This window comes from Marmota monax, unplaced genomic scaffold, assembly GCF_021218885.2.
Source record: "Marmota monax isolate L192 unplaced genomic scaffold, Marmota_monax_Labrador192_F-V1.1 WCK01_AAM20220418_F8-fsc00104, whole genome shotgun sequence".
NCBI classification, from domain to species: Eukaryota; Metazoa; Chordata; class Mammalia; order Rodentia; family Sciuridae; genus Marmota; species Marmota monax.
This window is the reverse complement of record NW_026693836.1, coordinates 1517304-2585971: the sequence shown is the minus strand read 5'-3', so window position 1 is coordinate 2585971 and position 1068668 is coordinate 1517304. Positions and strand designations below refer to the sequence as shown.

At 37.9% G+C, this 1068668-nt stretch overlaps 2 protein-coding genes across 10 annotated transcripts; both read right to left on the bottom strand.

Annotated features, from left to right (window-relative positions):
• Positions 1 to 114352: 114352 nt before the first annotated feature.
• Positions 114353 to 127716, bottom strand: Mtnr1b (melatonin receptor 1B). Its single transcript, XM_046462393.2, has 3 exons — positions 127336 to 127716; positions 117296 to 118595; positions 114353 to 114750 (listed from the first exon to the last, which is right to left on the bottom strand). The coding sequence occupies exons 1-2, from the start codon at positions 127556 to 127558 to the stop codon at positions 117724 to 117726; spliced, it is 1095 nt and encodes a 364-aa protein (XP_046318349.1). The 5' UTR covers positions 127559 to 127716; the 3' UTR covers positions 114353 to 114750; positions 117296 to 117723.
• A 71674-nt stretch (positions 127717 to 199390) lies between these two features.
• Fat3 (FAT atypical cadherin 3) lies at positions 199391 to 824017 on the bottom strand. 9 transcript variants are annotated; one of them, XM_058584984.1, is made up of 30 exons: positions 823516 to 824017; positions 796640 to 796815; positions 684260 to 687568; positions 538669 to 538983; positions 377018 to 377079; positions 325145 to 325459; positions 322520 to 322730; positions 322008 to 322076; positions 313419 to 313558; positions 298026 to 298301; positions 295415 to 295625; positions 286595 to 290668; positions 282835 to 283031; positions 281806 to 281959; positions 279553 to 279786; positions 258067 to 258456; positions 255293 to 255507; positions 253825 to 253962; positions 252723 to 252866; positions 249281 to 249478; positions 245523 to 246321; positions 235473 to 235607; positions 233531 to 233688; positions 226602 to 227070; positions 214005 to 214158; positions 211426 to 212081; positions 208515 to 208628; positions 206344 to 206403; positions 205593 to 205628; positions 199391 to 204972 (listed from the first exon to the last, which is right to left on the bottom strand). In XM_058584984.1, exons 3-30 carry the CDS (start codon positions 687549 to 687551, stop codon positions 204350 to 204352), a joined length of 13839 nt encoding a protein of 4612 aa, XP_058440967.1. In that variant the 5' UTR covers positions 687552 to 687568; positions 796640 to 796815; positions 823516 to 824017; the 3' UTR covers positions 199391 to 204349. The 9 variants fall into 9 exon arrangements, with proteins under 9 accessions (XP_058440967.1, XP_058440966.1, XP_058440968.1 ...); XM_058584983.1 differs by lacking the exon at positions 796640 to 796815; XM_058584985.1 differs by lacking the exons at positions 796640 to 796815; positions 823516 to 824017 and adding an exon at positions 712629 to 712688.
• Between the last annotated feature and the right edge of the window lie 244651 nt (positions 824018 to 1068668).

Here is a 1068668-nt window from a genome sequence, read left to right as displayed (position 1 = left end):
AGAATACTTGCTAGAGGAAAAAGATGCATGGTTACTTTGAAAAAATTATAATTTAAAAGATTTAGAGCAGTTTTTCTTAAGAGATAAACACATGCTAACAAAATTTTGCATATGGAATAATGGGGCTCACATTCCAGGGGTCCATGGACTTCAGGGGGTAGTATTCTTGGGAAACATGCATCAGTGCTTGAAGAAGAGATTTGGTTGAAAGCTTCCCTGCAAAGGAGTTTGTTTGATGGCTTAATATGGTACCAAGGAGTCAGGTCTTTTGGTTCTCAACAGTTTTCTGTACTATAAAGCATAGGAAAAGCTAGTAGTGGATGATAAACTGCTTCTTAACTAAAGCTGTTTGGTTAATCTTGTGAAGAAATTAGGAAGTGATTTTGTTATCTTCTGTGCTGTTTCTTGGACTTTGGATAGAGAATGACCATGAAATATTCACCCACACTGAGTGAGGAGGTACGAAGTCCTGTGGTGGGCCAAGCTCGAACAGGTCTACAGTAGACTAAGAAAGTAGATAAAAAGAAAAGAAAAATGCAGTATAGCACCTTCCATCATGGACCTGTGGTGTCTTATTTATAGTTTCAACACCTATCAGTACTTTTCAAGGAAACAGGAGTTGAACTGTCCTTTCTTTTTTCTTGTATCCTTCTCCAGTCATGACTGATCAAAGACCTACATTCTTAATGTGGTACCAGAGCAGCACACCCCTGTCTCACCCTACAGGTAAAAGCAACACCTTACAGCTTATGGCACCACAAACATGCTACACACATTCTGTGTTTGATCGGCATTGACTCCATCACCTCCAATGATTTCCTTCTCTGTTATGGTTTGGATATGGAATGTCCCCCACAAGCTTGTGTGTCATAAGCATGGTCTCCAATGCAACAAAGTTCAGAGGTGGGCTTTTAGGCAGTAATCAGATCATGAAGGCTTGGACCTCATCAACTAGATGGACTACTGGAAGGTGGGACCTGGTTGGAGGAAGTGGGTCACTGAGAGCATGCCCTGAAGGGTTTGTCTTTTCCCTGGTACCTTCCTCTCGTTTCCCCATTTTCATGAACTGAGCACCTGTTCTCTGCCATGCCCTCTTGCTTCACTTCAGAACAATTGAGACCTCTGAAAACATGAGCCCAAATAAGTATTTCCTTCTGTCAATTATTCTTGTCAGTTATTTTGGTCACAATGATGAAAAGCTGACTAAAATGAACATTTTCACCCATTTTTCTTCCTAGCCAAGCCTTAGTTGCTAGGATTTAGTTTAGGACTCTCTTCTATAAGCAAGCTTTTCCTTACAGCCTTGCTCCTATTCAAAGTGAGTTTTGTAGTTCTTCATTTTTTAATTTGTTTTGTCTGTTTACCCTCCCTTTGATGATACAATCTCCAGATGGAGGCTGCTTTGTTGATTATGTTCACTGATGCCTAGAAAAGTGTTAGGTCCATGATACATGCTCAGAAACAGTTGTTGAATGAATGAATAAGTTGCTGAAATAAATAAAAAAAAGAAAGGAAAAGCCCATATTAAATCTCTGATATTTAAAATCTTTAAGCATAGGAGAAAAGTTGTGTTTTTTGCCCCTATGACTCATTTGTTGAATGAATGTGGCTAACCCTCTTTTCCACTTTGTATGCTAGCACAAAAAGCTAAAGCAAAGACAATCAAGTCTGAATGTCCTACAGAAAATTCCATGAGAAGAAATTGGTTAAAGGGTACAAAATACATTAAATAGGAGGAATATATTCAGGTGTTCTATGACAGAGTGTGATTATAGTCAGTAATATCATATAATATAATTCAAAATCTCTAGAAGACATGATTTTTATGTTTCCATTATACAGAAATGATAAATGTTTGAGATGAATGATAATCTGAGTTGATCAGTAAATACATAATGTACTGAAATGTTACACTGCACCCTATAAAAATGCACCATTATTTATCAATAAAAAATTGAAGAAAACAGAATCAGACAAGCCTTAAAAACATGCAGAACATTCTGGCAATGTGTGTGAAGTCTATAAGAAGGAAAATATTTTAAAAACCCTTCCTCCTAACCCTTCATGTTTTATGTAAGCAGATTGAATTTTGTGGAAAAAAGTGAATTTTCTATCCATTGTTTAAAAATTAGATGCAATCTAAAATGCAAGTGGTCCTTTTCTGTCTAAAAATACAAAAGTGTAACATCTAAATCTAAGAATGTTTTCCTGGACTTTTGTTACCAAGGAGTTCTCTGCTTGTTAATGAGATATATTTATATATATTCAGTAGTTTTGGGGATCTTCTGACCAAAGATGGCATTCCCAGCATTCTGAAAATCTACCTACTAACTGACTTCATCATGGCATATGCCATAAAAGGACCCCCATGCAAATAAAAAATGAGAATCCTCAAGTGTTGGGGAAAGTGAATCTGCCAAGATGATCATTCTGTACAAATAGCTAGAAATGAAAACAAGAATAGCAACATATAGCTGTGTAGTATATAAGGAGGAAGTGCTTTGTGACTTTTGGTTATTATACTACAGAAAACACATCCCATAGCAGGAGATTTTTTTTTTAATTAGAAGTTATTTTCAAGCCATCATGTACACTGGAGAACATTTTTTGTGCTCAATTCTGACAGACCACTGAATTATTATGGGACTTGATGAGTGACCTCTAAATGCAAATCCACACATTACTTTGTTTTCAGAGATAAACTACCAGTCTACCATAGTACCTCCTGGCTGCAAGTTTATGATTAAGGAAATAGTGAGAAATATAGCTGTGATAGCTTGCAGGTATTGAGTATACCTTTTCAGAACATTCTTCCAAGAAATGGGAGAGTGAGCATAAAAATGCTCGTTGACAGAGGGAAAGTTGTCCTAGGAGCTGAGAAATTAGGGATGGGAAAATTTCTCCATTGATGCTGATAATATTAAAAAGATAATTTTGTCATTTCAAATGCATGGTGTGCTCATAAATATCCTTAATTATATTGAAAGCCCAGAATTATATTACTTCCAGGATGAATCACTATGAATTTTCAATGGCGAGGATAAAATATCAAGGTTAAAACAAAGCAAAACAGAAAATAAGCTCTGGTCCTAATGCCTCAGTCACTGAACTTTTGACTCACAATATTTGATGAGTTTCTTTTCCTAAGAGAAAACAAAGCAATGAAATCTTAGGCACATGTAAAAATCATATCAAGATGCTGCATGAAACATGAAGAACTGCTCTGCAGAGTGCAATGCTTTCAAAGAATAGATTAGAAATTGATTTGTCACAACCTCGTTTCAATTAGATTTGGGGCTTTACTGCTCAATGGTAAATCTTTCCATTAATTCTGGATCTGTGCTTTAGCTGAATATCCAGAATGATGAGGCGAAGCCATCAAATAATTGATGACATTAAAATGACCTATAACCATAACTTTGGATTCTCTAATTTAAAAGCAATAAAGATGCAGGAAAGAAGCATTCTGTATGTAAAACCAAATGCTTCAATTGCTAAGCAGAAAACTTAATAAACTCAACCAAGGTTAGCAGCAAGATTATCTCTTCCACTGACATGACACAATTATTTTTACTATTAATATTACACTCCATTTTTTAAATTATTTAAACACTCATCCTGTCTCTATTCATTTAAAGTTAATGGTCCAAGAGAACACAGAGCAACCACTAACTGGGCTGAGGTTAAAAAAACTAAGACATTGGTAAAAGGTTGTAGGTGGAATGATACACAATGCCTACATGTGGTGAAAGATTTTTTTTCAAGGTTTTTTTTCCAGTTTGTATCCATGGAAAATCAAAATGTGTTGAGAATAGGTGCAAGGGTGGGAGTGTTATAAGCCCTAGAATTTAAGTTTGATGAAAACAGTGAATATAAGGATGGAGAATCTTTTGAGATTCTTAATGTATAAGTAAGAGAAATGGTCTCATTAGTGTAAAATAATGTGTCATCAGTCATACTTTTTCAATTAAAGTTGAGATCCTAACAGATAATATTGGGTGAGATAACCTTTAAATATGGCAAGTAATACAAACAATTTTTCTTCTGGACAAGAAGAGTCACTAGACAAAATTTTGACCCAACTGTAAGGGTTCTGTGTTTGGATTTGAGGTCTCTGATAGCTTCATGACTGTGCCATGCTTGGGGACTAGGAAGTTTCTGTGCAAAGACACAGAATGCCTAGCTGCTGTAGCAATGTCCTTCATGAGGAGGCTCTATGCTAGAGTCTTATCCTTGATCTCAGACACTCAGCTCCTGGGAATAAAGGGACTTTCTTATTAGACAACCACAGTGTTTCACTGAGCCTAAACCTGTCCACATAACAGTAACTTTATTCAATGGACTTTCTTGAAAGCTATGCAAAGCTCTTAACATTGCACATTGCAACTCAGTATGTAACTGAAGAATAAGCTGCATAATGTTGCCAAGTCTGCAACCTGCCTAGTAATACAATGAACAATATGTGCTAATGATGCCAATGACCTAAAGTAACCTATTGATATAAATAAAGCTAGAAGCTCAGGCGAGTAGTTTCTTCTGCTTTGTCTCTGTACCTTGCTTCTGTCTCCATTTGCTTTCCTTATACCCAACTGGCTCTCAAACATTGCATTTATGTATTTATTTATGATTTTGAGTGGGGGGGGGTACCAGGGATTGAACTCATGGACACTTGATCACTGAGCCACATCCCCAGCCCTATTTCATATTTTATTTAGAGACAGAGTCTCACTGAGTTATTTAGCACCTAGCTTTTGCTGAGGCTGGCTTTGAACTTCCTGCCTCAGCCTCCCAAGCCACTGGAATTACAGGCATGGGCCACTGTGCCTGGCTATGATTATTTTTTATTAGCATCTGATATTTATACATAGTGAGATTTGTTGTGACATATCTGTACATGCACATAGCAGAATTTGGTGAATTTCATTCCTTAGTACCTCCCTTTTCTTTCCCTTCTCCTCATCCCTGTTTCCCTTCTACTTTACTGGTCTCCCTTTTAATTTCATGAGAATCTCCCTGCTTTTATTCCCCTCTAGCTTCCACATATGACCCTTGGCTTTCTGAATTGGCTTATTTTGCTTAACATAATGCTCTCAAGTTTCATCCATTTTTCCTTTAAATAATGTAACTTTGTTCTCCTTTATGGCTGGGTAAAACTCTATTGTATATATATATATATATGCCACATTTTCTTTGTCCTTTCATCTGTTGATGGACATCTAGGATGGTTCCATAACTTGACTATTGTGAATTGATCTCCTATAGACATTGTTATGCAGGAATAGTAAGTACATTGACTTTAATTCTTCAGGATAAATACCAGGGAGTAGTATAATAGGGTCATATTGTGGTTCCATTCCTAGTCTTTTGAGGAACCTCTATACTGATTTCCTTATGATTGTACTGAATTACAATCTCACCAACAGTGTAAGAGTGTTCCTTTTTCCTCACATCCTCACCAGAATAAAAATATTACATTATAAAAATGGTATTCTAGACATTCTTTATCAGGTAGAGCTCAGGTAAAAAGAAAGAAATGGAAAAAACAAATTTGGTATCCACATATTTTTGTGAGTCTGAGGTATGGAAACATTTTAAAAACAATAAAGAGAGAAATTGCCTAAACACTGGAACTAATAATGCTATTCAGAATTTTCTATTCAACTCTGTTTTCAAAATTAATTAATAAATTGCATCTTGATGAGCACAGCTGATAGTAAAAATCATTTTTTCTAATGGTATATTATTCAGATTGCTGTAACAAACCACCCCTAAAATCTTAGTTATTTAACATAATAAAAGTTTATTTCTTGTTCATGTCACAATAAACATTGTACATTGGGCCAACTCTCCTCCACATGGGGATACAGACATATGGCTCTTGTATTTGTGTTACTATTATGCTAAACACATGGCCCTAGAGTTACAACTAAAGGGGAAGAAAAAGTCCAGATGATCTTCCATGGGCTGCTGAAGCCAGGCCTGGTTAAGGAGTCCATCACTTATACTAACATCTGACTGCCAAACATGCAGTCATAGGACCTATGTTGGTAAGTCCAAGAGGAGCTGGAAAACAGTCTGCATATGCCCAGAAAGAGGAAATGGGATTGGTAAACATCCAGCAGGTCTCATCTGGAGACAGCAATACATACCATTTTATATCAAAATACAATTTTATGCTGTTGATGGACATCTAAAAAAGTATGTGAATTTTTAAAATAAAGCATGATACTTCAAAGAAATTTTGAGTTGAAGGATTCTAATTTGGATTATACTATAGATTTCTAAGAAAAACATGTCTACACTGCTGTCCTAAGAGGTGTCTTTGCCAAACTACTATTTGTACTTTCAGCCTCCAAAACTATGAGCTAGCAGGAACAGGCTCAGACTGAACTGTCCTCACACCTTCATCTTCATCTCAGTGACCAACATCTGAGAGCCAAAGCCAGGTACCCAATCTGTACAAGAAGAAAACAAAGTTTCTTCTTGTACCTCCCTTCCCATCATTCCCTGTTTAATGGAGACAAGTGACTCAGGTGAAAGATGGAATTCTGATCTGTTTAGTATGGAATCCAGCCTCAGCCTGGGAACCTCAAGGAGGCAGTGGTTGAGGACTACTTCATAACAAAAAATGTGAAAGGAATCCCATCTGTTCATCTTTTAGCATTCAAAAGAGAGAGTAGAAACATTAGCTATGGAGATGAATATGGAGGATGTTTCACATGTTTTTTGCTTCTTAAATTTGTGTATTTTCTCTTCTTTGACCCTTACTTGTCAGAATTAAGCAAGCTTCATACAAGGAATGCAGGCACTGAAATAAATTTACATTTTCCTTCCAAGCACAGCAAGGTGTCAATAAACATTTGAAGAATTGAGGAATAGATGTAAGGAAAAAAACTGAGTATAGCACTCTAACATTTTCCATTAAAAAGATAAAATCAGCAATTAAATTTTCTACTTAATTTAATCTCCACACTTATTAAAGGAGATTGTTTTTGAACTGCAATAGCATTAAATGTGTAATTGTGATGTGGCTGGAAATAAATATTTTCAAGTTTCACATTTTTCAGTAAAAAGCATAGTTAAATGCAATATTAAAATAAAGACCTCTGGTGATAATAGGTGAAATTTAAGCAAGCTGCTATGATGGGTATGATTTAAGTGTCTCCCAAAGATTCATCTGTTGGGAGCTTGTTCTTCAGTTTGGTGGTGTAGAGGTTGTGTAGATCCTTTAAGAGGTACGGCCTATTAGGAGGTCTAGTGTAGATAATAAAACTGAAAACAAGAATTTGCCTCCTTTGCACAGGGCAAAGTCTTGTTTAAGTATCATAACCACATGAAACAGGCATTATTATTACCCCAATTTCCAGAAGATGAAACAGAGACTTAGTAAGGCTTAAACAACATGCAGAAGAGACATAGCTAGTAAAGGTGAAGGCAGGGGGACACCCAGTGTTGTCTGACCAACACTAACCCCAGCCCTCTACCAGTACATTACTATTACACTCAATTGCCTCTCTGTGCAGAGAGATGATATTGAAAAGTTAAAGATCAAAGTAATTATCATCCTATGGCATTATTTAATTTTAATGCTAATAGCTCTTGGCATTTTTTAAAAGTCAGATAATGATGTAGTAACTTCTTGGGTGATTATGTGAAAGTTTCCAGAATGTTCTGCTCTCCTTAAAAATGTCAGGAGACAAAGAGTGGAGACAACTCACATTGAAGCAGATCAGATGTAAAGAAAGAACTTCCCAAGAGTGTAATAAGTATGGAAATGCTTTCCTGAGAGATGGAGTATGTTAAGATGTCTGCAAAAGGTTTAAAGGGTTCAGCCCAGAGCAAGAAGAATTGATTAAATTACTTCTGAGAGTCTTCAAGGGTTTTCAGTATTATGAAAATTCCAAACCAAAATTCAGATATTTGAAAGCAAATATCTAAAATCTCTTTGGTTATAATAAGGAAAGATCAAATGATACCAAATCCCTCTGAATGTGAGAATAATTTGGATTTTGATAACATTTTATTGCTAATTAAGGCCTTCAAAGACAACAAAAAGTCACATTCCAATATAATTTCAATGTTAATTCAATATAATTACAATTTTGATGCATGTGTATGTATGTATGCATATACATACACACATATATAATACATATATGTATTTGTACATATGTGGACACATGACATTAAAGTCCTTCTAGAACATACATGTTATTAAAATGAAAACTTGTATAATGAATTTAGTGATTAGTTGCGTGTTCAGAGTTATAAAAGTAAATCAAATGATATTGCATTTTTATAAATACAAAAAACTTAAAGTAAGACCATAAACAACATAATATAGTGTTTCAAGTTTGGATACAATGACCAGTTCAGTTCCAGTTTATAGACCCCGAGGGGCCATCTACTCAAGTGTTAATCATGATGCTAAGCACTGGAATTGCATCTCAGGATGGAAGGTTGAGTGCAAAATCAGCTCTTCTCTTTCCCGAGACCCTTCAAAGGAGCAGTACCTATGCCAAATGGAATAAATACATGATAGCAAAGAGAACTGCAGGATACTCACCAGTAAATAGAAGCTTCATGAAATTCTATAGGCCATTGAATAAATAAATGTAAATATATATAAATATATAAAACAGAGTAGAAGGAAAGTTCACTCTAGAAAATGAACATCCAGGGTCTGCTGTGCAAATGGAAGCCCATTCTCTCAGCAGAACCCGGGAAGCATCCAGCCCTGCACCTTCAGATACCAGAAATGGAAGTGAGAGAAATAGAACTGAGACAGGGAAAGTAATCATAAGTCTATTTTGGAAAAGCTATTCCAGATCGCTTAATCCCCAATTCTGAAAACCAATTCTTCACAAAGTTTTCCAAAAAAATAGAACATGCCTAAACTTAGTTGTGATGCCAGATACCAAGAAGCTACCAAAAGCAGATAAAGAAAACTGTAGACAAAAATCCCTTATGAATATAGTTACAAAAATACTAGAAACCTGAATCCTATAGCATATAAAAAGGAATATACAACATGGTTAAGTGGAGATTTATTCCAGAAATGTAAGTTGGTTTTAACATCTCAAAATCAATGTAATATAACATACTAATAGAATAAAACAAAAACCAAGATTATCTCAATAGATGCAGAACATATACTTGCTAAAATTAAACACTTTTTCATATTAAAAACTCTAAACAAACTAGGAAAGAATGCAAAATTCCTAAATGTGACAAAGGGCATCTGTAAAAAAAAAACCTACAGTTAAAACATGCTTAATGGGTAAAGACCCATTTACCCATAAATGGGTCTTTCCCCTTAAGATCAAAGACAAGAAGAGGATGTCCATTCTCACTACCTCTATTTTAGACTGTACTAAAAGTCGTAGTCAGGGGAATTAGTAAGTGCTGCAGACTGCATGCTAGTTTGTGCTGCCCCCAACCCCCATTTCTATGTTAAAACCTAAGTTCCTAATGAGACAGTACTTGGAGGTGGAGCTTCTGAAAGGTACTTAGGTCTCCAGGTAGAGCCCTCATGAATGTACTGGTGCCCTGATGGGGCATGAAGAAGCCAGAGCTCTCTCCTTCCCTCGTGGAACAGAAGGTAGCGAGCTCTCATAATTAAGATCTGTGCTGAAAACTTCTGCCTGCTTAAGGCCAAAGGGGAGGGAACTGGTGTGCAGTGCTGAGGATCCTCCTCCTTCTTCTCCTCCTCCTTATCAATCCTTATATGGATGCATGAAGGTAGGAGACTGGAAAAGACCTCTCTGCCCTGTGTAGGCTCCCACAGCACCAGCCAGATCAGCAGAACTGGCCCTGCAGGACAGGGAGGAGTCAGGGTGCCTTGGACACCCTGCTCAGGGGGGTTCTGACCTCAGCAGAAGGGAGTCTTCCAAGGAGGTGAAGCTTCCCTGAGAGATGGAGTATGTTAAGATGTCTGCATCTTGTCCCTCTTGCCCATCCTGGGGCCATCATGTCATCCTTTAGTTGGTGCTTTGCTTTTGTTTTTTGGGTTTCAGCCTTTTTCTTTTCATTCTTTGCTTAGACTGCTTAAAAGCCCAATTATCAAGTGAACAACTTCTTGGAAAAACAAGAAGAGGTCCTCCCCTACCCTCTTTCTACCAAATCTTCACTCTCCTCAGTTTCCACTCCAATGGCCCTGGGACAAGCAGTTGGAATTGAAGTCTGTTTTATGTGAGCAGGGTCCTGTGCTCTTGGAGTTCTCAGGGAGGCTCGTCCCCATACACATGTTCCCTGGAACTTTCCTTGAAGAGTTTCACAAAGGCCTCTTAGAGTCATGGGCCACAGACTCGTATGAGCTAGAAGGGTTTGGAAAGATCTGGTTCTGGGGCCTCCCAAATAGACCTGTCTCTAGCTCTCCTGTCTACTTCTTGCCCCATTTCCTTTCCCCCTCACACCCTCTGTCCAATGTGTATTAGATTCCGATTGGGTCCTCTTTCAACACCAAGCCCATCCCTTGTCATAAGCCTGCCTGCATTTATCCCACCTCCACGGAGCTGACCCACTGTTGCTAAAGTATTTAAACACTTGTATGATAAAATCTATCATATCTACCAGAGACTATATGTGGTTTAAAGAAGAGTAATAAAATGAGTGTCCACGCTACTTCCCCACTTACCAGTGAGTTTACCACACTTGAGAAACACCTGTATTCTCACACAAATTGTATTCTTCTGCCTCTCCTCAGGGGTAACCCAAATTTTAAATTTTGTTTTAATCATTTTCCTTGCTTTTCACTTTTAAAAAATATGCCTCTAAGTAATAAGTCCATCGGAACTGTTTGTTTTGGACTCATTAATCCTTCTCAGACTTGCTTCCTTTTTCAATACGATGTTTTTGAATCCATCCATATTAATGTACCTTAAAGCTTTAATCAGATTATGTTCATTCTCTTCATGAGCCCATAATATCTCCTTGATATACATTCAATCCGATCTCCCCTTTGTCCCAGGAGGCCCTTCATGATTAGTCCTCGCTTCTCTTCTCCCACGGCTTGTGCTCTCTCCTAGGTTGTTCTGCTACCAGGCATTAACCTTCTTGATTCTCAGACATGCCACAAAGACGTCCTGCCCCAAGTATTTGCACTGGCTGCTCCCTTTGCTTGGAATTCCTTCCCTACCTTCATATGACTTGTTCCCTTACTGCATTTGGATCTATTTTCAAATGTAACATGTCAGAGAGACCTAATTTAATTTACCCTAGTTAAATACTTCCTGCTACTCCCTCTTTGTATTGATTTATTTTTACTCACAATAAATCACTATTTGTCCTTACACTAAATATTATTTTGTTTATGATTTGTCTTTCTCAGTAAAAAGTATGAGGACGCTTGGTGCCTTTTCTTAGTCATTTGTCTATGAGGTCTTGGCATATATTAGGCATTCAATAATCTTTTTGTATTAATAAGTGAATGAGTGAATGAATGGGACTACAAAATCTCTATCATCCTCCCCTTCAAACTGTCAAAGAAAACATGTAAATATAAACATTATGTTTGCTTTATAAATACAGTTTTACAAGACATATGCCCATCCACCACAGCCCAACCAGTATAGTTCTGCAGGTTGTACACTGCACAATGTTAGGGGACACTGTGGAATAGAGTAGCAGTTTTGGAATGGCCATTGTCTCATTATTCACTAGAATATCCACTAGTTGTTTTACATGTCTTTAGTTGTTCATAAGAGAAAACATAATCCAAATGGGGATTAAACAGGAAAGGGGATTTATGGGTTTGTATATAAGGAAAGTGGAGAAGAGAGACATCAGCATGTTGTATCTCTCAGCTCTATTATGCTATTATCAAGGCTGAACTTTCTTCATGCCTCTTTCTGTTCTGCTGCCCAGACTGTTAGCTATATGTACAGGTGGATGCCAGTGTGGAAGTTGCCTGGCTTCTAATTCAAGGTTTATAAGGAGAAAAGGCACAGCTTCTGCTCTGGCATTTCAGCAGGGGTCCTGACAAGTTTAGACTAGAGCATAGGAAAAGTCTCAAGAGAAGGTTGTGGTGTGGACAGTCACACATATGCTCAGCTCTCATTCTCCAGCTCCCAAGGGTGAGATCAGTCGGCCAGGAGCAGAGTCTTCCAAGGCAGGGTACTGGAGCATGGGGCAGGAGCCATGGTGCTGGGCAGATGCCACATGTGTCCAGTAAGGCACCCTGTGTACCTTTTGGTAACTGCAAGGATAAGTAAGACTGGCAATTTGAGAATTATCTAATGAAAAATATAAATAAAATTATATTGGCTGTGAATTTTGAGCATATTTCTTTCTAGGGCTAAGCATACTCAGTAGGTGGTGAGGGCCTGTGGGTTGCCAGCTAGAGAGCAAATTCTTTATTTTTAGGAGTTAGATCGGGAATTGTGCCCTGGCTGAGCATGTACTGTTCTGTTGGCTGGGTGGTTTTCTCCTGGGTTTTAGACTCCTGGATGAGAGAGTAGAGGAGAAAAGGGCTGTGTGTGCTCAGGGTCAGGATCTCCTTGATGCCCTCTATTTGGCTGATTTGCATTCCCCAGATAGAGGAAAGAATACTTTGAGATTTTGATTCTTTGGAGCAAAGAAGTTCAAAAGGAGATCTCAGTTGTCAGAAGGTGAGTGCACCAAGGGTCTGACGATATCCTGACATTGGGAAAGCAGGTCCTGACCTTGGGAAAGGCAATCCTTAGAGTAACACAGGTCAACACCTGACACTTGCATCTTGGTGCTGCTTAGTATCTCAGGAGGGATTTGATACCGGATTTCAGTAGCTGGAGGAGCAGCAGGGGAATGGAGATGGTGGAAAGGAGAGGAAAGAATAGCTGGGATATGTGGGGACATCTGTGCATGCATGTATGTGCATGTGTGTGCATGTGCATGTGTGTGTGTGTGTGTAAAATGTGATTAGACCACTAGAAATGACTTCTGAGATTCTTCTAGGTGTATTCCAGAGTATTCCCTGACCTGGGTGATCCTATTAGTTCTCTTCTCTGTCTGAAGAATCTAGTCTACAGGACATTCAGTTCTAGCAGGATCAGCAGGTAGGGGGAAGATGAAGGAGATGACAGTGCCCACAGAGACACAGTGCCTGCTGCACTGACCATAGAGCCAAGGCCCAGACCCCCTCCCCAGACCCAGCTGCAAAGTTCAAACTTTGGTACAAACCATGCACTCCTACTACTGCCTAGAGGAGTTTTAGTGGGAGGTTGGGTTACAAGGAAGAAGGACTCTCATTAGTAGAGATAAATGGGCGTCTTCTGAACCTCAGCCTTGCCATGTGAGGCTCTGTGTTAGGCATCTGGAAAGTTGTCAGGCAGCTGCCCTCCCACCATGGGTTATTTATACATATATGTTTCAGCTGCCTCTCTCCAAACAGATTTCTCTACTATACCATAAAGTCAACATGCATGATGCACTCCAAGACATTCAGAAGATGCCATCTGTGTGTGTGTGTGTGTGTGTGTGTGTGTGTGTGTGTGTGTGAGAGAGAGAGAGAGAGAGAGAGAGAGAGAGAGAGAGAGAGAGAGAGAGAATGAATATAAGGGAGCAGGGGCATAAATGAAGCCACTTAGACTCATCCCTTCAGCATGGGGTATAGGGTAAGGTTGTTATGCAATATTGGGGATATACTCATATACTCATACAAATACCTAATTCTTTGTTTATCTGTAATTCAAATTTACCTTCTAAGTGAGGCAATACTTTCTGGGGACACTCTGAAATTATCTACTAGAGGGCCAATGAAAGAAATGTTTTTTTCCTTTCAGCTTAGGACTCAAATATCAACTTACCATTCATAACAAGTGTGAATCATACAATCTCTGAATGTTAGTTTCTAAATGGGAATAATTATCTTCTTAAGTAGAAATAACTAAATAAGATAATTAATTACATCCTGCTTTGCTCCAAAATAAGAAATGGAGTGAAAAATCAAGCTCATGTGAGCAATCCACAGATGGGACTGCCTTTGGGGCCAGATGGAAGATCACGTTTCCAGATGACAGTAGAGACTTAGCAACACCCAGTTTCACCTGCCCCTGCTCTACTCCACCTCATGGAACGCACAATTCTCATGACTGCCCCCCTATTTTTTTAACTCTGCAGGCTCCTAGTCAGTCCCTGGAGAAATACTAATTAATTGTAAAGTACATTTTAAATGATGTATATTTGGAATGATTGCTACCACACTTTCAAAAATACAGATAAGAATTGCAAAGAAAATGCATGAATAGTTAAAATAATGGGATTATGAGGGGTTTCTTTTTTTAAAATTTCATCTTTGGTTACTATTTTGTTTTACGAGCAATAACTATGAATTATGAAATACCTATCTGGAGGCATTGTGAAAATTTGTACTGTTTAGTTATAAAGTATAAAGGAGTCTTTTGTGTGTTCTGGTTGGTTAGCCTCTACTTGCAAAAGGTTTGCAACAGTTTCTGGTGGTCAACAGCAGCTGATTTGATGGGTAGAAATGAATATTAGCAAGCAATATCATTATTTATGAAGAAAAAAAAAGCCTGGCTGCCCAAAGACCTGGACTTGGAACAAGGGACACGAAGAGGTCCCTCCTGGGCAGCTTAGTAAACCCAGAAAGCACAGGCTGTGAGGGGAGAAGCCTCACATTTCAGTCTCTCTGACTGTTACAAGGAGGGCAGCTTGAGACTGGGGACCAGAGACAGCCAGAGCTGGGGGCTCAGACCACAGGAGGGTTCGCTCCTTTGTCTCAAGCTTGTGGCGGGAATGAACAAGTTGATATATAGAGTGCTTAAAAACAGATAGTGACAGAGAAAGACCTCTAGAGGTCTTGATTATCATCATTATTATTATCTTTTAAAAAAATATTTATTTATTTCTTACATACATGACAATAGTGGAATGCATTATCTCTGTTTCTCACTTCATGCCAACCTTTTTCTGGTGAGAATTGTTTTCCCCACCTGGGAGGAAATATAGCTACTGGTAGCTTTTAGATTATATATATTATCATTTCTTTCATGGCAATAGGTTTGTCTAAATTTCTAAATCCAGTCAGAAAAATTGGACAGGTGTGAGGGGAAATCATGAGTAAACCAACCCTTGCAGAGACTAAAGAGCAGATTTACATCAAGTGGATGACCAAAGATAGCTTAATCCATGAAAGCAGTGATCTTGATAACTGAGTCACCGAGAGCCTGGAAAAGCAAACAAAAATCCTCTCTGATGGAAGATAAAAATCACTGTAGGCTTCAACATACTACTCAAAACAATTTTTTTCAGATATTATGTTTGGCACAAAATGAGAACCAAGCATTTGTGGACATGAGACAATAAGAACAGACATCAGCAGAAACAACAGATAATACAGACAGGCCCCATATACTATAATTACTTGACACAAACTTCAAAATAAACTACATTTACTAGGTTCACAAAAATTAAAAAATAAGTTTAAAAATTTTATCCAAGAGATGGAAACTATAAAAAGCAATATAAACATATTAAAAGGACATCTGGTTTTGAGTGGAATGAAATAACTGGCAGCAGACCAGCACTCCCATCTAGAACAATTAGAAAATACAGGTCCACTAGGGAAAGCACCTCTTTAAGGCAGCAGAGTGAGGCTGAGGCATGATCATTAGTGGGGCTAAGACCTCATAGAGGGAAGGAGCTAGGAAAGATGAGTTGACTTCCATGTCACTTACCCTGAGAGGCAGGTATAAATTCTAAGTGAAAAGGACAAGGGCCTGGAGAAAGTTCAAACATAGTTTAGGAGAGACAGTGTATACCACAAAGAAATCAGTAGAACTTTTGGCAGGGATGTGGGGGAGCCTCAAGTCCAAGGCAGTCTTTCTTTTAAGACGTTTGCTGAATACTGACGATGCATGGGTTAGAATGTTGCAAACCCTACATAGGAAACCTTAAAAAAGCAGAGGGAGATTTTTCAGCAATCTCATGAGGCAAGGTTAGGGTTTGGGGACCAAGGGAGGAGAGTCCCAGGAAATATACAAGGCTTAGTTGAAAAACCTGGAGAGTCAGATGCTGCTAAATGGATTAAGTTGATAGCACTCCATGTTCTGAGTGGAAAGAGAAACACTTTTAGAAGGTGGTCTCATCTTTGGGGCTTCAGCACAGTTTTACATTCAATGTCTATCAACAAATTTAAATCACCAGGAGTATCAGGGGGTATCCTGCAGATGGGAGCCAGGAGAAACAGACACATAGGTGATCAAATTATTAGAGTTAGGTGATGAGGATTTTAAAAGCAACATTATCGAATATGAAACATGAAGAAATGGAGAAAATGATGAAAAGGTAGACATTTTCATTAGAGAACTGTAATATGAGAATAATTGAAGTAAAACTAGAAATGAAAAATATCATAAAAGAATTGAGTAAAATTTTCAAACTTTAAGAAAAGTTAATTATTCAGTGGTGTTTGGGAGATTAGACACAACTGAATAGAACGTTGAAGAACTAGAAAATAGGTTATAAGAGATATAGAATGAAATATGAGGAGAGAAAAGGATGAAAACACAAAAGAGAGTAATGGGTGCAGTTGAAATAGTGAAAATGTGTACTGTATACTTAATTTTCTGAAAAATAGGTAAGAAAAAAAAAAGCAAGACATGCAATTTGAAGTCATAGTAACTGTGAATTTTCCAAACAGTCAAAATTACTTTCATTCACAGAATAAAGAAGTTTACAAACACAAGTATGAGAAAATGAAAAGACACCTCAAAATAAAACTGGTGAAAATCTAAGACAAGAAGAAAACTAAAAAGTGGACAGAAAAATAAAAAGATTGCCTTTGAAGTGGATCTTCAACTAGACTGGAAGTTGACTTTTCAACAAACACAAAGAAAGTCAAAACAGGAAGTTTTTTGCAGAATGAGAAGAACTGTCATTGTTCAATACCTAACAAAAATTTCCTCCAAGAATGGATGTGAAAAGACATTTTAGTTGTTAAAAAAAAAAAAAATCAAGAGAATTAATCACCAGCAGACTCTAACAGGGCCATTAGACTGCGCCTCAGGCAAAAGGAAAATTATCTCCAAGAGAGGGGTACAAGTGCTGGAATAAATGATTAACAATTAAAAAGGTAAATATTTCAATAAATCTGAAAGAATATTATTTCTATGAGATAATAGTGATGAGAATGTATTGTGACATAGATACACATGTCAGGGAGCAGAGAGGAAGGAATAATGAAAGCGAAAGAAACTGGGGGGAAAGGAGGCAGAAGAGAAGGGGAGAAAGAATTTAAACAGCATTAATATTTAACAACTCGAGGGTAGCCACACTCTCTTGGCTCAAAAGGTGTGGTGCACAAAGAGCGTGTGGGGTGCCCACTGAATAGACACTCTGACAATGGGTGTGGTGACTGCTGGGGGACGGTAGGTGTTTCCTTGGGCACTACTGAGGTAAGCTCTGCTGCTGGCATAGGCCTCTGGCACTGGCATTCCCAGCAGCTGTGGGTGCCTGAAGCACCTGGCCTCCTCAGTAAGTAACAGGGGTCCAGATGCTGCACAGGGACAGGTGGATGAGCTCCTCTGAGTCACTCCCACCTAGCACCAACAACAGCAGCTTTCAGATGCTGGACAATGGCAGGGGCGTGAGAAATTGACTAACAATTATATTGGATCATTTAACACACCTCTCTCAGTCACAGATACCAATTATTAAGACTGTAGAAGTTTCAAAGAACATGAGAAACTTGAATTAATGGGCATGTATAAAACATGGCATCCAACTTCAAAGAGTAAAAATCATACAGCATATTTTTCCACCACAATGAAATTAAGGTAGAAACAATAACAAGATATAACTGGAAAATTTGTTCATGTTCTGAAATTAATAAATATATTTTGAAATTTTTAAGAAGATTTCAAATGGTATACTGGAAATATTTTGAATTGCATAACAAAAAAGTACATATGGAAACACTGAGACATAGCTAATGTAGTACTTAAAAATAATGTTTGTTCATAAATAAATTTATTTGAAAAGAAGAAAAATTAAAAACCAATAAGCTCAGGATTTATTTTTAAAAGTTGGGAAAGGGAGAGTCAATTAAATCTCAAGAAAGTAGAAGAATGAAAATAATGAAAAGAACAAAAAATAATGACATAAATAAAGGTAGAATGATCAATAAAACCAGCATGGTTTAACACAGACCAGAGCAGAATGAAACTTGGTCCATAGCTCTTGTTCTTTATAGTCTGTTAAGGACTTTAAAAACACTCTTTAATTTAACCTTTTTAATTCTTTTATTGAAAGGTGATTCACATGAAGTTCACCTAATTAAATCATACAGCTGAGTTGTAGTAGTATATTCACAGGTTGTGCAACCATAATAATCTAACTTTAGAGTATTGTCATCCTCATACAAGGAATGCATACCCTTAAGCAGTCACCCACTCCACCTTCCCATCATTCTTTACTCCTTCGCTCAGTCTTTGGGATCCACTAATCTATTTTTCTCTATATAAATCTGCCTTTTTCTTATAATTCATAGAAATGAGATCTTACAATATATTGTCTTTTGTGTCTGGCTTCTTTCACTTAGCATAATGCCTTCGAATTTCAGCCATACTGTAGCATATACCAGTACTTTGTTTCTTTTGTAATAGTAGGGTGCTACTGAATTATAAGGACATACCATAGTCTGTTTATCCATTCATCAGTTGATGGACATTCAGCTTTTTCCAACTTTTTGGCTATATAAATAATGCTGCTGTGAACATTCTTGGGTGATTTTATATGAATAAATATTTACATTTCTCAAGTTGTGAGAGTTCTTTCTATATTCTGGATATGACTCCTTCATTAGATTTATGATTTGTAAATGTTTTTTCCATTATGTGTATGCCTTAAGTTTTCACATTCTTTATGGTTTTGCTTGCAACACAAGTCGAAATTTTTAATTTTGATAGATTCCTAAGAGTTTTATAGTTTTAGCTGTTAAATTTAGGTCTACAATTCATTTTTAGTTAGTTTTGTATGTAGTTTAATGTTTGCAAGAGTTTTATAAAATGAGTATTGTTATCTTTAGTTTATATGCCAGATAGCTGGGACACAGAGTCTAAATGAGTTCCCAAAGATCAGACCCACTATATGTGGAAGATGAAATTCAGACCTAAATTTTAGACCAGGTCCAGATCATGTCCAAACTCAAAGTTCACTGTACCAAAACCCTACTTAGTATTTTGGCATATAAAATCCTAGTTATAGACTGAGGAGAGGGATAGCTGTGTCAAATGGTGGTTCCATTCCCAATTTTCCAAGAAATCTCCATTCTGCTTTCCATATTGGCTGCACCAATTTGCAGCCTCACCAGCAGTGTATGAGAGTACCTTTTCCCCCACAACCTCGTCAACACTTATTGTTGTTTCTCTTCATAAAAGCTGCCATTCTGACTGGAGTGAGATGAAATCTTAGAGTAGTTTTGATTTGCTTTCTCTAATTGCTAGAGATGATGAACATTTTTTCATATATTTGTTGATTCATTGTACATCATCTTCTGAGAAGTGTCTGTTCAGGTCCTTGGCCCATTTATTGATTGGGTTATTTATTTATTATTTATTTTTGGTGCTTAGCTCTTTGAGTTCTTTATATACCCTAGAGATTAGTGCTCTATCTGATGTGTGAGGGGTAAAGATTTGCTCCCAAGATACTACAGGAACACAGCCCACATCAATGTTTATAGCAGCACAATTCACAATAGCTAAACTGTGGAACCAACCTAGATGCCCTTCAGTAGATGAATGGATACAAAAAAATGTGGCATATATACAAAACTGAATATTACTCAGCAATAAAAGAGAATAAAATCATGACATTTGCAGGTAAATGGATGGATTAGAGAAGATGCTAAGTGAAGTTAGCCAATACCAAAACACCAAATGCTGAATGTTTTCTGTGATATAAGGAGGTTGACTCATAGTGGGATAGGGAAAGGGAGCATGGGAGGAATAGGCAAACTCTAGATAGGGCAGAGGGGTTGGAGGGAAAGGGAGGGGGAATGGGGTTATAAATGATGATGGAATGTGATGACCATTATTATCCAAAGTACAGGTATGAAGACAGGAATTGGTGTGAATATACTTTGTATACAACTAGAGATATGAAAAATTGTGCTCTATATGTGTAATAAGAATTGTAATGCATTCTGCTGTCATATTTATTTATTTATTTATTTTACAGGCTCTCGCTAAGTTGCTTAGGGCCTCACTAAGTTGCTGAGGCTGGCCTCAAATTTGTGATCCTCTAGCCTCAGTCTCCCAAGTTGTTGGATCACACAGGCTGCACCACCACCTCTGGTGCACAAAACACATTATAGGATTGGCGAGTCTTGCTTTTAAGAAATATTGAGCCAAGTTTTTTTTTTATTGGTTGTTCAAAACATTACAAAGCTCTTGACATATCATATTTCATACATTAGATTCAAGTTGGTTATGAACTCCCAATTTTACCCCAAATACAGATTGCAGCATCACATCGGTTACACATCCACATTTTTACATAATGCCCTATTAGTAACTGTTGTATTCTGCTACCTTTCCTATCATCTACTATCTCCCCTCCCCTCCCCTCCCATCTTCTCTCTCTACCCCATCTACTGTAATTCATTTCTCTCCTTGTTTATTTTCCCATTCCCCTCACAACCTCTTATATGTAATTTTGTATAACCATGCGGGTCTCCCTCCATTACCATGCAATTTCCCTTTTCTCTCCCTTTCCCTCCCACCTCATGTCTCTGTTTAATGTTAATCTTTTCTTCCTGCTCTTCCTCCCTGCTCTGTTCTTAGTTGCTCTCATTATATCAAAGAAGACATTTGGTATTTGTTTTTAGGGATTGGCTAGCTTTACTAAGCATAATCTGCTCTAGTGCCATCCATTTCCCTGCAAATTCCATGATTTTGTCATTTTTTAGTGCTGCGTAATACTCCATGGTGTATAAATGCCACATTTTTAAAATCCATTCATCTATTGAAGGGCATCTGGGTTGGTTCCACAGTCTAGCAATTGTGAATTGTGCTGCTATGAACATCGATGTAGCAGTATCCCTGTAGTACACTCTTTTAAGGTCTTTAGGGAATAGACCGAGAAGGGCAATAGCTGGGTCAAATGGTGGTTCCATTCCCAGCTTTCCCAGGAATCTCCATACTGCTTTCCAAATTGGCCGCAGCAGTTTGCAGTCCCACCAGCAATGTACAAGAGTACCCTTTTCCCCACATCCTCTCCAGCACTTGTTGTTGTTTGACTTCATAATAGCTGCCAATCTTACCGGAGTGAGGTGGTATCTTAGGGTGGTTTTGATTTGCATTTCTCTGACTGCTAGAGATGGTGAGCATTTTTTCATGTACTTGTTGATTGATTGTATGTCCTCCACTGAGAAGTGTCTGTTCAGGTCTTTGGCCCATTTGTTGATTGGGTTATTTGTTTTCTTATTGTTTAATTTTTTGAGTTCTTTGTATACTCTGGATATTAGGGCTCTATCTGAAGTGTGAGGAGTAAAGATTTGTTTCCATGATGTAGGCTCCCTATTTACCTCTCTTATTGTTTCTCTTGCTGAGAAAAAACTTTTCAGTTTAAGTAAGTCCCATTTGTTGATTCTTGTTATTAACTTTTGTGCTATGGGTGTCCTATTAAGGAATTTGGAGCCCGACCCCACAATATGTAGATCGGTGCCAACTTTTTCTTCTATAAGACGCAGAGTCTCTGATTTGATATCCAGCTCCTTGATCCACTTTGAGTTAACTTTTGTGCATGGCGAGAGGAGGGGATTCAGTTTCATTTTGTTGCATATGGATTTCCAGTTTTCCCAACACCATTTGTTGAAGATGCTATCCTTCCTCCATTGCATGCTTTTAGCTCCTTTATCAAATATAAGATAGTTGTAGCTTTGTGGATTAGTCTCTGTGTCCTCTATTCTGTACCATTGGTCCACCCGCCTGTTTTGGTACCAGTACCATGCTGTTTTTGATACTATTGCTCTGTAATATAGTTTTAAATCCGGTATCGCTATACCACCTGATTCACACATCCTGCTTAGAACTGCTTTTGCTATTCTGGGTCTTTTATTTTTCCATATGAATTTCATGATTGCTTTCTCTATTTCTACAAGAAATGCCATTGGGATTTTGATTGGCATTGCATTAAACCTATAGAGAACTTTTGGTAATATCGCCATTTTGACGATGTTAGTTCTGCCTATCCATGAACAGGGTATATTTTTCCATCTTCTAAGATCTTCTTCTACTTCTCTTTTTAGGGTTTTGTAGTTTTCATTGTATAAATCTTTCACCTCTTTTGTTAGGTTGATTCCCAAGTATTTTATTTTTTTTTTTTTGAGGATATTGTGAATGGAGTGTTTTTCCTCATTTCCGTTTCAGAAGTTTTGTCGCTGATATACAGAAATGCCTTTGATTTATGCGTGTTGATTTTATATCCTGCCACTTTGCTGAATTCATTTATTAGTTCTAGTAGTTTTTTTGTAGACCCTTTTGGGTCTTCTAGGTATAGAATCATGTCACCGGCAAATAGTGATAATTTAAGTTCTTCCTTTCCTATTTTTATGCCTTTAATTTCTTTCGTCTGTCTAATTGCTCTGGCCAGTGTTTCGAGAACTATATTGAATAGAAGTGGTGATAGAGGGCATCCCTGTCTTGTTCCAGATTTTAGGGGGAATGCCTTCAATTTTTCTCCATTGAGAATGATGCTAGCCTGAGGCTTAGCATAGATAGCTTTTACAATGTCGAGGTAAGTTCCTGTTATCCCTAGTTTTTCTAAAGTTTTGAACATAAAAGGATGCTGTACTTTGTCGAATGCTTTTTCTGCGTCTATTGAGATGATCATATGGTTCTTATCTTTAAGTCTATTGATGTGGTGAATAACGTTTATTGATTTCTGTATATTGAACCATCCTTGCATCCCAGGGATGAATCCTACTTGATCATGGTGCACAATTTTTTTGATGTGCCTTTGTATCCGATTCGCTAGAATTTTATTGAGGATTTTTGCATCTAGGTTCATCAGAGATATTGGCCTGTAGTTTTCTTTCTTTGAGGTGTCTTTGTCTGGTTTCGGAATCAGGGTGATGTCAGCCTCATAGAATGAATTTGGCAGAGCTCCCTCTTTTTCTATTTCCTGAAATAACTAGAAAAGTATTGGTATTAATTCTTCCTTAAAGGTTTTGTAAAACTCCACTGTATACCCATCCAGTCTTGAGCTTTTCTTGGTTGGAAGTCTTTTGATTGCTTCTTCTATTTCATCTATTGATATTGGTCTGTTTAAGTTGTGAGTATCCTCCTGACTCAGTCTGGGCAAATCATATGACTTAAGGAATTTATCGATGTATTCACTATCTTCTATTTTATTGGAATATAGGTTTTCAAAATAATTTCTAATTGTCTTCTGTATTTCTGTAGTGTCTGTTGTGATATTTCCTTTTTCATCCCGTATGTTAGTAATTTGAGTTCTCTCTCTTCTTCTCTTCATTAGCATGGCTAAGGGTCTGTCGATCTTATTTATTTTTTCAAAGAACCAACTTTTAGTTTTGTTAATTTTTTCAATAGTTTCTTTTGTTTCAATTTCATTGATTTCCGCTCTGATTTTAATTATTTCTTGCCTTCTGCTACATTTGCTGTTGTTTTGCTCTTCCTTTTCTAGGGCTTTGAGATGAAGTGTGAGCTCATTTATTTGTTGGTTTTTCCTTTTTTTTGAGGAAAGACCTCCAGGCGATGAATTTCCCTCTTAAAACTGCTTTCATTGTGTCCCATAGATTCCGATATGTTGTGTCTGTATTTTCATTTATCTCTAAGAATTTTTTGATTTCCTCCTTTATGTCTTCTGTAACTCATTGATCATTCAGTAACATATTGTTCATTTTCCATGTGATGTAGGATTTTTCCTTCCTTCTTTTATCATTGATTTCCAGTTTCATTCCATTATGATTAGATAAAATGCATGGGATTATCTCCACCCCTGTATATTTACTGAGGGTTGCCCTATGGCATAATATATGGTCTATTTTTGAGAAGGATCCATGTGCTGCTGAGAAAAAAGTATATCCTCTTGATGATGGTTGATATATTCTATATATGTCAGTTAAGTCTAGGTTGTTGATTGTGATATTGAGTTCTATAGTTTCTTTATTCAATTTTTGTTTGGAGGATCTGTCCAATGGTGAGAGAGGTGTGTTGAAGTCACCCATAATTATTGTGCTGTGGTCTATTTGATTGTTGAACTTGAGGAGAATTTGTTTTATGAACGTCGCAGCACCATTATTTGGTGCATAAATATTGATAATTGTTATGTCTTGTTGGTGAACGGTTCCTTTTAACATTATATAATGTCCTTCCTTATCCCTTTTGATTAACTTAGTCTTGAAGTCGATTTTATTCGATATGAGGATGGCCACCCCTGCTTGCTTATGAGGACCATGTGCGTGGTATATTTTTTCCCAACCTTTCACCTTCAGCCTGTGTATGTCTTTTGCAATCAGATGTGTCTCCTGGAGGCAGCATATGGTTGGATTTGTTTTTTTAATCCATGTTACCAGCCTATGTCGCTTTATTGGAGAGTTTAAGCCATTAACGTTTAGAGTTACTATTGATATATGGTTTGTACTTCCAGCCATGTTTGATTATTTATCTTCTTTTTTTAAATTTAATTTAGTTTGTTTCTCCATGGTTAGCTTTCCCCCCACCCTCTGTTTTTATAGAGGCACTTCCCACTGATGGTTTTGGTTATTGTTTTTCATTTCTTCCTCGTGTAGTGTTTTGCTTAAGATGCTTTGCAATGCTGGTTTTCTGGCTGCAAATTCTTTTAGCTTTTGTTTATCATGAAAGATTTTTATTTCGTTATCATACCTGAAGCTTAATTTTGCTGGATACAGAATTCTTGGTTGGCATCCATTGTCTTTCAGTGTTTGAAATACGTTGTTCCAGGATCTTCTCGCTTTCAGCATCTGTGATGAAAAATCCGTTGTTAACCTTATTGGTTTACCCCTGAATGTAATCTGCCTCCTTTCTCTTGTAGCTTTTAATATTTTCTCTTTGTTCTGTATATTGGATATCTTCATAACAATGTGTCTTGGCATTGGTCTACTGTTATTTTGTGTGCTCGGTGTCCTGTATGCATCTATAATTTGTATATCGGTTTCCTTTTTTATTTCTGGAAAGTTTTCTGTAATTATTTCATTCAGGATGTTACTCATTCCCTTGGTTTGAATCTCTGTACCTTCTTCTATCCCGATGACTCGTAGGTTTGGTTTTTTTATGTTATCCCATATCTCTTGGATGTTTCTCTCGTGATTTTTAACCAGCCTTTCTGAGTTGGCTAGGCTCTTTTCAAAATGATATATTTTGTCTTCATTATCAGATGTTCTGGCTTCTACTTGCTCCACTCTGTTAGTGATACTCTCAATTGAGTTTTTAATTTGGTTTATCGTTTCCTTCATTTCTAGAATTATTGTTTGATTTTTTTTATAATCTCTATCTCCTGATAAAGATGCTTAACTTTTTCTTTTATCTGTTTATGTAATTCATTTTCGAAGTGTTCTTTCACTGTTTGGATTTGCTGTCTCATATCCTCTTTAAGATTCCATTCCATCTGTCTAAGGTATTCCTTGAGTTCTTTATATGACCATTTTTCTGCTGACTCTAGGTCCTCCTGAATATTTAGGCTGTCCTTCATTGTTTGTACTCCTTTTCTTCCTTGCTTTTTTATGCTGCTCATGTTACTTCTTGTTCTGTTTGACTGCTGAGTTACTGTTTACTCTTATAAATTTATTTGATGCTTGGGAGGAAAGATATTAGAAGGGAAGGGAAGAAGTCACTAAAGAGAATGAGAGTAGGCAGGTAGAATTCAAGGAAGGGGGAATAAGAGAATTGAAAAGAAATGAAAATACAAAAGAAACAAAAACAAAACACACACAAAAAAATTAGAAAAGAAAGAAATAAAGAAAAGAAAAAATTGTTTTTTTACAAAAATAATAATGATAATAAAAATAATGAAAATTAAAATTTAAATAATAATAATAATAAAATTAAAAAATTAAAAAAAAATAAAAACATTAAAAAAAGTTAAAGAACAACAAAAAAAATTGAAAATGAAAGAAAAAAATGATAATAATAATAATAATAATAAATGCAGTCATAGAGTTCGATTAACTTCTCTTCCAGTAGGTGGAGCTGTGCCCACTGGTTCAAGCTTCTCCTCTCAATAGGTGGGAACCAATCACTGTGCAGTAGCTCTTCCTCACAGACTGGGCGGGTCTCCAATCCTGAGTGTCTAGGGCCTTCTCTTGTGATTCCTCAAGCCAGGCCACGCTCACCTGTGACGCTCACCACAATACTTGCTACACGCCAGGTCTGCTGCTCCTGGGAGCCCTGTTGCGCTGGTTTCAATGCAGTTATCTCCTCCGCCCGTGACATCAGTTCTCTGCCAAGGTGGTGTCCCACGCAAATGGTGACCGTTCGTTCCCTTTGCCGGGTGACCAATGCAACGGGTGGGTCCTGACTGTCTCTCCCAATCCCCGTTTCAATCCTGTGGCCACTGCCTATGAAGGCTCGGTTGGCTTTTACCTCTGTAAGTTCATAAGGGCCAACCAGTTATTTCAGCGGGATCGTTAGTGCTGAGTCACGAGAAGCAGGGGAACCGGAGCTTGAATGCAGCTGATCCGGGCTCTGTGTGTGTGTTCTGAGGGGCCCAGACTGTACATCCCAGATCCACGTCAGCTCAGCATTGCCTAGTGATCCTGGGCAAACAGCATTTATACAATTTATGGTTCCCTATGCCCGCGCAGTTGAAGAGGTCAGAGACTTGATCTCTCCCCACCCGCTGCCATGTTAGATCTCCTCAATGATATTCATGTTGCCCTTACAGCTTCCTGGCATAAGCAAGTTCTTGGGATTATACAAACTGCTGCTTCTGTTTCCAGTCCAGATTTCTAGAAATTAAATCCTGCCGCCGTTGCCTCTGCCCCGGGGCTGCGCTCACGGGCGCGACCTTAGCGGCGCCGGGGCCCAAGCGGCTGCCGCCGCGGCTCTCTGGCCCCCTCCTCCGGAGCACGGGTCCCCTCACAGGGGGATGCAGAACGACCCCAGAGCAGGCTCTGCCCGAAGGTGCAGCGGCGAACAGGCGACCCAGGCGCTCAAGGCCGCGGTCCAGCCTTCAGAGGGCAGGGCTCCGCACGCAGCCCAGCCCCAACCTCTAGATGCGGCTGCCGGACAATGTAGACAGAGCTCATATATATTTTTAAAAAGTTTAAAAAATTAGTTAAGTTTGAAGTACAAATCATGCCCATACTCTGTGATTAGGTTAGATGGGGGAAAAATGCTCATTTAGGAGTTGCAATTCCAATAGGTGTTTAGGTTGGGGAAAAAAATAGTTTGGTATGTATCTTCTGAGGCCAGAGTTCATTACAAAAACATGTACTTTAAGATGAAAACATACACCAGAAGACTAACTATACCCTCTAAAGCATGGTTAATGAGTCTCATAAGCCATATCCCATTACACTTCATTTCTTAATTAAATGCTCCTACACTATTAAAATATACCCTTTAAACCATTCAGTTGATGATATCACTAATATCAGAAACAGTAAATAGATATCTTAAACAAGTTGTTTCATGGCATCAAGGAGCTGATCTTTCCTTTGGGTATAGAAAGCTCAAATAGAGTACAAATGAAAAATAACTACCAGCACAAATTAGAAAATAAGTGGTAAGAAGGGAATAGTCACATATTTTGAAGGTGAATAATCCAAACAATGTTTGTTTATGAAATTGTCAGTCTGAAGGTTAGTTGAATGAGATGGCCTCTGGGAAATACCTTTTCCTGGAGAGTTTCAAAGCGCATTAGTTCAAGTGCTATAACAAATTGCTGTAGACTGGATGGCTTAAACAACAAACATTCATTTTTAACAGTTTTAGAGGCTGGAAGTTCAAGGTTACGGAGGAAGCAAATTTGTTGTTTTGTGAGGGCTCCCTTCCTGGTTTACAAATGGCTATCTTCTTGTATCCTCACATGGCACAGAGGATAGAGAGAACAAGCATTCTAGTGTCTCTTTTTATAAGGACACTGATATCATTCATAAAGGTTCCATTCTATGATTACTTACCTCCCAAAGTCCCCACCTCTCATATCATCATATTGGTGGTTAGCATTTCAACTTACGAATTTGGGCGGGATATCAACATTCAGTCTATAACAGCCTAGTACAAAGAAGAAACAAGAAGATGATGAAGGAGGAGGAAGGGGAGGAGGAGGGGAAAAAGAAAGAGGTGCACAGGTGATAAAAGCTTTCTTTGATATAGAAAATCTGATCCAGATCTTTGCTCCTTGGTTTGGAGATGATCTAGAAATTTCTCAGCAATTTAGACAATACTCAGAATAATCTCAAACTCAGCTCTCCCACAGATCTTCCGAGAGATAAACTAAAGTACCTGAAATGACCTAAGAAGAAATTGGAAGCAATGGAAGGAACAGAGCCAGTGTAATGTGCTTACATACTGATATTACAAATGCTTCCACAAGGACGTTGAAAGTGAATTTTGCTTTCAACTTACCAATACATGAGCAGTGTAATATAATAATGTCAGACAAATCACTCAAGAAGAATTTAGTGAGCTTCAAAAGTACCCCAGAGGGTGGGGTTGTGGCTTAGCAGTAGAGCGCTTGCCTCGCATATGGGAGACCCTGGGTTTGATCCTCAGCACCACATAAAAATAAATAAGTGAAATAAAGGTATTGTGTCCAACTACAACTAAAAAATAAATATTAAATAAAGTACCCCAGAGCAGTGGTAGTCAAGAGAAGCCCTGTGTTATTGCTGTTTTGGTAACAAATATCCTGAGTTTCAAATAAGATATTTCTCTGAACCCCAGTATTAATAAAATAAATAAACACAGAGACTTGTCTGATCTTTAGTAGAGAAAATGGCCCAAAGCCCCAAGTTGCTCTGTCCCCACTTCCATCTTAGATACTTTTTTTGTAAAACATGCTGTGAAAATCCTGCTGCTTTAGAGCAATAAAATTTCTCTTTCTTGTTAAAACATTAAACATGTTTTACATGAAGGGATGGAATTAACAGATGGCAGTGTTTTTCTTTTTTATGTTGTTTTTAAGACCTGGCTTGGCAAAAAACAATGAGAAAATCAATGCCTGTTGCTTCAGCCAACCAGTCTCTGCTATAGAAGCCCTTGAAAACTAACACACAAGCAAAGAGATAATGTCAGGGCCCCAAGTCTCCAAGTCTGGAGACTCCTGGATAAACACAGTCAGAAGAAAAACAAGACAGTCTTTTTCTGGAGAAGGAAGACAATCAGCCTCAGTGGAGTCCCTCCTTTGTACAAGGCAATGGGCATGGGTTGGTCCTTTTTGTTATAGCACCTATTTTTCATAGCAGCACTGAGATATTTTCTATTAATCCAATTCTATGGATGAGAAAATTGAAGCTCAGAGAGAAAGACTGGATCTTGTTCAAGAGCATACTACCAAAAATAAGTTTTGATTCTAACAAGAACAAGGATGAGGAAGAGGAGGAGGAGGAGAAGAAAAAAGACAGGTAATATTATGAGTACTTTCTGTATCTAGGAACTACTGTAAGAGTATTAACTAATTTATCTTCATAATAATCCTCTGATGTAGCAGCCACACACATACACACACATACACAATAAAAATGATTTTTTAAAATAGAATGATCTTCAAGGAATTTTTCCAAAGATATCTTGTAACTTTTTCTTAGAATGACTCCTATATTTTGGTCATTTTATATTATTTTCCAGTTGCTTATTGGTGGTAAAATATTGTTACTTGTAAGTATGGTGACATTGTGGTTACAGTGTAGGCCCTAGATCCATATAATCTACAGTTTCACCTCTTACACTGTGGCCTCTGGCTAGGTATTTAATCTCAGCTTTGTGTCTCAGTTGCTTCATCTGTGTAATGGGTATTTTAATAATCCCTCTCTCATAAAGAATTAAGGAATTGACATTTAAATCATTAAAACAAGCCTAGCTTATAATAAATGTTAGTTTTCAGCTGTATTATTTATGGCCATTATCTTATTTTAAAGGTGATACAGTCTGTAAAATGTATATTTTTGCCCTTTTGGCCAGAAACATCAGTTTTCAAGTCAGGCTGACCTGAATTTGAGTTGCAGTTCTGCTGAACACATTCTAGCTGTATGACTTTTCAAAGTTCTTCTCTAAGTCTTATTTCCTTGATTAGAGGATTTTTAACTCTGTTCAAGAATAAACAAAGCTGTGTGTTGTTTTAGGTTTTTAAAGACTGCTGTAGCATATGTATTATAGACAAGTACAGGCAGAAGATAACAAAATGACTTATCTAAAATATCAGAATTATTGAGTCATTACAGTGTTACAGATCAACAAGCTTAGCTGTGGTTAAGAAATGAAGGACAAAAAAGAAAGTCAAATGAATGCATTTACGTTCAATTATATCTAAATGTAAAACTTATAATTATTGACTTCTTATAATGATTAAAACATGTTTTCTAAACTTAATGTTTACTCAAACAGATAAGGACAGTTGTTTGTTTGTTTGTTGTTGTTTTTAATAAAACAATTTGACATCACAGGAATTTCCATTGCTTTTGCTTCACCAGGAGGACAGCATCACAGCCAGTGTCAATTTGATAGGGAAGGTGGTGTAAATGATTTAATCCTGTTGGTTCAGCGAATGAATTCTGGATTCCTAGCTTTTGATTCAGTTGCTTTATCAGCTCTGACTAAGCCCTTTACAGCAAAGCCTCTCTATAACCAAGCACTTTCAGGACTAAACTGATTCACTTTTTAAAGGCACATTCCTGTTCTACACTACACCTTTTCCTTCTTCAACAAAAGGTCTTTTCTTCCTCTTATACTTCATGGTCTTATTATATAAATGAAATGGCCTAGTATCTGCACTGTTCCAGTTAGTGCATACACTCTAGAACATTGCTGGCAGTGAAAAAAACAATATATCTATTTTGATTTCTCAGAAGCCAAATATTAACTTTCTATCAGAAGAAAACTTGAGATGATTTAATATTGCAGTCAATGTTTTTGGTTTCTTTGGAAATGTTCTTTTCTACTTTCTACTTCTCAATCTTGTTTTTTTTTTTTTCAAGTTCGCTGGCTATGTCAAGGCTCTTAGATATATAGAAGCTTAGTTTTCACAGTCTTATTTTTGAAAGAACCAAACAGTGAATAATAACAATAAGAACAAACAGAAAATGACCAAAAGATATTTGAAACAACATTTGACAGTTTGGTCACCAAAAACAGCAATGGAATTGATTCATTCCTGAGCTGAGAAAGTAAATGTCATTTTTTTGACATTGGTATATATTTGTTACCCAGAAAACTCACACAAAAACTCTGGAGTTCAACTCTGTAGGGAGCCATCCAACCATTTCATTTTTATCACTTCTGAAGAAGTTTACAATCCTGTATCCTAAATTACAAACAAAAGAGAACAGGTGGTACAAAAAAATTTCCACAGAATAATAACTTTTGTTATTTTGAATAAGCCCTTCATAAAGGACTACAGCCATCTCAATTTATGTAATTTTAACCAAACCATGTATTTATGAAAACATGTATTTAAATTCCATTTGTCTTAAAAGGATTATAATGGATTTATATTATTTTTTAAATTTACTTTTTAGTTATAGGTGGACACAATATCTTTATTTTATCTTTTTTTTTTTTTTAATGTGGTGCAGAGGATCAAACCCAGAGCCTCATGCATGCTAGGCGAGCATTCTACCTCTGAGCCACAATCCCAGCCCTAGATTTATATTAGTTATATTCTTTTTAACTTTATTTTTATTTATTTATTTTTTTATGTGGTGCTGAGGATCAAACCCAGTGCCTCATACATTTAGGCAAGTGTTCTACCACTGAGCCACAATCCCAGCCAATTATTTTATATTCTTTAAAGGATATAAAATGACTCATTATAAAGGATTTTTAAAAAGAAAAATGCAATTATAATAGAAAAAAATAATAATATAGGATTACTGCATACAAATTCTATTCTCAGACAGCATGGTTAATGCAATTAGCATAAAATTTTGTTTAAAACTTCCTGGAAGTAAAGACAAAAAGGGAATCTTATTATTAGAAAGACATATTGAAGCCTGTATGAACTGAATAATGAACATATTCCATCCAGTGATAAACCCAGGAAGGCCTGTGACACTTATTCCCAACCTTCTCACTCCATCAGGCTGGAGACAGCATAGCCAAAGACTGGAATAAAAAGGCCTTATATAGCTACTTAGTGCAATGCCCAAACCAGCTAATCTGTTTGGTTCATTTAATCGATAGTGGCTTTTTGTTTTTCTGTTTGTTTTGTTTTGTGTTTTTTGCTTTGTTTTGGCTAACAGGATTTGACCAGTTGCTTTGATAGGATCAGAAAGAATATCTATCATTTTAGCTGATGTATGAGGTTACACAATGTAACCAAATAGCCAGTACCTTTTTAGCTGACACTTGTGGTTACACCTAATGGGAATCCAGTGTAACCAGTCACATTCCACCTTCCCTTGCTTCCTCTGCCTCTCATAAAAAGGTTTATTATTATTAGTTTCTTTTCACATGAAGAGAAATGTGGGGCTGAGTGGAGGATGGGTTAGGCAACTTTGTAATGGCAACAGGATTTTGAGCTTTTTTTCAGTTTGGTTCCACCATCCTTCTTGCATCCTAGTCGCCTTTGAAACTGGATGCTTCATCTCTAGGTCTGTGTCCGCATTCTAGCTGAGAGGAAATGGAGAAGGCAAAGGGTTAGGGATAAGGGGCTAAAGACAATGGGACTTCTAACCAACTGGCTGAGAGCCTGGGATTCATGTGTACCTCACTGCCCAGAACTTGAACACATGGCCATTGCTAGTGGCAAGGGAGTCTGAAGAAGAGAGTGTTTTTAACAAAAGACTTTGAAATCCCAAACAAAACTGAGTATCTGTAAAGGAAGAAGGACGAATGGATTTGGATACACAATGAACAGTGGCCACACAGCCTTTGACTTCCTTACCTTAAAAAAGAGGAAGGAAGGAAGGCACAACACTTTCCATGGATTTCAGGAAGGCAGGATATGTTTGTCTATGTGGGTGTTTTATAAATATCCTTTGCATTTTTAAAATCAGACTTTATTTCTTAGAAGTTTTAAGTTTATAAACTACAACAACAAAACAAGAAAACAGAGTTTCTGTTTACCTCTCATTCAACTTCCCCTAATATCTTATACCACAGCATATTTGTTAGAATCAGTAAAACTAATAATGACGCCTTATTCATTAAAGTGCATAATTTATTCCTATTTTGTCAGCTCTACTTAATGTATTTCCCATTCCAGGATCCCACTCAAGGACCTTTATGTTTAGTTGCCATGCCTCCTAGCTTTCTCTGGGCTGGGATAGTTTCTCAGATTTTCCTTATTTTTGATGACCTTGAAAGTGTGGGCAGTATTGGTCAAATACATTTTAGGACTCCCCTCTGTTGGAATTTGTATCTTTCTCATGATGGGACTGAGGTTGTTCACACTTCTGAGGAAGATGACAGAGGCAAAGTGGATTTTATCACCCCATATCAAGGGTTCACAGAGGCAATGTGCTTATTTACTGTGGATATTGACTTTGGTCACCTGAATGAAGGCACACTTGTCAGGTCTCTCTCCTCATGGTTACTCGTTCTTTATCACCTTTCCATAGGGCACTCTGTGGAAGGAATAGGCACAGCCTACACTAGTCCTTGAGAACTAAGTATTTAACACATCATTTGGAATTCTAGAGATTTCTCTCTTCTTTCTTATTTATTTATTCAATAATTTGTCACCTAAGTATGAATTTGTTTATATTTATTTGATAGTTGGGCTTATAATCCAGTGCTGCCTTATTTTGCTGCTCAAGTAGTTCCAGTTTAGGCCACTGGGAATTCTTTGTTACCTCTTACATCCTTTTGATATATTCTGATCAGTGTAGGTTTTTTATTTGCTTGATTTTGATCACTTTCTTACTTTTTGGCACTACAAGATATTCTAGGATAATCTTGCTATTTCCCACCCAGTTTTAAAATCAGCCATTTTTTTAAAGAAGAGTATAGTATTTTTCAGATACTATTTTTCCAATTATTATAATTAAGATTATTGAAGCAAATTGAGCAGCTCATTTAAGTTTCCATTCCTTACTAGCAACAGAAGCAGTAGAAGAGTCTCAGATTCTTTCTACAGGATCAGAGCTTTTTATCTGTTTATTTAATAAATTGTGAGGGTTCATGAAGAAATTTTAAGTAAGAATGGACTTCCAAAAGTCCTTAGTACCCAAACTACGACAGATCCAGAGAACTGTGAAGCTGTTAATGCTGAAACTAGTGAATGTCATACTCTGCAGGGAAAGAAGAAATATTATGAAAGCACAGCGAGGATTGATGGGGGAGCACTGACCAATTCACCCAGAAACTCATTTCCCAGAGAATCAAGGTCTCTGTGGGAGTCCAGCAGCTACTGCCATTGGAAGGGGCCCCTGATGGGAACACAATCTCTGCCAGGGCCACAGGGCTCCTATGACTCAAGTCAGAGGGACAGGTTTCACCTCAGGAAGCTGGCTATCTTTATAAGTCTGTGTCCTGCACACACTCCCCAGTCGTACAGGAAGCTTATGAAAACCTTTAGATGCATTCTAGAAATGGCTCAGAAATTTAGTATGCTTTGGACATAAGGTTAGTTCTTTTGAATCAAGTTTTGGATTATTACAATGAAAACTGTGTGATTGAAAGTTCTGAAGCAGAACATACTCATCAGAACGGTACTTCAAGATGACTTTAAGACTGCATGCTGGGCATATAAGCATGAAATGTGCTTTTTCTGTGATTAAAACTCATTACTCTTCATATCCTATGATTTGGAGGGGGAAAGCCTTTGTGGATCAAAATGGGAGTAGAATTTATCATCCTGGACCCTGTTCCCTGTTGATTTCTTTTCTTCAAGAAATTCTCTGGGGTGCTGTTCACCTACAGAATTCCTGTTCTCCTATTTCAATTTAATTTCTTTCCAACAGTTTACTGCTATGTTGAATATGCCATTTAAAAAAAAATTACTGCATACAGATTCTATTGCCTTCTTTAGTGTATTAGGTTTGCTGTTGCCTGTGTGCTTAGAGGCCTCTCAGGAAAATAGAATCAAAATTTGATGACAAATCATCTCAATCATCACTGGTAGTATGATCTCTATTTTACTTTTTCCCCATGCTTTTATCATAAACAAAAGGTCAGATAGGTTAACATTCTTGATAAATATCAAATTCCCAGGAGGCAAATTCAAAGCTCTGAATACATATAATAATTGCCTAAGTTATGTATAATAAATGTATTCAGTTCTGTCCTTTGCCTCTGTGGGTATTTAGCAATATGTGCTAATACACATCTGCATTGCTTAGGGTGCAACCAAAAGACAGAGAAAATACCAGATGCTTTATGAGAAAGAATTTAATACAAAGGATTTCTAGGAATAAAGAAATGTTAACTAACCAGTCAAATGAGAACAATATGGTATTACAGAAGAAGCAAATGCAGAAAATAACCACTATATTGGGTTGTGGAAATAAAAGGAAGCTGTCAAAGTTATTAAAACTTAGAAGCTTGAGGAAGAGCCCCTGCTATGCTATAATTCAGATCTCATAGGAGTGGGTGATGATCAGCTGGTCCTGGAATTTCTGTGCTTGGAGAGGAACCCCAAGGACCTGTCACCCAGTCCTCCAAGGATGGTTATCAACTGTTGCTAGATTCTCTGGGTGATACAATTGCTGTGTCCCTGAGAATATTAGAAAAAGCTGCGGCGACTGGAAAGAGTGGCCACTGGTAAGAAAGAGAGGACACTTTGCCAATGACACTAGCAGGACTCAGAATGGAGGCCACACTGTGCATTATGTGAATCTGCTGAACAGTAGATAGCCTGGCAAATCACTGCACCTTGGATCCCACACTTGATCTCTTTCAAATAATCCCTCATAGTTACTGTAAAATAAACCCTGATCACAGTCAAGGCTGTAATACGTAAATTGTCTGAAAGCTGTCATATTTTAAAAGAATGGAGAAAATGCTGGATGAGCAGGGAGAGGCTAAAGTTGGGTGTTCAGCTCTGCTACCAATAAACTCTGAATATTGTGCATGGACTACTCCTATATGCCTTAGGTTTTCTCAAACTAAATAAATAATAAGTCTGGCAACCCAGACTTGGAGACAAGTCTGAAAGATATATTAAAAATAATATCACTGGAAAAATGTTTTTGTATTTTAATTCAAGGTTTACATTTCTAAGATTTTATGTTGCCTCTTTCTTTTCAGAATGTCATATTCCCAGGCTTTCTGTACTAATGTTAGGAGACACTATGAAAACTGTTTTCTTTGTTTATTTTAAACCTGCCTTTCCCACCTTCTCTCAAGGGTAATGGATTTACTTGGTTCATGACTGTCTCCTCACTTAGAGTAAGTTCCTGTCTCAGTGTACACTCAGTAAATATTTGTTGACCCATTCAAGCATTACAGAGTGTGTGGAGACAGAAAGGAGGGGGGAGTGGTGCAGAGAGAGCAATAAATACTGGAGAAGTCAGAGTAGAAGAAGAGTAGATTAAGGAAAAACTTACAGAGATTTACTTGAGCCAAATCTTGTGGTTTGAGTAGGAGTTTGTATAAGAAAAAGTGAGGGAGAGATTTTCTGAACAGTATTAGAAAAGCACAGGCTCAGAGAGCATGGAAAAGCAAAGGAGATAATTCAGGAGAAGAGCTAGGACCCAGCCAGAGAGGCCTGTTTGCCTGCTGGTTGGAGGCAACCCAGACTTGGAGACAAGTCTGAAAGATATAGCAAAGCTTTTCCTGGCAGTAATAGGGAGAATATGTGGGACAAAAAGAGATGTGATAAGGCTGAATAGAAGACACATATTCTGGTAGAGAGAGCAAATGAAGATCTCTCCAATCCATGAGAATTAGATGATGTTCTCAAAAACTTTAATAGACTAGTTGTTATGGTTTAGATATGAGGTGTTGCTCAAAAGCTCATGTGTGACACAATGCAAGAAAGTTTAGAGGTGAAATGATTGGTTTATGAGAGCCTTAACCTAATCAATGCATTAATCCCCTGATAGGGATTACCTTGGTGGTAACTATAGGCAGGTAGACTGTGGCTGGAGAAGGTGGGTCACTGGGGACGTGCCTTTGGGGTATATATTTTGACATGGTGAGGGTTCACTCTCTGCTTCTTGGTATGATGAAATGAATTGCTTTCTCTGCCATATTCTTCCAACATGATATTTAGCCTTACCTTGAGCCTGGAGGAATGGGATCAGCCATCTATGGACAGAAATTTGAAACTGTGTGCCCCCAAATAAACTTTCCCTCCTCTAAAATTGTTCTTGTCAGGTCCTATGGTCACAGCTGTGAAAAAGCTGACTAAAACATTATTTCTTCTGCTATTGGTCTTATGTTCTGCTAAACTCAAGTGAGATATTAGCATTCCCATCACTAAGAATTTTCTTTTGTAATTCATTGACTTGTTTTAATTCAGTCTTAAAACAGGCAGATTTATCCACTTAGATCATATTCCATACATTTTCTTGGAAATTTAATAAGACATTCTAATTATCATCATTATCATCCAATGTTCCAACAAGATTTTATATGAATGTATGTAAAATATTAGTTTTGAATGACTAATGCTGTCATTCTCTTAACTAGACTTCTCACTCCAGGAATAATAATATTACAACACAGTTTTTTACCAAGTGATGTTAATGTTACTAAATGGACTCAAAAAAGAACAATGAATGAAGTTTCTCAATCTCTCATTATTTTGAGACTGAGCATGTCTTTCTGGATAAAGAGATTCATGTTATTTATTTAAGCTTTGTGTTTTCCCTTTCCTTAGTAAATACACTCATGCCATTGGTAAGATTTTGCTTTGCCTTACCATTTTAAAAATCATCTTTCCCTCTATACCTGTCTTCATATCAAGAAGGGCAGAATGACCATTGGCAACCAAGAACCACTCACATTGTTGGATTTGTTCACTTTTTATAAGGGGGGAGGCAGCAATTTTCTCTTCTTCATCAAAGAATTTATTGCTGTGTTCATAATTGTGATATTGTTACAATAAAAATGGCAAAACCCCTTTGTATTTTAGCAGAACACATGCTTTCACCCCAACTACAAATGAGATACAAAGAATTCCACTGACTAGATAACAATGAGTGCCATATCATTAGTGCTGAGTTACCTCATTACTCTGCCTTAATTAGCCATCTAATTACTTTCAGCTGCTAATAATGAGCTTCAACTGTGGAAAGAAACACATCCTTAAGTAAATATACTGAAAACTAATTTTCAGGTCAGTGATGAAGTTATGTTAGCAGGTTATTGGCAATAAAATTCACAGGGACTTTTTTCCTGTGGATACAGTTAATCACGTTGAACTTCCATCAGACTGATCATCCTTATTCTTTTTTTTTTTTATGTTTTAATTGTAAAAAATTTTATTTATATAGGACAGTCAAATGCATTACAATTCTTATTACACATATAGAGCACAATTTTTCATATTTCTGGTTGTATACAAAGTATATTCACACCAATTTGTGTCTTCATACATGTACTTTGGATAATAATGACCCTCACATTCCACCATCATTAATTACCCATGCCCCTCCCTTCCCCTCCAACCCCTCTGCCCTATCTAAAGTTCATCTCTTCCTCTCATGCTCCCTCTCTCTATCCCACTATGAATCAGCCTCCTTATATCAAAGAAAACATTTGGCATTTGTTTTTTTGGGATTGGCTAACTTCACTTAGCATTGTCTTTCCAAGGCCATCCATTTACCTGCAAATGCCATAATTTTATTCTCTTCTATTGCTGAGTAATATTCCATTGTGTATATACGCCACATTTTTTATCCATTCATCTATCGAAGGGCATCTAGGTTGGTTCCACAGCACAGCTATTGTGAATTATGCTGCTATAAACATTGATGTGGCTATGTCCCAGAAGTATGCTGTTTTTAAGTCCTTTGGGTATAGACCCAGGAGAGGAATAGTTGGGTCAAATGATGGTTCCATTCCCATTTTCTAAGAAATCTCCACACTTCTTTCCATATTGGCTGCACCAATTTAATAATGCAGTATATTTTTTGTAGTAAAGCAAAATAAAGTTTGGAAATTCACTTCCATCCCTATGTTATTTTGTGTTAATATTTATATTGATATTTCAGGTCTAATTTCTTAGCCTAAAACATTAAGCAGACTAAAATAAATGTTTAATATATATTAATAAAGTTGAAACTATTAATAAACTATTTTATGTTTATTTATTTATTTATTTTTAAATTTTTTATTGTTGGCTGTTCAAAACATTACATAGTTCTTGATATATCATATTTCACAATTTGGAAGTGAGGGGAAGGGGAAAAATAATATAAGGGGGACAAACGAATGTCAGTAGAGAGAGCAGAGAGAGAAGAGGGGAGGGGAGGGGAGGGGAGGGGAGGGGAGGGGGGATAGTAGAGGATAGGAAAGGCAGCAGAATACAACAGACACTAGTATGGCAATATGTAAATCAATGGATGTGTAACTGATGTGATTCTGCAATCTGATCATCCTTATTCTGATTTTAACTCTAGTTTTTCCATGAGGGTTTTTTTTTTTAATTCAGGGCTGAGTTATATTCAATCTATAGTCAAAATGTAGTCCCACTTTAATTTCATGCAGCTCACAAAAATCTGGAGAAGTAAGTTTCAGCTGAAAAAACAATTTTGTTGCAAATCAAAACTACACTGAGATTTTATCTCACACCAGTCAGAGTTGCCATCATCTAGAATACAGACAATAATAAATGATGGCAAGGATGTTGAGACAAAGGAACACTTTTACAGTATTGATGGGATTGTGAATTAATATGACCACTATGGATATCAGTATGGAGGTTCCTCAAAAGCCTCTGCATGGAACCACAAATAACCCAGCTATACCACTCCTTGGAATTTATCTTGAAGATCAAATATCATATTACAGTGATATACACATACCCATGTTTACAACAGCACAGTTCACAACAGCCAAGCTGTGGAACCAACTCAGGTGACTGTCAGTGGATAAATAGATAAAGAAAATGTGGTATATATACACAGTGGAGTTTTATTCAGCCATAAATAAAAATGAAATTATGTCATTCTTAGGAAAGTGGATAGAACTTGAGACAATTATGTTAAATGAAATAAGGTAAATTCGGAAGGTCAAGGGACATATGTTTTTCTCATATGTAGAACCCGGAAAGGAAGAAGGAAAAGAAAGGTGAGGAGGATCTCATGAAAATCAAAGAGAGATCAGTAGAATAGAGAAAAGGGACTAAGGTGTGGAAGAGGGGAGAGGGGAGGTAAGTGCTGGGTAGTGATATTGGCCAAATTATGTTGTTATAATGCGTGCATGTATGAATATATAACTGAAATCATACCATTATGATCAACTATAATGCACCAATAAAAAATGTGGGGGAAAAAGAACAATTTTTCTCCCTGACAAGTATCTTTATCTCACACATTCAGAAAGATTGTGTAGATTCTTTATAGATATGGTAAAGCATGTAAGGAATTATTAATAGTCTTGCTCTATCAAAAATACTTCATTTCATTCATCAGGTAGTCCCTGAGCATATTCTTTAGGCATTCATCATACCACATGACTGCTGAAAAATTATCAGTGTGTTCCATTGCCTATAGAATATTATCTAAATCTTTAAAAGTCTCTGCAAGACTGAGCCCATTATGCCTCCTCCCCGATTGCCACCAACATGCACGTGTACACACATACACACAACATTTTGTATATGAATGTTATCCCTTCCTTTGGACTTTGGCTTTTTCTGGTAACTACCTAGAATCCTTGCTATGCTGTCAATCTGAACTGTCCCCCAAAGATTCGTGGGTTTTTATGAAATGATTGGATCATGAGTGCTCTAACCTCATCAGTGGATTAATCCTTTTGATGGATTAATAGTTTGGATTATTCAGAGGAGTTGCAACTGTAGGAGGTGAGGCCTAATTGAAGGGAGTAGGTCACTGGAGGTGTGCCCTGGAAGGGTATATCTCATCTTGTCCCTTTCCCCCGACCCTCCTCTCTCTGCTTCTCCATTGCCATAAACTGAGCATCTCACCTCTACCCCTCTTCTTCCATGATGTTTTGCCTCAAAGAAATTAACCATATCCTATCTTCCATAAAGTTCTCATAGGTTTCTATCTTCTTCCTACTACCAACACAAGGGAGCCGCCAAACATGGAGCGAAACCTCTAAAATTGTGACCCCAAAATGAATCTTTCCTCCTCTAAGTTGTTCTTGTCTGGAATTTGGTCACAGCAGTAAAAAGCTAATTAACACAGTCCTCCTCCCATCCCTAAATATCTGAACCCATCCCATTCTTCAGGGACTTGTTTTATATGAAATCTGCAGTGTTCTGGTAAGTATTCCACAACCAACTCTCCAGAAAACAAGCACACTGATTGGCAACATTTTCTGATTGGTACAAATATTCTGCTGTGGTCTTTGTAGTCAATATGATGACAACAAATTGGGAAGAGATGAGCAGGAGCCACCAGAAATATCCCTCTGTGTGTACTTACCATCTCTACAACTGCTTTTTACAATTCATTCAAAGAAATACAGATTTAACACCTACCATATGGCAGGCATTCTACTTAGAGATTCATCCCAAAAGCACACAACACAAACACAATTTCATAGGGAATCAGTTCTATGAAAATTGAAAAGTAAGATGGATGGAGAGTGGTACCATTTCTAGGGAGACTAATAGATAAGCAGACACAGGGAAGTGAGGCAGTAAAATAGGGCTTGGTTTTAGATACTAGACTCCCGAAGAGGAGATGCATTTAGACAACTTCTATGTAGATGCTGGAGATCAGGGGGAGTCAGGGCTGAGGATACAGCTGTGGATGTCTGTGCATAAAGGTAATGTTTAAAGTCACAGGAAGGGATGAAATCATAGAAGGTGTAAAAATAGATAACAGAGGAGAGAGCCCTGAGATACTCCAACATTCAAAAACCAGGCAAAGAAATTAATCATATCTTACATTCCACAAAGTTTTCACGCGTTTCTGTCTTCTTCCTGCAGCCAAACAATGACCTCCTTGAAGACAGTATCTGACACACAATAGTGGCTTAACCATGCTAAGTCTTTCAGGAATTTATTGGGCCCAGTAGTGGCAGGAGGGTCCTTAACTCTTTATATAAAATGGAAAAGGAACAGAGAACATCAGTACCTTTGTTCTATACAAAGTATCTCCAAGCATTTGAGTGACAGCCTTGACCACATCCTGTTTGACAGGAGTACAGGAGCATCTGTGTCTTCACTGTGTGTTACCTGTGACGGGGTCTTTCCCCACTCAACAGCCTATGAGGTCGCCAGAGTAAGAGACCAGCCTTAGTGCAGAATTGGGCCAGTGCCAGGGAGGGAGCTCAGGTTTTCTGTCTCCCTGCTGTCTTGAAGAGACCTTAGTACATGGCAGACTTCCCAAAAGAACCCCAGAAACCAAGAAAGGTTTGAAACAATCTTCAGGAGTGCAGAGCAAAGGCTTCCTCAGAGAATAAAAGCACTTAACCACAAAGGAAAAGAACCAGTCTTAGTCCCAAAGTCAGAAGTAAACAAGTTTGCATGATGCTTTTTCAGCAAAGACATTCCTTATGTTGACGCAGAGTGCCATTTTACTTTACTAGACTTGGAATGTATCTTTTTTTGGGGGGGCGGGATTTGACCCAGAGGCACTTTGCCATTAAGCCACATCCCAGTCCTCTTTATTTTGTATTTTGAGACAGGATTTCTCTATGTTGCTTAGGGCCTTGCTACATTTCTGAAGCTGGCCTGGCACTTGTTGTCCTCCTGCCTCAGCCTCCTGAGTTGCTGGGATTACAGGTGTGCACTACCACACCTGGCTGGGATTTATCATTTTCCTAATGGACTCTGGGATCCAAAGAAGACTTGCTGCATTTGCAAACACATCAAACTTCTTTTCCTTGTCAAATAACTGAAATGTAGATTTTGAGTTCCAAAAAGAAAATTAATGTAATTTGCTCATACAGTCTTTTCCTCCAAGGACAAATCTAGAATGTACATTGGCATTCCCTCTAACTGATAGTCTCTTCAGATACTTCGAAAACTGAAAGCAGACTTGTCTGTGAAGTATCTGGCAACAGGTGCCTTTTCTTTTTAAACAAAAATCTATGTCTTTGAATAAAATATAATTTCTTCACCACCAATCAACTTCTTAAATGTCCATTTTCATTTTGAATTGAGTTTTTCAAATTTCAAATGAATTTATTCATTCTTTGTATTAGTAAGTTTTTTATTAGTAGAGTGACATACCTGAGGCAATTAGTTTATAAAGGGAAAAATTATTTTGGTTCATGGTTTTGGAGATTGTAGTCTAAGATCAAGCAGTCCCATTACTTTGGGCCTCTGATGAGGTAATGCATCATGATAAGAGTGTGTGGTGGAGTAAAATTGCTCATCTCATGTGCTAGGAAGCAAAAGAAAGACTGGGATCCCAAGGGCATGCCCTGAAGGATGAAGGACCAGGCCCCTCTTATTATAGATTCCACCACCTCCCAATAGTACCACTTTGGGGATGGACCAAGTCTTTAACACTTGGCCAAAGCACATAACCCACCTCCAAATCATAGTATTGCTTCAAAGGAAAGAGCACATACCTACCTGGAAGTCAATTTGAAATTTTCTGCATATAAAACTGGTCTGAGTGCACTTTTTGCCCACATCCTCGCCAACATCTATTGTTGCTTGTATACTTGATAATTGCCATTCTGAGTGGAGGGAGATGGACTCTCACTGTTGTTTTAATATGCATTTTTCTAATTGCTAGAGGTGTTGAACATTTTTTCATATATTTGTTGGCAATTCATATTTCTTCTTCTGTGAAGTGTGCCTGTCCAGAAAAAGTGTCCATTTATTGATTGGGTTATTTGTTATTGTGGTGTTAAGTTTTCTGAGTTCTTTATATACCCTGGAGATTAATACTCTATCTGAGGTGCAGGTGCTAAGGATTTTCTCCCATTCTGTAGGCTCTCTATTCATGTTCTTGATTGTTCCCTTTGCTGTGAATAAGGTTTTTAGTTTGATGCCATACCATTTATTGATTCTTGATTTTACTTCTTGTGCTCTGAACTCTTGTTGAGAAAGTTGGTTACATTATGGCATTTGCAGGTAATTGGATGGAACTGGAGACTATCATGCTAAGGGAAATAAGCCAATCCCAAAACCAAAGGCCGAATGTTCTCTCGATATGAGAATACTAACACACAATAAGGGTTCAGGGGAAGGAAGAATAGAAGTTCATTAGATTAGACAAAGGGGAATAAAGGGAAGGAGGGAGGATGGGGACAGAAAAGACAGTAGAATGAATTGGACATAACTTTCCTATATTTATATATGAATATATGACCAGTGAAACTCCACATCATCTACGACTACAAGAATGAATCCTAATTATAATAAGTTATACTCCATGTATATATAATATGTCCAGTACACTCTACTGTCATGTATACCTAAAAATAACAAACAAACAAAAAATACTGGTCTGATTATTTTAAGAAAGAACTGACTGGTACATTTGTTCTGTTTTGCTTTGTTTTTAAATCAGCCAGTTTATCTCTCAATTTACAAGTCACCTTTGCAGACTGGCTTCTCAATCCACATGCCATGAAGGCACCAAGAGGGTGGGAAGGAGAAGGAATTACTCTCCAGAGGGGAGCTGTTAGATGGAGAGAAAGCGGGTTTGTTGAGGAGTAGAGTTCCCTGTGGGGCCCAGTGGTGCTTTGGTGGAGGAGGGACACAGGAGCCTGGGAGATAGACATGTTCAATTAGGAAGAGATGCACTTGAGACTATAGAGAGGGAGAATTTCAGGAGAAATAGGAGTCTGGGCCATGAGCTGAAATAGAATGGAGTTGAAAGGTGCAAAATTGAGGAAGTCAAGTAGTAAGTTGAAATGATGGAGAAATGCTGTCCCGACTTGGTGGACTCATGGAGCTGTCCCATCTGTGTTAGGGAGTCCCCCCAGGCACCAGGCTGAAGGCTCTATTGATGTGCTCGCTCAATCCATTGGCTTAAGGCCTTAAATCAGCCAGTGACACTCAGATGGATAATCTGAGAGCCCTAGTCCATTTAGACCTCTATAACAAAATCCCCTAACTAGGAGATTACAAACAACAGAAACTTATTTCCTACAGCCTTGAGGCTGGGAAGTCCAAGCTTAATTTGCCAGGCGCTTCGGTGTTTGATGAAGACTCATTTCCTCCTTGAGAGAACCTTCTGTGTCCACATAGTACAAGAGAATATCTAGTTCTCAAGGGTCTCTTATAAGGTATGAACCTCAGTGTAATCTTGGGTGATCTAATAATTTCCCCCAAGGTACCACCTTCTAATATTTTCACCTCAGAGGTTAGGATTTTAATGTGTACGTTTTAGGGAACATATTCAGACCATTGCACCCACCATAGTGGTGCCTTGTCAGTAGCTGTCCTTTTGGCCAAAGTTGGGGCTGAGTGCCAGAAGATACACAGTGCTGGGGGAATTTGGTGAAGTGACTCAAAGCTATGAAGACTTCATGTTCAAATGCAATTAAAACATGCCTCCATCACATGGTAACAGTTTTAGGGTCACTAGAAGTCATTGTCTTAGAGTCTGTGAGGGCTCTGACAAAACTTATCTCAGTCTTTGAGTGATACAGACAATCCCTAACTCTTGAAGTTTGACTTAAGATTGTTTAACTTTATGATGGTATTATATGGTATATACCCATATAATCATTGTTTTTTACTTTAAGTATAGGATTCAATGAATTACATACCATTTCAACACTTTATTATGAAATAGACTTTGCATTAGATGATGTTGTAGGCTAAAGTAAGTGTTCTGAGCATGTCTAAGGCTAGGCTAAGCTATAATGTTTGGTTCATTAGGAATATTAAATGCATTTTCAATTTTTGATATTTTCCACTTACCATGATGTAACCCCATCATAAATTGAAGAGCATCTATAATTGGAACAATTTGAGGATGAAGAGAGGATAAATATAAAAAGAACATAATTTGCTGTATGTTCATGGTTTGCTCAGAGGCTATAATCCTTTATATACGCAACCACAGGCTGTAAAGGTACATGTGTTCTAATATCCAATCTCCTGTCCCCAAAATGTAACATGGTAAGGGGTATGAAGGACTGTATTGGGTTCTGGGAGAGAGGCTTAAAGGATCCTTTTAAAAATCCATTATCTTTTCCCAGTTAATCCTTCTCCCAACAATATAACAATTATTCTGACTTCTACGATCATTAATTTTCCTAGTTCTTGAACTTCACTGAAATGGAATAATATTGTCATATCATATGTATTCATATGCATTCTTTTGGGTTAGATTTGTTCTATTGAACATAATATTTTTGAGATTCATTTAAGCTGCTGGGTGTAGTAATTCTTTCTTTTTATCACTGTATAATATTCCTTTGGATGTGTATGCCCAATTTTCCTTTTCCTGATGTGAATACTTGGATTTTTTCCACTTGGGGGAAATTATGAATAAGGTTATTTTCAATATTCTTGAATGTGTCTTTGATGGAAAAATGTAGTCATTTTTTGGATATTAGTTTTAATAAATGCTACCAAAGTTTTTTCCAAAATGATTTTTCCATTTACACTATTCCAAGCAGAAGTTCTGGTTGCACTCATCCTTGCTAATACTTTTAATTCTCAGTCTTTTTGATTTTTGTTGTGGTGGTTGATGGGATGTGTAGTTGTACCTGATTGTGGTTTAATTTACATTTTCTGAAAAGCCATGAGGTGGAACTTTTCATATGTATAAGATCCACTGAATATATTTAAACAAATTTGTCTTTTGTGAAAAATTTATTTAAATATTTGTAAATTTTTAAATATTTCCTTTTTATTACTTAGTTGTAAGATTTATTTATTCTGGACATTAGTTTTTGTTGGATATAATTTTTATAAACACCATCTTTCAGCAAATGGCTGAGTTTTCATTTTCTTAATGGTATTTAAAAAATAATTTTAGTAGCAGATGAATACAATATTTACTTTATTTATTTATTCATTTTTTATCTTTTTACACAAATGAAACACAACTTTTCATTTTTCTGGTTGCACATGATGTAGAGTCACACCACTTATGCAATCATATCCATGCACAGGGGTAATAATGGCCATCTCATTTCACCATCCCCTGCACCAACACTCCCTCTCTTCCCTTCCCTCCCCTCCCCTCCACTCAATCCAAAGTTCCCCCATTCTTCCCTTATGCTCCCAATTATGGATCAGCATCCACTTATCAGAGAAACCATTTGGCCTTTGTTTTTTTGGGATTGGCTTACTTGGCTTAGCATGATATTCTCCAACTCCATCCATTTACCTGTAAATGCCATGATTTCATTCTTTTTTAGGCTGAGTAATATTTCATTGTGTGTGTGTGTGTGTGTGTGTATATATATATATCATGGTTTCCTCATCCATTAATCTGCTGAAGGGCTTCTAGACTGTTTTCACTGTTTATCTATTGTGAAATAAGCTGCTATAAACACTGAGGTGGCTGCATTGCTGTGCATGTTGCTCTTAAGTTCTTTGGGAATAGCCTCAGAATAGCTAGGTCAAATGGTTGTTCCATTTCAAGTTTTCTAAGGAATCTCTATACTGCTTTCCAAAGTGATTGTACCATCTTGCAATCCAAATGAATCAGAGTAACTTTCTCCCTACACCCTTGCCAGCACTTATTGATGCTTGATTTTTTGATAATTGCCATTCTGACTGGAGTGAGATGAAATCTTAGAGTAGTTTTGATTTGCATTTCTCTAATTGTTAGAGTTATTGAACATTTTTTCATAAATTTGTTGATCAATTGCATGTCTTCTGTGAAGTGTTTGTTTCCTTAGCCCGTTTGTTGATTCAATTGTTTGTGTTTTTTGTTTGTTGTTTGTTTGGTGTTAAGTTTTTTGAGTTCTTTATATATCCTGGAGATTAGTGCTCTATCTGATGTCCATGTGGTAAAAATTTGCTTCCATTCTGTAGGCTCTCTTTTCACTTCATTAATTGTTCTTTTGCTGAGAAGAAGCTTTTTAGTTTGAATGCATCCCATCTACTGATTCATGATTTTAACTTCTTGTGCTTTAGGAGTCTTGTTAAGGAAGTTAGATCCTAAGCCGACATGATGAAGATTTAGGTCTGCTTTTTTTTTCTGTTAGGTGCAAAGTCTTGGCCTAATTCCTAAGTCTTTGATCCACATTGAGTTGAATTTTGTGCAGAGTGAGAGATAAAGGTTCGATTTCATTTTGCTGCATATGGATTTCCCATTTTCCCAGCATCATTTGTTGAAGAGACTATCTTTTCTCCAATGATGTTTTTGGCACTTTTGTCTAGTATGAGATAACTGAATTTATGTGAGTTTGTCTCTGTGTCTTCTTTTCTGTACCATTGGTCTACAGGTCTATTTTGGTGCCAATACCATGCTGTTTTTGTTACTATAGCTCTGTAGTACAGTTGAAGGTCTGGCATTGTGTTGCCTCCTGCTTTACTTTTCTTGCTAAGGATTGCTTTGCTATTTCGGGTCTCTTATTTTTCAAATAAATTTCATGATTGCTTTTTCTATTTCTATGAAGAATGTCATTGATAATTTAATTGAAATCACATTGAATCTGTATAGTGCTTTGGGTAGTATAGCCATTTTGACAATATTAATTCTGCCTATCCAAGAGCAAGGGAGATCTTTCCATCTTCTAAGGTCTTCAATTTGTTTCTTTAGTGTTCTGTAGTTTTCATGGTAGAGGTCTTTTATTTCTTCTGTTAGGTTGATTCTCAAATATTTTATTATTTTTTGGCTATTATAAATGGAGTAGATTTCCTAATTTTTCTTTCAGAAGATTCGTCATTGATGTACAGAAATGCATTTCATTTATGGGTGTTGATTTTATAACCTGCTACTTTGTTGAATTCATTTATTAGTTCTAGAAGTTTTCTGGTGGAATTTTTTGAATCTTCTAAGTATGGAATCATGTCATCAGCAAATAGTGGTAGTTCACAAACTATGTGTTCCTTTTTTCCTATCCATATCCTTTTAATTTCTTTTTGTCTTTCTAATAGCTCTATCTAGAGTTTCCAGAACTATATTGAATAGAAGTGGTGAAAAGGGCTTCCCTGTCTTGTTCCAGCTTTTAGGGAAAATGCTTCCAATTTTTCTCCATTAGATTGATGTTGGCACTGAGCTTTTACAATATTATGTTCTTGTTATCCCTAGTTTTTCTAGTGTTTTGAACATGAAGTGGTGTTGTATTTTCTCCAATGCTTTTTCTGCATCTATTGAGATGATTATGTGATTCTTACTTTCAAATCTATTGATATGATGAATTACATTTATTGATTCTGTGTGTTGAATCAACCTCGAATCCCTGGGCTGCACCCCACTTGGTTGTGATGCACTATATTTTAATATGTTTTTGTATTTGATTTGCCAGAATTTTATTAAGAATTTTTGCACCTATGTTCATTAGAGATATTGGTCTGAAATTTTCTTTCCTTGATGTGTCTTTGTCTGATTTTGGTATCAGAGTAAGGTTAGCCTCATAGAATGAGTTTAGAAGGGTTCCCTCCTTTTCAATTTCATGGAATAATTTGAGGAGTATTGATATTAGTTCTCATTTGAAGGTCTTGTAAAACTCAACTGTGAATCCTTCTGGTCCTGGGCTTTTATTTGTTGGTAGGCTTTTGATGGCATCTTCTATTGCATCCTTTGAAATTGCTCTGTTTAAATTGTATATATCATCCTGATTCAGATTGGATAGATCATAAGACTCTAGAAATTTTTTCTTTCAGATTTTCTATTTTATTGGAGTATAAATTTTCAAAAATAGTTTCTAATTATCTTCTGTATTTCAATAGTGTCCGTTGTGATATTTTCTTGTTCATCATGAATTTTAGTAATTTGAGTTTTCTTTTCCTTCTCTTCATTAGCATGGCCAAGGATCTACCTATTTTACTTATTTTTTCCAAATAACCAACTTTTTGTTTTGTCAGTTTTGAAAATTGTTTCTTTTGTTTCAATGTCATTGATTTCAGTTCTGATTTTAATTATTTTCTGTATTCTACTACTTTGATTTGTTCTTCTTCTTTTTAGGGCTTTGAGGTATAATGTTAGGTCATTTATTTGTTGACTTGTTTTTCTTTTAAGAAATGAACTGAATGCAATGAACTTTCCTTTGAGCACTGCCTTCATAGTACCCCAGAGATTTTGGTATGTTGTATATCAGTGTTCTCGTTTACCTCTAAGAATTTTTTAATCTGCACTCCGAGGTCTTCTGCTATTTATTGTTCATTCAATAGTGTGTTATTTAGTCTCCAGGTGTTGGAGTAGCTTCTATTATTTATTTTATCATTGATTTCTAATTTCAATTCATTATGATCTGATAGAATGCAGGGTAGTTTCTCTACTTTTTTGTATTTGATAAGAGCTGCTTTTTGGCATAATATATGGTCTATTTTAGAGAAAGATCCATGTGCTGCTGAGAAGAAAGTGTATTCACTCAATGAAGGATAAAATATTCTATTTGTCTGTTAAATCTAAATTATTGATGGTATTATTGAGTTCTATAGTTTCTTTGTGTAGTTTTTGTTTGGAAGATCTATTCAGTGGTAAAATAGGTGTGTTAAAGTCACCCAGTATTATTGTGTTGCAGTTTATCTAATTCTTGAAAGTGAGAAGCCTTTGTTTGATGTACGTAGATGTTCCATTGTTTGGGGCTCATATATTTACAATTGTTATGTCTTGCTGATAAGTGTTTCTGTTAAGCAGCATGAAATGTCCTTCTTTATCCCTTCTGACTAACTTTGGCATGAAGTCTACTTTATCTGATGTGAGGATGGAAACCCCTACTTGTTTACATAGTCCATGTGAGTGGTATGTTTTTTCTCATTCCTTCACCTTCAGCCTGTGGATGTCTTTTCCTATGAGATGAGTCTCTTGAAGGCAGCATATAGTTTTGTTTTGTTTTGTTTTTTAATCCAATCTGCCAGTCTATATCTTTTGATTGATTAAGCCATCAACACTCAGGGTTATTATTTAGACATGGTTTGTATTTCCAGTCACTTTGGTTTATTTTTGTTTTTTAATTTGACTTGGTTTCTCCCTTGATTAGCTTTTCCTTTAGTGTAGTTCCTCCCTTTGCCAATTCTCATTGTTATTTTTCATTTTCTCTTCATGCAATGTTTTGCTGAGGATGTTCTGTAGTGCAGCCTTTCTAGTTGTAAATTCTTTTAACTTTTGTTTATCATGGAGGTTTTTATTTCATCATCAAATCTAAAGCTTAATTTTGCTGGATATAAAATTCTTGTTTGGCATCCATTTTCTTTCAGAGCTTGGTATATGTTTTTCTAGAACCTTGTATCTTTGAGGGTCTGTGTTGAAAAAGTTGCTGAGATCCTAATTAGTCTCTCCCCATATGTAATCTAATTCCTTTCTCCTGTGGCTTTTAAAATTCTCTCCTTATTCTGTATGCTAGGCATTTTCATTATAATGTGCCTTGGTGTAGGTCTGTTGTAATTTTGTTTTTTTTTTAATTTTTTATTGTTGGCTGTTCAAAACATTACATAGTTCTTGATATATCATATTTCACAATTTGATTCAAGTGGGTTATGAGCTCCCATTTTTACCCCATATGCAGATTGCAGAATCACATCAATTACACATCCATTGATTTACATATTGCCATACTAGTGTCTGTTGTATTCTGCTGCCTTTCCTATCCTCTACTATCCCCCCTCCCCTCCCCTCCCCTCCCCTCTTCTCTCTCTGCTCCCTCTACTGACATTCGTTTGTCCCCCTTATATTATTTTTCCCCTTCCCCTCACTTCCTCTTGTATGTACTTTTGTATAACTCTGAGGGTCTCCTTCCATTTCCATGCATTTTCCCTTCTCTCTCCCTTTCCCTCCCACCTCTCATCCCTGTTTAATGTTAATCTTCTTCTCATGCTCTTTGACCCTACTCTGTTCTTAGTTGCTCTCCTTATATCAAAGAAGACATTTGGCATTTGTTTTTTAGGGATTGGCTAGCTTCACTTAGCATAATCTGCTCTAATGCCATCCATTTCCCTGTAAATTCTATGATTTTGTCATTTTTTAATGCAGAGTAATACTCCATTGTGTATAAATGCCACATTTTTTTTATCCATTCATCCATTGAAGGGCATCTAGGTTGGTTCCACAGTCTAGCTATTGTGAATTGTCCTGCTATGAACATCAATGTAGCAGTGTCCCTGTAGCATGCTCTTTTTAGGTCTTTAGGGAATAGACCAAGAAGGGGAATAGCTGGGTCAAATGGTGGCTCCATTCCCAGCTTTCCAAGAAATCTCCATACTGCTTTCCAAATTGGCTGCACCAATTTGCAGTCCCACCAGCAATGTACAAGTGTACCCTTTTCCCCACAACCTCGCCAGCACTTGTTGTTGTTTGACTTCATAATGGCTGCCAATCTAACTGGAGTGAGATGGTATCTTAGGGTGGTTTTGATTTGCATTTCTCTGACTGCTAGAGATGGTGAGCATTTTTTCATGTACTTGTTGATTGATTGTATGTCCTCCTCTGAGAAGTGTCTGTTCAGGTCCTTGGCCCATTTGTTGATTGGGTTGTTTGTTCTCTTATTGTCTAATTTTTTGAGTTCTTTGTATACTCTGGATATTAGGGCTCTATCTGAAGTGTGAGGAGTAAAGATTTGTTCCCAGGATGTAGGCTCTCTATTTACCTCTCTTATTGTATCTTTTGCTGAGAAAAAACTTTTTAGTTTGAGTAAGTCCCATTTGTTGATTCTAGTTATTAACTTTTGTGCTATGGGTGTCCTATTGAGGAATTTGGAGCCCGACCCCACCGAATGTAGATCGTAGCCAACTTTTTCTTCTATCAGACGGCGTGTCTCTGATTTGATATCAAGCTCCTTGATCCATTTTGAATTAACTTTTGTGCATGGCGAGAGAAAGGGATTCAGTTTCATTTTGTTGCATATGGATTTCCAGTTTTCCCAGCACCATTTGTTGAAGATGCTATCCTTCCTCCATTGCATGCTTTTAGCCCCTTTATCAAATATAAGGTAGTTGTAGTTTTGTGGATTGGTTTCTGTGTCCTCTATTCTGTACCATTGGTCCACCCGCCTGTTTTGGTACCAGTACCATGCTGTTTTTGTTACTATTGCTCTGTAGTATAGTTTGAAGTCTGGTATCGCTATACCGCCTGATTCACACTTCCTGCTTAGCATTGTTTTTGCTATTCTGGGTCTTTTGTTTTTCCATATGAATTTCATGATTGCTTTCTCTATTTCTACAAGAAATGCCGTTGGGATTTTGATTGGCATTGCATTAAACCTATAGAGAACTTTTGGTAATATCGCCATTTTGATGATGTTAGTTCTGCCTATCCATGAACAGGGTATATTTTTCCATCTTCTAAGATCTTCTTCTATTTCTCTCTTTAGGGTTCTGTAGTTTTCATTGTATAAGTCTTTCACCTCTTTTGTTAGGTTGATTCCCAAGTATTTTATTTTTTTTGAAGATATTGTGAATGGAGTGGTTGTCCTCATTTCCATTTCAGAGGATTTGTCGCTGATATACAGGAATGCCTTTGATTTATGCGTGTTGATTTTATAGCCTGCCACTTTGCTGAATTCATTTATTAGCTCTAATAGTTTCTTTGTAGACCCTTTTGGGTCTGCTAGGTATAGAATCATGTCATCTGCAAATAGTGATAATTTAAGTTCTTCTTTTCCTATTTTTATGCCTTTAATTTCTTTCGTCTGTCTAATTGCTCTGGCCAGCGTTTCGAGAACTATGTTGAACAGAAGTGGTGAGAGAGGGCATCCCTGTCTTGTTCCATATTTTAGAGGGAATGCCTTCAATTTTTCTCCATTCAGAATGATGCTAGCCTGAGGCTTAGCATAGATTGCTTTTACAATATTGTGGTATGTTCCTGTTATCCCTAGTTTTTCTAGAGTTTTGAACATAAAGGGATGCTGTACTTTGTCGAATGCTTTTTCCGCATCTATCGAGATGATCATATGATTCTTATTTTTAAGTCTATTGATGTGGTGAATAACAATTTTTGATTTCCGTATATTGAACCAGCCTTGCATCCCAGGGATGAATCCTACTTGATCATGGTGCACAATTTTTTTGATAAGTTTTTGTATCCGAGTGGCCAGAATTTTATTGAGGATTTTTGCATCTAGGTTCATTAGAGATATTGGTCTGTAGTTTTCTTTCTTTGAAGTGTCTTTGTCTGGTTTAGGTATCAGGGTGATGTTGGCCTCGTAGAATGAATTTGGAAGTTCTCCCTCTTTTTCTATTTCCTGAAGTAGCTTGAAAAGTATTGGTATTAGTTCCTCTTTAAAGGTTTTGTAAAACTCTGCTGTATACCCATCCGGTCCTGGGCTTTTCTTAGTTGGTAGTCTTTTGATGGTTTCTTCTATTTTCTCAATTGATATTGGTCTGTTTAGGTTGTCTATATCCTCCTGACTCAATCTGGGCAGATCATATGACTTAAGAAATTTATCTATGCCTTCACTATCTTCTAATTTATTGGAGTATAAGGATTCAAAATAATTTTTGATTATCTTCTGTATTTCTGAAGTGTCTGTTGTGATATTGCCTCTTTCATCCCGTATGTTAGTAATTTGAGTTCTCTCTCTTCTTCTCTTCGCTAGCATGGCTAAGGGTCTGTTGATTTTGTTTATTTTTTCAAAGAACCAACTTTTAGTTTTGTCAATTTTTTCAATTGTTTCTTTTGTTTTGATTTCATTAATTTCAGCTCTGATTTTAATTATTTCTTGCCTTCTACTTCTTTTGCTGTTGTTTTGCTCTTCTTTTTCTAGGATTTTGAGATGAAGTATGAGATCATTTATTTGTTGGTTTTTCCTTTTTTTAAGGAATGAACTCCAAGCAATGAATTTTCCTCTTAGAACTGCTTTCAATGTGTCCCATAGATTCCGATATGTTGTGTCTGTGTTTTCATTAATCTCTAAGAATTTTTTAATTTCTTCCTTGATGTCTTCTATAACCCATTGATCATTCAGTAACCTATTGTTCATTCTCCAAGTGATGTATTCTTTTCCCTTCCTTCTTTTATCGTTGATTTTCAGTTCCATTCCATTATGATCAGATAGGATGCATGGTATTATCTCTACTCCTTTATATTGTCTAAGAGTTTCCCTGTGACATAATATATGATCTATTTTTGAGAAGGATCCATGTGCTGCTGAGAAAAAAGTGTAACTGCTTGATGTTGGGTGGTATATTCTATATATGTCAATTAAGTCTAAGTTATTAATTGTGTTATTGAGTTCTATAGTTTCCTTATTCAACTTTTGTTTGGAAGATCTGTCCAGTGGTGATAGAGGTGTGTTGAAGTCTCCCATGATTATTGTATGGTGGTCTATTAGACTCTTGAACTTGAGAAGAGTTTGTTTGATGAACATAGCTGCACCATTGTTTGGGGCATATATATTTATGATTGTTATGTCTTGTTGGTGTATGGTTCCCTTGAGCAGTATGTAGTGTCCCTCTTTATCCCTTTTGATTAACTTTGGCTTGAAATCTATTTTATTTGATATGAGTATGGATACTCCTGCTTGTTTCCGAAGTCCATATGAGTGATATGATTTTTCCCAACCTTTCACCTTCAGCCTATGTATGTCTTTTCCTATCAAATGCGTCTCCTGTAGGCAGCATATTGTTGGGTCTTGTTTTGTGATCCATTCTACTAGCCTGTGTCTCTTGATTGGTGAGTTTAAGCCATTAACATTTAGGGTTATTATTGAGATATGGGTTGTTCTTCCAGCCATATTTGTTTATTTATGTTACTAAACATGGTTTGTTTTCCTCTTTGATTATTTTCCCCCCTTTAGTGTCCTACCTCCCACTGTTGGTTTTCATTGTTATTTTCCATTTCCTCTTCCTGTAATGTTTTGCCAAGGATGTTTTGAAGAGATGGTTTTCTAGCTGCAAATTCTTTTAACTTTTGTTTATCGTGGAAGGTTTTAATTTCATCTTCCATCCAGAAGCTTAATTTCGCTGGAAACACAATTCTTGGTTGGAACCCATTTTCTTTCAGTGTTTGAAATATGTTATTCCAGGATCTTCTAGCTTTCAGAGTCTGTGTTGAAAGATCAGCTGTTATCCTGATTGGCTTACCCCTAAATGTGATCTGCTTCCTTTCTCTTGTAGCTTTTAAAATTCTCTCCTTATTCTGTATGTTGGGCATCTTCATTATAATGTGTCTAGGTGTGGGTCTCTTATGATTTTGCACATTCGGCGTCCTGTACGCTTCTAGGATTTGGGGTTCTGTCTCATTCTTCAAGTCTGGGAAGTTTTCTCGTATTATTTCATTGAATAGATTGCTCATTCCTTTGGTTTGAAACTCTGTCCCTTCCTGTATCCCAGTGACTCTTAAATTTGGTCTCTTGATGTTATCCCATATTTCTTGGATGTTCTGCTCATGGTTTCTTAACAGTCTTGCTGAGCTGTCTATGTTCTTTTCAAGTTGAAATACTTTATCTTCATTGTCTGATGTTCTGTCTTCTAAGTGTTCTACACTGCTGGTAGTATTCTCAATTGAGTTTTTAAGTTGGCTTATTGCTTCCTGCATTTCTAGGATTTCTGTTTGTTTGTTTTTTATAACCTCTATTTCCCTGTATAGTTGATCTTTTGCTTCTTGGATTTGTTTATGTAATTCATTGTTGAAGTGATCTTTCATTGTCTGATTTTGCTGTCTGATGTCTTCCTTGAGACTCCAGATCATCTGAAGCATGTATATCCTGAATTCTTTATCTGACATTCCATCTGCTGCAGCTATTACCTCTTCTAACGTTGAGTTGACCTGAAATGCTTGTGGTCCTTTCTTTCCTTGTCTCTTCATACTGTTCGCGTTCCTTTCTACTTGGTGAAACTGTTGTGCTATTGAATTTTCCCCCTATATATTTATATTGGTCTTGTATAGTTGCAAAGTCTCCCTCGAAGGCGCGGGCGGCGGCTCTGTCCCTCTGCGGGCCGCTAGGCTTGTTTTGTCGGTGGTCACAGTTCTGTCTACTTTGCATGCGTAGGCAGTGGCACTGCCCCTCTGCAGGCCTCTGGGGCTGTACTGCCAGTGGGTCGCAGGTCCGCCTACCTTGCAGGCGCGGGGGGGGGCGGCTCTACCCTTCCTCAGGCCACTGGGCCTGTTCTGTCTCTCGGTTGCAGGTCTGGCCTGTTCTGATGGTGGTCACAGTTCCGTCTACCTTGCAGGTGCGGGGGGGAGGGGGCAGCTCTGCCTCTCAGCAGGCTGCTGCTCCTCTTCTGCCGGTGGGTCGCAGGCCCACCTACCTTGCAGGAGTGATTGGAAGCTCTGCCACTCCGCGGGCCACTGGGCCTTTTCTGTCAGTGGTCACTGTTCCGCCTACCTGACAGGCGCGGGGGGTGGGGGGCGGCTCTGCCTCTCAGCAGGCTGCTGCTCCTCTTCTGCCGGTGGGTCGCAGGCCCGCCTACCTTGCAGGAGTGATTGGAAGCTCTGTCCCGCTGCGGGCCACTGGGCCTTTTCTGTTGGTGGTCACAGTTCCCCTACCTGGCAGGCGCGGGGGGTGTGGGGCGGCTCTGCCCCTCAGCAGGCCGCTGGGCCTGCTCTGTGCGCGGTCACAGTTCCCTCTACTTTGCCGGCGCAGGGGGAGGGGGCGGCTCAGCCTCTCAGCAGGCCGCTGCTCCTCTTCTGCCGGTGGGTCGCAGGCCCGCCTACCTTGCAGGAGTGATTGGAAGCTCTGTCCCACCGCGGGCCACTGGGCCTTTTCTGTCGGTGGTCACCTGGCAGGCGCGGGGGGTGGGGGGTGGCTCTGCCCCTCAGCAGGCCGCTGGGCCTGCTCTGTGCGTGGTCACAGTTCCCTCTACCTTGCCGGTGCAGGGGGAGGGGGCGGCTCTGCCTCTCAGCAGGTTGCTGCTCCTCTTCTGCTGGTGGGTCGCAGGCCCTGTTGTAATTTTGTACATTTGGTGTCCTCTAAGCCACTTGTATATAATTTTCCAATTCATTCTTCAGGTTTGGGATATTTTCTGTTATTATTTCGTCAAATAGATTGTTCATTCCTTTGGTTTATATCTCTGTGCCTTCCTCTATCCCAATAATTCTTAAATTTGGTCTTTTGATGTTATCCCATAATTCTTGGATGTTCTGTTCATGGTTTCTTACCATCTTTACTTATTGATCAACTTTATTTTCAAGATTATATATTTTCTCTTCATTGTCTGAGGTTCTGTCTTCCAAGTGATCTAGTCTGTTGGTGATGTTTTCTATTGAGTTTTTAATTTAGTTTATGGTTTCCTTCATTTCTTTTTTTTCTCTTTTTTATTTATTTTTTTATTAGTTGTTCAAGACAATACAATGATCTTGACATATTATACATTTGATTCAAATAGGTTTCCTTCATTTCAAGGATTTCTGTTTGATTTTTTTTCAGACTCTCCACCTCTTTATCAAAGTGATCTTTTGTTTCTGTGTTTGCTTTCTTATATCATTCTTGAGTTTGCAGAACATTTTAATCATGTACATCCTGAACTTCTTCTCTAACATTTCTTCTACTGTGCTGGCCATGGATTCTAATAATGTATTAAGTTGGCTTGTTTGGGGTACTTTTCTCCCTTGTTTTTTCATATTCTTCCTGTGTCTTCCCTTCTATCAGTGCGAACCCAAAATTTTTCAGTTTCTACCCTATAGACTTATAGTGTCCCTGCAGCTCTCTAATACCTCTCCTTTAAGGAGGAGTCAATATTAACAGGTCTCAATGCAAACAGTATGCAGCCTTCAACCAAATAGCTCCTATTAAGCCATTTATATCTGTTGCAATAGACAGAAATGATGTGTTTGATAATTACCTATAACATAAACAAGAGGCTTGTGAAAGGGACTGCAGTTTCTGATGGTGGACAAAGAGAGAACCAGGGGGTGTAGGATGAGATGTTAAGGAGGTGAGGATATAGAAGTATTAGATTTAGGGAAGTGTGATGAGGGATCAGAAGAACTTGGCTGGTAGCAGGAGACAAGAGAGAGATTCTTAGGTGATGAAAACTGGAAAAAGAATAGACAGAAAGAGTACAAAAAGCATCCAAAACCAGTTAATTAGGAAAAGAAAAAATGTAACAGAAAAAGGTTAAAGAATATACAACAAAACTGTAATTAAATACTATTCAGACATCCCAGTTCTCAGTAGCCAATTACATGAAAACTACTTGCTTTCACAAATGTTGGGGATGTGAGGATGGGGAAAGAGAGAGGAAGAGAGAAATAAAGAAAAAAAAAAGGAAAAAAGAGTTCAGTATCTTCCCTGCTTCCCTTCTCACCCAATGGGGGGGGGGTTGTCTATTGTTTGCTGGCATCTCCACTCAGAATGTGGTGAAGGTTATTAGTAAGGGAGGGTTGGTCTTGGAGGCGGAGATCCTGGAGGTGGGGTATAGCACTTGCTGGCCCCCACTGGAAAGATCTCCAAGGATCTCCTTTGGGGTCCACTCGTGTGCTGTGGGCACCTGGCCTTCGCCCCTTTGATGATCTGTAGACTCCACAATTCCTGGTCTCTAATTTAGTCTCTAAACTGTATCTCTCATGCCCTCCTCCCTTTCTACTTCCCAATCAGGAACATCTCTCTCTGGAGGTCCTGTGGGCTGAACTCTGGGGCCTGTTCACCTGCTGTAGAGAGCTACTCTGCATCAGGCAGATTGAGAGCAGGCTTTGAGAGCTATGGGTCAGCCATGTAGCTGCAAGTGCTGTGCCGGATTAGTGGCTGTGGTGGGAGGGTGGTTAGGGGACTATCTTGATATTACTTCTAGGCCCCAGCCAGTGTCACAGGATGGGAGTTGTCCCAACTAAAGATGGTGAAGGTGGCAGCAGAGGTAACCCAAGATGGTGATGAAGGTGTCCCAAGATGGAGGTGACTGCTTTCAGAGATGAGGCTATGAGAGTGGGCCATGTGGAAGCATTGTATGGTGTTTTCAGAGATTGCTGCACTATGGTGTGTGGTGGACAGCCATCTCCAGATCCTGTCCAGTTACCCAGGTGCAGGTTACCACGTGGAAAGGACTATGGCAGTAGTAGCAGTGTCCCAAGATGGAGGCAGCTAGGGGAGCCCCATGGTGGTTGATGCGGAGCTGGGGTGTGGCGGCTGGGTATAGTGGGGTCTGTGTGGGTGAGGCGGGGTCTGATTGGGCTTGGCATACAGGAGCTGGCCTATGTATTTATTCTTATGTAGTGCTGAGGATCAAACCCAGTATCTCACATGTCACAGGCAAGCACTCTATAACTGAGCCTTCTTAATTTTAATCTTAATGAAATTCTATTGATAAATAGAATTATCTTGTATGGTAATTTTTGTGTGTCATTTCAAACACTTTTTTTTTTTTTAGATGAAGTCTCACTATATTACCAGGGCTGAGCTTGAACTCCTGGGCTCAAGCAATCCTACAGCCTCGGCCTTCCAAGTGTCAGGACTATAGGTATGTGTCACCATGCCTGGATTTTTCAAAACACTTTAAATACCTTGATGTCATAATAATATTTTCTTTTAAAATTTTTATTGTTTTACCTTTAGCATTTAGGATGATGATCCATATATATGCAGTTGATATTGTGCACAGTGTTGAGAATAGATTGAGTTTATATTTTTGAAATATGTAATTGCTCCAGCAACATTTATTTAAAATAACATCTTTTCCCCTAAATTGCAGTCATTGTTTTTCCACATAAATGAAGTGACTCTATAAGTGTAGATACGTTTCTGTCTACTGTATTCTGTTTCACTGCTGTATTTTTCTATGCTTGCATCAATATAAACTTATAATATTATAGCTTTATAGTGAGTTTTTAGCTTGGTAGTTAAGATCTTAAACTTTATTCCCATCTTTTCCCTTCAAATTATTCTTGGAAATTCTAGATCCTTGCATTTCCATAAACATTTTAGAGTCAATTTTTTAATATCCAATAAAAATTTTGATTGAGATAGTATTGAATCTGTGGATCTATTTGCAAATGATTTTGATCTTAAGAATTTGAAATTTCTGAATTTCTTAAGGATATTGAAATTTCTAATCCATGGACATAATGTATCTCTCTACTCATTTAGGAATAAAATATCTCTCAATATTATTTAATATATTATAATATAGAGGCATCGTGCCTATTATATCAGTTTTATTCTTAATATTTTGGGGTTTTATATGCTATTCTAAATGGCATTTTTTGCTTCCGTTTGTAATTGTTTTTTACTAGTATGTAGAGTAGCTTTTTAAATACTGTCCTTGTCTTTAATGGCTATGATAAAAATCACCCTATCATTTTAATAATCTCTGAAAAATGAAAGTTTTGCTTCTTCCTGTCTTTACACTTTGTATTTATTTTCCTTGCCTTATTGCACTGGCTACAAGCCCCAGGTCAATGTTGTGTAGACAAACCTGTTTTTCCCAACCTGTTTTTCCCAATTATCATTTTTTTCCATTTTTTAAATTTATATATGACAGTAGAATGCATTACAATTCTTATTACATACATAGAGCACAATTTTTTATATCTCTGGTTATATACAAAGTATATTCACACCAATTCATGTCATCATACCTGTACTTTGGATAATAATGATCATCACATTTTATAATTTTTAATGTACACCAGTGATTTCTGAGAGATAAGAATATTTAAGAAGAATAAATGGTTTCCTAATATGAGAATGTGAAGTTGTGTCAGCGTCTAAAAGGACTCGAGGTGGTGGGAATAATCTGATCTCATGGAGTCTCAGTCAAGACTGGGGAAAGATTGAGGAAAGAGTTTCAGAGCCTTTTTTAGAAAGCCTGTGTCTGTTCTGAAAGCAATGTTGGTACTTTTAGGCCTCTTCGTAGTTACAAAGCATGATTATGGATGTGTGCTAAATTGCTCAATGAAGAAATGCATCAGAAGAGGGGAAGCGGGTTGGAGGGAAGAGCTCAGAGGTTGAGTACATGCCTAGTACACATGAAGCCCCGGGCTTGATCCCCAGCACTACAAAAAAAAAAAAAGGAGAGGGGATAGGACCTGTGCAGAATCTAAGAGGAAACCGAGGAGAGAACTTCATAAAAGTAAAACATTCAGACAAACACTATCTGCCAAAGGAAAAAAAAATCACAAGATGCCCATGGAAGGCCACACCATCATGCCTCACACTTTACTCAGAATATGAGAGAGAGAGAGAGAGAGAGAGAGAGAGAGAGAGAGAGAGAGAGAGAACGAACGCAAGAGAGTGCAACAGTGAATTTTAAATGCATTTTATCTGAAAGAACAGATCAGAGATGGACATTTTTGAGGTAGCATATAGTATATATGCATTGAGAAAATTTATCTGTGACAAAGTTCCACCTCCAGGAGAATCAGATTCTGTTGTCTTCAACTGCATGTAACTAGTAATGGTGATTTTCTAAAATGAGCTCCTATTCTTCCCATTAGGAAGGAAGAACCTAATGGAGGGGCTGCTGTGAGCCTCCTCAATGACTCCGTCTCCTAATTAAATGTGTGCCTGATCTGCCAGCCAAAGTGACACTTGCCACCCTTGAGGGACCTTTATTGAGTTGTTCCTTAATTATACTGACCATATATGTCCAGCCCTGTTGAAGTGCTGCTGAGTGACACAAATGCCAATTGCTTCTCTTTAATTTGCTGAGATCTTGAAGTATTGAAATTTGATACAACTGTTAAAACTTCCATGCTGAGTTCTTTAAAAGGTAAAACAAGTGAAATTAATTTTAATGTTATGTTTTATTTAACCCAATATATACAAAATATTATCATTTTAACATGTAATCAATATGAGATATTTTACATTCTTTTTTTCTCATATTGCTTTGAAAATGCAATATTTTATACTTACAGCATATCTTAATTCACACCTCTCATTTCTTTTTTTAAAGTTATCTTTATTATTTTTAGATGAATAGTATGTGTTGATATTTTTAAAATAAAACAAAATGTCACACCATAACCATATGCATCCTCTCAAAATGTCATCAAATTATGATGGCATCACTGTGATACTCAGGGCATGGAATAGCAGCCCAAAGCAGCAGCACACCACGTCAGGTCTCTGTCACAACTCCTTGACCCTGCTGCAGTGTGAAGGAGGCCAACAGCACAAAATTGAGCAGCTCAGCTGTGTTACCACATAACTTCATAGGTACTGAAATTTACATTTCATATACTTTTTCATATTCCACAAAATATTATTCTTTTAATTTTAAAAAACAGTTTCAAAACACAAAATTCATCTTTAGACAGACAAAACAATGAGAGGGCTGGATTTGCCCATAATTTGTCAACCCAATCTAAGCATTCAGCCAAGAATATTACAACAAAAGAGTAAATTACAAGAGAAAAAAAGGAAATGAGAAGGATATGAATAGCTGTTAATGAAAAAGAAAATAAAAACAAAAAATAAAAGTAAACACAATGAGAGTATCAAAAAAGTAAACGTAGTATTTTGAAACACCTATCAAGATAATATACCCCTGCCATACTTACTATAGAAAATCAGAAAGACATATAATCAGGCCAAGAAATGCCAATCTATTGGAACATATTTCATAAAGAATTGTTTGAGTGGATATAACTGTTATTCAAGGCATTTTACTTAGAATTTTTTCTGCACTATATTTTTCTTCCTTCATTGTAATATTTCTTAGTTGTTTTGAAGTTATGGCCTCTTTTGAGGTTGAATCTTTTCTTTTATTTATTTTTAATTTTTTATTTATATATGACAGCATAATGAATTACAATTCTTATTACACATATAGAGCACAATTTTTCATATCTCTGGTTGTATACACAGTATAGTCACATCAATTTGTGTTTTATACCTGTACTTTGGATAATAATTATCATCACATTCCACCATCATTAATAACCCCATGCCCCCTCCCTTCCTCTTCAACTCCTCTGCCCTATCTGGAGTTAATCTATTCCTCTCATGCTCCTGCTCCCTATCCCACTATGAATCAGCCTCCTTATATCAAAGAAAACTTTTGGCATTTGATTTTTTGGGAATGGCTAACTTCACTTAGCAATCATGAAATTCATCTGGAAAAATAAGAGACCAAGAATAGCTAAAGCAATCCTCAGCTGGAAGAGTGAAGTAGGTGGCATCACTATACCAGACCTTAAACTATACTCCAGAGGAATAATAAAAAAACAGCATGGTATTGGCACCAAAACAGATTGATAGACCAATGGTAAAGAATAGAGGACACAGAGACTAACCCACAAAATTACAATTATCTTATATTAGACAAAGATGCCAAGAACATGCATTGGAGAAAAGATAGCCTCCTCAACAAATGGTGCTGAGAAAACTGGAAATCCATATGCAACAAAATGAAATTAAACCCCTGTCTCTCACCATGCACAAAACTCAACTCAAATGGATCAAGGACCTAGAAATAAAACCAGAGACCCTGCATCTAATAGAAAAAAAAAGTAGGCCCTAATCTTCATCATGTGAGATTAGGCCCCAATTTCTTTAATAAGCCTCCTGTGGTGCAAGAATTAAAATCAAGAATCAATAAATGGGATGGACTCAAACTAAAAAGTTTCTTCTCAGCAAAGGAAACAATCTGTGAGATGAACAGAGAGCCTACATCTTTTGAGCAAATCTTTACCCCTCACACATCAGATAGAGCACTAATCTCTAGAGTTTATAAAGAAGTCAAAAAGCTAAACACTAAAAAAAAAAATAAACCAATCAATAAATGCACCAAGGACCTGAACAGACTCTTCTTAGAAGATGATATATAGTCAAACAACAAATACATGAAAAAATTGTTCATCATCACTAGCAATTAGAGAAATGCAAATCAAAACCACTCTAATATTTCATCTCACTCCAGTAAGAATAGCAGCTATTATGCATACAAACAACAACAAGTGTTGGCAAGGATGTGGGGAAAAAGGTACACTCATACACTGTTGGTGGGACTGCAAATTGATGCAGACAATATAGAAAGCAGTACGGAGATTTCTTGGAAAATTTGGAATGGAACTACCAGCTATCTCTCTCCTCAGTCTATACTCAAGGGACTTAAAAACAGCATACTATGGGGCACACTGTTTCATTTCAATTGTTCAATAGTCACATGTGGTTGCTTACTACAGGTGAGGTTCAAAAACTCCAAATATGGCATCTGGATACTGAGAATTTGAAGGTAAAGGAAACCACAGAAGCATGAAGATCTCTCTACCCTTCTCCCACCTATAGGCCAGGTCTAGGCCACAAAAACTAGATTCTTCTCATGCCTTCTCTTCTAAAGTGGATCACAAAGTCTAGCTAAGCTTCTCCTGAAAACTAGGTTCTGAGACCCTCATTTAGGGGTCCTCCCTGGGGTGAGAGAGGACTATCCTCTCCTCTGTAGGGAGAGACACATAGACTGAACCCTCCTTGCTGAGCTGCCCATTTGTTTCCATTAGATCATACTCTTCTATCCAATTGTGTTTCTCCACAACTATCGACTTTTTCATCAGACTTAGCATAAAATACACACAGATCTCCCCATTCCTTTGGGCCTACTTTCCTTATGAAGATTACTGTGCTACATAAACTATAAAATACATTTGTGTGCTTTTCTCCTGTTCATTAGTCTCTCTCTATTTTATTTTCAGGGCCCGCCAAGGACCCTAAGATGGTCCAGGAAAACCTTCCCCCTTATCCTACACTGAGCAGTGTTGTTTCTAGACTTGATCTGATTCAGGATAAACACTATTGGCAAGAATTCTCAGAGATGATGTTGCACACTTCATCCATCAGGGGACTGAGGATGTCATCGTGTCTCCCCATCAGGGATCTAAATTTTAGCACTTGATTAAGGGAGTGATCATCATATTCCTTCATCACAAAGCTATATCTTTATTTTTACATTAGTGAAAACTTGTGGGCTAACACCAGGCACCAGGCTTTCTCTTCCCTAACCCATTTTCATGGACTAAATTTAACCACCATTGATGATTCTTGCCTGCATCAGTTATTATAACAGAGCCTGGAAAAAGTGATTCTCTAATTCCATTATTCTTTTTATATTCATTGTAATAGAAGAATTTTTTAAAAAATATATTTTTTAGTTGTAGATGGACACAATATCTTTATTTTTATTTATTTATTTTTATTTGGTGCTGAGGATTGAACACAGTGTCTCACACATGCTAGACAAGTGCTCTACCACTGAGCTACAACCCCAGCCTTTAACAGAAGAATTCCTTCTGATAAAAGCTTTGTCTTATCACTTTTTTGAGGATCACTATGGCTTGTGGATTTTTTATTTACTTGATGTGTTAGAATTAATCAGCCATTCTGCTTATTATTATTATTATTATTTTGCTTTCTGTTTTTTTGACAGGCTGGGGATCAAACCCCAGAGCTTACACGTGCTAGTAAAACTTTCATATGCTTGGTGGCCCCAATGGCTAGGGCTACTGCATTGAACAGCACTGGTCTAGATGGTGGGTAAAAGTAGTAATCATATTTTCCTCTGTAAAAGAAGCACATGTATATTCCTCACTTGCTCCATCTGATGATAGTTAACCAGATGCACCTTCTTATTGTATTTGACTAACAAATGGCCAGTAGTCTCAGAAAGGGAGAAAGTAGAACTGAGAGGGAAAGTAGAACTTGCTAACATTTGAGGAATCTTGCTGTCTTACCACATTTTCAATAAGCATGCAGCTTTCTTTAAAATGCAGATATGGTTCAGATCAATAGAAAGCATCTAAACTTGTGTGTGCTCAGTATCCTTGAGGTTAGTAGATTATGTGTAGCTTGCTTTGTTTGGGGGATGACCACATAAGTAATTACAATAGATCTCATTCCTTCACATGCCTTTAGAAAGTGCTGAGTCTGTGCAGTACAAAGGTATGTGCCCACAGATTGCTGGTAGATGACCTTCCTTCCAGCTTCCCAGAATGAAAATATGCTTGAGACACTCAGAGCCAACCAAGTGGTGCAAAAACACTCTCTTTCTGTGGGAGTTTGCCAAGGAAGCAAAACATCAAGGAGTCTCTATAGTATTTAATTTACTAAGAGGTCTTTTCAGGGTTAACAGGGTGTCACCATGGAAGGTCTCTGGAAGGAAATATACTTAGATAGTATGTTTATTTGGCTGATGGAGGCATCTGTAACTTGTATTAATTAGACGGTAAAAATAATTATGCATTTTGTGATTATAGGCATAGTGTGGCTTGTCTCACCCTGGTCAGAATATATTTAGAATAAGGGTGCTGAGGGTGGCATGACATTCTTGGACCTGTTTTGATATTTATTGTTATCTAGGTCAATTATGCTCACAAATGTCCAGAATTATTAATTATCGCAGGATGGGCTCCATGGACCAGAGACATGTGAAACAGTACTGTTCACTATATAAAGACTGCCAAAGCTAGACATTTTTCTAAGAAACCTCTGATAGTATTTTATCTCCATTACCCACTAGTTGTGAAGCATGTACACCACACACACACACACACACACACACACACACACAGACTTCTGGTCAGCTTTTTTGGTGCTGTGACTAAAAGACTTGACAAAAACAATTTTGGAGGAGGAAATGTTTATTTGGGGGTTCACAGTTTCAGAGGTCTCAATGCATGGATAGCTGGCTCCATTCCTAGGTGCTCACAGTGAGGCAGGACATCATGGTGGAAGAGTGTGACGGACGGACGGAAGAAACTCACATGATGATAAGGCAGCAGAGGTAGCCTAAACTCAGCTCAACAAACATATACTCTGAAGGCACACCCCTACTGACACACCTTTTTCTGTCATATCCTACCCACCTTCAGTTACCATGCACTTTATCCCTATCAGGGGATTAATTCATCTGATTGGTTTAAGGCTCTCATAACCCAATCATTTCACCTCTGAATGTTCTTGCATTGTTTTGCATATGAGCTTTTGGGTAACAACTCACATTTAAACCATAACACACACACACACACACACACACAGAGTTTTTTTCAGGTTTCATTGCCTTCCAAGGGATTCAGAAGCCAAAGGGGCATGTTTTAAAGTCATAATAATCACAGAGATAGGGTCACTTTGTTGTTTTTCCCACTTTTTGCCTTATCCCTCACTGTCCTTATCACAAAAGATGCCCGGCTGCTGCACAACAAAGCTTGAGGGTTCATTTTCTCTCTTTTTGAAATATTCAAACTTGGGGAACTTTATCTTGCCAAATTGACTGTGCTGTTCTTCTCAGTATTCAGCATGATACCATTATCTTGAGTACAATTGAAGTCTTAAAGCTATAAGACTTGGGGCCTGCAGAAATAAGCTCTCAGTATGATTCCTGGGGGACAAACCTGAGAATGTTCACCTAGGTAATTATACTGAGATGGGCACCGGTTTTCCTCCAGGATGCTGACAATTTCAGGGTCAGACCTGCTCTGTAATATATGCTGGAGTGAAGATGCTTTCTATAGTTCATGCGGATCTTTGGCATCTTTCCAAAAAACTACAGCCACATCAACACCTCTGAATTTTCCAGAGGACATACCATAGGAAGGTGAAAACTGTTAGTTGCAAGCTGTCAGACTTCATGAAAGTGATACTGGAAAGATATAACCATAGTTCAACTTTATTCCTCATATACTGGTGGTTCAAAGTAATCCTCATTAAAGCAATAGCATTCAATATATTCTATTTACTCTCTAATAATCTCATCCAGCTAGGAGACTAGAGCTTCCTACTTATTTTTTTTTTTAATTTTTTATTGTGGGTTGTTCAAAACATTACAAATTTCTTGACATATCATATTCCACACTTTGATTCAAGTGGGTTATGAACTCCCACCTTCACCCCATACACAGATTGCAGATTCACATCAGTTACACATCCATTGATTTACAAATTGCCATACTAGTGTCTGTTGTGCTCCGCTGCCTTTCCCATCATCCCCTCTCCCCCCTCCCCACCTCTCCCCTCCCCTCCCCTCCCCTCCTCTCTCTCTACCCCCTCCACTGTATAACCCTGAGGGTCTCCTTCCATTACCGTGCAATTTCCCTTCTCTCTCCCTTTCCCTCCCACCTCTCATCCCTGTTAAATGTTAATCTTCTTCTCCTGTTCTTCGTCCCTACTCTGTTCTTAGTTACTTTCCTTATATCAAAGAAGACATTTGGCATTTGTTTTTTAGGGATTGGCTAGCTTCACTTAGCATAATCTGCTCTAATGCCATCCATTTCCCTGTAAATTCTATGATTTTGTCATTTTTTAATGCAGAGTAATACTCCATTGTGTATAAATGCCACATTTTTTTTATCCATTCGTCTATTGAAGGGCATCTAGGTTGGTTCCACAGTCTTGTTATTGTGAACTGTGCTGCTATGAACATCGATGTAGCAGTGTCCCTGTAGCATGCTCTTTTTAGGTCTTTAGGGAATAGACCAAGAAGGGGAATAGCTGGGTCAAATGGTGGCTCCATTCCCAGCTTTCCAAGAAATCTCCATACTGCTTTCCAAATTGGCTGCACCAATCTGCAGTCCCACCAGCAATGTACAAGTGTACCCTTTTCCCCACATCCTCGCCAGCACTTGTTGTTGTTTGACTTCCTAATGGCTGCCAATCTTACTGGAGTGAGATGGTATCTTAGGGTGGTTTTGATTTGCATTTCTCTGACAGCTAGAAATGTTGAGCATTTTTTCATGTACTTGTTGATTGACTGTATGTCCTCCTCTGAGAAGTGTCTGTTCAGGTCCTTGGCCCATTTGTTGATTGGGTTGTTTGTTCTCTTATTGTCTAATTTTTTGAGTTCTTTGTATACTCTGGATATTAGGGCTCTATCTGAAGTGTGAGGAGTAAAGATTTGTTCCCAGGATGTAGGCTCCCTATTTACCTCTCTTATTGTTTCTTTTGCTGAGAAAAAACTTTTTAGTTTGAGTAAGTCCCATTTGTTGATTCTAGTTATTAACTTTTGTGCTATGGGTGTCCTATTGAGGAATTTGGAGCCCGACCCCACCGAATGTAGATCGTAGCCAACTTTTTCTTCTATCAGACGGCGCGTCTCTGATAGAGCTTCCTACTTATGGTGGAGGTGGATGAACAGATCATCAAAATCATCTATGGGAATGTCTTTCCAATGCCAAATGTCACATATTTCAGAAACTTCATCAGCCACTTGCAGCACTACATTGATTCCTACAGCACACCAAGCCCTTGCTAAGGCATTACAGGCCTAGAGGAGATGGTTAACACATCTCAGCTTGGGTGCAACAAAGCATAAATATTAGCTTTGCACCAACTCTTGGAAGCAGGGTAGAAAAATGTATGCATTAGTGAGAATACAGTTTGACCTTTTCAAGATAAAAATTATGTTGTGCAAAATTACTATAATGGATATGTGGTATATTTTATCTTCTTTCTAAAAGTAACAATGTGTGTTATCACCATCATGAACCATATACCCAGCCTTTGAACCAATGGTGTGACCAGATAGCATTTATTCAATGCCCCCCAAAAGGAATCCTTGGATTCCAGTAGCAAGAGTAAATCATGCTGCCTTGGAAAACCATTCCTGAAGGAGGCATTGAAGAAATGGAATTGGCCATCATCCAAGCACAAATCACCTCACAGCTGTTCCAATCCCATGGCAAACCTGAGGCACGCCTTTTAGGAGCAGTTGAAGCAGCCACAGAACAAAAAATCATTAATTTCATGGACCATTGTGGCCCCATTGATCACAGCTCCTATCACAGCAGGTGGGGCATGTGGAAATATCCTCCTGGTACTTCTGGTTGGAAGCCTCATCCATTCTTAGATGACAAGGATGGAATGATGTGTTCATGAAGAAGTGGCCACTGGAGGTTAACAAAGGCAACATGGATGTAGATGCATGTATTAACAGTTGTGGTGTACCTGTGGAAGCCAGGAGAGAGAGGTGGGGTGGGGGAGAGGGAAAGAGAAGAAGATGTGTCTCATAAGAGGGTCACTCTCATTGGATATATGTGTGAAAAGATATGCACAGTCATCTGTCTTCACAGTGTAGAACACCAGCTTTATTCATAATCTACAAACTCTTCTTACAGTAGGGCCATAACTCTGTCTATGATCAAGCAACTTACTCTTTTCAGATCACTCTGCCATCTTTCCCGTCAGCTGACATCACACAACTGAGCTGTAATATTTCCAAACTGTCATAAGACATATGTGTTCCTGATTCAAAAGCATTTTTTTTAAAAAAATAGGAGATATATTTCACATTCCCTAGAAACTCTAAAATCTGAGGGAATGTGTTGGCTTTAGAGATACATATGTGGAGAGTAGGAATAGGGAGGCTCCATAGGTGTCAAAGTCCTTCCCAGGGACTTGCAGTATTTTCATGCCACATTTTTGTCCACTATAATGAGCTCACCCTAAAACTTTGAGTTGAGGGTGATAATCATACAAATCAGCCATGATAAGTGTGTTTAAGAATTGTTAAAATGGGTTCCCAAGTTCCCCACTAACTTCCTTTGAGCATGTGTGTTGCATGATCTAATGAGGTGTGTAGACTGGTTTCTTGTATGTATTCAAAATACCTTGGTTCCTCAAACCAGAAACACTTATTCTTCAAAGCAGCCCTCCATGTGTTCCAATTGATGTGCTTAATTACTACAAGGGGAACTTCACAAACTCTCAAGTCTTATCCTCCACTTAGCCATACTGATGACATCTCTGGTGTGATTCCTTCTCTCCAGGGTCTTCCATGCTTGTCAGCAGCCCTGACTCTTCAGACCATCTCCACAAGGACTGAACCACAGAAACCTCGAGGACAGCAATCACCAAAAGAATTAACTTATATTCTAGTGTGCATCCCATGGATGTCTACAGAAAAGAAAACATGGTGACTAACAGCAACATTGAAGAATGAGCCATGCTCAGTTCAACTAAGAAAATGATCAAATGGGGACAGTTGCTAAAAAAAATAAAAATAAAAATGGAGGCACAAATTAGATACATCCCAAATCCAACCACACTCAACTGTATAGCCAGAGCAAGTCATCCTGATTTCCCCCCAGTGCTAACCTTAATCAGACAAGAAATGCAAAACATAAGCTTAATGTCTTTATCAGCATGATTCAGTGAAATTAAACCAATCAGTTATCAACAAATCAGAGAAACAACTCTGCTTGCCCTAAAAGAACGTGAATGCATGACATCCCATCGTAAAGAAGGTCCAAAGTCTTCCTTCATTATGCTTTATAAACCTTGTTCTACTGCCATAAGTAGGGCTTCTTTCCACTTTTGGTTTGAAGTCTCCAAACTCCCCAACTGTTCTTTTGCATGCACAAAAACTTCTATAATTTTAAAATCTGATCAGATTTTATTTTCAACAAAATTCACATTTATATTTCTTTGAGGAATCACACTGAAAACACTCACCATTCTCTCTTCTTGAAAGCTAATCTTTGTGGTATTGTATTTCCATGGTCCATTTCTGAAAGAGCTGAGAGCAGGGATAAGTAGTTTAGGCCACTTATGCTGGGCTGGACAGCTGCTAAGAAAACATACACTGGTGTTTATTCCCAGAAGTTACATGGCATCAGTCACAGATATGAGTCAACCAGGAATCATCCCCACATTTGTCATTCTGGTAATAAGGATTAGAGGATAAAAGTATAAAAATCATCTGGGGGCATTGCTGACCTCCTGGAAACAAAGGGTTCTCATTTACCATAGTCACATCAGTAGCCATATCTAGATGTCCTCAAATAACTCTCCCTGTGTCTTCCACTTTTATTTATTCATGTATTTATTTATTAAAATGAAGACCCCAGGCCTTGTGAACTAGCCCTACCTGCATTGCAGAATCGTATCTTTCTCTGGGAGTTGTGTAAGAGCTGCAGCAAAATCATATGTGAGCCTCCTTGTGTTATAGTTCACATGATGCTGATTATAAGGAGCCACTTGAGTATGAAGGATGGATTTTTATTTCCCATGTGCCCTCCTTTTTCATTATGACCCTCATGTCATCTCCATCAATCTATCAGCAACAAACGTTGCCATACTCTGCAACAAGGAATTCTACAGCCTTTCTGGATTTCATGAAGACAGTAGTTTGTTAATGTGGACAATGTGTTCTCCTGATAATCGGAGCTGGATAGAAACCTCTGGGCCTTGATCTGTTTTTAAGCCTCTACAAACTTCTAGTGACTGTCCTCATACACCAAGTTTCTATACATAAAGAGTGTCCGGTTTGGATTTCTCAAATAAAATTTGTGATCATATTCAGCACTGTAAAAATTTCACATCAATTTCTGGTTTCTTTTTTAAAAACAATTAATACCTCTCACTATAAATCCTAGCTACTGCTGCCTTCTCGACCCCTAGCCCCTGCATGTTCCTCTCAGTTACATGGATCAGATGCTTTGACCAGGGGACTGCACAAACCATCTTCCCACTAGGTCTTAAGGAGACTGAGCAATGGTGTCTGTGGTTCAGAAAAAGAAATTAGCCAGCAGCTGTGCCTTAACCAAATCCTAAGGGCTGTTGGACACATCCTAAACACTTCACATCACCTGCCATATTCTTAATAATCGTTGTTTCTAACTTTAATTTCATTACTGTTAGCATCTAAACTTTTCCTTCAAGATAGACGGATAGCCTTGCTGTATTAGCACCACAGTGTCTGTCCCCTAGCCTTGCCCTCACTGCCCAGTGCTGTGGACTGAACCCAGGGCCTCCTGCTTGCTAGGAAGTGCTCTACCACTGAGCTGTATTCCCAACCTCATAATGATATATATTTTTTCTTTTTCCATCGAATTTCATTAGTATTGTAGTCAACATACATACTATACAAAAAAAAAAAAAACATTCAGTTTTAAATGTTCTGATGACACATTTCTATAATGCAATTTTCAACTAGTTCACAGAGGTATCATGTTCACACCTCTAACATCTAGAGGGGTGTTAGAGGTGGGATTAGCATCTATGTCCCCATTTTATTGCAGTGTCCCCTATATTCACATAACAAACTGTACCATTTATAGAAGACTAGAATATGTGTCCTAAAAACACATTTTCTTGGGTTGGTGGGTGAAAGAACTTAGGTTGCTTGTTGTAAAGTATCCACAATCAATTTTAAATAGCTTTCCTAAAAATATCGTTCACTAACAATAAAACATTTTCATTCACCTTGTCCTGTATGGGATAATTGGATACATGGGTGAAAGGGTCCAATAAACTTCTCCCTATTTCCTAATGTAGGGTATTCAAACATAGAAGAACTGACCCACGTTATCCTTCAGAATGTTTGCTTCAGACTGCTGCACTGTGAGGTCAGGAATCAATCAGGGTGACCTAGAAGATTACCTGCTGGGCATTGCTCAGCCTCTAATGTTGAGAGGCAAGGAGTTGAGTTCAGGTTAGCCCCCCACCCCAGTAAGGCAAAACCAAAAATTGAATAGTATCTCTCTTATCATGACAAAATAGTCACTATCTTCATGAATCTGTTCTAGGGAATTAGGAAAGAACTCTTCAACTATGGCCTAAGGAATAAATATTTATCTGAGCCATTTAAGTCATCAAAATGCATCTTGTATTCATGTTTCCAAATAAAATGACTAACTCCACTGTTTACATAGAGCCTTGATTCCTGTTTGAGTTACGCTGTAGGCCCAGAGATACTCCATCCCAAGAGCTTCTTTCCCAAATACTACAGGGGATTTCCATCCCAAGAGCTTTTTCCCCAAATACTACAGGGGAGATCAACATTGCACATTTGACTATTTGTACAAAGTATTATCCTGATCATAAGTTTATTCCCTTATTAAATGATTAAAAGGAAATACTGTTGGAACTATCCTACTCATGACTATGCCAACAATCCTGTATCTATTATTTTTCTTAATTAAAGGGTATTATTATCATATAATATGATAAGGAACTTCCACATACTGCTGACAAAATATACATGTGAAAGTTATTTTTCTCTTCCAAAATAGTGAAATAGAAAATAGTTCTTAGTATGACAGAAATGAGTCTCTTGTATCTTATTTTAACCCTTACCACCAATAGTTCATGAGAGTTGAGGACCAAGTTGGTGGAATACCCCCAGGATTTGTAGATGCAAGTTCTTCCCTTCTAAGATAGTGTCTAAAATGAGTAAGATGTATGCTGGTGAAGCTTTTGTTTTTAGATATCATTTTTCTCTCTGTCTCTCTCTCTCGCTGGAAGATTTTAATGTTTTAATGGTATGGGATAGGGGATGTACGTCATCACCAAAGATCAGGGATGTGAACTTTGAGTGTGATTTTGCAAGGATTTTATTCCCTTAAAAATACAAGTCATCAAAATGCATCTTGTTTTAATATCTCCAAATAAAATGACTTAGCTCCTCTGTTTACATGGAGCCTTGATTACAGTGGCACATGCCTATAATCCTAGCAGTTGGCAAGGCTGAGGGTGGAGGATCACAAATTAAAGGCTAGACTCACCAACTTAGCAAGACCCTGTCTAAAACTTAAAAAAAATAGTAATGAAAAGGGCTAGAGATGAAGCTCCATGGTAAAGTGCCCCTGGATTCAACCCCCAGGACCAAATAAAAATAAAAACATGCATTGTATTGCCTGTATGGTAAATTATTTCAAACATATTAATATAAATATTATAGGATAAATTCATGTACACGTTAAACTTGGTCTACACTTTTAGAGAGGTTAGTTTGCATTTAGAGAAAATTAGTCAGAAGTCCAAATTGCTCAAGTGACTGGAAGAGCCTTCAAATATTATCTAAATCTATGCCAGACAGGGCATGTTTGAAGCACTTTTTAAATTAATGAATAAGCAGTGTTCTAAACATGCAGTTGATAAGAAAGATTTTATATGAAATAAATGCAAGAATTCAGCAAGTCCTGTAACCCAACATCTTCAGAGAGGTTCACTAACTCTAGAATTCCATATGGTCCTCTTTTTTCCTTCCTTCATACAGAAGCATGTCTTCCCCCTTGGACTATAAAGCTCCAGGTACCATTCTGTGCTTGAAGTTTCCAGGAAGGTATCTGTTGAAGTGCCTAGGAACAGAAAGCAGGACTTTACCATGTTTACAGGAAAAAGCTATAGGGATGTTTTGTGTCTGAATGCTAACAAATATTGTACCTATGGTAAAATTTGTCCGGAGACTTGCTCCAAAACACTATCAGAGTTAAAGAGTTCTGTATCCTTTATAGTATCTATCTATAAAAGGCAACTGATATTTCCAAAATAATTTAACTATCATTGAATAATGACTTTGGCTTGGGTGCATTTGCAACATATGTATTTGGGGATTCATTTGTGTTATTAAACACGAAGTTCTCTATGGTGACTTCTATGGCATTGAAAAGGAGGGACATAGATAGATTTAAGATAGAGGAATGTGTACAGTAGTGATTCCTAACATCAATCACCTTTCCCCTAAATTCACGTGTCAAAACAAACCATAACCACCACCAAAAAACCCTCAAGTTGTATTAGTCAAAAAATATGTGGAACTGACAATGTTATCCATTTCAAAAGCAAAATTCCCTAAGGGAAGGGAACATTTTCAGAAATTTGGCTGAATACTTAGCCTAATCTCTCCATTGGTCCTACAGCTTAGTAACTGTGAGCTCATTGCATCTTCTGTTGCTTGAAGAGCAGCAGTTTTCATTAGAATCCACTCAGAGAGCAGGGTCAGAGGCCATCATTCATCTGTTTGCTTCAGGGCCCAGTAATGAAAGGGAAAAGTCACTCCACATTTCCAAAGGAGACATATACATTCTCATACAGTTCATAGGGAATCGAAAAGCATGCTTCAGAGAAGATAACTCTTTCACAATTAAAGATCTGGGACAGCAGAATGGAGCTCTGGACATCAGCTTTGTGTCCAGAGAGAAAACAAACATTCAGCACTTTCTGGGTCATTCTGTTCAATATTGGCTTTAATTACCTTTAGAATACTGATGACTCCAGATTATTCTGTCCAGCAAGGAACATTCACCTGAGCTCTGACAGGTCCACCCAGCAGCCTTCTGGACTCAATGTCTTACACATCCATTATTCTTTCCCCCAAACCTGTCCATTGCTCTATCCAAGGATATTCTCATATCATCCTTTACCCAGAACCTTGTGTGTGTATCCATATTATTGAAATGTTGATGCTTGATTCAAAATAATTTTGCTTATCATTCATGGATGGGTGGGTGGGTGGGTGGGTGGGGGTTCTGTCCTTTGTCATTTAAAGGACCAGGCTGAAAAATGTCATTTTCCATGTGATTTCCAGGGCCACTGTGGGAAGGACATCCAGCAGCTGACAAGGGCATAGAGAGTAGATTTAGCTTGCAGCCAGTAGTTTGCCAATCCCTGACTCAGAATGTCAGCTCCAAGACACCAGGGACCCTACCTGTCTTATTCATTCTTTATCTTCTGTCTGAACACTTTTGACCATTGATGAAAAAATACTTGACCTTCATGGGGAAGAAAGAATCTTCATGTTGTATTTGAACCAGAATTTGCTAGAGGTGCTATTTATTTAAAGTAAACTTTGGAGAGAAAAATCTTCACTAGAATCTGATGTTTTCTTGTTAATGAAAAAGAACCACTCACTACATGTAAAGTAGCAGGTTCATTAATATCTGGCTGGTGGGTTAGAGAGAGTTATGGGTTAATTAACTTAAGACTTGGTGAGTGCATTTAAGGTTTGTGTGCAAAATCAATTTCCCTTAAGAAACTTTATTAACAGCCTAAGTGAACAAATAAGTTTTCCTAAAATAAATGTAAAAACAAGGTTTGTGGTTATAACAAATGCTGGTTAAAGTTTACAGCCTTGTGAAAGTAAAGTTTTGTGATTGAATAGCAGACTATCCTGGAGAATCCTCAACTTGTTTTCCAACACCCTGGGACTGTAGGTGGAGATATTTAACCAAGAGATATTTTCCAAGATTCATTGTGTATCAGCAAGCACTGAAAAAGGGAATATCATAGGGGGAAAATATCATTTGGGTCAACTTTCCTTCAAAAAAATATAAATATTGGAAATATTATACTAAAAAAGCCTGACTTGATTCATAAAGTTAGAAAGTGAGAAGGTACAAATAACAAATAATGGAAATAGTAAAAGATATTACTGCAAATGCTAGGCATATAAATATTAAAATATGGTAAGAAGATATACATAACTTAAGGCAGCAAATTTGAAAACATATGAAGTAGATAAGTTTCTAGAGAAATGCAATTTATCAATACTGAAAAAATAAGAAACAAAAGAAAAAACTGATAGAAATCCATTTAACAAATTTAATCAAGTAGCAAAAATATTTCCCACACAGAAAGCTCAAGCGCTAGGTAACTTCAAATGTAAATTCTATCTAATATTTAAAGAAAAAAGTGAAGGGAAAAAAAGGGAGAAAGAGGGAAATAAGAAAAAAGAAGAGTGAGAGGAGACAGTAGGATTAGAAATGAAAAAATAGAATGGATGTTATTAATGATAATGAGTATATTTATTAAAAAACTAAATTAAATTGATAAAGCAAAAGTTAGATTGCTAAATAAAAAAATCAATATATAAAAGTGAGTTATATTTCTTAGTGTTAGGTAGAAAATTACATTTTAAATTATTTTCTTTAAAGTAAGATTAGAATATTAGTTGCAATCAATAGAACTCAGTCTGTTACTGAGCATCATGTTGATGCTAGAGTTCCAGAAACAAAGATTCAAATCATGTAGCTGACTGCTCTGAAATGAATTCAAAACTTACAACCCCACTGATGTGGGCTCTGCCCTGGAACTCAACCTCGTGTCAGCCCTCCAAGTCCGAATGATTCCACCAGCAGCAAAATCTTTCCATATAGGGACACTATCCTGGAGTTTTTCTTTGTGTGATTCAATGAGATGATTCTGAAATTCTTATGGAAATTGCCAAAAGCCTGCAATGGTCAAGAAGAGGGTGGAGAATTTGGTCTACCACAAATCAAGGCTAATTTCAGAGCTACTGTAATAAAGATAATGTGATTTAGTGCAGGGATAGATAAAAAGTCATCAAAACACAGTGGTGAACCCTGAAATAAATCGATTAATATAAAGGCATTAAAACACAATGAATGTGGCACTGCAGATTAACAAAGCAAGGTTAGTCTTTACAATAAATAGTGCTAAGAAAACTGGACATTGGTACGAATAGAAATAAAATTGCATCTCTACCATTTACCTAACGACAAATCCATGTGGAAGGCAAGATTATGAAGATTCAAATATGTGTCTTTTAAAGGTTAAAAAAAATTCATTAAGTCAGGCACAGTAGCCCACATCTGTAATCCCAGAGGCTCGGGATACTGGGACAGGAGAATTGCAGGTTCAAAGCCAGCCTCAGCAATGGTGAGGCGCTAAGCAACTCAGTGAGACTCTGTCTCTAAGTCTCTAAATAAAATACAAAATAGGGATGGGGATGGGGATCAGTGGTCAAGTACCCCTGAGTTTACTTCCGAGTACCAACAAAACAAAACACTCATTAGTAGCAAAGGAAAAGTTTGATGAATTGGGTCACATTAAAATTATGAAATTCTGTTTCCCCAAACCACTGTAAAGAGAATAAAAAGCAATGCCATGGGAAGAGAGAAGAGATTCACATCACATAAAACCAAAAAGTTCTAAAGTCTAGACTGTGAAAAAATAGACAAAAATCTTCAACTGGTAATTTGAGAAAGAGGATATCGAAGTGCACAATAAACACATGAAAAAGTGCTCAACATTATTAGGCATGAGGAAAACGCAAATTAAAGATATAACATTATATGTCCTTCTAACTGGAAAAATTAAAACGTCTTATACTCTCAGATGGCAGCCAGAATAGGGAGTGAAAATTGGTATGATCACTTTGAAGAACAACTTGGCATTATTCAGTGAATCTGAAGATGAACATACCCAACAGTCCCACTCCTAGGGATATTCTATAGCAAACACACACACACGTGCACCAGGATACAGGAATGATTATGGTATTAAAAAATACAAATGGTACAATTCCTGTATTTCAAATTAAAAAGCAGGGAAAACTAAATGATTTTACAGTTGTCTATCCAAATTCATGGGTTCTGTATGTATGAATTCAACCAAACTCAGATCTGGAAAGGAAATTGTGTCAGTACTGAAAATTTCTTGTTATTATCCATTAATACAGTATGCAACAATTTACATTGTGTTAGGTACTGTAAGTAGAGATGATTTCAAGTATATGGGAAAATAGGAAAGGCTTATATGCAAAACCACTTTATGTAAGGGGCTTGAATATCTTTTTTCATATCTTTTGGCATCTTAGGGAGTCCCAAGACAAATGCCCCACAGATACTGAAGGTTGACAATATTTAGGTGACATACATTCATTATAAAATGATAAGGAAAAGCAAGGAAATGATTATTACTAATTTCAGGATAGTGATTAATTCCTTGGGTAGAGAGATTTGTGATGGGGAAGGGGCACATGGGGTTTCTAGGATGTTGACAATGTTCTCTTTCTTGACTAGAGTTTTAGTTATATGGGAATTTGTTTTATCAGTATTCTCTAACTCATTCATATATACTATCTGGACTATTTTGCATGTTATATCTAAAAATTAGAAAAGAGGCAGAGCATGCAATATTTTAAATTTATGTAAGATCCTTGCCACACTTGCCTAGCCTCCTAATGTTGGTTCTGTTTTCGCGGTACTACTACGGTCACTAGAATACAATATTTTCTTCTTTTGTATTTGCTGAGAAGCAACAAATAGTCCAACATGTGAATTATCCAAATATTTATTCCAAAAAAATTGTTTTCTCTATGAAATATGGGATATAGTTTTTTCTTAATTTTTTCAAAGACTCACTCAAGGTTTGAGCTTGTCCTTTAATTCTGTGGCTTAAGTTTGTTGAGTGGATGCGTACCTCACATGTGCAATCATTACTTGTAAGAAGAGTCTATCCCTCTTTCTTTTGAAGGAAATATCCTCCATAACTTTAAGCAGCTCCTGCAGCTTAAAGCTACCCTGGGTATTTGTAAAAGTTGTGGAAAGTACTAGAAACCAGAGATGAATTAATTCCACTTTTCACAAGAAAGTGGACTATGCAAGTTTAAGATGGGTAGGAATAAGGTAAATTGTAAGCAAGATTTTGGGAAGGGTTGATTATGAGCATAGAGATTTGGTTTTAGTGTTCTTTATAAACGAAGATGAGAACATTTTTTTTTTAGGACTAAATGGAATACCAAGATGTTCTTCCTGCTGAGTAATCAGCACGGTCTTCGGTTTTCCATTTTGATGAGGATTAGTAAGGCACAGTTTCAAAACTTGCCATAAATGCTAGGAAACAGCTTCAGGTTTGACCATGTAAACTCTAAAACCTTTACAGTCTATAAAAAGATCCTATTTTCTGCCCCTGGTCGATCTTCCTATTCTGATTTGGAACGCCTTAGTCCTGTAGTGCTTATTTGTGGTTTACTATTATTATGTTGTATGCTTTTCCTAGAAGACACCTTGAATCCTGAGTAAAACAAGCTGGAAGGAAGGGAGGGAGAAGGAAGGGAGGAAAAGTGTGTGGAAGAAAAGCAAGGAGTATGTCTAGAAGAGACATCAGCATGATGGCTTGAAATAATAAATCATGGTGGCAAATGTAATTTCTACCCTTAATAAGAGAGTTAGGTGGGACCCTAGAGAAGAAAAGTAGGGTTACAGGTACAACTAATTGAACTAGGCCCTAGAGGAAGGTCTATGATACCCTTTAATTTAATTTGAAGACATCTATACAGTTGGACATACCCATGGATTCCATACCTGTGGATTCAGCCAACCAAGGACTGAAAATATGTAGCACATACAGACTTTCTGTTCATTTAAAAATTCCTTAAACAATATAGTACAACAAGCATTTACATAGTATTTACATTGTATTAGGTATACTAAGGAATCTAGAGATAATGTAAAGCATATGGGAGAATGGGCAAGGCTTATAGGCACCATTATATGTAAGGAGCTTGAGCATCCTCAGATTTGAGTATCTGAAAGAGCAAGGTTGGCATCTCTGAATTCCCCTTGAGAAGTCATCTATGCAAATACACAGTGATTCAATGCTGGCTTAGTGGTATTTCAGGATCTGGATGGGACGGGAAGCTTGTGGGGTCCTGCTTGTCCTCAGTGGTTGCCTGATGGATAACAAACTATGACTACTTCAAACCCCACCTTGCTTTGTGCTCTTCAAGTCCAACATTGCTTGGCTGATGAACTAACCCAATCAAACAGCTGGACCCCTTGCAGATAACTTACAGAGCAAGTTCAACAGCATCAGATCTGAACTTGAACTAGAAATTGGGAGTCCCTCATATTAACTCAAATAGTGATCATATTGCAGATCAATGAGCTTTTCCATTTTTAACCAATGAGTCTCATTAAAAAAAATGAGAGTATTATTCCCCAGGCTTGATGAGGATGGAGTGTTTCTCCTAAGAGAAACTGTGCTGAACTGAGGAGAAAACTAAAATTTATTGAACATCTACTATTTTTTTCAGTGCTTTACTCCTCATCAGGATTAAATTAGCTACTCTTATCTTAATTTTACTGATAAGGAAACTGTGAGACACAGAGAAACTAAATATGTTGCCCATTGTCACATGCTTAATAAATGACAAAGTCAGGTCTATTGGGAAAAACCAGCAGCCTCCTGAGAGAAGAACTTCATCTCCATCTTTCATCTGCTGAGCCCAGTGCTTTCTTCCTCAGATAGGAATCCTTGCCCTCACTGGACTTGTGATAATCAAACATGACAGAGTACATAAAGATATTTTGAAAACTCTTATAAAAGGGCTTTTGAGATATAGCAACATCTGGGGCAATAGTTTGAGGCAAGTTCACACAAAAGTCACATTTGGATTGAATTGTCCAAAGTAGCCAAAGAAATGAAATTCTACTTACTGGAGTTGGTTAGGATTCACCTGTGTGTTGAGTTGTTGGCAGAAACAGTGGATCCTTCTTTCACTAAAATTCACTTTATTGAGGTGGGCCAGAAGATGGCGGAGGAGAGGAGAGCTGTATACCTAGTTACTAAGTGGTTCAGGATTTGAGCAGCAGGAGTACTACTTCTCCGTGAAGTGGGTGAAAGAAAGATTTCAGTAAAACTCACTATTAGACCTTCAAACTACAGGGACTCAGAAATTTGGGTACAACAAATAAAGAAGAAAGAATTCATTGGAGTCAAGCTAGCTGAAGCACCGGCACCAATGGCAACAGCCTAGTGTTGTCACCAGAGAAGGAGGGAGAACACAGAGAAACACAGATTTGGTGCACAAAACCCTGAGATCAAAAATCAGCCTGAATTTAGCCAATCCAGAAACAGCACTGTGCACTTGTACCTGAAAAGTGTTCTCTGTTTCTCAACTGGTGGCAGAGACCTGAGGCAGGAGCCATCTTGAGGCAGCCGTGCTGCAGCTGCTGCTGAGGAAGCTGGAGATCAGAGTAGACATGGCCACGCTGTCCTGGCAAGTGCTCATCGTGTGGCCTAAAGTGCACCTAGCAGAACATGAGTGAAACAGGCACAGAGAAGACTGTACCCAGGGAGATTCAAGTAGGAAAAACTAAAAGGAGCACAACTCACTTGTCCTTTGAGTTTGGCAGTTCACGTGACCAGCTGAAGTGGGTTGGGATCTGAAGAGGTGGGTGTGCATACGCTCAGGGACTAATCATGGGAAGACTGTGTTAGTGAGTAGCAAAAGGGGTGGAGGATCAGCTCCCCTAACCCATGCAGGGAAGAGAGACTCCTAAGATCCAGATTCCCATCAGAGAGCAGTAACTGCCAGGCCCCAGGGAGGTGTCAATCTAATTTCTCCAGAACAGAGACCACCCAACAAGCATTTGAAGCCTGATTAGACCCACATCCATGAGCCAGAACTCTATTCAATGAACTCTGCAGAAACTTTCCTCTAGTACCTATCTGGTCTGTATGGACAAAACTCCAGCTGACAGTACTTCCTAACCCATCTCACCTCACACTGGTGAGAAGAGAAGCTGAGACTTACAGCGAATAGCTTCAGTCTTAGGCCACTCCAACTGGCAGCTCAGAGAGCAATGCAAAAAAACAGAAAGGGGTTAACAACCCCCAGCCCTTGCAGTTTTAGTGCATAGCTCAAGAAGAAATGGAAAGACAGTTGGGCATAGAATGACCATCCATTCTGGTCAACTATTTTGGCCACCTCAGAGGAGATGGTTCCTTCATTTTTCATTAAGAACCGTGTGTGTGTGTGTGTGTGTGTGTGTGAATTTTTTGATTTGGGGAGATATATATATATATATATATATATATATATATATACTTGTTTCTTTCCCCCACTCATTTTTAGCAGTTTTTAACATACTTATTTTTCCTTGCCTTGTCCTTTGAGGATTACGGTTTTTGGTTTGTATATTGGGTTTTGGTTTGTATATTGGGTTTTGTTTTGTATTGTTTTCATTTGTTTGTTTTCCTTGTTTCTGTTTCTCTCTCTTCTTCTCTAGCTATCATCAAATTCTGTTATTCTCCCTTCCTCTTTACCTTTACTCCATTACTCTTATTTTCCCCCTTCTTTCTTATATCACCTGCTACATCTCTTCTGCATTCTCTCTATTTACTTTTTGAAATTGTAAGCTCTTGCCTATCTTCCTAATTTATTTCCCCCCCAATTAACTGTATTTTACCATCTTTTAGAAATTATTGTTTATATAACTTCTGCCGCCACCATTAATGCTGATGCAATCATTATTGCTGTAGATCACATAATTTACACCTGCTGTTTGCTTTAAAGCCAGATATATATATATTTTTATTTTCACCCCTGCCTTATTGTGGATTAGCTTCCACAGATTAGAGAAAACATTCAACCTTTGGTTTTTGGGGATTGGCCTACATCATTTAGCATGATAGTCTCCAGATCGATCCATTTACTAGTAAATGTCATAAAGTCATTCTTGTCACTGTTGATATTTGCTGAACCCACAATTCCTGTTTATTGGTGGTAATTAATGTTGAATATGTCATAGTCAGAACTGGATATTTACTTTAATTATGGGTATTGTTTGCATCAGTTGTCACTATTGTTTGTTTCACCCTATTCTGTGAGATCCGGGAAACCTACAGGGACATTATGAGTTCACACGGTAGACTCTGTTGCTGGACTCAACCAAAAGACAGTGCACCTTGCAACACACAAATCAATAACACTCTATCTTCAGCTACACTTTAACTCAAAGAATGGAAGACACAAAAACTCCAAACAATAACACTATGTAATTCCCACCTCATTAAATTTAGTATGATTATTAATATACAGGACAACACAGAAGACACCTGCTGTCAAATGCCTGATCTAGTTCACAGATTTTTATTGTTGGTACTGTTATTAAGTGCTGCCCCCCACCCATTCCCATATAGGTGGCTATTAGTGTTCTGTTGCCAAAGTAATCACTGGAAATTTGTCATAAAACTATACATCTGTTGCTGACATTAGTGCTGCTTCTGACTTCTTCCTCACTCAAAGAGGGGCTGGAAACAGATTGGGACACTTTAAGATCACAGAGTAGAGATCCTTTAACACTCACATCTCAACTAAGAAATAGTAAATCTCACCCCACACGCAATCTAACCCCACCTGAGCCCTGACATTAATTCAACTCAAAGAATTGAGAAGACAAAAGCCCCAAATCAACAAGAAGGACCCAAGGAGAACCAATCAGAGAGGGACCTCAGGTCCCACCCCTTGGAATATACTCATATATCACAAACAGAGAGAAATCTCAGAACAAATAAGATATTTACACACAAAATGGCACACATAAAAAGAGAGAAGGGGAATCCATCTCAATTGATGTGCAAGTCCAAGACCCCTGAAGACATGAAGAAACAAGCAAATTTCCCCCCAAAATCCACAGTCCCCCAACAAAGATTCCATTGACAGTGATGTGGACAAAAGTCAAAAGAAAGATTATTTAAAAAACGGATTACTAAAATATATACAATGGAATATTACTCGGCCATAAAGAAGAATGAGTTCATGACATTTACCAGTAAATGGATGGATCTGGAGTCTATTGTGCTAAATGAAGTAGGCCAATCCCCAAAAAACCAAAGGTTACATTTTTTTCTCTAATATGTGGAAGCTAATCCACAATAAGGCAGGGGTGAAAATAAAAAAAAAATGGAGTAGACAAAGGGGAATGACGGGAAGTGAGAATGTTGGAAAAGGAAAGGTAGGGGAATGACTCTGACATAACTTTCCTATGTATATAGAATTATGTATATATGTATATAATTTCACCATAGTATACATTCACAACAAATTAATTTTAAAAATTATGCATTAGTGGCAGAAATATCAGTAGAGGGAAGGGAACAGGGAGTTGGGAGATGGAGGTGAGGAGAGGTTCTTAATTAGAACAAGATATATTCTATGCTTTTGTAATTATGTCAAAATGGATTCTACTGTCATGTATTATTAAAAAAGGATCAATATAGAAATTTTAAAAGTGTTCACTGAACTAAAAGAATATTTAAGGAAGGAATTAAGAAAGCAAATGCAGAAAAAATACTACTTCAATGAAGAAATAGAAATAGTGAAAAGAAATCAGAACTCCTAGAAATGAAAGACACAATGAATCAAATTAAACATTCACTTTTTAAAGCATCACTAACAGATTAGATTGAAAATAGAACTATAGATAGCCCTTGAAGACAGAACTTCAGGACTTGATAATGGGCTATGTGATCATAAGGATGCAGAATGCAGAAAAGGGGAAAATTATAAAACATGACCAGAATATGCAAGAACTCTGAGACAACACTAAAAGATCAAATCTGAGGATCATTGAGATAGAAGAGAACACGGAGGTACAAGTAAAGACATAAAGAATATTTTCAATGAGATAGTTACAGACAACCTTTCTTATGTCAGAAATGAGATAGACTTCCACATACAGGAGGCTTCCACATACAGGACCCCAAAAGACCTATTTAAATGAGAATCTCTCCAAGACATATCAAAATCAAAATGTGGATTATAGAAAATAAGGAAAGAATATTAAAAGCTGCAAGAGAGAAACATCAGATCACCTTTAGAAGCAAACTAATAAGGCTCATTTCTTTCTTTTTTTTAAAGATAATCACACTTCAAAATACTTATATTTTAGAAAAAATTTCAATATGGAAGATCACATCATGCAAAGAAATTATGTTCAAAGTTCATCCAAGAAGGTTAAAGTTTAGCATAGTAAACATTAAAATTTCCCTTTAATTCCCATATAGAACAATATGAGTAGATGAATGAATAATGTATATTATAGTCAAAATGTAGTTGTACAATGGGATCCTATTAAAAATTAATAATTCAGAAGTTTCCACGTTGAAACACTTTGAATGTATGAAGACTCCATCCTGATGGCTGTTTATTCCCCCATCCAATGAGGCTCACTTCTGATTCCTCAATTCAGACCCTAAATCAAAGATTGACTGGAATGAGATATTCCAAGTTCTAAAAGAAAACAAATTCCAGACATTGTTACTATATCCAGAAAAGCTCAGTTTCAAATTCAAGGAGGAAATAAAAACTTCCCATGACAAGAATAAGCTAGAAGAATTCATGGGCACCAAGCCAGTAGAACAAGGAATACTCAAAGATAAACTGTACACAGAGAAAGTAAAAAGCAATTACCAGTGCTCCCAAGCAGAGAAAGATAAATAGAAAAGTAATTCACTAAATAAAAATCAAGACAGGATTAAATATAGCAAAAAATCAGAATGACAGGAAACCACAAACACATACCCATACTAACACTGAATGTTAATGGTCTCAACTCACAAATTAAATGACACAGATTAACAGAATGGATCAAAAACAAGATCCAACTATATGTTGTTTGCAAGAGACTCATCTTATAGGCAAAGACATCCACAGGCTGAAGGCAAAAAGATGGAAAAAATGTCCCACACATATGGACCCCCCCAAAAAAGCAGGAGTACCTATTCTTATATTTGACAAAACAGATTTTCAAGCCAAAATTAATCAGAAGAGACAAAGAAGGTCAATACAATCTGGTAAATTGAACAATTCAGTAAGAGGATGAATTGATAGCAATCATTTATGCTGAAAAATGTCAGCACACCCAATTACATTAAAAAATATTACTCCATAATATTAAATCCCAGAAATACCCCACTATAATAACACTGGCTGTCCACACAGCATTGTCACCAAAAGACAGGTCATCAAAACATAAAATCAATAAAGACATCTCCAACCCAATAATACCATAAATCAAATAATTTTAACAGTAATCTGTAGAATACTTTACCCCCAAATAGCTGAATTTACCTTTTTCTTAGAAGCACATGGAACTTTTTCCAAAAAAGACCATTTGCTGAGCCACAAAGCAAATTTTAGCAAATACAAAACAATTGATATAATCTCATGTAACCTATGAAATTATAATGGAATGAAACTAGAAATCAACAGTAAGAAAATATTAGACACCATATAAACACATGAAGCATGAACAAGACTCTCTTAAATGAAGAATAGATCAAAGCAGAAATGAGAGAAGAAATCAAAAAATTCTTAAGAATGGGAACAGAGATACAATATAGCACAACCTCTGGGACAATATAAAAACAGTTCTAAGTGCCTACTTTTAAAAAAGTAAGTGCCTACCTTAAAAAAAAAAAAAGAGAGAGTAAATAAGCTTATGCTCCACCTAAAGGCCTTAGAAAAAGAATGAACTAATTCCCAAATCCGTGGAAGATAGAAAATGATAATTAATGAAGTTGAGAATAAACAAACAATACACAGGATCAATGCAGTGAAGAGTTGGTTTTCCCAAAAGATAAATAAGATTGATAAACCCTTAGCCAAAATAACCAAAAGAAAGAGAGAGAAAAATTTAAATAAACAAGATTAGAGATGAAAAAGATGATATCACCACAGACCCTTCTGAAATCCAAGAATTATCAGAACCTATTTTGAAAATTTATACTCCAATAAACTGACAATTTTTTAGACAGATATAACTTGCCCAAATTGACTCAGGATGATAGAGAAAACTTAAACTAAGACTAATGTCAAGTGGATGAAATTTGAAAGGATTTAAAAGTCTTCCAAAAAAGAAAATCTGAGAATCAGATGAATTCTCAGCTGAGTTCTACCAGACATTTACAGAAGAACTAACACCAATATTCCTCAGATTATTCAATAAATTTGAAAGGGGGAAACACCCCCAACTACATTCTATAAAGCCAGAATAACCCTGATAGTGTAACCACACAAAGATACATCAAGGGAAAAAAAAAAAAACTACAAACCAATATCACAGATGAACATAGACACAAAAATTCTTAATAAAATATTCACAAACTGCATCAAAAACACATTAAAAAGATAATATACCATGATCAAGTGGGTTTCCTTCCAAGGATGTAAGCTTGGTTCAACATATAAAAATCAACAAATGTAATTCACCATTTAAAAAATTAAAGACAAGAATCACGAGCATCTAAACAGAAGTAGAAAAGGCCTTTGTTAAATCCACCAACCATTCATGCGACAAACTCTGGAGAAGCTATGAATTCAAGGAAATACCTCAACATCATAAAGTCCATATATGACAAATCCAAAGCCAATATCATACTTAATGGAGAAAAATGAATTGTATTTCCTTTAAAATCAGGAACAAGACAGGACTATCCACTCTTACCACTCCTTTTCAATATAGTCTGCAAAATATTAGCCAGAGCAATCAGGCAAGAAAAGTAAACGAAAAGGATACAAATAGGAAAAGAAGTCAGACTATCTCTGTTTGCCAATGACCGGTTCCTAGCTAGAAGACCCCAGAAAACTCCACCAGAAAATCTAGAGTTTAGATGAGTTCAGCAAAGTTGCAAGATACAAGATCAACACCCACAAATGAATGTTTCCTATACTCCAATGGTGATTCAGCCAAGGAAGAAATCAGGAAAATCATCCCATTTAAAATAACTTAAAGAATAAATAAAATTTTCAATTTGGGGGACTATTTAAAGTATATCTAAAATATAAACAATAATACAAAAATATCCATGTAAAAATGGCATTTCAGTTACCAAAAAGGATGATGAAAAGACTCTTGTAATTAAATATTTTGCTTACTTTTATTTGTATTACTATTATAAATCCCTGGAAGATAATAACTGTCTCTACCTGTATGCATATTTCCTTTCAAATTTTTATTTGGAGATATTCAAATATTAGGGAAAAACAAAGAATAGAACAATAAATACATTACCTTCACCAAGATTAATTTCACCAAATCTGATTTATTGCTTTATAAATTTAAAAATATAAAAGTATTAAATATCAACCCTGGGGCTGGGGATGTGGCTCAAGAGGTAGCGCGCTCGCCTGGCATGGTTGCGGCCCAGGTTCGATCCTCAGCACCACATACAAACAAAGATGTTGTGTCCTCCGAAAACTAAAAAATAAATATTAAAAATTCTCTCTCTCTCTCTCTCTCTCTTAAAAAAAAATATCAACCCTAACTACTCCAGCTGTCATCTCCTAAGAACAAAGTAGTTAATATACTAAAAAATACTAGCATTGTCATGTCCCAGAATTTTAACATTGATCCAAAAATGGTACCTCGATTTCTCCAGTCATACCCGAATATTCTCTTAAGTTATCCCTCTTTAAGGTCAAATAAGGGTTTATGTATTACCTTTGGTGGTCATGTTATTTTACCTCCTTTAATCTAGAACGATTCCTTTGCTTTTTTCTTTTGTAATATATTTATTACCTATTGCTGTATAATTAAATTTCCCAAACCTTAGTGGCTAAAAACAACTACAAACATTTATTAATTCACAGTTTCTGTCAGCTACAAATTTTGGAATGGCTGAGCTGTGCACTTCCTGCTAGAGGTCTCCCTTGAGGTTGTAATCAAAGGTAACCTGGGGATGCCCTCATCTAAAGGCTTGTTTGAGGCCGAGGGATCACTTCCAAAGTGATGGAGTCACAGGGTGGACTAGTTGGTTCTGGCTGTTGGCAGGAGTCTTAGTTCCTGACTACGAGAGCCTCTCCGTAGAACCATGTTGTGTTCTCCTCACAACACGGTGATTGGCTTCTTACAGAACAACTGACCCATTAGGACACAAGGCAGGATTCACGATCTCTTTTACAGCCTGGCCTTGGAAGCAGTCCACAGTCAACTCTGCAATACCCTGTTACTTACACAGGAACCCTAGCCAGTGCCATGAAACTACACAACAGAATGAATATCAGGAGCCAGGGGCATCATTCAAGTTGTCTACTGTGGAGACACTAACATTTTTACAAGTCCAGGTTGGTTGTCTTATAGAATCCCCCATGTTCTGGATCTGTGTGATAGCTTTCTCCTAACAGATGAAGATAATGTTGTATATTTCCCATTGTTTTCCATCAGGAGATGCACAATGTCAGCTTGCTTTGCCATTGCTCATGCTGAATTTGGTCACTTAGTTGATGGGGACTGGTGAATACAAGTCCTTGATTCACTGTTACTTTCTCAACTGTCTTTTTAAAGTCAGACTCAAATTCATATGCCAAAGCTTGGGCAGAGCTCTCTACAGAAAAATAAAAGACACTTTTACACTGATAAATTTAATAGCCACAATTCATTCTGTGTGTGTATGTGTGTGTTTGATGTTGATATATAGACAATGTGAACTGAAGAATGCAAATTCAATAAAGAGGTGAAAGGCCACAGAGGGAGTGAACTCTTTAAGGATAGAATCTACTTTATTTTTCTTTGTATTCTGATTGCCTTATACAAAGTTATACAAAAAATAAGCACTTCATAAATGTGTGTTGGGTGACTAAAAGAGCAATCAAAAAAGGAAAGAAAAAGAGCTGAAAAGTCATTTTCTAATTTAGGAGAAAACAGAAGTTAAAATGTTGTCTTTCACCAAATAAATGTCCATGGGACCTCATCTACTCTCATTTCCCCTATTAGGCTGGCTTTAGGGATTTCCATCCCTATTGCCTTCAGACCTGGTAATATGAGGAATGTGGGTCCTGACAGTCCAAATGTCCAGACCCTTTGTTTCTATAGAAAGCACACTGTTGGGGCTAGGGTATAGCTCATTGATAGTACACTTGCCTCGAAAGCTCACCGTTGCCTACAGCCATATCACCCTGCACATACCTGATCTCAGAAACTAAGCAGGGTCAGGCTTTTTGGTACTTGGAAATGAAGATGCACAGCACATTCTATATCAATGTTTCCCTTTCTCTATTGTGATTATAAATTGCTTACATATCTTTCTTACTCAGTCACTCCAGGAAGGAAATAAAGTACAGAGTAATGCTATCTTCCTAATGGCAAAACATGTTAAAATGGAATTGCCTGAGCTGGTCTGACTACACTTCTGTGTTCATAATTATTCTCTCACATTCAATTTCATTTTCAATTCATTTTCTCTGTGCTATATTGATTCATGATACCTCCTTCTGAGTTGCATGGAAGTGCGGTAATGTGTCCCCTGGTGAACAAAATAATCAGAAGAATGAGCCTCGCTGTTTAACTGCCTCTTTTGTTACGGAAAAGAGGACATGGGTAAGTACTGGGAAACATGGAGCTAAATGACCCCTCTTCAAGCCTGCCTCAGTAAACTTCCTGTCACCAGCTAAGCCAGGTCCCTGGAGGATGACTTGCACAGATATTTTCTTTCTCTGATCCATACAAATAGATGCAAGAACTGAGCAGCTTAGGATAAAATAGAAGGAAAAGAAATGAGGAACTAGAGAGATTTAAATTGAGATCCTATGGTGCCTGGAACTGGGCTAGGCACTGTCCCCAAACTACCTCCATCTAAGAGGCAGATGTGAGCTGAAGTACATCAATAGTTTGCTCAAGGCCAGAGGCAGCCATCAAGGGATGAAGGCAGGATTCTAAAGCTAAGTCATTCTACCTCAAAGTCAGCGGTCTGAACACCAGCTTATCACTGATGCCTCTCTTCTTAAGGTAGGATAAAAAGTTCTTCACCTCCAACCCCTTGGGGACTCATCTTCAACAACTCCACTTGAACACACTTACCTCACATATTTAATTGCAATGTCAAATTAAATGAAATTTGGCCTAAAGCTGCCTTTATATTTTGAATCCACACATAACAAACTGCAACCTAACTTAAAAGCATATTCTTGGGTGTCAGCCAATCAGAGCAGCAGGGTTTCACCTAATCAACTTGCCAAGTGATTATACCACGTCCATACAAAGCAAATGCCTCATCACACCATATTCAAATGAAGCAAGCTTTGACTGTAACCAGTTAAGGTGCTTCTGTACATTAATTCCCTTTTCTGTCTATAAATAGTGTCTGATCATGTTGCTGGTGGGTCTCTCTAAAATTCTTCTGGTTCTGAATGCTGCCAGACTCATTAATTGTTCTTTGCTAAATTTAATTTGTGGAATTTTTCATTCTAACAGTGGTCACAGTAGACTATTCTCCAAATTACACACTTTAAAAAGTTATCAAATTCTATTCAACAGGTCATATGATTATATACAAAAGGCATATAATGAATATTCTCCTGTCCAATCTTTTACCTGCCTTCCAGTTGCCCTCCTCTCTGTGTATAAGTCTCTTCTGTTTTTATAGAGTCCTCTCATGCATACATTTCTGTATTAGTCAAGGTTCTCCAAAAGAAAGAAAACTGATAGGATCTATCTTGGGTGGTGGGAGGCGGGGGGCTGTGGATTTATTGTGGGAATTAGCTCATGTAATCACGGAGAACAAGATGTCCCATAATATACCAGATGGAGAACCAGAAAAGTTGGTGTTATGATTCAGGCTGAGTTGGAAAGCTTAAGAACCAGGGAAACCAACTTTGTAATTCTCAATCTGAGACTGAAGGGCTGAGAAATGAGGACCACTGTTATAAGAACTTGGTGTTTTGATTTCCAAGGACAGGGGAAGATGAATGTCCTAATCCCAGAAGAGAGTTAATTCATCCTGCCTCTACCTTTTTGTTTTATTCAAGCCCTCCATGGATTGGATAATATCCACGTATGTGGGCGAAGATGGATCTTCTTTACAAGTCCACTGAATCACATGCTAATATCTTCCGGAAACACATTCACAGACATACCTAGAAATATAGGCTATCTGGATATCTTTTAATTCAGTCAAGTTGGCATCATAATTACCAAATATTTATAATTATTCTATTTTGTTCACTTTATTTACACAAATAGTAATTGTACATATCTGCTGTTTTATACTTTGTATATCTTAGAGATCATTTCATGTCTAAACATGAAGTGCCTTCTCATTCTTTTATGGTATCATGCTGCACTGAAGTTTATTTTCCTGTTCTTTTTGACATACACTAATTTCCAATCTCTTTCTATCAAAAACAATGCTGCCATGATTAATCTAGTACAATTTCACAAGGGTGAGTGTATCTCTAAGAAAACTTCCTAAAAGGAATTACCATATAAAATATAGATGAATTTCAGGAGAGATTTGCCAAATTTTCCTCAATAAAGGCTCACACCAATTTATACTGCAATCAAAAATACATGAGGGGGCTTGCTTTTTACACTGTTGCCCACACAATAGCATGTGCATTTTAAAATTGTCAACCATCTGATAGTTAACAAAAGTCAGACCATACATTAAAGCCCCTAAGCCTTTGCCTCACACATTCTTAGCTCCCTCTGCCTCACACATTCTTAGCTCCCTCTGCCTCACACATTATTCTTTCTCTGGTGACCTGTTATCTCCTCTAAGACTCTAACTCCAAGGCTGTATCTCTATGCAGACAGATAGGATTACCACAGAATTGTGTCTGTGTCAGTCAGCTTTTCATCACTGTGAATAAAATAACTGACAAGAACAACTTAGAGGAGGAAAAGCTTATTTGGGGGGATCACAGTTACAAGAGGTTTAGTCCATGGTCCATTGATGTCATTGCTCTGGGACTTTGGTGAAGCTGAACAGCATGGCAGAAGGGCATGGAGGAGGAAGGGTGCTCAGTTCAGGGTGGCCAGGAAGTGGAAGGAGAGGGTGGGGGAACAGGGAAGAAGGAGGAGGAGGAGGGGCAGAAGCAGCAGCAGCAGAAGCATCTTGGTTCAGATATTGTCCAAAGCCATGGTTTCAGTGATCTACTTCTTTCAGCCATGCTCCATCTAACTACAGCTACCCACCTATTATTCAATTCAAATTATTAATCCATCAAATAGATTAATTCACTGATGAGATTTCAGCTCTCAGTCCAATCTTTTCACCTGTAAACGTTGTTCTCTTTCCTAATTCATGAGCTCTTTGGGGGACATTTTTAGATTGGAATCATAATTGTCCTTTCTGTATCTTTATGCTTTCCATATTATGTGTTTGGGTGTATATATCTTCCTATTAAATTCTCCAAGGCAGTAATCTTGATTTATTCATTTGTTGTCTTCAGTACCCAACACTAGGCCTAGCAGACATATGCTCATTTAATGAATTAAAAACAAAAACAAAAACACTTTGGTTGTGTTTAGGTTGATGACAAATTAGAAAACTAGACTTTTGCAGTTTGAAGCAATTTATCCCTTCCTAAACACTCCCCCAGAATACCATTCTTTCTGATATTCTGGTGTAGTGCTAAATTGGAACTGCGTAGGTCAGGACCAGTTCTCTGTCTTGTGGCTGAGCCTCCATTTTTTGCAGAGAACAGGGACGTGGTGACTAAGAAAGGACTGTGGAGTTGATCATTGGCTCTGACTGTACTTCCTGGTGGTGGTCTGGCTTTGACTTCAGAATGCATATGAGCACAGTTGAAATATTACTGAGTCTTCTCTACTGTCATATGTGCCAAGGAAGTGCATCCCATTCAAGACACCTAGAAATATTTTTGTCATTAAAAATTTCCCTTGCAAATTCACATTGCTAAAATGAAATATTATTGCCAAACAGAACAAACCAAACATTGATTTTAAAATGAAAACATGGGGCTAGTTTGGATAATGAATATTAATTTTAGGCTCCTGAGATCTGTTCACTACTCTGAAAAGGAAATGAATGCAAATTTATCAGCAACTCTGCCCATTTTTCTCACAATATGCAATGTGTCTTCCTCTTGGTCCACCTCTTGGTTGGAATAAATGAAGAGGAATGATGATGTATCATATCTACTTACCTTGATTTCATTGTTCCTTATCATAAGCAATTTATATGAGTGCTGACACTAATTAATTCAAGCTTCATCCATCATGTAATGCAACATTTAATCTAGTCCCATGCATCAGATAAAAATGTAGGATTTGAATTTTGGAGTTCTTACCTTGAGTGATAAAGGAGGTCATAAATCTAAGATAGCACTGTGTCTCTTCATTTTGCCTGATACTTCATCAACTACAAGTAGATACCGGCTTTGGGAGAATTCAAAGAACTATCAAGATTGATGAAGTCAGACCTAATGTGGAGGTGTGAATAACCATGACTCAGTTCTTAATCACCCTCAAAATAAGAAGTCTATCCCAAGGAATATGAAATATATATATATATATATATATATATATGTGTGTGTGTGTGTGTGTGTGTGTGTGTGTGTGTGTGTGTATCTATATCAGAAATTCTGGAATCCTTCACTTTGAATCAATACTATTTTTTATATTTATTCAGAGTATTTTGTGGATTTCTTATATTTTTTTCTTTCTTTTACTTTTTTTATTCATGAGCTAGACCAAACTTAATCTGAGCTATACAACTTTGGAAAGCCAACTAAGAGACCCTAGTCTGAAGCATTTTCTCAGATATCTGGAAGGGCACCAATGCCTGCCCATTTTCCCTCTTGGCAGCCATCTTATCCAACAGCTGAGAATACTTGTTCTTAATTACAGACTTATCCCTGTTCCACACTGTGGTCAGTAGTCCTTTTATGTATGAATGGATATCTTTCTGCTGTTTTGAAACTGGAGTTTGCCTTTTCTTTATGAGTCCATAACTGTGGCCCTGCCATTCTTCCTAACTGAAGGTATTGGGTCCTCAGGAGATTGTTTTCTCTTGTCATCTCTGCTCTACCTCAAGGGTGAGGGCTATCCCCTGTAATTGAGGCTTTTGGCTGGGCTCCTGATTCCTGCTACTGACCACATTCCAGCCCACTTTTCTAGTCAGCCACCTGGGAGTAAGGATGTCCTGCGCATCTCTGGGCCCATGGACACTGGCTGCTTGCTTTAACCCATCATTCCTCACCACCATCCCTGAATACTGAGCCCAGGGCCCTCTTCTTAGTCTTTTTAGTGCAAAGATTCTGCCTGCCCACAGGCAGGAATGACATAGAGGGTTCAACCAGATCCTGCCTGCTCAGTCTCTTTTGGTTAAAACATTCATGTCCAGCGACAACATGATAGGTAAAGTCTTAGTCATGTGTTATACATTTTAAAAAATCTTTGTCATTGTTGTTATTTCTAAATATAAGATAAGCTTAAGTTTTTTAGAGGTACATGAAGTAAAAGCAAACTTCTATACCCTATAACATTTGCCTTTCCCCAAATGTAAAAATTTGATAATGTGCCTCCAGACTTTTTATTATGTATATACAGATTGCCAATAAATAAATATATACATGGGGAAGATATGATTTTTAGAGGAAAAAAATGGTGTTATGCCATATATGAGCTTTTACAACGTGTTTTTGTTTTCACTTAGCCCTGTATAATAGCCACAGTTCCATGTTAACATCTAAACTTACATCATGTTTTGAAGACCTACGTAACATTTCATGGAACTTATTCACTCTTTTCATTTAACCATGGTTTGGTTCACACACACACACACACACACACACTCACACATATACAATTTTTTTTAGCACAACTAACAAGAGATCACACACACATATACAGTACAAATATTTCCACAAATTAAATTGTTAGGTATGTACATTAAATTTTTTGAAGAAAAATCTACAATATTGACAATACTCATAGCCTTGACAACCTTGAAAGTCTTTAATCTTTCATAGTTAGTAAACCTAGTGAATGAAAAATATCCCATTAAATGACATTTCTTTGATTTTTGGTTGAATAGCTTTTCATTATTTAATAGTAATTTCTGTTACTTTTTCTTTGTATTGTCTATCTGACTGTCTAAAAACATTTTTGTATTGTAAAAGCTTCGTAAACCATAGTTTAGATATGATAACCTTTTGTTATATGTGTTACATATATTTTCTCATAGTCTTTTATTTTATTTTTATTTATTTTACTTTATTTATTTATTTATTGGTACCAGGGATTGAACCCAGAGGTGCTTAACTACTGAACCATGTCCCCAGCCATATATATATATATATATATATATATATATATATATATATATATATACACACACACACACACACACACACACATATATTTAATTTAGACACAGGGTCTCACTAAATTGCTTAGGGCCTTGCTAAGCTGCTGGGGCTGGTCTCAAACTTGTGATCCTCCTGCCTTAGGCCCCTGAGTCCCTGGGATTATATGCATGTGCCACCACACTCTGCATAGTCTCTTGAAAAAAAAACTATATTCATTATACATTTGCCAAGTAATGGTATTAAATTTCCACATGTCAATCTTCTCCTTAAGGTCTCTGGATTTCATGCCGTCCTTCTATCTTAAAATTTTAAAAGTATTTGATATTTCCTTAGTACTCTCATAGTTTCCTTTTAACTTTAGTTCTTAAATTCATATTTATGTATGGTATCTGTAAAGGATCTTACTTCATACTTGTCCAAGTATGATTTATTAAACCCTAAACTCTTTCCTGATTTGCAATAACAGCTCTTCTCCTTCTCCCTCTCCTTTTCCTTCTCCTCTCCTTCTCTTTCTCCTCCTCCTCCTTTTCCCACTCACCTCCTCCTCTTCTCCCTCCTCCTCCTCTACCTCCTCTTTGTCCTTTTCAGTACTGGGTCTTGGACACAGGGGTGTTTTACCACTGAACTACATTCCAACCCTTTTTATTTTTTATTTTGAGACAGGGTCTTGCTAAGTTGTTGAAGCTAGCTTTGAATGTGCAATTTTACTACCCTAGCTTCCTGAGCTTCTGGGACTACAGGCGTGTACCATCACACTGGCTGTAATAATAGTTATTAAATACTACATTCCCAATATATATGGATCTGTATTTGAATTTGTTTTGCTTCCACTGATCTGTTTATATATTACTGTTTTACGTGAGCCCAGGATTAAATGACTCATGCTATTTAAGAACATGGTTAACTTTAAGGTATATTTTTAGCATACCATTGAATATAAGGTTAGTGCTTGGTGAAAAATTTTAAAAGAGAATTTGAACATGAACAGTGATCCCTTAAGCTTTATTAGAGCTTAAGGAAAAGAGATTATATTATGTGAATCTGAAATTTGGGAACAATTTAAAAGATTCATTCTTCATATTCTGTTCCCTATAGCCATCAAATGATCCACAAGAGTTGTCTGTTCATTCATTTTATATTTATTGCATTTTTACTATGTGTTGTATATACTGTATTAAGCACAGGAACAGCCAAAATAATTAAGACACAGACCTTGCCCAAAGCAATTACAGCCTGTTAGATGATACATAAATGTAAACAACTATCGGTTTAAAAATATATGAAGAGAAGTATGAGAATGGAGACCCAAAGGAGAGATAAAATAATTCAGGGAAGGGGATGGGGACAGTTGGATCTTACTAGGTATGTCTGAGCTCACTCAGGCAAGCCTGGCCAGGGGATCCAACAGAGGTGGCTCTGACAACAGCATAGGCCATCAGCCTCAAGCACCAGGCTTCAGGGATGGAGTAGCCAATGATGCAGATGGAAATAAGAAAAGAAAAATCACAAAGGGCTTTTGAATGTCACACATGTGAAGAGATGCAAGAATGATTTTCATAGGAAGGTGAAATTACCGTTTTTACGTTTTGGAAACATCACTGTGGTTGGAGTATGGAAAACAGAAATTGAGGTTAAAGATATTTATGGGGCTGTTGCAACATCCAGGCTATGGTGATAGAGATATAAGCATAGATAGAGGTTCACACATGATGAAATAAGTGAGCTAGCCATATCCTTTCCCTTCAAGCTGCATCAATAATGATTCATCATATAAAGAGCAAAATAATCCCCATACATACCAATAGCCTATTAAAAGATTTTTCTTGGTAATAGGGTAAACCAATCATCAGGGTGTGCATATAAACAGAAAGTCAGGCAATAAAATTTGCTTACAAATAAACTCCTAAAAAGATTTTCTGAGTCATTAAAATACAAGAGATGTAATTCTAGGGTACATTTTAAATTCTATCCAACTCTGTCCTCTCCCTTCCTGATATTTGGAGATATGTCTGGATTTTCAAGGTCTACAACATGATTTATGCAACCAATTTAAAACAATGACTGACTATGGTATATGGTTAATTGATAAGAAAGCAGATCAGAGACATCAGTACTCTAGAAAGGGTCTTCAGCAGGAGGGGGCTGGAATGGGTATGTTCCCCATTTAAGCATCGTGAGTCTGGGGAGCCAATAATGCTTGTGAAATTGTTCTTCCCTACTTTTGTCTCCTTATAGACTGAAAAAGAACATGTGTATTTCCTTTACCCTTAGGTCCTTTGTCCTTATCCAAGTTTATATTTGGAGAGAATCAAAGAAGTACTCCTGATCTTGTTTTAACATGAAGAACAAAGCCCAGATTCAGATGGAAACTTTCCAGGGAGTCAGACACAGGTATCATCCATCTCAAGAAATTGAAAGCCCAGGAGGAGAGAATTAGACAGGAAATTTGAGGTTAAATTGAATGGGAGAATTTTGTGAGAGGTTTGTGTCTTTTATTTTCCCTAATGATGATGCTACCACTCATTATAGGGTACAGTTATTATGGAGACAGGGTAGAGGAGGAGGAGAGGAAGTAGAGAGGGTAAATGTTTTAGTTATTTCACTGCTGTGACTAAAAGATCTGACCAGAAACATTTTAGGGGAGTAAAAGTTTATTTGGGGGCTCACAGTTTCAGAAGTCTCAATCCACAGACAGCAGGCTCCATTCCTCGGGGCTCAAGGTGAGGCAGAACATCATGGTGGAAGAGTGTGACAGAAGGAAGCAGCTCACATGGTGATCAGAAAGCAGAGAGAGAGTCTCAATTTGCCAGATACAAATATATACACCAAAGCCACACCCCAATTCTCACATCCTCCAGCTACTCTACCATTCAGTTAGTCCCAATCAGAGGAATAATTCACTCATAACTCAATCATTTCTCCTCTGAATCTTCTTACATTGTCTCACATGTGAGCTTTTAGGGGACATTTCACATCCAAACCATAACAGTGAAATGTACAGCAAGATGAAAGTCTAAAGATATTAATTTGGAAATTTTTATCAGAGCTCCAAAAAAATTTACCAGATAACAAAATAAACTTATAAACTTTGAAATAAATTACCAAGGCATAGATTTTTTTCACCAAGAAATATTTTAAAAGCTGTTACATGACCTTGAAAACCTTCCAACTGCAATGACACAAAGAGTCTCGAGAGTAGAAGCAATGAGGATAATTTTGGAGGGAGCATTGCAGAGAGTACCAGAAACCTCCCTTCTTTCTCTCTAAGGAAGAAGAGAGTCTGGGAGGTGCTAGAGTAGTGAATGCGGCTTCCAGAGAAGCTCAGGAGAGTCCAACTTATGACCTCTGCAGTCATATCACAGTGGACTACCTGCTACCTGGGAATTCTAGAAGACAAAAAAGAAAGTTAGAGAAAGCTGTTATAGAGCGAACTACTGCGTCCAGGAAGCAATTGCACTCCCCTTTGATGATGGGGCAAGGGTATGTAATTTTAAGACCCAGATGAAGAATTCATTATAAGACTGTTGTCTCACAATATTTTTAAAAAGATATTCAGTACAAGATGGAAGACTTCTGGGAAGTTTACAGGACAGTGAGGGGCAAAATTAAAAAGACTTTATGATTATACCTCATAGCTACATATTGTAGTGATGTATCAGCTACAATATTATTTCATTTTCTCATTCAGCAATAATTCTTGAATACTTACTATGCACTATATATAGTGGGCATTGGGAATACAAGGATTAATATGTGGCCTCTGCCCTGGAATTGATAGTTTTGTAAAACAGAGAGGCAAACAGACACAAAATATGATACTATAAAAGGAAGATGAATAGATGTATAAGACCCAGAAAGAAAGACTGTGCTTATGTATCACTGAAACACTGAAATCTATGCTCTGTCACAAAGGCAGGGTAGGACCTTCTATGCAAGGGAACAAAATAAATATAGGGATGGGGGCCTGAGAGAAAAATGGCACAAATTCAGAAAGTGATGAGAAATGAAAACATATGAGCATGGACAACATTAAAAAAAATAGAGGAATATTTTTGGAGCTTCTATTGTTCCTCAAAAAGTTAAGTATAGAATTAATATAGCAGCATTTTCACACTAGGTATATAACCAAAAGAATTGGAAAACAGGTACTCAAACACAAACATGTACAGTAATGCTCATAGCACAACTGTTCACAATAGCCAACATGTAGCCAAAAGGTGTAGATGACCATTGACAAGTGAATTGTTAAACAAGTTGTATACATGTGTGCAATGGAATATTATGTGGCCACTAAAAGAAATGAAGTACAGGCACATCTTACAACAAGGATAACCTGATAATCATTATTCTGGGTTAAAAAGGCCAGGAACAAAAGTAATACATTGCATCTGTATGAAATGCCCAGAGTAGGTGAATCCACAGAGGCAGAACACACATTGTTGACTGCCAGGGGCCTGGGTAGGGGTGACTGGGGGATGCCGCTTAATGGACACAGGTTTCATTCTGGAGTCATTGCAATACTTTGGAAATAGAGGCAGAGGTTGCACAACATTATGAATAGACTAAATACCCCCCAAAAAATAGCCTTTAAAATGGGTTTTCATTATGTGAATTTCATCTCAATAGATTTTTGAAAAGAATATTCTTGAGCAGGACACAATCATTTTGATTTTTCAGAAAGTAATTTGGCAATACCTGGAGGATGAATTTAGGAGACAGTCTGGGAGCAGAAAGACCAGCTGGTGATCACTAAATAGCCTGGTGAGATACAGAAGCCTATTGAGAGAGTGGAGTGGCAGGGAAGACAGAGAAAAGGAAAATACAGTCAAGAACTTACAGGATCCTGTGAGTACATGCATGGGGGAGTCTAGGAAAAATAGTGAAGGTGAGGGAAAGATCATAAGAGGGAAGGTTGAAGTTTCTTATTGTGATACAAAGTATGATGTCAAAACCAAGAGAAAGAATAGAAATGGAAGAAAAGCTAAGTAAGATGGAGTCTATAGAGAACAAATAGTTTAGTTTTGGGATTTGATTTTGAGGCATCTGCGGGATATCCAAGTGGACACTCATTGGTACTAAAAGAAATCCCCAAAACACAGTCATTAAGGAGTTTCGATATTGAATTAGAACTGGAGATGGAACTCAATGATAGAGTGCTTGCCTAGCTTGTGCAAGGCCCTGTGTTCAATGTCCAGCACTGCAAAATGCATACCTACTTACCTGCCTACATCACAATAAAAATAAACTTAAAAAGTTGAGTCTGTATTTTAAATAATTGTGATATACTTGATACTTTTGTAATTAATACAAATGCTTATAAAATGAACCCTTGTGGTAGAAACATTTCAAGCTAAACAATTGTTCTTTAAGAATCTAAAACAATTGTTTTAGCTTGTGATTGTTTAGAAGGAAGAAGAAAATTGGTATTTCAAACTGAAGCAGCAGGTCCCAGGAAACACTCAACCACACACAGGTTATTCATGCACAGGAAATGCATCAGTGGCTCTTGTGATCCAACTGTATGAGAGAAGTGTACACAGAGAAGTATCTGCCTGAATTCATCTCTTTCCTACTCAACAAGATAAGGTCTGGGGATGCCCCTTAATGCCAATTTGCTCTTATTAATTCCATGACCTCTACTGAGATTGGGGAGTCATTTCCTAAGCCACAGCAACTTGGAATATAAGGGACTTTTAGAATCACACAAACTAACACTAGAATGCTATGAGATTTAAAACCTAAAAACAAAAGAAGTGCATACTATGTCAATTATTTTCTCATCAGGAGAAATGTCATCCTAGATTAGTTCTCATCATCTGGTATTGGGAATGTAAAATTCTGTTGAACCTGCACAAGCTTCTTCTGATGTCATTGCCAAGTTTTAAGTTTCCACGCACTATTAAACTGTTTCACATCTTTTATAGGTTTCACAGTCAGGGAAAGGAGTAGATAAATACAAATGGGTAATGACTCAGTATGGCTTTCAGTTCTGTTTTGTCCTTGTATCACACTGCCTTTGAAGGTTAAATTTGCAAACCCAATGCCAAGTATCCCACAACACGTCTCTCTCCACTCCATAGCAACCTGCTCTCATTCTTGAGTCCCTGTTCCTCCCTTAAATGACTGGGTTGTTCATGTTGAGCAGCTGTGGTCCCTTGGAGAGGTCTTCCCTCACGTCTTTTCTCCCACAGCATAATATTGCCATTGCCAGTGCCTTTGCTAAATACTATTATTGGTGTAGCTCTTCCACTCCTACCTCCAACACCACCTTTGGTTAATATTGATGAATGTCTGGATCAGGAACATACAACACTCTACAGACACCCAGGTCTTGAAGTATGCCTGGCAGAGGGTGGAGGGAAAAGGTGAGGCAATTGCAGAAGTATCTGAGTTGAAACGAATAATTGAATGAATTATTCTCTTTTTCTTGCTAACACTTGACTTCATGTAGACATAAGTTAACAAGACTGTATTAGGGCTAGGATTGTGGATCAGTGGCAGAGTGCTTGCCTCACATGTGTGAGGCACTGGGTTCAATCCTCAGCATCACATAAAAATAAATAAATAAAGTATTATATCCATCTACAACTAAAAAAATATTTTTTTAAAAAAGACTGTATCTAGTTCTGCCAGTCTGTCACGTTAAAATTTTATCATAGCTTTCTCTTGTATTTTGGCTAGTTGGTGTTTCTATAACAAAGTATGTAGGATGGGGGTTAAACAACAGAAATTTATTGCGTATGGTTCTGCAGCCTGGGGATTTCAAGATCAAGGCACTTGCAGATCTGGTGTCTGGTGAGGTCCTCTTTCTCGTCTCCAAATGGGCATCTTCTTGCTGTAAGCTCACATGGCTGAAAGAGAGTTAGCTCACCCTTGTTCTCTTTTTATAAGGACACTAACCCCATTTGTGAGAGCTCCACTCCCATGACTTAATTATCTCCCAAAAGCTTTACTTCCAAAGACCATCACAACAGAGTTAGGATTTTGATATATGAAAGTTGGGGAGGCACAAAAATTCAGTCCATTACACTTTTAGCAGTGGATTTTCCCCAAACATCAGGAGACCACATGTACCAATTTACACAGGTCAGTCTAAGCTGCCCCTGGTGTTCTTACCTGATTAACAGTGCCTCATTTCATTCACAGAAGTATTTATTCACTTAACCTAAATCTGCCATTTCAACTAAGGAGAAAGAGCAAATGTTTTGCAAGGCCGTAAGGCTCATTGTAGCCTTTAACCTTGAGCCATTGTCAGATAGCCTTGCCTGGCAGGCATCTATGCTGCAGTTGTGTCCCATCTTTTTCTTCTTCTGATCCAGGTGGACGTTTGGTTCACTGGGTGAATATGCACAGTGACTACTTCCATTACTTGCTGGGTTGCACAAGCCCAGGAGCAGACTATAATTTCTCTTCACAGGATGAAAGAAATGATGTGATTTGCAATCCATACCAAGGAAAATAAATAGCCAAAGAAACACGAGGGCTGGTAATTTTTATGCTCCACCAAGATTAATGTTTGTACTGTGGCAAAGCCTTCCTTAGAATGCATCCAGCATCAACAGGGGTGTACAGCCTTCATGCCTGACTGAAGGCCGCATGGATCCTGAATTGGTAATTGAGAGCTGGTCAAACATTTAGAGGGTTCTGTTTTCCTTTGTAACTTTCATGTGCAATTAGAAAAAAAAACAACACTGTAGTACTGCGGGTGTTGAGGAGCAATTACCTCCTGATGAGGGGGTTCCTAGAAGAAAGAGGCCCCTGTGTGATACTATGATTGGATAATGAAGCAAGGTTAAGAATATCTTGAAAGGAAAAACAATGCTTGAACGGAGGTAACTTAAATTAATTCCAGTGTCAGTGTGCTTGTCGAACAAATAAATCCATTATAAAATATTTACAAAATTAGGTTTCAATGATACAGCTATACTTTTAGCAGGAATGCACAACCTCATATTGGATGCATGTTTTACTATTCTAATTATATTTGGTACTGAGGATTGAACTCAGAAGCACTTTACCACTGAGCCACATACTGAGCCCTTTTTACTTTTTTATTTTGAGACAAGGTCTCACTAAGTTGCTTTGGGCCTTGCTAAGTTGCCAAGGCTGACCTTGAACCTGCAATCCTCCTGCCTCAGTTGCTGGGGTGATAGGTGTGCCACCACACCTGGTACTACACTAGTCTTATACCAACTCTACAGTGATGGGAAGATGTGACTACTATGTTTCATAGACGGGGAGACTGAGGCTTAGCGATAGCCCTACCTTCTCTCACATGAACTAAGGAAGGATCCATATGTAAATTTAGACAAGTTACTTAATTCAAGCTTTGGGTTTTTTTTAACATTTATTTTTTAGTTGTAGGTGCACACAATACTTTTATTTTTTGTGGTGCTGAGGATCAAACCTAGAGCCTTACATATGATAGGCAAGCACTCTATCTCTGAGCCACAACCCCAGCCCAAGCTTTGGGTTATTTTTAACACATAAAATGTGATAACAACTAGACCATGGAAATAATAAAGATAGTGATAGGTTTAACATTCTTGTATAGGCCTGATCCATAGCAAGCACTCAATGAAAAATGACTATTATTATGTTTCTTCTCATCTTCTCTTCACCATCAATGACATCAGTGCTGTCCCTCTCAATCACAGATGTGTCTGGAAACCCAAATAGTGAGGGGAAGCACAGGAAAACCCGAGGTGTTTCTCCCAGTTTCTCCAATTAAACTGGGAGCTTCCCAGAAAGCCAGGCTCACGTGTGCCTCATATCTTTCCTTCCCCTTTCCCTGCCAAACACCTGGCAAACACTGTGTAGTGCCAAGCACAGGTAAGGCAGTCCAAAGAAGAGCTGCAGAGTGTGGCAGCTGACCTGGCAGGTGGCAAATCAGAGCCATAATCCTGCAGGTACTCTTGAAAACCTTTCTCTCAGACCAGGCTTGTGAGTTGGCAGGACATACTGGTCACCTGAAGGAGGTCCTTGGAAGACTGCTTGATTTCCACTAGACCTTTGTTGACCCAGCTTCAGGGGAGTTAGCCATCATGCATACTTTGGCCTGAGCTAAGAGGATTTCAACTAGCTCATCAATTTCCAACTGGTAACTTAACCACCATGAAAGAAATTGCATTGTTGCTCTATGAATAGCTTCAGCTCTAACTATAATTTGTCAACATGGGATTTTTCCAAAGAAAATAAAAAACTGTACTACTAGTTATTTATAATGATGACTTTAATATATACATGTAAATATAAACACATACATTTTTCTTTATAACTATATCTTGTATTCTTTATACATTTCATTTACATCTACATCTTTTGTATTTCATTGCCAAACTGTTTTTATACATTCTAAATAATTATTTCATATATATTTTTATATATTTTCATTGCCACTAACTAAATGAATAGTTTAACTTAGTCTACCTAACAAAAATAGAAATGCGTTTTTGAAGATTATTTATTCAATGACCTGACTTGTTTGCCTAGGGAATTAGGCAAGTCAACACAATTTTTTTTTATTTAGAAAGCCCAATTTTATTTTATTATTTTTTTGGTATATGTGTATTTTTATTTTTTTTATTAGTTGTTCAAAACATTACATAGCTCTTGACATATCATATTTCATACATTTGATTCAAGTGGGTTATGAACTCCCATTTTCCCCCCATCAATTTACATTTACAATTATTGTCCTTCCATTGGATCTGTAAAGACAAACATGTTTGTTTGAAAACATACTAAAATTCATATGTCCAAAGAGGTGGAGTTGTTCCAGCAGTCCTCTTGGGTGATTGTACACTTGCTCCTACAATGCTTTAGGAGACTCCTCTTTGGAAACTAAAGAAGTCAGTCTATAATCCACATTTTTAAAAAAAATCAGTCTCTACTTCCAGTCATGATTTTCAACGTTGACTACATTGTAGAATCATCTGGGGAGCTTGGCAAAGTGCCAATGACTGGCCCACCATAAACCAATTGCTGCAATAGCTGGGCATTCATAATGTTTTCAAGCTTTGTTCAGGTGATTCTGAAGTGTGACAAGGACTGAGAATCACTCCTCTTTCTTTAACAGAAGGATACACTCAATTTGTATTTGAATGGATTGTTTTAGAGAGAGAGAGAGAAAGAGAGAGAGAGAGAATTTTTTAATATTTATTTTTTAGTTTTTGGTGAACACAACATCTTTATTTTTTATTTTATTTTATTTTATTTTTTATGTGATGCTGAGGATCAAACCCAGCGCCTCGCGCATGCTAGGTGAGCATGCTACCGCTTGAGCCACACCCCCAGCCCTGAATGGATGATTTTTAATGGTGTTCAAAATTTGAATCTATCATCAAAAGACAGAAATATAATACTTCTAGCACACTAAGAAAATGAGCCACACTTTCAAAAGCCAATACCTCAATTTTTGTCAACTATGGCAACTTCTTGTTGGAATGAGTGCATACCATCCCAGGGGACACTTTAAAAAAGTACAAATATGTTAATGTATTCTCCTATTAATGAACTTTTGGGTTGTTGACCTTTTAGTGTTTTTTACATATAAATAAATACATAAATAATGTTGTCATGAACATTTGTGGTCAAATCTTTGTACAGACCGGTCATATTTTCAATTCTCTTGTGTAAGTACCTAGGAGAAGAACAGCTGAGTAACACTCAGCTATTTATAAGAATGTATGTGTGTAAAAAGTTGTCAAACAGTTATCTAAGTGATAATGTAATTTTATGCTAACCAATGTTGTGTTGGAATTCTAGTTGTCTGCCTTCCCTGTCAACATTAAATATTACCAAACATTTTGATTTTGTCCACTCTCGATGGCATTAAATGTAATATAATTTATATTTCCATGATGATCAATGATACTGAGCTGCTTCTCTTATTTTCATAAGCAACTTACATATCTTTTTGGTGAAGTGCCTGTTCACAGTTTACCTCAATGTTCAACTTTTAAATATTTTTCAGATGATTGTAGATTCACATTGAAGTTATACAAAATAGAAAAGAAATATTCCATAAACTCTTTACTTACTTTACTCCAAAAGTAACAGCTTGTAAAACTATAGTGCACTATCACAACTAGGATATCAACATTGATACAGTGTTTATATATACTTGCGTGTATGTGTGTGTGTGCAATTAGGTCTATGTGACTTCCTAACATCTATAGGTTCCTGTGTTCACCATCACAATCAAGATACAGAGCAGTTCCTTTACCACAAGTATCCCACATTATGTTAGGCAGTTTTCCTTCACTGTGACAAATACCTGAAAGAAATAACACTAAGGAGAAAAGATTTATTTTGGCTCGCAGTTTCATTGCTTTCAGTCCATGGTTAGCTGGCAGATTGTTTTAGGTCGGAGGTGAGGCAGAACATCATGGAAGAAGAGCATGGCAGAGGAAAATTGTTCACCTCATGGCAGCTAGGAAAGAGAAAGAGACAAGAAAGGGCCAAGGAAAAGAAATATCTTGCCTAATGACCTATTTCTTTTAACCATGACCCATGGCCTATAGTTTCTACCACTCCACTCAATTATCAATGGATTAATCTGGTGATGAGGTCAGAATTCTCATGGTCCAATCACTTCCTCAAAAGCCCTAACTCTGAAAGTTCCTACATGGGTGGACAAGCCTTCAATACATGGGCCTTTGGGAGACATTCCAGATCTAAACCATAACACTCATGTTGATTTTTTTATAACCATATCCAACTGCCTTCTGATCCTTCCACCTTAAACTCTGCAATCACTAACCTATTTTCCATTTTAAAACTTTTGTCTTTTAAAAAATACTATATAAATCAGCCACAAGTGGATATAATTCAGTCTTAAACAAGAAGGCAATTCAAACACATGCTACAATATGGATGAACCTTGAGGGCACTATGCTAAGTGAAATAAAGCAGTCACAAAAAGACAAATACTATAAAATTCCACTTAGGTGAGGCATCTAGAGCAGTCAAATTCCTACAACATACCAAAGGAGAACTATGGTTGCCAGGGGTGGGAGGAGAAGCGAGAAATTGACACTTGTTTAGTGAGTATGGAGTGTCAGTTTTGCAAGATGAAAAATCTCTTGGAGATTGCTTGCACAACAATAATTTGTTTAACATTTACCCATTGGAGAAAGGACATCTGGGTTGTTTCACTTTTCACTATTATGAATAAATTTCCTATGACTATTTGTGTACAGGTTTTTGTGTGATCCTTGGCTTTTCATTTCCTAGGATAAAATGCTCAGAAATCTAATTGCTGGTTCATTTGGTAATTGCATGGTTATGATACAGTATTAAAAAGCTGTACAATTTTATATTTTCTTTCTTCTTTTCTTTTTTATTATTTTCTTTCTCTTTCTTCCTTCCTTTCTTCCTTTTTTCTTCCTTTTCAATCTGGAAGACACAAACTTTATTACAAGATTAAAAAAACATTTTACATTCCTACCATCAACATGTCAGTGATTCATTTTCTTTGTATGCTCACCAATATTTGGTGGTGTAACTAATTTTTAATTTGAGCCATTCTGATAGGTATGTGATAATACCTCAGTACAGTTTTAATTTCAATTTCCCTAATGGGTAATACACATCTTTTGTGTATTTATTTGCTATATACATCCACTTCAGGGATTTTATGTTTTGTCCATATTTTGAATGGAAATATTCCATATCTAATTGAATGTATTTATTGGCATTTTGTTGTGATTTTCAAGAGATTTTATTGTTGGCTGTGGTGGTAAAAAACACATAATATAAAATTTGACATCTAAACCATTTCTAAGTGCACACTTAGCAGTGTCAAGTATATTCACATTGAGCACTCAGTTTGCAGAACATTTTTATTTTGTAGAATTGACATGCAGTGTTCACTAAACAACCACATCCTACTCCCTATATTTCTTTTACTCCTTTTCTTTGTCTAAGAGTGGAAACAGATGATTAATTTTATATATTTTTCATTTTTTACTATTTTTTACTATTGACATGTGATGTTATAAATTTCATTTAAAGTATTGCATTAGCTGTATCCCATGAACTTAGATACATTATCATTCTGTTCAAAATATTCGTATATATCTTGTGAGTTTTCTTTGATGCAATTACGCATTAAATTTGCAGTTGGAGGATGTACACGAAAGAGTTAACATAACAGACCTGACACTGCTATCCTTAGAAAGGCCTGCTTGCAAAGGTGGCCCTTGGCTAATGTTTGGGAGCTTGCATTTTGGAAGGATCCCCGCTCTTCTGTAATTGATAGGAATAGCTCACTATCCCTGCACAGTTTGTATAAATTATATGGTTAATAATAATTACCTGCATTCTTTCTGGGGGTTTGGAATTTTGGTACATGCTAGGCAGAATATTTCTATGTGACTAACCTCTTGATTAAGAACCCTGGATACCTAGGCTCAGGCTAGCTGCCTGGTACACATACTTCCCATGAGTTGTCAGGGCACATTCCTTGAACAATTGTTTGCTTCGTGACTCCCTGGAGAAGAGTCTTGGAAACTTGTATCTGTTTCCTCTTGAGTTTGCTCCAGGATCCTTTTTTATTTGCTAGTTTTGCTTTGTGCTCTTTCTTGTGTTGTATTCAATTTTCTAAGTCCTTCAATAAACTTCATATCTGATGTCACAGTTCCATTTCAATATTCCTTTCTTTAAATATAGTTTTCATCTCTATGCTAAAATTTCAATCATATGCATTTTCCACCTTACTCACTACCGCCTTTAACATATTTCCATATTTATTTCAACATATTCATCTTCTAATTCTAATACCTGTACTTTGTCTGCATCTTCTTGTGTTGATGATTTCCTTTATCCATGAGTCACATTTTCTTTCCACTATTTATATCATGTAAATTTTTATTGTACGCCATCCACATCATGAAATGAACAGTCAAAACTGAAGTAAACAACATTTATCCCCAGAAAAGGGCACACTCATTTTCCTGTCAAGATTAATGGGTTAGTGTGGGTTAATATAATTCACAGTTACCTGAGTCTGGGCTTTGATGCAGCTTTGGAGTTTTTGTAACACAAGCTTGTTACAAATTGAGCTATATTTGGGAGGTGGGAATGACTTTCTCCTGATTAGAAAACATGGATGATACTCGGGACAGAGTTCTGTGCTGTCAGCCATGAGAAGTCTATCTGTACTTTTTAGTCCACCTGCCAGGTTTTGTATGGTTGATGAGTTCTCTTTTTATCCCCAATCCCTCTTTAGTTCTCTGTGACTCAATAATCTCTCCCTTCCTGTTGCCCTTCCCCCTCCATTAAAAATAGAACTACTATTATGACCCAGAAATCCCATCTCTGAGTCTTTATCCAAGAGAATTGAAATCAAGACCTCAAGGAAATATTTCAAGACCCATGTTCAGGATAGTACTATGTTAGCCAAGACATGAAGCAGCCTAAATGTATATGGATAGATGCATGGGTAAAGAACATAATGTATGCACCCAAGGGAATTTCTTCAGCCTTTAAAAGAAGGAAATTCTGCCATGGGGACAATATGGAAGAACCCAGAGGACATTATGGTAGGTAAAATAAGCCAGGCACAGAAAGACAAATACTGCATGATCCCACTTAGGAGTATCTAAAGGAATCAAATTCATAAAAGGAGAAAGTAGAATCGTCATTGCCAAGGGCTGAAGAGAGGTGAAAATGGGTACAACAGTTCAGTTTGGCAGATGAAAAGGTTTCTAGAAATTTGCTCTCTAACTTGAGCTCATAGTTAGTAACACATGGTGCAGTTAAAATTTTGTTAGATTTCATGTTATGTGTTGTTTTTTAAAGTTACAGTTAAAAAGAAAAACGGCCCTGTTGGCTTCTCCTTACACTCCCCCCGACACACAGACATCTAATGGGAATTCCTTCATTTTTCTACCTATCTGCCTAGGAAAGTCTCATCACTTTTAGGTTTTTGTTTTTAATATCCTGGTGAGTTTTCTTTTTAATCTGTGAATTGTGGTATATCTGGCTAATTATCATTTGTTAAAGAAAAATGGTCGTTTTGTTTATTTGTTTGTTTGTTCTTTGTGACTTTCTACATCCTAGATGTGTCTCTGGAACATTTTTTTTTTTTCTGTGTTGCTGGGAACTGAACCCAGGGCCTCATGAACACTAAGCAAGTGTTCTGCCACTAAGCTGCATCACTGGCCCTAAAAAATTTTTGAAGAAAAATTTCAAGGCAAAATCATCCATATTGATTAAATATAATGGATGAGGGAGATGACTCTAAAATTCCTCAGAGGAGACTGGCTAGATCTTATTATCATGAACCCACACTGGAATCCTGACACAGCAAAAGGTATACAGATAGAAATATAGAGTCCAGGCTCTATGGTCATATCTGGCTTCAGAGACTGTCTCCACCACTTAATTAACTATGTGATCTTCAGCAAATTATATAACCTCCCTATGCCTCAGTTTCCTCATCTGCAAATTGAAGAAAATACTAGTAACTTTCTCATAGGGTTATGGAGGGGATTTAATCTGATAATTGACTCATACAAAGTCCTTAGTACAGTGCTTGGCATGAAGGAAGTACCCAGTACCTACTAGGTGGAGATGTACAGCAGTCAGGTGGGTGATGGAAGTCATAACCAAGGGCATGAAGTGACACATGGACCTGTACTCACGGAACAGGGCTCTCAGCCAAGTCGGCAGATGAGAAGCACCTGAGGAGCATATTGGGATCCATAAGTGTTCTTTACCCCATCCCTCAAGGACTGATTCTGTGTTTTTTGAGTGTTCCCCAAATGCTTCCAATGTATATTCCTAGGAGAAGGCTACTTATCCTGAGACAAAAGCAACCCCAGAAGAGGCCCCATGAGCTACTTCAGCATTTCAGAAGAGGACAAAGGGTACAGAGAAGGAGCAGGTGGAGAGTAAAGAGATACTCAAAATATTGCAAAAATTGTGTGTGTGTGTGTGTGTGTGTGTGTGAGAGAGAGAGAGAGAGAGAGAGAGAGAGAGAGAGAGAGAGAGAGAGAGATTCTTGATCCAGTGAGTCCAGGTTGGATCACCTGAGCTGTCAACCCAGTTCGAAGGCTGGCCCCATACTTGAGTTCCTCTGATGGCTGAGGGTTTCACAGAGAATCCAGAACTGAGGAGTACTGAGGAAAGTCCCAGAAGGACCTTTTAACCAAGACTGCCCAGAGTCAACAAGGTGGAAGATGAACAGAATCCCTGCATCATTTTTGCAATATTGTCTTTATTTAAAATCAAGACCCACAGTGTGAGGCCGTCCGACTGCGCTTCACCTGATGTCCTGGGCTTCCCCACTGCCCTTCTCTTGGTTCCTGGTTCATCACCAAAAACCTGAGGATACAAGAAAAGTCTTCAATGAGTGGACTGTCAGTGCTAAGCCTAGGCAAACTAGTTAACATCTGTGGGCCCAGAAAACTGAAGAGAGATTTGTTCCTTCAATCCAAATCTCTCTTCAATCTATATTTATTGAGCATGTGCAATGCACTCAGCTCAGCACTAAAACATAGGGATAAGGGGAGGGGGAGGGAGCACTCTGTTGTTAAGAATTTAGTACCTCTCCCTCCCCACAAACATGAAAGGGTAGAGGAAGGGCAGATACGATTGCTACATAATATATGCATGTATAGAATATCACCCATTAATCTGTACAATTTATATGTATAAAAATAACAATAAATGCTAAAAATACTCTTTAAAAAATGAAAGAAATTCATTTTTCCTTGTCCTCCAAATCTGGAGTCAAGGGCAAATCTCTATAGTTGGTACCTAGTGGGAGACAGCAGTGAGGGCAGAGAAGAATATCTGTCTTGACTAGGTCAGCCTCAAGTGTTCAGAACCAAGAAAAGCAGCCACAGCTCAAGGAGAAGCTTTAGTACTCTAGCACAAGACTCTCGTGCATGTCAGACTGAGGTGTGAACCAGGAGGTCTCCCTGAGTTTACCCTTGGCCTAACAGTGCAACAATAATGACACTACATTACCAATTATTTGATGGAGGACTTCTAATATCTAATAACAATTTGATGGAGGACTTCTCATAACCACATTCCCAGACTCTTCTCTAGATTTCCACAATTTAAACCTTTTTGGTGGGGCCCAAATGATTTGCAATAATAATAAGCTCCCAGGTAAGGAGTTGACAAGATATAGCACCCAGCCTAGGTTCCTCATGGGAAGGGAGAAGATCTGGAATACTGCTGAGAGATTAGCACCTCAGGTAAACTCTGGGCTTTTAAATCAGGAAAACCACCAGCTGGTTGAGGTAATCTTTATCTCTCCTTGCAATCCTCTACACACCTTATGTGCTTACTTATGTGGGTACTTAGCCACTCCAGTTTGTTCCTGCCACACATGTCAAGGAGTGAGGAGAGGAAACAGAAGTGGGTGCTGCCATCAGACAAGTGACCCCTACACAGTGAGCTTTGATCTTAACATCTCTGCAAACTCAGACAATCATTTCACTTTGGGTTTAATATGAAAGTGGATAATAATCGTATTTCCAACAGTTTTGAAAGGATTTAAAGGTGTTAATATCAATACTTATATCAAGCATTTACCACATTGCCTGATATAAATAAAATGTCCCCCAATTTTTCTCAGAGTAATTTATCAATTCTGACTTCCCAGAGAGTAGACAATATACTATTGGCTTCTCACGTTGATTCAGACCTACAAAGGTCATGCAATTATTATTTGAATTGGAGAAAAAGCCTAAATCTATTGATGTTAAATGAAGACTTGAGATTTCCACAAACATAAATGTATAAATACATAATTATAATAAAAGTACTCATGTGGAGATCCCCCCACCGAACTTCCACTTCCCCAACTCCATTCTCTCTCCTTCCCTTGTTTTTGCATGATTTTTTTCTTCTTCAAGAGTATCTTTCATTTTAGTTAAATAGAATAATAATGGAAGCTGATGATTGAATCCTTTCAATAGCCCTGGGAGGTAGACACTGACACAATCCTCATTTTAAAATGAGTGAACTGAAAAATAGTTAGCTGACCTTCCCCAAATCACAGCATTTGATCATGGTGGAATCAGGAAAGGTAGCCAAGCAGACTTTGTTCTCCAGATGTCTGAGGTGGAGGAGAGGGGGAGTGTGACTGTTTGTGATGTGTGTGTGTGTGTGTGTGTGTGTAGAAAAGGTTAATGGGCATTTATACACCATGGAGCATTACGCAGCACTAAAAAAATGACAAAATCATGGAATTTGCCGGGAAATGGATGGCACTAGAGCAGATTATGCCTAGTGAAGCTAGCCAATCCCTAAAAAACAAATACCAAATGTCTTCTTTGATATAATGAGAGCAACTAAGAACAGAGCAGGGAGGAAGAGCAGGAAGAAAAGATTAACATTAAACAGAGACATGAGGTGGGAGGGAAAGGGAGAGGAAAGGGAAATTGCATGGTAATGGAGGGAGACCCTCATTGTTATACAAAATTACATATAAGAGGTTGTGAGGGGAATGGGAAAATAAACAAGGAGAGAAATGAATTACAGTAGATGGGGTAGAGAAAGAAGATGGGAGGGGAGGGGAGGAGGGATAGTAGAGGATAGGAAAGGTAGCAGAATACAACAGTTACTAATAGGGCATTATGTAAAAATGTGGATGTGTAACCGATGTGATTCTGCAATCTGTATTTGGGGTAAAATTGGGAGTTCATAACCAACTTGAATCTAATGCATGAAATATGATATGTCAAGAGCTTTGTAATGTTTTGAACAACCAATAAAAAAAAGGCAAAAAAAAAAAAAGAAAAATAAATAAATAAACTTACACATACGTTAAAAAAAAAAAAAAGGTTAATGGGGAGAGCATTGAAAGCTGCCCTCTGCACTCCCCACATCCTGGAGCCATGCAGTCACCCACCTTCCAGCGCTACCAATCTGATCTTGCTCTTTCACTCCAGCGTCCACGAAAAGAAAAGATATGTTCTTTCTATCCCTCAGGCGAAGGGAAGAAGGAAGTGACTAGGTTCCAGCAGGAGGATAAAGGGCAATCCATGTGAAGGAACTGGCTTTTCTGGCCCAGGCCCTTTCCTTGGTCTTGTCTGCGCCAAGCCCCCAGCACACTACAGAAAGTGTCAGCCAGATCCAGTACCTGTGGCTATCCCCCGGTCAGCCTGAACCAACGGAGCTGATGAGCTCCTTTTCTGTAGCATGGAGTTCCACAAGTTGTGGGCTGTGGATGCAAAGAGGATGGTGTGGCACAGCAGGATGTCTGATCTTAACCTTGCTGCAAATTTACACCCATGATTTCATGGGTTTATCGCCCAACCAGTGTGCCTCAGATCTAGGCTAGAGAGCATCTGCCCGGGCAAAGTGCTGGGCATTACCAACACGTGGAGCTTGATTCTGCAGTTGTTCCACATGGCTGCCTTTGGAAGCATCCTGAAAGCAGCGCCGTGGGTTCCAGAGGGCTGAGATGATCCTCTTGTACTCCCTGCGAAAGTTCTGGTTCAGGAGCCCATAGATAATGGCATTCAGGCAGCTATTGAAATAAGCCAGGAAGTAACTAGTGACAAAGAGCCCCTCGGGGACCTGGGGAGCCACTTCTTCAGGGTTGATGGCCACAGCGAGGCCGATGCAGTTAAGGGGGCCCCAGCAGACGGCAAAGATCACAAACACTGCAAACATGGTCAGAAAGCTCCGCATGTCGCTGGGCCTCAAGCGCAGTTTGCTCTCTGACTTGACCTTCCTGCGGGCCTGAAGCACCAGCACCCAGATACGCAGGTAACAGAAGGCCACCACCGAAATGGGGAGGAGGAAATGGATGACCACCACTGCTGCTGTGTACTGGGCACTGGCCGTCTGGATGAAGGTGCAGGAGTAGATGCGTGAGTCATACTTTAGGGACCCCACAAAAAAGTTCGGCACTAAGGCTACCAGGGTGAGGAGCCAGACTAGGACAATGTAGATTGGAGCATGCCAGTGCCCGCAGAACCGGTGGTAGACTATGCTGTGGCAAATGTAACAATAGCGGTTAATGGCAATGGCGGTGATGTTGAAGACAGAACCAATGACGCTCAGGCCCATTACAAAAGCACTGGCCTTGCAGTGCGCCTCTCCCAGTGCCCAGCCATCATAGAAGATGGCCATCAGGATCAGCGGGTAGGGGTACAAGGCCACAACCAGGTCAGCCAACGCCAGACTCACCAAGAACAAATTACCTGAAGCAGGAAAAAGAGAGCAAGAGTCAGAAAAGACCCTAACATTTTTGTATATAGAACATCATGTCCTTCACTGAGTCACTTTCAGCATTGGGAGGGGAAATGACATAGCATTTAGAAACATAGTTGAGGATTCTAATTGCATCTGTACTACTTACTAATTGGATGACTGAAGCAAGTTACTTGAACTCTCAAAGCCTTACCTTTATCATTTGCAAATCGAAGCTAAATGATCCCTGTCTTGTAGTATAATTTTGAGAACTAAATAATGATACCCGGTACTTGGGAACACAGAGGGTTCTCACAAATTGCAGGCAAAGATGGACAGGGACTTGATAACATTTAAGCTCCCACAAAGATTTTGGAGGAGGAGAATCTGAAAGTGAGCAACGTGGACTCACCATCACTACCAGCACCACCCCCACCTCAAATCCATGCTTCCCTGCACTTCTCTTTGACAGTTTTCTTTTGCATTCCCCTCCACTGGTTGATGGACTACTTTCTAAGTGACTCAAAGTCATTTATCTTCATATGAGTTGCATTTTGCAGTTGGAATAGAAGAAAGATTTTGAGAGTGGGGACCAGTATTCCCTCTGTGCCTTGTCCAGGGCCCATACTCACAGCCACTTGATAGACACTCAGAATAGTGCAAAGCCCCTATCCTGTTGGGTGAGGAGGGATGAGGGCACTCCTCTTTCACAGTGTTGGGGCCTTCCTGAACTTCTTCTCCTCTCTGAATGGAACATTCTGCAGCATCATCAAATTTAATAGCCAGGAGAGCCTCAGGGAACCATATAGCCATTGTTAACAGGACTCACACATACCCTGGCCCAGAGACCTAAGGAGGTGGCAGGGCTCACAGTCTCAGCTCCTCAAGACTTGCTTTCTAAAACCTACAGCAACTCATGAGTAAAGCACCAAGAAAGAACCTGTAAGTTTTTCAACATGAAGTTCAGGGCACGAGCAGCTCCATTTCTAATCACATCTGTTTCATTTGTCAAGCGCTGTGCTTTTTGAGAAACTACTATATGCTCAAAAGACAACAGACACTCCCTCCAGCAGGAACTGGCATCAATACAGTATGCATGGGCATAGTCTTTCACATCTCCTGTCCTCTTGCCACAGGATAAGGTCAAAGTTGCCAGCCTTAGGGTGGCTGAACACAGAGGGCGGGTGGAATGGGCTCACAGGAGGAACTCCCAAGTGACAAGAAAGCCGATGCTCTAGTGCTTACAATGACCATAGAGGTTCTGGGTCAACCCCACTCAGAATCAGCAGGAAAAAAGTCAATTAGTATCCTGGAAGTTCTCAGGACCTAAATACTTACTCCCATATCCAGACCTAAGATATCCAGCCCTGTCCTCACTCTGCAGAGGCTGATGTAACCACCTCATAGGACCAGAAAGGCAGATGAAAACAATCTCCAGGATTTAGCAATCGAGGAAACCAAGCTGTGGTCGAGATTCCAGGAGTTATAGACAAAGGATGCTGGAGCCTACCAACTGGGAGTTCACCTGAGTCACATCTTCAGGAGAAGCAGACCCTACATTTTCATTTATTCACCTACAAGGACAGGGAAGGTACTGCCTCCAGCCCTCCCTTGTCCTGGCACACATCTAATCCCATCTCAAAGAAGATTCCATGTAACATGCTACCTGTGGGGCTGGAAACCTGGAAGACACACAGGCAGCCTTCCAGAAGTGTTTATTTTTGGCCTCAGAGGTCCTGGGTAAACCCCATTCAGAACCAACTAAAAAGAAACCTATTTAGTATCTTGGAAGTTCCCCCTCAAATCCTATCTTAGCTCCTGTATCTGGACCTACAATATAATTTGAGAGAGACAGGATGTAAGTGAATAGAAAGGAAGCCGTCTGGACAACTGGAATGCCCCTGTCTCTGCAGACATTCCAGTGGAGGCGGGTTGGTGAAGAAGAATTGTGTTCAGGCTGAGCTCTGGATTCCTTCCTATTCTACTATTAGGGGAATATATTTACTTCGTTGGTTAAAAAACTCTTGTTTTCCTTTAGCTGTTGCTTCAAGTAAAGAAATGTGCATCTGCTTGGGGTGGGGAGGTCTAGTGCCTTTCCATTTAATTCTCCGCCACATTGGCTGTCTCCAGTGCCAATGGTCTGAACTCACCTGCTCAGCCTACACTTATATCCCAGGGAGTGGGAATTTTCTTTTCAAATTTCTTAGCTTCAGCTGCATCATGAGCCTAACTACTTCTTGTCCCACAATTTTAAAACTTTAAAGGCAATGCTGAAAGTTAAAGCAATCTGGGAAAAATTTCAGTTACTTCCTGATCACAGGAATTGGTCAGTGTTCCTGTTTAGTGTTCCTTCATCAATTCTGGTTCTCTGTTTCTTTTGGACTCTCCTCCCCGCCCCCTCCCCCCCTCCCCCGCCATCCATGCACACTCTGTGAAGAAAATCACTTCTTTCCAACACAGGAAGATCGGTCCCTGCAGGGCCCGCTGGCTCATGGATGAATGGCAAATAGGCTCTTGGCGCTTGCAAGCACGTGCAGAGAAAGTCAAGAGCTGCTGGGAGCTGGTGCCAGCTTTGCCAGCTGTTTCCCTAGGAAAGCCGAGTCAAGCTCCGCCTGTGAATGTGGCTCAGCTCTTAATAATGCCCTAGAGGCTGGCAAACAGCTTGTAAATAGTGAGAAGAACACATTCAACTCCACGTGGAAAGTGATTCAATTACTCTCCCCTATTATGCTGGCTGTTGTTAAAAAGCTGAAATCAAACAGTTCCTGCTGTAGATTCATCTGCCCAGTTGTCTTACTGTCTTGTGGCTTTCTTGGCACCGTTTCAAATTAGGTGAATACAATTCTTGTTTCGTCTCCCATCTGTAAGAAGCCAGGTCCTATCTGGATGAGAGTCAAAAGGAGACACAGTTCTCCCTCCATTTCTTCCCTGAACAGGTGAGAAACCAATCAGCATGCACACAGCACTGCTACTCACCCTGTGTACAGGCTTCTAATGAATATTTATATCCCAGGTCCTGCAGTGACTCATTTCCATCTGCCTCCACAGACAAGGTGGGCTAGTGGAAAGAGGCCTCCACAACAGGGCAGTTTGCAAACAACGGAATTCCCTTCCAGTATTCATATGCAAAGCTCATCCCTTCACACAGGGGACCATCACAATACCCTCCCTGTACTCTGCTGTCCTTGTTTCTGGAAATCTAGGTAATCCAGAAAAGAGCTAGCCAGTGCTGAGCTGTCTAGTCTTCATCAAATAGAGGAATTCTGGAAGACAGAGCTACCCTTGCCCCTCTGCCTTGCCTCTTTTCCTCTCATCCTCTGTGCTCAGAGAAGAGTCTGGTTGGACTAAATTGCCCCTGGTTACTAACCTAAATGTCAATGTAGAAACAGATATTCATTGAGTCATTTACTCAACAAGCTTGCTGAGTTTTCTACTAGAGAGCGGCTGACTGACTATCCAGGAGGTTCGGGAAGCAAGTGAGTAAAATACTCTCTCCTCTTAAGAAGCTCATGGTCTCAGAGAAGAGACAATCAAACAAATAAAAACAAGATGCAATTAGGAGAATGATAGGGAAATCAACAAAGATCTCTCATTGCTAACAGGGCTAAATTTCTTGTAGCTTCCTGAAGATGGCTTCTTCCATCTATTTAAATGTTTTATTTATGGAGTCTCATCTTATGGATAAAGAAGGAAACACCCAGATTTTGTGAACTGCTCATAACAACAACAGAGAAAAATGGAGAAAGAACAAGAAAAGAATAGAGAAGCCAGGAAAAAGAGGTGTCAAGGGGATAGTAAGTGATAAAGAACAGCAACTTAACCAATGAACTCAGCAGTTAGTAGACCAGCAAAGACATCAGGAAGGGCAAAGGTGGGGGTGTAATGTTTTGCCCTGTAGGCTGTACTTCAAAGGAGAGAGAGAGAGAGAGAGAGATGTTAGTACTTAGGAAGGGACATGCTTTTGATGGGGGATTGTGGTATTTTTTTTTTTTTTGTCTTTTCTTCCTCTCAAAGGACAGAGATTTGTAACTGATAGATAATAAACACTTAGCAATGTTAGCTATGACTTGTTATAGTTGTTTATGTGTTGTTGTTACTTTCAGTGAAAGAACAAGAAAGAGGCTCATGAGTCAGAATAGGATCCCCACAAAATAAGATGTCAGAAGTAGGGTTATGAGTGACTTAATATTAGGGATACAGAGATATGGTCGGAGCAAGGTGCCATTGGGTGATTTCATCATCATATGAACATCATACTGTGAACTTAACACAGACACAGATGGTAAGGTCTGTAGATACTGAGGCTATTATAGTAGTGGTGGATGAAGATGATGACGAAGGTAGGACATTACCTACAGATTGTGAACTCTAGCCTTCCAAACTCCCTAACTTTTACTTTTTTAGCAACACATGTCTAAAATCAGATGTCCTATTACCCACATTGAGTACCTTCTCAGTTTTTCAGAACATCACGTCTAAATACAGAATTCAATGTTTTGGAAACAAAAGCAGTCAAACATGAAAGTCTTTATACCCCTGGGCTACTGAGAATTTCTTGGGGGGGGAATTAAAGAGGATTAAGAGCTTTCCTCATTAGGCAGCTAAAGACATAATTATGGGATTTTATAAAGTGCTCATTTTTTGCTCAGTGAAGATATAATAAGGTATGCACAGCCAAAATGTGAAGTTGGAAAGCTCAGATGGTAGGGAGGGAGTCCAAGGCAGCCCAGTTTGGCCTTCAGCTGATAACACACACTCAAAATCTGGCTCAAAAGATACCTGGTGGCAAGTGACTTCTCAGTAAGTGTTGGTGGTAGGCAAAAAAAAAAAAACCTGAATGGAGTGGACTCCATCTTACCCTGGAACTCCTGGAGGGAAGGGATTGTGAACCTACTAAAGGTTTCCCTCCTCTCTCGCATGGATTCACGCACTGCTCATTTCTCATTGAGAATGGAAAGGGTCTACCTTGCAGGCTCTGCTCTGACTGGGAAACTAAACATCTGCACAGGCAGAACATCCTACCAGTAACCTCATAGGTAGGTACTGGTTTAGATAAGAAATGGTGCAGTCCCTGAACTCTGCTGGCTGCCTGGGGGAAAAGTTGCTTTTCCAGTGTGAATAGAGCAGACTCTGAACAAGAACCTGTATGTTCAGCAAGTGAATGCTTCATATTTTCCCGAGCAATTCCCATGTCAGCTACTGTCTGTCTTTCTGCCTTACAAATGATTGAAATACCCTGGAAGTGCCAAAGTTTCTACTCACTAACAACACCTCCCAGGTGGCCTTTCCTCCAGCTGCAGCATAAAAGCCCATCATGAGGCCACAGCCTGTGTGCCTGTGGAGCCAGGGTACCGTTGCACTTTTCTCTGTGCTAAAGGAGAGGAGACCAGATGCTACTGTTAGGACAGGGTTCTCTGAGCTCTCTAGGGCAGGGACTGTTTGGATAATTCAGGTAGTCACAGGAAGCTCACATTTTAAAGGCAGCTTACAGTGGTTCAGAACAGACCAGCAAGAGGGCATGTTCCCTGAGAGGAATCATCAGGGTACAATATCAGAGAACTATGGAGCACCTGGAGCCTGCTGAAGGACTCTAGCCACATAAGAGCAGCCAGAGAGCAGCCATGCCTTTGTGAAGATGGTGTTAATGGTCAGACTTGGAGGGCAAAAGTGAGGTGTTCTTGGACTTTCGGTACTCGAAGCAATTTACTCCCATGAAACTCCGGCTGATTTTGTGCTGACTCCTGTACCTAAGATATACCCTACCTCATGAAGTAGCATTCATTCTCTCTGTCCCACTGCTTTGAATATCTCATCCATATTCAATTGGTTTCAACAGAAGTGCATCCAGGTCCTACTGTATGCCTGGCTCTGTGGACAGAAATGGAATAAAATCCCTGCTTTCATGCAGTCCAGTGAGGGAGAGATAAAAACAGTAGAGAGAGGCGGGTGCTACAGTGCTACGTGGGGAACACAGGCTGTTGTGGAAGCCTGAGGAAGGAGATACTCACTTTGCTATTCATGGTATTGATAGAAAGCATTAACAACTTTGTAGGGAAGCTGGGGAAGAGGTTTGAAAAGAAGCAGATGTTGACCAGGCAGAAGAGGCTGGGGACTTTCTCTGTGCATCAGAGCATGGATTGCATGGGAAGTGGCAGCAGTCCCCTTTGGCATGAGTGAGATGAGGCCGTAGTTCAGCAGTTAGGTCAGTCATGAATGTCACTGGAGCTATATTCTGGAGTGGACACTGTTCTGTAGGTGGAGGAGGTAGGGGGACAGTAAGGACAGAGTGTTCTCAAGACAGAATTCTGAACCTACCCTCACCATCACTTCAATTCCTCCCTGTCTGCCTTTCTTCAGTGGGGTCTCTGAAAAAGCCAACTCACCACACACAGCAACAAGCTGCAGAAGAAACTATTCCCCTGTAGGAGTGACAAGGATCTACCCCACAGATTTGGGCTTATAATAGTCAAGTAAAGGATAAAGATGTCCCTAAGAAGCACACTGTGACCTCAATTTGGGCTATGTATCTAGTTGTTAGAAATTTTATGTTCTCAATGCCAAGTTCTAATTTCTTAATACTGATTAATTGAGAAGCCAGACTTAGTTATGAAAAGGTATGAATTATGTTTTTTTAATTTTAAGTAAATCCAAACACATCAATAAGAGAAGGTCTAACAAAAAGTGTAAAGGGTGCTATTCAAAATATTTTAAGCATGTTTTGAAATCTCACTCCACTAACATCATTTAGTTTAAGTCAATACTACAGTTTTTCATGACTATGGCAAATAAAGCCAATGGTCATATAAAAATTGCTTAAGGACTGAGATGTAGCTCAGTGGTAGAGAGCTCCTCTAACATGTGTATAGCCCTGGATCTCACCTCTAGCACCTAAAACAAAACAAAACAGAATAAAAAATACTGGTTAAATTGCATGACTGCCAAAGCCACCAATAGAGCAGGAATACATGTCATTAGCTATCATATTTTTTTTTCTGGGGCCTGGGGTATAGCTCAATGGTATGGCTCTTTCCCAACATGCATGAGCCCTGGTTTCTATCCCCACTCCTCACCCTCAGCAACACATACATATTTCTGGTGCTGGTGAGTAGCAGACACATGGGCAGGTAGGAAGGGCAGGATGGAGGATGTGCCAGCAATTTAACATGCTCATTCCCCTCATTGCTCTCAGACCAGTAAGCTTTTTGTGAAGACTGCCTAGAGCACAGAAGAGCCCAGCCCTTCCTGGATAGTACAGAGGGGAGAGGATGCTGTTCTCCTCAGGCAAGAGGAAGCAGCAGTCTGTTCCCTCAACCACCTTTCTCATGGCAGGAAACCCAATTACTAAGCACTGAGCTACAATCTGCCAGGCCTTTTCTAAACACCCAGAAAGTTAGGGAAGGAAAGAAATGTCCAGGGTCAGAACCTGGAGGGCCCATCCTTCCTAAGGGAGAAGTGCCAGGAGCTGCCTTCCTCCTGCCTCTCTGTGCAGGAAATGAATGTTTGTGGTTGCTGCAAAGGGACAATACAACCAAAATGTTAACTATCATTTTCTAATCACAGCTTGTTCTTTCCTAATATGTTTTCCTTCAAAGATACAATAACATCTTAGAATAGTTACTTATTCCAGATAGTAGTAGCCATCATGATTGAAATGCCTGAGTTGTAAAGCTTAGATCTCCCTAACAATACTCAGTTTCCCAGTGTGGTGGCTAAAAGAGCAAACTTTTATTTTTTGGCCTGTTTTTCAGATGAAAATCCTCAAGTTGCCGGTCTTCCCCCCCAACCCCAAATACTTATATAATTATTTATTTAAAACAGTTTTCCTGAATTGTCTAGCCCCTTTAAAAAGGCATTTTAAAGCTTTAAATTTGTTTTCCTCCTGCTATTTTTACACTGTATTTGAGTTGCCCACTAGGGTCCAATGGGAAATTACAAAATTAACAAATAGGTCACTGAACTTCTTCCCAGGCTGAAATGGTTAGCAAGCTCCAATGACCTGTTAAGGTCAGAGTTCAGATACTCCCTCCTTCTGGTTTTGTTCTTTGGGATTGCACCATGATTTAGCCAAGTGATTGTTCTGATTTTTCAAAGTTAATCCCATAAATTCCCTGTTTTCAGAACAGACCATTTTATCTGAAAGCAATTTACAATTTCTGAGTATACATTCTCTTGGTTGGAATAGGATCTACAGACGACCTGGAGATGGATTTTGATATAAAGCCCACCAGAATGCTTCCATTAATTCACTCATTCTTTTACGTGGCATTTTCTAAGCACCAACTACATGAAGTCATAGTGCTTGGTAGGGGAGAGCGCAAGTTGTTAAAGGTCCTGAGATTTCTGTGGCCAAATAGGGGCACTGTCTGGCAGGACACAGATTGGAATGCTCCAGGTAGCAACAGCGTCCAGCTGTGTGGGATCCCATAGTACCTCACTCTGCCACAAAAGCGCGTCAAAAAACCCCAAAACGCCTTTTCCCCATTCACACCTGTTTTAATGTGCCAAGCGCGTCCTGGACAGCTGCCAGAGGCAGCCACCAGAACCGGGCACGTCTGGGGAGCCAGAATTCGCCCTAACTTTTGAGTGCAGAACCAAACTTAAGGATTAGGTTAGAGTAAGGGTGAGGGGAAGGAGAGTGGGAGGAGGGAGCTGGGGATCAAGGAGAGAGGAGGCAATGGATCGGATCGCGGGATCTGGGCCCAGACCTGAGAGCAGGGAAAGTTCGGGACCCCAGCAGCGAGTGACGCTCACCTGCGTTCCGGAGCTTGCGGTTCCTGAGCACCGAGAGGATGACCAAAAGGTTGCCCACTACGTCCACCGCGGTGGTGACAATGAGCACGGTGGATAGCGCAGGAGCTACCCAGGGAGGCCGGGGCGTCCCGGAGGGCAGCGCACCACCAGTCCCGGACCAGCCCGGGCGCACTGCCAGCCCGCCCGCCTCGCAGCAGTTGGCAAAAGAGCCATTCTCCGGCATTGCGGACCCTCCCGCGATTCGCTTCCACAGCGCTCTGCAAGATAGCCGCAGGGCGCGCAGGGCTAAGCCAGGCGTTCCTGCCGCCCACTTCGCTGCCCACCAAACACTCACAAGAAAGGAAGGCGGTGGGGGAGAACTAGAGGAGATAATTAAGCGTGGGCAGGGGGCGGAGAAAATATGGGAACAGAAGTAGCACTTGGGAGTGCGTCCCTCAGCGGCACACAGGGGAACCGTAGGTACCTTACCGCTAGTGCTGCTACTGGGAGCTCAGCACGTGCTTGGCTCACTTCAGGGGACCAGAGCCTGTCTGGCCTGTCCCTGAGAGTATGGCCAAACGCGAGACCTCCATATTTCCTCCACAGCTTTGGGGAAGCTGTGCCCATGTAGGACCATCCAAGTTTTCCAACTTGAGAGAGAAGATGGTGGTGGTCAGGACCTGAAGATCCATTGCTGGAAAGGCGAGGTTTGATCCACCCACCCCACCCACCCCAACACCTCCAAGAGCAAAGGAGGGTAGAATGCTAATTAACCTCTAGGTAGTTGAAGAAAAAGGTGAACCTGCATTATATATTTTGCAGTTGTTCTGTATTGTGGGAGACATGGGCGATGTCTCTGCTAGAAAGATGATACTTTAATAAATTTATGACTATCTATCTTAACATAACACTTACATAGATGCCCAGCCAATACTAGGGATGGTTATAACATGGGTTTGGGAGTAGAAAGGACAAGAAGAGTGAGACATGATTATACAAAAGAAGGAATTCATTCACAATGTTTGAGAACTTACTCTGAGAGTAACAATATCTAATCTCTTTGGGGGATTAAATTTATGCCAAACATTATTCTAAGAACTTTTTTGCATCCATAAGAATCACTAAAATAAAAGTGACTGTTAGTCCTGAATTTGTCAAGAAGTTGAAGCAAATGGAATTCTCTTACATGGCCCTTATGAGAATACAAAGTGGAACAGCAATTTTAAAGGGTTACTTGTTTGTTCCTTATAAAGTTAAAAAGTGCATATCCTGTGACAAACATATTCAAAATGAAATGAAAATTCAAAATGAAAATGACAATATATCTCTACTAAAAGTTTTGTACAACTATGTCCAGAACAGTCTTATTTATAGTTCCCCATACCTGGAAATAATCCAAATCTCCATCTGCTGAAGAAGGGATAAATGAATTGTGGTATATTCTTGAAATGGAATGTCGCTCAGCAATAAAAACTACTGATAGACACAGCAGCATGCACTGAATAGTCCATATTGATCAATATAAAAATCAATATATAGAATGAAAGAAGCCAGAAAATAAAGAGTACATACTATATGATTTCTTTACATGAAATCCTAAATCATGAATCTGTACTGATAGAAATCAGAACAGTGGCTACCAATGTAGATGTGGTTTGGCTGGAAAAGAGCATGAAATAACTTCTGGGATGTTAACAGTAATGGCAGTAATTTAGAAGTGGTAGTAGTAGTAGTAGTAGTAGTAGTAGTAGTGATTGAATTCAGAGGCACTTTACCACTGAGCTACATTCCTAATCCTTTTTATTTTTTATTTGAGACAGTGTCTCGCTAAGTTACTGAGGCTGTCATGGAACTTGGGATTCTCCTGCCTCAGCCTCCTGAGTGTGATTACAGGTGTTTGCCGCAGCATTTAGATGGAATATAACTTTAATGCATTTTATTTTATGTAAGTTATACTCTCCCCTTAAAACAGCAAAAAGGAAGGACACAGTGGAGAAAGAGTGATTGAAATTGCAGGAGAAGGTGTGGCTAATGAAAGGAGCAAACATTTTTGAGAGCTGAGCCCATCAGATCCCATGATTGTGAAGAGAGGGAAGCTTTCTACCCTACAGCAGAAAGGAAGAAGAAGCCAAGTGCAAATTCAGAAGTGCTTCTAGACTGGTGTGAGATGAGGGAGTTCCTCTCTGACTTTTGTATTCTCAGGGTGCTTGAGGCTACCTCAGTAGGCAGGCTCCAGGGGTAGGAAGAGTGGAAGGTTTGAAGACAGGAAAAGGTTTTTAAATGTCATTGCAGAAAGTGAGAGCATTCATCAGGAGAGCATAGCAAGTGTGAAATGAGTGTGAATGTCCCTGTGCACAACTTAAACAAAACCAGTCAGCCTAGTTAGTAGTTGTTAACCAGCAAAGAGTGAGTTGTTTGAAACAGGTTTATATGTTATTTGTACTCCCCCCCCCCCCGCCGTGTGTGTGTGTGTGTGTGTGTGTGTGTGTGTTGCTGGGGACTGAATTCAGGGCCTTGTACTTGCTAGTACCTAGCCTGAAACAGAGATTTCTGGGAGGCACAGACTCTTGTTATGAAGGCTTTGGGGGTGGTTATGGGAGTAGGTTGCTGGATCAAGGTGGAGGAAAAGGTTAGAGATGACAAAGTCAAGGAACTGAGGAGTGTGGGTGGGTGTTACAGTGGGAGACAATGGAAATGAGAGTCAACAGGCAAATCCTCACTGAAAGAGGAGGAATGACCAGCAGGTTCATAGCAGAACAATAGGAAGAAGGAGCCAGACACATAATGGGCTCTTTTTTTTTATTAGTTGTTCAAAACATTACATAGCTCTTGACATATCATATTTCATACATTTGATTCAAGTGGGTTATGAACTTCCATTTTTTCCCGTATACAGATTGCAGAATCACATCGATTATACATCCATTGATTTGCATATTGCCATACTAGTGTCTGTTGTATTCTGCTGCCTTTCCTATCCTCTACTATCCCCCCTCCCCTCCCCTCCCCTCCCCTCCCATCTTCTCTCTCTACCCCATCTACTGTAATTCATTTCTCTCCGGGCTCTTATAGGAGGAAGGACCAGCCAGCCTCTCCACTTCTCATATACGCAAACACAGTGGGAATTCTCTGGCTTTCAGCAGCCCTCATAGTGTTAGGTGAGTGGAATGCAATCTAAGTTGCTTCAGTGCAGACACTTACTCTAATAACCCACATTTGGTTAACGAGCATGAAGCAGAGGAATTTGCCTTGTGCTTCCCTAGAGTAGAACTTCCACCTCACCTACATCCACAATAGTATATCTCAAGATCTGTGGGCACTAGGAATTAGATATTTATTTGCCTAAGGAGTTAACCACATCCCAGCATAGCTGGCCCAGAGCAGGGCAGTGGTATAGCCCTTTAAAAGACAATTTGGCACTTTCTTATAAAACTCAAGTACTGTTCTCATGTAGTCTGGCAATTGTGTCATTTGTATTTACCCAAGCAAGTTGAAAACTTTATATAAATAAAGTGTTAGGGGAATAAACATAGATGTTTATTCAGATTTATTTACAATTCTTCATCTTGGAAACAATCATCCTGGAAAACTTAAAACCATAGAGACAGTAAAAGTGCCAGGAGTTCTGAGGGTGTGGGGGCATGAATAGGCAGAGCACAGAGGATTTTTAGGACAGTGAAATTATTTTGTATAATATTGTAATGGTGAATTAGAACATTATACATTTGTGCAAACTCAAAGGGTATATAACACCAAGAATAAACTATAATATAAACAATGGGCTTTGGGTGACAACAACATGTTAATATAGTATTATAGGAAGTAGCATGTACCATTTGTTGCAAGAAGTTGATAGTGATAAAGTATTGCCTATGTGGGAATGAGGGATATATGTGAACGCTTTATATTTAAAGAGGGCTATTGCTAGGAAAGATAAAACTGTCCCATGGCTCATATATCCTCACCCCCAAACGGAACACACACACACTATGAATAAGACAAAATAAAACAAACCTGGGGAGAAAGTCCTGATGGTAAGAAGGCTAGAGCTATGGCACCTGGTAATGGGGCTCACATTTAGTAAGAGGATATCTCTTTAAAGAACTGAGAAGGCATCCCAGAAGGAATGAGCTCAGGAACTTCACTGGAAAGATGGATAGGAACCAGGTCCTGGTAAGCCTTCAAAGCCACACTGAGACTCTGGGCTTGATCTCAAGCTCAGTAGAATTTGATGTCAGATGCTTTCATCCTGCCAATGAAGGCTTTTGTCAACTGCCCTTCTGCTATTATTTGGATGTGGTTGAGTGTGTCCCCCAAGTTTACACATTGGAAGCATGATTCTCTGCAGCTTCCTGTCTCATGTTGTGACCTCTTCCTCTTACAAATGATCTAATCAGTATAATGCCATCTGCCCTGAGGCCTTCGTCAGAGCCAAGACAATGCTCTAGCATGCTGTGAACCTCCAGAACTGTGGGCTAAAGAAACTTTTATTTGTAAAGTACCCAATCTCAAGTATTTCATTATAGTAACATAAAATGACAAATATGCCTTCCCCTTCCACTGGACAGAGCATGTGGATTGCAAAAGCAATTCCCTCCTAGACCTCCAAGTGTAGAAGAGAGGCAATTGCTTCCAGGCTGATGGCCTTTAAGGGATAAAGGATTCTTTTCACAATAGACAAAACCAAATGCTGCTGTCAACAGTGAAATGAAATTATATAGGTGGAAAAATAAAACCTTGAAGAAGGGAAGGAAGAGAAACAAAGGAAAGAGGATGAAGATTCCTAGGTGGTTTACTAATAAAATAAATCAATATTCTGAATACCCAGATTGTCTTATGATTACAAAAATTAGCAGAACTGGTTTCCCCTATATCTGCCCACATCCCAATATTAAACATCTTTCACTCCAGATATTCTTGAAACCTTGTCCAAATCACTTTCAGTCAGGACATCTCATGTCACCTCTCAGCAGCTCTGTGAGGTCTGGGATGCAGGAAGAATTGGTCCAGCTGGAAAAGAAGGAAACAGACTCTCAGAGATAAGTAGTTTGCCTAGGCTAGTGATTGAAGGATCGCCAGCTGTCTGACAGAATCCATTTCTTTTATTAAATCTATAGTGGCTTTTACTCCCTCAGTGTGGACTGTACAAAGAACAATATGAGCAAATTTTTCTTTTAATAGTGAGCTTGCAACAGGGCTGGAATCACCACCTACCCTTTTAATAATACATAAGCAATAATAGGAGCAGACACAGCTGATATTGAATGTACCACACTTTAGATATGTTGACATGTGGATCATTTGGTTAATCCTTACAATGCCTTGTGAGATGGATACTTTTCACTGTGAAGAAACTGAGATTTAGAGAAGCTAAGAAACCCTGCAAGTTGTCTTAGAGCTGGGACTGGAATCTAGACTCTCTGATTTCCAAATGTGGTGCAATTATGTTCTAGTGCTAGGGACTATTAAAATATCTGCAGTCTTTTCCACCTAAAGAGATGGACAGGGCAGCTCAACAATATAAGGCATGTTGAACCCTTGGAGAAATTGGAATAAGACTCCAAAAGTTCCTCTGTTAGCTTTGAAAAAGATGTTTTTATAGATCACTAAAAATTACATCACTGTCTAGGCTAGGCTCATAAAACTACCCAAATCTCTTCCTGAAGTGTAGGTTAGTCTGGAAAGAGGGATACTACAATAAAAATGGAAAAAGAAAATGTTTTTTTTTTTTTTGTTTTTCAATGAAATATTATTTGATAGCATTGAAAGAGAATAAAATCATGGCATTTTCAGGTAAATGGATAGAGCTGGAGAATATAATGCTAAGTGAAATTAGCCAGTCCCAAAAAACCTAATGCCGTATGATTTAAGGATGCTGATCCATAATATGCTGTGAGAGCAGGGGACAAGAGGATTAAATGAACTCTAGATAGGGCAAATAGGAAAAGGGGAGGGAGGGAAAGGGAGGGGGGATAGGAGTAGGAAAGACAGTGGAATTTTATGGTTATTGTTACCCCAAGCACATGTATGAAGACACAAAGGATGTGACTCTGCTTTGTGTACAACAAGAGATATGAAAAATTGTGCTCTATATGTGTAATATGAATTGTAATGCATCCTATTGTCATATATAACGAATTAACATTTTTTAAAAAAGGACAAAACAAAACTTTTTTTTTTTAAACCCCCACTTAGGTCGTTGGTAGTGTGTCTAACATGCATGAGGCTCTGGTTTTAATTTGCGCTGGTGCAAAATCAACACAAAATAATCACAGGTCAGATACCAAATGATTTCATTTATTTCATAGACCTAAAATTTTAGTGATAGCAAAGAGTCCAGTGGTTGCCAGGGGTTAACGTTAAGAGAAGCTTGAATATTCCAAAGCTATATTAAATCCTTTACTTTAATAGATATGTGAATTAGAAGATACAATCTGTCCCCCCTTCTGGGCGCTTTTCCTCATGTTTCTTAGCACATGCTCATGGCAGAAACCAGTCAAGTGATCCTGAGTCAAGCTGCTGGAGCAGGGTCAAAGCAAGCAAGTTCTTTCCACTTCTGGTTGCATAATGTTTACCTTTTCTGACTTTTTCTTTCCCTTTGGGGAAAACAGAATGAGTCACTGCTCTGGTTATTTCAGATTTGAATTTAATCTAACAGCTCAGTGTTCCTACAGAAGGTCCTGACCCTTTGCTTGGGTACCTGACCCCTGAATAAGCCCAGGTTGGTGTTTGTCTATTATCACTTGCTGTCTATTATCACTAGAATGGCTTATTTAGCAGATATATGCACTTATATAGAAATTATATCTAGATAGATCATTTAAATTGTTTGGGTTTTGTTTTGTTGGAATTTTAAAAATTATATTTATAATTTACCAGAACATTTCTTTCCTTATAAAGATAAATTTTAAGCCAAAGATCATAAGTATAAAAATTCAAGTGAAAGGGTTGCATCATGATTATAATGATTTCTGGGCACAGTGGCACCTACCAGTAATCCTAGTAGCTTGGGAGGTTGAGGCAGGAAGATTACAAGTTCAAAGCCAGTCTAAGCAATTTAGAGAGACTCTTTCTCAAAATTTAAAAAATAACAAAATAAAAGGCCTGGGGATGTGGCTTAGTGGTTAAGCACTCCTGAGTTTAATTCCTGGTACAAAAAAAAAAAAAAAGATTATGATGGTATTGACTTCTATAGAAAAACTTTATTTTGAAACTTAAATGCTTATTTTTAAAACCAGGGGGTGAGGAGACCCAGCTATAAGAAAATCATCACAAGAATGGTTACTAGGAAAGCAAGGCCTGGCCCACATCATCCCGGTGTCTGGGTATACATATGGACTCTACCTCTAGGGTCAGAGAGTGCTGTCCTGTAGTCCCAGAGCCTCAGCTGAGAAGTGCACCACCTTACCCTCTTCTCTCAGGGATCATATTTACTCTATCCCCAGGTCCCTTGCAGAAATGCCATTAGTAGACCAAGGATATTTTCACACTGGCTGTGATTAGCTCAGAAGGGTCATATTCAACACACGGAACCTCTGCCTCCACAGCCAGTGAGTAAGGAATCCAGCTTGGATTAAAAATTCTATTTTAACATGAGTTAAAATTCACTCTAGGTTTTCCCTGTGATTTCTTAACTAGAGCTATTTTTATTTTCTAGTTAATTTTCCATGGCCTATCCTATCTCCTACAGACTTTTCTCATTGGCATTCTCTATTCCTACACTTGTTCTTTTTCCTTCTGCACCTACATTCCTTGGGCAGGGAGACATCTAATAATTGTTATTTACCAAGTAAATGCAAATAATGTGAACATTTCCTATGCATTACCTAATAAGAACCTTCTCAGGGTTGTAGAGAACTTGAATCAGTAGAAGCATTATTCATGTTTTACAAATGAGAAAACTTAGGTACAGAGATATTAACTAACTTTATCAAGGACATAGAGGTAAGAAATGGTAAGCTTTGGCTTATCTAATTCCAAAGCATCTCAACTAGCTTGGCCATGATTACCTTGCTGGTTAATAGTATATCTGAGGTATATAGTATGGAAAACTGAGGGATTTTTCTGATGCCAACAACCAACTCTCCAATTCTCAGACACCAAACTATTTTCCAATAGTTCAATTCAATCTGAACACTATTTAGCAGGAGTTAATATCAGACTCCTCAATTTAAAGATTCAAAAGACTGCCCCCACTTCAGATGCCATTCACAGGTCTACACTACTTGTACTTCTGATAATTCAGCTATAAATTAGAAGTCCTTTGGTTTAAATGTATCCCCAAGGTTCATGTGATAGAAGATTAAACTCTAGACAATAGTGCTGCTAGGTGGGATCTTTGAGCTCTCATGAATGGATTAATGCCGTTATCATGGAAGTGAGCTATTATCCTGGAATGGGTTCCTAATGTAAAGACAAGTTTAGCCTCCTTCCCCTTTCTGTCTGTTTCTCATGCTCTCTTGCCCTTCTGCCTTTCACCATGGGTTGATGAAGCAAGAAAGCCTCATCAGATGCTAACTCTTGACCTTGGACTTGTCTGGCTCTGGAACTCTAAGAAACAAATCTTTGTTCTTTATAAATTAGCATCAAATATTCTGTTATAGCAACACAAAATGGACTAAGACAGAGGTTACCATGACCTTGTCCTCATATTTGATAATGGACTAGAACAGTTCATAGAACTTGGAAAAATATTTATGCTTGTCAGATTATTATTGAGAACACAACATGGGAACAGTCAAAATAGAGATGTGTAGTACAAGGTATGGGTGTGTATGTGTGTGTTTGGGGGGGGGCGGTGGTTATGTGGCTGTGAAGAGATTCTGTGACCTCTCCTGGTGTAATATCTTCCAACACCTTGATTTGTTCACCAACCTGGAAGCTCCTCCTGCTTTAGAGTTTTTATAGAGCTCAGTCTCCACTACCTCTCCCCAAAACTCCTGTAGGTCTGTGAGTGGGACTGAAAGTTCCAACCCTTTAATCCATTGGTCTTTCTGATGACCAGTTTCATCCTGAGGCTATCTAGAGGCCACTTCCTAAGTCATTTGATTAGCACAAGTTCACGTGTGACCAAAAGGAACTTCTTAGAAAACAAAAGATACAGAATGGAAGAAAATCTTTACCCCATGCACCCGATAGAGCATTAATCTTCAGGATATATAAAAATCTCAAAAAAAAAATGTGACACCAAAAATCCAAATAACCCAATCAATACACAGGCAAAAGAACTGAACAGGCACTTCATAGAAGAAGAAATACGAATGGTCAAAAACAAAAATAAAAAAAAAGTTCAACATCTCTAGCAATTTGAGAAATGCCAATTAAAACTACAACTATATGAGTGAGATTTCATCTTGCTCCAGTCAGAATGGCAATTACCAAGTATACAAGTAACAATAAATGTTGGTGAGGATGTGGGGAAAAGGTTCACTCAGACATTGCTGGTGGGACTGCAAGTTGGTGCAGCCATTATGGAAAGGAGTATGGAGATTATTTAGAAACTTTGGAATGGAATAACTCTTTGACCCTGCTGTTCCTCTCCTCAATCTATACACAAAGGACTTAAAATCAGCATACTACAGTGACACAGCCACATCAATGCTTATAGCAGTTCAATTCACAATAGCCAAGCTAGGTGCTCTTCAAAAAATGAATGGATAAAGAAAATGTGATATACATACACAACAGAATATTACCCAACCATAAAGAAGAATGAAATGATGGCTGGTAAATGGATGGAACTGGAGGCTACCATGCTAAGTGAAATAAGCCAGTCCCCAAAAAACCAAAGACCAAATGTTCTCTCTGATATGTGGATGCTAATATATAAAAACAGAGGGTAGGGAGGGGAGGATAGAAGTTCACTGAATTAGACAAAGTGGAATAAAGGGAAGAGATGGGGGAATGGGCATAGAAGACAGTAGACTGAATCAGATATAACTTTCCTATGCTCATATATGAATACATCACCACTGTAACTCCACATCATGTACAACCACAAGAATGGGATCAAATTGGAATGTGTTGCACTCCATGTGGGTATATCAAAATATACCCTACTATCATGTATATTTAAAAACAACAAATTAAAGAAAGATACTATTATCACTTGTGAAATACCAAAGATTTTATGAGTCCTGTGTCAGGAATGTGAGACAAAGGCAAAATATATTTTTATATTTTACCATGAGTAGTTAACCTTAGAGTTAAGACTAGTAGTTTTATGACCCTCAATCCTCAGTTTCTTTATTTTTTTATAAAATAGGGACAACAATCTACATCACAAGGATGCTGTGAGGATTAAATTAGGTGGAATAATGCCTGGTTCATAGTTGGCATTAGTAGACATTAGCTCTCATTGTTATATTTTCAAGGGCTTTCATATATATATATATATATATATATATATATATATATATATATATATATATATATATATATAATTTGGCTCAGTGATAAACCATATGCAACTGAGGTGTCATATAATTCTACTGCCTTGTGATGATGTAGCCATCTTAGTCTAGTTAGTACATTCTACGATGTTTACACAATGACCAATAACCTAAAAGTGCATTTCTCAGAATATTTTCTTATTGTTAAGTGTACAAACACTGTGGACTTTACTCAAAATTTCTTGGATATAAAAGGCAGGGGATCATGTATTTACCACATGGAAAAAATATTTTAAGTCTCCTTTAAGGGCCCCTTGATGTACCTACTCATTCTCTTTTCCTAACATTCCTGTCCCATAAGCAACTGCCCTGAATCTTTCTCCTGCTCCTTTTTCCTTTGTTCCAACATTCTTCTTCTTCTCCAGATTCTTTTACTCCATTCTCGAGCAGAGACATGTATCCATCTACCAATCTCCTTACCTGTCACCTTACTTAATAAAATATGTGTTTGGTGCTTCTTTTCTTGCTTTCTACTTCAACTGGAGAAAGGGAATAAGTTGGAAAGATACAGAAAGCCAATCATTGCTTTTGTAAAAATCATGCAAACATTGTCTTATAATAGGAAAAAGAGGCAGAGGTTAAACATATATTAAATGCCCATTACATGCCAGATATATTCTCATTGCTTACACAAGCTTGTATATATGCTTTATCTGTGGAGAAATATGGCGACTGACTTAAGAACAGGGTTCAGTTTTGTTTTGTTTTAGGTAATGAAATCAATTTTGTTTAACCATACAATTATGGGTTATAAAATATTATCTAAATATTTTAATTAGATGCCAACAGTGAGAAATATGAAAAACTCACACAAAAATATTGACATCTGGCTTCTCTTCAAAAACTTAGAGATCTGGACGACTGACTATTGTCAGAACCTAATAGGGGCTACCATCACTTTTAGAAAGGACCCACAGTTTGCAGGACTCCATAGTCCCTACTGTTCCCTGCTGTGTTCTTGATAACAAAGTAAAATCATTTGCCAGCTATCATCATGCTTATTTATTTTCATATAGTAAATTTAAAATATAGGTAAGTAAAACACCTGGGCTGTACGTGTTCCTCACTCTTCCCCATTTATTCATTTATCTTGCCCAGCCCTGTGAGCATCTGCATTTCGGTGCCTATTTTACTTGTGGTGCTGCTGTTGTTGGTGCTGGATGTGTGGCAGGTGTCCTGCAATTCTTGATGGATTGGAACAAATGAAATAAATCCCTTCATTTGGAGTTGGCCTCTACTTCACTCTCCCTCCTTCTCCTCTGCTGTGACTGGGACAAGAAATCCTTTTTCAGTCCCTCAGGGTGCCTTTTTGGCCTTATTAGTCTCAAATCTTCTGAAACACCAATGATTCTAAAAGCAGGGGAAACATTTTAACAATAGCAAAAGATATCTTAGCAACACTCTTATCAATAAACCATGGCAAAGGGCCCCTAATGACTAGGTTCATATAAACCAAGTCTGTTAGAAATGAATAGCCCACTGCTCTGTAGTCTGGAAATTGATTCGTGACCTATTGATGCACTGAGTTTGGACCCTGTTTCTCAAAGAGAACACATCATATTTTGTCAGTTAGACTAGGATTAGGGGCAAGAAGGACATTGGCACAGCAGCAAATGATATTATTGAACATTCACTTGGGATTTTTCAGTACACCATAATGTATCTTTCTTCAATAGAGATAATTTGTTAAATGGATAATTAAATGTTATCTAATATGTATACCTTTGTAAACCTTTTCATATAACTAATTTTTAGAATTAAGGAGGAAAAACCCATTGTTACAACATCTGTCCAGAATTTTTTGCTTCAGAAAATGTTATAGTTTAAGTGAGATAGCTCCTTTCCCAGCAAAAATGATGCTTCCTGGGAAAGAGATAATTCTGAAGCTGAAAAGAAAGAGAGATTGAAGGTAGGGTGGGGAAGCCAGGTATGTGTGCTCCTTAAGTATCCTCAGGGCAAGGTTGATTTAGTTTCCTTTTTACACTCACCTCTCTCTCCAGTCTACTTTGCCTTTTTTCCTCCCTCTTTGTACCCCTTTCTTTTACACTCCCTACCAGAGGTAATGGATGTACATGTTTTTCCTCAAAACAGTTTGAGGATGGGCTGCCCCATGAATTCCTGACAAAGGATCATGCTTGCAGTAAGTGCTTAGAAATGTTCCTTGAATAAATGACAGTATTTTTCTACTGAATAAATGAGGGTATTTCTCTGTTGAGTGAAAACTTGGAATTGCCTTCCCTCAATCTGTCCTGGCTCACAGCTGTTCTTCATTGTCTGTCTCCTACTGTGGTTCAGATATGGTCCGAGTGTTCCTATGGCTTCAAGTGTGGAAATGTAATCTCCATTGTGAAGTATTAAGGGTGGAAACATAATTCAACTAGGGTGTTTAGAGGTGGGTTTTGAGGGAATGATTAGGTTTAGATAAAATCATTTAGGGTGAGGCCCCCACAATTGAATCCTGGTGGCTTTATAAGAAGAGGGAGAGAGAGAAGAAGAGACACATATGTGAGTTCCTAGTCTCTGGCCCTGTGATAGCCCGCATTGCCTCACGACTGCCAGTGGGAAGGTCACCACCACAGCACCCCCTCAAAACTGCACCTCCATAGCTGTGAGACAAAATAAACTTCTTTTGTTTGTAGTCTGTCAGTCCGCGGAATTCAGGAACAGGCAAATACATCTCTTCAACACTGAGAGAGACCTAGTGGGTGGGGATGTTGGAAGGAAGAAGCCAGAACCAAACCTGCTCCAGTTTTTTCCACTTCAAGTCCTGTCATTTTTAGTCTAAGTCTAGAAGTCTCAGATTTAGTTCCCTGAAACAGTAGTTACAGCAGATTTTTTTCTTTGAGGGAAAAATCAAGCTTTTCTTGTTCTTCCTCCATGAAGGAAGTAGGCTTAGATGAATGCCGCCACAGCAGTGGTGTCTGGCCTGAGCTGTGGTGCCTGCTCCCTTGAAGGGGCAGTCTGCGGGAGATCAGGCATGAGTGCAGTGCCCCCCCTACTGGGATGAATGAACCCCGCCTTTCAGTGGACGCTAAGTGTCTTCAAGTCATAGTCAGTCCTCCAGCACCTCATTCTCAGTGCTATAAAATGAATTCACCACATTCACCTCCAAAACTGTTGGTTCCCTTTCCTTTCCTTCTAAGAAACTTCCACATTTTCCCACTTCTTTGAATCTATGGGTGTGGAACCCACATATATGGAGAGCCCTCTGTTCTTCCCTAAGGGTACTCTGGCAGGGCCTAGAGAGGGAGGTGGTGGCTGATGTGGACCTGTCAGCCAGGCAGAGTGTCTATGGGCCCTCAGGGAGGCTTCCTGTGTGATGTGCTGTGTCCATTCCCTCATGCTCCTTCAAGGAACCCACAGTAACAAACTGGAGGCCTGACAGCCAGGTGCTCCTGGCAGGTGTCATCTTTTGGTTCACATAGTGTTAAACAAGTTTTGGAGCCAACATGAACAAATGTCCATAATCTATGTTGCTTCCTTTAAAGAAACAAGTTCTGATATCCACAGCCTCTCATGAAGTATGGCCACCATGGGCTGGGCTATGTGGCAGCTGCCCTCTTAGAAAGGGCTGTGTTACCAAACCCTACTGGAGCCATCCATCATGTCTGCCTGGCTCCTGCAGGCACCTGAGTTTGAGACCACAAAGCTTCATTATACCTGAAAACATTTGGAGCAAATGCCAAGTGCTTTAGTCAGCTTTTTCACTACTGTGACCAAAAGACCTGACAAGAACAATTTTGGAAGAGCACAAATTTATGTAGTGTTCATGGTTTTGGAGGTCTCAATCCATAGGTAGCTGACTCTATTAGTCTGTACCAGAGGTGAGAGAACATCAGGGCAGAAGGGTGTGATAGAGGAAAGTATCTCAGAACATGACAACTGGGGGGTGGGTGGGGGGGTAGAGAGAGAAAGAGAGAGAGAAAAAAAGAGCTCTCTCTCTCTCTCTGCAGATCAGAGACAAAATATATACACTTTACCTGCCGACAGTTACCACCCAGTTAATACCTTTCAGGGGATTAATGCATTGATTAGGTTAAACCTCTTATAACCCTACTATTTCACCTTTAAACTATTTTGCATTGTCTCTCACATGAGCTTTTAGAGGGCACCTCTACCTAAACCATAACACCACCCCTAACAAGAGATGGGGCTATGAGGTTATAGAGCTCAGTGTGGTTTATTGGCTCTTTTGTTATTGGTGATAACATGCTATTTATATGTAAAATTTATGTGCATAAGGAGAAAAATAACCCTCTAGTACCTTTTCCCCTAGCCCACAGTTGCCTTGTCTGCATCTCTTACCTTGTGTCCCAGCATACTCCCTGAGATCCAACCCAGGCCTGGGCCTGTCCATTCCTCCATCCCTGTCTCTGAGCAAATGCTGTCACTCTCCTTAAGAGTATTTTCTGCATTCACCATATGTCCTTCAATAATTACCTATGTTTTTATTAACATAGGCATGTATGGTTCTTTTTAACTTAAGTGATTCATACTGTAAACATTGATCTTCAACTAGAACACAGGGTATTCTAGAATAAGGGAAGAAATTTTACCTGAACTGCTTGCAGTTGTATCCTGTCTACCTATACCAGTGCTTGATATAAAATAGTAAGTCAATAAATATGGAATTATCTGTTCAACAAGTACAATTAAATGAGTAAACTTGTTTCCTGACCTGTAATGTCTTAGAGATCTTTCCATGTCAGTATATACATCTTCTGAATTCCTTTGAATGGCTGCATAATATTGTACCATAATAAACACTCCCTATGGACCTCATATTTTTTTCATTTTTGCATTATTTTTAAGCAGTATTATGTTGATCATTGTATTCATTTATAATACATGTATAAACTAGTAACTTTGTAGGAATAAATCCTGAAAGTACATTTAAATTTTTGATAAATACAGTCAAGTGGCATTCTTAAAAGACTGTACAGGTTTATAGTTCCAACAGCAGAATATGAAAGGGTCTCTTCCCCTATTTTATCGCTAACTCTAAATACCCTATTTTACTTGACCAAATGAATTTTAGCTCCCCCTCTTCATCAGGGGAAACTGCAGAGGAAAGGACAGAAGAAGGTGGGAAAGGGAGAAAGGATAGTTGGCACAATAAGGAAGGAAGATGTTATGCCCTGCTGGGTCCTGCAGGGAAGAAACGGATTCAAGGCATTTCATTTTACTTTTATAACTGTTGCAAGGTTATTGTTTAATCTGGAGCTGTTTATTGACTGATTATGGCTTCTCTGAAATACTGGTGGGAAGGTTGTCAGAACACAGGAAACTGTTGCCAGGGAAAAAGGAGGAAAATTGTCATTTGATCTCCATAGTCACTCAAGATTATCAGCATATACCTGAGGAACAAAATTTTGTGTCAAGGCATTTTCACCTATTATACATTATATTCATAGAACTCTGTCCCTCCAGTGTTACTGATCCTCCTGAAGCATAGAAAATCCATGTGATTAGCCCAAACATTTAGTCAAAGGTGTAGACTTAAACTTCTGTCTTTTGACTCTTAGCCTGCCTTTCCTTCTTAGAAATCTGCACATTTTAGTAAATCACCTTGAGTCAAATGTGTTCCTTAGAAACATACCTGAGATTTTTCAATGACAATGTTCCAACTTGACGACTTCAACATACTATTTGGTCAATCACACATTATGTTATGGCACTGAGAAAGAGAAGATGATTACTCAGAGTGTCTATGTATAAACTTGGCTCAAGTCAAATCACATTCCAAAGGGGATAGATCCTCTGGAATGATCACTGCCATCAACAGAATGAATATATGTAGCCATATGTCAGTGCAAGGACTTCTCAGCCTGGGGTCCACTTAAAAAAACCAAAAAAAACCTAAAAAACAAACCCAGCAAACCTTGACTAGACTATGTTCTCAAGGGCAAAAGTAATTATATTCACCTTTTTCTTGTCAGGGCCTGGCACATAGAAGGAGCTTAAATATGTGCTGGACAATTATAGCAGATATTTAACAACTTTTCTCAAATGGCTGAAGAGAAAGGAGCATAGACATTTGTATAAAGGTTCTTTCTTGTGTGCAGAGTATCACAAATTCAACCTCTAACAACCATGCTTATTGTCTCATGGTTTATGTGGTCAGGGCTTGGATGTGGCTAGTGGGGTGTCTGACTCACAGTTTCTCACAAGGCTGCAGTCAGGGTGTTGGCTGGGGCTGCACAGTGGGACGATCTGCTCCCAACCTCGCTCAGGTGGCAGTGGACAGGCTTCTCTGTTTGCTGGCCAAAGTCCCCAGCAACTTTCCATGGGTCTCTCCATAGAGCAGCTTGTAGCTTGAGGGCTGCAAAAGAGCAAGAGAGTGAGAAAGGCTGCTCAAGTTATAGCATTTGATAATCAAATCTTGGAAGTGACTGTCATTTATGACATGAGTCACTCTGCCCACCAGTAACTCAAGGGGAAGGTGTCAAAAGACAAAATTACAGCAAACTAATCCTAATCGGCTTTTATTTGTGCTTATATACAACTGAGTAACACTTCATTCTATTAAGTAGAGTGAGTATTCAGTTGAATTGAGCAAAGGAGGGTGGCTTTATAGATAGAAAGGGGCTGAGGAGAGCAGAAAAGTGTATTGGTGGTTCCAAAGCTATTTTCTGTATATCATTAACACAGAGGGGGCTTCCTCATCATGCTGGCTCATAGGGTCGGCCTCTTCAGATTGGTTGGAGTCTCTTGGGTGTTTTTTGTTTGTTTGTTTAAAAACTGGCCTTTTTCGGAGTTCAGTTTCACTACCTGGTGCTGGTACTGCTGATTCCCGGTGATGAGTCCTGCTTCTTTCATTTATGGTGAATGCAGATATGTAGCCTTCTGTCAATGCAAGGACTTCTCAGCCTGGGGCCCACTTTAAACAAAACTAAAAACATTAGAGAAGCACATGGAGGCAAACATATAAAGCATGGTTTATTTAAAAAGAGGGTAACATAGACTTCTCTCAGGAGGGAGAAGGGAGCCATAGCTGGTATCCTGATATCCCAAGAAGCAAGGTGTTCTGTCTTTTTATGTCTTAGGCTTCCTTTGTACTTCTGCTCTCTTCCCCTTATCTTTCTCCTTCCTGCATATGTGACTAGGCCCAGGAAATGCTTGGTGGGATGGTCAAAAGGTGGGAAGCAGATGGGCTGAAGGGGCCAAGGTGGAGTGATCTGGGCAGAAGGGGGCATAATTAACAACTCCTTGTAGGGAGGGACAATCCCTGGACCAGTTACCTTAGCAGGGGCAGGTTATCTTGATAAAGGTGGAGGAAGGGCTCTGAAGGCATTAGCATTTCAATCCCTCTCCAACTTTCTGGCGTCCTTGATCCGACCTGACACTTACCTATCTATACTGACTGCCTGTCTAATTATGGCTTCAGTACATTCCAGTTTGCTCTGCTTGGCTGGGGTCTAGTGCAGGGGGCTAGTTCAACACAATGGCCTCCTACAAATTTTATTTAAAAGGGTATTCCATAAAGTCATGAATAGAGAGTGGGAATCATGGCGTGGGGCAGGTCATCTGCTCCAATCACATTTATCTTTTTGCCATGTGTGCCTTCTATTCTTTCCCTCCTCCCACTTTCCTTTCCTTATTTTTTCCCTACTTCCCTCCAGCACTTACCCTAAGTCTACAGTGGTCTAGGAGCTACATTAACATTGGAATACAAAGCCCATGAACACTGAGATTTTTAGGTTAGTAGAGAAGAAAGATACAATAAAATAGCAACTTTTAGCCATATACATTGACTTCTTAAATCTTTTTTTTTTTTTTGTACTGGGGATTCAACTCTGGGACACTCAGATCCACCGATCCACATCCTCAGCCCTACTTGTATTTTATTTAGAGACAGGGTCTCACTGAGTTGTTTAGTGCCTTGCTTTTGTTAAGGCTGGCTTTGAATCTGAGATTCTTCTCCCTCAGTCTCTTGAGCTGCTGGGATTACAGGCATGCGCCACTGTGCCCTGCTTAAATCTTTTTTTTTTTTTAATTCAATCTTTTGTTTAAAATAGCTCACCTTCAAAATATAGCCTCTACTACACTGCAGAGCTTCGGGCCCCTTTAGAGGAAAAAAATGATTTGAAGGTGGATCCTTTTCACGTTGTGGATAACCTCATCAGTTTATTCTGTAAAAGACATATTCTATAAACATATACGTTAAATTGGATTACAATCAAGATTAAATCTGTCACAGCAAAATCTTTTAAACAAAAGCCTTTCCAGCTGATGAGGTAAAGGATGTAACTCTAAATGGGAAAAGGAAGGTCATGTCCCTAAAATAAAAGAGTAAAATAAAATATGGCTTCCTCCCATACAAAAGGTTCTTCATCCTGACATTAGATAGGAAGGATACCTAGTCTGTGAGTGTCTGCTACCCCAAACTTGTTTCACCACCCACTTATGCCCACACCAAGTAGTCGATGGCAGGGAGGTATGTGACAGCTCACCAGAGAGAGAACCTAATGTGCTGCCCTGTGGAAAGACTCCAGCCTTTACCCTCTATAACCCCACCTTCCACACTGTCCCTGGCCTTCCCAGTTCCTGGGCAATCATTAACAACAAAGCAACATGACTTTGCTTCAGTGAGGCATAGAACTCATTTATAAAAAAGAAACCTGTATATTTTGTTCAAAAAAAAAAAAAATGAGCATTAGTGTGGGCACTTGTGACCCCCAGTGGTAGAGAAGAGAAAATGCAACCAGTGACATTGAGGTTGGGGGAAGGGAAGAAGGTATCTCTCACAGGCTTTCTGGAGTCCCACTTAACACTATAAATGCAAAACCATGTCTACAGGGGGCTAAGGCAACAAACACAAAACAATGAAATACCATTTCTCCTCATGCCTTGTCCTGAGCAGCTTTATTCATGTCTAAGGCAGGTAGCAAACTGCACTTCCATCAGCACAAAAATAGAGTGGAATTATAAGTGCCCTCCCTATTGCAACCTGCATCTTGTCTCTGGCCTTTTGGAGATTGAAAATGGTTAATGACCTCAACATCCTGAGGCCACTCCCATCCCTACCACACTTGCAAGACCTGGAACTCTGTAATTACCTAGCTTCTCTTTTGTGAGTTTACTAAATCTCACAGAGGGGACTTCAGACTGAGGTCCTAGAACAAGATGCCACAGACTCTAGAAGAGAACCCAGTTTCTCAACTAACCACAAATATTGAGACACTTAAGGCTATAAATAGAAAGTTATTTGTCTGGATTTTTTGAATTTGGGGAAAGTAAGAGACATAGTTGGGAGAACATTTTAATAGATTAATTTGTTTTAAAATAGATCAATACTTTAGAACATCAACTGGTGAATGAATTAGGAAACGTCATTACATCTTTCAATAAGAAAAGCAAAGTATTCTTAGGAGTGCTCATGAGATCATCTGGTCTACACTCCTGAACTCAGGCAGATTCTTCTGGAATCATCCTTTATGTAGGCCAGGGGAGGGGCAGAGTAAAAGGCTGCATGATATAGGAAGAGCTTCTAAATATCCCCTACTGAGCAGACAAATTCATCCATACTCTGGGGACCTGGGAGATGGTCCTATGCTGCAGCAGCAAGAATAAGATTGTTTTGAAACATGATATTTTATTTCAAAAACTCATGAGAATGCAGCATTTTGATACACCAATAAAACACTGTTTAACATTTAAAAATGATAGTTTTTGCTCACATTTCTGAATTAAATCAACTCTGTGGAAGTATACACATTTTTATTCATTACTCAGTTCTCCTGTGCCTGAAGGTCCCGTTTGAGGGGGTTAGAGATCATGATGACCCCCATGGGGCCAGGCAGACTTAGTTTGGTTCTAATTCCAACTTTCCTATTTCCTATCTGTATGATAAATTAACTTATGCCCTGGGTTGTGTTTGTGTGTGTGTGTGTGTGTGTGTAAAAACATGTATTCAATTAATTGTTTTAAAGTATGGTGTCCTTCTGTGCTATAGAACAGAATATTTTATATATATTAAATATACAGTATATTGTATATGAATATATTTGTATATGTATTATAGTTTTAATTAATACAGAGTAATTGTACATAATAATAGTATAATATTCACATCAGGGTAATTGGCACCTCTGACATTGTGATGGTTAATTTTGGTTGTCAAATTGACTGTATGTCTAGAGAATTGGTACCAAGACTAAGGTGGTCTTTGCTATTATTATTACCTGACTATGTGGAGAATACTTTGGAACCAGCTTACAGAAACAATTTGGAAGAGTTTGGAGGAGCAAGCTAGAAAAAACCGAGAACTCCCAAAGAGGAATTCTGGTGAGAGTGAGAAGACAGAAAGCAGATAGGATTATGAATAGTAAAGGTCAGGCTGATCAAGTTTCATATGGAAAAGAAGACCCTATTGGAAATTAGACTAATATTGTAACACAATGGCCAAAAACTAAAAAACTAAAAAAATAAAAATTGACTGTGTTTTGTCCATGCCTTGAGACTTTGTAAGAGATTGACTTTAAGATAATGTATGAATTTACCTGGTAGAGAAAAATTTCAAAAATTTCAACTCAGCTGTGGCATGGTTATTACTAGTTAGTTTTAAACAAATTTACAGTAAGAATCAGAAACAAAGAGGTGCAGAGCAGAAATGCTTAGAAAATAGGTAGCACAGTGTTACAGTTTGTATGTGAAATGTCCCCCAAAGGCCCATATGTTAAAGGTTTGGTCCCAGTGTGGTGCTATTGGGAGGTGGGAGAAATTTTAAGAGGTAGAGCCATGTGGGAGACTTTTAGGTCATTGGGGACCTGTCTTCAAACAGGATTGTAAGAGCCCAGTCACTTCTTCCTTTCTTCTTTTTCTTATTTGCTTCCTGGACATGAAATAAGCAGCACCACAGGCTGCCCCAGCCATTGCCATTCTCCAACCCAACACACACACACACACACACACACACACACACACTATAAGCAATGGATCTGCTCAACTGTAAATTGGAAGTTCCAATACAATGAGGCAAAATATACCTTTTCTCTTTATAAATTGATTATCTCAGATATTTGTTATGATAACAGAAAGCTGAGTAGCATAGACACTTATCACATATTTGTGTTGGGACCATTCAAAATCCTCTCTACTAACTATTCTGAAGTATCCAATTAATTGTTTTATAGTATCCTTCTGTGCTATAGAACATTAGAAGTCATTCCTTCAATCCATCTGCATCCTTCAATTTTCTTTTCTGTCAAAGCAATACAAAGCTCTGAGACAAAAGCACTGAGAATGGTCATACCATTTTTTGGCACAGTATTCTGCAAGCTACCATGCATAAGCCATATGATATTTTGTTGTGATAGGGATATTTGATGTGGTAGGAAAAGAGCAGGCTTTGGAACATGAACCTCAGTTAGTGGCTCTGGGTTTTGAGGGAGTAGCTTAACCTCTGTGAAAAAGGTGTAGTAGTGATACTGCAGGTTATAGTGATAATTAAACATAATACATACATAAGGTACACAAGCCTCAGAAAATGGCAAGTCTCACAATATCTTGCAGTAGCAGCTGCAATAAATAAAAACAGCAGCTCTGCAGACAGTCTGGCTTGACTTTTGCTAGCTGAGTGACCTTGAGCAAGTTACTTCTATCTTTGTTCCTTGGTTTCTTTTTCTGTCAAATGAGATAAACAAACAGTACCCGCTCAGAGTGGTGAAGATGAAATAAGTCAATATGAGACACACAATAGTGGATGACTCGTGGAATATTGAGATTCCAGTAAGCATCTGTGTGTGGTTGGCTGAGCTAATTATTGTCCTCTTCACTGTTAGGGAAACAGAGGTTCCCCTTCATCAGCATGATATCCTTCCCTAAGTGAAATATCTAGAATTTAAGCAAGAATCATCCGGTTCCAGATCCAATAGTCTTTTCACAATGTCCTGAATAGGAACGAGGGCTGCATACTTCATAGTAATTTATCCTTTGATAGCTTTGAGTTCCTCCAGCCAGCCCATGGAGGTCAATGCCCATCAGTGTTCCCAGTTATGCACAAAATATTCTCAGGTTAATTGCCTGCAGTTCATGAAGCTATGCATTTTTGCTTCCTGAAGAGAATGGAGAATAGACAAAAACTCTGTGCCCCATGGCTCTAATTTTCTCCTGGACTAAACTGAATTTCTCTGTTACCTTAAGATGCAGTAGGGAGACAACATTATCCTTCTGATACCCTCATGAGCCCAACAGATTAGCAAAATGTAAAAACTTAAGAGACTATAGATAATTTTCTCAAAATAGATAAGGAAATTTAGGTCTGCAGAACTTAGAACCCTGACCAACACCTTTATATTTCTTTTGATCTATTCTATTTTAATAATTAGGAAATCCCTAATCTTGGCTCTACTAAGCATGCTCCCCACTAAATAGGGAAAAACAACCTTTTTCTATACTCCATTATTTTACTTTTGACATCAGAGTTATGGGTTTCCCACATAAAGCAGTTCTCCTATTCTCTGTGGACAAAACACTGTTGTCTTACAATTTAGTTCTAAAACTAACTAACACAAAGTTAGTACAGACTCCACAGAGTAAGCATCCAGTCCTACAAGACTGCCCCCCACCCTACTTCAGATGCTAATTGCAAGTCCCAGGTTGTGATTTGTACTTCTGAACACCACCCTCTAGGAACTTTTATATCTTCAGCATTCAGAAAGTTCTCTAAGCCCATTCCTTTTGGGTTTTTATGTAGATATGAATGAGTAAAGCATTGGCCATTGGTGATCAACTCAACAGTTAGTCAGTCCTGTTTTCCTTGTTGGAGATGGTGGGGCAGGACCCTGAAAGTTCCACCCCTCTAATAACATGATTGGTTCCCCCTGAGAAGCATTTCTCATTATAGGACTTCAGGAGCCCCAGTCAGAATCCATCTCAAAAACAAAAACAAAAAACAAGCAAAGAAAAACCCAGGCTGGGCACAGTGGCTCACGCCTGTAATCCCAGCATCTCAGAGTCAGGAGGACTCTGAGAGGATCTCGAGTTCAAGGCAGGAGGATCACTAGTTCAAAGCTGGCCTCAGCAACTTAACAAGGCCCTGAGCAACTTAGCGAAGCTGTATCTCTAAATTAAAAATACAAAAAAGGGCTGGGGATGTGACTCAATGATTAAGTGCCCCTGGGTTCAATTTCTGGCACCAAAACAAAAACAAAACAAATAAACAAACAAAAGAGCCAGAAACAAACAAACAAAAAACCCATAATTGTGAAAGTTTTAAGGATTTTTAGGGAAAAGACAAGGGGGAATGAAAACCAAATATGTATTTTTTTTATTATATCACAAGGTCACATCCAGCTCTTAACTCTACGATACCCACTCTCTACCTTGCTTCTTTTTCTCTGAAAAGCTCCAAACCTTCCTCCTCTCATGATCTTCTCCATCCCATGACCTCTTTTCTACTCTCCAGAGAAAACAGAAGCCCTCAGAGAGAATGCCAGTAGCTTCCACAGACTCACCATTGCATGGACTCCCTCAATCTTGCCTTTTCCTGGAGAAGAGAAGTCCTTTCCCAATGCAATGTCTGGATCATGCCATCCTGCATTCTCAAGTCACTTACACTGCATTGATTTTTCTTGCTCTGTCATAAATCTCCTGCGTCTTCCTCTTGACTGGCTTTTCCAATTAGCATTAGCACAAGGTTCTGTTACTCTCATCTTAAAATCTTGGTAATAAAACTTTTCTTGATCTTACACTTACCTCCAGCTACTCCTTTATCCCTCTCTTCCCTTCACAGTGAGTTTTCTCCAGGGTTGTTTAAACTCTAGGCACTCCATTTCTTTACCTCCTACTGGCCGTAGCCTCCTCTATCTGTCTCCCATCCTCACTGTACAATCAACATGGCCATTGCTAAGGTCACCAGTGAATGACCTTGAGGTCAGTTTTTATAAATCTGAGATACATATTTCAACATCTACCATGCTGCAGACACTGTATCAGGCAGTAGAAATATACTATGATCAAGTAGACAAAAGATTCCCGTCCTTAAGCAGTTTACCAGCTGATCAATGTAAGGATGCAAAGGGCTCATAGAAAGTTTTTCATTTTTCATTTCACTTTTCTTCAATGATCACTAAGTTATTTTTAAAATGTCTTTTGCTGAGCATCTATTTTACTTAATGACTGAAGTACTAAGCTTCCTTTGTTAATTTCCTTTGTTCTACTTGACTTCAAAAATTTTTTGGCCCATTTTTTTCATCCTACAAATTTTTGCCCAAGATCAATATGTACTAGGTACTCTTCTTGGTGCTAGAAAACAGTAATGAAGAAGAGAAAGATAAATATCTGCTCTAATGAAGCTCATAGCTTAGAGGGTACAAGTGAGATTGAATAGGATGATCAAGATTGCTTCCCTGCTTTCCCAGGGAAATCTCCCCGCTCCCCAATTGAGGTCAGGGATCCTATTCCATATGCTTACAGAACCTTTTGATAAAAAGAGTTGTTGAATGTTCATTCATCACATAAGCTTCATACCACGTCTGTCTTCTCACCAGGGTTTTGAAGACAGTATATACAAACAAGGGCCTTACTCAGTGGAATTGCCCTTAGACCTAAGCTAAGAGGGCCATACCTAGATCCTACCTAGTAATCTTCAGGGCCAAAGAGAATTATTCACCCAGATTATGCTCTTTTTAGGTGCCCAGGACCCTGGAATTTTCTTCCCTAAAGACCCAGGATCAACTTCCCTTGCATGGGTCTGCCTCATAGGGTAGATGAGCCATCAAAACATGCTCTTAAGTCTGAAGCATATCCCTGGAGTGATAAGGCTGTGCATGCAACTTGGACAAGCAAGGTAGAGCACCCACATGCCCCATGCAAGGATGCAGGGTGCAGTGCTGAACCTCAGGTGGGGGAAAAAGATATCAGGCCATGAACAAGGACTGGGGTCACTAATTCTTGCACTAGCACGGGCACAGAACTCAGAACTTCAAGGATTCTAAATACAAACCTAGTCTTCCAGGTCATCTCAAAAGTGAATTTGTCAAAGTATGATAAAACATTTTATGTAATGATTTGTTATCTTAATTTATAGTTGTTAAATATTTGGATATGTGCTGTGTGGACTGCCATTTGTACTCTAGCCGAGAACCTGATAAAAAGTATTTACTGAAAGAATAAATGAATGAAACAGTTTATCACTGAATCCCAGCATTTGCCACATGGAGTGACTGGATGAGAAAAATGGATGGATGTTTCATGCAAATTAATCCCCACAACAGCAAATACATTCTGTTGAAATTGAAGCTCCAGCTGCAGAATGTATTTCCTGTCTACAAATGTTGAAATATTTTCTCTCAGGGAAGCTCTGACTTAGATGCTTCCTTTCTATAATTCAATGACAAGTAACTCTATAATTAAGAGTAATAGTTAACAGTTATTGGGCACTATTTTTTAGGGCTGCTTTAAGCCTGTCATATGAATTATTTAATTGAATATTCACAATCCTGTGAGGTAAGTATTGTTCTTATCCTCATTTTATGTATAAGGAAACTGAGGCTCAGGAAAGATAAGTAACTTGCCTTAGGTTTCCCAATTAGTAAGTTACAATGTTGGAGGTCAGTTCCTCAGCAGCCTGTGCTCTGTACCTTATGTTATGTATGATATGTGCAGAAGTCAAAGTCCTCCTGGGTCTCCCCCTTGTTATTGATGCCTGGGGGTTCTAGAGTCTAAGCCAGGATCTATGGGTGTGAGAGCCACATTCCCTACTGCCAAGTTGCCTTTGCAATGCATGAGAAACAATAAGAGTTTCGACTTGGGAGTTTAGTTAGCAGGATGACAAATACCCCCACAGGGAAGCATTTAGTTCAATTTTTACATTCAATTTCCTCTAATAAGTTTATAGAAATGCAGAGAAAAAGACAAAGCATCTCATGATAAAGAAAATTATTGGATTTTCATTTACTGATTGCGACACCAAGGGTCCTGAATAGGAAAATAAATCTCAGCTACTAAAAGGTAAATTTTTCACTTGCTGTAGACGTTAATTCCAAGAGTATTTATTCTCTGAAAATGCTCTGGCTCTACACAAGTGGGTTTCCATGGTTAGAATGAGAGGGTCCAAATCCCGAAAAGAAAGTAGAGCATCCCGTTGCTTTCCTTAGGCCAAAGGTCAGCAGCAGCAACTCCAAGAAGGACTCAACTGCCCCTGCAGAGGTAATCTAAGGGAGGGCAGAATTCAAGATGGTATGAATGAGGATGGGAGAGAGAAAAGGAGGAAGAACTGGACTTAAGATCATGGAGTCTCTAGAGTGTTTCCCTAGGTACGTATTTTCAATAGTTGCTCAAGTTCTTCCCTGTGTATATGAGCAAACAGGACAACTCCCAAGGTCAGTTCAATATCAGACTAATACATGTCCATCCCCAAACATTCAGAAGCCACTGGGGGAATATGGCACAGTTTTAGGCAATGTCCACACCGATTAAAAATGTGGATGAACTTTTTTGAATAATAAGGTGATATTTATTTTAGTGTTGTTCTGTGTGGCAAAATAACACATTTTGTTCATAATAACAAAATATGAGAAATGCTTTTGCATTTGTTACTGGCACTAGACCAACATCAATCCCCTTTTCCTCTTCCACTCATCCAGATCTTCTGCTTCCAAGTTTACAAAACTATGTTTCACAGGGTTGTTATGTGAATAAAAGGAAATAAAGTATTTATATGCTCCTCACCATTGCCATTTACTGGTAAACACAATTTACTGAAATGACGTAATGTCAAAGTTTCTAACACATGGTAAACGTTTAACACATTTTCTAAAACAAAACAAATAAAGTAGTTGGAAAATGGCTAAAGTTAAAAGGGCAACTCTCTCCTCTTCCAGGCTACCATGGATGTGTCCAAACCAGAGCAATGGAAATAAACCAGACTCCAAGCTTGGGATATCCCCCCGTAATTCTAGAGGAGGTAACAAAATCCAGGCTTTGAGAGCAGTTCTAAAACATAAACAGCACAAAGTTCTCAGAATAGTAGTTGCCAGTCCATAAAGCAATGCCTGCAACTCCAAATGGTCCTCCAGAAGTCACAACTCTCTTGTGCCAGCAAGCACCTTGATTTCACTCTCATGGTCTCCATGACCAAATCCTCCAAATGCCTTGAGAGAACCACCTTCCCTCTGTCCTCAGCTGGCTCTTTACCCTGTTCCACAAATACTTCTTTCTTTTCTTGTTCTATAGCTGGCTTCTCCCCATCTCTTATTATGATCTTAGACTTGAATGGTGCAATCACGTAGTCATTTTTGGGCACCAGTTGATGAGGGTTTTAGAGGAAAAGGGACTATTAGGAAAGTTTCAACAATTGACCTGGTGATCTTTATTTCAAGGTTGACAATTCTTTTAAAGCTCTTTTGCTTAGGGTCTCAGACTATTTATTACAGTTGAAAATATGTTTTTTAGCCCAAGATGGCCACGAATAGAGTGCATCACACCCCATGTACCGCGCCACTGCGCGGGTGAATAATGAGTTAGAACAACAAAAAACTATCTTGTTAGGAACTTACAGCAAAATGGGGGTGCACTGAAACCTAGAGGAAGGATTTCCAGCACCGAGGTCCGGTAATTGAGTCTCATACACGAGCCAACTGTGCGACCCGAGATCCGGGCTGACTGATCCGCGCGGACCGCCCCGCGGCTACAGACGGCGGGGAGCTGCCGAGAAGCAACCAGCAAGCAGGGAGATTCCTGCAGATTCTGTGGAATCCTGCCCCCTGAGCACTCACGGAGCCCAGGGCTGAGTTCGGGATTTCAGACAGGGAAGGAAGCGGGACAGCTCTATCCCCCACAACGGAAACTCCACCAAGGAAACCAGCGGCCACCATCTTGGAGAGCTGAAGTAACCACCGCCACTCTCCGACAGATTGCAACAATAAAACAGGTGCGTTTTACTCAGCTCCTCTCCCATACAGCGGGGAATTCGCATAAAATCTCTCCTAGGCTCTCCGGGGGAGGGATTATCAGAGCAAACCTGCATAAAGACGCGGGGAGAACTAGAGACACCCGACCTTCAACTCCCCCTCCCATCAGCGGGGAAAACGAAACCTGCATTGCCAGCGCGGGGGGAGGGGCAAGCGGAAAAAATCAAAACAATAGAGTGCTGGGGGGTTTTCAATAGCCACCCTCCACGCCCAACAAACGGCAGGCCCAGAGTACAGTTTGAACTGCCGAGAGGCATCACTCAGGGGAAAACTGGTCTAGCAGGAGAAACCAGGACTAGCAGGAGAAACCAGGGGACTAGAGGCCAGGACCTCGCGATTGGGCGGCTGGAGAAACTCCACTCACTGCCCGCAAGACTGGGTGGCTGCAGTCCTCCCCCCTGCCTTTGACCGATCGCACAACTGGGCAGCTAGAGATTGCCCGCCCACCAGCAACAGCCGGCCCATTGCCCCTGCGACTGAGCAGCTGGAAACCGCACGCCCGCCGGCAACCAATCGCCCTCCAACTGCCAGGGCGACTGGGCAGCTGAGGACCACCCGCCCGCCTGCGACAGCCGGCCCATTGCCCCGTGCGACTAGGCGGCTGAAGACCACACGCCCACCGGTGACTGATCATCCGCCCGCTGCCCGCACGACTGGGTGGCTGGAGTCCGCCCCCCGCCTTTGACCCACTGCGCGACTGGGCAGCTAGAGATTGCCGACCCACCAGCAACAGCCGGCCAATTGCCCCTGCAACTGGGTGGCTGGAGATCGCCTGCCCACCAGCGACAGCCGGCCCATTGCCCCGTGCGACTAGGTGGCTGAAGACGGCACGCCCGCTGGCGACCGACCCCGCGACTGGGCAGCTAGAGATCACCCGCCCGCCAGCGACAGCCCACCCGCTGTCCGCGCGACTGGGTGGCTGGAGACCGCCTGCCAGCCGGCGACTGATCGCCCACCGGCTGCCAGCGCGACGGGGCAGCTGGAGACTGCCCAGCCGCTGGCGTCCCGGAGCTGAAACCAACCAGAGACAGTCCAGTCCAACCCCTCCATTTGGACACCCCAGTAAGGAGCCTGGGGCCCGCCATAGCAAGGAGGTGACGTCACTGGAGCTCGGCCGTCGGAATTCCTTCTCAGCGGAATCGACTTTAGCAAGCATAGTCTACCAACACAAAAGAGAGATAACAGAGATATAAAAAACCAAAACAAATTTATAGAAGAGAGCAGAAACACAGCAATCAAATAGAACTGGAAAGTAGCGTGAACATCATGAAAAAACAAGGGAAAAAAGGAGGACAAACAATGCAGGACAACTTAAATCTACAGGAGGACCTAGAAGCATCAGAAACAGGGATAGGGAAAGAACTCAAGGCATACCTAACTCAGATGGAAAGGAATACTAGAGAAGACATGAGACAGCAAGTCCAAGCAATAAAAGTATATTTTGAAAATGAATTAAACAAACAAATTCAAATGGCAAAGAACAAGCTTTACCAGGAGATAGAGATCTTAAAAAAAAAAATCAAACAGTAATCCTAGAAATGCAGGAAACTATAAACCAAATTAAAAACTCAAACGAGAATATTACAAATAGACTAGATCAAGTAGAAGTCAGAACATCAGATAATGAAGACAAAGTTTATCAACTTGAAAAGAATATAGTCAACACAGAAAAGATGCTTAAATCCCACGAGCAATCTATTCAAGAGATATGGGATGTCATAAAAAAACCAAATCTGAGAGTCATTGGGATAGAAGAAGGCACAGAGAATCAAACCAAAGGAATGGACAACCTATTAAATGAAATAATTCTAGAAAACTTCCCAGAGATGAAAGATGGAATGGATTGCCAAATCCTGGAAGCCTACAGGACCCCAAACATTCAAAACCGTAATAGACCAAATCCAAGACATATAATTATGAAGATAGCCAACATACAGAACAAGGAGAGAATATTAAAAGCTACGAGAGAAAGGAGGCAGATTACATTCAGGGGTAAACCAATTAGGTTAACAACTGATTTTTCATCACAGACTTTGAAAGCGAGAAGATCCTGGAACAATGTATTTCAAACACTGAAAAATAATGGATTCCAACCAAGAATACTGTATCCAGCAAAATTAAGCTTCAGATTTGACAATGAAATTAAAATCTTTCATGATAAACAAAAGCTAAAAGAATTCACAGCCAGAAAACCAGCACTGCAAAGCATTTTGAGCAAAATACTACAAGAAGAGGAATTGAAAAATAGTGCCCAAAACTAACAGCAGGAGGTATCTCAGTAAAGGGGGAGGAAAATAACCAAAAAGTAAAAACTAGCCAAACTAAACTAAATAAATAAATAAACATGACTGGAAGTACAAATCATATTTCAATTGTAACCTTAAATGTTAATGGCCTAAACTCACCAATCAAGAGACCTAGGCTAGTAACCTGGATCAAAAAAAACCAAATCCAACAATATGCTGCCTTCAGGAGACTCATATGATAGGAAAAGACATACACAGGCTGAAGGTAAAAGGTTGGGAAAAAATCATATCACTCACATGGCCCTCGGAAGCAAGCAGGAGTGGCCATACTCATATCGAATAAAATCAACTTCAAACCTAAGTTAATCAAAAGGGATAAAGAAGGACACTATATACTGTTAAAAGGAACCATCCACCAACAAGAAATAACAATTATCAATTTGTATGCACCAAACAATGGAGCTGCAATGTTCATAAAACAAACTCTCCTCAAGTTCAAGAGTCAAATAGACTACAACACAATAATTATGGGTGACTTCAACACACCGCTCTCACCATTAGACAGATCCTCTAGACAAAAGCTGAATAAAGAAACTATGGAACTCAATAGCACAATCAATAACCTAGACTTAACCAACATATATAGAATATATCAACCATCATCAAGTGGATACACGTTCTTCTCAGCAGAACATGGATCCTACTCAAAGACAGACCATATACTATGCCATAGGGCAACTCTTAGTAAATATAAAGGCGTGGAGATAATACCATGCACCATATCTGATCATAATGGAATGAAACTGGAAATCAATGATAAAAGAAGGAAGGAAAAATCCTACATCACATGGAAAATGAACAATATGTTACTGAATGATCAATGGGTTACAGAAGACATAAAGGAGGAGATAAAAAAATTCATAGAGACAAATGACAATACAGACACAACATACCGGAATCTATGGGACACAATGAAAGCAGTTTTAAGAGGGAAATTCATTTCTTGGAGTTCTTTCCTCAAAAAAAGAAAAAAAAACAACAAATAAATGAACTCACACTACACCTCAAAAACCTAGAAAAGGAAGAGCAAAATAACAGCAAATGTAGTAGAAGACAAGAAATAATTAAAATTAGAGCAGAAATCAACGAAATTGAAACAAAAAAACCATTGAAAAAATTGAAAAAACTAAAAGTTGGTTCTTTGAAAAAATAAACAAGATCGACAGGCCCTTAGCCATGCTAATGAAGAGAAGAGAGAGAACTCAAATTACTAACATACGGGATGAAAAAGGCAATATCACAACAGACACTACAGAAATACAGAAGATAATTAGAAAGTATTTTGAAACCCTATATTCCAATAAAATAGAAGATAGTGAAGATATCGATAAATTTCTTAAGTCATATGATCTGCCCAGATTGAGTCAGGAAGACACACACAATTTAAACAGACCAATAACAAAGGAAGAAATTGAAGAAGCCATCAAAAGACTACCAACCAAAAAAAGCCCTGGACCGGATGGATATACAGCGGAGTTTTACAAAACTTTCAAAGAAGAATTAATACCAATACTTTTCAAGCTATTTCAAGAAATAGAAAAAGAAGGAGCTCTTCCAAATTCATTCTATGAGGCCAACATCACCCTGATCCCGAAACCAGACAAAGACACTTCAAAGAAAGAAAACTACAGACCAATATCTCTAATGAACTTGGAAGCAAAAATTCTCAATAAAATCCTGGCAATTGAATACAAAAGCATATCAAAAAAATTGTGCACCATGATCAAGTAGGATTCATCCCCGGGATGCAAGGATGGTTCAATATACGGAAATCAATAAATACTATTCACCACATCAATAGACTTAAAGACAAGAACCATATGATCATCTCGATAGATGCAGAAAAAGCATTTGACAAAGTACAGCATCCCTTTATGTTCAAAACACTAGAAAAACTAGGGATAACAGGAACTTACCTAAACATTGTAAAAGCTATATATGCTAAACCTCAGGCTAGCATCATCCTAAATGGAGAAAAACTGAAGGCATTCCCTCTAAAATCTGGAACAAGACAGGGATGCCCTCTATCACCACTTCTATTCAATTTAGTTCTTGTAATACTAGCCAGAGCAATTAGACAGACAAAAGAAATTAAAGGCATAAAAATAGGGAAAGAAGAACTTAAATTATCGCTATTTGCGGATGATATGATAATATATTTAACAGACCCAAAAGGGTCTACAAAGAAACTGCTAGAGTTAATAAATGAATTCAGCAAAGTGGCAGGATATAAAATCAACATGCATAAATCAAAGTCATTCCTGTATATCAGCAACAAAACTTCTGAAATGGAAATGAGGAAAACCACTCCATTCACAATATCCTCAAAGAAAATAAAGTACTTGGGAATCAACCTAACAAAAGACGTGAAAGATTTATACAATGAATACTACAGAATCCTAAAGAGAGAGAGAGAAGAAGATCTTAGAAGATGGAAAAATGTACCCTGTTCATGGATAGGCAGAACTAACATCATCAAAATGGCGATATTACCAAAAGTTCTTTGCAGGTTCAATGCGATGCCAATTAAAATCCCAACGGCATTTCTTGTAGAAACAGAGAAAGAAATCATGAAATTCATATGGAAAAACAAAAGACCCAGAATAGCAAAAGCAATTCTAAGCAGAAAGTGTGAATCTGGAGGAATAGCGATACCAGAGTTCAAACTGTACTACAAAGCAATAGTAACAAAAATAGCGTGGTACTGGTACCAAAACAGGCAGGTGGACCAATGGTACAGAATAGAGGACACAGAAACCAATCCACAAAATTACAACTTTCTTATATTTGATAAAGGGGCTAAAAGCATGCAATGGAGGAAAGATAGCATCTTCAACAAATGGTGCTGGGAAAATTGGAAATCCATATGCAATAAAATGAAACTGAATCCCTTTCTCTCGCCATGCACAAAAGTTAACTCAAAATGGATCAAGGAGCTAGATATCAAATCAGAGACACTGCGTCTGATAGAAGAAAAAGTTGGCTCCGATCTACATACTGTGGTGTCAGGCTCCAAATTCCTTAATAGGACGCCCATAGCCCAAGAGTTAATAACAAGAATAAATAAATGGGACTTACTTAAACTAAAAAGTTTTTTCTCAGCAAGAGAAACAATAAGAGAGGTAAATAGAGAGCCTACATCCTGGGAACAAATTTTTACCCCTCACACTTCAGATAGAGCCCTAATATCCAGAATATACAAAGAACTCAAAAAATTAAACAATAAGATAACAAATAACCCAATCAACAAATGGGCCAAGGACCTGAATAGACACTTCACAGAGGAGGACATACAATCAATCAACAAGTACATGAAAAAATGCTCACCATCTCTAGCAGTCAGAGAAATGCAAATCAAAACCACCCTAAGATACCATCTCACTCCAGTAAGATTGGCAGCCATTATAAAGTCAAACGACAATAAGTGTTGGCGAGGATGTGGGGAAAAGGGTACACTTGTACACTGCTGGTGGGACTGCAAATTGTTAAGGCCAATTTGGAAAGCAGTATGGAGATATCTGGGAAAGCTGGGAATGGATCCACCATTTGACCCAGCTATCGCCCTCCTCGGACTATTCCCTGAGGATCTTAAAAGAGTGTACTATAGGGATACTGCCACATCAATGATCATAGCGGCACAATTCACAATAGCTAGACTGTGGAACCAACCTAGATGCCCTTCAATAGATGAATGGATAAAAAAAATGTGGCATCTATACACAATGGAGTACTATGCAGCAATAAAAAATGACAAAATCATAGAATTTGCAGGGAAATGGATGGCATTAGAGCAGATTATGCTAAGTGAAGCTAGCCAATCCTTAAAAAACAAATGCCAAATGTCTTCTTTCATATAAAGAGAGCAACTAAGAACAGAACAGGGAGGAAGAGCATGAGGAAAAGATTAACATTAAACAAAGATGAGTGCGGGGAGAGAAAGGGAGAGAGAAGGGAAAGCATATGGAAATGGTAGGAGACCCTCAATGTTACACAAAATTACATAGAAGAGGATGTGAGGGGAAGGGGGGGGAACAAGGGAGAGAATTGAACAACAGCAGATGAGGTAGAGAGGGATGATGGGAGGGGAGGGGAGGGGGGATAGTAGGGGAAAGGAAAGGTAGCAGAATACAACAGTCACTAATATGCCATTATGTAAAAATGTGAGTGTGTAACCGATGTGATTCTGCAATTTGTATTTGGGGTAAAAATGGGAGTTCATAACCCAATTGAGTCAAATGTATGAAAGATGATATATCATGAGCTTTGTAATGTTTTGAACAACCAATAAAAAAATTAAAAAAAAGAAAATATTTTTTTTAATTTTTTATTCTAATTTTTATATATGAGAGCAGAATTCATTACAATTCATATTATACATATAGAGCACACATTTTCATATCTCTGGTTGTATAGGAAGTATATTCAGATCATTCGTGTCTTCACATATATACTTACAGTAATAATGTCCATCTCATTCCACCATCTTTTTCTCCCCCTGCCCCCCCCTTCCCCTCCCTCCCCTCTGCCCTGTCTAGAGTTTGTCTAATCTTCCCATAGTCCCCCTCCCAATGTCACTATGAATCAACCTCCTTATATCAAAGAAAACACTCAGCATTTGTTTTTTGGGGGGATTGGCTAACTTCACTTAGCATTACATTCTCCAACTCCATCCATTTACCTGCAAATGCCATGATTTTATTCTCTTTTATTGCTGGGTAATATTCCATTGTATATATATATGCCACAGTTTCTTTATCCATTCATCTACTGAAGAGCACCTAGGTTGGTTCCACAGTTTAGCTATTGTGAATTGTGCTGCTATAAACATTGATGTGGCTGTGTCCCTGTAGTATGCTGTTTTTAAGTCCTTTGTGTATAGACCGAGGAGTAGGATAGCTGGGTCAAAATGTGGTTCCATTCCCCAGTACAGTTGAAAGTATTTAATGTTCTTGCATAAGCTTCTGTGAAATGCCATTTCTACCACTAAGATGTGGGAATAATAATGAAATGCATTTGCATTTTATCAGGAAAGCTGTATTCCAATGAGATTTCTGCATCTCATTAGCCTCAGTTGTGATGTGGGGATTGTAATTATGCCCAACTCACAGGGCTATAGAGTGGATGAAATGAAGTGATATGTGAAAAGTGTTCCAAATTGTGTCAGGCATGGACAAGACCAACACATACTCTTGATGACCAGTTATATTGTAGGTAACTAAATCTCAGGTGACATCTACAGTAGTAGTCTCTGTGGTTTTATGAAGTCAGTTACAGCTTTGTTAATCTCTCATCAGACTTGGTTGGAGGTGTGAGGCTGTACCCTCCCAGCCAGCCCAGGCCCAGGATGACTACGCAGCCTGTGGGACTCACAGACCTACTCAGCGTAGCTCATGTGGATCAGTAGCCACAGGCAATTTTGTGTTTAAATGGAAAGGAAAAATGACAGCAGTGGCTTTAATGAGAGGACCATATTCCTGTGTTTACAGAACCAATAATAGCTATAAGACTCATTTAAATACTCCAGTTAAATTCATAGTAGATTTTGTAGAACAGATGATTTACCATCCATGGTATTCACAAATCTGGAGTTTCTGGAAAGCTTGGTGACATTTCTTATGACTGTTAATTGCAAAGATAATTAGCAAAGTAATTTGGTTTTTTACAGGAAATAAGAACTGTTTTTCTGTCCTACTTTTCTATGCTTTACCAGTATTTTCGTATTTTCCAGACAGTTCTTCAGTATGTTAGTTCCACAAGTGCCTACTAATATATCTCCAAAAAGATAATTCCCCAATCAGATACATGTGTGCACTCTGAGATAATTTTTCTTGCTATGAGCTGGTTCCTGGAGAATCTGAAGTGTGCATTGCTCCACACACTGATGAGGCTGAATCTTTGCTGGGGCTAATGGACACACAACTCTCCTGGGATTACACTTTTTATTGTCTTCTCAGGCATTTAAAATCTACAAACTATAGCTCATTGGGGTTATTTTACAAGAACATTAACTTCACTGATTACAAGGGAATTTCTACATCATCTGTTTCACAGTTTCATTTTCTGAAGGTTAGAAAAATAGATTTCCTCCATATGTTGGTGGTGGTCTCTGTTCTTTTCCTTGTGTTTTTGTCACGTCATTCGAATTCATCGGTGTTTCCCAAACACTGTGACCTTTTCTGCTTCAGGATCATCCCCAGTCCAGAAACCTTCATTCTCTGAATGAAGGCTACATTCATTCATTCAGTTGTCAAATATTTTGAGGACCTGATTTTAGCTGGGTATTGTTTTAAGATTTGAGTGAAAGGATCAGTGGATGATTGGATATACTCATTCCTTAGAGTTGGGAAGATCTGTTAAATAATGCATGGGTAACCATGTTTATCTTTCAGGGAGAAAATTGCTCTGTAAATTAGAGAAATATTATAATATTTATATGTTGAGCCCCTGAAAAATGATAAAAGCAGTTTTTACTACAATGTAATACTGATAATTTGCATTTATATAGCACATTATTGGCACAACAACTTTGTCCCTTTGAGTAACTTCATTTAAAGTGGTTTTGCTTTAATTATCTCTCACAGAGCAGCTATAAAATGATTATAAGACAATTTGCAAGTATATGTGTTATTCATAAATGGTAAATAACAGGTAAATTTTAAACACAATGTAGTAGAAACTGACATTTCTCAAGATATTTTAGTTGTTTACCTTATGTACAGTCAACTCTTACCCTCTATTTTTTTTCTGGTTTTACCCTCCAATTTTTTCTTTGTCTTACTGTTGTTATAGTTAAAGCTTCATCCCAGGGTTTCATAAACTGACTTCCAGACCACTCACGTATAATCGAATCAAGCCTTTATTGAAGCACACTGGTGGCGGCTGACCAGAACATAAAGCTGTTCCCCTGATCAGCCCCGAACAATTGCAAGGGCACTCCTTATAAGCCTGAAAACCGCAAAAGGGATGTTCAGGGGGTCTAGCCAATGCAAGCAAGCCAGGTTACAGAAGTGGGACAGTGCAGTCAAGCGGAGGGAAGCCTAACCAATCACAGTTAGCCCAGTCACCCCAGTTACAGAAACAGAGCCCCATTACCCTAGTTACAGAAACAATACCCCATTAGGTAGTTCTGTGTTTTTAAAGGTTTCTATAGCAAAAGGAAAAGAACATCTTGCTCCAGTCATGACTCTTCTACTTGGCATGGTTGTTTTACAGGATGAAGTCATAAAACAAAATGGAGTCACATTTACTCCTACTATCACACTGTCTCCCATTATTCTAAATTAAATTATTTCTGAAGCAAACCAAGATATTCATTAAGCACACACATGTTCACAGACTGACAATGTGACTTAATATCTGTAAGGTATTTTCTAATAAATGGGCACTTTGTAGAGCATTTCATTTCATTCTTCACTAATGGAACTTCTGCTCTTTGCAAATCACTGTGAACAGCACCTTGGAACCAGCAATGGAGTCAGTCATGATCCTTAAGGGTCAATTTCCAGGAAGGTCCTGGTGGTATTTACAATGTCGCTTTTCTCCTCCAGTGCTTCGGAGATAACATCTATTTTTTGGCTGGCATAGCAAAGTTTAGGGCTCCCAGCCTCCACTCACTTTGAGTGTAGTTGTACCATTACTCATGGAGCTATGGTTTTGCTTCCAACCTATTATTTGATTCTCTAAGGACTGGCAGAAGGGCAGGAGTAGTTAGCAGTCCCATTCTATAGATGAAAAGCTTTCAATTTAGACTTGCATGGAGATAAGTGAGGCAGGATTCCTAGACTTGAGGGAGGTAGGGTGTATGAGATCTGAGATATATCTAAAGTCTGGTGTGTGCTATATCATATGCTTCACAACTAAAAGGTTAAAATTGAAAACATGTACTTTTCCCATTGCTCCATGAATGAATGAATGGACAGTTCTCTGTTGATATCTGATGACTTCTCAGACTTTCCAAAAGAAGGCTCTGGGACTTCTGTCACGGTGCCCTTAGCATCCTTCACCTCATCTCCACCACCTCACCCTGCTTCATTCTCTTTTGAGGAAAGGAATTATTCTGTCACCTTGGTTCTTCCTTGAGATATTTCTTTGAGCAAATGCTGGGGCTGGTTGAGGTGGCCTTTTCAACCTCAGTCTCTATCTTCTACTCAGCTCTACCTCTAGGGTTGAAGTTCAGAGTTTACTTACTGTTAATATTCCTTTTGGGGCTGTAATTGAAAGTGAATAAAGATTGGGAATGTTTAAAATTAACTCTGCAGTCTTGGAAGAAAGAGGTGTTGCTTCTAGAGCACTAGAAGAGAAGAGTGATTACATATATATGACCAGGGTCTTCTTTTGTTGGATGGCTATTCAGTAAAGGTCATTGTGCTCATGTCAGTCAGCTTGTCTACTGAAGGCTCACACTTCCACTGTGTGGGACTTCTGTATTACAGCAGTTAGCCTACAGTGTGCGGGTGTAAGTGTGTCTTCCTAGATGACCTGGCATTTCCAAGAGTTGAGGAGCCTTACACTGCTCCTGGTATATAAATGTTTAAGTCTCAATTAAGTTTGGCTGACTTGCCTGCATCTCAGATTCCACATCTAAGACGAAGAAGTGATGCTGGAGTGATGCCTTGGGGACTTCTAAAGAACGGGCACGTCTTGCTGGTATAAGAATGCAGTCTTTAGGGAATAGACCGAGAAGGGGAATAGCTGGGTCAAATGGTGGCTCCATTCCCAGCTTTCCAAGAAATCTCCATACTGCTTTCCAAATTGGCTGCACCAATTTGCAGTCCCACCAGCAATGTACAAGTGTACCCTTTTCCCCACATCCTCGCCAGCACTTGTTGTCGTTTGACTTCATAATGGCTGCCAATCTTACTGGAGTGAGATGGTATCTTAGGGTGGTTTTGATTTGCATTTCTCTGACTGCTAGAGATGGTGAGCATTTTTTCATGTACTTGTTGATTGATTGTATGTCCTCCTCTGAGAAGTGTCTGTTCAGGTCCTTGGCCCATTTGTTGATTGGGTTGTTTGTTCTCTTATTGTCTAATTTTTTGAGTTCTTTGTATACTCTGGATATTAGGGCTCTATCTGAAGTGTGAGGAGTAAAGATTTGTTCCCAGGATGTAGGCTCTCTATTTACCTCTCTTATTGTATCTTTTGCTGAGAAAAAACTTTTTAGTTTGAGTAAGTCCCATTTGTTGATTCTAGTTATTAACTTTTGTGCTATGGGTGTCCTATTGAGGAATTTGGAGCCCGACCCCACAGTATATAGATTGTAGCCAACTTTTTCTTCTATCAGACGGCGTGTCTCTGATTTGATATCAAGCTCCTTGATCCATTTTGAATTAACTTTTGTGCATGGTGAGAGAAAGGGATTCAGTTTCATTTTGTTGCATATGGATTTCCAGTTTTCCCAGCACCATTTGTTGAAGATGCTATCCTTCCTCCATTGCATGCTTTTAGCCCCTTTATCAAATATAAGGTAGTTGTAGTTTTGTGGATTGGTTTCTGTGTCCTCTATTCTGTACCATTGGTCCACCTGCCTGTTTTGGTACCAGTACCATGCTGTTTTTGTTACTATTGCTCTGTAGTATAGTTTGAAGTCTGGTATCGCTATACCGCCTGATTCACACTTCCTGCTTAGCATTGTTTTTGCTATTCTGGGTCTTTTATTTTTCCATATGAATTTCATGATTGCTTTCTCTATTTCTACAAGAAATGCCATTGGGATTTTGATTGGCATTGCATTAAACCTATAGAGAACTTTTGGTAATATCGCCATTTTGATGATGTTAGTTCTGCCTATCCATGAACAGGGTATATTTTTCCATCTTCTAAGATCTTCTTCTATTTCTCTCTTTAGGGTTCTGTAGTTTTCATTGTATAAGTCTTTCACCTCTTTTGTTAGGTTGATTCCCAAGTATTTTATTTTTTTTGAAGATATTGTGAATGGAGTGGTTGTCCTCATTTCCATTTCAGAGGATTTGTCGCTGATATACAGGAATGCCTTTGATTTATGCGTGTTGATTTTATATCCTGCCACTTTGCTGAATTCATTTATTAGCTCTAATAGTTTCTTTGTAGACCCTTTTGGGTCTGCTAGGTATAGAATCATGTCATCTGCAAATAGTGATAATTTAAAGAGCATGCTACAGGGACACTGCTACATCGATGTTCATAGCAGCACAATTCACAATAGCTAGACTGTGGAACCAACCTAGATGCCCTTCAATGGATGAATGGATAAAAAAAATGTGGCATTTATACACAATGGAGTATTACTCTGCATTAAAAAATGACAAAATCATAGAATTTACAGGGAAATGGATGGCATTAGAGCAGATTATGCTAAGTGAAGCTAGCCAATCCCTAAAAAACAAATGCCAAATGTCTTCTTTGATATAAGGAGAGTAACTAAGAACAGAGTAGGGTCGAAGAGCATGAGAAGAAGATTAACATTAAACAGGGGTGAGAGGTGGGACGGAAAGGGAGAGAGAAGGGAAAATGCATGGAAATGGAAGGAGACCCTCAGAGTTATACAAAAGTACATACAAGAGGAAGTGAGGGGAAGGGGAAAAATAATATAAGGGGGACAAACGAATGTCAGTAGAGGGGGCAGAGAGAGAAGAGGGGAGGGGAGGGGAGGGGAGGGGAGGGGGGATAGTAGAGGATAGGAAAGGCAGCAGAATACAACAGACACTAGTATGGCAATATGTAAATCAATGGATGTGTAACTGATGTGATTCTGCAATCTGTATATGGGGTAAAAATGGGAGCTCATAACCCACTTGAATCAAATTGTGAAATATGATATATCAAGAACTATGTAATGTTTTGAACAGCCAACAATAAAAAATTAAAAAAAAAAAACTAAAAGCAAAGAAAGCATTTCAGGAGATTCACTGTAGAAGTGAATGGGACCAGATTTTTCTCCACGGGTAGCTCTGTGGGCGTTAGTATTAGTTCCATGGGAAGGCAATCTGTTCCTATGGCTCTGGTAATCTCAGAAGATAAACTTGATAATGTCATATTGGTCTGAAATAAAGGCTCTTGTCATTTAAAAAAAAAAAAAAGAATGCAGTCTTTAGAAAGAGACACATCTTCATTCAAATGGCAGCTCTGCTGCCTGCATTTCACTTGCTTCTGCCATCTGGAGATGGAGGTGAGGTGAGAATGCCTGTCTACCTCTTTGGGGTAGGATTCAGGAACACAGAGAGAGTGCTTAGGAAGTACTTGTTGACTGAATGATGCTCCGATATCTCAGAGTAAGAGCTCTCCATTTCATCAGAGTTTAAGTAGAACTTCCCATACTGCTCTGGTTCCCCAAAGTTTCAGATTCTGGATCATAAGTGAAAAGACCTTACCCATCTGTCTGTATTACCCAAGCAAGGGGGCTAAGTAGAATATTTAGAGACTCACTTAGAGTCACTAAAATAGTAAGTCCTTTGTATTCTTCAGTGCTGTGACTCTAGCTTCCAAGTGTGATGTGGTGAGTCTGTTCTTGTTTCTCCACCAAGGCTGTAGACTCAGGGACAGCATATATCACATTATGCTTTATACTTTAAGACCTCCCTATGAAAGATGTTCCATAAGTACTTGTTGCAAAGAAATAGTCCCTTTCCACTTAGAACTTGATTTCCTGTTTCTGCAGGTTTGCAAACCATGTCTTTCCCTATACAGGTGACCAGACTCTGGTGAAGCAGGCTTGTATGGTTTGAATATATGTTGTCATCCAAAAGATACTCTTAATGCAGGAATCTTCATAAGTAAAATGATTGAATTATGAGAGCTGTAACTTTATCAGTCCATGCTAATTTGAATTGACTGGTTCGTAAGTGTAGGCAGGTGTAGCTGAAGAAGGTAGGTCACTGAGGGTGTGCTCTGGAAGAGTTGATCTTCCCTGTGGCCCCTTTCTCTGCTTATTGATCCCACCATGAGCTGAGCAGCTTTCCTTTATTGAGTCCTTCCCCTACAGTGCTCTGCCTCACCTAGGTCTAAGAGCAACGGAGTTGGCTGACTATGGACTGAGACCTCTGAAACCTTGAACCCCAATAACCTTTCCTTCTTCTAAGTTGTTCTTGTCAGGGATTTTGGTCACAGCAACACAAAAGCTGACTACAAAATAGGCTTTCCTTATTGAGAGTGGGATAACCTCAGTCAAATAATTCCTTGGCTGGAAAATTCTGTATTCTCAACTAAGATAGGAGAAGCTTGGTTAGTAGAGAAATCAGAAAAAAAAGATGTTCCACATGCAGACCTCAATCTGACCTCTCCTAGGAGACACCCAGAATGCATACTTCCCCCAAACAGAATGGTTTTATGCCTACCATGGAAACATGACACATCTGCAATGCCAGTAACTCCACCACCTTGTTTGAATTAGGCCCATTTGCTGGCTCAACAAAACACAAATTGTGATGGCTCTTCTCCATTCTAAGTGTTGAAGCTTCTTCTTCTTTTTTTTAAGAAGAAAAATAGTTTTATTATTCTTACAGTTATATCTCTATTTCAAAATCTCTTGACCCTGAAAAGTTATGAGGACATTTATTCAAATATTTTAAAAATACTCTCATGTTGGTGGACTAAAGAAAGGAATTAAAGAAGACCTTAGAAGATGGAAAAATCTACCTTGTTCTTGGATAGGCAGAATTAATATTATCAAAATGACCATACTTCCAAAAGCACTATTCAGATTTAATGCAATTCCAATCAAAATTCCAATGACATTCCTCATAGAAATAGATAAAGCAGTCATGAAATTCATCTGGAAAAATAAGACACCCAGAATAGCTAAAGCAATCCTTAACAGGAAGAGCGAAGCAGGTGGCATCACTTTACCAGACCTTCAACTATACTACAGAGCAATAGTAACAAAAACAGCATGGTATTGGCACCAAAACAGACAGGTAGACAAATGGTACAGAATAGAGAACATAGAGACTAACCCACAAAGCTTCCATTATCTTATATTAGACAAAAGTGCCAAGAACATGCATTGGAGAAAGGATAGCCTCTTCAACAAATGGTTCTGGGAAAACTGGAAATCCATAAGCAACAAAATGAGATTAAATCCCTATCTCTCACCATACACAAAACTCAACTCAAAATGGATCAAGGGCTTAGGAATTGGTTGTATTCCTGGTTGTATTCTAGAGACCCTGCATCTAATAGAAGATGTGAGATTAGGCCCCAACTTCCATAATAAAATCAAGAATCAATAAATGGGATGGACTCAAACTATAAAGCTTCTTCTCAGCAAAAGAAACAATCTGTGAGGTGAATAGAGAGCCTACATCTTGGGAGCAAATCTTTATCCCTTACACATCAGATAGAGCACTAATCATTAGGGTATATAAAGAACTCAAAAAGCTAAACACCAAAAACCCAAATAATCCAATAAATAAAAGGGCCAAGGACCTGAACAGATACTTCTCAGAAGCTGATGTACAATCAATCACAAAATACATGAAAAAAATGTTCATCATCACTTGCAATTAGAGAAATGCAAATTAAAACCACTCAAAGATTTCATCTCACTCCAGTCAGAATGGCAGCTATTAAGAATATAAACAACAATAAGTTTTGGCTAGGATGTGAGGAAAAACAAACACTCGTACACTGCTGGTGGGACTGCAAATTGGTGCAGCCAATATGGAAAGCAGTATGGAGATTTCTTGGAAAATTGGGAATGGAACCACCATTTGACCCATCTGTCTCTCAGCTAGGTCTATACCCAAAGGACTTAAAACCAGCATACTATAGGGTCACAGTCACATAAATGTTTATAGCAGCACAATTCACAATAGCTAAACTGTGGAACCAACCTAGATGCCCTTCAATAGATTAATGGATAAAAAAATGTGGCATTTATATACAATGTAATATTACTCAGCAAAAAAAGAGAGTAAAATCATGGCATTTGCAGGTAAATGGATGGAGTTAGAGAAGATGCTAAGTGAAGTTACACAATCCCCCAAAATCAAATGCTGAATGTTTTCTTTGATATAAGGAGACTGATTCATATTGGGATAGGGGCAAGAGCATGGGAGGAATAGACGCACTATAGATAAGGCAGAGGGGTGGGAGGGGAATTACCCCATCATTAATGGGGTAATTAATGATGGTGGAATGTGATGATCATTATTATCTAAAGTACATGTATGAAGACATGAATTGGTGTGAATATACTATGTATACAACCAGAGATATGAAAAATTGTGCTCTATATATGTAATAAGAAGTGTAATGCATTCTGCTGTTATATATAAATAAAAATTTACATAAAAAAGAAGAAACATAGTTTTATAATTCTTACAGTTAGATCTCTATTTCAAAATCTCTTGACCCTGAAAAGTTATGAGGATATTTATTCAAATATTTTTAAAATACTCTCATGTTGGTGGACTTAATTATTCTCAGGCATCTCCAATCCTAAGGATTTGGTCTTGCGGTCATTTTCAACTTGAGTTTTCTCTGAAAGAAAGTACTTTGAGGAAAAACATGAAGGCCTCAAACAAAACTGAAGAATGAGACTTGAGTTGTACTTTGGGAGGTATCAGGAGAGGACAGTGCTCATGCTTTCAGCTCCTTTTATGATTTTATAAGATCCAGAGGTTGATTCTTAACTGGTTAGGGCAGGAGAACATGGATCATTTAGGAGGTGTTCTCCTACGAAACTAATGATCAGCAATAACTGGATATTCCTTGATTCTGGGGTCACAGACACTCTCTTTCTCATAGAGTAGTCTGGAAGCTGGAAGCATGAGCCCAGGTGGCGCCAGAGCTCCACTGCCTCTGGAGGGAGAATCCTTCCTTGCTCCCTACACTTTCCTTGAAGCCACATCACTCCAGTCTCTGCCTGGGTGGTCATATTGCTGTCCCTCTTCTATCTGTTGAATCTATTGAAGTCCCCCATCACTAACTCTTAACTCCAGTTTTTTTCATTTTGTTTTTTACTTCTGAAATCACTGTGCTCTTATACAGGCTCAATCTATGTCTGCAGGAGGTTGACTTTGCCTGGAAACTTGGATAAAGTGAGGAATCAAAAGCTCCACTGCTGCACACTAACAATACCTCACAAAGGGCTTGGTGATCAGCTAGAGGCAAATTAATTCATAGGTGTGTTTAGTGCCTGTGCCAGTATTGACCACCTCATCTGGTTGTTCAGGAATCAACTTCCCTGCTGGGTTTTCACTAGAAAGTCATCTACCCTTGCATCTATGCAGTTGTCCAACAAGCACATCTTGACCCATGAACTTCATTTTTCTTAGTGGCTTCTCACTGAATCCTGCTTGTCATTTTAATGAGTTTATTTCACCTTAATTGTCTGAAGCCTGCATAACAATCACTATAGATTCATTTCTAAATCTTAATCATCCCATTCCAGGAACTCTGATGACTTTACATTTTTTGAATTGTAAATACAATTTCTAATAAAATGATAAATAATTGCCAGGTCCCTTCAAATTTGTAAATACTGAGAATATTTCCCCAGCAACAACCACTTACACTGAACAGAGACAGTCATTATACCAAGCATAGATACCCTTTGGCTTATTTCATTGTGAGAAAAACCTCTTAACTCTGATTATTCTTTCAATTCTGATCAAGCCAAGACCACAAAGATGCTATGTAAATGGTTCAAATAGAAGAAGTATAATAATAATGTTTGATGAGAAGACAGTCTGCCTCAAAAGAGGGCTAGAAACTTACATCTTTCTTTTTTATTATTTTTTTAAATTTTCATTTATTCACTTTGTGACTCTGGAGAAATGATTTTGTCTGAGTCTGACCTTCTAACCTTCTAATGAGTGAAGTCCAGCAACACAGGACAGGAATGGCAGTGAGTACCAGTTATTGATCATTATACCAGGTAGCATTTAATTGTTGTGCCAACCAAGAGGTTAGTTTTATCCTCATTTTAAAGAGAAGAAAACTGAAGCTCAGAGATCTTAAGTTCACACTACTAAAAAGTAGAAAAGCTAGGGTTTAGACCCAGGCCTATCTGACTCCAGGGTGAAATTGTCTTACACATGTAATTTCAAAGAGGCTGAAACTCTGAGTGGTCTTATAATCTCTTGGCAAAACTGGGGGATTTCAAGGTTGAAAGATAGGTACCAAAGTATAGTTAGATAGGAGAAAGTTCTAGTGTGCTATAGTAGGGTGACTATAGTTCAAAGTATTACATATTTTAAAAAGAATTGGAAGACAGGAATTCAAAACTCCCCAACACAAAGAATCAATCAACTTTTTGGGAGATATAAATGCTAATTACTTTGATTTGATCATTTAGCATTGTATATAACACTAAACCCCAAAAGAAACTAGGTACTATTATTATTTGTTAATTAAAAAATAACTATGGGAGAGCCGCACCCCCTTCGCCTGAAAGGTAGGCGGACCTGCGACCCACGGACAGAACAGGCCCAGAAACCCGCAGAGGGGCAGAGCCGCCCCACGCACCTGCAAGGTAGGCGGACCTGCGAACCACCGGCAGAACAGGCCCAGCGGCCTGGCCACCCCCCCATGCCTGCAAGGTAGGTGGAAGTGCGACCCACCGGCAGGACAGGCCCAGCGGCCTGCCAAGGGGCAGAGCCGCCCCCTGCGCCTGCAAGGTAGGCAGACCTGAACCAGCAACAGAACAGGCCCAGCGGCCCTCCAGCGTGGTAGACACATCGCCCCGGTTGGGGGAGGGGCAGAGCTGCCGCCCACGCCTGCAAGGTAGACAGACCTGCAACTGACAGACAGAACAGGCCCAGCAGCCCGCGGAGGGGCAGAGCTGCCGCCCGCGCCTGCAAACCAACAGTGGGAGGTAGGACACTAAAGGGGGGAAAAATAATCAAAGAGGAAAACAAACCATGTTTAGTAACATAAATAAACAAATATGGCTGAAAGAACAACCCATATCTCAATAATAACCCTAAATGTTAATGGCTTAAACTCACCAATTAAGAGACACAGGCTAGTAGAATGGATCACAAAACAAGACCCAACAATATGCTGCCTGCAGGAGACGCATTTGATAGGAAAAGACATACATAGACTGAAGGTGAAAGGTTGGGAAAAATCATATCACTCATATGGACTTCGGAAACAAGCAGGAGTGTCCATACTCATATCAAATAAAATAGATTTCAAGCCAAAGTTAATCAAAAGGCATAAAGAGGGACACTACATACTGCTCAAGGGAACCATACACCAACAAGACATAACAATCATAAATATATATGCCCCTAACAATGGTGCAGCTATGTTCATCAAACAAACTCTTCTCAAGTTCAAGAGTCTAATAGACCACCATACAATAATCATGGGAGACTTCGACACACCTCTCTCGCCACTGGACAGATCTTCCAAACAAAAGTTGAATAAGGAAACTATAGAACTCAATAACACAATTATTAACCTAGACTTAATTGACATATATAGAATATACCATCCAATATCAAGCAGTTACACTTTTTTCTCAGCGGCACATGGATCCTTCTCAAAAATAGATCATATATTATGTCACAGGGCAACTCTTAGACAATATAAAGGAGTAGAGATAATACCATGCATCTTATCTGATCATAATGGAATGAAACTGAAAATCAACGATAAAAGAAGGAAGGAAAAAGCATGCATCACTTGGAGAATGAACAATAGGTTACTGAATGATCAATGGGTTATAGAAGACATCAAGGAGGAAATTAGAAAATTCTTAGAGATAGATGAAAACACAGACACAACATATCGGAATCTATGGGACACATTGAAAGCAGTTCTAAGATGAAAATTCATTGCTTGGAGTTCATTCCTTAAAAAAAGAAAAAACCAACAAATAAATGATCTCATACTTCATCTCAAAATCCTAGAAAAAGAAGAGCAAAACAACAGCAAAAGAAGTAGAAGGCAAGAAATAATTAAAATCAGAGCGGAAATTAACGAAATCGAAACAAAAGAAACAATTGAAAAAATTGACAAAACTAAAAGTTGGTTCTTTGAAAAAATAAATAAAATCGACAGACCCTTAGCCATGCTAACGAAGAGAAGAAGAGAGAGAACTCAAATTATTAGCATATGGGATGAAAAAGGCAATATCACAACAGACACTTCAGAAATAAAGAAGATAATCAGAAATTATTTTGAATCCTTATACTCCAATAAATTAGAAGATAGTGAAGGCATAGATAAATTTCTTAAGTCATATGATCTGCCCAGATTGAGTCAGGAGGATATAGACAACCTAAACAGACCAATATCAATTGAGGAAATAGAAGAAACCATCAAAAGACTACCAACTAAGAAAAGCCCAGGACCGGACGGGTATACAGCAGAGTTTTACAAAACCTTTAAAGAGAAACTAATACCAATACTTTTCAAGCTATTTCAGGAAATAGAAAAAGAGGGAGAACTTCCAAATTCATTCTACGAGGCCAACATCACCCTGATTCCTAAACCAGACAAAGACACTTCAAAGAAAGAAAACTACAGACCAATATCTCTAATGAACCTAGATGCAAAAATCCTCAATAAAATTCTGGCGAATTGGATACAAAAACATATCAAAAAAATTGTGCACCATGATCAAGTAGGATTCATCCCTGGGATGCAAGGCTGGTTCAATATACGGAAATCAATAAATGTTATTCACCACATCAATAGACTTAAAATAAGAACCATATGATCATCTTGATAGATCCAGAAAAAGCATTCGACAAAGTACAGCATCCCTTTATGTTCAAAACTCTAGAAAAAATAGGGATAACAGGAACATACCTCAAAATTGTAAAAGCAATCTATGCTAAGCCTCAGGCTAGCATCATTCTGAATGGAGAAAAATTGAAGGTGTTCCCTCTAAAATCTGGAACAAGACAGGGATGCCCTCTCTCACCACTTCTGTTCAACATAGTTCTCGAAACACTGGCCAGAGCAATTAGACAGACGAAAGAAATTAAAGGCATCAAAATAGGAAAAGAAGAACTTAAATTATCACTATTTGCAGGTGACATGATTCTATACCTAGCAGACCCAAAAGCGTCTACAAAGAAACTATTAGAGCTAATAAATGAATTCAGCAAAGTGGCAGGCTATAAAATCAACACGCATAAATCAAAGGCATTCCTGTATATCAGTGACAAATCCTCTGAAATGGAAATGAGGACAACCACTCCATTCACAATATCCTCAAAAAAAAAATAAAATACTTGGGAATCAACCTAACAGAAGAGGTGAAAGACTTATACAATGAAAACTACAGAACCCTAAAGAGAGAAATAGAAGAAGATCTTAGAAGATGGAAAAATATACCCTGTTCATGGATAGGCAGAACTAACATCATCAAAATGGCGATATTACCAAAAGTTCTCTATAGGTTTAATGCAATGCCAATCAAAATCCCAACGGCATTTCTTGTAGAAATAGATAAAGCAATTATGAAATTCATATGGAAAAATAAAAGACCCAGAATAGCAAAAACAACTCTAAGCAGGAAGTGTGAATCAGGCGGTATAGCGATACCAGACCTCAAACTATACTACAGAGCAATAGTAACAAAAACAGCATGGTACTGGTACCAAAACAGGCGGGTGGACCAATGGTACAGAATAGAGGACACAGAAACCAATCCACAAAACTACAACTATCTTATATTTGATAAAGGGGCTAAAAGCATGAAATGGAGGAAAGATAGCATCTTCAACAAATGGTGCTGGGAAAACTGGAAATCCATATGCAACAAAATGAAACTGAATCCCTTTCTCTCACCATGCACAAAAGTTAACTCAAAATGGATCAAGGAGCTTGATATCAAATCAGAGACATGGCATCTGATACAAGAAAAAGTTGGCTACGATCTACATACTGTGGGGTCGGGCTCCAAATTCCTCAATAGGGCACCCATAGCACAAGAGTTAATTACTAGAATCAACAAACGGGACTTACTCAAACTAAAAAGTTTTTTCTCAGCAAAAGAAACAATGAGAGGTAAATAGGGAGCCTACATCATGGGAACAAATCTTTACTCCTCACACTTCAGATAGAGCCCTAATATCCAGAGTATACAAAGAACTCAAAAAATTAGACAATAAGATAACAAATAACCCAGTCAACAAATGGGACAAGGTCCTGAACAGACACTTCTCAGAGGAGGACATACAATCAATCAACAAGTACATGAAAAAATGCTCACCATCTCTAGCAGTCAGAGAAATGCAAATCAAAACCACCCTAAGATACCATCTCACTCCAGTAAGACTGGCAGCCATTATGAAGTCAAACAACAACAAGTGCTGGCGAGGATGTGGGGAAAAGGGTACACTTGTACACTGCTGGTGGGACTGCAAATTGGTTCAGCCAATTTGGAAAGCAGTATGGAGATTTCTTGGAAAGCTGGGAATGGAACCACCATTTGACCCAGCTATTCCCCTTATTGGTCTATTCCCTAAAGACCTAAAAAGAGCATGCTACAGGGACACTGCTACATCGATGTTCATAGCAGCACAATTCACAATATCAAGACTGTGGAACCAACCTAGATGTCCTTCAATAGATGGATGGATAAAAAAAAATTTGGCATTTATACACAATGGAGTATTACTCTGCATTAAAAAATGACAAAATCATAGAATTTGCAGGGAAATGGATGGCATTAGAGCAGATTATGCTAAGTGAAGCTAGCCAATCCCTAAGAAACAAATGCCAAATGTCTTCTTTGATATAAGGAGAGTAACTAAGAACAGAGTAGGGAGGAAGAGCATGAGAAGAAGATTAACATTAAACAGGGGTGAGAGGTGGGAGGGAAAAGGAAAGAGAAGGGAAATTGCATGGAAATGGAAGGAGACCCTCATGGTTATACAAAATTACATATAAGAGGAAGTGAGGGGAAAGGGGAAAAAAACACAAGGAGGAGAAATGAATTACAGTAGATGGAGTAGAGATAGAAGATGGGAGGGGAGGGGATGGGGGATAGTAGAGGATAGGAAAGGCAGCAGAATACAACAGACACTAGTATAGCAATATGTAAAACAGTGGATGTATAACCGATGTGATGCTGCAATCTGTATACGGGGTAAAAATGGGAGTTCATAACCCACTTGAATCAAAGTGTGAAATATGATATGTCAAGAATTATGTAATGTTTTGAACAACCAACAATAAAAATTAAAGGAAAAAAAATAAAAATAAATAAAAATAAAAAAAAAAAAAATAACTGTGGGATTTCAGACTCAGAGGGTTGAATGACCACCTCAGATTTACCACCTGTCTGTCCTGTTCAGCAGTGACTCTAGTAAACCATGGTCAACACAATAAAACACCTATGTCAATATCATTGTAATCAGCCAGGTGGAACTCTGGCAAGTTTGCCACCAGGGGACATCTCATTTACAAGTGTGAGGACATTAACAAGAAAACTACCCATTTGTTGATTCTTGTTATTAACTCTTGTGCTATGGGTGTCCTATTAAGGAATTTAGAGCCCGACCCCACAATATGTAGATTGGAGCCAGCTTTTTCTTCTATCAGACGCAGAGTCTCTGATTTGATATCTAGCTCCTTGATCCACTTTGAGTTAACTTTTGTGCATGGCGAGAGGAGGGGATTCAGTTTCATTTTGTTGCATATGAATTTCCAGTTTTCCCAGCACCATTTGTTGAAGATGCTATCCTTCCTCCATTTCATGCTTTTAGCTCCTTTATCAAATATAAGATAGTTGTAGCTTTGTGGATTAGTCTCTGTGTCCTCTATTCTGTACCATTGGCCCACCCGCCTGTTTTGGTACCAGTACCATGCTGTTTTTGTTACTATTGCTCTGTAGTATAGTTTGAGGTCTGGTATCGCTATACCGCCTGATTCACACTTCCTGCTTAGAATTGCTTTTGCTATTCTGGGTCTTTTATTTTTTCTCAGCAATAGAAACAATAAGAGAGGTAAATAGGGAGCCTACATCATGGGAACAAATTTTTACTCCTCACACTTCAGATAGAGCCCTAATATCCAGAGTATACAAAGAACTCAAAAAATTAGACAATAAGATAACAAATAACCCAGTCAACAAATGGGCCAAGGACCTGAACAGACACTTCTCAGAGGAGGACATACAATCAATCAACAAGTACATGAAAAAATGCTCACCATCTCTAGCAGTCAGAGAAATGCAAATCAAAACCACCCTAAGATACCATCTCACTCCAGTAAGATTGGCAGCCATTATGAAGTCAAACAAAAACAAGTGCTGGCGAGGATGTGGCGAAAAGGGTACTCTTGTACATTGCTGGTGGGACTGCAAACTGGTGCGGCCAATTTGGAAAGCAGTATGGAGATTTCTGGGAAAGCTGGGAATGGAACCACCATTTGACCCAGCTATTGCCCTTCTTGGACTTTTCCCTGAAGACCTTAAAAGAGCGTACTACAGGGATACTGCCACATCGATGTTCATAGCAGCACAATTCACAATTGCTAGACTGTGGAACCAACCCAGATGCCCTTCAATAGATGAATGGATAAAAAAAAAATGTGGCATTTATACACCATGGAGCATTACGCAGCACTAAAAAATGACAAAATCATAGAATTTGCAGGGAAATGGATGGCACTAGAGCAGATTATGCCTAGTGAAGCTAGCCAATCCCTAAAAAACAAATACCAAATGTCTTCTTTGATATAATGAGAGCAACTAAGAACAGAGCAGGGAGGAAGAGCAGGAAGAAAAGATTAACATTAAACAGAGACATGAGGTGGGAGGCAAAGGGAGAGAAAAGGGAAATTGCATGGTAATGGAGGGAGACCCTCATTGTTATACAAAATTACATATAAGAGGTTGTGAGGGGAATGGGAAAATAAACAAGGAGAGAAATGAATTACAGTGGATGGGGTAGAGAGAGAAGATGGGAGGGGAGGGGAGGGGGGATAGTAGAGGATAGGAAAGGTAGCAGAATACAACAGTTACTAATAGGGCATTATGTAAAAATGTGGATGTGTAACCGATGTGATTCTGCAATCTGTATTTGGGGTAAAATTGGGAGTTCATAACCCACTTGAATCTAATGTATGAAATATGATATGTCAAGAGCTTTGTAATGTTTTGAACAACTAATAAAAAAAAAAAAACTGCCGAGAGGCTCAAGAAGGAAGCAGCAGAGGTAAGGCCCACTCTATGAGAGTCCAGGGTGTGGTGGTGTGACTTTCTTGTGGAGGGGTATAGTTGCAGAGGTTACTGAGCAGGATGTACTCTACAAGTCTAAACACTGCTGGAGCCTATCACAGTAGACCAGTCTGCTCTCCAATGCACTTATTCCCCTAGACTTCTCCAGATGGGCTGCCCTTCAGTATGCCTGAGTCCTGGACAAGCTGAAGGTGGCCATTGACATCTCCTTGTAGAAATCTGAGAAGAGCAAATAGTATATCACCATTATCCGTGCCCCAGGCCACAGGGACTTCATTAAGAACAGGACCACAGGCACTTTCCAGGTAAAGTAGTTCATGCTCCAAGGGCCTTCCTTCAGAGGAGGAAGCTCAGGCTTTATTTCTGAAACTTAAGGAAAGAAATATGTAGCATAAGTCTTGGGAGGGATTTCCTCATCTATGTAAGTCATCAGCCCCAAAAGAATGAGAAGAATTCTAATTCTTAGAACTGGAATTCTAATCATTCTAATGAAGTTAGGAGATACTGTTGCCCTTTAGGGCTTGCTCAAGGACCTGGTTTTCTGATACCTAGATAAGTAGATTGCTTGGGGCCCAGAGGAAGGGAACTGAAGATTCATTTATGGGACTGGATAAGAGTTTAATGGGCTATCAGGGTCCCTGTGCACAGCAGCCAGAGAGTGCATGAATTCTCTGAGTTTCTCAGGATCTCCCTCAGGTTTATAACTTCACAAGGGAATTTGGGATAGCTCAAAGCTCTAGCTGGCTTCCTCGTCCATCTGATGCTCCCCACCCAAACTCCTGTGGTTCCTGTGTTCCCACAGTGCAGGCAGACTGTACTGTGATCATCCTGGCCAGGGATGTGGACATGCACAAGTTCTAGGCTGGTCTCTCCAAGAATCAGCAGAGCTGCAACTATGTGCTGCTGGCCTACATGCTGGCGCTGAAGCTCATCCTGGCAGTCAACAGGATGGACTCTGCCAAGCACTTCTCCCATGCTGTGCTTCCAAGAGCTCACCAAGGAAATCAGTACCTACCTACATCAAGAAGATCAACAACAGCCCTGCCATCCTAGCCTCCATGTCCATCTTGGGCTGGCATGGTGACAACATGTTAGGGACCAGTATCTATGTGAGTGTGGGTTGGGTAGGGTAGGCTGACTGCCCTGGGTTGTGGTACAGGACTTCACAGCCCCAGACTGAGCTCCATTCTACATCCCAAAAGATGCCCACGGGGGTGACTCTTCCAGAAGTTTTGAACTCCATCCTCTCATTCACTGGACTCATGAATAAGCTGGAGGATGTCCCTACAGGACACATACAAGATCAGAGGTGACAGAAAGTTGGGTGGTGCCAAGGGCAGGCTGTACATTTAGAAATTAAGAGTTTAATAAACTGGAGTCTGACTGCTGGGCTTCACATCCTGACTCCCTTTTGGAGTTAAGGGAAAGTACAAAAGCACCCAGCGTTTCCAACCATCCAATACGAAGTTTACACAGCCAGCAATATACCCAATTCTTTCTACCAGTTCTATAGGTAGCCCTTTGTGTAAAAATCAGTCCTGATTTAAACTGACCTTCCTAAAGATTTTTCTGCCATCAGTCTCTAATTCCATCCTGCTTCTCTTCCAGGTGATTGTCCTGAGCACATCCTAGGCAGATCCACACTGGCTTCTCCCTGGTGCTGGACTGCCATTCAACTGGCATCTCTTGCAAGTTAACTGAAGTGAAGGAAAAGGTTGGCACTCAGGCAAAAAGTTGGAGGACAACATCAAGGCTCTGTAGACAGGTGATGCATCCTTTGTGTAGATGGTCCTTGGTGAGGCCATGGCTGTGGACACCTCTGAATGCCCACATCTAGGAAAGCTAAGAATTGCTACTAAGTCATGGGAAGAAGCATAAGTTCCATTCTATATCCGAGGTTTAGGCATGGAAACCACTTCCTAGAAACCTCATTTTAATCCCCTTTCAGGTCATTTGCAGTGTGAGACATGAGGCAAACTGGCTATGGATAGAAAGTCCTCCAGTGTTGATAAGGTCACTGTAACAGTGGCAAAGGTCGGCAAAAAATGAGCCTACCCTCTGAAGTTACCTTAGCTGTCCCCAAGTAACTTGATATTCTGTCGTATTTACTGAATAAAATTAATTAAACTTAATGAGCTGTCCTATCTTCCAAAGAGGAAAGCAGGAGGTAGATGGGGAAATTCTGGAATAATTTTAAACCCATAGACTGCTGGGTGCAGGGGCACAGGCCTGTAATCCCAGCAACTCAGGAGGCTGAGGCAGGAGGATCGAAAGTTCAAGGATAGACTGGGCCACTTAAAGAGACCTTGACTCAAAATAAAAAAATAAAAAGAGATGGTCCTATAGTTCAATGATAAAGTATTCCTGTGTTCAGTCCTTAGTATTAAAGAAAGAAGAAAAAAAGGAAACCAAGCCAGCCAGCCAGCCATCCAGCCAGGTTTCCATGGGTTGTAAAGAGAATTCAGGATCCTCTACCTCATTCTCATCTAGAGCTCTAGCCCACCCTTTGTATCCCTGTCATTTCTGATGTGTCCTGGCTGCAGGGCAGTTGACTTGTTTTGAGATGGGAAAAGCATACTCACAATGACATAGGGGAGGGGCCTCAATAGTGCCAATAGATTAGTCCAGCACTGCTGTATGATTTCTGGTACTCCCTCATCCAGAACCCTGATAGAACAGTAAATGCTACAGGTCACCCAGCTAAGAGAGAGTGGGGTGGGAACTCTAAACAGTTCATTCAGAAGCTTGGGCTTGAAAACCAATACCGCATATGTGTAGCCTATTAGGATAATGAGCCTAGAGGGTGAGAAATGAATGAAAGGGTAGCTCTGTGGTCTTTGTCCCCTTGTTATTTTTTTCTTTCCATTAATGAATATAACAGTATAACTCTTCACAGAGCCTAATAACTTAATTTTTGTGTTCATTCAGCATATGCTGGGAGTCAGGACTCCAGAGTCTGCCTACATCTTCATCCACTCACCATCAGATATCGGCACTTAACATGTGGCAGATGCTGTTCTGGCCTCGTAGTCTTGTTCAGTGGGTGAAAATGGCAGGCAGATATCAGGAGTTGGTGTATGAGAAAATAAAATGGTAGAGATGGGGAGCAGATCACGAGGGGTACCGTGGGTACCAGTGGAAACTACTATAATAATCCAAGATAAATGACAACTTAGACCAGAGTGGTAAACATACAGTTAACTGGAAAAAAGTGGTTCTGAATATATTTTGTAGGCAGAAACTTATACATTTCTAAAAAGTAGGTATGAGTTATAAAGAAGGGAGGTCAAAGGTGGTACTCAGATTTTGGGCCTGAGGAATTAAAAGGATGAGCCTCTGATGAGAGGCAGGAACAGATTGCCTACTAACAGAGATGCTGAGGCATTTAGAAACTGTCTGGGGTTTAGGGCAGAGGCAGGCTGACATAATTAGGGGAGTGATTCTACATGGAAGCAGCATCCCTTTTTGCTAAGTACCTGCTGTGAGGTGCATGTGTCTGCATATATGCCCTATCATCCTGGAAGGGGAAATTAATCAACTGCACAACTGTGATCAGTGTTTTATTGGAAAGGCCGTCAAGCTTCAAACATTGAGAAGGCTGACTATTACAATGAGTCAGCAGACCCAGGTGGACTGATAGAATTCTTTCTGAGCTATGTTGGGAATGCCATTACTGCCTGCCCATTATTGAGATTCTGATAGCCAAGGTTTAGATTAGGAGTACAGTGGTTTAGTTTTCTCACTGATCAATAACATTCCTGTTTCTGCCTGTCATATTGGCTTCCCCTCAAGTGCAAATCTCCTGGGAAACACCAGACCCAGCGCCAACCTGGGAATCATAGCAGAATGACATATCAGCGCCCTCACCAGGGCAGGTATCAAGAGTCTCATCCATCTCCAGTGTTGGGAAGCCTGTCAGATTCCAGCTGCTATCAGCATGAATTGGTGCCTACCAGGACCTGGGCCAAGCTTTGGAGTAGCTCAAGCCTGTCAATGTCGTCAAAGGCCACCCAGCCTGGACAGGGGAGCCAGGTAGGTGCAGGAACTATGGTAGGGATAGAATGTAGAATGTTCACTATTGAATTCTCTACTTCTAATTGAGTCCAGTACAAAATAGCTAGTCATTTTTATCTAGGACACTTTATTTAGACTTTTATAAATCACAATTATAGTTTTACTTAAAATGATAGATGAATTAAACCGCTAGCCTTGCTGTGTCTGGGTCTCTCATATGCACTCAATAAATATTTGTTGAGTTAATGAACATAACTATATATTTTCTGAAGTAAGTGAATGACTGAACATGAGTTTACTCTTAATTATCAGTAATCATCATGAATTTGGTGCTTGTTTCTTAAGGATGCCTTAAAAAATTAACTTTGAAAGCAAATTTAAAATCTCAGTTAATCCTCCAGGTGCCATATTTTATACTGAGTGGGGTAGGAGTTCAGAAACACCTGTTGAAATGAATGTAACAGAAAATATTGCTGCTAAGAGGGGAACCCTGTCTCATTTAAGACTGTGTGAGCATTTCTGAGCAGGACTACAAATAAAACTGCCGGAATTGGCTGAAGTTTTGCACCAAACTGTGGTTATAGCAGTTTACACTAGCACATAAGAGCTCTAAATTTTTATCTGAGAAGCAGAACTTTGTAGTCCTCTCATAGACATGGGGCCAGTGCCTGCTGGTTCAGGACTCTATTTAGTCTTTAACTAATGTTGCAAATGGATATATGCCATCTTGGTCTGTCACAATTACTAGGTTCTTTTGTGGCAGATATTGGAAGACTTCACATGTTAGACCCCTCCTCCAATATATCACCACAAACAGATGGTTCAATAAAGCAAGTTTCAGGCTGAATTTCCATATACTTCTATTAGCAGTCAGTCACAGAACTGTCATGTCTATTGTAGAGTTTGATAAAGTCTCAGCAACTTGTCTTATCAGTGTCCTATGAGCATGTTTCATGCAGGTGTGATATAACCTGTCAGAAGGCTTCAGGTAGCTTGATGGTGGGAGACAACCCTTTGAGCATGACAGAACAGGATGGAATCCTTAGACGTGGTTGCTGGTTCAAAGGGTGGAGGCTGCTGGGTTCATCTCTTCATCCGGGAAAGTGCCTATATAAGGGTTCTAGTCAATCCACACATCTTGAACTCCACTCATTTCTCTATGACACACAAAACCCCTTTGGTGCTGACTAGAGATAAATGAAGTTGAACTTCTCTGAGGCTTGTGATCACTCTTTCAAATGTATTTCCAGCTACTGTGCTACGAATACTAACCACCCCTACCCTGTCGAGTAAAGCTGCCCTGGAGACCATGCAGCTCCACAAGAAGTCCTTGGACAAGCTCTTCTCTGAGAGGCTGTGCTGTTGCTGACACAGCCACCATACTTCCCAGAAACCAGGTGTGTTTCCCTGGGAGCAGTTTCTTCCACTCACAAATCTTTGCTCTTCTTCCCTCACCCTGCCCATCAGCCTTCTGTGCCTATAGTTGCCTTTGTTACCAGCAGCTTCTGGCTACAGAGTTGACCAGACTCTCTCAGACTCAAAAAGAAACATCTTGCTCCCTTGTTTCTATATGTCCCTGTCAGACTCCAGGGCTCTGAGAGGCTTCCTTTCTAGTCATCTCTGAGCCCATCTACACAAGACACCTTGGGAGGCTCTGCAGTGTCAACCTACTCCCTGGGGTGGCCACTGGCTGTGTGAAGAGAGCATGCTCTGAGTTCACACAGATCTCAATAGCCCCAACCATGCAGCACCCCAGGCTGGAGCCTGTGGGTCTTGATCCCCTAGACTCACAGTGGCCACCCTGTCAACCCCACCCAACTGAGGCCAGGAGGATAGTCTCCCATTTCTTCACATATTCCCTCATTTTAGGTCCTCACTGATGACAGCTGTGGTTGAGCTGGGCTGAGCACAGTCTTGGCCACCCAGTTCTCCTAGTCTGGCAAGGGAAACACAAATAAAACAGAAGATTATGATATGATAGGAGAGATGGTGCGATAAGGCTAACTCTGGAAGTCTATGGAAGAATGTAAGAGGAGAAGCAATAAAGATGGAAGAATCCAAGAAAACTAAATCTAGAGGTAGAGAAATCAATTTCAATAAACGCATGTGCAAAGGACAGGAGGAGAGTTAGTAGGGAGGGCAGTATGGCTGATGTGCACCTTGGGAAGGTGAACACATAGGCAGTTTGTTAAAGGGCCTCAATGCCAAAGTGGGGAGTCTGGACTTGGTGCTGAGGCGGAGGGGAACCATGGAATGCTCAGGTAGGTGACTTACTCTAATGAGAGACATGAAGTGTAGGTTTAAGCCTTTTCAGAACTTAACTCGGGTCCTTAAGCAAGACAGACACCATGACTAGACTTGGTCTGTTAGTTCTAATGGTCATAACACGGGCAGGAGCCCTCAACCTACTTTCATCAGGCCTGAGAGGGTCCAGCAATAATGGCATCTGTGTCAATGGCACAGAAACAAATAAGCAATACTCTACTGGACTGAGGTGGTCCCTTTGCTGGGTAGAAACCAAATTGAAATTCTAAAATGATTCTATTGTCATTTGTCTGAATAAAATGGGTATCTTCTTGTTTTTATCAAATCAAGCCCCAGACACCGGAAACAGAAATACAGGCTGCCATTGCCTGTTCACATAAACAATTGGTATTTTGGCCTTGCCAGCTCATGTTTACAGAGCTGTTTGTATTTGATGGTGACAACATAACACAACTGAGAAAAGTCACCCTATGGGAAAATCTGTTTTCCTTCTGTTCTGAAAAGAAAATTCTTCCACATCTTATAGAACAAGTGTGTCTGCATACACAGCAGCAGACTGAGATTCTCAAAGGGAAATCTGCACACCTCTTCCCCCCCGCCCCCCATGCTATTTACCTATAGGCCAACTAGGGGTTGGAAATGTTTCCAGAGAAAAACTTCCTACCTTACTTACATTCCCATTTCCCATAATTAGCCAAGTCCTAATTATTTCCTGTATCGTCTCTGCCACATTAGTTTTGTGAGACAATGGTGTGTGGGACAATGGTGCATAACTCAAACACAGGGCCAATCTAAATGAGAAACTGGCAGAGGGCTCATGGGACAATTGCATTATTCATGAAAAGACATGAGAACAATTGGAGGATAACATTAGATTTTAAATCAGAGCGGCAATTACAAGACAATTATCCAAAATGGTATAATTGCCACAGCTACAGGGTGTGTGGCGGAACCTACACAGCCTTCATGCCACTTTCTTTCAATGCCACGTGAAAACTGGTCTGTACATTGTAAGTAGAAATGCCACAGAGGAAAACATTTGTATCCCCTCCCCCACAACCCATACAAGCAACCAGAGGCTAAGTGGAAAATGCAGCCTCAGGCCAGGCTTAAATCTCTCTTGCCTTGCTTACTCCAAAATTTGCTAATGGCAGTTCCTTGGCCCTGTCCTTGTGTCAATTTCAGTCAACCTAGTTCTACTCACAGTCTCTCAGCCTAAGGGTACTCCAGCCTAAGGCAATGGAAAGGAGTCTGTTTGAGAAGCAGAAAACTGGGTTTTACTTGCTTTTTTAGTGCTTACTAACAGCACAATTTGTACCTGCCATTGTAAGGGCAAGCTACCAGGTGCTCAGCCCATACAATGAACGTGCAAGGTATTTTTCATATCCTACTTCATAAGTCCTGCTTTTCTTGCATTCATTTATTCCACAATTTTTTTTTCCAGCACCTTCTTTAGATCAGGCTTTGTCCTTGGAATTTGGATTACATTAATGACAAAGCAGAGTTCTGTCTTTGTGGAGCATACCTCACGGGAGTAATTTGCACATCCCTCAGAGGTACAATGTATTATGCGTCTATGGCACCAGCATAGCAAAATGTAAATTGGGATCAAAATATTCTCACCTCTTTCTTAATCTGTCTTCTTTCCTTCCACTTCCATTTCTCTCACCTTTCCTTCTTTGCTTTGCTGAGCTTTAGAACTCTGCCTCTGCTACATCCCCAGTCCTCTTTTTACTTTTAATGTTGAAGCAGGATCTGATTAAGTTGCCCAGACTGGCCTCAAATTTGTGATCCTCCTACCTTAGGCACTCAAGTTTCTGGGGTTACAGATGTGTACCATCGTGCCCAGCTCAACATTTGTTAAGCATCTGTTAATTTATACCTAGCAATATTAAGATGGGTATATCCTTTGATCTAGCAATTTTATTATTAGATCTTTATCATTCAATATACTTCAACAGGATTGCTAAGATAGGTTCAGTGTATTCACTACAATATTATTTATGATAGTCCCAAACTAAACACAATGTAAAACCTGTATCAATAAGGATGCTATTAAATAAATTAGAATGCATCTACACAATGAGATATTATGCAGCTGCTATAAGAACATGCTGATTATGAAAGGATGTCCAGGGGCTCCCATGAAGTACAAAAATATGAGTTTCAAAACAACATGTATAATCAGATCCTATATTTGTAAAACAAAGTTAATATATACATAGAAAAAAACCCTGAAAGGATATGAATCAAAATATTATCTGGGGGTGCGGTGCCTCTGGGAAGTTAGCTGGGTGTAGGAAATACTTTGGATTTCTTCCTTGTTTTCTGATTTATAGTTGGTACAGATTATATGAAAAAAAATACATAAAGAACATGAATCATCTCTAGCACAGGGCTGCTAAGAGAGCATAGTTTCCTGCACTTGAAGAAAGTGATGATTAACTCTATGTGCCAACTTATCTGTACCTTTGGTCACATATTATTCTGTGAAGATGTTTTTGGATGAGATTAACATTTAAATTGGTGGACTTTGAGTAAAGGAAGTTACCTTCCATAATATGGGTGGGTCTCATCCAGTCAAGGCTTTAATCGATCAAGGGTCTTATCTAATCAGTAAAAGCTTTAATAGAATAAAGATAGAATTCCCAAGAAAGGAATTCTATCAGCTAACTAACTGCCACTACAATTCTTCTGGGGTCTCCCGCCCACTGGGCTATACCTTCAGATTTTGGATTCACCAGGCCTCCCTCCAAATTCACTTGAACCCATCTCCCCACTCTCTCCTATTTATTCTTTGACAAACCCAGACTAATACAAGAAGTATATGGTTTAGTGGTCTAGTGACAGTCCTACAGAAGATGTGATCAGTGGGCACACCAACCGGTGACAGAGTTGGGGGTACTTTAGACATCCTTAATCACTTCAGTCATTCAAGTAAATATAAAATCCCATGGTATTCTTGCCCTGCAAGAGCAGCTTCAAGGCCAGGTGGGTGGCATATGCCTGTAATCCCAGCTGCTAGGGAGGCTAAGGCAGGAGGATCGCAAGTTCAAAGCCAGCCTCAGTAATAGGGAGGCACTAAGCAAATCAGTGAGACCTGTCTCTAAATAAAATACAAAATTGGGCTGGGGATGTGGCTCAGTGGTTGAGTGCCCCTGAGTTCAATCCTGGTACTCTCTCAAAAAAAAAAAAAAAAAAAATGAAAAGAAAGAGTTTAAAATGATGTCTGTACTGTGATTACAGCTATAAAAATGTTATAAATATCAAAATACCATTAAGGAATAATAGAAAATAAAAATAGGAATTGTTAGGGCTATGAAAGCCAGAGAGTGCTCCTCTCCCAACAAAAGTTGATTAAGCATTGCTCTTGCTGCTTGTCAATCAAAAAGGAAGCCTGAATGAGGTCCTCTTGCCTGACGAGGATGACTATTGCTACAGGCTTATGTTTCTTATCTCCAGAATTCCTGAACTGAGGAGAAGCTGAAATCTCAGAATGTGCCAGGCACAGTGTTAAGTATATACAAGCATCTCTCATATAACCTTGACCCTGATTCTGTATGGTAGATTTGGTTGTATAACTCAGCATTCAGAAAGGCCCTCAGAGAAGAAACTGACAAGGTCTCCAACAAGATCAAAAGTAATATGTTTTCTGGAGCTTCCCTAACAAAATAAACAAACTGGATGTCTTGAAAATGACAGAAATTTGTACTCAAAATTCTGGAGACTAGAAATTTGAAAATCAGGAGTCAGCAGAGTTGGTTCTTTCTGGTGTTCTGAGGGAGAATCTGTTCTGTGCGTCTTACTCAGTGTCTGGAGGCTGCCAGCAATCAGTAGTGTCCTTGGTTTGTAGATACACCACTCAGTCTCTGCCTCCATCTGCACATGGCATTCCCCTTTGTATATATATACACACACACACACACACACACACAAATTACAGAGGAAAAAACATTGGCAGCTTAGTGCTAAGGAAGACATGATTCAATTGCAATTTGTACATTTTTCTCTAGAGTATGCTTCAGTTCCTACAATCATTTCCACGATTTAGTCAATCATTCAATTCTGATTTTCAATGGAAAATCAAAATCAAAAGAAATAATTTAATTTGCTGACTGCCCTATATAAACATTGTTCTTCACATTATCTGAATTTAACATTTCTGTGACATGACCAGGAAATTAAATTTTTCTCATTGTTAAAAATGACCAGATAATTCAGCAGTGTGCCTCTAGGTTACAGCTTTTCTAATTACCTTGTATCCTGAATTCTTATTTAATTATATTCTGAGGCATGAAGAAGTCCTTTTGTGATCATAGCCCATCCTAAGTCTTTTCCTGTTCGAAGTGAATTATTTACACAGTAAATCTTATCATATTTTAGTTTTGTCCCTGAACATGCTGCCCTTTTGGTCATTTTAATCTAATTCTTCTCAAAGTCGATTTTCTACCATTTAGAACAAGTATCCTGTTAGCCTTCTGCACACCAAGATCCCCTCACCTGTCACTGAATTCCTTTGTGACCTAGTTAAATGCCATTTCTTTCTGGGTCACAGAAATGATACAGCCTAAAGTCTCTGTCTTAAGAAGCAACTCCTGAAATTGACCAGAGCCTTGGCTTCATTAGAAAATGCCTGAAAGAGAGACTGAGCCTCAACGTGCAACCACATCAAAGCCCTGAATGTCCCATCTGTGTAAAATGCGTTTGTTTAAATAAGTCACTGACTAATGCTCTCAAGAATTTTCTCAGAAAACATGACTTCAGAGAACACTAAGTTTCTTATTTATTTATTGGTACTGGCAATTGATCCCAGGGGTGCTCTACCACTGAGGTATGTCTTCAGTCCTTTTTATTTTTTATTTTGAGACAGGGTCTCAGTAAGTTGCTGAGACTGGCCTCAAACTTGTGATCCTCCTGACTCAGCCTCTCGAGTTGCTGGAATTTCAGGCATGTACTAGCATATTTGGCCCCTTTTAATTGGTTTTTAAAAACCATCATTACCCTGTTTCTCCAGCAGCCAGATTAAATGGGGCCCTAGAAATCTTTGAAGTTCTTTTTATGCAGTGAAACTTTCCTGAATGAAAATTAGGAAAAATAATGTATAGCTACCATTTGAGTGCTTATTATTTGTCAGACACTGTACTAGGTTCTTCAAGTGCAGTGTGTCATTGTAATGAACCTTTTAATTGGAGCAACTGATGTACAAAGTGATTAAGTAACTCAATCTCATGCAGCTGAAACGTATCAGGTCTAAGTCAAAAATCTAAAGCCGTACTTCCTAGGTACTTCCTAGGTGATTAGGTGCACATAAATCACCTGGCGGTCTTGTTCACACATAGATTCTGATTCTGTGGGTGTGGGATTCTGTTTTTTTAGCAAGTTTCCTGGCGAGGTCGATGCTCTGACACACTTACCCTTTAATTTTTAATTCTGATACCAAGTCTCACTGAGTTGCCAAGGCTGGCTTCAAACTTGGGATCCTCCTGCCTCAGTCTCCTGAGTTGCTGGGATTATAGGTGTGTGCACCACCATACCTGGCCATTTTTAAAGTATTTTTATTGATAAATTATAATTATAAAAAAGTAAGCTTCGTTACGATATATTCAGACCTGCACATATCATAATTTGTTCTATTTTATTTCTCAGGACCTCCCCTTTCCCTTGCTTTCTTCCTCTCCCTAATCCACATCTGCTCTGCTCTTCTCCCTTCTATTTTTTTTTCTCCACGATTTTTTTATTGGTGCATTATAATTGTAAGTAATGGTGGGACTTGTTACATATTAGTACCTGTACACAGTATAACAATATAATTTGGCCAATACCACTCCCTAGCACTTCCCACCCCCTTCTATTTTCATGAGATTCCCCCCCCCGCCCCTTTTCTCTCTAGTTTCCACATAGGAGAGAAATCATACAACCATTGACTTTCTGAGTCTGGCTTATTTCACTTGGAATGATGTTCTCTAGTTCCATACATTTTTCTGTAAATGACATAATTTAACATGACTGAGAAAAAAGTCTATCGTGTATATGTTGCCACATTTTCTTTATTCATTTGTGTATTGATGGACATCTAGGCTGGTTCCATAACTTGGTGATTGTGATTTGCTCTGCTTTAAACAGGTATGCATATATCATGCTGACTTTAATCCTTTTGAATACATGCCAAGGAGTTGTATAGGCAGAGCATTTAGTGGTTCTATTACTAGTCTTTTGAGGAACCTCCATACTAATCTCCAAAGTGATAGTACTAATTTAGAATTCAACCTACAGTGTATATATGTTCCTTTTTCCTATATTTTCACCAGCATGTATAGGTTATTTGTGTTCTTGATGGTTGCCACTCTAACTGAAGTGAGATGAAATCTCTGTGTAGTTTTGAACTGTATTTCCCTGATGACAGAGAATTTTGAACAGTTTTTCATATATTTGTTGGCCGTATTTTTTCTTTTAAGTAATGTCTGTTTAGTTATTCACCCATTTATTGATTGAGTTTTGGTGTTATGTTTTTTGAGTTTTTTATGTATTCTGGATGTTAATCATTCATCCGAAGAGTTGATGGCAAAGATTTTCTTCCAGTCTGTAGTTTCTCTCTTCATATTCTGAATATTACTATTTTTATTTATTTTTTTGCTCTGCAGAAAATTTTAAATTTGATGTCCTTACATTTGTTAACTCTTGATCTGATTTCCCTAGCTTTAGGAGTCTTCCTATAAAAGTTGATGCTTGTACCTATGTGTTGAAATGTTGACCTTATGTTTTCTTCTAGCAGTTGCAAAATTTGTGGTCTAATTCCTAGGTCTTTGAACCACTTTGAGTGGACTTTTGTCAGGGTGTCATTCTTCTACATAGATTCTAACCCCACAGCATAATACAATTGTTCCTGCCACTGTTCCTTTTATATTTTCAGCTGATGCGAACTCATGAAAGTTCATGTTTTAAGGGCTCTTCTGTGTTTTCCTACATCACAAAGACAATATCAAGGTTAAAGTTTCTGAAATAATGACAATTCAGACATTAACTACTGATTTAGGCATATCAGCCTTCATGCTCTGTAGAATCTGCTTATGTTTTCTTGGTAAAATCTATCTTTCCTTGACCTTCCTGTTCAATGTATGGCCTGAGATCCACATATTTGGTGCTTCAGAGAATGGGTTCTTGATTGTTGTGCCAAACAGGAATCTGACCCTCCTCTTTGAGCATGCTCTTGACTGGCAGAGAACAGCACAGGTGACAGTGTCCATAGATATGAAGGCTTAAAGGGCCAGTCCTCATGGTGGCGCCAGTCCTCATGGTGGCACCAATGAATCACAGCAGTCCTCTAACCCAGAGCCTCCTGAGACTCTAGAGGATGTTATTAAGTTTGAGGATTCTAGAACATGAAACTATCTCCATGCACTTGATGGAGCAAGCTATACTATGTACATAGTATGGGTAACTACTGATGGAATTGTTATTTGGGGAAATTATTTTGAAGGCAATTAAAATGAGAAGGAACTCCCAGACCTAAATACAGACATATCTTTTGACCTAAACATTATGCCTTCAGAAATCCTAACACATGTGCATATCTGCACACAGATGTTCATTGGAGTATTGTCTGTGATAACAAGACATGTAAACAGTTCATCAATAAGAGCATGATTTAATAAATTGTAAAATGACCATGAAATACATAAACAGTTAATCAACAAGAGCATGATTTAATAAATTGTAAAATGACCATGAAATGATGAATAATAGTTATTGCATATGTATACAGCCATATAGTTTTGTATGTGCGAAGATATTCAAGATGTTGTTAAATGAAGTCAGCAAGTTTTATGATAATTTATGAAAAATAAAAATTAAGATCCTGTTATGCAACTCTTTCCCATCTTTGTCTGTACTTTTGTACTTTGTCTTAATCAGTTTGAACTGCTACAGTGAAGTACCATACACCAGAAGGCTTATGAACAACAATATTTTATTGGAGGTGGATGTCTGAGGTCAGGGTGTCAGTGTGATTGGGTTCTGGGAAGGGCACTCCTCTAAGTAACAGACTGGAGAAGTTGAATTGTATCCTTACATAATGGAAGAAAGGTGAGAGAACTCTTAGTGTTCTTTTTTACAAGCGCACTAATTCTATTCATGAGGGCTCCACCCTCATGACCTCATAACCATCACCGAGGTTTAGAGTTTCAACATATGAATCTTGGAGGAACACAGCATTCAGTCCATATACACATATGGAGATTTGCTTATCTTAACCTCCTCATAGATAAAAGGGTAAATGAGAAATAAAGATAGTAGTATTAACAATGCAATGAACTGAAATCTTATCAAAATATTCTCCACTCTCTTATCTTTCCTTAGGTCTGGAGTCTCAGATCCAAGACAGTATTGCTGATTGTGTGCTTGTCAATTCAACGTCAGCTCAGTGCAAATGATGGCCAAATGAAAATGTACATCTTGCAAAGATGCAGACTTTCATGAAGACTGAGACTGAATCTTTTGGAATGCCATGAGAGTGCATGGAAGAGCTGGTTGATCGTAAAACAGGCAAAAAGGAAATAATCAGGGAAAACCACAAAAAGACACTTGATAAGAAAACAATTTAAATATAAAGGATTAAAATGCCTCCTGTATTTTTAAAGAGTGATCTTGTTTATGATGGAGGTGGAGGTGGTGTGAGAGAGACAGTTGCTAAGTGCGGGGAGTTCATGCTTTGCTTTGAAAGGCTTTTTATGGTTTCTCTCTTCATGAAAAAGGAGCCAGCTATACATTCTTGAAGAATATTTATTAAGAGCCTCCTTTTTAAAAGAAAAATTATATCTAATAGATATCTACATAAAAATAATGTGAAAAAATATACTGTGATAAAAAACTGATAGTCCTTTTTGAAGACATATATATGGGTTCTTCATGACATTTTTTGACCTGTTGTCATTTTCTAATTTTTGTAATGACCTTATGCTGCTTTGGAAATAAGGAGAGAGAAAGAAAGAGAGAGAGAGAGAGGAAGGAGACACATTGAATATTTCTAATATAAAAATCTGAACTCCTCCCCAGTTGAAACTTTTTGGGCATTGACATAATACCAAGAATTGGAAAATTTCATACCTGATCTCATATGGCAGTTTTGCAGATTCAGTCAAAATACTGTATAAAATTACCTTCAGGCTATGTGTTTAACGTGTACATTAAACATAAATGAACTTTTTGTTTAGGCATGGGTCCTATCCCCACGATACCTGATACCTCATTATATATATGCAAATATTCCAAAATATGAAAAAAAATTAAAATCCCCAACACTTTCAGATCCAAACAGTTTGGATAAGGGATACTCAACATGTAGCACAAAAAACCAAGAAACTCTTTTATAAAAAATTTGTCAATTTTTCTGTGTTAAAGCCACTTGCTCATGCCCTGTTTATTAGGTTGTTTTCATTTTTGTGCCAGTTTGTTCGAAGCTGTCACTTATTGATATTTAGATTGTTCCAAATTTTCCTTATTAAAAACAGAAAAGCATAGGCATAATTGTCTGAAAATTAAGTAGAATTTTTAAAAGCAAAAGAATGGAGTCAGCAATGGAAGAATTTTCAAAACTAGACCAAAATGCTCAATCTGTACATCTGGGTTAAAAATCTGCCCTTATATGCACAAGAACTACCAGTTGTTCAGAACTAAGGGCTAGAGGATGATTTTTGCACAAAGCACTGATTTGACAGAATCACTCTGTTGACTGGTTTGCATTTACCTAGGATGCTTTGGACAGAATTCTGATAGCCAGCTCCTTTGCTTCCATGGAGAATGGTGGGTAAAGATGTGAGGAGCAGCACCATGTGGACTCTCTCTGAGGGTTCCTATCTACTCACAGTGTGCACTGAGGGAAAAGGGAATTGTTCATTGATAAGAGTTTGGGCAAACAAGAGTGTCAATTTGGTGGTAGTTTTAGATAAGGTGTGCATAAAAAAGTTAACATACAGGTCTGACTGTTCTCTTTTGAAAGTCCTGCTTAGAAAGTTGGTCATGACTTGTGCATGGGAACTCAAATTTTGGAAGAGTTCCCATCATTTCCAGAGCAGGTAAGAGTGACCCACTAAATCTTCACCGTTTGTGCAAACAATACCATTTATATTGAACACCTGCTTTCCTCTAAGGGTGTGGAGTTTTGGAACATCCCAGGCAGAGGCAGCCAGCTTAATCATGCCGTAATAAAAACTCTAAATCTCTAATCAATGACCTTGCTTGTCAACATTTCATGCATGTTGTCACAACTTGTTGCTGGGAGTGAGGGAATTAAGTGGAACCCATATGATTCCACTGGCAGAGGACCCTTGGAACCTTATTTCTGGTTTCCTCTGGACTTCATCCCATGTGCCTTTTCTTTTTTGATTTTTTTTCCGAATACTTTCATTGTAATAACATAGTTCTGGAGGGTGATTATATGCTGAGTCCTGAGACGATTCCTAGTGAATCATCAGAGCTGGGAGAGATCTTGGGGACTCTGAGCAAGGAACAGAATAGTTAACTAACTAACTAACTAACTAACTAACTAACTAAATTTCCATAGAGAACTATTTCCAAGGTAGGAGTCAGCCCTTTTATTCTGAAGAACCAGCAGAGGAAGCAGATAGATAGATATTATTTTTCTCCTTCCCCCTTCTCCCAAGAGACCATTACTATTTCTTAATTGACATTTGGGCATTGCTCTACCATTTCTAAAGTATGCATAAATATTTATACCAATTCTCTTTCTGCAATGAATACAAGATATTCATGTATATATTTCCCTGAGTCTCACTTCATAATCATGTACTGTGGTGTGGGATTGAAAAGCAGGGGAATTATCAATACCTGTCTCACTTTAAATCCTTCTCACTAAAGTTGCTAAATTTATCAAAATGAGGAAAATTTCAGAGGACAAGAGAATTTAGATGAGGACATCATCAATCAATTTTTCAATAAAAATCACTTAATGAGGGTCAGGCAGAGTGGTGCATGCCTGTAATCCCAGCTACTAAGGAGACGGAGGTAGGAGGATTGCAAGTTTGAGGCCAGCTTGGAAAATTCAGTGAAATCCTGTTTCAAAATTTCACAAAAAGGGGATGGTGCTGGGGATGTAACTCAGTCCCAATACCCAGCACTTCAAAAGCAAACAAACAAACAAAACAAAAAAGCCCATTTAGTGTGGATATGTGCTGGGAATCTGGGATTCAAGAAAATGATGATGTTGCTTCACTTAAAAGTAGTTTATGGTGTAGGTGGGAGTCTTTGGTGTGCAGAAGTTGGCTCTTGCTGCTTGTGAGAGACTACTGTTAGTCTGTCAAGACTGGGGAATCTTGTGAGCCAGTTCCCATTAGCTTGGTAGCTTGAAATCAGCCACCATAGAGTATTTTCACCACAGAAATTGGAACATGCCCCAAATTGGTGTTCCCTCACTTTCAGATGGTTGTTAAACACTTACCTGCATTACACTGGGGTTAGACAAGGTGTTAGAGGATTGCATTACAGAGAGTGCTACCAAAGGTGAGCTCTTAAAATCAGTAAAGATTTCAAGGGAGAAGACGATCAATGCCTAGCTGCAGCCATTTCCAAGGAGTAGTGGAACAAAGAGAGCATATTCTGCAGCACTTAGGAGAAATTTCTGTGGAGTTGGAACTTGATTCTTATTATCAGGAAAAAGCTCCACAGGGTATGTGCCCAATAAGAAGCTACTTAAGATGTCAACATACGTGCACCAGAACACAGGGGAATCTTTCTGGAGTTAAAAAGTTTCTGAGAAAAAAAATGCCATGAAATTACAACAAAACAAAGCAAAACCATCCCTTGCAGACCAGAGACCTTCTCTTTGAGGGGCAGATGAGGACCAAAGAGTAGACACCACTTCCACTCTGCCTTGGGGAATTTGCCCTCTTAGTGCTGTGTGAGTGATTAACCAAGGACAAATAAAAGGAAACACTTAAGAAGAAGAGTCAACACAATGGTTAATTTCATTTTTTCTTTTTACTTGAAAACTTTTTTAACCATCAAATTTTGGCAGTTACAAACCTGTACACTGTTTGGATTTTTTTGTTTGTTTTGTTTTTTGTTTTTTTCTTTTTTTTTGTCATTTTTTTTGTTTTTTTCTTTTCTTTCTTCTTCTTCTTTTTTTTTTAAGAAAAAGAACACAAGATTGAATACTGCCAATAGCAATATGTGCAGGAATAATCCATTTCCATAAGGGCAAGATTCACTTCAAGTGTTAGCTTTCCCCTTTGCATAAAGTTTGGTGTGTGATGTGTGTGTGCAAGTTTAGGTGAGTGTGCATGTGTGTGAAGAAATGATACACCTCATTCTGACTCTAAAATGGCATACAAATCAGCTACTTGATAACTGGGCAAAAAACACATTCATCTTCTGAAAAAGGTCAATAAAAACATTTTCTTGAAAACAAAGTTAAATGAAAACAACCAAAGAAAGGTTACAGTATGATTCCAAATGATTACAAAACATCATTCATTTTTCAAATCTAAAATCCTCTTTGTGTGTGTATAGTTACCTCAAAAGTTTGCGGACCAACAGCGTGAATGACTTAGACTTATATTCGACCCTCCAAATTAAAGCATCCTGATAGGCATCAAATATAGTATCTACAAAAGCCTGGGAAATTGAAACCATTTATATACAATTTTATAAACATTTTAAACACCAAAACATACATCTTTTACAAACCAGCCTGTTTGCAACAGGTAAATGTACAAGACGATCTCTGATACAGTGCTTAAAAAGAACTGCTTCCATTTCCAAACACATTTGTCACTCCCGAAATGCAGTAGTATGGGCTCATAAAATTGTTAAATAGTAGCAATTCAGGTATTTGCTTGCTGGAAGGGTACTACAGTACATACTAATGGGTCCAAACACACTCCAAATGACTATACGATTCTCTAGTGCATCCTAAACATTGGAAGAGACTAATTATGGCCTTTGTGTATTATTACATACTTGTAATTATTGCTTTTCATTATTACATAAAGAAAGAAATATCTTATCCTTTTCCTATCTTAGCCAGCTGGCTAAATAATTAACTGATGCCAACCTACATGTGGCGACTTTAAACCCCAGCATTATATAACCAGAAGCTCAAAGACATTGTGGGTTTTCATCAGAATAATGTGCAGTTGAACATTGTAGGGACACAAACCAGCAAAAAAACATATAACCACCTTCTCACAGATCACACAAAATGATGGTAAAGAAATGCCTCTTCAAATCACCATTTCCCATGGTTTGAACCCAAAGTGGTCAAACATAAAAGCCTAACTATTTTTAACAGTATTTGTGCACTGACAGGGTAGTAAAGTGAAGAGGCCAGACAATTATCTGGATGATCCAAAATGACAATGAGACTTTTCTGAATTGCTTCACACACACCTGACCTCTGGGTCTTAACTGGCTTATGTTGATTATCTCTTTGCTCAGACCCCCTGATTTTGATGATGCAGACACTGCATTCGTGGGGGTGGTGGATGTAAAGTAAGCAACAAGGCCAGTGGGCTACATGTCTTACTTGATTTATTTATTTATTTATTTTTTGTCCCCAGGTTGCACTAGTGATTTCCAAGGACAGTTTTTGGAAAATCCCAGAGTAAATTCCCTTTCCAGTCCTTTACACATTCTCTGATAGGTCGAACCTCAGATGTGTGGATTTGACCTAGTTATATTACTGAGTTTTTCTACCATGGCATTTAATGAATGAGTAGGATGCAGGGAAAGCTGGCATGGAACAGAACTCAGCAGCAAAATACTCATAGAGGAAAGGAAATATATTAAACAGTACTTTATTCATCTTTTATTGCCTCATAGCTCCTGCTTATTGCATGGCAGATGCCAACCGTCCAGCTACTCTCAACCTATCCAGAATGTGTGCAATACAAGTAAAGTGCCTACAACAGGTTGTGGAACATGGCTTCCCGGAGGTGGCACATGCATGTCAGAAAAAAGGAAAAGACACTAGTTGGCTTAAATATTTTTCATGTGGTTCATCATGGTGTAGGGAGTAGAAACAAACAGCAGCCAATGCTGGGGGGAAGAAAAATAAACAAATAAAAACAGTAACAAAAAAAATGCACCTAGTAGGTAAACTGATGACTGATCTGAGTTCACCTCTGCACTTATCATCCCCATTTGAGAAAAATTCATTAGGCAAAAGCAGCATTTTGATGAATTTCCAGAGAAATGTGTGAATTCTGCTTAGAATACCTTTCTGCGGTTGGTTCAAGGAAACAAGATTGTGAAACTTCCAGAGAAATATTTTCCATGAGTTTTCTTTTCTTGCATATTCCAAAGAAGGAATGATAGGAAGTCAGAGGGTTCATCAGAAGCAAGAGGCTGCCATGCTCCAGGCAGCTTAGTGGTGAACAATGAAAAGAGAATATTGGTTAAATGAATGGGTTCTGGTCCTTGTTCATCTTGTTAACTTCCTGTGTGAGCCTGGGCAAGTCTCTTCTCCACTCTCGGTATGTTTATATTACATGTTTATGACACTTGAACTACAAATCTTTAGGACCCTTCCAGCTCTTTGAATCAGTGGTGATCCTATCTGGGTCCACCTTGGACTGACTGCAAACCACTGTGCAATTTACAGGGAAATCTAATTTTCCATAAAATGAAGAGATATCATGTGTTTAAAGATAACAGATCAAAATATAACGCTTGCTTCTCTGGTATATATTTAGCTGCAAAGATATTCTGCAGAGAATCAGGGCATTATACCCTTAAGAAATAGGCATTTATTATAGGTCACAGCCAAGGGTGGGCACAATTTTCTTTGGTGACTTCACAACTGCATTAGGATCTATTTATGCCTTCATTATGGTGTCAGTCAGGCATTCCTCCTGGAAGAGGTGCTGTGTAAGCAATAGTGACTCATCTGCATTAATCTCCTTCTAATATTTCCTGGGGGCAAGAAATGAATTGTTAGTTTTACTTTGATGGTTTTTATGTCATTGCATTATTAAAAGTGTAGCAGTGATTCAATTCTAGACCATTAGTTTGTCATTTTCTCTGTGATTCTTGCAAATGTGCTTCTTACATAAGAAAAATACCAAAGATTTTATTCTCCATAGCAGCCTTAGTGAAATTCATTTATTTCAAGACCACAGTGTAGATTAATGCCTCCATGAGTAGTTCTGACCAAGAGACAGGAAGAGAAAGGCTGAAAAACCTGTGAAGTATATCCACTTAGAAAGTCTGGGAATGAAAAGGAATTTTTGTTTTTTATGAAAAATGTTCAGAAACACTGATTCCTACAAAGAAGTAAATGAATTAAACACAATTGAAACAACTAAAAACACATCTGTGTGGACAACATGCAGACTCAGGACAGTACAATTTACACACCAATGCCAGATGTCATCAGAAACAGTGGACACACAGATTTGCTCATTAAGCAAGATAGTGCAAATATGCATTTATTTACCATGGCCACGGCATGGGTAGCCATAATCTGATTGAAGCAAAAGAGGAAAATCACTCAACCTGTCAACTTGAACTTTTGAGTATTGGGTTAATGTGTTTCCAGTGGAATGATTCTCCTGTCATTTTTGGAAAGTCATGGCCAAAGCCCACATGGTCTGATGGGAGGAAACCCCCAGGGTGTAAAGAAACATTACACCTTTTTCAAATTGAGGTTAGTTTTGGAAAATTATAAAATACTGTTTTTAAAAAGCACAGTTTTGCTTTAAGTTAATATAAATGGCAGTACCAAAATAAAGTTAACTGAATCAGAGTAAAATACAGCATTTGGTGTTCCTCTAACATCATAGAGATCAGAAAAATTGGAAGGTACACCTTGCTCGCTGGCAGGATTTTCAACATGGTCCATTTCCTAAAACCTTCATGTTAGCTTTCCTCAAGAGCAGCCTTATTGAGTGCAAGCACATATTTGTACACAGGCCCAGACACACACGCTATTATAATTTACACACAATAACTAATCTACCTTCTTCTTCTTTTTAAATGTATTTATAATGACGATGCTACCAATTTAGAATAACTCTCCTTTTATCTGCATTATCAAGAATTGTGATTATCCAGGCTGAAAATTTGAAAATATATTTTCTTTCCCCCCCACCCCAAATTTGTGAATTTACTTAAATTTCTAAATATCTCTTACTCTGGAGAACAATATATAAACAGAAGCCAATTTTTGCAGCAATGTTAGAATTGTAGTTTTGGCAGGCATATTTAACAGAAAACACAAAACTAGATAATCACCTTCTTCTTTCTAATGTTCAAGCATTAACCTCCCCAGCCCACGAGATGAAACAACCAGCCTCATATTGCTCTTCATTGTCAAAGAACATAAAACCCAACTATGTTACATTGGATGCTTAACACAAACAAACGAAATAACTCAGCATACTAATCATGTTACTCAAACCTAATTTTATAGCTGAAAATTGGGCAGCTTATTAAAAAAAATAGAATTGATTTCAGAGGCCTTCAGCCTATTTCTTTGTTCATTTAATATTTGTTTCTCTTTTTCTTTCACCTAAGAGACTAACTTTTCCAACAATCATCACTACTATTTTCATTTCATTGGCTCAAAATTACATGCAACAATGCCTCCCTGATTGTTGCCAGTTATTAATACTGCAAGGGCTGATGCTGTCACACTTTCCAGGGCATAATACTGCACAGAACCATATAAGATCTCCTGTTTCATTTGAGGTCATTCTTCCCCCACCCTTGCATTCTTAGCCATGAATTGAGGTGCTCCTGCAAGGGTTATCAATCCCTTCTCAGAAACAATTTCTGAGCTCTCCTTTTCACCTGATCGGAACCAAGCTTGCTTGTGACAGTACGACTCCTGAAGAAGTTACTCGTGGAAAGTACCATTTGTCCACTCTCCGTGGAGACACATGCCCAGCCAATCTCCTTCCACTATTCCATGACAAAAAGAGCAAAGCACCTGCAACATGTGCTCTAAACTTGGGTCTGGTGCTGGGTCTCTGCAAAGGGAATGTGGAGGCCGGCGAGGCTGAGCTCCCCCACACTCTCATAGTCACTCATGGCTACTTCAGAATCCTCAAAGCCACAGTTGGCTGATACATCCGAGGATGAGGTGCCTCTGGAATTGTGCAAGGACACAGACACACTGTCTGTTGGGCCTGTGGCCTCTGTGCCCTGGTTCATGTTCATGGCAAAAGTACTAAATTCACAGCTGGCAGGCGGGCCCACTAAATCCGTTTCGTTGGGAAATGGGTGAGGGGGGAGGTACTGGCTAGGATGAAACTGGGGCCTCCTCCTGCAGTCTGGGCTCAGTGTGCTGGCCAGTGAGACAGGCTGGGAGGGTGGTAGGGCCTCATATTGGTCCGGGAAGTCCTCAGGAAGTGGTGGGGGCAGCTGGTCCTGACTCAAGAACTCTTCTTCATGAGGGGGTGGATATTCATTATCAATGTCATAGCCGCCCAGGTAGTAATCACTCTCTAATTCCCGTGTGCTGCCCTGGTGTGCAGACCCTCCATCCTGGTTCTCATAGTTGGGCACTTCCTCTATGTCTGACAGGCGGGCTCCTGGCATCCAGTCAGAGGTGTCCCAGTGATAGGCTGTGAGAGAAACACCATGACAGTTAGTTTCCTCCAGAGTAGAGCTGGGGTAGGGCTGGGAAAGAAACAGAGATGGGATATGACATGCAATTCTTAATATCCAGGAGACCCTCAGAAGCCAGAATTACCTACATGCTTCTTACAAGGGTTCTCAGGGCCAACCATGCTCTGACCCAGGGAGAACAAGGCAATGACAATTGGAGAGATGGTGCCTGGTTGCAGCAGAGCCTCACACTCAGCCATGGCATGAGAGGTGACAGCAAGGGTTTGCTGAGGGAGCACAGTCCTAGGACCCTTGACCCCAACCCCACTCCCTCTTCCTCTCCACATGCTATATGCATAGCCAGGCTGGCAGCATGCTTGCAGAGAGAGATGGATCCACTGCACTGTGGACCACAGAAGGCAAGGAGGTGCACAGGCAGAGGGATGAGGCTGCAGAGGAATGCTGGTGGAGCTTTCACCTCCAGAACTGAGCACACAGGACGCCTGAAACATGCGAAATTCAAAGAGAGGAACTCAGCAAAGATAGAGGGAGAGGGACAGAGATGGGGGTAAGAATGAATTCAGCAATGCAAAAAATGCATAAATAAAATGTTATGCTGGGGTTGTGGCACAGTCACCTCTGTTGTAGTTCTGTCCTTGGTCCATGACAGACACTGTTTAAATACAAAGTGAAAAGTAAATCTGACAGTTCAAGTCATGTCAAGGGAAATAAAGCAGAACATTTTAAGAGACTTGAAAAAAAAAAAAGATGATCCTAGAGAACTATGGGCTCAATTATGTTATATGCATGTACAGACATATCACAATGAGACTCACTATTCTGTATAGTTAATATCAACCAATAAAAAAGGTTTTCTTCAAAAGAAAAGAACGATGGGCTATGACTAAGTTTAGCTTTTAAAAAATTTCCCCATTTAGAAGATAAAAAGGTAAATCCCATATATGTCATATCCTAATTTTATTAAATTACTAATAAAAGTTACTAATTGAAACTAATCCCCATAGTATGGTGATTTCACCATACTGGTCTTAAATATCTCCAACTTACAGTAGGTGCTCAATAAATACATATTGAATATAAGGATGAATTTAATATTAATTTGGATTCCAATTAATTGTGTACCCTTCTTTGGAAGGGATTTTATAAGAAGAGTAACCCACATGTTTAAAAATTATGAACAAGATTTTTTTCAAAAGTGTTAAATCTATTCCAATTCATAGAAAAGCACCCCAAATCTTAAAGTCCTCTGAGTATTGCTCCCTCTGTTTATTACAATCATCCCTGGTATAACTTAACAAGGAAGCAACATTTTTAAAATGATAACTCTTTATACAAAGACATGCTAAGGAAGAAAATAAAGTAAATACCTTCATTTTCTATAGTGTCAACTACATTGTTGACAAGCTGAATGACAGTCACTATGGATGCTTGTGGCAGGAAGAAGAAGATGGGAGGGAGGGGAAGGACACCTTCAGGTTAGTAGTGTATTTTAAACACATGTTAAATTCTTTTAACAACAACAACAACAACAACAATAACAACAGGTGCAGCACACAAACACACACTCTGCAATCTGACCCTTAGGGATTATGTCAGTAGACACTTTTATCTAGGGGATCCTGGGGATTGTTGGAAGGGAAGAGAAACAGCAGCAAGTCCTAGGGCAGTCGTCCTGAAAATCATGATTGGCAGGGATTGCAGAGTCATAAATTCACACCTCATGGCCCAGTAAAATCAATCTAGGAAGGCAGTGGCTCATCAAGCTCATGCTAATTTCTCATTAGCAACTCCCAAAGGCTCTCAGAGAAAGACCTCACTATTCCAGGGATAATTCGTTGTTGGTCAATCATGCTGCTCCAAACCCAATAACCTTTGCAGACCTGATGGCTTCATACTCATGATGTGATGCTACTGATAGCCCAGACCAACTCAAGGCCCAGCTCCTGATGCCAAGGTTTGGACAGAAGTCAGCAACTGGTCTCTCAAATAGACTAAAGAAGGAGATCGCTGTGATCCATTTGGTTGCTTTAGGGACTGACACCCACAGTTTCTTGAGAGTTAACTTGGCATAAAAAATTTGATGAAGGTTTCTAACACCACCTGTCTGCATCAAGATCAGTCTAGAATGTTAAACATGAAAAGGCAAGTATGCGGCCTTAAGAGCCTGTGATAACAGTCCATCAGGCATTGTTACTGGTGCTGCCGCCTGGAGTTTGGAAACTGTATATTCTTGGAGTTTATGTAAAATGCAAACTAGTTACATTTAGTCTTCTGACTGGGGATGAGAAATGCAGGATGCACAGAGGCAAACAAAGGTCAAAAGTCTGTGCCCTTGACCTGAGAAGGGTCAGGAGAAATCTACTATTATAGGGGCTTGTTCTCCCAGTTTACAGATAGACTGAGGGTTAGATACTTCTCATGATGGCCAGGTCCTGAGCAAGGAGGTGAAAGAGATTGGGGGTAGGGTGGTAAAAGGAGACTATTATATTTTCATGATTGCTTCTCTGGTCTTGGAGCTCACCTGCTTCTACATTCACCTTAGAGGCAAGGACTGTGCCATTTTCAGTTTGTACTTCTGTTATAAAATGCACAGAAAATGACTCAGCACACAGAAAAAAAACCCAGCAAGAGTTCACGGGGTGAATGATAACATAACTTAATGTATCCAATTTTTGTATTGCTGGTAAATGGGGAAAATGACCTAAGGTATAAACCAAGGTAAGTCTACCTGTTGCTGTGGATGACTATTTGAAATTATTCTCAGCTTGTCACCATATGGTAAACATTTACTACTTTATGACAGCTTCGACTTCATTTTGTGCCCTATGAAGAACAACCCATCTTTTGGAGTTGGTTCCTCAGCTCAGAAAACCCAGTGCAGCATTCATACTCTCTCCATAGTACAGGTTCACAAGAGGTCATGGTGGCAGCTTTGGAGCGAACACAGCAGTCTGTGGACCCTAAGGACCTGCACACAGCATTCTGGGTCTGGGTGGATGTGCATATTTCCAAGGAGCTGCTCCATAATTTTAAAGTAAGTCTCCAAAAGCCCAGAACCCCAAATTATTATAAGGAAGATTCAGCTGAATGAAGATGTCATTGGTTCTATGGGAATGCAGTCTTATCTCTGGTAAAACTTCTCATGATGGGGAGGTTGGATATACAGTGAAAAGGTAAGATTTTAATTTTAATGTAAAATGAAAAAAGATATAAATCAGCTTATTTGCTAAAAGCCATGCTTGGCATGAAGTAGATTCTATCTGGAACCAAATCAAGGAGGACTCCTTATTGGAGGTCCAGGAGAACATTGTCAATCCCTGATGCAGATTCCTGGGTCTGCTCTGAGCTGTAGCTCAATAGAGCCACCTTTGGCAATGACACTCAACAATGAAGTTAATTAGAAAAGCTGGTGAACACACTCAAAACCCAAGAACACATCAAGAAACAAAGCTGGTCACATCAATCTCCCCTCAACCACTGTCTTTCAGAGCAAAGGAAGCAGAACCCACCCTCCAGAACAAATCTGAAGACTCCTTACCATTGTCGTCACCAGAATCTGACTGAAAGGAGCTGAGGGATTGAACTTCAGAGTTGCTGCCTTTATTACTGCCTGCAAAGCAGGTCACTTCTCCCGGGTCATCAACCCCTTTGTCTTCACAGACAGCCAAAGAGAAAGCAAAAATGACATTGGTTACCTTGTGCATATTTTCAATATGGCCCTCCTACCTCAACCTAGTTCACTTCTTGGGGCTCTTTCATTTGCTTGGAGAAAATAACTTAGCTGCACAATAGAAAATTGATTGTGCCATAGGGGGCCAAGGTCTGTCAATCAAGTGATTTACATTATGGATTTGAAACCTTTAACCCGTGGTAAATGAGCTTCCAAATAGCTGACAGCTGAAAGTAGCTGTTCCCTCCTCAAAGTGAAGCGACTTCATGAAGAGTGAAACGAGGATGAAGTGGCTACATTGCTCTTTGCCATTCAGACTGAATTTACATCATTTACATGAACCAAGGTGGTGTCAACACCAGGTTAAATGAGATTACTTTTAAAATAGGGGTATAAATATTTTATAGGCAGGAATGCAATTACATTTATCCTGGATTCCATCTCTGGGGAGCAAGTGGAGTTTTAAGTTCTGCCTTCTAGAGGGCAGCGTGGTATCATTTTTGGGAATAACAATGTTCTGCACTGTCTGCAGGAGGGCAGTCAGCGGTATGGATGTGCGTTAGCCACATACTTCCTCCCTCTTTGCTGTACAAAGATAGCCTGGCCCCTCCCCCGCCCACCCCACACAACACCAGGACTACTTTCTTATTTGATAGACTAAAGGAAGCAATAAAAACAGCCCATATCTTGAGGTTGTCAAGTTCAAAATGAATTGGTTGCCCAGAGATGGTCTCACTAGCTAACTCTGCCTTGCTTAACAAAGAAGGAAATGTATTCAATAAAACCCAACAATACTTTGGGGGGAAATGTGAGTTTTGGCCTGAGGTGGATTCTGGAAATAAAGCTGTCACTTCACGAAGCGGGGGTGGAAAATGATCATCAGGAAAAGCTGCAAATCATCACGTAACACAGGGTACAAAGAGACTCAGACTTGTGATTAAGGAACAGTTGTTCTTCGTGGTCACAGAAATCACTGTTTTGTCCATAAAGGGTGATGTCAGGAGCAGGCAGGGTGGCTCTGAATCTGCTGTAAGATGTTGAAACCACAGCAAAATGATGAGTTGGATAAACAACTCATGTAAGTAGAGAGAGACACCAGGGAGAAATTCAACCCCCAACAGCCACACCACAAAATACGAAGATGTGCCTCAGTAAAGCACAAGGTATACATACACAAGCTTAGCCCTGAACCACAAGAAATAAAATGACAAATGGTCCGCACTGGTGAATGAAGTGCTATGCATAAAACTCCTCTGCTCCTCCATTTATTCAAAACCCCCTTTGTCATTCCAAAAAAAAGGAAAAAAAATGCCTTTTTGCTAGTGGACTGGCAATACTCTGGTAAAGCTTAACTCTACAGATAATTTGAGAGGGAACATATTTATGATTAAAATCTAAAGGCAACTACTTAAAATAATAAGCATGTCTACAGAAAGACTGAATCAGCAGATGGCATGCTGGGGCAGCACTAGAGCAGAAAGATCTCATTCTTGGCCCCCATTTCTCATCAAGACATACATTCTTTCCTCTTATTTTCCTCTCCATCCTTGTTGATGAAGCTCCAAAGAGCATCAGCAGAGTGAGGAACTTGAAGTACAGACTCCTTACTTTGCTAGTTACATGATTTTAGGCAAATCATGTCACTTGCTCAAGCTAGTTTTTTTTCTTCCATGAAAGGATAAGCTAGTAATAGTGCCTTCCTGGTATAACAGCATTTAACTGTGACCATCTAAGGAGATGACTCAGCACCCAGTAGTGGTGCTTTACCATAGTGTTCCCACCAAATTTTTGTCCTTAATCCTTGCCTTCTGGCTTCTACTTTAACAGCTCCATGTTCAGCATATCATTGTTTCTTTGTTTTTGTTACCAGGGGTTGATTGAACCCAAGGGTGCTTAACCACTGAGTCGCATCCCCATCCCCTTTTATTTATTTATTTATTTAAATTTTGATACAGGGTCTCACTAAATTGCTTAGGGCCTTGAGGCTGGCTTTGAACTTGCAATCCTTCTGTCTCAGCCTTCTGAGCTGCTGGGATTACAGGCATGCACCACTGTAACCAGCTTAGTTCAGCATGTGTATTTTAATCCTGTATATATCTCCTAGATGGTAGCTTAGTACTTCATACTGCTGACCTTACTGACCCTCTCTCTTGGTTTCTGCACAGCTGCCCTCTCCTCTTTTCTTCCTTGGTAAGCATGTGCCTCCCTTCCTGTCCCTCAACTTCTGCCCACCACCCATAGGTAGGCATTTCGAAGGTCCTTTTGGAAGCCTGGTTTGACTACCCTCTCTGCTCTTGCTCCTTGGTAAGCTCACCCTCCTATATAGTCAACCATGTGGTGTGAAGTTGAAGTCTAAACATTCACCTCTAGTTTCATCCTTCTACTTTACTCAAGTGTTCACTCTAGAACTAGAAATACTACCTTCTTCTAACCTTCCAGAACATATTCTGTGTATCACTTATGTGGCTAGCTTGCACTATGGTCAATGGTGCTGTACTGTGAAAAGAGCATGGATTGTAGGGATTCTGGCAGACCCAGATTAGAACACTACCTGCCTCCTACTAGCTGTGACCTTGGACATGTGTGTTACCCTTTCTCTGACTCATTTTCCCCATCATAAATGAACCAGTGTGAACATTCCGTATTAGGACATGCCACAGTGAATACTCTGGTCATGTAGTTCTCTTTCCCTTCCCTTAATTTCTGTCATGGTGCCAAGGCATTACAGACTTCCAGTACAGGGGGAAAACAAAAGGAGCTACTGCCACTTCCTACTCACTCTCGGTTCCAGCATCCCAGCCATTCTTCCTAATGGAGTCGCAGTCAGAGCGGCAGGGCGACACAGCTGGAAGGTTGGGGGCCACACTGCACACGACTACACCCCGCCGGGCTGTCAGGATGCGGGGAGACTCTGGGTGAAACGTGGTCATCTCCTGGTGCTCTCCGCCCAGTCCATCCACGATCTTATCTAGGTTGCTCCTGGAGTCACTCTGGAAGCAGGGGGTGTAGGCCATGGGACGCACGGGCACCTGCGGGGGCCCCACCTCCTGGTAGACGTTGCGGCCATCCCCACTGCCACGCAGGTTCCGGAACGGGATGCCATTGCTCTTGTTGAGCAGGGCAGCCGTGGCGGGGTCCTGCACCAGCGTGATGTTGTTGCGGGAGTAGTTCTTGCGGAAGACCTTTTTGCGGAAGACGATGAAGAGGACGACCAGGGTGAAGATGACAAAGAGGACGACTGCAATGCCGATGAGCTCTTCCTTTCCCACGTAGGAGTGGCCGGCCTGGATGTTGGGTACCACTACGGGGCGGAGCCCGCAGTACTGGCCCACGAAGCCTGGTGTGCAGTTGCAGAGGAAGGAGCCGAACATGTTGACACAGGAGCCGCCATTCTCACACTCCTCCCGCTCACACTCATTGATGTCCTCCTCACACCTTCAGCAACAAAACACACAGAAGCCCCTCCCCAACATCAGAACCAGTAGACACAGCCTCGTGCACCAAAGCTCAAACAAAACAAAAGGTGTGTGTGGGGGAGGACATCATTAAAAGAGAATAAAGCAACTCAAAGGTATACGTGAAGAATGTGACATATAGGGTGTGTGTGTGTGGGGGGGGGAGGCAGTTCATTCAGGCATTTCTGTGCCCACAACCTCCCACCCCCAAGTCATCATCTTGTGTAAAAGTATCCCTCCCAACCCTATCTCTCAAGTCTTTGTCCCCTAGTGGGGTATAGTAGGGAAGAGGGTGCCAGGAGAGGAGCAGTACAAAAAAGAACCAACAGATGCTATGGAAAGGTACTGGGCTCCAAATTCTCCCAACCAGGTGCATATCAGAATTTTAAACTACATAGGTTTAGAAAGGATATACAATACATCACTCTCACATTATGTAAAATACTCCTGGGCCCCCTAGTAACTGATGCTGGCATAGGGCCTCATAATCAAATATACCAATGTTTCTGCACAGAAACATGGATATTTGCACTGAATTTTCAAGAGAAATAAAGACTAGAAAGAGCCTCAGAGTAGATTTCAACAGGTTTTGCCATCAAATTAGTTTGACATTTTAGTTCTCCAAGCTTTTGAGATGGTAGAATGAAGAAGAACTGTGAATCTATATACCCATTATAGAGTTTCTGGTGAGGAAAATATTTTGGGTTCTGATCTTTTCCTTTAATGGTTATAGTCATGTTTGGTCGTGTTTGGTTCCTCTGGGAAGCTGGGGATTGCAGGCGTAGGTGGGTGGGTGGGTGAATGGCTAACTTCCAGATTCTATGCTTATGTTAAAGGCTAATATTAAGGCAGATTATCAGGAAGAAATTACTGAAGCATTCTAATGAAAAATAACTAAATCAATTTTATTCCCTTTAAAGCAATCCATGATTGGCTTTGAGTAGAATTATAAGACACATTTAAGTCTTACATTTCTTACTTCAACACTCTGAAAACATAGACCTTCTTTCCTCCTTTTCTCTGTTTTAGCAATTATTCTAATATGTTCATTTAAAAGGCCCAATAACCTATATTTTTGGTAATCCACCTTTTAAAATGTAGCCAAACATCCCCAATTTGAACATATTGAGGCCAGGTCAGCCGGAAATTAGTTAGAATCACAAAGTATTTAAAAATAAATGCAGCTTTATTGCTTTAAATTACATCCAGCAATTCAAAGTCAGCTAAGTATTTCCTGGAAAAGTCCTCAGGAGATTTGCTCTAATGAATACATAAGACTGATCTGTAATTAGAGTATCACTTGCTTGAGATTTTATATATATATATATATATATATATATATATATATATATATACACACACACACACACACACACGAAATGATCAAGGAAAGTGGAATTTTACTAAGAATTTAAAACATTCCCTTTCCATTTGGCACTTTAATTTCATTCATTTCTTGGAGGAAAAAAAAGGTTTGCAAAAGAAAGGTAAGGTTTAGTTTCTTAGAATGATCATAAAACATTGGCAGTAGAGTCTTATTAATGGATTAGAGAAAGGAGTAGTGTATCTGACTCAGAATTATACTAGATATATTAGGTGGCATCAATGGCTTTCTTTACATTTTTCCCTAATAACAAAGTATATAGCAGTTATAAAAATTTTTGAAAAAATAGAGAAGTATAAAGTAAAAAAAATATGTAAATTACCCATTACCACACTACCCAGAGATAATCCCTACTAACCTTTTAATCACTTGAAAGCGTTCTTTATACATCAAGACATTAACCCTCTGACTGCCCTACCTATCAGTGGTAAACATTTTATCCTGGTGAAGTGCTTACTGGTTTGTTTTCTTAGTAAGAAGCAGCAGCATGGCAAGAGACTTTTACATAATCCCACTTACGTGACTCCAGTGAGTCCAGCTTTACAACTGCAGATGAAAGTGTTTCCTATTGGGTCACAGGATCCTCCATTACGGCAGGGGTTTGGGAAGCAGGCTGTAATCTCTGATTCACAGTTTCTCCCCGTGAACTGTGAGAGACAGGTACACTGGTAGCCTGAGGAAACAGAGCGCTTCATGAGCCAGGTGTGCCACTGGTGATGCTTAGAAGGCTTTGGGACTCAACTGTAATATGTAACATTTTCTCCCAGTTCTCTGTTGAACAGTATCTTAAGCAGGGGCCAAATTCCAAAGATGATTAACAAATTAGTTATTTGGAATACATCTAGCCACAAAAAATGCCAAGTTCCAATTTGAATTCCCTAGTGGTACACAAAAATTCACCTAATTAACCACATGCATGGATGTTGGAGAAAACTGTAAAAGATGCACAAAGAACAGATACCTACAGCAGACACCAAGATGGGGCACAAGGGAGTGTGTGTGTGTGTGTGTGTGTGCGCGCGCGCGCACGCGCGCTTGTGTGTGCACGCATGCATGCGAGCACATGGACAGGGGATGCTTTCTCCACCACACTGCTACTATAAACATCAGGACAATTCCAGATGGGAGTAGTGTTCTATGGGTTCCATGTTATCTACTTTATTGAGCCCCTCTCCTATCCCTGTGCCTTTTCTCTTTAGCCAAGAACTGAAAGCACCCCCTAAAGGGAAGTGGAGGGAAGGAAAGGTAAAATGAGGATATTTGTCAAATCAGTTGAGCCTCAGACTGACATATTCAGGGGGTAATGGAAGAATTCCAGTCTTCACCTAGCTTCCCTATTTAGGTCCTGATTTTTGTACTGTTTTTTTCTTTCTCTATTCATGAACCCATCATGCAGAAATAGTTAGAAATATCCCTACCACAAAGATTATTAAATATCAAATGAGGTAGCATTATGTAAAAGGAAACAGAATTATCTATTTCTCAGAGTAGGAAGGGATGAATAATTAGTAAGGGTATTCTTCTTTCCCTTCTTAAAAAGAACCCCAAAGGTCCTATGTTTTCTTTCATATGTGGAAGCTAGAGAGGAAATAGGAAAAAGAGGGGAAGATCTCATGAAAATCAAAGGGAAATCAGTAGAGAAAAGGGACCAAGGGGTAGAAGATACGGGATGATTGCTGGGGAGTGTTATTGACCAAATTATATTGTTATATTTTGTATTATAAAATATGTAACAAAAATGCCATCAGAATATACAACTATAATGCATCAATAAGAAAATGGGGGTACCCCAAGATTCACTTTTATCCTTCTTGTTATTGTTGTTAAAGTTATACAAGTGCATAATGAAGAGTCAGATCATTTTACATGTTTTGTTTTGTATAATGAAGCATTTAAATAACCTCAACGTAACTTGGGCATTCCTTTTATTTCCAATATTTCCTTCTGTGAAATTTTAAAATTTTGTGGTTATTTTAGTCATAGGGATTTTCTACTGGCTTTCCACTGTGTCTTTTATTTAAAGCCTTTGGCCCCACCTCATGGATACATCTTTTGATAGCTCTACATCCCAATATATGATAACCTGGGTTGCATCAATAATCAGTATCGATAGTACTACAACTATAAATGCTGTTTACACTAAGTCATGTAGTGAGCTTTGATTGTTTTAATTTTCATGCACAACTTTTTGTTTTTATTCTTTATGTGTCAACTTGGCTAGGTTACTGGTGCCCAGTTCTTTGGTTAAACACTAGTCTAGATGTTTCTGTGAAGGTATCTCTGTGTGTGTGTGTGTGTGTGTGTGTGTGCTAACATTTATAATCCATTACCTTTAAATAGAGCATGATGCAGGTGGATCTTGTCCATTCAGTTTGAGCCCTTAAGAAGAAGGAATTCTGCCTCAGACTGCAACATAGAAGAATCTTTCCTGAGTTTCCAGCCCATTGGCTTGCTGTGTGATTTTGGAATTCAAGACTGCAAAATCAACTCCTACATGCATTTCTAGCCTGCCAGCCTACACTATAAGATTTGGCCTTGCCATCCCCTAAGTAAAGCAAGGGGATTTCTTAAAGTTAATCTTTCTCTCCATATATATTTGAGTTAGAGGATTTCCTTACTTGTTGGTTAATCTTCACTTATAGGCTTATGTTGAAGAGTGGGTCACTAAGAACTAGAAATCTGGTAGGAGGTTATGAACACGAGAGGGGCTCATAAACTGTGAAACTGAGTCAGTATCTTTGGGTTGGCCGATTTCTCTAGTAATAATTCCTTTTATCACCTGCACAGAGGGAGGACAAAGGTCTGGAGTCCCATACTGGAAGGATTAGCTGGTGGAGGAGGAGGGGTAGTTGTGGTGTTTTGCATCCAATGAACATCATGTTTATTTAAACCTTTCTATGAAGCACGTGCCAGATAATCTCTAGTTCTAAGACCTTGCCTTTCAGTAGTACGTGCAGTTTTGCCAGGAATTTGGGCAAATGGTTGCATGGGTATGCAGAGGGGAGGTAGGAATCCAGATCAGTTCTACCAGCTTCTTAAACAAACTTTTTGACTAATTCTTATTTTATGCCTGCTGTGGTTTGGTTATGATTTAAGTGTGTCCTCAATGGTGCTTAAAACTTGGTCCCCAATGTGGAGATGCTGAGATGATAGAATCAAAAACTGAAATCATCATACTATGGTTAAATTTGCATTCTAATGTTTATAACAGCTGGTTAGGGAGCCACCCCAGGTGACCATCCACAGATGAATGGATAAAGATAATGTGGTGCATATATATACAATGGAGTTCTACTCATCTATAAAGAATGGAATTATGGTATTTTCTAGTAAATGGATGGAACTGGAGAATATCATTCTAAGTGAGATAAATCAGACTCAGAAAGTCAAGGGACAAATGCTTTCCCTCATTATGTGGAAACTAGAGAGGAAAAAGTAATTTTTAAAAAGCAGATCTCACAAAATTGGAAGAGAGATCAGTAGAGTAGAGGTAGGGGACCAAGGAAGAGGGTGGAAGGATGAGAAAGGCAAGAATGGGGGAATAAAATCAACCAAATTATGTTTTATGCATGTATGAATATATCACAGCGAATTCTATTTCTATGTCAAATTATAATGCACCAAAACGAAATACATATGTTCCCTGTTCTCTACTCTTCTGATCTTCCACAGATCAGGGAAAGGGAACAGGAAACTGGAAGAGGGTAGTGAAAAGGGAAGTACTGAAGAATGTATTGGAGCAAGTGATGTTGTGGGCATATATGAGTTTGTATATGAATGTGTCACAATGAACTCCACTACTATGTGCAATTATAATACAGTAATAAAAACATGAAAAGGTGGGTCATAGTGAGATGTTAGGTCACTGGGGGATTGAAATTAAAAGTAAAAAATTACTATCATGATAGTTGGGTTGTGACAGCTATCACCACTATTTTTAAGTAGCCAATGAGGCTTTCTTTTTTCCTAAGATCTTTTGCAAATACTGTAAAGACCCATCCTCACTTTTATGTGCTGGGCTCTTGGGCTAACAATGTGGTTAAGGACTAATGTTGGGATTTTGTGAATTGATTGCTATAGATATAAGACAGTTGAAAATCTATAGACTGAGACAGCGTGTACTCTGATGGATTTCAAAGAAGGCTGGCCTGAAGCCTGTGGGTAAGGAGGCAGTAGTTTAAGGTACACTTGATTCAAACTATGCTGACTTAAGGTTATTTTTTCCAATTTGGGAAGTTGCTCTCCTTAATGGAATTGGGAATTTCTGAAAGCCCTTGGGATTGGGAAGAATGCTTCTTTGTGTCACCTGGCTAATTCTTGATCAGGAGTGGCAGGTCATTTAGAGACAGAATGACCTGTGATGCTTATATTCTTTCTTAGACTGAAGGATAGGGTGAGACTGGCACAGCACAGGAACGCACATCAATGAATGAGGAGGGAGGAAAGCCAGGAAGGGGCTAAAGCAACTTGGATAAATCATCCAGCTCCTATTTGGCAAACCTCTGACAATTTCTTAAATAAAACTCTATCTCCTGATACAGGGAAGCTGGGAGAAGAAAGGGGCTAAGGAGAGGTTGTCTAGAAATAAGGAATATTTAAATCACTATCAAGGAAACTAGACACTACTATGAGTCATGGGATGCATCCTTATTCAAAGGCAGAGAGGCAATCTGATGTCTCTGTGCCTTGGAAAATGGGAATGTTGAAATGGGATATCACTTCTAGCGTGCTATTTCACTTGTGCACATTTCTTTCTGTATTTTGTTATTTTCATGATCTTTTTGTGGGACATCTAATACTATTTGATATAGCAGCCAGCTTGACTGATTCACCTCCACGGTGCTTAAGTAATCAGCAGGGTTTTGCTGGAGCCAGTTCAGAGGTCCTGAGATATGACTGCTAGATACCGGGGAAACTGGCATGCCAGTTGTTAAACCACTGGTAGCCTAACATCAGACATGGTGCGAGTATTTATTTATTTATGTATTTACCTTTATTTTATTTATTTATATGTGGTGCTGTGAATCGAACCTAGAGCCTTGCATGTGTTAGGTGAATGCTCTACCATTGAGCCACAACCCCAGCCCCATGGTGTGAGTATTTACACCAAAGAAATCGGCAAATGCTACAAATATGGGACTTTACTTTTAAAGAGCTGGTTTACTAGCATACCCCCGAATTGGTACTATGATAGACACTGGGATTGCAAAGTCAAGAAAACATCATTTAGAAGCCATTTACAGCTTTTTACAGATTCTCATCAGTTAACAGAGGCTTGGAGAAGCCGATTGCCGATTCAGGATCATGAGGCTGGTGAACTCAGGCAGTCTGGCTTCAGAGTTCTAACCTGTCACCATTGTCCTGAACTGTATTTCTAACCCCTGTACTTCATTACATTTCCTTTGTAAATTTCTCTGTTATCAGAAAGAGGTAAACTGTCTATGATCTGCTCTTGCAATCTGAAACCCATGGGGTAAAGGAGCAGAGGCACTTTGGAAGAAATCTTTTAGAACTTTAAATTTGGAGAAGTTTTTATGTTAACACTGTGAAGGGGAAAGCAATTTGACTTTTTTAAAAAAGTACTTATATTGTTTTTTTTTAATTAAAGAAGAATGATATCTATTGTTCAGCCTCTATGAAAGGCCTGTTTATCAAAATTAAATTGTTTTCACAAAGCTTTAGTTATTATTTAATTATCATATCTTGGGCCCTATTTTTAATAATTTTATGATATCAATGTTTGCCATAATGACACTAAGTGAATCTAATGCTTTATTGTTTAAAATTACTTCCAATAATTCTATGTGGATCATGATAGTAGGACAAGAAAAAGAACAGACCCCAGTACTATCCCAACTCCATGGGAATGCTAGAGAGCCCAGTGATTGTCCAAGAATGTCTTAAGTGATTGAGTCAAACTCAAATCCATATTACTTATTCTCAAATATTTCTCTAAATCTGTTTTAACACTATCACTTTTCAGTGAGCCAGAGCTCCTATGTGCTGGGAATAAGAGGGACAGACTTATAGTCATTTCCCTTTGCTCTCCAGGAAGCAGATAAGCTATAACAAGGTGCACAACATTAGACTCTCCTTCTGGGAGCAAAATAATCATTAAATAATAAAGTGAGTAGCATAATAAAGTTTCTACACTTTCCAAGCATTACCATAAGTTAGTATCACACACAAATAAAGGGAACAGAGTCCCAAGATTTATCCAGGCATTATTTGATCGCAAATAGTATTTGACACTTTGATAAACAGAAAAAATTAACTCATTGGATAATTTCAAAATCTTATCAAAAAGAGTAGATTTTCTTTCTGTTTAGCAGGAGAATATTAAACAAGAAAATCATTAATAAGAACAATAGATTGCTATGTGTTAGAAAAATTCTAAGAACTGTCTATGCATTATATATCATTTCATACTTACAACAATTCTATGCCATAGGTACTATTATCATAATTATTTTACAGGTGAGGAAATGGAAGCTTAAATAAGATGTTTTTCCTCACCATCGCCTATGCTAATGAGTGGCAAATATACTTAATACTCGGTTCCCAAATTTAGAAAGGAAACGGTTTTACCAGCATTGAGATACATATACAAAAAAAGCCATAGTTTCTTTTATTTCAAATCTTGGCAAAATAAGAAGTGTATTTTTAAGCACTGTCTCAAAGCTGTGTTCCTGTTTACAATCCTTCTAGTTATAGCAGATGCAGATGGTTTTGAAATCTGCACCCAGACAAACTTAAAATGCCTTCTCCTTTCCTTGCTCAAAGATGAACATTGCAAAAACTATTACATGCAAAAATAGAAATGGAATAAGCAATTATGGAGGGAATTTGGGCTGGGCAGGCAAAAAGAAAAAAAAAATCAAGGTAATTTATATTTTACTCCTTTGACTTAGCAGTTGTTTCTGACCTGATTCATCCAGGTAATGGCTTCTACCCTCTTGCCCCACTTGGTGGTGTAAGTGAGCATCAGTCTGATCCCAGCTTGGCAGCCTTGATAAGGGATATAATATCTGCCTGCTGCACAAAGGTAAAAGTAATGACAATAAATGTGCAATGAGCACATGGGATCTCAGTCAGTATCAACTTCCATGCTTGCTAACTTAATGATTTTATTTAGAAACTCCAAGAACTTACAGGACTTGAGGAGGTGTCTGTGATGTGTGGTGGGGCCCTGAGTGCAAGTTTAAGTTCTGGCTGTTGCCCACCAGCTGAATATGATCATGAGTGCAGTACCTGACCCTCAGGAACCTCCTTACTTTTTTCTGACAAGTGCTACTCACCAACACTTCGTAGGGAACAAAAAGATTTCTGGATTCATAAACCACAATGCAGCACATAAACATTAGGCACTTTATTGTTCTGATCACTATGGATTCTGAAATCAACTTCATCTCTGTGTTGCTTATAAACCAAACAACTGCATGTCATGGGAGATTTTTACTGTGGCTATTGGGCTCAATACTGGGAGATATTCAGACCTCTGATCTATGCAAATCTTAATTCATGTGAGAAACCAGGTGGATGAATTATCATATGAGACACTAATCACAAGTGGGGACAAGCTCAGCAGCCAGCCAGCCATGGCCTCCATCACTACCTTGCCATTTCAACTTTTAGTCACTTTGACTTTTCTCTTTAACCAAGCAGGCTACATCCAATGCCTTTAGACCTTGTAAAATAAAAACCTTTGAAGAGGAGAACTATAACTTTCCCTAGGAGAGCTGGCTCACCTTTCATACATTGTATATTGAGCCAAACCTTTAATATTTTCTTTGAAGCTCTACAAACCTTTAGTGCACTCACAACATTAGGCACACAATAAATTCTCACCTTCTAGTATGTTCTTTTATGTGTGCACATAATCTACTTTAGGATTTTGAGTTTTTCTATAGTAGCTATAATTATTAATGCTATTATTGTGAGAATTTCCCAAAGTACAAAACAACAACAACAACAACAACAACAAAAGATTAATTCAATATTTAGAAGTTACCCAGAAAAAGAAAAAAAAAATTCCAAAGCTGCAAAACTCACCCAGATTATGCCTGCAGTATATTCACAGAGAGTCTGGCTTCTTTCTACCTGTGTTTCTATTCAGTGGGCCAGTAGGTGAAACAGATATGAGAACCCTGTTCAACTTCCCTAAACCATCTGTGAGGAGAGGGAGGCTGCACAAGTGGCATTTATTGATCACGGAGAGAGCAGTGAGGCCCAGAATTCAACACAGAGCTCAGCATAATGCAGACATTCAATTGAAGATTGATAGATCCAATCTATCTATACCAGTGATTCCTTACAAATTAAGGACACAAAATACTCAACAAACCCTGGCCCAAAGTGGCATGAGGACTTGGTTGCCCAAAACATCTGAGCATTTGCAACACTTGGGAATCCATTTCATGCAACCTGATAGCCAGAATACTCATGACTGCTTAGAGAGAATAGACAGACACTATTATTTTTATCTTGGAGAGGAGCTCAGGGTAACCCAAAATTCTTAATATGGGAACAATGCTCCATCTTTCATCAAAAAGTTTTTTTAAAAAATATAGGCTGTTTATTTGAATTTCAATTTCCCTATATCCTATGTCTGTTTACCTCTCCTGGAACTCACCCAGGGGCATTCATACAAGCACAGAGTCATTGAGATTTGTGAATGTCAGTAGTTTTGAAACTTGGATGTGCATAGAACCATCCTGAAGACTTGTTTAAAATAAAAATGTCAAAATTCTTCCCTTGTGGATTCAGAGTCTGTATGTTGGGCACCTTACCTCCAAACTTTTCTTGGCAGTAAGCTCAATAATTTGCAAATACAATGTTACCTAACAGAAAGTACCTCTGATATGGATGGCAATTGATGGAGCCAGTAAATAGGTTTTCCTTTTTCATTAATAATCAAGGAACTTAAAAAAATAACACTGTCTCATCTTAACAAGGTCTTCAGATGATTTAATGTATCTTAGAGTTGTACCTGCATGTCTATAATATGAGAAAAAAAGAACTAGAATTTTCCCCAGGTTCCAGGGTAGTTTGGAAATAGAAAAATCAGTAAGTATATCATGTAGGGAGCTTATTACAATACAGATTGATTGAGTGGGTTTGGGGTAGGATCTGAGATACTGCTTTTCTAACATTCCCAGTGATGATGATGCTGGCCTTTGGAACACACTTTGAGTATCAAGGGGCAAGAGTCTAGATTGGCGAGTTCCCACAATCTGGGTCAAATCTGGCTTCGTCACTTTTGTGATGCTAGGCTAGTTAGTAGCTTCTCAGGCCCATTTCTTCTTAGGGAGTGGGTCAGTAGGAGGGAAAAACAGACCATCTCCATAGTATTGTTGTGAGAATTAAATATCCCAGAGAATAAACTCTTTAAAAAGGTAATCCCTTATCACAGTGTCAAACACACAGCAAAGGTCTAACAAATAGTAAGTCTTACTACTAAAAATGAACCCAACTTTTCATTTCAGGCCTTAGGCTTCTAGTCTCATGCAGAACTGTCTGAGTGTCTATTTCTGGACTAATGACTGCCTGACTTAGTGCATTGCTTTACCAAATGATAGCCTAGCCTCAATTATATTTTCTGTTAGTAGGCTTGAGCTCAGTACAATAAGACACAGAGGATTGGGCACTCCTTATTCAGATTGTGGGTGCTTACTGTTTTTTTCCCCCAGCTTACTGGGTCTGGAAATGTAAGGGTTAGAATAGGCCCTAATCATTTCTTCTCCAGGGTGGTTGCTATTTCCAGTTCATGTTTATGAAATACATATAATCTTAAGGCATTACCAAGAGAGAAAGCCTTCCTTCTGTAGTTGATTTACAGAGTCATATTTACCCTCTTATTACAAGTCAGCATTCTGGGATCTGACTCCCCTGGGGTTCTTATGGCTTCCTTCTGGGGCAGCCAATGTCATAACATTGGTAAAAACCGCTGACCATGTCATTCCAAACTAGAAGATGTGGCTTCCTTGCCCTGATTCATGCCAAAGGTTTGATTGGGTTTGGGGGTGGTTGGAACACCCTACTTTCCTGCAAGAAAATGCTTCTTGCTGTGGGTTGCCTGCCTTAAAGGTTCTAAATGTTCTGCAACAATATGCTAGGATGGTCACAGCTTGAGAATGTAAAGTATCTTCCCGGGAGAGGCAATGACCAATGCTTCAGTGTTCTTCAGTGGTCAAGGGGAAGACCATGCTGAAACATGTGTCCTGAAATTTTAGAGGATGGCACAGGCACAGGTTCCAACAACAGAAAGATATTCAAATAAATAAATTTTGTCCTCAGTACTGTCATGTGCAAGGAGTCATCTTTTAAGCACTTCATCCTACTTTCCCTAGCCCAGATTTCCTCTTTGAATGCTGCATGCATCCCAGCCTTTGATCTGGGGACCCAAGACTGTCTGTCTCTGTGATTAGATCTTCTTGGCAGCTAGAGAGAATTCTTGAGGGCATGAATACTTTTTCATTAAAATCTCCAGTCTTATTCTTCTTTTTAAACTAAGCTATTATAGCTAAGAAGATTTTTCCTTTTATTTTAAGTAACCTTATAATTAACTACATAGTTTCATACATATAGGTAAAGACCAAATTATTGATTCTTTCTTTTCTTTTTTACCCTCCTCTATTTGGCATTAGGGAATTTGCAGGTAGGATACAGGAACCTAGCAAAAATTCCTCTGATATGAGACCAAGAAAATAGATTCTTTCTCCTCTTTTCTTAGAGGCCAAGACCTCATTCCTATAATCAGGAAGTAGGTAAGTAATTTCTCACACATTAGAAGAGGAATCCTGTGCTTTTGGTCCTCAGGGAAGTAATGGGAGACCATACTCTCAGGGGCTGCTGAACTAAGTACCACTGAACTAGCTTGGGAGTAGCTTTGGTGGGCAGGCTGCTCCTATGGGGCCCCCTCTACTAAACAGAGATAGTAAGTTTGAGAGAAGGGATTTGTGTAGATGGAGGTAAGGAAAGAAACTATCTTTGTTTTAGAAAAACATAGCCCCTAAGTACAAAAGGGAGAATTGAACTGATAAAAGGCTGTATCATTTTGTAAGAAAGAGAACCTATATAGAGTCCCAACCCCAGTACCAATAAAATAATGAAGTTAAGAGCAGCGGGAGGAGCGGGGGAGTGTGTTCTAGGCAAGGCTGGACCATTAGGGATGGGATGGAAAGTTCTCAAGGCCATGTGAAAAGTATATGGCAGGTGGGTCCTTCATGCTAAAATTTGATTAAACCAAAAGGGATTAAAAAATAGACGAAAATTTCTGTTTCTTATATGGGTCTTAGTCATTTAATTAACATACCTGCCCTGAATACTTAACTAAAGGATTTCATGGCAATAAAAAAAATAAAATGCACATTGAAGAGTGAGATTCCATGGTCTTTTCCCTTCACTCAGTGATTATTATTATTTTAAAGATAACCCATTGTGGAAGCCCATAGCTCTGCCAGCAAAAACAACGTCCTGCCATCGTTAAAAGTATGTTACAATTTGTGGCTGTGTACCCAGGATTTGACATGGAGTGGTGTTCTGTTTCAACCCAATTTAATTATATGCTCCTTTTATATATCGTAGATGGCTCACACTAGCAGAATTGTTTTGCCTGGTGAAAAACTGGCCATGACTTGTCATAATGGGCTGGTTTATAGAACCACTGAAGTATAGTTACTGCCCATCATTCGGGAATTATGGCACCATAACAACCCTTTATTTACATATACTGCTGAGACAGTAAAAACAGCAAATAGATTTCTTAAATTGAGACGGCAGAAATTTCCCCCCAGGGTACTTGGCCCTCATTGTGGCAGTAACATATGCAAGTCTAAACAACTTTGGTGTCTGTATTTCGGCAGTGCATCATTTCACGGACAGTTTATAACATTCTAATAATAAAATGGACTCTAAATTTGGAGTTGGGCTTCACAAACATTAGATGGTAATGCACACAGCAGAATCTTTTAAGTGATTTGTGAAGAAGTTTTAAATTTTCTAATCACACTACCGCTGAGCAACACAGCAAAGAGGCTGGAGTGGAGTCAGTGGTAGGGCTGTTGGGAGGTGGCAAATTTCAGCCAGAAGAATGTCTGACCTAGTTTACCTTAACACAGAAACAGCATCTGGGTAAAGTCAGGGATTCTTTTATCTTTATACTCCTAGATCTTAAATAATCTTGGCTTTTCCCTCAAACAATAGAAATACTCTATAAATCTCTCCCTCCTACCCTTTTTTTTAATCTCTTTCTTTCCTAATAATGTATCTTTGGGGGAAAATATTGGGGTAAAGCATCATGTCCTCCTTTAATGTCATCCCTCCTGAGATTTCATGTACATTTCCCTCTCCTTATTTATTTATTGGGTACCTGGGATTGAATTCAAGGGCACTAAACCACATCCCCAGCCCTATTTTGTATTTTATTTAGAAACAGGGTCTCTCTGGGTTGCCTTAGCACCTCATCATTGGGATGGCTGGCTTTGAACTTTCGACCCTCCTGCCTCAGCCTCCAGAGCTACTGGGATTACAGGCATGGGCCACCATGCCTAGCCTCCTTCTCCTTATTCTTGACTTCCTGCTTCTTTTTAGAGCCCTATCACTAGACTGCTTAATATGCTTTCAAGTATGCTCCAAGGGCTTCCACTATAGTTCTATTCTTGGGGTGCCAGATTCATCCCAACCACTTGTAGCTCCTAGAAGAGTTATGTTTATGCAACTCAGACTGCTACACATCATTCTTCAGTGACAGGTAGTTGGCTCATGAAGGTCCAACTTGAAATGGTGTCCTGTTAGCTCAAGCCACAGAAGACTAGAAAGTTTTGGGGTAGACAGGGGAAGGGGCAGAATTCATGGCATCTATGGTCTCCTGGGTATCATACTGCACTTGAGGGATTCTGCAAAGGACTGGCTAAACTGGACAATATTAGACAAGCTCTTTGGTAAAGAGGATTAAGAAGTTCTGTGTGCATCTTGGGTGTGAGTACTCCACTCTAGGAGAGCTCCTGGGTTAGTTATGGCTATGTGGGCAGTGTCTCCTGCAGTTGGTACTGCCACATACATCACAGGCCCTCTGCTGCCCTCCCTGCAGGGTGCCCATAGTGCCCATGCACTCACCCCCAGAGGGCAGGCCTGTGCAGCTGCCACCATGCTGGCAGGGACTGCGCTCGCAAGCATCGGGGTAGAGCACGCAGCCCAGCTTCAGCTCTGTCAGGCCCACAACTTCTGCGAAGCTGCTGCGCTTGTTCTGCAGAGGCAGCTCATTGTTGTTCAGCACCACTGAGTCCAGGCAGCCCTGGAAGCCGCTGAGCACCTGCGTGATCCGCGTGTCTGTCAGGCTGCGGATGTTATCTGCCTGCACCAGGGCACCGAAGTAGATGGTACTCTCTGTGTTCAGAGTCTGGAAGTAGAGGGGCGCCCTGCGTCGTTCCACGTAGCTATCATCTAAGGAAAGGCTCGTGAAGTTGCGGTTGAGCTCCAGGAAGACGGAGTGCCAGCTCCCATCATTGACAGTGCGGCCGGAGATGCCCAAGATTCCAGGGCCACTACCGCAGTCCAGCTGAAACCACAGCTTGCCGTCCACAATCTGTGTGGGAAGCAATACCCGAGCCCTTTTACATTTTGCATCTTTCAATATGTTCCCAAACACCATATGACCTTAACTAACCGGAAGGCTTCATAAGGAGTCTCAAGATGGATATTGCTTTTGATCCAGTCAAATCTGCTGTGGTTTGATTTTTAACACCCTTCCCCTTTATCTGTCATGAAAATGCATGCCTGATGTGTCGCAAACCTTCCTGTATTTAGTGACCTGAACACCACTTTAGAAATCTATCGTTTCTCTTCTCTGGACCTTCTCCCTTTTAAAATTCACAGCAATATCCTTGTTTAGATGTATTTATTCTCTGCACCCTTCTTAGTCATTTCCACCATAGGAATGATCTCTGTGAACTCATTAATACTTTTTGGACATGCAGCACATGCTAAGCAGTGTAATAGGTGCTGTGGAGGAAAAAAAGAATTATTGACTCTGCCCTTCTAGGCTTATGGTTTAATGGGGGAGTTGACTACATGCATATACTTATATATTCCTCAAATAAGTTTATTTGAGTGTGCTATAGGGGAGAGAAAGAGGACAGGAAGAAATTCAGATTTCCTAGTTCTCAGCTTCATAAGTATTTTAGCTTTGGAAACTTTTCTCTATTAAACACTAGCATTATTCTTAAAATAGTTCTTTGGTATGTAGTGCATCACAAAATGCTCAGGGCTTACCATTTGCTTAGAACATATGTATATTTAACAACATCTGTTCTTCCAGGAGGATCTTCTAGTTAGCTACTCATACCTTGTGGGTATTTTCAGCTTCTAGTCTAGGGTGCTATAATTGAGAATTGCTTTGATTGCACTGATATAAGGGACAGCATCCATCTCCCTCCAGGAGACTAACCCCAGGGGAAAGCATGTGCAATTGAAGCACACTGGTTAGTAACAAGCTGCTGGGTAGCAATTAATCCTCCATGGAGAGCCAGTTCAACTGTTGCTGAGGAGATGGGCTGGCCTTTGACTCCTTTGTGGTCCACCTTTGTCCATATTTCTAAAAAAATGTTAGGTGGCTTTAGCATCATGGCCATGAGGGCTGGCCTCTGTCTAGCCAAGTTTATATTTGGCCATGAAGGGATTCACAGCCAGAAACTGTTAGACAAAAGCTTCTTTTCTGGCCTGTGTCTATGATCCAGCAAAAAGATCCCGTGGAGGCCAGTGCCAGTCATGAAAGGGGGGCTGCCTGTCCACGGAGGATCTGCTGGCTTTTGTATTTTGGGACAGAACACAGATACTTGTCAAGAGAAGAAAAGAAAATGAAAGGAAAGGAAATGACAGGGCAACACAGACCTTCCAGGTCACTAACAGCTAAGGAGATATAAATATCCATTGAATTCATAGAAATGAGCTGAAACTTTCCAAAATGAGTTTTACTCATGGTAGACTTAGTGAGTATCATGGCACTACCCATTATGACAAATTAAACATTTCTTCAATTATGTTTAAGTATGTTCCAAAGACAACCAATTCTGCTTTTGTGAATCCACAGATTCTTTCATTCTGATACCCTCTCATCTGCACATAAAGTTTATAGGTTCATACCATATTAACATGTATGTATGGAATGCAAGGGGCTTTGTGAACCAGGTAGAGCCCTGGGAATTGAGGAATGCTGAATCTAACTCAGGCTCTGTCAAGTACCACTCAGGTAACTGGTGACAGTGGCTTGATTTCTCTAGGTTTGAATCTGGAGAACAGAACTACTGTGGCTTGTTTTACAAGGATATAGTGCCCACTGCAGAATGCTTGGCCCCATAGTACACACTTTTTACATACATATTCTGCTCTGTAACATAAATGTTCAGATATAAAAGGACTGAGACAAATATATTTATTTTCTTGTCAGGGACCTTTCACATATAATCTCATACAATTGCTTTTGCCTCTTTGTTGTTGGTCACAAAATGGAATGAATGGATATTGTAAGTCATACCAGAATATGTGCTCGGTGACAGCTCCTGGATAATATCCATATTTGTATTTCAATGTAAGCAATAAAATGATCAAATGTGACTTTGGAGACTACTTTTTTTCTGCCATCGCCCATCTGCTGTTTTGCCCTGTGGCTACAGTATGCCGTCCCTAGTCTATCATGGAAAATCTGATGGTAGTTGCAACTCATGTAAAATTTTGTAAAAGAATGTTCAATTAGTATATTATTTGGTCCATTCCCCTTTCCTACTCCTACTGAGTCCCTTTGAATTAATAACTAGTTACAAATTCACCCAGAAGGACTGACATGACTGAATCTACTTGCACAGTTCAAAGTTCTGTAATTAAGGAGTAAAATTATCCCATATGAACACTGAGCATGATTAAGTGTCCTTTTTTCCTGTTTTAAAATAACTGCAGTAATGTTGCTAAATGAAAGAAACCAGATGTTTACATGATCTTCACCTTTTTACAAAGAAAAAATCATTTGAATCTTCACAGTTCTAGTTTGGATATCATCCTTATTTATATGACAACCTAGAATGCTGATGCCAAAAGTTACCTTGTGAAAAGTTAATAACCTTTTGATATTTCCATGCATATTATGCTAGGGAGAGGAAAGAACACTTTGTTCTTTTCATGTTTGAGACCTCTCACACGGGAAAAATATGCTCTGATCCCATTCAACTTTTCTTTTCTTCAGAATAGGGTCTATCTAGTTTTAAAAGATCCTTCTTTTCAAAGGATGAAGCTTTCTCAAATCAGAGGGCAAACTATTTTAATAAAAATTGAGGTGTGCATAAAGCTGTAAGAATAGTCTATAATAATAATAATATTGAAAGGATGTGGTTGAGCTAGGTAAATGCATCATTCAGAGAGTGTTGCCCTAATGTTATAAAGTATTTAGATCCTTGCAATTGTTTGAAATTAGTGATGTGCTTTAACAGATATTCAGTGGCTTCATGTCAAAAGATGAGAAATCAGAGCTAAAAAGTAATTTTGTGGAAAAGTAGGATTTTGAGTAAAAGTGTCAATTATGGCACAAAGTCTTACAACATCAGATCCTTGGTGTGAGGCTCTAGAAAATGAAGAACAATTATGGATCTTATAAGAAGTGTATTAAATATTTTTTGAAGAAGACACTTTTAAAAAATCTATTTTCATATTAATGGCTACCTGGCCCAGGGTAAGTGCTCCAAAGTATGCTCTGAAGAAATAAATAAATGGATGAATGATCATCGCAGTCCCTTGACTCTCTCTTTTTTTTTTTTTTTGATAACTTCTGAGTACTTCAACATGCTTGCCTCTGTCACATGCCCAGACCCACTATTGACTAGATATTCCTTTGAGCAAGTCACAGCAAATTTAGAGATTCAAATCCAAAAGGAGGGGAAATAAGAATAAAAAATACATGTATGTGAAAGTACTTTGTAAACTGCTGGGAATTTTATTGTTATTATATAATATAATTATTAGTTTAATTCATTTCTCAGTGACCCTCTTACATAGACCTTGGAACTCTTGAGTCTGGTAGGAAGACTACTCCTTGGTACCTTTTGGTCTATGCTGGGAGGATCTGACCATACCAAGTTGTCAGTTTTATAAATCAAATGAACTTTCTCTATCTTTGTTTTGATCTCAAAATAGCCATCTCTGAGAATATATTACCTGTAACTTTCTTAAAAGGTAATCACTTGGTATTTCTAGATTAACAGCCAAGGTCTCCTTGTGCTTTAGGTATATTGCAACAGAAAGACTGACACAGAGAAAAATTTGCTCTCGGAAATTTCTCTTTATATCTCTTCTGGTAACATGTTTCTTTTATAGGTATGAGGAGAGTCACAGAATCTATCCCACTATTTTCATGGTTCCTTTGGCTGCCAGGAAACTCAGAATTATGATTTATATTGAATCAAAGTAGTTCCCCTGGACCTAGATTTTTTTTTTTTAATTAATGATATTCCTCCCTTCTCTGCTTCAATGGTTGGCTCTTAACCTTTTATTTTCATCTTAATGGTGCTTTGATTTTATTTCATTTTATTGCATTTGGGTGTTTATGGTAAGCCTAAACTCTCTTTCGGAAGACAAGGTATTAAGGATAGGAGGGGAATGAGTGCCTTTTATTATTGCCAAGAGGCAGTAACTCTTTGTCCATGAGCATTTTAACTTCTTGAGGTATCCATTAAATTCTTTACCTATCTTTAAGGGGTGCCCTTCACTCCACTGATTATGTTAAATATGTTTTTAGAGAGCCACTCTGATTGGGGAAATATAAACAATGAAGAGGTACACTTTAAACAAAGCATTTCAGCTTAGTTGCTAAACCAAAGTAAAAGGCACATACTGTGCCTAAAGCCAATGAAATTAAGTCTTGCATGAGGCTGCAAATGTTAAGCAAACAGATTCAAATCCCCTAAGTGGATATTGCTGGTGACTGTGGGAGAGTATCTGCAGTAGTTCAGTACAGCTGGGTCCTGCTTTGCTCAAACCCAACATATGAAAAGCAAACTTACAGGACAGAGTAGGGGTGATGATTCACATCACAAAGGGATTAATGGAAGGGGTCCTTCAAATGGCAACCATCCCTGGTTTATTGCAATTCCATTTATAGAAGTTCAATTTACACAACTTTCACAAACATGCTTGTTTCTTGAAATACAATATACCTTAGGAACTGGAGCTGCCTAAAAGGTTTAATTATTCTTCCTTTCCATCCCTAGGGATCTGTACATTGCAGACACTTGTCAGTGAAGTGTCAAATGACAAGCTCCATTTTAGGATTAAGCCATTCAGGTCCACTGCTTTTGTCCTCTCTCAAATTTAGTGCTCTACAGAGATTTGTTAATAGAAAGTATCTGTCTCATAGGGATGTTCTGTAACCCACAGCCCTGGTTAGAGCTTGGAGGAGGAGGAGGGACCATCAGTGAGATCAGGGAGAGCCACTGGGAGTGGAAGCTCAGAACGGGTAGAGACCTTCCCAGCGATTACACAAAACCCCAACTGTCAGGACTATTTAGAAAATGATCTACTAACGCAAGACAGGCTGCTAGAGGAGCCAGTAGTGGATAAAAACAGGGCGTAGGCTTTTGAATTTTTCTTCTTCTACTGGAAATATCTGACTTGAACATATTTCCTCTAAAGTTGTGCATCTATAGTGCTTCTTTTATTTTCTTCTAAAAATGTTCCTTTCCACTCCAGAGCTAAAATTATTCTCTGAGTTGAATAAATAAGGATAGTGGGAGATTTACCATAAAAATATCCAACTTTTAAACTTCAACTCTCTGCTCACTCACGCTGGCCACCCAGCAATACTGGTGATAGCAGAGTAAGTGAGTTTTGGTCTATGTGATAGTTATGTGGAGTTACTGGGGTTTAACATGCTCTGCATTTCTCTCCCACCTCATCAGCCTTCAGGATTAGATACTGGGCCACCCAATCGACTTGGATATGACATATTGAACAATCAAAGCATAGATACTAGAAAGGCCCTTCATATTCCTAGTTAAGTCCAAATCTTGGTGAGGGAACGATTTCTAGCTCCTCTAAAATACTAGAGAGGCTCTGAGAGTTTCTGAAAAGCACTTACAATGGACAGGTATAGCAACCTGCTGAGAATAGCATCAAATGAAATACATCTCCCTTGTCCTCATGCTAGAAGGCTGGATCTGGTCTACAGTTGTCCAGAATGTGATCTCTGATGAAATGAGTTTCAGCGGCAAGAGAGAGAGGATGTCGTGAAGATCAAAGGCAAGAAGAGAGAGACTCTGAAAGGCGGGTCCAGGACTTGCCACTTAGCTATGCTAGCCTAGCTAAATAATATAACCTTTCTAAACTGCAGTCCTCTTCTTCATCCAATGGGGATGATAATGTATAACAATATTAACTTTATTTTTTTAGAAATGAAGTACATAAAGCTGTTAGTATTTTTGTTGTTGTTCTCATGAAAGCACTAGGTGCCCTGGGCTGAATACAAATGCCTGATTTGCTCTAAAGGAAATCTGCTTGCCATAACAGGGTTTTTGAGTCTGGGGAATGATTTAACAATTGGATTACTTTGGTCATGATAGGGTATGTGGAGTCTTATCTTACCTGATTTCCAACTTCCCCACTAAGCAGGAAGAGAAGTTGCCTTCAGAGGTCAGTGGGGACAGACCCCTGTGGTAGAAGAGGAGACAGACAATCCTTTAAAGACCACCTGGCATGGAACTGATGAGGGCATTCTTCTAACGAACTGTTGAGCAGTTACAGCTCAACGGAGGCTAGTCCTTGAATCTTCCCTAGAGGGAGATGCCCCAATCTACCAAGAGCCAATTTTGAAGCCAAATACTCAAAAGGAAATGGGACATTGGCACACTTCCCAGTTCTGTTGCTGCTCTCCTTTGCCCTGAAGTCTGCTCTGGTTTTTCTAAACTCAAACGAGCACAAAATCAAAACTGATTTCATCAGTCCCCAACCCAAAGCCAAAATACTCACCTGAAAACTGACCATAGGAAAAGATACCCCATTTTACACACCTTCAGAATTATACAGGGATTTGCTCTGGTGTACATTATAATCCCATTGCTTTGCAGGGTTCGCAGGCGCAGAGCTAGCTTGAAGTCCTCTTCTTTGCTATTTTCGGAAAGTCGATATTTGATGTAACTGTTTCCAGCAAAGCTGAGAGAAGTGTGCCCTGAGAAGACCATTACAAGAAGACTTGTTCTTTTTAACATCCAGAAACAAGCAGGATACACAAAATTACCCCAAAACTGCCAAGCAAGTTGGTTAAAGACCATAGGAAATTAATGAAGGCATCAAGGAAAAAAGCAGTTTTAATTTAAAAACTGGTTCTTCATTTTATGTCATTCTCTAATTTCAAAGTAAAAAAAAATATTAACCAGTCAGCTACCAAAAAGTCTTTTTATCTTATATCAAGGGCAACTTGGTAAAGTTCTACAACCTGTTTTTCTTAGTGTCACTAAATTTCAACTGCCACTTTCAAAAAATAGCACTAAGATACCACTTCATGACTCCCTCAATCCCCCTTCACTTAGGCACTTAAGAACTTTCAGTTCTGTGAAACAAAGACAACAAACATTTTAAAATAATATCCATATTCCTCCACTATCCTAATTTCAAATAGCCAATTGATGTCATTTGCACTATGTTGGAAAAAAGTAACTGATAGGAAGGAAATTCATGTATAGTAACAATTCCATTTTCTGGCTGTTGATTTCAAGGCTTCCCTTCCCAGAATCTTTAGTCCAAGTCCCCATTGCCCAATTCTGAGTTCACCATCTTTTATAACTTGTCTTCAACTTTATGATATAACAAGGAAAGTAATGGCTGAAAAAAATGGCCTTGCTGGGGTGAAAGTTGGAAATGTGAAAATATACCAAGGGGATGATAATCAAGGACAAAGTTTTCTACCTAGAAAGGAGAAAAGAGTTTTGCCAAAAGTGACATCAGAAGTCATAAGATTTGATTTTATTTCACCTGCAAATCCATCTGCTAAGTGTATAGCACACATAGTGGGGCAGGAGCAGCACCATTTTCTTTTAATTCTAAGACTTAGTTGACTTATGCAAGCATTTTGGTTGTCCCTTTGATTTATGGGCAGCTCCATTCTTAAAATCAACTGCAAAAGAACCTTGGCTTCCATTTTTTATGAACAATGCTTCTCTTTGCAAAGGCAGAATTTCTACACATACCAGGCCTAATTATTTTTTATTTCCACTGTAATTACTATTATTATCATTACTTAATAAATATTACTTGGATTCCAAAATTAGTATCGGTGTGTCTGTATTCAAAATATACTTATAACAAAAAGAGGATTCTATGGATACCCAAAATGAATAATACTCTTTTTAGAGACAAGGAGTGGTAGATAATCTGTGAAGCAAAAGAAATATTGAAATCGAGTGAAGAAAAGAAACAATCATTTGAATTAAAACCATATAAATACTGATTTTTTTTCTCTCTCTCTGGAACATGATTTTGGTTGTACATTTCCAGGGGAGAGCTACTTATTGCTCTGGTTGGGGTTACTATATGGATGATCAACAGGATCAGCTCAGTTCTACCTCCTGTTCATCTGTTTGTGGCTATGGATTTGTGCTGCCCTCTGAACATCAAAAGCTCTGCCACAGATACTCTGACTCTGCCTAATGGATAGACTTCTATTTTCCATAATTTCACATTCTTCAAAGCCATGTGAAATGACTGAGAACACCTGTTGTGGTCTCCTTTTTATATGAGAAGCTCAGTCTTTACAATTTTCTTTAGTACAGTGCTGCTGCACTAAGTCCCAAGTAAATGTGAGAATGAATGGCTGTTAACTGTTTTCCATCCTGAAGAAAATCACTGCATGCATACAGTCATGTCTCCTGGAAAGGCCTGGGCATGTGATTTACTCCAGGGCAAGTGTTTCAGAATTATGAAATTAGACCCTTGTCATTCCAAAACCCTCTGCACCTGAGCACTCTCCAAGCTTCCCTGGTGGACACTGGCAGAGGAACGGTCTCCTGCTGGCTTCATAACCAACACACTGCATGTCACCCGGACACGGCTTCTCCACACAAGGATCGTTGGACCCTGGGCACAGTCCTCCTGTGACAAAGTGGGAACAGGCATGATCAGTACACAAAAGGATTCACCCAACATTTTAGGGATCATAGGAATGGATAAAGAGCTGGCTGCTACAAGCTCTGAGCCAAGTAATAAAGAGGGTATCCGGAAGCAGAAGCATTCCAATGGGCTTCATCTATAACTGCCTAAAGCTCATGGCCAGACTGAAGCAGGTAAGATGTAAATAGAAACTGGGCACACCTGGAGGTTGAGGTGGGACGGGCAACGTAGTCTCAAAAAAAAAAAAAAAGTAGCAAATGGAAATGGAGCTTCTCCTCCTTTGGGATAAAGTATTTTCATGTGCACTTGGAACAAGCTCAGCTGAAGAAAGATCACTGTGCAAAGGTTCTACTAGTATTGACCGGAGTGGGGTTTCTGAATCTTGGCAGCCATTTGCATGTGCCCCTGTATTTAGATTTCTTCTACAGCTTATCTTTGCCCCCCAAAACTTGAGGGTAGACCACAGAAGATGTTAGTTGTTGATTTCAGGGCAGTGGGTAGAAAATGTTTCTAAAGAAAATATGCCTAATTCTCAATTGTGAAAGCACAACTTGCATTGCTTCCTAATCCCTTCTGCTACATGCTATTTTATTGATTAGCTGGAAGCATGCCCTAGCAGCTATCAAAAATAGTAGTATTATCCTTGGCAAAGAAAGGCTTTCTTTCTACCTGTTCGATGTTCACAGCACAGTATGATGAAAGGTTAATCCTTCAGGAGGGAAATCCTGGAAAGCAGATTAACTGATTAAGGCAGAATTCAGGCCTCAAGGGAGTTTGGTCAGAACTGTGTTGAGGGCAGATATGGGTCCACTGAGGGAAGAGCACTTTTCAAAGGACCTGGATATTTCAAGTGTAATTAGACCCCTTTCAACCTGGCAAGAGTGTAAGTAGTAATAGGACTGTAGGAAAGGAGACTCAAATAACCCATGACTGGAATGGTTATTTCCTAAATGGGCTAGCAGTGGCCTAAGGTATTGCCCCTTCCACATGAACCGAGAACAGCCCTGACATAAGCTGCTCTGTCCCTTGGAAGAGCTGGCCAGTCATCAGGCTCCCCTCCGTGATGGCTCTCCTTGTCATTAAGCAGTGTTTCAGGATACCGTCATTTCTTAGGAAGAAGCAGAAGTGTAATGCTAACTGCACACAAACATTTTAAGAACTATAATCCTCAAGAGAAGCAATATAAGTAGCACCGGCAAACCCAGAATTCATAAATCCTATTTTCCACTGGTTTATAGCTCCATCATACAAGGCACTCTTGGCACTGATCCAGCTTATGAAGTCTAGAAGATGAAGGCATTTCTAACTGAAAATTGAGAATGATCTCTACAAATGGTTCCACAAGACCCAACTGCCCTGAAATACATCTTCTAATTTTCTTCCCCCAAATCTTTTTTCTTGTCATGTGCTGATTAATATTCATGGAACATAAAACAGCTGTTTAACCAACTCATGGCCTATTTCAAAACGCTTTGATAACCAGTTTTTAAACAATGTTTGGCATATTCATTCAATAAAAAAAATTTAAAATACTAACTAAATAAAATAACTATTCAAGGCCAAGGAGGTGATGGGCCTGGACATATAAAGATGGCAGGAAACAATGCCAACATGAGAATGCAGAATACTATATGATAAAACAACTGTTTTTATAGAGGTATGTGAGTGCAATGGAAGCACCAGAGGAGAAACAATTCGTCTCCTGGGGCAACAGCAGAAGTCTTCACAAAGAAAGGGAATGTTTTAACTTGGGCTTGAGTAACAGAAACTGTGCCAGCCATGGTTGGTGGCTTAACCTTATCATATATGGGATGTTTGTTCATGGTATGTTCACTACTTTCCCTGCTGACTCTCTGCTGTCTCATTGGTGGTTTCATCTCAGTCTCTGACTGCCTGCAGCCTCCAGGTTACTCCTCAATATTCACCAGGAGTTAATATATGCTCAAAAATGGAAACTGAACCTAATGCTAAACTCAGCCACATGGAGGTGACAGTGTACCAAAATCACACCAAAACATCCCATCAAATAGGTGTAACTGAGGCTGGGGATGTAGCTCACTAGGAAGTGTGGTAGAATACTTGCCTACCATGTTCTAGGCCCTTCAGTTCTGAAGACCCAGTACTAAGAAAAAAAAAAAAAAAGTAACTTCTGAATTACCAGGATATTACCTTCAAATTATTAATAGTTTATGTTTGTAGGTTGTTCATGTTCCATGAACATCTTTTTTCTATTAGAAAGAAAGAAAGATAGTCTAAGGTTACCTTTTCTATGTTTCTGAGATACACCTTGAGATATTACATTTATAGTCTGTTCTGGTTTATGAAATGACTGCTTTGTTAAGAAACATTGCATTATCAAAAATCTAGTTTAAAAGGCTCTGTTTCAAAGAATTAAAAGGGGGCTAGATAACTTCAGATCTGTGATGGCAAAGTTATATATCCCTGTAGGAATTATGGTAATATTTTAAAAAGAAAACAAACTAAAACATTTGTGAGTGTATATAATAAAAGCTAAATACCATATTTTGGAGCAAATTCAGCCTTTGAGTACTTCTACTTTTTATTCACATTTTGGCTTTTCTTTTACCACCAGTTCTGCCCTGGGATTTAGTACAGGGCCTCTCACCTTATCATCCATATCTCCTATTTTGGGTTAAAGCACAGAGCCACTTCAACCACAAACTAAATCTCAAACTCACAGCTCCTTTTATTCTAATTTTCTTTTTCTTTTCTCCCTTTGTCCCTCCTCCCCTCCTTTCTCTCCTCCCCCACCCCCCCTCTTGCTTTTATTGGGTATTGAACCCAGGGGCACTACACCACTGAGCTAAATTACCAGCCCTTTTAAAAATTTTTCAGACAGGGTCTCTGTAAGTTGCCAAGACTGATCTGGAACTTGTGATTCTCCCGCTTCAGCCTTTCTGAGTTGCTAGGATTCTAAGTGTGTGCCGCTGCACCCAGCTTTCATTCTAATTATCTTGTGCCATAATTAAATCATAGTCACCAATCAATAGATTATACTAGAGCAAATCTCCACTTTGAAAAATGTAGCTCGAGGATATATTGAAAACAATAATATAAATATTGCAACAAGTACATTCTAAAGTTAAAATAGTATTGATGTAAATATTAGATACCTAATAACATTCATTCCAGCAGCCATTGACTTTGGTAGGTTCTTTTTCTTTCTTTTTGTTTTCATGGTTTCTTTAGGGTCAAGGGGACAATTTTTGGTAAGGAATATATATCTCAATGCTTTAAAAATCCTCTGGGGTCTCCTTCCAAGTCCCAGCCTGGAACATGCTCCGTCATAAACATATAATCCAGCTGCTGCTCCCTGGCCCACTCTTGCTGCTCAAGGAATATGAGGCAGACTAGAGCCTGTAGGTCAGTGTACATGCATCACCCTCTTTAGCTGGAGATTGGTGTGATCATCTGCAGTCTATTCCTAGTAAACACTTCTAAAGCCATTGAAAAGCATATTCCTCAAAACTAAAGATTCTCTCTATGTAATATAGCAGTACTTTCCTCTCTGCAGACTATCTAAGAAATTAGGTTCATTCTGAAATATACATTATCAGAGGAACTTGACCTTTGGATGGCTCAGATGAACACAGCTTTGGGTCCTGGGGACACTTTGGGTACAGCAATCTTCTTTCTAGTCAAAGCCCTAAGTTATCTAGCTCCATAAAATCCAGTAAGCTTTAAGTGAGTGATAATGGGTTAACTTGTTTTTAGAAATCACATGTTGATGTCATCCCCTTTTCAGGGAAGTGTATATACCTATTATTGTTAAGAGCCTTAAAGACTCTCTCTGTGCTGGCAGAAAGTGCCTCATCAGCTCCTGAGTACCAGTTAAGAGACAACAGTGTCAACTCCTTTTGGCTTCTGGGGGGAAGTTTATCTTATTAACTATCATTAGATAATCCAGGTTTAATGAACTTGTGCTGTGCTCAGTGACAGCTTGGGGAGTGAGGGCTTGTAGACCTGCATGCTCTGCGTCCCCAGGCATCCATCAATTTGGTGCCAGAGTGAGCATGAAGGGAGAAGGCTCCCACTTTATCAAACCAGCTGACACCATTTATTGTATGCAAGGGCAGGACCAGACGTTTTTAGTTCCTGTCACAACATAAAGCAGGAGGAGTAAGCTCTGTTCCCATTTCCAGGTTCCCTTGGGAAGGTGGTGTAGTGTGATCGGAAAGGGTACTGACTGCCTTGGCAAGCTGCGGGCCTGGATTTTGGCCCTGGCTAGTCATTTGATTTATTCAATGTGTGTACTTGAATAATTTGCTTGACTTTTCTGTATCTTGATTTCCTTTACAAAAAAAAAATCAGGATAAGGATTCTTCATAGCATTGTGAAAATTAAATGGGCTAGTATACGTGAAAGCAATTTGTAAAGATTAAAAGAGAAATTAAACAAATTCTCAAAATTGAGACACAAACTCAACTAACAACCTGGCAGCAATGGGAACTTAGGTGTGATCATTTTACATGCTGTCCTTCTTGGGCAAGATTCTTGATTTATAAGACGACAGATGATAGGCAATAGTGTGTGCATTGGAGGCATAAATAGGGCCTGGAGCTTTTTATTCAGCAATTCCCAGGATGCATGTGGCTGTGTGTTGGCACTGCCTTCCCCATCTCAGGTGCGGTTGTTCAAACCTGGCCCCTCCACCAGGTACATGTACACACAGTGTGGCTATTCTCTGAAAGGTTTGCTGCCTTCTGAAGCTTTGCTCAGGTGGAAATTTAGGTCACTTTCCATGGTATTGACAACAGATGATTAATTGGAGCAGTGCTTTGGAAAATGCAAGGAGAAGGGTGGTCCTCTGAAGGTTTTGTAAGGGTCTCACTACCATATTTATGACTCTCATCTCATCTCCTCAGCATTCACAGAGCCCCTGGGTTTAAGTTTGTGCCATCAGCCAATACATCAGTTTCTAGCTATGTTTATTATACTGCCACTCTGAACTGACTTACCCTCTTGATTTATGTTGCTGCTTCATTACATTGAAGAATCCAATAACTAACGGTAAACACCCCACACCCTGAACCCACATGCTTTGCCAAAATGCTAGGTCCTGGCCAATGCCACGTAAGTTAACGAGCTGTCTTTTAAATACATGGCCTGCAAGATGTTTTAAACCATATTCCCCCCAGGTTTCAGCTTTGAAGTTGTCTGCTGTATATGCTCAGAAGCAAAGACCCACTCAGAATGCCATTTTCTTGATTCAGCCATCTTTTCTATGTGATTTCACTAAAGGGTGAATGCAGCTTCATATCAGACATACTCCCTGAAGGATGTACATGGATGGAATATATAAGGAGTATTCACATGGAGAAGCAGTGTCAAACTTTTCTGATAACTTTCGTCTCATGTGTGCTGGAGATAAAGGATCTGCAGAGATAGATCTCTTATGAATGAAAAATAGAAACTTCCTACTTCATACGGAACCTTTTTGAGATTCAGAGAAAACATTTGGGATTATTTGAAACCACTAGGATCAGGCCTGTTGACCCTAACTTCAGATAATTAGCATTAACAAACCCTACCCTAAGACTAAACTCAATCTCAAATATTGCTCATTTTCCAAAAATTCGTCAAAGCTAAATTTTAAGACTATCTCATAGAAATCTTCATTATTTTATTTTATTGTGCTTAATAGAAGAAAATTAGCATAGTTACCCATAAACAGCTCCATTCAATTTATCCAATTGAATTTCTATGACAGGGACATAGTAAATGGGATGTCTGTAGTGGGTAGGAGACTGAAATAAGTAGCTTCCAAGTTCCTTCCAAATATTCACAGAGGTAGTAAAATATAATGGTAAAAAATGCTTTGAGTTAAATGGTCAGGTAGGAATCTTGGTTCAGCATTTATTAGCTCCCTGACCATGAGCAAGTTAATTGACCTTGCCAAGACTTGGATTCCTTAATTTCTGAAGTTAATGATACCTACCCTATTGGGTTACAGCAAGGGTTCAATGTAATTATATATGTGTGAAACATAGCATGAACCTGGCCATGGCTCAACACATATGAGTTGTCACGTGTGTCCTTGCCTTGACCTGTGCATTGAATTGCATGGTGTTTCTCACATCACACTTTTGCTCTTAGGATCCTCAGCCTGGAACACTTCATCCTGGGCATGCGCCTCATTCTAAGCATCCTTTCAGGACTCGCTCAAGTAGTATCATCTCCAGGGCTACGGCACTGTTCTCAGTACCCTGAGCACCCTATGAGAGCACTCACCCCTGCTGTCCTAAGGCTGCTGTCTCACTCATCTCTGTCTAGCAGAAGGCTTCACACGTGGTAATGTTCATAATGCCTCACTGATTTCACTGTGAACTCTAGCTTCCATTCCTAAATAAAGGTGGCAAACAAGGCATCCGGTTCTGCCATTAATCTCATAAGAAACTTTGGTTTTAAACTCTGATTGTCTCCTTGGGAGTTCATTCCCTCATTTTTTGATATATTTCTATATCAGACTTTTGAAAATCAATGGAAACTTCAAAAGATGGACTCTCAGTGCAGCTTATGGGTTGTTCTGGTGCCCTGTCCTCCGGCTTTCCTCATGGAGGCTCCAGGGCATGTCTCACTCTCCATTTGTTTAAGTTGGTGTAAGATTCTTACTGAAGGGAGAATGTTCATTGAATATCTGAAGTTCACCAGGAGCCATCTCCTGACATCAGAACTTTGTATCTCTTGAAGTTCTGTTCAAATGTGATGCTTCATGGTGGCTAGAATTTAATGAGCTTATTTGGCATTAAAATTCAAGTCTGTTTTCATTTGGTTAACACACAGCATTTTGGTTCAAGATACTAATGATGATAATTGAACCCCCAAATCTGCATGACAAAAAGATGAGCTGGAGGTTGGGAGGAGGGTAGAACACTGAGGCCACATCTGTGTCAACATTTCTATACAGCGCAGAATGGATAGCTACCTACCCTATTTATCATGCTAATTATTCTAGGAGTGCTGGGAAACTTCATTTAATAAATTTGTGGGCCTCCAATGGTAAACAGATAAGTAGTCAATATAAGTTGTGTGTGTGTGTGTGTGTGTGTGTAGGGGGAGGAGCATTTGTTGAATTAAATGACCTCTCCTGTCCATCTGCCCAATAAATGAGAAGATGCCTAAAAATAACTAATGTTTACCTTAACAAATCTTCACTGTATTTTTACTTAGAAGGAAACTTTACAAGAAGTGTGAGGGTGATTACTATTACAACCAAGAGTTTGCCCTCTGACTTTGGAGGAAATTTTTTTCTCTTTACCTCCCTGTGAGATCTCTCCAAATTTTCTTGATCAGCAGCATGTGTGTGGCACAGAAAGTAAGTGTAGGTTCCAAGGTAGCCTAAACCTACTGTCCATATCTGAGTGTGGGGCTCAACGTTTCCCAAAATCCCTCTGCATACTGGAGGCTGAGAATCTGTGTCTTTCTGGAATCCTATTGTGAGGCTGATGATCAGTTTGCTAAGAAAATGGGCTTCTTTGGGTATTCTCATAGAGTACATAGTATTGAGGTTATGATTCACATGGAAAAAAAATAGAAAAGTTCTTGTTCTTAAGAGCACATAATAAAATAGGGACCAAGGGGACCCTATGCTGAGTCAGCAGGCCACTCTCACCAGGGGTACAGCCCTGGGCGAGGCATATAACTACCACATTTATAAAATGGTGATTATCATACATCTCCTACTGAAGATGAGTCTTCACAGATGACCTTTTGAGCCCCTTTTATTGCTAAAATCTAGAATTTTATTTAAATTTAATTATAAGGGTGACTAAAAGGTCAGAAGAAGCTGAGAGCTTGGTCTGACTATGCACAGAGCTCTTGTTGAAAAAGCACTCACTTTTCAAACTTAGAAGGCCTCCTTTTAGGTTATCTAGGGACTTAATTACTAAAACTTCTGGAATTCTAGATTTAATGGGAATAGAAAGGTTTGTGGGGACTAGAGAATAGGAGTCCTAATCAGGGACATCACCTTGAAACCTATTTCATTTAAAACATTAGCATCTCATACAAAATGAAGAGTAAGTCCTCGCCTCCCCCCTCCCCCCAAATGATCCTTCTAAATTCCCTCTTTTAAAGAAATTCTGCAAGGCCTCCTCTCCCTCTACGCCTTCTAGATGAACTCACACTCATCCCTGAAGACCCAGGACATGTGTGGTCTCTGTGCATAAACATCACAGAAGCCACAAAAGGGCCTTGTGCTTTCCGCTCTGTGGCACTTATTATGGCAGTATTAGAGCAAGTAGGGGCTTGCAGACTGACTACACCATAGCCAGCTCCTAAGGGCAGAGATGGTATTTTTTCATGTTGAGTCTTCGGTGCCTAGGACATTGCAACCTCTACAGATTTTTGCTGAGTTTTCAGAATTAATTAGCTAGTATACTTTCTCCTGCAGAGTCTGCTCTGTCCTTTCCAAAACCCCTTTTGAACCCTGCTGTGAATCACTGCATGTAGGCCCTAACAGAACTTTGGTGCAGAAATCAATTTGCCAGCAAAGGGAATTTAGATAAGACCTGCACAGCTGGCATTCATAAATTCTGAATGGTGGTGACATCTGCCAGAAATGCATTTTACCTAACATGGGTGCTTCAAGTCACTTTGCAGCAAATTTACATATTTCACAGGTCTGGTCATCACTGCATCTAACCTAATAAAAATGCAAACAATTTACTGGGTACCACTGAGTGAATGCCTGGCACCTTTCTGGGCTGCTTTAAGACTGTCTTAAATATCTGTCGGAGGCAGCTGTGATCCCTAAGTCCTCCCTCTCATAAGCTTATTCTCCAAAATGCAACCAAGAACTTCCTCCAAGCAAAGAGGCCAGGGGCACTGTCTGGCCCCAATTACCTACAGGAATGTTTTACAAATGGCCTTCCTTCTGGCCACAGTTCCTGTGGATCAAGTTCACACTGGACAGAAAAACTCTGGGTGCAATTTTCTTAGAAGAGGGCAGTGAATTTATGGCTCCACACATCAGGGAGAGGAAAAAGAGAGAGTAATTCTTCTCACTGACCACTATGGGCATGTGACTCTGTGCAGCTATGGCCTTTGACCAGTAAAGGTCAAGGTTCAATGACTGTAGTTACATCAACTAACATGAACCATTCTGTCCTTGTGGCTCTTAGGGCTGAATCCATCCCCTGACTGTGCTTCTGGACATCTGGCCCCTGTTTTTCACTGAAGCAATCGAACTGCCTTTATCCTCTGCCACATATTCCCAACTTGTTTCCCTCCCTCTGCCCTGACCCCATCTCATCCATTCCCCTCTGCTGCCCTTTGTGAAGACAGATCTGATCCTGTCACTTCTTCACTTCTAATCAGCCAATGGCTTCCAGTGCCTTGGGATAATTTATAAATTCTTCATCCTGGCAAATGGCCCTCATGTGATCACTGGGCCTGCTTTACAATCTCATTTGTCATTACTGCTGCCTCCTTCTAGCAAGAGAAAAGCTCTTCCTGTCTCCTCCATGTGGGTTCTTCTTTTGCCTTTAAGCTTTTCTCATACAAGCTATCCCTGCCTGGAATATTCTCCTTCCCCTCCCTAATTCCAACTTGACCTTTATCTCAGCCTATAGGACACTCTTTTTAGAAAAACTTCCCTCTCATTGTCCCCAACCCCCATTGTATATCTATCTAACCATGCTTATCAGCTGGCCTTGCCTGTCTGTGCTGCTCACTAGGCTAAACTTCCAAGGGAGTGAGGGCTGACTTCTCTTATTTCTCCTGCAGTTCCAGAATCTTTCATGGTTATTTGGCACATAACAGGTGGTCCATTAATACTCAGTTGAATAAGTGACTGAGTGCATGCCTTGAAGAAATGATAACCCAGTTGACTCCTAAAATTTCAAGAGGGGGCAGGGAATTCTATACTACACTCACCGTTACAGGTACAACGCACATTCCTGTAGAAACGTGGACACACAAAGCTGATGCGTGCTGTGCTGTAAGTCATGAGTGCATGGGAATCCAGCGACAAGCCTTGCTCACAGTGCTGCTCCTGACAGTCCAGGCCCGAGCAATTCTTTTCCAGGATGGCTGAGATGCGCATGACATTCTCCAGGTGTCGCCTGGCATTGGACAGCTTCTGGATCAGGTAGGCTGGTTTATAGAACTCACTGCTGTGCATCTCCACTGCAAATAGCATGTCCAGCTGGTTGGTGCCTGCCACGGGCTGGATGCTGATGATACGCAGGCTGTCCTGCTTCTGGGTGAGGACTGCATTCCGCAGGGTGCGCCGGAACCCATGCATGTGCAATCCCACAAAGTCCTCAGGGGACACATTCTCAAAGCGGATGGTGACGGTGTTCTGCAGCATCTCGTGCACCAGCTGTTCCACATGCACGACCACATCAATGGGCACCTGGAAGCGTCCGTCGCTCACAGACACATTCAGAACATACTTGCCACTGTCCAGGCCACCCAGGGCAATGATTTTTCCATCATGACTATTCACTTTGAACAAGCTTTTCTGTTCTGATTTCAGGGCAAACGTGAGCACATCATACATGTCTTGATCTGTGGCATGGATCTTCCCAATGACCCCACCAGGAAAGTCATCCTCCATGGTGACAATGAAAATTTCCAAAGGAATGGCTGTGGGCTTGTGGATACTTTCTTCAATGACCCTCACGCGAATGTAGGACTGAGAAACTTGCTGTGGCTTTCCTGAGTCCTTTGCCTAGGGCCACCAAGAGGCGGAAAAACAAGGAATTGAGAAAAAAAAATCATAGTAATAAAAAACCCCTCAGAAGATGTCTGTACCTTTAACTGAGTTTGCTTTTTCCTCAATCTCCTGTCACAACTGTGTAAAATGCTGAGGATCTGCATTTAAGTAAGGGGAATGATTTATCACCTTCAATCCCCATATGTGCACTCTGTTATGGACAATAAAATGTGTCAATACAACAACGCTGGTGGGGGTGAAGAGGGAAGGAGGATGGGGGTGCTATGAGACCCAGAATACCTACACAGGCTGGCCTTATTTTCATTGTGGACAGAAACCACAGGAAAAACTTCATAAAATGGTATTCCCAGTTGGAAAAGGGATCTTTGTTCTCTGGTGGATTCTTTCCTTTGGATTGGACCAGATGCCACTGTTCTGTATATTTAGGAAACGACATTTTATTTAACTGGGAATTATATCAGAGTGGATTTTAAAAAAAGCACACCAAAGGGAAAAATAGTTAGCCCCCCAAAACAACAACAAAAAACATCAAACCCTTTCTCTTTCTTCTTGACATAAGCATTGCTGCAACAGCCACACTGACAGAAGATCTTTACTGAATTCCTGCCACACGCAATGTGGAGGCAGTCAGTAATGAACGGCTTTGGAAGGAGGAAGAGACCCAGGGGCTGGGTCCACAGGGTGGGTATCTGAGATTGTGGGGCCAAAGGCTAAATGAAATCGGGGGAGATGTATCATTGCATGTGGAAGGCAGTGTAAGAGCAAGTGCTTGGACATCACATGGGCCAGAATTTGAATCTTAGTTCTGCCACTCATTTCATATCCATCTTTGAGTAAGTTGCTCAATTTCTCTGAACCTCAATTTTGGTCTCTTTAATGTGAGTAAAACAGGAGTATGTATCTCACAGGGTTCTTGTATGCTGGAAACCAAAAGAGAGTGATGGCAAAGTACTTAGCACAGGCCTAACACATAGAAATATTTTGAATGTGATAATTCACGTGATTATTGCTATTTTTATTACTAATGTCACCCTCATTATCTATTTGCTTAGCAATGTGAACCAGAGATGCTGAATTGGAGACTTCCTATAGGAAGAGATAATTTTGGTGAATTAGATGAACTTAAAGTCAAACAGTGGAGAGCTTTCAAATATCAGTGACAAGTTTGAACTCCAGGCCAGAGGTTCCAATGTCAGAAGCTGGAAAGATGGCAGAAAGGCATGAAGCTGCTAGGTATAAGGTGACAGGGTAATGGGCCTGTGGTCAGAGGAGGACGGGAAGGTGATATCTGCCCCAAAACCCTGAAATTCAAAATCTGAAATTTGTGGGTAGAATATGGCTTGCAGGGCCCAAGTTTTCAAGCACTGAAGTGCTTGATTTTTAGTTTAGAGCTATAGTATTAGTTTAGGGCAGGAGTAATCAAACATTTTATGCAAAGGGCTAGAAAGCCAATACTTTAGGCTTTGTGGGTCATATGGTCTCTATCACAATCACTTAATTCTGTCCTTAGGGCCTGGAAGTGGCCACGAAGCATGGGTGAGGCTACATCCAATAAAACTTTATTTAGAAAAAAGAGACTGAGGGCAGGATTTGGCCAAAGGGTTATAATTTGTTCATCTCTCACTTAGGAAAACAAATAATTGAACTGGAATGATTGACCCAGGAGGGATGAGTTAGAAGAAAATGAGCAGAGGAATTACCAGGAATCTCTGATATAATAGTACGTGTATGGGGCAATAAGATGGCAAAGGGAGCATCACTGAGGCACCCAGAGACCTTATAAAGGAAGAAAACATGGGCTCTGGTGGTAGTTTATTTCAAGGTACTAGGAGGATAGGGTCTGCTACAGGGATCCCAAAGCCTGAGAGATGATATCTGCTTTCTAACAACTAGACAGAAGATGGAAACACTGTACTCCCTGCTGTGAGAAGACACTGGAAAACTTTTTTGGGCCTTGAGTCCCTATACTGTGATATAAATTGTTAAAAGAGTGGCGGCAACTGAAGAGTTCACTGGCATGCTCAGACCTGGCAGTTATTAATTTGGATGGTTTCAAGGAGTAGAACAAGGTATAAATTATCCAAAGAGATAACATGTAGAGTGTGTGTGTGTGTGTGTCTGTGTGTGTGTGTGTGTGTGTGTGTGTGTTGCTAGGAATGGAACTCAGGGCCTCACACATACTATGAATAAACTATACCTTCAGCCCTTAACATCTACTCAAATCTATACAAATACAAAGGATTGCTATTTTTATCATTATACATACTTGGTGTGGGCTGCTCTCTGTGGATACCTGTGGGTTGAAAAGTCACTCAACTTTACTGATGGAATACAAATCTGACTATTGGCACAGTTCACATGGGAGAACTCTTGTGTTCTCTCTTGTTTTTTTTTGCTTCCCTTTATATCCTTTGCATACCCTTTGTTTTTGCTTACTTCATTTCACACAGGCCAATGACTGGAGGAGAGATCCTGGAAGGCTAGTGCCAATTGAGTCTTTGGTTTCCCCCTGCCACACCAGGGAGGCCTGGCAAACAGACAGAGGACATACTATGACTAAATTCCACTAAGAAAGTGACTGGTAGCTTCCTCAAGTAGGATAATGTGGAAAACAATGCTCAGTATAGAGCCACAAGCTTTAACCAATGAGTTTCTTTGGGGGTTAATTACAACCCCAAGAGTCTTAGAATGCCGACTTAGGTGAAGTGACTGTCTGCCAGGCTCAACCTACAGAAATGTCCTTCCTGAACCAGCCAGCTTCCCTTCCTTCCTGTTCAATTTCACACACACAGGCCGCTTTTATTGGTGTGAAATTGAATTTGCGATTAAGAGGGGAACATTCCTTCACAGTAATGAATTATGTTGACTTGTTCGACAAAGAAAAGCCAACCGACAGGGAGTGAAACAAGCAGAGAGACAGGCAGCCTGATGTGGACAGAGAACGAGGCCATACCTGGACACAGAGCACATATTCTGGAGATTCCTTGTGCTGGAAGACCACTGCTGACCGAAGGATCCCATGAGGGTCCAACACAAACTCTTCCTCTTCATTTCCCGACAAAATGGAGAAGGAGAAGGGAGGCCCATTGTGAAAGGAATCTCTGTCTGTTACCACCAGCTGCAAGATGCTGGTGCCTACTGGCTTATTTTCCTGCATAACAGTAAAGGATAAAAAGGAAGATAAAAATTACACTTCTCTTCACATTTTTTAAAATCCCTCATCACTGGTGGTGAGTGAAAAGCTAGGAAACTGGGCTTTAGTGGAAGGGGTTCTCTGTGACATCCTCTTGCCGTCTCAACATGCTGGTGTTGGCAAGCACCCTCTTTCCATCAGTGTCTGCCTCATGAGATGATGCTCTGAAGATGAGAACACAAGGTCCTCATGTTGAGCTGGCTTATAGGTTCCCAGGATAGTGTGGGGTACACCTTGTCCTTCATCAGCTCAAAGTGCCCAGCATTTATCAGGAAACCTCTGGGATTGTTCCCATTTGCATGGCTCTCTCCAGTCTTGGTGGCAACACTGGAGATCTTCTCAGGCCAGGAGAAATCTCTCCTGGTGGGGTGTGGGGGAGGCTCTTCTTCACACTCATAATACAAATATGCTGAGGTCCAACACTGTGACATAATGTCACAACATTGGATGCTTTGAGGGGACATGCTGGCAATTTCCCAGTCAATATGCAAAAGCACAGTCCAGGTGGAAGATGAAGCTTTTATAACCCACCCTAGAATATAGTTTTGCGATGTTTCTCTAGAAGAGAGAAGGGGGATGGAATATTCCTCAACTTGAAAATAAAGAGAAAGGGAATCATTGCATCATCAGTCTATGGAAACCCTGATGCTATATTGTAAGTGTTATCTTGCAGAAACCCTCACTCTTTTCCCCAAAAGGAGAAAACAAAGACTCTTTGCAGTTCTTTCTTGAGGTTATCTTCTCTTTGAAAATGCCAAACTAAATCCTCCATAGCACAGGCACCGGTTTCCTTGCCCCCCTCTGTTTAGACTTCATTGCTACTGTGGTCTGGGTCTGAAGTTAGCTTTGTTGGCTCCTGCCTCCTGATGGCATCGACTCAAGGATTAAATGGGTTTGAGCTGCAGAGATGGAGACAGTGATACGCTGCAGTGTGGAGGGCAGGCCCACTCAAGTTTTGTGTGCCAAATTAGCCTTATAAAAACCATATGTTGGAATAAAGAAATCATTCTGGCTTGGGGAAAGGAAGGCATGTTTTTTTAATTTTTTTTTTTTTTTTTAGTTGTAGATGGATGCAATTCCTCCATTTTTATGTGGTGCTGAGGATTGAACCCAGGGCCCCACGCATGCCAGGCAAGCACTCTACCACTGAGCCACAACCCCAGCCCGGAAGGTATGTTTTTTTTAAAAAAATATTTATTTATTTATGTATCTTTTAGTTTTTAGGTGGATACATTAGTTTGGCATGGGTTTTGAAAGAGGAAGGGAATAGAACCTCAAAGGTCTCCTGCTCCTTTTCTCAAGTGCCCTCTTGGCCATCATAGCTTCCCTTTGGAACCATCGTGGAGAAAACCCAGCCCAGGGAAGATTTACTCTTCTCCATGAACAACATACTCAGCATCATACAAAGCAGGAGATTTATTGATTTGTTTGCTCACTCTATAAAGGCCATTTCCTCTATAGACTAGAAGGAGAGAGGGAGAAAGAATGTGTGCCCTCGGGGTCACCACATGGAAAAGAAAGGTGCCCAAAGACACAGACAGACAGGCCCGGCAGAGAGGACCCCACCACCACTCCCAGACTGACTTGCCATCTGCATTTGAAAACAGTCTGCCAAGCCATGGATATGTGTCATAAAATGAATTATGAGTAGGCAAAGCCCATTTTGTTGTGGGGGGAGGCAAGCAGAGCCTGTGAGAGGAAAGAGTGCCATGGGGGGCAATGGTCATGGAGGTGAGCAATCTGAGATAGACATGGAGGAAGGCACAGGCCTGGGTGAAGCTTCGTGGAGGCAGGAGAGTGATCAGCATGCACAGCTGGTGAGAAAAACAAGGGAGAAGAGGAAATGCAACTTCCTCTCCAAAGGAAAGGATTCCACTGACACAGGGGCTGGAACCAGCAGGTAGCTGCTTGCTCTGATCCCTGGACAGCTCAGCAGCATGGGGGCTGAGGAAGCCTGCTGAGTGTGGCCAGACTCACAGTCTTCGATGTCATCCCAAAGTGTCCCCTCAAGATCTGTCCACTCTCATCTTACTTTCTACCCACAAAGCCCTGGGTAGCAATCCTGGTAGCCCTTGGGGGTAATTCTGATACCAAGCTGGACAAGGCCAAGAGATGATTGTCCAGTTCAATTTCTATCTCCTCCAAGCCCTCTGCACTGACAGTATGTCAGGATTGATCCAGCTTAGGTTGGGTCTCCGGCTTCTAAAAACATGGGGAGGTAAAGGAAGCTCAGCACCTGGAACTGTGCTCATGAAATATCCTCTGAATAAAAAGTAAATGGGAAGATTCATTTTCTCTGAGAGCAGAATACGAGCTGTAAGTTACCTTATCCTGCAGTCTAATTTTTAGAAGCAGGTGAATTTAAAGGGCTAAACAAATTGCCCATGGAAGATTAATTTTAATGAGTAGCAGCTCTACCCTGATGCCAATCTCCCTTTGAATAATGAGATGGTTCTTATCAATCTCCCTCCCCTGTCAGAACAGCACAAAGTTGCTTAAAGATTGCCTATCATTACAGAGTTGTTGGTTTTTTTTTTTCCCCCAAAAGTCAGACCCAAATTCAAATCCTGACTCTACTACTTACCAACTACAGGATCTTGGGTGAACTGCTTAACCTCACAATCCTTCTCTCCTTGACTCTCAAGTGGAGGTCAATCCACCGTCCTATTTTATAGGTTGCTAGTGTACATAAAACATCTGATACATGAAAGAACCCTGTCCTGGATACATCTTAGCAACATTTATTCATCAGCTGTGGTAGAAGAATCAGGCTTTTTCATGCCTACTAAGAAATAATAAGAAACTCAAATGAATGCTATGGTCTGAATGTTTATGTTCTCCCTGAAGTCATATGTTGGTATGAAATTCCCAATGCAATAGTATTAAGAGGTGGAACCTTTGATAGGGATTAGCATCCTTATAAAAGAGGCCCTGAGGAAGCTTGTTTGCTTTATAAACCACGTGAGGACACAGCTAGAAAGCTGCATTATGAAGCAGAGACAAGACCCTCACCAGACACAGAATCGGATGAAGCCTTCATCTTGGACTTCCCAGTCTCAAGAATGTAGACAATAAATTTCTGTTGTTTATAAATTACCTAATCTATGGTAAACTCAAACCAAATAAGACAGGGAGGGAAACACAGCACAGGAAGTGGGCTGAATGCATACAGATGAGTGCCTGGCAAGTGAGATCTGCTTACCTGAATCACAGCAGTATAGTTGGCAGGTGTAAACACTGGGCTGTTGTCATTTACGTCAGAGATATCGATGTTGACAGTTGCAGTTGATGACATTACGGGAACACCACTGTCTGTTGCCTGGACAAGCAGTGAGTATCCAGACACCTGCCAAGGCACAAAGAGGTGACAGTAAGAAACAGCAGCACTTCTTTTCTTCTGGGCACTCAGGAACTGCAGGTTCCCGCTCTGCTTTGTTATAGATCAGTCACCTTTCTGTGGTTCTCTAGCCCAGGTTTCTCAACATGTAACATTTGCAGCTGAATAGCATTCTCTGCTGTTGAGGACACTGTAGGAAGGTTGAAGGCATCCCTGGCCTTTACCCACCAGGAGTCAGTATCACCCTCTGTCCAGCTTTAACAATCAAAAATGTTTTCAAACATTGCTCAGTGTCCCTGGGAGACAAAACCACTCCCTGTTAGAGCCACAGCTCTGGGCCCTTGTTCATCACAACCATTGTCACCTCTGACCTGTCTGACTTACTAGTTTTAGTATTGGTGGAGGCATGGAAATACAACACCCAGTAGATTCCATCTGCTTTTTAGCATCGCTACTATGACACTTGTTTCTATATTTAATTTCTCTTTGAAGACACATGTTTTGGTCAAGAAAGACAAGGTTTAGAAACTCAGTTTAACGGACATAGGAATATTTAACATTTAATGGACATAGGAATATTCTGTATCATTCTTTCTGGCTTAGATTCCTTCAGGGATCTTTTTGTATCTGCTCACTTAGGGCTAAAGTTACTCAGGAAACCAGTGCCACAGGATCCTAACACTGAAGGTACTTTTCTGCCCTCACTTGCAGATGGACTGAAATTTAAGCCATTCCGAAAGACACATATTTGCTCTTTCTTTTCAAACCTCCATATATAAACAATTGCCAGCTGCTATTATTGGCAGGAAGTCTAACCCAAATACTCCACACTCCATTTTAATGTATCCCTATTTATTCTCAATATTTAGAATAGAGAACCTTGCTATTTATACTCATGAAGCCTGTGCCCTGATTCCAGTGGAGATATAGGTGTGGATGGGAAAGGAGTTGGTCTTGAATAGCTTACCCGTTCCCGATCCAGTTTCTTCTTAACCTTTACAAGTCCCAAAACAGGATCCACTGCAAATTCATTGTCCCGATCTCCACTTACAATGGAAAAATGAATCTGTGCATTGGGCTGGCTGTCTACATCTTCTGCTATTAGCTTCATCGAAACCAAGAAAAACATAGAAAAGACATAACATGAGACAGAGAAAGGTTTTATTCTTAGAGTTCCAGAACTGACAGTATTCCTAGGAGCTCAGCTCACCAATGCCAGTGATAAGCCCCAGTGGAGCCCCATCTCATTCTTTGCTAATTTCCTCTGCCTACAACCTGGTGCTTTTCATGCTTGATTTTCCTCAGGCTTGAGACAGTGAGAGCCCCAAATTAGCTGATGGTAGTGCTTTCACAATTCCCTCCCAATTCTGCAAATAGTGGTTTCTGCTACAGAGTCATACATTCTCTAAACTTATGCATTTCCATATAGAGAGGTGTAAGAATATTCCCTTTTACCACATAGCCAATGTGCTTCCCACTGTCAACTACTTTGTATTGTTCATGTTCATATTTATATGCACTGAAAGAGTCTTATAATATCCAGGAATGAGAGAGGGCTTGGAAAGTCCACCTCTAACGTATACAGCAGAGGGCTGCAGCCACCTTCATCTGATGCTGGGGCAATCAAAGGAGAGATGTTTGGGTGGAAGAGACTTGTCCCACTCAGGATCCAGTAAGGATGATAACTCATTTTCAAAATGTAATTGTGGCATAAGAAAACCTGAGTTCTCCAAACACATAGCTTGTTCTAAGTATTATCACAAAAAATTCCTTCCCTAAAGGGCTCCTCCAAGAGTGGCCCATTTGTAGTTGCCCTACTCTGTGATTGTGTGGGTGGTGGTGGTGGTAAGCCAAGTTTAGTTTATCTTTAGCCACCCAATAATTTTTATTATAAACTAGCAAATTATAGCATACATATTTATGGGTTACAAAGTGATGTTATGATTTATGGATATAATATGGAATAACTAATTTAAGCTAATTAACAACCCATCACCTCAAATGTTTGTGGAGAGAACATTTGAAACTTATTCTCAGTGATTTTGAAGTGTACAATATATCCTTATAAACTATATCTACCATACTGTGCAGAAAAAAAGTAATCTTCAAGCTACCTAATAACTTATCATCCAAGTTCATATACTAGTAGGAACCATCATTAAAAATTCTTTACATGGTCTGTTTTGGTTTCCTAAAAATGTATACACTCTGGGAAAAAAAAAGTCACTATAGCCTTGATATAAATTAATCTATCTAATCCACTCTACTGTACAAACTGGAGAGGATACCATTGAAAGGCTTGTATCTGACTAGCACTGTGGGGACACAAAGACACTGAAAGGGGAAAGTGAAGAAAATCCAACAGAGACTTTGTTAACTTCTTCGTTGTAATGAGTAATAATAGTCTCAGACATCTAGACATCCCTGGCACTTACCAGAATGACAGACTCTCCCACCAAGGCATCTTCACTGATGACAGCACTGTAAACATCTTGACTGAACTTGGGAGGGTTGTCATTCACGTCTGTGAGGTTGATGCTCACAGTGGCCGCAGCACTGAGAGCTGGGGTGCCCCCATCTTTAGCTTCTACCACCAGGTAAAATTTTCTGCATAATTCATAGTCCAGGACTTCCGAGACAGAAATACCCCCTTTAAAGAAAAATGGGGAGCTTTAGATTTGATTAGGGAAAAACATTGGTCAGCCATTCTATAATCATGGTAATATTTACAACGTCATCTCCAGCCAAGAATTTCAGATATTCAGGAATTTATTTACTGCTTCCCTGAAAGCATTCCAGAAATCTGATTAATGCTTTCAGTAAAGCATAGCTATCCATCAAACACAACACTAAATAAATTAAAAATCTTTGCATGTTTCTGCAACAGTTTCTGAACATCTCTCAAGAAGCATGAAAATCTGCTCATGCAACTAGGGAATAGGAACGGGGCAACCATCCCAGGAAAAGCCAAGTCTTCTAATTCCTCAGGTGGACCCAGGTATACCCAGGATGAGATGACATGTGTAGATGTGATAATATGATCCTGCTCCTTGTCAGCAAGTAAATACTTGCAGACTTAGCTGAAATTGAATTAACTCACAAAGATGCTTTGTCAAGTTATGATATGCTTATCTCAAACTATTATGGCACAAAAAGGGTAAAAGTCTCAGAAATCTCAAGGCATAGTGACATAGGAGAAAGGATCTACATGGTAATCAGACAGTGGTCAAATATTGAGTGTGAGTTTAATGTCTTTACATATAGAAAAGAGATGATAATGTCCATGTCATAGAGTTGTCTAAATTAAACAATTAGAACAACTGAAAACTCTAGTTAGGTGCCACCTCTAGGAAGGGCTCTTTAAGGGCTACATCACTCCTCACCTAGCCCTTTCTGGTGAGAAGATCTAGCATACTCTGTGACTGGCAGATGGTCTTTGTACTACCATACAGCAGTTCTCAAAAACAAAACTTTCCTCTCACTTGGAAAACAATCATTAGGACAGGAAGAAGGTCACATCCATTCACATTTCCAGAGAGAGGACTTCTCTGGTCCTAAGACTGCTAACAGTCCACTTCTACTTAAGGTGAGAAATAGTAGACATACCTACCGCAGAACCTCTTTGTCCCTGTAATTAAATTTTCCTAGCACTTCCCACCCCTCCTGCTTTATTTTGCAACCCGGTCTTGTTATCCAATGCCAGATTTAAATGGTACTTACCCATTTCCCCATCGTGTTCATATACAATGGTCATAACTAGACAGATTAAAGCTAACACAGTTAAATAAGGGAAGTCCCCATACATTTTAATTTGAAGTAATGACCTTAATAAACAGAAGCACTGCTGAGAGAAGCTGCTAGTGCAATTCCTTACCGATATTTCTAGTCAAAAGTGAGACCTGTATCTCCTGCATGCTTGATGTTCCAGCAGTTGGTAGTGTTACATTATATTGAGGTTAGAACATGAATTCCAGAGTCAGGAAAAGCCAAGTTCATATCTGGGATAATCCATTTACTAATGAACATTGGGGAAAAGGTGTAACCTCTCTGAAGCTTTGCTTTTCTTATTTGGAATATGTGAGAAACACCTAATGTGTTAAGAGGAATCTGGCATATTTGCCATGTTAAATAGTGCTGCTAATTATACCTCCTTATTTGTATATGGTGACCATCCCCAAAGAGAGTTGAACCCTCTTTGCCACCTTCTCAACAGGTACATAACTCCTCAGGTGATGAGGGAAATAGGCTAAAAGGTGGAAAGATGTGAGAGTCTAATTTTCCTTATCTACAAAATGTGAGGCACCTTGCCTATCCACAGGGGGATTATTTAACAAATAAGAATAGCCACAAAAGGACTTTCAAATAAAAATACAAATTATATGAAAACACAAGAGTAGTATGCTTAGCCTTCCAAGAATATACAAACACCTTTTCTGAATAACCCTCTTTACTTACCCTAAAATGCCTCTACAATTTATTAACTCACTATTGAAGATTAAGCCCAAGGGCTGTATTTGGGTATTTTTTTTTTTTTTTTTTTGGCTTCTAGGCACATTTTCCCTAGGTGATGCTGCACATCCCCTCTAACGTTTGAAGAGTGTGGTGAGAAACGATGATGTTCTAACCAGGAGGAATGAGCAGGGCTTAAATGCAGTGCTATTTCCACCAATTGGTAGAGTCTATGTGGGGTGCTGGTGTGGTAAAGCCTGCAGGTCACCGGTGTAGATCATGACCAATGTCGTCCCTGGCCAGTGACCACAAAGCACAGTCTAAATTAATGGACAGAGGCAGGTGGAAGCTCATCTCTAGGATAATTTCCCAGCACATATGATCCAAATGAAATACACACACAAACACACATGGGTGTGTTCATGCTCGGAATTCAAATACTACTTCTCAATGTGCTTCCTCCAAGGAAGCACATGGTCCATGGAGGAAGCACATTGCTCCTCCCAAACCTTCCTTGATAGAAATCTTGAAGCCAAACCTAGGGTCAAGTTTTGCCAAGTAAGTCCACAGCAAGAAGCCTGAAATTTAGCAGGGGTATTCTTAGAAGCAGAGTGCTGGAGACTTAGCCACCAGAATACCTGCTTTCCTTGTAAGGGAGGAAGGAGGAGGAAAAAGAGCCCACTAAGAAGGGGAGTTTGAGTTGGAGGAGAAGCAGGACATTGTGAGGTTCTGAATTCTCGGTTGGTTGCTATTTACCCACCTGTCTTTGGGTTGATTCTAAATTTCCCCTGCTCATTCCCAGACCGGATGAGATATGTTATCTCAGCATTGGTGCCAATATCTTTGCTGGTGGCAAAAACAGCAAGGACTTGGGTGCCAGGGGAGGTATCCTCAGGCACAGTTACTAGGTAGTCCCTCCTCTCAAACACAGGCGGGTTGTCATTAATGTCCAGGACAGTGATGGTGACCGTGGCAAAAGAGGAAAGGGACTGTCCAGGACTCTGGTCAGTGGCCCGCACAGTGATGTTGTAAGAAGACTGCTGCTCTCGGTCCAGTTGCTGCTCCAGGCTGATGATGCCAGACAAACTGTCAATGGAGAAGAACCCGTTGGCTGAGTCCGCCAGGGAGTACACAACCTTCCTGTTGATGCCTGTGGGAGGTGACACAAGAATGTGAGCAGAAAAGAACATAGATAGATGTTCTTCACTAAAATATGAACATTTTGCTGAGTTTTAAAGGGCCCACCCAGAGAAAAATCATCATTACAAAAATAGCTGTGGTACCACAGAAATGAAAGCTTCAGTTTGTAAAAAAAAATATACAACTAAATTAAAACCTTTAAAAACTGGGAAAATATCGACAATAAATATCAGAATTCATTGGTTACTGTTAATGCATAACTCCCCCCTCCAAAACAAGATTTAAGAAAAACTTTCAGATTCTAATAGATACATGGGTAAAAATATGACACAGAAAGATAAACAGAAACTAACTAGTTAAATAATTAATGACTTAAAGAAATATTTATTCAGAATCTACTAGGCACAATTCTAGGTGCTAGAAGTTCCATCAATGGGTGAGAGTCTAGCATTTCTTAAGGAAGTTTTTACATTCCAGTGGGTCATGGTAGTGAGATGGAAACACTGGAGGATTTTGAGAGGAGAGTCATAGGATGTGGCTTAGATATTAACTGGATCCCTTCAGCTTCTGGTTGTGTACAGACTGAAGGGCAGTCAGAGCAGAAGCAGATCCACCAGTCAGCAAACCCCTGCAGGATTACATTCTTGTAACAATGGCGGCTAGAACAGGGATGATGGTGCTGGGAGTGGTGATAAGGGATGGGGTTCCAGTCTGAGCATGTAGGTGAGGGGGTCCCAGATTCTGAACTAGGAGTGATGAGAAAGGAATGTTTTCTGATTCTGGAGCTGATAGGATATAGGATGGCAGAGAAAGAGGCTTCCAGGATGACTTTGAGTTTTGACCCGAGCAACTAGAGAGATGGAATTATGACCAGCTGAGATGGAGAGGGATGCAAGAGGACTAGATTTTGGATGAAAGACCAGAAACCCTATGAAGATTAAGTTTGAGATGGGTATCTGATATTCAGTGAAGAGTTCAAGTGAGAAGTTAGGTAGAAGAGACTAGAGTTAGGTGGAGAAGCCCAAGCTGGAGCTATAAATCTGAAGGTCATCAATAGATAACATGCAAAGCCATGAGAATGGGTGAAGTCATGAGGGAGTTTAGCAGGGGAAAGAAATCTATGGGTTAGGGGATCCTGGAGCATTCCATCAAGGAGGAGAGCAGATGTAGTGTGAGGGAACTTTCTAGCTTTGTGATTTTAAAAAAACACCATCTTAACACATACAAGAGCTAAAACATATCAACCAGGAAATATCCATCAACAACTACAAATTACTGAATGATGACTGGGTTAAAGATTGATTTAACTGTTTTGTATGGAGGATCTCAGCACTTGAAAATGGTGTTAATCACAAATTTGCTTTAGTCATTGTGCTTTATAAGAAGGAAAATGTAACAACTTTGTAGGGGTAAAGTGCCATATGATGCTAAAGGCTCTTTATGAAGACAGATGTCAGTTGGCGTCTTTGCTATGACAACCACCCAAAAGTGTCTTTGTGAAATATGGAACTCTAGAACATAGGATCTTAGAGGGGAGGGTCTAGCTATGCTTTTAATTTATTATTATTTTTTTCCTCTTATGATACTTTACCAAGGGGGCAGGCATTCTACAACAACAAGAGTTAAACATTTTACTCTCCCAACATACAATTTTCCTTAAACCCAAATTCCCAGCAAACCAATAAAATCATATATCTGAAGGGGATGACATAAATCGTATTATGTGGCTTTAACCAAAAGGTTGACACAGAAAGCTTTTTCTTGGTTCCATTCCAGAGAGTCCATTTTTTTCCCCCAAAGTTTCATCATTTACTTTTATTTCTATTTCAAAACAACTACACTGTAATATATAAACATCAACCTCAGATTTTATTTGTGCTGGTATTGAAAACAAGAGGGCTTTCTTTTTCTCTTAAAGTCCCCTGAAATAAGACTCTAGAGCAGAAGTCTTAGGGATGCTTTCTGGCTGTTTTCTAGAGTAGCTGCATGATTAAATTGTTCACCAAAAAAGTCCCTGGGGTGAACTTTTTAGGGATTTTAGGAGATCTGTACCTGGATATCTCACCTATTCAGCCCCAAAGATTAGTTTATGCAGGAAGGTAATTTCTGACACACTGTTCTGAAACAGGGTTGAATTAGAACAAGCAGGGGGTTGGATTTGCACTCTGCCACTCTTTACAGCAGCAGAGCCTGAAAGGAAAGTACATTTAGTGGCTGCCTATGCTTCCTTCATTAGGACAAATAGCTCCAGTATAATTAAAAATATCATCGCCTGTGTTCCAGGCCTGCCACTTTCCCTTCCAGATCTCTTCAGAGGCACTTGGCTGGACTCTGATGCCCTAAGCATGAGATGCCCTGTTTGCCGAGATCCCTGCTCAGCGGGCTAGCCCTGTTGTTAGAATGCTGCATTACAAGGCTGACATTAATCAGCCACACAAAGACCATGGCTCCCCTCCAGGCAGATTCTGCTAATTTAAACCCAGTGACAGGATTTTTCCATTTTACCCTAGCAGAAAACCATCCCTTCCCCGCACACAGCAAGTTGCTGATCCACACTCCCCATACATATCTCTCCATACATTTTACTTCTGACAGTATCTTTGGCATTTGCACCAGGAGGAGCTAGATTTATTGTTGCCCCCTTCTCTCTGTTACAATCAGACTGACATGAAAGCAAGACCAGAATAGCAAGGGACAGGAGACAAACATGCAAATAATAATAATAATAATAAACCCCTGCTAAATGACACCACTTAGGATTTGCAAGTTCTCAAGGAAAAAAACTGAGATAGATTTCTAGACCACATTAAAACCACAGTTAAGACACAATCACAATGGATTTCAATATTTTTTAGAAATAAGGTCACAAGCATAAATGTCAATGCAGTGGCAGTACTTTTAGTGAGTCTTTGCTATGTTATCAGGAGATGCGGTGCTGCCTTTGTTCAATAAATTCAGGTCATGTCACTAAAGGGGAAACTTTCTTTCCAAAGGGGCTTGATAAATGTCATTCTTCAAATTGCCATCCTTTTACTACATATCCAGCAAAAAGATGAACCCTAGGAGAGGACTTGCTTGCTAATTGGTCTAATGCTCCTACTTCATGTCAGAATGTGTTACATTAAGGTATAACATTAATCCATCATTTGGCATTTGTGTTTTTAAGTATGTAATTCTCTTCTCCAATTTGAGCCTAATTTAATGAGGATGGAGCTACTTAGCTTCTTAAAATGCTAAAATGCCTGGCTACAAGAGAAGTTTGACTTTCATTAGAAGTGAAGTTTTTGTGTGTTAACTGAGGCAAATGCAGCAGGCAGAACTTCAGAGGATTAAAATCAAATAAAAGCAGGATGATTAAAATCCATATTTGCTTAAAGGAAGTAATATATAGTGGCATTTTTATGGAATGGTGTTGGAGGAAAGAAATAGCACATAGATAGTCTCTGCAGGGAAAGCTGTGAAATCCTGGGATGGGCTGCCACATCTATATTTTCTCGTTTGGAAAGCTTTGAAATGGAGTCTAGGTTTCTCTCAATTTGGCCAAAGGAGAAGATGGACCTCTGGACATGCACTGGCACAAAATTCAAGATTTTTTTTCCCTCTTTCTACATTTTTTATTGGTATATTATGGTTTTACATAATGATGAAATTTGTTGTTTCATGCACACAATATAACAATATAATTTGGCCAATATCCCTTACCAGCACTTCTCATCTCTCTTTCCTCCTCACACTCCCTGGTCACTTTCCTCTACTAATCTCCCTTTGATTTTTCACACAATTCTTGCTTTCCCACCTATCTTTTCCTTTTTCCTGTCTAGTTTCCATATAGGAGAGAAAACATATGACCCTTGACCTTCTGAGTTTGGCACATTTTGCTTAACATGATTGTCTCTAGTTCCATCTATTTTTTTTTTTTTTACAAATTACATAACTTATTTTTTTTCTTATGAGTCAATAAAACTTCATTGTGTATATATACACATTTTCTTTATCCATTCATCTGTTGATAACACTCAGGCTGTTAGTTTGGCTACTAGCAATTGTGCTGCTATAAAAATGAGTATGCATGCATCACTATGGTATGAAATGTCAGGTTTTAAATACTTTAAAATTAAAGCGGTGTGACCAAACTACACACATATATTTGGGCAGATCACTGAACTTCACTGGGTCTTCACTGGGTAAGAGTGGCAGGTCCCAGGTGAGCTGAGATCTGAGATTATCTTCCAGTACCACAACCTATTTTCAAATTCAACAAATAGAGCTAGTTTCATTACTGTTTCCAGTGGACTACCCTCTCTACCCAACTGCTCATCAAGTTTCTGGCTGATATCCACAAAGGAAAAATCTGCTTTAGGCTGGATCATAATGAGCTACTGGAATCTTCTGGATGAGAAGAAAGCTTAACACAGCATATTAGTATCATTTGATTAATCTTTCAGAATCCATTTGTATAGCTTAGATATACAAGTATAAAGTTTTATGCTTCAGTGAGAAATAACCCCCAGTATTAGGAGCATCTCCATGGATCTAGCCCCATGTCAGAATAGTTCAGCTGTATATATGAGAATGTCAGAGATATTAGAATCAGCGCTGAAACCAAATGACCAGAATCACCAATACAAAAAATGTATCAAGATTATTTTGATCTGGCCTTTATGCAATTTTTTCTCCCTTCTTCCTGAGATTAGGATCCCCACGTTTCAAAACTATCAAGAGCTATGCTATGCTATGTTCATTTTGGTGTCTTACACCAGCAGCTGCTCTGACTCCCTCTCTACAGAGCCTTGTCTGTACATTGAATTCTGTGTCCCCCATCACCTTTACAGAATCTGGCTTGTAGGTGGCAATAATGTGGTTGGTACTAGATTGCTATAAACTGACTTTTACAAAGACATTTATATTGAGTAGGTAACTGAAGAAGAAGTAATTTGAAGCAATTTCAACAATTTTTGTTTATTTTTCTATCAATTTCATTGAGATGTTGTGATTTACATATAACAACAGGAATACATTTTAAGGGTCCAGCTCCTGAATTCCAATAAATGTTTACAATATGGAACCCTATGTTTACTCTATGCTCCCATCAAGATACAGTGCATTTCAATCACCCTCCAAGTTCCTTCATGTCCCACTGCAGTTGGTTCCTTGACCCTAGGCCCCAGGCCACCTAGTAACTTGTCTCTGAGCCAGTACTTACTCCTGCATTTTATTAATGCCTATTTATCAGTAATCAAAACTGCACACATATATTTAGACTCCACAGCCTTTATGACCCAGGCTTGGTGATTAAGTCATGCTCTTATTTAAGCTATAAGGATTATCCTTTGAAGAAAAATGATAAACAAATATTTGGTTCTTGAATATGTCATTGTGTTTTTTTGCTATGGTCTTATCCTAAGACAGTGCTGTTTCTTTTGAAAAAATGGAATGTTTCTATCTTTTTCACAGGAAATACTGGATATCACCCTTCCATTTAATAAAGATTTCCCAAGTGCCACCTGCTTGTGTGACCACTTTTGGCATGCAAAAATGAGTTGGGAAAAGTGGGACCCAGAGGCATCATCCCTAACTCTAGGAGCACAGCACCTTGATGAGGAATTACTTAACTAAGTAGTTGAGAGTTTGCTATGTGTCTTCTCCCAACTTCCCTCTCATATGAACTAGAACACCAGGTTCTTTTGAATGTGTCTCTGAGGTGTTTCTTGAATATCCTGTGGCAAGACTCCCATCCAGGTGAGGCTCTCATTCCCTCTCAAATGAACTGTTCCAAGAGTCCAAATTGCCAACAACCACAGGGCACATTTCCTCCTGGCCAATTTCACCACAGTGGAGTTCCTAGAACTCTGGATCCAGGATTTCTCCAGCAGCTGGGAATAGTCACTTCTATGGTTTTATTGATTCCACCAAACCTCATGTTGGACTTCATTTCCACTGTGTGCCATTAACAGGATTGGGGTGATTAGGTCATGAGGACTCTGCCCTTGTGAATGGATTAACATGTTCATGGATTAATAAATTAATTGTTAGTGGGTTATCTTTAGAGTGGGTCTGTTAAAGCCAGTTTGGTTCTGTTTTGCCATTTGATGTCCTTCCCTGCCCTGGGACACTACAGAGTTCCCACCAGTAAAAGACCTTCACCAAACATGGTCCTTTGACCTCCCAGCCTCCAGAACCATGGTGTTTTATAAAGTACCCAATCCACGGTATTTATTTATGGCAACAGAAAATGGGCTAAGACAGTCACTGACTTATCAATTCTTATAGACAGAAGCAAAAAGTTTTGATGATGGAACTCCAGTCCTTTATATCTGGCCATAACCCATCCTTCTGTTGTCATCTCCTGTTCCCCATCCAATGTGTTATTCCACTCCAGTCATGATCCAAGACACACTCTGAATATTTACTTCTCCAGGCCTGTGTTCCTGCTTTGCTTTCTACTCAGAATGTTGTCCCTTGCTCTCTTGTCAAAACCTTACATTCGGGGCTGGGGATGTGGCTCAAGCAGTAACGCGCTCGCCTGGCATGCGCGGGGTGCTGGGTTCGATCCTCAGCACCACATTAAAAAAAAATGAAATAAAGATGTTGTGTCCACCAAAAACTGAGAAAAAAATATTAAAAAAATTCTCTCTCTCTCTTAAAAAAGAAAAAAACCTACATTCTCTTTGTGGGGTCTCCTCTGGAACAGCTTGCTTAGTGTCCTTAGTTACTTCCTTCTCTTTGATCCCTTAATAGTATTTTTGCATATCATTAATTGTATGTGTATCCTCTCTCCTACTAGATTAATGTACCTTTTGGATGAGGGACTGTTCTTATTCATTTTTATGTCAAGTACTGAGCACAGAGCCAGGCACACAAAGAGTAGTAAATGTTGAATTGCAGAGGAAACAACCAAGGACCAAAGCAAGTATACAATCATGATTATGCAGGTGATGCAGATATTGCACATATGCCCACTGTAAATTTATGTGTTAAAATAATTTAAAAATGCCCAGAGGGTGCAATGTCGAGAAATCAGGAATATCTAAAAAAATCTATATAAAACATTTGTAAATATATAAAAATTATTGTTAAAAAGATAATAATTATTAGATTTTCTATAGTGAGGATCAGTTAAATAAATTATGGTACCTTCTCTCTATATATATGTTAGTACATAAAATGTCAAAGAATATAAAAGAATATACAATGATTTGGAAATATGTTTGTAAGTTAGTGAAAAAAATCATGTACCAAACAATATATAGTTTATGACTTCTCTTTGTACAGCCAAAAGGAAGAAGGGACTTCAATCAAAATGGTCTCCATGGTAAAAATGTTGTTTTTCCTTTTTGCTTATTTTTCTGGGTTTTACACAGGGCACAGAACATATGTATAATAAGTAAAATAACTATTACAAAAAATCATGTATATGGAAAATAATTCTTTAATATCAATTTTGGAGAACAGTCAAGTTTTCAAGTTATTTTCCAATCCAATTTAATTCTCAACACACATACCATTTGACATAATTATAGAAAAAGATATGTATTGTATAGGCTTTTCTTCTGGGTATTTCCATTTTTCCTTTTAGTTCATCTTCAGAAAGATAGACATTACTTTAAAAAAATCACTTTTGTCAAAGATTTAATTATAAAATTATTTCAAGGAATATTTTTAAAACTAATTTTTACACTCAAATTAAGCAGTTAAAGAAAATGGGTAACCTAAAATTCTTCTCTCATCCTTTGTGAAAGGCAAATAGAATCCCATTATAGTCAAACAGATCAAACTGACTGCTTTTTTTTTTTAAACTTTGAAATATGCCTTTGGATGATATGAAATAAAGCACAAAGTTACTATAAGGAGGTCCATAGAATTAGCAATGCTTTTTAAGTTAGCAATTACTGTACTTTTAAATAGACTCTCTAATTACTTCTGTTTAAAGTACCATTTAAAAGTTTTATTCATTGAGTGATGACTAAAGCTGGCACATTCCTCAGGGCAGAATACCAACTCCTGGGGTCAATAGCTCCTTGGCTTTTTGAATAGTCAAAATAAGATAGAAGGCAGTAGCAGTCACAGAGTCAGGGAGATCCTAAGAACTGCACCAAAAAAATCTCTGGAGGACCTGCCAAGTGAATTGAAAGTAGATCTCCTGCTAGGACTGACGACATGGTTGTGGGTTTCCTTGCAAAATTAAAATGCACACTTCTTGTATAAAAAATATAAAGCAATGAACACAGCCACAGGCTGAGCATTAAAGCAAGAACAGGCTTTTCCAAGCATGGGGCCCTGTTGGACTACACAGGCTGCACACCCATGGAGCCGACCCCTTTGCTGGGTGAGACTGTCTTGTATGATAACCTAAAAAGCTACAGTTCAGCTTCAGATAAACTCTTGCAACTATCTATAGCTTAGCATTATGCCTGGAATTGTAAAAATGTAAGTAAATTAATTATTCAATTAAATTTTGAAAACTTTATTGGTGCACAGGACTTCTGTGTGGACCACAACTCAACAATTATACTCAAAAGGTTCTCTATATGGGCCACTAAGTGTGACCACTGGATCAATTCATTGATTTATCTAATAAATACTGAAGAACTCCTGCTGCATGGCAGGCACTGGCAATGCAAAGAAGAGTGTCTCCCAACACCTCTCCCCACACTGGTTCTCATTACTTGGGAAACAAATCTATATAGAGTTGATTATGGAGAGGGGTGGCCAAGGAAATGTCCCAGAGAAGTAAACAAATAAACTGAGTCATGAAGGAAAAGTAGAAGTTGTCAGGAATACCAAAGTGGAAAATTGAGAGGAAGAAAGGGCTTTTTAGGTGATACATGTGAAGGCATGGATGCTAAAATTGCAAAGTATCCTCATCCACAGGTGGGTTAAGGGTTTGTTATTGCTAAATCTTAAGTTCAGAATGGTAGAAGCTGAAACTGTCTTTTTTTCAGAGCCAACTACAAGTTGCCGGAGCTATTATAACCAATTATAGCTGGAGTGAACTGGAAACTGGGACTAAGTTGATGAATAAATTAGGCAAGAGAGAATTAGGAAGCTTGGAAGGAACACGTTGGAGAGGGTGTGAGTGGGAAGTGTTTTGTAATATGTGAGAAGTATTAAAAGTGTTCACCAGCAGATGATGGACAACATAATTGTGCCTCTCAGGGAGACCTCACAAGGGGAAGTGACAGTATATATCCTGTGGTAAAACTGATAAGCATACCCCACTGAGTATCAATATGCCCCGAAGAGGCAGAAAGTCAAAGCTAGAGGTCCTTGGTATTTCTGCACAAAATGCCAAGGAGTGGGTAATATTCTCTAACCAGTCTACTCACCCCCTCTCCACACCTGCAGTTCTGGGGATCAAACCCAGGGGTCTCATGCATGCTCAGCAAGCACTCTACCACTGAGCCACATCCTTAGCCCTACACTGCTCACCTCTTAAATCCATTCCTGCATTGCTCTGTATTGGATTAGGACGGATCCAACTGAGCAGCTAAGGGACCTGTTACTAACATGTGGCATCTACAAATGAGGTGGCATGTGAACAAGGGAGCGCATGAGAAACCATCACTGTGCCTAACCATTAGAGATGAAGAATTCCTGCCAATGCTTGCCTAAGATACCCCTTTCTGTAAGGAATTATTGTTTCATTTGACAACTAGTGTTTTGAGCCCTGCTTGGGAGAAATTGGATTTTAAAAAGCATAATAATAGCAATAACATACAATTGTCAAATACAAAGACTCCTAAATTAAGCAAGACATCACAGTCACACAGGGGGAAAAATGTCCAGCCCCATCTCAGTCTGATTTTGGAGAAGAAGCTCTTGCCTGTTTGTTTATTTATTTTGTTTGTTTTTTAAAGCTCCCCGGGGGATTCAGATGTACAGTCAGGGCTGATAACCAGTACCAGAAGGGAAGTGGGTGTTCAGAAGGGTTGGGGAATGTAAGACAGCACTAGTAAAGAAGGAGCTGGAATATTTAATCAGGTCTCATCCCAAAGCCACTCTATGATGACACTTTGAAAAGTGACAGGCCAATGTGACACAGAAATGGCAGGCTGTCACAGTCCTGCCATCTAGCTGCATGCACTGAAGAAGGGGGTCCTAATATTGGTAGAAGGGAAAGATTTCAGGGAAGGCTTAATGGGGCCCAGATCGCTTTGATATCCACTATCCATTTAACAGATGCCTTTGAAGGAGCTACAACCACTTTGAACCTCAGTTTCCCTGTCTGCTGGTAAAAGTACCAAGATCTGTTCCTTTCAAAGTAAGATTACATGTGTAAGTTTTTCAAGCTCTCTGGAGAAAGGCTTCTACCATAGGATTATATTTTTTGATATCTACAACAGACAAAAGGCTTTGACCATAACGTCCTCTAGGGAATGACTCAATGACTCATGTCTCTCCGTCTTCAGGGAGGGTTATTTGACTTTTACTGACATTTTACTGACATTTTTCAGCCACCTTCAAAGATTTAACACTTTGGAGAATAACAGAGCTTTGTGGAAGGAAAAAGAAAACATACATTAAATCGCTGACCTAGAGGCTTAGAGGTAACGACTTCTAAGCATTAAGCAAAGCATAGACTATATGACACGTAAGAGAAGCTGAAATCAGAACTGAATCTCTTGAAACCTTTTCCAGTAGAAATTACTGGAATATAGAAAGATGTGTTGCCCCAAGGTGATGACATCCTCCTTTCAGATTCAGTTCGGCAACTAAGTCATCCTGGGTAAGTATTCTTCTTCCTGAGCCTCAATTTCATCCTCAGAAACAGAGGAAATTTGACTGGATTTTTGTCTCAGGATCTTTTCAGTGGTGACACACTAAGACTTACTAGAACTATTATTTCTGCAGGAGGTAGACTGAACCTCATGCCCCAGAGAGTCCCTGAGAGCAAAGGAAAGGAGCAGCTGGCAGTAATCATATCATCACCTGTGCCCTGCCATGCCCCAGCAGCTCTGATCCCCATGGGGCTGCACTGGTCCTCCCAAAGGGTGGTCCCTGCTTTGGTTGCACTGATTTGGGTGAGTGCCCAAGTTTCTCAGAGAGGGGAGCCTGTGGAAAGACAATGACTATTCTAGAAGATTCTTAAGGACAGAATTCAGGATGCTTATGAACTTACATTAATGTATTAATTCTATATTATTGAGTTACGTCAAATTACCCCAGAACACAGCAGCACAAAGTAACATATTTATTATTTCATGGATTCTGTGGGACACAAGTTCATAATGGCTTAGCTAACTGTCTTTAGATCAAGGTTTCTTATGAAGTTGCAGGCAAGCTGTCATACAGGGCCATGGTTTTAATTAATGGCTTAAGTGAAGGGAGTTGGGGCTCCACCTTCAAGCTCACTTGTGTAGTGGTTGGTACATCTTAATCCCATGCAAGGTGCGTCTCTCTCAGCCATACAACACTGTGGTTGTCTCCCCCTGCAGTGAGAGACTCAAGAGAGAGTGAGAAAGAGTGCTATGGACTGAAATGTGTTCCTCTTAAAAGCTATATGTTGAATCTTAAATCTCCAATGAGAATGTGTACTGAGATAAGTCTTTTAGGAGGTAATGAAGGTCATAAGGGTGCTATCTTAATATTAATATGATAGGATGGGGCCTTATAAGAGGAGGAAAAAAGATCTCTCTCTGTATCTCTGTCTCTCTGTCTCTCTGTCTCTCTCTCTCTCTCTCTCTCTCTCTTTCTCTCTCTCTCTCTATCCATGGGCACCTAGAAAAGGTCATGTGAGGACATGGTGAGAAGGAAGTTATCTGTAAACTAGGTAGAGAGCCCTCACCAGAACCTAGCTGAAGCTAACACACATTATGATTATTATCCTTTAAAAATTCAGTGTGTTAGCATCAGCCAGGTTTTGGTGAAGGCTCTCTACCTAGTTCACAGATAACTGCCTTCTCATCATGTTCTCACATGGGGACTTCCAGACTCCAGAACTGTGAGAAAATATATTTCTTTTTTTTAAGCCACTAGGACTCTGTGGTATTTTGTTATGGTTGCCCAAGCAGACTAATATAGAAGGCATGCCCATGCTGAGTACAAGTCTTTCTATAACCTAACTTCAAAGGTGACAGCATTATTTCTGCCATATTCTGTGCATTGGAAGTGAGTCAGTAAGTACAGCCCACTCTCAAGGGAGAGGCAAGAGTACCAGGAGGTGGGGCTCATGGAGAGTCAAGATAGATGCAACTACCACAGGAGAAAATAACTGACATTTTCTTTTCACTAACCTGGAACTGATTTGGCACCACATTCAATTATACATGAAGGCAACAAAGCACCATGGTAGGAGCAGCACCTCTGATTTTGTAACCAATAAAAACCACAGGTATTTTCTTCTTCTTCTTCTTCTTCTTCTTCTATGATTGCTGCACACAACTTTGCTTAACACTACTTTGAAATATGGCAGTTACCTGACCTATTATGCTAGGTCTTATTATTTCATGTGTTGGAGAAAAAAATTATGTTACTATATAACAACTTCAGAAAATAGCCAGACACATTTATTGTATTTGTAATCTTTTCATTTTGTTTCACAAGTTGTAAAACATTATTCTTTAGGGACATCTGTAGTATCACCTCTGTCAAGGTATTCATGACACAAAACTATTAAGAATTTCTAAGCAAGTGGTTCTCAAAGGGTGGTTCTGGGAATAGTAGCACCAACATCACCTAGGAACTAGTCTGAAATGTAAATTATCAGATCACCGTTCAGTCAGAAACTGAGGGAGAGGCCTAGCAATCTGGGTTTCAACAAATGACTCTGATGCCTGACAACTTTTGAGAGCCATTAGTCTAGAGTCTTTTACTCAGAGTTTGCATTTATAACCCACCCCCAGGTGACACTGCTACCAGGGACCACATTTGAGAACTGCTGCCTTGAACTATAGTATCCTTATCAGTTGGATATCTGTTTACCAACCCTCTTGAGGCCCTTTTCATAATGTCTGTAGCCCCTTCTGCTAACTAGCTTATTGCTCAGAGCAACTTACTTAAGCCCTAAGAGTTTATTCATACATTAAATAGAACAAAAAAATGCTAACATATAGGGGTGTTTTGAGAAATGGAAATAACATATCTAAAGCATTTGGCACAGTGCCTGGTATGGCATAGAACCTGCAAAAGTAGATGCTAATAGCCACATTATGATTATCCTTTAAAGTTCTTATTAAGCATGGATCTTGCTTGGGAGGGTTTGAGATTTGTAGAGAAGAGCCACGCAAGCAGTCGTCCCATGCCAGGATAATCATAAAGTACTTGGGAGTTCAAAGCAAGGAAAGCCATCTCCAGTAGGAAAACGTGGCCTTACCAGTTCAAAGAGCTTTGTCCTTCATACTTAGGCAAATGTCACATTGATCTTTTGGGGTTATCAAAGTGAGATACTGTTATTCTCACATTGTGGAAGAGGAACTTGAGGAACAGGGATGCCAATGACTTGCTCAGGGTCACAAGGCGCTAATCATCCAGTGTTTCCCCACATCTATGTAGCCTCTTGATCAATCTGATTACTAGATATGTTCCTGACCAGCATTTGAGGATATCCCTGTGGCTGACCAACAAGATCCAGAGGAAACTGGGGTGCTGTCTCAGCTGGGATACAACCTTTGAATCCCCAAAGGAAGAACTGGCAGGATATTTGCATGCCTCTATTGTGGCACAGATAGATAAAGCCAATTCCTTCCCAATTCCACAGATTGCCCCTCTACCTGGTTCCTCACATCCTGATGCTGAAGGCAATGAATGCTTCAAAATTTACCTCTCCTTTAAGGTGAGCTTCTTTTGTTTATTTTGAGATCCAGTGCAAGTGGTAATATATTTAGCAAGGCCTCAATAGACTGGAGTTTCAGAGAGTAAATTTTGAAAACACACACACACACACACACACACACACACACACACACACACACACATATATATATATATATATATATATTCTTTTTTACTTCATGATGTCAGAAAATCAGATGATAGAAGATTTAAAATTAAACCCTGCCACAGGGAGTCGGAACTTTGCATTGGCCATTCAGTCTGAAGCACAACACCCAGAGTCCCGGTGTGGATGAGTGAGCATCTCTCATTCAGGGCACTTACGTAATTTCTCATTAGAGTTCCAGCATCTCATTTTCAACATTTTCCTTTGGACTCATCTCACCTCTACATTTTGTTTTGTTTTGTTTTGTTTTTATGGCTCTCAAAAAGTGGAAGTCCTAGAAAAGGCTAGGATGAGCTGGAAGAGGCAGGAAAACTACTGTAAAGGTTCAGTTAAGATGGTTTTGTAAAGAGTTCTGTTTCTAACAACATTCAGTGACTACTTTTGTAAAGCACATTCCTCTCATTTGAGTGCCTTCCTCCTCCTTCCTGAGGAGCTGTTGATCTAGAGCAACCAGCACACCAAGGCCCTGGGCAAGCTCATCACAGCCTCTGACAAGATCCGTGCTTTGGAAAAACAAGTTCAATTCAGCTTCTGCCTACACCACTAGAGCAGAGCACAAGGACCATGACACCACCTGCCTCATGAAATACTTGGTGTATGAATTCCACTGTGGACAGCAAACTTAGATAATCATAGTGAATGTCAGCCTAGAATAGAGGATCCAAGGACAGCAAAGACACATGATCATATCAAAACAGAAAAGTTCTGCCAAGAGGGTAGTTTTCTGGGTCTTTTTCCTGTAATCTAACTAATTTTAGGGGAAAGACATCATTCTGGAAGACTCAGCATTTTTTATATTTTCTGTTAATGCAATTCATTCTACAGACTGGGCCCACCATAGCCACGTGACCTGAGCCTGCAGAGCCCTCATTGGAGGAATATTTCCCTTCCTCAGGTCTGTTGCCTTCCTTTTACATCTCACCTCACCCCTGGAATACTCCCTGAACCCCAGCACCCAGTGCAGCTGCTGTCCTGCTGGCCTGAGGTGATAGAACCACTGACTGTATGCAGATGACCGAGGGCAGAAGTGTGCTCCTATTGGGTTTTGCTCTGCATCTCCCTTTTAATTTCTTTATTTAGGTTTCAATTGTTTACTTTCTGTTCTCCCTTTTCTTTCATTTCTAAGGCTAAATGGTCCTTCCATATTGCTGAGCCTAACACTCCCTACCCATATGAGCAATGTCATTTTCTCCTTGTCTTTGGGACATACCAGTTGCCCTTTTCTGCCCTCACCGTTATGGCAGACACAATTCATTCCCTCTTGCTGTCTGCCTCCACAACCGCCCAAGAACTCCTTTATGTCTCCCAGCCCCCTGTGCAGCTGGGTCAGCTGTGTAATCATTTCTGGTGACTTGGGGCTCTCCCAGGGTGAGGCAGCCTAGAGCTAGCATGCTCTCTTCACCCCTCCTATTCCTTATTGTGGTGACTTTGGAGGCTAAAGGTCAAGAAGGTGATGGTGTCAAGATGGAGTGCCAGAATTCTGAGTTGGTTGGATTCCCACCAATCTGTCCTTTCTATGAGCAAGAATTAAACTGTTCCTGTGCTAAGACACTGAGACTTTAAAATTTACCTCAGACAAGCCAAGTCTATCCTGAATAATACAGTCTTCATCTTTCCCTTGCTCCCTTTCTCTGTTACTACTCTTTCTTTCTATTCTTTGTCTAAGTTCAAGCCTCAACTCGTAAGACTCAACTTAAATGCTAATACCACTCCCTGAGATGCCCCTGTTGAAACTTCATTATTTGTATTTTAATGTCGTTATGGGGACCTGTGCTAGACTAATACTCACCATATTACTACCTTACAGATGCATTTTTTTTCAATAATATTCTTATATTTTCCTTAGAATGTTCATTTGTATTTCCTGTTCCCCATTATGACTATAAGACCTTCTATTCTTTCATGTTTAACAAACTTCTCCTAACTCCTGACTTCTTTATGGAGGTATATGCTATCACCGCCAATGTGTACCCAAGTTTCCACCTTTCTGTCTGCACCAGGTCTTGCTTTAGACCACCTGTGCAATTTTTGTTCTTGCAGTACCCTTGCCTGGTGCCCATGGTTGGAACCTTGACCAGTCTCTCTACCTTGCTATCAGCCCGTCAAGTTGCCAAAAAGCTGCAGATTTCACCTTTGAAATATCAATCTGGCTTTCCTCTGATCCTTTCATTTTCTAAGTACTAAAGCCAGTGCTCTCATTGGCCCTTGTGGTCTTTCTCAATATCCTCCTAGGAGCTTTCCCCTTGCTCTAAGTTCAACTGTTCCAACCCACTTTGGAATCTCTTATGCTAGTACATTCCCAAAACCCAGAACAGGTTTGTTTGTTTGTTTTCTAGAAACTGCTTGGCAGTTCTTTTCCACTGACTGATCTAAGTATATTTTTCCTCTCACCTCTCTCTCATCTGTCCTAGACAACATGGTGTTTCCAACTATTTAGTTGGGCCCACACTGTGCCTACTTTGTGACTTTATCTTCATGTTCTTCATTCACTCCTGAATGCCTTCCCATCCCAGACTGTTGACATCCTCTCTGTTTTGGGACCTCTGCCCTTTACTGAGGGTGTGTTCCCAGTTCCTAACTTTACCACTGTGCACCATTTGTGCCTGTCGCTGCATGTCCCTCATCTCTGAAAGCTTTGCTGTTCCTTCTGTGGTGCTTACTGCTTAGCTCATCACTAAATATTTATTCAGTTGAATGGAAAGTAACTGTAATGTACTTTCTGATCCTCTAAGTTCCTCTGAAAACTCTGAAAGGTATTCCAAACCTTGCAGGAAATATTTTACCAGAAAGGACAGAGTTGCTCATTAAAACATTTCCTTACTTTCTGTCTCTTATCCAAGGGGAAAAATATGGTCCTTTCACATCTCAAATATTCCAAAATTGACCTCTTAATAAATTATGGACAGCAGCATAATTTCCCAGTACAAATTTACATTTTATTTAAATGTCATTTTGCCTAAAATGGTTGCAGAATTTTTGATCCTCATTACTGCATATTTCTTTTGCTAATTTAAAAACATTCTCAAAATGAGGAACTTGGGAACAAATTCTACTTTGAAGAGATAGACTAAATCACAGGACATTAGTACCAAAGTGGTAATGCAGCAAAAGTTCTTCTTGTCTTTATTGAAAGGATTAAAGTTTTGTAAATGTTGGGTCATGAAGTTGCACCTATAGTTTATGGGTTTGAAGATATTTTCATTTTACAGGAAAACTGAGAACTTAATACATGTCTTAAAATCTAGACAGTTGCCATATCATTTCTTAGAACTCATAAAATGGGTGTTAAAATTATCTTGTCTTCCTCTGTTTTTTATTTTACTCCTGACCTAGGCAGTTACTCTAACATTGATGTTGGTTCATTATGAATAATTCATAGGAAAAGAGTTGTTTGGCTCAAAGCAATAATATGCTTTAAAATTAGAAAGTCAGCTTAGGTAGGTTTAACATCTCATGGTAAGGGCTTTGAACTAATGAAGAAATGGAATCAGATTTCAGATGCATTATATCTTTGTCTTTTCTCTGCAAGTTATAGTAACCTTGTATATAGTGTAGTCTTGATCCATTTAGACTGTAAAAACAAAATAGCTTAAACTGAGTAATTCATAATCACAATATATTTATTGCTGGTGGATTGGAGGCTGGGAATTCCAAGGTCAAATCATTAGCAGGCTTGGTGTCTGGTGAGGGCCCATTCCTCATAGATGGTATATTCTATGCATCCTCACAAGGTGAGGTGGGCAAACAGGCTTCTCAAGTCTCTTTTATAAGGCATTAATTCAATTTGGTTCCACTTCTATGACTTAACCATCTCCCAAAGACTTCTTCTCTTAATACCATTTGGAGGGAGGGATAGATTTCAATAAATAAATTTTTTTGTTGTTGTTGTTACCAGGGATTGAATCTCAAGGGCACTTGACCATGGAGTCACATCCCAGCCCATTTATTTTTATTTTACTTACAATTTTGAGACAGAATCTTGCTAAGCTGTTTAGAGCCTTGCTAAGTTGCTGAGGCTGGCTTTGAAATTGTGATACTCCTGCTTCAGCCTCCTAAGCTGCTGGAATTATAGGTGTATGCCAACATTCAAATTTTTGAAGGGTGCAAACATTCATATTACAGCACTGGTAAAATATTTTTCTACTTGGGAAAGAAATATGCATAACAAAAGAAGTTTCATGAACCAAGCATCCCTGTCATTTACACTAATGAAGCCAATGTTCTTCAAAACTAATTAGGCAACTTGTACAAATCTCAAGAGAAAAAAAAAAAAAGGTTACAGAATGTGTGATTTCATTTAAATAACATTCCTGAAATAAGAAGATTATAGATATGAAAATTAGTGATTGCCAAGAGATAGAGGTGGAGAAGGAGGTCCAGGAAGGAGGTGGGTGTGGCTACAAAGGGATAGTGTGAGGGAGTCTCATGTGGAAATGTGGTGTGCTTACCTGAAGCTGCAGAAATGATAAAACTGTTCAAAAACACTTGCAGGAATGTGTGCTGAGATGTGAACAAGCTGTAAGGATGCACTTATGTGAATTTCCTGGTTTTGATAATGTACTACAATTAGGTAAGATGTTACCATGGGTGAAGGGCTCAGGGGAAAGAGGTCCTTGACCTCCTTCCTGCCATTTAAATATTTTAAAATAAAACTTTTTTAAAAAATCAGAAATTTTCATGTCACTTTAGAAAAGGGTTTGAAAGTGAGGTCAGGTGGTAACATAAGTAAGCCAAGTGGCTGGCCATAGGGAAGGAGAGACTTGTGGTGGAGATCAAGGAGACAGGTGCTGTTTATTAAACCATTGTGAGACCTGTGCCCCTGAAATGGCAGGGCCTTCTAAGTGTTATTATTTTTATAAAATGCCACACATGTAAATTTCAAATAAAAATCTGACTTTTAAATAATGACAACTAATTTGAACCCTTTTGAATACTGTGTGTGTAAAGCTAAAGGTTCCAGAAAGCTATATTCAGTCTAAAGGCCATTTGTGCCTGAACTCAGATTCCAGTCAGAGGTTCATTTTGATCCCAAAATGACTTCTGCACTCAGCAACCTGGTAATCTTAGTGCACAGCCTCTACTAGCCTATGATCCCTTGTGAAAGACAGAGAAATGGTTATTATTCTTGAGTTAGAAGTGTTTTGTTCAGGCCACTAATGACAAGGTCACAAGTCATGAGTCAATGACACACAGGGATTCTGGATAATGTTGGCATTTATTTGACGGGAGCTCAGACTGATGCTACTGCTGCTGAAATCTCCTGCAAGCTCCAATCAAGACTCCCAGCCACTCCCTCAGCCTGGTGCCTGGAACTCAGTAGGAGCTAAGTTTGTGTTTCTTAGGGTGTTATTTGCTCTACCCCAGCTATCTTAGTTCTTTTACTTTTTGAAGCTGAGATTGACAAAAACTGAGAAAATAACCCAAAATCTGGCATCTTTCACTGAACTTGTTCCTAAGACTGATGGGATCATGAATCGACTTCATACACAGGTGTCAGCAGCACCTGTGACCTCTGTCTCCATTTGAAGCTGTGCACATAAGCCTTTTACTCAGGAGCAGGTGGAGGTGTAGAAAAGTCCTCATCCTGGTTTTGATCCTTTAATGTCTTTGTCTTCTCTGCCCTATTAAATGACCTGAGTCTAGACATTTCTTCCACTCCAGCGCCCAATCTGGCCAGTTGACTCAGAAGTGGTGAAAGGAGGACATGGCTAACTGTATATTCTTCACCACAAGTTGTAAAACAGCTCCAAGTGCCAAATCTGTGAGTCAGTCACACTCCGGTCTTGTCCCTGCACTGTCTGAAGCATCATGTGCACTAATTTGACTTCATGTCCATTCTACCACAGCTTGAGGACACCTGATTCCTTTGTGAAGGGATTGAATAGAAAAATTCCATTTTTTTTAGCTTTTAAAATTTCATCTAACTACCCATTCTCAAAATAAAATTTAAAATGATTAGAAGATTCATTTGCATTAATTGTATCTTCTTTTCCTTAAAAGTCTGCTAATAAGAGTCCAGAGAATGCTTTCTAAATCTTCTTTTTAAAAAAGTATTTGTAGGTACTACACAATTACATACCAATAAAAGAGTCTTTTTCTATTTATTTGTAATTTATTTACAATAATATGCATACTTTTAAAAGGTTAGTTCTCAGCTCAGAAATTATGCTAATGTGGTAAAAGCAATCATTCAGTGTAGCCGACTAATTTCTCTAAGGGGAAATATGCAGAGATCCTGGGCACTACGTTTGTTTTCAACTAATTATCATGTATTTACTTTTCCATTAGCCCAATAATTTTTATTTCAACTAAGAATTAAGCAATAAGATACTGAATTATATAAAGGTCTGCTTAGCATAGCAGACCCACCCCATCATTCTCTAGTCCTCTGATTTACGGCTCTTAAAATGCACAACCAAGAGGCTTCTGTATGCCCTTTCGTATTTATATTCCATCATGTAGTCACCTCAATAACTTATGCATTCTCAGAAGGTCTATCTAGCAATTAACTCTAGTCTTTTCTAACTCATCATCTCATTATGTAAAGTGGATTTGAACACAAACTTTATTAGCAACTTTCAGTTCTAATTCCTTCTTATCTCCCCATCCCTCAACTCTGCCTAGCAATGTCAGTTTATAAGTGACAAAAATACTCTGGAAAATGGCAGTTAAAAAAAAGTCCACATTGAACTAGCAGCACATTTAGTAATTGGTCTTTGCACTTTGGGGCACTGCAATAAATCTAGATTGTCATATTTCAGCTGAAGCATGTGATGCAATTCTTCATAGAAATGGAAATGAATTCTCCCTGCCATACAACACAGCATTTTAACTATGTTTAGGAAGAACGGGCACGTAAGAAAGCTATTGTTTTTATTCAAAAGGTTTTTAAAAAAACCCACCCGAACACTTTGTTAAAAGGTAAAGGAATTCATAGTATCTCCTCTTCAAACTCTAGGAAAAGTAGGTAGGACAAACTTAGAGAATTTTCCCATGCATAAGTAATGCACTCACTGAAGACCTTAAACATGGTTTAATGCCCATGTTCTTGTGGTAGACCACCAAGAGGGCTGAGGGAAGGTCCTAATCAAACTAAAGGGAAAGCCACCCCTAGAGACAAGGTGTCCAGTGAGTGAACAGGGAGACGCTTGGCCAGTGCAACTGACTTACCAATGTCGGGGTCTACAGCTTGCACTCTGGTCAACAGAGCCTTGGTGGCTGTGTTCTCATAGACACAGGTGTTGTAGTGGTCAGAAGAAAACAGAGGGGGATTATCATTCACGTCTTCTAGAATCAGGTGGATGTCAGACTGGCAGAACCTGCCACCCCCATCAGTGGCCCTGGTGATGAGGTTGTACACTGGGACCCTCTCCCGGTCCAATAGAGACAAGGTTTTTAACTCACCTGTGAAAGGAAATGGCATTATGGTTGATTTGGCTTTTCAAAAACTGTCTTACTTTGAAAAATGGAGAACTAATCATATAAAGGATTTGAAATCCAAGAAGGACCAAGGAGACTTGGCTCAAGTTCTCCATTAATCAAACAAATAGATCATTTTTACTTTCTTTTAGGTACCAGGGGAAAATTATGGAATTATGGATACAACAATAAACCAACTGCATAACCTTCAAGTCAATTAATTAATCTCTTTTCAAAACATGGTTGTTATAGGTTCTTTCTTTTGGCTACACAGAGAACCTCAGTAGAAAAGCACAAAGCATGGACTGATGTCTCTAGTTGTCTGATGGTCAGTAATGTCACTAACCCATAGATCCAGGAGGGCAAACTCTTTGCTTCCTGATGTTCAATTTTTATAAGGCAAGCCAAATTATGGTTTTGAAGGACCACAATAATTCTGGGCTGGGAGAAGGTCAGTGGATGCTGGGGGAGGCATCAGGTGTATGTGGGAAACCTGAGGAGCTCTAGAGCAGCAGCCATTTGGAAGGTGATGTGGAGTTGTGATACATGGGCTTTTACCACTGAAAAAGCTGTGTAGGAACTGGTCAGCAGCCCCCATGGAGAATTTTTGCTGCTAAGTTTCAATAGAAAATGACAACAGACACAGTGATAAACTTAAATGAATGCAAATTAGTGAAAGCATGACTTGTGAAATATTATTACTCTTCAATAAAATTGGTAGGCATTTGGACTAAGCCACCTGGGTTTATAAGGCAGGTCCTCCTATGGCTTTGCTCATGCAGCCAGCTAGTTCTCAAACACGGCTGGGCTCATTTCCCTCTCCTATTCAAAAAGCCACCAGTGGCTCTTCAGTAGGACATTCAAGGCCCTCTATGATGGGGCTTAAAGTTGTTTTTACTGTCACTTTTGTGCTCAACATTCGCTGGGTGTGCTGTGCTCTCTGTTCATGCTATCCCTGTTAACCTACAGTGTCCTGGTTTAGCTCCTGGAATCAATTCAAATTCTGGTCCTTTCTTTAAACAGTTCCATCTCATCACCATATTGGCTACTTCTTCCAATGTGCCCAGATGATGCAAGTTCCTTTATATTTTTTCTGGGTACACCTTTCATTAGGGTTTACTTTCCTATCTTTCCTACTGGAAGACAAAATACTTTGTGGGATTTGTGTGGTAGGCTCCAAGAAAAAGAAAACAACCCATGCTCAAGGAATTTCATGTCCACTAACTACTCAATAAATGCTACTGTCTGAATAATTATCATGGGGCCCAAATAGCTAACTAGCATATGCCCATGCAGCTAAGTCAGCTCTTCCACGATGGACCTTGGGAGTGGGTCAAAGAGGAGCCATTACCTTTTCGAAAACTAGTTATTGTTCACTATGACTAACTTAACACTGGCAAAATGCAAGATATTCAATCTTTACAGTGCATTTAAAATGACCACAGGATGAACCATCCAATTCATAATTTGCCTCTGTAGAAAATGACTTTTCCCTTAGTTCTGGCCTTCAATGTTGGCAACTGCCCTTAGTTTACATAATGTTTTACCTTATAAATTTCACCTGAATACACTCAAAGGTTTGGAGAAACTAGGCAGGAATGTTTAATAAAACTTGACAACTATGTTAATAAGAATCAGAAAGGGATTTGAAAGGGAATTCAAAATGAAGAAACTCTCCTTATTATGCATTACTCCCCAGCTTGCATGGCAACTACATTGGAGCTGTGATTCCTCTTAACTCACAGACACGAAAAAAAAAAATAGAGAGATGTGATACTTGATGCTAATAAACATAGGTAAAGTATAGGCAAATTTTGTGAACCAAATAAAGCCTGTGTAGTTCCATATTTGCATGCCATGTCTTCTCGTTGTTTCTTAGAGTCCTAGATGATGAGCATCCTACCAACACTCTTGGATGTCACACCAGTGACAAGACCACATGAGAGTTTAGCATCTTTTGTGGACAAACAATGGCATTTACCCAAAGAATAGATTTCAACTTACCACTTTCTGCATCTAGAAAAAATTCATTGCTTCCAGATCCATAAAGTGAATATCGTATATCTCCATTGGATCCAATGTCGGCATCCTTGGCACTGACCTTCAGTATGATTTTATTTGATGGAATATCTTCGGGGAATAATGCTGTATATAAAGACTGGGAAAAGGTGAACAAGAGTAATCAAATCATTAGTATTTGTGGGACATGATTTTTTAAAAATTTCACTTCTTAAACACTCTACTAGTTTTATCGTTCACCAACAGTTTTCTCTTTTTTAAAATTAGTGCATTGTGGATATGCATAGTGGTGAGATTCACTGTGGTATATTCATATATGCACGCAGGAAAGTTAGGTCAGTTCCTGGGATTCTTCTCAATTCTTTAAAGAGTCACTACTAACACTTGAAATGAGAGATAAAATCTACAAACACCACTTTTCTAAGCTACAGAATACTAATATTGTCTTTTGACCTACATGGTGAGAAAAACCATAAATTGTGATTTATTATAAGTAACAAAGGAAATGAAATCTCGTACAGCACCTTGTGTTGACATTGTATTTTATACAGTAATGGAAAACTGAAGGATAAACAGCCTGGGAATCTGTATTCAGCATCGACACTAACCAGCCATGTGTACTTACACAAACAGCTAGCCAAATGGGTAGTAGCAGTCCATTTCTCTTTCATGATACCAGTGATTTAGACAGAAGTTTTAAGGTCCTTTATGAATTACTTAAAAATCATTTAATTTTAAAACTTTCTATTTTATTTTTTATTGTGTTTTTCAGAGGAGAGGGGACAAAATTGGATACCTGGTCTTGCTATCTATCTATTATCGTCTTCATGTTTAGAACATTTTATCCTTGCCTCTACCTCCTACCCTCTTATGTCCAGTTAGAGCTCTTAATCAACTGGAGGTAAGAGCAGAAGGTATTCCTGGCCTTAAGAAAAAAAGTGAAATGGGTTTTGAATTTAATTTTAGAGACACAGAGTAAACAGAAGAACTTTATCCCCCAGAGCTTTAACTCACCTGATCACACACTGGGCTATTGTCATTTACATCACTGACGGTCACTTCCACCATGGCCTGTGTGACAAAGAGCCCATCGGTGGCAGTGATATTGAGAAAGTAAATGTCCTGTTCTTCTCTATCTAAAGGTCTCTTCACATATACCTTCCACTCACTTTGCACCAGGCCCAGGGCAAACCTTCCTCGGGGGTTTCCTCCTGCAAGGAAAAGAGAGCTTCTGAAGATGAGCAATGAAATGCCTTGGTCTGCACCACCATGCGAGGCTATGGGGGGTGCACCCAGGTGCCCCTCACACTGTAGCATTTATGGTACTGAAACAAAAGATACTCCCTTGGATTCCCTTACAGCAAAGTATAATATTTATATGCTTAGCTTATGTGGAAAGTAAAACAGCAACTTTTTTCAAGAGAATAAAATCCACTTAGAGAAACTGGAGATGATCTCTTGTTTAGTTCCCCTTAAGGAAAATCAAATTCAAACTGTGACAATCAATCGTCTTCTTGGGATGATACAATTGTCTTTCCACTTGGTCTCAAGAGAGGATGTAATACACTATAGTTCTTGTTACCAAGACAATTTCATTAGCTGTTGATTATGCAATCAAGAAAAGGCAGTCAGTTCTATTAAGGAATCTTTTAATGAAGGCTTTATCATACAGCTGTGCTCTGCTCATAAGGACTGGAGTTTGGAGAGAAAAGTTTACACGACAGAGGAAGACCCATTAGTATTAAATAGCCCTAACGAGGGGTCATTTAAAGAGCGGTCCAAAGATAAGCACTGCAATTAGATCAAATGTATCAGAGTGAAGCTGGTAAAAGTGGAAGAAAAGTAGAAGAGATGAAGCGGAACAGCATTTTATGATGCCGAAACACTGACAGTGGTCCCAGTCATATTACTTTTCCACTTCATTAAACTACAGAGACAAAGTAGCGCAGCACACGGTAGGAAGAGGAAAGAAAACTACCTAGACCCTCTAATCCCTAAGAGGGAAATCTTGCCAATTCAAACACTGAAAAAGATTGGGCTGAAGAAAACTAGCAAGAAGTCCAGAGTCGAGTTGGAGGATCACTATCTCATCTAATTCAGCATTGTGCAACTATATTTATCATCTATTAGGCCTCGGTTGGTTCTAGGCAACAGAGCTACAGCAGTGGGCAAAACCAACAAAAAATCCTGCTTTGATGGTAAGCTCACATTCTAGAGGGAAAGGTCGATAATAGTTAAAATAATTAATTAGGAGGTCATGAGGCTGAGTTCTTATAGGCAAAACCAAAACACAACTCAATGAAAACAGTAAAATGAAACATAAATATAAAGAAACTGCTAACTAACTCTATCAGGGATTTTAAGATTATGATTCCACTTTACCCAAATATTTTCTGTCTTGCTTACATGAGTATCTTATAAGTGAGTTTTTTCTTAATGCCCCTTTGATGGAACTCTGAACAATTTGCAGTCTGGAGTTATCCAGTTCATGAATTGCTGTTGACTCAGATAGACTCTTTAAAGTTTTAATGTGCCTAAATTTATCCTTTAGCACAATAAATAAATAAGGAACACATACTGTATGCTGGCTGCTACTTCCCTGCAAGAACAAAGCCATCTCACCTTCTTACAATGCATCCCCAAAAAACAGAGGGCAGACATCATGGCCCTACAGGTAGACTGAGCAGGAAGGAGTGAAATTGCGAGTGCTTGGCTGCACTCTTGACTATATGGCACAGGGAGGTGGTTAGTTCCAGGGCTTTAGCACTATGAGGCAATAACAGGAAAAACAGAACCAAATTATATGAACAGCGCAGAAAAGGTGAGGGCTGTATATTCCTCTGGGGCAGAGATTTTCAGTGTCTGGAGACATTTTTGGTTGCTGCACTGAAGGGTAGTGGTGGTGGTATATACTACTGGAATCTCATGGGTAGAAGTCTGGGATGCTGCTGAACATCCTACAATATGTAGGTCAGCCCCTCACAGCAAAGAACTATCCAGTCCCCAAATATCAACCACACTGGCGGAGAAACCATACTCTAGGGAGGCTCGGGGTCCTCCCTGGGATATCACTTTCCTCTACCACTGGCTAGGATTCAATTATGCTTTAGTTGAATATTATTTCAGTGCACACAAATTTAACCTCTCTATTAAGTGCTTTCAGTGCAGGCAGGCCCACACCGTTCTTTTGTTACATAAAATGATTAATGGTCCTTTGTTAATCTGAGGCAGCACAGCCACGTTGTGCTACATCAAGAGCAAAAGTTAAATCTAATTAAAATCAGTTGGTGGTTGGCATGGCTAATAGTAACAGTAGCTTTAAGCTACTCTGTACTCATTACTTCAGAAAAGTCGATGGGATGGTCCCTTGAAATCTTCTCCTGAGAATTCAGAGACTATGTGTAAATAATTAAGACCGAGTAACAATTCCTCCAAATAGAAAAGTATCTCTCAGAATGTCTAAGAAGCCTTTTCTTCCTCCAAAGCTAAATGCTGTTTGCATTTATTTAATCAAAGTGTTGTTCCACTCTCCTTTCTTTCCTCACCACTTTTGTTCAGGCTTTAATTGCAGAAATGTGTATTTTTATGAAAAAAGGCAGAAAATATCAGATAAAGCATAAGATACATAAAGTTTTCTTAAGCAGAAAACACCACTGAGCATCCAGTTCCATATAGGAAATAGAAGCACCAGGCTGAAAAGTGTGGCAACCCCACACATCGACATGTTTGGTCTACTGTGGATCTTATTCTGCAGTGATTAATTAACTTTTCCACTAACATAGTTAAGTAGATTCTGTGTCCTAAGGGCATTCTAATTAATTCATTTTTCACTGTGAATAATGTGGTTTTTCTAAAGGGAAAGCCACCTGATTACAAGTATTGATGGAATCTTTAAAATCTTTTGGCACGTTGCTTATGTTCTGGCTTTGAATGTCACAGCATAAAAATATTTGCTTTAACCCCACCTCTGAATAGCTTCTAGGAAGCTTTCTCCACACCATCAATACTTTCTTCTTTGTTGTTGAAGGCAAGTTACCTCTTGGAAGCTACTCCCAATCAGTGACAACTCTTTGCGCTGTGATAGGAAATCCTCAACCCTGCAGAGCAATAGTGACATTTTTTTGCATACTCCTGATGACCTCATCTTTCTATCTTGGCCTTCCCAAAGAACAGCTACTTACAATTTAGAAAGACAGAAAAGGGATCCCCCCCAAAAATAAGAGTTCTCAGAAGAAATGCCCATTGGTTTGGAGTTATAATTTAGGATTTCTCAGCAAAGGATCAAACCCTGTCTTCTAATTTATATATGTGTATGCCTAAGTGTTTTTATGACCAGGAGGAGCTTGTATGTGAAGCTTACTGGGATCAAGTTATTTGTTTTTTCTGAACACTAAAAACATAAAGAAAAGGAATATTGTTAAAAATCTCTCTCCCCAATTGCAAAGAGCTATCAGTTATATTTCTTCAATTAAAATGTGTGACCAGACTCCTTTTTAAAATGATAAGAAGTGACAAGAGAATTGGATGCCATCCTGGGTAAATGTTGTAAGCAAACTAATGAACTCCAAAGTAAGGTTGAGTTAATAACAACCAACAACTGAAAAAAAAAAAAAAACAAGTCTATTAGAGATTTTTTACTTCTCACCAGAAATGCTTTATTATGTTCAGGTCCTCATGTCACCTTCTATCTTCTCTCCTGCTCTTACCCCTGCTGCCTCCCACCTTTGTGTGATAAGCAGGGGACATGGTGAGAACAGTGGGCACTGAGACATACCTGTAATATGGTAGCTCACTTGGCGATTGATGTCAGAAGTGTCCCTGTCCCAGGTACTGAGGACAGCCACCACCTCGCCTGGTGGGTCGCTCTCCTTCACGTTTCCTCGGTAGACCTCATGGGCAAAGACCGGTGCATTGTCGTTTATGTCTGTCACTCTGACAGAGACCAAAGCTGTGGAAGAAAGAGAGAATGCCTCTCCAAGGTCAGAGGCCACCACGGAGAAGGAGAATGCAGGGTCTGTCTCATGATCCAGGTCCTTCAGGGTACTGATCCAGCCTGTGTTGCTGTCAATATTGAATGCTTCCATTACCTTCTCGGGGTGGGAATCTGAGTGGAGGGAATAAGTGACCTGCCCATTGGCTCCCCAATCCATATCGCTAGCTCTCACCTGTGTGAGTTTGGTGCCGACAGGCATCCCTTCCATTATGATGGTCTCGTAGCTTGAAGTTTCAAAGATTGGCTTGTTGTCATTCAAATCCAATACCTTGATATCTACATCCACAGTAAACACAATGTCTACCTTGTCCAGGGATATAGTGGCTGCTACTTTAAAGTGAAAAGCTGGCGTAATTTCATGGTCAAGGCGCTTGTCAAGCTTGATAGTGCCTGTGTCCTGTTCTATGATGAAGACACCCCCTTTGTTATTCTCTGGTCGTTCCCCATTAACTGTGCTGAATTGGACATTCTGACTGGGCAAAATCCTCAGGGTGTCCACGGTGCCTCCAATGGCTGTATCTTCTGCAATGGTAAAAGAGTACTGAGACTGGGTGAATGAAGGCAAGAATGTTTCAGGGGGCAAGACGTGGATATAGACAGGGATGAGGGAGTGCTTTACTGGAATGCCCCCGTCTACTGCTTTGACAAAGAATGACAGCACTGTATTTTTCAGCTGGTTAAAATTGCCCTTTGTAACCATCCAGCCATTGTCAGGATCAATTTCCAGGAGGTCAGCCACTGAGACCGAGGCCTCACTATATAGGGAATAAGTAATCCTTGAATTGGCTCCATCATCAGGGTCAATGGCTTGAACTTGAGTGACCAAGTGGCCCTTTCCAACATCTGCCCTGACACTGGCTCTGTATTCCACTGTCATGAACTGAGGAGCATTGTCATTTTCATCCACCACAATCACCCTCACAGTGCAGAAAGTTGTTCTCCCTCCACCATCAAGGGCCCTCAAAAAAATACTAACATCTCCTTCTAGAGGGTTTTCCCGGTCTAGCTTTTCTGTAGTGATGACCTGTCCATTGCTGTCTATGAGGAATCGATCCTTGGCAAAGTCATTGATGATGGCATAGCTGATCTGCCCATATGTTCCAGGATCCCCATCTGTGGCTCGCACGTGAATTACCTTTGTCCCAGCAGCTGCATTCTCTCTCACCTCGGCTACATATGTGCTTTGTGAGAAGGTAGGGCTGTACAAGTTAGCCCCCAGTACCCTGATGTGCACTTGTGCAGTGCTGGTGAACAACCCGTCAGAAACAGACACATTGAGACTGTACAGTGGCTCCATCCGCTGCTTTCGGTGGTTGGACAGTGTGATGATGCCACTCTTGCTGTCCATCAGAAAGCTTGTCCGTTCATTCCCAGATAAAATACTATATTCCAACCGGTCAAAGTCCGAACTGTCTGCATCTGAGGCTTGAACACAGGTTACAAAATGACCCCGGGGGGCTAGTTCACTCACATATGATTCATAAATTAGCTGATTAAACACTGGAGGGTTGTCATTTATGTCAGAGATGTGGATATGAACTAGAACCTCACTGCTCAGTGAGGGGAAGCCACTATCTGTTGCTCTGACTCTCAAAGTGCAGTGTTGCACCAATTCATGGTCCAGCATCCTTGCTGTCAGGATTAAGCCACTTGAGCTGTCTATGTGAAAATAATCTGTGCTGTTGTACGTATCCTGCACAATCTGATAATGCACCATTTTATTGTTTTCTGAATCTGCATCAGTAGAGACAACTTGCAAAACAGGTGTCCCAATGAGAGATGCTTCTGATAATGTTGTATTGTAGGCAGGCTGATCAAAAATAGGAGGGTTGTCATTTACATCATTAACTAGCAAGTCGACCGTGACCTCAGCCCTGGCACCAGTAAGGGCATCACTAGCCCTTACTGTCAATTTGTAAACAGGTGTAACTTCATAATCCAAAGGACTAACAACTTTCAGAACCCCCGTGTCAAAGTCAATGTTAAACTGTTTAAAAGGATCCCCATCAATAATAATATATATGATGCCTTGGCCTTCTGGACTGGTAGCATTGATGCTTAGAATGGGAGTGTCCATTCTCACATCTTCATTGATGGAAGCTGTATAAAAGGGCTTATCAAACACAGGCATTGCTTTGTTGACAATGGTGATGGGAAGTTCCACAGATGTGGACAAAGAGGGTTTTCCACCATCTTTGGCTAAGATGGTGACTCCATACTCAATGTTGGACAAGTCAGAATTGAATGCTTCTTTTAAAATAACATTCCCTGAATTTGGATTAATTTCAAAGTGGCCATAGTCATCCTGTAGGACATAGGTCACTTCTCCATTTGCACCTTTATCTTTGTCAATGGCTGTTACCCGGTATATGAGAGTCCCTGGCTCAGCATCAACTTGCACAGCAGCATAGTAAGGGAGACCCACAAAGACTGGAGAATTGTCATTGATGTCTTCAATGTTAACCCTGACCACTACTCTAGCCACACGTAGATGGTCTAGTTCACGGCTGGCTTCCACCACCAACTCATATAATTCTTGTTCTTCACGGTCAAAGGGGACTCCAGTGGTCTGAATGACTCCTGAGGTAGATTTTATCTTGAATTTATTTCCTGGGTTTAAGATGCTATATTTTAAGGGCTCATTAAGGCGGTTTCCAACTGCATTGACAATAGCAACTTTGGTTATGTTAGTGTTGTTCTCTGAGATTGAGGTGGAATAAAAACTTTGTGTAAAGTGAAGGCCACTATCCATGGCTTCTTTAACCATGATGGTGACCATGGATGTGCTGTAGAACTTTCCATCAGACACTTTAACTATCAGCATGTAGTGATCTTTGGAGAGGTTGTTGTTTTTTATGGTGAGTACTCCACTATTTGAGTCAATTAAAAAATGATCCAAGCTGCCTTCCATTAGGCTGTATGTCAGTTCAGGAGGCACCTCAGAGTCAGGGTCTGTGGCACTAACTTTCAGGACCTCCACACCAACATAGGTGGGGAGAAGTAAGACAGTCTCAAACACAGCCTGAGTAAAAACAGGTGGGTTATCATTCACATCTGTAACCTCAATGTTCACTTCAACAGGACTCTCTGCAGTCAGCTGGGGGCTACCACTATCTCTCACATGTACATGAAAATGGAAATGGGCAATGGTCTCATGGTCCAGGTTGGCAATTGTTCTGATTGCACCTGTACTGGAGTCCACTGTGAAGAACTTCTTGGCTGTAGACTCTACAATCTGATACACGAGTAGTGCATTCTGATTGCTGTCAGCATCGGTGGCTCGAATTACCAGTGGGCTGTTATCCAAACTCCTGACAATGCTATTTATTGGGGCAGCCTCACTTAGGCTGCCTGAGTATTGAGAGAAGAGAAAAATTGGAGCATTATCATTTTCATCAACAATCTGAATATTGACGGTGGCATTGGAAGTCATTCCTGCCATGTTAGTGGCCTGAATGATGAGTTGGTAAGAGGAAGTACGCTCATAATCCAGAGCCCTCCGAGTGGTGATGACTCCAGAATATGGATTTATGGTAAAGACCCCACCAGTGTTTCCATCTTTGACTTCATAAATGAGGGTAGACTGACTGATGGCAGAGATTAGAATGACTGAGGTTCCAATATCCACATTTTCATTTACTTCAGCTTGGTAGTCTTTATGAGTGAACTTGGGGTGAGAGTTATCAGACATGGTGACGGAAATGCGCACAATTGCAGTGGCAGACATTGGTGGGGAACCTTGATCTGTGACTTTGACTGACAGGACAAACTGACCCATCGTTGTCATGTCTGGTTCTTTGGAAACAGTGATGATGCCCAGGACTGGCTCGATCTTAAATGTGTTTCCAGTGTTCCCTAAAATACAGAAATCAATGAGGAAAAGGAATTACAAGGGAGTCATTAAAAAGAAAAAGGTTTTCTGAAGGTTGACCCTTCATGTAAAGAAACTCTAGTGCCATGTGGCCAACAGAAAATAGATACATTTATTTCTATTCATCTCTTATCGTTCTGAAAGAGAAAACAAACCAACAAAGAAAAAAGAGACTTCTCTTTTCAGGATATTGAAAAGAAAGTGATATGAGTTTTCCAGTAAAATTATAAACTTTAGATCCATAGTTTTTTGATCTAAGTTAAAAACAGCAGTAGCAGCAGTGGCACACAATGGGGTACATTTAAGCCAGAGAATAAGAGCTTATAGGAGAGCTATTTCTGCTATAAATGTGTAGGACTTCCTCATTCCTAGCCCTGTGAGAACAGGGACTGACTGGGTGACACATACCAATGTTGCTAGTACAGAGAAGAAAAAAAAAATATCTATCTATCTATCTATCCCTAAACCAGTGCCATGTTCACATTTAGTTTTGGAAGATCATCATGCAGGCATTTGGTTACTATTTATCTCAAAGATAATAAATGCTACATGGTATTAGTGCTATTTTACCCTATCAATCAAAATCAACTTCCTCAGGGCTGGGGTTGTGGCTCGGCAGTAGAGCATTCGCCTAGTACGTGCGAGGCCCTGGGTCCGATCCTCAGCACCACATAAAAATAAATAAATAAAATAAAGATATTTTAAAAATAAATAAAAAAATCAACTTCCTCCAAATGCTACTTTGGTGTGGTGGGTTTTATCAGTCACAGAGAATTCTTCCCAAGTCACTGTTTGTTTTTCAAGTTGTACTTATTTTTTTTCCCCTGAATTCTCCCTTGTTCTTCACTACTACTCTAACCTCCTCCCATGCCCTTGAACACACAGAGGTACAGACAGACATTAAAGAAGACATAAAACATTACAAGTTCATTGCTCCAATCTGTAACCATTCTATTCACTAAGCACTTGAAAAACAGCCTTAAAACCAAGAATTTGGATCAAAACCCTTATGAAACAAAGACATGGTGACCTGTTTTGCCAGGTCTGGCATGGGGAGAGCTATGGGCCATGACATTACCTCTAAAACATAAAAAAAAAAAAATTGGAATCTGGGATTGTTGAGGATGACTGAAACAAAAGAAGAGCAAAGAAACAAAAGATCTGAAGAATGTAAAGAAGGTGGGTAGGGGCAGGAGCTCAAAAATAGTAGACGGTGTGAAGCTGCATCCTTCCCAAGTTGCTTTATGCTTTCCCTCCTTGGATTCTCCAGTGCTTCTTAAAGAACACCCTTTATTTTGTGTTGAAACTCTTTTAAATCAACATTTAAAGATCCTGGTTACTCAACTATAGCTAGATCTTTCCTTCTTTTTGAGTACTGTAGTATGGCAAGCGTATAAACCATTTAAATGTCAAAATCATTAAGATAGGCTCTTGGATTTAGGGGTAGTTGTGATATGTTTATTGAAATATATAGCAAATACAGCTGTGTCTACACTTCTTGGTGTATACTTATTAAATAAACATCTCCATGTCCATAAAGCAAAAGCTCATATTCCTATAAAATCTACTTCAATAAAATACTTTTCAAGAGGAAGCATATCCAATAGAGAGGCCAATTTAATTCCAACCCCACAATGTGATATTAAACAATGTCATCTTTGATGTCAGCATGATTTTTTTTCACTTTGCCACCTAAATATGATCATTTTGTGATGACAACAACAGAATTTAACGATGTTTGGGTAAGCTTTTACATTTTCAATGATGAGCACAGTGGAATCAGGCATGGATCCAACATTTGAGCCAGCTGTCATTTCACTTTATCAATGGTCACCTTTCAGGGACAGCAACTGAGCCAAGTTGCTGCCTTCACTGGTTATGGTGTCCTACCTCAGAGTTTATAGACAAATCCTTCCTTGTACCAGCCCCAGCAACATTTCTTCATTCCTAGCAAGATACATTAAAGCAGGAATGAAGGTGATCCAGCTCTTGACCTCCACTTGAACTTCATGGCCCTGCTGTCCCCTGGAAGCTGATCCACTTGCTATACCCTGTCAGGATTCTGGACTCATACTTCAGGTTCTCTTTCTCTCTTCAATACACTGACCCATTTCCTTGAGATCCCGTTCCTGCATATCCTCTCCTTCTATTCCTGAATCTTTGAAAAGGAATCTCTACTTGCTTGTTTTCTTGGAATCTATGGCTTCGTTTAGACTTTTGGCAACCAGCCAAAAGCTGTGTTTTTCATACTTACTGATGTATTGCACAGTGTCTGACACAAAGAGGGTGCTTGATAATTATTTGTTGAAATGATTGGGAGGAGATGTAAATCAAAAAGCAAATTTTAATTCTCTATCCACTTGGGATCCAATATGCCATGTTTTAACTCAACTCTTATTTGTGTCTCTCTTGTGCCGTGCTACTTCAGAATCATCATTGGCAACAAACAGAAAATCCAGGCTAAAATAAGTCCTGAAGCGCTGCCCTCAGATTCTATTCAAACTCAAAACTCAGTTCTTCAGACTAAAATATAAAGCTTCTGTAGTTACTTTAGAGGCCAAGCAAGAGACAGGGAATTTATAGCACATCATTAAATAGAAAAAAATCTCGCTTATCAGAGGTCTGTGAGAGAAGTTAAATAAAACATAACATTTTACACAACCACTGAACATGTGCTAAAAATACTGAAGCACCTGTGATCTGTCTTTCTTTCTATAATCTGGGAAGAACCAGTTTAGGCTCAAGGTAGGTCTTCGAGTCTGTGAAGGTCTCCGAGTCTGTGAAGGTCTCAATGTCTACCAGAGATTTCTTGCGTGTGTTGTAATTCTCATTAGCTTGGTGCCCACTTCAACAAAAATCACCTTTTTTGAGATATCAAAAAAAGTTTAGTTTTCTGGAGATTTAGATTTTCTATATATATGGGATTTCCCTAACCCACAGGAATATTTTATTTTTGAATCAGGTGAATAAACCTGTGTTTTCTTTAATTTTTTTTAGTAATATATAATATTCAGATGTTTTAAGGAAATAACTTTTCTCTTGATTTAGTCAGTTATTAAAGAAATAACTGAGCACCATGTTGCAATCATGGAAGTTAAAATAGGAGAAGCAGTCTTTTCAGCTGAATGGTGAGTAAATCACTCCCTGAGAGCACCAAATTGGGTGAAAGATTCTTTGGCTAAGTAAGAGAAGTAAAAGTAGTGTTTAAATGACAAATTAAAAAAAGCGGGTGGACACTTAGACAAATGTTTAGAAAATGACAAGGACGTAGAAATAAAACTTCATATCCAAATGATCACAATGTCATGAAGCAATGTACATGCATGAATGAATAGAGGGAAAGAGAAAAGACAAGCTCAGAGAATAAAAAGAATTGTTGGATTAGGTGACAACTGTGTTGTCATGTACATATTCTCAAAAAATTTTTGAGAATTTTCCATATATTTTTGTGGTACCATAAAAGCAAGGATCACATAATTAAATAATAAAACTCTTCCTTGATAAATAAGGAATGCATTTCTAAATACTGGTCAAGCTTTAGGCTGAAATAAAATTCCACAGAACCTGACTATCATGGACTAACATCTTTTCTTTACATGCATACATACACACACACATACACACACATATGGAGAGAGAGAGAGACATAGAGAGAGACAGAGAGATAGAGATAGCCCGCGAGAGCGCACAAGCTTAGAATAGACTCATAAAATGTGGACACCTAATACAGAGAATAATTTTAGATTATCATTTGATATAGAAACTTTTTTTAAAGAAGGCTATTGGCTTTTCCTTTTCTAAAATTTCTAGTCCAAAAACTGTCATTCTAGCATTCCTATTTTAATTCAACTACTCACAAAAATACTCTATGTTTAAATGAAGGCTTATCTATCGCTGGCATAAAAGGAGATTGCATTTGGCATTATGCACAACAGACATAATGTTGCAAAACGTTTTGGAAATATGTGGCTTGCATATTCAAAAAAGATAGAACAGGATAAGGAAAATAGAGCAGACAAAGCGTATTTGTCATTTTCAGGCTCACAGTTCTATCTCTTCCTTGGACATTCATCTCTCTGTCATAGATGTTTTCTAGCTATTGATCTTCAACCAACAGTACACTATGGTCTTGCAACCATCAGTACACTATGGGTGTTAAATAGATTTTAAAAGATCTCAAATTTAACAAAACAAGAGCCTGTAGTTACTTATCTGTCAGGTTAAGCAGGTAGTTCAGACCCCATATCTACCAAACTCTCTGCTACTCAGACTGCCTCCAGTGAGGTGAATTGTGCTAACTGTGAGGGTGTAGGGATTCTGAAAGCCACAGCCCACCTACTGACAAGTAAACAAAGACACATAAGGTTCAGTTCAACAGCCCAGCAGCCCTCAGGTGACACGAAGGAGGCTTTGGTTATTTTAGTCTGAAACCATGACTTGTTGGCCCATGGGTAAAAGCCACAGAATGCATTACACATTTCTTCTTCATTCCAGGAAAACCCAAGATTGAACACAGGGAAGGAAACTCTCCTTGCTGTCAACAATGGAAGACATATTACTGACACGCCAAGAACTTTATGCACCATTATCACAGAAAATGGGTGGTGCTTGGCCAAGATTTCATTAGAGATGTTCCAGTGGTATCAATCTGAATTCACCATGGTGAAAGATACTACTGAGGTTGAATGCCATGCATTATGCTGCAATCTGTGCTGTGTAACAGCTCTCACCTGCTTCTATGGTATATATGAGTTCTGCATTTTCCCCTTTGTCTTTGTCCAGAGCCGTCACTTGCAGAACAGCTGATCCCAGAGCAGCTGACTCAAACACGGATGCTTCATATAGTGGGTTGGTAAAATAAGGACTGTGATCATTAGCATCTTCCACATTCACAATGACTCGGGCTAAGTTTCTTCGATAAGGAAACTCCTGATCTCTGACCTTTAGGCAAAATACAAGAAGCAGTAGGACTAAACTCTTAAACCGCAAAGAACTCAATGGCTATGTCTGTGATGAAAACAACAACAAAAAAAGATGATGCACACAGTTCTTGACCCAGTTCCAGATACTTAGTACATGCTCAATTAACAATGGTAATTACCAAGCAAGAACATGGTAAGCAAATCAAGAGCAGGGGCTACATCATCTTTTAGGAAGCTTGGCCTAGAGTCTCTGTTCAGCCTGTGTCTGCAGAATCAATGCCTTGATATCAAAAATATCACAAACACAGCATTCTGCTCTGAGACCCCTTGCACAGCCACTTTCCCCTTGTTATGTGTATTAACATCTGCTCATGGAATGGTGGACAGAGGCTCTTCTAAAGGAGAAACTAAAGAGTGGAATTGATGAATACAATGTGGGCATTGCCATTCATTCATTCAACAAACATTTATTGTCATCTATTATCCAACAAGTTCCTTGCTTAACTCTGATGCCTCAGTAGTGACTTGGATATGGCTTCTACCCTCCAGAAGCTTAGGGTCGATTTGGGATTACAAATAATTAAATAGGCAGGTATAGTACCCAGTGATAACTGCCAGCATGGGTTACCTAAATGTGCCCTCAGAATAAGCAGTAAGAAGAGCCTAACCTAGCATTCAGCTTCCTGGAAGAAGTGACAAGAACAGGTAGAAGTAGTAAAATGGTGGTGATCATCGCATGTGGCACTTTGAGGCAAGAAGATCCAATATACTCAAAGGCCCAGAGCTGAGAGAGAGAATCCTGACCACTGGTAAGATGACTACAATCAATTTCTAAAATTGAGATCCTTCATGTAACTCCATCAAAAAACTTGGCTTGATGGCTTTAAAATGTCCCCTGGTTTGCATATGGCTGAAGCTTATAAACAATCAATACTTTAACCACATGGTTCTGCTATAATTTGATACAGTACTAGTTAAATGTGTATTCTTGGCTTGTTCAATTTTAGGCTGCATAACTTCACAGAAATGTGAGTAAATTAGAAAATGTGCTGAGAAGAGCCATCAAAGAGAAGGGGGTTTCATAAATAGTACCTGGAAGGAATAAGTAACATGACTAAAATGGTTTAGCTTGGAGAAAGGCAGCATAAAGGAGTTGTTTGCTCTAAATATTCAATTACATAAATGATACTTGGTAGAGGGTGACCAAACTGAATTCTGAGTTTGTTAAGCAAACAATAAACAGAAATGACTTGAGAAACCATGAGAATGGAGTTAGTAACTGGCACAGGTTCTGCCCTTGAAGAAAACACATGCAAAATCAAAACAATGAGTGTGCTGAATTTTTGTAGACTGGTGTATCCACACCCAAGGACCAAGGTGACTCTTTATTTTGGAATTTTTAACAGCTAGGTCAATTTCAACTGTTAGCTCCAAGGGTGCAGAGACTTTTTTTTTTCTTTTGTGTCTTCAGTGCCTAGAATAGTGCTTGGTGCACAGTATGTACTCAAAAAATATCTGTTGAATGAATGAAGGCCAGGGGGTGGATCAGATGACCTCTGTGAATCACCCCTTCAGTTCCCTGGAGCCCACAACTGAGGGCATGATACTCAAATTTCCTCTTGCCCAGGAAACTCTCCAGTCTTGGGAAGGAAAAGTGGCATTTAGTGCAACATTACTTTTAGCTGCTTCTTGGGAATTCATAGAGTCTTAGAGTGTTTTAAAGCCAATCAGTGCTCAAGATTAAGTCTGTGTCATCCTACTAGGTCTTAAGGAATGCAGGGCTCTGTTAGGCAGTGGCTGTGCATTGCCCATGGGGTTCATGGATCATTAAAGGAACAGATTATAGGCCATAGAGTTTCTTATTAATCTCTACTTTTCAATTACTTCTCCTACCTAATTTGAACACAAATTGAGACTTAAGACTCTCTACAGGCTTTAGAGTGTGTTGAGATCTCTTTGTGTGCCAGTATTCACTTCTAGGTTCAATGGCAGTACAAAAAGTACCCAATCGGGTCTCTAAATGCTTTCAGGGACTGAGAATTGCACAGGCTGGATAAGTAAGTGCCCTTGTGACAGACTCCTCAACTTTTCCACACATCTTCTGGATGCAAGTGGTATAGCCTGGGAATATGGCCTACTCCTCCCCTGTCAAGCCAGTCTGTTGGCAAAATTTACTTGTCTGCCAGTGTCTGCAAAACTTGTCTAATATTTCAGCTTGGCAAAAAACATGAAGCTGCTATCTAACAACAGTAATTCTTTATTGAAATAAAAAGGCAAAAGTAAATGCAATCTGGCAGTGAAAAAGTCAAATTCATTACTACTTACAACAATTAAGGGCCCTGTACTTTTGAAGACTTTTGTGCCTTGAAAGGTTAGTGATCCTGTCAGGACAGCATATTAGCCATTTGCCCCTACCTACCATTATATTGAGAATGTGCTTGTCCTGGGCTTCATGATCTAGTCTCTCAGCAGTATAGAGCACACCAGAGCTGGGGTCGATCCGGAACTTTCTCATGCTGATGGAGTCGATGCTGCTGTGGACAGTGTAGCTCAGCTTGTGCTTCTCATCTCTATCTGTGGCTTCAATCTGCAATATCTCTGTATCCGGAAGCACGTCCTCAGAAATCGTCACATCATAATGAGGCTGAGAGAATTCTGGGCCATTATCATTATTATCCAGCACTTTAATAAATACCTATAGTTAAAAGAAAACAAGAGTGATCACTAATTCCAGTTCACTCATTGCTAATAAAAGAGGCTCCTTCCTCACCACTTCCCCCATGTCTTTGAATCGTAACACCTAGCAGCTATCTCAACATGTAGAAAGCTCTCTTATAATAAACCCTGTGTAATTAGTAATTCAAATTATCAGGAATATAAACAATGAGCTGATCAATATCTTCACTATTAATTGAACAGATGAGACAGCCACCAGAAGATGATAATTTCATGGAATTATTTGAGGCACAATGGAAAAGATCACAAGGTGACCTTCTTAGTAAATTCCTATTATCTTAGTTTATTTCTATGGGCTTCTTCTCATGATGGACTTACATGGTGGCAGTCACAGAATGGGAAAAGCAGAAGTAAAGAGACAGAGGAAAGGGAAGAAGGAACAGAGCTGGACTCAGCACAGTCAAGCTTCTCAAGGGTAGCATTGACAGCTTTGGGAGGTGTTATGGTTTAGATAGCAAGTGTCCACCAAAAGCTCATGTGTGAGACCATGCAAGAACCTTCAGAGGTAAAATGATCGGTTACAGGGCTTAATCCAATCAATGAATTGATTCTCTGATGGGATTAATTAAGTGGGAGCTGAAGGCCAGTAGGGTGTGGCTAGAGGAGGTGGGTCCCTGGGGGTGTGCCCTCGGGGTATGGGGTATATATTTTGTATCTGGTGTGTGAAGTCTCTCTTTGCTTCCTGATCATCATGTGAGCTACTTCCCTCTGCCACACCATTCTGTCATGATGTTTTGCCTCACCTCAAGCCCTGAGGAATGGAGCTGGCTGTCTATGGACTGAGACCTCTGAAACATTGAACCCCTAAATGAACTTTTCCTCCTTTAAAATTGTTCTTATCAGGTCTTTCAGTCACAGCAGTGAACAAGGTGACTAAGACAGGAGGATTCAAGAACATGGTGCTAATGATAGCTAAAATATAATATTTCCAAATTATTTTCTTTCAGAAAGCATTTTTCTATAAAATTTTCTAAGTGCATATAAAACTAATAACTTAATGTATGCTCAAATATTCATCACTCAGTTCTGACCATGATTCACATGTAGCAAATCTGGTTTCATCTTAGCTTCCTGTTTATCTTCACTTGGTACCCCATTTTATTTTAAAGAAAACTCTAGCTATTATATAATTTTAGTATATATATCCCTAAATTATAGGGAGTCAGAATAAACAAAAACACACACATGCACAAACACGTACAAGAGTATAATTATATCTAAACAAAGAAAACAATAATTCCTTAATACCAATATTTCATGTATCATATTTCTTCAATGGTTTTTAATCCTGTTGTGCATGTTTATGTACATATGTGTTTATACATGTGTATATTAATTTCTTTCAATCAAGATACATAATATAAAAAATTTTGCATTCAGTTTATATGTCCTTTAATTTCATTTTATCTTATTACTTCTATGTCAGTCTGTTTCCTTGCAATTTTTATGGATCATTATCAGTCTTGAAGAAACTGAGCTATTTTCTCTTTAGTTTGCAATCTGAAATTTGCTCATAGCATCCCTGTGGTTTTGTTCTGCACATCTGTCTGTTCCCTGTATTTGTTATAAATTGGCAGTTTGGTCTAGGAGACTCAATAAGATTGAGGTCCAGTTTCCTTTTTTTTTTTTTTTTACAAATATCCTACAACAGTGGCACAGTACACTTCCTTCTGGAAATGCATGACATCAGGTTCTCCTCTAATTCTGTTATGCTAGCTGCCATGATGATCATTACATAGGTAACACAAATTTGTTAAAAATTTCAAGAGATGATTTCTCATTCTCTGGTTCCTTCCTATTTTGGTAGCTGGGATAGTTCTATAAACAGAAATTTCTCCATTATTTGGTTATTCTGGAATATACTTCATATCAGAAAGGCAGGATTAAGAATTAATTCTTTCCTTCTATTATTGACAAATAAGATATTGGTTCCTTAACATCTCTAAAAGTAGCCATTGAGGTATTTTTAAAAACATTATATGTCATGACTTTAATCACATTGTAGTTTTTTCTGTCCACTGCAGCCATTATATTCACTGTTACATGGATAATCCTTCCTTGGCCAGTGGGAGTGTCTTCAGGTTGGCTCTCAAGATTTTTTTGACACAGCTTCCAGAACTTTCTTGCTTTCTGATAATTGCTACTGATAATTTTTTCCAGAGGTTTCTGTGTATTTTCTGTCCCAACTCTAAATTATCCATTTCTTCAAAAAGTATTGGTTTCCTTTTAGTTAGAAATTGTAATATTGATACATCACAATCCAGTGTTAGGAATTCTCATTGCTACTGGATTTACTACATGTTTGGGGTTTCATCAGACATAGTTTGGAAAGGAGTGTTTTTAAAACAAATATTTTATGAGTTCATACTGCTGTTTCCATTTCAAAAATAGAGCATCAAGTTTTACTCAAGGCCATTATTTTTTACATTTTTTTCTCCTTTCTCTGACAGGATGACATTTTTCATATTAAATGATTTCATCATAATTAGCCATTGCTTTATCTGGAACTCATACACAAAAGCCCCAGAATAACAAGACCACCATTGTTATTATAATTACATTGCAATTATGGTCATTGAAAACAATTTAATATTATTTTTCAGTTCTTTTTGTTCTTAGGAATGTGAAGTCAAATTAGTATGATTAAAGTCACTTAGAATAATTCTTCTTTGGAAGACATGCCACTAACCAGATATATATTTGACAACATTTGCTTCCATTTACTTTCAAAATTTAGACTTGCCTTTTTAACATTTAATTTTGTCTTATTCTATATAAAAAGGTATCAAACTCAATTTCACAAAAAATTGCATATTCAAAGAAATTTGGCTTTTATACCTGTTCCATTCATCCTATTCCCTTATTCTCCTACTGGTAATTTAAAGTAAAAACTTTTATGGTTTGTTAAACTATTTTGTTAATATAATCTTATTGTATGTAGTTTTCCCTCCTAATCTTTTTCATTCACATTGCAGTAACATTACATTTAGAATTAACATAAAATTAGCATTGGTCCTCAATTGGATATGATTCTTTCTTGCTGAGGACATGTAGCAAAAATGTCACTTGGGAGGTATCAGAAGATATATTTCATTGTCACAACTGGACAAAAGGATATTGCTGACATTTAATGTGGCTAGGGATTTTGCCAAGCATACTACAGTGCACAGGACAATCCCCACTATCAAATAATAATCTAATCCAAAATGTCAATAGTGATATTGTTGAGAATCCTGCAGATAATGATGATGCAGCAGCATAGAGATACTCTTCCAATGGGCAGATGTATCATTGTTGATTTAATTAGTCTTCTACTGGCATTCATTTAAGATATTTCCAATTTTCCCTCTTAGAGTATGCAAAAGAGCCTTGTGTCCATGTCTTTTCATATTTTTGCTAGCATATGTTTGGGTTCTAGAGTTGGAATTGCTTGATGAGAGGATTAGTACTTTTATAGTTTTGTTAGATATTTCTGTATTTTCCCTTTCCAAAGACTTATCATTTTGCATTGACATAACAATATATAAGAATGGTTGTCTCTCACAGTCTTGGCAACAGTATGTGGAAAGATGTGGATTTTTTTATTGTCAATCTGATAGATGAGAAATGACATCTCAGTGTAGTTTTTAATTTGCATTTTTCTTGTTATGAGTAAGGTTGAGTATCTTTTTATATATTTAAGAGTCATTTGTATTTCTTTTTCTGTTAAACTATTTTTATCAGCTCATTCTTCTATGGTTTAGCTGGTCTTTTCCTTCTTTATTTTTGGAAACTTGGTGATAAAAATTGCAAATGTATTTTCAATTTTTTCATGTATTTTATTTTGCTCATAGTGATTTTTAGGTGAAAGGTGAAAAAAATCAACCTTTTCCCTTATTATTTATGAATGTTATTTATTTATTTGATATTTCATTGATTCATTGGTACTTGTGAAATTACAGTCTTTTTAATTTTGATTCAGGGTCCAACTGATTTGCTCAGTCTCCTTTGGATTTGCAATGCTGCTAACTCAGCCTCCCAAGTAGCTGGGGTTACAGGCATGTTCCATAGTGCCTGGCTGTATTTCTGGGCGTTATGCTACAGTTTAGAATATTCTATGTAATATTGTGTTAATAGATGAACAAACTCATCTGAAAAAAATAGCACTTGTATATTTCCTTTTTCTTTCATTTATATTTCTAATTCATTCAGAATTTTTCCTGGCATATTATGTGAGGAATGAATCCAGTTTTATTTTTTTTCCACATGGCTGTGCATTTATCTCAATGCCACTTTTTGGAGGACTATTACGTTCCATTCATTTGAGAAGCCATTTTAATCTATATTTAATTCACATATGTAATTAGTATATTTCTGGATTTTCTATTCTGTTCCATTGGTTCATCTGTCTTTTCATGTACCAATATCAAAATGTTTTAATTATAGAGGCTTTATGATATGTTTTGTGTTTGAAATAAGCCCTCTTTTATTTTTTTCCTTAGTTTCTTGGCTATTGTTGCTTATTGTTCCTCCTTAAAAACTTTATAATCAACTTATGTAGCTCAGGAAAGAAACTTGATGGTGTTTTAATGGGAATTATGCTAAAAGTACAGATTGACTCTGGGAGAATTGACTTCTTTATAATGTAGTCCTCCTCTCCAAGAACACAGAATGTTTTCTCATTTGTTTAAATTTACTGTTTTGCTTTTCTGGGATATTTTAGTTGCTTCAAATATGTTTTGAGCACTTTTTAAAGGATGTGCTATCCTAAGAGGGATCACATTTTCAATTGTTATGGTTTAGATATGAGATCTCATGTGTGGGAGTCTACAGAATGGGAGCAAATCTTTACCACAAGCACATCAGATACAGCACTAATCTCTAGGATATATATAAAGCACTTAAAAACCTCAACCCCCAAACCTCAAATTACCCAATCAATAAACGGGCCAAGGAACTGAACAGACACTACTCAGAAGAGGACATACAATTAATCAACAAACATGAAAAAATGTTCAACATCTCTAGCAATTATAGAAATGCAAACCAAAACTACTCTAAGATTTCATCTCACTCCAGTCAGAATGGCAGCTATCAAGAATACAAACAACAACAATAAGTTTTGGCAAGGATGTGGGGGAAAAAGGCACACTCATACATTGCTGGTGGGACTGCAAATTGGTGCAGCCAGTCTGGAAAGCAGTATGGAGATTCCCCGGAAAACTTGGAATGGAACCACCATTTGACCCAGCCATCCCACTCTATGGCTTATACCCAAAGGCCTTAAAAACAGCATACTACAGGGACACAGCCACACCAATGTTTATAGCAACATAATTCACAATAGCTAAATTGTGGAACCAACTCAGATGCCCCTCAATAGATGAATGGATAGGGAATCTTTGGTATATATACACAATGGATCATTACTCAGCATTAAAGAGAATAAAATCATGGCATTTGCAAGTAAATGGATGGAGTTGGAGAATATAATGCTAAGTAAGCCAATCCCCAAAAAACAAAGACTGAATGTTTTCTTTGATATGAGGATGCTGACTCATAATGGCAATAGGAGTGGAGGGGGGCCATGGGAGGAATGGAATGGAGGAACTTCAGATAGGGCAAAGGGGAGGGAGGGGAAAGGAGAGGGCAAGAGAGTAGGAATGATGGTGGAATGAGTTGGACATCATTACCCTAAGTATATGTATGAAGACACGAATGGTGTGAAAATACTTTGTGTACAATCAGTGACTTGAAAAGCTGGGCTCCATATGTGTAATATGAAATAAATTGCATTCTGCCTTGTTTATAACAAATTAGAATAAATAAATTTAAAAAAGATCTCATGTGTAGGACAGTATAAGAAAGCTTAGAGGTGAAATGATTGCATTATGAGAACCTTAACCCAATCAGTGTATTAATTCTCTGAAAGGGATTAACTGGGTGGCAATTGCAGGCAGGTAAGGTATGGCTAGACGATGTTCATTACTGGGGATGTACTTTGCGGATATGTATTGTGTCCATGGTGAGGGGAACCCTCTCTGCTTATTGGTATCATGTCCTCAGCTACTTTCCTCTGCCACACTTTTCTGCCTTGATGTTGTGCCTCTCCTACAGGTCAAAACAATGAAGTTATACCTCTGAATCCATGAGCCCCCAAATAAACTTTTCCTCCTCTAATTGTTCTTGTTAGGTTTTGTTCTTCTTAGTCACAGCAGTGAAAAAAACTGACTAAAACATCAGTGTATCTTTTCAATTTTTTAATTTCTCTGACTGTATATATATGCTATTTAATATATGTTAAATTTATAACCTGTTATTTTACTGAAATTTCTTATCATTTGCAATTGTTTTTTCATTTATTCTTTCAAGTTTTTTTTTTTTTGCTATATAATCATACTGCAACTAGAGATAGTCTAATCTATTCCTTGATAATTCCTAGGACACAGTATATGATAACTTGTCTAATTGCATTTTCTAATACTTACAGAACAATATTAAATGGTAGTGGGCATAGTGAAGCTCTTCTCTTAATCCTAATAGGAGAACTTCTAATGATTTTCCATTCAATAATATGCTAGCATTTGTCTATATTCCAGAAAGCTATTTATTTTAAAAAATAAATATAGCTCGACCATGGCTATCCTTACAAGTGGCTACATGGTCACTCACTTTGGTACAAATATCCTTTTCTGAGTGAGAGGAAAGAGGCAGTGCTATCACTCCCAGGCCAGGATGACTTGCCTTTGGGAATGACACAGGCATGGGATGAACTCTACCCTAAAGTCTGTGCTACAAAAAGGGTTGAGAGGTGTTCCAGCAGAGTTTGGGTGTTGTTTCTATATTCAACATATGTGCAAAACCATACCAGATTTCTTTGAATGCCAACTATTTCCTTTAAAAAGTTCAAGTTAACTTACTCAAGATGCTAAAATATTTGTGTTCACAGAGGCAGTTATATTAACTGATGAAAAAGCCTTTCCAGCCAGCAAGCCTGCCCTGACCTTCATGAAGTTTCAAAGTTGATGTGCTCTTGAAAAGCTTGCCTCTTTCTGCTTGCTTTGTCCTGAGCCTAATCTACAGTCAGAACAAGTGTTTCCCTGTAAAAGACTTCCTTCTCCTCATTTGCTTTTTATTTCCCACAGTTGGGGCCATTTGTGAGTTCCTGAACTAACAAACAAAGCAAAGTAACTCTCAAAGATGTTGTGTTCAAAATGGTAATTGAAATGCCTAAAGAAGTACAATGGAATCAAAGCAGGAGGAAACCCGAATGTAGGAAGTCTCCTCAGAGCTGGTTCAATGCTGCCCACCACAAACACTTTGGGTTCTGCAGGCTCCTCTAAGCTAAGTCTGGGTAGATGCCAAGTCCTGCTTTACAAAGGCTCTTGGTATGAAGTGTCCATGGGGGCAAGTTGTAGAGTAAGAGCTCTGTCTTTTATTAGAGCCAATTAAGTTCTAAATTACTGAAAAATTCTGTTCTGCCTCTGCTGGTATTTCAAAACCATATTCAAAACATCCTATGGTTGTGATTTCAAGGTAAAGTCCCTTATATTCTCCCCAAGATCACAGGTTTTTTGTTTGAATGCACAAGTATAAAAACCATGTCAGCTATGTACTCCTTTTACAGTGTATAAATCTGTATCGTATTCATTTTATGGAATTCAATGTTCCTAGTTTACCAATGGGGAAAATATTAAGGGATGTGCTCTAAGTCACGAGAGTAAGGCTAGACCTGAACTTAGTCCTATGGAGCCAATTCTATTCATTCCATCATATCATTTCCCTGTGCATCCAACCGACATACACATCAAGAATAAATATATGCAACATGTATGTGAACCAATATGTGTTCAAATATTATGTTTTTTGCTATGGAGAAATCCTAGCTTAAAAATAGATAATGGACATGGCCATTCTCATTTCAGGAGCATTAATCATGAGATTATTTTAAATAGAGAATTCCCTGCTGCCTATGAAATTGGAATCCATTTTCAAAAACTGATTTTCTCCTGAGTTGTCAGGCACACAACTATTACATATGCTGAAATTTTATCTATTTTTTTTTAATAGGGCACCTTATATTTTAAGAATCAGCTTGCTGCCTCACTTCATCTATGTGCTGTATAGTTGTTTCAGCATTTCCTTAATCTAGACACACAAGGAAGGTTTGGGCCACTGCTTTTTTCACCTGCTGAGTGGCAGATGACACTTAACTGGATGAAAGGTAGCCCTCCATGACAGAGACGTCCCCAGGGAGGCTCTTGATCTAGGACTCATGGAACAAGCGTTAGCAAAAATGATTTACTCTCCCCCTCCTTTTATAAGCAGGTGTGGAGTGGAAGGAAGAGATAAGACGAAATCCGAATCTTCAAGGTAAAATCTGCTTTCTAAGGAACTCCAAATACGGCAGCAGAAACAGAAGTAATGGAAGCTTCAAAGGGTGGCAGTCAAAGATAACCTTAGAATGTAGGTCAAAGCCCTTCCAGCCCCAAGGAATGCTGACCTTTTGGAAGAACAGCTATGGCCAAACTCGTTTAAGTGCCTGTATGGGTTCAAGAAATTTTGGAGATTATTGGAAAGAGATTTTTCACATTAGGTGTGGCTGCAGAGTATAAAAACACAAGAAGGTTTTACTATCTTTACAAATCCAAAGCATGATTTGAATAAGAAAAGCATATTAAAAATCACAAAATTACACATCCTAAGTCCCTGAATCAAATCAATGTAACTTTTATTATTTGGCCATGACTATCTCTGCTGTCTTTGATGAATAATAATAAAAGTCACACACATAATTTATAGTTATCAGGTATGTTATTTCAATTTTAAGTTGAAAACCAGATTGCATTAATAAAGTCTGTATGTGTTCAGTACATCATAGAGTCCAAGAACATTTTCATAATATCTTTTTTAATTCTTACTATAGCTCATGATACATGTAAGGTCTGATCGCTATAAGGAAGAAAAAAAATTAGCCTTAGAGAATAAGCTACCTCCTTTGGTAACACAGAAATTGGGCAAGTGCTGACTTGAACTTGGGCCACCTGACCCTGAGTCAGTGCTCCTTCCTTTAAACCAGATGGTTTTCCTGATGAATCAAATTGTATACTTTGCAGGTATATACAGATGTGTAGGGGATGTATTTATAGAGAGATGTACCTGGAATAATATGTGGTTTTGAGAAGGAAGAACAGTGTCTGTACTTGTGCACACCTAGGCAGGCTACCTAAATGTTCTGAGCCTCAGTTTATCATTGTAAACTGAGTGTAATGATAAAACCTGATTTAACTACCCCAGGGCTGCTGGGAAATGAAACTTAAAAACAAATCTTATAATTTAAGTCTTATTATGCAAACATCAGCTATTATATATTACTGAGTTTTATGCACTGACCCTTTAGAAGTGCCATGTTGTATATTCATTTAAATTTGTTGCAAAGATGTGGTGGCTCATTGTTATGGTTTGGATGTGAGGTGTCCCCCAAAAGCTCACATGTGAGACAGTAAGAGGGATTTCAGAGGGGAAATGATTGGGTTGTGAGAGCCTTAACCCAATCAATGAATTAATCACCTGATAGGGATTAATTGAATGGTAACTGAAGTAGTAGGGTGTGGCTGGAGGAGGTGGGAATTGGAGGGTGACTTTGGTGTATATATTTGTATCTGAGGAGTGGAGTCTCTCTCTCTCTCTCTGCTTGTTGATCATCATGTGAGTTGCTTCTTTCTGCCATATTCTTCTGCCATGATATCCTGCCTCACCTTGAGGCCCCAGGAATGGAGCATGCTGTGTATGGATTGAGACCTCTTATATAGTGAGCCCCCAAATAAACTTTTCCTCCCCTAATTTTTTTTCTGGCCAGATCTTTTACTCACAGCAGCAAAAAAGTTGAATGAAACACTCATATTGGCTTGGCAGTCTCATCCCTGGTAACATATCTCTGGGGCACATGAACTCAGTGGGTTGAAGTGAGGGTTATGAGGAAGTGGTATTTTGCTCTCTTCCCAGGATGCATGACTGGCAATGAAATACCCTCATGGCCAAGGGTGGTATCATGTTTCCCAGGAGGCTATCTTTAAAATTTGTTCCTCTAATATGCCTTTCTTAGAATAGATATCAGAGATTTAATCTTGCCTTTGAGAGATAATATCGTAGTGGTTAAGAGAGCAGGTTCAGGAAACTTACTGACCAGGTAGATCACTCATGATCTACTCAGGTTATTTAACCTTGCTTTGTCTCTATTTCTCTAACTATAAAATGGGTGACAACAGTGGAATAGACATCTATTTCCACATAAACTGTCACCACAGATTTAGAAATTTAAAACAACATGCATTATTATTATTCAGGTCTTGCAGGCCTGAATTCAAGGCCCAAATCAAGGGTTGACACAAATGTGCTCCTTGCTAGAAGTGCTTAGAAATTAGTCTATTCCAAGTTCACTCAGGTTATTGATCAAATATAGTGTCTTGTGTTCTAGGACTGGTGTCACTCTTTCTTCGCTTGCTGTCAGCTGAGAACCTTTTCCAATTCTGTAAGGTCACCTGTACTCCTTGTCTGTTACCTCTCTATGTTTGAGCTAGTAATGATGTCTCAAATCCTTTTCACACTTAGAATCTCTACTTCGGCTTTACCACCTCTTTTCTGTGATTTGATTGGGCCTCCTTGGATACTCCAGTATCCTCTCCCTATCTTAAGATCTGTAACCTTGATTATACCTTCAAAGCCCCCCTTGCCATGAAATATAGCACATCAAAATCCTAAAGATTATGATGTGGACATCTCTGGAGAAGAGGAGGGCCATTCTCCTTGTAACAAAAGTAGCTGCCTCATGAAGGAATTTTGAGACTGAAATCAGTTTCCATCTTTGACTAGTGGAAACCAATTCAAGTTGCCTTTTGTCACTTTCAACATCACTCCACAAGGCTTTTCTGGCATGAAAAGCAGTCTGCCCCACACTCCTGCTTTAAACCTGGAATTTGCTATTTCTACAAGAAATCCTGGTTCCTTTCCAGGTAAATGAAATGTAAAGAGCACCATCTGGGAACTAGGATAGAATTCCTGTTAAATTTTGTAGTGTTTCTTTGTGTTTGGCGGGATGGTAATCTCACCTCCTCTGGCATTTCATTATCTCTGCTCTTTATGGGCCCTGATTCCACCTGGCTGCCCACTCCTCACCTGTCTAGAATAGCCAGTGCCCCTGTGATTCTTCATCTCATCTCTAACCAGATGCACAGACAGTACTGCCTCCCTCAACCCTTTGACCTGTTCTAAGCCAGACACCCCACATTTCCAGGCCTCCATGACATCAACATGGGGTCCACTTTTATTCTATGTTATATTATAAAGTATAATAATGTCTTTCACAAAAATTCTTTAAAACCTGTTTTATGCATAAGACTTTGTCTTGCCAGGAGGTTTCTGTAAATGCTTCATCTGAATCTTTGCAACTTGAAATCCATAATTTTTACATTCTGTACTCACACTAGGCAATCTTGGTGAGGTATTTATTTGTCATCAGATATTGTATTCTGAGGCACAAGAATCTTTTGAGAGAATTGGGAGAACAGGAAGAAACTGAAGATGAAGAAAAGGATCTCAAGTAGACACCAAATCCCTCAGGCTCTGAGTTATTGGACATTTGTGAAGTAAAATTAAGCATGTTGTTTATGGCTGTTTTGAAGCATAGATCACAGTATATTGTATCATCCCAAAAGAAAAAGAAGATATCCCAAAAAGTTACTGAACAAGTGGTTTGGACTCCAAAACATTTACTTAGTTAAGTGGAGAAGGTTCTCTGCTTGATGGTGGAATCATTAAATTGTCCAGGGTCATTCATTGGAAGATGTATTAATGGTTTCTAGAAGAAATTTAGAATGCCTTTGTCAAAATATCCTTGACATCAATGGTATTGCCTGATTCAGAGACTCATGCTTGTCACCACAGCCAGGGAAGCCTTGGTCAATGTGAGAGAGGCCTCGATTAGCAAAGGCTGGGAAGGTGGTCAGGTCCAACACAGGTCCACAGAGGGGTGGTTTTTCTGATGACAATAACATAATGATGACTCAAAAGTTTATATTTTAGAAACTGTTAGTTCTTACTTAAGAAGGTAATGCTTCTAGAAACTGACTGAGATACTTTTGACAAGAAATCTCTTGATACCTTTTATTAACCTCCTTAACTTGGCCCTACCAAGGGGGACTTCCAAGTTCATCCTAATTTTCTAATTCCTTTGAAAAGGCTAACTATGTTAGTCTGAAATAAAATCAACAAAATGGGACTCAAATAATGGGTGCTTTCAAAATCTTGCAATATATGCTTCATGTTTAAATGAATGCATATAAGACATCTACATTTAAAACTCTACATCACTAGCTGCTACAGCGGTGCACACCTCTAGTCCTAGCTACTTGGGAGGCTGAGGTGAGGGTCACCTGAGCCCAGGAGTTCAAGACCAGCCTAGGCAATGAAGTGAGACCTCATTTCAAAATAAACAAATTAATTGGTAATTAAATTTAAAAAGCACATTTTAAAAATTAAAACAACAACAACAATGACAACTATATAATTTTGATCTCAGGCACCAAGTACAGCTGCAAGCATATGTATGAACTTAAGTACTTGTGGTACAACTGCTGTTAAGTGATTTCTCATCTGGTCCTAATGGAATTCTAAAATAAAACTTTTGTTAATTTTTTTCTTCTTTCTTTTTTTTTGTTGTTGCTAACATTAATCAGTTGTATGCTTCTGAGATACAGACTACATTCCTACAGACCCTGCTGATGTGTCATGTCTACAGTTCATTCACTTACACTAAAATTACTTAATGAATATCTATAACATTCTGGGCACACTGAATATCATTTATTTCAACCAGTATAAAACAACAAAGATAAGTCTGGAAATGAATTTGATTTTATGCTTGATTTGTATTTTACTCAAATATATCTTGGGTTTTTAAGTGGCAATAAAAAGTTAGGGTTGGATATGCTGAGAAGTAGCTAATTTTAAAAATCTAATTTAAATTTACAAAATGAATTAGCACTAAAGATGTAGCAATTCTGCAGGTGGGTTGTTCTATATTAGTCTTCAGAGCAGGCATTGAGACTGTGTTTTCTGTGGGATCACCTTTGCATAGGTCTAGATTAAGTCTTGAAAATACCCTGGGGCAGGATGGTTGGTAGGAAGACCATATAATTTATTGTCCCGGCGGGGACAATTTTCAGATGAATGGGGTATTATTGAAGATTATGCCAGCACAACATGGGGAAGATGGCATTCTTTAAGGCAAATGGGGTCATATGGTCATCCCAGGTACAAGGAAGTAACACAGGTTGGAAGATCTGGAACTGTCACACACTGGCTTTCTTATCACGTGCAAGTCACTCCCCTGTTCTGGGTATATTCAAATGAAAAGTAAAGAGATTGTTCTAAAATGAACTCTGCTCTTCCTTCAAATTCTACCATTCTACAATTACTAACAAACTTAAAGGAAAGAGTCTCATAATATTTTCAAAACAGCTTCGGATTGCAATGCAGTTGGCTAGACATGAACATGAAATTCTCTCTCTCTCCCCCTTTTACCAGTGTGTACTTATAAAAGCTTATGTAACATTTAAAATAAATTAATGCTTGCTTCCAGGTTAACAAAAATTTCAACCTCAGTATCTGAAGCATTGTGTTGAGAAAGATCCTGAGGATACATCTGGTCTCAGGAGGGGAAAAGGCTTCGATCAATTAATGATGTCTTTTGGACCATGGGAACAGCAGAAAGAAGGAGAGAGAAAGACAGGGGTTTACAGCATAGGCATGTGTTCCAGACCTCTACCATAAGTGTGCTAGATCTCTGGTGCTAAAAATAAAACAAAACATATTTATCTCAAATTGTCTGATGTTGATGTCTAGCATTGTGTTACTCTTATTTAGGAAGAGGTACTGAACCATGTGAGAAGCCTGGAGATTTTTCACTTCTGACTTTCAATGCCCTTTAACTCGGACTCAAGAAGCAGAGTATAAGAAGCCGTCCCCATCTTTGACTGCATGCTGGAATCAAAGAATCCCTGGGGATGGGTCCCAGACATCATTGTTTTCACCTCACACCTACAACCAGGGGATCCTACTGTGAGCCAGGAGAAAGAGCACTGGCACAGATGTTAGAAGCAGGAGAATGGGATACCTAGATTCCAGACCTTGTTCTTTATTAGGGCCAAGTGACCTTGCACAGATAATGTATATTTTAGTAATTTCTACATTGCTGTGTCCAAATAACCTGACAAGAACAACTCAGAGGAGGAAGTTTATTTTGCTTCAGGGTTTCAGAGGTTCAGTCCATGGTTGGCTGACTCCATAATTCTGGGTCTGAGTAAGGCAGAACATCATGGTATAAGGTCATGGCAAAGGAAAGCAGCTCAGGACATGGCAACCAGGAAGCAGAGAGAGAGAGAGCTCTGCCCAGCAGGGAGAAAGTATAAACCCCCAAAGCATACCCGCAGTGACCTATTTCTTCCAACCACACCCTACTTGCCTACAGTTGCTCTATTCAAGTTAATCTACTCAAGTTAACTAATCCACCAAATAGGTTCCAGCTCTCATAATCTAATCATTTCACCTCTGAACATTCTGGCATTGGCTTACATATGGGTTTTTGTGGAATACCACATGCCCAAACCATAACAACATCAATCTCTATAAGATGAATTTGGACTTTTAGGTATTCTCTAGCTTTAAGTTTTGTGACTAAAAAATGAGGAGGTGAAGAATCTCATGGAGTGTTAATGCAGACATCATAGATAAACTCATCTTTGCAAATTCAAGGAAAATCGATTTGCTGTCAAAGAGATAAACTTTCAGTAACTGATAAGGAAACAAATATGTCTCATTCTTTCATGCATGAACAATCATAATTTCTTAAAAGAGGCAGTTAAGTGATATAATGTCATTGACAGAGCCCTTTGTTTTAGTTTGTTCTTGAAAATGATTTTTTTGAACACTAGAAATCTGTGGACATAATTTACTACTTCCCAGACATGTTTTTCATTGCTTGCAATTTTTACTTTGGCAGGTCTTTCTGCATTCCTGCTATTCAGTAACTTAATCTTACCTGAGTGACAGCAACATTTGTCCCATCGGTGACTTCCACACTCATGTTATAGATGGACCTCTGTTCTGCATCCAAAGGTTTTGCAATGACAATTGTCCCAACACCCTTCTCTGCATCAAAAGAGCTGTCAAAATTCCCTCCTGATGATTTCACAGAAACAGTATGAAATTAGCACATCTAAGAAATTATTACATGAATTAAAGCATATAACTTTAAAGGAGCTCTTACATAGAAATACTTTCTGACAGGCATCCATGTAGCTTAATTTTGTACATCTTAAAAGGGACCTCTTTATTTCTAACTTAATTTATATTTCAAAATACAGCCTCTATAATATATAACAAATGTTACCAAAAAAAGAATGTATTGCAAAGAAAAACTTCAGCAGTAATGTTGGAGTAGTGAAGCATAAATTGACTCCATAAAATATTTAGAAAGCTAATGTCCCTTAACCCCTTATGGCTTCTGTGCTAAGAATTTGAAGATGCTTTGCTTTTTCCAAAATAGACTAAGTTATAAGTAAATGAATAGTTCAAATATTATTAATAAAAAAGAGTAGACTTTTTAAAATCTGTTCTGGTATTGATGGTAAACATTTGGCTGGTCGAATTCAGATTCCCTCAATTAAATGTCAGAAACAAAATTATGAATATTGGGAAAAAAGGGAAAGCAAAAAAAATTGAATTTCATATAAAAAGTTTTTTATCTGAAACATGGAATAATTATAGAAACATTTGTTTTGCTTTTTCAACAGTGGGAATAATTTTCTTCTAAAACTGTAAAAAGTTTATTAAAGAGTCACAGAAAGAAATTGGGAAAAAAGTAAAGGAAAACATCAAGTTATATAATACCAACTTGAAAATAATTTGTATGAAAGTTTAGAAAACTAAGTTGTACCTCCTGGGTCAGGAAAAAGTCACAGCCTGTGATCAGTATACATAAGACAACACTGGTGTTGTTGAAATTACTGGTGATGTTTCTATCTCTGTGAACCAAAGTGTGTTTTATGATCTTCTCAAAATGAAGGTTTTTTTGGGGGGAGAGAATATATGGTAAAAAAACTGTGCAATGATTTCAATTAAACATCAGCATATTACTCTGTTTTAGTATGAAATTTCATGTGTCAGTTAATTTTATTTTTGAACAATACTTTTATTTAACTCCTTCACATAGGGCAATGTATTTATTTAATTCCATATTTTAGAAAAATAACCTTTGCTTTTCTTACATTATATATTCTCTGTATTTTATTTTGTTGAAAAATGAACAATGTATTTCTATATTACAATTCTGAATGGGCAGCTTAGTTAAGGGACATGAAGATTTTACCTGAATTTGATGTATAGTGGCTCATAATAAATATTATGTTTTATTTTTTTATAAAAACATGGTCATACATATTGCAAATGCCTATTGCTTGCAGCTGTCATATAAACTTAAGATTATTTAATTGCTAGAGAGAATATAATTGCCCTTGACATTTAATTAAAGTTATGGAGATACAGAAATACCAGAAAATTGCTCAGAGATGATGTACTTTTTGAAAATTTTCATCTAAAAAGAGATTCATCTTCCAATTAATATATTTAATTGATTTGCTGAGAAGCACTAAATGTTAACTAAAAAAATAAAATCATTTGAAGGATAGGATAAGGACAGAGGGGTACAGTCTAGGCTGAAAAGGAAGCCAGCCTTAGGTCACTACTTCTCATTCAAAGAGGATGTGTCATGTCGATAAGCACATGAAATAAAATGCAAGCTGAGTCAAGTAGCTGGTGTAACTATCTTAATGAACAAACAAAGAAAAAAATACTTGCTATCGAGTGGTACACTCTGAGACAACTTTGCCATAGAAACTTTCAAAGAAAAGATATGGTATCACTCCCTAAGACTTGTGAGAAAGACAGGGATGCCACTTCTCCAGTTGTTTCTGGTGGGCATTAAATAAAACTTAAATTATCTTTATGATGTTTTCTTTCTCTAACCTGTTTACTTTCTTAAATCTAAAGACTCTGATTTGGTGGGCGTGGTTGGGGCATCCTCCAATGTTGATTATTTCAGAAAGTAAAAATTTGTAGGTCAAAACAAAACTGAAATGCAAGGTATAAAACTTCAGTTTTCTCCAAATGAAAATAATATTTAGAGAATATGGAAGCTAAGTCTTTAAGTTTCAGTTATTGGTTAAATGGGGCAATTCTGTATGCTCTTGCTTATGTTTTCCTCAGAGCCATATACAAATATACCTAATCAGTCTATATGTTTAGTGGTGTAAAATTGACATATTTTACTCATGTCATATAGATTGTATGCTTTTTCCTAGCTTTTTTTGGTATTAAGTAATACTTTTGGCATCATTTTATGACATCTTTTTTTTTTTATAGTTCTGTCTCTTCCTCTGTGTGCATGTTTGTGTATATGTCCTTCATCCACTTTACTCTTTCAAAACTCCAGACCAGAAACTTCTTAAAGATATGAGAGGTAGATTATTAGAAAATCAGGGTATAGGGTGATTAAAAGAGATGCTACTGGGCTAGGGTTGTGGCTCAGTGGTAGAGCACTCACCAGGTATGTGTGAGGCACTGGGTTCTAGTCTCAGCACTGCATATACCTAAATAAGTAAAATAAAGGTATTGTGTCCATCTATAACTAAAAAAAAATAATAATAAAGAGAGAGAGATGCTATTGAATACTTTTCAGTCTACCAATAAGACCAGAAATCTCTGATACTCATTTCCAGGACATTTGTTCCTAGTTAAGACAAGATTTCATGTAAAACAAAATCCTCCTTGAGTTTTCGAATGAATTTCTGACAAGGGACACAGAATCTCGACCAGCAGTTCACCATCAAACCTCACGCACTTTAATAACCTACACTTAAGCATCCCATTTCATAAATGACTCCATGTCTCTCCCCCAGGTTTCATTTTTCAGGCTCCCTTTTAGCCTGAAAGGTGATTCCATTTTTGTTGGAAACCATGTCCAATCACCCAGGGTGAGAATATCAAATGCAAGGAGTCCATTTCACTAGCAGCATTCCATTTAAACAATGTGTGCTTCCTCAGAGCCAGTAACAGAACATGCAAAGCCAAAGTGTGTTCAGTGCAATAGCGTGAGGCTAAATAAAAGGTGGGGACGGGAGGACACTGCCCAGCTGGTCTGAGTTTCAACAAAGTGGGAAATTAGAAACGTCACAGCCTGAGCGGTTGCTGCAGGGGTGTGCGGCAGAGATGGTTAAAAGCAAGGTTGTGAACAGCCCACATAACAGATAATTCACATTAGGGACATTTCTCTTTGACCATTTTTGGTCAAGACAGGTGTAATAGAGTAAACAAAGAGCAGAAGAGATGCATTAGATTTCTGCTGGATCTAAAAGTTAAACACAGCGAGTAGGAATGTCCTAGAAAAGGCTTTAAAAATAGGACATGAATGAAAATATTTGAAGCCAGCAGCTACTGCTTGAATGTGCTGTGTAGCCGGGCACTGGACCAAGTCAGAGTCTAGTTTTACTTTAAAGATGGGTACGGAACACCACTGTCTCTCTTTGTGGAGAATATCACAGTTTCTCCTGTGGAGAAGCTTCTAGGTCCCTCCTCCTGTTCTTCTGCACATGTAATTGTAAATTTCCAACCAAATCTAGTTAGTGTCCAAGAGGGAAGCGTTATGTGAGAAACTTCCAAAACACTGAGCAGCTGAACCTTAATGAATTAAGGGAGTCATGCACAAGCTGTTCATTCAAGTTCAGCATATACACCGAACTTTAGGAAAAATATGACATACCAATTACAGTGTGATCATGAATAATTTTCTGCCTTGGAATGAAGCAAGCACAATACTGGGCTGAAAAGGATATTGACATGAAAGGCAGGAGACACCACGTGGAGTTCAGGAAATGGCGATAGGACGAAAATTCTTTCTAGAATCTAGTTAATTTCTTACAATTAATATAAGGAGCATTTTTAGACTTATTATTATTTTCCTAAAGTTTTTTCAGATACACTTCTATGGATGAGATTGTTGCTATGGAGAAAAGCAAAGCTATTTGGGATGGGAAAGATGGCCAAGCAGGGGAAATGGAGTGTTTGATGTCAGTTGAATTTAATAAAATTTACTCTGATGGAGACACATTTTAGAAATAAATAAATAAACTTTACATGGTCCCCAGCAATACTATGGGATCTTGGCTTCATTTTCCTGTTTTCTCTCAAGAGAGGTGTGAAGAAATAAGGCCACCTCGTCAGGGAAGATCCAGAGATGCCCAAGCACTAGTCACAAAACAAGGTCACTTTGAGCGCTATCAGAGTTCAACTTGCCTCCTTGACTCAATTCTCAATAAACCATGACTCCACAGCAGACAAGATTCAAGAAATAAAGGCCATAAATTTATGAGCAGCAACAGCCAAGAAGTCAGAAGCTTATTATGCACTAAGAGCCAATGTGGCCTTTATGTACTGTAACACAGAAAGACATTTCAATGAGAGCTGGGAATCATGGCACACATATGTAATCCCAGCAACTCTGGAGGCTGAGGCAGGAAGATTGCAAGTTGGAGGCCAGCCTCAGCAATTTAAAAAGATCCTGTCTTGAAATAAAAAATTAAAAGGACATGGAATGTAGATCAGTGGTAGAGTGTCTCTAGGATCAATTCCCAGTACCACAATGTATACATCAATCTATGTATGTATGTGTTTATATGTGTGTGTGTGTGTGTGTTTTCAGTGAAAGCTGCAATTATGTGCTAGCACTCACCATAAGAAAAACAATTTTCACAGAATAGCCTTTCTCCTCTCAATACACTGGATGAGGCAAATAAAGATATTGTAGGTGCTTGCTATCTATAAGTAAAAGCACTCCTCTAATCCCATTCAGGTGAAAAGCGAAAGAAATGGGTGGTAGCATCTCCTATCAAACTGAGGTAAGTATGTAGGTAAGAAGGAATTGTGTAATAACGGTGTAATATTTGAATTTATAATTTGCCATCAGAATAAAGATTTGTGGACTGAACTGTAAACCAGATTGTGTGCACACTGGAGAGTATGTAAATCAAGGAGCTGTGGAGTCAAAACCATAGTCTCCTGAGAAGTGTGAAGCTATGTGATAAAAACCACAAAGGATTATGGGTTATTTTTGTTCCCTTCATTTTCTTTCCCTTTTAACACAGAGGAGGAACATGCTGTGCGTTGGGCTGTTTAAACACGGAACAGCTGAACTTTATTATGTTTTCTTTTAATTACAGCCTTCTTAACTCAGTTATAAGTAGGGCTTCTGTTTCTGGAAGCTGAAGTGAGTCTAACTCAGTAACAGTGTAAGTAGTGGTCTCTTTGGAGACACAAGGACGTGCCTGACAGATCGCTGGTGCAAGGGTCTAGGCTTGGGAACAAAATCTTGCTCACCAGTTTTGTGAATTCATATCATGATGGGAGGAAAAGAAATGCAGTTAAATTAGAATCAGGTAAGTTTGAAACTGTAAAAATGAGGGCACTACGCTCTCAGGGAAAAAAAAGCAAGTTGAAACACTGCTTCCGCTTACTTAATGAGAATTCACTGGGACACTGGTGAGCTGAAAGTACTAGATCAGGATGGTTTAGATTTTGTATCTCAGCCATCTGTACAGGTGTCTGAATATATTAAGTCTGTAATGGAAATAAATCTTGACTGTACCTGGAAGATTCCTAAGCCTATTTACCTGGACAAGACCTGAGCTTTAATCTGAGACCTCATTTCTACTCCATGCTGGCGTTATATGCTTTGTGACTATTCTTAGCATTCACCTATGATGCACTGCTAAATCTTAAACACTAAGGGGCATTGCTCCCTCTCTGTCCCCTATCTTAATTTGGTCAAAAAAGATAGTTTGATAAGGAGGAAGGGAAGAAAGATGAGGAAGAAAGATGAGAATTTCCATGTCCAAAGATAAATAAGCAAGGAATCTTGAAAGCAAGACAGGAACATCTGAATATGATAAAGAAAACAATAGGTGTTTAGAGAAGGGGAAAGATGTTGTCAGCAGATTGGGAAAAAAAAAAATAACTCTGACAGATTAAAAAGATTTTCAAAAGGGGATTTGTGGAGAGGTGACCATAGCAGTACTGAAAGCAACCAGCACCTGGGGAAAGGATTTTATTTCTATGGTGAAATTAAGGGTTGGCGTTTCATGATGTTGTTGGCTGTATGTGAGAATGGAAATAAAATTATGTTCTGTTTGGGCATCTAGCCCAGTAAGTTCAATTTGTAAAAGAAAGCTTGGCTAAGATGTTACCAGATTTACAGAGAAATCTCTGTGATGGAGGCATCCAGACCAGAGGGTCAACTCTGAAAGTCTTCATTAAACCAACTACTGGGTGCTCTGAAATGAAGGAGATTCTATAGGAAGAGTACAGCACTGAATAAAATATAAACATGCAAAAGAATGCCATGTTCTGGATAATTGTTCCTGGATTTATAGCTGGACAGTCCAAAGGGACTCTTGCATGATGGCTCTTTTCTATAAACTACCCATCTTTTCTTAGATCTGTGATGTTCCCATTTTGCTAAAAGATGCTGAGGTTGCTATGGCTGGGAATACAGTGAAAAGTCACATTAAGTCTGAATAAGTCTCAAAACCATTAAACAGGGTTAATATATTGGCTGCCTGGGGCATCTCCACCAGTCACTTTAGGTTTGTAATGGAAACAGCAGGGCACATAGCAACAGAAGCATTGGCAGAAGGAAGGAATGAGGAGACATGAGCGTGGATATTAAGGGTTAAGAATGAAGATGGGATAAATGCAAATAAAAATATAGGACAGGACTAGTATCTGGAATGAAAAACTTTCAAGTAAGGTTACATGCAGTACTACTAGGCATGCTTCCCTACACACGAACACACACATAGGAATGCTGGAAGAACTGCAAACCTGATCTGGATAATCAGGTCATGGGTCGGAGTAAGCATCAGAGAAAGTGTCTTGTAAGATTTCTAATTTTGAGAACAAGCAATGGCTTCATAGTTTGCATGGGTGGGATGGGCTGGGTCAGGATCTTGCATGCATGGAAAGAGTAGAGAGGAAATCCTTAGGTAGTAGAGGTGCTTGCAAACCCAGGTGTGAAGGAGAGAGAGAAATCAGTGGCTGATGAGAGAGGGCAAATCATTCCATATTAAGCATTCTCTTGCCTGTTTGGTTTCTACTGCACTTTTCTTTCAGCTGCTTAAAAGGAATCAGTATTGCACATGCTCCTGAAGACCCAGTAGCAGGCATACATGCTGAAACTGAAAATGCATTTTTTGTGACTCTGACTGGGAGTAGTAGTGTGAGTATCACCAATACTGCACCAACAACAGACAGCTAGATGCTGATAGGTGCAACACTTTGTTGCACCTGAAAAGAAAGAACTGCATCAGATAATATCTTAATGAGCTGAAAATTACTGAGAAGATAAAGTAGTGGAGGCATCTTTCATGGATCAGAAGTGGATGCATTTCAAATGGAGATGAAGAAGGAATTAAAAGCTTGGTATGAGGATGGTCATGTGCAGAGCTGCTGTGATTAACACTAATTAAGTAAAACAAAGGTGTTCTACTGTCATTTCATAAAATGAAATGTGTAGAAAACAAGCTTTTTCTTTTGGGGAGTTCAGAGGACTCTCTGCTGAGGCTCGACTGGGGGCCATGAAGCATTCTTTCTCTGTGCCTCATTAAAACAGATGTGGAACATCCTAAATGCTTTCCCCAGACCAAGCTATCCTGGAGGAGAAGCAGATTCCTGCCCATCCTGTCCAGGCAGTGACATGTGGAAGGAAATGATTCCCCCAGACCAGCTTTCTCCTGGATTCTCTGCCTCCCACAGAGAAGCGTGGGAAGTCAGCTTCAGCCTAACACAGTGTCAGGTCTGTGCCTGCACACACTCTCCCTGCTCTCTTCTTAGCAACAGCCTATTTTGTTTCCTAGTCCTGGGCACTCATTTCCTCTCCAGTGCCTCTCTCCCTGCCGGTTTTGTGGAGGGCTGCAGTGCTGTTTGCCCTTTCCTTTTGCAGCCTGGCATGCTTGCTTGCTTTCTTTCAAGGAATTTAAAGGTTGGCTCCCAAGGTCTATCCTGCATGCTTCCATCTGCTTTCTCTATTCAGCTTGCGCAGGAGGCTTACTGGCTATATATCTAGGTTCCATTTCCTGCCCGTCCTTTTATGGACAGCTGCCAGGGGACTCTCCTGATGGGGCTTTTTGGTCTATGAATGGCACTACTGCTGCAAAACAGAGGGGCTGGAATACATTTTAATTTATTTTTCAATTGGAAAAGGCCCAGTTAAATAAACCAACCTACAAAAAGATAAAAACAAAACAACAAAGAGCCCACATACCTCAAAAGAAAAGGAAAAAAAAAAGTCCAAACTAACCCCCCCCCAAAACCCAAACCCCATCAAACCTCAAACAAAGGAGTCATTGGATGCGAGTAATGCAATAGCTGTTAGAGGCATGTATGAAGTCTGTGGGCTGCACTTCAGCCTGTCACAGGCAGCTATGAAAGATGTAATTCAATTTGCTTCAAAAAAAAAAAAAAACCATAAAAGGCAGATTGGATAGCTGTATTTTAGCAAATGTGTTTGCACTAAGGGTACCTTCTGTTGAACAGTTCTGCCCACAAGCTGTCTGTAGAATATAGAACATCTCTCGAGCATGCTTGCCACCTTGAAGCAGGGCAGTCGGGAGCAGAAAAAAAAAAGAACAGAATGCAGAAAAAAGGTGAAGAAAAAGAGAGAAATGAAGGACAGCAAGTCTAGTACCATCAATACATTTAGAAATGAGATTAGCCAAGTGTGACAATAGAATTTAAATGACACACAGAAAGACATTAAGATTGCAGTAAATAACAAACTATGGAAAATCCAGCCAGAGAGCACTTTCTGTTCAGCTGAGCTACAGAGTTGGAACGAAAGCACAGGTCGATTATTCATTTTACTGGCTCTTTTGCATTCCAGCACTATGGATCTTTTAATCTCAGCACTAATTATTATTTTTTTTCTTTTCTTTTGCTTTTTTGTTAGTTTTTCTTTTTCTTTTTCTTTTTTGGCTAGTTGTTCCAAACAGTTAATTACATTGCCTGATAGTGTTCTGGAGGACTTGAACTTACCAACTATGTCAAACCACAGAGGGGTGTTGGCTGGTTGTACAGACACCACCCCCACAATCTCGGTTACTCTATCACTTTCCATGACTGTGAAGTTATAAAATGGCTCGTCGAAGGTCAGTGGTATAGGTGAAGGGGGTGGTTTCTTAATCCATTCAATGTGCAGGCGGGCCGTGGAGGATTTCTGTGGGCGGCCATTGTCCACGGCCTTGATCTACTCACACACAGAAAGAACACAGAACAATGTCTTAGAACTCTGATCTTCTGGAAGTTAAAATCTGTCACTCACATGGTGTTGGGCCAAGAGTTTACCCTCAGCATAGTGTCAGCAAGTGGAAGAGAAGAGTGGAGATGTGGGGAGAGTGGACTCTGGAATGGGGGGAGAAACTACCTCACTCTATTTTTGCAGGGGCTGATCTGAACAACCACCAGCTTTACAGATATTAAAACCTTGAAAAACAGATGTTGTACTTATACTTTATAGTGCTTTATGGGCATGGATGATAGTTTATATAAAAAGGAATAGCTAATTTGATTCCTTATAGCATGACCCTGAACCTTCCCTCTGGTGGTGAGACGAAAGGGAAATAAGGTGCATTGTGAATCCCTGTGGGTGGAAACGTGTGTGTGCACATGGTTGTGTTTTGCAGCTCTTTCCTTCTGCTGCATTCTGGAGATGCTCTCCACTTACAGAGCCCTGGAAGGGCGAGTGGGATAGGCATGGGGAAGGCACAGACTCAGATGAACTGCCCTTAAGGCCCTTCAGTTATGTCAACTGTGAGGGAGAAACGGAGAGTTCTCAGTGGTATTGTGGGCTCCTGGAGGCAGCATGGTGGGAGGATGGAGTTGGTGATTCCTCTGTGGTCCTAAACTCACTCACATAAGGGCTGTGGGATGCACGACTTCATCCAGCAACATGAGACTGCTATAGTGTCCTGGACCCAACGGGAAGGTCAAAAAGTTCAAGGTGCAGAACACACTGACAGAAAGGCAAGCCAAAACAAAATAAAATAAAATTTAAAAAGGAATTTTTAAATATTGTGTTTTAAAATAACATTGATTGGTAAAGAACCAGTAGTGATAGCCTTTGAAAATAGCAACAATGCATAGCACTTTTCTGTTATGTGTTAATGGATGACTGCTTTGCCCAGAAAATCCCTGTGGGAAGGAGAAAGCTTAAAGATATATGCCTGGGGCCAAGTTCCCTAAGAGCCAAGCAGGGATTTAAGTCCAAGTGTTTTTTTTTTTTTTTTTTGAAGAAAGTGCTTTTAGGAGAAAGGACAAAAAATTAGGACAGGCACTAAGCTAGGATGTGGTCCTAGCTTAGAAACTGAGGAGACATGCTTTCTTCAGCAATGATGAGGGGGTCAGTAGGGCTCTGAATTTGCAAGAGGTCAATCCACCTCAAGGTAAAGGGACTGAACTTTTGTATTTTGGGTTCCATTAAGATACTGGCTGTGGACTGCTAGGGTGGGGGGTGGAAGTGTGGGATCTCTTGAATCAAGGATCAGCCAAAAATTATATTCTGGATGAGGGGGCAACTGTGAGCCCTTGGCAGGCAACACTCACAGCAGGTTGGGGATAGATGAACCAGTGTGTTAGAAGAGATCTGGGCAGGGCACCAATAGTGTCCATTATAATCCATCCGATCCTCAATGATTTCCCAGCCACAAGTGTCTTACAGCTGTAATAAATATGTACCACATCAAAGCTTCCAACAGTTAGAAACAGGATGGCACTTTCTTATCTTGTCTCTGCCTACTGTTCTAGACATGTACTGAGCAGGGGACAGAACCTAGTTCCAGAACATAGATGTGAAAAGAAAAATCAAGGGACTTTTAATATAATAAAAACTGTCTACAACAGAGAAGGCAGAGAACAATGAAAAGGATGCTGGATGATGCTGAGTCTTGACATTTTTGGGACCTTGAAAAGGTCCATCACTTATAAGAATGACCACTACCCTATGCCCAAAGCATAGGCATTCCATATCTAACGTGGTTGGGGTAGGAACAGCACATGGGCACATTAGCTATGAGAGTTTAAGTTTCTACTTGAGATGGTGTTAGGTTTGTGTTTATTTTTAACTTTCTAACTTAACAAAACATTTAGTCACTGTTTTCTTGCTTTTTCTTCACTTTTTACAGAATAAACATCATTGTGGTTTGTGTCTCACAATTTATACAGCTAAATTCATATTCTATCACATTGTCAACAATTACAAAATTTGCTTTCTTTGGAAAGTCTTGGGGACACATTGACTGACATGTTGAATATTAGGGAGAAATATATCACTCTGTTATTCCCCTACTCTCGGTTTCTGTCTATGGTCAGTGCCTTGAAAATGACTTAGGACACAGGAAGTGTGGTTGAGTATGTAGGCTCCAGCAGACTGTGGGAGTGGGAGAAACTGGCTTATGGGACACAACGAAAGGGAACTGTTTCATTAGTTAAGAGCTTCACCAAAATAGGCAAGAGGTCTTACCTATGTTTGCCTCCCAGAAAGAAGTCTTCCATATCTGATTGGTTGCACTTTTTGCTCTAAAGATGTATTACTCAAAGAAATAAACAGAAATAAGAAAGTAACTCCCTCTCCCATCAATATTGCTGGAATTCAGAAGATCTTACCGTTAGGATATCATAACTCCCTGCTGTAAATTGCTTTCTGGAGGATACCATGCCAGTTTTAGGGTCAATGAAGAACTTTCCATCATCATTTCCATCCACAATACTGTACGAGATTTCTGCATTGGGTCCCTCATCTCTGTCATAGGCAAAAGCCCTGTAGATGGGTTCCCCTCTTTTCTTTCGGTCACGTTCTGGCAGTTTGATCTGGTAAACCTTCTCAGGGAACTGGGGCTTGTTGTCATTTTCATCCAGAACCTGAACCACCACCCAAATGGTTGATTGTTTTGGAGAAGAACCACCATCTGTCACAGTTACCTGAGTTTGGAAAGAGAAAGCATGATGTAGTTAGAAAGAATGAAAGTTATTCTCAGTACTTCTACCCTTGCCCACCCCACAAAGACTGATTTTGTACACTAGAGCATCTGAAACTTTCTTACGACTGGTTCATACATGTGTATGAATCTCTCATAGTTGGGCCCTAAAAGGGAAGAAGGCCCCAAGACCAGCAATGGAAGTCATGCAGAAAGGGTAGGGGGCAGCAGGGCTAATAGGCAGTCCCTGTTGTTATATAAAATTACCTTTGACTAGTGGTCTTTAAAAGCAGAAATGCATTTCTCACAGTTCTGGAGTCTAGGAAGTCCAAGGTCAAGGCATCAGTGGAGTTGGAGAAGGGCATAATCCCCATAGACAGCATTTTCTAACTGTGTTCTCATGTGGTAGAAGGGTCTATCTAGCTCTCTGAGGTCTTTCTTTCATTAGGGCACTCACTAATCTCATTCATGAGGGCAATCCTTCATAACCTAATCACTTCCCAAAGATACCCATCTTCTTACATAAACACTCTGGAGATTAGGTTTCAACCTGTGAATGGGGAGCAATGCACAAATATGTTAGTTAATATGAACCCATAAAGTGGGTTCATTGTGGTGTGAAGTGGAGAGAAAGAAGAAATAGGATGGACATTATAACATATGCTAGGTTCTTTGGTTGTAGCGAATCTAGAATACATGTCTCAAACAGACATAAAATAATAAAATATAACCCTTATTAAATGTTGACCTATGGATGTTTCTTCTAATCCATGGAAAATGCTATCACATTGAAATTCTTTTAGGACTCATTTTCTTCTCTTATTTATATCTAGTTATGAGGCCAACTGCATCTCCTCAAAATGCGTATGTTGAAGGTCTAATGCCCTACATCACTGCATGGAGATAGGGCCTTTAAGGAAGTGAGTTAGATTAAATGAGGTCATAAGGGTGGAGCTCTTGTAGGAGACACCAGGCAGCCCCATCTTTCTTGGCCATGAGCCAACAGCAAGAAGGTGGCTGTCTACAAATCAGGAAGAGATCCCTTACCAGAGATTAAACCCTGCCAGAACTTTGAACTTGGACTTGCCAGACTTCATGTTGTAGGATGAAACCAGATCCCCAGTGCAATAGTATTGATAAGTGAGGCCTTTAGATTATGATTAGGTCATAAGGACTTCGTGAATGGAATTAGTGTCCTTATAAAAGGCAAATGAGACTTGTTTGTCCCATCCTGTCATATGAAGAAGTTGCCAGAGGTACCATCTCTAAAGAACAGGCCCTCACCTGACACTGAATGTGCTGATGGCCTGATATTAAACTTCTTAGCCTCAAGAACTTTGAGCAATAAGTACCTCCTATAAATTACCCAGTCTAAGTGTTTTTTTAAGTAGCCTGAATAGAATTAAACACTCCAGAATGGTGAGAAATAGATCTCTCTGTTTAAACCACCTAGCTTCTAGTATTTTGTTACAGCAATGTAAGCAGACATCTTTGTGTAAAATTTGTGATTTTTTTAAAAACATTGTTATGAAACAAAAGGAAAACTGTGATGTACACATTGCAATTAAGATGGCTGATTTTAAGTACATTTGACAGTTAAAATATTTTTTGCCAGTCACAAAGTATTCTTTTTTCTTCTCTAGGAAACAGGAGGGAGGTGGATGTGCATTCCCATGTCTCTAAGATGCTATCCTATGTGTCCATGAAAATTGAGGGGAAAGAAACTAATGAAGAGTACATAAGTGACCTAATGGAAGATATAAAAATTCTTCGAGTCTTTGGTAAATAATTTTCTTGTTGGTCATAGTGATAAAAATGACTAAAATATTAACACCTAATGTTTGATTGGTAAGACACAGTTTTTAAAGTACTCTTTCATCCATCACCTCACTCACGTTCCAAAATGTGCTTTTCTGTAAGTTGGAGAGGTTTATTTATTCCCATTTTACAGATGAGAAAACAGAGGCTTACAGACCCCACAGTTAATAAGTGCTAATGTTAAGGTGTTAAAATTTCAGTATTTCATTGTTTACACACAAAAACTGAGAAGCAACTATATTGAATCATTACCTTGAATAAGACAGTTTATTATTTCAAAATATGTATTTGGAGACTAAAAGGAATGTAAAGATGTGCTCAGTTATCAACAGAAGAAGAACAACAATGAATCAGTATGCCTGATCAGCCATTTTTTCTTCTAGTCAAACAATCTGACTGGAAGAATTGAAAATAAGGCCACAAATTAAAAGCTTTTTTTTTTTCTTCCCCAAAATGGAATCACAATCTCGTTTGTTTTCTCTTACAAGCTGTCAGGAAGGATAGCTTTAGTAGATGTAGGATAAGTTTTCATAGAAGTTCCTGCTTTCTTTGAAAAATCAATCAAGTTTCCTTCCAAGGTTATTTTCCCACTTGGTTTGTTGTGTTTCACAGAAGAACCACTCAGGGCCAATATGTGCCAGGGCTGGATATGGAGTTTTGAGCTTTTTCCTAGACAGGCAGAGATCTAAAGAGGCACATTCGGCTGTTGCTGAACACAAACGTTAATCCTCCCCGGTGAGCTGTGTTGACCAAAACACATTGATTCTTAGCTGCTCAACCACTCTGCTTCTCCTTACTTCTAGAACAGCCCCTTTCCAAGTTTAGACAACTGACACTGTCTTCAACAGGCACAAACCCTTTGCCTTCTCCTCACTGACTGTCCATAAATGCCCTGCCCTGGACTCTGAGGCCTGGTAGCTGCTGAGCAAAGAGCTATCCTGCCTACCAGAGTGTCCTGCTGCTTACAAAAATGCTCTTTGGAGCAGACCTGGTTTCCAAGCCCAAGTCTTGCAGTCTCTGCCCATGGCCGTGTGCCAAGGGGAGTGAGTCACCTATGTCACCACCTCACCACAAGCACCCAATCCCCTGGCTTCCCCAGGCCACAGTGGCACCCCTCAGGGACCCAAGCACTCTCCCCTGGAATGCCATCCCTGTCCTTCACTCATCCTTTAAGTCCAGCTGACATGTCACTTTCTCAGGATTGCTACCTCAGAGACAGAGTGACATTGTACTCTTAAATACTATTCTTCTGTAGTGCTTATTATTGTGAAAATAATGAGGACTCCATGTAAGGAGATAGGTTTCTCAAAGGCAAAGGCCAACCCTGCTTGTTTCTTCATTGCCCTCCTCCTGTGTCTAGACAACATGCTCTATAAATGCTTGTTTAATGAATTGAACTGTAATTCAGGTCCTACTTGGACAATTTCTTTAGACAAAGCAATTTCACCTTGTAAAACCTTGTGAGATAATTCAAGGCCCCATAACATAGCACTGAAAACCTTTCCAATCTTTTGGTCATATACTTCTCTGTCTCCTTACTCATGGCTTTAACTATATTTTGATAACTCTCCATTTTGCATCATCTCTTGTCCATGCTTGCTGAAACATCATGTTTAATTCCTTACTGGAATCTTCTTTATGAACTTCTCAGGTACACCTGAGCTCTCCAGGGGAAACAATGTGAAATCATTACTCTCAAATTTCCTCCTCTTTTATTCATGGTCTCATTGGATGACACTCACACCTTCTCACATACTGGTGTCCACCAGGGTCCTGGGTATGCACTAATAGTTAGTTGAACTAGCCACATTTATTCAAACTTGGAGGCCGTCAAGTATCTTATGTGCATCATCTCCCATGCCAATCTCTCAGGCAACACTGCCCTAGGATGGGTTTTATTTTCATCTTAGTTGTCCAGCTGTCATGTCTTGGTCTTCCTGCCCCCAGATTTTGCCTTTGTTGTAAAACATTAATTCTTCTTCAAAAATTTGATTATGCCACTGACCTGTACAACACTCCTCAAGAGCTCCTGGAAGATGATTCTCTGGATGCCTTTGATAATCATTATTCCCTCTCTGACCTTTTCCCACCTGTGTTCAGTTACCTGGTGAGCTCAGGTAGTCTCTGCATGCTAGGTTCTACACCTCCATTCCATTGAGCAGCTGTTTGTCTCCATGGGATGCCTTGTCTTGGAAATACACTTGACTCATTCCAGAAGCTTCAGTGCACACACTTCTGGGGAGCTATTCCCTCTCTCTTGCAGACTGAAGGCAGTGTCCTCCTGATGATCCCTTCTCACTGAATGCGTGGTTCTAAGACACTGATTATCATCTTGCATCTTAAATGTCTATTTGCTCATTGACCTCCATTCAGTCCTTTCAGACTGTAAGCAACCTGAGGTCAGGGACTGTGTCTTAGTCATTGTTATGTTCTGGCACCTGGTAACCTCTAAATGCCAAGTGAATGCTGTTAAATGAAATCAAGAATTGATGTACCTAAAACTCATCACTATGATAATAAAGGGAATGAACATGCAGACACTGAAGGGTCTCTGTGAGAACTAAGCAAGTTCTTCCTCCTATATGAGTCTATTAATGATGGTGGAGAAAGCTGTGGTTTTAACCATGCACTTGGTTTTATACCCACTTCATACCACTGAGAGTAATACCAAGCCCAAGCTCATGCAAAACAATGGTCAGCCACTTCTCAAATTGTGCTTGCATTAGTGGACATTTGTCAACAATTTACTGAAATGACTTATTCATGTAATTTGGCTTCTTCAGTACACTGTGAGCTGCTGCAAGGCAAGGACCCTGCCTTTTTCAACTCTTTCTTGGAATGCTGTGTACTCTTTTTAAGTGTTTGCTGAAGCATGTTACCACCCTCAAGTTTTAATTTCCATTGTAATTTCTCTAAATCCCTTCATTTTCCCTGCTATGTTTGTACCTAGAATATTAATTTTCAATGCTCAGATTTCCTACTTCAAGCTGCCCTAGGTCTCAACCCACTCTTTGGAACTAGCCCATGTGGAAAGAATAGGAGTACTGGGGACTGAAGCAAAACTAACTGAGGTAAATACCCTTTACCTCCTCCTCTGCATAATTTTTCATTAATGATGTAAGGGATGAGCCATTGTTCAGCAGTGATTCATGTGTATTCTGCTGTCACAAGCTGACAAGAGAATATGGCCATGCTAACCTAGATTTACTCCTCTTGTCACTGATCAATAATCAGTGGTCCTAGCAATTAATCAAATCCTGAAAAATTAGCTTTTAAAGGTGCTAACTTCTAACATGTAACAAAAGAAAACACAATAGTTCAGTTACACTGAAAAGACAGTAAAATCCACTTTATTCCTCTTTGGTGCCTTTGTGGTCTACAAATGCCAGGCAGAGCCAGAAGGTCCCAATACAGGCCCCTTGACACAGTTACAAATAGGGATATGATTTGAAGTCTCTTCTTGGGAGACACAAGAACTTCATAAATTCAAAAATTGATAGATATTGAGAAATCTGTAGTTATGACATGCTTTTTATGGCTGAATAGTATTCCATTGTGTATATACTAGATTTTCTTTACCCATTTGTCAGTTTGGTGGACACATTGGTTGTTTTCCATTTCCTGACTTTTGTGAAAAATACTGCAATGAACATGGGAGTGTACAGCTCAACATATTGTGTTCTTTGGATGCATGCCCAGAAGTGGGATTATTGGATCATACTATAGTTCTATTTATAATTTGGGGAGAACCTATTTTTTAAAATAATGGCTATACTAGAATATGTAACCACCAGCAGTGTATAGGGTTCCTTTCTCTCCAGATCACCCTTCTCTCACAAACACCTCATGAAACTCTTAATGCTGAATCCAGATTTACCTGCCTGTACATCCTAATTCTTGATGGCCTATAGCTTCCCACAGACCAGGATTATTGTTTGTAATTATAACAAAAACAGATTCCTCTTCCATGTTGTATCAGTTATTTATTACTGTGGAAGACAAAACTAGATGGCTTAAAATAACTGGAATCTTTTTATTATTTCCCATGATTCTAGGAATTGAATGAGGCATTCTTATTTGGAACCTCCTAGGCAATTGCAGTCAAGGTGCCTGTAGTCATCTGATTTTTGGTTGGTTATAGCCATGGGCTGTGACCTTAGCTAGGTTCTAAGAGAAACAGTCAAAGGTTAGAAAGGCAGTGGTCAACTTCTTAAACTAGGCTCACAAACTGGCAAAGCATGACCTGTGCCATATCCCATTGTCCAACAGTCTCAAAATTCAGGTTTAAGAAGCAAATTTATAAACCCCACATCCAGATGGGATAAGGGTCAAATAATTTGAGTGGCTATGTTTTGGTACGCATAAAAAATGTTTGAGAATGCTTAACTGAAACTGAAAAACTCAAATTCATATAATCATTATTCATAATTCTGTTAATGTCTTTCAGGATGTTTTCCCACATACCACCTTCATTCTTAAAATATGATGGCCAAGGCACAATAACAGCAGAATCACCTAAGTCAGACCTGGGCAAAATACCTCCATTGTCCAGGAGAGAATCTCACCTCTATAAATTCAGCTCCTGACTATGCTTATTTTAGGCAGCAGCCATTTCACACAAATCTGTGATATGGAAGAAGTGAACCAATTAGGTCTTTTCCTGCATAAAGCAATAAACTGTAAGTGGGTGGTTTCCTCTTGCAGGGTTTTACATTCGTTCCTTAATGTCATCTGATAGGCCGTTTTGTTTGCTCTTCCAGGCTATGGGGATAAGGACAACAGGTGCCATGTGTTCACACACCATGAGCAGCACAGCCCACACAAGGTCTCTTTCAGTGCTACCACCAAGTTGGTACTATTATTGCTTCCATCAGACACAGCAGGAAGGTGAACTTGGTCTGGGCCAAGGTAACACATCTTGCAAATGGCAGCAACTTGTTTCAAACTGGAAATTTGGCTCTAAACAAGGGATCAGCAAATTGTAGACCAAATTTGGCTCTTGCTTATTTTATTAATTAATTAGTTAATTAATTAATTAATTTATTTTCTTGCTATCAGGGATTGAATCCAGGGGTGCTTATGCACTGAGCTATATTTCTATCCCTTTTTATTTTTTTATTTTGAGATGGGGTGTCCCTAAGTTGCCAACAGTGGGTTTGAACTTGAATCCTCCTATCTTGGCTTTCTGAGCTTTTGGGTTTACATGTTTGCACCAACAAGGGGGGCTCTGGTTTTGTGAATGAAGTTTTATAGTAATGCTGCCATGCCCATTCACTAACATATTATCTGGGTCTACTTCCCACCACAAAGGCATGGTTGAATAGATCAGGTAGAGACTGCAAGGATAACAAAGTTAAAGTACTTGCTATTTGATACTGAATAGAAAAGTTTTCTGACCCTGGTCTAAGCCATTAGGTTCTGCTGTCCCTTTAGTTGTACGTGTTGATCACCCTTAATCTGGAAATTTGATATTCAAAATGATAAAAATCTGAAATTTCTTCATCTCTGACACAATAGCACAAATGGAACTTTCCACAGTGGACCTACTTTATGCAAGGGATTGTAATAAAAAAAATAGGCATACAAAAAATATGGTTTAAAATCACTTTCAGGCCTTGTATATAAGTTGCATATGAAATGTAAGTGAATTTTGTGTTTAGACTTGGGTCCCTTTCTAAGATATATCATCACATGTCTACAAATATTCCCAAATCCCAAACTCTTGTGGTCCTAAACATTTTGGATGAGGGATACTCAACCTACACTGTTGTCACTATTGTCTGCCAACTATGCTCAAGCCTCTGTGTGACAATTTACATCAGACTGTCATTGTTTTCCACATGAGTCCTATAGGCCTTTCCATTTCTAGTCTATGGCTGCAGATAAGAAGGCTCTGAAGTTCAGAAACTTGCAGAAGGCCACTCATCCAGTAAGTGACAGAATGCCAGTCTGCACCCAAGTCAGGTTGGCGTCACAGCTCATGCTCTTTTCCCTACCCTGTACAGCTAAGCTAACAGCATCTGTTAACCATATGTTTCATATTCTCTCCCCAAATATGGCTTTGGATCTGCAATAAGCTCTTAGTTGTGTTTCTAGAATCAAGTCTTTCCCCTCTTTTGATAACTAGAACCACTGTGGACTGTCTTCAGTCTTTGGGCACCTTTCGTGTTCTCTTCCTCCATTGCTTAGAACCTATCAGGTTGTGGGGGGGGACACAGTGACAACTTCTTTCAGCACCCCAAGGCTTGAGACTCAAACTTACTGAATGCAGCTAGATACTTGTCCACTCTTGCTGAACTGCTAATTTTCAACTCTCTCACAAAATTTGCTTTGTCCTTCTGATGTGAGAGGGAGGAGGGACTGTACAGTCTTGGTTTCTCTGTTATTCTTATTTATCATGAACTCCATATTTCCCATGTATCAGACACTCGTCTAAGTGCTTAACAACAACAACAAAAGAATTATTTATCTTTATAAACAAATATGAACTATCTATCCTTTCATCTATCCAAGGGGAGGTGCAAATATTATTCCTATACTACTGATCAGTACTTCAACCTGGCCTGGGGTCTATGCTCCTAATCTTTACCTGTTACTATCAGTCTGCCTCTGTTGAGGTTGAATACTGCATTCTGGGTGTAACCTCTCAAATACCAAACCTCTGTGCATTCAGACTTGGTTGTCACATGTCCTTTCCCTATCATGGCAACAACTCCTCTTCTTCCCCAGTCCTTTGTGTCTTTATTCTGATCCTCTTGGTTGTTTTTATGAACTACTTTAACACCTGCTACTCTTCTAAAGAAGAAGATGATGCTTAAAATGTTTATTCCTCTCTCCTCTCTTTACCAAGAGTCCTAGGATATAGATGAAAGTTCTGGGCAAGAAAGAAATCTAAAGATAAAGCCAATTAAATTAAGGCAGAGCATGCAGACACATGTGGCAAGTAGGTTTCAGATGTGCTGCAATACTGATTTCTTATTTCTTGGGGAGATGAGCAAGACTGAGCCCCAGGGTTGGATGGACCATTAGGTTAGTCACCTGTATGTGGTTTTTTTTTTTCCCTTCCCTTTACCTAAAGGTATTGTGCAAATATAATTTTATAGGTGCATCAATTTGAGAAAACATTGGAAAACCCTATGATAATTACTAAAAAGGCAAATTTGTTACCCTGTTCTTGGATATGATTACATTTAAAAATATATCTATGAAGGTTGCTGAATACAAGAAACAGTTCCCACTGGCACAATTTTAGATGCTGTAGCTGTTGAAAATTAATTGTAGTGAGGATGCCTGTCTATGTTCACTAGTTCCTCACAAGACCAATTATAAGTCAAGTGCAGTCTTCACCATTCATGTGTGATGGGTGTCTCCATTCCGGGTTAGCTCACAGTATGGAAATAAATAGAGATCATTTTCTTATCCTTACCATATTCTGTTATGTACAGAAGAACTTCAGGGTAAAGGAAACTCTCCTTCCTTACCTCTATTATACTCAGGAAAGCCAAGAAATATTAAGAGAACACCTGTGGAAAGGGGACTGAGACATTATTCTGGTTCATTTCACCCATTTTGATGAGGAAACTGAGGTCCAGGTGGATGAGCTTATTAGCCCAACATCATCTTACTAGAAGTAACCTCAATCATTCTAAGAGATTGGTTCCACAATTCCAGGTTGGCTTTTGAGCTTTGAACACATCATGCATTAATAAATTCACCTGAATTCAGATATTCAGTTGTGTGTATCTATAGATAAGTATGTACACATACATATGTATGTGCATGTATGTATACATATATATTAAAAGTTTTAATTTAGGTATTTTCCTAAATGCTGAGGTCTTTATATAAAAGAACAGATTTAGAATAAACCTTATATTTACTCTCTACTTTTTATCTTCAAAATGCTTCACAAACATTAAATACTTTAATCCTCCCAAGATAACACAGAAGTTGAAAGTAACTTTATCTCATCTTCACAGGTGGAGAAACAGGGAAGTGACCTTCTCAAAGAATACTCAGGAGTGGATGTAAAGGCTGGGGCTGGAATACAGATCTTCCTGCCCATGAGCTCAGACTACCACAGTCCTGGAAAGACAAGCGTTTCCTGCCATTTCTATAAAGAAAACTACGGGCAAATGGTAAATTAAAGGGTAGGTCTCAAAGGAGCAGCAACTCTTAGAGATAAACTTTCTGAAAGGTGAAATCATAGAAATAAAATTAACCTGTACCATCCCTCACATTTTCCAAGACAGAAAAGCAAGAGGAAGCCAGCATTAAACAACCTGCCCTTAGTTTCAATACATGTGATTTCTACTATTTGACTTATAACTTTGGCATTAAGAAATCAACTGGAGATGGGGAGATCCCAGTCATTTCCTACTCCACCTTCCCCATTCTGTGGTGGCTACTTACTAGGTATAGTTGAGTTGAGTGGATTGTGACTTGCTCTTTCTAATTTCATCAAAGCAGATGTTTTAGAAATGTATACATACCATATTGAATGAATTTATGGAGTGGTTTATTTTTATAAGAAGTTTTTTTTCTGAAATCAGGAAAAGAAAAAAAAGGAAATAAAGGAAAGAAGGAAGAGAAGAAGGAAGAATCAAGAAAGGATAAAAGGATAGAGAGTGAGATAGAAAAGAAGAAAATGAAAGAAATAAGAAAGCGGGGATTTGGGGAAGAGGTGGATCTAGAAGGCATGGAACAGTTTCCTAAAGAAAATGGGTATATTCCATTCAGGGAAAGTTGCTTAGATGGAAACAAGAAAACCATTCATTAAATGTTATGATTGCCAGTTCTATGAGAAAAATCTTCCAATAAGAGTTTGCTTCGAACTTCCTTTCAGAAATTTTGTTTTCCTAAGGAACCAGGGAACCTAGTTCTTGGGGCCACTGATTCACACTAATCAATTTGTGGCCTTTCTTTTTTTCTCACTACAATTAAGAGAAGCCACAATATTGGGAAGCTTCAGGACAAAATCAGCTCATAATCCATCCAGAAATCCCCTCTGAGTACCTGTGGTCTGTCTTCTACAGGGTGTTGATGTACAAAAGTTTGTGAGCCTCTCAGGGTCTTGCATAGGGCTACCACATAAGTAGTTTCAATAAATATTTTTTGGTTGAATGCATGTGTGAATCTGGCATCTCAGAGTGACAAAGAAATCTTTTCCTCACCATGCTTAGATCCACAACTTTTAAGTGACAGTTTTTTAAGAAAGATCCTTGACCAATTCACTTTGGCAGTGACTGCTAATATTACAGCTTTGTCCAAATCTCTTCCTTGTACTTCAGGAAATAAAGTATTTCCCAGCCTGAGGTCTCTTAAAGCTTTTTTTTTTTTTCCCCTGCAGAGAGGTATGCATCAGCTACTAATCTCATCACATTTCCATTTCCTTCCAGCCTCATCTGCTCATCATTTTCTATTCACAAAACTTGCTTGATTCTAATCTTCCCTATCAGCAGGAACTAAACACCTCCTCAAAGTTTCTTTAGAAGGATGGTGATTACCACCCATGTGCTAACTCCCCCTTTCAAACAGATGGGTCTAATCTTTGTGCTCATATGTGTGTCATTAAGAGTTCTGCCATGAACCAAGATGTGACATCATGTTAGCTGCAGGACTGAGTCTCCCTGAACTAGTTCAAAATTCCCCTGACATGGAGGCCTTAGCTAATACTGTATTCCACATTCCTCTCTGTATGAAATGGAATCCTCCAGGTATTAAAGCCATTGGAAAGTAAGCATTGGTGGTTTCACTTTTATTTCACAGCACTGGACTTCACCCTGGATTTCAGATATTTTGATCTTGGCAGATTCTCATGCTTTAGCTCCAATGATGATGCTGTTTGGATTTCAGCACTCACCTTTCCACCAGGCACCACAGTCAAGAATTAATACAAGAATAAGGACCCTGTTTAAATTACTGACTCAGGAAACATGGTTTTTCTCTTCTTACTTAGCAATTCAACATAGGTTTATACAGGGCAACTTAGCAGGTCATTTAATATCTTGTCCACCCTAAAAATATGAATTTTAAACTTAACAAAATATAGGAATTAGACCTCATGTATGTACGAAAGCAAAAGCACATACTGATTAAGGTAGAGATTGTGAACTCAGAGATAATGCTTTTTATTTGGCCCATAGAGTGTTTTGAAAAAAATGTTTAAAATGAGAGAGATTTCACATAAAACTTCAAACTCTTTTTCTTTCTCTAGAAAAATCAAAATAACTGGCTCACCAATCTCCATTGTGTCTTTGACACTGCAGATGCATCAGTTGTCATTCATCACCCCTACAGTGCAGAAGTTTTTGTTAGAATAGAGAAATGTTCCTATCAAAAATGGTTATAAAATATGGATGGAGAAGAGTGCATATTTAAAGATGAACAGAAGGGAATACGTTTCTTTTTTTAAATGAAGAAGTTTCATGTAAATTTAATATGCAAACACTGAGCTTGCTACACACTTCACTTATTTATGATGCTTGAGTGGGCTCTGAAGGCACTGGAGTTGCAAGGTCATGTTAACAATATATCTGGCATGACAGTACATATCTTTTAACGCCTAGTAAAGATAAAACTTTTGCTGTGGGCAGAGCCTCTTCAGAGCAAAAGGGTTGCACAGTCATCATTCCTTCCCTAGGAATCATGATTTCAGATTTTAGAAAAATTAAAAGAAGTGTGAGGAAAAAGTCAGACATCTTTGGCCATGCAATCATTTAGACTAAAAATGTGCGTCATCTTGGTCACTCCTCTTGCTACCTGTGAACATCTGATCAGGCATTAACCAGAGAGACAAACAGCTATGAATTAGATAGGTCCTCAGGATGAGTACTGGAAATAAAACTTGGCAACAAAGAATGTGGGCCACATTCAGTGCCCTGTGAAATATCAGAGTCTACCTCTGAAATACCAGCGCTCTCTCTTGTCCCCTTCTTTGTTCTAGGAGTCAGGCTTCCATCATCTACGGTCTAAACTGTCACACCTGTCTTTAGCCTGCTTTCGCTACCTCCGATCCTGCCTTACCCCATTCCACTCCTTAGAAGAACAAAAAGTCATCTAAAATTAAATTTAGACCATGTCAATACCCTTCTGAAAGGTTTTAATGGCTCCTTGTTAGAATAGATTTCATGAGTTGTGAAATGAGTTGTGAAGAACACTAGACCTGCAAGCTGATTGCCTTAAAGGAAGGTCCAGGACTCTAGATGTTTGAAGAATAGTATAGATCCCCTCTTAGAACTTTATAATGCACATGACCAGAGTAAAGGTTCAGAGAAAGTCTAAGCAAAAATGCTGGTTTAACTTTGTTTTTAACCCAGTATTCTCAAACGCATTAGATGGAAGAAATTTTGAGTGTTGCTTATAACATCCTTCTGTTCAGACATTTCAAAGTACATTAGGGAGTCCTTAAGTACCAGAAGTCCATACTCTCTCACATTAACATATAAGATCCTTCAGTATCGGAACAACTTGTCCACTGGGCTATCTGTAGCCTCTGGTTTCTAGGCACTCTACACCTAAAGTGCTAATCATGCAGACAATCAGATCACTCCATTCAACACACACTAAAGTGCCTGCGAAGCACAGTGTTTCAGACACTGGGTGTACAGTGCTAAGCACAACAGCTTCCTTCCTCTGTGGAGCTTACCTGTGCTTATTTGTCATTCAACGTGGAGTATGTACTTCAAGGTCCTTGTAACTCAGTTGGGGTTCCCATCACGTGGAATGTCCTTTACACTCTTACTTTTGTAGTTTTCACAAACTCCTCTGATAACTGATGTATCTCTTTGTTCCTATATGCTGCTCAGGTGGAATTACTCTTTCTTGGGCTTTCCTTGACTTTGTCCCTACACCAATGTGCTCCCAAATCACACATCTAAGAATTATGTATCTGTTCTCTTTAACATTCCTGCATTTAACTAGCCTGTAAGTTGCCTAGGGTGAAGACAAAGGCACATCAACCCCGGAAAAGTCAATATTCAGAACGGTGTCCTGAAACATAATAGATGCTGAAGGAACACCATTTCCTGTTAGTTTTCATCAGAGATGTGAGGAAAAGGGCCTTGCGTCCGTGAAAAAATTATTTATCCTAATTTGCTTTCCTACTCCTAATGGCATGCTATTTTAATTTTGAGTCATAGCAAGGATCTTAGATTGCTAATAAATTAGGTAGATATCCTGTCGGTTAGAAACAAATGTTATTCATTATCTCATTAACAGAGCTATTAAAAACCCTGTGTATTCTTGTGTTCATCACACAAGAGGTTGTATTTATTCTTTACACATAATAAAATTAAAATCCCTGGGGAAATACATCTCAGGATACAGCTGCTAAAAGAGAAAGCTGCTTCAGCTTCGATTCTGAAAGTATCTTAATTACTTTCACAAAGATGACATGGAGTATATGTAAGTTTTAAGTAAAGACTAACTTGGTATACCTAACTAGACTGAGACAGATGAATTCAAGGGTGAATATTACTATCAATAACCAATACTTAGGAAGTATTTATCATGTATCATACCCAGAAGATTCATTACATGTGTATTTATATTCACTAGCTCTTGCCTTCAAGATAGAAAGTCAGTCGTAAGTCTAAACTCTTTCTCCTCTGGGTTCCTTCAAAATTCATGTTGATTTGCATCAAACTGCCTGGAATCTGTGTAAAACTGTTTCCGCCAAAAGTAGGCCTGTGAGTTCTTTGAGGTCAGGAATTATGTCTTTCATCTTTCCATTCCCAAGACCGACATCAGAATGAGTGAAGGAAATGTATGGAAGAAGTAAACTGCCAAAGATAGTAAAACTCAAACATGAAAAATATTAACAGTGAAATAAATTTTCATATCCAGAAAATGAAACCCATCAGAGATATAAAATACAAAATTGACCAAGGAAGCAAAAAAACCTGAAATGTTAATATTATAGTAAGGAAGAAACAAAAAATCATATGGATGTTTTAGTATTCCCTTTGTTATGAATTCCTGGAAATTTGAAATGACTTTTGAAAAGAAAGCAGTAGTCTTCTTTTGAGCATTCATATTATTTCTAAAATATCTTCATGGAGGGGGGCATTTTTCTTTTGACTATCCAATCATATGGATTCAGAATAAATAATATCCTAAAAGAACAATTTAAAAAACTGAAAAAAAGCTTAAATTCCATTTAAATCCTTAGAATAATTCTTCACTTTTGCTCTTCAAAAATAGGGGCAGATTGCTAAAGAACATTCTCTTTATTAAGCCCCAGACAGGCTCTAACATCAGGCTTAAGTAGAATAAAAACTGTGGCTGGGGAACTTTCTGCCCATGTCAAAAGCAAACTACATTAAATATGTTAAATCATGAAAGATAAATCACACCATCCCAGGAGTCAATTAAAAATGTATAACTTCGTTGTATATCTGTAAACTCCAGAAATAGCTGTTTGCCTAGCCAAAACACTGGAAAGACATTTGAAAAGAAAGATTTCCAGTAAGTACTCAGCTTCTTTGCTGAGTAAAAACACAATAAAAGTAGATTTTACAGATGATATTTTCCAGCCTTGAAGTTTATTTTCAGTGTGTTATAATGATGATAAAATTTAACTCCCTACTATGAGCTGTATTAACTTAGGCCAGAGGCACCCCTGAGCTGAACAGATATATCTTCACCATTCTGGTTGCAAAGCAGGGCATGACATTGCCAAGTCAGTCCTATTTCCTTCACTTCCTCCCAAAATGCTCTTCTCAGAAGGTCAGGACCACAAGTACCTATGTGTAAAACCTTCTGCAATCCCTAGTGGGCAGCCTTGGAGAAAAGTGAGCAATGAATAATGAATGTCTCTTTGTAAGAACTCTATTTAGCGGGCAGCCAAAGCTATTTTTACTTTATGGCAAAAGCACTTTGGGAGAAATATTCCCAAACCACATTACAGAATGTGTGAGAGGCAGTGGAGACTGCCAAGCACTGGCGAGATTTAACACCACAGTGCACGCTCACGGAAGGTTGAGTTATTTGCTCCAGTTGTCCTGAAAAGTCTCATTCCAGACTGAAACGTGTAACTTTGTGAATAAGCATCTTTCTTTTCCTTCTGGCTTTGTCAAGGGAGTGTACTGGGATTCTAGACCAATGGAGGAAAATAATTTACCAAAATATATAGAGAAGGGCTGGGGAAGCCTTGCAGTATGACAGTTCGAGGAATCCGTGTATGAAACTCCCTAGCTGATTAGATTTTTTATTAGAATAAAAAATAGAAAGAAATTTGTGATTAAAAATCATTACTGAAAAGACTTTATGGAAATAGGATATTGATGGTTTATAAAGTCATTAGTTTCCATGCTCCCATGAATAGGACCATTACCATAGCATGTGGTTTTACATACTTCCCTGGAAATCTCCAGAAATTATACAAACAAAAAGACTGCACGAGGATCTAGGACATTTGCCTTTTAGGCAGCTGAATGCTACCTAGTGAAGATGAATGGCTGTTCTCCAGGTTCTGGTCCATCTGGTTTTGAACCATGATGGTCAAAAGCCCAGGACGTGTCATTGCAATCCAGGGCAGGCTGATGATGAGACTCCTGTCCTCTTCTACAGCTTCTCCTGGACTGGACAGACCTCGGGTTCCCAAGCCAGCTCAAGTCTCAGTGCTCTTTCTTGATGCTCTTGAGTTTGGTAGTTCTGATGCCAGGGGAATTTACTTTTGAAAACCACAGGGTGGTGAGGACTTGTAATGTTCTGGATTTTTAGTAGCAAAATACTACTGAGACCACCTCATTCATATCACCTCTTCAGAACACTTCCTATCTGTGATCTCATTTGATCCTACCAACAGCTTCACTGGGAAAGTTGAGCAATGCTAATTCCATTTGATAGGAGATAAAAGACCCAGCAAGGTCAAAAGCTTTGCTGGAAATTATTCTACTCAAAGGTGACAGCGTGGTCTCAACAGACTTAGCACTTTGTGAAATTCAGGCTGATGCTATAAAACCCTTGCAGACTTATATGGTATCAGCTCAAATTCATATACATTCCTAGGAAAAGAATCAACTAATTGTATCAAAATAACTGCTACATAGGTTGGGTAGTATGTCCTCATCCATCAAAGTATTCCATTGCTTGTGTTCAAATACTTTGAATCCATTCTTTGTCTGTAATATGTGTTCCATGCTCAGTAATTATCCCTTGGGGATCTGAATGTGAATGTACTGAGGGGAGGGAGGTGAAGAAGAGCTCAAATGTGGTCTCCAACCCAAAGGAATTTCCCAACTTGAAGAGGAGACAATCATCTTTACAAATAATGAAGGGATGAGGAAGACAGAATAGGCTGTATACATGCACTGTGTATGAAAGTAATCAAGTTAAAAATTCCTGGTGGTCACCGATTTAAAAGCCACCCTTTGCCCTGGAAAATCTGGTTGAAATACCCTTTATGTTAGGGAAATCAAATGCCCCCCAAAAGAAATCTGCATTACTGAATTTTCTTTTTATAAGGTGATTATGGAATTCTTTCTCATAAAATGGGATATTTAAAAATCTATCAAGAGTGATGTATTTGCATTGTTTTGGAAAGCTGCCCAGATGATTTCTCAATGTGCTGCTTATTCTTAAGAACTGTACTTCTCCCCAAATGCTATGGAACAAAAGATCATAGGTTTTATACATCCTTTTCAAATGTAAGAATTATAAGTTTAGAGGACAGTGAGTTTATTTGCCCTGATTTTTCTCTACTACCCCGGCATCTTATATCACTGTGAATCAGCAGCTTTTTTTTTTGTTTTGTGTGCTGTCTTAGAAATAAGAGGGAGCCAGATTCAGGATGATCCAATTTCCATCATGGGTGGAGCTGAGGAATGGGGCTTCCTAATAACATCATTACACAGATGAACAACTCCTAACACCATGTTATTCTTGGACTCCTGATTTGTGAGTTATATGAGTAAAACAGTTATTCAAAAATTATTCTTCTCAAATTATAGTAATCAGTTCCACTGAATTTTTAAAAAGCTCATTGAAATATATCAAAAATTCTGACTGCTTGTTTTTTTAACAATTCTATGCAAAAATTAAATATCAACTCTTAATGGCTAGGTGATTAGTTTTTGTTATTCACATGACTTTATTTTGTTCCATTATATATAAATAAACACACTCACAGAGTCACACCCACTCACTTTTGACTGTGTTTTATGGAGTCACTCTGAGAAAAGCTTCTAACTTGCCTATAGATTGCTGCAGATAGAGATTAGGGTCAAATTACTTGTGTCTGAGGTTACCACATAATGAACAAAATGCTTTTTGCTATTCTTAGACCATCAGCACCATGACTACCCAGAAAGACCCTGATCACAATGAAAGGCCCCCAGATGAATGGAAATCAGAGACTAAAATCAGGGCTGGTAGACCCTCTTTGTTGCAGAGTGTAATCACCAGAAAGATTATTCGAAATTCCAATTTATACCCCCTCCTCTGACAGTACACTTCATCTTCTGCATTTCCAAACATTTTGAATTGTGACTGAAGATTCTCTGAGGTATTACTGTTTCAGTCTCCAGAAAGTTGCAATTAAGTGCACTCTAAGTAGATGTCACCTTGCCACCTTTTTGGAAAGGTATAAGAGAAAAAAATTAACCATCAGAGAAAAAGAATTCATAGTTAAGGCTCTTTCTTCTTCCTTAACCACATTCTGTTGTCTCTTCATGGCAACAAAGGTCTGTAATCCTGTAATCAGTCTGGTTCCAGCTTTCTAAAGACATCAGTGAAAGGGGGCAGGGTAGGAGGATTTTATCTCCTTTTTACAGATATGAAAGGAGGAAAAATGAAAGACCACCCTAGAAGTGACTGAGATTGCATTTGAGAAATAGATTTTTTTAAATACATAGATCAGATTCTGACTACATCATTCAAATACTAGGAATCTTATATTTTCAAAAGTGTTGTTAAATTTATGAGTTTCTTTATAAAGGTGAAATTTCAACCATATTCTGTATAAGTAGATAAATAAGGTCTGACAACTTTCTGGAAAGTTTGGCAGGCCAGTGCTAATGGCATGGGATTCCACGATGGTTCAGATCCCCTAAACCTATTTTCTTATCAGTTTTATATGGGTCTAGTCAAACATCTCAGGGGTCAATTGGCATTACTTATTTTATATCACTTAACTGTTCTGCCTGCAAATGCCATTCTTCTACTCCATTTCACTCTTTTGCAGTGTAATTGGGTCCTACTGAATCAATGGGAGTCATTTTCATGGTTATCTGCACATGGTCTGATAGTCTGTGGGTGAGGAATTATGGCTTGCTCTGCACAGGGTATACTTCTGGACTTGGTAAGCCTCTTTCAAAACTGGTTCCATGAAAGTCAATATCACGATCATTTCTTGAAGCTGGTGGGCTGTGGCCCATCTCAGCTTGGACAATCTGCTAGTGCTTCCCATGAGCAGCTTGAGATAGAGGTATGGAATGTCTGTCAGCACAAACAGGTCAGCTGCCCATTGTGATAGGAATGCTCCATAATCTCAAAGAGTAACTCAGTTCCCAAGCAGGAATGGTGCATAAGTTCACAAAGTGCCTTTGAAAGAGCTGTCTCTATGACAATGGAGAAGAAGAGAGAAACAATGTTCCGGAACAGACAGGCTCATATGAGAATTCTGGTTTCCCTAACACTTTGTAGCCGTATAACCTTGGGCAACTTTAAATTATGACTCAATGCCCAGGTCTGTTTTATAGAAGTAGTAATTTGTGCCACACAGAGATTTTACCAGAATTAAGTGAAATACCATGTTAATTATTCAGCAGATATTTATAGGGCACTCACACTTGATAGGAACTAGGTTAGGCACTAGGGATTCCAAAGCAAATGACTCTCCATTTCTCTTTTCCAAGTGGTGGTATGTAAAAGCCCATTGCTGTGTTTCAGATGTAGCCAATGTATAATACATGTCGGCTTGTGTTTATGCTGAATCCTTGGAAACTCATTTTTCTTTACAATTGCTAACACATTTATGGAAGCAGAGTACTATCTGTTATCATTAATTTCTATCTATGAATCTATCTATCTATGTCCACTCATTTACCTTATAATCATTGATTTTTGAATGATCTGTGTCCATAAGTTAAACACATAAACACTTAGAATGAACAAAGGATTTAGTATTCAGTGGACTTCTGAGGTGGCTAAGAATTAGAGAATAAAAGCTGTATAAATAATGACTTTCATGACAGTGGCCTTATGAAATGGTCTTAATGCAAATGACTTTGTTCTAAGATAGTGACATCATCTTACAGGAAATGCCCCTGTGTGAACCAAACTGCCATGATTATTCTCTCAAAACTGCAATTCAGTTTTACAATCATGAAAATGGCTATGATTAGCCCCCTAGTGACCTGAAAGTGTTAATGCTACTTCCCAAAGTGTCATGCAAACAATCAAGGAGAAGAGTATTGGTGCTAGAAAAATCAGGCTCATCATTCTGCAACAGAAGGGGTCAGATACGCGTGCTCTAAGTCAAACATGCATGCTCAGATACCATGGGAGTTCCTAAACCGGCATTCTAGAATCCTCGCTGATTTATTCAGACATTTTATTAGCCATCATGTTCTGTTCATTCTACCACCTAAGTCTATGTGAAATCCATATCCTCGTCTCCATCCTCTTCTTCTTACTTCTAGTACCCTTTCATTCCTACCTGAGGCAGGCAATAGCTTCCTGATGATTCTCTTTTTATCTGGTCTTGCTCTGTTTACAATTCATGCTTCCCCTTTGCAGGTTCAGAGATCAGTTAGTAAAGCAACCATGATGGTTCATTTGCCATCATTTTCAGTATGATTTCCCAACAAACATGTGCATTATGCCTACTCTTCTTGTATTTGTTTATTTGTATACAAAACTTTTTTTAATTTCTCAAATATTTACACCTTGTTCTTTTCTCTTCCTGACAAGAGAATGAATAACTACTTTTTCCCCTTCATTTTTGACTACTTATAATGTTCCATATAAACAAGTATATTGCTTTTAAAAATGAATTGGCTTTATTTTTTCAGAATATTATTGGGATGGTTAACTGACATCATCACATTTAATTGCTAAAAAAATCTGACTTAGCTGTGGGCTGAGCTCAATATCATTACACAGTATATTTCCTTTTATCCTACTGCCCAGGCAAAGTCACTTCTGCTTCTTCTAGTGCTTTTCAGGTTTTTGTTCGACACCTCCTCCACATTCATTGTGATTGTTTACTTGACTTGTCCCACTAAGAACTTGATGTCCCCACTATCTAATCTGGTTCCAGTACATATGAGGCATTCAACCAGGCTGGGTTCCACTGACACAGTGATTCAACCCAAACCTTAGCTCACTTCTCTGCTTTGTCCAGAAATCATCCTTTGTTTAAAAGAACGACGCAGACTCCCATACACAGAATCCAGATATTAAGAACTCTTCCCATCATTTAACTAGCAATGTTCTTCTACATAGTAGAACACTGGGCTGGGGTGTGGCTTAGTAGCAGAGAATGTGCTTAGCACGTGTGTGACCCTGGGTTTAATTCCTATCACCCCTAACAAGACAAAGTATCAGACAATGTTTTGGAGGCTGGGAAAATTGACACAGCTTCCAAAAGTGCCAATTCATCACAAGGGAATTACTGAGGCTGTATGACTTCTAAGATTATTAGGTACAAGTGTGTATAAAACAGATGTTTACCCTCAAAGAAAAGTTTACCTAAAGTTCTGCACTGTTCATCAGCTAATTGAGTGTCACACAAAAGCAAGTAATTAACATTAGGAAACTTATTTTAAAAACTGACATAAAGAGCATCAGGAACTATTTATGTACTTTCAAGACAATATTCTATTTTAAGGATATCCAAATCTGTACCTCCAGCTTCAATTTACTTCAGAAGCTTTTATCACATACATCCAAGGTCATAATGGGAGGTGTCCCTTGTCCTTTTTTGACTTTTGTGCATCTACAACCTAATGTGCCAAACATAACTTCCATGTCTCTCTCAAATACATCTGACCTGTCTACTCGACCCAGAGACCACAATGCTTTCATTTATCTAAGCTCACAGAGTTGTAGGTCCCTATCCTTGATACTTAAGTAACAATCACATATCTGGTATTCACACTCTGGTTCTTCTTCTCATCTAGGACACTGTGTACATGGCGCTAAACACTGTATCACTTGGTAGATGTGGGACCATCCAAACGGTGAAATTCTAACATAGACTTGCCTTACCCTACCTATTTAAATTGATTTCCTGAACTTTCAAACACAGGTCTTGAGCTAATAACATTAGAACATTCCAATCCACTTGTCTTCACATCCAACTTCCCAGAACATAGAATTATTTTATTCACTTAAGTAGTGGCCACTGAATACTCCAATTCCCCCAGTGGCTCCCAGTTGTATCCAAACTCACTAACAAGGCACACAAAGCCTGTTGACACCCAGTTTCATGCCAGCCTCCACTGCTCTTGGGCTTTCTCCCACTGTCCCTGTATCCTTTCCCACTCCGTGTCTCTTCTCCTCCAGCCTCCAGTGAACTACTTGCCCCCCAGAGACTGTCCTCTTTGTCTAAACAGGTTGTTTTGGGATCTAACTTTCAAAAATTTTTTAACATGAAATCCAGTGGTTACCCCTCAGGGATGCTGCTTCCATCACCACTCCATCCTCCAACTCCACCTCTGCTCTCTGACCCCTCTAATAGCACTAAACAAACTGTCCAGGAAGGTCTGTTTACTGTCCTTTTTCTCCTCACCAAGCCATGATCTGTCTGAAGGTATTGACAACATTTTATTCATCTTTGAATGTTCTTACCAAATAGGTGAATGAGTGAGTAATTGATGAAAAAAATAAATCCCAACCTACTTGCAGGAGTACAGATTGAGTCACTTTACTTCCACAAGTTCTTTCTCTATGACCCAAATTCTATTCTGATTTTTCTATGAATAGATTCTTTTAGCATCTTGTCTCTCTAAATATTATAATTAAGTTACATATTGCCTTGACTAAAGTTTGGCTCCCTCATTCCTGAAAGATCTTATTCCTTTCTGGCAATGTTACCATCACTTAGAATAAGAAATAATTAGTAAATTGGTGAGTTAAATGGGTGAAAAATAGATCCTCAGATTGAAATAAAAAAAAAAAAACAGTGGATAAACAAAGACAGAAGTTAGAAGGAAAAGCAATTCTGAAAATGTGCTGATAAACTATAGATTACTGGAATTTATGATCTACAACTGGATGCGAAGCTCTAATAACAGAATTAGTCACTCGTTCAGCAAACATGTATTAAGTGATGTTTATGTGCTGCCATTATGCTTGGGGCTGGCATGATGTCATAATTGAGTTTACTGAGGACATGTAAACAGCATCCTTTATTTTATAAAAATAAAACCAAAACCCTGTTGATATAGAGGTGTAAATAGAGGATATAGATGAAGGCACAACTCACTGGACCTTTGGGGGTCTTCCTACCGTCCTAAATGCTTTTTATCCAAATGAATGAATCTCAGGCCTCACAGGAAATCCTTAAGTACCGGATAGGAAGGCAGTCTCATTACCCTAGGTTAGGTGACATGCAAGCCATTTGCTACACAAAGTTACCAAGAATAAGTAAGAGTGAATCTCAGTCACTTGAATAGTTTAAGTGCATGCAAAATCTATATCTTTGTATCTTTCAGTGGGAAAAGAGCTGAGTACATCTGTAAAATGGAGATGAGAGTTAAGTGCTACTGATCTATGCCAGCCTTTCTCCACATGAGCACTATTGATGTTTTGGGTTATATAATTTTTTGTTGTAAGGGGCTTTCCTGTGTACAGCAGGCTGCTCAGCAGCACCCTGGGCTTTTGCCCACAGACACTTGTCCTTTGCATTGTGACAACCAAAAAATGTCTCCAGACATTACCAAATGTCTCTTGGGGTAAAACTGGCCTTAGTAGTGAATTAATGATCTATGTGATGCCTTGAAAATATTTCTAGCCTTGAGAATAACTGGAAATCAAAAATTCAGTTAACTTCCTTGTGTACACTTCCATATTCATTAACACAATACCAACTTCTAGAAGGATGATGAAGAGTGTTGATCTGAAGGACATTCTCACCACACCACTAACATTCAGAAGGATTTTGCTTCAATGTGTGAAAGTTGGTGGGTAAGGGCATTGGTATTGGGGAGACCACTGAAAATCAAAGTGACTTTGAACCAAACTTTATAAAGAAAGGTCAACTTTCTGGAAAGAACTTATTCTGCTCATTTTAGAAAAACTGCATGAGTTCTTGGATAGAAGAAGACATAAAGGTGGGCAACAGAAAAATTGATGGAGGTGAAAGTTCTTTTATAAAATGTACCTTGTTAAAATTTGTTGTTTATAAGACTTGAGTAAGATGTATCCAACATGTAAATGAACATTTCCAAGAAGTTTCTAGAAATATCCATTGTAGAAATAAAAAGAATTGTGGAAAATGTTAATTAATATGCCAGTAAATACATTCTGAAACTTCTAGGAATTCTAATGGAAACTGGGATTTGATTAAAAAAAATCCTCTTTTTCCAGCACACATTTAAAAACAGGCAAATATACATTTTTTTTTATGGAAATCCCCAACCTCACAGCATCTTGAAATTAAGGGAAAAAAGACTAATCCTTTCTTTCTTTCCTTTTGCTTGCTGTGTGAAGCCTTGGATTGCGTTCTCACCTTCCAAATGGGGAAATAATGTCAACATCATAGAGGTGGGATTAAGATGATCTATGTAACTGTAAACTCTAAAGCTCAATATGAAAAAATCAAATTTTAATAATTTTTATGGTGAAATATCTGCTTAATGTGAGATATCATGAAAATAGGAAAATAAAAATAAGAAAAAGCTCATAATCTTATTAGTCACTAAAAAATAACCACTAGAATTTTCATAAATTCTTTAAAAAATTTTATGATGCATTGTAATTACACATAAGAGTTGGATTTACTGTTACATATTTGTACACGAACACATAAAACAGTACAATTTGATAAATTTTGGTCCCTAGTATCTCCCATTTCCCTTTCCTCCTTCCTCTTCTTAGCCTTGGTGTCCTTTATTCTCCTGTTCTGTCTTCTATTTCCATGGAAATCTCATAGATTCTGAGTAAGAGATTTACTGTGAATTATAGAGCAGTCTCAAGAGCATTCAGATTAAGTGGACATTTTAAATTAAAATTTTAATTAATTTTTAAAAGTAAAGGAATCTAACACCCAATTCTTCTATCCATATAACATTTGTTATCTTAGTGTTTTCTTTGTAAGAATTTCAATCTGTTTTCTGCATGTGGGTCTAAACATACAGCAACAATACTGCCATCAACAAGTAAAATTTATTGAGGGTTCTAAATTTGCCAATTTTTTTTTCTTTTTTTGTACTGAGGCTATACCCAGAAGTACTTTACCACTGAACTATATCCCTAGCCCTTTTTATTTTGAGAAAGGATCTCAATAAGTTCCTTAGGGCCTTGCTAAACTGCTTAGGCTGCCCTCAAACTTGCAATCTTCCTGTCTCCTGATTACAGGCTTCTAGCACTGCTCCTGGCTCAATTTTTTTTTCTGTATGCATTTGACTAAGAAAGCAATATTGTAACCCTATCCTAATGATCATGCACATTGGGTAGGACAGTCAGGTAAAAAAACAGCTACTTTATATGGGGAAACAAATAAGATAGAACATCCTAAATTCAACTTAAATGAAATTTTGGATCTTTTTCTGTGAATTCTGATCCTCAATAAAAACAATTTAACCCTCGTGTAGTGGACTGAATAATGGACCCAAAGATTAGTAAGTCCAAATCTGTGGGACCTGCAAATATAACTTATTTGGAAAAATCATCTTTCCAAATGTGATTAAAGGTCTTGAAATGAGAAGGTCATCCTGGATTATCCTGATGGGCTGTAGGGGGCATCACACCTGCATTTATGGGAAACAGAGTGATGTGAAACATGGAAGAGGAGACAGTGATTGGAGTGATACCTCCACAAGTTCACCTGCCACTGGAAGAAGCATGGAACACACTCTTCCCCAGAGTTTCCATAGAGAGCCTGGCCCCACTGATACCTTAATTTTAATAGGGAAATCAGTGTTGAACTTCTGGCTTCCAAAAGTGTGAGAGAATAAATTCTTGCTGTTTTAAACCAGTAAGTCTGTGCTGATTTGTTTAATAGTAGCCCTAGGAAACAAATGTGGACTGATTAAAACCAAACCAAACCAAACCAAACCAAACCCGGATTGTGTTCCTTATTATAGCAGTTAGTTTTTCTGAAGTCTAAACTTCCTTGTAAATTTTGCAAGTGAAAACACTTTTCTTTTCTTAACATTTGATCCTGATTTTTACACACACACACACACACACACACACACATTTAGTTGTCAATGGACTTTTATTTTATTTATATGCGGTGCTGAGAATTGAACCCCGTGCCTCACACATGCTAGGCAAGCACTCTATCACTGAGCTACAACCCAGCCCCCTGATTTTTTTTTTAACAAAGCACTTTATATATTATATATGTATAGAATTACATGGGTATGCCTTGATCACATTGTGCATACAAGTTCATCTTTTTAACTATTCAAAATATTTAGCATTTATCTTAATATACCAATAACAGATATAAGATATATGTCTTCCTGCATTAAGGAAAAATATTGTGATTTCTAATCCAGACTCTGGCAATTCATAGGTTTCTAAAAAATACTTTACCTGGGAGTAGAATACCCAGAACATCATAGCAATGTAAAACCACTCCTTGCAAAGTGTGAGACCCAAGCACCTCAGTCATGAACTTCAGTTGTTTAGTCCACCTTTACAGAGGTATGGGATTGCCACAACTGGCCAGCGTGTTCTCTTGAAGGCTGAGAACCCCAAGAAGAGAATCAGGTGACAAAGAACTGCAAGAATTAAAATAAAAAGAAGACAAGGAAAAAGACCTGGGGAGTGTAGCCTCAGTGGTGGCCAGGACGAGTGGTAACAGGAGCAGTGAGCAGCAGAGTAAGAAAGTTGGCATCTTCAGGAAGCCCACAGACAGAGCCATGTGGGAAATTAGGATGTTGCCTTATAGACAAAGATCATTCCAGACCATGTGGGATAGACATAAAGCATCCCTGCAGGAGATGGGTACCGTTGTGTACTCAGTTTCCTAACCAGGGACTGTTGACACTTGATATCTGTTTATTTTTAAAAATGAATCTTCAATTATCCAGTTTGTTCTCTGAGGGCAGATATGATAAGAAAACCAAATCACTAAAAATCAATATTCTGAAATAAACAATATATAAAACAACCAGTCTTCCAGAAGCCAATTTGCCAAAAATCAATGTGCTAAATTTACCAAAACATTTCTTTCCTGTAACTGTTTATGAAGCTAATGGAAATTCATATTAGATTGGATAGGTTTAACAGCTTTTTTAAAAGACTTTAGAGAAGCTTTGGATGACTATTTTTTTTCATTTTGTCTTAAGAGCAGTGTTTCAGTGAATGTTCATTTTATTGGGTTAAAAATCATAGTGACTTAGACTTCTATTGAGTAGATTTAATACTAGAAGAACTTAACAGTGTCCTGCTCTCTTGAGTAATCCTATTCATTTCTTTTCTACTGCTTTGGACAGTATTCACTTTTCATGCTGACTCCATCTGCTCACTTCTACAAAGTGGATATCCCATTTATTACATACCTAGATTATTAGATAACAGCAAATTAGCTTATCATTTGAGATGGGATGTCTTTGACCAGTTCAGGTTTTTCTGGAGTTGTTCTCCTAGTCAAAAGCTTGGCCATTTTTTAAATTTTCATCCAGAGAGACTTATCAGCTTTAATTTGGTAAATCAATTTGACAGCTTTTCTTGTTAAATTTTATCATGTCATATGTTAGGGGGTTATTCCAGACACTCAAGTATCTTTCCATTCTCTGTTATTTAAATCTTTGAATTTTGAATTCTAGGCATTTTATTATCCTTTTACAGATGCCTCAAAACATATAAGTCTGCCACATATAAACATATATATGATTTATATTTATGGCATTTAGTAATTAAACTTCCACCATTTCTTGTTGATATGGTTGCTCATATCATAGATCTTACCTCAGCAAAGTTTCATATTTGTGAGGAATATATGGACCACCTGAAATATTATGGTTCTTGGCTATAAAATACATTTTACTAAATATTAGACATATTGACAAGAAGATTAAATCACTTGTGATCCTTAGTTTGGGGGTAGTTGAATAGCCCTGAAAATGCTACTATGAATACAGAAATGAGAACTAGAACATCCTACAAATTGTGTAGCTGCTAAAATAATTCCATCTAATGTGAGATTCTTTAAACTCTATAGTTGGTATGTTAATAAATTTGATGAAGTAATTAAGAGCTCTAGAAAGCAGTTAGTAATTGATTAATTTGAAAATGAAAAAATAAATGATTGTAAATGAAAAGATAATGTGTCCACTTATAGAGGTCTATAGAAAAAGGGACAGCTTCCCCACTGTGGCACTCTGACAAGGCTTTAGCCATTATTCCACTCTTGACTCAGGAGATAAACATGTAAAACATGTCTGTATAAACATATTAGCCTGAGGTCTATGGCACAGAAGAGGTACCTTTACTTCAAAGAATAATATATCAGCTACTTATCAGCCTAAGTTAGTATGCCACATGTCCAGTACTTTTATTGGAAAAATCTCAACTGTATCTGAGGCAACATAATATTGAAAGCAAGGGCCATTTAAGATACCTCTTAAGATGTGAGGATGCCAGGTTTGTGGAAATTTCTAGAGCAAAAAGATCCTTTTAACTTTTTTCTTCTATCAGATAAACTGAAAGTGGACACTAGATTTGACAACATCACACCGGAAGCTGTGTTCATTGAAAACGAATACCTAGGGATAGGAGGTCAAACTGAATGCTACACTTCAATGAGGAGGTTGAGGAATGGACTTTTATCTTTGAGACCCTAGCTTGAACCTAAAGATTTTCAAAGTTCAAGGCATGACTTTCAGAAACTTCCTTAAGAGGTTGATGTTTGCATCTTTAATCTTGCAATTGCCATTTGTTTCAACTGAGAATTTATTAGAATCACTGCTGCATTTCTAAGTATATATAAATTACTATTATTTCATTCTCTCACCAGGATACAGTCTTTTAAAAAAAAACAGCTTTATTGAGGTGTAACTATCATACCATAAAGTTCATCCATTTAAAGTATGCAATTAAAACATGTAAAACATTTTAATGGCTGTGGACAAAGGTCTCTGGCACTGACATAACTAACGTCAAGCACCAGAGGAGTTAAAAGTGGATTTTCTGGCTGGCCCTGGGCATTCTCTTCTCTACACTAAAGGGGAGCCCCTTTTGTAGGGACAATTGGCAGTGGGATGATGATTTTACAGTTTTGACAGGGTTGTGAGATCACATTTGGCAATTTCTCACTACGTGCTAATTTTTCTTTGATGGATAGCTTAACCGAGACTATAGATTTTATACATTTCTGTTATAAAATTAGTCAATAGAGTTTGAAGTGTTTTCCCCATTCATGTCTTGTATTCATGTGAATGTTTTGGTCTACTCCTGAGCTTTTTCTTTTGCTGTGAGAAATGTTCTAATTGGCACATTAGCAGAATCAGAACACATGTTATAATGTAGCTGATTTGGAATCATCCAGTATGCACTAACCATAGTGTGAAGCCCACCTTGTGTTTCCCTAGCTTCCCTCCTCTAGCGTTAGGATCCTATTTAATAGCATGTACATTAGGGATACAAAGCAGTCTTTATGCTAAGTAAACCCGTGGCAAAAGTTCCAGGCAAAATTTAAAGAGCAAAAGATGCTGTTATTTCTACCCACTTCTAATGGAGCAATTGTAATTCAAAGTTTTAATACAGATGTGATACTATGATTAATATAGTATTACATGTTCATATAGCATTTGTAACTCATATGGTACAGTCATAACTCCAGCAACCCACAATTTTCAGAAAATTCCTTAGGTAGTTGATGCTTGCACTTTAATGTTATAATTGCTATTTGCTTCAGCTGTAGTTTTATTAGGACCCTGCTACCTTTATAAGTATATATAAGTCAAACCACTTTACCCAGGGCAAAGTCATCTTTATCATGACACTTACCTAAATTAAAATAGAAGGGACAAACTGGGTAGATTTAGCTAAATTGTTGTAGATTGCAAACATGGCCATTGGATTTTGCATTTCCTATTGATTAGTGGATTCTATTGTCCTACCCTGTGAATTGGGCTGGCTTGGTGGCTTTGCTTTAACCAATAAAATACAGTCTAAGTGACCTGGGGCAAATCCTCGTCCTGATTCTCAAGGAGCTTCGCAGTTTCTGACCTTGCTGCTCTTGAAAACTGAGACCATTATAAAGCCAAGCTACAGGATGTGAGACCACACAAGGAACCGAGTGCCTCAGAGGATTTTGTCAGCTGTCAGACACAGGAGTAAGTTCATCCTGGATCATCAATAGCCTTGTTGTCAGTCGACCACAGTCTCTTATAAAAACCCATCTGGGACCACTTAAACCAACTGAGAACCTAGCACCCCACAACACTGTGAGCTAAATGAAACAAATGGTGAGTGTTTTAAGCCACCAAGTATTGTTACATAGCAAAAGGTAATTGATACAATTGTGTTTTATATTTTATACCTCTGACTTTCCAAGAACAGCCTCTATTATCACAGCGGAACTCAAAAAAACATCTGCTGATTGGCATGAGCATCCGGGATGCAGCATTTGTAACTCATATGGTACAGTCATAACTACAGCAACCTACAATTTTCAGAAAATTCCTTAGGTAGTTGATGCTTGCACTTTAATGTTATAATTGCTATTTGCTTCAGCTGTAGTTTTATAAGGACCCTGCTACCTTTATAAGTATATATAAGTCAAACCATTATTTTATTTGTTCACTAGGAAACAGCCTTTTAAAATATCAGTTTTATTGAAATCTAACATATACCATAAAGTTAACCTAAGTGTTAAAAAAATGTTTCTAGTAAATTTACAGAGTTGTACAATCCATCATTTCCATAATCTAATTTTAGAACACTTTCATCACCCATATTTTTCATCACATAGATTTTTACTTCATATTTTTCTGTTACTGATAGTGGGTAAGAACTTAGACCTCCCACTTTATTTTGTAATAACATATTTCTTACATTAGCTGGATTTGCTGATGTGGCCACATAAACTGTGTACCTTATTCCTATACGCCAGGTTAGAATCCTGGATTGTTTCCTAACATTTTTAGAAGTCTGCAGAATATCTTCAACTGTCTTCATTTATTGTTTACTTTATCTCCCTTTCCATATTCCATACTCCTATCTCTGGAAATTAATTTTTCTCTGTATTTTTAACAGTAGTTTGAAGTATATAAATAGCCATCTAACTTTGCTTAATGTCTTTCATTTTATAATGAATTATTAAATTACACCAATTCAAAATCTGCTAAATAAGTTCCTTTAATATGAATGACCTTTGAACTCAGTGTTTGTTGTATTGTTGAGCTGCATCAACTTCATCACAGTTCATTATCTTGAGACATGTTTTTCAATAAAAGCATATCTTCAACTGTACAATTAAAAAGTCCAGGAAAATAGACTCATTTACAGAGACTGACATGTAGCCCAAGTTACTGTACCTATCTATTCCTTAAAGAAACTGTTAACTGCCTGAGTGTGATGTTATACCCCTGTAGTTCCAGTGACTCAGAAGGCTGAGGTAGCAGGATCCCATGTTTGAGGCCAGCCTCAGCAACTTCATGAGACTCTATTTCAAAATAAAATTTATAAATACAGGGCTGGGGGTGTAGCTCAGAAGTAGAACAATCCTGGGTTTGATCCCCAATACCCCACCGTAAGAAGTTAGTTGGATTACATTTTAAAAGCATTTTAAGTTATAGGTTAAAATGACTATATTAACAGTGACTTCTTGTTTAAGTTTTAGTGTTTCAAGCTCTAGGTAAAAGATAATAAATCCCAGAGATTCAAAGATATTAAAGTGCTCCTGAAGATCAATCAGTAATTATTTCACAACACATTTTAGGGCCTAAGGGTTAGTCATTATATTAATCAGTGGGAAGATATAGATACAAATCAATCTCTTACTCTACCTAGAATATATGCTCCAGGTTATCTCTGGAAAGTGGATGTATTTCAAATTTTAGCTCTCTATAACCTACAAGTTCAGGTCACAAATTACATTATCAAGTCCCTGTGGTATGGTAAAAAACCCAAAGGAGAGCAAGCAATGCAACAAACATTTATTGACCCTGAAATGTGCTATGGGAAACATCATGCAGTCCACACCACCCCTGGTGAAGCAACCTGACAGTGGAAAAACTCTCAGCTTTTACCCAGGTACCAGTTTTCCCTTAAGCAAAAGAAGGACCACTGAAAGTAAAGTCTTACTTGGACTTTTCCCAATGTGTTTCCATAGTAAGCATAGAATTATTAATTACTAATATCATACCTAGTTCCCAAGAAAGTGTGAGAAGACTCATAGAAAAATAGATGTATGTAAAATTATTATGTACAAAGATAAGAACTGGGGGTTTGGTCGGGATAATAAGAAAAAAAAAACTAGGGTAAGGGAAGCTAGTATGATTTAGTATCACAGTTCATCCCATAATAGTTGACAGAAATAGTATGGAAATAGTCTCCACCTCTTGAAAGAAAATGCTGCAAAAATTCGTGACCATTTTACAATCCATGGTGACTACCTTGCTAAATCCAGATTGACACCATCGATTTTACCCTTATTGTTATGAATAAAAAACATCTTGATAAAGATCATGGCTGATGATTTTGTCCTGATGAAGGTCTTCTGTACTTTTGAAGAGGTAGGGACAAGAGTCCCAGTGTGCCACATCTTATTCATCTTATGTCCCCATAATCCTGAGCACAGAATCTGCATATCTTAGGCTTTCAAGAAATGGTTGTAGAAGTGAACTAAAATTAACTTTAAATTTAGAACATTATGATAGTGAAAGAACAGAAATAAGGAGGAAAAAAGGCTGTCATAAAACATTTTGAAAAAAGTCCTCCATATAGGTTCATACATCATCTCATACAACATCTCCATTTTTTTTCAGCTATTTCAAACACAGCAGTATCAAATTGAGGTCTCTTGTCAAATGGGTGACAAAAACATTCCAGATAATTCTGACATTCTAATAACATAATTAACCAACCCATCTGTGGGAGGGTGAGTCATGCTTAGACTCCTGACAGATCTGTGAGGTAGAATAAAGCCACTCACCTTTGGAATTGCAATGCACACACCCACAATCCTATAGATGCACTTTAGCTGAAGAGCTTTATTACCAGTTCCCACCCACTGGAAGGAAAACAAGTCTATTTTATTTTATTGCTACTTTTTCTAGTCCTCAAAGTTTCCTTATGCTTTTGTATCCACTAAGTTAAATACTTATTGAATATGTTAAGATTGTGCTAGGGGGTATCAGGGACAATGAAATATGCAAGTTTTTCCCCCCTCATTTTGCCTTAAAGAAGAAGGGAACTAATAGTTGACATATTGCTATCTATAAGACATTCTGTCATTCTCTCTTTATATCCCTTCTATCCAGCACTTAAAACAACCAATGAATTAGTTGTTATTATTGTAATTCACAGCTGAACACACTGAAATTATCATGGAATAATAATTTGCTCTAGATCATTCTGCAAATATATGACAGAATCTTGATTCAAACCCTGGATTGCCTGAACCTACAATCAACTTTTTTCCATAAATACCTCTCAACGTCAGCCTGCCACAATAGGCTTCTTCTGGCTATGCAAATGCTCCATCAGTCGATATTCTCCATAGGAACATTAGACCACCACAACACAAAGGGAAAACTCCCTCCCACCTCCAAGTGAGTCTCTCTCTAGATTCCTTCTCCACATAATAGCAGTTAAGATAGGATGATGTATTAATCAGACAAAGTGAGTGAATTGCATACTCCTTGGTGTCAAACCCTAAGGAAACATGCAGTTAAGAAAAAAATGAAAGCACATGGCCCTAAGTCAAACTCAGTTGTTTTAAGAAACCATGCAGATGGCCAGAGTAATCATGATATGCAGGGTACAGAACTTTATGGAAAAAAGTAAAATGAAAACACATGCAAATTTACAATAAAAAAGAATAACAATGATTTTTCTATTTTTCCAGAAAATGCTTACGTAAGACTTCTTTTCTATATTGGAAATTCAAAGCTCAAGACAAAAGAGTAATCCCGAGTTCATTTATTATGGTGAGCAAATAGCTGATTAGTCAGGTAGCAGTGGTCAAAATGACCACATCATTTCATTTAGAAGAAACATGGATGAACCTGGCTGAATGAAGTCTATACAGATCTGCTACGTAATATCACCTTCTGACTTCCTTCCAACAGGTCTACCCTTATCCTTCCCTTCAAAATTCTATCCAGTCACAGAGTTTTGCCCACTCACTTGTCCATTCCTCTTATATCTTACTGATTTCCCAGGTGTGGTTGGGTTGCTACACCTTCAAACCCAGATCTGCCTCCTCTTTACTGGCTGGTTTAGTCATAGTCTCTTTGAACTCCGAAGTTCTCTTTCATCAGACAAATATCTTTGCACATGACTTTTATCATATCACTATTATGCTCAAAAACCTTCCTTGGTTCTGTATTTTCTCATGTATCAAATTGGAACTATCTGTGTCTTCCTCCTTTTCTGCTCTCCAATTCCTACTTTTCTTACTACTTTTGTCACAATTTCCCAAGGGTGCCACCCCCATCCCTTGGACATCTGCTTGGATCATGAATGTTCTCTTCTGTGACATTGTTCCTCTTCTTATCTGAACCCCAAATATTTCCTCCCACCTGGGAAGTCTGCCCTTTAACCTCACAGAACATAAAACCTGTTTCTCATAATCAGGAACATAATTGTATTATGGACTATCTGTCCTGCAATTAATTAGTATTTTCCTTATGTTATTGTGGTATCCCCTACTATTATAGGGTAACTTTGTGTTTTAGTTAGCCTTGCATTGCTGTGACCAAAGTACGTGACAAGAAAATCCTAGAGGGGGAAAGGTTATTTTGGTTTACAGTTTCATGGATGGCCAAAACTCAATACTTCTGGGTCTAAGGTGAGGCAGAACATCATGGTGTCATGGCAGGAGAGTGTAAAAGAGGAAATTAGCTAAGGACATGGTGACCAGGAAGGGGAGAGAGGGAAAGAAAAGGAAATATGGGGATGCCAGGAGAGGGAAAGAGAGAGAGAAAAGCATGCACTCTGCTCATTAGGTACAAAATATATACCCTAAAGATCCCCAGTGACCTACCTCCTCTAGTCACACTCTACCTGCCTACAGTTACCACCTAGTTAATCCATATCAGTTAGGTTATACCTCTCATAATCTAATCATTTCACTTGTGAACACTGTTGCATTGTCTTATACATGAGTTTTGGGAACACCTTATATTTAAACCATAACACCTTCAATGTGATTACTATGGCTTATGTAGTAGAAGAATTCACATGTGTGTATATTTATATATATTCTAGAGTAACTTATCAACTATGGTCTGTTAACTGAATCTCACTTCAAATATTTGTATATTATCATGAATGATAATTTATATTGATTTAATTTAAATTCTCAAATCATTTTATTATCTTCTTAACAAATTAGATTTTTAGAATCAGACTGGTTGCCTTATAATCTCCAAATGAGATGCAAGAAAAATTAAAACGATTTAGTCAGTTAACCCAAATAGCAGTTTTCACTTTGTATTGTGTGTGTGTTTGTGTGTGTGTATGTGTGTGCACACAGTGCTAGGGTTTTAACCCAGGGCCTCATAGATACTAAGCAAGTGCTGTACCTCTGAGCTACATCCCCAGCACCATTTCTCTTTTAGAAGAAGCAATAAAATAACCAAGACTAGAGTTTCTAGAGAAACTTGATGTTTCCCTTCCTGGATCATTCATTCATATAATACAACCGTTCCATGGGGCTTACTTAGATGCCAGAAATTGTGTCAGTAAAAAACTTGCCAAGGATATTATTGTTATAAAAACTGTTTGTGGGTCATTTGTATTAATCAAAGAGGAAATGTAACTTCATAGGAGAAAATGTGTAGAAACCAGCCAATTTTTCCAAAATCTAGTGATAAGTAAATTAGTCTGAAGAACAAATGGCTGGCCTGAACTTCTTCCAGGTCATTTTGATTTCTATTCTAACCTCTGTTGCAGTTTGATAAAGGTTGATTTGGGCTGTTTAATTCTCAAAGATCTATTCATAGTTTCTCTTTTTCTGCTTTTTTGGTGCCTTGAGGAATTGTGACATAGATGGCTCAGAAAGTAGTGATTGGAAAAGCTAGTAAACTGAGCCTCCAGATTTTAGTGTGGGAAGTAAAGTTGCTCTGAGTTTTAATGAATTCCTGGACAACTCAGTGGCTTTGCTCCAAAAATGTCCTGCTGAAGTGGAGGATTATCTTACATGGGTCATTACACTTCCAAGCTTTAAGCCTCAGAATGAGCATTAAATTAAAATTCCCTGTACCTAGTAGGCAGAACATTGTGACACTCAAAAGATGTGAAAGTGCTAAATGAATTCTGAGCAATAATATTATCACCACTGCATATTTATTGAGTTCAACAGGGTGCTAAGTACTGTACAGACAGATAATACAAGCAGCCTATACAAAAAAAAAAAAAAAAAAAGCAACAGCTATCGTCTTATAAGAACTCTCCCATTCATCTGCTTTAGGAATAGACACTCTAACCAGCCTTGTTAGAAATAGTCTCTTTTCAAAAGTATCCTCAAGGTTCTCTATGCCTTTGTTTGATTTGAAAGTAGCCGATTTTCTACAGTTACCATTTATGAATGTGGCCAAGTCTCCCAATTTCAAAATTACCATAAGAATGCTGTAGGCATTAAACTGAAGAACTTCATCCCCTTGCAACTGAAAATTACAGATGGAGTTTTCTGGGAAATCTTAAATCAGTTGTAAAATATGATATATGCACCATTATGTTTTTGATTCAGCTAGGAAAATATGCATTTTCACATTAAATAATATTGGTTTTTTAACTAGCCTTCAGTTTTCAGAAAAGTATATACATTTGAATCCCAAAAGAATTTAGATAGTTTAGTCTTAGAGTGAAACTATTAAAAGTTAAAGCATGAAGCGAATTTCCTATTTTTAAACAAATCTAGACACAAATGGAAAAAAAAGTTAAGATACAGTATACCTAATATGTATGTGTGTAAGAACCAATATGCATGTGGATGAGCACAAAGAATAACTTTGCATATATGGAAACTAATTGAGTTTCAGAATCTTGACTTTCTTTATTTAAATGCCAGCCCATCAGGGTTAAGAAAAAAAAATTAAGCACTTTAGAGAAAATGGGTTATAAACTATCATTGTTGAGTTTAGTGTTCTGACAACTTTGAAAGTAGCTACAATGTAATTTCCCAAGTTGGTAGCTAAAATAATGGAACATCTGGATGCCATTGAAATGTATGACAATCAAAAAGAGAACAGAAAAGCAGTGAGAACAATGTTTTTACCCTTTGCTTATAATTCTTTGTGGTTCTGAACTCTTACTCCAAATCTCAGTTGTGGTAGTCAAGGGCAGTTCCCTTTTCAAAACTCACCTATCACCCAAGATCAGGAGTCCATCTCTGGGCCTACTTGTCACTTCCAGCAGCTGCACTTTCCACTGGCTTGCCTCCTTAATCTGCTATGTCAGCCCTTGTGCCTGAACACCCTTGTGAAGTGGAAAGCAGTGTGAGAAGCGATATGTAAATTGGTCCGAGTGCTGATTTCAACCTTGTGTGCTTGGGCTGGCCTTTGGAAATCTCCAGATAAGCAGGAGCCATGCACTCTATCCTTCTGGGGGCAAGTAACCCTGTGGATGACCTCATGAAATTGAACTGTAAGAGATCCAGATACATTTATCTTACCAAGTGGCAATCTCATAGATGGAGCTTCCCCCTACAGTTTCTAAACTGTTCTTTTTGTTTGTTAGGTGTCTACAGTTTCATACATATGTCTTTAGGAATACCTGGACACAGCACTAATAGCTTAAAGCTCCTCCCATATTAAAAAAAAGTAATTGTAAATTTAAGTTGAGATTCACCTTTTCTTTCTTCTGCTTGAATACAAGAAAGTAGATGAAAAGAGTATAGTTTTTGATTCAATTCAGCAAACACTTTCTTAGACTCTAAGTATAAACTCTATACTAGGAAGAAAACAAAAATAATCTTAAGGACTTTATAATCTGTGGTCTCACAACAGACTCATGCATATGAATTTTATATTCCTTCATAGTTTCATTGCAAAAAAAGGATATTTCATAGAATATCATTATTTCTCTTGCCCTCCCTCACTAAAACCACATCTCAAGGTTGCCTGAAAGTGGAGTTTTGTTGAGGGCAAAAATGACTTATTCTTGGCATGCATGCTAGAGTCTTTCCAGAGTCTCTTTTACTGAATAGCTCTGAGTTGAAGCTGATGGGGAATGTGTGAAGGGAGCCCAGGGCTGCTCTTCTTTCTCTTGCATCTTCTGATGGGAGTTTGCTTTTAAACATAGGAAGGCATATGTGCCCTCTCAAAGACATGTCAAGCCTCAGTCACAGTTTGGTTTAGATCCTTTCCCTCTTTTTACAGTATAATTTTTTACTAGTAGAGAATGCAGACAGCTATGCCAAATATGAATGTCGCTTGCATGCCCACATTTGGCAAATGTTTACCCAGATCTTTCATTTGGGATTTAAATAGTCCATCATCTAGACTAGATGATTACTGGGGTACTATCTATCTCTGAAATTTTATGATTTTGTAGGAATCATTTGTACTTTTGAGAAAAGATGTTTATAATATCATTTTGTCTTCAATGAAAGAATGTCAAAAGGTAGAATATTAATCTACACTAGGGAAGAGGGAAGTTGTTCATATTTGTGGGTAAATTGCTTATATAGCTGATTACTTGTTTAGGTTATATGTTCAGGTATCTGATATAATTTCCCCAATGGCATGAGTTAATATTCATAAGTCTTTTTTCCAAGTGTTTTAGAGTTATTTATATAAAAATTTTCTGTGTATTTTGTCCTTTAATCAGTGAATTCTATAAGGTAGAGTAGTTTAACAGGTCAGAAGAGGAATGTTTTGCTCATACCTATGTGCAGACTGGTCAAGTACCTGAAATGATCAGCAAAATTACATAAGATGATACCAGGATCTTTGTATGAAATGACCCCCCAGGCATAAGGAAGGATAAGTAAATAGCCTCAAAGTGCACACTAAACCAATCCTACAGAATTATGAATAGAGAGGGAGGCTGGGCTGTAACCTGTAGTTCTCTAGAAAATGTGATGGATGGCCCCCTACTTGAGGATTATATGCAATGTATGTGCATATGTAAATACAAAAAAGTCCTAAAAGATTATATATCAAAATGTCAGATGTCATCATCATTAGTTGGGTAGATTGTAAGTATCAGTCCAAGTTTTCTCATTTGCTTATCTCCATATCATTTTCTCTCTGTCACTCTCCGCTTCTCCATTTTTCTACAAGGAACATTATTATATATGGTTCTGGTACGTTGAGTTGCATGTTTCTAATTATATACTATAATTAGGAATAATTGTACTTTAAAAAATCATAACGTAGGCACTGTGGAATTTCTTTTAGAAGAGTTTTAGAACAGATTCTCATTTTCTCCCTCTCACTAAGGTATGTACACACATGCTTTAAATCATGAGAAATTGAGTTCACTCTTCCTTACAGGTTGATGTCCTTGTGGTATGACAGGAACTTTAAAATGACATGCTCCTAGAAGCATTATTTTTGAAGATGGGTAAATGGTTTTGTGCATGTATCAAAGCACACATCATGCATCTGTCACGGCCTTGCACAGGGAGATTTGTAATTCTTCATCCAGAGGTAGAGCAAGCAGGCCCTGGCTACTGCTGATAGAGTCAGAGCAACATCTCCTGTTGTAAAAATGCTGAACAAAAGCTTGTCATGTTCTCTAGCCAGAACCAAACAAGAGAACCTCTAATTCCTGCATACCAAGAGTCTGTCTGTTGCTGTTACAGCTCTCTGTTGGCAGGCTATAATGTGGCTTTGATTTAATGCAGCCTTTCTGGATTCTCCTTCACTCAATTGGAAGAGGTTCTTACACCTTTGGATGGTAATCATGGAACGCATAAAGGTGAGGCTTTGCCAAACTCATTCTCAGTGAAAAGGCGCCTGCCCTACAGCATAAATACAAAAGCTCAGTCATTAGACAATTGAGGTGTTTAGAAGTTGCTTTCACAGCATTCAACTTAAAAACAAAACAAAGAGTGATGTCTCTCTCCACATGAAGAGAATTAGAATACATTCTAAGTTGGTCACAAGCCCTTTGCTCTGTGGATTCTGTGTAGACTGAAGTATTTTGCCTTCATGAAGTTTTGAAACAGGGCTACTACTAAGTACTAACACATTTCTTAAAAATGTAATATTTTTTTCTATTTTACTTGAAAATAGTGATCTAAAAGGAGATTTTATCTTAATTATGAAAGTATATACTAGCACAGGGTTAGTCTCACGTCTAATTTTGAGTTATCAGAATATTTAAAAGTGTATAATGGCAAGCTAGGAATTATAACAGGGTACTTCATGAAAAATCTAAGCTCTTCCTCTTAAATTATATATTTATGGCCTCCTGAGGATGATGGATTCTAGGGAGGTAAATGTGATTTAGGAACTGCTCTTAGACTCCAAACAGGGGGTAGGATGGGCCAACAGCCTTTTTGCAAACTGTAATGCAATGAAACCAGTTCCCATCCTTTGTCAGATGGCCCTCTGGGCATCCTGTGAACCCTCAGCTAGGTACCTCCTCTGCATGCTCAGCCTAATCTCTGTGGATCTCTGGGTAAAGGTGGATTATCTGGTTGTGAATTACCTGGAACCTAAAGTTCATATCAATTAGTAGTCATTGAGTGTCTGGCACTGTTCTAGGTGTTAGCAGTAATAAGAAGTGTACTCCTCAGCTCTGACCCTCCCTCTTATTGGTGACCTTCACCAAAGGTAGGACAGGAAAGAAAACATAAAAAATCTCCATGGAGCATATCCTGCAACTAGCTACCAGAGTGGAGAACAGCCTGAAGGAGGGGTGGCATTTGAAACTACTAATAGCTGTGATTTCTGAATTATGGTATCATTTGATAATACACACAAATTCCCATTCTTTATATATTAAACATACTTATTGCATTAATGAGTAAATACAATTTAAGGCTTTAAAGGAGTTAAGATTCTGGGGGAAAGCTCTGGGATTAGTAACAAGGATGGATAGGCTTAGAGATAGCTGACTGAAGGAAATTACTTGGCTCTCCCTTCCTAGTCTCAAGACTAATTTATTGAGATCCAGGATTCACGAGAATGCTACTGCTCTGCCATCTGAGCTTAAATGCCTTTGTTCCCATCTCAGATTCTGGCTTAGAAAAGCAAAAGGACCACAGATCCAACAGGAAAGCCCCCAAAATCTTCTTCAAAGCCATTCCAAAGCCATTCATTGGCCTATCTTAGGAGAATCAGTATTCAGAATTACCCAACCAGATGCCATGTATGTGAGAGGTAAACTGTGCTCTGAAGCTTTGGGTTCTTCTTCAGAAAAGGAAAGAGGGAATTGATATTTTGAGTATGTACCATGTTCCATGAACTTCTCTGGGAACATTCATAGATGCTATCTTATTTAAGTTCCTTAAGTATATTCAACAATTATGCCAAACTGTTAATACAATGCATAATATAATACAACACCTTAAGTACTAAGAATTCTGTCCTAAGAAGATTACTTCAGGAAACATAAGGTAGAAATTTAAGCTTCTAATCATAATTGCTAATACATACTGAACATTTAATTATGTGCATTGCACATGCAACATGCCAATTCTCATAAAATCCTATAAAGAAGGTATTATGATTGTCCCATTCTTACAAGTGAGAAAAGTGAAGTTTAGATTAAATAATTTGGTTTGAGTTCACAGGGTTAATGAGTGGATATGTCTGTCCATCTCCAAGTCTTGTGCTTTAAACGTCTTAATCTATACTTATAGTAAAAAGATTAGTTTATATAAACTTTGAAAGATCACTACAATTAGGATATTGTTTTATTTTTCAGAAAGTTTAATTGGATAATTATGTAAATACATAGAGTGCAACATCCAGAAAATATATAGCCATATTTATTGTTGGTTTCCCCAATTTTAGAGATGCTAATGGCATTTGCCTTGGCTGACATCTAGGGCTCCTCTGACTTAATTTTATTACAGCATTCTGCATTGTTATGCTGACAACCATCTCAACATTTCATTAAACCAGTCTTGCCACAAAATAGATGAGGTTGGTAGCCTCTGATTTGCCACAAAAACAAGTCACTTGAAAGGTCCTGAAACAACAACTCCTTTGAGCAAAACTCTATGCTATAAACTGGAAGCAAGCCAAAGTAGAATATCCTGATAATTAATAGAGTTGGCTCTCATGTTCTAAACCCTCATGCATATGAGAGGGTATACACACATATGTGCGCGCGCTAACACACACACACACACACACACACACACACACACATATATATGCATTTATTTTCCTACAGACTTGAAGTGCTAAACTGGGTCATATATATCTAGTGTTAAACATGGGCATCAGTGGTTTCTGAAAACCCCAAATGAAATTAATCAGGACAGATCATCATGGCTCGGAGAGTGTGCTATACAAAATAAACTAGAAAAGCAACACAAAGGAAAGAGATGGAAAAGGAGCAGCAGAAGCAAAGGTAGAGGGCCAATTTACCATCATTGCCCTATGGGGGGGATGCCAGGCTGGGTTCCCTGGATATGTGATTGGCAGGTGGGAGTTCTTGTGAATTGTTCAGACTCATCAGGGAAATGTGAACCTCTTCTCTGAGAAGGAAAAGCCATTTGTATAAGACCTTTGAGGTAAGAGGTCTCCCCTCCTACTCACCCCAAGAACCTAACGAATACTTGGGGATGTTACAGCGGTTTGCCCTGGAAGACTTAAAGGAAGCAACAACATAGCATCACATTCAGAAACCATTCACAAGTGAAAACAAAGCAGAGCCTCAGCTCCCCACAGCCTGTGTGCACAGCTCAACAAGCTGTGACCTGCCTGGAGCAATTATTTGCTTGCACAGCACGGGTGAGCAGAGCAGCCAAAGCCGGCTCATTTCCATTTCCAGGCTGAGCCACTAGATAGAAGGACCTCCCCAGGTCCAAGTGAACAGGTCTCATAACGTTGCTCCACTTATCAGTGTTCAGATTTAAGGGGAAACAAAACAAATGAAACCTTTCACAAATACATAAATTAGAGGTGGTTATACATGGAATCAAAGATTTATTCCAGATAGTTCTCCTAGCATATATAAGTGTTTGGCTATAGATTATTCAGTTGGAGGTTAACCAGGGACACACATAAACAAATTTAAAAAGTGAGGAACTACTGCCAGTGGGAAATAGAGCAGACAAGATGCCCGAGACTATGTAACACAAAGACCCACGGCCACCCCTCCCTTTCTCAGTCAGAGAGAGCTGGCATCTGAAGAGGGGTCATACAGCTGAGATCCAACAAATTCCTACACACCACCATTTCCAACTCTAACAGGCCTCTTAGGACAGGGTCATGGACTCATTTCTTATTTTCTCTCTCTTTCTCTCTCTCTTTTTTTTTTTTTTCAAAAGGGCACATTAAAAAAAAATGTGGTGTGAAGAGAAGACAAGAAACTAATTTCATTCTCCAAAATGTGTGAATTACTTCATTGTGAGAGGACTACAAATTATGAGACAGATAAGGAAATACACCTTCCTTTCTATCAAATGCTGTAGAACATGAGCTGACTTCTTAGCTTGTAGTGCTAAAATATGAAATTCGAAGCATTTAATTTAGGGGTATTTGGCATGTAGATGTGATTTCATTTTTGTTTTCATTTTCTTAAGTAAAACTTTCTGAAAATATTGGGCCTGTCTACTTCCATACCTACCACTGGCTAAGTCCTACTACCCTTCTCTCTCTACCCTCACCTGCAAATGGGCTCTCCTCAGAATTACCTGCCATGTTCTGTGGGCATCTTGCAATCTAAGTTATTTAACATGCTTACTCTAAGTATTACTATTTGCCTTTAAAAGCTTGTGTGTGTCAGATGTAGAATTTACTATTTGTACCATCATCACCACCACCATTATCACCCTATCACCATCACCATCATCATCATCACCACCATCAATAATACTCTTTGTTTACCTGGACTTGGAGTGTCCAAGGCCACCCCTGATTGGCTTCCTGATAGCTTTTGGGGGTATTAGACTAAGAATCTCATAGTTTATAGAAATCTAGATCTGGGGAAGAGTTTGTTCTTGGGTAAGAAAAACTTATTTGGGGAAAGGGTCAGGACTTTTAGGAAAGTGGGATGGAAATATTCACTGAAAGTGTGGAGGAAGGAGGCCCCCCAAGAAGACAGGGGTTTTAGGGTAGAAAAGTAGCTAGATGCCACCATGTGCCATTAGAGGGCCTTCTGTGGGAATTTTAACTGGGAGAATATGTCTTTCTTGACCTATGTAGTATGGAAACCACCATATTTAAATGAAACTGTTTTCCTCCTACCTTGAAATTATAGTTTGGTAGGACAGGATAGTAAATGAAGTCTCTCTGCTATATTAGTTTGCTAGGGACACCATAATAAGTACATAAGACTGAACGGCCTAAATTATAGAAATTTATTTTCTCATAATCCTGGAGACTAGAAGTCTGAGATCAAGGGTTTTTTTAAGACTTCTTTATGAGATCTCTTTCCTTGCCTTGTAGAGGACTTTCTTTTTCTTCTGTACATGTCTATGTCCAAATTTCCTCTTCTAATAAGGATCAGTCATATTGAATTAGGGCCTACCCTAACAACCTCATTTTAACTTAATAACTTCTTCAGAGACCCCATCTCTAAATAAAATCATTTTCTGAGGTATTGGGGTTTTGGACTTCAACACATGCATTTTGGGGGAGACACAGTTCAGCTCCTAAGAACTGCTCTGTAGTCACTCCTTGCTGGAGTACAAGCTGCCACCTGCAATGTGGATATACCACCTCCTCAGATGGACTTTGTCCTGCAGTTCAGGGCAGTACCCTGCAGAGAACAAGCCCTGTCTAGAGCTGGGCTCACAGTGAATGGCAGAAGAGTAGCAAGGAGTGGTGTATAGACAACCAAAGGGCAAAAGAGAAAACCTCCTTTCTTCAGATAAGTAGACATTAATGCTTGAGGGTGCACTGCCCTGACACCTGAGCCAATCAGTTATTACAGAAGGGCCATGGGAACCAAGGAATCAATTAGCCACATTTCAATGTGCTGATGGACATTTAGAGTCATATCTGTCCTAATAAGACAAGGAGACCTTTATCAGACACTGCTAGGAAGTGCTTGTGACCTTGGCTCTTGCTGTGCACTTTTTAAAGTCTGTGTATAGGTCCATATAATGGGGGGAAAGAAGTTTTTTTTTTTTTTTTGGGGGGGGTACTTGGGATTGTACTCAGGGGCACTCGACCACTGAGCCAGATCCCCAGCCCTATTTTATATTTTATTTAGTGACAGGATCTCACTGAGTTGCTTAGCCCCTTGCTATTGCTGAGGCTGGCTTTGAACTCATGATCCTCCTGTCTCAGCCTCCCAAGCCACTGGGATTACAGGCATGTGCTACCATGCCTGGCAGCAGTTTTTACATGAATGAAAATCAGCCCTTTGATCCAAGACAAAGACTAAGAAAAGTGCCTCCTCCATCTAACCCACAGAGTCGGGTACTCTAAGAGACTTACAGTGAAGTCAAAGAAAAAACAGTCAGCATGAAAACACACTGACTCACTAAGAGAACTTTGGTGACGGGCCTAATACCAGGCCAAGAAGAGGAATTTGATAAAGCATTTAAGAAAGAAAGAAAAAATAGACAGTAGATTAATCTTTACTGAAGTTGATACGATAAGAATGTGAACAACTGAAGCCCTGAGAAGGGGAGGTTGTGGAAAGAGAATGACTGGAGAGGATGGGAAGGGGTGGGCAGCTGCATCACAAGGGATTTGCTGGGCATCAAGCTGCATGGCCCTTTCCAGGAGCTTGGGAACAGTGAAGTTGGGACAAACTCGTCTTCTGAGACTGATGCCTGATAATTCTGCTGTTTTCATGCACTGACATACCATTTTTTCTTTTAGGACCTATTGACACCTATAGAATGTTTTAGGGTGGCTAAAAAAGGAGCCCGGTGAGAGAAACGTCCATTTCTTTTGGACTTAAATGGTCAAAATACGGACTGCTTAATGGAAGAAGAGGACCTGCAGCTGTTCTTTGTCAGTAGAAATCATCATTTCAAAAGGAGATGCTAACCAAGGTAGGATGTGCACTCACTGAAGAAATCAGTTTGCATCCTAAGGCAAGAGGAAATGTTATAAAAACTTACTGAAGAGCAATACTTTTCCCTCTGAAAATCAAACTATGAAAAGGGATGAGAATTTCAGACAGGAAGAAAAAAAATAGTCTCGTGAGTTGTATCTTGCACAGGATGATGGATGAGTGTTTTAGAAGGACAGACACTAAATAATATGCATTCCTATGGATCTAATGTATTCCCCTGTAATATGCTTTGATATTTATACCACCTTCACTATAAAATCTCAGCACATTTTCTGGGCTACTTCAAGTTATACGTACATACTCAGCATAATTTCTCATCTGCTGTCTTTATACTGGTTACTGGGGCTTGTCATTTTTTTTTTTTTTGATTTGCAAATAAAATACTTGTTCTCTTCTCTTTGGGAGACTTTTATCAGAACCATCCAGCCCTGAACAGAGAAGCATTTCAAGATCAAAAGGGAAGCAAAATAACACTCTTTCAGCAAGCGAGATAAAGATTCACACATAATTAAGCCAGGACTATAGGACTATTTAAGTGGATATATCTTTTAAGAATAATCAAATTGCTATACGCTATTCAAACTACCAGAGTCACAGAAAAAGAAAGGGAGCTGACAATGTATGTTTTGAAGACAAGGGAAAAAGGATGGTGTGGGGGAAAGGGAGAGGGACAAAAATTGTGGTGGCTTGAATGTGTGCCAGCCCTTTATGTAGTTTATATGCTAGGTAGGTGTTATCATTCCCATTTTGCAGATAAGGAAAAAGAGGAATTTACTCTAGCTTAGCAAACTCATGAAGATGGAAGCAGGTGGAGAGTTCCTTCTGTCTCTAAACTCACGTTGTTTCCCACATGCTAATCCTGCCCTCTCTATGATCTCATTTAGGGGGAAATAATTCTTTTCACTCACATATTAACTGAGTGGCCCCTGTTCCCAGGAGCTGAGCTAACTACTCTGAACACAGAGGCCAGTCGGACGATCTGTGCTGACCGCGGTCCCCACCACTCATGGAACTGCACAAACAGATGCATCTTTTCAGCTCTGGGTTCATCTATTCTCTATCCCAAGCCTAATGCAGGAATTGTTATTCACTTTACACACGAGGGAAAGGGAGCTCAGAGAGACTCAGTAGCCCATCGAAGCTCAATGAAGAGTAACAAAACATAATCTCAGGCAGGCTGGAATTTAGTGTCCAAGCAGTCCCTGAGTTCACTACCATGATAAACTAAGGTTTATCCACAGGGAGCTTAAAAAAGTCCTAGGTGAGAAAACAATCTACAAGTGATTATAAGAAAGAGGATATTCATTCCCTATTTCACAGCTGCCTTCTCTGATAATGAAGCAATCAGGAATAAAGTCAAAACTACCAATCTAAAACGTTAATTCACTATTTATTTTATGCATTTTTTATCAACTTTCTGTATCTACATGCTGGAATTAGCCTTCAATCTCCTCTACAATTATAACGAACTGTCAAGAGATGAACGGGACATGGATTATATGAGCTAAAAACCTCTGTATTTTTGCACTTTTTTGTAATAAAAAAAGAGATTAGTGTACTATTTTCACATAACATAGTTCCAAACCAGAAGAGTTTACGCTTAGAATTCACTAAAGAAATGTAAGCTGTACTTGTGAATTTGCCTACAGTTCTTTGCTGCTCTTGTTGCTTTAGCAAGTCCTTTGAATTCTGATAATGGCAGCCTTCCTGTGATAGCTATAGATTTAAGGTGAATGCTTTACTGATTCACAAAACCTTGTGGCCCACACAAAGCTAAGAAGCTTCAGTCAATGTACAGAGTGCCAGCAGGGAATTAAAGTGCCTTCTATCAGGGGGACAGCAAACTACAAACAAGTCATTAATGTCCTCCTGGTTACCTAGTCAGAGTATACCTGCCAAGTCAACTTCTAAGTAGGTCCTTTCAAGAAGAGTCAATTTTGTTTTATTGGAAAGGAAAAGTACAAAATAGAGCCAGGAGGTGAATATGAGTTTAAGAGGAGCATAAGGTTATCTTGGCAATTAAAGGCTCTCCAGGAGGTTAATTACCCACACCCAGTCTTCACAACTCACAAAATGTACTTTCAGTTACAAAATTTTGTGTCTAACAAAAGACTCTGTCCCACACTCTGAATAATATTCTTTTACTCTTTTTTTTTTTTTTTTTTTTTAGCAGAACTAAGTTAAAGCAATATTCCTTCCATGATCCTTTCAGAACAAAGAACAGGAGGGTGTTCAAATTCTCACAGCAATGTTATAGAGAACAAAATCAGCGTGGCCAAGAAATGTACATTTTAGAGTGACTGCAACAGAATGTACAAGTAAGAGAAAGAAGGTAGTGGAGAAGGAGGAGGAGGAAGAGGCTGAGATTCAGCTAGTTTTTGAAAATCTTAAAAGGAGATTTACTAAATGTGACAGCATTTTGTTGGGGGATCCTGGGAGCTGGCAGGGGAATGGAGGACCAACTTGAGGAAAATTGGTAAGATTCAGACGCTCTATAATATATACGATTTCACTTTGAAAATTTTTAAAAATCTACTTTGCTGCTTTACGAGGAATCATGATGGGATCTGTATTAGACAATTCCCTAATTGACCCACTGCCCTCACCCTCCTCTAAACCACGATCGTCCATCATCTCATCTGGACCTCTCTAAAAGTTTCCCAGGCTCCCATCTATCCCCAAGGCCCCTGATCCAGCCCAACTCTGCCGTTACAACACAGATTAGACCCTGCCACCCATTTACTGGCTCTCCATTGCACTAAGGAAAAAATTCAGAATCCTCACTGCAGCCCTCTGCTTTACCAACTTGCTTTCCCGTCACCTATAATCCTCTACCTCTGCTCCACTTTGCACTTTTCACCACACTGGCCTTGGTTCTGTTTCTTGAACAGAATCTAGGCATCATGTCACCAAATGTCACCTCCTTGGGCTTTCCTCATCAATCTATTGAGTTTTGCATACCACCCCCATCTGCTTTCAGGCAGTATCATGGAACCTATTTTAGTGGCCTCATGGAGCTTCTATCTAATTATACCATTTACTCATGTATCATGTGCCTTCCCACCCTCCTGTTCCCTCTGTGTCCCCAGCACATAAGGAAGTCATGGTATACATGCTGAGTTCAGTGGTTAGTACCTGGGCTCCTTCTGTATTTCTGGTGTGTGGGAAAACCATCCTTCTTGAGGTATGGAAATGAAGTTCAATCTTTAGGAGGGTGCAACTATCATGTCACCATATAATAATGATTAAGACCACAATGATTATTTAACTATGCTTTCCTGAGCATGTACTTAGTGCCAGATACTGAACTGGATGTTTTACATATATTTTAATTGCCCAACACTGCTATGAGGTCAATTGCTATGCTACCCTACCTCCCTAAACAGATTATAACCATAACAGTAAAATTATGTTCTAGATCCCAAACTGGGTTTTCCATATCTGCAAATAGTACCAAACTGTTACTCAGCATCTATGTAAGTGTGTTGAGGATATGAAAGCACTAAGGATTCTTTTGGGAAGTAAATTAAATGCCTGGAAAACATCCTTGCCTCTTTTCCTTGTAGCTTTATCCTATAATGGTCACACTCTGCACCATATACCCCTCATGACACCACCTAGTGAGGACAAGGCAAGTGATCTCAGCAGATTCCCCAGCTAATGAGATGCCCTCCCTTCCTCCTGCTGGGAGGTAATGGGTTCAACTATCTAAGAACATTGTCTCTCCAGGAGTCCTGGACTCTCTTCTAAAAAGGAAAGAAGCACATAAATAAAACATAAGGTGTTATTACTCTGGCAAATGTACTGTAATTCTGGACCAGGTAGGTACTGTAACCCATTAATAGGATTTTGAAAAAAAAATATTATAATTATTTTTGGCAGCCTGGAATCTTCCATCTTTATGAGATGATAGTAATGTTTTAAAAGGATTATCATAGGGCTGCATGATAATAATCACCCTTTCCTATGTGTAATACCTTGTAAGTTTCAAAAAATATTTTGATACAGAATATAAGGTTTGATTCTAATAGTGATCCTTTGAGGTATATGGATTAGCAATTATTTGCCACATTTCACAATAGGGGAAACTCAGATCCCAGGTAATTAAATAGCACTGGCCACAGCTTTGAGTTAATCATGTCAGGGCAGCTTAAAAACCCACGTGCCCAGACTCCTAGTTCAGTATTGTTTTCTTGGGATTCTGGGGATTGAACCCAAGGGTAGTCTATCACTAAACTGCAACCCCAGCTTTTTTTTTCTTCTCTTTAAGAATTTTATTTTAATACAGGGTCTCCAAATTGCCAAGTCTGGACTCAAACTTGCTATCCTCCTGCCTCAGACTCCCACATCATGTATTATAGGCCTGTGCCATGACTCCCAGATCCAGTGTTCTTTAACTAGATCATTACTGCTGATATGACTTAAAGGAAGATGCTAGAAGAGATCCTATTGTAAGATTTGAGGAGGGTGTATGCATGCACACACATAAGTATGGTGGATGAATTCGGGTAAGTGGGTCTGAGAAATAGAAAGATCATTTTAGAAGCATGGACACATCATAGACCCTTATCAAAACCCTAGGTTCTGAGTATTGTCATCCCTTCATATCACACAGTCACACTCAGATAAAAGTGCCATACAAACTATGCAGACTTCAACTTTTTCAAAGATACTCAATACGTATAGGAGGAATGTTCCATAACGCTCTTTCATGTCTATTTTCTCATCCCTTGCCTTATAGTGGTTTTTTTTTTTCTCTACCAGAAATAATGCTCTTAGAGTTTCTATTGCTGCTGTTCCTGTCTTAATGAATTATAGGAGGACATTTTATGGTTTCAGAAACAGTCACCTTGAGCCATGAATCAACCAGCAGCCTTCTCTTTCTCAACCATCTCCCCAGGAAAAGAAATGAGGGGAGAGAAGTGCACTTCACTTGAACCTCAGCACTGCTGCTCTTTCTCTTTTCATGGGGCAGTGGGCCCACTGGACGCTGCTCTGGAACTTTCTTTTCTGATTATTGACAAAGAGGCCTGAAGTTAAGGCAGAAATATCCATGCAGCTGCCTGTTTTTAGCGGAGGTAAAGGCCTCTTTATCACTCTTGCTTGGCTCACAAGAGCAGACGAATGGGAATGCACCAGAACGCTCTAAATTCTGAAGCACTCAGCCCAAGAGAGGCAAATTCATTTTGCAACCGACTTTTCCATTGTATTAAAGTTCCCATTTGTGATGAAGGCTCAGGGAGTTTAGCAAAAATTTTAACAAGAGCCATTTCCTCTGTGCACTTACCTCCAGAAAATGCTCTGCCTGCTGCTCTCGATCCAATTTCCTTGAAGTTGTGGTAATCAGACCTGTGTAGAAATGAGAATATTTGACTTTTAAATACCTGGGGCAAGTAGATTACCGACTGTGGGAAACAACTCCATTTAAAGGAAAAGCAAAAGTGACAGTGGACAATAAACTCTCTAGTTCCCCCCATGACAATCAGAATAGGCTCACAAATCATTGGTAAAGCAAAGTTGATGAAGAAAATATGAAAAATTGATCTGGTTTTGCTTACCATAACCAGGTGTTGTTATCTTTGGGGACCTGAGAAGTCACTAAAGAACCATTGTTGTTCTGATAATGAGGCATTTCAAAGATTCATTTACATATGACTGAAATTCTACTGTTGGAGCCTCATTAAAGATTTTAAAGTTCTTGAATAACTAATAGGTTGTTGACACTGATTACATTTGGGCTATGTAATAGCACTTTCTTACTTAATTTTTATATATTCATATAATGTTTTGTTATATTTTTAAAAAAGGTTATTTCTATAATAACTACTTGTACACATAAAGCATTGCAAATTTAATAACTCACAAACCAAAGATCACATATATAATTTTATCATTCTTTTACTTGTTTAAATCTTGACACAAAATAATTCCACAGGGAAAAGTTCTCCCTATCTTTTCTTCCAACACCATTTCTCATAAATGAATCACCCTTTGAGTATAAAGACAAAGAAAATGGAATGGGATGACTGAAATCTTCAAGGCCTCCCAGCCTATTGCACCAATTTGTCTTTTGCAGGTTTTATTATTCTTATTGTCAAGTGGCAATTAGAAGGTCAAATTTATTTTCCGTTTCTCAATTCCACCATGTCCCTGAAGTGAATGTGAGTTGGGTTGTTTTCATGGTACATTCTGATTGACAAGGAAAGAACAGGAAATCATGAAGAACGAAATCCCAATGCTGGCAAGGCACATGGAATGGGGGAAAGGTGTTTCTTGACCTGAAGCTTCTGTGTCATACACAGTGGTGGATGGGAGAACATGCAAAGAAGAGGCACAGGAGATTAAATAGTTTCCCATGGGCTTCAAAACAATATCTTACTCAGGGTAGCAAGGCTGTTGACAAGCTGGCCCACTAGATATTTTGTTAATTATCATTTCCTTGTTTTAGTTCTGTGCTATATTTTCTCTTATGTCCATTGACAGGACAGTGACAAAGAAAATTCATGAGTGAATACTTAATTTAGAAGTGTTAACTTTAATTCTCAATAAACAAATTCCATGTGTGTGTGTGTGTGTGTGTGTGAGAGAGAGAGAGAGAGAGAGAGAGAGAGAGAGAGAGAGAGAGAGAGAGAGAGAGAAAAGCTGGCCTAATTCCCTCTATCTCTGCACCCCATGGGGAGAAAACCTGTTTCCATCGCAGAGATCTTCCTTTTCATGAATTCCTTCTGGATGTGGCCCACCCCACAATACCCTTAGGTTTTTCCTTTTCTTTCTTTCTTATAAATTGGAAATGTGTGTATGTGTGTGTGTATGTTTGTGTGTGTGTATACACACACACACACACACACACACACACACATATATATATATATATATATGTATGCCTGTGTATGCATAAATATGTTAAGTCCAATGTGATGTTATGATTTGTGAATACTATGTGAAATAATTAAATCAAGTGAATTTACATATCCAACATCCAAAATACTTATTTTTATGGGAAGAGAACATTGGAAGTTAACTCAACAATTTTTGAAATGTACAATCAATATTATTAGCTCTATTCACCAGGCTGTGCAACACCTCCAGATTCTCCAAATTCAGCTCAGGTGTTAGCCTTCACTGACCCTCATTTCTAGGATTGGGTGCCCATCTGATTTGCCCCCACATAACCGGTACACTTCTCCATCATTGTTCTTTGATCTATCCAAAAATCTTTTGCTCACATGTCTGTAATTTCCTACCAGACGGGCCCTTCATGGGCAAGGCCTTTCTTTTGAGTCTGAAGCTCTGGAGTGGGGTGGGAAGCACCTAGCTCCCTGCCTATAAAAAAGGAAAGGAATTCAATAATGCTTAGCTACCAATATTTGCCATGGAAGAGACTGTTATATTCTAATCTTCAATTTTGCTACAGACTTAGAATGTATTTGTTTAGGACAGTATTGTTTTGTGTGTGGAAAGTGCATTTGTGGATGGGGAAGGTTATGTGACATTGCATGGACTTAAAACCATTTACAGAGTTCCTCTGTGTGAATGGAGAGTACTAGGTACTCTTGGGTATAAGTAAAAGTTATTGTCAGAGGTTATGGAATTAAGAGTGTCAGTAAGAGTTTCAAGTGAGAAGGTCAGTACCTTCCCTTCTCCAGATGCCCATTAGAATCTTCTGGGAAAATCTGAAAACACAGATTTGTTCTCTATTTCATCTCTCATTTAGTATACCAAATTCCCTTGAGATGATGCCTGAGATGATCCTCTGATTCTAAAAGAAAGGTGCTGCCTAATTCTACTATCCTTTGTTGAATTTCACTGTGACTTTATTGACATGATTTTTTTTTCTGCCTGACTAGCTATATCCAAGAATGAAATACGCTCAGCTGCTTTAGTACCTGGATCGGACAATTGGGCTTGATGTGTGTGCATGTGGTGCTACAGGGGGAGGGCAAAGGGGAGATGTGTGAGTGATTTGGAGGACGGGGTGATACAGGAGGAATAAAGGAAGCACAGCTCTCGGATTCATATTGATTAAAGGTCTGTCTGCTTGCACTGGTAGGTGTCTAACACAGGATCTTCATTTTCAGGCTACGCTCTCCGACAAGGTCATATGTCATGGATAATCTTTTCAAGTGGGGGGTAGCTGTCTTCTAATAAGGCAGGGGAGGCTTTCTTCCAGCCTCACTGCCTCCTCAGGGGGGCATCCTCTGTTAGAGGTCACAATGGGTATGAGACATGCTTATTATGTAGAGGTTGCAAATGGGTGAAAGGGCTATGGGCCTCCACCCTGCTGCTCATCTGTGGCTTTTTCAGGCACAAAGGAGTAGCCACCTCTTTGCCCCCTGTTTCCCTGAGGACTCTCATGTCATCACTGCTCCTCCTCACTCGGAGTCCTAAGGCCAACACTGCACAATGAAACAGTCAGCTTCCTCTCCTGATGACTCTGAGGGCAATTCTTTAGAAAATTCACATATTTTCACAATATTTCATATATTTCCATGGGCATGTCTGTACCAGAATGTGTTTACATAAAATTTATTAGCTAACAGAGAAAGAGATGGGCTTCCTGAAAAACCCCAAATGTCACACAATAGAGAATCTGGAACTATGGGGAGCCAGGCAGATCCCATTCCTAGAGCAAAAAGCACAGGAAAGCATCTGTAGGCTTCAGCTCTCTGGGCTTCCATCTTCTTTATTTTCACAGAGATAAGTAAAAGGCAAGAAAAAACATCTAAGTCAAAGGTAGGAATCATCAGGAAGACAAATACAGTCAGGCAGGGGAGAGGGACTACCTGATAATGGGTGTGAGGTTTCTTTTTGGGGTGATGAGAATCTTCTAAACAAGATCATGGTGATACTATGGTTATAATTTCACAGTTCTGTACACATTCTGAAAGTATTGAATCATATTCTTCAAGTGGGTGAATGTTATTTTACATAAGTTCTTTATCAATAAAGAACTTACATAAAATAACATGTTAAGTTCTTTTTTTAAAATTTTTATTGTTGGTTGTTCAAAACATTACATAGTTCTTGACATATCATATTTCACATTTTGATTCAAGTGGGTTATGAACTCCCATTTTTACCCCGTATACAGATTGCAGAATCACATCAGTTACACATCCACTGATTTACATATTGCCTATACTAGTGTCTGTTGTATTCTGCTGCCTTTCCTATCCTCTACTATCCCCCCTTCCCTCCCCTCCCCTCCCCTCTTCTCTCTCTACCCCATCTACTGTAATTCATTTCTCCCCCTTGTTTTTTTTCCCTTTCCCCTCACTTCTTCTTGTATGTAATTTTGTATAACCCTGAGGGTCTCCTTCCATTTTCATGCAATTTCCCTTCTCTCTCCCTTTCCCTCCCACCTCTCATCCCTGTTTAATGTTAATCTTCTTCTCATGCTCTTCCTCCCTACTCTGTTCTTAGTTACTCTCCTTATATCAAAGAAGACATTTGGCATTTGTTTTTTAAGGATTGGCTAGCTTCACTTAGCATAATCTGCTCTAATGCCATCCATTTCCCTGCAAATTCTATGATTTTGTCATTTTTTAATGCAGAGTAATACTCCATTGTGTATAAATGCCACATTTTTTTTTATCCATTCGTCTATTGAAGGGCATCTAGGTTGGTTCCACAGTCTTGCTATTGTGAATTGTGCTGCTATGAACATCGATGTAGCAGTGTCCCTGTAGCATGCTCTTTTTAGGTCTTTAGGGAATAGACCGAGAAGGGGGATAGCTGGTTCAAATGGTGGTTCCATTCCCAGCTTTCCAAGAAATCTCCATACTGCTTTCCAAATTGGCTGCACCAATTTGCAGTCCCACCAGCAACGTACAAGTGTACCCTTTTCCCCACATCCTCCCCAGCACTTGTTGTTGTTTGACTTCATAATGGCTGCCAATCTTACTGGAGTGAGATGGTATCTTAGGGTGGTTTTGATTTGCATTTCTCTGACTGCTAGAGATGGTGAGCATTTTTTCATGTACTTGGTGATTGATTGTATGTCCTCCTCTGAGAAGTGTCTGTTCAGGTTTTTGGCCCATTTGTTGATTGGGTTATTTGTTTAATTATTGTTTAATTTTTTGAGTTCTTTGTATACTCTGGATATTAGGGCTCTATCTGAAGTGTGAGGAGTAAAGATTTGTTCCCAGGATGTAGGCTCCCTATTTACCTCTCTTATTGTTTCTTTTGCTGAGAAAAAACTTTTTAGTTTGAGTAAGTCCCATTTGTTGATTCTAGTTATTAACTCTTGTGCTATAGGTGTCCTATTGAGGAATTTGGAGCCCGACCCCACATTATGTAGATAGTAGCCAACTTTTTCTTCTATCAGACGCTGTGTCTCTGATTTGATATCAAGCTCCTTGATCCATTTTTCAGTTAACTTTTGTGCATGGTGAGAGAAAGGGATTCAGTTTCATTTTGTTGCATATGGATTTCCAGTTTTCCCAGCACCATTTGTTGAAGATGCTATCCTTCCTCCATTGCATGCTTTTAGCCCCTTTATCAAATATAAGATAGTTGTAATTTTGTGGATTGGTTTCTGTGTCCTCTATTCTGTACCATTGGTCCACCGCCTGTTTTGGTACCAGTACCATGCTGTTTTTGTTACTATTGCTCTGTAGTATAGTTTGAAGTCAGGTATTGCTATACCACCTGATTCACACTTCCTGCTTAGAGTTGTTTTTGCTATTCTGGGTCTTTTATTTTTCCATATGAATTTCATGATTGCTTTCTCTATTTCTACAAGAAATGCCATTGGGATTTTGATTGGCATTGCATTAAACCTATAGAGAACTTTTGGTAATATCGCCATTTTGATGATGTTGGTTCTGCCTATCCATGAACAGGGTATATTTTTCCATCTTCTAAGATCTTCTTCTATTCCTCTCTTTAGGGTTCTGTAGTTTTCATTGTATAAGTCTTTCACCTCTTTTGTTAGGTTGATTCCCAAGTATTTTATTTTTTTTTGAGGATATTGTGAATGGAGTGGTTGTCCTCATTTCCATTTCAGAGGATTTGTCACTGATATACAGGAATGCCTTTGATTTATGCGTGTTGATTTTATATCCTGCCACTTTGCTGAATTCATTTATTAGCTCTAATAGTTTCTTTGTAGACCCTTTTGGGTCTGCTAGGTATAGGATCATGTCTTCTGCAAATAGTGATAATTTAAGTTCTTCTTTTCCTATTTTTATGCCTTTAATTTCTTTCATCTGTCTAATTGCTCTGGCCAGTGTTTCCAGAACTATGTTGAACAGAAGTGGTGAGAGAGGGCATCCCTGTCTTGTTCCAGATTTTAGAGGGAATGCCTTCAATTTTTCTCCGTTTAGAATGATGCTAGCCTGAGGCTTAGCATAGATAGCTTTTACAATATTGAGGTATGTTCCTGTTATCCCTAGTTTTTCTAGAGTTTTGAACATGAAGGGATGCTATACTTTGTCGAATGCTTTTTCTGCATCTATCAAGATGATCATATGGTTCTTATCTTTAAGTCTATTGATGTGGTGAATAACATTTATTGTTTTCCGTATATTGAACCAGCCTTGCATCCCAGGGATGAATCCTACTTGATCATGGTGCACAATTTTTTTGATATGTTTTTTTGATATGTTTTTGTTGACCTGCATTGCTTGTGGTCCTTTCTTTCCTTGTCTTTTCATACTGCTCGCGTTTCTTTCTGCTTGGTGAAACTGTTGTGTTATTGAATTTTCCCCCTATATATTTATATTGCTCTTGTATAGTTGCAGTCTCCCTTGCAGGGGCGGGTGAAGGCTATGCTCCTCCTCCAATTGGGGCGATGTGTCTACCATGCAGACCGCCGGTGGGTCGCAGGTCTGCCCATGTTAAGTTCTTTATCAAAATCGGTTGGAAATCATAAACTCTGCCCATTTAGGTTTTAATAAGTCTTTTATATTTGCAAAAGACAGGCACTTGAATGAATCAGTAAATGAATAAATGTAGGAATGAATGGAATGAGTTAGGCATCAGGCATGAAGAGGGGGTTGGAATAAATAGAATAATTAGGATTGTTCATGGGAATCTGAAACACAGAAACAATGAACTTTTCTGGGTTAAAGCAACAACTGACAGTTATTCACAGCAAAAAATAAATATTGTTTTCATGTCAGGGCCAGCCATATCAAGAAGGGTCAAAAGCTTTCTTTCTTCTAAAGGTACATACTTCGCATGAGCTATGAAACCTTAGCAGCACTGCCATATAGTCATAAAGGAAAGAAGTTGAGTTGTTCCTCATTGTCCAGAATTAGTTAAAAATCACAAATGCCGCTTCTTCATTTTTAACAACTTTGTGGTAGCTGCATGCATTGGGGTCTTAGAATGGAGAAGAGAAAGAAACAGAACAATATCTCTCTTCAACCACCCGACTCATTGCTGTGGAAGGCAATCCCATTCTGTAATCTATTTAAGAGAGAGGCGAGCACATCACATATGTAACTGTAGATCCACTGGGCAGAGTAAATTGGGGACTGACACGATGAAATTGAATTTCAAAGATAAATCATAGGCAAGCTTTGAATGTGGTTTGGAGATATAAACAAACACATCATTTGATATAATTACTTATGCAAACCTCCAATTTAGAAGGGGAATTACACCAGTTCTAAGTGAATGATACTCAATAAGGGGGGAGGGAGGGGAGTACATGGTTGCAACCATGCAATTAACTTTAAAAATGGCTGCTTTTGATTTTTGTTGTTGTTGTTGTGGAGACAGAAGAAATTCTAACAATCTCTCTCTGAGAAAAAGCCTGAGTCAAAAATGTGACTGACTGCCTGTTCAAAAGAGAACTTCACATGTTCTAAGCAGTTATGGTCAGAGAAGTGATACTCCTAAGCATGACATAGTTTCCCTGATTTTTCTCCCTGTGGGTGTCCTGGGTTGCAGCTGTGTAATCTATTGCCATGACAGACACATTTTCCTTAAGTGCTACTTGAAGCAGTGCATGTCTTAGCTGTTTCAGCATAATTCTCTTAAGACTGGTGGAAGCTGGGCTTGGTATTAAAACAATACAACTGGATTTATCAACCAGTGAGCTACACTTTCTGAGTTCTCTGTGTTTTTCATATCATATTTCCTCTACTGACAATTTCTACATGGTCAGGTCTGTCTGGTAAACCTCTCACCATCCTTACAGAAAATTCAGGTGATGTCTTCTCAGTGAGGCCTTCTCAAGCTTCCTCCACTTATCAGGCTTCCTGCAGTTCATCTGTTGTCTGTTTCTCCCTCTCTACCACAGTTTCAGGAAGGCAGAGACTTTGGGAGTTCACCAGTTTAGTTCAAGGCCCGGGATCAGTGTCTTTCAAATTTGCTGAGTATATTAAAAATATTCTTACAGCTCCCCAAATTTTGCTCTAATTATTTGTTAAAGAATCAGTCTTGCCTAATAGGACAGAAGCAAAAGGATAGTGAATAGCTCTGATTCATCCTGTGTTCTGGGTGTTTAACAAGGAAACTGGCACATGATAGGTACCAAGCAAAACTTGTCTGAGTGAGGGTGATGTGGATGATCTTCTAGAACTATCAGAGTTGTTTCATAGAGAGGGTCATAAAAGTCCCAATATAAAGAAATTAAAGTTGTCTGAATGTTCTCTTCCAGTGTTTTAATAATTTTAATGTTTCTCCAATTCTTTGGAGTTCATTAGAGCTATTCCTAAGAGCCTCTTTTTAATTTTAATCTGCCAATTTAAGATTTGTAATTGTTAATCTTCTGAACAGCAGTATTATGGCCATTCCATGGTTCTCCAACATCCTGATTTCTACTTAATTTATTGAGAAATGTGGAAAATTACTACTGCATACTATAATGCAGTAGTATACAACCTTTAATGAGTTCTGACTGTGTGCCATGCCCTGTCCTAAAGAGTTTACACAAAGTCTTCTGAAATGTCACAATAATTCAGATACCAGATGCCCTAAGTGCACACATTATTCATTTATTTTTTATATAGACCTAATATATGTTTTCACTCCACTTTAATTTTCCTTCTAATTTTGACATTTCAGGGAAACAGAAATTATTTGGATTCCATTTATAGGGAGAAGTTAAGTTAAATAACTTGCCTAATGACTGCCAGAATTCAATCTAAAGGGCTCTAATGTTGAAGCTTCTTCTTTGTCTCTCTGCAGAAGATGTAGGGTGTTAGCAAAATCACCTTCCCATTATCACTCTGTCAGCACCTGGTTGAGATTACCAGCAACTGCATCTCCTCCTCATCTAGGGATATGCAAAGCCTCTCTCCAGGCAGTGAGAGGCAGGCAGCACCTTCCAGCTTCTCTTCAGCTTGGAATCAAAGGAGCTGGAGGACAGTGACTCAGTGAGGTGGGTGACTGAGGGAACACAGGGTGAAGAGTCTAAACACTTGAAAACATTCCAAGAAGATGATTCTTTTGTCCCTTTCCTGTTCTCTCACCTAATCCCGCTTTCTTCTAAATGTCTGAAGTCCAGCTGTGCAGAACCTGCAATCACTCCTTCAGGAAAAAAAAAAAAAAAACTGCTCACTTTTTCACAGAATTAAGCATCCATATTCATATTTCTCAGAAAAGGGAAAGTGGAAAATGTCAGTTAACTGTAAGTGTGAGCTTTTATGTAGGGAACAACAACAAACCAACCAACCACACGTTGATTATTTCTATATTTATTATCAATTCCACACAATTCTGACTTCCAAACCTCTGTTTTCACCTCTCTTTTTGACCTGAATAAAATGTTCCTTACAGTATTTTCAGATGGATATAAAGGCTACACATTGAATTTGGAGAGAAATGAAATGGACATAGAGCAATGTATATTTCAAGATTATAGGAAGAATTAAAATTGGAATGAAGACATGCATTTGGTCTGTATAAAGATAAAAAAAAAACCAAGTAATAAGTATTATTGGAATCTCTATATAATATTTATTTGAAAAGAAAGGAACAAGCAAAAAGAAAAATGTGTACAAGAGAGTCCATATCAGTTATGGGGGTGGTGGTAAAAGAAAGATTCTAGAAATTGGCCCATGAGATATATTCCTTAAGTAAGGGCTGTTTCTTCAGGTGTAAAGATTTGGATTTGCTCAATTGAGCACATACTGCAACTATTAAAATTTCTTAGGGAATTTGATAGGGAAAATCACTGATGGAATTACTTAAGCCTGCAACTTAGACTTTTCTTCATAAATAATAACCTACAATATGCTAATTGAAGTTTTAAAATTGTACAAGTGAGGGTGTATTGCAAACCAAAGTATGAAGAAGATACCGTGGGTCAAACATGGTTCATCGCTGTTGGTTTTTGTAACAGATAAGTTTCATTTTCTTTCCTTACAAGCCAATGGATGGCATTTCCCAAATGTGCTTTAGCAGCAGGGAAATCTCAGGCAGCAAGCACTCTTCTGCCAGAAACACTTTTCCCTTTGGACTGAGGATTCTGTAGCCACTAAGGTAGAAAAGAGAAACAGCCAGCTTGTGAAGGAAGAGTGTTGATGCTGGCATACACCCTGCACCTTGCCTTCTGGCCTAGTTGACAGATGGAGTTGCCCACAACCCAGAGGGAGAGTGCTGAGGCTTAGGCAAGCCCTGCTCCCTCGAAGAAGGACTCATGACAGACTAGATGGGTGAGGGGCATCTGGGTCAAGGCAATTTATCATCAGAGTGAAGAATAAGGTAGGGCCAAAACAGGAGGGAGTGGAGAAGATGGTGTTTTGGTGAGGAATACTTCCAAAGGCCTCTCCTCTGTGTAATTCTCTCCTGTACCTGATGGCCCTGCCACACATCCATATATGCATAATATACATGTGCTCACATGCACACATATCTACTGTTAGGACCAGTTTTGCCAGAATGCCTGGAGACTTCCCAGTCCCATCTGTTCCTCCCTCAATTCCTCTCCTCATCACCAATCCCTCCCAATCACACACAGCCCTCGGGCTCTACTTTCTGATTCAGTCTAGATGAGGAAGCATTTATGCACCTGAAGAAGTCTCTAGGCTATTTAACTAAACCTTAAATGCCATATTGGTTTCTTCAGAGAAATTTAGCTGCAGATGGCAGACCAATATTAAAGATGTCATATAAAATGATGCCATCTTTAGGTGTCATTAACATACTACTGGTGTGTGTTCTCAGATGTGCAATATGGCATACATCTACCCTCTTCTCTTTCTGCCAAGATTTTTTTTTTTGCACAATTCCAAATATTGGATGATCAAAATAAAGAAGCAGAAATGGCTGGCAATCTAAATTCTACCATATAGATGGGTCCTAGAGATATCTATTCTGGGAAGCATTGTGATGCACCGTTAACAGTGTACTAACCAGTACTTGGGCTCTGGCACCAGACTTGGCTTCCCATGCCTGGCTTACTGCAGGCAGCTGCATGTCCGTGGGCAAGTTACTTAGCTTCTCTAAATTTCTGCTTCCTCATTTGTAAAATAAAGTTTATTAAATTAAGAAATCAATTTAAAATGCTTAGTTCTGTTCCTGGCTCATATAAATGCCCCAATAATATTATTGTTATTATCAGTCTTCAGCATAGTGCCAGGAATACTACATGTGTTCAGTGGCTTAACCTTGCTTCCTTCCTATCCTGAGACTTCCCTGAAATGTCTCTAAACATTTTGGACAAAAAAAAAAAAAAAAAATATATATATATATATATATATATATATATATATATATATATATATATATATATATATATTTAGAGAGAGAGAGAGAGAGAGAAAGAGAGAGGAGAGAGAGTCTACTCCTTATCCATCATCTGACAGAGAAGGAAAATGAGGCTCACTGCTTAAATAATAAACTCAAAGACTTATTGATAAAAAAACTTTCATTCATGTGTTGTTAAATGTTAAATTTCATTGGGAGTATGGTATATGTCCTTGCTACTCAGAAGGTGAATGGAGCAGCATTGTGAGTTTTATTGGGGGAGCTGGTTAGACTTGCAGGGCTTCAGATTTCTCACAGACCTAGGTGATTGGTTTGCATATTAAATGTTCAGAGGCCTGGCTCTAGAACATTGTTGATTTTCAAATTTGGTTGCACAAATGAATCACTTGAGGGGTTTTTAAAGAACATACTGATGTTAGTGTCCTGTACCCAGAGATTCTGAATTATTCAGTATGGATTGAGACCAAGGCATAGTAATTGTTAAAAATTGGCTAGGCAATTCTAATATTCAGTCAAGGGTAAGAGTCACTGCACATACAGTGACCATTGTCTGGTTGGTGGTTTATCAAAATTAATTTTTTGCCTTATCTAAATCATCTATTTTTCCCACCATGAGCAATGTTCAACTTCATGATACAAAAGAAATGAAAGTCCAATAAATGGAGACAGCTGGAGTATGGTCTCCTGCATATTCTTAACTGAATTCCACGAAGTTTTGTTCTGAATCTCCAGTAAATGTCTACATTAGGTTACAGCCATGTTTGTTTTAACTATAGATCTGACACATGCTTCCTGTCTTTCCTTACTTCTTTGGCTTATCTCAACTACAGTTTCAAGGCTTCATTTGGGCACTCTCTTTTACTGCCTGTAGCATTCACCCCATCTTGCTCCATCTGGCCCCAAGATCCTCGTAGCAGAGGAAAGACACCACATCCCTGGTGGTGATGCGTCCTCTTCCCCACAAAAGCATACAGGCACATTGGGAAGAGCAAAGAGGCCCCATATTTGTTCTCTTGGAAGTAACCATCCAGTGAGAGAACTGCAGCTCAAGGCATGGTCTAATATATACCCTGACAACTCTGAGTGTTCCTGAGAAAGAACCAATGACACAGAATTGTGCTTTGGAGCCAGGTGCAGTAGCACACCCCTGTAATCCCAATGGCTCCCAAGGCTGAGGGAGGAGGATTGTAAATTGAAGGCCAGCCTCAGCAACTTAGTGTCTCAAAATTTAAAATTTATAACAAAACGTGGTAGGAGAATGCTGGGGATGTGGCTCAGTGGTTAAGCTCCTCTGGGTTCAATCCCCAATACCAAAAAATAAAAAAATAAAAAATAAAATAAAAGAATTGTGTGTTTGGAAAAGATGAGGGAGTAAGTTCCATTTACGCTGAAACTCTAATGTTGAATAAAATTCCTACAGAAAATTTGGAGAAGGTTAAAATATCAAATCTTCATCTGAGATTAACGGACAAAATTTTACTTAAAAAGGTACACCTGAGTTTGAATCTTGGCTCTGCTTCTTTTCAGCTGTGTAAATAAAGATAATTTATATAACTTCTCTGATCTTAGTCTCACCTCTGCAATGGATACCAGCACTAAGGTTCTCAGAGGTTTTGTTAGAAACAGTACAGATAAAGGGCTTAGCATGGAGCCCTATGCTTAGCAGATTCTGTTTTTTACAAAAAGCAGTGCATTGGATTTTATTTTTTGTTACAAACCCCAAGAACACTGGGGTGGCATATTTTACATGCAAAAGGTAAACCTGATTGTTTCTAGATTGGTCACTCTGACAATGTCTGAAAATTTAATAACCAGGCAACTAAAAGTTGACATTTCTTTCTGTTATTCAAATGAACACCAGAATGTTCCTTAACTTCTGCCACACTCCAGAGGTGTGAAAACAGCCTTGGCACCCCCCTCAGAAATCATTTCACTGCAAATAATTTGTTTCTACATCTGTTTTCATGTGATAAATAAAATCAGGAGGATATATAATGTGCAAATTACTCATAGAATGTGCAGAGTCTTGAAAATATGTCTGTTTTGTGGGCATGCGATTCTTTAAGATCATTTTTACTCCATAATTTATACAAGATCTCTTAGGAGCAATGTTTTGAAACCAATTTTTTTTAATCTGCGGAAAATATCACTCTTTAAGGAAAGCTTTGAATGTTATCTGAACACTGATAACACTTTTTTTTAAATACCACACATTTTCCTGTTAATTTTCACATAATTTGACCCTTTCCTTTTCTCTTAAGTTTATATAAACACTATAAAATCTCATTATTTTTTTTCATCCCACCTATCTGAGAATTTGTAATAGTTCCATGGCTGGTTGAAGCTTACCTTAGTACTACCTAAGTAAATTAATAGGACAGAAAAGTCTCAGGGGGATATTTAATGTACTCAAGGCAAACCATTTGCAAAGCACTTTAATTTTAACAACCATGATTTTGATGTCCTAATTACAAACAGCCTGCGTCACTCTTCATTAAAGTCTGGCTAAGCAGGTCTTGGGCTTGGCAACACTATGTTAATAGTAGCATTAACCTTATGTGTTTATTTGAAAGTAGTAAACGTGTTTCCTGAAGTAATTCAGGAATCCACGTTTTCAAATGTTAAGAGATCATCCTCAGTGAGAGTCTGAATTAATGGTGTTCCAGAGTTCTTGCAATCTTTGGGAAGAAGATTCATCTCTTATAAAAATGATGGAGTTTGTACTTCATCATTTATCAACACAGTAATTATGTGTGAGTCCTTAAAAATGTATGTTGTGTGCTCCAGTTTCTTCCTCTGTGGCATGGCAGTGATTTCACAGGGGAGAAGATAAGCTCTTCCTCACTGGGGGTAACACATGGTGTTATTTTCCATATAAAACAAGTGGCAATAAAAGATGGGTTAGAATTATAACTCCTTGGAAGAAATGGCATATTAATTCAGGAGGAAGAGTTGTATTTTCCTTCTGCTCATTATAAATAATTCCATTATAAGCACAGTGTTTATTTCTTCAATAGACTGTGACTTTCACAGAATAAAACATGTTTTCATTCATTTAGTGTTCATTAAAGGAACACATTTTTTTTCTTTTTTTAAAATTTTTTATTGTTGGTTGTTCAAAACATTACAAATTTCTTGACATATCATATTCCACACTTTGATTCAAGTGGGTTATGAACTCCCACCTTCACCCCATACACAGATTGCAGAATCACATCAGTTACACATCCATTGATTTACATATTGCCATACTAGTGTCTGTTGTGCTCCGCTGCCTTTCCCATCCTCCACCATCGCCCCTCCCCACCTCTCCCCTCCCCTCCCCTCCTCTCTCTCTACCCCCTCCACTGTATAACCCTGAGGGTCTCCTTCCATTTCCATGCAATTTCCCTTCTCTCTCCCTTTCCCTCCCACCTCTCATCCCTGTTAAATGTTAATCTTCTTCTCATGCTCTTGTCCCTACTCTGTTCTTAGTTACTCTCCTTATATCAAAGAAGACATTTGGCATTTGTTTTTTAGGGATTGGCTAGCTTCACTTAGCATAATCTGCTCTAATGCCATCCATTTCCCTGCAAATTCTATGATTTTGTCATTTTTTAATGCAGAGTAATACTCCATTGTGTATAAATGCCACATTTTTTTTATCCATTTTAAGAAGCTCAGCTAATCTTTCTATCGTCCATGCTTAGCACAGGACCCACCATATAAATTGTGATCAATAAATATTAGTGAATTTAATGGGTAGACCATAATAGCAATATAATTAAATAAGTAGACATAAACATAGCTAAATAAGTATTGCTATAATAAAATTTATAAGTACGGGTTGTTTGTGTGTCTCACAAACATGTACCACCACCATCCAAAGCAGGTAATGGTCCATATGTGTGAGAATATTCACTCAGCATTTACATTATGGCTTGTAAAACTTCATGATTTTTTGAAAATGCTTCCAAATAAATTTAAAATGAAATTGTGTGCTGTGATAATTATTGTTTAGGTTATTTTTAGCATAAAGTATTTCAGGTTCATAAAAAGCCATGTTTTCTGGTATCATATGTCAGAGTCTGCAGTCTGTGTGGTTAATTGAGGTTAATGGGGGGAAATGGCAGATTGCCAATGCTAACTAGTTTTTCTTGACTCTTTCTAATATGTATTTTATTTCTCTTTTGCTTAAAGTTTTTGTTTAACTAAATTATGTTATTTATCCAAGAATCTGTCACATGTAAGTAGAGACTGGTAGCCTGTTGGAGAGGGCTTAGCTTGTGTTTCATTTCCTAAAAACTGCTAAAACAGTGAGGGGTTGTGGAACAGAAAGAAGGAGATTGCACAAATTAGCTAACTTCTGAATTCTCCAATTCACAAAGCACTGTAGAGTAAGTGTCAAAATAGAGTCTGCATCAAAGGGCCTCGTAAGATCACACTTCTTGGCTGGAGATTGATGAATTAATATTTCTAAAATGCCACTAAGTGCCTAGAAAGGATCATGCAAAGGGGGTGCCCCAGCCACGTCTTATCTATAGGATGAGTTGGGAGGCATTTTAGTTTCTTGTTCCAGGAAAAGAGAAAAGAACAGTCCATCAAGTTAGAGAACCACCAAAAGGGTTCGAAAAACTAAAGTAGAATCAGTAGCAAATACTGGCTTTGCGATTGGGTTGGGACAGGGATTGGGGAGAGGTGGGCAGCCCTGAAGACTGCCACAGCAGCTATCCTATTTATTATTCCATATGTATCCACAAAATCACATAAATACATATCATTTATTGAGTGTTACATTGCTAAGAAGCTAAGTCTGCCTAAACTCCTAAGCTTTCATCTTTCAGTAATTAGTTTTCATCTTTATCTGCAATTATTTGCTCGGCTGTCCTTTACTGGTTCCCTTAGTAGTAGTGGAAAAAGTCTGTTTGGGTTTTCATTTTTCTATTTCAGGGACAAGTACACTGATGGCAGAACTGATATGAAGCACACCCTCTGGCTATTTAAAGTAAGCACCATAGCTGGTGGCCAGTCAGCTGGACACCCAAGTTCAAGTTCCTCTGTCTCTCCTTCCTTCCTCCTTTACTTGTCATCCCCAGCTCGACCTCTGCCCATGCAGTCTGGTAAAGGGCCAGAAGTATAACTGCAAAATGTTTCTCACATTTTCACAGCTTCCTATTCTTTCTGTGGCACTAAGGATTTATAATGGGTAGGCACACAATTTAAAAACCAACTAGCCAAATGAATATGCCACCAAATTAAAAGAAGGCTTCTTTATTCATACCTTGAGAAATTCAGTATCTTTTGAACAAAAGGCTATGCATAGAGCCTGAGAGTGGATTTTTAAACCCTTCACAACACTGTGTCAGTCCTTCATTCTTGGTGAAAATGAGCTCAATGCTACTGTGGTTGTAATTAGTGGATAATTAGTACTTGTACATGTCGAAGCTACATGTCACAGACCTGGCGCCTGGCTTAGCAACCCATTCAACAAGATTATTTAATTTTGCTGCAATTTTAATTCTTTTGAGTCACATTAATGCACTGACACTAGAAATCGTGGGATTCTAGCTAGTCCCACTAAGGTTGGAAACTGTTTTAATGGGTTTCATTTTTACCATGGAAAAGAAAATTGTTGGAAGGTTTTGTAATAACAAACCAGAGCAATAGACAGGTCAAAGGGCAGGTCACATTCCACAGCCTCATCAGCCATTCTGGGCTCCAGAGTAATTTTTGTGTGTGGGGACGGGGTGGGGTGTGTGTGTGTGTATGTCTTTAATATAAAGGAATTATAATGCTGGCTAGACTTGGCACCAGGGTACCTGGCCTTCAAAAAATGCTGAGAGCAATAGGCAATGTTCAGTGAATAAATAGAGATTTGTGGCTAAATGCTCAGGTAGAATTATGCACAAGAAAACACAGAGGTACAGAGGAGTCAGCCTTTAACAACACCTAGGCATGCAAGGGAAGGTTCTCAGGCAGGGTTCTCTTGTGTTAGAAAGCCTTTTTTTGCCAGGTTGAGAAAGAGGAGAAGCAAATTTCATATATTCTGATGGGAAAGAAAAAATACAGAGATAAAAAAGATCCCCTAAACCTGACCCCAAGTTATTTCATGAAATTTTAGGGGAAACCTTGGAATTTTGTTTTATATGTTGTTGGGAATGGAAGAAAAACAGCAGGCAATTAGTCAGCTCTGCAAGGGGCTCTCTGAACTTCTGGCATGGAAACATTTTTATACATCAAGGAATGGTAGGTGATAAAGGGTCAAGTCCCCTCTCTCCTGCTGTTAGGCTCAGAATAAAAGGACCAAGGCCACATTAGAAGCAAGTATGTGACCCTTACAAAGCAACAGGCTGGGAAGCAGAAGAGTGCTAGTCGGATGCCATGGAAGTACCACTTCTTCCCCATTCCCTCTTCATCCTCTCAGAAGCAAGTGACATGTGTAGAGTAACAAGCCATCCCATTTCACCCAACACTGTCCTGATTCGGGCATTGAAAGTGTCAGTTGTGTGTCCTAAGAAATCCCTCAGCCTTTGGCTGTTCTAATCTATTTTCAGATTGCAGCTAAATGCCAGGTGTCTGTGACTAACTAATTAAACAGTAGAGTTTCAAGACTGAACTCATGTGAGAGCATTTATTATTTTGCCCTAACATCCACTTTGGTTTACAAGATAAGGAAAGTAGGGCCCGGAGAGCAGCAGTAATTTGTCGGATTCATTTGCACACACTTACTTCCAAATGGATGATGCTTCTGCTCAGAAACACTCAGAACTGCTTTATGAACTCTTTTTGTCTTTTCTCACATACCCACACATTTCTAAAATCTCTCCACAGATTCTTCCTAATATAGTTGACAATTAATGACATTTTCTAATGATTGCCTACATGGTATGCTGAGTATTTTACATGCAATTTTTTTATCCTCAAAATAATTCTAAATTACAAAACTTTTAAAATACTATTATTATCCCCATTTTGCAGAGGAGAGGATTGAGTCTTAATAAGACCAGGTAACTTGACAAAATTTTAAAATTAATAAGTGACAGAGCTTTAAAATACAATTGTGTTGTCTGACTCCAGAATTTTGATTCTTAACCATAACACAAGACTCCTCTTCCTTTTAAATTTTATCTTCCACTAGTCTATCTTTATTACTATTCTTTTTTCACTCATTTACTACAAAGCATGTCCAGATAAGAGTCAGTATTGCTTTCTGGTTCCCAGTGGGTCTGGGGCCACATCCCCCTCCTTCCTACTCCAATACTGCTTCAGAAAGGCATGATCTTGAAGGTGGGCAGTGCTTTTATTTTAAGGCACTGAGCTACTGTAGGATCAATCCAATTAAATATCCAGCAGGAGCACTGTTAACTGAAGAAGGCCCTAAAGGTATCCAATGCAACATGTCTCCAAAGAGCTCTACCAGGACTGTGGCCATTGGACTTTCTCCTGCTTCTTTATGGGATTTCTCCCTTGGGTTATGTCCTTTCCAGATATCCCTCTTGCTATCCACCTAACATACACTCTACTCATTTCACCAAAGTATTGATTATTTATCACCAGGTTCCAACTATTCTACTATTCTTCTTGTTTCTTATCCATGTAGACTTCATTCCTCCCTTAAACTTTTGCCCTTGAGCTTTCTTTGGTCATTTTTCTTTTGCATAGCTAGTTTCTTCTTTATCAAACAGATATCAGGTCAAATGTCATCTCCTAATAGAACTCTTTGATTCTTTGGTCACCACACCTGAAGTTGCCCTGCCTGTATCTGACTGAAACTATGCTGTTTGCATGTTTGTTCACTTACCTATTATCTCTTTCCTTCTCTAGAATGTAAACCATAAAAAGTGGGTGCTTCATCTCTGTCTTATTTGCTCCCATATCCCCTTGGCACCCAGAAGCTCTATGGAACACACTAGGCAGTTGATTAATGATTGTTGAATAAAACAAATGAATGCCTATATGCAAAATACTTACAATCTTCACTGAAGTTCTCCTTTCCCTGCTTTTAAATATTTTGCATGCTTTCTGTTCTATTTGAATTTTCACAGTGAACATATTAAGTATTGGTTTTGACTCTACCACTAAAAGTTTTTGTATACTCTCCATCAGAGACTAAGCCGAAGGATATTATGTGGAGGTCAGAAAGGCCCAGACTCAGCTTCAAGACTCCACACTTCCTAGCTAAATGACTGTGGGCCAATAACTCAACTTTTTTGAGTTTCAGCTTTCTCACTCACACAGTGAGAATATTCACATACATCTCCTGGGGCCATAGTGAACATGGAATGCCATTGGTGGGAAAGTACCTGGACTCAGCATGGACTCAATGTGATCCTTGCTTTTCCCTATAAAGTTATTAGCATATTTAACAGTTTCACATAATTACTCTCATATAAATACCAAATAATCACATGATTAATTTGAAAATTAAGAGCTCAGAATATATTCATGAAAACCTTAGAACTTCCCATTCTCTTTCCAAAAACCAGGGGCCTTTGGGGGCCAACTATCAGGAAAGGCCATCATTAGAAATTTGCTCCCATAACAATGCCTCATGGTCAGCACTCAGCTGCCAGAAAATTCCAGTGAGAAGGATGTAATTCCTGCCATCAGACAAAAGAGGTCAGTGTGCAGGTTAAAAAATCTAATCTCATTTAGGTTGATGGCCTGGATGCAAGTCTAGAGTTCATTTTTGTCTCCTGTGAGTGAGGTCATCAGAGCAACTCTCAGGGCAAGCATCACTTACAGATGATACACCCGATTTGCTCAGGTATATTCTTCTACCTGTATAAATGGGGCTGTTCTGTGGCAAGTCCCAAACAAATGTTTCCAGCTGTCTATTTTCTTCCACCTTGCCCTTGTTTAGGTGAGGGCATTTGTGGCTTTTGGTAAGAATGATCTTAGAGAAGAATAGTGGAGAAGGCACCAGAGTCCAGAGAACAAAGCTATATATCCAAGTTTCTCCTCCTAGACACTCTACATTCTTGAGAAATTTTATAACCATACCGAACTCAGTGTTTGCACCTGAAGCAGAGATCACAGTACCTACTGTAACTGCACAATTCATGTGCTTATCACCATCTGTACATCCCTTACCATGTCTTTAGGAATCTGTTGTGTATAGTCCCAACTCAACCTGATACCCAGGGCCTTCAATGCTTCCTCACCAGCCCTGACTCTCCTTTGCACAGTGCCAGTACTTAGTGCTTTAATAGGTACAAGTGGAGACAAGGGATACAAAGTTCTGTTTCAAAGAGAAAGTATTGCTTTCAGCAAAAACAAAACAGCACTTAAAGTCTCTCCCATCTCAGGCTTCAATACAGAGATGAGGATAAAAAAAAAAACAATGTGCAATGATAAACTCGCCAGCCATTCTGCAATGGAGCATTCCTGCTCAAAGGTCTTCATCTTCTCAGCCATACCTATTTCAAAACACAGTTTAAATTTCATCTCATTTATTGATTCAGTTTAAAAAAAATGTATTGAAATTAAATGCAGACGAGGCACCAGGAAGCCTTAATTCCTTCAGGAATTTTTCAGGTGTGACCTTTGGAGATAATGCCTGCATTTTATGTCTCTGAGCGTGCAGTGCCTTTGTGATGATCATGCAGACCTCAGCCAAATGTAAGTTGAGTGGAATAAAACAGATTGGATTCCATTCCAGCTTTTCTAATTTGCTTTCCATGTGGTATTGGGAAGACTCTCATTCCTTATCTGTTAGATGGGGACTAACATCAATATATGCACTTATTGAAAATATAAATTAAATATAAATTATGATGATAAAAAGCATCTAGTATGAAGGTCAAAGCGTTTCGGGTGGGCAGCACCTGTGAATACCTGCCTTATTCTGTCCTCAGTGGAGCCAAAACTAAGCCAGCTCCTGTTTAGAATAATTGTCATCTTGGTTAAATGTACTGCATTGGAACAGAGGTAACAAGCACTGTCTTAGGCCACATCAGGTATTTGCTGCTCGCTGCTTCACAGACCTTGTCATAGAAATTCACTGTTTTTGTTTGTTTGTTTGTTTTGTTTTATTTTTGTTGTTGTTTTGTTTTGTTTTCTGGTCCCTGTGGGCTCCCCCTCTGCACTCGTCGTCCCCTCTCAGGTTATTATACATTGGCAGGGATCTCACAAAAGGTCACTCCTGTAAATGATCTCAGAATGAAAACAGAGGAGACCAGGTCATCCAGGCAGCTACATTTCTTTACAGCTTTCTTACCTGTTAAAGTGAGGGGCTGGAATAATCACCCCAAATTACCCAATCAACCTAAAAGGGGAGATCATTTTTCCCTGGAAAAGCCTTTAAACAAGGAATAATATGAGAGAAATAAATCTTGTGTTTCACTCCTCTCAGAATGGTTCTTAGGAGAAAATACGATCAAGCGAAATTTAAGTTCAATTTGACCCAAGTTCTCGTAAGATAAACACACCTCAAGTGGAGGGTGGTGGGAACTTCATTACTTTGAATTGGACAAATAACCTAAGGCAGAATGATTATCACCTGGCAGCAGCAATGGTTTGCTTAGCAAACGGCCTGAACCTCCACTGGGAACATTTAACACCACTTGTATTTTGGAATCATAGGCTGCATCTACAGGCAGTAAAGACTGTTATCTCTCCGATTCATTGCAGTTTCACAAACACACAGTTAATTCAGCTATAACACATCTGCCCAGAGAAATATTTACTTTTGGAGCCTCCTGGGTATGCCTTAAATTTCTCCTAATTGCTACCCATTGAGCTCTAAGTTTAAGTGCTGTTGGGATGAACTTTAGGTCCATCTATACCAAGAAGTTCACCACTAAATTGTGGTGAGGAACAGATTCTCGAAAGACCTGGCTATACATTTAAGAACAGTTTTCTTCCTCCTATTGCACAGATGAGGTTCTCTCTAAAACAAAGATAGGTTTTTCTCACTGCTCGTTTCGTCTCTCAGTAGAACAAACAGACACCAAATGTTTCTCAAGGACCACAAAGAGAATAACACTCATGCTTCCTGCTTGAGAATTAGATTTTCTTGACTACTAAAGCTGTAGGAAATGAATTCTCAGGACACCTTTTAAAATTATGAAGGTAACAAGCATTCTCATCCCATTAAAATGATAAGAAAGTGAGTCAGAGGAAGATCAATTTCAGAAGAGGAACAAGGAATAAAATCTAGCAGTTCCAATTCTCAGAGGATGTCCTAATTAGGAAGGCAACTTAATGAATACAACTCATTTATCTTGCTCCTTCCAAAATCTTAGTTATGTATGTTTCTTCCTAGATAGGTTTGTGCTTTTAAAAAGCAAGGTGAGGTAACACAACTAAGGACCAAGAGGCAGAGTTAGAGAGGATATATGAAAAAGAGGGAGTGGTCACATATTGACCCCAGAATTTCAATGTTCTTGCACTAATATCCATGCTTCTCTGGGTCCTCAATACACTCAAAAATATCTTTGCTCTAAAGGACAGAAGCTTATAGTCATCAGAGGCATCAAGAATATCACGGTACCCATCCTCTGTATCTCCAAACTCATCATTGTTTCTGTATCACACCCAGCACCTTGTCTGAACTGTATTACATGTTTATATTGACAGTTGTGAAAGATGCCAAGAAAAATCTCTGCTTTCCCACTGACGTTCAGATTTTGCATCATCTCCTTTCCAGACTCCTAAGAATGGTTTTCTTAATTTCATGACTAGAATCCAGACTACTTTGAAAAGTGACCTTGTCATAGCTAAAAAATCAATAGGAGAGTCCAGTACATAAAGAAGCAGGATAGCATCCTGTGAATGTTTAGGCACCTTCTGATCACAAAATGCCCACTCTATAACAGTCATTTGGAGGAGAGAAAACACATCTCAACTGTCTCTGCACTTGAGTGCCTATGGATGAACCTTCTTAGAGAAGCCTCCCTCACCCTTATTCTCACATGGGATGCTTATATAATCCTCTTTACACTCAATTAGTACCATAGGAACATGCCTATTACTTCTGAGTACTTGTCTGAACTTGGCCATGAGTTCTCAAATGACAAGATCTACAATGTTGCCCATGGTAAACATGTAATAGAGGTTTGTTAGATGACCACATACAGTAGGTGCTTATTAGTGTTTTTTCAATTGAATATAATCAATAGATAAATAACAGTTGAAATACAAACAAAAATGCACATGGAAAAACTCTGTGGTCTATAATTTTTGCCGAGTATGAGTTGGTTGAGTAAGACTGAGCAAATTATCTAATTCAGAATTTCCCCCCCTTTAGACCAATTTGGAAACTTAGATTGACCTTCCTATTCTGAGTTGTGTAGTTAAGTAGCCTAGACCCAAAGCCAAACCAAATGGAGTGGTTTTTTAGTAATCATCCAAAATAGAATAAGAATCACTATACACTAGAGTTGGAAAGGGTTTCAGAGTTAATACATGAATCTTTTGTGCAACATCCCTACCAGATGGTCAACCAACCCCTACCTGAATTCTGCTCACGTCTTCATGACAGGCCATCCTTCCCTTGTGAGTACTAAAACAAAGGAAAATCTACTTTGGTTCTATATGGTATCTCTTTAAATACTTAATGACAAACATGGGATTTTTCCTTAGGCTCTTAAGGATAATTTTTATGTTTCAATTCCTTTCCCTGATTCAAGAATTTCAGATCATGTCACAGCAGCTTGGCTACCCTCCTCAGAACAAACTCCCCAATCTGTATATAAAGGAGGTTTAGACCACTGTTCTGGCTTATAAGGTTTTTGTTTTGTTTTGTTTTCTGGTTCTAATTGCTACTGAGACCTCTCTGATTCTACCAGGTATGTTTGTCACCAGAAACTATTCAAAAGTACAGCTGCCAGACATTTTCTAGCATAAGTGACAACCATTTAAAGCAAAGGGCAGAGACTTCAGTAGTATTTACCTCAAATTCTCCAGTGTCTGGAAACACTCTATTTCTGCTATAAAGATGCCTCTGCTGGCTTTTTCTGCCTATTTAATAATGGGTGGGCTGCAGACCATGCAATGGACAGTCTGACTATAAGGGTGTTTCAAATGTGATAATCAAGTCTGAGAACCAAGTCCTGTGAACTGTGATTAGATGGATGGTTCTGGAGACTGATCATAATACTGTAAATATACATTGGATAATGTATATTATATTCTGTATGCTTGGCAGTAACCATACCAATAACTTCATTTATTAATTCATCCCAAAGTTACTTAGTAAGCCACAATTATTAACTAAGCATTTACTCAGATAAAAAAAAAAGAGAGAGATGTCATGAAGAAGAAAGCAGACTAAACCCTTGCCCTGGTGGAATTTATAGCCTAGTATAAAAGACATATTAAGTAAGTGCACAAATATTGGATTGGAAATTATAGTAAGTGCTTTGAAGGAAAACTAGTGAACATGATCAAAAGGGGATAAATGGTCCAAACTTTGGTGGATATATACAGAGAAGGTCAAATTGAGCAAGAGATCTTAAAGATGAGTCCAATTGGATAAACTGAAACTAGGAAAACATTCTAGGCAGTAACCAGTATGTGATAATAACCTGAGGTTGGAAAGAGACTGGAGAATTAGGGTAGTGGGAAGGCAACCAGTATGGCTTCAGAAGCGTAAACCAAGGAGTGATGGTATAAAATGAGGCTGGAGGGGCTTGCAGGAACTTGCAGGGGCTTGCAGGGACTTTGTACATTAGGCTTAGCATTTTTAAAAATTTATTTTCATAGCAATGGAAAGCTACTTAAGAGTTTCTGAGGAAAGGAGTGACATGAATGATCATCAGTGTGGGATTCAGTGGGTTCCTGAGCCTTCCTCTTGTCCTATGAGTAAGCTCTGGCTAGACACGGAGTGTTTCTGTGTCCAGACAATTTGTCCACCCTAACCTGTCTCATTTCCCCGCCACAGGTGTGACCCATTTATAAAATGCCTTTTCTCTTTTGAAATTCAAGCCATTTCTTCTGCAGATGTTATCACAGTGTAAATAATCTAGCTCCCACTTTGCTACAGAAAATTTCAGGCAATGGAATTCAGGAAACACTGAAACACTGTCTGGCCCCAATTCACAGGCGCTTGGCAAGCTGGCTCAAAAGGATACCTGATATGTCAACACAACTCATCTCCCCAAACAAGGCGGTTCAGCTCATTAACAAAGTGCTTCCTCTCAGAGGTAATCTGAGTATCCTCTAAAAGGATGCTATTTGCTGTATTTCATTAATAAAGAAACATGTAACACGGTTACAGATCCCTATCAAGAAAAGGCTGTACTGTGACTTTGTCTAATTGGGCAGGGAGAGACATGGGTTTGGGTACTGATCAGCATGGTGTCGTTTGAAATTTGCAAATGCAAAGCCTGCTTTTAAGGAATCTTCCAGAATAAAAAGTAGTTATTTCAGTGAAAAGAAATGAAACATTCCTATCACAAACATACTCATTTAAGATAAATGAGAGGCTGCCCATGCCTCAAAAGCTTGTTGATAAAGCAGATGCCAAGTCATCAGGAATGAAAGCCATCTCTGGGCAGCACCAAAAAGGATAATTAGAGCATTAATAAAAATAATGACACCACTTTTATGTTATTTCCTTTTAGTCAGAAAGCACCACTGTGGTATTGGCATGAGAAGAATGATTATGCCTTTTGACAGCTTAGATTAAAAAGACACAAATGGGTTAAATGGCTCCTCTGCAGTCATGTAGCCAGTTGGTGGCAGAATTGGATCTTTGACTTCTGATCCATATTCCTTCTGTAGTCCCTGCTGCCCATTTGGAACAGCAGTTTGATAGTAGTACTAATTAGCTACAGAACTAATAGATGCATTTATATGTTCTCATGTAATCTTCCCAACCCCATTGCAAGGTTGCATGATTATTCCCATTTTATGGATAAGCAACAGAGACTCAGTCATTAAATTACTTGCCTGAAGGCTTATAGTTAAAAAGTGATTGGCCCAGAATTGGAAGTCAGAGATGCTTTTCCAAATGCATATGCTCTCAACTCTCATTACACAAAAGTCCTCCCTGCCTTTAAATATAATGATAAAACATCTTACCCTAACTCAGGGTCAAAAAATTTGTTGCTTTTTCATATGAACCATAACAAAGATATGCAAAGTACTGAGGAACAGATAATTGGTGTGTTCACAGTATAAATTCTGTGTAAGATAGATCAGGAATGGGAATAACAGGCATGAGAAGGGATATGGTCAAAATATGAATCCGCATATTCACAAAGCATGAATACAATGAACATAGGCTTGCCTAGAAAATCAAGAAGTAAGCCACTTTATGTAGGTCTCCTCCATGTGATTGCAGAGGGCGTGAGTTATTTCATTCAATTTGCACAATAGCTGTGCTGGCTCAGAAGACTGCTATACAGGCTCAGGGTCATTAAGAGACTGTGTGAGATCATAAAGCTAGAAATCTTTGGAGCTGGGATCTCTGTCTGAAACCAAGCTCAGGCTCCGAAGGGTGAAAGAATTAGTTCTATCAGTAAGAAGAAAGTATTCCTTGAGATGGTGAGAGTTAACTTAGATGTTTTCTTGCAGGGCACAGTGTACAGTGAAACCATAAATAAGCTGGAAAAATTTCTACCTAAATCAAGGCTGATGGTACTGTAAAAAGTGTCTTGGGAAGCTGGGGATATTTTATAGGACCCTTTGTAATCTTGTGAATTAAAATCACTGAAGACAGCTATGTCTTCCCTCAGGCAGTTTTTGGTCCTGCTTGGCTCATGACTTTCTCCTTGGATCCTAGTCTATAGAAAAAGAACTCATTTCCTCGTTGGGAAACTTTTAACACTGCTTGGATGCAACCCACCTGGAAAGTTTATACCAATGCTAGAGTGGCACCACAGAATGTTAAAGCTTAGAAAAGCAATTAGAAGTAGTCTTGTCCAACCCTTACATGTTACAGATAAGAGCTCTGAAAAACCTAGACCAAGTGTAAACACAGACCTGTGTAAAGTACTCAACACTGTGCTAGGAGCTTGACATACATTATTCTAAATCTCACAAAGTTCCAGGAAGAAACTGCTTTCCTTGTTTTACCTATACTAGCAAGCAAGGTTCAGTAATGTTAAATAATTTGATGAAGGTCTCATAGTTTGTAAGTGGTAATTCAAACCCACAATGGGTGACTCAGTGACCCATGTTATTTCTCCATCTCCATGTAATCTGTCCAACACTACCTGAATCTGAACCACCTGGAGCACTGGAAAAATAGACATTCCCAGGCCCACCTTTAATCTCCTATGGAAAAGGACCATGTTTCATTCTTAGAGTCTTCTACTCTATGTGTGAGTACATGGAAGGTACGGAGGATGTGCATTTGCAAAAGGCTTATGTTTCTGGTATAATGGGATTGAGAGCTATTGATTTAGGTTGCATTTGGCCAACCTTAATCCTGACATTAGCTAATATTGGGACGTATCCATTTGGAACTTCCTGTAAGAACTCTGAGTTCTCATAACTTTGTGGTCTTGCCATCTAGTCATAAAGACATTTCTGCTTCCAAACCAGAGTTTAAAAAGCAATATCTGAATGCAACAGGCAATGCAAGTTTCATGCAACTCTGATGATCTTCCCTAATGGGAAGCCCAGGGCAGGCTCACATCCTACTGCCCTTCCCTGAGACAGGTTCACCTCTATTTGCACAAGGAAAGCACACACATTATTATGCTGCTATTGAAAAGGCTTCAGTGGCGAAAGTTGCTCACGATCCACTTTTATATGAGACTCTGACATTTGGGCAGCAGAAAAAAAGAAATCAGTTCAAGCCAATGACATTTCTATGGGAAAGGCCCCAGTTCTACAAAGGAGCAAGTGAAAGTGGCAGTTAACCCCGTGGATGCCTTATTGTTCCTCATTCATGACTGGGAACACTAGGACCTCTGCTAAGAGGGCTCAGAGAAAGAGGGCTGCCACCTGTTGCTAGGGATGACATCATCGCCCCAGCAAGAGCCAACATTCTTTGGGCAGCCTGTGTGTGTGTCCTTAATCAGCACTGGCTCCTCTGCAGGCCCATTCACTAAGGTCTCAACTGTCAGCACTCTGGCTTCAAACTTCCAAAGGGATCTGCCAAAATGCTTGGCCTCTGTCCTAAAGGGAGTTGGCATGTGTTCAAAATTACCTTGGAGGGGAAGTGTGATAGTGGTGTGGTGCTGTTTTCTTGGTATTTTGTTTCTGTTGTGTTTTGTTTATGAGTCTGCTGGGGTTAAGCAGCAGAGGGGAAAGGGTAGAAGCAGCTAAGAAGAAAAGTAAGAAAGGCTACCTCATCCTAGATGTCAGAAACAGGAAAGAGATCACATGGAATGTTTCTTATTAATAAACCCCATGAAGCCCATGTCTTACTAGTTTTAACTTATAAATGTTGGAAAGTTCCTCTAAGAAATAACTTCTCATGTAGTAGCACAATCAGGTCTATTCAGTTGGCATGAAAGATACCAGAATTACAAGTAGAATCTTAGGCATCACTGTTTTAATTTTACAGGTTAATAAGCCTAGGTTCAAAATATTTGTTTTGATCTAGGTCCTGTGCTGCTTGGGCACATGGCTGGACTAGACTACCCAGCCTGCCTTGCAGCTGGATATAGCTATGTGATGGACTTCAGCCAATGGAATGTGAGGTGCAGATGTGTGCCATTTAGGTTGACCCAGGATAACCTCCCATTCCCTTGCTTCTTGCTCTTTGCCCTTCTGCTGGCTAACTGCAGATAATGATAAGGCTGGGAGATAACTCAGCTCCCCTGTCTTCCTCCTCTCCCTGACAGTCCTAAGCTATGCTGTTATCTTTTACTTCAGCAGAACAAATAACACTTTTAACCTGTCCCCTGAGGATGTATTTTAAATGACTTTTAAACTGATCAATAACTATGACCTAGAAATAAAAATCTGAATAAATGACCCTATTGAGTATTATTTGCTCCCTTGTCAAATGAACAGCTTTATTAATTAAATCATTAAACAGGAATTTTGGTCACCCTGACTCTTCTCATGCTTAATATTCCTAGTTCACTATTTTCACTACTTGTATAACTCAACCCTTTTTGAGCCTTTTTTTTTGTAGTAGCAAGCTACCAACAGGTAACATAATAGAATTTGCATCAAATGAAACAGAAAGAACAGCATGATCAGAGTGCCAAATGAGAAAAAATATAATCTCAGTGTGCGAGTGATTTTTAAATGGAGGAAAAGAAAGACTGGATTAGAGGAAACAGTATCTCCACCACAGGAAAAGTCATCTTCACTGTAACATTGGGGCTACACCAAAATAGGATCAGGGGGATTTTCTCTGGTGGAGAACAGAGAGAGGACCACAGCAATTGGGACAGGAGATTATGTGCACACAGATGGTTTCCCTCCCAGAGCTTGGAGCTGAGACCATGATGAGGAAGAAGGAGATCATGATCAACTGAACTGTGGTATTCCCTTAATTTTTAGGATTTCAGTGAACAGCAACTGAGGTGGCACCACTTTCTTTATGATTTTATTCAGGAACACCTCAGAAATCCTAGAAGAAATACTTTGGGTGCTCTTTGAGAAATATATCTATTGTTTTCACTAGTGTTGCCTAATTTGAGTATTTTCTTTCATTCTTTTTCTTATTAATTAAGAAGAGAAACCTTGTGTCAGCAGAACCAGATGAACATGACTACAGTTGGTACTTGTTAAATGTTCCAAAATCTGTTATTTTCACTGGAGTCATCCTTCTGTACTTGACAACATCACATCGTGAGAGGCATCTGGTCAACCGTTCCTTGCTGACAATTATACCATGTGAGGTCAGATAATATAGGGCTGTGGCATTCAAACCAAATGCCAGCTTGTACTTGTGGGTGGTTGTGGAGGTATCTTCATTTATTTTTGAGGCAAACAGAGACTCTTCTAACCTCTTTTGTCTCACAGTATTAAAATGATTTTGACTGTAGGATGAAATTGGATAAAAATGACCCTACAAGCTCTTGGAGTTGTTAAGCGCAGATCAACACTGTCACAGGTGACTAATGAGACCAATGACATTCCTGCTGAGGATTTTTAGGGTGGAAATTTCAGACCAAACATATAACAATATTAAGATGACTCTTCTTTATTAAATAGAACATTGCAAAAAAAAATCAAAACAAATAGCCAATCTGCCTTTGTTGGGAGTATGGGTTGGAAGGAAGGGTGGGAAAGAAAAACCTATTAAATAGAATAGGAATTCCTAAAATCATCCACTTCTAAAAGAAAACAAATAAAAATCCCCTAATATTTGAATATATTATATGAAGAAGATGTTGTCTTAAAGGATCAAAAGTTAATTTGATATTTAAAATGCTGGGATGAAAGTATATTTCAAATTAATGACATTTTCCATGTTCTTTTCCATAGGTCACAATGACATCACTATTTTTTAAAGGATATAAATGATCTCTTTTTAAAAGTGGGAGTGTGTGTTTGTGGGAATGATACATTTGCAGATGCTGTGCTAAGTGTTTTATCTCTATTAACACATTTTATAGAACAATAAAAAGTACACTGAGTGGAGACTTGAAAGCCTTGTTAAGAAGTGGCACATTGACAATTTCATACCAAGATTGTGAGTGTAGTCATCTCTGTCCTTCATTCAATCTATAGACATTGAGTACTGTCTTCTGAGTATAAACTGACAGGAGCAGGACCTAAGATCAGAGCAACTTCAAGCGATTCACAGCCTGACAGTATAAGCCAATTTTGTGAAATAACTTGTTACAATTCAACAGATTAAAAAACTACACTATTTTATGTACTACATGTTCTAGAGCACAAAGTAGTAAGCTAGTCATTGTGAAGAGGTAACAAAGGAAAGGATCCAGTTAGATTTTAAGTATGAGTAGGAGTTTACCAAGCAGATAAAGAATGCACCATGCAGAACATACATTTTTATGTAAAACTGAAGAGAGGCGAGCAATCATGTACATCTGAAAAACACAAGCCCAGACATAGTGCATGTGTGAGGCGGCAGTTGGGGGATGTCAGTATTTAATGGAGAAAACGCAAAACCATGAGGGTTCTTTTATGATTCCCTGTGGAACAGGGTTTTACTTTGGTAATGAAGAGCCAGTTATTACCTAGAATCACCAACTTATATAAGCATATCTACATTTTCAAACAATTCCCAGCAGTCACATGAAAGCTGGACTAGGAAGAAAAAGAATTAGAACTTAATTGGCTGATGGGGACCTGCTTTAAGCTAGTGGGATGGTGATGAGAAGAGGAAGTGAGTGAATCCATGAAGTGGGAGTTAGAGCTGTTGGTAGGGTGACTAGTCTGATGTGGAAACTGGAGACAGGGCATTTAAGAATGACAAGAATTGTAATTTTTTATATATAGTTTTTTAGTTGGACCAACTGAGTGGGTAGATGACCCATTTCTCAACAAGGAGAAATCAGTTGAGATTGGTAGAACTTTGGGGCATACTGAATATAAGATCTTACATGAGAAATTCCAGAGAGAGCTGCTGCTTGAGTCAGTGAGTCAAGTCTCAAGCACAGGGAAGGAGGCAGGCAGGGAAAGGGACAGTGATATTCAGTCGGCAACTGTACTCTTCCAAACTGCAGGAATGGCCACGTCATTTCCTGCATCAAAGGCTTCACTGACTTCTTGTCTGTCTAGTGAATCAGGCGAAATCCCCTTATTCTAACCTTCAAGACTCATTACAATCTAGTGTCAAGCTCTCCTTCTGTCCTTAGCTCCCTCAACCTGTATGCCCAAGACAAATAAACCACTCAATGTTCCCCAAACGCATCCTTGCTATTTGCTCTTATTTTTTCAGCTTAGAATTCTCTTTTCACCCATGTTCAGTCTACTGACCTATCTCAGGTTTCATCCCAAAGGCCAACATGGCCTTTAAGTGTCCTCCCAACTCCCTAGGTGGTAAGCAATCTTTTCAGCCTCTGGGATTCAGGAACACAAAGCTCACATCTCTAAACTGCCCCACCACCATCTTCATAAGCCAATCTCCCACAGTGGAGTAGGAGTTCATCAGGAGCAGGGCCATTCCTATAGACATGAGAAATAAAGGAGTGCTGAGTGGAAATGGCTCCCTAGGCTTGGAGCCCACAATCTCCTTTGCTCCATTCCTGGGAGAGAGCACAGTCTTCCTATCACATCAGCAGCTAAAAGCTCCAAGCTGATCAGCCAGGTCCCAGTGGGGAAGAGAGAACTGAAGATGATGTGATGAAACATGACAAATGACTCAGTGAACTGACAAAATTGCAAAGATTAGACCTTCCTTATTCTCTGGTGTTCATCCGCCTTCTCTGCTTGTCGTGACCCTTTCTGCCCAACCCCGTTTCAAGACTTCCATAGGCAGAGCAAGACCAAGAGAAGTGCATTTTCTTTGGCAATGTAATTGTGAGGTTTTGAGTTGTGTACTCATCAGATTTTATAAAAATAACTTTGTTTCTTGCATAAAAATACAAGCTTCTGTGACTCTGGCTAAATTCAGGGTCTAACCCCAATTATCAGTTGTTTAATATCTTCCAGGAAAAAAACCACCATAATTTGTCCTCTATTTATGAAAGAATTACTCTAGAAACAGGTTAAATAGGAATAGACCTCAGAGCAGAGGCTGACTCTTCTTTGTAAATTCATTCCTCACTCAAGAGCTGGGGAATATAGAAACAAGTAGGGAGAAGTTCTCCAGCCCCATGTGTGATATACAGTTTCTTTTATGCTTGCAAGAATGACATCATGCTTGTGCTGGCCCCTGATAGTAGATTTTGGCACAAAGTGCCCTGATCTTACTCTACATTAGTTGACCTTGCACTAGCAACTTGGATTCTGAGTAACAATGTGAATGGATAAGATTCTAATCATAAAATACTGCTCCTCCTGTATTTACACTGGCCTGGCATGTTATAAAAACAATAGTAGTGATATTTACACAGAGGTAGAAAAAAACACAGAGCATCTGCTTGGCTATCAACAAAGTCAGTTTTCTGCATAATAATCACCCACATTCACAGAGATATGAGGTATGCACCTTACATCTGCTCGAAGATCCTCTGGCCTCAAACAAATCACAAAAACTCTTTGTATGTCTCCTTCTTTAATTCCTTCTCATGGTCTCCACCTGGGTTATATAAACAGTCAGTGCTTATTTTAGTAAAAAATTAGATGCTGATTTATTGATAATTTGTAAAATGCCTCTTCCCTCTCTCCAGTTCTTTCTGAAACATTCACTTTTTCAGATTCTAAAGACAAATGCGTTTTCTCCCCCACATGGATTTCTTGATACTTCCAAATAGATCAGTGGAGATGAGAATGTTCATGTATTTGAGCGGACATGTGTCAACATGCTCTAAAAGAAAAACATGACACCAGTGCATTGTTGAAAACAGGGGGGAAATTAAAAAAGCATTTCTCAGCCCACACTCTGATGCCCTTCATTGTGCCTCAGAGTCCACCTGTAAAACTATCTTCATGATTCTAGGGGTTCCTCAGAGGTACAGTGAAATCCTGGAGTCAAATTCATCACCACATATACTAAGAACATCTCAGAGCTGCAGGGCAGGGCTGGAAACATCACAGCCCATGGCCAGGGTTCAAAAGACCACACACACATCTTTGTCTCTGCATGTGGCCATGGTTTATCAAGTTTCTTCCAGGAATACTTCTGAAGTAGTGTTTTTGAGAACTGGGAAAATTGGTGTCTGGAGGGCTCCACACAGGCCCTCCTGGGGAGCTGCCCTCTTGCCCTGTTCACCCTGCCTCAACCCCCAGCTCCACCTGTTCCTCTGGTCTTCTGTGGTTCTGAGCCATGTACAGTACCACTCAGCACACTTCTTTGTCTCAATCTTGTGACTATTTCTGCTTCATAAAAAAGTTTTAATATAATGAACTGCCCGGATTAAAATATATATATATATATATATATATATATATATATATATAGAGAGAGAGAGAGAGAGAGAGAGAGAGAGAGAGAGAGAGAGAGAAGTAGAATAATATTTTTAAAAGATTAACTTTTACTAGGTCTGTTGACATAACTCTATGGCCATTAGTCCCAAATGTTGAAGAAGCCCCGCTGAGAAGGCAGCTGTTACTGTTTAAGATGTGATCTAGAACAAGGTATATTTTATGTGCTTATGGTTTGGGAGAAGATTTTAATTGACAGCTGTATATGATGAAAACTTTTCAGTCCATGAGGTCAGTGACAGCTGACTATGATTTACCTTTGTCTCAAAGCCATGAATCTCAGTATAAGGAAAGGTTATGTCCACAGTATAGGACCACAACTGAAACCACAGCAGCTGAGACCAGAAGTGTTTCCCTCTTAGCCATATACTAGCTCTTACACTGATTATAATCACCTGTGAAGTCACAGTGATATGATACCTCTCCATCGTGCTTAAAACAAGCTATTAGCACAAGCTGCCAAGGGCAAGCATGACTTCTCTGCATTGTAGGGCAGGTTATTACTTTTGGAGCTCAGTGGACAGACCTCCTGAACCACAAAAAGATTATGCTTGCTTATTCCATCACCTGAGTCTGGCTGAACCCTGCCCTTCCTACCTATACCTTAGTACTTTCTACGATGCCACAAAAGAAACTGAGGTACTCTTGGTATGCTCATTCAATTCTAACATCAACTTAGGAAATCATCTTTTTCATGCATTTAATACACTTTTTAAACTGCCTGCCTCCCAGTTCTCTTCAGTACATCAGCATGTCTTTCAAATCAGTAATTTACATTTAGGTTAGATGTTAACCCAGTTTGCCAAAAACAAACAAATTTCACTGGAAATTCAGTGCATTATTTGGGTTCTTATGATGCTTATTATATTGCTCCTTTTATTTCATTAGATCAAGATAAAAAAATGCTGTGGTGCTTATCATTGCTATTCTAAGTCGTCTCTACTTTTCCTCTCAAGTTTTATTTATTTATTTATTTTACATGCATGACAATAGTGGAATGTATTACACTCATTATTACCCATTTACAGCACAAGTTTTCATAACTCTGTATATATAAGATGTTTTAGACTATGTTATGCCATTATATATGGTCTCTGGAAAGCTTAGCCAAATTCTCAATATGTGGCTAAGTGAAAATCCCAGGAAGGAACTCTAAATCTTGGATGATGCTTCAACTGTTTGTTTTTATGTTTGTTTGTTTAATCCTAGTACCTTTCAATTTTGCTGAAAGTTACTATGTAGGAACAGCATACTTCCATGGTCATTGTCCACATGTGTAGGAGATCCAGTCTGAGTTTCCCAAGATGCCCTTGGCAGGCACTCTCTCCTCTCTCCATGCAATATACTTTCATCTGTCAGCCAGCACTACCATCAATGTCTCCCTCTTCTCTACTACACTCTGGGTTCACATATGGGGCCTGAAGTTAGGCAGAAGCCCTGAGAGATGATTTCACAAGAAGCAAGTGGCCTTATCCCAGTACAAATTTTTTCTCTCAGAAACTTCCTGAATTTTTCATCTACAAAATGAGGATAATTATGAGGCATCGAGAATAACTCTTATGATAATATCAGTGAGCATTCTTAGAAAGTGAAGATGAAAGTATAATCCTTATCTGATGTTTCAGGGACAGGAAGGTAGTTTGCCTATGAGCTTATGAGCTTTCTAAGCTGAAGACTGCATCCCCATTTGGCTGTAGAAATTCAGTATATACCACAGTTGTCAGAATGAACTCTCACTGTGCTATCAGATTCCTTGAGCTCTGTTATCCAATAGGCATGAATAGCAGAAATAACAGACCTGGGAGGTAGTCCCCATGGATTCACACCTAAACCCTTCTGTGTGATTTGGGGCAAGCTGGTCAACCTCTTTGGATTTTAGGACAGTGTTCTCAGCTGTTAGAAAAGAGGTAGGGGAAAGCTGACCAGTCTTTGATCTGTGGGAGTTATATAAAAACTCTACTACATTTTAGTTCTTTTCTCTTTTCCATAAACTATATAGCTTGACATGTGGTACAAGAATCTAGTTTTCATTATCCCAAACAAGAGCCGTGGCTGTATAGTTGGGGTTTGATGGACTGAAAAAGGGGCCAGAGGAATGAGGGCAATAAAATGATGATGATGATGACATTCGTCAAGGCACCAGGGACAATAACGACTTTTTAGACCTTTTACCGATAAGGCACCTACAGCTCCTTACAGGCTATGCTAAACTGATAAGCTTGCTGAGCCAGCTGTCTTTCCAAAAGGGAGTTTGTTTATGCAGAAAATGTGACCTGTCCTTGAGGACCTATAAGCACGTCTACTTTGAGAGTAACTCTTATGAGACAGGTGGCACAGTAAATACACAAGAGACTAAAAATGCTCCAGTCTTAGTCAGCCCTGAGTCAACCACCCTTAGGAAGGGAACAGGCGAAATGACAAACCCTTGGAAAACCGGATGAACTTGAATGAAGGCAGAGGCATTCAGTTCAACCTCTTCCACTGTGCCCTGACAAGTAAGCAGCTCCTCCAGCAATGCCCACTGTTTCTGCTTGAGACTGTGCCACCTTCTCACAACTACATTGTGGATGACAGAGTCTGTGAAATATGGTAGCCACTGTCTTCACATGGTGACTGTGCACATGAACTGTGGCCAGTGTGACTGAAGAACTGTCTTTAAGTTTCACTCTGTTTTAAACAGTTCAAACTTAAATTTTAAAATTGATAGTTGATTTCATTTTTGGAAAACATTTGAATATGTTTGAAACAACTTGGATGTGTGAATTTATTTTTTCAACTGTAAATTTCATGAAATCTAAATACGGATGAAGTATTTCTGAAGAAAACTTAGCATTCAAATTGAGATGTGCTATTAGTGTAAAATGCACATTGGATTTTGAAAACAGTATAAAAAGAATTTCAAATGCGTTATAACATTTTTATAGTCACTACACATCAAAAGTTGAAATGTTTAGCATATGTTGAGATAAATAAAACATATATTGCAGAATTAATTTTGCCTATTGATTTTTACCTTTGTAATGTGGCTGACAGAAAGATTGAAATTACGTATGTGGCTTCTACTCTATTTGCGTTAGACAGCACTGGTCTATATAATGCAGAATTGGACATAAAATTTCAGATATTGTCTGACCACTAAAAATGTGCTGGGAATGTCATGTCCTTTGTAACGGATTTGTCAAGTCTCACAGGGCATAGGCATTGGAATCACAAACTAAACTGAAATGTCTTCAACTAATTTAGCTATTACCAACTTCTTCTCACCATCTGAGATCTCCCTGAGTCCTGATTCACTATTTGAAAGTATTTGCTTTCCCTTTTATCTTTATGCTTCTGAAAATTTGATAAATATGCCTATTTTGATGAATGACAAAATGCTATATAATTCTTCTGGGAAAACTTCAAAGAATTTGTGTGAATTCCATAGCTAGAATAAATAAACACTGTAGACTACACTTCTTTTTTTACCCTGGATTTATGAAGTGAATAGTTTTTGTTTTTGTTTATTTGTTTGATACTAGAGGTTGAACCTAGGGTGCTCTATCACTGAGTTATATCCCTAGCCCTTTCATTTTTTAATTTTGAGATAGTGTCTTCTTGCCAAGTTTCAGAGGCTGGCCTCAAATATGCCATCCTCCAACCTCAGCATCTAAAGTAGCTAGGATTACAGGTATGTACCCACCATGCCCAGGCACCTTTATCTTTATTCAGTAAAAATTCTCACTTTAGTTTACTGGGCAGATGTCTGCATGTGCTGCTGGAGATGTATTTTTTAGGTTGGTCAACCACTCAGTGTAATGGAAGATCAGTCCAATCACATTATGGATTTTGGAATGGGATCTTTGATAATGCCATTGGAAAATAGGCATGCCTTATAGAAAGATGTCTAAAGAATGATAAGTGATGTGACTTCCCTATGGAAATATAAACCTCTGTTTCAACCAATACTCTACTTCTACAGAATCAGGTCTTCTTTAGCTTAACTCCTAGAGCTGATTGTTAAGTTTTATTTTGTGTCACTGCTGTGCCTCTCAAACACACCCCACTACACACACACACACACATACACACACGTACAGATGCACAATGGAATCTGGAAGCCAGGTAGTTAGGTAAGAGACAATGTGGTTAAATTAGCAAGGGAAGAAGGACAGAAAAATAAATGGTAAAATATGAAGCTCCAAGAATCAAGTTTCAAGTTGAGTCAATCTGTTTCAAGTTTGAGTTCCTCCATCTGTAAAATAGAGTCCAGGTTGATAAAAATCCTCCACCCAGGGATGCTGTATTAATTGGCTAATTAATGAATGTAACTCACTCTTAAAAATCCAAAGAATGCCATTAATGCTAAGTACCTTTATACAGAAACCATTTAAAGCAATTAGCAAAACTACAGTTGCTCTGAATTAGAAGTAAATTTAAACTTGAAAATCCATTCTTGGAAGAGCAAAACATGAAGGACTAAGGTGGTCTAAGCCATTGTTGAAATTTTATGTCTGTGTGTGGTGGTTTTGTCCTGTCATTATATTAAGAAGATGGGCTGTGTGCAATGAGCAGGTGGCTTAGATTATAAAATCAAATATGTAGGAGAAAAAATGCATGCATGCAGGTGCTAAGAATAAGAGAGGAAAGAAGGCATCTATTTCATGGAGGATGAGGGACTGAGCCCAGGGCAAGGGTTTACTTCAGAATCCCTAGGTTACCTGATCAGCACCAGGGTAGATTGTAATGGAACAAAGAAATTCATAAACAGTTTGTTGTCTATATCCTGTTTTTTTTTTTTTTTTTTTGTACTGGGAATTGAACCCAGGGTGCTCTACCACTGAGCTACATCCTCAGCTTTTTTTATTTTTTATTTAGAGACAGGGTTTCCCTCAGTTTCCAAAGTTGGCTTTGGATTTGGACTACTCATCTCAATGCCCAAAGTCACTGAAATTACAAGCATGTGCCACTGGCCACTGTATAGTGCTTGGTTGTCTACATTTTATAGCTGTAACAAAGGTAAATTCAGCAAGCAAGCCCCATCTTCATAATACTAAACACTGTATAATTTTGTTTCTACATGGAAGATGACTTGGCAACATTACTAGTATCAACGTTTAACAAAAAAAAAAAAAAAAAAAAAGCAAAGCCAATGAATGGATTGAACCAACCATGGGGTCAAGCAATCAAGTTTTGGGGGCTCAAAAACCCAAAACAAAGAGGTCTCTGGGCCTCTGCTAGTGTAGTAGGCAGAGAGTCCAAGTATTTCACAGTGACCCTATGAAGTACAATAATGGACAAAGAGGGAGTGGACTCAGTACATCTAGTAGCTTAAGAGTCAAGCTTAAGAATAATTCATTCATTCATTCCTTATTTATGAAATGGGACTGAACACACAATGTAATGCTGGGCAAGGTGCGGTTGCAAAGCAGAATAAAACACAGAGATATTCTCAAGGAGCTTCTGAATGAATTTCAGAAATGAACCAACACAGTTTAAGTAAACTATTCCTGAAATGTTTGGGACTAGAAGTGTTTTCATATTTGGGAGTTTTCTGGATTCTGGAATATTTGCATACAGTTTATCAGTTGAACACTCTTTATCCAAAAATATGAAATCCAAAATGCTCCACAATACAAAAAGTTTTTTGGCCAGTGTATTGGTACTCAAAAAAAATTCAGATTTCAGACTTTCAAATTAGGATTCAGTGTATCATAATTCACCAAAATAAATATTTTTTGCACCTATCACAATTCTTAATATAATTTAAACACTAAAAGGCTATTGAATAGTTGAACATATGACAGAGAAAACTGCCATGTTCAAAGCACACTGGCATGGGGGCGGTCAGTCAGGAGAGTTACTTTCAGTTGAGAGGGTCAAGGAAGATTTGTAGAGCACTTTATGGAGAGTTAAGCCCAAGGGTTCTAGACAGGTGGGACAATAAGGCAAAAAATGTAGAGGTGGTTACAAATATTTACTCTTGCTTATTTTACTGAGAGTTTAAAGGATTACTATATTTTGGCTGAATAATAAACACAATTTATAGATTAAGTTTATCAAACCCAATGATGAACCCAAGGGGAAAGGAAGAAAAGAAATGTAGAAGAATTAAGCAATATGTCCCTAGTCACAAAGAGATAGAGCCAGTATTCCTGTATTCCTCCAGTTAGTCTTCCATTGTCTAACATTTATTGTGTGTCTGTAAAGTGCCAGAAATTGTTCTAGACGCTAGGGATCTCACACATGAAAAACTGATCCTATTCCTACCTCCAAGAGACTTTATTCTGTTGGGAAGAAGCAAACAATCTTATTCATTCATTTATCCCAGATAGCAATGAATGCCAGAAAGAGAATATAGCAAGAGAACAAGATATTCACTAACTGCACATATGTGTGTAGTGAGAGGGTGTGACCACTTGAGAGGGATTAGGAAGTTCTCACTAAGGAGGTGCCATTTCAGTTGAGACTAGAATAATTAGAAGCTGATAACCTTTCAGAAACCTAGAAGAGATCACACTAGACTGTTTAGTCAGTTTTTGCATCACTGTCAATATACTGTCAATATACCCAACAAGAACCACTTAGAGGAGGAAAAATTTGTTTTGGCTCATGGTTTCAGAATTCCGTCTATGATCAGCCAACTTCATATCTCCGGACCCAAGATGAGGCAGAACATCATGGCAAGTTCATGGTGAGAGCAAGTAACTCAGGACATGGTGCCCAGGAAGCAGAGAGAGGGCTCCACTCTCCAGGGACTAATACAGACCCCAATAAGCACATCTTCAGTGACCCACCTCTCCAGACACCCCTTACCTGTCTACAGTGAACTCCCAGTTAATCCAGATCAGTAGATTAATCCACTGATTAGGTTAAGGCTCTCATAACCCAATCATTCACCTGTGAACATGCTTGCATTATCTCACATGTGAGCATTTGGGGGACACCTCATATCTACACCATAACATGGACTAAGAAAGACTGCACATGCCCTGAGATGGGAGCTTGAGAGCAAGTCATAGAGATTGTACTACATGAAGAAGTGAGGGAGAGACAACGTGGTGAAGTCACCTAAGATATTAAGCAACTTGAATCTTCCTTCTTCAGGGGGAAGTTATTAAAGGATGATAATCAGGTGTTATAGTTTGGATGTGCAATGTCCCCCAGAAGCTCCTGTGTGAGACAATGCAAGAAGGTTTAGAGGGGAAATGATTGGGTTGTGAGAACTTAATCAACCAGTGAATTCATCCCCTGATGGGATTAACATGGTGGTAACTGAAGGTGGATAAAGAGTGGCAGGAGGAGTTGGATCCCTGGGGACTTGATTTTGGGGTACCTATTTTGTATCTGGCCAATGGAGTCTCTCTTTCACCTTCTTGATCATCATGCGATCCACTTCCCTCTACCACACTTTTCCACTATGATGTTCAGCCACACCCTGAGCCCTGAAAAATGGAGCCTGCTGTCTCTGGATTGAGACCTCTGAAACCTTGAGCCCCCAAATAAACTTTTCCTCCTCTACAATTATTATTGTCAGGTCTTTTAGTCACAGCAGCAAAAAAAGCTGACTAAAACATCAGGGAACTGATATGATCTGATTTATTCTTTAGAAAGATCATTTTGGCTGTTTCGAGGAAACTACAGTGTAGTAGATAGGAGTAAAAACAGAGAGACCTGGTGGGCTATGCACCCATCTGGGTGTGAAAGGGATGGACTAGGGTTTTGGTAATGAGAGTAGTAGTGGTCAGGGTAAGGGCCTCCCAACAGGATTTACTGATGGAAATGGAGAAAAGGATAAGGGAGAGAGAGAATAATGGGTGATTCATATATTTGAATTTTTTTTTCTATTATTTGGTCAGTTTGGTTTGGTTTTTGGTCTGGATAGCTAGGGAAAAGAGAGCCCTATTTATAGAGATGGGGAATAAGCAAGAAGGATCTCATTTTAATAAAGGACAAGGTGACAGCAGGGCACACAGAAATCTAGAGTTCTGTTCTATGCAGCTTAAGTTGGGCAAATCTTTTGGCTATCTGAACTCTGACTAGTGAAAAAAAATATAAGACTTATAGGTTGACGGTACACTTTTGGGAATCAATTAGGCATAGATGTTCCAAATGGCAGTCTCTGATTTCAAAAACCATGCTCACCCTGGTTGAGACTTTAGTGAAAAGGAGTAATGGGAAACCAGACTGGAAAAGTGAGTTGAAATTCTGAAGGAAATGTATAATAAATTCATCTCATTACTACTTCTCCTGAACGATACAGTGGGTGCAATATCTAAAGTTCATTAAATAAGTGGATTTCTGTGGTCATTTGCAAAGAATGATCTTTAAGCTAGTTTCAAAATATGCTTCGGGAAAAGAAAGGAATAATACTTTAAAATAGGATGATTTAATAATTTATAAGTAAACTCAAACACAAAACATGGAAAGGCTTAGAAATGTTTTGATATCTCTATAGGATTTATGAAGAATTTTGAGAAGTGGTGAGCAATATGTGCAGGAATCATTTTCCTAGAACAATGAGAGGCCCTTTTTAAAGGCAGCACAAATAATACATTCTGTTGAAAAATAAAATAAGAAAGTAGACATATTTAAAATTCACTCAAGAATTAATGCCAATTAAGCTCATACGTTGGCAGTGAAGAAGAGAAAATGTAATTTGTTAGGTTCACAGTAGGAAGGAAATAATAAGGAACTGGACTTTCCAACTGCAATATATAGAAACAATTAACAATGCAATGATTTAAGATCTACTGTGAACCAGACCCCATTGTTTCTCAATCCTGCCAGAAAAACCCATTGCTTTAGTAAAAGGAGTTCTGGATGTTCCCCAACACATCTATATTTTAGTATGTTTTTAGAAAGCAGGGATCTGATCTGATAGCCTTTAATGAACACTAATAGATACATAACATCATATTGGTGGGAGGGTGGGGCTGCAGAGATGATTCAGTTCCCCATCTTCAAGTTGTTTATCTAATCAGTTAATAATGGTATTTGACAAATCAGGATACACTCACAACTTATAATACCATAAGCAGCAAAGAAAGGCCACTGGAATGGGAGAAAAGTGACATCCGGAAACAGAAGCAGATTCAGTGAATCCTGGCTTGGGGATTAAAGTAGGTTCATGGTAGGGGGGATATTTAGGTTAGATGTTGAAGTACAGACACACATATGTACACACATGTACACATGAAGACTCTCTCCTTCTCTTTGTCTCTCTCTCTCTCTCTCTCTCTCACACACACACACACACACACACACACTTGCACATGTGTACACTTGTGTTTGACAAGCAGGAAATAGTATCTTAAGCATACTGTGAGCCCAGATGCAGGACCAAGGCAACAGGAATGAGACAAAAGCCAGGACCAGCAAAGGCAGTAGCACTTTCCAAGAGCATCTTCCTAAGTATTTCAATTACATGGAAGATGTAAAATTGTTACACAAATAGGTACTTGTACAAAAGAATGGCTATTTTTTTTTCCCCTGAGAATCTTAAGACTCCTTTTCCTCTCATTTTCTGAAGAGCATTTAAGCTAGGGAAACATTCAGCTGAAGACAGCCTCTTGGGAATTGGAAGAGAACAGGAGAAGCCTCATGTTTGGAGGTCCTTCTTCTACAGTTATTGGTGTCTGTACTTTAATCCAAAGTCTTGTTTGTGGCTCTGAGTAACATAGGATCAGTGGTAATAGAAAATGTGGGTCAATTTTTTGTGTAAGTTTACTTCTTTGAAGAGCCTTGGTATATATTCTTGAAAGCCAAAATCAGTTTTATGGACTTGAAAGTACAGTGAAATTGAATATTTAAAAATTATGTTACTCTGAGTATCTGACCCCCTTAACTAGACAGAAAAATATATGTAAGTGACCTACAACTCTGATGAGAATGGAGGTTTTTCTGGATGGATACATGTGGCCAAAGGTGGTGTCTTGCTGTAGAGAGGAAAAGAGAAGGGTGGTGGCAGCAGAGGCACTGGGAGTTGGGTCTTGGAGTCAGACTGTGGTGCTTTTGCCCTGGATGAATTGCAAAGAGAGGTGGGTATCAGACAGTGTGTATATAAAAGGAAAGAGAACAACACCTCCCTCACAGAGCTTGGTTCTCATTTCCTTTACATACTCACTGAGTCTAGGTGCTCCACACTGTCAGCTCTCTGTGGGGATCGGGAATACATGAGTAGGTCTTTTAATCTCAGAGTGTTTACTATTCAGTATCCAGACAGGAAAACAGACAATTAAACAGTTCATGCAAATTGGTAAACGGTTTTCTATTTCTTTAAACAAAAGCATCCCCTAGATGTTAGACACAACACTTAAATACTTGGAAGTCCAAGAGCTGACAGTAATTATTAGGCAAAGATAGCTTTGGCCTTGCTTAGGGAAGACACATGATCCCGAGTGGATTCTTATTTCCCACACAATTCAGAAGATGTAAATAGACTGGAGAAAAAACGGGAAACCTGGACAGGAGTAGGGGCTCCCTACCATCAGCATCATTTCCAAGTATTTATGGTGCACCTTTGACTCTGACGGGGTGAGATGGTTTAGATATCCGATGTCCCCAGAAGCTCATATATGAGACAATGCCAAAAAATTTAGAGGTAAAATGATTGTGTTATGAGAATCTTAACCTAATTAGTGTGCTGATCCTCTGATAGGGATTAGCTGGGTGGTAACTGTCAGCAGATGGGGTGTGGCCAGAGGACATAGATCACAAGGGCATGCATTGGGGTTTGTATTTTGTTCGTGGTGAGGAAAACCTCTCTCTCTCTCTGCTTCTTAGTGCCACGTTTTGAACCACTTATCTCTGCCATGCCCTTCTGTCATGATGTTCTGCCTCACTTTGCGACCAGAGCAATGGAGTCGGCCGTCTATGGACTGAGACCTCTGAAACTATAACACAAATAAATTTTTCCTCCTTAAAATTGTTCTTTTGAGGACTTTTGGTAAAAGTGATAAAAAAAAAAAAGCTGACAAAAATGCTAAGTGAGATGGAATGCAGTAGAAGCTTGCAAAAAGAAATGCCTCAACTCTTATTAAAAGGCTCAGACTTCCCCAGTGAGGTTCTAGTCCAAAGCAATACACAGTCCCAGAGAGATCAGAAGAGCAACAGACCCTTTTTCCCCATACTCAGGAAAGACTGACACAACATGAAAGCATGTTCACGCAAGGCCTGTCCCTGCTGATGGGTGTTGACCAAGACCAAACAGTCTGCTGCAAAAGAATTATCCAACAGTGATGGTGTTTCCCTAGCTTCTATCAGCCTGGCTGTCTTATAATTCTGTTCCTTGTACACATGTCCGTCTCCCTCCACTGACCATAAACTGTGTGAGCAAGGTCTAGACATAATGGGTATTTCTCCTACCAGTATCTAGCACAACACAGTCTTTCATGAACAGCAGCTATTTAATAATTGCTCTTTAAGTAAATAGAGTGATGGAACCTGAGATGACCAGGCTACAAGCCCCACTCTGCTTGTTAGGTATTATCCCTAGGTATTTTCCACAGTGGAAACCAACCTCATGAACTGACTTGGTTTATAATGAAACTTCATCAGAAGTAATGATATTCCAGAGAAGGATCCGGATTACTGATGAGATTAAGGTATGTAGTGCATCTAGCTAACTAGCCATTCCTTACTGAATGGTTACTATATTCCTTTTGCTGAGTGCTGTGCAGGAGACCTGCCCCCCTCTTATCCTTGGTTTCATTTTCTACAATTTCAGTTATCTGCAGTCAACCCCAGTAGGAAATTATTAAATGGAAAATTACAGAAATAAATAATTCATAAGATTTAAATAACTTTTATTATATCATTATAACTATTCCATTTCATTATTAGTTATTGTTAATCTCTTACTGTTCATAACTTACACATTAAACTTCATCAAAGAAAAAGCATACAATATATAGGGTTTGGTATTATTCTTTATTTCAGGCATTCCCCCAGGGTCTGGGTATATATCCCCTGCAGATAAGGGGGAACTACTATTCTGAAATATCACTTAGTTTTCACAATAATCATTTAAAACAAATATTTTCATATTAACTTCATTTCACATGAGGAATTTGGGAATTAGAAAGGGTGAATGTTCCCCAGGATGGGCAAGGGATGGAATCTAGGCTCAGTCCTAGATCTGATGGTGTATGACACCAGTTCACAGAAACCAATCATGCTCTCATACTTCCCAAACTCTCTGTTCAATGATTTTGTTTTGGTAGCTTAAAGTTGGCCAAAGTGTGAATATTTATACCACAAAAATCAACAAGCACTACTAATTAGGAGTGTGAGTGTGAACAACATTTACCAGCATGTCCACTGCCTATGGCTGTCTGATTCTTACTGCTAATGAACCCCTACCCTATATCTACTCAATAAATAATGGACACTCAGCAATAGCTGTATGTTGAAATGACAAGGACAATGTACATATGCAAATATGGGTAGGGTAGAAAAAAAAACACTGAGTATTAAGATTTCTCAGGAGATCTCCAGGACAGAGCAGACAAAGACTGGGTATCTAGAAGATCCAAGTCACCAGAAAGTTAGGGCTTTGGAAGATCAGAAGGAATTGCATCTTAGTATCCATCACATTCTGGAGTGAATGTACATTAACATCAGCTAGTGGCTCTTCTCTGATTCCTAGCAGCCTTCTGATTCCTGGAATGAAGGGCAGACACTACCATTCTGGTAGCTGAAAAAGTATGCACTCAATCATAACAGCAGAAAATGACATGTCCATCAGCTCCTATAGATCTGGTCACTGGCTCTCTAACATTTGGTCATTCCTGGAGGGCTGAGGAAACTACTCTTCTCCACACACAAAGGTGATAATCCAGCAGTCTCTTTGTTTCTGTTTGTATATTTGTTTGTTTTGATGCTGGGGATCTAATGCAGAGCTTTGTGAATATTAAGCATGTGCTCTTCCACTGAGGCACATCCTCAGCCTCTCTGCCATTTTAGGAAGGGGACTCATTTCTTAATTTATTTGCTACAGAAGTAAAGTAAAAGGGGAGAAAGAAAGGCAAAGGAAGCACATATATATGATGGTATCAAGTAGGTACTCAACAAATACTTGCTGAAGAAATGAGAAAAGAATAAAGAAAGAATGCCCATCTGATTTCAGTGTGATCTCTGATACCAAACTTATCTAAGAGCAGCCTGGTTTTAGCAGGACACAAGGTCTGTTTTCCTCTTTCTGATATGACCTGCATTACATGGCAACGTGTGCAGCCCATGGAGATGAGAGTTTAAAAAAGCACTCAGCCAAGAACGCAGCTCCTGCTCTGTAACTCTGGAGAGAATCTTTCCAAAACATGATGATAGATGCCCAGAGAAGGAATATACTAAGAAAACAAATCCTCAACAACAGGTAAAAGAAAAAGGATGAAGACAGCAATTCCAGGAGAGCTCTAGAGCTCTGCCCTCACGTTGCCAGTAGCTTTTCAAGCCAGCATTACACAGGATGGCTGGGAAACATTTGCGGATAAAGTGCAAGCAATTCTTTAAGTCATAAAACCCTAAGACAAGCGTCAAAGGCTGATTTTTATGATCCTCTCTAGAGTCTTGCTTGCAATAAAACACTATCCTAAGGTAGCTATAGCTGTGGACTTCTATTTTAAGATTCATAACTCCACACAAGTTTAATGGAAATCAATAGGTCCAGGAATCCTATATTCTTTGTAATTAGTGAGAAATGCCGGTCTTCATCACCATCCAGGGTGAGCCTGTTTCATCATATGCCCAGACACTTCTCCACACACTAGATATGAAAGACAAATATCACCATTTATGCCTCAGTGGGCAAGTACATGAAACTGAATTATAAAGACAAATGGAGGCAGAGGCATTCAGAACAGGGCTGCAGAGGAAAGGAACAGAAATGGAAGGGAAAATAGAAAGGAAGACAGGCATCGCTCAATTCTAGAGGCAGTTACCCAGAGATACTCTGCCACATTTCTGGGTGATCCTGTGTGTGTGTTGGCAGCTTCCAACTGTAGTATCTTCATAGGCCTTATTCAAATGTGTGCCTTTATTCCTGCTAGGAGCCCCTGGTTTAAAATATATATAAACACACACTTATACACATATATTTAAATATAAATATATAAAACTGTGAATCATATAATACATATACACATATATAAACATGCATAATTATAAATCATGCTTATGTATATTTATACAATATATGATTCATACTTATTTGTTGAATTTTTGTAGATAGTTCATTGCTTTGGGTCTTGGCTCAACTGCTCTGGGAAGCAGATGGAGTTGGATATCAGCATGCAGGTTGAAGAATCAACAGTCATTGGGCTAAAAATGAAGCAGGATGGGACAGAAGGAGGAACTGGATGGCAACAAAGGCTTTATTTGATTCAGAAGGAGCTATAGAGCTGGGATGGCCCCCTGTGTTGTCACCTTGAGGGTGGCAGGGCTCAATACACCCAGGGGAGTGGAGTGTCCCTGGAGAGATCAGATTGGCTCTCTTTACTAGAAGGTTATTCCCAGAGATGGAATTGACTGAGAGTCACCAGCTTCCAGCACCCCCAGAAGCAGGAAGAATGAGTGACTCAACCTTGAAGGGGCCTTCAGAATATACCAAGGCATTCACCACAGTACATGGGTAAGAGAAAAAAAGGTGCCACCTGTGTACAAATGACTAAAGTGCCTTGTCTGAGTTTAGTGGTGTCAAGACTTCAACTACTCTTCAAGTAACAACCTTCATGTTCCCTCTTTTTAGGAAGTTCCACTCCTCCAAACTAACATAGGACAACTTGATGCATCTGCTATTTGCATCCCAGAAAGAATTTTGCCATCTTTCCTACTCCACCCACCACTACCCTTGCTAGAATAGAGTATATGACAAATTTTCAGAATTAAAAAAAAAAAGACAAAACAAAACAAAACAGACAAATAAACAAAAACCCAACCACTTCCTACCTCTACTGGTCCTGGCCTTTTGACCACATTCCTCTTCCTAGAAAAATTGCCAGGTGAATTTTTACTGAAATCCTCATTCAGACCATTTTATCCCTGAGAGGTGAGAGGAGGCTACTGAAATGCAGGCTTATCAGTAAAATAGAACAAACAATTCTTTTTAAAAGTGTGAAAAACAGCATAGGAACCAAGTGCACATAATTTCCTGTAATGATTTTCTGTTCTGTACATTTAACATTTATTAGGAAACTCCAATTATGCTGGAGCAGTCTATTTCTCTCACCAAGTATCAGGCAAATGCTACCATTTCTGTGCTCCTTGTTAAGAGGCATAGAGGAATTAAGATACAGAGACACAACTGGGGAAATAAGGATTACTTGACAGGCTCTCATTGCCAATGAACCAAAGCACTGTTTTTCCAATTGAACCCTGAACACACCGGAAGCACAAAATGGACTTACTGACCTGGCATCTTCCAGACCCCCTAGTAAAGGTTGCTGCTCATGTTGGGACGTTAAGCCATTAGACCAAAAAATGTTTTAAGAATTTTGACCTATTTCCTGTATGAGGAAACAGTTTAGAAGAACATATCTATGAAATATTTAACTTCGTGAGAAAGTACACATTCCATGCATTTAAAATAGCATGTCATATTGACCTAGTGCTTTCCCAATTAGAAGCAGGCTTTGGACTAGAGCATTCAAGGACTCAGTCAGTTGTCCACAAGTCACCTTGCTCATTTTATTGTTAGCAATTACTGCATTTTATTGTTAGCAATTACTCCATTCCTCAAATTTGCCATAGTCTTTAACATTCTCTGTACGTGTATCCTAAGCTAAACTATTGGTTCTTTTTGAATACAGATCTATTTTGTTTTTCATAACAATGCTTATGTCTTTCTTTTGTAATTCTAAAAGAATTGCATGAAGAGGTCAGTATGTGGCTTCTGAACTGATTCTGTAGGGAGTTATTGAGACAGATTAAGTAAAATGTTCATACAATGAAAGAGTACAACAATTAAAATATTAGGATCCCCAAAAAGGAGACATTACAAATACGCCAAACATTATCACCTCAGTTTTAATTTTGGGTCCGAGCCTCCTAGAAGTCAATGGGAAAAGAAAATGAGAATTGTTCTAGTTCTTACTAGGAAGGAAAAAGAACAAGTCTAACAAGCCATGCCTGGCATGATTCCGGAACAGAATTCTTACAACGGATTCTATAAAGAGGGATGTAATTAGCATTCCACAGAAAATGCAGTTGGGAATTTTGAGATGTCCTGTTCTATAACAGTTGCTAGCAAACCAGTCATAAACATCCAGAGGTTTAAGTCACGTATTCTACTTCATTTACGTATTCCCTTCGAGCAAGAGCTATGGGATACTCACCATATATACCCAGTGATATTGTGGGAGCTGCAGATAAAACAAATGAGATGAACTCTCTGTCCTTATAAAGCTGGCATGCTAGTGTGAGACAGACAAGGGAACAGAAAACAAACAAGGGAACAGGAAAACAAACAGTGTCACTTTTGTAACATTCAAATTTCCAGGCACACTGCTAACTACAGAAAGTGAGAAGGTTACACTTCTGTGCACATACAACACAGGAAAATGTCCTTCTGAATTTTACCTAAAAGAAAAACAACAACAACCCAAACACAAAACAAACATAAGGCTTACTGAATCCAAGTATTTGAAAGACTAAGTAACTAAGAAGACAAGTCAGATAAGCCAAAGAAGTTTATAAACAACACATTTCTGTTATAATGAGGCTAATGAAAAGATGTTTACATGTTTCTCTAAAAAAGCCTCTCTAAAATGTCTCCTTAACCTGTGAAATCCTAAAACTTTTATTAAGAGAAAGGGCAAAACCCCCCAGTTTTTTTTTTAATGTAGGTTATTCTCTAACCAGAGTAGAATGTATTGCTCCATAAAATGTCAACATCAAAACAATATAGAAAAAAATAATTACAGACAGTACTAGTGTTGTACGCTGATAAGGACCAGATGGTCTTTTGTATTTATGGTTTTCCTTGTGCATACAAATGCTTTGGGGGATCTAATTAGCCTTCTACAAAACTCAAACTGGGTAATTACTATCATTATCCCCTTTTCAAATAAATCTGAAGTCTAAACTGCAATTATGTTTTTTATCTTACATTTGGTTTTCACACATTTTAAGGATTGTTCTTTGCCATCTACTCAGAAAACTTCTTAACATGGACCAAAGTAAAAAGTGCAGCAGGCTTATGAAGAAAAAACATCTTTTTAAAAATGGCTCACTCTGTTAGAGCAAAGTGCTAATAACCACTGAAGGTCTTCCTCCACAAGTCCTCCCTCTGTCACCTTGTCAGTCCCATCAAGAGGAAAGTCCCTGTTCTCCGAGACTTTATATTTCTACTTATGCTTGCACACCAGAAGGGAAGAATTTCTGCATAGAGATATAAGCAGTCATCCACGTTAGAGAAAGGATTCTCTATGAGATGTGATGTAGAAGCCATTTCAATTAACTTCTGACTCTGCCCCCAAAGTGCAATACATGGGCTGGCACTGAGCTGCGCAGAGGTGGTGGTGCACATAACAAGCCTGGTATGACATCTTTATGGGATTTTTGGCCTCAGGACAGTAGAGTCACATCTCTGTACTGCAAAGCAAAGGGAACGTAATCATGTGCACCAGTGAACTCATAATAGAGAATTCATCAAAGTCTATCTCCTGCCAGAAGTATGTGTAAGAATACGTGTGAGAAGGGGATTTAGGAAGCAATCATTTTATTTTAGGCATGAGGCCAAGGATTAGAGTTATCAGGGGGACATGTGTGTCTTCTTTGGCAATAAAAAATCTGGACAGTGACAGGTATCAGAAACTATGTTTTTCACAGCATATCCCAGTGAAGAGGTCAAGAATACTCAGAATGTCTGCTTGACATCTCAAAATTTAGCAACATGATTACTGATCGGGGGGGGGGGATCCAAAAATAGTTGACAGAGGGAATATTCAGGTTGATGAACTGAAACTGAGGTGGGTGCTTGGCACTTCTGCTAAAGATAAATGCTAATATGTCACTTCAAGTTTCAGAAGTGGCCTCTGGCCTGTCTGATGCTCTCAGGCTGCCACATGGGTCCTCAGCCCCAGAGATGGCCTTGGGCTGCCCTGGTGGGCAGCAGCACAGGCAACCAGATATCGACAAGGACAGCTGCAAAGTCAGCACTTTCTCCTCCCTAGTATGATTGCAGTAATCTCACATCACACTGAATAGGATCTCACAGGTATGTATTCATTCTTTTACTTGTTTACTAGGTGTCTCCTTGTTGTGATGCACTCTGTGAGTCAATTTATATAAGTTCATATGTCAGTACAACACTGGCCTTACAAATATCATCAGGTTTGTAAAAGATATTAGAGATCCCTCCCAACACTGTGCTGTAGTCAAAGTGCTTAGAATAGAACGGCTTGCCTGCAGCATCTGAGCCCAAGTAGTGGTAGAATCTTGTGTTGCATGCTTCCATACCAGTCTGGAGTGTTCACAGGGAGTGACTGTGGCTGGGGGGTTAGTGATGCAAGGACTATCTACCCATCTCTGAGTGTGGCATATCCTTGTAATAGCACCTTGGTGTCTATACCACCATGTTTACAGCTTACAGTGTATCTTTTACTTCACCTTCTTGTTGGAGATGACAGGGGTATTATCCCCATTCCACAGAAGCACAAGATGTTTCAGAGGCATTATGGACTTGCCCAAAACTATACAGCCACATAAGCATAATCAGGGATCACAAGGCACATCTTCTTACTATAAATCATAAAACTGTCTGGACAAATTTCCCCCACTGTCTGACTGGAGTTTTACTGAAGCCTCTGAGCAGAGTTTGGGTACCAGGGGAAACTCACTACAGGGCTGAGCAGGCTCTTTGGCTAACATTGACTGCTTGGCATTTAGAATGCCTCTCTGCTTCTGAGGGTGCAGCTCTCAAGCTCATGGAAGAGGAGGAATCAGTGAAAGACCAGGATATCTGTATTAATCTACAACCTGGTGCAGCATGAGGGTCTAGGCTCACATTTCAGCCTGATCCCTGAAGCTTTTTTGGAATGGCTTCCTCACAGGTTATTATATCTGTAGGTATGTAGCAATCAAAAGCAAAATATAAGCATCCAGAAGCTGAAAAAATGTACTGATGCCTTTATTCATTGTACCACCTCACAGGGCTAATGTGAGGATGGAATGACATGACCTGGACAAAGCAGGAATGTGATGCCTGGTGGAGAGTAAGGGTTAGCTCTGTCTTCTCTGTATCAGACCTTGGTGGTTTTGTTCTGTTCTGCTAAGGAGAGGACAAAGTTATTAAGAGTTCCCATCATGGAAATGCCCAGCACTCCAGGCATCTATAAAAAGCTTGTTGCTGGTTACATCAGGGGGGAAGCTCGAGGGAAGTGTCAATGATATATTCTGCTATCTCCCAAGGGGTGAGGGCTGAAAAGCCATGCTCAGAGCTTTGCAGAAATGCTCAGCCATTCTCAAGTAGGCAGTAGTGCTTCACTATCTGCCCCTCTTTAAGGATGAAAATTAAAGGTAAAAAAAAATAACAGTCACCATCTTTGCATTATCATAAGAATTTCTTGTCAATTTAAATATAGCCTGAATTCTCTGGTTAGGATGACGTCCAAAAACACCTTCCAATATCTGCTTAGTAGAATGGGCTTCCTGCCAGTCAAATGATTGTGTGGGACCCAGAGAATAATTGAGATGACAGTCCAGTTTTGCACTGGTGGTTAAAATACCAAATTGTATCCGCTTGTTGTCCTGGTGCTGATTGATCCTGCCAACTTGTTAGACTCTGCTGATGACAACTAAAGGGGAAGGCTAGCCATGCTCTTATGTGAGGACATCCCTGAATCATGGCACTCAGGGATCCAAAGGAAATCATCAGTTGAAGATATGAAAGAGGATAAGGCTCAAGGCCAAGGCAGATATGGCAGGAACTTTTCTGTACCTGCTTCTGTGGCTGTCATAAATCAGTTTCTAACTTTTTGCAAAGGCAGATCACAAAGAAAGATTCTCAGGCTCCTTCTTCAATACATGCATCTGATGACCTACCATAGATCTTTTCATTTGGAGGAAAATACATGTGGGTTTAGGCTGAATAAGTGGTTTTCATATGAATTCAGTATTCCTCAAAGCTCCTATAAGAGTGCTTTGGAATCTCCTTGTAGCTTCTTTTGTACAATCATGGCATTTCTGTAGTACTTAATTTGTGAATGTAGTTTCTCAGCTATTAACAAGTACTATTTTTTGTTTACTTGAGTCTTATAGTAATAGTAACAAACTCCATTTTGAAGCCTCACAAAAATGATACAGTAACAAAATGGCTATGTTGTGCATGTAGTGTTGAATGGTGGTTCCCCTTAACTCCTAGACTATATGAATATGGCTTGAGTTGGAGAATGGATCTTTGAAGACATAATTAGGTTAAAGCTCTTGAGATGAGATCATCCTGGATTATCTGGGTGGGCCTTAATCCAATAACAGATATCTTTAGAAGAGAAAGGCAGGGGAAGGTTTGGGACACAGAAGAAAAGACGATGGAAAGACAGAGACAGAGGCTGCAGTTATTTAGCCCCACACCAAGAAATACCTGGAGCCACCAGAAGCTGTAGGAGGCAAGAACGAATCTTTCCCTGGAGGCTTCAGAGAGAGCACAGCCCTGCTGAAACATTAATTTCAGACTTCTGACCTCCAGAATCATAGGGGAATAAATTTCTGATGTGTTAAACCTTGAAGTTTGTGGTGACTTATTATGAAAGCCTTAGGAAATAAAGAACCAATCCGGTAGGTTTATAATATGTAGATGCTTAACATATATTATAAACCTACAAACATAAAATGTGCTCATACATATATATGGAGAGAGAAAAAAAGAACACACATATCAGAATAAAATTTTGTCACACGGGATCTAAATTCCTCCATCTTGTCAGGTTTTATGATGGGACACAAAATCATGTTCATTAACTATTGAATGGCATGTTTCATTATGGGCCAAACACGATCAACAACTCTGCCTTGCAGGGGGAAAGAAATGATGGCATACTCCCCATGAAATGTGAACTGAGTATCAACAAAACAGGGCAAGCATATCTTTTAATCTGAAGAAATCATTAAATACTAGGCAAAGTTGGAGTACTCAAAAGACTTCATGCTAGCTACATTCATAAAATACACACTCAAAAGAGAAGGTGCTATGTTCTCACAATTCAAAGGGATGTACCACAGAAAATTACAATCTGTCAAATCATTTTATAATTTTGTGTCCTTATTTTTATGTGTGTGCATTTTGAGTAAAGCTTTCCCATGTTTCTAACTTGTTCTATTAATAACAATGAAATAATCACTATAATGGTTATAATTAATAATTACTGAGCACTTACTGTGATTCATGCACCAGGCTAACCCATTTGTGTGCATTACCGTGTTTAACAAATACATAGATAATTCCTCTGAGGAACTTATCTTAATATAGTATCTGATTTTCAGATAAAAAGAGCAAAAATCATGTTTGGCAAGATGAAGTTACTTGCCAGAGTTGGAAGTCCTTCCTTACCACTAGCAGGAGTAATAGGTTTTATTTCCCCAAGCTCTGGAACTCCAAAGTTCCCGACTCCAACACTAAACCTGGGGCAGGTGGAACCTAACTTCTCTATAATCAGTTAGAGCACCTGATGTAGCCTCTCCAAAGTCTCTGCTCCAGTATTTTCATAAAGAAACACCCTCCCCAAATCACAATTCCAAGACAAAGAGTGCTGGGAACGAGGAGATATTAAAAGAAGAACAGGATTTGAACAGGGAGATTAGGGGAAATGGATGCTTCAAGGAGGAGGGATAGGGAAGTAGGTGTATAGCACATTTGGGCACCTGGCTGGCACTGTCCACAGAAACCTTTAACACCAAGCTCATGAGTTTGAGTGTAGCTCCTGCCCTTCCCTGTAATGTGATTCAATAAATTAGATTTTCATTCTAGAAAACACTAGCAAAATAGGTGTGAGTAAAACTCACATAGTTCATAAGACTAAGTAATAGCTGTCAATAATACAGTCTACCTACAAGTAAATCAACTAGTAAAGGACTAAAAAGCATGATACATTCATAACTGAAAGGTCCTAGAGCCCCTCAAGTACATCCTCCTTGTTAGTAGAGAGAAGCACATGACTCTTAGACATCTCTGCTTGGAGGTTTTTTCTATACTTGGATATATTGTCAAGCTCCATCCGCACCCTAAGTGTCTCCCAGTAGAGTGGACAGGCCAGATGGGTTAGGAACCTCAGAGAGAGGGGGGTGATATTTTCATGACTACATTGCAGTGCTATTTGTATAAAAATAGGGGATTTTGGTCATCTTCTCTAAACTGTGGAAACCAACACTCAGCCCTGAGCATGCATGGTTCTCATGGTGTAATTTATTCCACTAAGATAAAACACACTCTTGTGTTGCTCCCCAACACAAGGAGAATGGGAGATAGCCTAAAGGTATCCTCTGGGAATCTTCCTCTATGTGACAAATGTTAAAGCTGAGGTCCCTCAGACCCTACATAGGTGTTGAGGTCATTAGCCCCATCTCTACCTCCCACCATTCATACCCTAATTCACATGCTAAAGAAGGGCTAGATGGCTGATTCCTGAAGAAGAGGGATTTAGTTGGGAAGGCAGCCTGGATTTAACTTGTCCGTGTCTGTGCCTCTCATTGTAGCATTAATATACTTTTATTAGTATAATAACTAATGCATTAATTCAGAGAAATGTAGGTCCATGAAGAACAAAACATGCTGATTATGCTTGTGGACATGGGATCTGTATCTTCTCCATTACACACAGCTTTTGTCAGACTAGGAGGGGTTCTAAGGGTTTAATAATAAGTCAGTGAAAAAATACTAGAACAGTCTGAAACATGACCATTATCACCTCCAGACAAATCATCATTGGGTTCTTTAAAGAACATTAAATTTTTAGAAAAAAAATTAAACAGGTATTAGAAATCAAGTACGCACTATACTTACTTCTTCATGAGCGTAACCCAATACAACCCAGAAAAGCAAAATTCACATAGAAGTGACTTTGTGACTTCTGAAAACTATTATTAGAGATGACATTTTCTGGGAGGCATGCTAAGTTTCTGATTCAATTATAAAATCTAAAATGGGTCCAAACATAAGTAGAACAACCACATTTTCAGAACTCATATTCATTTAGATTTAAATGAAATACCAAACATTTCTTTTCAGATTTAAGAAATTTAGACTCCAAAATTTTAAATTTATATACAATATAATTAGAGGTAAGGGGAGAAGCAATGAGATATAACCTGTACTGACAATCAGGATAGAATGTACTTAAGATATCAGCTAAGGCAAGCTCATAGAGAAATAAAAGTAAAGAATGCAAAGACAAAGGGTCCTAAAAGAACCCTAACTACTTTAGTGCATTTGAGTCAAGATCATGTTCAACAGATCATGAAAATGCATGTGAGTTCAGGGTGAGATCTACACTTGCATTTATATACCTATTTAGTTAATGTAATTTAATTTTAAAATGCAAAAAGTCATCATCTAGTCCAATGAGCACCTCTCAACCTTTTTGTTGGTGTTTCCCCCCCCCCCCCAGTGTTCTATGTATTTCAAAGTGAAGTCATTAAAACCCATTTGGCAAGATTTGTATTTCCACATGACTATGCTCCATTCCAGAGCATGTGCCAAACATAACATGAAGTATATGGACTTTCTAAACTTCAATATTACCCATCGCCTGAGAGAGGGATGTGCAATATATTAAGGTAGAAAAGGTAATATTCAAATAACATGAGCTTTTGCTGAGAGTTCAATTTATATCCAGGATTTTCAGATGCCTGATATACTAGTTCATTTATTTTTAAAACAAAATCCCCATGTATAATGAGGAGATGTCATTATCAAGAACATGATAAAGTCAGAATCATTTCCATAGTATAGAAAATATTCAGAAGCTCAGCAAAGAATGATAAACCTCATTATTCACAGTTATCTTGCTCTTGATTTCTTGGGAGATTTTTATAACCACAGAGGCAAATATGCATGAAGTGCTTACAGTTCTTGATGTGTGTTCATGTCAACATACGGTTTATCCAGCTACTCAGTAGAAGTGAAAATTGTATTGCAATTTGCTCAGTCCTTCTGTGAGGAAGGCATTCATGGCTTCAATGCTATTAACTGAAGAGATATGCCAGAGTTATTATTATTCTTTATGACAATTTATTGCAAAAATGAGAGAATTTTACTTTATGTTTTCAACAAGAGGCGAGGCAGGTTACATAGCCCTTATTTTGTTTCTGGTGAGACAAATGGTGTCAACAAAGGCATTATCCTTCCCAATTCCTGTCAGACACTTTCTATACCCAGTCATCTTCTTTCCTGAAGGAGTAGGATAATAGGTCTGGACATTTCTAAGTTAGATCCATAGCTCTGAGAAGAGAAGGTATACAAGAAGTCTGGTGCTTTTTCTAAAACCAATATGCAATAAAACACTAGCTTTTCCAACATTCATTCTCACAGCTGACAGCCCCTGGCAACTATGAGCCTCATGATATAGGGGACCATCTTTTCCTTTCCATGTGTCTTTGCACGCCCATCTCACTTTGGTCCACACTTGGAGCAAAACACATGGCACTGAGTACTAGCTCAGTGATGGTTTGCTGCAATAGACAAGTGATCTTTTGAATGTTAGTCAGAAATGAGAAAGTTGGCGAAGCTTGGAAGAACAATTTTGAAAAGAAGTATTAAATGGATTGGCAAAGGCTATTCACAGGGATGACCAAATATCCATGTAGAGAAGGGACATAGAACCAGCACCCAAATTGTGGGTAATATTGACATTTGTAGCCAAGGTGACTTAATTTCACTCAGGATTTGTCATGAAGTTATTTAAAGAATATGATGGCTGAGGCTGCTGATGCAAAGGACATTCCTGGGTTGTCCTCAGGTGACTTTTGACAGAAACAAGTTAACTAAGAAATTTAGTTTGTACCATTCACCTAGACCCAAGGAAAAGTTGTGAAGTCTGGAGCCCAGCACAAATATAGTCTTGGGTAAATTCTGAACTGTGCTATGCAGTAGAAAGCCGTCAGCTATTATGAGTCTTGCTGACTTTATTATTTTTCATAACACATTGATTTCTCTTTTATTGTTGGGTCTTTGTTTCTCAGAGACTAGTAAATGCCCAAAGAGATTGTTGAGAGCTGCTAAAACTCACTTCCCAACAGTTAGAATGACCTAATTTGTCTCAATTCTACGTAAACGTCTTAAGACATGCTTGTCCCTGATGCAGGAAGTCCTTTAAGATGTAATGATGGATAGAAATTGTAATTTCTGAAGAATTCTGACTGGAATATGGATTATGAATAAGGTAATGACAAGTCTCTGATTTATAGAAAGAAGAGTCCCTGGTATAACTTAGCCTCAGCTTCTTTCTCTGTCCAATCACGTAAAATGACCAAAGTCAAAGAATGGCTTTGCATCTTTTAAGAATAGAGGGTCCTATAGGAACTGCTCACATCTATTTCTAAGGCTTTGTTACTGAATACCAAATGACCCAATATGCTTTTCCTAAAGAAATTATAGCCACTTCAGACTGAAATATTTATTTTGAGTTGTAAGACAGAACACTTTTCTCCTACACTTTAATCTTCTGTTAACACAAAGGACTGTAAGTATTTAAGTCACTCCAGTTACATCAAAAGAGAATAATCAGTTTCTGTTCAGTGCTAGCTGAGTTAAATAGCAGCTCTGTTTCCAGAAAGATAATAATGTCAAAAAATAGAGAGAAAACAGCAGGCATTCTGGGGAATTTAACTGTTGAACAAATGGCTGAAAGGTGCTTCAAAGTTAATTTAAATAATTTTTTTTTAAATTACACCCTGAGTTGAAGCCTAAGAACTCTTTTTCTCCATATATAATTAAAACATAATGCTGAAGACCTCATCAGACAGTGATTCCTGATATTTTAATAATGAAGTAGAATGCCCTCATCATACGGTTATTATTTTATTTGAATGTTGCACAGATTAAGTCAATTCTAGTGGAAAACTGCAGCATACAGTAAGATCCTGGTTCGGAATGAAACTGCTGCAAAATGGATTCCTCAACAGCAGTAACATGAAAATGACTCCTGAAAATTTTGTCTTAAATATTGTGTGGGATAGTGGATTGGAGCAATGGGAAGAGAAAAAAAAAAAGAAGAAAAAAAAAGAAAGAAAGAAAGGAAAGGAAGGAAGGAAGGACGGAAGGAAGGAAGGAAACCCACCTAGGCATAGTAGTTCCTCCCAAAGGCACAGACCTCATGGTGATGGAGGCAGAGAGTAGCAGCACAAGGACTGCTGGAGGGCTGTGGGGCATGACAAAAGACCTCCCGCTGGAGAGACCAAGCAATGGATGTTTATTTTCTCGCAGTTCTGCAACTGGAAATCTGGCATCAAAGTATCATCAGGGTTGTTTCCTTAAAGGTCTCTCTTTTTGGTTTGCAGATGGTCATCTTCTTGCTATGTTCTCACATGACTTTTCTTTAGCGTATGGTCATGGTGGGGTTGAGGTCCATGTGTGTGGTAGGAAAGAGAGAGAGAGAAAGAGAGAGAGGGAGGGTCTTCTTTTATAATCTTACTGATCAATGTCTCACTCTTATGATCTTATTTAACTCTAGTGACTTAGAGGCCCCATCTTTAAATATAGCCACACTAAGGACTAGGAGTGCAGGATATGGACTTAGGGGGAACATTAATATTCAACCCATTACACTGCTCATCTCATTCTTGTGCTGCACTCATATATTCCTATCCTGGGTAGGGTGCCAATTCCTGCAGAGGATCTCATTGACTCTGATTGTTGGGAACTTACAAGAAGTCCTGTACTCTACTCCCTGGCATAGATAACTATAATCATGATTTAGGAGTAGAAAATAAGATTTATGAAGACAAAGCAAAAGAACCAAAATTGTAGAACTAAAAGAAGAGAATATGGAGGTGACTTAATTTCAATATATATATATTTTATTCCCTATTGTTACTTATTCCCTATTGTTCCCTACTGTTACTGGGAATCAGTCAGGAGAAAACAGAAGTACTGAGGGAAATGTAAGTGAGATGTAATGGATAGATGACTAGAAAATACAAGTTCATCTACGTCATGAGGCTTGCAAGAAACAGGTCACAAAATGGAAATTTGGGTTCCCAAGTAATTTAGTGAATAGATCGGGATCCAAAATGGCTAGAACAAATAATAAAAGGTAAGTCATAAACAAAGCACTGAGTCTGTCATACCAGTCCTTGTCAATAGGTCTCCCCTGTTCGGGATGTACCCATTTAAGACCTTAAAGTTGGACTCCCTTCATTTCTGATTCTGTCTTTGCCTATGGTCAAGAGGATGACGTTTATCACACAGTGACAAAGTCTTCAATTGGGCAGTGAACAGAGAAGTCTCCCTTCCTTAAAATGAAGACTAAAAAGTTGTGTGCATACCACAGTGTTGCATGGTCATGTATGAAATCTCTCCTTTAGTGTGAGCTCCTTGCAAGAACGCACTGCTCATTAATGCTTACATCCACAGCACTTAGCACAACACTCAGTATTAGAAACAATGGATAAGTGACTCTATCCTAAAGCAGAAAACAGTGACAACTGCATGCAGGTGAGGAGTCCAACTGAATTCTGACATGTTCAAGTTTACTTTCTCTGCTAACCTTACCCATTAAAGTTTACACTGGAATAATACCATTGGAAAGAGGTTCAGTAGTGACAAGACTCATATTTACCAAGTGATAAATTTATTTTTCTATCCTTTAACTCCAAGACCATAAGCCATAGGAAGAGCCAGAGCCTGATGGATAGAACATGGCTTGCTAATCTATGCATTGCATAGGGGAATGTATAGGGGAAAGTTAACTGCTATTCATTCTTATGCCAAAACTCCTTGCTCTTCTTTCCCCATGCCAGTCTTCTGAATTTGAGGATAAGAGGATGAGTGACACACTGTGGGTTATTCAACCTTCTGCTCTACTGAGTGACTTCCATTCAATCATTGATAGTTGTTAAGTTCACAGGGGCATCAGCCTTCTTGTTAGCATGTTGGCAGACAAAAGAAAGTTCTTAAAGTCACTGCCTGGCAACTTATTTGGCTTATGTTGGCCTTGATCACATGACCATCAAATGCACTGTTACCCATCAGATAAGAAATATCTGCCTGAGTTCACTGGGAACCAGAACTCCCTTATATTAAGGCTGGGAAAGGACTTTCTTCTATGTTAAGAACTACTGGCTTATAGGGCTTAAAACAACAACAACAACAACAACAACACTCAATTGTAGCCCTCTTGTAAGTGAAAAGTTCCTTCTGTTTGCAAAGTTACTTACACATAAGTAAAAAGAGTTGTGACACTGAGTCAACTAACAAGTATCATGAAGCACTAGAAAACAAAAGAAAATGAAAAATGAAGAACAACTATCAATATAGTAAATTGTAAACCCAAGACTTGAGTTATTATCAACAACCAGAGCCAATGCAGAATGAGGAGAAATGTGTTGGGAATAAGCACAGGTGGCAAAGTCCCATAGAACAAGAGACATTTTATTAGAGGAAGTGGCAAAAGCTGCCCACTGTTCCCATGTGCTCTAAGACAATTTATTTCTGCAAAGACTGGGAGATGAAGAGAGGCACTTCTTTCTACTTCAGGCCCTGGTAGGAAGTGGCCTCTGAGTATTCCCCACGCTGAAAAGTGGAGAGCAAATGTATGGGCCAGAAGGTGAAAAGCCACTAACACTTCTTTGCCTTCTGCTGTTACACCTGCAAAAAAAATGGAACTTCCCTGATGACAATGTGTCATAAGAGGCTGTGTTTTACATAGTAATTTTTGTACAATATCCTCTTGTTTACTTTCCCAACCTCTCCTTGTGCCATTGAACAGGACCCGGCCCTGAGGAGGCCTTACTCCATGCCTACAGAATAGAAGTGATTGCCTACTCTCCAGGAGCAGTCAAAATGAGCCTAATAAATGCTTTCTAGAGCTGATTTTCAGGAGCTGATTATCCAGTTGTTGCCTGGGCTCATGCCTTTACTACAGCTCCTCTGCCTTAACCCACCTGTCTCTTGGCCATTTGCCTCTCATTAGTGCCTTTCATGAAAGCACACTGGGAAGGAAGAGGATGTAAAATTCAAATGACTGCTGGCTTGACAGCAGGAAAAGATAAAAAATACTGGGAGACTCAAGATTTTTATATTATCTGTAGGTTTAAATTATCCATACCATGCCTAGTCCTCATTAGCATGGATAAGTCAGTCTTGCTAGAATAGCTATATTTACTACATGGCAGATTATGCAACAAACTATGCTACAAATCCTTACAGATGTTCTATGCTGATGGTCTTTCTTAAAGAGTGACTGAAGCAAAGAAAAATACAGCAAATATAATCCTAAAAAGAGTAACTGTAAACATAGGCTTTCAAATGTCATCTATCACCCAATAATCACTTATTTAAGTTGACATGTTTCCTCCCAGAAACTACAAGTGTTCTTTATACATAATGTAGCTATCCAGTGAAGGGGCAGAAAAGCTGGCAAGTTATACAGAGGGAGATGTAGAGTCACAGGGAAACTCAGCAGCTTTGTGAGTTAAAAAAGAAGATAGGAGCATTCAGTTGTCCCAAATCCATGGCTTATTGGACAAGCACTTGCTGCCCTGAACTCTGCTTTCTGCCTGTGCATGACATACTATGTAATAAATGAGTGTCAGGTTTTAATTTCTCAATGACATTTTATCACAGTAGCATATCTACTTTCTGAAAGATCCAACAGGGAAATCAATTTCAGTGAGGAGATGGCCATGGTAACTCTGCATGGCAGCAAAGACCCAAACCACATTGAAAATGTCTATACTTCAACACTAATTTGAATAAGTCGGGATAGAATACACAAGTCTGAGTAACTCACTGCAAAGTTGGGATTTGAGGCAATGAAACTAGAGAAAGGTCACTTTTAAGTGAAATGGACAGTTCCCTCTCACTGTGACGGAAAATTTACAGTTGACCTAGTATGGTGCTGAAGACCTGAAGGAGGGAAATAAATTGCAAAATTCTAGACTTTATACCAATAGCAACCTGAATGCCAGCAATTCAAGTTTTAAACACTCTAGCCCTAAAGCTCATCACTTTATATGTTTGATCTGTAAGTAAGAACTTCCAAAGGAGCCGTGTGCTGGATGGTTCAGCTTTCATTTATCTAACTCTATTGATCACCTGCCAGACATTGAGCTAGATGCTGAGAATACAGCATGAAGAAGCCATATTTTCTAACTTCATGGAGCTAGCTATCCAATAATGGGGGTGGGGACAATAACATAAATTACTACTAGATACCTAGAAAACCTGTTAGAAGACTGTCTCGAGGGGAGATGAGAGTCTTAAGCTGAGATACACACACAAAAAATATATGCAAGAAATGTTTAGGAAATAAATTGAAAGATTTTGTGATTGTTTAATATTAGAGGTAAGTTAGACAAGTATGATTTCAAGTTTTTATCTTTGTTGACAGTGGAATGCTGTTACACGATAGAAGCTTTAGTGAAGAAGACAATAGGTTCAGTTTAGGACAAGTTGAGTCTAAGCAGCTTGTAGGGAATTCAGAAACATACACCAGCACATAGGTATAGCTCTGATTCTTCAACTCAGGTAAGAGTTGGTCAGAATTGTAGGTGCATATGGGTATCATCAACATACATGTGATAGTTAAGCCATTAGAAGAGATGAACTTGCTCAGTCTGTAGAGAAATAAGATTAGAGGGCTAAGCATAGTATATGGATGTATAAACCAACATTTAAGGTAAGCTACAAAAGAAATCATAGGGGTTAAGGGGAGAAAATTCCAAAGTGAGAAAGGCTAGCAATATATAGTATTTGGAAGTGGACCAACATGACATTGCACTTCACAGCACTGACAGCTGTGGTGATCCTGGCAAAAGCATTTTCACTGTCAAAAGGATAGAAATCAGATTGTTTAGGGATGATGGGAGAATGGGAAAAGAGAAAATTAGAAACAGACAGTAAACAATTAGTGTTCCACTACCTGACAGTTCATTAGAATCATCCAAGGAACTTGCAAAAAATAGAAAGATCTGGGCCACATTCTGAATGTTCTAAGTTGAAACCTATGAATGGGAATCTGAAAGTCTGTATTTTATAGGTTCCCTTAATGATTCTGATGTACAGGTTGGTTGGGAACTGTGGATTATCCTTTCAAGACACTTAGCACAAAGTGGAATGAGAGAGATGGGGTAGGAGTATGATTTAAATGGGAGTGCAAAATGGAAACTGGATGGGAGAGATTCTGCTAGTGTTTATAGGTTGTTGCTGAAGGTAAAAAAAAAAAAACAAGGTGCAAGCAGAGAAGAGGAAGGTAGTCCTGGGAATGTTAACTACTTAGCATTTAGACAGAACTCGATAAAATATTATTCTCCTTTCCTTTTCCCTTTAGCAGACTACAATTTTTAGTTTAGTTATGAGTAACAGAATTTTACACTTCTACTGTATCTTGATTAATTTCCAGTCACACTGATTAAGAATGATCAACTTATAGGGAAAGAGCTAAGTGCATGCTACAAATTAATTGGTCTTGGTGCAGAGTGCTACAGATTCGGTTGGTAACTTAAGTGAGAAAAGTTGTACATTCTTCTTTATCTTGACTGAGAAGCCAGAATTTCTGAAAGCAGAATATAAGTTCCACTTGATTGAGAAAAGAAAGTCTGATGCATTTCTCCCTTCATAAATTCTGTGATAGGATCATTTCAAAGGATTCCTGCAGTATATATATGTGTCTGTATGTGTGTGTGCACAGACATGGCATGCACCTCTTTTGTTTCAGAAGATCTGGCTGCTAAGTCACCACTTTACATAATAGCTCCACACACATGACATCATAATAGTTTCCATGGCAACTGTGAGTGATATCACAAACTTGCCTGGGATTAAATGGGAAGGATAAGCAAAAAGAGAAAAGTGGACAATCTCCTAAGCAACAAATGCGCTTTTTCCATGGAAACACCACCTTGTGGAAAAGAAAAGGAAACACAGATAATAGACATAGGTACACAATAGTTCCTAAATATAGCATTCCACTAAGCACTCTGTCAATTGCAATTTAAAGACCATTCAGCCTATGAGAACAATCACTGGAAGAAAATCTTCCTCTACTTTAATTTTTCAAGAGAGGAGGGGGAGGCATTTTTCTTGAAGTCAGTAATCACATATCATCACAGCTGTTCACAAAAGAGGGCAAATGTGAATAAGCAAGATATTAGTAAGCTTTCAGGGTTGATCGTCCTTAAGAAAATCCAAAAATCTGAAGTCAAACTTAATAAACCAGATAAATTATATGTAGGTAATTAGCATTGTAAAAATTCCCTTATGAAGAGAATCAAGATTTCAAATACCAAACTCCCATGGAGGACATAAAAAGATCAACTTTGCATTCTAAGAGTTATTTCGAATGATTTTAGGGAATATTTGCTCAACATGCCAATGTGTGAGTGCTCTTATGCTTTATTCAACAATAAAGGCTCTACTGTTGTTGGCCTGCCACAGGCAGATACGATGCTGTACCCTGGACATACAGTTTCTAAATTACACCACACAGCAAACCAACAAGGAAGACTACCATGTCTTGTGTGTCAAATGGCAAAATGGTGGCAGAGGGAAATAAGCATCCTCCATGTCACGCAGTAGGTATCAAGCCACTGTTGTGCTATCTCCTGACTCCACAGCCCCATGCTCTGTACAGCTTTGCTCACTTGCAAAGCTGTTCCTTCTGCACCTTTTCCTGTATTCCTTCATGATTAACATCATCTCATCCTTACAATGCCACCACCCTATTTATCAATTGCATACATACTGTGCTGTCTACATTATAATCGTTGACTCTTAGAGCAAGGGGAAACTTCAAGGGAACCTGTCTAAACTATCTCATTTTATTGTTGAGGAAATCAAAGTCAAAAGAAGTGAGACTAGAATCATCATATCCACTTGACACTCAATTAGCCCATAAGACAGAGTCTTTGTTATTCATTAATAAGAAGTTATTTTCCTAAGTGGGCATCTCTCTCTCTCTCTCTCTCTCTCTCTCTCTCTCTCTCTCTCTCTCTCTCTCTCTCCTTTGCTCTCTCTGCCCCATCCAACTATAAATTCCAGGAGATTTAGAAGTTATACTCTATGAGAAACTTTTAAATCTCAGGGAACACTTTCATGATAGAATCCCTTCCATGCTGTGGACTGTTACCTGAGGAGACATTGAGAGGAGGTAGCTTCCTTTTCCATCTCTCTCCACCCATCATAAAGTCATCCTGCCTTAGGTTGCATTTATCTCCTCTGAGGCAACAGAACCTTCACCTATGAATCAAGCCATTGACCTAATGTGCTCATGCAGGGCCACTGAAATCACTGCTGTGTCTTCCTTACTAACCTCTATAGAAAGAGGTCTCTCTTATTAATCTGTGATGAACACTCATTAATTTTAACATGAGCTACATACATATCAAAGAAGACCCCAATGATTCAACAACATTTAATTTTCTCTGAAGGCCTTTAGAAAGTAAGACATCTGTAGATTAACCATAACTAATAAGCGGGAATTCACAGGCTGATTAAAATTCAGAGGGAGGATGTCTGTGCCTAGCTCAATGATGGTGCAGCCTCATTTTAAAATCTACTCATTCTTTTTTCTCAGCATATCACTGGGTAAATTAGAAGTGTAGGTACATCAAATGGCTGTTGGTGGGATGTGGAGTACAGAGATGGGGCTCCCTTCATCGCAGGACAAGTACCATGCATAGCTCAGGAGAAGTGAAATAAGTGCATTTAATAGCTGGCAGATCCAATGGAGCAGAGGATATCTGCTCTGACAGCTCCTGACAGCATCCCATTTACTCTGGGTTCTCCTTAACTCTTTGTTGGCTTAGGGGTAAATTCTAAATCACCTCACAGTTATTCCAGTTCCTCATAAAAACACCATTAATTTCTCCAACCGCACAAAATTTTAGAACTACTCTCCCATTCACATTGGTCTTGTGGGCTATAATAATTGGCCCCCAAAAGGATCCAAGAAACTACCCAAAACAGAAGCCACTGAGACATTTTACAAATGAACTCATTAAGAAAAGCATCAGTATCTCTTTTTGTTTGTTTTGAACAATAATAAAAAATTAATATATGCTAAGCCAGTTTGAAATCCCTTTTACTTGATCTAAAACAATTTTTCAGCTTAGCTTTTAAAAAAAATTAAAAAAAACACAGTAAGATCATTTTTTAAAAAATCTCTCTAACTTAAAGTGTCTCAGGTTGTTATGTTGTTATTTATCCAAATTCTCTGCTTAAATCAGAGAATGAAATGAAGCTACCAAATTAAATCTCAACTTTCAAAACTATTATCCAAATTGTCTTTCTTTAAAAGTAACTCTCAATAATGATAATTTAGCCAAATATAATTCTGATGTCTCTCGTAAATTGGGGAGAAAAACAACATTATACAAATCTAGTGTCAGACTGTGGGGCTGCTCCAGGGGCTGTAATAAAAGGAGTTTTCCAGAGTAATACTTGGTAGTTTTCCAGACCTCAGGCATCTTCCAGCTAATCCTCCATTAGGATGTCATTTGTTTGGTTCACTTCAAAGCTCTGGCTACTTTCTTGCATTTTTTTGAAAACAAGGAGTTATCTGTGGAAATCATTTTGTCAGGCAATTTGGCAAGTCACTTACAATACTCATCAATTTCAGTACTTTAATTAAAGCCAGGAAGTCTTTCTGCCCAATGTGATTCTCCTGTCTGGGTCACAATTCATCTTTGCCTTCAACAGGACCCAATCTTTCAAAGTGACAAAGGAGAGGAATCTCAGGCTTGAGGTTCACTAAGTGTGCCTTGGGATTTGGCTAATATTGACAATCTTGCTTTCAAAAAAATTTGAAGGACAGATTCTTGGTTTATTGACCTGGGAATTGACAATCCACCCATACTACTTCGCCCCATATAGCACCAAATGGCCAGAGCCAATGACAACTCTAAGGAAAATAGTCATCAACATAGGAACTGAGCATATTTAGCTGCTAAATTTGACAGCAACATCTTTGCCTCCTGGCCTATGGGTCTTGAGTTTTGTTGGGGGCTCTTGCTGACAACATGATTGTGAAGAGCTTCTAAGGGCTAGTTTTACTGGCCTCAGGTGTCATTCTCAGTGATGACAGCCCCTGTCTTAGGGAGGGGCAGTTGAAACATGGATTAATGTCATCTAAGCAGAATGCATTCAACGCTATAGGATCTGACAGCTGTATATAAGCTGCGCAGCCCAGGGTTTCTCCACAGCCCCATTCCCTTAGGTACTGTCAGAAGAATCAAATAGTAAAGCAAGATAAACGGAAACCAAGTTACTGTACAAGCATAATATAAAAGTCACAAAAGCAAGCAGCAAATGAGACGATGATACTAGTATATTTAAGGAAAATGCTACATGAGCAGCATAGCATGAAACCAATTTCATCTTCTTCCCCCCACATCCATCAAATCTCCTCTTGCCTCTCTGTCTCAGCAGATCATCCCCAACACCATTAAGGGTTAAATTGTGGCCTGTTTAGAGAAAGGGCCTTTTCAGAGGTTATCCAATTAAAACAAAGTCATTACAATAGGCTCAAATTCAATTTGACCAGAGTTCTTGCAAAATGGAGAAATTTAGATACAAAGAAAGAAATACATCCAGGGAAGGTGATATGAAAAGACATAAGATGCCATTTACAACCCAGAAAGAGATCTGAAACAGTTCCTTCCCTCAGCCCTCAGGAAGATCCAAACTGCCCAAACATTGATTTTAGATTTACAGCCTCCAGAACTATAAGACAATAAATCTCTGTTAAGTCACAGAGTTTGTAGTACTTTTTATAGCAGCCCTAACAGACAAATAGTTCCACCAAGGTAGACTTTGACTTTTTTCTCTTTCTCTCTTTTGACCTAGAGCCAAGAAGTCTCTGGTCTCACTGATTTTATCTGCTCAGTATTTTCATAGTCTTGCTTCCTTTTCTCTACCCCACCATTATACTGTAGCCATATTTCACCTGGATCTCTATGAGAGGTTCCAGAATCTTGCCACCTCCCAGTTCTCCTGGCTGCCTGTCTATATGGCTAATCTTATTCCAAAACATTCAGTGCAACTCTGCTGGTACCAGGGCAGACAAAGTGTCCTTAGCCTAAACATGCCAGGTCCTTCAGGATCTGACTCAGCCACTCCTCCTAGATTTTTATCTTACTGATTTCTCCTTCTTCAAGTCCATGCTTTCCAACTGATCCAGCTTTTTAAATCTGTCAGACACCTCCCGTTTCTATTCACATTCCTTCTTCTCCAAGGGAATGTGTTTTCTGTTGCCCTTCACCTGGTAGGACACTGCACAACCACAGTCAGGTGTCATCACCTTCAGAGGCTTCTCCAGGAAGCTTTCCCTGACTTCAGTAGGGCTTATTTCCTCTCCTGAACTGCTCTCACAGTGTGTGTGCATGGCTATGTCAAGCTACTGTACTTCACTGTAATGGTTTCTTGCTTGTGAGCTTCTAGGCATTAGGGGCCATGTCTTGTCTGTTTTTGCATCCTTGTTTGTTTTGGGATCTAGTACAGTAATGAGCACACAGTAAGAGTTTCAGATTTGTTGTAAGGGCTAAAAATTTTAAATATCTACAAGGCAACAATACTAATTCTATAATATTTTAAGTGCTGCAATTTAAAAACAATCAGTATCTAATCTTTCTTCCCCTACAATTTAGTACCCTAGTGTAGCATGTAAGAAGTGAATTATCTTGCTTTCATACAACATGATATGGCATACTTACATTCTCTTCTTGTTACACATACTACAAAAATTAGTTGATATATCATCTGCTAATCCATCTGATTTAACAAATTAATTTGTTGTAATTTTAATAGGCATATAGGTAGCCCATGTATTTCAGTGTGAGTTATTGCATTAAGTGAGTCAATAGAGGAGGTGAGGTGAGAAAAGCAGGTGATGTGAAGAAGACTAAAAATGCTAAAATTCATAGGACAAGGTGCCTGTATTCATCAAGCTTATAGATCATTGGAGGGAATACACCTTCTTTTTCTGCAATATTTAATTAGAATTGAATTGCTGTATGGAACCGTTGCAGGCTGACATGATAGAAATTTTTTGCATTCAGGCTTTTTCTAAGGTTTTAAGACAATATCAGGGGTGAACACCATGGATTTCAAGAGCCAAGTGGGAAAGGCCTTGAAAGACATCGCTAGGGTCAGCCTCGTTGTGGGAGGTTCCTTGGATCCAAAGTTGCAGGGAGGCCCCTGAGGGGATCTCGCTGTCAGTTACTGATATATCATCATGGAACACCCAGGAACAGAATCGTAATTCTTTGAGAGGAAGCTTGTTCACAGAGCAGACGCAGACACGAGGGCAGACGCAGACACGAGGCTGCCAAGTGTCTTGCGGGGAGTTTCAGAGAAGAGACTCATCTCAGGCAGAAGATTTAAACTCCTTTTTATTAACTTTTGTGGCTTCACTATGAAACTGCTCAGGCTCAAACGAGAACTCTATGTGACCCTGCAATTGAAAAGCCCTTTTTCCTCTCCTTTTAGCTGATTTTTCACTACTTCTTCTTAAAATCTCATGAAAGCAGGTCATGTGTGACTTGTGATATGTGATGCTTCAGCTAGGAGGTTGATAAATAAATCTACTAGCATGCTTGTTTCTTATCACAAGGGAAAACCTCAGATGTACCTCAGGAGTCAAGGTTGAGGAAACAGTGATGATGGATTCCAATCAACTCTTACTTGACAATGGTCTCACCCGCTATTTATTTGCCTGTGTAAAAAGTTAGTGGTTATGTACTCTACTCACGAAAAATTGCTTAGCAAGGGATTATAGTGGGAATACTGCCTGATCAATAAATAATGTTGAGTACAAAAATAACTACATTAATAAGAGAACCAATTATTTGCATTATTCTCAGGAGCTCTTTCATAATTATATTCCACCAATTTTTTTTAAGGTGTTAGGGCAAAATTAACTATAGGCTAACTACAAGGTAAGAATTCATACGTACATGGAGTACCTACCAACAGTGCTAAATCACCAGGTCTAAAACTTTAATGTATTAGAATTAAGTAGATTTTTAAAACATAGATTGCTGAGCCATAACCCAAAGGTATTGTATCCAAATCTGGCTTTTAAACAAACCTCCCAGGGGTTTCTGATTGAGGGGTTCCACTCACCATGGCATGAGAAACAATGCTGTGGCTATTCATTGAGGTTGGCTTTTATTACATGCACACACAATTTTAATGCCATTGTTACCATACCAACCCAAGCAATTCAAAGAACAGCTATCCAGAGTCACTCTCAAAATAGCACAGATTGCAAGGACAAGGCTTTAGGGTAAAAGACCAAGTAGCAGAACCATCCTGATCAGTAATGTAAAGGAAACAAGATGGTCCTCAGTGGCATGTACTGTGGAAGCTAATAACGCTGCCATGGGGTCTAGAAGAGTGAGCCAGATCACAGAGGGGGGATTATGCCAAACAATGTTGTGGGACATTTGATTCTCTCTATTTAGTCTCAGGAGAGTTGATCTGGTTAAATGAGTTTCTATATCTCAAGGAGGAGGTTTGGGGAATGAAATATTAGCCTTAAAGATAGGCTAGAAATGTTGTTGATTTTAATCTGTCTGAAAATAGTGATTTTTCAAAGGCCTTCTTAATATTAATTTTTATCTCCCCACCTCCTGCAAAAGACAAAGAATTATTGTATGCTCTCCACTTCTCTGCTCATTTGGGTACTCCTGATTCCCTGATGAACTCACAGCATATGCAAGTGTGTTCCCTTGGTTGATTGGGAAGAAGATATTCTGATAAGGATAAAAGACAGAGTTCATACTTTATATGTAAACAGATATGAAAAACTGTGGTATATATGTAATAAGAATTGTAATGCAAAAAAATAACAAAATACATGTATAAAGGCACGAATTGGCATGAACATACTCTATATACAAAGATATGAAAAATTGTACTATATATGTTTGATGAGAACTGTAATGCATTCTGCTGTCATGTATTTAAAAAATAAAATCAATAAAACTAAAAAAAAAAGACAGTTCAGTTTTGGAATTAAATCAGGAGGTGGTTTTCAGGATCATGTCTTGATTTGAGATGGTAAAAAATACAGACTGTATGTTTGTAACCACTTCCCCCTCAAATTCATATGTTGAAACTTTAATCCCTAATATTAATATATTTGGAATGGAGCCTCTGTGGAGTAATTAGGTCATGAGGGGTGAGTTCTCATGACAACACTTGGTTCCCATAAAAGAACAGACACAGGAGGGCTTTCTTTCTTTCTCTCCATCTCTCTTGCTCCTCTATGCCATGGGAAGGTACAAAGAGTAGCTGACTATATGAAAATCAGGAACAGGGCCCTAACTAAACACTGAATTTATCGGCTCTTTTATGTTGAAATTCCTAGAAATCTCCAGAATTGTGAGAAACAGATGTTTGTCGTTAAGCCATCTGGGCTCTAATATTCTAAGATTCTATTACAGCAGCCTCCGACAACAAAGACAGTGATAGAGGCAACAATGAAAAATACTCAGCCTTTGATTGGTTGTAACTGGGAATCTTGATGGAATGGTCTTACCAGTGTGTCAGACCAACTGGAACTTGTGGATAACTGTGGGTTTCCAGTCTTCTATTTTTCTGGTCTATCCCGTAATTTGTCACAGTCCATCTCACTTCTAATTTAGGTCCTCACTGCTGTGTTCTCATTCTTCAGGTTATACTAATCAGAGACTTTTGTTTCTTCTGGACTTACAAGGTCATATACATATGCACCTTGTCCTGAAAAAATAGCTTGCACAGATGGAAAGGAAGTTTCCATTTTATGGCCTGATTTTAGTTGAAACATTTAATTGTATTTTATGGAATGGAGTTTTGCCCTATTCTAGAATTGCAAATAAAGCCAATTAAGTCTTCGACCAATCCATCTTTTAGTGGAAATAAAACCAGAAGACATAATCATAAATTAAAAATATAAATTACAGACATTATCTTTAAAATAATTGGAGGATAAGGGTGAATGAGAGCATGCCAAATCAAAGAAAATGACAGTTTCCCTAAATAGCTTAAAAGATAGTTTGACTGAAATTTTATTTAAAAAAAAAAGTTAAAATATTGCTACAGGAAGCTATTGTGGAGAAAAAAGAAATTTTTTGAATCCTGGAGCTTACATCAGTGTGATATTTATACTGTTAAAACTTCTATATCAAAGAATTTACTCTATAGAGCAACAAAGAAGTAAGACTTGAAAAAACAGTATACATCAACAAGAGGAAAGGGATAGATATCTACATAATGCCCATCCAGTCTCAATAGAATACATATTTTTATCAAGTCCCCATGAAACAACCTTCAGTATAGACCACATTTTAGACCATAAAACCAGCCTCAAACTGGGTGCGGTGGTACATGCCTGTGATCCCAGCGGCTTGGGAGATTGAGGCAGGAGGATCATGAGTTCAAAGGCAGCCTCAAAAATGGTGAGATGCTAAACAACTCAGTGACATCCTGACTCTAAATAAAATACAAAACAGGGTTGAGGATGTGGCTCAGTGGTCCAGTGCCCCTGAGTTCAATCCCTGGTACCTAAAACAAACAAACAAAAACCAGCCTCAATAAATTTAAATATAATGAAATAATACAAAATATGTTCTTTTACCACACAAAATGATATTCATGAAAATTATGCATATTCCTAAATGATTAGACAGTACATATAGGAATTGTAAGATAAATTAGACATATTTTGAGATAAATTAAAATATAAGCACAATATACTAAAACTTATGGGATATAACAAAAGTAATGTTTAGAGGAAAATTTCTAGCTCTAAATGCTTATATTAAAAATATTTAAATTAATAATCTAAAATTCCACTTTAAGAAACAGGAAAAAAGATAAGTAACCTAAACTGAAAACAACTAGAAGAAATTATACACAAGACAGTGGAAATTAATGAAGTAGGAAAAAGGGAGAGGGAGGGGGAGTCGGGGAGGGGCGTGGGGGGAGGAATCATCATAACCAAAAGTTATTTCTTGAAAAGGTACACAAAATTTAGCAACAATGACTAAGAAAAATTGAAAAGATTCAAATTACTAAGATCAGAAGTGGAAGAGGGACATTACTATCAACAAACAAAGCACATATTTCATCATTTACTCTCTGCCCTGAATGCCAATTACTAGCTTCCCAGTGAGGCTTTAACGGAAGCTCTTAGGGAATCAACTGCCTGCACTTCCTTGACCAATTTTCAAATTGACTGAAAGGTGGAATTTGGAAGGTATTCTCAAAAGAGTAAGGAAAGAGGAGTTGGTGGGTAATTGAGGGAGGATACTTGGTGAGTTCATGTGTGCTCATATGATTTTTCAAAACAGATACTAAAAAACACCTATTACAAAAAAGAGTCACAACTATATTTTTTTAAATTTTCATTACTTTTTTCTTTGTGGTTACTGGGAATTTACTCTAGTGGCACTTAGCTTAACCACTGAGCCACATCCCCAACTCTATCTATCTATCTATCTATCTATCGGTACTAGGGATTGAACCCAGGGGGCACTTAACCACTGAGCCACATCTCCAGCCCTATTTTATTTTGTAGATATTTTATTTTGTCTTGCTGAGTTGCTTAGGGTCTCACTAAGTTTCTCAGGATGGCTTTGAACTTGTGATCCTTCTGCCACAGTCTCTAGAGCCTCTTGGGTTATAGGTATGTGCCACCATGGCTGGCTTTTATATTTTGAGACATAGTCTCAATAAGTTGCTTACAGCCTCATAAATTACAGAGGCTAGTCTTGAACTTTTAATCCTCCTGTCTCAGCCTCCCAAGTTGCTGGGATTACAGATATGCACCACCACACCTGTCTTTCTCATTACTTTAAAAATCAATCCAAGTTGGTTCAGAGGCTTATTGCATTCTTTTAACTCAGTTCATTTTTTTACATTTAATTATTTTTGAACTCAATAGTCTCACCTCCAAAAAAAAAAAAAAGGTGTTTAATAAACCAGATCTCTGATTTTCCAATTCTATAAATGAGGGGAATGAAGAGGTTGGAAGTCACAACTGTGGCTTCCAATGTCTGCCTCAAAAAAGAAGGCCATGATCCATTATTCTAAGCTACGCTCCGGTGGAAAGAACAAAAGATGGCAACTGTAGATCCTACTGGATGCTTCAGCATGAATCTGTAGGAAACTTCAGCCTTAAAATTGAAGGAGGTGATCCTTGTGTTTGACAGCTGGAATTTTCCTTTAAATAATTTTAGTGGCTCCAAATTTAGGAGATACTTTTGGTAGGGTAATGTGGTTTTACTCTGACCCCATTCATGCTTTATGGAAATACCATCATTTTTCCACACATCTTCATGCTCTTGTTCCTTTATTAAACTCATTTCCTCTGCAGGACCCTTTCAGGGTTCTATCTTTACCCATTAAAACTTCACCAGTCCTTTGAGGTCCATCATCAATACCACTACTTTCCAGGAAGCTGTTGATTCCTTCAACTGATGTTACCTCTCCCATCTAAGAACTTCACAAAACACTTCTTTGGAACATTTCTTATTTAATAATGTGCTAGCAGACAGTATAAATAGTCTTTACATTATAATTTAAGTTAGTAAGGCATTTAGCTCCAAGCAGGCTTGAATATATTTGTGAAAATCAAAAGAATACCATCACTTCACTCTGGCATAATCTGTATTATTTCTATTTGTTCTTTACTAATTTCCCATATTTTAGTTATTTTTTTTCCTGCAACCAAACTAACTGAAAAGAACAACTTACAGGAGGAAGAGCTTAATTTGGCTCATGGTTTCAGAGGTTTAGTTTATGGCTGGCTGGCGAAAACTCGGCCTGAGTTGAGGCAGAACATCACTTCAGAAGGGTATGGCAGAAGAATGTTGCTCTGGTAATGGCAACCAGGAAGCAAAAAAACTGCTTATCAAGAACAAAGTAGAAACCCCCAAAGCACATCCCCAGACCCTACCTTCTCACAGCTACTATCCAGTTAATTCATACCAATGGATTAATCCACTGATTACTTTACACCTGTCATTATCTAATCACTTCATCTCTGAAAATTCTTGCATTGTCTCACAAGTCAGCTTTCAGGGGATACCTCATATCTAATACCACATTAAGAAAGGTCTTCTGACAGAATCACATGTAAATGTTGGCTTTATTCAGATAAAAGAAGTCCCTCATCTTATTTCTCCCACATTTTCTGGGAGTGTCTACTTTCCCCAATCAGCCAGTACTTGAATTCCAATTATATTCTCCAATTTTCTCTTGTTCTTCTAATTGAGAAAAAAAATCCTTAACTTATAAGTTTCTTATCCTTCTCATATTAGCTGTATCCCCTAATTAAATTTTTTCAAGTGGGGAATTTTGCAGGGATGGGGTGAGAGATACCTAACAAGCTGTTGTGTCTATGGATATTTTGTGACAAAGAGATTAAAAGATTTAGTACAAAATTGAAATTGTTATTTATGAACAAATTCTATAATAATATCAAAAAAATAAAGAAAGAAAAATGAGGGGACACTATTGATTTGGGTTAATTATACATATGGAAAAAGCAATAAGATAATTTTTATGGGGTTTTCCCAACATGCCTAATACTGTGTTAATTGAGCACTTTCCATGTATTAGCAAATTCTCTCTCTTAATCTCTAAGAATAATATTGGGTAGGTTCTGCTGTTTTTCTTCATTTTGAAGACAAAGAAACTAAGGCACAAAAAGTCTAAGAAACTTGTTGCTCAGTGAAAGCAAATCTCCTAGTAAAGGTCTCTGATGAAGTTGCAGCAAACGTCTCTATTCTTCTATCTTAAGAGAGGTCCAGATATTTAGCCTTTTTTTGGCCTTTCCACAGTATTTTCTGAATAACCTCTGATGAGACTATTGTAATTTGATCTCTGCCTTCCTTCAATTATTCCCATACCACTGGAGTATCAAGAAACAGAAAGAAGACAGTCACTTGATAATCTTGGATGGCCGTTTACTGATTTTTTTTCTGAACAAAGAAAAAATGTTTTTGAGAATTAGAGACCAAAAAAAAAAAGTGTCATCAGAATAAGACATATGAAAGACTCATAGAGAAAATTGGTTCGATTCAGCCTGGATCCTGGATTTTGAAATATTCTCCTATAAACATTAACTTACATGTGTTCAGACAAGAACATCTCAGTGAAGAAGGCAGAGGATGAAAGCCTGTAATGGTCTCCACAAATATCAAAGCACCTACTATGTTCTGGGCATCCTCAATGAGCAGGGTAAACATAGTCTCCAATCTGCCAAATGTGTAGTGGTGAGTGACAGAAAGCACTAAAGAGACATTTTAATTGTGTAATTTCAATTATGGAAAGTGCTATAAAAAATGTAGGTGCTTTGAGTTCATAGAATAGGAAACGGAGGCTCATCTGAGATGCCAAAGAAAGCTTCGCCAGGACAAGATACTAAACGTGAGACATCAAGTAAAAGGGATATCTGAAGCCTGTTTATTTAGAAGGAAAAATGAAAAAAAATATATGTGAAAAAGGCTAAAAGAGAAAATTGGGCCTACAAGTGACATGATCTATATTAGTAATTAAACTTTAGAATATTTTTAAAGGCCCAGAATGACAGAGCTTCACACTTTAAAAATGTCTATTTTTAAAATGTATGTATATTTTTAAAATATATAAAAATTTATATATCAATAAATGTTAGCAAAGCGTTTTTAGTGATAATACAAATATATTTCAAGGCTTAGAAAGAACTCATTAGAATTACTCTACAAAATCTAATTCACATCTAAGAAAAACTTTAAGGGTTAATATCTTTTTAAAAGATTTACATCTGACCAAACTTTTGTATATAGACTATGCTCAAAAAAAGACCTCCTGGAAAGGTGACTAGAACACTCTTTCTCATATGGCTTTTACTACTAATTTAGTTTCATTGTTAAATGTTGATAGCAGATCCTTTGTCCAAGTGTAAAATAAATGTCAGCTCAATCAAAATTAAATCACCTCAAATTTTCACTTAACATCAACTTAAGTTTGTGTTTAATGAAAAAAAAATCATTTCAAAAGGAATCTGTTTTAAAATGTTTGTGTGCTATTAATGTGGGAAAATGAGAAGCCTAAAAGGGGAATTTGTTTCAAGGATTATTGACAAAATTTCAAATTTAATAAGTAAATCTTAGTTTCACTTACTAACTGGGAAAGACAGTTTTAGTCTGATGATATCAAATAGCTCAATGTAAATTACTAAATGTACAAACTCTACAAATGATAATAAATGATACAGCTTCCAAGCTTCTTGGAAAACTGCAAACGAAATGAGAACAACAGATCAACAGGAACAATGTGCTTAGAAATTGTAGACACAAACACACACACACACACACAGCACCCTTCCTGTTTGTTTTCTTATTCAGAAATGAATGAGCTTTCATTTGTAAATATGATAACTGTTGTTTTTTAATTTCATATTTGAATCATTAGTTGTCTTTTTTTAGTCCCCAAACAAATTCTGATACTAACATACATTGTATTGTCTGCATATAATTCAGCTCAGAAAGTGCCTAAAGTATAATGAGCTTTTGGTACTGTTGTTATTCAAAAGCAAATCCAAACTTGGATTCCATTAGGGATGTGTGTAGTGCACATTTAAAAACACAGGTTAACATGTGAACTCATGTGCACCACACCAAACATACACACAGCCACACATACAAAACAAAGAGATACTGACATCTACAAGTTCTGAACAGGTTCTGGTCCAAATTCATAATAATTAGTAAATAAGAAACTCTCCTAACCCATTTTGAGCCACTGTAAGCAATTTGCTATCATCAAGGAGGCACTTAAAGAGTTCATTCCTTGTTTAGAATTGACACAGAGATACCATTAAAAAAAAGGGTTCACATTGTTCATTAGAGTTCTAAGAATCAAACAATCCACTGTCAGTTATTTAAAAATCATGAATAAGTCATCAGTAAGAAAGAAAGGATCCTAGTTTAGTAAGCATTCAAGGATTCAATACTCAAAATGAATATACAACAAAATGGTATGGTGTGAATTGATAAATACAATCAATAAGAGTAAGTTATAGGTTATAGATTAGTAAAAATATAGAGTATAGATATAAGATTTTGATAAGTGAGATAAGACAATTATAAAGCAAGAACTGTCATAAACAGGCCTAAGACTCCATTTTGCTGCCTTTTATAAAAAACTGTTACAAGAGCTGTTTCAGAGAAACTGAAATGAAAGCTGTTTTCTTATAAAAAATTGTTTTCTGTACTTTGTACCCCACAAATTGTACCCTACTCAGGATGCATTGGTAGTCATGGTGAGCTACATCCTGGGTTTGAATGTCCTTGTGGGTCTACATGACTTTGAAGTATATTCTCACCCTGCCAACCCCCAAAATTCAGGATACGACTGTCTAGCACCTTCCTAAACCCAGGACTGTGGTCAACTGAATTGGAAACCTAATGCTTTTTTTTTTTTTTTTAGCTTTTGTTTATTGTTTGCTTGCTAACTGGAAAATCCAGTCCCACCTAGAGCCCACAGGTCCCACTTATTAATGTTTTAGTTTCTGTGATTGGCTAGCTTACATGGTGATAAACAAGTCACTGAGTTGAGGTTTTTGTGCTTCTTTTCTCCTTGGAGGGACCAGGAAGCTGCTGTCCTCCCACAGAGCTTGAGTCTCTATGCGGGTGACAGTCCCTGGCCAGGTAAATAAAGCTCTCTTTTGATTTGAAATTCAGACTTAGAGTGCTTTCTAGAGCGGCCCGCATAACACAAAACAGCTGCATTTATAAACCATGGCCACAAAAATACAAACTTAGGGAGTCCTTGTGCAAAAGATTTCTACTTATTTTAAATCTGTTTCCCTCCTTGTTCTGTAGAGTGTCTTTGCCTTTGGAAACTCAATCCATGGCAACAGTTTGCTTTTGGAGGAGCAGATTCCTCCAAAGGGAAGGCTCTAAGAGTATTCCCTAGCTCTCTGACTCTCTAAAGTTATTTCCGCCTTCCCTGGTTGGAAATGCTGCTCCAGAGGCATTGATTTGCAGTAAAATACTGCTGTGATGGAAATGAGGAGGTTTTAATAGCTGGACTCAGGATTATATTTTCATGGAGTATATTATCTCACTATCAAGTTCTTATCCATTCTTAATTCTCATAGGCATAATTCCCCAGGAATACTACTATGCAATCAGCTATCCCATTCCATAAGCTATATCCTATTTCATTACACTGTCAGGAAAAAAAAAAAAAAACAAACAGGCTTGAAGTTTTGAGATATGATGTAGAAAGAAGAAAGAGGTAGGGAATATGTAACCTGCAAATCCACATATTTCACACTCAAGCAGGATTTTTCCATTTAGCTTTCTATTAAAAGCTGAGTAATTGCAATATGAAAGCGTGAACATAAGATTGAAAAGTAACAACTAACAGCATATCATTCCATAAGGAGTTGAAAATGAAAAGTAAATTAACTGAGCGTTGGCAAGTATCAATATCCTGGTAATATAAAACCCATCAGAACTCATGTGTGTAATACTGCCTCAAACAACTCACTGGAAATGGAAATAAAATGCATTAACTTAACGTTTGAAGATTCTGAGGTCAGGGAATTGGTATTTGTTCACAGCAAAAAGGCAGTGATGACTCAGCTCTTTTGGATATACGTGAAATTTGTTACACTTATCATCCATGTATCATTATCGCATAGTTCCTGCAGGGATCCTAGCTTTTAATTTCCTGAACATACTTAAAACCTCAACCACAGTGTTGAATGTCATGGTATTTGTAGTATTTCATTTCAAGAAAAAAAAGTGTTCATAAAATGGAAAGCATTCTATTTACTTGACTACATGTCTAAGGAAATTTAGGTAGATATGAGAGTTAGTGGTCCAAAGTCTTATCAGGACAAAGGAAATTAGACAGGGCTATGCAAGGGAGAAACCAGTCACATTAAAAGCATATAGAGAACTGACTGAAAAAAAATAAATCAGCAAGAGTAAACTGTTGCTGTTGTCATTTTAAAAGTAAATGAGAAGTGAGTACGAAAATAGCTTTAAGACTAAATAATGTGATTCACGTGGAAAGAAAAGATTATGACATTATGTAGTACATGAAATATGGGGGCAATTTGAATCACATGGTATTCAAAAGGATGCTAACGTGCATTGTTTCTCTTACTGTTAAATACACATTTAAAAGATAGTGCTGCTTGGTTAATTTGTTTTAAGACTGTACAGCACAACAATAATTATCCATTCATATATTCAAGAGATTCCTAAACACTTGCTATAAAGAAAATTTGATACTAGTAGGGTGATGTAGTTCCCCTAAGGAGACAAAATATTGTTATTAACCAAACACCATTTTAAAATTTCTCCAAATGTATGTGTAAAAGGATCATGTGGTTGCTGTCATATTTTTTAATCATATAGATGACACCACCAACTAATTGCATGACTTTGGGTAAGTCGTTTTTCCTCTTTCTCTGTAGCTTCTGTCAGAAGCCAGGCACGCTGCCTTCCTTACCACAGTGGTACCTGAAGAGGTGCAAGAGTGCAACAGAAGTTATGTCATGGGGGAAATTCCAGCAAGTATTTACATTAACCACCAACAAATATTTCTCAGCATCACAGAAAATTCAAACCCACCAAAAATATGAAAATCCTTCAACTCAGAGAACAAACATTAGGAGAGATGACTTAGACAAAAACGAGTGGCATTGACGGCCTTCGATGGTCAGCTATATCTCTTCATTGCTACTGGGGAACAGAGAGGGTGGAGATGCATTTGTAATTTAACAGTATTGGGCTCATTAATTGGTCCTCTATTTCCCCTGCTTTGCTGTTTTAGCAGGGCAAGGGTGCCCACAATGAGCCAAATGATCAGAAGTTGAAGTGAGGTGTGGGTACTTCCCAAACTTCTCTGCACTAATGCCCACACAAATTGCTTGAGAACCAGACTTGTGACTCACACAGGGCAAGTTTTTTAAGTCCTATCTCCAATCCCAGGTTTACTGACAATGTGCCTTGAACATATCAGTTGAGCATTTTTAAGTCTTAGTTTCCTTCACTGTAAGATATGATTTAATAATAGCGACCGTAAAAATAATTGTGAGGATTAAACTGCATATAAAGCAGTTAGCAGAATGACTGACATAGAGACAGCACTCAGCAAATGAAAGTGCTTTTATTATTGCTATTATCATCTTCAAGTGGAGGCATTTGCTCATCCGTGAGCTGGAAAGAAGAGGTGGGAGGGCAGAAGCAGCAAAAGCAGAGCATCTTTCCTGCCTGGCTGAATTCCATACAGGGTCCAGGGACTGTGTGCGATGGGTACCAGATCCCTGACCTAGAGAAGCTTCCGTTTCCCTGGAAGGTCTTGCATGCTGCATGCTCCTCCAGGCAGAAGGAAGATGTTTGCAAACTGGATGAGGCTGGAAGGGATGATATGGCTCTGGCCCAAACAAGAACAGAATTTTCTGCCTAATAATTTAAAAGGAAATAAAACCTCATTAGGAAACTCCTGGGACAGAATTATGAGGCACAAACACTGTAATAAGAGAAATCTCATGACTCGTTTCACTGAGAAAATGCTGATGGTTTTTTGATTCACAAAAGCAAGTATAAACCAGGAGGGAGTCCGGACAGGGAGTCAGTCACCATTTGTTGATGCTCTAATGAGGGGAAAAAGCAGAAGCTTTATCACACCACTAACTTATTCAGCTTGTAAATGAGAAACGAACATGAGTTTTTGGTTAAAGTATGACAGGCTACGTTCACTGGATTTACTGTCTGCCCCTTTTGAGCACACTTCCTTGGCTCGTTACCCATTCTGAAAACCGATACTTAGAAGCAATCTTGCTAAGGGGCCCTAGCAAGGAGTATTACAAATTGATCACCCCACCTGGGCAAAAGACTGGGAATACTCTTGGCAGTGGTCCAAGTTCTGCCACCTTATAGGGGTTGGCTTTGGTAGAATTACTCTCCCCAGAGTTTAGTTTTCCAATTTTGAAAAGGGAGACAACCAGAGCTATCTTATGGCATTATTTTGAGGTTAATTTTTATGAGATTTAATTTTGTGAAGGATGGAGGAATACAAAATAAGTCTATACGTGATTTCAATTACTAATGCCTCACTTATTTTTTCCGAGGAGATTTCCAAACTATATTAGTTCTCCCTCCCCTTATCTTTATCATGGTGTGCTCTGATCTTTATTCTATAGTCATGTGTGTTAATTTAAAGACACTTTCCTCACCTGATAAAACCTTGTCTGAGGGCCAAGATATATCTGTCTTGTTCACCATTTTGCCCATAACTGAGTAAGAATCAGTGCACAGTAAAATAGCTGGGACGAGTGTCTTTTGGCCCCAGGCATTGCTCAGCCCACTCCAAGAAACTTGGTTGGCATGCGGTGCTCTATGGGGGCTTCCCCTGACACACATGCTGCCAATTTGTATCCTCAAAAGGAGGATCGAAGATTGCTTATGTCATTTACAAAAGAGTCAGTAAGTATTTGTCAAATCCTTCCTGTCCATCAGATTTGCCTTTGTGTTCAAATTCCAAAGGAGACAGTCCATGCCTTGTAGGAAGTTGGTGACTGAGTGCTGGTGGTGCAACACAGCAGTGATGCTGTATGCACTAGGGAAGGGGCTTCACACACTGAGCCCTACACCTCCCATTAAGCCAGGTGCTATATTTAGTGCTTTACTTTCTTATCTCATGTTCATCTCCATAAATATTGCATGGAAGGCATTATATTTACAGATGTGCAACACCAAGTTCAAAATGGTTAAATAGTTTGCTCACACAGGCACTCAGATAATATCTAGTGGAGACCACATGTGAACCCAGACCTACTTGATCTTGAATCTTTTGCTGTAGCCATTGCACAACATTGTCACATTAATCACTTGGCCAAAGAATGAGAGTACCGTGCCAGTGAATGCAGAGGAATGCAGTAGAATAGATATCAGCCCTATTCTATCATCCCTATTTAGAGATGCTACTGGGAACAAAATAAGGGGATGAAATGTAAGTAGAATGAATATATCCAATTGGGTCAATAAATGAAGATCAGTGAGTACCAAAATGCCTACATAAAGTTTAAGTTAGAGAAAAGAAATGCTCTACTTGAAACAGTATATATGGTCACGAAGTATTGCAGGGTTTGACCTGGGGACAGGGGAGTGGAAGCTACCTAGGAAGGATTATAGACACATCACCTGCAAAAAGGACAGTTCCTTTGCTATTATTTCCTCATGGTTCCCAGACTACTATGTAAAGATATTAATTAAATATCATCATGTTTATAAGGTTATTCTGTATTCCTTGAGCTCAAATTTATAATAAAAAAGAAAATAATTTACAACTAGCAAATTGATCCATACATATTTGCTTTTTTAAAAAATTCTTTTTAGTTGTAAATGAATGCAATATTTTTATTTTTATTTATTTATTTTTATGTGATGCTGAGAATCGAACCCAGTGCCTCACACGTGCCAGGCAAGTGCTCTACCACTGAGCTACTGCCCCAGTCCTCATATTTGCTTTTTGAACAAAGCATTATTTTGAACATTTTATTTTCTATTCAACTGGTACCTAAGAGAAAGACTCTTAAGAAGTTGTCTCTGTTGCCAGGAATACAGAAAACGCACTATCATATCTGCTGGCCCTCACAGAATAGAATTGAACCCTTGGAAACATATCTATTCTGAGGGAGATCTCATAGGTATACACAAATGACATCCATTGCAGTACAAACGAAAACCGAGTTGGCCTCCTCTTCACAGAAAAATTCTGATGCCTACCGTTGCATCTAGAACTAAGTGGCTAGGAGGACATTTTAGACTGAATTAAGAATATGATTAAAATGTATTTTGGTTTGGCTTCACAACGTAGAGTATAAGAATCCAGTCCATGTGAAAACAGGGAACTTGAAATGGTGAGTAGGGCAGAAAAAAAAACATATTTCAAAAGCATATGTTGTGCTTCTTATGGGTACTCCATTTCCACTGCTAGTTACTGAAGAGCAAGCTGGTGAACTTCTCAGAACCATATAATTTCACAAAAATGTGTACAAAGCCTGACAGTAAGTGTTGTGACAGTCCAAAGACAGTGAAGACATGGGGACATAGAGAAATAAATAGGACAAAGCAGACACCAGTAAAACTGACAGGGGAAATGAACGGCATCAAACCAAGTAGCTAATGGTATGAAATGAACCTACACCTTTATAATAAATATGGAACTTCTGAAGCTCCAGTACCTTGCTTAAATTGAGGTGCAGCTGTTTTTCATAGAGCTTTAATAAAACCACATTTTTAAAAACTGAAATTATGAAGCAATTAACCTTGAGAATTATAAACACAGTTTGTTATTCTTTCCTCATTTAGACTTTGGGTGAGTTCAGGGCTTTGGGCCTAATTTATTCATATACAATCTAATCTCTTAGAAGGTAGAAGAAGTAACTGTAGAATTGCATGTTCCTAGAAATGCTTTCCCCAGAGCAACTCATGATAGGAAAAGTTACTACACAGCTAGATCAGGAAGCAGCAAAGAGCTGGAGAAAGCCTGTAATTCTTGCTATGACTTAGAAGTCCAGCAAAATTTACCGAACTTTAGGAATTACTAAGAAAACATAAGCCATCACTACATGACTTTTAAACATTTATTGTAATTAGTAAAGTTTGGGTTAAATGATTAATCACCATATCTTGCAGTATGCACACTGAAAGCAATTATATCTTTGCGATATGAACCTACTATATAGACATCTCTCAGGGCTCTTATTGAAAAGCTGGAATGACTACCTTTATTTTTGTGCTGATATCTGCCAGGGTCAACTAATAAATGGATTGAAAATTAACCAACCCTGAGTCTAATGAATTCTCTGCTAATAAGGCTCAGAAAGCTTGATTTTTTATATTTATTTATTTTTTAAATAAACCCAACAATAAACAACCTCCATTGATCTATTAAGATCTGTTAGGCTGGAGTGGATCACAGAAGCTGTTTAACAACAGAGAAACCCATAATTGGATCAGAATAGCCAGCCCTTCCCAGGAGCACTGAGTCAGAACCACTCATCTGAACTTCCTGGATTTGTAGCATGTATTAGTTATGCCTCTCTTCCCAATGATTCCTGCTGGAATCTGGCACCAGTCAATGAAGCCAAAGGCATGTAAGGCAATTTATAACCCAAATGCAGAAGTCAAGACTGCCTGGGTTCAAATCCTGGCAACATCTTTCATTTCCTATCACCTAGAAGAAGCTGATCAGCCAATCTGTGCCTGTCTCGCCTTTGGCAAAATCGAGATAAACTAGATGGGGCAATTAAATAAGGTAATACACATAAGCACTTTGAAGTACATCTTCCAGGATGTATGAACCTAATAAAAGTCAACTATCATTCTCACTGAGGGAGAAGCAGATGCATGTGTGTTATAATATCTGGCTGGAATCATCCATCTTCCAAATCCACAGATTTGCAGAAGGCTAGATTTTTAAGTACTATACCAATTTGAAATCAGGACCTGGTTACACAGTTATTTCTTTTATGTGAATTTTCAGAGGCTATCAAGCGTTGAAAATAATGATGTGAATGCAAACCCTAAACTCTTTTGCAGAAGGACAGAAGAGAAATGTCTCTTGAAGCTACAGAAATTCATTTTTGTGTAGAAGAGTCCATTCTAAGATTGCACGCGTTCATGCCGCTCCCTCCAACTTGATATCTTTTGCCATTGCCTTACCCTTGATCAGACTACCTCCCCCAACATGCCATGAGCACACAGCCACACACACAAACCTTGCAGTTTGTGCTTTTTCATTTGAAGCTGCCTTTCTGAAATATCGTTGCCTATTTTTACTCCTGCCCCATCCCTACTTTCTTCTTATAGAAGCCAGACGACCTTTTAAAAAGCAGTTGGTTCACATCACTCCCCACTTGAAACCTTCTCCTGGCTCCTTTTTGCACTTACACTAAATTCTAAATGCCTATGTGCTCCAGCTCTGCCTCCCACCCCCCTCTCTCTCTTTCTCTGTTTTATGGCACCCTGCTTCCTTCTCCTGGCTCCTGCCTCGGAGGCCTTTTCTCTGTTCCCTGAAGTTTCTGGGTTTGCTCCTATTCTCACCATTCAAGTTTAAGATAAAACCTTACTACCACCAATATCTTTCCCAGTCACCTTCTCTAAAGTGGCCCCTGATATCTTCCCCCAACATTCATTTATGTTTACTAGTATTTTTCATTCTCTGAAATGTTTTAATTTCTTTTTTTATTATTATTTTTTATTTATATATGACAGCATAATGCATTATTACCATTCTTATTACACAAATAAAGCACAATTTTTCATATCTCTGGTTGTATACAAAGTATATTCACACCAATTTGTGTCTTTATACTTGTACTTTGGATAATAATGTCCATCACATTCCACCATCACATCTAACCCCATACCCCTCCTTTCCCCTCTGCCCTATCTAGAGTTCATCTATTCCCTCCATGCTTCCCCTCCCTACCCCACTATGAATCAGCTTCCTTATATCAGAGAAAACATTCAGCATTTGGTTTTTTGGGTTTCTTTTCAGCAAAAGAAACAATCTGTGAGGTGAATAGACAGCCTATATCTTGGGAGCAAATCTTCACCCCTCACACAACAGATAGAGCACTAATCTCTAGGGTATATAAAGAACTCAAAAAGCTAAGCACCAAAAGCAACAACAACAAAACAAAACAAAACAAAAAAACCCAAATTATCCAATCAATAAATGGGCCAAGGACCTAAATAGACACTTCTCAGAAGATGATATACAATCAATCAACAAATATACGAAAAATGTTCATCATCACTAGCAATTAGAGAAATGCAAACCAAAATTACTCTAAGATTTCATCTCACTCCAGTTAGAATGGCAGCTATTATGAATACAAACAACAATAAGTATTGGTGAGGATGTGGGGGAAAAGGTACACTCATACACTGCTGGTGGGCCTGAAAATTGGTGTAGCCAATATGGAAAGCAATATGGAGATTTCTTGGAAAATTGGGAATGGAACTAGCATTTGACCCAGCTATCCCTCTCCTCCGTCTATACCCAAAGGACTTAAAAACAGCATACTACAGGGACACAGCCACATCAATGTTTATGGCAGCACAATTCACAATAGCTAAACTGTGGAACTAACCTAGATGCCCTTCAATAGATGAATGGATTAAAAAAATGTGGCCTATATACACAATGGAATATTACTCAGCAATCAAAGAGAATAAAATCATGGCATTTGCAGGTAAATGGATGGAGTTAGAGAAGATAATGCTAAGTGAAGTTAGCCAATCCCAAATAACCAAATGCCTAATGTTTTCTCTGATATAAGGAGGCTAATTCATCATTTTATTTACTTGTCTATTATCTGTCTATCCTTAGTACAATATATGTTCTATGAAAGAACCTTCACTTGGTTTGATTATTGTATAAACCTGCACATAGTTGACACTTATTATTTATCAAATGAATGAATGAGTGGGTGAATTTACAACTGTAAGTAATTATTCGAGGTCAATCCTATGTTGATCCTATTCCATGAAACCTTCTCTAATAGCTTCACTTACCTAATCCAAACTTCTAATGTACTTACTCTCAGAATTAAGCACTTTATTATAAACATATTTTTGTGCTTAATTTGTAGAAATATAAGTCCTTGCTTTATAATGAATTTTTAACTTTCTTGAAGGCAGCATCTTAGCCAGATAGGAAAAATCAGGAGTAATCAGAAGTTCATGCAGTTAACTCAGAGGAGAGGTCAGCTGGGCCTCATTGAACCTCTACCCACACAAACTCATTTTTTTTTTACTTGAGTTTGTTTGACTTTTAGTTTTTTTTTCCTCTACTTTATAATTTTTTTATTTTAATTACTTATACATGATAATAGAATGAATCAATGCACTTTGGTATATCATATATAAATGTGGTATAATTTATCATTTTTTTTCTGATTGTACATGTTGTACAATCACATTGGTCATGCAGTCATATATGTACATAAAGTAATAATGTCTCTTTCATTCTAATATCCTTCTTATCTCCATATACCTTCTCCTCCCTTCACTCCCCTCTACCTAATCTAAAGTAACTCTATTCTTGCCCTAGCATCCCACCCCCATTGTGAGTTAGTATCCGCATATCAGAGAAAACATTTGGACTTTGGTTATTTGGAACTAGCGTAGTTCACTTAGCATGATATTCTCCAACTCCATCCATTTACCTGCAAAAGCCATAATTTCATTATTCTTTAAAACTGAGTAATATCCCATCAAATATACATACCACCTTTTCTTAATCCACTCATCTATCAAAGGGAACCTAGGTTGGTTCCATAGCTTAGCCTTTGTGAATTCAACTGCTACAAACATTGACATGGCCATGTCACTGTAGTATGTTGATTTTAAGTCCTTTGGGTATAAACCGAGGAGTGGGATAGCTGGGTCAAATGGAAGTTCCATTCCAAATTGACTGGAGACTCTCCATACTGCTTTCCATAGTGGTTGCATGAATTTGCATTCCCACCAGCCATGTATGAGTGTACCTTTTCCCCACATCCTCACCAACATTTATTGTTGTCTGTATTCTTGATGATGATTACCATTCAGACTGGGATGAGATGAAATCCTAGAGTAGTTTTGATTTTCATTTTGCTAATTGCTAGATGTTGAACATTTTTTCATATATTTGTTGAACAATTGTATTTCTTCTTCTGTGAAGTGTTTATTCAGTTCCTTAGTCCATTTATTGATTGTTTTTTTTTAGTGTTAAGTTTTTTGAATTTTTTATATATCCTAGAGATTAATGCTTTATCTGAGGTGCATGTGGTAAAGATTTTCTCCCAATCTGTAGGCTCTCTCTTCACATTATTGTTTCTTTTGCCAAAAGAAGCTTTTTAGTTTGAATACATCCTGTTTATTGATTCTTGGCTTTACTTCTTGCGCTTTAGGGGTCTTGTAAAGGAAGTCAGATTCTAGGCCAACATAGTGAAGATTTGGGTTTACTTTTCTTCTAGTAGGTGCAGGGTCTAGTGCCTAAGTCTTTGGTCCACTTTCAGTTGAGTTTTGTGCAGGGTGAGAGAGGTTTAATTTCATTCTGTTACACATGGGTTTCCATTTCTCCCATTTGTTGAGTAGTGAATGCTTTTGGCACCTTTGTCCATTATGAGATTTATGTATTTATGTGAGTTTGTCTCTGTGTCTTCTATTCTGTACCATTGGTCTATGTGTCTGTTTTGGTGGCAATATCATGCTATTTTGTTACTATAGCTGATAGTTTAAGGTCTGGTATTGTGATGTCTCCTACTTCACTCTTCTTGCTGAGGATCACTTTGGCTATTCTGGGTCTCTTATTTTTCTAAATGAATTTCATGATTGCTTCTTCTAGTTCTATGAAGAATATCACTGGAATTTTAATAGGAATTGCATTAAATCTGTATAATGCTTTTGGTAGTATGGCCATTTTGACAATATTAATTCTGCCTATCCAGGAGCATGGGAGGTCTTTCTGTCTTCTAGGGTTTTCTTCAACTTCTTTCTTTAGAGTTCAGTAGTTTTCATTGTACAGATCTTTTACCTCTTTTGTTAGATTGATTCCCAAGTATTTTATTTTCTTTGAGGCTATTATAAATGGGGTAGTATTCCTAACTTCTCTTTCAGTGGATTTATCACTGATGTATAGGAATGCATTTGATTTATGGGCATTGATTTTATATCCTGCTACTTTGCTGAATTCATTTATTAGTTCTAGACGTTTTCTTTTTATTTATTTATTTATTTATAAAATCTTGTCATCTGCAAATAGTGATGGAATTTTTTGGATCTTCTAAATATAAAATCTTGTCATCTGCAAATAGTAATAGTTTGAGTTCTTCTTTACCTATTTGTATCCCTTTATTTTCTTTCTTCTGTATAATTGCTCTGGCTAGAGTTTCAAGGACAATGTTGATAGGAATAATTCCAGCAATTGTAATTTTACAGTTTCTCAATTTACAAAAGTGGATTGCAGTTAAATAATTAGGGAAGTAATGGGACTGATAAAGGCAGGTTCTGAGAATAAGATGTGACAGCTAAGAGCAGCAGGTAGAGAGGATGGCTATAACAAGAAATAACCTATAGAAAGAAATAATTTATGTCCAGCTATAATCTATGTTAACTACTAACTAACTACTTAACTGCTAACCTACTCATCTTAAGTGAACCTTAGTTATCACAAAAGCCACTTCATTACAGCTTAGTGTGATCATGAATATTATTTTTTTAAATATATTTTTATTTGTAGATGGACACAATAACTTTATTTTATTAATTTATTTTTATGTAGTGCCAGGGATGGAACCCAGTGCCTTGCACATGCTAGGCAAGCACTCTACCACTGAGCCACAACCCTGGCCCAATGAATGTTCTTAATGATGACCTAAAATCATCATTAAAACTTTCAGATTAATTATGATTAGTTATAAAGTTTATACCAAAAAGAAGTTCTTTGGGCTGGGGTGTGGCTCAATGGTAGAGTACAAATTTAACATGCACAAGGTTCTAGGTTCTAATCCCAGCACATAAAAAGGGTTATTTTGTTGCATAAGCACTTAAAGCCACAGGTTGCTCTTGTTCAACTTCTTCTTTATATGTGGGGCACCTCCTCCCTGGTGAGGGCAAAAAAAATATGGTAATCTCATATGCATAGTACATATTTTTACTGATGAAAAATCAACCACAAATGTGAATTTTAATCTCTGTAATCACTAATTCAGATTACTAAGAAACAAATATTAAGGAGTGGAATAGCTCAGTCAAATGTTGGGTCCATTCCTAGTCTTCTGAGGATCTCCATACTACTTTCCAAAGTGTTGTACTCATTTACAGTTCCATCAACAATGTATAAGTGTACCTTTTTTCTCTCATGTCCTAACAAGCAATTACTATTGTTTGTATCCTTGATGGTGGTCATTCTAGCTGGAGTGAGATAAAATCTCAGTATAGTTTTGAATTGCATTTCCCTGATTGCTAAGGATCTTGAATAGTTTCTTCATATAGTTGTTGATAATATGCATTTCTTCTTTTGAAAGGTGCCTGTTTAGATCATTTGCTCATTTATTGAGTGGGTTATTTGTTTTTCTGGTGTTAAATTTTTTGAGTTCTTAATATACGTTAATCTCCTGTCAGAATAGTAGCTGAAAATTTCTCTCCCATTCTGTAGGTTGTATTTTTACACTCTTGTTCCTTTACTGTACAGAGCTTTTAAATTTTATGTCATCTCCATTTATTGATTCTCTGTTTTATTTCTTGAACTTTAGGGTTCTTGTTAAGGAAGCTGGTGACTGTACCAAGGTGTTGGATTGTTGACCCCATGAATCTCTTCTAGCAGTTGCAGAGTTTTTGTTCTAATTCCTAGGTCTTTCATGCACTTTGAGTTGACTTGTGTGCAGGGCAAGAGATAGGGGAACTATTTTCATTCTTCTACATATTGATAGCCAGTTTTCTCACCCCCATTTGTTTGAAAGGCTATCTTTTCTTCAATGTGTTTTTGGTTGCTAAGGAACTACAATTTGATCTGATATTTATCTGGGATGGGGCTTGGTGATTGGCAACTACTGGACTTTCTATTAATGTTTTTTCTTGAGCTGGTTCCCTCAAACAAGGCATGTCCTCCTTTGGACAGTGGCACCAAGCAGTGAGGTTTAGAAACAGCAGAGTACTGTTCGCTCTTCAGATGTGATATCGTCTGAAGAGGCTGCATTTTTAGAATTTTATTCTATGACCAGCAGGAGCAGGTGATATGGAGAAAGGATCACAGTACAGGAGTCAAAACCACTCAGAGAGGACCTGACCTTTACTGAGTATGCATTTTGTGCTGGGAACTGAGCTGAGTACTTTTGACCATTACATCCCTTAATCTTAAGAACAATGCTTTTAGGTCTTTATCTTCATCATCACCATTATCACTTTGAAGAAATAGAGGGATAGAAAGCCTAGCTCCTGCCAAAGGTTGTGCATTTAAGGAGAGAACATCCATACTCCTCCTTTAGAGAGCTCTGTGGACCTCAAAAGATTCCTTCACAATTTTGTGGAAACTCTAATGTGATATACAAAGGCAAGCCTGAGGTGCACGATTATGCCGATGGTTTAAGAAAACCATTTTAAAAATCTAGCCAGAATTTATATCACAAGTTCACATGTTTGATCATTCATGATTCCCATCAGATTCTTCAGTGTGGATTTCAATTTTATTCTCCAACTATGAGCTTCAAAGAAAAAGATATCCTGTAGAGATTGTTCTCTTAAGAAACTCAAAATGAAATACAGATTTTTAAATGAATGAGAGCTTTTGTATTACCATGGGTTACTGATGCATTTTTCAATCTTCCTATTTCAAACATTTTCCCAAAATGTTTTCTCATTTTGATTCATATCAGTCTGGCATGTTGAACTTAGTTATAAACTTGAGACCAGTCATGAATCCTTGGATCATTTAGTTTTGTATCCTGTTATCAATAATGTGTAATAGAATCCATTTCATAAGAAAAGCATACATTTCTCATAATATACTTTGAATCAACACTTTCAGCCCTCTTGTAGGGAGGCAAGCAATATGACAAACCTTGTATTCCTGCCCTCTATGCAAATAAGGAGGTAGGGAAAAATTGCTTGAGAAATGGACAAAGAAACTCCCTAAAGCCAAGAACTCTCCAGTCATGAAGGGGCCTCCATAAAGAATATGGCAGAGCTTGACTGGAGTCACAGAGACCAAAGTGTAAATCATGTCTCTGTCATTTCACCAACTTTGTGAGTCTGGGCAAAAGATAAGCCCTGAGTTTCCATTTTCTTAGCTATAAATCAAGAATAATGGTATCCTAAGAGTTTGTTATAAGGAGTACAAAGTGCCTATTGTTTATAAGTATACAAAAAATCTTTAAAAATAAGTATTTGATGGATAATTATGCAAATGGTATCATAATTAAATGTGTTTCATACAGCTATAAAAGAAGACCCCCAGTCAAGTGTGGTGGAGCATGCCCATAGTCCAAGCTACTTGGGAGGCTAGTGGGAAGATTGTGAGAGCTCAAAAGATCTGTGTAAGCAACATAACAGGACCCTGTATCAAAATAAAACAAAAATAGATTTTTAAAAAGGAAATTCCCCATTGTCATTTTCAACTGAAATAGAACCCATAATTGACCCAGTTATCTGCAATTTCAGGCAGATTTTTAACAATTGAGACAATTTATGAAATCACTTTGTAAACTATGTACTGACATGCAGGAGGATGTAATGAGGCAGATGCAAAGACAAAAAATATTGAGGTGTGCAGATGATAAAGGGGATGGGCACTAGAAAGTGAAGAGAATGAAATTTACGTGAATGTTGGTTTGTTCAGTGTTAAAGAAAAGAAGCTTGGGGAAAGAAGCTCACAAAAATTTTAGTCATTCAGAGTAAGCACACTAGGAAAGAACTACATAGAAATTACTATCAAGCTCTTGAGAACTTACTTGGCCTTGCTGAGGGGAACAGGAGATCAGTACTTGGTGGCACTACGTTATACCATAGTGTTTGACAGATTTGAAGACTGATGTAAATTACAGTCAACGCTTTTTGATAAATAGGGCCAAATAAAGGAAGTTTGTTGTTCTTATAACTGGATTCCAAAAGCAATGGAGACGGACATTCCTTCTCATTGCATCCATGGCTTACTCCCTTCACTCTCTGTGCATGATAAGGTCCACAGAGACATGGTCTTCTTTCATCAGAGAGAGAATGGGTGGTGGCCTGGTGCATGGCATCAGTGTAACTGCAGCTACCAAATCTGGAAGAGAGTTTCACTAAAACATGGCATCCATAATCGCTATCAGCCTATGAGGCACTTTGAATGAACATGTAATCTAAAAAATAAAAACGTGTTGACCCTGTAAATGTGGCTTTAGGACAGGTCTCTGGAGCACCTTCTAGTATGACTGCTTCTCTAACCCATCCTAAATGGAACTTCTAGAGTTATTGATGTTCTTCAGAAAGTGCCATTTGGGGAAGCCATGGTCTTGGATCACTCAATGGGGAAGGCCTCACTCACAATGTACCTACCCAACATGACTATGATCTCCCCACAAACTCTTAAAAAGATTCATAATAAGTACAGTATATTTCTTTAAAAAATAGTAATTATTCTTTGTGAGTCATGTATTGATTAGGGATGATTTTTGGAAATATCACTCTCATAAACTTCACACCAACCAGCTCTCAGCCATCACAACCCCGACCCCTGTAATCCTTCCTGAGACACACATACAGACATTGCCCAGTGGTCTGTCTTGTTCTAGGCTAGTCAAGAACAGATGTCATTCTGTTGATTGACATCAACAGAATAGATATCAATCATACCTGCCTGCCCCAGGAACTTGCAAGTGAGAGATCATGATAATGGGGTTGGGAAGCTGGTCCAGGGAGTCTGATCAACAAACACTGTTACGTGTAACATTAACAACACTTGAGAACACGCCTCTATGTGCCTAAGGTGAAGCTCCATGTGAATAAGGTCATATTTACTTATGCTGTCTAATGCTCTACACACTACAAATGAATATTTAAAGTGTTTGCTATTGAGAAAATATGTCCTGCACCTTGGAATGAGATGTGGGAATAAGCCTGCCTTTATAAAGACTTAATTATTACTTCACTATCGGGGTTACAAAGGTCTTGTTCTTTTCTTTCTTAGTTCATAGAACAACAACAAAAAAGACCAAATTCAGCAAGCAGAGAAATCCTGGGCCAGGAAGTACCACCATAATGTTCAGAAAGAAAAGCAATTCGTGTTGTGGACAGAATGCATTTCTCTCCCATTATAACCACAGCCTGTTAAAAGCCTGTCAGGAAATAAATAAAACACTTTCTGTTCAGTTGCCCACATCCTTGTACTCAATTCAACAAATTCCAGCCTTCTCAGAAGTGCAATTTAAGGTGAAGCCAAGAAGACACATAGGCTGGAAAGTTGAGGAAGAGTCTCAGAGGAGCCATGATGGGGAAGGATAATGTGCATAATGAGAGACTCCATCTCCACCACCCTCTTCCGAGCTCATGTGCTACTGAAGTCAGATTCTGTAAGAGGTTCACATCCCTGTCAAATCCCATAATTCCTGCCAGCAAAAAAAGAAAGAGGAGGAGGAGGAGGAGGAGGAGGAGGAGGAGGAGGAGAGAGAAACTTACAAAAAGAAGAAAGCAATGAAAAAGAACACACATAGTTGATATGGAGTCATGCAAAAATCCAGATAATCCTTATTCCTAACTCCCTCCATATATATATATATATATATATATATATATATATATATATATATATGAAAGAATTTGTATGCTTTTTCCTAATACCACATTTTTATTTTAAGTTAACCTCCTTACTCTATTTCTCTTTCTCTGTCTTTTCCTGTAAGCATTCTACCTCATGTCCATTTAGAAGCACTAGGAAAAGGGAAAGCAATCTGAATCATGCTATAGATTTTGGCAGCAAATAACAAGGATGGGTGGTTAGATTTTATGGAAAGCAACATGTAGTATTATTGCAATATGTATAGGCAGTACTTTGACTAAGAGTTTCTCACTTATGAATAATTCATAAATACCAATAGACCTTAAGTGCTAAAGCTAAGTTGTCCTTTTTACCACTGTATGTCCTGGGTCCAACACAATGCCAGATATGTACTAGATATTAAAAATATGTTTTAAATTTTTTTTTGGTTAACTGATCCAATCAATGAATAAATGACTAAGGTAATAGGTGAATTAATACACAAAGGTGAAAATGGTCATTGTTTGATGGTTCAGAAGATCTGGCAGATAAGGGAGACTACATCTAGTTCTAGACTTATGCAGCAATGTTAATTAAAAAGGAAAAAAAAAGATGGTACCCAAATGTCTTGGAATGAACAGCTACCCAACCTCCTCAAGACTGACTGGAAATTCTTTCTAGTTCTCGATTTAAGCCTCCTATCATAATGCATGCCACCGCTTCAAAATAGAGGAAGACAGGGTCCCAGAGAAGGGACTCCTGTTCCTTCTATTTTTTGTTAAGGGTGCATATACAATGGAGTGTAGGAACTTGTGTTTCTGGAATAATAAACTAGAAGCAGGAACATATATGATTTAAATAATGCTTTCTAACAAAAATCTACTATGCATAGTTATCATTTTGTTTTGTTTTGTTTTTGTTTCAATAGATCTTCCTGGCCTACCACAGGAATCAAATCACATGTTATATTGGCATGTATTCTAATAAAAGATTAGCAAATAGATTTCAAACAACTTATTCATAATCATGGGACTTTTTTTTCATGTGAATCCTTTACACAAAGAGTGCTACATCTTGCTACAGGGTCAGTGTTGTAGACCCTCAGCCTTACATTAGTTATCTTTCTAGATTCAGTGTGCCTCATTGTTAGCTGATGCCAATAGATAATTGTTGATTTTTCAACTACTTACAAAGAAAAGGATCTCAGAAGCCCTTACCACCTGGGGCCTTTCCCTCAGTGGGTGCTCCATGAATGAGATTAGATCACCTCATGTTCATTAGATAGTTACTCTTAAAAAATAAATAATCAAAGAGAAAATAACAAGTGGGGTGAGTACATACAGAAATTGGGCCCCTGTGCACTGTAGGTGGGAATGTAAAATGGTGCAGCTGCTATGGAAAAAGACTATGGAAATTCCTCAATAAAATTACCAGATTATCTAGAAACTCCACTTCTGGATATATACCCCAAAGAAATAAAAGCAGGAGCTCAAAGAATTGAATATTCATAGCAGCATTATACCCCATTGCCAAAAGGGATAAGCAATCTAAATGTCTTTCAACAGATGGATAGATACACAAAATGTAGTATATACTTATAATAATGGAATATTATTCAGCCTTTAAAAGGAAGGAGATTCTGAGAAAAGTTACAGGGATGAAACCTGAAGATATTTTGCTAAATAATCCAGTCACAAAAAAACAAATACTGCATGATTCAACTTAGAAGAGGTACTTAGAATAGTTAAATTCAAATTCATAGAGACAAAGTGATTGGGCGATGAGACATAATTGCTTAATCAGTATAAAGTCTTGAAAGATAAGAAAAGTTCTGGAGATCAGGTGTACAACTATATAAATGTACTTGGTATTACTGTATTATATACTCTAAAATGTTTAAGATGATAAATTCTATATGATATTTATTTTACCACAAACAAAATGGAAAATCCAGAGAAACAAGTAAGATTAATGTCCATAATACCTAAAGAAATATAAGTCTAATATCATCACATATCTGTCAGTGTTTAAATGTCAACTTTTTCTCACAGGTATAATGTTTTTAAATAGTTTGTTTTAATTATTATCAAAAATGGTTCATACTCTTAAAAATAAATTAGAAGGTATCTGAGCAAGGTATTAGAAGTTATCTGGGCAATACTGTTGTCTACAAAATATTGAGGAGAAAAGTTTAAAGATGATGCTAGCTCCTTGACCATAAGACTAATAGAACTGTCTTGTTTATGCTGTATCCCTAATACCCCAAAATGGATACTGAATAAATGACCCAAAAGTCTACCTCTGGAGTTTAACTATTGTTAAAACAAGACAGGTCCAAAGAAAGAAGGATAGAAAATGTTCATTTCCCTTTGTAACAGTTCACGTGCCAGAAGTTAGATGCTTGCTATTCTGCCTGCAGGTAAAATGATAAAATTCGATACCTGTGGGGAGTAAAAATATTTTTAAGCTCCTGTCATGAGAGCTTTGTACAATAGCTGGTATGCTTATAGTTTAGCAAAAATTGACTTGGCATTCTTACTAGTTTCTGCAATCGTGAAACTGCTTTAGATATAAAAACTCCTTCTGAAAAGGTAACATTACAGGCAAAGTAAGGGAATTAAGGATGACATAATTAATACACTAAGTGTCCTGTCTGCTCTGCTTTTGTTGCGTTGATGATACACTAACACACTCTGGACTGGTAGCAATGCATGTATGCATTCCACTTCATTCCTGAATACTTCCCAAATTGCTTCTCACAGTGCTTCCTACTATATGGAAGGCCCAAGCTGAGGGAACCAACCCATTGTAGCAAGCACAGGGGCCCATTAGGTACCATAAGCTATCCCCTGGCTCATAGAGAAGAGGAATGTTAAGCTTCAGTTTAAGAGGTGAGATCCCCAAAGCCACATTTTCAAAGGCGGAAGGCCTTCATAAGTGCTTTAAGTGGGTTTTATTGCTTTATTTCAGAGGCAGGTAAATTTACCTTTGGTGTGGTAATAGAGTTTTTTCAAAGAGCCTTGCATTTGATTTAGCAGCTTAGAAACCCACCATAAACCATCCAGGCCATTAGCTTGCTAGCCCTTATTTATATTTGATTGAGAACACACACAGAGGTCAAACTAATGGGTTTGTGTTTGAATTTCTATGGGTCCAGTAGTGGAAATGGGTATGTGTTGACTCTTGAAATTTCTAACTCATTTTCTATTGTAACCAACTAAGTATAGCTTAGGCTCTGTACCAAAATCCTATATCATGTGGCCACATATACTGAGCTAGAAGGATGTAAACAATAGACCAAGAAAAGTAAATGATGTAGGCCAAAACCTGATAAATGTTTGCTTAATATTTCTCCTTTGTTTTTGCCCCCATGTACCAGCAAACCATGCTCAGCCTGTAATGAATAGGCAATAAACTCCTGTTTGGTGAAGCGCTTGTACCTGACCAAACTAGGAGATTACTATACAATACAGAAGACTAGTCTATGGATAAACAAGCATTTGTTTGGGGGCATTATGTAATTTTTTATATCCAGTTAAGACTCTTTTTAGGGTTGATAGAAGTAGTAATAATTAATTAAAAATCTTAATTTTGATTTTATGATGAGAAACTCTTTAACCCATCTGAAATGTGTTTTCTGCCTGTTTATGGCCCTCCAAATGTACTGGGCCACTCCCTTTCTTATCTTTTTCCATCTCTGTAACTAAATTCTTCTTCTTGCCAGGCACAGTCTTTCTACCATATCTTCCTTTCCCAAATGGTCTTTCTGAAACTTTTCACTTTGAATTCATCTCTCTGCTGTAGTTTGCATGTTGAATGTCCCAAAGGTTTGTGTGTTAAATAAAGGCTTTATTCCCAGGGTGGCACTATTGAGAAGTAGTGGAACCTTAGGAAGTAGGGCCTTATTTGTGGTTCTTAGGTCACTGGAGACATGAAGGGAACTGAAGGAACCTGCTCTTTTCTTTGTTTCTTGGCTTTGTTCCACCAAGTAGCCCGACCATGATGTGCTGTCCTTGCCAAAAGCCTAAAGTCATAGGGCCACTCGATCTCAGAATGGAACCTCCAGGAGAGTGAGCCAAAATACACCTTTTCTCCCTATAAAAAATTTGTTATGTTGTCATAGTGACAGAAAGGTAATTAACATATTTCCTTCCCCCATACTCCTACTGTATATTGTTTATATATTAATTATACCACATACGAATAAATTCACTGAACTAAAAACTTCTATATATGGCAACCTTCACCTGCTAAACTTCTGAATCGTACGTAGAACTTGAATCATAGCAGGTTATTGAAAAATATTTACTGAAGTGATATTAAATAAGACCAAAAGAAAAGGATAAAGAAAAAGGTGAAAAAAATATATAGAGAGAAGTTTGTTCCAACTTAAAAATCTACTGAAATTTAACTTAGACCTTTTGGGTGAAAGATGCACGTCTAGACATCTATTTATCTTGGTTTGATGAAGCAGGCTTATGTTCCATGTATTTGCTGTTGATACAAGATTGATTTCCTTTATTTAAGCATCCTTTTATGACAAACGACACTTGATATAGAAGTGGACAGCAACCTCACAATATGAATCGCCTCAATGAGGCCTCAGTTATTCGTGTCATATCTCTGTTATTGAGATCTGAGGAGAAGGAATGCTATTTATGTTGAGAGAGAAAGAATCAAAACTCATTCAAGAATAAAAGCTTACTCAAGTAAAACAAATATAATATATCCACTTTGCTGAGCAAGTGAACAGGTTCAGGCTTAAGCAAGCAGCATGATTAAATTAGGAAGAAAAACTTGGGCCTAGATAGTGTGTATGTTTTGCAAGGTCAGGACTTGGATTGTGCAAACCGGAATTTCCTCCATTTTTTCACACCTAAAGCAACACATTCAACCAACATGGTGAGCACTTGCACATGCTTGTCATGGGCCCTCTGATAAACCTTTTAAAGGAGAAGGGCCATGGCAAATATATCTGTGGTGGAGTCTGCCACCTGCTCCCATGATCTGTTTTCTTCTTTCACAGCAATGGAAAAATCAAGGCAACCCAGTTAGAAACCACAAACATTCCTTAACCTCCTTTACAGATGAGTTTGCTAGTCCAGGCCAGTAGAATGCTACTTCTGGATAATTTCCAATGTAAAAGTCAGGTCATGTGTGCCTTTCTTTCATTTTGTGTGAGCTGGAACATAGATTTACCTATGACCCACCATCAGCCATGGAGATAAAGACAACGTCCAAGGAGATATATTCATGAGATGAGAAATACTGGTCCTTGTTTAACTGCATGGAGAAGAGCTAGCCTATCAACTTGTTTTATCACCCCAAACCAACTGACATTAAGGGAAACAATTTTGCATCTTTATTATGGTCCCGTACTTTAGGAGTATCTTTGTAAGGATAGCTTAACTTTTACTATAATTATTGTAATTCCTCACTTATTCCCTAATAGAAATCGGTTCCCAAACTATGAGAGAGTAGCTGCATTTCACCCTTCTATCTACATTTAAAAATGGGAACCAGGCTGTGGACAACCATATTTGTAGGAAACATGCCACACACAATTTGCTTTTCTGTGGATCTTTGGCTGCCTTTATCCCACCCAAACCCAGACAGCAGATATCAAAAAAAAGGCTGATTTCTTCTCATGCCCTCTGATGGGTGCAAGTGACTTGCTGAATGGCCTGCAACAAGTCTCTTAACCCCTTTCATCTATGACAGAATAAATACCCATTTTCCTCTGTGGAGTGTTTTGCTAATTAATGTCAGAAGAACAGAGAGTGTTCCAAAGCAGGACTATTATTGTAAGCCTCCTTTACTCCAACTGCATAAGCAACATTGGAACTAATCACTCAGGAAATAAAATCAGTAGGAAGTTGTCAAGAGGGTCAGCCTGTAATTAATCAATGAGGTCACTGCCAATAACAATAGTACATTCTGTTACATGTGTAACTGGATTTAATGGATGTACCACACTTGCAAGTTACTGGAAAAAGAAAACATTTCATCTCTGCCCTGGAACAGCATCTTACTGCAAAAAGCAATGAAAAATGCGTGAGTCATGCCAAAATGACATCAAAAAGAAACAGCAACTGAGGCCATCATTAAAAACACTGTTTTCTTAACACACTCAAGGAAAATGGTGGGGAAAAGACACCATGGTTGAAAAGATGTGCTCTGAGTCTTGAGCATGAACCTACTGGAAGAGGTCAGAATGTGGAGATGTTTAGACCCTCTGGCCATCCACCTGAGAGTGAAGCAAGGTAGGCAGGCACTGCCTACAGACCTGGAAGTCCTGAGACTGAGAAATGATGAGGGATTTTACAACAGACACTGGCTACCTTTGTTCCAATTCTGCTGCTGAAGAAAAATGAACAAATATTATCTTTGTTGAGATTTAGCTTTAGATAAGGTCAGAAAATGGTTTAAAGTAGAAAAGGGGAAGAATTTCCCTAAACAAACAAACAAAAAAACACGTTTCCCTTAAAACAAACAAACAACAACAACAACAACAACAACAAAAAAGCAAAGCAAAAAGGTGGGAAGAAGGGCCAAGTGTTTATTTAAGGGAGGAACATTATTTTCCACTGGGCCTCCACTATGTCTTCAGGGGCCAGAATTTATACTCCCACTTTTTGAGAAGCCTACCTGGGGACAGGTAATATCATGACATGGTCTGGACCAACAAATTCATCTCTCTAAGAATATACTGGAAATCCAAACTTGAGGCTTTATTTATTTATTTTTTGTTAAGTTAAATATGGTGGTCTGCAGCATTTATTTGTGTGTGTGTGTGTTAAAAATAATTTGGGTAGTTAAAATGGATGAGGAATATTTTAGTATTTGTGATTTTAAATAATTTGGCAGCATTTATAAAAACCCTAAAATGATATACATTCTTTTGACCTGCAAGTTTATTTCCAGGAATTAATTGTAAGGAGAAAATAAAAACAAACTGTCTACAAAGATATTGATCATAGCATGTTGGAAATAAAAGTGAAAAACTGGAAACTAGAGAAAAGTGGTACATGAACTTTGCCTTAACAAAATTATACCAAAAACCAGTTTAGTATTATTAAATACACCACTTCCTACTGATCCAGGTCCCTATCCTGAGGATTTACTGAATTAATTCAAATTTAAGGGGATTGCAAAAGCATGTCAAATTTAACTGTGGGAAGCCGTTCTCACAGGATTAGGCACCTTCCTGACTGGGTGTGAAGCATTCCGGCCAAGCTGTGTCAGAGCTTATCCCCACCCTTTTTAGGTGCGAGAGCCCATCTGTGTGGGGATGTGACTGACCATTGACCCTAAGACCAATCACTGACTCTGACCTTGGAATGCTGTCCCCCTCGACCTTCATTGGATGGAATTTTCCCCTGAATTTCTTGTTCCCCAATAAAAGACCACTCTCTGGCGTGCTCCCCCCTCTCTCCTGCTAGTCTCTTGTGTAACCTCGCTACCCCACCAGGTGGCTCAGGGCAGGAGCCAGGAAGGGTCGTCTCTGAACTGGTCAAGAAAAAGGTAAATTGAGTTATGTGTCTTCATTTTGATCTCACTAGTTAACTTCTATGCTTAGGACCTCTAGTATGAAGCTAGTATGCTGGTCGTGTGGCAGATTTAACATACAATAAAACACCCTTATAAAAATATTATATTGATATTTGTCCATCTCTGGAAGAAAATGAGCTAAAGAAAACAAAAACAACTGTAAGAAGATTCTCAGCTACAAATCCAAGCAAACATATACTAATAGAAAATCTGCTGGGTGGCTTTGTGCATGCCTCTCACAGTTGAAATTATTCCAAGGCAAGGAAAGTACCTTTCCCTTAACTACCTGGGACCTATGTTCTAAAACCCTCTGCAGTTAGTATCATTCAGAAACATGATTTTACAAAAAGCAATTCAGGGAAATAGGTTTCTGAAACACAGCCCATTTCTTAAAAGCATGATATTTTTGTGAATCAAAGTACATTCCGAAAAGAAAGAGTACAAAAATACTGCCATTATTCAGATTCATTATTTGTAATTAACAGAGACTCATTTTAATCCACGATTAGTGGAGTTTAATCATCCTTGATTCTGGGAATTTGGTCAAATCCCAAAAGTTTAAATTTACTGACAAAAAGAACAAGAAAGTAACAAGACAATTATTATTCTTGGCCATTATTAACATCTTTTAAATTTCAATTGTTACTTATTTTCAAACTTACAGAAAAGCTGAAGAAGTGTACAAGGAACAAGAATTCATATTCCCTTCACTCGGGGTCTCCACTCAAAGTTTGACTAGTTATCTTGATAATTTCCTTTTTGATGAAATAATCCAACCTGAGGTCACATGTGGTACTAGGTGTTCACAAAGACAGTCTTCAGTCCCCATGGCCTTCACCACTTTATCTGTTGAGGGCTGCAGGCTGGGCTTTGGGTGTATACCTTACTCCTGAGATGACCCAGCTCCCAGTCCTCTCTCATGGACAGAGGTCAGAAGTGCCTTTTAATACATAGGCATACACACACTCTTGCATCTGTATTTATTTCTATAGCTAAATATATACCCTGAAAACATGCCAGAAAAATACTGATTTCTTTTATCCACTGACTTATTTGCTCAATAGAAAGCCTGTCGCCAATCTCATTTCTCCACATGACCAGCTACTGCCCTCTGCTCCAGTTCTGATTTCAGTGTGCCACTCTGATCAGTAACCTTCCTCAAGTGCACCCAGCCCCACCCAGTCTCACACCTTTACTGGAAATAGTAAGGGAGAGAGGAAGTTTTAGGAGGAAGGAAGGAAAAGAGGAAGGGAGGAGGGAGGAAGGAGAAAGGAAGGAAGATAGTAAGAAGGGAGGAAGAAGGAAAGAGGAAAGAAGAATTTATTTATTTTGGTAGTGACAGATATGGTACATTTAATGTGTGTGGGGCAGGTGGGGAGGAAAAGATAAAGAAGAAGGAGAAGAAAGAGAATGAAGAGGCAGCAGAGAGTAGGGACTCAAACAATGGGCTCTGGAATCCAACTTCCTAGGTCTAAATCTTGAAGCCAGCTCTCACCAGCTGTGAAATTTCGCCAACTGACTTTCCCTTTCTATGCTTTTATTTCCCATTTCTAAAACAGGAATCACATCCCTATCTTGCAGAACGACTATAAAGATTCATGTGTGCATCTATGTAAAGCATTTAGAATAGGATCTGGTAGTTTGTAGGAATAATTGAATGCCAACTTTTATTACTTATCTGTAGAAATTTCTAATTTCTCTCTTTAAGGTAGTGTTATAAGAGATGTGTCCGATGATACAACCTTTTAAGACATGGATGAGCTGAACCAAGCTTATTACCTTAAGATATCCTGGCAAGAATGTTGATGATGCATACCATAGGAAGACAGTGCAAAATTAAATTTTTAGTCACCCAAATGTGAGACACTGAATATGAAACACATTATAATATCCTTCCTGTTCTCCTAATCCCTCTTTCCTACAGAATGTGCCCAGCACAACAACAGAATCTGAGTTATATGGTTATCAAGGATTTGCGAATATTAATTACTCTTCTAATAACTTCATTTTTAAGGACTGTTATTATCATTCTGATCTTTTCTTCTCCCACAGGATGCTAGAAAAGGTATTTTTCAGCAGTAAGCATTCTCAAAATGAAAGCTTCTACATAAATACAAAGGATATCATTTTAAATTACAAATCTCTAGTTCAAATAATCTAAGTAAATTCCACAGGCTATTCAAAACACAGCTCTAGGCAAAATACTGCCCTCCAACTGAGATAATGACTTAATTTTCCAATCAGTCTGGTTGTGTTTTTTTGCATTTTTCCAATCTCTGAAAATGTTCATCTGCATATTTAGAAAATGAAGTAGTCCCCAAAGAAATATTTTAATTTATAAATAGTTACTACACAGACTTTCTTGAGAATTGAGACTATCAAGAATTACAATAAATGAATTCCCCACTACCTTTCTACCATCACCACTACCTTGTCAGTTGCCCATTAAAGATCCTGTGTCTACTTCTATTTTATATTCTTTGACATAACTGTTTCACAAATAGATGGCACTAACATGCCAAAAAAGAAAAAGAAAAAGGAAGAAAGAAAGACATCCCAAATGCATTCCTTACATTCCAGGGGCAGAGTTAGCTAAATGTCAAGTTACAAATATTTCTGTACCATGAAAACCAATTCAATAATCTCCATGAATCACAGATAAACCAAGTGTAAAAACAAACAAACAAATAAATAAATACCCCCCCTCCAAAAAAAAAGAATGGATCCAATGATCACCACTATAATCCCCAACTTTGTTGCTACCAAAATCAAGTCATTGTGCCCTGGGAGGAAGTGGGTAAAACTATGGATAAGGATGAATGACACTACTGACCTGAGTCATCATCTGTAATAAATACAATAATAGTAGCCATAATTTATGGAGATTCAAAATTAGTCAAGCCGTATTACTTCCCTTAACCTTCTCAGAAATGCAAAATGGTAGCTTTAATTTAAACAATGTGTTCAGACAAGGAAAAAAAGAAATCAAAGCCAGAGCCAGAACTCAACCCTGTTCTATCTAAAGACAATCCTTGCCTTGCCACAAGAACTTGCAGTTTTCTTTGTTTAGTACCAATAAGAACTTTTAATCTAGCTAACTTAGATGTCTCAATTCAAAAATATTTTCTATGTCTTTCTGGTCTATGATAAACTATCAGAAGAAATCATATTCTATAGGCAAGCACAGCCAGTTAACAATTAAAATTCTTTCCAAATAAAAGAAAAATTTAAAAAATGAAAAAAGAAAGAGAAAAAAAGAAGACATCTGCAGAGATTGGGCAACCTGAGAGTAATTCAAATTACTTTAAACAGACATCATCAGATCCACCAACATCAATGACAGTGAAAATGAGGGATGACTGAGGTCCACCAACACAAGAGGCACCTTTAGAGCTTTAGAGGTTGTGTGGGACTATTATCAGAGAGGAGTAGAGAAGGAAAAAGTTTCAAAGGTTGGGAGGGGGGCAAGAGGACCAAAAGACATATTGACACTAGAGTTTTGTTAAGGTCTCCGTAGGCAAATTGTGTGTCAAATGGAGGTTAACTCAGGTCTTCACATCTGAGCCAACATATTAATACCTACATTTTGAGAAGCTACAGATCTCCCTTCTCCTCCATTAAGTCTGGTTTCCATAGACCAGTCCAGTGCAAAGCTTCCCACCAAGCCCTGCCTTCCCTCAACAGAAAGGAGGGAAAGACAAAGCACAAAGAATTCAATCCTGTAACGCTCCCTAAACTTCCTCTCCTCTTCTTCATTATCAATAGGGAAAAGGATTTCTCTATTCAAGGGGAATATTCCAAGTGCCTTCACTTAATGGGAAAGGTCTGCGTAATGCTAATTAGACCCAATAAATGCAGAGATATTTTCTTTTAAACAAGGGAGGCTGAATTAAACTTAATTTAATGTAATTGTAAGAAATGGGTGGGTTTAAAAAAATCTGCAAAGTGCTAATGTGATTTCACTGTAATAAAGGTCTAATAAAGGAAGCCAATATTTACAGGGAAGTATATTATGTAAACACAAAACTGGTTAAGAGTATTTAAAAGGTGCTTCATTGTGAACAACACACTTTATCTCCATTGCCTCATAGAGTCCTTGTAGTGGCTACATTTTGGACCTACATTTTGTTTTCATTCTCAGATGAGGTCCATTTGTACATTAAACTAATATTCAAAGTACTGTGCATTTTCCAACTATTGACTAAAATCTTATGTTAGCAACAGAAGACTTGAAGATGATCCAGAAGTTGTACAATTAACTTTGTGATGAATTTGAGACTGTCCTTAAAAGTATGTCATGTCATGGTGTGGACCAGCATAGGGCTTAAAGAACACAGAACAACAGATTTCATCTGATGTGTATCTCTGGGCAAATTATTCCATGCCTCTATGTCTCAGTGTCCTCAGTTATAATGCACTGGATATAACATACACCTGCCCCTCTGAACTGTCATGTAAAGGGTTGCTATAAATATCAAATTAAAATACAGGATGGTCAGTTAAGTTTTAAAGTCAGATACATAACAATTTTTTTTAATTTTTTAAATTTTTTTTTTAGTTGTAGATGGACACAATACCTTTATTTTATTTGTTTATTTTTTTATGTGATGCCAGGGATCGAACCTAGTGCCTCATGTATGCTAGGCAAGTGCTCTACCACTGACCCACAACCTCAGCCTTAATTTTTAGGATAATAACTTTAAGATATCACAGGGTGAGTTATTTATAATATTTTATATAATATTTTATGTGGCAGCCCAAGTTGTGCAGGTTAAATTAAATAATTCACATAAAGCATTTAATATCCTCCATGACACATACCAAGATGTACATTTGTATGTATCTACACACACACACACACACACACACACATATATTTTCATTATACATATGTACACTTAGATAAATTTTGAGGAAGATGTAAGTACCAAGGTTCTGGTATTATCCCCACCTTTTCCATGATAATGAAAGTTAAAATCCTTTTCCATGATAATTAAAGTTACAAAAACAAGGTTACAACAAGCTACTCTATGTGACTAAAGAAATTCAAGCAGCTATTGGGCATATAAGGCAATCTGAATAACTAATTTCGTGAGAGCTTTATAAATTGTCTGGTATGATGAGATGACCATTCTTGGAACAATCAGAGGATAACAATGCACTCTCAGCCCAGTTGTAGGTACTGTGTGAGTAAAATGGGCAAAAGTCATGAAGCCCAATTGTCACAGAAACATCGTACAGAAGGTAAGTAGGTCTTGAATCAGAACGTAAAGAATTTATTGTGAAAAATTAAGAATAAGGAAGAGGGAATTCTATGTGAGGGGCCATCTCAGTGTGGTCTGGGTAAAACCTCAAGCAGGGAAGAGACCTTGTCAAGAGTCAACAAGAACAGCTTTACAGTGAACAGGGGCTATTGGACAGGACATGCAATGAAGCTTGTCTAGACTGGGTGAGGGCAGGTCGTAGGAGTTCTCGGGTGTCAGCATAAGAAGATGACTTGCTAGCTACACACAGGCCATGATTTCCTTCTCTGAAAGTTCTCTGCCCTGCTAGGATCTGAGTACATGGAATGGTGGAATGGTGAGAGGCGAGGGCCAGATTCACACTGGGGCTGTAACAAGTACAGGAAAAGTAGAGACAAGAGCCAGTTCCTGGGCAGAACTGAAATGGAAATCAAAGCCAAGAGCTGTCCAGTTTGGGCAATGACATGATGGAATTAGGCAGAGTGGCCACAGCCAAATATGTGGAAACAAGGGACCCCAAAGCAAACATGGGGATAGGGAATGGAACAAAGAAGGCAATGGTTGGAGAGTTTCCCTGAGCTGTTAAATCATAGCTCTGGGGCTTTAATAGAGCTCCAAAGCTTGGCAGGAGAGTATGAAACAGTCAAGAAGGACAGGCTGGCTCAGATTAGGTAGCTGAAATAAAGATTCAGCCACATAGGGCTGGGGATGTGGCTCAAGCGGTAGCGCGCTCGCCTGGCATGTGTGCGGCCCGGGTGTGATCCTCAGCACCACATACAAACAAAGATGTTGTGTCTGCTGAAAACTAAAAAATAAATATTAAAAAATTCTCTCTCTCTCTCTCACACTCTCTCTCTCTCACTCTATCTTTTAAAAAAAAAAAAGATTCAGACACATATTACCAGAGGAATCCAGGCTACAAGGGTAAAAATGGGAGTGGCCAGAAATACCTGTCGAAAGGCAAGAGGCAGAACTCTAGGTAAACAGTAAGCAGTATGTAAAGTTGACTCAACATAAATTTAGTAAATAACTAATATGTGCAAGATACCTAGGCAGAGAAGAAAGGATAAATAAGCCACTGATACCTTTAAATGCTCCTAATCAAAAGGAGAAAGATTAAGAATAAGATAGAGAACTATAATTCAGGCCAGATTCAGATAAGTGCCAAAAAGAAGACATGAGCAAGACACCTGGGGTGAATCTACAAAACTGTCCTACAAATTGGTGGTGAGGAGGGAATGGAGAATCAGTAGAATTTTGTCAGGATAGGTAGTGATGACAGAAGAATACTTCAAACATAAGTAAAATAAAACATACCGTGGTAATATTGTGAGACAAAATAGGTCACAGGGCATTGTTATGGGTCCAGGATATACTGAAGCATCTATGTAGGAATCTAGAGTTTGACTGGAAGAACAAAGCTGGAGTGAAGAGGAAAAGTAAGAACTTCATTAAGAGGCATATGAGTGGTTATTTATCCTGACTCATTGCTTTTTAAAATATAAACCAAAAGCTCATATTTAAAATAATTTTCCATGACAATGAAAGTTACACAAACAAGGTTACAACCCATGCTACTCTATGTGACTAAAGCAATTCAAGCAGTTAGTGGGCTTATAAGGCAATCTGAATTTGCATACTATTTTAGTCTATGATAAAGTGTTTGTTTTTACTGACATACCTATTTAAAACATCCTCAAATACTCAGGTTATATGACTTCTATTTTAAAATAAATTTTTTGATATCATTTAAAGTAGATATCCAATTGTTTTTGTCATTTGAGGTACAAGGTTATTCAGAAGATGCTATAATGTGGTGAATTCCATAACCTCATATATATTGTCATAGTAGGTTTCTGATTATGATGATATTTTTCTGATGCCAATGCTAAGGTAGTCAGAATTCTCCAGCTATGAGAAATAGTAACTATATTTTTTTCTTTAAAATAGAACACAAGCCTTTACTTAATATGCCCAGTAGCATTTGATTGGGGTCCTGAAATACTGCAGCTCTTCTAGTGATAGACTTCACATCCTGAAGTACTATGTCCCCAAATTTAATTATCTTAGGGCATAACCACAATATATGATAGAATGTACCCTTTTATCCACAGCCTCCAGCAATTTGCTGAGATGGAAAGGTGGCCTATTATTTAATATATCTCCAGAAAAAAAAAGAGAGATTCCATAAATTCAATCAATAGTACATTCCAGTAGCTTACAACCTCAGAAGCATCAGGCCCTCCCTTGGGCACTACCTGTAAACCTCTGGTCATAATTTAAACCAATTTCTTTTCATTCTGTTCTCCAGTCACCATCTGCTTGCTCATATTTCTCTCATCCTTCAGCCTTAGCTTCTACTTTATTTTATCCCTCCAATCTTTCACTAACAGGTTCTGCTTCCTAATTCTTGAATCATTTTCAGTGATCTGTTTCTGTTTTTTTCCAATTGTTTCATTTATTTTAGAATCTTGACCCAGCAGTTTAATAATAGATTGTTGATCTTTTATGTTACAACTTATACTCCTAAATGAATCTGGATTTTAGCTTACAACACAATTAATGAAGCTGTAGATATGCATCTTGTTTTTGATAAAGAACTGTCTTATTGAACCAGAGATTCAGAAATGCCCTTATAAGGCAATGCCATTCCAGTCACCAAGATAACTATTTTTATTTCATCAGTTTTTCATTCCTTTCAACTCCTATGTCAATGCCACATACTTAATTACCTTCCAGCATTGGTTTTTATGATATATTACACGATCATGGTGAAAAATGTTACTTTGTCATGTACTTTTATTCTAAAGAACATAAAGCTTCTATCATAAGTGATCCGATGTGTCCTTAAAATACGCCTCCCTGAGAGATGGAAGGTTTTATTACCCCTTATTTTATAAACTGGGAAAGAGAGGCCTAGGAAAATTACTTGATTCAGGTGAGATAGACTGGTAAAACAGGGACTAGAATTGGATGCTTTTCCCAGGCTCTTGGCTCCTAATGTGTGTGGAAAAGAGCATAGTCTAATAACACCTTCAAAATTGCAGTCCATTATCAAAAGAGGAAATGTATTCAGTGGAACTGTGTTGTGGGCAACATGGCTTAGCGGATGGCCCACACTGGCCTGCAGTCTGAAGACACGGGTCACTGCTTCTTAGGTGTATGACTTCCAATAGATTGCTCATGCTATCTGGGTTTTTGTTGGATAAAATGATCATGAGAACAACAGGTAATTCACAGGGTAAATCAGGAATGCATGAGTTTGCTTTTAAACTGGTTATAGAAATGGTCATTACAGAACAACAGTCCACCCTCAAAACCTGAATTTTTAATGCATTGTATAATCATTTAAAATTACTTAGCACTCTCACAATCTGTCAGTAATTCTGTGATTACTGGTCACTGTAGGTGAAGTAATCCTCTGACTACTGTTGTTGATATGGAGCAAAATACAAAGTTTTTCTTTTTGCTAAGATTTACATTTAAGACTCAAATTGTTTCATTTTGGGAACTATTTCAGCATTTCTTTGGGTCAGGAATTTATTAGTTTGCACATAATTTTCAAACATGACACTTAGGAAGAGTATATATGAAGAATTCTATCACACAGTGCATAATGTAAGGGCATAATAAATATGTGATCTACTTCTAACATATCTAATTTTTAAGCAGCTTACTTTCCAGTATGTGCATTCACTAGTTTGGTGTTCCCTTCATCTCTTCTTTCTTTTCCTTTCTTTCTCTTTCTTTCTTGATCTCTACCACCTCCATCTCTATCTCTTCCTTTTCCTTTTCCCCTTAGCATGATTTAGGACAGAAAACACAATAAACTACTGAATATTACAAACAGAAAAAAAAGTCTATATCATAATATATCATAAACACATCTGGTCTCCTCCTCCTCCTCCTCCTCCTCCTCCTCCTCCTCCTCCTCCTCCTCCTCCTCCTTCTTCTTCTTCTTTTGGTGGTACTGGGGATTGAACCCATTGGTGCTAGGCCCCAGCCCTTTTTATTTTGTTTTGAGACAGGATCTTGCAAAGTTACCCAGGCTGACCTCAAACTTTCCATCCTCCTGCCTCAGCCTCCAAATTGCTGGGGTTACAAGCATGCTTCACTGCACCTGGCCACATTTGCTTTTTTCACTGGAATTGGCTAGGTATCTCCCAACACTCTGATGCCCCATTAATTTTTTTTATGAAGCCCTTCCTAAGCAGCCTACCTACAGGAATCTCCTTACCACAGTATTAGTTTGTTTCTAAAACAGCTCTTATTTGTTGAGAAAATTCAAAGTTTTCATGTAATGAAAGATTACTGCCTCTTTCTCTTCTTTTTAGTTATCAAAAACAAAATCTAAATTATAAAAAACTTTTCCATATTTTTTTTTTCTTAAAGAAGTCTATTCTCTTGCCATGGCAAGAAATCTAGAATAGTTCTATCTTTCCCCCTTCTGTATAAGGCAAAGGCTCAAGGGATTAGAACTTTGCCTCATAATTACTGCAGACTTTCAGATGAGGTATCACACAAATGTGCAAACTTAGAATGCTTTGCTCAAATCTGCAATGTTTAACATTTGATCACAGAGGCTGGAATCCAAATTGATTATCACAGTGGTAGAAAGTGTTTCAAGAACTGTATTCACTGAAATAAAAGCAGCATATACATCCTGCTTGGGAATGAACACCTGATCTATAGCAGGGAAATATGAACTCTCCTCTTGGGCTAAAGATTTATAAATTTACTTGTGATATAATCCACCTGTTTGTAAAAATGTCCCAAAGACCTCACCACAAGATGCTATTTAATGACACAGACAAGGTCAGATAAAGGTTGAGATCAACAAAAATTGAAACCAAACCTGTAACTAAATATTCTCCAAGAATTAACTTTAGGGAGACCCCAGAGAAAATAAATGCAGCTCCGTGACAAAGCTGGCACTCATGAAGAACTGCTCCTGCTTCAGTTTCATTTTTAAGGATCTGAAGTTCTTCCTTCAGAAGCTACTTGGATAATTTGCATGTGCTAAGAATCCAGTACCAGGACTAAGCAATTACCTACACTGGCAGAGGTTGTACTTAAGATCAGCACACATTTTTAAACTCACAATTTATAATTCATTATATGACAGCTAATTATTAGACCAAAGTAATTAGTATGTAAACCTCAAACTAGGTGTGACACATCTGAATACAATCTAAAAGACAAGATCTGTAATACTTTTAAATATCTTTCCTTTATTTCAGACTTCAACATTCCATTCCAGGTTGGGGGGGGGGCGGGGCAGGGGAACAAACTGCAAATAGTCCTGAAGAAAACTCTAATAACTCATTTAGATTTTAAAATATGTTAAAAAAAAGCCTTCAGGGAAGAAAAGAAGATGAAGTATTAATGCAGATAATGTACAATCTTTTTTCCACACAATTTAGAAGCACCAAGTATCGGTTAGCATATGTTCTTATCACTAAATTATAATGGCAAGTCTGTGAAGTAACTACCATCAGTCCCATTTTACAGATGGAGAAACTTGGGTTCAAGAAAGATAGAGAAATGTTAACATTATTGAAGGAAGAATTCCTCCACCCCACCCTACCACACACACCAGTACTCAGAAAAAAACTCAATGAAGTCCTAGAAAGGACTTAATCTTTTACATTTCAGTAAGTTGAAAGTATGAGAGATAAAATATAAAAATGATGTTTAAATGTAAACTTGATTCGTTTTATGACATCTAATTGAATCACAGACAACTGTGACTATTACAATTTTTTTCTGGAACATTGTGTTCAATCAGTTCACGACATGACCTGAGAAGTAGAAAGAAATAGAAGAGAGCAAAGCTTGGAGAGTTGTTGGAGGTGTTCACTGCACAGGACACCAAAGGGACAGTATGCTTTTGTGTGCCATATCTTGGGATGGAGTTTACCCTCAGTGGTTTAAGCAATCCCTACATCACCTGCACTTTTTTTTATATGTTGTCCTCCCGAATTTTTTTTATATGTTGAAAGGTACACATGGAATACAAAAGGACAAATACTTAATAAAAGAGGAAATTAGAATAAAGGGGAAGTAACAACAGGACTGATTTTTTAAAGCAAGCTGCAAGGCATAATAATAATATTTTGTGTGGTTGGGAGCTTGGGTTCTAAAGCCTTCATACTGGAATCTGAGGGCAAGCCAGTTCCTTAATAGCAGTAGATCTAGAGGTAATGACAGAAACACTTGAAGCCTGGGTTTCTTTATTTGCAAAGCAGAGATGATAATGAGATCATCATTACCCCATCATGTAATTGCTACAAAACATAAAATCAAAATATATGCTAAATACTTTGCTCAAAGCCTGAAATGCAGCAATTAACCCCAAATATTAGTCATCAATACCAGAAATAGCAACATAGCACCAACAAGATGTGCCAAAGACACAACCTCAAACCCATTAAAGTAAAAAGAGTTCATGATTTACAGATTTATCAGAAGAAAACAAGTCAATCCTTGAGGATAAATGCATCTGCTTTCTCCTCGTGTTGTGGAGACTGATAAGCAACATTTCCTGCGAATATTATTACCGCCCAGTTCATCAATAAAGAAACAGAAGCCCTGATTCAGAGGCACATGGTGGGGGCTGAGCAGATACAGGGCTCTATTCCTGAACCTGCTTTCAGGTTAAGGTGTTGAAAGTCACTGAGAAATTTAAATGGAAGGCATCATGGGAAGGAATACTTCTAGGATTTGTGGTGGGTACAATGAGCACATTTCAAGGTCTCTCCTGTGTTTTGTGTATGAAAGAGGAGTTTGGAGTAGGGATGTTACTTCCTGTGGCTATGCTGATACAATATGATTTCAGATATGTGTATTTAACTTTGGTTGGCAAGTAACACACAGGTATGTAGGGCTACCCTGTGACAATCAGCCTTACCCAAGGCTACACTATTTTTAAACAGCATGGAGACATGAATCAAATTTTTTTTTCTCGCTTAAGGCCCTTGGGATGTTCTGATGCATGTCAGCCCTGAGAAAATAAATGTTTGCTCTTTTATTAAACCTGCCTTAAGAGGAATGTGCCCGTTATATGCTGTATAAAGGTTCCATGGAGAACTTTTATTACAGGTGATTTCAACTTTCTTTTATTAGTTTTTTAAATTCACCAGTGTATTAGTTTCCTAGGGCTGCCATAACAAATGCCCACAAAAAGGATAGCTTAAGACAATAGACACTTACTCCCTCACAGTTCTGAAGGCCAAAAGTCCAAAATCAAGGTGTCAGCAGGGTTGGGGGGCAACAAAGCTCTGAGGGAGAATCTGGATCATGCCTGTCTTCTAGCTCTGGCTTTGCTGGCAACCCTTGACTTTCCTTGGGATATATGACTCCAGTCTCTACCTCAATCCTAACATGCCCCACTTCTGTTTCTATGCCTTATCTTTTTCTGTCTTTTAAAAGGACTTGCAACATTGGATTTAGAGCCTATCTTAAATCCAGGATGCTCTCATCAGGATTCTTAATTACATCTGCAAAGCTCCTATTTCCAAGTAAGATGGCATTCTCAGGTATTGAAGTTTAGGACTTGGTCTTTGCTTTTTGGAACCACTATTCAACATACTACAAAGAGAAGCAGCTGTTCAGCAAAACAGAAAGCAGACGGATGTTTCTAGGAGCATGATAGTTCTTACTGAGAAGAGGTATGATCTTGGTGGAATGCCTTTTCATTGGTCCACAGCTCCCCACTCTCAGGGGAGCCAGAAAGATGGGGAAGAGTTGGTGAGCAAATTAGGGTCCTCCAGCAACACATTTACATAAGCACTTACAGCCTGAGATGACAATTTAGTTGATGATTCCTTACTAGTCTGTAGGCTTATGAAAAACAGAAACATTCTTTTTCATCTTTGTGCTTTTAGCACCTGAACAAGTCGTAGAATATACTAATTTCCTAAATTAGTTGAAACTATAGGAAAAAGTGAAGAAAAAGTAAAGGAAATGAAATATAAGATAAAATGGCTTAATTTTTGTGCAATTCATCATTTGGGCCTAAATCAACCTATGGCATTTCTCAATTTTTGACATGGAAATCTTTCTAATAAATCTGTCTTCTTTTTTTCAGTTGAATTCTAGGCACCATATTAACATGGCATCAATTCCTTTAATTTGGTTAGCAAGATATTATAAGCTCTGCAGTTAACTCATAAGGAAATCAAATGCTTAAACTGTAAGTACTGAAAATTCAATGTATGTTACAGTAGATGAAGGGTTATGTTGTCATGGTAACAAAATAGGTTGCACAAGGACAACTCACCCATTCAGCAATTAGCTACTTCAATTACTAGTTAACTAGGTAAAAGCAGCACAATGTAAACAGTCATTTAATTCTTTCATACCTGTGAGGTTTTTAATTTTTACACCTGTTCTGATGCTAGTGATTATAACAGTTCGTTGCCACATGCTGTCTTTCATTTAACCATATCATTAAGGTTGCAATATTGGCAGATTTTTTATTCATGGTCAGATATTAATAACCTGGACTAGTAACAAAAGAGTAGCATTCTTTAAAATGTCCCTTGAAATTTAGCATGTGGGAGAGGAAATACTGAACTATCTTCAGTGCTTATTCCATTTTATTTTCATTGTCAGATGCTCAGAGTTATCATTTGATCCTGAATAGCTTCAGGCTGAAGCTCATTTCAGAATCTAACAGCTTTTCAGCTTAAAAATTACCCATGAGTCCAGCACACCTGTAATCCAAGCTACTTGGTAGGTTAAGGCAGGAGGAGTGCACATTTGAGGTTAGCCTAGACAATTTAGCCAGACCCTGTCTCATAATAAAAAGGGCTAGAGGTGTAGCTAAGTGGCAGAGTGCCCAAGTTTAATCTCCAGTACTAGGGAAAAAAAGTTATCCATGAACCTTATTGACAGAATGATACTGTAACTTAAGCAAATATTTTCTTTAAAATGGAAGACCCTTAATAAGATTACTCATTTATGTTGTGGTTAAATGTCATTTGGGAATAAAATATTTCACCATAAGGTATACTGGGTGTTGAGCCTCCTTAGGGCAAAAGCTGTGTCTCTTTCACACTCATGAAAACCTCTAGTGCCAGGCACATGGGGACATAGCTAACACCATCTAAATGAACAAGAATAAAGCTGAGAGAAAACAGACCAGGGATAGTGAGAAGATAAAGAAATCAAAATGGGAACGGAACCACAAAGAGAAAATGGGATTTAGAGGAACAAAACTAAGAACCAAAAAAGAAGAGCTAAGCACTAAATGAGAGGTGAGGAGAGAAAGGTAAATACAGAGAAAGAATAGTGACAGCAGCTATGTTAATCTTACTAGGTTTTTGCAAAAGACTTGTCATGTGTACAATGGGATCACACACTAAAATTTTAGGTCCAAGGTGACATTTCACAAAATTTGCCTTAAGTCATACTAAAAACTGTAGACAAGGTGTTATTTGATGGCAGTGATAGTCACTGTATGAAAAAGACACCTCTGAGTTATGGATAACCAGCTGAGCTAAGCTCCACTGGAGCGAGAAGGAACCTGCTGACTGTTAGGTGTTGGCCATAGGTCTGTGGTGGCAGCTGCCAGTTGTCGCAGATTCCCAGAGCCCAGGTGGCAGCCACTGCCCATCCTTCCCTCAGGACCCCATGCTGACCAGCCCAGACTTCAGAAAGGGCATCCTGTCCTTCAGAACCCTCCCTCCAACTGTTCTAGCCTGTTCTTACCTGTTTTTCTCTTCCTTCGTTCTTTACATTTAAGCTCTCTTGATAGACTCTAAAGTGATTTTGATATTTATAGTTAGAGAGTTCCAGGAAGAAACTAAGACATTTGTTTTTTTAATCTTAGCTCACAGGATAGTCCCATGTATAGTAATTATAAAATGGTACTTAATACCCCTTACTGAACACTCTTTAAGAAGACAGGCATTTCGTCTTCAGAGTAATCCCATGGGGAAGAGATACACTTATTGACATTCACTGAAGGAAGCAATGAATGAATGAACAAGAATCCTTACTTTAGCCAGGCGTGCTGTCTCATGCCTGTAATCCCAGTGGCTGGGGAGGCTGAGGCAAGAGGATCACAAGTTCAAAGCCAGCCTCAGCAAAAGCGAGGCGCTAAGCAACTCAGTGAGATCCTGTCTCTAAATAAAATACAAATTAGGTCTGCGGATGTGGCTCGGTCAAGTGCCCCTGAGTTCAATCTCTGATGCAAAAAAAAAAAAAAAAATCCTCATTCTGACATTGAAATTGTAATTTGCTCATAGTTTAGTTCCATTAGATATTAAGCTACAAGAGACAGGTTCTGTGTGGGCAAAACAAAGTGAAGACAGATAGGAACTTGACTCCTTCAATCAGAGGCATTTAAAACATCTTGTAAAGCTTCTTAGTAACCATCCCTTGAAGACTGACAATGCTAAATAAACTCTATATTTATTTAATTTACCAAATTATCTACACTATAGTGTCAAAATCTTGTCTATCCAATTTTTTTTTTCCCAAAATAGTCTGCTGGGCAAAAGGAATTGCCAGGGTCCTAGAGGAAATGAGATTGGCTAAGGATGGATGGCTGATGAAGCTGAATGGTGGACATATAGGGAGTCATTAATCTACACTCTTTCCTCTTGTGTGTGTTTACAAATTTTCATAATCAAAACTGTATGGAAACTTCCCAACGTAATATCATTGACGATCCAATACTATGCTTAGAATCTCTCTCACACAATCCCTCATTGGACATCTGCCTTTTGAGCAAACACAAGGATAACCAAGGACAATCCTCTCACTCTCTAGAGGAAAGATACAAAGTGTGGATTTATTACTATTTTTTCCAGCAGCAGCTGGAGAGCACCAGGGAACAGAATTGAGTAAAAGGCTAATGAGAGAATTCAACTCAAATCAACTACAGTTTTGCACTCGCCAACTGTTGCATGTTCACCTTGTCCTTTACTCAACAGCCATCACTCAGTTTTACTACCTGGTACCAAAAGGAGTGTCAAGTAAACACTGACCATAATTCTCATCAGCAACTAAAATTGTGGATTCCAGAGACCTTGTTGCCAGAGACGTTAAAAGAGCATGTTCAGTCAGACAAAAGAGAGCAATAACATATCACAGGCTGACAAGGAGGCCTGTGGTGAGATGAAGAGCTCAATCGTAACTCCAGATAGCACAAGCTGTTGGAAATCACTTTTCCAACCAATTACTGAGATGAGCCACTGAGATGGTAAAGGCTTGCAATTCCCACTGCATACACCATGCTCCTAAGGAAGGCAGGGATCATTGTAGCTTTATTAAATATGCAAAATGAAAAAAAAAATAAAGGAGGGAGACTTTAATTGAGTAAGGAACTACCCCAATTTCTCATGAATACAATAGGATATATAGCAAATCTGACAATTTCTCTTGGGGAAATAAATAAAAACAACAGCAAAAAATACATAAGAAGCAATGTCTCTGGTAACTTCCCACTAGTACCTAGGAAATCAGCTAAACTTATCAATTGCACTTGGGGAAACAGGGACAATTGAGGTTTTGGTGCTCCATTCTCTTTATGTTTCATCCTGTGCTTGACATGCCCTCCCTTCAGCCATGCCATCATGTCTAACTCAAAACAAGCAAGAGCCTATGTGTTATTTATACTTTGACTGAAGGCTACCTCTACTCATTTGCAATTATAAAGACATTGCATTATAGCAACAGCAGTTAGCATTTATTGGATGTTCTCAGAGTTTCGCATGCATTATCACATTGCTCTTACTTCATAGCAGTGCTATGAAATAGATATGATTGTTATCTTCACTTTACATAAAAGGAAACTGAGGCATAATGAGATAAGTAACATAAGAGCATTGTTATGGTTTGGATATGAGGTTCCTCCAAAAGCTCCTGTGTTCATGCAGGGAGTAAAGAAAGCTATAAATTAATCAGTGGATTAATCCACATGATGGATGAATAATTTGAATAGATTACTAATTTTGAACTGTAGGCAGGCAGGACATGGCTAGAGGAAGTGGGCCACTGGGGTCATGTGTTGGGGATTATATATTTTATCTCTGGCTCCTCCCTTTCTCTTTGCTCCCTGGCTGCCATAAGGTGAGTAGCCCTTCTCTGCCATTTCCTTTTACCATGATGTTCTGCCTCACCTCAGGCCCAGAGCAACAGAGCCAAGAATCACATACTGAACCTCTGAAACCATGAACTCTAATTAACTTTTCATCCTCTAAGTTGTTACTATCAGGTATTTTGGTCACAATAACAAAAATATGGCTAACATAGTCATGGAGCTGATATGTAACAGAGCAGGGATTATTCCAATCTGATATTACCAGGCTATCTTCCAGTCATTAGAAGTCTTAGTTTACTTGCAAACAGAGGGATTGGAAATTTGCAACATGAACCCCAGTCCTGTGATAGCTGATAGGGTATACATATTGGGGGGTATGTTTTTTGACCTCTAATTAAGGTATATTCACAACGTCCCCCAATCAAAACTACTTTACTTTTCACAAAGACAGGGTGTTGTCATGAGTTCACAAGTGAGGGAAAGAGAGAAATAAAGATAGTTAAAATACAGTGACCTAAGAATTGACAGGTATCCACTGGAAAATGCCACTGGAGGTCAGAGCACAGTGTGAATACCTGTCTGGAAATATCCAGGATGACTTCATACAGGAGATAATCTTTCAGCAGAGTTTTGAAGGATGAGTCAAGGACTGTGAAATAAATGGGTGAAGGATGACATTCTAGAATGTACACATATGAAAGAAGAGTTTACAAGATTAGAAAAGTAAGCAAGGGCCAGAGAGTGAAGATCTTGTATACCCTTTTAGAAGGTAGTGACACTCTGGGTTTCAAAGACTATATTGTAATTAGTCCTAATCACAATGTTCTAACAGTTGCCTGAGGTTCTGTCACAGTTTTGTGTATATGGTTTAACAGGGAACACATAGTCTGTTCTTTCCTTTGCTACCTTTAATTCCAATGAGGCACTGTCATACACATATGATCTTTTGCTTGCTCTAAAGCAATGCATTACATAAAGATCTGCTTAATAGCCTACTTCCTCAGCCTACTTCCTACTTCAGGATACTGGTGAATCTGAACCTGGCAGGACACCATCTAATTAATGGATAAGAGGGTACTGTCAGTATTAAATACTAAATATAAGTAAAACTTATATTATTTTGATCTTGGAGGTATTTAAATTAGATATACTTAGAAATGGCAAAATGCTTTTGATTGCCCCCATCTGCTGATCCACTACTGACAGGTTGATTTGTGTTAAGGGCATAGACCACATTGACTTGTGCCTTACTCTATTCTCAGTGTCTAGAATAGTGCCATGTGATCTACCAGGCATTCAATAAATATTTTGGATTTTTTGAAAGGGATAGATTTTTAGCAGTGTTTCACAGAAGGTCAGATTTAAGTTTATTCAGGATTGAGAATTTCTTGAACTTCACTTAAAATGAGTTATTTTTCATGATGATTATCCATGTTCATATCTTTGCTTTAAAGCATACTGAGACATTTTATAGAAAAAGATATAATAACAATAATATATTTGGATGACCCTCCAGTTTTTGAAGTTGGTTGATATAAATCCATTTTTCAATCAGTACCAAAATAGAGCAGCATGTGGGGATGCCTATTAAAAATGATTTACTTATAAGAGTGCATGATCATAGGCTTGGAGACCACTGTGTTAGCAAATTTTATGGTTTGGATGTGAGGTGATTACATGTGAGACAATGCGAAAAAGTTCAGAGAAAAAATGATTGAGTTGTAAGAGCCTTAACCCAATCAGTGAATTAAAATTCCCAGATAGGGATTAACTGAGTGGTAACTGAGGGTGAGTCAGTTGTGGCTAGAGAAGGTGGGCATTGAGGGTGTGGCTTTGGGGTGTATATTTTGTATCTAGAAAGTGGAGATCTCTCTCTCTCTCTCTCTCTCTCTCTCTCTCTCTCTCTCTCTCTCTCTCTCTCTCTCTCTCTCTGCTTTCTGATTATCATGTGAGCTGCTTCTCTCTGCCACATCCCCCTGCCATGTTGTTCTGCCTCGGCTCAAGCCCTGAGGAATGGAGCCAGCTGTCTAGGGACTGAGACCTCTAAAACTGTGAGACCTCAAATAAACCTTTCCTCCTCTATAGTTGTGCTGGTTGGATCTTTCAATCACAGCAGCAAAAAAAAACCTGACTAATACAGCAAGTTACAATAATTTATAGACCTTCCCACTTACATATATGCTGTTGCTGCTATGTAGTCTATATATTATGTTCAGATAATTCTCTCTATAGTCAGAGAATTATGTAGCTGCCCATCAACCAATCAGAATATACTTTCTGAATGTTGATGCTGGAAATGGCATAGAAGTGGGAGAAAAGAATCTATGGTGGAAGACACAGATACAGGATACCAAAGTCTCATTCTCTAGCAACTGCCAGGTCTACCTTAAAGGACAGAACTGATATAAAGTTTTCTCAGTTCATGCTTGCTATAGCACTATGTGATGGTCACTTTTATGTGTTAATTTAAATGAGCTAAGTGATGTCCAGGTAGCTGGTAAAATATTACTTCTGGAAATGTCTGTGGAGGTGTTTTCAGAAGAGATCAGCATTTGAATCAGTATATTGATTAAAGAAATCAGTATATTAGTAAAATATGGGTGGGCATCATCCAATTCTTTGAGGGCCTGGACAGAACAAAATGACAGAGTGAATTCTCTCTCTCTTTTCTTGAGCTGGGTCCTACACCATCTTCTCCTGTCCTTGGACATCACAGTTCCTGGTTGTTGGGCATTCAGACTCCAGGACTGCATCAGCATCCCTCTACCTCTCCATCTTCCACTCTTCAGTTCTCAGGCCTTCAGAAGTGAACTGGAATCACACCATCACCTTTCCTGATTTCCTAGCATGGAGCAGTATACCATGGAATTTCTTGACCTTCATAGTAATTCCTTGAGTCAATTCCCATTATATAGAGATGTAGAGGTAGATAGGTATTTTGAAAGGCATATATTGTAAATGCTATATTTAATAGGTAAGAAGACTGAGGTTCAACAAGGTCAAGTGATGCAACAGAGAAACAGGAAGACAAATGAATAAAAAATAAGTATTTATTTTGCCCTATGTGCAAACAGGAGAGACATGAAGATAATAATGAAGGCACAGTTTCCTGTTCTGAACAGTATAGGTGGCTACCTAATACAGGAGGTAGACACACATACATATTATATGCATATAAATATCCAAGTACTGCTTCATGTATGTAAAAACTTACTGTTAGCTAGAGAAGGGCTGAACAGTGGTATTGAAAATTAAGCAGGGTCAGGAAATGGCTTAGTGAATGCTGTCAGTGGGGACATTAAAACATCCAGAAAACAGGGCAGTGAGGTCGAAGGTATTAATTATCCTAGGTAGGGAATTTAATTTCTCAATATAGTAAATAAATACAGATGCTACTAAAATTAACACCCCCAAATATTCTTTCTTTTTTTTTTTTCAAAAGGTTCTACTCAATGTCACCTTTTTTTTAAAAAATTTTTATTGTTGGTTGTTCAAAACATTACAAATTTCTTGATATATCATATTTCACACTTTGATTCAAGTGGGTTATGAACTCCCATTTTTACCCCATATACAGATTGCAGATTTACATCAGTTACACATCCATTGATTTACATATTGCCATACTAGTGTCTGTTGTGTTCTGCTGCCTTTCCTATCCTCTACTATCCCCCCTCCCCTCCCCCCAAATATTCTTTCTTCGTGAGCAAAGACATTTCTATTTACTGTTTAAAATTATCAAATGGCTGATACCAATTTGAAAAATATCATTATTCCCTCTGAGAAAACAAAAGAAGAAAGTTACCAGATGTATAAAAGACAAGCTCTTTTATGAAATTTGGTAAAATCCTCTATGTTAAAAAAAAAGGTGTTTCGGGGCTAGGGATGTGGCTCAAGTGGTAGTGCACTTGCCTAGCATGCGTGAGGCACTGGGTTCAATTCTCAGCCCCACATAAAAATAAAATAAAAGATACTGTGTTCACCTAAAACTAAAAAATAAATATTAAAACAAAAGGTATTTCATGGGGCTGGGGCTGTAGCTCAGTGACAGAGTGCTTGCCTAGCATATGGAGGCACTGGGTTCAATCCTTAGCACCATATAAAAAATAAACAAATAAAATAAAGGCATTCTGTCCATCTATAACTTCAAAACCACATTTTTAAAAAGGGTATTTCAACACTCCAAGGTACTTTCAATTGCATAGACTTCGGTGTCAATTTTACTATATTAAATAAATAATTGACTTTTTCATAAAAATGTCATACTTTCCTTCAAAGAGCTCTTGGAACTTTATTAATACATTTGGTAAATAAAAGTATCATAATGGAAACATTTTTGGTAAACTCACACACACATACCAAGTAGATCTGAAAGACTGTCAATACCAAAGGAGAACAGCTATAAAAGTGTCAGCCACACTGTATACACTAGGGTACTGTAGTGACAAAAACATCTGTGAAATTTGGAGAATTTTCCTTGCAAGTGACTCAGATAGGCTATTAAGTAACTGAAAGAGAAATTTTCTTTCCTACAGATAAGTGCTGCCTAACCAGCCTTAAATCACCTTTTAAATATTCTGTCAAAAAGTTAACATAAGAGGGTAGCACGTTGACAGGCATTCTTCATTTTTCTTAAAGCTTCTCTCACAATTTTTAAAACATGAAAAGTTTTTACAATAAATACTCCAGTGTTTCTGCAGAAATAATTTTATAAGGCTAATTCATGAAATCAATGGAGTAATAAAAAAGAAACATAACATCAGATAAAACACAGGAATCTAAATACATGGCTCATTTACAAACTGACCAATGTACAACAGCAAAACTCCAAGCAGAGGTCTCTCAGCACATATAGTGAACAAAAATTATATTTGATGGGCAGAATGAAGTCTTCAGAAAGCTCAAAGATGAAATCAGATAAAAAAAAAGTTTCTAAGATTATGCACATCTTTTACAGCAGATTCTAGTATTCTAGAACCAGGCAACATATCCACAAAAATGAAAATATATTTTAGAAAAACAAATATAAGTAAGAAAGCAAAATGGTATATCTTTGTGGCCTGGAATTTTTCAATGAGATTTTGATATGATAGCCAAAGCTCAAGGGACAAAATCTAAAGAAAAAAAAAAGTGAATTATGATTAATCAAAATTAAAATAAAAGCAATTTCTTCATAGGACACTATTCAGAAAAAAAAACCCAAATATTTACTAATCACAAATCTGACAAGGGTATTATATTTACAGTATATGAAGAACTCCAACAACTCAATAATGAGACAAAACATTTTAATTTAAAAAGGGAAAATGATTTGAACAGACATTCCTCCAAAGAAGATACACAAATGGCCCTAGAAGCACATGAGAAGACATTAAACATCATTAGTCAGTAATCAACTGTAAATCTAAAACCACAATAAGATACCACTAACCCAGCATGAAGGCTAAAATTAAAAAGTCAGTTAATAAGCTTTCAGAAGGACATGGAAAAATTAAGACTTCCATTTTCTTGCTAGTGGGAATGTAAAATGTTGCAACCACTTTGGAAAACAGTAGGGAAATTCCTCAATAAGTTAAACATAGAGCAAACTTGTGACCTGACAATTCTATTCCTGGATATATACCTATGGTACATGAAAATACGTATCCAGTCAAGAGTCAAAAGTATACAGATGTTTATAGTAGCATTGTTCATAAAAACCAAAAGGTAGAGTACCCACACATCCATCAACTTATAAGTGAATAAGAAAATGTGGTATGTCATCTATAAAAGCCATGACAATATTCATAAATAAAAGCAATATAATATAAATGCATATATTATAACATGGATGAACCTTGAAAACATGCTGAGAGAAAAGCCAGTCACAAAAGACTGCATATTACATGATTCCAGTTTCAAGAAATGTCCAGCATAAGCAAACAGACAGAAAGCAGGCTCACTGTTGCTTAGGGCTCAGGCCATAAGGGGTCTGGTGGGCAACAGCTAAAGGGATCAAGGTTTCTCTCTAAGGTGATGCAAGCCTTCTACAATTGATTGTGATGATGTTTGCATAACTGAATATATCCTCAACCCATTGGCTTTTACATTTTAGAGAAGTAAATTTTGTGATATGTGAATTAAAATTAAGTAAGTCTGTTTACAGAACACACTTCTGCCTCTCCTCTCCAAAGAAGACCACCAATGGTGAGTTGTGGTTTTCTAGAAGAGGGGACTGAGTATGAGTATATATTCATATAGAGACACAGCAGTGGAAGCAGTATTGTCCATAGTGGACAATATTTTGGGCATGTTTTCAAGGTTCATCCATGTTATAATATATGCATTTATATATTATATTGCTTTTATGTATGAATATTGTCATGGCTTTTATAGATGATATACCACATTTTCTTATTTACTTATAAGTTGATGGATGTGTGGGTATTCTACCTTTTGGTTGTTATGAACAATGCTACTAAAAACATCTGTATACTTTTGACTGGATGCATATTTTCATGTACCATAGGTATATATCCAAGAATAGAATTGTCAGGTCACAAGTTTGCTCTATTTTTAAGACCGATAATTCCAATTATTAACTGATTTGGGGAAAAGAACATAGTCTCTCTAAACTTCAGTTCATCACTTATGAAAAAAAAAAGGGAGCAGGGGCTGGGGATGTGGCTCAAGCGGTAACGCGCTGGCCTGGCATGCGCGGGGTGCTGGATTTGATCCTCAGCACCACATAAATAATAATAATAATAATAAAGATGTTGCATCCACCAAAAAAACCCTGAAAAATAAATATTAAAAAATTCTCTCTCTCTCTCTCTCTTCTCTCTCTCTCTATCTTAAAAAAAGGGGGGCAATGACTACCACACTTAAAAAGAATTATAATGATCTGGGAACAGTGACGCATGCCTGTAATCCCAGCAGCTCAGGAGACTGAGGCAGGAGGATCGGGAGTTCAAAGCCAGCCTCAGCAAAAGTGAGGTGCTAAGCAACTCAGGGAAACCCTGTCTCTGTCTCTAAATAAAAACACAAAATAGGTCTGGGGATGTGGCTGAGTGGTCAAGTGCCCCTGAGTTCAATCCCCAGTACTTGCCCCACCCCTCTCTAAAAAAACGAATTATAATGAAAAGCACTATATGTTCAGCTGGTATTGAAAATTCAGTATTACCCGGCACCAGTGGCCTGCACTGTCTTCTGCCTACCAGGAGCAAGTGCCTTTTTGGGAAGAGGGTGTACTGCCACCCAGCTGCAACCCCAAATCCCAAGTGAGGCCCTGCAGCCCACTGAGTTAGCCAGTCCTGCACCACTGACAGATCCCATGGTTGGGAGGCATTACTCTCAAAATATAAACATAGGTTCTGAATACTATGCTACTATAAATCTCACTTTCTTCACTTCTGAAATGGAGATCAACAGAAGAGACCTCATTGGTTGTTGTGAAGATTAAATAAGATGTAAGGAAAGAGCTGAGTAAAATGCCTAGTGTATAATAGCGTGCTGAAGGATTTCTTTGTATCCCTGGCAGAGGCCAGAAAACTGTTTTGGCTCAGTGTTACTATGCACCAAAGACTATTCATTGATATTAATACCCTCTAAAATCCTCCTTGACCCACATTAAATGGGGCTTGGAGGTGTGTGAAGGTGAAGGAATGGACCCCTGGAAGGTTTCCAAAAGTTAGCTCTTTGTCACCAAGGAGAGCGGTTTTTCAGCCAGGTGCAAAATAGCTATTTGGAAAGGCTCCTGAAAAATACTTCTTTGGGTAATCAAAATATAAAAACACCACACAGACAATTTTGTTCCTGTATTATTAATTACCTTTTGGGACAGAAATAAAACAAAACAAATTACCCCTGCTGAGTAGTGTGATAACCAGAGACGGCACCAGATGAGCTAAGCCTGCTTCATGCCAGAGACAAATAGGGCTTTGCTCAGTGCCAGAGATAAATTGGACAGGCTCATCTCCTAGAAATAACCCTCAAAATACAAAGCAGGTTTTAAGTACTCAGCAGCTTAAACACACACAGGCACACAGTGCTCACACACATGAACATATTACGCATTGCACTCACATTTCAGCTTCTGAGAGACATTTTAAAAAGGCAATTTAAGGCTGGTTAGCCAAGAGCTTATCTTTAGGAAAGGAAATTTCCCTCTTACCTAAACAAATATTTTCTGGAGTTATTAAACTATATTCCTATCAGTGGTTTGTAATTATGCTCCCTGGAATAAGCACTGTGACAATCAAGGGTCTCTGAGAGGACAGAAAATATCCTCTTCTCCCCTAGAAATCACAGTCCTGTGTATACCTGGCAAGCACAGGCCCTTACTAGAGAAGGATGCACTTTCTGGATTAATTCATATCTGGGAGCTGGCAGCAAATGCCTGAATATGGAAACATGAGATATCTATGCTGGCCAAATAAAAGAAGCCACTCTAAAATGAAGCCCATAAAACAAGTGGCAAGACCCTTCAGGCCTATGAAACTTTTACGTTTTGTCCAAGGCATCCTGGTGAATCTTTACCCCCAAAAGTCAATACTTGGGTAAGTTATTTTATTTTACTTATTAAATTTAAAACTTTTCTAGGTCCATAGTACATCAGAGGCAAGATTTCAGGACATTGTAAAGCATCATAAGATTCTATTTTCTTCACTTGCAAAGCCATAGAGCCTTACTAAGCACAAGTTTTATCAATTCCTCTACAGCTCAAGAACTTAGAGATTCCCTAGAGCTGCAGGCTATGTCCACATCACACCTGGGTTCAGGTGAAGCATAGCATCTGACATCAGAATGACTCAAGAATGGACCAGTCCTGTCTTGGCAGGGTCAGAGTGAAGGAAATCATGGGGATGGGTAAAACAAGAGCCCAGTCTGGCTGACTTCTAGCTTAAGAGTTGGTCCTAGCAGTAAAGGCACAAAGATATGAAATGTGGATTCACTGCACTGAGAATTTCAGTCTGACTAAGGCAAGTGCTCTGGACGGCTCCTTGGGAAGGGATTCACGAACATTCCTTTGGGCTTGTGCTATACTGAAAGTCACTAGCCTGGGCACTGGTCAAAGAATCATGGAGGCATAAGAACCCTGAGATCCCTCCTGATGCTCCCTATAATGGAGTGATAGTGAGATAATATGAAGGGAGAAACAGCTTAAGGGAAGTCCAGGGAACTTGTGTTTAATGGTATCAACTGCCTCAAAACAAAACAAAACAAAACAAAACAACAACAACAAAAAAAAACTGGGCTATGTTCTGCAGGAAGTAAAGAAGGAGGAGGGAAGATGCAGGAAACTGGAAAAGTTTGAAAGTGGAAAGTTTGAAGAATGTGATAGGCAGTAAAAGAGAGATTAAAAAAAAATTATGGGAAATTAATTCCTAAAGCAGCAATTAGAGACTAGTTACAAGATTGAAAGTGAGAAATGCATAGACATGAATTTAAGAAATACTGATTGAATCTTTACTCAAGCCAGGTTTGGGTCAGAGGTGCAGTCATGTGAGATAGTATCAGGAACTCAGGATAGAGCTGCAAGAAGTTTCATTTTGGGGCCCAACATTATGTGTTGTAATTGGGCCCACCCTGGGGCATTTGCAAGGAATAATCTGTAATAGAGCTAAGGAGAAATTCTTGACTTTACTCCCTTTCTCTAGTGGGGCCTGGTAGCCTAAAATCAGCAGTTACAACCCAAGACTGTAGTGACCCAGAGTTGCAGGATGACAAGTTGGGTGTTGAAGCTCAGTGTGCTCATGATTGTCTTCTTCCTGGTCTTATTCCAGCACCTTGGAGTAACAGAATCTGAGTAGGGACTCAATGGCTATTTTTGGAATTAGAGGGTGAATGTGTGAATCATGATAAATCACTATGGCTTTTCAAAGGGCAGGGAGACATGTGTACAGGGAAGGTAGATCAAAGCACACTGAAAATTTGGTTTCAGGGGTAGAATGTGATGAAAACACACTAACTTTTCCATGGCAGTGAGCTGAAGAATAGAGAAGATGGTTTAGACTGAAATGATGAACTCTGGGTGATCGTCCATGGAGGCACCATAGGCGCTGAGTTAATAGTGAGGGCTGGGATGGAAAAGCAATGGTAAGCTAGGAGCAGAGCACATGATTTGAGGAAGGTGTCTGGGAGCCACAGATAACAGCTAAAAGAATGGACAGATTTTTGGTATGAGACTGGTACTAATTACCTCAAAACCTCTTCCTGCATGGAAGGCAGAACAGAATAGCCTCTAGCTGAGATGGTTTACAGAACAGTGCAGTTCTCTGCAGTGAGCTAAACTGGCTGCGTATGAATTTATAAAGACAAGAGTAATTATAAGTGACATTTGTTGAGCATTTACTATGTCCCAGGAGCTGCCTGAATTAAGTCTTGTGCATTCATGACCTTGATCTCTTCATCATAACCCAGCCTAGAAAGGACAATTATTACCATTATTTTGAAAATGAGTAGACTGAGACTTTCAGGATTTGTTCATAATTTGCCCAGTCAGAAGTCAATAGTAGAAGAATCAGGATGTAAACACAAAATGCACACTTTGAATCAACAGACTATAGAAAGGGTTGGCGAAATGTGGGGTTTGGAGGTGAGCATGGTAATTTATGAGTGCCTGTGTATCTTTGATTAAAAACATGAAGCAGCACAAACTGAGAATGAAACTGTGAATACGGCTGATTCTGCCAATGACTGAGAGGAGATGTGCTCTGGCCCAGCTTGATGAGGAAGTGTAGCTGCCAGGATTAGTCAGCACAGGCCACTGCTTTCATTTTTTTGCTCAGACACAAGGCACAAAGGGGCAGTGATAAGGGAACAACCTCCCTGCTCAACTCAGTGCTGGGAGTTAGCTGAAAAGGAACTGACCAGAAGGTGGTCTAGACATGCCTGAATGAACAAACCAATACAAGCCTTAAAGAAAAACCAGCTTTGGCGGAAGAGTTAAAGGTACATAAACTGTTATCCCAAAGCCCTTGGTATGATTAAAAAAAAAAAAAAAAAAAAGGAAAACATCTTTGAATAATCACAGCTTCCCATTTCCAGTTTAAACTAATTTTATGGCATGCAGTTCAAGCTATTTCCAATGTAAAACTGCATAAGATTATTCCTAACCATAACCAAAGGAAACATATTTTCCCATTTTGCACCCAGCTACTTAAATTGTTAATGCTGTAGTACGATTCCCTAATACAGCATTGCAGTGAAAAATCAAAAGAACTCAGAATCATCTCATCAAGTCATCTAGTTTTCCAGGAACAGAAAATGGAAGTAGCTTTGCAGTATTTCTGCAAATTTTCAATTTAAAGCACCAACCTACTCTAGAGATCATAAGGAAAGATTGAAATGAGAGGTTTTGGAGTTCCTGTATATGTATGTGGTATCAAAGATCTTGTGTTGACCATAGGACTAAAAAACATGTCTCTGTTATAGTAGCCTTTCCCTTTCTAAGATACTAGTGAATTAGAACAGTCAGGAAAAAAATTGGCTAAAAAGGTACTACTGCTTTCTAATCCCCAGTAGCATCTTTTTCCCAGATATGAGTTTCTGGGCAGCAGACACAGCAGCATTGGAAGCTGTGTGGATGTCTCACACTTTTTCCAATGACAGTTGTGACAGCGAACATGGTCAGAGAGACTGGCAGAAACGCACCATGATACATCTAGCATGAGATTCTTCCTGAGGAAAGGAGACTTCTTTGTCTTATAATAGCATTCAAGGACAACAGACAATATAAACCCTGGCAATAAAGTAGGGCATAAAATAAATTTCTTGACTTTTCTATTATCATCAGAGGAGGTGGGATCAAAGATGGAATTAGAGTTAGCTTATAGTTGCTACAAGCATTAATTGCATTGAGCCAGGGTCTCCTCCTTCTATGTCTACTGTATCCCCTCTCCTTAGTGTTTAAAATGAACACTGAATGCTGCCAATTCTCCCATTCATTTTTTTTCTTTCCTAAACCAATTGCTATTCTAGCCTGCCTCCTACAATGAGAAAGAAATAGTAGATTCTAGAACTTATGTCCTCAGTTTCCCTATCAATACCCTCTAGAGTTTGATTCTTTTTCCAGTGTGGCAAAAGACCACTGTCTTCCATTGCTTTGCACATAAACTCTGATTTTCTTGTGTAAGTGCGGACTTCCCACATTCTAGAACTGAACAGATGTCTGGTAACTTAAAGAGCCTGACGTCAGAATGCTCCAGCTGTGAATTTCTTCTTTCTGGAAGAAACAGTCTCTCCAAACTCTAAGCTCTTTGAAGCCAGAACTCATGTCTAATTCATCTTTGTAGTTTACAAAGCTCTTGGAACTAAGTAGGAACTCCACAAGCATATAGACCTCACACCCATCTCATTACTTCAAAAAAGGAAGAGTAGACAACATCTGGTTTATGGACAACATCTAGCTTGATCTAAGAATAAAGAGGTGATGCTTAGAGTTGCAAAAATACAACCAGAATTCTCATGTTTAGTAGTATTATTATAAAAGGCCATGAGATGGTGATATTTCTTCTTGCAAATCTGGATTTTTTCCCCTTCAGAAATGGGAAGAACCTGAGGTATTTTTGTTTTTATTTCTCATAAGCTTTGTAAGTCTATGTCATCCTCTATTTCCCTTTAAATTTCTTTTGTTATTTGTTCTTTTTAGATATACATGACAGTTAAGTGTAATTTGACATATAATACCTACAGGTAGTATATTAGGATCACATTCTGTGGTTGTACAGGATGTGGAGTTTCACTGTGATATATTCATATATGAACATAAGAAAGTTACATCCAATTCATTCTATTGTCTTTCCTAGTCCTAAGCACCCTCCCTTCCCTTCACCCCCCTTTGTCTAATCCACTGAAGTTCTATTCTAATTCATTTTTTTCTCCTTTTCTTTCTTCTATAAGTTTTTATTAAGATGTTATTTGGATGTCAGGAACCATGTTAGGGACTGCTGAAACAATATTCACAACTATAAAAATGCTAAAAAAATCCTTTAAGCATAAAGGTTTTGCTCAAAATTACTTACTCTATCAATAGCAGGCCATGAACTTGAAACTAGAACTCACTAATCTAAAGCCACAACATATTTCACCATGATTCTGCCCCCACAATGGGAAATGAAATATGTCTCCTATGTTTATTGACAATTGTAAGTATGAAATTTAGTCTTCATGTTACAAATATAACATAGAATATTTTCTCTTCTAACTCTGTAAGAATATTAAAAATTGAGTTATATTTACTAATGTGATTCTTATTTGATTTATTTCCATTTGAATATGTGACCCTTGCTATAAAAATATACTCCAATCTAAATTATTTAAAACTTAATTATTCAAGCTATAATTAGGTATAAACATATCAAATTTTTTATGCTACAAAAAGTAATAGTATGAAATAATTTGACTGAGGTGTAGCACAGTGATAGAACTCTTGTTTCAGCATAAACATGGCCCTTGGCTTAAGCCACAGCACTGTAAAAAATTTTTTTAAATGAGAGAATATCTCTTTAAATGATTTTTCCATGATTTTCTACTGTAATGCAATAACTGCTTGATGCTGAAGAGGCTAAAATTTTCATTTGAATTCTTATACTTAAATTTTTACATCATTGCCTGCAACCTCAGGATATGGGCAATTTGTAATGTTAGCAATTTTAAGATGCTGAATATTAAAACCTACTTTTGTATTTGAAGGGTTATTTCTAATTACATGCACAATTGCTGATCCATCTGCCTACTACATAGAAGTCTTTGGTTATATATGCTTGAATAATTATTGAAAATTAAATAACATCATAGACAGTCAAATTAATTCCTTTGAGCATACCAAAAGCAGGAAGCCTGCTCTAAGATAAAATATCATTTCTCCTGAAAAACATAAAGACAAGCTTCTCTTATACCTCACTGAATCTGACACTTCTTACTTGATAGAGTTAAAAAAGAAAACCTTGAATCTGAGCAAGCAATACCAGAGAGGTATTATTGAACAGCAAAAAACCTTCGCTGGATAAGTAATTTAAAATTTTAGGCTAAAGATGTTTCACTGTCAAAACAACAAGCCCATAATGCGCGTCTTGTAATAATATGACCAAGTATAGCAGTTTCAGTAAGAAATGGTTACCTTGAGCATTCTAAGTTACACAGAACTGTAAAAGAAGAAAAATTCCTGACTTGCCTTCCATTTTTGCAATACTAGCAGTCATTGTAAAATATAAAAGGTTGCACTGCAGGGTCTATGAAGAGTGTGTTTACCCATTTCAATAGCAGTGTTTAGGAAAAGTGTGCTAATGAACACACACACACACACACACACACACACACACACACGAGAGAGAGAGAGAGAGAGAGAGAGAGAGAGAGAGAGAGAGAGAGAGAGAGAGAGAGAGAGAGTGGGGGGGCAAATCACCTAGACCAAAGTTGCAATCAGATGGAAAGCAGAGGAGAATTAGGTGCCATGTTTTAAATCTAGCTAAAATGAGTAAGCATAGAATGGTTTTTCTAGAGTAGACAGATTTATAAAGCCCTACAGAATGCAAATGTGAACCTTGTATTTCCAATTCAAGTTCTTTCAGAGGTGTTTTCCAGGCAGGACCCAGACATCTGCTGAAATTGAGGCTATTTTCCTCCTCTCCAATTAGTCTACATGACCTTGAGGTTCAGCCCAACCCAGAAGTCTCAGATCAAAAATACATATATGATAGGTGGACAGGCATAAGCACTTTGTCTGTGAATCAATTTTATCTGTGCCACAGAAGTTCAAAGTCTACTCTGGGTCATACTCTGAGACTGAGGTGGTATACTTCCCAGGTGGGTGGACCTTAGGTCAGAGATAAGTAGTAGTCCAATTAGTAGGAAAAGAGAAGAACATGTGTGCTGGTTCACAGAGCAGGTGACATGCAAAGTGAGAGTGACTGTGGCCCTCAGAGTGAAAGAAGCAGCTGAGCTGGAAGGCTGAGATGCCATGAAGATAAAGTCAGGAGGCTGCTGGACACAAGGAGACCATAAGGAACTGCTGACAGACCGTCAGCGCTCTGTAGTTAGGAGCAAGATGACAGTAGCTCCCTGATCATCCAGGTTCAGGACTACCTGTAACACCACGGTGTCTACAGATACATCATTACATCTAGTGGTAGCCACGTTTCAAATGTTAACTAAAATCATTTTGCCTAAGTGGCTCCTAAGAGTACAGCTCTACATCCTATAGACCTAAATTAGAATCCTGAACCTCTATCTGCTGGCTATATGGCCCTAAGCAAGTGCATAAATCTCAGTTAATAATGTGCATATCACCTCACATTGCTGTGGGAATTAGATAAAGTGCTTAGCATATGTGTGTGCATGCACACGCACACACACACACACACATGCACACCCACACATTGATAGGGTTCAGAAAACACTATCACAAAATAGACCCTAGAAACTGCAGCAGAAGCAAGTAGGTCATTCCCTTCACTTCATCTCACTCCTTCTCCCAAGGTATGTCATAAAAAAAAATAAGGTCACTCTGGCCTTCTCTCTCCCTTCTTCAAAGACCCTCATTTTACAGGTATTTTGCCTTATGTCTGGAGAGAAGAAAGGTCATACAGGGACACCAAAAGGAATGGGCTTTTCTAAGTTCCCTGAGTTTATTACCATTAGATCATAAGTTCTTTTGTTCAGTCATCCTTCTACTCAACCATCCACATTTCATCAGATCTCAGCACAAACAATTTCCCTTGTTTTAATTTCTGAAGTTTTCCATGTCATATAGGATTCTCTTAAATAAAAGTTGTACATTTTTCTCTTATTGATTTGACTTTTATTACAAGGATCTCAACCATGAAACTTGTGACCAGTGAGAAAATACATTATTTTTTCTCTCCTAGGCAACCCATTTCTCGATCCCTGGAATCAGTGCTTAGGGTTTCCTAAGCCTGCATTCCCACAGAACCCTAACCAAACTTCTCATCACATTGTACCTTCTATTCCCCATTTATCTTTGTACCCAAGTGGACCAAGCTCCCTAATGGGACCTTCTTTACTGTGTTACCCCAGAGTCTGGGAAATGCTTGACACATAAGAGTTCCATACATCTCTGTTGAGTTAATAAATTAGTGAGTTCAGATGATAAACCTTATGTGGTCTGTCCAGACTACTACGTCTAGCTCTACTCAACTACTGATACTGATATCATCCATGATAATATTTTATTTCTTAATTGGACCAAGATTTATGTTGTTGTTTGTTTTGTATATAGTAAGGTATTTCCTCTACAAAATACTTTAAATTATTACCTGATGGCATCCCTTCCACACATAGTGGGAGGTTAATGAACACTCAATGAATTCAATTAGGTTCATGGCCTTTGGTGAATCAATTAAACTTTGTATCCATTTCCTGTGCTATGGAATGGGGAGGCTAGGTTATATACTTAATGAATACTATTGAGCCTATGCTTGTATTGAAAGAAAAAAAATAGTTCCAATTGATGTGTTAGTAAGCTTTTTTGCTGATGTGACCAAAAGATCTGACCACAACAATTTTAGGGAAGAAAAGTTTATTTGAGGGCTCACGGTTTCAGAGGTGTTAATCCATAGAAGGCCAGCTCCATTCCGTGGGGCTAGAGGTGATGCAGAACATCATGGTGGAAGAATGTGTCAAAGGAAGCCAGCTCACATGATCAAAAAGCAGAGAGAGAGATTCCAAGCTCCAGTTACAAAATAATATTCCCCACAGCCACACCCCCAATAAACCACTTCCTCCAGCCACACCCTTTAAGCTCCCTAGTAGCTCCAGTTACCACCCAGTTTATCCCATCAGGGATTAATTCACTGATTAGGTTAAAGCTATAATTCAATTGTTTCTCCTCCAAACCTTCTTGCATTGTCTTTCATGTGAGTTTTGGGGGGACACCTCACATCTAAACCATAACAGTTTATCACTCAACATATTGATATACCAAGTGCTGACACACTTACACAATCTATATAAATTTCAGCTCAGATGCCAATAAGAGAAAGAAGAGGAGACTTCCCTTCAAATCTCATACCCAGGGAAATGACTGCATTTCAACATGGAAAGGCACTCATTGTGCCTTCAAATATACCATGCCAAGGCAGTTTCAGCCTGAAAGCTGTAAAGACACTTTCACACACAAAGCTTTATTTATTTATTTATTTATATTTTCTTTTCTAAAGACAGAAATGTGCCAACCAGGTAAAAGGAACAAGGTAATTCCAAAAGTCGTAGCTTTCTCTTGGCAGGGGATTTGGGTAATCACTTGCCAATTGCTGCCAAGGACTAGGACTGCTGTGTTCCAATTGCTGGCAATGGCCACCTATTGTTTATGAATTTCTATCTTAGCAGGGACTCTGCAGAGAGGGTACTCAGGTCAGCAGGGAAGAGGATTTGGCCAATATTCCCAGTGGTCATCACTGCCTAATGCAGCAAAGTCACAAGGAGTGATTTTAGAAAGAAGACAACCATGAAAATTTCCCTGGAAAAGATACTGATTTTTCAGTCAAGACATATATTTACATTGGCAGATGGGGATAGTAGCCTCTGAAAAGTAAATCGTAGAATAATATTAATAATTATCCTCTCTAATCATTGAACACTAAGAAAACTCAGCAAGCAGCTTGCAGACTCTTTCCTTTTGGCTGGTGGTCTATTCATTTCAGCTGGGTGGTAACACAGTGCACAACAGCTCACGCAACTGGAAAAAAAAATGCTCCTTTGGGAAATATTTGTTTAGAAAACTCAAACATAGACAACGCATCATCTATTTTTTGGCTTAATTCCTCAGCATTATCTGTTAAACAGCAAGTGAAGGCCTTTAACAACAAAACCTGGCTATTAGTCAAAAGGCTCCACAGCACTCTAGAAGCTCCAGAGTAATTCTGAACTGGGATTAATCCTAATTTTTGCACTTACAAGCTGTGTGATTTGGGGCCATTTCTAAAACTCTCTGTGCCTCAGTGTCCCTGTCTATCAAGTGCAGCAAATCATGATACCCTCTCCTCTGTCTTGTTGAAATGAAATGAAATGAAATGGCATGACACTATTTGCGTAAAATAGTTCCGATTACTAGAAAAGGTTAGCTATTATTCATTTATTTCTCTGTCCATGATGTATTGGACAAAAACACAGGATTTCGGGTCAATGAATCTGGCCTTGAGTCCCAATCCTGTTAATTATTAGTTAAGTAATTCTGATAAGTTAGATGTCTGAACTTCAGCTTCTTCAATGACAAATGGGAAGTCATCATGTAATACTACACACTTCAGTGTTTTATTATGAGTGTGTGTTATGAGTATAAGATAATGGGTGTTAAGTATGCTTGGAAAAGATATACTGAAGTATGATTTGTTACCATCATCATCCTATACCTTCACTAAATGCCAGTCATAACAGTCTCATATATCTTCTTCTACATCATCTGAGTCCCACTACATAATCCATCTTCCAGTTAATTGGGGCCATGTAACCAATGAAGAGAGAATGAGACTTCGATGACAGACTGATGGTGAGTGAAAAATAAAGCCCTGTTCTCCAACACTGCAAAAGCAAAAGGCTCCTCAGTGCTGACAGGAGCAGAAAACGTTTTGAACATGTTTCCTGGTTTGACATATCCTGATATTTCAATAATATTATAATCAATATTACAACAATAATAAACAATTGTCTTTCCTATTTGTACCAAAAGCATGGGTTATGACTTATCCCCAATGAAAATGTGGTATGGAGACAATGGCTGAGACATGAAAAATGAGAGGGAGTCCATGAAGAAATGGGTATCCAATATTATGTATTACCTTTCCCAGATGAAGGGGCAATTATGACATCTTTATACATTTAGCACTATTCTGCACATAAAAGAAGTACTTTATAATGAGGTTTCCAGGCTGACAAAGACTTAGAATCAGACAATTAGCATTATGATCTCTACAGAGTAATTAACCAGACTTTCTCTTTTGAACAACTGACTTGTATACTAAACAGAAGAGAAGACAAGCTTCATGCCAACCCGCAATGGTCACTGTGGTTGGCCAGTTAAAACTGCAAATGCCAACTTCTCTAACCTCATTATTAAACCTTAAATTCCACGAAATAGTCTTATAATTGAAGACAGACTTTAATTTAAATTGTGTCTAAAATATTTTCCTCTTAGTAGGGGAAATTTCCCTCCCTCTCTTCTTTCTTTCCTTCATAAAAACAAAAACAAAAAGCCTTGTTTTAAAAGATCTTTAGTGAGGTGATTCATGAAAGCTACACTGTAGGTTTCCAGGGAAACTTAGACAAGAATCTAGGAGCTGAGTCTTTTGCACAAACTAATTTTAAAAATTACTTACAGGTTTGAAAATGGTTACAGCAACCCTAAAATTTGAGAAGTTATCACCATCAGATTCAGTAAAGAGATATTACCTTTTTCATGTGTAAACAACATTGTTCTGTCATTTTCCTTTCTCTGTTGCTGTTTTTCTTATGGAAAGAGAAAGAGAAAACTCAAGAACTGAAAAGGCAGCCTAAGGATGTCTATATATTTCACTAGAAAAGCCTAAGCTTGCAAACTTGGCAGATAGAGTTAGATGGGATCAACATTCCCTGAGGAAGAATGAGCCAGCATCCATGTCTCAACCTCAAAATGGGCAAGAAAAGCCCTGATATGACAGAATAAAATCTGCTTCATCCCCATTTTCCAGAGGAGCAAAGCAAGGCTCTCGGTAAGCAACCCAGTAAGCAACTAGATTCGGAAGTAAATTCAGATATGTTTTAAAAGCCTGGGATTCTGTAGAAAAGTGTATTGCTTTTAATAATTCAGGATTGTGTAAATTGTGGCCTTTGGATTAATAAAATGACCTCTAAGATCTCACCTGGAAAATATATATCCTAAAACTGAAGGGTTCTAACCAATGCTGCCTTTAGATTCCAGTCACCAAGGCTGCTGCTCTTGCCATACAAGGCAGAAGACATCTCTGGCCCTCCTTTACCATCTATCTCCCTGCAGGGCCAGGAACCTAAGCGTCCAAAGAGAGGTACCCACCAGGAACCTCTGCCTGACCTTCCACACACCTTCTGAGTACAAAGTCTATACCAAGCTTGAGTCCAGAGGCATTAAACTGCTCTATCCAAACGACCACTTAGTTTGTTTCCAGCATCTCTTCACTGGATCCATTCTCCCAGGGGCAGGCCAGGCCTCCCCAGTGCCCAGGGCTGATGGCTGGCCAAGCAGAAGTTTTCTACAGGGAGAAAGCAGAGCTTGCACATGTGTCCAGAGGTGTCACACACATTCAACTGGAGCAGAGCCAAGGGATGAAAAGTCAGGGAGGAGCAGGGCTAGGCAGCATAAGTTTTGTCCACTCTACTTCATTCTGGCTCAAAGAGGACTTCAAGATAATCTCAATCCTGTTCTTTCAGACTTGACTATTTCTCAGAGTCAGAGGATGGAATGTGTGTGTGTGTGTGTGTGTGTGTGTATTTTTGGTACTGGGAATTTAGCTCAGGGGCACTTGACCACTGAGCCACATCCCAGCTCTATTTTGTATTTTATTTAGAGACAGGGTCTTACTGAGTTGCTTAGCACCTTGCTTTTGCTGAGGCTGGCTTTGAATTTGTGATCCTCCTGCCTCATTTTCCCAAGCCACTAGGATTATAGGTATGTGCCACCCACTGAACCTAGCGAAATATATTTTATCAACAGTTTTGTTTACTAATTTTACCACATTATACTTGCTACATGTGTTTCTCTTTGTTCTCTTTTTCATCCAGGACCTGGGATGCTAAGGCATGTTTTGCTTGGCAGACAAAAAAGATTGCTTTTTTTCAGATTTGAACTACTACGTATAACTATCAGGGGATTTCACATGAAAATAGTACTTCACACCATCTCTTGAAAAAGGAAATGTGGTTGCCTCAGTGTGATGTTTTGGACTCAGTCATCTTTGGGATTAAAAAGGTGTTCCCCCTTTTTGGATGGCGGGGGGACTGTCCATTTGGTCACTTGTACTGGTTTACAGCAAAGCTTCCAGCAGACATAGCCAATGCCTGCGCACCCTGGGGGAGAGGCTTTTTTATCAGCCACGTGTCAGTCCCAGCATTACCTACCTGCCAGGGCAGGCACCTTAGCATAAAGCCCTGCTCCAAAGAGAACTCAGGTATTAAAAGAATCACCTCATCTAATAGAATCATTGGCAGAAATGAATCTAATTTAGATTGTTTTATGAAAAAAAAAGTGTCATTTGTGTGATTGAAGATATAACCCCGAGTCTCACGATTCTCTCATTTAAGACAAGAATATGCAGTAATCACCTGAATTGGGAGAGAAATCTTTTTAATTACCTATCTTCTGTTCAGGGCAAGCCAGAAGAGCAACCAGCTAAGGAAGCCTTTCCTGACTGTGCTTACAGAAAGAAAATTATCCTGTTTCCCCCCTCTGTAAAACAGCCTCGTTGAAAAATAACAGACCCTAACAATGAGAATATCATTTGTATCCCCATGTTGGAACCTTAATCTTTAAAAGGGCAATATTATTTGTGCTTCACTGTATACCATCATTTTTTTTTATAGTAAAAACTCTGAGGCGACTGTAATTTCAGTTGCGATCAGAAAACACCAGCACATAGAATATAAAGGCAAAATTAATTATGGCCTCAACCTTCCTCCTTCCTTCTTTCTCCTCATCATGTATTAATCTTCTGGGTACTGTTCTACATGTTAAAATAGAGTATGAACTGCTGTTAATATGCTGTTGCCGGGTTAAAGAACTGGAGAATGTGAAGATGTCAGAAAACAAATCCCAAAGAGAAATGAAACACTGTTTTCCTTAGCTTATGATTACCATACAAATAGGCTCCTTCTGAATTTAAATTACAATGTCAAAAAAAAAAAAAAAGTCCTTTACATTCCCTTAAACACACTGACAGGGATGGAAGGGCAGAGGCTTCTTACACTGCAGGGTATTATCACCATTCCCACCGTTTCACATGCAAAAAATACAATCAGACAACACACACTCCCTTGATAGCTGGAAAATATCATGTTGCAAAACATTACAGCAGAAGGCATTTCTTGAATTAAAAGCAAAAATCTGTTATCTTCAACCACAGGGAAAAGTTATGATAAACAACGTGTAGGAAAAAAAATCTAACAAGCATGTGGAGAGAAGAGTTGGAAAAAAATAACAATTTCCCTAAATTTCCAGGATTGACACTTCATCTTAGAAATGCTCAGTCACATTCAACTGTAAGTTAGGCTCTCAAGATGGAAAGGTTATTTTCTAGGTAGCAACACATCCACAGATGGCTGGTTTAGGTACATAGTATGAAACATTTAAGGCTGCAGAGAAAAAAAAGTGCCGGCCTTGAAATAGATGATTGGCAGGGCAAATTCCCAAACAACCCAGGACAGTGGGAAAAACAAAAACTGTGCCTGGTTTTCTCTCTATTTTCACGCCCTCTTGTGTACCTGGAAGCACCTGGAGTCTCCATCCTAAGAGCTTTCCTGTCCAGGTGTGGTGGCTCACACCTGTAATCCCAGTGACTGGGGAATTTGAGGCAGGAGACTCATGGCTTAATGGATATACTTTAATGGTGCAGTGCTCCTGGTTTCAATCCTCAGTACCACAAAACAAACAAAGAGAATTCCTGGTAGGTGATAGGGCTCTGAGCACCTATGCTATGTCTGGGTTAGCATAAAAGTCTGGCTTTCACAGCACGATTTACATCTTGGGCAGGAGATGATGAACACACTGTGTCCCAGTGCACATTTGATTGGCAGTTACAACAAACTGGTAGTTCTATATTTATCTTGAAAAGCTAGATTTTCCTCGTCAGCATCCTTTAAGAAGTCTGAATATTTTAATGTTTCATTGGGTACTGCATGCCCCCAAACAGAACCATCTAGGACTCTTGCTCCATAAAAGGGATGAACACAGGATTCACACAAGAGTAACTCCCCTAGTGCACAGAAATGTTAGCTCATAGTTATTCTTGTCTTGATAAAGAACCTAGGATGCAAAGGAAATTAAAGGTGGAAAGGGGAAAGATCCATTGTTCAGTATAGATCCTTAAAAATGAAGCTGCCATAAAATTATAACAAAAGCCATTGGGAAGTGTGCTGACAGACCCTGTGTATCTTGGGAACAATGTGTTCTCAGTTTGTGCTGCACAGTATCTGAGTTCGGGCCGATTTTTCATACATGATTATTAAATTAAGTAATTCCTAATTAAGGAAGAACACCATTAGCTCATTAAAGGCCAGAAAACACTGAATTTAGTTTATTTATGATGAGATGATGATAGACCTAACCCATAAGGTATATAACTCACAGTTTTTAATTTGTTGTTCATAGTGAAGTTTATGAACATCTGTCTCTTCTTTTATCCCCCACCCTTTTATTTAACTATCAATATAATGAAGAATTGACCTTCTTCAAAAACTAAGATTCTAAACAGGGTCACCTAGATCTGTCTTGTTTCTGAGATATGAAATTCTAATTCTAGAGAACTTTTCTATAGGTTCCCTAGTTAGACTTTGATTTTGTAAAGCAGGTTATTACTAACTAGAAGAGATAAAGAATGTGAATGCTCTAATAATGTGAAGCACCAATTGAATTACAATTATCACAGCAATTATTGTTATGATTTGTATTAGCAAAGACCAACTCCCGTATTACTCTTATTTATGAAAGTAAATCGAATTCTCCAAATAATTACCTGCTCCCCCCCACATACATCAAATCATATTAAAATCAAGCATAACAGAATGACAGTATCCCAGAGGTAGAAGGGCACTGTGACATTGTTTTAACCATGCCCAAGTCTTTAACCATTTCAATTAATGTTAAAACCTGGCACACAATTGATGCTATAATTCCCAAAGCACTTCAGTATCCTAGGATAAACTGATTTAAAAAGAGACTAATGACTTCTTAATTTTCCTTCATGAATGCTTATGAAATCTCTAGTAGTATGCACATTCTGAAGTCTTAGAAATTGTGTCAATATAAAATTTCTTTCAATTCATCAGAGACAAAGTGAATCCAGAGATGATATTTTGAAAATAGTTCAAATGTCAAGTGGAAATTTAAACAAAAGCAATTAGGAGAATTTCAGTTATGATTATATTTCAGAAAGGCTTTAGAGCCATTTGCTACAGAGATGAATTCAGGTATCCTGGTAAAATATTAGTGATATATATTATCAGCAATATGTATTCATTCACTCATTCAGCATTCCCTTAGAACATCTGCTTTGTGTGTCCTGTCATGGCAATGGATAATCATTGTCTTATTCTTTCCCTAGTGTCTACCACAAACACAAAGAGCTTTCCTGGTAGGTGATAAGGTTCTGACCACATATGCAAAGTCTGACCTGCTAACAGTCTGGCTTTTACAGAGTAATCTACATCTCGTTGGTAGAGGCCTAGAGCCCAGTAGATGCTCAACAAATAGCACCAGATATTTAAAGTAATAATGAATGAATACATAGATGAATTAATGGACAAATGAACAAATATTGAATAAGAAACAACACTTTCTCCAGTCTAAAGAAACTTATTTCTTTATAACATAAATGACAGTTCATTTTCTACACAGTGAATAGCCTAAAAAGTAACAACAGAATATTTCTTTGGTTTTGCTGTCTTTTTGCTACAGACTGGATACTGGAAACTAGAAAAATACGCCAGAAGAAAATTAAAAATCACCACACAGAGAAACTCACAAGTTTCATTTGGCTGGTAGGAGTCTATGTAGACAATGAAAAATGCAGTTGTGTACTTATGTGGAAAGCTAAATGAACTAGAACCTATGAGAAAAAGATATACCATGCTCACATTGGGATAAGAGGGTACCAACCAATAGCACTATAGTGCATTGAAGGTGGATGAACAATCCAAAGACACAGAAATTATTGTAATCTAATAGGTTCTATATAGTCAACAGTTAAATCTGTATAATTTATAAGATTTATGCAACTTGAGTCTCATTAATAGAAACCTCATCTTACTTTCTAGGATTTCCAAAAAAGCAGGCTTTTAAAATAGATTATTTGTGACAATTTTCCTTCCATGGAAATGGGCCAGAACTGTATGGTCCCACCTGGTGTTTCCATCCAGAGAGCCTCTTCACCACTGCAATCAGTGATGCAACAGACCTTGATCCCAGAATTAGATGCTGCAAAGCCTGTCCACTGCCTGGGCTGCACTTGTACTCCGTGGGAAGAGTCTTCAAGGTGACCCTTTTAGAGCCTAGTGATTCGCAGCCTACTTACTATTCTAATACCTTATTTATATGATGTCTCGGCAGATGAGAAGCAGAAAATGAGGAGGCAGAGTCCTAGAAGAGAGAGGCATACTGAGAACCAAGTGAATGCTGGCAGGGCTCAAGGGAGGAGGCACAGATATTCATACATCAGATGGTCCCAGACAATAATTAACAGTCCAAATGAACACCTTAAATCCATAATGGGCTTCATAATTTGCAGGGCCCAGTTCAAAATGAAAATGCAAAGCCCCTTGATCAAAAATTATGAAGAATTTCAGACAGTGACAGCAGAGTGTGGTCCCCTTTATAGCATGGGGCCCTATATAACTGAGTATATAAGTCCAAGAAGCGCACCCTGCTTCCATCACTCCATTCAGTAGCCTATGTCTGAAAAATTGGAAGACACATTTGATACACTTTTGAAGGGGTCCATAAATATACACTCTTTTCTACTTATTTGTTTTGGAATTCAAAGTGTTAAACTCCAGTTATCTGGAAAACCTCTAACATATAATCTCTCTGTCTTGGGATATACTAGATAAGACTAAAATTTGAAGATGAGATACAGTTACAAACTTAGAATTCACCCTCAAACACAGTTTTCTCCTTTATTTTAAGGGAGTTTTGCCTTGTAAACAGCCCATTTGCTCTTTTAGGCCTGACAAGTTTCCTATTTCTTTGTGTTCTCCCCACAACTATGTATAGCATCCTAAATTCATAAAGGCTTATTAAATCAGAGTAGGATGAAAGCACAAAATAATTTAAGTCATTTACTAGCTATTACAACCCAGCAAAAGCATTGATAGAGATCTATTCAAAACATCACTGATATTTCTAAGTACATGCATGCAAAAATATATCCACCAACTACATTTAATTAAGTATAAAAGTGAGAATTTGGAGCCTCTGATTATCACAGACTGCTTTACACTATAGTCATTTCATTGGGCAATAAAAATACTTAAATACTAAAATTGTAGAAATATGTCTAAATCTAGTTTCCTAATAAACCATTTTAATAAATATTCCTATTTCCTGCACATGAACACCATTTCTTCAGAAGAAAGCATTTCTCACTATGACAGAAAACAATTTAACTAAGTAAAAAATGAACTATTTAGGATGTATACAGCCATGATGAAGTATGTCTTTATAAAATAGGAAATTTTACAAGGAGGAGATTACTTAAGTGGTGGGAGGTAAAATTGGATTTGTCTTACTTAACTGAAGTATCTGCAATGGCAACATATTTAAAAATGGTGCGTTGGCAAAGGCACAACATTTTCTGCCTGTAATAGTCTGTTTCTTATGGGATGGATTTATTTTACATCTCCTCACTCATGTTCTCAGAGGCTTTCCTTCCTAAAACAACCAATAAATAGTATAACCATTTATTATTGATGGAAAAAAATCCCATAAAACCCATAATATTATTTGCTTAATGTCTTCATTTTGAAGTTGTATGACAGATGCAATAACTGTCAGCTGAGGGTGAATTCTTGTCTGTCAGTTTTTAAAAAGTAGCATTGTTGTTAATTCATTCTTGGGCCTTCTGTGTCTGGTAGAGCACCTGGTATACAGTAGGTACTCATAAAACATGAAAGCATAGTAGCATATATTGGAAATTTTTAAAGCAGATTGTCATCAATTTTCAAGAAAGAATTGTTTATAAGCAAATTCTGTTGAAGGACAAGAATTTTGGATGCTTCTCATAATAGCTATAATAGTTAATATTTTATACCACTTTATACATTCACAGATAAGGTAAGTGCTTTATAAAATATACCAGCCTATTTAAGTCTCACAACAACTCAGTTTTCACCATTTTAATGAAGGGGAACCTAAGTCATAAAAATTTAAGAAACTTGCCCATTATTCTGTAGTTAGTATGTGGATGAGACAGACTTCCAACCAAAGGGATTTTGTCCTTCTCAAGAGCACAAAGGGTGAATTTCACAGGGTGAAATTCTGAGAAGACAGGTTGTTTTTCAAGCATGTCTTGTTTAACAGATTAAATATGAGTTGTCTAAAATTAAATAATTCATTTTAAACAATAACATTGGCAAATTTTCCCATGAAACACTATGGATAAAATTTAACCCAGTAAATATTTATCTAAGAACTATTAAAAATGAAATTCAGGGCTTAATCAAAGCACATGCTGGATAACATCTTATTTTAGGTCATGATCCAAAACATTTCATGAATGAAAGATGAAAAGTGATGGCAAATTTGCAAATCATTCAATGGAAAATGCCAGAGACAATGTGACCTACAGGCAGATACCTTTCACTGAACTCCCCATAAATACCAAATCTAAAGTCTCATTTTAGTTTTTAACATTTGTGTAACAAGCCACATTAGGGAATAGCTCTTCTTTCCTGAGCCTTTCTTCTGACATGCCCTCCAGAGCAATGGTCTGTTATGGTCATTTTGCTTATATAAAGACAACCTCATTTCAAGTTTTGATGGCAGAAGTATATATTAGTACTAAAGGGCATATTCGAGGCTCTAAGGGCAAGAAACACAGAAAAGTGTCAGTTCTGAGAGTTCTGAGGCCTATAGACATGAAACAAACTTGCTCACTGTTATAAGAGAAATTAGTGGTGGGGACTGGACAGAATCTGGATAACTCAAGTACCTGTACTAGTGCACCTTTCAAGGTATCATATTGTATTATTATCAGTAAATTGAAATATCTAAGACAGGGAGAGAGGTTTCTACAAGCCTGAGAGATGACTCCCCATTCAAGCTATCACAGTTCACTCGAATCAGTCACAACTTATTTAGATGACAACCTATATGAAACTCAACATGGTCTTAATCAAAAGGAACCAAATGAACCTATAGGAAAAGTGTTTTACATATTCATAGTTAGAAAACAGCAGCCACCTAAGGTCTCACTGATACAATATCTCACTGATACAAGGCCAGATTAGCTAAAACAAACTCTGTACTTGTACATATTTTTAACATTTATTTAGAGTTTACTACATAACAAGTATTCTTTAAAGTACTTCACATATGTCAACATATTTAATCTTAATAGAGATTCATTATTTACTACAATTATTTACATTTTCATAGAGGAAACTAAGTTCTGAGAAGTTGAGTGATTTGGCCAACATCGCATAGCTAAGAAGTAGTAGAGCCAGGATTCAAATACAAGCTTTTACATACCACTCCATGTGGCTTCTTTCCAGGGCTACTATGTAGCCTAACTATGACTATGTGTGGCAAAATGTAAAATAAATGTGTCATTTTGCTACAAATTAATGAGACTGCTACAAATAACTCACCGCATACTTGCTTTATAATTTTATTGTTAGAGTTCCATATGGTTTCCTAGAATAATCTACCTCAATGTGAATAAAATTTAGAAATTTTTAGAACATTCATAATTTTTATAAGAATGTTAAGATGCTAAGAATAAAGTCACTTAAAGATGTCAGAAAATGACAAAACTGAACTTAAGTTTTCAAGGTCAATGATGAAACTATACTTCATCCTGCAGTTACTGTAGCTACCTTCAATGCTTTTTTTTTTGGAAAGGTGCTTCCAGAGAAATGACAGAATGAGCAAGACTCTCGTGAGATCCTACTTTGTGACACACACTGAATGCTGATCAAGAGTAGCTTCCATGTGACCTTGCCACCTTTTGCATAAATACCCTAGAGGATGAGATGGCATCAACCATGGAGGATGTTCCACATGTCCTGAAATGACTGTAGTAATTCAATGCTATACAGATCTCTTATCAGACTTCTCCCCTTATACAACTACTCTATGAAGTTATCAAGCTCAAATAGATCACTAGTACTGCAAAACAAACAGCAAGCACAAATCATCTGGCTAATGCTAAGGAAGATGTAGTGAGAAGGTGCTAAAATTCTGAGCATTTGGTTTAATGAAGAGAGCACTGAGGTGGAAGTCAGTGGGCCCTGAAATGCACCTTGTAGGAGCTTCCTTGGGCTGCCCTCACAAACTACTGCAAACCAGGCTGCTTAAATAACAGAAATTTACTCTCATACAATTCTGGGGGCCAAAACCAGGGTATCAGCTCCAGGAAAGAATCCTTCCTAGTCTTTTCCTAGTTTCTAGTGACTGCTTGCCATTCTTGGCATTCCCTGCTTTTTGGCACCATCACTCCAATCTCTTGCCTCCAATTCCAGTCTTTGCCTCCATCTTCATGTGGCTATTGCTGGGGCTCAGAATGCAACACTCCAAAATGTGACCCCTGGGCATACTATTTCAAGTAATTCAAGGAAACAGAGAAAACTGCAGAAGTGGAAAGTCCTTCTGATCTCCCATCCTCTAGTCTTTTTAAGACCCTCATGAAACAGGCATCCTGTGCATTCCTGGCAGGAAGGAATTAAGCAGCCAAAAAGAATCTGAACCAAGAGGCCTTGCTAAGTTCCCCACAGTTTATCACCACTAGGTCATGGCCTTTCTGTCCAGTATTCTTCCATGCAACTGTCCATTTTCATCCAAACTAAAGATACAAATATACAGTTTTCCTTATATCTATGGATCTTCATTTCTGAAGACTCTCCAGTCACATAAACTTGGGTTAAATAAATTTGTATGCTTTTCTCTTGCTTTCCCTGCCTTTTGTTAAAGAGACTCATAAATTAATCTTACAAGGGGTCAGGAAACTGTGTTACTTTTTCTTCTTTTCAGTGCCTTTCCTCCAGTTCAAATTCTCCTCTTCTGAGGACATTGGTCATTGAGTTAGGACCCACCCTTTTCTAACAGGACTTCATTTTCAATTAACATCCACAAAAGATACAATTTCCCAAATAAGGTCACATTCACAGGTGTGAAGTAGAGGCTAGGATTTTAACCTATCTTTTTGGTTGATTTAATTCAACTCCTAACACACCTGTAAAACAAAGAGTACACATAATCATCTGAAAGACTGCCCTGACCTCGAAAGCCCTGGGATCATTAATGGGTCCTTTCAAGTAGTCCTATTTTTCAAATTTAATAGCATTTATTTTTAGCATCAAGATGATTAATCAGATCAAGCCCAGCTCTGCATTAAGCAGCTTGGTGACTTTGGGCAAGCCACCTATGTCTCTAGAACCTCAATTTTTCCCTATAATTGTGGTGATTATAAAATATGCTAACATGTGAGCACACCAGCATGGCTTGGGCACTGAGCAATTGGTGCTCTGGATTAGGGCTCTTCTTCCCACTTTGCCTTCATACCCAGGAGGGAGGGACACACAGCTGGGGATGGCATCCAAGAGTGGTGGGAGGCGGGCAGTAGTTTCAATTAAAATTCACAGTTTCTTTCAGAACAGAAGAAAGTAATAAACCAATGCAGTAAATTACTGCTGTGGAAATAACGCCCAGATAGAAGAAATAAAAGAGAAATTTATGACTTCAATCAATCTCTTTTTTATACATAAATACAACTCCATCATCTGCTTTATTTATGTGACTCCATCACCCTCCCAAATCATTCTCAGTAATTTCCAATAGCAGTTCCCCCCACAGCTGAGCTGGAGAGACAGGGTGGCTCTCCAGGAGCCCAGCCCCCCTTTCTATCTCCTCTCTGTGGGTCAACAGGACAGGGGCAACATGGAAGATGGAGCAATGCCATTAGACTCATGGGTAACCAACGCATTGGAGCTCCATTAAGTGTTCCAGAGACACCTCCACTCAGGGCAAGTTCCCAGCTAGGTACAGAATCATTTTTCCCACACTTTTATCATTTAGCTCCTACCTGCTCATTTCTATCTTCTTTTCATCAAAGCTCTTCATCCCTGCCTGCAATTTCAATTTTGTAAAGAAATGGTACCTAAAACTCCTTTTACAAGTAACAACTGTGTTAACTTGGATATCCAAATCTGTTTCTCATAGACATAGTAAAGCACATGCTGTTGCCTAACTGGCAGCCCTGTCCTTCAGAATGTCAATTTATTTGGGGGTCAAATTCTTCCTGCTACACATGGTCTCACCAGCTCACACTCAGTTGAAGTCCTCAAAATCCTATGATGTATCCAAAGATGGTAATCTGAACAGTGATATAAGTCCTTGCAAACCTACCAGTTCCCCGGAGATTGTAAATGAGCCCTGCACACTTACTAAGAATGCTAAAGCCCTCCAGAGACTTCATCTAGGTACATGACTGCAGAATCCCAAATTGAGGTCAAAAAGATTCCCTCCCTTCCCCGTGTTTCATCCACCTTTATTCCAGGAATGAAACAATCCACATATTTATCCATCAGAAGGCTGACATTAAGCAGGAACAGGATTTGGAGCTGCTTAAGCATTTCAAGGGAATAAACCCTGAAACTCTCAAAATAATCTCTTCATGCTGTTTTCTGGAGAAAGCTGCTCAAAACAGATTCCGATGAGAATTTTGTTGCCAGCCAAATCTTCTTCAAATACTAAGAGCTGAGAAAAAGATAACTTCATGCACATTTATTATGCTTGAAGTTTTGTTATTGTTTTGTCCTCTCTTTTCCTAATGGACTTGATTTCAAGTACTCATAATGTCTGAAGTTAAAGGGAAGTGAGAGGCAGCTTTGGATTTCTCCCTGTTTTTATTTTATTTTTATTATTAATATTAATATGTATGCATACACATGCATAATGTACACACACTTTCTTTTATTAAAGTTAACACTATCATGCCTCCATGGCTAGTCATTAATTTTGTATAGGATGTTTCGCAAGGGCCATATGGAATGGGGTTCTACGAAGTATTTCATATTAGATCAGTGATTTTCAAAGGGGTAATCCATATCCCCAGACATTAAAAAAAATGTTTAGAGATTTTTATTGCCACAACTAGGGGGAAGGGGGCAAGCATTGCAGAGGACAGGGATGCTGCTGAATATTTTAAAATTCACAGGACATTTTCACAGAAAAAAGAATTATCTAACCTAAAATGTCAATAGTATGGGGTTCAGAAACTCTGAAATTGGTATGTATATTAACAAGCATGTAAACAAAACCAAGCCACAGGGAGGCAGAGCCAGAGTCCAGCCTAGGGGGGAGCAGGCTCTCCCTTACAGGATAGCCTAACCTGACCAAGCTGTCTCCATCCACAGAGACCCCTACCTCCCCGCCTCCATCCCACAGTTGAGAGTCCATCAAATGAGGAAAGGAGCAGCCTCCCCAGGACATAAAGGCAGTGCAGAGAAGTTCCCTTTGTCCTTGTTCATTTGAAGCACATTCATATGGATGCAAAGGTCACTGCTGAATTTAAATAACCCCCTGTGATAAATCTGCATGAGCTCGATTTGTTCTACTGGACTTGTTGGATTAAATGAACACAATTTAATGTTCTATAGGACAAGGCCTCCTTTCATGGCTGAAAGAAGAAGCAAGGGTGATTTACAGTTTCATACATACTCATTTGCTACATTATCTGCTTTGTGCCTGGTATTTATGAATATCAACTCATCATCCAGCAGCCATTTCCACCCATTCAGGAGAATTTAGCTTTCCATTAGGAAGGACCATGCCATCCAGAAAGAAAGGAGAAATAGGATCCAACAATAAGAGATTTCCACATTTCCTCTGAAATACAAACACCACTATTTGTACTCTTGTCCCTCACACAGTTTTTTTTCCTTTAAATCTCTGTAATTATACACAAAGTAAGGCTTTCTTCTGATTTCCTAGAAAAGATGGTTTTCTAAGCTGATAACCACGAAACAGATCTGGGCACAAATGTAGGGCTTAGCTTACTTAGAATGGCAAATTATTTTGAAATACCTCTGTCTCATGAGCTAATGCTTTCTAAATAATGGCCCACTAAAATCCAATAGTGTTTTATTTATTGAAGTACGTCTGGACTCCACTTAGTAACAAATTCTGCTTGATTCTATATATTTGGAAATAATACAAGTGTGGACAAACATTAAGTAACCCAATTTTTTTTTTATTAATCACAAACCTTAGGAATCCATATGAGTCCTTGCTTATGGACAATTACAAAGACGTAATTTTCATTTTTTTCTAGGTTTCATAAAACAAAAAGTATAAGCAAGGATATGAGAATTGATTTGGTTAATGGGTGGAGTGTGCACTTTGAATTTCATAGTAAATTCTCAAAATTCTAGCACTATTAGGTGAAAGTGGAATGATTTATAAAGTTGGTTCCCTTTTTCTCAGGTGTGTTTCTCAGCACACACCTATTCTGTTTCCTTCTGGTAAATGAAGTCTACAGCCTTGCTCTTTAGGCTCCCTGGGGAACAACTTCAGCATTACCCAGGAACTTGTTAGAAATGCAAATCACCCAGCTACACCCCAGGAATCTTGGTCTAGTAAGCTCACCAGGTGATTATCAGATTGGAGTGGGACTTGAATTCCTCTGTTACTTTTTTTTTTTTTAATTAATGTTAACACTTGCTCCTAAAGTCTTATGCCATATACCAAAAGGCAAGCTGCTATTATTTAGACTCGATCAAAAAGTAAGGATATATAATATTTTAATAAGCTATAATCGCCCATTTAATAGGAAAAAATGTCTACACCCAAAGGAATTAATAGTTAAAGGTAGAATTTGAGGTATTCCTGTAAGGTAGGTATTAAAAGATTTCTTTCTCTCAAATGATCTGGGTGGGGGTAGTGGGCAGGTGGTCCACTTACACATAAAGTACACTTTACTCAGGCTTATCCCAAGATGCTCACCAGAAGCCAAAGAAAGCCAAGCTTCATCAGCACTCAAATGCCCAGGGAGATGCCATTGAGCAAAAGCCCAGAGGGAGACAGAGAGACAGTAGAAACAGACATAGAAAGTCCAAGTTCTGATAATAAATCATTGGAAGATCTGGATTAACCAAGGATCCTCTTTATAGATACACACTCTGAGTAAAGCATATATGCTGACCCTGGACCTATGTTTAATGAAAGGAATGGAAAGACTAAAAGGATCTGTTATGGTTTGGATGTGAGGTGTCACCCCAAAACTCATGTATGAGACAATGCTAAATGGTTTAGAGGAGAAATGACTGAGTTATGGCAGACTTGACACAATCAATGAATTAATCTCCTGATGGGGATTAACTGAATAGTAACTGAAGTCAGGTAGGGTGTAGTTAGAGGAGGTGGGCACTGGAGGGGCATGGCTTTGGGGTATATATTCTGTATCTGTCAAGTGAAGTGTCCCTCTGCTTCTGATCATTACATGAGCCTCTTCCCTCCACCACACTCTACTGTAAGGTGGTCCCTTACACATAAAGTGCACTTTACTCAGGCTTATCCCAAGATGCTCACCAGAAGCCAAAGAAATGATGTTCAGCCTCACCTCAAGCCCCAAGGAATGGAGCCAGCTGTCCATGGACTGAGACCTTTGACACCGTGAGCCTCCAAATAAACTTTTCCTCCTCTAAAATTTTTCTTGTCAGGTCTTTTAATCACTGCCAGGAAAATGCTGACTAAAACATACATTTTTCCTTCTAAAACAATTATTTTTAGAAATAGACCTCTTCAGAAAAAAAAAATGTTTTAAAAAAGGATGCTCTTTAAAATCTAAATATTATCAAACCCCAAACAAGGGATTTGCATATTTATCTGGTACTTCTAATTATAAGGCTCTGGAGATTCATGGCTCTTTTAAATACCTTTTCTGATGATATCACGTCTCTGAAAGTAGCTCAAAAAGAATACACAGACTTTAGGTCAGTGTACCTAGTTTATGGTCCTTGGGTATTCAACAGTCTTCTCTCCCTGCAGATCAACCCATTCTTCAGGGCCCACTTCAGGTCTGGGCAGCTCCCAGCCGCCTCACCTGCTCTGACCAATATTACCCTGTTTACAGCTTACAGTCTAGAGTTCAACCATTTATTTTAAAAATAAGCTTCCTTATGCAATTGCCTTATAAGAGTATCATATATGTGATGGTTCATGTTTTCCACAAGACTAAATTCCCTAAGTGCAGAAACTCTCTTCTGTCTTATCTTCCACCCTGCCAACACCCGAAGCTTAGGTCAACCATGGTACATAATGTATTTTATAAAACTGAATTTATGCACTGGTACTTCATATCAACTGGTAAGTCAAGGTATCACTGATTTCAAAGGATGCCTTCCTCAGAATACAGTGGAGACCTGAAGCAGTTTGCTTATAGTTTATACAACCTTTCTACTAGGGAATATGGGTTGAAAACATACTCATGGTTCACAATTATTGAGTAGCTCTACTAATGGTGGCATGCCAGCCCTGTGCTAAGTGGATCTATATGGTAAACATGATGAAAATTAACTTCTGAAGTTCTAGAGTAACTTCCCACCCCTGTTCCCTAATTTAGCCTGGATGATTAGTGAGTGGCCAGCTTGAATTTTTTACAGTTGATGGAAAGAAGTAAAGTTCCTGCTAATCCAAAGAGGCTTGAACATCTGCTCTTAGTGTCACCTTCTTGGAACGTGTGGGTGAGCCTCTGAAAGCACCAGCAAGACTCTACTGTGCTTGAATTCAGCTGCTCAGTCTGGAATTAATCAAGAGTTCCTCATACAGCTCCCCAAAGGCCTCACAGCCCTACAACTTTTATTTTTCTTCTTAAGCTACAAGAATTATTGAGGAAAATATACAGAGTACTCATTCTATGAGATCCTAAGTCTGGTAGAAAAAGCCCAAGTGATTCTTTGGGTAAAGAACAGAGTATCCAATAGAGAAATCACTTCCTTTGGTGTGAGGGACATCTGTTGCCTGCTACAAGTTGTAGACCATAAGTATTGACATAATTTGCATTTGTATTAATCATTTTAATCTTTACTTATTATGTAGTGCATTGTCAAAACCAAACAAAACTCTATAAATTTCAGCTGTACCACAAAGAAAAGAATAAAAGGTCAATTTATTAGTGTCAACATTCCAGTTGGAAAAAAATCTAAAGCATAAATCTTTTCTAAATTCATTGGTTAGCTATTCCTCCCACTTCACTACTGGAAAATGTTATACTGATGTAACTTTTCCAGATAAATGACTTTAGAGGGATGGGAAGAAATGCCAAAAATTAGAATTCCTGCTAGCGAGTCTGTTGAGTGCCACAGAGAGCAACACACCTTGAGCAACACACTGAAGGAGAATTTCACATGGCTTGTGGTTCTGTGGGTCTCATAAGAAATAAGCATAGAAAAAAGATGGTGGAATGAGGTGGACATCCTTACCCTAGGTACATGTATGACTATACACATAAGGTGCAATGCTACATAGTGCACAACCAGAGAGATGAAAAGTTGTACTGCAATTGTGTACAATGAATCAAAATGCATCCTGCACTCATATATACCTAATTCGAATAAATTAATTAATCAATTTTTACAAAAAGAAAGGGGCATAGAAATCACAAGAGTCTTATAGAGCTCTGTCATTTACCAACAGCCTTTAAACTCATCATGCCATTCTGTTTCCATGAGCCACCCTGTGGAGTAAACCATCTCATTCTCACTTTCCAGATGAGAAACTGAGGGCCACAGAAATTAAGTGATGTGTCTGTGATAAATGTATACAGGATAGGGTATCAACATTTGCTGTGACCCTGTGGCAAACATTTCATATGAGGACCTCGAAACTCTGCAACAGTCTTTCCTTGGTAAAATCTGAATTTCCAAGAGGTTCAATACCTTGCCTGAGTCTCAAAGCTGGTGAAGCCAGGTCTGTTGGATTGGTGGGTTCCACAGTGTTTCCCAGTTAGAAAATACAGAGCAAGAATTTGAAGCACAGAATTTCTAACCCCAAATTCTGCTTCCTCCATGGAGACCTCCCTGTCCATCCCTCTCACCAACACTATACAGAGTAAAGCTCCCCTACTGAAATCAATTATTGTATTCTTTCACTCCATCATAAGTATTTATTAATTATTATATTAATTTCATTCTACTTTGTGTCCCTGAAAATTTTGGACCATGTCTTAAGTTTATAATCTTTTATATTAAATCTTGCTGTAAAACTAATAGGCATAATAAATACATAGTGATTGAATAACTAGACAAATAAAATCCAGTATCTTCATTTTCTGTATCTGAAAACTACAAAGTATGCTATATGTTTCTTTAACACAATTAGACCAGTTAAACAAAAATGTCATTCCTGGCACAAATACTCTTTTAAATTCTATGGCAAGGTCAGAAAATTATGGATGTGACTAAGGCTCTTACTATGCAATGTAGGCCAAACTATGATAATACAGGTCTTTGAAATTTCAAAAAAAAAAAAAGTTGTATAAAAGACAGCTTTAGTTATATCAGTATACAAAATATGTTGTCTAAGTTCTTCACATCCTACCCAAATTCTTAACCTATACTGATTGTTCTTCATTTTCAGGCAAAGTAGAAGAGGACACTTGAAACTAACCTTTTTCAGTTTTGTTTTTTTTTAACTTCAAAGGAGGATGCTGGGCCCACCACTAATGAAATGACCACTCGGTGGCAACAGGATCAAGACAGAAGACACAGAATCTGACTAGGGCATTTGAAAAGTCCACTGGGTGGTGAATACGAAGATGTCTGTGCCGTCTTTACTGGGACTTTTAAAATATCTTTGCTTTCTCTCTGTCCTCTCTCCCTCTACCCTTACCCTTACTTTTACATTTGTAAAGTCTTTAAATTTATTTATCTGTCTGCATAGTACATGAATTTCTTTGTCATAAAAAAAAAATCAGGAGGTTGGTTCCGTGGGTGCCTGGGGACTTGCCCAGACTTAGTGTGGCTCTGACAGGTTGGCCAGGCTCCTCTGAGTCCTCCCCTTCCATACAAGGTGGCCTTAGTCAGACACTGCTAGCTGATGATCACTCTATCAAACACCAGACAAATCCTGTCATATATCATTTAATTCAGAAGTCTGAGTAACATAATCACTGACTGGTTAAAAAATCAGAGAAAAGTCACAATATTTTATTTTAAAAACTCTGGTATTCTGTTGAAATTATTTCAGTAGCAATCTGACATTGATAACCTGTGTGGGGTCAACTGTACATTTCTCCTTTAAGAAATAAAGACAGAAGTAACTATCAATCCTCTCAGTAGTTCATTGGGAAAGCTGAGTCTGCCCATACAAACAAGTATCCACCCAGCCTAACTTTAGACCAGTACCCGATCACTGACCCAGGGAAAAATTAATTTACATTATTCTAAATTTCAATGAATAATACCCTGTAAACTACACCTCTGAGTATTTTATTCCTTTGTTCAGATCTAAAAGTGGCAAATCACAAGCAAGCAGTGGCCCTCTGCAGAGCACCTTTCCAGTGTGTGTCCTTGTATCAGAGCACAGTCAACCAAACTCTACACCTGCTCCCAATCCTCAGGCCTTTGTGACCTTTATTTAACAAATTCAGCTCATATTATAATCTTTAGAAACCTTTTGAGCAAAAGATTTTTTAAAAAATTAAAGTTTTTCATATTTTATGTAAAGATTGAGACACTGGAAGTTGTTTGAAAATTGACACTCATTAATGGACAGTGCAGGGGTCACAAAATGTATGGGGGTGTAAGGTTAAAGGATATTGTCTACAGCAAGCTGGACAGAACCAAGCAAGGGAGAAGTTCATAGGACAGGCCTTGCAAAGTCAGCTGGGCAGACCAGGCTACACTTGCCCAAGAACCCTGGGCAGGCCAGGATACCCTCTCTCAAGAAAGAAAAGAAGGCAGACAGCAATATGAGCATCCAGGAAACCACATTTCATTATTGTGGACAAAGCAAATCCACTGCTTTCTATGAAAGCTCGACTCCAGCTAGTCCACTTCACCTCAGTGTTAGGTGAAATTAACACACACCAAAGAAACAGGAGGAGCACTCACCTTTCCAGAAACCACCTCCAGAAAGGAGATGTTGTTCTCTAGACAATAAAATAAACAATCTGGAACAACAAGGGTCAGGGTGATAAATTTAAATCCTGGACTATCGATATTAAAAAATAATCATATAAGCCTTCCCTTACCTGTTTTGATATTGATGGCAAAAAAATTTTGAGGATTCCCACTTGTGATCCTGTATGTCAGTTTGTCATTGGAACTGGAGTCTGGATCTTCAGCCTGGATCTGAATGACAGATACATCCTTGGGAGAATTTTCCATGACAACAGGATAATAAATAGGTTCCGAGGTCAGTGGGGCATTGTCATTCACATCTTCAACTTCAATGTAGACCTCAATGGTGGCGTAGAGTGGGACCACACCCCGGTCTGTGGCATACACCGTCAGCCAATAGGACCCTGTTGTCTCGCGGTCAAGAATATCTGCAGCAGTGATGACCCCTAAGAGAAAATGGTGAGAGTATGACTGCATCAGCAAACGGAAGACACCAAGTCAGCAGCCCCATTCCAGAGGGTGTGCTGAATAATCTTGGCATATGGGGAAAAAAAAATCCATAATGTGAGATTAAATGCAGATGTCACTCTTTACATAAGAAAATGATTCTTGGTGGGATTGGATTAAATAGTTCATCTACTATTTGTGAAGCATAATTGCATTCATAAATACTTTATTTGAATTTTGGAGATAGACATGTCATACATATAGAGAAAGAGACAATAGGGAGGGATGGTAAGATAGTGGGTCTGGGATCAAAACACTTTCATGTCACACAGGAAATCAGTGTTACTGCCAGCCCATATCTCCATTTGACCTGATGTTGAGTTGATCACCTATGCAACAAAAATCTCTTCTTTGCTAAATTATCATATCTATTCATTCACAAAAATGAAAAAAAAAAAAACTTTCAAATGTTCTTTTGCCTGGTAGAATTGATAGCACTTTGCCTGTAAGGATGTAAACCTCCTCCATACTGTTTCTTTGAAAATCAAATGTCACAGTTATTCCACAACAATCAGAGAAGCAGGCATTTCAACACATTTTCTGAAGGAGTTCTATCCTCCTCAGGAATTCTACGAACAGCCCTAAATAAACCCTGACCCACTTTAAGAGATGCTCACGGACAATCATTTTAAATTGGTTACACAAAAATATCAGATCCACTAACCCACAACTTTTCCATTTCATAGCTGAAACAAGTGCCAACCAGGAAATCAGACATCTTCCAGAAAAAAATCATAGAGAAAATACAGTGGTTGGTATGTCCTCATCCAACATGGGGAGAGAATCAAAAGCAATTGGCCATCATCTTGGGAAAATCTGGGTCTCAGCTTATAAAATCTCTAATAGGGTATTCACAGAAGGTGTGAAATTCATGTAAATCCTTTTAAAGATTTAAAAAAATCCACACAGAATTCAAGAACCTGCTTTCTAGTTGTGTCCTGGAACACTCTAGCCTCTGTATTCCTATTGGACTTTTGTCTAAATTAGACACATAATTTGGCCTGCAGACCCTGCATAAGCAAACTGACAACTATAGCAACTGGGATGGAAGAAGGCGTCTGTCCAGAAACAAGCTTACATACTCAGAGTTGAGAGTTGCCCACAACTCAGAATAGCTAAAACATTCAAAGTGAGATTTACCCAATTGATGTTGACATTTCAGTTCCAAAGTTATTCACCAAAGAATACTGCATATTGACATGCTATGAGACAATAGACAATCTTAAATATTCTCAGTGGAAATATGTAAAGCATAATAAGTTCCTGAAAAATTATGGGTGATACCTGGAGTCAGAATAGAAATGCCAAAGTGACATTTGAAAAGCAGATGCAAAATAGAGGAATGAGAAGAAAACAAGAAAAAGTTAAAATAAAACTTGTGATTATAAACACAGTGGTGTATGTTTGCTAATTGAATAACAGTTCTATAACTGGGCTGAGCTAGAATAGAATGTCAATAGGACATTAAGGTTAAGAGAAGCCTCTGAGGGCTGGATACCAAGCCAGGTGTGAGTACATCTGACACACACCAATATAGACACCATGGCTAGTTTTGTGGAATCACTCACAACCATGGGTGGTGCTGCTGCACAGGGCAATTGGAGATCTTTAGTCGGAGATGGACATGATATGAAACCAGGCTGTTTCTGGATGGAAGACAAAGCACAGCAGCACTTTATAGACTCAGAATACAGATCTTGCATATCTTTTGTCAAATTTATCTCTAAAAATTTTATATTTTTGTTTTGCAAATGTCATTATCATTTTAATTTTAATTTCAATTGTTGGTTGCTAGTATATAAAATAAAATATGATTGTTCTATGTTGATCTCATATCATGCAACCTTGTTCAACTCACTTATTAGTGCTAACAGATTCTTGTTTAATAAATTCCATAGTTTTCCACAGAGAATCATATCTTCTCCACAGAGAGACAGCTATATAACCAGTCATTACTACTATCACTTCCTCCACACCCATCATTGTGTAAATGTTGTGTACTTGTTACAATGATAGTTGTGATAGAAGCATTCCTCATTGAGTATTTCAAATCTTTCATTCATTCAGCAAATCTCTTAACAGTGCAAGCACTCATGAGGCATTTGCTATTTTACAGATTAGCAAACAGATTTATGTTAAATAACTTGCCAGTGTTCACTCCACCAGTAAAGGCAATCTCCAGTTATCAAATTTTGGTGTGTGAAACTTGAAAACAGTCACTATCCAAAACTATATTGTCCTGTTAATCTATGTAGAAGTCAAACCCACATAGAATTTCATATGCACAGGTTTTCCTCCTTTGATAAAGAAGTGTCATTATTTAAGCAAATATTATATTTATTTGGGTTCTCCATACTGACTGTAGAAATCATAAAAAAAGATACATCTTGGTATATCCTGTTATGTCTTTGCAAATATAAATGTGAAAAACAAAAGCAGAAAGGATTCTTTTCAATGAGAATCTGTTTTGATTTATAAAAATATGCAGAACATGAGTGCCTGTGACATATCTTTGGTCTATTACCAGCACAGTACTGGAGTTTTCATCTCAGAAAAGCATCTCTTCCATATGCCTGTTAGTAGAAAGTAGGTTCTGTATGGGCAGAGTCTCTGGTTAACCAATATGATCTCACTGCCTGCAATAGTGCCTGGCACACAGCAGATATTCAGTAGATGTGTGTGTTGGACAAGTAATCAGCAGTAGGCTAGTGGTGATCACCAAAGGGGTAAATCAACCAACCTTGCTCAATCAGATTTGACCTCAAAGAATACTAGGCACAACAGGCTCCCTAAGGAAACCCTTCCCCCATACATACATAATATTCCTAATCCAGCACCCAGCTGCTCAGACTCAAGTATGTCTGAGTAGTATGTAGCTTCACTACATACTAGGCAGTTTAAGCTAATGTAAGATTCTTCACACTGAGACAAACAATAGGTCTCTGTAACTTTGGACACTATTCCTACCTGTATCTTTATACACATCCCAGGATAAAACTGAACAAGTCTGTAAACAGTATTTTACTTGTGATAGTGCTTCAAGTATCAGAAGATAATGGTGTCTTTCCAGGGCTTTTGTTCTCCAGTCTAAGAATTCCTTTCTCAGGTGCTATGTTGACTGCTAGTCCTTTCTTCATCCCAATCTGAATCAATAGGATATGACCCCTTTCATTTACAAATGTGTATTGAGTGGAATTGGAATGGGTATAAATAATGTTTTATCTACAGGGAACTTCTTAGATACTTCAAGTAGTGCTTCTCAGTGGAAAGCACTTAAGTGACAGCCCAGGCAGGAACACATCCTGTCCCTCAAGTTTTCACCTAACATTAAAATGCTCAAAGCAGAGTTAAATAAGATGCTCAAATTTTATATTTATGAAAATGCCATTTAACATTCTTTAAAAATTTAGTTGTGGGGGCTGGGGTTGTGGCTCAGTGGTAGAGTGCTCGCCTCGAATGTGTGAGACCCTGGGTTCAATCCTCAGCACCACATAAAAAATATAAATGAAAAACAACAACAAAAAAAGGAAGCCAACATCAATTATAAAAAAAAAATTAGTTGAAATTTTTCTAACCTTTATTTTTGAGAATGCTTATGTTTTAAATATTTTTTGCATGTCATCTTCATTTACTGTATAATAAAGGCAATAACTGCCTAGAATTCTTGGGGCATCTTAATATTTAACTATATAACAGACCCGCTGATAGTATTTATTGATTTATTACTGCAAAACTATGTACAGCTTGAACTTGAATTAGTTGATCTCAGCATGAGACATATATTTGCTATAATTATTCTTCTTTATCCATGAACAAATATGAGAAAAAAATATGTATGTACATTGGTACTCATTAAATTGGCTTTAAATATTTGAGATAAAAGGGAAAAATGGATGGAGCTGTTCATAATCAGATAAATATTACATGTATGGCTATTCACCTTATCTACTTTCTAGTCATATCCCCATATGCCACAAAGCACATCTCGAGTGACATCTTGTCTAAAAAGAATGACACCCAACCACCCATGACAGTTCTAAACAATCCATTGACATATGGTTTTTTTAGGAATGCTTTGAGGTCATGAACTCATCACATGATGAAAATTACCTGGCAGAGATAAATATGGCAATTTAAAACAAACAAAATTTAAAAAACACTTTGATGGTATATTCTTTGTAGATACCCCTAATAGACTCTGTTTATTTAATGTATAATATATTTAATCCTCTCCAATCAACCAAAATAACACCTTTCAGTTATCAGGCATTAAAAAAAATGTTTAAACTTTTTATTCTGAAATAATTATAGAATCACAGGAAGGAACAAAGAAACATACAGAATTTCTTGTCTCTTTCACCCAATCTCCCCTAGTGTTGACAGCTCAGTGCATTTTTAGATTGCTTATTTCTTCAAGAGTCAAAGTCTAACTTGATTTATTCCTGAAAGCACATAAAACACCTTCATGGGGCCTCTCTCACCTTTAGCCAGCTCTTGCTTGGCTCCAGCAAGATCTCACAGTTGCTATTTTTCTGATTTTTCCATGCAACCCTGGATCTGTATGAGGCTTTTAATGCTGTAGCAAGGATCAATGATCTTCACAGAGTGTGATAACAGTTAAGGAAGAATGGGGGCTCCTACCTACATAGGCCCAATCAGGGTCACTCCAGGCACCCTAGAATCATGTCTGTAACTGCTGCCAGTCTGAAACACATGGCACAACTGAGATGGGCAGAAATGGGATGAATGGAGATTAGTACAGAAAATGTGAGTAGAGAGAGACTTCACTTATATGTTTATAATGTTTCTAATACATTTTAGTGTATGTATTTCACATATACCTACACTTTCCTATGCTTCATATATCACATATTTGGTATAGATTTAAATGTATACTTTAATGCATTATTTTAACTGGATTTTTTTTTTTTAAGTGAGCCACTCAGTAAATCAAGTAGGCAAAGTCAGGCTTGGAATGCAGAGCCCTGAATTGGAGTCACACATTCCTTTCATTCCATGAGGCATGCCCTTGATGATCTATCCACATGCATGCATTATCATGAAAAAGAGAGCAATTCCAAACCCATGTGCTCCTCACAGTAGGTTAGTATCAGCTCTTTGGTAGTAGGATATTAAGAAGTTTCATTATTCTCCACAATTTCTAAAAGTTGCTGCAATGTACTCTTCTGAATCCAATTTTACATCTCCCCAGAAGATCCTCAGATGTTGGAATTCTTTGAGACCCAGCAATTGTAGGATTGACTCCTCCTTTACTATCCATCCCTCTTCTGCTTCTGTGCATGTCTGCACAAGCTACTCATCCCATCCCTGCCTCTCAAATTTCCCATGTCTCCCAGAGAATTCAGAGAACTCTCACTACCCAGCCAGCCAAGGCTAGGGGCTTACCCCTTCCTCTTCTGCATTTTTTTGTTTTGTTTTCAGCACTCTAGTTTCATTCTCATTTTACTATGAACTCCCTGTGGGAAAAGAACATTTCGACTTCTTCTGTTCTTTATCCTAGGATAGTGGCTGGAAATTGGAAACTATAAATGTTGAATATGTAAATGAAGGATAACACCATAACATTTGGTAAATTCAGGCAAGACAAACACCCCAAAGAATAAGTGCATTAGGAAAAAAAAAACTTGATTCAACTAGATATTTTGCTATTCTGTTATCATAAAATAGAATGGGGACAGATTGAGCTTGTTCTAAATTTTACTCATCTCTGATGTATATGCAGACTTGATAGGCTCTGAAATTCTATGCTCCATCTGTGAATTACCCTATTTAATAAGACAATTCTCTAAAAATAATGTCCAGTAATGTGTTGTCCCTTTGCTACCTAGAATGTGGATAGAGTCATGGTAATATCCTCCAGGCTTGAAGCAAGGATGCAGCTTGATGAAGACATCAGAAGCTTTTATCATGGCCTTAAATACTGCCTTGCCCCTATATGCACACAGCAATGGGAATCAATGTGTCCAGGCTCCCAGAGAAAGCAACATGAGGCATTCTCCCAAGCTCTCATCCACAGAGGCACATCCACCCTTGGACACTTTCGTCCTACTCTTCCCACCTCCTCACGCAGAAGCCCATTGATTAGACATCTTTTATCTTTGCAGAAAGCAAAGAAAACCCCATGACACAGTTGTGGGGAACAATTATGTCCACAAACACAAGCAGCCTTCCTTCCTTGTTATTTCACAAGGCTTCAAGCCGGAGAGTTGCACATGAGATTAAGGCAAAGGGCTGCAGGCTGAATTCAAGCTTTTATTTGGAGTTAATGAAAACAGACAGCTCTCCTTGTCTGTTTGGGAACCCAGGAATTCTAAAATTTAGCTTCATGCTCAAAAGCCTCCTCGCCAGTGAAGTTGGGTAGGCTCAGAAAACATAGCTCACTACTTTTTGATTTTTTTAAAGACAAACTTTTTGGTACCAGTTTTAGAGCTCTCAAAATATATACCTGTTCTCTCTGTGGAAACTGTAATCTGTGTAGCTGGCACCAAGCACCAAATGTATAAAACTGGGGGGAGAGCAGCAGGATAAGGGAAACACATCTAGCTTAGAGTGTTTTCTCTTTCTGTAACCTATGGCACTGCTAATTTGCATACTCACCACACAACACAATGACACTGATCCACACACCCAAAAAGAAAAGAAGGTTGAAACCTAGAGCAGTGGAATCAGTACTCTCACATAATGTATGAAATGAAGTCAAGAATTGCTTGGGTTGAGTGGCTGAAAATACGGAGTTTGTAACATCAAGAGCAAGACTTCTTTAGAAGTAGAAAATGAGCACTAACAGACACTAGTATGGCAACATGTAAATCAATGGATGTGTAACTGATGTGATTCTGCAATCTGTATACGGGGTAAAAATGGGAGTTCATAACCCACTTGAATCAAAGTGTGAAATATGATGTATCAAGAACTATGTAATGTTTTGAACAACCAACAATAAAAAATTTAAAAAAAAAAGAAAATGAGCACTAAGGACAGCAGAAAGGATGTTGGTTATGCATCTACAAATATTTTCTGATACTAATAGTCAAGAAATAAGAAATAGCTATGGAAAGAAAGCTGAGGTTTCTTTTTTCTATTCCTATTTGAGAAAAAGGGAATGGGAGAGGGAGGTCTTTCACCTCGCAGGAACTTCTGGAACATTCAAACTCTTTGTTAGGACAATAATTGTATTTAAAATTATTTAATACTTCATTGTAGAAGAAACTATAAAATACCAACAACTTTTAATAAAACACCCATTATATTATGGCCTAGAGATAATAACTATTAATATCACTGGTGTATTGCCTTTGCTCTATATTATTTTCACCCCAAAGCAATACATTTCTCTGTAATTGTGCACCCTCACTGTTGCATACTGAACATTGTTCCATATTAATAACTATATTTCTATATGATTTCCTGTCTTTCCTATTCCTATCCCTCCTTCGTTTCATATCCCTTTGTCTAATCTACTAAACTTCTCTTCTTCCCTTCCTTCCTTTATTGTAGCTTAGCTTCCACATATCAGTGAAAACATTTGACCTTTAGTTTATTGTGATTGGTTTATTTCACTTAGCATGATAGTCTCCAGATATATCCATCAATAAATGCCATAATTCCATTCTTCTTTATGGCTGAGTAATATTCCATTGTGTATACATACATCACAATTCTGAATCCATTCATATTTTGATGGGCATCTAGGTTGCTTCCATAGCTCAGCTATTGTGACTTGTGTTGCTATAAACATTGATGTGGTTGTGGCTGTGACACAGTAGTATGCTGATTTTAAGTCCTTTGGGAATATGAAATGGGTTAACTGGGTCAAATGGTGGTTCTATTCCCAGTTTCCTGAGAAATCTTCATATTGCTTTCCAGAATGGTTGCACCAATTTGCAGTCCCACCAACAATATATGAGCATCCCCTTTTCCCCACATCCTCGTTAACATTTGTTGTTACTGTGTTCTTGATAATTGCCCTTCTGACCAGAGTGAGATGAAATCTCTGTAGTTTTAATTTGCATTATTCTAATTATTAGAGATGTTGAACATCTTTTCACATATTTGTTGATTACTGCTATTTCTTCTTTTGAGAAAGGTCTGTTCAGTTCCTTTACCCAATTATAGGTTGGGTGATTTTTTTTTTTTTTTGGGTTTTTTTTTTTTTTGGTGTTAAGCTTTTCGAGTATTTGTATATCCTGGAAATAATGCCTTACTTGGGGTGAGATGGTAAAGATTTTCTCATATTCTATGGGTTCTCTCTTAATGCCCTTGATTGTTTCTTTTGCTGTGAAGAAACATTTTAGTTTGATGCCATCTCATTTATTGAATTTCATTTTATTTCTTAGGCTTTAGGAGTCTTGTTCAGGAAGTCAGTTCCTTTGCCAAGATGTTGGAGTATTGGGTACAGAATCTCTGGTTTAATTTTTAGGCCTTTGATTCACTTAGAGTTGATGTTTACATATGGTGCTTTAGTCACTTTTCTCACTGCTATGACTAAAGGATCTGACCAGAACAATTTTAAAGGAGGAAAGGTTTATTCAGGAACTCATGGTTCCAGAGTTCTCAATCCACAGACAGTAGTCTCCATTCCTCAGGGCTCAAGGTGAGGCTGAACATCATCAGAAGAATGTGGAATAGGGAAACAGTTCACATTGTGGTCAGGAAGCAGAGAGACACTGCACTCTTCAGATACAAAATATATGCTCCACAGCCCTTCCTCCAAGGAACCACTTCCTCCAGCCACACACCCCCTGCCTCCAGTTACCACTCAATTAATCCCATTAGGATTAACTGATGAGCAGTGGAAAGGATGCACTAATTATACTGCCACCAGCAGTATCTGATATGTTTTATAGTATTTATTGGGTAACATACCCACAGACACACACACACACACACACACACACTACAATTTCTCAACTAATGGGGTAACCCCTGACCTCCTAAATCAGCACTGTTAAACCATTCCTTTTGGTATTGTAATTATTCAATCCACAACAAAAACACCATGACTTGCAATGAGAGAAAACATTGTTGACAGATAAATGTGCTGAAACTTTTGCTATCAAGAAAGATTTTGCTTGAGGCATAATTTTAATTAAATTAAAAATTTGCCCACTAAACCAAATTCTTCAGCCTTGAAAAATGTGGAGTTTTTAATGAAATGTCAGAACATAACCTTTAGCTCTTGAAGCAAGAACATCTGAAGGTAGATGCACTGTCAGATATTAGTTATACTTTAATCCAATTTTTAGACTTATTTACTACCAACCCTGCAACTTTCTAACTCAGCACAAACAGTGTCTGGGGGTTTTGAGCATTTGGATTGGGAATTTTTGAGTTTTGCTTAGAAAATGCTTTTCTCTTTCAAGAAGATACACTTGGAAAAAAATGTTCTGTAAGCTGAAATGATTTGAAGGGTTTTTCCACACCTACAGACTCACTAAATCACGTGCATTCACTTGGTAAGCATGACAGTATAGCACAATGTCTATTCTTAAAAAACAGCCAGTTGACTTCAGTTTCTCTCCTTTTATGCTGAATGGAAACTCTGGAAATTTTGGATAACTTTTTCTTCGAGCACAGGGTATACTTCTTTTTTTCCATTTCTCCCATATCAGATAAGAAAACTCTAAGTACAGCCACATCCACACAGATACAAATCTCATATTTACTACCCCATAAAGAGTAACAACCTTCCATAACTTTCTAATAAAATAGCGAAAGCACATAGCTCACGTATTCTTTTCTCAAGTGAACGCATTCTGACTTCCACAACTGATTTGATGTTTACCAAGAAAATATTTTTACTGAAGTTGCACAGATAACTGTACATAGGATACTGAGACCGCTTTTACTAAAATAGCTGAATTTATTCCCTGGGCAGAAAACATTCTAGGTAATGGATATGAAACATGGAACAAACAAAGGAAGATAGATTGGGGTTTAAGTTTAGAGTTGTTTTGTCCTTCACATATATATGTCATGTGACTTAAAATATAATAACTACATTTATTACGGCAAGTTTGTGAAATCATACCATGGGAAAAGGACTCTGTAAAGTTTCTGTTTGCTTTCATCCATTCAGGTTAAATCTTGCCAAACTGCCCCTTCCTTTGACCAGTGTTGTCACACATAGACAAAACCATACTTTGTTAATTAGGTTTGGCTGATTAGGTCATAGGGAATACATATATATATAAAAGCATTAGAACCCATGAATGGACTCCTCAAAATCAACCTACCTTTCTTTACAATGGAAACAATAAACTCTTTGCTTTTCTTTTTATAATCAAATAAGCAACTACAATAGCACAAAGAAACCAGGGCCCAAAGGAGCAAAGTCTATGGTTTTTTCTAATTGAGTTTCTCCAGTTCTCATCTTCTATAGATTTCTTGGATTGTTTTCCAATTTTCATTCGCAGTTCATCCCATTAAATGGCTCTAACCTCTGACACACACACCCTACTTGTATTCATCTTCCATTCCTAATTAAGATGAAATGTGCCCACTTGCTCTGTCCACAGCACCAGAGGCACTGACCAGACACAGATAAATACTAACTCTGTTAGACCAGGCTTTGACAAGAAAACAAAAGAATTCTCATGTAGCAATAGTTCTTAAAACAGAATTCAGTGTGTACTCACACAGCTTGCACAGGGTGAACACCTAGATGTTGATGTTCAACAAGGGAAAAGAACAGAAGGAGAAGGGGGCTGTCTAGGACTGGTCTGTTGTCCTCACACTGCCTTTTGCTGAAGATAATTTATGCTCTTTTAAAATATCTCTATTTAAATGTGCTTACTGATCATAAGCTATATAAATAGGAATAGGGAACAATGTTAGTTTTAGGACAAACTAATGAGATCTATGAAAAAAAAAAAACAAAACCTGCTATGTAGTTTTCTCAAGATGGAGATGAAAAATCACACTAATTTTTCTCACTTTGTAAGAGTATTTATTTAGGCACTGCCCATACTGCAAACCAGGTAATATGTGTATAATCAGAAACAACTATTGAAGAAAAACTTTTTGAAAAGCAAGGATAGTATGATATCTGGGCTATTGTAAAACCTGAAGACAATATTTAAAATATTCTAACCTATTAACATGTTGTTTAAAAACCTGCACGACTAGCTCAAGTGAAAGATTCTAATGCTAGGTACAATCTAAGCATTCATGTTTCTGACAAGATATCCATTATCCAAAGGAAGCTTGTCTTAAGTAAAAAATGTATGAGACTGGTATTGGGGAGGATCGCTCAACATTTGAAGCTTTAAGTTAAATGCAGATCACTACCTTGGCCAAATAAGGATAAGCTATGATCACAGAAAAAAGAGAAAAGTTGTCTAGAAAAAAGAACCTTTGGGTTCCTGGGGCCATTTCTACATCCACCTTTCTTACTTTTACCCAGCTGCTTTTCAGAGCTCAGTGGAGATAAAATTCCAGGTAACTGTGTAAGACTACAACAGAAAGGAAGAAAGAGTGGAAGATGTGATGTTAAAATTTTGAGAATGCAGGGGTAGTCATGGAGTTTCAGGAAACGACTTTGGACTAGTTTGCACAGGAAATTTTGGTTTTGGGGATTGTTTCAGACCAGCTGTCTGCTCAAAATCTTAGGCATGTTCTGTAGCCTCAGAAGTATAGTTCTGCTGTTGAGGAGCTTGCTTCATTACAAGCGGCCTTAATTATGAAGTCACTGGCTATCACCCACATACTGACTATTATATCCCCCAGGGCAAAGAGCATCCTGCCTGTTTTATTCAACATAGACCCCAGCACCTTCAGAATGTGTGCCTGACAGTTAGGGCACATAGTATTTAAATCATAAATATTTATTGAATGAGTGAGTGATGTTTCTACTTCCAATGGATCTTTGACTGCTGACTGTGTAGGAAGAGTCCAGCAGAGAATTACTGTCATTTTTCACACCCATTAACAATGTTCAACATATTGCAATGACTTGTAAAGCAAAAGAATACACCTAGTTAGCCCTAGGAGAGCAGAGACAGGAGGAGCTGTTATAAGTAAGGTTTAATTAGAATAGTAGGGGACCCAGCTAAGAAAATCTAAGCTCCCCACTGGTTGGCACAGCTTTCACATAGCCTGCATAAAACTGAAGCAGATGTAGACCTGTAAGCTTGTTCCACTGCAGAGACATCACAGAGACGGCAGTGGTGTACATCAGCAACATACCACCACGTTCATGTTTGGCTGTTCTGCTCTTCCAAAATGCCGCTGCTGCACAGCTAGCAGCTGAAACCGGAGATGTAAACTTCAGTCATTAATCAAGTATAAAGTCTGTTCAAGCTCTGGCAGACAGTCACAGGAAGATCAGAAACAAGTGCAGAGGGGGCATCAGTTGGAGCCATTCTCAGAAGCCCAAGAGCCCAGTCCTTCTTCAGAAAACTCTGGCCCATACAGGATCAGAAGGGCAGGTCATCATCAAGTTGGTTGAAAGGAGGGAGCAGGCAGGCCTTGCCAATCTTAAGGAGTCATGCATGGCCATCTTCAGGATCTTTCTACTCCTCTCTCCAACCTCATCTCCTGCTCCATCCACCTGTGTATTCCATAAACCTTAGAAGCTGCTGAGTTTATTCCCCAGCTCCTCCATGTTGTTCCCTCCAGCTGGAATTACCACCCACCCCCACACACCTACTTAAGTTAATTCACAAATCGAACCCTTTCTGCTTTGTGAAACCATTAAAACAGACTTGGCCACTTATTTCACCATTGTATTTTTACCTACCATTATTATGGCATTTTATTCCTGATTCTGAAGTTTTCTTTCTATGTCTGACTCCTCAATGACTGTCTCAAAGGGGAGAAATCTCTTATTCATCTTTTGTCCTCCCCACAAATGACACACATAATCACTCAGCAAATATGTTTTGAATGAAAAGGAGGCATTCCTAAGCTGCAGTCACTCACAAAAATGTTTTGCCAGGGAATAGGCCAAAAGGCAAATCTTATAGGAAAGTTTATAAAATCCACCCGGGGTACTGTTCTTATAGAAAGAAGTTATAGCAAGGAAGGAGAGGCAAAAATGTATTGTATTTATTCATAACCAATTAAAGGAGTGCTTCAAAGACATGGCCGACATAGGACTTTGAAATCAGCTATAAAAATGCTTTATTTTTAATGTAGACTTAATCAGCCATTTGCATGTTTTCCTGCAGAGAAACAATATTAAGCCTCTAAGTAACAGTTGTTCACAACCTACGGGCTTTTGGAATGCCTTACTTCTGTTTCTGCTATCAAACCTGAGCCCCTGAGTAGAGAGACCAGAGAGGTTTCAAATGCTACTTAAACAAATAGGCGTAGTAGTAGTAGTAGCTGGGTATAATCCAAAAAGGAGGGGTCCAAAAAAAATCACTAAAACAAGTTAGACCTGCTCCCTCAATGCCCAGGTCTGAGCACTGACCTCCCAAGAAGTCTGGCTCATCTGTGGGATCTGTGAGGTCTTCTGGCTCTCGGGCTGTATTTTTCATGGCACCACTGATCTTTGGAGTGTGATCTGAGCCTGACAGCTATGGCTGTTCTAAAATGAAAAACTACAACTATTTAGCTTCCATTACATAATAATTCACAATCTCTGATGGAAATGTTCAAGTCACTTAGGACTCTGATTTGGAACAAGGTATCTCTTTGAATTCAGATGACAGTGTAATTCATTTGGATAATGTGATTCACATAATGCGCTTCTCCTTCACCATAACCTCTGCCACTAGGAAATGACACCACTTCATGGTACCATCTCTAAAGAGCAGGAAGCAAGTCATTTCACGTATATGTGAATTATAATCCTTCTGATGTTCAAATAACTTTTTTTTCTTAGAGTAAGGAAAAAAAACACTGTCCATTATTTTTTAATTATACTTCGTAATGATCACTTAATAAAATGTGAAATCAATGAAATAGGTTTGACCTGTGTATTTTTTTTAAATGAAACATGATAAAATAGAAAAATCAGTGTGGTGCATGTAATAAGGATAGATAGTATTTGTGTGTGTGTGTGTGTGTGTGTGTGTGTGAGGTGGATGGGGAGGAGAAAAGGTGGGGACTCTGAAGTCAGGCAGCAGAGTGAAATTCCAGTTCAAAGACCCTAATTTTAACTGTCATTTATTAATGATTTGCTTCATAGAAGTAACAACTTCTTTCAGTACAAGTTTCCTTATCTATAAATTGGAGATGCCACCTTATAAAATGACTTAAAATTTTGATAATGCAATGCTCTTAATCTACCTAACACAATAATAAGGATAACAAACACTGATTATTTACCATGTAAAGTGCTTAGCACAGTGCCTTCACATAAGCATTCTTTAAATATTAGTAATTAATTATTTTAAAATTATTTATTAATATAATTTTTGTATAGTAGTATGCATACAATCATCAGGTATTTTCCTTAAATGCAAGGATCACGTGTTACTTTACAAATTCTATGGACATTGTAAACAAGCAAAGTAGACAGAACTTCTGTGTTTCCACACTGACAGAAACTGCTACTTACCTCTTGACACTCAGCTGAGAAATGGAGCCCTGGCTAATAACACTAAGAGTCTGTCATCCAAGCATTCCATCAGGTTTCCTCCACCTGATCCTAAGCTCAGCTTTCAGACTGAAGCCAAGAAGGACAAGCAGTATGTAAGATTAGAACAATAACACTACCTGTTTGTGAGTGCTTACTACAGTGTATTTACAGGTAGTTTATAAAGCACCTTTTAGAGATAAGGAAGAAAGCTTAAGTAACCTTTTCAAGGCCACATTATTAATCAGTGTTAGAATCCAATTTATATCTATGTCCATTTGAAAAATCTTGAGACCCTCAAGCATGGTAAGCACCTCATAGTCACCAAATCCACAGATCTGTCCATGGGAAGCCTCAGTTTTTAGCATCCTTTTGATCTGGGTTAGAAGGCCCAATATTTATGAGCTCACCACATCTCAGGCCTTTCTGTTCCATCAACACCTGCGAGTGTTAGGAAATTCTTTCTTACATCCTGTCTTTACATTTGCCTGCGTACACTTTTGACCCACTGAAATAACCCAGAATATGTATTCAGGCTCTTTACCTTAAGCACTTTAAACAATGAGTACACCTATCTCCTATCTGTCTTTTCCAGATGGTGTTTGAGAACTGAGTTCATCCACATTTGTCCATCACTGTGCTCAGAGGCTGCTTCAAGTTTCTCAAGAAAAACTGCCTCATACACTGCCTCATCTCAGGTTAGAGCCATCTAAAACATCAAGGTATTTTTCAAATAAACTGTTAGGCCATCTATCCAACGTGCATTTTTCTGATTTATTTTTATATTGCAATATTTTCTTGCCTTGCTTTTGAACCAGCTCTCTAGACGAGAGAAATCATTTCAATTCATAATTCTGACTTTCACAAAATTAACTATTGTTCTCAAGAGTCTCTCACACATAAATGTAAAATGTATGTGGTTCCATTAAACTATTATAAGTTGACAACCTATTAGTGAGAGGTGGAAATATATATACACACACCAAAGTAGCTTTCTTGTTTCTCTCATTAAATTGTAAACTCCTTGAGTTCACAAGCACTACATCCCTCTCCTTTCAGTACATCATGTGAGCACATAGGTCACCATATTCATTTGGACTGAATGATTATTAATTTGCACATGTCAAAACTACACTGCTAGAATTGATGATAAGCCAAGAGGCAGGAGAGGAAATAAAATGCCACACATCTGAAGTACAGGTTCAAAGGCAATGACTGGCACATGTTGCTTCCCTGAACCCAATCCATCATAGAGCTGACAGAAAGTAGAAATTCATATTAGAAAAGAGCCCAACAGAAAGACAAAGGAGAGAAGGACAGGAGGGAAGCACCTATGTGAGCTTGCACACACATATACATACTCTGTGCCCACAATTGACTGCTGAAATTTCTTAAAGTAGTTACTAGAAGGCTTTCACACATGAATACTGCCATTTAATGGCATTAGGTCCCTGACTCTGTATTACTATTAATAGACAGCCTATTAGAGCATTGCTATTTACAGGCTTCCACAAGGCAACATGATTTCCCAGTAGTATATTACCATTAATTGGTAAAAGGCACTCTAGGAATACCAGTCTAAGACAATAGCTCAGCCACAATTAAAACAGAATTGCATTTGCTGACCTAGACGACAAAGCAAAGTGTGTCTGGGAAATTCTCTGTAATATTTTACAACCTGAACTAATTAAAGATCACATTCCCTATACAGCCAGAAAGCAAACATAAGAAATACCCCCAGCTGAAGCCTTTCTAGTTTGATGGTTACTATAATGAGTTCAGTCCCAGTGGTACAAGACAATAGAAAGCAGTTTGGATCTGAAGGTTGTGTAATGAAACTCTGACTTCCCTTAATTTTGGAGCAATTCCTTCTTGTGTACTATCCATCTCATCCAAAAGCCATCATCCAATTTTTCTGCAATGAACATAGGGAATGGGGGGGGGGGAGATGATCTCATTGTAACCTGCTAAATTTCTTTAATAGATTTAATGTTGACAAAGATTAAAAATAGCATATCATGATTGCCAGACTGTATGCTGGATGAATTTCTTTTATTAACTTAGGGCAGTCTTCCCTCATCTAAAGCAGGTGGTAGACTAAAAATGTTTTTACTGTGTGATTAAAGTATCCTTATACAGGCAGCCTGAGGCACCTCAAGTTATTGCTCTATTGCCTGGAGGTAAATTAAGGTGATACTTTTCCTTTCCCCATCTCTAATAGGATTGTACATTCTGCTGCTGGCAAAACCGATTACACTGTTACCTATTGCAAAAGCCTCATTCCTGAATGCTGATGTGTGTTCTGTCACATCTGGCTTGAAAAAAAATTAATTCTTACTACTTAGTTCTGATAAGGAGGAAACCTCCAGGAAGGATGTTTTCAGGGAGACAGAGAAACAGAAAAAGGAAACACACACATGAGATACAGAGTGAGAGTTAACAGATGTTGCTGTTTTGTAACATTTTATCTCATTTTTCCTCCTTCAGATTTCTTTCACAATCAGTCTGATCATGTTGGCCAACATTTGGAACATCAGTGGTGTACTGATAAATAGGTAGGTTTAATCTTCAAAACAAATCTTGTTCTAAAAGAAAAGAAATACCTTATAGATAATAAGATTATTAAGTAAGACCTGACAAAAATGATCACAAACTGAGCCCCTTTATGTAACTGATAGACTATTAAATTGTGTAATAACGTAATCTAAAGTAATACTATGTGGTCTAATATGAATCTCTAGGAATTGATTATTAAATAAACAAATATGAATATGTAATAGCTATGATGAGTCTCAGCATTTTAATGTCAATGAACCTTTTTAATTTCAGTCAACATTTATTAAGCATCTGTTGTATCTCAGTCTCATGATACAGCATGGAATGCAAAAGTCATGGGAAGCTTAAACACATTTGGAATTTTGCATTACTTATAATTACTATTATTCACCTATTGCTTATACTTCAGTTAAACTCCAATCTGAATATCAAAAAAATTCTGCATGAGACCCTCAACATTCCTGAGGGGAATGGATGCCCTGCATTGATGCTCCAAGTCTCAGATGTTGTCATAAGCTCTCCCAGTTCTATTCTATGCTATCACTCCACTAAGAGAAGTCATAGTTCCTGTGCAGCCTGTCCCAGCACAAACCAACTGACTGACTTTCTAAGTCATTTGGAGTTTCATCTTTCCAATAATGATCATTTACCAAAAAGCAATCATGGCTTTGCTCATGCACATGGTTACTGAAGATGCTACAGAGAGCAACCAAGCCAACAAAGCTCAGATGCAGATGCTGGGCAGTCAGAGAGGCTTACTCTCTCTGCAGCTTCTTTGCTTCCTCATAGCATCCCAAGTTACAGTTGCACTTTATGTGATGTAATGAAATATACGGTTCCAAACAACCACTCAGGAAATGAACTGAAATAATCAGGTCAGCCTACACCATATGGAGACTTTCTCAATTCTTTCCCTGTCCTTTCCCCATAGAATTAGTCACTCCATCCACTGGATTTCCAAAACAAATCTCATGTACCATCAATAAAACACTCACCATGCTCTACAGCAATTTCCCTCTAACATACTACTCAAGGTCAAAGGTTATATAGCAACTGCCTCTGTATCAGCTGTACCCAGCACAGGGCAGAGCACACAGAAAGTCTTCAATGAATGTTTGATAAATGAATGATACCCAAAGAGTAGGTAACAGAGAAATGCAATACAATATAAAGGGAGCAGCCCATACAACTAGCAGTTTAGCTGCTTTTTTATTTTTTAAGAAAGAGAGAGCAGTAAGTAACATACTAGACAGTAAATCCTTTGAGGGTAGGAACAAGTTTTTCTCTCCCTGCCCTACAGCTGCATCCTGGAGCTTAGTACACTGTAACTGGGACAACAGAGCTGCATGCACATCTGCTGAATGAACCGAAGAGTCATTAAGAGGGATCTTGAAAGCAGACTCTCTTGTGTCTCCCTTGCAAGTGTGCTACCTGTATTACAGATTACAAACCACAACACCCAAGGCTTCTTCTAACTGCAGAGCTGTAAAGAGTAGAATAAACCCACAAAAGGACTGTCATCCACCTTTTGCTTTTAAGTAAGACCTGACAAAAATGATCACAAACTGAGCCCCTTTATGTAGTATCCTGTCCTATTGATTTATGACTTCTGACCAATTTAAGCTGTGTCACCTCAATAATTACCTGATGATGTCATGTCATAAAATCTGGAGGCAGACTTGGGTCAAGGTCTGACTCTGTCATTAAGTAGCTGTGTGACCTCCAGCCAACTAATCAATTTCTCAGATCCTCAGTTTCCTTCCTCATAGGGATAGGAATGATGTCCACCTCAGAGGCATTAAGAGAAACAAGAAAGAAACGTCTGCAAGAGCAGCATTCACTTCTGTTCTTATTTGTATACAATTCTCCATATTAAAAAGATAGTTTTTTTTTTTTTGCCAAAGGACTAGTTCTATACACTTGTCAATAGTATTTAAAATACACATAGACATTGATCTTAATTTGAATACTCTCTATAGAAATAACCCTCATGATACAGATTCATTATCTAACAAAAATGGCCCAGACCTGAAGCGCCAGGCAGCACAGCACAGCTGTGGTCCCTTCTCTAATGTGGTGAAAGCCTAAGGGGAGCAGGAAAGGGGAGAAATGCCACTGTGACAAAGGGTGATGAAGTGTGACACTAGATAGATATTAAACTACTTACGGAAGGGGAAGCCCAGGGACCTAGAAACAAGGAATATGGAGACTGAGTCTTTCAAATTCTATTTGTCCAACTCTAGACAGATGCTACTGAATCTCATCACTGAAGTCAGGTTCAGTGCAAAATATCCTCCACCCCAGTGAGGAGGCCAAAGAAAGGACTGAGGAATACCCTGTGTTTATCACTGCAATGACTGTGAGGTACAAAGTGCATGGCAGGAGATGCTAGGCAGAATCTTCAGTCCTTCCCAGCTCTGGATTGCTGCCTTCACTGGTGTATTTGGGGGCTTTCCAAATGCATCAGTCTCTTCAAACACTATTCTCAGACTATAGCATTGCAAACTGCTTCCTCCTCCCCTAAAGAGGTCTGTGAATCCAACACTTGTGGGCTAAATCCAGGATTCCTTCCTTCATTCAACCTAACAGGGAATTTGCCACTGTCTGTTGTGTGCTCACCTCTGTCATCTCCTCTGGGTATGCAAACATGAGTAGAGCACAGGCCCTTCACTCCCTGTTATGCACAGCCCAATAGCCTTCAGAGCTACCCCAGATAGGACACACTGAAGTGCAGGGGGAAGAGAGGCTCCAGCAGTGTGTGAACTCTGACATGGATAGGTATTCAGAGAACCTCCCCCAGGGGAATGGAGTGTGGCATGGGGTCCCAGGTTGGATAAGATCATTAAACTGGAAAGGAGCTATGGGAAGAGTTTTCTAAGAGGTACTACAAAAGGTGATGAGAAGCAGGGTGGGGAGCAACAGAAAGGTAGGGGAATCAGATTGAGAAGGTCTATGATACCACGTTGCATTCACACAACAAATATTTAACAAATATTTACTGCATGAACAAAAACACCATCCAACCTGAATATTATTTAAGCAAAAGTTTGCATATGCTTCAAACTCCACTGGTTTTAAGTAAATATCCTTTTGGTAAGTGGGGCAGCTCACAGGATGGGTAAGTGCTGGCAGAGTGATCCTAACCCAAGCCTGAACCCATAATCTGCACAACAGATTTAATCAATCATCAGTTCTCAAATTTATTCACTGAATATTGTCAGTGCTCATCTTTTGGAAAGATCAACACCAAAGAAAATGCATATCGAATGAAGATTTTACACATTACCAAAATAAATAGCTAACACTTGGAAATGTCTCTTGAACTCCAATTTAAACCAGCTGATTTGGGTTCAAATAACTAATAACCCAAATCCCAAGTCTTTGTGGCTCATACAACAAAGAACTCTGTTCAAATATTCTATCAAGGATCTGGAAAAAACAATAGTACACTATGTACAAAGTTTTATTACTCTCTCAGGATATTCTAGTGGATGTTATATCTTGGGAGTCAATGGAGTTGGATGGGTGTCCTTCCCATTTGACCAGATATAGGGTGATTACTTCCAGAAATGACCAAGAGAGGAGAGTCAGTATTGGTGAATGACTGTAACAGCAAACTTGTTTGCTCTGAAGACTTTCTCATTAAACCATTTTCAAAATGGATCAATGGTTTGTTTTCTGCTTCTCTCATGTACACTAGCAAAGTAGAAATAATGCACCCCGAAGCTACATAAAAGAAACAATGAAAATCATGGTGGCAAATATCTTTCAATTGTTCAGAGCCAAATCAGCCAGTCAACATTTGTTGAACACTTCATTGTGTACAAATTGTTGCAGCTGTCCAAACCCACCGAAATAGGCATTTGGGAAATGCATGCTGAGCAGAGACCTGGATTGCAGCCCCGGCTCTGTCACTAATTAACTGTGTGACCTTGGATAACTCACCCTTGCTAAGAGCTTCAGCCATCTCATCTATTCATAAAGAATAATGTCTTTTGCCCTGCCTACCTCACTGGGTTGCTATGTAGATCAAAAAAGAAGAGTTTATAAAAGCACTTGGGAAAGTATAATGTGCTAGGCAAAGGAAATATTTTATTATTAAACAGAAGTTGCTATTTAACCTTCAGGAGTTTGTGGACTATCAGGAAAGAAAGACACACCAGACTGTTGTCTTTTTAAAATTGAGTATCAGTATATATTTCTATTAACCTGAGTGCTTTAAAGAAAGATAACAAAAATTCATCTCCTAAGCCAATTTTCATGCTGCCTCTGAATTATGCTGAGTGGTCTCATCAATTAAGCAAAAAAACTGATATATTAGGGTTATTGCTATATTGGGATTACCTGGTTCTATAGTTCATTCCTAAGTGCTTGAGATTTGAGGCCTTGAAATATAAGATTTTGTGATGCATGAATTGCATCCTTCTGCCTATTTTTTTAAGTCCCTCTAGTACTTATGACAACTTCATATAGGTGTTTACTGACAGTGTTGGAAGCAGCCTGTGGGATAGCAGTGAGGACTGAAGGTTCTGCCATAGCATGGTTTGGACTTAAATGCTAATTGCTGATGGAAAACATTGGGCAAGTCACTCATATCCTCTCATAATTTCCTCATCTGTGTAATATGCATGAAAATAAAACCTCTTATTTTTCAAGATTATTGAAAATATTTAATCAGAAGACACATGTACAGAAAGTGTTCACTACAACAAAGTATTTTTAAATAATCATGATGATTACAATGATCAAAGTAGAAACTATGGTATAATCAGACAATTTAACCAATACCTGCAACAGATACCAGAAATCACACATTTGGGTATGTATATTGTCAATCTCAAAGTTAACACTAATGGTATTTTATTGAGTGCCTATTATGGGAAAAATGCATTATATCTAAGTAGATAATACTAACCACATTCTTCTCAAAAATGAAAAGCAGAATTAAGGAACTCAATTTGCATGAGATCACAGAGCTTCTAAGTGACAGAATGAAGATTTGCCCCAGGTCTATATGACTCCTGCACATTCCAACAGGCCATCCTCTCAGCCAACTGCTAATTTCTGCTCAGCCTCTGAGACACCTACCCCTCATGGTTTCTTCTCTTCCCATGTGCTTAGTTCTCAGGGTCACTGAGACAATGATTTGAGCTATCATACCTGCATTCCTGCCATTATCTTTCAGCATATATTCAGGTCTTTTATGCTTCCTTCCCTGCCTCCTTAGTCATGTGCAGTAAAGCACATTCTAACAGATTCAATGAAGATTTAGCTCTCATAGCTCCTGTGACTCAAAATCCTACAGGGAACACACATGAAAACTAACAATGCAAAGTATTATAATAAAGATGACTACAAATGCAATCAGATACAGGGGAGAAAGCATTTTTCATTTGAAGCTTAAGAGGAACACTGTAGCTCACAGTTGAATGCAGAAAGGAAATCCAGTCAGAATGAATGATACACTGTCATATTCAAGGAAGAGCAAGCAGTGTAAGGTGTCTAAAAAAAAATTACCAAAGATTGTTGGAAGCTTTCTTAAAATGCACTACAAATTGTATTTAGTCTGGGCCAGGGAACACTAAGAATATGAAGGAGAAACATCACCATTCAGAAGCGACTGTCAACAGCTCAGAGGAAGGTCAAATGCCAAGAGGCAGGAGCTATGGGCATCTGTAGGAATCTTCTGCCCACCATCTGGAGGTCAAATGCAAGCATACCCCAAGGCCAGAGCAGTGACTGAACTAAAGGACAAATTCTGGAAATTCAAGTTGGGATTGGAGACAGAATATATGACCTTGCAGGATGGTGCAGGCAAGGTCTAGAATTCTCCATTCAAGGTCAAAACCATCTAAAATAAACTTCACCTTGGAGAATCACAAGTCACTTGAAATCCAGTCAAGTTCAAGAACAAGAATAACTTTGCACTTATGTGAAACTTTAAAAAAAAACAAAGCTGAACAAAACAGAAACTCTGTGATTCCCCTCATTTTCACCTCTGACTTCTATTTAACCTCATTTGTTTTTGCCAGCAGTAAAATCCACGAAACATCTTGATGATGACTGCCTCAGGGAGAAGGGAACAAGCATTTGTGCAGCATCTATTGTGTGCCAAGAATTTTAAATGTTTTATTTTACTTGATCCTCCCAGATCACCCAGTGATACTCTGAGAAGTTAAATAACTTACCCAAGGTCACAAAGCTCAGACTTGAATACAATTTTGGTAAGTATTATGATTCCCATTTAAAAAATATAGAAACTGTAGCTTAAAGAGAAGTCATACAACAAGCAAATGCCAAAAATCAGGATTCAAACCAAGGTTTGTCAGAAAATTGATGACAAGAATTCACTGAATAGGCTTTATCTAACCAAATTGAAGCTATGGTGTTAAAATCAAGGAGGGCAGTCTTGTGTGATATGAACCCGTATATAATTAGAAATCGATTTAGAAGCACATAGGTCTAACAAATTTCATTGGAAGAGGTCCATAGCCCTGAATTACTGCATAAGAACACTCTGAGTCTCACTTCCACATACTGCTCAATCAAACTACTCTGAAGCCTAGACGACGCATGAGATATAGACATGGGGACTGTGGATGTAAAAGCTGAGCAAAAGTATTTAGCTCAGCATGGTAACATCACCTATAAGTAGTTTAATCCTCTCAGTACCCAGAGACGAAGCAAGTGTAAGCCTGTATAAAGTCACTGCGAGGCTTGACTATCTGCCTATATGATGGCCGGCTAAACGTCTCTGCATGATTCTCTCAAGAATCAGTAATGTTGTTCACTGGCTGTCTAGCAGTAAGAATTATCATCAGGAAAAAAAAAATGAACTTGGAATTTGACTTTAATGTGAACTATTATTGGAAGAAAGGACCTTAGCACATGCTCTAGCGTCACCCCAAACCTCTCCTTCCAGAAAAGCTCAAGCAATGTCAAAGAGCTCAGAATTGCCTACACATACAGTTTTATTTCAGGCTTCTGTACTCTTACAATTGCCATACCCTTTGTCTGGAATGTCCCTTTCATCCCTTGTCTGCTCAGAGAATTCTTAACTATATTTTAAACCCCCATTCTGAAGTCACCTCCTCCAGAAATTCTTCCCCAACTTCTCCATGTAGAGTCATCTTTCATGACACAGAATTGTTGTCATTTGGACTATATAATTCTTCGTTGTGAGAGGTGCGACTGTCCTGTGATTTTTAGCGCCTTTGGCAGCATCCCTGGTCTCCACTGGATGCCGGTGAGTGCACACATGGTCCAATATGCCCTGGAGAGCAGAAGTAGGGGATCATCTCCAATCAAGAATCACTGCCATAGTATTTTTTTTCTTTTGACCTTCCTTTAATAAAATGTGTCTTGAAAGAGAATACACTAGCTTCAACTTTAGGAGTAAAAAATTTCTAGACTTACAAATTTCAGTGTTCTATAGCTAAGAAAAAAATATGACCAGAAGGTCCCAATATATGGTAAATATGTAAAGAGTAAACATGCCCAAATTCTTACATTTATGTTCATTTCATTTTAAACATGAAAAATGTTTAATAACAACTTTAAGTTTATAAACAGTTCTGGTATATAACAGGCACTTAAATCACAAGTACTATTATCACTGGCTGCCCATCAGTTAGGGGCCACAGTGGTCCAATAAACTGGCCAGAGTAGCAAGGTATATGCTCTAAAAAGAATTCATTGTGACTCTGGCCCACAAATACCACCTCCTGTACCAACACAACTTCTGAAGTTGACCCACGCAGAAAATGTAAGGGACATGCATTTTCTGTAACCCCATTCTGACCTGTCATGTTCTTTTTTTTTCCCCCTTTTTACTATTTTAGATCACTTCATCTTTAGCAAATAAAATAGTTTACATTCTAATTTGGTAAGAGACAACATAAATCCTAACTAACGTATTCATTTATCCTAAGCAGTATGGAAATTCCTCAGAAAACTTAGAATGGAACCGCTGCCATAGTATTTTGGTTTTAGCATCAGCATCATTGGCCCTACCTGAGAGCTATATAGAAGAATAAACAATTGAAGGTCCCTTTTAATCCCACACATTTCCATATTAACACAGTGGAAAGTTAAGATTTTTAAAAAACAAATTTGCATAGTGGTTCACTCTGGTGAAGTTAAGGCCCCTTATTGATTTATTTACATTCTTCTTCACAGAAAAGAATCATGTCAGTGAGGTCAAGGGAATGAGAATGATGAAGATTGAAGTTCAAACTGCATGACCTTAGACTTTGATCCTACTTTTTATCTAAAAAGTACAGCTAATTTTAACTAGCTCACAAGTTTGCTGGGTTAATAGAAATATATACATCAAACTGCCTAGCAAGAGTATCTTCCCCTTGCCCCCTAGAAAAATAGGACCAAATTAATGTATGACAAAATTCTTTATAAACAGTATAAGTGTTCTATGGCCTGTATGTCCTAAACCTTATTGTATAGTGTCACTGATTTTTTAAAATCAGTAATAATAAATGAACTTTGTTTTCCAAATGTAGCATTGAAACATGTGCAAAAATATCCTTGAAAGATAATTTGAAGTAGAAATAAAACAATCACTTATGGTTAAAAAAACACTTTGCTGAGTCTTTTTAGACATATACCTTTCAATGATCTCCACTGCTCAGGAAGGTGGTATCTGAGAGGTGAGCACACAGCCTAAAAGAACGCAAGAATCTCTCCATCCCCAGAGCTAGGCAGTAAAGCCAAGACTCAAATCTAATTTGCAGTAACAGACATCCTTCTATTTCTTCAGAACACTGAAGTAATGTTTTAAATACAGAACAAAGAGCCATTCAATCCCAACCTTTCTAAATTTTGAATTATATTCCTATATGCAAAACTAGGAAGACAGTAGAGACCATTAGAACTGATTATGTCAATGGCTATCATCATTAGTTGCATATAAGCAAGCCTTAAGGATTTGCAGACATAAAAACAGCTATTTCTTTTGTCAAAAGCAATTATAATTAATTCTCAGCAAATATATGTACATTCAACCCAAGTCAGATGAAAGAATAAGCCAAAGGAGAGATGGGTTCCTTCTATACTACATGCTAAAACTCTTAATTAAACCCAGACATTCAAAAGTAGTCTCAGAAGAAAGGTTAATGAAATAGGGTAGGAAGGGAAAACATCTCCAGAGAATGTTGCAGACTCTAGTTTTCTGGGCTGTCTTTTTTTTTTTTCTCTTTTGTTGCTCTTGGGAGAAAGTTAAAAAGTGGGGAGGGATTATAAGATGCACGTATCTTTTTGTAATCAAGAAGGAGCTTCTCTTCTCTTTATCCCCCTGCAAAAAGAGCTGTAATGCAGTATATTTTTTCAGCACTTCAACCAGCCCGGACAAAGAGTTGCAGAATTTGGGACACACAGTTTTTGATCTCAGAGAGAAGCGAACATAATTTAGTTTAGAACAGTGGTGTTGTATTAGCATCTGTTAGATATTATGCTTGGGAAAACATTAAGATAAGAAGAAAAATCTCAAGAAGCAAAGATGCCCAAGTGTTGCACTCTAATAAAATTATTCAAGGTTACCTCTCCTCTGCGTTCCATGGAAAAGCAGACTATACTTGATGGTAAGGAGACCCAGAGTCTCAGACCAAGGACACGCCTAACAGACTTACTGTATGCTCTCACCACAAATCAGTGGTGGGGAAGTGGAAGAAAAGGACTGGCATGTTTAGGGAATAAATGCAGAGGAAACTGAGCTCAAGCCAGATGGAAAGAACTGTGCTCATCTGAGACCGAGCCTCCTGGTTTATTTTTCTAACCCTGTTACTATTAATTCATTCATCGAATGTGCATTGTTCTTTTCGATTGTTTACTTTGTGCCAGGCACTGCACTGAGCATTGGAGCTAAGATGAGAGGTAAGTAGAGGCGTGGTTCTTACTTTCATGGAGCTTTTAACCTGGAAGGAGAGATGGGCATACACACCAGCAAATGCAGAATTTCAAGCAGTAAAAAATGGAACCCAGTTCTATGAAAGAGCACATGAGTAACAACACAGGAAAACAACCACACCACCAGTTACTGGAAAGTTACTACACAACAGGCATTTCTATTCATTTAATGCATTTGATTCTCCTAAGAAATGGCATTGGGCCACGTAATATGTAAGACTCCTGATTCTAGAATCCAAATTATTAAATGGGGACCTCGTGGTATGGAAACCAATGCTCAAGGAACTTATCATGCAGTACTACAATTATAAGAATAAAACCTTCTTGAAGGCAGGGACTGGATCTTATTGTCCTGTATAGGGATGTCAAGAAATTTCTTCCAGAAAGTTCTTCCAGAAAGAGATGGTTCTTAAATCCTGCCCTTCCTTCTCCCCTCTTCTCCAAATGAAGGTCAGGTTCCTCAATATTTTAGAAAAGACTTTCACTAAGAAAAAGGCTTCTATCAGGGGTCATAAAGGAGTGGGACAGTGATAAGATCTTGGTAGAATATAAAACTAATTTCAAACCCTCCTCTGGTTTATGGTGGCCACAAAGGTAGGGATCAGATTTCACCTTTGTGGGAAAAAGGTGCTTTGTTTAGAAAAATCATTTCAAATAAATAAATAAATACACACACACACATTTATTCTATAAGCACAAACACAAATGGGTGAATAAATGGATGAAATCTAATACTATATGCTTTACCCTGGATTCTTTACTTTGTTCTCTCATTAGTCACTCCTGAAATGTAATATGGATCTGACCTCCTGTATAAAAACAACCGCAACAAAATATTCCTCTAAAGCAGGCACCACCATCTGCCTGGGCTGGAAAGCATAATTTAGTACAGAAACAGGCAGAACATGTAGTTCAGAGAGTGTTAATACACAGTCAATAAAGTAACTAACCAATCCGCAGTAACAGCCCCCCAAAGGACAATTCTGGAGTGTTTTATTCTGAGAGCAAATTAAAGCAAAACAAAGATGAGTCTACCAAAAAACAGCAGACTCTCCTCTATTTCACATATGAGTCCTTAGAGTAATTCATGGAAATTATCCATATCTTTCCCATATCTCATACCTACAGCATTCAGTGCCAAACTGAAAGCTCCTTTGTTCAGGTACAGCTACCCTAAATCTGGCCTCGTGGCTTTAACCTCTTTTATTTCCTGCATGCAGAACAGGATCACCTATCCAGGAGCAGTATTAATCTAGAAATAGATTCACCGAGTTTTGATAAGGTTTCTATTATCTAGTTAGCCAATCGGAAGTCCTGTCATCAAAACATTATTTTAATATAGTTCTTGGGAGTACATAGAAGCTGGCATTATGTCATTTGCCATTGAGAACTGTTTCCCTGCCTTTCTGATTTACTCTAGCAGTTGACTGAGAATTCCCACGGGACCTGTTGTATTTAGTACTTATGAATTTGTAACTGCATTTGTGTGCTTGTGTATGTGTTGGGGGTGGGGGTGGAGACATGGTTCCGTTCACACAATATATACAGAACCAAAGTTTTAGCTGTCCAGGCACTAATTTTGGTGTTCAATCCCTTTCACTGTTCTGCAATCTTTTATATTTGAAGCCCTCGTTAAGATAATTAAAATAAGTCAGTTTATCAACATATAATCCAGTTATTTCAATATTCTCAATACAGCTTCAGTTCAGTTCAGTCCTCCTTTTGTGCCTCCAGAGAAGCATGACTTTGAACACCACTGTTCTCTGGACATAGCTCTGGTTACTTGGGTCATTTCAATCTCCCTAAGCTCTTCCACAGTGAAATCTGTCAAGAAGCAAATGAGCAGAAAGGACAGAAGTGAATTTCTTCTTCAATCTTCAATGTTTATTTAAGACCTTCTATGTGCCATAGTATCCACAACATAAATAGTGGGCCCACATATAAACTGAGACTAGCATTCCAAGGAATTTTTAAATGGCCTACTTTCATTGGTGCCTATCAAGGTTTTTTTTTTTTTTTTTCCAATTTGTAAAATTATTCAATTTGAAATTAACTGAATCTTTAAAATGACCTATTTTTCCTTGGAAATGCCCACACATAAGCTTACCTCTACATTCTTTAATCTAAAAATATTATTTTCCAAAAGTTGTATGCCTAGAAAACTGCTAGGTTGTACAAATAAAATTGTGTGCACTCACTCACATTACTTTACACAATTTCCAAAGACACCGCTCAAAAATTACTTGTCCAATTAACTTCTTTATGAAAGAATAAATTCAGTTCACCTAAAACATGCTACAGTTATACTCTAGCAACCTGGGAATCTGATTTCAGAATAAATTATTAACGGTGGTTATTAGCTGAAGATGCAATATGGAAGTGAACATATAGGGTGAAATTTACAGTTATTGCTCTGCAGAGAGATAGCAAGTGCAACTCACTCTTTCTAATATAACTTATGAACAATAAGCTGTGGGTTTTAGATTAAATGATTTGATTTTATTCTGTAGTTCAATGACTGATACTTTATCATTATGAACTTCCACAATCCAATATTTCAAAGCTTTGTTTTTTCTTCTCTGAGTATACCTAATGCAAGCTATATTACATAGTTCTATGTAATTTGTATTTTTTAATTTCCCAGATTTATTTGACTCTGAGTTTCATGCTATACTTACATCTACCATCCGAGTATAAATGGGCACTCTCATCAACAGTTTCTTAAGGGGTATTTTCTAGAGATTTCCCTTTTTTGATAGTATACACATGAATTGCCCAACCTGACAATCTATATTATGATAATAATTTTAGTATGACAAAATAAACAAAAGAGAAGGAAAAAGGAAATAGTTAAGGGGGAAATAATACAGTGGAATTTGTGGAGTAACAAAAATTATGTTTATAACTAACTAGCATAGACATAAAGCCAATTTGGAAGCTCCAGGCTGAGAAGATATGATTTAGAACAAAACATGGTCATTAACAAAATTCATAGGCCTGGGGTTGTGGCTCAGCGGTAGAGCGCTTACCTCTCACTTGGAAGGCCCTGGGTTCGATCCTTAGCACCACATAAAAATAAATAAATAAAGGTATTGTGTCCAGCTACAACTAAAAAATGAATATTTTAAAAGAAAAGAAAGAAAATTCATGCAGATGTTCACATTGAAAACGTGTAGACACTATAGCCCACCTACTTGTCTTACATGCAAATTTAGGATCATTAACAATTACAACATGTGACACAGAACCCTTAACTTATTGTAACATGACAATTATCACCTTAATTGGCAGAATGGTAGGGAACTGCATCATGGCAATAAGCAATAGCAGCTTGAGTCCTATGAATGAGTAGATAAGCCAGTTAATAAACCCAAAATAAGTTTGCTTAGCTACAAGCCTCAAATAAATAGAGGTAATAAATTGGCATTTTTGGAGGGTCTTCTCTGTGCCAGAAATTATGCAAGGATCTAGGTTCTCTGGCATTTTCATTAAACTAGACCTAGTGAGAAAGAGGCTGTACCCTCTACACACATTCTTATTCCTCTAGGGATATGATGTGCTTGGCAGTGCTTGGTATAGAAGAGATACTTAATGAACTTGAATGGAAGAAAGGAAGGAGAAAAGAAAAGAAAAATATAGATGAGGATAAAAGATAAATTAGATAGAATACCTGCTGATCTTGCAGTCTGGTAGACAGCTGCATTAAGAAAATATTAGAAAACAGCTTTGTTTAGAAGTAACAGACGAATATAAGGAACAGAAGAACTTACATATAATTCAAAACATTATGTTTGGGGAGAACATCATTGACCAAAACTTTTTTGTTTTTGGTGTGAGCACGGGGTAGAAACAACATGATTTTACTTTAACTGACTAGTAGAATGGTTTAGCATTTTCCTTGCAATGTACACTCATATATGGGAAATCAACTCAACAAACAACAAAATGAAGCAAAGATTATATGAACAATGCAAGTGTTCCTTCCTGGTCACTAGTTCAGTTTCTCATCAGAGTAACACATTATTAATCATCTTTCTCAAGGAAAAAAATTTCTAAGTTTGCAATAGTATCTTATCATTTATGTGATTAAACAAAAGGGACTGAACATAGCAGTTTAGTAGTTTCCTTTAGCCAAAGTTTTATTTGCACAACAAATATTTGCTGGATACTCTCCTAAGTATCTTCTCTTGCTATCTCATAAGGGAACAAATCATAATTTCACTTGGCACGATTGATGTATTTATATTTTCACTATACAACCAACAATGGTACATTTTATTTCAAAATCAGCAACTGGACAACCCCCTTTGTGCTTCTAAGTGTGCATTTGCAATTACTTTTACTTATAGTCACAATGAAATGTGCACTTCTTCCATTTACTCTATCCTGGAGCCTCTCTGATCTCCCAGGGAAATCCACATGCATCATAAAATGCCACTGAGGGAGTACATATGGAGGATTAGATTCCTTTTGCTGGTAATCTTTGAGTGAGCTATAAAACTTGTTTCATGTAAATTCACTGGGGCAGTGAAACACAAAGTCAGCTGTTCCTCTTGCCTTACACCCCTTGGACTGCATTCCATAAACACTCACTCACTGAAGCCTTTTAAAGCAAATGCTTTTTTAAATTCTAGGGTAAAAGTTCTGATCTTAGTTTGTTCCATAAGCCAAAGTACACAGAGGCAGCTAATTCCAAAATATATCAAATTTTTGAATTTCTGCCTTTTAAAGTAGTACCAACAGGGTATAGTTTCCCCTGCTACTCATGGGGTGATGTGATTGGCTTGTCTGAATAATTCTGCTAACTGGCAGTGAACTGAGACCTGCCATTCAGGAATGAGCAGGAATTTCACCTGGCTCCTTTGAGAAGGAGGGATATTGGAAATATTGAGCCTTAATTTAGGTCCTTACACTACAGATACATAGTAAATACTTATAAATATTTCCTAAATGAGTGAATCAAGAAATGTGCTGAAAGTGGGAGCATTCTAAAATTTTGGAGTCTGCCAAGTTTGGCCTTGGGCAAGTCACTGAATATCTTTGCCACATTTCAGTCATTTATAAAATGGGAACTGTAATGTCTCTCATATTTATCTCAGAAGCATGTTTGGGGAATAAAATCATTATCATATGTGTACAATGTCTCAAGTCTTTTGAGAGTCCTTGGAGCACCTACTGAATTTTGCATTTATCCCCCTCATACCCTTTATGCACACTGACCTTCTTTCAATAGATGGCTCCAAAATCCTTCATGTGTGAGCAATGAAAAGTGAAATATTTTCCTTAAATTCTTTTTAAAAACCCAAACTTCTTTTAGCATTTTTCCACAACTCAATTTTATATAGTTTACTGGATGTACGTCTCCCAAGAGCCTAGAATACAGTAAGCACTGAACAAATGCTAGTGGATGAACAAAATGTGGTAACAACTGTTATAAGCATTTTAAATGATTAAAAGGGTAAAATTATTATGACTTTTGTCATTCCCTTAATTGTGGGGGGAGTTCACTTTCACCCTCCTCCACCCTGCCTCCCTGCCTCACAGCTATGGAGATGCATGCCTTGCAGAACAGGCAGACTTGATCTGGGCTAGTGGGTCACATAGCTGAGGCTGTTATACCATTCATGCCAAAGTGCTGGCTTTTGCAGGGCAGCCCTATCAATCACCCACACAGCAACAGGGAAGTTTTCAGCCCTAATGGATGACTATTCTTTTACAATGAAAGGGGAATTTGGCACAGTGAGAAAAGTCTGTAAGAAACCATTTCTCCCAACTAGGTAATAGATTATCATGACAATTTCTCAATTTTTTTAGAGAGCTCTCTACAAACTGAAAAGTTCTACTGGTGGGAAAGACTATGGAAGCATCTAGTCTAATCATTCTATTTATAAATGAAAAAAGAGACCCCATAAATGATTTGCCCATAGTTATGCCACTAACCAGAAACCAAACTGGCCTGAAATTTGGGTTTTTAGACTTACATATTCATCCCTTTGTTTATTGTGGTGCTCTTCCCATTTGTATGTATATTTGTCTGCTTAATACAAGATTGAGGATGGCAGGTTCCCATAGTGACACACAAGAAAACAAAGAAGGGCAAAGCAACATAATTTTTTTCAGACTCAAACAATATGAGTTAAAAAAAATTCTTAGAACTGTTTGCAGGTATTTTTGCAATACCAAAGGGAATAAAACTTTAAAATCTTTCCTTCAAGGGAGTCTTTCTACTAAAAGGAAATAAGTGGAAAAGATTTAGAACACAGAGTTTTAATTATTAAGCAATCAAAACATATTGACTGAATAACTTTTATGAGGTTGGGTCCCTGAAACTCCACTTTCGGAGATGAAAAACAACCTGTCGCCAGGTTTAACTGGTCCATGTGCTGCACATGAATGGAAATAGAACACCTATTTTCTCTCTTTAAGAACTTTATATCTTCACTGGGGAAAAAAGCAAAAAATCAATTTAAAAAAATTCAAACTAACAACCCAGGGTGACAGAAAGTGGTTGATAGGGCTATACTGTACAACTCTGTTATGTGTACAATGCTGCGTTTATATTTCAGTTGGACAGATATAAAAATAGCTTATTTTCAAATAACTGTTTTTAACCTTATTTTGTTTATTACTTTTTAAATTTGTTTTAGTTGTTGATAGACTTCATTTTATTTATTTATATGCGGTATTGAGAATCAAATCCAGTGCCTCACACATGCCAGGCAAGTGTGCTATGGCTGAGCAGCAGCCCCAGCCCCTATTATTATTTTTTTCATGTGGTGCTGAGGATCGAACCCCGTATTTCATACATGCAAGGCAAGCACTCTATCACTGAGCCACAACCCCAGTCCCAAATAATAACTATTTTTGACTGTACCTTGTCAAATCACTACTTCCCGATCTTCAATGAAATACTTAAGCAAATTCCACTAACTTTCCATTATTAAAATGAGACCAATCCTATTACCATTGCTTTCCCAACATTTTTCACTGAATACTTCCAACATTTCTATCAGATAGGGATTATTATTAACCTTACTTTTCACTGGAGAAATCTGAGGTGCAAATAAGGTAACAGACATATTCATAGCACAGAGCAAATGTATGGAAACACTAGATTTACACGCTATACCTTAAGTAAGGAGATTGGGACACATTATAAGCAATAATTGACAATTCCTGGGACCAGGTACACTAAAGAACAATGATTGGAAACAACCAGGAGGAGATGAACTTCCAGCTCCACGTGAAAGTTAAACCTACAGAATTTAAAAGTCCCTGTAAGAAATTTTTAGAAAAGAAAACAAAATGACTCCAATATATCAAACCCAAGTAACTAGGAAAATGATGTTGTCATCTGGAGAAACTTTAGTGTCAAGAGCAATACTGGCTGGAGAGAGTGTCAAGGTGATGAATTCATTTATCAGCTCAACATTATCTTGAAATAAGCATCTTGAAAACTGAAACTCCTGTTTGCAAGGACCAGGGAAACACTTTATTTTGAAACTGTTTTCCTGGTCTCACATAGCCAGTGCTTAACCTATAGCTAACTGCCTTAAATAACTTCTCTATGCTATAATTTTCCCCCAAGGACACTTTAGGAAAGTAAAGTGCCTTTCTAGCTTACTCACAGGTAATACAAGACCTTCTGGCTTCTATACTAAAGGTCATTACCTGGGACAGTATAACTGACTTCTAATGAGCCTGTGGTTACATAGACCCATGCCATGCTACTGTGTTGCCAGGCCTCCCCAAGCAAGCTCTTATAAGTTAAGCAAGGTCAAGGCTAGTGATGACTTGCAAAGCCTGAGCCATCTAATCTCGTGTTCTAATACTGACATAGAAAAATCCAGTGCACGTTGAATAAATTCAATCTTACATATTTGCTGGATATTTGCTCTAGGGTCAGTAATAAGCTTGTGATAAGTCTAAGAGGTACAAAGCTGAATAACACATTTTCTACCTTTGAGATGCTCATATCCAAGGTTAAATATAGACAATAAGATAAACACATGGACAAACATTTAGCACCATAGGAGATGTAGATTTAGGGGGTAAATGGGCAGTTGAAGTCATCAGTTGACTTTAGTGAGATAAATAATATCAGGGGGAAAATGAAGTGGAATATTTAAAGTCAAGTCATGTCTATAAGAATAAGTGCTTACAAAAAGATGAGAACAAGAGTTATCTAGAAAAGAGAGGAAAGAAATGTTCAATATTTGGGTTTAGACTGCATATATCATTTTGTACTATTTATTCAATCCCCTAAATTAGGAGTCTATCAGCTTGTATTTTTAGAATGCTGTGTTCACCACCTACACAAAGCACGAAGCCATAGACAAAAATACACTTCACACCAGAAAAACCCAACTAGAGGGATCTTCATTGTCATCTGTTACACAGAACAAACAGTCTCATGTTACCATAGCAATCCCCATCCTCCTCTGTGGGGAAGTGTTTTAAATAAAACTGTCAGACAGTTTCAATTAAAAATAATAAATGAAAGACCAATTATGGTCTCTTTGGATTTACTAACAAAGTTCATTAATGAACTTTCCATCAGGTATTCAGAAACTAAAAGGTAGCATATGGAGATATTTTCAACACAAAGTATTCATTTACACTTTTACATCACCACTTTTGGCTACTAGCAGTCTGAACAGAATTAAGTAACTGGCCACATGAAACAAGACCTCACATGGTGGCCAATGTAGCAGAAGAAATAAACAGGTGGAGGTCAGAGTCTCAGGAAATATTCTTGGTAAAGGTGACTTGCTATATAATTTGCAGAAAAGAATTTAGTTAGTTTTGAGTTGTGGGTACCCGTTTCTTCAACTTTATCCTCTAATGCAGAGGACTCAGTATACATTTTAATCAACGTGAGTTTCCCTCCTCCTGCCATGTTGGACCCCTCCAGCTGAAGTTCTTTGACTGTCCTCATTTATAAAGCTTGTAAGTCACAATAACAAGCATTGGCTTTTCATTCTTACAGAGACCACTCAGTACCTACCGCATAGCCCACTCATTAACTTTAATAAAGACAATGCATTAAAATGTCTTCTAAGCCACCCCAGGTGAACTGCTGAAATTCTTTGCTCCCCACTTACTGCAGTTTCTCATGTTATTGTCTTGTTTTGTACAGGTTGCCTTCTAAAGTGTATGGAGTAGGTGTGTGTGTGTGTGTGTGTGTGTGTGTGTATGTGCACGCGCGCGTGCTACTCTGCTGGTAAGTTCAATAAAATTCCAAACTTTCTGTCTCCGTGAAAATGAATAATAGCCTATGGATGATAAAAGGAAACTTGACTTGCTATAGTTTTTCTTATGGCCCAAATCTACTTAGATGGCTCACATGAGTTATTGTGAGACTGGGTTACACAAATGATGGACATTATCAGCAGACTAACATTTCCATCTGGTCAGATGCTTTCAGGTGACTTCAACGTAAAAAGCCGATGCTCTAGGCAAAGCCAAATTAAGTTAAAGATTGCTCTTTTTCTATGTGTCTTCCCAGTCATACTCTTAGTATTTTGAAGACACCTCTTTACTGCCCACTAACCCAGCCCTAGAGCCCTCTCCCATCCTCACCCTTGTTCTCACACACATGTACACACACACTCCCTCACTGCTGGCCAGCCTGGTGTCTCCATTAGACATGTGAACCTTGAAAGGGAGTTGATCTCTCACTCGACTTGTCTCGTAAATCACCTAGCCTTTCTCCTTTGCTCCACATTAACCTTTGGTCTTTAATTTCTTCCTTTTCACTTGATTTTATGACCTGCTTTCTCCATAAAGCCTTTTTATGGGGATTTGTATGGAAGTGACTCCCTAAAAATAAATTTTAATTTACATCTGACTATAATGATTCTAGTCCTTAACTTAAGATTTAAAATATCATGCTCCAAATGCATATTCATAAACAAGTCTACTACGGAAAATCAAAACTTTTCTTTTAGAATTTAGGATATTCTCACCTATTTCTTCTTCTGTTGAAGTTTCATTGTGTGTGTGTGTGTGTGTGTGTGTGTTTTCCTTCCCCTAGTCAACAAATTAGAGCTTCAGGATTAACAAAATACTTATTTGTAGAGTTAGGAACTGAACCCTTCCAGCCAGGAGAGGATTTCAAGGCTTTGTCTCTGTGGGAGGTATCTTGCTGGCTTTTCTCATGTATATGTGGGGTCTTTCTGAACTGGTCTGCCTTCCTCCTGACCCTGAGCTCCCACAAGGAAAAGGAGTCCAGGGGCTTCTTAGGGTATGTCCACATCTATTGTTCATCAGTGACCCAAAGACAAAAAATAGACAGCCTGAAGAGAATGGGCAGCAGACCACCACTGGAATAGTGAGCTAGTGAGCGCTCTACCAGGAAATGAGCGACATCTGGAAAGAGCCCCCTATAAACAGGGCTAGGACAAAAAAAGATGTGGAGAATCCCAGGATCTCCAAGCAGACAGGAGATAATTAAGGAGGAATCATACCCCAGAAACCAGAGGAGAGACACAATCCCCACATCCAAGGACTGTGCCATGGTGATGGTGAGGACACACATGCAAACAGCCTTTGGTCAGGACCCAGGGTGGGTGATGCAACCTGAACAAGAAGCTATGTGTGTCAAGCCAGGCGTGGAAAAAGGAGACATCTTAGAGACCAGCGATCACCTAGGAAAGACTCTGTTCCCTCGAGGTAGGCCAGGCAGTTTGTCATCATGACATTACAGCCTATATTTCTTTCTTTTTCTTTTTTTTTGACAATAACAGGGAATTTTTAATGTTCTTAAACAATTTACCTAAACATAGACAAAAACCAAACAAAACCCTTCTGATTCCAAGAAATATGTCACTGAAATATACACAGTAGCCAAGTAACAGCACCAATGTTCTGGCTTTTTTTTTCTTTTTAAAATTTTTTTAAATTTGTTTTAATTAGTTATACATGACAGTACAATGACTTTGATATATCATACATTTGAATCAGATGGGATATAATTTCTCATTTTTCTGAGTGTACAGGTTGCAGAATCATATTGGTCATGCAGTCACATATATACACGCAGTAATAATAATGTTTGTTTCATTCTACTATCTTTCCTATCCTCACATCCCCTCCCCTTCCATCACTTCTCTCTACCTATTCTAAAGTAACGCTATCCTTTTTTTTTTCTCACATCTTCATACATGTATTTTGTATAAAGATGAGGGTCTCTTTCAACCGTCCATGCAATTCCCCTTCTCCCTCCCTTTCCCTCCCACCTTTCTTCCCTATCTAGAGGAATCTTCTTCCCATGCTCTTCCTCCCTATCCCATTTTGAGTCACCCCCCTTATATCAGACATTTCGGCATTTTTTTTTTGGGGATTGGCTAACTTAGTATAATCTGCTCTAATGCCATCCATTTCCCTGCAAATGCCATGATCTTATTATTTTTTAGTGCTAAGTAATATTCCACTATGTATAAATGCCACATTTTTAAAAATCTATTCATCCATTGAAGGGCATCTAAAAACACATATAGAATCAGTGAGGAACAGGAGATTAGAAAGTTAGCTGAGCACATTTTAGCCATCTTCATGTTCTCCCTGTTATCTGGTTTTTCCATTCCCTTTTGCCATTGGCCTAAGCATAACCAATTATTGTCATTTATTCTTGACAACAGCTAAGCCCAAAGAACTGCTCCTCCCTTCACCTTGTTACCTGATAACTTGCACTTCCGTTTTTGCTTTGTTTTCTGACTTTCCCCAGATGCTATTTTCCAGTAGTTATACCTGCTGTGGTTCTCTGGAGTCTTCGGTCCTCCTGGAGACACTCACTGCCCTGTGGTCACTTATCCTGCCACCCTGCACTCTAAGCATCTTATGGGCTGGAATGACATCCAGCCCCTTCATCCCATATGCCCAGCACATGCAATGCATTTAGACAGGAATCCTGGTGGGTTAAGGTAGAATTTATACTCATCCCATGACTCCTAAGCCCAGAAATATTTGGGGTTTAATGGCTCAAAACTTTTATAGGAGTTCACCATTACTTAAGTTTTATATATTCTCTTTTTGACAATACATTTGTATAGCTCCTTTATTGAGTCTACTCCTCCTAATCATACATTTCTGATAAAGAAATGTGTTGCCACTACAGCTACTCTTTATTAGTAGGGAGGTGATTGTAGCCTGTTAGCTGTCCCAGGAGCCCCCATTATGCAAGATGACACTGTACTAAATAAAAATGGAACAACCAGAAGAGTGAGCCTCAGCTCAGGGTTTATAAAATATCTGAGGGGTGGAGGGGAGGGCCTTTTTCATCTCGAAGGAAAAGAAGGCTGCTCCTTTATTGTGTGACAATCAAACATTAACTTCTTTAGTTTGTTTGTTTGTTTGTTTTTCAGAGGAGGAAAGGTTTATTTGAGGGCTCACAGTTTCAGAAGTCTTAGTCCATAGACAGCAGGCTCCATTCCTTGGAGATTGAGGTGAGGCAGAAAATCATGGCAGAAGAGAGTAGCAGAGGGAAGTGGCTCACCCGATGATCAGGAAGCAGAGAACTCTCTAGTTTGATTTTAAACTTACTTAATGACAACACACCTACACATGTTTGTGGTTGTTAGCTTCACACACATGCTGGCAGAAGTGTCCTGACAAGATCCTTGAGTAATGGCAGATCCAAAGCTACAGATACCCGAGAAAGCTGCTGCAAGAGTCTGTCTACAGCAACATCATTCTGGACTAGGAGGGTATCAATGGTATATATTTTTTTAACTATATGGGGAAAAAATATTCTTGAGTATTTGTCAGTATCTAAGTTCACAGTGTGTCCTCTTTGAGAGGATTTGTTGACCAGAGTCCTCTGATGTCCTGTCTATCAGTCATAACATAAATGCCTACTGTAGCCACAACTTTAGTAGTTAATATTTAAGTTAAATGCAAAACCAAAGAAAACAAATGTCTCATCAGCACTTGGAGAGATTTACCACATTTTCTCACAAGAATAATTCCTCAAAGTCCAATCTATTTCTATCTAGATTAATGCCGCAATTGGCAAGGCAAGGATGTGCTTACTAAATTTGCAGGTAAAATTAAATGATATTCCAAATACTAGGAATGACTGAATAAAATTTCAAAATAATTGAAGTCCACTAAAAGTTTTCAAAGAAAAAAAGCTGAAATGCTAGAACAGATGGGGTAAAATATAAGATGGTTGCTAACCAGTTTGATATCTCTAGACTTTTTTTTTCCTCTGCAACCCCACAATACATATAATGAGAAAATTTCTAATTCCAATTAAATTAACAAATATTTACTGAGTGTTTGTGGTAAGTACTGTGCCAATTAAGTATACAAACATGAAGAACATGGTCTCTGACTCTAAGAAGCTTATAAGCCTAATTAGAGAGATACACAAACCAAGGGCCATGGTGCACAGATAGTGATATTGCAGAGGAGTACAAGTGCTCACGGGAGCATCTGAGGCTCAGGAAAGACTTTATCCAGAAGTTTACATTTAAGCTAATTCTTAAAGGATAAGTGGGATTTGTGAGGCAGATTTAATTAAAAAAAGAAAACAGAAGAAAATTCCAAACATGAGGAAGAACAAACTGGAAGCCACAGATGAATGGAAGAACAAACAGCCTTCTTAGAAGCACAATTTGGCCTGTACAGCCTGAGAGCTGGGCAAGAGGGGAAGGCTTAGATCATAGAAGTCCTTGATGCTAAGTGGGATTGCTGAATGTCATCTAGCATCTCTGGATGGTTCAACAGTAATCTGGGTAAAGGGGAAGCAAACCAGGAGGTAGAATGTCTGAAGGAGTCAACACTGTGTTTACATTGGCAAGTTGATTTAGGCACTGAAAAGGTGTTATGTTAGTAGCTCAGGGTTTTATTTGTTTGTTTGCTTTTTGGTTTTATCCAAGCTTTTGCTCATGCTAAGCAAGCTCTCTATCACTGAGATACACTCCCAGCCCTGTAGCTCAACTCTTATGTAGAAAATTCTGTTGTACTAGAGGCTTACAGCACCGTATGCCATACACAGAAGATATTTAAAAAGATGCATTTACTTGAATTATTAGTTTAGATGGAAACAACCTGTGCATGTACAAGGACCAGTGGTTTTTTACAGAAAATACTCTGTTTCACTGCCTTGGAATTCACACTTGACTCAATATTTTCAGAATGCTTGAGAAAACTAAATTAAAAAGTCTAGATTTATCACTCATGTTCAACCTATCACAATTGGTTGAAAAACCTTCAAGATTAAGTTATAGAGAACGGTGTTATGGATTGGATGTGAGGTGTCCCCCAAAATCTCACATGTGAGGCAATTCAAGAAGGTTCAGAGGAGTAATGATTGGGTTGTAAGAGTCTTAACCCAATCAGTGAATGAATCCCCTGATAGTATTAACAGAGTGGTAACTAAAATGGTAGGGTGTGGCTGGAGGAGATGGGAATAGGGGATCGGGGTGTGTCTTTGGCAGAGTGATGTCTCTCTCTCTCTCTCTCTCTCTCTCTCTCTCTCTATCTATCTATCTCTCTCTCTCTCTCCTTCTTGATCATGATGTGAGCTGCTTCTCTCTGCCACACTCTTCTGCCATGATGTTCTGCCTCACCTCAACAAGCTCCAAGGAATAGAGCTGCCCTTCTATGGACTAAGATCTCTGAAACTATGAGCTCTAAAATAAACTTTTCCTCCACTAAAATTGTTCATGTATTTAGACCCTTAAGGATGCTTATACCATTTTACCCAAGAAATATACTTAAATGAGTTAAAACTAGAAAAATAATTAAAGTATACTAAAAAGATGTAGGCTTCAAAGATGGTCATCAAAGCATTGTTTATGGTAGCAAAATGAAGCAAGTATTGTGCCTATACAATACTGAAAATAGAAAAATGAAAATCTCCAACAAAGAGGGAATTGGCATATTTAGAAATTATCCTTCTATGAAGACATTAAAGCTAGTATTAAGGAGATGAATATTAAAAAATATTAAATGAAAAAATAACATTTTAAAGATTATCAAGAATTATGGCACTAAATGCAATTCATTGCTAGTTGATGTGATTACAAATATATTTCCTTCTTTATATGCCTATTTTTTCTAAAATTTTTCTAAAATTATATGAAAAAAAAGTTTTAAAGTTTTCCATATAAATATAATGGAAAGACTCTTTCAGAATTGGAATAATGGAAGACAAATTAACCTAAGAGATGGGAAGTTGAAAAGCACCAGATTGCAAGTAGTGTTGAAAGCTGCAAATAAAGAGCACTGTGTGCATGTGTGCAGGACTTCTGTTTCTAAAGCCAGACATTTAAGCCAAACCTACAGAAAATGATCACTCTCAGATCACTGCTGTCTCAACTAATGGGAAATAATAACCCAAGAAGTTTCGCGGGTTCCACGTACAGCACAGCTCAGTGTTTCCCAAAGGGCTTACAATCTAAGTAAGACAGATGAGACAATTAAGACAAATGGACAAGAGATGGGAAAAGGCAATTTGTACCCCAGTCATGGTAGAGGCATATGGTTTCTACGCTCATGCTTACAATTCAGGACAGTTTAAGGAGATGTGAGCCAGATCCAGGTAGAAAATATAGCTGTACTGGATTGTGAGGATTACAAAATAAGGTGTGTCCTTTATGTAACTGTGATAGAAGATGGAATCAACTCAGAGTGAGAGGAACTCAAAAACACCTTGATCCCAAAGTCTGATGCTCTGGACCACTAGAAGAACCACCTTGAGTTTATGAAACATTTGCTTGTAATTAACTAAAAATTTAAAAGAATCAAGGTCAAGTGTGGAATAGAAGAGAACTTCCTGCCAAGTCTGACAGACCTATATTCAACCTTCCACAAATTACTCAACCTCCATGGCCTGAAATTCCTCACACAGTATCAGCATGGCCACTAAGCCTTTAGAAGATAATGAAAATAAACACCCTGAGTATCATGCCAGAGGCACTCCATGAGTAGAAAATATTAATCATAATAGTATAATGGTTACTTTTCCATTTGGAATTGGAGCATGATTGGATAATACATTCCAGATATTTAACTGTTACAATCTATAAATGAAATGTAACTGTAAAAATTTTGACTATCAACATCATTGTATTTGAAGCTTCACTTTTCCTATTTAGAGTTTATTTGTTATCTTAAATAATCACAAAGTAGAAGATTGTAAAAGATACTATATGGAAAATAAAAGTCAATCATGATCAAAAGCAAAGACTAGCTCCCCCTATTTCTAGCTTATGTAAAATATACAATTAATATTTTAATCTAGCTCCTAAAGTAATATCCAACCATTTCTCCCTTGTTTTGCCAAGAAGACACAGATGGTGAATCAGCTTATAAATCAGCCCCCAAAATTCTTGAAGGCAAATAAGTGCTTTATAAATCAGGGTTTTAAAAAGGTCTCATTTTTATAACAGTTATTATTTCGAAGCAATTTTTCCCTAATTATCTTCATAAACATTAAACAGGACTAATTTATGAGTTCCTGAACAATTTGGGGTTTTCATATGAAACAATCAAGATCCCACATGCCTGCCTTTTCTCTTTTAATCATCACTAACATACACAATGACCTTGGTCATCCCTATGATTTGTTAAGTTATAACGCAAATAGACAATGAAGTCAGGCTGAAAAATTATTATTTGGCTCCAAAATTCAGGATACACTTGAAAATGACTTTGGGATGACAAGACACTGTGATAGTTTGGATGTGGCTTTACATCCAGGAAGAAGAAATTACCCCCCCACATACACACACACAAAAATGATTTAAAGATTGGCCTAGATCCTCTAAAACTATCCTTACTTTCTAAATATCACTTGCCTTTGTGCTGACCCTACCTCAGTTTCTCCAAGAAAAAAGTAGAGAATTTTAGCAAGCCAGTCTTCTGAATCCAGAGAATCAGTGCATTACAGATCCTCTTAGAAAGGTTATATAAAACAAAAGAACTAAGAATTCTATATATGTTTATAAAGCTCTAGGTTAAACTGACCGTATTCTAATTTGATTAATTTTATTATAGAAATGTGTATTTTTGTCAAGCAAATGACATGTCAAATTACTATAGTATGACATGTGACACAGGGAGTTACTTTATATAGAGACCCCTCTGTTATTACAGGGCTGCAATCCTTGCCCTATCCTCAATTTTAAAATCCCAAAAGCTCTGAGAACTCATTTGACTGCAAAACCTGATTTAACCAGAAATAATTTGATGATTAAACCTAACCTGGCCTGATGTGAGATTATTATATTTAGCCCACTAGTGTGACTCTCCATATGTTTTGCCACCAAATTATTAAATGTATTTGATTACAAGGCATGGCCCAGGGCTCTGCAGAGAATGCCATGCTTATGTTACATGTGTGATTTCATGTGCCTTAACACTCACTCCCTAATGCCTTCCTAAATCCTATATTCTGAAACATATCTTGTCCTTAGGGTTTAGTACAGTACTGTGGACCTATGTTAGCATTTATAGTTTCCTTTCATCAAACAGGGTGGAAGAAAGAAGTCAATGCTGAAGCCCCAGGGTTGAAGAAACACTGACATCTACAACAAATATTTAAAATCAGTGATTCAGTTGTCCCCAGATACTGCAGAGTGGTCAGCTCAGCCCTCAACAACACTCATCCTCAAGGGAGTGGCTCATGCCTGTCACTGTACCAGGAAGACATCACAGGCACAGGTTCTGCACACCAGACCAACACCAAGCAACAAATGCCCAACTAACGAGCCCTAAACATATACAGACATGATTATATAAGTTATGTGTAGACCAGGGATGAGGACATTTGAGGACTTCAAGTAGATAATAACCAGGTATTGTGTTTACATGTAGAGTAGAGATCATGACTCTTTCAGTTAACCCAAAGGGAAGGATAACTACAAAACGCAAGATAATAATTAAAGACTTCCCAATGAGTGTGTGTGTTCACAACAAAGGAGAATTTCTAAATATGTCAATGATATCAGGAAAGGATGCAGATGTGTGTCAACGTGGCTAGGATGAGTGGGCAGGGATGGTGGAGATGTGGAGGGCAGCAATGATAGATGTGAATTATGTTCCAGAAACAGGAGATAAAACACTGATAACTCAAAATCCAGAAACCATTCTATTATGTACACCTTCAATTTTAGGTCTTCAACTATTTGTTTGCCATTTTCCTTTCTCATTGTTGGTTTAACTGTTTATAATTGGTAATAGAACTAAGCATCCCATACATCCATACAGATAACTCTTTACAAGTGAACAAATAATTTCATGACATGATTTTTTGGAAACAATAATGTTTGGAGGCTTTAGGACAGATATTATCCCTGAACATGAAACTGAAGGTCAGAATCAGAGTTCATATCACACCTTTACCACTTGCTATTTTTGGTAAATCAATTAAGCTATTAAAGCCCTGGTTTCCCAAAGATGGGACAATAATACCTGATGCAAAATCATTAAGAGGATTAAATGAGGTGATGCATTTGAGTGGCTTTCAACACTGTTAACACCAAAACCGTGTAACTACTATTTGTGATTATCCTGATCATGTCTGGGACTTTGTTCATGTTTTACTCTTAGGAATTATCTCCAATCTTTTTGCCAACCAACAATTTATTTTTGATGGCAATGCTTTATAACATAGCCAAAATCAGTACTTGGGAAGCCTCAATTCAATTTTCACTTAAAAAATAATTCTGATAATTGCATTGGCTTACTATGAACTTTCTGGCATAAAGCATACCATGGTCTAGCAAGACACTCAACATTTAAAATGCAATTCCATTAGCTTGCAATTAGTAGTTTTCACACGTACAGGAAAAAAATAAATTGATTTAGCACCTTTCTCCTATCCACAGTAATACTGAAGATTTTTTCCCCCTGCCTTTATTGTACCCTTGCTGCAAATATTAGTTACCCTAACTGCATATCATGTAAATCAAACAAATGCTCCCCCCACCCCATAATCACGTTGGCAGCTGCTCCAGCATGTTTCAATGGCCATCCACTGGAACTCATTAAGAAAGCATTATGTATAGTAAATTAAAATGCAAGGTCTATGATCTTCAGACAAAAAGATGACAAAGCTTATCAAATGTATGCCTTGGCCTTCTCATTAGCTCTCAGGGTTTAAATGGCATTGTCCTTCCAAATAGGTCCCAGAGTATTTTATATGTTATAGGCACACTGAAGCCAGACAAGCTTTATGTGCCAGGAATATTTTCACATTCCAAAGAAATAGCATTTAAACAGAAAACGGAGGCTTAAATGAAGGCTCTGGATATTCTACAAACTTCTCAGAAGCATTTATTTTTCCTAGTCATTTTTCAATATTCTTCCACAATTATCAAATTCATTCACTTTGCCATTATTGGAAAACATGTTATTATTAGATACAATAACATTATTTCATGTGAGAAATAGTTCCCACACAGGCCTTTAAGTGGCTCTATGTATATTTCTGAGGTAGCCATGATAACCATGAGAGCTGTTAGGTAAGCTCAACTTGCAACTGAAAGTAACTCTGCTGATGGAAGCACAATGTGGACATGGGGAAGCCCTGAAATCACCCTAAATGAGAATCGAAAGAAGTAGAGGAGAATGTACTTGGGAATAAACACCCTAAGTCAATTCTGATGTTTATAAAAATAACTTCCATTTTCATTTGTTAACTGTCGGCCACTATAATAAATAGTGTTTCTCATGGCTTATCATTTGTTTTCACAGTAATTCCATGAGGCATGTTCCAATATTATCCATTCTCATTCTACAGACAATGAACCTGAACTTCCAAGGTTTTCAGTGTTTTCCCAAGGTTTCACACATTGGCAACAGGCAGAACTGGAATTTGTACAGACTGTCTTGTTCTGTAACCAGTTATCTTAATTACTGTGCCCTAGTATCTCCTAATAAATACAACCAATGATAATAATTTGTAAAGAATATTTTTGATTCATTCAGAAAACAGTGGTATAAAATCAGAATGCTCCAGAGACTATATCTAACAAACACTATATAAATTTGGTCAATATCACACATCATTAGGCATCTTTTTAGTGTGGGCACAAATATTTGCTCCTCTGTGAAGCTTTCCAAAATATCTAGGAGAAATAAATTTCTCACTCTTCCATGCTTTAAAAGCACATCAAACCACCTTCTGTCACCCCCACAGGCCAGCAAGGATGGGGCCTCTGGATCCCATGTATGGAGCTTGTGCTTGTTGGGTACCTAGCACAGTTCTTAGCCCATGATGCCAATGTATGCTTGCAGAATAGAAGAATCAAGGCCATAAAAGATGCCCAATGCACAACAGAGTAGGTTGCACAAAAGTTATAGCTCTCTCTGAGATACAACAGAATATGAAGTGTTGAAAGATGTTTTGACTAAGAAATAAAACGATCACTTTTATTAAGTTCTTACATATTATTAGAATTCCAATTCCTGAAACATAATTCTTGATGAAAAGCATCAAAAAATAGAAATTTATCACTGCATCAGTATGTTAAAGGATGAGAACCAATGATTTTGGTATTAAAACTCTTCAGCAAGAGCAAAGGAATAGATCAGGTAAAACAATACACAAAACATCCTGGGTTTTATCAGAGAATAAGAAAGGGAGAAATCAGCTTTGGGAGAGGTTCTCTGAGAAGTCCTTCATTGTTTCCTTGCTATTTGCTTTCTAAGGTATCTCCTTCCTGCATAGGTTCTTAGAACAGAGGGATGCTGAATCCTCCTGTACATTCAGGATAATTTTTTTTAAACCATAAGTGGGTATTTTCTTCATAAAACAAGAGAAAAGAAAACTTGTTGAAGAACACATGCAGAAAATAAAAATACTTGTATATTCACAGTATGGAATTCTGATTCTGAGACTTCCAGTATATACAGTAAAGACAGTTCTTGATCCCCAGATTTCTTTTTCATATAGGTAATAGAGACAGTTGTGAGTTTAAGAGAGTCTCTCAGAGATGTATCCTAAACATCACTCCCCTACTTAGGCTTCTGACCCAATCTTCAAATTCCCTGTGCAACTGGCCCCTCTGTCTGCATTGACTCCAGTGCACTCCTGTACCTCTCACCTCCTCCACTACAGAGTACTCACCAGTTAATCTTATATTTATAATTCTGGCTGTTCATCCACTCAGTGGAATCCAGTTGGACTCCTTTCCCCCAGTTCATCTTGTGGGTGGCTCACTCTCATCAGGTGTCAATTGAAATTAGAATAGGCACACAGTTCATCTGTGTGCCTATTCTAATTTCTCAAAGAAAGTTCTCCATCATCACATCCTCTCCTATTATTTTTAACATCATTGTGTTCATTTTTTCATAACACTGCATTTTATAAAAAATCACTTATAAATGTGTTGACTCTAATTTTTATAAATGTGTTTACTCTACTTTTAAATGTGTTTAATCTGATTTTGTTTATCATTACTTCCAGACCATTAACTCTGTGAATGTGGGGATTACATCTGATTCAGTTGCTATCACATCACCAGGCATAGAGGCGGGGGCGGGGGGCAGGGGCAGAAGAGCTAAGGGCAGCAGGAGCAGCAGAAGGAAAGCTTCTTTCTCTCTTTCTCTCTCATTCCACAGAGAAATGCAAGGGACAAGCACAGCTGAGACTAGGGTAAAACAAGAGAGGTACCTGCCCTCATAATCTAGTTAAATAATATCTTAATGCAACATTTAAAGGAATCATAATAAATATAATCCACAATACACAAAATATCAAACTTCTGTATAAAAAAAGGATCAGTATTACCGATTTTTCCTTTAGGCTCCAGTAGCCATGGGCTTCAATAAGGGCACAATGTGACCCTTCAAGATTTTCCTCTTTACACAGCTCAGAACAAAAAAGACCACATATTTGGTTTCTGGATGATTTCCCTATATATCTGTAGGCCTGTGATAATGGTTAATTCAGGAAAGAAGTTCCCTCCTCTACTCACAGAGGAACATCATAAAGTGAAAAAGAAAAGCTTCCCATTATATGTCTACAATTAATTATACTTTAGCCACACAAGATCCATGACATATGTCTAATGAGAGTAGAGACACTGGGTGCACGTGGTGTGTGTGCAAGTATGTTTCTGCAGGATGTAAAGGTCACTCCCTTATTGTGTGAGGCTAAATTTCACCTATTTGTCTTACAAGCAAGGGTGTCTTTGTGCTAGTAGCCAGCTCTCTATCACTCTGTAAGCATGTACAAATACATATTTTAATACTGTTTTCAGAAAGTTTTCAATTTCATATGAGTGTTCTCTTCCTTGCTAAAATATCACTGTGGAAAAAAAAAGTGAAATTCAAACCAACAAACGCTGTCACAGATAAGGAAGCAGCACTCCCAGTCCATTCATTTGTGTGATTCTGACAGCTGTGTAATTAGTCCAGCCCCACCGCTTGCCTGTGGGTTAGAGCCGGACCTGTGCAGAACATGGCAATGCAGGGATCATTGCTATGCTTCAGTAGAGACCTGATTTCCCAGAAGGCACCCCCCTTTGAAAAACATCACTCATTCACTAGAAAATAAAAACACATCAACAAGCTGCTGGGGACCAGACAAGAGCTTAATTATCTACCCTCACTTTAATATGTGATTCCAATATTTATGCTTCCATTTCTCTAACCTCTGAAAGTGATATGAAATCCATTTCCCAGGACTCACTTTACAGAGCATTGCCTAACATTAAGCTGTGCCCAAATATCCAAGACAGGCATCACCGAGGAAAAGAGAAGACAGAGAACAGCTGTTTTTTTAAAGCTGGCTAATAAATAGGTCCCTGGCAGCAGTAAACCCTGGGCCAAAGACAAAACAAAGGAAAGCATATCTTTTCTTTGCTTGTACCAACTATAGCTCTTCTTGCTTAATATTACACTTTGAAGAAGCTCCAGGCATGCAGACAGGCATGCAGAGTTAAAGATCAACTAGCATTTGAAGCAATAGCAAAACCACATTGTGTCCTGCAACAGCTAGATTCCCAATCTTGGGCCCCAGGGAAATATGGTTTTGATGTTTGGCCAGATAGAATGTACAGTGACATCAAACTGCTGTTGGCTAAACCCAATTAAGCAAGTGGGGCATTTGTTCTACCCTCAAACAAGCACAAAGTGAATAATACCCAACTGCTCCACAATCAAAAAGGGTTGACAGAAATTATCTGTGAAATACTTTATATTCATTCTAACATCAAATATTGCTAAGAACTTCCTCTTGCAGGCACAGGCAGCGAAGTTAGAGTATTCTGAAAGATCAAAGGAGCTTATTTAATGGAACCTGACAATAGCCCAGAAGGTAGGCATACAAGTAGTATTATTGCCATAATGTGGAAGATGTGTTTGATTTTACCTAAGCTGCAAAGCTGGCAAGGAGGAGTCAGGACAGGCACTAAAAGCCTTCACTCTTACCACCACTCCATGCTCCCTCACCTCCTGAGCACTGCAGAAGCAGCTTTCATGGCCACCTGGATCTCCCCAATGCTGCTGCACTATTCAGGCATCCACGACTTGTATACTGTGCTCCCACAGAAGCTGCCAAAGTATAGATGGACCTACCCCTCTGCAGGCCACATGCAGTGCAGGACTCAGGTAACAGAGGACTGCCTGCATTTCAGTTGTCAGTAATTGCCTTCTTAAGATAGGAAAATATGGTTGACTTTCTTAATACATTACAACAAATAGTTGCAAATCTCTGAATTCAAATTTAGAGAAGTTATTAGAGTGCCTGCGCATGTCCCCTAGAAAGCATATAGAATTCTAGCAGATGAATTTTGCAGAATGAAGGCAGTGGACTAAACACTGATACAAAATCCCAGAACAGGACTCAGGGTGCATGTAGGACTGATTCTGTCCCTGCCTCACAGTCTGCTCAACTCAAAATCAAGCAAAAATGTGTTGCCTTGTGGCAGTTCTCTCTATAGGTATCACACACTGCAAAAGTCCACCATGTGTGGACCTTTACTTTGGAAAAGCTAATGAAAAGTCATTTATTCTTAAAACTACAGTCACAATGCTCTCCACCACCTTGGAAACTGAGCAGGTGAAAGAAATAAATGAAGAAAGGTCACTCTGCTGGTGGCTGAGAAGGGGAAATAGCAGAAATAAGGGGGTGCGGATAAGAGCACTAGATTTCTCAGAGTTTCATTGCAAATTACAGAAAACAAGCTTGACCTCATTCTAATATGAACATTCTTCCCTACTGAGTAAGTAGCAGAGAAAAATATATGTTATAGGTTCTGGAATTTAAAGGAAATCTTTCTGCAGAAAGTGCAGCTGTATAAACCTATACACACAGAGGCAAAGAGTACAAGTAAATGCCAGAACCTGGAAACAGCAAGGGAAACGTTGCTTCCAAATATAGATTAATGGGCATTAAGGCATTTATTATTTATCAGTGAGTCCTGTATAGGTCTGCCTACTGCTTCAAGTCCCCAAGGCAAGAATAAAATAAAATTCCATTAGTTAAAATATTTAAAACAAGCAAACTGGAGTAGCATTGTCTCATTATAGCACTGTTTACCTTAGCATGAAAAAGAAAATGGAAACCCCCCTAGTGATAGGTGGTTTGTTGGTTAAAACTGGAGTGTTCTTTTTTTCCCAAGTGAGAGGCTTTGAAAAGGAAAGTGAGGCTGTCTTCTAAGACCCTACCAGGGTGAAAGGCAGGTGGGCATCTGGATTAATTCTGACCTCATAGTTGAAGATATTTCAGGGTTTTTAAACTTGCTATTACTTATTTGTTTACTTATTTATTTTTGGTGCCTATGCACTTTACCACTAAGCTACATCCCCAGCCCTTTCTTCATTTTTAAAATTTTGAGACAGGGTCTCCCTAATTTGCTTAGGGCCTTGCTAAATTGCTGGGACTAGCCTCGAACATGTTATCCTCCTACCTCAACCTCCTGAGTCACTGGGATTATAGGTGTGGACCACAGTGCCCAGCTTGAGTTTATTTTTATGTATAATTATATTAAATATAGCCTTGGGGAGATTAAGGTGATTTGCACATGGTAATTTTAATTGATTTTTTTTTAAAGGCAAGGATAACTATGGACATTCACCAATTAGTTTTCCTTTCTAATTTTTCTGGGGAACCAAGGTAGACATGGGCCTTCTTTGCAAAGCAACTCTCAGACAGCAGCAGAGGTTTCCCAGAGTGATCACAAGCCTGCAATTGTACTGCAAGCTTCTCAGAGCTGATAGGAACCAACCAAATATGCATATCTTCTATCTGAAGCATGCTTACATTTCCTCTCTGCCCCTTCAAGATAGGTAAATCTGCTTCAAGAAGGTTTTCTAGCCAAGAGCTCTGAGTCCCTCTCTACCCTACCCTTTGGGAGCAGAGGAAATGAGAGTCAAAGGTAAAGGAAAGTTCAGACACTGGTGCTCCAGAGAAGGCCTTTCCTATCATTTATATAGTATTTTTAGAATTCATCCACAGAAACCTACATGAACTCTTTTGCTTGCCTTGCCTTTTCTCTCACATGTCACATTTTATAGTCTGCCTGTCCTCCGTCTTGCTGCTTGGGATTGCCTTTCTCCTTTGTGTTTTCTTGTCCAGAAAGTGGGCAACAGTCCTACTTTTCCTCCTTTCTTATAGCTGCAGACCCATGACCATTCTCTCTCCCAGGAGTTTAGATAAAACATCACACTGGAACAATGTGCATGGCCATTTAGGTTTAAGATAATCTCATTGTAGTGCTATTTACCAAGGCACATACAAGCAAATGGACACTCTTTAAATATGCAGCAATGGAGACCATTTGAATAAATTGTAGCATATTAATACAACAGAACAGTATTTAATCACTAAAATTGTTTAGACACATGCATTGGTAAATTAAAATATTTATATTTTCTATTAAATGCAAAACAGGTGGCAAACAGCATAGAAAATTTTACCTTTAAAAGCTGAAATATATAAGCAAGAACAAAGATATGGAAAGCCAACATGCCAGGTGCTAACAATTGTTATTTCAGAATCGTGCAATTATGCATCTGATTTATTCTTCATTTTGTTTATGATTATTGTATAATTTGTTTACAACATCTACTCATTGGTTTTATAAATAGAAATTGAAAATTTCTGTTCTGTTTTTTAATAGAATGATTGGAAGAGAAAATAAAAAAAAATATTTTGGGTGAAAAGTTTGAAATTGCTATCCTTGACTACATATGTGGCAATAAATCACAGATTAGTTATTATTTCACAGGCCAGGTCTGCCTCCCCAGTGAAACTATAACCTCCATAAGTAACAATATTATTTTAAACAAAACCATTTGCTTCTTTGTGTTTTACCTTGTCCTAGACACTGCTTTGGGCATTTGACATATTTTGCTCATTTATTCCCCAAAGTGACCCCAGAAAATAGGCACTATTATTATCTGCACTGTTGGAAGAATCTAAGTACCCAGTCAAGTAACTTGCCCAAGATCATTTCGCTAGGAAGTAGTAGGAATGAAATTGGAGACCAAGTCTTTCAGAAATCACAAAAACTTCTATACATGAAAGATAGAAATCTCCTTTGCAGATTCCCAGGACCCAAGGGTCCAAGCCACAGTGGACCATATGTGCTGCCTATCCTTAATCTAACAACCTTCAGTCTTATCTCTACATGTTCATTTATTCTTAGAATCAAAGCTGGACCAGAGAACAATTTTCTCCAAGAAGCTTTTCCATGCTGCCAACTAAAAAATAGGTATCAATACATATTTGCTAAATAATAATAGACATTAACATTTATTGAGTGTTTTGGGGGCTAGAGTTTCTATCTGATGTTGATCCTTTTATTATTCCCCCCTCAGGCAAAGAAGGACATTGAGAGGTTAAGTCATTCCAAGATCTGAAAGTAAGGAGTGGAACTAGTTTGGGTTCCAGTTAAATCTCACTCAGGAGTTTAGACTTTGTATCACTACTCATCTCACAGAACTTCTGCTGAGTAGCAGCCCTATGAAAAAAGACCATATTCAAGAAACAGCACTCTCTACCCAAAGTCATATCATATAGGCAACCTAGTAGAAGCTGACAATTGCCAATGTTTTCTTTGCCTTCTTGATTTGATTTCCCAGATCACTGCCTACAGGAAGTCATGCTTCAGCCTGGAAAACATCAGCCCATGAATTAACAACATAATTACTGCATGATATCAGCCGACACTGCACAGTAGTGAACAGGTGTCCTGGTAGAGTAAGATTAATGAAGTGACTATAGCAGGAGCTTGTCAGAGCCACAATTTCTGGGAATAGAGAGAGTCATCATTCTAAAATTGTAAGGTGTGGATAAATCGAAGCTATGCTCAGACAATAATCTTGGCTCTCCTGGAAGAGATTCATACCATCCTACAATTTTTAAAATTGAAATGTTACTATTTTCACATTCACAGAATTGAAAATAAACTTTAAAAATCATTCTAATACTGAGAATATTCAGTAATATTCCCCCAAAATGACACATTATTGTACAATGGTTAGTCTACAGCCATACCACCCAATGGTGGCCCAAATTGATTAATTTCCTAATGTTCATATTCTCTCAATATTGATTTATTTTGGAAGAGAAGATAATTGGCAAAGATATGAATGGTAGAGGGTGGAGGTCAATAACAAAAATAGGGATATCAAATTCAGATGGCACAATGAATGTTTATAGGACATTTGAACTGCACACCCCTTCATTTTATAGTAATTTCTATCAAAGAATGAATATTCACATTTTCTTTAACACGATCAGAGTCATGGTGTACAAGGTCATGGTAGCACCATCTCTATGGGTAATATGTCTCCATCATAGTACTTTAACAACATTTCCAAACTCTTCAGATAACTTCTCCTCTTCTCTGTTCTCTACAAACTACCACTCATAAATTATTGGTTGACACCCCTCATTGGCAAAGATGTTTATAAAGACCAAAGATTTCACTATTCTCTAATGCCTGTTGGTTTCTGCTACAGGATCATTTTCCTGAAAATGTCTAAAATCACTGTAAAATCCATGTTATTTTTCTAGACTGCAACTCTTTATAAAAAAACAGTCAGATACTATCCTACTTTTTGACATTAGGCTCAACAACATGAAACAAAACCCAGAATGAGAATCTAAGGAAAGAATATACCACTATGAGAACTTGCCAGTCAAGAGCATTACAGCATGGTACACTCATGCTCACTGGCTAAGAGTCTATATCTACACTATGTTCTTCTAACTCTCAGTGGCTGAAAGCAAACTGTATTTTTCAAAACACTCAACAGACAGACAAAACTGATTCTGGTTGAACTATGTTCTCCCCATCTCTGTCTCTCTGCATCAGTATAACCATCTATAAACATCTAAAGAAAATTTAAGAGAAAGTATTGCTATAAAAATCAGAGTTCTTTGGAGAAGCCTCTAAAGAAATACACTCAATAACATTTTTTTGCTGATTTTTTAGGAAGCTACTAAGTGATATAGTCAAATTTGGAAATATATAGTCAAAATATATATAGTCAAAATTTGGAAAAATAAAATACAGATATAGTCAAAATTTGGAAAAATAAAATACAGATAAGCAATTGTTGGGGTCTCAAATTTGTCTTTGCCTACAACACATTTACTATAACCCGCAACTAATTTTTTCTCCCGTATAAAGGAGATTTTCAATTTTTGCCTGTTCTTTCATTCAGTTGCCAATTATTCACTTTCTTCTGTTTCATACAATTTTTAAAATTGAAATGTTACTATTTCCTACCAAGTATAATGAAGGATTGAAATGCATTATTAAATTTCATGGAAATATATTTATATTCATGATAAAGAACATCCAAATACTATCACTCTCAAACTAATGTTCACTTCCACTCATTCAAAAGGTTTGCATCTTTCCTTCTTTAATGTCTTTCAAAAATTTGTTCTCCAGGGAATGCTGGCTGCTGTTAATTATGCATATCAAGTCCCGCTGTGCAAGAGGAAACTTAATTATTCTAATTTTCAAGGTCATAGAAATATCCAAAGGTGCCAGTTATGACAGTCCAAAGACTAATGCCTGATTAATCAAAGACAGAACTTGTTATGGAAAGCTGGTTACAACCCTGTCCACAGAGCTATGCTGAAGGTTCACTAGCTCCACAACAGAAATTAAACTGCTTGGGACAGTCTCCCCCCAGTGTGACCTGCCAATGAACCTAGGCATAAATCGGAACTCTTTACACCAAGGAGGGGCAGCTCTGGAGATAGGGGAAGGATTCCTTTTCTCTTTTGAGACAGGAAGTGGTTGAGCAACCACTTTGCAAAAATCACTTACACTTTCCTGCACATCTACTGAGGGTTTCAACCATGAGGGGGAAAGGGAAAAAATATGAAAGATATTGCTTTTTGGTATTCTAAATGAAAGCTATTCTATAGTTTTTAGAAAAATTATCTATAGGGTAAATTTCAAGAGACTGATCAGTAAGGATCAAGATTCTATTTAAAAACTTATTGATTTCTTGAGACATTCTAATTTGGAAGGCCAAGTTTAACAGGATTTTTCAATTTTGGAATGAAAATGTGCCTTATTGAAAAACTAGTTTCTAAACAACACAAATCTATCTAGTTAATAACATTTCAAGGAAATACAACCCATAACTCATTTGTACTATTAGTTTAGCAGAGCCACAGAAATAATGCTTATTTTATTCTCCTAAAATTACCATGCATAAGCAGACTTTGTGATATCTTGGCTTCTGGAACATATCTTTGATTCACCCAAAGGAGATACAATTCCAACTTCCCATGACTAACTCTCAGTACAAGATTTCTCTCTCTCCTCCTCCTTCTTTGTAGCAGCAAATCTTGCTGCTGCTAATTGTTTCCAGTCCATGTGTGCTTCTTAAAGCCTTGTAGGAACAGAGGCTCTGATATTATACATATCTTCAGAGCCTTTCTCTAGCTCATTCATAAAGATCTTCCAGAAAGTCTATTAATGCAAATCGCACCCATAGATCCCCTCCCCTCTACTCTACCCCCTGCCACAAGGAAGCTTATCTCTGTTCATAGATGCAATTTGAACCAGGGCCCCACTCCTGCAGAAAGGCTGTGCAAGCTGTCCTTGAAAAGGATGTAGTTTAGCATTCAATGCCAAGTTTAAAACTGTGATTATGAAGTTTAACTATTAAACATCATGTTACTTACATTTGAAAGAAGAAGACAGATGTTTTTAAGAAGTAAAGCCTCAAAGCAATGATGGGACTTCAGTTGGCCTGCCAGAGCCCAGGGTGGTCAGATCAGGCAGTGGGTGTTTACACAGTTGTCTCAGCCCATCCAGCCCATCAGTACTAGGGCAGCATTCATCTCAGACCAAGGAAGCAGTAAGAGTAGAGCTAAACAAGGTATGCAGAAGGAAGCCAAGAGACTGAGTATATACACTCAGAGCTAGTTTCAGGGGAAAAAAAAACTTCAATGGCCAGGATAACTTCATAAGAATGGAGTTGGTTATGGCTGTGGATAACAAAGCAGTTAGAATTTTCAACAAAGAATTAACAAAGATGAAGTAAACCTCAAGGAGAAAAGACCTATTTATTGTTCTAAAATCTTGTTTTGGATTCTAGATTACGAAGGACCCTCATGCTAGAATGCAGAGATCAGTGGCTCTAAACTGGGCATAGTGACAAGTCAAATCCATGTGATTCTGAATGCAAAACAGCGGGGAGCTCTTTTCTGCATTATAATTCCAAATTTTCAACTTGGCAAAAAGCACCAACTCAGCACAAGGTGAAAAGACTGTATTCCATTTTCAGCTCCACTGTAGAGGAACTAAAAAAGCCTTTTGCAAGTTATTGAATATTTCTGTGCTTATGTTTCCTCATCTGAACTTTACCCTATACTGGTTTTCATGAGGATATATTTTCCCTAAACATACTCTTGCCCTCTCTTCAACTCTTGACTCATTCCATTCATTTCGAAGAGGGGTGACTCATTGATTCAGTACATTTTGGGAGACTGACTTGGAGTATTTCACTCTGAACTTCTTCATCTTGAGATTAACTGTCAACCAGAAAACCCATTCACCTGCCTCTCACAGGGCTCAGACACTACTGCAGTTGGGGAAGCAGGTGAAGAGGTAATGTGTCCATCTGTATAATTCTAGGATTCAATTTTTGCAAACACATCGGGCTTTGATACTAACCTACATCCACCAACTCAGATATGATAAAGCAAAATCGGAGATAGAATATTGTCAAGAGTAAATGAGAAAGTTCTGAAACTATCTACCACTGAGCACAGTCCAATGTAAGATTTTATTAAAGGACAGTTGAATCCAAATCCTGCATCCCCTGCTGAACCCACAACCCATGAGGGCCTAGCACCAAGTGCCAGCCCGCTGCACACTTCCCCAGACTGGAGACATAGCCTGGCACCTGGGCAGCCCCATGCTGCCCTTTGGAACTGTATGCATAGCAACATCTGTGAGCCTTGTAGTACACTCTGAAGTAACATCATGAAAAACTTAACAGCAGAATGCAGAGGTGAGTGGCTCTAAACTGGGCTTAGTGACAAGTCAAATCCCTGAGATTCTGATTGCAAAAGAGCAGAGTGAAAGGAAGCATGAATAAAACTCTTTCTGTTTTCCTAGCACATTTTCAGCAGGCAACAAGAAAATAATTAAGGGGGGAGGGAGAAATACCTAACCAAAACTCCAGCTGATGTGAATAGCTTTGAGAATAAGAAAAGCCATTTGAATTCTGAGCAAACACTTGTGATGAAAATAAATTCATGTTCTAACTTCAAAAATGTTAAGACTATTTAGAGATTTTGTTCTACCTGCAAAAGTGTTCTATGTCCACCCATGCATATTAGACTTTAGATTTTGCATCTTAAGGATTCATGAAAATAATAAGTGATTCTCAACCTGAGAAATAATTGTTTCCACATATATAATTTAATGATAGGCTCAGGACTTTGATTCATAACACCATACACTTATTTGACCCCAGAAAAGCAGAAACTGGCAAGTGTCACCTCTTAATAGGAAATGTATATAAATCCAGGTACAATCATGAAAAAAAGAGAGGAAAAAACTTGAAGAGCACACACAAAGAAGAAGGAGGAGGAGGAGGAGGAGGAGGAGGAGGAGGAGGAGAAGCAGCATCAGACTAGGTATGGTCATTATGGAGCCAACATTTACTGAAAATGCTTATACTTTTTGTTGTTTTACTTCCAAGCACTTACATAAATTAATTTACTTAATCTTCACAGCAACCCTAAAAAATTAAGTGCTATATTTATCCCCAATTAAGGAAACTGGCTTCAGAAAATCAAAAAGACTCATCCATTGTCATACAAGTAATAAGGGGCTGAACCAGGAGTTGAATCCCACACACCAGATCCTTGCCTCTTGTAAGTTCTCTCTCATGTTAAAAAATGACCTTGAAAATCAAGGTTAATTCAAACCTAATTCTGTATCCTTTCTTTCTGTCAGTGTGTTTGCAGGCTTCTATTCAGCATCTACCCTTCTGAAAAACTACAGCACATGTTGCTCTGGACAGCTCTGGACAGGTCAAGCTTCCTCTCCTGCGGCTCATGGGATTAGTCTCAGATAAGAACCATTTCCAGTCTTTTTTCCCACTTCTTCCAAAATTGTTTCCACATCCCTGGCCGCTGCTCCTGACTCCTGGCCAGCTCACATGAAGTCCCATGTTCTGACACCCTACATAAAGTAACCTTCCCCATGGGAACCTTACCCAGATACAGGAATTGAAAGGTTTTTCTGTCTCTACCCAAATAAAACCAGAGAAATTTCATTTTGTGATCTTACTGTATTGTCCTCATACACAGGAGTTACTTTACTTTTTATAATTACTGCACTTCAGTTTGGTGTAAATAGAATTCTGATTTTAATACTTTTTAACTAGTTAGTATTAGGGCACCATGCAGCTGATACTGATAATTTACTAGTCCAGAAGAGCACAGCTCACAGAGTACCATCTTTACTCTGCTTAATCTCTACCTGCAAATAGATATTATTATCCTCACTTTTATAGAAAAGAAAGTTGAAATTTGAGAAGATAAATAATTTCTCCAGGGTAACTCAGGGCATGCATAGTGTAGCCATGTGAGCCTAACTTCAGAATGTGTGCTTAAAACCACTATACACACACACACACACACACACACACACACACACACATTCACACATCATTTTCAGGAAGCTAAAAATCATTTTCATAATCACTCTTAGGCTGCATTTGGTCAACATTTTTTGGCTAACTAATTGATTCTTCAGTATGACAAATTTTACAGATTTAGAGATGTATTTTGAATAATTTATAATCCAGACAACATTAAGAGTTCATGTTGGAAATGTAAAGACATAAGACTGTAAATTTAGATCTATCAACTCAAAAGACCTTCTGCAGATATTTTCTTTGCTGACCACCTGGATCTACAGTAAATAGTTTTGCATGGATAAAAAACTAAATATGAAAAGTACCCATCTCCATTTGCAATGATACAAAGATACCAATATTTCAAAGATTAGAAGATAAAAGGCAAAGATGAATATAGTTTGGTATTAATGTGGAATTATGAATACAGACTATGGGCATTTGGATTCCTTTACAGTTCAATGCATGGGAAGATATAGTACATAAATTATGTTCAAGAAAATGGTAGTGTACTTCCTTTGTAATAAAATTGTATAAAAGAGAAAAATCACTGTGAATATTACTATTTCATAAGTTATAGCTTTAGTATGTTATGGTTTAGATATGAGATGTCCTCCAAAAGTTCATGTGCAAGACAATGCAAGAATTTTCAGAGGTAAATTGATTAGATCATGAGAGGCATGACCTAACCAGTGCATTAATGCACTGAGAGGGATTAATTGGGTGTTAATCTTAGGCAGGTAGGGTGTGGCTAGAGGAGATAGATCATGGAGAGGGGGTGCCTTGGAGATTGCTATTTTGTTCCTGGTGAGAGGTGCTCTCTGTCTCTTTCCTGGCTATCATATACTAAGTTACTTTTCTCTGCCACGCCCTTCCATCATGATGTTCTACCTCATCTTGGGCCTGAGCTATGGAATGTGCTGAATGTGGACTGAAACTCTGCAACCATGAGCCAAAATAAACTTCTCTTCTGTGCTGTTCTTGCCAGGTCTTTTGGTGACAGTGATGCAAAGCTGACTAATAAATAGATATTTTTAATTCATTGAGAAATTTGATCTTACTCACTATTGCTTAGAAAGCCAACTTTACTAGAATTAGACCTAAAAGGGAATAAAACAATCTGAGAAAAGGGCTCAGGAGCTGGTGGGTAAGACATGAAGTCAACAGAGGGTGATAATTGACAGGAGGAGTCAACTGCTTCTGACACGTCCCAGTTCAGGAAAACTGGGTGAAATACCCTACACCTCTCACCTGGCTTAATTTCCTCATCTGTACAATAGAGATAGTAACAGTTACATCTCATAGGGCTGTTTTGTAATCATGCATAATCACTTAGTATCATTCATAACACATGCTAATTATTATTTTGATATCTAGTTTGACTTCCCATAGGCTACCTCCTCTTCCTCTTCCTCCTCTTCTTCCTCTTCTTCTTCTTCAAACTTGATCTTCACTTACTTTGGCTGGGCATCAGGGACTTTAAGTCAATGAAATGTCGCATGTATGTGTAAGTGTACCAGACAGGTAAATTCCCCAAAGAAACTGATTATTATGTCCATAAAAAGGGATGGATGATTGGCAAACAAATGAACTAGGAGTTCAATTTACACTTCAATTGTGAACAACATAATTTGTTAGCATCAGACCTTTTGCCCCAACAGCAGGCTTCAGAAAAAGAAAATACTGATTAACCTGAGGTCATTACTACAAAACACCAAATTGCAAAATTCCACATCTACTTGTTAAAATCACCCCCCTTAACACTCTAATCATTGAAGAATATAATAAAGAAAATGGGCTCCAGGAAACAATCACAGAACAGAAAATTAACAGATTCCTTGTGTATTTATAGGTAATTTTTCCTTTTTGAAGACAATACATATATAAAAAACACACATTAGGTTCACTCTTCTCTAAAATATCCTCAGAATCACTTATAGTCTTACAATACAAAACAGGTGTTCCTGTCCTAGAGCTCCAGAGACTGATGGAATCAGAGTTTCTGTGACTCTGTATTTTAAAATAAAACTTCATTGATTCTAAGGAATCAAGGTCCAGCATGGGCCATTATTGATCCACATAGAATGTCTTGCTCTGCCCTGAGTAATGAACTCAAATAACCCAGGCAGAATGGAAGACTTGTTTTCTCTTCCTAAAGGGAACTAGGTGGGAATTCTTCTGGGAAGGCAACATAAACTAGTGATTCTCATCCCCAAACTGTGTCAGAATCTCCTGGGAAACTTTGAAATCCACAACATCCCCAGCTTGTACTGCCCTAGGATAGTGCACTGAGCAATGATATTGTTGGGGAGGGAATTCTAAATTGATTTTGAAACACAGCCAAGTGTGAGAGATATTGACTTCAAACAGTGTTTTAGTTTGCTTGGACTGCCATATAGCAAAGTACCACAAATTGGGGGTTTCGAACAACATACTATTTTCTCAGTTTCACAAGTCTGAGATCAAAGTGTCAGCAGATTTATCTTCTTCTGTGGCTGCTTCTTGACTGTCTTTTCCCTGAAACTTTATGTTATCTTCCTTCTTGTATGTACAAATCCAAATTTCTCCCTTTCATAAGGATGCCAGTCATATTGGTTTAAGGCCCATACTAATGGCCTCACTTTCAGTTAATTAGCTCTTTAAGGATCCTGTCTCCAAATCCAGTCACATTCTGAGGAACTGAAGGTTAGGACCTTAACCAACTGTGCCTTTTCAATTTTATTGTGTGCCATTAAAACAACAGAAGATTTTCCTTCCAAAAGAGAATCTGTCAAAAGGTATAATCATTACATTCCAAATTCACAATTTCTGCTAATTTCCTGTTGTCTGTAAAAGGCAAGGGCACATGCATTGAGAGATGCCTGCATTCTTCTCTGATTCATGCATTCTTAACAATCACTGTGTTTGGGCTGGAGCTGGAGCTCAGAGGCAGAGTGCTTGCCTAGCGTGTGTGAGGCACTGGGTTCAATCCTTAGCACCACATAAAAATAAACAAATAAAATAAAGACATTCTGTCCATCTACAACTACCAAAAACATAATTAAAAAATAACTGTGTTTTTAGGAAAATAATATAAACTATATTTTGTGTTATTTTTTTTTCTTGACAATATGCATTAATTAAAGTAAATTTTTCTTCTGGAGAGCTTAGTAGACATTTTCCCCTTCTGTCTGAAATGAACTATAACAGTTCTCCATGTTTATTTTCTTATCATGATATCATTTTATTTATCAGGTTTCTATATAGTATTCACTGTATATTCACTACTGGTCCAAGACTTTTCATAAGTAGATGGACTCATATTGGCTCTGTATTGTTTAGTACTTGCATAACTGTTGAGAAAAGATTAAATGCATGACAAAAGAGAGTAAAAATAAAAGGGCAGTGGACAGGGAACCTGGATTCAAGTTCAAGGTCTTTTACTTCATAACTGTGTCACTTAGCTTCCAGGGGCTCAGTTTTCTCAATTAACCAGGGAAGTGGATTAAATAATTGCTAACAGGCATATCACCTCAAGAAGGGAACACATGAAATGAATCACCAGGAGGAATAATGAGCAGAAAAGCACAACCAACACTCTGTCTTCAAGTTTGTGGGGCAGATACTCTTATTTATATGTTTCACAAAAACTTATTTATACATGCAGGTGTATGAATGAAGATTGGTAGTCAACTGGTGGAAAAATTTCAGACTTTGAACAGAAGTTCCAGCTCTAGCTATGTCAATTTTAAACTACATGACGCATAGGAAATAATGTCACAAAAGAATAGTGGCAACACTTGTGATGACAACTATCTTCCTGGGGCATTTTAAGTGTTAAATGAGATACTAGCATATAAAACCACTTAGTAAGTGATAAAAGTATATACAATTTAAAGGTCGTCATTATGATGTCTTCCTCTTCCTCCTCCTCCTCCTCAACTTTTCCTCCACCTCCTCCTTCCTACTCGTAACTGTTCCTCCTTCTTCTCTTCTTATTATTACAGTGCAAAAACAGCATGGTACATTTAAATAGATGGTCAAAAGGAAGAGCTCATGGAGAAACAGCCATCTTCCCATGTATAATGGATCGGTTTCTTGCAAAAGCTCTTTAGGAAATATCTCAATATGTCATGTTTAGAATGAAAATAAAATACATGCTTCCTGCTAGACTGGCCTTGGCGACTCAAAAAATTAACTGGATAATTCTCATGTGGTAAGAGACCGCATGACTATTCATCTTTGGTTTGCAACCTCTGTTTTCATGGCCAACTCAAGGGCTTAACTCACATCCTGGCAATAGTTCAAAAGAGTCTAGGAGAACCTGAACATTTCTATAAAAACAGATTTTAAAAGTGAGTTGCATTGAATTGTTAGAAGAAAACACATATGCCAGGAATTTACTCGGTAGCTCTGCAAGGATTTGACAATACAGTGCAGCATGCACTTGGAGACTTGTGACTACTGACATTCCATGTCTGCTCCCCAACAGCTGCACCAAATTAGGAAATCTTATTTTTAGGAACAATAAACTAGAAAGAGCCTCTCCTCTGTCAAAAGACTGGTTTGATTTTTCTCTGAGTTACAAGATTTCAAAATTGCCCTTCTAGGTTTGAAAGCACAGTTTACATGAAGTTATGAGACATGAAAATATTTCTGGACTAAAACTTTTAAATAGCTACATTTGCAATTTCAATAGATTCAAAACAGACACACAAGAGAAACAAAACTTCGGGAGGTGCATTCATAGGCCATTCCTTATTTGTGCTTGTATTTCACCATGGAGGTTGTCAGGGGGCTTATGTATATCATGCACTGTTTCACTTGTTATTAAAATCATGTTTGAAAAATGGAGAAAACGAGTTTTGTCTTCATTTCAGAGGATGATAAGTTTGGTGAGGTCAGACACCACAGCTCCAATATCTCATCTAACAGGTGGTGTGGAAAAACTGGACCTTTGGTCTTCAGAGATGCAGCCTGAGGGGTTTTTTTCACTACATAAGACATGGGACAATTCCCTGCAAGGTTTCTTCAGAGGAAGATGTCTTGTTTTTTTGGTTCAGTGTGTGAAAATGTGATTTCCCTATACCAGAGCAGCAAGGAGATGTAAGCACATTAAAACACACTGAAGGCAGGCAGATTCCCAGATCGAGGCAGCCTGATCCAAGTCATGTCCCCATCCCTTTTGCCACCCAATTTGCAGGGAACTCTTGTGTCTGCCCAGTTGCTGCTTTGTGAAGATCATTGAGTCTATATTTGTGAAATGATTTTGAAATTTCCTCAATGCAGAGATGAGACAGGTGCATTTATGTTTATTTACATTTAATTATTATATGTATTATTTAGCAATCTGAACACGACGGGTGCTCAAATATATTTCCTAAGTTTTGTACTTAAAAATGAAGGCGAATTTGTTAGGGCATCAGACCTTACAGAACACCTCATTAGAGAGTTGCATTCATTTTTACAATGTCTTTTTTCTACAGGAAATGCTAGGCATAAATACACCTATAGAAAGTGGGGGATCAAAGGTAGGGTCTCTGAGAGATCTTTCTCGAGTTTACTCAAGGGGTATCCATGGGCACAAAGATGATGTGGTTCAGATAAAATACATCCCTAGAGGCTTCTCTGCCTGTAGTGGCTGAACCTAGAATTAATTACTAGAATTAGTTACTATTTCTATCTTAAATCCTTACTTAGGTCTACTAAGGTTTGTGTGCTGGCCAAGAGACAGAAAGGGGAGAGGCCTGTTTTACTACAATTTAAATACATTCTCCCCTAATTGTCACGGGATGCCATTTTTCATTTTAAATCAAGGAGACAGACAGCAGACTCTCTAGGTTTTGATACGGAGCAATGAAATGAATCAAGCAGCTGAAAACAGCACACACTGTGGATTTTCAATTGGTCATACTCACCTCTCCTGATTTGGGGGTCAGCTGTAATTCATAGTCAGTGCTAAAATGCTCTAAGAAGTATTTATTATCTTCTAGACACAATTTACTGCTTTTGATTATTCATTTTTCATTATTGTGGAGAAAGCAAGATTAAATTGTTTCAGAAGCAACGGCTTATATTAATCTTTTAAACACATGCTCCATGTAAAACTCTCTGTCAGGCAAATGGATATAATTCCTGCTGCCAAAACAGCCACAGATAAAAGTAAACCAACACTAAATAAAAATAGTTCTAGAATCCCAGATGTGGTGGAAGAACAAGGAGCAGAGAGACTGACAATACGAAGTGGAGGATTCAGAGAACAGGTGGGGAGGAGGGGAATGCTTGAGAGTTCATTTATTAAACCCAGCAAATTTATTCCATTAACATTTTAATTTCAAAAGTAATTTAAATTAGCACTTTATTTAACTGTGAAATTGGATTACCTCTCTGTTTAACATGCAATACACTTACGAACTTAATAAATGACAAGTAGTAAGGTAGGCGTCATATCACATCTTTGAACTCATACAAATTGCATCTCACTGATGCAAAAGATTGGAAACAATTGCCCCATTTTGCACAACAGGGGCTGGAAACTCAGAGAGGTCAAGGAATGTGCCCAAGGTGACACAGCTAATTAATAGCATAGCTAGAACTAAAATCAACTCACAGAGGCAAGCCCTTTCGATTATACCACTCAGGTTATTGCATATTTGGAAAGTTTGGGGTTTGAAGACATAGAAACTACCCATAGGCCAAACTTTTCTTTCCATTTTCAATCCTTATTGAAACCCTCCTCAAAAACCTTCAAGACATTGCATTCCATATCACTTGATCTCTGGCCCCTGTTTTTGTTTCTTTGATTGATTCCCGCACCAGTGACAATTCATTGCATGGAGACACCTCTCAACATTCTATCCCCTTTATTCTCTACATGCTGAAGGCTCTAACTATGAATATCACATTTTACTGGCTGCCTAAGAGCTTTTAGTTATAGCCACAGAAGTATACGCTGCTCATGCAGGGCAAGCCAGAAGGGTCGGAGTGAATCTTGTGGAGACCGTCCTCAACCAATGATAGGTAGTCTGAGACTTATAAACTGTGGCTTCTTTACCCTTCAGTTGGGGTAAATCTTCAGTATGTTTTGAACAGTTTACCAGAGCTCCCCAATAGCATTGAACTCTATTTACCCACTTGGGAACCTTCCCTCCCTCACTTCTTTATTTCCCTAATAATGCTTTTGGGGACCATGCCCTAATAAAATAGTTTAATTCAATCTTTGCTTCCAATTCTGCTTCTCAGAAAATCTTAGCTAATACAATAACTGAACACCATCCTATGAGTCTCTACTTCTGCACAGTACTCTCCGTGCAGAACACTTTTCCCAAGCATATCCATCTTGTCAAAGTTACCCACCCTTCCAGGCTCAGTGCCAATCTCCCTTCTTTCAACGCTCCTTAGCTAACCACCCTGACAGAAATCCACCCATCCAGAGAACCATGTACCTCTCAATAGCATATTTCAGAAGGTCTTGTATGAGGATATTTACATATGTATTTGCTTCCACTATAATCAGGGACTAAATTATGAATTCCTGGAAGGGCAGAGATCTTGTCATATTTATTCTTGCATCCATTAGTACAACTGTGCATCCATGCAGTAGACAATTGCTAAATGTTGGGGGTGGGGGAGTGAATTTTGGAAACAGCCCTCAATAAAACCATGTGTTTCTTATTGAAGGACACTTTGTTATGGAATTTTTGTTCTTATCTTATAGGGAGATCTTGCTTTCATATTGTGGAATGAATATGCTTAATAAGAGAACACATTAGAGAAAGATGCTAAAATACTCTCGATTTTCTGATATTTAACAGTTTTCTATATCTTCCCACAGCTCAGTAATAATATCCTATGTAGTATCAAATCCTAATTATTTGTGTTTTAACTATATTGTGTTCTGAATATGAAATGAAAAATTCAAACAATGAATAAAAGGAACTGGGCACGGTGGCACATGCCTGTAATCCCAGCAGTTTGGAGGCTGAGACAGACGGATTGCAGGATTTCGAGTTCAAAGCCAGCCTCAGCAAAAGAGGAGTGCTAAGCAACTCAGTGAAACCCTGCTTCTATATAAAATACAAAATAAGGCTGGGGATATGGCTCAGTGGCCGAGTGCTCCTCAGTACCTGGTACCCACCCCCCAGCACCCCCCAAAAAAAGAATAAGGAACAATTACCTTTATTCTGGAGAGACATAGTGGTGATGGTTGTATAATGATAAAAATATATTTAACACTACAGAACTCTACACTTATATAGAACTCTACACTTAAAATGGTTAAAATGATAAAATTTGTTATATATATTTTACTATAATAAATGGAATCATCCATGGCACAACCACTTAAGAAAACCATTGCCACCACTTTGGTTTATATCATTTCCAGAGTTTTATGATTGAAAACATAAGGCCAGGAGAGCTGGGGGCATAGCCCAGTGGTAGACTGCTTGCCTGGCATCATGCATGAAGCCCTGGATTCACTCCCTGGCACAGCAAAAAAAAAAAAAAAAAAAAGAAGAAAGAAAAAGAAAAGCAAGCACAAGTATAGACCCTCATGAGTTTAAACGAATATGTGAAATAATTTACCATCTATAATTAATTTTAACTATTTTTCAATTTATTTATTTAGCTTATATTTATCCAAACAAATCCCCATTATTAGAAAATGAAGTTGTTGCTAGTTTTAAATCATTGCTTCTACAAAAGTCTCTAAAATTGGAATTGCCAGGACACGTTTTCAAGTTTTCAAACTACCCACAAAACACAAGACTACTTTTAATACATCCATCTTTAAAAAAGGGTAACTTTCCCCTTTACACACAGCTACTCAATTACTCTCCCTTAGCACAGGGCTACTCATCTCTTTGAATCTGAGTCTGCATCCATCCCTATTTCTGTCTCTCTCTTTTTTTTTTTTTCTGCACAAATTAAGGCTATCTAGTGCCTGTCATCCTACCCCTTACCAATAATTGGAGCTCACATTCCATGTCCTGACATTTAAGATTGACCATGATCCAGTTTCAACAATGTTTTCAGAGTTGGCCTCTAGTACTTGCATTCATGCATTACACAACAGAGCCAAACTGCTTCCACTAAGCCCCTTAATTCTCTGCTTCTGTTTCTTCCTGGAATATTCTCACCCACCACTGGCACCTGTTAGAAATCTTTTCCTTTTTTGCAGTCCAGCTCAAAGTGGAATGCTTCCTGCCCTTCTCCACAATCCATCAAAACAACTCCTGTTTACTGAGTGTGCACTTCAAGCTTAACAACCAGTGGCAACCATACCTTATTTAACTTCAAACAGGTGTGTAAACCAGACTGAGATAATTGCCCTTTTTTAAAAAAAAGATAAGGAGACTGAAACTTGGAAAGGATAAGTAACTTGCCCAAAGATCACACAGCTAATAAAAAAGTGAGCCAGATTCAAATCCAATTGTTCAACCTCTGCTCAATCACTGATAATTAACAATGGGTACCTGGTTGTGAGGCAAACATCCATAATCCCAGTAATTTAGGAGGCTGAGGCAGGAGAAAGTTTAAAGCCTGGGCAATTTGGCAAGACCCTATCTTAAAAGTTTGTATGTGTGTGTCTGGGGGGGTGTGGTCTGTGTGTGTATCTGTGTGTATGTATGTATACAAGTATGTGTGTACATATGTATGTGTGTATAAATACACACAAACATATATCATATATATTATATATAATATATTATATAATACATATATATATATATATATATATATATATATATATCTCATACACACACACATATTTTAAGGCTGGAGACATAACTTAGTAGTAGGTAGAGCAATTGTCTAGTATAGTATGGTTAAGGACTGTGTTTAATCCCCAATAGTACAAAATCAAAACAAATGTGCAAAAATTGTAAATTGGCTGTAACTTTTCTTATAGTTAAAATGGGTAAACTTCATTCAATAATCATGAAAGTATGTTCAATTCTGATATTCCATGAGATTTTTAAGAGAAGTTTAAATATTTCCTGTCTCAGTTTTCAAGTCTTGCATTTTTCAAAATAAAGGTGAGAGTTTATTTGCTGACTATTCAGAACATTTCTTAGGTAAATAAGTTTTGTCCTGTAAGTTTACAAGAGATAGCAATGGAAAAAAGCACAATATACTAAATAAACATAAAGCATTACTATCACTACTTGTTAGATATCAATCCATTGATTAGAATTCCAGAAAAAATATAACCAATAATGCAAAGAAAGGACTTGAGATAGCACTAAGAAACCAGTATCATAAAACTATTTCTCATGTGAGATGGAAATTTCAGGAGGCTTTTATGAGAAGCATTAAAATACATTAATACGACCTATCCTGATTTCCTTTGGGAGGCTGCTATGCTATGCCACCCTATCCCGACTTGTACTCAGGAAGCAAGACAACACAGAACAGGAAACAGAACACAGAGTGGACTTGTCAGAAATTGGGAACTCATAGGCCAAAACAGAACAGATGGACCCCACTGGCACAGGGCACTGAGCCAGAGACTGGTCTTGATGGGACCTCGCCTCAGGGTCTGAAAAGCAGATTTTCACCTTTACCCTTTAGAACAGTGTTTGCTGATGCCAAACCAAGCACTGAAGAAACAGTTTCAGGAATGGGGCCTGAAATTAGGGTCCCTGAAGTGATGTTGAGTTGACAGTGTTGAAGTCTGAAGGGTGAGAACCTGTCCCTTCACAAAGAAAGCTCTGGCAAAGCTGAGATATTCTGGGAGTGAAACTGAAGGGACTCCTTTTGACCTGTGAACCCTTAGAATGTGCATGTTGCTTTAATTTATGCATTATTATGCTAGTAATATGAAAATAACTTGACCACACTGATGATGTGAGGACAAGAGTGGCATTTCATTTAACTTAAAATCCTCAGCCTGGGTTGGAGTGTAGTTCAAGGGTACAGCACTCACCTAGCATGTCTGTGAGGCCCTGGGTTTGATCCCCAGCACCACAAACAGACAAACGCCCCAGCACTTGCCACAGTACCAGGCAGAGAATAGACAATGGAAACACAAAGACAAAAAGACGAGGAGGGTTCTAAACAATAACTTCCGAGGATCCAACATGGCGGCGAGAGGGGAGGCAGCACTTTCAGTACCTCCTCAACAACGGGGTCAGAGAGACGCATGGATACGCTTAGATTCGACCTGCTGAGAAACTCCTAGCAAAATTCCACTAAAGAGAGATCGGCCGGGAATCGGTAGGATTTTTGGAGGTGACAGTCTGCGCTATATGAGTGAATCTCCGCCACGCAGCGCAGAGGTCCAGACCCGCCAGCCACTGCCCTCGCGACTCGGCGACTGTCGGCTGCCTGCACGCGGCCCCCGCGTCAGGGCGGATAGCCTCCGAGGCGCAGCACAGCAGGAGCGGTGCAGGGACTCTAGGAAGAGGTCTCTCGCCAAGCCTTCATGAAATAGCAAACCGGGAGCTGAAACCAACCAGAGACAGACCAGTCCCACCCCTCCCTTCGGACACTCCGGCAAGGAGCCTGGGGCCCTCCATAGCAGAGTGGTGACATCACCAGAGTTCTGCCAACAGAATTCCTTCCCAGCGGAATCCACATTAGCAGGTGTGTGACTCCTACCCCCTCCAGATACAAGCAGCCAGGAAACCACCAGGGGAGTGTCTGTAGGGAAGCAGAGGGGATTCCAGATCCCCAACTCCCCTTAACACAAGTGGCGACACCCAAGATCTTAGCTGCCAGTTTCTGGGGGCGTGCCCACCAAAGGGGTCCGGAAAAATTAAACTGTTGGTTCCCAGATCACCCCACCACAGCACTGGGGCTTAGATGAATGACAGAGAGGGTGTTCATCGTTCGGGATATAGGACACGCGGTGGGGCTGCAAGTGTAATCAGATCCTTGGGGAACCGCCTCTGGTGAACAGGACCTGGCTGGCTGGCTGGGAGGAGGAACAGGGGGAGGGGCCGGATAATTGAAAGGGCTCTGGACTAACAGGATTGAGAGACTCCCAGGAGCCACCATACAGGGATTTCTGTCAGCACATAGAGGGCAGAAGCTCGGATCAGAGGGCACAGCTCCGCCTATTGGAAGAGAAGAAAATGGGATTCAGCCATTGAACAGGGGATGCCAGAATGGCAGAGATCTGATGTCACTGGAGAGCGGCCGAGGAGAAAACTTCATAGGTGCCAGCGGCGACGGAAACAGTTGGTCCCCTGGTAGGGAGGGTGAGTCACAGATACCCGAGTCTCTCTCTCTTTGTCATCGAGCCAGAGGGGAGGAGCGGGTCCGCCGCCCGCGCCCGCAAGGTAGGCAGACCTGCGACCAACCTGCAGATCAGGCCCAGCGGTCTGCAGGCGTGGTAGGAGGGGCAGGGCAGAGCCACTGCCCGCGCGGGCAAGGTAAGCAGACCTGCGACAGACCGGTGGATCAGGCCCAGCGGCCTGCCAGCGTGGTACACACTTCACCCCAACTGGTGTAGGGGCAGAGCAGAGCCTTCGCCAGCGCCCAGATCAGGCCCAGCGGCCCGCCTGTGTGGTGGTCAAGTGACCCCAATTGGAGTGGGGGCGGAGCGGAACTGACACCCGTGCCCGCAAGGTGGGCAGACCTGTGACCAACCTGCAGATGAGGCCTAGCGGTTCCCGGGCGTGGTAGGAGGGGCAGGGCAGAGCCTTCGCCCCCACCTGCAAGGTAGGCAGACCTGCGACAGAATGGCAGATCAGGCCCAGGGGTCCACGGGCGTGGTAGACACCTCACACCAATTGGAGGAGGGGCAGAGCAGAGCCCCCGCCCGCACCTGCAAGGGAGACTTTTCAACTATACAAGAGCAATATAAATATATAGGGGGGGAAAAAATTTCAAAAACACAACAGTTTCACCAAGAAGAAAGAAACGCAAGCAGTATGAAAAGACAAGGAAAGAAAGGACTACAAGCAATGCAGTTCAGCTCAACTTTAGAAGAGGTAACAGCTGCAGCAGATGGAATGTCAGATAAAGAATTCAGGATATATATGCTTCAGATGATCTGGAGTATCAAGGAAGAAATTAGGCAGCAAAATCAGACAATGAAAGATCACTTCGACAAGGAATTACACAAACAAATCCAGGAAGCAAACGATCAACTATACAGGGAGATAGAGGTTATAAAAAACAAACAAACAGAAATCCTAGAAATGCAGGAAGCAATAAACCAACTTAAAAACTCAATTGAGAGTACTACCAGCAGAGTAGAACACTTAGAAGATAGAACATCAGACAATGAAGATAAAGTATTTCAACTGGAAAAGAACATAGACAGCTCAGCAAGACTGTTAAGAAACCATGAGCAGAACATCCAAGAAATATGGGATAACATTAAGAGACCAAATTTAAGAGTCATTGGGATACAGGAAGGTATAGAATTCCATACCAAAGGAATGAGCAATTTATTCAATGAAATAATACAAGAAAACTTCCCAGACTTGAAGAATGAGACAGAATCCCAAATTCTAGAAGCCTACAGGACGCCGAATGTGCAAAATTATAAGAGATCCACACCTAGACACATTATAATGAAGATGCCCAACATACAGAATAAGGAGAGAATTTTAAAAGCTACAAGAGAAAGGAAGCAGATTACATTTAGGGGCAAGCCAATCAGGATAACAGCTGATCTTTCAACACAGACTCTGAAAGCTAGAAGATCCTGGAATAACATATTTCAAACACTGAAAGAAAATGGGATCCAACCAAGAATTGTGTATCCAGCGAAATTAAGCTTCAGGATGGAAGATGAAATTAAAACCTTCCATGACAAACAAAAGTTAAAAGAATATGCAGCTAGAAAACCATCTCTTCAAAACATCCTTGGCAAAACATTACAGGAAGAGGAAATGGAAAATAACAATGAAAACCAACAGTGGGAGGTAGGACAGTAAAGAGTGGGGGGGGATAATCAAAGAGGAAAACGGAAAACAAACCATGTTTAGTAACATAAATAAACAAATATGGCTGGAACAACAACCCATATCTCAATAATAACCCTAAATGTTAATGGCTTAAACTCACCAATTAAGAGACACAGGCTAGTAGAATGGATCACAAAACAAGACCCAACAATATGCTGCCTACAGGAGATGCATTTGATAGGAAAAGATAGGCTGAAGGTGAAAAGTTGGGAAAAATCATATCACTCATATGGACTTCGGAAACAAGCAGGAGTGTCCATATTCATATCAAATAAAATAGATTTCAAGCCAAAGTTAATCAAAAGGGATAAAGAGGGACACTACATACTGCTTAAGGGAACCATACACCAACAAGACATAACAATCATAAATATTTATGCCCCAAACAATGGTGCAGCTATGTTCATCAAACAAACTCTTCTCAAGTTCAAGAGTCTAATAGACCACCATACAATAATCATGGGAGACTTCAACACACCTCTCTTGCCACTGGACAGATCTTCCAAACAAAAGTTGAATAAGGAAACTATAGAACTCAATAACACAATTAATAACCTAGACCTAATTGACATATATAGAATATACCACCCAACATCAAGCAGTTACACTTTTTTCTCAGCAGCACATGGATCCTTCTCAAAAATAGATCATATATTATGTCACAGGGCAACTCTTAGACAATATAAAGGAGTAGAGATAATACCATGCATCCTATCTGATCATAATGGAATGAAACTGAAAATCAACGATAAAAGAAGGAAGGAAAAAGCATACATCACTTGGAGAATGAACAATAGGTTACTGAATGATCAATGGGTTATAGAAGACATCAAGGAGGAAATTAAAAATTTCTTAGAGATTAATGAAAACACAGACAGAACATATGGGAATCTATGGGACACATTGAAAGCAGTTCTAAGAGGAAAATTCATTGCTTGGAGTTCATTCCTTAAAAAAAGAAAAAACCAACAAATAAATGATCTCATACTTCATCTCAAAATCCTAGAAAAAGAAGAGCAAAACAACAGCAAAAGAAGTAGAAGGCAAGAAATATTTAAAATCAGAGCTGAAATTAATGAAATCAAAACAAAAGAAACAATTGAAAAAATTGACAAAACTAAAAGTTGGTTCTTTGAAAAAATAAACAAAATCGACAGACCCTTAGCCATGCTAGCGAAGAGAAGAAGAGAGAGAACTCAAATTACTAGCATACGGGATGAAAAAGGCAATATCACAACAGACACTTCAGAAATACAGAAGATAATAAAAAATTATTTTGAATCCTTATACTCCAATAAATTAGAAGATAGTGAAGGCATTGATAAATTTCTTAAGTCATATGTTCTGCCCAGATTGAGTCAGGAGGATATAGACAACCTAAACAGACCAATATCAATTGAGGAAATAGAAGAAACCATCAAAAGACTACCAACTAAGAAAAGCCCAGGACCGGATGGGTATACAGCAGAATTTTACAAAACCTTTAAAGAGGAACTAATACCAATACTTTTCAAGCTACTTCAGGAAATAGAAAAAGAGGGAGAACTTCCAAATTCATTCTACGAGGCCAACATCACCCTGATACCTAAACCAGACAAAGACACTTCAAAGAAAGAAAACTTCAGACCAATATCTCTAATGAACCTAGATGCAAAAATCCTCAATAAAATTCTGGCGAATCGGATACAAAAACCTCAAAAAAATTGTGCACCATGATCAAGTAGGATTCATCCCTGGGATGCAAGGCTGGTTCAATATACGGAAATCAATAAATGTTATTCACCACATCAATAGACTTAAAAATAAGAACCATAGGATCATCTCGATAGATGCGGAAAAAGCATTCGACAAAGTACAGCATCCCTTTATGTTCAAAACTCTAGAAAAACTATGGATAACAGGAACATACCTCAATATTGTAAAAGCAATCTATGCTAAGCCTCAGGCTAGCATCATTCTGAATGGAGAAAAATTGAAGGCATTCCCTCTAAAATCTGGAACAAGACAGGGATGCCCTCTCTCACCACTTCTGTTCAACATAGTTCTCGAAACACTGGCCAGAGCAATTAGACAGACGAAAGAAATTAAAGGCATAAAAATAGGAAAAGAAGAACTTAAATTATCACTATTTGCAGAAGATATGATTCTATACCTAGCAGACCCAAAAGGCTCTACAAAGAAACTATTAGAGCTAATAAATGAATTCAGCAAAGTGGCAGGATATAAAATCAACACGCATAAATCAAAGGCATTCCTGTATATCAGTGACAAATCCTCTGAAATGGAAATGAGGACAACCACTCCATTCACAATATCTTCAAAAAAAATAAAATACTTGGGAATCAACCTAACAAAAGAGGTGAAAGACTTATACAATGAAAACTACAGAACCCTAAAGAGAGAAATAGAAGATCTTAGAAGATGGAAAAATATACCCTGTTCATGGATAGGCAGAACTAACATCATCAAAATGGCGATATTACCAAAAGTTCTCTATAGGTTTAATGCAATGCCAATCAAAATCCCAACAGCATTTCTTGTAGAAATAGAGAAAGCAATCATGAAATTCATATGGAAAAATAAAAGACCTAGAATAGCAAAAACAATGCTAAGCAGGAAGTGTGAATCAGGTGGTATAGCGATACCAGACTTCAAACTATACTACAGAGCAATAGTAACAAAAACAGCATGGTACTGGTACCAAAACAGGCGGGTGGACCAATGGTACAGAATAGAGGACACAGAAACCAATCCACAAAATTACAACTATCTTATATTTGATAAAGGGGCTAAAAGCATGCAATGGAGGAAGGACAGCATCTTCAACAAATGGTACTGGGAAAACTGGAAATCCATATGCAACAAAATGAAACTGAATCCCTTTCTCTCGCCATGCACAAAAGTGAATTCAAAATGGATCAAGGAGCTTGATATCAAATCAGAGACACGCCGTCTGATAGAAGAAAAAGTTGGCTACGATCTACATACTGTGGGGTCGGGCTCCAAATTCCTCAATAGGACACCCATAGCACAAAAGTTAATAACTAGAGTCAACAAATGGGACTTACTCAAACTAAAAAGTTTTTTCTCAGCTAAAGAAACAATAAGAGAGGTAAATAGAGAGCCTACATCCTGGGAACAAATCTTTACTCCTCACACTTCAGATAGAGCCCTAATATCCAGAGTATACAAAGAACTCCAAAAATTAGACAATAAGATAACAAACAACCCAATCAACAAATGGGCCAAGGACCTGAACAGACACTTCTCAGAGGAGGACATACAATCAATCAACAAGTACATGAAAAAATGCTCACCATCTCTAGCAGTCAGAGAAATGCAAGTCAAAACCACCCTTAGATACCATCTCACTCCAGTTAGATTGGCAGCCATTATGAAGTCAAACAACAACAAGTGCTGGCGAGGATGTGGGGAAAAGGGTACACTTGTACATTGCTGGTGGGACTGCAAATTGGTGCAGCCAATTTGGAAAGCAGTATGGAGATTTCTTGGAAAGCTGGGAATGGAGCCACCATTTGACCCAGCTATTCCCCTTCTTGGTCTATTCCCTAAAGACCTAAAAAGAGCATGCTACAGGGACACTGCTACATCGATGTTCATAGCAGCTCAATTCACAATAGCAAGACTCTGGAACCAACCCAGATGCCCTTCAATAGACGAATGGATTAAAAAAATGTGGCATTTATACACAATAGAGTATTACTCTGCATTAAAAAATGACAAAATCATAGAATTTGCAGGGAAATGGATGGCATTAGAGCAGATTATGCTAAGTGAAGCTAGCCAATCCCTAAAAAACAAATGCCAAATGTCTTCTTTGATATAAGGAGAGTAACTAAGAACAGAGTAGGGACGAAGAGCATGAGAAGAAGATTAACATTAAACAGAGATGAGAGGTGGGAGGGAAAGGGAGAGAAAAGGGAAATTGCATGGAAATGGAAGGAGACCCTCAGGGTTATACAAAAGAACATACAAGAGGAAATGAGGGGAAAGGGAAAAATAATACAAGGGGGAGAAATGAAGGTCAGTAGAGGGGGTAGAGAGAGAAGAGGGGTGGGGAGGGGAGGGGAGGGGGGATATTAGAGGATAGGAAAGGTAGCAGAACATGACAGTCACTAGTATGGCAATATGTAAATCAATGGATGTGTAATTGATGTGATTCTGCAATCTGTATATGGGCTAAAAATAGGAGTTCATAACCCACTTGAAGCAAAGTGTGAAAGATGATATATCAAGAACTATGTAATGTTTTGAACAACCAACAATAAAAAAAAAAAAAAAGAATAACTTCCTTCAAAATCACATCATTGCCTCTGTCTGAGTCTTGTTATTCTCACCCCCTCCAGTAGCTGTCACAGTGAAGAAACCAGGAAAGAGCTGCCCACTGAGGAACTAAAATTTCACATAGGAGGATACTGGCTTAGCCATCATCTGGGTCATATTGATAAAAATAGAAACAGCTGCATTTAACAAATATTTGTCAGATACCAAGTAATTTGCAAATTGCTACAAGCGTAGTTTCCCTATTCAATCTCCAACACAACCCTGTGAAGCAGACATTAAGTAACTATGCTACACAGGAAGAAAGAGGCCCAGCAAGGTTAAGGAGCTGTGCTACACAGCTAATTAGCAGCAAAGACTGATTCTTCCTTGAGATCTGCCTGGATCCACAGCAGTGCTGTGAACCAGCATCAAAGTCCTAGACTGAGAAATGGAAGGGGGACAGGAGAGATTCGAAGCACCTACATCCTACTTGCAACATGATCAAGGGTGTCTGAAGTGGAGATACTCCCTGGGGAGGGGTGGGAGAGCACAAGTTGCCTGACACATTAAATGTAGAAAAAAAGGCAACCAGAGGATTTTGCAGCCCAAATACTGACACAGGTCATACTGATCACTGATTTATGAAATATGTGAGACATGAGCCCTTATTATACTTTGGCTGTCAGTAGAAAGGATGCAAATAGCTTTGCAAATGAGATTCTAAGATAACTGCCTTCCCCCTTGATCCTCTGGCTAGTCACATTCATGAGGCATTGCCAGTGAAGATCATGAGCATCCCAAGCAAGGGGATTTTCATTTCACTCACTACTGCCTTACTTTTCTAAACTAGGAATTGTTTGAGCTCTGCGTCCGCAGGTCTCCATTAATCCATGATAATATGAGGCATTCTTCTCTCTTGAGCAGCATCCTCTGAAGTTCAACCCTCTCTACCCTAGTTAATGACTTTCCTTAAGAAGCAGTTTTTTTGCTGACACTTACAAAATAGTTCTGAAGACACGGAGTTCTCTGGGGATGCTGGTTGCACCCTCTCCTGCCAATTTCAAGACTCAAGGTAGGCAGAGCCCAGTGGGGATGTCAAAATAATCAGGGATAACCATCTCCCTACCAAAAAAAAAAATACAAAAAACTTCATTCACAAAATGCTGCTCAATGCCCTATTATTTATAACAGTAGGAAAGAACTGAGAAACAACCCAAAGGTTCCAACACTTAAGACCTAAACAAGTTAATTGTGACTAAATGCACATGATGAAATATTAGGCAAACAGTACACATTACATTTATAAGAGGTACTTATTGCCATTGGAATGTGTTATCTTATTAAATCACCTGGAAGAAACAGCATGTAAAAGTATGTAGTCAATACAATCTTTGTGATTTAAAAAAATTCAGAAAAATGATGGGAAAGAAATACTCAAAAGTTAATGAGCACACTGTGATCAGATCAGATGCATCATTTCCAATTTCTTCTCTTTCACACATCAAAGACAGTTTCCAAATTATAGTTCTAGAACCCAAAAATAGAAAAAGCAAAAAAAAAAAAAAAAAAAAAAAAGGAAGTCAACACCCTATAGAAAAGGATCAGCCAGGAAGAAAGAAGAGTAATGAATTGCTTTGAAATTTTTCAGTATCAAAATTGTTTCTTTCTTCAAAGATGCTAGCAAGGTCAAAATTAAATTTATGCTAAGGGTTTACTAGATATTTTGTTGCAGTCTACTGTTCGGGCAAAGCTGACTGATGGTTACTTCCTGCAACTTTTCCAAAATCAAAACTCTCTGGTCACTTTACAAACCTCCATAGTTTCTCCTACAGCAAGAGAAATGACAACTTGATTAATACTTAGAAAGTTATTTTTGTGGCACTATCTATAGGATAAACAATGGCTCCACAGACAAGCTATTCATAAAGATTTTTCTCCAAATAGTTCATGAACTCATTTCATAAGCTATCAAAATAATTTAAATTAAATAAGTACATACAATGTATATCTAGTCAAAAGCCCAATTTATCAAAGTAAGATGTCAAACATTTTTGCTAATTATTTTAAAAAGTCACAAGACCATATTAGCAATATTCAATGAGCTCACAGCTAACTATAATAAACGTAAATGGTAATAGAACAATCCGGATAAAGAGTGCACCCTCAGCAGAGGCCACTGAACATTAAAGGGAAATTTGCAGCTGTGTTCTGCCAATCTTCTTTCTTAAATAGTATAATGGTTAGTTTTGTATGACAACTTGGTTAGTCTACGGCATTCAATTGTTTGCTCAGATGCCAGCGTCTCTCAATGTTGCCATAAAGGTGTTCTTTAGATATAATTGATATTCACAATTAGTAGATTTGGGATAAAGCTGATTGACTTTATCATATAGGTGGGTCTCACCTAATCAGATGAAGGCCTTAAGAACAAAGGCTAAAGTTTCCTAAAGAAGAAGTAATTTGCCCCCCAAACACAACTCTATTAAGTCAACAAAAGAAGAGGTAACTGTTTCACTTGGACAAATTTTGATATGGAGCTTTGCAAAATTGTTTTTCTTCAAATATTCTAAGAAAGCCAAAATTAAGTTTGTACTAAATGTCTCAGCTATAAGTTTGCTATAAGGCAAAGTCAACTCCTACTGCAATGGTCCACCTGCTGGTCTGCCTTGCCAGTTCCCAAAATCATGTGAGTGTATACACATACACACATACACACACACACACAACACACACACACACACACACACACACACACACACACACACACATATATATATATATATATATATATATACATGCACAAACACTGCATATTTTGCAAATGCAGTGAATATTCTGAATATTCTCTAGAGAACTCTAATACAGGCAGACTGAGCATATTTCCTAATTAGCTTGCTGCAGTCCAGTTTATACTTACTGTCACAATGTAATGGATACCCCATGTCCCTCTGAAACATATCCTAGTTTGGATGATGAATTATATGATGACCTTACTTACATACAGAGCTAAAAATAGATTCATGATATTTTGAAGTATTTTATGATATTTCAAAGTAATGATTTCCTTTCACTTACAATGTTTTTCAAACTTCTCAGTGACTCACAATAAAATATATATTTTCTGTCACAGTATAAAAATGTCCCTTATGGTGTGCAATGCAGTGGGCTATTTTGCTTTTTATTATGTGTCATTTCCAATGCTCTTTCAACCCACTAACTTCATGGCATGACTCGTGGATGGCTTCATAACTCAGTTTCAGCTTAGATCAGTCCCTGGCTGTCCAGCGTAGAGTTTTAATTATTGCCTCGGGTCACACTGAAGATGGGAGAGGAAGGGCAAAGTGCAAGTCCCTTTCACTTTATCTGTGCTCTAGCATCTTTACTATGATTTTTTGTAACTGTACATTTAGCAAGATCCTATATATATCTCAAATAGGAACATGATTTGAGAATGCTTTTCCCTTAATGCTTCTCAAGTTTTCTATGAATGCTATATACACAGAAAGGGGAAATAAATAACACACAAACATCCTATGGATTATGCTCTCGTTACTTTAACTTACATCTCATCTAGTTAATATCCCTGGCAGGAAGATCCATAAAATTTAGATTTGACCTCTGGCTATGCAATAAATATATTGACAGCTGGTCCAGACACAATACAAGGCACAGTTTCTCTGGCACTAAGTCTCAGCAGCTTTTCATTGCAAACATAATAAAATCCAAACTCACATTCACATTTGAGGCTCTATTCGGCAGCCTGGGCCTCCTTCTCAGCCTTTTGTTCCTCTGGCAATGCACCCTTAAGCACCTTACAGTCCTCCACCCACACAGGCACTCTTGCCTCCTGCCCTGGCTCTGCTCAAACACTTTGCTTCTCAAGGACTCTCCCAGCTGTCCTCCACCCATGCATGCTCCAAGGCTCTCCTCTTCAAAGTGCATTCAAACCTAACCTCTTCACAGGGCATTCAGAGACACTGTCAGGGACTGAACAGGTCCCATGTCTCCAAGATGGGAAGTAGCTCAAGCTAAAGGAGCCAAGTTTCAACACCAGCACTTTTTCATCCAAGGTTGCCTCTAGAGACTGAAAAACTGAAGGTGGCCCAAGGAAGTAGGAGCAAGAGACAGGGATGGGGTGGGATGGGGAGGCATAGGCTGCAGGAGGGTCCAGTTCATGAATGAATGAGTTGGCATTCAAACAAGGAAACAACTTGTGGGAAGATGTTATGAAAAAAGAAGGGAGGTGTATCTTTCTGACTGGTCATGCCAAGAAAATTGGATGTCCCTCTGGATGGCATATTCAATGAAATCTGACCGGATTGCCCAATAAACAATGGCATAAGGGTTTCCTTACAGCTGGGCTAAGAGGCTCACAGAGCAGCACGTGGTCTTTAGTGCTAGTCACACCTGCATGCAATACTTTTCTGTCATTTGTGCTGGGACCCAGACACAGGATATACTTTACCTCTAAATATCAGCATTTTCATTTGTCACACAGGGAAGAAAGCACAGCAGCTTAGGAAGTTAGGGACAGGCACAACTCTGAAGACACCTGAAGGGCTTAGCTCACTTGACTGGCACTCTGCTGGGGGCTCTGTCATTGGCTTTTATTTTCCTTCTATTTTACCAATTCTCCCACCCCCTTCAAAGTGGAAAGTTGGCAGTCTTCAGGAGAACAAAAATACATGATATGGCCAACAAACAGGGAAACGAATCATCAATGTTTTGAGGTTGGTTGTCATTCAATAAAATGCATATTTTTAACCAAAAGACACTATTTCAGAAAGCTTCCTTTTCAAGTCTGTTTAGAGACAAAAAAATTAAGATCTCCAAAAGTTGTTCATGCAAATTTCATAAACCCATGTAAGCACACAATTGCTCAATTACCATACACACGGTCACTTGCCAATAAAACAGGAGGAAGCTAAAAGAATAATTCAGATGCCTTATGTAGATTGCCTTAGAAACAGACTGAAAGAGATTCAACAGAGAAAGAAACACCAAACTGAAACCTGTCAATACAAGATCAGGCATCTTTTGCAATTAATTTTGCAACAAGAGATAAATAAATAAAAATGTAATCATATTATCTTATCTAGAAATTAAATTCTTTTTTAACATCAAGGCTTTAAGCAATAGTAAACAAATAAATATCAAGCCATCAAAATTAATATAAATTCAAAGTGATATTCAAAGTGATAGTCAAATTAAACATTAAAGTGACATTTGACTAAAAACACCTCAAGAGTTATTCTTTTAGATGTATTCAAGTAAAACTATCCTATTCAAAGTTCAGAGAGTGTTTTGTTTATTCTTTTGAAAGACACGTTTCTATTGAGTTGTATAATATCAATAGGCAGAAGAATTATTTGGGACAGGAAAATATCAGTTAATGGAAAATGAAAATGTTAATAAATGAAGTCAAACTGGTTATTTTATGAGTACTACTGAAAATACATTCATAGAATAAAAAATACCACCACTATGACTGAGCACAATAAACCCATTACTAGTCTTAAATGCTATGTGTGATAGAAATCATTTAAATCAATTGAGTTACTGTTTCTTGCAATTTGATAAAAAGGAAAAATAGTGTAATTGGGAAGCAAGTGCTCCTTTGGGAGTTTAAAAATCAGCCAGCTGGGTTTGTAAGTGCACTTTAATCTGTTGGTGTATTTCCCCCTTGTTTAAAAAGAGGAAAGACAGGAAAGATTTACTGAGTCAAGATGCCAAAGTCCTGAATTTTATATAATTTAAATTATCAGTAAAGCTTCAGTTATGATAGATAGTTCTTTCTACTTCTAACCAATATTTGAGCTGAAGAGCTGAAAGAGAGCTTTTGGGACCAGAAATTTGATGTGAAACCCCACTCAATATTAAGTCACAGGGAGGAAAGAAAAGGGTCTCTAAGGTGTGACAGTGTCCCCAAACAGACTGAGCATCTTTATAGACATGCAATCTTGGTTCTAAACTTTTCTACCACTGCATCTTAAATGAGTGGTCAAAAAGTTTAGCCACTTTTTGGGATAGCAAAAAAACACAATGTGTAGATTTAGCAGTAAGACTCTTTCCTTTTATTATTTGTGATTATCATGTATACGGTCCTAATGAATAGGGGTTGCCAAACTTTTTCTCTAAAGGGTCAAATAGGGATATTTTAGACTTTGTGATTCAAATGGTGTCATGGCAAGTTCTAGACTCCACCTGCAAATAGTAATAAACTTTGTAAAATCTATTATAACTTTATTTACCCACAGAAGTAAGGGCTTAAAATCAAAATGGACTTTCTGTTTTATTCTGCCTCAGGCATTTTTAAGGAAACAATCTTTCATATAAACAAGTTTTTCATCTTCCTTTAAGACATTGTAAGCTTGTCCTCTAAAGATGGCCAATATCTTATGAGCCAACAGGCTGTGATTTTGTCATTTAGCCTGAGGAAGGGCATGATAACTCAGATAAATTAAGAAGAGTCCAGCTGAAATTGAATCACTACCTCCAGAGTCACACTTATCTCCTTTAAGACTAGTCAGGGGACTCTGCTTTAGTGACAGGTACACAGCTGGAAATGAACAAATACACAACAGCTGCACCAATCACAGAACATGTGCAAGGCAGAGAGTGGAAATTAAAAATCCCTGTTACCTTTCTAATTCAACCATGAAGATAATCACTATCCCAATACACCTAAAAAAATTGAGGTATAAAAGGAAATTTAATAAATTCCTCCTGTCTCTTCTTAGTATCATACAATTAATCTTCATGGGAATCTTCAGCTTTACAAACCCCCAACTCTCTGCTCTAGGCATCCTATAACATGATTGTCTAAAACTGGAGCCCCATGAAATATCCTGGATCTATGTAGGTTAAATAGATGTCTACCACCTGCAACCTACTACAAGGTTTCCTGTAAGTCATGCCTGTTTAGAAACATGAAATTCCTTTAAATCATATTTAGGTATGCCTTATAGGGATGACAGTAGGACCAGGGCATAACAACAGAAACATTCAGCTTTTATGAAAGCTTTTTTTTTTTTTTGTAATTGAATACTTACATAAGGAAAATAAGATCTAGAGGTCACAAAAATGATTCAGCCTCCAAAGAAGTTTTTATAGAGAGCACCGATAATTTAACAGAGAGTATTAATTGGGGGAAGGGAACAAGAAGCCCATAGGTTATCATTCAGGGAATTTAAATCAGAAATCTGATGGGCAGGTGGGCCAGAGAAAGGCCAAAGTCTATGTTGAAAACTCTTTGTCTGTAATTTTAAAAAGATAGATTAGTGTTTGTCTCAACGTCCAGATATTACAAAATTGTTTTTACTTCAGTTCTAATGGCTGCCTAAAAGTTGCAATAGGTACTTCTTTGTCTTATAAATACTGAAAGTATTATAAGCATAGGGAATTTGACTTTGTTGTTTATTAATAGCACTTGAGGCAATTTCCAGCAAGATATATCCATAAAAATTTGGGGGTTTTGTGGCTGGGAATATAGCTCAGTGGTAGAAAGCTTGCCTAGTATGTGTGAGTCTCTGGGTTCAATCCCCAGTATGAGAAAAAAAAAAAAAAGCTCTTGTAAACAGATCTTTGATTCAGAAAAGAGTCCAAGCAAATTCCCTAAGCAAACTACATTATGCATTGATCACTTCAGACAGGAGTGAGTACTCTTGGTGGCTGACATTTTGTCTAGAACAGCAGCATCAATAAGCACTTAAGATGAGTCCTAGGAACCTTCAAGCACAGCGAGGAGGTAGACCTGCCATAAGCCTTGTCTTTGCCTAAAGTGCTCATTGCCTTTTGATGACTTGGCATGCAAGGTAGCACCTGGAGGACCACCACCAGGACCACATGGCACAGTATCTAATAGAGGCCTAGGGTTGTAATGATGGATATATTTGTTTTGTTCTATTGAAGGGAGAGGGAGAGGTTGTTTAACTTCTGAAGTTTGTTGTTCCTGTTATAATTATTCTTAAATAATTTTTTTTAAAGTAAATTTTTTCTCCAGCCTAGTAAGATGGCTTCTTCAAGTTTTCCATTACTTCAAATGCTTTAATAAGTTACAGAGATACTAAGTGCTAACTACAATAAAGTACCTTACTTATCCGATGCTATTCTTCTTTTTTTATGAAAACATATTCAAAGTTAGTTTCACAGGTGATGAAATCAGAGTTGAAAGAGAACTGTCCATAGAAACAGCTCATTTTGATCAAGAGGCAAGTGAAAATTCATTAGATGACCTGTTGAAGGTCATACCCCAATGAGTGAAGCAATGAAAGAGACCAGAGTTCCTACCTAAGAACTCCAGGTAACAACTTACAGGAATTCTTTGAGTAGCTTCTGCTTAAGGGAAAAGCACCTTCTAAACCTCCTGCTAATGTCTCCTCTCATACATTCAAAGAGGACTAACCTCCTGAGGTGAAGAGTGAGCAGTAGAAGTGCTGACCATGTTATTAGCAAAGTCATTCTTTGACACTAGGTGTTCTGTTGCATTGTTTTATATTTAAATATTCTATAAATCAATTCATTTCCATCAAGAGTAGCTTATGGTAATCTCAACAATTCAGGAGGCTGAGGCAAGAGGATCAAAAGTTCAAGGACAGCCCCAGAAACTCAGCAAAACTCTGTTTCAAACTAAAAAAATAGAGAGTCTCTGGGTTCAATCCTAGAAAGAAAGATATAAAGAAAGAGAGAGTAGTTCAAAGTTAAGATTCATAAAAACTCCACCTTTGCAATTTTCTGCCCAAATTTTCCATCCTGTACCATTTCCCTTTCTGTTGAGTTCCTATCAACCTGTCACATCACTGCAGACATCACTTCTTCTCTGAAGACTTTTGATTCACTCACTTTTCCAGGAAAGATAAGTGTGACCTCTTCTAAGCAAATTCTTTTACCTTATGCATATTTCCATGACTATCCATGCACAACACTATTTTGTAATTTCTCATTTACATACCTGTCTTCCTATTATATAATATGTGCTAGGAGAGCAGAATCCATATCTTCTCATTGTGGTATCCCTAAAACCTAGTACAGCTTCTAAGAGGTACCCAATCCTTGGTTTCCCATGTTGAATTTGAGAGTTTCTTATGTTGGATCAAGTCCCTTGAATAAGGTTAATCATCTAATGAGAAACACAACCCTGTTACCAGCTGACCATGAACTCTTTCCCACAGCTGTGACTTAGAAATAACTTGCATAATTTGTTAGTTTTTTAAAAGTAGGAGCTAAACAAAAACAAAATCACCATGTAGTTTCAAGAACTAGGAAAACAGCAGTTGTGTAAAAGCAATGATAACTTAAAGTTCACCTTTAAATACACACACACACACACACACACACACACAAAGCCATAGAATGAAATAATTGCCTCAATACCCTCTTTATCCTTCATTCCCCTGCCAGGTCCAAATTTTGTCCTGCCTGACTGGTATTTTCCAAGGCACACATCCAAAATGCCTTGGCCAGATGCCTTAGAACACGGCCTAGCCTCCCTCCAGCATCTGTCCTGGTGCCCATCCTCGCTCCAACCAAAGGTCAAATACATCAATTTTTCTCAGCAGGGTGTGGACAGGTCTGTACCTGTAAAGAATACTAGAGGAGCTATCAAGAGAGGGTCTTTTCAGTTTTTCTGTTTTTCCTCTTAACCAGGACTTTCTAAACAAAGGCCTCCTACAAGTGACCTCACAGTGCACTAAAATATCCTTTGTCTGGCAAGATTTCTGGAGTAGATTGCTAAAACGTTTACTGTGTTCCAGGGACTAGTGACAGCTTCCTATTTGAACTGTTTCACATCCCAATGCAAGTCAGTGTTGTATAGGAGCTAAAGCATTGATAAAGTCTATAACTAATCTGAACCAGGTGGCTTTTCCAGTGATTTCTCACATATACTTAGGATAACAGAATATTCATTTTCCCAACTAGAAAAAAATATATATAAAATGCACTGACTTGAGAGCCATACACACTAATTATCACTAACGTTAACTTGCAAAATTCTAAAAACAAAAAAAGATATTGCGTAGTTCTGACTAAATGTGAGAAGATGGTTGGCGCTGAAATGCAAGGAGTAAGTTCAAAACAAAGCAAAAATTCTTACACTGGAAGATTTGTACTTTTCTTAGGATGCTTACTCATACCATTTTCCATCTTTAATATGGTTGTGGCTATAATAAATCATATTTCTGGGTCCAATTTGAGCATTACAAAGCCATCAATACAAGGGAAACTCCTCAAAATTAGTCTTAGACTTTGGTTGCCTTGAACCATCTGCCAGCATCTAGATGTATGCCTATTGATATTTTTGGTCCTTGCTGTCACTACAAATGTTCTTTTTTAAACCATGACAATCCACAGCCACTCACATCTGAAGCATGGAGGGAGACTAAGGCTGGGGAGATCCACTCTTCTGAAACTGTGGCCAACATGAGGTAAGTCCAATGCAATTCTGCTGCTCCAGTGATTCAGGAGGACATAGTAGTGAATGGCCTGAGGCATCTGTTCCCACTCCAAGGATGCTGATTCCATGCCCATCCTGATTCAGACTTGCCAGGAACACACAAACATGTAGGAATGCAACACCCAAGGCATGTCACACATAAGGAGGTTGATCAAGCTGTGCAATGCCACCAGCACTCACTGCCCAATAATTTAGATCAGATGAGAACACATTTCAAATTGTGAAATGGCAGGATTATTTGAGGATTCTAACATGTAAGGAGAACAGGACACTATGGCTATTTGCACTGAAATTGGCAAGAAAATCTACTCCAAGCCTTCCTGCCCCGCCCCTGCACCACCACCACCATCACCACCACCACTACCACCATCACCAGCACCATTGGCACCGTTGTGAATAAGGATAGAAGAAAATTTTGTATTTTTCAATTCAGAATGTTTTGTAGCAATGATGTTACTGCAAAAACATTGAAATACACCCAAATTTATCAAAGTAACTATATTCTTTAGATTTTTTTTAAAGCCCAGTTACAAGAGGGCAGTATGTATGTTCTCATGCAGAGAAAATCATTCCTTAATTATGTACAGCCTTTTCAAACATATTTCCAAGAAGGAAAACCATCCAAGTTGATGTGCTATAGTTCTTCTAGGCCAAGAAGTAGCAGAAAAATGCAAAACTGATGCAACACATTGTAAAGACGTGAAATGACAATATAAATTTTTAATGAAATTAACTAATAGTATTTTGCAGTGTAAAACATCCAGTGCTTGAGCTTGGCAAAATGAAAATTACCTACAAGGTCTAACTTTCTAATTGACTTCAAGTATCCTACATTGACCAGATCACCAAATCTGTGATAAGCATCAAACTCTTGCTCACTAGTTTCTGGGACCATCTAGGTTTTTAGGAGAGCTCCTAGTTCCCTCTTTATACTTTGGTGATTTGTGGGTATGTTTGTTAGTGATCTCTCCCAGATTGCTTTTAGAGAAGTGAATTTTTCTGTAAGAAAAAAAAAAAAACCTCAAAGTAAACCCTAAAGATACAAATATATATACATCAAATATATATATATATATATATATATATATATATATATATATATATATATATATATATATCAAGGATAGGAAATGATATTCTAGTACACAGCATGAGGAAATCATAAAGACTGTTCATCCCAAGTCCAGCAGCAACCCATCAAAAACAGATGCATCCAGTAGCACTTTCAGACTTCTCACAGAATGCAAACCAAGGACCATAAGTATGTATGTTTCTACGGCAACCACTGAAAGGGACACAGGATGTTAGCATCACACATAGGGACACAGGACCCAAGTTATGAAGAGATTGATCCAACAAAGTCGCATCTGCTTCATGAGAGGCCCATTGAGACTAGTCATATCTTCATCTCAGTTCTTCTAAGAACATTTATTTAGTCTTCAACATGTTGCAGACTCCTGGATCAGAAATTTTACTTTCCTGCCTGTCAACACACATGGAAATAATGTTCCTGGTGAAAACACAAAATGATTATATAGAAAACTATCTTAAATATTCAACTTTGTGCTATTCAGAAAACCTACCCCATATTATTTCCTTTATAGTTGCTTTTACTTAAAGCAGAAAAAAACCTGCAATTCTAGACTTCCTGTAGAATATGGCCAAGAAACTGTATAGAGAAGGCCAATTTAGAATTACAGAGTTCTCAAAACTGAACCTACCTTTTGTACCTACTCATAGAAATATAAACACAAGAACATGGAAAGAGCATAGATATTTGTAGTTGAAGATTAGATGGATGTTGTCAAAATACAGTGGGGCTAGCTGAACAAAATGATCATGATGGAATAAAAGACACATATGAGAAAAATAGTCAATAGATATAAGTCATCTCTACCATTTGCTAAACACCTATCATGTTCTCTAGTAGTAACATTTTATCATCACAATCAATTCAATGGTAAATGGATGTCATTCTCCCTATTAAACAGACAAGGACAGACCACCATGCCCTCTATCTGGACTAATTCTCCAACCAATGTGTTGTCAGACAAAGAAGGACTCCTTTGTTGAGATTATAGATTTTACAAAGTATGAATCCATTCACCTAACATGTTGGAAATGGAAAAATTATGGAGCCAGTGAAAACATGAGTAGTTTCTAGGCATTGGGCAATGAATAGGAAGAGAACAATAGATTTTTAGGGCAGTTAAATTACTTTGTATGATATATAACAATAGATGCATGACATTATATTATTGCCCAAACCCATACAACATGAAGAGTGAACCCTAATGTCAGCTATGAAAATTGTGTGATAATGAAGAGTCAGTGTAGGTTCCTCATCCATAAGAAAAGCACCACTGTGGTAGCAGATGTTGATGGTAGGGAGGTTGGCATGTGAGGGGTTCAGGGGGCATGTGGGAATTGTCTGTTGTTCTTTTCATTTTTCTGTGAATTTAAAACTACTCTTAAAATTAAAATAATTGTATAAATTCCCACCTAATAGCTGGATTTTTACTCTTTATTAAGAAAAATTAAAAAGATAAAATAACAGATTTTGAATTTTATTAATCCTAATACAATTAAATATGTTAAAGGAAAAAAATAATCTATGTGGGAATCTAATGGTAGTTATTTACTCTCCAGGCCCTATTGGTTCCTAGGTAGATCCAGGAATCTTCCATGAGTCCAAGGACAAAGGGATAAAAATACTATCCTACACTCTGCTACTTCTCAAGGTAAATTCTCAAAAAGAAAAAATAACACATGGGGCACTAAGATGGTCATCCACTCTGCCTGCAACACACTGCAGCACAGGTTAGCTTCAGTCTGTTTCTTTGGAGAAATATAGAAAATTTGGGGAAAGTCCAGAGAAGAGCAATGAAGATGATAAAAGAGTTGGAAGGTAAGAGAAGACTGACAAATGATTATTAATTAGAATTGGATAGAAAAGACTGTGGGGAACTTAATATCCTCCTTGAAATATAGCAAAGGCTATTATACAAAATATGATCACCATGATTCACAATTCCACTGAGAACAAAAACAGAGGAAATGGGCTTATATGAAAGCACGATGAATTTAGATGAAATAGAAAGTAAATATTTCATTCTTAGGGCTGGAGTCACTAAAAGAGTCAGCTCTTTAAGGAATTTTTGAACTTTGTTTTCCTGCAGTGTCTACTCATATTCTGCCTGCTTCTCCTGCCTAAGTAAAACATAGTATCCTCCAAGAACACCTTGTTTCTCTACTTCTATGTTTGTATTAGTCATCTTTTCAATGCTATAACCAAAACATCTAAATTAAGTTTATTTTATTTCACAGTTTTAGAGATTCCCAGGCACTCCTGTGTGAGAAGGGTGCCACAGGAATCTCTTCTCAAAGGAATTTTTACTGTTACTCCTTGAACCTGCAAAGGGTATAGCATTCAATTCCTGAGATTCCTTCAAACCATCTTTTCTATTGTCTTTGTGTAAAGTATTTAACCTCTCTTTAATTGCAATAATCTCTTCAATAATCACACCTTTCTTAGTGCCAGTTTTACATGCATTTTTTTTCTGGCCTAACTACAAGATTTTTAAATCCTCAGCTCTGCCTTTTGCTACTGATTCTCACAGTAAAGCTGGCTAAAAACTTCCATAAAAATCCATGCCATTACAGACTGCTGTGCTGCCTTGAAGTTTCCTCAATTAGTCCATTATGTTTAAATTCAGCCTTATATAAAGTCTTGGGACATGGGTGAAATGTAGATATGTTATAGTCTAGCAGAGAACTTGAGTGGACTCTAGTCTAATTCCAAATAGAATCTTTATTATCCTCTGAATCCTCAGGAACACAGTTTTTACTGTCTGCATTCTAGTGTTGTGAATTCCCACCAAAATTATGCATTAAAATCCATTTACTCCATACCCAGCTATGCCATTATTCTTAATAAAGAAACTTCATTTTGCCAGGTGTGGTAGTGTACACCTGTAATCTTAGTGGTTTGGGAGGTTAAGGCAGGAGGATCCCAAGTCCAAAGCCAGCCTCAGCAATTTAGTGAGGCCCTAAGCAACTTAGAGGGACCCTGTCTCAAAATTTAAAAATGTTCTGCAGATGTTTTTCAGTAGTTAAGTTCCCCAGGGTTCAATCCCTGGCACCAAAAAAGAAAGAAAGAAAGACGGAAACTTTATTTCTTCATTTTATATCAACACTCGGTTAATGAGGAATCTCAAATAACAAAAAAATGAAATAACAAGCAACCATTAAGAGTTATTAGGGCTAAGTATGTAGCTAGCTCTGTGGTATAGCATGTGTATGTGTGAGGCCCTGGTTCACACCCCAGCACCAAAAAAGAAAAAATAAATAAAAGTTATTGAATGCTTAAAAAAAAAAATCCATTTACAACATTCCCAAGCTTCTTCAGCATGCATATGCAAAATTTTCCAAATTCCTCCTACAAACCAGCTCCAAAGGCTTCTGAACCACATAATCAGTTTAATCACAGCAATGACCCCATTTTTTCATATCAATTTCTGTGTTAGTAAGCTTTTCATTGCTGTGACTAAAATACTCTAGAAGAACAATTTAGAGGAAAACAATTATTTTGGTTCACAATTTTATAGATTCAGTCCATGGTCAACCAATTTCATGCTCCGGGCCCAAGATGATATGGGGCATCATGGCCAAAGGGCATGTTCCACTCATGGTAGATGTGACGAAAAGACAGAATGGTGAGAGAGGATAAAGAAGATGAACCTTTCCAGGGCATGCCCCTAGTGACCAAACTCCTTCAGTCATAACCCACCTATCACCCAGTTAGTTCATTCAAACTAGGATAGACTTTTAGTTCATTCAAACTAGGATAGATTTATTAGGTTTCAGCTTTCACAAGCCAATCATTTCAAATCTGAACATTCCTGCCTTACCACAGGAGCTTTTGGGGAACATTTCATATCCAAACCATAACAACACTGAACAAAAATAGTGTTTCTCAAATTTTAGCAAGTATCAGTGTTACTGTCAAGAGTCGGGATCCGGTTCTTGTTCCACGGAGTCAAAGAATGAACACTGTGGTGAACAAACAAAGAGGAATTTTATTGAAAAGGAAAGTGAGAGAAAGATTCAGAACTCCAGTGAAACATGCTTGGGAAGGGCAAGAGTGCTATTTAAATATTAAAACACTTTTCTTTTTAAAGGCACATAAGGAGAAGTTGATAAACTCCTCTTGATGGTTTTTGATATTTCAATTGTCCTGAAATGGGAACAGCTAGATTGTGGAATATGCATTTGCTTTGGGCAAGATGGAGATTCATGCCCTTTCTGAGAAATAGGAACTGTCTTATAACATGTTAAGACATGTTAAAATGCCTATCCTCATGTTTGACCTCTTGTTGATCTTTACTGCCCTTTCCCTGCCTTCCACTGCCTCTCCTTTTCTATCTCATTAGTATTATTGTTTGTTAAAATACAGGTAGCTGGGTTTCCCCCCTAAAATTGTTGTGATAAGCTGAAGGCCTAGAGGCACCTTCAGATGCAATGAAACAAACACTATCATTCCTACTCTTACCTCACAAAAATGCATCCACACTTCTGTGAGCATTGGACACAGCTCTTATACCACAGAATTTTATATACTTCACTTGAGACTTTGGTCTGATTAGACTTTGAAATTCCTACAATGCCTAACATGGTGCCCTGAAGATGCTAAGGATCAAGAAACACTGTCTTTAAATTTTCCCCCCAAAAAACATATGGTCAAATATATTGTCCAGATATTGTCAATGATTTTATCATTTCATATGTATTTCTTTGCCCTGTTCCTCTGCATAAGTGACTCTATAGCTTTAAGATCATCTCATCTATGTATATGAAATTATTCCACATACTAGCTATACCTGACATTCACAATAAAGAAAAGAGAAGAAAATCTACTGTGATGTATGAAAATTTCCTTCCCATAAGGTTTATTTTTTCTCATTAGAGTTTTGGCATATGTCCCCAAGATTATATTCCAAGAAAATGGCAGGAAAGGAGCCATACTTTTTATTTATTGTTTATGTTCCCTAACTCTGGCAGGGAGGCCAGGGAGGTCAATGAGCAAATAAGAACCTGGCATGTCTGAAATCATGCTGGTTACAGCTGAATTCTGGGCCAGAAACTGATCTGGAAAATTATTATGTACATTCACCTCCTTTTCCCATTAGCTGCTTAGCTTACTTATTGACTAAGAACAAAAAGAAAAATAAAACAAACACAAAAATTTACAGCAGCAAAATAAGGACCCCTTAAAGAAAAAACTGGAGTATGTCTCTTGGGCTTCAAGTTAACTCAAGCTGACTAAACAAAGGTATTTTTGATTTTGTATGCCTAGCACCAGGGCAGCATATCATAATCTCTCAGATGTGTAGAAGCATGGTTAAAATCCTACTTTCCCTCAAATAAGCCTGAGAGTGATTCTTTACATTACCACACACACACACACACACACACACACACACACACACACACACACCATTTAAAAAAAAATTAAAGTACAATGTATTTTTAAATAACTACATATCAGAATCAGCAAAAGGGTGAAGAAGACAGAACAGATCATAGCACAAAAGATTTCTGGATGTTTGAGTCCCACAGCTGCAATACATCTGATGATAAACAGATCACCCATCACCACACACAGAGCAGATATAGTCTTAATCCTAAAAAGATCCCCAGGTCAAAGAAATCTAAGAAGTAGGCTTTAAAAAATTTCTTTACATTTTGACCCTTGCTTATTCCATGCATTTTTTTCCCTCTTTTTCCACAATCAAACAATGCATGCCCCTTGTTTACCTTTGCTTACAAATGGATAGATAAACCAAGACACTGGCACAATTTAGTCGTCAAAAAGATTACATCCATTTCACTACACTCTATTCAGGAAAATTAAAGGTCTGTTATTCCAACTGTGGTATGGAACTCTGAGACTGGCCAAGCACAAAAGAATATGAAAAAGCTGAGTCCACCTCATCTAGGAACCACAGCAAGAAGCAACTCTGAGCTCTAAGCTCTACCCTGCAATCACACTGGCTCATAACTGAGAAATATGGTCATTATCTCATGGAACTGATCTAATTTTGCACTCAATGCCCTAAAATAAAAGGTTTCTTTTGAATACCAAATACAAGGACTGGAACCAAAAAGAAAAAAAAAACTATAACAATTTGACAGCACTTTAAAGCATGGCTTTTTTTCCTCCCTCCTGTCACACTGAATAGCACCAACTGACAACTACTCCACAGGCTGAATGAATGAAAGAAGATGCGTTTGCTGAGCTGAGGAAATTCCACAGATAAACCGTAGCTGAGGACTGATATTAGCTCATTAGTGAACAGGGCACAAGTAGCATATTTAACAAAAATCTACAAAGGTATTGAAATGCAGTTGCATCTACACATGATGAATTTTTTTTTTCCTTAAGTACGGGGGTGGGGGGAATATACTTATTTCTTTAAAAATGTTCATGCTTCGGCTGTACTGATATGTTTATATATATTTATAGATATGTATATGAAAGCTTCATTAATTTAAGTTAATAAAGCAAGCTAATATACTATGATGACATTTATTAACATCTGTGCTAAAATCATGAATAAGAATTATATATAATGCTTGGCCAGAGACACTTAATTTCAAATACCATGGATAGAAAGCCCAGAGAAGATGCAGAATTTTTCCTCATGAGACTTATCTGCAGCGCAGGAAATAAAAACAACACTTCTATACATAATGTTTAATTCATTAACAGTTGACAGGATTATTAAAGAAAAATATTTAAAGATGGGCATAATATTAAAATGGAATTCTGCTGAAAATTATTCCATTTTATTTTCTCATCAAAGCAAGTCCTCTGCCTAATCCCATAATTTGAAAGGATAGAATTAAGGTCACTCTCTCATTTACTGAAATCGTTAAAAATGCCTTCATTGGCATCAATATGCCATCATTTCCATAGGAATCACTGTGCTTGCTTATCTGTTCATTTTCTCAAAGTCGCCACTAATTCAGAGAGTCCACATTCATATTTGATCCAGGCTTCTGAAGGTTTTTCTGTCCTCCTGAAAAATGATCCAGTTATCACTGAGAGGGGCATAAAAATCAAAATGTTCCTGCAAAGCTTGAACCTAGCCTCATCAGGCAAAGGGGGACAAAATCCGTTGTGCATAATGAAGTAAGGGGGGAGGTGCAGGCCCCCCCCTTGGTGAATATCCACTCTGTGCTCTGTCCTGAGTGAGGTCTTCCATATAGTGGTTTAACTCACTGTAATCTCCTGAGTCAGGCTGTGATTATAACAGCCATGGGAGAGTCAGGGGAGCTATGGGATTGAGGGCCTAAACAACTGGCCAGAAGCCAAGCAGTTGAGCAGAGAAAGAACTGAAGTTCAGGCCTAAGTTGTCCCACTGCTATAGACTGGACTGTTTCTCATCAAAGTTCATATATTGAAACTCCAACCTCCAAAGCCACTGGAGTTGAAGCAAGGTCCTATCAAGGGGTAACGTGGGTCAAGCAAGGTCATAAGGGTGGATCCCAATCTGACAAGATTGGTGTCCTTATAGGAAAAGACTCCAGAGCGCTCTCTTTGTCACTTGCTCTCTCTCTCTCTCTCTCTCCTCCAGTGATTAGAAGAGAGGCATGTGAGGATGACACTGTCATCTTTCTACAAGCCAGGAAGAGAAAAACTGAGTCCTGCTAGATCCTTGATCTTGAACTCTCCAATTTTATTGTGAGAAAATACATTTCTGTCGTGTGAGCCGCCAGTCTGTGTTCTGTTGCAGCAGCCTGAGCACACCGCTCCCTTTCCAGCTCTTCCTTGCCCCTCTGCCTCCTGGGATGGAAGGTTCATTCCCCATCAATTTCAGCAGCAAAAGCTTCCCTCTGATCCTCCTGGTCCTTCATTGTCTCCTTATTAGCAGCATCCATATGAATGAAATGTGTGATTCTGCAGGAGGCTCATCATAATTTAACAAGAATTAATGTCCTCTTATTATAAAGGACCCTACAAGCCGCTGCTTAACAGTCAGCAACAACTGGAATTAATTCGTGTCAGATGAACATCAAGAAAAATCCATTTATGACCCTGAAGTCATGAAATTTAGCATAATTACACATGCTCTTGTTTGGGTAATTTTTTCTCTCCTCATTAAATTAGGTGCTTATGTTAGATTTCAATCTGATCAATCCTGACTAGTTGTATTTCTGTAATCAAAGGCATTTCCTCTCAAATCAACCCAGAGTGACACAGGCAAATTACAGTAAATGCATGAACTAAAGCTAAGGTACCAGCAACACTGTAGTTAGGAACACATCATGGATATCAGGCAAATCCATTCTAAATATTTATTCATGATATCGCTCAATAAATATTGATTAAGCACCTGCTATTAGACAGTGTTCTAGGTGCTTTGAAGATGTAAGAAGTGGAAAGACAGAATTTTAAGAAGCTCTAAAAGAACTGTGCCTTCCTGTGTCCCCAGCTCCTAGTATACTGCCAGGCACTTGCCATTCACTCCATTTCTAATAGGAAATAAATCAAACACATTGTCTCAAAAAAGGCTCTCTTAAGTGTGAGTAGTCCGTCGCCATCTTTCTATCTAGTCAGTCTCTTTCTATCTTAAACACACAATCTGCCCCTTCTAGTCTCTTGCAATATCTCCCAAAGAATGTTTCTATACAATAGAATCACCTGGATTATGCCTGTGTAGAGATGGTACCATGAAGTTGGTATCTGGCAGTTTGAATAGTTGAGTTTCACCTTCAAAAATGTTTCAACTCCCATGGCCCTTTATGGTGACAATTTCCCTGGGGCAAGGTTATAACATATTACAAAGAGAAATTTTAAAAATCATTGGCTTGACAGCTTCTTGAGAAAACAGAGCCTTCCCTACCCTCATGCTCTGTAGGATAGATTCTTCAACTGGCCAGGAAACGGATGCATCCTGGGCCAGTTTAGCATTTACTTAGGAGGATACATCTATCCAAGACACATTGGAGATTTCAGTCACCTGGATTTCAGACACACCTGGAATCTGCACATTGGGGAACAACTGTGATTTACTGTTACTGGTTTATGGAAAGCAGCTGAAATCAAAATGCTCAGGCCCACATGGAGTATCTTATTGGTAGGAACCAAGTAAGTTATCTGTCTCTTTTAAAACAGTTCTGGAAGCTCTTTGCAGTCTGTACAGCTTCCATGCCAGCAAATTAATCATGGTCACAAAACAAAGATACCAGATTATACTCAGAAAACAAGAAGACTGTTCCCTTGGTTACTCTAATTTAGGAGGCACTAAGGTATTTATTTAAGAAAGAAACACTTAGGAATGAATTTTTAAGTACCCCTTATGTGATAAAGATACAATTAGAGAGGAAGTATATAAACTCCTACTAAAATATGCTTTTATCAGGGCCTGGGGTAACACAAGGAATCAGAAACAAAATAGATCTCATTCTCTAGACTACTAAAACAACTGATAGAGAACAAGACAATCTCCCTGTGAACATTAAGACAAAACCATGGAAAGTATGGCTCAAAAGGTAAATGGCCTCCCTATTATAACTTTATTGCTTCCTGATTAAAAAAAATAAAAATTGAACTCTTAGTGGAGACTAGAGAGGATATGTAAGCAGCACTGTATAAGTCAAAAAAAAATACAAACAAGTGTGAAGCTTTAATTTTTTTTAATTTTTTAGATTTTACAGAATAGAACTTATTTCAAACTTTACTCAGTACTGAGAAAAAAGGACATATTTCAAACTTCAAGAATATGTCTTGAAATATACAAGGTTTCAAAATGTTCACAGATTTAACTAGGAATCTGGGGAAAAGCTCAAAACAAAACAATTTTGCTGAAAACAGATTCAAATGCCATTGTATTGAAAATTTTATATTTCTGCAAATTGCTTAAGGACATAACATTTCTAGCAATTTTCTTGCCTTACCTCCTTATCCACTATTCAAATATATAATATTTTTTCTAAAAGTTCTCCAACTGATGAATGAATCTTAACATATAAACTGGGACCTTGATGTAATGCCATCCTTAGATGCCATTGGAAAGAGTATTCTATGAGATCACTGCATAGAAAATTAGTAGTAGGGCTTATGAATAAGTGGACCACAATGAATTTCAGATTACACAGGTGCTATTCTAACAATGACCCCAGGTACATCCTCAATGATGGTTTGTTCCTCTAGGACACTTGGTGGTGGCAATTCCCATGATCAGCATAATATATGCACAAGAAAGAGAAAGCAACCTCTGTACCTGGAATAAACCATCTGCCAAACAGGGTACCTCCTGCTGAGGAGAAATGGTCATGATAAATACACTGAAAGGGGCACTGAATTAGTCGGGGTTTCCAGAGATACATAATAAACATACACATGTGTGCACATGCATGCACAAACACATATAAAGAAATTTATTGTGAGGGGTTGGCTCACATGATATAAAGACTGAGAAGTCTCAGGATCTGCCATCCGCAAGCTGAAAGCCCAGGAAAGATGTTGGAATAGTTCTGGTCCAAATCCGTAAGTCTGAAAACCATGGAAGCCAATGGTGTAAATCTGTCTTAGTCCAAACACTTTAGTACCAGGACTGAACATGTTCAAGGACGGGAGTAGATGCAAGTCCCAAGTCAAGGAGAGCAAATCCAAAGTTCCTCTGCCTTTTAAATTTTGTCTGAGTCCTCATGTATTGGAAGATGTCCACCCACCAATTCAACACAACTACTGTACAGACTGCAGTGAGCTTCCAGAATTGTTTTAAAAGAGTGGGGGAACTGAGAACATTGTGTAAAATAAAAAGGATGAAAAGAAACAATTCAAATGCTAAAGTCTCTTTCAGAAACACCCTCAGACACATTCAGAAATAATGTTTTGCCAGCTATCTGATAAAATGTCTGGCTTAGCCCCGTCAAGCTGACACATAAAATCAACCATCAGAGGAATCAAGAAGCAGCTGCCAGTAGGCAGCTTCAACTTCCATATGGGCCTTGATGCCATGATCTTCACACAATGTGGTTAGGCTGTGACCAAACACAGGCTAATTTTCAGTGAGGATCAGTAGTTGGAATTTGATGGAGATGGATCATCCACTATAAGTTTTCCAGTATAGTTTATTTTGGATTGTATTCTCCCAGCTCTGTGTTATTCTTCGTCCTGCCTAACAGAATTAATAACTCCTTCTCTTGGGCCTCCTATACCCACTTATAGTTTGCACTAGCATAGCACTTGTCAAGGTGTATTGTCATTATATACATGTGTCTTTCTAGCTGCAAATTTCCTTGATGACAATAGTCATGTCCTTTTAATACCTGCACTGTGGATGGTACCATAGAGACTGTTCAGAATAGACACTTGAGGTTTGTTGAATGAAGAAATTAATGAGTGAATTCTTGAAAGTTTCAAATCCTTTATTCATCTTGCTTTGCAGGATAGATAGCAAACTTTTCCTATGCTTATTTTCCATTTCTCTTCAATACAGAATTCTCCCTCCAGATAGAGTAGACTGTAGCATCCAATGCCCTGCACATTCCTCCCTGAGGGCCTTTAGCAATGCTGCTGCCCTGGCTGAGAACATGGACATGGACTCCACCACCTCTTCCAATGGCAATTCTGAATTTAAAGGCCCAAATCTAACTCTTTTATTTTATCTTCCTAGACTATACCTGACTCTCACTTCTAAATTCCTACTGTTAGGAGTTAATATCTGTAATATCCACCTGGCATGTACTCACACACTGCCATGATTAGTTATCTAACTTTCTGTTTGGGGTGGGGGAGCTCTCAGATGTTCCAAAAGGCAACCTTCCTTCTTATGAATAAGAGGAAGAAAGGCTAGATCAGGGAAATAGCCAGTCAATGAGAAATCTACTAATTAAATCATTTAAGAGAACAACACTGAATGGGGAACTGAGAACGTTGGGTAAAATAAAAAGGGTGAAAGAAACAAAAAAACAATAGAGGCTCATGTCATCAGACACCAGCTTCTCCTGTTGTTGTCATTACAACTGTGTCCATCTCACCATTTTCTCCTTTTGTTTGCTGTCTTCAGAGATGGAATACAGGAGGAGACCTCAGACTCTGAGGTGTGCAAGTTGATATAACAATAATACCAATTAATAGCTATACGACTAAGCAAATATCCTCTTTTCTTCAGTCTGTTCTTCCTTTTTTTTATAATTGACATATTTCTTAATGTTGAATTCTCTCCTAGGATAAATCCTAATTAGAGAAACATACTTTTCCATATTTTATTGGTACATTATAATTATACATAATAGTGGGATTGTTAGATATTCCTTCATGTACATAATATAATTTGGTCAATATCATTCCCCAGGGCTTGGGTTGTGGTTCAGTGGTAGAACACTTGCCTGGCATGTGTGAGGCACTGGGTTTGATCCTCAGCACCACATAAAACTAAATAAATAAAAATAAAGGTATTGTGTTCAATTACAACTAAAATAAAAACTATATATATATATATCATTCCCCAGTACCTCCCCTTTCCTCCCATCCTCCCTTCTACTAGGCCCCTTTCTCTATTCTACTTGTCCCCCTTAGGATTTTTGTGAGATGCCCTCATTTTTCCCCCTTTTAACTGTCTAGCTTCCAAATATGAGAGAAAACAAATGATCCTTGACTTTCTGTGTTTGGCTTATTTCACTTAACATAATGCAGGGATAATGCATTTTTTGTCACACTTTTGGGTTGAGTTACTAATATTTTACTCAGTATTTTCACATGAATATATGTAAGTAAGAATTGCTACAGTTTTCTTATCCTGAGCTTGTCCAGTTTGGGTGAAAAGGTTAGCCTAACAAAATAGTGCAGTTTCCCTTGCTTTGTCTTCCCTCTTCCTTTAATTTCCTAGACTTTTTATTAAAAAAGATCACATACTGGAGTCTTGTTAGTGAAGAAGGCATGGTGGGATGGAGGTGAAGGAAAAGCAAATAAGTCTGGACTTTTGGTTCTACTATAGCCTCAACTCCAGTTTCCTTTAGGACTTTCTCTGTGACTTTTGTTTGTTAAAGTTAATACAGCATGTCTAGGTATGAGGCATTTGGTATTTGGTGTGGGCTTTTGTTTATTTTCAGTGTTTGGTATCTCTCCTCTCTGGAATGCTCTGAGCTTCTTTAAACAGTGGTTTGCGTGTATCATTAATTTTGGAAAATTTTTGACTAACATTACTTCAGCATTTCTTCTACCCTATTCTTTCTTTTCTTCCTGGCCTTTCAATTCACATCTTTTATGGAATCTCACCATGCTTGTTTGTCTGTTTTCCCCACTCTTTTTCTTTTTACACTTTGTTTCTGGAAATCTTATTAACATCTCCAAGTTTGGAGATTTTCCCCCTTGGCTGTGTTGTCTACCTGGGAGCCTTCTGAAGCCACACTTTTATTTCCATTTCTGGGTGCTTTATTTCATTGTTTCTTCTTAATTTTTTTAGAGTTTCCATATATCTCTGCTCAAATTATCCATATGTGCTTTTGTATTAGGTAAATTTTCATTAATATCTTCAACATGTTAGCCACAGTCATTTAAAATTCTGTCTGATTTTTGCAAAATCTGTGTCATATCTGAATCTGATTCTCAGTATTGCTTTATTGCTTCAGACTGTTTTTTTTCCCCCTTACTATTGGCATACTTTGTAAAACTTTTCCAAAAGCCAGAAATAGTGTCTGGGATAGTGAGTACTGAGATACAGAGGCCTTTAGTGTGAGAATTTATATTGATCTGAGATGAGTTGTGCTTTTAATGTGTACTGTGGCTATTGGTAGTAAGGGCTTATTTGGGCTTATCTGTTCCTCCTCTCCCAGCTCTGGAGCTTCCCTCTGTACCACTCTGTGTTGTGTAGCTTTTTCAGTGGAACTGTGCTATTACTCTGGATGTTTGTCGCTGGAGTGGAAGGTGTGAAGGAGGAGGTGTTCTCAAATCTCCTAAGTCTCACACCTTTTATGAGCCTATGGCTCAGGGATGCGGACTTCATAAGTCTCTCTGTCATTCTTCAGGGATATTCTTCCAGGCCATGAAGGAGCTTTCTTGGATCTTTCCTCTGAACACCTGAAAGGGTCCCAGGGGAGAAAGCTGTATAAGTGAGGGGACCCCATTAGGCAGAAGCCCATAGGAGTTTTTTAGTCTCCTACTAGTGTGTACTCCATCTCCAGTAATTTGTCAGAATCAAATGTCCCTGCCAGTTTATGGCACCTGGAAGGTTCTATTTTAGGTAACCAAATATCAACAAAAGCCAGTTTTCAGTTTCCCATTTTTTTTTGAATGATGGGAACAAGAACTTCCAAACAATTTCTGCATCAAAACTGAAGTTAGAATTGTCCTTCTTTATGGTTTTAATCTTTTCAGGGTTCCTATTTCTTCCCTGGTCAATTTTAATAATCTATAGGGTATCCAGAAATTTTTCCATTTCCTTCAGATTTTTCAAAATTCCTAGCATATTGTGTCTCCTATCATTCTCCTGTAAGAATGTGCAGATGCTCATATATTTCTTTTAATTTCTACAAAACCTGAAATTAGATATTCTTCTGAATATTATTGACTTGTACTTCCACTCATTTGTTGATCATCTTAGTTTACTTCATTAATATTATATCTAATTTCTATTCCTATATTACTTCTATTTGGATAGTTTACCATGTTGTTGTTTTTGTAGCATTTAAATGTCCAAGCTTCAGTTTCCTGGATGTGAAAACTGCATAGAGAATACTATTGAGGAAGCAAATAAAAACGGAGTAGCATTCATTCAAGGCACTTAAAAGGTAGTCAGGGGGGCATTGTTAGATTGGTGACAGACATCTCTGTAGCTGACCCTTTCAACTAGGCTGCCTGAACATGTGTACCAAGAAGCATGTTGACATTTGGACTGTGCCAAACTGCAGTTTACTAGCTTTTTTTAATCATTTGTGAAAACGCCTAAATGACCTAGAGATTGCGACAACAACCCATATCTTCCTCCTAAGACAGCTCAACTCTTGTTAGTACCAATCACAAGTCTGGACAAGCAAATGATGTGACCACTACCACACTGCAGTTTTAAGCTTTACAGATGGCCACCATTTTGTAAAACCTTGGAGCACATTTTCAAGAGTGGTTGAATCTGTTTTTTTCTAGATTGCAACCCTAATTAGCCCCCAATAATTTTTATCATTGTTGTTGTTCTCAGCTAGGTTGATTTCATTGTTGGTAGCAGTCCCTTCTTCACTGGGCTGTTTGTAAAAATAAAAATGCATGCTTGACAAAAAATAAGTAATGCACAAATGTCAAATGATATGATCATTAATTGCCACAATACTTTTAATTTAAGCATCTTTATTTTAGATTCTTTCTGGCTCAGAAACAATACTTGTCATTTCTCACTAACCTTATCTTCTAAGCATTATGCCTGCTGGTTGAGGATTGTGATCCACAGAGAAAACACAAAAGAACACAGTCAAAATCAAAAGCACTTTCCTTCTGTGAATAAGTGATCCAAAACTAAGACAGTTACAAAGAAATGGCTCTCAGCTGTTTTAAGCCACCCTTTGGGCCTCCTATGGGTTTCTTTGGCAATGCCTTGGCAACTTAATAAATCACCCCTTGACATTTCATAATAAATACCTAATGAAGTTACACATCTGCCTTTTTTTAAAGTTCACTTTACACTCATTTTGCTGGATAAAAATTCTGGCACTGACGAAAGGTCACTTCCATGAGTAAAGAAAGCTTCTCCACTGTGGTGTGCATTCTCTTCCTGACAGTCTGGGAAGCGCTAGGCAAGAGCCAGGAGAAGTCAATAGTCTCTACTCCTAAATAGGAACATGGATCCCAAGTCTATTACCCGGAGCACCCCTGAAACACAGCAAGCACAAGAAAACACATATCCAACTCACGCATTCCTCCATACTGCTTCACTCTTGATATGCGTCCTGTTGGCCAGATCTGTCTTCCCAATCACACACCCTATATCTATGGTGGGTAGCCAGATGGGGAGGGTGCAGAAGGTGTGGAGAAGCACCCCTGAACATCTAGGCTGTCTGTGATTGAGAACTGATTTGTGTCAATGGCTGTTAAACAGAAAAGCTTCCTTAATTCACTAGTACTTAGCCAGATCAATAAGTCCATCACTGCTATCCATTCCTTCTGCAAAATATAAACCATTCCCAGAGCAAGAAGAGAGGGTCATGGTCAGTAGACAACTCTCAAGGACATCTCTTCTTAGTGTACCAGTGGTTGAGCCCTATGTGTATCATGCATCAGTTGTATATGTGCCCCAAACTATGTATGCCAGTTTTACTTGTTAACAGCATTTTATAATTAAATGTTTCACAAGCCAAAAAATATTCCTGTAGACATAAAGAAAATGAAGTTGAATGAGAATCAAATTTTTTAAATCAGTCATCAAATTAGATGTGGGCAAGATGATCGTAAAACTTTATAGGAAATTGGTTAACTCCTTTTTATATCAGTAGAGAATTCTATAATCATATATTGTATAATCATATTCTATAATCATATTCTATAATGCTATAATCATATTCTATAATCATCTATAATCTATATATTGTGTTTTCAGTTTTCACCCTATAATTAAAAACCTTCAAAAGAAACTGTAGAACATGGGTTTTATGCCAGATTGTGATACAAAATGTCAATCATGGGACTCTTAACAAAATAATAATTAAACAAAAACCAAACACTTGTTTCTATAAGACTGGAGAACAAATGCATAATTTTATCTTGTAAGGTACGAATATAGAAATGTACATAATTGATGATTCCATGCTTTTGTTGAATTTTTTGATGAACAATTAGAGATCCTGATTCTAATTAGATATAAAAGTTTCTATATAAGTTCATTGAGCTGTTAATGCTCATAAATTGCTGCTCATTTTTACTTTGTCTTTATTTTGCTTAACTTACCAAATATTTTCTTAAAATTTGCTTTTTTAAATTTATTTATTCTAATTTGTTATACATGATGGCAGAATGAAATTCATTTCATATTATACATATAGAGCACAATTTTTCAAGTCACTGATTGTACACAAAGTATTTTCACACCATTCGTGTCTTCATACATGTACTTAGGGTAATGATGTCTAACTCATTCCACCATCTAATTCTCACTGCTATCTTATAAAGTAAGAGTATATTTTTATAGGAAAGAACTTAAAGATCAGAGAAGTCAAGATTCAAATTCAGTACACTGCCCTAACTGGTATTTTCAAATGGATATGAAAGCAAACTTATTGAGAAGCAACCACAATTTCTAAATGAAAGAACAAAATAGAATAGATATGAAGATATTCTTAAAGGGTTAGTTATTTGTAATGCGTTGAATTATGTTTGCCCCTGCAAAATATTGGATTCCTAACTGGGTAGGTACTCCTAGCTCTAATATATCTCTGAATGTGACCTTATGTGACCATATGGGTTGCACATAGGTCATCAATCTAAAATGGAGGCAGTGCAGTAGGTTTTAATCCAATGACTGGTGTCCTTATAACAAGGGAAAATGGGGACACAGAAACTGAAATGCATGGAGGGAAAACAACGTGGAGATATGGGGAGAAGCAGTAAGTGACTGCAGTGAGGCACCTACAACTAGGCAAAAGGGGAGATGCTGAAAACCTCCAGAAGCTACAAAGAGACAAAGGGTTCTGCCTGAGAGTCAAATCCTGCCCACACCCTCAGACCTTTTGTTTCCAAAGCTTCCAGAACATCGATCTCTGTTAATTCACCAACTTCTTAGTGCAATGATAAAGACAGGAGTATGAAACTACTACAGTATTGATCTGGAAAAGGTTTTGGGGTGTGTGTGTGTGTTTGTGTGTGTGTGAGTGTGCATAGGTGTGTGTTGGGGATCACAATGTAAAATCCAATGCCTACTGTGTATTGTAGTCAAAAGCAGTATGTAAAAGCAGTGTATACCACAGCCTAGGCAAATAGATTGCCACTGATATCTATTTGGGAAATCTCCTCAAGATAGGAGGCAGGCAAAATTTACAAAAAAAAAAAAAAAAAAAAAAAATAGAAAGAAAGAAAAAAAGAGAAAAGTCTGGGAAAGGAGAAGAGGTGGCATGTTTGTGGGTGGAGCATGCAAGGCAGTTCCTAAAAACAGCAAGCTTTTCTGGGAAGACGGGTGTGAGGAGCAGCACAATTAAACAGAGTAGCTGGTGATCTGGTGATATACTGTGTGAGACTGGCCATGTGTTTCTTGCAAAAGAAAACAAAAATAGCTGATTTTGGCAGGTATTTGGGGAAAAAGGTTTAGCCAATCCACTTTGCATAAGTAAAAATGATTTAACCCAGCCAAAGCTTCAAAAGAAAGTATGTGAGGCATGTTAATGATATTGGGAACTCCATCCAGACAGGGAGAAAATCAGAGTAATGGAAAAGCAGACCTTCAGGGACCCATGTGCTGTTGACAGCAGACGGCAGAAGATTGCTTCATATTCTTACACAATTAAACTAATTCCCTTTAAGCTTCCTTCACATACCATAAACAAGATCCCCCTATCCCTTAGAAATTAACTTTTAACATCTGGGCAAATGTATTTCTTAATGCCCAAATCCTTATCCCCCTAAAAAAAAAAAAAAAAAAAAAAACCCTGTTAAAATTTATTTTATAAAGGGCAAACCAAAAAGTACTTTGCAACCAGCTTTAGCCTTGCTGCAGCCCAGCGTATGGCATATCAGTGACACAAGTCAAACAGCACCAAATTCCTATGATACAGGATTACAGTATTATTAGCTGAGAAAAATAGCATTATTACTCAATCTTATTTATTTATAAAACTCTGTAGTCAATAAAGGTAACAAAGGGACAACAAAACAAAACCTAATGACTTACTCTGATACTAAGAACAAGATGATGAGACAGGGAAACCTGCATGATCTGCTGAGCTGCCGTTTCCATCTCATCTCATTACAACATTTCCGAAGGGACCCCGGCTCTCTTCCTCCTCTGGGCTAGGTGAGGCAGCTGATTTGTATCATGCCTCTATACCGATTCCCACTGGCCACAAGCCCACTCCATGATGTTATCCATGCATATGAGCAAGGCCTCCCACTGCCAGGATGGATGAGAAAAGTAGAAGAACTTACATTTTGCACCATTGGCTAACATAAAATTCCCTGTATGTAAGATGGCAGAGTAGCTGAAGAGGAAGTTTGATGGTGATTGAGATAAGGAATCAAAAAGCCTGGTTGCACCTGTTCACACTTTAATGTTGCACTCAGTAACTCCATGTCTGTGATTCCTCAGAATCAAGTCAATTTATGATTATTTTTATCTCTTAGAGTTTCTGAGGATCATCTCTGTAACCGTCTGGTGCATGAATGTGCACTGCTTCTCCAGGCTGTTCAAAGCAACTCCCACTTACATCACCCTTGTATGTGAGGAAGCTCACACCCTGCCCTTCTGCAAACATTTACAGGGTCTTGACTATACCAGGGATGGACTAGGTGTCAGGCAGCGAGGGGATGGAGAGTGGCCATTGGTGAAAGGAGCCTGGAAAGATGCCTGGGTGAAAAAGCTACCATCCCCTCATCTGGGTGCATTACAACACAACCAGTTGGTCAATACGAACACAGTAGCAGAAATATAGAGTCCAAGACGATTCAGGATGCACAAGTGAGACTGAATGTGTGCAATGGATGTAAAACAGGAAGGAAGAGGAAGGCATGAAAAAAGGAACATCTTTGGGGCTGGGGATGTGGCTCAAGCGGTAGCGTGCTCGCCTGGCATGCGTGAGGCCAGGGTTCGATCCTCAGCACCACATACAGACAAAGATGTTGTGTCCGCCACATACTAAAAAATAAATATTAAAATTCTCTCTCTCTCTTTCCCTCTTTCTCACTCTCTCTCACTCTTTCTTAAAAAAAAAAGGAACATCTTTGAAGAACAGTGAAAAGGAAGGGCAGGACTCTTGGCAGACAGTGTGAGAGGGATTGGTCTGGAAGGTTGTGACTCAACACAGTTTTGTCTCACAAACTCTAATGAATGACAAGGTGCCATATATAGCAATGGTCAAGCAGACAGGTCTCAACATTTCAACAAATTTCCACTGAGCACCCACTATTACAGGTCAGACTCTAAAGGCCGAATAATGTCAATGCCATGAATTCATTCAAGTGTCTACTTCAACAACAAGTCGTTTAGTTTTACAGAAAGACAAACAAGAAACTGGCAAAGGACAAAAGAGAACTAAATCTAGGAAAATTGTTGGAAAAAACTTTAGTCCTCCTGAAAATGTTTTAACTAGTTGTATTAAGCAGGAAAGTGATTACTGCATATCATTCTCAAATGGTTTAGAAAGGAAGTGGGGTCCCTTCATTCATTAATTCAATAAACATTCAATACCTACTATGTGTCAAGTTTTCTCCGAAGCAATGTTTTAGTCAGCTTTTTTCCAATGTGACTAAAAGACCTGACCAGCAAAATAGTAGAGGAGGAAAAGTTTATTTGGGGGCTCATGGTTTAAGAAGTATCAGTCCATAAAAAGCAGTTTCCATTCTTTGGGGCTCAAGTTGAGGCAGGACATCATGGTGGAGGGAAGGAGCTCACATGGTGATCAAAATGGAGAGAGAAAGAGAAAGAGAAAGAGAGAGAGATCGCCACTTGCCAAATACAAATATAAACCCCAAAGGCATGACCCCAGGGACCCACCTTCTCCCGTTACACCCCACCTGCCTCCACTTACCACTCAGTTAATCCCCTAATTCATTAGGGGGTTAATTCATTGATTGGGTTAAGGCTCTCACAACCCAATTATTTCCTCTCTGAACCCTTTCACATTGTCTCACACATGAGCTTTTGGGGGACAACTCACATCCAAACCATCACAGGCCCAGCAGAAATGAAAGATATCTCCACCTTAATGGAAGTCAAATCCTGGGAGTATGGATAATGCATTTTAAAAAGGAGTAGGGATAACTAAAAACTCATATCCCTTTTAAAGATTCCAATAGCCTTCACGTTTATAGATAGGTGCAAATATTCTATGGCATATGTTTTAAGGAAAAAAATTTTTTTATTTATTGTGAACTGTCCAAGAAACTGGAAAGATTGTGGATCTAATTCAAAAATTAAAGAGATTTCTGCTTTAATTCTTGTTATATGTAGAAAAATATTTGATAAATGTTGGAGTTTTTATAATATGCCCAGTGACTTAACTATACTGTAATGCTTCCTAAATAAATTTTATTTTCCAATGTTATTCTTTCATTGAGTGATTTATTGACCACTTCCTAAGTGTGCAATGCTGTTGCAGGTTGTGGGAAAGAAAAGAATATGCAGTTCCTGCCCTTGGCAAGCATATCCCTTTATAGGAGGAAGAGAGGGTGGAAAATAAAATATGTACATCAGTAACAATTAGAAAGCAGTCAGGAGCAATTCTGGAAATATTGCAAGATAAGAAGTCAGCAGCATATGGAATTCCTGTTATCAACACAGAATGGGGATTCTCTCCAGTAAGAAAAAGACTCCTGCCACTTCTTAGCTATGCAACTGCCTCTGAGTGAAGCACTTCACACTATTCTAACAATGCTGCTCACTAACAATCAGTCTGTAGATTAGGTCTCGGAAAAGTACTGCACTCATGGAAATTAATTAATCTATTAATTACACCATCAATTATGGTGAAGCAAAAGTCAATTCAACATTATTGTTTAATACCTATTGTTTTTAATGTCAGAAATGCTGAGCATCCAGTCCCTTCCCCTCCATCATCAAAGCCAAACACAAGCTGTGCTTGTCCAGATCGAGATGTCGGTCATTGATCTATGATGCCTCACCCCTGAAAGACGGGATGCGGGTACTCCTGCTGATGAGAACATATGGTTCCGATGGTTTGGCAGGCGAAGTCCTGGCAGAGGAGTCTCAAAGCATCAGCAGATGCTGCCATAGCACAGACATCCAAATGGTGGCATAATTGCCGCTGCTGCTTTGATGCCACATGTTTCACTGTGATGACAGCATCGCCTTTCATAGAGAGCTGGTGGCAAAACAGAGCCTCTCTCCAATACCCAGACAGACATGTATGAGTGTGAACACACACTCACACACATACAAACACACACACACACACACACACAAGCAGACAAAAATCAGGTAAGGCCTGCAAAATCAGGTAAGCCCTGTCTGCCTTCTGTAGGTCTTTCATCAGTCTCTGATGGTATAAAGCCAACTAGAAAAGGAATAGCAACCAAAGAATTATTTTGTTCTTTGCTTACATAAATGATATTTAGGTTCTACTTGGAAAACAAGAAATCACCACCAGCTTTTCATGGAACTGCCAAAGACTAAAGAGAAGATGGCCAGTTAGCAACTGGGTGATAGAATACAGATTACTACTCACTCTACCCCATTCTTCCTATCTCCTCTACTATCTAGTCTCCTGAACAGTCTTAGATACTGCCAGGTCCCAAAAGCTTCCTATCATAAATTGCTCAGATTCATCTTTGTCAGACTCATTCAGTCAAAAAAACTTTGTTTATCACCTACCATGGGCTAGCAAGGTAGGAGCTTCAAGGATCGCAAACTCAAAATAGTTGAGGCTCAGGGAATATTCTTCCTCCACATCTGCCAGGTTATTTTTCAGTCGTCCATTCCTTTTCTGAGCAATGACAGTCCAACACTATATTCATCCCAGGGATGCAATATTAAACAAGACAGATGTGGCACTCTGTCTCTAGAAAAGGACTTCTTAGCCAGATAAACCAACCAATACAGGGCAGTGTGTAACATGCTCCAGTAAGGTATAGGGTGGTGTAGACACTCCAGGTGGGCAGCACTCAATACAACTGAGGATTCTGGAAGGTGTGGAGAGGAAAAGAAGGATACCCTGAGTCCTGAGGATAAACTGATCAGGCAGGTGACTAGGGAGGAGGCATAGCCAAGGCATAGGGAACAGACAGACATGCATCCTAGTTTACCAAATGCTCTAAGCTTTAATTCTTCATCTCTTAAATGGGAAAATAGTAATACTGAGTGAAAATGTGAGTAAAGAGCTTAACATGCAATAATTGATAGCTATCATTGTTACTGTCATTATCATCATTATTATCAATGATAACAACAACATCTGAAAAAACTTACAGGTAAGAAAACACATGAAATATTCTGGAAAGTGGACATGGTTGACTTGAGCTGGAATATAACTGTGTATGTCTATGTGTCTATATGGGGTATTATGTGGGTAGAAGTCTGAGTTACTTCTACCTAAGTGTCATACTGAATGTTACACAAGTTATCGTTCCCACTCCACTGATAGTAGCATAACTCCTTGTACTGTGGATGCCATACCTATGAAAGGAGCATTTTGGATACTTGTCCTATTCACCCCTAAGGACAGATTTTTGTTTTGTTTTGTTTTAGTTTTGGGAATTGGATCCAGAGGGACTTAGCCACTTACCTACCTCCCCAGGCCTTTTGATGTTTTTATTTTGAAACAGGGTCTCACTAAGTTGCTTAAGGCCTGTCTAAATTCCTGAGGCTGGCCTGGAAATTGCAATCCTCCTGTCTCAGCCTCCAAAGTCACTGGAATTATAAGAACTGTTGATGTTAATGGGTATCATTCCAAACTCTGAGATGCCAAGTTTAACTCCAGAATGGACAGGTGCAAATACCAGAAAACACAGCCACTATCATGCTAATTTAGATAAATCTCTAAGTTGGGATGAGTAAATGATCTAACAGCACAAAACTGCAGAGCTGTCTGTTTTGAATGTCAAACATTTGCATAGTCCACATTTGTCATTAACTGTATGAAAAGTAGACAAATTAATGAGCTGACAGAATACAGATCTAACTCACATATACATAATAAGAACCCACAGGAAAGCAAATTGTCTTCCTTTAACACAGGATGAAGTCACTCTGAAGAAGTGAGAATAAAAGATTATACACACTGATCTTTTATAAAATGCAGATCCAGAAACTAAGATGTTTGGATAAAGAACTAATTATCTACAGTCTTGGGACTAATTCTCATGGCTGATGGACACTGATTAAACTTTCCAGTCAGGGTGGACATTTCGAAAATGAAGGGCCACACAACCTGAGTATAGCAAAGATAGAAAACCTGCTGAGAGGTTGGAGGTTTAGGGGGCAATATTTATTTGCAAGTTTTCAGGGACACATCTGGTTGTTCAACAGTCTTTCTGCTAGATATCAAGAGCAGTCTGACTTCTCTCTACTCAAGCATTATCAAAGGTGGATGAGAAGCTGAAGAATGGGTTGGTGGAGTTGGAAGGACACAGCTTCTGTCTTGCATGGATATAAATTCAAATCTGCTGTATTCTACCTCTTCTCAGTTATGTTATCTTTAGCTTCATGGGTTGATAGCCTCTTTTTTGAATATCAAGTGAGTCATATGCCTCTGTGAAATGTTTAATAGAGGATTTCATCAAGGTATTATAAAAACTAGAAAAATCAACAAACAAATAGATTCAGTGGCTACCCAATACTCACTAGCTGAAGGTTAAAGTATAACCTGTCCTTTAAGACCATCATGTGATTCTAGCCTCAATCTGTAACTAAAAGGGTTAAGCACTTCCACAATACTAACTGCTTTTCCATGACCACACCTTTGCTCACTCTGATCCCCTGCCTTAAAGGCTCCTCCTGCCCTACAATTTTCCCAGCAACTACCCAGCCCTCAGATTCTGACTTGGGTCCTGACTGTGGCAGGAAAATCATTTTAGATACTCTTTAGCTCTCCTTTTAAAATCTAATTAGCACCCCACCCCCAAGCTAAGAAGTGGGTTTTCTTTTCAAGGCTTTGAGTTTTCTGGAACATGTAAAACGGAATATCAAAACTGGGTGGTTCATACCAAGTATTGGTACATTCTTGGAGTATACTGAGGAAACGCTGGATTGGATGTAAGATCCCCATGGGTAGCCACCAATGGAAAGTCTGATAAACTCCAGTGAGCAACCACCATGGCTCCATGATCCAGGAGACTTCACTGCTCTTTCCAAAAGTGAAGGATAGTAGGTTTTGAATGGATCCCCTCCTTTTTTAGAGATGATGGTAGACACACTCTCCAAAACTTTGCCTCTCTTCTCCAGGGTCAGTCCAGATCCAGCTCCATGGCAGCAATCCCAGACTGCTGTTCCCTGCTGGAGCCCCATTTAATTCTCTTCTACTCGTTAAGTATCCTCAGCAGGTACTAGAAGAACCAAGTGAGAAAGGGAAGCTTTTACATCTTCCTCTGGTCTCTTTCCAATCCATCATGACACACACTCTGTTCCTGCTTTATTCCAGGAACCTTTTCTCCCAACGAAACTTGGCTCTTAAGATCAAAAAGTTTGCTTTTAAAATTGTCATTTTTGATGTGGACTACAAAAGTCTATTTTGGAAGTTTAAAAATAACAAGATTTTTTTTTTCCTTTGCTTTCTTTGCTTTTCTATGGACATGCCTCCCGCTTACTCTGCTCCCTACCAAGATGCCCCTGATTCTCCACAGGTAAAGTGAAGGCCACCAGCTTATTAGAAAGACCATAGATAAGACAGTGTGGAAAAGAAAAACTCAAAGTTTACTATCTCGAGGTGTTACGCTTCTATCATTCCACAATATTTAAGGGAACATGCACTGGAAATAGACAGTCTTGACACCAGCTCTGACACTTACTCATATGCCATCATTGGCAATTAACTTCTCCATGCCTCTGTTTTATCATCAGTGAAAGGGAAAAGTAATTTTCCTCACTTCTAACTGCTGCTGTGGAGATTAAATTACTATAAAGTACTGTACAAGAATATGTCAAATCCACACCACTCAATATACGTTAGGAATTTTTATGTATCATGCTTTTGGGAACTGAGTCTGTATTGCCTTGAGGTATTTCTAATATAATTAGTCTTTACTACTTAAATACATTTTTACTTAACTTTCTTTGTAGATAAACCTTCTCTTACACTTGATTTTAAGTCTGTCCAATATTTTCTTATCTATAGAATAAGAATAACTATCTTGTGAAGCTGAAAGCATTGAATAGAGGTGTTTGTGAGTGCTTAGCCCTGTCCCAGGAAAGAGAATGGAAGCCATCACTGTTCTATCCCTTAGGAGAAAAGGGGAGGTACCCAGGAAACTCAGAGGTAAGCCCAGATCCACACAAAGAAGGTGGTAGGCAGAGAAGACTCTCTAGAAGCCTCCCTGATACCCTGAAACTTTGTCATCTCAGGTACTATGGATGGTTTGCCACTGCATCTATATCTTCGAGTCTGGAAATTTTTTCTGGAACTAATTAAGGCTACTCTGCCACCTCATAGCAGACTGAATGGGCCAAAAAATTAATTCCCTCATATTCTGGCAACTCCCAGCCAGTGACTGAATGGACATGAGCCTCAATACCCTGGTTCCCTTACTCCTTGAACAGAGTAATTTTGAACTGTGTTTCGTACTGTTTCCCAGAGTTTTTCCTCTGGAGTAAACTCCAGTTGCTCACTGTTGCAAATAGCTAACAGCACATCCCTTTGGCTTCCTTTCTTTCTTGAATTTCTTCTTCACAAACCCACCAGTGCTTGGTGCTCCGCACTTCCACAGCTACAACCTCCCTAAATCCAAATTCTGTGAGATCTGAACTAAGATAACAAGGTCACCTATGTATATTGGTCCATTTTACAAGAGTAGCCACAGAGAGGTAATAGCATACCTATCTCCATATATAGGAATACTAGTGAATAGGGTGCTTTAATGAAATGAAATGAAAAGAGACTTTGGTTTTGCCTTTCACTTAACTGGCTGTGTGAATTAATGCAATGAACTATCCATCCCAAATTCATATATTGAAACCTTAATCCCCAGGGTAATGGTATCTGATACAGACAGGAGAGACAACATGTAGACTGCCCACAACCATTCCTCTGCAAACACTTTCTTATGCTTTCTGGGAGGTTTTGCTCTGAAACCCCATACTAGTATGAATATATTTATATTAAAGTACTTGTCTCATTGTTATGCACTTTAAACCTGTCTTCCCTAGAAATTTTATACACTTCTTCAGGTTAGAACTTCTATGCCCTCATTTTTTAGAAACATGCAATTCCTTATCCCTCTATGAGGAAGCTCACCCCAATTTCTGGTGTACAATAATAAGTTCTAAATAAATGCTGTTGAAATATGAACCTAAATTTTATTTTGCCATGTCTGAAATATATAGTGAGAACAATTAAAAATAAATTATAGCCACATCTTCATCTTTCTGTATATTGCTTTCCCATCCTTACTCTTCCAGGAAATATCTTTACCTGAGGCTTTGAGCACTGTAAACAAATGAGCACCAAGTATTACCTTTGATCCCTTTGGTGATGGTCAGGAGATTAGGAGGCAGCATCTCCCTTGAAATATATTAAAATGACTTGACCAAGCAAGTAGGGGACAGGGATGGACAGCATTAGACAGATTCAGCCACAAGGTGAGGGCATAGGTACCCATGAATTTCATTTCCTTTATTTAAAAAAAAGAAACAAACAATTATGGCACATCTACAAACCATGCTGAAATCATAAAAATTTCATTACTTTATCAGCTTGGAGCAAAATCATCAAAAACTATAGTCACTTCTAATCTACTCTTGTCTGCTTCTAAGTGCTGCCTCACATAGCCTGGGAAAAAGCCTAAAAATGGAAATTAGTTGTTGAGATTAAGTCCCTTGGCCAGGAAGAAATCCTCGTACTGTATTTAAAATAGCACACCATAGTTCTTTATTGAAGAGACAATTAACTGTAAGGAGACAGAACTTAATGTAAGCTGGTAGCTCTTGGACCTCTTTAATGAGAAAAAAATCAAGTTATATACATTGATCTTACCAGAAGACAACAATCTGCACAAAGAAATTCCTGCTTTCCAGCTTTGTATCCATGACAGTTCCCCGTGGCACCACTTCTGCTCTGAAGCTCTACCTGATATGTGCCAACAGCTCATCAAAATCCACTTGGACATGATCCTCCTGCCTTAACCTTCCTTTTTCGCCTATATTTTCAACCTAGATTAAAGGTCTCACCATTCTATGCACACCACAACAAGCCAGGACCTTGAGAACCATCATCAATGGTTCAGTCACTCATTCCCTCCCATGGTCACACACAGATACAGGTATGTCCACTGAATGCCAAATCCTGGGCATTCTCCCTCCTTAATATCTTGAACTGATGCCTTTGTTTTGTTGCTACTGCCCACCCTTTCCCCAGACCCTCATTTCTGAATTTTCTATAATTAGTCTCCATGGATCCAGGCTATCCCTCACCCCATATGCACACAGCTTTTGGTTGGTTTTCCAAAATGCAGCTCCAATCATGTCACTCCCACCTTAAAAACCATTCAGTGACAACCAACCCCATTCAGCACTAAAAAGACTCTTCATACTCTTCCTTACCCCAGATTTCTTGCCATGGAGAACTACAAATGATTATTCATCTTCCGAGATTTCTCACACTTGTTGAGCTTTGCAAATGATAGCCTTGTATCCTTGTAATAAGCCCCACCCACCAGAAGAGGCTAACGCTTATTCCCCGATTGGGACTTGATTTCAATGATATCTCCCTGTGGATGATGCTCTGATATCCTTCCCTGCAAACACACACACACACACACACACAAAGAGAGAGAGAGAGAGAGAGAAAGAGAGAGAGAAATGCATGCATGCACATGAAAATAATACAGATATCAGCTTCTAAAGTCCCTGGGCATTGCTGGTTCATATCATTTGTCACAGTATGTTATATTTCCTGTTGAGTCAGTGGACTTCCTAACAATACAGTGGCCTTGAAAATATTTATTTGGATCTCCTAAATCTGACCTAGTTTCTGGCATTCAGTTAAGTATTCAGGAAATGCTTATTGAAAGGAGAATGGAAAAGATGAATGACTGAAACCAAGGCATATTCCCCATTCTCTGGTGATATGATCTAGGGTCTTATCTTAGACTTATTACCTAGTAACACTTGCGCTGCAAGAAGAACAGTTTAATCAACTAAACACATCAAGAAAACCCCCAAAGAAAACAGTCCCTCAGGGAATTCTCCCCTCAACTTGGGTACCAGACAGTTCACAACTTACTTATCATTTCATGAATCTTCTCTTGCTTTAGCTCTTAAGTCTAAACTACCCAAGGGAATGACTACAACTGACATCCATTTATTCAACAGCCCTAATGAATACTAATAATGTGCCAGGAAATAATAACAGCTAACATTTACATCATGTACACTGCTCAGACACGAGGTTAAGAAAGTTCCACCAGGTTTTTAGTGTTGCTGTAGGCAATGGACTGAGTACCAGATACACAAACAACCTCATGCCACATGGGAAGATGGGAAATATTTCATCTAAAATTCATTTAATGTCTTTTATAACAAACACTTATTGAATGTTCAAAGTCTTTTATGTATTTCAAGGCATTATCTTGAGGCAAGCATCTGTATTTTACCAATCAGGAAACTGAGACACTGAAGAGATCAAGTAATTTGCCCAAATCCTATAGCTGAGAAGTGACAGAGCTATGATTTGAAACCAGATAGCAACATTGCATCAAAATAATAAGAATGATTATTTCTGAGTGGTAGTAGAAATAGTAAGTTTTATTTTCTTGGTCCTAATTTTTACCTTCTTTTATGTTTTGCTTATTCATCTTTTCTAGTTTTTCTACCGTGAACTATGCAATCTTGATATAATTTATAGTAGGAAAAAACTGGTGACTGTGCAATAAAAAACAGTTGCTACATTATAGGGAAATGTGCAGAGGGATAATAAAATGCTAATAAGATGAGCCATCTAAAACAGGCATGAGTCCACTTCCAGAATTGACTGGGCACCAATGGACACTGGGGGTTTCTGGCACCAGTTCCTATGCTTCCTGCTATTGCAACCATTCACAACCATAGCTACAGCCTGTAAAAATATACCATAACTAAAATGCTAAAAACATCTCTTCATGACTTTAAAAAAAGACATAATCCAAAATACCCAGAAAGATCTAGTGGTTGGTGCTTTTTTTAGAAGCAATGTTACAATGTGATTTCCAAGTGAAAGCATTCAAGTTCAAACTCTGCTGTCAGTGTATGGAGTAGGCACTAGGTGCACCCATGCTGGGCTGTGCAGCCTGGAGCTGGCAGATCCTCTCTCTGCTCTTTCTTCTGGAAGTCTGTAGAAATCTGGGTCACTCAATCACATGGCTGACCCACATTTACAGAAACCCAGCCTTCACGTCCTATTAGAAAAACAGCAGCTCTCTGGAAGCAAGCTTTATGAATAACTAAATTTACAGATAAGCCCGTTTTAATTAGCTAGAGAAGAGGAGCCCCACTCCTTCCTCCACACAAAGCCAATACTGATTTTCTTACATCTCGGCACATCTGTAAACAGCTCCCAGTGGCTTCTACTGCACTGATTAGTCTCTCCTTTAAATTTCTTTTGAATATAATTAATTTGCTTCCCCCACTTTTTCAATCTGCACATCAGCAGAGCTTTTGAACCATCAATCTTCCAGGGATGATAGCAGTGTGTGATCTCCCCAACGCTGGGAACTCTTGGCTTCTGTGAGTGCTGAAATTTGGTTTGCTTCAGCTCTTCACAATGAATCACAAGGCAGAGGGCTGGGAGAGAAATTAGCTTGAATGAGCTATGAGTTAAAGTTATTTTCTGTGGCTTCAGGGTCAAAATTCCAAGATATACCCATTCCAACTACTGATTTCCTATTTCCTAGGAATATGTTTACTAAGAAGTATAGTTTTGTCATTCAAATGTGCTTTGAGAGTTACCTTTTCTCTTTAGGACAGCAACTCACTCTCTATGACACAAAAGGAGCAGACAAACTTATCAGGACCACTTAGCAATGAAGGGAGAAGAGGCAGCCTATGGTGGTCTGATCCAGGATGACAGAGGGAGAGATGACCAGTTTGAAGCCATTGAAAATTTTTACTGAAATATCCCTCTCTGCACCCCACCCCAAACCACTGATTCAGAGTTAATGCCCCCACTTCCCATCACACAAAGAAGGCTAAGATTAGCATTGTACTTAGGTCTGCTTATGTTCCTGCATGAGCAGGGGGGCCTCTATAAAATGCATGTGGATTTCTTTGTTAAGCATTAGTGGAGTGTTGTGAAGCACAGCTTATAATCAAGGTGTAAAAAGAAATGCGTTGGTGTAAATTTTATCTCTGGATCAACAGGAAAAGGAGCATTATGACAAATTAAGTATCATTTTTTCTTTTCCTTTTTTCATTTTATTTGTCCTCACTCTCTTTTTTCATTCTTAAAAAAAAAAAATGTTTGTTGAACTGGTAGATCAGGGAAACTCTGTAGATCTAGCATATCTAGATGTCAGCAAGGCACTTGACAAAATTTCTCATGAGATCCCAGAGGACAAGACAGGGAAAAATGTGTGCTGAATGACAAGTTCAAGAAGGGGGTTTCAAATGGATTGAATTTCAGTATTCACAAGGCAGAGTGTCAACCTGGAGAGAAGTCTCTAGTGGCTTGCCTCAGGGCCCTGAATTCAGTCTCATATCTGTCAACATTTTTCTTAATGACTGGGATTAGGTCATGGACTTCTCACCAAATGTTCACATGATTCCAAACTGGAGGGGGAGACAATAAATATGTATGGTGACAGAATCAAAGCCCAGCATGATTTCAATAGGCTAGATCAGTGTTTCTCAAAGTGTGGTCTGCATGTCACCAACATCAGAATGCTGGTTTAAGAGGCAGATGGTTGAACACCCCCACACTATTGACTGGATGCAGACCAATGTTAAAACACAGGAACCAGGCCATAGCTATGTGCAACAACATTAGATCCTGATTTATAAGCTAGTGTGCCCAATAACATCCTTCTCTATACACATATGAAAAGGGCCATCAGATTGGGATATCTCAAGATCTGCCTGATGGGAAGGAGGAAAATCCTTATGCTTTGTTTTAAACATAAGGAAGGGCCAAGGAATATTCTTTGGGAATGAATTCAAGCTGGAGTCTGACAGGCATTAGATGGTGGCAGCAGATTATAGCCAAGTGACACTCAGGTGTGGGGGGCAGTGTTCCAGTTCAAACCTTAGGGGTCCCTCTTAGAAGGCAGGATCTCATAACTGGCTCCCCTCACTAAATGGAAGGTTTGTTCGCGGTTCCTTCCTGGGAGAGAGTCCTCAGCAGGTAGTTCTATTAGCTTTGTCACTTTAATAACAACCAGATTTATCAAGCGAAAACTCTACAAAACATTGAACAAAGAACAATATAAATATTGCTTGTTCCTGAAAATGACACTCCACTAGGAATTTCGGTAACTTTTATATTTTAAACACCAACTCTAAAATCCATTTCTAAGGGCCAGTTTATAATTCATGCAACTCTCAAGCTTGAGGAAATTAAAAATACAAGTGAAGCCATGTCATTTTACTATTAAATACTGGAAGTCAGTATTAGAATCCAGAATCAAAAAAAAAAAAAAAAAAAAAAAAAAGAAAGAAAGAAAGAAAGAAAACCTGGCTCCTGACCCTTAACATGAGACATTTTCATGAAGCCCCTGTCTCCTAACATAATAAGCAATTGATTTTAGCCAAAGAGTTCAATTTTCTCCTTGCTACCCTGGCATTTTATGAGATTTGGCCCTCTGAAAGTAACTTCAGTGCTGCAATGAAGAACCAACAGAGAGTCATGAAGCAAAAATCTTGCTGAAAGGACAAAAATTGCCCTGCAGTGTTTGAGGAAAAGACAGCACCTCATGTTTCCTTCACTCCCATAATGAATATTCTATCCATGTTTCAAATATTTCCCTTTAAAATGAAGTGGAATTTCCCTAACAAATTGAATGAGGTGCTTAAAATGGGGCAATAATCCATAAATTTTACAATCTTTTTCCCTGCACTGTTACTACAATTCATACAATTCACCAAAAAATGGAAACTTTAAAATGAAAACAAGACACTTAATTGATTAATTATATTATGGGAATTCAGTTACCTGTTTGGAAAAGAAATTATCTATTCACTTCCTAAGTCAGGACATACCACCTTCTTTTCATTACTAAAGGGAAGATAAAACAAGATTATTAGAGCCCAACTTATAGATTTAAAATAACATAAAAGAAGTTGTTCCAGTTCCCAAGAATCTACCTTCCCTTTTAAATTTGGTGTTAACTATATCATGTTGAATCCCTGTCTTTAATATGACTATGCTGTATTCTTACAAAAAATCAGAAAAAGAAAACAGAACACACTGGAAGTTCCCAGGGAATGAGGGACAGGGGAATAGGCAATGATAGCTTAATAGGTGTGGCATTTTCTTTAAGAGGGATGAAAGTGTTTTAGAACACAGAAGTGGTGGTTGTGCACCACTGTGAATGCACTAAATGCCACTTATATATACACTTTAAAATGGAGAATTTTATCCTGAGTTTCTTCTCGATAAAGCAAACCAACAAACACACAACAAAAACAACAAGCCAGGAAAACTGTAAGGTTTCTCTTAGGACATGATCTCATCAGGAGCTCACTGAGCTCACTGATACACTAAAGTCAACTGGGGCATGGAATAGGAGTTTATATGTCAGCCCCCATTCATGGAAATATGACCCCCACACACATACCTCTCACTATCTGTAAAAGAATTCTAACTACTAAATCAAAGGCTGAAGAGTCACACAGAGGTAATTTCTCCAAAAAGAGTTGGCCTGAGGGTGAGGGGAACTCAGTCTCGCCTCTGCTGTATGGAGAAAGCTAAATTATGCTGGCTGTGTATTCTCATCTCTGAAGTGTGGATAATTATGCCTCATGGGGTTACTGTGAAGGTCACATGGGCATCATCTCACATGATGGAGCTCAGTCAATGTGGCTTATTTCAGGGGGTTTGGAAAAGAAGAAAAGAAACAGTTGTATAAACCACATTTGACAGATCAAGCAGACAGTCAAGTATTGCCAGAAGAGGAAGACAGGGGTCTGGGGGGACTACAGAACTGATTAAAGAACTCAAAATGCTGAGAGCCACAGAGAAAGCAGCATTTCATGTATCAGGTCCAAACTGTTTACCTCAGGCATTATAGAGGCACAGTCAGTATCCAAGGCCAACCCCAGATGGGGGTTTTGAGGTAAGAGGCACTCACCTGATATGACAGATGCATGTTCATTTGTTTTCCAATGTAACCTTGCTCGCACAAAGACCCTCTTATAACATTTAACACCAATTACCCCGAGAACAAAAATCATACCTGTAACATATCATTCCTGCCTTCTTTGACTGCACAGGCGAGCTCACGGGAATCTGATTACTTGATGGTGTTCTGACCCAACATCACCCAATAACATTATCCATATTGTATCTCAGGGTTACTTCTTCCAAATGCTCTTGAAGTTAATGACCCATCCAGCTCCTTCAAGGTAGCTCTTCACCTCTCCTAAACTTCACAGCTTAATTCTGGGATATCATCCTTCCCACCCCTGGTCTGATGCCTTTTTGAGCTTCTTCTACCCCACATGCATAGAACTCTGAAGCCCAAATTCTTCTTCAAAGTTTCTGTTCTAATCATTTTAGCAATTCTGAAGCACTGACAAATATAGAGCTCAAAACTGGATTTAAAAAGATACATTTTTTTTTCCATAGTACTTAGGATGTTTTTGGTCACAGCTCTGAAGATTTTGGGCCCTCACTCTGAACAGATGAGGAAGCCAAAGCCAAGAGAATACCTGCAAACTATTTTTTCATTTGTTCACAGGAAGTCCCCTGGCTACCAGAAGATGAATACTCCCAGTCCAAGGTATAAGGCCTCTTTTCCCCTCCTCTACAGCCCAGCAAAGAGGTTTTCATGGCAGCAAGAACAGAATGACTTACCTTGGCCTGAGTTAGCAAGCAGCTTCAGATCTGCCTGGTGTATGCAGAAGACAAGACTTCTGCACATCATCACAGGGAACTTTCCCCTATTTCCATGAAAGAGGGTAATTACCAAAAGCATCTTCTGCTACCTGCCAGAAGGCAAATGAGGCTACAGCTTGGTAAATGCAGAAGTGTTTGACAATTTCATACTTTTGTGTTTCAAATTTATGAATGTGTTTTGCGATGAGAAAGACTGAAATAAATATGTAAGGAATCCAGGCACTGTGCTCTGTGCTGTAATGAAATAACTCTTTTAGTACATAGCATAAATCAATAGTGGAGCAAACTTAAAACAATGTTTTCCAAGATGAAGGGGAACAGAACATTTTAAAGAGATCAGAAAAGTAGTGCCAACCAGGAGCATATAGGGATGGGAATTCAAAGTGGAAGAGAATGACAAAACCAAGGCTTTAAATTGGAAATATACTGCAAATATACTGTGGTGGTTAAAACGACTGTGCCTCTTTAAAATGCATATTAAAATTTTAAGCCCCAGGTGATGGTTTTAGGAAATGGGTCTTTGGGAAGTGATTAGGTTTGGGGACAGAGTTCTCAGGAATGAATTGGTGCCCTTATAAAAGTTACCTAAGAAAAACTCCTCATCCCTTCCACAATATAAGTGCATGGCTGGAAGGCACCATCTTTGGAGAAGAAAGCATGCTTTCACCCAACACAAAACCTTCTGGATCCTTGCTCTTGAACTTTCCAACCTCCCGACCTGTAGGAAATACATTTCTGTTACTTATAAACTACTCCCTTTATGGGATGCTGCTATAGCAGACCAACCAAGACAAGCACTAAAGTACTTTTGCAAAGAGATACCCAAAGAGGTCAATGTATATAAAGTGAAAACTGAGGGACTTAACACTAAAAGATCATACTTAAGGTATAATCTTTATCTTAAAGATAAAGAAAATAAGAGAATGGTGAAAATAACACCCTGGGTAGAGCTGAAATAGCATGAAATGTCTTACATAAAAACTGATGGCTGAAATGAACCCCAAGTTATACCCATGGGATGAGAGAAGGCCCGTGGAAGAGAGACAGGTTATGGGGGAGCACAGTGAGCTGCAGCACCAATAATAGATTTATGAGGTCTTAATAAAAGAGAAGAGAGAAGAAAGATAATGACCATCTTGTGGCTACGTCTCCCAGGTAGCAGACATTTTTAAAAAACATCAGCCTAAGAACTTCTCAAGAGAACAGAAAACACATCATTAGGGAAAAGTAAGTCAGGTGACAAGAAAATACTGGAAATATGAGGGACCACAATAGTAAAAAAAGTGATGGGCTGGCTTTGCTGGCTCTGTCAAAGTTTCAGAGTCACTGAAAACACAAGATAAAAGGCTGCTGTGGTCAATGACACACAGTGAAAATTACTGAAGCATCAAATATTTTTAAAATGTAAATGCATTATTATTATATCTATCATCATCTTAAAGGCTGGGGGAAAAAGGACAAAACTCCAGTATTTATAGTCAAGGTCTTCGTAGATTCTTAGCATATCGATTTCTTGCATTGGTATGTGCATTATTTAAAGCTGTGAACCCTATGAAATCAAAGTTACTAGAACAGATCCCCTCCGCATGTACAGGGGTGGATCTGATGTCCCAGTCACATCTTCCTCATTTAACTCAATCTTTGGAAAAGAATTAGTCATAGGCAATGGGCTGCTATTGCTTATGTAGAGTTGATCCTTCCTTTCCTACCAAAGGCATACAATGAGCAGGGATCCTATGCTGAGCTTTGAATGAGACAAACATGATGAGCATCAGAAATAAATCCTTCCCTCATGGAGAGTACCATCAAGCAGAAGGGATGAGATAAATACACAACTGATGTGGAATCAAAGGAAAGTGTTGCCAAGGGATGAAAGTTCAAGTGATACCTGCACACCCACATCTTAGATATGCTCAGTAGCCCTAATAAAACCATCTGGCCCTACAGAGCTGGTTGGAAAAACAGAGTAAGAGATCCTGGTGGTATAACTATTGGCTGGGAAAGTCCTCTCCCTTGCTATCTGGCAGCTGAACAGAAAACATGTCAAAGAATCTGAATATGACTTAGTGACTAGACCACAGTTCCTGTTTCCTAGGTTTATGCACAACACAGTTCAAGTTTCAAAAATTATCTCGCATAAAAATTAAATTTAACCACAAGCTATAATTCTTATTTCTAGTTGAATGTTCTTGAACGAAAAAGTTAGACTTTGATGACTCTTTTGTTCAAATTGCCAGCTATTAAAATTACACATTTATAAAATGCAAAAGAAGTGGATGATATGTTGAAAACATTAGGTGTTTGGGCATGTCACCAAACTTCCTTGAACCTCAGTATCCTCATCTATAATGTGAGGAGAGGGCTAGATAAACCAGGTGATACTCCAGGCAATAAAATGTTGTAAACAACAATGATTTTAAAGCCTTAACTGTTATATCACTAAATCTCTTTCTTCAGGTTCCTACATGAACTATAGCTTAGGGCCAGAAACATTTGTTCCCATGCATAAACCCTTGTTGACTTTCAATCACTTCTTCATATCCATACATGTATGGAATGCTCAGGTTTGAAAATTTATACCACAATATCCTTAAGCCCTTTAAAAAGCTGCTTCCAATTGAAAGTCATCTTTTTAATGTCCACTGAGGAGAATTTACACTGTATTTATGGCCTGGACATAATCATTACCTTCCAATAAAAATGACTCATTAAATAAAAAGCAATTTTCACCCATGAGCTCTTAGAATATATTTGCTTACTTATGGAAATCCAATAGCCTCTTGCTCAATATTTCCTACACTTCTCACTACAATTACTTGGGGCTCATGTGTCTAAGATTTTCCAAATCAGAGCAACTCAGTAACACTAAGAAAACAGAAAACAATAACAACGAATACCCATGTGAACAAAACGACCCTCACTCTCCAAAGTGAGAGATTCTAGGATCCATTTGAGACCATCATGGCTTCTGACCTTTATTTGGCTTCCAGTTGGAAGCCAAAACAGAGATGGCTGTTTCCAACATCTTTATTAAGAATCCCATGAGCCAACTAGGACTTATTCCCTCTGCAACAAAGAGACATGTTCTTAGAATGACATCCACCCAAAGCTGGTTTCCCAGCTCTGCATGTTAAGTGAGCATTTGAGGTCCCCAGAATGATTAACTATTTTATTGAGAGCCGGTAGCACGGGTTACTTTCCCACTGTAGCACTTTCTGCCTGAAACCAGATTGATATTAGACAGAGCAAACAATTTAATTTTACTAAGGGGCTGGAAACTCGACCTGTCTCAGCTGGAGAACTACATTGGATTTTTCAGGACAAAAGAATGCAAAAACCTTTCTTTCCCTATCCACCCCCCAGCTAAGTGGCCTGGCCATGTCAATTCCAGCATAGAATCTTCAACATCCCTGTGTTCAGTCAAGGGAAGATGGAGTGCAGAGGAGCATCACTTCATTTAACATACACTGCCTGGAGCCACAAAAGGGATGGTTTGTATTTGAGTTTTTCATAGCTCTCTAGTATTTTATAACAATGGTACTGTTTCTCATTTAAATACTCAGCGTTTTAATGTTGGGCTTACCAAAAACAACATAATAATTGCAGAGTAAAAAGATACTTTGGGAAAATAATTGTTTGCATGTGTTAATGACTTAAGGAGTTTTGTAAGTAGAAGGTGAAGATGTGTCATTAAAATTATGTGCTTTTGTCTTTGCTTCAAATGTTACATGTGATTTTTTTCACCACATAAACAACAAAATGTGAAATACCAAGTTGTAAAATACCATGAAGAATGGTGACCACAAACTTCACAACATAAATATAAAGTGCACACACAGCCAACTCCGGCACTGGAAGTCTAGTAAAAGGAGATGTTTACTTACAGCCGTGTCAGAAACTCCACATCTTGGTAATAAATCCAGTTAATGATGACAACCTAACGTAGCAAAAGCAGCTTCTAAATGATCAGGACAGCTTTGAGCAGAGTAGTACCTACATTTATAAGTCCAGGGTTCAAGGCTCAGCTGTGCCATGGAGCAGCTGGGAGGCTATAGTAAAGTCACTTCATCTCAATAATCTCAGTTCCTCAGATGTCAGCTCAGGACACTGGGTTCAAAGGATTTCAAGAAATCAATGAATCATTTTTTTTAAATCCAATTGAATCATAATTTTGGTAGGGAGTATATTAAATTTCTCTAAACCTTTGAAAATTAATAATTTAGGTGAGGATGTGTGTTTGTTCAGTGGGTAAATACACTTCCCCTTTCCCAAGATCCATGCTTATCCATCCAGCTAGAATGAGAGTCTCCTAAGCAAGGAATGAAGCTGTCTCCATACCCAGAAACTCAGACAACACACCTGACACAACAATCAGTTCACCCAGGATGTTTAGAGATAATCCATCTTACAGTCATAAAAGCATAATTGCTATGTAGCAGTATTTAGAAAATGGAACCCAAGAAGGGAGAAGTGCATGCGTACAATTAAAAAGAGTGGAGTGACGGAGTAGTGAACAAGTTTTTCCCCTTAAAGTATAGACTTTCTAGGGATAGGAGAGTTTGAGATGGCGTTCGTTTATATCAAAACAGAAAATTATTGAAAACAGAATACTTCTATGCTTAACAAATGTGCATTTAAAACTTCATCTTTTAAATTACATTCTTCCTACAGTTTAGACTGTTTTGTTCTAAACACAAAGAGAAGTTATCAAAGTCAGTGGCAAATAACCAGACTTGCTCCCCACCATTCCTGCTCCCTTGTAAATTAAAATAACCAGTTTACAAAACTAAAATTCCTTTAGGACTTTATCCAGAGGCCAGCTTCTCAGTGAAGCTTCTTTAGAACCCACTACCACCACCTGTGTGTTTTCTTTCCCCCTTACTTGCATTATTTTCCCACTTAGCAGTTAAAACCATCTGACATATTAAACATGATCATTATCTACTTCTGCATGAGAATGTGTAATGGATTATTTTAGTGCCAATGTGACTGGATTAAGGGAAACACAGCTGTAAAGCAGTAATTTCTGGATACGTTTATGAGGGCATTTCCAGGGGAGAGTGCATGTGAATCAGGATATTGAACATGGGAGGTCTGCCTTCACTCCACATGCTTGGGCATCCCCCAATTGACTGGGGACCTGGACTAAACAGAAGATAGGAAAGGTCTCTCTTCTGGAGCTGGGAAGCCTTCTTTTCTTTCTCTTGGACAGCAGAATTCTGGTTGCTCAGCCTTCAGAGTAGGAAGCTTATACAAGTGTCCTCCTCCTTCAGGATCTCAGGACTTTGGCCTTGGATTGAGAGTTAACACGTTCAGTTTTCCTGGTCCTAAGGCCTTCAGATTGAACTGGGCCATGCTACTAGCTTCCCTGGTTCTCAAGTTTACAGATGGCCTACTGTGGAACTTCTCAGCTTCCATAATCATATGAACAGTTTCCCTAGTAAATCCCCTAACTTGTCTTCTCTCCTCTCCTTCTCACTAAATGCACTCTGTCTCTCTCTCTCTCACACACAAACTCTATGACCTGCTAGTTCCATCTGTTTCAGTAAAGAAACCTTACTATTACAAAAATGTACCACAATACTACATGCTATTTTATATTATATATTATAAATTCTTGATTATCTTAGATGTGATATATTTTATAATATTCATATGTTCTTTATAACATTATGCATTGCATTATGTATTGCATGTCATAATATATATTATATAATGAATAAGTGAATAAGGCAGATATTTCCTGGAAGCCCCTGTCAACCAAGGCACAATAGAAAATGGGATACACATGGTGGGGGGAGGTATCATTAATCTAAAAGGATACAAATGTGGGTGCCCAAGGAGCATTATGTGGTCAGAACAAGAGAAAGGGCTGTGGAGTAAGATGAACCTGAGACTAGATCCTGGTTCTATTACAGGCTAGCATTGTGAACTTTGGCAAGTTATGTGTCTTCTCTCAATTTCAGTTCCCGTGTATCTGGAGTAATAGGCATACCAACCTCATAAGTTTAATGAAAGGTATGAATGAGTTCAAGTACATGAATCCCCTTGAAGAATGCCTAGCACATAGTTCTGGGTAAGTGTCACATGATGGTAGAGATGGTGCTGAGAAGGGGATGGGGGACAATAAAGATGATTATGATATTGTGATTAACAATGAAGATGGAAAAATAAGTTCATCAGACAAAACTCTCTCAACATCCTCAACCTCTAGCCCCTCTTCTATTTCCCTCCTTGCTTTCACCTCATGAATTTATGCACATATGTTTGAGAAAATCACCCTCTGACTTTGGATGCTCACAAGGAAGGAGGAGTATAAAAAGATGCTTGGCGCACATCAGTCAAAAAGGACAAAATGCTAGAATTTTTTTCCTTGTAGTTTTAAGCAGTCTAGGGTTCAAGGAAATAAAACACAAAAACTCGATGAACCAGGACCCTTGGGAAATGTGTCATTTTGCATGGTTGAGTTTTCCAAGTAGTGCAGCAGATAGACATAATTTGGGGGGTTTTGTTTTGAGCTAGCACTCTCTCTTCTTCACTTGCTCTATGATGCAGTCTTTCCAAAGTGTAGTGTAGTTCTCTGATCAGACCCAGTTGGTGTACCACCAAGATCTGCTCAGCCCAGCTGCTCTACAGCAGCCTAAACTTCAACTATTCACCCTACTTTCTGACCACAGAGCAAAGAGGCCCTCCAAGGCACTCACTGACAAAAGGGAGACCACAACACATGAGAGTAAGCACACTGTACCCCCAAATCCAGATACACTGGGCACAGCCAAGAAGCCTTGTGAGTTGATACATGATGTAGAAGATCAGATCAGTAAGAGATCAGAAATGGGAAGCCAGCAGAGAAACTGCTTGCCCTTCCCTCTAAGTCCAGGTAGAATTGTCCAAAACACAGTGGTTCTATATGGCTTCTCAGGAGATATGTAGGAGACTGAGAAACAGGCTGGGAGTGAGAAAGTTGCAGCCAATTAAGGATATGCCCATTTGTACTGGGTCTCCCTTCCATCACTCGGATCCCCCTTGTTCCATACTCTTGCTCCCAGGATTGCACCCTCAATATGACATCCTCATGTGTCTTCACCCTTGGGTTCTGTCTTCTAGGGAACCTGGGCCATGACTATGATTCTTAGTCTTAGTTATAGCCATCTGTGGTGACACTGTGTGATGATGAAGTGAAGAGATAACTGGGCTTAAGCCTGTAGGAGACACTCAGAGTTGTTTAACCAGAAAGCATCTTGATTAAGCTCCCAGGCTCTGGGGCTGACCTTCGTAGACCAAGTCCCAGCTCCTCCACAAGGTAGGAAACACTGGACAAGAAAATTAAAATCAAGTTTTTGTTTTCTCATCTGTAAGATGTGGGTGAAAGAGTAGCTGCCTTCTAGAACCCTTGTGAAAGTAAATGAGTGAATATTTATTCAACACCTGTTAATAAAACACACCATGAAAGTCAACTATTTACTTCTTTTGTTGCCTTATTAGTAGGGCCATTTCTCATTGGTTTTAGTATTCTGAACTTCTAGCAATATCTCTGTTTTGCAGTTTCTAAAATACTATAGGATTACATGTCTGGAAGTCTATCTTATTAGAATTATGTGCAAAGTAGAAGTAAATAGGGCATGGGTAAAACACAAGAGTTTAGGTAGATTGCAAGAAGCTATCTGTGAATTACATGGTGTGGTAGCCAGGGAGATTTAGGTTTGGCATTGCAAACTATCCAAGGTTCTCCAGAGGCAATAGATTGCTCAGTGCACATGACCCTTTATCTCTGCTCTGCTAGGAAGATCCCTCACAGTAGCTCCAGAGATGGGCATTTCCTGAATACTTATTGGGAACTGAACAGCCCATTTTTAACCTTTTGTGGTAAAGAACATTCTATGAAAGGCCTTTGATGTTTCCCAATATAAATAAAGCAGGCATGGGCTCCATTTTGCCAGAGTATAGAAGTTCAATCCATTTGACTGGCTTGCCCATTCTTCCCTGCTTTTGAAACTATTTTCTGTGTCCTGCGGTTTTTTTGTTGTTGTTCTATTTTTCTTAGCTTTTATTTCTCATCCAGCCCATTCCACCCATGGGAACCTCATCTCCACCACCTGCATGGGACGCCAGAGGGAGTAGATTAATGAAAATTCCTGTTAAAGGAATTTTTAAAGACTATTTGGAAACTCTCAGCATGATTTGTGCTTATATCCTGGTTCTTAAGTGTATCCTTAAATTATGAAGTTCTAAATTAAATAAATTATTGTTATACATTTTGAATCATGCTATCTGCCTATGGAATATACAACATTGAATTAATATTAACGTTTTCTAACATCTACACATCACTATCCCAGTTTTGAAATAAGAATACAGTGGCCATAAATAGAGAGCTTGCCCATCCCATTTCTGACTGTTTAGAAAAAAACACCATTCTGGGATAAACTATCAGTCAGAAGAAGGAGTAAAACTGATATTTTCATATCAAAAGCAATACTTTACAAAATGGTTATCCAATATTTAATTATTGTGACTTTTATTTAAGAGACCATTTGGTTTAGCCACTATTCCATTATTAACCAAATACTCCATCAGAAATATCCTCAAGGTGCAAGAAAGAACTACAGCACTGTGCCTGGTTTTGTGGAAAAAAGCATGATATATCTCAGCTCAGGGAACCAACACCCATGAGGAAGCCCAATCTTATTTTCCATCTCCACAGACTTATTTATGATCTCAGGGCCTGATATTTGGATATTCCAAATACAGAATTCCCTATCAAAGCCGATCTCAAAGCAATGTTTACTTTTAATAATCATAGTGTTCCAAGTTCCAGTCAATGAAATCAGAAAATCTTCTTCCAAAAACCTGCATCCCACAGGGATGACAGTATTGATGTAAGATGTGTTCTTGATGTGTAAATTATAATAATTAATTGGATTGTTTGTAATAGATTATAAGAGCAATATGTAAACTGTGGTTAGAAAAGACTCCTTACTGCTTAGGAGAAACCCAAGTTACCAAGTTGTGCTTTACAGTATGGATAGAGTTTAAGTGAAAGCATTCTAGGACAATGATTAGTACAGCTCTCAAAGCCCTTTTTATTTTCTTCCTGGATGATGATGTATTCTTAGTAGAGAATTCCCAAGAGGTGCTATAGAAGAGAGTGTGCCCAACAACACTGCAAATCTCTCCTCAGCCAGCTGCTCTGAAATGGCAGTGAGCCTAAGGCTCTATGCTTGGTAAAACTGCAGATTTCTTACTGTTCAAATGCTGCCTTTGCTACAGAACATCCAGGGCACTTCCTCAACAGACACAGACACAAGGGAACCAAAACCACTCAGAGCACCACTTCAACATACATAGAGATACCAGGGAACCAGTCTTTTGCACTACTGTCTACTGGCTCAGTAAATGCTATTAGAGTGGCAACAACCTTAAACCTGGGTCTAGTCATTGGCATCCTTCTTCAAATCAGAACTAGACTTTGCTCCCTGAACCACCTAAGTCACTCCCTTCAATGACTTGAAGACTTTCTTCTTATTCATTCATTTTCATGGTATCAGGGCCTCATGCATGCATGCAAGTAAGCACTCTATCACTGAACCATATCCCCAACCCTGAAGAGTTCTTTCTTTCATAAAAAGATTCCTTTACTAAATTGCTGGGCAGATGCATATTTAACATGAAGCTGCAAAAAAAAAAAAAAAAAAAAAAGCTTGTAGAATCCAGGGGCACTTTGCCACTAAGCCACATCCCCAGCACATTTATTTTTTTATTTTGAGACAAGGCTCTAACTGGTGCTGAGGCCTTGCTAAATTGCTGAGGCTGGCTTTGAACTTGTGATCCTCCTTCCTCCTGAGTCATTAGGATTATAGGTATGCACCACCCCACCCAGCTAAAAGTAAATATTTTTAATAATAATTCAAAACTTTTCCTTCTCTTTTCCCTCTAACTACCTCTCCATTGTATTCTGTATCATATTAGGTAAAGTGGCCACAAGCATTTTGGAGATCTGAGGAATAATTGAGTAGAGGGTTCATTTAGTTTGCATTTAGTGGGATTATTTATGTAATACAAATCAATTGCACATAAAGATAAATCCTTGTTAAACATTCATTGTAGAAATGGTTCCCAAAATCCCTCCTCCTGTATGCTACATGCAGACATCCAGCATGTCTCATGAAGGACAAAAATTTTATCACCACATAAAAATATCCTGTGAGGCTACCCTGGAAATATGGCATTAGTAGAATATAGAGCCAGAAGCTAGTCTGAGGAAAAGCCCAAATCACTGGATGTGAGTACTCATTATTGGAAGATTTGGTTCTTTTCTACACAGTCAAAATGAAAGTTCTCTCCTGAATAATGCAGCATATGCATTATAAATGTACCACAACCTTTTTCTTTAGTTGTTTAGAGTTACAGACATAGAAATTACTAGAATTTTTTTATTTATGAAGCCCAGACCTGTGGAAATATTATTAAGAGTAAGAATATCCAGAATACAAAGAATACTTGATAGAAATTTCCAAATTGAACAACAATGTTAATAATTTATTCAGCATTACCAATAATAACTTCTGATTTTGGAGAAACACTTCTATAAACTTTCAATAATACAAATCAAATTTCAAGCAACCATGCTGAAGGAAAAGTAAAGAATCTTTCTATGCTTTCTATAGCAATGATTACAAATTGTTATCCTATGGAGAAAAAAATACACATCAAAACTGCTACCCAAAATACAGAAAGATTTATTTGAGAAATGTACTAGTCATGTAATCAATTTTCCTGAGTTTTGTAATATTTGTGGTATTTATTGACTTTTAAACTCATGTTACTGTAATTTCTTTACCTGTTGTAAACAAACACAATAATTTTATTGTCATAACTGTTTATGTTTTTTTTTTTTTCTCAAAGTAGTTACCTAATTGTGGGCGTCAAGCCCACAAAACCTAGATTCATTTCTAGGGTTAGGCATTTCTTTGCAATTAAGCCATGATTATGTACCATCATCAACTCACTTTAACATTCCAGTTATCTTTATACCATCTTGTTGTGAATTGAACTTTGTAAACATCATCCCACAATGCTGAAGAGTAATGCTGAGGCTCCAATTTTTAATGTGTGCAGGTGCACTTAAAATTCTCATCTTAATTCTCTCCAATTTTATTCACTTTTTAGATCAAGACATTTCATATTTAACGTGTTATTTTACTTGGTATTATTCTCACCAGTATATTGCTTTTTAAAAGCAACTACAAAATTAACTATACTATGCAAATGAAAATCTGTGAATTTAATCACAAAGAGTGGTCCAGAGGAGCCACTAAGTCCTACAATGTTGAATGGGAAAATTGGTAGAGTCCTATTATGTTCAATAATTCCTATACCAGTGTCCAGAACTTAATATAAATTGAACTGAATCCTACACACAATCCTCTGTAGATTCCATCTGTAGATAAGACATGTTTTCATCAAAAGTGGCAAACTAAAAATACAGACCATTTTCATTTTCATTTCATTTTCTTTTCAATGAAACATTGTCAATGTAATGGCATCACATAAATATTTATCAAACTCTCTAATTCTTCCAACTGTAATAATAAATGAAAATATCCTTCAATGTGCATACAAAACACCTGCAAAGAAACCCCATTTTTAGAAGATTGAAATGAGATGCAAGCTATCCAAAGTCACAGAGGGCAATAAATTCATTCCACTACCTTCTAGAGAGAAACTAATATATAAAGCAACCATTTGATATTATTGTAGGAGCCTCTGCTTACCATAATTCTGAAATTTCCACTTTGTTAATTGAATAAATAAAAACAATCTGCCATCTACTTGGCACTTGAGAAAAAAGGACCCTGACTTGAAGGTACAGAAAGCCCTACAGACATCCATTATTAACTATAAAATGTAGACTACTTACCAAGAAAATTCAACACAAGTTTCTGTGCTATTGGCTTGCTACTCTATTTGGATTACTTCTTTATGGATGTCATTATTTTTATCGTTTACTGGTTATGCAGGACAACAGCAGCTCAAGCTTGATACACAACTGCAGACATAATTACTGATTTGAACCAACAGTCCTCTATTAAAACCTAAATTACCTTCAGCCAACAGTTAAGAAAAGGTCAAGAAGAAGGCACCTGCTGAAAAGAGTAATAAAACCATGCTGTTCATTGTTTTCCAGAAGCTTCTAATCCTTCCTCCCACCTGGCTTACATGACAATTCCTAAGTTCATCAAAATCTTGTAGAGTGCTCAGGGCTCTTCTGGGAAACATTATTTTTTCCTTTTGAATAATTATGTTCATAAAGTTTCGAGCCAAGAAAAGTTTCTGCTGTCAGTTGATCATAACTTCACTCCTCTCCTTTGCTTGCTTGTGTCCTAAGGGGAAATTGTAAGGGCAAGTCTGGGCCAAAATTCAATGAGCCTCTTTTGATTTAGATGGGCAGGGTAAAGAAATGCATCATCTCAAAAAAAGAATGAGGACAGGGAACACCATTTAGTCCAGATTTGTCATGAATTACACCAAAGCTGCCAAATATCATCTGTCTTACTCCTCATTTTGTCAAACAGGAGTAGCAGACAAGTTTGAAAAAAAAGCTAGAAAAAGAATCTAGAAGGATTAACAACCATCTGTAAGAAAAATATGATTTCTGGTGCCTCTGAATTAAAAAAAAGAAGCTTATATGATGTTACAGAATGTAAGAGACATGCTACTGTCGGGAATAAATACCCCTGTAAATATTGGAGCTACAGTTAATGACAAAAGGGTCCTCATTTTTTCTAACAGCACATCTTCTCTCTTTCTTGGTTTTCATGATCCTGCTCTTGATTATCTGATGATCAGATACAGCAAATAAACAATATTACACTTAGCCAATGAAGCTAGTAAACTCTTCTTCAGTTGAACTAACTAAATAAAAGCTACTCAGTTATGTGTCTTTATTCTTTCCTTGACCAATAGCTAAAATGAATCCTTCTCCCTGTAGATCAAAGTAGAGCATCACAATATTTGAGAGCCTGAAAGATCCTGGTACTCTATTATTCAGCTGAACACCCTTTTTTTTCCTTTACCTAGTGTGTCAAGATCTTTAGCAAAGCAAAAACTATGCTTTTCTGGTAGACAAGATGTGGCAAATACACGTCAGATGGAGAGATATCCTGTTTTCATTATCTTACCTTATGAAATGAAAGCACCAAATAATTACCTCTCTACTGTTTTTCCAGGACTTCAATGAAATGTGTCAACACATAAGAGCAGCATTTTAGAAACTGGAATTAACAGGAACTGCTAGAAAACATCATTTCTCAGAATACATTTAAACTTAAATTAAAAATCTGTTATAAAAATATTTACATAAGAAAAATATTTTATCAGTCAGGGTCTTGGCAAAAAACAGATGGCACACTCAAACTGAGTAACTGAGGAGCATTTAATAAGTAGACTATTTACAAAGTTGTGGTCAGAGTTTAGGGAAAGTTTAAAAAATAAAGATACAGCCTGAAACTGTTACCACCCATCAGTTAAGGGATACAACCAGCTCATAGTGAACAGCATGGAAGAGTCAAAAGCATCAATACCCTGACCCAACTTTCCTTCTCCCTCCCTATATTTCCACCAGTGTCCAACCATAAAAGAGACCAAGGTAGCCTGCCTCCTGCACACAGAGCAGAAAGAAGGGTAGAAGGGAATCTGAAGAGACAAATAGGAGAGAACTAACACACTGAATACGATTAAGAATTTTTTTACTTATTTACTGTTGGAATAAATTATCTTCCCAATATAGCAATTGTTTTATAGTAATTAATGTGTCTTGAGACGCCTCTTTTGGATATTTATTTGAATTCAGGCATACATTAGGTCTCCTAAGCCTCTGCTGATTCTGTCAAAATATTTGAAGTAAAAAGAGCACTTTATGCTCAGATAAGTTGGAAAAGCGCTTGCCACAATACAAAGGAGGGTCAATGTAAATACATACACATTTGTGCATGTGAGATTTTCCTCTGATAATACCAGATGTGTAAAAATAAGGAAATAACTGTCCCTACCTCCTGAGACAACTGAATGAGACCATCTGTATAAAGCATTTTGCAAAGAACTTGGCACATGAACAAACAGTGCTCAGTAAATGTTAACCACTTCTGCCACTGCCACCAGAATCATCAACTGCAGATGCATTCTGACTGGAAAACTTCCTACTATGGAAAGTCTGTGTCTTATATCTGCACATGTTTGTATCTATAGTGTCTGGCGCAGTGCTTCTTAAATTTCTAACATCATGTTAGATAATGAATATAATGGTGAGCATTGTAATGTGCTGTTATGGTTTATATATGAATTGTCCCCCAAAAACTCATATGTGAGACCATGAAAGAAAATTCAGAGTGAAATTATCAGGTTATGAAAGCCTTATCCAAATCAGTTCATTAATCCCCTGGTAGGTATTAACTGGGTGGTAACTGTAGGCAGGAAGGGTGTGGATGAACAGGTGGGTCACTGAGGGTGTTCCTTTGGGTTATGATTTTTCCCATGTTATAGGGAGTTGTCTCTCTCTCTCTACTTCCTGGTGGTGACCATGTCCTCAGCTGCTTTCTTTCCTCTTCGTCCATGATATGCTGCCTCATCTGAGGCCCAGAGGACTGAAGTTGGCTGCAGTCTATGGATTAAGACCTCTGAAACCATGAACCCCCAAATAAACTTTTCCTATAAATGCTCTTGTGAAGTACTTTGGTCAAAGTGGCAAAAAAGCTAACAAACACATGCTATGTCAGACTATACTATTATTTAGTGATTATTCATTGCTCTCCTTGACTCTCCCCTGTTAGAAGAATATCTCAGCATGTAAGGGTTGCTATATCAAGATACGTTCCACTGGGTGATGTGTATATATATATATATATATATATATATATATATATATATATATATATATATATATTGTGTATATATATATATTTATTATATTATATGTAAATTATATATAATATTTATTGTATATATTATATTTATTATATGTAATATATGTATTATATATTATAAATAAGAGGAATTTATTGCTCACAGTTCTAGAAGCTGGGAAATCATGATCAAGTATATTCAGTGCCAGAATATTCAGTGCCTGGCATGGGCTCTTTCTCATATATGGTACCTTCTAGTTATGTCATTACATGGCAGAAGGGCAAGGTAGCTCCCTTGAGCTTCTTCCTTGCAAGGGTATGAATCCCCATGACTTCAACACTTCCTAAAGGCCTCACCTCCTAAGACTTTCACATTAGGTATCAGGTTCCAACATATGAATTCTGAAGAGACACCAACATTCAGACTAAAGCAAGGAGTATTCTCTTCGCCCCACACTGATGCATTCAGCCTGGCCTGGTGACCTGGTCTGACTATAAGAATATGGGCCAGTTTGGAGAGAGGCACTTCAAGTCTTCACCATCCCTCTTTCTCTCCTACCTCTACATTGAGAACTCACTTCCTGGAATCAGAAGACTCGTGGACCAGACAGTAGCTCAATCTGCAGCCTGCAACAGTGCTGCTTTAGCTGTTCTCATAGACTCCAGAGGAAGACAAAAAAAATGTTTATTTGGATAAGTCAATGAAGTTATGAATGTTATAAAGCAAAAATGCAGAAAAATCAGACTAATACAAATGCTTATTAACAAGATAGTGACAGCATTCTAGAGTGGAAAATAGGAAACAACTGGAGCTCAAATTTCAGCACTGACAACTATCAGATGCATGACCTTGATTGGACAAGTCTCAGTAAATCTACCTTGTTGGACTATTGGGACAATGAGAAATATTACTTTAAAAGCACCCACCACCTTGATAAATGGAAGACATAATGCAATTAGTAATAATGGATGGCATGATATATTCTCAATTACTCATGATTAAAATCCCAAGCTGGAAATTGGTCATCTCAATTAAACATTTCTTTAATTAACCTCAGATAAATAGAATGGTGAAATCCTTGTTCAAGTTTGTAGCTTACAAAAGAATCTAAGAGAAAAACCACAATTTAAAATACACAATGTGCTCTTTCTAAAAGCTTCTAATACCTCTGAGTAGTCAAGAATATGAATCCCTGTTGAGCCAAAGAATAAGAATGCATTCTTTGTGAAGGAAAAAATGATTAAATTGCATCTTACAGACTAGTGATTTAAACTGTGATCAAATCCACTATAGTTGGGGGGCCCCAGTTAATCCATTTACTGTGAACATTATTAAACATTTATTAAATGCCAGTGCATGGTAAAGAATTTCAAAGGTATGGTTTTGTTCAGTGAGCTTCAAAAAGCCAAGAACATAAAACTACTAAATGTATCAGCTAATCCCAGCATATGCACATTCACAAAATAGAAGCACCACAATTACTGAAGCACAGAAAGAGGTTTTGGATCCATCAGAGAGGTATTCAGAAAAAGATCACTGCTGATAAGCAATAAAATATTTATTTGGATTGTAAAATTTGATTAGAAAGAAAATGTATCTAAGACATGGGCTAAATTGTCTTTTGAAATAAGAAGGAAAATAAAATTTAATATCTTAAAAATATTGCATCTTACAGAAAAGATAGAATCTGTTAGCTGTGCTGTTAGGAGATCAAGTAAATTTAGAGTAGTATTTCCAAATCATATGTGAAAGGAATGCATGAAGTGCTGAAGTGAAAGTTCCTGGGCTTCCACCCCAGAATCTATAAAATCAAATATTTGGAAATTTAGCCTGAGGATAGGCATTGTTAACAAACTCCCCAGATGATTCATGTGTACTATAATATTGAAAACCAGCTACCCATGCAAATCATCATATAACCTTGGGCAGCTGAATTGAAAAAAAAAAATAAGTTTTTTTAGTTGGAGAGGGACACAGTACCTTTATTTTATGTATTTATTTTTATGTGGTGCTGAGGATCGAACCCAGGGCCTCACAATGCTAGTCAAGCGTTCTACCACTGAGTCCCAGCCCCAGCCCTAGCCCCCTGAATTGAAAATTTTAAAAGACAAAAATCTGAACAAGTTCAGACCATTCTATGTATACAGGTCAAGTCCAAGTCTGGACTCAGGAATAGCTGCAGGGCTAAGTAGATGTTCATTCTGCCAGCAGCTCAGACCAAGACTTTTAGCACTTGGAGGAGCAGAGCTGATGGATTATCCAACAGTAGTATGCACCTAACAGCACTATGGTGATGTCTTACTATATTACAGCATATGATACGTATGTTAGACATAGAATTGTCAAAATTTCCCTCAGTTCTTTCATTCCCCTTGCACAAGTCCAAGTATCATTTCTCATCAGTTTATTTGGGCTTAGATGCTAAAATCTGTAAGTAGAGAGAAGGAAAAAAAGATGTTTACAAATATTAGTACGTGCAAATTCTAATCTTTATAAAAAATGTCTCACAATAAGTTCAAATCTTTTTTCCCCATGGCATAGAGAAAATCTAGTTTTATTTTTTAAGAGAAGGGACTAACATGAAATGACAAAGGGGAAAGGAAATTGGTACTAAAGTATTAAAAATTTAAAAAAGCCTCTGGAAAAACAAATCAGAAATATATATAATTGAATGCATAGGAAAGAACACTCGGTTACAACTTGAGGAGATAGAGTGCCTATATTCAGCTTATGTCCTCTAATGGGTACGTGTACCCAACTTAGCTGCTTTTCAATGCAAAAATGTGAATGTTTGCAGGAAATTACTCTTTAAGACAGGAAGCAATGTCAAAATATAAGTGACATTATCTTCATTGATACCAAAATTTATTGTATAAAACCCAGAATACATTGGAACAAATGAAGAGTGCAGTATTATCTTTTCAACAGAGGCAAAGAATATCAAACTGTAGGAGTCAAGCATTATAAGGGTAGATTTATCATCAGATGAAATTGTACACACATTTTCAAAAATAACACTAAAGGCAAAAATAATGTAAAATGATAGTAGTGGTTAATGATTCAGTTCAATATCTTCCTGTTCACCTTCCTACCCACATCCACCTGTCACAAAACGAAGTGTGGTTACTGAAGAGCCACCCTTCGTATTTTTTTTTTGCATAGTCTCAGTGTTTTAACTGCTGTGACTAAAAGATCTCACCAGAAAACTATAGAGGAGAAAAGGTTTATTTAGGGGCTCAGAGTTTCAGAGGTCTCAGCCCATAAGTGGCTGGCTTCATTCCTCAGAGCTTAAGTAAGGCAGGATATCATGTGTGGAGAGTGTGGCTCACATGATGATCAGACAGGAGAGAGAGAGAGAGAGAGAGAGAGAGAGAGAGAGAGAGAGAGAGAGTCCACTCTCCAGATATAAAATATATACCCCATAGCCCTGCCTCCAATGAACTTCCTCCAGCTACATCCCACCAGCCTCCAGTTACCACCCAGTTAATTCCATCAAGGACTAAATCACTGATTAGGTTAAGGCTAATCATTTCTCCTCCAAACCTTCTTGCATTGTCTCACACGTGAGCTTCTTGGGGACACTACATTTAAACCATAACAACGGGGAATCCATGGTCAGATCAGCAGTCAGTGAGTCCAGTGTTGTAAGTATTTTGAAAAGTGTTTAATGCTCAATTGCCTTACAGATTTTAGAACACCAAATTTAAGTATGCTTGAGAATACACAAGGAAACACATACTTGTCTTCAGATAAAGGAAAGCATGGTAGACTGCAGCTACTCAGACCCATGTTTGAAACTAAGTGCTAAGTTGCATATCTCCTTGGAAACTCAGTTCATGAGCTGATACTTATTAATCCTACCTCATGACACTATTGGGGAAACTAAGTAAGACCTTCCTCAAAAGACTGACAGTGTCAATGAAGTCATTATTAGTAGAATTGGAGTTTTAGCACAGAGTGGGCATTCAGTAAAGTTTAATTCCCTTCTCTTCTTGATTGGTACTTCAAAGATGTAAATATATTCCAGCCAAATAACAGGAGATAAAAATGAAACACAGAATATGCATACAGAAAGACTGAATTTTCCTGACTTTGAACTTTTCCTTCATTATGATATGGAAATTAATTTTACAACTTACACTGGCCATTATTAAAACCTATACAAACAAAAGCTATAGTTTAAATTTGAAAGGGAATGTAAAATTGTTTTCCTGCCCAATATTTAATATAGTTTTTAAAATCCTTTTTCTAATATTATAAATATACTATTAGCATCTCTGTAATGATACCTTCCTAAGACCTGTTCTAGACATCATCATCATCACTGGGTCTCAATATTATAGATTGAATATTTGTGTCTCTGAAAAGTAATATGTTGATATGTGCCCTCTGCCAAAGGTGATGGTATTTGAAGGTGGGACCTTTGAGAAGTAATTAGGTTTAAATGAGGTCATGATGGCATGGTTTCCATGATGGCATTAGTGACACTCTAAGAACAAAAGACCAAAGCACCCTCTCTACCATTTAAAAGGATACAGAAAAAAAGTTAGCAGTCTGCAAACCCAGAACAAAGTCTTCACCTTGACCCTGGCAGGCTCACAGATCTCAGACTTCCAGCTTCCAGAACTGGGAAATGAATGTCTGTTGTTTAAGCAACTCAGACCATGATATTTCATTATGGCAGCCTGAACTAAGTCAGGGAGAAAACCACTCTTTCAATATTGTAGAAAATTGGTTAATAAATAAAAATTTCCCCTGAACACTATAAAGAGCTAATATTGCCATTTATACAGGAAAAGAGATGACACAACTCCTCCCTTGAGATGTCTGTAATCTATTCAGAGTAGAAAAATGCACAGCGCTAATAATGGAATGCAGACACAAGCATGTGTCCAGGGACATGTACATTTAAAGACAAATAATAACAATACCAGGTATTTGAAAAAAATTTCTGTATCTAAGATTGAGAATAAATAAGCAGGTAAGGAGCAATGAAAATATTGGGACAATTGTGTCCTGTGTTTTTAAAGCTCTATAAAAAAATAAATTTTCACAAATAAAATCTTAAAATGTTTATAAATAAAATTCACAACATGGATCTTCTGTTGTGTTGTAAAATGTCTGTAGGAGCACACCTTTATGTATTAGTGGAGAAAATAAAGTGTAAATCCCAAACCCCTATCACTCAAGGGCCAGATGTAACCATCAAACATGAAAGACCAAGACACTAATGCAATGTGACTTCAGCAAAACCTTGCTGGAAAAAGAAAGATTCCTATATATGATCCATTTGAAAATCCATTTCACACTTCTAATTTAAATCCAATTCAAATATAATTTACTTTATCAGAGTTATTCATTTCATGAGGGTCAGGAGTATAATCAACAGAGGTGACAATTACTTATGCTTATCAAAAGATAACCCAGTAGCAGTAGTGTTGAGCAGGAAAAAACAAAACAAAATAGAACCATGACTTTTATTGGGAATCATGGCTATTACAGTATAAATAGATCTTATAAACTAATAAGTTCTAAGAAGAAAAATTACTTTGCGTTATATTGTTCCAAATGCAAACTCGTTTATCATTATATTGGAGTGTCTAAATACACCTCTTCCAATGTTGATTTTAAAGAGGTGAAAAATCATTTCTGGCACAAAATATTAAACTTACCACTTTCATCATCGATATTGAACCTTCCAAGACCACTGCCATCCCTGATAGAGTACTGGATCTCTCCGTCCCTTCCAGAGTCTTCATCCTGGGCAATCACCTGAAGCACACTTGTTCCAATGCGTGAGTTTTCTTTTACAGATCCAACAACAGCAAAGTCTGGGAAATAGGGTGTGTGTAGGTTTTCGTTGACATCCACCACTTCCACTTCAACAAAGGAAACAGATGACAGAGAAACAGGTCTCCCTTTGTCTTTGGCCCGAACAGTGAGGTTATAGAACTGCTGTTTTTCATAGTCAAGCTCTTTGCTCAAGCGAATGGCACCACTTGCTTTATCTATTTCAAATCTCCCATTATAGTCATTGACCAAAGAGTAACGCACCTGACCCCCCAATCCAAGATCTGGATCATGGGTCTCCAGCCAAGCTATGACAGTGCCAACAGGGAGATCTTCAAGAACCTTCACACTATAGCTACTTGGAATGAAAGCTGGGGAGCAGTCATTGACATCATCCAAGAAAACCTTAAGAGTGACCACTGAAAACAGCTGCTGACCACTTTCTGCCCTGTCTCTGGCTTCAATTTTCAAAGAATAGTTTGCTTTGGATTCCCTGTCCAATTGGTCAGCTACATAAATGATGCCAGTTGAGCTATTGATGGCAAACTGGTGTGTATCTGTCAAGACTGAGTAAGTCACTTCACCATTAGAACCCAAGTCTTTGTCTCTGGCTTCCACTTGAATAATCTCTGTACCAATACTTGAGCTTTCAAGAATGTTAACTGAGTAACTGTCTTGAAGAAAAATTGGGCTGTTATCATTAGCATCCTCCACATTGATGGTCAGCAACCTCCATGATGATTTCTGTGGATTACCTAAGTCATAGATAGTGATATTAAGGAGATAGAGGTCAGTGTGCTCTCGATCCATAGGCATAAGCACTTTAAGTTGCCCAGTCTCCATGTCAATATTAAAGCAGCTATCTGTATTTCCATCAGATATTGTAAATAGCACCTTTCCATTGAAGCCAGAGTCAGCATCATAGGCTTTAATCTTCAGGATGTTAGCACCAACCGGCAGATCCTCCTTCACAGCCACATCAGAAGGAAAAGACTTGTCGAAATGTGGTCCTTGCCTATTAATTGAATAAAAGTCAAGAAATCCATCTTCCAGATTCAATTTCCCATTTGCTTTTGCTTTAATGAGTAGTTTTTCTGCCAGTTTCTGAGCCACACGAGTTTCTCTGCAGCTGAAGCTCTTTGAAGACACTTTCCCATGGAGAACTGAAATGTTAATAGCCATGGGGTCTGCAAAATTCTCTCCATCAGTTGCTGTAATTCTGAGGGCAAAATTACCATTTTTAATGCCAGAATTCATCAGTGACTTTTTAAGCTGTAAAACACCAGAGTCTGGGTTTAAATAAAAGAAGCCAAGTTCATTTCCAGAAATGATTTTGTACTTTACAAGTTCAAGTTCATCAATATCGATTGCTGAGACAGCGGTGATGTGACCACCAACTGGAAAGTCATATGAAATAACTCCCTGGCAAGCCACTTTTTCAAAGAGAGGGTTGTTGTCATTGACATTCCCTATTCGTATGGTCACATTTACCTCACTTTCATGGCGGTATGGAGAACCCCAGTCAGAGGCTCTAACGATGAATCTATAAGTTTCAGGAGAGGATTCAAAATCCAATTCTTCAGTTGTGCTAATAACACCTGTAAACTGGTTAATGGCAAATGGTAACATATTCAGGCTGGCAATACTATAGGTGATGTACCCATTTTCTCCTTTATCCTTATCAGAAGCTGAAACAGTAAGAATGCTCGTTCCCACGGGAACACTTTCGTTCACAAAAGTATCATACAGTGGATGCTGAAATTCTGGGGTGTGGTCATTTGCATCTTCGATGCTGATGGTAACTTGTGCTTTTAAATCTCCTTCCTTGTTTGTCACCTCCAACTTATAAACCTCCTTCTTAATAGTATTCAGTGGCTGTGCTGTGACAATCAGACCTGACCGAGGATTAATTTTGAAGTACTCTGCATCCTCATTTGGAGATAACTTATATTCCACATCTAAAGGTTCAGGATTTAATTTTACTATAGCAACCACAACACCAGGAGGAGAAAACTCACTTATGCTCACGTCGTACACCTCTTTTTCGAATCTAACTGCGATAGTGTCTCTTCTAGGATTGGTAATGTGAACTGTCTTTAGTGCTGAAAACTTCTGAGGTGACCCTTTGTCTTTTGCTTGAAGGGTGAGATTGTAGCCATAGGCAAAGCTTTCCCAGTCAACTTGCTTCCTCTCCTGAATCTTGTACTCATTCATCCACTTTCCTTCCTTAGCCAGGAAGAACTGATCTAAAGGATCCCCAGCCACAATGGAAACAGATTCAATCTCTCCGTTGGCCCCCTCATCTTGGTCATCGACTGTCACCACTGCATACGTCGGCTCTCTATCTAATGAATAGGGAACATGAGTGACAATGTGGATTGTTGGGGCGTGTTCATTTATACGTTCAATGTGAACATAAAGCTTGGCAGTACTGCTCACTCCATTGTTACCGTAGAGTTTCATTCCCCGGTCCACAGCCAAAATCTCCAGATCGTACCTATTCTTTTCGTCATAGTTTAGCCGTCCACTTAAAGAGATAACACCACTTGTGGGGTGAACTGAAAAGAGATCAACTTTGTTTTTGAAGTAGTAGTAGAATTCTCCATTGGAACCAATATCTGCATCTGTTGCTGTCACCTGGGCGACACTAGTCCTCAGAGGTGTGCTTTCTGCTATTGTAACAGAGTAGGTTGTAGGTGAAAACAGGGGCCTCAGATCATTCATATCTAAAACCTGGATATTTACTTTGGTCCATGCTTCCAAATCCTCTCCTCTGACAGAACCTTTTACAATCAATAAATAATTGTCCTGAATTTCCCTATTCAGTATGGCAGAATTGCCACCTTTAGTTCTTATTCTGAGGAAACAGAAATCTGCAATGATGACTTCCTCTGCTTTGAAAAAGCCTTCCTCGTCTCCGGACACTATTCTGTATTTGATATCCCAGGACAGATCTATTAAGGTGATGCCCATTCTACTCTGGCTGCTGACATAGGTCCTTGCGGCGGAGTTCTCATACACTGTGGCATTATAAATGGAATGAGTGAAGTGGAAGCCCAGCGGCCCGGTCCCTGGCAGCCCTTGGGATACAGTGGCCAAAAGCTTGAGAAGCAGGAGGACGAGGCAAGAAGAAGGAGGTCGTGTACCCACACAGAGTCCCATAATTATATCCATCACATCATACTTCCATCCTGGAGTGGGGGGGAGCAGAAAGAGAAAAAAAAAAAAGATAAATTCTCCTGAAAGAGAGTGAGAGAAAGAAGAAGAAATACCTGTTGTTAAACAGTGTATTAGAAAACTTCATAATAAAATCTTTTCATTCAAATATCCATTTAATAAAAACAGGAACTCACCCACCACTACTAGATATATGGAATTCAAAAACATGGGGATTTAACCACATCTTGTTTGAATATTTTTAAGGAGACACTTTGAGATTGCTGAGGGCATAGTTCATTGGTAAAAGATTTCTTATATTCTGAAAGTCAATTTGAAATATGTATTGGAGGCCTTAAGCACATTTATTTCTGAGAATTGCCATCTACATAATTATCCTAGGAGAATATTTATATATATGTTCATTACAGCACAGTTTAAAATAACTAAAAAGATACTAAAGGACTATCAACTGATAGTCAAACAACTCATGGTAACTTCATAAAGCAAAATACTTCCTAGTCATTAAAAATAATATTACAAAGATGTATATTTTCAGGTACAGTAAAAGATAATGCAAAATAAAAAGGTACTCAAATAGTATGTATGGAATGAGCCTATTATTTTTAACGTGTATATATTCAGTTGCATCTTTATATTTTAAAAGGCTTAACTATTGCAGGATTTGGAGGCATATTTTCATTCTCTAATTTTTTCAATTAATATTGTTTATCAGAGGTTATACAATTACTTACATATAATTATAGTGTTTTAATGAAACATTTCAAAGTATTACTAATACAATCAACATTTATATACAATCCAACACCATGAGAAGGAACAAGCCACCATGTAATAAAGCAGAGAGAATGAATGATCCCAAGGAACTGCATATCCTAAGTAATATCCCTCTGTGGACTCACTACTCAGAACAAAGGAGGTAACAATTTCTTGCAAGAAAAATTTACTGAGTACAAGAGCTATGTTCAATTATTTTCATCAGTGACTACTAAATTTTGATAGTCCATAGTTCTATGACCAATTAGATTAAAAGATAAAAACAATTTTCTGTCTTAACCAGTAAAATCTATCAAATTTCTAACATGGGGCTTGGATGGGAAGGGGAGGAATGCTTGGGTCTATGAGTATGATAGCTCATATTTTTGAAGTTTCCAAATATGATTTCTTACACCAACTCATACTCTTCAGCCACATCCCTGACAGTTCCCTTCTCATCCTCTTCTATAGGGGTGTATAGATGGAGTACATGAGAAGTGAATCCTTCTGCAGACATATGATAATGTAAGCACTGTGCCATTTCCCACTTGGTTATATTTAATCTTCACAAGAATCCTGAACAACAGGTACTATTTAACTCAACCTCACACAAGAAAACTGAGGATCAGAGAAGTTGCCCTATTTGATTGGGTCATTGGCCCAAGAAATATCCCTGTGGTACTAAGTGGCAAAGCAGAATATCAGAACTTGAGCCTTTTTCACTCTAAAAGTGATGCTTTTCCTCCCCACACCACCATTCTCTCTAAATTATTAATAAGCGAGAATGAAGATTAAGACTCCTGGAAATGGAGATGATATAATTAAATTCTATCGAACCAGTCAACAAATATCATTGATGGCAAAACATATAATTCATCTAGTATCTCTATTTAGTTATCTACTTTCTGGTTTTATATTAGTTCTAATTACTGACTTCAAGCTAAAATTATCCCCTCCAGAAGTTTAACATATTAAACATCACAAATTATTTTTGTAGTTTTGAAAACATTTTTAAATCCAAGACTGGCATGGCAAATAATATTTTAGCCTTGTTGTGAGTGAGAATGTCAAATCTCCTTTTCCTAGTAGCAAAGTCTATATTAGAGCTCAGGTCATTCCTTATCCCCACCCTAAGGTTTTCCTGTTTCTTTCTAGCTCTATCTTATGAGATACTCTCATTTATAAAGAAAATCTCGGAGCATATGCTTGGTTTCAACTGGGGATGAAATATGTTTTGCTGCTGTCATCTGCTGAAACATCTAGAAAACATTGAGTAGCAGGTAGAAAAAGGAAGAAAATCTTGCAAACATGAAAAGACATAATACTTTATTTTAAAAAAAAAAAAGTCAGCTTCATGTGCAGCTCCTCTGTCTTTCCTCAGGAAATGTCTCATGTCATAACTATGAGAAACAGAAACAGCTCAAGAAACCAGGACAGAGACCAAGATAGATGGCTAGCAATGCTGCCCCAAAGGTTCCTAGAGTGACACCACTGGGATGCTGGTCATTTCAGAGGAAACTTTGTTTAAAAAGAATACTTTGGGGTTTTTTGGATGAGGTAAGTTAGAATGCACCACCTGGGAGAATGGAGCACCCCACAGGGCCCTTGCCAATGGAGGTGCCTATTTTGTACAGTATGCTTGTCTGACGTATGAGAGTGATAGACCCCTTTTAACCCATCATAGGTAGGACTAGTAGAATGTTGAATGATATTCCATATACCTTTTTTCCATCATCTGAAAATATTCCAAAGCTGTGGAGGTATTTTTAGTTCACTGGAATGACAGCGCAGTGAGACAGGCTCTTGCGGGGGGATACAAAGGCCAGGTTACACTCTCTCCAAGTAAAACACTGGGAGTACCCCCAGTGCTCCAGGGAAATAACAAATTCAGTTTCTGCCTCATTTCCCACTCATCATTTTAAGCTGTGGAGACTACCTTGGAGAGCAGTTTTGCTGATATTTTGCCCCAGGAGTCCAGACTCCATAGCAACCAGAGAGGGAAACCTACCCAACCATAAATTTTGTTCAGCTGAACTTTTCTGACTTCACTCACCACCCCACCCTGAACCCCATGCTGAAGGAAACCCCACGAGAAGAATGGCATTTGAGAATCATTCCATTCCTGGCATCCAGTACAGCACCTGCTAGAGGAGAGACAAACAATGGAACATTGCAGCACAGATGAACCAGGGACCCAGAGGCCTTTAACATACACAGTTTCCAAATCCTCCCAAATAAGCACATTTTACCTCAGGAAACAGAATCTGGAAATTATACAGGTTAAAAAGAGCCTTAAAGATCATTTTGTCTAATCTCCTGGGTTTTCAGGTGAGGAAACAGAGGCCCATTAAGTATGAAAGGTCTCAGTTCTCCCAAGGTGCAGAGCTAACACCAAGCTGTAAAGTGCATCAATTGTATTGGTGTCCACAGAACCACGTGACAATTTCAGAGCCCTATTTTACTGTCAGTTTGGAGTGATTTTCACGTTCTGACACTTTATTACTCCCCCTGGTGCTACTTGCTCCTTTAAGTATTTAACTGTTTATGAATAATCATTTAATGTTCCTATGGATGTAGTTACCTTTACAGACCTTTTTTTGAATCCTTCAGAGCAAAGAATGTTGTCACAATATGAAAACAAAAATCTCATTTTACTATACAAAAATTGATACTTCTGCATACTGTTTCTTTCTTTCAGCAAGATACACAGTTGACATTTTTTCTTATCCATAATGACTGGTCATACAGGCAAGTTGAAAATATTTCAAAACATGATTAAATACATGAATAGGATAGTGCACTAAAATTTAGTTTAACTCCAAAATAACAACTGAGAGCAAGACTGAATTCATCAGATTCAGTTGTTAAAAACAAAACAAAAAAATATCATATAGTATTTGTATCTTTATTTTTGCATAAGAAAAAAAGGCCTATCTGGCACAGATTATTGTAGCTTGCCCCTTTTCCATTGATATGGGAAATATACAAGTGCTAGAAGTTAGGACTTCATTATAATTTTTTTATACGTTTGTTTTATTTATTATGTTTTGTGGTGCTGAGGATTGAACCCCGTGCCTTGAGCGTGCTAGGCGAGTACTGGACCACTGAGCCACAACCCCATTTTATGCCTTTTTTTTTTTTCCTACCAGTAATTGAACGCAGGGGCTCTTAACCACTAAGCCACATCCCACATCCAAGCCCTTTTTATTTTGTGGCAGGGTTTCTCTAAGTTGTTTGGAGTTACTTGCAAAGTTACTGATGCTGGCTTTGAACTTGCAATCCTCCTGCCTTAGCCTCCCAAGTTGCTGAGATTAAAGTGTGCACCACAACACCCAGCTGGTGTATTTTTTTTTTTTTTTTTTTTTTTTTAGCTTTCCAAGATAACTGTTCAGATTTTTTTCCCACATCGAAGCCAAGCTGCTTGTGAAGCCGATATGATACTTACGGTGTTTGAGATGCTCTGCACATTGATTTATGCTGCTGCTTCTAGATTATTTTAAAGAAAGCACTTAGTTCCCAGCCTCAGAACCTATTTTCTACAACTTAGTAACATAATCAATAATTTTTATACAATCTCCAAAGAGATCATCGAGCCATTAATCTTTGAGACATTTATTTTTCAGAGGCAGCCCTTGTGTGCTTCCCCATTCTGCCCTTCTCTGTTAGGATGGATCTTGGTGTGGGACTCAGAAGGGCACACAGATTTTTCCTTCCAGGAGATGAATAAATACCAAAGACTTCAGGGGCAGGAAACAGCAGTGTCATGATTTAGATATGAGGTGTCCTCCTACAGCTCATATGTTAGACAATGCAAACATTTTCAGAGGTGAAATGATTAGGGTATGAGAGCCTTAACCTAATCAATGAAATTAATCCACTAAGTTGTTTGGAGTTACTTGAGGGGTAAGCTTTAGGCAGGTTGTGTGTGGCTGGAGGAGGTGGGTCACTGGGGGCATACCTTTGGGGTTTATATTTTGTCCCTGGTGAGTGGATCTCTTCTGCTTCTTAACTGCCATGTCCTGTGCCACACCCTTCCACCATAGTCTTCTGTTTCACCTTGGACCCAGAGCAATGGAGTTGGCTGTCTGTGGAATAAAACCTTTAAAACCACGACCCCCAAATTATATTTCCTCCTATGTTGTTCTTGTCAGGTGTTTTTGACATAGAGGTAGAAAGGCTGACTAAAACAAGCAGTCACTGAAGCCAAGTGTCTGGGACATCCTTGACTCTGCAGGTGTCTGGGCTTGCATTAGTAACCTTGTGAAGCTGTTTTCTGCTACCATTAAACTGGCCTCCTTAAATAGCTGAGACTTCTGAAGAGTAAAACATCTGAAAAAATTATTCCATTTCCACTCCATATTTCCTATCTTATATATTATCAAAAGGTTTTCTATGGAGAGAAAGAGGTTACTGAGGAAATAGGTTATGACAAATTGCAAAACAAAAGAACAAAGTCAGCATATGGAATCTCACCTTCCAGGTGTCCCTCCCTAATGAAAATGACTTGTGTTCATACTGCAAATGGAAGAGTAGTGTCTGCTCAGGTGTGTGCTGTGGGACCCTCACAGGCACGAAGGCAGTGCATTGTTCTAGAACACACTCTTCTGTTTACTACCTGCACAACTTGGAAACTTAATTTCTTCTACAAAATCAAAACAACAGTGCCTACCAGACCAGAGTGGAGTAAATAAATTTTAAGCACTTAAAAAACACTTTCTGGCACATATTAGGTATATAATTGTTAGCGGATATTGTCATTAAGGAAGATTTATACAAAAGGAAACTCACAACCACTTCACAATTTCTTTCCCTATAGGAAAAGCCACATCAAAGATTAAAGAACAGATGTCATTTCTTTGTTAAAACAAAGGAAGGTTACTATATTTGTCCCAAAGGTCAGACAAACTTGAGTTGAATCCCAATTTTGCCATGTTTGGCTGAGTGATCCAGGTCAAATACCTAAAGTTTCTTAATTCTCAATTTTTCTATCTGTAAAATTCCCACTGTCCTGTTGAAGACTTTGCATAGTGTCTAGCACATAGTAAATGTTCTATAAATATTAACTGACATTATCATTAACTGAGTGTTCAGAAGCAGAGACACAGAACAGAAAATTAGTGACACCTAGGTTAAGGATAAATAATCTGGGGGCCCTGTCCCTGATACAAAATGTCCCTTCCACAGATGCCAGGCTCATGCCAGGGTTTGCAGTCAGTGTCACAAAGGAGTCCTGTGTATGGTGACATGGATGCCAGGCTATTGCCACAGTCTATAATTTGTTCCCACTCCTGCAAGAACACTTTTAAACTTAGGAAACTACAGCAGCTTTAGGGACCTACTCTTCAGACCTGATATTTAATTCCTGGGGAGTTTGAACAAGATTTCTCTTTGTGATGAGTCCCAGAACAGCCAGATGCTGCTAAGCCTATATTCTGGAGCAACCCATTCTGATACTGTTCAAATTACCATCCTCATGGTACTACTTTATGTTCTGGGTCCTTGCTCCTGAAATCAGTTATAGACTGTCTGTATGACACACTTGGGAATAAAGTCGTACTCTCTGGCTCATGCTAATGATTGCCTAAAACGAAGAAAAAGTGTGTGTGTGTGTGTGTGTGTGTGTGTGTGAATGTTTTAACAAAAACCATTGTAGTTGGACAGCACATACAATAATATGCTAGGTATTCAGATCACAAATAATCCATGCCATGCCATTATTCGGATTATATAATGAAATGTTTAGCTAAGCCACATAAAGTCACTGAGTTTTATAGCCAAGTGGGGTCATAAAGCTATCCAGCCCAACACCTTAGTTTTACCACTGAGGAAATAGATTGAGAGAATAAAGTGATAGGAACAAAGTCACACACAATGTGCCAGTGGAACAGCTAAAAATGAAACTCAGATATTCACTGTGAATTTCATTGTTTTTTTTTAAAATTTTTTATTGTTGGCTGTTCAAAACATTACATAGTTCTTGATATATCATATTTCACACTTTGATTCAAGTGGGTTATGAGCTCCCATTTTTATTACTCTTCCTTCTTTCATGAATCCAGGTCTGTACACATCCGCTTCTACAAGTTTTAATCATCTTCTAAACTTTACTCTATGAAGCTATCTCAAAGATTCCCAGCTAAAAGTAGGCTCCACTTCTTTAACTGTGACTCAAACTACACAGGGCATCACAAACTTCCTAGGCCAGGTTAAATTTGGATTACTAGGCCACCCCAGAGTTTCTGAGTCTATTAGTCTCGGGTGGGGTCTGAGAATTTATAGTTCTAATAGGTTCCTAGGAGACACTGATCCTGGGACTGCATTTTGAAAACTCTGCTACACACATTGTATTGTACCTCTGTGAATGGCTCTGTGGCACTTCCTTCCTTATGTTTAAGTTGCTAAGTGTGTTCTTAAGTCATCAATTGGACTGCCAGGTTCCTGAAGGAAAGTTCTAGGTCTTATTCCTCCGTCTTTTTCTAGTGTCTAAAGAAGTGCCCTAAAAAGCCAAAATCCAATTAATTTTTAGTGAAAATGGGCTAGTCAACACACACCAAAATCTATCTATAGCATGCTCCAGAGAGAAGACAAAAATGAGGATCCAAGAAACTAGGAACATAATCATAAAACATGAAGATCTTAGGGAAATAAGTAGTCCCTCCTTTCCCAAACTCTGTTCCACAACACGAATTGTATGAGATATGAACAGCTATGCAACAAAACAAATAAACAAAAATCCCTTTAGAAAATACTGATTTAACAAAGGTAAAGAGATTTCTTAACTTTCCTTAACTTAGAACTTCCTGGAGCCTTTAATATGCTCCAAAATAAATCTTCCCCATCTCCCATCCATAGTCAATTCTAATAATTTGCCCTGAACTGTTATCTGCATATGAAGCCACAGTGTCCATTTATTGTTTATCATCTATTTTCACTATTATAAATTAGGCTCCATGGTCTGTCTTCAGGATTTAGTAAATACAGACACCTATCACTGAAAGATGGGGTGCATTCTGAGAAATGCAATCATGAGGTGGGTTGCATGAGATGCATGAGGCTGCTGCCAGTGTAACAGGGCACCCACCTTTACAGAAAACTTAACTTTTAAAAGAAGGAGTTCACTCTAAATACTATAAAGATAGCATGGTAAATACATAAACTGGTCACTCTGTCATTTACTATCATTATCAAGTATGACATGCTGTACAGAACCACACATGCTATATTTATCCCACTGGCAGCACAGGAGGTTTGTTTACACCAGTGTCACCACAAATGTGACACATTACAACATATACTATAATTATATGAGGATACAATGTTACTAAACAACAGAAAGTTTTCAGCTCCTGTTTTCCAAACAGTTGCCTGAAAAGTTTTGGAGGCGGGGTGGAAACCCCAGGATTCTTGAGTCTAGTTCATCACTTTTCCTCTACATTACACCATAGTGTATGAACTCTCATTGAAACCGAGCTAAGCATTACTCCTAAAGAAATTGCTCCAACATGGGTTAGATGAGCACATGCATACATTTCAACCGAAGAATGAAAGGGCTGCTCCATCCCTGGTTATGATATTTTCTTTTCCATTTAAAAAGCAGCAAATAGAGAATTTGCAGTTCTGTGAGCTACAAAAAATGACATAAGGGGAATAATCTTGTTGAATAATCCATATATTTTTTAAAAAATCATCATCTACTTTTACTTTGTCAAAGGCCAAAAGCACTTTGCCAAATCAAAACCACCCAGAGATATAAAATCAAAAGCCAATTTTCATATTTCATCTTTCTCTGGAAATTTTGCCTGTCTACTCTGTGCTCCACATTGAAGCAGGGCTTTACAAGCAAGCCGGGTATTTGATTTACAGGGATATATCACCTTCTGTCATTCTGCACAATGAAAAAAAAAAAATTCCCAAACCAAGTCCCCAGTTGATCTGCCAACCAGTCAAGCAGACCATTAGCCAAACCCAACCTTTTTTATTATAATAATATTGTAAATTCTAACTTTTTCCAGTGGTGCAAATCTTTCTGTTGTCCAAAAGTGGTCTCTCCGGAGAAAAGTCAGTCAGCATGAAGCAAGCATAATTCAGATTGATTCTGAGAAAAATGGAAGATTCAGCCACACAGTGGCAGTGTTATGAATACCCTCCTTTATTTTCTCCCCAGGTGCTGGAAATATTTCCATACAACACTGGTTAATGTCAAGTATCATTTCATCAGTAAATGCTTCAAATTCAGGGGTAATTCAACCAGGGGCTATCAGAAGGAAAGATTAGCATGTTGTTCAAGCCTTTTAAAAAATCACTTCTCCCTCTGGAGAAAGAAATTCATCATGGTGTAAGAGAGAAGAAAAAATATATGGGGAGGATATAATTTGTTCCTATGCTTGGCTGTCTGTGAAAATGTTCCAGAAAAAAAAAAAATGCATGATTTCAGATTTTCTCTGGTGGGCCTTGCTGACAGAAACCAAAGGGTAAGTACATTAGTATTCTTTTACGCTCCAGTTAAGAAAAACAAAACAACAAAACAAAACAAAACAAATATATCCTTTTGCAGTCATAGTATTTAAACTGGAATAAGCACCTAAAAAGGGAAGAGGGCCCAAATCGTTTCCAATGCAACAAATGTCTTTAAATATTAATTCCACTAGTAACGAATCACAAGGTAGTTGAGAGAAAAGATGCTCTCAGAGCCCTCTGCTTTCTATATTCTGATATGATGGATATTTATTGCTCTGTCAAGTCCATGCCATCTGCCATATTTCCAAAAGTTAGCATCTCTACAGCCATCCCAATTGCCATCACCCTTTAAAAGTGAGTCTTCTTCAAGAAAACAAGTATCTGAGTCTTTAAATCCAGAGTCATGGAAACAAAATATGGAGGGGCTCTATGCACAGGCCCCTTTCCTGCTGAGGAACTGAGGTCTTGCAGGGCCAGTGAAAGCCAGTGCCTGATGGCAGGGCTGGGACATGCACAGAACTGTGACATAAGTCAAGAAAAAGGCCATCACGTGCCCATTTCCAATAGAACTGAAACCCCAGAGGAGCGTGATATAAATGAGAAAACATCCTGAACCTTCGGCAGACTTCTTCAGGAAAAAAAAAATTTAATTTTCAATCTTCTTATGATTGCACATAGAACCAGATTTTACCCTGGACAAAGCAAACCGCAAGCTCGGATGGGGTTTTTTAGAAGTGTCTATTTGGTGAAACATAACCTCAGAATATAAGGCAGCAACACTGAGTTCTCATATGGTAGGTAACCAACGTATAATTGCTAAATAAATTTAAGGAGACAAGAGATACTCAACTGTCTATAATAGGACACTACCATATTATATGTAGCCTTATGAAGGTCAGGAAATGGGAGGATGGGGTGAATATAATTATATAAGAAATTAAGAAATAATTTCAGGAAATTGCTGAGACTACCTCAGACAGCAATCTGCATGAACTTAAAAAGAAGAGTTTTTTTTTAAAAAAAAACATTTAGATAAACACAGTGTATATTGAGAGAAATTATAACACCAGAGGAGGCAAAGAAAATTATTTGGAAATAGGCTGGAATAAATGTTCCAGGATTTAAAACAGCTCTCATATGGGTCAAGAAATGGCATCTAGAAGTTTGCTGACAATCCAGAAATCTTGTCAGTCTTGTCTGTTCACATTGCCATCACTACAAGCATCTTAGCAAATAAGGCAAAATGCAAATTTGGTTGCTTCCAGCTTTCCCATACTCCCCATTAAAATTATTTATTATTGGCTTATACATTTATGCCAATGATGCCTAGATTAGTACTCAGTGCTAATGAGACTAGGGTCGCTGGTTCAATTCCCAGGTGGAAACTACCCACAATATTCCCAAGATCAGGTCAACATGGACAACTCTCAATTACTCTCCATCTCAACTATAAAAGCCCAAGGCTGCAAAACCATGAGTCTATTGGATCTTATTATATGTCTACTTAAGAAAGGGAGCATATTTCCTTAGAGGGGTGGGATATTTGTAGACATTTTTATAGACACATGACTAAAGAGTTTTTCAAGAATTTCTAGCTAATTGTTTCCAGCATACACAACTTCAGCATTATATCCTTAAGCAGCCATAAGTAAACTAAGTGTAAGAACTCTCAGAGCTTCAGAATTGGCCTGAACAGAATGCTGTCCATAAAGGCTCTGCCACAGAGTGTGAGGCCAAGGACAGGTCCTCTTCTGGAAGAATAATGAAGAGAACAAGAACAAGGCAGGCTATGGAACTCACCAAAAGATATGATGAACTACTTCCTGGTCTCTGTTAATTCTGCTGTACATCATAATTCTGGACAAATCCAGCCCCTTGAGTGATGTGGACAATGGAAGGACTTCTTGGGATATACTGTATCCTTCAAATAAAATTCCATGAACAAGGAAAATCTACTTGTTTTTCCAATCCCCTCCTTGGGACCTTGATGCTACTTTTAAAATTGAAAGGCATAATTAAAAGATCAATAAAATGTAACAGTTTTCTAAAAGAAAATGAATGTAGAACTCAGTGAGTTCAAATCCAGGGCCTTGGAGAGAGAGCAGATCAGACTTCATGGCCTATGAGACTGAGAGTACCAGTACAGGACCAGACATGAGCACTCTGTGCAGGAAAGAACAGCACCCTCACCTGCCGCACAGCATTCCTGCTACAGCAAATCAGCCACATAGTTAAAACCTCAGAATATCCTAGCCCTGTTGAAACACTTCAATGCCTTTCCCAGACTTTCAGGACAAAAAAGGCCAAGACTGTCAACAAGGCTGAGAAGGTTCTGCCAAATTTGGCCCTATTTTATTTTTATTTTATTTTTTAATTATTTATGTATTTATTTTATTATTATTATTATTATTATTATTATTATTATTATTATTATTATTATTATTTTGCATCATCTCAGACTGCTCTCTGTGCTCTGGATGCATAAGCCTTCTTTCTGTTCCTGGCAGAGCACCTCCTCCTCAGGTGCTTTGCACATGTTTCCCCAAGTTCAACTCTTTTTTTCTTTCCCCAACTCCCTATCACAAAAACACAAGCAGGGTGTCTTCTAGCATGCCCAAGACTAGTTGTGTCATCAGAGCACCCAGTACATTTCCTTTGCAATACTTACTGACATTCTAAGCACATTTTAGTAAAACTATTTGATTATTATCAGCTGTTCCAACTTGACTGTAAACTATATAAAGAAGGGGACTATCTCTTATGGATATTGCTATTGCCCCTACCAAATATTTTTGGATATAGAAGCTGCTTAGTGATTATTTATTGCCAATGAATCATAAATATCTTATGAAATTCTAAGAAAATATAGGATAAATTAGTAGTTTTCAACTGGAAGCAATTTTGAACTCCCAGAAGGCACGTGGCAATGTCTACAGACATTTTTGTTACCACAATCAGGAGACTGGTATCTAGGGGACATAGGTCAGAAATGATGCTAAACATTCTACATAGAACAGCCCCAAAGCAAAGAATTAACTGTCGTAAATGTCTACAATGTGGAAGTTAGGGAATGTGGTGAAATTATATTGAGAAGGATAGAAACCAGAATATAGAAAAAAATTACCAAAAGAATAGTGTTATGGCAGAGACACTGCACAGAGCCCTCTGCTGCCATTGAAATATTCCCAGGATAATGTCCCAGGTGAGGTTCTCTCTGGGAATCTAGTGGGAAGAACTGGACATCCTTATGCTAGTGCCCGGATGATTTTCGTCCCCACAATAGGATCCTGGCAGGGTTCTGAGCTCTCTGGCCAGAACAGAGAATGAAGGGACCTTCTCCTCTCAGTGGTAGAACAATTTGGCCTGATTTCTCCAGGAAGCATTCACATGTGGCAAGGCCATCAGTCACCCTGACAGCTAGAATCCCTGTTTGCTCCCAAGGACTAATGTTCTCCAGTCTTCGACCAACCTGACTTGAATCTCACTCTTTACAGAAGCATTACTCTGCCAACAAAATCAAGACCCTGGAAGATTGATCTTTCCAGGTCAACACAGGGCCATGTCTCCAGAGGTTTACATAATTTTCTCTGCATGACTACTAAGATGACATACTCCCCAGCATTCAAGCGGCCACACTTTTCCATGACTTTGGGGGAAATCATTTTATTCTGCAGCATGGTTTATAAGGCAGTTTATAAGGCAGACTATTAAGCCCTGCCCTGGATGGAGAAACAGAGCACAACTCCCACAATTCTACCCTATGCTACAATAATCTACATAGATTTAAAATACCCCTTACACTCCACAGCTTCTGGAAAGTGAACGAGACCATTGCTCAGACAAGCCTTAAACCAAGCAGATTCATTCCACATATTAAGTAGATGGTTTTCTTCTAGTCCACCCCTGAGTATATGTAGTTAAAAACGAAGCATACACTTTGCCACTAATTATGTATTACAAATAAATAGTTTACATAAGCATATGTAAACGGTGAAAGGCAGGAGTGGCAATTTTGAGCATCCACAGCAGATGTTTGGGGACAGCTGTATAGGAAAGCTGACAAGAATTTAGATGAAATTTATTTTAAAGTCCCACAAGAGTGAGAAAAGGTTTGTTTAACCTTTACCAAACTATTCTACCCAAGGGGTTCAGATCTGAATTTTCATTTAGAATAGATTTCTATTGTGTTTAACAGACCTTTCCCATTTCCTCTTTCTTTTAACTAAAGAAAGAAGCCCTAGAGATTTGACCACTATGAGCAAATGTCACTCAGTCACTACAAATATAAGCTTGCTTGTCAATCTCTCATGTGTTATTAGCAGATTCTATGAGACAAAAGTAAATAATATTAATAATAAACTTAGCAACAGAAAAATTTATACACCAAACACTTCAAGTTTAAAAGACTCCACTAAGCTCCACCACTATTTTCCAGGAATTGCCATTTTCTACATCAAAACAACACGTTAGTTCTGAGCTTCATTTGGGTAACAAAATCACCTTTCTATTACTTATACATTTTCTGGAAGATAAAACAAATGACATAGAGATATAGTTAGTAAACAATTACTTAGACCAAATATGCCTAACCATATGTTTTGGCATCAACTAGGCTTTTGCCTCACAAATATTCTGCAAGAACAAATACCTGGCATCTGAGAAGCATTTGTTAAATTGGGAAATAACATCTGACACAGAAAGAGGGCTCACCATGTTGCTATGTCCTATGCATCACTGCTATGTCATCTAAGCTAACTTGAAAGTGTGCATTTCTAGTTAGGGAGGTTGGGAGAAGGCACTTCAGGGGTATTATCAAGCAGCACCCTGCCCTTGGAAGTGAAATGATGGCACTCAAAGCTGTGTGCACATCACAACCAGGCTAGTGGATGGTAGCTCTAGATGAAAGCCCAAGGCCTGGACCAAAAATGAATGGTTATAACACTACTGGGTTTCAATGTGATTTTTTAGAAGTTGAAAGAACATGATTATTTACATATTGCCATAGAAACTCAGATGAAAGCCATGTCATCTATGAGTTTACTTCTCCTAAAGAGCAATCTTGGATTTGCTATTTCACTCAGAAACCACCAAGAAATATTATATAGTAATTTAGATTATTTGGTTTTGCAATCAGATAATTACTCATTATTTGTTTTGTAAAACATTTAAGATCTGTTCTCACTTAACAGATTATTGATCTCTTCATTAATAAACCCGAAATAGACAAATTAATTATTCATATAATTTTGTCTTTCAGGTTCATATAAAAGGTATATAGAATATATAACCTTATGATACAACATTTATTCATCTGTTGCTTTTGAAACTTTGGGTTTTGTTGTGTGTCTTGGGGGGAAATTTAAAAATGATCTCTTGTTATACTTCTTCTTCTTTCTCCATTGATTCAATTTTAATTTCATTTACGAATTACAACATGATCACAATCTATGTGACACATTGTGTGCTTTTGACCCTGAGTTAATACCACCTCAAACCTTTAATTTACAGTTGCTTTAGACAATAAGAATATACTTTACACTTCTAAACCATACACTTATAAGTAGAATATGGTCAATAATGTATGATGCTTTTTATACCCCTAAGTATTTATATATTTAGTTATATAATGGAGGGAGTAGTTATGGTAGAATACATAATTTCAAATTACCCTATTCAAATCCAAAGAAGTATATAATAATTCTAATACATCATGTTATGTCCATCATCTGATTGACTGTAAAATTTTCCTGCCTATCAAAAAAGCCATAATTGATGAATTAACCTAAAGGAAAAATCAAAGACTGAAAATTTCAGTGTGAAATCATTTGAGAGCTTTGCAATACATTCGATGACTAAGACAAGAGGGAAAGACTTTTGGGGAAATTTCCCGCCTTTTTTTAATGAAAAAAACAATTCAGGTTCCCTTTGCAGGCAAATAGAAGCTGGATCCAACACCTAACATGGGAGCATGTGGGCTAAGGACACTTCCAAAGGTGCTCAAATAGAACAGGTGACAGAGATGGTTCCATGTGTAAGGCTGCTGCACAACCACCAGACATGGGCTGGTGAGCACTCTCCTTTCTAATATATGCAGGGTTCATCAAGATCCTGGCAGCACAAGGCCCTTCCGGGTAAGGATTTCCACAGGTCTAATCAATGATGAACACACAGGGCAGTCCCTCCAACTTGACATTTCCTCACATAAGCTTAATTTAATTGTGGCCAATTCTTATCTGAGTCAGCTCTTCACTGACAGAAGAGAGGAGTTCTGAACAGGTTTCACAAATGCTGGCCTGGGGCTGTTTCAAAGACTTCCCATAATTGAGGCAGATATCTTTCTTCCTTAAGGTGGTGTTTCCACCTTCTACCAGGGAAAGGATTATAAAATACATATAAATGGCATTATTTGCACATAGGACTAGTCTTCCTAATTCATGGCAGAATCTCTCCTTTATCAGTGGAATCCTCTGGAATCCCTCTATAAATGACTGAAATTAACAAGTAATGAAAATAATTCAGAAGCAATACATTACACTTTTATGTGGAAGGTATAAAATGGATCCTGATAAAAGTAGATCTTGACAAAAGTCATAATACATAATCTTATTAAAATTTTAATTATATTCAAATTACTCCTAATTTCAAATATCTACCAAATATAATGTTGTTACCTCCTCTATATTATTACTTTCATCACTTCATGATGTCACTCTAAATGAGAAGAAATGGAAATATGTGGATACAGGAATCCTGGTCAATTATCTTGCTTAGCAATTGCATTTTCACTCAAATCTCTCACTATTTATAATTTACTCAACTTAGGACAATGAAAAATGTTTCTCCCCCCTTTAGCTTTTATTTATCTTTCTATTTTGGTCAAGGGATCAGAGAAGGATCATGCTTAAAGAAACGCTTTGTAGAAGTGTTAATGCTTTGTAGCTCAAGCATGTGGGAGAACATGTGCCCTTCAAAAGTATTTTGCAACTGCTTAATGGAGGAAAAAAATCACTTTTAATTTAAGACATTTACGAAGCAGAAGTAGAAAGTATGATATATTGTACATGAGGAAATTATGAAAGTGAGTCAAATAAACTTCTTTTCTTTTTAAATCACCCAGTCTGTAGTATACTGTTAACTCTTCTTTGATACTGCAAGACTAGACTTCTTGAGAACTCTGAGTTCCAGGACATGGAGCTTTAAACTGACAGCCAGCTAAGGGGGTAAAGGGATTCTGAGAAGACCCATTCAGTATATAGAGGAGAGGTGCAGGTGCCCTGCAGTGCCAGCCAAATGCTGACTACTTACTACTGTTCCTCCTTCCTGCTCAAAGACCAACGCTAGCTATCGCTGTTGCGGATCCTTGACTCTTGTTTCTAGAATTTCAGTGATTCCAGGTAAGTCAGTTATGATTAATAGAGAATTAACACTGCTTGTATGGATTGAGAGTCTAAACATTCAAGAATCACTACTATAATAAATGTTTGTAACTTTACAAAGGGCGTCAATATGGTCAATATCTGTGCCCCACAAACTCATGTGTCGAACGGCCACCATTGTGGCAGTGTTGGGAGGTGGGATCCAATGGAAGGTGTTTAAATCATGAGGGACCCACCCTCAAAAATGAATTAATGCCATTCTCTGGGGATTTGGTTAGTACTAGTGGGAGTGGGTTCGTTTTCCAGAGTGGGTGTTATAGAACAAGTCCTTCTTCATGCCCTGTCTCTTTTGCTGGCTTACTCTCTCACTCTTGCCTATTCACCTTCCACCATGTTATGACACAGTGTGCCAGATGTTGGTGCCAGGCTCTTGAATCTCCCGTTCTATAGCATTATGAGCCAAATGAATTTCTTTTCTTTATAAATCACCCAGTCTGTAGTATACTATGTATAGAAACATAAAATGAACTAATACAGGTGCAGATCAAACCAGTAGTGCTGAAGCTCAAATGCTGTGGACACAAATAACTAAACATCTGAATGACCTTCAGGTACCTATTTGACCTTTTCAGGCCTCCCGAGTCATATGGGGAGAACTAATAATGTAAGTATCTGGTTTTCCATTCTGCCGATTTTAAGTTCAGTTTCCAGTTAATACTATTAAAAAATATGATGCTTAGGTTTCTGGCATGACTTAGGAACTATCAATCATCTAACATTCTTATTTCTTTTATGCTGAAATAATTTAAACTTTACTATTATTAAGTACACTGTTCTATAATTCAATTTATTTCAACTAACATTTGTGGAACACCTAACAGAAACCAACCTCAAGCAGCTTAAGGGAAGAAAATGCTAAAAGAACATGGCAAATGCCATAGAATAAGGACACAAAGGTCTAAGAGAACACAGAGGGGAAGACTAATTGCTGTGTGGGAGCAGGGAAACAGAGACCCAGCATGGAGGACAAAGCATCAAATAATATTCTGCTGAGTGCTGAGCATTGCAATCGTATGTGTCTGACCTATATTATTATATTTTATTCTCACAGCAAACTAAACCATTATCTGTTTTGCACATGATGAGACTGAGGTTTGGAAGTTTTATTGTCCTTGCCCACGTATGCATACCTAGTAGTTACATTTCCAACATAGGCGTACCTGACTTCAATGCCTAGACTGCTCACCATGGCAGCACACTGTTCTCTGAGGTGGATCACAGAGGACAGAAAGGTTTCTAATGATTGATTGGGATCTTTTCAGCCCCAACTCCAGAAGGAGCAAAGGAAATAAACACATGTGGGAAAGTACAAGGCCTGTCTTGTACTCGAGAAAGGGTCAGACTCAGTTTAGCCAACCTGGAGGAAAAACAGGGACAGAATGGGCAGAGTTCAAACCTTAAATACCAAACTTAAGGCCCAAGAGCTTTATCCTAGAAGCAACTGTGGAATCACTAATTTGTCAGTTTTCCTTTTATTGATCAGAGAAGCATCATGATAGAAAAGCTGCTTGAGTTTTTGTAGCTAGCATGTGTGGGATATAATCTAGGGGTAGGTAGGTAAGAGGTAGGGAGATCTGATAAGGAATTCTAAGATAAAGAGGGCTATCTTAAGAAAACAGTGTGACCTTTAGTCAAGTTAATTCATCCCAGATCTCATAGTTTGTATATGTATTATTATTTAATACATTATTTTTCCACTTATAAATTCCCTTTATTTTATGACCAAAGTATCTTTAATCCGTAAATTTTTAAAATAATTGAATCTCAAGAACATAAAATGGAAAACTCCATTTTTTTCAAAAACCAAGTTCAAATTCAGTTTTTCATTCACTTTAGATTCCACTATGTTAGGAAATTCACAGAACCAAAGAAAAGAAATTGGTGTTTAGTCTTGAAGTGCCTTGGTCCCTGATAAAAGAAAAAGGAGTTAGACTGTGGTTTTATAGCCACTTTAGTTAGAAAGGAGGTCAGCTGTTTCTGAAGCCCCCATGACAGACACTTTAATAAGGAGGGGTTTACTGCTAAAATAACACTCTGCACCTGCCCTGGGGGGCTATGTCCAGTGCTGTTTTACCATTATCTGCAGTTCATGTGCCTCTGCCACAAGCCTTTATTTTGTTAAACAAACTATAATATGTGACCTGCCTGAAGATAAAATATTTATTCAGATCAGAGAAGGACTTTTAATATCTGAGAGAGGTTTTGATGGAACTCTCATTCAGAACAAAAACAGAAAGAAAGAAAACACACCTATGTGCACTGCATTTCATTATCCACTCAACCACAGCTCATGTTTAACTGGACAACAGGAGCACTAAATAATGTTAACTTACTCTTGATCCACCACACTGTAGAGTTGGGCTAAATAAATTATCCCAAACAACATTCCCAATTACATAGTTTTCAATATGATAAATATTTCATTACAGGTTTGAATTTCTTAACATTTACACAATTGTGTATAGCATTCAATAACAATTCAATATCAATATCTGAAAGCTATAAGTATATTCATACATGTTTTTACACACACACACACACACACACAAATTGTACTCCCATCAGTCTCCCTAATAAGAAATCTCTTCCTTTACACCATTACCATAATTTGCAAACTAAAGTCAATGGAAACTCATTAAAATACTTCACATTATTCAATATTTGCTATATTTATCCAATATTTAAAGCCTTTCTTTCCAAAGTGCTAATATTCTCAATAATAAAACAATTACACATTTTGGAGGCATAATAGCAACATTCGAATGAATATTTACTCAAATAAATAACAATGAAGCAATAAAAGACTTAATTTATTTGCATATTTTTGTCCATTCTACAATGCCATGCCAAAAGGGTTTGTAATAAATTCAAACCATGCAGTGAGGCAGGATAGAAGAAATTGGATTGGGAGCACGAAGACATGAGTTGTACTCCTGTTTGTCTAGTGACCCTGGGCAAAACACTTAAAGTCTGACCTTGCTCCTCACCTATCTCACAGAGCTCTTATGAAATCATGTATCTCAAAGTACCCTGAAGTTTAATGCATAAACTGTCTCTCGTTGTTCTGCTAAGGAAGCCAAGGGCAAGGAAAAAGAAATGTCTTGCTCAAAGTCAGAAGGCAGACCATAACAGAGTCAAGAGCTCTGCTAGCTTTCCTACTAGGCAGACACAGAATTGCTAGGACATCAATGAAGCAGGGAGAGGGAGAGGGCAGCTTTCCTGAATTTATGCCAAATATTTCAATCATAATACTAGAAATCCACTACTTTCAACATACATGGGAGTCTTGCGACACTTCAAAAATTAGCAATTTATTTTGACTTTCATCTTTCCATGTTTAGGACATTTGAACGTCCTAAATGATCTCTAGGAAAACAATTCAGGTTTCTTGTTTCTTCAGTTCTCTTTCCACTACAACTTCAACTACTTTGTGGCGTGTTTTCTTCTTATGCTAAGATTTGCAACCTTCAGTTTAGAACATTAAATGTACAAAGCCTTTTTAATGTTTTGCTAATTTCTAGTGACTAAGAAAAGTACATACTGACAGGGCTTTTGTTTATAAAGCACAGATCAGAAATTTCTATTTATCATCCTGTGTGCAAGTTTCAATTTTTTTTTTTTTTTTTTTACATTTATTACTGCAGAAACTGTCAAGTTTTCTAACTCACTGATAGGTAAAATCCCCAAAGCCTTAGAAAACGCTAACAAGCCAAGACTGGAGAGGGATTTTGTTGTTGTTGCTTTTTTGTTTTATCTTTATTTTGTTTTGTTTTGTTTGGCATTCAACAGCAGCCTCTTTTGCAACCTGTTCAGAACCCCTTGTATAAAGCTCCCAGGCTATCACAAAAGAACTTGGTGCTTGTGCAACCATTATGCTCTGTTTACTGTCTCAGACACAGAACAAAGAAAGATAGGTGCCCAGCAACAGAAGCGCAGCAGGAAGAATTTAAGTTGGGCCCCAACTTTCAGAAGCAGAGGTTTAAAACACGTTAGTCCATAGAGGCAGTTTCCCCCCAGCAGCTCTGTGAATCCTTCGGGCTCTGCTGGCCTGAGGAAGGTTCTAATTGTCAAAATTCTGTTAGGTAAAAACAACTCTTACAGATGCCTGAGTGAAAAAGGAGAAATACTAATGATGTCTACTCATAAACTGCCTGCTAAAGTCTGTTTCCCATCAAGTTCTCCAAAGTCCAGTTTTTGGAAAAGTGAGCTTTGAAGCAAATGAAAGTCACACATCTTTGTGGCAGGTAGGTGACAATGTAGACAAAGGCAGTGGCAGGGTGCTCAAGTGCCTTTCTCTACACACCATTTCATCTCCCCAAAAGGAGAGGTAATTTTGGCATTTTTATTTGAGCTGATTCTGATCGATATGGAAGTACTATAAGACTCTAACAGGATATGAGTACCCTGACTGTCCACATTGCAGGTAAATTTGGAGCATAGTTCTGTTATCTCTGATCACCAAACAACCTCTATTATTGTCTTCTATGTGCCCAGTACTCAGTTAGCTAGACACAGGGAAATGAACAACAGTAGTCAATGTGATCAGGGCCCTGAAAAGCTTAATTTACCACACCCTCCATTATCGAGTAGAAAATACAATTCAAATTTTCCTTCTAATGTTATGTGTTTTAAAATTGTATTTGTAATCCTAAATGCTTCAGGGTGCAATGAGGCAAGGTAAATATTTTATTGTCATCTGAAGGAATCTGACCTATATCAGAAAGAACCCCTTCAAAAAGATTCATAACCATTTATAGCACTGATATATTTGATAGTCTCCACCATCTGCACAGTTTTCCAAAATTTTCAAATGCATTCACTAGCTTTTTCTTCTTAGAAACTCTATGAATTAAGCAATCCAGTGGCCCCTGCTTCTCTGTAGTTTCAGTTACTGAAGAATAATATGGTCCAAACATATTAAATGGAAAATTCCAGAAAAAGACCATATTCACATCACTTTTATTACATTTTATTTTTATACTTTTAATTTTATTGTTAGTTATTATTTTTAATCTCTTACTGTGCCTAATTTATAAAGTAAACTTTACTATAGGTTTTTATGTAATGTACTAAAAACAATTATATATATGGTTTGATATTACCCACAATTTCATGTATCTGCTGAGATCCTCTCCAGATAAGGGGGAACTATTTATTTCTCTTCTTACAGGTGGAGAAGCTGAGGCTCAGAGACATTAAGGGACATCAGCAAATTAATGAGCTTGTAAATCCCAGATTAATATCTCAGGCTAATATCCCAGGCTCCTAGCCTCTGATATTAGAGATATCAAATGTCTCAGTCCATTTTTTGTTGCTCTAACAGAATACTACTGACTGGATAGCTGTTACACAACAGAGGTTGATTCAGTCCATGCCTCAGCATCAAGAGGCCAGCACTTGGTGAGGGCCCCTTTTTGCACCATAATATGGCAGAGCACATGAGAGAGCACAAGAGCATGAAGGCTCAGGTCCCCCTTTTTCTTCTTAGCCTATAATCCCATCCTGGGACCCCACTCTTATAACCTCATCTCACTCTAATTACCACTCCCAAAAGCCCTTCCTCTAAACACCACCAACATATGAATTTGAAAATTAAGTTTCCAGCATATAAAGTTGGGGCAGGGGGACACATACAAATCAACAAAACCATTTCATCTATGCTTCAAGACAGAGTAGGCAAGCAGTAACACAGGATGAGGATTTGTTCCTCTTCAATAGATCTTAGCTTAAGTGATAATTGATTTACTGGAAATTTAACTCTGGAATTTTTTTTTTTTTTAAGTCTGATGTCCTTTATGAAATGCTATACATTTGGGTGTAGCTGTGGCAACCTGACAGAAGCCAGCCCTGACTCAAGAACAGGATCCAGCTCAGGGTCCCCTTGTTGATCTCACCTCTGACCTCTGGGATGACCAACCACATCTTTCACATCCTGATATCGTGTTCTGCTGTGTTTCATGAGTTTAAATATATTTTTAGGTATCTTAAAATAGATCAAAAGAACACAATTAATCTGCAACCATTTGGGGTCCACCATCCTTCTAACCTAAGACCTATTTGTTGTTTTCCAAGAAAGACTTGACAAAGATGAATTTCTTCTCTGCCCATTTCTTTTTCTTTTTTTTTCCTACATTTTTATTGGTGCATTATAGTTGTACACAATGATAAACTTTGTTGTTACATATTCATTCAGGCACACAATATAACCATATAATTTGGCCAATACCATTCCCCAACACTTCCCTCCATGCATTATTTCTTGACTTCATTTACCTCAACAAAAATTCCTCCAGGCTAATTTTGTATGTATGTTCCCCATGATATTAGGATGATCATATTATCTAAATACATTTTTCATGAATTTTGTTGGATTCCCATTCTGCATCACAAACACATGCATCCCCTTATTGATGGTGATTAAATGAAACATAAATCCTCAAATATGGGAAACTGTGGGTCTTTAACACATTCCACTAAACCTTTCCCTTCATTTTAAGATACTTACTTTTAAGGAAGGTGGGAACTTAGTCTCCGGATTCACATGTTAGTGGTATTTGGAGGAGGCACCTTTGGGAAATAATTAGTTAGACAAAACTATTAGGGTGGGGCCTCAGATGATATTAGTGATTTTATGGAGAAAAAAAAGTTCTAAGGTTGCACACTTTTGTGCTTTTTCACCATGTTTGATGCCATGAGTACGCCCTTGATAAGCCTATTCCCTCTCACTACTGACTGGGGAACTAACTCAAAGGACTGGTTCATTACCTCTCCCGAGCCCTAAACCCTGGCAGACTGATCCTGAAACATCCTTGATAAATATGAGAAGGGGCTTGCTCTAGTTTACAACTTCTAGGATTCCAGAGTTGCCCTAGAGGATGCTAGGATCTTATGGGTGGTTTGGATCACTGATTTCTCCTTGAGTGGTTTTCCAATTCCGGGACTACTAGAAGTTCACTTGTTTTCTGTCGAAATTTTATATCTTATTTTCTTTCCTAAAATAAGATATAAGGGTTTGAAAGTAAATTTAGAAGACTATCTGGAGTCATATATGAATCAGAAATCTATAAACAAACTAAAGTAAAATAAAAAGAAAGGAAGGAAGGAAGGAAGGAAATCTTCCAAAAAAATATTTCTATAATCCTGACAGGGGAGAAGCCTTTTTAAAGATGACACAATGCTCAGAAGCCATAAATAGGCTAACAGATCTGATCACAGATTTCATGAAGCCTTTGGCATAGGATGAGAACTTCTTATAAGCTGTTATTCTTATCTCTTCCACATATTCCACTAATTTAAGATCTTTTTCAGGGGCACAAGATGGTGAGATGCAAATACCCTCGCCAAAGTCCAGCATCATTTGTCACCCTAACGTCCATCATATTAGTCAAGTAATCTACCAGCTCCCTAAATTTGGCTTCATTTTCAGAGAGTGGAGAAGTGGATGGTAAGTAAAGAGTGGCATTCTGAAGCTGGAGGGCAGGTTTGGCTTGGGGACAGGAGTCAAGAGCACTAGGAATGTCTGAGAACTCAGAGGAAAAAAAATAAGGAGAAACACACCCAAATACCAAATGGGGCAAGAACCAGACAGGAACTGGGGCCTAAGCAACATCCAGAGCTCATCAGGAACAATGAAAATCATAGCCTCCCACCGGTACCACCCTGTCCTCTTGTGAGAAAGAGGAAGAGAAATGTAGGCACAGGGATGGGTAGGAGCTTCTACCTCTTCTCTGTGCATCTTTAAAAACTGTTTAGGCCCAGATCAATAGCTCAGGAATTCCCAGATTACCTGAAACTGTGCACTCCAACGTGAAACAACGCACTCATTTTGGAAGTTAAAGGAGACAAATAACCCTTTTGTTTTACTGGTGAGAACTCTCTTAGGTTAAGCAAGTTTCTCGAAGTCACTGCCAAATGGCTAGTTGCTGACAGATCCAGTGGCTAGGGCCCACATCGCTCAGCTATTTAAAGGTCAGTGCTACCACCTCCCTTTCCTAAACACATGGGGAGTCCGTGTTGTCTGCAAATCATTCAAGGGCTAAGAGCAACAGGAGATGGATATGTAATTCATCCTGTAATAATCTTGGGGAGTGATTAAAGAAAACTGCCTACTGAGTTTCTTTGTTCTAGGATAAAATATGCAGGTTAATAGGTATTTTTGAAATGTTTTATAGGTTGCTATACTCATAATTCCTGCCTTCTGAATTTTATGAAATACTCTACCCCAATATTAGGAGCCATCAAAATGTGAGTTCTCTAAGAAAATCAAGAAAATCCTCATTCCTCTAGTTTTCACCTAGTATGGCCTCTTTCTATTCATTCACTTCTTCACTCTGCTTAAACTGTAAAGAAACGTGAATACCCTGATTCTGTGGTTCTGACTCCAGGCTTTGCAGTGAGAAAAACATAGTAATAAAAGAAAGCCTACCATTTGGCCTAGATGCTTTTTAATTGGAAGCCTTGTTTTTCTTTTCATCTAGAAAAAAAGAATGAAATAAATTGTTACCAAGAAGTTGCATCATAAGCAAAAGCAACTGCATATCTTGTAAATAATAAATACTTCTTTTGGTATCTCAACTAAATAAGAAATATCTTAAACTTTATATTATACCTTTTTCACCTTAAATAATGACTGAGTATAGAAAGGGAACTTCAAATTTGCTTCTCAATGGCAATATCAGGATAAGAAAACAGCTACCTTGTACAAAGCTGGAATCATGGTCATTGGAAAGCATTCATTCCTAAAATTTTCAAAGAATTATTTGACTTTGACTCACTAATCTAGAGAATAATTGAGTCAACATCAGCCTTTATTTCTGAGTTTTGATAGTAAATGAGCCAACAGGAAATAAGCCTCCAATTTCTGGTGATGGTCAGAGGAGCATTAGGCTCCTGCAGACTACGTAAAGAGACCACAACTGGCTGTTGTTCCATGTCTCAGCAGGTGAGACAGAAACAACAGGCTTCATGCTTGTTTGTTTGGATGCCATTTGATGGGGAACCAGCCATGGTCAAATGTGCTCCAACACTGCATCCATTATATCCACATTAACTACAACTGTCCTGTGGGATATAATGAAAAGAAGAGATGCTGTCCCAAAGTGAAGGGTGGGGTTCGGGGCAGCAGATGGCTTGTTCAAAAATGTTTCCTTCATTGTCCATGACACTTAATACTTAATACAGACATTAGGCATGTTCTCTTCACACGGAGCAGGTTAGAAGGATTTGGATCAACTGTTTGCACAGTTTTCAATGCCTCTAATTCATAAGGCAATTTGCACAAAGTCTAAGCTGGAGTCTGCAATGTGGTGCAAGACTGCTTTTTTCTACTGTTACAGTTTAGATATGAGTTATCCCCCCAAAGCTCATGTGCTTAGAGGTAAAATAATTAGATTATGAGAGCCTTAATCTAATCAGTGCATTGCTCCCCTGATAACTGGATGGTTACTGTAAATAGGTGAGGTATGGCAGGAGGATTTGAGTCATTGGGGGCATGCCTTTAAAGTATATATTTTGTCAGTGGTGGGGGTAGTCTCTCTCTGTTTCCTGGTGCAATATTCCTAGCTGCTTTCCTCTATCACACTCTTCCTCCATGATGTCCAGCCTCCCCTCCAGCCCAGAGCAACAGGATTGGCTATCTATGGACTGAGACCTCTGAAACTGTGAGCCCCAAATAAACTTTTCCTCCTCTAAAAGTGTTCCCATTAAGTCTTTTGGTCACAGCAGGAAAAAAAAAAGCAGCTGACTAAAACAGCTACCCAATATTTGTTCCTGTGGTGTTGCTTAAATAGCACTATATTTCTTTAGAAAAGAAATATTCTGAATCCTCAGTGATGATCATGGTTGATTTCCTTTGCAGCTAGCATGTGTTCAATTTAGGCTGATGAAATGACCAGAAATGTGCATAAGGGAGGAGACAGTGTGAATTGTTTTGTTTTCCAGATATTTAGGTGTCAGGTAACATTGCCCTTTTCTCTTCTTTTCTTCTTCTTGTATTGAGTGGGACAGCTATTTTGCAACCATGTGGTAAACTTATAAACAAAATACTCTTGTAGAAAACTTAAGAGAATCACAGAAACATTAGTGTTAGTATTGCTGAGAACCAGAACCAAAGCTCCCAAGCTCCCACTGCCGACTACTTCTTATGTTAGAAAGATAAACCTCTAGTTAAGCTGCCTTATTTGGGCTTTCTATTATTTGCTGCCAAATGCATTTATAAATAATGTAAATATTTTCTGAGAGATCCAACATGGCAACGAGAGCGGAGAGATCAAGTCTCTGACCTCTTCAGCTGCGCGGGCATAGGGAGTCGTAAACTGTCTAAATGCTGCTTGCTCAGGATCACTAGGCAATGCTGAGCTGACGTGGATCTGGGGTGCACAGTCTGGGCCTCTCAGAACACACACCAAACCCGGATCGGCTGCATTCAAGCTCCCATCGGCCTGCTTCTTGCAGCCAAACTGCCGTGACTCAGCACTAACGACCCCACTGAAATAACTGGTCGGCCCTTATTAACTTATGGAGGTAAAAGCCAACCAAGCCTTCATAGGCAGTGGCCACAGGTTTGAAACGGGGCTTGGGAGAGATAGTCAGGACCCACCCGTTGCATTGGTCACCCGGCAAAGGGAACGAACTGTCACCATTTGCATGGGATACCACCATGGCAGAGAACTGACATCACCATAACGCAGCGGAGGAGATAACTTCATTGAAACCAGCGGCGACAGCATCAAATAAATTTATAAGAGTAAACAGTAACTCAGCAGTCAAACAGAACAAGAAGTAACATGAGCAGCATGAAAAAGCAAGGAAGAAAAGGAGTACAAACAATGCAGGACAGCCTAAATATTCAGGAGGACCTAGAGTCATCAGAAAAATGGTCATATAAAGAACTCAAGGAACACCTTAGATGGAATGGAACCTTAAAGAGGATACGAGACAGCAAATTCAAACAGTGAAAGAACACATTGAAAATGAATTACATAAACAGATAAAAGAAGAAGTTAGCATCTTTATCAGGAGATAGAGATAATAAAAAAAATCAAACAATAATTCTAGAAATGAAGGAAATTATAAACCAAATTAAAAACTCAAATGAGAGTATCACTAACAGAGTGGAGCAAGTAGAAGCCAGAACGTCAGATAATGAAGACAAAATATATCATCTTGAAAAGAGTCTAGCCAACTCAGAAAGGCTGGTAAAAAAATCACTAGAAAAACATCCAAGAGATATGGGATAACATAAAAAAAACCAAACTTACAAGTCATGGGGATAGAGGAAGGTATAGAGATTCAAACCAAGGGAATGAGTATCCTGCTGAATGAAATAATTACAGAAAACTTTCCAGAAATAAAAAAGGAAACGGATATACAAATTGTAGATGCATACAGGATACCGAGCACACAAAATCACAGTAGACCAACGCCAAGGCACATTGTTATGAAGATATCCAATATACAGAACAAAGAGAAAATATTAAAAGCTACAAGAGAAAGGAGGCAGATTACATTCAGGGGTAAACCAATAAGGTTAACAACGGATTTTTCATCACAGACGCTGAAAGCGAGAAGATCCTGGAACAACATATTTCAAACACTGAAAGACAATGGATGCCAATCAAGAATTCTGTATCCAGCAAAATTAAGCTTCAGGTACGACAACGAAATAAAAATCTTTCATGATAAACAAAAGCTAAAAGAATTTGCAGCCAGAAAACCAGCACTGCAAAGCGTCTTGAGCAAAACACTACACGAGGAAGAAATGAAAAACAATAACCAAAACCATCAGTGGGAAGTGCCTCAGTAAAGACAGAGGGCGGGGGGAAAGCTAATTATGGAGAAACAAACTAAATTTAAAAAAAAAAGATAAATAATCAAACATGGCTGGAAGTACAAACCATATATCAATAGTAACTCTAAACGTTAATGGCTTAAACTCTCCAATAATGCGACGTAGGCTGGTAACATGGATTAAAAAAACAAATCCAACAATATGCTGCCTCCAGGAGACACATCTGATTGGAAAAGACATACACAGGCTGAAGGTGAAAGGTTGGGAAAAAATATACCACGCACACGGTCCTCGTAAGCAAGCAGTGGTGGCCACCCTCATATCGAATAAAATCGACTTCAATACTAAGTTAATCAAAAGGGATAAGGAAGGACATTATATACTGTTAAAAGGAACCATTCACCAACAAGACATAACAATTATCAATATTTATGCACCAAATAATGGTGCTGCGACGTTCATAAAGCAAATTCTCCTCAAGTTCAAGAATCAAATAGACCACAACACAATAATTATGGGTGACTTCAACACACCTCTCTCACCATTGGACAGATCCTCCAAACAAAGGTTGAATAAAGAAACTATAGAACTCAATATCACAATCAATAACCTAGACTTAACTGACATATATAGAATATATATACCACCATCAAGTGGATATACTTTTTTCTCAGCAGCACATGGATCCTTCTCAAAAATAGACAATATATTATGCCATAGGGCAACCCTCAGTAAATACAAAGGGGTGGAGAAAATACCATGCATTTTATCTGATCATAATGGAATGAAACTGGAAATCAATGATAAAAGAAGGAAGGAAAAATCCTACATCACATGGAAAATGAACAATATGTTACTGAATGATCAATGGGTTACAGAAGACATAAAGGAGGAAATCAAAAAATCCTTAGAGATAAATGAAAATACAGACACAACAAATTGGAATCTATTGGACACAATGAAAGCAGATTTAAGAGGGAAATTCATCGCTTGGAGGTCATTCCTCAAAAAAAGGAAAAACCAACAAATAAATGAGCTCACACTTCATCTCAAAGCCCTAGAAAAGGAAGAGCAAAACAACAGCAAATATAGCAGAAGGCAAGAAATAATTAAAATCAGAGCGGAAATCAACGAAATTGAAACAAAAGAAACTATTGAAAAAATTAACAAAACTAAAAGTTGGTTCTTCGAAAAAATAAATAAGATCCACAGACCCTTAGCCATGCTAACGAAGAGAAGAAGAGAGAGAACTCAAATTACTAACATACGGGATGAAAAAGGCAATATCACAACAGATGCTACAGAAATACAGAAGAAAATTAGAAATTATTTTGAAAACCTATATTCCAATAAAATAGAAGATAGTGAAGACATCGATAAATTTCTTAAGTCATATGATTTGCCCAGACTGTCAGGAGGATACACACAATTTGAACAGACCAATATCAATGGATGAAATAGAAGAAGCAATCAAAAGACTACCAACCAAGAAAAGCCCAGGACCGGATGGGTATACAGTGGAGTTTTATAAAACCTTTAAAGAAGAATTAATACCAATACTTTTCAAGTTATTTCAGGAAATAGAAAAAGAGGGAGCTCTTCCAAATTCATTCTATGAGGCCAACATCACCCTGATTCCGAAACCAAAGACACCTCAAAGAAAGAAAACTACAAACCAATATCTCTGATGAACCTAGATGCAAAAATCCTCAATAAAATTCTGGCGAATCGGATACAAAGGCACATCAAAAAAATTGTGCACCATGATCAAGTAGGATTCATCCCTGGGATGCAAGGATGGTTCAATATACGGAAATCAATAAATGTTATTCACCACATCAATAGACTTAAAGATAAGAACCATATGATCATCTCGATAGACGCAGAAAAAGCATTCGACAAAGTACAGCATCCCTTTATGTTCAAAACATTAGAAAAACTAGGAATAACAGGAACTTACCTCAACATAGTAAAAGCTATCTATGCTAAGCCCCAGGCTAGCATCATTCTGAATGGAGAAAAATTGAAGGCATTCCCTCTAAAATCTGGAACAAGACAGGGATGCCCTCTATCACCACTTCTATTCAATATAGTTCTCGAAACACTGGCCAGAACAATTAGACAGATGAAAGAAATTAAAGGCATAAAAATAGGAAAAGAAGAACTTAAATTATCACTATTTGCAGGTGACATGATCCTATACCTAGCAGACCCAAAAGGGTCTACAAAGAAACTATTAGAGCTAATAAATGAATTCAGCAAAGTGGCAGGATATAAAATCAACACGCATAAATCAAAGGCATTCCTGTATATCAGCGACAAATCCTCTGAAATGGAAATGAGGACAACCACTCCATTCACAATATCTTCAAAAAAAATAAAATACTTGGGAATCAACCTAACAAAAGAGGTGAAAGACTTATATAATGAAAACTACACAACCCTAAAGAGAGAAATAGAAGAAGATCTTAGAAGATGGAAAAATATACCCTGCTCATGGATAGGCAGAACTAACATCATCAAAATGGCGATATTACCAAAAGTTCTCTATAGGTTTAATGCAATGCCAAACAAAATCCCAATGGAATTTCTTGTAGAAATAGAGAAAGCAATCATGAAATTCATATGGAAAAATAAAAGACCCAGAATAGCAAAAACAATGCTAAGCAGGAAGTGTGAATCAGGCGGTATAGCGATACCAGACTTCAAACTATACTACAGAGCAATAGTAACAAAAACAGCATGTTAGAATCTGTAAACAAGTCAAAATAACACCTGGCATTTTGCCAGGGGAATGTTAGAGTTCGTAAACAAGTCTGGATGGTGCCTGGCAAAATGCCAGAGGGAGTGGTTTGAGAAGTAACAAAAGCGAGCCATTAAGTGTGGAAATTCCTTATTGGTTGACTGATGTATCTAGTTTATGCTAATTAGGTAAGCTGTGTGGAATGTATAAATACTGCTCCTGTCCTGCAATAAACGGCTCCCATTCCTGCTGTATCAATGCACACAAGTTGCTCGTCACCCCCCGGTTATTTTGCTGCAGCCAGCCGGACTGCGGCAGATGGTGGCCCGGTACGGGGAGCCCCAGGACACTCGGGGGTAAGTGACGAAAAAATGCTGCCCGTCCATAGATAGGACAGGAGCAAATCTGCTTGTCCCTAGGCAGATAGGGTGAGAGGAAAAATGACCATTTTGAGAAAATGGAGAAGATTGATACAGTATGTTTGTGTCTTGTTTTGTCTTGAAATGTTGTATTGTCTTTGTGATGAAAATATGGAAGGGGTGAGAAGTAAATTACTAAGGGAAGAAGGCACCCCAGTGGAACCAAGAATAGTTAGGGCATGTGTTGATGGAAGCCCAGGAACTCTAGTCAGAAAGAAAAAGAAAGTTAAGAAGAAGAAGGATTATCAGGAAAAAAGTTGCAGCAAAAGGCTATTACTGAATACTTTTTGTTACCGGAGGGTGCGTGAAGCGGAGAGGCGGCTGCCGAGTGTGCAAGCCGGTCACAGCGCAGCAAGGATTTTCCAAGAGGCGGCGGCGACTGGCCCTTCCCCGCCTCCTGGCCCGGGAGCTGACTCTTCCAGTGCCGTGAGCCCAAATCTAGACCTGACCTGGAGGCACAGTCTCACAGGCTCTTGCTCCCTGTGCCCAGTAGCAGTTTGAGTCCTGGACACTCCCCAGGGCCATCTGGGGCTGCCCAGGACACTACAGCCAGCAAAAGATGCTACTGGCGTCCCTGATGTTTGGTCATTTCCAAGGCCAGTAACTACAATGGTTCTCCCACACCTGGAAGCTAATGAGTAATGAGCACTATTAAGGCTTATTTCAAATGTAAAAAACCTTGAGATAATGTACTAAATTGTTCAGAAGGTTGTTTTCTTAGTAGAATGCTACAGGATTTTCTTTAGCCATCATTGCCGGAGTTCCTGCCTTCGTCCCAGTGCCGGTGAAAACAGGGGTGGAAGAATTTCCAGTGTTGCTGAAAACCGGACGAAACTTCGGCTGAGAAATGGACGAGACTTTGGAGCTGTTGCTGTTTCTGCTACTACAGCTTAGGCTAGCTGCCTACAGACCTTACCTGAACTGTGATTTAAGCTAGCTGTCTGCAGAACTTACCTGGACTGTGATTTACCTGGACTGTGAGTTAATCTGTTGAGACACTGGTTACCTGGACTGAGACAACAAACTGTAATCTATAACAAATTGTAACTCAGTATCTTTGCTAACAGTGTCATTGCTGGTATAATTTTTCCAAGGGCTTCTTGCATGGAGCCATCAATTAGCTTGGTACTGTGACATTTTGTATCCTCCCCTTCTGCTCGTAGCAGATTATTTGTGGTGTCTATGTAAAAACCACTATGGTCGTTATTTAAATTAAACAAAAGGGGGAAATGTTAGAATCTGTAAACAAGTCAAAGTAACACCTGGCATTTTGCCAGGGGAATGTTAGAGTTCGTAAACAAGTCTGTATGGTACCTGGCAAAATGCCAGAGGGAGTGGTTTGAGAAATAACAAAAGCGAGCCATTAAGTGTGGAGATTCCTTATTGGTTGACTGATGTATCTAGTTTATGCTAATTAGGTAAGCTGTGTGGAATGTATAAATACTGCTCCTGTCCTGCAATAAACGGCTCCCACTCCTGCTGTATCAATGCACACAAGTTGCTCATCACCCCCCGGTTATTTTGCTGCAGCCGTACTCCGGCAACAGCATGGTACTGGTACCAAAACAGGAGGGTGGACCAATGGTACAGAATAGAGGACACAGAAACCAATCCACAAAACTACAACTATCTTATATTTGATAAAGGGGCTAAAAGCATGCAATGGAGGAAGGATAGCATCTTCAACAAATGGTGCTGGGAAAACTGGAAATCCATATGCAACAAAATGAAACTGAATCCCTTTCTCTCGCCATGCACAAAAGTGAATTCAAAATGGATCAAGGAGCTTGATATCAAATCAGAGACGCGCCGTCTGATAGACGAAAAAGTTGGCTACGATCTACAGTCGGTGGGGTCGGGCTCCAAATTCCTCAACAGGACACCCATAGCACAAGAGTTAATAACAAGAATCAACAAATGGGACTTACTCAAACTAAAAAGTTTTTTCTCAGCAAAAGAAACAATAAGAGAGGTAAATAGGGAGCCTACATCCTGGGAACAAATTTTTACTCCTCACACTTCAGATACAGCCCTAATATCCAGAGTATACAAAGAACTCAAAAAATTAGACAATAAGATAACAAATAACCCAATCAACAAATGGGCCAAGGACCTGAACAGACACTTCTCAGAGGAGGACATACAATCAATCAACAAGTACATGAAAAAATGCTCACCATCTCTAGCAGTCAGAGAAATGCAAATGAAAACCACCCTAAGATAATACCATCTCACTCCTGTAAGATTGGCAGCCATTATGAAGTCAAACAACAACAAGTGCTGGAGAGGATGTGGGGAAAAGGGTACTCTTGTACATTGATGGTGGGACTGCAAATTGGTGCGGCCAATTTGGAAAGCAGTATGGAGATTCCTGGGAAAGCTGGGAATGGAACCACCATTTGACCCAACTATTGCCCTTCTCGGACTATTCCCTGAAGACCTTAAAAGAGCGTACTACAGGGATACTGCCACATCGATGTTCATAGCAGCACAATTCACAATAGCTAGACTGTGGAACCAACCCAGATGCCCTTCAATAGATGAATGGATAAAAAAAATGTGGCATTTATACACCATGGAGTATTACACAGCACTGAACAATGACAAAATCTTGGAATTTGCAGGGAAATGGATGGCATTAGAGCAGATTATGCTTAGTGAAGCTAGCCAATCCCTAAAATACAAATACCAAATGTCTTCTTTGATATAATGAGAGCAACTAAGAACAGAGCAGGGAGGAAGAGCAGGAAGAAAAGATTAACATTAAACAGAGACATGAGGTGGGAGGGAAAGGGAGAGAAAAGGGAAATTGCATGGTAAAGGAGGGAGACCCTCATTGTTATACAAAATTACATATAAGAGGTTGTGAAGGGAATGGGAAAATAAACAAGGAGAGAAATGAATTACAGTAGATAGGGTAGAGGGAGAAGATGCGAGGGGAGGGGAGGGGGGATAGTAGAGGATAGGAAAGGTAGCAGAATACAGCAGTTACTAATAGGGCATTATGTAAAAATGTGGATGTGTAACCGATGTGATTCTCCAATCTGTATTTGGGTTAAAAATGGGAGTTCATAACCCACTTGAATCTAATGTATGAAATATGATATGTCAAGAGCTTTTTTGTAATGTTTTGAACAACCAATAAAAAAAAAAGAAAAAAAATATTTTCTATCTTCTTACAAAATGAGTCACTGGATGAAATACATTTTATACATAACCAAGGGGGATAATTCGCTAAATCAGACAAAGCAGAAAGAGAACTTATGAAATACTAAAGACTGAAGAATATGAACCCTATAGTCATCTAAAGCTTGCTAAAGCAACAAATGTCAATCTCTTAGGTTTATAGTCATTGCCACCAACATAATTTCCTGAGAGCAGAGATGCATTAATTCAGAAAACCTATTCCATATACATAGCCATCATTTATCACTTAGATTGTCACAGAATATCTCTTGATCTCTAAGAAGACAAGAAATACCTATACTTTATGTTAGTGCAGTAGACTCCAAACATTCATAGTGCCATGTAGTAAGTCCTTAATATATGCTTGACACTGCTAAGGGCATTGAATGCATTGCTACATTTCCCCTAAGACAATACTATGAGGTAAGTTTAATTAGCTACTTTTCACAAATAAACAGATGGGAAAACTGAGGCTTCAAATCTAATTTGCTTACTCTAAATCACACAACTAGTCTGTGATCATGCCTTTGTGACTCCAGCAATTAGTGCTGTTCATCAGCAAAATTCTGTTGTCTACTCAAGAATCATGGTCTGTTTTAAACTAATTTTATCAACATGGCTATGGCTTGGGAGCTAGACACTGGCAATAAAGGCTTAGGTGTGCATGAAGGACACACACACTTCCTGACAAATAAAGAATGACCCCTCATCTGTTTTTTCAAGCTGCTCAAAAAATGACACAGTCCTGCATTCTGAGAGCACAGACACCATTTTAGCCACATGTTAGACAGGAGCTAAGCTAAGGAGTCACCTGACAATGAGAAAATGTGTGCCTTCAATTAAAACATATGGGGAAAAAAAGGAAATGAGAGGAAAAATTATTATACTTGTTCTATACACCAGGGAGTCATTGATAATAGGGTCAAGGTTGCTGACTTAATAGTAAGAGTCAAGCTAAGGGCCTTCTATTTTGCTGAGCAAGAATTTCTTTCATGCAGCTCTAGGAATAGAGACCAGGCTATTTTCACTATTTGTGCTATAAGGAACAGGAGAAAAGTGTCTTCATGTCCCCACCAACTGTTTGGAGCTGTCAAGGCTGGCAGGCATATCTGAAAGGATCAAGTCAAGCTTGTCATAATTGCACCTTAATGACTTCACAAGCTGTAGGACTCTCACCTGCTCCAAATGTCAAACAACAATCTCTGGAGAATGTTCAGATTCCAGATACATCTCCCTGGAGCCTTGACATAATTTACCTAACATATTTGAAATGGGTATTAAATGTTATCAGATTAAAGGTCCTGGTTCCTAGAATATCTCTGCTAGAGTCATCCTCAAATTTCTGGTGTCAGTCTTCAGCAAAAGCCTCTGGGGAATCTCACAAAGAGTTCCAGCTTGCAGGAACTTCAGCAGTAATTGTTCTTTACTTCAATGTGTCTTTACATCAATTATAACACAAATGAAATGGGTTAGAGGTCACCATTGACACAGTGGTATGGTACTTCATTATCCCTGGATGTTAAGATAAGGCCTAAATCTAACCAGAGTCTGCATTTTGCCAATTAAGATTTTTAGTGACTATACACAAATTTTCAAACCCCTTCCACACACTTTCAATCTCAGCATTTATGGCCTTAAGCCTCAGCTATGACAACTAGACAAAAGAAATCATTTTTAGAACAAAGAAAGTAAACAGAAATTCAAATATGAGTTTCCAAAAAAAGCAGTTTATCATACCAAATATTCCAAATAAAGGTTGTGTTTAGATTTCCTCTAAGGCTAATGGCTGCTTCTGGGTTACTATTAGAAACTATCCCCTCCTTTTTTTTTTTTTTTTTTTTTTTTGAGAGAGAGAGAGAGAGAAATGTTTTTAATATTTATTTTTTAGTTTTCGGTGGACACACATCTTTATTTTATTTTTATGTGGTGCTGAGTATCAAACCCAGCACCTCACGCATGCCAGGCGAGTGCGCCACCGCTTGAGCCACATCCCCAGCCCCCTATCCTCTCCTTTTAAGACAAAACTGCACCCCCAAATCCACACAAGAGTGCAAAGTCTGGAATGAATGAGCTGTCCAAGTCCAGCTGCATAGCTTTGCTCTGAAAAGTAGCTAAATCCCTCTGGAGAGATTTTTCTACCTGTTCCCCCTCAGAAAAGTCATCTTTTTTTCCAGACCAGTATTTTTTGGGGGGAGGGGGGTCTAATTTTATCACTTTAATGCCTGTTAGCAAAAAATATTAATAAGCTGGAGTTCAGACCTAAAAATAAAATTCTTCTCTCTCTTTCCTTTGAAGATCTCCCTATTTCATGTAAGGCCTTGTCAAATTTGCTCTAATTAAACAAAGTTATTATCTATGGGGATTCAGGTTTTAGAAATCCAAAACTTTTTAAGCACTATTCTGTATGAAAGTGAAGGAACAAAGCCAAGTATACACCATATAATGTTCTACCTTCATAGCTGGAAAAGAAAAAAATAAAGATACCATAATTTAAATGAAAAACACCAGGGTTCCTAAAACTGGACTTGATCTTTAGTGCTTTCTGAACCACAACAATTCAATGTGAAGTCCTTAACCAATAAACATGTTAACTATCATTTCTTGAGCCTTGAGTAAGAATGTGTGAGCCAGCATTTTCCAAACTGTTAGCTCCATAAATGCCAACGTGCATTTCTTGGATAAAAGGAACTCTGCTGTGAAATACGTTGGGGAGGGCTGCTTGCTGCATGTCAATGGTACCTGGGACCAGTGCTGCAACAGATTAACTCTGTCTAAATGTAACTAAGGCTGCCTAAGAGTAATCTCCCAAATGTGTTTTAAATGAAAATCCCCCATTCCCAATTGGCAGAGTTTTGATTCAGTGAGTCTGTAGAGCCCAGTACTTTATAATTATGATGCTAAGTTTGGGAACTACTGCTATATCCCAGGTTGGAGACTCACAATGCACATCAGCAAAGTAAAAGTTTAGGGGGAAGCACTCATAAGCAAAGCCTATTCATTTCCTTTAGCTAGATGTTTGAAACTCATTTGACCAGGGAAACTTCATCTATCTTTTTCTTCCCTCCTCCTCCCCTATAATTTTTAACATCATTCCATTGAATAAAATTTGGAAAACACTAACATAAGCAAATCCGGGGTTTTCAGAGCCTTCATGTCTCTGAGTCTCATTTTTACCCACACTTGATTAGAAATGGCAAATGATACTAGCAGATATGTCTATAGCAGATATTTATTAGTAATTGACTCCCTGGATTTATACTGGGTTGTACATATTCATAGCTCAACTTTCTCTATATCCTGCACATACATCTACAGAACCCTGCAAGAAAAAAAAAATGATTTGCAGAAGCAGATTCATGTAATACTTCAAATCCTCAATCTTGTAAGCTCCTTAAGGATGGGGACTATGTCTTACTCATTTTTTTTTCTTTTTTATCAACAACACTGTACAGGGTATGAAATGAATCAGTCTTTGTTGTTGGATGTGATAGAAAGAAAATCCACAATATTTTCTTTACTGAATACAAGAAAGGATTGAAGCAGGTTTTAAAGATTTTTTAAAGCAACATGAAGTGAAATAAAAATGGCTTATTGTTCCTTAAAAATCTCAGGCAATCAAAAATTGTTTGAATTATGCCACTTATTATATTTCCCATCAGTCAGTGACACCTGTTGAAGATGTATCCTCACTGCTCACCATTTTGACTCATTCCAGAGTATCAACCAGTTATACACCAATCAATTTGAGCAATTAAAAAAAAAAAAAAAAAAAACACAACATATCTAGAAGATGGCTTCAATGGCTTTTTGCCTCACAATTATGCAACACACTGATTACTTAGGGGAAAAGAACCTTGTTTGTCATTTTATTGCCCATTTTGCTATATTGTATATATATGGGCATTTAAAGAAGAATCCATAAGAAGTCATTTGTTTTGTTCACAACTGTGGGAATGCCAGCACACAGAACAGTCTCCATAAATAGTTGTAAAAGGATGTCAGAATTAATGAATTCCACATGAAGCATATGCACTTTCTGGTGATATAGTTGCAGAATCCCACCATCCACCTTACAACACCTACCTGTGCTACAACCCTCTTTCCTGGCCAGTGTTGCCAATTAAGATTTGAGCTTACCACTCCCCCCACTATCATCCTCAACTTTGAACTTCAACCAAAATTTTCTAGATCTTCTATTAATTCAAGAAAATAACTCTGGATTGGTCAGTACTATTGACTATACTTAAGAAAAACAATATTTCAATTCTAAGAAAGTACAAATTAATTCATTTTTATAAAACAAAGTTTTTCTTCAAAGAGATTATTTTTCTTCAAAGGAGAAATATACAATTAAGACTAAATAAACAATAAGGAAGAAAGAAGGATTTTTTTCTCTGGACTAGAAATGCCCTAAAATACAAATCTCACTGAATTAGAACTCTCCATATTTCTCTTCCCTTACACATATCCCTAATTTTCAAAATACACCACCATTGCTAAACCCAAGGATGATACAATATCAGAGCTGCAAAAATTGGACAACGCTTTGAAATGACTGTTTTAGTTACCTTTTTCACTGCTGTGACTAAAAGACCTGACAAGAAGAGTTTAAGAGGAGGAAATGTTTATACTGAGGCTCATAGTTTCAGAGGTCTCAGTCCACAGACAGCTGACTCCATTCCTTGGGGCTCAAGGTGAACCAGAACATCATGGTGGAAGAATGTCACCAGGGGAAGTGGCTCACATGATGGATGACCAGGAAGCAGAAAGAGAGAGATCTCCACCTGCCAAATACAAATATATACCCCAAAGCCATGCCCCAGATGCCCCCACCTCCTCCAGCCATACCCTTCCTGCCTTCAATTACCACTCAGTTAATCCCATCAGGTGATTAATTTCACAGATTGAGTTCAGGCTCTCATAACCCAATAATTTCTCCTCTAAATCTTCGTGCATTGTCTCACACATGCGATTTTGGGGGACACCTCACATCCAAACCATAACAATGTCTAAGTAGAAAAAATAAAATGTGGGGGGCACAAACGATCCTATCTTCATTCCTGGGGAAATGGTAACTTGTTCTGTTCTGTAAACTCAGAGAAGCTTCCTCAAAGATTGCTTCCTGCCTTACCATTTGATCAGAATGGGATAGAGCATCAGGGTTGCTTTACTACCTTATCTCAGTTAAGCCCCATGCTATGGTAAGATATTTCCTCTGTGTCATGGATATATGTGAATTGGAATTTGCAAAGTTCAAAGTATTTTCAAGATAAAAACAGATACCTTCTGCTAAAGAGGTAGTAGAAGATTTGGAAAAATTCCTTCCTTCCTGTTACTTTGGACCAAATTTTCTCACAGGTGGGGGCTTTTGTATGGAATAAATGCCAATGGAAAAACTAAGGGCTATTAAAATTAGGACACCATGTTTTAAAGCTTGTTCAGGCTGAAGTCCCTTCAAGGATATCACTCCAGACCAGTTGGTTCAGAGTGTTGACTAAGTGCACCCAATACTTGGTCTCCTAGCCTGGCCAGACTTCCTTGTCTTCCCCCATGTTTCCTATACATTATGGAATGGTAGAAGTGTGGAGGGAGGAAAAGCCTTTGGAAAAGCTGTGTGCCGTGACATATAAGGCATCAGTCTTCCATCTGCAGCAGGCATTTTCTGACAGTCATAAAGAAGCCACAGAAACTTGCCATAGACTTCTCTTCAAATCAGCAGAGAGAACTTGACATTCAACAATACCCAAGAGCATGGCTTTGCTTATTTATTGCTCAGTGCAAGATCCTCAGGTCTCAAGATTTCTGAAGAAAAATCTCCCCCCACTTCACTAAACTAGCACCGCCTTCTTCTGCTAGGCTACCTTAGCCAGCACATCAGGTGACCTTCCTTTCTGATACTAATGAAGTTCAAAGAGCCAAATCATTTGGTTTTCAAGCAAAATTGCCAATCTGTGGTCACTCAGCTGTAGCAGGCAAAACTAAAAAATTTCCATTGGAGAAAACTCTAAATATTCCTTAGAACAAAAGAATATTATTAAAGGAGGGGAAAACTTAAGAATCTTCAAGTCCACATATTCAGAAGAAGAGGAAGGAACATTTTAATTATGCATTCTCCTGGTATTCTTCATTCATTCATTTTTTTTCCTTTTGGTGGTTGCACTCAAAATAATTCTTGCTAGTATCCCTAAGTAAAAAGGACACTCTGAAATTTTGGCCATATTGTAATGAATCTAATGCCATGTCAGGTTCAGAAACATAATTCCTGAGGTCCCATATTCCTTATCTGCCACCTCCTTGATGGCACAGCTGTTAAATTCAGTGGCACATATTAGCAATATGACTAGCTAATTCCTTCTCTATTCAAATAAAACCAAGGTTCTCCCTTTTCCCAAGGAGGCTGGCTCTAGAGTAGAGAGAGACTAGAATGTGGGAAATCATTGTCTGAAAGCAATACTGTGGTTATTGGTCTCTTCTGCTCAAGACAACTAGTGGTGTCACAGACCTTCCCTAATCCAGATCTATGAACAAAGTAGAGCTGATTGAAGTTGCATGGTTCCAAAGTGTGATTTAATCATTTAAAGAAAAGATAGGCACTATGCAATTCCTGCATGGCGAATTGTGTGCATTTTTTCAGCTTAATTTTCAGAGACATTAGAAAATAAATTGACAATTTGGTTGTATAACTTGCCAAGACTAACCGAAGCAGTTAATTGTGAGGTACTCAAGAGGTAAACCATCTCCAATTCAACTTGTTAAGCATGGATAGCTGGGGGCATATTTTTGGCATGATATTAAGAGGATCATTGTCAATAGAAAAAAAGACATTTAGATTAGTTTTTTTTAAAATCAAAGCAACTAATAAATATGCATTTGGTATATATTTCTTCAAAACCCAACAGTAAGAGTGCTGCCAATAAGCATGTTATCTTAGGGCACAGATTGTGTCTGAGTATTGAAACCTCATTTTTCTTCTGCTAAATGAGACTTCCTATACTCACTAACTGAGTTCCAAGTGAAGGGTCTTCTCAGCTTCCTACCCGTCTTTGTCATTCTAATTCTGCTTTCTTGAGATATATCAGAGAATTGTAGACTCTACAGAGTCCTTGGAGACTTTTCAGCCTAGCTTTTTCTATTTATTTCTTTCTTGGGAGCTCCATTTCTACCATAATATGTAATCATTGGAAACTCCTAAGGAAAAATCTTTTAATTTTTGCATGTTATGTGATAAGGGATTTAAAATGAAGCATTTCACTCGAGATCAATACATTATTAGTGATTTTATCACAAAGTTCATTTAATACAATTTTAATAATATCCATTATGTATGAAGACAAATTCCAACCTTGCCCCATTGAAAAGAAGCATATGCTATTTATTTCCAATATATTTTATAAGAAAAATCATGATTTATCTAAGTTAACATTTAAAATAACATTACATCAGGGTTTATTTGTTTAGGATCATGTACATGTTAACATGTTCATTGAGGTTTAACTATTCAATACCATATCAAAAATAAACTGTGTAGTTAGTTGAAATATTTGCTTAAATAGCTTAATTTCTTTGTGTAATTTTCATAGATCTAGGCTTCAGTTTCTAAGCACCTCTTGACAGTAACCACAGAGTCAGTATGAATAATTTTTAATCTCAGTAAATAAAGAGCCAATTGGATTGAGTGGGTACTCTCTTTTATATTTCTAGCACCTGGTCATCTTAGTTTGAAAATCTGCTCAAGATAATATCAGGGTTATTAGCAAGATTATCATTTTTGTGTGCCTTACCAACTTATTTATATTTCCGTTTCAGTGTTTCTTGTGGTGTTTCCTCTTCTCAGTGCCAAGTCTTTTAAGGCGATAAATTAAGCTAAGTATATGTAAGAGTAAAAAACAGGTTAGGTATGTATAATGCCCAAGGCACCATGCCCAACAGCCAAGTACCTGAGTTCAGACAGTGGTCCTGTGACTTCACTAACTATTTTTAGCTATGCCTTGGAAGCTTCCAAGTGATCCTCTTTAAAGAAAAATGTTCAAATGGAGAAGTGGGAGATGAACTCCCTTTGTCAATTAAGGAACAAAAGAATCTTGCCATGTGGTATTCTAGATAACAGCCAGAAACCAGCTGGGGGGGGGGGGGACTGAGCACAAACCCAGGGCCCCAATTCCAGCTCCAAATGCAGGCCTAATGACATTTAATGACCTAAAGAAGTTATGCAAAGTTCCTGAGCACAAGTTTGGTGGTAAAATAAGCATTAACCCAACAGGAAGTGACAAGAGAATACCAATAGTAGTGTTGCATTATAACTGCTTGTGGTCAAAATTCAGAACCCTGAGGAGAATCAGGAGCAAAAGCCTGAACCCTAACTCCTATACCCACAATAATTAGCAGACACTAAAAACAAACAAGACTGTAGTATTTTCTTACCTTCCTCCTACTTCTGAGGATTAAAATTTCCTTTCCCTTTTACTAAACCAGACCGGCGATTTTCCTTGTTTCATATAATGAAGAGCTTGGCATTTTCTAAAATGCAAAATTATCAAATTTGGATTCATTTGACTAAACTTTCATACCTTAAAATCTGTTTAAAATTATATGGTATAATGACCTAATTATTAGTTAGCCAAAGCCTCAAAACATCTTATTCCTTGAATCAGATCAAGTATCTAACCATCTCTCAGTAGTCAACTTTCTCTGAGTTCTTTCCCTGAGGTGTGGAGGTTTGAAAAAATGATTCCTCCAAAGCAATCTTTATTTTTTGGTACTGGGGGTTGAACTCAAGGGTGCTCAATCACTGAACCACATCCCCAGCCCTTTTATATATTTTATTTAGAGACAGGGTCTCACTGAGTTGCTTAGGGCCTTGCTAAGTTGCTGAGGCTGGCTTTGAACTCACAATCCTCCTGCCTCAGCCTCAATCTTATAAGGACCGAGGAGAAAAAAAAATGCAAGGCAGGGAAAAGCATGCCACAGAACCACAGTCATAGAAAGCAATGCCTGGATGTGGTAAATATCCTCAGCACCTAGCCCTGAAGAATTTCATCACACCAAAGTCCGTTCCATACTGCTCTGACAAAAGCATATGCATTCCTAAAATTCTTGGTGCTCTTCAAAAATCACACAATAAAAATTGTATTATGGGGTAAGTGAGGCTTTGAGATACAACAATCAATCAAAAACATTGTAAAACACATTTTTTTTTTTTTAAGGCAGGGACCTAATAAAAAATGGTAGCACAGTTTTACACATGTTAAATCATTAACAAATACATAAATACTACAATAAAGATAGCACTTCACCTCATTAAAAAAAACCTAGAATTTGCTGTGAAAAGGGATGTAGTTTGTGAGTTATGTGAAGTGGTGGAAGAGGGGTGTTCTAAAATCAAAGGGAAAGTTATAATGCTGGATGTAGGTGAGAGGCGCTACACTTTCGATATTCCTGTGTAGGGTTCATCTGACTGTAGTTTTCTTCATTCATCTAGTGTTTGTCTAGGAGGTAATTACACATAAACATAACATTTGATTTACTTTACATTTGTCATTAAATGTATCAATTGCTTTGGAATAAATTTGCTTTTTCCAAAAAAAAGTTATAGCCTCTTCTAGAATTGATTACATGCATAAAAGAAATAAAGATTAAAATTCAAAGATTAGAAAGATGTGACTTCCTTAAAGATAATCTACTCTAATTCAAGTACTCATGCATCAGAAAACATTTGAGTTTTTTTGTTTTTCCTTTTGAATCTTGTCCTTATAGCTTCAGGGACTCTCAAAATTTTTGAAGATATACTCTAAATTAAGGAAAGTACCAGAGAGAAGCAGCTATAATAGGAAAGCAGTGTTTAGGTCACAGACCAGTGTCTCATCTGACACATGAAGGCTACCTAGACGCCTTAAGAGTTGTTTGCGCAACATTAATTATTATCCAAGAAGTACATTATTTCTGGTTCAAACTGAAAAATGACTCACCCAAAAGGATGAGACTACCACCAAAAGAATGTTTGCACTCTTTCTGCTGGGTTCTCTTCATATATCATTTTGAGGTTCATGCAAGAATCATGGGAATGGTGTTCACAGCAATTTCTAAGACCATTGTTGTTAGTTTTACTGATCCAGAAATCATCATTTATTTTGTGTGATGGAAAATCAATTAGCCTTTTAAGGGCAATTCATCTACTTTCAGTGGTTTAGAAATCTCTGCAAAAGAAACCTTATTTGTAAGAAGCGTACAAGTAGTGACTTGCCCTTCTCCAAATTCAACCAAAGAGGAAGAGGAAAAGATTTTGCAATGAGTCATTCTTATTCTATATGACCTGTCAGACTCTACTTTGAAAACATCTCAGAATTTAACATTCAGTGAATATTACTGAACAACTACCGAGAACCAGGCACAAACTTTCAGAATCACTAACTCCCTGGAGGCTACATTATTTAAATATTTCACAAGTGAGCCTTTGAACATCCCAGGTTGAAAGTCACTGAGTTAGTACATGAAAAGCTCTAAGATGGACATTTATGTAAGGAGTATATCTGGTTAAAATTTCAGAAAGGTAAGAAAGTTTACAAACTCAGAAGAGAAAAAAAAAATGGATATGAAACACTTAGCTTATATTTTTCTTTGTACTAAGTCAGATATGATTGAGATAAAACAGAAAGAAAAATTTTGTGATCTTCATAGGTATACAATGTTCTGGGCCAACCCCTGTTGATTTTGAAAGGACTGTCTGCTGACACCATAAAGAAACCCAGGAAATTTACTGGAAATTTAACAAGACAAGGGGCTGAGGGTGAGGTCAAGGTTAGGTGTGGGAGAGAAGCATACTCGAAAACTTGGGTCCTATGCTACCTGCTCAATTTCTAGCAGCTTTGAGTTAGGGTCAAGGAAAAAAAAAAAACTTCATCTTTTTGCAGATGACATTCTCCTTTCAATATCCAGAGCATTTCTTGTCTCTTCCTAATTCCAATCACTAAGGAAACTTAGTAGGTGATGCTCACATCACTAAGTGGTTCCAGTAGATACATACATACATCCTTTTGGAGGACACATTTCAAATTCTATGAAGTAGCAAATAAAATAAATGGACTTAAATTGGGTAGTCAAACATACCTCTCCTTCATTTATGACTCATGAGACAGATTGATAAACAGAGCTAAACTGCAATGCACATCATATGCCCTGAGTAGCAGCCATAAAAAAAAAAAAATCATTAAAGGGATTTCCATCCCAATAAAATACATCTTATATTGCTACCAGAGTCCTTGTAAATCACCAGCACTTAAGAAAATAAGGTGTAATCATCTTTTTTTAAAAAAAAACTTAGTTTTCAACTATATAATTCCACACTATACGCAATCTTCTTTGAAATTTGTTTCTTAATCAAATGTAAGTTTTTCCCTGAGAGACAACTGATGTTCTCCTTGTTTCAATTACTGTAAGTAGATAAGTTTAATAATATAACCTTGAAATCTATATTATTTTCTAATAGTTCTGATTGCTGATTCTTTTTGTGGATAGTTCAATTCATATTTGAATTCTGAAGAAACACAGAAAATTCTCTTCTAACACAGAAAACAAGAGGCATAGTTGATGATTTGTATTTATCAACATGTATTTTCCCATATTAGAATAACTCACCAGTGGATACTAATCCATTTAAATAATTCCCCTCACTCTGATTACTGAATTATTTTGAATTGGTAAAAATGCAATCTGCTGAATTAAAATATTCTTATCTTAGTATAAGATCACAGGCTCCTATTGCCAAATCACTGAAAATATTGACTCCACTACACCACATCTCTTAACTGGCAAACAAAATGTCTTAAATAAAAAGGAAGAAATATCATGGAATCAAAGTTATTTTTTGTTTGTTTGTTTTTCCTTAGAAACAAGTCAATAGACATTCCATTGATATCGAGGGTTATTTTTCATTCATATATTTTTTAAAAAACAGAGCGACCTAACAGGATAAGCTACAGAAGTCAAGCAAAAACTCCCATTCCAAACTTCCCTCAAGAGCCAATTAGTTGGAAGCCTTAGAAAGAGAACAATGCAACAATTCTTTGCAGCAACAAATTACAGAAGCCCTTACCTTTTAGTCAGAATAAGTGACAGATAACCAGCATAATAAACCCAGCAGGCATGCCTGCAATGCACATTTCTCAGTGGACTCTTCCCACCGTCCCCAAAGAATTGTTCATCAAAACTTCTGCCTGCCTGCTCCATCCTTCATTCACTGCCTGAGATACTTGCTACCACGGTAACAAGAAAGGGCCTGCCGAAGCAGCAATCTTAGTTTCTTAAAACACACACACACACACACACACACAAACCCTTTGTCCTGGAAGAAGTGAGGGGAAAGGGACATGGGGTGGGAAAAAGGAAAAAGGGAGAAGAACAGAATAATTACTCTCATGAAGGTGAAGTGGTGTTTGCCATAAACTAAATGCACAGCAATCATCTTTTTAACTCTGAATGGCACTGCTTCCAAGGTCCTGAAAGAATCTGCCCTGCCTCTGCCTCTTAAGGGAGAAAAGTATGCAGTGTGTGTATGGGTGTGTGTGTGTGAGAGAGAGAGAGAGAGAGAGAGAAAGAGAGAGAGAGAGAGAGAGAGAGAGAGAGAGAGAGAGAGAGAGAACATGCACCAATGTATGGACAAGAAAGGGAAGGGGGTTGGCTGGAGGGCTAGGGGGAGAGCCAGAGGATGTGACCCACATATGGAATGAGCATGGAACAATGAGAACAGGACTGCCAAGCCAGTGCACTCTGGGGCAGCAGTTTTCTAAACAAGGCTTCAGAGCTTTGCAGGAAAGAAGGGTGTGGGGAAACATAACACAAAACAAGCTAATTGAAATAAGCAACTGGATACAAAATGAGCTGGCCAAATCACCAGCAATCAGTGATCGAGACATTGAGGGTTCCTGGATTTCATTTTTATGCAGCCTGTGGGTTTATTCCCCTCCTTACTAGAAAGCTCTTGGTCCCGAGGGTATAGAATTCCAGAGGACCCAATTAGCACTATACTTGGCAAGCTCCCTGGTATGATCAATATGAAATAAACTGCCTTTTAGCATCTCCATAAAATAAAATAGCCCGGAAACTACGTCTGGTGATTTAAAAAAAAAATTCTTTGTAGAATAAAAGCCCAACTGGGGGGTGGGGAGCATACATATATCAGACATTAAGGATAAAAAGGGTACAACTTGGGTTTGGGGTTGTGGCTCAGTGGTAGTGCATTGCCTATCATGCATGAGGCACTGGGTTTGATTCTCAGCACCACATACAAATGAGTAAAATAAAGGTCCACCAACAACTAATTTAAAAAAAGGGGGGGGGGTACGACTTAGATGAAGAGCCAACCTTACATCTGTGGCAAGTGGGCTATTTCATAAATGAACTTTTCCAAGTTTGATTCACAGGGAATGCTAATGCTCACTGCATTCTCTATCTCATAATTCTGATGTTTTGGCAAATGAGTGATAAATACACATTCCCTGGAAAACCTAACTCAGTAACCTTCATGGTACGCTTTCCTTAAAAATTGGTATTCTCTCTCTGGTTCTAGTTTCATTTCACTATCAAACAACTGATTTTTTTTCATAGCTCAGAGATAAAATAACATCCAAAACAACACTGCTACTTTTAAGCATTTTTTAAATAAAGGAACTATTCTCACATGAGGCTTCCTCCACAGCTCTTCATTTAGCAGTATTTTATTTCTAGGGCAACTAGTTCAACTTATTATTACAAACCACTTGTAAGTGGTTTGTAATATTCTGTCTTTTGCTTACTCTGGAAGCACAAATATCCAACCAACCTGTGGAAGAAAACTTTCCAATAACACATGTGCATACACACACAAATTGTAAAAATCATGAGATGAGAAATAACTTCAAAATGAGTGCCCTGTTTCTTGTATTAAAGTTCTAATCCTACAATTTCAGATGCCCTATGACCAGGAAACAAAATGTTGCTGGTAAGTTCAGTTCTACAATAGTTAGGTTCACATCTGGCTAAAAATCCCTCTGATAAAATTACCGAAGATCAAATTTCCATAAGAATAAGCTCAATTTAAAATGCTCATAAAAGAAGAGATCACTAATTCCCATGAGTTACTAAAGGTCTTAAAGAGTTAAATCACAGAATATGAAAACCTACATTTAAATAATCTTCAGGCAATCACACAAGCTGAGGAGGGACATAAAATTAATATGCGACAGGAATGAGGGACTGTCAACACCAAGTCCAAATTTCATGCTCCTTGGCTTCATTCTGAATTTTATTTAACACAGATTTCTACATATGAATAATTTGCCTCTTCTTGTGAGGTCTGGTACTTGAACATACAATGCTGAAAGACCTTGTGCGGTGAGCTTATCTGAGATGGTGGCTGGGCCAGGGATGGTGGTGGTAGTAAGTAAGCTGATATTTTACAGCTGCAGTTTCAAGGCAAATTCTAAGCAATGATACGTCCAAGCATCCAAAGTACATTCCTCAGGAAAGTGATCTTTTGAATGAGCCAAAGCTGATCTTCTGACTGAATGTGTCCAATTTCAGTCTGCTTATGGGAATGCTTCCCATTTCCATTTACTTTTGTTTCACTTGATTGTATTTCTGCCTAGCCAGGTAGTTCGCCAAATTAAACAATGGACAACTTTTGAAATATTCTACTTTGGCTTCAGCAGGGTGCTGTTTTCCTCTGTGCTATTTTGAAAGTGAGCCAGGATGTAAACAGGCTGTGTTGTTCTGTATGGGGCTACCTCAGGCTATGTGTTCCCCTTAAGGAGCTGGTCCAGATATTGTGGGGACTGATGCCTATTCCTATTGGAGGACCCTCTTCAAGAATATAAAAATCATGAATTTAAATTCAAGTAGAGGGCTTGGAAAAGGCTCCTTGAGAGTGAAGGATTCTGAAACTTAAGCTATAGTAACTTTGCAGGAAATATGCCTTTACTGCCAATGGGACTGTCTGTGGGAGCACTGCTACTGGGAAAGGCCAGCTACTGGGAAAGATGGCCTTTCCCTCCCCGGCCACAGAACCAGGGGGAGTTTCTCTTACTGGCGCTTACTTAATGTCACCCTGAGAAGCTAAAAAAATTCCGTCCAAATATTCAAGTAAAATAAGAACATGAAAAGGAAGTCTATTCTTTGCTTTTGTTTTCTTACAAAGACAACTAGCTGAATGCAGAGGCAGGGCATGAGAGAATGAATGAATCCATTAATCCAATAAACATTCATGTCTCCTAAACAAAGGAGAGTCTTACTTTAAGAAAAATTTCAAATTCACAAAAAGTCTGAAAACTAAAAGGAATTTTCACCTGCCCTTCACTCAGTTTTCCCAGATATTAACTATCCAACAATGACAGGAAATTAATATTGATATTATGCCACTAACCAATCAAAAGACCACTCAATTTTGCCTGTTGTCCCAGGTCCTTTACTGATCCAGAATCTAATTCAGGTCTATTTTGGTCTCTCCTAATCTGTGACATGTCCTAAATCTTTGTTGTCTTTAATGATTATGGCAGTTGAAGAGCACTGGTTACCTATGTAGAATATTTTTCAATTTGGGTTTATCTGATGGTTTTTCAAGATTAGCCCATGGTGTACATCTTGGAATAGAATATCCTAGAAGTAATGTTTTCTCTAGCACCATATCAAGAGGCAGGAGATAACGATATGTCTTGCTACTAGTGATAACTTCACTGTGAAATTACAACTTTTCTTTTTAAAGTTTCTTGCAGGGAGATACTTTGGGACTAGGCAAATAGCTTGTTTCTCATTACACTTTTCACCCACTAATTTCAGCACCCTTTGATGATTCTGCTTATGACAGTCATTGCTGTGATGCTGACCACATGGTGATGTTCTATTCCATCATTCCTTCCACATTCATTAATTAGAATTCTACCGTATGGAGGATCTGTTTCTTTTAGAATAGGGACTTTGGAAAGAGAAAATTATAAAAATCAAATTACCCCCAAACCAACATAATTGGTTCATATATAAAATAGCATCTCTCAGGACCACCTGCTTTTTGACAATGTGAAAACTCAAAGCCTTCCTTTTAGCCTTCTGCTGGCATTTCAAGATTCTTCAGCAGCCACACTGCTGTGAGGAGAGGGCAGAAGCAGAGAGAACAGAAAAATGCCTTTACTTTCCTATTAGCAATGATAGCTTATAATGAGAGAACTTTGAAACAAATGGATAACTTTTTTTTTTTTTACAAATGTCTATTAATCAAACATATCCAGCATATTCCATTTATATCCTTTATCTGAGCCAGAATTGATTGAATTCAGCAACCTACACTTTAATTGTCATGCCTGGGTTGGTCTGACCCATTTAGATGATCACCCCTGTCCAGCATGTTACACCTGTCTCTGAAAAAAAGGGCCCAAAGGGTGGCCCATATTCTAGTGTTCACCCCTGCTGACCACTAGCAGCCCACTGGTTGCCAAATCTTAGCTTCATTTTAGCTGTGCTTTACTTCACCTCCTTCAGGTGAACACGGGATCTAATTTGTCTATGTCCCAGACATATGCTCGCTTCTTAACTTTTGCTCTTCAGATAATGCCCCCCTATCCAGGTAGAACAGAACAGACTTCATCTGTCCTACGTTCCTCTTCCCTGATCAAAGACAGAACCCAGATACTAATCATCTTTGCCCCTTTACATCTGCAAACAGCTATGAGACAATCACATAGCTGGCTTAACTATAAGCTGCTAGACTTAATTTTCAGTCATACAAGCTATATACATACAACTAAACTCAACTATGAGGAAATTCTGTGAGAGTAAGAGTGTATATTCCAGAAAGAGAAGGCTACACACTGTTACTAAGACTGGGGCACCTTCCCAACTAGCACACAAGTCTTCACCAGTTCTTTCTCCCCAGAACCTGGGGTTTAAGTCCACATCCATCAGATTGCCAGGTAGAGACCATTGGTTCAGTGACTCCCAGAGAAACCACTCTGAGAATTACCATGCAGACCCAGGAGGAACCCTGTTGTGCTATGCAGGAGGGAAGCTGCAGGCCAGCAAGAGAGCTGCTGGAGCTGTTTCAGGCACACTCCTGACCAGAGACCTCCTAGAAAGGATAAAGGAGGAGGAAATATTATGAGGAGCGTACTAGAGAGTGGATTGAAAACTACATGACAAAGCGCTTTAATTTTCCAGAACATATTCTAAAAACACACCTTCAAAACAAAACAAAATATATTGTCCAACCTCATGGGCTCTCAACTGAAATCTTTATATAAGCACACGATTGCTATACAGGATTCTATATTTATTATTTATTGTTATATTCTAAAACCCTCTAAATTGTGTTTCAATAGACTGTCAATGCTTTCTCAAAGTTTACAGCACCAGCTGCTAAGTTTTTGTTCAAAATAAAATGTATAAATGATCAGGTGACTCCATTCACCTCTGTTATTGCACTTGTTTTTCTAACTATCCATACAAAACTACAAATATTTCACAAAGAAAAAAAATAAAAGATAGATTGGCAACTAAGCTGTGTTACTAGAACTCTGAGCTAAACAATAAATTCATTGTTCTTAAGTTTATTTTTATGGCCAGAAATTCAAAGACCTTCTAGATGCTAGAAGAAGAAAATACTGAAGCAATGCCTGTTACTCAATTGCAAACATAGGATTCATTTCTTCAAATCCTATGATCAAGATGATGTTCATCCCTCAAAGTGTTAAATATCCAGATGGCCCTTTTAAGAGTTAGAAAACTGCATGATCTCCCATATAAGTCTTCCAAAGACATTCACAAGACACTTCAATTCAAGTGATGGTTTGTAGGGATGGGGATCTCCTTTCCAACAGGTAGGTAAATAATCACCATCACTGTGCAACAAAAGGAAAAGACAAGAGAAAACAAAACAACAGAATTTTAAAACTAGGGCCAATGGCTCAATCCAAAAAGTAGCTCCAAATTTTAAAGTACATTCCTGGGAAAATTAGCCAGTTAAACTTTCCACATATTTTTCCTTATTTGTACTCAACCCTGCACAGATTTAAAATTATGCAGGAGTTCTCAGTCCTTCTCCTTAGTGAGTATCAACCACACGGAACTATGGTAGGCACTGAACATTACTGAATCAAACTGCAAACACTCTAATGAGGTTGGAGCACATCCCTGTGACTCAGGCCTCTGAATAGCTCTCCCCAAAAAAATTTTCCACAGGCATCCATTCCATTCATTAACTGTGCACTAAGATGATGAGGACAAAGCCTGAATCTGTGCTTATTTCCATAGTTGTTATTAAGTAAATACCGTTTGGGTGAATACAATTAAACTAAACCCAGGTACATGAAATGACTTCTTTCCCTTCCTGGAAATCTTATTAACATAACACTGTCAGACAATTAATCAACACCATACAATCATTAAGTGATTAATAAAAACAGTGATTATAATAATTCATTCTAACTTGAGACTATTTCTCGTTCAAAGTAGGGCTATGAGTTCAGTTTGGATTTTTCCATCAGGGTGAAAAAAAAAGGTATTTACATAGGTACAGACTGTCTGTAAACATAATACCTTCCATGCTGGAGAGGTCAGATACTATTCCCCAAATGGATGATATCTACCAGTTGTTCTCAGCAATTTTTTTTCCTTTTTTTCCCCTAAGTTAAACTTAATTTATAAGTAGCGTCAAGTTTAAAATAAAAAAAAAAAATTAGGAAATAAAATAACCTTTCCATAGCAATCTTAACATGAGAAAAGGGTAGGTGGGTAATATGATTTACATTTTCACAATAAGCTGCCAGAGTTTTCAGCTGGCTAAATACTAGTTTAGTTCATTATGTAGCCATGCTGCAAACAAAGGCTATTTTTTTTCCCTAGAATTTCAATTTCCCTGACATAAAACCACCAGGAGGTTTGAATTTTATTATCCAGGAGTATTTAAAACTTCTTCCTGTCCTTTCTAGGCAGCTGCCACCACTTATGCTAATGATCACCTGTGCAAAGCAGGCAACCATGTTCTCCTTGCGGTGGAGAGGGCCATGTATGCATGTATACATACATCTCTGTGCCTGGGTGTGTGCATGTTTCCATGCCCAAAGTAAAGAGAAGGGTTAACTCCCTTAGGATTATGTCAGTGGGATTTTGGGAGCTACTGCTGAAGGAGGCTGAACAGTGAATGCTTCAGGGATCCTTGGGAAGAATAGAGAAATCCTGTGAATTCTTGGGCTTATAGCTTAACGGAAACAAACAGCAACAAAACTCTAGACTTAATAAAAGGAATACAGAGATGTATAGTTAAGACATCTGACGCTTCAATAATTGAGAGCTCCCTGTTCTCCTGAAATAACTGTGAAACAAGTAAGAAGCTTACTCAAAATATAGGAATTATGATAGTAACCTAACTGGCTGTTTGAGTCTCCAAACTGAGACTGACCCCAGTCAAGAGTGATGCTAGTCTTGCCGCTAAGCAAAGCTAATTCTGTACCTCTTACCCCATATCACATTCCCTAAACTACAAAAAGCATGATAGTCAAAGGGGAAGGAGGACTTGGGAGAGAGTGGGAGCAGACTAAAATGAGCAATATGTGCCTATGTCCCTCCCTCTTTACAGAGGGCAGGAAACAGATCCTACAGGGAAGTGAGAAAGATGCTTTTCCAACCCCTCCAGCCAGATGAGCAGGGCTTCTGCACTTGAGAGGCTTACCCTCTCTTCACTGTTATCTACCTATCCTCTTCCTTCATTCACATGCCCTTTCTCCTTACAAAACAGCCAGCAATCATAGAGGAGAAAAGAAAAAAAATAAGTCAGCTTTCTCCCCTCTCCAATGTAACTCATATATCAGCATAGGCCGGCTGACTCCCAGGAGATAGACTACAGAGAAAGACAAAGGAGATCAGAAGCCAAACCCTGACCCTAGGACTGCTGGTCCCCAAAAGCTCAAGAGTAAAGGGTTGGGAATCCATGATTTAAAAAAAAACAAAAACAAAAAAACTCCTTTTCTGTGCTGCATCTGCTGAGGAGGACTCCAGGAAAGGTCAGCAGCACAGAGCCAAATGTGGCAAGAGCAAAATGCCATCCTGCTGCTGTGATCTTTAAGGTGCCAGAACAATTCAAACAATCCCAGAGAGAGGGAAGATGCTATGAAAAATTGCAAAGAGCTCATCTTTTAATAATAAAAAATGTTATGTTAGACCAGAAGCACAACCAGGCAAAAAGGAAACCAAATGTGATTCATATATTTGACAATACATGCTGAAGTCTTTCTACAGGCCAGGTAAAGTTCTATCAGCAAAAAATACAGTTTATGAGAAAGACAAGATCTCCACTCTTTAAGAAGTTCACATTTACTAGCAACACCCAAAAACAAATATAAAATTTTACACAGTGCAGGGCATGGTGATGTACACCTGTAATCCCAGCACCTAGCAAGGGTAAAGCAGGAGAAGTACAAGTTCAAAGCCAGCCTCAGAAATTGAGCGAGGGTATAAGTAACTTAGGGAGACCCTGTCTCAAAATAAAAAAGAAAAAGCTCAATGGTTAAATACCTCTGGGTTCAATCTCTGGTATCTAAAAAAAAAATGAAAGAAAAGAAAATCCACACAGTGACATGTGCTATGAAAAAAATACAGCTTGCCAAATTATAAAGAGAGACTGGAATGAAGAGAAGGGCCTAGTTTAGACATGGTAGTTAGGAAGGGCCTCTCTGGGACCAAGTCATCAATTAAAAGATATGTAGGGAAAGTGTTTTAGACAGAGGGAATGGCAATTGCAAAGTTTCTGACACAACAGCCTATCTACATTCTTGTGAACTTCATTGAGCTCTTAGTCTTCAAGAAAGGAAATAAGACAAATACCCTACCTTTGAAGTTCTTATGGCCCCTGGGGAACAAAAGACCTGGTAACATGGTAACTGCATAGGCAAACCCCTCACATGAATACCACTGAAAAGAGTCCATGAAAGCAAACTACAACCATGAACTTGATTGAAAAATTTGGCTTTGCTCTAAGACTTGTGAAAAACAAAATTTAAGCATAAGAAAGATAACAAGCAAATACAAGTGCATTGCACCCTTTTGAAATGCCCTTTGTAGTGTACACTTGCCTAATGGTGTGGACTGTTTCACACTGACCACATGGTTAGAATGTGAATTCACTGACAGCAGGAAATGTAACACATTTTGAATCATGAGCATCTAGCACAATGCCTAGCACCAAGTCAGTTCGTATCTATTGGGTAAATGGGATGAGGATTAAAGAAAGGTGTGAAGGAGAGTTTGTACAGGTTGGGATGTGTCAGGCTACAGAGCTGGACTTCTTTCTGTAGGTATGGTATGGGTCCATCAAAGGCTTTACAATTCACAACAGTCCTTAAGGGTGACAGAACTGAATCTAACCTTGCAGTGAACCCAGAAGCTTCCTCTAAAACCTGCTGACAGCTGCTGCTGGTGTTGTTTCATTGATGATGTGGCTTTTTGTTTCCTTCACTGAAGAAGCATATATTAATTGCAGTGCTTCTTTAAGACAGAAAATATGGTTTTAAAAGCTTGATAATCACTTCTACCTAAGGTTTCCTACTGTGATTGTCAAATATAAGTCTTCCCCTATCCTCTGGCATCTACCTCCTGCCATTACCTTGTTTCACATGGAACCAGACAATCTGTATGTATGCACTGTCTTCCTCTGCGCATTCCAAGGCACTGTGTGAGATAACATTCGCTTTACACAGTCAGAAAACAGCCTTCATGGCCTTTGGAAAGGGCAAGAAAGTTTATGGCATCTTTGTCTCTACTGAATCATTGTCTAGTCCAGCTCTTCTCATCCTTCTCATTGTAAAGACCTAGTCCAACCCAAGTAACTAGTTTGGCTCCTGGAAGAACTCAGATGATAATCTGGGTTTGCTGACTCCAGATCCTCAGAAAAAGCTCACCTTTCCTTTCTTGGATTCTTTCAAGATGCTTAACACAAAAGCTCAGCAATCCCAAAGCTTAGTTCTTGTATTGATTAATATTCCTCACATACCCATCATGATAACTGTTCTCACTTCTGTCTCTGTTCCTCAGTGCACCCCTCCAGCTCTGCTCCCTTCAGGCCTCTCTACCAGATGTTAGGAAAGGAGGCTCCTTCAAGCTCTGAAGCCATGGAAAGCTAGCCTCCAACAGTGTAGCTCTGTTCACCAGCAGGAACTCCAGCCTTGAGAAAGATGCAACACTTTGCCAGCCAGAAACAACACAGATGTGGCAACAAATCTTTGAGCATACAGGGCACTAAGATAAGTGTTCTGAACATCAACAAAAAAGAGGCAGATGCAAAGCAAGTCCAGCTGATAAAATAGATCCACTGCTTCAAGAGATCCATCCACTTATAGAAAGGATCCAGGGAGATCTGTCTGGCTCATTCACACCCCAACAAGTTCCACATACTTAACTTTGTTGAAATTGAAAATTTATAGTTATTTATGTAGGCCTGGACCAAAAAATAAATAAATTAGAAGTGAATTAATGATCATATTTAATAATAGGATGGGCTATCATAAAGAAGACAATGAAAAGTGATTGTCCATTTCAGTGATGTTAAACCAAGGACCCCAACTGTCAAAGAAAGCACGGAACTTTGATAAGAAAGATGAATGATCAAACTACTATTTTTAGTTTGAGTTACTTGCTAATGATCTAATATCTCCTCATTAAAAATTAAAAAAAACCCACAAAAATCACCAATTTGGAAATTAGAAACTAAACACATAAGACAGATACCCCTGTACACAAAGAAACCAGAAACCCATCAAAAGTAAGGGAAACAATTGTTTTCTAAAGAAGGGGACCTATGGGAAAGGATTCCATATTCTAAACAAATAAACAAAGAGCTTCTCCAACAGTCTTGCGTATTTCCACTTACTATGCACAAAGCCATTTTCTTAAGCAGAATGCATTTATCTCTCTAAGACAGAAAACCATAATTTAATTAAAGTTAAAATGAAGAACTTAAAGATCTGCTACAATATTAGATTCCTTTGAAAGAGTTAAATGTTCCTCTGCTCAGATCTCCTCTCTTCCTGTGCTTCAAGATAAGTACTAGGAGATTTATGTGCCATGAATTTCCAATTACCCATCTCCACCAGCTGGGCTGTCAATCACCACTTGTCTTATCCTGGATGTCTTCACCACCCCCATTTCCTTGTGCTCACAGAAACAAGCATATTCTTCCAAAATAGAGCTTACACCAGGCAAGTAAATGCTGGTTTATTAAGTCCACCTTTTGCTGGACAGAATTTTTTACTAAATTATTGCCATCTCACCTTCTCAACCTATTCAGTAAAGCAAGAGTTTACATAGATTGTGAACAATTTAAGATTTCAAAAAAGAATTTACAGGCAAAATTATCCATTTTGCAACCTCCCAGTGTCCACTGAAGCAGAATTGATGAGCTCTCAAGAGTAATCTCCCCCTTACTTTGACATCTGGAAGCAGGTGGGAGAATTCTAAATGATAACTACACTCACTTAGAAACCAGAAGAACACAGAAAACAATATGTTTGCATTCTCACAAAATGGCTGTGGGATTGGAAGGAAAAATTAATGGTGGAAGCTTTCCACTGAGTCTGGCCACAGGTTTTGTTTGGAGAATGAACTAAGGTCTGGAAAAACAAATTCATAAAAGGAATCTAAATGGTCTGAATTCTGTGTTATAGTAAAATACTTAAAAAATAAATTTTAACATTTTACCAAATGTTATTATTTGATGGTCAGAATAATGGTGAGACAGTGTTATGGTTTTATTTCTTTTGATATCCCCAAATTTGTATCCATTTAATTAACAAATGTTAAGTACTTATATGTAAAAGTCTCTGTGTTAGATATTAAGAGGAAATGAAAAAAATAACCAAATAAGTCCTCTCCTATATAAGGCTTGTAGAAATATGGGCATAATTTTAATAAAAGAAAAAATGGCATAAAAATGTCAGTGAAACACTATGAGAATTCAGAGCAAAGACCTTGAAGCTGGCTGAAAAGGACAGAAATTCAAGGAGAACTTCATGAAGGAGGATCTAAGTCTAGGAAGTGACAAGGCCCTAGACCATCTAATTCTTTGGTCCCTTCTGCAGATCCTTTCGCACCTTGCTTTGCATGTTGCCAGAGCACAAGATAGGAACAAGAAAGCTAAAACTGAAGCTTCAGCTTTGTTGCTTATTTGAAGCTTGGGTAATTCAATGCAGAGAGACTTTAATTACAAAATGAAATCTAGGGATCACTTACTATTTACCATTCTGGGTCAATGTGTTGTCCAATGCATTTAGGATAACACATTCAAATCCAGGAAGGAAATATGTTGTCCTGTCTTGGTTCCAAGCCTGGAGAATGCAACAGCATGATGGTGACCATGATTCAGGGCAGCAGGTACAATGGAGCCATCCCTCATGCACCATCCTGGAGACTCGGGAAGTCGGGATGAGATGGAAAGGGCAGGCTAACTGCTGACATAGCTCCATTTCATTCTGGGCCTTTTCACAGTATTTCATAATAATTAGTAAATATTTCATGCATTTATTTCACTAATTACCAAAACCTTGTGAAACAAACGGACTGTGACCAGTTGGACTTAATATGTACTTTGCCACTAGCAGCTTCCTGAACTTGGTTCCTGCTCCTAGGTCCTCAGGTGGATGGTGACTCCCCAGCATTGACAGTGCTGTGGTGGGACTCATGGCCCACAGATGTGATTGACCTTCACACCAGATACACAGCTACCATGACAACACAGGCTTACTGAGCCTTCCCTCTACAACCAGTATAATGAAGTGCTTGCTCTTTGTGAACAATGTCTCCTTCAATCATTAAACAATCATAAATCTAAGTATTATTCCACCACTTTTCAGAGGTGAAAACTGAGTCATGATAAAGTTATGTAACATGCTTAACGGTACCTACTTCATTGGAATTGAATTCAGTTTGTTCTAACTCTAAAGTCTGTGGTCTCAACCATGTGCTCTTAGCCACAACTCTGTTCTGCCTTCTAAAGATTTTGTGGGAATTAGAGCTGGAATTTTAAGTTTTAATCAGGGGAAGCATAAAGATTGTGGTTGTAGAGTTGGACAAGTATACCTCTGCTTTATCTGTCTGCCCAGCATTTGCCCAAAGACCATGGTCCAGGAGAAACCTCTACTGTGGCCTCCTTTTTTTACTCCCATGTTCTATCTGCCTGATTGCAAAGAACAGCTGTACGGCACCAGCTGTCCAACCAACCCAAACCTGGAGGAGGCTGCTCTTGCTTTGGTAAGACAATGGTACTCCAAGGCCATGCATCAGAATCTGATGCCTGAGTTTTATCTCAGAAATTCTATGATCTAGGCTGGGTCCTGGGTTTTTAAAAGCATGCAATGTCAGGATTACTGTGTAAAAGGAAAAAAAAAAGTCAAGGGTTTAAGTCCCCTTCTTTCCACAGGCAGCAAATCAGCTGGCTTCATCTGGGGCTTTTGTGGAAGTACATTAATAAATCCCCACCAACAATGGATCACTCTCTCAAGAGGAAATTTTTCAAACTCCAATGTAAAACTTAAAAAGGAAAGGGAAGAAAAACTAGGCAGAAAATCTTACCAGAAGATAAAAATGTATTCATAACCAAAATGTAAAGATACAATAACTGATCATTATGGACCCAATGATATTTTTTCCCATTGAAAGTGATACCTTTTTATTATTAGTTTGATCATTTATTGGTAACTCAGCGCAAAAATTGTGTTCAGACAGGATACCATTCAGATTGCAAGTCACTGTTTCCTTTTCCCTGGATTCCCTGCCTGTGACCCATGGTGGCCTCATTAATCCAGCATGCTGTCCTGGCCAAGTCTGAATGCAATCTCAGAAACCTTGTCCAGAGATGTGCCTGGAGCCTCTGTGAACGAAGTCTGTGTGTGAGTTGAAGGCTGTTTCCCAACTGTGCTCCAGCCTATATGCATCTCAGGGTAAAGAATTACCTTATTCTCCTTTGTACATACTAGTTCCACCTAGAAGAGTTTATGGCAAGTCGTTACTGCTCAATAAATGTGAGTTGAATGAGTAAATGAGATCATGACATGAGAAATGTATTTTATGGAAAACCTCCAGTTCTCTGAAGTCCTTTTCTTAGAAGTCAAATTGAGATTTCAGGTTTGTGCCTGCCAAGGTGATCAGATAGACCTTGAGGGAAGAAACCATGCCTATGGCCACTGAATAAAGCAAGCAACCTACACCAGGAGAGATCAATAGGGATTGATAGAGATTACGCAGGCACTGCTAAATCTTTCAACTCTCTTTAAAAAGACATGACTTGGAAGAGGAAATCAGACATGCCTGGAATTAACACTATGACAACTGCCTAACTCAAGGTTCTAAATTTAATTTTATTTTACTAATTGTATTACCAAACAAAACAGAGGTATGAGGTAGAAGATTTGTATGACTTACAAAGTTTTATATAATTTAGCAAAATTATATAAATAAAACAAAATAAGGAAGAAAAGGTAAAAATAAGTTCTCTTTGTGCCAAAGGTAGGCAATAGCTTCAACAACCCTTGATCGTTGTCCCTCTTCTGTCTGACACCTACTTGTCTTACACGGCATGACACACATGTGACTTTCTAATGAATGCTGTCTCTAATTTAGGGTTAATAGGTCCATACTCTTCTCCAGTACAGCATGATAATGACAATTGCTTATGGATACATCTCCATCCCTTGGGAGTATAACAATAGGAACATCATATATTTTTGTTGTTGTTGGACAACTGTTACAGACTGGATGTGAGTGCCCACCCCAGGCTCCATTCCTACGCTGAACCCCTGTACACCAGTGTGGCCGGATATAGAGATGGAGCTTCTATGGAACTAACAAGTAACAAGTAAAATTTAATAAGGTCACAAGGGTGTGGCCATGATCTGTTCTGATTGCATTCTTATAAGAAGAGACACCAGGGAATGTTCTTTTTTCATCTGTATACTCCAAGAAAAGGTCATGTGAGGACAAAGCAAAAAGAGTTGTCTATGAGCCAAGAAGAGAACCCTCACCAGAAACCAAATTGGCCAAACCTTGATCTTAGATTTCTCTGCCTCCAGAGCTGTGAGAAAATAAATATCTGCCATTTGAGTCACCCAGTCTATGGTGTCTATTGATATGGCAGCCCAAGCTGACTAAGACATTGATGGATTTAATAATGTGGTAGAAAATCCATTTCATTAGAAATCTGAGTACCTGTCCGAATATATACTTGTGGGCGACTGGCTCTAGCTGAATACCTCAGTCCCTCATGAGGGAATATGGACAAAATAAAACCTCCTTTATCTACTCTTAGTAATACACAATGTAAGGGTCAGGTGCCTCCTAATATTTAAAGTTTTTATTTTAAATATTAAAATAAAAGGCCATGCTAAATTATTATTATAAACAGAGCTGAGGGCCTTTGCTATATAATAATTAGTTTCCAGTGGCTATGAAGGCTAGAAGGCCCCCATTCTTTGCTTGAGATGTCTCACTACCTGAAAATCTATTAGTTTTTTAATTGCCCAGTTTAAAAAACTGATTGCTAATATATTAAATAAAAGAGTATGTGTCATATATTCAAATTGGGTAAAAGAAAAACTTATACGTGTAATATAGGAGGCTCTACTTCAAAATTGTAGCAATGTTTATGTACCAAAATCACTTGATATCACAGGCAATGACTATAATTTTCTTGCTTAAATTCATGTCTAAATTTTCAACAATTGAATTACTTTGGAATTAAGGGAAAGAAAAATAAACAGGATAAAGGGTCTAAATAGGCCTTAAAATTTTAAAGAATATGTGTGAATATAAAGAAAAAATATAATCATGCCTATGACCTATCTAATCATGCCTATGCCTATGAAATAACACTCTATTGCTAATCATTTGGGGAGTAGTGCCTCTAATGTTACATATATAATTTTTCCTTATACAATTTGATAACCTACCAGCAACCTCACAACTGACCCCCTTCCCTCAGTAGGATCAGATAAGACAGCAGGGTTTGGAGCAATAGAAACCTCATCTTCTCGAAAGGCCTCTCCTGCCCCTTCTCAGGCATCCAAAAAAGCTCTGGGAGATCACTTGCTGTGGTTCCTACATTGCTGTTCTCCTCCATCAGTGCAGATAATTGAGAGCTTATTTTATTCAGAAGAGTTTGAGATGTGCCAACACCTCTGATGTCAGAATCTAGTGAGAAATGCCAGCTTTTGCACAAAGCATGTGTCTAGCCCACTGCCAGGCACAAAAGTGAGGCTCGATAAATGTCAATTCCCTCCCTGCCTAGTGGGTTCCACATTTAAATGTCCCTCTTAATCAAAAGTGGCATTTCAGGTGGGAAGAGTTTCCTATGTGCAGTACAAAGTATATATTTTTTTCCATCATCACATTGATACGCAGGGACATAAACTGAATTTGCTTAATAAACATGGTAGCATCCCATTTTGTGTTTTAAAACTGCACATGCTAATTTTCTGGGAGACAGAAGGCAAGTGTCACACAAATTAAGTTTCCTCACAGACAAAAGCAGCTGTCTCACCTCACTTACCATCCCCACGGTCATGTTCAACATGTCTAGCTTTGAAACTACCGCTGGAGGTACGTTTAAATTTGAGGAAAAATACAGTCTGTACATCTGGATTCATTAAAAAATAACCTGACACCTTCTTTCCCTGTGGATAATAATGATAAACCCATACTTAATGTAGTCACACTCTTGTGCTAAAGATACGGACTTAGCATATTTTAAAAATTATTCCTCTGTTTATCATCAATCTAAGAATATGTTTAACCAACAGGCTGTGTCTTGATTGCAGGCCATCAATATCAGTTAATAGATACAATTATTTGGATTTCACAAATCAGATAGAGGGATTTAATCATTAACCAAAATTTCATATGCTAGCATCCACACATATCATTATACACCTAAATATTTTGTTTGAGGGAATAAACATTAGACAAAAAAGCAAGTCATGATAGTCCTGTCTGGTTTTTTTTTTTTTTTTTTTAAATAAACCTGCAAATTTTCAATTGTTTAAACTCTTCTTCACTGAAACTTAAAGGGCAGCTGGGGTTCACCAGAGGGTAAGTTTAATAGGACAGGGAGCAAAGCATGCAAAGGCCCAGGGTGCGAAGGACAGCAATGGGCTGGAGAACTCACAGGTGTTTCTAAATGGCTGGAGCACCCTTGGGAAGAGAAGTATTGCAAATATCCAAAAACTATTCCAGTCCTGAAATCTTCTGATTTTGGTGATCAGAGTACATTGGGGATTTCTCTGAGGCTCAGGCCTAGGAAAGTAGTAATTACTTTTGGCTGTCAGAGCACAATATGCATTTAGACCAAATAATTTTGTTCAGGAAGAGGAGACAGAAACTTTGGGCTCCTATTTTCAACTGAAATTCTAATTAGTTAATGCTCTTTTGCCTTAGAGGCCGCAAAGCTGAGGGTTATGGATTAGACACTGTCCCAACCTTTAGAGAAGTAATATTCTCACCCTGTTCTCACTCTCCAGGTTGGGCCCAACTTTATGAGTGCAAGCATCAGACTCCCACTGAAGGCAAAAGGAAGTATCCTTCAGTCCATGTGCTCAGGAGGAAGCCCTGCAGCAGAGGAGAGTGATGAAAACACCTTGGGGATAGCATCCTGCATCTGCTACCAAGTACATTTTGAATTTGGTAAATTACTTAAGATCTTTAAATCTCTGGTTCCTCATTTATAAAGTGGAGGAAATATTCACCTACCTTCGAGAGAGAGAGAGAGAGAGAGGAAGAGAGAAAGAGTATAAAAAGCAGAGTTTAACCTGGAGTCAATGCTCAGTGGGTGTTAAATATTTTTTGCTGCTGTTAGTCCCTTAAGAAGACAGTTGAGGGTGCATGTAGCTTCTTACATGTCTTTGCCAGTCCAAACTTTTCCAGTTAGCATTTATGATATCACCACTACAATGATGTGGACATTTTGTAATTAGTTAGAGAAGTAACATTGGTGTCACAAGGTGACTGGTGTGCAGCTGGAGAGAATGTATAAACTCAATATATTCCTCCTGCTGGTGAGCTTGGAATATCTCTTATTAAATATTAATAGCACAGAAAACAGAATCTTTGGGCCATGAAAAGGTAGATTTTTCTGGAAAGCATCCATTCATTTATTCAATATACTGATGGCTTATTATGGGACAGGCACCATTAAGGAGCTAGTGATACAGGCCCAGACAAAAGCCAGATAATAATCTTTGCCCCTAAGGGGTCTGCATTCTAGTTGGGGGAGACTGAAAGGAAATGCAGAAAATAACTACAATATATGAAGGTCAAATGATGCCAAGGACAGTGGAGAAAGAGAGAAGGCTGGGATGGGGGACAGGCAGGCAGTTCTCAATAGTGTATTCAGGTAAGGTCTACCAAGAAAGGGACCCTTAAATAAAGATGTAAAGCAAGTAAAGGAGTGTAGTGTAGTGAAGAGCATGTTGGACTGAAGACACAGCTAAAGCAAAGGCCTCAGGTAAAAGCAGGCTGGTATGTACTCAAGGAATAGGAGGGGGGCAATGGGGGAGAGCCAAGGATCGGAGAATGATAAAAATAAAGTCAGGAGCCAGATTCTGCAGTTTTCATGAAGGTTACTCTGAGTTATATAGAAAACCATTAGTGTTTTGAGCAGAGGAGAGAGATGATATGATCAAAGTACAATAATATTAAGGAGCTTCTATGTTGCAAATAGACCACAAAAAAGCACAATAGAAGTAAGGAGACCCGTTGAGAGATTACTGCAATTATTCCTAGGGAGTGAGAATGGTGACCTGGACCAAGTTGGTAACAATGAAAAGTGATCAGGTTCTGGTAATATTCTCAAGACAAATCCACCAGGATTTGCTGAAAGATTGGGTGTAAAATATGTTTCCTTCTGTCTGTCTGTCTGTCTGTCTCTCTCTCTCTCTCTGTCTACACACACACACACACACACACACACACACACACACACAAACTGGAGACTCCAAGTTGGAAAGATAACAGAGCTGCTATTTACTGAAATGAGATAAGTAATAAGATTGCAGAAGAAACTCCTCCGTATGTGGGGTAAATGACTGAAGATCTATCTTGGACATGTCAAGTTTTGGAGGTTCTTTAAAGATCCTATTCAGGATGCTGGGAAAACACTGAATACACTAAAATATGGAATTTAGGGGAATTAAAACACAGACTAAAAGCAAGGAAAACTGATCACCCCAATCTGGAAAGCACTAGAATTGTCCCTCCTGGGGGATTTGCCCTTCAAACCCTAGAAGTTTTTAAGCTGCTACCCAACACATGTGACTAAAACCACCAAAGAGATAATTTAGAGAACACATGCTCTTGGATGGACCACAAAAAGGATACCTATGATTGTTTTCACAGCCCTGTACCTCTCTGCATTAAGGCCTGACCAAACTCTCTGACCCCAAGCCAGTGGCGAGTCCTAAAGCCCGGACTGGAGCACACAGCCACCATTATTCAGGCACGAGCAGTTCTGAAGCAGAACTGAGAGCACATTCACAAGAAAGGAAGAGGGAGTCAGTGACATGGGGAACCCTTCTTTTATCTGGATCAGGCTTTACTGTCCTCCACCAAAGAGCTAACTAAGTGTGGTCCTACAAACCCAGGAGCCAAAAATGTAAGTATTTTATTTATGACGCTTGTTCTCTAGCAATGTTCTTCTTTTTCTTTTTTCTTTTTTTGAATACTCAGGCACACGACAGAATTTTAGTTGCTGTTTATTTTAGTTTAAGCAAGGATCTTATCTTCATACAACTCTAAATTTGAGGAGTGGAAGAGGGACAGCAAGCAGGACAGGCAAACCAATGTAAATTTATCATACAGATAAACAAACAGATTGATGATAATAAAAATATTAAAACATAGCATGCATGAATGCATTCATTTATTTATGTGTTGCCTTGTTCCAGGAAAGGATTTAGCATGCAGAAAAGTGTAAATAAGTCAGCATGACAAGTCAAAGGAGAGGAGATACAAGAAATACTGACTTCTTAAAAGTCCCGAGATGTCCATTGATCACCATGAACCACAGTTTCCTCATATCTAAAGCAGAGGAGGAACAAGATGAGTTTCCACTGTGGATTAGAGGTGCAATGTTTTCCACAAACTTATTTATCTTGGTTAAATCAATCTTTAAGCTCTTTGATTAACCCCCATTTCTCCCTGCCTTCAAGTTATTGGTAACCATCATTCTATACTGATTCTACCACTTTCGTTATTTGAGATTTATTTACTTAGATTTATTTTTCTTTCTCTGAATGGTTATTTCACTAGCATCATGTCCTAAAGGTTCACCCATGTTGTCACATATTGCAGAGTTGACTTCTTTTGAAAGAGTAAATATTGTTACACTCTATGTATACATCATATTTTTCTCTGTCCAGTCATCTGTCAGTGGGCATGCCTCAATACTTTTTATTTCATAATTCATCTTATTTCTCAGAAGATACTTCTCAGCCCTGGAGTGACTATTTTGCAAATGCATCCCCCATGTGTACCCCTGTACCATATCAAATCACTTGCTCTATGATTGTTCTGTACTTGCAGTAAAGCTTCTAATGCAAGCCACTCAAAAAAATGTCCCTGTCCCCAACTCTGTGACCATTACATTGTGGTCAGTTTACAGCAGACATGCTTTCTGAAGGAGCTGCCTCTGGGAACCTGTGGCACTTTCTGAGCAGCCTGGCTTTCCTTGGAATTATTCGTAATTTGAACAGTAGAGCTTATTTTTTCAATAAATATCATGGCTGCTGCTTGAAGAGTGAAAGAAACCATCTACTAGGGGATCACTTAGGACAGAGCACCAGTATTTGGAAGGGAGAAGGATGATGTTAACTGACTAGGAAAAGCATTGAGTAGAATATCTGAAAGATTTGGAATTTGCTTATCATTTCTTGCACTCAGCTCTCTTCCTCCTCCTCCTCCTCTTCCTCCTCCTCCTCCTCCTCCTCCTCCTCCTCCTCCTTATCATTATTATTATTATTTTTTTTTTATTGAACTCAGGGGCACTCTACACAGAGCCACATTCCCAGCTCTATTTTGTATTTTATTTAGAGACAGGGTCTCATGGAGTTGCTTAGTGCCTCGCTTTTGCTGAGGCTGGCTTTGAACTCAAGATCCTCCTGCCTCAGCCTCCGAGCTGTACCACCTCTCCCAGCTATAGCTCTACTTCTTGAGAGTTGCATTCCTGATTTGAATAGCTCCATAAGAACAGTTCACATGGCTAGGGCATAAATTACATCAAACCCTGGTTACAATTCGAACAATTATGAGGGGCCCTTGGTGCTATTGAACAAGTTTCTCAACTGCACGGTACCTTTACTACCTTAGATATCACAGCAGGTTTTCAGTACAAACCACCTAAGTATGTAGATTTTTAAACACCACTTAAATGATCTTTTCCCCATAGAATTAAATTACCATTTATAGCCTATTCCTCTATTAAAAATTAATGAATTTACTAGCTCCTAGGATGGAGGCCTTCATTTGTTTTATAATGAAGACAGCTTTGATCTGCAATTCTCCAAGGCAGTGATTGTTTTTATTCTTCAGTTCTTCTCATTAAAAATAAATACCTCTATTCTCTCAGATACACCTGCAAAGCACTTAAAACACCCATTGGAACAATAGGAAACCTATTTTAGTCTCCCTGCTAAAGAGTGTACTGTTAAAGTGCCTCTGCAGTGGGAAAAGCACTTTTCTTCAGTACCCTGGCACCATTCTGGGTGGTGAAGGACCAAAATTGAAGCCTTGCAAACTAATCACTATTTACAGAGCAAGCTCAAAGGGCAACTTCTTAAAGCTGAAGATCAGAGCTGTAATCAGAATTCTTCACATATTGTCTTTTGCTTAAGAGGGAGGAACAGCCAACTTGAAGTCACAGTTTGATTCATTGAATATTTCAGGCTGCACCCCTAACTTACTCTCTACCACCAGAAACAGTTTCTCTAGCAGATGCCATGAGACTTAATAGCAAAAGCCAAATTAGCTCTTAGTGTATAATCACAGATAGTTAGCAATAGCTAGAATTCTTTCTCCCATGCTATCACTATTGTTAAATACCCATAACTGTGCCCTAAGTGTGTCATATATTATTAAAACAAGGGAAATGTGAAGCTTTCCTAAATAAACTCGTTATAAAAAACTATTGCTAATTCAAGTGTGGTCATTCAGGAAAACAGCTACACCAAAAACATGTTCTGTATTTGAATAACACAATCCATTCCACTCAGTTATTATTTGCTGATTACATAAAGGACTGAATGAACAAATAGAGTAAATTCCCTCTGTGCGTATAAGAAGGTTCTCAAAGCTATTTCCAGGATCTCAGCATTCAAATCCATTACTCACCACCAGATCATCCATGTTTCTTTGATATAAAGCTTGGAATAATCAAAAACCCTGGCACAATGATTGTCTGCCTAGAAGTCAATAAAAAATACTTGAACCCTGAAGTTTTCCAATTCACAGACACTGCATACTGAACCTCTGCAATAAATCAGCTGCTGGAATGACAAAACATCACCAGCAATGCATATTCCCACTGCCAAAACTGGGGAGCGCTTCCCATTAGGAACCATGTCTGAACTAAAGCCTCAGGCCAATAGAAAAGGGAAGACACTCAGTCCCCAGGGAGAGGGAGGGAAACTGCTGTCTGTAAGCAGCCGTTTTTGCCAACACTCTCATCTTGAGAAGAGCATTAGCAGTGGCACTCAGGAATGCTGCCAAGCTGTTTACCCACTGCCTGCCATCCTGCCCATTGCAACCCCAGGAGCTTGTGAGGAAGGTTAGGGGAAGCAAGGTGGGACATTCTAGAAAAAAAAAAAAAAACATAGAAAATATCCAAATAAACCAATGGCCATTTCTGCTCTCCACTGCTTCAATTCAACACACAGACACAAAACATAAATAACTGAAGAAACTTTCATAATTTTGGCACTGAATTCAAAACATACAAATGCCTCTTTTTATAAAACAAAACATGGAACATGCCCCAAAGAACCAGATCCAAGATTCTTCTGCCAAGATGATTGGTTTTTTTCCTGAGCATAAAGGAAATAATTTCATATTTGGCTAAGACAGATTATTTCATAAAAAAGACAGAAACCTAACTGCCCATCCCCAGATGTCACACAGATGATCAAATAGCCACTGGAGTGCACTCCTCAAATGAGTTGCACTGGTGCTGCAAGAATGGAATAATTCTCTGAAAGAAACAAGTTCAGCACTTAATGCTCTGCAATGTGCATTATATCTGCCCACTATCCTAGTGCGTTCACATTCCTACACACATAAAGGCTTGCACACTGTATCCATTCACTTCCACTGTAGCATGTGGCAAAATAATAATCGCATGGAAAATAACAATACTATGTTAATACAAAAGAATTTGTCTTTTGTAAAAACTATGCGTGTGTGCAGGCATGTATCTAAGCAAAAAACAAAAAGACAGGGTGTGTTTTCTGAGGTTGTGACCTTAGCTGTGCACATGTAAATCTTAAGCAGAGCCCGTATAGCTCTATTGAATACACTCTCTCATTTCTTCCTTATTAAAAATGAGGGACAAGGCTAGGGGAGTAGCTCAGGGGTAGAGCACATGTACAAGGCCTTGAGTTAGATCCCCAGAACTGATTATATATATAAAGGAAGATTTCAGTCTTTTGTCTTCAACTTTCAATCTCAAGCCTTCTGAGTACTCCTCAATTCATGTCATAGAGATAAGCACTGGTGTGATGACAATACACTGTGTATTTGCTAACCTCCTATTCCCATTGTATCAAGGAAGCAAGAAAAGAATACCTGCATTGTTAATTTCCTAACAGAAAATTTACCCATGAGCTCTTAGCATCTAACCCCAGTCCAGACAACAACTGTCTCTGATGTCCCTGAGGTAATAGTATCTCCGTCTACATTTCAGAAATTCAATTCCATTTGGAAGATATTTATAGAGGATCTTCCATGAGCCAGCACTGCACTTGGCTCTGAGGAAACACGAAAAGCATCAGCCAGTCACAGCCATCTTGTGGAGAACACAAAGTTTCAGCACTGCCCAGACAATATTTGAAGTAATCTGTTGGAAGCCTGTGCAAAGAACTTAGGGAGAAGAGCAACGAAGTCTTCCTACTACTCAGTCTCTGCAAAGTTCATTTAAAACATCCCACATACCAGATCCACCCACACAGGCCTCTGCAGGGCCCAGATGCACAGCGTGCTGGGTCGACCCCTTTCCCTGTGGGGCAGACACTGTCAAAGCCTAACCTCTGGTGCAGGACCCCCACCCACCCACTGCTGACCAGTGCACGACAAGAGCCAAGATCCAGCCTAGAAGGCTCACAACAGCCCACACAGGATCCAGGATTTCAGTAGGCTGGGTTCACCACTCCCTGGGAAGATACTGCCAAAGCTTAGCCTTTGGCACAGGACCGCCCCTTCCTACCAGCAGACTACCTCGGGAGGTCAAGCCCAATGGCCCAGATCCACCCACTCCAACTTATGCAGGTCCCAGACACAGGATGCAGTGGCATCCATTGAGGAACACCAGCAGGGTCTGGAAGCCCAACATCAAGGTGAGGTACAGACAATCTGCACAGGTACTACAAGATCCACACTGCAGAAAAGGAAGACACATAGACAACATGAAAAAACAAGGCAGGAAAGTGACCCAAACAAATCAAGACACTATAATAACAAAATCTATGGACAGCGAAGTTGATGAAATGTCAGAGAAGGAGTTCAGGAGATTCATAATTAAAATAATCTATGAATTAAAGAATGACCTAAATGAGCAAATACCTCCAAGATAAAGGGTTGGAAAAAAATCACACCATTCACATGGACTGCGGAAGCAAGCAAAATTTTATCGCTCCAACAATGAGATAAGAGAGCAAATACAAATAGCAAAAGATTACTTCAAGAGAGAGATAGAGACCTCAAAAAAAGTCAGAAATCCTTGAAATGAAGGATAAAATAAATCAAATAAAAAAGTCAATAGAAAGCATAACCAACAGACTAGATCACTTGGAAGAAACAACATCAGATAATGAAGAAAATGTATACAATCTGGAAAATAAAGTTGGTTACATAGTGAAGAACGTTAGAAACCATGAATAGAACATCCAAGAATTATGGGACAACATTGAAAGACCAAATATAAGAGTTATTAGGATAGAGGAAGGCACAGAGATTCAAAAAGAATGTACAATCTCTTCAATGAGATAATATCAGAAAATTTCTCAAGCATGAAGAACGAATTGGAAAACCAAATACAAGAGGTTTAGAGGATACCAAATGTACAAAATTACAACAGATCTACATAAAGGCACATTATAATAAAAATGCCTAGCATACAGAATAAGGATAAAATCTTAAAAGTCACAAGAGAGAGGAATCAGATCACATACAGGGGGAGACCAATTGGTATCTCAGTAGATTTTTCAATTCAGACCCTCAAAGCCAGGAGATTGTGGAACAACATATACCAATCTCTGAAAGAAAATGGATGCCAACCAAGAATCCTATATCCAGAAAAACTAAGCTTTAGATTTGATGATGAAATAAAAACCTTCCATGATAGACAAAAGTTAAAAGAATTTACAACTAGAAAGCCTACACTACAGAACATCCTCAGCAAAATATTCCAAGAAGAGAAAATGGAAAAAAAATGATAAAAATCAGCAGAGGGAGGGATTACACTAAAGGAAAATATAATCAGAGGAGAAACCAAGTCATGTTAAATACTAAAAATAAACAAAAATGGCTGGGAATACAAATCATGTCTCAATAATAACTCTGAATATGAATGGCCTAAACTCACCAATTAAAATCAGTTTAGCAGACTGGATAAAAAACAACAACAAAAAAAACACAACAATATGCTGCCTCCAAGGTAAAGGGTTGGGAAAAATCATACCACTCACATGGACTGCAAAAGCAAGCAGGGGTTTCCATCCTCATATCAAATAAAGTAGACTTCAAAGTAAAGTCAAAAAGGATAAAGAAGGACACTACATACTGCTCAAGGGAACCATACACCAAGACTTAACAATTATAAATATATATGCCCCCAAAAATGGGGCAGCTATGTACATCAAACAAACTCTTCTTAAGTTCAAGAGACAAATATAAAACAACACAATAATTTTGGGTGACTTTAACACACCTTTTCCATCACTAGATAGATCTTCCAAACAAAAGCTGAACAAAGAAACTATAGAATTCAATAACATAATGAATAACTTAGACTTAACTGACATATATAGAACATTCCAACCTTCAATGGGAGAATATACTTTCTTCTCAGCAGCATATAGATCCTTCTCCAAAATAAACCATATACTATGCCACAAAAAAGTAGAGATACTACCCTGCATTCTATCAGATCATAATGGAATGAAATTAGAAATCGATGATAAAATAAGAAATAAAATCTACTCCAACACCTGGAGACTAAATAATATGCTACTGAACGAACAGTGGGTTACAGAAGTCCTCAAGGAGGAGATTAAAAAGTTTTAGAGGTGAATGAGAACACAGATACAACATATCGAAATCTCGGGGACACTATGAAATCAGTTCTAAGAGGAAAGTTCATTGCATGGAGTTCATTCCTTAAAAGAAGAAAAAGTCAACAAATAAATGAGTGAACACTACATCTCAAAGCCCTAAAAAAAGAAGAACAAATCAACACAAAAAGCAGCAGAATACAGGAAATAACTAAAGTCCAAGATGAAATCAATGAAATGGAAACAAAAGACACAATTGAAAAAAAATTGACAGAACAAAAAGTTGGTTCTTTGAAAAAATAAATAAAATTGACAGACCCTTAGCCATGCTAACAAAAAGAAGGAGAGAGAAAACTCAAATCACTAACATACATGAAGAAAAGAAAAGGAAATATCACAACAGACACTACAGAAATATAGAAGATAATTAGAAATTATTTTGAAAACTTGTACTCCAATAAAATAGAAAATATCAAAGGCATCGACAATTTTCTAGAGTCATATTATTTGCCCAAATTGAATCAGGATGATATACACAATTTAACAGATCAATTTCAAGTGACAAAATAGCGGACACCATCAAAAGTCTACAAAGAAGAAAAGCCCAGGACCAAACGGATACACAGCAGAGTTCTATAAGACCTTTAAACAAGAATTAATACCAATACTCTCTAATTTATTTCAGGAAATAGAAAAAGAGGCAACACTTCCAAACTCATTCTATGAGGCCAAAATTACTCTGATTCCAAAACCAGGCAAAGACACATCACAAAAAAAGAAAACTTTAGACCAATATCTCTAATGAACATAGATGCAAAAATTCTCAAGAAAATTCTGGCAAATTGAATACAAAAACATGTCAAAAAGATAGTGCACCATGACCAAGTGGGATTCATCCCAGGGATGCAAGGTTGGTTCAACATACAGAAATCAATAAATGTAATTCATCACATCAATAGACTTAAAGATAAGAATCATATGATCATCTCAATAGATGCAGAAAAGCATTTGACAAAATACAGCACACTTTTATGTTCAAAACACTAGAAAAATAGGGATAACAGGAACAAATCTCAATATTGTAAAGGTTATCTACACTAAGCCTCAGGCCAATATCATTCTAAATGGAGAAAAATTTAAGGCATTCCCTCTAAAATTTGGAACAAGACAGGGATGCCCTCTATCACGACTTCTATTTAATATAGTTCTTGAAACACTGGCCAGAGCAATTAGACAGACGAAAGAAATTAAAGGGATACACATAGGAAAAAAAGAACTCAATTTGGCACTATTTCCTGATGATATGTATGATTCTATACCTGGAAGACCCTAAAAGTTCCACCAGAAAAACCCTAGAACTAGTAAATGAATTCAGCAAATTAGCAGGATATAAAATCAGCACCCATAAATCAATGGCATTTCTGTATATCAGTGACACATCCTCAGAAAGGAAAATGAAGAAAACTACCCCATTCTCAATAGCCTCAAAAGAAAAAAAAAAGAAAGAAAGAAAGAAAAATACTCGGGAACCAACTTAAAGAAAGAGGTGAAAGATCTATATAATGAAAATTACAGAACCCTAAAGAAAGAAATCAAAGAAGACCTTAGAAGATGGAAAGATCTACCTTGCTCTTGGATAGGCAGACTTAATATTATCAAAATGATTGTAGTACTAAAAGCACTATACAGATTTAATGCAATTCCAATCAAAATCCCAATGGCATTCCTCATAGAAATAGAAAAAACAATCATGAAATTCATATGGAAAAATAAGAGACCCAGAATAGCTAAAGCAATACTTAGCAGGAACAGTGAAGCAGGTGGCATCACTATTCCAGAACTTAAACTATGCTACAGAGCAATAATAACAAAAACAGCATGGTATTGGCAACAAAACAAACTGGTAGACCAATGATACAGAATAGAGGACACAGAGACTAACCCACAAAACTTCAATTATTTTATATTATACAAAGGTTTCAAGAACATGCATTGGAGAACAGATAGCCTCTTCAACAAATGATGCTGGGAAAACTGGAAATTCATATGCAACAAAATGAAATTAAACCCCTATCTCTCACCATGCACAAAACTCAACTCAAAGTGGAACAAGGACTCAGGAATACAACCAGAGACCCTACATCTAATAGAAGAAAAAGTAGGCCCTAATCTTCATCATGTGGGATTAGGCTCCAACTTCCTTAATAAGCCTCCTGTGGCCCAAGAATTAAAATCAAGAACCAATAAATGGGATGGACTCAAACTAAAAAGCTTCTTCTCAGCAAAAGAAACAATTTGTGAGGTGATTAGTGAGCCTATATCTTGGGAGCAAATCTTTACCCCTCACACATCACATAGCGCACTAATCATTAGGGTATATAAAGAACTCAAAAAGCTAAACACCAAAAAAACTTAAATAACGCAATCAATAAATGGGCCAAGGACCTGAACAGACACTTCTCTGAGGATGATGTACAATGAATCAACAAATACATGAAAAAAATGTTTATCATCACTAACAATTAGAGAAATGCAAATCAAAACCACTCTAAGATTTCATCTCACTCCAGTCAGAAAGGCAGCTATTATGAAGACAAACAACAATAGTGTTGACAAGGATGTGGGGGAAAGGGTACACTCATACACTGATGGTGGGACTGCAAATTCGTGCAGCTAATATGGAAATCAGTATGGAGATTTCTTGGAAAATTGGGAATGGAACCACCATTTGACCCAGCTCTCCCTCTCCTCGGACTATACCCAAAGGACTTAAAAACAGCATACTACAGGGACACAGCTACATCAATGTTTATAGCAGCATAATTCACAATAGCTAAACTGTGGAACCAACCTAGATGTCCTTCAATAGATGAATGGGTAAAAAAAAGTGGCCTATATACACAATGGAATATTACTCATCAATAAAAGAGAATAAAATCATGGCATTTGTAGGTAAATGGATGGAGTTGAAGAATATAATGCTATGTGAAGTTAGCCAATCCCCAAAAAACAAATGCCGAATGTTTTCTTTGATATAAGGAGGCTGACTCATAGTGGGATAGGGAGCAGGATCATGGGAGGAATAGAGGAACTCTAGATAGGGCAGAGGAGTTGGAGGGGAAGGGAGGGGACATGGGGTAATTAATGATGGTAGAATATGATGATCATCACATGTATGAAGTACATGTATGAAGACACAAATTGGTGGGAATATGCTATGTATACAACCAGAGATATGAAAAATTTTGCTCTATATATGTAATAAAAATTGTAATACATTCTGCTATCATATATAAATGAAAAAATTACATAAAAAAGAAAAAAAACACCCAACACAGGTTTTGTTTGAAGCAAGTGTGCCTCAAGATTGACACATGAATCCAACATGCAATAACCCTGAGATCAGATGGGCCCATTTCAAGAGCTCTGGCTATCCTTGCCACCACAGTCTTTGCTGGTCCTGGACTCAATGAAGAATTTTCCAGGCTTTCATCTCTCATGATAATATATATATACTGACCCAGTCACCTTTTTCACCTTGAAACCTAAGAGATACAGAATCTTTAGAATTTTAGTAAAGTCCAGAGAACATTAATTGTGTTCACTCAGTGTTCCCTCTGAAAACATTGGACCCCATGCTTCTTTTCCAACATTATTTCTTTGTCCCTCTTTCTGTGCACCCCATACTCCATCCTGATGGAACCATTTCCTGTAGTTCACAGAGGCCTTATCCTTTTCCATCTCCATCCTTGATGTGATCTGTGCACTGTTGGGAGGCCCTTTTCTACACATCCATCCAGCAGAGGCAGCTCGAAAGCCACTTCCTCCACTACCCTCTAATTGGAAGGGTATTTTATTATGCACCTAACATTTTTATTTGCTTATTTATTCATAATGCATTCTTTAAGTAACTATCCCATGCTGTCTTTGGTACTGAGAAGGTAGAAATGAATGAATATAATTTGCTCCAAGCCCTAGAAAATCCACAGAGGTATATAAATATAGAAATGCAATACATAAGGATAAGGGATTTAATAAAATCAAAGGAAAACTTTTTTTGTCCCCAGAAGCAAAAGGAAGACTACCACCTCCTTGGGTGGGTTACCAAAGGCTTCAAGGGAGCAGTACCTTATCCCTCTATAGATTTGGAGGTGCATGAAGGCAAGGACAATGTCTGGTTCACATCTGTCAAGGTGCACTAGCAGAATAAAGAATCTGTGAGGTAAAGTGATAAACACATGCATAAATGAATAACATATTGTATTCATTCATGTGGATCTCATGTTTTACCCACAGGGCACTTTAACAAATGTTTCCATAAAGCATGAAAACATGTCAGTCCAACCCCACTGAAAAAGGGTAGGAGAAGTACATTGCTTAGTTGTTTCTGAATTGAAGGTGAAACCAGGAATCTATTCAATGAAATAGGCCATCATTATCTGTAAAAGCTGCAAAGAAACTGGATTCAACTATTTGGGCATTCAGTGAACTGCTAGCTAAAAAACTCTCTGAAACCCAAACCATGAAAACTAATGAGTAGAGAATCTAGGAGGTGTAACAGAGCTGGTGTACTGTTAGAACCAAGTTTAGCTGTGACAGCAGCTAGGATGCTTCAGAAAACGATTTAAGGTTTAATTCTTAAGGTGGCAATTTGGTGTCAAAATTTTACCTGATCAACTTTATAATGCTCCAAACTATAAGTTGAGTGAAAATATGGCTGTCTTTCAACTCATGAACAAAGCTTTTCACTGATAAGAAAGCCTCAGATATGCTTTTGCTTTTATGAAAATAAAATGGTAGCTGGTATGATCTTTTGGGAGGCAATAACACCAAGATAATAAAGGAAGATTTTCCAGGTATCTATTTAGAGAATTGGAATGGGCTGTAGACAGAATACTAAATTAGAATTTTCACAGGAGTCCAAAAGTCAGGTTTTAGTACTAGACCAGCACTTACTAGTACTGGAGCAATAAGTTACTTGTTTCCTGACTATGGAGAAATCACTCAATCTCTATAACTGCAATGATTTCATTATAAAGCAAGGATGCTTACCTCAAAGTTTTATTTTGTAGAATTTAAATCATATTGTAAATGTCAATTAAATGCAATGGATAGAAGATAGAGCCATGTGTTTACTGAATCAAATCCAATGCAGAGATTACCTGAATTCATAACAAAATTTAATGTTGAACACAAATTAATTTATATTTTCTAAATAATCTTTGCAGAGCTGGCCAATTCTTGTAACATGAATGAAGAAAAAAAGTAAGAAGCTGAGTTCTACTGATTCCATCTTCAAAATGTCTCTTTATAGCACTTTGTATTATAAACTCTGAAACTTCCTGAGTATGCCCATGGTCACCTGAGACCAGTCTTCTATTAATTCATACTAGGTGGATACCAATGGAGTCCCAACAGGTCAGTTTCCCATACTTCCCTTTTAGTTATCCCTCACCATAAATGACCTTTCCAAAGACTTTGAATCATTGTCTTAATACCACAGCTGTCTCTTATTCTTAAATAAAATTTCTCATAAAAGCTCATACTGTACTTTATATCTGAGAGTGGGAAACAAATTCTGTGGACCAGAAGTCATGGTTCAACATCTTTGATTTATCTGAAATCCTTTTTATGGTGCTTTGTAAATAGTAAGCACTTAGCACCTGCTTGTTGATTTAACTGGAATTGAATTTATTCATACTTCATTGCTCATTCCACAAATATTTACGAAGCACCTTCTATGTATCAGACAATCACACATTCTGGGGATAAAGTGATGAACCAAAGAGGTAGTTATCTCTACTATCTATCCAAGGCCACAGATCAATAAATGTATAGTAAGCCATTTACCATTTCTGATGGTGATGACTACTATAGAGCAAGACAAAATAAAGGAAAAACAGGATCAGAAATATATGAATATGGTGCAGAATCATACCAGTAGTGTAATCATACTTGTCCTTATTTCACTTTGAGCAAAAAGAAAAATAATCCCTGGAGAGGTGAGAACAAAAAATAAGCATATGAAGTTCTTGGGCAAAGAAAGTTCTAAATTTAAAATTTCCAGGTCAGGAAAGGTCTTAGTAAAATATAAGGAAACAATCATTAACAGAGTTACTTGCCATGCAAACAATACTATTAGGCACTGTTAAGGACTGAAATCTAAACAAGACATACATTAATGCTTACCATACTTAAAGTCTTTTTTAAAAAAGTAATTGTTTAATTCATTTAGTTGACAGATGGAAAATTATAATTACTTATGATGCACAATACCACATTCTGATGTGTATATACATTGAGGAATGACTAAATCTTTAAAGTTTCAGAAAGTGATGTGGACAAAAAACAAGGCAAGAGACAAGAAGTCCTGATAAAGAGATTTTAAATCTCCAGTTTAGACTAGGGACACCAGGAGAGGCTTTAATAACCTGATGACATTTAAAACAGACTTTAAAGAGGAGACATAGTTTGTACAGGTCAGATGGTAGGGGTAGGGATTTAAAGAGTAGGAGCCTTGAATATGAACTTCAGTTTACTTCACTAGGAAAAAGAGTGATAGAGACACACAACCATTTCTCCAAGGCCATAGTCCTCTCTAGGGCTAGAGTCATCACACTGGAAACCAGGGAGTGATTGGCAGGGAGTGGGGGTGGGGATGCCTACCTCCAGGAAGGGGCTCATTTCTAGTTTATTGATTTGATTGAGCACTCATCATAACTGTGCTAGGCTATGAGAGAAAGTCATTTAAGACTCATGCTTGCCCTTATGAATATCATAGTGCAGCATTAGGAAGAGATGTGTAAATCATTGATAAGCATTCAGCACCACAGATGCACAGCTGAAGTTGAGTGCAGGGCCTGAGGAAACAGAGAGGCAACCAGCAGCAGGGAAGTTGTCAAGGGGATTTAAGGGGATCCCTGGAGGGCAGATCTTGCACTCATTTGCATGTGTTTAATCAAAATTTTCTCCTTGGTTACAATATACACCCACACTTGTGGAAACTTACAAAAAATAATATATGATAGTATAAAGAAAAAATAAAAACCATGTACATCCTGTCACTCAAAGAGCTTCTATAAATTTTAAAATACATCCTTCCAATGATGTTTTGCACTCTCTTCCCCTCCCACCTTAACATAATCACAGACACCAAAATATAAAAATGGAAATACATATGTGTGTGTTGGACTCTTTTCACTTAATATAATATTATAGATCTCTTATGTTATCAAATATTGGTAAAAATATCAATCTATTGGGTGTGTAATGCTTCATGGTATTTATTAAACAACTCCCTTACCACTAGGTATTTCAGTTGCTTAAAATATTGGAGTTCACTATTTTAAGTAGTAGCAATGAACATATTTGCACATAAATATTTGTTGCATTGAAAAAGGTTCTCAGAAATGAAATTAAGTCAAAGAGAACAAATTGTTTAAAAAATAGAACTGAGGTTAAAAATAAATAAAATACTAGGAAAGAGAAGGGCAGTGTTGGTGCAAGGAGCTGTGTTTGAAGCACATGGGTATGAAATGGCATGGCACCTCCAGAAAGGGCAAGCAAAATTGGTAAGGCCAGACCACAGTAGTATGTATGGGGGTGAGGGAGTGGTCAAAAAGAGACCAAGCTGAAGAGATGGACAGGCCCAAATCAGAACAGCCCTGGAGATGAGTTAACTCTGTCACAGTTAGTTATGAGAACCTCTGAAATGTTTTAAGGGAAAGAGGAACATGATCATATTTGTGATTGAGAAAGGTCATGCTTGTGATAATGACAGATAGTGGGTATGTTGACAGGAAAGCCATTTTGAAGGCTATTGCAATAATTCTGGCCTGAAGCAAGACAACAGCACCACAGAAAAAGGGATAGACACAAGTGTCTAACATTCCATTCCCACTAATTAGTTACTGAATGTATTTCTTAAATGATGCTTTTCAAGCAACAGAAAAAAATATGCCTTTTGAATTGATTCCAAATATGTTTTAAGTATTAAAAACAGGTATTTCACAGCACTCACATCCAATCCTATCAGATTATTTTTCCTTCTATACCCAACCTTCATAATTGCTATAAGAATGGGACTTTGTGATATTAAATCTGTATGACAAGATATAAAAGCTAGTCAGAGAGTCAGAGAATCTCAGAACACATCTTGGATCTCTTCTAAGCGAATCATTAAAGTTACCGCTTCCTTGGAAGGAGGCTTCAGCACTAAATGAATGCTAAAGTTATTTTGCCTTATGATTCCATGCAAAAATGATTTTTTCTAATTTTTACTACAAATATGTTTTCCTTGAGAAACACAGATCATTTCATAATGATTTGATAGGGCAAGATAACTGAGATCATGAGCTCTGGTTTAAGACTGGCTTCAAATACTCATTCAATACTCATTCACAACCAACTTGCTATGAGCGTTGGAGAATATTCTTCAAATTTGCTATTTTTCCTGCTTAATGGGAATGTAAAAAAGAAACTCCTCTTTAGAACAGAGACAGAGAATTAAAACATGTAAAACACATAAAATTAAATTAAACAGTTTATGTTCAGTAAACTAAATAATTATAATTAATCTTACAATTGTTCAAAAAAAGAGGGATATGTGCAAAGGATATTAAGCTGCTTGAATATAAAAGATTTGGTGACTGATTCCAAAGATGGTAAAGAACCTCTATGATGGAGAAATGTAGATAGCCCTTGCTATTTAAGAGCAGGAGGGTAGCATGGTTGTAAAGGAATTATGATAGAGGTTGTAAAGGGATTCCACCCGTCTCTCCTGGCAAATGTGCTGTTCAGGTTCCCTCCAGAACTTCCCTCTTATTGACATTTATTCAATGTTCCTGCTTAGTCCTGAGGGATAATGTGCCCTCAATTCTTAGGGCTTTGTCTCCAAATGGAACTACACTTACCTTTGTACCTATGGAGGAGACATTCAGCAGTCAGTGAAGGGGGAGGATGGACTACACAGGAATTGATCACAGCATGGACAGAAGGCAAGTAGGGCCTAATAAACATTTAAGCTTAAATGCATACCTTAAGTTCATCTTATACACAGCACAGAAGGCCTGTAAATTCTTAGATAAAAGGCACAGTAATATGATTTTAAATGATATTGTCTTTTCTTGGATCACCTTTACATGATTCTTGCTAGGGATTCATCTGTTTGTTACAGACATTTTATATTTAAGAGGTACAGCTCTCATTTTCTCAGCTGCTCTTGGCACTCCTATGTTCTGCAGATCCAAAATGGCACTTACCACCAGAGGATAGGAAGCCATCCAAGGTAGAAAAATGTAGGAATGAACAGCACACGATCAGCATGTATCATACTCTCTTTCAAGATGAGCTGGTCTCCAGAGAAATGTGCCTCACTTTGGAACCATATTTTTTTCTGATTGTCACTAATGACAGGAAGACCTAATGTGAATCACTGCAGGTTACAAACTAACTTTGTGCAAATAGAGTTCAAAATTAGAGTTGATTCATGGGCTGGGAGTATAACTTGTGGTAGAGAGATTGCCTACCACATGTAAGGCCCTGGGTTTGATCCCAAATATTGCCACAAAGAAGAGTTGATTCACAAGTCTTGTTGCAGTGTGTGTGTTCCATTTACTAGTGTTCCCATTAGTTTACATTATCTAAGGAGATATCTAGATTTAATGAACAAAAAAATATGACCCTAAAATTGCACGTGGAAAATCCAAAGAGACCCAGCAAAATGATAAAGGTATACAGCATTCCAATATATGCCTACCTCTAACAACTACTATAATTAAGAATGAGCATGAGAAAATGTTTATACCAAAGTCAGAGTCTTCATAAATATCCCAACATTTTTCTATAGAGAGCAAGCTTCAAGGTGATATTCCTAACAAAGCTATCCTCTAATCTGGTAATTGTTTAATTAATCATAAACATGTATTAAATAATAAATCATTCTTCAAACATGTATTTTTAACATAAAATACATAAACATATGAGTTCACTCACAGTCACTTGAGAAGGGCCAAGTCCACTTCTCCATCCCACCTCCCCTGCATATGAGTGTATTTCTTCTGGTTGGAAATTCAACACTGTCTTGCATGAACAGCACACGGGGGTCACTGCCTAGGATTTCTAATTAGGCATTCTTTAAAATAAAGTAATAACTTAGAGATATTTATAAAGCATCCTGTGGACACTATGATTTCATAGGAACTTTTGGAAACTAGCTTTTTCCTAGCATTTTACACAATTTTATAGAAGCAGATCTCTCCACGTGAATTTCACTAATTTACATAGTTTTTAATAAAAACATATAAGTTCAACTGGTATTAACAAATTTAAGCACCACTACAACTGCAGAAGCACCTAAAACAGTGGGAGCAAAAGTTTGTGGGCACACTGAGGGGTGAGCTATAGGTACAAGCAGCCCATGAATAATGAGCACCAGATTGTTTTAGAATAAAAATGGGGTGTCTGTGAACTCAGAAAAAAACTTAAGAGAGTTAGTCAAGAAAGTTTATAATAGAAATCAAAACTATTTATAACAAATATGGTTGTCCTATGAGGATATTATCAGTTAGCTATTGTTAGAGTAATACTGTATAACAAAGTATCCAAACTCAATGTAATACAATAATAAATATTTTCTTTTCCACATTCATGGGTTCACAACTCCGCTGTGATTTAAACAGGTCAGTAGCTCTGCTTCAGTGTGTAGTCTTAGCAGGCCTTGACTTCTTTTTTTTTCCTTAAATACACGACAGCAGTGGAAAGTATTACAATTCTTATTACACATATAGGGCACAGTTTTTCATATTGCTGTACATAAAATATATTCACACCAATTTATGCCTTTATACATGTACTTTGTTGTTGTTTCTTTTTTTATGACAAATCTTAATACACATATACTATAATTTTTCTTATCTCTGTATATAAAGTATGTTGACACCCAATTCAAGTCTTCATACATGTACTTTGTATAATGATGTCCATCACATTCCATCATCCTTGCTAATCCATGAATTCTAGATAGGGAAGAGGGGTGGGAGGGAAAAGGAGGGGGCAGGGGATTAGCAAGGCCTTGACTTCTCACTGCAGATTCCACACATTCCCTTCAGGCACCCATGCTGAAGGGAAGCAGCTATCTAGGGAAGTTTTCATGATAATGGAAAAGAACAAGACATGTTTCATGCCTCTCCTAGTGTCATGAATACCGACATTCCTTTGCTCAAAGAAATCCACATGGCCGTATCAGAAGTAGACTCTACACCAACCAGAAGCCAAAGCAAGGTGCAAGTTCAAGTCTAATATCCATTCCTCCTATGGAGATGAGGAAAAGGAGCGAGTATTTCCAACAATCACCTAATCTGCTACACAGAACAAAGCAAAATGTCTACTTTCGGTCTCAAACAGGTCAAAATTCTGATAAAAACTGATTATTAATGTTCTTTTTGTTCTAACATCCTATGATTTTATAAATCTATGACTATTTTGCATTGCTAGACTGATGAATAATAATAGAAAATTTTAAAATAGTGTGTAAGGCATTGTTTTATAAAATAATTTGAGTTAAAGAAAGCCTTTTGGTTCAGGACTATTTGCCAATGCAGATGCAAACACAGAAAATTTCTTAACAGAAAATGCATTCCATCATTTAACCATAAAGCAACATCCTCTTCACATTCAGTTCTTGATTTAATGGGGGAGAAGATACAGGGCTCTTGAAAAACAACAACAACAAAAAAAAAAAAAAAAACGGACCTCAGGCTGGGCACAGTGGCATATGCCTATAATCCCAGCAGCTCAGGAAGCTGAGGCAGGAGGATCTTGAGTTCAAAGCCAGCCTCAGCAAAAGCGAGGCACTAAGCAACTCGGTGAGACCCTTTCTCTAAATAAAATACAAAATAGGGCTGGGGATGTGGTTCAGTGGTTGAGTGCCTGTGAGTTAACTCCCTAGTAACCCCACCCCCCAAAAAGGTCTTGGGTTATATGTATCACATACATATGACAGCATAAACATAAGTTTAACTGTCTACTCTTAATTTTATTCCAATTTCATTGGTGAAAATATTCTAAAGATATACACTTAATCCAACTCCTTCATTTTATAGGTTTGGACAGTTGCTGGAAAAATGGGATTCTTAGAAATAAAAGGTTGTGATACAAACAAAAATATATATAAGTCTATAAGTCTTAAATTAAGCATCACTATCATTAAAATGAACATTTGGAAATTTTTTAATGTTATACAGCACATAAATGAGCAGTTGGTAGTTACATGTTAACTAGGTGGTAGAAACTTAAATGCCATCCTCAGAGTTGGGTATGGTGGGGCACACCTGTATTCCCACAGATTTGGAAGGCTGAGGCAGGAGGATGTCAAATTCAAGGCCAACCTCAGCAACTTATCAAAGTCCTAACCAACTTAGTGGCACCCTGTCTCAAAATTTAGAACAAAAAGGACTGAGATATAGTTCAGTGGTAAAGGACCCCCGGATTCAATCCCACCCCCAAAAAATGTGGTCCTCAGAAGTGAGGAAAAGTAAGTGCATTTAGATACATGAGGAGGTTAACTATCAAGATAGGTATTACAGAATAGACACATTTGGAGTAAAAAAAAAAAAAAAAAAAGAAAAGAAATAGATTCCCAGAAAAGCTGAAAGGAAGGGTTCATAATTGAGGTTGCAGAAGAATTATGAAAGAAGAATTTGCATATATTTGTATGTTTGTCAATTAATAGAAGAGACATGAGCAGAAGGGCTGTTGGGATTTGGGGAATAAGTAAGGGTGAATATAGAACTTCAAGCTGATAATCACAGCATTATAAATTCAGACACAGAAGTTTGGATCTGATGTAATGAGGGAGTTAAATGTTGAAAGTGACCAAAATTGAGAAATTATTCTGGCTTTGTGGCTTCATTGCTAGGGAGAAAGAAAAAGCACATGGAAGTCCTAGAGAATGCTGTGGCAGAAAGAAGACACCTGGAAGTCCTAGAGAATGCTGTGGCCGTAATTCAGCATGAGATGGGAGATGAGGGTCTGCTTAGGATGACAGCATCCCTAACAGAGAGATGGACAGGGATGGGGCAGCGCCTTCTTTCAGTGTGGTACTGGGAAGCCTGGGAAATCAGGGCTTAGGGTTGATGACACACACTGCAGTAGAATTCTCTGCTATTGTTGCAGTGTGTATTCAGGTTGCAGTAAATACCCAGTAAGCATAACTAAAATGCAGAAGCGTACATCATGTATGTGAGTGAATGGGACCTCATTTAAAACATATCTTCTCAAAATCCTCATTTACAAAGTCACTGTTCATAAAAATCTAAGGGTTTACAACAGCTATGAAATGTTCTTTACATTAGCATCTATAGAGCAAATACAACAAAATAAACACATAAAAGCCTGGAAAAGTGGTATGCCCACAGTCAAAGGAAAAGTCAAGAATTCAATGTTCTATTTTCCTCTGGGTTCAAAAAAATGGCCAAATGAAGACTATTAAATGATTTTAAGATCAAAATATTCCATTTATCTCCTTAGACTGGTAAAGGAAACACAGAAATACAATATTATAGAAAGTCTCTTAGTAGGTAATAAGTCTTTAAGGTTTATGCTCTTGGCCAAAATGTTTCCTAGAGGAAATCTCAAATTGCTTAATTGTTAAAGAATGTCTTACAATTGGAATATCACAGTTACAGAGAATGAGATTTGAGAATAAGCCTGAGTAGTCAAGTAAATTAATGTTTTTGAAATGCTAAGAAAAACCTGGGTCTCCAAATTTAACCCAACATTGAAATTAATTTGTTCTATTTAATTTCTTAGAAAACCCCCTTTGTCACTCATATGAAATCAAATTATTAGTTATTAGAAATCTAATAACTCCAAGTTATTATAAATATTTAATTGGAGAACAAAATCCAAAAGGCTTTAGAGTACACTTTATGGTATTATAGTAATAAAAGAATACCTGTTTATTTCCTAAACAAAAGAGGAATCTTCCTCAGTTAAGCTCAATCATGTCTATGTACTCATGTTCTAGATCATGCATGCAAAGAAAACAATGTAGAAATTATACTGCAGAAATTTCAAAATTCAAAAATGTTAGTACCCATAAAGGTTAATCAGAGCACAAGCTGATTAAAATAATAGTGTTCCAGGAATATGAAAACCTAATTTTTTAATAAAGAAGCTGAAGAATTCCATCACAATTTCATTAAATTTTTGGTAAGACCACCCATTTCTTTATGGGCTATAAAAAACAATGTGTTGAGTTCTGCACTTGGCTTGCAACTTGCTAACACACTCCTCATAAAGTCTCCTTGTGATACCAGAAGTGTTCTAATAATCAAATTCTACAAGTCAAGCAAATTCACATGCTAACTTAGATCCATTAAGAAAAATGGCTAAAGCAAATGAGGAGATGAGGGCATCATTTTGTACTCTCTGAAAAATATCAGTGTCCAAAAGATTCAGCCCCATGTAGACATCAACTTATCCCTCAGAAATCTGTTCTGACCCAGAGCTTCATAGTCTTATAATGAAGTCCTACAGGCCTTTCTGTTCCTCCCTCACCATCTTCTAGACCCTCTGACTTTCATTTCATTTTACTCAGAGGCTCCCTAACAACTTCATTTGCCGGCTTTTAAATTATTTTGATAAAGTGTGTGATATTATACAGTTATTACAACTAGGGCTGCAGGAAACACTACCAGATCGATATCACCATCTCCCATTAAATGGCGATTCAGTGTGTCAGTAATTTCCTTTCATTGCACTTCAAATCCTAAAATACTAAGATCTTTTTTTATTATGTCCTCTACAATCCCTGCAGGCTCAGAATGTTACAGACTGTGGAAGGGGAGGGCAATCAGAAAGGGAGGAGACGAAGGGGAAGGACTTAATTGGACTGCTACAAAGAGGCTGAAGAATTTATTTTATTTCTCCTCAAAAGCTAGAATGATTTTAAACACAAAATATACAAGTTCTCTATAAACAGCTTTGGCATCATTATATATAATAGATGAAACCAATACAGTGGGTTTACAGTTTTGGAACACAGACAACTGGTACATCAGACTTGTGATTTAAAAGATACTATTGTTTAGGATAGGATCAGATTTATTTAAGCAAAATAGAAGATTTAAGGAAAAAAATAGGAGGTAAGTAGTGGTTGGGGAGGGTTGCCAGTTATGGAAAAGAGTGCAAGGAGTTATAAGAAAATCTGATTGTGGGAAACCCAGCCCTCAGGGGCCATGGGTGGGGCTTCCCTGCTTCCCTGCTGACAGACACAACACTGGGCAGGGCTCAGGGCCAGGTCTCCATCTGTCAGCTGGATGGCAGCTCTGCAGATGAACATTCTATTTGGCTCATCAGATCTTATTTTTGCAAAAAGTCTAGCACACTTCCTTGGCAATTATTTCTTTAATGGTGTTTTCCAAGGTTTTAAACAACAACCCACAGGAGGGATACCTGAGGATACCCTTCCTTAACATTTTGTTTATTTGTGAAACCTTTTCTCTGGGCTGCCCCAACCCATACCACGTGTCCTCTTCAAGTGGCCCCTCTCCTGTGCCACTTTCCCTCTTCATTCTCTTGCATTCTACCTCCAACCTACATAGGAGTCCCCCTCCCCCATTTAAGCATCCATTGCATCTTGCTTTTTTCTATGTTATGGTTCAAATTATATTCTGCCTTTTATGTTGGTTATTTTTCTATTTATTAATTAGGAGCTTCCTGAGAATACAATTCATCTCATTCATCTTCCCAAACATCCCATCCAAATTCCCATCATCATAACTACTCAGTAACTCATAAAACTACTCAGGAACTCAAAAGTGGTTATAGGAATGCAAGGTTTATGTTGGGATAGAGAATCCTTAACCAGAAGGTTGGCAAAGCCCACTCTGTATTCCACAGTAGATTTCTTCCCTGCTTGGTTTCCAGCCAGAGGAGACTCCCAAAGGCACATGGTACAGTGAATATGGGACCTCCTCAATTTCCCTCCAATCACTTACAGGGGCTTCATTGCTTCTTCCCATCATCATGTCCACATCTGATATGAGGACTTTAGAAAAAATATTAAAAAGTAAGCTCTTCAATGCATAAACCAAAGATTTTTTTTTCTTCTGCAATTCAGAAAAAATGAGATGGAAGACAAAGACTGCTTAGGAGAGTTGGTCTAAATTCTTTTACAGCCATCAGAAAAAGAAGCAGTCTCATAGCCAACAAGTCCCAATCCATGACAGAAGTGAAAGGAATCAGTATAGTCAACTTCCAAAAGTTGTCACACACCAGTTTAAAAATGGGACAACAGTTTTGCAACATAAAATAAATCCTATCCCAAAGTGAGAACTTAGAGGATGGCAGAAAAAGCCAAGTTACATTAAAAAGATTTATGGAATCTGGCAGCATAATTTCTTCAGATGAATGGGGCAAACCCAATTTACTCAGTCCAGCATATCAAAGGAAATCGTTATCTTTCTTCAAAGGATAAATCAAAAGGGCTACAGAAGTGAAGAGAAAAATGCTGAGTGTTAAATATCAGTCAGTCAACCAGTATTTATTGAACAGCTACTATGTTCTAAGCACCCTTCTGAGACCTGGGGAGTAGAGCAGTGAAGCAGGCAGACAGATTCCCTTTTCTCAAGAAACTTAAGTTCTTGTGGTGGGAGGCTGAGAGCATAATACAAACACAGATCATTTTAAGCACTAAAATGTGCAATGAAGAGAGTGATAGAGGATCATCCTAACAGAGTGACAGAGGAGAAACTGTTTTAGCCAGAGTGGTCAGGAATGGCTGCTGGGAGGAAGCAGTCTAGACACCAGTGAGGACAGAACAGCAGAGTAAACCTGGGAGGAACAGGAAGCAGAAGAGCAGCAGAGATAGAGGTGGCAAGGCAGGAACATTTGAGAGATTCAAGATGCAGACAAAGTTAGTGTGGCACCCAATACCAGGAGCTCAGCAGAGGAAGATAAAATCAGAGTAGGAAGGAACCTTGAGGTTATGGCATAGAGTCTGTTATACTCTCCAACAGAAGCCACTGGCAGGTTTTAAGTAAACTGTCAGAGATCTGGTCAGATGAACATTCTGGCTCAGCGTGGAGGATGGACCATTGCAGGGCAGGACTGGAGGTAAGGAGCAGAGGCTGCTGCAGGAGTATCTGGGGGAGAGCCTGAACATAGTGGGAACAATAAAGATGGTGGGGAGTATTCTGGTTTGGGATACATTTTTTTTATTAGTTGTTTAAGATAATACAATGATCTTGACATATCATACATTTGGATACATTTTGAAAGTAAAAACAGATAGGATTTACTAATGGATTGGACATGGGAAATAAGGGAGAGAGGAATCAAGAATTACTTCTAGAATTTGGGCTTAAGAAATTAGTTGAAGAGTGGTACTATTTAAAAAGACTGAAAGACTCAAATAAAAGCAGATTTAGGGTCATGGTGGGAGAGAATAAGTTTTCTTCCGACACATTTGTAGATGTCCCTTAGGTATTCAAGAGAGTTCAGTTACATATAAAAACAGGAGTATAGAAAGTTTTTAGAACCAATAGACTAGAAGACCTCCCTAGAGGTATAGGGGATAGTATAGAAAAGAGGAGGGCCTGAGTTTAGACTTTGAAACACTTTGAAAATTTAGAGTTTGGTAAGAAGGTCAATAAAGGAGATCAAGCAGGATAGGCCAGAGAGATAGAGGAAAACCATGGTAGGGTAATATATTTGAAGCCCAGGAGGCAATGTATTCTGAAAACTGAAAGTGGTCATATTTACCAAATGATGTTCAGAGTTATCACCCCCTGGCAGCTTGGAATCTTACCTTTCAAATCCACAAGATGTCACCAATCACCTGGCGAGGACAAGGGCCACAGCCAAGGTCAGAATCTCATTCCACATATGGCTTCACCACCAGTTATTTCTGAAGCATCCAAACCAACAATTTAATGTATCTTAATAGAAGTGAGCTTCAACACACAGTAAGAGAAAGAAATCTGGAGTGGCACCAAAGGATGTCGTGTAGGACAATTCCCTAGGCCAGTGCTTCAAGTAAGGTGCCAAATGGGAAGAGGGATGAGGTGTGGAGATTGCAAACCATGTTCCCCATGTCTAAAGTGGTGATAATTAATATTAAGTGCTCTATACATACAACTGTATTGGAAAAATGATGGGTAAATATCTTATGGCCCAAGAGAGCTTGGTGCTCTGAACATGTACAATATTATTATTATCATTTATTTTGCCATCACTTCTAATGAGAAATCTTTTTCATATAGTTTCCATTTTACAATTTCAAGTCAAGTCTCTTCCAACAAGTAACTTAAAGATCATTTGAAGAAAAGAAATATTCTGTTTGCTCGAACTCTGTGAGCCAGGTTCATTCTTTCATGAGATGTCAGTAAAAACCAAGAAAATTAAAATATATCAATGGGATAATTTTGACTCTCAACTTTTTGTGAAAAGAATCAGAGGGCATCGTACTTGCATAGTTGCTTGCACGTCTGAACACAGACCTACATGATTTGAATTCAGGGCACTCCTGAGTAGTTGGGGGGCTAAATGGCCAGGCCAAAGAGTTTCTAGCTCATAAAGACCACACATCTCTCAGCTCCAGCAGCCTTTCTGGACTGTCAACATTATGAGCCATATCATAACTATAAGGAAATGTTTTTAACTTAACTTTTGACCTTCAGTCTAATGAATCCTCTAATTCTACCAGTTCAAACTGTTGAATAATTCAACAAAGAGTGTTCTGACCCAAGGCAATTTAAGATAATGGTGATATTTTTGCTCTGAGATGAAGAGGGGGGAAAAAAGCTGACTCTGCATTCCATTCCAGCTCATCATGTAAAAAACACCTGAATACACCTATTTTTTAATTCTTCCTATGCCAGGTAAGAAACTGAAATACAAAATAAAATTTCAAATCATGGTCTAGCTTTACTGTAATCAAAATCTGCTATGAAAATGACTCCTCTTCCCCTTCCTTCCTTAAATGGAAGAAAAATTGTAAGTGGAACATTGCTTACTAAGGGGTATATTTTGTGCATAGTTCTAAATGCCAATCAGAAGTTTTCTGAAGCCCAGGGTAACTTGCATTTTAGTCAATTCTCCATGAGTGCCTGGAGAAATGTGTAAAACATTAATCAGGGTAACCACAAATGCATACTTATCATCTGAACAGAAAAGAAATAAATACAGAAGAGTGCCAGAGATTAAAATTAAGTTAGTGATGCATCTGAGACCTCAATTAACTTTTATACAAAGAGCCAAATATTAAAAAGAATGAGAAGGGGTGGATTTTGATATGGTAGCCTCAAGTAAGTTTTTACTTTTTAAAAATTAAGAATAGGATTCTATAATAATATTAATATTCTGTACAATAGGCATGCATGTTCAAATGTTTCTAAACTAAGTACAATAATATGTGGAAATAATAGAGAGTTATTTAAGAGAGTTAAGGCCCTGGGACCTAGCCCATTCTCTTTGTCACCAACTAGTTCAGTGGCTTTACTAATGGGCAGTGGAAAAAATACAGGCGTCAGCCTTGATAGATGCAAATTTAAAATCCATCTCTGCCTTTTTCTGTGTTTCCCTGGGTGAGCTCCTCAGCCTCTCTGAGCATCGAGTTTCCCCATAAGTGAAATGAGGATAATTAAGCTGTGTGTCAAGGTTATGATTAAATGAAATAATGTAGTGACAGTGATTACTAATACAAAGTTGAAACCAGTCTTTGTTTTCCTTCCCCTTTTATCTCTGAAGGGATAAATTGATTTTGTTTACTTTTTAAAGGAGGGACTTAGAGCTTAATTCTCTATATATCTTAAAAGACAATAATGCTTCAATCCCCAGCACTACAAAAAGAAAAAGACAATAATGCTAACAATATACTCTAAAATTTGAAGAACCTGAGTTTTCAATAATCTAATTGCCTGCATAAGGAAATGAATGAGGAATCAATCTCTGAGTTCCAATGAGCACATGTTCATAGATGTCATCCTGTAGGGGATACAACCTTATGCAGTCCCACAAAAAAATTTCACAGACTTGGACTACTCAAGGATTTTAGGGTGTTAGCCTAAAAAAAGGAGTCTTTGTAAATAAATAACGTTAATCAATAGCTTCTGATGAGAACTGTCAGAATTAAGGATTTCTTTTTAAGTGCCTTTAATATACTTTGAGGTAAAACCATATCTCAGCATCTTAATCAGAGGCTAAATCAAACACACAGGAGGTGAGAGGTCTAACTGGTAGCTCTGTTTCTTTGGGATCACTTACCATCACCCACTGCTGCTAGTTCCTTCCTAAAAGCAATTGTTCCCAAGCTGCTGCTCTTGGTCCAAGAACCTCTGCCAACATCTGTGCCCTGTCCAGGCTGCTATGCTTTCTCACTCCTTGTCCCCATTGGAGACACACCTATCACTCTCTTCTTATCCTTAAAGTTAACTAATTTGAACTAATTAGATTCCTGGCTGGGGATTTCCACATAGAAATTCTTCAAGAACAAGAAAGAATGTGCTCACAATATCAGTCTTTACATTATTTTAATCTTTTAGAAGTGTAGGCACATACAGATCAATAAGAATTCTCTATCCCCCTTTTTTTTCTTTCCTGAATAAGAATATGATAAAATTCCCAAATGTCAAGCTGATATCTTTTCCAGCGAATGTTTTCAACGAATGTGCTGGTATAAAAGTTGACAGGGTGGGAATTTAGGGAGCTTCTGTGGCCACGGCACAGGCAAGGCAGTGTCAGGCCAGCAGCCTTCCATGCCTCTGCACGCTAGGCAGGAACAGTGGCTAAGTCCAGAGTTCTTCAGAAGATTTATATGAGCACAGGGCGGCACACAGACACATGCTAATGGGCCATTTGCTCAAGGAATGTAACTCCACACGGATGATGTGCCGGAGTTAACTGAGAATTATGGAACATGAATCACAGAGAATGAATGTCGTCAGGTGGAATCAGCACAAGACACCCGGAAAGCACACCCCAAATTTCAGCTGGCATTTCTATAAAACTTCTGGCAAATGGTCACCAGCCCTACAACTGGAAGACATTTTCTTTCAGCAAAACAGAACTATAAACGAATTGAGTCTCTGAAAACAATTGCTGTCATCCTGAGCAGACAGCTTTCAACCAGGGAGCAGGCATAAGGCCTTTCCAAGCCTTCAGCACTCCAGACTGGGAAGGCTGAGGCTGTTAGAGCAGAAAGGGATACACATTTCTTCAAGGCAAAATGTTGTACTAAATTTCTTAATATAAAATATGCCCACTAGAGTTAATAACGGAATGAAAGCACCCTTGATTACACTTAATTTTCCGACACAGACAGTGATAAAAGCTGAAAAGTACCTATCAGCTGAGGCCACACAGCTCAATATGCCTCCCTAATGACATTTTATCAAGGACGATTTGTACGTGTCAAACATGGAATAAATAGCATTTCAGTCCTTAAGACACTTCTTTAGGTCCTGCCCATACTAAAGAGAAAATATAGTTTCAAGTGTATTTGGACATTATTTTTCATAGTGAGGCCAGTTTCTCCAACCAGAGAATGAAATAAACAGCATGAATTGCTCAGAGAGCTACCTCGACAAATGCTGAAAAGAAATGTGGCTTATTTATTACCCCTTTCTCTTAATGAAAAACTAGTGGACATTCCTCTAAAAGAAGCATTTAGAATGGAGATAAATCTTCTAAGTTCAAGACTTGGAGGAAAATATTACAAATTATATCCTATGCTTAATAACAAAAAGTAGTTATTGAAGCCATAATTTCAGTTGGGACAAGTGCTAAAGTTTAGTTCAAATAACAGGAGAGATGGAGGAAAAAGAGAAAGAAAGAATGCAGAGAAGGAGAAAAGAAACCTGGGGTCTCCTGCCCTTTCCCCATTGCTATAGTCTGAAGATTTGTGTCCTCCACATTCAAAGGCTGATACCTAAACTCCAAAGGCAGAACCCTTATGGGTGTGAACAGGTGTCTTTCTGAAAGAGGTCCCATGTGAGGTCACAGTCAGAAGGTGCCATGTATGATCCAGAAAATGGGCTCTTACCACATACCAAGTCTGCTAGTGTGTTGAACTTGGATTTCTCAGCTTTCAGAACCATGAAAAATAAATAAATAAATTTCTGTTGTTTACAGGCTACTTTGTTTGATGGCATGTGTTAAAGCAGCTCTAATGATCTGGGACACCCAACCTAAGTGTCTTCCCCAGCACTAGAATTTTCTCAGAGATTATGAATACCATATTGTGATTTCTTGTTCATTCATCTGTCTTCCCCATGAGACTGGGACTCTGTGAAGACAGAAAAAGAGGTCTGCTCCATTCACAAAATATTTACAGGTACCAGTACAGCGTCTGGCATTCATTTGATATTTGAGGGTGGAAGAAGGAGAAGCAAAACAGACAAGGGAGTACAGTGGAGTACAGTGGGAAAAGGGCAGCCAAATTTTGTTCTTTCTTTTTAATCTCCTCAACAATTTTTATTGTTAATGTATCAAAGCATAGGCAATAATAATTTCCTTTTTCGTCTTTCAAATAATATAGAACTCCAATCCCTTAAGAAGTAGTGGGACCATCTACAACTGATTCTTCAGTAGTCCTCCTAACTCATGCAGTAAGTTGCAAAGGACACCTCAGCATAAAAAACTCCAGGGAGCCATGTTGATGACTAGACACTTGGCCTAGAAATTATTTCATTTATTTTTCTTCCTTTTATTTTATTTTATTTTTTCCTGAGCCAGGGATAGTCACAGAATTACATCCTTACACTCTAAAGGAGTAACTGACTTGGAATCCTCTTTGCCAACGAGATATAGATTTCAAATCCAAGTTGAAATAAATGTGTCAATCTTTGAATGGCAACACTAAAGAAGAAAGACATCTAATCTCTCACCATGACTGTCCTTAAGGAAAGTTGCCAGCATCATCTAGTGACAACTAAGTTCCAGGACATCCTCAAAGAGCTGGGTGTAAGAGAGCCAATGGAATAACACTAAGGATACATGGCTAGTGTTTCCCTCCTGTCCTTGTCTTTGTAAAATGAACTTAGAAAAGATAAATGTGAAATGCAAACTTGAACTATATTCGATCTATGTGTGTTTATACTCCAAAAAGGAGAAAATGAAAATATTTCCATGGTAATAGGAACCTCATTTCACCCACAGTACATGTATGGTATGTGACAGTGGTCATTTAGAATTACTGGTTCACCTCCTTCTAAATGCATAGTTTCAGGCGAAGGGGCAGAGATGATTTAATGTCCTTAAAACCACCCAAGACTGGTTTCTACCATTTAACCACTTCAATACATATTTCATTTGCACTCTAGATAACTATTCATGTTCTGTTCTTCATTTATGGGAACCAAGGCAGTGAAGTAAACTCTGCTCCCCTGAGAAGTGTGCAACAAGGAAACACAGTTCAGAATTTAGGCTCACAGTGTTCTGCACACAAATATGAAGTAAGCACCAGCATTTGTGGCCAATGTTCTTTGGCTTGTCCTATTATTTTTCATTTCTATCATTAAAGTATCCAAGGTCAACAGCATATCATCTAGAATGCACAAGGTAGAAGAGGCAAAACAGAGTTCAAATGAGACTGCTGGATGGCAGTGAGTGGCCAAGAACTCAAACATAAAGACAGGCTATGGGTAAGTTACCTCACTACTAATCACTTTCTCAGTCAGTAAAATTAGGGTAATGAATCCACCTAGTAGCACTTCTTCCTTGTGCACTGTGTCTCTTGCAGATTGACTCCAACTCAGGAGTAGTTCAGTATATATCTGCTTTCATTTGTCCTAAAAGTGAATATCAAACACAGATAGGTCCTAATGTTGGGAGTCCTAGAAATGTAGCTACAGAAAGAAACCACAATTTTAAAAAGGTAAGTTTAAATGCAATAGAAAGTAGGATATGATCAACACTGGCAGACAATATACTGGAAGAATATTTCTTAGTTCACTTTTAAGCATTTAGAATTAAGCTAAAGTTATACCTATGTTCAAATGCTACATTTACTATAAAACAACAGTGTAGAATAAATGCAATTTTACTCAGAAAATCCAATCTTCAGATCCTAGGCATTCACATCAGAAAGGAAATTTCAGAAGTAGGATGAACAACTTTTCACAAACCTTTAAAATCTGCATCAAGCAGAGATACAATTCTTGTTCCCATCACACTAATATGAAATATTTTTTAAGATATAAATTTCCAATTTACAACTATCAATTGTGACATAAGGGCAAACACTGCATGTATAATTCCAAACTGGGATAGTACACACCCATCCTGAGGAAAACCAGGTTACATGAATTGAAAAAATGAAATGTTGGATGGGACCATAAGAATCATGGTGCACAGAAGACATGAAAGCAGGTTGATAACTGTCTCTTTTAAACACTAGGGAGGTCATTTAGACCCCCTCTGGCATTTAGCAGAGTTCAATCCATCGGTTTTCAATGGCAGTTCACAGGCTGACTGAACACAGAGATGTTCAACCCCACAGAGGGTCAGCTCTTCAGCACAGGGCTCTGCTGTGGGAAAAGTTGCTGAGGATGCCCAAGTGGATGTGCTCAACATTCAATGTATAGAATAAACATTGTTGGGCTTAATACATAGCTACAAAGAGAGGAAAAATAAAGAAGGGAAATCAAGAAAAAAAGATGATTGTAGGGCAACAGTGCTAAAAAGCCCTTTAGAAGAGTCTGGTGGCCTCCTCGAAGAGTATAATTGCTTTTTTCACTCCTTTTTTTCACACCAACAACAATCCTTCAGAAGAACTTGCAACCATTTACATTTGGACCAGGTGCTGCTGACTCAAATGTGTGCACTCTGCATTCCATTCCTCTTTCTGGGAATGTTTTCTAGCCCTGCTCTTATCCCAGTACCATATGCTATCTTCTACTTTTTTAAAAAGGACATGAACTGAATTCCCAGATAATTATGAAAATAAAACTTGTTTCGATTCATTTTCTATATTTTTGAATTATTAAATATATTTCCCATTCTGTCCTATTTCATAAAGATCTGGCAAAATTCCATTGGAGGAGGAAATGATTTTGTTTAATTCCCCAAGACTTTGGATATATCACTAAAAGGTCTGACACTCTTTTCTGAGAAAAGAAGGACAAGCCAAGGTTCCCTTATAAATATCTTGTAACAGTTCAAGATTGGTTCTCCAATTCTGAGTTAAGATGGAAAGAGCCTGATATTCCAAGCAACTTCTTGAATTTTATAAGGAAGGGTATATACTTGTTCTTTCTATCTGGTCCTCAAAAGATCCATTCAAACTTATATTTAATTTTCAAAATTTTTATAAAAATTTTATATATAAAATTATATATAATTGAATTTTAAACTTTTTATTGGTGCATTGCAATTACACATAATAGTAGGACTCATTGTTTCAAATGTACATGCTTTCAAATCCCTTTTAGAAAGAGACAGTTACTTATTTTAAAAAAAATACAGGAGACGGGAAGATGAAGAATTCTGAAGGCTATTAAATCCACACATGAGCATCACCAGTCAAGGACAGATGAAGAGGTCTTAATCTACTTCATGACCTAGTCAACAGAATTTCCAATTAATTGCTAACTTCTTAAGGGGTTCTTGCCACTAGTCCATCTTTCCAGACACAACCATGGAAAGTGAAAACTAATCTAATATGGTAGGCTTTGTTAAAGCTTTTTAGGTCATATGGAAGAAAAATAATATCCAGATCTATTTATTCTTCTAGAGACATAACCTATGCACATATAAAAAGCTATGTATGTTTGTACCTGCATCTATTCTCCCTGTGTCCCACTATTTCCCTCTTTATATATATATACATATGTGTATGTATGTATATATATGTGTGTGTGTGTGTGTGTGCGTGTTTATATATAATATTTCCCCATATTTTTATTCCCATATTATTTTGTTTAGATATACATGCATATATTTAAAAGCATATATATATATATATATATATATATATATATATATGACACATCAGCTCAGCCCCCCTCAGAATAGCACAAAATTGCAATTGCTAGTTGGACTCTGTTTATACAAATATATATATATATATATATATATATATATGTATATATGTGTATATTACATATATATGCATACTCTCATATATATGTAAATAAAACAACATAGGAATAAAAACACCTGAAATGCAGGGAAAAGAAGTTATCATAAGTTAAATGAGATAATTGAGTAGAAGACATGAATTTGAGGAATCCTTAATAAAAGGAATGACTAAAATTCCTTGCCATCCAACTATTTATGATGAGTAGGTCAAAGAATTAATTTGAAGTCTCAAAGAACATTTGACATAACTCTTAGTTGCAGCATTATTCTGATTTCAAAAAGAAATCTTCAAGTATTAATATATAAGTCACACAGCCACCGAGGGGTAGGAATAACACAAAGCTTTGGAAGTTCTAAGGCCATTAGATTGAATGTTGTACTGAACTGAGCTCAATTGGTGACTGTAATTTTGTTGTGTTATTCTGAAATGGGCTGAAATATCAAATGGTAATATTTTTAGTACACAAATTCCATAAATAAAAAGACAAAGAGAGAATACTGTCCATACTACTGAGCACAGTTCCCAACCCTTTTTAAGAGGCCCTTTTGATACTCCAAAGTGGAGGGAATCTAGTTTTACTTGATTCAGACTACAAATAATTCGTGTCAGTCACACACTCTAATTACTTGGAGGTCTGAGGCCCCAGGCTGGGAAGAAATACTTTAAGATATATTTAAACTTGATGTATTCCTTGTACCTTTTCTATTTAATGATGTGAACACAGACACACACACAAAAAAAATGGCTTTCTTGCTTGGACAAATTCCTCCTTACATTCTAAAATTCCTCCCATGAAGAAATTGAAATAATTTTGCCTCTGAAAATACTATCTTTTCAAAAATCCCCTGAATACAGAGATTTGAGATGATTTATGGGAACAACACTCATCTTAAGTAGTACATTGTCACAGCATTTTTAAATATGAATAATGATACAGCTCTTTCTCTTTCAGTAACTCTGCCCTATAATAAACTATCACCACACTACCCACAGATAATGATATAACAATTTTTCCCCAGCTATTCAAACTGTTTAATATCTGCAGACAAAAACTGAATAGGATACCCATTACTTAAGTTATTTTGCTGTCTATCTGATGTCCTATGTGTTGCCATACACAGTCAGCTTGCAATTCTGAAAATTGTCTCAACTCTTCTATCTAAGGATGTTATAAAGTCCATATTAACTTATCAAAGAGAGGCCATGAAAACACATATCCCCTTGGGTATAACATAAGATAGTAACTACACTGTGTCAACTTCAGGGTAGACAAGGGACCAGGTGATGTATTAACTTTACAATCTATTTATTATAGATACATTAAAATAGGCTTCCTGGTCTAGATCATGGGCCTTGAATTAGTCTGAGACACATTTCCTGTAACACACCTGCTTGAGGACTGGTTAACACTTATGCATGTATCCATAGGGCTTTAGAGGCCCTTGAAGACTACTAAAACTGAGAGTTTAGAAAGATGTTAAAGAAATTGTTAGCAAACTTCAACTAAGAAAGATAAATCTAGTTATTTTTATGCCATCTGTTTCAATTTCATGCCTTACCACTTTTATAACCAAATAAGAAAGCTGATAAGGATTTTACTCTTTCTTTTCCCTACAGGGTAAACTTTTGAGAGCCTTGGGTCAAAAAATGTTTTTGAATATGTGTCCTGGAAGACAAATAGAAGTCAGAGTTCCATCATATAAATGGATACTCCTAACATACACACACACACACACACACAAACACACACACACCACTTCTAAGATGCTAAATCTGGCACATACCTAAGGGAAAATAAAAACAAAACTGACGAAAGAGGACTAGAGGGGAAAGAGGCAACAACCATCGGCTGCCTCTGCCCAAGAAACCAGGTCACACTGACAGGTTTTATCAAATGGGTGCTTAGAAGTCTGCATGACAGCTGTACAAAGCTCTCCAGCTTCACTTTCCTGCCTCAAAAATAGCAGCTGCTCAGGGTGTAATAGATCCTCTCCCTGGTAAGTAAAACTGTCTCATCTTTGAAAGACTTGAGGGCAAACTCCAATCTCATCTTAAAAACACCCCCACCACATCTTCTGTTCTCCACCTCTTACATGAAAAACACCAAAAGGAAGACATAAAAGCAGGTTGATAACTGTCTCTTTTAAACACTGGGGAGGTCATTTAGATCCCCTCTGGCATTTAGCAAAGTTCAATCCATCTGTTTTCAATGGCAGGTCCCCAGTTCCCTTCCAATTCATTGCAACTCAACATTTCAAGTAGCTTAGAAGTCATACAATTATTTACAAGTTTTTAGACGTAGAGAAGGATTTCAGTCCTTTCTGAAGTTCTAAGTTCTGAGTCTAAATATATCGGTACCACCTCCCCAAAGTGGGACTCTTCTTGTAGTATCTACCATATAGCAAGAAAAGACAGGTACCTGAAAGCACAACTCCCCATTTTAGCTTGCAAAAGTCACTGAAAATCTATTAGTGTGATCTCTGGAAATTTCAGCACATTTCCTATTTATTAACAATTGCACTATTGGCCTTAATTATAAATGTGGCCAGTATAGTTGCTGCCCCAAATTATTGCCCTCTTAAGTGTCAAGAGGAAATCTTCTGTTTCCTCACCAACTAATTAACATACATTTCCATCATTCATTCAAATTGTGTTTTTCCGTTTTAAATGTCAAGAGTCTAAATCTTTTGCAGGAGGAAAAAAAATGGATCTATTTCCACTTCGTATTTCCTGTTCTTCCTATTTCTTACTTTCTGAAAACTACTTGAACCATTCCATTCTCTATTCTCTTAAATAAGTAATATTTGGAATAATGAATCTAAGGGTTAAAAATATATTTTATGCATGCTGAAAAACACTCAGAGGTAAAACAGTTTTTCCAGGATTATGGTGCTAAGGATGTGTCAGATTATGATTTGACAGGACACCAGCCTGGCCACAGTTCTTTTCTGCACAAATAATCCCAGCTAAATACATACATACACACACACACACACACACACACACACCACATTCCTCTTTTGTCACCTAAATCTGTTAATGCCACCAACTCTCTCCTTGTCATATAACCTCTAATCCTTCATCTTTTTTCTTCCATATGAAAATAGTAGTTACATTGTTGATTCTCCCTCCATAGTCCTTGGTCTCTGTCCCCATATCCATTTCACCTGCTTGAGGATCATCAGTTATTACCATTCATCTTAATTCACCTGCCTCTATGGCATATTGTCTTTCTGTGCTCCCAGGTCCCTCCAACTCACTGTGCATGCTTCCTCCGGATAATTCTACAATAATCAGTGGTCAACAATGATGCACTACCAAGTGAATAAAATTCAAGCTTCCTTCCAGACATCCAGCATTCCTCAAAATCCAGCACCAATATTCTCTCCCACACCCATCTTCCACACAACCAGAACTCCAATCAAATGAAACCATGCAGTCTCTTCCTACTGCATTTCCCAGCCCTGGGCCTCTGCTCATGCCATCATACCCAGTTTGACCACTACTTCTTAGTCCGATCAAGACTATAACTAATTCACATGGTCTCTCCGGGTACTTGAAGCCAGGGTGACCACACTCTGGTCTGAATTTCATAGCCCTTTGATCTCTCAAGGCTCCTGCTGTTTTAGTTTCTCCTGAAAATGACATGCTTCTCTCCCTCTAGAAAGCAACGGGTTAGGATGTTTCATTTGTAGGACCACCTCAAGTGTAATACATTATGCACAGAGCAAGCACACACACTTTTTCAATGAATGTACCTAGGATAATAGAGGATGAATCCCTCTACTGGAGCATATACTTATTCCCAGAGCAAATAATAAAAGTATAATAAGAGAACAAGTAGATACTTTGTTGTCCCTGGGGTATGCTGAATAATAATAAATCACATTAAAACAGAAAACGTATTGGGATTTATTAGGTTTAATGTTCTTGGACACTAAAAATTCCAAGCAAGGAGGGGATACAGATGTGAATATTTTGGGTGAAAACTATACAATATAAAATATGATATAAAATATATACTACAAAATGGGCCCTGCTGGCCAGAAAGCCCTGGTATAAAAACAGTTAAAGGAATCAACAAATACCTTCACATTCCATGGAAAAATAAAATGCTCAACCATAATTATGCTATATTGTTGATTACAATATGGTTCCAGCTGTATCCAAAACAATCTTGAACAAAAAGGAATCTCAAAATTCATTGATGATTTACAAAGGAGAAATAGAGCTCTATAATTCATGCATTTTCAATCACACATCAAACTAAGTTCTCTCCCACATGTGTTCCCCTGGCTTGTTTTTACCCCAATATACACCCATTCTTCAAAAGCTCGACAGGAGGGCAGAAGTTTATAGTCCTGAAGAGAAATGGAAGAGGTTGCCAGTTTCACATTTTTGTTGTTATTTTTTAAGGCACTTTTTTCCTTCCTAAAATTTTGAGAGATGGAAAATCCATTAGGTAATTATGTCTAACCCAAGAGACCAATTCAAGATTGTTCCCTACAGTTCACTCTCCAGCAATTTTCCAGTCCACTTCCCTGGGGAAATGTTAAAGTCATCTCCCCCACAGCTACTTTCAAATTTAGACTGAATCTGGTACCACTGTAAACCTTTAAATGTAAACTTTATAACAAGACCTGAGCTGAAATTGCAAACAGCCATTAAAAACAGAATCTGTGCCTTTTGCAAAGGGATAAGACAATCATAGGGAAAAATGGAAAAGACCACATTAGGTTTTTATGCATTTCTGAATTACTCTCCCAGTAGTTATTCTCCCACAAATCTTAACATTGAAGCATTTCTTTTTTGGTTTTATCATTCTTTCAGCTAGGGTACAAGGATTTTATTTGTAATTTTTCTGAGCCAACACCAGGATGGTCAAGAGCAGCCTATAGAAACCTAAAATCTTCAAACAACTAGTAAGAAGAGTGATGTTTGCTCAATAACATAGAACTGGTTGCTAGTGTTACAGGGAATCCAGGCTTTCCAAGGGCTCAGATTATCTGATTTATAGCCTAATTGAGCTTCAGAGTACACAGCACAGGGAACAGGGCAGATCTGGGTTCATATTCTGGGTATACAATTTATTAGCTACATAATCTCAGACAAATTAATGTCTCTAACCTCTGGTTTCTCAGGTACAAATGTGCATAACAAACCTACCTCGTAGAATTTTGGTATAATTAATGCAACATATACAAAATGATGTCACCAAATATACTGCAGCTCAGAGTAAATACTAAAGACAATACACACTTTTAAATTACTAATGAGCTTTATTGAATCATAGCACCTTACATGTAGAAAGGGCTTTAATCAGTTATGCCAAATGATGCATGCATTTTCTTTTGGTTTTGCATTTTGACTTTCTAATTCCCTGTCTTATTTATATTTACTTATCTATTTTTATAACATTAATGATCTTAAATTTGGAGGGAATCTTTTATCTTATGATCATAGTGACTTATAAACTCTACAAGTGAGCAGTGTATGTATGTGTGTGTGCGTGTGTGTGTGCACGTGTGTGTGCGCGCGTGTGTGTGTGTGTATCTAAACAATTTGCTCTTACAAACTCCTTGACCATACGTTCCAAATATTTAAAGCCAAGGGAGACCATGAGTGTTTAATATTATGTGTAAACTAAATATGTTCTCAGCTCTTCTTAGCATAGTGTTTTAGTAGGTTTTTTCATCTCTGTGACTAAAATACCTGACCAGAACAATATTAGAGGAGGAAAAGTTTATATTGGAGCTCATGATTTCAGAGGTCTCAGTCCAAAGACAGCCAATTCCATTGCCTGAGGCTCAAAGTGAAGCAGAACATCATGGTGGATGAATTTGGCCCAGAAAGTGGCTCACATGATGATCAGGAAGTAGAGAGAGAGAGAGAGATCTTCACTTGCCAAAAACAAACATATACCCAAAAGCCACCTTCCAATGCCCCACCTCCTTTAGCCACCCACACTCCACCTGCCTTCATATTACCACTCAATTAATCCCATAGGGTGATTAATTCATCAATTAAGTTAAGGCTCTCACAACTCAATCATTTCTTCTCTGAACCTTTTTGCATTGTCTCACACATGAGCTTTTGGGGGACATCCCACATCCAAACTATAGCAGGTGGTCTCTACTGCATGCCCATTCTCCTCCTGGAGTTCCATGTCCTACTCCATAAAGCAGAGACCAAGATATTCAGTGTCATTTAGACTTAACAATAAAGTTGATCTATTGTCAGATTTCAATATCTTGATAAATTTGGTAGATTTTGGTACCTTGTAGAACAGTTTTTCACAAAGTTAAGAGCATTTTCAGTAGAATTTAACACTCTCAGTTCTACTTAATTTTCTCTTTTGTAATGGGGCAGATGTCACCTCCACATTTCAAATATTTAGGCAATGAATTCTTTCTCTGGTTTCACTCACTCCTGTCATCACTGTAATAGCAAAGACCCTATTACTAAGTAGCAAAGGTCTGGAATATGGACGACAGTGATATTTCTTCTTTCTTTTTTTAGAGCGGCTTAATTCATTTATATCTTCCCCTCAAATGTTGAATACTCACTTTCTGTCAGATTCTATTTCACCGTCATAAAATTCTATAGGGTAGGCAATATTCTTATCACCTTTTTTACAGAAAAGGACATTAAGGTATAGAAAGGTTAAGACAACTGCCAGCATCACAGTGGCTATGAAGTGGCAGTCAGACTTAGTTCAAGGCAATATGTTCTTAACTACTCAATTAGATTTCCCCCTTGATATTTAAAGTGGCCAGGATGGCTGTTCTACACTGACAGAGACGGAGAAGACTAGTTGTTTCAGTATCGATCCATTCATTCACTTTTCATTCATTTATTCAGTATACTTTCTTTAATTGACTCTGTGCTATATGGCAGGTACAGTGCTATGTAGTGGGGATCTCATAATGAAAAAGACATGCAATAATATATAACATGTTCATAAGGTATTTGCAGGCAAGTGAGCGATTTTAAAAAGTATGATTGAACATTTAAAACTTGAAATTCAAAAATATGCAAGTAATTAAATACAATCAGGATCAGCACTACAATCCCAGGAGGAGCCTCTAAAGGGATACAGCAGAGGTCTGGAAAATCCTGGTCTGGAAGATCAGGGAACTTAGATCTTTGATGAAGGTTTAGGGACACTGGCCATTAGCTATGACTTACAGGAAAGCAAACTGTATTTACTTCTATAACATTTTGATCCCTCATTCCTGCCCAGTGGAACTGTTCAGTGAAGGTTTGATTTTTTAAAAATTTAAATTTTGGGCAGGTGAATGAAATGAGCTTTACCACACAGCCCTGGTTTTTATTATTATTATTATTATTATTATTATTATTATTATTTTGTTTTTGAGAAAGAGGGTCTCACCAAGTTGCCCAGGCTGGCCTTGAACTTGGGATCCTCCTGACTCAAACTTTTGAGTTGCTATGATTATAGGCAAGCACCACCATGCTCAGCCAGATAATTGATTTAAAAAATTAATACTAATACCAGACGACCTCCAGTAAAGTTTCCAAAGACCAACCTTCCTTCGAACTCTCCCTCACTTTCTATGACTTCTAGGAGTTAGAAAAGCTATACAGTTTCAATAGGGTGATGTATCATAAAATGCTTTCAGCAGCCCCCAAATTTCAAGTACTTCTCTAACCTATAGCATAGCATCCAATATTAGTCTGGAACTTATCTAGGGCTCCTCCTACCTAATGATTTGAAAGACTTCATATATAACAACATCCTATTGTTTTTCAATGCTCAATAGGCAGGGTTAATATTCCCAATCAACAAGATGTTAAGCTATTTGAAACTTCTTTTATCATACTTCATCTTTTAGAAGTTTTCTGCAATACATGGTACAAATTTTTATCTTAACAGTCTGGTGGAGAAAACAAAACATCTCTGTGTCTTGGATTCTTCTGCAAGACATCTCAGGATATCAATATTTCTTAAATCTTGTCTCATTGCCCATATTTGGAAATGAAGACCATAGTCCTTGGTATGGAAGAAGCTATATAGTTTCAGTAGATGACAGAAAGAAGGCAGAACTTCTGGGTTTCTATTTTGCCTTCACCTTCAATCTCTCTGCAAGAAGCATGGTCCACCAGGTAGAAAGCACAGGAAGTAACGTAAGCACTCTCAGCTCAGCCCTGGAACACAGACCTTTCCATCCCTGCAAACAGAGACACTGTGCTTCTATCTGCTTCAGAACAGGGCTTCTGTATAGCATTTCAATGTAAAGAATAGATGCTATTGCTTTAAAAGTTCAGAGAATTACTAAAAACCAATTTGAATTAGTTCAAGTATCCAAAACCTAATGAATTAAATCTCAGAGTAATCCAGGAATTTACAATGTGATATTTTTAGCCCAAAACTCATCAATAATAGAAGACTAGAAATCTTTTCCAGAAGACTGGAAATTCAACCCCTTCCAGCCTAAAGTTTCTATAACAGTGAAACCTTTCTCATCCTGGACCATTGATTGTGGGTGTGTTTGCAATAAACAAATACCTCAGAAAGGCTGACTTTCTTAAAATTCACCTCTTTATAAAGTACTGGAAGAGAAAATATGGCTAAATCACAGTTACAGTTTTGACTAAGAATAACAATACTTCACATTAAAAGCTAACAAAAAAAATTAAAAAATAAACTTTTCCTCCTTTTTTTTAAAAAAAGAGAAGAGTGTACACCTGCCTAAGGATTTGATACCTGATACATTGATCTTCCTGTAGTAGAGATAATACACATTAAGTAATTTTAGCCAGTTGCTATTAAAAATCCAACTCATGAAAAAAAAAAAGAAACTGAATTACTGAGAAGTAATGCTCTCTGTAAATCCCAAGTACTGAATAATTATCATTAGGTTTTCTAGTTGGTTTCTTTTCCAAAGAGCCAGTAAATATATCCAAGGTGCGGTTGGCAAATGAAAGCACCAAATCTGAGTTCATGGAGGAAAAACTCAGCAGAAACCAAGGCAATAAGCAAATTACTAGAAGAACAAAGTGCAATGCTGATAACCACCAAGTTACTGCTTTGCAGGACATGTTTTTATACCAACAGGAGGACAGATCCACTGAAGATAGTCCTTCAAAAAGAGGAGAGACCAAATTTAAAGTGCACTGGTAAGAGAAAATAAGCAGAAGCCACCTCAGAGCTGAGGAAGAGGAAGCAGGGATTTATCAAGGGGTGATGGACTAGTTTTGCTTCCTACAAATGGGTGTTCATCTACTTTCCAGTCCAGTCAGCAACAGTGAGAGGGAGATTCAGCACCACAGCACAAAACTGGGCCAAACCTGTGAAGGTCCTGCCCAGGGCCTCCCACCAAGAGTCCTAGGGGAAAAATAAGTTACCCTTCAATAGCTGCTCCCTGGGCAATGCGGGAGAGGTGAGGGCACCTGCAAAAGGCAGAGTGGTTCAGGCCAAAAGCAGTGGTGAAGGGAAGGCAGAGCAATACTTTTAGAAGTAATGGAGGTACTCAGGCTCTAATGGTGGTGTGAGTGACAGTCAAGCTCTCTGGAAAAAGCAACAGAAATATTTACCACTAACTCCTCCCTTCCCAAAGTTATGTATGGTAAAAGAGGAGGAGGTACCTTGGGGAGGAAAGAGATGCTTTTCTAGCAGTTGTGCTGGTGGGTGTTCAGATAGAAAGTCTTATTGCTATTGAAGGAAGGCTTACCTGCAATTACTTGATCATTCTTGATAAGTAAGAGACCTAAGATAGTGGAATGTGGGAATCTGTCCTTTAGAGTTCCTCTGATTGTGATGCACAGTCAGGTTTGAGAAGCACAGGTTATGAAGCTGCCACACCAGCACTGTTAAGTCATCACTAAGGTCAACAGGACCAAGAAATATCTGTGAAAAAGAAAGGATGTATGGTTCCAATATAGTGCTTGCAACCAAGCAAATTCTTTAACATTCTCAGCTGACATGATTTAGAGGAAGTCTATTCTCTCCTGGATGTCACCTCAAAGAACCGTTTACATAGGATTTTTATGAAATGGTCATGAGGTTCTATTCTCAACTCTGAAGCTGTTTAACCATGTCACTTTGGGGCAATACAGTTTGCTATCGTGGTCTAGGCAGTCACAAACAAAATGCCAAGGGACTTCACTCATTTGGTCTATTTCACTGCCCCTGCCCCTATGCAGACACACAAATTAGTAGAAAGAGCTATCATTTCTAAGGACTGTACAAAAAGCTAATCTTAGGCAAAGTTGCTAAGTTAATTTCCTGCATTCTCTTTTCTGACACTTCATTTTTCTCCTTAAATGTGTGCTTCTTAACCCCCTTGTTTCCTCTGTAGAAGCTCCATTCAGACAAACAGCTTCTGATTCCTTCACATACTTATGTTCAGTTAAAAACCCTTCAATCCTTACTAACTCATGGAATGGTAACTGCTGAAAATAGAATAACATAGCTGGGCATGGTGGCTACTTGGGAGACTGAGGCAGAACAACAGGAAATTTGAGACCAGCCTCAGCAACTGATTAAGACCTGTCTCAAAATAAAACATGTAAAGGGCTGGGATGCAGCTCAATGGTAGAGCACCCCTAGGTTCAATCTTCAGTACCATAATAAAATAAAACAACAACAACAAAAGAATATCAGATAATCTAAACATCTCTAAAATAATTAATAGGTTACTTGTGTGGAATTTATAAGTTTAGCAAAGCAAAATAGAAAGGAAGACATGGTTTCCAAGTAAAATAACAGAACTTTCAACATAAACTTAGTTTCATAGGACCTTTCCAGATCTTTGAAAATTCAAAATAGTAAATAAAAATACAGCAGATTATATCTGCTGATTTAGTATCAGTTTTTCCATAAAAAAACTATAAGCTCCATGACAGGAGGCCCTTGTCTATGTTATTCCCCATGAATTCCTGCTGATTTGAGAAACTGGTATAATCCAGGCATTCAAGTTTGTTGCTTATTCAATAAATTAATGCAAAATTCAATAATTATGAAATATAATTCATTAGTTTTTCCTCAGCAGATTTTATCTTCCTAAAATTATACTCCTACCTCAATTAATACTGAAATAAATTTGAATTCTAAAAGCATATCACTGAAGAAGCAACATGTAAGGAAAGTCGGATGGAAAAAATATCTGGTTGTGAAAAATCTATAATCAAATCATTATGAGGTAATTTCAATGTCATAATGTCATCATTTGTAAGAAATAAGTATCTGCTTTTTGGTTTAAATGTCATATTCTATATGTTCCTAAAGAAATAATGACAAACAATTAGTTGTATGCAAGATACATCTAGTTTTTAAGAAAACTATCATCTCAAACATACTTAGGTTCCTCATCTCTGTGAAGAACCATCAACAAGTGGGCTAGGCTCCTTCAGGCTCAGAGTCCTCATCTGTGGAGATGAAGGACAGCACCTGCTCAGAGGTAATGAAGCTTGCATAAGGCTATGTAGACAGAACATGCAGAGTATCTGAGGCATTGTCAGCTTTCAATTAATAGTGATGCTTATTTTTACTGAAGTCCTTGAATTTTTTAAAATTCTAGTTTAAAGGGAATTTCTCTGGATCTGTATGTTTACCAAAACTGTCTCAAGCAAACACCACATGTACAGTAGAATTTGATTGATCCACAGTAAATATGGCTATCTTTATCACATCACTTCATTGATTTGACTTTCTGTAGCAACATTGTGAGAGTGGATGTCAGTTTACTAAACTGGTGCAAAAGACACACTTATGCCTATAAATTCTGTTTGCAAACTCTGTGAAGAAATGACTGCTATTTCCAGAACATTGCCTATCCTCTTCTTGACTCCTCCTCACAGAAAAAAATACAAGCATTGGCTCTGAATCAGTAGAGATTAGTCCAGAGAACTCCTTTTTAGCCTCAATTGTTTTTTTTTTTTTCCTTCCAAAGCACTATTCCTTCGGAATAAGCCACTTCTCACATGGAAGGGTTTAACAGTGCTTCAGAAGTCAGTTCTGCTAATTACAGACAACCTCAAATGCAGTTTTTCTTTCTTTTTCCCTTTTGATGTATTAAACTGGCTGTCAGAAATTAATTCATAAAGGAATAACTGAAGATCTCCAAATTAAATCAGTTGTTAAAGTCTGCCTGGAATATGATTTTTTTATTTCTCATAGTGGATGACCAAATTACAAAGTTGAATGACTTATTATTTAAAAGGACACTAGGTGTTACTATTGTACAATTGTATAGGTCCTTTCATAAAAGTAACCTATAACTAGTTTATAATATAATAAAAAATGCTTGGATGTAAAAAAAATAGAAAACTATGCCTTTTGTATTTGTATACCAATTTATATTCATAACCAGAAATATATTAATGTTTTATGATCTACCTATAAAAATGAATTTAAAACGTCATATAACTGGCTTATATTATAATCAAAACCCCTGTGGTGCTAAAAATAGAAAAATATCCTTGCAGGGTTTATATACATCTTTGTACCAATAAACAATAAAGAAGTGAATAGCTTAGGATTCATCTATAAAACAAGAATTTAAGCTGCCCATGCCAAAGAGAATAATGGACCTTTTAAAATAAAAATAATGACAGAACTTCAATTCATAAGATTTATACAATCAGAACATTTTAGGAGCAGAAGAGATCACAGGCATCCCCGTGCATTATGAACTATAGACAACATAAAATGTGACCCTACAAGACAGAAGAAAATCTACTGTCTTGTTCTAGAATTATAGACTTGCAATCAGGTACTAATATCTGTAACTATTTACAAGAGAGACATTTCATTATGTAATTAATATTAAATCCTCTTCTTGGTTGTAAAGTCTATCCAATGCCTTCATGTGCACTGCAAGAACTCCCATCAAATCAAAGAAGGCTGGCTGCTAGTGCATCAAGGTTTTATAGGGTGTTTTCACTGTCTTAAAATCTGTTACATCATAATGATACTGTCTTTTGATGTTTTACTTTTTCATATGAAACCCAAGGAGGGAAGGTGAAGTTCTCTGTTACAGCGATTCAAATATCAATCTTTCCCAGTACTCTCAGTCTACCCACACAAAAGCCAAAAGCCTCTTAAAAGAAGGTGATTTATGAACTTGTAAAACCCAAGAAGTCAATCAATATGTAATGAAGTAATGAAAGAAAGAAAGAAAAGCAGGCAGGTGTGACAGAGCACTTGGTCGATGGCAATTACTGACATGCCTAGATTGAAAGCAGTCAGTTCACTTACTAAAACCTCCAGTTCTGATAAACACTGATGAGTGAGAGACACATTTCACATTGCACATGGTGTGTCTTCCTTTCCCCTTGTCCTAAGTCACAGGTGGTGCGTGTGTACTTGAGAACACAGGTGGCCTTATCACAATCTCCCATTTCCCCTTCTGATCATCATTTTCACGTTAATGACTCCCTGCTAGTTCATCTGAGGTGATGATGTATGTGTCAAAGTCACAAGCCATTGCTGTGTTCCCATAGCTTATAAATAAACTGCAGCTACTTTAACTTACTTTTAAATCACTAATAAGTATTCCAAAATGCTCACAACATTAAATTTCAGCCTGGAATGCTGAAATGCTTAAATATAGTTGTGCTGTGTGGTAGAGTACAGAATTCAAATTTTAGAATAATGGATTCTAGTTCTAACTAGTTAGATAGTCCTAGGAAATACACTGACCCTCTCTGAATATCAATTTATCTACAAGAAAAAAAAAATCAAACCAGATTCATTCTTTAAAGTTTCTTCCACCCCTAAAGTTCTATTTTAAATCCTTAATAATGTAGCCATGTTGTTGGAATTTATTCTGCTCCTTAGGAACAGTTTGTCTACTAGAGGTCATTTTAACATGAACTCTTTGCCTTACTAAAATGCATGTGAACATGTCATTTTAATGTAATAAGTTTTGAAAGCCTATGTTGAAATTACAAGTGCTGTTCCAAGTTTTCCTTCTCTTTTCCCATTACCTATTATTTCTCATAATGAATATATAAATAAACAAAATTGAGGGTTCTTAAAGAAATTTTAATTTACATTTATTTTTAATATTTTAGTTCTCAAAATCCTAGTGGCTGTTAAGTATCAGTTACATTTTCTGCACAAATTTAGTCAAGTGTATGGTACTCATAACACCTACAGCTATTCTAATAATCTTTCACCAACATTTATTACCTTTCATATTTACATCCTTCCTTTGGCAATTCCAAACTGGAGGAAAAATATGCAAAGGCTAATGTCATCTTTATGAGACACGAAAAAAATCTAATGTGGAATGTATTGATTCAAATACTAAAAAATGATACATGCTTACAATTCATTTTCTCTAATTTTCTAACTTGTAAATGTGAATATAAGATATAAATTCAGCTAGTCATGAAAAAAATGAAAGTTTCAATTACAGGGACAAATTTAAAACATAGTTTCTTTTTTGTTGAAGAAAGAAAATGCTTGTACAGTAAGAAACAAGATATAAAGGAAGGATTGGGGCAATAAGGAGATATTAAATTTAAAGGAGGAATCCTCTACATTGAATCCACTTGGAACTATTTTTTGTCTTTATTATTTTTTATTGACACACAACATTTATGGAGTACAGTATAATTTTTCAACTCATATATATTTGTCTAATAATCAAATAACACTAATTAGCATATTACCCTGAATTTTATCATTTTATGGTTAGTATATTCACAATGCATTATTCTTAACTATATTTACCCTATCATCCAGTAGAACACAAGAACTTAAGTAATTCTATCTCATTAACATGGAACCTTGACCAATCTTTCTTCATTTTCCCTCCCCTCTCCTATTTCTAGTCTCATAATCACTACTCTACTCTAAAACTCTTAGTTCAGCTTTTTTAGATCTCACATGTGAGTGAGATCAAGAGATAACAGTCTTTCTTTGCCTCATTTATTTCACTTAAAACAATGATCTCCAGTTCCATCCACGTTTTTAGAAATAGTGGGATTTCATCCTTTTTATAGCTGAATAGTATTTCATTGTGTATATGTACCACATTTTCTTCATCCACTTACTAGTTGATAGACATTTAAGTTGATTCTGTGTCTTGGCTACTGTGAATAACTCTACAATAAAAGTGGCAGTGTTTCTTCAACATACTGATTTTAGTTTCACTGGATATATTCCTGGATCATACAGCACATTTATTTTAAGTATTCAATGAAACTCCATTCTATTTTCCACAATGGCTTTACTAATATTCATTCCACCAACAATGTATAAGAATTCCTTTCTTCACATTCTTGCCCTGTACTTGTTATTTCTTGCCTTTTTGATAACAGCCACTTTAACTGGGGTGAAGTGATATCTCACTGTGGTTTGGACTTGCATTTCCCTTATAACTAGTGTTGATGCTAGCATGTGTCCAGGAAAATACTCAACTCATGATGGCCGGGAAGTGAAAAGAGAGAGAAGAGGGATCAGAGTCCTAAAATACACTTCAAGGGCCCAGTCCTAATGATACAACTTCCTTCCACGAGGCCCCACCTCCTAACAATTCCATTACCTCACCAGAGACCATGGGCTGGGAACCAAGTCCTAACACATGGGCCTTGGGGGACACACATCCAAACCAAAGCAGTACATCCCACAATCACCTTCACTCTAGACTAGCTTTCTACTTAACTCTGTACTTTCCTCATCCTCCTCTCCTCCACTTTCCCCTTCCTTGTAGAGTTGTCCCCATCTACTGTTACTTTATTGTCTTAGAGAAAACAGTTCTCCAGTCCAAGATGTAAGCCCCAGCATCACGCCACTCTCTTAGTCCCTTCCCATCCTACCTCTTTGGAGAAGATACCTCCACTGTCTCTCTTCTCCTCTATTTACATCTGCTCCTTTTCCAGCACATAGCTCATCATTTTCTTAGGAGACAATTTTTGCAGCAGTGTCTTTTATTTTTACCAGCCCTTTCCTCTATGCCTACAAACATACTTGTTTTCCACTTATCCTCATAAAAACCTCCCTGGACCCAACTTTTTTCTTAAGCTACAGCTCCAACTCCCTCCTTTCCTTCACTGCCAAACTTCTTGAAAGAGTATTCAAAACTTGCTGCCTCCACCTCCTGCTTCACGCAGCCCCCTGGCATCTGGCAGGCATCCCTCCCCACCACTTCATTGAAACTGCTCAGTAAACGGTCAGTCATTATGTCTTAACCATCAAATCCAATGGCCTCTTTCAGCATTCATCCACTCCTGCATCCTTAATCACCCTGTGATAGTAGATGAGAGTGACACGTGCTTTCATTCATGCCTTCATTGAAAAATCTCTCATTCCTTGGCTTTGGTGACACTTCCCTGTCCTGTGTCTTCCACCATTGCTCAGATTGCTTTTACTCTTGCTCCTAGAGTTCTATTCTCAATTAACTTTTTTTTTTTTTTTTTTGCTCCAGGACAGGTATTGCAATTTTTTTACTTCCATCAGCCGATAGTAAGGTTTTTCAAATAAAGTTTTATTGAGACACAGTCACAACCCTTCATTTGTGAATCCATCTAGGGCTGCTTTCAATCTATACAGGCTAAGTAGTAATAATAAAGACAATATATCCAACAAAGCCTGAAATATTTACTTTATGAATTCTTTACAGAAAACATGCCAAAACTCTCTACAGAGTCTACATAGTGGGTCCCAAAGGGTCTTCCAAATCCAGCAGCATGGACATTACCTGAGGACTTGTGATATATATAATCCTTAAGTCCCTTCCTAAAACTGAACTTCCTAAATCAGAAATTATGGAGTAGGTCACAGGACTCTATGTTTTAATAAATCCTCCATGTGACCCTGATGTTCATTAAAATTTGAGAACTGCTGATCTATGCAGTCACCTGGAAAATATCCCAGGGTTTCAAGTGCCACCCATGCATGTGCTAATATTTCTTGAATCAAGCTCTACCACTCCTGTATAAATTAGTATTTCCAGCTAACTATCAACTATTTTTACTTGAATCTCATTCAACTATTCAACCAACCCATTCTCAACATCCATTATAGAGCAAGCTGCTATCTCTGCAGGGACTGGTTTGCCAGTGGAAAAAAAAATATCACTCCTGCAATATTTGGGACATACTTATGCTAAAGAATTACTCATTATTTATGAAAAATTAAAATTTAAATGAGAGTCTAATGTTTTGACTCAATCTACCAATCCAATGCCTGGGTCATACAATGAGCACTAAAAGGGTTTCTACTCAAAAGAAGTGTGAAGTTCAACCAGGGAGCCAAAGACATAAATATCTAAGACAATAAGATAACCTCAAATCTCATATTTCAAAAATTTCTTTTCCCACTTCTTTTGTCAGTATCTACAATGTCTTTTTTGAGTCAAGCACCATCAATTATCTCTTCTGCATGTCCATAAAAGGGGATCTGATTCTCTCATCAGGTGTGTGTAAGAAAAGGGTTGGGATATGAATATTAGTGGAATAATAAGAAAGACATTATGTATAGTGGGATCCTCAAGTCTTTAAACCTTAATCTTTATCAATAATTACATGTACTAAGCATCAACATAGTTGAAGCTTACTATTTTAAAGTGTTTTAATAAATATTGGTTCCATTGCTTAAAAATAATATCCAGTGAAAATCTCATGGTTTGGAATCTGGATCAACAGTTAAAGACAGGTTACAGTTCCAACTCCAGACCACAGGCCAGAGGACTGTAGTTCATCTTGTAGCATTTTACCCTGTGAGCCGGATAGGATCCAGGAAAAAACTCTTTCACATTGCATTTGCTAACACTGATGACAACAGTGACTGTAAAACATTTTATTAACCAGCATCCTTTGCAACAAGAAGACAGATTTCTAAAACAATGAATTGGATGAGATGCACAAGTTTTACTTACTTATTTAAAATATTTTTTTCTGACTGTTTTCTCTTTAGGAAGAAGACAATTTCCTAAAACACAAAGTTAGACATTTTTAAAAATCAAGTCTGTATCAAAGAACATTTCCATCTAACTCTGAGAAAACTCATTTTTAGAACTTTTCCCAAATGCCCCAAAAGAACACTTACTGCTATTACAATCCACCCAAACCTGAACATATTCAATTGAATCATCTGTGTAATAGAACGAAGGCCAACAGAGACAAATGAAATTGACACTTTATCTAATTTTAGCTAATATATACTTTCAACTTTGTCTCCTCATTTTAATCAATACTGGTTGATTTCAATTTAATAGGCCTTCTACTGGACATATTGTTTAGGTGGAAAAGGAAAACGATAGGAAAGGAAGCTGTCAGCCATCAGAAAAATGTGCAAAATGAACTAAACTATCACCTGGTCTTAAATTTCTAACATTGTTGTACAGATCCAAATTTACAACTCATATTGTATTTGTTTCTACAAAGGAATAACCTGTAAATCTTCCTTAAAAGAAAAAGATTTCATTATAATAAACCATTCATATAAAAATCTCACTTTTTTTTTCTCTAGAACACATCCTCCAAATAAGTTTCCCTTCTAGTTGTTCCCTGGATAAATAAGTATTGTCATCAGAGGCCAGGAGTTGAGAACTTGAACTCCACATGTTGTAGTTAATGGGCAATAAGTCACACTCAGGTTTGCATCAGGATGTACCAGCATTAAACAAAATTACAGCTTTCCAAGATAACTGTGAGATTCATATTGGAACCAATTTCATGGAGCTCAGAAAGACTTGTCATGCCTAATGAGAAAAACACATTCATTAGAGCAATATCTTTCTCTAATTCTTTGGTTTTTGTTTGTTTGTTTTGTATGTGGGCAACTTGCTTTATTTTACATATGTGTAAATATATATCTATACGTATTTATGTATATATATATATATATATAGAGAGAGAGAGAGAGAGAGAGAGATGTCTCTATCTCTCTCTCGATATATATATATATATATATATATATATATATATATATATATATATATATATATATGACAGTAGAGTATATTTTGACAAACATACATGGAATATAACTTATTCTATGGTTACCTGTAGGCTTTCTCTCTTTACCCAGACCTTAAGCTATAAGGGTAAGTTATTAATTTGTCTCCTTGACCCTCCTAGCACCCAAGCAAGCTGCCACCATATAACAGGGTCCTGTGGATATACATGAGTCAGTAAAAAGCAGGCTAGGAGGTGATGAAACTCTATAAACTGCGGTTATAAGCTTTCACTCTGAAAGTTGCACTTACCTGGCCATTAAATATTGTTCCACTATTGTAACTGCTAGTAGTTTTCTGATGGTTTTTTCATCAAATCACAAAGAAGTTTTTTAAACTTTCATAACCATGAATGAATCTTGAATTAATGCTTCTCTCGGCAGAATTCAAGATAACCTGTCTTTATCAGATGTCTGAGCAGTCCTTCACCACCAGCAGACAGTCAGATAAGACACTTTTAGAAAGGTACTAGTTTATAAAAGGCTTACATAGCATCTTTAAAGATTTTTGTGTTTGATTCAATACCTTAATCCAGAGATACCCTCTTAATCCTTAAAAAGAGTCAACTCCTTATCCTAGAATTCTCCATGTTAACACAAATAGTTGCTAAAATTGCCCCTGTCATCAATGTCATCAGTCTAATTCTCAGTGTGCAGAAGATGGTGGTATAAAATGAATAATACTCTTCTCCCATGTTCCTAAGGCTTCTTATACCAATTGCATGCTGTGCTTTCCTTGATTTAGCTGCTATTTTAGCCAAAACATCAGTGCAAACTTAGTGTCTAGACAGCTCTGTATCTGCAGGTGTGTAAAGAAAATTCACTGTACTGAAATAATACTAAGGGAATAATTGCTTAATGAGTTAACCAATTAAAATATGGATGGTTTTTCAAATTGCAAAAGACTAATTCAAACTAGAATGGTTAGAGAGAGGGATTGTACCTTTAAAAGCAGTCCTTTAAAACCTCGCCTGTAAGACAAGTGAATGAGAACACATGTAAGTAAATACATACATACATACTCTAAACAAACAAATGAAACACCAGCAATAACCTATGTTCATTAAAAGGAGGTTAGTTCTTGTTGAATTAAAATCAGATCCCTCCACCTTCCATAACTACTTACTATTAACAAGTCTGCTAAATTAGATAAAATCAAATCTGAATTCAAGGCAATTTAATTTTTACACAAGTATTACATGAACATTTACCAGCACAGACCCACAATTTTCTATGAAATATCTCCAAGAACTCCTCACAGATGTGAGTGAATAAAACATCTATCTAAAAATACATTATTGAGCAATGATAAAAATACTTGAGACAGCAAAAGAAACATCACAAATGATCTCTTCTAACACTGTCTTGGCATACAAATAAGTGTATGTTGCAAAAATGAGTATTCCATTTCCTGACGTATCCACAATGCTGAGAAGTAGGAGAGTGTTACAAAGAGGTCCCTGAAATGAAAATATCCACCACGGAAAGAGCTATTAAACTCAGCAGCCTCGAATGGCTGGTCTAAAGCCAGCAAAGAGTTAAACACCTAGGCTAGCTCCATAATGAATGCTTAGTAAGTTTGGCCAAGGAATATCAAGTAGATACCAGGGCTGGAGCAACTGCTAAAGGGATGACCTCCTTGAATCTCATTTGCATAGCAATGAGATGTCACAAAGGCATTAAGTCTGAAACTGCAATGCTGTTTCTAAGCCATGCTTTATTTTGTTGTGACATTAAGCAAACTGCTTTTTAAAGTAAAAACAGAAATGATTCCAACAATACAAAGTGGGGGGGGGGCATGGATGTGTTTTATGAAACAGACTGGAAAACAATTTGCTAAGAACTACTGGGTCACTCTGAGAGCAAAACCAGCTGAAACAAACAATAAAATAACTTTCAAGTATATTTCTAAAAGTGAGATGAGGTAAATAAGTTACTGGCCTTTGTCAATTAGTATATGTCATTTGAGCCAAGAATAATGCATGCCTATTCATAACAGACAAACAAATATGTCAGTAAAATGAGCCAAACTCTCTCCAAGTGCATGTGTTGCAGCCTTAGGCTGTTGTCTACACTGATGCAAAAGACTTTAATTACAGTTTGGGGTTTGTTTTTGTTTTGTTCTGTGTATTTTATTTTAAGGAATTTGCTTGCAAGTATTATTATCATTAGTTGAAAATAAGAGAGAGTAGGGGTTTTTACCTCTACCACTGAAGTTTACCATGTGAACTTGTTTTCGATCACTGGGTTAAATTACATATACAACCAAGGGTGCAAAAAAAAAAAATAGTAGAAACAGCATTGCAAATCAAGCTTTTGTGTTGCAAGCAGTTACAAGATGAAAAGCTATTCAACAAAATCTTGAATACCCAAGCTTTACCTAGTTCTCTAAAAAGAGCAAAATGTTTCCAAGATTCAAATGTCACAAGTTCATTTCTCTTTCTGAGTCTTATGCATCAAATTCAAATTCCAAATCTACTCAGTGTAGTTAAGTACTCCAAGATTCCTTCAACATGCAACTTAACCAGTGGAGGTTGTTTCACCACAGCAATTACCAAAGAACATAAAGATATTTACTTACTTCTGTTATAAAGACAAGCAAAAGGAAATTAAACTTTTAGCTGCCTATTATTCAAATTCCTGAACTACTTTTCCAAAGGCATAAAAATAAATCTCTTACCTTAGTGATTTTGATAGAACCTCAAATTATTCACCAGACATTATGAATCTACTTCAGGCAATGAAATCAATATTTCAGTAAGTCCTCTTCCATGAAACAGGAAGCCTTTTAGTAATGACCTTGGACCAGATAATAGGAAAGGCAGGGAAAGCAGGGTCCAAAGCCAGAGGGTAATTGTGATTCAAAGACTCTTTTATGCAAATAAGATCCCTAATCAAGCTAATGCAATTTTCTACATTTTATCTTCCATCTTTTTATTTACATTCAGCTGAGAAGCCAAAATAAAAAAAAAAAAGTTAAAAACCCAGCAACTTCTTGATTCAACCTCTCCTATGCAAAAAGAGCCATGGGGAACTGCATGACAGTCACTGGGAATCTAATAGCTCATTCCCAGGAGTCACATGTCATGGAACCAGAACAACTCTGAAGTCAGTACCAGCAAGTGGTAAATTACTCAGGCAGGGTGCAAAAATCCACATTTATTGGACACTAGTAAACTTTTCAATTTCTTTTGTGTTGTCAGCTGGTCTGGAAAGGAAAAGGCATTTCCATTTCCAAGAGACACTGCTGACTTCATTGTTGACTTTCGCAAGGCACTCTGTTTACTTTCTGCTGACCTGGTTGCACACAAACATATTAGAAAATTGTTGTGTCCTGAACACAATAACCCTAGGTATGGAGCTTTGGCAGGCAGAGTGCTTTGAACTGAAGAAAACCAAAAAGGGCCTCAGAAGTATGATCTTTCTGTCCTTCCCCCACCCTCCTTTCTCTTGCTTCCCTTTTGCTCCCAAAGCAAGCGATAAATACAATTCCTAATCTCCAAGGTGTCATAGAAACTATTTCTAGGTTATATGGCTGGCTCTCCCCCAGAGCCAGCCATATAACCTAGAAATATTACTCCAGTCTTCCTCCATTTTGCGGGGGTGGGTAATAGGAGCTGGCCATAAAGACACTTTCTGAACTACCTTGTTAGGTAGCAGGTCATAAGACCCTCATCCCAGAAGGGTCCTGTCCATATCAAGAAGAAAGAAATGTTACAAGAGAAGGCCAAGAGGAATCTGGACAGACAGAGCTTGCTGGATTTTCCCCTTCATTCCATCCTCATGGGATCACAGCCACTCGCCCCCAAATCTTTCTAGATGCTCTCAGTTCTTCATTGAACATTGAACGTTAGCATAAAAATAGACATGATCCCCTGGGTATTTGGGTCTTTATTTCTGAAGTTTCCTGTGTCATGTAAAACTTTGATTAAACAAGTTTTCCGTTTTCTCTTGTTAATCCATCTTTGTCAGTTTTATTTCAGAGCCAGGAACCCTAGGAGAACTAAGGAAACTCTTCCAGCCCTGTTAATCAAACCACATTTGCCATGCACTGGCAGGTGTTTCAAAGAGTAGTATGTTCTAGAGAAGATAGATAGTTCTTCAGGATCACTTTGGCATGACAGTTATGAGTCAGGCAGAGGATGGCCAGAAGCCAGACCTGGCTATAGACTTAGATAAGTTTGGTTTACCATCCTGAGGTTGAAACCTCGGCCAGGTCATCTTGGGCTAGTCACTTATCAACTCAGTCTCTTCATCTGTAAAGTTTTAGAGGCAACAATGCTACCTGCTGTCAGAGTTGTTGGGTGATGAATGAGAAAATACACAGAAAGTTCTTACAAATGTTAGTTGTTATTAACAAACAAAAAAAAAAAGAAAAGAATAATTGCAATGTAAAGTTCTAAGCAAATGCAAATCACTGCTGTTAATACTGTCAACAATTCTTTTAAATAGCTTCCTATCAAGTCAATGCCACCAGCTGGTCAGCCGGAAGTTTTGAAAGAGGCTTCCTGCCCCTTGCTTACTACCTAACCCTAAACCTAACCTTGTTTTAGGATCCTTCACTCACATTCTCCTTTTCTCATCATCCCTCATAGACCATATGATTCCTGTGGTAAAATTAGAATGATAAAACAGACACTTGTAATAAACCATAAGCACAGTATTTGTTCTTATCACCTTTATGTCATTCTAGTAATCCATAGCAGCATGATTCTGGGCAGGCTTCTCAAGCCTGGAGTAACAGCAGTTACAACAATGGTTCTCAAAGCTCCTACATAAGCAAAGATGAAGTCAAGGTGAATCTGAGTCCCTTCCCCATCTCAACATCCCTAGGTCACCCCAAATAATGGTGTAATATTAAGTTTTTAAAAAGCCTGTAGTTAGTGTGGAAACAAAATTTCAAAATATTCCCTTTGAGTAAGTCCAATCAGACGGGCATCTCTGATCTCCTATGTGGAAATTCCAAAAGTGTCTCTGAGAAGATATCTTGAGCAACCTTTAAGTAGGTCAATTTTACTTAAAGGTTTAGGGAATAGTTTGATATCTAAGTAAGAGAAGTTAAAGCATTACTTCACATTTATATAAACAAATTATGAAATACACTATAAAATTAGAAAAGTTTATTTAAAAAAATTTAGCCTTCAAAGAAATCTTTATAATGCTCACGGCCTACCCTCAAATTCTGAGAGGATGAGGCCATCCTCTTTTACCAGTATGGGGAATCCTGGTTGTCAACAAGAGCTTTAGTTTCAACTCTTGGCCCTGCCAATTAAAGTCCGTGATCTTGGTCCATTCCTAACCATATCTTTGTCACCTGTGAAATGATGATGCTAATTTCTACCATGCAGAACATCAGTGATGCCAGATGTAAAGAATTTGATGTAATGGATGCCAAAAAATTTCTTAGTCACTCTCTTCTTTCCCAGCCCTCTTCTCCTTTCTCTGATTGTTGTATCAAAGAAAGATACTCAGAGCTCCACTAAGTACCACCCAGCCTTCTGTTGAATACACTAAATTATTCCAGCATCTAAAAGCCCAGATACTAAATCATTTATCCATTTGAAAAATGTCCACTGAGCATCTATCATGTGGTGGGAACTGACTATAGAATAAAGGGTTCAGGAGTCAAGAAAGATTGTGCAAATGCACCATTCAAGGTTATAGTTTCACAGTTGCCATCAATGACTACAAAGACTTCTCAGTTTGGGGAAGGATGGAAGCAATGTCAAAATGTGCTGGAATTCTAAGTAACTGATGAGGTTTAAAGGTCTACACAATGTTCTCCAGCATAACAATCCCAATTTTCATCAGGGTTATAGATAAAAACTGAAAGTTATTAGTGAAACCAAAAGGAAATAAAAAGCTCCAGAACCAAACAAAAGAGAAGACTTCTGTCAGTAGAGCCACAAAGAAGAAACTGCTAGAACTTGGTCACCAGTGTGTCATCTACACAGCTTGCCATTTATTCTCTTCCCAGTTGAGTGATAACATCAATCACACCATTTAATCCCAGCACTTGCAGACTATTCCAGCCTGCCTGGAAATCTGCATGGAAGCACAGGATCAAAATGCCCATTCATCTAAAGAACTGTGAATTAACTCTCCGCCTTTTAAATTACTTTCAATTACTTTCCCACTATTTATAAGGATTCTTTTTTTACATAACAAAATCCAACTCTAATCAATATATGCAGTATATCCCAGCTGATTAGTGTAATTCTTGCTCCACCATGGTGCTGGAGCTGTGCCAGCCTTACCTAGCACACAATTAAATGTCTGGTAATGCCTGCTGCTCCCCAGCAGGCCTCATGAGTTAATGGGGAAAAAACAGGATTTACTTTTGCCTCGATCAGCTCCTATCTCTCTCTCATCTGCCCTCACTCTCTCTCATCTGCTTATAGACATGTACAAAGTATGCCTGGAGAAATAAAGGCCTGAAATAGTCACATAAACCTAAAAGGCACAGGAGCATGAAAAACAGATCTCCAAAGTCTAACTCATCATCCTCTTAATTCAGTAAATCCTTCCAGAAATAAGATATCCCTCTTCTCAACTACAATTCCAGCACTGAACTGTGAGCAAATTCTAAGCATAGGAAATACTCAGGGATCTAGACTCACCTAAATCCAATATTATGAATTATGTTCAGTGTACCTTCAAGTCAATTTTCAATAAACACAAATCACTTAATAAGAAATTAAGAGCATTACATATTTCTCATGCTCCCATGGATTTGGTGTTAATGAGATTTTGTTAAGCTCACAGAATGACAAAATGTCTGAAAGACAGACACAGCCTTTTCCAATCTCCATTCATTCAAGAAATGATTATTGAACGTTTTTGTGTAATATGACATTCCCAAGACACACATCTGTTCACATGTTGATTTCACCATCCTGATTCTCAAATAATGCATGTAGCACAGTGTAATTGGGGAAAAAAAAGAGATCTGGAATTTTATAAGACCTGCATTTTGATATATTCCATTACTAACTTCCAGGTATTGTCTGCATTTATTTATACACATACAAGCTTTACTATATTACAGATACCATACATCCAATACTTTAGGGAATATTCTCTTGCCCACATGGTCAGAACAGAGTAAGCAGCATTTCTGGCAACCTGTGTCTCAGGATACACTGGAATACCTCAATCCCTTATGAGGTTTGCTGACAGCAATCTAGTGTAATAATATTCATGGCATGATTTAATTTTTTATTATTTTTTTGTTATACATGACAGTAGAATCCATTTTAATATAATTATGGAAGCATGGAATATATTTTGTTCTAATTCAAACTATTTTTAAATACTAGAAAGTTTACAAGGATCTTTGTAATAACGGCAGTCTTATGTGCTTTATGCTTTCTTGACACAGAGCTCAATGCTGAGATACTCTCCTATCTCCGAGCCTCTGTGAACATCAAACTCCATGAGAATGTATGATTAGATAATAATCCTTCTATCAGGACTTCCTTGAAGACAAAGTATTCTTGTAAGGTGACCAAACATATGGGTGTTCTCCCCACACGGATCAGAAAGAACTTACAGGGAAGATGCACATCTTTGATGAATTCGCCAATCAAGAGCTTGAGTCTATATGGCTGGAGGATCCTTTCTTCAACTAGAAAACATGGACTTAAAATAATATACTGTATACCACCAGTACCAGAATGATAATGACTCATCACTCAAAATAAAAATTTTTAATATTTGGTCATAGATGTCCAGTTAGGAAAATCAATAATTGCTATCCTTTCAAATACAAATATGGCCCTTCAATTTTAAATACTAATCACTGGCACAATCTAGTACGAACATGAGTGGGGGAACCAAAGATTAATATGTTATACCCTGAGTCCTGGGAACAATGGCATATAGGGGTGAAGAGACACAAGCACAGATTATTTTATTACAAGACTTCTGGTAATAGTGCCATAATAATAATGACACAAGTTAAGCATCTGCAATCTGAAAACCCAAGATATTCCCAAACCTGAAACTTTTTGAGTGCTGATATGACACCAAAGGTAGAAAACACCACAGCATTATTTCTTCATGCAGAAAATTAAAAATTAAAAATAAATCCAAAACCTAAAACACTTCTGATCTTGAATGCTTCAGAGAAGGAATACTCAACCTATATTAAGTATAGTGTGGAGCTGAGTGTAGAGATTGGAGAAAACAATATAGAGAAGGTCTAAGCAAGACCTCAGGATGGCATGGGACTCCAACCAGTGACCACAGGAGCTGGGGAGGCTGGGAGACACACATGGCTTCATAAGCAACAGGACAGCAGAAGGCAGAAGAAAGACTGCATAAATAAGAAGATTTTAATAATAAGGGGAAGTTCTTTGAACACTCCAAAGACTGGGAATGGAATTGATCTTATCTAGTTTCTTCACAGAAGAGCGGACAATGTCAGATATATAATAATGGATTGGATTGGACTGGCCTTACTGTCCAGAAATTCTTAACTTTTAGTACCTCCTCAACATCTCCATGAATAAGGTGGGCATTTCTCTTTTCTGTAATTGTAGTCCATGTTTCCCTTTTAGTTTCTCCCCCAATGCTTCCCTTTAAAGCTGTACTGATGAAGGTCAAACTCTTTTAGTTTATCAGATATTTGAAAGAAAATGTAAATATATATATATATATATATATATATATATATATATATATATACACACACATACACATTCTTGCTTCTCTTTAAGACTTTTGACATTCAAAAATAAAAACTTAAAAAATATGAATTAAAGAGAGGCAAAATATTCTTTACCTTTATAAAAGAATTTGCAGCATCTACTTAAATGAGTAGCAAGTTTCTCTTAACTAAATGCATTTAAAATGTGATTTGCTTTGAAAAATGTGATTTACACTCAACATTTAAAAACATATTTATTGTATAAGAACAATCTAGGCTTATTCACTCTGATGATTATCATAAGCACTGATAAGCTGTAAGAAAGTGGAAATTCTCATAAAATACCTGCATCTCTCTCTCTCTTTCTCCCTTTAGGGAGAAGGTACAATATGTTATTAATCCAACCTATTTAACAAAAATATACAGAGTGTATATTGAACAGAATGTGTGCATTGCTGAATACAACTTAGGAATAAAGTGATTAATGTGAATAATTACAGTATAAAATCTACACTTCTAAAGTAAAAGAAGATTTTCTAATTATTGGATAATTCAAGGAGATCTAAGAAATTGATCTGGCAGTATAGCATATTTTCATCTTACACTTCTCATCCAATTGTCTAGATCACCCAGTTTTCCTCATCATTGTAGTTGTCTCCTGAATATAAATGTAAGGCATTATGGTCCCATTATGAATCCAGAGACTTCCAAGCAGATGATGTCACCTCAATTTTGCCATCTTATAGACTTAGGGTCACATAAACATTATGTCCCTTTTATACTTAGTTAGATAAACATCATCCAGCAGAGAAAGCTAAATTTTGAAGGATCAGGCACCATATTTGATTAATACATATCATGCAAAACTTTGCCCATGGTAATAAGAGTGCTCTTAAGACACTTGCCAGCAATGATATGGAGGTAAAGAACCAGCACATGTCATCAGAAAGACTAACAATGTAATGTGTACTTATTTCAACCAGACTGTGAATGATCTGCTATGTCTACAGGACAGATGGAATGCTAGATTACTTTAAACAGCCCCTAGTTAGAGAACATACCTATGAAGACAAGGAATTAAGAAATAGTAAACTAGCCATTTGCATTAATACCAGTATAAGAGGCAGACCAAATTTAAATTGCAAACAGGCTGACAAACTTTCAAGGGTTTGGTGAATCATGTTTCTTTCTTCCTCATTTGTTACCTACATTTTCAAGCTATCTCTTTACTAACTGCAATACTTTCAATCATTTATAACCATTAAATGCAATTCAGAAAGAAATATACCCCACAAGGATATTTAGAAAGAAAAGAATTTCCCATCTATTATGTGACTGGAAAGTTTTTCATGCCAACAATTAGGAATAAAAAGGATTTCTACACTAACCTTCAACCATAAAACTAAAGGGATGCAGAGAAATGTGAAGTTAAATGTAAATTCTGACATCAAATAAATATAATATAAAGCTAGTAGTTATAAAAATGAAATTACTGTCACATATTACTTCTAAGCTGCTAGAGTAAAAATTCCACTGTAATAGTTTTACTTTCCAATCCCTATTTTTTGGAGGTACTAAGCTTGCCTAAAACTTTGGTGATACTTCAAAATGTTAGCAGATACCAGGCACTATGAGAGTAGCTATGGAGAAATAACACCTTAATCAGTTGCAAAGTTAAACACATACACACACACACACACACACACAGAGAAAGAGAGAGAGAGAGAGAGAGCGCTAAAATCAAGAAGCACAAAATGGCAAATGGTCAAGTTCCAACAGCTAAAAAGATCCAACACATGATGAGCTTTTAATGAGTGAAACACGCCATAAGAAAAAGACCTTCTGTCAATAAATCCCAATTCTTGTTCACTAATTAAACTATCTTATACAGTGCCTGAATATGTAGACACCAGACTTCAACATTTCTTAATTATATTCAATTCCAGGCATATTTTTCCATTTAATTGACATTCTGAAATGCCTTTACAGTAGATAGGTACCAAATTTCTCAAGAGAGATTACCACACACTTATAAATTCTGATCCATTTGATTGAAATTGTTACTATGAAACATTTTTTTCAAGTGTGGGAAAGGTTCACATCCCATTCTACCCATGACACCAGCCACATTAAAGTCATCTGCATTTGGCGCACTTTCATGTGTACATTTCTTTGCAGTGAGGCTCTCCACAGCCAGGTTAATCTGAGGAAACCATAGCTACAAAATCCAGCCTGGCATGGGACCATGCCCCATGAATCACCCAGCTCACTTCTCAGCCTATCACAGCAGCTCCTGCCATCATTTAGTCACCACTTAGAGACAGAGAACTTCAAACCACAGTTAAAAATAGACTTCAGATGTCCAAAATATTAATCACATACTTACACTTAAAAAATCAACAAAATGTCACGTGTAATAGATATTCTAGTTTTCCCAAAAGACTAAGCAACTTCTCCTACAAAGACATCGCCTCACTGTGCTTTTAAAGAAAACACACACACACACACACACACACAAACATACACACAGTGTATGTGATAGAAAAAACTGACACACTGTCATCAAGCACATTTGTCACTGCATTTAATCCATATCATCTGTCATTTACAAACATTAAGTAATGTTCAATGATATTTAGTTGTATTAATAATTTAGGGTTTATTTCAAAGTGTGAAACATTAATAGCTGCTTCACAGTGCTCACTTTTAACCTTCTATGGTACTGAAAAGGCTAAAATTTTTAGCCAATTGTTTGGGATTAATTTAGTTGAAGTCCTGACGTTACAATTAACTTTTCAGTTAGCCTTGCATCTCTGTGCCTCATTCAACAGGTGCACTTATCTCTGACATCTCAGAAAACAAAAGTAAGAAAGAATAATAGAAACACCATTTGCAAATGCTCTGCAAAGTACAAGTATCAACAAGTCATGGTGAACATCCAGGTTAGAATTTTAGCCTTTCGCTCACATTCTGAAAGCTAGTATCACTTGGTACACCATTTACTTGATTTTTTTTTTCTTTTCAGGTTAAAAAGAAGCAAAAACCTAAATGCTGAATTTCTAAAGGACAAGACACACCAGAGTTTTGTGTGTCCAAACTAACCCTGAGATTTATAATTGAGCTTCAAATATAGGAAAGCCAGGAGCTAAGCACACCATGAGCACTTTCATGCAGGATTCCAGACACTTTCAAACAGCCTAAAAGTTTTCTTTGAATATGGGGTGGCTGGGCAGAGATCACCAAGGATAATGGAGATAGGTCCTGTATATATTCTGGAGTCTTTCCAAAAGACTGAAAAACATTCTAACAGCCTATTTGGCCTGTTCCATGAATATGTTCTCCCCAAAATGAGCCCTGCCTTGACCCTAAAGAAAAGAAGGAATTAATTTTGTAGTGTTTTGCATACATTTGAGCTAAAGTAAGAATTATTACTAAGAATTTACTCCAGTACATATTCTTCTCAATCCCCCCTATTCTAGGTTCCTGCCCAATGACATTCTCTTGTCAATTAGTAAATACTACCATGTGTTTATTTCTAATATTCATACATAGGTATATCCTATCTTCCCAACCAAATACTAAGAGCACAGAAGTAATGTATATGTTTTACTACTATTTTACTCCTGTCCATTGCCTTGGAAGAGAGGGGCAGTTTCAGTAAATATTGGTAAAAAAGAAATGTGAAAGAAATGAACTTTAAAAGATAAAAGAAAGAGTAATAAAATGGAAAAAAAATAAAAGTGAAGCATTTTTTTAAAAAAGAAAATGGCCTTAAATTTCATGTGGCTTTCCAAAATGAAAACAAAAAAATACATTTAAGATATACAAAAGCAAGATTTAAACAAACACATTTCTGTTATTTAATAGAGTCCATTATTCAGTCCTGAAACCTTGAAAGCTCAGAAAGCTGAAATACTAAAGTGGGCTCAAGTACTCCTCTCAGGTCCCTGGTATGACTTATAGGTCCTGGCAAGACAACCCTCATGATACATTGTCTGAGGAAGGACTATCTGGCTACCCTCTCCAAGCTCCTCCAAGGTATCCACATTCATATACACCAAACTGGTGAAGAAGTTTTAATTCTGATTATATGGAGAGTTTGATCATTAAGTTCTAAAATCTGTTCTGAATTTTCTTTGACCATCATCATGACAGTAAACCCATTCTCATATTTGCATTCCTTCCACTTAATAGGGGGGAAAGGACTTCAAACATAGAATAGACTAAAATTAAGATTAGCCTGGGAATGCCATTTCAATTCAGAATGACTAGAATGGGTCATTTGACACTGTTATATGTAAATGACAGTCTGTTTTGGTAGACCACAAACTGGCTTTAAGCCATAGACAAGTGTCAAATATGTTCTGGATAAATTCAATCTGCATCATTAAGCTGATTTTTAAAAAGAAAGACAAACTTATTATTCTTGGAAAGGAAGCAATGAAAGAAAAACACGAAGGGATAAAAAGCTTATTAAATGAGAAGATACTTCTTAAAAATCAATAAATTTGAAAAGCCCGTAGACGCAAATTGACCAAAGTGCAGGAAAAATATTTACTCTCAGAGTCTTCACAGTGGATGCTGTGGTGATTCTTAAGAGGTCAAGCTATAAAAAATATCCCCAGCCCACCACACAATTGGTAAAATGATGCTGACAGTGACAAAGCCATCAAATAGAGATCAAAAGAGCCTTACAGAAAATTTTATACAAAGCAATATACACCGGGTTGTGTTTGTTCTTTTAATGTTTTTAAGACACAGCTAAATGTCTCTGGAAATCAAAGTTTGGCTTTTTCTTTCTATTTTTCTGATACTGGGAATTAAACCCAGTGGCACTCTACCACTGGACAACATCCCCAGCTCTTTGTATATTTTTGATACAGTATCTCAAAGTTTCCCAGGATGGACTTATACTTGGTGTCCTCCTACCTCAGTCTCACTAGTTACAGGTGTGTGCCACCTCACTGCTGTGCCCAGCACTGCTCTCTCAAGGAAGAAACTGGGCAAAACACAGGTTTATCCCTCTAAGTCCCTTGCTTTCAGATTCTCTTTGTAACTTTGGTGTTTTCCACAATCAGTAGACAACACAAGTTCTTCTATAGGTTTTTCTATAGTAATCAAAGGAATTTTATTAGAGTGGACTGTTCTACCTGATCCTGTAAGGTAGAAAATATGCTTTACTGTTCAGTGTTCCTGTAGAAGGAAAAACAACAACAACAATAACAGCCTGGGAATGATCCACAATGTATGAAACCAAACATCCCCAATAGTATTACCATTTCCCTTTTGCCTCAGAGAAAAAAAGCCAACCCACCAGTCAGCTGGACAGGTGTTGGGTATGAAGGCTCTCTATTCCCAACTCCACAAATATTAAGGGTAAGATAAAGCCACAGTGATCATTTTGTGTGTGTGTGTGTGTGTGTATGATATGAGCCATAAACATAACAACACAACCATTATGGAGGGCGCTCTTCATACTCACTAGAAATGAATGAAAACCCTCTCCTTAATGGTAATTGCCTACTTTTTTCTATTTGATATAAGTCATCAGCCAGATGAGTGCAGGTTTTTCTGCAGCATGAGAAGAAAGCAGGAAATAACATAACCTGATGCACCAAAATGTTCTTACTAGAGCAGCCATATGAGCCCCTGCTTTACAAAAAGCTTTGGGCTAACAAAACAATCACATCATGTACAGGCCAGTGGGCATCCAGTCTGTTTATTGCTTCTCATTTCCCTCCCTCCCTTCCTTCCTTCCTTCCTTGCTTCCTTCCTTCCTTCCTTTCTGTAGCTCAGCACAAGTGTAATCGCTAGTTAACAGACAGACTTGGTCCTGATTATTAAAATATCCCCAGAATGATTGATTGCCAGGAACCAGAATAAAAAAAATTGAAAGAAAGAAGAAGAAGAAAGAAAAAGGTTGAGAGTCAATCTCTGGTCAACTATCACTGGCTGTGAAAATCCTGCTAGGAAAAGAAATGGAGCTAGCCCAGCAGCTGACCAATTTCTGATCTCTGAGCCAGCTGCCTTTCATGTGGAGTTCTCTGTGTGGTTCAGATATGAAGACATTATAACTGGACAGTTCTGGGAACTTTCTCATCCCAGTGCAGTGTGCATAGAAACTGGCTCCAGCATCATCCATTGTCCAAGTTCCAAAATAGCAACAACAGGGATTCATGATTGAATAGCAGCATTCGGTTTAATTCGAAGAGACAACTTTTTTTTTCTCCCTGTAAATTGTTAAAAAACAAAACAAAAAACCTTCTCCCACTCCCACTCCAAATCTATTAGATAAAAAGCACATCAAACAGTTGAAGTTATTACGCATTTTTTGGTCTTTGTCTCCTGGTGCCCTTGTTTTCTTGGCTGTTCTTTATTCTCTCACTGTTCAACTGCACCAATTTAGGAATTAAAAAAGAAAAACGTAGAAGCAATTGGTTCTATGCAATTTCTAGAATTGTGCAGCATCTCAATCTTTTAATCTCCTCTTCCTTCTCTCTCCTCCATCCTCTCCTTTTCTTTTCTGATTAGATTCAAATCTCCACGTCACACTAGAACCTCATTTGAGCGTCCCCATTCGATAAGGTGAAGAGAAGTTCCGTGCCTGCCACTGGAGATGAAATTTAGGCTCTCTTTGATTCACACTGAGACGTGGATATCTTGGTGCTCAATTCCCAGATGGAAGGCTAGCCCTATTCACCACCTGAATTTGCCTTCTGAATCAAAGCAAAGTCATCTGCAGTCTTTATGGAGGTTCTCAGCCTCTCTGCATTTATTTTAACTCGGCGCGGGTGCAATCAGAGAATGTAATCCTAGCAACAAAGCCAGGAGCACAAATCCACTAAGATGAACTGGTCGGCAAGCTCCCCCCGCCCCCTTCCTCCCTACACCGGGACTAGTCTTTGAAAAGACAAGCGTCGGGGCTAGAAAATTAATATGTCGGAGGCCAGGAAGAGAAAAGCGGCGCAATACAAGTGTCCAGGAGTAGTTCGGCTGTGTTATATACATCTTTAAACACCAAGGACCAACAAATAGGAACCCAAACCGCTCAAACCCCGGGTGGGAGCGTCGCCTGTAGCTAAGTGCCTTGCCGAGAGCTAGGTCCCCTCTCCAGGCGCGCCCTCCCCCATCTGGCTGGGCCTTAGCGAGTGGGGGAGGTTAGCGCGGGTTTGTCTGACACTTGTAAATGGCAGTGGGATCCAACTTGGGAACAAACGCGCCTGAGTCTGGGGGCGGGGAGGAGGGAAGAAGAGAAAAGACTCTTCAGTCTTTAGCTCTGTCCCGCGTCCCTCCCTCCGGCGGCGACCGCTGCAGGCTCGCCGAAAGCCCTAAGTGGAGTCCCAGTCAGCGTGCGCGGGCAGCGATGAAATGAAGCTCCAGCCCTGGAGGAACGAGTCTGCCAGGCACAGAGTGTGAAGGCCACTGGCTCTCCACGCTGCGACCCGCTGGCTCCTCTCCCTCGTGGGTGCCTCTCCTAGTCCCCTATGGCGACCTTCTCTTCTCCGCAGCCTCTTCATCTTTTTACATCCATACTTCTCTTCTCCCAAACCCTTGTTTGCCCCCATTGACACACCATCACACCTCGCTGCAGCCTCAGGATGCCACCGCCGGCGTGCACGCGCGTACACACACACACACACACACACCACACCACACCACACCGGGAGCGGTCGCCTTTCTTCTCATCTCCCGCAACCCAAGAGGTCCTAAGCTCGCAGCCAAACTCCTACCACCACCTCGTCCTTGCCCCAGGCGCGACCCCGCCCATGAGAGTGGGACGGCGAAAAGTGAAAAGTTGCTTTCTGTTAAGTCTAATCATCGCCAATATCTCTCCATTTCAGAAATCATACACGATAAAAGTCAGAAGAAAAGAGGAGGGGGAACGACAGACCATAGCACTGCTAAAAATACCCGGGCTCGCCACCACGCGCAAGCCCAGGGGCCAGATGCACTTTAGCTCAGCGACCCCCACTGGCTGAATCCTTTCACTCACCAAACGCCGAGAGAAAGCTGTCCAGGCCACCTCTGCTGCCTTCCCGCCCGCGTCGTTCAGATCCCCACACCAGTCCTGCACACACATTGGCCGCTTCCAGAGAGGGTATACTCTGCACCTGAAGGGTGAGAGCTTAACTGGTGAGCCTTCAGGTTCCCACACCTACCCCGGAGAAGTCTGCTCCGCATTCCCAGGATGGTCAGATCTGCACTATTCTCTTTTGGAAGACAAGCAGGCTTAACCATACGCCCGCCAAAAAATCCTGCACTTTCCCAAAGCATTCCGTTTTCCTCTCCCTATCCGAATTATAGAAACTGTCTCTCCTCCTGTCTACTCTGCAAAGGCTGTCTCCCTCAGTTCAAAGGCCGCTGCCTTCAGTACATCTCACTATGCCCACGAACTCTGCAAGCCAGACTCAGACACGGGGAGTGGATCTCCAGGATGTCTGGTAACCGGCAACCCTATCTGGTTAAAGTAAAGGCGGGGATCTAATCTGCACGGTATCTCCTCTACCAAGGACCCGACTTGAGCCTCCAGGTCCCTTAAGTGAATGCATTGGCATCTTATTCCCACTGCGCTCAGCAAGCACCAGCTACCAAAGAACCTTGCTGACTACATCTTCTCATCCACCTGCAGGCGGGCAGCCGGGGCTGGAGGTGGCTGTTCAGAGATGAGTGCACCGATCTGGAAGGCCCCTCTCACCGTCTCCCTAAATCCTTATACCCACCCTGGGCCAACTCCTCTTGCCAACCTGCCGGATCCAGCCTCAGGGCTGAGCCTCCTCTTTCCTGCTCGCATCTGCGGTGACCATGGCTTTTGGCTGCCTAGGCAGGAACTTTACAAGGTGAAAAGTTTCCCCCATGCGCTCTGCCGGCTTTTGCTTCCCTGCGTCCACCTCAGAGCCCATTTGCACCCAGCAGCTGGGGCTGTGCTCCAAAAGGAGCGCTCCAGCCAGTGACCCAGGCAGTCAAATAAACACGCTAAAATCTCCACGCACCCTTGCCACCGCTGGCGATCCACCGTTCCACCAGGCGCTTTCCCCGTGGTCTTTCTCTGCAAGTGCTCTTGATTAGGGCGAGCCGGATACTCAACCGCTGCCGCCGCAGTGCCCGCCGCGCGCTCGCGGGGACTGGGGCAACGAGCGAGCGGAGGCGCTCGGCGCTTGGCGCTCGGGACGCTGCCGCCACTGCCGCGGGTTTGAAGTCGGAGGAGGGGAGCCGGGAAGAGAACGGCAGCGGGAGGAGAGAGACTGGGGCTCGAGATCCCAATCCGCAGCCCAGATCACAGCGCAGCCTGCCGGGAGTAGCGCCGGCTCTCGTGTCTGCTCTGAGCTGCGGCCACCGCCGCTACTGCTCTCTGCGTAGCTGCTCCGGGTTCCCCATCACAGCCGACGCCAACGCACCGCCAAGCCCCACACTGGTCTCCCCCTCTCTCTTCTCGCTCGCTACCTCCTCCTCCCAAACCGCGAGCGAAAGGGGCGAGGGGGAGAGAAGCATCCGCGTCGGGGATGACTAGTGATCTCCGAGCGTGGCGCGCGGAAGGGGGGCGAGCGGAGGGGGGTTGCGGGGGAGACGCGGCAAGCTTGAGGGCGCTCCCGGCGTCGGGTCTGGAAGCCGGACTAATTTTAGAGCTTCAGTTTTCCTCCACCCCTCTTTCTGGGCTTGAGGCTAACGCAAACGTGGTTTCCTGCGGGAAGAGGATGGTGCCAGCTTCAGAGAGCTCACACAGCACCTCGTCTGACCCCCTCCCCCTCCCAGCCCTATAGATAGATAGATAGCACATTACTCCTCTAGGGCAGACGAGGAAACTGAGGCATAGCGAGATTAAAATTGGTTACCTATGGCCCCAAAGCTAGTTGGTAGAGTGAAGACTATACCATCAAAAAATTCAGTTTCTCTTTACAAAACTGTTCTTTGCAGACAGGGTTCCACATGGTTTTACCTTGTAGAGGAGGGAATTAAACTAGCGACATATCGGATTATGTTCTCCTTTGACCCCAAATTTTCTTAAAACATTGATTGTGTGAATGGAGAAAAGATACTGTGGAGATGTGGAGGGGATGAGTGAGTGATTTGGGGCTTCATGATTTGCAATTCCAACTGTAAGTCCTCCTGTTCCAATAACTTCTGCCATATTCACACTCCCTGACCATACTACCCACCAAAGCAGTCTTCATCCCATGGTGCTGTGGAGGAGGACACATTCATCCCCCACAATGTGTGTTCTTGCACTTTTTCCTTTCTTCCCCTTGTAGTAGGCAAGTCTAACACTACCCACTTGCCATTCTCACCCCCCCACACACACACACACACCTCACATCTGTCTCTAATGCAAGCCTGTAAACCCATGAGTTGCCTGTTTCAGATAGTTTCTTCCCAGCACAGTTGGCTCCAGGGGAGGGCCAGGCTTGCAGATCTCTTTCTCAGAGGAAAACTTTCTTTTTGAACCAGGAAACTCTCTTTGGGGAGTAAGATAGGGGTTACCACTGAAGGACTATGTGCTTAGTCACTAGATCAAGCCCTTTGAAGAGCCCACTGAGTTTACCTTTCTGGTCTTTAACCTCCAGGCCTGGGACTTGTTTTCATAGCAGCTACACAAAGGCTCTCCAGGCTCCTGGAGAGTAGGGAGTGCCCCTTGAAAGACTCCAGCAGCCAGCAGCCTTGACTGCCCCCATAAAGCACATGGCATGCTCTGATCCCTCTTCCCTGAGAGTTTAATGGGAATATTAAGGAATAGTGACAGCAACTTATACATCAGCTAATTCAGGAGCAATAAGCATGATGTTACCAAGGGTTTCATTGTCAGAAGGCCAGAAGATGGGTCTGGGCTGAAGAAAACCATGAATAGGGCTAGGAAAATTTACCTACACTCTAAAATGTCGGCTGTCTAATTGTATTCTGATTTTATTATAATTCATCTGCTTTCTAGGGCATTAAAAGTTTATTGCCATATAAATATGTCCCTGACATGGCATTTTCCTTGTGACCAACAAAACACAGCTAACTTTGCATCAAAGATTTTAATGAATCAATGTATTTCCCACCCAAGTGTTTCTGTGGAAGTGCTGGAAGGAGTTGGCTCCTGAAATCAGGCACTTTGGGAAGAGTCAGCTGGTAGTTGTTTGGCCACTGGGATGCTCATGGAGTGCTGGCAGTGAGACAGGGCGTCTTCCACCTTCTGCCTGGGAAGTCTGCCAGGTGTGTGGAGGAGTGGCCACTGCTATTGGTAAGGCTCCTGGATTTCAGTTTCTCCAAATGTTCTCTTATGCCTCAGAGACATCTTACCAATAAGTACAGAAATCTGTCTAAATTTCAGCCTCCCTATCCCTAGGCAGCTCATAGATAATAAAGTAAACAGTCTGTACTCCCAGTGCAGAAATAAGCCATTACAGCTGGTAGGTAAGACTGACTGCAAGGATCATAAAGTGGTTTATCTGGTAGGGCATCCCTCTGGTCATTTCAAATTTGCATAATACTTAATACTCATTGTGTTAATACTCCCCATGATATTAGGATATTGTTTCATTTCTTTCAAAAATAACCTACTATGTGCAAGTACTGTTGAAAGCACAGAGTTGATCAAACAGGGAGCTTTATGACAGCAGAGAATTTGTTTATCATACTCCATTTTTACCCCCAGCTCCTTTCACAAAGCCTGGCACACTCAATGTATATTTGTAAATATTCAAAGAAAGAACAAATGAAAACTTGAGAATCTTCTATTAGACAGAATGAATAAGGTAGATATATTGAAGTCTTCACTGGAAAGGAAGCCCCCCCCCCAAAAAAATCTGAAAACTATAATAAAATCATGTTACTGGCCTGTATCACACCTCCTGTGCTTCACTTCAAATCCCCTGGGCTTTTTCTGTCCCTTTTGCAGAGGCAAACATTTCTCTGTTGGCTCTGACCAGCTTCACATAGATACAATCTGACTGTGCTTTGCCCTGGGCTGCTTTGGCAGTTCACTTCCCACCCAAGGGATTTTTGGTTGAAAATTCACTATAAACTGAAACCTAAAGGTGTGAAAGATTAGATACTTTGTGGTAAATCTTTGAACAATGGCAGATGGGAAACTATGGATACATGCTCTGCTCTCCATCCTGAAGTGAAGGATCCTGACCTATGACATACAGTTTGCAGATGGGCTTGCTGAATGAAGTAGCCGTTCTTTTGAAGCAGTGGCCAGCTGCATAGCACATCTTCCCTGGTTCTCTATCCTTTCCTGGTTCTCTTCCTCTGTCTTTTTATGCTCTCTGGGATGTCACTCCCCAGTAAAATATTTTCAGTAAATTCTCATTCTGCTTTCTGGCAATCCCAGGCTAAAACATCCACCATCAATCCTGAACATTTACATTAAACAATAATCAAGGGATATTTCAAAATATCCTGTGAGGATAATACACACACACACATACACACACACACATACACACATATATACACACACATATATGTATATATATAAATTACATTATTATTAATTATATACATATATTTCATCACAAGAATTTATATATATATATATATATATATATATATATATGTATTCTCTTTTGTGTGTGTGTGCTCATATATACATATATTATATAATGCTTCTCTTTGAGATCAATTCTGTCCAACAAACATCTGTTCATATTAAACCTATTTAGTTCATTGCTGTGTTCATAAGATTGAGGATCAGGAGGAACTTGCCCAGTGTGACATTTGAGGCAATGCTTACCCTGTTGTTAGCCTTCCATAAACATTCACAAATGGTTGGTTTCCTTTAAGGAACAATTTGTTACAATAGTAGGCTATTTAGGAAGGTAGTAGAATCTTCTTCCCTGGAAGTATTCAATCAAAGATACTACAAGTCAAATTTTTATTCAAATATAACAAAATGATGATGTTCTAGATATTCACTATTATTACATCATAGCATTTACATAAAGGGACCAATTGTGGATAGAAACAATCATTTACCTCCTTTTTGCTCTTAACTTACAAATGAACTTCTTTAGACTTCAAATTCACTGCTGTAAAATTATGTTTTATAATTAGAAATGGCACACATAGTAAACTTAATATACATATATAATATTAACCCAAGAAATATTTTTATAGAATAGTTTCCTCACCTGAGTCTACGTATTATAAATCCAAATAGTTATAGTATATAGAAGAGATGCTGGATATGCTCTATCCCAGGGCTTCTTCAAGTGTTTGGGGTCAGAAGTGCCTTTGATTTAACTTATGGAACTTCCTTTTAATTTATTTTAATTGATGCATTATTATACATAATGGTGGGATTAATTATGCCATTTTTAATGTGCACATAGCATAATTTGATCTCATTTCCTAGTACTTTCCCTTTCACTCCACTCCTTTCTCATCCTTATCGGCTTGCTGTGCTGATTTACCTTCTGTTATTATTATTTTAATAAGTGCATTATAATTCCATATATAATTAGGATTCTTCCTGGTATATTCCTACATGGATATAGCATAATTTGGTAGTTCTCTTTTCCCAGTACTTTCCCTGAAAGAATACCACAAGGACACAGCCATATCAATGTTTATAGCAGCACATGTCACAATAGCTAAATTGTGAAACTAACCCAGATGCCCTTTAGTAGATGAATGGATAGGGACACTTTGGTATATATCCACAATGGAACATTACTCAACATTGAAAGAGAATAAAATCATGGCATCTGCAGGTAAATGGATGGAGTTGGAGAATATAATGCTAAGTGAAGTAAGCCAATCCCCCCCAAAACAAAGGCAGAATGTTTTCTTTGATATGAGATGCTGACTCATAATGGCCATGAGGGTGCAGCACGGGAGGAATGGAGGAACTTTAGATAGGGCAAAAGGGAGAAAAGGGAGAGAGGGAGAAGAAGGGGGCAAAAGGGTAGGAAAGATGGTGGAATGAGTTGGACATCATTACCCTAAGTACATGTACGAAGACATGAATGGTGTGAAAAAACTTCTGTGTACAATCAGTGACTTGAAAAATTGTGCTCTATATGTGTAATATGAGATGAATTGCATTCTGCCATCATGTATAACAAATTAGAATAAATAATTTAATAATAAAATAGTAAATAAATAAATATGCACATAAATTTTAAAAAAGAAAGCATAGAAGAATATCTTTATATTACTGGGAAAGCATAAAATCTCTAACCACATAAAAATAGTGTTATATTCTTTCAAAATTAAACTCATGCTCCTAAAAATACAACATTAAAAAATTTAAAAAGCTCACAATAAAGATTATGTATTATCTTTATGTAATTCAGATTACATAAAGAGCTCCTTCAACTCAGTAATAAAAATATATACTAAGAAGAATGTGCAAGGTACTTGTAAAAACATAAAAAAAGATATAGTAATTTATAAAACTTACATGAAAAGATGCTCAACATCATTAACTTTAAGGATAACACAAATTAAAACTATAACAAGATATTACTTAATGCTTGGTCAATTTTCCATCACTGTGGGAAAATACCTGGGATAATCAACTTAAAAGTAAATATATACTTCTATTAGTTAATTGTATACATAAAACATGTGCATTTCATTACATACAAGATGTACTTCAGTAGAGTTGATTAAAAATATTTTCAAACTTAAAAAAAGATAGTCTATTTCTGCACTTTAAGTCTCCCTCAATGTTCTTTCATAATATTTTATGAAATTTTCAATAAGTTATTTGTGCTTTTGTTTAAAAAAAGAATATATACACAAAAATATTTGCATTCTATTTAAGTAGTTTTACAGTCCTTACAAAGTCCTTCCACAGAACCGAGGTTAAGGAAAGTTTTCTGTATGAGAAAATTGTGTCTGGAACCCACAATCTATTTCTGCAAATTTTATTTTACAGTGCTAGCATTGCTTTTGCAAATCTACTGTTTGAACAGATTATCTAGTATTATGTGGTTGGACGCACAAACTGTACTTGAAATAAACTTAGATAATTCTCTGAAGCACTGACTCTTAAATATGTGTAGCTCAGATCACCTGTATTGAGGACCCAGCATACAATTGGAAGTTCTCTAAATTAACTTCCACTTAAGACTAGAAGATTTATGAAAGGGTATGTAATTAAAGTGCTAATTTAGAGTTCATAATTAAAACTCAAGAGTAACTGCAGGATATTTTAAAAATGTAAACCAAAAAAAAGATCTTGTTATAGAAAAATATTTTATCACTGATGTTTTTTTTTTTTTTTTTTTTAAGAATTGCAGGTAGGTAGTTGGGATGGTTAATTTGAATTGTCAAATTGATTGGATTAAGATATGCCTAAAATTAAGAGGCTTCTGAGTATCTCCATAAGGGTGTTTCTAGGAACAATTGGCTTGTGAAACAGCCAATTGAAGCAAAGACCCACCCTAAGTGTGGACAGTACAGTCTGGATAGAACAAGGAAGTTGGAAGAACATGGGAGCAGCAGCAGATGCAAGCTCAATTCTTCTTTATGGGGGTTTTTAATTGCTGCTGCAATTGCCTGAGACATCAGTTCCAGCTCCTTCACTTTTCCAAAGTGGACTCCGCCCAGTGACTCTCTAGGGAGTGTACAGGCTTTGGGGCACATCTTTGATCCCTCTTGGTATGAGGCTTGATCTTGGACTGAGCAGCTTCTGGTTCCTCCACCTCTCCAGCCTGCAGATGGTCATTGTGTGACTATACAACTTCTGGTTCTGTAAGCCAATCTAATAAGCCACCTTTTTTTGGAAAACACACACACCCTGTTGGTTCTGTTCTTCTAGAGAACATTGACCAACACAGTAGTAGTACTAAAACTTAGACTGCCCTTTAAATTCTCTGTAGATAGTGCTGCCATCTAGCCCAGTGCCTTCATGTTGTGAAATCCTCTCCTCCCAGCATGTGCCACTCATTTTACTTGCACATGTCCTTCTATGCCATTTACCTCTCCTAAGTTAACAACTGCAATCCCTCTTATTTTGAAAAAGCAACCAAACTTAAAACACTTCTAATAACTTGGTTTTAACCAAATAAATTTCTTATTATCTATCTCCTATGGGGTATTCCTTTGTATATCCCCACCTTTGTTTTCTTTCTCCCATTTTTTTTGGCTAGTAAATGTTAACTGGTAAATGTAATTTCAGACATTTATTTTAAACACGTCTACAATTCTTGTCCTTCTTTTGTTCATCCATCCACTTATTCATTCACCCACCATTTATTCCACATCATTTTTGAACCGTTATATACTTGGCTATCTGTTTGAGTGTTGGAAATATAATAGGAAAAACAGATGAGATATGTATCTTCTTGGATCTGGGCCAGTGTAGAAGCCACCTTTTATCAAGAAGATATTAAAAGTGCAACAGTGAGCTAAAAATAATGCTAAAACTAGGTTATTTCACCTGCTTGTTGAGTTCCCATCCCTACTGTCACGCCAGTCGTGGGGACATTTCATTCTTTTCCTCTCTGCTTTATTTATAAGCTAAAATTCAACACTAATGGTGACTGACTGATGAGAATGAAGTTTATTAAGCGCTGCTCATGTTTTATGTTTTCACATAATATTACAAACAAAAGGACGAATGTTATTTGCTACCAAGGTATGAAAAGTTTCATTCAGACTTCATTATTTTCAACAAAAAATTTTATGTACCTTCTTGAACTCTAATTAAACTTGTTTTTCCTCAAATATCTTAAGGTTGAAATTTTAAAGTTTTCATTCCAAATCAGCTTTTGTGTGTGTGTGTGTATGTGTGTGTGTGTGTTATCAGGGAATGAACTCAAGGGCACTCTACCACTGAGGCACATCCCTAGCCCTATTTTGTATTTTATTTAGAGACAGGGTCTCACTGAGTTGTTTAGTGTCTCACTGTTACTGAGGCTGGCTTTGAACTTGCAATCCTCCTGCCTCATCCTCCCAAGATGCTGGGATTACAGGTGTGCACCACCACACCCCAGCCACTCCAAATCAGATTTAAAATTTATTTATAAGTTATGGGTTCTTACTGTTTGTCCCTATATACAAAAGTTGTACTATGAATGAAATATGCTTATGTGGGATATTCTACTTAGACCACCATTTATAACATATTTATGTAGGAAAAGCATTTATTTAGGTTTCAAAAAATCTGCTTACAGATTTTGCAACATGAGTTGTTTGCAAATTAAGCTTTTTTTTTAATAATCAAAGGGAAATTTGCCATGTAATTTAAAAGTAAGAGAATAATTAATTAGAGGTTTCATATAATTTTAAAGTTGGGTTTTATCTCTCACTTCTGTTGATTTGGTCAAGTCATAGCTGCTTTGACTTCAGTCCCTGGTTACTTCACTAAGTGCACCTACTAAAATATTGTAGGTAAAGAATGAAGATTTGTCTAATTGATAAAAGAAAGAAATACTTATTTTCTACCTCACTCATTGGCTGATGCAGAAACTATAAAGAAATACAACTAAAATAGGGATCTCCAAAACCAAAGAGAGTGAAAAAGCCTTTCTCAAATGTTGGTGAACAAATTAGAACAATTGATTTTTAATCTGATTTTAATTGAATCAGCAAAGTATTATTAAAAATAAATGTTGTAATATTGCCCCAAGGAACATAGATATCTTTGCATTTTTGAATTGATGAAAAGGGCTATTTATACTTATTTTTGGAGTTTTTTTTCTTAATAAATTAAGACCCATTTTATTTTGCCAGGCCAAATGTTAGCCCATAAATGTCAATGTAATTTTTCAAAAGTGAACTTCATCAAGCTATTTGCATAAGGAAAATGTCACTGTGAACAAGTACCTTGCTGCCTGTGGCCATGTTGCCAAAAAACAAAAACAAGAACAAAACCCAAACAACCACCACCACCCCCCCCCACTAAAAAAAAAACAAAAAACTAGAAAAACATCATCTATTTTCATATCTGATAACCTGCAAGAAACTAGTTAATAAATATATGTGAGTTTTTTGTAAGGTGAAAAAACTACAGATTATGAGGAAGTAGCAGGTTCAGAGAAGAGTTGATAATAAGATACAGTTTTTTTTTTTTTTCATTTTAAAATCTACCAGTCCAAATTCAAACCAGATTTGTGCTAATTAAACTTTATTTTTCCTCTGGTTCTGATTTAGGAGTCAATTTGATTCAAGCTACTGCTCTCAGTACATTTTCCATTGGGGGGTCATTATACAGTATTTATTAAGCACTGACATCAATTCATTCATACACTGCAACCCATTATGTACAGAGTGGCCAGGGTTGGACAGCTTTGTGGTATAAATTGTTCTTGACATTAGGAAATTCTGGACCAAGTAACAAGGACACTTACCAAGGTCAACTAGCTTTGCAACTTTAGCACCTTTACTTTCAGTTCTTTTCTACCCCTACTCCCAAACCCAGCCTGGAATTTTACTAATGATCACCAGTCTGGGTGGAGATTTTTGTGTTCTACTTCACTTCTGTGATATCACATTTTACACTGTCTCCTCCTCCTATTCATCTGTTTTTGTGTCTGTCTCTCCACCAGACTGGAAAATGGCCTTTTATCTCTGAATCATGAAGGTGAGCATCACATGGCAGGTCCAAATAAAATGTTTGCTTGTTGACTGAATAAATACAACCAAACCTTATTTGTTCAGGTTTTCAAGAGATGAAAGAGAATTGTCTTACTGTTAGAAGTCTTATATGTTTTAAGTTTTCTGAGAAACCTAAATCAGTGGTTCTCAAAATGTAGGCCCTAAACTAGTAAGTAACATCTTCATCAATTGGGAACTTGTTAGAAATGCAAATTCCTAAGCCCCAGGCCAGACTTACTAAGTCAGACTATGGGGTATAGCCCAGAAATTTGCATTTCAACAATTCCTATTCTGATGCTTGTTAAAATATTAGAACTACCCACCTAGATCTTCCTACTGTTAACATACACAAACATGTTCACAGGTCAGTGCAAACCCAGGTGGACTCTGATCTGTAATCCTCAAGCATGGAAGTGCTACACTTTAACTCAATCTTGAAATCTATGCAGAGAAAGAACTCAGCTTGACTAATTTGGCAAAACCTCCAAATTATCCTCATTGCTTCCTCCTGGGGAGGTATTTGGGCTTGAATTGCCAGGTAATTGCTTCAATTAGTCAATTCATTTTGCTTAGGTAGGCACAGCTGCAGGTAAAAGCATCCACAGTGTCCTAAAGTGTTCCAGCATCTTCCCCTCAGGCTGAAGCCAACTAGAGACCTGTTGAGGGAAAATTAACCACTTGACCAGAGAACAGTGAGTATCTGCATCTATTCAGCCTGGTTGACAAATTTTTCTTGTTACCCCGGTTTTTGTGATTTTATGCTAAGATCTGGTCCATGAATGATAGAAAGGGGCTATTTCAGATGCAGTGTGAAATACTCTTTGAGAGCATCCCTTCATTTTCGAATCATCAGAGAGAAAAGTGTATCAACTATGGAAACTTCTGCTGCCTATTGTCTCAGCTATTTGATTTTCCTATTAAGAACAGTTTTGCATAGATGTGATTTGGGATTAAAGTTCCTGTACCTTATGAATATTGTTGCCTACAGAAGTCTCAGAGACATACTTTATTTTTGAAAGCTTGAGATGGGAATTTTGAGGTAAGTAATTATAAGCAATCCTTGTTGGTATTAAGAAGTAATCAGATTACTTAAAGGATTAGGCACCTTGAAAAATGAAAGAATGCTTAAGGGGTTACATGGAAAGCATTTTCATTTTCTTCAAATTGCACATACAATCAGTAATGTTTTTATTTTTTAAAAAGTCATTCGTTAAGTATGGCTTACCATGAGATACTTGAAACCTCATGTCAATAACTTTTTATTTGCCTTTAAGACAAAATTCACTTGTTTAATAGAGCTTTCTGTCTTTCAGAGTTGGAGGGCTTAGGTGAAGGAATGTCTGAAGAAAATTTCATTTCTCAGTACATATTTCTGAGCTTGTTTGGGAGTGACAGTAACGGCATTACAAGGTATTGAAGCGACACTCCTGGAAGCTAGTAGAGAGGCCAGTGCAGTGTGAAAATCTCCTGCAAATCTGTCAAGCATCCTCCAGGTCCTGAAGGTAGCACAGTGTTTTCATTAGTCATCAAGGTCTGTGCAGTTGGTCTTCTTCTGGGTATTGAAAAATAACAGTTAGGAATCATGACAAACTTTATATTCATATTCAGTGTTTTTTGGTCAGGGGATTGTGCCCAACAAAACACTTATGAATATGTCTACTTTAGCACATTACGGTTAGAATATTTGGAAGTTATAGAAAAATTAGGAAAAAAATGCATTTTAATTACTTAATTACTATAAATCTGGATGTTACTTATGATAGTGAGTTCTTTATTTTTCTTTTAATTATGATAATCTGGGTGTTTTAGTCAGCTTTTTTTCACTGCTGTGACTAAAATGACCCAACCAGAACAATTGTAGGGGAGAAAAAGTTTATTAGCGGACACATGGTTTCAGAGGTCTTAGTCCATAGAAGGCTGGTTCCATTCCTTGGGGCTTCAGGTGAGGCAAAACATCATGGCAGAGGAGTGTGGCAGAGGGAAGCAGCTTACATCATGATCAGGAAGCAGACAGAGAGGTCTACATTTGCCAGATACAAATATATACCCCCAAGCCATGCTCCAATGCTCCAATGCTCCATGCTCACCTCCTCCAGCCACACCCTACCACTTCAGATATCACTTAGTTAATCCCTATCAGAGGATTAATTTACTGATTGGGTCAAGACTCTCACAACCCAATCATTTCTCCTTTGAACCTTCTTGCATTGTCTTACATGTGGGATTTTGGGGGACACCACTTCTAAACCATAACAGTAGGTCTAATCCACTCAATAAGAGTCATGGTAGAAAATGACCATCACTACTTTTATTCATTTACTGGGCCATTTATTCACTTGTACAGCATGAATGCATTACATAAACACTCTTGAGTGTTTACTATGTTCCAGAACAGAGGCCTAAGTGTTGATGTGACCCATCAGCAGTAATTTTAGTTCAATGTAATATATAATTCCTTTCCAGAGTAGCTACCCCTTTCAGGTTTTCTTTAAATACCTATCTGTTTTAATTGCAAAGAAAAGGAAACCATTTTTTTTTAAGTGAACAACTATTTGAAAAACATTTCCAGAGCTGTTACTAGGACTCAAATCTGCCTATGCTCCACATGGTGTAGAGGCTTCAATCTGGTTCCTGAACACTCCCCGGGGGATTGTTTCAAATAATAATTTCTTGTGAAGCAACTGGATTCCTCTGAGAAATAAGAACAGCTGCTGGTTGAAGATTGCTCAGCATAAATCATTCTCTTACCCTAAATGGATTAGAAACAGTCCTTCTGAGATTGGATTTAAACAGATTATTTATTTATTTATTTACTTACTTACTTATTTTGGTGGTATGAGCTACTGCAGGAAGAAGACAGCTTCTTCCCTGTCTCCATTTTAACATGCCACATAGTTTGTCAGAAAATGAGTATTTTCCTTACTACTGATTAATTTAAAAGGAACAATAGTCTTTCATCTGAAGATACTTCCATCACCAGTATAAGAAGTTTATCATGGCTTTTTGTATTAACAAGGGGTGATAAACAATATTTTTTTCTAATTCTTTCTTGTTTGTAGTGGCAATCCCTATCTTGGTATTTTGGGAGGTACTCAATTATGTTCCTGGTGAAAAAACTCCATCAGCCATAACCTTGCAGCAAAATACATCTCTTCACAATTCATAGCTGTTGAATGGAGCCAAGTGAATTCTTGGCCAGGACTTTGGAACTCCAGCAGATTCAGGCTGGTGTGACCCTGGATTTGTCACTTTGCAGGCTGTCTTCCAGCATTGTCAGTCTCTGCTCTGCAACAGAAACACACAGGGCCATCCCAAAAGAAAATGGTGAGGAATAAGGAGAGAGGAAATAGAATGGACTTCTTACAGTTTCAAGATATAATTGTTAGTTCTCTTTTGTTTTTGTTCTAAACCAGTAATTTCATATATTTGCGCATGTGTGTGCATGTGCCATCTAGCTAGCTTACTCTAAAATACTTAGTTGCCTAGATCATCCAAATAATAGTTCTTCTCTACTATACAGTGTTTGTCATGATGGCTACTCGCCATGATCTTTTCTCTAAATTTTATAGAAATAAGTGTTCTATTCCTACCAAAGACCAGTAATCAGAAAAAACATTATCTGATGGCCTAGAGAATGAGGTACATAATGAGAGATTACTGCATGCTTAAATAGAATACTTCATTGGAGAGGTACAAGTTGGGCTGAATCTTAAAGAATGGGAGGGGATTCAGATGGTTGGGAAGAATGAATTGGCAATTTCAGATGACACACATAGGGAGTCAGTCAGTGTTATGGAGGCAGAAGTGCCTAAGACACATTCAAGGGACAGAGTACTGGGCTAAAGCTTTTCTGTGGGAGTATTAGTGGTAAAGAATAATGTGCAGGCCAGACCTTGCAGGGCCTGAAAGGCTTGGGAGGAGAGTTTGAATGTCAACATCATCTGAAAGACACGAAGGCTTTTCAGTTGAGAAGTGACAAGATCAGGACAGTGTTTTACAGAACTAAAGGAGTGATGTGATCTGCTTTGAAAAGGGTGAAGGCTAGAGATAAACTGGTAAGAGCAATGTGCAACCTTTGGAGGTTGCAAAGATCTGGATTCCAGACTCCTCCTCTTCCTCACTTATGCAAAACTTAACCCTTCCAAGTTTCAGAACTGAATGATAGTACTTATCCTCTTTATACATTAAGTAAAAACCACTTAAAACCTGTTATGTTTGCAGTGTTTTAGGTAGTGGTGATATGAAGGTAAGCAATGTGAACACAGACCCTACCCGAAGTTCAAATTCTTCATGAAGTAGAGGAAAATTGGGAGGATTGAGTAAATGATGGTGTACATACAGTATAACTATGATGTGTATACAGTGCCTGGCACATAGTAGTTGCTCAATAGAGAGTAGAAAGTATATTAGTAATAGTTAAGGAAGTAGAGAAAGTGCAATAATGTACATTTAATCACCATAGAAAAAGATAGGTGTATGTTTCAGCATGTTTCAAGAGAGTGTCTGTTCTTTTGTTCTTATTTGCTTGAGCTTCAATAGCACCACCTTTTCAGGGTCTACATGAACTCATAATTCTTGTCATGGGCCCATTGAGGTGACTCCTGTGATCCAGAAAGTTTTCCCTTTCTCAGATATGTGGGCCTGGGAGTCTCTGCCATAGGCCTCTCCTTAGCCAGAAGCAAATAGCCTTTCATCCCCCAAAGAAGCCAACCCTACCACCTGCTTTTTGTCTGACAAGACAAGGAGCACTTGACTTAACTCCCAAACATCTAAGTGATCAGAGTAGCTCTGTTGCAGTGAAATGTATCTTTGAAGGATTTGTTCATGATCTGAGCACCTAAAATTTTTATCACTAGAGAGTTGACTAAAAGAACAAACAATGTTTGTATCTTGAATGATTTCCAAAGCAATGCCAAGCCAAGCATTGAAGCACATTTTATTTTTATTATGCATTAGCAACTGTATAATTCTACTTTGCCACCAGTTAGTTATTCAACAGTATTTATTGACTATCCATACATGAAGAATGTTGTGCTAGATATTAAGGTTCAATGTCTGAAACTAGTATCCATGATTATTAGTGGTTTGACTCAAAGAAAATCTCACTAACAGAAAGACAAAACCAGGATTGTAGCTTTGAATGTGACATGGGATCCTGAACAATGCATTTAAATTCACTCACAAATCAGAATAATACAAGGGCAGCTAAAATGTATTGTTACTATAGGCTTGGCAATGTCCTAAGTGCTTAACATGCATTATTTATTCTTATAGCAACTCAATAAAGTTCATGTTGTCATTATTCTTTTTTTTTATACATGAGACTTGGATTTCCATCTTTTATTCCATTGCTAGTGGAAAAACCAAATTTTAAACCATATCTCTTAATCCAGAGCCTGTAACCTTCACCTCCACTCCCCAGGGTTATTATAAATATCTAACTAGTTAGTATACATGTATAAATCATTCCAAGCTTGTAACAAATATAGAGGGTACTCTTTTTCAATTGTAAAAGCTTTGAAATAAGGGGTCGTATCTGACTCTTGTTTATGTTTTATTCATGTGGGTAACCATGCAGTGTTTGTTGGACAAAACATTGGTATGCTTGTGCTACCTTATTTCCAGTCCCACTGTCATATCTAATTAATCTCCATATCCACTGAACTGCACAAAATGTTGCCATTTATAGGATGGGGATCTGACATTATTTATGTATTTAAATGGAATGCTCCTGCTTTTAAAATTCTGTCCTAAATTACTTTGCAAATTTGAGTACACATACACACACACATACACACACACACACACACATATATATATACACACACACACATACATACACACACACACACACACACATATGGCTAAACATTCATCCTAAGGGATTTGTACACTGTTAAGCTGAGAATCCACCCTACAATACTGTCCTGATGATTTGATAGGAAGAGAGAACAAATATGGCTGTGGAGTGCCAGGGCAAACACTGCTCCTTGGGGGGAATAAGTAAAGAAATGCATCCTGGAATGGTTATTTTTAGGAGGTTTTTGAAGGAAAGGAAGGTAGATGCCTGTGACTATCCTACTAGAATAAGATCCACCAACTCCATTCCTCCCATTTTCTTCTCTTATCTCTCTTGGTTTTCTAACATTGGAAGACTAACAATAAAGTATTTATTTTAAACAATATTCGTGGGTTTTTTAAAAAACCTCATTTTGATTTAAATGACCATGAAATAGTAGACAAAGAATTTAATCAGATAATGTTTTGCACGATATCAGATCTAACTGTACATTTTCCATAGGCTGCTGGGTACCAGCTCCATGAACTCATGCAGGCCCAACCTGACAGTGTCTCACATCAGGCCAATGGCAAGGGACTTCACCTTGTAAGCGTGGCCCAGAAGTGCAGGAGAATTAGTACTCTGTGGAGTTAATCTTTGTACAGTAGGAGACGGTTGTGTGTGGATAGTCTCTTTCTGCCTTTTTTTGTGGGTGACCTTGTGGTCATACAGCTACCTGGGCAGTCTTGCAGTGGCCACCCTGGTTCTTGTGTTGACTCTTTTTCCTTCCCTGTCACTTTCCCCTTGCCCTCCCCCCCCAACTCCTACTTCCTTGAACTGTGTTTCCAGTAAATTAATAACACACTCTTGCTCTGTCATAGGTTCTGATTTTTGGGGTCCGGTTTAGACAAACTTTGAGAATGGAAGTCAACATCATTATAAGAAATATTTTTAAAATGAAGCTCTTTTTTTAATTCTTAGATGCCAAATATGACAATAAGAAACGTGAAAGTGAAAGGTATCAGTCTGCTTGGCTACCTATTCTAAAGGCATGAAAATCACCTTCCTGAGGAACATTTCATGAAAAAGATCTGAGCTGATGCCCACAATGTTAACAATGGACGAGAGGCAGGTCATCTATTCTCTGTGATCTAATTTTATGTAAAATATATATATTTATGTATATACAAGAGAAAAAGCAAAGAAAAACACTAAAATATTAACTGTGGTATTTCTGGGTGGTAGTGTTGTGGGTGGTCTTCATTATCTTCTTCATGGATTTTCTGTGATTTCCCCAAATATCTATGATCATACTCTACTTTTAAAAAAATTAAGAAAAAATTCTAGCTATTAGAAATGACCCTAGAGTCATTTGTCCTTTCCTTTAAATTTCTTTCCACCATAAGAGCAGATATATGTTTCTGCTTGGTGGAGCGTAGTGGCATCCAGATCCTTATCTTTTTCACAGATCAAGGGTTGGTATGCTTTCAGCTACAATTCAATTACCAGCAGGAGCCCAGATATGGCTTCACACTTCAGGTCTTTGGGAGCTGCGTTGTGAGGTTGAGTGCATATCTACTGGGGGAGGATGACATTAATACAGTAATGATGGGGAAGAGCACTGAGTGAGTACTGACAGCATAAAGTTATTGTCAGAGTGCAGAGGACACTGTCTCAAAGTCTAGATTTCATCCATATGATTGCCCTTAACATCACGATCAGTTGGGGATGACTGATAAGGAGAAACAAATACAGAGACTTTTCTGGTATCCCTTATCATCAGGAATGTAGCTGCCCCAGAAGGTAGTGAGAAGATTGTGCCTAATCCCAAAGTGTGTAACAGATACTTGAAACTCCACCATCGTTATCTCATGAGATGGAGTAAACATTATCTACCAATAGATAGAATCCTGTAGGCAGAATCCCTGGATACATTTCTGGGAAGATGTTACATTATATCACTATTAATTTTTTTTATTTTATCTTGAATATCAGCTTTTCAACTCTTTGACATTCAAGTAAGAGTAGCTTAAATAGATAAGGAGTTAAGAAAGGAGAGAGTTTGCCTTCAGATAGTGGAGTAGAAAACTATTGCCGACTGTAAAGAGAGTAAAGGTGCTATGTAAAAGCTATCAAAATAATGATTTTGTATTTTCAATCTATTTGATTGCAAAGTCCATGTGGAGATTGCCTCCAATTCTCTACCTGTCCTTCAATTTGCTCTCTTTGCCATGTGACTTTATAGTTGCTTCCTTTAAAACTAGAGCTTGATCATAGGTCTTGCTTTGACCAAGTATATGTGAGCTCAAATGACAACCCTGACTTATTCCATTTACTCCCCAACTTTCTCCTCTACCACTGCCATGATACAAACAGGCCCCAACTGACCCCATGATCCAAGGGGAATGAGAGACACTTGAAGTAGAATCCCCCAGATGAGCATAGCTTAGAGTGGCCATGGCCAGGCTGCCCCACATATGCAAAATCAGTAATAAATTATTGTTTTAAGCACCAAATTTGGAATGATTCATTACAGAATTCTGACTGATCCAATGCTCTTTCTGTTTGTACATCCTAAATTCATTATTCCTTTGATCAAGTGATTTTGAGTTCCTGTGGATAAAAACAAATTTGTCTCTAGCAGATGTTTGGCATGATAAGTGATCCTAATGTGATAAGTGATAAGTGACTCTAATGTTTGTTGAATGAATGTTTCTTCAAAATAGTTCCCAATCTATTCTTTAAACCTTAGCTCCATGTTTGGGGTTGAAGTATGTATATTTTCTTCCCCGATAAGATATGCTGAAATCCTAGCCCCCAGTATATAAAAATGTAAACACATTTGGAAATAAGATCTTTACTAAATAACCAAGTTAAAATGAGGTTTTTGGGATTATCCCTAACCCACTATAACTTAGTTTTCTTTTAAAAAGGAGTAATTTGGGTACAAAGAGAGACACAAACACATGCAGAAGATTGGTCATACAAGGAGAAGATGGCTTGGAATGGTAGTGGTACAAGTATAGACAAGGGACCCCCAAGAAATGGTGGAAACCATCAGAAGCTAGGAAGAGTCAGGGAAGAAGTGGCTCCTAGAGCAGTCAGAAAGTGCATGGCCCCGTGGACACCTTGGTTTCAGACCTCAAGCATCCACAGTTGTGAGACACAGATCTCTGGTTTTAAGCCACCCAATTTTGGAAACCAATACCCTCTACTTCTCCTCTTATTCCCCACTTCCATGATGTCAAGTCATTCCCATGGCCACTTTCTTAATTATCATGAACCCTATACTTACAGTTTCTTTTCTGTGTAATTTTTTTTTAGTTTCTCTTTTTTATCTATTTAAATTCCTGTTTAACTTTCAAACCCAACAAAATGCTTATCTCCTCTAAGAAGCTTTGTCCAAATACTACATATATAGAGAGAAGATGGGAGGGGAGGGGAGGGGGGATAGTAGAGGATAGGAAAGATAGCAGAATACAACAGTCACTAGTATGGCAATATGTAAAAACGTGGATGTGTAACCGATGTGATTCTGCAATCTGTATACGGGGTAAAAATGGGAGTTCATAACCCACTTGAATCAAATGTATGAAATATGATATGTCAAGAGCTTTGTAATGTTTTGAACAACCAATAAAAAAACTCAAATACTACATATAGTGTTAATTTCTCACTCCTCTGTATTCTCATTTTATTTGTGCATCTCCTATAGTATCTGTAACAGTGTAGTATAATTAACTGTTTTGATACTATTTGTTTGTGCAGGACCATAAAATCCTGGAGGACAGTCACTATGAGAGTTTCTGGCTGAAATAGGACTTTACTGGCTTGATTGATTATAGAGATTTAAAGATTAGGTTTTCCTTTAGAAATAAAAGCCTGAGAAGTACCAGGTATACCTGGATGGTAGCAAGAGGTCATTGGATGGGACTGGGAGAAGCGGACTAAGAGGTGGGTATGGCAATAGGTACTCATCTTCTTTCTCAAGGGAGAGTCCAATTCTCCTCATGGTCAGGATACAAGGTATACTTCTGGTTTTAGTCAACAATACTTATCATCTGCTTAGCATTGTTGGAAATTCAGAAAAGAAATTATCTAGAAACTTCTTCTACTTTCTCACTTGGAGTCCTTATGTTGGAGAGTAGAGATCTTGTTGAAGAATGTGTAACAAACAGGGTCTTTGAAGTCAGGAAGATTTGTTTTGCAGTTTCTCTCATTCTACTTATTTATGGTGTGACTTGAAGGGGCTTCTTTCACCTCTCTGAGACTTGGTTTCTTTATTTAAAAAATGAAAATGATACTTTCTGCTTTATAAGGCTGTTAAAAGGATAAAATGGTATAAGCTATCTGAAAAATATTGGAGCATAGAAGGCATTCTTAAAAGCCACAATTTCATGCTTTAGCCTAATCAATTAATAATTCAACCCAGAATGGAAATGTTACCCCTGTGCAACACAGGCAGGTGATTAGAACATTTTGATCTTCAGATAAAACTAGTTTATACTGCAGTAATCACAGTAAAATACGTGAATGTGATTAAAGGGGAGAAAAAAATAGGTGCAAACCTTATAACTCTGAAGAATTTATGTCAAGTTCAACTCTTTATATGGTTTTATAGATGAAGAACTTCAGAAGTCAGGGTTAAAATGAAAGTGGACAGACTATGAACTCAAGCAATAAAAGGGGTTTCTTTTTGTAACAATTCAAGTACAATAACTCTTGGTTAAATTTTATCAGGTTTCACAGCTTTTTAACTGGTGGATAAAAAAATCACAGTATGGTACCTGGATTCAGGAAAGAATATAAATAATATTATAAATGCCAACAATTTTGTGGTCTCATTTCATACCTGTCACCTCATATTAGGAAATACATCTCTCTGTGTGTACTCAAACACACCGACCTTCCCTTCTTCTTTAGAACTGCTTCAATTTCCATTATTAAAGCCTATTCAGAGGCAAATTCTTATTCTTAAACATTGCAGTTCATGAAAATCAACTCAAATTGGGAGCATTATTTCTGTAGCAATTGCTCTTTTCATGTATTCATTTATTTATATTTTTAGAAGATACTTTTGATAGTCAAATAAAGATTTAGCAACAAGTTGGCAAGTATGACTGTCCTTATAGCCTAGGGTCAGCCTCTGTTGAGGAGGACCACCCCAAGTTACCACCTGTGTGGAGATCCTTCTCATGTTCAAAAAAGGAGTAGAAACAGAGCTTTGCCTTACAGTGAATACGAATATATTTAAAATACATTCTCCCTTGGAGATTTAAATTTTACTGTGTGTAACAATGAGAATGGGAGTTTTAGTGCCTTTCCTAACCAAGTCCTCCTATTAAATTGTTTAAATTACATATGAGAAAAATAAAGTTAAGGAAAAGCAATATAAATAACTGAATTGTAGAGCATGTCTAATAAACACCTTTAAATGAGAACAGCTCATAAAATAATATTTGACTCTTTCACTAATAATATTATTATGAAAACACTTAAAATTAATATACACAGCACTGTCATTTTTCCCTCCAGTAAGCTCAGACTGCTTCCCTGATACTCTTAGCCAACTTTTAACACATGCTAAGGGTTATGGAGAGCACAGAATTTATTGCTCCTGGTTTGTGTATGGAGATACCAGATCACAGAGAGGTAAGTTTCTTGATTATGAAATCCCACATTATAGGTTTAGGATTATACCTTTTTTTAATTCTGCCACATGTGGTATCTCATTTTATTTTAGCCCAGAGATCTGCCTTCCCAAACTCCCTTGCTCCAACTATTTGATTTATGTGCCTGATAAAATATCATTTAAGAATAAAAGCAAAAAAATATAAGATACAGACATTAAAAATATTAGTTTATCACACATAGATTCTCATTAAAAAGACTTCAGAAAAAAAGAAATTGGAATTAGAGAGAGAAATGAAAAATATGAAACACTGGTGAGCCTAGAAACTGATAATACATTGGGAAAATTATAATTTTTGTTGTATATTACTACAATGTGGAAGGAGAGCCATGGTAAGCTGAGAGATCTCCAAGAAGTACTTAAATGATAAAACACTGAGTCCTCAAGTTGTTTGGGAGAAAGAGATACTAAATGAGACATTCTTAGAAGTATTTATAAACATAGGTTAAAATTTAAGGGCAAACATTAAAGAATAAAAATCTGATTTATAGCTTCTAAACCATCAGGGGGATTAAAAAATATATATAGAAAAATGTATCAGTTGCTACAAACGGAAGGCAGGACAGAAAAACAACAATAATAACAATGACAACAAAACATGATAAATCAACAAAAAATGGAAATTACCAAAGCCAGAAAGTGGTAGGAATAAGTTTAATTGTGCTAAGAATTATGGCAATTATAAATGAATAAAATCCCAACTGCCCTTACAAATGAGAAATTTAACATATCTAAAACTGAATACCTGATCTTAAGGATGCCCCAATAACCCCACTCCAAACCTACATATAAGGCATTCCTTAGCTTATTTAGGGTAACTCTGACCTTTGAAACCCTCAGGCCAAACCTACAACCAATGCTGTCCATCTGTGATACTCTTGCCACTCTGGGCCCCTCCTCCTCACTTCCAGTTCCCAGGTCTTTCTCACATCATCAGGTGCAGGGACCCTTTCAGAACAGAATTCAGATTACCTTTCTCCCATGCTGAAGTGTCCATTGGTCACCATCTCACCTGGAGTAAAGGTGAAATCTTAGAAGAGCCTAAATGACCCTGCATATTCTGCTCCTAGTGATGTCCTCGACCTCATCTCATACCACTCTCCCCATTCCTTCCTGTCTTAATTTTCTGCTGTTGCCATGACAAAGGCAGATACAAACTAAGTGGCTCACACAATATACATGGATGTTCTTATAGATCTGGAAGTCACATGTCTCACTGGATTAAAATCACTGTGCTTGGAGGGCTGCCTTCCTGCTGGGTACTCTGGGGAAGAATCTTTTCTCCATCTTTTTCAGCTCCTAGAGGCTTCTCCTGTTTCTTGCCTCGTGGCTCCCTTCTAGCAATCACATCATTCTGATCTCTGATTTTGCTCTCACATTTCCTTTACTGTCCTACCTGTTTTCCTAAATTCCCTTATACCCTAATTATCTTGTGAGTACCTTGGGCCCACCCAAATAATCCATGATAATGTCCCCATCTCAAGACATTTGATTTAATCACATCTGCAAAAAACCTTCGGGCATGTAAGGTCCTTGCATTAGGATGTGAATATTTTTAAGGAGGTGTTATTCTGTTCATCCCATTCATGTCCTGCTGCAGCCACATGGTCTTATCACTGTTTCTGCAGCATCCTGGTCCTTCAGTTTCATAGATCTTTTCCATATATAGCTGTTTCCATTCCTTGGGGCTCGAAGTGAGGCAGAATATCATTTCAGACTAATGTAGCAGAGAAAAGCAGATCAGGACATAGCCACCAAGAAGCAGAGAAAGAGGGAGAAGAAAGAGAGAGAGAGAGAGAGAGAGAGAGAGAGAGAGAGAGAGACTCTCTGTTCAAAAAGCAAAAAATATAAACCCCAATAGCATTCACTCAGGGAACCACCTTCTCCAGCCACACCGAACTTGTCTGTAGTTACCACTTAGTTAATCCTTATCAGAGAATCAATAAATTGATTAGATTAAAGCTCTTATAACCCATTCATTTGTCCTCTAAAACTCTTGCATCGTCTCACATGTGAGCTTTTAGGGGACACCTAATCTAAACCATAACAGAGAAAATAACAATATGTCTCTCATAGGTTACTTTTGAGAATTTAAAAAGTATTTGGCTATTTATTATTATTATTAAGAGAGAGGGCCTATATGTTTTAATTAGAGAGAAGAATGAAGACAGTCCTTGCCCTCCAGAAGCTTGTTCAGAGCAGCTGTCCTCTCAAGCTGAGGCATGTGTCCTCAGGTTGGTCAGGATCATCTAAAAAGATAAGAAACACCCTTCTCTTTATTATAAGCTTTTAATTTTACTTTCAAAGGGAGAGGTACACCAGGAAGTGGTTGCTGCATGAACCTCCATGGACACTCAGTCTGTCAATTGGAATGGGCAGAATGTGATTTGGGAACAGTAGCAGCCCTACCACCTACAAAGGGCAGGAAGATTTCCTCAGTTATTCACTTAGTGTCCTTTTCTGTGTCATGCGGCATCTGTTAAGTGGATTTACAGATATAAGACTCACAAAAAGGAGAATTGGCTTCAAAAGATCCCTTCAAAGAAAGGATAGAAGGTAATACTGGTAACAAACACAAATGGAGCAGTTAAAAATGACAAGGCAGACTGTCTGACCATCAGCCACAGTGTGAAGTACAAACACTGTCACTCTAACAAGATCTTCTGCAGTCACATAAAATATGTCAAGATGACTATTTGAAATATTGAATTATTGTCACTTCCTTAGCAACAGAACTGTCCCTAAATATAAATTGCACCCTAGCTTATTGGTAACAGTGGTGGTCTGAAGCCATTTTAATAATCACAATGTTAAAACATTATTTTAAAAGCCTTAATATTAAAATTGTATATTTTCATTAGAATTTATAATACACATCATATAACAGGAAAATAGTACTTTACATAATTTATCAGTAGCTATACATACATTGGGTCTATAAGGTCAAACAAGGTTTACTGATAGGATACTGATATCAAATAAATGTGGAGCACCTGCCAGGGAGCAGACGCTTACAGTGCATTTTGATGAGGTGTTTGACAGAGGTGAGTGTAGAGGCATATGAAACTGGGAGAGGGTGATAACCCAGCCTGCAGAAAACCAGGGCAGAAGACTGAAGCTTAATCCTTAAGCAAGCATGGCCTGGAGGGGAGGACATTCCAGAGAGAAAGAGCAAAGTCAATAAGGGCATAGCCAGACCCAGAGACCTGCAGGTTGTGCAGAGATAAGGAACAGTGACAGAGAAGGTGAGAAAGATCCATAGTGCAAATAAGAAGCTGGAAATAAGTTTGAATTCAGGTCCTTGATGCAGGATACCCCATATTTCCCATGGGAAGGGGTCAGGTATATACTTAAAGCAAAAAACAAAACAACAAAGCTTGGAAACAGATTGAGGTTTGAGTCTAAGCAGTACCACATGTTCTGTGACCTTGACTAAGTAGCTTCTCTTTTATATATAGACTGCTCATTGGTAGATGATAATAAAACCTGTCTGATAGGATCTATTTGAGGGTTTCCCAAATAGTGTGGTTTACTTGCACAGTGGGTGACCTAAGGCAAATGCTTGATAAGCAATAGTTAGTAGAGGGTAATGATTTAGTAGGAAAGATTAATACAGGGATCAGATTGGTCCAGAGCTGCATGGGAAGCATGTGAATTGCACTGAGAACCAAGACACATTTTGTTTGCACATTCTATGCTGGCAACAGAAGAAGTGTCTCAATATTGTGAGATAACAGATTAAGAAAATGAGAGGTGAGGAAGGGACATTAGGAGTAATTTGGAATAGGACAAAATACTGAAAGAATAAGGTAGGAGCTTAGAGAAATTCTTGTGTAAAGTGCTTTTAAAGGAGTTCTCTGAGCAACAGGAAAAGAGAGATCCTTCCCTTTGGAAGGGAAGATGTGACATAAACCTCTGCCATGCTTCATGGTCAGGGTTTGCCTGGTGCTGGGGCAGGGGCCTGGAAAAGGTCTCCCTTGATTTATTCCAGTCCTGTGTCTTCAGCAATGCTCTGCAGAACATGGGAAAGCACAGGAGGCAGATGAAGCCATGCTGGGAAGAATTTGTATCATTCAAGAGAAGAAAGGAGAACAAAAGACTGGAGAAATAGAGTCCATGTTTGAGTGAAGAAGTCATCAGAGAAAAATTTAGTCATTTTATGTCAGGAACAATGAACTAGGGAGAATAACATCAGAAATCAGATTAGAGGCAGAATTCATCTCAGCAACATGAGAAATCCAATAGCACTTTATAACTCAATCAGAGCTTCGGTCAGGGCTTCCTTTTGCTATTCCTTTATCTGCATGGTTTTCTTGACCACTGGATTGGCAGCTTCCAGTGGGCATAAACTGAAACTCACTTATCTGACTTCTTGTTCCCACCACAGCCATAGATTGCCGCAGTCTGGCTGGGCACAAAATCACGAGCCACTCACAGCCTTGTAGATTCAAACAGCAATTCTTTATTCCCGAACTCACACCGACACTCTACAAACACATTCTGGGGGAATTCACGTTCTGGGCCCCAATCACGTTCTGGGCAAAATCCCCAAATCTCTCTGAATCCCAGGAGAACTCAACGGGAACTCAAGGAGCAGGCGTGCCTGAGGCAGCAGGATACGCTCTATTCCCAGCAGGGTACACCTTAAACCTGGAACCGCCCTAAACCCGGATTGTCCTAAACCGGGAACGCCCTAAACCCCATCCACCCTAAACCCGGATCCGCCCTGGTCCTTGAGCAAGGTCACCTTACATGCAATGACACTGCAAATGACCTGGGTCATGCCATGCGTCATTCTTACTTAGCAATGGCCATCAGCAATAAATGAAGTTTATCACATACAGTGTGTTATCCTGTCAATCTGGATTTTCCTGTTTGTTCAAAGATAGAGGCAATACACACCAGCCTGCATTTACTTTAACTCAGGCTCTCTTTCTCCTATCTGAATGTCTGGTGAGACATTCTAGCAATTGGAGGTCACCTGTGGCTGCTCTTGTCACAGCCATAAGGTAGCTCATTTCAGGGAATAGGGTGTCTCTTCTAAGAAGGGACAGAGCCAGATTTGGCCTGTTTGCAGATGCTATGATCTGAATGTTTATGTCTTCCCAAAATTCATGTGTCAAAATCCTCACCCTCAAAGTAATGAAATTAAGAGACAGGGCCTTTGGGAGGAGATTAGTTCATAAGTATGGGGCCTTCAGGATGGAATCAGTACCCTTGTACAAGAGATCCCAAAGAGCCCTCCTCCCTATCTATCATGTGGTGACACAGCAAGAAGGTGCCATCTATGAACTAGGAAGTGGGCCCTTGATAGACCAAAGCTGCCAGCACCTTGATCCTAAGAATTTCCAGCCTACAGAACAGTGAGATACAAATTGCTGTTCGTAAAAGCCATGCAGTATATGGTATTTTGTTATAGCAGCCTAATCAGATTAAGACAATATTTCAGATCTCAGCACAGATCACACAACTTCTTTGGGCAAAGAAAGTTGCTTCAGGTGCTGGACAATTTTCATGTCTATGGAGATTTTTTATCATCATGTGGTATGATGCAAAGAGACTTCTTTCCTGCTCTACCATTTCCTGATGATATGATTTTGGAAAAGTCACTTAAGCCTCAAACTTTTCAATTGCAAATGGAAATATAATTCGTACCTCAAAGAGTATTGCAAAGATCAAACAATATATTTGAAATAGCAGAAAAAGTGCCTGGCATATATATATATATAGTAAATGCAACAAAGGCTATTTACTTAAATTAGTTAGAATTTTCTGAATTCTTTGGCAAGGCGTTTTTCATGTGGTGAAAATGATAACTGTAGACTTGAATTGTCATCACTGCTAGTGATTCCACTGAGAAGAGAGTGACAACCGTTTTGTCATCCATATCAATCTTCAAAGAACTCTGATCTGTCCTGTTTTGGTCACATGCCCTACCCCAGACCATGACAGTGTCCAGAGCTGATGGGGTGGTGTGAACAGCCTATGTTACTTGCCTACTGCCCTGGCAGGAAGGGCAGACAGCTAAAAAACAACACAAAAATGTGCTTTGGTGTTAATGACAGAAAATAATGGAGAGATCCAAGACAGATTCTCATTGGAAAATGCTATGTGTAACTTTAAATGAGGGCTTTTACTTCTTAATATAAGGTTTTTCCCATTCCTTTAATTGTAAAAGAATTGGCCATTTGTCCCCAAACTACAGCAAGTAGAAACTATATTCTATATTAAGAGAAATGAGTAAAAAAATAATAAAAAGTAAATTATTCAGAATAACATTGTGTATGTAATAATGAGCCAACATCCTGATAAGTGTTCACAATGCATCAGGTTTTATAAAAATCTCACTGTATAATTTTCTGAGAACTTCTACCTAGATATTTCTAGTGGGCTAAATATTTACTTCTATTTCTGTGAGGTGGCCAGAAACTCTTAGAAAAGTCTGAATTAAGCAATGGTAAGTAGTCAGGACAGTGAAGGGGGCTCAGGAAGTCATCCTAACAGACAGTTGTACCTTGGAAATGCATCTCCAGGTAGGTAAGAGAAAAAAAATCAAATTTTTGTAGCCAACACAAATAATAAGAACAACAACAACAACATAATAGCAACATATCTCTAATGTGCATCTTATGCCTGTTCTAAGCACTCTATCACTTAATCCCCTATCAGATCTAAGAGGTAGGGATATGACATTAATCTTATGATGACATGAATTAGAGGTAACAAAAATAATGAGAAAGCAGCACATAATTTATTAAAAGAAATAACTTTTCCTCTAGTGAATTATAACCTTCGTTTACCTATAGGAATGTCAATTCAACACTATCTTTATCTAATACAGCAGTTATCTTTCAATATCATCATGGATTTATTTCATGTACAATTTCACATGAGAAATTCATTGTCATTATAATAGGGATTTTCCAGATAATGAGGGGTCTGCCTTAGGACCCCATATCATCTAGTGGCATTTATAAAAATTTTACTTGTAAATTGTAGCCTTGAAAAGTGAAAAACTTTGCTTTTTTTGTTACTACTAAATGCAAAATATTTGTTTATAAGGTTAGGAATATTTGTTTATCTAGGTTAGGAAGTAAAGCATTTTATATAATTAACACTTTCATTAGAATGTATCTCTTCCTTTCTCAAGTTAATGACAGAGATGATACTTAGGTAAATTAATAAAGAATTATCCAGAGACAGACTATAGATATTTTACAGCATCACATTTCATAAAGGCTATCAGCTGACCATGGAGGAAGTGATACATTCAAGTGCAGTTTAACTTTACCTAGCATTTATATAATACAAGGTTCTTTGCTCCATCTGTCTCTCTTTACAGAAGCTATGTTGATGAGCTACTGTATTGCTTATTACCCAGGGCTTCCTGGAGAGCCAGGTTGCTATTTTACTACTTAGAGATGAAAAAGAGTGGATAATGCCAAATTATTTAAACCTTGTTAGTTACAAGTTGAGAAGTAGAGGTCAAATCTTCAGAATATGCATATTTCTTAATTCTTTAGGCTAAATAACTTCTTTTTACAGTGATGTGTTTATTACATTTAATATTTTTCAAGATAATGCAAAAGCTTTTCAATAAGGGTAAAAATAATTGTTTAAAAATCTACCACTCTATTTCATGTTTGTCATCTCCTAATCCTTATCTGCATGCACATGCATTTTACATATATATACCACAAATGTGTCTAACAGTCTCAGGATTCTGGGATTACTTTTATTTTATTTCCCAAATCCCAATAGTTGGAGTCATCATCTGACCCTGTTTTAGGAAGAAGAGCCTATAATTAAACTTCACTTCCCCAAAGAAAGCTTAATGTTTCACAAATTCCATCCTCCTACAGAAATATTCTAAACCCAGTGATACACTGGTTCAACAACTGGCTTTCCACACACATAAAAATATGTGTGTTATTAATTTCACTGATATAAAGGATATATAACATGAAATTTACAATAATAATAAAATATACAGTACTTTTCATGGTAAATTCCATATAGCCATTGATTTTCACAGAATGCCTTCATTGATTTTTGCTGAATTTTAGTGCTCATTGACAACTTATGGTTGCAATTAACAAACAAATGTTGTTTTGCAATAAATGTTGGTTAATATTTGACTTACATTAAAGAACACAGCAAAAGTTAAATAGTGAAAATATGTCAGACCTTTCCTTATCTGACAATAACAAGAGCAACTCTTTGACTGAATTGAATAATAGTTTTTGAATATGAGAAGGATATTTCTGCAATGTTTTGTGCTATTTATTATGTAACAAATACAGACATGCCACATTTAAGTTTCATCTGCATTATTAACCATTCTGCATCATTTTCTTGTGTCTAGAAAATCAGAAAAATAATAAATAAAGTCATGATTTGTAGCAGTTATCGTCAGTTTCCAGAGTCTGGATACAATTGCCATTGCTGATTTCATTTCACACTATGAATATTATATCTTTATACTTGGAGTTGGGTAAAGCTGCACAGCAGCATTATAACATATTTTCAGCATATAGATTTTAGAGATGTGAAGAACTTCAAGAGTATGGATGTTAGTAAAATATGATAAAATAATTAGCAAGTGATGAGCATTGAGTATTTATTACTTTTGTTTTGGGTACCAGGGATTGAACTCGGAGGCACTCACCACTGAGCCACATCCCCAGCCCTGTTTTGTATTTTATTTAGAGACAGGGTCTCACTGAGTTGCTTACTGCCTCACTTTTGCTGAGGCTAGCTTTGAATTTGCAATCCTCATGACTCAGATTCCCAAGCCACTGGGATTACAGGTGTGTACCACTGCACCTGGTTTATGACTTCTATTTTTAACAAAATGTACTTAATTGTATGATTACATAATTTAAGTTTCAATAATGTTTATATTTAACAAATATTTAACAAAACCCCTGAAACCTGAGCAATTGGGTCTTATTCACCATTATGAACTAGTTCAGCACTATACTTCCTAGCTCACACTTTTACACAGAGCTCAAGTTCAAAGCCTCTTTGAAAGACCCTCTCCACCACTGCTACCCACAGAGTGGAAGGGAAGGTTTGGTGCAGGACATTTTTCAAACAGGAAACAATACCTGCATTGAAGACAAACTTACCATTGTGCAAAACAGTTAAACTCCACAAATCTTTGCATTCCAGAGAAGGACTTTTGCTCTAGCTTGTATAATCAAAAGGGCCATCATAACATCTCTTCCAGACAAAGGGATCACCCACTCCTAAGAGGAACACTTGTTTCCACTTTAGAAGACAGATACTGCATATAAAATTTAAACAAATCTCCTTTTGATTATAGCCAGAAAAGATTTTAAAAATATGCATCTACTCTATGTCCTAATGGGCTCAATCAAATTGCAAATGTTATGTTAATCATATTGTAAATGCTATGCACACTATATTTAACATAACATTTCCTATTTTGCTTTTCTCACATAATATGTTATAAACATCTCCCTATTATGTTTGTAATTTCCACTTTACTGACTATGTATAGCATAAAATATTTCCCAGTTGTTATAGTAATTTTTACCAAAGTTCATTTATTCATTTAACAAAACTATATAGAGAACCTACATGCCAGGTGTTTTGCTACAGGCAAATGACAAATGACGCATAAAACCATCATGGACCTCCTGCGTGTAACTCAGTTTAGTAGAGGAGAGAGACATTACACAAAACATAGAAATACTTACAAATTGGGAAAAAGGCGCGCGCGCACGTGTGTGTGTGTGTGTGTGTGTGTGTGTGTAAATTTTAGTAAATATTGGAGTGATTAGCAGAGGCAAGATCATATAGGTGTCCTGTAGGCTGTTTTAAGGTTAAATTTTAAACTGACTATAACAGGAAGCCTTTGAAGACTTTTACTAGAGGTGAGATGGAATATAGTTTGTTTTTAAAATGCCTCTGTGACCATTACTTGGAGAATGGAATGGTGTAGGATAAAGAACAAAAGCAGAGGGACAGCTTCGGAGTGTTGGATGATGCTGGTGATTTGGACCAGGATATAGGTGAGTGAAGATATCTAAGTTATCTATTGGTGGCAGGACATACAAGTGATTTGATGGAAGGGTTTGAGAAACTATGGAGATGGAGCAGAGCACAGAAGAAGTGGGCTTCAGGGACTGGTGGTTGCTTGGCTGTAGAACAAAGATTCAGAATACACACACATAGTTTAATTTAAACATAGCATGCATATCAAAGAGTGATAAGATGAGGTTTCAATTTATTATTTTCTTTTCTGATGACTAACATAAAAAGTAAATTTAAAGTCTTGGAGAGTAAAGTAAAGAATATATAAGAGACAACAAGATTTATAAGAAACAAAAGAAACTTGGAAACTAGTATAGGGACAAAGGTAGAAAAATTCAGAGTTTTTGTTAAATAAAGAGTCATTGGAAGTATGCCATGTTATGAAATTTTACAAGGATGACCTAATTGTTGTCATAAAAATGATTGGAAATTTAAAGTTTCATGTATGTGATTTTCTACCTGCTTATTAAAAATGACTTTTTCTTAAACCAGAAGAGAGGCTAGGGGTTAAATTGTGTCATGGGGGAAAAAATCTGGTTATAAGTGATTTAGCTTATATTGAAATTTTATCTTAGATGATCTGAGTTTTGAGACCTCTGAATAAGTTTCAGACACTTCTAGCTTCTATTATTAAAATTGAAGTCCTTTTTCAATGTGGCACCAAAAGTATGAATATATCTGATTTAGTTGTCTGGTTTCTGGTGCTTCCTGCCTGAACTGTTCACTGTGGGACCCAAAATCTTGATTGTAATTGCCATTTGGGACTCACAAATTCAAAGTCCTCCCTTTAACCTTATCTTCAAATGTTCTTTTCAGGGATATCTAATACTTATACCTAATTAAACATGAATTCAGCAAGCTGCATATGATTCCATAGAAGTGTAACATTGGAAAGTTGTTTAGCCTTTTTAAACGTTGGTTCTCTTATTGTAGGGAAAATAAACTTTATTCACAGGGTTTCTTGAGATGACATTTATAAAGTATTTTGCACTGTGCTTGGAATACAATAAATACATAGTAACTATTATTTTTATTTTATTTACTAAGGCAAATTGTGTCATTCTGTAGTTTATGTAGACTTTTCCAATATTAATTTATTAAAATCTTTTTTCCTCTGTCTCACTAAATATTTATCTTTTTGTCACTTTATACAATGATATCTGTTTCTTTTTTATATTGTATTGAAACTTTTTCCACAAAAATTTGCTGCCAGTTTACTATTTATTGAGTCTCTACCAAGGATTGCCTACAGGCCCTAGGCCAAGCCTAGTAAGGCCTAAGGTTAGGGGTCTACGGCTGGTTATCAGTGCCCACAGTAGAGTGAGGAGAAGTAGCAGTGTGGAAAGCCAGAACCCCAGAGTTTGTCTGAACACAGGATGGGTTGCCAAGGGAGCACATATAGACCAATGAGGATAACATCTGCCAGATTGTTTTAGAATGACTGTCTCTAAGAAGAAAGAAAGATGAGTCTCTAAAAAGAAAGTCTGCAGGGAGTAGACGCATATGGGGGCATTTTAAGGAACAAGGCAGATGAGGTACTTCCCTGGTTGTGGAACTCAGGTGAAAGACTGCAGTAACAATGATGCCCATGAAGAAGAACCCAAGAAGAAAAGTACAAAGTTTTGCCAAGTCTAAAAAGACTCAAATTTATATTCCAAGTCTAAAGCAATCCAAAGGTGGATTAGTGTTGTCAGTAAAACAATAACCTTTCCTGCTCCTGTGTAGTTTTTGTGGTTTCTACCCTGGAAGACCCTATAGAGATCAGGGAGTGGTTGGAAAAATTTGGAGGAGTGAAGAATAATTCACTTTATGTTTCTGAATGAACAGGAAAGAAGCTTTAAGTTTGGATAATTTATCTAGCTGAAATGCACACATTAATTACTAAAATGAGGCCAGTTTGGGTTGATTATAACATCTGTGTTTACCTGCACTCAGATTGTATATATGTGCATATGTATTAAAAAATGATTGGAAAAGCCAGATGTGGTAGTACATGCCTGTAATCCCAGCAGCTCTGGAGGATCATGAGTTCAAAGACAGCCTCAGCAATGGCGAGGCATAGAGCAACTCTGTGAGACTCTTTCTCTAAATAAAACATAAAATAAGGCTGGTAATGTGACTCAGTGATTGAGTGCCCCTGAGTTCAATCCCTGGTACCCCCCAAATATGCTTGAACAAGGTATAAAGACTGCCCGAGATTTTATTTCAGCAGTGGAAGAAGAAACCACACAGAATGGATTTGAATTGCTTGTAAGTGAGCTGTGAGGTCCCTTTATTTTCCTTTGGAATACCTGTTTATTTAATCTATTGCTTACATTTGTGGGCTCAGAGTATTTATTTTCCAGGGCTATTCTAAGTGTCTGAATAATATTCACTACCTTTTTTTGGTACCCACATGTTAGGTATATTATGTTTTGTCTGCCACCAACATCTTTTTCTGACATGTTCTATTTGACATATTTATCATTACATATCTGCATTTGCAAGACCAGTTTTGATTTCTACCCCCACAATTTCCAGTACAGATTTTTTTCCTCTGGTCTAAATAATTGTTTAATCATTCATCTTCTTCATTAGACTGTAAGATGTGTGAAGGTAGATCTTGGTGTGGGGACTGACACAATTGCATTCATAAGATTTTTTCATAATTATCTTGATTTAAAAAGTTATCAGAATGGCCTAATGAGTTATTTTGCACATGAGACAGGTAAGGTTCAGAGATAATGTGCCTACATTCCAATAGTAGCTGAGGCGGTGGTGCTAGAATGCAAAGCTTGGATTGAAGTAAGTCCTCCAAATTCCAAGGGGATTTATATGATTCAGTCTTCCCTGGCAGAAACACCTTGGTTGCTGTCTCAATACCTGTTAGCATTGGGGGAAAAAAAAGCCTCAAGATCCTAAACACCACCACCACCACAATAAGTGACAAAGGTTCATTCAGATTACATTATTTTACCTTAAATTATAATATGTGATCCCAGTAGAATCTATATTTTAATTTTTATTCATGCACATTAATTATACAGACTCATGGGTTTGTGGCAAATTTGTACATACATATCACACACTGTGATCATCCTCTTACTATTATGTACCTTACTCTCCCATGTCTTCCCCATCCCCTTCATCTTCTCTGTCTCCTTAAAATATCTCAAGTGAAGTGTTAATTCAATAACTTGTTAGTCATAACTGGGTTGTTTATTACCTCTTCATTAAAAATTGAAATTATTTGTACATTTAAGTCAATAAGTAGAATATGCATTCATTTTTTATCCTAATTAAAAGTTTTAACAAATTCCCCTGGAGTTCTTTTCTGTACCAGTGTGAATATTAAAGAATAGTCGGGTCAGGGTAAATCAAAAGTTCTGCAGTTTTACTACTATAAGACTTTCTGTTTTGAGTTCTAATGGTCTAACCACTACACAATAATCAGTATTACTGAAAAAGTATTTAGACATAATTTAGAACTGGTTTTCTTAGAGGTATTCATGTTCAAGCCACTGTGCTAGGTACTGTGGATTCAAAATGCTGAGGAACCTGTGGATTCCACACTCAAGAAGTTCACTGTCTGGTGATGATAACAAAAAGTTAAGCATCACACACAGAGAAAATAAATAATTCAGATACCAAGGGGGAACATATTAAGAGGAGAAAGTTATAAATAAAACAGTAGTATAAAACTTCCCAGAGTTAAATTGGGACAAGTCTTTTTATTGAGTCCATTCAGTACAAAGCAAGATAAATGAAGCAGGATGTACTAGATTCACTGGTTGGCTTTACTTTGTCCCTCTGCTTTTACTCCCCACTGTTTACTACTTTTTAATATGGATAGATGACATCATGTAGTCCCTGTCCTCTGGGGATTTAGATGGTTTTGGCCAATGGGAACCCTAATTTGTGGATGGGAAGGCGGCAGAAGGAAGGGCTCCATTGCTTATTCCCCTAGCTCCCTTTCTGTGGAGACTCTTTAGACTGAAGGTCTCCTGCACACATAAGTCACTCTGGATTTTTTTGTGTGTGTGCCTGGGGGGAGGAGTTTACGGTTTATTTATTTTTGCCTTTTCTTTCTTGGAACTGAGGATTGAATCCAGGGGGACATACATGTGAGGCAAATGCTTCACCACTCAGCTATGTCCTGGCTCACATCCTTGCTGTTTTTGAGTTGGCCTTCTGCATAGCTTTCCCTCTTTCAAGGAAAGCTAGAATGGAAAGCTTGGATTAAAGTAAGTCCTTCAGATTCTGAAGAGCCTCTCTTTCCCTGTCTCTTTGAGCTTAGTGGTATCAGTTCTGCAATGACTAATCCCAAGTGGTGGCAGTGTTATTTCTGGTGGTTCGTCTATGGTTTCCATCCCCTGACAGTTTTGTAGACACAATTTACATTCAGTCCTTTGCAAGACCTTTCTAAATTTGACTGTATATTCATTTTTTATTTGTTCTTGACTAATATACTGAAGTAAACATCATGAAAATATGAAGAATCATGGAAAAAGACAATCTCTTTAAAGTTTACAGAGAGCACAAAATCAAGAAACATGGATCATCTACAATGGCAGAAGGGTCACCTTAGCAGAAATTCTCAAAAATGCTGGAAGGAAATGATTTTGAAGCTAGAAACCCAATCTCAGCTAAATTATTTTGAAGACAAATTAAGGTTCACACTCTTTCTATTACATCTCCATGCATTCTTTCTAAGAATAGGACCCTAGATAAATGTTGGTGAAAACCAAGAAAGGAGAGAGTATTCCAGAAGTTGTGAGACTAAACCAAGAGCATTTAAAAAATATATATAATGACAACTTATGAAGCAGGTCTAGAACTTAATGACTGGAAATTGAAAAAGAATGTAAGAAATCTGTATGAAGAAAATCTTCATGAAAAAGCATGGGGTGGATTATGCATTATAGGACTATTAGAGGACTGAAACTTTGCAATACTGATAAAAAATACAATGTAATTTTGTTAAGAAGAACAAAAAAGGCAATTAGAAACTGCTGCGGAAAAGAAACCAAATGAAAAATTGTACCAGAAATTATGGCCCAAATAAGAGGGAAACAAGAGGTATTAGGTGAATTAACAATAGATACAGTGGTCAGTTTGATATTTTTAGTAAGGACATCCTCTTGGGAAGGGAAGAGAGGTGTAAGACAAAGAAGAAGGACAGATGTCCTCATGTATATATTTAGGAGTCAAGGTGTACTTCTTGAAGTTAGTGAAGCAAGATTAATAAAAATAAAAGAAAAATTGAAAGAGGTGAGCATGAATATGAAAAACAGTGAATAAGTTAAAATATATTCTTTAATAGCAGGAACAAGTAAATAATAGCCAAAGCTTATAGCTCAATAAATAAAACAGCTAATATTTAGTAATGCTAATATCAACAGGTGATTTAAAAAGCAGTTAGGAAGACATCATTTAGAACAACTGTTACTTATCAAGACGGCTTTGTTGTACTTTTGATGTTGCCATCTTTTTAAGAAATTGACACAGTAATTAAACACATTTGTGGGTTACAGTGTGATATTTTAATACATGTGTACATTGCACAATGATCAAATCAAGTTTTTTTGCATTTGTCATTTCTTTGTGGCAAAAGCATCCAAATCTCTCTTCCAGGTTTTCTTTGAAATATATAATACATTATTTTTACTACTGTCATTCCCGCCATGCAACAGAACACCAGAATTTATTCTTCCTACTTACCTGGAACTTTATATCCACTGCTCAACTTCTTTCCATCTTTCTCTTCCCTTGCTTTATCATTATTCTATGCTTATATTTATGCTTACATGGTTATTTTGTCTTGGTGCTTAAAAAGATCAAAACATTCAACATATACACACAAAGAAATTCAATAAGATAGATAATATGATATGTAACAAAGAAAAAATAAATTATTCTAAGGAAGTACAGACAGAAAGATCGTTTTGGGCTGAGAGAGTTGTAATATCCTTCACGAATGAGATTATTTTAAGCTAAAGCAGTTTTTTTTTTAAGTTGTGTGTGTGTGTGTGTGTGTGCATATGCCTACCATGAGTGAGGTGTGTGTGTTAGGTACTCTAAGAAATGCTATCTATCAGTTTGTAAATGAAATCAACAATATGTCTTCTTTTGATCATAGCTAGCTATAAAAGGAAACTGAAATTAAGCTGCAGTGAAATATTTTAAAAATAATTTTTGCACCTTTAACACCTAGAATTTTACATGGCATATAGTAGGCACTTCGTAAATGCAGGAGAGCTAATTGGATGATAAATGTGTTATGATGAGTTGTAAGTGATTAAGAAATTATTTAAGGAAAGCATGCATTTGCAAAAGGAAAGTCATGGCCAGGTGTATACAATGTATCAATGTGCTGTATGATAAATATGTCCTAGAGTGGGAACACTCCCACCTAAAATGACAGAGCTGCAGGACAAGGCCATTTATTAGGCTGTGCTCAATAAACCATCAAATATATGAGGAAGCTCCATAAAAATAGGTATATGTTGGTCTGCTTGTCTCTGGTTTTTAAATTCACATTCTTTCGGAGACTAGTTGGAGAGAGGTAAAAGCAGCCATGCTGAGGAAGTTCAGATTTAGTATCCAAAATACAAAACCAGAACAGAACAGAATAGAAAAAGAACCAAATTCTAGGTATAAGGAGTTTATTAGAATCTGACTGACTTTTCAAGATCATGATTACCTGAGGATTTCCTGAGCATAATTAAAATAAATTAGGAAACATCACTGTCTGCCGTGCTGTTTCCTAACTGCAGGTGCTTCAGTTTGGGGAAAGGACTAGTGGATATTATCCCTTCATCCAGGCCATTGGGTGGAAAAACATCCACTGTTTATTGTCATATTCCCATTCCTATACTATCCTTGTTCCAGAACAGATATTATGTTGGTATTTTTTTTTTGAATGAAGGAAAAATTTCCTAATGTTCTGACTTCATTAAGTCACTTAAAAAAATTGACCTCAGTTTTCTTTGCTTGAATATCTTCAGGGACGGTGAATTCACACTGGCAAGAGCAAGCCTATTCCATTTGTGGAGTACTTTAACAACAAGGTTCAGATTTGAATTACAACCTAGGTCTGACTGTAGCAGTAAAGAAAAACAGAGAAGATCTCCCTCATTCACACCGAATTTTATGTGTTTTAATAGGCTGAACTAGGATTTTTTTTGGCCAACCAGGATGAAGTGTTTTTTTTTTTATTCTGAATTTATGATTATTTCTAATGCTTTTTTTAAAAATATGGAAACATATTAAACCATGTCTTCCTTATTTTGTAGTTATGTATTTTGTGAACCAAATAAAGCATTTAACATTATCCCATGTTAGATTTTGAGATGGGATATAATTCACATGTAGCAATTTTTTTTCTTTTTCCTATTGAATTGTCTCTGCACTTTCATAAAAATTTAACTGATAGTGTTTGTATGAGTATTTCTGGACTCTCTATTCTGACCTATTTGCTTACATATGCCCATGCTTTTTCTAACACTAGAGTGTTGTCTTATATCTGTACTTTTACAAGAAAGTTTGGAAATAAGTAATGTGAAATTGGTTCTCTTTTATCAAAATTATTTTGACATTTTTCTTTTCACCTATGTTTTTAGAATTTTTAATTTCTAAAAAACCAATGCTTCTGAGGATTTTATTGGCACTGTGTTGAATCAATAGTTCAGATTGGGGAGAATTGATGTCTTAACAATTTTAAATATTCCAACCTGTGATCGGGCATAGCTCTTCATTTATTTAGGTCTTTGACTTCTTTAATCAATGTTTTGTAGTTTTTAGCCTATGAATCTTGTATTATTTGTATTTTATTTATTGTATTTGTGTAAGACTTATATATTTTATTATTTTAATGCTGTTAAAAACAGTGCTTTAAATTTTTTAAATGGTATTATATTGTAGTTGCTTGTAATCTTAAAAATCAATTATTCACTGCTATTCTATAGAAACATAATCACATTTTATAGTGACCTTGTATTCTTTAACCTTGGTACATTCACTAGTTTTAAAGGCTCTTTTTCATAGATTCTTTGAAATTTTCTATAGACAATCATGTCATCTATAAATAAAGACAATCCTGTCTCCTTTCTCAATTTGTATGCCTTTAATTTCTTTTTTCTTGCATCTCTATTGTAATTTTCCTTTTTTATTTAGCCCATTGTTCTGGCCTGTCAAGAACTTTGGATCATGAAATTGTCCCCCAGCCTTTTCAATGTTGATCAAAAGTTCACCTATTTCTTCCACTTATTTTTTATTTAAAGTACTGAACCAAATAGTTCTTGTAAATAAAACAAAACAATACAAAACTCATTTTTTATGAGAAATTTCAGGCCTAGACAAATGTAGAAAAATAGCATAATGAAGACCTCATAACCACAGCACAGTTTCCACAATTGTTAACACAAGGCCCTTCTTCTTTCACCTATACCTTTACCTACACTCCCTTTGTGCTCCCTGCACCTTTGGGTTCTTCTAAGTCAAACCCAAACAACATATTATTTTTAGATAGAAATTTAACAGTGAACCAATCTACTACACCAGAGCTATTCAAAGTGAGAAACATTGTCTTATTCATAATTTTATGTCCATTTCATAACTAGGAATCCTGCACATGGAATGTATAATTAAGTATTTTTTTGAACTATACACATACCTATATCCTTAAGCAAGGTATTGTTTAGTTTGGTTCATTTGTGAGAAAAAAAATGATATTATATGTAGTTGCTTGTAATCTTAAAAATTAGAAAGTTCAGGAAATTTATATTTATTAGAATTTATGGTATTGTTGTGTTCATATATATTTTCCTATATCCTATTAGCCTGACTTCTTTGTTCTTTTTCCCTCACTCTTCTTGACTTCTTGAGCATATTTTTATGTACCTCCACTTGGCTTTTTATTTAAATATTCTATTTTTTTGGTGATAGCTCTAAGGTTTACAATACTGTCTTTAAGTTACATTATATCACACCACTTCATATGTAGTGTTGGGGCCTGGCCATAGGATGCTTCTACCTCCTCCCTCCTACTCGTTTTATTATTGTTGTCATATATTTTATTTCTTATGTGTTGTAAGCTCTCCAATATATTGTTACTATTTGTGCTTTTATGAACTTTTAAAAAAGTTTTAAAAGCTGTGTTTACTCTCATTTTTATCATTTCTGTTGCTCTATGTTCATTCATGCAGATTCAGTTTTTATCTCACATCATCCTATTTGGGCATGAAAAACTTCATTTAATGTTTTTTGTAGTTCAAGTCTTCTGTCTATAAATTACTTCTGTTTTTGTTTCTCTGAAAAAAATTTATTTTACTTTCCTCTTTGATGAATAATTTTGCCATGGATACAATTCTGGACAGAGAAGATTTTTATCTTTAGCATTTTAAGTATGATGCTCCACTGTCTTCCAGCTCACAAAAACTCTGCCTTTCCTAGGCTGGAACTTTGGTCTCATGTATGTTAGGCTATCCAATAATGTACACAGGTTTGAGATTCATGTGGTTGCATATAACTGCAGTTCATTTATTTTCCCTGATGTATAATAGTCTATTAAATGTAATTACTATAATTCATCCATTCTCCCATAAATAGTCATTTGGGTTGTTTCTGGTTGTTTATTTTTATGAACAACATTGCTTTGAGTAATCTTATTCATATCTTTGGTGAATCTTTGTGGATTTCTTTAGCTTTTATATCTAGGAAGTATTTCTGGGTTGTAGGTTATACATTCTAATATTAAAAATTACAAATTAAAAAAGCTTTACACAATAATGTCTCTGTTTTGATTTTTGATTTATGCTCCATGTCTTCTGAACAATGAGAAAAAAGCTGCACACATCACTGTTGTTTACCTGCTTTCCTTTAGACCATCACCTATATTTATCCTTCCTTTTTTTTAAAACAAATAATCTCATGTCCTAAACTATCTGTTTGCTTGTTCATTTTTCAACTTGAATCTAAACTTCCTCTATGGCTTCTAATCTAGCTCTTGCTCTCTAGTCTTGATGTCATGCTTCATTTACTTGAGCTTTGACTCTCAGTGCTTTCTAAAAAGTATCTTGATGTGACTTGCTACTGTAGCTTGCATTCCTATAGAATAAGATGCTCCTCATTTTATTCATACCTTTAGTCCCTAAGCTCCAGTGCATCCTGACTGGTAATTATTGCTTAGCTGATTGCACAGGTGTGTTAGTGTCTGACTATTAAGCTCTGTCAATCATTACCCTTTAGATAGATTTAATTTCGTTCAAGAAACTGGTCTAACTAGTTAACTAGTTACAACTACAAGTCACATTTTTCTTCAAGGATATTAAGAAAGATAAAGTCAAGATTTAGATACACAGTCCAGGACACAGTGATTTTTTTTTCATTTTTGTCCCCATACCATAGGAGTCTCAGAGAACTGACTTCCAAAGGCACAGTTGAAGATTATTCCTTTTGCTTTGATTTCCTTGCAATGAATCTATGAGCCAGAATTAGAGCACTCAGAGGAAGGCGTTAATACTGGAGCTGCAATATACATGAGGACAAATTCAGTGAGAGATCCAATGTTTATGTTCCTAATGTCAATTGTCTGGGAATACATTTTATGGTAATAGAACTATAGAAAAAGAACAAGGTAGAAGTTATGAAAGGAACTAAATAAAGGAACTCTTATTTTTCTACATTCTACCAGTTTCATTTTCCCTAGGGAAGTATTGATTCAAAGCAGCTATCAAATGCTTAGGATTCTTTTCCCTTGTTAGTGTTAGTTATAAAATTAGGACAAAAAACATGGTCTATGCTCTCAATGAAATTAGAACCTAACAAAGATCAGTATGCCAACGATCCAACGACTGCATCAATGAACACATGGTAGAAACACGAGTATGTACTCAGAAGGATGTATCCAAGCGTTAAGTAACTGGATCAGAGTATGTTAGGCAAGAGGGACAGTTCAAAAATTATCAAACTCATCAAAAAGATAATGCAGTATAAATAAATATATTTTCTCATTCAGAGTCTTTATTTTTTCATAATCTGCATCTTTTCATGCAGCCAGTTTATCATAGTATTGAATTGGATGCTCCCCATGATCCACTGAGATCTCTTTTGCCAGGCCAGTGCATCTAGCCTCTAGCCATTGTGAATGAGCACTCCTGCCAGGATTCACAGCTAATTCTTCCTCTGGAGAACTATTTAAAATACAATGGTCTCAAACAATGGCTCCCAAAGAAGGAGATATATCTCACCTGAAAACTTGCTAGAAATCCTCAGGCCTTATCATAGAACTATTGAATTAGCCACTCTAGGCTGAGCTCAGACATCTGTTTTTATCAAGTCTTCGTGTGATTCTGATTCATAGTGAAGGTTGAGAACCACTGTCCAAGCCAATGGGAACCAATTTACCTGGGAGTTTAGGCACCATCCCCAGTGCAACACCAAAGCAGACAACTGGTAGATATGGGGTTCAAAAAGCCAATGCTCTTGCCTATGGAAAGCAGAGAAAATGATAACTCTGGAGAGATTTGTACTTTATCAGCAAACTATAGTCCTTGAGACAAATCTGGCCCATTGCTTGTTTCTGTAAAGTTTTATTAGAACAAAACCAGTCTATTGTCTATGCTTACTTTCATGCTATAGTGGCAGTGTTGAGTCAGTGCAAAACAGTCAATCCTACCCTTTACAGAAAGAGCTTGCTGACCCTTGTTCTAGAGCCTCACTTATATTGAAAGCATCAGGCCAAGGATATACTTGACATTATAGCCTTACTTGGTCCTCTTTCTTCTTTCTTCTGCTTCCTTACCTCTTTACAGACTGCTTCCCTAATCTCTGCTTCTGGCAGAGAATCTGACAAGTATACTCACATACTTATTTACTTTATTACATTTTTTTTGCTACTTTTTTCCTGTTTGCAATGCTTTCAGGGAGCGGTGAAGCTTCCTAGACTAATGCTCCATAGGCAGACTCCTCCTCATCGATCTTTTGAAGCAAAACTCTCTGAAAAGGAAACGTACTTCTCACCTCTGCAACTCCAACTTTTTATTTCTGCTACTTCTCTGATAGTGTTAGTGACTGCCTGGACCAGTCTTTGATATTTTGTTTCCCAGGGTGACTTTTCATTATTATTTCATTCATACTTAATTTATAAAGCACCTGAAGCCTACATGAAATTTCTCACCATAAGGTTTAGTCAATGTTGATTATCTTTGATAACACAAAACTGACCAACCACTGGTAATGATAAAGTATGAGCAAGGGTTATGTCGCATATTATTATAACTTGTTAAGTTAAAAATAAAATAGAGAAGATGTTTTGTATACAGTTTGCTAAATTCCCTACTAAAGTAATTAAACTGTATTTAAATAGCAGTATACTTGTCGAGTTGTCTATCTTATTCATGATAAAGCAGCACTAAAATTTTTTACTATAGTGAAGTTTTCACTGTGTGATAAGTGTTATTGAGGCTTAAAAGAATATTCTTGCTTTCTCACACAGTATGTTTTAAAATATTCTTTTATAGACAAGCTAAAGGAAACAGGACTAAAACAAAATGAAAAAAAATATATAATTAGCATCAAGAGTGACAATAGCAAAAGTCATTTTCTGGAAGGATAGAGTTGAAATGAGAAGAGAGAATGAAACTTACTAATGAAATAAGATCAAGTATGATGATCTTTAATATGATCCCCAGTGCAACACCACTTTAATAATGGTGGAGGATTTGGTCTGGGATGAAGCATGGAGACTGTTTTAGTCTGTTCAGAGACTGGCGATCATTTCATAAAGTCTGTGGCTTTTCCTCAGGATGGGAGAAAACCATTTCTCCATCCCTCCTTTTTGACATACTCACAAATAGAAAATTCCTGTTTGCAGGTCAGAGGACCACTATGGAATTTTCAAATCATGGCTTTAGAGAGCTTAGGGAGCCTTAGGTGTGTTGTAAGCATAATTTCTTTACTAGGATAAGAATTTATGAGATGAAGTTTACTTTAGAATGTTACTTGTTGGTAAACTTCCATGAAGTATTTTTCATCTGAGGAACTTTTACCAAAACCCTTTCTGGGTTTCTTGTTAATCGAAAATCATTATTGAGTACCAGTAGAGTAGATAGTGGAACACTCAATTACATGATCAGGTACAAACATTGGATTTTGAAATAGCACTTCAATAGTTAACAGTTATCAATAGAAGAGATAATTTGTTAAAAAACACTTAATATTTCTATATCATTTAAACATTCTTTCACTGTTTTTATTTTCCTCTCACAAAAATATGGTAAATAATATTTCAAAGGGTAATATTTAATTAATTACTACAAATTAACTTAATAATCAACCAATTATAATATTATTATAACAATTAATATTTACTGTATATATTACAGAGCATAAATGGGAACATGTGCTTTAGACAGAACCAGAAATAATTGGGTTCAAATATCAGCCCTGACTCTTACTAGCATTGTAATATGATTACGCTATTTAATGTATCTAAACATACCTTTAAGCTAGGACATGATGTTACTAAGAAAAACCTAAGGTTATATATGTAAACTACCTGGCACATAGTAAATGTTCAGGGAATTTTTGTTCCTTTTCTGCTTACCCTCAGGTTTATGTTTCCAAAATTTGAAAAAAGATAGCAGCTTTCATTTTAACAATGGAAAGATGTGTAATTGATGACTGAAGCAGAAGAAACTATATAAGAAAATATCACCAAGAGTATAGCTCTGTAGCCTAAGGTGAGTTGATTTCTAAGATACGCATGAATTTAGCTCTAAATTTCCTAAAGCCTAAGGCAAAAAAGAAAGCTTAGTTACCCAATGTTTACTGTGATAAAAGAATGTATACACATTTATGGACAGAAACAAACCTTTTCTTGAAATTAATCTAAATGAGGCAATTTTTTGTGGTCCCTGTTAAAACTGATATTAGCCATCATAGTGGACACTGCCTGCCAACACCTCTACAAAAAGAACAGGATGGTGATGAGACAGTTTTCATATTGATGCTCAGTAAAGGCTCATTGATTATGTCATCAATCATTGACATTGAGGACATTTTAATGGAGAACTTATTTCAACCCAATATGTTGCTTCCTGATGATCTAACTCAAAATGTTTAGAATCTTAAAAGGAAGACTATTTAACCTGCCCATTAGATTGTCTATTTTCAAATATTAGATATCTTAAGTTAGCCCTTGGCAGGTGCTGACTCACAAACCATTCACAATTGAACTTTTACAATTTGCCCATGGTGCAGCTATTCTATGCTGTAGGCTAGGGTGAAAGCCATACATTTTAGACACCAGACATGAGGAAGGCAGAGTTATCATTATATTATGAAAGCTAAGAGCTTTACACATATTCTTGCCAAGTTAGAGGGTCAAACTGTTTTAGCAGAGGTTTTATGAAAACTATTATCTATAGTTAGGGTGCTATGTCCCTCATAAAAAAGATCTGACTTTTCTCAAAGTACTTGTGAGAAATTCTTGGTCACATGCTGCAAGGTTTACATCTTATAATGCACAAGGGGCGAGTATCATCTTCACGCTTCAAGATAAGGTGTCTTTCTTCAGTTTTCAGTTAGGAGCATAGGCATTCTAGAACTGTTATTCTCTGTTTTCCTGGATCAGAGAGGTTTACAGTAAGTAGTATATATTGCTTGAGCTGGTAAAATAACCTAATCATCATTCTACTTTAGCAGATTGCTTCTGCCTTTCCTTCTGATCAATCCATTTCAGATTAAATTGTAAGTAATCTCATTTCAGGTCATGAAAACCTGTCTGTTGCCACAGATTACATTTTCATATTCAGCTCATTGCTCGAATGTCAAGGTATGTTTTTGAGAATTTCAGCCAGGTCATGTAGAATGGACCTAAATGAAAAAAAAACAAACAAACCGTGTTTTTCACATTATTTATGTTGCTCTTCTAAATATTTCCTTATTGTTTATGTTGCTTCTTTTACAAGGCTATAATTCCAAGGTTTGGAGAACAGAATGTGTTCTGGAAGTTTAAAGTGAGCCACCCTATCCACATAGTTGACTCATAAATAAAGTGCCAGTGGCACTTGTTTGAGAGATTAAATGATGTTTGTACAATTACCTCCTTGCTTACTTTTATGATTCTTTTACTGAAGATGTTGCAGCTTTCATATGCTCTTCCTCTGATATGCACAAGAAAGAGAGATTATGATAATAACCTGTGTGTTTAATTTTAAAACCAGTGTTTCTCCTGGACTCTTAGTGTAGTATTTCTTTATACTTACTCGTCCTCTCTAAGAAAACACTTCCCAGATATGAGAAATACATAATTTTCTTCTGAGTCTCATCATAGAATTAAAATTTGGGGGTTGGAGCTTCCATCTTTGTTATATTTTCATTACAAAGTAGCCTATTTCTGAAATATTCAAAATTAAAACTGGAACTTGCCCTTACACAGTACATTTCCCTGTGAGTAAACTATGTAAATACTTTGCTATGTATCTCTTTTGAGAAATTTTGACAAATATTTAATCATAAGAATTTAAGGCTCTACCACAAAAGAAATATATTCATAAATATACTGAATCAATAGATTACAAATAGGCTTTGTGTTGGAAACAATGACGGTTGTTTAGTGAGGTATTTTTAAATGTGCATATGATCTTTAATCTGTGATTAAAAAAACAATGAAAACTCAAAAATAATACTAAAATCTTCCTATAAAAATAATAAACATCCAATCCCAAACCAGAGTTATTGATCAAAGTTAATGATTGTCCTAAGTTTATTCACTCAAGTACAAGTAGAAGCAGATTTCCAGTGGTAAAACAAAGACTTTTGTACCTCAGCAGTTTAGAGATAGAGGTTGGACTATCTTTATTAATGAGTTTGCAAGAATGAATCATTTGCCTGTTTTTATTTACTCTGAAACATCTTCAACTGGGACTGGGGCTCATTTTGCATGACTGCATCAGACATATATGCCAATGAAGTCTAGCCCTACTCAGTGCCTCTGCCAAGTGCCTTTATATATCTCCAGAATCTCTATATTACAAAATGAATGCATGGGATATGCAGTCTAAGTCTGGGCTAATGGCAAATGAAAGGTAGGGGCACTAAACACTCTTTTTTTCCTTTCAATATTAAATATTGAGGTTGCTTTGACTGAGAAGCTCTCTATAATTCCCAGGGCCTGAATTAACTGCCGCTTCTGTGTTTTCCTGGAGTCCTGTGCACTTGGAACATTCTATTATAATTGCAGGTTGAACTCGAAATGATAAGTTCTTTGACTTGGTAGTGACTGTATCTTATTTTTAGCATATTTCCTGGCTCACAGTGGTATCTCTATGAACTCCTATCAAATGAATAATTTTGTAAGTGTGCATTATTCATAATATGTGAATAAATGTTTATTAATTTCTCCATTCCCATTGGTGACTTTTAAGTTCCACCCAGTTTACTTCTGATTTTGTTCACAATCAATACTACTTGGTTAATACAGTAGGCTATGTTGCTCTTTTCTGAGTCCTACCCAGGTTATTACTGTTTCATGATTCTTAAAGAGTGGAAGTAGCCTTCTGAGGTATGCACCAAATTAAATCAGAATATAATAATAATTCTCACACAAGCAAATTTCAGAATTTGAGGGACTGCCACCCATTTGAGTGACCTGGAATTCTATCATAAGAATTAAATGCCTCTTAAAAGGCAAACCTACTTAGGTAGTGCTGACACCTTGCTTATTTGGCTTTGTGGTTGAAATGTTAAAATGTATTTGCTGATCACTGCTGAGACATTGATGGGCATTCCTGTACTGGGCAAGAAGTAGAGTATTAGAGAAGCGGGAGTGACCACTCTCAGGGAGATTAGTAGGTACCCTGCACCACAGCTCCCTGTTTTTGAGACCCCAGCTCAAAAAGTAACTCAAAAATGTGAGAGTCATAATCTTTTCCATAACTGAATTGTAATTGTCTGGTGTCTTATTTCTTCACAAGTATATTACCCCTTAAGTCAGTATTATATCCTATTCATTGTTTTATTTCAGCTCATGATGCATTAATATAATGCAAGAAGTAATATACAGATAATTATTGTTTTTGACTGGGGAAGATTTTTTTTTCAGGTAACATTTAAGTTATCATATCAATGTTATGGTTTGATGTGACGAGTCCTCCAAAGCTCATGTGTGAGACAATGCAAGAAGGTTTGGAGGAGAAATATTGGGTCATAGTGAAGCCAGATTTAAAGTTAGGTAGTCAGTGTAGTTAGGTAAATCGAGTCTAATGTCGAGTGAAATCTAAAATGGAGACCATGCGGAGAATGACTCCTGGAAAACACAGGACAACTCATGGAATGTTAATGAAGTCCCTAAAAGGCCCTAGGCCAAAGTCCACCTCAAAGAAAGGTTAATGAACAGCCCCCAGCAAAAAGGTGCTGACTCAGAAGTCCTTCCTGACCAGATTACTTCTTTGGCCCACCTGTGTCCCACCCCTCGGTCCTTCCCACCTACATTCCATCACTGAAAGAACTATAAAAAGGGGAGACAACATCCCTTCCACGGATTCCACCTCTTGGGTCCCCTTCTTCCTCCGGGAGAAGTCTTTTCTGCTGTCCTTTAATAAACTTCTAATTTCTACTCTGACCTTGCCTCGGCGTGCTTCTTTGGTGTTATTCTTCAACATTGGGGAAGCAAGGACTCGTCACCGGTCAACAGCAGTATCAATAGCCTTAACCTAATCAGTGAATTAATCCCTGATGGGATTAACTTGGTGGTGACTGGAGGCAGGTGGGGTGTGATCAGGAGTGTCTCCATTCCTTCATTTGTTAGGTTTGAGTGATAAATAAAACACAATTCATGCCTAATGGAGTTAGTGAATATGTCAAAACAGACAACAATATGTGAGTTGGTGAGTCAGAGAAAGGCTAGATAGAAGTAGGCACACGTGAAGGGAACTTGACATCTTGAGGGAAGAGAGATGCCTATGAGGAGAAGGTAATATTGGACTTCAGTCTTGAAATGTGAAGGCTTACCTAAGGAGAAATTTCTGTTAAAAATCAAAAACAAAACAAGTGAACAAACAAAATAATCATTCTTTATGTAAAGGAGTAAAATAACTTTCATATTTTGGAATGAAAAAAGCAAGAAGTGGATCAGGAGGCTGATTCATAGTGGGATAGGGAGCAGGAGTATTAGACAAACTCTAGATAGGGCAGAGGGGTTGGAGGAGAAGGGAGGGGACATGGGGTTAGAAATGATGGTGGAATGTGATGATCATTATTATCCAAAGTACAGGTATGAAGACACGAATTGCTGTGAATATACTATGTATACAACCAGAGATAAAAAATTGTGCTCTATATATGTAATAAGAATTGTAATGCATTCTGCTGTCATATATAAATTTTAAAAAAAGCAAGAGGTGCTAATGAGAGGCCATTGGAAATGAGATGGAATGTCACTTTACTCCTGCATTAAGGAGCCTGAGGTGAAGTATAAGTACTGTGGAGTCATTTAAGTCATTTCATTCCATTGAAAATTGGAATTTATACCAAGGAAACATGTGAGTTCCAGACAGATAGTGGTGGGGACTCATTGGAGAGGAAATCCTGAAGTTGAGGAGTTGTGGGAGTGTCTGGAAGAGAGGATAGGGGCGTAAACCAGGATAGAAAACAATAGAATCTTTTAGGATAAAAAAACAATATTATCTTTTGGAAAATATTTGGATGGTTAATTTGGAATTATTTTTTACATATGTACATATTTATTATGTGTATAGTATATAATCTATAATTTAATATATAAATATATAATGGTAGAGATTAAATAAATGTATAATTTATATTTATACTTAAAATTTATATATTCATATAAAACATTTTATATTTAATATCATTAAATGTTTGTAATTTTACATTTTGTATATAATTTATGTTTGATAAATGATAAAACTAATTTATATTTTATATAGCATACATATGAATATACACTAATATATATTTACATGTAAATATATATTATGTATATGTGTATATTTAGGCTTACTTTGCTGATGGAGTGTCTTTCAGAAGCAGTTATTCTGTATTCAAAAAATAGTGATCAATCTGCTCATAGGCATTTATCATGCCTTACCTCTGATATTTCTGTGGTCAAGAGTGAATGGTTGACTTTTGTAATTGTTAACTCTTTCTCTAGTACACAAAACCTCAAACTTTTAGAAACCAAGAAGTTGTCTGTAAAATTTGAGGATGTCCAATGTTTTATTTTCTGAATACAATTAAGAAATGTATACTTTGAAAATTGGAATTATAACTAGGGTAATTATTCTAGAGTAACCAAATGACCTTCTTTTAATTACGAGGTTACTCTGCACTAAGAGTCTTCACAAGAAATCAATAATCTTAACAGGCATTTTAGCTCTATAAAGTAAACAAATTTAGCATCCATACAATTCTATTTTCACACTCTTAATCAAGAAGTATGCAAATCAGCAGCATTCTGGTCTATGCTGACACTTCCTTAACACTTCATTAAGAAGACTCAGCTCTTGGTACTTGAGATTGTGCCAGAGACAATATTTCTTTTCCTTGAAACCACATATTTTTCAACAAAATCCCAGAGCATCTTGAAACATCCATCCATCTGTCTATATCAACCTACCTACCTACGTATTATACCTATCTATTCAATTTTTTTTGTGTGATCTATCTATAAACTGTAATTTTAAAATACATATATGGCTTCTGCTAATATCTTTAAATCTTCAGAGGGCCAGAAGTTCTCAGAAGATCCCTGTTAGTATTAACTTTGGCTCCAAAGTGAACAAGATTCTACTTCAGGATGCTCCTTCTCACAGATGACCTCTGTGGAAGTGGGACTGTGAATTACCCTGGATGGAGTAGGTTTGTTTTATTGATCCATGTACTTATTTAGCCAGTGTTTAGTAGGTACTTAATATATTCTCAGTATCTACTGAGATCTAATTCCAAATTAACCATCCAAATATTTTCTAAAAGATACTATTGTTTTTTATCCTAAAAGATATTATTGTTTTCTATCCTGGTTTACGCCCCTATCTCCTCTCTTCCAGGTTTTAAGGATAGAGTGTAGGTTTTAGTCCCTTATTTTAAGAATTTCATTGATTAGTTGGGAAAATTGTATATATATATATATATATATATATATATATAATTATAATATTAATATATATATATATATATATATTATCTTACAAGATACTGTATTAAGTTGCAGTATAGTATTATTAACATGCTTCTGTGGGAATCCTGCCTCTAGGACATTTATACAGAGAAGTGGACATTTGGTATTTAAGGATAATTAAGAAAATTAAGTATAATTTTAGCATTTAAGGATAATTAAGAATTTTTGAGGGAGAAGAAGTGTGTGTGTGTGTGTGTGTGTGTGTATACACACACAGTAATAGGAGTAAAATAGGGCTTAGTAAAGCCCCACCATATTGAAAGTTCTTATAGCATAGAGGGAATGGTGTATTGACAATATAAGTACCATTGGAACAGAGTATTTGACTATAGAAAGATAAATGTCCTGTGTGATTTTAACTAGACTGTTGGACTTCATCCAATTTCAACATGCAGAGCACTGTTGGAAGGTTTAGGGAAATTTCTAACACATAAGGCTCAAATTTACTGAGTACTCTCTGATACTATAATAGATCTGCAAGTCTGAAACATCTGTGATCTGTGACTACTGAGGCTCTACAATGAACCCCAATGGAGGTCCTGACTTGTAACTTAAGTAATGTCAAGTCCTAGGATTCATGTGGTAAATCATCAATTGCTCATGTCTTGTAGGCTTTTATTTGTCTACAACACAACTCAGATTTCATTGTTTCTCCTTCTCTGTGGGACTTTAATGCCAACCTGGAAATACAGGCAAAATAAATGTGAGAATCTGCATCCTCAGCATGCTGAGAGGTGCATGTCTGCATTTTCAGCAAGGGACTCATCTCATGTGCATGTTGCCACCAATGTGCTGAGATAAAGTGTCACTCTTATAAGAAGAAATGCTAAAATGTAGGCCACATTTAAATAGTGACATTTCTGGAGTACTGAGTCAGTTTCACAAGGGACTGCTTATTCCTTGTCATTAATTAACCACTGCCTAACCCCTACTGTGGCAATAACCCTGGATAAGGAGCTCTTTTCTTATAGGAGGTGTCTAGGTTGTCAAACACTTAGCCCTTTGAGGCCTTGGAAAGTATGTTAGCTCCTTGAGGATAGTGGCTGTGTCTTGTTTTCCAATGACATTTAACAAAACTGTTCTTATTTATTGAATAAATAAATATTTTCTGTACAGTGTTATGTAAAACTTTCTGAGCTATTTTAAGGTTCAATTTTTAATTATATAAATTTGAAGGATGAGAAAATCAGCATATCTATCATATTGTACATTAGCGATTTTCCTATAAAATATAATTATGACCTTCCTTGGAAACAATGAATAAGAAAAATCAAAGACCATATTTAAGTTCAGATAGTGAATGTGATATAACTTAAATAAAAACACCCAAACAAATTTCCTCATATTGGCTAGCAGGACCCAACTAGAAGAATGAGTTAGTTTACTATATTTCTCCAATTCACTTAAGACAAAGCTGTTAAGCCAATAATGGTAAAACACTGACCCTTTGCCTCTAGTGTCAGGGAGAGACAATAATATGGAGAGAGCTCCCATGTGTGAGGTAATATCCTCTGGGGAGAGAGGACAGTTAAATCAGCAGGTGATGACTGAGCCCTCAGTGAATGGCTGGCCTGAGACTGATATTCACAGTTGCCATGGCATACATCAGAATCATCACTTAATACTCAACACTGTATCTTTATTTTCCCCTAGCATAGGAAAAGCAAGACAGCACAGCTGAGCCATAGTCCAGGAGTCCTCCTGGACACTTCTGCTTTAAACCTTGTGTACTCTGAAGCTCCACCTGCTAGAGAGGGAGAGACTTATAGGATTACCATATGGTAACCTGGACCTTTCCCACTGCTAAGTCATTGTATGTGTTTTGGGAGTGGTGCAGGGAGAAATACAGCCATGGGGTGGCTCTAATATTCTGTGCTGGGAACAGGACATGGGGCCATGGAGTTGGTGCTGTTCTTCTTTTTGTTCTCAACTCCAAATGACAACTGTTTTCCTTTTTTTATTTTCTTTTGTTGAAATACGCTCAATACCTTGCTCACATTGTTTAAATCATACAGGTAAATAAGAGAAAGTAGATTGTAAATACCTCAGTCTGGTACAGTGGCCTTTCTAAGATTCTTCTAGATAAATCCACTTATGAAGCAAGAAGAAGAAATGTCTATTTCACATCAGCCAAATGCCAATTAGAGGAGGGTTTCCATGGCATCTTCATCTTTGTGTTAGTGATCCATCAGTTGCTGAGCACTGTTTTCAGGTTTTGCTGGAGAGGAAGATTTTCACCATTATTGGATATGCAAGAGATATACAAAGCAAAACCAAATTTTCTTTTATTTTCTTCCTCCTCTTTCAAGGAACCATGAGCTGATATTTTATAATGGGGGAAATAATCTAGAAGTTCTGCTCTCAGCATTTGGGGCTTTACTAGGAATACACAATAAATGCCTTAGTTTGAAATTGTCCTGCATTATTGACTTGCCAGAGAAATGACTGTGTGGTGGATGTATTGCAGTGATATGGTGGCAGCAAAACTGATTTCATAGCTAGATTTCTCCCTTATTCTTACTAAAACAAGATTTCTTTGACACATGGGTTTAGGTATAATAATTATTAGAACAAGAACAAGCACTTCCAAGGAAGTTTCTGGCAATTGACAGAGAAGTTTATGTTAAAGCTGGGCACAAGGTCAATATTTGTTTCCTTTGGTAAAACTGCAAAATAAAATAATATAAACCTAGACTAGACGAGACTAGACTCATGGAACTACTACTGAGTTTTTTTTTGCAAAACTACTATTTTGATAATTGGTGGATTTTGTGTGTTTCTGTACATAGATATCATAATGTTTCAGAATGTTAGTGTGTAATAAAAATTATGAATTCTGATTTAAAAGTGGGAGAATTTTAGAATTAGCAGGTACCTTCTTTACTGAAGGTCTTTGTTTTCTGTTAATAAAATCAGGATAAACTGATTCACTTCATGCATGGGTTGAAGACCAACTTATAGACACAATGGCTGTGAATATTTTAGTGGCACAGAAATGCTCATTATCAATGATAATAGTAATAAGCATTGAGGGAGCCAGCTGAAGTCAAAGGAAAGACATTGTCACATTGTTTTCTTATGATTTTTAAAAAAATCTTTGACTTCCTTGTACATGTGACACTTTCAATTGTGCTGGAGAGAATAAGAGCTCTAAATGTGGTACTTGGTTGTCTAAGGAATTCTTGATGGAGACAGACTTCATAAGAAGTCTAAATTTTGTCACTCACTGTCTGAATTTTCACATTAAGATCTTTAGAAGATAATTTGTTTATTCTTAATGTAACACCAGACTGAATTCTCTCAGAGTATCAAAGAAGAAATGTTACCTGAAAGTAGAAAATATCCCTTGAATTGCTTCAGGCTTCAGCATAAATTTTCTTGTCAATCTAGAAGGCTATCACTATTTGCATATATACTCCTATTATTTCAAATTCCCAAAGGTGAGTAGAAGTAGGATGAATGATTATTCTTATACAAAAAAAAAAAAAAAAGACTAAAAAGGTTTGGCTGTCCTTTCCAAGACTGAGTACTCTGCTGTTCTCTGTGCATTTGTTGGGTATATCCTGAATCTCTGCAAAGAAAGATCTTAAGCTTTTAACCATGTGAAAATGATCCAAAAACAATTGTTTATATTCATATGCTTTTATAATTTGCTTCTCAAATCTCACTTTGATTTTAAGAATAGATACTACCTTTAAAGTGCATATGAAAATACTTTTGAAGTATATATAAAATTATTGCAGAGAAAATTAAATATATTTTAGTTACATAGCATGTTTTCAAGCAGAAATTATAAAGGAAAGATTTAAGTAAATTTACATGATTTAGTAATATTCTTTCATTCATGAAAAGTAGTAGCCTTGGTACAGAAAAGTACATACATTTATGATTAGAAAGGATGGGGTTAGAGAATGGAGCTTGGTGAGTTGCAACCAAGGCTCATGACACTGAAATTAAACCTGACTTCCTACATGAAGGGAAAGGGTTAATTTTGCATTTTGTCATCACAGTGTGGGACTTTTCAGTGCTCTGATGAGTATTGGAGTCTAAGACATTTCTTGAGGAAGATCAGAAATCACGTTACCCTGGAGGAATTTTGTTTTTGTTGTTAAGCAGATGTTCACAGGGCTGTAATATTTAATAAACAACATCAGGGAAATGTTACAGACGGAAATGCTTCTTGTCCATCACAGTTGAGACTGATTTGGCAAAGCATTACTAATGATTTGGAAAATTCCAGAACTAGTATGATGATAGGATGTTAGGAACACATCATGCTGAGACCAGAAAGGTGACTTTGAACCTCTGAGAGTAGTAAATTATCCAACCAGACCACATGTGCTTTATTCAAGACACTACCTGAAGTCTTAGGAGAGGCACATAAAGAATCACAAGACACAATCTCTTCTCCAAAAAATCTCATAATGTATTTGGGGAAGAAATTCAGAGATGTATTAGAAATGAATGGAACAAGCTGGGCATGGTTGTGCACAACTGTGATCCAGCAATTTGAGAGGCTGAAGTGGGATGGCTGCAGGTTCAAAGGCAACCTCAGCATCTTACCCACATAATGAGACTCTGTCTCAAAAAACAAAAGAACTGGGCTGGGGATGTGGCTCAAGCAGTAGCGCGCTCGCCTGGCATGCTTGCGGCCCAGGTTCGATCCTCAGCACCACGTACATACAAAGATGTTGTGTCCGCCGAAAACTAAAAAACAAATATTAAAATTCTCTCTCTTTGTCTCTCAAAAAAAAAAAAAAAAAAAACTGGGGATGTAGCTTGGTGGTAAAGCCTCTCCCTGCCCCCTCCCTCAATGAATGAAACTGGACCAGTTCACAGAGGACCTTGCTGACATTGCAACTGTACCTTAATGGCAGTGTAATCTGGTTGAAATGCTTAAGGGGAGTAAAACATGTGAGAAGCAATGAGATATAGCATGCACATTGCAAGTCATTCTCTACAGAGATCAACTAAATATCTATATTATTTTGCAACCATATGTTTAAACACTACAAATTTAGATATTTTTACTTGATCAATGAGTAGCAACTCTGATCAAGTGACTTTCTCATTTAGCAATTAAGTTTCTAATTCTGCAAAATGATATGTTTCTTGTAAGTACCTTATAAGATAATACACATAAAGCATTGAACACACTTCCTGGTGCATAATAACTCCTCACTGAAAGTTCTATATTGTTGTTTATTGTACTCACAGCACTTTGAGATTCATCAGATCCCCATGTGACAAATACAATAACGACAATACTACCAATCATTTACTGGACACAATCTTTCAACTTTTACAGCAAGCTTGTGGGGGAGATGCCATTATTACCCCCACTTCTGCAAGGGAAAATGGATTGTGCTCAGTGTCACCCAGCTGGATAAGTAGTGGAGCTGGGATTCCAACTTAACTCTGATGAACTCCTGAGGTTTCATTCTTTTGACAATGACAAGCTGCCTGTAAGGAATGATTGCCACTTCAAAATTGCACTCAGCCGTCTTAAAATACTTCTGTTCTTCAAACGAAATATCTCACGTCAGTTCTAAATCTGTAAGACTTAGAGAATTAGAGTTTCACATGGGATAATACCACCGTGTGCTCTCTGCAATACTAAAACCTCAGACACATGGTTTTTCGCCCCTAAGGTGTCTGTATTTTACTAGTGGGTGGCTGAGAGCCTGCCACTGTCTATAATGTGCTTTGAGGGCTGTCTGGATAAAGAATGCATATAAATTTAAGTCATCATTTCTGTTAAGATACATTTGTTGCCACTACCAAATATATTAGCTCATTATACTTCCATCCAGTAATTAGAAAGCATGTATAGCAAGCATTATAGAATGTATATGTTTCAGACTCTGAACTGGCATTTTACAAGCTTTCAGATATTAACATGTAAATTTTAACTATTATTCCCTACCAGAGGTAACTGATGGTAGAATAAAATTTGTTGAATGTAACCTTTTAAGGTAATTCTAATGTGAATGGATAGAGCCAAAGCAAAATCTTCTGATTAGAAATTGAACTCTTGCCAGTTCTTGAGTTCTGAGAGAGATCTGAGACCTGGAGAAAAAAATAGCCAAATTATAAAATATGATTTCCATTTGCTTTTACTTTGCTTCTTGAAAATTTTTATTTTTTATTCCCCTGTAGTCCTTAGCTGTATTGGAATCGTATCAAAGCTAACTTAGATATATCTTCTGCAATACACAAAATATTTAGCTAAATAACCTAAAGAGGTCATTTAACCTTTAGTGTGAATAAAACCCAGATCTATTAGAGGTGATTTCCATGCTTTTTTCTTATATCTCTTTCTTTTTCAAAATCTGTACCAATCTTTGAAAATATTTAAAAAAAATCTGTGGACAAATGAATAAAATTGAAGGGTAATATAGTTTGTTTTTCCATGAAGCTAAATCATGAATAGCATGCTATTGTAACTGCTGATTCTCTGTTTAGAGATTCAATATTTGTGACATTTTTCTGGGTTGAAATGTCCCTTTTATTCCGAAATGGTCATTGTATTATATTGATTTTTTTTCTTTTACTTTTAATGTTTTTGGCAGGATCCAAAGTTGCTAGCTCTATTTCTGTTTGCCAACTTTTTGTTTGTTTTTAATTTACTGGCTTGTGTAATACAGGTTTGGAGACTAGTGGTGTGGTAGAAAGAATACAGACTTTGAGATCAGAAGCCCCAGGCTCCCATTCTTCCTGATTTTGTTACAAGCCAGACAGCAGGGCTCTTATTGATCCTATTAGAACCTCTGTTTTTCCATTTGCAATGTAAAGCTATAGGACTATGGAGAGAATTAGATGATACCACATGTATAAAATTTCTAGATCACAGTTGTATTCAATAGATGGTAGTTTATCCTCATTTTTCCATTCTATAAGCAGACCTCATGAGGAAAGAAGGGTGTGATCAATCATTGATTGAAAAGAGCACGTCAGGGAGATCCAAAAACTGGTGGTATATGAGGAAGGCTTTTTTATACACCTAATACCACCTTCTGATATGGAGGAGGGCCTTAGGGACAGGGTATGTCTTGTTCTCAGAGAAGCTCTGCTGCCACTTCATGGCTAAAGAAACAGATGCTTATTTGAGTTATTTGTATGCAAGTAATTTATTGGGATATGCTTCTCCAGCAAAGTCCATTGGGAAGTGAAGGAAGAAGGATCAGATAGAGGTCTCTGCAAAGTATAGAGTGTGTTCGAGCTCAGAATTGCCCTGAATCAAGGCAGGGTGTCCGGGCCTTTATAATATCCTCATTGATTAAGTATAAGATGCAGGCTGATGAAAGGAAGGGCCATGACTTGGCAAAAGTGGCTTTCTCAGTGGAGGACAATCTCAGGAAGAGTTTTAACTATGTGCTCTGTTGCTCTGATGGCTGAATAAATGGTGTCCTGTCAGAGATGTTGATATCCTAAACCATGATATCTATGAGTTTGACCTTACTTGGAAATAAGGTCCTTGCAGATGACCAGACAAGGTCATTAGGGTGTGCCTTACCTCAAAATGAATAGTGTCCTTATTAAAGGGAGAAATCGGACAGAAGCGGGCATATGGAATAAAGATGATGGGAATATCGGGAGAATGTCATCATCAAGCCAAGGAATGCTTGAGGCTACAGAAACTGGGGGAGAAGTTTGGCACAGATCTTTGTTTCTCACAGCCTTAGAAGGAATTAATCCTGATGACACCTTGACTTTGGAATTCTAGCCTCCAGAACCTGTGTGAGAAACCAAATTTCTCTTGTTTAAGCCACCCAGTGTGTAATACCTCTCTATGGCAACCCTAGTAAATTAACACCATTTCCAACAATCCGAGTAGCAGCACAGTGTGTGCCTCAGTCCTGAAGTGGTACCATCTGGTCATGCATCACAGTGTCACTAATGGAATTCCATGACATCTGTGGGCTGGAGAAGATTCATTCTAGCTTGGACCAATGCTGGGCTCTATTTTTCTAGTAACTAGGAAATGGACTCATCCTTTCACCTACTGATGTCCACATACCTCCCTGAAATGCCATACCACTGTAGAAGGTAATCTGCAGGCTGTCTTCAGCAATTTAGAGAAGATCTACACATGATCTGGAAACACAGCTAACATTCTATATCTCTATGGAGTAGGGTCTCAAGGTGAGTTAGGATTGTTTGTGGGGTTATTAGTACTTTCCCATTGTCCCTTGAATAGTTTATTGAGGAAATGAGATTTTAAAATAAATCAACAGTCCTGGCTATGGAGAAGGAAGGAGGAATCAGAAAGTTAGAATAAATATCTAATGTCATCATATTTCTGAGAGTAAAGGCTAATGAGCAATTTCTTCAGGAGAGAAGAGAAATGGGAAAGGATTCACACAGCTCTACATTGATGTTAGATAGAATTAGGTGCTTCTATAGTATCTTTAGATTTTTACAAATAGCTTTTTAAAGGCAGGATATTTGTATATTTCCACAATCTCAGAACCAAATAGATTAGACAACACTGAAGGTTGAATATGTGGGAATTTTTTATAAAATAATAAAATGCATATAATTTAGAGCTGGGAATATATGAAATTGGTCTGTGTGATCCTCTTGTTTTCTGCCTGCAAGCTGTAGGTTTTATTCTTCTTCCATCAATTTAACACTAGGAGAGGAGGAATCAATTATCTCATTCATATTAGCAACTAAATTCTCATCAGTGTTTGACTCACAAAATCTTTATTTCTGGTCAGAGACAAGAAGAAAACCACCTTATTTTTTTTACTGAATTACAGGTAAATACTCAGAACTGAGGTTGAAATAGTAATCATTGAATGGATATTGAAGTCATGATTAAACCCTTCAGTACTTCCAAGTTTTCTACTTTGGTTAGAATATGACTTTATGCTGATATTAAGGGAACTACATAGCTTAGTGAAGGATGGTGCAAAATTCTATCTATTGCTGCAAATTACACTATATAGAAGCAAAACTTCATGATCTGCACATAGTAGGAACTTAGTATACATCTTTGAAATGAAAATTCGTGTTGTATAGTAGAAACAGTTACCTGAAGGGGAATATATCAGATCTCCCTGATACTGTTTTCCAGCAGAGGAGATAAATTTCCCAGAGAAAGATTCTACCTGATTCTTTTTTACTATTTTTCAGTTTTAATGTCATCTTAGAAGTCCAGAAATGCTTAGAACTTACCTGAAGGTATTTTGAGATTCCCTGCTCCCTCTACTTCAGGTCAGGAACGAGAATAACTTAAATTGCACAGCTTCTTCCAGGAATCAGGCTGAATCCAAGGCCAAGCTGAGTTTCCTTTGGCCCCACTCTGATCCCCACTCCCTTACTATTATCTCTGAGAACACTTTCTGAAAAAAATATTTGCATACACATTTTAACCTCAAGTAAACCTAGCCTCAGTTATTCTGCATTATGAGGTGAAAAAAAGGATACTCTTGATACCAAGTCTATCTCCCCAAACTGCCCCATTTCTCTTCTTTATTTCACAGTAAGTTTTATAGTCTTCCTGCCTCTAATTGTCTCCTGTATTTCCTTCATCTTACTACTCAAATTAGGCTTCCATGACAAATATTTCATTGAAAATACTCTTCTTAACATCACCAGTGACCTCTATCAAATTCAATGGCTATCTCTTGTGCACATTTCATGAGCTGCTCAGCAGTATCTAGCCTACCTAACCACTCTCATCATAGAGGAATACTATCCTTCCTTGGTTTGCTTGACAACACACTCTCCTAATTTCTTTCTTACCTCATTAGTTATTCCTTCTTAATTTTTGAGCTGTGTTAGGATATGTCATGACTTACTTCTTGACTTTTTTTCTGTATCTAAATGCCACCCTTTAAATACATGTTGAGAGCTCCCCAATTTGTGCCTTTAGCTCTGACTTCTCTATTAAACTTGAATGATATGCCCAAGTGTGTATCAGACTCCCTGGCTTGTGTATTTAATATGTATCTCTATATAAAATGTGCACAAGAGAACTACTGTTTCTACATGCCAACATCCATTTAATATTAACAGTGTAATGTTCTTTCCTTATTCACACTTCCAGGTCTTAATTTTGTTGCCCAAACTAGAAACAGAAAGCATCCTCCATTTCTCTATGATGTAGTGACTATGTGACTACAATATATTTTGAATCTGAACTCTTCCTCTTATTACTATTGCTACTAACCAATTACAGTCATTATCTTTTATCACCCAAATTAGTGAATTAATCTACCAGCTTCTTCTTGCTCTCTTTTTTGTCCATCTACTCTTTCCTTACCCTCCTGATACATCCTTCTAACACATAATTGGATCATACCATTCTCCTTCCTAAATCCCTCCAGAGCTTCTTTAACAAAATAAAACCTGAAATCCTTGCCATCATTTACATCCCTTGTGTGCCATTCTGATTCCCCTTGATTCCCTTAGATTCAGCCATTCTAGGCTACTTTCTTAGCCAGCACATGACAAGTCGTAGAGCCTTGTGCTTATGAGACTTCCACCTACAATATTCTGGTTCTAGGTCTTTTCAAGAATGACACTACTATACCTGTGAAGTATTCGCCTTAGGAAAACCCCTCTGCTCTGAGGTAAAACTGAGTAACACATGAACTCTATAGCTAAGTAGCTTCCATCAACCGTCGGAAGAGTTTAGAGCAATTCTAGCTGAACTAGAATGATCTCTAGCTCCTGATTTGATCTTGAAACTCAGAGACTGATTTTATTACATTGATTTTACCAGAGTGTGAGCTCTGTCAAGTCAACCTGAGGCTAGACTTCCACATATTAAGTAAATCAAATCTAACTTATTGTGAGGTTCTGAAAAGTAGACGCTATAGATCTCTTATTTCAACAACTTGCAAGTGGATGGCACCTGTGTATAGTATTCAGCAGATCATTGCTGCCTGGTGCAATGACCAGTGAGGATTTGATTCCACTTAGCTTTGACATATAAGCAACTTTCAAAACCACTGTGAACATAACTTCCTTGATATTCACTCTATATGATTGTGGAGATGACTGAGTAGATATTAAAGCCCTATCTGCATGGCTGGCACATAATGGGCATTACAGATATCTTCATTGTTATTTTTCTTTCTTCATAGCTCTTCTTCTCACTCTTTCTTCCTTACTATAGATTTATCTATTCTGCAATCTCAATGCTAAGTATAAGATCTTGGCTTGTTTCTTCTTTTTTTGCATTCCTCTTCCCACTATCATTTTTTTTTCACAACCTTCTCTGCTTTAGCTTTTATCTTTATCATCTCCTTTTTTCTCTTTTCTATCCTTCTATCTTTTTATTTATTATTTATTAATACATGACAACAGTGGAATGCATTACAATCCTTATTACACATATAGAGCACAATTTTTCGTATCTCTGTATATAAAGTATGTTCATGCCAATTTATGCCATTATACATGTACTCTTTTTTGCATTACTATTCTTAATGCACATATATACCACAATTTTTCATATCTCTGTTTGTATATAAGGTATGTTGGCACAAAGTTCAAGTCTTCATACATGTATTTTGTATAATGATGACCATCACATTCCACCATCCTTGCTAATCACCTTCCCCCTCCTTATTCTTTTTCTTTAAATGTTTTTTTTTTAGTTGTACACGAACACACAGTATCTTTATTTATTTTTTTGTAGTGCTGAGGATTGAACCCAGTGTCTCACACATGCGAGGCAAGCACTTTACCACAAAGCTACAGCCCCAGCCCTCTATCCTTCTACTATTAATATTCAACCAACTATACTTTTATCCTTTGCCTTTCTTGAAGTTTGGCATGAACACTTCCCTTACTTAGAGTGAACTATCCATAAAGAGGTAGCAGAGACTGCTCTTTAGTTATATCTAAGAACCAGTTCTCTGTCTATGGGAAATATGACTCTGCAGTGGGGCTTATCTTCTATGCCCCACTGAGACAAAAGTGCTTCCTAAACTCATGAAACCCAAGTGTTCAAATATTAATAGGAAAAATCAGCAAGGCAAGGGACAAGGCAGTTTGGGTGTGAGACTAGCAGGTCTGCTGGAGCTCTGTTCTATGCAGAGCCCACAGGAGGGCTGACATTTAGCCTGCCTCCACACGGAGATGCAGATGGCTTCTAAGCCTATTTCAGTGAACATATGAGGAAGGGGGTGGGGGCAACTGGCAGAACAGAGCCACAGTTTCTATCCATGGCACCAAGATGCCAGAATCCAAAGACAATTAAAAATGGATAACTTGAGGGAAGGCACATAGGGAGACAGTTTGAGCCTTATTAAAATGCATTGAAAAACTTTTTTTTAAAATAAGAAGGAAAACTCATTCTGATTTTAAGTTATACAAACAGAAATATTCCTCAAGATTGACATCTTCTAAATAGGGTCAGTGGGAACATCAGTATGTAAATATAAATCCAATCAAATTTCCTATAGTATTTTCTTTAAAAAATGCCAATAAATTTGTAAAACTGCCAAGCTCCAAAAGAACAGATTGAAATACCCAATATTATAAATTCAAATTTTTTCCATTGAAATGGCATTTTAATTTCCTTCCCTAGAATACCCTGGGGGGTCATTGTCTTTAGATACTTTCTGGTTTTGATTTATTTTTTTATTTTGAGTGGTGAGTTCTAGCAGAAAGAGGAACAAGTACTTAAGTAGATTTGATTAGAAATCACCTGGGGTTACTCAGTAAAACTTCAAAATAGAGATGGTATCCATATGTGAAGATGACACAACTATAAGTTAAAAGTAAATTACTATTTTCTGATATTGCATTCAGGGCCAGACAAAATCCCTCACTCAATTCTATTTGTGTGATGTAAAAGTACTTAGTCCTTACAACAATATGCTATTCTATATTGTTTGCTCTTATTGAAACATCATAAGGTTTACTAGCTCATATTTATAGTACTGTGTTTAAGTGCTTAAGCTGAAGACTTGGATTTCATCTTAAGATCTTAAACTGTACTTCGCCTCCATTATTTACTAGGTGAGTGACTTTGGGCTAATGATTTCATTGTTTTGAACCTCAGCATATTCATCCACAGGGTGGGGATGTTAATATATACCATTTAAGATCTTTCTTTGTGAAACTGACATATGGTTCAAATGTTAAGCATTGAAGATGTCAGCAAAATTTGAGAATAGGAATTTTCAGCCCTAAAACTCCCACAGAAACCATCCACAGTTATAATGCCTGGGAATATAACAGAGAAGTCCCTGAACCATGTTGGGACAAAGCCATCTGAGAATAGATACAAGGGAAAAGTTAAGGATAGTTTCACTTCACCACATCACACATCTCCTGAGGTAGAATAACTCAGTTCAAGAGAGAGACACCCCACCAACCTGTAATTTCACCTATAGGGAAAAGTGCAAATCTACTAATTTCCTGGTTTCCCCAGTTATATAGAATGCTGCCCAACAGGAACACTTATTTCTTGCCCCACCCAGGACACTGAGGGGGTTAACATGGCTGAATTATCTGTGGTCACCTTGGAGGAGGAAAAATGGGTGGGGATTCACAACATCCAGGTCATACAGTGCAACAAAGGGCTGTGATTTCTACTAAAGGCCTTGTGAGTCCACTACAAACATTAAAAAATGAGTTAATGCCAATCCATCTGGAACACTTCTAAATTCACTCTAGGAGACCAGCATTAGCCTTACACTGAAGTTAGATAATAACACTAAAAAAATTACAGCCCAACATGTAGAGATGAATATAGATAAATATTATAATTTTAATATTTAATAATCTCAATAAAATATTAGTAAACTGAGTTCAACAGCACATAAAAGGATCATATACTATGATCTGGTGGAGTTTATCTGCAATGCAAGGATGGTTCAACATACATAGATGTAATATACCATATTAACAGAATGATGGACAAAAATTATGTAAGTATCTCAATAGAAGCAGAAAAAGCATTTGAAAAAATTCAACATCCTCTCATGAGAAAAGTTAACAAATTAGGTCTAGAAGGAATGTACCTTCATAACAAAAACCATATATTTTAATGGGCTGAGGCTGCGGCTCAAAGGTAGAGCACTCGCCTAGCACCTGTGAGGACCTGGGTTTGATCCTCAGCACCACATAAAAATAAATAAAGATATTGTGTCTAATTACAACTAAAAAGTAAATATTAATAAAAATTAAAAAAACAAAAAAACATATTTTAAGTTCACAATTAAGAGAACATCTAACAGCAAAACTTTGAAAGCTTTCCCTTTAAAATTGCTATTAAGACAAGAATACTCACCCTCACCACTTACATTCATCCTAGTATTAAAAATCTTAGCCAAATTGATTAAAAAATCTTAAAAGCATGCAATTCAACAAGAAAGAAGGGAAATTATCTCTGTTTGTTGATGATATTACCTTATAAGACTCTATCAAAACAATTCTAAAACAAATAAGTTCAATGAAATTGAAAGATACAAAATCAGCATACAAAAAACATTTGGATTTCTGTATGCTAAGAAAGAATTCTATGAAAAACAAATTAAGAAAATAATCCATTTACAATAACATAAAATACTTAGGCATAAATTTATCCAAGGAGGTGAAGATCCTGTATACTAAAGACTAAAAAAATTGATAAAAGAAATAAAAATAGGCATAAATAAATGGAAAGATGTACTAATGTATTAATGGACTGGAAAAATTAACATTGTTAAAATTTTTACACTGCCCAAAGAAATATGCAGATTCAACATAATATCTTATAATTCAATAGTAGTTTTCATAGAAATAATTTTTAAAAAATTACATGTTATATAAAAGACCCTAAATAGCCAAAGCAATCTTGAGCAAGAACAAAGATATAGTCATCACAGTTCCTGATTTGAAATTATATTTTGAAACTAAAGTACTCAAAACAGTATGATACTAGCATAAAAATAGACACACTGACCAATGGAACAGAATATAGAGTCCAAGCATAAATGTACACATGCATGGCCAGCTGATCTTCAACAGGAGTGCAAGAATACACAATGAGATGCTCTTGGAATTCTCGACTTGTACAATGTAAGAAATAAATCTGTTCTTGATATCAAAAAATACACAATGGGAAAGGATTGTCTCCTCTATGACGTTCTTGGGAAAACTGGTTATCTCCATGCAGAAGAATGAAATTGGACTGTTAAACCACATATAAAAATAAACAGATTAGTGACTTAAACATGAGATCTGAAGCTAGTCTTGACAAGAACAATTTCAGGAGGACAAGTTTATTTTGGGAGTTAGAGTTTCAGAGTTCTCAGTCCACAGACAGTCAGCTCCATTCCTTGGGGCTCCAGGTGAGGTTGAACATCATGGAGGAAGGGTGTGATGGAGGAAAGTGTGTTGGGGTTCCAAATCAGGAAACAGAGAAAGAGAAACTCTATTGGCCAGATACAAAAAAAAAAAAAAAATACCCCAAAGGCACAACTCCAATTCCCACCTCCTCCCGTCACACCCTACCCAACTTCAGTTACCACTCATTTAATCTCCATCCAGGGATTAATTCATGGATGGGATTAAGGGTCTCATAACCCAACCATTTCACCTCTGAATGTTCTTGTGTTGACTCACACATGAGCTTTTGGGGACACCTAGTATCTAAACCAAGTTTTCCTAGTGGGTAAACTTCTGACCTTGGTCTGGGCAAAGGTTTTGTTATGACACTAAATGTGCAGGCAGCAAAAGCCAAAATACACAGATGTGATCATATCAAATGAAAAGCTTCTGCACATCAAAGAATGCATTGACTGAGTCAATGACAATGAACCAAATGAGAGAAAATATTTTCAAACCATATATCTGATAAAAGATTAATACCCATTCTACATTAGGAACTCAGATTAGCAAATTCCAAATGAGTCGATTAAAAAAAATTGCCAAAAGACCTGAATAGAATTTTCTCTAAGATTTGCAAGTGGTGAAGATTTACACAGAAGATGTTCAACATCACTAATTATCAGAAAAATGTAAATTAAAACTATAATGGGAAATCATCTCATACCTGTTAGAAAAGCTACTATTAAAATGCAAAGTGTTTTTTGATAATAATAACAAGTATTGGGTAAGATGTGAAAAAAAGAACCCATATGCATTGTTGGTAAGAATGTAAGTTGATTCAGGCATTACAAACAGCATGGAAGCTCTCAACAACATTGAAAAAATAATTACCATATGATCCAGGAACTCCACTTCTGGATATACAATCAAAGGAAATGAAATTACTATCTTAAAGAGTTATCTGCAGTCCTAGTTTATTGCAGCATTATTTAAAGTAGTCAAGATATGACATTGACTTAAAGAAGATATGTAAGTACAAAAATACATACACACACACTCACACACTCACAGAAAGGGAGGAAGGAAGGGCGATGGATAGGGAGATATTCTATTATATATATATATATATACACAATATATTATATACATATTACTTATAATGGAATATTATTCAAAGAAAGAAGAAATCCTGACATTTCTGACAACACAGGTGAAAATGGAGGACACTATGCTAAGATAGACAAATACCACATGGTCTCATTTGCAAGTGGAAACTAAAATAGTAGAATTCATAAAAATACAGGGTAGAATGGTGGTTGTCAGGTGGTATTGGTTGAGAAAAATGGGGAGATTTTTGTTCAATGTTTTCAAGTTTCAGTTGTGTAGGGTGAATAAGTTCTGGAGATCTCATGCACATTCTGGTGACTGTAGTTAATCATACTTTAATTGCATGTGTTAACCAGCTTTATTTCTGCTGCCTAAAGAGTTTGAATTATAGGGATATAGTAACTACTGATATTTTCACAGCACTTGGCATATTTCAAAGCATTCTTATATTTTCCATGCATTCTGTGAGGTCTGTGCAGCACAAATAGCTTCACATGTTATATTTAGATACTTAAAATTCCTGCAGGTAGAAAGCATTAGGTCAGGGCTTGAACCTGGGGGACTCTTTGATTGTTTGCTGTATTTGCAAGGTCTTAATGCACTTAAATGTTCAGTGAGTCCTAACCATGTACCAGCATTGTTCTAGGTGATTTACATGAATGATCTCATTTTACTCCTTACAATACTATTATTCCCCATTTTACAGATGAGCAAACAAACTGATGTTTTGACAAGTCAGTACTCAAGATCACAGGGTTCTTATGTGGGAGTGTTTGGATATGACTCAGTTTAGTGTACTCCTAGCTTCTGGGATCTTGCAATAGTTGTTGTCTTTTCAATAAAACCCTCAGGACTACCTGAAGTATGCCTGTAATCTTTGAGAAAGTCACTGAATTTCTCTACATTCTTATTTCTGTATCTGTAGTTTGGGAATAATAGTTCAAGCCCATATCCCAGAATTGTGAGGATAAAATATTTGAATGCCTTTTTAAAATAACATGAAGACACTAATCATTATTAACATGACAGTAAGTCAGTTATGTGGACATGTATAACTAAAATAATCATCATGAATCTGGGTAAAAAAAAAATAACTCTTTAAAATGCTTTGTTAGGCTGGGTGTGGTGGGGCATGCTTAAAATCCCAGAGGTTTGGGAGGCCAAGGCAAGCACATAGTAAGTTCAAAACCAGTATCAGCAATTTATCAAGACCCTTAAATGAGTTAGTGATATCCCTACCTAAATAAATAATAAGGAAGACTGGGAATGTGACTCAATGGTTAAATGTCCCTGGGTTTAATCTCTGGTAAGAAAGAAAGAAAGAAAGAGAGAAAGAGAGAAAGGGAGAAAGGGAGAAAGGGAGAGAGGAAGAGAGGAAGAGAGAAAGAAAGGAAGAAAGGAAGAAAGAAAGAAAAGAAAGAAAGAAAGAAAGAAAGAAAGAAAGAAAGAAAGAAAGAAAGAAAGAAAGAAAAGCTTTATTGGCTATATGTAGACACAGAAAAGGAACACCCTGGGAGTGGTTAATAACCACCATTGTTACAACTGTGTTTTCTTTAAGAAATGGCTAAACTGGAAATCATCCCATGGCTCAGATAAGCTGACTCCCTAAAGTCGAATTGTCTGCAGCTAGGTCTGTGTTAGTGTTGGTGCTTCCAGCTGATAGTTTCTGAACCAGCGGTCAATGAATTCCAGACACTGCTTTTTATTGGATTAGAAGTAATTCTGAATTCATGGAAGGTGTTTTAATATTTGTGCAGATAACAACCCATATGAACTCTGAAACTGCAATTGATTTTGGCTGTTCATTCCTCAACCTGCAGTTCACTTCATGTGATTGTTTGACGACGTGTGTCTGAGTAAACACCTGTGTGGACAGACCCAGGGCCCCTTTACCTGTGTTGCTTACCTTAGAATTGAAAACAAAACAAAATAAATATCAGTGAAATGAAGGACAAGATACTGCACTGTCTTCTTTGAGTTGGTGTCCAGGCTCACAGGATGTGTCTGCCTAATTGTGAAAACCTGCTAGGCCCTAGTGGACAGTCTGAATGCAAGAACACCCAATAAATGATACTTCCCATGCCTCCTGCACCCTGCAGAGCCTGGCACAGAAGACTGCATGTGGGAAGGCCTGAGAGGGTAGTGTTGGCTCCCTGCTCCCCTGGGTAGAGGAGGGGAGTGGCATGAGCTGAGCATCCTAGCTCTTTTCTGAATATTGAGTTTATCAACTGTTGACACTGTGGTAATGAGAAAGTCCCTCACTTTTTTGGACTCCCTGTTCTTCATCTGTAAAATTGAACTAATAAGCAGACACAGTTTGGGATTGAGGATAGAGATGATAACACAAGTGAAAGTACATGCACTGCACAACTTAACACAATTGCTCATTTTCTGAGTTCATTTCTATTTACCTTCAGCTATTACAAAATTAAGTTCTAAATCAAAGGCCCTCAGGGAAAGGGCATGAACGATGGGACAGGGACACATTTTGTGTTTCTGGAATTCGATCATTATTTTTTATTTTTATTTTTATTATTATTATGATCATTATTTTTTGTCTTCACACAGGCCCATGATGTAGGTACTCTTATCTTTAAATTCCTGATTTAAAAATGAGCACATAGAGAGATTGTAAAGTGTCCCAAGTGCCCCATCTAGCAGGTGAAAGATCCAGAATTTGAACTCAGAGTTTTTTATAGATACTGAATGTGGATTCAGGTACCCTTTATTCAACTTATAATAGAGCTAACAAGTACTGAGTCCTCAACATATACTATGCCAGACCTGCAATAACATTATCTCCAGCTTACCTGTGAGTGAACTGTGAGGTTACCAGGCATGCTGTAGGTCCCACAACCAATAAATGGCAGTCAGGACTTCATCCCATGAAACCTGGGTGCAGAACCATTGCACCTGGTTCTGAACTATATTTTCTAAGACTGGGCTCAACTCTGTCATACTTGAGCACAACACTTCTCTGCTGTAGGTCTAAAACTTATTAATTGGTAAATAAGGAAATCCTTTAGATAAACCATAAAATCCCTTCCATGAATCTTTCTGACAGTCTGAATCAATGTTGTCATAATACAAGTCACTAAAGGGCAGGTCCTACAGGTCAGGCCCACACTCACCTCTGAAGTGGGACTGCTCAGTGAGTAACAGAAACCATGTGCCTTTTCGTCTTTCCATGAGCTGTTGACAGAGCCAAAGTTTATTGGATTACAGAGAAATTCATTATCTCTACAGGAGGACTTTTCTGTTCTCTGAGGCAATTCCACATTGTCCCCTTGTAATTTTTGTCTCAAATTTGAGCTTTCTCTCCGTGCAGAGACAAAATACATGAGGCAAGGGGATGGGTTATAATGGGGGTTGGTGGCAGTCACTAGGAATGTCCTCATTTCAGATTTAGCACAATTAAATCTTTAGGTACATTGTTCTCCTTATGTTCATTAGAGGATTATCCCTCTAAAGCAGAAATTCAGTCTAGAATTTTTACACTATATGGTAGAATTTCAGGTAGTCTTTATTCTCTCAGGTTTCTATTTCAACCTCCTTTTAGAGAAATTTAAACAATACCTGTTCAAAATAGTACAAGGAAAGCCCAGTCATGTTATGTGGGTAGAGAGGAGTCCCTGGTGAAGAATTTCTGTTCCTCTAAGAAGGAAGCTCACTCCTCACTGTGCTCTTCATTTCTCTTTATAACACCCTTCTGAGGCTATGAATTAAATGATGACTGTTTCCTTCTAAAATGAACACTTCTATTTACATAGTGATGCATACAGTTCCTGGAGTATATAAGCATCCTCTAATCTGTCTATGGGCAATGACTCCTGCTAAATACCTCCTTCTTGAAGACATTAATTTCTCTTTTCCCCTCTTGCAACCTCTCATTCTTCTTTCTGATTTCTTTTCCTCTCTGCTGAGGTACAGTAATAGCATCTCAGACACGGAAGTGACCTTAAAGTCCAGCTGGACCTGTTCCTTGCCAGCTTTGCATGACCAGTCAGCACTAATTGCATCCTTCTAGTGACAAGAAATTCACCCCACATCAGTGACTGCTCATTTAATTTCAAAAATTATTTTATTTATTACTAATTCAGTTAATTTATTCCATCAGGACCTTTTAAATTTTGTTGAGCAGAATCCAACTGTCCTGTATAGCGTATGGTGTTGGGGCCCAGCCCATATGTCCTTTACATGCTGCACCCCCATCCCCCAGCTGCTGTGAGGGCTGGTTGATTACAACTCATAGCTGTCTGTCTCTAGATTATTATCCATTGGCTCAGTGATCATGTTCATTGCTGTGCACCCCACCCCCTCCTCACCTGCTACAGTTTTCCGAAGATGACAGCTGGCACAGGTGTATACAACAAGGCCAATCCCACTTACCTTAAGGCAGAACTGACTCTGGTGCACTCTGTGTTTCTGAGTGCGGCTGTGCAGTGAGATAAAAGTGTGTCTGTTTTTAGCTGAGGTCATATTCTTGCTTACTTTTTTCCTGTCCTTGACACTGCTTCCCTTGCTCTGCTCTCCACCTCCTGAAGAGCAATCCCATTTCCCTTCTCAGATTCTGCTTTTAGATGTAAGGCAGTTGGCACAAAGGGTTCTGGGATAGGATTCTGTGGTTGGATCAGTTATTGGTTTGAAGGCCAGGAGGACTCCATCACCCCGTGGTTAGAGGGTCTTAATAGTCTCAAGCATATTTTAGCAGTGTCATTGCCAAATCACTTGCCCTCTGTGCGCTGGGGTGGGATACATGTGGAAAGGATTCACTCACTGATGCATCATCTTGGCTATTTGAGATGCCCAAAGAAATAGCAAATCTAAGAACTAGGGAATAAGTAGGTATCCTAAGCACTACTGACTTATGCAAGAGAGAAAATGACAGTTTCAGGTTTAGCTATCAACATTTTAAAGCAAAGTGAGAGGCAAAGAACTTCTTTGGAAACTCTTACATAGAATGACCGTCTCTTGCAGAGGGTCAGGAACAGGACTTAATTAGAAGAAAGCTGAACTTAGAGATGCTTGAAATCTCATCCTAAGCAGAGCCTCTCTTCAAAATTCAAGGCTGTCATAGGGAAGGAATGGAACTTGAAGACCTGGTATGAGGAGAGCTGGCAGATGCCTTTGAGAGCTTTGAATCTCTAAATCCCCCTAAGCTCTCTGAGCCTGAAGAAGAAGCTTCTTTCACTGTGCTGGAGTTAGAGTACTGTCACCCTACTCTCTTGCTTGAAGTAAGACAGACCTCAAATGAGGCAGACCCTTTACAAAACACCTCAGGAACTGCCCTATCTCCTGTGATTCCCATCGGCATAATTAAGGTCAAATTAAGCAGAACACAGCCCTCCTACTGTTATGAGAGGACTCTGCTAATATGTACTAAGAGGAACTGAAAACTCTGTCAATGTATCCCAAGGTTACTGGATAAAGGGGGTAGAATGTAAAGCTTGATAAGAGTTTTGCTATTTGGGAGGATGCTCTCCTATTGCACAGAGTTTAGCATCTTGGCAGTGACTATGAGCACTGGTATGGCTCTCAAACATTTGGAAATAAGCAACAGTTCATATTATTCATAATAGATGTGGCAGAATTGCTGGGGAACAGTGGAGAGTGGAATAAAAATTCTCAGAGAAGTGATTAAGCTAGTCTTGGATTACTATAGAATGCAGGAAAATCTACCAGCTGACCACCTTTCTCAGGTAGTAAATGATGTATTGCTGAATGAAGCAACACATAATATGATAATCTCCTAGTAGCTGGTTCTATAGACCGGGACTGAAAGTAGGATATCTTGTCACAAAATTGAACTTTGTACTAGCAATAGAGATGGCAGGATCATGTTATAACAGAGAACAGGTGAGCCAATCTGACCATCAGAAGCAGCGTATGTGTAATTACTGTCATTGGCAGCAAGGTGGCAAAGGCAGCCAGTGGGCCTAGTTCAGAGGTATATGTGAAGTTGTTTTGCAGAACATGGTGTTCCTAACAGCGTGGAAGAAGGACAACCAACAAATCTGTTGCTCTCTCTATATAAAGAAAGATATCACAAAAGTGCGAGAAAAAGTTGAGGTTAGCTGACCCAACGGAAGTCATAAACTGTTACTCATTTTTCACACCTGAGATTGTTCTCAGACTAGAGGTAATTAAAGAAGAGGTGGGTGCCCATGATGAAGGACTTTGAATCATCATGACAGGTGTGTATTGTAATAATTCCTGTAGTCCGTCTCCAGTGGCAATTTTCTTTAGTATTCACACATTGGGTGTAAAAGAAAACCTGGATCTTTTAAGAATTTTTGGATAGATACTATGAGTTGACATTGATGTCTGCTGCCATGACCCTTCTGATAGAAGCTGATGTAGTTGGTGTGGGCCCACAGAGGCCCCAGACTCACCTGCTTAAGCGCCTGGTTTTAAATGTAGAATTGGGAAAGACATGCTTAGCAATTAGCAGAAGCTTTATACTGTCTCCTTGGTCTGTATAGTAAGAACTATTATAACAAAGCCCAAGTTGAAGTCCTCAAAACTTCCCTCTTAAGTAAATTTAAACAAGAATACATCCTGTAGTGACAACTATTAATGCTACCCTTAGGATTTGTGATCACCCTATTACCCCTATTTATTTCAGTGTTCTGGACACTACAAAAACTAATGAGTGATGGTAGGTGGTGGTGGACCACGCAAATATAACTAAAAAGTAGTCCCAATTGTATCTTTTATATGGAATATGTAGCTTTACAGGGAAGAGTAACACAGACTAGGGTACATGGTGTGAAGTTAATGATCTGGCAGATGTGTTCTTTTCCATACCAAGAACAATGATTAAAGGCAACAATATCCCTTCACAGTCTAGTGCCATTGCTGTTATTTCTAATGTTCTCTGGTATAATTTATCCCCAAAAGGCTCCAAATATCTGGACAATTCAGAATGTCACATCAGTCTACAAAATTGAGGCATCATGTTATTTTCTCTTGATAAACTTTAAGTGGCAAGTACTTTAGATGTCTAGGAAGGATACAAGCACTACAAAAGATGAGTGAGAAATCTGACAAAGATTCAGGGTTTCTCACATCAGAGAGTATCTAGAACTCTTTTTGTTTGGGGCATACCAGGTCAGCTTTTTCAAAGAAAGAGCAAATTATTTTACCTTGTCCCTTCTATGATTGAAAAAAGGCACTACACTTGAGAGTCTCCTGTGAATTCTGTAGGTAGCATATTCTACACATGGGACTACTGTTTTATCCTATATATCATGTGATGTGGACAACTGCTAACTTTAATTGAGGCCAGAATTGAGAAAGATATCATATTTATATCCTAGTAGAGCTCTTGTAAGCTCTATTAGGAGAGCCACAGGGTGGAATTCTGTAGTTCTGGAACAAGATCATACCATCTGCAGCAGAGAATTATGCACTGTTCCAAAATATCTTCTGCCTTTTTTTGGCCCTGGTTGAAAATGATCATCTATCTGACTATAAGTTATCAAGCAACCATGTAGCCAGAACTATAGATCAAGAGAGGTGTTCTATCAAACTCAAGATCCTATGATAATAAATCTTAGCAAAAACTCATTGTTCCATGGAAGTGGTACTTCTAGAATTTGGCTTGACAAAGTCCAAAGGGGAAAAGTAAACTTCAGCATAGGAACCCCAGACCCCAAGGTTGTTTCCTGTACAATTGCCTCTTTCTAATTTCATATATCCTCATAATGGGTTTTTCCCATGAGTTGCTGATGAATGAAGAAAATGTCTGGGTTTGGTTCATGGATGGGTGGGTGTGGTATATGGGTATGAACAATATATAGATTGTAAGCCTCGCATTAAAAAAGTTGAACAAATCTCTTGGCTGCTTTATATTATGCCTCCCCACACCATGCAACATCAGTGACATCATTTCACCAAACAATGGGAAGAACCTTGATCATTGAATCTGGCCATCCACTTTGTATATAAAGAGAAGCAGTTTGGAGCAGGAGTGTACATAGAGGTATGGGCAATAATGAATAGCTGAGTTAGTTTTCCATAGATGGACTTTTGGAAGGAGTAATATTGGATAGCTGGGGACAAAGAAGCCTTGGAAAGTAGGCAAAATGTGTGGGGGTTTTGCATCCCATGTCAATGCCCACTGGAGACTATCCATGGCAAAAGAGACATTCAAATAAAGAGGGTAGGCTAATACAGGCAATAGATAGAAGCTAGTCTCTGTCCTCAGCCATGACAGTAAACAGGTTAGCCATGGTAACAGAGAGAGGCTATGCATGGGCCCACCAAGTCTGATCTAGCCACTGCCATTGCCATTATACCAATGACAGAGAAAAGACATTAACTTCTAATTTCACATCATCCTTAAAAGAAACTAATACATGGCCAGCTGATATATTGGATCTCTTTGATTTAAGAAAGGGCCATAATTCAACTTGGTTGGGATGACACATAGTCTGCTTATGAGTTTACCTTTGCCTTCTTACAGTGCCTTGACCAGCAACATTAAACAAGACCTCACAGAGTATCTGATTTACCAACATGGAATCCCATATAATATTTTCACTTTATAGAATAAATAGATATAGCTATGGGCAAATCATATATATATATAACACCATCTAGAAAATTATGGCTTAATTTAGAAATAAAATAAACTCTTGATGCCACAGCTGAAGCACCAGCTTTGAGAAAAAAAAAAAACACATGAAAAGAAAAGGAATTAGTATATACTTTGAATCATTAAGAATTGCATGATGATATATTCTCAATGTCTAAGACATAAGGGTCTGAGAAACAAGGCTTGGACATAGAAGTGGCACCACTAGTATTCATTTGCAATATTTTTTAAAAAGCATATAAATTTTGCTTCTGTTTCTATGAACTTACTACTATCACCTGATCATATTAGCCAGCCTCAAACAGTTGCTCATCAATCAAAAAAAAAAGTGTTACCATATATAAGAGATATTTAACCCAGATTACCATGAGTTTGTAGGAAATCTCCTATACAGTGAAGTCAGGGAGGAATATATTTAGCAAGGAGACAATTCTCTTGGGCCTATTTTGGAGACCTCATGCCCATTTGCAACTGCAAAATGGCAGTAGAGCAATCATGGCCGAGTAAGAGCATAGTAACCAGAGTTTTGGATCCTCTAGGGATGTGAATTTAGGGCAACATCAGAGAAGTCACCTAGACTAGTAGAAATGCTGGTTTAGGGGAGGGGAATCTAAAATGGTGTAAAAAGTCATAGATGGTGAGTATTAGATATGCCTCAACCTCAGCAGTAGGAGATACAGTTTATTCTGGTAAATTCGAATCAGATTTCTGCAGCAGCTACACCAGAATAGAGTGAACTGAGGAAATAAATGGACCTGAGTGATATAAGAAGTGAACTAGTGGACTCTACTAGATATAATTGGTGCCTTGCCAAGATATGTGTAATCAACTACTGTACCCATAATCTAACATCTGGTAGTGTTGGCTGAGAAAAATTCATGGCTGATTCCTTCTTTAGAGAATTGCCTTAGATGGCAAACAAGCCACTTTACCTTGCAGGCCCTCTTCCTCCTTCAGGGCAATCTTCAGCTAAAGACACTGGAATTGTGGAATAAAATGTCTCAAAATGGGATTAAATCTGTGGTATAATTTCTTGTCCACAGCTTCTCTGTAACATCAAAATCAAGCTCCTCACTATCTGAGACCATTTGTTCGCTTGCCTCCCAGCCTTATCCCACTCCATTCCCTGTGTTTTCCTGAGAACACTTCTTGAAAAAAATCAGTTGAAAAAAATTTTAGGGAACCCTACCTAACACACCCTATAGCTTCTACTCCTTTTATCTTTTATATCCACAATCCTTAGTATAAAAGGAGAATGACTAAAAGATAAAGGAAAATAATAATCTGACATAATGTGAAATGATAAATTGTGTATTTCCTGTCCTTCCTTTTTTTTTTTTTAAATAAACTACAAAATTGAGACCTCTTTGCACTCACCTTTATTTTCATTCTTGAGTGGTCTTTGAGAACAATTCTGGGTTAATTCCAGGATGGTTTAAGAAGAGCTGGCTAAAAACCTGCTAAGATATGACATCACATTTAATATTTTGATGGCCTCCTGTCTTCCACTGGCATTGTTCTGCTCTGACCTTATGTTCCACTCAAAATCACTCTGGTATTATTGCCTGTACTTGAGTCCCTGCATAGCTAGCTGGCCTGGTACTTAAGTTCTCTTATGACCAAGATTTCTCATACTTTAGATGAGCCCTGCTGGGATCTATCTTCCTACCAAAAGTCCCATTTCAGCAATTAGCATCTTATTTCATGTGGCCAACCTTCATTGATGTTAGCCACTTGCTTACATATCTGGCCTCCCACTTTATCTCTTCTGAAACTGGTTCAAATACTTCTCCTGTATCACTCTAACACCTATCTCTTCACTATACTTTTCTGGATCCCATGACCCTTCTGCCTGTCTGGACTTTCTCCAGTTACCTTCCCTAAGAGATGGATTGTCTCATTTAGATTTCAGATACCCCCCCTTTTTTTCCTTTAAGCTATTCTTATATAACTTTATAGAAGTTTCTTAACATCTTTTTTTTTTTATAATTTCTTCCTCAACAAACGAGGCTAATAATTTGCTATGAGGATTAAACAAAAAATACAGTTTAATAAAGGATAGATGACAAATGCTATCATTTGATAATATGAGCTAAATGTGTGTTTTGGTTATTATAATCTGCCAAGCAGATCAGTTAGGAAAAGAGAAATCAGTTAAGGATTTTAGAAAAAAAAAAAAGGTTTAACACAGAAAGGGTTACACAATTTGGAAGATCTGCAGTATGAAGATTAGAAAGATTACTTACTATTGGGTTTCAGAATATACTGGTATTTGGGGATCACAGGGAAGTCACAAGGAATTCTGAGCTGTCAGGGTCATGGAAGTGGATGAATGTGAAGCCAGAAAGATTTTTGAAATATATTCTGCCTGTCAGTGCTCATTTTCCCATGTGTAGCTGGAAATAATGGCTTCCCTTTTCTTTATATTTTACAAATCTTGTGCACAAGCCCCATTGATTAGACATAAATCTTGATAAAGTGTTTGATAATATATACTTTATCAGGAAGGGTAATATGGAAAATATAGGTTCTAGGCTTTAGCTTTTGCAGTAGAGTTGAGAGCTTAGAAATGCAGGAGTAGTGTTGGATATCAATAGGCAGTACATGACACAGCAAATTTGGTCACCTATTATGATTTTCACTCCAGCTCTATTTCGTTAAGACTTATACAAAGAGAAATCCATTGAGAGAGAAATTAGAGGATATGATGATTAGAAATGGACATTATGGCCTTCATTGAGTTGTATGCTCAGTTGGATAATCTTACATGGAGGAATAGAGAGCTCCAATGTAGAGTCCAAACAATTAACTTTAATAATGATATGTTGAGAGCTTGAACACAGATATTTTTTGGTAATTTGTTGCTAAGCATCTCAAAGCAGCCAAAAAATGTGTCATAAGCAGAGATGCACTGGATGAAGGCAACAGTATCCCATGTACTGTAACTTCTGACACTGCATCTCATCACATTTTGTTGTACGTGGCTCCAGAAATGAAGCATTTTATGTTGATTTAGGAATGAAATCAACCTGTTAATCCTGGCAATGCCCATACTGAGGTTCATAGGCAAGGTTGTCAGCCATAGCACTAATATAAAGAAGCAGAGGCAGAAGGGATAATGTAAGTTGCTCCTGAATTCCCAGTGGCTTGCAATATGCCTGTCACATGAAAGGTGCCACAGTACTATGTGTTAAATTAAAAAAGAATATTTAATCCAACTGCTACACTTCAATGACAGAACTCATACTTAGTGATGTAGCTTATTTCACATGGCCTGGAGGAAAACTCCAAGAGACAATCAAAGGTTTTGTGAATTGTGAACATAAGTTAAAGAGCCCTGTATTGGGAAATCTGTGGAATCACCTGAGCTACTCTTAGGACTTGTGTATTTTAACCTGAGAAAACAGTAAGTTCAAGGTCACTGAGCACTTGTTGAGCGATTTCACGACTTGTGGAATTGTCTAGTTCCTGAGGCAGAAAAAAATGCTTTATGGGAATGCTGAAAGGCTATGCTAAGTGTTCTTCCTGAAACTCCAAGAAAGTGAGAGCTAAACTTAAAGGATATTTGCACTGTACCTACACTTGATTTTGTCAGGGCAGAGAGTAAGTAAACTAACCCCTTCGTACTTCCTAAGATCACAGAACTTCAGAGTTAGAATCTTGAATGCTTTCTAGCTATACCTTTATCTGGTGACTGTATTGCCTTCTTTTAGTTTTCAAAAAGTTATTGTCCAGCTGCTATTTGAATTCTTTCATCAAAAAGGAGCTCAGTGCCATCCTATTTCCCTTTCCTTTTCAAATGTATTTGAATCTTACATTTCCCCCATACTCATTAGTGTTTCAATTCATTACCCCACCCCATGGACCCCCTAGTGTCCTTAGCTCTACTTCCCTCTCTTCTTAGATCTTGGATAGATAAACAAACAAACAAACAAACAAAAACAAAACAAAACAAAAAACCAACCATATTGTCCAGTTCTCTTTAATCATCAGTTTGAGGGGGAAAGGAACCATTAAACATGGTAAAATCAAAATAGGATACCAGGGTCACTTGATGCCCAAGCCTGGGCTCTTACCATTATATTATAGTCTTGTACAAACATGCATGTACATGTATTCATACACATGTAGCTGTTTATCTTTGCATCAATGTCAGGCACTCTTTATTAAATTTTGGCCCCTAAAATACCATTTAGAAGATCTTATGGAGCAGGAGTAATTCTTTATCTCAAACCCTAAAATGGTTTCTTGCATAGCACTTCACATTTGTAAACTCATTAACCATACCATCTGAGCCAGAAGGGGCCTTGGTGAGAATTGAATAGGACTCTTGTTTTGTTTAAGGATCATGTATAAGCATCAAAGTGTGAAGTGGTGGCCCACGTTCTTTCAGTAGAATAGCTGAAGAGTTATTCCTCCTCCTCAGGACTCCAAAATCTTTCTTATATGGACCACTTCAACTGTCCCTGAGCTGACTAGAGTGGGTGAGCAAATCACACATGTGTGAAGAGGGACTGATGTTTAAAAGCCTCTTGTTTGTCTCTCAACCTTTTTTGGAAACTTGGACAATATATCACCATGATTTCCTGTTTTCTTTTGATTCAGTAGCTCACATCATTTTTAGGTATCTATGTGGACGCAAATTATTGTCAAACAAGAGAGAAGAAATAGAGGAATAGGTAAATATCTGGTACCAACAAAAGCCAATATGCACTCAGAATTAGAACTAAACTTGCTCCATGACAAGAGACCAGACACCCCCAAATCTCCAGAATTCTATAGATGGCAGTAGTAAGAACTACAAATATCTGGATTCAAATCTCAGTTCTAGCTGTATGCTGTAGAATGAGTTTCTTAGTTCTGCTAGGCCTTTCTTTCCTTAGCAGTAATATGGCATTTTATAAGGATAATGGGAGTCATATCCATAAAAGCACTTCACCAAAAAAAGAAAAAAAAAATGTGCTGTCCCCTGAACTGAACAGATGTGAGCCAATAGCACGCACAGCAGATATCTAAGAGTGCCTATTTTTGTGAGCAAAAGTATGGCGAGAACAAGAAGGAAACATGGCAATTGAGCTGCTGCATCGCTTTGTGGAGAGATAGTGAGCTTAAATTTGGGAACTTGGACTGTAGTATCGACTCTTATAACAAAAGAATTATGCAGGACAATTGCTCCTTTTCTCTCTGCTTGCTTCTTCATCTCTAAAGACAAGAAGTTGAATAAAATCAACCTTACGGGCCTTCTAATATTCTATAATTCTTTGGAAACAGGGGAAGGCAGAGAGAAGCTAAGATTTGGACTGAAATTTCCTTTAGTTTACATTTGAACTTTATTGTCTTCTTAGGATGTAGAAAAGTCTGAGAAGAAAACCTGGAATGACACAGAGATGCTCTTGGATGCAGAGAGAATTACAAATAAAACTTTCTTCCCCCAAACTGGAAGTGAAGCATAAACTTAAAAATATTAAGAATTTCCAATTTCTTAGGGGAATAAAGAGCCTTCATTTTGCAAAGCTATTTTTGGTTTTGTCAACTACAATAACCACATGGTTCACATGTAAAAGCCAAGCACTAAAAGCTTAGATAGAATTCTTTTCCACAGAGCATTGCTAACATGAAATTGTGGCAACAGAGCACTCAGGTTGAAAAGTTTAAGGAGGCTTTTAGAAAGTTGCTTGGGAGGATTAGATTTTATCAAAATCTATATTGAAAGAATTATGTATGTAATTGTTTAAAGAATATATATAAGGAATACATATATGATATACATAAATATAAATGTTTAAGGAATTATATATCTATTTTTTAAACACTAATATATGTATGTATGTGCACATATATAAATATATAATTTTTTAGATTTTGAAATCAATAAATTAATATATCTTTACCTGTCTCCTGACCTGATAGTAGTAGTTAGATACTTTTGAATAAATAAATAAAATTCGTTGGAGCCTTTACATTATACTACTTTTCAATTCGACAAACATTTATTCTCTGGCTATCACTTGGATTATTAGGCCCTTTTTACTGCATTAAAGAGAAAAACAGATTTCTTTTAGCACTTCAGATGATATTAGTAATGCCCCTTAGATGAGATCCAAGGAGAGAATCACAGATTTAGAGCTTATAGGGGATGCATGATTCCCTTAACTCTTGGATGTATTTATTACTCAAGGTAAAAGACAAAGTTAGGACTAAAAACTATCCTTTAGATTCCCAAGATCAGTGCTTTTACCTATCCATTGCCTTCATTACATCAACTACATTTTAGAATGTTATAATGAGATTCTAACATAGGGTATCCTTGAACATGGTAAGGCTTTGAGTATTCTGGTTAATGGCAATATGTTTCATTTTTCAAGCATTTATAAAGTATCAGTTTACTTGTTGCCTTATGCTGAACTGGCTTATGGATGAAATGGAACAAGAGACAACTTCTTTCCTCAACTCAGGGCCCTCCTTCAAAGGGAATTCCCTGAATCATTTCTGCCATCGCTTAGCATAACTTCCAGCATTGTCCCCTCTATATTATGTTGAAATGTTTTATTACCAATCTAACTCTTCTATTAATCTGTAAGATGCTCGAGGGAGCAGAGACCATGTCTAATCCATCCCTGGGCATATTAGGGGTGCCCCTTCTCCCCCCAAAAGTTATTTGAATTGCATTAATTTGATCTCATGATATATTTGGAAGATAAAGTGATAAGATAAAGCTTGCTAGTTTGACATATATGCTATGGATGAAAGGTTCATGTCCTTCCTATACCAATTCATACTTTGGAAACCGTAATCCACAATGTGATAATTTGGAGATGAATCTTTGAGAGATAATCAGGATTAAAGTCACATGGGTGGGGCAATGGAGCTGTGAGTTACACACTCACCAGAAGAGGTACTAGAAAGATTACTCTCTCTCCCTGTCTGTCTACACCCACACTGAGGAAGACCACATGAGCATACATCGAGAGGGTAGCCATCTGCCAACTATGAAGTTATACTGCACTAGATCCGCTCTGATCTTATTCTTCTAGCTTCCTGATCAGTGACAGAATAAATTTCTGTTATTTAAGCCACCTGGTCTATAGTGTTTTGCTATGACAACCCACACTGGCTAATATAACATTCAACACAATATTTTGTTACTATAATGTAAACCACAGTCTTCCACAAAATTACAACATTCAAAACTGTATTTTGGCATACTTTCTGTATTTTTGTATATTTTCCTAGTGAAGCAAAGTACCCTAGTCGGTCTAGACTAACAGTTAATAAAATGTGAGCTAAATGGACAGGCTTTTCTCATATAGGAGTCACAACTATATTAGTTTATTTTTGCTGCTTAACAAAGTACCACACACGGTTTTGCTTAAAACAAAGGAAATGCATTTTCTCACAGTTCTGGAGACCAGAAGTCTGAAATCAAGATGTTAGCTCAATATGATCCCAGAGAATCCTGTATAGGATGATTCTTTCTTGCCTCTTCCAAGTTCTAGTATCCCCAAGTTGACTCTGAAATGCAAAGCTTCAATCCTTGCCTCCAGCTTTATGGTCACCTTCTATGTGTCTCCTTTGTGTAGATCTATCTCTGCATTTATTATTATAAGGACACCAATCATATTGGATTAACTTCCACCCTAACCACTTCATGTTAACTTGATGCAAAGACCCTATTTCCAAATAAGTTCATATTATCAAATATTGGGGTTCAGGACTTGAACATATATATTGTGGATCATACAATTCAATTCATAGCAATTACTTTGGTCAAACTACTAATTGTTTTCTCCTAACAATGAATAGCATCATCTTCTACCCTCTGGGATCATGAATTTTGTGTCAGTCATGGTGTTCAGCATTTAATTAATTCATTTTATCTTTTGAAACAGTCTGAGGGATAGAAATTGTTAAAATTGTTAATGACTTTGGAGTTTTTTCTTAAGGAGATAAAGTACATCACAAAAGGTGGAATCAGGATTTAACTCAGATCTCAGTGATTTTTGAAGGTCCAGGTTCTTAACTACAAAACCAAAATTTATTTATTCATTTGTTTATCTATTTATTTATTTATTTCTCTTTCTCTCTGATACTCATCATTCTCTAAGTTAATTTGTGATTCTTTATGTTTTATAATAATGCCTGCATTTAACACTTTTCTATTACATATTTAACCACAAGCTAACTGAGGTGGCACATATAAGCACTGTTACATTCTCTAATATACTGTTCAACCCCTCTTTAGGTCAGCTCATCTGTCACTGTCCTTTTGCATCTTGTCTTTTGTCCTGATAATCCATATCATCCCTGAAGCCACTTCTATATGCTATGTCAGGGCTCAAAGAGAAACTCAAGGACTCTTTTATAGGATCTGTTATTCCAATCTTAGCCTGAAGTCAGTTTCTGTATTGAGAGAGCATAACCCTGATATTGCTGTGTTCAGCCACTGCATCTTCAAAATTGACCCCACATACAGAGTTCTGTCAATTTGCCCTAGATTTGGAATTCTACCCTGCTCTCTGCTGACTTCCTTATCCTCTTTGCCTGCTCCTGAAACCCATTCAGAGATCTATCTGTGTACCAGCCTCTCTTAGCTCTGCATGGAATTTCCCAAGGCACTTGGAAAAGCCATCAACTTATTTGCAATTGTATTTCTGCAGATTGGAGCTGTTTGAAAAATTCCAGATTGATTTTCAGCCAGGCAATGCTGCCTCAATCCTAATAAGGTTCAAGCACTGAAAAAGTACAGCGATGAACCATTGATTAAGTTGACACTGCAATCTATTTTCCTTGGCCCTGGTAGGCTGAACTGGCTTCTTTTACTTGCATCTGTAAAGTGTTCCAGGCTTTTGTCTTTGTGAATAATCTTATCGGAAACCATAGATGGTCCTGTGCTTGGTTGCTCTGCCTGGGTATCTGTCAGTGACTCTTTCCAGGGGTGTGAAAATAAAAACTGAGGAAATTAAGGGAAGTGCACAGGGAATTCACCAATCTAAAAACCTAGTGTTCTGCTCTGCTACTGTGCACAGTCTCAGTTGCAGAGCTGAAAAGGAAGACTGCAGTTGGAAAATGAACATATCCACAGGGAAATAACAGCAGGAACACACACTACAGTGTGAATGTCAAGTTTAGGGCACAAATGGCCTTTCCACATTAGGAAAGTTTCCCCAGACAGCAGCAGCTTTGCTGCAAACATAAATCATTAAGATATACAACTCCAGATCCTCTTCTCTCCATCCTAATTCCCCCACCTTTCCAACTTCTTTGAGATAATGTGTTTCATATTGAATCAAAGTCTTGAAACTTACCACTCTGTGACCTTGAGAAAGTTGCTTATCTCAGGTTCCATTTCCTCTTCTCTAAAATGGGTGTCTTACTGGCACTGGCCTCATAGCATATTGTCATGATCAAGTAAGCTAGTGGGCAAAGTGAGCCTGGCATGTAGTAAATGTGCAATAAATTAATACTGAAGGGAAGCTTCTGTTCAAGACAGATAAAAACATGTTGACTATCAGCCAATCTGTCTGTCTATATTTAATTGCTTGTTGTTGCAGTAGTATTCAAATAGGTTTATAGGAACTGGTACAATTCATTCTCACAATGAGAATGAGTGGGAGGGCGAAGACTGGCAATCAGAGAGACTCCCTAATGGAGCAGGTAGCCAGGTGCATGGTATCACAGAGACGGGTCTCTATATCAGGAGTTGCAGGATGAGAAAAATTATGACTGTGGAAAAAGCACATTGCTCACTTCCTGCCCACACTGGGTCTTATATCTCAAGGACGTATCTCCATTTTCCTTCCTTCAAAGTAATTTCTAGTCACACAACAGTTGTTCTAGCATGGTAAATATTAAATCTTTCTAAACGCAATGTCGATGAATTTTAACCGTGCACATAGAGTAAATATATACATACTGCTATACATATATATTATCTGCCATGAATATTTATGGAGAATATATTAATGATGCACACTCAGTCCCTCACATCCTAGGAGAAGAGTGCACTGCTCTTTGACCTGACCTCACAGCCCCATCAGAATGCAAACCCTATATCCTTAGACATGTAATTGCTCAAATAACACAGGTCCTAGAGAGAGCCAATTCACATGTGGAGCACAGTCGTCTCCCAGAAGCTTTCATCAGTCTGCTCCCTCACCCAACAGCCCCCGAGACATTTCCTACCAGCTCTGTGTCTGCCTCCACATTACTCTGAAAAATTGGAGCAGTCATGTTTGTGCATTTTAAAGCATAGATGTAAGTTGGGAGAAGTTTGAGTCAGACTCTCAGTAAAGTTGCTGCCTGAAGAGCTGGGGCTTAGGGATGTTACTTGAGCAGCACTGTCCAAGAGAATTTTCTGCAAGGATGCAAATGCTCTTTTTCTCTACTGTCTAGTACGGTGGTCATACGAAGCTATTTATTAAGCACTTGAAATAACCTGTGAATGAGTTTGATTTTTATTCAATTTGATACTAACTAAATTAAATTTAATAGACACGATTAACTACAGGCTACAATTCTAGAAAGCACAGATTTAAAATATAAACAACTCTGTCTGCTACTCTGCAGGAACAGCAGGAGATAAGATGGTTTGGAGTGGGAGGGACAGAAAAAGAACTTATGACAGATTAAATCGTATTTTTGTCTAACTAAAATATTCTGCATCTGAATAATCTAGATTTGATGGCTTGAGAATAAATTAAGGATTTACAGGTAACATCCATTTATCAGTCATTTACTGAGCGTTTTTTTTATGTCATTTTATATCCTCGTTATAGAAGCAACTGGGGAAGAGGAAATTGAAAACCAAATCAAAATAAAAACACAGTATTTGCCCATAAAGTATGTATATTCAAATCATCAGACAGGCACACACCAAATAATTTTATATTGTGTTTTATTAGAAGAAAGGCAGTAAAAGATAAGCAAAGTGTAATAACTTTTTGTGAAATGTAACTAATTATAACTGGTGTTAAAACTCTAAGTAAAGGGTTATCAATAAATATAAAATATGACTCCATTGAGTCAATGTAGTTTTTTTTTTTTAATGACAATCAAACACTGACCTTTATTACTATTTACTGATGCTTTGGAAACTCCTCTGACAAATGTCCATGTTGCCCGGACTCTCTGGCTAGGAAGAGATAGAAGGAAAGCCTTTCCTGTGCAACAGATAAAATTTTGAGCCTTTCTACAATAATCCCTTCTTTCGTGATATAGATCTAGTCTCAGAAAACTGGGATGTTTGGGAGTAACATGAGTCACCCAGGAGTGTTTTTTTCTGCATACTTCTGAACTGTCACTATAGCACACTGCCATTATTTATAGACCAAACAAACATCCAGGAGTGAATACAGCTGTGTATACAGCCTGCCCTCTACACCATAAATCAGAACTCTAAATATTTGCAAATATGTTGCCCTTCAATGACTTCTTCCTGGTGACAGTAGTACTACTACTGTCACAAGTCACATGAATGTATCATTTTGTTTTTCTGACTGATTTTTCCCCCCCAAGTTAAAGAGCCTCTCTCTTCTCTCGCCTCCTGCCATGATTTTACATCTTATTAGTTATTAAATTCTTGGCATTTGCCACATATATTGTAATGTGCTAGGAATGCAGAAATGAATAAAATTCAATCATTATTTCTTTATTTGTAGAGGGGCAATGAAGCCTAGTGATTAAAAGTTAGAGTTTGGGGTAGGTGGACTCCTCATTAACTACCTGTCTAATGCTGGGAAAACCAGTTTTCCCCCATTATGCTTTGATTTTCTCTACCATAAAATGATGGCAGGAAAATGTCTACCTTAAAGTGTTTCTGGGATAATTATGAAGAAAGTACATGTAAAACACTCAGCATTTCCCCATGGCAAGTGCCCAGTAAATGTTAGCTATATTATTGGGGTTATTACTATGATTAACTTCCCAGGGCTCTTTTTAGGTATTGTGTTGAATTAGGTAATACACTTAAAAGCTTACATGTGCTCCACACTTTTGCTACAATTTATCATATTTCTGTTATAGCATTAACATAAGTTATTTGACTTTACTGCTTATATTTCCAGACCCCACGAAAGACAATGCAGTATGTCAGGGTAGTCACCTTAACAAATTCATCTTTGCATAACAGCACAATGTCTGACCATTGGTCAGTGCTCAAAAATGTTTATTGGATGATTCCTTTCTAGTTCCAAGGAGATTACAGTGAGATGAGTCAGTTAATTGAGGCAGAAATTTATAACCGACTTTAATGACAGTGGACATGGTGAGTCTACCCTCTTCCAATCTTCTAGGAGGCTCTAATAATATGAAGAGACACATTCTGGTATAGTGCTACTGGCACCTATGTGGGTAAGTTGGAACAACTCACATGTTTATTGTGGATGTCAGGTTTTATTTTCCAAACTCACTAGTTACCTTACTTGCCTGGAGTAGAGTGAAAGAAGTTGGGAAGACAGGCTAGGATTGACCTATGTATGAAACCACTTTCTCATGGAAAGAAGCATCAGAAATGGGGATTTTATGGTTTGGATTTGGAATATCACTTGAAGTCTCAAATGTTGAAGGCTTAGTCTCCAATGCAGCAAGGTTCAGAGGTGGGACTTTGGAAAGTGATTGGATCATGATGGCTCATACCTCATCAGTGGATTAATCCATTGATAGTAGAATGGACTACTAGCAGAAGCAAGTTTTAATCTAGAATTAAAATTAATTCCTGAGTTAATGAATCCAGATACAAATTACTGTAGAGAGGGTCTACACTGTATTGATTCCTTCATTTGAACATTGACTATTTATTGAAATCTAATGTGTATCAGGCTCTCACATAATGTACAGAAACTTTCAGAACAAGAAATAGACTTTGGGTTCTGTCAAGGTGGAGTAATACCATTTCTCCTAGGTCCTCCCTCCCACAACTAAACAACTCTGGCCATAAACAACAGACCAGTCTAGGAAGACCCCAGAAGATATCAAGAAGAAGATGAACTGCATAGGGATGCTGGGACTTGGAGAGAAGTGTGGCAATAAGTTTATTGCCTCCAATACATCTCTTATATGTTGCTGCAGAAGTCTCCATCTCAAAGTCAACAGACAGAGAGAAAAAACAAAACAGAATGTAGGGAAGATCTTTTCTCCTTAGACAAAGGAGAGCCATCCTTCTGCTTCTTCCAGGCAGGAAACAAAAGAGTAGTCCATCTTTGGTCCATAAGACATCGTTCAGTGGGGAATTGGAGCACAAAAGCTACTCTACAAGACAGGGGCTAGGGCATAGAATAAAAGGTTAACTACTTTCTGGCCAGCTGAAATAATAGAAGAGGGGTGATATGTTTTTCTCTGTTGGTATTTGGCTGGAGTAGGGTGAATATTGCCAAAAAAGGTGTTTTGTTGTTAGTTCACCTTCTTTCTAATCCTTTTCTTAAAAAGAAAACTTCTTTATTGGAGATTTATTTCTGTGCCTGTTGGTTTTTAACAATAAGCAAAGCCAAGAAAGTTAGATGAAATTTTACCCCACATATTTGTAACAGCTTAGGGTTCTGGATGTTATTGCTGAAACCCAGCACAAAGCTGAACATACCCACTAATGTGGCCTTTATTTTACTCATTGAAAGAGAGACTGACTATCAAAAAATGGTAATATTAAATAGGATTCAGAGTCTAATATAATATAATATATCTGGGATATAATAGAAAATCACTTACCATATGAATAATTAGGAAAGTCATGATGTGAGTGAAAAAAGAAACAATCAAGGCACCAATATTAAGATGAATTTAAAAATAGAAAACATCAACAAAGGGGCTGGGGATGTGGCTCAAGCGGTAGTGCACTCGCCAGGCATGCGTGTGGTCCGGGTTCGACCCTCAGCACCACATACAAACAAAGATGTTGTGTCTGCCAAAAACTAAAAAATAAATATTAAAAAAATTCTCTCTCTCTCTCTTTAAAAAAAAAGAAAACATCAACAAAGATGTAAAGTTGTATAAATAACCAAATGAAAATTAAGGAACTGAAAAACATAACAACTAGAATAAGATACTTATTGGATAATCCAAAGTAAAGGGAAATAGCAAAGAACAAAATCAAAGAACTTGAAGAAAGAAAATAGAATTTATCCAATCTGGACATAAGAGAAAATATAGATTGAAAAAATAATCAGAGTTGTAGAGACCTGTGGGACAATAACAAAACTGCAGATATTCTTATCACTGGAATTATAGATAGAAAGAATTAAAGGCATACTTAAGAACTCAGGACAAAAATATTTCCAAGTTTGGCAAAATAAGAAACCTACAAATTCAAGAAGGTAACCAAATAGGATAATCCCAAAGAAAGCTTTAATGTGATATTCAACTTCTGAAACTAAAGAAAATCTTTAAAAAGCAGTCATAAGGAAAGACTGCATCACTTACAGAGGGAACACTAATTAGAATGACAATAGACTTCTCATCTGGAATTTCAGAGCCCAGAAGAAAGTGGTACAAGTACTGAAAGAAAAGATTTATCAACCGTGTATTCCATATTCAGTCAGTACATCATTCAGGAATGAAGGGGAAAGAAAAAAATATTTTCAAATGAAGGAAAACAAAGATAATTTGCTGCTGAAAACCTATTTTAGAAGAATGGCTAATGGAAGTTCTCTGACTAGAAATGAAATGAGAGCAGGTTTGAAACCTTAGAAAGAAAAGAACAATAGGATAGGTAAAAATGAAATATAGTATACTACTCATGAGAGAGCTTAGTTTATTTTTGAGGCTCTAGGCAAAATTTAAAAATAATTCATGTTATTCAATGTAGGCAGAGGGACTAGTTAGGATAATTATAGATGCAATAGTGACAATGAGGTTGTATCCCAATGAATCCATCATAAATTGCAAATATCACAATTTGAAAATGTATTTAATATGCTCAATATACCAAACACCATACCTTAGCCTAGCATGCTTTAAACATGCTCAGAAAGTATAACATTAGCCCATAGATGGGCAAAATCAAATAGCACAAAAATCTATCTTATAATAAAGTATTGAATGTCTGATGCAATTTATTGACTACTGTTCTGAAAGTGAAAAACAATAATTGCACAAGTATGTTTTCACATAATTTTGTAAAGTTAAAAAAATCTTAAGTCAAGCCATTGTAAGTTGTGTATCATTTTTATGTTTAAAAAGTGGGAAGCCCTGAGGATATAGCTCAGTTGGTAGAGTGCTTGCCTCACATGCACAAGGCCCTGGTCTCAATCCTAGCACCCATTAAATAAATAAAAAATAAATAAATGAATAAATAAATAGTGGTTAGAATAAAGAAACATATGAAAATGTGTTTTTATACTTCACTTGAATTAATAAAGGAGATACGAGTAGTCTATGATGTTGCTTATAGTATTATAATACCTAGAAAAACCACTAAGATAGCTGTACAAGTAATATACTAAAAACCATTATAAATAAAGCAGGAAGAAATCCAAAAAATGTATTTAACCAATAGAGAAGGGAAATGGAGAAATGAAGAAAAAAAATAAAAAGAGGAAATGGTATATTGACAGAATTAACCTTTGTCACAATTAGTAGTGACCATAAATGTTCTAAATAAACCAATTAATACTCAAAATTTGCCAGAAAATTACTTATCTCCCTCTCTCCTGATATCATCTGCACATTTGGAATGGATAATAAAATCCCCATGGTCTAATCTTAATCTATCTGTAAGAAAATCACTTCAAATACAACATAAATTGGTTTGAAGTAAAAGAATGAAAGTTACAACATACAAGCATTAATTTTTAAAAAGATAGGAATGGTTATAATAATATCCACTTAGATAAACTGGTTGGTTAAATAAAGCAGACAGTAGAGCAAAGAAAGAATCTCACATACAGAGACTTATGATTTACATGTTACTTGACTATTATCTTTTCAATTTTAGAAGCAAACTGTAGCAACAGCCACCAAAGCTGGATCATAGGCTTAGGGATATAATTAAGCAGTAATTTCAAAGTTAATTTTTCTAAGTATAACCAGCCTGCAATATTTCTTTGTAAGTATTGAGCATTGTACTCTGTGCTCTTGAGTAGTGATGCTGATAGGGAAATTTCCTGCAAAATATAGTGTAATGGGATTTTTAGTGGGTTTTGAGACATATGAAGGGATCTTTTTCATTGTCAAACCCATACAGGCGATTTTTAAAAGAATAGATGAATAGAGAGATATGTTCCCTGCCTTGGTGGAAATTAAAGTGAAGTTGACTAGACACTGTGATGAACTTGCTGGGTGGGGAAAATAGGATAAGGATGAGGCCAGATTAAGGGATTTAGGAAGGGGCGTGGTAAAGAATTACCTACTGCCTTGCTTTTGTCTGTTAACAAGCTCATAGTGGAAACTGACTATATTTAATAATGAAACTCTTTTCTAGGTAACTGTTCAATCTGCACAGCACTGACTTTTAGAAATATGTTTGAAATGTGGGCTATAATATTAAGTCAGCTAAAACTGAACATTAGTCCCCTACACTGTATTGTGGCTATGTAAAAATTTCATACTTATGGAAAACGACTGAAAGGGAAATCAGACATATGAAAATAGCTGCTCTGCTAGGATGTGGGATTGAGGGTAATCGTTATTCCTTATAAATGACCTTTTATTGATATTATGTCATGTTTAGAATAAACAAAAAACATCAGGAAATAGATATGCTGTGCTTAGAGGAGGAACAGAGGTTCATGGGTTCTGCTTTCCATGTGAGCAGATGAGATCAGGAGAGAGGGAGAGCATCAGGCTTGTCCTTAGTATAAGTGTGGCAATGCCTACTTGGGATTATGGCTCTTGGGATTATCAACATAGACCTGTTGATGGCTGAAGCTCTTGCTTTGGGACTTATTTTCTGATTATTACCTATGAGTTGGTCTGCATCCCATTCCAAATATCAAAAAGCTAGATTTAATTTAAAGATGCTCTATATTTGCATTTTATAAGCATTTTAATGGCATATATTAATTTTCTTGAGAATGTTGTGAGAAGGCATGAGAGAAATTATGTCCACATTTAAAAGACAAGGAAATGGAGATATACACAGATCATACCATTTGGTATACCTGACCCTTAGTAATTAAAACTTCTGTGCCATAGTTTCCTCATCTAGAAAGCAGCAATGTTAACACTACTTAAAATGTAAGGTTGTGAAAAAATTAAGGAAATAAGACATAATATATTTTTTAGAATGGAGTCTGGTAAATAGTAAGGACTCAATGAATGCTACTTATTATTAGTTGTATTAAAATGATTATTCTAATTTAATTATTTAAAAATAATTGTTATTTATATTATAGTTTCCTCCCACTTTTTTTTTAAGTCCATTGCAAAAGAATGTAGTACTATGCTGGCCACTGTAGCAGGATGAGCTATAAAGAGACACACTTGGTTACTTGGTAAGTATAGCATTTTGATTTCACAGAACATCTTCAAAAAATGATACAGCCTCCAGATTGATCTTAGTGGGAGCAAGCCAGAGGAAAATTATGTGTTGGCTCTCCCATGTCCTGTTGGGATTTGGCCACAATTTGTCCCACAGGAGAATCAACTTAGGTAATCTCTTAAAAAGACTTAAAAAGTCTTAAAAAAAAGTGTTGCATGGCAGTTTTCTTGAATCTAGAAGAAAAAGTTGTGGGGATTGACATAAAAGTTACGAGACTAGTGAGAATGAAGAGGCAAAACTGCCCAGGTCTCCAGTGTTTTTGCCATAGCAGTGGTACATTCAGGGCAAAGTGGCCAGTGGCCCAAGAATCTTAAGAGGGTCATGAGAGGTGCTTGTTAACTCCTCACAGGATGAAAACAGATGCAGGGGCATACTAATATTATTTATTAATTTTTGTCGATCATGTATTGGATGGTGGTGATAATAGGGAGATTAGTCTGCTAGAGTGGAACTCCAGAAGGCATTCTGAAACCACAATAGACTACAGATGAGCAGCAGCAGCATCTTCTAGAACGCACTTTGAATGCAAGGCCACCACAAATGGTCATGTGTGATGCTTCATCTCCTCAGCAGAGGCACCTAGTGACCTGGAACCAAAAAAAAAAAAATAGCTTTAGTTAAGAACATAAAAGACTTAATTATTTATAAAATATTTATAAACTTAGAAACCCCTGTCTTCTAACTTGCATACTATATTTTCCCATTATAGCCACACCTATGCATATCTTAATTTCAGATGATGTTACTGTGTGACATTAGGAGATGAGGTCTATCTTCCTACTTCTGAAAACTGAGGAGATTTTTATAACTGCCCCAACCAACATTGTGCAGTACAAGTGATACTATGTGTTTTGCAAGACCTGGTCTTAAAAGGCAAAAATAGCTTCCCATTGGTGCCCTCTCTTGGGTCATGTGCCATGAGAACATGAGCCACCCAATAAAAAGTTCAGCTCCTTAGAAGCTTCTGCTAGAGAGGGGATGTGGAGAGACTACAGAGAAAGATAATCGCATAGCTGCAGCTATTTCAGCCTAGTTGTTAGAGTCATCCAGTCCAGGCCCTGGACAGCCAAGTAAAGAAGCTTTGAGATGACCTCATCCCAGCCACCATCTGACTGCTGCATCATGAGAGACTAAAGCCAAGACCAACCAGTTCCCAGCCTATAAAATTTCCAGCCCATAGAATCTGCAAGTGGAATTAAATGATAATTGTTGTTTTAAATTGCTAAATATGGGGGATAATTTGTTTGTAACCGTAAAACTGAAACACCTGTGGAACTGCAGCTGCTTTGATTTAGAAGACTGCCACTATAATTGTTTTAGAAGTCTCACTCTTCCTTTTGTTTTGTTTAAAATCATGTTGTTAATAAATGTAGTGGAAATTTTAGGCAGTGAAATTGATCAAGCAATGTTATATGCATGTACCAATATACCACAGTGAAACTCATCATTCTGTATAACTAATAAGTACCAATAAAAAAACAAAAAGAAAAAGGGAAAAGAGCACATGAAAAAAACAAATGAATTTATTATCAAAATCACTTTTAAAATTTTGTCAAAAATTAATTTTCAAATTTCATGATAAAATTTCCACAAAACCTTAATAACTTTATTAAGAAGCAAACTATTTATTGAGTACCAACTACTTATGCAAATTGATTTGGTTATACAGGATCCAAAGTGAGCAATAACAATTCCTGGCCTCATGAGATTTAGAACCCAGGTGGGAGGTGAGGACTAGATGTTCACAAAAAAGAACTGGAGACTAAAATGCATAATAATGTGATATGGAGATGCTCTTTATCTCCCTTTAGAGAGAACCAAAATATTTTTGCACTAACATAGGCTGATTTACCATGGCCTGAATGAAGCTTAAACTTCAGAGTCCTTCACTTCCAAAATGTCTTGGCAACTGTGATTGCCAAGTTATACACAGACACACACACACACACACACACACACACACACACACACACACACATAATCACAGAAAGTTGCAAAGTAAGATATTTTACTATAGAGGCATTTACCATAAAGGCATTTGCAACCTGTATCTCATTCCACTCTGGCATCTGCTCCTTTCCTCTTCCCCTCCTGTTAGGTGGTGTTGGAGAACTAGCCAAGAACATTTTTGGTGTCAGAGTAATAGAAGGAGGTGAGATATTTTGATGTGCATTTAATGGGTCATATATACGTGGTACAGAGTTAGGGTTCTGTAAGGTTAATGACTACTGCTAGTCATCCTGAAATAGGAATAACCCAAGAATATCCCCACCGCCTACTATACTAACTCAACTTGTGTCATGAAACCAACGTTCAGTGCAAGAAGTTGTTGTTTTAGTCTTTTTTCATTGCTGTGACCAATATATCTGACAGCAACAATTTAGGGAAGGAAAAAATTGATTTGGCTGATGGTTTCAGAGGTTCAGTCCATGGTCAGCCAACTCCATTACTTTAGGCCTGGAAGGAGTCAGAACATCATGACCATCATGACGGAAGGACATGGTGAAGTAAAACTGCTCAGTTCATTACAGCCAGGAAGAAACAGGGAGAAAGAGAAAGGGAGGGAGGGAGAGAGATGCCAGGGGAAAAAATATAAATTCCAAAGGTATGTCCCCATGACCTATTGCATCTAGATACACCATACCTTCTTACAGTTACCACTCAGTTAATCCATTAAGTGGATTAATCCACTGGTTAAGTTATGGCCCTTGTAATTTAATTATTTCACCTCCAAACATTCTTGCATTCTTACACATGACCTTTTGCTGAATACCACATATCCAAACAATAACAGTTTTCTTGTCACCAATAAAAAATAATTTAAAAAAAAAAGAAGTTGTCTTGTGATAAGAGCATACTCCATATACCCTGAATCTGTCATGGAAAGTATGTATGCAGTGGAAAGGGGGATTACATGGATGGAGCCAAAAACTGGTCTCTGGAAAATTGTTCTGAATATCTGACATATAAACTTGTAAGCAGATGATTCAACTCTCTGTAATACCTGGTCAGAGGTTTCCTCTGTCCGGGAAGATTGTCAATAATGCAGTGTGCACAGTTTTAAACATAAATGATTAAAAACTGATAGTTAACTCAAATATTAAAGCATCCAAAAAATGACATGACATTTTAATTAATTATCAAATTAGCAAAAATGAAAACTTTTTGTCAACATGGTCAAATGATTCATTCTTTTTCATTAATTAGATTATCAAACAATCCAGATGTCTATTTATTACTACTATTTAAAATTTATCTCTTCTTGATAAATTACTGCCTTATGTGTGATCTAAAAAAATTATGTTTTACAATTTTCTTCTCTATGTCAAAATAATTTTTTATTCCAGTGTTTGTTTGTTTTCCATTCATGTTTTATTAACTTTTGATTTTATTTTCTCATTCTTTAGTATGTAAATATAAGATAGCAAAAAGATGTATTTCCATGTTGCCCACATTTTAAGTGTATAATTTCTCCCTTGCTTTAAATCTGTGATTATTATAACTTTAAAAAAAATTATTATAAATACCTTTCTTATGATTGCTAATTTTGGGAGTCCAAGAGGATTGTATTGAGCAATGCCTAGACAAATGGTAAATCATTACTCAATGTGTGTGAGAGGTATTTCCTGGGAATATTGGCCTGTGGGTAAGGGAACTGAGTGGTGCACACTTGCTCGGAATGTGAATTGGCATTAAGTGAGAGTCCTGAGGAAAGGAAAACAGAAAAAGTGGGAAACTCTCTGGTTCTTCCTTCCTAAGTTAAGGGCATTTTCGGTTGCTGTCCTTGGACATCAAACTTCAGGTTCTTCAGCCTTTGGTCTCAGACTGGGGCTGCCCCATTGTGGTCCTGAGACTTCTAGCTTCTGAGCTGAATTATACCACCAGCTTGCAGATGGCCGTCATAAAACCTCATGGTCTCTGTGAGTATGAGAGTCACCTTGATAAATTCATGTCACCTTGATAAATTCATACATGCTACGAATTGTGTTTTTCTAGAGAATCCTTATTAATGCAACTTCCATACCTGATTTTTAATGCTTTTTGTTAAAGAAGGTCTTCCAAATTGTAGAATCTTGAGGGCTCACACTTCTGACTCCATGCCTGACTGTGGACACCAGGGAGACGTGAATGGACTATATCTTAGGGAATTCTGTCTTAATTCCCTACACCTGTGTTAAGTACCGGCTTCATTCCCAGATTATTCTATGCCCATCTCCTGTACTCACCACTTTGAATCAAGCACATACTTTTTCTTCTGTACTTTACTCAAACTCTTTGAGATAGTATGATGATCAGCTTTATGTGTCCACCTGGCTAAGAAATGGTACCTACACGTAAGGTACTGAAGAATATCCTAGATGTTTCATGGAAGTGTTTTATTTTATAGATGTGGTTAGCATCTGTCATTGATTGCCTTTAAGTAAAAGAGATTGGCCTCAATGACATGAATGGACCTCATCCAATCAGTTGAACATCTGATAAGTAAAACTGAACTTCTTGGAGATTAAGAAATTATGCCTCCAGACTGAAGCATAGAAATCTTGCCAGAGTTTCCAGCTTGTTGGCTTGCCCTGAGGATTTCAAATTGCCAGCCTCTTCAGTCATGAACTAATTCTTTAAAATTCTGTTTTTCTGTCACTCTTATTTATGTAGAGGCTTCTGACAGAAAAAGTAGTGATCATTGTTATTGAAATTTTAAGGAAAACCGAGGCTCTGGCACTATTATGAGTAGCAAGTAAGTGTCTTAGGACACATAGGAATATGTGGGAGAACAGATCTACTGGCAGAACTTGTTTTTCCTGTTCTGCAGCATTAACTTTTTCTGTGTTTGGAAACCTTTAGTGGAGCTTTGTTTTATTGGTTAACTGAGGTTGGAGACTTGGTGATTAACCTTATTTTTTCTCATGTGAAAAGCATATTAACAAAGGGTCTTGCCACATCTGTCTTTCTATCTATCTATCTTAGGATTGTTTGAGGTTCAAATAGAGATAAAGGTGGAATCAAAATAACTTTACAAATATAATAATTCATTAAGGAGTTAACCTCATGACTTTCACAAACAAAATAACTGACTTTCCTATGTCGCGACCCCTTGCCCGCAAGGAAGACGCAACTCAGGAATCTTCTTTCAGCAGTTTATTCAGGCCCTTGATATTTCTTCTTCTTTCTCTCGGATGCCCCTCCCAGCCTTAATAAAGCATCCCAAGCCCCAATGCAAAGCTGCCGCGTGGAGCTTTCTCACAGGGTGGTGAAAAATCATGTGCCAACTCTCCCAGATAAGGAGTTGTTTGTCACAGACCACAGCGGAGCCAGCGTCATCTTGTAATGGCGACCATAATCTGCAGAAACGGCAGAAGCGGCTCACCACAGTTCCCCCTTTCTGTTTTCTTAAAACAATACAGGCGAGAGTAGAGGTCCTATCCCACTGTGCAGAAGTGGCTGCATAGTATGGCTCAGTCCCAAGGAGGGCCCTTCCCCAGATCTGAGGCCATATCAGCCGACGCCTTTTTTCGTGGGGCGGGGCGTGAACGCGTCTAACCCGCATGCAATAGGACATGCTCTCCTTGAGGTCCTCTTCAAGGATCACTCAAGTGCAGTGCCTTGCCTCGCATCCTGTATCGTGACGATGGTGGACGAAGGGGGATAGCTGAGGCTGAACTGTGGCTGTTTATAATGACAAACAAGTTGACAGCACCCTGAAAGAAAGGCACGAACTTCAAGGCGATAGAAAAGTACTAGTGTGGAAACCCATCTGCGTGCAATGGCAGTAATACCGGCAGAGTGCAAGGGCTTTCCAACACTAAGAGAATAACAAGGAAAGTCATGTCGATCCCAGTGCAATGTTATAATAACTTGGGGTGTAACGACCATGACAAAGGTTTACTGCTTAAGATGCGCAAGCCAGACTTGAGGCGAGTTGCCATTTTCTAAAGCTGCAAGAGCTTGTATGATCATAGCCTTTTCTTGTGCATGGCGAGTTTTAAGGCGACAGAGAAGCCACAAACAAAGTACAACACCGAAGCAACACATTGCACCAAAAATGCCTACTCCCACCCACTCTTTGAAGAAGGAAAAAGCAGAAGATATCCAATCGGTGAATTGACCCAAAGTCACTGGTTCGACACGGGTACTATTCAAAACAGCAATCTGAGTCAGTTGAGACTGGATCAAGTTTTCTGCTTCCATGGACCAGGTTCCGGATAGATACTCTCCGATGATGCGGGAGGCATTTCTGGAATCATTAAATCTGACAGAGGTTATACATAAATGTGCACGTTGGTCAACACAACCCAAATGTACTAGGTCAGACAATTCCTCAACTTGAGCTTGAAGCAGATCTATCCTTTGATTAGCAGCCAGAATCCCAGATAAAATGTGTTGATTAATTCTACTTTGAGATTCAAGTATGGTGGATGTTTGTTGAATAACCTGATTAATAGTGGCAGCAGTTTGTACCTGGCTGGCCATGGCTACTCCAGCTCTAACTGCTGCAACAGCAGATACTGCCACAGCTGTCACTATAGCTGCCGTAATTCCAAAATCTCTACGGGTTCTAATCAGTTCAACAATAGGAAAAGACTCTGGATCTGTAGTAACCGGAATCGGGACAAAGGTTGGAATTTTCATAACCACTGCCGTAGTCCAGGAGCCATTCCAACACTCAGACAAGTAGCAAGTAACATTAAAACAATTAAGCATCCCCTGTAATGTAACATTAGCCAAAAGAAACAGGAACGGAGATTGGAGACAGACTGCTGCGGAGGGTAATGTAGCATTAGATAATTGTGAATTATTTGCAGAAATTTTAAGCCTCCTACCTTGCTCCGAGTCTTGGGTACTGCCAGAAACATTAAACAGCCAACTTTGGACTCCTAATATTTCCCTGGGGAAACACAAGCGCGGACTAGACTAGCCCAATCTGAGGGAGTCATGCAAAATCTAGTAAGTCCCTCCACCTGAGTGAGAGTGAAAGCGGCATCTATGCCATAAGTGCGGACAGATTCTGCCAAGGTTTTAATTATCTTAAAGTCTAAAGGCTCATGATATCTTCCCCTGTTATTGTCCTGAAATACAGGGTATGCAAGTCCCATATCTGTATTAACTGTCCTCCAAACTTGTGCATGAAAAGATCTCCCGGAACCTTGGCTCCCCCCAACATACGGAGGTGGGGCAATTGGCACCATATCTTCTTCTAGATATTCTACCTCCTCCTCCTCAGAGTTTTGTTGACTGATGTTAACTCCCTTCCCCTTCTTACAGTAGGCCTGCGTGCCCTGTGTCTCCTTTTTCTTCTTTTTCATTTTTATCTTATGTAGTTGTTGTAACAATATATCAAGGTCCTCAGAACTCTCTGAGTCGCTTGTGTTCTCAGGCGTTTTTAATTCGGTCAAGTCTGGGTAGAGCCTTCTCCTATTTTTATCTTCAGGCTCTTTTGCCTTCTCACTACTGTTACTTTTAATACTCTCTGCCACTTCACTACATGATCCTTCAGATTTTTCCTCATGCAGTTGCTCAAGAATAGCTTGACCCTCACTCACAGCTTCCTGGCATTTACCATCTGTAAGGCAACCACGGACCATTTTCCAAAGGGGTATCACCCCACCCTCTAATATGCCCTGCTCAGAAGCAAAGTCAAGATCTTTGCCTAATTTATCCCAACTAGGCACAGTAAGGCTGCCCGAAAATGCAAACCACGGTGCAGCGATATCTATCTTCTGTAAAAATCTCTGTAAAGTACTATGTTTCACTTCCAGTCCCTTGGAATGTAACAGGCCATCTAGGGCCAGGAGAAGCGGACTTGAAGATGCGGCACCCATGACACAACAACAAAGAAAGCACAAAAAAAAGAAAGCGAAAGTAGAAGCGAAAGTACACAGTGCAGCTGCAATAAAATGTAAGGCTCTCTCTTTCATTACAGAGGAGCTGTCCCGCTTTGGTCGCGGATCCCACTTACTAGGGACTAACCCCGCTTTGATCGCGGATCCCACTTACCTGGGACTAACCGGTGCACCACCCCTGACTGCTGAAAGTTCTGGTTCCCGGGTCTCGGCACCACTTGTCGCGACCCCTTGCCCGCAAGGAAGACGCAACTCAGGAATCTTCTTTCAGCAGTTTATTCAGGCCCTTGATATTTCTTCTTCTTTCTCTCGGATGCCCCTCCCAGCCTTAATAAAGCATCCCAAGCCCCAATGCAAAGCTGCCGCGTGGAGCTTTCTCACAGGGTGGTGAAAAATCATGTGCCAACTCTCCCAGATAAGGAGTTGTTTGTCACAGACCACAGCGGAGCCAGCGTCATCTTGTAATGGCGACCATAATCTGCAGAAACGGCAGAAGCGGCTCACCACAAGTTAACCTCATGACTTTCACAAACAAAATAACTGACTTTCCTATTCCTGAGTTATTAATTTATTCCTCCTGTTGCTACCTTTTCTGCTCACTACTGCCCCTTCCTTTTGTCAGTGGTAGTGATATTAAAATATTTGTGATCTGACATACAATAGATTGTTAAGTCATTAGAGTACACCTGATTAAATCAATGTTATACCCATTTTACAGATGAAAAATTGACACACAGAGGTGCCCAAAGGAAGATGAACATATAATAATAGATCTGGAGCATTCTTTCACTATCTTAAGGTTGAATTAAAATATTCTATAAAATTTTAATCAATTTATGCTGCAGTCTGGCTGCAGCAAAATAACTGGGGGGTGACAAACAACTTGTGTACATTGATACAGCAGGAGTGGGAGCCGTTTATTGTAGGACAGGAGGGTTATATATACATCACACACAGCTTATCTTAATTAACATAAACTAGATACAGCAGTCAACCAATAAGGAATCTCCACACTTAATGGCTCGCTGGCATTATTTCACAAACTGCTCCCTCTGCAAAATGCCAGGCGCCATCTTGACTTGTTTACAGACTCTAACAAATTTGAACTTTGGGACCATTGCCATCCAAAAGAATCCCTTACTTTGCAACAACAAAAAGTGTTTGATTCAAGTCCCCTTCCTGTTCTAAAGGGAATAAATTATAACATCAGGAATTAAGCTTTTAGAGTCAATATTTTCTTTGGAAGACAATATTTTCTTTGGAAGTCTGATTCACCTGCTGTACAACACTGAAGCTTTCCAGCATTTGGTGTCTGGCTGGCTGAAGGAGGTTAAAATCTAGAAATGTATTTAAAAAAAATCAAATAACATATAATTTGCTTCCCTCTGAATAGCCTGGCCTGCCTAGTAGAAGGGGAAGAGGTTGTGGTGAAGCCCTCCATAGAAGATGGGACTACAGAGAAAAGGACATCCAGAACCTGATTTTCTGTGTAGATTATGGCAGACAAGGAGAGTTGATATGTATTCTTCATAAATCTCTAATTTAACTATGCTTATAAACTGAGTTAAAAATTAAATTGCATGAAGAATGCAGATCAATATTGAGATTAGAATTTGGTTGTCACATTTTCAGAGGCATAATGACAAACCAGGGGCAAATTAAAGGATTGTGACAACACAATTAAGAGAAACTGTTAAGGAGCCAGGGTGCTCAGGCTGATGAAGGCTCAGGGGAAATAAGAAACCTGGTTTTTCAATAATTGAAGAGTAGGCGTTTATCTCTGGAGGGTCCAGGGTGGAATATCAGAGAAAGCAAGTTAAAACCCTTTACTACAAACACTCTCTAACCATAGTACAGGCCAATCTGTGAGGTATAGACTCTTGGTACTGAAAGGTGGTGATCAGGATGGTGACTAGGGATGAGTATGTCTGAGCTCACAAAACACAAGGACTCTTCCATGGCTAACATTCAGAGATAAAATGTTGATAGGAACTGTCTTCCACCAAAGCATGAACTGGCTCATCTCTGCTTAAGTGGAAGATTATGACTATGACTTGCTTTTCTCTTGTCTTCCAGGAAATTCGTTCACATGAAAAATACTTACTCATCTCTACATACCTTATTTCTATGTCTCAGATTCTTTATATATTGAATGGGATAAAGATAGTGCCTACCTGCTTAATCAGGCTGTTGTGAAGACTGGTTTGAGATAATGCACATACATTGTTGAGCACCTAACACATATTAATTTCCCAATGAGTGTTAAGCATTGTGACTGTTGTAAATTTTGCTTTTATCATTGTGTGTAAATTTATTTTGCCTTAAAACCTTGTAAGGTTAAAGATGTCATCATTATTTTAGAAATAAGAAATCTGCCATTAATATATCTGTACAATTTTTATATTTTTATATATCAGTTAAAAATAAATTAAAGAACTAAATGATCAGAGTACTAGGTCAAATAAATTGCTTGAGTTCTCACAACTGGCAAGATATGGAAGTGAATGTCAAACCAATGTCTTTCTTGTACCCAAGGCACAACAGTGTCCTTGGTAATCTATGTGTCTATAGAGCCCTTCTCTTGTTTTGTCAGACATTTGTCACAAAACTGACCCTGTTGTATCATTTTGATGTTTAATCATTCTGAGTTCCAGCAGAACCAAGACTGTGGCTTTGTGTTGCGTGCAAACATGCACACACCCACACACACACACACACAGCCTCAGTGACTAGAGAAGAAACTGTAGGCATCAACGTGACTCTATTATTTGAAGCATCATTTACTGACAGCTCCAGCAAAGCTTTTGATCATGCCAAGCTGTGTGGCTCAATGAAATCCATGTATAGAATCCTATCTAGCTGCAGAAAGATTGCATCAGAGAAGGCTGAATGGTTCAATTGCTGTTATTCTAAAGCCAGCATTCTGGGGAGAGCATTAGTATTCACCAACATCAAAAGAGTCGCTAGAATGGAAATTGACCCTGTCTTGTAATATAAACAGGTCAGCTGTTTGATAGTTCTCAAAGACAGTTATGATGTAATATCCTATATGCAGTACTCACAGGCTAATCTGTTTTAAGCTTCTCCTCTGGCATTTCTCTTTCCCAGGAATGAAATAAAAGGAAAAGTGAATACAGATAAAAAAGAGAGCTCATCCCTTTTGCCATTTAAGAAATGGCCTATTGTCCAGCCTCCATAGGGATATGGCATTGCTGGTAAATTCAATATTTACATCACTGGAACTGTTTTCTCGAAGACTATCTTTTCATGTGAGACATTATCATCTTGTGATTTATGATCTGTGCAACTCTGCTGGTATCTTTTTCTAAAGTTTTCATTGTTCATGAATGTACATAACACCAGGCAAATAGAGAATACTGATCTTGTCAGATGCAAAGGCAGCAGACATTTTAAACAGGAACACAATTAAATGGAATCTGAATTCCAGCCAGCAGGACATTAATAGTGATACAGTGCACAGGGGGGTGCCCTGCAATAGTGATCCTGTGGTGTCTCTATAAGCAGCAACTCAGTGCACTCGCCTCAATAAGATGTGCATGTTTCAGGGGCACAGTTCCCCACCCAGAGGGCAGGAAGAGGACTTGGGCTGAGGCAGTTCATTCAGATGTAAAATATAAATCCAGGCTGAAATCAGACCTTGTTTTATCTAGGTTATCCCTTTACTTATGAATGTCACCAGATTCATGACACTCCTCCCCCAGCCCAGTCTTAGAACAATTATTGGTGAGCATAAAAATTAAGAGTGAAGAATTAATTAACACTGAAAAATATAAAAATCACGGTTTTTTTTCTTCCCACAGTGACTTCTTTCTATAATTGAAGGTGGAAATCTTTCAAGAAATTGTAATCGGCAGAAATGCACACTGATTTAACTCATTTTTACAAAGGCATTGAAATTTAACAAGTAGCTATAATATCCTGTGAGTTTTATGTAGGCCAGTCTTCTTTGGGGTAACTTTGATCTGTAAGACTGAGAATAAAGGTCACATATCGTTCTGAAACAGATTAAGAAGTCCATGGTTCTGAATCAAGCTAAAAGGCTGCCGAAATTCCCATATGGTGGGACACTTTTCAATTCTGCCTTCACAATCTACATGATAGATCTCTGAAGTCTTCTCTTCTTTCCTGCAAATACTTCCTTTACAGTCCATGGAATGCAAACATATTATATTTTCAGAAACTCTCAATATATGATTTTGAAAATGATTTTTAAGAGCCCAAACCTGAACTCAAAGGTGCTTAGCCATTGAGCCACATACCCAGAGTTTTTAATTTTGTATTTTGAAATAAGGTCTCTTTAAGTTGCTCAGGGCCTCACTAAATTGCTGAGGCTGGCTTTGAACTTGCAATCCCTTTGCCTAAGCCTTTAGAGCTATTGGGATTATAGGCATGTGCTCTTGCACCCAGCTAAATATATGATTTTTAAACACACAGTTAAGTGCAGAGAAAATAGTACCTTACTGTATGTATTTTTCTAATATATGACATATTATATGTGTAAAGGATGGAATTCATCAGTAAGTCTCTTTCCAAACTCTCCATCATCCATCCTATGAATTAGGTTGGCCTATTACATGGATAGAGAATCTTGTAACCACTTCCCTATCTCTTGGAATCCTTCCCATACCCTGGCTTGTCCACTAGACACTCACAATCTCACATTACAGTCCCCAATACAGACTTACCATATGATTCCTGTTTTCCCAAGTTATGAATCTCTCTCACAACTCTTGTTTCTTAGAGAGCAACTAGCACAATAAAGTAGAAAAAGTGACTGAGTCAAAAAACAAACCAACAAACCCAGATTTAGCATCCCAACTCTGCTGTTTCCTATTGTCTTTGGTCTAATTACTTATCTTCTTTGAGTTCTGGGGTTTTCATTTATAAATGAATTATTTCAGAGAACCCTGAGTATTAAAGTATTTGGAGTGCCCAGCAAAATGCCTGGTGTGTAGATATTGTTCAATAAGTGTTGCTTTTTTCCCCTTATGCCAAAAAGATAAAAGATGTATTTTATAAATCACATAATGATTTGCCTTCCCTGATAAAGATAATTTGCATTTTGAAAAGGAATCCCTTATTGACCCAAAGGAATAAAATATTGATGGCTGAGTGTTAGAGAGTGGAGTAGGCTGACTCAAGAGCTATTTTTAAGTAAGGAGACTTTTTGGGTCCACTAAATCTCCTCATAATGAGAATACCTAGTCCATCCATATCTGTTATCGCACAAAAAAGAGCATCATAAAAATTGCATTAAATAATGCCTCTCTTATGCTCAATGATCCTGATTTTAGAAAAATTAAAGATCATTATTATTTGTTCTAATTTAATTAACAAAACCCACTACCTTAGAGCCCTTGGGCTTCTCTGAAGAGAATATGAATGCAATGATTAAATTAAGTCACAGCCAATAAAGATTCTCATCAGAAAAGAAAATGGAAGGAATTATCTGATTGAGAACACAGAGTCAATTATTTGCCTTGGGTGTTTCATGAAAATTCATTTAAATTTACCTGAAGTAGAGAAAGGACCACTTGGAAAATGTTATTCATTTATTGATCCATTTATTCATCCGATATTTATGAAACCTCTTCTCTGTGGTAGATATTATACTGGATATCTTATGATAAATACAAGAAAGAATCAAATGCGTATTTTGCACTCCCCATAAACTTGGAATAAGACATACTTCCAACTAAATTTAATCCATAGAACTTCAAGTGCAGAAAACATATACCATTTGTATCTGCAAAGGTAAGGACAATATTCTCTGAATAAATGATATTGCATCTTGACTTTGGGATTAAGATGATTCAACAACATAATTTCAACTATATTTAAATACTTACCACAAAACAAAAATTATCCTGTGCCTGTATATGAATATACAGTTTCAGTAGAAATGGAATTATGTCACAGCTTTTCTATTTTCTAGCTGTGAGCTATAATAAAAGTTATTTAATCTCTCAAATATTCAGTTTCCTCAATGCATATAAAGTAAGCTTTGATCCCCTAAGTAAATATTAAATTAAATAATGTATAAATGCATATAAAGGTGATTATGTGCTCAATATAAGTTATCCCATAGATCTCCTTTTCTCCATTCTTTCTCTAAATCCTCCTATTTTGGGCTGTCAATTTCAACTTCAATAACCAAAACATGAATCCACAAAATCTATGCAAAAACCTTGGTAGCTTTTCAGCATCTCCTGAAAATTCTAAAATTTTCTTTTGTATTCCGGGAGCTTCATGATGTGCTTTAAACCCTCCTATAAAATGTATTATTTAATCTTCAAATAAACTAGTCTTTAGAATGTTGCTATCATGTGTCCTGGGCTCTGTTTGTGTCTTTTCTTATCTTCAAGGCAAAAATCTTTGCCTTCAGTGTGATTAATAGTCTTATTTTTATTGTTGTACCCAAATGAAACCCAGATGAAAGATCACCTCCTCTGAAAAGCCCTCCCCGATTTTCCTAGCTCATTACCTCTCTTTGAAGATGTTTTTTTTTCATTCCACTTTTTTATTGATGCATTTTAGTCACACATAATGATAGGATTTGTTATGTATTCCTATGTGCACACAATATAGCAACCTCATTTGGACAATATTCTTTGAAGACAATTTTGATCATACTAAGACCATGCTCAAGAACATTGCTGGCTTGATGAATTTTGATGAATCCATTCCAAATATTTTAGAATAACTTTTTTTAAGAATCACTTTTAAAATACAGCAAAATGTGAGAGTGACCAAATTTACTGATGCCATCCAGTGTAAACATATAGTATCTTTTTTTTAAAACTGAAAAGCATGTCCTTTACAATAAAATCATGCACATAATATCCTGAACATACTATGAACATTTATTCCTTTCTGATGCTATGTTCTTTATATGAAATGTCCTTCTACCCAACTCTAAAATCTCAGGCCTCATTTCAGGCCCAGCTCTTAGATGACCTTCTGGCCCTGTAGTAGGAGTTAATCTCTGTCCTTCAGGTTCCATCATCACTTCATTTATACTCTATTACAGCACTCAGCAAGATCTCAATTCACAGAGAAAAATGCATGTTCCCTACTTTGCATGAGTTATTTAAAACATAGACTAATTTTTATTTATCTTTAAGTTCCCAATTTGTATCATAGTATTTAACACATAGACACAATCATTGTTTACTGAGGGGCATATAGAGAGCATAGCCTGTCCTGGGGACAGAACAGTGACTCTTGATGCTGTGTTGCAAATGCTGTCTTCAAGGGTTGGCTCATTGAGAGTTTTATGGGGCTCTGTGTTTCATTTTGGTACTATCAACATGTAGAAGGAATTATCCTTGGTTTCCTCCATCTGAGAATTAGGGCTTTTGTTAGGACACTCACATAAGTTGTTGTGGTTGCAATGAGCTTTAAAATGAGAGACCTTAGGGAGGCATGGAGTGGCTGACACCGTTGGTTGACTGCCTCTCCAGGACCCTGCGCACTGGAGAACACTTCAGTAACAGTGGAATCTTGGGTATTGGCTCAACGTCAGAGCTATACTTCTACTTCTCTGGTTTAGTTTTTGCCTTTGTTAATGATTCAATGGTAATGTTTCTGGCACCAGGCCTGGCATATTATAGTTTCTCAGTAAAAATTAGATTGATTTCTGTTTTCTTTCCTTCAACTCAATCAGTTCAGCACCACTTAATATAACATATAATTAAAGAAATAATCTCCCTTCCCCCAAATCTTGAAACAGTTTTATGTGTTGGTACTAAAACTTAGGGTCTTCTCTGTATGCTCATGTATGCTCTTCTCTGTATCCATTTAAAGTCTCATCCTCAAGGGCAATGACTATATTGCATTCAGGATTCTGAATAGTAGCACTCAAACCATGCAATTGTAGCCTCAGGTCTTCTCTTTCATGCATAAGGTTTAGAAGTGAGCAAGTTCTCTGCTAGGTTTTCTTAAGGATGTGGGATGCTCTTTAGTGTTTGTTAAATCAGCTATCCTGTTCTGTTTTTTATGGACACCACCATTCAGGATTTGAGGTGATCAGAACTGAACACAGTATTGCTGTATTATCTATTTGTTTCATAAGGATTTTCTAAGAGGGAGGATGCTAATACTAATCAAAAGGAGACTGGATAACAATAACAGTAGTAATATGATGACACATTTGGTGAGTGATAAAGTACAAATAAATCTAAATCGAAACATACTTTGCATTTTGGCTGCATTAATCATTAAATAGGGGATGAAATTTAAGTCCTTTTTGTTCCATGTAGAGAAATTATCACTAATGGTGGTATGCAAGTAAGGGTTAGATAATTTCCTTTGGAAAAGAGACATAAAACTTCATATTTGGCTTTCTATCAACTGTGAGATTCTGTATTCATGAAAAGATGAGCATCTACTTATCCAGTTGTCACTGAGCCCACGGTAGGAGTAAGGACTCCCAAGCTCCAGGTGGCATAATGGACCTGTCCCATATTCTACAAATCTCTTTGCCTGGGATGCTTATCTGTTGTTAATATGTTGACTACAGAAGTCAGTTAGAACCCACTTACATGCTTTGTTGTTACTCTTTCCTTTTTCTGCTGAATGAGTAAATGGACTGAATAGAGTAGGCCCAGAAAAGAATCTCAGAGGGGTGGTTGGGGGTGGACCTTTCTCTCTTTTTTTACCCTGTCCTTGCAGGTTTTGGCTAAAAGGGTATGAGATGAAAGATGAAGGGAGGGCTCTGGTTTGTGAGAAAGAGTGAGAGTAATATAATCTTAGTATCCTTTAAAATGTATGTATGTATGTACATATTCTTATTTATTTATTTACACTACTAGGATTGAGCCTAGGGCTTTTCCCATGCTAGGATAGTGCTCTACCATTGAGCTACATCTCCAGCCCTTTTAAAAAACTTTTGTTTTAGAAATATTGCCTCACTAAGTTGCTCAGGTTGACCTTGAACTTGTGATCCTTCTGCTTCAGTCTAAGTGCACACCATTACATCTGGCAAAATTTAATCTTTAAAGTTTTTCCTAATGATCTAGTTAGTGAACATTATGGAAACAGTGGAGGATCATAGATAATTTGAAATTGAGAGTAGATGTGTTTTTCAACATACAAGTTTCCTGATCACTGTGGAAAAATTAAAGAATTAATGACACAAGAAAGTAAAACAGGTACTCTCTTTGTATGCAAAGGGTGTAAAAATTGCAAGCAAGATACTAAAGACTTTTTGTTTAATTACATAACATTGTGTCCTCTCTTTTTAACTTTCAGTTCTATATAATCTGATTCTGTCACTTTCCCAGGCCAATTCCTAATGGGTGATATCACTGAAGGTAGGGATTCTTGAGGAAAGTAGATGAACAGCCAATACTATGGATAGCACTGGAAGGGATCCCTGAAGACTCATAGTCCTAAGGTGACCTTATAAGCCACCTTCAAAAATAGTGTATGTTAGTCGTGAAATCTCCAGGTGAATTTGTAATCTTTCAGTTATCTATTAAAGATAAACATCCTTGTTATACCAAGAATGATGGGAATAATGTAGTGTATCCTATAACTGAAAGAAGTCAAATAAATAATATTTAAAAAATAATCAGAGCTTTACTGAAATATAATTCACATACCAAAAAATTCATCCTTTGAAAGCATACAATGGTGGTTTCTGGTGTATTCACAAAGATCTGCAACCAAGACTATTGGTTAATTTTAGCACATTTTATTCATCCTCAAAGAAAACAAATATCTATTAGGAGAGACTCCCTATTCCATTTCCTCTCAGTTCCTGGAAACTATAAATCTATTTATGTCTCTCTAGATTTGTCAATTCTGGAATTTTGTATAATAATATCAGAGGACATTCTGCCTTTTGTTTCTTGTTCCTTTAAGCTGACACAATGCTTTCAAGGCTGATGCATGTTAAAGCAGGTGCAGTACCTGTGTCCTTCCTATGGCCAAATAATGTTTCATTTTTTGATATGCCACCTATTCTTAGTTATTAATCATTGACAGACATTAGGTTTTCTTCCACTTTTTAGCTACTATAAATAGTGATGCAATAATAATTTATGTGCAGGTTAGTTTTGTAGATTTATGTTTTCAATATTCTTTTAATTAATTCTACCCAGCAGTGGAATTACTGGGTCTTATGGTGATTCTGTTTAAACTTTTAGGGACTTAGTGAACTCTTTTCCAAAGTGGTTGTACCATTTTACACAATGTAATGTCTCCCCAATGTTTGAAGTATGTGATATGGATATTTGCATCCCATTGTTAATTGCACGGTTATTCACAATAGCAAAGATACAAAAGCAAATAAAGTTTAATCAGCAGATGAATGGATGAAGAAAATGTGGCAAACATATGTAATGCAGTATTATCAGCTTTAGGAAATTAAAAAAATTGCCATGTTTGATAATACAGATAAACCTGGAGAACATTATGTTAAGTGAGATGAGCCAGGTACTCCAAGACAAATACTGCATGATCTCACTTACATGTGGAATATCAAAAAGTTGGACTCATACCATGCCTTTATAATTATGTCAAAATAAATTCTATTGTCATGTATAACAAAAAACATCAATAAAAAATTGAACTCAGACACAGAGAATAGAAGGGCAGTGATCAGGGATTGGGAAATGGCAGAAATCGATAATAAACAATGTATTTGCAATTCCTAGGGTAGATGAAGGAGTTTGTCTTGGAGATCATGCTGTCTCTAGCTATATTTTAAAAACACTGCATTTTTGAGGATATGGAAGAACTTGGGTTCTTACCATTCTGCTTCTCTCTCTCACTTCTGCTTTGGCTAAGTCCCCTTCATGAACCCTTACAGGAATTCTCGTTATGAAGAGAACAGGCCAATACAAGAGTGTGAGACAATGCCTTGGGCTACTGTGTACCCGTCTGCATTGATATTATTTCTTGCATTATTCCTCTGCTTGGAAGTCACTGATCATTTTTATCATGTTAAGAAAATGTAATAAGAACATGATATAAATTTCCCATAAATACACCACCAGTGTAATTCCACATCATGCACACCCATAAGAATGAGATCCTAATTAGTATAAGTTATACTCCATGTATGTATAGTATGTCAAAATACATTCTGTTGTCATGTATATCTAAAAATAAATAATAAATTAAAACATAAGGGCTGGGGATATGGTTCAAGCGGTAACGTGCTCACCTGGCATGCGTGGGACACTGAGTTCAATCCTCAGCACCACATAAAAATAAAATAAAGATGTTGTGTTCACCAAAAACTGAAAAATAAATATTAAAAAATTCTCTCTCTCTTTAATAAAACATAAATCAATGGACTATTAATAAAAATAACATATGATGACTGAGCATTTACTTTGTGCCATGTGATATATTTTTTTCTGGAGGGCGTTAGAATAAGCTTGGCATGAAACACCATATAATAATTTCACTGTTCTCTGCAGGCACCAATTAGTGCTTCAATAGAGATAAAAAAATTGCTTTTCAAAGGTAGAATGGTGTAAAGTCGGTATCTCACCTTTGACCCTATCAGTATTTTGTGCCTCATAATTCTTTGTAAGTTGCACGAGTATGCCTTGTAAGATGTTTAATAACATCTCTGGCCTCTAACCACTGGATTCCTGTGGTGTGGTATCACCTTAGTTGTGACAAACAGAACTGTCTCCAAACATTACCAAATTTTCTCCTGGTGACAAAATTGCCTTCATGGAGAATTGTTGGTATAAAGGAGCGTGGGATAGATAGGAGTCATATTTCAGGATTTTGGGGAGTTAATGATTTTTCTGATCTTTGTCCTTAAAAAATGGAATAGTAATAGTTACATTTTGGGATTATTGTATGAACTAAATAAGATAATACTGTAGAACCACCTAAGTGCTTGATACCCACATGAACCTTTTTAACATAAACTCAATACTTCATACTGAGTATCACCTAGGTCCCATGCATCCTGTGAGCTGGTGTTGATCAGTGGTGAACAGTACCAGCATACCCTGGCTTTTGTGAAGTCTGTGGTCTAACTGTAGCTGGAAGCTACTTTTGTTGCAGTGATCACATTGACTCAAAAATAGGGTATGTTCATATTTTTATACTCCTCATTAGATTCTGTGTTGCTTTAAGGCAGAAACAAGCTTGTTTCATATTTATATTTATATTACCAAATGTATTGAGAGTGCCAAGCACATACTAGGTTCTTGAAGCCTGTTAGTTGAATTAAAAGAATGATAAAAATGAAGGCTGGGTAGTTATATAAATTTGCTCAAATGCTTTATTGAAAAATGTTTCTTGAACTCCAGCCATGGGTGAATCAGTGGCGTTCTGCATCCACTTCTCTCTCACAGTGGTAGCAATTCAGAGACATTTGGATCTCAATTTGAAAATGTTGGAGAGGGTGGTCCCTGTTTCTTGTCCTGCCCGCCCCCCATCTACTGTTCTCACTTTCATTATACTTGAATTTTAAAAAGGGTAAACAGGGAGAAGTAAAAAGAACTGAGCAAATGGAATTCTATTAAGCTTGCTTGTGCAAATGAGTGGCTCTGATGCTGGATGATTATGTAAGTAGACACCTGTTCACTTACTCATTCATTATTTATCCACTTGAATCATTTACTGAACATCTACTGTCTGCTCTGGATTTCTGTCTTTCTGCTCTCTAGCCCCTTGGTTCAGTCCAAGGACCTTTTTACCTTTGTCCACTTTTTTCACCTTTGTCTTCCCACTTCCCAGCAGAACACCAAGTACATAGTAAGTGTTTGCTAAATGTTTTGGGCTGCAAATTGACTGACTGAACAAATGCCTGTTCAGCTTTTCCTCTGACCTCTTTCTAAGAGGTCTAAGATGCTGGACTGAGGGTGACTCTCAGCTATCCCAGGAGTGATGAGCATTTGCTGTGCAGGTGATATAAGACTGACCAGAGAGTGTTCCTCTGAGCACAGGAGTGACAGTGACATATCTTTTGGAATCTTTATTCCAAAGGAAAAGTCAGACACAATGGCACCTGTAATCCCAGCAACTCAGGAAGCTGAGGCAGAACTATCATAAGTTCCTGGCCAGCCTCAGCGACTTAGTGAGACACTTAGCAATTTAGTGAGAGCCTATCTCAAAATAAAAATGTAAAAAGGGATAGACATGTATCTCAGTGGTTCAATGTTCAATAAAAACAAACAAACAACCAGCAGAGTCCAATCATCTGCTAAAATTGAGCCTGAAATAATCAATCTTTGAACAGTTTTGTAATTCATCCCACTAGGCCACATTGGTTATGGAATAAATCATGTCACCTGACATGAACTACATTCTCCCTCAACATTTAAGGCTAAAATTGTTTCAGCAACTTTTGACTTTTTTCCCCTGAGGAATTATGATCTTTAATGCTTGAACACATTTTTGTATTTAGAGCAACTTCCTCTGGTCTGGTCAGTGATTTGGTTAGGCACTGTGCTCTTTTGGTTTATTAGTAATAAGAATGATAAGTGGGACAGCAGAGGGAGAGTGATGACCAAATATGTTTTTAATGTATATAGAATTTATTATTTAAGTCTATAAAAATCAAATTTAAAATGTGTATATTTATTAAACAGTCCTTGGGCTGAGAGAACTGGCACTTTTTTTTTAATCAATGAAAGCAAGCAGCCTTTATCTAGGCTTGTGCACAGTGAAATATTAACCATTCATCTGTTATGAACACTTCGCTTGGTCTGCAAGGACTGGGCATTCTTCAGATTAGTGGCAGTGATACTTCTGGGTTCACTGAGGAGAGAATTCTTGCTTGTTTCTCTGGTAAATGTGAGGCAAACTCTTGTGCACATTATTGCTGCTGCCCACTGACTTTGAAAATACATCATGTCACACCAGCCTGGAGGCCAGTGGTGCAATATGATGCAGAACCCTACAGAGCTAAACACTGAAACTCTAGCATGAATATTCATGCATCATTTTGGAAACCAACTCTTTTTTCCTGTGATTGAGGCTGGAAAGAAAGACCAATGACCAGCCTAGGGATAAGGGGTGTGTAGAGAGGGGAGAGAGAAAAGAGATGGAAAGAGAGGTCAATAATGGTATACTGCCATCCATTTCCTTGATGGCTAATGCAATTTGGGTGAATGGCTGTATTTTACATCCCATTTGTGGGAGTTGTGAATCAGCAAGGTGAAGGTAGCTATAAGTGAATCTCTACTAATCAATTTAATTGTAAAATCTGAAGGCCATTTTTATCATCATGTGGTAGAGATAGCATCTGTGCATGGAAATTTTCATTTCTCTGTTTACAGCAACCTGGAATTAGACTTGTTTTGTTATTAACAACACTTGTTTGTATAGTACACTCAATAATTAAAGCAAAATGTCACTATACCCGTATGCCATTCCATATCCTATTCTCTCCTTGAAAGGTTCATCCCACAGGAAGTACCCCAGTTTCAGTCAAGCTCAGCTTTTACCTTGGGAAAAACAAAAACAAAACTAACCTGACTTTTCAAATGTTTTATTTAAACTTAAACCAAGGACAATTAAAATTATTTACACATACATATCCAAGCCACAGAAGTAATGAAATGATTAGAATAGTGTTAATGAGTTTGCATTTTCCAGTTGTTTGACTTGATGTAGCAATACATATTTATGATTTTAATTATTGTTTTGGCTACAGAAAATGTCTGTTTTTTTTTTTTTTTGAAGATCAGCAGGGTTCATGAAAGAGTCAATCTGTTGACTTCTTGATTATTAGACTAGTAGTAAGTAGAATCATATCAAATTGGGTAAATAATTTAACAAATTTATTTAAACATGTTATGGGCTTTCAAATAGTTCAATGTGAGTGTATTTTTGTTTTAATAAGAGTCATCTTTAAGGCCCCAGAATCTGATGAGCCTGGCGTAACCCAGGTGGCATTTAAAGGCAATCTGAATAATGGGGGATGGAGTCTAACCCAACTCCACCTCATTCCTCATGTCACTCCCACCTTGGTAAAACAGGATAGTTTGTCAAGATGAAAGACAATCCCACCATTTCTGCTTTGGTTTTTCTTTGACCAGAGGCCTCATTTCATCAGTTATTCCTTTGACCTGCTTCTTCAACCTCTGCCATGTCTTTCTCTCAGCCTAAAAAATATTTGGGTCCTCCCATGAGAAGAAGCAAAATGATAACAAAAATCTTGGTTTTACATTACCAACTCTTTCCTTCCTGCTTGTCTATCTTTCTTTATTTCCTTTCAATGCTAAACCATCTTCTCCTTCTCAATTATTTATTTCTCATCTTGCAGCTATCTACTTTCCACCCCATTTCTCCAAGGAGGAGGCTTTTTAATTTTTTTTTCTTTTTTATGGGTGGTCTTCATTTTACTCCCCCCATGCTACTGTTTTCTGTGGAACAATCTCTGCTGAAATCCTGAGCAGTTAGTGCTTGACTTTTTCCTTCTTTTATTTGTCTTTGACTTCATTTGCTCTACTCCATGCAGTCTTAAATATTGGTATTCCAACATGATTCTAGTTTGTATCCTTTTCTTTTTTTTCCCCCTCTATACTTGCTACTTTGATTTAATAAAGTTAAGAGGTAACTCTTGGTCATGGTGGCATGACTGGGAGACACAGCATTTGAAAGAAAGAATATAACTTGTACAGTAAAATTTAACTGTCTTTGAATTCTGGTTCCACCACTTACCTGCCTGGTAGCAGTTTATTCTGCCATAGTGAGCCTTACTCTACTCTGGCAACTCCCAGTTTACTTGGTACATACCATTCTCCTGAAGCCACTATTATTGGAAAGTTCTAGGAAGAAGACCCATAGGCACATAAACTCATGAGATATGAACTCATATATGGTTCTTGGTCCAATTTTGCATCTGTCTGCTTTCTTGATCTTGTCTCTCCTCTTTTAATAACTATCCAACTCTCTATTTTCTACAAAGTGCATAATTTTTGTTAATATGCCCATTCCTCTCCACCATTATTTCCCTTCTAGGTCATCTCCATTCAGGTCAGGCCTCACCTGCCATTTTCAGATTATTCAGTTGGGTATTCACAGAAGTCTGCCTATCTGCAATCTAGGCTTTCCCATCTGCCGCAGTCTGGCTGGGCACACAATCACGAGCCACCACACAGCTTGTAGATTCAAACAGCAACTCTTTATTCCTGAACTCACACCAGCCGTCTACAATCACGTTCTGGGGAAATCCATGTTCTCTTCCCAAATCCACCTCCACTGGGCTTCTATCTCCAAAATATACTGTCTGAATCCCGTGAGAACTCAAGGGGAACTCAGGCAGCAGGATACACCCTATTCCCAGCAGGAATAATCTTAAACCTTAAACCTGGAACCTAAACTGGGAACGCCCTAAACACGATTATCTTAAAACCGGGAACACCCTAATCTGCCTTGGTCCTTGAGCAAGGTCACCTACATTCAATGTCACTGCAACATGTCAGCAACATGGGGTACGCTGGCAAGGAAATTGTCATACCTACTTGGCTAATGGCTCCCAGCATCTCCCCCCTTCTGATTAATTAAACAACAAGCAATGTGGCTTAAGGACCGTGCCTGGTAGGTTGTCCAATTCAACATATGGTTCTTACCCGTCATCGGAAAACTGACCTTTAGGCGTCAGCCTCCTGTCTTAGGTTGATACCACTGCAATTGAATCATACCCGTCACTGACTACCGGTCCAGCATACAGCCATACTTGTGGATAGGTCTATGCACCAGTGGGGGGGTGAGGTTCTTTGCCTCACCTCTGTTGGCCCCCAAATTTGGCCTTGGTGCCAGTGGGGGAGTGAGGTTAATGTGGCTTATGGACCGTGCCTGGTAGGTTGTCCAATTCAACATATGGTTCTTACCCGTCATCGGAAAACTGACCTTTAGGCGTCAGCCTCCTGTCTTAGGTTGATACCACTGCAATTGGATCATACCCGTCACTGACTACCGGTCCAGCATAAGCCATTGGCCCCTAAATTTTAGACCATCACTAGCAGAAGGGAGGAGGATACAGAAATGCCACGACACCAAGCCAATTGACGGCTCCTTGGGAAAAATTGCATCACTGGTGACACCATCAGCAAAGATATGTCAGCACTACCACAATTAACATGGGGTACGCTGGCAAGGAAATTGTCATACCTACTTGGCTAATGGCTCCCAGCACCCATCTATTATTTATAAGTTGACAAAATAGAATTTTTAAATAATACATACTGTAAAATATCATTATACTGTGAGGGAAACATTTTAACTCATTAAACAATACTTTCCATGAATACTCCTTGCCTTTTTCTATAGCTACTCCTCAACCGAGGTTATCAGCTGTATTGACTTCTACTTTGTACCGAGAATTTCCCATACTTCAGATTATTTTCGTGGCTTTACATTAAAATCTGCTTGCAAAAGTACAGTCCTTCCACTCATTTTTCTGTGAATTATTTTATGGATAATTCCTGAGTGTACTTCAAAACTCAGTCTCCTATAAGAATGCATAATGGTTCAACCTCTCTGGAAATGTTTGGCAGTCTTCAAATGTTAAATACAGAATTATCATATTACTCAGTGAGTCCACTCCTAGATATGTACCCAACAGAATTGAAAATTGTGACTCAAACAACAACAATTGTATAATAACATTCACCATAATATTATTCACAATAGCCAAAAGGTGGAAACATCCTTTAGTTTATATTAAGTGAACCTTGAAAACCTTACATTAAATGAAATGTCATAGAAGGACATATCTTGTGTAACTACACTTATTTTTTATTGTAAAATCTAGATTAGAAAATTTCATAGAGACAGAAAGTAGATCAGAAGTTACCAGAAGTTAAGGGAAGGGAAATGGGAGTTACTGCTTAATGGGGTGCCTAGTTTCCCTTTGAGGTGATTAAAAGCTTTTTGTAAATAATAGTGATGGTTGTACAATTTTGTGGATACAATTAATGTCACTAAATCACACTAAAATATTTTCCAGAAATTCTAATTCACTGCTAGTGAGGATGAAACTTATACACTCACTTAAAAAAGAACTGAGTAGGTTATTACAAAACTAAATATTCTCATATCATTTGCACTAGCAGTTGGACTCCTTGGTAATTATCCCAAAGAGCTGAAAACTAATATCCACATGAAAACCTGCACAGCATTGTTTGTAGCAGCTTTATTTAAAACTTTCAAAACTCTATACAACCAAGATGTTCTATGGCAGGTGTATGGATAAGCAAACTGTGGTGTATCTAAACAAAGGAATAATATTTCAGGACTAAAAATAAATGATGATTAAACCACAAAAAGACATGGGGAAACCTTAAAAGTATAGTACTAAATGAAAAACTCATCTGAAAGACTACATGCTTCAAGAATCCAACTGTATGCCATTCTGTACATTTATGAAACAGTAAGAATGTCTATGAAACAGTAAAAAGATCAGGGTTGCCACAGTATAGTAGAGGGGATAGGAGCAGATGAATAGGCAGAGAATGGAAGATTTTTAGAGCAGTGAAGTTACTCTATAGGATACTATAGTGATGGGTACAAGTCATCATACATTTGTCAAAATTAATAAAATATACTGCAGAAAAAATGCACCCTAATATAACCTATGAACTTTGGGTGATAATGCTATATCATTGGAATTCCAACAGTGTGGGGTTTTGTAGTCAGGGAGGCTTGCACAGGTAGCAACGCAGTGGGTAGAAGAGAAATCTCTGCACTTCTGATCAATATTGCTGTGAACTTAAGGCTGCTTGAAAATAATCTATTAAAAATTGCATCCTGCTACATCGATGTTTATAGCAGCTCAATTCACAATAGCAAGACTGTGGAACCAACCTAGATGCCCTTCAATAGACGAATGGATAAAAAAAATGTGGCATTTATACACAATGGAGTATTACTCTGCATTAAAAAATGACAAAATCATAGAATTTGCAGGGAAATGGATGGCATTAGAGCAGATTATGCTAACTGAAGCTAGCCAATCCCTAAAAAACAAATGCCAAATGTCTTCTTTGATATAAGGAGAGTAACCCAGAACAGAGTAGGGACGAAGAGCAGGAGAAGAAGATTAACATTAAACAGGGATGAGAGGTGGGAGGGAAAGGGAGAGAAAAGGGAAATTGCATGGAAATGGAGGAGACCCTCAGGGTTATACAAAAGTACATACAAGAGGAAGTGAGGGGAAAGGGAAAAATAATACAAGGGGGAGAAATGAATGACAGTAGAGGGGGTAGAGAGAGAAGAGGGGAGGGGAGGGGAGGGGAGGGGGGATTGTAGAGGATAGGAAAGGCAGCAGAACACAACAGACACTAGTATGGCAATATGTAAATCAATGGATGTGTAACTGATGTGATTCTGCAATCTGTATATGGGGTAAAAATGGGAGTTCATAACCCACTTGAATCAAAGTGTGAAATATGATATATCAAGAACTATGTAATGTTTTGAACAACCAACAATAAAAAATTTAAAAAAAATTGCATCCTTTCAGCTTTTGCTCTCTATGCCTCTAGACTAGCTTCTTTCCTTTCAATGAGAACATCCTCAGTTTTCTTCCAGCCCAGTAGAATAACCAGCAAAACTCAGCTCTCTTGTATTTTTATCTGCTGCTGCTACCGTCCTACCTCTCCTGCATTACCTCACCCCTTTTTTCTTAGGCAAGCATCAGTGGTGTCAATCTTTTAGGCTCCTTGGTTTCACTCCCTCCTTTCCCTTTCGCTCCTCAGTCATCAAAATTGTGGCTTCTTATCTTTTTCAACCTGGGCAATGCAGTCAACAAGGACTGCATTCATGTTGCTAAAGGGAGCAGGAACATTTTGGGTCTCATCTTATTTGACCTCCCACTGCAGTAATCCTTCTTGGAACTCCTGCACCATGGTATCCGTGGAACCCACTCTTCTTCTAGCCTGCTGGCTCTTCTTTGGTAATATTTTTCAAATATACTCTCTGACCCTTCCTTCATTGTTTTCCTCTCCTAAGAGTGGTAGCCCACCTTTTCACAGTAATTCCTATAACATTTTCAAAAAGGAATTCCTATCTGCAAATTATTTCTCATCTTTGTCCTGAATTTATTTGCTCAACTCAAGACTCTAGTTTCCTGCTGCTGCTCAACTCTCCATCTGGAGGCTCCATATTTTCCTCAAATTCAACATGTTTAAAAATGGTTTCAGTGTCTGCTCCTCCCACTACAGCCTGTTCACACTCCAATGTTCACTATATCTCAACATTTCAGTGTCAGTTTCTGCCTCATAGATTTCTGGTGGGGATTAAATGAGTCAATATATCAAAAGTGTTTCTCATAGGGTCTGGCCAACATTTGACTATTTGGATCACCATAGATGTTCTTCTACTCACTTCCACTAGGGATATCCCTAAACCACCTTGCCCAAGTCAGAACAGCAGAAGTAATCTTCACAAATCTAATCTCAACCAAGATCCTCTTTCTTCCCCATCACCAAACAATGTCAGATTCTGGACTTTGTTTCTTGTCTAACCTTTGTACTCACAACTATCTGCATCACATGGTTTGTTCTAGTAGAACTTAGATGCATACATGTGTGCATGTTTTTTGTTTTTAATAGTCTCTCTCCATCTCTTTTTCTCCCTTTTTCTCCCTTTTCTCTCCTTCTGCAGTTGATGGTGCCTGGAATAATCTTCTTTTCTTTTTCTGTTTAATTTTCCTTTCGTTCTTCAACATTATTTAGAGAATTTTCTAGCCCTTCTGTCCTTAGCATGATTTATATGCTTAGTCTCTGATTTGCCATAGCATCCTAAGCTTCATTATACACAGCCTTCTACCATGGGCTGTGAGGGCCAAAGACTATATGTTGTTATTCATCTTTGTTTTCCTTTCTTCCAACAGAGTAGCTGGCATGGGTTATGTAATGTAGAAATAAGTAACTATTGAATATTGGTTCAATTAAACTAAATAGTTGATTCAGGTTGGAATTGAGTGACGACAATCTCAAAGCCTAATTCTGTATCTCCTCATTTTTTCAGAACCTGTTTTAAGTCATAGAATTATAAATAAATTCCCATAGAATTTTCTCATGTTAAATTCCATATATATTTTGAAAATCAGGAGGAGGCTTTTTTCAGATTTTGTTCTATCCATTTTTTATCTTGATGATCAAGGCATCAAAGTCATAAGTACCCATTTAACTAGATGTAAAACTGGGCAAACTCTAGAACAGAATCCTCAGAATGCATATGTTCTTTTAATCAGTATAACTCTGTGTGGCCTCTTTATAAAATGTTTTTGTTTTTAGTTTTAAAGTGGTTTTCAGTTTTTCCCTAATTGTAACCCATGGTAGAATGTGATATGGTAATACTAGAAAGCATGGAAATTTACAAAGGAAAAAACAAAATTCCTTCACCAAAGATAACTACTGTTAAAATTTGCTGTCTGAGCCACCATGATTTTCTATAGTTTTTCTTTACAAAGATGCCATAATTTAGGTACTGTTTTGAGGTCTGCCTATTTTTTTTCTGTTAGCAGTATAAAAACATCATTTTACCATGTCAGTAAAAATTTGCCTCTGATGCTACTTTTAATTTCTGCTTGATCTTTTATTGTGGGAATATGATACCCTACTGTTAATCATTAAAATTATTTCCAAAAACTGTAATGAAAAATTTAATGTACATATCTTGTCTCTCAGACATTATTTGTGAGATGGGGTGTGTGTATACATATGTACAGATAGAGTTTAACCACACAAATACATTTTAGAATGTTCTATGAATGTGGATGTGTCTCTTGGAACACTGACAAACAAAGGGCCATAGTGATTCATGTTTTCCAACTCAAAAACTGAGATGAAAATAATACTTTTTTTTAGATTACTGGTGCTGATTTTGCAAGTGATTCATTTATGTGGGATTGGAAAGTCATGTAACTTTATGTTCCTCAGTGTTTTACTGGTAAAATGGAACTAATAACACTTGCTTCCATTCTTCATGGTGAAGACAGCAAAGTGTATCTAAGCACTGAGAAGAATAATGCCATGTATAGCTTCAGATGTATTTTATTATTTTCCCATTTTCCTCATTGTTCTTACTTATTGAGATTTTTCCTGATGTCATTAGCTCCTCTACCATCCTTCTTATCATGAACGAATGATGACTTTTAGGTACAATTTATATTTTGTTTGTGTGGGATACGTGGGTTTCTTTCTTTTTTACAAGGCAATATTTTGTGCTACCCAGGAGCACATAATAAATATTTTTTAAATTACATTTCAAAATGAACTATTGTTTCACAGTGAACCTTAAAATATGGGAAATCTCTAAAGTGAAGGAAAAGATGAAACGGATGGATTAAATGAGATGTGGCCACCACAGGGGACATTCCACTTCATTGAAGTACCAGAAATCTCAATGAAATCGCTGCATAATTTACGCAGATTCATAAATAATCCATCTCAATTTTTTTTTCTTTAAGAAGCCAATTTTCAAGTGCATAAACTAAGCAATCCTGGTGACCCACCTCCAGCATGCAATGGGGGAAATATGTTTCAAGTTTAAAAAATGACTTCATGGCTTGTGGTTAATGGAATATTTGCTGGTTTCTTTATCGAGGCCAAAGGGGCATTAGGAAATGCACACCCTTTGATCATTTATTTATGCAGCATGCTCTGTACCTATTAAAATAATTTTAGCACTCAAAAATTGGCTTATGAGAGTAGTCTAAGCTTGAGAGGATGGCTGAATTGTACTTTGAAAACTGCCACTGCTATTCAGGTTTAGCCATGTTACAAAATCCTTACCCTTGCTATAATTGGACACAGGTAACTTTATTACAATTCCATTTTTTATTAAAATGAAGCAGCAGATATAAAGCAGGATTGTTTTAGTCTTTGAGTGATTCAGAGTTTACACAAGAAAATACTATGTTCTGATCAAGAATTGTAGCCGCCCCACCATCCTGCATTCCAAGCTTCATAAGTAACTCAAAGTACAAAATAACATAGATTTCCTTTCATTGATGGATGGGGGTCTTGCCTTAACCAGGATAGGAGCCTTCTATGTGCCTAAAACCTGGGGATTAGCCTTGTAGTGACCAGACATGATCATCCCTATCTTCCCAGAGTTATTTCATGGGTGAAGAGATCATCCATCATTGTGAAAACACAATTCAGCTCAGTCTTCCAACACACAGGATCGGTCTCCCAAATGTGCACATCTGGAAATTTTATCTAGACTTGCATAATGATCAGTGTTTAAACATAATCTGTGTGTAAGTGAATTCAGCTGAGAGCGAGTTAGTTTACCTTTCAGTTTTTGCTTTATAAAGCCTTGACATTACCAAACTTTCTTAAGTTTTATCATGTACCTGAGAAAATTAACAGGAAGTGAACAAGAGGCTCTAAGGTGATGACTTTACAAAGAATACAACTGTACTTCTTGCCATAAAATTGTAGACTGTGCAGCACCATTAAGTAGCTCAGAAGCTTTCAGAGTTGGCTGTGAGCCAACTCTAATGGTCTTTTGGATACAGCTGTCTTCTGATTTCAGTGATATGTGTCCATGAGGAAAGGTGAGTTTCACAAGAGGGCACTGAATTTGTCTTCTTTCTGTATTATCAGCAAACAGTGTGTAGGTTATCTAAATTAATCCTTAGAAAAACTTAATATGGGACATTATTGCCCAGAATGGCAGATAAGAAACCTGATACTCAAAAGGTGAATTGAGTGGTGTAGTAGAGACTGAAACCCATCCATGTTATGGCATGCATTTTTCTTAAAATGTGTTTCACAAATATTGGCTGTGAACCTCAAGATTTCACCAATAGGCATTTAGTTGACTTTTGTTTTCTGTTGAACCGCTGGAGAAAGTGATTGGAACATCATTTTTGCAAATGGAGAGAACTGGTGTACTCCATGGAGTCCATAAAGACAGTTGCTGGCTTGCTTGGTGTTGATGATGTCACTGAGGATCCAAACCAAGGCATTCATCTCTCTGCCCTTTTCTGTTTTCCAGGGGGCTTCTCAGTGGTTGACTATAGTAGGTTTATCATTATTTGGAGCAATGTGGCGGGTCATTTCATTATAATCCTTTTTCCAACTACAATGACTTGTAATCTTATCTGGTGTTTTGCAGAGCTCCTGGGCCTTTATTGAAAGCCTAGAGTACTTCAGTAATAAGAGGTGAAAATGAAAAGAAGTACCACTTCTCAAGGGAGTCCTGTTACTTCTTGTCTCCGCACCTTTTAGAAAACTGAGAATGTTTTAATGTTATAAGATGTAATTCAGTATATTACATTAGTTAAGAGCTTGGACTTTTTAGTCAAGTAGATATGAGTTTAAATTGTGCCTCTGCCACTTCTAAGCTCTGACTGGGGCAAGTTTTCATCCTCCCTGAAGTCGTCTCTCTCTTCTTTAAATGTTTTTATTAGACCATTATAGTTACACATAATAGTGGGGTTTGTTTTCACATAATCATACATGCATGGAATATAATATTGTTCTGTTTCAGTCCCCAGTGCTGCTGCTTTTCCTCCTCTCTTCCCTCCCCCTGTTTCCCTTCCTCTGCCCCACTATTCTTTATCTGTAATACATTAACATTTGTATTTCTTTAACTTATGGGGTCATTTTGAAGCTCAAATAAAATAGCGATGGTAAAACACTTAGCACAGAGGCTGGCAATGTTGACATTGATTGTTGTGTTATTTTTACATACTAATTCAAGTGAGTCTCGGAAATGTTTATGAAAGTTTTAAGGAAAAATAACAGAATAACATATCCATTATTGCTTCAATTATATAAAAACCTGCATGATTACAAAAAGAGGCAGAATATCTAGCCCAAATTTACACACTGGTTTTAGAGTGTAATAGACTTATCTCTGTGTAATCTGGGATTTTTTTTCATGTATCTAAGATATAGTGATACCACCATATTTTCTTACCCATACTAAGCCTCAGATTTTTGATATATAAAATGAAGTTAATTATAGTTCATGCATCATTGAGGTGCTTTTAGATTACATGAGATACATGTTATGAATTTTAGAACAATTCTGACACATAGTAAGACAGTAAATATTAAGTAATATAAAACAATAAGCAGTAATAAATATAATTGTACTAGACTAATGAGATGATCAGAATTTTAATTTAAATGCAATTTCTCAAATGCTATTTTTAAATGTTATTTCGGTAATAAAATGAGAACCACTTTCCTGAATCAATGTAATCTAAATTTACTCTTCAAATTAGGATTCAAAGTGATATTTCTGATTTCAATATTTATGTCCTCTGAATTTTGTGTTCATTTTTGGTGGAAATGGCCTGAAATGCCTAAGGAAGTCTATCTTGTGACAATCCAAACTGACAATGACAAATCAAGGGAAGCAAAAATAGGAAATGAATGTTCTTTAATACCTATGGAAACTTGACTGCTGTTTGAGAATGTACTTTTCCAGATGAGGAAGTTGAGTTATAATGAGAACCTCATTCAGTTCCCCGTGGGAAGAGGGATGACAGGGCCATCCTTGTGAGTGGAAAGGCAAAGGAAGCAGGGTGATGATCCCAGCAATGTCATCACTATCAATTAGGCCCACCAGGGTCCCATGAGATGCACGTGCTGCTTCTTGTCCCTAAACCTGTCACGTGGAATCCATGTGTCTGAGGCAGGAGTGACCTGCCTTAATACCTTGTCAAACCTTCTCATTTGCAGAGTGGTGAAGTGAATCACCATTTATGCAGCTGACAACTAGAGCAACCACTGCTTGAACTTTCCCTTCTCAACTCTGAATCCAGTGCTCTCTCCCCTCTGCAGGGTCCTTTCTGCTCTACACAGATTTTAAAAATTACCTCATGGAAGGAGGCACAACTTAGGAAAAAGTTAAGATGATGTGGGAACCATGGAAAATTCCTTGACATCTCTGAATCCCAATTGCCTCAACTGTGTTGGATCAAAACAGTCAAATAAGATAATGGCTCTATGGCACCAGCTAGATAATGATAAAGGTGAACAAACAATGTGCAAGTATCTTGGGCCAGCTATTATTTTAACTTCTGTCTTACACATATTCTCACTTAATATTCATAACAATCCCCATATTATAGAAAGGGTGACTGGAGCTTAAGAGGTAAATTAAATTGCCCAGAATCAAGGAATTAGTAGGTGATGAAGTGAGATTTTATATTTGTTCTGACTCCAGAGACCACGTTCACAATTATTATGAAATTCTGCCTCTTAAGCGGGTGTACCATGTATGGAAACTTCTACTATCAAGGCCAGCTTCATCTAAAGATACACTCACAGCCTAAATGAGAAGTGTTTTACAATAGGGACTTTGTTATATCTTTGGCAAAGTGAAGGCAAGATGGGTGAGGTCTCTCATACCCATTTGGAACATTTCTCTGGTCTTCCTGCTTGTGAATTTAGTTCTAAATGACCAGGTAATGGCAAAATGACTCTGAGAAAATGGGAGGGATAATATTCCTGGTTTAAGGAGCATACCAGCAAGTTATGCTTCTCTCTTTTCCAAGTGGGTACAAGGAGACACTAATGTTTGTAAAGTGCCTATTATAGACTAAGCTCTTCACCATATCAAAACTTACTGTAACCCACAAAAGTACTTGTAATTGTTCATGTTTTAAAAATTAGTTCACTTAAACTCAGAGAAGTAAAGGAACCTGTTCATGGTCAGAAAACAAAGCAACTGTCAGAGGCAAAATCTGAACATGTCGGTCAGTCCTCATAGTCTGTCCTCTTGCTAGATTGCTATCCCATGCTACCTTCTAGGTGTTTGCTTTTATCTTTTATCCTCCTTTGACCCCCACTGAGACATACACACTTCACATACACACATCCTCACACACATACACTTTGTCACACCTCTGTTACTTCCTTCCCTATTTTTGTTCACATGAGGGGATGGGTGCTTTGATGAATTTTCTTCTTACTCTCTGTGATAATTAGATTGATTCTCTTCTCCTTCTCTGTATAAGTAGATTGATTTGGAGAGATAATATGGGCTGACTGAGATTCTGAAGCACTAGTGCACTGCAGCATTTATGCATCTGCCCTGATATGTAAAGCAGATACACATAGAAACTACACCATGCCTCTTCGTAATAAAGCACAAATGAGCTTGTAAGAATATGCAGGACCACAGGGCATTTGAATTTTGAAGTAAGCAGGCTGCCCTTTAAACAGGTGCTACAGCTCAGCCATGGGGAAATTACATGAAGATACTGGATTTACCCAGAAGATGGTGCATATCCACAAGGAGGTAAATAGAAGCTTCTGTATCAGAGTGCAGGACTCAGTCCCAGGTCCACCCTCTGACCTCAGACCGCCAGAATGAGAAAATCCTGTCTTGTAATTTGCATTGAGGTGTATGTTTTCTTGTGTGCTACTGTATTTCCTCATTTACTCACTAATTCATTCATTCCTTTGACAAAAAATGAAACTCTATTGTTTGAAAACATCGCTAGATGCTGTGCTTATACCATTGAATGAGACACAGAACAAGCACATGTATACAGAGGTAATAGTTGAGATTTAGGGTTCACCACCATTTTATCCATTGAGACCAATGTGATGGACAATGTAATGCATAAATCTGATTGCCACTGCTCTATGCCATTGTATAATCAGAATTGACCTAGTGTGCTACAAGTCTCTGGGCAAGGAGGAATGATTAGAATTAGAAAATATGCTCTATCTGTTATTGGACAACTTCTCATATGCACTCAATAGTGGCAAGGTCTCATTATTTTTGGCTACTTGAGGTACTCGATTTTCTTTGCTCTACAGACAATATGATCAACCTACCACATCTATTTGCTGAAACAAAAGTTGGTGCTCCATTTTAGAAAAGCTCAGAGACTGTTGAAACACAACTTGAATCTACATCCCTCAGGGAGGCCAGGTAGAGTGAAAGAAGGAACCATGCTCTGAAATCAGATATATCTGGTGATAAATCCTGTGGCTGCCACATACTAACAAGTGATGAGGATCAATTCAAGTGATGAGGGAATAACAACATCTTATCTCTGAGTTATGTTGGGAGGATTAAAGGAGATAATGCATATAAAATCCTGGACATTCAGTAGATGTCAGTTCTCTATACCACAAGCAGTTGCTCAGTTTCATATCAATTCTTTGGAAGTAGAAAAGCATATTTGAAAATGTGACTCATGGTATAAAAGTCCTGCTGTAATTGGTCCAGTTTGCTCAGCAGCCTCGGCACAGACAGCAGGTATTTGTCCGTGTCCCAAGGTATTGTACAAGTCCAACTTTGTTTACCAGACTGGAATTTCTTGAGGCCTGGGATCATGTCCCATTTGGCCTTATATCTCTTGAGTCCAACTCAGTTCTGGTCTGCCATGTTGTAGGCACTTCATAAATGCTTGTTAAAGACTATCTCAATCTCAGACCCCTATGGCTGTATGCCAAGTACCTCAGTGACTTTATCTATATGACAATATTTGGATCTCTTCACTGTCAGATTAGATCCTATCCTTTGCATCTTCTTCAGTTCTAGTATTGTTTTCTTTTTTAAAAATGGTAATTCAGAAAGACTTTGTGTCAAGAATGCTATTTAAAATCTCTTGACTGTCTTGGGTTATGGCCATTTGATTATACAGCTAAAAGTGATACTATGAAATCTTGCAGCTTGCTGGGAAAACCCATAAGGCTAATACTTGATTATAAAATGAAGTTTGCTACAATTGAAACAGAGCTTATGTCAGCAGTGTTTCTTTAATGAGAAGGTAATTTTAACTGAAATGTCTGCATTATTTTGTTTACTCAAGGTCTGTGTGAGACTATTTTTTCATGTTTCATTCAGTGATGTTAAACCCTTACTGTGAAGCCTCTTATTTGAACAGGATTTTTTAATTTAGCAAATTCTAAATGCTAGTAAATAAGCATCATTCCATTATTCCTGCTTTAGAGATTAAATCCTTGAATTTGAGATCAAAATGAATATAGGTTAAAGAAGCCTGTGAGCCCAAACAGCTCCATTTAGGATTATACTGGAAAGGCCAGTTCAAACTACTGAAGTCTGAATATGCATTATACAAATACAACATTATACTTTCCAAATGTATGAGATTAGATAAAGTGCTTCGCTGATATAGTATAGATGAGAAATTATGTGGTAACCAGAAAAGGGGACTTAAGATTAATTTGTTTTTATGCAACATTTATCCTGTAGATGTTAGGTCACTGAAGTGATAACATATGTAGAAAATCTAAAGTGCTAACTTCTCCCTCCCGTATGATAGAAATTGGGAATGGGGGAGAAATAATTAATTAATGATGATAAAAGATATGGGAGAGTATGATGGTGTTTGCTATTGTTTGAATGTATCCTAAGTTGATATGTCGGAAATTTCATCTCCAGTGAAGGATATGAGAAGGTGGGGACATATCATGAGTGGGTTAGTTATCTGGAGAGCTAGTTGTTATAAAAGCAGGTTTGGTCCCCTTTTGCTCTTGGCTTTCCACCTTCTGTCATGGAATGATGCAACACAAAGACATCCACAAGATGCTGATGTCCGGTCTTTGACATTCTAGTCCTCAGAATTTTGAGCAAAATATATTTCTGTTCTGTATCAACCACCCATTCTCAAGTAGTTTACAATAGCAATATCAAATGAAATAAGATAATGACCTTAGGATAGACACATGGTTTTGGACTTTGTTCAGCTTCCTTGTGGTAAAGTCCCTGAGAGGGACTAACACTTCTAAAACCAGAATAGGCAACAATTCCAGTGCCATCAATTATTCATTGTATGACCCCCCCACAAGCCAGAAACTGGATAAATACTTGTTGAATGAACAAGTGCTCGTATGAAGATATCTGATTTCTCAGTCTGAAGAAAATTAACTCTACTTGTTTAATTTAAAGATGAAATTACCAAGTTTAATGAGTGGGCATGCTTTTTTGAGCTGAATGCAACTACTGTGGCATTCTTATAAATGGATTCCATTTAAGTGTTTGTAAGCACTTAGTTCCCTAAGGAAATATGAAAAGTGTTCCTTATTATCATGTGCATTTTATTGACCTTAGGCAAGATATGAGTTTAAAAATGAGTTAATTCCACATTCAAAATAAGTAAATTTGGGGGCTAGGGTGTGGCTCAGTGGTGAAGTACTTGCCTAGCATGTGTGAGGCACTGGGTTTGATCCTCAGTGCCACATAAAAAACTAAATAAACAAAATAAAAGTATTGTGTCCATCTACATCTAAAAATAAGTATTTTTTTGCTTCCTCTATAAATACCAGCCACCAGTCACCTGCAAATAAAAATATGATTCCCAGATGAACTGCCACAGACTCTCTTAGTTGCTCAGTAGATCATGTCCATTTAAAGCAGAGCTCAGTATAAAGTACAGTACAGCAAGTGGTTGGTAAGCATCTGCTTACTTTGAACCCTTTCAGTAAGACTCAGTTTGTTTTTAAAATGGTTAATTTCTTATAGTGCTTAGGTAATAACTGAATTGTAGAGATTCAGCAGGACCATTCAAGAATATTTATGACTTCATCAAGGTTTACCTAGATAATTCAACCCATGAATCCAAACATATATTCTATACATTAAACTCTACATTACTCTCCCCATCTCCATTTTTTAATAGGGAAATATTACATTTTTTCTACCTACCACGTATGAGCCCTTACAGACTGCACAGCATTCTATGTGCTTCACTCTAAGAAAACTAAGCATATTATATTAGTCCTAAGAATAATTTGATTTTAAACAAAATATTCTCTCATTTAATTTACCACACTTAGTTTTGTCTCTTGAAAAGACCTATTTTTATTTTCATTTCTTCTTACCTTATGCTTCACAAGACACCTTCATTTTTACAACTGAACTCTTGAGAAAAATGCAGAAAAATTTACACATTTTATTTGGATCCAACTGATAACAACAAGGACAGAATTCAACCTAAGGTGCTAATCTGCTCTTCACTCATTTTTTAAATGAGCATCATCATTATTTATGTCACCCAAGGTGAAGTACCACCTTTGAAAGCACATTTAGTCTGTAGACCTGGTAAGAGAACTTTAAAACTTACAATACTGACTATATTTTATTCATGAATTTGATACTCTTTAATAATTATAGTCATCATTTTAGTAAACTTTTATTTAAAGCAGTAGATTTATACACATGATTAATTTATATCCTAATGCCATTGAAAATTGACTGGTATGACCAGAGGTGATTTCTGGAAGACAGTATTAGGTTGTTCGTGGTTGGAGGTATAGTTATGTATAGACTGATTCTAAAGGACTTTAACTATTTTAGGGGAAAGTGCTTAACCAAATTAGATTTCTAAAGAACTAATGGTAAGGATCAGAATTAAGCTTACTTTAAACAAGTTGATTCATAACCTCATTTTAGTAACATTTTAAATGAATGGACTTCATTTTGTTAAGGTAAGTGGATAATTTCTACAAATAAAACATTGAACTGTAATCACTGGACTGGAAGACCTAGATAACATCCAGATATGTCAGTAATTATCTGAGTGACCTTAATTAATTTAACTTATTTGGCTCTTAGTTTCTAAATGATAGTATGCATACTTCAATAATAAACCCTCCAAAAATACTGTTAAGTGATTGTGTTTTAGAATTTAAAATCTAATTGTGCTTCTGAAATTCTATTTGGTAATGATCCAAACTTTTAGAATCTTTCTTAATTGCTTTTTTCTTCCTATTCTCATTTTTTGTTTTGACTACTTCATTTCTCTCCCCGATTATGTCAAGTTTTGCTTACCTCTTTTCTTGCTTCAAGTCTTGCTTCTTTGTTAGTGCCTTCTTCACAAAAGAATGAGAGTGATCTTTCTGAAGGACACATTTGATTATTTACCATCATGCCTGAGGTTTCTCTGTTGCCCTTCCTGGGACATGAATGTCCTTTGACATGGTTCAGAATTGATTCCAGTTTATTTTGTCAGCTCCAGTAGTTTCACCACTTCTTTCATTTTTGAACATTGAGCTTTTAGGGTGTTTTTAGAAGATGCTCTTATAGCTCTAGGTCTTTGCACAAGACATTTCTTTTGTTTAAAATATTAGTATCTCTCCCCAGGCAAGCTGGCTCTTCCTGCTCATTCTTCAAAGTGTACCTTGCAAGTTATTTTCTCCAAAAGGCCTTTGCTGATGTCCTAAACTTGGTGCTAAGTACCCCTCCTTAGAGTTTCTATGGCATTCTGTCTGTAACTCATCCCAGCAGGTTTTATATTGGAGTACAATGACCTAGTCTTGGCAACTATCTCTGGGTTGTGAGTTGTATTGAGGGACAGAAATTACATCTGCCTTGATGATTGTTGAATCCCAATTCCTTGCAAAGTGCCTGGCACATAGGTATTTGTTAAAGGATTAATAAATGCAATAATCAGAGTACATTGTTAGGTTCTTTCACTCTTTTTCTATAGAACATTGAAGATAATTTGTTACTATGTACTCTTTTCAATTTTTTTCTTCTATCTGATGTAAAAATGTCTTTTATTCAGAAAAAACAGTGTAATGTGTTTACTTTCAAACCCAAATATGTTCTTCATCACTGAATAGAAACAGGGAAAGGAGAAATACTTAAGTATTAATAGATAGTAACAAATGAATGATTTCTTTCTTATTTACTAACATGGAGGCACACTAAACTAAAAATGAAATATCTTGAATTATCCTCATATAAATTGAATAAATTGTATCAGTGGGCCATTTAGAGTGTCAAATGATTTTCTATGAGGATAAAGTCACTTTCTAATAATGAACTGGAAGCAGTAGCATCTGTGAAGAAAGATATTTGGAAAAAAATATCGCAAATATTAGACTAAAACTTAATTTTCATTAGTATGTTCAAAGAAGAAACTCACAGGCAATTATTTCAGATGGCTCATGCAGATTGCTTAATGGGTCCATTTCATAGCACAGAAACCTATGTGATAACGGGCATGAAGTAGTGCTTAATTTTTTTTCAGTGTAGTCAATTGTGTTTTCTTTCCATAGGTATTTCTGGAATCATTAATCCTCTGCATTTATATTTTAAAGGTAGAATTAAAGGGATTGGGACCAGCAGACCCACACAGGGTCCCAGGCCCTGACTCAAGACCACCCCTATTGCCTTGCTGACTCATGCTGGAGCCCAGGCCCAAGCCTAGGACCACCCCTGCTGACCTGTGCAGGAGCATAGGCCCAGGTCAGGCCCAGCACCATCCCTTGGGCCCACCTGGATCCCACGCCTTGCCCACCTCCATCTTGGGACACTGAGTCATTGCCATAACCCTCCCCCTGCAGTAGCCTCCACATTGTGATAAGATAGGGCCTAGAGGCAGCTGCATCTCAGAATAGGCACTCCAAAGCCATCATAAGACTCACCCTTTCAGCTACATCTCTGAAAGTGGTTGCATCCATCTTGAGACACTCCCACTGCAATCTTGAGTTACCTCCACGATTGCCACCACCACCTTTAGTTGCAGTAGCATCCATCATGGGACACCTGTGGGGACTTGAAGCCCAACACCAAGGTGAGGTACTGGTCATCTGCGTGAACACTACAAGATTATAAGGTAATTCCTCAGATTCACATTGCAAGAAAGGAAGACACATAATCAACATGAAAAAACAAGGGTAAAGAGTTCCCCAAACAAATCAAGATACTACAATAATAAAATCCATGGACAGCACAGTCAGAGAAGGAGTTCAGAATGTACATAACTAAAATGATCTGTGTCTTAAAGAATGATCTAAGTGAGCAAATACAGGTAAAAATTGATCAATCAACAAAGAGATAAGAGAGCAAATATAGGCAACCACTGATCACACCAATAAAGAGATATCAAGAAAGAGATAGAAATTCTGAAAAAAATAAAAACAAAAACAAAAAACCAATCAGAAATTCTTGAAATGAAGGAAACAATAAATCAAACAAAAAATTCAATAGAAAGAATCACCAACAGACTAGATCACTTGGAAGACAGAATGTCAGATAATGAAGACAAAGTATACAATCTGGAACATAAAGATAACCACGTAGTGAAGGTGGTAAGAAACCATGAACAGAACATTCAGAAATTATGGGATAACGTGAAAATACTAAACCTAAAATTTCTTGGGATAGAGGAAGGCACAGAGACGCAAATCACAGGAATGCACAATCTCTTCAATGAAATAATATCAGAAAATTTCCCAAACATGAAGAATGAATTAGAAAATCAAATATAAGAGGCTTACAGAACATCAAATGTACAAAATTACAACAGATCCACACCAAATCACATTATAATGAAAATGCCTAGCATATAGAATAAGGATAGAATTTTAAAGGCTATAAGAGAGAGGAATTAGATCACATATAGGGAAAGACTGATTCATATCTCAGCAAATTTTTCAACCCAGACCCTGGAATAACATATATACTAAGTTCTGAAATAAAATGGATGCCAACTAACAATCTTATATCCAGAAAAAATAAGCTTCAGATTTGATGATGAAATAGAAACCTTTAATGATAAACAAAAGTTAAAAGTATTTACAGTGAAATACATTCTGCTGTCATATATAACAAATTAGAATAAAGAAATTAAAGAAAAACAAAAGAATTTACAGCAACAAAGCCTATACTACAGAGCATCCTCAGCAAAATATTCCATGAGGAGGAAACAAAAAATAATGAAAATCATCAAAGGAAGAAACCACACTAAAGAAAAGGCCAATCAAAGGAGAACCCAAGTCAAGTTAAAAACCAAAAATAAATTAAAATGTCCAGGAATATAAATCATATTTCAATAATAACCCTGAATATGAATGGCCAAAATGCATCAATCAAAAGATATAGACTGACAGATTGGATTTTAAAAAAAGACCCAACAATTTGCTGATCTCAAGACACTTGTCTCACAGGAAAACACATCCATAGACTGAAGGCTGGGGGCAAATGTACCACTCATATGAACCATGTAAACAAGCATGAGTTTCCATCCTCATAGCAGATAAAGTGGATTTCACACCAAAGCTAGTGAAAAGGGATAAAGGGGGACATTTCATACTGTTTAATGAAGTCATACATCAACAAGACATAACAATCATAAATATCTATGCCTCAAACAATAAGGCATCCATATATAGCCAATAAACCCTTCTCAACTATAAGAACCAAATAGAACACAACACAATAATACTGGGTGACTTTAATACACCTCTCTCACCACTGCATAGATCTTCCAAAGAAAAAACCCAAACAAAGAAATTATAGAACTCAATAATACAATCATTAATTTGGACTTAACAGACATATACAGTGTATTTCATCCATCAATAATCAAATACACTTTCTTCTCACAAGCATATGGATTCTTCTTCAAAACAGATCATATGCAATTCCACAAAGCAAGTCTTAGTAAATACATAAAAAATAGAAATCCTATCCTGCATTCTATCTGACCATATTGGAATGAAATTAGAACTCAATGATAAAATTAAAATATAGAAGCTTCTCCAATACCTGGAGACTAAACAATACACTATGAATTATATATGGATAACAGAAGACATCAGGGAGGAGATAAAATATTCTTAGAGGTAAATGAGAACTCCAATACAGCTTATCAAAATCTCTGGGACACTATGAAGGAAGTGCTAAATTCATTACATTAAGCTCATTCATTGAAAGAATAAAAAGTCAACAAATAAATTGCCTGACATTATATCTCAAAGCTCTAGAAAAAGAAGAACAAACCAACACCAAAAGTAGTAGAAGACAAGAAATAATTAAAAGCAGGGTAGAAATCAATGAAATTAAAACAAAGCAATAATTCAAAAAATTGACAAAACAAAAATCTGTTTTTAAAAAAAAAAAATAAATTAAATTGACAAACCCTTAGCCACCCTAACAAAAAGAAGGGGAGATAAAATTCAAATTACTAAAATTTGTGATGAAAAAGGAAATATCATGAGAGACACTATTGAAGTATAGAAGTAATTAGAAACTTTTTGAAAACTATTTGTACTTCATTAAAATAGAAAACCTCAAAGACATGGACAAATTTCTATAGGCATATAATCAACCCAACTGAGTTAAGAGGACCTACACAACTTAAACAGATCAATTTCAGGTAATGAAATAGAATATGCCATCAAAAGCCTACCAACCAAGAAAATCCAGGGACCACATGATTGACAGCTGAATTCTACAAGACCTACAAAGAAGAGTTAATACCAATACTCCTCAAATTATTCTATGAAATAGAAAATGAAGAAATTCTTCCAAACTCATTCTATGAAGCTAGTATCATCATGATACCAAAACCTGGCAAAGACACATCAAGGAAAGAACATTTCAGACCAATATCCCTGATGAACATTAATGCAAAAATTCTCAATAAATTTCTGGCAAATCACATACAAAAACACATTAAAAAATAGTGCATCATGATCAAGTGGGCTTCATTCCAGGAATGCGTGGTTGGTTCAACATGAGGGAATCAATAAATATTTTCATCACATCAATAGACTTAAAGATAAGAATTATATGATTAGGTCAATTGATGCAGAAAAAGCATTTGACAAAATACAGCATTCTTTCATATTCAAAACACTAGAAAAACTAGGGATAGTAGAAACATACCTCAACATTGTAAAAGCTATGTATGTTAAACCCAAGGTCAACATCATTCTAAATGGAGAAACTTTGGAAGCATTCCTCTAAAAACTGGAATAATAAAGAGGTGCCCTCTTTCACCACTCCTATTCAACATAGTACTTGAAACTATAGTTGAAGCAATTAGAGAGACAAAAGAAATTAAAGGGATAAAAGTGGGAAAAGAAGAACTCAAAATATCATTATTTGCTGATGACATGATTCTACAGTTAGAGGATCCAAATAACTCCACCAGAAAACTTCTAGACTTGATAAATGAATTCAGCAAAGTAGTAGGATATAAAATCAATATCCATAGAGGAATACTGTTTTTGTTACTATAGCTATACTGCTGTGCCTAATAGAGGAAAAAGTAGGCCCAAATGCATTTCTATACATCAGTGATGAATTCTCTTAATGAGAAATTAGGAAAACTACACTATTCATAATAGCCTCAAAAAATAAATAACTAGATAGATAGATAAATAAATAAATAAAAATAAAGAAAATACTTTGGAATCAACTTAACAAAAGAGGTGAAAGACCTCCACAATGAAAACTAAAGAACACTAAATAAAAAATGAAGACCTTAGAAGATGGAAATATCTCCCATGCTCTTGGATAGGCAAAATTAATATTGTCAAAATGGTCATACTACCCAAAGCACTGTTCACATTCAATGCTATTCCAATTAAAATCCCAACATCATTCCTTATAGAAATAAAAAAAATATGAAATTCATTTGGAAAAATAAGATACCCAGAATAGCTAAAGCAATCAAGAGGAGTGAAGCAAGAGACATCACAACACCAGACCTTAAACTATACTACAGAATAATAGTAACAAAAACATAATGGTATTGGCACCAAAATAGAGTGGTGCACCAAAATAGAGTGGTTCACCAAAAGTACATAATAGAAGACACAAAAACAAACCCACATAAATACAGTTATCTCATATTAGACAAAGGTGCCAAAAACGTATTGGAGAAAAAATATAGTATCTTCAACAAACGATTCTGGGAGAACTGGAAATCCATATGCAGCAAAATGAAAATAAACCTCTATCTCTCACCATGCACAAAATTCAACTCAAAGTGGATCAAGGACCTAGGCATTAGAAAAGACACACTGCGCCTAATAGAAGAAAAAGTAGGCTCAAATCTTTATCATGTTGGATTAGAGCTTCCTTAATAAGACTCCTAAAACACAAGAAATAAAATCAAGAACAATAAATAGGATGGACTCAAACAAAAAGCTTCTTCTCAACAAAAGAAGCAATCAATGTAGAGAAGAGAGCCTATATTTTAAGAGCAAATTTTAGCCACTCGCACACCAGATAGAGCTCTAATCTCCAGGATACATAAAGAACTAAAAAAACTTTAAAAAAAAATAAATAAAGAAAGAAAAACCAAACAACCCAATCCATAAATAGGCTAAGGAGCTGAAAAGACACTTCTCAGAAGAAAATATACTTTCAATCAACAAATATATAAAAAAAATGTTCAATATCTCTAGTAATTAGAGAAATGTAAATCAAAACTACTTTAAGATTTCATCTCAACCCAGTAAGAATGGCAGCTATTAAGAATACAAACAACAATGAATGTTGGCGAGGATGTGGGGGGAAAGGCACACTCATACATTGCTGGTGGGACTGCAAATTGGTTCAACCGATCTGGAAAGCAGTATAGAGATTCCTTAGAAAACTTGGAATGAAACCATCATTTGACCCAGCTATTCCACTCCTTGGTTTATACCCAAAGGACTTAAAATCAGCATACTATAGTAATGCAACTACATCAATATTTACAGCAGCACAATTCACAGTAGCTGAACTGTTGAACCAAACTAGATGCCCTTCAATAGATGACTGGATTAAAAAACTGTAGTATATATACACAATGAAATATTACTCAGCATTATACAAGAATAAAATATGGCATTTGCTGGTAAATGGATGAAGTTAGAGAATATCATGCTAAGCGAAGTCAGACAATCCCACAAAACCAAAGGCTGAATGTTCTTTCCGATAATGGATGATGATACATAATGGGGAGTGGGGTGGGAAAAATGGAGGAACTTTGATTATGCAAAATGGATGGAGGGCTGAGGGGGTATGGAGCTAAGAAAGATGGTGGAATGCGATGGACATCATTACCCTAGTACATGTATGACTGTACATATGGTGTGATGCTATATTGTATACAACCAGAGAAATGAAAAGTTGTGCTGCAATTGTGTACAATGAATCAAAATGTATTCTGCTGGGGCTGGGGTTGTGGCTCAGCGGTAGAGCACTCGCCTAGCACATGTGAGGCCCTGGGTTCGATCCTCAGCACCACATTAAAAAAATAAATAAATAAAATAAAGGTATTGTGTCCAACTACAATGGAAAAAAAACCTTAAAAAGTGTATTCTGCTGTCATATGTACCTAATTAAAATAAATTAATTAATTAATAAAAAAGAATTAAAGTGATTGGCTGAACTGAATGTGGGAAAAGAACAATCAGGTAGATGGTATCGCTATAGACACTGAGAGAGAATGGAAGATAAAGTAGGTTTCGGGGGAAAGATCAGAACAATTCAGCTACAGAAGTTAAGTTCGAGATTTTTATTAGGCACACAAGTGGAGGTGTGGTGTGGGTAGAGAATGAATGAGTCTGGATTTTGAGGAATAAAGTCCATGTTGGAGTTATGAGTTGGAGACCCATTGGCATGCAAATGGTACATAAAACTCTGAGACAAGGTAAGATCACTAAGCCTGTGAGCATAGGTTCAGAAGGGAAGAGGAGCAAGGTCTGAGTGTTGGAGCATTAAGGTGACTTTGGAAAGAATGAGAGAGAGTAAAGAAAGAAAATGAGTAGAGTGATAGAGGAAGATAATGAGTAGAGATTGGAGGGAAAGGAATTATAGATTCTGAGTATTAAAAAAAATCTCTCTACAATTCTGTTATGTTTTGGATATGAAGTGTCTCACAAAAGCTCACATTTGAGACAATGCAGGAAGTTTCAGAGGACAAATAATTGGACTATGAGAATCTTAACCCAATCAGTGGAATTAATCCCTGATGGGATTAACTGAGTGATAACTAGAGGCAGGTGGAGTGTGGCTGGAGGAAGTGGTTAATTGGAAGGCGTTGCTATGGGATATATATTTTGTATCTGGAACTGAAGTCTCTCTCTGCTTCTTGATCATCTTAATGTGGCTGCTTTCCTCCACAACTCTCTCCTGCCATGATGTTCAGTTTTACCTCCATCCCTGAGGAAAGGAGCTGGCCTTCCCTGGACTAAGACCTCTGAAACTGTGAGCCCTCAAGTAAACTTTTTCTCTCTGACAGTTGTGCTGGTCAGATCCTTCAGACAAATTCATGTTACATATATTTAAGATAATTGTGACCCAGCTTTTCAGGGTTTTCACATATTATAAATTCTGTGGAAGTAAAACCACTTTTCCCTCAATGACAAAAATTCCTATTAATGAAAAAACAATAAGTAATATGCTGATTTAGCTGCAAGTCACCTAAAAGCTTGCTAGTTACAGGGATCTTATTTTAAATGGAATGTACTGTGAACATCTCAGCAGGAAATAATGCTGAATAAGATAAGTAGGCAATGGGCCTACTTAAACTTTTTTTTTTTTTAGTGTAAAGGCCAATCCATGAAGTTAACCTGTAGAAACATTCCAAACATTCCAGTCAACTCCCTTGTCCAGGGAAAAAGGAGGAAAGGGAGGCAGGATAGATCTGAGTGAAGACTATAGACTCAAGGGCTAACAAGTAATTTTGAGCATCAATCAGTAAAGAATTGTGTATTGCGTATTGTGGTTAAGCGGATGAGGGGTCACCCTGCTGGGGCTTGCCTCTCTACTTGTAATACCCCATAAGGGTGACATCCTCCTGGTTTCAGTGGCAGCCGGCATCTGAAACTCTATTTTGCTACTGGGATTCCTCCTCCCAGTGTTGCTTCATGTCTCTGTGACTGTCACTATGTGCATAATTTAAATAAGTGCTGGTTGACCTCTTTTCACACCCTTAGCTCAGTCCCAATGAGAAAAGCTTTGGATTTCGTGGTGTGTCTCTGAGGCAAGAGCCCTTTCCATGGACCATCTAACTGGAGCTCTGCCAAGATAGGTTTCCTCAGAGCATAACCGAATGTTTCTCTGCTGTGACTCCATTCCTCACACTCACTGTAAAATTATCTCCTTCACAGATAGCATGTGAATGTGGTTTCAAGAGTGTAAAATTAGTGATTTAATTTCCTTCTTATCTTGTAAGGTGGAATTGCAAAATCTTTTGCCCTTTCTTCCAACTTAACCTCCTTTTGTTCTTACACCAATTTTTAAAAAATCTTCTTTTACTAAAACTTTTTATTAAGTTATTAAATAGTGTCTTATATGGATTTGACAAAAAAACAAGACTAGTAATAAATAAGACAAAAGTCTCCTTCATCCTTATTTACAGGTAATGCATTATTTTAAAAATCTTTGTTAGTTTTCTGAGGGAATGAGTCAGTCAATGTGAATACTTGGAATATAATTTTACCTCTAGTTTAAAATTCATAATATAATTAGGTCATGGTTTCCTATGTTGATATTTGCTCTGCAGTGATTCTGATAGCTGATTGTTTAATTGAATTTTTATGTGTCTAAAACAGATGCTGTATGCTAACTCCCCCATCAGTGTGGAAATGTTAGTCATGCAAATTTAGAAGACAGCACTCCCTCAATGTTCATCCCTATATTTCAGTGCTATCACTAATTTAACGATTGACTCATTTAACCACAAACACTGGCATTAATCACAGGAGTTGTGGGTTTAATTATGAGTAGCCAGTAGAAGAGACATTTCAAAAAAGATTGAAGCCAAAAGTGTAATCTAAACCACTCTAATTTTTTAAGTAAAGGATCAAGAATAAAAATGACTATGCTTTTCATTATCCTATGATCTTTAAAAAAATTTTAATATGCCAAAAATTATTCTGCTCTTCTTGTTGATTAATGTCAAAGTGTACCATGAATATTTTTGATTTAATGACTGAAATTTTGGGGGAAAACAGATGCATGCATCATCATGAGGACCTAAAATAACATTACCAGGAGTTCTAATATAACATACAAAACACCTAGAATTTGTAGTAATTACATTTAAACTTATTAATAATGGAAGAGACATAATCACATTGACCTTGCTCAATCATAAATAACAAGGCTGCCTTGAACTCATTCTAATTGCCCCCTGGTTGTACAGAAACTTTTGGAATCCTTTCCAGTTACAAAACTGTGTGGAAGGAGTGGCAATTCTCCTTGAGATTGACAAATTTCTTTCCGATAAATTATTTTTTACTGTCACCTTATTCCCTATGCTCACCTCTATTTTTGGTTACTGCTGCAATTTATACCTATCACTACAAGTGATTCTCCAAGAGTCCCTCACAGGAACTCTATGGATCCTAGGAGTGCCTAATGTTATAGCTGTGATGTGAAGTGTCCTTCAAAAGCTCACATTCAAGAAGCTTTAGAAGTGAAATGATTGGATTATGAGAGCCTTAACCAATCAGTGAATTAATTCCCCTGATAGGAATTAACTATGTGGTAACTGTAGCAGATAAGATGTGGCTGGAGGAGGTAGATCACTGGGAGTGTTCCTTTGGGGTATATATATTGTCCTCCTCAAGTAGAGCTCTCTTTCTCTACTTGATGACATGCTCTCAGCTGCTTTCATCTGCCATGCACTTCTGCCATGATGTTCTGCCTCATATCAGGCCCTGAGGAATGGAGTTGTCATCTCTGAACTGAGACCTTTGAAACTGTGAGCCTCACTCAAATAAACTTTTCCTCCTCTAATCATTCTTGTCAGTTCTTTCACAATGACAAAAAAAGCTGACTAAAACACCTACCCATGCAGAGATTTGCTCAGTGTTCTCTTTCTTTAAACAGCAGAACACAGAGAAGAGTAGAATTTCGAAATTGAAATGGTCACTGCTATATAGGCAATTATGTAAATGATTCACCATGTTGTTATATATTGCCTTTTGAGAAACAGGATATATGACTGATATGGGGATGATAGAACTACTTAGGTTTAGGGGACATAAGAAATATTATCAAAGGCATAGTAAAATTTTATTGCATTATTTATACCATAAAAAGAATAAAATTATGGAGAGAGAGGAGAGAGAGAGAGAGAGAGAGAGAGAGAGAGAGAGGAGAGAGAGAGAGAGAATACCTGTGATTAGAACAAGCATATTCCTCAAGTCTTAAGTTAAACATTGGAAGACATGACCAGCTCATGAGAAAGATGTGACCAGAATATGCTAGACATAGAAACACTTTTCTTACAATTATATGTATAGTGGGATTAAAACTATACATCAAATTGTATATGTACACACACAACTTTGCATATGTATACAGGCATGCATGTGTGTCCATCAAGCCCTGCACATTTAAAAAGGAGTTATATACATGAAAATACTAACAGTAAATACTTTTCTATTGTAAGTATTACCTTAATATGATAATAACACTTTAGAATAAAACAAACTTTAAAAAAATTAGGCTACACATCATGGCAAGACATCATGATTGTTTACATGTAAACACATTCATGTATGTAAACTAGTGTGAACAGAATTCCAGCACATGTAGTTCATTTTAATATCATAGACACTGAGAGTCAGAAACTATTTGCTCTGATCCCTGAACCTGTGCTCAAGAGAAGGAGTCCTAATAACTAATTACAAAAATACCATTTGTTTTCTGCATGTAGCACACTATGGGGTGAATGGTAAAGAAAGCAATGGCACAATTATCATAAAAGATTGCTGTTCTGGGTTTAATGGTTAGCATTTTTCATCCATGTGACTTGGGCATGAATAAATAATGGACACAGATGTATTGTTTTTCACTCTCCATGACTTTGTTGTGAGCGTGCTGTTTTATCAGTGGAATAAATTGATAAGTGCCTGGAACAGAAGCTACAGAATGAACAATGAGAACTGGATCCCCATTAGTTTTACCTGTTATTCCAGTTGGCTCATAAGGTTTGTCCTGTAGAGATTCCCTGGGCTTATTACTAGCCACTGAACAAATACTTCTGGTTAAGAGCAAAATTCATCAACAAGCAAGTGAAAAACAAATCAGCATAGCAATAAAGTTGAAAAATAATCACAGCCTGGTAAAGGAAACCTGCAAGGTGACTTTACAGTGAGAGTGATAGCAAAATTGCTGGGATGTGATTCGAATTTACACTGCAAATGAGTGTCATGGGACCATACCACAGAATGCCAAATGACAGTGGTTTGATTGCTGTGTAAAAAAATATTTGTGTTTTCCAGTTATAGACAAGAATGCCAAGAGCTTTCTGAAAGTAGAACCTCAGTGTATTTTGTTAGGTGCTATTGCAGAGTGCGAGGACTGTTCTTGTCCTTTATGAACCAACAGAGTATAAACAGGGAGTGAATGTCACCTTATTCCCTAGGTTTCCTGAGTATTTCATGAAAATGATGAAAAAAAAACATTAATTTTTTGTATGCTTTCTGTGCCAGGCATTGTGTCAGTGATTTTACTATGTTAATTTGTTTATTGAACAAGGATCCCTATGTATTCTGGCACTTAGTTGTCTCATTGTCCAAGGACTGACTTCCTATTGTAGACATAATTTGTTCTTATTATTTGATTGATGGGTCTGTCCTTATGAATCTTGCTTTTGGTTCTTATGCTTCACATGATTTTCCAGTCCTGTACTTAATACTCTGAAGCTGTATGAAAAAGTAATGATAGGAAAAGTTTCTTGAATACTTTTCTATGTGTCAGTCAGTATTGTATATATGTCTGTCTATCTATCTATCTATCTATCTATTAATTTTTTTCTATTAGCTAAAGACCGCAGGAATACCAGAAGTTGAGCTAGTTGAGTTTATTACTAGTTGCTGTGAAGGAGAATAGACACCATGGGAATTGTGTGTTGCCTCAGTAATAGTATGTTAGAAAGAACAAACTAAAAAATTTAGGATTGGCTTGAGGTATCTCGGAGACAGCCTAAAGAAAAAGAAATTTGCTTCATATTGAATTTTATGAAAAAGGGAAAATTTATGATCAAGTATCTCATTAAATTTTATCTATGGAGAAGGGATAATAGGAATAGATAAAGCTATAATTAGTGAAGAAGTGGGCCATAGCTCATCTTAGCCAGGAGAGAAGGGTTGTTTGGCATTTTACATTTGCACAGTGAACTTGCTTTTGTAGGTTCTTAGAAAAAAAAATAGAAAGTGGCTTTATTTTGTCTTATTTTATCATGGTCTCAGAGTAACCATGTTTAATGTTGGCACTCTGTAAGATTTTTTTATGTCCAACAGAAGAAAAATAGGGCTTGGCTATGAGTGCCAGGCCAGCTTCAAAATGTCAAGGACTGCTCTTTATTATATATCTATCCATCCATCATTTAACTATTTATACTCATTCAACAACCACAACAACATAGGGTATAAGTATTATAGTTCATCCTATTTTACAGATAATGAAACTAAGGAACAGGGGGAAATAACTTGCCCAAGAACTTAGAGCTGATGAATGAAAAGACCTGGAGTTCAAGCTTAGGTGTCCTGACTCCATAGGACTCCATCCTATTCACCATGACACTGTCAGGATTGACAATGAACCTGTTGATGAAGTAATTCATTCTTCCACTGAAGAGAGCAGGGACATTTTTATGATGAACCTCTGTTTTGGCCTCAGTGAGGGAATGGTGGGAGGAGAGCATATAGTCCTCTAGCTCCTGGAGAAGGATCTGGACATCCTGAGCTTCCAAGGCCCCTGGAAGGAGAAGAGAGTGTGGGCACAGAGGGGAAGCAATCACTCTGGTCACCAGAAAGAAAAAGGAAGCAAAGACAGTATGAAACAGAAGAAGGGTGGGAACACGGAATGAGAAAGGGGGGCAGGCCCTGGTGCTTGCCTTATTCTCTTAGGATTTGAAGAGGAGGAGAGTTCCACATGTGTAGCAGAGAAGAAATGGCCAGAACACTTTTAGAATTCTGCTATTGCTTTGACCATGGAAGTACTTGCCCAATAGAGATGATTGATGTGATCCTGGTTGAGAATCAACTTCCCAGACACCTGGACCTGCTGCCTGCCTGCTTGGCAGCAACAGGGAGCAATGTGTACAGATGAACAGAGGGAAGTCCCACAAACAGCAGGAAAGACAATATCAAATTCATGACGTGTGCTCTCCTTCTTAATCTAAAACACAGCATAAGGCAAAGTCTGTTCTTTTGATATCTCAGCCTCCAATTTGTCAAATTCTATGAAACGGAAAGCCAAAACTTGAAGTAACATGCAAAAATAATAATTAAGTTCAAATAAATGTGACAGAGCACATATTGGTGATAACTTTGGATTTATTTTTATTTTTTGTCTTTTCTTCATTCAGCACATGTTTATTGAGAGTCCAGTGTGTGTCAGGCACAGTGCCAGGTACAGGGACACAATGATTAATGAGACAGTCAGGATCTCTGCTGGTTTCAAAGTGGGCCCCGGACACGAGGTCATATCAGTGATTAAAAGATAAAGAAGCCTCAAAATCTTAAATGCATTCTAAAGAGCAAGAATGAATTTGAGTTGTACTGTGTTATATTTCCACAAACCGGGTCACTATGTGGTAATCAGCTTATCTACTTGGAAGAAAAGTAATTTTGAGTTTTGATTTATTTTTAAAGTGGGTTACATTTGCTACTTCTTCAGGATGAGGACAAAATGCCTGGCTCTCTATGGCTTGCCTGGGATTCCTGCATGATTAGGTAGACAGCATGGCATTTGCATGTTCTCATCTTTCCCTGCCTTTGCTTTCTGCCTCCTTTTTTATGATCTAGGAGCTGCAGTCTCAGTTGGGTCAATGCTTGATTAGGTGCCTGGTGGAGTGCAGTTGCTCAATAAATAAAGTAGGATATTGTCAAAGTAAAGCAATCTCAGAACTCAGGTGAATAGTGCTTCCTAAGTGCTGCCTATCAGTGCCCTCTTTCCTCTTCCTTTTGAGCTCCCCCCAGGGAAGATGGATTAGCTGACAGGTCCCAACCTTTTCCACCTGAATTAAGTCTTCTAAATGGCCACATAAAGAAATTCCTCCAAGCGTCTAGAAATTGTCAATATGTCCAGTCACAAAAGAGTATTCAGGGATTTTGTTTCCCAATCTAAAAAAAGCAGAGGGGGAAAAATCTCTCTGATACTATCAGTCTTTTAGCTTTAATTTCTCGTTAGAGAGATTTTTCAAAAAGTCTGAAAAAAGCTTTCAATAGCCTGACATCTTGTGAATACAAGCTATTGTGCTACTAAAGTGTCTGTTCGTGTCAGAAAACACGAAGTATGGGCGCATTTGTCCTGTTGATCCACTTTAGATACCTTTTCATTGTCTCTAAGAAACCTTTCATCATAGACCTTTTACTTTCCCCTCCCAGTTGAGTAGTTGCAGAACAGTTAGGCTTAAAGTGTAGCTCCTTGTCTGATAAAAATGAGTCACCTGGCTCAAGTTTAATTCCTTGTTCTAAGTTGACAGCTAACCCATAGGATTGATATGTGAGAAATGCTGAAGGACACCACCTCCAGGAGTTGCACTGTCAGTTTCTGAAAGAAAACCTATGAGCCACAGTAACACACAACCCACAAAACAAAACAGACTCACTGCAGCAGAAAGAACAGAAGAAAAAGACTTAAAGCAAATTCTAATTTTTAAAGATTTACACTTTTATAAAAGGCAGTTTTTATCTGTACTCTTGGACAAAAATCTTTAAGAAAGCATATCTAACCTACACTGTGAGAGCTTATATCTGTTTTAAAATACAGGATCAAATGTCTTATAATGCCTGAGATGGCAACCGAGACCTGTGTGAAGGAAGTCAGGGCAGCAAAAATTATGGGAAGTCAGCAATTTATTAATTATTTCTCCAAGAAACTTCTGTGGCTCGGTGTGTAGTTAGCAAAGGAAAGGACTTGTCTATTTGTTTTTATTGGACTCTCATGGGCAGTCATCTTTTGGTAGAGAAAAAATGAAAATGAGGTACTATTGAATTTTCATTGAGTACCACAGAGTACCATAATCTTATCTAGCTCACCTGATCAAAATCCTAAATGCTGTGGATTCATATCTTATTATATCTGTTATAAATAATATGAGCAGAATGTGAACTGACCTCATGGATAGGATCCTATGAGCTGTGTGTCAAGTATTTTCTGGCCAAGTATTTACTTGCTCCCAGTATCAAATTAGTCTGTTACCATTCTCAAAGATTTCTTTTCTTTCTTGTACTTATTTTTTCTCCTCTTCCTCCTCCTCCTCTTTCTTCTTTTTCACTTTTTTTTATACAGGCACTCAGTATTTTCCCAGAGTGGTAAATCATGGACTCAAGTGATCTTCCCACCTCAGCCTACCATACAGCTAGGACTACAGGTGCATCCACCTAGCCTAGTTTCTTTAGAATATATAATGAATCACTTGCAGTGTCTCTATATTCAAATTGGAAGTAAGCTTTTTATAGGCTTGTTAATAGTTGTATTTCCAGATCTTGGCACAGTGACTAAAGTTATTTATAAGAAACCAAGAATAAATAGATTAGGAGGTGAAAGAATAAATGGATTTGATAGGTTTGTAGTCTTTTAAGTTCCTCATTTAAATACAGATGGATCATATCTTGAGCAGATATGTATAATATGTTTTCACATATGTTTTTAGTGAGTTAATGCAGTTTCTGGAATATATCAGGTGTTTCATGAGGGCAAGCTCTTTTTCCTAGAATATATATTGTTAATGGTTTGAGGTCTGAAGAGCATAGGATCCCAGAAGGTAAGGAGAACAGACCTTTAGTGCTGTTAAGACAGAAAGGGCTCTTGTGACAAAAGCGGAAGGCAGCTGAGCCACTCTTAACCAAACCCACAGTGTTCTTTACATGGTGCCTGAAACATGGCCTGAATTACCCACATTACTTCCTACTCAAGGATCCCAGCTTAGTAAACTACTTTGATCAGAGCATTTACTAATTGATGTCAGAATTTCTTGAATGATGACAATAATCTTTAAATTTCTTTTCTACATAACAAAAGATCTAACATTTGTCTTTTTGCTCTCTTTTGGGAAAAAAAATTATATATCTTTGTTTCCATGTGTGTACCCATTGTGAAATGTTTGCTATGATCAATATAAACATCTATTGCCTTACATTATCTTTATTTTTTTTGGTGTCACATGAACATGTAATATCTACTTTCTTAGCAAATTGTGAGTATACAATACAATATTATTAATTATAGTTGCCAATGATAGTTGATCTTAAATTTCTATCTGTGATCTTGTAACGTACGCAAAAATTAACTCAAAATGGGTCAAAGACCTAAACATAAGACCCAAAACTACAATGTTCTGGGAAGAAAATGGGGTAAAAGTTTCATGACATTGGACTGGTAATGACTCATAGATATGATATCAAAAACAGAGAGAATGAAATAAAAATATAGGTAAATCAGACTCTATCAAAATTTTTATTTGTGGCAAATCTAAATGCCACCAGAGAGAGAGCTCTTTCATATGATACAGAAGAACAGTTAGCGTTTGTGCCTTGTAAGGATACATAGATTTATGTTCATGTTTTTTCTTGTTAATAGCATAATGAAAAATAAATCTTAACAGTGCTTTTACTTACAGGTTTTAGAATTGATTGTGGTAATGCCCTCTCAGAATTAGAAAGTGGGGTATTTATACATTTTGTGTTTATTTTTGGTTGCAAGCAGGAGAAACCCTTTCTGACTCACTTAAGCAAGTAAGTCATTTAGTGGAAGTATATGAACTGACTCAGAAAAACAAAGGAACATTTGTAGAACCAGTTTGAAAGGTCTGGAAGAAGGGAAGTTCTTGAGAAACCTAGGTAGGAATTGCTAATCACAGTCTCATCAGATAACACTGCTGGATGAGTCAGCTCAAATAGTTTTCCATTTCTTTTGACAATACATTCAACATTTTGTCATCATGCTTGAATCATAAGCCTCCAGACCTTGTCCTCAACAAAGAAATATCTTTGTTTATGGTCCACTAAGACTACATAGAGTTAAAGAGCTATTTCTATCAAAGGAAAAAGAGAGTGCTCTTGCCAGAGAAAGGTAGCATGTTATTCAGCAAGCAAGCAAACACCCCCCCACCACCAGAGTACACATACTGTAAATTTGCAATTAGTACCTACTCACCAGGGAAAAATTGAGGTCCAAGAATTAAATTAAAAATAAATCTAAAAGGCAATAAAATTGCTGTTGAAGTTGCCATTTCTCTACCAGGATTTTATTCCTATGTTAATCTCCCTGGGGGATACTGCATGGTTATTTGAAAAACAAAAGAACAAAACAACATCAACAAAAATTTCTTTCTCGTTATAGAAATGTCTTCAGTCTTCAATTATATTTGACTGTCCTATTTCAGATTTATGACTGTGTGTGTCAAGCAGAGATGATGATTTCCAAGAGTATACAGGAAATCTGAAACTCCAAATGGTAGCCTGATAACATCTGATCTCTCTCAGTCTGAATTTCTGTATCTCACTTTCCTTGAGCCAAAGTCTTAACTGTAATTTCTATAGGAAAATAAATATTTTTTCCCAAAGATTCTTCATCCTGATCTTTGCTCTGCTGCTCCCTGGCTCATGGCTCATGCTTCAAGTATTATCAGTTACCAGCCCTTACGTAACCTACAGAATTGCTATCCTAATATTTTTACCAGCCCATTTGAATCAACAGAACCACACAAATGCTAATGTATTCATTGAACACTTTCACAGACGCTTTCTGAATTTCATCAGTGACCTAGGATGATAGGAATTCATCACTCCCATTTTGCAAGAAAGGAAAAAGAGCCTCAAATTGGACATCACATAAACCAAAATCACAGAACAAGTCAAGTAAATGATAAACCCAGGTTTTTTGTTTCCCAATTCTAATGAGAAGCACTGGTTGAGGTTAAGATTGCATTTTCTGCTGCTTTATTATAACATTAAAAATTTTCTGATGTCACTTAGCACAACATTGTATATGAAGATGTTTAATACATTACGTGCCAAACGTTTTTTGTCTGCTTTCAAGTTCATTTTCTCATTCTGCCACTTACTTTTTTCCTTCATACTTCTTGTCTCTTGTTCTGCTTTCAATCAATCTCATCTCCAACTTATTTTCACATTTGCTCACATATTTTATGTACTGAACGGTATAATGACATCTATGTTTGTATAATGCCTGTGTATAAATAGCATATATGCAATATATGTAATATATATATATATATATATATATATATATATATATATATATATATAATCTGATTTCATCTGATTCTCATAACAATTCTGTGAAATAGTTTTTATTATTCTCAACTTCCAGATGAGGAAACAGAGAGTCAGATAACATAAGTATGTACTTTAATTTTACATAGGTACTGAGACATGGGGGAGGTTATGGAGTTGAGATTTGAAACCAGATGCTTTTTAGACTCTATACTCTATTCTTTTTTAAATTTTTTATTGCTGACAGTATCCATTATCCGTCCGTCAAAATGCAAGACCTGATAGGCCAGAGACTATAGTTTTTTCAGACTCATTCACCTATCCCCAGCTGTCAGCTAGCCAGTCTGTATATGCATTGGGAAATTATTAAACTGCATGTTAGTAATAATGAAAGGAATAAAACTAACTTTTCTCTCTCCCTAAAACAGTATTATTGTCTTGATGTTTCCTAAAATATAATATTTCCTTAGCCTAATTTTATTTTGAAACATCATTTTGTGCCATGAAAATATACAGTCTAACATTTTTACAACATTTGATTTGATTCAGATCTGCTTCAGTGAGAATTTTTGCAAATGAACTGCCTGCCTCAGAGTAAATGAGTTTTTCTACACTTGGAATAGTCAAACAATGGATGGACATTCAAATAGTGATGCTATAAACAGGAATTATGTTTCTTGACTGCAGATTGGTTTTATTAGGATAAAGATCTCTTCCAAATCTAAGATATATTGAGCTGGCTTTATCATATTGTGTACATATTAGAAAAAAATTATACAGAAAATGAGTATATTCTACATAGTGAAAAAGATTTATTTAAAATAAATGATTGGGGCTGGGGATGTGGCTCAAGCAGTAGCGCGCTCTCCTGGCATGCGTGCGGCCCGGATTCGATCCTCAGCACCACATACAAACAAAGATGTTGTGTCCTCCGAAAACTAAAAATAAAATAAAATAAATGATTGAATTTGGTTACTGGTAAGCAACAAGGAATAGATGTATCAGTGTAAACAACAAGAGTTTTGGTCTGAAGTAGACATTGTGCTAGTAATTTTGGTAGCTCTGTGGCCCTGTAAAATCACTTAGCTTCTGCAAACTTCAGTTTGTTAGGAAGGATAATAATGTACCACAATATAATATATTTTTCATAATTGTGAAAGATAAGAGATAATTCCTGCAAAGGTCTGAAACCAAATGCTTGATAAAGGAACACCATAATGGGAAATGACAAATAAATAAATCATAGAAAGCATCCAGATTATGTACTCAGGTTTTCTCAAGCATTAACTCTTTCATAAAGCTTCCCTTTCATAAAATAAAATTCTTCTTTGTAACTTTCTGGACCCATTGCTAGATAATGCTGGCCTCATGAATATGCAACCTGTGCAATCTCGTTGAGCACATTGCTCAGAAGGGCATTGTGTGTGATTTAGCACTCTGTTGTCACCATCCTAAAACTTGTTAATAATTAACATTTTCCATCCTGTGTTTTGTAAGGGAAGTATAATGGGAGAGTAAATACATGCATGAAAGAGGAGCTATTTTCAATAGGCATGTCTACTGTTTCTTGCTGCCCTATTGGCATATATTTTTCTCAGTGTCCCATGAGCACACAGTCCTGGTGCACCCACAGTATGTGAAAGATCAGTGAGACTTAAAGCAAGGATGAGGTAAATGTGTTATATTTATGACTAAAGAACTGGGAGCCCTGAAAGCCCTGGGAGAACAAGTCTTCCTTTTCAACCTGAATTTGTTTTGGAAGCAAGAGGTAATGGTGTTCCAAGAAACACAAATGACCAAGAAACTACCATGTCCTTTCTCATCTGTGTTATTTCCTTATGTTAGCTAACTACTACGTTGGAAAAGACAAGATAGAAGCCAGGCACTGTGGCGCACACTGGTAACACCAGCACCTTGAAAGGCTAAGGACGGAGGTGAGCAAGTTCAAGGCCAGACTCAGCAACAATTTAGACTCTTCTCTCAAAATTAAAAGAAATAAAATAAAAAGGGCCAGGATATAACTCTGGTAGAGTGTCCTTGGGTTCAGTTCCCAGTACTGCAGGAAAACAAACAAACCAAAAAACAGACACAGAAGGAAAGGAAAGTGTAGAGTTTGATACTATCCCTTTTCCTTTCTGTGTTCTCTTTCTTGTCAGGAAGCTGAGGTACAATATTGACAAAATATGCATGTCTCAAGAAGTGAAATAAAAACAGTTGAGTCCTTTTTGTATAGTGTTTCCATTGTTCTGGTAAGAACAAAATATGCATATATACAAGCTACAAAATACAAACTTTGTAATTTTAGTGATTCCACATATGAATTAAATGTTCATATTTGCATTTAAAGCTGGAATTACACAGTATAAAGATAAATAGTAAAATTCATGCTGATGATATGAAATTTTAGTTCCTTACCTAGAACAACATTTAATATCAAATATTTTTTTTTAAAAAAACCCACCATGACAAATAGGAAAACAAATAAGAAAGGCAAAATGTTTATTTTTAAGTATGTTTTAATAGCATACTATTTTCCCGGCTTTTAAAATTTTTTTTTATTAGTTGCTCAAAACATTACAATGATCTTGACATATCACACATTTGATTCAAATGGGGTATGTAATCTTAATCTTATTTTTCCACGTGTACAGATTGCAGGATCACATTGGTTATACAGCCACGTTTATACATAGGGCCATACTAGTGTCTATTGTATTGTGCTGCCCTTCCTATCCCCCCCTCCCCTCCCCTCCCCTCTTTCTACCCAATCTACTGTGACACGTTTCTCTCTCTCTCTTTTTTCTTCCCCCTCACACCATCTTATATGTAATTTTGCATAACAATGAGGGTCTCCTACCATCTTCCGTGCAGTTCCCCTTCTCTCTCCCATTCCCATGCACCTCTCGTCCCTATTTAATGGTAATCTTCTTCTCATGCTCTTTCTCCCTGCTCTGTTTTGAGTCGCCCCCCCCCCCCCCCCTTTATATCAAAGAAGACATTCTGCATTTGTTTTTTAGGGATTGGCTAGCTTCATTTAGCATAATCTGCTCTAATGCCATCCATTTCCCTGCACATGCCATGATTTTGTTGTTTTTTAGTGCTGAGTAATATTCCATTGTGTACAAATGGCACATTTTTTTTTATCCATTCATCTATTGAAGGGCATCGGGGTTGGTTCCACAGTCTAGCTGTTGTGAATTGTGCTGCTATGAACATTGATATAGCTGTGTCCCTATTGTATGCTCTTTTTAGTTCTTTTGGGTATAGTCCGAGAAGGGGAAGAGATGGGTCAAATGGTGGATCCATTCCCAGCTATCCAAGGAATCTCCATACTGCTTTCCAAATTGTCTGAACCAATTTGCAGTCCCACCAGCAATGTGCAAGTGTACCCTTTCCCCCACATTCTCGCCAGCACTTGTTAATGTTTGACTTCATAATGGCTGCCATTCTTACTGGAGTGAGATGGTATCTTAGAGTGGTTTTAATTTGCATTTCTCTGATTGCTAGAGATGGTGAGCATTTTTTCGTATATTTGTTGATTGATTGTATATCCTCCTCTGAGAAGTGTCTGTTCAGATCCTTGGCCCATTTGTTGATTGGGTTATTTGTTTTCTTATTGTTTAACTTTTTGAGTTCTTTGTATACTCTGGATATTAGGGCTCTATCTGAAGTGTGAGGGATAAATATTTGTTCCCAGGATGTAGGTCCCTATTTACCTCTCTTATTGTCTCTCTTGCTGAGAAAAAGCTTTTTAGTTTTGAGTATGTCCCATTTGTTGATTCTTGATTTTAACTCTTGTGCTATAGGTGTCCTATTAAGGAATTTGGAGCCCGACCCCACCAGATGGATATTAGGGCCAACTTTTTCTTCTATTAGACACAAAGTTTCTGGTTTGATTCCTAGCTCCTTGGTCCATTTTGAATTAACTTTTGTGCAAGGTGAGAGAAAGGGATTCAATTTCATTTTGTTGCATATGGATTTCCAGTTCTCCCAGCACCATTTGTTGAAGATGCTATCCTTCCTCCATTGCATGCTTTTGGCACCTTTGTCTAATATAAGGTAGTTGTAATTTTGTGGATTTGTCTGTGTCCTCTATTCTGTACCATTGATCTACCTCTACTGTTTTGGTACCAGTACCATGCTGTTTTTGTTACTATTGCTCTGTAGTATAGTTTAAAATCTGGTATTGCTATACTGTCAGTTTCACTCTTCCTTTTTAGAATTGCTTTTGCTATTCTGGGTCTTTTATTTTTCCAGATGAATTCCATGATTGCTTTTTCTATTTCTGTGAAGAATGCCATTGGGATTTTGATTGGCATTGCATTAAATCTATAGAGAACTTTTAGTAATATGGCCATTTTAATGATATTAGTTCTGCCTATCCATGAACAAGGTATACCTTTCCATCTTCTAAGATCTTCTTCTATTTCTCTCTTTAGGGTTCTGTAGTTTTCGTTGTATAGTTCTTTCACCTCTTTTGTTAGGTTGATTCCCAAGTATTTTATTTTTTTTTGAGGATATTATGATTGGGGTGGTTGTTATCATTACCATTTCAGAGAATTTGTCACTGATATACAGGAATGCCTTTGATTTATGCGTGTTGATTTTATATCCTGCCACTTTGCTGAATTCATTTACTAGCTCTAGAAATTTCTTGGTAGAACCTTTGGGTCTGCTAGGTATAGGATGATGTCATCTGCAAATAGTGATAATTTAAGTTCTTCTTTTCCTATCTTTATGTGTTTAATTTCTTTTGTCTGTCTAATTGCTCTGGCCAGTGTTTCGGGAACTTTGTTGAACAGAAGTGGTGAGAGAGGGCATCCCTGTCTTGTTCCAGATTTTAGAGGGAATGCCTTCAATTTTTCTCCATTCAGAATGATGTTTGCCTGAGGCTTAGCGTAGATAGATTTTACAATGTTGAGGTATGTTCCTGTGATCCCTAGTTTTTCTAGTGTTTTGAACATAAAAGGATGCTGTACTTTGTCGAATGCTTTTTTTTTTGCATCTATCGAGATGATCATATGGTTCTTATCTTTAAGTCTATTGATGTGGTGAATAACATTTATTGATTTTCGTATATTGAACCAGCCTTGCATCCCAGGGATGAATGCTACTTGATCATGATGCACGATCTTTTTGATATGTTTCTGTATCCGATTTGCCATAATTTTATCGAGGATTTTTGCATCTATGTTCATTAGAGATATTGGTTTGTAGTTTTCTTTCTTTGAAGTGTCTTTGTCTGGTTTAGGAATCAGGGTGATGTTGTCCTCATAGAATGAATTTGGAAGTTCTCCCTCTTTTTCTATTTCCTGAAATAGCTTGAAAAGTATTGGTATTAGTTCTTCTTTAAATGTTTTATAAAACTCTGCTGTATACCCATCCGGTCCTGGGCTTTTCTTAGTTGGTAGTCTTTTGATGGCTTCTTCTATTTCCTCAATTGATATTGGTCTGTTTAGGTTGTGTATATCCTCCTAACTCAATCTGGGCAGATCATATGACTTAAGAAATTTATCGATGCCTTCACTATCTTCTATTTTATTAGATTATAAGGATTCAAAATAATTTCTAATTATCTTCTGTATTTCTGTAGTGTCTGTTGTGATATTGCCTTTTTCATCACGTATGCTAGTAATTTGAGTTCTCTCTCTTCTTCTCTTCATTAGCATGGCTAAGGGTCTGTCGATCTTATTTATTTTTTCAAAGAACCAACTTTTAGTTTTGTCAATTTTTTCAATTGTTTATTTTGTTTCAATTTCATTGATTTCAGTTCTGATTTTAATTATTTCTTGCCTTCTACTACTTTTGCTGTTTGCTCTTCTTTTTCTCAGATTTTGAGATGAAGTATGAGATCATTTATTTGTTGATTTTTTCTTTTTTTAAGGAATGAACTCCAAGCAATGTATTTTCCTTTTAGAACTGCTTTCATTGTATCCCATATATTCCGATATGTTGTGTCTATGTTTTCATTTATCTCTAAGAAATTTTTAATTTCCTCCTTGATGTCTTCTGTAACCCATTGATCATTCAGTAACCTATTGTTCATTCTCCAAGTGATATAGGATTTTTCCTTCCTTCTTTTATCGTTTATTTCCAGTTTCATTCCATTATGATCAGATAAGATGCATGGTATTATCTCTACTCCTTTATAATTTCTAAGAGTTGCCCTGTGACATAATATATGGTCTATTTTTGAGAAGGATCCATGTGCTGCTGAGAAAAAAGTGTAACTGCTTGATGTTGGGTAGTATATTCTATATATGTCAATTAAGTCTAGGTTATTAATTGTATTATTGAGTTCTATAGTTTCTTTATTCAACTTTTGTTTGGAAGATCTGTACAGTGGTAAGAGAGGTGTGTTGAAGTCTCCCATATTTATTGTATTGTGGTCTATTTGACTCTTGAACTTGAGAAGAATTTGTTTGATGAACATAGCTGCACCATTGTTTGGGGCATATATATTTATGATTGTTATGTCTTGTTGGTGTATGGTTCCCTTGAGCAGTATGTAATGTCCTTCTTTATCCCTTTTCATTAACTTTGGCTTGAAGTCTATTTTATTTGATATGACTATGGACACTCCTGTTTGCTTCCGAGGTCCATGTGAGTGATATGATTTTTCCCAACCTTTCTCTTTCGGTCTATGTATATCTTTCCCTATCAGATGTGTCTCAGATAAGATGCATCTTATCTCTACTCCTTTATAATTTCTAAATTGTTGGATCTTTTTTTTTAATCCATTCTACTAGCCTGTGTCTCTTGATTGGTGGGTTTAAACCATTAACATTTAGAGTTACTATTGAGATATGGTTTGTACTTCCAGCCATATTTGTTTATTTATGTTACTTAACACGATTTGTTTTTCCTCTTTGATTATTTTTTCCTTTACTCTTTTACCTTCCGCTGTTGGTTTTCATTGTTATTTTTCATTTCCTCTTCCTATAATGTTTTGCCAAGGATGCTTTGAAGAGCTGGTTTTCTAGTGCAAATTCTTTTAAATTTTGTTTATCGTGGAAGGTTTTAATTTCATCTTCCATCCTGAAGCTTAATTTTGCTGGATTCATGATTCTTGGTTGGAACCCATTTTCTCTCAGCGTTTGAAATATGTTGTTCTAGGATCTTCTAGCTTTCAGAGTCTGTGTTGAAAGATCAGCCATTAATCTGATTGGTTTAACCCTAAATGTAATCTGCTTTCTTTCTCTTGTAGCTTTTAAAATTCACTCCTTTTTCTGTATGTTGGGCATCTTCATTTTATAATGTGTCTTGGTTTGGATCTCTTGTGATTTTGCACATTCGGCGTCCTGTAGGCTTCTAGAATTTGGAATTCTGTTTCATTCTTCAAGTCTGGGAAGTTTTCTCTTATTATTTCGCTGAACAGATTGCTCATTCCTTTGGTTTGGAACTCTATACCTTCCTGTATCCCAATAACTCTTAAGTTTGGTCTCTTTATGTTATCCCATATTTCTTGGATGTTCTACTCATGGTTTCTTAACAGTCTCGCTGAGCTATGTTCTTTTCAAGTTGAAATACTTTGTCTTCATTGTCTGATGTTCTATCTTCTAAGTGTTCTACTCTGCTGGTAATACTCTCATTTGAGTTTTTAATTTGGTTTATTGCTTCCTGCATTTTCAGGATTTCTGTTTTTTTTTTTTTTTTTTTTTTTTATAACCTCTATCTCCCTGTGTAGTTGATCTTTTGCTTCTTGGATTTGTTTATGTAATTCATTGTCAAAGTGACCTTTCATTGTCTGAATTTGCTGTCTAATGTCTTCCTTGAGACTCCAGATCATCTGATGCATGTATATCCTGAACTCTTTATCTCACATTCCATCTGCTACAGATATTACCTCCTCTAAAGTTGAGTTGACCTGCATTGCTTGTGGTCCTTTCTTTCCTTGTCTTTTCATACTGCACACGTTTCTTTCCAGCTTTGTGAAACTGTTGTGTTATTGATTTTCTCCCTATATATTTATATTGCTCTTGTATAGTTCCAAAGTCTCTATTTTGTGGAGAAAGACAATGTTAACAGTTCCCAATATCAATAGTACATCATCTAAACACACTTTTTCCTTATTACTACATTTATAGCTAGACTCTATGTCTACAAATGTTGGTTTCAATTATCATTTAAAAATATAGTCATTAGTTTCATGAAAGGCATACCATTTCTGGTAGCATGAAGAAAACTGAATTTCAGGTGTAGAATGTTATGTTTAGGGGAAAGGAGTGAGGGTATGGGGTTAATCTAACTTAGTAACTTTGGAGAGCTCTAACCAATAGGTGGGTAATTTATGGAAGAATGTATAGATTCAAACTCCTATCTGTATTTATAAGATTATCCTACTTCTAAATAGTAAAATTTAAGGGGTTGCAAATGGGATGGAGGGAGTAAGAAGGAGAAAAACAAATAACAAGGAAAGAAAGAGAAAAAAAGAGTGGGGAAAAGAAAATAAGAGAAAAGAGAGAAAAAAGAAAATAAATAAAAGGGGGGAGGGAGATGGGGCATATGCAATTCCTCTATATTATATTATTGTGGTGGTTCAGTGGTTAAAGACGTTTTTCATGCACAATTCTTGGTTTCACATATGTTGAGGTTGTGAGGACCAGAGGGGGAAGGGTAGAGGAGACTGGATGAATGGATGAAAAGAGAGAGAGAAGAGAAAGAAAGAAAAAGAAAAAGAAAAAAAAGGCTCTCAGAACTCTGTTTTCTTTTCTTCCAGTAGGTGGCATTGTCTATTCCTAGCTTGCGTCTCTGTGATCAGGGTGGTGGTGGTAGCCAGTGTGAGAGGACTTGAGCTTCCACCTGTGGCCTCTCTACTCTTATTCTCTGAGATGTAAACCAGGCGCCTGATCCGCTGCAGAACCGAGCGCGTAGCCATGCCCTCCAGTTGATGGGTTTTAAGGGTTGGTGGGATTTTCCAAGATAAGTTCCATCAGCTTTTCTCGTAAGGTGTTTGATGAGGTGGGGGGTGTTGGGGAGACATTATGTTTGTCCAGAGCTCGGTTGGTGACTGCATGGACGGGCGGCTGGGCCCCTCCTCCAGTTGGGGTGGTCTGCCTACCACACGGGTGGGCGGCTGGGCCCCTTCTCCAGGCCGCGTGGTCTGCCTACTGCACAGATGGGCGGCTGGGCCCCTCCTCCAGTTGGGGTTGTCTGTCTCCTGCGCAGGCGGGCGGCTGAGCATGTTTTCCTGGCTTTTGAAAAAAGGTCCTCATATTTTTATTTTGAATACAGTCCTGCTTATTTTATAATTACCCATTCAGTTGGAATATATTTCTGGTCATTGTTTAGTCAGATATGGCTACATGACTTCATTTTAACCAACTTAATGCAAGAAAAAGGGATGTGTGCTACTTCCAGATTCATAAAATTATTGCATACCTGAAACTCTTTAATTTCTTCTAATGACATATCAAAGTCCAGGGTTATCTAGGAAAGCATGTTTTAAAGGTAACAAGGCTGCCATGTGCCTCAATTTCTGAATGGCTGTGTAAGTAAAAAGCCTTCCAGTAGATTTGGAAACTCTTTTGACTCTATCCATATAAATGAATAATAAAGGCACTAGTTACACTTTTTCCTACTTCCACCCTTTTTGTTGGTGCATTATAGTTGTACATAATGATGGAGTATGTGTTTCATATTTGTACATGCATTCTATATAAAAATATAATTTGGCCACTGTCATTCCCCAGCACTTCCCCTGTCCCTCTTCACCTCCCTTTCCTTGGCCTCTTTTATCTACCAATTTCCCTTTTATTTTTATGAGATTCTGCCCCCCTCCACTTTTTTTTTTCCTTTTTCTTCTCTGGCTTCCACATATGAGAGAAAACAACCCTTGACCTTCTGAGTCTCTAATTCCATCTATTTCCCTGAAAATGACATAATGAAAATGACATAATTTCATTTTTCTTTATGCTTGAGTAAAACTCCATTGTGTACATATTTATACCACATTTTCTCTATCCATTCATTCATTCATGAACACCTAGGCTGGTTCCATAGTTTGGCTATTCTGAATTGTGCTGTGGTAAACATGGATATACATGTATCATTACAGTATGATGACTTTAACCCTTTAATATAAAAGAAATGGTATAGCTAGGTCATACGGTGGTAACACACTTCTCCTTTTCAGGAACCTCCATACTGATTTCCACAGTGGTTATACAAGACAAGCTTACAGTCTCATGAACAGTTTGAAAGTGTTCTTTTTCTTCCACATCCTCTCCAGCCTTTATTATTGTTTGTGTTATTGATGACTGCCATTCTGTTTGGTATGAAATAAAATCTCATTGTAGTTTGATTTTCATTTCCCTAATTGCTAATAATATTAAACAACTTCTCATATATTCATATATTTGTTGGCCATTTGTATTTCTTCCTTTTAGAAGCATCTGTTTAATTTATTATTTGGGTTATTTGATTTTTTGGTATAAAGCTTTTTGAATTCTTTATATACTCTAGATATTAATCTTCTGTTAGAAACAGTAGCTAGCAAGAATTTTCTCCCATTCAGTAGGTTCTCTCTTCATGTTCATAATTATTCCCATTACTGTTCCAAAGCATTTCAATTTGATGCTCTCACATTTATAATTATGACATTATTTCCTGAGCATTAGGGCTCTGTTGAGAAATTCAATGCCTCTGCCTGTATGCTAGAGTGTTAATCCTATGTATTTGTCTAGTAGTTGCATAGTTTCTGTTCTAATTTATAGGTATTTAATCTACTTTGAGTTGATTTTTGTGCATAGAGAGAAGTAAGGGTCTAGTTTCATTCTTCTACATACAATCAATTTTTTCAAGCACCATTTGTTAAAAAGACAGTTTTTCCAGTGTATGTTTTTGGCACTTTTGTCAAGGATCAGATGACTGTATAAGTGTGGGTTTGTCTTTGTGTCTTCTATTCTGTACCATTGGTCTATTTGTCCACATTTATACCAGTACCATGTAGTTTTTGTTACTATAGCTCTGTAGTATAATTTGAAGACAGTTATTGTGATGCCTTCAGCATTACTTTTTTGGCTTAGAATTACTTTGGATATTCTGGGTCCTTTATTCTTTCAAATGGATTTAGGACTGTTTTCTCTAGTGCTATGAAGAATGTTATTCATATTTTGATGAGGATTGAATTGAATCTGTATATTGCTTTTGATGGTCTGGCCATTTTATCCATATTAATTCTGCCTATCCATGAACAATGGGAGGTCTTTCCATCGTCTGAGGTCTCCTTCAATTTTTTTCTTCAATGTTATGTCTTTTTCCTTGTAGAGGTCTTTCACCTCTTTGCTTGGATTTATTCCTATATATTTTTATTTTTTGAGCAATTTTAAATGAATTTTTCCCTGATTTCTTTCTCAGCAGATTTATTTTTGATACATAGTAGAGCTATTGACTTTTGTATGTTGAGTTTTGTAACCTGCTACTTTGCCAAATTTGTTTATTTGCTCTAGCAGTCTTCTGGTGGAGTTTTTTTTTTTTTTTTTGATTATCTGCAAACAGTGCAGATATTTTTATTCCTTCCTTTGCCTAATTGCTCATTTTTATTCCTTCCTTTGCCTAATTGCTCATGCTAGAATTTCTAGCACTGTACTAAATAGGCATAGTAAATGAGAGTGGACATCTTTGTCTTGTCCCAGATTTTAAGGGAAATGCTTTTAGTTTTTCCTCATTTACCATGATGTTTACTATAGGTTTTTCATTCATAGCTTTTAAGATGTTGAGGTAGGCTCTTTCTATCCCTAGTTTCTTATTTTTTTAAAAAAAATCATGAATGGGTTCTAAATCTTGTCAAAGGCCTTCTTTGTATCTATTAAGATAAATAGGTGGTTTTGGTTCTTAATTATATTTATGTGATGAATTGCATTTATTGATTTGTGTATGTTAAACCATCATTGCATCTCTAGTATAAAACTGACATGGTCACAATGTATAATTTTCTTAATAAAATATTAGCAAATCATGTTCAACAAAATATTAAATATTTTTATATCTTTGTTCATCAGTGATATTGGTATTTAGTTTTCTTCCCTTGACATGTGCTTATCTGGCTTTGGTGTGAGTGTGGTATTAGCTTTATAGACTGAGAGTTAGTTATTTTTTAAATGTCTGGTAGAATTCAGCTCATAATTTGCATTTAATTATTCTTTAAATATCCAGTAGAATTCAGTTCATAGTCTATTTCTTTCTTTTAAGGCTTTTTATTACTGTTTCTATCACATTATAAGTTATTGGTATGTTTAGGTTTTCTGTGTCCTCTTGATTCAATTGTGGTAGATCATATGTATCTAGAAATGTATCCATTTCTTTAGGTTTTCCCATTTTTTGGAGTACTATGTTTTCAAAATAGTCTCTGATGATCTGTTGGATTTCTGTGATGTCTGTGGTGATTTCTCTTTCTTCATGTCTAGTTTTATGAATTCAGTTTCTCTCTCTTTTAGTTCATTTGGCTAAGTGCTTATCAAACTTGCTTACCTTTTCAAAGAACCATCTCTTTTTTTCATTGGTACTTTATTTTTAATTCTCAATTTCATTAATTTCAGCTTTGATTTTTATTATTTTCTTCCTTTACTGATTTTTGGAATGGTCTATTATTTTTTTCAAAGGCCTTTAGATGCATTAATAGGTTGTTTACTTGGTATCTTTCTCATTTCTTATATAGGCACTCATAGCTATAAACTTTCTTAGAATGATCTTCATAGTGTTCAAGAGATGGTATGTTGTATCAGTATTCTCATTGGGAGTTTAAGAATTTTTAATTTTCTCTCCTGATTTTATCTACTACCCATTTATCATCCAAAAGTGCATTGTTTAATTTCTATGTGTTTATATAATTTATGTAGGATTTTGCAATGTAGATTTCTAATTTCATTCCATTATGATCTAACAAATGCAAGGACTTTTTTTTTATTTGCTAAGTGACTTCTTTGGGCTAAAAATATGGTCTATTTTACAGAGGGTTTATGAACTGGAAATAAAGTATATTCAGCTATGTTGGATAAAATATTTCATGTATGTTTGCTAAGAACATTTGATTTATAATGTTTTTTAGGTCCATAGAAGTTTACTGAGTCTATACCTGGATAAACTATCTAATTATGAGAGAGGTGGGTTGAAATAACCTAATATTATTGTACTGGGGTCTTTCTGTGGCTTCAATTTCATCAGGTTCTCTTTTATGTAATTAGTTGCGCTCATTTTGATTTACAATATTTACTATCATTATGTCTTCTTTTTGAATTGTTCCCTCTACCAGAGTGAAGTGAACTTCTTTGTCTCTTTTGGTTAATTTTGTTTTGAAGTTTGTTTTTTTTTAGATATGAGAGTAGCTACTCCTGCTTGTTTTGTGGCTTCATACACATGGTATGTTATGTTCCTTCATTTCATTTTCTGCCTGTGGCTGTCTTTGCCTGTAGTGTGAATCTCTTGAAAATAGCATATAGTTGGGTCTTGTATTTTAATTTATTCTGAAAGTCAATGTCTTTTGTGAAAATTTAAAAATTTGTTCTAATTAGTTATACATGACAGTAGAATGCATTTTGACACATTGTACACAAATGGAATACATTTTTTCATTCCTCTGGTTGTACATGGTGCAGTCACTCTGGTAGTATAATCATATATGTATATAGGGTAATGATGTCCATCTCATTCCACCATCCTTCTAACCCCCATACCCACTCCTTACTCACCTCTGCAAAACTCAGAGTTCCTTCATTCTTCCTTACTATGTCCCCCGCTCCCCTCATGGATAAGTATCTGTTTATTGGCAAAAACATTCGGCCTCTGGTTTTGGGGGTTTGGCTTATTTTGCCTAGCATGATAGTCTCTAGCTCCATCCATTTACCTGCAAGTAACATAATTTCATTCTTCTTTAAGGCTGAGTAATATTCCATTGTGTATATATACCATATTTTCTTTATTTATTCATCTGTTGAAGGGTGACTATATAGTTTAGCTATTGTGAATTGAGCTGCTATAAACATGGATATGGCTATAGTATGCTGATTTTAAGTTCTTTAGGTATAATGTCTTTTGATTGGAGAGTTAAAAACATTTACATTCAAGCATAACAGTTACATTCAAGCATATTATAGAGATGATTACTAATTCTTGTCATTTTGACTTATTTCTAATGTGTAATTTGGTCCTGTTTTTCATTTATCCACTTTTCAAATGAAACTGTGCATTTGTGAACTCTGAGGTTTCTTTTTTATTTCTTTTTTTTGTGGACTTTTTCTTTAATGTAAGTTATGTAGTGCCGAATTAGTAGTCCTAATTTGTTTTAGTTTCTGCTTATCTTAGAAGGATTTTTTTTTTAATTGACACCTTTTTATTTTAAAGGATAATGTTGCTGTATTTAATAATCTTGGTTGACAGTTTTATTTATTTATTTATTTGGTTGTTTGTTCAGAACTTGGTGCACATAATAACAAGTCCTCCTGGCTTTTAGAGTTTGTGCTGAGAAATCAGAAGTGATTCTGATTGGCTTCCTCTGAATGTGACCTGACATTTTTTTCTTAAGGCTTTTTCTGTATGTTAGGCATTTTAATTATAATGTGGTGTGGAGAACTTATTTTTTGATCTTGTCTATATGGGGTTTTGCATGCATTTTGTGTCTGATTGTCCATATTGTACTCAAGGTTTGAATATCTTTTGTTATGTTTTACATGAAGAAACTATTCATTTTATTAGCCTACATCTCATAGCTCTTCCCAATTCTAGTAATTCCTAAATTTTGTCTCAATGTTGTTCCATCGTTCTTGCATATTCTGATCATGGTTACATATTTTCTTTAATATGATCTGAATGTTCAATAATGGCCACTTTGTATTACAGATATGAGACTCTGTCTTCCTCATGGTCTACTCTAATAGAGAGACTTTCAACTGAATATTTTATATTATTTGTTGTCTACTTCATTTCTAAGATTTATGTTTAGTTCATTTTCAATGTCTCTATCTCCTTATTGAATTCATATCCTTTGCTGACTTCCTTAATTCATTAAGTTTTTTCCCTTGAGTGTCCTCTTAGAATTTATTGACCAGTTTTGCAATCATTCTTTTGAGTTCTTTAACTGATATTTCATTCAGTTTAACATTTTTTGGGTCAGTTTCTAGTGAATTATGAACCTTAGAAGGTGTCATGTTACTTTGTTTTTTTTCATTTTTTTAAAATTCTTTTTTGCATTTTATCTGTTGGGATGGAATTCTTCCACTCTTATGTGAGGACTTTTTCAGGGAAAAAACTTAACTTGCCAAAGTTTCCTGGGTTGTTCTAGATTGAGGCCCCCATTGTAGATGTAGTATCCACTGCCTTTGTGTCAATTTTCTGTATGTGCTGTAGTAGTGGGTGTCTGTGAGTGGGACCTGAGGGCCCAGTTCCAGCCATTTCTATTTAAGACCTGGTCATTATTTTGAGTTTTTCTGCTTTCCATTCATTGTATTAGAGTGTAGTTGAAATTTGAGTGTCATTGATTTATATGTGTAGCAAGGTGCACTGTCAGTTCAGCAGCAGAGTCTCTACCCTGGGAACTTACAGTGTCTATTATAGTTTGGATGTGAGGTGTCCCCAAAAGCTCACTGTGAGACAATGCAAGAAGGTTCAGAGGGAAAATGATTGGGTTGTGATAGTCTTAAACAAATCAGTGAATTAATTCCATGAGAGGGATTAACTGAGTGATAATTGAAGTGGTAGGGTATGGCTGGAGGAGGTGGGAATTGGGAGATTGGTTTTTAGGTACATATTTGTATCTGGCAAGTGTAGACCTCTCTCTCTGCTTTATGATCATTATGTGAGCTGCTTTTCTCTGCCACACCCTTTCACCATGATGTTCTGCCTCACCTTGAGCCCAGAAAAATGAAGCTGGCCTTTTGTGGACTAAGACCTCTGAAAGTGTGAGCTCTCAAATAAACTTTCCCTGTACAATTGTTCTGGTCAAATCTTTTAGTCACTATAGCTGAACAGCTGACTAAAATAGTGCTCTATTGGTTCCCAGAACCTCACAGAATGGAAGAAACAAACAATAATAACAACAACTACTGCAAAAAACAATACAAACAGCATTAAAATAAATACCTTGTTCTACTCTGACATCTATAATGTTAATTCACACACCCACCCCCCCACACACACACACAAAGCAGGAATGTTGGGTTATACAATGCCAACAGCAAAAACAATAAGTAATCATAAACTATATCTGCCATTAAATCATACAACAGGTATGGACTATTTCATCTACACCAGCAATAATTCTAACACTATGAATGATGGGGAAGGAGTTACATAAGCCAGTTCATTCTAAAGGATGGCAAAATACACTTAATTAAAATACAAGAAAATATGACAGAAAGAATATGATAGACAAGAAATTGTATTTCAAAAAGCAAACTAAGAGAAAGGAGATGATGGTTATAAGGAAGGAGGAGAAAAATTGGAAAAACAAAATAAGAGTACAGAGAAAGAGATAACAAGAGAATTTAGCTGAAATGAATTTTTTTGTTGTTGTTTGAAAACAGAACAAATATGTAAACCAGAAACCCTAACCCTCAAAAGACAAGGAAAGGAGAAATAACTACATTAAAAATGCTAAAAAATGAGAAAAAAGGAAATAAACATATATTATATATGTTTATGACCAATCAAAACAACAAGAACCAGCCCCCCAAATAAGAAAGGAAAAAATTCCTCACTGAAAATGAAGGAATCCTCTCCATTGAGTTGGTCAAAATAGTTAATGGGAATGGATAACCCAGCATTCCTGCTTTCTTTCCTCACTAATGAATAGCTAATGGGTATGGCTGGAGGAGGTGGGAATCGGGAGAAATGCTGTGTTCATCATTGCCGGTTCACAACTGTCTTTCTTTCTATTTCTTCTTGGGCTATGAGAGAGAGAGAGAGAGAGAGAGAGAGAGAGAGAGAGAGAGAGAGAGAGAGAACTGAGAGTTGTTAACTCCTTCCTCTTTTTGTGTTGTTCAACAAGTTGACAGGTGGAGTGGCCTAAGACTGAAGATGATTGAAATAACTCTCATCTTCCCTTCTCACTAATATAAGGAGAATAAAATGGGAAATACTATTAGAGTTTTGTCTGCATAGACCTAATGGTTGGACTCTCAGGGTGGGAAGCTACATAGTTCTATGAGGGGAGTTTCAATAAATGGGGCCTAGGTCATGTCAGGCCTCAAGGGCTTTTCTTTTATCTGCTCTGAAGAAATTAGAACACACCCCCAAGGCCCAGAAGTGGCTATTGTCTGATGGTCTTCTGGATCTCCCAAGAATTCTACTTGTGGGGCAGGAGAGCCAGTCCTCCACATGCTCTGTTGCCCATGATCACAGACAGTCCCTGAGTGTATTCATACTTGCCTTTTCACATTCCTGGCTTATTTCAGTTGGTCACATGAGCTGCCAAGCTCAAAGGGAAAGCAAGTTGGGTTCCCCTTCATTTTTTTGACTAAAATACCCCTGGAAACAATTTTCTCTGTACCTGTTTCACTCATATTCTGCTGGTTATACCCTAGACCACAAAGTAGGTGCTTGCGGGGAGAGCATGGCAATTTTTGCTATGATCTTCCAGCTCCCACAGCAGTGAGCTACTGGGAGGCCACCTCAACATGGCTCCCATCTCAGCTCTACCTGTCCACGTGAGACACACAGAGCCCTTTTCAAATACCGGTTCACAGTGTGGTCTCTGGATCATATAAGTTCAGGCTGCTTTTCTGATCTCAGGTTTTCCTGTGGCAAATCTATTGTGTTTCTCTCTGTGTTATCCCTCGCCTTTGTGGAGAGTCAGAGCTGCTACCATCACCACTCTTGCTGCCACAAGCAGCTTGGCTCCAATGTACTCTTTCTTCTTTGCTCAGCATACTCAAATTTCTGGGTCTTTAAGATACTCTAACTGTCCAATATTAAATTTAGTGAAATTCATCTTTGACCCACCTTGCTGAGAAGCAGTACTCCCACAGCTCTAATTGAGAGCTATAGAGTGACTAGAAATGAAGTTTTCCAAAAATTCACCATCTTAAATCTCCACTGAATTGAATTTTAACCCATGTGACATTCTGAGTCCTTGTATTGGCTCATAATAATCATTCAGCTTATGATACTCCTGCCTTTTAAAAAAGTATTGCACTATTTTTGCCCCTACCATAAAGTTGATAAATCCTACATAAAACTTTCTGTTACTTGATTTTTATGTTTGCCTTCTCCTCAGCCAATGTAAAAGAATTAGAGACTATCTCTAGTGCTCTGACCACGTCCCTTTGACCTTTGTTCTTCACATTCACTCAAACCCAACAATCTCCTGGTCTATATATTAATGATGTCAAGGTAAGTGTGAATTCCTAGGTAAGGCATCATAATGTGAAAGATGAACCCAGAAATGCTTAGGGACCTGCTCATTCACAGAGTAGTCTAGGACTTGCCAGGACATGATTTTCAAAATAAAGAATGAGTTTTTCTCTTGTACCATCAACATTTAAAAATGAGGCATAGAAGCTTGTATTGCTTTCAGAATTTGGAAATAGCATATACCACATTGAAAACATTATTCCAACCTATTTATGAAGTGACTTAGAAGACTTATCACTTTTGAGCCAGACCCAAAGCAAAAGATGGCTTGAAAGCAGAGTAAGAAGCAGTTCTGCCTCTTAGACCTAATATTTCCAATGTTGCTAAAGGTATCTGCTTTGGATAAAAAAAAAAAAAAAAAAGTCATGTGGATCCTCTGCAAGAACCAGGTAGAAAATCATAGCATTTAGTGCCAAAGTTCTAAAGAAAGGACATATCTCTGCAGCAAGTCTAGTCACTGTTCAAAGGAGGTCTTACTGTGCTGTTGCTTCTTAACAGAAACTAAGTACTTAAACACGGACATGGATTAATTACATAACTGCCTAGAATAATCCAATGAGAATATTGCCAGATCCAACAAGTCATAAGTATGAGAAGGCAGAAGAATAATATGTTATATGATGAAAATAATATGATAGGCATAAGCCTGAGCAGGCCTAGAAGGCATGGTAATTTGCCTGAATAGGTAACCCCAAATCATAAGTTACCTATACTTTTTTCACAGGCACTTATCCTTCAACTTATGCATATGACCTGACTCCTTGATAGAAAAATAAGAAACCTGAGCTTTCCACATTGTCTCTGTGGAACTTAGAGGCAGTGAGAAACGATATAACTATGTTGATGCTCATAATGCTTGCTGTGCCTTTAATAAAGCTCTTAATCTATGACTGAGTTTTCTCATGTCTTCTGCCTGTATCTCTCAAACAGCAGCAGCAATTAAAAAACAAACCACAATAGAACAACCAATATGCCTATGCAATGTATGTCTGTGCATCATATTTTCATAGATGTGTATTGCATATTTATATATGTAGATAAGCAGACGTGATTATCTCTGTGATAATGTCACAATAAAAGGCTCATTTTCTTTATATATAGAGTTAGATTATTTGTTATCAGGAATAAAGTAATAATACATGAAGTTTTAAAGCTAAAGCTTAAACTAATGTAAAAACCTGGGCATGGTTCATGAACGGGTTAGCATAATATGTTAAATGAACATTTTTCTATTTTTAGTTCATATTATTTCCTTATAAAACCAACCAACCTAGCGACCTCAACATCCATGTAAGTAATCTTACAGAAGTATTCTAGTCTTCTGCTTATAATTTGCTTAGTTTCAGAGATCTCCCCTTCTGCTCTAGTTCATTAAAGCAACACACATATGGCCCTATCAGAAAGGAGTTCTGTCTTAAATATAACCACACACAATGATGAAAAACAACAGCAGAAAAAAAAAATCCCCCTGAGGGTAGAGTTTTGAAGAGTTACCTGGACATCCACTTTCTGTGGAGGGTGATGTTCAGAGGTAATAACAGTGACATGCAGACTCCTGAGCAGTAGTAGAAATGGCTTAGTTGGTTGGTCAGGTGCCCAAAAGAGCAATATTGGAAAATAAGAGTCAAGGAAGTCTAGAAAGGAGGTATGTGAGAGGACCTGTAGGTTTGGATATAAAGACAAAGGCAATGCCATGGGAGAGATTGTTTTAGCAGACAGATCGTTATATGGCACCACTCATCCCTGCCTTGCATTTCCATAACCTGTGTAATTCCTCATCCTTGATTATGGGTTGGCGTAACTACTATATCTAGGCATATATTGTGACAAAGGTAATAACAATATTTCTGCAGGACACAATCAGGGTCCTTCTAACACTTAACGGAGCTTGGAAGCAGACCTTTCTCCTGATAAGTCCTCCAGAGGTTCTAGCTCTGGCAGATACCTGACACTTTGTAAAGTACTAGAAGCAGAGGACCCAGATAAAGTGTCACCTCACCTACAGAAACTATGAGGTAATAAGTATGAATTGATTTAAATAGATATGTTTTGGGGGTGATTTATCATGCAAGAATATATAAATAATATAGCAAATGTTATCCAGGAAATGCTAGCTAGTTTCTATCCTCAGCCACACCAGGGATGCACAATGGGTCAATGGCTAATTATTCAGAATGGCGCTGATGGAAAATATGCAGGAGTTTAATAGTGCTCATCAAGGCTGACCTAAGCTATTTCTGATACTCACTGTCTGACCAGTCAATGCAAAGGTAATGCTGAGTGGAAGTACTTTAATATGATATCTTCCATTTCTAAAGGAGGCCAAATAGCTATTTGAGCCATCTGAGCTAAGAGTTCTAAATTATATACCCAAGTTTTGCACCTAAGATTTTAAAGTCAAAATATAACAGCAATTTCAATAAAACTTAGTGAGTAGTAATATTAAGTATGCCTCCTGTTTATTATATTCATCCTTTGCTCCCTGTAACTTTGTTGTTAAAATGTTTTGGACTTTTTAATTTTACTGACAGATTGGCCCTGTAATTGCAATTAATTTTCTAAAATCATCAATAATTGATATTCTCCCAATTTAATTAAACAACTATGAAAACCCAGTAGCTCTAATTAAAGAGGAATACAAATATAACTATTTGGTAGGAAAGAACCTAGGAGAATGGATAAAATGTGTTTTGTCACACAGCTTTCTGAAGTGCTAGGTTATTGATTTATTCTGCTCAGTAAAAAGAAATACTTTGTTCTTTTGTGGCCATTACCCTAAGCAAAACCCTTTTGAAACCAGCTAAGTGTGCAGGTATTATTTCAGATTCTGAGGCTGAAGAATTTAAACTTACAAAGCATCATGTTTGAGACCAAAGGCTATCTATGTAATTCTACAGCTGAAAATAGATGATAGGAGTTTCATTTCTCTCTGTATCCATCAGTCACATTGCTTTCATCCTCAATTTATTCACCATGAATTCCCATTGACCTAGGCACTGTACAAAACATACATCAAAATGAGACCCTGCTCTCAAGGACCTACCTTGGCAGCATGCAGAATCTATATCAAATGGATTGCAAGGGTGAATTTCCATATCATCTAGGTCCTTGGGCTGTGCTCCTCATTTTTATTTCTTTGTATTTCATAACAAGGAAAAAGTAGCAGTCTCAAATTGTTTTAGGAATAAAATATTAAAAATTACTTTAAAAAAGCTAACATCAGTAGCCTAGAACAAAGTCAGCTCACCATTTATTCTTTCAGTAATGATTAATTAATACCTATTATATACAAATCACTGTGTTAGAGATAAATAAAACTTGAAATATTCCCTCAAGGGAATTTTAGGAAAGTCAACAATCTATTTAAATAGGAAAAACGATGAGACTATCTTGGAACACAGTCCCTTTCTAGAAGCTCTGGAAAGACAGGCAAATACACAGGAGATGAAATGTGAAGAACCATCAAACATGAAAATCAAGATGAGGCTGCAGAGCATCTTGGATAGTGGTTCCCACATTTTTACTACCAGTAATGTGTTTTAGTATATTTTTTTTTTTTTTGCATGTGGTCATGCTTTCCAAAATGTGCCTAAAAATACAAAATCACTCACAAATGATGAATACAGGCAGCATCATCCATTATCTGGCAATTGAAAGTACAGTAGAACAAAGCTTGTTTTTAGGAGGGTACAATGTTTGAAGGCTAAGGAAAAGAAATTAACATAGAGAGGGTGAACTTATGCCAGCTTGATAAAACCAAACAATGACTAAGAGATAGGACTCTGCAGGGAAGGAGAAACTTTAAACCATGGTGTTGGGGGACACTAAAGAACTCTGAACATTTTTTCCTTTGGGAAAGATGAGGTGATTGTGAAAGGAGAGAAGCATATTGTCAGGAGATGGGACACAGGAGTCAGTAAGATGTCCCTGCTAGGGGAAAGAGAGAGGGAAGCTGAGGAAGAACCTGATGGTCAGGATCTTCTCAGGCAGAGGACAATTCTATTTGAGAAGATGAAAAGGAAATAGGTAAGTCTAGGGCTGAAACAGAGTGGGCATGTTCTAGGGATCCTCAAGAGAACAGTTGGTACAGGACTTTTAGGGAAAAGAAAAGCTATTGGTGGACATTGTTTAAAGTCCAGCAAAGATGGACTAGTCTGGAGCCATTGTGGAGTAGATAGTCTATCCTGGAGATAATCTACTGAGCAGGTTTGTTTATTCCAGCAGCCCTGAGCATTCTAGGAGCAGGACTGGAAGATCAACTGAATGCAGACTGGGGAACGAGGTGTTTGCTGAATATTAATGGTATTAAGAGATCTGGGGTGATGCTAAATGTATGCTGGAAAGAGAGGATCTTGGGGTCCAGCCAATGTTTGGAGAGGTGGAGTGTGAGAAGACAGTTGACAGATTGGGATGACAGGGAAGTTACAGGGAATAATAATTCACCTGGTAGCAAAGATTGTCTTCATAGGACAGAGGTAGGACTAAGGAGATGGAGATATTTACCACAGCATTTCCTTTCTGATAGGGCCATGTGTGTGTGTTGCTAGAATGAACTGGAAGAGAATTGGAGATCTCTGAAAATAAGCAAGTTATAAATTTGAGTTTAGAATATGTCTGTAAGATTATTTATAGGGATGTTGAGACTCCTTAGCTGGCTGGATTTATAAAAAAAATATATGGGTACCTTTCTATAATATAATGATCTGATAGAAATAGTCTTAAACTAGAGTTAGAGAAATTTGATGTTGGTCCTGATTCTTCTCCAGACCAGGACCATATTTTTCTTTTTGCCTTTAAAAAAATGTTGTATTTTAGAGTACTTTTAAATTTTCAGAAAAATTGGAAAGATAATAAGGAGTTCTCATATATTACACATCAAATTTATTTTGTTATTATCGCCTCATATTAGTAGGATACATTTATCTCTATTAATGAATATTATATGAACTAAAAATATTATAACACTTATATTAACGAAAGTTCACATTTCATTCAAATTTACTTAGTTCTTTTCTTTTGTTGTGTTCGTTTCCAGGATTTCATTCAGGGAAATACATTGTGCTTAATCATCATAACTCCTGAGGCTCCTCTTGGCTGTCAGTTTCTCTGACTTTCCTTGTTTTTTATCATCCTGACCTTGTTGAGGACTATTGGTCCTCTGTCTCACATGGTGAGACAGAAAGACAGAGACAAGAGACAAGGAAAGGACCGGTCCTGCTCTTTTTAGAACAACTTACTTTCATGAGAACAAATTGGAGTCCCTTGAGAGCTACTTAATCCTTTCTAGGTACAGCACCTCTAATGACCTCTATTGACATTTTTCTCATTATTAGACAGGAGATAGGGCCTTCTGTGAGGAAGACCACAGAGGTAGAGTATCTTTCCAGTAGCATTACATCAAGTGATATGATTTGTTTCTATCAATATTGACTTTGATCACCTGACTGAGGTAGTATTTGTAAGATTTTTACTTTGTAAATACTTCTTTTCCCTCTTCCATTCTGGAAGGCAGGAGGTCAGTATGTGCAGCCCACACTTACTGGAGAATGGGAATGATGATCCACCACTTTGGGGGTTGAGTAACTACATAAATTACTTGGAATTCTTGTACATGGGGATATTTGTCTATGTGTGAATAATGATTTATTTATTAATTTTTATTATATCACTATTAACTTGTGGATATTTGCTTTATACTTTGGATTATAATCCAATGACTATTTATTGTTTTGCTCAATTTTTCCATCTTTAGCGATTGCAAGTTCTTCAGTTGGCCCCTCTGCTCTTTTGATATACCCTCAAAGTAGTTTTGTTTCTCATTTTGATTTTAGCTTTTCCTTACTTTCTGGAACTAAATTATGCTACAGTTTCACCATATTACTCCTTTTTCCAAGGAAAGCTTTGTCTTTTTATTGAAAAATGGTGTTAGAGATCAACGTTAAAGACCAAGCTCAAAATTATAAACACCTCATGTGTATTACTGTGTATCCATTTTCCACCCATACAACAAAATATCTGAGGCTGGGTACTTTAATAAAGAAAAGAGGTTTATTCAGCTCATAGACTTGGCAATTGAAAGTCCAAACAACATAGCTTCATCTCTGGCGAGGGTCCCCATTACAACATGGCAGATGGCATCATTATGGGAACACATGGCAAAGGGAGAGATCACATGGTGAGACAGAAAGTCAAAGACAAGAGACAAGGAAAGGGCCAGTCTCTCTCTCTCTCTCTCTCTCTCTCTCTCTCTCTCTCTCTCTCTCTCTCTCTCTTTTTATTTTCATGAGAACAAACTGGAGTCCCTTGAGAGCTACTTAAGCCTTTCTAGGGGCAGCACCTCTAATGACCTCCTGATGGGCTCCAACTCTTACAGGTTCCATCACTTAACATTGCCACACTGGGGACCAAATTTCCAACCCATGAATCTTTCAGGGACAAACTCAAACCTCACATAAACCATAGCAACACGTATGGACTTTTATCACGAAAATGGCCAGCATTTCCCTCCAGTCTTATCTTAGTGGATTCCCTCATTTGCTCAATGTTCTTCAGCATCTTCAGCCTTCCTCTCATTGATGGAATGCCTGTGTTTCCTTCAGCCTCAGGAATTCACTCTCTTTACTACATCTTCATGTCAGTGTCTTCACTTCTTAGTTATATTTTCCTTGTAAATTTCTACAGATTTTTAAAACACCCCCTTCTCGGGGAAGCCTTCCTGACACCCATCCAAACCAATTTTAGACCAAGTTCCCTGGAATTATACTTTCACAATCCCTTATGCATTACTTCAGTTTTATGCTACTTGTCCATTTTTCTATTTCATGTCAATTTGTTAAATTGTTTTATTACTGCCTAGGGGACTGTGGACTATATCCACAGCATCTAGCATACAACCAATCATAGCAAATGCACCCTCTAGAGCTGAAAATGAAGGAGGTCCTTGAAGAGCCATGCTATGGAAGAGAGCTATAGAAAATTGCTGCTCTTCAGGAAAGAACAGTGGAACTCAGAAGTTTAAAGAAGGTCAGCTTTTGATTCAAAACAAATACATTTCTTATGACTAGAGGATCCAAGTGGGCAACAGACCAGATCATGGAGCAGTGAACACCCTGTCACTAAAAATGTTTGAGTAGAGAATAGAAAATCCTTTCATGAATGTCTGCAAGGAGACTTGTTAAATTGACGAGGAATACAGGACGTGAGCATCACATTTCCTTTCACTAGTGTGATATAGCAGAAAACGATAGATGGATGTGACTATTTTCTCCTTTTCTACTTTCTTGCTCTGTGATCTTGGGAAAGTGCCTTATCTTTGCTTAACTTCTGTTTTCTCAACTGTAAAATGGGGATAATAGCATTACTCATAGTTGGGTCATGGTGAGGATTAAATTATATGATATTTGGGAAATGCATTGTACAATGCCTGACACATGCAAGTATTCAATGAATAGTAGCTGTTATTATGAACTGTGTAAAATCTAGTAAATAGCACAGGATTTGGAACCATTCACATGTGATTTTGAATTCCTACTTTTATATGATACAATAGCAAAGAAAATACATATCATTTTGCTATGTTATCTATTGTCTTTGTACATCTGTTTACTCAACTATAAGGTAAAGATGATAATATTTATTATCCTCAAAAATTGTTTACAGTAAGAAGTATAAAAGCAGTTGTATAGAACCTGGTCCCAGTGTGCACTCAATGCTTGCTTGTGGCCCAGCTTCCTTGAATGTCCTCAAAGGGTATGCTCAAGTAACATGGATGTGTGTTGATGACTTTTGCAGAGGGGCACATTCTGGAGGCTGAAGGATGGAAGAGAAATGACAGACTCAGCGGATGAAAATCTTAAATGAGGAAACACTTTAGCAAGAGAAGAGGTACTGGATGGTGATGGTGATGAAGTATTGCTGTGTGTTGGAACTCCCTATTTTGGTTGACCCCAAAGAAGCCATTTCTGTATTATTCACCAATTACATCAAATTTGGATTTTTCTAATGAATAAGACAATGGTGGGTTTGAATTTACGGTAAACTCAAAGCAAGAACAGAGCTTGCTACAAGGGCCTACTCTCAACCCAAGATGTATTAAATGATTCCTCCTTCCAGTAGTCAGGTTCTGAGATTTTAATATCTCTTCTGACATATATCATGCAATAAGAATGAGAAGACATGAATACATGTAGAAAAATCACTAACACATCCACAATCCTATTTTTAGTACTGACTTGAAGAACCAGAGAATTCAAAATCTTCCTACTGGTGGATCAGTATTAGTGAGTAAGGATACAGCAAGAAACAACACAGAGGGTCCTGTTGAGTTTCCACTTCAGTGGTTCCTGGCAATGATGAGTAGGGGAAGCATGCAGCAACTAAAGAGAAAGGAACAAGATCAGCACACACACTGTGACTTGGTCACCAGTTCATTCCCTGGTGTGATGTTTAGCATGCAGCACATTCTCAATGATTATCTGATGACTAAATGTATAGATGCTTTCTGGAAACTCATTTCTCTGGGCTCCACACACTACTTTCTCTAGCTGATAACCACTTAAAGTAGTATGTTTTGCCTTAACTGTCCATTTTAACAATAGTTATTTGGTAAATGCTGAGTCAGAAAGACATACTGAAATAGAGCTTGGGTAAAGCCAGTGGAAAGCTCTCTGGAGTTCAGCAGCTTTGGGTATGCTTTTTAATTTAGCTTACTATACCACCTCCACTGCTTGATCTGAAGGTCCATTTCTCAAGAAGAAGGGTACTTCTTACTAGGGTACTAGTAAGAAGTGAAGGGAATTATGAGTTTCTTTTATAATCACTGATTCTAAAATGTTTGAACATCGTTCAGGACATTATTTAATCTCTCTAACACCATCTTGTTAAAGATTCAGTTGAACTCTGTGAATAGTTTAGATGAATTATTTCCTTAAATGCTTGCTAAGTCAGATTGTAAAAATAAAGCCTTGAGGAACTTCTTGAAGGGGATCTGATATTTTCAAGGACTTGAGATTTTTGATAAAGAATGCAATTCTTTACAAAATCTCTATGAGCTCAAATAATAATTATTTTCTAAGACTTTTGCTCAATATACTTCTGCACAGTGCTGATTAGTATACAAGTGAAACAAATGGTTTCAGAAAGAGCTACCTCTTACCCACTTCTTTTATGCCATATTTGAGCTGCTTAACTTTTTAGATGCAATAATTGGCCACAAAGTATGCAATAAATAGTAGGATTAATGTAGAATTTGCTTAATTAACCATTTAGATAATACATGATAAGGTTAATGGAAACATTTTTAATTTTTAGAAGGATATCTTATTTATTTATATTGATTAATTTTGTGCCACCCTGTTTTTCAATGAACTGAAGTTGGAAGGAAGAAGGAAGGAATGTGACTCTTGGTGTTGGGAGTTAAGTCCCATCAGCAAGCTGTGTTGCCTCAGGTGAATGAAAACATTGCTCTCACCCTAATTCTCCGTTCTAAAGCTGTAAAATGTGCAGTTTGGAAAGAATGATACATATTTCTCTTCCTGGCCTAATACTGGATGATCTTTTGTGCTCAAATTTAATGTTTTAATTGGAAAAACTAGGAAAGAAATATTTCTCCAATAGTCAAGTCAGAATTTCTGAATATTAAACACAATACTCTATTACTCATTGTGTGTATTCAGTCAACTCTACTTAAATTATTTTGACTTAATGTACGCTTTTCCCTCCTCAAATGATATACATGCCATTTGTCTCCTCAGCATTAAATATTAATTTAAGTTAGAGTCTTATTTTAAAATTCCTATGAATTAATTATCATTCTATCAATAAATCATTGGAAAATAAAGTAATAATTCAAATGTAAAAACACATCCAAAGCATCTATACACATTTTTTGGTTTAGCATTTCCCCAAATTATGCGGGACAAGATTTGTGCTTCTGCTTGTGAAATATGGAACTTGCTTTTCCATTTGAAACTACGAGAGCCCTGGGAAAAATATAGGAAACAATTACTTTCTGACATTTTACAAGAAAGAGACAGTGTAAGTCTGTGATCCCCAAGAAAGGGAATGCATGAGTGCTGTATGGTCAATCAGTTTAGCTTTCTTCTTGGAAGCAATTTATTGATCATAGCACTAAGAGGCAGAATGCAGGCAGAGAGTGATGGTGGTCTTGCTGAGATGTGAAATACAAAATTCATTGGACGAACTTAACAGAAGATTAGATTTCACAGAAGGAAACATTGTTGAACTGGAAATCTTTGCTGTGGAAAAATCCAAATGAAGTTTAGAGAAAGAAAAAATATGCAAATAAAAAAAATTAAGAGAGCCTCAGTGACTCAGTGGAAGATGAGAGAATCTAACTTGACCAATATATAATGGAAAGCACAGAGGGGAAAGAGCAAGGAAAACTATTAGAAAAAGCTAAATTGAAAATGTGTGCATGTTTGAGGAAAGTTATCTACAAACAAATTCAGCAATTTTAACAAACTCTACATAGAATAAATTCCTGAAAACCAAAGAAAAATTGGTCATGTAAAACTAATTTTCCATGTAAAGAAAAAGTACTTAAAGGGGGAGAAAAATATTTTTAGTTAACACAAAGGAAGTCAGAAAACAATAAAAATAAATTTTTATAGTTCTTAAGGAAAAAATACTTTTCAGCCTTGAAATCTATTACCATAAAAACTATATTTCAAAAATGAAGGCAAAATAAAGACTTTTTCATACAACAATAGCTGACAAAATCCATTGCTGGCAGACCTGAACTATAAAAGTATTAAAGGAAGTTCTGCAGACAGAAGGAAAACAATACCAGATGGAAACAGAGCTACAGAAAAGAATAAAAAACAGCAGAAGTAACAAATACAAGTAATTTTCTTGTGCTTCTTTTTCTTTAAAAGATTATTGACTGTTTACAGCAAAACATTAAGAATATATTATAGGGTTTACAACATAAGCAGAAAATATTAACAAAAAGAAAGGAGGGAGAAATAAAAATATGTGATTTTTTTTAACTTTATATATTAAATGGCATGATATTATTTGATAAGTTAAAGATGCATATGTGAACTATGGAACATCCTCTTTAAAAAGCAGAATAGCTAATAAACAAAACCAATAGTGGAGATAAAATGAAATCATGAAAAATTTCCCTAAATCCAAAAGAAAGCAAAAAGAAAAAAAAAAGAAATATAGAGAGATAAACAGAAAACAAGATTATAGATTGAAATGAACCATACTGATAATTACATCAATTATATGTTGTCATAAATGCTTATTTCAAAACAGAAATTATCACACTAAGTAAGAAATCATGATATTTACCTTAAAACTTCAGTAAATATGAATCTACAAATGATTTTAAGGTAAACAAATGGAAAAAAAAAACAAAAGTGAATATAAAGAAAGAGAGAATAGCTTATATTAGTATTAGACCAAAATATTTTTCACATATGTGTATATTCCAAAATAGAGAATTTACTCATGATAAAGAACTTTTTGCATTCATGAATAAGAGGATAAATAATTATGAGGACTGAAAAATTTTTATTGTACTCAATAACAAGCTTCAAATACATGATGTAAAACAGATCTAAAGGGGAGGGGGGATAGTAGGGGATAGGAAAGGTAGCAGAATACAACAGTCACTAATATGGTGTTGCGACCCCTTGCCCGAAAGGAAGACGCAACTCAGGAACCTTCTTTCAGCAGTTTATTCAGGCCTTTGATATTTCTTCTTCTTCCTCTTGGATGCCCCTCCCAGTCTTAATAAAGCATCTCAAGCCCCAATGCGAAGCTGCCACGTGGAGCTTTCTCATAGGGTGGTGAAAAACCATGCGCCAACTCTCCCAAATAAGGAGTTGTTTGTCACAGACCACAGCGGAGCCAGCGCCATCTTGTAATGGCGACCATAGTCTGCAGAAATGGCAGAAGCGGCTCACCACAATATGGTATTATGTAAAAATGTGGATGTGTAACCGATGTGATTCTGCAACTTGTAATTGGGATAAAAAATGGGAGTTCATAACCCACTTGAATCAAATGTATGGAAGATGATATGTCATGAGCTTTGTAATGTTTTGAACAACCAATTAAAAAAAAAAAAGAAAATTTAATTGCAATAAAGGCTGACTTATAAAAAAAAATTTGTAAACATAAAAAAAATAAAAGGAGAAAGAGATTAATGCTTATATTAAAAATACTTCAAAGTCTTCTGTCAATAATTGCTAAATAAAGAATAGAGACCAAAACATATTGCTCCACCCAATATGGGAAGGATATACAGACTTTACAACTGTATAAGGAATAATTACCAAGATAGTCTATTTGCATATCCATAAAACAAGTTTCATTTTATTGTAAATGTTGGTAATATGGAGTCTGCCATCTAACCCAAAAGAATTAAATTTAATAACCAAGGGTTCTTCTATGGTTACCCCAATATACTACTTGTCCAAATATATTGAGAACTTCCTTTTGCAAACTATTTAAAATTTTATAAAAATTCTTAGAATGTGTAGTAGGTTATTGTAATTCCAAATCTCTTAAGTCATTGTCATGTTTTTGGTCATCCCAAATGTATATGAAAAACTTGTAAAACATTTAATGGTACATTATCTTTGAATAGTTTTCAATGGCATATATATTTGAACAATTGCTCTGCTAGTTGAACAAAAATTCTTTCAAAGGGATACATGAAATCATTTTTCTCATTATTCTTCAGTTTCACATTGGTAACTAGAAACTTGCTTTTTGTGATCCTTGACAAGAAGTGAAAAATGATTATTAGGAAGAGATTTTTTGTAAGCATTTAGAAAAGGAAGCAATCATGAATGTTAGACTTCATGGGTTCATCAAGAATAAACCACCCATGTTAAATTCATTTCCATCTTCAATATTTGAAGAACTACTAGTTGAAAGAGGGGCTATGTTTTTTTTTTTTCTTTATGTCAATAGAGGTAGGCTGGAACTAACAAATCTGATTCATGAAGCCAAACTGGTGTAACATAAGTTGGAATTTCCCAACATTGTTGTCTGAAGGTGTACTGAGATCTCTGAGAGGTGATGAGCTGACCAGCACTGCAGGTATTCAAGCGAATGGCAGTTAACCACTTACTTAGATATGACAATAGAAATGTTAAGCTGATTTTTAAGTGTTTATTTCTGTATTTGAAGTGTTAAATTATATAGAAACATCAGCATATTTAGGGGGTGGAAGTTAGCATGCGTTTCTTAAAAAAGTAATTTTATTAGACAACTTTAACATAAAACCAGACTAAAATAGAAACACAACAACCAAACAAGAACAAAATAACATCAAGACTTGCAAGTTAAAGCAGTCAGGCAGTTGCTGGTAAGAAGAGAACCAACAAGATTTATATATTGTTCCATGCTCTGTTCTAAACCCTTGCCAAACAATAATTGTTTAGTTTTTGATAAAGATCTCTGGTGTATATTCCCAACATTCTTTAAGGGAGCTGAATGCTAAATGTTTTCATCTTCGCCTACAGTGTGAGTGAGTCTTGGCAAACGAAAAAGCCAAGGGACCCTTCACTCTATAGAAGGTGAATGTTCTTGACTGTGATGGAAGTAACTCTGCAGTAACAGGGAGCTTGTTCTTTCTCACATTGAAAAGGCTTTTTAGGAGGAGCTGCCAAACCTCCGAGTTCCATGTGGTCTCTGTAGGAAACACTCAGGACACTTTCTGAAAGATAATCCTGGCCTCCATAAAGCACCCTCAAATGATAAGGCTTCCATTCTACCTTCTTCACACCCCAAATCCTGCATCTCCAATTTTCTTTATGGATCTATTAGACAATTACCACATGTCTAAAGGCATCTTGAAGACTTCTCTTTGTTTTTTTTTTTTTTTTAAGAGAGAGAGAGAGAATTTTTTTAATTTTTTTTTTTTTTTTTTTTTTTTTTTTAGTTTTTGGTGGACACAACATCTCTATTTTATTTGTATGTGGTGCTGAGGATCGAACCCAGCGCCTCGCGCATGCCAGGCGAGCGCACTACCGCTTGAGCTACATCCCCAGCCACCTCTCTTTGTTTTTTATACCCTTGCTGCTCAATATATGACCTATGGGCTAGCATCAGAATTCTCATCACTATATGCTTGCTATAAATGCAGGTGTTTGGGCTGCAACCAAGACTACTAAGCCAGAGTGTACGTTTCAGTAAGATTTCCAATTGATTTGTATACATGTTAAAATTTGAGAAGCACTCTGCATTCCATGGGATTATACATTTCATAGGAATTTTTTTTTGTCATGCAGTTGTGTTTTACTTCCTCATTTTGTTCTAATATGAGTTTTTTTAATGCTTCAAGATGTATTCCTTAGTTTGAGGACAGTAAGATTTCTGGAACTACTGCCTAATTTTGAATCTTCAACTAATTCTTCACTTTCAATCTTTATAACTCAGTTCACCACCCGTTATAGAACTTTAAATTCTACCTCCTTTTATCCCAGGCACAATTACACCTATTCTTGAATGTGTTTTGGAAGGATGAAATTAAAATAGGAAGGTTTAGTTTTCATAGTGTTTAGTTCATAAAAATGACATGATTTTGTTCTTGAAAAGAAATGGTATGTTGGGTGGTAATCAGGCAGGGATAGGCAGTTAATCATGGAAAGGGATATGAATCCAAATTCTAGAATTAGAAGACAAGGGTGGGTACTTGATCATAGGAAGAGGAAATGAGCCCAATAATTAGAATTACAATATAGAATTGGAGACTGCATGGTGGTCTGTTTTAATGCTGGGTCCTTGGGAAGAACTTCTGAGAATGGATCCCAGGGCACCCATGTGGGTGCACACAGTGAGGCAGAGCTAGGAGATAAGTCATGGTTCCTGTAAAGTGAGCTGTGGTCACTGTATAAAGTGTGGGCCTTGCTTTCCATTTCATTTCTAATATGCTCCTTGGTGGTACCCAGTATATTGTGGGTCTTGGCATGTAAGTAGAACTCAATTTTCTTTTATTTCTTTCTTCCTGCCCCATGCCACTTCTGAGTTTAGTAACAGTGAATATTTGTTCAATATACATTCAATTAAGACAAACATACAGCACACACAGTTGGGGATGATTGCCTGTCATTATCAGCACTCACAGATTTGAACCAATATCCTAGAGTGCAAAGAATGGCTTCCACTTTCTATGAGTCATGCAGTGATTCTCATTGGAGAAGATGGTGCTGAATTAAGAATACAATCGATATAATAATTTAAAAAACAAATTCTTACTTCCTGAAATGCATCATTAAAAGACTTCACTTGGAGTACTATTTACCATACAACAAATTCCCATTCACTTCCAAAGAAAATAAGAAGTGAGGAAGAAGCACACTTCCTGGGTTCTAGCCTGTGTATCTAGGATTCAGGTGGATCTCCAGATTTCAGGGTGAAACAGCTGACCGAGCTTGCTGTTTACCTGACATGAGGGCCAGGAATCATGAAAGCATGGGTATACTGCACATTTTATTTAACACACTTTTTTTAAAAACTACAACTGAGCATATATACTGTTTTAGGGAAATGGCCTTGGGGTGAGTGCAATTTCCTGCAAGGAAAAAACTAAGAGTGCAATGTCAAGCTGGTGCTGAAGGAAGATTCCATCAGGTGAATCCTTATCCTTGTGGATATGGGATGAGCTGCTAGGGCGATAACAGTGGTATGCTGCTGATGGTAGATGACAGTGTAAATACATAATGTGATAACTATGGATGATTCCATGTGGATATTTTTATGCTATAGTAGTGACTGGGTTATAGTTTACTGGGCTAATATGTTTTGAGTTTTCATGTCTTTTAAGTTTGAGCCCAGGTTTCTAAGATTTAGTTGTGCTGAAAAAAGTTAAGTTGATAATGCTGCTAGAGTGTCATTACTGTCTTTTGTTTCTTTCGCAAATTTGTAAGATGTATGGGGGCAAGTTGAATTCTTGGCTACTCTGTGCTAGGCTGTGTTAGCTCACGTTATTTTATCAAATTCTCAAAGTTGGAAAGGTAGGGCTTAACATTTCCTTTTTACAGGTAAGGGAAAATTTTCAAGGGAATGAATAAGAACACAAAGCAAGTGAAGATGAAATATAAATCCAGATTGCTTGGGTTAACATTTTTTGGCCTTTCTCTATTATTATATGCATTTGTTTACTCTTGTCATCCCTTTAGATGCAAACAGCAAACATAACATTATCTAATTGAAATCTGTAAATCTATGTATTATTTATCTATCTATATTTATCTATCCTGTTTACCTCTTAGATGATAGAACCCACAATCTTAATTCTTTATTTTAATTTTTTAATTAATATGTATTAATTGTACATGGTAATAATGTTTGGAGGGATATTTTCACACAGGCATACACTGATTAATTATGCACTGGTCAAATCATAGTAATTAACATTTTCTTCTCATTGTTTCTTTATGTTTGGAGACTTGGAGCATCTTTTCTCTAGATCTCCATAAGATATATAATAGGTTATTGTTAAATGCAATAATCTCACTGTGTTGTGGAACTTATTCCTTTTGTCTTCCTGTGTTTGGTACCCATTATCTATCTAACTCTGATTTTCCCCCACCTCATCCCTCCCAGCCTCTAACAATAACTATCCTACCTCAGATTGGCGTTCTTAAGCTTCCACTTATGGCAGAGAGCTAGGCACCTTTCCTCTGTGTCTGGCCATTCAACCCAAAACAGTGGTCTCCAGTTCTATCCACCCTGCTGCAAATGATGGGATTTCATTCTTCCTTATGGCTGACAGTATTCCATTGTGTACACACATTACATCTTCCCATCTTTTCATCTGCTGATGAGGACTCATGATCTTAAATTGTCCTGGGGTAGGCTGGGAGTCTGTTCTTATCTTCACTTCTAATGGTAAGCAAATATTCCTGATTCTTGTCTCAGTTTCCTAATGGTAAAATTAGAAGACTGGGACCATTGGTTTCTACCATCTTTTCAAGCACTAATCTGTGTTTACATAAGAACTTCCACTTGAAATCCTGTTTTTGTACAAATAAAATGGAGACTATAAAGGAAATACAGATGTGAGTAAGTACCATTGGAAACCTTAGGCGGTGGGTCAGAATGCATGGCTTAGGAGGGGGCAGCTCAAGTTCCTAATGAAATTCCAGTATCATGCATTTCATCATCAATGAGTGGGAATTAGGAAAGTTCAATTAGTAATAGCTACTGTTGAGACAATATTGCATTATTGTAAATAAAGTAGAAACAGCATGGATTTTGGAATAATAGAGACCTGAATTTGAATACTGGCTTGACTATTTGCTAGTTATTTAACCTGAGCATAATTATGAGTCTGTTTCCCCTTTTGTAAATTCAGAGTAATTATGAGGCTCATTTGAGAATCAAATAATATAATGAAAACTAGCTAGCACATGACATGGTACACGGCAGGTATTCAATAAATGCTAATTTTCTCCTCTTCTCTTTTTTTTAACTTGCAAATCATATATTTATTTTAAATTATTTTAATTAATGAATTTTAATTAGGTATATATGATAGCAGAATCCATTTTGATTCACTGTACACAATTGCAACACAACTTTTCATTTCTCTGGTTGTACACAATGTAGCATCATGTACATATGTAACAAAGAGCCATGTCAGTACAAAGTTACCCAGATGATATTACTGAACCATCAATTATAGGAAAATCAGAATTGTAAGAGAGTCCTGATAGACACAATTCCTATTTCCTGGTTCAGAAGAACCATATTATCCCTTTGCTTGCTCTGTATTTTCTAACAGTTTTTCCTGCATTTCTGAGGAAGGTTCCATGTGTGTGAATATGAAGACCTGACCACACACCATGGATATTTGGTTATCCTTCTCCCACCATCTCTCATGAGGAAGCCTCAATCTGAGCTGTTGCCAGGTGATGAGGTCTCCACATTCCTTCCAGCGGTTGCTATTTTTGTATAGCATTTGTGGTGTTTTAACACCTGGTTCAATATTTACCTGTGAGGGCTTTACTTTACTCTCTGACCTTACTTGAGAATGGAGCTGTCTGGATAAGGATACCTAGGGGATTACTATTAAGTATCCCTAAAGCTGACCACTCAGTACTTCCCTTCCCTTCCAGCATTCTTCCAGGTAGCGAGGCTCTGGGATGAGGCTTGTTGATTTTTTCCCCCTGGATTCTTAAAGCTGTCTGCACATGATGAATTAATTAAGAGAAGAACATCCCAAGTTTGTGGTAACTGAAAGAAATAAGAGAATGAAGTGTTTTGTTTTCCTTCACTATGCTCTTGTTAATTAAGAGTAGAAATAAAACAACGTTCTGAATTTTGTTACTTCAACTACAGTGCAAAAATGCTGATATAGCATCTATTAATAAATAGTGTTTCAGATCCATTATTTCATTCCAATAACCCTAGGTACCAGCATGTGGCTTGTTATTATACACATTGATAGATGGAAAATGGAGTACTGGAAGGGTTATTTAACTTGCCAAGGCATTTCAAATCTTCTAAAGAATAAAAAGGAAATAATTAGACAAAATAAAGCATGATTTATACAAGGAAATAAATACAACCCCTAAACAACCAGATGTTATGGTTGTTCTATTACCATTAATCAATTTTACAGATGAGAAAAATGTGGCCAACAATCAGGTCTTGATTTGCCCAGTTATATTAGAAACTTTATAAATTATAAGAGGAAGTGTATGTACATTGTGTAAATATTTTGCCATAGGCTGTATGTTGTGAAGGTTAAGAACATAGAGTGGGGTCAGATAAGCCTCTTTGTGAATTTTTACTCCACTATGTTCTTACTATTGTGGTTCTGATCCTAGTGGCCAACCACTTTGTGTGTTCCTGGTCACTCTGTGCCTCCGTTTCCTAACTTTAGAAAGGAAGACAAAAAAAAAAAAAATCAATCAGCGCTATTTTAAGAACAGTTCCCTCAGTACCTTATGTAAAATCTCAAAGCTGGCTAAGCTTTGGAAGGTGTGTTGTCAATGTTTACAACTGCAGAAAGGTACTCACACTATTTTTGGTTTGTCTGTATTTTTCGCTGGGCCTCTGGGAGTTGAGGAGAGAGAGGAATTGGCTTGAAGCAAAACTACCTCTGCACATACATAGTCCTGGCTTGCTGGCCAGGTCTGCGTCCCATGTAATTACAATGACATCTCAATATGCTCTCAGGTCTCAAGTGGCCTTGCTGGCATCCCATTTGCATTTGAAAGTTAGAGCTCCGGAACAACAAATGCTGAAAGGTCTCCAGGTAACTTGATGCCATGCAGTGCAAAGAACTCGCCTTCAAAATGCTGCCAGGAAGATTCACTTTTTATAGTACCTTTTACAGTAATTCCCATGGAGGAGAATTCTCAGGAGAACTTGGCCTCTTGTCTTGAAAAGCATCTGGTTCTTTGAGTTGTCAAAGAGTAAGTAGTCCATAACAATTGGGAGAATGAGGAAAAAGTGAAATTGGAGCTGTGTAAAATCAGGAGAAAGTCAAATTGCAGACAGCTTTGTTTATCTTTCAAAACATCTTGCTGATTCATAAAATAGATTGAGCTTCTTTAAATTAATCAAAAATGAAAAACCAGTGGAGTCCCAGAGGGACCACATTGATGTAATTAATTCTCATTACTCAGAGGCTGCTGACTGTATTTTCTAGGGCCTTGGCCTGCCCTTAGACCTGGTCACCTGCCTGTTGGTCAGTTCCCTGTCTAGTGCTGCCTTGTGAGCAGAGAAGGCAAAAGGGACCCTGGAAGGTAACTCACTGTAGTCTAGTGTTATTCTTAGCATGTGGTAATCACTTTGGAAAAGTGTACCTGACAAAGGAAATCTGCTGCTTATTAGAAGCTCCGGATGATTAGGGGTTTGGAGTTGCCATGAGCTTTGTCAATCCCTTTTCTTCTCTGTCTCTGTGGAGGTAGATGGTGAACCATAACCATTCCCAGGCTGAGGTTGTCCTTTGGCTTCAGATGTTCTTTGCATTTCTATGATAAGCCCAAAGTTAGAGTGAATATTCAGGCTTGGGATTCTGTGGAAATTCAGTTGTGACAAAGACAGAAGAGATCCCCATTTATTCTAGTCAGAAGAAATGTCTGCCTTGTGTAAACTCAAGAAGCAGTAGTTACGTACCCGTCCTGCTTTAAGTGCAGTCCCATCTACCCCACTAGACTGCAGTCTCCATGAGGGCATCTTGGTACTGGTTTTTATCATCTTTATGGGACAGTCCAATAAAATTATAATGTGAGCCATATCTTTAATTTTAAATTTTTTAGTAACCATGCAAATAAAAATGTTAGAAACCACAAAACAGATGAAATTAATCATCGGTTGTCTTCTACATCTGGAGTGTATTTTTCACTAACGGTGGGCACATTTCAGTTTAGATTAGTCAGATGTCAAGTGTTTACTAGCCACGTGTGGCTGGTGGCCTTCACACTGGGCCACTCATTTCCAGAATACTTTGCAGTAAGGAGGCTATAATGTGCATCTATCAAAGGACAGGGTGTGGGTTTGATCCCAGCTCCATTGTTTCTCTAGACCTCAACTTCTTTTGAAGCCTGACATTACAAATGAGAGTAACATTACAAATGAGAACAATTCTCAGCCTCCTGTGTGTATTTAAAAGGCTTTTGTTAAGTAGATGAAAATATTTTTTCATAAGAGATTATTTGAGGGTTGCATGGAATAATATACCTAAAGCCTTTAGCACAGAATGTGGCATGTGGTACCTGTTCAATACTAATTAGCTATTCCTAACATTAGGATAGCATCTCAAAACTAAAACATATTCAGTAAAAAAAAAGCTTCTCCTTGTGTCTGTTAGCCAAATCCTTTGACATTCTTCTTACACATCTCATAGGGGATCTTTGTCCTTCGTCTCCCTAGCCAGGCCCACACAAATCATTTTTTTCTTCTGTTCTCTCACAGAACATGATTCATCCCCTTTAAAATTTTTTATCACATTAAAATTTAAGTATATTTGTGTTTTTGTTTTCCTGTGGATTATAGGTCCCCACATGCAGGAACCTTGTCTTAATTATCTATGTATCCCTCCCTATATATCACACATTAACTGGCATATAGTGAATACTCCATACATTTTAAATATATAATGTAAGATGTGAATAAATCCATTTTTTAAAAAAAAAATTGCAGCTTGAGAGGTTGTCTTTCAGGAGAAGGCTTATGAGAATATTCTTTGTGTTTGAACCGAAGAGGAAAATATTCCTAGAAATAAATAAGTATAATTTCAGCTTTGTGTTTCTTCTCAAATATTGAGTTGATGGAACATTCCTGATATTGAAACTGATAATTGCCTTCATTAGGAGAGTGGTGATCCTCAAGGAGAGGATAAAATAGCTATATGTGCTAAGCAATAAAAATTTGTTGAGTCACTGATACTAATATAACTGACACAGCTAAACTGAAGATAATATATTTTTGCTCATGGTGGGATTCAGCTGGTTGGGGCACCAAATACTTAATGAAGGGTATATCACTACAAAGCTTTAAATATTATAGATTTCCAAGTCTGCAACTGCCAATCACAGGATTTTTCTAGTATTGGCCAGAGGTGAGCTGTCATAACACAACTATCCTTTTGCACCTGGAGTTTGGCTATTAAACTTCTTGTACTGATCCAAAGAAGCTTCTCCAGTGCCCTCTCTTTCTGAACCTAAGATTCATTCTTTAACTTCTACAAATATGTGGAGATGAGTTTGGAGTTAAAATTGCTGGTGTTAAACCAATAAGTTTTATATATGGTAAGATTGTGTAGAATATATTTTGTTTGTTTTTGCTGCTCGTTATACCTTCCCATGACTGCTATACCCATCTTGTCAGACTTCTAGTGCAATTTAAGCAAAGGCAAACAGTATATTCAATCAATTGCTTACTTACTATAACTGTGTGTGAATCACTGTGCTACACTTGGTGCATAGACGTGAATAAGAAATGCCATGGGAGGTGGACAGGGGAATGATTGCAAGCAAGCATTGTGAAGACAGTGGTGGAATCTTGTACAGATTGTTCTGAGAATACAGAGAAAAGATAATTAATATTTGTCATGTCAGATAAATATGAGAAAAGAAAATACATCAGGTGCTATCTATTTGTGGCCTAAGTAGGTAAATTAAATTATCTAAGCCTGTTTCTTTCAACTGCAATTAAAGCACATATTTCTGTGGGTGACATTGACAGGGATCATGTGAAAGGACCACCAGGCTATAGAAGACTGGCTGCAGTGGCAGGGCATGCAGAGCACTTGGCACTTGGCACAGTGTTTGCATTTGCTGTTATCTGGAAGGTGATGATTCTTTGACATGTGTGTCTCTATATCTTCTGTAATTAAACAGACTGTGACATATTTTTGCTTTATATCTAGACTTAAGTTCTTCTGGTGACAGAATGAAAATTCATATATATATATATATATATATATATATATATATATATGCAAGAATAGACGTATAGAGCAAATAGATGAGACACAGACAACTTGAATTTATAGAATACCTTTATATATGCTAAGGGAGGCATCATAAATTGATGAAGAGAGGAATGCCTATTACACTGTTTGGGAAACTTGTTATTTGGAAAGGAACATTAACGTATTCTTTCTTTGTAAAATGGTCTACATCAAAAAGCAATCCCTATTGATAAAGATCCAAAGTTAAATACATCCCACAAGATAATACTTATGAACAAACACCTGATCTTTCGTTGGAAAGAGGACGTTCCATTGCTCTTGAACAGAAGTTTAAATTTTTAATACAGCTCAGAGTCTTTCTGGCCTGTGCCTTTCTCCCTTTCTTTTTCAGAATTGCCTTCCCTTTTGCTTCACATGCTCTTTCACCAAGCTTATGCTCTTAGTCACTGGAATGTGCCACCTGCTACACCTGCCTGAGCTACTACTTTGGATGGCCTATGTGCCCCCTGCAGACCCACCCCCATTCCTGGCCTCCAAGCCTGTTTTCTTGAGCTAGCATCACCTGCTTTTTTTTTTTTTTTTTTTAAATTCTTTACCTAGTTCTGAATGCCTTGTCTAGGTGATTGCACAATGGTTTGAACTTTTTCCTTCATAACATCCTCATGTATGGAACAGGAAATTGGTGTCTGAATCCTCCCTGTACTGTAATGTACAGGACAGCAGAGGACATTTCTGTCTGGCTTGCTTTTGTCACCCTAGTGCCTAACCACAGTTTGATGCACATTTGCCCCTTCAAACTATTACACCAAGTGAATTAAAAAGCAGAAGAAAATGAGATAGGACTAGATAAAAATTAAAACAACAATAACAACAAACTCCTTTTAGTACCGTTTTCAGAGATAACTGATTTCACAATGGTAGAATTAAGGTGTTCTCACTTTTCTTCTCTGTACACGAAGCACAAGAGGGATAAATGACAGAACAAACACATCTTCTGTGATATTCCATAAGGAGCAGAAGAATGATAAGTTAATCTGTGGCACAGAGAAAAATTAAAGTTAAGTGTCAGAAGATTGTTATATTGATGGGAAATCCTACAATTTATCCCATATACCTGTACATTCATGGAACTGGATGCACCAGTCACTGAGAAGGTAAAAATTCTGTGTTTGCATGTGCATGCCCTGTGTACATGACAGGAATTTCTTCAAAAGTCTTTTTAAAGAATAGTTAAGTCCCAAGATGTTTACTTCCTACTCAGAATAAACTAATGACTCTGAAGGAATGGAAACAGAGATTTGAGAGAGACTGGCAGGCACAGAGAAATGGTATCCTGTAGCCTGGGACCAAAAATAGATGAACCATTTGCCAGTCTTCTCATTGAACAGTGCCTGGTTCAGAGCTTATCAGCCAGGCTGAATATTCTCAAAAAAGAGTTGACAGAAGCCATCCCTTGAAAAAAACTAGAACCACTGCACCACAAAGGACAGACCAGGATTTAATAATATTTTCATATCCTCATTAAGAAAGGCAGTGGCTGTCAGATGACCTTACATCAACATGTACCAGTTGATAGACCTCTCTTCACCCCCTAGACCCAGAGATTTCAGTTTGTACTTCAGTGTCTTACTTAGAGAAATGCAGATTGGCAACCGTCATTGACATTTGGGGAAGCCTCTGACATGCAACCAAGAGATTAAAGAAGCCAGTAAGTAACTAGCTAAATAAGTAAATATGTGGGAGATTTGGACTAAACAGAAAATGCAAGAAGGATGCATTAAGAAAAAACTACCATTAATAATTTTAAAGCATCAAGATAATGTATTGCCTTCATGAAATAGGAACAAGATTTTATAAAATACACGTTAGCAAAAAAAATGGGGAGGATTTTATTTTTTTAAATTTAAGTTTTAAATTAATATTTTAAATTAAAATGAAGAGTTATTGATTTAGTCAACAAGCATGTATTGGATGCTGCTATGCACTAGGCAATGGTCCAAGCACCGATGGAAAGCAAGGCCTTGCCCCCTGACAGCTCACACTGCATCAATAAAATTAGATGATAATTGAATGCCTATACAAGTAAACCAGAAAGGCCATCATCATCATGATAAATGCTATGGAGAAGAAAGATGGGGTAAGAAAGATTGATCACCTGGAGTAGGGGGTTGCTCTTTTATAAGGGGTTGTCAGGGAAGTCCTTACTGCTCACATAACGTTTGTGCAGAGACCTGAAGCTGTTCAGATAGAAACCATGAGAGTAGCTGAGGTGACAGTGTTCCAGAAGTAAAAGCCAGTGCTGAGTCCCTGAAGCTGAACTACAACTAGCTCCCAGGCAAGCAGGCTACTGGAGTTGGAGGTTGTAGGACCTTGGGGACATCAGAAATGACATCAGTTTAGTAGACTGTGTAAAGTGACCCCATGAGACCCAATGGCTCATAACACAGTGAATATTTTTCAATAACTTCTGTATTTCCTGAAATGAAATATATAGCAAGAATAGGATTAGCTTATAAACCTTATTTTTCTAAAAAAAAGTTATATATTGACTGTGGGAATGAAAAAATAGTACATAGAAAGCAGTGTTGATATACCTCAAAAATCTAGGGATGGAATCCCCTATGTGACATAGCTATCCCATTTTTTCAGATTTATCCAAAAGACCTAAAATCAGAATATTATAGCAATATATTCATTTCAACGTTTATAAAATAGCACAGTTCACAATAACTAAATTGTGAAATCAACCCAGATGCCTGTAAATAGATGAAGAGATAAAGAAAATGTGGTAAATACACACAATGGAGTTTTACTCAGCCATAGAGAAGAAAGAAATAATGGCATTTGGTGGTAAATGAATGGAAATGGAAAAATAATGCTAAGTGAAATAAGCCAGTTTCAAAATCAAGAGCCCTATGTTTTTCTCTCATGTGGAAGCTGGAGCAAAATAAGGGAAGGAAGGTGGTGAGGGAGGGATAGACTATCATAAAGGTAGAAGGTAGATCAGTAGAGTAAAAGAATGAGAATGAGAAGGAAGGAGGAAAGAAGGGAAAGGGGATGAAATACGAAATAAATTTAACAAAGTCATGTTATATATATATTGAAAATAATTTCACCTTCATGTATATATAGAAAATACCAATAAAATAAATAAATAAAGGAGTGAGAGGAAGATCAAGAAGAGAGAAGGGGAATGGGGCAGGGAGGAGGGGAAGAAAAGAGGGGCATAGGGATTAAATTAAATTCAAATTCCTTGAATGCACTACTTTGTCAAAATGAACTCAAATACTATGAATAATTATAATGCTCTATTAAAAAAGACCTTATCCAGTTTCTAAATAATAGCACATGTAAGAAGTTATTAAAACATATATAAACTCTAGGGTCTGATTATACTAGACAACGTAATGAACTGATGAAATGCTTCACCTTTAGTTAGAATCAGCATAGACATGACCAAAATGTAAACGTATACGGATGTCATATAGGGATGACTCCAATATCATGAGTGATGTCACTGAGGCCATGACTTTGTTCAATAAGTCATGATAACATGGATGACATGATCATTCCTTTTATGTTCTTGGTAAATTATGAATGAAGTGATATATAGTGTTCAAAGAGCATACCAAAAAGCCATGTAGGGAGCAGAAAGATTCTTCAGTATGGGGGTAGGATGTCTTGCCATTCTCACTAGATGCAGAAGGGTGGCAATCATGGTGACAGCAAAAACCCCATGGAATTTTACATAAGGCTCCCTTTGTTGCATTACCACCTCCATTAAGAACCACTGATGGGAGACTTTGAAAGACACTTTAGAGGTTTTCAGCATTTATTAGGAGTCCTATGGAAAAGCACTGGAAAATTTCCATCAGAGAATATGGTCCAACTCATGTTCTAAAAAATCCCTAAAAGTTGTTGGGTTTTGCAAAGATATGCTGTTTGTTTATTACTTGTCCTCTAATTTACATGTCCTTCACTTTCGCCTTCCATGTGTCATCCAGAACCATCAATGGAGACAGGAACTCTGGCTATATAATATGAAACTGACTTATCCCAGATTCCTTTAATGAGGTTTTTCCCATGGTCCATCACTGCAAATCTCATTAACCTGATCAATAAATCCTTCTTCCACTACCTGATCATCTTACCACCACACAACTAGTAAACTAGAAAAAGAGGTAAAATGAATTTTCTCATTCCCAAGGGAACAGGGTCAGAGCTACACAAAACCTATTTTTCCATACATAGAAGTTTACCACTAAAAACAGAAAATAAATTCAAAATTTTAAGTGAGCTATCCTATGACAATTACTGTTTCTAAAATACTTCCAATTTATAGGACAGAAGAACCAACTTATTTTATTGGTTGGATAAAAGAATCAAACTAAAAATAATCTCCGGTGGGTACTAAATTTCCTTCAAATAATGTTTATTCATTATTTCTACACATTTTTAAAATAGAAAATATTTTAGTTAGCTACTATTAAATAAAATTGGTGCACTAAGTAGACATATTATTTTAATCCTGTGGCTTCCTATACCCATACTCCCATGTGTGCTGAAAGAATTACCAAAGGACTTTCATATTAGATTGTGTCAAAACGATAACATAGTCGATTAGACGAATTTAGCAAAGTCTAATGAAATCTTTATTTCAAATGGGAGCAAGCAGAGTAAAGGAAAATCAACAGAGACTAAAATGGGTTGAATACCAGCCTCCCCCAATGATACTTCCATGTCCTGATTCCCGAGTCTTTGATTATTGCCTTATAAGGAGGAAGAGTGAATGTCGCCTTATGTGGTAACAGACATAATTAAAGATTTTTGAAATCAAGAGATTATCTGAGATAATCTCAGATAAAGGGGGGTGGGCTCTTTGTGCCCCACAAGTGTAAAACTTGCAAAAAAGAGGTAAAGGTGGATGATAGACAATAGAGAAGATGACAGTGTGAGGACAGAGAAGGGCAAAGGCTGCAATGACGTACCTTCAAAGCTTGAAATGCAGTCCTCTAGCATCTTTACAGACTGTGGGACTCTGAAAATATGAGAAGAATTTCCTGTTTTAAGCCACCCAATTTCATGGCAGTACCTGGGCAGCTACTGGAAACCAGACTAGAAACCCTTGGGCTAGTGGTTTTGAGGAATCATTAGCCTTGCTGGGTCTGAAATGTCAGTGAAAAGGAGTCACTACCAGCCCTGCAGATGGAGCTCTTTTCAAGTCCTAGGAGAGGACCACCTGACAAGTGCTGTGGTCTTCACTAGAGGAATGTTCCCACAGGTGAGGATCAAGGTTGATGGGAAAATATACTGAGCTCTCCCTCCCTCAATTATCCTTTAATCTTATCCTAAAGACCAATTGAAATCAATCAAAGACGTGGCATGAGGGGAATCTCTTTGGTGCAACACATAGAAATAAGCCTCCCTGGAGAGAGCAGAGTGGAGCAGGGCCCAGGTGGATCTAGCAGGGTGAACAAAAATATCCATAGCAATTTGTACTCCAGTTTGATAACTTCTGTATGATGAAAAGACTAATGCCTTAAGAGTCAGGAGACTTAGGTTCTAGTTTTTCTGCCTCTGACTATCTGCATATTCAATTTTCTTTATGCTTCATTTTCCAATCTATTAAAACATGACATTTGTTTTAAACATTTAGAAGTTGGAGGATTGGTGATGTCTCAGGGGTCATTAACCATACATAAGCTCAGAAGGGGAAAGAGGCATATGACACATGACTAACCAGGCCAAAGCACAGACCTAATCTCACATGTTTTAGTACCCAGAATAGTTTTGGGTTTTGTGGAAGAAAACTGATGTGGTATTTACCTAAAATTTCAGAGAAGAGAAAAGTGCTACACAAATATGAAATGAGAGAAAGAAAGTCCCCTTCTTGGAGGCTGTTGGAGGTAGTTGTATTCATTTCCAAGAAAATATTGTGTAATTTTGTTTCTGTGCCTTTCAATTGTACTGTTCCCTACCCACTGTTTCCTATTCTGTACTCCACCCTCCACCTCATATTTTGGTTCTCATTTGAATTCAGTCATCTCTTTCTCAGTGATGCCTTTCCTGACCAACCAAAGCAGTCTTAATTTTAACATTGTATTGGACATTTATGTGCTTTGCACATTTCTCTATTATTTCACCTATTTCTTTGATTTGCCATCATTCTACTACATGGTTGACTCTGTTCCTTGACAGTAAGCCTGTGAAGGCAAGGAATATATTGCATTTTTCTATATCTTTGATTTTTAGGGCAGAGCCTGTACCTAGTGGGTCCTTGGCATTATTACTGAATGCACAAAATAAACAATAATAAAGAAATGCCTAAAATTTTGTTAGGGGATTTTTTTTTTCAGAACCTATATGCACCCAACTATTTCTCTTATATGCTTAGATTTACTTTAGGATTTAAAAATAGTTCAGTCAAAATTTATTAATCCAGGCTTGCTCCTTGTTCATCCTGCCACATTCCACTCTCCAAAGTGTTCTTGCAGTATCCTGGACAAACCCTGACCTAGAATATATCACAGTGCATGAAATTTTCTTTTTGTAACTGCACTCTACTATACTGAGAGTCCCTGAAGGTTAAAATATGTCTTGTTACATTTCTGGCACATATCACAGTACCCCAATGCAGCAAAATTCACTAAGGTTTATTAAAATTAACTGGATGTATACAAAATTGCGTTTAACTTTATTTTTCTCAATTGCCGTACATTATAAAAAATGACTACATGAATTTTTATCAATTTTTGATGGTATGTTTCCAATGATATGATACAACTTAATTAAAAAAATGGGGAATTTGCAAAGTTTACTTTTGAAAGGGTTCTAGGGAACAACTAAAAGTCATTCCCTGCAGTGACTGAATCTGGGGATCAGTGAAGAGCTGGTCTGCATTTGAATCCTAAGAGCCATGCCAAATGCATGGAAAACAGTGCTTTCAAAGGAACCCCCAAATTGAAAGTCTCTAGAGTAGATGCTTTAAATAGAGAGCATTAATTTGTATCCAGGCTGCTTCTCAACTAGGCATCTCTGTGTTGCCTGCTCCAGGGTGACTAGCAGCAGGGATTATTTAATTTAACTACAGGTAATGACTCTCTCTAACAACAGGAGACAGCCAGCTAATCTTTATGATGGCACAGATCTTCTCATATACTAGTCCATTTGCTCCTCCCAACAGCCCTGTAAGGCAATTACTTTACTATTAATTTATATAAGGAAGCTGAAGCTTGGAAAGTTTAAGTGACTTGCTCAGGATCACAGGGCAATGCTGTCCTGATGAAAACGGTAAGGATGAGTCCACTACAGTATGCTGATGTCTCCACTGAAAGTCCTGAAAGCATGCCAGTCTTTCAATAGATTCAAGATGCAGATGGATTAGAGTCCTCCTTCGCGTCCTGTTAATGAAAATGTGACAAATGTTAAAGGAAAGGAAGCCTGGGTAACCCAGGGCTCAATTCCCAACCTTATATTTTTGAGCTTTTGATGTAGCCTACATGGTCTAAAGTCACAGTAAGAAATTCCGAGAGAACCTCTTAAGAGGAAGCTCAAAGAGACTTTTTCCTGAATGTGTTTGAGTACTTAAATTTTTCCTTGGGTGCCTCAGTGTTATATAATGAACAGGAAGTAGAGTAAGCCCATGAGAAACTCACATACTTAATAGGAGGTGACAGAAATAATGGGAACCTATTGCACTAGGTGAGGCAATGTGTCTTCTACCTTCAGCTTCTTGCCAAGTCTGGGCATTAATCAGCAACTCCCTCAGTCTGAGTCTCTATGACAAGGTTTCCATCTGTCTTTCAATCTCATTTACCACCAATTCCCTTACTGCTGCTCTCCCTCCTGCCAAGTACATGGATTGACATTGAGTGATTCCAAGTGGTAATTTTCCATTGACCAATTTGGCATTATGGTTGAATGAGGAACAAGTAGAGTCAGACATGTGCTGAAGACTAGGAGGAAATCCACTCTGTTTGTGTCTCTGTTAATTAATGAAATAGTTGAGAATTTCATTAACTTTAACTCCTAACCTGGCCTGGGATTTTTATCTGTTGTCTATCTGGGGGGCTTAGCTCCATTAAGGAGAAAAGTAGGATGCCTTTTGACACTACAGTGTGGTATCATGATAAAAATCAGAGAAGCAGTGAGGGTGACTCTGAGAGAAGAAAGAAGTCACAAAATAATGTCATAACATGTCCTTTTGGACCCTTTGTCTACATGGCATTAGATGGTGGTCACTAGCTTGGGCTCCAACGACAGACCAAAATCAAAATATCTATGTACCCATTTTCTAGATGAATCACCTTGGAAAAATTCTCTTTGTCCCAATTTATTCATGAGTAAAATAATAGTATTTTTGTGTAGGGTTGTAAGGATTGATGCTTTGCAATGTGGCAATGATTAGTGCCTACAAGTTCATTAATACTAGTTTTTAACATACTGCAGTCTTAATATTAGCAGCGTATTGAAAGTCCTGCAATTCAAAATAAATCAAATCTGAACCTCTGGTGTTGTGACATAAGTATCAATATTTTTTAAAATGTCCCTGGGTAAATAAATCTGTGACCAATGATGTGGACATCTGTTAAAATTTATTAGTAGTACATAAAATTTCATGTTGTGTAGATTCCATTTGGATAAAAATGGATAATGGAAGGAAGTTAAACTCTCTTTAAGACCAATAGCATTCTTAGTGTTTTTCACAATATTCCCATTTTATAGATGAGTAAACCAAGGGGCTCAGGATACTAAAGTGATATTATTATAATAAAGCTGGAACTCCACAGCAGTGTGTTTTTTAATTTTGATTAGTTGCAGTTTTCAGTATGCTGAAGCTCCCAACTTTCTGGCCTAGACTTGTAGCCTGATACTTGGATTGACTATGTAAAGATGTGGTCTTCTTGATAAGTTCTAGAATTAGCACTTCAAGAAGCATTCATGGTGATCATTCCCTGTTCTTTCCCATCATCACACAATTAACAGGTGATTAGAGTAGAAAATGTGGTTATTAAATGGAAAGAGGCCTGGGGGTCAGATGTGAGTACAGAATCTCTTCTTATTATTTCCCAGGTGGTCTTAGGCAAGTCACTCACCCTTCCTGAAACTTAGACTCTTTTTCTATAAAATGGTAAGTCTTAAAAAATTCTGATTATTTCATCTTCAGTTTTTTAAAGGTGAAGTGTGATTAAACACATTTTGAGGGATCCCTCATAACTTCTTTTGTACACTTTCCCATGCAGATTCAAGATGATCCAGATATGGTCCAGTAGAGAACTAAAAGGTGGAGTCTTCTCTGATCCATGTGAACTGGAGTAGGTTTCCGAGGGTCATGGAGGAAAAAGCTTATTAAATATAAAGAAGACCAGTGGCAATGGTGGGGATCTGCAAATCTTCCACTATGGAGTTTCCCAACCAGTGACCCAAAATAGCTATAGATATGGTAAAACATATCTTAGAACTGGGACAGTGAAGAAGGGTGTATGCTGGCCAGAGACATAGGCCCTCCCCTCTGTCCTACAGAGCTTAGTCCATACAGTAGGTTCATGTGATAAGATTAATTATTTTGTGGGACAAGAAGTATGGAGGGACAGTTGGGAGGCACGGTTGTTCTTGCACCATCCCTCACTTTTCCTGGGGTCATTCCTTGTTGTCAGGGAGTAGGAAGTTCTAGGAAGAAAACCTGCAACAGTGCTCTGATGTCTACTATAGGTGCAAGAACCTAGAAACCTGAAATGATTCATCAGTGGCCTTGGGAGACATCGTAGGTCAGCTAATGGCCATGAAGCTCTGTTTGAAAGTGATCTTGGAAGTGCTGTGCCCAACAGTAATAGCCCTGCCAAGGGAGGCTCAGGCCCAGATACTGAAAAAATGATGTAGAAGATTGTGATGTTTACAGTCATAATAGGGGATTTCATACTTAAAACATTTTATTATTTAACAAGAATAGACAAAAGACTGTCCACTACAGTTTCTGTCTTTTTGGAGGAGAAACATCAAAAATTTGAGAGTTTTACCTACATTGAAAGTGGAACCAATCTAGATGCCCTTCAATGGATGAATGGATAAAAAAAAAATGTGGTATTTATACACAATGGAATATTAGTCAGCACCAAAAAATAACAAGATCATGGCATTTGCAGGGAAATGGATGGCATTAGAGCAGATTATGCTAAGTGAAGTTAGCCAAGACTAAAAAACACAAATGCCAAATGTCTTCTCTGATATAAGGGGCGTGACTCAAATGGGGTAGGGAGGAAGAGCATGGGAAGAAGATTATCTCTAGATAGGAAGAGAGGTGGGAGGGAAAGGGAGGGAGAAGGGGAATTACATGGAAGATGGAAGGAGATCCTCATCGTTATACAAAATACATGTATGAAGATGTGAGAAAAACAAAAAGAATAGCGTCACCTTAGATTGGGTAGACAGAAGTGATGGGAGGGTAGGGGAGGGGAGGAGATAGGGGAAAGGAAGGATACTGGAATGAAATAGACATTACTATTGCTGTGTGTATATACGTGATTGCATGACCAATGTGATCCTGCAACCTGTACACTAAGAAAAACGAGAAATTATATCCCATCCGATTCAAATGTATGATATGTGACGGTCATTGTACTGTCATGCGTAACTAATTAAAACAAATAAAAAAATTACAAAAAAAGAAAGCAAATTTGTAGACCATACATCAACTGTACTAGAAGTTAGACTGAGAAAAAAATGAACTATGAGATCTAGAAAGTGTAAAACCATGAATAAAGAGTTTGGAATATAAACCTCTTTACTTTGTTTTAACATAAATTCTTATAGGAAAGTATGGGAAGATAAGAAATCTAAATTATTACAAGTTTGTGGATGAATGGTACATGAAAGTCTTAGTCCTGAGAGGATACAACAAAGCAAATCCAACATGAAGTATGTACAACCCAAGTATCCTTCAAAGCCCATCAGAAGGATGGAAAAAATCTTCAGAGAACACTAAGCAAGGCTTTGGAGGAAAATTCCAGGCTCCAGATAAGTGTGTAGCTATTTTCACGAACATCTCAAAATAGAAGGAGAGGATAGGTACATTTATTAAAGAGAAAGAAAATTCAGGAAATCCTAAACTGCCTATGGAGTTAGTTCTTAAGAATAAAGTCAGACCAAATCTCAGGTGAAAGCTTGCTAATGAGAGTTATTTGGTTGTTTTTCTTAGAGGATGCAGTATGGATCCTGAGAACTCAAATATATTGAATGTATTTAAAGGAAACATTTTACATGAATCTAGAAGAGATTTGGCTGTGGTAGAATTAAAAACATTTATAATATCTCACAATGAGAACTCTATCAAATGAGAAACCTTGAGAATAAATCAAAAGAAAATGTTCAAATATTTCTTAACAAGAAATGTAACGGTTCTGCAAAATACCCTTTTTTTCTTGATGTTATAAATGGCATGACTGGCAGAGAACCAACAAGGAATCCTCTAGATGATCATATTCCTAAAGAAAAAGGGCCATGGAGCTTTGATGGTATAGGTACAAATGGCTCAGTGTCCATTTGGATCAGTCTCCATCCCCTGAAGTCCCTTCAGTCTGGCCAAATCCATCCTGAGACAGAAGGTCCATCAAAAGAAGAAAAAATCTTAGAGTAGTTTTGATTTTGCATTTCTCTAATTGCTAGATCTTGCCAGCGACATGTGCTGAAGAGATGAGCTGGGTTCAAAAGAGCTGGCTGCAATATTAAACTAAGAAAACAGGGAGAAATCATGCAACACAGAAGGAGTTTTCAGGTTGAGGGTAGGATGGCTCTGTGACCTTAAGGGTACACCCAAAATCTCTTTATTTTTATACAGGGGACACACAAAGGAGATTCCATAGGATGCTCTTCACCAAACAAGGCAGAGGATAAGGTTTCAAGGGGGATTATCCAATCTTATTGAGTAACTCCCAAGTCCAGGGCTAGAGCAAACTTCTTTGCTGAGTGAAGGTGGAGACCACTTGCTTTGCACAGCACATGGTATATGATGCCAGACCAAACACCCCATGCCCCTTACTCAAGGCTGAGAGAGGATGCTCAGCTCATGGGCAGGGCAGCTTCCCACAACTGGAGATGTTGAACATTTTTTCATGTATTTGTTGATTGATTGTATATCATCTTCTGAGAAGTGTCTGTTCAGTTTCTTGGCCAATTTATTGATCGGGTTATTTGGTTTTTTTTTGGTGTTTATATTTTTGAGTTCTTTATATATCCTGGAGATTAGTGCTCTATCTGATGAGTGTGGGGAAAAATTTGCTCCCATTCTGTAGGCTCTGTATTCACCTCACTGATTGTTTCTTTTGCTGATAAGAAGCTTTTTAGTTTGAATCCATCCCATCTATTGATTCTTGATTTTAATTCTTGAGCTATTGGAGTCTTATTAAGGAAGTCTGGGAATAATACAGATTTGGGCCTATTTTTTCTTCTATTAGATGCAGTGTCTCTGGTCTAATTCCTAAGTCCTTGATCCAATGTATGTTTTTGACGACTTTGTCTAGTATAAAGATAACTGTAATTACGTAGGTTAGTCTCTGGGTCCTCTATTCTGTACCATTAGTCTACCAGTCCAATACCATGTTACTATTGCTCCCTAGTATAGTTTAAGGTCTGGTATAGTGCTTCACTATTCTTGTTAAGGATTGCTTTAGCTATTCTGGATCTCTTATTTTTCCAGATAAATTTCATGACTACTTTTTCTATTTCTAAGGGAAATGTCATTGAGATTTTGAATGAGAAATGCAAATCAAAACTACTCTAAGATTTCATCTCACTCTAGTAAGAATGACAGCTGTTAAGAATACAAATAACAATAAGTGTTGGAGAGGATGTGGGGAAAAAGACACACTCATACATTGCTGGTGAGACTGCAAATTGGTGCAGCCAATATGGAAAGCAGTATGGAGATTCTTTGGAAAACTGGGAATGGAACCACCATTTGACCCAGCTATCCCTCTCTTTTGTCTATACTCAAAGGACTTTTAAAAAGCATACTACAGGGACACAGCCACATTAATGTTTATAGCAGCACAATTCACAATAGCTAAACTGTGGAACCAACCTAGATGCCCGTCAGTAGATGAATGGATAAAAAAAAATGAGGTATATACACAATAGAATATTATTCAGCATTAAAAGAGAACAAAATCATGGCATTTTCAGATAAATGAATGGAGTTGGAAAAAATAATGCTAAGTGAAGATAGCTAATCTCCAAAAATCAAATGCTGAATGTTTTCTCTGATACAAGGATGCCGATTCCTAATGGGGTGAGGGGAGCATGGAAGGATTAGATGAACTCTAGATAGGACAAAGGGGTGGGATGGGAAGGGAGGAGGCATGGGGGATAGAAATGACGGTGGAATGAGATGAACATCATTACCCTAAGTACATGTATAAAGACACAAATGGTGTAACTATGCTTTTTGTACAACCAGAGACATGAAAAATTGTGTTCTATATATGTAATATGAATTGTAATGTATTCTGTCATATATGATAAATTAGAATAAAAAAATAAATAAGTAAATTAATTAATTTTTAAAAAAAGAGGAAGAAAGATCTTGTCTTGGTTCTTCTTGTTCAGAAGTTTGTTCTGATTCAACACTGTCACAATTTAGGTGAGCAGCCTGCACAGCTCTGGTCCTCTGCATTGTTCTCCACTCAGAGGTGAGATGTCAAAGAGGGGTTCCAGGCGGGAGTTTTCCAGAATACTGTGTGCTTCTCTTTATTCTGGAAAGAAAGGGTGAAGCTTCCCAAGAGTCCTTTCTGCCCAGGTCCCTCCTGGCCTAGTATTGTTTTCCATTGAAAATAAGGAACTTCTAGATTTTCCTTTCTGTCTGCACAATGTGGAAACAAAAGTGCACCACATGCAATCTCATCAGCCTTTCCTTGAGTCTAATTTGAAGATCCAGAAACATAAGAAGATTTTTTTGTATGTCTCTAAAAGTATTTTTTGTTTATTTTAGTATTATTCTAAGAGACAATACAATGACTCAAATTAGAAACATGTTGCATTATCATTGTTAGTAAATATATTAGAGTTGTAGAATATATAATGAGTCTTATAGGTTAATTTATCTCATTTTATTCAATTTGAAGGTAGTATAATTTTTTTATTGTCATTATTTGAAATAAACTAGACACAAAGAGCATTGGTTCTTTCTGTTATACATATCACCTATAATATCGAAACATTTGAAAGTCAATCTTTATTTCTGTATATGGATGATGCATCACACTCTGGTTAAAAGACTAATATTATTTACTTTTATAAGATTTTATTAACAAAGCTAAAAAAGGCTTACATCAAGCTAATAAACTCACATTTTGAAGGTATTTTTGCATTTTATTGGTGATGTATAAGAAAAATTAATTATCTAATTTTACAGAGTTATTGTGGAATTCAATAAATTATATAATGCCACACCATCATCTTCCTTTATGATAATCTGGCTAGCCTCTGTTGTTACTATTGAAAATTCAGCCAGACAAATGTTAAATGTCTCAAAAGGACAGTAGGGTGGGCATCTGTCCCAGCTTCCTGAATCCCAGTCATGATTATGCCCCTAATTTATGTTTTTTCTCTTGCATTCATCACAAAGCCTAACCAGAAAATGTCTATTTTGGACATAGACATTTTTACAATCACAATGTTCCACATTAATTGCTATATTCTGGGCATTTTCAGACTGCCAGCCTGTTAGATTACTTTAGTCATTCTATTATGCTCATAGATCGTAGTCAATATATCATTTCATTTATATAGGGGTTATATAGTTAATATTTGGTTTGGGTGGGAGAGAAATGATGAATTTAGGCTCATTTGCACACTATGAGAACATTGAGACTTGTAGAATATTTAATTTTAGGATTTAAGAAATTATATTAGGATCATTTTATTTTTCCAGTCTAATATGTCTGCAAGGTCAATGATTATAACTGAGCACTGAAATATCTAGTAACCCCTCATGGTTTGTCAGAGAATTCATACCAGGGTGCATTATCTGTATGTGCTTTCAAAAGAAAATAGCCTGGGGTTGACTTCTGTATGTGTGATGTGTGCTCATGGACCTACATTATTTCAGTCTGTGTATGGAGGCTGAATTGCTATTATATTTACTATTGTACAGGATCACTGTTCATGAAACGCACCACAGTGTATAAGAAAGAAAAGGGACTTTTGCTTGAGAATAGTAGGGTTTCTATCTGGAAAAGTCATATGAAGGAAACTGAAAATGTTGGTAACAAAATCAGGAACTAATAGAATGAGATTCAGCTTTGGCAAATGCAACTTGATACATATGGGACAAAATAATGTAAAACACAGATATTAAATGGATTAGAAAAACCTGGAAAGCTCTGATGGTAAAAAAGAACTTGGAGTCTTGCTAGAGGATGATAAATTAGATTTGGACTTATAATGGGCAAGAAAAATAAGCTCATGCTATTTTTGGCTTTGGAGGCTAAGTCAAGTACCACATTATTTGAGATATAAATCTAGTGTCTTTTTTTAAAAAAAATGTTATTCTTCTCCTACTATTCCCTTTTCCTCAATTTATGCAGTCTACCTCCCTGAGAATTTTCTGTAATATTGGAAAAAAGGTTGCTAACTTGGTGGAAACAAGGTCTTCAGAGTGTAGAATTTTATTTCTGGGACATCTCATTCCACAGTTATATACATCATTTAATGGGTGAGGACTGACTTAATAGTTTAAAAGAAACAAAGTAAAGAAATAAGATCCATTTGGTGGGGGCAGGGAAATAAGTAATTTCTCTTTCCCTACTGGCTGAATGTGCAGAAATAACCTTTTCTTGGGTAGGAAAAAATACATTTGGGTAGGAGACTCAAATTAAGCCCACCAGCATTGTACATACATTTGAAAGCCAGTTGGCAGTTGTGTTAGTCAGTTTTTTTGTTGCTATGTCCAAAATGCCTGAGAAGAACAACTTAGAGGAGGAAAGATTTATTTCAGTTCATAGATTGACTGACTCCATTGCTTTGGGCCTAAGGTCATGCAGAACATCACAGTGGAAGGGTGTGGCAGGGAAAGCTGCTCAGCTCATGGCACACAGGAAGGAGGGAGAGAGAATGAGCAAGGGTCCAGGTATAAGATATAGACCCCAAGGACACATCCTGAGTGACCTATTTTCTCCAGCCATGCCCCCCACCTGCCAAAGTTTCTACCTCCTCCTAGTAGCCCATTACAACCACCCAGGGATTAATCTACTGGTGAGGTTAGAACCCTCATTATCCTATCACTTCCCAAAAGCCCTATCTCTAAACATTGCTTCATTGGGATGAAGCCTTCTACACCTGAAATTTGTGGGACATTCTAGATCCAAATTATCACAGCAGTAAATGTAGATTTAGAATTTTGTGTATATGGCAAAGACCGCTACAAGAATCTGAATGTGGTTGATCCAATGGAACCTATCTTAAGAAATTAATGATTGCATTTGAAAAGCTGAGATCCAAAATTTGGATTTTAGCCAGGCGAGGTGGCATATGCTTGTAATCCCAGTAGTTAGGGAGGCTGAGACAGGAGGATTGTGAGTTCAAGCCAGTCTCAGCAATCTAGCAAGGTGCTAAACAACTCAGTGAGACCCTGTCTCTAAATAAAATACAAGTAGGTCTGGGGATGTGGTTCATTGGTCCAGTGCTCCTGAGTTCAATCCCTGGTAACTTCCCCAAAAAACAAAACTAAAGTTTGGATTTGACTAAATATTCAGGTAATTCATTTGTCACCTGCATCTTGATATCCACTGAGTTTCTGGTAATAAATTACTTGTAGTAAACAATTTTTTATACTTACTTTATATTGTATATGTGTGTAATAATAAATGCAGAAATTATTTCCCAAAGTCTGAAGGATTGAATGGTGTATGAATTATAATATAAATGGCCATAAGAAGGGAAAAGTAATGAAGCAGTCTTGTACAGCATTTTTCCAAGAATTTCTATTTATTCCAAAAAAGTGACCACAGAGAAACAATTTTAGCTAATTAATAAAAAATAGAACTCAGAAATCTTTGTGGTTAGAAGAAACATCATTGCAGTAAAATAACTCCTCCTTCTTATGACAATATTTGATGGCATACTTGTATTACATTCATTTATTCATTTCTTTCTTCATTCTATTAATTAAGTGTGTTTCACAAAAAAAAAATGCTGTAAGAGGACTATAGTGAATAGTGGGAAATAAAATTTTGGTTCTTTTATTTTGAGAGAAAAACCAGTAATAATAAAATGATGTATTGACCAATGGAAATTGCTGGTGTTTATTAACTCTCTGACCTTAACAATTATTTAACCTCTCCAATATTCAGGGTATTTTTTTTTCTGTTAATGAAATACTAGTGTATGTCAAATATAACTTTTGTAGTATTAATTTAATAATGTGTCTGTATGACCACATAGTATCTGATATCTAGTAAATAAACTCAATAAATTTAAATTCTTTTCTCTCTTTTAAATAGTAATACATGGTATAAGGTGATAATTACTAACAGTGCTCAGAAGGGAAAGATTTCTGTGTAATGAAATAGTGAGAAAAGGCTTTGCTGAAGAGGTGGGACTTTAAGAAGAGACACATGAATCCAGATACATTTTAACAGATCTTTGAAACATGTAAGAGTCATAGTGACTTGGCACTTTCCTATCAGTAAGAAAACCCAGCTTTGTAGAGGAAATAGGCAGGTGTGGAAAACATAATAAAAAGACAAAGGTACTGTGCTTTAGCATCAGACAGAGCTAGGTTCCTATCTGACTCCATCGACTACTTGCGGGGATCTTGGGCAAGTTATATAAAGTCTCTGAACATCAACTACTGACTTCAAACTGTGAAAATTCAAATAATTATATACCAAGTGCTCAGAACATTACCTGGTATGAACTATATAAGCATTAGCGCATGTTAACATCTCTGAATTCAGAACACACCTTAAAATCAATGACATGTTCAGCTATATAAACTGGAGCATTCTAGAAAACAGACTAAAGCCACAGTTACATATTGATGCTTTATGGGAAGGAATGGAGTGAGATAGAGATTGCAGTTACACAGTTAAAATAAAAAAAAAGGGGGGGGGGTCAGGAAAGGATTGCAGCAAAAAACAGGAGATGAATTACCAGGTTGATCATAGTTTCACAAGAAAAACCAGACAGTTCTAGGCCAAAAGGGATATGTCTGGAAAAATTATATGGAACCACAGTGTCACAGAATATTTTGGTGAGAGAAGAGGGAGAGGGAGAGAACAAGAACAATTTCCTTCACATTGCCTATTTCACATTGGTTATACCTTGGTTCAATTTCCCTATGTTCCCAGTTGTGTTATCTGATCCCTGTAGGCAGCCATTGGAGAAGAAAGGACTTAAAATGTTTTGGGTGGGGTGGTCCTGAGTGTTGGAGTTGTGCAGACACCACCCTGCTAAGCATGGTGGAAGCTGACTACTTGCACATGGGAGGCCCAGGTGGCCACATCATTATAACCAGAAGACTGCTGGAGTCACTGGAGCTGGAAGGAGGCCAAATAGCCTAGATGTGGGAAGCAGATGAGACCTAGCAGATTTGATGAAGACCACAACTGGGTTTACTAGACAGCTGCATAAATTAACTGGTTGCATCTTTGATTCAGCTAAACACTGTAAATATGAGTCGGCTTCTCAGGCTTGTCTAAGGACTAAATGAGCTTGGCACAGAGCCTGGCACAAAGCAAGTTGTCATTCACTTTCAAGCCATATTATTAATATTTTGTGATTCTTATTCTTAGAAACTTAGGGAGACAAAAAAATAAGTTTTAAACAAGGTGATGGAAAAAACCAAGTTATGGACTCATGGAAAGACACTGACATAGAAGCATAGGGGGTCATGCCCAATTCTTGGAATTGTACTCATTTGTTACACTGAAAATGGAGTCTATGAGTACCCCCACCCCCTCAAAAATTTAATGTTGGATTCATTTATATTTCTAAAAATAGAAACTCATTGTAGATTGCAGATCTGTATTTTTCTCTAGATAGCAAACTGCTGATGTACGCGGCCAAGATATATCAGGCATTGTATCTGAGGAAGTGGACATACATACCATGAGCATGATGAGTTTGTTAGAGGAGGTTCTGGTGGAATAAATAGTGAACCCATTTTCTGCCATGAATTCTGCTGTTTTAAACTTTTATTGGTACACGATAATTATATATAATAGGAGGATTCATTGTAATACATTGGTTCACGTACATAAAATGATTTGATCAATTTCATTCCCCTTTATAAAATTTCCTTTCCTTCCCATCCTCCTTCTCCCTGATAAACTTCCTCTACTCTACTCTTTTCTGTTTTATTTTCATGAGATTATTCCCCCACCCTTTTCCCTCTATCTTCCACATATGAAAGACATAATACAACCCTGACTTTCTGAATCTGCCTTGTTTTGCTTATCATTATGCTTTGTGGTTCCATCCATTTCCTGCAGGTGCCATTATTCCACCCTTCTTTATGGCTGAGTAAAACTTCATTGTATATATGTACACACATCTTTTATCTATTTATAGACACCTATCCCTGTTCCATAACTTGACTATTGTGACTTAAACTGCTATAAACATGGGTTTGCATGCATCACTATAGTAAGCTGACTTTAATTATTTTGGATAAATATTGAGGATTGGTACCGCTGTATCATATGGTGTTTCCATTTCTAATCTTTTTAGGAATCTCCATACTGTTTTCCATAGTGGTTTTACTAATTTGCATTTACTCCAACAGAGTACAAGAGTTAATCCCCCCAATCCTCACCAGCATTTATTATTACTTGTATTCATGATAATTGTTCTAACTGAAGTCAGATAAAATCTCAGTGTAGTTCTGATTTGCATTTCTCTGATTGTTAAAGATGTTGAACATTTCATTTATTTATTTATATTTTCTGATAAGATTAATTTATTTATTGAACTAGTAAAAGTTTTGATTAGAATTATTCAACAGTATAAAAAATACAAAAGAGATCCTTATATTTCTGATGCATTAATACAAAGTGCATGATTACATACAGTATATCCTACAGGCAAAGAAAGAAGGAAGTGGAAAAAGAAGATTGTGGTTGAGATCTAGAAATAAATAAATAAATACAGAAGTAGAGATAATCCATAGTACGATATATTCTATCACTAATATTGCAGCCAAAATGTTCCAAAAAGTTTCAGAATAACTCAGGAAGGTGATAAAGGCTAGACTCTTGTCATATACCCCCAAAACAATGAGAGGACTGACCCAAGTCACTATATAGTCTGTGCATATGGTGGCTTGTAGTATATAGCTATTTTCTCAAAAGGAAAAGGTATAAAATAAATTTAGCTTAAGAACTATAAAATATAGGGTGCTCATAAAATGTGGCTTATTCCTTTTGGGGTTGCTATCTGATTTTTAAAATCCAGTTTTAAAAGTAAACACTAAGTCATGTTATTATACGGCAGGCAAATATTCCTCGCTCACTTGTGAAAAATTTGAACTGGTGTTATTTCTTTTTCCTGAACTTTTAGGAAAAAAAGTAATGAGAATACTTTTTGGGGGGTTCAAGTGAGAGGATTTTCATGAGAATTTTAGAATTAAGAGTTTAATATTCAGCATATCTTAATACTCAGAAACCCTGACTTAAAGATGCCAAACCAACACCAATCCACTTAGCATGAACAAACCTTTCTTCTTAGTAAATTGTACTTTAAATATAGTGAAAAAAACCCAAACCGTAATGGGTTACAAGTCGAACACTTACTCTAAGCCAAGTTGAACACTTACTCTATGCAGGTGAAACCTTCACAAAGGTCAAATGAAATAACCCAAAGCTAAAACTGAATTTTCAGAATTCAATGAAGTCACCAGTCATGTAACACAAAGTCAATTATTTACACACTCAGCAAGTCCTCCAAGCCACATGCCCAAGAAGTGTTAACCTTTGTTTTTCACATCATGAAGACTTGCACGTAGTTTATTTGTTGGTCATTTGTTCTTCATCTTTTGTGAAATGTACATTTAATTCTTTTGCCCATTAATTGATCGGGTTGTTTTCTTTCCCTCTTTTCTTTTTTTTAAAGTTCTTTATAGATTTTGGATATTAATCCTTTTTCAGAAGGATAGCTATTAAAGCTTTTCTACCATTCTATAGGCTTTCTCTTCACATCCTGTTTCTTTTGGTGTATAGAAGCTTTTTACTTTGATGTCATTCCATTTATTAGTTGTTGGTATTATTTCCTGAGCTTTAGGAGTCCTATTGAAGAAGTTGTTGACTGCACCTATATGTTGGAGTGTCGATTCTGTTTTCCTCTAGCAGTTGTAAAGTTTCTGGTATAAAATCATGAACAAGACAAGGATGTTTGTCCTCACTATTCCTGTTTAACATAGTATTTGAAATTTAAGCCAGAACATTTAAGCAAGAAAAGGAAGAAAAACAGATGCTTTTTGACATTCTACCTAATTCATTTTTTCTCCTTGGTTGTTTCTGCCCATATAGTCCTCTGCCTATCACAACTAGACTTTCAGGAAAGAAGATGACCATAAGACATTATTGCTTTGAATTTCAAAGAATTCCACTTTAACATTAGTAACTAGACTTTCAACTCAGAAAAGTTTTACATATTATATACTAATGTGTAGAAGTTTGACTACAGAGAAAAATCAAGGAACAATCAAAAGGAGTTAGAGGCAAGATTTATACTTCCCAGTGGTGGTTTGTAGCCTTACTTCCAAAAAGCTGGATCGCATTAACCTTACCAGACTCTGGTGAAGGACAACCAGTGACCAAGGTAACCTGCACTCTAGTGAATACTGTAAAACTCAGAATATATAATAAGTCCTGGGTCCCATCATTGAATTGAGAAACTGTCTTGGAAAGGAGAATCCAAATGAGGTGGAGAGAAATGCTGTCAGGGTGAGAAAGTAGCAGAGAAATTACCTTAAAGTAAGTGTTTTAAACAGAAACTTAGTGGTAGTTTCTTTTTTTAAAATATTTTTTAGTTATAGACGGACACAATATCTTTACTTTGTTTATTCATTTTTTTTAATGTGGTGCTGAGGATCGAACCCAGTGCCTCACATGTGTGAGGCAAGCGCTCTACCACTGAACCACAATCCCAGCCCCCTTAATGGTACTTTCAATTGGCAAAATTTGAAGTTTAATCTTGAATAGCAATGCAATCTCAACAATAGACAGAGGTTTGCAATGAGTAGGTCTTTTGGATATATATTGTATAGTTAGTATTTTATATATCTGTGTGAACTTCTAATCCAGCTACATTTATACTTTGTAATCATTTAAAAAATGCTGGATGAAAAAATTCATCAATGGAAAACAATTTTACCACTGTTAAGGTTTAAAACAAAATGTTAAAGTATGAAAAATTTGTGGAGAAAATGAGAACAAATATGTGTATGTAAATCATAACATGTGGTTAATGGGATTATGAGTGATTTTTACTTTATTTTTGGATTTTCTTGGTTGCCCTTATATTTAAATTTTTAAAAATAAACTACTTCACTGGGATGTAATTTATATATGACAGAACGCAGAAATCTTTAAGTGCACACCTTTGTTTCAGCAAAAGTACAAAACTGTGGAAAAATCACTTCTATCAATATTTTATAGTATTCCTTAATGCTGTTTTGGAGTTGAAACTCCCCTAACACCTCAAATAATCACAGATCTGATTTCTAACATAATAATCTTTACAGAATTTTGGGTTATATTGAATTCATCTCTGTTATTTTGTGTTTCATCAAGTCATTTATTTTTAAATCTCTATCTAGTATTCAATTATATGAATATACCAGTTCATCTGTTCATTACCAATAGCCATTTAGATCTTTTTCTAGCTATTAAAATCCAAATTAATTTGTTTCTATAATTATTATAATATAGAATCTTAGTATTCAAATACTTCACACTTTTCAAAAACTGTATTTTACCAATGTACAAAACTTGTAATAATGTAATTTTATCTTTTCTATTCTTTGTACAAGTATTTGTAAAAACTGTTTAATTCATACATTATATATACATATTATAATGGTATATTTTTGTCATTCGCCTTTTAAAGAAATTTTTTAAAATGCTGATTTTAAAACTTTTGCCACAGATTATTCTTTTTTGAGTTCATCCTTCCTTTCTTTACATTGTTTCCATATTGTATAATTTTCTCTCAAACTGAAGAAATTCTTTTAACATATCTCATGATAAAGGTACGCTGACAGAACATTTTCCTCAACTTTCATTTATCTAAAAATATTTTTACTTTGTTCTCACTTTTATTTTCAATGAACATGTAATTCTAGCGATCCTTCTGTACTTTCCTTTCTCCCATCTAACTCCAGTTCTTTGGACGGTATTCTTTTGACTTCTGACCTCCATTGTATCTAACAAGCACTCAGTTGTTCCTATTTTTGTATATGTGTGCATATATGTGTTTGTGTGTGTGTGTATAATCTGCCACTTTCCTGTAGGGTCTTTAAGATTTTTTTCTTTCTTTTTGTATTTCAGCAGTGTGACTGTAATGTGAATAGCTTTGATTTCTTTTTTGTTCACCCTGGTGGAACATAGGTGAACTTTTGGGCTTATACAGTGTTATTTTTTACCAAATTTGGAGAAAGTTTGACTCAGTTCTTTTAATACCTTTCTGCTCGTTTTATATTTCTTCTTCTTTTTTTTTAATGAGATAACTACATCTATATTCAACTTCTTGATATTTTCCCAAGGTCCCTGAGGTGCTTTTTTGTTTTCTATTCCATTTCTCTCAGTCAGTGTGGTTAATGTCTATGGATCTATCATAAAGTTTATTGACCCTTTCTACTGCCATTTCCAACAGTGCTTTAATGCCAAAGCAGTGAATATTTTCAACATTTTATACACCGTAATTGTCTTAGTTCATTTAAAGTGCTATAACAAATCAGACTGGGTAACATATAAACAATAGACACTTATTGCTTAGAGTTCCAGAGGCTAGGAAGTTCAAGATAAGGTGCCAACAGATTTGGAGGGTAACGAGAGCCTGCTCCTCATGGGGTCATTTTTAGGTCCATTTTCACATAGTGGAAGGAGAAAAGGGGGTTCTTATGGCCTCTTCAGTAAGGACACTAATCCCATTCAGGAAGGCTCCTCCTTCTTGACCTAATTACTTCCCCAAAGCCCAATCTAGTAACACTGTTGTATTGAGTATTATGCATTAATATAAGAATTTTTGGAGGAAACAAACATTTAGACCATAGCATTAATTTTCAGTTAGTATTGCTTTCTTTTTTCCCTCTCTTTCTTCCTTTCTACTTTCCTTCCTTTTTGTTTTTCTTACTTCCTTCCTCTTTTTTTTTTCTTTTCCATTATGAAAAAATAATTTCCATTTCCCAGATAATTTTCCTAATCAGGTTATTTATTAAGACCACATTTTATTTAAATTATTCAACCCAAGCTGCTTTAAATAATCATTGAATGCTAATTAAAACATCTAGGGTACTTAAGGATTTTTAAATTTTTGATGACTTTGCTTAATTATGGATAACATTTTCCTGCATCTTTGCATGTAAGAATTTAACAAAAATGTTATCCTGACACTATGGAAAATATACAGTATGGAGTTTAGGCTATATTATCTTTCTGAAAATAGTATTAAATTTTGTCCTATCAAGGTAATTAGTAATTGGAATATTTCCTTTATCTTATTGAGCTTCTGTTTAGTCTTTTTAAAGGACAGGTCTAGAGTAGTGTCATGCTTAGACATAATTTTCACTCCTGTGATGTGACAGCTGTATGCTGTAGGTATTAACTATGTCTTTCCATTCTAAGTAGGTTAATATTTCAAAGTTTCCTAATGCACTTCTATTCTTCTGTGCCCTTTATAGCAGTCACTCTCTGCTAAGCCTCATAAAACCTCATCGTATTCAGCTAGAACCTAGCTATTGGCCAACAATATGAAGTGCCCCCACCCTTTACCTACCCATGGTATTCTGTGGCCTCCAATTGTACAGCTTCATGTTCTTTTGTAATCTGTTCTACAACTTCTGAATCCTTCAGAAACTCTACATGCTGATCTTTGACTCCTCAATTCAAACTGGTGGTCTTTTCTAAACTTCTGTTTCTCTAAGCTGTGGTTGGGAAATTATATCTATTCAGGCAAAAAACAGTGGTGATAATGGGGTTTACCTGTTTTGTTTCCCTTCAGGGATTGCAATGTATGTAGTCCATTAACCAATGACTAGAAACAGTCATCGCTTATGTTTCCTCCAGTTTTTGCTTGTTTATGGCAAGCATGCAAATATGGTACCAGTTAATTCATCATTGCAAGAAAGGGTGAATGCTTCAGGACACTTTTTGATGATAGAAATTTACATAAATATTATATTATGTGCCATCCAGTTAAATGTAAATCTTGAGTTGTAGGAAAGAGAATTCAATGTTAGTTCATAGATATGAGACTGTAGCAGAAATTTGGTGCTTGAGAATACTTGTGAATCACTGATGGGATAATATTTTCACAGCTGATTTGTTTTTCTTCTCCAAATTTGTATATTTTCTTTCTTATTTCCAGATTACACAAGCATCTTCACTCTGTGACACAGAAGATTTTCACATGCACAATCCAGGATCAAGTCAGGAAACAGCTAGTATGTGTTGCCACCTACTATAGGAAATTTTATTTTATTTTGTGCATTGTGAGTAATGAAGGAAAGAAATAAAACAAATGGAAATTTTTTAATGTTTTAAACTGGCAGCCTATATGAGCTACTTAATTTTTTCCTCCTTCCCTCTTATTTGATGCATATTAAAACTGACTCATTCAATATACCTGATATAAAATTTGCTTTTCTTTCACATTTCTTTATATAATTCATTCATCTAATCACCAATTTAAGGAATAACTGCACTTTTTAAAAATTTAGATCAACTGTAAATTGTTCTTCCTCCTGATAGGATATTTGAAAGATCCATTTAATAAACCTTCTAAGACAGATAGTGAGGAGTACCTCTTGCAAAAAAAGAAAATTTCTTTTCATTTTAAACTATTAGATTAGGTAATTTAAGACTATGCAGGTGACTCTCAAGACATAGCACAATATGTGTATTTGCTCTTCATGTTATTGGCCTATTGATTTTGTAAACTTATAGACAATTTTGCTCTTTTGAACTTAACATTTATTGTTCTACTTTAGAATATTTTACATATTTGCCCATATTTGTTCAAAAGGGTTATTCAAAACCAAAAGTTATGAGTTACTAGCTTTCATTATTATGGCATATACAGATTTTCCTTATTATTAAATATAACTTTTTGTTTCCTTTTTTAGCATACTAACCAGACTGGTACTTCCCCACATTCCTGGAATATGAATGAATGAGCCCAGAGTCCATGAACTGACAAGCCAGTAAACCATCTTGTCCTGTAATGCTGCTGGAAAAAAATCTATTCATGGCACACTGATTCTGAGCTGCACCACTGATCATTCAGCTTTATGAGTAAATTTTTCTCTCAGATACAAATTCACACAGCTCTTGTTCTTGGCCATACCAAATTTTAAATGGAGCTTAAAATTTCTGATTCTGTAAAATACAGTGGGAAGTTCACTGCAAGTGGACAAACCTTAATATTACTGTTGACTTCCTTGATTGTGAACTATGCAACCTCTCTGAACCACAGGTTCCTTTCTTGTAAAATTCAATTAATAAATACCACTCATATATATCTCATTGGTAGGAATTTTATAAGATTTATGGATTAAAGTAGGAGCTCTTAGTAAGTGTATTGTTTTGTGATTTTTTACAAATTCTAGTTACTTCATTTTCAGATAATGTGGAAGTTATGGGTTTTGTTTTCATCAAAGTTAACATCAAACAACTAATTTTCATGTGGCAAATAATTCATCTTCTCTTGGGAAGGAACCTCTCCTCTACCTTCAGGCTGTCTCCTATCTGGAACCAGTGAACTATCTCCTACTGGCCACTGGAAATTTGTGATTAACCTGGAAATGGAAATTTCTCAAAAAATGTTTGTTTTGCAGAAGTTTAAAACAGTTACCCTCTGCAATAGATCTCATTTAAATTTTATATCATACTTGGATTTTTCTTAAGCCATTTTTAAACACAGACCACAGGCCCTGAAGCCAGAGAAAACCGAATAAAAATCCCATCTTTTCTGCTTACTAGCTGCATAACATTGTGCAAGATGCATATTCTTTATGAATCTAATTTTTCAAACTCATTAAATGAGAATAACTGCACCTACCATTCAGGTGTTTGTCATGATTAAATGAGATAGCTTATGTAAAAATATTCACTCTGGGCTTTCATCAAATATTAACTCCCTTTCGACTTTGCCATTCTGGCTTTGACATATGTTGCTGAGTAACAACTTTTTAAATTTCTTGAATCTTAGAAGTCAAGTTATTCAGTGTTATAACCAACAAAGTTTACCTTGTATTTTGGATATTTGCTTTAGTCTAATAAGCTCTAGAATATCTGAATGAATATCAATTTCCTTTTAAAGTTTTGACATGGAAACATAACATGTGATTGAAATGTATAGGTAGATAATTTCAAGACATTTGAAATTTCTCTTAATATTATTTAAAAATATATTCTCCTTGGCAGAATTGTTGAATCTAGCACTATTCCTATATTCAGTTTGGTCATAACCCATGTCATACCTGAATCTTTATCCATGTTTCAAGATCAAGATAACCCTGTATAATATGGATGACGTGAAGTCTAAAGTTTTTGAATTGGTGAGGATCTTTGGATTTCCAAAAGATGAAGCTCTATCCATTGCTAACTATTCTGGAGGGGAGTAAATTTTAATGTAGGGCATGGTAACTTAGGAGACAGGTTTCATGAAGAAATAAGGGGAATGTTCCCTTTCTTGGGTTTTAACCTGAGGCTGGAGACTTCAGAGAAGCAGAACCCTCTCAGAAGCTTAGAGAGGTAGCCAGGGTGGAGCTGTAGAAGATGGCCTTTTAAAGAGCAGTGACATTGTATGGGTCTAAGCAATTAGTTGTAAATTGCCCTCTTTCTCATTTCTGTTTTATTTTCCCTAGAACATCCATTAACTCTAATTAAGCTTTAAAGGTTGGTCTTTCTTATTTCATAAGAGACTAAAGGTAAGGGCATGTTGTATACCTGAACAATATTTTAAAAAGGAATAGTTCTTATCATCTATCCTGAGAGTAGAGCTGGCAGCCAGGGTCATGGCAACCACAAGAACAGCTTGGCAGTGCACTCTCATTGCAGCAAGGGCAGTGGGTGGTGGCCTGTCAGGAAGGGGAGAGAAGCTGGATCAATAGAACATGGGGAAATAGTTTTTGAGGTGTGGTTTGCAAACCACTCAGACAAACCTGTGAATGTATTTAAAGGTCTAATTATAAGCAAAAAAGGCAGTGGATGCACCTAGTTTTGAAACTTGAATGACATATTAAGTAAATGAAATTCATTTGTAAGTTGCCTTGAATTAACATTTTAACATCTTTAGGGAGAGTAAAGGAAAACCCAGTTCAGTTATGAGTTGTTTTTTAATAATCTTGGAAGTGAAGTATTTTAAGCAAGGTCATAAAGATTTGTAATACCTTGCCACTAAGGAAAAAAAATGTGTTTTCCAGATTGGGAATTTCTTAAATAAAAGGTTTGAGTGGGAGAAGAGACTACAGAAAGAGTATGACAATACTTTGATTTCTATGCTGGGAATGTGGCACTGTTGAGAGAGGAAATTCCAGAGACGCTCTTTGCTGAAGGTCATGGAAGACAGTTTGCAAAACTTTTTGATATAAAGACAGGTACATACTCAAAGCATTTAAGCAGCATAATTAATGGCATCTAAAATAGCAAAATTTGTTCATTGTTCCTTAAACAGTTTATTTTCTAGCCTATGTGATGGTATTTCCCTAGCAAGTATGTACTGCTTTGTTTGGCCCATAATGATTATTTTTCTCTCTTTCCAATGAGCTCACAATAAACATTTTGTTAGGACACTTGTATGCACTGAAGTATTAGGAAGCTAGCCATGTTTTATGCTTCTTAGATTTTACACAGAGAATTACAAAGACTACTTAAAGTTTCATAATGTTTCTTTAAAAAAAATCCCACTAAATATTAAACTCAGTATTTGCATTGGCTCTTTTCTAGGGGCAGAATCTCAAAAGGCTGAAGTCACATTGAATTTTGGTTTTGGAAGTTTTCTTAGATATACTTTTGTCTGATTCCCTTTCTCATTCAAGAATGGTTTCTGCATTATCTCTAATTTTTCTTGTATTTAAACATTATACTTCTTATTTGTATAAGTAGTACTTTCAATTTGGGGCAACAACTCCAGTAAAATTTGACTTTCACAGTTGCCTAAAATTTATTAGCTTTATGAGGCTTAAGCTATTAATCTTCAAATTACTCTCAGCAAAAACCACGATAAGTTCTAACACTAGCTTGACTCTGTTGGAGATTCACCAGTCTCTCATGAATGATGGTTAATCCCTCTTATCTATGGAAAGTAGAGCCCAGTGACCTCTAAGATCTATGCCAACTTTAAATTCTCTGGTTAACTGGAAGCCTGTAGTCTTTGGGCATGTTTAGATTTGATGACACCAGGACTATGTCCTTATTGTGTGAGAGAATCAATGAATGTATGGAAATGCTTAGGGGTCATTATTGGTAGATCCACATCTTCTGTCTTTACTATATGATTATTTGTGATGCTGTTTTGGTTTCTTCTCTATCATTGGTAAGAATTGATGTTAATGGAGAGAAACCAGTGACACAACATAACTCTATACATGCTTTAACTATAGGGGGTGCTCAGGGATACAGCAGGATGTAAACTGTAAGCTCTGATGAGAAATAGTGGTCCTGGCACAAGCACAGGGATTTAATCAGGAAGGATGTTGAAGCATAATCTCTCTCTCTCTCATTCTTTTTTATTTTTTAACATTTAGTTAGGTTTTATTTTTTCCCACTTGATTTTACTGATGCCTTATAGTTGTACATGGTGATGTGACTGGTTGTTGCATATTTGTATGTGCACACAATATAAAAATATAATTTGGCCAATATCACTCTCTCCAGCAGTCTTCCCCCTTCCTCCCTGTTATCCACCCCTTGGTCCTTTTCCTCTACTGATCTACCTTTGATTTTTATGATATCTGCCCTCACTTTTCTTTTCCTCTTTCCTCTCCAGTTTTCACATATGAGAGAAAACATATGACTGTTGATCTTATGAGTTTGACTCACTTCGTTTACTGTAATGTCTCTAGTACCATCCATTTTTGTGCAAATAACATAATTTCATTCTTCTTTATGGATGAGTAAACTCCATTGTGTGTATACATCACATTTTCCTTATTCATTCTTCTGTTGATGAACACCTAGGCTGGTTCCATAGTTTGGTTCTTGTGAATTGTGCTACTATAAACATGGGTATGCATGTATCACTATAATATGATGACTTTAATTCTTTAGTATAAATGCCAAGTGGTAAGCTAAGTCATATGATGGTTTGATGCCTTGGCCTTTTTAGAATCTCCATACTAAATATGCATTGTGGTTGAACTAACTTACAATCCCACTAACAGTGTTAACAGTGTTCTTTTTTCTCCTTATCCTCTCCGACGTTTATTAATAATTTTATTTTTGATGACTGCCATTCTGACCGGTGTGAGATGAAGTTTGAGTGTAAGTTTTAATTTGCATTTCCTTAATTGCTAATGATGTTGAGCATTTTTTTCATATATTTGTTGGCCATTTGTATTTCTTCTTTTAAGAGGTGTCTGTTTCATTCATCTGCCTATTTGTTAATTGGGTTATTTTATTTTTTTGGTGTAGATTTTGAGTTCTTCATATATTCTAAATATTAATCGTCTATCAAAAGAGTAGCTAGCAAAATTTTTCTCCCATTCTGTGGGTTCTCTCTTCATATTCTTAATTGTTTCCTTTTCTGTGCAAAAGTTTTTAATTTGATGCCATTCTCTTTATTAACACATGACATTATTTTCTGATTTTTTTAGTGATCCTATTGAGAAAGTCAATGACTGTGCCTATATGCTGGAATGTTGACGCTACATTTTCTTTTAGGAGTTGCATAGTTATATGGTCAAACTTCTAGGTCTTTGGTCCATTCTGAGTTGATTTTTGAGCAGAGTGTGAGATAAGGGATTAGTATCATTCTTCTACATTTGCATAAAGAGTTGTCCCAGCACCATTTGTTAAAAAGGTGTTCTTTTCTCCAATGCATGCTTTTGGCACCTTAATCAAGGATCAGATGAATGTATATTGTACTCTGTATTGTGGGACTATATGTCTCTTTTGGTGCCAGTACATGAAGTTTTTGTTACTATAGCTGTGTAGTATAATTTGAAGATAGGTATTGTGATACTTCCAGCATTTTTTTTTATTATTATTTGGCTTAGAATCATGAAGTATAATCTCTAATGGACTCATGGTAGGGTCTTCTTCTCCCATCTATTTAGCTCTCTTCATATCTCTTTTGTCTACTTGGACCTGGTGGAGTTTTTAGTCTACTCAGCCCAATCCTATGTTAAACCCTGATAACTTGGTAGAGATGACTTTCAGTGCTGTATTTCAACACTATTTTCACCAACTATTCACTGGAATGCCCATTGCTGTGTGGCAGGGTGCTAGAGTCATAACATGCTCCATCTTATTGTTTTCCTTGTCATGAACCTATGAAGTGGACACTAACTCCAGTTCGTAGTTATCTCCAGTTTATATGTCAGTATAGTTTACATACTGACATATTGAGAATATTAAATAATATGTTCAAATTGCACAGCTAACTAGTGGAACAGTTATACTTTGACCCAGTGGAACTCCTATAGTAATTTCTATTGCTATCATAAAAAATTACTACAAGCTTAGTGAATTAAAGCAAAAAAAATTATCTTACATTTCCATTGGTCACAAATTCGATATGGGTCCGACTGATCAAAAATAAATATATCTGTAGAGTTTATTTCACTTTCTGGAGGTTTCATAGGAGAATCGAGTTTGTTGTCTTTCCAGTTTTTAGAAGCCACCTGCATTCCTTGACTTGTAGCCCCCTTTTCCATCTTCAAAGCTAATAATATAGCATCTATTATCACATCTCTTTCTTACATTGATATGAAATGGTTCTCAGTGCTTAAAGTCCTAAGTAAGCAGATTGGATCCTGGATAATTTACACCTCTTGTTTGTTAATTTAATCACAAATGTGAAGTCCCATTGTTATATAAAATAACTTGTTCAGTGGCCTACTTGTATGTCCTACTTCTGGGCTCAGCACATAACTGTCGGGGGGCATTATTCTACCTATACTTTTTGATTTTTCTTCTATAAACCTATTGCTTTAGACCACTTACCAGCTTTGTTTAATTTTTATTTTTTTTTACAATCCCAGCCTCTAATCCACTCATGACAAATGGTGAATATTCAATAAATATTTTTAGAAGATTAATAAATATATAAAGTTCTAGAATTTGGACATGTTGTTTCTCTACACATAAATGAACTAATTATGATTGATTCAAGGGGTAATTGTTTGTAACATCACTCAGACTCTTAAATTGGGAGATAAAGGTTAATCAGTTTTCTCAGAAGAGCAGAGATGTGTATTTGGTGTGCAGTTGAAGTAACAAGATGAGCTCTTGCTGGACAGCCGGGCTAATTAGTTGACAGCATTACTAATGCATGTGTTATCAGGAGTATTGTGAATACAACTGATCTCTGCTTTCAGGGTGATCCCTTTGGTTCTGGAATTCTTCTGGGAACAAAATATTTGGAAACTTCAAATATGCTAAAAAATTCAAATGGAAAACACTGATGAAGTTTTGCTCATGATAAGCTATTTTTTTTTGGGGGGGGGGTGGTTCAAGTGAAGATTGGGCATAAGCAATTAGTAAAGATGCCAGAAAATAAAACCCTTATGGATGCAAATTAATTGGAGTCAGTGGGAATACTGCAGGAATGCTTCTTTGAATTAAATTCTTGATAGTGGCTAGCAAAAAATATCTGACAATTTGGCAAAATGTATATGTATTTTTTTTTCTATTAGGTTTAGCTGTGTTGGAAGTGGAGGAGGAAATGTGGATGAAAGGATTAAACAAAGGTGAGCTACCTGATATATCCATACTAGTAGTCTGATTGCTGAAATTTGACCATGGGGTTGGAGCCAATAGGCTCCCTTCATACTACTATAAGCAAACACAATCAGTATTAAACTAATTCTTAGACAAAGAGTAAAATTATATCAATGATCATTGTGAGTACATAACAAAATAATACCTTCTCTAGGATTTGGCATCTTTATGTAATTAAGAGATCTCATTTGAACAGGAAGTGAAAGATGGCACAGTGCCTTTGGCAGGATTTCAAAATGCCCAATGTTTCTTTTTGACTTCCTCCAGTTCCCCCCAGTGACAGGTATCTATAGGTATCACACAAAACAAAACAGGCAGTTGAGTAAGGCAGCAATCTACAAAGGAGAGATGTGTGCCTTTAACAAAAAAACTGAAGGTGCAAATTTGGGCTTCCCAAAACGGAGATAAATATATGCATTTCTCAGTGGTACTGAGAAATAACTGTGAACATAACATCAATGTCACTTCAAATTACTTACTGCTTGAATTAGGGGTGGCAAATGTTTTATTAATAAACAAGTAGTTAAGGTAGGCGGGCCTGCGACCCACCGGCAGAAGAGGAGCAGCGGCCTGCTGAGAGGCAGAGCCGCCCCCTCCCCCTGCGCCGGCAAGGTAGAGGGAACTGTGACCACCCACAGAGCAGGCCCAGCGGCCTGCTGAGGGGCAGAGCCGCCCCCCACTCCCCGCGCCTGCCTGGTAGGCGGATCTGTGACCACGGACAGAAAAGGCCCAGTGGCCCTCGGCGGGACAGAGCTTCCAATCACTCCTGCAAGGTAGGCGGGCCTGCGACCCACCTGCAGAAGAGGAGCAGAGGCCTGCTGAGAGGCAGAGCCGCCCCCTCCCCCCGCAACTGCAAGGTAGACGGAACTGTGACCACCATCAGAACAGGCCAGACCTGCAACCGACAGAACAGGCCCAGTGGCCTGAGGAAGGGTAGAGCCGCCCCGCCCCCCGCGCCTGCAAGGTAGGCGGACCTGCGACCCACTGGCAGAACAGCCCCAGAGGCCTGCAGAGGGGCAGTGCCGCTGCCTGCGCCTGCAAAGTAGGCAGAACTGCGACCACCGACAGAACAAGCCTAGCGGCCTGCAGAGGGACAGAGCCGCCGCCCGCGCCTGCAAGGTAGGCGGACCTCCTACCGACCAACAGAGCAGGCCCAGTGGCCTGCCAGCATGGTAGGCACATTGCCCCAGTTGGAGGAGGGGTAGAGCCGCCGCCCGCGCCTGCGAGGGAAACTTTGCAACTATACAAGACCAATATAAATATATAGGGGGAAAATTCAATAGCACAACAGTTTCACCAAGTAGAAAGGAACGTGAACAGTATGAAGAGACAAGGAAAGAAAGGACCACAAGCAATGCAGGTCAACTCAACGTTAGAAGAGGTAATAGCTGCAGCAGATGGAATGTCAGATAAAGAATTCAGGATATACATGCTTCAGATGATCTGGAGTCTCAAGGAAGACATCAGACAGCAAAATCAGACAATGAAAGATCACTTCAACAATGAATTACATAAACAAATCCAAGAAGCAAAAGATCAACTATACAGGGAGATAGAGGTTATAAAAAACAAACAAACAGAAATCCTAGAAATGCAGGAAGCAATAAACCAACTTAAAAACTCAATTGAGAATACTACCAGCAGAGTAGAACACTTAGAAGATAGAACATCAGACAATGAAGATAAAGTATTTCAACTTGAAAAGAACATAGACAGCTCAGCAAGACTGTTAAGAAACCATGAGCAGAACATCCAAGAAATATGGGATAACATCAAGAGACCAAATTTAAGAGTCATTGGGATACAGGAAGGGACAGAGTTTCAAACCAAAGGAATGAGCAATCTATTCAATGAAATAATACGAGAAAACTTCCCAGACTTGAAGAATGAGACAGAACCCCAAATCCTAGAAGCCTACAGGACGCCGAATGTGCAAAATCATAAGAGACCCACACCTAGACACATTATAATGAAGATGCCCAACATACAGAATAAGGAGAGAATTTTAAAAGCTACAAGAGAAAGGAAGCAGATCACATTTAGGGGTAAGCCAATCAGGATAACAGCTGATCTTTCAACACAGACTCTGAAAGCTAGAAGATCCTGGAATAACATATTTCAAACACTGAAAAAAATGGGTTCCAACCAAGAATTGTGTTTCCAGCGAAATTAAGCTTCAGGATGGAAGATGAAATTAAAACCTTCCACGATAAACAAAAGTTAAAAGAATTTGCAGCTAGAAAACCATCTCTTCTAAACATCCTTGGCAAAACATTACAGGAAGAGGAAATGGAAAATAACAATGAAAACCAACAGTGGGAGGTAGGACAGTAAAGGGGGGAAAAATAATCAAAGAGGAAAACAAACCATGTTTAGTAACATAAATAAACAAATATGGCTGGAAGAACAACACATATCTCAATAATAACCCTAAATGTTAATGGCTTAAACTCACCAATCAAGAGACACAGGCTAGTAGAATGGATCACAAAACAAGACCCAACAATATGCTGCCTACAGGAGACGCATTCGATAGGAAAAGACATACATAGGCTGAAGGTGAAGGTTGGGAAAAATCATATCACTAATATGGACTTTGGAAACAAGCAGGAGTGTCCATACTCATATCAAATAAAATAGATTTCAAGCCAAAGTTAATCAAAAGGGATAAAGAGGGACACTACATACTGCTCAAGGGAACCATACACCAACAAGACATAACAATCATAAATATATATGCCCCAAACAATGGTGCAGCTATGTTCATCAAACAAACTCTTCTCAAGTTCAAGAGTCTAATAGACCACCATACAATAATCATGGGAGACTTCAACACACCTCTCTCGCCACTGGACAGATCTTCCAAACAAAAGTTGAATAAGGAAACTATAGAACTCAATAACACAATTAATAACCTAGACTTAATTGACATATATAGAATATACCACCCAACATCAAGCAGTTACACTTTTTTCTCAGCAGCACATGGATCCTTCTCAAAAATAGATCATATATTATGTCACAGGGAAACTCTTAAACAATACAAAGGAGTAGAGATAATACCATGCATCCTATCTGATCATAATGGAATGGAACTGAAAATCAACGATAAAAGAAGGAAGGAAAAAGAATACATCACTTGGAGAATGAACAATAGGTTACTGAATGATCAATGGGTTATAGAAGACATCAAGGAGGAAATTAAAAAATTCTTAGAGATTAATGAAAACACAGACACAACATATCGGAATCTATGGGACACATTGAAAGCAATTCTAAGAGGAAAATTCATTTCTTGGAATTCATTCCTTAAAAAAAGAAAAAACCAACAAATAAATGATCTCATACTTCATCTCAAAATCCTAGAAAAAGAAGAGCAAAACAACAGCAAAAGAAGTAGAAGGCAAGAAATAATTAAAATCAGAGCTGAAATTAATGAAATCAAAACAAAAGAAACAATTGAAAAAATTGACAAAACTAAAAGTTGGTTCTTTGAAAAAATAAACAAAATCGACAGACCCTTAGCCATGCTAGCGAAAAGAAGAAGAGAGAGAACTCAAATTACTAGCATACGGGATGAAAAAGGCAATATCACAACAGACACTTCAGAAATACAGAAGATAATCAAAAACTATTTTGAATCCTTATACTCCAATAAATTAGAAGATAGTGAAGGCATAGATAAACTTCTTAAGTCATATGATCTGCCCAGATTGAGTCAGGAGGATATAGAAAACCTAAACAGACCAATATCAATTGAGGAAATAGAAGAAACCATCAAAAGACTACCAACCAAGAAAAGCCCAGGACTGGATGGGTATACAGCAGAGTTTTACAAAACCTTTAAAGAGGAACTAATACCAATACTTTTCAAGCTACTTCAGGAAATAGAAAAAGAGGGAGAACTTCCAAATTCATTCTATGAGGCCAACATCACCCTGATACCTAAACCAGACAAAGACACTTCAAAGAAAGAAAACTACAGACCAATATCCCTAATGAACCTAGATGCAAAAATCCTCAATAAAATTCTGGCGAATCGGATACAAAAACATATCAAAAAAATTGTGCACCATGATCAAGTAGGATTCATCCCTGGGATGCAAGGCTGGTTTAATATATGGAAATGAATAAATGTTATTCACCACATCAATAGACTTAAAAATAAGAACCATATGATCATCTCGATAGATGCGGAAAAAGCATTCGACAAAGTACAGCATCCCTTTATGTTCAAAACTCTAGAAAAACTAGGGATAACAGGAACATACCTCAATATTGTAAAAGCAATCTATGCTAAGCCTCAGGCTAGCATCATTCTGAATGGAGAAAAACTGAAGGCATTCCCTCTAAAATCTGGAAAAAGACAGGGATGCCCTCTCTCACCACTTCTGTTCAACATAGTTCTCGAAACACTGGCCAGAGCAATTAGACAGACGAAAGAAATTAAAGGCATCAAAATAGGAAAAGAAGAACTTAAATTATCACTATTTGCAGATGACATGATTCTATACCTAGCAGACACAAAAGGGTCTACAAAGAAACTATTAGAGCTAATAAATGAATTCAGCAAAGTGGCAGGATATAAAATCAACACGCATAAATCAAAGGCATTCCTGTATATCAGTGACAAATCCTCTGAAATGGAAATGAGGACAACCACTCCATTCACAATATCTTCAAAAAAAATAAAATACTTGGGAATCAACCTAACAAAAGAGGTGAAAGACTTATACAATGAAAACTACAGAACCCTAAAGAGAGAAATAGAAGAAGATGTTAGAAGATGGAAAAATATACCCTGTTCATGGATAGGCAGAACTAACATCATCAAAATGGCGATATTACCAAAAGTTCTCTATAGGTTTAATGCAATGCCAATCAAAATCCCAACGGCATTTCTTGTAGAAATAGAGAAAGCAATCATGATATTCATATGGAAAAATAAACGACCCAGAATAGCAAAAACAACTCTAAGCAGGAAGTGTGAATCAGGCGGTATAGCGATACCAGACTTCAAACTATACTACAGAGCAATAGTAACAAAAACAGCATGGTACTGGTACCAAAACAGGCGGGTGGACCAATGGTACAGAATAGAGGACACAGAAACCAATCCACAAAACTACAACTACCTTATATTTGATAAAGGGGCTAAAAGCATGCAATGGAGGAAGGATAGCATCTTCAACAAATGGTGCTGGGAAAGCTGGAAATCCATATGCAACAAAATGAAACTGAATCCCTTTCTCTCGCCATGCACAAAAGTGAATTCAAAATGGATCAAGGAGCTTGATATCAAATCAGAGACACGCCGTCTGATAGAAGAAAAAGTTGGCTACGATCTACATACTGTGGGGTCGGGCTCCAAATTCCTCAATAGGACACCCATAGCACAAAAGTTAATAACTAGAATCAACAAATGGGACTTACTCAAACTAAAAAGTTTTTTCTCAGCAAAAGAAACAATAAGAGAGGTAAATAGAGAGCCTACATCCTGGGAACAAATCTTTACTCCTCACACTTCAGATAGAGCCCTAATATCCAGAGTATACAAAGAACTCAAAAAAATTAGACAATAAGAGAACAAACAACCCAATCAACAAATGGGCCAAGGACCTGAACAGACACTTCTCAGAGGAGGACATACAATCAATCAACAAGTACATGAAAAAATGCTCACCATCTCTAGCAGTCAGAGAAATGCAAATCAAAACCACCCTAAGATACCATCTCACTCCAGTTAGATTGGCAGCCATTATGAAGTCAAACAACAACAAGTGCTGGCGAGGATGTGGGGAAAAGGGTACACTTGTACATTGCTGGTGGGACTGCAAATTGGTGCAGCCAATTTGGAAAGCAGTATGGAGATTTCTTGGAAAGCTGGGAATGGAGCCACCATTTGACCCAGCTATTCCCCTTCTCGGTCTATTCCCTAAAGACCTAAAAAGAGCATGCTACAGGGACACTGCTACATTGATGTTCATAGCAGCACAATTCACAATAGCAAGACTGTGGAACCAACCTAGATGCCCTTCAATAGATGAATGGATTAAAAAAATGTGGCATTTATACACAATGGAGTATTACTCTGCATTAAAAAATGACAAAATCATAGAATTTACAGGGAAATGGATGGCATTAGAGCAGATTATGCTAAGTGAAGCTAGCCAATCCCTAAAAAACAAATGTCAAATGTCTTCTTTGATATAAGGAGAGTAACTAAGAACAGAGTAGGGTCGAAGAGCATGAGAAGAAGATTAACATTAAACAGGGATGAGAGGTGGGAGGGAAAGGGAGAGAGAAAGGAAATTGCATGGAAATGGAAGGAGACCCTCAGAGTTATACAAAAGTACATACAAGAGGAAGTGAGGGGAAAGGGAAAAATAATACAAGGGGGACAAATGAATGTCAGTAGAGGGGGCAGAGAGAGAAGTGGGGAGGGGAGGGGAGGGGAGGGGGGATAGTAGAGGATAGGAAAGGCAGCAGAACACAACAGACACTAGTGTGGCAATATGTAAATCAATGGATGTGTAACTGATGTGATTGTGCAATCTGTATATGGGGTAAAAATGGGAGCTCATAACCCACTTGAATCAAAGTGTGAAATATGATATATCAAGAACTATGTAATGTTTTGAACAGCCAACAATAAAAATAAAATAAAATAAAATAAACAAGTAGTTAGAGCATTATTTGTTCCCAACTATCAGCGTCTGAGAAGGCAGGGGAGGCCAAGCTGAAACATTTGACAAGAAAAATGATTTACTAATTTAATGTGACTGACATTCCTGGTGATGAAAGGGACTCTACCCTGTAGCATTGGGAGCAGCTGTAGGGAGGTGTTTCTTCTGGGTGGAGGTTATAGAGGTCCTAGGAGCCCTGACTTTGTCAGGATAGGGGTTCCTCACAGGAGTGAGAGCCTGATGGTATAGTTAGTGGACATAGGGGAATGGTGATGAGGAATTGGAGAGAGGGGGATAGAAGAGGGAGAGGATGGTAGAGAGAGATTGGGAGGGAGACAGGGGAGGGGGGAAGAGGGGAGAAGGAGGAGGGATAGAGAGAGAGAGACAGGAAAGAGAGAGAAAGAGATTTACTGTTTCATTTGGTGCAGAATATGATTTAGGAACTGTGCACTCATCTATTATGAGCTGGCAAATCAATGACTGCAAAGCCCTTGGAAGGTAGTAAGTTTTATATAAAGTTAAATAATAAGAATGCTGGAATTTAGTTGAGGATTGCTGCCAAATATAGCCTTCCAGCAAAAAGCTGGAAGTTTGTTTGAAGAAGAGTGGTGGTTGACTTTTGGAGCCTCACTGTAAACCTCACATGGATTCCCCATAGGTAGAGCTGGGGGTGGTGATGAGGACCATCTTATTGTGCTGTCATTATGGGTGTTGCAGCCCATGGGTCACTTTTAACTACTCTGAATTCTTTGCACTTCATTAAAACTGGTCTGCTATGACACATTGGCATGAATGAAACTTCCTAATTAAGGGTTGTGCTGACTAAGATTTATCAGCTCAGAGCTATCATAACAAAGTCCTTGCGAAGACATCAGATGACATCAGACACTTACTAACAACAGAAACGTTGCCTCCTGCAGAAAGCTTTGACTTTTGTTAGCCTTCTGCTCCACTTGCTTCTTCTGTACTGGAACAAGATGTCATTCTGACACTTTTTCACCTTGTAACTTCTCTTTGAAGAGAAAAAAAAAAGAGAGAAAATATATATATATTATATATATATATATATATATTTTCCCTAAACTCCTTTTGCCACTTTAAGGTCTATGATATTCCTCCACTTGCTTTTATTTTTTAAGAGAGAATAGCTCCTCCCATTTAGAATATATAATTACTAGCATATTAATATGTCAATTTTAGTTGCTAAATAAATTCTTATTGCAAAAACAGCTGTAGCCCAACAATATTGCAATAGTGTATTCTTAAGCAAGCAGCAAAGTTGCTTGAATGTGCGCACATAAATATTAATTAAGAAGAGAAACAAGACAGCAACGAAACAGTTTATATTAATTATTTGGCTTGTTTTCAAATTTGGTCTGACTTTCTATTTCAGAAGCTCATGGAACAATCTGTCTGAGCCTATTTATGCAGAGAAGGTGTCTAAAAGCCAGTGACTAAGTTTAGTGTTAAGTCCTCCTGAGAAGGAATTTTTTTTTTCTTCCTTGCTAATCTGGGCCCCTGATGAGGCAGAGAAGAGTTATTTTGATTTTCTTTGTTTAGCCAGATGGTTCTTCTGGACAAGCTGTCAGGGGGATTCCCAGGGCTTTTTGGCTCTAATTGGGACCTGTTTTCCAACAATTGTTGACTCACAGAACTTCCCAGAGTTTTGTAGTGCTGAAGAGCTCAGATAGTTCCCATTAGAAAGAAAAGCAGAGTGTAAATACAGTAGCTTCTCAACCTTCTCAGCAACTCCCTGGGAAGGCCCACTGTCTGTAGGAGGTCAATATCTAGAAGCAGATAATGTAGAATTCATCTAATCCTCCCATGCTCCTCCTCCCTACCCGACTATGAGTCAGCCTCCTTATATCAGAGAAAACATTCTGCATTTGTTTTTTGGGGATTGGCTGACTTCACTTAGCATTATCTTCTCCAATGCCATCCATTTACCTGCAAATGCCATAATTTTATTCTCTTTTAATGCTGAGTAAAATTCCATTGTTTATATATGCCACATTTTTTTTATCCACTCATTCATTGAAGGGCATCTAGGTTGGCTCCATACTTTAGCTATTGTGAATTGTGCTGCTATAAACATTGATGTGGCTGTGTCCCTGTAGTATGCTGTTTTTAAGTCCTTTGAATATATTCCGAGGAGAGGGATAGCTGGGTCAAATGGTGGTTCCATTCCCAGATTTCCAAGGAATCTCCATACTGCTTTCCATATTGGCTGTACCAATTTGCAGTCCCACCAATAATGTCTGAGTGTACATTTTCCCCCCATATCCTCTCCAATTACATGAATTCTAGATAGAGAAGAGGGGTGGGAGGGAAAGGAAGGGGGCAGGGGATTAGCAAGGGCAGTGGAATGAGATGGACATCATTATCTAAAGTACATGTATAAAGACTCAAATTGGGTATCAACATACTTTATATATAAACAGAGATATGAAAAATTGTGGTATATATGTGTAATAAGAATTGTAATGCAAAAAAGTACTTATATAAAGGCATGAATTGGCATAAACATACTCTATATACAAAGATATGAAAAATTGTACTCTATATCTGTAATAAGAATTGTAATGCATTCCACTGTCATGTGTTTAAAAAAATAAAATCAATAAAACAAAAAACAAACAAACAAAAAAGAAGCAGATAATGAAGTTCTCACAGTAGCCAAGTGAATCCAGAATTGAACTTTACAGTTTGGTAAAGTTCTAACAAGTTTGATTATTTTTTCATTGTGTGTAATTTTTAATTTGTGTTTTAACCCATGGAAGAATAGAAGTGAGACATGAAGAAGGTAAGTACAAAGTAGCAGCTAATGACAAGTAGGGCGGTAGGAGACAGCAAACTGATGGGAAGTTAGAAAAGACCCCATCTGAGCATACAGAAAATCTGAAAGTCAGTTCTAAACCAGGGAGATTGTGGGGAGAGAAATCCCCATGTCCCCTTCAGCCTCCAAGACATCACCATAAATAGTTTACATTAATATCAACAATCTCTTATCATCAAAAATAGAACTGACTTAACTCTCAAAAGGAAAACTACAAATAGCCAATGAATACATTAAAAATGTTTAGCCACAGATTATTAAAGAGATGCAAATTATACATGATGGCAATATTTATTTATTCATCAAATTGGCAAAGATTTAAAAAACAGTTGATATCTAGTGTCGCCAAAAGGGCAAGGAGGCAGGCATTCTTAGCTATCGCAGTGGAGATAAGAATTAGTATCTCCTTTTGAAGGGTAACTTGGCAGCATCTGCAAAATGCTTTAAAAATGTGTGCACTCTTTGGCCTAGAACCCTCACATTTAAGAATTTATTCCAACAAAATTATCAAATGTATTTGCAATAGTGTATTTCACTTCCAAGATTGTTGGCAGAGATTTGTTTTAGTTTCCAAAGAGGAAAAATATTTTAATAATCTAAAGTCAAATTATGACATATACAAGAAAAATAATACATGGTGACTAAATATGATGTAGAATATATTAATATGAAACAATGTTCCTGATAGATTAAATAGAAAAAAACTAGCAGATTACAAAAAAAATGATGTTTACCTTTGTTTCATTCCTTTTTAACAACAACAAAAAATGTATGTTACTTATCCATTAACATGGGATAAAAAAATTACCATAAGAAATTTGAGGTATTAAAATATTTTCTAAGGTAAAAATTAAAGAGTCTAATTACCATCATATTTTAGTTTAGTAATCAGAAAGGGTGCATCATACTCTAGAATTACATTCTTTTATGTTTTAATAATTCATTCATTTATTTGATTCTCTAGCAACCGGCACTGTTCATATAGCAGTGAACAAAAGCATGTGGTCCCTGCCTTCATGATGCTTACAGTTTGCTCCTGGTGGTGGACATTATTGAAATCACACAGACACATTAAAAATTGCAAATTCTGACAGGGCTTCCCAGCTGCCAAACCCCCAGCCAGTCTGCTGGACCCTGCCAAGAAGCTAAAACTGAGTGGTGGACCTGCAGAGTGACAGCAGGGGTGGGTTGAAGAGCAGTAGGCAAGCACAGTCTGCTGCCACTTGGAACCCACCATGTAGGTATGGTGGTCCTTAGGCCCTGCAAGCCAAGGTGCACAACCTGTCATTCTTCAGGTACCAGGCCTGGACATGGTCCTGATGCCTGCTATAGAAGCACTCTCCATGCAGCACAGCAGTAATCTGCAAGCATGCAGCATCCCACCACCTTAACCACCTGCTTTCTGACCTGCAGCAAGAAAATGGAATTGGGGACGGGTGGAGTGGTTCATGTCTGTAATCTCAGGGGCTCGGAGGCTGAGGCAGATAGATTGCAAGTTCAAAGCCAGCCTCAGCAAAAGTGAGGAGCTAAGCAACTCAGTGAAATCCTGTCTCTAAATAAAAATACAAACTAGGGCTGGAGATGTGGCTCAGTGGTCAAGTGCCCCTGAATTAAATTCTGGGTACCCACCCTAACCCCTCGCCAAAAAAGAATGGAAGTGGGGCAAACATGAATGGAAGTTGGGACTTGAGAGTTGAACATTGTTAGTAATTTTCCAAACCCCAATTAGCCTAAGTTTGTACCAATGGTAGAAAGTGCTATATAAACCCTGAAACCAGCACCTTTGAAAGGAGAAAACCTGCACTCAGGTCCTCTCTATTCTTTAATAAATCCTACTCTTAAATTCACTCATCCTGGTCTGTGGATTTCATTCTTCAAATTCATAAGTCAAGAACCCTGAAAGAAGAAGAAATTGAAAGTGAGCTTCTGGGGTTTGCTTCAAAAGTGGAGGGCATAGCCTGACATTAGGGGCTGCTATGGAGTGTGCTACTTGGCTGTGGAGTCTTGCAGCTCATGCAGACCTACCTGCCAGCAGAAGCAGTGAATCAAGTTTCATTTCAAAACTCTGGTTTCACTGTGACCAGTGTAAATTAGACTACAGAAACCATCATAGAAAATTAGGACAAAGGAGAGCAGCAACAGTGCTATGGAGGGTCCTTGGAGGGCAGGGACACAGAAGATACGCCTGACTGAGAAACCTCTGTGGATTGAGTGACCCAAGTAAGGGACTGTCATATGTGTGGTGTTGTTCCAGGAGTAGATGTGGTGGACGGGTTGCATGGGGACTTGAGCACTTTTTAAGTCTTGTATTTATTTCAAGAGCTACGAGAAGCTTTCAAATATTTCAGGCACAGATATAAATGAACTGCCTTTTTCAAAAGTAATTCTCACTCTTTTTTGAGTAGCACATTCAAGAGGGGCCTGAATGGGAGCAGACAGAGGAGTTGGGATGCTATAAAAGTACATGAAACTAAAATACAGTTTTTCTTGAAACAAGGTGATGTTGCTAGATAATGAGAGATGACACAAGAGGTTGATAAAGCGGTAGATGTGGGGCTGAGGGAGAGGAGAGTAAAAAAGGACAAAAGTTATTTTGTTTGTACTGTTGACTGGCTGGGGTCCCAGCCCAGATCTGGTAGTAGTCTGATTTGGGACATGTTAATCTGAAGTGTTTTTGTGTCACTTAGAGGAACTGTCAAATGATAGATGACAATCATCATGGGGAATGGAAAAAAAAAAAAAGAGGAAACACAGAATTCTCACAGGTTTGACTCTTTATTGTCACCCAACCATAACCCAAGCTATGTGCTATTTATACTTTGTTCCTCTCAAAGTACCATGGATTCATGTTCTTTGAAGGGGGCTTTAACAATATTTTCAAGGAACGCATATATTTAAGGGCTATAATTCATAATGAGCCTCATCATGGGGGTAATAAGGAGACTCAAGTAGAAACTAAAACAGAAGCTGGCATATTTGGTTGTATAATTTGGTTGTTATTATTATTTTCTTTGAGAGCAAGTTATCTATTTACATATTATTTTGTTTAATAATAAAGCCAAATACCTTGTTGTTATTTCAGTATAGAGCTGACATAAGCTTGCTTAGTAAATCAGTGGAAAACTGGATGTATAAATATGTAAATTCAATTTATTTATTCAGTATTCATTGCTTAGGTACACAAATGCCCCACATTTTTGGGGCACTACTGATCATTCTGAAGAGGAGATGATGGTGACGATATAGACTTTTTGGTTGGTTTCAACCACTGCATTGCTTGGCTTTTGAGAAAACAGGTCTGGCCAATGCCTACTTCACTAACTGTGAGAGAGTTTAACCTCTAAGCCTCAGGGGCCTGTATCAGAGAACTGCTCTCATTTCAGCAGCAGGAGGGCAGTCTGAAGGCATGCCCTGGGTCTCTGGGTGTCTTTTCACCATTTTTCTTCAGCCTAGAGTGATAGGAGAAAGTACAAGAGAAGAAGGGAAAAGATGAGTCCACCATTGTTGAATGAAAACAAGAAAAGCAATCAACAGCAAGAACTCTGGCAGATTAAAAAAATATTAGTAATTTCAGCAGTCAATTCATAAACTAAAAGCATCACCTATAAATATACAAAAGTGTCTTAACTTAAATGGCTAATTAACATGTTATATTTTTTTCTTTTCAAATTTACAATAGTAAAAGATTGATATAATTTTGTACTGACAAAGGTAGGGGGAATATATTTACCTATAGTTGATATAAATTGGCACAACCTTTTTAGAAAGAGCAGTGGGAGTCAATGTGGGAGAATATATCAAAATGTTAAAATGTATACGCCATTGTGTCCAGCAATATCCCTTCTAGATATTTGTCATGCTGCCAGTAATGCCTATTATTACTGAGTCCTAATCCTGCCGGGAATTGCTTTGTGCTCATTATGGATTCTAAACTGTAGTTTTATAAAACTCTATGAGATGATTTCTATTATTACCCAGCTTGTGTAGACAAGGAAATAAAGTCATAGTGAAGTTAAATAATTTTCCAAGGTCACATGAATATTGAGCTACAGAAATATGATTCAAAACCTGGAAGTTTAGCTTTGGAGCTCACCCTATGTACCGGCCTTCATTATCTTCTCGTATGTTTGGGCAGAATGTTGAAGATCAGGCTCTCCAGTGGCTTCCCTACCTCTTCTTCTGATCTAATTATAGATGCATCACCAGAATAGCAATAGCACCCTGATTGCAGCAGACTGATAAGTGGGATTCAGAAAAGGGTAGATGTCCTGTGGTTGAGTGTAGAAATTTTGACGTTTCTACATTCTCTCTTTCTGGTCTACCTGACACCTGTCAGATTCTTATACACATGGAAATTCTGTACACGTCTCCTTCAAATGCTGGCCTCTGGGAGGAGTATTGGCACTTTCCTGCTTCCTCTGTCCTTGGTGAGAACACAGACTGAGATGAACCCTTTGAAGTTTTATTCCTGGCTTTATTTGGGCAGAAAGTCATGGTGTTGAAGAGTTGAAGCTCTCCAGTGGCTTCCCTACTTCTTCTTCTGAGCTAATTACAATCATAATGACAATAATGATGAAAATAGTAATACCAATGAGAACCAAGGTGCTTCCTAATTATCCTGCCTATTAAGTAGGCACTGTTGTAAAACCTTTTACATGTAGTGTTTAAATCAATACAAACACATGCACACACACACACAAAACAAAACAAAACAAACAAACAAACAAAAAACCCCGTAGGCATTAATAGTATCTCTATTTTGTGAAGAAGAAGATTGAGAAGCACAATGACATTATTAGACCACTGCTTTAAAGAGAGTTTTTTGGGGAACCCCTGTCATATGCCATATTTAAGACCAAAGATCATGAGGCCTAGCCAGTTTGGGAATGAAGTAGGGGAGGGGAACAGCCGTGGACCACATGATACAGATAACCTCTGTAGGACTAACTAAATGTGAGAAACAATCTTAAATGGGCTTTTAAACTTAGAGAAGTGGAATAATAACAGTGATTTGCTAATAATCATAAAATGATCTATACCAGGTTGTCATGTTGGGAACTACCAGTTTATGGAGGTTGGGAGTATTTCAAGCCTCTCACCCTAGCAAAGGCATAATTGTTTAAAATCTCAACATAAGCATGTTCTTAGGTTAACAGAAAATGAGTTTAAAATTGGAGCTACTTTTAGTGTGGAAATATCCATTTTAATATTAGGATTAGAAGGAAAAATTTTGAGATTTATTAAGAGTCTACAGGGTAGATAAGTTTTTCTACCTTATAGTATTTATTTATCTGAGTAGTATTATTTTATTTTTGTCATTCGTAGATGAAAGAAACCATTTTTTCAGGTAACATGGATGATAAATTTGATAGAACCAACCATATTCTAATTGAAGACCACCAAATGGCCAAGTAATTTTTTCCTCTCTTTTTTTTCTATATTTTAAAAAATAAACTTACATAAATAGCTAGTATTCTCCTCATCTTCTTACAGTCTTGCCCTTATTCAGTGGTCTTACTCTACCAAAGATCAGATATCCTGACTTGTCTCTTTGGGAACTCTAATGTCATACTTGTCACAGGGACAGGCACAGAATATGAGCTCTTATCTCTGGGGCATTTAGCTTCTCATTCGCTAACTTCTGGCTCTGGGATGTATGGTACAAAATAGTTCACCTCTGGGCTCTTATTTTCTTCCACATCTTCCCTTGTGTTTGTCATGTTCACCACCTACCTGATGCCTTCCAGAGGCTCAGTCATCTGCCCTGGAAATAATTGCTTTCTCTCTGTGTCTGTCTTTCTTTCAGGCTGTCTATCTGTCTGTCTCTGTCTCCCTACCTGCTTCCTGGTTCCATCTTCTGAGCTGTTTTTCTCTACCACATTTTTCTGCCATGAGGTTCTGCCTCACCTTGGGTCTATAGTTGTGGAGTCAACCATTTATGAACTGAGTCTTCTGAATCTGTGAGTCCACAAATAAATTTTTTCTTCTTTAAATTTTTTCTCATTAGGTCTTTTGATTATAGCAATGAAAGAGTTTAAAACAATTATTATTTTGACTTTTCCTTAAAACTTATTTTTTATCCTATTCCTTCAGAATCTAGGTATCTGAATGACTAGTTTGGTAACGGCTTTTTCTTTTTTATTTATTTTTACTTTAATTTGTTATATATGACAGTAGGATGCATTACAATTCACATTACACATATAGAGCACAATTTTTCCTATCTCCGGTTATATACAAAGTATATTCACACCATTTGTGTCTTCATACATGTACTTAGGGTAATGATGTCCATCTCATTGCATCTCTTCTACCCCCATGTCCCCTCCCTTCCCCTCACACCCCTTTTCCCTATCTAGAGTTTGAACTTTTTTTCTTTACCCAACAAAGTGTGCCCTTTGTGTAATGAACCCACAGGATGCTTGCATATATGTGTGTATGTGTGTGTATTTATGGAAATAGATTTATGATAAGGAATTGACTCCTGCAATTATGTATAGTGTGGACTGGCAGGCTCAAGACCCAGGAGAGCTGATGGTGCAGTTCCAGTCCAGTCCAGGAGACCCATGATACAGATGAAGTCCAAAGGCTGGCTGCTGGAGAACTCACTCTGCTAGGGGAGGCCACTCTTTTTGTTTAATTCAGATCTTCAAGTGATTAGATGAGGCCCTCCTGTGTCAAGGAAGGCAAACTGCCTTTTTAAAATTAGCAGACAGCAGTGAAGCAGTCACATCAATGTTTATAGGAACTCAACTCACAATAGCCAAGCTGTGAAACCAGCCTAGTTGCCCTTCAATAGATGAATGGATAAAGAAAGTGTAATATAAATAAAACACAATGGCATATTACTCAGCTATAAAGAAGAGTAGAATTATGACATTTTACAGGGAAATGGATGAAACTTGATACTATCACACTCAGAGAAATAAACCAATTCCAAAAAGTCAAAGGTCAAATGTTTTCTCTCATATAATGGAAGCTAATTGAAAATGGAGCAGGAGAGGAAGGAAAAAAATGCAGAGTGAACTTCATTAAAATAGATTAAATATTAGTAGACTAGATGAAGGGGATTGAGGGGGAGAAAGGAGGGTCACAGTTCTCACAGTGGAATCTGACTGAACTTGCATATGTACATCCATGCATATAGTACAATATCAAGTATAGCTACCAGATGCTAATTAAAAGGTATATCAATAAATTGCAGAAAGATCAGCATAGAAGATGAAGGGGTGAAGGGAGAGGAAGGCAGAAGTGGTGGGGACTAAATTAAAGCAAGTTATAGTCCATGTTTTGTGATCATGTCAAAACGTGTCTTAATGTTATATGTAAGTAAAAAGAAGCAGAGAAAAGTAGACCTGGTACTACTGAAATAAAAAAAAAATCTATTATATGCTGTGTATGTGTTTGCATGTGTATGTGGGCTTATATTTTTATTTATTTGTGTATTTACTCCCTTTCCCCCACTAGAACATAAGCTCCAAAAGATCAAAGATTATGTCCAATTAATTTTCTGTGCTTTTATCTGAGCCTAGAAAATTGCGTATAATGTAATAGGTTATCAATAAATCTTTGCTGGGTTATTGATTATTACTATTAATTTTATATATTTACAAAGGACCTTGATATCTTGTAGTAGGTCTAGTGAAGAATGGCTAGCATCTCAAAGGGATTTGAAATTTTATAATGAAGAAGAAACAGAAAAGAAGTGCTGAAGGATTAGTGAGCAAAAGTTCTGATAATGGGCTTCAAATATTGGGAAGAATATTATGTGAAAGAAGGCTTTGACTCATTCTGTATGACTTCTCTGTAGAATTAGATCAATGGATTGAAAGGCAATGTAGGTTCTATTTAAAGGAGTACTTTCAATTACAGTTGTGCAAGAATGAAGTCAGCTACCTTGTGAGGAAACAATCCTATATAGCTAAAAATATTCAAGCCTAAGTACGTATAGAAAAGATTTATACTAGAATAAGACTTTGGATAGATTATTCTAAATTTCTTTTGCTTGGAAGAGTCACTTCTTCTGCCTCAACATCATCAGTGTTGCTGGTGAATGCTTCTCACTGACACTCACTTTCTCCCCTGGTCATTTACAGTGTATATTAATTGCCCTTTTGCTTGACTGTCCTACACTAGAAGACAAGCTCCATCGAGAGCATAACTAGTTTTTCCTTTCTCTTTTGTTCATCTTTAAAAAAAAAATCTGGTGTCTATTATAGTGCCTGGCACATGGTAAGACTGAAGGAATCTTAGTGATGTTTGTACACAGGTTGGAATAATTTCATATTTCCTTTCTTTGGGAGCCTGGAGTCATTGAATTAGGGATACACATCTACTTTTTCTCCTTCATTTCATGCAGAGCTTTTAATTTCTGGTGGTTCTGCTCAGCTTGCTGCCAGCACACTGGCCTCTGAAAAGCCCTGAGTTCTGAGGGGAAAGATTCACGGTGCCCCTCTCCCTATGCTTCATGCCTCCAAGGACTCTGGATGGACCTGCTTGGCCACCTGCAGGGTCAGTCAGCCTTGCTGTTGGCATAGATATTTTGTTAGGGAGATCATATGAAGCTGGTAAAATTCTCCAGAGGTTCATCACAGCTAGATGCAAGCTTTTCTCAAGTGATGAAATCAAGTTCTGGAAAGTGGTCCTTTTTGTTTTTTATTTTTTTAATGTGAATTACTTTATTTATTTTATTATTTCCTTTTAAGTATGTGTAATATTATTTTTATTTTATTATTTTATTTTATTATTTCCTTTTAAGTATGTGTAATCATTTTGACATGATTATATAAGCAGAGAATATAATTGTATTATTATTTTAGGTATTATTTTATTTTAAAATTATTATTATACATGTCAAACATAGTTATAAAATGTTCAGATAAAACAGAAAAATGCAAAGGATAAAAGAAAATCACCCATAATTTACTTGAAGATGAACTTTGTTAACTCCTTAGTATATATCTTTATAGATTTTTTTCAAAATAAATGTTTTATGATAAAATGCTATTATAAATAGCAACTATTATAACATTTTTCCAGTTGCTATATTGAGAAATCCAGTCAATACATATGTGCTTTTATCATCACTTTACCATGTCTGTACGCCAATGATGTGATTGACTAGCTTGCTGTTCTGTGAATTATGAAGATAATAAGGTTCCCTTCATCCTACAGGATGGGAAACAGAAAAGTTGATATAGCCCTGAGGCAAGAGAGCAAACATGTACTGTTGCCCTTGTATGTGAAGGAAAATTGTTTGTGACTGTTTTTCAAA

Excerpts from the sequence above, each read along its gene's own strand:
- Mtnr1b (XM_046462393.2), bottom strand. The coding sequence starts at position 127,558 with ATGCCGGAGAATGGCTCTTTTGCCAACTGCTGCGAGGCGGGCGGGCTG. Across the intron at positions 118,596-127,335 it reads CCGCAAGCTCCGGAACGCAG|GTAATTTGTTCTTGGTGAGT; the intron begins GTGAGCGTCACT and ends TTCCTGCTTCAG.
- Fat3 (XM_058584984.1), bottom strand. The coding sequence starts at position 687,551 with ATGGATATAATTATGGGACTCTGTGTGGGTACACGACCTCCTTCTTCT. Across the intron at positions 322,077-322,519 it reads TCTGTGGTTTGACATAGTTG|GTGGCAAGCATGCTCGAGAG; the intron begins GTAAGTTCAAGT and ends CCCTGCTTCAAG. Across the intron at positions 206,404-208,514 it reads AGATTCTGGTGACGACAATG|CATCCATAGTGACTGTCATT; the intron begins GTAAGGAGTCTT and ends TCCTGCCACAAG.